At 41.9% G+C, this 1,153,433-nt stretch overlaps 4 protein-coding genes and 2 long non-coding RNA genes across 13 annotated transcripts; 2 read left to right on the top strand and 4 right to left on the bottom strand.

Annotated features, from left to right (window-relative positions):
* Positions 1-1,540: 1,540 nt before the first annotated feature.
* CPED1 (cadherin like and PC-esterase domain containing 1) lies at positions 1,541-227,020 on the bottom strand. The gene is made up of 24 exons (XM_045001870.1): positions 226,844-227,020; positions 225,931-226,411; positions 211,114-211,300; positions 176,558-176,664; positions 172,883-172,958; positions 145,883-146,048; positions 136,428-136,596; positions 123,938-124,080; positions 122,035-122,107; positions 119,701-119,865; positions 117,247-117,351; positions 114,428-114,597; positions 110,389-110,448; positions 109,114-109,181; positions 108,691-108,735; positions 105,987-106,173; positions 104,403-104,571; positions 39,001-39,118; positions 28,351-28,487; positions 14,936-15,156; positions 14,573-14,674; positions 14,273-14,360; positions 11,215-11,361; positions 1,541-2,201 (listed from the first exon to the last, which is right to left on the bottom strand). The coding sequence occupies exons 2-24, from the start codon at positions 226,180-226,182 to the stop codon at positions 1,974-1,976; spliced, it is 3,183 nt and encodes a 1,060-aa protein (XP_044857805.1). The 5' UTR covers positions 226,183-226,411; positions 226,844-227,020; the 3' UTR covers positions 1,541-1,973.
* Positions 227,021-242,827: 15,807 nt separating this feature from the next.
* On the bottom strand, positions 242,828-273,880 carry ING3 (inhibitor of growth family member 3). Of its 3 annotated transcripts, none has more exons than XM_045001818.1 (12): positions 273,724-273,880; positions 273,510-273,581; positions 263,527-263,627; positions 257,469-257,534; positions 256,434-256,530; positions 253,777-253,848; positions 253,298-253,417; positions 249,040-249,197; positions 248,505-248,695; positions 246,827-247,019; positions 245,279-245,317; positions 242,828-243,764 (listed from the first exon to the last, which is right to left on the bottom strand). In XM_045001818.1, exons 1-12 carry the CDS (start codon positions 273,749-273,751, stop codon positions 243,648-243,650), a joined length of 1,254 nt encoding a protein of 417 aa, XP_044857753.1. In that variant the 5' UTR covers positions 273,752-273,880; the 3' UTR covers positions 242,828-243,647. The 3 variants fall into 3 exon arrangements, with proteins under 3 accessions (XP_044857753.1, XP_044857754.1, XP_044857755.1); XM_045001819.1 differs by having other exon boundaries at positions 273,517-273,581; positions 273,724-273,778; XM_045001820.1 differs by lacking the exons at positions 273,510-273,581; positions 273,724-273,880 and adding an exon at positions 263,793-264,327.
* Positions 273,881-310,753: 36,873 nt separating this feature from the next.
* Positions 310,754-373,520, top strand: TSPAN12 (tetraspanin 12). 2 transcript variants are annotated; one of them, XM_044995206.1, is made up of 8 exons: positions 310,754-310,986; positions 311,602-311,739; positions 329,553-329,635; positions 333,047-333,182; positions 352,602-352,676; positions 358,790-358,897; positions 362,801-362,944; positions 371,933-373,520. In XM_044995206.1, exons 2-8 carry the CDS (start codon positions 311,674-311,676, stop codon positions 372,236-372,238), a joined length of 918 nt encoding a protein of 305 aa, XP_044851141.1. In that variant the 5' UTR covers positions 310,754-310,986; positions 311,602-311,673; the 3' UTR covers positions 372,239-373,520. The 2 variants fall into 2 exon arrangements, with proteins under 2 accessions (XP_044851141.1, XP_044851147.1); XM_044995212.1 differs by having other exon boundaries at positions 310,754-311,739.
* Positions 373,521-378,911: 5,391 nt separating this feature from the next.
* KCND2 (potassium voltage-gated channel subfamily D member 2) lies at positions 378,912-794,100 on the bottom strand. Of its 2 annotated transcripts, XM_045005843.1 has the most exons (7): positions 792,951-794,100; positions 415,819-415,981; positions 398,066-398,164; positions 396,365-396,460; positions 394,167-394,226; positions 389,119-389,366; positions 378,912-382,125 (listed from the first exon to the last, which is right to left on the bottom strand). In XM_045005843.1, exons 1-7 carry the CDS (start codon positions 794,063-794,065, stop codon positions 381,948-381,950), a joined length of 1,959 nt encoding a protein of 652 aa, XP_044861778.1. In that variant the 5' UTR covers positions 794,066-794,100; the 3' UTR covers positions 378,912-381,947. The 2 variants fall into 2 exon arrangements, with proteins under 2 accessions (XP_044861778.1, XP_044861787.1); XM_045005852.1 differs by lacking the exon at positions 394,167-394,226.
* Positions 794,101-836,971: 42,871 nt separating this feature from the next.
* On the bottom strand, positions 836,972-838,629 carry LOC123364161. Its single transcript, XR_006577020.1, has 3 exons — positions 838,387-838,629; positions 837,233-837,364; positions 836,972-837,012 (listed from the first exon to the last, which is right to left on the bottom strand). It is a non-coding gene; the product is annotated as an uncharacterized LOC123364161 (long non-coding RNA).
* A 256,768-nt stretch (positions 838,630-1,095,397) lies between these two features.
* LOC123373857 lies at positions 1,095,398-1,113,979 on the top strand. 4 transcript variants are annotated; one of them, XR_006580912.1, is made up of 4 exons: positions 1,095,423-1,095,470; positions 1,095,654-1,095,729; positions 1,113,620-1,113,779; positions 1,113,899-1,113,979. It is a non-coding gene; the product is annotated as an uncharacterized LOC123373857 (long non-coding RNA). The 4 variants fall into 4 exon arrangements; XR_006580935.1 differs by lacking the exon at positions 1,095,654-1,095,729 and having other exon boundaries at positions 1,095,398-1,095,470; XR_006580928.1 differs by lacking the exons at positions 1,095,423-1,095,470; positions 1,095,654-1,095,729 and adding an exon at positions 1,096,651-1,096,718.
* The last annotated feature ends 39,454 nt before the right edge of the window (positions 1,113,980-1,153,433 follow it).

Below are 1,153,433 nucleotides of genomic sequence, written 5' to 3' on the forward strand. Positions count from 1 at the left end.
ATACATTGATATACAATTAGCCTAATATAAGACATTCTGCTTGATCCTGCATCTATTGAAGCAAATGGCAAAAGCTTCCTTTGACTTTAGTGGTGCAAAATTAAGCCACTGCATTTTAAGGCTGTGTTTCACTACTGCTCTGGTGTTATGGACCTGCAGAGCATAAGTTGCATGGTGTATACACAACAGGATCCTGCAAAATACTGGAGATAACCAAATACGGATCCTTTCAACGTTCATGAACTGTCCTTGGCTCAAAACACAAAAGCTTCTGTCAATTCACTGAGAAATCTACCAGAGATACAAAGAAGGCCTATATTCTCCCCTTTCACGTGAAGCATCATGGCAGAAAAAAGCTTATGTATAAATTCAGAGATACTTCTTCACAGACAATCTAACACATAGCTCCTTCTTGTGGGAAGGACTGATCACAATATGTAAGTAGCTAGGAATATGGGCTGCCAACTATATGGAGCTCAAAAATTCACAGGGAATCCTAGACCCAGCCTCATGAATCTCCAGAGCTACCTGTGAATAGTGGCAGCTCCTCTTTGCTTTAAGGACTCTCCACTCCAGCAGCAGGGCCAACCTGTTCCCGCGATGTGGGAACCACATCGCGGGAGTTAATGCTGAAACAAAGGAGCAAGTCCATTGTGTAGTGAGTTGCTATTAGAGCACACCATCGACTGCTCCTTAGCTCTGCTGCTTTGGCCCGCCTCCCACACAAAATGGGCAAATTTTATAAAGTGCCCAGGGAGGAGTACAAACAGCACTAAAGAGTGAGGACCCAGGAGAGCATGTCTCAGATTGCCCCTATACTTTTGCTTCCTTTTGCAACACACATTATGAGGAAGCAGAGAGTCCTGACTACTAATTCTGACAGTAGAATCTAATTTTAAATTTTTTCCTTACATTTCCTGGTGCTTTTAACTATATAAGCCCACATCTTATTCTCTTAAATCATATACGGTTGTGTCAGAAGACATCAGGAATATTTTTTAAGTATTTGTTTACAGTCACATTTTTTACAGTCAATCCTGCAGTCCTTTGGGAGTTTTTTCTGAACAAGGACTTCAGGATTCGACTCTTAAGTATCAGACGTCTTATGTAAATTCAGAAAGAGAGGACTTCATATACAGGGAAAGTACCAGCTAGGCTTATGGACCCCCAATCACAAAAGTGCTCAAACATATCTAAAAAAGCTTTCATCAATAGGGATATTTTCCTGAATCAGGTTCATAAACAAGGATATGCTAAGGTATTCATTATCTATCCATGTTAGATGGGGATAGTTATATTCAGCCTCTCTTCTAAGTCACCTGTGTCTCTTGGATTTAGAACATGCAGAAAAACAATGCAAACTTTCCTTTTTATTTTTGTTAAAACGTAATCTACTGCAGACGTGGATGAAAATGTGCATGTTAGCTGTAAACACTAGAATTAAGAGTTGGCACTATAGATAAAATGGTAAGCAGTGGTCTTTGCAATACATGAGAGTCAAGGATTGAAATAGAAATATTCCTATATTGCTAATGTATGTAATAATGCTTTTTAAAATGGAATGGAATGTCTCTATGTAATAATTTTATAGTGTGTACCTATAAATAGATAAGTCTATCTATTGCTTAAGAAATAAAGCTGCCCTTTTCAAATACGTCAAGTGTATATCTTTCTCTCTCTTTACTGTCACAGTACACAGTTGTTTGCCCTGCAGCTGTTCTAGTGTTTGGCAATATTTCAAGTAACTTCCCCACCCCCTTTTTTGTGCATCTCTCCATCTTTCCATTCCGAAACCTAAGATCCGAAAGGGCAGATCTTGACGTCATAAAGCTTTAGGAAAAGCGTCACATCTTGAGTGGTGTTGCTATGTGTGCAGCCAATCAGAGAAGCATGTAAATAAATTTAATGTGGTCCTTGGATTGTCATTTGAGGAAGTAGGAAGTCTCCTGCTCTAAAACTTCATCTGATAGAGGCTATGAGTCAGTAGCCTTGCTTTTACTTGCACAGATCCTGCTGAGGAGGATTTCAGAATAGACTTGATTTATTGGACCTCTGACATGATACGGTGACTGAGAATTCATTGCATAGTCTTGCAGCTGTGAGAGTTTGCTTTGGCTGTTGAAATATTTCCCCAGAGTATAGGGCCTTGATAGCTTCATTGTAATGGGAGGACGTTCATTGGACATTTTGGATTTCACCACCTGCAAAGGAAGAGTGACATTTGTGAATGTTTTCTATATGCACCTAAAAGGATATGGGTCTTATTATCCTGTCAGCTGCATGTGCACAACTCATGGGGTAATCAGACCTCAGTTCTTTGAAGACCAGACTCCGATACTCTAACTCACAGCTGGTCCCATTCCCTATTGTGAGCCTAGCCATGGTGTAAGATTGAAATCAGTACATCAGGTACTATTCAATTCGGCCCTTACTGATCAAGGAACCCAAAATGCTTAAACCAACTGAACTCATCTACTTGATACTGTAGCCCTTTCACCACGGTATATTTTAGACTGTCCTCTCTTAACTAGAGATAGCCTGAACTAAACCCCCAGATTCAACCTTTACAGCTCGCCTGGATGTCTACAGTGGGCCAAATTAAACCCTGGACTCCCCTGAACTGTGGGCAATTTCAGGTCCAGATCAGTATCTGAACTACATAGCTCAGGTCTGTCTCTAATCCTAGTATTTGAGGCACAGACCTTCTTTGTAGGCTGGACCAGTAGTTTGGTGGCACCACAGCACAGCACTGGAGATCCCCGATTAGATCCCCTGCTGTTTGGATTACAGTAGTAATTCCAGATTGCTCTGGAAGTGGTGTGTTTAGTCTGTGTGGAGATGGGGGATCTAAACAACTTAGACTGGAAGCTCTCTGGGTTTGTATGGCACCTAGCATAATGGGACCTTGGTCCATAACTAGTGTTTCTAGGTGCTATGGTAATACAAATAAATAACCATGACCACGACAACCACCACCACCGCCTGGGAGCTGCATACAAGCTGGCTGGAAAGGTAAGTTAGGAGCTAGTTCCTTCATTGGCAAGATAGGTTATCGTAAAGCAGGATCCTTGCAGGAAAAAAAAGCAGAAAATGTACTAGATTCCAGAGGTTTGCCGCATCCCCAAAGTGAAACAGAGCTATGCTACAGAATCCCCGGGCCTACATAATGTTACTTATAAATAGGATGACCAGATGTCTTGATTTTATAGGGACAGTCCCAATATTTGGGGCTTTTTCTTATATAGATGCCAATTACCTCCCAGCCCCTGCCCTGATTTTTCACACTTGCTATCTGGTCACCCTACTTATAAAAGTAAAAGTAAACAAGCATCAGAAAAAGGTTCTCAGGCAAATTCATTTGGCACAATTATTAGCCCATTCTACTGAATTTAGTTCTAGAAATGAAAGATCCCTATACGTGGTTGCTTGATTTGGCAGAAGGGAGCTCTGAGTTGTTAATCTGTTTTAAAAATAAAGAGGAGCAAATCATGTGTGATGTAGGTCTAATGGTCCTCAGCTTTGCTTTGTATGCAATAAGATACACACTTGGCTACGGACAGCATTCATGTTTATATATGTGCTTCATACAGGGCCGCCCAGAGGATTCCGGGGGCCCGGGGTCTTTGGCGGCGGGGGGGCCCTTCCGTTCCGGGACCCGCCGCCAAAGTGCCCCGAAGACCCGCGGCGGGAGCCCCCCCGCCGCCGAATTACCGCCGAAGCGGGACCGCCGCCGAAGCGCAGCCCGGTCTTCGGCGGTAATTCGGTGGCGGGGGGGGGGTCCCCGCCGCGGGCCTTCCGGGCACTTAGGCGGCGGGTCCCGGAACAGAAGGGGCCCCCCGCCGCCGAAGACCCCGGGCTGCGCTTCGGCGGCGGCAGCGGGTCCCGCTCCCCCCCGGTCCCGGCCCGGCCCCCGGCGGGTCCCGCTCCCCCCCGGTCCCGACGGTCCTTCCCCCGGTCCCGGCCCCGGCCTCTTACCGAGCACGTCTCTGGCGGGGCCTGAGCTCCGTCCCGCTCAGAGCCGCGTGGTGAGCGGGGCGGGGCTGGGAGCTCCACGCCGAGCGGAGGCAGCTGCCCCGCCCCCTCCCCACGGCGCTCTGAGCGGGGCGGGGCTCAGGCCCCGCCAGAGACGTGCTCGGTAAGAGGCTGGGGCTGGGGCCGGGGCGGGACCGTCTCTGAGCGGGGCGGGGCTCAGGGGCCCCGCCGGAGACGCTGAGGCTCCAGGAGAGGGGCGGAGGCGGGAGCCTCCGCTCTTCTCTTGGGGGCCCCTGCGGAGCCCGGGGCAAATTGCCCCCTTTGCCCCCCCCTCTGGGCGGCCCTGGCTTCATAGGGGTTTTGTAAAATGAAATATGTTTGGAATCATGTCTTAGACCAGGGTTGGCAAACTTTTTGGCCTGAGGGCCACATCGGGGTTCCGAAACTGTATGGAGGGCCCACTTCTCGCCCCTTGACTGCCCCCTAGAGCCCCTGACCCATCCAACCCCCTCCCCCCCCGCTCCTTGTCCTGACTGCTCCCTCCCAGGACGCCCCCGCCCCTAACCGCCCTCCTGGGACCCCCCCTCTTATCCAACCTCCCCTGCTCCCTGTCCCCTGACTGCCCCAACCCTTATCCACACCCTCACCCCCTGACAGGCCACCCGGGACTCCTGCGCCTATCCAACCCCCCCGCTCCCTGTTCCCTGACTGCCCCCTGGGACCTCTTGCCCCTTATCCAATTCCCTTGATACCCGCCCCCTTACCATGCTGATCAGAGCACCAGGACTGGCAGCTGCACGGCCCGGCCAGAGCCAGCCACGCCACCGCACTGCCCGACAGGAGCTCACAGTCCCACTGTCCAGAGCGCTGGCGGCACGGCGATCTGAGGCTGCGGGGGAGGGAGGACAGCGGGGAAGGGGCCGGGGGCTAGCCTCCCTAGCCGGGAGCTCAAGGGCCAGGCAGGATGGTCCCGCGGGCCAGATGTGGCCCACGGGCTGTAGTTTGCCCACTTCTGTATTAGACACTTAAAACCAATGTTCGTATTTAACCAAGGTCATAATATATATACAGCAGCAACCTACGCAAAATAAAATGTGAGGGGAGAGAAAGCATGTGAAAATGATAAAGGCTGAGCAGGGTGAGTGAGAGGGGTTGTCTAAGTTTGCAAAAGAGCAAGTAGTATCCATTTAGGACACTAATATATTTTAAGGCCTATTTGATACAGCTAAGCCAAGAGAAGCAATTTGTTTTCATGCTATTCCTGCAGAGGTTCATTTTTCTAAATTAGTGCCTTAGATCAAGTAACTGTTCTGAAATGATGCTACCTTGAACCAATCACCCAAGCTACATTCCTGATGAGAGTAATCTCCAAGGAATGTAATTTAGTATTAATCTTACAGCTAGCCACTGATTAAAATACCCAAGTCCAAAGGCTGCCAGTTTCTATTTAGTATACATTATTCCACTACCATTAAGTTATAGAATAAATCTACATCAGTCCTAGCTGCCATGAAGGTGTAGGGTCATTTTGAGTCCCCTGGCCCATAAGCATGTTGAGCAGAACAAACTAGTTAAAGATCAGTTTGCATATGTTGCTTTGGGCCCCTGGAACTAGCAGTGGCTGTAGACTGGCAGGGACAGGAGATGCAAGATTCTGAGCCCTCACACCTGGAGATCAAACTAGTCACATGGAGAGATTCTTCTCCTACAGTAGTGCCCAGCTCCCTCCCCAGTCACAGCAGGGCTTGTAGCCATGGTGCTATGGGCTTCCAGGCCATTGTTGTGCTCTGGGGCCTCTCGGAAGGATCAATGAAGTTAACAGGAATTCCAGGTGCACTACACCTCACAGGATCAGGTCCTTGGCTTACCCAGCAAGTGTAAACAGGCATTAAAGGTTAAATGAGAGTGGCTGAATACCAGGGCCGGCTCCAGGCACCAGCTAAGGAAGCAGGTGCTTGGGAGGTCAATACAAAGGGGCGGCAGTCATCCAGTATTGGGGCGGCACCAGGGGCGGCTCTAGACATTTTGCCGCCCCAAGCACGGAGAGTCCGCTGGTCCCGCAGCTTCGGCGGACCCTCCACAGGCAAGCCGCCGAAGGCACCCTGCGGTGACTGGCAGAGCGCCCCCCCCGCAGCTTGCCGCCCCAGACACGCGCTTGGAGCGCTGGTGCCTGGAGCCGCCACTGGGCGGCACATCCGGGTCTTCGGCAGGAATTTGGCAGCGGGTCCTTCAGTCCCTCTCATCCTCTTTGAGCTGCCGCCAAAGTGCCGCTGAAGAGGAAGAGAGGGAGTGAAGGACTCGGCTTTTTTTTTTTTCTGCGTGGGGCGGCAGAAAACCTGGAGCCAGCCCTGCTGAATACAATCCATTTCTCTTGTTCAAAATTCACAAAATGGCCAGCCTTCCATTCCCAGCCTCCCACACAGCTGTGGCTGAGTTCAGATGTCACGGGGTGTGGGTGTGCGGCAGCATTCTACTAGGGGTTTAGGAGTCATTTTAAGTGAAAAAATGAAAGTAGCAAGCAGTGGATTTAATTTCTCAGTTGGTTTCATAAAGCCTGAAAAGTTCTGGAGTTCTACACAATGTTGTTCTGTCGGTCCTCTGATACAAAATGCCATTTTCACAGTGCAAACTGCTTATGAACTCCAGGATACTCCCCCTCCCCAACCCATTACCATGATGCAAAAATGAACTGAGGCCAAGGCTGTTAAAACTAATGAGGTATAAAACCACTCAGAGGGTCTCTGTGGATGTTACTCAGTGACTTAGACTATTTCTTGGTGGCTAGTGAACCCCATATTAACCTCCTCCTGGGTATACCTCTCCTGTTCCAGTCACAAAGGCCTCTCAGTGTCAATAACAGGATTTTTCAAATAAAAACACAGCCAAATTCCACCTTGACTTATACCTCCTGCAGCTACACTGTTCATTGGAGTCCCTCGGGATGGCTGAATTTAATCCGTAACGCTAATTTGTACGGGAGCTCACCCAGAACTACTTAAAAAACAACAACAACAACCACCACTGACAGCGTCTACCCAATACTGCACAAAGCAGACTGGAAGCATTTCACCCAGATATTCCCCAGTCTATGCTACAAAGGCTAATAAGACTACAACACGGGGTCCATGCTGCAAAAGTCTAGGGAAACAGAAAGGAACTGTAGTGGGCCTTGAAGAACACCACCTCTGAGTTCTAGCTCATTAAGGACCAGACTGTGGCCTGCGCTGCTGCACATCTGCATGGTGATGTGTATATTTTATATATAAGGCTACGTTTTAGTCACAGATATTTTTAGTAAACAAAAATTCACGGCCCTTGACTCGTTCATGACTTTTATTAAAAATACCTGTAACTAAAGCTTGGGGGGAGGGCCACGGGTGCTCGGGGGAGGGGAGGGAGTGGTCCGGGTGAACTGCGGGTGCTGAGGGAGGTGGCCCGGGACCCCCACTGGTGCTGGGAGGGATGGCTGGCGGGGCTGGAAGGGGCTCCCTACCTGGCTCCGCGTCCCTGCAGCTCCGAGGTGATGGAGGGGCACAAGCGCCGGCTGCTGCAGCTCCCATTAGCCAGGAACCGCAGTCAGTGGGAGGTGTGGGGGTAGGGCCTGCTGGCGCAGGCAGCACGCAGCACAGAGGCCCCCTTGGCCCCTCCACTGCCTAGGAGCTGCAGAGCCATGCTAGTGGGAGCCCCTCACCCTGAGGTAAGCATCCCTCCAACCCACTGATCCTAGCTCTGAGCCCCCTCCCTCACAACCAAACTGCAGCTTGGGCAGCCCCTGAGCCAGCACCAGCCGCTGCACAAGTCACAGAGGTCATGGAAAGTCACTGAATCTGTGACCTCCATGACAGACTCGCAGCCTTAATTATATATATGGGGTGGGGAAAGGGTGAGAAGGAGAAAAAGTCCCTGTGGGATTTCTGTGTCCTTCCCCCAATCACATGGGCAGCACAGAATGGGGGAATGGGAAGATTCTTGGCTCCAACCCAAACAAGACCATGCTTGAGCACTGCTGCACTGGCTCACCAGGGGATATGTGCTGCACTGGGTATAGGACTGATGCCGAATACATCAGTCCCAGAGCTTTCCCAGTGTTTTCACACAGCAGAAATCAGCACTTTCACCCAGCACTCAAGGCCATGTCCAGCCTTTATAAGTACAGCTCCCATTCACTGAAATGGGAGCCCTATGCACATACCTGTATCTGGAGAGAGGGTTTGACCCCAGAGTGAGGATCACATTAAAACAGGTATCACCTTAACCAAAGGTAAGTTGCATTTATTCTTTTCTTGAAACATTTAGAAGGCAAATTGGAGCTGCTTGTATTGACAGTAGACAAATTCCAGAAATCTTGTCTAGGGGGTGGGGTGGCAGTTGAGCTCCAAAACATATCTAGGATTTTCTCCAAATGAAATAGCTTGTAGATTCCTGTGTCTAAATGTTGCATCAGGCAAGGCTATAGCACCATTACAGTCAGTAATGAAACTGCAGGGGTTTCTTTCAGCTGCTGGTTTCTTTCTGACCCAAAGTCCCTGAATACCCTCAGCATTTTGAAATGGTATTCCTAGATACCCGTGAAGCCTTGTAACTCTTGGTTTACAAAAATAAATAAATAAATAAAAATAATCTTTTGGTGCATTCTATTTTCCTACATATTTGACTTTTTAATACCAACTTCTGCCCAGTCTTTGTTTACTTCTATTATTGTGGACTTATTACATCTTTGATCTCCTTTTTAATTGTGCAATATAAACAATCCACACAAAGTTGACTCTTGATTTATGAAAGTTCACAATTTTAAAATGGAAAGTTTTATTCCCCTTGTGAGATTTTAGTGAAATAAAGCAGTGAATTGAGGCCAAGTGTTACTGGTTGTCTTTGAGTTTGTAGTCCTGATTTTCACAGCAGAAATAATTTTGATTTGGAGTCAGAGTCTAGCTCTTGAAGGGAAATGAGTTGATGACCCAAAGCTCCCTGTACTGCTCATTGTGTTTCTTAAATTCCTAAGAGTAGGATGGTGAAATGCTTTGAAGTAGCACATAGACATTCACTGAAACTCCTTTAAAGCTAAATGCCTTGATGGAATGTTCAGACTCCCAGCAGATTAATAATTCAACTCTGGAATCCTGGCACAGGCCTCTCATACCAACAAATTAGCTTCACAGAAACTTTGGTGAGACCTTAATGGAATTCTATGGTACTTCTCTTGATGACACAAGAGAACTTCCTTAAATCTCAAATTCGGAATTATCACAGTCAATTGTGAGGCAGAGGGTGCACCTTTATATATCACCAGAGAAGAATGTCTTCTGGTTTCATTCAGAGCAATGCTTGAAATCAAGGGAGCACTTCTCTGTTTCATATATTTATGGCACTAAAAATGCAAATACAAAACTGATCCCTCCTCTAACAGGGCTAACTGTGAAAAGACACAGCAGACACTCAAAATATATTGGAAAGGAAACCAGAACAACTTAAAATATCTTGTTTTTCAAATTCCCTACTTTCTCTGGATACTGGTTTAGCAGCCTCCAGGTTGATTTTATGCCTAGTTTCAATAGTGTGCTTGCTTGTTCTTTTTTTATTTAAGTCCTGCGCTGCTGTCTCTGAAATTTCTTGAGAAGATTCCCTTGAAGTTCCTAACCAGGAATCTAAACAATTGAAGAAGAAACTGTCCTCAACTGCCGCTCATCTCATTTTACAAGGTGCATAGTTAATGTTAGGCCAAGAGTTTAACTGTTTATTTGGTGCTCCATAGATGCTCATGCAGGATACACAGGTTCAATAATTATTTAATACTGACCCTTAGTGCATTAATTCAAACAACAGGGATCAGTATAGCATCCTGAAGTTAATAAGCTCTCAGGCGTACTGGAATGCAGGTGGCTTTATGCAATTCTTCTACACCCCTCCCAATTCTGGGGCTTGTCGGTTTGACCCTTGGTGGAACTTGGAGCTCCTCTGACTGCTCCACATTGCACCAGCTTCTAACAGTCCCTTGGGGCAATGGAATGCAGCACACTTTGAACATGTCCTAACACAAACCCAACACCAAAAAGGTTCAAAGGGAGTGACATACTGTTAGCTGAAGTGATAGCCTGAAATGATGCTAATTCACTTGCATCCAGATTCAGTACAGGTGACACCAGGAGGTCTGAGTTAATTACACTTCTCTGTGCCAGCCTGGGGGATTCACTAAGCAGGGCAGGGTGTGGTATGCTACAGACCTCCCTAGGGTTTTCCAGGGAAGCCAGTTCAGTTTTCAGCCAGGGCAGCTGCTAAGAACATGGCCATGCCCCCTCCCGAGCCTGCATCATTCACTCTTTGGGCTGACTGGAACCGCTTGAGTTCTCTGCTGGAGGGGAAGCTACAAACCCTTTGCACAATTGCAGCAACCCATCTGGTGGGCTTTCCATTGCCAAGACCTTGTACCTGTGCCACCACAAAGCTGAATTTAGCCCAGTAAGTGTACAATGGAAAAGAGAATTCCTTCAGGTATACAACCAGAAGAGAAAACTAGGGCCAAAAATAAGACTATGCACAGACAGGAGCAGTTATGGTACCTCCTCACAACCCCTCTGCCAGTGCAACCCCTCTCCCTGTACACACCCTGCTACAGGAAAGTTCTAATCAAACAACATACTCATAGCTCCCACGCCCTCACATGAGAACATGCAGTGGCAGATTCCGAATGAGTGAAGTTAATTAACCAGCTAAGGAAGACTTAAGACAAACAACTGGTAGATCTATGAGCATGGTAACAGTATCAAAATAGGTAGACTGAACAGATCCAGAAGAAACAAGATAATACAGTGCAGAGTAGAGAAGCTCAAGAGCCTGGAAACAAAGCCCTGCACAGAGAAACCTCTTTCCATTAGTTAGAAGTATATTTTTGGAACAGCAATTTTGTGATTCCATTGGGTTTACATGGATAGGACTCCATTTTTAGGGTATTTCTGTTTTATATTTAGACCTAGATTCTTAAAGGTATATAGATGCCTAACCCATTGGGAGTTAGGTACCTAAATACCTTTGAGGATCTGAACGTTGGCCATTACACAGCTTCCGTTCCCCTCCATGGTGACCTGCATATATCTTCACATGCATTAGAAATCTTTTCAAGCTTTATTTAGGTCTACCTTTGATCCATTACTATACACTATGCTGTATATATTTTCACTATAGCATCTGACAGTTAGAACCCCTTTTAAATACTTAAATGAGACCATATAAACAATAAATGATTACCTCATGGAAATGACATCCGCACTTCCCTTGCAGAAATTCTTTGTAACGTCCCATTGTGATGATGAAAGTATCGACCACCTCATAGCCATATCTTTTTGCAGTATCCAGAATAACCAAATTTTCATTCCATAAATTTTGCACTTCAGTCTGTATTCCAAAGCAAAAAAATATCAATGTTATTCAGTAGTATAGTACACTGACTGATTTCAATGGTAGCAGAATCTGACCCTAAAGTAATGGCAAAACTGCAGAATTGGGCCAATATTGAATGAAATAATTATACTATTTTCTACACAAATTATAGCAGTTGCATTATTGGAAATAGCTATTGCTCCAAGGCTTTGTTAGATTTTGAAGCAATTTCTCAACACATGTATTGGTGCGTACAAAGACTAAAAGGAAATTATTGAATTAGCTCTTCTTTATACAAAAGAGTATATCATGTACAATGAAGTCAGGCTGATTTTAAAAAGAATTAAGCTTTAAAATTAAGTAATACAATAGTAATTGGCACTTGCAAAATTATATGTGGAAGCCCTCCTATGAAAGAAATTAAGTCTCGTAACACTAAAGTGAAAATCATTAAAGGTCCTATTATAAAGTAGTTATTGTCCAGTAAAAGACATGTTTGGCTTAAAAATCACAGGTATTTGAGACCATTGTCTTTGACAGGAGTTGTCACATTCTGCAGTTCCATGAGTCCCCTCAAATCAGCAACACTGAGGAGCAGCCTAGCATTTGTCAAGACATGGCAGGGAGGCCGTGAATAGGAAACGTTAGCTGTAAGTTGTCAAGTGACTGCATTTTACGTTGTACAGCAACCTCAGACAGAGAGGATTTTGAGCTGAGGTGGGGTAATCCTCTTGTCCAACACACCCAAACCATGCTAGTGAATTGGCTTGAGACTCAGATATTGAAAATAAGAGGAATGTTTGGACAGAAGCAGTAACAATGGACTGCAATTAAATCAGATTGTTTCCCAGAGTTCTGTGGACTAATAAATAAAACCAAACCACAAAGTTGTCCCTTTTTTCAGGGTCTTATCTTACCTATCTTGTATATATTCTGTGACTGACTTAGGAGCATCATTTTTCATGATGTTTTAATTGGTGGTTTTATCTGGTGGTGCCTGTCTCCTCTCGGACCCTTCTTGTACAGATATGGAACTGAGGCACAGAGAGGCTAAATGTCTTGCCAAGGTCACACGTGATGTCTGCGTCAGAGCAGGGAATTGAAACTGGATCTTCCATATTCCCAGGCCAGTGCCCCAACCAATGGCCCATCCTTCTTCCCCTTACCTATTTTAGGCCCGAATTATGTTGGTTTTCCTACCCAGTCCTCATTTCTATTGAAAGGCATGACAGGGCTAAGTAAAGAGAGGAGCCAAATAAAGGTAGACTGGGACAGTTTTGTTGCTCTTGTTCCTGTGTCCACTCATTTTCTCCCTAAAATGGAATAACCCCCTTCTTGGGTCCAAATGGAAGTCATGACAATTACATCCATTTTACACTGGAGCAAAGACAGTTGACTTGCCGAGGTCACACTGAGTCAGTAGCAGAACTGGAAAAAAAATCAAGATGTTCTGACTATAAACAGCCATATTTAGGGATAATCTATTGCTTTTCAGCTGTTGCTGTCAAAGCACTTTACAAAGAAGGGTGAACAATAACACCCCTACTTTACAGATGGGGAAACACAGAGAGAGAGAGGGAGAGAAAGAGAGTTTATCTGGCAGACTTACAGTCATGCAGAAAGCCATTGGCAGAACTGGGAATAGGACTTGGGTCTTCCCGCTTTCACTCCTCTGCCCTGCCTCCAGGACTACACTGGTTAGGGAAGAGGATCCATCCCTCAAAACTGCACCCAAAATGAATTTTTGTGATTGACCCAACCCAGATCTTGTTCTCTCCTTCAGAGCCCCTCATCTCTTCCCCCCACCTCTCAAATGTTACAGAACTGGGAAGACATGATAATCATGATTATGATAAAAGAATGGTTTAAAGTTACCATCTCTTATTGTCTTATCTGTTTCTGTTAGACTGTAAGATCCTTGAGGGAGGAGCTATCATTACTTATGTCTTTTACCGAAGTGAGAATTATCATCCACACTCTATTATCTATGGTAGTTTATAACCAACATAGTAAAAAATGTGTCCCTCTGCTACTGTGGGTGCTTTTGATCTTATTTAGAATAACCATCTGACTCTATTAACACACATTGAAAGGTCCAGGTTCACTAGGACATTCCAGCTTCCTTGCAATGTTCTGGTGATGCAAAGCAACCTACACTGATTTGGCTGGTCAAGCTGGATTTATGGAGAACAGTGCAAAGTAGCCAATGGTGTACCAATGAACTTGTCCCATTAGTCACCACCTCCCTGTAGAAAGGAAGACTGGGGAGGTTCAACTATCCATGTGGCTGGAGCAATCTGTCTCCCACTCAGCTCTGCAAATTGGCATTATGTATAATAATGTAGGTGCTTCTAGTTCTTGGAACAACCAGTTTAGTATGAAGCATTGAATGGAACTCTGAGTATGGTGGAATCCATGAAATAAGGGTATTTGGCACAAGTCCATATCAGCAAACCATATTACAAATACAAATGTTTCTCTCTCGCTGGTCAATTTAAAGCTTGTTCAGCACAGGTGGCAATGTATTTTAAAGAGATAGCAAAATCATCAGTTAGACCAGGGGTCGGCAACCTATGGCACGGGTGCCAAAGGCGGCACACGAGCAGATTTACTTTGGCACACTGCTGCTGGCCTGGATGGATGGAACCCTGGGCTGGCAGTGGGCTGAGTGGGGCTGGCGGCCGGGACCCCAGCTGGCAGGGGCACATGGATGGAACTCCAGACCGGCAGCTGACTGAATCGCTCAGCATGCTGCCAGTCTGGGGTTCCATCCGCCGGCCCCTGTAAATATAAAATGTATTACTGGCATGCGAAACCTTAAATTACCACGAATAAATGAAAACTTGGCACACCACTTCTGAAAGGTTGCCGACTCCTGAGTTAGACAGTAAGCATTTCATGGGAATGCAGTCAAAATCTGACCCACCTGCGATAAAGAATGTATCCCATCCACTGGTAGATGAAAGCCCATTCCTATGGATTTGATAACTACCAGGATATTTGATAGATTTTCCCTGTTTAACAAGTGAAATAAAGCACATGCATTTTATTTACAGATCTATGAAGAGACATTACAAAATTATTTCTTTTAACATCAGATTTAAATGTACAATAATGAAAAAAATGAAATGTTTGTATCTGAAACTACTGGTTAAGTTTGGTGGTTGGAATTTATCATATCAATGTTTTACATGGGATAATAGAAACATATAACACTAAACTTTACCTCTTCAGCACCTTTTGAATAATTTGCAGGTGATTGGAATTAAGCCACTGAACACCACCCACAACTAATACCGTCTGGTCTGTGTTCTCAAGAGGATGTGATCTGAAACCAAGAAAGAAAGCACGCCACATGTAGCCTTAAAACAGATGGTAAACATTTTAACAGCATCACATTACATTTCAATGAACTGTATTTGGCATCCTGATCGGACGTGTGATGTCATTTGACTATTTTTTAACCACACAATATGGCCAGTACATCTTGTGCTTAATTCTTTACTGATTTTAATGGTACAGGTCTGTTAAACACATTTGTGAATGGAAGAAGAATACAAACAACCCATCAATAGAAGTTATACTGTACCTTTGTAACAGCTGTTCTAGCGCTTTTTCAAACGTTGGCCTCTGGTTTACATTGATCCAAAACTGGGGGTAGTAGGAGTAACTGATAAATGTTTTCCCATCATTTATGTTATGATAAAATTTAATGTCATGAGCCTTTTGCCATTCCTGAAGGGTCTCATTCACTCTTTCAATCAAATAGTACATTATCCCTCTGTTAGTTGAGTCTCCAATAAAAAGAACCTTTAAATGTAAATAAAAGAGGATACACTTCATACACTGTACATTAGGCAGTCTAAGAATCACTAATCTAGCTAGAACATTACATGCATCACATTACATTTTAACTTCTTTCAGACTGTGGAATACCATCCCTCCAGACACCTACTCCCAGTACAATTTTCTCTATCAAAATATATTTATTATGATTAAATAAAAAGTAACGGTAGAAGAGTATTAAGGATACAGTAAGTTTTGCTTACTGTGACAGCTGTATCTGCTTGGATACATCCCTACATTTTTCATTCTGGCAGCTTGTTTCTTCTCCCTGGATGTAGAACTTTACATTTATAAATCCCTCTGTTGCTTGCAGCTTCTTGCTGTAATCTCCAGGTCATTTTACAGGTATTTCCCCCCTGTACTCTGTGTGTTTCCTACCATATCAGTTTTGGTGTCATCCTCAAATTTGATCATAGTTGAATTTACACCAAAGAAACACCCAGCAAAGAAATGAAGTAGCTGCATTAGCTTTAAAGAGATGCTATTTTTTGTTTGGGTTTTTCTGAGGGAAAAATGAAGGTCAAAAAAGCTTCTGAAAACTCTCAGAGTAGCCTGGAGTGTGATACAACAAGCAGGAAGCATCACTGCTCAAAGATGGGCAGAGGCTCCACAATGACAGAGAAGCCAGCATTACTCTGGTGTAAAAGAGCAGAGGTTGGCCCAGGATTTCTTACTTGACTAATGGTCTCCTGTACTGATTTTGCAGCAACAACCTACAAATTCCTTGAGCTCCTCTATGTATGGAGGCTATAGGGTTTGTGTGTGTTTATTTTAATCTCGTCTATCCCTAGTGCATCACATCAATAGCGTAGCTGGTCACCAACCCGCTGTGGCTGTATGTTGCCCTCCCAAATAAGAGAGAATGCAAGGCAGAATATTATGCCAAAGAGTACAAAGGAAAAGGAAAATTAGTTTATTGCAGCATGCCAGAACCGTGCTTGCATTCGATCCCTTTGATCATCTTTGTCACTTGCCTCTGGATACTTTCCAGTTTCTCTACATCCTTTCTATACATTGGTGACCAAAATTGGACACAGTACTCCAGCGGAGGCCTAACCAGTGCTAAGTAGAGCGGTACTATCACCTCCCATGACTTGTATGCTATGCCTCTGTTAATGCAACTTAAAATTGCATTTGATTTTGCAACAGCATCACATTGCTGACTCATGTTGAGGTCTTGATCCACCACAACTCCCAGATACTTCTCAGCAGTGCTGCTGCCAAGCCAGTTTCCCCCCATTCTGTATTTGTGTGTATGGTTTTCCTTCCCTAAGAGTAGCACCTTACATTTGTCTTTGCTGAATTTCATTTTGTTGTCTATAGCCCAGTTCTCCAATTTATCCAAGAACCTTCTGAATTTTAGCTCTATCCTCCAAAGTACTGGCAACACCCCTAGCTTTGTGTCATCTACAAACTTGATCAGTATGCTCTCTATACCTACATCCAGTTAATTAATAAAGATCTAAACAACACTGGAGCCAGAACAGATCCTTGTGGAACCCCACTTGAGGCCTCCCTCCAACCCGACATCATTCCATTAATAGTTACTCTGTTTGGTTGTTTAAGGAATTATGTATCCACTTAATGGTAGTTCTGTCAAGCTCGCATTTCTCCAGCGTACATATCAGAATGTCATGTAGGACTGTGTCAAAAGCCTTGCTGAAGTCCAGATATATTATGTCCACCACATTCCCCCAATCCACCAAATCAGTTACGCTGTCAAAGAAGGACATTCATACTGGCTGCTAGTGATTACTCCTTCATCCTCCAGCTATTAGCAAACTGAATGTTTTTTACATTGCTCTAGTAGCTTTTCAGGCATAGAAGACAGACTGACTGGTCTATAGTTTCCCTGCTCTTCCTTTTAAAGTTAGGCACTATATTAACCCTTCTCCAGTCTTCCAGGATCCCTCCTAGCATCCACGAGTTTGTAATTATTATTGCCATTGGCTCTGAGATTTCTTCAGCTAATTCAGTCAGTACCCTTGAATAGCATCCAGCCCCGCTGATTTGAATTCATTCAAATTGTTCAGAAGATCTCTGACGTCTTCTTTACTTATCCCAATCTGCATCCCTTCCCCTTTATTGTCTATGGGTACATCGCTAGTCATCCGGTCACGTTTTTTTTTAGAGAAGACTGAAGCAAAGTAGCCATTGAGCCGTCCTATCATCTTCCATTACCAGCCCACCTTTTCCATTGAGCAGCAGACCCACACTATCCTTGAACTTTCTTTTTTGTCTGACGTATTTGAAGAACCCCTTCCTGTTGTCTGTAGCATTTCTTGCCAGCTGTAACTCACTCTTTGCAAAATATCAGAGCATTTGCTTAAGCAGAATGTGAAATCTTCCATGGCAACCCTGGGGCAGAGATTTTAAAGTCTGCTGGCTGCCTTCTGTATATGATGCTAGCAGTTTGGGGGTCCCACCCCTCCAGCTTAGAACACAATGAAAATGAAGGCCAACATGCACTACGAGTTCTAAAGGACCAGGCTCGATCTAGCACAATCTTTTTAAATCCCCATTCTGCAAAGCTGGTCAGTCTTCACTGTGTTCTGAGCGTGGGACCCTCAGAGCGCAATCTTCAAAGCAGCCACTCTTTGGTAAGTTGGCATTCTTTTCACTGAAGGCTTGGGGGACCAGGAGGCCATTGAAGAGTGGAATATGGCCCTGGGGAACATTCATCAGCCTCAGTTACCCAGAAGTTTCAACTAACCAGCATTCAGTAAATCAACTTAATCAGGGCTTAAATTCTCAGAAAGTATTTCCCAGAGCTCCCCACACCTCCACCTACTAGACAAACAAAAAGCTACTTGAGGAGGCTCCACAGCTGCATCATGTTGTTTTGATGCTTTTTTCTTCCCTGACCTTGCTCCTCAGATCAGTTACGGCATGTCTTCTTTTCCTGATTCAGGATCTCACATATGTCTCAGCATTGAACATTGTGCGAGTCTGTCCTGCCAAGCTAATGAAAAGTAGCATTGATATGGTCAGCACTTTCGGAGATCATCACAAAGGAGTCATGATTATGTTCATGTGCAAGAAACCCCGTTCACATTCAACTGATGTTATTGGTATGCATAGGTGCCGACTTCCTCTTTACCGGGGGGGGAGGGGTGCTTGACACACCCACCCCCGCCCCAGGCCCAAACCCCACTCCAACCCTTCTTCCAAATCCCCACCTCTTCCTGCCCCCGCTTTGCCCCTGGACCTGCCCCCACTCCATGCCTTTCCCTAAACCCCACCCCGCCTCTTCCTGCCCCCACTCTGCCCTGCCCCACTTCTTCCCTGCCTCTTTCCGCACCCTCCCCCAAGAGCACCCCATCCCTACTCCTCCTCCCACCCTCCCAGCGCCTCCTGCTTGCCACAGAACAGCTGATTGCAGTGGCCAGGAGGCACTGGGAGAGGGAGGAGTTGATCAGCGGGGCTGCAGGTGAGTGAGAGGTGCTGGGGGGAGTGGGGGAGCTTGGCTGGAGCACCCATGGAGTCAGCACCTATGTCGTTATAGTACTGAAGCACTTTAAAAGAGATTTTACAGGAGCTGGCATTGCCTTCTGGTGACTGTCCTTGTATTCTCTGAACCCACACACTACCACTCTCTCATCCAATTGCAACCTATGGCAGTGAGCCTTGACTTCACGTTCTCCATGGGGTACGGCGGCATCCTGTGGCCAGTTCCTAGGATATAGAACTTTGACATCAGCAGCAAGTTGCTCATCCGTTTTATCTATGAGCCTATGCTGCAGCTGGATTGCCAAACTTCTGTAGAATTGGGATCAGTTGATTGACATGATGCCTCCTGTGTTTGTGTCCAGCGCGATTCCCTGAAATTCCATCGCAGCTTCAGCTTCTCATACAAGCCTCTCTTGCTCCCCTGGTTTTTGCACTCTCTGATCAAAAACACAAATCTGCCTCAGAATTTTGTCTTGTGCACTTTGGATATTGATTTCCCTAGACTGTGGCTCAAGTGAGAGTTCCGCTAACTTTTGTAGAGCATCAGAAAGTATGTCTTTTTCTTTACCTTGTGCTTCTGCTAACTGCTGGAAATGAAGAAAGAGAGCACGGTAATTAAGGTAATAGGTAATAAAGGTAATAATTGGAGATATACTAATCTCCTAGAACTGGAAGGGACCTCGAAAGGTCATCGAGTCCAGCCCCCTGCCTTCACTAGCAGGACCAATTCTGCCAGACAGCTTTCACTGCACAGCTACTTGATGCAACCCATCGCATTCCCAGAACGCACCCAATTTTCAAGATTTTTACATGCAAAGATGCTGCACATTCTTGAAGTTCTCTTGCGCTTTTAGGGGAGGTATGGCACATAGTACAGTTTGTCTATAAATACTTTAAAGTGGTTGACTCCATGAACATCCTGCACGAGCTCATGAACAGAGAGTTCCAATCAGTGGGCGGAGCAGTGCCAGGCAATTACCTTTGGAAAACGCAGCTGTAGCAGCCACTTCACTTTTCTGACCTAGTGTGACTGTGGCTCCAGCACAAACAAGAGCCTCCAAGTGTTCCTTTAAGTACCGTAAGCCTCCGTGAATCCCATTGCATCCATCTTGTGCAGCAAGATTCTGGCAATGGTTGAGGCATCAGCAGCTGGAAGCTCGATTAGGTCAACAAACACGTTCGTAGGCTCCTCCATCTCCTCCGTTGCAAATCGTATGTAGGTGATAAGAGTGGAAGCTTGGCTCAAAGTAGTTAACTCATCAATCATCACTGTGATTTTGCACTTATGAGATATTATATTTTTAAATATTTTTTTCTTCATTTCCTCCACAATGTGCTGCTGTATGCTAGTGCAGATGACATTTGAGTGCAGAATTCGCCCCATATTTAGTCCATTTAACTTCTGCAGATCAATTTCTGTTTCAAAATTGTAGGAGGGACTATTTTGTTTTGCCAGTTTGCACGCAGCATGGAATACTCCCCACATAGCTTCAATATGCTGCAACTGCCCTGGCACTTGACACGCTATCAATATATCTTTCTCTGCTTCACTCTATTTTCTGCAGCTTTGTGACTCTGAGACTTTGTGCTCATAGATCTTTTTCCTCAGAGACTTCATTTGTTTTAATTTGCTGTCCCCATAGCTTGAAACATCAGAATTAGCCCAAACTTTAACCTCTGCTCATAACTCTGAGAGACTGTATTTTTGCACAGATGCTGCAACCCAGATTACCTTTTCTAACATTTAGTCACAAGTTTTTTTTCACAAAAATCATTTTTTGGCTGTCTGATTAACATAGCGGTAGGTCACTCCCGCCACATTCTAGTTCATCATCATGTTCTTCTTGCTCATCAGGGATGCTCTGTACTGCCTCTTCATCCTGATGAACAACAGTGCCACTAACTTCCCCACTGGCCTCTGAATCAGAGTTTCCTTTTTCTTGTGAAAAACAGTGATCTAATTTTTTGGACTCATGCTGGGGAATTGAGTACTGTACATAGAAGTTAACCATACACATAAATCAGGTGTGATTACCTAAGGACCTTCGCCCTTGTTGATTACGTCAGAAAGACGTACTTGCTTACATTCTGCGTCAGCTGCCCATATCTGTCGTCTGCTCGCCATATTCAGTATGTAAATATGTTAATTTCCCATAATTACCATGAAAATAAATTGCACAGCATTCACAAAAATAAATTGTCACATATTATTTTTATTAAAGCTTCTGCCCTGAGGGGTTGGGGGGGAGGGGCAGCTAGGGGCTTCTGCCCTGTGAGATGGCGGGGGTCCGGGCTTCAGCTGCAGGGCAGGGGTCTCAGGGCTTTAGCCTCACAGGGGTGGCTGGGGAGAGCCAGCAGGGCCGACTTTACACCGATTCTCCCGATTCCCCGGAATCAGGCCCTGTGCCAAAGAGGGCCCCGCACCTAAGGGGGCCCCACTCCAGGGGTCTTCGGTGGCGTTTTGGCAGCAGGGGGTCCTTCGGTGCCACTGAAGTCCCGGAGCGCCCCCCCCCACCGCCGCTGAAGTGCCGCCGAAGCCCCGTACCGCTGCGGAGTATTCCAATTGGGCCCCGTGGGTCATAAAACCGGCCCTGAGCACCAGGGCTCAAGGCTTCAGCCTTGCGGGAGGTGCTGGGGTTGGGGGTTTCCACCCCACGGAGGTGTTCTGGGGCTTGGTTCTTCATCCCTGTGGGAGGTGCACTGGGCTTCAACTGCAGGGCCCTGTGGAACTCCTGAAACCAGCTTGTGGCCCCACAGAGCTGTGAATATATTCACTGGAGCTGGGCTTCGGACAGCTCCAGCTGAATTTAAGCCCTGAATGTAATCAAATGTGCAGTAGCCATAGCACCATTTACTTCAGTTCAGTTGCACCAGTTTACCCCAGTTCTGCATCTGGCCTACAGCATATAATGGAAATACCTCAGCAGAGGGGCTGTGTATAAGATCGGATGCTTAGCTGTGTGACATTCACAAATGAATGATTCAGTGTTTACGTCTTGGTTTCTTTACAATGGTTCCTTGCAGTCTTCAAGTAAATGGGAATTTTATCTGCATGAGGACTACAGGATCACATTTTTACTTCAAATAGTGCAACATTTCTGCAGAGACAGATGTGTTTCAGTGTCTTTGGTTGCAAAGGTTTAGTGTGAAAAATTCCCATTATGACCGAATAGGCTTCAATAAATTGTGTAAGAATAGTGGAATTCCACTTCTTAGCTAGACCTATCATTATAAATTAACCACACTTACGAAATTTAAACACCTTTAAGTCCAAAACACCACTTAACCCTAAGACATTATTCAGAAAATGTAAACTAGAGTCTCTGTTTTAACAGCTGAATTTCAAGTACTTCAACAAATATTGCCTTTTCATATTTCCTGTTCTTAATTACACATGGCTCACAGGTATTTTATTACTGGGCTAAACTCGGAATAGTATTTTAGAATGATAAACAAAATACAACCTTTTTTCCTGGTTATTTAGGTCAGATTTCTGTGCATTGCTAATTGAATGGCTAGTTAGCTCTTAGAATCTCTTTCCCATGACATCTTTTAAAAAGTTACCTTGTATAATAATTAGTGCTATGCCTTAATAAGTCTCATAAATCTTACAGCAAAAACTCATTAACGATACAGTTATATGGGGTTGTGTCACACAGATGTAATACAAATTTATCCTCTATTTTGATTGCACATTTCTTTGATATAATTAGGTTATGCATACATAATTCCTCCAGTGACTAGAATCTACAGTGTAATGTAGCCTGTGTTCAATTTGCCTTAACCGGGAGTTCAAAGGCAATGAGACTACAGATACTAGAAGCTGGCTGAATGAGAATCCCTCCATGCAGAAATTTCCTTCAGTTTCAATATTTTAGATCACTTTCCTGTTTGTTGTGTTTGAAATGCAAACATGTGATGGATTAGTGCTGCTAACACACCATAAAGTAAAATAAGACCCCTTATAAACTGGTTTGGGGAATTTATATCCTGTTTCATGTCACAACCAATTTGTGTCTTATTCTTTCACCACAGGTGGTCTGAAGTTCACATGAAACAGAACTGACTCACACATACAAAAGTTAAAAAGTAGTTAAATGACAAAGCAAAGACAGCTGGAAAACATAGCCAGGGTGAATTATATTTCTGTTATAAAGAATCAAATACATTTTATAAATTATCTCTGAAATACACACAGATTTTAATACAAGAAATAAAACTAGGTTGAAGTAAGAAAAACTAAACTAAAACCCATTTATTCTCTACATTTTATTTATAGCAAAGTTATGGGATGGACACAATACAATAGAATTGTATTTTAGAAATGTGAATAAAAAAAGTTAAAACTGCATTCTATTGTTTTCCTATGAAACATGAAGAAGCCACGGTAATGATCTTACAATGTATATCTGATGTTCTTAGATTTGCTGACTTTGATCCAAAAAGAGGCCAAAGTTATTTTCAAACTTCATGCAACCTATTTAATTTAATCTCTCTCTGAAATCCCGGTCCCTCATAGGTTAAGCAAAGCAACTGTTACCAGTGCACAGACACATTACACAACAATTCAGGATAGAAGGTAAAGAATTTATTTTTAAAGTATTTTCACTGGAATTTGACAAGGGACATTGGAATTAACATCACTACTTTTTATTTATTTATTTATTTATTAGTGCCGTAGGGATTTTACACAACCATAGATGTTGAGGTCCTCAGTATTACATCTCAGCTGTAAGAAATCACCTCCAGGAGAACAGTATCCAGCAACACCATACTGAGGCACTAGTTCAGTACTGACTCAGAGGAGAGCTTTCAACCTAATAAATCATGAACATCACTTCCTGCCTAAACTGGCTTTTCCTATTCAAATGCTAACTGTGTCCAAGCCTGTTTATTTTGTTCCTTATGACAAGATTAACACAGTTCAAAAGTCAAGTTGGGTCAGGCCAAGTTAGTTGGGTCAGGCCAAGTTAGTACTTTGATAGGAGATTTCCAAAGATAATTCACTTGAGGCCATTGTTCCAGCTAAGGCAATCATGTTAGTCACATACACACACATATATAAGACATATATAGAGAGAGAAGTTGCGAAATAAAAAAACAATCAAGTTTTTGTTGTTTATATATACAGGTTTTATGTATGAGATATACTTGAGATCAGAGCTCAGATACTATGGTGGCAATATGACTGGCTGGGTGGAACATTGGACTAGATTTGTTCCTGATGCTGCCACTGGCCTGCTGGATGACTTTGGGCAAGTCACTGCCTCTCTGTGACTCAGTTTGCCCATCTGTTGATAATGATACATTGTAAAGCACTTTGAGCTCAAGAGATGAAAATTGCTATAGAACAGCTCGGTATTATAATTTACAGTGGTGAGGGAGCTCATACAAAATTCTAGAATAGATAGGTAGATAGATCAGATGAGCATATTACTTTTGAGCGGGGGAGCCATGACTGAATTATGCAGAGTCTTCATTTATCATCAACAAATGGCAACAGAAACTGCACAACACTCTACACCAACCCCTCCCACCCCTCAGCCCCCAACTTATTTTGGGCATTTCTAGAACATAAGAATGGCCATACTGGGTCAGAAAGGTCCATCTAGCCCAGTATCCTGTTTTTCAACAGTGGCCATGTAGTGAGGCGGCCTGGCTCCCGACGGCCCCAGAGAGGGAGGAACCGGAACAGCCACCTCAGTGGGCGGAGCCACTGCCACCTGTTCCCGCCCCCCGGAAGTCAAGGGGCGGGACAGGAAATATAAAAGCCCGGCCTCAGCGCTCAGTTGGAGCCCAGCGGCCGGAGAGGACAGACGTTCCTGATCAGGCTCCTGCTGGACCGAGCCTGCCCCGAGCCAGGTACCCTGACGCGGACGGACCGAGCCTCCCTCGAGCCAGGTATCCTGACGTAGACCAACCGAGCCTCCCTCGAGCCAGGTACCCCGAGGTGGACTGGCCGAGCCCGGTACCCCGAGGAGCGGCCCGAGCGGCCCCCTGACCCGAGTCCGGAGGAGCAGCCCGACCTAGACCGCCTTCAGCACGCCGAGGAGCCCATGGTGTGGGACCCCGCTGCCGAGCCCAGCGACGAGCAGGTACCCGAGGAGGGGGAGATGGAGTGTAGCCCGGGGGTAGCCGAACCCTGTCCGGCTGAGGGCACTGACGTGCCCATGTCAGTGTGTTGCGGCCAGGATCCCCACTGACTGCAGCGGATCCACGCCACTGCTAGGGCCCCGGGCTGGGACACAGTGGAGTGGGTGGGCCTGTGTCCCCCCTGCCACCCCACTCACGGGTGGCAGACTCCCCCTCCTACCAGCGTTCAGGCAGAGAAGCCTGCACTTACCTGCTGTGGCTCAGCACCTGACGCAAGGACCTGAGCCTTGAACTATTGTTTATTGCCCCGCCCTGACTAAGGGCCTGGGCTTCCTGAGACTATGGCTACTGCTCAGCTCCTGAGGCAAGGACCTGAGCTCTGAGACTATTGCTACTGCTCAGCTCCTGAGGCAAGGACCTGAGCCCTGAGACTGTTATTACCGCTCAGCTCCTGAGGCAAGGACCTGAGCCCTGAGACTGTTATTACCGCTCAGCTCCTGAGGCAAGGACCTGAGCCCTGAGACTGTTATTACCGCTCAGCTCCTGAGGCAAGGACCTGAGCCCTGAGACTGTTATTACCGCTCAGCTCCTGAGGCAAGGACCTGAGCCCTGAGACTGTTATTACCGCTCAGCTCCTGAGGCAAGGACCTGAGCTCTGAGACTAGTATTACAGCTCAGCTCCTGAGACAAGGACCGGAGCCCTAAACCTAGTACTGAGTGTTTGGTGCCCCTGACTGAGGGCCTGGGCCTGCTAGTGCCCCTGTGTGTTCAGCTCCTGCTGAGAGGATCTGAGCTCAGAACTGCTGTGTTACTGCCCCGCCCTGATTGAGGGCCTGGGCTTAGCTTATTAACCTTATTGTGGCTCAGCCTGCAGGAAGGATCGGAGCCCCTGGACTCTGGTGTGATGCCCCGCCCTGAGCTAGGGCTTGGGGTTTATTGACTTTGTGATTGCTCAGCTCCGGCTGCAAGGACCGGAGCTTAGAACTGGTTTGCTGCCCCGCCCTGACTGAGGGCCGGGGCTTATTGACTTTCTTGGTGCTCAGCCTGCAGGAAGGATCTGAGCCTAGAACTAGTGTCTGCTGCCCCGCCCTGACTGAGGGCTGGGGCTCATTGCAGTGACCGTGTGCCTTCTGTTCAGCCCCTGCCTGAGGGGCAGAACCCCGAGACCTTCTGAATCCAGAGACTGATTTGGGCCGTGTAGTGAGGCGGCCTGGCTCCCGACGGCCCCTGAGAGGGCACGGCCCCCAACACCAGACTATTACAGGCCAATACCAGGTGCCCCAGAGGGAATGAACAGAACAGGTAATCAAGTGATTCATCCCCTGCCACTCATTCCCAACTTCTGGCAAACAGGTGCTAAGGACACCATCCCCGCTCAGCCTGGCTAATAGTCATTGATGGGCCTATCCTCCATGAACTTATCTAGTTCTTTTTTGAACCCTGATATAGCCTTGGCCTTCACAACATCCTCTGGCAAGCAGTTTCACAGGTTGACTGTGCATTGTGTGAAAAAATACTTCCTTTTGTTTGTTTTAAACCTGCTGCCTATTAATTTAATGTGGTGACCCCTAGTTCTTGTGTTATGAGAAGGAGGAAATAACACTTTCTTATTTACTTTTTCCATACCAGTCATTATTTTATAAACATCTATTACAGGGGTTGGCAACCTTTCAGAAGTGGTGTGCCGAGTCTTCATTTATTCACTCTAATTTAAGGTTTTGCGTGCCAGTAATACATTTTAATGTTTTTAGAAGGTCTCTTTCTCTAAGTCTATAATATATAACTAAACTATTGTTGTATGTAAAGTAAATAAGGTTTTTAAAATGTTTAAGAAGCTTCATTTAAAATTAAATTAAAATGCAGAGCCCCCCGGACTGGTGACCAGGACCCAGACAGTGTGAGTGCCACTGAAAATCAGCTCGCATGCTGCCTTCGGCACGCATGCCATAGGTTGCCTACCCCTGCTCTATTATATCCCTCCTTAGTCCCTGCCTTCTGCAAGCTGAAAAGTCCCAATCTTATGAATCACTCCTCATATGGAAGCCGTTCCATACCCCTAATCATTTTTGTTGCCGTTTTCTGAACCTTTTCCAATTGCAATATACCTTCTTTGAGATGGGGTGACCACATCGGCATGCAGTATTCAAGATGTGGGTGTACCAGGGATTTATACAGAAGCAATATAATATTTTCTATCTTATTATCTATCCCATTCTTAATGATTCCCAACTGACTGGATGTTTTCAGGGAACTATCCACAATGACCCCAAGATCTATTTCTTGAGTGGTAACAGCTAATTTAGACCCCATCATTTGATATGTATAGTATAGTATATGTATATGTATAGTATATGTATATTGCTCCTTTCTTCTTCTTCTAATCTCCCTGTACATTTCAGCTTTGAAATATTTTGCTTATTGTATTATAGAAATAACCACATTAGTCTGGGTGGAATTTAGCTTTGAGCACTTGTGGAGGTCACTAATGTACATAACAGTTTGAGCCTGTCCTAGATCATTCAGCAGTGATTGCTCCAAGATAGTATCAGACTGTTATTCTGTTGGGAACTGTCTACAATGTCCCAGGCCCTCTTCTCTTTTAATAATGGGGACATTTGGAGCTAGATGCACCATAAATTAGGGGCAAGTATTCTCCCTAGCATCTGGTCCAGAAATGAAATGGCTTTAGTGGAGCCACTCCAATTTATGCAGGTGTAACTGATAGCAGAATCTGTCCACAGCTGGATTTGCCCAATCCAGAAGAGTCCCCATCTCAGGGAAAAAAACAAAGGGAGAAAGAAGCCAGATTTCAATGAAGGACCTGGTGCTGGCTGAGAAGTGGCCAGTTAAGAAGAAAGGAAGGAAGAAAAATACAAAAGAGTAATTATTTTTTTCTGAATAGAGAAGGTCTCTGGTTTAATCCAAAAGACATTTTTTTTTACCTAGGAAATATATTGTCAAAAATCTTTATAACCATTACTTACTTTCTGGACACTTGTATTCCCAGTAATTGTACCTGAATCTCAGCTCAGAGATCTTTCTCAAATGTTATACAGTCATACCATGCCTATTAAGAAGACACTGTATTTCCAAGCAATCACCTTAGAAGTTTCACTATAAGAAAAGAATGTGCAAGAAGACTTTGTAAGATTAGTATGCACAAGCAATGCCATGCATGAGGTATACAACAGAAGAAACAAAGCTTGCATGCAAAGTATGTGTCAGTCTCTAACAACAACGCAAATTATTTTTCACTTGTAAGGCTTACATGCTTACTACTGCCAAATGCACTACAGGTATTTCATAGCCATCTATCTGTTATGTCTTGAAATTTCATTAATATCAACTGAAGGTCTATGTCAAATGGCAGCATAAAAATATACATTATAAGAGGTTCAATTCTACATAATCATTGTTTGTCATTGTGATTTGAATCCCTTTTAACATTCCTCTAGCAATGTTATAAAAAGTGATTTTTCTTATACACTAATCACAATGCATATTTCTTCACATTTGTAAAGAACTTCAGGACAATAAAGTTCAGTGTGAATAGATGTGGATGATTTATCTTCTGTTACAGATACAGCAGGTGAAAAAGATAAATTGGTTGCATACCTTTCTGCCTTCTACACATTGCTGGAGCTCTGGCTTAGTCAGGACAGAATACTGACAGTTGTGTGGCTGCCATGTTATTTCTCGCCAGTCACAGGTTCTGTTGTCAGAACAGCTGAGGCAAGGCACAATCCACTGCCCTGGAAAACAGCAAAATGTCTTTTGACTCTCCTACATATTTTTGTCAGCAGGCTAAGGTACTCTTACTACTTAATTAATGAGACACTGTCTAGTTCTGTCTCATGTAGGTTTTAATAATTTTTAACTCTGTTATTTTGGAAGCTTGAAAATAGTATTTCTTGCTCCTGTGCTAGCTCCTTTTCCAGTTAGCAAACACTGGTATTTTTGCTTCACCTGAAAAATTTGGGAATGTCCAGATCCAGTGTTTTAATTTGGCTCATTCCTAGTTTTCCTTCCTTGTACCAGCCAATCCTTGTTAGGAAAGGAAGCATGATTCAAGTGGGTAATGCACAAAAACACGACAGAGATGAAGATGCGGAGTAGAATTTTCAAAAGTGCTTAAGTGACTGAGGAGCCTAAGTCCCATTTTCAAAAGTGACTTTGGTGTTAAGGTCTCACTGAAAGTCAATGAGATTTAGATTCTTAAATGCCTATGTTGTTTTTTGAAAATAGGACTTAGGTTCCTAAGATGTGGTTTACACTACAGACTTTTATCGGTATAACAACATCGCTCAAGGGTGTGAAAAATCCACACCCTGAGTGACGTAATTATACTGACCTACCCCCTTCCCCTCGGAGACAGCACCATGTCTCCTATCACAATAGCTACCAACTCTTGGGTAGGTGGATTAACTAAGCTGATGGGAGAGCTCTCTTCCATAAGCTTAGAGCATCTTTATTAAAGCACTATGGTGCCACAGCCACATCGATGCGGCATTTTAAGTGTAGATGTGCCCTAAGTTACTTATGTGCTTTTCAAAATTTTACCCCTAAGTCTTAGTGAAAATTAATAGAACTAAGGGTGTATCTCTATAGCGAGTTAATGCACAACAAGCCAGGGTGTGATTCTATACAGCACACCAGCTTGCCATGCACTTACTCTCTGTGTGGACCCTGCTATCATGCACTAAACATTCCCTAGTGCACTTTGACATACTCCTGTTTCAAATGCACTATGTCAAAATGCACTACAAAACTTTTAGTGCCTTGTAGCAGGATCTACAAGATGATTCAGTGTATGGCCAACCAGTGCACTACAGAATCACACCCTGGCTTGCTCCACGCTAACTTGCCATATAGAGATGCCCTCAGGCTCTGAAGAGAGTTGAAGAGACCTGAAAGTGCTCAGCCCTCATGAGGCCAGTTCTACACTAGGAAGACTTTGCTGGTGCCAACTGCAACCCACCCATCCCCGCTCTGGAGAAACAAACTCCGTTAGTAAAAATGCACCTTTGCCAGTTTAACCATATCAAAAGTAGGGCTTTTGCTGGCACAGCTGTGTTGGGCACACATCACACCTCTTCACACCCCCTACTAATGTAGCCAGCCAGCAAAAATTTGCAGTATAGTCCTGGTCCTCGGTATTTGACAGCCTCTCTTCTACAACAGCGGTTTCTCTTACTGCAGCATCCTCTCTGTAGAAGGTGCTGGCAGCTGCTTCTGCAGTGGCAGGCTTACAATATTAAACTGAGCCTTGTAAGTGGTTATTGATTTATTTGTTCTAACTTCTCAGTAACAGGAAAAACTATTATTTACAATTGTCTTTCCCAGAAGATTCCCTTAGGGCTGAGATCAGCCCTTCTACATTTTCAGTTGAGATGCAATTGAGACTCAAATCATCTTCATATATTCTTAGGTTTTAAGGCCAGAAGGGATCATTCGATCATCTAGTCTGATGTCCTGTATAGACCACAGAATTTCATCCAGTTACTTCTATACTGAGACCAATAACTTCTTCTAGAAAGGTGTCCAGTCTTGATTTGAAGACATCAGAGATGGCATATCCACCACTTCCCTTAGTGGTTTGCTCCAATGGTGAATCTCCTAACTGTTGTTATGGTTGTGACTTATTTCTATTTTAAAATTGTCTGGGTTTAACTTCCAGCCATTGGTTCTTGTTCTACCTTTCTCCACTAGGTTAAAGAGCCCTTTATAACCCAGTACTTTATTCCCATGAAGGTACCTTATACACCATAATCAAGTCACCTCTCAAGCTCTTTAATCTCTCTCTGTGAGGCTTTTTTTCCAGCCCGCAATAATTTTTCTGACTCTTTTCTGCACCCTCTCTAATTTATGAAATGTGGACACCAGAACTGTACACAGTATTCCAGTATCAGCCTCACTAATGCTGTGTACGGAGGTAAAATCACCACCTTACTCCTACTCAGTGCTCCCGTTTATACATCCATAGATCCCATTAGCCTTCTTTGCCACACCACTGCACTGGCCAATCACGTTGAGTTGCTTGTCCACTATAATGCCTAAATCCTTTTCAGAGTCTCTGCTTTCAGAATACAGTCCCCCATTCAGGAGGTACGGGCTGCATTCTTTGATCCTAGAGGTATGACCTTGCATTTGACTATATTAAAATACAGTGTGTTTGAATAGACCCAGCTTACCAAGCAACCCAGATCCCTCTGTATGACTACCCTGCCCTCATGTTATATACCACTCCACCAATCTTTGTCTCCTCTGCAAATGTTATCATCGGTGATTTTATATTTACCTCCAGATCACTGATGAAAATGTTGAACAACATTGGAACTAGAACCCTGCAGAACCCCACTAGAACATACCCATTTGATGATGATTTCTCATTGACAACTACTTTTGAAGATCTGTCTGAACCTGCTGGCTCATTACTGGGCACCGTTACTTCCCCACTGCAACATCCAGCCAATAGAGGGATCCATAACCCCTCCAGCACAAGAAAGGGAAGTATTGCTAGAGGCTAGAGGGGACCCGGAGGTTGTGTTAGATAAAGAGCAACCAGCTGGAGGCAGCAGGCTGGGAGCTGGTGGCAAAGAGAAGGCCAGACAGGTTGGGATCTGGGAGCCAGTTTGGAAAGCAGCCTCTTGCTGGCAAAGGGTCCAGTGGCAGTTGTACCAGATAGAAACCCAGAAGTATCCTGCAGGGGGGCGGGGAAAGTGAGCATATGGACAGGCCTGACTAAGAGTATAGGTGCTGGACAAGAGGACTGGGCTCTGGCTGGGGGCTCCGCAGGCCAGTGTGTGGCAGCCTGCAGGAGAGCAGTGGCCTGGAGTGAGTACCTTTGGCACCAGGCCATAGGGGTCCCACCTCCTTACCCCATACTGGACTGTCCTCAGGGGCTGTGTTAGGAACTTAACTTAATGTAACTTAAAGCAATCATTAATTGCACCATTTATTGCTGGCATCCTTCGCTATTCCTCAGATGCTGTGCTTATGGAAACACACCAAGGGCTAGAGATTGAAGGGCCTAGTGTGTGGAGCTCCTCTAGCACTTGCCGCTAAGCCTGTGGTTCGCCCAGAACACTACCAGCCATATAGGGGACTGCTGTTCCACAGCACTCAGAGGGTATGTCTACAACACAGCAAAGGAAAACCCACAGCGAACCCAAGTCAGTTGGCATGGGCCAGCTGCAGGTTTTTCTTTGCTGTGTAGACATACCCAGAGCGACTCCCTGCAGTGGGGCTGGTTACAATAGTTATATGGCCAGAGCTGATGAAACACCTCACATAGGTGCATTACCTTCCATAATTGGACATCTCTGGGCCAAGTTATCTGGAAGACACATTAGCAACTTAACATTGATAAGTGCAAGTGACATAGGAGTTGTAAGTTCAAACAAATTGAAGGTATGTAACTTGCTATAAGGTGGGTCAAGTGGGTAAGGAGACTCAACAAACAGAGGTTGGATCAGGTTCAATATTGCTACTCCAGTAAGGATAAATAGCATGAAGTCTTGGCTTCCTGATAAAGCCTATCCTGATAAAGCTAAGGTCAATGTATTGGTTGTGCAGTATGGAGGAGGAATCTTTGCAGATAAGCAAATGCCTGTGGATTCTTCAATTCCTTGCTTGGTACATTTTTTTCTTGTTCGTTAAGAGGATAGGAATTCATTCAGTGCTGATTTAACTGAATGGTTTATTTTAAAATTGTAGGCTCGGAGATATGCTTTTCAGGGGACTTCTGAGCAATAGCTACATATTTGTGGGCATCTGACAGCTCAAGAAAAAACAGAGCCCGAAGAGATCCATAGCATATAGGGTATTGAGTCACACTAAATCAGAAGGGCTAGGAGATTTAGGGGGATTGGCAATGGGATCCAGATGTAAAGGTTTTGATCTTATTTTTGCAAATCCTGCATAGGTCATTAGTGATTCCACGTCACTGCCATCCAATGGCTGTTCAATGGCCTATGTGATATGATTGCTATCTCAGTCTGATTTCTAGTGGACACATCAGAAAAACTACTGTCACATTCGGCAGATTTGTCAGTCTCGACAGAGAGGCCAAGGATGAAATGGTTGCAGAACCCCCTCCTGGAGATGGTCTCTCCAAACAGGTGTTGAGGCACATAAGCAAGACAGTTTTAGGGGGTCTTCCACTGCTTACACCCATGCTTTACTACTTCTGAGGACAAACATTAGTTCAGTCTCTGTTGCTGTCAACCCACTTTCAACTTGACTTGAACAGAACGTAATGCATTTGAGTCTCCGCACTGACATCTCATTTGTTTGCTAAGTGCTAGCTCTGTTTGGCTCCGAGAACCTGTCATGTCAGAGATTGCCACTGTCACCGTGTGCTTTGCAGCTTGTGGTAATAGATCAGAGGAGTCATGGTGAATGGTCAGCTGCTTGAGCTGTCAGCTCTCACCACTACGCTAGGGTGTGAGGCTGTGGACAGGAACAGGGAAGGCAGAACAGGAATGAGGCTTCTAAGGATCTGCCTGTCACTTTTCTGGCTCTGGTTACACTAGTCCAGCTTTTGGAAGCACAAGTTTATTCAGGCAGCCTAAGCCCCATTAGCCTTATGTGCCAGGCCCCCTTGCAGGATTAGGAAAATTTTGGACACTGCTAAGGACATGTTTAATTTTAATCTATAAAAATATAGCAGAGCATGAGACTGGAAAACAAGACTGCTGGGTCCTAGATACCTTGAGAGTTTCTTCCTGACACCTTGATGAGAAAGAGGATTTGCATAGGGGTGACCCCAAACATACAGAGGGGAAATCTGGAAGCAAATATATTTGGTAAGTGGCAGGGTGTTTTGTCTTATCAGACAGATAAGTATAGAGTCCTCCCACATAAAACTGGCATAAATCTTTCCTGTCAGCCCTTGGAAAGCCCTTGCAAGAGCACGGAAAGGGCAATATTTGTCCTATAATCCTGCCACTGTGCAAGGTAATGCACTACCTACCTCACACTATGTACTGTACACATACACACATATGCCTAGAGGTTGTATTAGTGAATGATGCACAAAGGTCCTTATTCAAAGTCTGCTAAAGTAAACAGGCATATTTCCTTTGACTTCAGTGGGTTATGGATCAGGCCCTAGAGTTCTAGCTTTTGCTGTTCAAACTGGTGGGGGTGTCTATATATTTAGGGATTTCATTAGGCAGGTGACTTGCCACTATGCAGCATAGGGAGGGAAGGTTCTGTGGGTTAGGGCACTAGACTAGGATTTGGGAGATTTGGCTTCAAACCCTTGCTCTGCCACAGACTTCCTGTGTGACCTTGGGCAAGTCTCTGTGCTTCAGTTTCCCCTCTTTAAAACTTTCTTACCTCACCTTGGTGTTGTGAGGGCAAATGCATTAAAGATTCTCAGGCATTCAAATACTATGGTAATGGCAGCCATGTTAGTACCTCACAAGATCTAGTTCACACCATTACTGCTATGCTCCCTTTTAGAATAACAGAGTAAGAACAGAACATTTGTCTTACTTTGAATTTCCTGACCTATGTTGGTTTGTGACTCAAATCTAGGGCCTACGAGTTTTGTTCACAGAGAATTAAAAAATAGTCCCAATGTAAAAAGTTGTTGAAGAGCATCCCTAATGGTAAATTCTTTGTGGGGAGGAGTGGTTTAAATTTAGCAACCGTATAAAAACTGGGCATTTAATTTCCTCACATTTCAATTTCTTCTTGCAAATCAAATACATAAAAGTTCTGCCAGTAACTAACTTCTGAGATCGCACTTCCATTACAGAACTTTCTTCTTAATATCACATCTCTTTATGAGCTGCTGTGTTTTTAAATCAGAAACTGAAAAAGCAAAATATTGAGGAACTGAAATGTCCGAACAATAAAAGTTAAACTTTGGTGACTGAAAATGATAAGTATCATATGAAAAGCTTCTTCAAACAGTCGGTGTGATCTATAATCACTAGCACTATCCCTATATTTAATAAATAAGTAGATCAATCCTATAGCACAGGGGTTCTCAAACGTCATTGCACCATGACCCCCTTCTGACAACGAAAATTACTGCACGATCCCAGGAGGGGGGACTGAAGCCTGAGCCCGCCCGAGCTCCCCTGCCCTGGGCTGGGGGTGGGCAAAGCCCAAGCCCCACGACCAGGGGCGGCTCTAGGAATTGCGCCGCCCCAAGCAGGGTGGCACGCCGCGGGGGGCGCTCTGGCGGTCGCTGGTCCCGCGGCTCCGGTGGACCTCCTGCAGGCACGCCTGCGGATGCTCCACCGAAGCCGCGGGACCAGCGGACCCTCCGCAGGCATGCCTGTGGGAGGTCCACCAGAGCCGCCTGCCGCCCTCCCGCGGCACGACGCCCCAAGCACGCGCTTGGCACGCTGGGGTCTGGAGCCGGCCCTGCCCACGACCATGGGCGGGGGGGGGGGGAGGAAGCAAAGCCCAAGAGCTTAGCCCCAGGCAAGGGGCCTATAACCTGAGCCCCTCCACCCGGGGTGAAGCCATCGGGCTTTGTCTTTGGCCCTGGGTGGTGGGGCTCAGGCTTCAGCTTCGGCCCTGGGTCCCAGCAAATGTAATGCCAGCCCTTTGGGGTCCCGACCCCTAGTTTGAGAACCACTGCTAAAACATATGCTAAAGATTTGAGTGAATGATGATGCATGTTATAAGAAATGTTGTCTATAGGACGCATTATTCAATGCCAACAGGATACCTATAGAATTAAGAGTAGTTATAATCACATGTATTTTTATAAGGCTGCAACTTCATATATTTTTGTATATAATAATTATTCCCTTTTCCAGCTGTGAATTAGTAATATTGGATGAAATGGGTACTGAATAAAAAGGGAATCACGCAAAATAGCCATAGATTTTGCCTTTTTGACATTTGAATGATACCGAGGCATTGTTTGATTTCTAGCTCTGCCCCAAAAAAACCCACCCTAGAATTTTTTTTTTAAATGGCTATTTTTTCAGGGTTTTTATCTTTGCAACCCTGAGCTCAAATGACTCCAAATTTGGGTCACTAGCTTTACCCGGTACCCTCCAGAGGCGAACCAAATTTCAAAGACATCTAACTAAAGCATGTCAATTTAAGAGGACTTTGAAAGGTCAGTCTTTGAACAGATGTCATGACGCAAGCTTAACTACAGTGGCACTACCACGGCACAGTAATATTAAATGTTAAGCTATGATCTGTTAGGGCCCCATGTTACATTTGTTCACACAAGTCCATGTGGACTTTCCATAGACTACTGTGGCCTGATTCATATGAAGAAGCTTTGCAGCATTGGTTTCCTTGTTTTTAAGCTTCCTTGGACAGCCACTGTGTCTCTTCTATGTTTTGCAAAGTGCCAAGCACGTGGACAGCACTTAAAACTAATAAGTAATATTATAATAATACTGAACATGTAATTATGTATTAAGTTACAGCCTGGTTGAAAGCTCACTGAAGTCAATGGGAGTTTTACCAGTGGCTTCAGTAAGCTTTGGATCAAACCCTTAATTATGTATGTTGATTTTTCTTACTGTCACTGCAATCATTTATCAATCCTGTGGTTCCAAACTGAGACAGACTGCAGGCAACTACCCTGGTTTGACATTAATACTCTGTATTTACTGATGAAAAACAGACACGGGGCAATTCAGGCCCTTGTCCTGCAAGATGCCAAGTGCCTCCTGGGTGGCGCTGAGCCACCTCAAATCTACTGAAACAAATAGGAGTTAAGGAGGCTTAGTTCCTCATTGGATCAGATCCTAGAGGACTTGCCCAAGGTCAGACCAAGAGAATAGAAACCAGGGGTGAAATCCTGGACCTACTGCAGTCAGTGGAAAACTTCTAAGTTTTGCCATCAACTTCAATAAAGCCAGAATGTCACCCTAGGTCTCTGACTCCCAGTCCTCCCGATCATAAAGGCCATCCTACCTCTTCATGGGTTTGGAAGAGTCAGGATTTTGATGTTTCTTTGAATGCTTAATATATTTAACAATCAAAGGGGAGGTAAGGGGAGCAGGACTTCAGGCTTGCTCCTAAGGGCACCTGCACAGCTCCCATTGCCAGGATTGGGATCTCAGTCAGTAGTTTCAAACGTGGAACTAACTGACAAACTATTCTACTTGCAGTTAAGATTTGTAAACTGCATGAAAGCTACACAGCAATATATAAACACTAAGTATTGCACACTCAGCATAAGAACATAAGAACATAAGAAAGGCCGTACCGGGTCAGACCAAAGGTCCATCTAGCCCAGTATCTGTCTACCGACAGTGGCCAATGCCAGGTGCCCCTGAGGGAGTGAACCTAACAGGCAATGATCAAGTGATCTCTCTCCTGCCATCCATCTCCATCCTCTGACGAACAGAGGCTAGGGACACCATTCTTACCCATCCTGGCTAATAGCCATTTATGGACTTAGCCACCATGAATTTATCCAGTCCCCTTTTAAACATTGTTATAGTCCTAGCCTTCACAACCTCCTCAGGTAAGGAGTTCCACAAGTTGACTGTGTGCTGCGTGAAGAAGAACTTCCTTTTATTTGTTTTAAACCTGCTGCCTATTAATTTCATTTGGTGACCCCTAGTTCTTGTATTATGGGAATAAGTAAATAACTTTTCCTTATCCACTTTCTCAACATCACTCATGATTTTATATACCTCTATCATGTCCCCCCTTAGTCTTCTCTTTTCCAAACTGAAGAGTCCTAGCCTCTTTAATCTTTCCTCATATGGGACCCTCTCTAAACCCCTAATCATTTTAGTTGCTCTTTTCTGAACCTTTTCTAGTGCTAGAATATCTTTTTTGAGGTGAGGAGACCACATCTGTACACAGTATTCGAGATGTGGGCGTACCATGGATTTATATAAGGGCAATAATATATTCTCAGTCTTATTCTCTATCCCCTTTTTAATGATTCCTAACATCCTGTTTGCTTTTTTGACCGCCTCTGCACACTGCGTGGACATCTTCAGAGAACTATCCACGATAACTCCAAGATCTTTTTCCTGACTCGTTGTAGCTAAATTAGCCCCCATCATGTTGTATGTATAGTTGGGGTTATTTTTTCCAATGTGCATTACTTTACATGGGCTGAACGTTGTCATTTAGATGGTATTAGCTACCTTCACTTTGTTAACAAGAAATTATACTTCCATTTCTGTTAGCTGTGACCTTTTAACTCTTTATATATTGAGTGTTGTTTCAATTAGAAACATTTGCGGCACAGATGTTATTCATCAGAAGGGTATAATGTATTTTATATTGTTCTTCATTTAGCTATATGCAGCATTCAAAGCAACCTGGGCTCTAGGACCCTGAGAAGGGGCAGATCTCAGGCTGCAGCCTAAGCTAGAATGTCTTGCAGCAATTAAACAGCCCTTAACCCGAGCCCCGCAAGCCTGAGTCAGCTGGCACAGGCCAACCGCAGATGCCTAATTGCAGTGTAGACATACCCTACTTTTCTGCTAGTAGTGTATACAGTAGTATGATTTTATTTTCCATTTGTCTAACAAAGAAAGATATAGAAATAATTATCCTGCAAAGACTTCAACATGTGCCTAATTTGATGCAAATGAATATTCACATTTGTAAAAATATTCAAGCTTACATTTTTGTGGGATTGGGTCCAATATATTTCCATATTCAAAACTGCATTCCTTCTATTAACTGAACAGAGAGCTTATTCGTATTGACCTGCAGCATATATCTTAATTATTATAAAAAAGACATTTAAACCATGCTATTTGGCTTGTCCATTGTGATGTTTAAATCTCTGTGCACTAGTTTATATAAAAGGGAGATATTTTGGTTAGTTAGTTTGTTTAAAAATTTGGTTACTATTTTTTGTGTATTCAAAACATGGAATTGGAAATATAAGACTATAGCTGGTAAAAATGCCAATAGGTTTTTTTATTTGCAAAAAAACCCCCAAAACAAACTGTTCTAGGTTTTTCTTCAAAAACTTGAAAAAATTTAAGAAAAAGAAATTCCATATAAAATGTATGTTTTTGATGGAAAATTGTCAATGAGCCCTGCAAATAATAATTATACAGGCAAACTATCTTCTCTGAGGAAACTGTTTCACTCAGAAAAAAATGTTTCTTAAACCTAAACTGTCTGTGTGACTCATATAAGTAAAATATGTAATAAAACAGTCTGTACAGCAACAAAATCATAGTTTTACTTGTGTGTTTTGTGTGCATAAAGGACAAGGCGATTTTGTGTGTTTTATTTTAGTGGGGCGCAGGTATTTGTTTTTAAAAGGGAGAGAATATATTAAGAACCAACCTTTTATGTCCCCAGCTTCACAAGTCTTAAACTGTGTCTGTGAAATTGCTGAAAGGTACTCAGGAGACAGAGGCTGTAATCCACAGGATTCCTCCAGCTGAATTAGCGAACCACAGTCCTGAATTACAATGAAATTAATTAAAATCACAGTACCATATCCAAAGCATTTAACAATATGCATGGTGTAAAAAACTTTTTTCAAGAACAGCTAATAAGAGAAAAAAATATTTGATTGATTCTGAAATCCATTTGTCCTCCATTCAACACACTTTGAAATGTGCTACGTACCAGTGATTTGCAACAAACTTTGCCAACCTACAATCAATGTGTAAAAGGTTGCATTGAGCAGTTCCTTGTGCATCATTTTTGTATAAAATAAATATACTTTAAATTGTAATCGCTATTTAATTCTTACTTGCTGCCCACATTAATTTTATATGGAAAACCTGCACTGAAACGGAACATGTTTACTGGATGATATGTGCCAATTTAGTTTTAAGAAATACATGTATCCCCACAATCAGACGTGCAAAGGAAAGACAGACAGAGAAAGAGAAAAGAGGAATCTCAAGAGGAAGAAATGATTGAGCTGCCAAAGGGGCTGGCTTGGAAAAATTATTACCTGGGGTGGGAGATGGACATAATGAAATATAATTTGCCTCAAGAGTTTGAGTCATGCATACTATAGACAAAAGGAAGACCCAGTAATGATCCATATGCTATATTAACATGAATAATACTTGCCAAAGAATGCGTAGAATTAAAAAAAAATCTGATAAATAGTATTGATTTTTTCTTTTTAATATTTATAGTAAATGTGTGTGTGCACTGAGATCTACAATTAATACACATATTATAATACACATATTATATCTTTGTATCTAGAGAATACTGAAGTACTAAATTACACTGATGGAAGGATGCACGTAAACACATTTTGTTGAACAGCCTGGTTTCCTGCAATTTGATCATTTCTACTAAATGCTATGGACTTTAGAAACCTGTATAATGGAATTTAATTAATGTTTGGCACTTTAGAAATCTGGCAGTAACAATCTGGCATAGCAATCATTTTAAAATTAAAAGCCTTAAAGTTTGTGGGTGAATGAGTTTCATTGGCTTCAAGGAAATGAGTCTGTCTGAAAATTGCTTTAGGGGTCTGATCCTGTGAGGCACCACCAAGTTCCAATGGGACTATTCAGGTGCACAGTGATTACTGGCATTATTAAGACTTAGCAGGCTTGAGCCCTTATATTTTAAATAATGTATTGTACTGACATTGTTCTTGCATATATAATATACAACCATCTGTGCTATGGTATAACTGGTATAATTTGTATTGTGCTATTTCTGATATCAGAGTACTATATTATAATTTCCTTCATGTATAAAAAGGAGGTTGAATCCCTGCTTTAAATGCTTAGCTCAACTGTAACTATGATGCTGTGGCAAGTGCCTCCATAATACATTCACATTTTTTGTATTATAACTGTGAAAATGAAAAATATGACAGGCTATGGAGATCAAAATAATTTTGTGTTTATGACATGAAAAAATATGAAAATCTGACTGCAACATACATTAAGCTATTTATTTAAATACACTGGTTAAATTAAACATTATTCTATCACAATTTCAGTATTCTGTAAATTGATTTTTAATTTTTCATAGGATTATTACTTTTAAACAATTATAAACATACTATACAGTGGCAAACAGTTTAAATAGACAGAATAAACCATATAAAGAATGGACATTTTATAAAAAGATATTTCACATTGAAAGGAGAATAAAATGAAATGTTTAAAAGAAGATTGTGAATTTATAGTTCCCCTATTCATTGAACTATACTGATTTTTGTTTTTTTTATTTTTCTTAAATCATACTAAAATAAATACATCTACTGACGTATTTACTATTGCTTCTAAAATGCACAGCAATCAAACTATTTAGAACAATGTTTTTAATATAATATACTTTGCCTCCACCTTCAGATTATAACCATGAATGAATGACAATCAATTAGGTCTTTAGACTGTTGGGGTGAAACCTAGCACCATTTAAGTCAATAGGATTTTTGCCACTGACTTGAATAGAGCCATGAAGTCACCCTTGAAATAATTAAATACTAGTGTACCTTAATTTTTGCTAAGATTACTCTAGGGGTACACCCAAAACACAAAAAGCAAAGTGCTCTCTCATATAAGGCCTGATTCAATGCCCCTTCAAGTAAATGGAAAGACTGTCATTGACTTCAAAGTGTTTTGGATCATTTTAACGCACAGGATTCACTGTAGTGGGAGACACTTTATCTCTGTGGTTTTTTTGCACTACCACCTTACTCCCTGTTTAGGGTTTTACAGTTAAAAAAGGCTGATATAAGCAAATGAATGACACTGAGTTCTTCTAGTGTCAAACCGTGATGTCCTCTTGGAGTCTTAGGGTCTGGACACACTGTACAGATATTTGACAGAATTACTTAAACTAACAGTAACATCAGAAAACTTCGACCTTGCAGCACAACAATTTGCACAAGGCTTCACTAGGAAGGCCTAAATTCCTGACTAGCCTGCTCTTTGCTCTCAACACAGTGCCATAAGATAACTTAACAAGGATTTTCTTGTTCAGACTTGTGCAGTGTAGGTGTTTAAACAAAAAAAATATTCTTTGATTTTAATTGAATTCACTGGGTGATACCATCAAGAGCAAATTTTGTCTGGTAGGTTTACATTCACTGGGTCAGTTTCATTTGTTAAAAAGCACGCGGTCTGAAATACAACATAGATTGTTTAATAGCAGAATTCTCAACTCAGAGCATCTGGCTGTGAGAGGTCGCAGTACCTGCAGTACTTGAGGGAGGCTCATTTTTGCTTTTACAGAGGTCTAATCTTTTATGATCAAAGACATGTTTAATATTGCTGTATAAAAATGGAGCTGAGGCAGCCAGAGGTCAGGAACTAACATTTACTCTAGCTCCATGTATGGTACATTAAGGCCTTTATTAACAGCTTGTGGATTTGTCAAGTCCCCCAAAGGTACTGCAGTGCTATGACACCCCTCTCGCCGTGCCCGAAGATGAAACGTCTTGTGATCTTAAGTATGTTTACAAGCTATCACTCACTGCAAAGATGAGAGGCAGCCAAGCAAACTTAAATGATACTTTCCCCTTGGTGTCTGCTCCTGTGCATACTCATTTTTAAAGGGCAGACAAAAAAAGAGCCTTGAATGCCTGGACTGAAATCAAAAGGAAGCTCCGCTGAAATACGTATTTCAATACATAGCTAGAATTGATTCTATGACTGGTTTGGCATCTTATTAATAAATTTACTTTTATCTTTACAGAAAATTTCTGAGGCAACAGCAAACAAAAAAGATAGCAAAGCTTTCTCATGTATATCTAGGTAGCTTTCTGTTAACCCCAACCAGTATTTAGAGAAGGAAAAGGTCTGTTGGGTGAAGAGGAAATCATCTCTCTCTAAAACTGTCTATAGTGAGATTGCTGCTTCATAAGACGCATCGATTACACCCTTTAAACAATCGCCCTAGGTTTTCAGCATGTTACCAAACAACTACATCAGGTTATTAATTTAGAGCTAATAACTCTGGATGTTTTGTTTCACCTAGAGCATGAGATAATAACAGGTTACAATGTATCAGAGTGGTAGCCATGTTAGTCTGTATCACCAAAAACAATGAGGAGTCCTTGTGGCACCTTAGAGACTAACAAATTTATTTGGGCATAAGCTTTCATGGGCTAAAACCCACTTCATGAGATGCACCCTGATCTGATGAAGTGGGTTTTAGCCCATGAAAACTTATGCCCAAATAAATTTGTTAGTCTCTAAGGTGCCACAGGTTACTATGTAGTTACCAGTGCCTACATTATAACTTTTAGCCCAGAGTAGTTAGAGCACCCTCCCTTTCTCCCACTCTGGCAGAGAGGGGTGAATTGAAGCTGGGTCTCCTACATCCCAGGTGAGAGTGCTAACCACTGGACTAAAACCAATGAAGTAGGCACTTCCTCCTCTTGGATTCTGAATGGGGCCTAATCTGGTAGGCGCACTCTCAGTATGCCTACTGGATCAGGCCCCACACGCAAGTTAGGTGGACAAACCCCTATCTTTCTGTGGTTTGTGAATTGCTTTGGGGCTGAAGCAGGGAGGAAGGTGTTGGGACACTTAGAGGGAAGCAGCAGTACACACGCTCAGAGGCAGAAATGTAGGCACAACTTTTACTCTGAAAAACTTAGGTTCTCAGTGAGTTTAGGTGTCTACAGGGTTAGGTGGGAGTTTTGTGGACCGCAATGAAGTCTGGGGTTTAAGCACCAACGTACTTTCTTGACTCTCACTGTAAGTGCTCAGCGCAGAACACTGAGAAGTATTCCCTGCCAGTCCTACTGAACAAATAAAGGAGCAGGATATCAGAGCTTATCATGAAATAATAAGAAATATATAATTAAGCTCATAGGCAACTGACTTTTTGCATTAAATACCATGGATAAGTACTCAGAAAAGTAATCCCACCTCCTTCTACTATCGCAAACCCAAGCTTGTCCAGAACAGTAGAAGAGATCAACCTTCTTTATCAAAATGGTGCAGAAGAGACCTTGCACGACTCCCACTTGTTTCCTGAACTCCCAGCTACACTATCTTGCCCAGTGTTAGCTCTACCTCCTTACAAACCATGCAATCATGGGCAAGCTGCAGCTGATCAGATCTCCTTTAAGTGTCCTGTGGCACACCTGCCCTCCCTTTACAAGGTTGACATTACTGCCCTACTTCATTTAACTCTGTTTAAATTTTAGAAATGACAGAATCAAACTTCTTGTGAAGCAGGCTATTTTGAACGCTCTCTAAGTCTTTTTAGTCTCACTGGGGCTACTTGATCTGGTTCTATTTAAACTAAGGCATATTTCTCATTAAGTCCTTTCATCTCTCCCTTTTTAGCCAATCTAGCTCTACTTTTTTATACATAGCTAAAGCTTGATGAAAAGTGATTAAAAATGGAACTCTGAAAGGAATGCTAATAAAATTAGTCAAAGAATGAGTTCATAAAAAAGTGAAATTATAGCTCATTGAGAGGAAATAAATTGTGAGCAGATGGATTAGTTCCACTCTATCAACTTTATTAATATTGCAGTAACAAATGAGGGAATAGTCAGCATGCTGACTTCTATTCAACTTGCTCTCTATATCTGGCTGAATTAATCAGTGATAGATGAACCACCAAAGAGTCAAATGTTCAGTTTGATTCAGCTCAACACCCAAAAATGTAATTGCTTAAATGAAAACCTATTAGGCTTGTAAAAATGGAAATCTCATGCAAGTGGCTGCCTCTTGAGAAATTTCAAGTACTTGAAATCAATGGGAGTTAGGCACCTAAATATTTCTATGGATCTGGGCCTTAGTTTCCCTGTGCCTCAGTTCCACATCTGTACTATTGGAATAATATGCCAGGAGTGTTGTGAAGACAATTACATTAAATACATTGTGAGAAAACAGCTTCTGCGGTAATAGGGGGCCAAAAAAGTACCATAACTAGAAAAGGAGAGAAGCTAGTAAGCTAGGTTCTGGAGGTTGCTCCTTACAATATGCAGCCTGAAGTTGGGAGATTGAGGAGGATATGAAATGCTGGGAGTTTGACAATATTGGCAGGGCAAGGCAGGAACATAAGAAACAAGAGTTGAAAGGTGAGTAAGGTGGAGCTGTGCAGTCTCATATTGTTTTAAATTAAATGATATGATTGACAATTAGAGAGGCAAGGTGGGTGAGGTAATGTCTTTTGGTGAGAGAGACCCCCTCTCAAGCTTCACAGAGCTCTTTCTCAGATCTGGGCAAGGTACTCAGCCCGTCACAGCTAAATACAAGGTCAAACAGATAGTTTATCATCATAGGTACTAATTACTTATGCTAAACTATCTGTTTGACCTTGTATTTATCTGTGACACTCTGAATATGTTTCCCAGACCCGAGGAAGAGCTCTGTGTAAGCTCAAAAGCTTGTCTCTCTCACCAACAGAAGTCAGTCCAATACAAGATATTACCTCACCCACCTTGTCTCGCTAACATTCTGGTATTACAAAAACACTGCATACAACGATTGACAATTCAGATTGGATTTTAATTTTTGTCTAGGAATATAATGTTTTTTTTTTCATGCATTTTCTTTTCACTTGGAATATCTGCAAAATAATGTTACACCTCCATTGCTCTAAACACTGAAGGAAGAATGTCATGTCTACACTGGGGTGTCTTTTGATGGAATTTAGGCACCTAACTTACTTTGACGCTTTTGAAAATCCCCCTAGAGATCTATCTGCTACTTAAGGCACTTCAATACTTTTGAAAATCTGGCCCTAAACACCCATTGACTGAACTGTGGCCACAAATGCGTCTCTCCTGAGACCACAGCAAATGTAAAATGGCTTCCTCTATAATGAGAATGATAAGCTCAGGAAACAAACAAGAAACTATTTTGCTGAGTGTGAACTGCTTATCAACAGAAACATTTCAAGTTTCATACAACAATTCCAATGACTTTTCATGTCATGTATTAACCATATTAATGAATTATTTCAGTTAGAATGAGGGGAAGTGGGTAATGGTTCCATACCATCACCCTCTTGACAGCCCAGTAGTCAATGCAGGGCCTCTGGGAACCATCCTTGTTTTTAACAAAGAAGATCAGGGCCCCTGCTGGAGAGGTGGCTATCTGGATAAAGCCCTTCTGCAGATTCTCCTGCAGATAGACATTAAGAGCCTGGTGCTCTAGTTTGGAAAGGGTGTACATGCAGTTGAATGGAATTTCAGCACCTGGCTGAAGGTTGATAAGGTGTAGCTGTGGTGTGGGGGTAGGGTGCCTGAATTTCTGTTGTCAAATACATCTGCAAAGTCATAGTACTTGTGAAGTATTTCAGTGGTGGCAGGCAGGATGGTTGGGGGCATGCCCAATTCCCACGGGTCTATTCCCTTGCTGCAGAGATTCCCCAAACAACAACATGAACAGCAGAGAACACCAATTCGCTGTGTTCTCTGGAAGACAGAATCATTGGCAGTAGTGGGAGCAAAAGCATACTGTCCCTTATCACCAACGTATACAGGAACCATGGGCAGAGAGCAAGAGTATTCCCAGGATGACCAGAGAGTGGGAGACCTGAATCAACCTGAACTAAAGAGTCTCCCAGTGCCTCTATTGCAACGTTTTTCAAACAGGGGTCCACAAGGGAACTTCATGGGATTCACGGGCCTTGCTGATCAACTCCTCCCTGTCCCTCTCTGTGCCTCCTGCACGCTGGGGAGCAGCTTGAAGCAGGGATGAAGCGCAGTCAGGGGAGGGGGCGGAATTATGTCTGCCACTGGACCCGCTGATCAACTCCTCCCACTCCCTCCCAGCACTTCCTGCATGCCAGGGAACAGCTGTTCCCAGGCATGCAGGAGGCACTGGGAGGCAGTGGGGTTTGGGAGTCCATGGCAAATTTTTAGATCAAAATGGAAGTCCTTGGGTTACTAAAGTTTGAGAGCCGCTGTTCTAGGGGGTAATAGCCCCTAAAGAGGTGGTAAGGTGGGTGACCAGCCCCAAGGGTAGAAGTGACATTCAGTGGATCTGGGGAATTTTTATACATGTCAGGGATCCCGTGGGCCTTAGCCACATCTTGGTACATAACATTACCTGAGGTCTCTGAGCTGATTAGGGACTCCAAGTAGACCACTGGGCTCATCGGGAGTAGAAGCTGCAATAGCAGCTGGAGATACATCAACTGTGGGTTAGCAGTTGCTGTTATCCTGACAGGTGCACGGAGATCGAAGTCTCTGAAGGGGAATGAGATTGGTGCAGCCTGGACCCCCTTACTGCGGCTTAGACTTGATGTTTCCTGACCCTGAAATTGATCCGACCTTTGCAGTCCATCTCAAGGGGAAGTGTCTGCTGCCACCATGATACAGACACAGGCCTAAAGTTCGGCATTGGTTTTTCTCAGCCTCAGACACCTGTGGTCAGGCCTAGTCAACATACGTGGGTTTTGAGTCCGGGATTGGGGTGTGCGGTTGAGAGGTAGGGGGCAGGGGCATTGTCAGGGCTCAAGACACTCAGCAAGGTGGTCGCCAATTCTGAGACACAGGTCGATCTGGTTGTTGAGACAGGATGGCAGCTCAATCTGTGCTACTTTGTCCTTTATATTACCATTCAGCCCAATCCCAAACTGATGACATTGTGTGGCCTCACTCGGTGTCTGTGGAGAGGCAATGGAAGCTGGCAGTCTATTGGGCAGCTAATCAATGCCCTTGCTGTAGTGTTTGCAGCACAGCTTCAGCAGCTCAGGTGCACAGGGGGTCACTAATGATAACTGATATGTCCTGAATGAACTGCTCCAACTGGCCCAGGATGGGGCCGGACTGTTCCAAGAATGCGGGCCAAGGCCTCCCCCGTGAACAGACTAATGATGAACCCTGCCCTGGTTTGCAGGGAATGATTAGGGGTGTAACAAGAAGAGCTGGCATTGGTTTAAGAAACCTCAGACTGATCACGATCACCACTAAATTTACCTGGCTATGGGATCTTTGTTTTCTGGGGGGCAAGAGCCAGGGGTTCTGGTGGAGCCACCTAGGCTTGTATGGCCACATTCTGTGCCTGCAGGGTGGACACCTGTGCCTGCAAGTTCTGTATGATCTCCACCAGCGAAAAATTGTTCTGAGTGGGGTCCATTGCAGTGAGGTGGGCCCCTAATCTTTGTATTGAGCTGCTCAAACTATAGCTGATCAGGCCATGGGCAGTCAAGTGTAGGGTGGAAATGAGAGTTTGGTCTACTGGTTAGAGCTGGGTCCGGATGGGGACAGAGTCCAGGAAACGAGCCGAGGGTCAGTACTGGAGGGACAGAAGCTGAATTCCAGAGCTGGAGAGGCAATCAGAGATGTAAGCCAGAGGCAGCGCTGGGGCTCGAAGCCCGAAATCTAACACCCAGAGGGGAACAGGGATTGGAGCAGTGCAGCAGCAGGGACTGGAAGCAAGAACTGGAAAAAGGGAGAGCGCAACTGCAGACACCATTTGTGCTGAGAAGCTTCTGATCTGCTGTAGGGGCCAGTCTTATAAGCCGGGCTTCTAAATCAGCAGCCAGTCAGGGGCTATGGCCACTCTGTCAGTTCCAAGGCAGTACAGCTGGGCTCATTGGTTGTCAAGCTGTGAAGTTAGTCAGGGAGCAGGCCAGCAGCTTGTTCTAACTAGGCCAGCCCCTGACCCTCAGTCACTGAGTCCTTAGATCTCTGTCATTCTCAGTAATATGTCATTTTGACACTGTAATTGTTTTTTGTTCATAGGTACATACTGTATGAATTAGGTTCATTCATGATACCACATTTATGAAGAGTAGAATAAGTAAAAATAATTCAGGTAAGGATTAGTGAGGCATCACTCTTACACTAGTAGAACTTTGAGAGTCTGAAAAGCTCAGATGTCATCTCACTAGTAACTAAAACAAAGAAATTTGACTTTGGTTCATGTGAACAATCAACCTCACTTTGTTAAAAATCAACTTATAAACATGTGTTTTGCAAAATATTTCAAGCTGTTCATGTTTTTTGTAAAAAAAAAAAAAAGGTAATTAGTTACAGGTTTTATTCTTCAGATAAAAAGTGAACTTTCCATGGTCTTTTCTATGACATTTTCTAAGTAAACATGCATTTCTAATTCAACAAGTCTTAATTTTCCTATGTAAAAACAGTCACCATGGGCTAGATTCACAAAGAGACTTTGGCACCCTAGATGCCCTGCTGCTGAGCGGAGTTCTCAGCCCCAAGTTAGGCACCCAGGCTTCCAATATAATATATGGGGAGAGTTAGTTCCCTAGGAAAGGGATTCTCAGAAGCCCAGCAAGTCATGCAGTAAGCCACCTTAACTAGCCAATAGCAAATGCAGATGAAAGGGGCAGCGCTTATGCCCAGATATCTTATAAAAAGGTCTCCAGCCTTGATTTGAAGATTTCAAGAGATGGAGAAACCATCATCTCCCTTGGTAGTTTGTTCCAATAGTTATTCACCCATACAGTTAACAATTTGTGCCTTATTTCCAATTTGAATGTGTCTGGTTTTAACTTCCGGCCATTTATTGGTTACATCCCCTGCATAATCATTGCAAATTGCCATTTTAAAAATAAGCAAAAACTATTTGATCCATGAAATTAAAAATGTCTGTTTTTGCAAAATGGAGTACTAGATGTGACCAATGCATTTAAAACAAATATTGGGGAAAATTGTATTTGTAACAAAATATTATTTTTTTATAGTCATAGAAGAAAAATAATTTTTGTTCAATTTCTTAGGGGACATAAAAATTACACAGAATGAAAATAAAATCAAGCCAAATGAGGTGTCGTTTGAATCATCTAGAAAATCATGTGTTCTCTTTACACTTGCTAATGCTAGTTATTTTAAAGCAAGTTATTTTAAAATACTTAAGCATAGCTCAAAAACCAGGATGCCCTGTATTTCTTTGGATTTGCAAAGAGAAATTTTTCAGCTATCTTAAAATGAGTAAAAGCAACAAACCTCTCACTTTCTAAAACAGCATTTGATCAGGCATTGGGTAGGATACATAGTGTCTGAGTGGAATTTGGAATTCTGCACTCTTGTACTGGTGTAAATCTGGTTCAACAGTTATTCTGGGTTTACAGTGATGTAAAAGACAGCAGAATTTGACCTTTTATTTTGAGAAGGATTAAGAAGGTTCTATAAAACATGTGAGGGTATGGAGGCAAACTATCAGACTTCCTGATTGTTGTTTTGTTTTGTTTGTTTTCAATATGTGTAGTGCTCATGAGGCATACTGGGACTGGCACAAGGCAATATGAGCTGAAGTCAACAAAAGTGGGGGCTGATGAGCATCATGCAGGAGACTTTTTAAAAAAAAAAACAAGATTCACAGGTCTCCAGTGCATTTTAATAACTGTTGGTGTTCAGTGAACTTCTGCACAAATACTTTTATGTGGAAACTTGGGTTATGCTCCAGGACATGTAAGGACCTGGAGGATACCTGGAGGATTTCATTTGAATCACGTAAGGTCTGGAGAATATCAAGGAGGCAGCTAAAAGCCCCGGGAACATCAACAGGATCAGACTGTTCTGAGGCTGTTCTTCCACCCAATGCCACAAGTGCAATTTGTTCCTGCCTTTCATGCGAAGCAGCAGCTACATATGTGTTGTTTTATTCTCTTTCATGGAAAATATCACTCCTGGTGTGGAGGGCCAGTCTGAGGCATTCCGCTTCCCTCAAATACTGCAATGGGGACACAGATATGGGAGCAGAGGGTAGGGCTGAGCCAACATAGGGGCTGTGGATTCTATAAAACGCATAATAATTGGCAATAACTCTCGGCATAAGTGGAGTGAAGGGAAAATCAGGTAAGGTACTTGTGCACGTCCATGTGAGGAGAAGCCTTTAAAAGATATGTGGCAACAGCGCATGTACTGGGGGAACAACGATAAGCCCTCACCCCTTATATACCCCTTATATATACCGGGTCGCAGGTACACAATCCATATTGAGTTTGATAGCAGCCAAGCAGCTCACTCACCATCCAGCATTCTGAAAGCTGTAGATGTATTTGACTACATTTTAATCTGTCCAACTAAAAAGGAACAAGTGAACGATTTGTCACACAAGATCCATGCATCAGCTGGAGACCACAGCCATACGCCAGAGACTGTGAGTTTCTAAACTGTCCCATTGACCCTCTCTTCCCTATCCTGCTCCCTGACAGTCTGGCTCCACTGGAGCCTCACTGCCAGGGGCTTCCCCAGCTGCTGTTTTTCCACTGAAGATTCCTGCGAAGGGAATATACTATGGAGGGTCTCCACAGAAAAGTGATTACAGTGACAGGCAGCTTTGCAGCAGATTTTATTAATCACATTTATTAAAGTATTGCCTCAGGACCAACCAAGAACGGGGCCCCATTGTGCTAGGCAGTGTACAAAGAGTAGATTATCAAATTTGCAAGTGAGCAGGGAGACAATCAATGAACTTCCACTGTATTACTGATTTTGTTAAATCAGTTAAAGACTCTCTGTGTCTCATGGGTAAAAGCCTTCTGCCAAGTAGAGTCAGCCGCAACAAGGGCCAGGTTCAATATCATGGGGTTCCTCTTAACAATACAAAAGAGAACTGGCTCAAGCTCCCCTCCCCATCATATGGGAAAACTAACCACCACCTTTGGCCACTCTCTGAGGCAATACTTCCCCATTTGCAAGCACCGAGTCTGTGCTTGCAAAAGAAAACTTCTATTAAAAGGGAAAGGGAACCCAGCATTAATCTGGGAAAACACCACAGCTCAAAAGCACATGACCATAAGCAAACGCCACCACACAGTGCATTGGGCAGTGTCCTTTGCCTCATTTCCCACCTTGCAATGAGAAATTCCGATGAACCAATGTCCCTTCAATGCATCACTCCCCTTTTCCTCCGCTGCATCCCTCTCACAGTTGGCTGTCCTTGGTCATCAAAGACCCAGAGTTCAGAGGTGTGTTCACCTCACGCTCCTGAAAGGGGGCAGGGAAAGGGGAAATGGAGCAATGCCTTTGCTGTTGCAGAGGTGGTGGCAGCTAGCTCACTGCTGCTGCTCACAGCTGCCTCTGCCACTGTATTCTGCCACCACTCACCATTGCTGCCGCTGTTATCTCTGCTGCTGCTCAGCTCTGCCACTATTCTCACTGCTGCTGCTTGCCGCACACTGCCACTTCTGCGATGGCGTGTTCTGAGGTTCCACCACTTAGCCCAGCTCGTAGTAATTTCACTGCATAGTGGGGAACCTCTCAGGTGCTGCCTCTTCATTATCTTTCACTGCAACACTGTCACCACACCAGATTGAAGGTTCCCCATGCTCATCAGTGATTTCAGTCTACACCACCAGATAGAACACCTGTTCACATCCCCTCTGATTTTCTCTGGGATTGTGCATTGCTACCCCCTGCTTAGCAGTGAGGTTCAGTTTAGGGTGACTCTGATGAAGTGGGTTCTAGCCCATGAAAGCTTATGCCCAAATACATTTGTTAGTCTCTAAGGTGCCACAAGGACTCCTTGTTGTTTTTCCTCTCAATCAGGGCATGCTAAGTACAGTTCTGCTGCCCTCTACTCATACAAGAAGAACAATATTTTATTACCTCTGCATTCAATGCTAAACTGAGTTATAACCCAAACCCAGCCAAAATGGATCACTTTGGCAAAGTAGCTGTGTCTGCTGGACACACACAAAATAGGCGTGTCTATTCAGGAGCAGGCTGTATTTGAATTGAAGGAAAAGACTACATCACTAGATATCAGAGGAGAGCTCATTAAGACCCTGCTTACACAACTGAAGGCCGGATCCTGTTCCTATCATAAGAACAGCCATACTGGGTCAGACTAATTGTCCATCTAGCCCAGTATCCTGTCTTCTGACAGTGGCCAATGCCAGGGGCTTCAGAGGCAATGAACAGAACAGGTAATCCTCAAGTGATCCATCCCTTGTCGCCGATGTCAGTGGGAATTTTTCTACTCACCTCAATGAGGGCAGGATTGGAGCCAAATTCTTTGTAAATTATATAGTTTTTTCAATGGAATATTTACATCAATCTTTCAAAATGCTTAGTCAAATGCTATTCAAATCCCTGTTACTGACACAGAGGGTTAGAGCCCTGCTGCACAGGATGGGAATTTGAAGGATAAAACAAGAGACAAGTAATGACTGACTACAATGAGAAACGAGGGCAAAGCTCTACACAAATGCACAGTGTATGTATGCAGCATATGTTCCAGGGGAAATTCACCTCAGTATGCAGGGCTTTTGTAGGGCCTCCCACACCACTTTTAACCATAAACTAAACTTAAGTTGATAACGTGATCCTTAAATTCATAGATTCCAAGGCCAGAAGAGACCATTATGGTCATCTAGTCTGACTTCTAGATAGCGCAGGTCATGGAACTTCCTCCAAAATAATTCCTAGCACACATCTCTTAGACAAACATCCAATCTTATTTTAAAAATCATCAGTAATGGAGAATCCATCATGACCCTGGATAAATTGTTCCAATGATTAATTACTCTCACCATTAAAATTTTACACTTTATTTCCAGTCTGAATTCGTCTAGGTTCAGCTTCCAGCCATTGGATTGTATTACAATAAATGTCACAGAAGGACTTGTATAAGCCCTCAGCCTTTGAGTGGGGAAGAGGAAGACTTTCACCCTGGCTGTGGGTGTGTATATAAACTATACTGCTTTGAGAAGGGAACACTTCCCCCCCCCCCCCGGTCTCTGCTTATCCAATGAAACCGCCATTAAAGATAAGATACTTTGAAAGGAAATTTGACAGTGATCATATCCTAAAATTAAAGGCTCTGGTGAATGCAAACAAAGTCTGCATCATAACAGAAAATAAATACATTGATGTTTACAGATGGTGCCTGATCAACCTGCAAACTTCCTTTTTAGCATACAGCAGCCTTTGTAGGATAGCATGAAAAGATTGAAGTGATGGACTTTTTTGCCTTTGAAAAACATTACATATTTTGTATAAGAGAACTGCAGCCTTTCAATCAGAATATTTCCCCCGATGTCTTAAAACTACATCCTGAACTAAATCTAACATATTCCCAGACCAACTGTCATTTAACACAAATAGCTGAGCCTGGGAGTCAGGAATAAAACAGACAAATCTGTTTTCCTAGAGCACCTAGGAATCTAACCTTTTAGTAATTTATTTTTTAAAACTATAATGGTGTCTAAATTGGCTCTATTAGATTTTCAGCACACTTGCTGTTTTAATCACAGAAGCTGAGTTCATAGATTTTTATTAATCATCATCTCTTTCAAAAGATACTGATTAAAGGTTTGCCTTATGGTGCATAGCAGACTGAAAATATAGTTTCCTTACAGCGTGATGGCTTGCTGAACAGCAGACTGTACGCAGGTAGCTTTCACACATGGGCAGAAACAGATTGCATGCAGTTAGTGCCAAATGACCAGACTGAAGTTAAAAGTCACCCCTGTGCTCCACAGCAGACAGCTCACAGCAATCTAACTCCTTCCTAGGCATTTTATTCACTCAGCGTAATCAAGCAGCTGATAGCTGAACTAGCCCATCACCACAAAGGCAACTAATTATTTTTGAAAACGGAATAATGTGCTCAGTGGCAGCACTTAGTCTACTGCACAAGTCCTGACCAATGAGATTGAACTGCAACTTCACTTTACTCAATACCGAGATCAGAAGAACAAACCCTTGGGGAAGCTAAGTACTGAGGAAAAAGGAAACTTTAAAAAACACTCTTACTTAATAAAATGCTACCTCTACAGTACTAGAATAACCACCAAATGTGGGCCTGATTCTGCAAGGTCATGAGCAATTGGGACTCTCAGCACCTCAGAGGAGTAGTCCCTCATATGGCTAAGCATCCCCCTCTCCAAGAAGTTGCATCATTTTCCTAGAGTAGTTTTTCTCCAACCAGTGGTACACATACCCCTGAGGGTATGCCAAGGTCTTCCAGCGGGTAATTCATCTAGATATTTGCCTAGTTTTACAGCAGGCTAAATAAAAAGCACTAGCAAAGTCAGTGCAAACTAAAATTTCATACAGACAATGACTTGTTTATACTGCTCTATATACTATACACTGAAATGCAGTACAACATTTATATTCCAATACATTTCTTTTATAATAATGTGCTGTGCCACTTCTGTATTTTTATGTCTGATTTTATAAGCAAGTAGTTTTTAAGTGAGGTGACACTTGGGGGTACGCAAGACAAATCAGACTCCTGAAAGGGGTACAGTAGTCTGGAAAGATTGAGAGCCACTGTCCTAGAGTACTTTACAATGGTGCTGATTCACATATCTCAATTATGGGCCACAAATGGCTCTTCATTGCTCTGGCAATGAAATCTGCATCCACTCTGAGGCTCCTTTACACTATTAGAACTATGTAAAAGGGGCCTTCAGTGTAAATAAGAAGCAGGCCCATTGTAAAGTGCTTCTTGCAAAACAAAACAAAAATAGTTGTGGCCTTATTCTGCCATAACTGATGCTCTGGGCAATGGACTGAAGTTGTTTCATTGGCAGGAAACCCAGGTGAATCAAAGCTAAATAAAAGGTTATTCATCAGTTGTCATCATTATTTGTTGTGTGCTGGCAGTTGGCTTGGCACAGTAATATAGTCAGATCCTGAAAGGTGCGGAATCCATTCCAAAAAGGTACTGAATGTCCTGTACTTTCAGTGATCTCGGGGTGAAGCATGTGGGCACCCACAACTGTCCAGAATTGAGCCAAGGTAAGATCAGTATGCACCTCAGCAAAACAAATACAGGAAGTTCCAAAAGGAATGTTGTAATCCCTGCCAATATTCATTTTTATAGTGATCTTAATATTAAACTTGCAACTGTATGCTAAATGCCAGACGAACATTTATCTTGAACTGTTTTTAAGGGGAGTGTCATTAATTGATTGAATGGAATTCTGGAAGATGTGCAACAGATAATGTGGATAAGGAGATCTTTGCAATGCAAATTTTGGACTGTATGATACAGCACTGTGGTTTCCGGAATGTTGTGCATTTAAAGAGCCTCATCCTGGGAGGTGCTGAGTATCTAATGCCAGTTGCTGAGTCCCCTCAACTCCCACTGATTGCACCTCACAAAAGGCACTCAGCACTTTGCAAGATCCATCCCACAAACCCTATTGGCATGAAGTCTTGTAACAAGGGCAGCTCTTCAGCTGTGCCTGAGATTTCAGCATGGCATTCAAATTAAAATGTTGTCTCACCCAAAGCAGATGGGGTCATAAAAACACAATGCTAAGCCATTTTAGACTATTCAAAAAAAAAAAACCAACCCACAGATCAGGGAGGAAAATGTTGTGCATAAACTTTATACTGATTTTTATCTGGAATAACTTGCCGTTCTTCAGTATCCACATGTGTAGTCACTGGGGAGTTGTCTGACCATATGTTTTTTGCTCCACATCTGTCAACTAAAGCAGAGATCTGGTTGCAAAATGCAGCACTCTGGAACAGTATGTGGATTTCTGATATTCCCTCAAGCATTTTGGGCCCATAAAGCAAGGAATGGTTTACCTTGAGACTGGCGTATGTTCATCTGTGCTTTATACGCTATTGCTCTGATACTGTTCATATTATGTAAAGAAAGTCATACTAGTTATTTCAGACCAGCATTATAGAATTTCAAAAGAAACAAAAAGCACTTCTAAATAGGAATATACTAACAAACAGATATCCTTTAATCCTTCACATCACTATGATTTACCATAGCCAAAAAGCACATTTGATTTGCTTTATACCTCACTGAAATGCACAACATATGCAACAGAGCCTACTGCATAATATTCCAGTCAGTCAGTCAGGTAATATTATGCTGCTAAGCTATAAAATTTAGAAGCATCCTGATTATCAGATGATGAAAACATTGACAGTACAATGGCCAGACAAGTGGAAAAGTTGGTACAAGCCTATCACAGCAGTAGGGCTAAAATACTAAGCTATCCCTTACACAACTATATTTATACTTTGAAGGGCAACCATGGTCCAGACTATACAATGAAGTTCTGTTTGTTTGTTTTTTAAAGTACCAACTAATCTGCTACAGATAATTCTATTTCTTGTTAAGTGATTGCTGTATGTGACCTAAAGGTAAGAAAATTACTGGAGAGGCCATTATGTTCTCTGACACCAGAATGAAGGATTTGGGGTTAAAATAAAAAAAACTTAAATCCAGTTGCATATATTGGGATAGCCATTGCCCTAACAATGACCAAGTGCTTCCAAAAATTAGCTCTACAAATCCCTCTGACAGATAGATCCATTGAGTGAGATCCACATTTGTGAAAGGGCTGAATCTGGAATGTTTGGACAGTTATTGCAACTTGATGAGCAGAGATCTGCTGACAATTTGACTTAGACACTTTTCTCTCACATACTATAACTTTAACCTACAGGCAAACTGCCTAAACAAGAGTAAATCATCAAACAGCTTATTTAAAAACTTTAAACAGTTTTAAGCAAATGTTTCATATATTTTTCAAAATATTCCAATTACTAAAGACTGCAGAGAAATGTCACGTCACCCCTATTCTATAACACAAATGTTAAAATAAACTTAGGTTTTGGGATTTACTTTTTTAAAGGATTGCAGGTTTGTCAAATCTGCTATTTGATGCTAGGAATGTTTAAATTTTTCAATCAGAATTGAAGACACTCCCAGTTAAATAACTTGACAACTTCAACTGAAGTAGCAGCTATAATTTAGCACTTTCAGCTTACAATTTAGTCTGGTTATTGGTCACAGTTTTGGTATGCGAAGACTCGATATTTTTAGTATCAATAGAATGAAAATGTACATTAATTTACATTAGTTTCTGCCAGTCTCATGAGATTTGGAGGTGGGGGGGTTTATAACTTTGAATCTATGATCATTTACTTTTTGTTGTTCAAGAATTTTTTAAAACTGCCCATCTCAAACTACTTATTTGAATTCCATTCTGCAATATTACACCATTACATATAGGGAGCCATCAGAAGAAAGCAAACAAATCAACAACAAAATCCACTGAAACTAAATTCTCATTTACAGGGGCGAACTAACCAAGGGCCCTCACAAATGAAGTGGTAACAGAAACAGCAAAACGGTAACACCCAACAAGTGGACCTTTCTAATGATATGGCACTCTTCATCTTTAAAACACAGCTCACTGGGCCAACCTATCGGACTGGTAGGGGGAGTTGCAGGTGGCAGGTGTGCAGCTGTTGGGGGAATAGGGAACTTACGGAGGTGGTCTCCCTGCCCCAACCAACCATATGTGAATTTATGTCCAGTCTCTCTCATGGTGGGTGGGTAAGCGGTGGGACTTACTTCAGCTCTATAACTGCAGTAACACTCCTGTGCCTCCAGCAGGAGGGAGAATTGAGATGGGACAAAGGTTCTTAAATTCTTTTGAGAGAGACTGGGGTTGGTCATCCAAGGTGCCCAGCACTCTGGCCCAGAAAAGCACTTAGCCCCATGCACTTTAAGCTAGTGAGTGTTCCACTTTAAATCAATCCTGTTTTAAATCAATGTGACTACTCCCATGCTTATGGCTGATAATTGGCATAAGTGTGCTTTGCTGGATTGGAGTCAGAGCGCTCAGCACGTTGCAGGATCAAGCCTTCCCCCTGCTGCTGGTGTGAGGAAAGGGGATTCTTTGTCCCCAAGAGCAGAGTCTTCTCTCTAGCTTCTCTCTCTGGCTGACAGCTCATTTCAGAGCTGTCAGCCAGGAACTTTCTCCTCAGGGTGCACAAATCTCTTCTGAAGCTGCAAGTCAGTCAGCTGCAAGTCAGTCAGTTGGAAATACAGTAAACATGCACAGTGCCTCTCCTGACTAATCACCAAATTGCCATATAAGACAGTTGGTTTTAAAGGTGGCCATGGTCTCCGACCCTTTGGAAGGGGAAGGATGTGGGCTGCCAATGACTTCTCAGGGAGTTTGCCGCTGTAGGGACCTCAGGAACTGGCTTTGGAGTAGGAACTGGTTCTGATAAATAATTCCTTGTCCCTAACCACCAAAAAGCTAAACCAAACCTTTCCTGAAATCTGAAATAGTTGATTAACCTTTGTTTTAAACTCATTTTTCATTTTCATGTCCCTCTGCTTCTGGGTTTTCTTTGAGATCAGAAGCAGGAAAGCTGAAATACACCACCATGATAGAGGTATATAAAATCATGAGTGATGTTGAGAAAGTGGATAAGGAAAAGTTATTTACTTATTCCCATAATACAAGAACTAGGGGTCACCAAATGAAATTAATAGGCAGCAGGTTTAAAACAAATAAAAGGAAGTTCTTCTTCACGCAGCGCACAGTCAACTTGTGGAACTCCTTACCTGAGGAGGTTGTGAAGGCTAGGACTATAACAATGTTTAAAAGGGGACTGGATAAATTCATGGTGGCTAAGTCCATAAATGGCTATTAGCCAGGATGGGTAAGAATGGTGTCCCTAGCCTCTGTTCGTCAGAGGATGGAGATGGATGGCAGGAGAGAGATCACTTGATCATTGCCTGTTAGGTTCACTCCCTCAGGGGCACCTGGCATTAGCCACTGTCGGTAGACAGATACTGGGCTAGATGGACCTTTGGTCTGACCCGGTACGGCCTTTCTTATGTTCTTATGTTACCACAAAAGACTAATCCTGAAGCATTTCTGGCTTGACTGTAAGCAAGCAGCATCAGACATTATGTCCATGAGATTTCAGGACCAATTTTAAAGGCCCAAAAGGCTGAGATAAGTCTGGATTCATTCTGGATGAGTATAAATTCTGGGGGTGCTTACCTGAACTGAACTCAAAACATTTAGAAACTCCCCCCATAATTAGGACAACATCAAGCAGCTACAAGTATCAACCAATGTAAAATTCAGTCTAATGTAAAATTGTATTCAAGTCATCAGACAGAGCCAACAATATAAACAATTCTTACCTAGCAAAAGGAAGACAAAAATTTATAACCTGAAGAAATACAAACATAAAATTATATCCTCGATGATATACTTTTGGAAAAGAGCCATTAGATAAGAAATGTTGTCTAATTCATCTCCCTACCAGTTCAGAGTTTCTCCTAGCAGCAGGTGTTCTTAACCTGGGGGTCATGACCACCCACCCTATCCTTCCCATGTTGCTAAATGGCTAGATTCAGCTAGGTTAGTACTTGGGGAGAATGTTAGGATCATCCTGGTACAGATAAGGAGGTCCCAGTATGGAAATGGTTGTAAACTGCTGTCCTATTATATATTTTCTAGTACATTTCCCACTCTAGTTTAGAATACTATATTGAACAAGATAGCTAGTATGTATATCATCTCCCTCTATTGGATAGAATCAGAACTGCTGCCAACAGCTAATGAGTTTCCTTTAGCTTAAAGCAGGGGTTGGCAACCTTTCAGAAGTGGTGTGCCGAGTCTTCATTTATTCACTCTAATTTAAGGTTTTGCGTGCCAGTAATACATTTTAATGTTTTTAGAAGGTCTCTTTCTATGAGTCTATAATATATAACTAAACCATTGTTGTATTTAGAGTAAATAAGGATTTTAAAATGTTTAAGAAGCTTCATTTAAAATTAAATTAAAATGCAGAGCCTCCCGGACTGGTGGCCAGGACCCGGGCAGTGTGAGTGCCACTGAAAAATCAGCTCGCGTGCCACCTTCGGCATGCGTGCCATAGGTTGCCTACCCCTGGCTTAAAGTCTAGGAGTCTGTATTCTTGGAGAAGGATCTAGGTTCTGCGTAGGTTTTTACTGTGACGTTGCAAGTAGCCTTGATATGTAGCAATGATAGTCATGAAGGTCTACGTGGCCACAGATTTCTTACATTGTGATAAGAGAACACTGCAGTAACTAACTGCTGACAAGGGGTTTCTGCCTAGTCCCCCTCCTCTCCAGCTTTATTGGTGAAAAATTGACATCCAGTGCCATGTACACCCTTCATCTCTTTAAATCAAATCTCCTAGCTTCTCAAAAGGACTTCACTGGGGCGGCAAGTACCAAGGTCTGAAGCCACATGCACAACAAAGCTATACTAAGAGGATTTTTTTCCTTTTGACACACACCTATACCCTAAGATTCAGAAACATGAAGCAGCAAGGTTGCATGGTCCATTCCCCTTTCCCTTCATACCTCAGGGTCCCCTCACCTCCAGGAAAACTTTACATTTATAGGCTAAGGGAACACATTTGTAACAGCCAAGCCAGGCCAGGCTGGGGCTTTAAAACTCAGAAAGAACCACAGGTGTGCGTGTGTGCAGGGGAGAGAGGGGAAATGACACAGATTTTATTTATTTGTGCCCTTGAATTGTATGTGAAAGTTAATTTGCAGTGTTGTTCACATTACTGTACAACAGCTACAGTACAATAAAAACACACCATAACAGTCACAGGTCAGATCCTATGTTTTAATTGTTTTGGACCAAGTCAGAGTTTGTTTCACATCTCATTGTATAAACAAGTGACACAAATTTGTGACATTAGGGAAGTTTTAAAACTTGATCTCACAGAGCCCCAAGAAGTCTTATCTGAAGTGATTTTCTTTCTTTACTGTTTATTTACATTGAAAATAGCATTCCTAAAAGGTAAAATCCTGGACAATAGGACAAAACCCAAAGGCTGACCCCCCAAAAAACAACAAAATAAAATAAAAGCTGGAAAATTCAACTATATACCCATTTTATTTATTTCAGCTTCTTTACTGTTCTCTTTAGTCCTAAGTCTTTTCTCCTTCTTCCACTTTCTGTCCCCAAACCAACTTTCATGTGGAAAAAAACTACTAAGGGCTTCAAACTACACCGTTAAAGTCAGCAGGAGTTTTGACATTGACATCTGTGGAAAAAGGATCAAGTTTTAAGTGTGTTGAACCACTTAGGACCTTATCCTTCTCATTCTGATATATTGCATACCCTACAAATCATCTTACATGTCTTACAGGATTTATGTTGTGCATGGGTATTTTGTCCTTCAGATGTTCATCAGCCCCAAGAACATACTGGTATGAGGATGGGGTTTTGATAAGAGATATAACACACGAGCAAATTCAAATATTTGCATTTCAATGGATAACCCCAAATTCTACTCACAGTTTGTGCTGGCTCACAGACGTCCTGTGAGCTCTTAAGCACATGTGTAACTTTACGCACATGAGCAGACTCATTGACTTCAATAGGATTACTGAGATACAAAAGTTACAGAGCGTGCAAATTGGGGAAACTATACAGGGTATAGAGAATATTTTTCTAATCCATTCTCTTGCCATCTTTTTCCTTTAGTAAAGAGCAGGGAGTAAGATTCAAATGATGTAGCAGAGACTATGATGAGGATGAACATATGCATGCAATAAACACCAGGATTAGAGATAAATGTACTCATGCTTGTTCTTAGGATGCCATCTCAGTTCTCTGGCACCTCATCATCACATTTTTTTCTTTTCAGTCTGCTGCAAAGCATAACAAGGAATCCAAACTACTGTCAAAGGTACAAGCAGTAAAAGATCCATTTCATATTTTTTCTACAGGAAACTGAACATATAACTGAACGGATAACAAATAATATATAGCAGTTTCTCTAAAAAAATCTGTACCAGAAGCAGTCAAAGGCTGCATGAACTTTGAAGCTTAGAAATAGTTAATGATAGAAATAAACAGTGATAATGAAAAACAGAGCTTTGAGATGAAACTGGAAAATTGTAACATTTTAGATTTGTTGCTTTGTTATGGAACTGGAATAGCACTGTAACAAAATGCACTTTTAACAGATGATGCCCTTCCACATTTTTTCATGTAGATTTATATTTTCTTCAAAGACTTATGATTATTCCTTTAAAAATAAAATTAATAATTAAATCCCTATGAAGTCTAACATTTTTAATCTGTGATTTAATTCTCTTTCTGTTCTTTAGTGAAAGCAGCTACAAAGTACAGAATTCTTCAAGGGGAATGAAAACAATTACAATTTTTCATTCCTTTTTCCCTAAACCATGTTTTGCCGCAGCAGTGATCGCAGTCATCATTAATTGATACCAGCACAGGACATATTCCATAATCCCTCATTTTGTAGTTGACTGTCTTGCACCAGACCCTGCCAACCTAAATCACAGAGATGAGAGTTTCTTCTTAAACTTAAGCCTCGATGTAAACAGCCAAACAGACTGACAATCTTCCCAAAGGACGGCAGGTGATGTTGTCACCGCTGCCTTTCCATTCATGTTATGACACAGGAGAGGGGCCAGGGCTCCATAAGTGCCCCACTGACAGAGGATGCTATGTTGGCATGCTGCATCCGTGGCCAAACTACCTTCCTGGACTTAGAGTCACAGTGCTATGCACAGTGGAGATTGCAGTTATGATGCATTGCCACAGTTTCCCTCACAGAGGGCTCTCTGTAAATCAGCACAGATTTGTCCCAGCATGTTCCAGACAACCTTTGGGTCTCATGGTTTACACAACCATCCTTCCCAGAAGACTTCAGCTCATCAGGACAGATGGACAGCTTTGGATATTTATGGACATTTCGGAATGCTTATCCAGGCTCAAATGCCAATCCTTTTGAGGTGGATTTATAAATACTGCCATGCCCCCTGAGCACCAAGTAGTGCACTAAGGGAAAATTGCCTAAATTATTGTGACAAAAACACCCATATCTAGAGACTTGGGAGTATTTCACCACATAGTATAACATAAAATAAAGAGAACAATCATTCATTTATTTTTTAAATCTATTTTGTTTTTGTTTAACATTCTACATGTAGCTGGAGATTAGCCAAATGAGGATATTTTATTCATTAAAAAATAATGCTCTCACTTTTCAGAGTGTTTTTCTAGGACACCTTGATTGCTGGATTGATTTAACACCAGCTGAGGAAGAACAGAATATGTACAACTACACTCGGGAACAACCACCAAAAAAGCACTCAAACAGAAATAAAGGCAGCTTGGATTACTACCCTTATACATTTGCTTTAAGTGTAACTGGAGGCCAATTTCATTTTCAAACTCAAACTTGCTCTGCTGTCAATAAAATTAGCAAATACCTTGATATGATCTATTCAGCGGTTCTGATACATACATGTTAAAACATGTTTTTCAAGTAAGGAAACCGAAGCACCATTAAAACTAAAAATACCCATCATTTATATATTCACATGGGATCACCAGGTTCTGTTTTTCCCCCCTTTAATTTTTAATAGCAGATTTTTATGACTTCAGTTCTACCTGATTGCCTCAGAAGAACAGAAACTTTTACACACTCTGGATTTCCTCAGCATACTAGAGCTTCATTTAGAGTTAACATGTGACTCAGCTGATGTTGATAGACATAAATGTGCCCTAAAGTAGATTTCCACATTTATTCTGGAACAGATGTTTTATCCTTTTTGTGTCCCTGGACACTGGCAATTTCCATAGAAATTCAGCTTAGAATGTAATAACAGCTGTGTGTCTAAAACATGTTTTGTGCAACAAGTGTATCTTCCTTTTAGCCAGAACCACCACCCAATATTGCTGAGACAGGAAAGGGATTTTATTTTACTGAGAAAAAAACTTATTATTGAGAAAAAACTGTTGATCAAGTTCTTGAATTTCACAAAGATTTGACCAGAGATGAAGCAGATATGTGTTCAATTCTTCCTATTAACAACGGGAACTCATATCATAAAAATGATACTTCATTGGCTAAGAACAGACTAATACTCTGCAAAAATAATGAAGACTTGATGTGCTTGTATATAGCACTTTCAAAACCTATTAAAAAGGAGTATTTTAACAAAACCATATGGCAATCTTGTTAATTCAATATTACATCCAATATATGATTTATACAAATATTTTCTGGCAGACTGAAATTTCTCACATTTGTACCATAAATTGATTAAATATGGATATTTAATTTTCTGTAACTGTTTTCCTGGGCAAGCATCAGGGAAGCAATATTTACTTTGAGTCAACTTTATTAGCAAGTACAAAACCCCATCTGACAATTTCCCTTTCTTCGATTTCTGTTACAGCGGGGCCCTTTAATTTAAAAGGCTAGAGATAACAGGCTCTTTTGGAAGGATTAAGATAATTGGTCTCAACTTTCTAATTCCTTTTATGTAAATCACAACATTGTTCATTTATTGTCTTCTCACCAACTTCCTAGTTCCTTAGCTGTCTCGGATGAAGCCTTTATACTCAAGCTTGGAGCTTGAGATTCTGCCATCAGATCTGTACCAAGTATTCGTGGTAAATTCAGTGACTGATGGTATGATGATAGCTTTTTCATGTGTCCCTCAAATTCTGCCATCTTTCAAAATGTTTCATCTAAAAGTCTTTTCATGACTTTGTCCACATTTATGACTATTGAACAAGAAAAGTGGAAACTGCCAATATGTCAACATTCTTTGTCGCTAGCATCTTCCTAAACCAGACTCAGATCCGATTTATGTTGCATACTTTGCCTCCTGAGATGCTTCACCAACAAAGAGCTGTTGAGGGCAATTGTGATTTAAAACCCTCTTAACCTTTACCTACAAAGCAGCAAGTTTGCAGAGATTTCTTTTTGTATGAGTCTCACACTGAAATCTGTCACTCTGGTTCACTGTTGTAAAACTAATCAGGAAGGATGTAAGTTCCTAGACTCAGACAAGTTTTTGTGTGTCCACTGAAAGGTCAGAGATAACTAGGCCACAGCTCGTCTAAATCACCAAAGCTCCATTGAGTTCAATTCCAATTTACACCAGCTGAGGATGGGGCTCAATTGTTTGCAAAAGAAAGTGAGCTAAGGGAAGACATGTATTCTATTATTCATGAAAGTGTAAAGAACAATGACATATGAAAAGCAACTAATATGGATGTTCTTTGTAAAATGTCTACTTCTAATCTGTTCTCTTTCTTCTCACAGATCTTCCATTGCTTCACCGACTGATCTAATTAACCTTTCAAAGAAAAGGCAATAAAACACAAAGCTAAAACCTTGGATTCACCCCCAGATATGTCATTATAAGATTAGTTTAACAGCAATACACTAGAGATGACAATAAGATATATGTGGGTTTCCATAAGATTGTTGGAAATATACATTAATTACCTGCAATAGCATAATTATGTTTCTACCTTAGACTTCTGTACAAATAGATTATTTATCAAACATTCATTTGATAAAAATGGGGCCTAAGAGTTCATCCTAAAACACATTATTCAGCAGACAAACCTAGAAGATTTACCTGATCTTTGCCACATCTTTTAGAAGTGACATCCTATCATCCAGGATTCTCCACGTAGTAACATGACTTGAGATTAGTTGTTGGTACACCTTGGAGTTTCAGGAGAACAGTAATTACAAGAATCTGATCTTTAAAAGTGAGAAAGGCGGTCACCATTACTAAGGTCAACAATGCTATATATTGCAGGCAAAGAAACAGTGAAGAAAATTATTCTATGATTGAAAGCCATAACAAGAGGTTGTGGCTGAACAACATTTCAAGATCAAAATATATAAGTAAATACAACGAAAATTAGCCACAAGTATTGATCATTTGTGTAAAATTATAAAAATACTGGGAAAATTCACAAAAACTGTGGATGAATTATTGGAAACTAATGAAAATTTTCCTCTAGATTCAGGTCTAAGGATGGTTCTCTAAGGGCTCTCTCTTTCTATTTCTCTTCAAAACCAAACATTTTTGCATTTTTTCCTTGTGCAATATTATATAATGCTCAGCAATGGAAATCTAACAAAGTACCTACACCATTTGAATGGATTTCAGAAACTGTAGTGGTGCAAACAATGAAAAAGTTTATACACTTAGCAATAACAAGGCTTAAAAAAATTAAACCCTTGACTCGCTACAAGGGTAGTAAACATTTCGTTTCATTCTACCTCCTGTTCTGTTTTACAAACAATCTTAGTTTGACGTAGCAGAAATAATTTTTTTTAAAAGTATGGATTAACATGTGATCATATTTAATCTCATTAGGAAGCTACTAGGCAGCAGAATTCCACTCAGTGAAATTCTCTGGCGTAGATCTTCTGAAAGACATATACAGTACCGTGTAAGTTACAAGAATCTTCGTGCTCAATGGCACTCCCACAAAAGTTTCAGAGTGATCCTTAACAGGACAAAATTGGAACCTAAGCTTTGTTTTACTTCTGAAGGTTCATTTGGGATCAAACACAGTATAATTTTGAATGAGATTAAGTTTACAGGAAAAAAATCAGGCACTGTAGAAAACTGCAAGAGTTCTGTGTGGCTCGAAAGGTTGTGTCTGTTCCCAACAGAAGTTGGTCCAATAAAAGATATAACCGCAGCCATCTTGTCTCTCCATTACATATTATAGTGAAGACATTCTTGGTTCTCAGATAAACATATATTGCATTCAAATGCCAGGCAGATCTGTGCACTGTAAGACATACAAAGAGCAACTTCTACTAAGACAAGTTTAGCATAGCCCATTTGCTAGTCAAGCAGAAGTTCCATTATGGCTCAGCTGGTTACACTGCTGCCTTACAGATCACAAGGGTCCTAGTTCAAAACTCAGCTGCTGTAAGGTGAAGGACATGCATATAGCAAGTCCAGCCACCAGACGAGGTCTCCACTAATTAGTTACATCTGGTCACCAGCAGACACAACATTCATTATTGTACCATTTAGCAAAGTGATAATGTTACGATCAGCTGGAAATCTCTGAAGACAGGCAAAGTTTTGCCAGATGTAGTGGAAGTCAGCAGTGCTATTTGCTTAATCACATACATATGTGGTACAAAGATACAAAAGAAGCTAGGAGACTTGTAAAACTGCATTCACAGGGATAACAGGGAGGTAAAGCAGTGATGTGTTTGACCTCATCCATTGTGGTCAGCTAAGTAATAGTGAATTCAAGGACAAGTTTTAGTGTCATATGCCTATATAGCAATGAAGCATTTTGAGATGGAAAAGTAAAATAAAGGGACTGATTCTGGCCTAAGATGTGAACACTTCACCAAAGAATGGAATAATCCATGCATCAGAGGAGACCTCAGCAGCCTCTGCACTGAACTGTAGTTTCACCAGACAGGGGCGGCTCTAGACATTTCGCCACCCCAAGCATGGCGGCATGCCGCGGGGGGTGCTCTGCCAGTCGCCGGTCCCGCGGCTCCAGTCGACCTCCTGCAGGCGTGCCTGCGGAGGGTCCACTGGTCCCGCGGCTCCACCGAAGCCACGGGACCGCGGACCCTCCGCAGGCACGCCTGCGGGAGGTCGACCGGAGCCACGGGACCAGCAGACCCTCCGCAGGCATGCCACCAAAGGCACCCTGCCTGCCGCCCTCCTGGCGACTGGCAGAGCGCCCCCTGCAGCATGCCGCCCCAAGCACGCGCTTGGCGTTTTGGGGCCTGGAGCTGCCCCTGTCACCAGAATATTTCTGGCCTTTACAAAGTGAATACCAGTTTTGAAGTCTTTGCTCAGATAAAATTACCAATGAATAGAAGCTTGCAGTCTTTAAATCATGATTTGAGGACTTCAGTAACTCAGCCAGAGGTTATGGGTCTATTACAGGAGTGGGTGGGTGAGGTTCTCTGGCCTGCAATGTGCAGGAGGTCAGACTAGATAATCACGATGGTCCCTTCTGACCTTAAAGTCTATGAGTCTAAATTTTGCTTGATTAGGAAGCTAGGAATTAAAAAAGCACAGGCAATAGGGATCTGTCTGCATATAACTGCACCCATCATCCAGCTAAATCAGAGATCCAAAGACAAAATCCAGTGTTTTGGATAATCATGTGGATTTGTGACTCACTCTCTATTTAGAGGACTTGGCAACCATGAACTAGTAACTGAATTAGCATTTAATTAACAAATAATTTTGTTGTATGTGGCATGCATCCATGATCATCTGAAGATTATCAACTAACAGGAACATCACATGTCTGTAGAGAGAATTACGAGAATTCCTGTAGAAAAGGCCCACTACTCACAAAGTGTAATTGCATATTCAGGTGAACCAGACTTGGTTAAGCCACTGCCATTTACCTGGTGGTCCGGCCACTTGCTGGACTGCAGAGTAAATCCATGCCTCTTCTTCCCACCCATCCTGCCAGCAAAACACTTGGCACAAAGCAAGAGTCACTGCTGCTTTCCTCATGGGAGGAAAGGGGAAGATGAAGAGCGAATGAGCTTCCTGAAGCACAGCGAGAGGAAAGCTGGGGAGTAGAGGGGTTGAGAAACACCTTGGGGGTGTGTGTGTAAATCAGAGAACAGAGCTGCTGAGACGCCACTGCTCTGGAAGAAGGGAGCAGAGGGGCCGTGGAGTTACTGCTCCCTTCACTGCAGGGAAGTTTTTATTTGGCAGTTTAAGTTTTCGGATTAATTCAAACCAAAAACACAATGCAAAACAGAAAGAGTACGTCCACACTGCAAAAAAAACGCCCACGGCAGCCAGTCTCTGAGCACGGGTCAACTGACTCAGGCTTGCGGGGCACATACTCCAGGGCTAAAAATAGCATTTAGATGTGTCCCCCCCCCCTCAGGCTGGAACTCCAAGCTCTGAAATCTGGTAGGTGCGGGTGGGTCTCAGAGCCCAGTCTCACTGCTATTTTTAGCTCCACAGTGCAAGTCCCACCAGCCCATGTCAGTTAACCTGGGCTCAGACTCACTGTCATGGGTTTTATTTTTGCAGTGTAGCAGTAGGCAAAGGATCCAAACCAACCCCCCAATAAAAGACTCCTTGGGCCTCTGTGAACCAAAAGCATTGAGGACAAAATCAGGGAGCCTAAAGTTTGGCACCATCACTGGGCACTTACACAAGTGGCCTAATTTGAAGAGGTACTGAGGTTCCATGGACATCGATCGCTGGATCCTGTAGTACAGATTCAAGGGAAGAATATACTGGGTGACTTCCTAGTAAGGTCTGATGGATAGGATTCAATTTCTATAGAAACCAACGTATTACCGAGCCCCTCTTCAGAGAATTTATACAATAATCCATCTAGTGACATTTTGCAAACAGCTTTCTGAAAATCCATATATTTTAAATGTATACATTAAAAATAATTATACGTCATTAAATAGCCAAACTAGGGACAGTACCAAAAACATTAATAAAAACAGTGAAGATCTATTACATTTATTAGTATTCCTAAAGAAAACCAGTGAAACAACAACAAAAAAAGTGATTAATCTTGCTTCATTCATTTTGCAGTTGAGTTAGTTGCAAATAGGGATTCCAAAGTTACTGGACAAATTCTATTCATTAAGGGAGTAGCTTTCTGTCTTTCAGAAAATGAATGATTGATTCAGTACAGGCTCAGCCCTTAGTGGATTTTTCTGACTGCCTTTTATCATTCAAGGTCAGGTGCGTTCCAGTGCCCTCGAACCTTTTCTTGGAAGCTGCCCTGCATGCCTGAACTGCTATGTAATATGTTAAAAGTCAGTTATACTTAAGTACATGAGCAGTAGACTCAAATTCTAAGAAATTCATTTTTACCTAAATCTTAAAAATAATACTTCTGCCCAGATCGGGGACAGGCTAATGTTACAGACATAGTGAAATTAATTACAACAGCTTTCCAGTGAAAGAATAATTTCTTGATGAAATAATTAGGCTTTGGGTTGCACATTGTAAAATCATCACAGAATAACAATAATGAATTATAGTTCTTTGGCACCTATCCAGTAAAGTTTCAAGAGGCCTTGCAAAACACACAAGACCACAATCTGTGCTCATTTACAACACATTGCGCTTCAATTACTTCAGTGGCATTACTCCAGATTGGCACCCATGTTATAAATACAAGTTTGGTCCTCACAACAGAAAATATAGAACAGCTTGAGAAAAAAGAACTGGTTCAGAGGCATTATCATAAAACATACAAGCCAAACAGAACACACGCCACACAAAATAATAGTTAAAAAAATAAAATAAAAGACAAAAAGCTATGCCAAGCTCCTTCTAAGCTGCCATCCTGTGACCAGTGTTTCCCTGATCCCCAAGCCCAAATGCTGCATGGATGTGCTGTCTGTACCATGGCTGGAATTTTCAAAGCTTCAGGTCCGAGAGGCTGAATTTGTATTTGCGCACTTTGGCACACATGCAGATTTTCTAATGCTCTACTGGGCTTTGAAAATCCAATATGACAAGTGCCCAGGAGTTGTGTGGCCCAAGATTGAGCACCCAGGTGAAACCAAAGCCCGCAAAGGGGTTTGAAGACTGATTTGAGTTCTGCAAGACAAGCGCCCTGATGTTTTACTATCACTGTTCAGAAAGAGAACTTGTTTTCATTAGCCCTGCTGTGCTACATCGCACAGTAATGTGTTTGTGAACATGGGCACTTGCACTGTGGCAAATAAAAAACTATGCTTGTCACTTATTTTGCTGTGTTTTTATTTACAGCTTGAAAGAGTTACATTTTTCCTGAAATTCTTGAGCTCTGCCCTCCCATGGCCAGGGACTTTATTCTAATGGTTGAGTTTCGCAAATGACCCCACCTCTTTGTTTTGGAAAGGAACACCACAGTACAAGAGCAAGATCCAATTATCCTATGTTCGTTGTAAGCTGCAGGAAGCTATTGGTGGGTAAGGAGCAGAGAAGTGGGGTCTGGTGAGTTGAAAATGGAGGCTCAAACCCAGCAGCAAACAACTGTATGTTTCCTTGCAGGCTAACAGCTGTCAGAAATAGATCAATAGAACAAGCCCCTCCCACCACAACCTACGTCTTGCCAGCCATTTGGGAGCTGCTCTTCAATATGGTTAATGGATGTCTTGCAAACTTGGCCCTAGATCTCCAAGAGGTTGGTACACCTCTACCTCGATATAACGCTGCTCTCAGGAGCCAAAAAATCTTACCGAGTTATAGGTGAAACTGCGTTATATCGAACTTACTTTGAGCCACCAGAGTGCGCAGCCCCGCCCCCCCGCAGCACTGCTTTACCACGTTATATCCAAATTTGTGTTATATTGGGTTGTGTTATATCGGGATAGAGATGTATTATAAGTGGATGGAGAGGGATAGCATCACATGAAGGTGTAGAACAATGCTGGGAATTGTCTATTTCTACAAGCTTTCACCATGTTCTCTTTCCCCTTTACAGTAGGGCCCCAGTGCGCACCCTGAGCAGACAGTCTGTCCATTGGGGAGTTTGCCAGAGGCTCAGGTGCAAGGAAGGGGAGCAACTCCTTATGACTGATGTAGCTTCTACACCACTTGTGTGTCTCCATTGTGCAAGGAGGATCTGCACAGCCTGGATTTACAAACTCTGTTCCCAAATCCCTGGCATGCTGTGTACAGATTCAGCCTGCACGGAGCAGGGCTCTCTGATATGCCAGTTCAGAAGGCAGAAGTCTACTGGTTCAGCAACACAATCTAGCAAAAGAACATCACCCCAGTGCACTACTCTTTGCTGTCTCACCATTAGACACTGGGTCCTACTCTAGGTTCTAGTGCTTATCTTCAAGCTGTTGATGGGATTGTCCTGAGTTAACTGAGGGACCACCTTCCCCAGTGTGCATATAACCTCCCATGACAGCTACCTTCCACTTGAGTATGGAATTGTGTGAAGAAGACGGAGCTTTCTCAGTGACTGGCTCATGAATCTCAAACTTACTCTCAGAGAAGCAAAATCTATTGCTTTACCAAAAAGCTTCTAACACCACCTCAGAATAAAGCAAACAAGCAAAGAAAAGCAAAGAAACTCCAATCCCAGCTGACTGGAGGCAGGCGAGAGAGAGAAATGTTCTTTGTTTGCTCCAGGTGTGAACTTGGGCTTTTCCAGACCCTGTCTTGTAGTTCTAAGACTGGGGTTTCTAGCAACCAAAATGGCATTGTCCATTGTGGGATACAGCATGCTCAGATTAATGGGAGGTGAGCAACCCTAATGGAGGTCATCATTGTAGTAGAGGGAGAAAGCTTAGAATACCAGAAACAAAAGACTGAAATACCAGCACTAGTACACCTGCCTTTAGCTGGGATCTGCTGTCTCTCTGTGTGTATATACGCAGCCAACTGTATTTTCCTTAAGTGCTCTACCTCGCCGCAAGTGTTTTGATCCCAAGGTTAGTGAAATATAAATTCTTCATTCATGTGTTTCTGTCATTTGTTTATGGCATACAGTATGCGCACTGAGGAGACACCATGCTGCATATTTACAGCTCTAGCAGAATCATTGACTTATGTTTTATTCTGGTTAATGTTATTCTGGTTACAAAATAAGAAAATCTGAAGTCTGTAGCACAAGCCAGACTTTTACAGCAGTGTCTTGCTAGCAGCTCCTTTCTTGCTAGCACTGTGCCTTTCCTATCATCCTGAGAGACAAATCCAGCATTACATGCCTATAAGCAAAACCAACCGTGTAAGACGTGACATTTATCCACTAGAGGTTAGCAGAGGGGATATTTTGGTGCTGCCTCACAGTAACAATTTTAAGGTTAAATGAACGAATTTAGGTTTAATTTTATAAAACTGAAGAGACACTTTAAAAACTTTCCACCTTGGGGCACCAGGGTTGTTGTTGTTTTTAAGAACAGGAGTGTGAATCATTATTCTAGCCATGCTGCACTCAGCTTGTGTTAAAATACTTCAGTGATATTATCATCAGGGATCCTAGTTTTCCATGATGAAAAACACAAAATTCTCAGGTTTAAAAGAAAAAAAAAAGCCCACCACATAAAAATCTGCATTTTTCAGTGATTACAATGAAATCTGACAGTCCAACCTCATAAGATTCTTGGTTATTATATATTTCTTTACCTTATGGCGCCCAAAAGCTTCCCAGTAAAATGTTCTTTTTAGTATGTATAAGTATTGCTTTATTGGAGATACCTAAAGCAAGAAAAGAAATCCTCATTGCATTAGAACACCTTCAACATGAAGATTTTAGTTCTTTACAACAGTTTAAACACACTCTGGACCTTTTAAAAGGATGCTCAGGGTGGGTATAGAGAAAGCACACTTTGTGAAGACAGGCATCAAAAAAAGCATGTTTAAAAGCTGGACCACTGTGAAATTATACTGCACTTGAAAGTGGAGTGGAACCTAAGCAAAGCACTTATCCAAACTTGCTGCAAACTTTGGACGATAGGAGTTCAGATTCCAAACCAGGATCCAGATCCAGTGCTTATGGCTGGCTCAATAGAGCATTCCTGTCCCTAAAGAAGAACTTGGCCTTCAAGCCTGAGCCATGAGAGAAGAATCTGAATTTTGAATTCTCCAAAGTTTGGGGCTTCAGCCAAAACTCTGCATCTCAGTACCCCCCAACTTTTAGATTTGAATTTTAATGTGAGGATTTAAAGCCAGTTTCTGCATTCTGTACAGGAATTCTGATTTTTTCTAAATTCAGCAGCAATACCTGGTGATAGTAGTTATTCTTTGCTGCAGAAATATCCTTATATATGCTAGCATAGTAGAATGAATGAACCCAGGGCTTAACACAGACCTCAGTCCTCATCACACAATCAGCTACATAATTCCAGGTGCTTTGTTTACACCTAAACAAGGCTAGTTAACTCATGAACTGTAAACAATACAAGGATTTGGCAGAGGAAAACGTCAAGAATTTAATTGCAAATAAAAAGGAACAGTGATAAGAGTGGCTAATATTCAAAAGAATAGTTGCAGCAAACAGGGTGAGTGTATACGCCATGGAATGGAGGAAAAAAATAAAACTGCCAAAATACGCACTGTATATTGTGAAATGCATTAGGGCATTTTACCACTCAAAAAGGAAACACTTCAATCAGTGACTGACCAGATAAAGACCTCACTAAACAACATAGTCCTTACCTTGATGTGTTCAGCAGAATTATTGTAACGTAATTGAAAGCATTTGATCCAATCCAATGAGCAGAAATATTTTTAGGAAGAAGTTTAAAAGGCTATGCTCTACAACATGTGTTATAACTGCAAGCTGGATGAAAAATCCATGATTATTTCATTCTGTTCATTAATTGTTTGCATGATTGTTATGAATTTGTTTGCTATTCAAAACAGTTTGAGGAATGTTTCATGCAAACAAATTTCAGTTTATGATTTGCACTCATCATGTTTGCTGCAACTATTCATTTCAATATTAGTCACAGTTTGAGTTATGAGAGTGGTCACCTAAATCGGGCGCTTGTGTGTAAGTGCTTAGTCCTGTCAGCAAAGATGATGGACACATAATTTTGTCTCTCTCAAGTTAATTAGTTACCCCAGTGCCATATCTCTGCAAGGTGGGTCCTGAGGACACACTCACACCCACTACATAATTTACTAAGTGCATTGATTGAAATCATACTTCCCCATTTTCTGTTATCATATCACCATTCCCTCGGTTGATCTATGTCACAAACACGCAATAAGGAGTGGGTCTTCCCAACCCTGCGTCTTTCTCATATTTATACTCCTCTTCGGTCTCCCTTATCTCCTACATCACTTTTTCCTCTCCTATATCTCCACCTTGCCTATCCTTCACTCATAAAACCAATTGTATTTCTACAATGAACGTGATACTACAATATCCAACAGAAGCACATTTTTGTTTCGTGATTAAATTAATTTAATCCCAAATTACATTTGCCACAAACTTTTACACAAACAAAACTTTAGTCATATCAATCCACCAATGTTTATGAAAAGCAAAGAAAAACAAGACTGGATATTTCCCTCACCATTTAGATAGTACTAACTAGGGCCTTAGCACATTACAAAATGAAGGGCAATTTTAAAGACTATATCAAAAGTCAAAAGTAAAATTGGTGCAGTGGTGTGGAGAATCAGGCCCAAAAACTTTTAGGACCAGATAAGCCAGATTTATGGCTTCTACACGTCACCAGTGAATCTATGTCTTACCCTCAAATCTTTAAATTAACTTCTGATTTGTCCACCATAAAGGCTACACTTTTTTCAAGATAATTTTTAGGGAAAGTCAGAGAGTTATAGGGAAATGGGGGACTGCCATGGAACTATAATGTAAAAAAATTCAGATGACAAGAGTCCCAACCATTAGTTTGCACCCCAAATATTTTCCTGTTGCAATGCAGTAACTAGAATTGTGCTTGTTCTGTGACGGGTCTGAACATGGATGTAATCATACAAGACCCAGCCTTACTAAATCCTACCTAAAATTCCAATCCTGCAAAGATTTAGGGGTGCATTATTTATTCATAGCAAGTAGTCCCACTGACTTCAATGGAAATATCCACTATGCCTAAAGTTAAGCACACACATAAATCTTTGCAGGATCAGGGCCTAACTTCAGATTTTGCAGATGAAGTCTCATCAATTTACAGGGATTAAAAGTTTGCTGGTTCTCTGAATTATCATAGTATTGTTGCTGAGCTCCTGTGTTCTATTAGTTCTCCATTCTGCCCAGGATTTAAAATGGCAGCTTCCAAGGTTCTCTGGGAAATTGGTTCAGCTGTTACCATCATATCCAACCACTCATACAGAAACATTCCAAAAGGTCAGTTTGGACATTGTGGAAAAAGCAAGAGCACAAAAAATAAATCTTGCAATTTATGACTTCCATGACAACCACAAACAGATTGCAGTGATAACTTGCACCTTGATAACTCCTTCATAGTCAGGCACACAACAAAACATTGGGGATGTTTTTACAGTTTTTTCAAAACTATTTCTTTAATTTTTATGGGGAATTTGGAAGTCATGAAAGGTGCTGGCTGACAGCCTGTGAAGATGGACTTGCACAGTTATCAGGATAGGAGGAGAAGCAGTGTGGTGTGGAAAGGGATTCTCAATGAAAGGTTTCAGGAAGAAGACACAAATGATGGGGTGGATCTTATGCGATTCAGGCAGCTGCACTCAAAAGGTTATCAAGTCAAGTTGTTCCGTGATGGCAAACAGCCCTAAGTTCTTGTGGTGCAGCTTCATGGATGGATTAGTGGATTGCAGGTGTTGGGCAGACAGTCCAAACCTTATCCCCTACTGTGAGGATGAGTTCAGTGGATGATGTCAGTCAGTGTTGTTCTTGGATGCTGTCTTAGCCTCTTCTAACGGAGTCTGAATTCTTGATGTACTTGGTGGATATGTGCAGCGAGGTCAGCAATAGTGGGCACTGTTGAGTCAAGGAGGATTGAGGATGATACTGATGGCGGAACCCATAATTCACGAAGAAAGGGGTCTGCTGGGTTGCAGTGTGTGTGGAGTTGTAGGCAAATTCAGCGTGGGAAAAGTGTGCCAGCCAATTGTCCTGGTGGTAACTTAGGAAGTAGCATAGATATTGTGACAGGAATTGAGTGGCTCTCTCTACCTGACCGTTGGTACTAGAATGGTAAATGGATGAAGTATGAGGTTTGGCCCAGGAGGCCCAGAAATTCCTGCCAAATACAGGAAACAAACTGGGACCCCAGGTCAGATAGTATGCTAAGGCAAAAGATGCTGTATTCTAACAAACAGTCTGTCTCTTCAGTGATAAAAAGGCCAGAACACTGTATAATAAGTGCCATCTTCATCAGGAGATCAACTACCCCCAGAATTGTGGTGTACCCTTGGGAGGACAATAGCTCCACAATTAAGTCTATTAAGATGATGCCCCAAGGCCGAGGTGAAGCGGGCCAGGGCGGAAGGAGACCAAGTGGTTTTATATGGGGGAATTTGCTCTGGGCACAGAGATTACAGGACTGAATGCAAGTTGCTACCAAAGTGCAGAGGGCCAGCCACCAGAAACTCCGACACCAGGGCCTAGGTCTGAATTGACCAATGTGACCCAGTAGAGGAGCACTGTAGCAAATTCATAGGACTTGCAGCCTGAGTCTGCCAATGTGTACATAGATGTACCACTTATGATCCAGAACTCCATCAGGAAGGGCAAAAGTCGAGGCAGTTTGCACATTGGCATAGTCTAGGGCTTGGAGGATCTGAATTGTGAAGGAATTGTTGGGCAGGAGGGAACATTTGAAGAGTAGCGGGTCAAGAATAGTGGTAGTCATGATGAAATTTGGCAGTTTGACTATTGTGGGATGGAGCCTCTTGGTCAGGTCCACAATACTCCCACTTCTAGGAAAATGTATCTGCCTTCCCATTCCCGGTCCCAGAGTGGTAGGTCACCACAAAGTCAAATTGTGTAAAGAAGAGGAACTAGCATGCCTGTTGCTAATTTAGTTGTCTTCAGGTATTTCAGGTTCTTGTGGTCGGTGAGGACATGGACTGGAAACCTGACACCCTCCAGGAGATACCACCATTCCTCAAAGGCTGCTTTGATAGCCAGAAGCTCTTTCTTGAGAATGTTACAGTTTTGCTCCTTTGGGGTGAGCGTGCATGAGTAAACAGCACAAGGGTGAAGCTGACCATCAGAGGCTGTCTTTTGGGATAGGACTGCTCCCAGCGTGAAGTTTGTGGCACTCATTTCTATCATAAATAACTGGGCTGGGTTGGGTTGAACCAAAATGGAGGCTGTGATAAATTTCTTCTTTAGGCACTCAAAATCCATTTGTGCCTCTGAGGACCAAGAAAAATGGGCTCTCTTCCTCAGGAGGGCTGTGAATGGGGCATCCACTCCGGAGAAACCCTTGATAGACTGTTTCTAGAAATTGGTGAAGCCCAAAAAGCGTTGCACTCCACAGATGTCTGTGGTGATGGCTGTCACTTTGTGTGGGTCCATTGCCAGTCCTTCAGGGGAGATGATGTAACCAGAAACTCTGTGTCCCAGTCAAACTGGCATTTCTCTGGCTCAGCATACAGGCAGCATTGGTGAAACCTTTCTAAAACATTCCATACGTGCTGGTCATGATGTGCTTGGTCACTTGAAAAAATAAGGATTTCATCAAGATAGATAATGAAGCGATCCCGCATGTCCCTAAATAGGTCATTGATAAAATGCTGGAAGGCTGAGGGAGCATTAAACAGATTGAATGGCGTGACCAACTATTTCAAGTGTCCATACCAGAGCAGAAGATGGTTTTCCACTCATCTCCTTCTTGCACCCACACCAGGTTTAGGCCCTACAGAAGTCTAATTTTATAAAAGTTTGGGCAGAGTATAATCATTGTAGGAATTCATGAATGAGAGGAATGGCTAACAGTTCTGAACTGTCACCTTATTGAGGATCCAGTAGTAACAAAGATGATTGTGGCCTGGCTGGAGTGGCAGACGGCTGAATAAATGCTTGTAGGGCTGGCTTAGCTCACATGAACCAGCCCAAGACAAGACAAGACATGCCTGAACAAATAGCTGCTGAAAAAGCCCAAACAAGTAATTGATGAAATAACTAACTAGTAAATAAGGGAGGCAGAAACTAAACTAACTACTGTGGGTATGTTTATAATAAACAAAGTAGGCGGAAACACCCTGAACTGATAAGCTTGCTGTGATACAGCCTTCAGTTGTTGGGCAGTCTAGTGACTGGATCATTAGTAAGGTGCTGGAGGGCTTTAGGCTCCTCCCTCTGCACCAGATTCTGGCCTAAGATCCTGTGTTGAGCAACCCCCTAAACAGGAGAGATGGATCTTTCTCCAAGCCAGGGATAGAAATTCAGGATCTGGGCTGCTTTCCTGGGCTGCTTCCTATGAAAGTCCTTTTAGACTGGAGTGTGGCCTGGCTGGGCCAGTTACTCTACAGTTGGGGCATATCTGCAGGCTCCCCTTGGCAGGGGAAGGCTTATTTGCCTCCAGTGGCTGTGTTGAATGGCAGGTTGCTGGTCTATGCCTTCAGGCAGGGACATAGAGAGCTCCTGCCTCCTCACCAGTCAGCCTCTAACTGAGCCAGGCTTCCTTTTTTCCTCTCCCCTCCAGGCCTGGCATTGGCTGCAGGCGGGGCCATAGGCGCCGACTTCTGCTCCCGCCGGTGGATGCTCAACCCCGCTCTGCCCCTGGCCCCGCCCCCACTCCACCCCTTCCCCCAAGTCCCCACCCCCGCCCTGCCTCTGGATAGAGTGACAAGAGAAAAAAAGAGAAGGAGCAGTAAGTCAGTACAGAACAAAAAACACAGAAAAGCACACAAAAAAAAAAGCAAAGCACAAGATTTTGCAAGGGACAGCTTCAAGGACTGCATAAGATGTGCACACAAACACAGGCCTCATCAATGCCTCGCTTTTGGTGAGTGTCACAATATTTGTAAGAGATATCATCATTTTGCCAAAGTCTGCAACCGGAATCAACAACTGCAGAAGAGAAAGCAAAGCATGCATGCTGATGCAGTAATCCGAAAAGAGAGCACAGGCAACAGCACAGAAGAGGAGTTTATCTAGGAGCTATATCTGAAGAGGGAGGATCAGATGAATGGACAATTTCCTTAGAAACTAATGGGACTTTTATAACCTATAAATTGGACACTCGTGTGCAGGTAAATGTTGTTTCAGATATTAGTGTTAAAAGGTTGAAGAAAAAACATGGAACATGGTGACCAAACAGGTTAAACAAAGCTTATAATGGGGAACTCATTCCTACTAGCCAGAGGTATGTGTGTACTAGAAATGAAGGTAAAAGATCAAATAGAATTGATAAACATTGTGATAAAGGGAACAAAATACCCATATTGGGTTTAAAAACATGCCAAGCCCTTGGGCTGATCCAAAGAGTGCCCATGGCAGAGGAGATAAGGGACACAGGCATAGAGGAACAGCATCAGGATGTTTTTGAGGGCATAGGAAAACTAGCAATTGAATATAGAATTGAACTAACAGAGCCAAATTGTTCTACCTAGAAATATTCCTCTAAGTGTGGGGGTGCAACTCATTTGTAATAGTAGAAAAATAAAAGGATGGAACACTGGGATTATGTCTAGACTCTAAAGAGTTTAAATATATCAAGAGGGAACACTTTCAGTTACCTACCAAAGAAGACATTGTTTGGAGATATGGCTGGTGCAAAGTATTTTACTACTTTAGCTGCATCATGTAGATTCTGGCAGATTCCCTTAGAGGAGAGGTATTCCACAATATATACTTTTATTACACCCTATGGAAGATATTGCTTTCTCAGATTACTGTTTGGTCTAAAATCCGCTCCAGAAGTCTTTCATAGAACTGTGCAGCAAATAGCTGAGGGACTTGAAAGCACAAAAAACACAGCTAGAGGACATTCTCATCTGGGGCAGCACAACAGAGGAACATAATTATAGGTTAAAGAGAGCAATGGACAGGGCTAGAGCATTAGGCCTGAAGCTAAATAAACAAAAATGTAAATTCAGGCTCAGAGAAGTTACCTATTTAGCAGAAAGGTTAACTAACGAGGGGTATGTATTGATCCTAGCAGAACACAAGCTATAAAAACCATGCCAGAAAATAAAGAGGGAATATAGAGGTTCACAGAAATGGTTACATTTGTTTGTTGGTAAATTTATACTTGATTTGGCTGCACAAACCAGCTACCTCCATGCACTCATGCAAAAGAATAGTCAATGGACATGGGATGCTAACCTGGACACAGAGTTTGGTAACTTAAAACAATTGATTCAGAAAGCGCCTGTCCTAAGGTATTTTGACAGCAGGAGACAGACCAGATTGTCCACTGGTGACTCCAAAGGCGGCATAAGGGCAACACTGCTACAAAAGTATGACGACCATTGGAGACCAGTGGTGTATGCATCCAGGGCTCTTACAAAAACAGAATGCCACTACGCCCAACTTGAAAAGGAAGCTTTAGCCCTAGTGCATAGTTGTAAAAAAATTCCATGTGCTCATTTACAGAAGACCAATTGTTGCTGACACTCAGCCCAGAATATGACTGTTTTTTCAGCTCCAACTGTATGATTAAACAATAGCATATAAATAAGGGAAAGGGTTGGTGGTGGTAGACACATTTCCAGAGCATTTGATAAAACTGTAGTAGAAACAGAGGTGGAGTCAGACTTAGTGCATGTCATCCTGATACAAAAGAATTATCCTGTCTCAAAAAGGAAGTGGAATGAAATGATGAGATGCCATAGGCAGTAATTAAAGTATTTAACACAGTGTGGTCAGGACACTACATACCATACCCATATTTCCAATTCAAAGCAGAACTGTCTGTTATTGATGGCATATTGTACAGAGGAAATAGTATAATTATGCCTAAAATATAACAAGCTGACATGCTCCCAAGAACACATTAAGGAAATTTGGGCAAAGAGAAATACTGTGTTGGCCACAAGTGAACAAGGAGATAGAAAAAAAAAACCAGTTAAAATGTGTGAAACATGTCAAAAACACCTATCTAAATAGGAAGAAGAGCCTGTGTTGATAAACAACGAACAGATAAGGTCATGGTCTAAAGTTGTTGTGGATTTGTTTACATATTCAAGTGTTTTGATTCTGGATTATTATTCTCATTATGCAGAGGTGGTTTTATTAAAAAAGAAAACAGCAAAACATGTTATAATGCATATGAAATCCATATTTTTCAGGCATGGAATCCCTGAAATGATCATATCTGATAATGGTCCGCAGTTTGATGGACATGAATTTAAAAACTTTGATAGAGAATATGGGTTTAAGCATGTAACTTTGAGTCCCTGGTATCCTCAATCCAACAGTCTTGTAGAGAATAGCGTGACAGTTAAAAAAAACTTTTGAAAAAAGCCACTGACTCAGATACAGAGCCACATGTGGCTATACTGTGCTATAAGGCAGCACCAATGCATCATGGATGGTCACATGCAGAGATATTTGGCAGGAAGTTGAGATCAAGACTTCCTACTTAAGTCAGTATTGTAATTAGGGACTACTACTGAGGTGTTTATAAGCAACATAAGTGTAAACAAAAGTCGTATTATGACAGAGTCCAGTGTGTTAGAGCCTTTGAAGCCCAGAGATGCTGTGTGGATTCATGATGGTACTTGCTGGGCGCAAGGGGCTGTAATGACTCATGCGGTTGCCCCATGATCTCTTGAACTACATACATATATTTCTGAGGAACAGGAGACATCTGCAGCATCTTTCTTAAGAAGAGGGGGATAAGGAGGCAGATACTTCACTGACAGCTACAGGACAACGCACTGAGAAAATCACTGAAGACCCTTCAGATCGGCAAGCAGAACAGTCTGCTGATTCAGCGAGTGCAGGATGGAAGTGGTGCCTCGTAGATCTAATAGACTGAGGGCTTGGCTACACTTGAGAGTTACAGCGCTGGTGGTGGCTTTACAGCACTGTAACTTACTCCCCATCCACACTGGCAAGGCACATACAGCGCTGTATCTCCCTGGCTACAGCGCTGGTTGTACTTCATCTCGATGAGAGGAATAAAGAGAACAGCGCTGGTGCTGCAGCGCTGAAGTGCCAGTGTAAACAGTGATTAATCTTACTACACTGTAACTGACCTTCCCATAATGCTTTTTAAGTAAAGATAACACTCTTTGTTTTGTTGTGATGCCTCTCTTTGTTTTGTTGTGAACTCGGGGCTCCCGGAGCTGCTTATCTAAAAAAACAAACACAGTTACTGTTTGCTCGAGCAGAGGCAGGCAGAGGGATCCCTTTGGAATGTTTGCTTGAGGAGAGAAGCAGCACAGCGTGTGGGGGTCCGTTTCGGAGCAGCTGCTTATCTGGTCTGTGAGGAAAAAAACAAAGAGGGCTATTTGCATTTAGTGAATGAGAGAGGGGTGGGGGAAGGGGTCGGAACTTGCAAGGCAGGGAGCTGACACAGTGTCAGCTCCAAAAATCCACTCTCTCTCTCTCCCCCACGCTCCCTGTCACACTCCACCCCCCTCTTTTGAAAAGCACGTTGCAGCCACTTGAACGCTGGGATAGCTGCCCATAATGCACCACTCCCAACACCGCTGCAAATGTGGCCACACTGCAGTGCTGGTAGCTGTCAGTGTGCCCACACTGCAGCGCTTTCCCTACACAGCTGTACGAAGACAGCTTTAACTCCCAGCGCTGTACAGCTGCAAGTGTATCCAAACCCTGAGAAGAGCACCTGGAAGACTCATTGAACAATACTAACAAAGTTATGGTATTTGTAGAGAGACAATTGGTTTGTATTTTAAATTGTTTGGGATTGCTTATGCTGGAAAGGGGAGATTAGTAAGAGTATGTACTGGGCCTTTAAGAGCAGGGCACATGCTAGGAAGAATCAGCTGGAAGCAGTCTAGTGGCAGCTTCATGAGATACACAGCTAAGAGCACATGGTTCTCCTTTGTCCTACATAACTCCATTTTAGTTCTAATGAAGCCTTACTTCTAAGAGCCCAGATTGTGCCTCCTTCTTCTGAATACATAAGACAATACAGGCATAGCAGGAGCAGGTTCCGAAACAAGGCTAGAGCAGGACAGGAGCAGGGACTGGAAGCAAAATGGAGCAAGGGCTGGAGGCAGGAGTAGGGTGAGCACAACTGTGGGTGCAGTACAAGTTGAGCAGCTGCTGATCTGCTGCAGGTGCCAGGCTTATAAGTAGGGCTGCTTAACCAGCAGCCAATCAGGTGCTGTGCCTATTCTGTCAGTTCTACGGCAGCGCAACTGGGCTCACTGGTTGCCTAGTAGTGAAGTTAGGCAGGAACCAGGCCAGCAGCTGGTCCTAGTGACAAGAGGGTATTCTTGTTATTCTTGGCATCTCTATCAAGGCTATCAACTAGAGTGCCAATAACCGCTAACTGTGACGGTGGTGATGTCATTCCCAAATAGTGAACAGATTGCATAGATTAATGGAAACAGTTTTCCCTTTAAACGACATGAGCCCAAGAGTATGAAGCCTTTTCAGCTAGCATTTTACTTTGTAAATTAGGAAGGTCCATTGCCACAATCTCGCTGACAAGAAATCTTCCATTGATGACAAAGGGCTAGATTAGTAAAGGCGGCAATGTTCATTCACAGGTAAAGAAACCAATGAATTGCTGGGCAAAACTTTATTCACCTTTACTACGCACTATTCATATTCCTACCAAAGCCAAGGGCAGTTCTGCATCCATTTGGCTCTATATTGGAGTTGTTTAACTTTTCATACCATACCTACGCGTTCAACCACTCACAATTGGTCTTCCTCAAATATACTCTCCGAGCTGTTGATCTGGTTTCCACAAGGCTTTCACAAAAGATGTTGTGTTTTGCAGAAAGCGCTGCAAGAATCATGTTTATGCAGTGCTCTGCTGCCTGAAGACGACCAGTTGCAAGTGACTGAACAAATTCGGTTCAGAGGAAGACTGCAGATAGGGAACGCAAGCTTGCTCATGACTCCTCTCTAAACCCCTAGGGAACTGAAATTACCCAGGCTGAGAACCACTGCCTGTTTGCTGGCATGTAGAAATATGTTTCCTGACTGGAGACCATAATGCTGCAAGCAGCTTGATGCTCTAGACCAGTGGGAAATACTCACACTCTGACTATGATGCAATGGGTCTCCAGCAAAATGAGATGATAGCAGCTGAGTTCCGAAATTCATTAATTCACTGTAATGACTTCAGCTCCAGAGTGGGAACTTGTCTGGTTCCCAAGCTCTCTCCCACTAATAACTTCAGACAGAACTGGACAAATAAATTACAAATATAATTTTTTTAAGTTGCCCAAGCTCTAGATACTGTTGCAGATTCTCTCATTATCATAGTTACCTCTCTCATGTGGAGAGCTCTGTGCAGAGGGGAATAAAAACTTACAATTAAGAGGGAATCATATTAAAAAATGGAAAATATATTTCATCCAATAAAATAAAATGAGAAACAGACCTAAATTTATCATAAATGTAACAATAAATAACATTAAGAAAGTGAAAAAGAAGGATCGGCCAAAAATATTTAAAAGTACAATATAGTAACTCTGAACTGGGGACACATCAAGCTATAAAACCTAAAGAAATGGAGACAGCCCTACTAAAATGTTTTATTCTTTGAAGTCTAGTGAAATATATACTCAAACCCTGATATTCAGCAACCAAGTTCACCCGTCCTTGAAAGACGCAGACAGCAAAAGGGTAAGAGTTCATTTCAAGGATGTTAGTGTATATTTGAAAGTTATGCAAAGGTATGTAAATAGATTTCTAGCTCCATTAAGAGGTCAATATAGCGTTCTCCCGATAGCTAGTCATACCCCCTACTTGCGCTTACCTATGTACTCATGCATTCCAATCCATTCTTTATAATGAATCCCATCTTTTCTCTATAAAGCTAGTTTAAACTGGTAACCAATTTTATTGCAACAGTGTGCAAGTAATTTCTGCAGATGCTTTACTTTTTTATATTTATTTCAATTTAGTTAATTGAAAAATATCTCTTGTGTAGTTTTTAATTTCTTTTCTTTAAGTTTGTGAGTCAATGTAACAATTGTGCATGCTTATCCTAAAGTGGGATTGGCAAACAGCACAACATGGGGCTTGATTCTGTTCTTACTTTCACCCCTGTAATTCCACTGATTTAAATGAAGTGACTCCTGATTTATACTGGTGTACTGTAACTCAGAGCAAAATCAAGCCATGACTCACCATAGAGCAGTGGTTCCCAACTGGGGTTCGTGAACCCTTGGGGGTTTGCGAAATGTATCAGGGGGTTCTCAGAAAAAAATTCTATAATGGCGGACAGAGCCATCCCTAAGAATCCTGAGCCCCACGCCGTGCAGGGCCAGCAGCCCAAGCCCCACGGGGCAAGGGGGCCTAGCAGCCCGAGCCCCATGACCATGACTTCCTGGCAGAACAAGTTTAAACTTTGTTGTAGTTGTGCGTTATTTGCCTGGACTGCTCAAGACCCAAATGCTTGTGGGAAGAACTCTTTATTTGAGTTGGCTTCTTAAATACCTTCTTACTGTTTCACATCTGGTACTCCTTGGTGAAACATGTAGGAGGCTTAATCGAAGTGATACGAGCGACAAAAGTGAAATCTTGGAAGAGCGTCACCATTTTCATAATGTAATAAAATTAATAATGTAATGATAAATAATAATGTACTAATAAGTAGTGGGTAATAAGCGTGTCACAAAACAAATATTTCCAAGATCACTGCTTCTATAATTTATGCTCAGGTAAGGGAGAAAATCCCTGGAAATATTCATTTTTAGGAGGGGGTATGTGAGATTTGATATTTTTGTGAAAGTGGTCTGCGGGTTGCTAAAGTTTGGGAACCACTGCCATAGAGGTAGAATATGTTTATATAGCCTGACAAAACAGGTTGAAACAACCATATAAACTGGAGTGTTGGTTGAATTGTGAATGGCTCGTTTTCTTCATAAAGTAACTGTATCTATCGACCTGGTGTTCTTGTAGCTTTTTTCCTATGCCAAACACATGCAGTAGGAAGTTTCCTCTGCTCTTTTGTCGTCTTCTTTGCTGCTCTCTTATTTCATGACCTCTGAGTTAATCCTTCTATTCTTCCTATTAGGAAGTTTAAGCAGGCAAACTTCAAACAGACTAGCAATGGGTCACAAGGTTTAGTGGGCACACAGATAATCATCTAAATTACATTTCTGGGGCTGATGGACCAGACAGGCTTAGAGAGTAACTTTACCAGCTTTCACTGTTAATCAGCAAGGATTGTATGTCTCAGTATATATCTGCCTTTGCTTGCCTCCCTGGGGGGGCTAGGTCATACTGACTGATTAGTAAAGGCAGCTGCATTAGCTTTCTTCTCCCACAAAGAGTGTTGTGGAGGCCCAAATGACATGAAAGGCAAATGTGACCACAGCTCAAACACCAGACACTCTCTTCTCATCATTGTGGAATTATCCACCCTCTGCTTGCAGATTATGATACTCAGCACAACAGTTGTTGCCAATTTTCATGATCTGTTAACACTTAGGAAGTCTCATACTAAAGGATCTTCTTTCACATTTATTGTGTGTATCATCAAGGGAAGAATGCAACAGGCTATTCTACATTCTCCAATGAGTTCAAGAGCAATAACTTTAGGTGGACCATAAGAGCTACAGGAATTGCACAGTCAATAGTTAATGCACTGGATTTCATCTTTGGAGACAAAACTTCCAATCTCTTCAGGTGGGTGGGTAAAGAGAATTGGAGATCCCACTTTTCCTAACGATCCAGACAAAAATAATGACTTTACACACCATGTACCTGATTCTCCTCTATCTTGCAAGTTGGGTAGTCATATAGAACAGTGGCTCTCAACCTTTCCAGACTGCAGTACCCCTTTCAAGATTCTGATTTGTCTCACATATCCCCGAGTTTCACCTCACTTAAAAACTACTTGCTTACAAAATCAGACCTAAAAAACCCCAAAAGTTTCACAGCACACTATTACTGCAAAATTGCTTACTTTCTCATTTTTACCATATAATATAAATATTGTACTTACATTTCAGTGTATAGTATACAGAGCAGTATAAACAAGTCATTGTCTGTATGCAAGTTTAGCTTGTACTGACTTTGCTAGCGCTTTTTATGAGGCCTATTGTAAAACTAGACAAATAACTAAATGAGTTGACATACCCCCTGGAAATCCTTTGAGTATCCCGAGGGGTACATATACCCCTGGTTTAGAACCACTGATACACAATCATAGAAATGCAGGACTGGATGGAAGTCATCAAATCCACCCGACTGTGATGCAGCAGGACCAAATAAACCTACACCATCCCTGCCAGGTGTTTGTCCAACCTGTTTTTAAAAAAACACCAGAGAAGGGGATTTCACAACCTCCTTTGGAAGCCTATTCCAGAGCTTAACAATCTTATATTAGGAAAAACTTTCTAACATTTAACCTAAATCTCCCTTGATGCAGATTAAGCCCATTACTACTACTTCTACCTTCAGTGGACATAGAACAATTGATCACTGTTCTCTTTATAAGAGCCTTCAACATATTTGAAGACTATTATCAGGTCACCCCTCAGTCTTCTTTTCTCAAGATTAAATATGCTAATTTTTTTAACCTTTCTTTAGAGGTCAGGTTTTCTAAACTATTGATCATTTTTGTTACTCTGCTCTGGACTCTCTCCAGTTTGTCCACATCTTTCCTAAAAGGAGGCTTGGGGGCAGAACTGGATACTGTAACTCCTCACTTAATGTTGTAGTTATGTTCCTGAAAAATGCGACTTTAAGCAAAACGAAGCTAAGCGAATCCAATTTCCCCATAAGAATTAATGTAAATGAGGGGGCTAGGTTCCAGGGAAATTTTTTTCACCAGACAAAAGACTATATTATATATATATATATAGATATAGATATATATACACACACACACAGTATAAGTTTTAAACAATTTAATACTGGTACACAGTGATGATGATTGTGAAGCTTGGTTGAGGTGGAGGAGTCAGAGGGTGGAATATTTCCCTTACTGCTAAATGATGAACTAGCAATTGTCTGAGCCCTCAAGGGTTTAACCCTCTCATTCTGCAAGGCAGCAGGAATGGGGGGAGATATGCGCATTCCCCTTAAGTACACTGCCTTGTTAATTAGATCAGCTTGCTGAGACTGCAGCTGCTGCAAGCTCCCTCAATCCTGAGTCCTGCTCTATGAAAGATGGGGTAAGTGGGGTGCAGGAGCAGGGGAGAGGGGGACACCCTGACATTAGCCCCCCCTTCCTTCCTGCCCCCCCAGCACAGCAAGCAGGAGTCTCAGGGAGCAGCTCCAAGGCAGAGGGCAGGAGCAGCACATGGTAGTGGGGGCACAGCTGAACTGCAGGCAGCTGCAGCACAGGGAACTTAGGGGAGCAGGGAGCTGATAGGGGGCTGCCAGTCCACCCTGGTTCCAAGCCCCCACCAGCTAGCTGCAAGGGGCTGCTCTTCCTGCAATCAGTACACAAAGCAGGCAGCTGCCAAATGACGTTAGAAGGGAGCATTACACAACTTTAAATGAGCATGTTCCCTAATTGATCAGCAACGTAACAACGTTAACCGGGACAACTTTAAGTGAGGAGTTACTGTACAGTACTCCAGCTGAGGCCTCACCAGTGTCGAGTGCAGTGGGATGAGTACCACCCATGTCTTACATATGACACTCCTGTTAATACATCCCAGATTATTAGCCTTTTTTGCAGCTGCATCACATCATTGACTTATATTCAATTTATGATCCACTATAACCCCAAGATCCATTTCAGCAGTACTTCCCCCTAGCCAGTTATTCCCCATTTTGTAGTTCTGCATTTGATTTTGCCTTCCCAAGTGACGTACTTTGCATTTGTCTTCACTGAATTTCATTTTATTGAATTCTGACCATTTTCCAATTTGTCAAGATCATTTTGAATTCTAATCCTGTGCTCCAAAGAGCTAGCAACCTCTTCCAGCTTGGTGTCACTTGCAAATTTTATAAGCACTCTTCAACTCAATTATCCAAGTCATTAATGAAAATATTGAATAGTACCAGACCCAATACTGACCTCTGTGGGACCCCACTAGATGCTTTCCCAGTGAACCATTGATAACTACTCTTTGAGTACAACTAATAGTGCACCCACCTTATAGTAATTTCATCTAGACCACATTTCCCTAGTTTGCTTAGGAGAATTTCATATGGGACTGTGTCAAAAGCCCCACTAAAAATCAAGGTACATCTACTGCTTCCCATCTATCCACAACACCAATAATCCTGGCAAAGAAGGTAATTAGGTTGGTTTGGCATGATTTGTTCTTGAGAAATCCATGCTGGCTATTCCTTATAACCCTCCAGATGCTTAAAAACTGATTGGTTAATAATTTGTTCCACCTGTGCAAAGTAAGTGCATCTGATCTAAATTTTCCATTCAACTTACATTGGAGGTTGTGTTTTACACCCACTTTGACTATACAAAACACAAGGGAGCAGAGAATCAGGTTCTTTAGTTAGTGAAGTTTCTTTGTCAAAGAAACAGAAGCATAATGCCTGAAGACAAATAGCTTTCAAGGTCTTCATTTTATTGCCTTTTGCAACTTATTAAATGAACACAAAACCAGACCAATTAAATTATTAGCTTAGAAATAAGCCCGAATGCCTTAAGTATACAAAACACAGGCAAACACAGCAGCGAAACTGTCAATGAACCTGTATTATGCTAAACAGCAGAGAATCTGCATAATATGTAAATGAAAGAAACAACTTGCTGTTCTTGGTCTGAATTACCACAATGATGCCGAAGACAGACAACTAAGTAAATTAAAGCAAAATGCTGATTTCCATATATACCTGATTAGCTTTTAAAAATCCTAATTAAAATACATAAACATTCAGCAGGCCTGATTCTGACCTCACACCGGTTTTACACAGGTGTAACTCTACTGACTTCAGTGGAGTTACTCTGATTTACACCAATGTAAGTGAGAATAGAATCAGGCTAAGTACCATTATGATTACATTCTATAAACCTCTATAAAAGGTTGACGTTTCAGAGGCAACCATATAGTGCTATTGAACAATGCAATTGAGCAAAGACAACTGACTTTGGAATTCAAGTCTTGAACCTAAACCTGAATAGCAGCTAATGGCCACACAGTGTACCAGAAACAAATCAATCATACTTACATTGTTTTGTTGCACAACCTGGCTGATTCGTACAATTATCCAGATCACAACTTCTTTTTCCCTTCCTTCCACAGAACAAATTAAATAATTATAAAGTTATTATTAAAAGACAAAATTAATTAGCAGGGAGAGCTTGCTCTCTCATTATCCATACTTCCTTTCATATAATCAAAATAACAGGCCATAATCTTCTACAGCAAAATGTGATGTAGAATTTTGACTGGAATGAGGAAGCTCTGAGAGTATCAGAAGATAGATATTTTTGGAGGTGCAGTGGCTAGTGAACTATCCTTTCACCTCAGCAGACCCAAATTTAAATTTTAATATAGGCCACTAGTTAAATAAATGTGTTAAATAAATAAATGTGGTGGGGTCATAAATCCTGACCAAAGTCTAGTGAAGCAAATGGGAGTCTTTCAATGATTTAAATGGGCTTTGGATCAGGGACATAACCTCAGCCTACACTTTTCCACATGCCAAAACCACCACCCAATTAACACAAATGACAGTCTATGCTCAAGAGAGGCCCTAGACTAGAATACCTGAGATGAGGGTGAGGAACACTTGCAAAGTTGTGCCTGGAACAATGTGTAACATTAGTCCTGACCTATACCTAGCTGTGGACAGCAATACTGTGGTCCCTCAATTCCATGAGTACTAATATTCACTCACAAAAACAATTGAAATCCCACAGAAACATGGCATTTCCTACAAATCAATTAAGGTACCGGTAGGTACTCTTAAAAAAAAATCAGCTTTGCTTAAATATGTACCATAATGAGTAGTTATAAAATTCCAGTGCATTATGCAACACACAGTAATATTACTGTATGTACTTGGTAAAAACTGTAGGCCTGAAACATGCATATTGATTTGGCTGGGTTACCTACGAGCTGACAGCTTGATCACAACTACAACACATTTATTATTGACATAGATTTAAAATCATCTCTCATTAATGACCTTTCCCTCCAGGAATCAAATAGGTTGGGAAAAGAGAAAAGACAAAAAATGACACAATCCTTTACCCCAAACACACATTACATCTTTCTATTTGGATAACCTTTCCCCTCTCCCCACACTCTTTAATATTTTTCATTTAAACATACCCCTGCACTTCCTGGATCTAGACGGGATTGTGAGGGGAAATGCCAGACTCACCCTTAGCAGTACTTTCACAGTGTGCTTCATCCAAAGATCTTGAAACACTTTGCAAATATTAATGAATTAATTCTCACAACACCCTGATTATCCTCATTTTACAGAGGAGGAAGCTGCCCAAAGCCAGAATTCATGAGCAAGGTAGGCTGAAATTCCACTCTCCTTTCCATGGTGAGGGATCAAGCTGTGTGACTCAAACCAGCCTCTCTCAGACTCACTTTCAGAACTATGAGAATAGCAAAGAATGCTGGGAAACAAGGAAGCTTTATAAAGCCTCTTGCCCTTACCACAATTTGAGGACAGAGCTGGAATGAAGCAGATTTTCAGAAAAGACCCATTAGCACAATTATGGAAAAGTGAAATACTTTCTTCATTTGTCTGGTGAAATTGTGTTTTACTTTCATAAAGATTTTGAGACCAACCCCTCTGACAAAGGCCTGAGAGACTGTAGGATCTGGGAAATCCCCTGGTGTAAAGGTGACAATCAGTTTCTATGTGACCACTGTCCCTGGTGCAGGGGTTGTGGTTAGGAGAAAGGGAGCATGGTTGGGCACTGCTGTGCTCTGACCATGGCCAATTAGAGTAGGAGGGGGTAGAAGGGCCATTTGGCCTGGGCCTCAAGCTCAAAGAGGGGCCTCAAATTTAGACACATTAATTTTTTGGCATTTGATATCTTTTGCAACTTGTTTTTATGAGCATCCCTATCGGACCAAAATGTGACACTCTCTCAGCTTAGAGCTCCAAATTTAAGCAAACAAGAGATGTGATTTGGTAAAAGACAATTTTTTGTTAACTGATATAGATTGTCATATTAAAGAATTAAATTTTTTCATAAATATTAATAAAAATATATTGGTTCTGATGGCACAAGATTAGACCGTGATGAACGTGTCCTCTCAGATCAACTGATTATATAAACAAACCACTACTAGTGGTTGGTGCTGGATCAAGTTTTGAAAGCTAGAGAATTGCTAGAGAATTGTTACATTTTAGTGTCTTTATAGTTTTACATCTAGTTGACTAAGGAATTCTTTATGTGTGAGAATTCCTCATCATCATCTTCATATGGTAGCTAAAAGAGGTGACTGGCCATCATCATAGGCTTTCATAGTCTATAGGCCCAGATTCAAGGTGAAAATTTGTGAGGACAATGTTGTACAGTGAATTTTGAGAGGACACGTTTGAATTTTTTGGACATTATCCCTCTGTCTGTATCTGTGTCTGTGTCTGCTATATATATATATGTCATCCCTTTTATATTATACCTTGTGTGCTTGAGTTTTGATTCAGTGATAAGGATAATAACCTGTCTGACTGTTTCATTTTGTGTTCTTAATTAATATTCCTTTGTTTTAAGTCTTTTCAGCATTTGTGTACCATTCAGTATTTGTGTACATGTTTACAGTAGAAGATTTCAAGTGTAGATAAGCTACTTATTTACAGCAGAATATTTCAAGTGTGGATAGGCTACATATTGACCAGATAGATCACTATGAAGAGGAGATTTGAAAGTGGTGCAAGCAAGAAACGGCGAAAACAACTGAGTGAAGCAACAGTTAAGAGCACAAAGACAATAACTTCATTTCTCAAACCACAGGAAAACACATCTTACCCAACAAACAATGCTACAGATAATGAAAACTCCGCAACTACATATTTCATTGCCAATACCTGAACATGAGGACAGTAGTCAAGAAGGAGATGTGCCAACAGTAACAGATGCAGCAGAAGATCCTGTGTATGATCAAGAAACTCAACAGCAACAGGAAGATGTAGCTCTTACGCAGCAAGAGCAATTCATGAGTACTACAGGTTTGACTGTGACTGACATTGGAATTATTGACAAGAGCAATGCTGCCCAAATGCAATCTTTTCTTGAAATTAGTTGTCTTGAAATTCCAAGTAACATTCCACAAGATTCTGATAATCATGCTTTCCCTGCTCATCTTCTGACAAAAACTCTTCCAAATGGTGAGACCTGCACAAGAGACTGGTTATGCTAGAGTACGGAAAAACAATCTCCGTACTGTGCACCCTGCTTCATTTTGAACACAAGTGCTGCAAATGTATCAGTTCTCTCTGATCAATCAGGATGGAGCATCAACAGAGGTTGGAAGAAGATGAAAGACCAAATACCATCACATGAGAATTCAACGTCACGCCAAGAAACTATGTTGCATGGAAATCAGCCATTAGGGCAGCATTAGCTGAAAGTTCAGTTGAGAATTTACTCTTGACTGAACTTTCTACAGAAACTAACAACTGGAAAAAACTTCTTGAGCGCATACTGAACGTTATCCTTTTTCTTTCTGAGGGGGATTGGCTTTCTTTGGTTCCAGTCAACATACTGGTGATCGTGCAAATGGAAACTTTCTAGACATAGTTGAGCTCCTCAGCAAATATGATCCACTTTTATCAGAGCATGTTAAATATGTTTGAGAATCACAAGAGTCAAAATTTCATGCAATTCCATTATCTCCCCACACACATACAAAACGAGTTTATTGAGCTATGTGGGTCATTCGTATAAACAACAATTCTTGATGAGATTTGAAATGCCAAGTTATTTTCAATCTTTGTTGATGCCACTCCAGATTGTTCTCACAAGGAACAGACTACTATGGTTATTCAATATGGTAAGATTGTAGACAGCTCAAAATTTTCAATTGAAGGAAGGTTTATTTTGATTGATAATTTCACAAGAAAAGAAATTGCTGCTAGAGTACTAGCAATTCTAGAAGGTTAAGTTAGATTTTCAAGTCTGCATTGGTCAAGCCTATGACAATGGATCTAATATGACTGGGAAGTACAAAGGTATACAAGCTGTTCTGCTTGAGCATAATTCAAACTGTATTTTCTCCAGCTGTGGAAGCCACACACTAAACCTTGTAGGTGTTTACTGTGCTGAATCATGCAAGGAGGCAATTACTTACTTTGGAACTGTTCAGCAAATGTACAGTCTTTTCAGTAGCAGTCCACAAAGGTGGTAAATTGTGAAGCAATATCTTCCTGTTTCACTGCATGGGATGTCCAAAACTAGATGGTCTGCACGGACTGATGGTGTTCAACCAGTTGTGTAGCATTTGAATTCAGTGAGAAAGGCTTTAAATGAGCTTGAATCTCTCAATCTCACTGCACAGTCTCGAACTGAACTTCAGTGCATGTCCAAATTTGAAATGCATTCTGATGTCATCTTTGTGGATGAAGCTACTTACAATGATCCACCAAACTAATCTGGTAATTGAAGCATGCAATGCTACACCTGATGTTGAGAGGGATAACATTGAAAGTCATATCAATGACATTCAACAGATTCATGAACAATGGGATGTGATTCTGTCTGAGTCCAAATTAGTAGCACAGAATACTGGCATTTCATCTGAGTTCTTCACCAATTGCAGCTTACCTACTGAATCCGATGCCGAGCAGCATTATAGGGTCAATGTCTTCCTTGTCATCATTGACTCTATTCAGTCAGGTCTTACATGTCTATTTGAGTCACTGCGACTAATTTGTACCCTTTTGGGGTTTCTTTGGCAGTTCAACAGACTGAGAAATGAAGATCTACTTTCTGCAGCTGAACAATTTCAGCAACAGTACAACAAAGAAATCTCAAGAGATCTCAGTGACGAGGTCATCTTCCTCAAACAAATATATTCCACGAACTTTAAATTGGATTGCAAGCCAAAAGAATTGTTTCAAAATACTTGTCGTTCGGGGGAGGAGGTTTGGGGAAAGGGATCCCCCCACACTCACTGGCAGCGGTGGAAACCAAGCAGCCCAGTCCCAGCCCGCTCCACTTTGCCAGCTCCCAGCCGTGAGTGCGGACCTTTCCCCAACCCCCGCCTCCCAGCGACATGTCTGGGGCTGGGGCTGAGGCAAGGAAAGTGGAGTGGGCTGGGGCGACATCGCTCTGCTTCTCGCCGCAGGTGAGTATGGGGGGGGATGTCCTTTCCCCAACCCCACCACCACCACCACCGGCGGGAAGCAGAGCAGCCTGGCCCCAGCCCACTCCAGTCCATCAGCTCCCAGCCGCGGCGCTACGGTTCCCGCCGCAGGTGAGTGCGGGACCTTTCTCCACCCCCACCCCCAGTGACACGGCTGGGGCCACGTCGTACCGCTTCCTGCTGCAGCTGAGTGCAGGGAGGTTGGGGAAAGGACACACCCAACACTCATCAGCAGCGGGAAGTGGAGCAGCCTGGCCCCGCCCGCTCTACTCCGCCAGCTCTCAGCTGCAGCGCTCCACTTCACACCGCAGGTGAGTATGGAGGGGCGTCCTTTCCCCAACCTCCCCGCACTCACCGGCTGGGAGGTGGCGGAATGGAGCAGGCTGGGGCCGCATTGCTCTGCTTCCTGCCGCTGGCGGTGAGTGCCTGTCAGGGGGCGGGGGATGTGGATAGGGGTCGGAGCAGTCAGGGGACAGGGAGCAGGGGGGTTGGGTAGGGGGTTGGGGTCCTGGGGGTGATTAGGGACAGGGGTCTCTGGAGGGGGCAGTCAGGGAACAAGGAACAGGGGGGCCAAAACAAGTTTGATATAACGCGGTCTCACCTATAACGCGGTGAGATTTTTTGTCTCCCGAGGACCGCGTTATATCGGGATAGAGGTGTATTTAATAAAAAATTACTCAAGCTAAAAATCTATTCCAGATATGTAGGATAATTTCCTGATAATTTAAAAACAAACAACACCCTCCCACACAGACACACACAGCTATCAGGAATGACAAAAAACAGTTTATATGATCTGCTTCCCCTGTAAACAACATTCTCCCCAGAGCTGTATTGCTTACCCATTGTTTACTGCTGCCTGACTCATTTCAAGGCCACCCACAATGATTCATTGCCATTATTTGTGGAGAAATTAGTCTTGTGGTTAAAGTATAAGACAGGGAACCAGAAAAATCAGGGGTCTAATTCCCACTCTTGTTAATGATTCTATGTGACCTCAGGTAACATTTTTATTTGTACCTCAGTTTCCCTTTTTGTAAAATGGGGTTATGGAGTTTATAATACTAACCTATCTCACAAAGGTGTTGTGAGGCTTAAATGTTTCATGATACTCCTATTGAAGCCAACTGGATTCTTGTCAGAGACTTCTGCGGTGCAGGGAGCAAGGCTGGGTCGCTAATATTTCTAAAGCACTTAATCATCCAATTGTAAGCTCCAGGTAGTAAGTTCATTGGAGCAGTTCTTGGTCTTATAGGTCTGTAAAGCATCAAGTACACCAGTGGAATGTTATAATCATATGAAGTATAGTATCTATTTAATATCTGACAAATCCTTTATCTGTGGGACAATATCATGAGCATGTCAAAGGATGGAATTGATCTGTTGGGTCTTTTCAATATCTGTATTTTCTGATCCCATTCTCATACCTTGAAATGGTAAAGATATTTTTACACTGCAACGTAAGACTAACAGCAGAAGGATGTAATTTAAAAAACCAAACCATCAGTCAGGTCAAGAGTTTCAGCAACAGTATCACTAGGCATGGCAGGGTGCACGCTGGAGCAGAGGCATGCAGAAGAGGGAAAGGAAGAAGAGGGAATATTTAAGAAAAAAACGCAATACTGAGCTATGAGGTGCAGCAAGGGCCTCAACTGTAATGAAAAGTGAGATCATTGCTAATTATAAGTTTTCGCTACAACAATGCTGCCTAAGAAAAGGGAATGGAGGAGAAAAGGAGACTAAAAGCTGTATACCAAAGGATCTCTTTTTAAAGTAACTTAAATGAGCTAAGCGAGTTAATCCTTTCTCTGGCTGCTGATCATAAGTGAAATGAGTTAGCTGATGACACCTCAGTCATTAGTGAGCAATAGAAAAGTCACTGAATATTCAGCATATTGTTACTCTTAGTCCCAGATCATCCAAAACCGTAAAGATGTGGCAGGTTATTCCTTGCCCATCCTTTCCAGCCGTCTATTTACACACTAGTCCCAGGGCACATGCAGGCTCTTAACTATAACAGTGATGATTCTATATTCCACACAGGATCACACCCTCTGCATGCTACTTCCTGAGAAGCGGCAAATGTTACACAGAAAACTCAAAGATACAGGTGAAAACACCTAACAAAACAAGGATAAGATGATCTAAAACAACTAGTGCTACTGCAAGGAACATTGCAGTAATAACCACAAATCCATTTAATCAAGGGGTGATGGATAGGATCATGAGCTGAAATGGCAGTTACATGTATCAATATACTAACTTATAAAATGAGGACACATTAGCATTAGTAGATGAGGAAATACAAATAAGGAAAAGGGGAAAAAAAACCTACTGAACATGCATTAGATATAGGGGCGTTAGTGTAACATATTATAAAAGTTGCATCCCAGCCTGTGGGCAGTAGAAGGGAGCCCTTGGGAGGTGCCAGAATAATGGCCACTGGTGATGGTGATGAGGAAGACAATGGTCAGGGCCGGCCTTACTGAAAATGGTGCTCTGGGAAAAATTGTATTTTGCCCCCATTACCTCTGGCCCCCATGGGCTCCCTGGGCTTCCCCCTCCCCCTGCAATCACCTCTGGGTCCCACTGCCTTCCCCAGTGTTTAATTTGTATTGAAATAGGTGCCAGAGCTCAGTCCTGGCACATGTTAAGCACTGGCACAGTGGCCTGATACTGGTGGGTGCTGGCCAAGCACCCAGCTCTGAAGGCAATGACACCGCCACCAGCAGTGCAGAAGTAAGGGTGGCATGGTATATTGCCACCCTTACTTCTGCGCTGCTGCTGGGCATGTGCTCAAGGCAGGCTTCACACTGTCACATGAGGACTGCATCTTGCCAGAGCCCACGCCCCTCCTGCAACCCTCTGGCCACTCCTGGCTCACCAGGGCACCATTTCAGATTTTGGGGGAGGGGCGCAAACTAACTGTGATTCCAGGGCCTGCTTAAGCACCTGAAAATTCTAGGGTTTGGGGGGCTTTTTGCCGCTGATAACTTAGGAATTAGCTGAAAGGAGCATGGTATCTACAAACTTATATGGTACACTAAAAACTACACGATACACTAAAAATTTACAACCTATATTAGCACAGTGTCTACGCAGACACTGTGAACCCTAACGCACCGACATAAGCCCTATGCCTCTCATGGAGGTGGAGTTATTATGTCAATGTAGTAGGGCACTTACATCGGTGGGACAAGACTGTAGTGTGTACACTGACATAAGAGGGGAAGAGGGATAGCTCAGTGGTTTGAGCATTGGCCTGGTACACCCAGGGTTATGAGCTCACTCCTTGAGGGGGCCATTTAGGGATCTGAGGCAAAAATCTGTCTGGGGATTAGTCTTGCTTTGAGCAGGGGGGTGGACTAGATGACCTCCTGAGGTCCCTTCCAACCCTGAGATTCTATGACATAAGCTGCTTTAGGTTGGCCTAACTGTGTAGTGTAGACCAGGCCTGAGTCTGACTATACCTCAGATAAGTTCTCTGCAAAATGGAGATAATACTCCTGTCTATCTCACAAGGTTGTTGTGGGAATTAATATTAGTAGAGCACTTTGAGAACTTCAGCTGAAAGGCGTTCAGTGAAAAGTATTATTGTTGTTTTATATAACTGACTTGGTTATGCTGTCTATCTGTACAAGCACGCTTCATTTAAAATGTAGCAAAACACACTGCCCTGCCAGGTAATTCCCTGTTTGGACTGACAATGAAATATACATATTTTAATTACCTAACATAGCAACCAAAATGATTTTGATGAATTACATCTCCTTTGTACAGGCAATGCTGTGTAAGAGCTAGGTACTATTATTCTTAGGGCTTGGTCCTGCTCCCATTCAAGCCAATGGGAGTTTTGCAGATGATTTCAACTGGCAGGTCTGGCCCCACAGTGTGTTTCTGAAAGCATCTAGTGTTGTATAACCACTACAGCTGTAATCACTGTATCATATTGTATGAACCCTACCTACTAGACTTATCATGCTATATGAATTATAGTAAACAGATACAAGTAAATAGGGTTATATATAGCTAAACTGATATGATATAACAGCATCTATATACAATGGGTGCACTTAAGAAGATTCTACCATCTGGAAAGATTTTACTGGTCCTGCTGCTATTTCCCATTATAAATATAGGAAATCTCTCTCATACCAGTAAAAACTTTCCAATTAGTAGAAACTTACTTAATGGAACCACTGTACAGTACTAATTCTTTATAGTATGATTATGTTTCACAGAAATGCAGGGACAAGGATAATGATACACTGTAACTAGCAAATAGCATATTAGCTGTTCATTACTCTCAGCACAAAACCAAATAAGAATAGCTAATGTTATTAGGGAAATGAACGTGCACAAAAAATATTAACATGATACTGTAGATATAAATTTTCAGGGCATCACAGAGAGGCTTCTAATCTCTGCAGGTCACCAGTAACTGTCCAGGACTCTATCTACACCAGTATTAAAAATGAAAGAGGTAATTAACATTAAAAACATTTTACTCTAATACATACATAAATCACTATGTGTTTTAAAGATAATGCACAACATAATAAATGGAGGGATTCACTGGTTATTTCCATACATTAGTTCTGACCATTATGACAGTGCATAACTAATGTTAGGCTCTGTTGTATGGAGGTTATAGTGGTATCCCTGTCTCATGGAAACAACCTATTGGTTTCACTTGCTCTTTTTGTACATTGCCTACATAGAGATTACAAGGCCATTAGGAATATAGCAATGGTGCCACTGCAACCAAATTCAAATACTTTGAATGCTGTCAACAATAAAATGAAATTACAAACAAAAACAAACCAACAAGCTTTTCATTTACAGGCAATGTAGCATTGCAGGAGAGCAGAATGCAAATAAAAGAGATGCAAAGCCTCTTAATGTGCTGCAGTGACTCCACAGTTTATCCCCTACTAATTTGGTTTTAATGAGGACATTATGGCTGCTGTCAATAAGGAGAAAGGACAATAATTTGGTACTGCGAGGGAATGTGAGGCTCAGAACCACACACTTCTTAACTGAATAGCCTTGAACCAGGATTACTCGGATGCATGAGAATTGTTAGAAGACTGGAAACAACATCTCTAGCTCTGTCTTTGTATTGTAACCTTCATCATGGTATCAGCTTGCAGTGAAACCTGAATACCCTAATGGGATTAAACATAAAAGAAAGTTTTAAAAAAAGTTTCTGGATTAGAATTCTAACTGAAGCCTACTGTGAGAAAGACCATACCACTGTCATTGACCTTTCTCTTCCTAGGCATGATCCCAGTTCTGCATAGTCAAGTATCCAAAGGAGAATCCATCAGTTCACGGTGTATTTATCCTTTTGCTTCTGGAACAGGTGTCTAGTTACTAAGAGAACAAGCATGGAAGCCATTGAACAGTGACTACAACAAATGCTGCCTGTGTGTGTAATGTACTCCAATACAGAAAGCGTAATGTAATTATAATATTTGGAGCACTTAAAATATGTTTCCTATCAATAAATCACCATAAACAAAAGAGTGTTTGCTCTAGCAAATACAGATGAAGCAAAAAGGAAATGCAATATCTTGGCATTTTACAGTGCCATTTTTACCTTCACTTTGAAACCTTAATAACTTTGGGTTTTTTAGATTTAATAAGATAGTTTCTGAAATGTTTCCCTTCAACATACCTAAAAAGAAATGCTACTTTAAAATCACATGCTGCATCTTCAGAATCCCCATTAGATACCTCAAAAATGCTTTTAATCTCATATTTACTTTTAGTTATTAAAGACATCCATAGCTCTGAACAATTACATGATACATTTAATTAGGAAAAAGCTTTTCACATATGAGCATACAAATGCAGTTCAAGCAAAAGGAACTTATACAGCACTTTTCATTTTAAGCATTCCAGATCTCTCAATAATGCTTCAAAGATATGGCATGAGGGTGCATACATACTAAAATTAAACATTAACAACAGTGTAAACTGTAATGTGGGAGAACATACATTAGCACAAATTCCTATTCCTGGAACCAGATATATGCTCAAGATTGGGTGATAGGAGTGGCTTTTCTCATCTTCACAGCCAATTCCGGTTTCTAAGTAGCATATGATATACCCCTCCCACTGCTGCTCTCCTGTTTTACTCCGATTCACTACTGACATCAGGCAAGTCACTGGGCCAGCTTCAAATGCTGTGTGGGTTTAGATCTCATGAAGCAACTCTTAATCTTCTCCTGACTGTAATTTGCTCCCTATCCTTATCACTTATAAAAGTACATCACTGCCTTAATTCAGGCAAGTAGGATTTATGAAAATTGGCACTACTATACATCAAGAAAACTGATAGACCCACTTCCACACCTTTTATATCACTTGTGCATTTAAACTTATTTCAAGACTACATACCTGTTTTTAGTTACTGAAAGAGTAACTATTGCCAAAACTTTTCCATAATCATACTTTTCAACATGCCAAAACTTAATGAGGAAAAGAAGACCCAGTCAGAATCAATTTGGGGTCCTTTTTAGTAAAGATCAAGAAAATAACACGTTTCCAAAAAAGAACACTAAAAACAATCCCTAATTGTAGAACAGACCACCTACAAAGAAAGAGGCCTCATCAGGCAATATAAAGAAAAAGGTGATTTATATTCTGCAGTCAGTTGCTCATTCCTGTAGCATCATTGGATTTCCTGAAAACTATACAAAAGCTCCAACAACAAATGAATTCAAAATGTGTGGAACACTAGCCGGCATAATTGTGGAAACAGTGCCTGGGTTTCATGATGCGGGTACATGATATAAAGCAACAGATTAGATTAGACACGTAGATGTTAAGCTCAGTGAAGATTTGGTTATTATATCTCTGAATATGCCAGGCTGAACTCTGGTTCCATATCAGAGACTCTCCTCTGGGACTAGATATGATTTCAATCTGAGAACAAAATTATTCCCTTCAACCTGTAGTGTGGGTTTATAGGATATTTTGGATTGGTTACACATAAGAATCAGATAAGAGAATTTTGCCATACATTTGCATTGATGATTTTGTTTTTTAAAGACCCTGTGGACTGACTTCGTTACTGCCAACTACACAATTTCCCAACAACACTGACTACCTCTCCTTGCTGCTGTTGCAAGCCTTGTTGCTTATTTCTTCACAATACCTTTTCTTTTTAATTACACCCTTTTCTGTCCCAAAAATCTAAAACATGTGTCAGCTCCCACTTTGATTACTCGAACTTCCTCTGTAGTATGTTGAGAAAAACTGGAGAAAAAGAATCAGGTTTTAAAAGGGGGATATTTGGTGTAAGTCAAGAAGTTTTGTGACACAAATAGAAATGGCAGAGTGTGAGCCCACAATGCTGAGTTTAATAAAGCCCTCTTGCTTACAATCCTGCCTGCTTGTGATAATATAATTTAGCGCTATTGAAATACTCTCTCTGGGTTCCCCATAAGACCTCTCCACTCTTCAATCTATTCAAAACTCCACAAACAAAGTTATCTTCCTTGCCTATTGTCACTTCCCTCTTGGAATCTCTCCATTGATTTCCCCGTCCCCATCATATCAAGTTTTAACTTCTAGTGCTCAGCCTTCAAAGACCTGCACAAAGCTGTCCTGGCCTACATCTCAGATCTCATATCCTATCACGTTCTCCTTTACCACCTTTGCTCCACTAATAATGAAACCTCAGTGCCCCTTTATTTTAATTTTCCTACTCCCATCTTCTATGCTGACCCCTATGTATGAAATGTCCTTCCAACTGCAGTGTGCCAGACCCTAAGATTTTCTTCATTCAGATCCCTTCTAAAGGCTCAATGCTTCCATAAGGATCCATATATACATTATATATATATTTGCATACAATATATATTTGCATACAGATATAATGTATTTGCATACACACACACACACACACACACACACACACACTTTAAAAAATCTAAGCTAAGGTCATTCCTTCCTTTGGCCTCCCCTGTGTGTTTTCACTTTATATGTTTGTCTTCTCGACTATACATTTTTCATTCATAAATCATTTTGACATCCGTATCTTGACCAGAACTGACCCCACTGTCAGCACTAAGCAAAGACTAAATGAATACATAATCACAATCATAATGATCAAAACATTGCCATCAACTCCACAGATGATCATAGCTACAGAAACTCTACTACATCTGTTTTACTGCCCTGATAACGCTGATGTTTCTTACAAAGAAAGATACAATATCGTGGCAAGTAGGATTTCAGTTGACCAAGGTCATGGCAACTTTGCTTGGAGTTTTCCAATGCATACAAAGTACGAAAGGTACTGATGTATAATTTATATTTATAGCCAAAAAACTTCATAATCCCCCTATTTTATATAATATGGATTGAGAATTCCCAAAGAGTTTGGGGACCTCATCTAATATAAACAGGTTCCATGTTGGCTTCAGTTCAGTTACTTCTGATTTACACCAGTGTAAGTGAGAACATAATCAGGCCATATCCATATATAAAGTGTATATTTGAAGAAAAAACAAACAGTACCTGCACAAAACCACACACCATATAGTCCTCAAACAAAGGCAGACTTGGGCGGTCTTCTCGATAGACAGTGATTTTATAGCTGCTCACAACCTCGGAGTTGGAATGCGAGTTATCTGTTACTAGAATAGTGATTTTATTAATTCCCAGGCCGAGGGGGTAGTTAGAAACACTGCAAGGGAAAACAACAATAGAAAGTGATAGGCCCAATGTTAAATCAGTCAAGATTTGAACAGTACTTTCCTCTGCAATTTACATGGACCTCAGCTTTTAAGGTTTCTATTAGTAATGTTTATTTCCATGGTTTCAGATGAATAACAGTATGGCTTGCAAAGGCATTAAAAAAAATCTTACAATAAAGCAAAAATGTGCCAGAAACCATCTAAAAATGTGATATTACTCTAGCTTGCAACTTATATAGGAGAGAGAGCTTCAGAGTTGGCAAGTCAGTCAGGCAACAATGACAAGAAAATTGTGAATGATGCAACTAGGGACAATAGTTTCTGGCAGCTTCAAATCAGTGATGAAGTAAGGAGGGAGACAAATGAGATTGAAAGTTTTGGCTAGCCCTTAAAATTGTGCACTGTACAAGAATGATGGAATCCCAAATAAACCATTCAACATGATAGACAAGAGCAGTGCTGGAGAGGTTTTTGCTCTGCAGTGAACTAAGAATGGTTGGAACTAACAGAATTTGAACTTTATATGCTTTTACTTCTTAATAAATATTTATATAACGTCTTTCGTTCAGAAGGCTCTCAAAGTATTTTGAAAACTCTCATTATATAGCATACATGTCTATTTGTGTATCAATCACTCCATGCACGCAACTCTGGAGTGTATTGTGGCAGCCAGCCTACATCCAAAATTTTATGTGACAGGGTTTTGTGTTAGCTTTGTTTTTGTAATGAGAAGTCAAGAATAACTTCTCTAATAGAAACCACAGGAAGAGTATTAGATTAATAATAGAAGATATTGGCCAGGATACCAGGACAAACCCCCCCCAGTTTTGCAGAAAGGACCAGAAGACCCTCAATGACCACAACTGGTCAGGTCCTCCGTTTTATACACCACCAAAGACAGCACCTCCAACAGGTTCCTTACACCATGGTGGAATGCTGGCCCTGTAATGACTAAGACAGAAGGGCTGTACCAAGTGAATCACCACTGCCGCTTCCAGGAGCTCCTAGGTTCACCTTGAAAATCTTCTGTTCAGTTACTGATGAGACCCAGTGCTGTTTAGCTTATATACCCTGAATATTTTACCAACAACCATGCTCCCTGTCTACCCTCAGACCATTGGTGGTGTGAGTAGTTTTATGTAGAAGCTGGCGGGAGATTCTAACAGTTTGGGGTTTTGTTAATTGGAGTTTAACAGTGACTGTGATTGTAATGCGTACATCTTTAATATATTGATAAATAAATACAAATCTAAAGGAGTAAATGTCTGGACGTTAAAATCTCCTTTTGTAATCTTAATTCCTAGGTACTCTGTTCTCTTGGAAATGGAGAGGTGGCTGCCATCCTTGCCATTTCTCCAATATTAAGAATCAGCTCTGTGCTTACAGGATCATTTTTTCCCCATACCTTGGTCCTTTCCTCTCATCAAGGTGCACCTGGCACTGACAGTTAGAGGGTTCTGCTTCAATCTTCACTGTCACCACATCAAATGGGACTTCAGTGTAGTATTCTTTGATCTTTGGATTAAATTTAGGATTCAGGTCCAAAGGCGGGCTAGTGAAGATCTGCCTGATATGAGATAGGGTATCTTTATCTGTTCCAAGAAGGCATCAAAGAAAAAACAGTGAAACATACGGACATTTTAAAATAACAAGTAACTGATGGTAGGCTGTTAAATGATCAATGGTGAGATTTATTAACTCATAGCTATGCTGAGTCCGTTGCTGCAAGGCATTAATGGATTTTGTATTGGAACTTGGGGTAAATTTTCAGACCTGTGCAGGGTTTTTACCATTTTCTGCCCAATGACTTTAGTAGGAGTCACAAAACTAGAAGCCTGAATAAGGCGTTGAAAGTTTAAGGATTAAGGTCGGCAAATCCTGTCTCCAATGGATTAATTGAAATTTACATGAGTTTAATGACAGAAATTCACAACCAATTTAGGTATGTACCAGCCTGTGTGCAGGGCTTATGTATATGTGTAGATGCCAGGAAAAAAATCAATCTGTTGGAAATACCCTTACTGCTCATAAGAACTGATCACGTGGGTGACATTTGGATTCATGGGGTCATTTGTACAGCAGGGTCAATAATTTATAAAGAATCCTCATTCAACAAATTGCACCTCTTTTCTGTTTGTGGACAATCCATAAATATCATGATTTTCTCAAACATACTCATTATTCTGCATTATCTGACAAATGATTTCTGTGAATTATTATTTGCCTGTAGATCATCTGTGACAAGTTTCTTGCAACTATTTTAATCTGATCTGTTAGAATCAGATTTCTGGCATGTTTGCAAATTCAAAATCTGCTTTTTCTGAATATTCTCCAATATTCAATTATAACTGGCTGCTTCTGCAAACATTCCAGCCAGTAAACTCGTTCCCTCAAATAGCTGAGCAGATCTGGAAGCTTAATATACAGTTTAAGGGGGCTTAAATAGTTCATAGAGCCCTGTGTGGGCCCTGTCCATGAGGGACAAATTCAGTCCTCAGATACATTGTTGTAAATAGAGTTAATGCTGTTATTCCAAAGTTACACTGAGAGCAGAATTTGGGCCAAATTCCCCAGAGAACAGGTCATATTCAAAATGTACAGCATAGAGGGTTTAGGAAAAGTAAGTGTTCAAAGGATATAAGAAGCACTCCTGAGTTCCCCAAGATGCTATGTAGCCTGTGTAAAGCACACAGGGCTGGCTCCAGGGTTTTTGCCGCCCCAAGCAGCAAAAAGAAAAAGAAAAAAAAGCAGCCATTGTGATCTGCAGCTCTACCGCCGCTGCTTCAGTCTTCAGCGGCAAATCGGCAGCAGGTCCTTCACTCTGAGAGGGAGTGAGGGACCCGCTGCCGCATTGCCGCCCAAGACCCAGACGTGCCGCCCCTCACTGTTGGCCGCCCCAAGCAGCTGCTTGCTGGGCTGGTGCCTGGAGCGGCCCCGAAAGCACAGATCCTTTCAGGATGTATGCTTATTCCCTGAGAAATCACTAATAGCCTTAAGAATTAAAGCAGCTGGAGGGAGGGGTACCTTTCAACGAAAAATCTTATGAGGGGGTGAAATCATGATGTCAGTCAGCCAGGTTAGGAACGTTCTTGGCCTGAAACTGACATCTCCCTGGCTGAACTCCAAGCTTAGAGAGGAGCAGAGAGGAGATGAGGCCCATTGGGTTGAAAATTCTTCACCCCTAAGCAGCAATTTGTCTTCCTCTCCCAAAATAACTCACAGAGACAATATAGCCTCAGTTAGGCAGAGGGGAAAAGAGCGCTGGACACTTTAAAGGTAGTAGTAATGTTCTAAGGTGTGGGATGCCTGGAGCTCATTTAGATGATCTCTTCATCCCCTGAGCAGCTCTGCAACACCCTAAGGCTTTCTTTTGTTTTTGCCTGATACTCAACTGACTGTACCCCTGAATAAGCCAAATGTCCTTGCAGCCATGTGTGCACTGTTCTGGGTCTCACATAATTTCACCTGGATATAGCAATAAAGAGGTCTGCCTGTGCAATGATATATTTGTAGTTGAATGGAATTCTGGATGGCTAATGGTGGTGAAGGAGAGATATGAAGCAAGTGTAAATGCAGGTTGAAAGAAAAAAATGATTGAGTGTGTGTCTAATTTTATATTTAAGTATTTCACTCTACATTACAAAAGAACCACAAATATTGTATTCCTGAACAGATAATACTGGATCAGGAAGGGTTAAGAACCAATATCCTGTATGATAGCTGAGCACCCAAAAATTTAAAGTTTAAAAGGCCATTTCATAAGAACAACTGTATGAAAAAGGAGAAACTACATGACAGTCAGTGGTATAACCAGAAGAAAAACCATAAGGGCTTTAAGATCAATGAACGTTCGAATATTAACATTAGAATATAAACATAACAATGTCTAACTTTGTGCTTGAGGTTTACTTTGCATAGCTGACTCATTAATGATGGATTCATAAAAATGCTGGCTACTTAATAAACCATGTTTCATTATTAAGGGCCTAATGGTACTCCATTCCCTAAAGAAAGTTGCATACACACTATATAAAATTTGTTAAAGCAGTGCCACCTTTTGCATAAAGTTCACATGTTCTGTCAGTACAAAGATATAGATCTTGACTTACCATGACTGCAATGCTTTTCTCTAGTCTCATTGGAAAAATGCAATTCTAAAGGACAAACAGAAACAATTAACTATGTTCTGCTGTACACATTGCATGCAATCCCTATTTGCAGAACACAAAGAAAACAACCCTCTTCCCCCACACATAACTGAATTATAAAAATAAAAGGGGACATTTGTATTCATTTCAGTTTGGGCCATATGCTGCCTGCTCTACTCCCACTGGAGTCCATGGAACAACTTTCATGAGTTAGGCAGATAGAATTCGGCCTTTTATGTTTAGTAAATGAGCCACAACCGTCTAACTGGAAAGCACGAATGTAAGAAACACATCAGTTCATCTGAATCACAGACATTCCCAGATTTTTGGAACAAACAGGAAAAGCATGTGGTATGTTATAAGTAAACCAGTCTGATGTCCTACCTTTATGATTTTTCATTACGTTGAAAGGAGTTCTTTGTTTAACACCTTCTTTTTCTGGGAAAGAATTCCTATCAATGCAATAGTAAAGATGTTTCTAGATCAGTGAGAGGAACAGCACCCATGGAAAATACTTTTTAAAAATTCCTCTCTCCCTTGACATGAGGCATGGTAATGTAGTTTTCTGAACAGAAAGATGTACCTTTCGCACTCACATTCCCAATACCAGCAATCTTACCTGAAATGATCATGATGGAAAACTCACGCCCATAGTAAACAGTAGCCCAGAGCAAGAAAAGCAGAAATTAATCTCAAGAAAGCAGCTTAATAGGGAGGGAGAACTGAGAGGGGAAGGGTATCCAAGAACAAAAGCTTTCAGATTGCTTGTACATTACTTTTTTACCCATTTTTAATATGCAGTTCAGGTTACAATTTGTACAAAAACTATTTCTTTAAGACAAGTGAAGACTTGAGTAATTGGCACATGACTGAATTTAGGTTAGTATGGATTTATACATTGGAATGAAGTAGACAGAAGTAATATTAGACTATGTACTTGCAAATCCAAAACCAAATTATATGCCTAAAGCTAGAATTCATACACATTCTTATTTTACCAAATGAAGACTAACTATCTGCAACTACTCAGGAATATGTCAGCGACTCTTAATTTGTTAATTCAGCAGATTTCCTCTTACAATGAGTCAAATCCATTTTTGGACATGACTGGAGGCTGGCAAGGTAGATTTACAATAGACTCTTCCCTATGCAAACACTGTATTAGACTGACACTGAGAAATGACTGATGGAGAGATCCAAAGGGGCTCCTTGCAGGAGTAGTATGTTTCCACAAAAAACATTCCCTTTGAAGTCCTCTTGAAGAATTGCATTGCCACAGAAGCCTATTGTTCATCAGTTTATGATTTTAAAAGACATAAATCCACTTTCTATGTGTGTGGGGGGGGAGGAGGAGAAGGTGAAATCTTACTTTGTGGCCAACCCCCACAAATGTTTTAATGAGACTTGCAGAAAGGATCATTAAAATGAATCATTGTCAGTCTTACATCAGAACACAAAGAATTCAGGATTATCCCACTGAGATAGGAAATGTGGCAACTAATTTCCCTACTGCCGGCACTTAGCGGATCTGTGTATGTGTGTTGGGCTTGTGCTCCCCAGAAACTGCCCTATAGCTGTTCGCATTCACAGGCTCCTTCAGAGATGGTGTTCACAGATGTAATGATAGGCATTACAAGTTCACTATTCGTTCATTCTCACCTGGGCTTTGACCATTTCATGATGGTCCTAGATGAGTTTCTGGAACTCTTCTTGATTTTCCTGTGGAAGAAGTGCAGAGAATTCACTAACTTCACTAGGGATGTTAAATTTGCAAAAGATGGTATGTGGATGAGTAATGCTGACCAGTAAACGCCTTTGAGTAGGATCTTCATTCTCTGGTTTCATGAACAGTAAGATACAAAATCTAAATCAAGAGGAAATTTTTCAGTGAGCCTCCTTAACTGTCCATTTACACATCCATAAAGGGTAGCTGGTCTTGCAGTTGCTGGTTTGTGCATGAAACCACAGATCTTGCATATGCCGATAAGTGGGAACAATTAAGGAGCCCATCAAAAAATTGGCCCAAATCTTTGAAAGCCAGGATAATAGTCCCTATAAATAAAACTCATCAAGGCTATGAACCTCAGGAAAGCTTAAAGTTTAAACAAAATGCTTAAACAGGCTGTCTTGGGATGAAGCTTAACCCACGCCTTTTCCGTTTGCAAGCATTCATAGACATTTACATAGTAGGTATCTCTACACTGCCGGAAAAGAAGTGTGTTCCTACTTGGATTAGTGAACATGTAGGGGAGCCTGGGGTTGAACTAGCTGCTAACCCAAGTTAAAGGCCAAGTTGCCATGTCTTCACTGCTATTTTAATACTAGTTAAGAACACACTTTTTTTTTTGCTGCATAGACATACCCACAGACCACACAGGTGTAGGACAATTGAGTAAGTGCAACAATAAGGGACAGAGTCCATGGTTGCTCATGGCAACATTTTTTCATGAGAAAATGCCAGTTTGTCACAACTGAAAAATTTCATGGAAACATATTGGCTTCAATTAAATATTCACTGGGAAGGTTTCTCAGGTTGAGGATGGAATTTCTGGTAAGAGAAAGAGACACTCATGAGGGTACCTCCTGGGAGATCCAAGTTCAAGTCTATGCCTGATTTGGAGCAAGGATGTGAACTTGGATCTCCCATACCCCAGGTGACTGCTCTAACCACCTGGCTATCGGCGCATGCCTCTCTCTGTTTTGATCAGAAATTCCATCCTGGATCTGAGAAGTCTCTCCCACAAAAGTCTGTCAAAACCAAGAGATGGGTCCTGCACCTGATTGATTCTGGCACAGGGACTCAAACCTAGGTCTCCCTGATCCCAGGGTGAATGCTTGAAGCCATGGACTAGAGTCACTCTCCTTCTCCCTTGCTTGCCCAATCAATATTTATTTATACGAAGTGAAACACTTCTTGCAGGTGAGATTGAGAGAGTCAGCAAATGACTTTATAATTCATTGAGTAGACAGGATGCTCAGCTAGGATGTGAAAGAACCAGATTCAAGTCCGTGCTCCAAATCAGGGAAAGCAGGGACTTGAGCCTGGGTGTCCCACATCCCAACTGAGTGACCTACAAGTGGGCTATTGGCTATTCTGGGGATAGCTGCCTCCCCCCCCCATTTGTGATGAAAAAAATTAAAGAAGTTGGGTTTGTTCCACCTCAGAATGGAACCAAATGTTGAAACTTCAATTTTTGTTGTGAAATAGAAATCTTTTCCTGCCAGCCCTACATACCACTTCCAAAACACAAACCTCTATTCTGTAAACTACAGGAACAGCTCAATTAGATTAGCCATTAGAGGGTACAAATATATGAACAGGAAGGCTGACCTGTGCCACATAATAGCAGGTAATGGCACATGCACATATATACACACCTACGTAAATGTCCAACTTCAAGAAAAAAAGAAGTTAGGGGCCTCGCTCAGTGCAAGTGCGTAGTAAAGCCTAGATTAGAACTGAAAGTGGTAAAGGTTGGTATGCCTTGGTATGCAAGGCTAAATATTTTGGCTAACTGGCAAGAGATTATTTCTGAATGTAAGCAGCTGCATCTTTGAATTGCAGTTCATGAATTAGCTAGCAATAATAATAATAATCCTTAGCACTTATATAGCACTGTCCTTTGTCAAAGCACCATGAAAACATTAATTACCCCATGTGGTAGGGAAGTATTAATCCCCACTCTACAGAGGGGCAATTTGAGACCCAGAAGATAATTGACTTACAGAAAGCAAGTCATGGATGACTTGAATGAATCAGTGGCAGAGTCAGAACTAGAATTTAGGAATCCCTACAGTAACCTCCTTGTTCAGTGACTATCCTATGATGCCTCTGCAGACAAAATTCCCCAAGTAGGAAGAAGATAATAATAGGAGATATACCAATCTCCTAGAACTGGAAGGGACCTTGAAAGGTCATCAAGTCCAGCCCCCTGCCTTCGCTAGCAAGACCAATTTTTGCCCCAGCACCCTAAGTGGCCCCCTCAAGGATTGAACTCACAATCCTGAGTTTAGCAGGCCAATGCTCAAACCCCTGAGCTATCCCTATTTTACTATTTTTGTTTGCACAATTACACTAAGAATTTGTTGGATGAAATAAACAGAAACTGGACCTCTCACTATTTCACAATGGATACAATACATGCACGTCACCTCCATTACCAGTAGGTGAGTTGTACACTTGCATTCAATGTCATTAGCAAGAAGAAAATGAGTATGGAAAATAAACATGAATTTCTTCAACTTTAGAAGAAATATATAGAGTACCAAAATTACAATACCATTATTTTTGTTCTTTCCAGCCAAAAAAACTTTAAGATGATGTTAAAATGGAAACTACACACCATCAACTAAGGAAGGTAATGGGAATCCATACAAGAATATTGTAGCTAGCAATGATCTAGTAAAAAAAAAAACCACTAGGTCTGTCAGGTTAACACCTGCAATTAACTGAAAGCAAAATTAATATGTTAATTTTTTATGCATTAATTGCATACCTGTGGGCGGGCAGGAGGCAATGGTGGAGGTGGGGGGGCTGAAGAAGCCCCAGCCCACAGCTTCCCTGAGGTGGAAGGGAGAGCGAGAGCCTCACGCCCCAAACCCTGAGAGTTGCTGGAGCCCCGAGGGGGGCTGAAGCTCAGTGCCCCCAGCCCTGACCCTATATTTGAAAATATAGAAAATCCCCAAAACATTTAAATAAATGGTATTTTAATATTGTTTCACAGTGTGATTAAAACTGTGATTAATCACAATTAATTTTTTATCTCACGATTAATCATGATTAATTTTTTTAATCACTTCACAGCCCTAAAAAACCCCCAAACCTTTGATGAATTTTCTAACTGTGATGAACACCTCTGGTTTTTTTCAATAAATCATAATTCACAAAACCTTGGGTAGAAGTAACTTTTTCAGTTTTGGTTGAAAAAAATGTCCCTTTTTCCACTGACAAACAATTGGCTTACATTTTAAAGTCTGTTTCCACACGGGAAAGGCTGAAGATTTATCTTTCTTTCTTTCTTTCTTTCTTTCTTTCTTTCTTTCTTTCTTTCTTTCTTTCTTTCTTTCAAGTGAAAGCTTAATACTACAGCAGTCATGATCATAATTTAAGCCCACTGCAGTCGACATGCCATTCTGATATTATTATTTGAAATCTTAATAACTTTAAAAGTTAGAGTTGCATTTAGAATTAGATTTTCAGAGGAAGGTGTCTCAAGTGGGGCATCTACAATCTGTGACTACCAAAAATCACTGGTCACCTCTGAAAATCTTGGCCCAAGTTTTTATCTCCTGCCTTCTTCTTGTTTTGGCTTCAAAACTGGAGGCAAGGAGAGAGAGACCTTTTGTATTCTAGTAAACATCCCTATTTTCAGGGTATAGTAATTCAGAATATTCACTTCAAATCTGCTAGAAGAATTCTACGCCCCCCCACACCCCATTAATTTTGCCACCAATAATCCTGTGTGTTAGAAGGGGGAGAAAAGGGGCCAAAACTGGATTTATCTGGAAATTTAGTTCAACCTTAACAATGGAATACCTCCCAACACACCACAATAAGACACGCTGAGCAAGTGCGTGGGCTGGTGTTAATTGGCATAGCCCGTCTTAAGTCAAAAGCTCCCCTAAAGTCAGTGGAACGACACTGGTTTCCACCAGCTGAGGATCTGTTCCTAGAAATATTATGTATTAGCCATCTTACCATCCTGAGAGATTTGGACGTGCCTCTTTATTCATGAACTGGAACTGCTCAAGTAAATTGGAAAGAAACCAGTGTACTGTCCGGACTGACCCAAGCTTTCCCATCGGGTCTACCATGTGATAAACATCATGCAGCAAAGTTTGAATCTTGGGTACAGAAGATGGGAAAAGCTGCAAAGAGAGAAAGTTGATATGGATCAGATTAATAAAGGCAAAAACACTTTCTCGTAGATTTTCCCTTTATATCTCTTTGACTAAATCACATATTGAGGTCTGGTCTTGCAAACCATTACAATAGGCGAGATGCATACTATATATGAAAAACATAACAAGGAAGCTAAGAAAAATTAGGAACAGATTACATGTGTTTAATAGACCATCCTAGCATTCATATTAAGATAAATTTCCAAAGTTATACTGATTATCATGCCTTGCAAAACCATGCTTACTGGTTCCGAAACAGAAGCCTTATCCCTCAGTCTTCTGTGTCCTTGTTCTCACCTGCTTATTTGACTCTCAAACGGAGATGAACTCTTCCCAGCACCAAAAGGCCATGCCACAGACTTTGCCATCTCTAAGCACAGCTCCCTTTCTCATATTTCATTACTGAATTTCCTCTTTGTGGCTACCAACTCATTTCCTGTACCATCACTCACCTTTGTCTGTCCCATGACCTTCCAGGACCTTCAATCACTTAATGCCTGTGACTTCTCATGCTCTGTGTCCCAATACCTGTTGCGTTTCCTTTGCCTCCATTGATCAGTTGTTAAGTCCATTCACACCACTCTCTCTATCCTTGACTCCTTTGTCCCTCTTTCCCCCCATATAATTTGCCCACTAATCCCCAGCCTTGTTGCTCATCCTGCCTCTCTGGAGGAGATCCAGACACCATGCAGACTTCCTACACACAGATTTGTCCTCTTCTGTTCTGCCACCTTCCTTGCCCAGCAGCTCTGCCTCTCCCTTATTGAGTCCCATGCCTATAAACCCCAAACATTTATTAATGGCCACTGACTCCTTCCTAAAGCCTTCCCCTCTCCTACATCCTCCACCCAATCTGCACAGGATCTCACTAACTTCAAGAAGAAAACCGACAACATCTGTCATGACCTCCCTACGCCTTCCCTACTCTCCCTCTCCTCCTTTTCATCCCCAGCACCCTTTTTCTTCTGTCACTAATGGGTCTTGTACTTTCTCTGATCCCTCCACCTGCCCCACCTCTGCACCAGTGTCATTCCTTCCTCCATCTCACCCTTAACATCTCACTGTCATCTGGCTCCTTTCGTTCTAAGTACCAGAATGGTCTGGTTCCTCAATTCTCAAAAACTGACCTTTGGCACTATTACTTTTGCGAACTACCACTCCAGCTCCCTCTCTCTTTACCTCTAAAATCAAATTCCCCTTCTCTAACTCTATTCTAGACCCCCCTCTCCATCCCACCAAATACATACTCAACAAACATTTCCATTCATCTCTTCCTAACAAATCTCAGCAAATGTACTCCATGCTCATTCTTCTGGCTCTCCCCACTGCCTTTAAAACTGTTGATCACTCTCTATTCCTTGACTCCCTATCCCTCATCGGCTTTCTTGGTACTATTTGCTCTTGGAACTCCTCCTACCCATCTGATTGGTCCTTCAGAATCTTTCCTCCCCTCCACACCCTGTTTGGGGGGATTCCCTAAGGATCTCTCTATGGTACTCTCCTTTTTTCCCCATTACACATTAAGTACATTATCTGCTCATACAGTTGCAGCTATGATGGCTATGCTAATGACTCCTAATCTATCTCCCTCCTTCCAGTCCCTCATCTTATGCCTCATTCTGCCTCTTTGACATTTCTTCCCAGGTTTTCCTCATTTCATCCTTCAACCACCTCCTCTCCAGCCTTCCCAACACCCACATTGTCCCCACCTCTCCATATGGAATATGGCCTCCAAAATGATTTTCTGACTATATCATTCTGACCATGTTACCCTCTCTTTAAATCTCTCCACTGACCCCCTCCCCTCTTCTCCATTGCATTAAATTAAAACTTCCTGTCCTCACCTTTGAGGTCCTACATAACTCTACCGCCCATAGCTATCTTTTAACACATCACCTCTTGCCTATTTCACTACTAATGCCAGCCTCGGGGCCACATTTGTTCATTTTTCTCTTAAGTGTCTTCAAGCCTTCTATCATGCCCTACACATTTCCTACCTACTTGATTCATCAAGCCCTTTCCCTCTCTCATTTGTATACCTCAGAACACTCGCCTTTTCTCTGAGCTCCACAAGAAATGAGTCTGATATTCTCTCTTATCCTGCTATCCTCCTTGTTTTTATTATAGGAAGAACTGGCAGAATACAAGACATATGCAAGACCAAACTGAGTATCCACATGATGTTATTGCTGTAAACTTCATCCTTTCCCATTCCATCCTCTCTCACTGTTTGCTGCCCCCCTCTCCATCACACCATCACATCATATCTAAAGCATAGGCCGCGATATTGCAGTTACACATTTACTTTAGGCACCTGATAGCATCCTTCTGAAAAATTAAAAACTTGTGATGTACTACAATTCTGTTCTGTCGTATTGTTATTAAATCAATCACGATTTTATGATGTCTTAAAGAAAAGTACCTGGATTCTGACCACTCTAACATTTATTTCAATAAGAAATAAGAAAAAAATCCATAATGTTTTCAAAGATTTAAAAAGTAGAAACACTTTCTTCTTAAATAACTTACAGTTGAACTACTATATCCTCCCAATGATATCACATCAAAGGAAATTGCACAATACCAAAAAATACATAATAATAATGTTTACTTTACCAGCTCAAATTGTCCCATACTCTTCAGCTCTTTTATAAAATGAATCATTGAATTTATTTCTTCTAAAGACAGACATTGTTCATATTCCTTCTGGTAGTTTTCATCCTGCAAAAGAAAGGACAGCAGTAGCTGGTGCATACTAGGTATACGTCTACATTGCAATTGGATGTGCAATTGCAGCTCGTATAGGCATACCCAAGCTAGCTTTGATCTAGCTAGTGCAGCTAAAAATAACAGTGAAGATGCAGTGACAGAAGCTTCAGTGTAGGATGTACAAGTCCCCGCCAGGATCATTGCCACCACATCTTCGCTACTATTTTTAGATGCTCTAGCTAGATTAAAGCTAGCATGGGTATGCCTATATGAGCTGCAATCACACGTCCAATTGCAGTGTAGACACACCCTGGGGATGAAAGAGCTATCAGCTTGCTCAAATCATAGGAGAATAACACTGCTGTCAATCCCAAGGAAAGTGTTTACGACCATACTACTGAATTGATTGAAATACTGTTTTAACCCAAAAATGAGGGACAGTTACTATGGTTTCTGTACAGATCAATCTACAATCCATGCTACACATGCCCCGCATGTTACTGAAAAATGACTAGAACAACAAAAGGAAGTTAACAACACGTATATAGACTTTTGACTCAGTGCATCCATCAGCACTGTGGATACTGCTACACCAGCAGGGTGTGCCTGAGGACATAGTGTGGCAAGTGGAAGAACTGTACCACTGCACATTTATCTGTGTGAGGGTCAATGGCCGTATTACAGACTGGTTTCCAGTTAAGTCAGGAGCGGGCCAGGGATGAATTCTCTCACTTATGTTATTTAATGTTCTAATAGATGATCTGATGACAAATTGATTGAGGCCAAAGTAGAAGGTGTGAAATTTAAAGATTGGGCTTTAGAGGCTCTCGATTATGCAGATGATATTGCCTTACTAGGAGAGACTACTGACCAACTACAACTGATGCTGGAAGAGCTCTGAAAAGCTGAAGGATCTATGGGACTTAAGATCAATGGTGATAAAACCAGAGCTATGTATGCCTCTTATAAGATGAAAACAAATGACCTGCTGACACTGCATGTAGATGGCACTGACACTGAATGGCTGAATAGTTTAATTTATCTGGGTAGTTGATTGACAGCAGAAGGTTCTATATCCAATGTCACATGTCCGATCAATCTTGCATCAATGGCATTTCATCATTTCTAAAGGCCTATCTTTAGTTGATTGGATGTCTGTGTGACAACTAAGACAAGAATGTCCAATGTAAAAGCGATGACAATTTTTTTTATATGGAGCAGAAACATGGCCATTAAAAACAACGGAGGAGAGGAAAGAAGAGTTTTCACCATCAAAACTTATAACGTGTTCTTAACATCTGTTGGTTAGGTTTGATTTTGTCACAAATAATGAGATACTTAGACAATCCCAGCAAGTTGCAGTCTTGCACCAGTTGAGAACAAGATGACTGCAATGATGGGGTAATGACCAGTGTAGAGAAGATGGTATGCTTTTGTAGGTTTAAAAAGCTACAGTCAACAGAAGCTGAGCATGCAGCCAACCATGAATCAGGCTGAAAGATGCAATTTTGAGGAAATTAAGAGTCTAAATCTTCCCATAATGACTCTTGCTGAAAGAAGCAGACTTGCAAGGAATCATTCAACATGATAGTCCATGCTACACACCGTCACCACAGCTATATCATGGCTACATGAATCTGCTGCTGCTGCATACCCTAGGTGGAGACCATTTTGCTTTGGCTATATTTAACTGGTACATAGTCCCTTGGGCACCATACCCAGCTGGTGAAAGTTAGAGCAGCCCCCTACCTGCACTAACCTGAGCCAGGGCTGGGGCAAAGAATTGGTGAGACCAAACAAGCTGCCTGATAACTCTTCCTTCTTCCAAGTCTGCTGTGTTCAATGTTAGTTTGGTGTAAGAGAGAATCTGGTGAGAGATAACTAGCACAAAGGGGTGTGTAATATTTGTAGAGAAATGTGATGTGCTGAAATGTGACTGTTTTGCATTTTATAGATAATTTGAAACTAGTTCTGTATTCACAAACATTTCACAAAAGCTGCATACTAAAAAGGGAATTTGGTCCCATCATTAAGCAAAACTGCTTTTACTTGAAAACACACAGAATTTCACACTATTGCAGCTTTGAAAATGTGAACTCTTGAGAGTTGGAAAATGGAAAGAAAGAAAGAAAGAAAGAAAGAAAGAAAGAAAGAAAGAAAGAAAATTCCATGCAAGGTGTCATCATAATATGTTTTTCACAGTTTCATACAACTCTGACTAGCCCCCAAAAGTTCTGATTGAACAAATATTTCATTTTGTAGTTTAGAAAAAAAACCCTCACAAAGAAAAGGTTATCATTGAGAATTAAATATTTTCAATTAATTTGTAATAAGAAAAATGTTTACAAAATCAATTCTTACCTTAATCATAGCTAATTTGTAAATGTTCTGTAAAGTCTCAAAGACACTGGAAGCTGAAGACTTATTAGACAAGATAAACTTGAACGTATCCTCAAGAAGGAATTCTTTTACAGTTTGGTCCTCAAAATTCAAGTCATCAACTTGAAAGTCAAAGTGTTCATGCACCTTGAAAAAAAAATGAATTAACGTACAGTTTTTATATCAAATCCAGTGTTCCCTGATATATCTAAGCTGGAGTTATTTATTTATTCAAAGGAATTATAAATGGCATGAATAAAAAAAGGAATCAAATGCACATAGATGGTAAACAAATAAAGTAGTAGTATTTTACTATGTATATTACTTCTGATACAATAAGTAGAATTGTAACACAGCAAATACTATTTCATTTTCTTTAACAATTAAACATCATTGTGTTTGCTGACCTCTAGTGCACTGAGAAGAGCATAGCACTGTCGTATAAATTAATGTGTTTTTGAAGCGTATGTTTAAAAAATGTCCAGCCTTTTTATATATATAAAAACAATTTAAGAGTGAAGATTGCTAAGTGACTACATGCTATACACAAAACTCAACTTCTTAAAGCTTAGTAATGAGCATAACTTGAATAGTTAAGGACATACATTTTACATTAGACATAACAAACAATCACATAATTTCTATCAATCATAGAGAAATTCATTTCACAATCCTAACACAACTGCAACTCACTTCCATCAGGGTTTATATATAACATTCTTGTTTTCTTTACTTCTGTATCCAAATGTATTTAAGAAATACTGTATTAATATCTGTTAATATTTAGTTGCTGACAGTAGATCTCTTTTAGAAGTACTTATAATTGAATTTTTTTAGAATAATGTTGTTACACATATTATCATAGCAAAGCATTTATCACTAGTGATTTACTAGAACATGATCTAAAATATGTATTTATTTTGACTTCCATTTGAAGGTGATCAAGAGGTGTCTATAGCATGTAGAAAGAACTTCTGTTTTCAAAAGGGTTTTGATTTGAGGATTACTGATGAAAGTACTATATTTATTTAGAGTCCAACTTGAGGTTATTAAGTTATGATGAAATATGCATTTCTTTATACTTGATAAGAACAACGTCTTTATATTTATTTTGTGGACAGTGCAAGGTTTACTATGTCTACTCATTTCTTTGCATTTTGTAGATTACGTAATAGGAAACGGCACAGATTTCACTTAGCAACCTAAATTGATTTTTTTAAATCAAGATTTATTATTATTTTGTTTCTGGAATGTCCCTGGGTATTTTTAAAATATATTTTTCCTTTTTTTTCTTTTGTGCAGACAAAAGAAGACACAGCTTTTTCAAATTCCCTGAAGCAGTGCAAAACAGCTGGAAAGCTGCCCTAAAGGGACAGTCGAGAATTCCTCTGATGGAGGGGGAATAGTAGGTGGTACAAAGTTGGCATAATGGGCTCTTCACCACATTCCTGTGTGTAGAGGGTATGTCAGGGTGGTCTGGGAAGCGGAAGGCAGCATGATGGAGGTCAGAGTATGTTATGCTTCATAGATCTTTGTAGGCATAATGGCCTCTAGGGGAGCAGTACAAGCCAGCACAATTTAGGGCAGCATTTAGACTTGCACTGGGAGACATTTCAGCCATTCCCAAGACCTTGGCCTCTTCCAGTCACCTATGCCAAGCTGTGCTCTAAGATTGAGCCCCGTTCCACAGCCAGTGCCTGCTCCGTTAGGCCACAATGACTTCTAGCCAGGTTGTTTACAGATGTTGAGATCTTAGTGCTTAGTAGACGTCAATATTATTCCATAGTCCCTTAACAACTCTTCCACTCCCAACAGGGCCGGCTCCAGGGGTTTTGCTGCCCCAAGCAGCCATAAAAAAAAAAAAAGCCATGATCATGATCGCGATCTGCGACAATTCAGCGGGAGGTCCTTCGCTTCTAGTGGGAGTGAGGGACCCTCTGCCAAATTGCCACCGAATACCTGGACATGCCACCCCTCTCCAGAGTGGCCGCCTCAAGCACCTGCTTGCTAAGCTGGAGCCAGCCCTGACTCTCAAGACTCCACTTACTAATGTATTCACACATTTATTTGTACATTTGTGCATAGTTGCTTAGAGGTTTGGGGGCAATCATCAATGACAATTCTCTACTGTACTTTTCTTTTTAGTCTATGCTCTTTTGGGAAGGGCCAGTTCCTCCCTTTGAGTTTAGAAAGCTCCGAACACCAGGGGAAACAATTAAAAAAAATACTGAAAATAAATCCCCTCCATCCATTTGATCACTTACTTGCTTTAAAAAATGTTATACGTTTTTAAAAATGTGATTGGCACTTGCTTACCTCAAGAACTACTGGATAAGTGGAGGTGTTGAACCCAATGTCAAAGGTTAACATTTGAAAACATAGACTGCATCTGAAATTAAACATGACAAGAATACGGCATGTGAGATAACTGTAAGTAAAAGAGAAAAAGTCAATAAAGTTACATGCAGATAGGTTTAGATCCTCAGCTGGTGAAAATCAGCACAGTTTCATTGACTTAAATGGAGTGATACTATTTAGACCAACTGAGATGCTGGCCTATTGACTTCAAGCCATTATGTTGTTTTTCACTGTTGTTTCTTTTAACAGACCAAGTAAAATAGGTTTTGTGTTAAAATCCATGGCCACCTAGGACTGGACAGTGACAGAGAGGACAGAACCCTATTTCGCTAGCAATGGAGTAATGGAGAGCCTCCATGACTGTAAGCAATGTAGTTCTTCTGATACATAGATTAACAATACTGATCTCATCCAGTAGAGAGAAGTTATACACACACACACTGGCCAGTTTTAAACTTTACTTTAAAGATATAAACACAGTCTTGCCCACCACTCATTCCCTGTCCAATTTGGCAGTAGCTGCACTGAGAAATGCTGCTCTAATCCATTGTTGCTGCTTCAGAAGCCCATTATTGTACTCTGAGACCTAATACACCACCAGATGCACCAAGCACAGACGGGATGGAATGGGGATTTCTAATGTTATGGGGTCTTTTTAATCTAGGTATTCTTCTGTTAATGTTAGTGCATTCTGTGGTATGTGAGGGTTTTGGGGTGTGTTGGGGGAGGGGAACGATATAGAGGAAGGAAGTGCCTGCTGGAGAGTGTGGGGTTCTGCAACTGGATGGATGACATTTTTGGGAAAACAGATGTTACATAAGGGTGAGTAGGTAGCAAAACTCATGAGTTTCATTGTGACCCCAATGGTCTTTGCTGCAATTGTGTGGTGGGATTTTGGATTCATACAAGCCTGGAACTACATGAAAACTTGGATGTCGCATACAACATCCAACCCATCAATTTGGTTTGGTGAAACTATGTGAACCCAAGCTAGTTGGTTTTCCACAACTTTGAAAATAACTCTATATTTAGAGTCACAGTATCTCTCTCTCACACACAATATATTCTATTCCTAGTGCTTTAGGACACATAATGAGCTTTATTGCTGCTCAACAACTAGGCCCTCAAGTAGCTGTATAAAACATGTATATTTACTATAAAAAAGTCAAGTATCTGGTCCATATAAAACTAAAAAATCCAGTAGGAATGACTGCAATGACCTAATCATCCAATAAAAAGGTGATACAGTATTATTAAGGCATACATCCAGAGGTGTAATACTTAGGACAGTATTCTAAAATTGTGCTAATATTCAGATCAGTTGCAATTCCCTGCTCCAGCCCTGGTTATAGCTGCCAGGGGCTGCTCTAATTTGCACCAGTCAGCTACAGTCCCCAAAAGACCATATGCCAAATGGAGACAGCTGGAGCACAATAAGCTTCAGCAATTCACTCTTTCATCCCTCTACACCCTCTACACCAGGGGCTCAAAGTAGGGAAGCACAGGAGACAGCTATGCCAGCTTCACATTCTTTGGGGACTCCCCCATTTGTGGGAGGTTTCTGCTCACTTTGTGCTGCCTGAGCAATACAAAAGAAGCGGAACAGGACACAGAATCTGACCCAAGGTATTGATTGTAACTCCTTGACTTTTTTTGAAATAATATGTTTGGCCCTCAAGTTGAGAAAGCTGGATGCCTCTGCTGTTGAAGATCTCTATTTGCCAAACACATTATTTCATTCTAATACCAAGTATGAAATATCAGTTTCTTTGTTACAGCAGAATCTATTTACTCAACTACTTTCCATAATATTCTAAAGAACTTGACAATAACTTAGCATTTATTTATAGTAGCTTCTTACCTACTGGAGGTCTTTGGTCCGACGTTGGGTGATTCAGTGAATGCCTCAGCTACCAGTAAGAGTTTACTTATCGTTTCTTTCATATTATCAAAGGCTTGTTGAGGGGAACTGGATTTGAAGAATGTCTCAAAAAATCTTTGTAGCTGTGAAAGATGTTACACAAATTCTTAAATACTTATCCTACTATGCTTTTAAGGACCATACATTAAAAGGCTTGCAGATGTCAAAATTGCATAAGAATGCCATCTTTATTTTCTACCAGGTCCCACATTAAATGAAGAATGAAATTAAATGTTCTCTCCATATTCTAGCAGATAAGTTATTTGCATTTATAAAGAAGAAAATCTGAAATAAACTGTGCATTAATTGGTACCAGAAGGCACTGCATTTAGACACAGAAGTCCCACAGCCTAAATTCATTTTCATAAAACATTTTGCTATTAACATATTACATGAAGTGGAAACTTCTCATGCTTAGTTCTGCTGCAGTAGAAAAACTTGACAGCAGCAACATATTCAAATCCAAATCCTTTCTTCTTGGTTACATATTGGGCCAAATGCTGATGTCCTTCCCCTTTGGCTATGAGCCCTGAGCCTGAGTAAACAAGCTTTATGCAGAGGATGGAAAAGTGGTCAGGGTGAAATCAATCTTTCCCCCACCGACACCCCATCATGTAGCCAGTCACATCATTACTAATACAACAATCCATATATGGGGCTCCTGCATATGCCTTGCATGAAGAGTTTAGTCCCATTGATCCCCATACTGGCATATCCACTGGCCTATACACCACTGCCCCCTCAACTTACTCCCACCACTCACCCAAATCCACCCTTCCCACCACAGCAGGGAGAGGGCTAATGGAGCAGAACACAGTTCCCACACATAGTGGGACTGTAGTGAGGTGGCCTGGCTCCCAGCCACCCCAGAGAGGGGCGAGCTCTTACGGACGCCAAAGTGGGCGGAGCCGCAGGAGCCTGTGCCCGCCCCCCAGAGGTCAAGGCGCAAGACAGGAAGTATAAAAGCCCAGCCCCAGGGCTCAGAAGCTGCCTGGCTGCCGGAGAGGCCAGACGCTGGTGCCCTAGCTCCCGCTGGGGAGACTCCCGCCGCCTGCAACCGACCCGAGGACTGGCCGTACCTGCGGAGCCTGGACGCCGACCAGGCACTGGAAGAGCCCCTAGGCCGGCTGGTACAAAGGGACCCCGAGGAGCTGCCCAGTTTACCCCTCGCTCAGTATCCTGAGGAGCCCATGGTGTGGGACGCTGCGGAAGATGCCGCTGAGACAGAGGTACCGGTAGAGGGGGAGGTTGGAAGTAGCCCGGGGGCAGCCGACCCTAGTCTGGCTGCAGCAGACCCAGAGCCAATGTCAGTGTGTTGCGGCCAGGATCCCCACTGACACAGCAGCAGGCCGCCTGCCGCTGTTAGGGCCCCGGGCTGGGACGCAGAGGAGTGGGCGAGCCTGCGTCCCCCCTGCCACCCCACTCACGGGTGGCAGTCTCCCCCTCGCCCTGACGCTTAGGCCTAGGAGCCTGGGCTTCTTAACTTACTGAACTGCTTGTTGCCCCGCCCTCACCTAGGGCCTGGGCTTACTGAACTGGTTGCTCAGCCCCTGCCTGAGGGTCTGAGCCCTGAACTACTGTTTGTTGCCCCGCCCTGACCCAAGGGCCTGGGCTTATATACTGAGCTACTTTGCTCAGCCCCTGCCTGAGGGTCTGAGCCTCGAATTGTAGTTTGCTGCCCCGCCCTGACCTAGGTCCGGGGCTTGAATACTAAACTGTTTGCTGAGCCCCTGCCTGAGGGCCTGAGCTCCTGACTGTTTCCTGCCTCACCAGGCTAAGTCACCAGCTCACCCGATTCGTGTACTGAGGCGGCCTGGCTCCCAGCCGCCCCAGAGAGGGGTGAACCTCAACAGTGGACGTTTACAGGGACCAATACAATTCTTGCTGATTTTAGGGGTATTGGGGCTTACAGTGGAAGGAGCTGCATTTGGCCCATCGTTACAGTGCAGTTATATTATAATTACTTTTGCTTCAGGGTAAGTCATGAAAAAATGAATGAATTGGCTAAACCAACAATAACATGCTTTTTCTTACTCCTCTTTGGTGCTATATTAAACAAACCAACCAACCAACTTCCAGTCATGTTAAATAAGCATTGTGTGGGCTCAGTGACACAAATTATTTCATTCTACTGTAATTCTCAAAAACACACATAGAGTTTTGAATATTCAGCTAAAGGCCTGAAAGGCAGACTACATATGATTTAATCAAATACTTCCCATTTACAATCTTCACACATGCATGCTCATGGATAGATCAGAAGTGTGACACAACTAGGGCTTTAGCTTGTTTACATTTAATTATTCCCTTGAGCTAGCTTCTGCCCCTGGATATTCTTTACAAATGAATTTGTGGGGACAGATTCTGGTGCTGGCTGTGGTCCCTTTTTGCCACCAAAGCAACCCAAAGGCCCATAAAGTTGCTGTAGCTGAGGGCTTGCATGACCAGGGGTAGAATTGTTCGAGACATCTCTACACTGCCCTCTTCTATCCCCAACCCCATTTTAGTGGCCACATCAGGAGTGTGTTGAGGAGATGATGTGGCCAGAGAGTGCTGATCTGGAGATCACTGGCTGGCATAACTGGGGTTCACTGCAGCCAGGTACAAATGGTAGCTCTGCTGGAATCTCAGTACAGGAGGCTCTTTGGGAACCTCCACTTGACACATCAGCCATGTGAAGGTGCCAGCCACATAGACCTGATTGATTAGGCAGCAGGCTGAGAAGGGAGCTGGACCCTCTGTCCCCAGAGCCCTGCTTTGTTAGATTACTGGAAGGAAATGCCACTTGTGGCCAGCCCACCTCCCAATGAAGGAGCAGAACTGCTACAGAGCAAGAGCTCAGCCCTGATCAAGCAAGAACAGGGAAGGGGTTTGCAGACCACCTGATTGGCTCTGGGAGAAGGCTACAGAGCATGAACAGATAGCATGCATTGCTGCTGCTGGAGGGAAAAAGCCTAATCACAGCCAGACCCCAGCACTGGGAGATTGACCCAGACAGAAAATCAGGTGCACAGACATAGCCAAGCTGGGAGAGCAGTCCAGACCCAGCAGAAGCAGCCCTGACCAGCATGGTGACCATGGCGACAGATTCCTTGAGAGGCAGCCAAGCCTGGGACTCCCCACTGTGAGCTCACACTACAGTGCTAGAGGCAGGAGGTGCTCTGTTGTAAAATGGAGCCTGGAGGGCCATTTGGACTAGTTGTTAAGTTAGATCTATTTTGTTATTTAAGTGTCAAGGACTCATATTAAGGTTGGGGTTATACATGTGACTTCTCATAGCAACTCTTTGCTAGTCCCTTTTACTAATTGTGGCTGTGTCCTTCCTGGCTAGGTGGCAGATAAAGTCATTGGCATTGAACATGGGTGCAGCATTTACTTCTGGTTAAGTTCCTGACTCTTCAGAGGTTGTGGAAAAAACCAAGAGCTTGAGGTTCGGTGAGGGGCAAGTGGGGTTCTCTACCCTATCGTGTGTGGCATTAGCAAATATAAAGCCTGTCAAAGGCAAGATACATTTGTTCAATGTCCTAGTACAGGCACCTTCACAGGCAACTGGTTTGGAATGTGGTATCAAAACAGAAATAAGAAAAGGTACAGAACAGGTTAAGAACCAGTACGAACTGGTGGGTTGGATCTTAGGTGACCTAGAATGTGCTTTCTAACTTTTAAGCAACCCTGCAATAAATGTATGAGGACGTATGTAGAATAACACCTTTTATGTAAGGAGAACATGCTGTGAGATAAGAATTGCTTCCTGAAGGGAGGATGTATATGTCTCCTTTTCATATTGTTGGCTACATTTTAAGCAATAATGGGCTGAAATATGGAGACAGCTTGGCACACCAGAGTGCCAAGGTCACGGTGTTCCTCTGTGCAGTGATCCCACTGTAGTTTCACTGCTAAGGGGATATGCATAGCTTCAGAGGCTTTGTTATGTGACAGTTTTTCCTTTGAAAATGTCTGTGTGTTTTATTTTAGTGAAGAATAAGTTCTTCTTAATATGATACATTTTTTTTTCAACATAAGCCTTTCTACCTCTAGTTAGCTTTCTTGAATTCATTCCTTTTATTTTGCACCACATGGAAAATAGCTATGCTTAATGATATTTCTTTGCCAAGTCCACACAATTTGTGTATTTATGTGTACACACACACACACACACGCCTCTTTGAGTATACATTTGGAGAAACCAGGATAACGAATGCATCTCCCAACCTACAGATTGGATCTGTGCAAAAAGACTAAAGAAATGTATTCCACAATAATTCTATCCCCAGTACTGCACACTGCCACACACAGATCTATCTACACATGATCTTCTACCTACAGTGATTGATGAATCATTGTCAGTAGAAAAAGTTGTAACATGTAATGGGAGAAAAATGTACCCATAATCAAAAACAATGGTTCCAGAATACATCACAGAGAAAAAAGTGCAGTAATTTATTATTAGTTTATAGTGCTAGCTGTTGGATATGTCTATTTATTCTAGCCCAGATTTATTATTATGTGATGCCATTTCCCTGTACCTTTGACACAGCACTTGATGAAGGTGGAAACCAAGACATTATTCAACTATTTTGTATAGTAAATTTCCTATTTGTGCATATTTTTTCTTACATAAACCAGTTTTAAAGGAAGACTGTTAATAGATTAAGCCACAAATTTATCCCACCTAAAGTTTGTTTTAATTCATTTAAGTGGAAAATGTTCTCTGAGTATCATTTTATTTTAAACTACCCACTTATTTCAGTGGTTACTGGTAATCCTTGAGAATGTTTTCTAAATTTCTGCTGGTGGGGAGGAAGTGAAAAAAGGCTTCTAACAACCTTTCCTCTAATGATCTCTGCTGTTAAGGCCAAGTCCAAAGCCCAATGAAGTCAATAAAAAGACTTCCATTGACTTTAATGTACTCTGAGTGGGGACTGGAATAACTATAGCCTCCTAATCATGGTCCTGGCTTTTGGAAATGATGAAGTGGAACAGCAATGGTGACCCACCAACAGGATTCCTCATGGATCCTCTTGTTGTGGGGGGACGGGAGGGAGACTTGTGTCTTCCCAAAATACCGTTATAGGAGAAGTTTGAGGGCAAACTTCCAAGGATTCTGTTTCTGGACGGGGAAATATAATTCCCAATAATAAGCAGCTGCTTCTCACTAGGATTTGTGGTGACATGGACTTCCACCATTAAAGATATGCCTCCTGGAAGTTTGTAAGCGAGAAAAAGAGCATAAAAAAGTGAGTTAGGAGGTCAGATAATAGTCTTACTTTCCTGTCTAAAATACACTCTCACTTAAAATGTTGGGATTTTTTGGAGGTAGTGGGTGGGAAGAGAGAGGTGGTTTTTGACTTTGGAACCAAACAACTATGGCAACATTACAAATTAAGGCCCCGATCCTGCAAACACATATGCAAGTGCTTAACAACTTACAGTAGTAAAGTTAGGCACCAGCACAAGTGTTTGCATGATCAGGGCCTAATTTCATTTATATCACAAGCTTAATTCAAAACTCAATCGAGAGTTAAGGATACCTACAGCTCTTTCACGTCTGTTCTGCCAAAGAAATAAAGGTAAAAATTGGGTAATTCAAACACCCTTATAAAATAAAATGAGGGGGGAGGAATATTGAAAGTTTCTGTTGTGTCAGAAGTTTTGCTCTTTACTTACATGTATGTTTTAATTCTATTTTACATTAAAAATTATTTTTGGAAGGTCCTGAGGCAATATCCAAAGAGGCCACATGAGGGCAATATTATAACCTGATTTTCACAATGTGCCATTCTAAGTGAGATCCCCAAATTGTATTAGAAGGCATATTTCCTGAGAGCATACTGTTCCAGTTTTGTTTGCACATATGTTAACTTGGAAAAAACATCTTGTTTGTTAAATTTTTCAAATGCACAATACACAAGAGACAATTTCAATAGTCGGTAATTTTGGCTTACACCATGGAACTGTTACACAACAGCAACTAACTTTAATAAGTTCTTTTTAGTGTACTGCATGCTTTGAAAGTTACTTCTGAACAATATTTTAAGATGAGCATCTAAAGTTGCATGAGTTCACAAAACGTGTAATTAGACCCAGAAAACTATCATGCACATAACTACCCATTTTGCATGTGCACATACATGGAGTCAGATTCTCAGCCAGTCCTGTGGCAGTGCAAAATACTACCTACTACATAAGGTAAAACACCAGATGATGCAGAGCTCTGTGCCAACTGCTCTCCCATGAGACATGACGAGCTATGTGAAAGCAAATGCCTCCTCTAAAGGATGATGGGTGGGAGGGTGAATAGATCTGAATAGTTAACCTGAGTAATTAAACCATTTTCTAAGACTCTGAAGCACTGATATCAGTTAATCTCTTTTCTTAAAACCTATCAATATAATACAAAAATTCTATATTGACATGACAAGCTATGCAAGTGTTGCCAAAATATAAAAAGACAGAACCCTTGGTTACCAATCAGCCACAACCAGAATCTTGAAGAGTAGTTAGGGGAATACTGCTCCAGAGAATTAAAGTGCTAATATGAACAATTGGACACAGGTCCAATCTTCAAGTATTACATAAGATAGTGCAAAGCACTTGATGGGCTTGTCTACATTACCCACTGGATCGACGGGCAGTGATCGATCCAGCGGGGGTCGATTTATCGCATCTAGTCTAGACATGCTAAATCAACCACCGAGCGCTCTCCTGTCAACTCCAGTACTTCACCAGGGCAAGAGGCGCAGGCGGAGTCGACAGGAGAGCGTCAGCCATCGACTTACCGCAGTGAAGACACCACAGTAAGTAAATCTAAGTATGCCGACTTCAGCTACATTATTCATGTAGCTGAAGTTGCGTAACTTAGATCGATCCACCCCCAGTGACCTAGCAGACCAGGCCTAAGAGTCTCCCATTTTGGTGAATATTGCCTGGCCTGTCAACCTTGGCAATATACAGGAAAACATTTAGGTGTCAATTATTTGCTCAGGCCTGGTCTACACTACGCGTTTAAACTGGTTTTAGGAGCATTAAACTGATTTAACGCCACACCCGTCCACACTAAGGGTACGTCTACACTATGGGATTATTCCGAATTTACATAAACCGGTATAGCAAAACAGATTGTACAAAATCGAGTGCGCGCGGCCACACTAAACACATTAAATCGGTGGTGTGCGTCCACGGTCCGAGGCTAGCGTCGATTTCTGGAGCGTTGCACTGTGGGTAGCTATTCCGTAGCTATCCCATAGTTCCCGCAGCCTACCCCGCCCCTTGGAATTTCCGGGTTGAAATCCCAGTGCCTGATGGGGCAAAAATCATTGTCGCAGGTGGTTCTGGGTAAATGTTGTCAGTCACTCCTTCCTCTGGGAAAGCAACGGCAGACAAGCATTTCACGCTTTTTTCCCTGGATTGCCCTGGCAGATGCCATAGCATGGCAATCATGGAGCCTGTTTTGCCTTTTGTGACTGTCACCGTATGTGTACTAGATGCCTCTCACAGAGGCGATTCAGCAGCACTACACAGAAGCATGCTTTTGCTTTTGCATGACAGCAGAGATGGTTACCAGCCATACTGTACCATCTACCATACCATAAATTGGTAATAAGATGATCATGGTTACCAGTCCTTATACCGATATAAAGGGCCTCTTAGGCCTGGTCTACACTACGCGTTTAAACCGGTTTTAGGAGCATTAAACCGATTTAACGCCACACTCGTCCACACTAAGAGGTCAGGGCATAGCTCAGCAATTTACGCAACCCCCCACCCACCCCCAGAAGTGAAAGGGAAAACAATCCTCTCTTGACTCTTTTACATGTCACCCTATCTTTACTGAATGCTGCAGATAGATGCTTGCTGCAGCACTCAACACCAACATCCTTGCTCCCCCCTGCCATGGGTGGCTGATGGTGCAAAACAACTGGTACCCGTCCTCATCATCAGCCTATTGGCACATGGGGCAGTGCAAAAGGGCTGGTAACCATGCTGACTAGCATCCGTCAGGTCGATCAAGGGTGCCTGGCCCTAATTTTTCCTGGTAGATGGTACAGTATGGCTGATAACCATCGTCATCATAGAAACAGGGGGCTGAGCTCTGTCAGCCCCCACCCTTCATGTGTAAAAAAAAGATTCAATTGCCCCTGGACTAGCAGAGGGATGCTGGGCTCCTCTCCTCCACACTCCTTACTGTCCTGTCTGGACTATCATAGCAGCTGGAGGCTGCCTTCCACTCATTTCTCACTAACAAGTCAGTGTGTCTTATTCCTGCATTCTTTATTACTTCATCACACAAGTGGGGGGACAATGCTACAGTAGCCCAGGAAGGCTGGGGGAAGAACGGAATCAACAGGTGGGGTTGTTGCAGGAGCATCTCCTGTGAATAGCATACAGCTCATAATTTCTGCAGGATCTGACACAGAGCAGCTGTGCTCTCTGGTTCTATGATACAGTGGTTCTCTAGTACACTTGCCCATATTCTAGGCAGGACTGATTCTATTTTTAGATACCAAAAAGGAGGGATTGACTCAGGGAGTCATTCCCAATTTTGGCTTTTGCGCCCCTGGCTGATCTTAGCCAGGGGCACTTATGACAGCAGCAAATGGTGCAAAAGGACTGGTAACCATGATCATCTTATTACCAATTTATGGTATGGTAGATGGTACAGTATGGCTGGTAACCATCTCTGCTGTCATGCAAAAGCAAAAGCATGCTTCTGTGTAGCGCTGCTGAATCGCCTCTGTGAGAGGCATCTAGTACACATACGGTGACAGTCACAAAAGGCAAAACAGGCTCCATGATTGCCATGCTATGGCATCTGCCAGGGCAATCCAGGGAAAAAAGGCGCGAAATGCTTGTCTGCTGTTGCTTTCCCAGAGGAAGGAGTGACTGACGACATTTACCCAGAACCACCTGCGACAATGATTTTTGCCCCATCAGGCACTGGGATCTCAACCCGGAAATTCCAAGGGGCGGGGTAGGCTGCGGGAATTATGGGATAGCTACGGAATAGCTACCCACAGTGCAACGCTCCAGAAATCGACGCTAGCCTCGGACCGTGGACGCACACCACCGATTTAATGTGTTTAGTGTGGCCGCGCGCACTCGATTTTGTACAATCTATTTTGCTAAACCGGTTTATGTAAATTCGGAATAATCCCGTAGTGTAGACATAGCATCAGTGAGAGTGCATAATGTCCCTTGACATGAACAGGAATGATTACACACACTGATTGGACATAGATTCCTTGGTATGTACCTTATGCAATTATTTTACAAGGTTTATATTTTTTTAAGGCACAGACGGTGGATAAAGTCACTGTAAACCGCAGTCACTATAACCAGGACAAGTAAAAGTGATTTGTAAGAATTATTTACAATAGTTTAATTTAAAAAAAATGGTGGGATTTTCCACACAACCATACAATGTTGTTTAATTTACTAAACTTAAACTTCTTATGTCTTCTCTGATCCAAGCATTTTATATGTAATAAGTCTCAGTTCTTTTTAAATTCTCAACAACAACATATCAGCCACATTCTTACTACATCTAGTATACCTTTGTGCCTATTAGGCCAGATGCTACCGTAAACATATTTTGTCTGCAATAGTAAGTTTTTAGCAAGGTGAACTCCAGTGCCAGGTCAATTTCTTACTAATAATGAATAGCAGAATAGACCAGCAAAGAAATGTTTATATATGCTTCTGAACATGTTAGTTAGTTTCATATCAGACAGGTATGTGAGTAATGGTGTACAACATTATTTCAGGCAATTCATACAGGCTGACAATCCATCAGCATGCTAGAAGCCTGAACAGACCAGCACAAGACTAAAATAAATGGTGGAAAATGGTGAATGCTCCATGCACCTGAGAGTGTGGGAGGATAAAGAAAGAAAGAAACCTGCTGACAGTCCATGGGACTAACATCAATCTTGTCGGTGCCAAGTTTTTTTTTAAAATTGAAGAGACTGAGCTATTTGGGAAGAGGATGCAGGAGAGATACATTGTAAACAACACTACTAGCAAATTTTCTCCAGGTCTATGTCTCTTTTGCATGCATGCTCAATTCCCAATTATATAATGGCTGTTATGTCAATCGGTGAAACAACAGGCCGCAGAAGACCCTTACTGCTGTTGTAAACTATTGACATTTTGGAGCTACACAACAAGTAATGCACATTTTTTCCTTCATTTACATGAGAGATACTTCACAAAGAAATCCCACATTTTAGAAATGTGTGGCTGAGGTTGAACATTTCTAGTTATTATGGACCAAATTCCTCAGCTGTCATCAATTGGCATAGCGCCACTGACTTCATTCAGAGGTCCTGGCTCATTGTGTCTGCTGTAGGTGGTAACTGGCATTGTAGGTTTGGCTGAATATTCTGTGAAGTTTATTGAAAACATGCTCTACGATCATGCCAAAATGGTTTATAGCTGACTTACAGACAGGGAGAAAAATACTTATTTTAAACATTTAATTTTTCATTATCATTTCCAGAATGAGTTGCTATTTTCTGCTTCTCCTGCACAGTGCATCTGATGCTGCATTGTATCAAGCCCAGAAATCCTTTATGTATTTTCCACATATGCTAGCTGGTCACACTTAGAGAATTTCTATTGTTAGATTATACAGTGCCTTGCTTTTACTGGTTATTTCTTGGAGTCTCTCTGACTTCTCTCAAGCTCTATATAGAAGATACTGTTTATAGTTAGAGGCAGCCTAATATATCCTGTTCTCCATCATTGTATTAATTTGCATTTAAATGTACATCACTATAGAAGTGCTTTCTCTGGTGACTATTGTTTGTATAACTCTTGCCGTTCTGACAACTCTGTCTAAAGCTGTGGAAGATATAAGACCACAGAAGCAGTAACCAGACTGGAACTTCTGTCTATGTGCTGCTACTTCTTTTATTATTAATCACTTTTATTGCTTTTTCAGCTGCCAGAATGTTCTGTAAATGGTGGCTGATGCCCCTTTTTGAAGACTTGTCTCAGCGCTGATTATTTTCCAGAGTGCAATGCCACAATTACTAATTATTATTATCCTCCAAGATAGTTCCTAGTTACGGGATTATAATGATGCTACTGAACACTTGTAATATTTTCAGTTAACTTAAAATGAAATTAAACTCAGAGGAAGCAGAGGTCTGCCAGCACTCATGCTGATTAAGACCCAAATCATGCCCCCTACCTAAGTGACTCAGTTGGGGATCTTCTTGTGGGCAAGTGGAGAAGCAACTTCACTCTCCACTCTCAAGCAATGGTGCAGGAGTTGAGCTACTCCAACACTCCAGATGAAACCCATAGAAGACTCAGAAGCCCTAGTGCCTCCCTTCTGCAGAAGGAAGGATGGAATGATCCACAAGGCAGCAGATCCTCTGGCATTGCAGGAAGAGCTGCTATGTCACAAGCATGGTTTCTCACTACATTGAACAAAGGAGAAGCAGGATACCCATGAGGAGGCATGTGCCACTGGGCAAGATAGACAGAGGAAAGCAGATGGTCCCTCCCCAGCCACCTTGAGATGTCAAGATCTAATCTATTTTAGGCCCTTATAAATAGGCTTGGCAGGATTCGATTTTTATTTCTTTATGCATTTTTAAAGTTTGTATCAATTTAAGTTTCCAGAATTGCATGAAATTGTGTGTGGGGAAGGGGAAGACAATTATTTAGTGACAATAGACACTGAAATTTAAATCTTTATAACCATTAAAACACAAACTGTCAACATGACATGTCAAAATACATAACGTGAATATCCTTTTAAGTCAAACTCTAATAAGTTTTCAAGGTGCATTTTTCTTACTTTGCTTAGCTGTAAATTTCTATTATTACTGATGGAAATATTTTCCCAACAATTTGTGTGTGTACAGTGAAAGCAACATTTACTGGCATTTACTGTTAAATTCTAATCCTTTCAAGCCTGTTTATAAAGCATCCATCTTCATAGAACTTAGGATCCTAAGGGTGGCGCACTGGAGGCCCATTCCACCTTACAGAGCATTTTCCTTGGTTTGTGACCACTTCTCCCATGAAGTGCAACTCTACGACATCTCTAGTTCAAAAAATTAAAGATCCAAAACCAGACCTTATTTTAGATACTGATTTTACTTTCTTCCATAGTGGAACCTAGAAAAAACTTCAGCACTGCAGTGTATGCACAGTGTGTTTGAGAGGGTAACAACAGCTCTGCATCTGCGCTCACACAACCGAGCCAAAACTTGGAAGTGCCCTGAGAACCCCAATGTGTATGACAATATTCCCTCATCCTTTGCAAACCAAACACTGCTCTTTTGTCTGATCAATGAAAGCTATCCATGAAAAGTATATTTTGTGTTCAGTAGCAATGGCTAATAATGAAGTAATTGTTTGCCTTTCTACCACTGCACTTTGAGTGAATGAACCAGCTAGAAAAGAAGAGTTTTACCTTTACGGAAAAGTGCTTCTTCTTGGGAGGAAGCCAGACAATGGCAGTTGAATGAATGAATGCCCGCAAAGGTGTTAAGGATGTCACTAGCACATATGCTTTGATGATGATGGAAAGGTCTTGAGCTTTAAAGAGCTCCTTGTGGCTGGCTGGACCTGGTATAGAACTCCTGCAAAATAAGAACAATCCACAGTGTTAGGAAAGTACTTGCTTCCTCTGTATGAAAAGGAAAATGAGGTATAAGAATACTGAAAATAGGAGTCTTTCTTCCCCAGTGAAGTGACACAAGAGATTAAACCAAGTATCTTAGAACAATGCTTTGCACCAAGTCTGTTTTTACTGCTTGGAGGATTTATTTCATCATAATTCCCAGATAAAACCTATGGCAAGATGGAGTCACAGCTGAAAGCACATATCAGGAACTTATAGGTAAAAAACATTACAGTAATGTTGTTGTTATTGCAAAAACAGGCATGACCAACCCAGAAATCCAATTCTAAAGAAATCCAAACATGTTAAGGAATGGAAATACAAAGTTAAGGCACCCAAACAACTTTAACTCTGCCCTGTGCTAACACCAGGAAAACCTACACTATCTTTAATAAAAACTACTTACATTTAAGTCTTCTTAACATATGCACAATGTGCCTCAGGTGGCACATGACCAGGATTGGTCCACTGATTGGATTATTAGCTTCCCAAGCCCCATACTGATGGGGAGTGCAACATGAACACTGATCCATTACATTTAAGTGGGGTCACACACACTAAAATGCCATTGTCACACTCATGTGGTTATTGCATGACATCACTGAACAGAGTTTTGGTTGGACATATTTCTGGAGGTTTCATCACATGGCAGAAGCTTTAATTTAAAATTAATCTTTAATTCCCAGAGACTCCAGGACAATCGTGGAGGGCTAGCAACAGTAGAGAGTCAAGACCAGCACCTCCACAAAATACTGTAATGGACTATGACACAAGGAAATAGCCCTTTATAAATTAGTGAATAATAATCTGTCAGGCTTTGATTTGAAAGTGATAGGGATGTAGGCAGGCCACTAGTCAAGTATTTAACTGCACAGTCCTGTTTTTCTAGGGTTTGTCCCCCGTCAGGTACTCAGACAAAATCAGGCATGGTTTGTCCAGTATCGGATGGGGGACGCCCTTTTGAACACTGTGCTGCTTTGCTCCCACCACTGTGACCTCACATACAAGGTCCCATTGGTGGAGGCAGAGCAGCACATTCTTAAAAATGGCACTCTCCCATGTGGCATGACCTTGCACATACTATGTGTTCAAGGTCACGCGGGCGGGAGGTGGGGCCATTCAGTTCCTGGAAGTACCAGAATGTCCAGTTTTCCGGGAATGCGTCAGTGGCCACCCTATAGAGGTCCAGCTATTGGTCTATTGCTACAATAGTCTGCAGGAAGAATTAGCTGTGGAATTGTATTGCCAAATTGTACTGATCAAGGGATCAAAGATCATGAATCAGACCCCCCCAAAATCATGAGATTGGCCCAAAAATCATGAGACTTTTAAAAAAAGATTTTATTGTTTTTTAGACCAGTCTCTTGATTTTTGCACTCTCCCTGCCCATCCCCAGGATGTGTGCATGTGACAGTTAGTGTTGTACACTCTCCCACATGTACCAGATAAGGTGATTTTGGTGCCTACTGCAGGAGCTCTCACCCTCACATCTGCCCCTCTCCTGCCCAGTAATTAATCCTGTCCCACAGCCTCCTATCAGTTCTGTCTCCACCCAATCCCCCTCAATTCAGCTCCTCCTCAGTTCAGTCCTCCAGACACCCTCATTACCACCCCATCAGTTTAGCCCCCCTACTACATTGACCCCCACCACCCTAAGTTCACCCTTCCAGCTCTCACTACCCATCTGCTCAGAACCCAACATCAATACAGCCCCCCACCCTTCTCACTTCAGAACCTCCTGCAGCCTCCAGGCCATAGTTTAGACCTTCCAGCCTCACCTCTGCACCTCAGGGTTCTTCACCCTCTCCAGGCCTGGAGGCGGGGCTGTGGTGGGGTCCCTCTCCCACTTCCCAGGCTCGCAGGGGAGCAGCCACCCAGGGCTTTGTTTAAGTTTTTTAGCATATGTGTTGTGCTGTTAAGTTGGTCAGGAGTCCTCAAGAGAGGAGGAGTGCGGTGAATGGAGGTGTTTAAACAGTATTTTTGATTCTGTTTCTCCCCATTGGTCTGAATTATCCATGACATTCATACTGCCTCACATCAAGTCCAAATCATTAGAGAAATGCCTCTGATTGCACTGACCAGAGGATGTTTGGATTCTGATGTCAGCCCAGTTCTGCAGCCTGACAGGAATCAGGTGTTGTCCCCATTGTAATTAAACACAGAATTCTTCTTTGCAGCCAAACTAGTCTAACATACATTTTGTCAACTGAAACTGGAGCAGCAAAACAAAGAAAACAAATGCCTCATTTTCCAGCTTTGTGGGTGAGAGAAGACTATAATGCCGGACTCTGACGGCCTTAAACCAGCTGCCTCAGGAACCTGCCAAGAACTTTGCTGACAGTAAGTTCCTTATCTTAGCAATGGAGCTAAGGGTACATCTACACTACAAGACTATTTCGAATCTACTTAATTCGAATTTGTGGATTCGACCTTATGAAGTCGAATTTGTGTATCCACACTAAATACACTAATTCGACTGTCTGAGTCCACAGTAACGGGGCCAGCGTCGACTTTGGAAGCGGTGCACTGTGGGAAGCGATCCCACAGTTCCCGCAGTCCCCGCTGCCCATTGGAATGCTGGGTAGAGCCCCCAATGCCTGCTGGGGGAAAAAATGTGTCGAGGGTGGTTTTGAGTAACTGTCATCATTCAACCGTCACTCCCGCCCTCTCTCCTTGAAAGCGCCAGCGGGAAATCTGTTCGCGCCCTTCTCTGGTCGGTTACAGCTCGGACGCCACAGCACTGCGAGCATGGAGCCCGCTGCGATCATCGCTGCACTTATGGCCGTTGTCAACTCCTCACACCTTATCGTCCACCTCTTCCACAGTCAGCTGCTGAGAAATTGGGCGAGGAGGCTCCGTCAGCGCGGTGAGGACAGGAAGTCACAGAGTGGCGCAGACCTCTCACAAAGCAGGGTACACCGCGCAGTGGAGATCATGGTGGCAATGGGTCAAGTTCATGGTGTGGAACGGTGATTCTGGGCCCGGGAAACAAGCACGGACTGGTGGGACCGCATAGTGCTGCAGGTCTGGGATGAATCACAGTGGCTGCGAAACTTCAGGATGCGTAAGGGCACTTTCCTTGAACTCTGTGACTTGCTGTCCCCTGCCCTGAAGCGCCAGGACACCTGGATGCGAGCAGCCCTGACTGTGCAGAAGCGAGTGGCCATAGCCCTCTGGAAACTTGCAACGCCAGACAGCTACCGGTCAGTAGCGAACCACTTTGGCATGGGCAAATCTACCGTAGGGCTTGCTGTGATTCAAGTAGCCCACGCAATCGTTGAGCAACTGCTCTCAAAGGTAGTGACCCTGGGAAACGTCCAGGTCGTCATAGATGGCTTCGGCGCGATGGGATTCCCAAACTGCGGTGGGGCTATAGATGGGACTCACATCCCTATCCTGGGACCGGCCCACCAGGCCAGCGAGTACATTAACCAAAAGGGCTACTTTTCTATGGTGCTGCAAGCACTGGTGGACCATAGGGGACGTTTTACCAACATCTACGTCGGGTGGCCGGGCAAGGTTCATGACGTGCGTGTGTTCAGGAACTCTGGTCTGTTTAAACGCCTCCAGGCAGGTAGTTTCTTCCCGGACCACAAAATAATGGTTGGGGATGTGCAGATGCCTACAGTGATCCTCGGGGACCCAGCCTACCCGCTAATGCCCTGGCTCATGAAGCCCTATACAGGCGCCTTGGACAGTGAGAAGGAGCTCTTCAACTACCGGCTGAGCAAGTGCAGAATGGTGGTGGAGTGTGCTTTCGGACGTCTCAAGGGGAGATGGCGGAGCTTACTGACTCGCTCGGACCTCAGCGAAAAAAATATCCCCATTGTTATTGCTGCTTGCTGTGTGCTCCACAATCTCTGTGAGAGCAAGGGTGAGACCTTTATGGCGGGATGGGAGGTTGAGGCAAATCGCCTGGCTGCTGATTACGCTCAGCCAGACAGCCGTGCCAATAGAAGATCCCAGCAGGAAGCGCTGTGCATCCGGGAGGCTTTGAAAGCTAGGTTCCTCGGAGAGCAGGGTAACCTATGACTCTCCAGTTGATTTACAGAGAAGCTGAACCTGAGCCTGTTTCAGTGACTGTTGACTTCGATCTGCAGTTACATACCCCGTTCTCCAGGTTTCCCCCCTTCCAACACACGTTTTAAAATAAATTTAATGGAACACTGATTATTAACAAAGTTTTCTTTTATTATGAATTCCTGTTCAAGGGTTGAAACATGGACGCGGACTGTGGTGGGTACGGTGTGCACTGATGTACAGACCGCTTCTACACTAGAGGAATGACAGGCTTCTGCTCCTACAGCGGTCTCTGGGGGGAGGATGGTTGCAGGTGGGTGTGCAGGAAGGTGTGGGTTTGCAGGAAGGGGTGAGGGGTGCCGTCTTTGGGACGGAGTTTGGATGCAGGCTCTGGGCTGGGGGTTGGGGCGTAGGAAGGGGTGAGGGGTGTGTGGGAAGGGTGAGTATGTGTCCGTGGATGAGGGCTCTTGCTGGGGCTCAGGGCATCGGAGAGGCTCATGGCTAGGGTGGAAGGGCATGGTAAGGGCAGCCTGCCTTGCCATTTGTGGATGTCAGGCGCTAGGACCCTGGGGCAGCATACACCTCACAGACTGACCCTGGTGCCTAGTGACTGCAGTCTGTGTGTGTCCTGCTGTTGATCCTGCCCCCAAGTCTGTACCCTGGTAATGGAGGCTGTCCTATGCAATTAAAAAAACCCTCCCCCCCTTCACACAAAGTCTTCTGACAAGGAAAACGTGACGGAAACAGTGAATAACAACAAACTACTCTTAATACTCAACTACATAGTGGGGGGATGAAACTTGGATTTGGGACTGGGTGATCCAGGAAGGGAAGCACTTCTCAAAATTTATGGCATGAGAGCTGTTTGGTACATGAGCGCTCTGATGGGGTGAAGTGACAGTTTTCACGGCCCCTAGCACCCCTCCTTCTTGTGATTTTGGGTGAGGGGGGGGACAGGACTTTGTGGCGGGGGAGGGCGGTTGCAGATACAGTTCAGGGGGGCTCTCTGCTCCTGCCTGCGGTCCTGCAGAACATCTACAAGGCGCCGGAGCGTGTCCGTTTGCTCCCTCATTAGCCCAAGCAGCGTTTGAGTCGCCTGCTGGTCTTCCTGCTGCCACCTGTCCTCCCGTTCGCTGTGTGAGCGCTGGTGCTGACATAGGGTCTCCCTCCACTGTCTCTGCTCGGCCGCCTCGGCTCTGGAGCAAGCCATCAGTTCCGAGAACATGTCGTCCCTAGTCTTTTTCTTTCGCCGCCTAATCTGCGCCAGCCTCTGTGAGGGGGATGCCGGGGCAGTTCGTGAAAGAGCCGCAGCTGTGTGATGGGAAAAAGGAAGTGATTTCCTTGAAAAGATACATGTTTGCGAACACTGAACACAGTCTAGTCAGTTTCTGTGAACAAGACCATACAGGGAACCTAGTCTCACGAGCTCTCAGGACAAGTTCAAGATTTCGGAATACGCTTTCATTGGCTGCGGTCTTGCACAGGAGATCGGACAAGTGGGGCAGTACAGCTGAATCCATGTAGCAGCCAGGCCTGGTAAGCACTACACTATAGGCTGCTTAACAGTTAATGGATAGCTGTGCCCTCCCGCTGAAGGCAATCTGGAAAGCATAAAGTCTGACCCTGTTCCAGCCCCTCGCGGCTGTGCCCGGGAAAGATCACTGTATGCTTTTCCTCTGCGGCCTCCAACACGTGGCTGTTAAACGAAGGTCATTGCTATGCAAAGTAAAAGTCAAGCATTCACAATAGTAACAGTACTCTAATTGCCCTAATTAGATGCAGCAGTCGCCGAACGAGATTACCCTGAGGCGGGTCACTCGGAGAGAGAGAGAGAGGATGCTGCTAGAATCCCTGCACAGACCAGGACCGTATGCTGCCATGCTGGTGGAGGCAATGATTCCGCTGTACATTAGGATGGCCTGGCGCGGAAGAGTGTGCTTCCATGGAGCACCAAATAAGGCACCTCTCCCCAGGAACCTCCTGCGGAGGCTTTTCGAGCTCCTGTACGAGAGCTTCGTGGAAGTGTCCCAGGAGGATTTCTGTTCCATCCCTATATGTGTGGACCTTCTTTTTATATAGTTTTATATGGAAAAGTTTTTATATAGTTTTTATATATTTTTTATTCCTGTTTTTTAAAAAATAAATGTTTCCATGTTTATAGCACTTACCGACTGATCCTTCCCCTGATTCTGAGTCCGGGTTAACGGCCGGGGAGGGTTGGTAGGGGATCTCTGTGAGGGTGATGAAGAGATCCTGGCTGTCGGGGAAAGCGGTATTGTAAGCGCTGTCGCCTGCGTCGTCCTCCACAAACCCTTCCTCATCTTCCCCATCGGTGAACATCGCCGAGGAACTGCCCGTCGACACTATCCCATACTCAGAGTCCACGGTCACTGGTGGGGCAGTGGTGGCAGACCCACCTAGAATGGCATGCAGTGCCTCGTAGAAGCGGCATGTCTGGGGCTGGGCTCCGGAGCGTCCGTTTGCCGCTCTGACTTTTTGGTAGCCTTGTCTCAGGTCCTTGATTTTCACGCGGCACTGCGTTGTATCCCAGCTGTATCCTCTGAGTGCCATGGCTTTGGAGACCTTCTCGTAGGTCTTTGCATTCCGTTTGTTGGAGCGCGGCTCCGAAAGCTCAGACTCATCGCCCCACACAGCGATCAGATCCAGGACTTCACGGTCTGTCCATGCTGGGGACCTCTTTCTATTCTGGGATTGCATGGACTCCTCTGCTGGAGAGCTCTGCATCGTTGCAGGTGCTGCTGAGCTCGCCCCGATGTCCAAACAGGACATCAGATTCAAAGTGCCCAGACAGGAAAAGGAATTCAAATTTTCCCGGGTCATTTCCTGTGTGGCTGGTCAGAGAATCCAAGCTTCGACTGCTGTCCAGAGCGTCAACAGAGTGGTGCACTGTGGGATAGCTCCCGGAGCTACTAAGTTCGATTTGCATCTACACATAGCCTAATTCGAGATAGCCATGTCGAATTTAGCGCTACTCCCCTCGTCGGGGTGGAGTACCGAATTTGAACTAAAGAGCCCTCTAGGTCGAATTAAACGGCTTCCTGGTGTGGACGGTTGAGCGGTTAATTCGAATTAACGCTGCTAAATTCGATTTAAAGTCCTAGTGTAGACCAGGCCTAAGACACATCTGCCCACCTTTATTCAAATGAAGCTCCTTCTGATCTGACTGCTCAGGCATTGTCAGTTTCATCCAGAACAATTTACAAACTTGGAACCTAACTGACACTAAACTGGGAGGAGTGGTAGGCCTGGTCTACACTAAGGGGGGGGGGGTCGAACTAAGGTACGCAAGTTCAGCTACGCGAATAGCGTAGCTGAACTCGAACTACCTTAGTTCGAAGTACTCACCCATCCAGACGCCGCGGGATCGAAGTCCGCGGCTCCCCCATCGACTCCGCCACCGCCGTTCGCAGTGGTGGAGTTCCGGAGTCGACGGGAGCGCGTTTGGAGTTCGATATATCGCGTCTAGATTAGACGCGATATATCGAACTCCGAGAAGTCGAACGCTAGCCGCCGACCCGGACGGTAAGTATAGACGTACCCGTACATATGCTGGAGGGTAGGGATAGGATACAGAGGGACCTATACAAATTAGAGGATTGGGCCAAAAGAAATCTGATGAGGTTCAACAAGGACAAGTGCAAAGTGTGATTTTTCAGAACATCTTTTGGGAATAGTCATGTACATGAAATAGCTGGTACTTATGATTATGCTACTTCTATGCATGTATATTCATCTTGATATCTGAAGTTATGAATATTAGCTATGTTTACTACATGTTTGCTCCTGTGGTAACACCCACAAGGTATTTATCCAGCACATGAAGGGACAAGTCAAGTTAAATGGCCCATTAAGGAACACTTAGCTCACAATGGACCCTGGAAAACACCTGTCTACACTTAATGAACTTTTTGTGAACATTCTAACTAGAATATGGGTGCAGGTGATGGCCATGTAACTTGCCCATGTGACTCCAAACACCACCTTTCACGGTGAGAACAGATTTCCCTTTAGTTGGCACTTGGCAGAAGCTAAAAGGCCCTGGCCTGGAAACATTTCCATTTTGCCTCTTTCCTTCTCTGGCCTCTTTCATGCTCCAGCCTCTGGACTATGAACATATACTAATGGGAGCATTCTAACCAAGGGACTGAAGACTTTAAGGTAATCTGGAGCCTTCATATTTCCTTGATCCTTTTGCAGATGGACTTATGAGTTGGATATGGTACAGAGACTGTTCTAGCCTCATTGATTGCTGATTTTTCCCTTGCAGTGGACAAAGATCAGATGTCTGCTGACTTTCTCACATGAGTCAGTAGCCTTTGACACCTGTGGTATAAGCAACATAGCCCTTGCTTGAGTGGTTTTGTTCTTTCCTATCCAGATGTCAAAGTCTGTTCCCATTGAACTCAATAGCAAAACTCCTTTCGATTTCAATGGGAACAGGATTTGGCCCTCAGAGATCAGAGAATGTGATTTTGATCAATTCTTATCTGCCTAGAGACAGTTCTCATGCATGTTCTGCCAGGCTGATTTTGATTGTCCCTCCTGTATGTCATGCTGAGGAAAATAATAAAACAATTTGGGCGTGTAGCAGGGTGGTCACCCGCTCCTGCCTGGATGGGCTTAAAACAGCCCTGGAGAAGGTGGGGGGGGGTGGGGGCAGGGGGAAAAACTGGGCTGATTGGGAAACAGAGCCAAGCTTTATGGGGGCTCTCTGCATAGAAGAGCTTGTGGATTGGGTGAGGGGAGGGTAGGCCAGGGCACAAACAGGGCATGGGTTGATAGAGCTGCCACTGTACAGACTTATATATTATTCAGAGGTGTGTCTGTATCTACCTAGGTGATTAAATGATCCTCATCATCTCAGTATATGAAGATGTGTGTATGCATTAAAGCTATGTCTACACTACAGCTTATGTTGGCATGACTTATGTCGCTCATGGGTGTGAATAAACCAGCCATCAGAGCAAAATAAATTACACCACCCTAAGCACCAGTGTGGACTGCTGTGCTGCTGCAGCACTGTATGTGTAGACAAGCCCCTAAGATACTGTAGTGATGATAGCCATGTAAGTACCTGCATAGATAAAATGCTGCTGGGCTTCTGATCCTTCCTTTCTACGTGCTGCTGGACTGCCTCTCGCTCAAACATGCTATGAGATACATACAGACATCCAGAACATGATGATACAAAATCATTATCTTACAGCTGTGCACTATTAGTCTGGTTCCACAAGTACCACAGATGGGCAAAATTTGTCCTTTGATCACCCTCACGTGACTTCACAGGCTGAGAAGGGCCACTTGCGATGATTGTCTTTGACAGCACATGCTGATCCAAGCATCCAGGGAAAGAAATTGGAAGGTGCAGTCCTGAAAACAATCCAAATAAATAAATAAAAAAAAGTCAACATACTGTTAAAAGGAGCAGTCACCTCCTTTTCAATGAAATATAAAATAAAAACACGCAGAGAGGAGCTACAATTATCACATGACTCAGTAAAATGATAAATTCTTAGGCTCCCTTACTGTGTTGGGATCTGCTAGCCCACAAGGAGTCCCCATCCAACTGCATGAGCAGAGCCTTAACCATAGCCACTGTTCTCATTGTACATGTGTTTTGGTTATTCTGTTCATTCCCAATGACAATGCTAATGTAGGACTCTGTGTTACACAACTCCCTCCACTCCATTAAAAGAAATCCCTCATTTCTCAACCCAGAATAACTCAGATGTAATAGGGCCCAATACTGTGGGCTTTACACTGTCAAAACTACAGTTGATATTGATTGGAACTTTGTCTGAACAAGGACTGCAGGACTCTGCCCACACTAATTACACACAGAGCACAACAAGATACTCTTTCTTTGAGCATACATAAGGTTTGATTTTGTATCTGCTGAAATCTATGGGAGTTTTGCCATTGACTTCAATGGGAGCAGGAGCAAGCCTTATATTGTAGCAACAGAGATCTCAGAAGTAAATATTATTAATAATCAAAACATCATGATGTGATATCTGCCAATAGGTGGTATATTTTCTTTTTTACTTTGCTCACAAAAAGCCCTTGCACTGTGCCTTTATTTTGTCCTGTGTGGCTTTCATTAACTCCAACATATGTCACTTTTAGACATTTCAGACTCTTAAGTAATATTCAGGGAAAAGTCAAGCTGTTTGTATTATTTCCAGACCTCATTTTAGTGTAAAACCACATTGTGCTAAGTTTATTAAGGTATTTGTATAACTTCCCTGTTAATGCAGACTCATTCCATTTCAATATATCAGTTTAAAAACAGAATCAAATTTCTAGTGGGGCGACATGAGCAGCCCTTCACTGAGCACCCAGCTCATCTCTGAAAAGTGCCTCTATTAAAACAGCATTGTGAGGGTCCATGCTGAATGTCTCTCAATGATTCCTTATTAACACGCTTAGTTTATAGTCTTGCATGTTCAAAGTAGACTCCGAAAGTCAATTTGGGTTCTTTGCTTCACATGCATCATTCACCAGTAATAAAGGTTTTGCATATCAAAATCAGGCCCTCAGTTACCCCCTGTGTGTACCGTTCATCTTCAGGTTATACCTTTCATGTTAACTTTGCAACCCCGTTGCATGGGGTAACTGATTTGAACTTCATAAGCAATTACCAGTATGTTGCTGTTGCATAGGGAGGAACAGTCCCCCATCTGTGTGGGCGCTGCAGCACCGACAAGAGTAAAACCCAGTAAATTCTTATTGTAGTCACTTAATTCAGTCAAACTCACTTGACTTTGAATAGACACAGAGAGCAAATCTGATCAGCAAGAAGGGGCCATTTTTCCATATTCACTCTTCAAAGTGAGGGAGCATTTTAACAGAGTAATTTTCCAAGGGTCACTCTTAGGATAAGTTTTGGCCTGTGTGACTGGGTGTACAAACCCCTCACTGGACAGCAAAGGGTGAAAGAGCAGCTCTGGGCTCAGCAGGCCCTGCCTCTCCAACCATGTTGACATGCTTCATCTGGAGGCGGGGCTTAAAAGGGAGTCAGTTGACTCAGGGATAGAACGGGTAGAGAGAAGGGCTGGCTCTGGTTGCTCCAGTGGAGGATGCACTGCTGGTGCAAAGTATCCAAAAAGCATAGGTGATTTCAGAGTCTTTTTCCAATTTACCTTTACCCTTGTGAAAATCAGGAGTAACTCACTGGAATTACAACAGCGTAAAACTGGTGAAAGAGAGGAATCAGGCCCTGTCCTATTATATTTTGAAATTGTTGCATACACATTATGTGATTCATTCAAGTGTTCAGAGGCTCTCTCCTATGGGTTTGGTGTCAGTTAGATACAAATTAGAGATGGGCTTGACCTGCAGTGCTCAGATCCTGAGCTGGATTCTGCTTTGCATCCAAACTGTCTAGAGGTTCATAGCAAGGCTTTTGGTTCAGGCCCACCTTATATACAAATATGGTATTGTTTCCTATAAAGGATTCATCCTTATGAAGAATCGGACATTTTATGCGCAGTGCATCCTAATCTAAATGTCATGGGGCTCAGTGAATAGATTTTGAAATTAAAGTTTCAAATACTTGAGGGAATTTAAATTTTCTATATAATAATTCACATCAAGGGACCTGATATCACTTGGCAAGACAGGGAGTTTGGGACAACTGAAGCTTGGATAATCAAAGTTATGCTGTATACAGTGCAGCAAATGCACATAAATAAATTACATTGCTTTTGGGTTTGATCACATAGAAGTATCAAAAAAGTGGAATTATAGAGAAAATACTTTTCCCCTTTCTTCTCTGCCCCTTTTGTTCTGCTTATGATCTTGGTCACCCATTGCTTTAGGTAATAAAATCATGCTAGTTTTTTCATTCCTCTCCAAACCTTCTCTCCAGTTACTTCACTGCAATGGACTGCCAATGTAGACTAAATATTTTTTTAAAAAATTCCTTCTGATCATTTGTTTTTCATTTTATTTTGCTTCTTGCATGAATATCCCACTATAAAAGGCTCACAATAGTGCTCACCTACTGCTATGCCATAAAGGAAAAGGAAACTGGTGACAAGTGAGCAGAGTTATCTTCTAAAATGGAATATCCCTGCTTTTGAACATCTATGATTATCAATGAATCATTGAACAGGGCATGGAACATGAGACTACAACAGATGTACAGTGCACATAATTTTGCCAAATACTACTTGTGGATGAATGCTTCCTGTGAGGGTTCTCTGGGTGCCCCGGGCTGTGAGTCACTTTGTTACTCCCATGACCTCCAGCAAGAAGGAGACTTGCTTCTGCTTAACAGGGTGTCAGCTCCCTGACACCACCAGACACCCAAACAATCTCCTCTGGCCTGTGCCAGCCCTTACTTTGCCTTACAGGTTAACAGTAGATGCACCCCAGTTCCTGAGCCCCGCTGAAGTGTTCACCTGTAGTGTCCAGCCTTTATCCAATGAAAACTCACAGAAATACCAGATCTGCTGTCCATAAGGGAACAGTGCACATACCAGCTGGTGTGATTCAACTGGGGATCAGCACCTTGCTTAATATCACAGCACTGAGATATATTTATAATGTAAACAACAATAAGTTTATTACCAAAGATTCAAGAGATACTGAACAAGGATAATGGAAAAAAGGGCTACATATAAAATAAAATCATAACATGCTTTCTAGAGACTAAACTAAACCTGACTAGAGCAGTCGTATCTCACCCAAAGCCTTTTGCAGCATATCCAACCAAGGCTGGTTGTGATCCTATTTTCATGAATGTAAATGTGCTTGCTGTCCGTTTCCTTCCTATGCGCAACAAGGTGCTTTCCTTGTTCCCCAGTTATAGTCCAGTAAACCTTTGAAGTGCACCCCCAGCTGAGGCTATTTTCCCCCTGCTGTTCTTTTCCTGTTAAATCTCACAATCCTTCATCAGCAACTAACTCAGGCTGGTGATTGAGAATAAGACAATACTCAATTTACATTTCAATAGGTACATGGATAAATGTAAGAGGACTGTTGGACCCTTACTAAAACTCAGTGGGGGCTTGGTTGGCTAGCTCCCAGTACCAAAAGAAAGGGGAGGGGTTGATGGGAAATCAGGACCCTGAGACTGACAGTCCCAAGGAGCAATAGGGAGAGGCCAATGCTCCATGTCAGCCTGATTGACAGGGTGCACAGGCTAATGAGGGAGTCAGGAGGTCGCGGGGTCCTGTCCTCTGGGTGAGCTGGAATTGCCTGGAACAGAATGGGCTGAGCTAAGGAGAGAGAAGGGGCCCAAGCTGAGCTGGGGAACAAAGCTGTGCCAGCCAGAGAACCAGAGAAGCAGCCCAGGAAGCATGTCAGTGCTGGGAGCAGAGCCGCACAAACACCCCTGAAAGCAGATCTGTGCTGGGAGGAGAGCTGTAGCAACCAGAGCCTAAGGGGACAGAAAAAGCAGTCCAGAGGGCTGGAGGCAGAGCAGCATCAGTGCTGAGGCAGAGTGGAGCTGGAGCTGGAGGAGTCTGGAGCCAGGTTTGATGAGCAGCTGGGAAGAGCCAGGGGAGACCCTGGGCAGCAGGCCCAGCGCAGGGAGATGCCCCCAAAAGCCTTGCAGGCCAGACTTGGAGGGGGATTGTAATCCCGATGGGCGGGCTGACGCTGGGAAGAAGGGCCCTGACACCTAGAGCCTGAAGGTGTTTGGCCACCACCAGAGCAAGTGGCCAATCTGTGGTATCCCTACAGCACAGCCAGGGCCTGAGAAGGAGGCTTGGGACGTGTGAGGAACAGACTGTGAACTGCCCTTATATTCCAGAGACTGCTGGTTGTGGTGTCCCCTTGCCAGAGAGCACGGTTATGTGTTTTCCTTTAACCTTTCCCATTTTTTCCTTATTTTTTAAAAATTGGTTGCTGTTTAATATTTTCTTTGAACTGTATGTAATGATCAGTGGGTCAGGGAAATGTCCAGTGCAGAGAGAGCACCCTGGAGTGGGGACGCCCTAGCCCCTGCCCTTAGTGACCATGACAAGGTTGGCGGTCGAGCCCCCCAGGAATCCTGGGCCCAGCCTTCTTGGGGTTATGAGGACTTTGCCACACAGGAGAGTGGAAGGGGAGCCTCGAAGTCAGGCAGGCCTCTGGGTAAAGAAAGTGGGAGTGAGGACTCAGGCTTATACACAGTAGTGTATAACCCAGGAAGATCCCAACAATAGCGTGACCATTCGCTCACTTACATAATTGGCGTCACAAACAGGATTCTATCCACAGGGTCCACCCCATTGGTTTACTGATTGAGTTCTGGTAGCACTGTCCAGGCCTGGTCGAGAACCCTACCATGGAATTGAAGAACTACAGGCCCAGTTTGCTGAACTTCAGCGCAGATTATCAGACCAAGCTGAGGCATTACAAGAAGCTAGAACCAAACAGAGAGAACCCTTATCGCTGGCTAAGGCAGTAATAGACCAACAGGCAGCAGAAGCTAAGAAACCTCCTAATATTTATATTCCAAGGGAGCAGAAGGTCGCAGAGTTTAGCAGTTTTCTGACTAGACCAGAAGACATTACGGTAGAGGAGTGGGTCAAGTCTGTGAAGGCAGCTATGGATGTGCTAACTGTACCTGAAGAAGATCATGTGGACTTCATAGAGGAACACCTCAAGGGCTAGGCCAAGGCCACAGTAAAGTTCGTGGCAATAGCAGACAAGAAAGATATGGAAAAGGTATTTGAACTCCTCCTAAAAGTGTATGTAGAGAAGGTACCTATTGGAACCCGACTAAAGGAGTTCTTTGAGAGAAAGCAGGAGCGCAGTGAAACTGTCCAGGCATATGCGTATGACCTCCAGGAGAGAATGAGCAAAGTGGAGCAGCAAGACCAGCAATGAGTTCCAGACCCAGATATGGTTCTGAAAGAATGGTTGGTGCTGGGGCTCCTGGATGATTCCCTCTGCCATGAAATGAAAAGGAGGTTTAAGGAAGAGCCCAGTAAGAAGTTCCATGGCAGGCTGCCATTATGTGGTCAAAAGAAGAGGAAGTTCCTGTGGCAGAGACCCCCCGTACACAAAGTGGGGGCCTAGTGAATGCAACTGCTGGGGAAAAGACACTACCCCGACACAGTTAGCACTGGAAAGTTTAAGTGAGGCTGTCCAAAAACTGGCAGTCCATCAGGGGGAGATGCTAAAAGTGATGACTGAGTTGATGAAAGAAAAAAATCCCCATTAATATGCCAAAGTATCCAAGGGCACCAGGATCCCAAAGATCCTCACTGAAGGACGAGCTGGGAAGGTACATTTGTTACACTTGTGAAAGGCCAGGGCATACTAGCCAAGAATGTCCACTGAGAAAGAGAGCAGAGTCCCAGGCACTCAAAACCAATGTGGCACCAGGAGTGAGTGGTCCATCTAGAGTAGAAGGCCAAGCAGCGGCAGAAGAATTCCTAGGCCTGTCCTTGGTGGAAAATTGCTCTGCATACAATGTTAATAAGAATGCGGGCTGTGTCAGCATATCTAGTGACTTCTGCAAGCGAGTATTTGGAGACTGTCTAACTGCTGAAGTATGTACAGCAGGGGTGAAGACCAGATGTCTGATAGATACTGGCTCAGAAGTCACCACCATTACTGAGTCGCATTTTCAAAAATATTTGAAGGACAAGCTGACCATGCACAGCACATGCTTTTATATCTAACAGCAGTTCATGGACTGGCAATCCCAGTGGTGGGATGCCTTGAAGCAGACATAGAGTACATGGGCCAGACACTGCCAGGAAAATGCATCTTCATCCTGAAAGACAAAGCCTCTGAAGGGAGCCATATGGGAGAAGGAGTCCCATGGGATTCTAGGAATGAACATCATTAGTGAACTGAAGGAGCTACTGCTGCCAGGGGAAGGAACCAGGAAGATGAACCGTCATGGGCTCTCTAAGAAGAATGCTCATTTCCTGGGCCCCATGAGGCAGATTGGAAATGTTAAAGTGGGCAGAAAACAGAAGACTGTTATTCCGCCTTGAAGAGGAAAGATCCTTGATGAACGCTGCTTGGTACCAGGAAATATCAATGGATATCAAGTGCTTGCAGAGCTTATATCTGGGATAAGCCTACCTAATGGGCTCCAGCCAGCCAATGTACTGATAATGCCACCAAAGGAAGAGTACCAGTGAGTCTTCTAAATTCAAGTGCAAAGGCTGTGTAGTTGCATCCTCGAAACAGAACTTCAATGGTACACCGGCCTGAGGAGGTGGTTCCTCAGGTGAAGATAACATTTGAAGAGAATGGAAATGAGCTGTGGTTGACAAAGAGGAAGAAGGGAGAACGAGTTACAACTTAAGGCTAGATCCTGTTTCCACAAAGTCAATGGTAAAATTCCAATTGACTTCTATGGGCCTAAGTCTGCAGATCTGGAAAATATTATTTTCATGTCAAAGGTCTATTTTAAATAAACCATTAAAAGCATTAACTATTTCTAATGCAATTATTCAGTAACATGTGATGACTGTTGGAGTGTTAAGTTGGGTTTGCAACAGATATATTCAGTACTCACACTGAAGAGGGGAACTTGAAAATCATTATAATAATAAAAAAGTCAACATTTCAATGGGAACAAGGAAAGGAGCAGAGGGAAGGGATGTTCCCCTTATTAATGTTCCCCAAGTGAAACCATGTAATGCTTTTTCTCATCTAAAATGTGGTTTTAATTGTGTTGCTAGGGCAACACCTAATCTAACCAAGGCACAGTATTATCTCACAGTGCTGTGTTTTAAAAGAACAAGATGATGGTGCTTGTGCCTAAACTTCTCCCCTTAAATATCAGGTGGTTAGTTGTTTTGAGATGAAAGTCAATGTAACCTCTTATATTTTATTATTACTACCTTATGAATCATTTATTGGAGCAGCCTCGTCTAACCAAAATACGTCAGGACTGTTTGAAAATCAGAACTGCCCTGAAATCCTTAGGACTGCTGGGCATATACATTCACTGTAAGGCCTCTTTGGCATAAAGTGATCCTAGTGTAAATGAGAATCAGGACTTTGGTGTCCCTCAGAGCAGAGGAAATTTAATAAACACCGTGCCCTCATTTATCAGTCCCTGGGTGCAAAAACAAACAAAAACCAACTTGGCATCATTTATAGATTAAGTTATTCAAGGCAGGGACTGTCTCATTAATTTTTTACAGTGCCTAGCACAACTCAGTCTCTAGATGTTACCATAATACAATGAATAATAACTAATAGTTAATAGGAGGAAGCAGTCTCTATTAGCTGATTCCAGAAGCACCTTTGACATAATCAGTTCTAATGGTAACTGTCCACCTTTTCTTCCACTGGAAGACAAAAATCATGTTTGTTAGAGCTGTATATTTGTTAATCAATATTGTTATCAATTAAAATTAGCAAAGTGAGTCAGTGTCAGAGCTATAGTAGGAGCCCAGGAGTTCCTGGCTCCCAGTCTCATGTTTAGATCATTAGATCATTTTTCTTTCTCTTGTAGGGCCAGCTCTTGGTGCCAGTCATTTGTGGCATAGAACTCTCAGGAGTCTGAACCCTGCAGACCTAGACACAAGTGCATAAGCTAAAATAATGCAAGTTCCCCTGTACAATGGCTGTATAGTGCTTCTGTGGCTGATCAATCTCTCCCCCATCCCAAGGGAGAGGTCATAGACCAACGTGACCATGCTGGGAAATGACATAAAGGTAGACAGTGAATGTGTGCAATCCCTCTCTGAACTCCCATCAGGGGGCAGATTTCTCTGGCTGACAGCTCTGCAACTGTGTGGTTGAAGATCCAATACATGGGCAAAGGGGAGGAGCAGACAGCTCTTCACCGCCACTTCCCCTCAAAAAACTGCACACCTCCTGCATAGTAAATATTTTGGGAGGTATTATATTGGGTAAGGGACACATTCCCAGTCTTCCTCTCTCTCCGTGAAGTCACACAATTGCCCTACACTCATAGCAGAGACAGATCTAGGACACACACAGAACTGCCTGAGGAGATAGGACTTACGATGGCTCCAAGAGCCTCTCAGTGCCAACTGGCAAAGGATTCATTGTCATGTAACAGCAATTCCTATCAGGTCTGACAAACTCACTACACCTAGCACATTGCTGTCATAGCGTTTATCTATAAAGAATGTTGCGTGAGGTATCCAATGAAAGCTTATACCATACTGGTCACCACAAGCACTGTGAGACATACGTACAGGTATCATGCCAGATGTTGCAAGTCGATACTAAAAATATATTTCAACTATGTAACCAGGCAGAATTGATAAAAAAAAAGTTTTTCCCTAAGGAATGTTTATTTACCTGTCTGCTTATATCTCTGGTGTAAATTAAGCAGGTCAAGCCAAATAAATAGGAGTGCATTTGCATCTGAGGTAAACAGGAAGAACAAGATAACAAGAGGATGAGAAAGCAGTAAGCACACCTGAGCACAAAGCAGTGGGGAAGAAGGATCTTATCTGGAGATAGACTTCAAAAGGATACATTTCAAAGGTTTGCTGGACTGTCAGAAGAAGGGAAAGATCCCCTTTGTTATCCATCTCTCAGGGAGCAAAAAGGACAACACTCTGAATACATGAAAGTTGGATTGTGGCCCTGGTGATGCTGAGTGATTGCTTTATGTGAGAAACTTATCTTAGGCAAATGTTTTAGCCTGTTAAAAGGCTAAAAAAAATGGAGCCTGTTATGATTAGCCTGTTATGATTAGTCTCTTAGAAGTGTGTGATGCATTTGTTTTATTGGTAACCTTCATTGTTTCCATTATTCTTACTCAGTACTCCCTTGAATCTGTGAATCTCTGTTCTTTGTTAATAAACTTATTCTCCTTTTATTATGCAGTCATCTCCATACTGTGATCTAAAGTAGAGGGTGCCCTCTCAGCTGAATCAAGTAAGCTGGTGAGTACATTTTCTCTCTGGAGGCAGAGGACTTGGTAATTACTGTGAGTGTTCAGTGACAGGGGCTGGACACAGCAAGGGGAAGCTTCTGGGAAGCTTGGGAACTGGAGTACACCAAGTGTTAACCTGCAAAGCAAAATAAGGGTTGACAGAGTCCTGAGAAGTTTGTCTGGTGTGGCTAACAGACTGGGGGACAGGGAGCTGTCACCCTGTTTAGCACCAGCAAGTCTTTCTCTTACTAAAGCAGGGGGGTAAGGTGGTGACCTGCAGTTCTGGATGACCTGAGAAAGAGTCATGCCTACCCAAGCAGGTCCACATCTCTGGATCAATCAGATTAGCTCCTCCAATTTCCACATAAACTGGCATTTGGATTTGGCCCATCAAATGTGGAATCCACTAATGTAACCACAGATCCAAATGTGTCAATTAATACCAGTACCATTGACAAATGGCTATAAACTAGCCATCAACAAGTTTGAAATTCGGTGAAGATTTCTATCCATTAGAGGAGTGATGTTCTCGAACAGCCTTCCAAGAGGAGCAGTGGGGGGCAAAAAACCTAACTGGCTTCAAGACTGAGCTTGATAAGTGTATGGAGGGGATGGTACGAGGGGAGGGCCTACAATGGCATGTAGCCCACTGGCGACTGCCAGCAGCAAAAAATCCCCAACTGCTAGAGACCGAACACTAGATGGGGAGGGCTCTGAATCAGTTACTACAGATAATGCTTTCCCAGGTGTCTGGCTGACAGGTCTTGCCCCCAGGCTCAGGGTCTAACTGATCACCATATTTGGGGTCAGGAAGGAATTTTCTCCCAAGTCAGTTTGGCAGAGACCCTGCCAGGGGGTGTTGCTTTCCTCTGCAGCATTGGGCACAGGTCACTTGCAGCTTTAAACTAGTGTAAATGGTGACTCTCTGTAATTTGAAGTCTTTAAACCATAATTTGAGGACTTCAGTAACTCAGCCTGTGGTTAGGGGTCTATTTCAGGAGTGGGTGAGGTTCTGTGGCCTGCAATGTGCAGGAGGTCAGACTAGATGATCACTATGGTCCCTTCTGACCCTAAAGTCTATGAATCTATGAGACTTCTTGATGGTGATCTTTCAGATATATTTACCTGACTATGCTTTCTCCCCTCTTTTGCTTGTCCTAATAGTTCAGAGTTCATAGGTCAAAGGGGAGACTCAATCATAAACAATTTAAAGAACTGCTGAGTCAACAAGTATGAACAACAGCAGAGCTGATAACAATCTGCTCCAATAAGTAACACTGCTTTTAGATTCATTAAGACTTCCCAAGCACACCTGGGGCACTGTTTACATGGCTCTTGGCATGGCCAGTACGTGGTGTGAAAAGTGCATCACAGAGCTGCAGATGCATGTGTAGTAATTCTGCGTATTATAGGTAACAGCGAATTAAGTTTGCAATGATCACCCTCAGGTAATATGTAAGTGTAATTAAATGGCTGTGAGAGACCCACATATTGAACTGATAACTGGCAAGACAACAAATTAAAAAATACAAACTGCAGGAGATACATGGGGCACTGCACAGACTACGTAACTAAGTTCTTTCCCTTAGCCTTCTCTTTTTAGCCTCAGTTTTTGGGACAAAGCTTTTGTTTTGTTTTTTTTGTTTTTGTTTTTACTGTGTTCAAGGCATAAGAACCTACAACTGACAGATTTGAAACACAGGGCAAAGAATGATTAAGGCTTCTATTACTGCAAGATAAAGTCTGTCTTGTTTCTAAGCTGTCCATCAACTGTCATGTTTGCTAGATACATTTCAAGACCCATTGAGTCACCGCAGGAGCTCATGGTTGTTTAATGAAACACAAAGCGAGGGAGGGAGCATGAAACCACACTGAAAATGCCGCACTTTCTTCTGGCCACAACGTCTTGTAAATTGTTTTTTTCCCACACAGGAGACTGTAAACTCAGCACATCGAACATGGCACAGTTTCTGTCTGATTGTTTTCTTGGGGCAGGAGGGAGGCCCCATAGAACAAGAAGGGGCTTCAGCCCCAGAAGCTTCTGGTTGTTGGGAGACTCATTGGAGACCAAGACCATCTGCATAGAGACCTTGTGCATTGCTTCCTGGCCTCTCTTCACCAACCTTCATGGCAGCCTGAGTCTAGTAGGATCTATATGCAGAGCACAGAGAGAAAGAACAAGCTAATAATCCTGAACGAGCTGTCTGCATCTATACAGTAATACCTGGAGGGGACAAATGATAGATCTTCTCTGCCCGACTTTCAGCCAGTTTCTCTCTCAATGGTTCTGGATGTATTGGGAGAACTTCATGCCATAACTTGTGCTTTGGATCCCTTGATTGGTGAGGTCCAGTTCTTTGCTGGTGGAGACTGCCAGTGCCTCCTTTAAGGAGGGCAGGGAGCCAACAGCTTTAAAGGAAGCACGTTTGGCCTTTATTCAAACAGCCATCTCTTGACACTACCAAGCAGTATCTAAGCTTCTAGTTCTAGTTAAGCCTATGGAAAAGGTTGTGTGAGACAACTCTCAGAGTATTTTTATGCCACCAACTTCCCTGACCCAGGTTCCAACCACAAGTAGCACTGGCTGATGATCTCCTGGTGATGGATAAAGATCAGGTGCCCATAATGATTAGATCCTTCAGCTATTTTTGATACCATGGATTATGAGGTGTTGATGCAACTACAATGCCCATCAGAAGTGGATGTGACTCCTCTTCCATGATTTCATTCCTGTCATGCAGAGTTCCCCGAGGTTAGTGTCAGACAATTGCTTTCCTGCCTGAAGGAAATATGGGATATTACAAGATTATCTGCTGTCATCCCTCTTATTCTGGGAGTATGTGAGGTTGTTAGGACAGCAGGTGAGGATACATGGACTGGAATGCTTTCAGTATGAGGATACTCAGCTTTATACCTGTATTCCATTCAGCCTAGAGAGTAGGATTGCCAACTTTCTAATTCCAGAAAACTGAACAGCCTTGCCCTGCCCGCTGCCCCGTCCCTGCCCAAGGCCCCTCCGTGGCTCACTCCATCACCCCTCCCTCCATCGCTTGCTCACCCCCACCCAAGGCCCAGACAGGCATATTTATTGTTTTGACAGATATATGATGCTAAGTTCAGGTTTTATTTGTTACAGGACGCTAGAGTTGGCAGTAAAATAGTTAAAATAGTCAATTTTTTAAAAAAATGAAATTTCACAAAAGTCTTCATGATTCTTTCCCTCCCCTCTTCCCATTTTTCGTAACCAGCTCCATGTTTTTTTGTTCATTAAAGTTATTGTAATTTTATGTGTGAAATTAGGACCACACATTATCACAGCTGCAGTGGGTCCATTAAAGGCCCACTCCTGAAGCCCAAATACAAATCCATAGAGCACAACCACAGAAATGCACACCTGTCCATATACCTATGCAAAGAAATCTGTAGAAACTGACTCCCACACCTACATGCAGATACACACGTGTATTCATGCGTACATATCTAGCATGCACTAACACATATACTTCCACATTATTTATTATTAGAATTGTTGTTTAGTGCCAAGAGACCCCAACTAAGATCAGGGCTCCACGGTGGTGAGTGCTGGACATACACAGAAAAAGAAAGAGTTTGCAACAAAGAGTTTATAATGTAGCTAGATAAAGGTGGGAAGAAATGTATGATCCATTGGCTCTTCTGCAATTACTAGTCAACAACATTCACTTTAAGAAATAATACATTTCTTTTAGAGTTCCTTTCTCTTTTAAAGACTTGTTATGAAATGAATACACACACATTTTATGTCATCAATTCTTTTATGTGCAAGCCAGAAAAAGGAATAAAAGTCAGAGTTAGGCTGCAAATTTTATTCACAGAGGTATACACACAAGCAGCAATACATGCACTTTCCTACACAAAAACACACAGTCTATTACACACATACAATACATGCATCCTCACACTTGCCTACACAGAGACACTTTTTCGTATACTTTTCCAGGGGCTGTCTAAATCACCCAGCCTGGAAGGGAGGAGGGTGAGCTGGAGGGGAAAAGATGGGGGCGTGGGGGTGGAGGAGAGATGATGGGGAGGGAAAGAGGCCAAGGACGAGAGCAGGATAGGGGTGAGAGAGGCTGTGGGGGGGTATGCGGGGTGGATGGGGATGCAGGGGGAGGCAGAATGCTGGTGTATGCGGGGTGGATGTGGGATGCATAGGGGTGTATAGGGACATAATGGGAGTTCAGCAGTGTATGAGACAAATAGGGTGCAGGAGTGTGGGACATGGGGGTGGCGGCTCTGGGATGTGGAGAAGATGGGTGGGAGAGCGCTGTAAGGGGTACAGGGATGGGATGGTAGGTGTGGGGGGCAGGATGGGATTGGATGGGAGAGGGATGCAATGACGGGATGGGAGTGCAGGAGGTGAACAGAGAGGGATGCAGTGAGGGGGATAAGGGTGTGGGGGGGTTGGGACGGGGACGGATGCTGTGACAAGGGTGGAAGTGCAGGGGGTGGGACAGAGAGGGATGCAATGAGGGGGTGTGGGGGTGAGAGAGGGAGGGATGGAGTGAGGGGGATGGGGGTGTGGCTGGGTTGGGATGGGGAGGGATGCAGTGAGGGTGATGGGGGGGTGCAGCCCCATTCCCAGCACTCAGAGATGGAGATACACATACCTCCAACTCCTGGGTGCTGGCAATGGGGCAACAGACCACGGTTTGTTGCAAGGCACGGGCCGCAACTCCAGCCCAGCCACACAAGGAGCACTAGGAGGGCTGGACAGCAGATGCATGCACCACACGACCCCTCAATGGCCGCCTGCTGAGTGCTCGTGAGTGGCGCTAGTTCCTCCCCTACACTGACCCAGCCAATGGGAGCTGTGCCTATGTGCAGGAGGCGGGGCACCAAGCGGAACCCGCTGGCAGCCCCTAAGGCCAGGAGCTGGACTTGCCGGCCTCTTCGGACCCAGGAGCTGTGTGGGCCGCGGCGCAGTGCTAACAGGGAGCCTGCCAGCCCCACTGCAGCACTGCGAACCAGACATTCAATGGCCCGGTCATCAGTGCTGACCGGAGCCATCAGGATTCCTTTTCGACCGGGTGTTCGGTACAAAACTGGACCCCTGGTCACCGCACTAGAGAGTGCAATCAACTGTTTTAGCCAGCATTTTAGTGAGATGAGTGACAATTGTCTGAAATTTAGTCTGGGAAATACTAAAATGATGATGTGGTGGGTGTGGGAAAGCAACCTAGATTAGCAGTTTATTCCCTGGTTTGCTACTAGGGCAGCACAGCATTATTCAGGTGCAAAAGATTAAAAAGTAGTGGTGATTACAGAGACCCTGAAGCATTGAATTACTAGGCATAAAATAGGGCAGGTTGTGCTCATCAAGCAAAAATGGCCCATTCCACTCAAATGGCTTCCACAATGCAGTTCATCTATCTGATGAAGAGGTCAACTATTCTGAAACAAAGATCCATGATTTTATATGATCCAACAGTGCACCCTAAGATGGTGAAAGAAAATCAGAAAATCTACCATTAAGGATGAAATATATCATATATCTTGAAACATCCAACGAGAATGGGTGCCTCTGAAAACTAAGGAGACATGAGTATGCAAAACAATGTAAAAAATCATGTGGTAAATCTTGGCCAATGAAGTCAATGGAAAAACTTGAGTTGACTTCAGTGGGGTCACTATTTAACCCCTGATGTTTACCGTTTTTGTCACTACTTTAACATGCTTTTAGCTTTTATGTGCTGTGCACATTTCTATGGCTTAGGCCAAGAGAAAAAAGATGCTTATTTTAAATACTTCAGCCTAAATTTTCAAAACTGACTAGTGATTTGGACTCCAATGTGATCTTCAAAAAGTGCAGAGCTCCCACCCTCTAAAAATCTGCCCCCCTTACTCAAGCTGAGCTCCCAAAAACTGAGCCACTTCAAATGACTTTTGTAGGTAATCATTATCTAAAATGTGACTGAAGAAAAACCCAGTTTGCAGCCAGATCTATACAGAAAAGAATTTAACTCATGGGCTAAAACCTACTGAACTGCATTCTAAATAATATTTGTGAACTTTCAGAGTGAGAAAGACAGCCATAACTATCTACTACCTCATTATTTCAAAGCTACTACTAAAAATTATCAGAAAATTACTTCACCTTAGGGACTAATAACCTGCCACATTTATTGTTTTTAAATTCTGTTTTGAGTGACACATGCAGAAAAAAAACAGTTACCCACCTTTTAGTAACTGTTGTTCTTCGAAATGTGTTGTTCATGTCCATTCAAAGTAGGTGTGCGCGCACCGCGTGCACGCCAGCCAGAAGATTTTCCTAGCAGCGTCCGTAGGGTCGGCCCGGGCACCCCCTAGAGTGGCGCCACCGCGGAACCCTATAAAGGGGCCCGCCAACCCTCCACCCCCTCAGTTCCTTCTTGCCAGCTCTCCGACAGAGGGGTAGGAGAGTGGGTGTTGGAATGGACATGAACAACACATCTCGAAGAACAACAGTTACAAAAAGGTGGGTAACCGTTTTTTCTTCTTCGAGTGGTTGTTCATGTCCATTCAAAGTAGGTGACTCACAAGCCTAACCTTAGGAGGAGGGGTCGGAGATCACTGCTGACTGGAGAACTGCATGACTGAAGGCTGCGTCATCCCTCGCCTGGTGCGTGATAGCGTAGTGAGCCGAGAAGGTGTGGATGGAGGACCACGTGGCCACTCTACAAATCTCTTGAGTTGGGACCTGAGCCAGGAACGCTGCAGAGGAGGCCTGCACCCTAGTGGAGTGGGCCGTGACCGGAGGGACAGGGGTCTTAGCTATACGGTAGCATTCCCGGATGCAGGTTGCAATCCACGAAGAGATACACTGAGAGGAGACCAGGAGACCCTTCATCCTCTCTGCCACTGCAACAAAGAGCTGAGCCAAGCGTCTGAAGGGCTTGGTACGCTCTATATAAAAAGCCAAGGCCTGGTGGACATCCAGGGAATGGAGCCTCCGCTCCTCACTGGAGGAGTGTGGCTTTGGATAAAACACCGGGAGAAATATATCTTGGCCCATCTGGAACTGGGATACGACGTTAGGTAGAAAGTGTGAGGTCTAAGTTGGACCTTGTCCTTGTAGAAGACAATGTACGGGGGCTCAGATGTTAATGCCCGAAGCTCCGACACCCTTCTGGCCGAGATGATCGCCACCAGGAAGGCGGTCTTGTATGACAGGTACAGCAGGGAGCATGAAGCCAGAGGCTCAAAGGGAGGCCCTGAGAGGACGGAGAGGACCAGATTCAGGTCCCAGGAAGGGGTCGGCGGATGAACATGCGGGAAGAACCTGTCCATACCCTTGAGGAAACGCCCAACCAGCGGGTTCGCAAACACCGAGGCACCCCCTTCCCCGGGGTGGAAGGCGGATATAGCCGCCAAGTGAACGCGAATGGAGGAAAGGGAGAGACCCAGATGTCTTAGGTGAAGCAAATAGTCTAGGACAATCGGGATTGGAACCCCCAGCAGGTCGTGACCTCGCTGACCCGACCATATGGAGAAACGCTTCCATTTTGCCAGGTAGGTGGCCCTAGTGGATGGTTTCCTGCTACCCAGCAGCAACTGCCTAACCTGCTGGGAGCACTGCAACTCCACCAGGTTCAGCCGTGGAGCATCCAGGCTGTGAGGTGAAGGGATTCGAGGTTCGGATGGCGGAGGGAGCCCCGGTCCTGCGTGATCAGGTCCGGCAGCAGGGGCAGCGCCAGGGGCGCCTGAACTGACATGTGCAGGAGTGACGTGTACCAATGCTGGCGCAGCCATGCTGGGGCTATCAGGATTACCCTCGCGTGGTCCCTGCGAATTTTCAAGAGCACCCTGTGTATCAGGGGGAACGGACAGAAGGCGTAGAGCAGACCGACCGCCCAGGACTGTAGGAAGGCGTCCGACAGAGACCCCCGGCTGCGGCCCAGGAGGGAGCAGAACCGTAGGCACTTCCTGTTCTCTTTCGAAGCAAACAGGGGAAAGCCCCAGCGCTGGAAAATTGAGTGCACCACATCCCGCCGAAGGGACCACTCGTGACCCCGGAACGAGCGGCTGAGGGTGTCTGCCAGACCATTCTGCTCCCCCGGAAGATAGAACGCCGTCAGGTGGGTGGCATTGAGAACGCAGAAATCCCACAGCGCGAGGGCTTCCGTGCACAGGGGAGAGGAGCGTGCACCCCCCTGTTTGTTGATATAGAAAACTATCGCCATGTTGTCCAAGACACATCTGTCGGCCAGGTGGGACCGGAAGGTCAGACAAGCCGGGCGGACCGCCCGCAGCTCCCTGACATTGATATGCAACTCAAGGTCCTCCGGCGACCACAAGCCCTGCATCCTGAGGTGACCCAGGTGCGCTCCCCAACCTCGATCCAAGGCGTCCGTCACCAGGGAGAGGGAGGGCTGCGGGGCAGCGAAGGGGACACCCTTGCATACTTCCCGCGGGTCGAGCCACCACCGCAGCGAGCCGAGCACCAAACTGGGAATGGACACCACCAAGTCCAGGGGGTCCCTGGCCGGGCGGTAAACTGTCACTAACCAGGACTGTAGCAGGCGGAGCCGGAGTCTGGCGTGGGCCACCACATAGGTGCATGCCGCCATGTGGCCCAACAGCCAAAGGCACACTCACGCCGTGGTTACCGGGGCGCGGCGCAGACCCAGGATAAGCTCGGAAATTGCACGGAACCTGGATTCCGGCAAATACGCTCTGGCGTGAGTGGAGTCCAGAACAGCTCCTATGAACTCTATCCGTTGTGTTGGAGACAGGGTCGACTTGGCTTCGTTCAAGAGGAGGCCGAGATCGAGAAAGGTCCGCCTGATGAACGACACCTGTGTCTCTACCTGCTCCTTGGAGCGACCTTTTATGAGCCAGTCGTCCAGGTAGGGAAAAACCTGGCTGCCCCGCCTGCGCAGGAAGACGGCCACGACTGCCATGCACTTCGTGAAGACCCTGGGAACGGCCGACAGGCCGAACGGGAACACCGTGAACTGCAGATGGGCACCGGCAACGACGAACCTGAGGTACCGACGGTGTCGAGGAATTATGGCAATGTGGAAATAGGCGTCCTTTAAGTCGAGGGCGGCATACCAATCTCCTGGATCCAGGGAGGGAATGATCAAGGACAGGGAGACCATGCAGAACTTGAGTTTTCGGATAAACTTGTTCAGCCACCGCAGGTCTAGGATGGGCCTTAGGCCCCCTTTCGCCTTCGGTATGAGGAAATACCGGGAGTAGAAGCCTTTTCCCCTGAGCTCCCGTGGGACTTCCTCCACCGCCCCTGCCTCTGTGAGGGACTTCACTTCTTGAGTTAGAAGTTGCTCGTGTGATGGGTCCCTGAAGAGGGACAGGGAGGAGGGTTGGTGGGGCGGAAGGTAGGAGAACTGGATAGAATATCCCCTCTCTACCGTGTGGAATACCCATTTGTCCGACGTGATGCGGGACCAGGCACGGTAGAAGGGGGACACACGTGACCCAAAGGTAGGTGTGGAAGGATCCAGAGTCTCGATTGGTAGTCTCCGTGACTACCATCAAATAGGGGGTCTAGGCCCTGATGATGGCCTCGATTGGCCCGATGCCTGGCCGGAGGGGTGGCGTTGGGGACGCCTCCTGCCATTTCTGCCCCGCCTGCGACTCGGCTCCTGGCGAGTCTGTAGCTGGTATGGGCGGGGGGCCGCCTGTGGTCTAAACTGTCTGCGCTGGGTTGCAGGGGTATGCAGGCCTAGCAAGCGAAGCGTGGCCCTTGAGTCCTTTAGGCTATGCAGACGTTTGTCTGTCTTTTCTGAAAATAACATTTGCCCCTCGAAGGGGCGGTCTTGAATTGTCTGCTGGACCTCATAGGGCAGGCCCGAGACCTTGAGCCAGGCTTCCCGCCGCATGACCAGGCCCGTGGCCAGGGAGCACAAGGCTGAGTCCGCCGCGTCTAAGGCGGCCTGGAGGGAGGCTCGAGAGATCAGTTTGCCCTCCTCCACTAGGGCCGAAAACTCTGGCCTCGAGTCCAGGGGAAGGAGCTCCGCAAACTTTGACATGGCCGAACACGTGTTGTGACCATATCGGCTTACAACCGCCTGTTGGTTGGCAATGCGGAGTTGGAGGCCCCCTGTGGAGTACACCTTTCTACCAAAGAGCTCGAGTCTTTTCGCTTCCTTGCTCTTTGGCGTTGACCCCTGAAACCCCTGATGCTCCCACTGGTTGGCCACATCCACTACCAGGGAGTCCGGGGTGGGTGGGTGTACAGGTGTTCGTGCCCCTTCGGTGCCTGTGGAGCCGGACCTGAAGCCGCTGCCGGTGCCGCTGCCCTGCTAGGGGGTGCTGTGCTTGAAAATGGCACACCCCTGCCCGACGACGGTGCCGGTGGAGGAGGCAGCTGTGCCGGGGCCACCGAGGTCGAGGACACCAATGCCGATCTCGATCGCGGGCCGAACGCCTGGCCTACCAACTGGTGGTAGGCCCAGGGAGTCCAAAACGGCCACTGCGCTGGCAGCTGCCACTGTTGCTGCCACTGCGGGTAATGGTGGTGGCTCGCCCCCGACTCCGATCTCCTGCTCTGCGACTGGCTGGAGCGGTAGGAGTCAGTCTCTGAGTCTGAGGTCTCTGAGTACGAGGACCTGGGGGGAGCGACACCCAATGCCGATGGAGAGCGGTGCGGAGGTGGCGGCGGGCCTCTCGCTTGGTCCGGTGCCGTCCTCATGGCGCAGTGCGGGGAGGGAGGCGACAGCATGGCCGGTTTGCCCCTAGACTGCACTGGGGGACAGACCACCGTGGGCAACTCCCTGCGGTGTGGAGAGACCGGCACCGAGAGTCCCATCAGACCTGAGGCCGCCTCGAATGCCTCCGGGGTTGAAGGGGGGCATAGGTCTCCGCTGAGGTCCAGAGTATTAGGCTGGTCTGGACTCAACCGCCCTCTCTGCAGTGCGGGAGTCGACGGAACCGCCGAGGGCTGTAGCCCAGCCTGTCCGCTCGTGGTCGCGGACGGCGTCGGCCTCGCATCCTGATGGGGTGACCTATCCCTCACTGGCTTCCTCCTCTTGGCAGGCACTGGCGAAGGTGAGCAGTGCCGCACTGAGGCCGACTTCCTTAGACCCGACTCCGTCCGGTGCCAGGTCTTTGACGACTTGGGCTGGGCCCTAAGTCCTGATGCCGGTGCCGGTGCGCTCCGCACCGAAGACGACGTGCTGGGCACCGCCTCGGCCGGCTCCGGGTCCAAGGGTGGCTGTAGGGCCGCCTCCATCAGGAGGACTCTAAGTCTTTGAGCCCTGTCCTTAAGAGTTCACGGGCGGAAGCCTCTACAGATAGAGCACCGGTCCTTTTGGTGGCTCTCTCCGAGGCACCTTAAACATGCAGAGTGCGGGTCACTCTTGGGCATGAATTTCCCGCAATCCTTGCAAAGCTTGAACCCGGGGGACCCGGGCATGCCCCAGAGGGCAACGAAAACTCTGGGGGGGAACCCCCCAACAACTAGAACTATATACAGAGAACTATTCGCTAACTATAATACAACTTTATACACTAAATGGTAAGGATGGGACACTGCCAACTTGCTATCGCAAGAGAAGTTCCAGCTAGCTGTCACCGGTGGTAAGAAGGAACTGAGGGGGTGGAGGGCCGGCTCCAGACCCCAGCGCACCAAGCGTGTGCTTGAGGCGTCGTGCCGCAGGAGGGCGGCAGGCGGCTCCGGTGGACCTCCCGCAGGCGTGGCTGCGGAGGGTCCGTTGGTCCCGCGGCTTTGATGGAGCATCCGCAGGCGTGCCTGCGGGAGGTCCACCGGAGCCGCGGGACCAGCGGACCCTCCGCAGGCACGTCTGCAGGAGGTCCACCGGAGCCGCGGGACCGGTGACCGCCAGAGCGCCCCCTGCAGCATGCCACCCTGCTTGGGGCAGCGCAATTCCTAGAGCTGCCCCGGGGTCGGCGGGCCCCTTTATAGGGCGCCACGGTGGTGCCACTTCAGGGGGCGCCCGGGCCGACCCTACAAACGCTGCTAGGGAAAATCTTCTGGCTGGCGTGCATGCGGTGCGCGCACACCTACTTTGAATGGACATGAACAACCACTTGAAGAAGAATGAGTCTTTACATTCAAACTTCTCCTTTTTCCTGTAACACACTTATAACTACAATGAAAAAGAGAGATTGATTGGCTTGATATTTTCCAAAACAACTTCCTCTTAGGTTAGGATTATGTGAGCCATGCTGCATACCAAAACCAATGTTTACAGACCAGTTATTAAACTCTGGAAAAAATGACTTATAATGAAAAAGTTGGCACAACATTAAAAGCCACATGCATAATGATATCCTAATAACCCAGTAGATGACAGTATGGTACATAAGCAAAGACCAAGTAGTTAAACTAATTTCTCTTTTAAACTTTTTTTTCTTTCAAAACACATCACATTTATTTATTATTACTACAGATTTGCCTCAATGCTCCAGCTGAGATCAGTGCTAGGCACTGTACAGATACACACTAAGAGATAATTCCCGCCCCAGAGAGTTTGTAATCTAAATAAGATAAAAATAGATACATAAATAGATCAGGTTTAGCATTCCTGAGTTTCAAAAGAGCGTCATAGCACACAGCCCACAGCCACAACATTGTGATGCCTACTTGTATGGAGACATTTTTAAAGGCACATTGGCAAACAAAAGCAAATCTATTTTTGAAAATGTACGCTCCCGTCACTAACATTTTAGATTATTAAAATGGAAAGAATGTTTAATCTATAATTTAAAGCTCCCAAGGATGGATTTGCGGCAGAACTTTGGATCCAGGCCCAGTAATTAGAGGGGACCTAACACACACACAGTCAGAGCAGCTGGTAGTGAGTCAGAGCAGAGCAGCAATAAGCAGCATGCCTCTCAGACAATTGCTGCTAGCCAACCACCTGCTTCTACAAAACCACAACTGTGGCCCTAGGGATAACAGGAGAAGATGAGGAATGCCACCTTGCCCCCCACGTCAGGTGGCAACATGCCTCAAGTCAAAGGGAAAGGAGGGGAAAGCAACGGCTAGCACTCCACAATTAATTTTTGCTAGCCACCTGCCTGCTACAGCAATGGGATTGGAGGAGAAGCTAGCATTAGAGGATAGCGGAGGGCTTTCATGATTTCAGTGTGCCCCACTCCATCCCTTGGTCATGTCACTATGTCACATTTTGGCCACTGAGTTATCAAAGGGCCAGGGGAAGGCCGACAGGCTGTGGCAGCTAGGTGGTGTTTAGAGAACATGCCACATGAGTGAATGAGTACCCTGAGCATGCTGCCAGCTGCCCCGAGAGAGGGGAAGCAAGTGTACAGTATCTTGCAGCCACTCCAGCAGGGGCCCAGCACACAGCACCATAATCAGGGAGGTAAGCAAGCCTTCATGCGGCAAAGGTACCGCTTAAACACAATTGCTGGCCTGGCTGAGAAAAGATGGGAACAGCACAGGCTGGACCCTGGGGAAAGAATGTGAAGTGTGTTTGCAGAGGCCTGGGCTGGACTGCTTAGGCAAGAGGAATGTCAGGAAGTCTGTCTCATTGCTGCCAACAATCCCAATATTTTCCCAGGGAAAACTCTCTAAGACAGAAGGTTGTGTGTGCATTATGGGTCTCCCCAGGCCTCACCGTCAGGGTGGGGCATGGGGTTTCTCTCTGTCTCTCTGAGTCTTCTTCTTCTCTATCTGTCTAGCTTTTTGTAGGGAGAGGGAGTTCCATGGCACCCAACCCAGTTCTAACCATACAGCAGCTTCTATGGGGCACTGGGCCCAAGAATCCTAAATACCCTCCCCAGTCATCCTCAAATCTGAAGCTAGATACAGACAGGAGTAGCCTCTTGGATGGCCCTTAGAGGCACCTATCTCAGAGAGCCCTGTGGCTGCCTACCAGATCCAGCAACAGCAGAACCATGGAGCTGAGGGGGGAGTGTTAGGGCCTCCTCCTGAACCTCCAACAGACCATGCAGCAGCTATGTACGGACAACTGTGTGGCTCCAGCCCATCACATCCACATGGAGCAGGAGGCAGGCAGGAGCAGCAGGTTGAAAAGCTCCCTCCCCAGAGACTCCTACAACCAGCCGCCACCATCTAAAGGAGCAGAAGGGTCCATCCTTCCCAGCCCAAGCCTCCTGATATTAACCAACATCTTCCACACTGGACTTTAAAATCCACTGACAATCTTATGCATAATCCCCTCCCACACTGCTCTACCCACCCAGCATCCAGCAACTCTCCTCCTCTCTCACCTTGCTCCATCCCAACCCTTCCCTCTCATTCTAGCTGTATCCTACCCACCCTCTATTATGACATCCTCCTACACTCCTGTGACATCATCATCATCATCATCATCATCACCCTACCTCTTCCCTGTCACCCCTGTCTCTCCCTCCACAGCCTCCCTTCTCCCACCCCATACAGAACTCCCCAGTAGCCCTCCCCTGACAGTCGTCCATACACAAAGAACAAATGTGTTTTCAGTCTGGTTACACTATTTTACAGTGAAGGGGAAAAACAAAGGAACAAGAATGACAGAGTCTTGTCCTGTTAACAAGACATTTGAACTAACTCAAAGAGAGTGTGTCCTTGCAGGCACTCTTAAAGCAACAGCAAACAACCCTCCTTGTACACCTCTGGTCTAGTAACAGCTATAACTAAAATACATCATTTTAAAAAGGAAATAAGCATTATGAAGTTAGCATAACCTCTCAACAGAAACACAATCTTACAGCTGTGAACCCATCCTCTCAGCCTCATTGACTGTCACCCCGTACCTTGTCTCATCTGCTCTTTTAGTAGAATGTAAGCTCTTCTGGGTAGCAACCATGCATTTTACTTGTTCTCTTACATAGCTAACACCCTTTAAATGCTGAATACATGGTAAATACAAGCTGACTGGCCAAAAGGAATGGGTGAGTTCCCCCACAGGCAGAGATGACAGGAGCAGCAGGCCAACTCTGACTTTAAAAAAAAAAAAAAAAGTCCCATGTGCTACTGCATGGGGAGAGCCTGGCTATTGACCAAAACTGTCCCTCCCTGTGATAATTTCAAAATCTAGGCGCCTACTCAGCCAAATCCAGACTATTGGCAATTCTGCTGTCTGGGCTGGGAGGAAAAGGCTGTCAGGAAATGCTAACAAGGAAAGGAAGGAGGAAAGAGCTAGCTGGCTGGAATAGCAGGGAAGGATCTGAAATCGTGGTGGATCAACCCCCTCTCTTTTCATCATTTATGGTGCTGGTTTATTTTATGCCTGTCGCTTCTCTTGGACAGTGAATCCACACAGGTTGGTCTCACTTTCTGGTTCTCATGCAGCAGGACAATGCTATTCTGTTTGGTTTCTCAATCCTCGGGAACATTTAGATTAAAAACAGTCAGCCATTTATAACAAATCTTAAAGACATGTATTTTTGTATTCATTTTGGAAAATATCTTTGTTTACAAAACTGAAATTAGAGGCCTATACTACCTGACCGTGTCTTTATAAACTGCCAAAATCATCATCAGACACTGAGACTGTCTCTAATGCAACTGCAAGTGTGACTGCAGCTTGGGTAAGCATAGCTGCATTAGCTTGAAAGTAGCTAGCCTGGTCAAAAATAGCAGGCAAGACGTGGTGGCACAAGCTTCAGCACAGGCTGTACAAGCCCTCCTGGGACCCTGGGTATGTACCCACATTGCCAGCCCACAGTGAAGCTCATGCCATCATGTCTTCACTGCTATTTTTAGCTATGCCAGTGAGGCTAAAACTAGTGTGGGTACGTCTACCTGATCTGCAGTCACACCTGCATTGTAGACACAGTCTATGTGAGTAAGGGCCAGAGTCCTGAGAAATGCTGAGCACCCACACCTCCCAGTGTCTTCAGTGGGACTTCAGCATCATTGGGTTTGTTTAGTTTGGAAAAGAGACGACTGAGAGGGGACATAGCAGTTTTCAGGTATCTAAAAGGGTGTCATCAGGAGGAGGGAGAAAACTTGTTCACCTTAGCCTCTAATGATAGAACAAGAAGCAATGGGCTTAAACTGCAGCAAGGGAGATTTAGGTTGGACATTAGGAAAAAGTTCCTAACTGTCAGGGTGGTTAAACACTAGAATAAATTGCCTAGGGAGGTTGTGGAATCCCCATCTCTGGAGATATTTAAGAGTAGGTTAGATAAATGTCTATCAGGGATGGTCTAGACAGTATTTGGTCCTGCCATGAGGGCAGGGAATTGGACTCGATGACCTCTCGAGGTCCCTTCCAGTCCTAGAGTCTATGAATCTATGAATCTCTCAAGACCAGGCCCTTTATCTAGTGAAGTAATGATGATACAAAGATGGAAAGGAATCAATCAGATGTTTAAAAATACCCCTTACCTACAAGAGAAGCAGAGCATTGGCCAGTCTCATACACCAGGTGTGTGTGATGAGATGACTATTACAACAATTTATGGACACCAATTAAAGAGTATGACTTGGAGGGGAAATCTCTCTGTGTGGTGAGTGCCTCTTATGTTTGTGGTTTTGTGGAAGCAAAATAATAAAACTATTTTAATTGGCCATTGCCCAAACAGCATAACAGAGCTGACCAAAATGTTTCAAAACCAGACTGTTACAAAATGAATTCAATTTCTGAAATCCTTGGAACTTTGACAAATCTACTCTGATTTGTCTAAAATCTGTATTACATCATACTATCCTCTAACGCACATCCCAGAGCAAAGGGCCCACACTAGGGACAGTGAGTCACTTAAGACATAGTTATGCACTCAGCATGGGGCCAGTGTGATCTCAGTTATATGGTGTAAATCCAGAATAGTGCCAGAGACTCTGGATATTCACTGGTGTAAACGAGATCAGAATTTGCCTCCATAGGGTTTAACTAGGGATTAACATAGAGCATCCGGCTTTGTGCAGGGCCCCTGCTCTGGGCTGAATTTCACCCATAGTAAATTAGGATTCTCTGGCAGCTGGCCCGTAACCTTTTAATTTTTCTGGCTGATGAACTTAATGTACAAAGACTTTTTTATCAGTAAACTCTGTCGGGCTGGAAACCAAGCTCCAACTCCTCCTCCTCCTTCATGCCACAACATTTTTATAAAACTGGATAAACATATTTAATTGAATCAAGAACTGTGAAGGGTAAACACCAATGCACAGAATAACACAATATAGCCTGACAAATAGGACGTTTGTATTCTAAAAAAACGTTACTTTTTCCAGGCTGCTAAATGATACAGTAGCTTTAGTTAAAAAGATCCTTTATTACTAAAATTTACTTTCAAGAGATGTCTGAAATGGATTATTGCTCATATTCTGTCTTGTTTTTAAAAGTTGTTGAAAAAAGAATATACAAGTCTGAAACCTCCAACACACACACAGTATCAGCCTCACTACTAAGCAGGTCAATGGATCTTCAACATTTATGCAACCTGAAACAAAATTGAGGATTACCTGGGAATGCTCTAATTATCTGGCATAATCCTTCTTTTCTGCAAAGCAAGTGCTGAATCTCTGGGAGTGTATTTACCTGAAAATAATACAGAGACGTTCTAGTGAGTTCACCAGTAGATGCACTGTCTTTCACAAGCCCTGCATGTTTTCTCATATAATTTGTCAGGGACACCTCACATGTGAAACTCCTACTGATGTCAATATTGATTTATGACCCTTTGCTGCTCCCTGTGAGCTGGAAAATAGAACTCTGAGGTGGGAGCTCCTCCTCCACAATCACCACAAGGCAGTTTCAGACTGTTTTTCCTCCTCCTGGATGCTGTGATTCTGTCACCCCCGCAGTTTCTGCCTCCAAAGCTTCTTGCTCCTCTACATGTCTATCAATCACCCTCATTCATATCACAGAAAGAGCACATAGAGGAATGATGATCCAATGTTTAGGGTGTTAGCCTGGGATATGGAAGACCTATGCTAAGTTCCTGCTCTGCCACAGACTTCCTTTATGACCCAGGGCAATCACTTAGTTTCTCTATGCCTCAGTTTCCCATCTAGCTCACAGGCATGTAGTGAGGATGAATACATTAAAGATATTGAGGTACTCCGATACTAAGGTAATGGGATACTTATAAATACCTACAATGTTCAGATGGATTCATAGGCTGTGTCAGCAGTCATGTATTTACTAAGGCACCTAATGGAGAAATAAGGCTGGAAATTAGAAAGAGGTTTCTAACCATTCAGAGGAGTGAGATTCTTCCAACAGGAGTAGTGGGAGCAAGCAACCTAGCTAGTTTTAAGAGAGCTTGGTAAATTTATTAACAGGATTATACAACGAGGTTGCCTGAGATATCAGGAGACTGGACTTGATCACCCAAAAGGTCCCTTCCACTCCTATGTCCCTAAATATCTTTGAAAGCAAACGTATCACAATTTCAAAGGCATTAGGTTCTTTTGTCTCCAGTGACCTGACACCCAAGAGATAATTCCAGTGCTCTGATTGCTAAGTGTTCTGTTATGTAGGCTTATGGCCCTGAGAATTAGTAGTAAAATATCATACAAAAGCCTACTCCGTGGGGTAATCCTTCCATCGCTAAACAACAGTTGGCAAATGGCATCCTTATGCTAAGCCCGGCTCGCAGAGGAACATAACCATATTGATGGTAATGGATTCCAGTGTGATTTTATATGGATAATGATTTATCAGTAACACTGCTATTTTTTTCCCCATCCTAAATTACCTTGTTGCAGGTTTGTCCATAATGTGTCCTGACATAGCTAATATTCAGTATTGCTACTACCAGCAAGATATTGGCTTTCAATAAAACCAATTATAGCTCAAATGAATGATAGTGGGTGCCACTCTGGTGACACTCAATTAAGTGTCAATGCAATTTTGATAGAGAAATGCTGCCCTGGGCTAAAGACAGCTGACTGTTGCTGGCACTTGGTTTCTTCTCTAGGTGTGCTGAAAATCACTATACTCCAAGAGCATTTGCTAGCAGCAGAATAGAAGCTCAGTGCTTTTGAAAACCAGGCTGGTACATTAATTCCCTAAATATCAATTTAGCAACCTAACTGTGGCACTCGGTTTTGAAAATCTTGGCCAAACTGGTTATATAACCATGTGCATAATTCCCATTAATAGGAATATATGTATACAAGCCAGTCCTGAGTTAGCTCTGCTGTCCTGGGCCATGGGAGGGGGCTCTTTTCCCACAAGGTCTTCAGAATAAATCAGGATGGCTGTTTCCATCATCTTCAACTGCCAGGGAGTCACCTGGTAGGCTTGCTGAAACCCCATTAGGCAAGAGCAGGACAAAACCTACCATGCAGAGGTAGCTGGTACATCTCTCAACCCCTATGTGAGGTTCATTCTGAGCACCTTTTCCTGCCCCACTGTTTTAGGCTGGGGCTGCACGAGCAATAGGCCTCCCATGGTCATTATTTTCTTTCCTTTTGATTTGATCATATTTTTAATATTTGGCAAATTTAGGTGCTTTCTGTACATATTTATTGTAAATCTAAATAAACAAACATTGAGTGCTAAACTGGTTCTCTGTGCTGTATAGATATAAAGGAAGATACTGTCCCCACTTAAAGGAATTTACAATCAAAGGGCTTCAGCCCAGATTTTTAAAGGTATTTAGGCACCTAAGGAAGCAGACGGGCACCTAAGGGATTTTTAAAAGCACCTAGGTGCTTAACTCTCATGGCAAAACCCTACAAAGCAAAAGTTGCTGGGAGTTAGGCACCTCAGTGTTTTTGAAAATTGCATTAGGCACTTATCTGCATCTCTAGGCATATAAATACTTTTTAAAATCTGGCCCCTGGTCCTAAGAGTTGCCCCACTCCTAGATGTACAGTTACACATGTGCATAAGACTTTGCAGGATCAAAATCCCAATCAGACAGTAAATACAAATTATTGGTACATATGTACTGGTATAACATGCCAGATGAAGAACTGTTCTTGAATCAGTGAGGGTATTTATAGATTCCAAGGCCAGAAGGGACCAATATGATCATCTAGTCAGTCCTCCAGTATAACACAGACCCTAGAAGCATCCCAAAATAATTTATAAAGCACACATTTTAGAAAAAAAATCCAGTCTTGATTTTGTCATCACTAATGAGCTTTGTGGAAGAAATCCACCCCTCCAGAAGTCCCTTCTTGTGCACCCTTATTTTTCAGAGTGCAATTTTGTGCCTGCAATTATTATTTGTGCAAAATTTTTGAAATTGTGAGTCAAATTAGGCCTGCATTTTTGTTCCCACAATTTTGCAGGTGCAAATAACTGCGCAATTTAAGTCACTTAGATGTTTGCACCTGCAAGTCAGATATTTAATCAGGTACCTTGATGACTAAGTAACCTAACTTGTGCCTGAAATATTCAAAATTCAGGTGGAAAAAGTGAGGACCAATTATAGACATCCTTAGAAGACTAGCTAATACTGGCACTAATTCTGCAATTGACTGTATGTGTGCAAGACTGCTGTGCCCATGCAGGTTCAAAAGGACTCCAGTTCAGACTCCACATGGGCACAGCAGTCCATCCACACACTGCCAGTTGCAGGCCCAGGAGAGATGCTTGAACTATGTTTGTAAAATGACAATTATATATAAACACCGTATATATAATACGGAGCCAATCCAGCCCTTGCATAAGTGGCACAACTCCTGCTTACATTTGCCTGAACAGGTCCCCCGTCATTCTGAAACTCTGAATGTATTTTCTACCTGTTTTCTGCATTCCTAAAGCCTCTTCTCTCAAAGAGACATTTGTTACAATTTGCTTTTACTTCTGTATTTCTTGTGATGCATGACAATTGAATTTTGAGTGTGGCATAGAGTCCAGAAGCTCAGATTGGAAAGAGCAAAACATGACATCCAGCTGTAACAATTTTCAATTTCTTTGAACATCAGCATATTAAACTACACACAAATTGAAAGCATTAAGACATTGCTCTTGATCTCTGGATAGGATATCTACAAGAATGCAAATATGATATACGATAAACGTCCCTGAGTGGGCAGTGAACTTGGAAACACAGCTCTGCTTTACAGTTTAATGAACCACGTTTTTAGACCATAAATAGATAATTGAACACTATTTTTGTTAGTGGGTGCTGAAAATGTGAGGTATTCCAAACAAAAGATGGCATGTCGATACTTTACCTTCTGGAATAATTCTAACTGATGGAAGTCATCTATTGGAAAGCAGTCTGTATCGTCGGTTTTACTGGAAGATAAGCAAATCAGAAGATCCCAAGAGCTTAATTTGCCTATGAAAAGGAACAGAAACATATTGAGAAAAAATATTAAGCAATTCCAGCATCAAAAGAAAAATATACAGAGCCAAATCACGAGGACTAGCAGACTTGTCAGAGTATTAAATATACTACTAAGTGCGGAAGTATGGGTGAGGTGCTTTGCTTTTCAATCCAGCACCACAATTTTGTTTTGCTTCATTAGTTCCAGGATTTGGGACAAATTCAGAGCTGATGCATTAGGAGGGGTATGAAAAACTTCTCACAGCCTTCCCCTGGTGCGTGGACCTAAGATGGTGTAATTTATACATTAAGGATGTGGAAGGTGTTAAATTAAAGTTGAGTAGCCCCCTTCCTGCTTTAATTTGCTCTTTTTCCACATCCATCTTCCCAGCATGTATAATTTTATGCCAGATGTCATTGTTACACATAATCTTCCAAGTTCCTTTTCTTTGAGCGTTAGCTAGTTTTAAGTGTGGCAAATAATGCTTCTATTGTTGTTGATTTGGCTGTAAGGTTCTGTGCAAAGGAAGCTGTTGGAAGCAGCAAGACGGTTTGCTCTGTTAGACTCAGTTCTTGGTACACAGCTGCATCCTGGAAACTGGGCATTAGATCGCCAGCATACCGTTTGTCACCATCTTTGTTTCAGGACTGCTGCATAAAATCAAGCAAGTTATACTTGGAATATATCTAGACTCTGAGTTACTGATTTCCTTCCCCACTGGGAAGCTGACCCAGAAGACCCCAGATTTTTGCCACCACTCAGCAGGGTAGCAACACTTGTGTCAGAGATGGGACATTGATTTTGGAAGAAGATAGAACAGTAAGTTACACCAACTTACACTCCCTTACACAATGGAAGAGTGGGTACAAGTAAGTCTAAAGCTGTCTAAGGGCAGTTCTACACTACCGCTTAAATCGATCTAACTTACGTCGCTCAGGGGTGTGAAAAAGACAACCCACTGAGCGACACAAGTTACAGCGACTTAAGCGCTATCCACACTGGCACTACATTCTCCTGCCTACATAGCTTCCACCTCTCACGGAGGTAGAGTAATTAAGCTGATGGGAGAGTGCTCTTCCATTGGCATAAACCATTGGTGCAGCTGCACTGATGTAGCGCTTCTACTGTAGATCTGCCCTAAGCTAAAGTTGTCTAATTTATACCACCTTATGCATCATCTCTGCATCTGGCCCTTTGAGTTGGATATGCAGCACAAATTTTGGCATGTTTTCTCACACAGATATTCTGAGCAATTTAGACTGGCCCAGTCTCTTTAAAACAACCAGATTAGCCAAGCCCTGCTGAATGCACAGGAGCAGAGAATCAGTAAATGGGTAAGCACCTGAGGCACAGGAAGCCAGACAGAACCAAGAATCTCAGAAGGGGCAGTCAGAAGGGAAATCAGAAGGTGGAAAATAAAACCAGAGTTGGCTTAATCTAATGCCATTTGGGGCTAAACTCTTGGTGACTATTGTGGTGCAGGTTCATTTTTGTTCCTACCTTCACAGTTGGAAACATTAAATATATTTTATTTCATGCCGTCTGTAGGACCCTTTACTTGTATAAGTCAACCCAAAGGCTTGGTCCCTGTGACAGCCTATTGTGATACAGCATGGCCAGAGGGCAGCAGGAGAGTGTTAGCAGGGAGCCTTATTCCCTGCAAGGGGTGGAAGGTTTGCTATAGATTAACTAGAGCACCTGAAGCCAATTAGAGCACCTGAAACCAATTAGAGTACCAGCAGTGAGTCACATGATATAAACCCCTGCTTCAGGTCAGACAGTGTGGGTTGTTGGAGCAGGAAGGTTTGGTTGGAGCAGAGAACAGTTTGAAGAGAAAGCAGAGGAAAGTTTGGAGGAGTGCTGCGGTGGGCTAAGAAGTCCAAGACCCTAGGTAAGGGGCACCGGGCTTGTGCAGAGGGAGGGCAGGAAGCCCCCACAAGCTGAAGGGTAGGAGAGGGAAGTAGCCCAGGGGAAGGAACTGCCAGTTCAAGTGGTTCACCACTATCCTCAGGGCCCCTGTGCTGGGACCTGGAGTAGAGGGCGGGCCCAGGTCCCTCCCTCTCCACTCCCCTCCTCAAAGACACTAGTGGGGCAATTAATATTCTGATTCAGGGGCAAGAAATGGTGCCCTGAACCCCCCCCACCCAAAGAAGAGAAAGCGCGAGACCCATCATAATAGTGCCAGCCATTTGCCACACTATATAACAATGTTTTGCAGCCTTTCCTCCCCAAAATGTAATTAATTATTTCCCACTATGATCCCACCACCAAACACAAGGCTGGTTGAAGGATTTGCGAGAGGGTTAGCGAGATGGCGCAAATTTAATATCAAATGAGTGTGTAGAATGTGCATCCATGATTGTAAAGCAAATTAGCTCCTTTTATTTTTAGTGACTGGGCTACAAAGCTTAAGAGCTCCTGTTTTATTTACGTTGCATCCATTATTGGAGAATAATACTATTTCTACATCAGGAAAACAAATAATGCATTACAGGTAAGTAAAATTTGGGTGTGAGACTTGAGTAGGTGCCCCTTTATGAAACAAAAAAAATAAGTAGCTACGCCAGGGACGTATATAACTAACAAACAAACTCACACTCAGAGAACAAAAAAACTTATTAAGAAATACTTCGTTTTAGAGAAAAGATTTATAGCATTAATAACTAATGTGATCTTCACCAGTCATAATTACCAGATAAGCACAGTGTTAAGTCTCTGACTAGTAAACACATTTTAATGAATCATTATAACTGAATATAAAACACTGTCTAGATGTGTTCGAACTAAGGGATGGAGTAGGAATTACCAGATCTCTGATGTAATTCATCTCCCCTTCTCTGGATATTGCTACATCTCCCGGCCAGGGTTGAGTTTGATCCCTGCCTCAAAAAGATACTATAGTGCAAAATGTTTGCTTTTAGCACACATCAGACTGATCGAGAGGTATTTACAAACAAAACAAAAAAAAGACTCAGATGAGGATATCTCCAGCCATACTCATTTCTAACCCCAGGAACAGAGTTCTTGACATTTAGGGACAAATCTTCAGGCTCAGCTGGGCTTCTGCTTTGTATGCCTGCCATTATTTATGTTTGCAATTAGGATAACTAGACATCTAAGCATGCATTACTTCAAAGCAGCACAATCAGAACTGAAACAGGACCTACCTAAAGGAGTACACTGTACTCCCCAAAAGGGGTGTCTATTTAGTACTGTATCTTGGCTTCAGACCAAAAGGTGATGATGACATTCACCCTTCCAATAAAGCTCTAGTCAGCTACAGTTTACCAACTGTTTTTGTTTGGTTTTATGGTAAAAAATAAAATACATATTTGTTATTACAGATGCTTCACCCCGGAGCAGAATCCAATATGTACACTCACAGGCTGCAAATTGTCCCATGTCACCCATCATGCGTGCAAACACTTCAGTGGGAAATGAAGGTGTGCAGCGTACATACACGAGACCATAGATCCGCCCCTATGTTATACATGTGATAGTGTAAAGCAACAGGGCACTGAAGAGGTTATTACTACAATTTTTATTACAGCAACACCCAAATGTCCCATTTGGGATGGGGCGCTGGTGTGGTAGGCATGGTACAAACACACAAGAAGACACAGACCCTATCTCAGAGATTACAATCTAATTTAAAGCAAGACAATAGGTGAGTTAACAAACAACCCAGGAAAAGGAGGAAGGGAGGACAAGGGTAACAGTAATATGATCCAATGTTAACACAGGCCATATGTGCATAACCTTGATGTTTCCAAGTCATTTAAACAAATGAATATTAACAACCTCCACACTTGCCCTCTCTCTAACCATTATCCAGTGGCAATTTCCTGTCGGCATCACAGTGTGGTTCTGAGGTGGTATTTGAAGGAGAGGGTTCAAAAAGATATTTAAATTTTTAATCATTTAAAACCTCTATGAGTAAGACTGAACAGTAACAAAGCTACTAATATTTGTTTAGATCTTTTCTTCTTCAAAAAGCTTTGGCCAAATCCTGTTTGCCTCATTAAACTGATTTCAGTGGTACTATTTGCATAGGATGAGCAGCATTTGGCCTGTTAGCTAGTAATGGAATGCATTCGTCTCTCTCCCTTAGACAAAGGTTGTATAAGAGTGACTGCATTGACTGGGGAGCAACAAAGCTCACATTGCACTTACATCAGGCTTTTTAAGGGCTTGTCTAATCACTCGAGTTGCACCATTTTAGCTAAAGGTGTGATGCTGCACCCATTTAGTTAAACTATTGCAACTGTGTGTGAACATACTCCATAGATTTAAATCTGGTTTATGGCAGTGTAGCTTGCCTTTTATTTAACAAGGACAAGCTAAACTGCTCTAAGCCCATTTTAAACAGATGTAAAAGTGTCCACACACAAAGTTGCACCAGTTTAACTACATCGATGCAACATCACACCTTTAGTTCAACCAGCACAAGTTTGTGCATAGAACTGGCTCAGAAGGTCTTATGTTATTAATTCAGTCCCAGATCCAACAAGGTGCTAACCCTCAATTCCCACTGGAATTAGTGGTAATTAAAGACACTTAGCACATGTTGGGATCAGGCTCAGTGTTAATAAGTATTTACAACTTCCATTCAAGGCCCCCTTTAATTAGTCTCATTCTTGCTGAGGCAGGGTGCCTGCCATACAAAGCATAACACAATAGCCTGTTTTCCATCTTGTTGATATACTATACAGATCCACTTTTTCATCCAGAGAGTAGGTGGTAGTAAGATAACATTGTTCTCATGAGTGTTGAACTCAGAAATGACCACTTAGAACTGCTAAAATGGTGATTAAACAGAGATGTATAAAGAACTAATCTGAGTAGAAAAAGAAACATGCTTTGATCAGAAGGGCTTCTAGAGTGGAAGAAATATTAAGCAGCTAGTGGAAACAGCAATGCAGAGACTAATGAAAACATTAACATTTGCTTTAAAAGACTCCTACAGAGCTTTGATTTCTGGTATCATAGGTCAAAGTGAACAAGAATGTCAGACTCTGTACTGTGAGAAAATAATCTTACTAGATATTTTTTTTGTTAAGGTTAAAGCAAACAGATTCCATGGACCCCCTACTGGAGAGGTTCATGTCAGAAGTCTGGAAGTTGAAAGTGGAGTTATAAAATGGAGCAATTTGATTGGCTCCCAGCCTTGCAATTATCACATTATAGCCTTGTGAGTTGGAACACATTTGGCTAATCACATTGAAGGCCTTACACTCTGCAGATGGGATCCCATAGAAAACAATAGGATTTTCAACATGGAATGGCTGCAGAAACGGGCCCAGATTGGTACAAATTGGTCTATATAACATATTAACAAGTTAGGTACATAGCTCAGCCTCTGCCTATTTTTAATACAAAATGCATGCACACGAGCTAGCATTAGCTTTAAATTAAAGAGAAAGTGTGATCTAAATCATATACTTTGAAATTGCCTTCCCTGTATTACTGCCAACATCTTGGATTATTAAAAATGAAAGAACGTTTAAAATCTAATATACTGTTCATCCTTTATGCTAATTACTTTTGCACTTCATTCAGCTTTGAAAATGAAAAGACTAGTCCAGCTACATTTTTATTTATAGTTTTCAATTACTTTCCACTTTTGAATTCTCTTGCATTGTCACAATAATGCTGGGTTTGAGTTGAAGCCTTACATTAAGATGTTTGCTTTTTCACTCCTGGGGGAATTCTGCTCCAAAAAATTAAAACTTCTGCACACAATATTTAAAAATTCTGCAAAGTTCTGCATATTTTATTTGTCAAAATAACACTAAATAACCATGCCAGTTTAAATTATTTTGGTAATTTATTTCAAAATACCTGTTAGCAACTATGTCTGTAACAATACAGACACACAAAAATTCTTCAGGAGCAGAGAGTTAAAGAAACCCCTTTTAAAGCACCCGCATACACACCCCAGAGCTCAGATACGGGGCCCCACCGGCCCAGACACTCGCACCCCCTCCTCCCTCAGAGTCCAGCTCTGGCGCACTCCCCATCGCAGACACCCTCACCCCTCCACCTCCAGAGCCCAGCCATGGGGTGACCCCATAACCCAGACACCCACACTCCCTACCTCCCAGAGTTCAGCTGCAGGACACCCCCCAGCCCAGACACCCACACCCCCTACCAATCAGAGCCCAGCCATGGGGCATCCCCAGGCCCAGACACACAGCCCCATAGAGAGGCTAGCCGGGGCTCGTCTCTCTCTGGGGTGGCAGGGAACCACACCACCTCACGACCTTTGGGAATAGCTCTTGTGGGGAATTAGTCCGGCCGTGGGAGTCTTCCTCTACAGACTTAGTGAAGGTACAAATAAACACAGTGAGCCCAGGCCCTAGGTCAGGGCAGGGCACTGGTGAGTCAGGCGCTCAAGTTCTCAGGCAGGGGCTGAGCAATAACAGTATATAATGGCAAGCCCAGTCCCTGGGTCAGGGTGGGGCAATGGGGAGTCAGGCACTCGGCCCCTCAGGCAGGGCCTGAGCAGTAACAGTATATAAACAGTAGACCCAGGCCCTAGGTTCCAAAGGGCCTGGGAGAGGGGAGACTGCCACCCATGAGTTGGGTGGCAGGGGGGACGCAGGCCTTCCCACTCCACTGCATTCCTATCAGCAGCAGAAGACCCGCTGCAGAGTCAGTGGGGATCCTGGCCGTAACACACTGACATAGGCTCTGGCAGTGCTGCAGCCAGAGTAGGGTCGGCTGCTCCTGGGCTACTTCCAGACTCCCCCTCTTGAGCTACCTGGGTCAGGGTGGTGTCCTCAGGGGGATCCAGCACTATGGGTTCCTCGGGATAGCTGGCGAGGGGTAGACTTAGCAACTCCTTCTGGTAGCTGGCTCAGGGCAGGCTAGGCAACTCCTCTGGGCAGCTGGCATGGGGCAGGTCGGGCCAGTCCTTGGGTTTTCCGCAGGCCACTGGGCTTTCCAAATCGCGAGCTAGGCCAGATGCATCTGGCATCCCCGGTGGCTGCTTCCCCAGCAAACCCTGAGGTCAGGCCTTTATACCCTCTGGGCTCTGAGTTCCCTAGCTCCGCCCACTCTGGTGTCTGGAGGGGCTCGTCTCTCTGGGGCAGCACGGAACCACTCCGCCTCACTGCAACCCCCCAGAGCCCAGCCACAGGGCCTCCCAGTCCAGACACTTTGCAGCCCTTCCCCCAGAGCCCAGGAATCCAGAGGAAGAAACAGCCTGATGCTGGGTCCCAGACTTGTATGGGTTTCCTGTATGCCACCTTCTTCCTTCAGGGCATGCAGGTAACTGCAGCTGCTGGGAATCCTCAAGCTCTGACCCCTCTCCCCAGCAGTGTCTTCTATTTGTGAGCTGGGCTCTGCTGGGTTCAGCGGCCCCCTACTGATAGCCAGCAGCTTTGCAGCACCAGTTCTGTGGGGAGAAAAGGAAATTCTGCACAGAACATTAATTCTGCACAAATTCTGCATTGCACAGTAGTGCAGTATTCCCCCAGGAGTAGCATTTAAATCTGTTTCCACTGAAATATATGTTTAAAAATTACATGAATACATTTCTACTAATGTTATGGTTTTCTAAAACCTCCCCTCCCCCTCTTTTAAAGCTACATTTGAGGCTTACACTGCCTGGCCATATCCCCTCAGACTAGTTACAGAAAATAAATAAATTGGAGGCTTTTAGATTCCATAAAAGCCTAAGGAGACAGTAACAGTTTATTTCAGTTTTTTAGAAAATCTGCTGCTCCAACTCCATTTAAGGTAATTTTCCAGGCAAATTTGAATGACATGAGACTTGAGAAGTAATTTTCAGTGGTTTTCAGAAAAAATATTTTTTCTATGTTATTTGTGTTGAGCTCTGACATATTAAACCCCTATTGGATGTTCACATACATTTTTGATATTCTCTTTGAAAATAACGTTTTGGTTTTTTTAGAATAACGTGTAGTGGTTCCCTAAAAACTACAGATGATTGGACTCAAAACCCTCTGCCCTGTGAACTGAGCTGGCTCACAGCAGCGTGGTGCATGGACACATTCTTCTGTAAGTTGCCAAAATCTAAGCATCTAAAATCTTTAATTTAAAAATATATTTCTTATGAGGTAGGCCTCGGGTCTGCAGCAAAGTCAACACACAAAGGGGTGGATGGGCAGTTACTCAAGCCCCTAAACTGCTTACCAGATAGAGTTACTGAGGGACTGCATTACTGTTTTGATGCCTGCCTTCAGGTTAAGGGGTGGACGAGACAGCAACATAAGGCCCAATTACTTTGTTTATGGGATTCAAGTGAACAATTTATCTGGGATACAGGATGTCCACGTTTGAAGACACGCCCAGTGTAGTTTTTACTGAATTCAGTCCAGTGAAAATTATCCATTACTGGTTTTGGCCTGCATCCCTTTTATAAAGATTTTAATGCCATTTGTTTGATTGCAGATTTTCCCACTGTTGCTGGCCTGGCCTTTTTTATTTATTTTATTTTATTTTCCTTCTGAAGAATTTCATCTGAAGAACTTTTCACACCTGGGGAACGGTCCCCTCAAATTAATTCTTACTTAGAGGGATTCTTCTTCTTTCCAACTGGATTTCTTTTAACTTGACAACTGAAATTAGAGGTCTGCAAGTATCATCAACTCAAATTTCACTACAGTGACTATGAAGAAACGATTGTTGTTATTTCAGTGGTGAGAACTAGGAAATTAGCCTGAAGGAACATTAAGAGGTTTATAATTATTTTTTGTTAGCATTCCAGGTGCCAGCTGAGACTTTAACTATGCACAATTCTTTTTCACGATTTCACACTACATGCTCCATCTGATTTGTTGAGACTCCACTGTAGTCTTCCATAAGGCAATGTTCTAGTACATCTGAAATAGCTAACTCAGTTCTAAACACCATCTATTTACACATTAACTCAGGCTGAAATCTTGGTATATAAATTATAGTGAAGTGTTCTGACTGGGAAAGAAAACACCCTTTAGAAGAGGCTAAGGTACCTGGACACTGCAGGCTAAATTGCAAGCTGCTTTGCATGCCCTGGAAGGGAGAAAGAGGGCATAAAGAGCCTTCTTACTTCCCAGGGAGTGCAGCCTCTGCCAGGCCCCTCACTACTCATTCTCCTACACTTGTGGATTAGCAGGAGTGGTGCCACGTCTCTGTCCAACACCTCCCCTGTCCCCCAGCCCAGCTGATCTGGCACATTTGAGGACATACAGTAACTCCTCACTTACTGTCATCCTGGTTAACATTGTTTCATTGTTACATTGCTGATCAATTAGAGAACATGTTAATTTAAAGTTGTGCAATGCTCCCTTATAACGTTGTTTGGTAGCCGCCTGATTTGCACACTGCTTGCAGAAAAAACAGCCCATTGGAGCTTGCTAGTGGGGGCTTGGAACTAGGGTGGACCGGCAGCCCCACTATCAGCTCCCCTAAGTTCCCTGCGCAGCAGCCCTCCAGCAGGCTATCAATTGCCGGGCAGTTCAGCTGTCCCTCTTCCTACTGCTGTGTGCTGCTCCTGACCTCTGCCTTGGAGCTTCTGCCGGGAGCCTCCTGCTTGCTGTGCAGGTAGGGTGGGAAGAGGAGTGCTAATGTCAGGGTGTCCTCCCCTCGCTCCTGTACCCATCTTCACAGAGGATGGGGGAGACATGACAGGGCTCAGGATGGAGCAGCAGCTGCTGTCTCAACTTGCTGATCTACTTAAAAAGGTAATGTACTTAGAGTGGGGTCAGTGTACTTAAAGGGGCAATGTGCATCTCTCTCTCTCTCTCTCTCTCACACACACACACACACACACACACACACACACACACGGTGTGTTGTGTTAACCCTTGAGGGCTCAGCCAAGTGCTAGTTCATCGTTTAGCAGTAAGGCATTCCCTGGGAAATATCCCACCTTCTAACTTCACCACCTCAACCAAGCTTCACAATCATCATTGCTGTGTACAGTATTAGTTTGTTTGTTTAAAACTTATACTATGTATATATATGTGTGTGTGTACATATATATATATTCACATAGTATACGTTTATATACACATAAATAGATAAAATATAGTCTTTTGTCTGGCGAAAAAATGTCTCTGGAACCTTTATCCCCCCATTTACATTAATTCTTATGGGGAAATTGGATTCGCTTAACATCGTTTCGCTTAAAGTAGCATTTTTCAGGAACATAACTGCAACATTGGGTGAAGAGTTACTGTACTGTGCTTGGTGTAGGACTGGCACAGATTACTTACTCCCCCAGAGCAAGAGGATTCACAATTCAGTTCCTGATCTGCTCCAGCACATCTCTATATTGACTCTTGCTCAGGGCTTCTGGCAAAGCCACAACTGAGTCTAGCTGAGGCACTCAGGCCTAGAACCCAATTCTTCTCTGTCCCTATATCACCTGAACAATGAATTTTCATATTCAAGAGATGTCTGTTCTGAGCTGTAGCCTCTACCATTGACTAATCTGTGAACTCATCATTACATTAAGACGGATATGAAAAATATTTTGTGAGCTGTAGAGGAATTTCATTGCAAATAAAAGGCAAACATTCCACACTGAATCACTGGCAAAGACATCAGGGCAAGGCAAACACTCAATTCTGGTATTCCACTTCTGTCCTGATACTCAGCACCTTCAGATTACTATGGTATGCTCTTAGCATATTGGCATTCCCAAACTACTTTCTGCACAGCATTTATCAATAAGATACTATTCTCCAGAAAGAAACTAAGAACGTGCCAGTGATGGCAATGAAAGTTTGCAACTGACTTCAATGGTAGAAGGAATAGGCCCCAAAAATGAGAAAACTGCACCTCCCAGAGAGTACAGAGGATCTCCAGTGATAAATAACATCCACGATCTGTGGGTGTTTTTATTCATATACATTATCTTAATTTTTATTTGATTCAAAACAAAAAGCTGGCTACTTTATCACTTTTACAAGAAGCCAAGATAGTATAAAATGGTTTTGTGGCAACCCTAGATAATGGTTGTGCAAATAATGTTTTATAAAAATATTGGCATAATGCATCATAAAACCAATATACAAATATTAAATAATTAAGCCACATAATATCCTTGTGACGTAGACAAGTATCATTATCACCATTTTACAGATAAGAAAACTCAGGCCCAGATAGCCAAATGATTATACCAAGGTTACACACAAGTGTTGGAGTTGGCTAATACAAAGACAACTCCCCAGTTTTGTATTACTTTTTTTCTTACATTCCCCAGTTGCATTTTTAAATTAAGTTTATTCTCTCCTCCTTGTCATTCTGAACTATCTTTCTGGGGGGTTGTTTATGCAAAAGTTATGCAATGTAGATGCTATTTCCACATACATATTTTCCATAGAATATGAACTCCATGGTTTTATAGTAAAATCATCCCTGAAGAATTTTTAATGAAACTTAGATACTGATCTTTCACCAATGGAGGTAAATAGCAAAACTTCCACTGATCTGAATAGAGCTATGAACGAGTGACTTTGTCAATATTTCTTCCATAATATCCCATCTGGGCTATAATGTTTATGTTGTAAATCAGGTGATCTTCAAACTCTCTAGAAGTAAGCAGGCAGTGAGGTAGACAGCTTGCTATTTGGAACATCACCCAAATCTATATTATACTATTTGCCTGGGATTTTCTTCATATTTGGACAACTGCAGAATTTCCTAAAGCTGGCTGTCTTTTCCACCTCCGTCAGGATGGAGTTCTGGTTGAAAAGTGCCAGGTGAAAGATGTATGTTTTCATTCTCAACTTTCAGCCATTTCTGGGAGGATAACTGCTTGATAACTAGAGGCAGACTGGACATTTAGTTTTATATTAAAGGAAAAGGAAAAAGTCCCAATGATCACCTAATTGTGCTTGTAAAATTGAAGCCTGGATTGAGATCCTTTCAAAAATAAGATGTGAAATATCTAGGAATCTGTCTCATTTTTGGTTGGTTATTTTATGTTGGAGTACTAACAATTAGAAGCATGTCAAATATCAATCTCCTAAGGCAGGGGTGGCCAACCTGAGCCTGCAAAGGAGCCAATGGAATTTACCAATGGAGGAGCGAGGGCACGGCAGGCTCAGGGGAGTGGACGGGAAGGGGTGGAGTGGGGGCAGGGCCTGTGGCAGAGCCTGGGGTTGAGCAGTGAGCACCCCCCGGCACATTGGAAAGTTGGCACCTGTAGCTCCAGCCCTGGAGTCGGTGCCTATACAAAGAGCTGCATATTAACTTCTGAAGAGCCACGTGCAGCTCCAGAGCAACAGGTTGGCCACCCCCATCCTAGGGTTAAAAAAAAGAAAAGAAAAGAAATATGAGTTACAGCAGACATCATGATTTGCTCCTATGAAAAGAAAATAAGATACTATCTTCACATCCCATTATACACAAACATCCTGTTTTCCAAACAGGATCAACAGAACTGTAGTTTAACTGTCAGACCAAAAATGACTGCATGTCTGCCAGATTCATCTTACAACTTTATGTAACACAGAAAAAAACAGCACATTCCATTTAAACAAATGTTTGTAAAAGTTGTAGTTAATTAAACATTAAATCTCTTTTTATATAACTATTTATTTAGAAAGTTTTAACAGGCTTACTAATCATTGCCATATAAATACCAGAAACAAAACGATAATCATTACAATAGTAAACTTATCTTTTTGTTTAGGGAAACAATAGGTAGCAAGATAGTCATGAAATCTCTCTATTTAACAGGGTGTTTACCACATACGGAGTGAGTCTCCTACACCATCCAGGATGTGTTGTTTCTAGTGATTTTATTAATTGAGTAAAACCACAGACTTTACTCATATTTATCAAACCAGGTTTGTCTGTCTAACTTTAATATATTTTTTTAAATGGACAGGTGTGCTTGTTCTTTTCTTTTTTTTTTTTGCAAGTAAATATACTTTGTCTGCATATTGAATAAAGATCCAAATCTTTCCCCCCACCATTTTATGTGTGGATATTTCTATGTTTGGAGAGTTTGTGACATTAACTGATTAAAATTGACCATGTAGATCATTGTTGCTATCACTGTTATATAATTGCAACAAATCTTGTACAAATTATGTCAAGTAAGGTGTCTATGGAAAGGTTATGATTTGCTGAATATGATTATGCTATTTGTATGCATGTATCATTTTTGTATTTGAAGTTATGAGCAATGGCCCTATACCTGTATTTCAAATATGTTTGCTCCTGGGGTAATGCCCACAAGGTATTTAGACTGCACATCTTGAAGGGACTATTCAAATTAAGAGGCTCATCAAGGAACACTTAACTCACAATGGACCATGGGAGACGCCTATCTACACTTAATGAATGGACTTTCCTGTGACTGTTCCATCTGGAGTATAGGAAATGGCTTCTGCAGGGACTAAGGAAAATCATGCAAGGACATGTGACTTGCCCATGTGATCCCAAACACCATCTTGCTACCTGTAATTTTCTACAAGGAGAACAATGGATTTCTCTTCAATTAGCAGAAGCTATAAAAGGCCCTGGAAACATCTCCATTTTGCCTCTTTCCTTCTCAAACCTCTGGACTAGGAACTTACACTAATGGGCGCATTCTAACCAAGGAACTAAGGCCCTTCCAATGATTTGGAAGCAGCCAGAGACTTAACAAGCTAGCAGTTTATTCCATCACTTCTACAAGCCTGAACCAAGAACTTTGCAATTATTGTATTTATTTGATTCCTTTAACCAATTTTAACTCTCACCTTTCTCTCTTTCTTTTTATAAATAAACCTTTAGATTTTAGATACTAAAGGACTGGCAATGGCATAACTATTGGGTAAGATGCAATTTGTATATTGACCTGAGTGTGTGGCTGGTCCTTTTATTTGATGAAATTGTTTTTAAAGAACCACTCATCTTTAAGTCTAGTGTTTTTTGGTGGTGATACAAGGACTGAAATACCTAATGAAACGGCTTTTCTGACTTTTTGTTAGCCAGTGTGGTGAAACAGAAGTTTACTTTTGTTGTTGGTTTGGTATATCTTATGGGACAATAACCACCAGTTTTGGGGGGTATCTGCCGTATTTCTCATCAGTTTGTCCTGAATTTGGTATTCTCAGTTGTGACCTACAAAGGCACGATGACAGGAGAGTTGTCTGCAAAGACTGATTGATATAATTAGATATTTTTTGTTACTGGTTGCCATTACTTTCATTAAAGTTGGCTTTCTGTATAAATAAACTTTTCCAGAAAGCTGAGAAACACCATGCATAACTCAAAGGTACTGGTTTCTAAATAAGTTAAACAAGTTTTTTCTTTTTTTTAACATCTATTTATGAAAGCCAGCTTTACATCCATATACACATCCAGGGTTTTTTACATGATTTTCAATAGAATATTAAAATATTCAGTATTCTATTTTAAAATTACAGCTTGTGAGAGTATAATAAATGTGGTTCAATGGAGGACTTAATATTTTAAGAAAAATAAACATCCTTATCAGTAAATGCAGTATATGACGCTTTAAGAATGTATATGTTTAACAGAACATTGTCAGGCTCTTTACAAAGTCCACGCTAGAGCCCTGGCTTTGATTCATATATTGAATAAGTTTAATGTTGAAAAATATACTACAGAAGAACCTAAAAACAGCAACACTGGGTCAGATCCATGGTCCATCTAGCCCAGTATCCTGTCTGACAGTGGCCAATGCCAGATGCTTTTGGCAGTTGGAGGTTTAGAGATACCCAGAGCTTGGGTTTGTGTCCCTGATCATCTTGGCTAATAGCCATTGATGGAACTACCCTCCATGAACTTATCTAATTCTTTTTAAATCCAGTTATACTTTTGACCTTCACAATTTCCTTGTCAATGAGTTCCTCAGATTGACTGTGCATTGTGGGAAAAATACTTCCTTTTATTGTTTTAAACCTACTTCTTATTAATATTATCGACCCCTAAGAGCATAAAAATGGCCATACCTGGTCAGACCAAAGGTCCATCTAGCCCAGTATCATGTCTTCGACAGTGGCCAATGCCAGGTGCCCCAGAGGGAAAGAACAGAACAAGTAATCATCAAGTGATCCATCCTGTCACCCATTCCCAGCTTCTGGCAAACAGAGGCTAGGGACACCATTCCTATCCATCCTGGCTAATAGCCATTGATGGACGTATCCTCCATGAACTTATCTAGTTCTTTTTTGAATCCTGTTATAGTCTTGGCCTTCACAACATTCTCTGGCAAGGAGTTCCACAGGTTGACTGTGCACTGTGTGAAAAAATATTTCCTTTTGTTTGTTTTAAACCTACTACCTATTCATTTCTGGTGGCCCCTAGTTCTTGTGTTATGAGAAGGCATAAATAACACTTGCTTATTTATTTACTATCCCCACACCAGTCATGATTTTATAGACTTCTATCATATCCCCCCTTAGTTGTCTCTTTTCCGAGGTGAAAAGTCCCAGTCTTATCTCTCCACATATGGCAGCCCTTCCATACCCCAATCTTTTTTTTTTGCCTTTTTCTGAACTTTTCCAATTCCAATATATCTTTTCTGAGATGGGACAACCACATCTGCATGCAGTATTCAAGATGTGGGCATACCATGGATTTATATAGTGGCATTAGGATATTTTCTGTATTATCATCTATCTCTTTCCTAATGATTCCCAACATTCTGTTCACTTTTTTGACTGCTGCTGCTGTGGATGTTTTCAGAGAACTATCCATAATGACTCCAAGATCTCTTTCTTGAGTGGTAACAGCTAATTTAGACCCTATCATTTTATATGTATAGTTGGGATTATGTTTTCCAATATGCATTACTTTGCATTTTTCAACATTGAATTTCATCTGCCATTTTGTTGCCCAGTCACCCAGTTTTGAGAGATCCTTTTGTAGCTCTTTGCAGTCTGCCTGGGAATTAACTATCTTGAGTAGTTTTGTATCATCTGCAAATTTTGCCACTTCATTCTTTACCCCTTTTTCCAAATCATTTATGAATATGTTCAATAGGAATATGTTCAATAGGACTGGTCCCAGTACAGACCACTATTTACTTCCTCCATTCTGAAAAGTGACCATTTATTCCTACCCTTTGTTTCCTATCTTTTAACCAGTTACCAATCTGTGAGAGACCTTCCCTCTTATCCCATGACAGCTTACTTTGCTTAAGAACCTTTGTGAGGGACCTTGTCAAAGGCTTTCTGAAAATCTAAATACACTATATCCTCTGGATCCCCCTTGTCCACATGCTTGTTGACCCCCTCAAAGAATTCTAGTAGATTGGTGAGGCGTGATTTCCCTTTACAAAAACCATGTTGACTATTCCCCAACAAATTATGTTAACCTATGTGCCTGATAATTTTTTCCTTTACTATAGTTTTAACCAGCTTGCCCAGTACTGAAGTCAGGCTTACTCGCCTGTAATTGCCAGGGTCACCTTTGGAGCCCTTTTTAAAAATTGGTATCACATTAACTATCCTCCAGTCATTTGGTTCATAAGTTGATTTAAATGAGGTTACAGACTACAGTAAGTAGTTCTGCAATTTCATATTTGAGTTCCTTCAGAACTCTTGGGTGAATACCGTCTGGTCCTGGTGACTTATTACTGTTTAGTTTATCAATTTGTTCCAAAACCTCCTCCAATGACACCTCAATCTGGGGCAGTTCCTCAGATTTGTCACCTAAAAAGAATGTCTCAGGTCTGGGACTCTCCCTCACATCCTTAGCCATGAAGACCGATGCAAAGAATTCATTTAGTTTCTCTGCAATGGCCTTATCATTCTTGAGTGTTCCTTTAGCATCTCAATCAACTAGTTGTTTAGCAGGCTTCCTGCTTCTGATATACTTAAAAAAAATTGCTATTACTTTTTCAGTCTTTGGCTAGCTGTTCTTCAAAATCTTTTTTGGCCTTTCTAATTATATTTTTACACTTCATTTGCCAGAGTTTATGCTTCTTTCTATTTTTCTCACTAGGATTTAACTTCCACTTTTTAAAGGATGCCTTTTTACCTCTCACTGCTTCTTTTACTTTGTTTAGCCACAGTGGCTCTTTTTTGGTTCTCTTACTATGTTTTTTTTTTAATGTGGGGTATACATTTAAGTTGAACCTCTATTATGGTGTCTACTGGATGCTACTAACATAGAGGTATTGGCAAACAAATGAAGTTATGTTATAAATGTTTCTGTCATATTATAGCAATTTGACTTTGAACTTCATGTACCCAAATTTAAATATAGTAAGTTAAAAGTGTCTTATACTTTGTATTCTATTGTAAAACCTGTGTCCCTTGGAATGGATCTAACTGCTTCACAAACATTGCTTGTACACCCTGATTTACAGAACCAGTTACATACTGCAAAACAGGAAGGGTGCAGAGTCATGGTTACCGTGCATCATAATGCTGATGAAATTAAATGGGTATTTGCAAGAATTGGCCAAAGACCTGTCGCACCACTCGTGGGAAGTGTTATTGGGATGGTCCCCCACTGGCACAGACATCCTGAATTTAGCCCTACACCCCATCATAGTGATCATGGGGTCACAAATAGTAGTGTTTTTTGTTACCAGCCTAATGACATGCTGGACCTGGTGCAAAATCTGGCAATTGCAAGTCCCCCAACATACGAGTCAGTGGTTACTGCCACCGGCACTCCTACTCCAGGGAAAGGAACATATCGAACTTGTCACTCCTCCCTTAAATGGGAAAGGAGGCTAAGGCGATCACTTGTCAATTGCTGTGCTGGTGTGCTAAGTATGGGATGCCAACAAGAAGATAATTTGCTCGGTCTTGGCTGAGAGCCTTGAGCTTTCGTTGGATCTCAACTCAGGTGCATCCAGAAAAGTGTGACAGTGATCGTGTAAAGGCCCCCTTGTGGGTAAGGTGGCCTTTAAGGAGGGGAAACTGTACGGGGAGACTTTGGCAAACCAGTAAAGTGCCTGAAACCACTATGGCTTATTGTTAAAGATAGCCTAGTCAGCAAGCTGTTAAAAGCAAGTCTCAGCTTGACCAAGGCAGGAGGAGGGGGGGGTTAGGGTGCCACCGAAAGGGCGGCTTGACCCCGTGTCCTTCCTGATAAGAATTGGGTTAAAATTGCTGATACATGCGTTTTAAAAGAGTAGGATATGCCCCAGGAATGTCTATTGAGGTCTCAAGGCTGCAAGTTCTGGAAAAACCCACACCTGGTTATTCAATAATCAGAAGGAACCTCTTGCTTGAAACTGCTTACTTAACAAGGTTTCTTTAAGGGACATATCATTCTATTACTAATGTATAAATAATGGGACTCATTTGGGGGACTCTTCGGGACTGGTCTCTCCCTCTGGATGCATCTTCTGTTCCCCAGCAGCAGATGCGCTGCTGCTGTATCACTCAAAAGCCACACTCAGCTTTGGTAATTATCAAGGGTTGGAGATGTTTTACTAACCTGTTGTGGATGTGTGTAAGTGCTTGAGACTAGTAAAGTTTAGCTTTAAGTGAAAGCACTCTTGTGTTGTCCTGTTTGTGCCAGCCATCTATCAGTCAGACAGCCGTGTCTCCCCTGATTTATTTCCTGACACCTCCTCGCACAGAGTAAAGTTACCAAGAGCTTTGGGTTGAAAGAACCCCGGGTAACAATATGTACCCAGTCAATATGGAGATAGTTGAAATCCCCCATTATTACTGAGTTTTTTATTTTAATAGCCTCTCTAATCTCCCTGAGCATTTCATAGTCACTATCACCATCCTAGTCAGGTGGTTGGTAATATATCCCTACTGCTATATTCTTATTATTCGAACATGGAATTACTATTCATAGAGATACTATGATACAGTTTGGTTCACTTACGATTTTTACTTCATTTGATTCTATGCTTTCTTTCACAGATAGTGCTACCTCCACCACCCCACCAGCATGACCTGTTCTGTCCTTCCAATATATTTTGTACCCTGGTATTACTGTGACCCATTGATTATCCTCATTCCACCAAGTTTCTGTGGTGCCCATTATATCAATATCCTCATTTAATACAAGGCACTCTAGTTTACCCATCTTATTATTTAGACTTCTAGCACTGGTATATAAGCACTTTAAAGATTTGTCACTTTTTAGCTGTCTGCCATAACATAATGTAATTGTATGGGCCTTTTTTTTTCATTTGACTGTTTCTCATCAGATCCTACCTGTATACCATATTCTCCTCCTCCATTAGTAAATCCTGCCCTAAGGGATGTCTCTGTCCAAACCACGTGCTCCTCCGCACCTGTCAGCTTTCTGACAGCCTTTAGTTTAAAAACTGCTCTACAACCTTTTTAATTTTAAGTGCCAGCAATCTGGTTCCATTTTGGTTTAGGGGGAGTCCATCCTTCCTGTATAGGCTCCCCCTTTCCCACAAGTTTCCCAGTTCCTAATAAATCTAAACCCCTACACCATCATCTCATCCATGCAAGACCTGTAGTTATTACGCTATTCGCTTTCTCCACACCATTCGGGATTTTATAAACATCTATCATATTCCCATTTTTGCTGTCTCATTTCTAAGATTAACAGTTCCCAGTCTTTTTGATCTCTCTTCGTATGGAAGCTGTTGTATATCCCTAATCATTTTTGTTGCCCTTCTCTGTCCCTTTTCTAATTCTAATACATCTTTTATGAGATGAGGTGACCAGCACTGTATGCAGTATTCATGGTGGGGGCGTACCATGGATTTATATAGTGGCATTATGATATTTTCTGTTTTATTATCCATCCCTTTCTTTTGACTGCTGCTGCACATTGAGCAAATGTTTTCAGAGAACTATCCACAATGACTCCCAAATCTCTTTCTTGAGTGGTAACAGCTAATTTAGACTCAATCATTTTGTATATATAGTTGGGATTATTTTTTCCAGTGTGCATTACTTTGCACTTATCAACACTGAATTTCATCTGCCATTTTGTCATCCAGTCATCCAATTTACTGCATTCCTTTTGTAACTTTTCGCAGTCGGCTTTGGATTTAACTATCTTGAGTATTTTGTATCATCTGCAAATTTTGCCACTTCAGATCATTTGAGTATGTTCAAAATTCCAGATCATTTGAGTATGTTGAAGAGCACATGTCCCAGTACACATGATTGGAGCTTCATGCTATTTTAGTATACTATTTGTTGTTGCAACTTTCTTACCATATTGCTACATTTATTAAATTAATCCTTACCCCAATTTAAAGGCTTTCACATGAACACCACATGGTAAATCACATGTATTTACACCACCTAGGATAATTCATCCCTGGTATAATTCGATTAATTTCAGTGGAGTCTCACACCATAGCCCCGCTTTACAGCCTGGATAATGTTGCTTTTCATATTCTGTTAACATGGCATAATTTATTCAAGAAAAGTATTAATTTTAGCTACTGTATTCAGACTGCTAAAATATTGTAATTGTTTTAAGCTATAACTCAACATAAAAGTTATCACAGTACTGGCTCTGGGATGCACTCATGCATGTGATTGTTTGGAATATATATTCCAAGAAGTGTACATTGTTATTGTAACTATCAATTTTTTGTAATTTTGTTTTTAACTTGGTAAAATGCAATATTCAAAATTATTTTGAAATAATCAGTAAACACCTTCCCTTTTTGGGGAAAACAGCTCATCTTATTTTTTAAAAACTTACTATTTTACAGAGGAGTTTTTTCACCCTATTTCAACAATGATCTACAGAAATGTTTTCAGTGCGCTTAGGTTAAAGAAACGACAACATATTCTGTTCAAAATCGGCAAGGAGAATGAATATGTTTTTGAAAAGTACATAGTATGCTAGTATACACTAGCATGATACTGCAGAATCCCATTAAAGGATAAAAATTAGATGGGTATTTTAGGGACTAATATGGCTCCTACTGAAATAAGTGGCAATACTTACATTGACATCAGTGGTATGGGATCAGACCCACACTTAGTAGTAGTTAGCAAACAGATATGCAGCAATATTAAAAGCAACATAAGAGTGACCAAAATGTTATTTTCTTGTGTTTGTAACATATTTTTTTCTCAAATCAAATTGAGCTTTCATTATAATGAAGTGAAACGAACCTAACAAATGCCTTAAATATGCTAGTAATTTGGTAAGCTCTATTGGATGTTATTACAGCTCTATGAGCCTTTTTTGTGCATTGAGTCTACAAAGTTCTTCTGCTGAAAGACAGGAGAACAGTATACATTTGAAATGTATGTTTTTACTTGACAAAGCTTTGCCAGGAACACATGACATAATTTTTGCCTTAAGAAACTGATATATTTTGTACAGTGTCCGATGTGCTTTTAAGCCCTTAGTTAACCGAACCTACAATGCTTTTGAGGAAACGTTCTTTATCCGGCAACCTTAGAAGATTTTTTTTATTTAGACTGCGACACACACACAGTCACTTTGTGGCCAACTTCATTGTCATTATTTTGCACAATATTAAAATGAGTCATTTATTTATGACAGGAGAAAGTTTGTGCTTTTATTGGCATGCTTGGGTCTTTAGTCATGTTTATTTAACCTTAACTCAACAGGGTTGTTTACAGTGCTAGAACTTGGGTTCAATTTACTTTAATTTTCTCAGAGACTTTCTTATTTATAAAAGCTGAGCTTCAAGTGACCTCTTTAGTCCTGACATTTCCTTTACCCTCCATTATGTGCAAAGAACAAAAAACCCAGTGTCTCATTCCTGTTCCAAAAAAAATATACTTCCTTAAGTGGGTTGGTCCTTGTAATTGAAAATGGCAACCAGATGTTTACAGAACAGCAGCAGTTTTCCTCTGGGCCTTTTCTGTCTTTATAATTGTTTGCCAAAATTAACCTGATTTCACAGAAACTGGCTGGCAACTGGAATGTCCAGAAGTAAGACGTTGTTCCTAACAATACTATGAACAATTAAAAATAAACACTGAAGATTTCAGTTAATCCTGCCTACAGTCCTTGATGGAGTCTGAGCTCACGAGGTACCTCTAATCCTTTTAATCTGACTAGTTTATGCCCATGTTTCTTGTACTCTTGGTACTATTTTAGGCATGTTTTCATGCTGAAATTGTCCCTGTCTGAGGGAAGCATGTTGCATAGAGCATTTGTTTTCTGGCTTCTCCCATTCTGGCCAGCTATACTCGATTTGTAACTGCACTACCAACATGCATTGTTAATGTGGGGAAACTGCCATCAACTTGGGGAAAGGATGGGAGCATCCAGAGGAGCTTTCCATGTGGCCCCCAGGACCACATTCATATGGATTTCTTCCCTGCATTAGAAGAAAGATGTATCTTGACCCTTCTCTGTCTAGGCGCCCAAGTACTGGGCCACAGCCAGTTTATTCATCATCCTGGGAATCAGCTACATCTTTAGAAACCATTATGTTTTCCCTATTCAGTCCTTTACCCTCCTCATTTCTAATGCCAGTTTTCATTTAAGAAATTAAATTCCTAGCCTTCTTGCTGTTGATGTAGCCTTGAAAACGTTAACTGAGTGCTACGGTGTGGAATTGGCCTTGGGTTATTCATGGTACCACTGATAGCTGCCATGGGATGGTCTTGGGGGCTTGTGACACCCCCCCCCCCCCCGCGGCTGTAGTTCCCTTGCCAGCCTAAGCAGCAGTTGTGAAGAAAGCATTGTGTTGGCTGTGCTGATGAAACTAGTGGTTTTGAAAGCTCTCTCCCTGCCACTGGCCAGATGTTTGCTGGTAAACTGGATCCGCTGCTAGTAGCCCATGTGGCCCCAGATCCCGGGTAAGAAAAGCTCAGTAGCACGAGAAGCAATCTAGATGACTAAAATGCAGGTTTAGAGCAAAATGTGTTTCAACATGTGTTTTCATCCCAGCTCTGACAGTGACTCCTGAGGCATTAGTTAAGTCTTAAGTTTTGTCCTAATGTCTCCATCTGTAAAATGGAAATAATAACATTGCCTACCACACAGGGGTAATAATGTTGATAAAGGGCTAAATAATACCAAGAGAGAGATGGAGGAATTACTGCTACCTCACAGCCTCAATGACCTCCATGGCCTCAGCCAGAAATAGAGACAGGCCAAAATTAATTCAGGTTTGCTCAGTGCAAGCTCTGCAATCTCACTTCTCCCACCATCTGCACCAGACCTGATCTTCCCCAGAGTTGGTTACTAGAAGCAGAGCTTGTGTACAAAGCTGCTGTACACAGTCATACAGGGCTTTCTTAAATTGGAAGAAAATATGAGGGAGAACAACAAAATCACTGGAAGGACAAAGCTGGAAAAGAAGAAATACTGTTGCTCTAACACAGTTTGCAACACATGTAAATTTTAAAGATGTATATGGTGCGGAATCTCCATTGAACTACCCCAAATGAATTAATACAATTTGAAGCAGATATTGATTTTGGTTGCAATGAACATCAAGATTCAATGACCCAAGAGGTAAATATCGATCAAAGCAAAGCTCAAGTCAATATTTGCCTTACAGGACAATAAATAACCAAAAAGAAGTCAATATGTGAATTGTAATAATCACTCCAATAGCTGGGCTAGAATTTCATCAACTATGGAGGGGCTCATAAAGTAAACCTAACTTAGGTTTACTTTTTGAGGGGCATCCATAGTCAATTGTCATGGTGTTGTAAAGTCAGTGCCATGGAATGGTATTTGATTGTTTTTTAAAGGTACCTGTTATAACTGCTTAAACTTCCTGCAGGTTAGTGAAACTAACATTCAAATGAGGTGGGGAGATGATGAAGTTAGAATTACACTGAACTCAGCTGTAGTCAGTTGGGATGCATTTTTTCGCCTGGGCAAACTGGTTAACATGAGGGACATGCAACGTCTCAACCAATCCAAAGGCTAAACATAATGTGGGAATTCTGCAGTTTATTACAGAAAGTACATTGAAAATGATGGGCCAGGCAGCTTAAATCCAGTCTCCCTTTCTGAGCCTAAAATGACCTGAGAGATGTGGACTCACAGATGTCTGATCTGTGGGTGATAAAGGAAGGGAGTGGACTAAAAAGGGAGCTGCAAAAGTACTGATCAAAGTATGGAAAAGCTGATGGATTTGGGAGGAGGGACTCATGTAATTTATTAATTTTAGGGGGGGGAGTGTGGAATTAATTTAGCAGGAGAAAATAGGGAACAAATGAATTCATGGAGGATGGAAATGCATTTTAGTCTCATAAATTGCTGAGTGAGGCAGAGCATTTTTGAAGGAGGTCCTGGTTAAAATTTTGGCAGCACATCACTAAGCACTGAGGCCACACAGGCCCTGTTAATTCTCATTATAGGTCCAAGGATAAGGGGTTTCCTCACAAGGAAGGGAGGGAAGGAATAGCAGAGAATGCTGGAAGAAGAGTCTGAGACTCTGCCAGGGCCCTGAAGTGTAGTTCAGTCCCCTGTTCATCGCTATTAGCAGCAGTTGAGCAGCTCTGCACTTATGAGAAGAAGGGCCCTGGCACACAGTGCAGAAAGGGCTCAATGTGGAAAGCTGGAGAGGAGAGGCATGGATGGAGCACTCTCTCCTGCTTATTCTAATCCTTTTACTCTTTTCCTTGCAGCTCCAAGATCCTGGTTCCAAACACAGGTTGAGGCTGTGGCAAAAATGGCACTTCAGCCATGGTTATGCTTGGATATAAGGTGGTGTCATAGGTACACATACGTACTATACATATATGCCCATACACACTACAAATATATATGCCATATCCATATAATTCATATATATTAATTATTTGGGAGTGCCTCTAAGACTCAATCATAATACTACATTCCTCAGTCATGGTCCCGGGCCTAACATTCCCAGGCCCACAATAAGGGACTAAAAAATAATTGGATAATAAAATCTGTCTATCAGTCATACGTGGGAATGTGCAGACTAGAGACAGATGGGGCATGAGTGAATGGATGGTAAAGTAAGATAACCACATAACAGTGTTTAGCCCACTGGGTTATCTTTAGTCCATGCATTATACTTTTCCAGGACAATGGGTAAACATCCTCCCCATAAAAAAAGTGGGGGAATGTAGTAAGAGGAGGCCCTGAGATATAAACCTTGGTATCAGAGGCCTGGTATGAGGCCTAAGACCTGAACTAAAGTAATGGTCAAGACTTTGCTAACGTAAAGCAAAGTTAAGCTGTGAGCCAGAGGCAGGCCCTGCTCACAGAAGCTGGCAAGGAAAGGGCTGATGCTGCAAAAAGAGACATACCTAAAAGGTACTGGACACCAGATATCAGAACATTCGCATACTTGTACACTCCACACAGATAACAAGGAACAGGCTGAACAAGAAACATTGGCCCCAATGACAGGGCCAAAAGGGTAATATGATGGATAGAGTAGTTTTGTTCGAACCAACATGTACAAGGTGAGAGGCGGCACCTTACTACATAGAGGGGTTGTACCTTGCTACGTAGAGGGGTTGCACCTCAATACGTCAGGAGTGATGTGTAACTTGTTTGCACCTGTGTATAAGAATGCGTCCCTGGGGCAGTGTCTTTGTCCAGCCTAGAGGGCAGTGGAAAGTTCCGCCACTGACTGAGCTGAGTCCATTGCCAGGGAGCACATATGTACTGGCTAGCTGCACCTTAGCAGCACCTTGGACTTCGTTTGCCAGGGAGCTGGAGACTGTGTTTCTCTTCGACAATAAACCTGGCCGACGTGCCTTCGTACCTTACTAGAGTCTGTGGGCATTGGGGGTTCTCTCGGGGTCTGCTGTGTCAGCTATCTGCGCAGAGCTGCGGCAGCACACAGAGGGAACACACGCACGCAGCTCCCTGGCAATGGACTCAGCTCAGTCAGTGGTGGGAATTTCCACTGCCCCCTAGGCTGGACAAAGACACTGCCCCAGGGACGCATTCTTATACACAGGTACAAACAAGTTACACATCACTCCTGATGTATTGAGGTGCAACCCCTCTACGTAGCAAGGTACAACCCTTCTACGTAGTAAGGTGCCGCCTCTCACCTTGTACATGTTGGTTCGAACAAAACAACTCTATCCATCATATTACCCTTTTGGCCCTGTCATTGGGATGGGTCAGCCTGTTCCTTGTTATCTGTGTGGAGTGTACAAGTATGCGAATGTTCTGATATCTGGTGTCCAGTACCTTTTAGGTATGTCTCTTTTTGCAGCATCAGCCCTTTCCTTGCCAGCTTCTGTGAGCAGGGCCTGCCTCTGGCTCACAGCTTAACTTTGCTTTAAGTTAGCAAAGTCTTTACCATTACTTTAGTTCAGGTCTTAGGCCTCATACCAGGCCTCTGATACCAAGGTTTATATCTCAGGGCCTCCTCTTACTACAGCTGCTCCTTCAGTGTGAGACAAGAAGTAACTGAGGTAACTTGCCTGAAGGAGGAGATCTGGTTGCAATGAAAAGTTCAATCCAAAGAGACTACTGTGTTGTTTAGATGTTGCTTGTACTTATTAGAACTCGGAGCACTGGCGGTTCGGAGTCTGAAAGGACAGGAAACAGGAAGGAGGGGGGAGGAGTGAAGGAGGCTGAGTGAGAGCTACCGAGGGTGCAGCAGCAGCTTAGTAAAGAGGTTTTTACTTTAAAAATAAAGTCCTGTTGAAGTTTCTTAGTTCCTTGCTTGGTTACTACAACATTTTGGCAATGAGGATGGATCTTCTGCCCCTGAACCCACCTGCACCCTTTCTACAAAGACCAGGTGAGCCTCCAATTGCTTTTACTGCCTGGATCCATACGTTTGAGATTTATCTGCTTGCAATCAGTGCTACAGAGATTTCTGAAGTAAGAAAGCATGCTCTACTAATCCACTGCCTTGGAGCAGAATGGCAGATTATATTTTACACTTTTCCCCTTGCAGACGATAAATATGAGACTGCACTCACTGCATTAAAGAACTTTTTTGTGCCAAAAGTGAATGTAGTAGCTAATTGCTACAGATTTCGCCAGCGTGAGCAAAAACCAGGGGAGACTATAATGCAGTATATTGCTTCCCTGAGGAGTCTGATTGTAACTTGTGACTTTGGGAATATGGCAGATGAGATGATTAGAGACCAACTCATTGAGAAAACAACCATGCTTCATGTAAGAGAACGTTTACTTTTAGAACCACAACTTACACTAGAAAAAGCAATAACCATTGCTACTCAGATTGAGTCAGCTACAGCTGAAGCCAAAATAATGAACATGGATACAGGAGGCACAGTCCAGACTGTGACTCCTTTGCAGAAAAATTCACTATTGCTGCAGACAAACAATTACAAGAGGAAAACTAATGAAAACCACCAAATCAGCAAATTTAAAATACAGTAAAAGCATGCTTTCGCTGTGGATCCCCACAACACCTTGCAAGCTACACAGGATGTCTGGCAAAAGTAGCTCAGTGCAATCATTGCAAAAAGATTGGGCATTTTGCTAAAGTATGTTGCAGCAGCCAGTCCAATCAACAGGTGCATGCAATTACAATACCAGATGTTACTGTGCTGAGTGTGGACAAAATCATTACTGCACATATTCCAGAACTAATAAAGTTCACCATAAATGTTTCCGCCATAACCTCATGCAAATCACACTCTATTCAGCTAATGTTGGACACTGGCTCAGCAGTATCTATACTACCTGATTCCATTTATTTGCATTACTTTAATGATGTGCCTCTTACTGAACCCAAACTTCAGTTGGTGTGCTATTTGAAAAGCCATATTCCAGTACATGGCTGCCTGCCAGGAATAGTTACTTTTGGTGATTGCTGTGTAACTGCAGAGTTCTACATTGTCCACAAAGGCACTCCTATCCTTGGCAGAGATTTATTGGCTGCTTTAAATCTCAGGGCAGTTAATGGACGAATTGATCTTCCTCAGCAAAGCACTCGTGCAGTACACACACCAGTTTCAGCTGGGACCCAACACCAGGTTGAGGAGAAACTTGGCTGTGCTTATGGGTTTCTGCATAAAGTTAAAATGCAGAACAATGTGATGCCTCTATGACAGAAATGATGGGCTTACCATTTTCAGTCAGGGAAGCTGTTTCAGAGGAATTTCGAAAACTTGTTCAAAAAGACCTTATTGAAGAGATTAACTCCTCGGAATGGATATCACCTATAGTAGTGACGCAGAAGAAGGGTGGAAGCATTCGCCTTTGTGTGGACTTAAGGGAGCCAAATAAAGCTATTGTGATTAACAGCCATCCTCTTCCTCACATAGAAGTAGTATTTGCAGAACTCCATGGAGCAAAGATGTTTTCTACTCTTGATTTGCAGAGCGCATACCACCAGGTTATGTTGCATGAAGATAGCAGAGACCTCACAGCATTTATTACGCATGAGGGACTACTTCATTTTAAATGTGTTCTATACAGTCTTGCATCAGCTCCATGTGCCTTCCAAAAAATGATGTAATTGATTCTGAAGAATCAACATGGAGTTCAGTGCTATTTGGATGATATCGTGTTTGGAAATACTTCTGAGGAGCATGACAATAACCTGCAGTCTGTACTAAACCACATCAGCAAAGCAGGCCTCAAGCTCAATAGGTCCAAATGCAAATTTAGACAAACTGAACTCTCCTTTCTGGGGCATACAATTTCACAGGCTGGACTAAAACCTGATCCAGATCATATCCTGGCAATTTCAAATGCTTCTCCTCCAACAGATTTGTAAACCTTATGTTTCTTCTTGGGTCTTACCTACCTCCTGGTATGCAAAATTCATTCCCAATTATGCTTCTGTCATTGAACCGTTACGAGAATTACTACGGAGAAATTCAACCTTAGTGTGGACAATGGATGCACAAGCTAGTTTCAAAACGGTGAAAGACCTGATTGTACATAGTCCAGTACTTGCACTATTCAGTCCTGCATTGCCCACAATTGTAACTACTGATGCTTCTGATTATGGACTTGGGGCTGTCCTCACACAACTTTATGAGGACAACACAGAGAGGACTGTTGTGTTTGCTTCAAGGACACTGAGTAATGCTGAGAGAAAATATTCTACAGTCGAAAAAGAAGCACTGGCTTGTGTCTGGGCTACTGAAAAGTGGAGAACTTCCCTGTGGGGCCGCACGTTCAAGTTGCGCACAGACCACAGCCCTTTGACGATGTTGCTCACCACAAAAAGACTGGGAAGAGCAGGATATAGTATTGCTAGATGGTCTGCAAAACTACTCTCTTTCAATTATGAACTGGAATATAAGCCTGGAAACCAAAATGTGGTAGCTGATTGCCTTTCTTGCCTGCCTTTGCCTTCACCAGATGGCCCACCGGAGGATGAGGATGTAGTAGTTGCGCTTATTACAAACACTCTTACTGCAGTTACAAGAGAACAATTTCAAGCTGCTTGTTCAGCGTGTCCAATTCAACAAAAACTATGGAATTTCTGACAAAGAGATGGCCCAGTAACCCTAAAAACCTTGACCCAGTTTTGTTGCCTTATTTTAGAGTTCGAGATGAACTTTCTTTGCTCGATGGCTGGGTGCTACAAGGTACACACCGGCTACTTGTGCCAGAAGAATTACAGTCAAAACTCATACACCTGGCACACGATACTCATCAAGGAATTGCCAGAACCAAACAACGAATACGGGATCTGTATTGGTGGCCAGGGATGGACTCTCAAACTGAAGCACTCATAAAATCTTGTGTCACTTGCCAAATGCATGATAAGACAGCAGTGACATGTACCCCTCCATTACAGCCTGTTCCTCTTTCTGAATCTGCATGGGAAAAAGTGGCAATTGACATTGTAGGACACTTTGATACTGCTCCAATTGACTGTCGTTATGCCATCACTTTAATAGACTATTTCAGTAAATGGCCTGAAGTAGCGTTTACATCGCAAATCTCTTCTGCTACAGTAATTAAGTTCCTCTCCTCAGTTTTTAGCAGGGAAGGTAACCCCAAAGAACTGGTTTCAGATAATGGTAGTCAGTTTACTTCCCTGGAGCTTGAAACTTTTCTAGCAGAGCGGAACATTTTACACAGAAGGTCATCCCTATATTACCCTCAAGTCAATGGGGAAATGGAACGGTTTAACAGAAGTTTGAAAGAGAGTTTGCAAACGGCTCAACTGGAAGGGCGATTGTGGATAACCTTCAGTACTGATTTATTGCAAGGATACCGGGCTACACGACATGCCACAACGCAAAGATCACCTGCTGAGTTACTGCATGGGAAACAGATGAATACTAAACTGAACATTGCTGGATTGTTAAAGGCACAACCTGAGGCCCCAACCGAGGATGATGTGAGAAAAACAACTGAACAGAACCAAGCAAAGTATAAGGCTTTCACAGACAAGCAGCGGGGTGCTGAGGAACCAAAGTTTGAGTGTGGTTCCTTCATTAAAATAACAGAACCTGGAACTTTACACAAAGGAGACCATAAATTCACAGCTTCTCTTAAAATCATAGAGAAGAAGGGACCTTACACCTATTGACTTTCTGATGGGCAGGTATGGAATGCTTCTTATCTTGCACCTGCCTATGCACCAAGAGGAGATTATGCCAACACTCAGTCTACGTTGGACAACTTCACCGTAGTATCAACACAACAAGACGTTGGCACTGGAACCAGGGCTTGAGAGACTGCCTGTCAGACCCAGATGACCACCTGTCTGGACTAGAGACTATGTTATGTAGTATCTACAGTGTTTTCAGTGTCATATTTCTGCCAATAGTAGAGTGTTTTGTTTCCTATTTGTTCCTGTGGTTAGAACAACAATGTTTATTTTAATTGGGAGAATTTCTTAAGAGAGGAGGGAATGTGGGTTTAGATGTTGCTTGTAATTATTAGAACTCGGAGCACTGGCTGTTCGGAGTCTGAAAGGACAGGAAGGAGTGGGGAGGAGTGAAGGAGGCTGAGTGAGAGCTACCAAGGGTGCAGCAGCAGCTTGGTAAAGAGGTTTTTACTTTAAAAATAAAGTCCTGTTGAAGTTTGTTAGTACCTTGTTTGGTTACTACAACAACTACCATGTGCCTGATTGACAGGCAAGGGAGGCGAGCCCATTGTGGCAGACGTACTGAACAAAACTCAACCATCCCATTGGAAACAAATTGGAAGCAAATTCTGTCCTTCCTCAGCAGCCCCGGGGGCCCTGCCATATGGGGTGAAAGCAGCAGCGAGGCAAAGCAGGAGCTCACTCAGGATGTGTGTATCCTTTACGTTGTAGGGGCTCATGCTGGGCTGGTGCAGAGAGAAGACTTAAAGCAGTTCATGGGCAGGAGCAGAATAGTGGATCCCTGACTCCATGGATCCACTGGCCACTCCCTTCATGTGGAGTTAGAGGCACAAGAAGAGTGAAGCTAGAGCAGCCTGGCTAGTTGCCAAAGACATTTTGGTTTTTGACAAAAAGCCAGACTTTTCCACAAAAAGAAACCATTTTTTCTACCTTCTCCACAAAGCAGTCAGGAGTAGCGACTGCCACCCAGGTGTTGAAAAGGAGTCTGACCCTTATGGAGTTCCAGTTTATCAGCTGTACTTGGACTTCACATGGGAGTATAATTGGCCCCAAATTAATTATTAATCAGCACAAAAAAGTTAGGAATGTTTTGTAGTGATTTTTTTCCATATATGACTACAACTAGGCCCTTTGGCTCACAGCCAGCATAAACAGAAACCCTAAAGAAATCAGTCTGAACTATGAAAGTTACATGAACACCACAGACTTTCAAAACCTGAAACTGCACAAAAATAAAAGCACCAGACCAAGTCACTAAATTAGAACAGGCAAGGAGGAGTGATTCTTTTTATAGATTTTTCCACAATATTTGTGATCTATATTTCTCAGTCTATTATCTGTATCTTTTTAATAGTGCCTCCAAGGAACACATTTTTATAAATTGTAGCAGTCTTGTTAGGAAAATGTTATGACATAACATAATTCAAAATAGCCTTCTCCAGAATACAGTGTACAGTACTACACCACGCAAAACACTAGAAAACATAATTTACCAGCAAGAGGAAAATAATTCCAGTTATAACTTCTTCAGCTCTAGGCTAAGATCATCAGTTTGGAATGCAGCCATGTTCTTCTACTTTTTACTTTAAAAAAAATAACAACATAACCTTAAAGCTAGGAATATATACAATCCTGGAAGCAGTTAAAATAGTCTATGCTGCTATATAATGGAATTAGAAGGCTCTTACTCTTTACATGAAACTGCTGTTTGTTCCATTTATTCTATACAGCTAACATATGCTGAAAGTTGCAGGTACATCTGGACAGTGATGGAAAGTGTATAAAGCACTTTTGCTATTTTTGTTCCCATTACTGGAAAAAAATAGTGCAGGGATTATTGGCACAGGATGTAAAAATATAAATATCTACAGAAAATCTGAAATCTGCAGATGGTTTGTTTACTTGTTACAAACCTCTACAGCAGTTTTAAGTGAACCCTGCACCATCAGCCAGTTAAGCCAAAAAGGATGTCACAGATGTGCTTTACGTGATCCCCAGAGAATGGGATGTTGGCTGGACTGCATACCACTTTGTAGCTAAATCCATCTGGCATCAGCGTGGGCTGCAGATGTGCTGTGTCTTGTCACTGAAGTGATGTGTACTGATGCCAGGTAGTGAGTGGGAGATGACACAGCTGAGAAACCAGATTTTTTTTTTTAAGGGAGACATGGCTAATGCTTCATATTCTAATCAAGAGGCGGCTCATCAGGGAAAATGTATACACCTTACCTTAAAAAAAATCTTTAAAGCTTACCTATAAAACTTAACATAAAATAATAGTGGAAATTTGCTGTGTTCAATACAGTGTGTTCTAAGCAGCCCCACAGACTATACAGAATAATCTTCACATTATCCAACTGAGATTAGTTAAATAATAAAGCAACAGTGAGGTATCTGATAACTGCAGGAAGTTTCTGCAAGTATGAATGACAAGAATATAATTATTCTTTACAATAAGGAACAACAAACCACATAATAAAAATACCAGAATTGTCATTTTCTTCCATTGACAGAGTGCTGGGTGATCTCTTTCCATCAATTTTCTCCAGTTTCTACACTGGCTTCCTATAGAATAGAGATTCAAGATCACAATCTTGATCCTTATCTTCAAGGCCTTCAATGGTCTGGGCCCCACACACCTAAAAGACCATCTGTAGCAGGGTGGACCCTGCTCCTGCCCTGAAGGGGTTAAAAACAGCCCTGGGATAGGGCTCTGGCAGGAGAAGACAGCCTTTAGCCTGGGCGGCTGATTGGGGAAATGGCTGCAGCTGGGGGCCACGCCCCAAACTGAGTCCAGGGCCTTATAAAAGGCAGGGAAGCCAGAAGCCCAGACAGTCTCTCTCTGGCTACAGAGAGAGATGGGCCTGGGTGCTTAGGAGCTGACATAGAGTACCTGAGTGGAGCAGGGCTGGGGACAGGCTGAGGAGCTGGGGAGCTCCAGCCTAGAAAGCCCCAGGCTGCGGCCTAGCAGTGGGCCAACAGGTACTGGGGGTTGCAGAGGGCAGCCCAGGGGTAGGCCAAGGCAGCAGGTCCAAACCCTCCTTGCCTGTGATGAGTAGGCTGATACTGCAGTCTGCCCCAGGATGTGGGGCTAGACAATGACTGACAGTAGCCATATACTGAGGCAAGGTGGGGATAGAGGGTGAGGGTTCCCTAAGGAGGGGAGACCCTAAGAGAACAGGGGTTACTGCCAGGGGGCAGCACCCCCATGTAAAAGGGCACCGGGTCCAGGGAGGGACACAGGGGGCCAGAAGACAGGTGGATCACCAGCCTGCAGAGGGCGCTCCAGCGCTGGAAACAGAGCTAATTCCCAGAGTCACCAGCAGGAGGCGCCGCAGGGGTGAGTCTGCCTGTTACACCATCCAAAGGTCCATGCTGAAGACTGTGGCTGTCCACCCCTCAGGCACAATGAAACCTTCTACCCTAAGGGTACAGCTCATTTGTGCAGAAGCTAGTCTCAAATTGTGAAACAAATTCCCACAGGAACTAAGGACCATTACAAAACCCACCGCCATCCACTTCATGTGCAAGGCACATTTCTTTGACCTTACCATCTCTAACCAACACAAAACAGTGTGCACATTTAAAAACATACAAAAATCCTACCCAAACAGCAAAGGAATACTGCACACACAGTTCTCCTCAGGAGAGCGTAAGAGAAAGAACCACACCTGACAGATTGACACTTAATGCTGTAACAGAAGGCACTCAGATTTAAAATTTTATTAGAAAATGTTTAAAAATAAATGATACACAGCGTTGAAAATTCAGTTAATAGTCATCGGGGGTACCATACAGAGTATAGGGGGATAGTGCATAACACATACAGTCTGCAGGGGGTTTAAGGTGGATGAATCAAGGTACAGTCAGCAAGCAGTGAGGGTTACTACAGCAGAACTGACCTCCTGGGCTAGGATGAATAACAGAGCTGGGGTGGAGTTAAAAAGCAAGCAATTGATAGAAGGAGCGTCCCTATGTGGAAAAGTAAGCATCTGTGTGACTGGACAAGGCTAGATTGTGACTTTAAGCCCCTAGTCAAATTGGTTTATAGATTAGATTCAATGATGGATATTCTGAATGAATGGGATTACTGACAAAACTTCAGTAATAATTTGTTTCTCATCATTCTTACCTTGGTAGTGGTGCTCATGTCCAAGGCCTACAGTCAGTTTCCTGTCTTCAAGGACTGTCACTGTATATCCGTACTGTGCTAGGATGCGCTGATATAGCTGAAGTTCTTTTTTACCACGGGAAGGAGGAACATACAAAATTGCTTTTCTTGTATGACTCCCAAAGTACTTAAGAATGGAGTCTTCAATCTAACAGAAAACAGAACGCAAAGACAACACCCATAAGACAAGGTAGGATCATGAGACACTGTTGTTATTTTTCACAAAACCATGCTACCATCTTTGACACCAAACCAAATGGAGATTTTCAAGAATATAAAAGTGGGGATTGAGGTACTTAATTGTCTAGTTCTCAAACACTGGATGTTTATGGCTAAATGCTCCTCAAGCCCAGGATCTTCACGCAGAACCAGGCCAAAGGAGTAGAATCAAATGCATGAGACACAATGCAAAGTTTTCTACAACTTCTCCCCTCTCCACTATCAAAAACTGAAGATGAGAGCCCAGTAAAAGGGATTCTGTTCTCATCTGCTGGTGTGGGGATAAGAGGAGGGAGGACAATGGGAGGTGTCTATGGGTGCTGATCCACTAAGATTCAGCAGCCGGGGGGAGGGAGCGCTGAGAACTATCATGAGGGATGTGGTTGTTCAGATGAAAGGAGAGGTTGGACTGAAGTCTTCCAAGTTGGTGCAGCAGGAGAGTGAAGTAAGACTAGTATTCAAGATGGTTGAGGGGAGGAGGATGCTGAGCTGGGAGTGGGTGCAAATGGACACTAGGCAGCAGCACTACTCTGCAAGCAGCCAGGCACACGAGTGTGACACTGTCTCTATGCCAGCTGTGCTAGGCCAGTAAAGTAACTTACTTTAAGGGAGAAGAGAAACTCAGAAACCATGCTAAAATGGCCTGAGTAAAGCATGAGGGCCATTTCTATTGGGGATTCACCACAGGGTGATGAGCAACCTCACCTGAGGCAGGTATCACCAGACTCATCCCCTTCCCACATAGGCTAGCCATGCTTCCTATATGCTCCATGCCCTTAGACATATGGAGGGGCAGCAGAGAGTCCTGTATGCACCAGCAGAGGAGCAGTAGGATAGTAACACCTGTGAAACACAGGCAACACCCCTCACAGGTTTTCTGATATGTGGCATCCTTCTACACAGAGGCTGGTGCCAGCAGCATGTGGGGATAAACACTCTCCCTCTGCTAAACTCAAATAAATAATCTAGGTGCCAGGGTACCTGGAGAATGGGGAGAGAGAAACCTCCCCCTCACCTCCACAGACTAAGACTTATGTTGTGAGTTTGGCATTTTGTTTTGGAAGCAGTTCATTCTATGGTCACTCTTATCCCTTACAGGAGTGAGTTTCATTAATCTACAGCCAGTTCCTGGGAAAGTTCAGTGTCCCGTACTCATGAACCTCCCCAACTGGCTGAGAGTTTCATTGTTCTAACATTACCCAGATGTGTCAGAATGTCACGATAGCAATCTGATTCTATTGGTATTTGAGTAACACCCTGTGTGTGCACAGCAATGTGTGTGGGGAGGGGGGACTACAAATGCTGAGAGAGTCACACGGTACATAAAAATAGCATGTTCTGCATGGAAAAAAATGTGACTGTATTTGGAGCTTCCTAGATGCTGTTTTGCAGAAGGATAATAGCAAAGTTACTTTATTAAACTGGATTTTCTCCCTGCGAGAAGTATTTCTATTTCTAGGGCTTTAATGCAGGGTTATCAAGTTATCAAGTACATGACTTTTAAGTTGACATTTGAAAAAAAGAATCTATTTTAAAAACTAAAAGTTGTCTAGTTTTAGTAAGTTTACATTGGAATGCACACAGGAAGTGCTATACAATTGAAGAGTCATCAGTCTTTATTAAGAGGCTATGCTGAAAAAAAGGACAGATTTTTGGTATAAACAAATGTCATTCAAGATGTTTCCAGTTGTTTATAGATCTGGTAAGTCACTCTCACTGCAGTCTCTTCCCCAATCACAGGATGTAGCTTTATGTTACACTTGGCTCAAGTGTAAAATTCTTTGCAGCTGTGAGAAGTATAAACTATTTTAGATCCCTGAATTACTAGTACTCTTCTGTTTTTATTATAGAACACACATCCCTATGAGTGGGATGAGCATAACTGATAACGAGACATGTTGAAATATGTCTATAATACTACGAGAGTCGTCTAGATATATTTAATGAACCTGTAATCCAAGAACATTTTAGATGTTAGAATATTCAGATAACAAATTCAGATCACATGCATAAAGGAACAAGAATACATAGGAAATGATCAGGTCAAAAGAATTATGTTACATAAACTTGTAATAGATCCTCCTCCTGTCCTTGTAGTATTTTTATAACATATTAGTCTAGCAGTGAGACTGGCATGACCTGTGCTACATTGCCTTATAATACCTCTTCCACTCTCTTCTCCTCCTCTCCCCCATTCTGTTTTCTTTTCTTCCATCTTTCCCTCTTGATCTTTTCTCTTCTGTACTTCCTATATAATTACAGTAACTACTAGAAGACATGTCTTCCCCACATTCCCCCTTGTGGCTGCTCTACTCCTTCTGACTCCCCATTGTCTCTTTCTCCACCTCCATCCCCTCCCCCTCCTACGTTTGGTACTTGCTTTGTACACTGGGTCTCTCCCCTACTCCTGCCCAATATGTGGTAACATCAGAGGTAATTAAGCCAGTCATCCCCTACTCCTTCCATTTCATGTACATAATGCAAGGGAGCCACTCCTTGCTCCACTTTGTACAAGGACACAATTTTCCATGCCACTGTAAACCCAACAGGGTGAATTAAGGACAGATAGAGAGAGAGCTTTGGGGCCAGATCCAGAGTCACGCTCAGGATCTGGCACTTAAATTGGAATCACTGTCTTCTCTCGGTTTGTGTTCATTCCTTTCTGATCTAGATTGGTAGCAGTTTTGGGTAAGGATTATGTCTTCCTCTGTCTGGACACCACCACACACACTCCCAGTGCTGAAGAAATAGCATTTATTTAATGCCCTTTTGTGTGCTTTCTGTCAGAGGACATTCTGAACATGTCCCTACCATCAGATTGCTCTCTCTTTCGTAATGGAAGGTAATTCCCCTGCAGCAACACCAGAGGATGCCTTTAGTATTTTGTTTAAAGTAGATTTTAATAGTTTTTCCCACACATCCAAGTACTATTTTAACCTGAAACTCAGGGGTATTCCAGGTATATTGCATGGGATGTACCTCATCCTCACAGCCCACTCCTACCTCCACTAATATGCCAGGCAACCCTACACTTTGGGCAGCCTCTCTTGTCTTCAGGAGCAACCTTGTTCCTTCCATTTCCACACATTCAGAACCTTCTCCTGCTCTCTGTTAAAAAGCTTGTGTCCTTTCCCCAAGTCAGCACCTCCTCCTCCCAGTCAGTGCCCGACTCCACTGTCCCAGGTGCAGATCCTACCCTCTCCTTATCACCCATTTATTCCCCTCACTCCCAGATCTAGCACTAGCCACTGTCCTCCCTCAACCACATCCACAGATGACAGTAGACATGGAGCTCACACTGCATTTCCCTGCTGCGCCCTGCTTTCTCATGCCCCTGCCAACAATTGTTCAGGAGTTCCTTAGAGGAACTTTGAGCCCTTACACTTCAGAAACTCTGCTTAAGGATGACTTTTTAATATGATGGTGATAATATTTAGCTCCTTATATTGCTCTCCTCCAGAGATCTCAAAGAATTTGACAAAGACGACTATATATCATTATCCCCATTTTACAGATTTGAAGATTGCAGCACATTGAGGTGAATGACTTGCCCCAGGTCATCCATCAGCTTAGTGGTAGAGATAGGAACAAAACTCAGGTTTTCAGAATCTAGCATCCTATCCACTTGACCAAGATGTTTTGGGGTAACCTATTATTAAATCATTGTCGTCCTCTGTAGGGGAAGGTGGTCATATAGAAGTCTGAACCACTCTAGATACTAAACCAGAAAGCCAACTATTATTAGCTGTGTAGTTTTGAGAACTGTTTTCTCTTTTAATGTTATTTATGCTGTTTAATTTAAGTCCTACTGACCAACATTAGTGAGCATAGAGCTGTTACTTTCTATCTGCTACACCAATGGTAAAGCTTCCGTATTTTATCCCCTGTGTTGGATGAGTGTTATGTTGGGTGATGCCACCTCATGTTAGATACCTGCAGAGGTCTGTGGATGTGGTTGAGGGAGAACAGTGGCTAGTGCTAGATCTGAGAATGAGTATTCTTGCCAGCAAGTTAAAAAAAAGTATGGATTGGATGAATGTACTATAAGATGGATAGAAAGCTGGCTAGATTGTCGGGCTCAACGGGTAGTGATCAACGGCTCAATGTCTAGTTGGCAGCCAGTATCAAGTAGAGTGCCCCAGGGGTCGGTCCTGGGGCCGGTTTTGTTCTATATCTTAATCAATGATCTGGATGATGGGATTAATTGCACCCTCAGCAAGTTCGCAGATGACACTAAGCTGTGGGGAGAGGTAGATAGGCTGGAGGGTAGGGATAGGGTCCAGAGTGACCTAGACAAATTGGAGGATTGGGCCAAAAGACATCTGATGAGGTTCAACAAGGACAAGTGCAGAGTCCTGCACTTAGGAAGGAAGAATCCCATGCACTGCTACAGGCTGCTAACTGGCTAAGCAGCAGTTCTGCAGAATAGGACCTGGGGATTACAGTGGACGAGAAGCTGGATATGAGTCAACAGTGTGCCCTTGTTGCCAAGAAGGCCAACAGCATATTAGTCTGTATTAGTACGAGCATTGCCAGCAGATTGAGGGAAGTGATTATTCCCCTCTATTTGGCACTGGTGAGGCCACACCCGGAATACTGCATCGCGTTTTGGTCACCCCACTACAGAAGGGATGTGGACAAATTGGGGAGAGTCCAGCAGAGGGCAACAAAAATGAACAAACCCTGCTCAGTCAGAATGGAGCAGAGGACTAGAATCTGTGTAGCACCATTCCCTGCTCAGAGCTCTGTTTGAAAATCCCACTGTAGGATTATGCTTCTGCAGAGTCCGCTCTATGTCTGCTATGAAACAGATACATGGGAAGTCTGCCACATGGCTCCCAAAGGAGCAATGCTTCCAGGGCAGAGGGCCCCAGTGTGGTAGACACAGACAGGCTATCTTCTGCCTCTATAGATCTAGGAGTTCCTTTCCGGTGAATTCCCTGGTCCTCGGGCTTGGAGACGTCAGCCCATGCCAACTCTGATGCCATCCTAAACCTTCCTTATGATGATATGCTCCCATCGGAAGGGGCAAGCTGGCTCCTGGTATTGCCAAACTTCTCCTCCCTCCATCTTGGACTTCAGCTGTAATGCACATGGAATCTTTCCTAGGCTATGGATTAGCAAGGAACTAACCTTACAAATATGCAAATACACCAATTAAACACAATGCAGTCAGAGAGAGAGAGAGAAGAAAGACCGCACTTACAACAGAGCAATGAGGCAGGCTTCAGTTCTTAGGCAACTGTTTTTTTAAAATGCTGTAACTGGAAGATGGCCAGACACTGTTCCTATTGCTCATTAGGGACACTGATACTCATCAAAAAAACAGTTCAAACAACGACCATTACATTAAAAAGCACTTCTGGGGAAAACATCCAGCACTGCCTTCCCAAAGTACCTAGACAGAAACCTTCCATACTCATTGCTGCCTCTGGAAACCAGTGATCCAAAGGGTTCTGATATAGATCTTCCACACAAACCGAATCTACCACCACAGACATGTCCAGTTGCCTTGGAGATCTTTTTCAGGCTACACACATCAGAGAAACTTTCAATCTGTCTGGCAATTGGTCCTGCTTTGAGCAGGGGCTTGGACTAGATGACCTCCTGAGGTCCCTTCCAACCCTGATATTCTAAAAAAATAAGTCCTTCAGGTTGTTGGTCACTAACATTTCCCAGCACACATGTACAGCCAAAACTGAAGCAACAAGAACCAAGTGAATCTAGCTAGTGATGCACTCTGAAGTGCAGCCCTCTTCAACTCCTGTTGTTTAAGTATTAAATAAATGGCATTTCTATCAACTGACTCTTACAAAAATTCAATCTAGGATGATGGGATCTGTGGGCAGGGCCGGTGTAAGGATGTTTCGTGCCCTAGGCGAAACTACCACCTTGCACCCTCCCCCCTCTCCGAGCCCTGCGGCAGCTCCCAACCCCCCCTTCCCACTGCCCTGAGGAGCCCCCCCCCTCCCCCCGCAGCAGCTCCCCACCTCGGCCGGGGAGCTGTGCGGCAGCTCCCCACCCCAGTTCACCTCTGCTCCGCCCCCTCCCCGAGCCCTGCGGCAGCTCCCCCCCACCCTGAGGCACCCTCCCCGTGGCAGCTCCCTCCCCCCGCCCAGGGAGCCATGAGGCAGCTCCCCACCCCAGCTCACCTCTGCTCCGCCTCCTCCCCGAGCACGCAGTCGCTGCTCCACTTCTCCCGCCTCCCAGGCTTGCGGCGCCAAACAGCTGATTGGCGCTGCAAGCCTGGGAGGGAGAGAAGCACAGCGGGGCGGTGTGCTCAGGGGAGGAGGCAGAGCAGAGGTGAGCTGGGGCGGGGAGTGGTTTCCCTGCCTGCCGCCCCCCACCCTTACTTGCTGCAGGCAGCCCTCCCCACGCCCCCCTGCCCCAGTTCCCTCCGCCTAAATGCCAACGGCCAAAGATCCAGCCGCCGTGGTCACCGCCAAAGAAAATGCCGCCCCCCAAATGCCAGTGCCCTAGGCGACCACCTAGGTCGCCTAATAGGTTACACTGGCCCTGTCTGTGGGAGTCAGATTTTGGGGCTTCTGAACGTAGCAGCATGACCTGACGTTTAAGCTGATGCTATTAAATAAGAGAAAGTTCACGTTATTTCCCACCCTTTTTTCAAGACCCATGTGCAGTGCTCCCAAATTTATTCCCTCACCCCTGTATTTTCAGAGCACTCTGCATTCCTATACACATGTACAATTTCCTCTCTGTTTTCTTACCAAGTGAGGGTGGGTTTTTTAAAAAAAAAAACCAACTATACTTTAGTTGCATTGTATTAAAAACAAATTAGCGAAATTAAATAATGTTTCCCTTATGCAGCAAGTGATCCCATATTTGTTTCCACTACTCTATATAAATACATTACGTCACTATCCATGTTGATCTAGTTACCAGTAGAGTCTGTCAGAATTTCCAAGATTATAGCAACAACGTTCATATTTCTAGAATTAGAGTTTGCCAGTTTTGCTTTTACAAACCCTTTTTCTCAGCCATAAAAATTCATTCTGGGCTGAGACTTGGCATTAAAGGTGCAGAATTCAACTGATTAAAATAATCTGTTCAAATACTATATAATTTTACTGCTTTGACTCTTTTTGGTACTCCGATAGCTTGACTGTGTGGTGGGGATTAGTCCAGAAGGTAAATTAACTGCCTTTGGAATATTTAAAAAGTTTCTGTTTTAAAGCTAGTTTAATAGAGGTTTTTCTTCCCAAATTAGAAATTTCAGGTTCTTTGTTAGCAACTGGATTTACTACACATGCAGGGCACCCATGTATAAGGAACTAATGAACAGCATCTCTGGCCCCAGTTCTACAAAGAGAACAACATGGATGGCATAGACTCATTGAAATTAATGAGGCTCTGCATGGGATCATAGGTCTGCCCATGTGATTTAGGATGGGGTTGAATTCAGCTTTGACACAGTGTACTTGGTGTTACAGCCTTACAAAGCCATTACATTCTTCTGAGTCACTGACACCTAGTTTGGCTTTGATACGCAGTTTTAGATGATCTGCAAAGTGAGCTCTAAAGAAACCATGATGGACTATCAAGTAAATAAAATGCATGTAAAAAGAAGAGTTTGTAATTATGTTTTAAATGTACATAATGGACTGTGGGGGTGGGGGTGGAAATGAAGAAAATATTATGTCCTATTCAGTCAACTCTCAAAAATTTATGCTTGATTAAAAACCAAAATAAAATGTATGTTGCTTAGGGTTTTAATGAACTACAAAAACAACTAAGTTCACATAATACTATAGCTTTAAATGATGTAAATATTTTCTATCATAAAATGAGCATCTACTTTATATGTATTACAGAATGGCTGGGGAAATTGTCTGCCTAGGAGAAAATCCTTGGTCATTTTTTCCTTTAAATTGGTTTGGCTTTTTTTTAAGTTATGCTACTGTAAAAATACACTAGGTTGTTTCTTTAGCTTACATAACCCTAAAGCTGTTGCAGTTTAAAACATGAAATCTGGTCAGCAATTAGCTCAGACACTATATAAATACTGTTGTTGTCTTGGCCTAAAAGAAATTAGCTGAGATATTTAAAGTTGAAAGGGGAAATCAGTTCGTTGGAGGTTTTACCCCACAATGTAAATTACAGGGAGCCTCAGGATTGCTCTTTCTGGCATCCAGCTGCTCGCAACCTCCAGGGACTGTTCCAGCAATTGGGAATAGTTTGAGCACAGTAGCATTCTGGCCACATTCCCTTTTGCCTGACATGCTGCCTGCGTTGGATACTGCAAAGAGGTGGCATAGATCCTCTGTGCCAGCTGTATGTCACCCAGTTAAATAGGCTTTATGGGCCCTTTACACACCGGAAACTGCTCAAAAGAAACATACCATGAAAGAGAATCAAGCCCTATGTGAACAATGACAGTATTTTCAATGACACAGACAGGCCATCAGAGAATTGACTAAACTCCATTGCTTTCATTTAGAAGAGAACCAGCAGTGTAAGTGTGGATCCAACTAGATTTTTAGACAGCACCTAGTATAACAGCGTTCTGGTCCATGCCTGGGGATCCTAAGCACTACCGCAATACAAATAATAATTAATAAGTAACAGAAAACTTTGAATTAGTTTCTAACGCCCCAAATGCTCAGCCTACAGGATGGTGAAAGTCTTCCTTAATTCCGATGGAGTCTTCTACACATTTTGTTGACTTGCCCCATAGTGCACACAAATACTAAGGTGCTCTTGTTACTGTTTTATTTTACTTTCAAGTTCAAACACTTCCTGCATTGTTATGGAGAAGTTAATTTCCTGTTTCACTTTCTGGAAGGTATTTAAAATGTTTTGGCTTACATGCTATGAGACTTCCCACTCAGGAAGAAGTGGGTTTTGGATCAAAATGGTTGGAATGTCATTCTGCTTCCCATTGTTTGCTGAATAAATATAGAACAGGCAAGTAAATTATGGGGATTTACTTTGATAGTTGGTTTCTGATGATATCATAAGCCACAAAGGTGAAGCTTGAGTTGCTGGCACAGTCGATCATCAAGATGGAAGCATAGTGCTCTCATTCAAAATTCCCTTGCTTCACGATTGTATACAGATCATGGAACCAAATTCCAGTGCTATACCCCAGACAGACTACAGGCCATTCCTACTTGGCTTATTCACAAGATTTGTTCCATGGATTTTAATAGAACTACTCACATGAGTGAAGTGAACAAGATCAGACCTGCATTCTCCCTCCCTGTCCAGCTTCTGTCGTCCCCCCTCCCACAGCTTCTCTTCTGTGACAAACCCAGTGAAACTGAGGAGAGATCAAAAAACTTTGTCTCCACTCTTCCCTGACTGCCTGCCACCACAGCATCTCTGCCTCCTACACTCTGTGTAAAAATAACTTTGCTTTACTGCCCCAGGATTTTTGTATTCTACATTGCAGGAAGAGGTTTTGCTGCTCTACTAGGGTGAATTGGTTTCATCCTCTACCTCATGGCTATTAATTTAATTGGCTAAATCACATCACTGGCAGTGGCCCTGTGGTTAACCCTGAATTCCATGCTGGATAAATTCCACTCTCCCACATTGTTTTCTACTATTTTGGTGCAAAGAAAACCCTCTCTGTCTAATTATGTTATAGTAAAACTCTGAACATAGTCTTAAGGAAAAAAATCAGCATAGGACAAAATTCACCCCACAAAAGGTCCTATTTGCCATCTGAATTCCACTTAATCCCTTGATACTGAGTTGAAGTGAAATATAGGATCTTGTGCAGGCCTTCTGTACTAAGGTCAGTTTCACCTCAAAAAGAACAGGAGTACTTGTAGTTTTACTTTATTTCCCCATTCTTATTCTCCTCCCCCAGTTCCTTACATCTCCTTGTCAATGCTGGAAATGGGCCATTTTCATTACCACTACAAACAGTTCTTTTTCTCTCCTGCTGATAATAGCTCACCTTAACTGATCACTCTCCTTATAGTGTGTATGGTAACACCCATTGTTTCATGTTCTCTGTGTGTATATATATATATATATATATCTTCCTACTGTATTTTCCACTGCATGCATCTGATAAAGTGGGCCGTAGCCCACAAAAGCTTATGCTCAAATAAATTTGTTAGTCTCTAAGGTGCCACAAGTACTCCTGTTCTTTTTGCAGATACGGACTAACAGAGCTGCTACTCTGAAAAGTTTCACGTCAGTCTCTTGACACCTAATCCCGTTTACTTATATGAACACTGCACAACTATTTTCATTCACACTGTGCTGTACATTTACTTCTCACGAGAGGTGTGCACAGAACTGGGAGCCAGGAACTTCAGAGTTCTAATTCCAGCACTAATACTGCCTCCCACTCTAGCCTTCATTACTTCACCTGTAAAAGAGGGTTATTACATGAGTAGTAGGATGGTCCAGTGGTTAGGACACTAGCTGGGGATTTGGAAGATCTGGGCTCAATTCCCTGCTCTGCTACAGACTTCTTAGGTGACACTAGGAAAGTTACTTTTTCTGCACCTCAGTTCCCTATCTCACAGAGGTCTTGTGAGGATAAAGTCACTTAACATTGTGAAGTGATCAGATACTATAATAATGCAGGGCATATATGTACCTTACATAGACATACAGTTCTTCAGAAGCATGTTATAAGGTGGAATTAAATAACTAACTAGGTATTCCAAAATAGTAGCCTAAAGTTAGGAGTTATTGGGTGCTCAACAATTCTGAAAATCAGGCAGTTGCCTAAATATGGTCTTAAGAACCTAATTTTAGGCACCTATTTTTGAACATATTGGTCTTTGTGTTCTATTTGGTTTTGAAAATGAAAAACACTACAGCAAACTGCTAAGTATGATTGGACGAGAAACTCGGAAATAAGTCCCTAAAATAAGTCTCCTAAATCTATAGGTAAGCACATAAATATGTGCATGATATCTCTGGGTGCTCATCACCTTCGAAAACCTGGCTACAGATCATAATGCCCGAATAAATTTGTTAGTCTCTAAGGTGCCACTAGGACTCCTCGTTTTTGCTGATACAGAATAACATGGCTACCCCTCTGAAACAGATCATAGTGCCTAATTTTAGGCATCAAAGATTTGCCCACTGTGCCTGTGAAAATGGGTCTCCGGCAGTGTTTCCCAAACTTGGGATGCCGCTTGTGTAGGGAAAGCCCCTGTGTTTACCTGCCGCATCCACAGGTCCGGCCGATCAAGGCTCCCACTGGCCGCGTTTCACTGCTCCAGGCCAATGGGGGCTGCAGGAAGCGGCGCAGGCCGAGGGATATATTGGCTGCCGCTTCCCGCAGCTCCCATTGGCCTGGAGCAGCGAACCGCGGCCAGTAGAAGCCACGATAGGCTGAACCTGCGGACGAGGCAGGTAAACAAACCGGCCCAGCCTGCCAGGGGCTTTCCCTACACTAGCGGCGTCCCAAGTTTGGGAAACACTGGTCTATAGGATCAGCCTTTGAGATCTGGCAAGCTTTTCAGATTGTTACCCAAATCTATGTTTTGGCAATTTAAAAAAAATTGTTTGCATTATGTACCTGAAAGGCAGTAGTGACTCCAAATCAGTGAATATTGCATGGGCTTAAAGACATATTTACATACTAAATGGACACATCAACTTTCTAGCATCATATTGATCCACATTTTTGGAAGCAACAGCTTTAAACAATGAGATTCCAGTCTCTGAGATGTAAGTAGCAAAATTGCACATCTCCAGGACTCTGCCAGTGCCCTTCCTTGGTTGGTTCATAAAAGATGCCAGGTTTCATCTTAAAGCCATTTGTGCTATCCGTACCCAAAAATCAAGGTAACATTTCATTGCATGTGTAGTAACCAAGTGGAATTGTTGCCACTGCTGTTTTATAACACTTGGGGAGGGGAGTCCTCTGCTGCAATAAGAAGCCAATGCCCAACCTCCCACTCCCAGGGTCGACACGACGCTGTTTTTCCGGCTGAAGAAAAGTATGACCCAATACCTACACTACCCTGAAACCAGCCAGAGGAGATTCTACAGCACAACACAAGATGCTTCCTCATCCCAGATGCATCAGAATCATCTGCTGTTATTTAAAGGACAACATCGCAGGCATGGTTTTTATTTTCTCTCAGTTTTATGCATGATATTCACGACGGGTCCTGCTTGCAATATTTGCTGAAAATTGCCATTTTAGTGAACATAAGATTCTTGTCAGTAAGCTCATTTTCTAGAATATTCACAGTAAGTGCACACAACTGAAGTCAATTAATTAATGTGATTGAGCATGTGGAAAATATTTTGCAGTATTTGCCCAGCTTTATTCATGAATATGCAAAAAAATAGGGAGGATTTAACAGAAACTGTTTTGCAACCTTAACTACCATGGGTGCACGTACTATTGTATAATAAACCAGTGTAACATTTCAAGCATAACAAATTTGTACTGGGTACCTCCAGGTACTTATCATAATAAACCAATGTAAAAGTTCATCCCTCACAATTTGTTCTAGGCTAAAAATGTGTGCACAGTTTGTGAGCACACCACAGCAGCACAATGGCAGATTTTTTGGGGAAGGCTGATTTCATTGTTCCTAGTCTCTGAGATTAGTCGTGCAATCTAAAGATGTTCTGTAGAGGACTGAGAACATCCACCACACATGCAAGACATTTTGTTCCATAAGGATCATGAGGGAACTTCTTAGACATGTAGCCAACAAGCTGTGGGTGTTCTTCTGAATAATAAGGAGAATGTATGTTAAAACAGCACATGCTTGAAAAACATTTTTATGAGAGTTAAAAGATGCATTAAAATAAATAAGATAGGTTCAGTATGTGCATGCAGTATTCACATCTATGGATATGAGAAGATAATAAATGCAGCATATTGTAATAGCATAAACTTCTCACTCAACCCAAACAGCCCAAGCACAGAAGCCGTTGCTAAGTCTGCATGTTTGTTAAATCTAAACAGGAAAGGAAATATCAATCAAACATGTTAACCAAGCTTCACAGTTGCTCTGCCAGCGCTTACAAACAGTAAGCTGTTTAGTATAAAATGCTCATCAGTGTTTATAGACACAGTGATAAAAAGAGAATGGATACATAATCATGAAAAGTCACAAAATAGAAGATGATGCAACTACATTGCAAAATATACTAATTCCGTTTGTAAGTTTAATTGTATTTGTTACATAGTTGCAGAAAACCTAGGGAGAGTAGTTAAAATTCAACTAAAATATAAAATTATGGCAGTTAAATTCTGGACTAGATTTCTGGAAGCCATGAGAAAAATCTGAATTCACAATTGAAAAATAAATCTGAAAATTCTTCCACACATGTGGGTTAAAGGTTCAAACAAGCTATTGGGCCATATCTGTTTTTAATTGTCACAACAGATGTCATAAAGTCAATTCTTTGACCTTTCAGAGTGAAGTATAACAAAGCAAACCAGTGAAAGATCTTCTAAATAATATATTTTATTTTTAAAGATCTGAGCTAAACTGCTTTATGCAGATGCTGCCCAACAGATACATCCTAGAATAATATTTACAGTCATTAATAGTTTCTATTTATACTCTGAGTGCTGCCATAATGGTAATTTGACAACAAAATCCATCCTGAACTATTACCAACACCCTCCAGGATTCAACAAAACCTGATACAATTGTGCTAGTGCTAATCACAGATTTCAAAATAAATACAACTAGCGTAGCCTGGATCACTTGACAAGCCATATTTAATAACGATCAACAAAAAAAGTAACAGGGTCTGCATTTGTCTAATGTTTTAATATGTAATATTTAATATTTCAGCCACCCTATACAAAATAAACATGTGATCAGGTAACATAAGGACAAAGAGAAATTTGCTGTTCAGAAGACTGCTGAGTAAATAATGTCCATGTGATTTGAAAAAAAGTTTTAGAAATGCAGTTTATTTTAGCTTTTCAGTGGAATCCCAGGGAAGTTAAAAAAGCACCAGCAGATAACGTCAAAACAATACAGCCATATTCTCAGTGCTAATAAATGTCTGAGTGAAGGAGTCTATGCTAATTAACAACCTCAGTCATTTTTATGAAGTCCCACTGGCATTTGATTGATGTGTCTGTACTGTAAAGTTCCTGACCCCATTTCTAAAGACTAAACAAAATATGTGCTGCACAGCAAGTAGAAGACGACTAAAGTTGCCATGGAGTCAAAAAATAATGCAATGCTTTAACCAAAACATTAGGGATTCATTTGACAATAAAAGTTTGCTGAGGAACTAGTTAATGGGCTGTGTTTACAAGGATTTCATTGTCACTAGGTCACTCACATGCTTATTTGTACACACTTCAAACTCAATGTTAATTTTAGCTGGACATAAATGGTCTTGCTGGACTCATCCCAGGCCATTATTGCAGCTAGGGTTGCTAACTCTGACTGAATCTATTCCAGGAGATTTCCCCCCCCCCCAACATGACAATGTCATTTTCTAAAAATATCCTATTAAAACCTCCCGGATTGCTTTCAATAGTCACCAGGAGCTTGATGCCAATTTGGGGAGATTCCAGGCCAATCCTGGAGGGTTGGCAACCCTAATTGCAGCATACTCATTGGGTTGACTTACCTTATTCACTGTTTGTGAATTACTAGAAGGGAGGAAGCAATGAGTGTTCCTTGAAGAGACCTCTTTGTATCTCTCTTGCTGTGTCTCAGCTAGTTTGTTTGGTGAACTCCCATTATCAACTGCCATAAAGAATCTTTTGGTCCGTATAGGTGGCAGAATCTGGTAGAAAAGATAGACACCCACCACCAGCACCAGAAGGAAGGGCCGAGGGCGACAGAGCCTGCGGCAAGAGGGAATCTGCCCACAAACCATGACCACTTCGCCTTTCTCACTTTGCCCTTTTCCACATCACAGGAACATTCGCAGCAGCTACTTTCCATCGGCACAAAAAAGACAAAGGAGCGTTTTTCCACAACTAATTCAAGTTCTTCCCATTCCTGCTGCTGAACTCCCCCATGGTACTGAACAAGAAGTCATAGGTCCGAAAGGCAGAGAGCACTCCAAAGAGTTCTTCATAAAGGTTACAGGAATAGAATCCAACCTGTGCAAAACACAGACAAACGAATAGCAATCATCATCACACTACGGAGCCTGCCTTAGCCTTTCGCCAATGCATAGTTTGCAGAACAGACCTACACGCAATCAGCTGAGGAGCAGAAATCTTTACTCCAGTTCTGCAGAATAAACTACAGGCACACAATAGCATCCAAGGAAGCAATAAGTAAAACTTAGCATATGCCTTGCATGGCTGAAGACTGTCCAGGCTTTGCCAGCAATCATATGATTTTTTTCCCTATTATATTTTCAATCCCCACTTTGTTTTTACTGTTTCCTTCATTCCAGTCCTTTTTAAATTGCCCTTTTCCTGTCAGCACCGCTCTCAGTGAGCATTTTTCTGGCATCTGCCAGACTATGAAGACTTTCCTTTGGGTTTGTTTTGTTCCGATTCGAGTTCAAAGTTACGTTTACTTACTCAGTACTTATCCTGACAGAAGTTTTCCATTCTCCCCGAATGGGCTGCTGATTAAAACCATTTGGAACAACTCAGCCTTATGACTCCAGCTCATCTCACATAGACAGACAGACATACACACAGTCCTGCATCCACCATCTGAACTCAATTGGGCCACAGACATCATATAAAGAAAGGCTGGACTGCACAGGGGGTGGGGCTAACTTCACTCAGCTCTGAAGAGGCACAGATTGGGAACTGGAGAAACAATGTTAGAACTGAATCAGAAACAAGAAGTGTCCTTGCTCATATAAAATGTGTATTTTCAAATTACAGTCACACAACAGTTATTTAAAAATCTTCTGTGACTGTAACAACTCAGATTGAAAAGAACCTTGCAGGTAGTGGAGAATCTGACCATCACGTGCAGCATTTAAATCCAATTTTACAAACCTATTGTTAACATTTCCAGAAGCCAGACTTACTTATGTCTATCACTTCCAGCACTGCCATGGCAATACGTGGGGAACCTCAGTGGTGTACAGTGTATTTAATATCACTGCATGAAAATCTCCCCTGTTTAATAGAAAAGACGGAAAGAAGGGAAGACAGCCAGAAAGACTCCAAGTAAAGCATTCAGTATTTCAACTACAGAAGTGCCTGGTTACTACTTCCCCCTGCTGACACAAGACAAGGGCTGAACAGACTCAAGCAGTTTAGGGGCTCAGCATTATCATCGCAAACCTAAGCTGCTTATATGATAACGTTCCTTTTGCTAAAAATATTTGTATCTATATCCCATGCACTTTGTTCTGTATTCTTAACTGTATATGAAAAAAAAAGAAACAAGGACATTCCCAGGACCCAAACTCTCTCAGATACAGAACAGCAATACCACCTTTCTAGTATCGATTAGCACTTTGTGCAGCTGTGGGAAGTGATGTTTCTACTTGTGTCTGAAGTAGTTGTGTTTATTTGGATTTGGAGTCTATTTTTTCTAATGCCAGAGATAAAGCAATCACTTTGCATATTAAAAAATGCCATATAAGCACATTTAAAAACTGTCGTGTCTGGTTTATTTCTTAGTCACAGCAATTCCTGTAACATTTACTGCGTGGTGTGTTGACTCTGTGAATTTTTAGTCTCATTTCTGGCATTATAATCATACAGATTGTCTTAAATTGATTCCCAGGTTACTGGGAACAAGAAAAGGATTCTAAAGGATATTCACACTCTCCACTGGAGAACATTTTCCCTCCATACAAAGAACACCCTTCTGTTCCCCAGGGAAACGTTCCTAATGCCAGTTCCAGTACATTGCTGCAGTATATCACTACAGCCTCAGATCCTCAGCCACGCCTCCAGATGCCTTATGCCGCTCCAGCAAAACAGTTGGAAAGCCAGTGAATCAGTCTAGCTGGGGATTGTCCTTGCATGGGAGAAACCCTGAGTGCCCTAAACTTGGCCCCAGGATCTCAAAGTTCTTCTGTGCCGTCCTCCTCCAGCTGCACTCAGCTCATGGTAGATGCAGACTAAGAACCCGGGTGATTGTCTTCTTGCAGCATTTCCAGAAAAGACTGCAAGACCACTAGATTTCACAGTAGTTATAAGACCCCCAGCAGCAGGAACAAAATGCCACCCTTCATGCACTGTTCATTTTTCTCTCCCATCCCTGTGCCTTTTTTCCATGTTGTCCCTATATACAGAATCCTGGTTAGCAATATTGCCAACCCTAAAAGTTCAACAATCATGAATCAGGCCCTAGAAATCGTAAGATTTTTTAATCTCATTTTTTGGTCTGTCTTTTGATTTTTTGAACTCCCCCTACCCATCCCGAACATGTGTGAGGTAGTTATAGTGTTGCCAGCTCTCCCAAATGTATGGAGTAAGGTGATTTCGGCCCCTGCGGAAGGTTCTCTCATGGGAGGACCTATCCGTGATCAAATGACAATGATCTGTATAAAATGCGGGGGCAGAGCTTTCAGCTTCACCCCAAAGTCCAAAATTCTAATGAATTAATTCTGTCATCCCCGCTCCCCAAACCCCATAGCTGCCTGACCCTGACCCAGCAATTATGCACTCTCCCCACCCCCACATCATTTCTGCCCTCCCCATCTCTCTCTCCCCCAGCCCATTAATTAAATATCCACCCCTCCCAGCAACCCCTGACCCCTCAGTTCACCTCTGCTCCTCCAGGTGTTCTTCAGTCCTCTCTTCCAGGCTTGGTAGGGGGGCAACTGCACGGCTTGCTCACTCCCTCTCCCCTTTCCCGGGTCTGGTGTTGCAATGATGGGGACAGGGAAGAGCAGAGAACAGATTGGACCCCTCCACTTCCTGGATTCTGCTGTGGAGCAGTTCTCTGCTCATCTACTTTGTCCAGCTGCAGCAAGGAGTGGGCTAGCATCTCCAGTATTTCTCTATTTTTTTGTAGTTTCCTTCCCAGAGAAGAGCTTGAGTACCGGCCTCTTGTGCTGCTCAGGGCAATCTCAACCAGCAGCAGAATGAAACGAACACGATTCTTGTTATTTTTACAGCTGCCCACAGGATTCCAATTCCACACCATAGGCCTGGTTCTCATCTTGTTTATTTCTTTGATTTTTTACACTTCAGATATTACACTGACACAAATATAAATTAGGGGTAATTCCACTGGAGTCATACATGGGAGTATACATAACAGGGGTAAGTACGATCAGAATCATGCCTCAGGAGTCCAAAAATCGGAAGATTAATTTTATTATATATATGTGTGAAGGAGTGTACTGCCTGTCCCACCCCCTTAAGTGGCAGACTGGGTTGTAATCAAGGAATCCCTGCCCCACTCTAGGGCTGGGCTGTATAAACAGAAAGAAGACACTAGCTGAGCAAGAGAGAAGGGAGTAGAAGCCATGCAGTTGTTTCCTCTCAGGCTAGTCTCCGGCAACCTAACTAAAGACTTTGTGAACTTTAAGTCTGGGAGCTGAACCAGAGTCCTGAGGTGAGGTCCTTATGAACAACATATTATAGTTGCTTCTGTCCTGAAACCCTATTAAAGGGGAATGTGCTGTTTGTTAGTGTGTGTTGGCTTCTTCTTGTCCTGGGCTGTTAAAGTGAACCTATTGCTAGTCCAATGAGGGGAAATTGGACTAGCGCCACTGCAAGCCCACTGCTTTACAATATAGTATATAAATAAAATCAGAGGACAAATCAGATCAGAAATTAGAAGACATTATTTATATGTACACTCGCACATATGTAATGTCATCCAGTTTCCAAACTCTTAGCAAGAAGCTAACCCCTTACCCCTAACATTTTGATGTTGAAAATTTGGTCAACTGTAGATAGAAGCTGGAGCTGCTTGTTCCACTTAGTATGGGCAGTTCCCTCCTGCTTCAGCTCCTATTGCACCTGCTTGGTGCTCTCTGGGTTGGCTCCCTCTCCTTCTCTCCCCCGAGCCCCTTTCACCTGGGATTTCCTGCTGTTTGCTCCCCCCAGCAGCAGTCTATTTTCCTCCTCTGCACTGAGTGGACAGCTCAGATTTCCTGGGCCTAGGGGCCTTTGCAGCCAAAATCTGCCAGCAGTGGCCTCTGGTGGCCCCAGCAGGAATTCCACCCACATCTAGCTCAGCCTGAAATCAGAGGCCAAGAGTAACTGATAACAATTAAGGAGAGGATAATGGAAGCCAGGGAGACCATGTGGAACTTTAACTTCTTCATCAACCTATTGAGGTTTCAAAGGTCTATAATAGATCTGAGCCAATCCTTAGCCTTTGGGATTAGGAAATACCAGGAATAGAACTGCCTGCCCCTGAACTCCAGAGGGACCGTCTCTACTGTTCCAAGTTGTAGAAGCGTTTGCACCTCCTGCATGAGAAGTTGCCCATGAGAAGGGTCCCTGAAGATGGATGGGGAAGGAGGGTGGGAAGGCAGGAGTGAACAGAATTGGAGAAAATATCCCAATTCTACCATGCTCAAGACCCATTGGTCTGAGGCAATTTGTGCCCAGGCATGGTAGAAATGGAATAGATGATTCACAAAGGGAGAGGAAGGATCTGGGATTTGGACTGGTGCATTGCCCCCAGGCGCACCCTCAAAAGTTTGGCTTGGAGCTGAGGGCTGCTTTGCTGAACCATGGCCCTGGTTAGAGGAGGACTGAGAGGGTCTCTGTGTATTACTCCTGCCCCGCTTCCTACTATAGACTTGTGTAGGGGGAGCAGGGTAGAAGCGAGGGGTAGGCTGCAGCTTAAAATGTTTTCCTCTGTGGGGCTGGTGTATGAAGCCCCAGGAACTTCAGTGGTGCCCGTGAGCCTTTAAGACTGTGGAGCTTAGAGTCTGTCTGCGCCAAGAAAAGTCCTGAGTCACTGAAAGACAAGTCTTGAATTTTCTGCTGGACTTCATGCAGGAGCCCCAACACCTGAAGCAATGGGCTCTTTCTTGTAGCCATGGCTGTTGACACAGTTCAGATTGCCGAGTCCTCTGAATCTAGGAAGTCCTGTAAGGAGATCCTCACGACCACCTTGTCTTCCTCGAGAACAGCAGCAAACTCCAAGCAAGAGTCCACCTTCCTACCAAAGAGATCCAGCTTCTTCACCTCCTTAGACTTAGGAATAGGTCCTGGTTGTCCTTGCCTTCCCTTTTCATTGGAAGCCACCACCACCAAAGTGCCCAGCTGAGGATGAGAGAACAGGTACTCCTACCCTTTTGGAGGCACAAAATACTTCCTCTCCACCCCTTTGGCTGTGGGGGAGAGGGGAGGCGGGCGTTTGCCACAATGTTTTAGTAGTGTTCTGGATGGTCTTAATGAGGGGCAAAGCCACCCTCGATGGATCTTCAGGCACCAGAATGTCGACCATCGGGTTGATCTACCCCAACACCTCCTCTGCCTGCATGCCCAAATTCTGAGCCTCCCTTCTGAGTAACTCCTGGTGGGCTCTGTTCTCCATGACTGGCAGTGTGGTGGATGTGCCCGCCACTGCCTCATCAAGGAAGGATGAGGAGGATGTCTGTGGAGATCCCCCTGTGCCAACACATCTTGCATGGTGTCTGGACCAGTACTGGCTTCTGGGCCCGTGCTGGTCTCAGTGCCGGGTCTCACTGTGGTCTCAGTGCTGGCCTTTGTGCCCATCTCGTAGCCTCGCAGAGGTTCCCGAGCTACAGATGATGATGATGGGGGGGGTCTCCAATACCACCAACAATGATCTGGACTTCGGCTCTTGGGCTTGGTGGTGGGTCCCCAGGGTCCAGAAGGGCCATTGAGCTGGCGCCTGCCACTGCAGTGGCCACAGCATCATAGGTAATGGCTGCCCTTCCTCTTGTCTGGAGTGGTGTCGAGAACGGTGCCAGCTTTGCCTAGAGGCGTACGAGACTGCTTCCGAGTCCAACAAGGACTCAAACCTTGGCAACACAGAGTGAGACAGTGCCGGGGAGTGGTGCTGAGGTGAGGGTGAGCGGTGCCACATCATCATTGGTTTGCTCTTAGAAGGCACGGTGCCGGTGCCCGTGCGGGGAACTGCGCTGTCATCACTCTACGGTGTCCCTGGCCGCCTCAAAGGTGTCCGGCATGGAGGGAAGGTCTAAGTCCTCCTAGAACCAGACTCAATGGACCTCCCTGTGAGGCTGGAGTCGATGGTGCCGGCTCAGTCTGAGCCGCAGCAGGGTGTCCTGGCATGGGATGCACCCTGCTGGTGCCTCCTTGCTCCACTGCTCTAGTGGGAGAGCGATCTCTGCCAGTCTTTTTTTCTCTTGAGCAGCACCAGCAAATGGGATTGGTGCCTGGCATTGCACCGGAGGTGGTCTTTGGCGCTGGGGAGTGGTGGTGCTGAGGGTAACTGGAGCCAGAGTCCTTTCTCAGTGCCGCAGCCTCTCTTACTGAGGCCGGCCTGCTCCTCATCTAAGTGCTGGGCTTGGGGTTGGGGACGCCACCTGTGCCAGTGGTGGAACAAGGGCTGACTCCATCAGGAGCAATTTTAGCCTAAAGTCCCTCTCCTTCTTAGTCCTTTGGCAGAAGCCTCTGCCGATTCTGCACTTCTCAGTCTAATGGGCTTCTCAAGCAGGAGTCATGTGGGTGTCCCTTTGGCATAGGCTTCAGACAGGACCCGCATGGTTTGAACCTCTGAGACCAAGTCATGCCCCGGTCCCTGGGAGGCGAAAACGTGGTGAGGGGAAACCCCCAACTAAAACTTATCTTAACTATGAACTACTGAAAACTAACTAATACTATCAGAGGGGTAGCCGTGTTAGTCTGGATCTGTAAAAAGCAACAGAGTCCTGTGGCACCTTTAAGACTAACAGATGTATTGGAGCATAAGCTTTCACCCACGAAAGCTTATACTCCAATACATCTGTTAGTCTTAAAGGTGCCACAAGACTCTCTGTTGCTTTTAACTAATACTAAGTTTTTAACTATTTACAGATTCAACAAATCCACTAGGGGTTTGGCTTGCTGTAGCAAGAGAAGAGAGCTGCTCCAATGACTGTCACTACTAGTGGTAAGAAGGAACTGAAGAGGCGGTGGGTTGTCAGGGACCTATATACACCGCCATGAAGGTGCAACTCCAGGGCGCTCCACAGCCAACCCAACAGGTACCTCTAGGGAAAAAACCTGCTGACAACTGTGCATGCGGCGTGCACACACCTACTTGGAATCTACATGAGCAAGCACTCGAAGAACTGAAGCATCTGATGCCCTCCACTGGCATTTATATTACTTTAGCTCTTAATGTGTCTTTTTCTATGTGAATGTTTACATTTCTCCATGCTACGTCTCCTCTCTCCCTTCCTGCATCCACTTCCTTCCTTCCCTCTTCTACCAGAGAAAAACATTACGGCCTCTGTTCTTATAGCTTCCTCTAGCCCTTTTCTATACTCTCTCCCCAACACCAGCTCTATATTTCTCTCATGGTCTTTCCCTCCTGTTGTCTCAGTGGATAGCTCCATATCTCTTAAGCTCATAAACCCAAAGTTTTCTTAGTAGCATCTCATCTCCCAGTTCCAAACTCTAGCTCCCTCCAGTTTCCACTTTCCTGTTCTTTACCCAAACCCATTTCCACTACCTCCTGCCCTCTCATGGGGTGTAGAACTGCCCTGCTACCTCTTCACTCTTGCAGACCTCCAAATGTATTTTGTTTCCCCCAGCAGCCCTTTAGCATCTTCTTGCAGCTTGTCTTGCCTGTTACTCAGAGCAAGTACACACTGAAACACCCATTCTATAGCAGCTACTAGGAAAAGCAATGAAACAGGCCTCATAAGTTGATGATTTCTTTCCTCTTTTGCTCAAAGGGGGGTTGCACACCATGCATCTCGTCTCTCCTCCGGTGCTAACTGAACTGGTACCCCACCCCACTTACTCTCACTCAGTCACAGTCTAAGTGGACAACAACACGGCAGACAAGCCCCTACGCGTCTCTTGTTCTGCTAAGCAACGTGAAAGGCAGAGTAAGGCAGCCTCCCCTCCAAGAGTCCCATAATGCCTAGAAAAATGAAGAAAAGACTATCCTAGAAAATCCATGCCAGCCAGTACTTGATTTTCCACATAATTACCCTGAGGGACCTCCAGCACTGGGCATAGCTTTGCTTCAAGAAATCCACATATCAGACACTGAAGCAGAAAAACAACAGGATTATCTTTCCTCTTCCATCCTCCTTTCTGACCTGGTCTCTTCCTGTTCACCAGCTCATTCCCTATACGCCTTGAATATCGTATTTCTTTCTGACCCATCTACCAATGCCTTTCTGTCTCTTCTCCTTCACTGCTCCCATGATCAGGAACATCCTCCCCATCGTTAGCAGATTGCGTTTCCAAATAAAAGCATCAAACTCTTGAATTAGCATCCCGGTCTCCCCATGCTCAGTAATTCTCTGCTTTGTTTAGGGAAGGGGAGGGACGAAGCATGGTATAAACAGAAGACAGATACAGTCTGGGTTGCACACTTTTATGTATAAAAAGTAATGGTTATAAAATGACATGGGACACTTTTGTATGAAATGCCATCTATTTCTTATTGTCCTCTTGGTAAATTAATCCACATCATAGCATTTGTTTTTCAGAAACTAAAATAGGCAAATAAACTTCATACTTTCTGATCCAGATATCCTGCATTTTCTTAGTTCTTCCAACATCTTTTCCAGGGGGGGAAAAAATCCCAAATGAACAATTCTTATGGCTCGAGTCATGGCTGACACTGATGTCACCCATTTACCTTCCACCCTAAAAATTATCATAGAATCAAGAGATAGAAAAAAAGACTTTAGATTATCTAATCACCTTTTTATTTGGTACAAAGAAGAGAATTTATAACCTAACATCTCAAAATTTGAGTTCTGTTATAACATTTACTCTTCTGGTTCCCATTTTAAAACTTTTTTTGCTTCACTGGCTTCAATCATTTCAAGGACACCTTCCATCCCCCATGCTCTAGGCCTTAATCCAGCAAACACTGAGTAACTTTAAACATGTCTGTAGTCCCATTGACTGCCTCTGTGTGTCTGAAGGACAAGGGCCTAAATATTCTGCCCTGATGTACTCCTTCACACCATTCATTGTGTTTTTTTGCAGTGTCTTCTGATAGCATCAAGGTTGGGATTTTTTTTTTCTGACACTGAATGTTCCCCCTCTATTGCTCACCTCACTTGTGCTCAGTTTAAACATGGTCGTAATATTTTCCTGTAGTCTATCCCCAGCTCTCATGATACGTGTACATCCAACCTTATGAAAAGCTATTATTTTTCACATTACAGCATTAACCAACAGTAGATACTTTAGATATCTTATAGATAGGATAATCATATTATTATCAGAATATAAGGTAAGCAAAGCATAATAATTAAAATGTGTCTTTTGATATGTTAGGCATTTAAGAAGCTTGCCTCAAGCATATACCACAAACACGGCCAATATCATAGGGAAAAAAAAGTGCAGAGGTCTTCATAAGAACAGGAAGCTGAGGATTGGAAAAAAGTTATAGTACAAGGAAACAACATTTAGAGATACATATCACTCTGCAGGATATGCCATTTTGTTGCCCTAATGATCAAGCAAAGGAAGATAATACTGTTTCCACATTTAGTAAGCAGTTTTGTAATCTGTTTAAAATGAGTTCTGATTCAAGGATCAGAACATTCTGTACAGCTATACAGTTTCTTTCTAGAGTCTGGTTGCATCCAACAATTACTACAGAACAGGGGAACTATATATGGGATAGAGGTTATTGGGGGAGAAATAATACTCTAAACACTTTAATTTTAAATAATCAATCCTCACAATTACCCACTTTACAGGAATGTTACATTTTATTGTCTTAATTTTACAGATAAGGAAACTGAAGCAACCAGGGTAAGTAAATTACCAATGGCCACATAACAAGTTAGTAAAACATCTGGCATTAGATTTAGCAGTTCCTGGTTTCTAGTCCCACAGTGAATCACTACATGCCTTCTCAATGTGGGTATGTTGAATTATACAGAGTGCTACCCTCAACATGCCTGACTACCCAGCTATTGAACCTGGCTGGGAGAAAACAGACTGAAAGCTGAAAGGATGGGAGGGATGTGATGCTGAACTGCAGAGATAATACTTGCAAGGAAGTTGAACATTAAGTTGTCAGTGGGTGATCTTAGTCAGTTTGATTGAATGGGTCATGTGTAAAGTTGTCATTCAAGGCAAGTCTCTTTTGATCAAACAATGTCTAAGAGATGTATATCAAGGTTGGTGGGCCTAAAACATATCCTACCTTCTTTTTCTCCATTTAATACTTAGTTTTAAAATACGTGGAATTGAAAATGTTAATAGAACCGTTTTATGGGTTGTATTACTATTATTTCTACTGTGGAAGCATTTAATAGCTCCATGCACTACTTCCTGTACAAACACAGAGTCATATGTTCTGCAAAGGCTTCTTTTGCAAAATACTGAAATATGGGCAAATGTGACTGTCATGGTCTACACCCTCACTTGAAACTGGGGGGTTTCAAAGTGAGGACCAGCATGTATTCCCCCACCCTAAAATCCTAGGGTAGGTCTCCTTCGCTGCCACCAGTCAGGTTAAAGTGTCTGACACACTGCCTGTCCCCCAAGCTTCCCCTGGGGAACCCAGATTCAAACCCCTTGAATCTCTACACACAGGGAAGCAGCCCACTTCCCCCCTCTCTCTCTCCTAGCAACTTTGGAGAGATATACACCGAGTCAAATCCTTGACTCAACACAAAGAGGGACTCACTTCCCCCCTCCCCTTCCCTAGTCCTGGAAAGAGATACCTGATTCAAACTGCTTGAATCAAACCCAGGAGGAACTGTCTCTTCCCCCCTCCCCTTCCCCTGAATTTCCACAAGAGAAGGAATTAACCAAGTCCAAAGAAAAGAAAAGAATTTATTAAGAGAACAAAAAGAAAATACAGAATCTCTATGAGCCCAAGCTGGACACTCATAGGGGATAACCTTATCAATCTCTGGAGAGAATCCCCCCTCCCCCTTTTCTCAGTAAAAGCAATATCAGCAAACAGGAATAAAGCATTTCCTTTAGCAAACACACAATTGCAAATATAGAAATCAAATCATAAGACTAATTCGCCTTTCTAATTAATACTCACTATTAATTAGTAGAAACTACTCCAGGAGAACTTGGAGACATGACTGGTCTCTTTTAGATCCAAAAAGAGAACCTGAGACAAACAAAGAAAACACAGACAAAAGCTTCCCTCCACAGAGATTTGAAAAAATCTTATCTCTGATTGGTCCTCTGGTCAGCTGGTCATCAGGTACTGCATGTTAACCCTTTACAGGTAAAAGAGACCTTAACCCTGATCTGTTTATTTATGACAGTGACCTTTAAAGGATCCCTTTACAATACATTATGATGAATTTTTATTCACAAATTAGATGAACAGACTTGTTTTGGTTTTAATTTGGTATTAATCTTGACTGATCGGATTTCACAGTAATGCTTTTTAAAAGTTTACATTAAAAGAAGCATATTGAAGCAGAGAGAAAAAACAAATGAAACCAGATGTTGACAATCACATGAGTAGTTGTATGTACATGTGGGACGTGGAAGATATTTTTATTTTAAGTTTTTAAGAAAAGAGTTAAGAGCCCATTTAAAGTCCTCCAGCTGTTAGATAGCAAGGTATGAAATCTGTTCCATGGTATGTTTTAGAATGATCTGCTGCAGTTAAACAACTAGAATATGTTTTCCCCTCATCAAAATAAAATTTGCAGGCTTACATTTAAACACAACAGGAAGAACATTTAGAATCCTTTCTTTAAATTGTTCATTATTCTGCTCCTCAACTCCTTCACTCTCAACAGAAGTTCCCATCACATACCTTTCAGCCACTTGGTAGAAATGTTAAAGTAAAGAGTAGTAAATAGATGAGTGTTAGGAAAGTGTTTTAAAGATGGAAAGCACGATAGACATGCTAAATGTTGCACATATGTGGGGGAACCCACCATAACATTTTTCAGGTTTTTCCAAATGTATGTGTACTGAGAGAGGAATGAGGGAGCTCATTGAATGTTGAGATTCCTTATGTAAAATATCACTTGTACATTTTCATAGCCCATATTTTACATGCTTGGCTTAAAGCATTGCAAGAACTAACAAAAATAATACATAGCAGGAAGGGCTGGATAGCACTGAATGAAGAAATTAATCTCTCAAAAGATAATCAGTACATTTGGAATAAGTACTTTCATTCGCAAAAAAACAGCACATCTGGAAGTACTCTAAGGAAATACCTACACAAAACAGTTATCACACAAAGCAAGTAAGGCTCAATAGTAATTTTAGATTTCCCCTTAAACATAAATATCTCCTATATTAGCTTGTATTTTCTCCTGATTCCTCTCCCCATACAATATGTGGTATACAGTAAGAAAAATCCATTTGAAATTAAAAGGATATACAACCATTTGTAGGTAACATATGTGGCTCACATTGCCAGCTGAAATCTACCTTTTCTACACAGGTTCTCATGGTAAAAAATAGTCAATAATAGTTTATTCAACAGTTGACAAATGGATCAAATAATTTGGCCATCTATAGAATGCATTCACTTTAAAAGCTATAGAAGATTATTCAGCCATCTACAGCTCTGCTTGAGTAATTCAATAAATTATTTATGAATAATTTAGTTAAGAATACCACCTCCAGATAAATTAACCACAACAAATAGAATGGTAGTAACTCTGCCCCATTTTTACCAGACAGAATAATCATTAAGTCCTTGGTTTAGTTAAACATGAGTTATATATATATATATATGATTCACATTTATTTTAAAAGGAAATTAATTTCTCAATTACATACATAGCGAGGCTTGGTGAAATTGCATTGAAATAAATAGCAACACACTCACTGAGATCCTAGGCCCAGAATTTCACCCTTGGAGGCAATTTAAAATTGCCTTTACATTGTACCTCATATTTTTTACTCATCTGCATGTGTGTGAAGGGGTCAAAAATAGTTATTCACATTTCTACAGAAGAAAGTTGAGTGATCTATTGCTCAGGAAAGATATGTTTTCTGGTGATGTCATAAATAACAATAGCATTCAGTAGTAAACATCTGTATGGGAACATTAAAAAGGAGTGTAAGTAATGTAAAGTGTATCCACAAGAAAAACAAGCAAGAGTTTAGTTGAACAAGAGTATATGTATTTCAACAATTAGACCTATTGCATTACATATTTTTGTTAAGAGCACCATGACATACTCTTCAGAGTACACTTCTTTAATGAAGCGTGTTTTACTTCTGCCAGTTAATCTGACTGGCTATTTTTAATACTATTTTGATAGGAATGTGTATTTTGTTAAATGTGTATTAGGGCTTGCCTACATTACTGGCTGGATCGACGGGCAGCACTTGATCCAGCAGGGGTTGATTTATCGCATCTAGTCTAGACGTGATAAATCAACCGCCGAGTGCTCCGGTAATCCACCAGGGCGAGAGGTGCAGGCGGAGTCTATGGGAGAGCATCAGCCATCGACTTACCACAGTGAAGACACCGTGGTAAGTAGATCTAAGTACGTCAACTTCAGCTACGTTATTCACGTAGCTGAAGTTGCGTAACTTAGTTCGATCCCCTCCCCCCGACAGTGTAGACCAGGCCTTACATCGTTGGAAATCTTTAAAAAAAAAGGGAGGGTATTGTTTCCAGCACTCAGAACTTTTTAGAGTATAAGGCCCAAATATTTGGTTTTCTCAAAGATTGTATGAGAGACAATGAAGTTTATTAAAAACAGCTATTGATTTAAACACTGACTTATAGTTTGCAGGCTGTTGTGTACTTAGATTGTGCAAGTACATAAACCATCGCTATACTTTTTTTTTTTATAAATTCTGTTTAGTTTTAATGTGTTAGTGACAAAGAAATTTAAAAAATAAACTTAAGCTAATATAATTAGTAAACTGTTAAAACAATAGATTTACAATGAAAAGCTCAAATCTAACATTTGAAGGAGCAATATACAGAGGCAATTTACTGTTCCGGAACATAAAGCATGTTGAATACAAGAACAAATCTGAAAGTAACCAAGCACACTTCTGGATTGTTAACTTTCAGATCCTCAAACAGATTGTCTCTCAGATAAAGAGAGGAGATATAGAAAGAAAAGTTAGGGCTTGTCTGCACAAGTTATACAGGTATAAGGTAAGGTGTTAATTTAAACTGCTATAGCTATACTGGTAGAATTCCCTGTGTAGGCATTTATTCCAATATACAGTGCCCTTTTTCTAGTTTAGCTTACACTGTTTTGGAAGTTTATGTTTAAGCAGTGGAGATATGTCTGCAGGTTTTGCATCTGGTTGCTCTTGCAGGCTCTTGTGTTGGTGTGTCCTTGTCATTGGGGAGCTTGCGTCTGTTGATACAATTGGAGAGGATGGGGGGTTGTTTGAATGCCAGAAGAGGGTTTTCAAGGAAGATTTCTTTCAGGATGGGGTCCCCATCAAGTATGGGTTGTTGTAGTTTGACAATACCCCATATGGGGTCCTGTGTGGGATAGTAGGGGACAACTGGGGGTGTGCGATCAGAGAGGGTTTTATTTCTATATTGAAGTAGGTTCTCTCGGGGTAACTGGGTGGCCCATTCCATGATGCGATCTGCCTCTCTGGTGGAGCGTCCTTGTTTGGTGAAGGCAGTTCTCAGTGTGTAACAGTGTATATCCTGGGCTCTCTCCTCGGAGCCTATTTTATGGTATCTGACTGCCTGGCTGTAGATGATTTCTTGGGGTGTTGGCGTAGTTACTGGATTTATGAAGGTAGGTGTGGTGATCCGTGGGTTTCTTGTATATAGTGGTTTGCTGTTTTCGTCAGACCCCAGTGGTGGTGAGTGGAACATGCACACATATAGTGTGTGTGCTTGCAAAATTAGTACCGGTAATTAAATCCTGAATTAGTAATTTCATGTAAAGATCAGGATTATGGAAATTAGTGTCACACACCAACCTCTATTGAGAATCATCGTCACCCTTCAAACATTCCAGGCAGCTTGCTCAAATTAGGCAGAAAGTGAGGATTCCAGAAAGAGAAGCCAATTCACAATCAATGTAACATGAACAATTACCTCCTTGAAAAAAATGGAAAAACAAGTGCGGGGAGAAAAACCTCAAAAGGGTAACCTCTACATTCTGAGGAGAGGCAGACAGGCAGGCAATTGAGATCCTGCAAGATATCTGCAGAGAGATAACCCAAGTTACTTTGCAGTTCTCTAAAGAGACCACCTGGGCAGGATTTTCACCCCCTGAGAGCAAGCAAATCAAAATATATCCCCGCACAGGGCCGTCCCTAGCTATTCTGGGGCCCTACGCAGCCCCTCACAGCATGGCTAGGGCTGGGTTGCTGCACTTCCCGCCACCCGTGACTGCAGGCCCGGCCCTGCCGTAGTCCTCAGGGGAGTGGGGGTGGGGCGGGGCTGGGGCAGAGCAGGGGCAAGGGCTTTGAGGAAGAGGCAGGGCTGGGGTGAAGCAGGGGCTGGAGCAGCATGGTGATCCAAGTTTCCTGGTGCCCTACGCAGCTGTGTACTTTGCGTATGGGTAAGGACGGCCCTGTCCCCACACCTTCATGAGTAAAACCTGCAGTGCCAAAAGTGAAGTGTTTTGTCTGTTATTTATATATAAAATATAATATAATGAAGAGGAGAAGGATACATATTGTAAGCTCTTTGGAACGGGCACCATCTTTTTGTTATGTATTTGTACAGGGCCCAGCACAATGGGGACCTGATCCACGTTGCTACTGCACTACAAATAATAACCAATGATCCTACAAATTCAGGCTGAAAAACACAATATTCAAGCCTGCACAAAGTCCCCATGCAAGTATGGAATATCCCAATGTAAAACACACACCTCTTCTGGAGATGGGAGTTTTGAGGGGCTTATAATCACATTTTCTATTTTTGTGTTTTTCTCTTCCCTGCTGCTGCATGAAAGAACAAAAGAGAAAATTGCCTGTAAAAGGAAATATGTTAACTATGTTGAAAGTAAACAATTGGACACAAATACAGACATTTTCTCTTTCAGTTATGTCTCTTAGGTAAAGAACTTTTTTGACAGAGTATGATTATTAAATTCAGCAATGAGTTTCTGTACTGCTTCTCCAAGAGGCATAGCACAGAACTTCTAGTCCAGAGGGAGGTGGGGCTATTGTAGTTTTAAGCCATCTGTGGTCTCTCAATCCTGAACTGACACAATCCCTGGAAATCTGTCTAAGTTACAGCAGCCTCCTAGGCTTCTCTACGTGTTGAAGTGCTGCCTGGACCCGGAATCTTCACAGTGTTATGTGCTGTGCCCCTGCTCCTGATACTTCCCTCCCATCTCCAGCCACGCCCCCATGACACTCTCACCTCAAATGCTTAAGTCATATGGCCAAATACTGTAATGCTTATGTTCCAATCCACAGAAAGAAGTCCTCTTTATAGGCTCATCTTACCTATGATGGAATTTGGAGGAAGGATAACTCCTTCAACTAGGCTTTTGGGGCTGTATGTGAAGGAATGGCTTATATAAATTATATTCTTCAAAGACAGAGTGAGAGTGACATTAATTCTGAGGTTTTATTCTTTTCCAACAAAGTATGCAAAGCATCAATATCAACATCTGAGTTTCTTGTTTTGTTTTTTTTAAATTTTAACACCTAATACAATTCCAATTTAAAGGATTACTTGCACAAAAAAATAAACACATTTGGTATAAAAAATTTATCACTTTAACACCCTTGTTCTTATGATCTGCACCCCATTCGGTGCAGAGACATATAAAGACTAATGGCACAAATTTGTTTTTACTCTACAGGAGTTTGTTTTTATGTACCCAAGTACTCTAGAGGACACCAGCCCGCTTTATACAAGAACCATTTTCTTCAGCCTGCTGAATTTAGTTTCACAAAGAAACAAAGCTATAAAGGCATTATAAAAACAACTGCCTTATATTCTTTAGATACACTGACTTTTTGCACCATTTATATACATACTGTTATATAACAGCTCTTGAGTACAGTACATGCAGCAGAATATGCCTGTTGAATATAAAACATACATTTAAAATCTTTTCTTGTTAGAATTCTTTGAAGACTGAATTATTGTAGAATGCCCACTGCTCTGAGAAAATGGTTTGAGAGTACAAATGTCTGCATATGTTGGCCACTGGAAGAATCCAAGGCGAACAGGAATAATATTTATAGCACATCAGTAGTGCATAAATAATTTACTTACAATATTAAAACACAACTAGCAAAACTAATAGTTCAAGATCTTATGATTGCTATATTAATCCTTCTTTAAGTGGTTGCAAAATGTGATTTGTTAAAGTCCTCTATAAAATCTTTAGGATGTCATTTGTTTTCCAAATGAAGAAACTTATTTATGTCTACTGCCTCTTCTCTTCATTGCAGCAGTACACTGTGGACAGTACCATTTCCCTTTTGGTGCCTCTGTCAATCCAACACAGCCATAATGGAACCACTCTATTGGACACTATAAAACAAATATACAGAAAAAGTTTTATTGCGCCTGTGGCAAGAAATGGATATTACAAAGTATGAAAATGGAATCGGCAAAATGACATCCTGTCCTTCACATAAAGTTACTAGTGACAATAAGAAGGGCAAAAACAAGAGAGATGAATGAAAAAACTTCACTTCCTATAATAAGTACAGAAGATGATAGAAAATTTGAACCATCACACCTGGACCCATGCACCAAGAAAAAGGTAAAAATTTAAACCATGATTAGAAAGTGCATTTTAAACAATCAAGCTACATGTTAAAGCATGGTAGAAATTATATGATTTATCACCTTTTATAAAGGCCTGGGGAGTAAATTAGATATCTTAGCTTTAAGAACAAATAGTTAAACTTGGATAGCCCGCATGACATCAACAAGTAAAATAGCACTATGCTAGAATGATATAAGATGAGTTGTTTAAATATGTAGAATCTGACAACTCCTAAGAGGAACTAATACAAAAACACAGTAAAAAAAGGAGTACACAGAGACTGAACTGGCATACACATTTACTGATATTATACATTTAAAAAAACAAGCACATTGAATTTCTACTTATGTCTGACCCTATGTCCACGTGGCCGTGCAGTTCGGACTATTGGGGTGTAAACTGCAGTGTAAACTAGCATGCTGTGCTGTAACTCCACCACGTGGATGCTGCGGGTGAGAACTGGAAGATATCTAGTTTGCATTAATGTAGTCCTCTTTAAAGAGCACTACATGAACTGGTAACTCTTACTTCATGCCTGCGGCATCCACATGGGAGAGTTACAGTACAGCATGCTAGCACGGGCTGCAATTCACAACCCTGAAGTCCAAATTGCGGGCCATGTAGACTATCCTTTACATTGTGATCAAACATCTCGTTCACATTGCTTTTATATTACCTCTGAATTTGCACTATTACCTGCCTCAATTTCTACTGTGCTAATCTCTTGATTTTGCTTTATTTATTCTTGAACCGCTGAGCTCTCTGGCATAGTTGCTCTGGTTGTCACTTGTATTAAGTGTCAGAATGCTCAATGAGACACAGTGGAGCAGCATGAAATACAAGTGGTAGCAAGAGTGAAGTAGCCAAGTGTGCAATCTCTATACACACACACACACACACACACACACACACACACACCCCTGCTTACCAAACTTCTACTGGACCAAGAAGCAAACCATGGAGAACATGAGCCACATGGAATGCAGACTAGAACTTGCGTTCTGGTCACTGGCTGCTACAAGTTCCATCACAAGTGCCTTTCAAGAAGTTTTGCTGGTTCTTCCTCTCCTGCACGCAATTTTTTTCTTTTCCAAAACATATTCTTGAAAAATTACTGAGAGTTTTATCAGTTTTCATTTTAAACTGAAAACTGGAATATACAAGTCATTTTAGCCAGAGGGAAAAAACTAATATAAACTACTTCCAGTGCATGTGCACAATAGAAAACAAAACAAATTCTCATCCCCCAAGTCTTTAGCATTTTGCTACTTACATCTTGGTTATCGCAGCCCACCATTTCACCATAGGACACCTAGTTCAAGGATAAAATTCAAGCTATTAATATAGTAAATAATCAGCCTCTTCAATTACTGAATAATTCTATGGTAGTTTTCCTATATAAGCTCTGTAATAAACAACAACAGGATACTGACAACCTATATGTTGCAATGACATTTATTTTCAACACTAGATTATTTAAAAGAGAAATAAATATTGATGTCCAATTTGCTTGTCTTTATGCAAAAAGACAGTGAAGTTCGTGCATGTCGCAAGTTGGACATGAAAGGCCAGCACTCAGTGCTGAGCGCTTCTAACATCTGCCTGAAACCTCAATAACGTCCATTCCACATTTGTTTATGATCAGTTTCCACTTTCAGATTCAAGAATTTCAAACAGTACCAAATGGCACACTTCTTTAAAAGAAAACAAAACACAAACAACCAATAGAAACACAACCACATGTTTTCATTGGAATTTATAAAATTTTAGATGCATAACTATTAATCTTAGGTTGTATAAAAACTTACTTCTCTGAAATACAAATATGCTTGGACCATTTTCCCAGTTCTACCTCCCCAACTTTCCCTCTTATTTTAAATAATAATGGACTTCTCAATCTTGTAGAAATCATCCAAAAACCTGAAAACAAAACTGATCTAATATAAGGGAAATTTACCTATACAAATTGCTTAATATTCCTAACTGGTAAACAAAGTGTGTTTAAACGAGTTCAGCATGTAAAATTAAGTGCATCCCTATAAAAAAGGGGGATGTGCGCCTTGTAAAAAGGCAGCTTGACCAAATTTTTGATGTAGCCATTAGCAAAGCATCTAGAGAGCTTCACACATGAGAACAGTCACAGAATAATATTTATTAGCAGTAAATAGTAGTGATTCAGTAGTCAACTCCATTATTCATGTCACTTACGAGTGTATATTGACAGCATTCTAGCCCTGGAATTCTTAACTGTTTCAGAAGCATAAAAGAAAAATTACCCAAAAGCTACCTATCCACAATATCTTCAGAACCCATCAAAGTAGATGCCTACAGTGCCTATGGGGATGACTAAAAGCAACTGAAAAAAAAGGGGATAGGTTTTAAAATTTGGTCCTTGTATGCTTGAATATATCTGACATCTCGAAGTACTACATGGCCATTACTAATTACCTAACATCATTGTGATTTAGTTTATACTTTTTTTCCTGACAACCTGAAGCAGGCGTAAACTAATATTGGCTATTCCAAATAAGCAGTACCTACATATCCTCAGTTGCACTTTGGTTTTGTTTTAATTATAGTATACAATATGATTTTGGGCAACATAGAACAAATATGTATACATTGTACTTTTAAAATAACAACCAAACACACAAAGTGATACAAAGAGCTGAACTGAGCTGAGATCCATCAATTAACTGAAACTATACAAGTTTCACACTTTACAAACTAACATTTATGGGCTGAAAGGCTGAATTATAGTGAAGCAGCGCATCTGTTGAGGAGCTGCTGAGTTTAAGACTCGTATATACAGAGCACTTACCTGATTACAAATGCAGTAACGTGGCTCATTTGGATCATAGGTCCAATCAACTTGGTTGTTAGAATCAGACTCTGGTATTGCTGCTGTTTGCTGAGATAGTTCTTGTGCTAAAGCAGACGACGAAGAACATGACGACAGAGATGAAGATGATGACGATGATGAGGACTGCTGGCTTGAAGACTTGTTGTTGTTTCTGAAAAATGAATAAATATACTAAATACTTTCTGAAGTAAGACCTGTTCACTCTACTGCCAACTCAATGAAATATGAGGAAACAAGGCTCAGGAGAGTGCTGGAAAGAATCTTTGATGAGGTGCCCACATGCTATAGTAATCAAGTGTCATTCTCGAACAGATTGTATTCAGCAAGTAGTGTGAGTTCAGATGGATATGTTGCTTCTCTTTGCCAGAGAATAAGAGCGACTTTGTATTCTGGTATCCTTACAAGATGGGGGCCAATTATTCCAACTGATAGAATTTAACGTGTTAAAGCCGCTCAATACAACTGACTCATACTTCACAATCATTGCACCAATGGCCTTCATAGGTCAATGTAAACAATACACATTGTTAATACACAAGTAACCAATGAAATAAATGGGAATTTGTATATAAATTAATCTATATTGCACATATAATCTGTAACAAACAGCTGCTTTTTGAATAGTCATCTTTACATCCATTCCCCTGAAATAAAACCAACATTCTACAACAAGCAGAAAAGCGATCTTTGTAAGCTATCTGAAGATAAGAAAAGCTGCTACTTAGACTGAGAATTGTAAACTGAGCAATACTTGTCTGCTAACTCATTCCAAGGCACACCACAAAAAGAGAATTGCAATGTCAAAAGAAAACAAATTTAGCAGAGAGCATGTTTAGGTACAAGTTAACAAACAGCCTGAACTACCAAGATCTCATTTTAACTCACCCATGATATGGGACCCCTGGTTCAATTCCCCCAGCTGCCTGATTGAAGAAGGGATTTAAACATGGGTTTCCCACCTCTCAGGTGAGTGCCTTAACCACTGGACTGTAGAATCACTCTCACTCGCTCCCTGTCCAAATACTTATTTAAATATTCATAAATAGTGGAACAGCTTCAACAGGAGAGACTGAGAAAGGCCCACACCAGAATGTCCCATAGTCCAATGATTAGAGTACTCACTGGGTAGATGGCAAACATGTTCAAATCCATTCTCATCAAGCAGAGGGAGGAACTGAACTGGGGTCTCCTAAATCTCAGGTGAATTCCCAAACCATTGGGCTAAATATTATAAAAGGGAAGTGCTGCTCCTTCTGCCCCCCACATCCCCTGGTCGTTTTACGTGGAGTTAGGTGTGCTTTGAGAATGCTCCACAGGTGAGACATGCCTATCTTCACCTGATTTAAGGATAGCACTGAGGCTTAGGCATTATATAGGTGCCTGGGCACCTAAACTGAGGCATTGTGCACATGCACAGTGGCTGAAACTAGGCAGTTGAGAACTTCTACAGTGAAAAGTTTAGGCATTTTAGGCATCTCCAGCGCTAAGCAGCAGCTGAACAGGGGTTTTGTCAGACATGCCAAAATTTAGGTATCTAAGTCCTTTCTGGATCTGGGCCCTACATTTTAGTATTCTCCCCCCATTATCTGAACTGATGGATAACATGCTAAACATAGCTGAACAAAATAGAACATACTTGCTTTTTCGACCACTCCGTGAATCTGTGGTTGATGAACTTAATGTTTGTGTTAATGTAGATGCCAGAGCTGATGATGAATATCCAGTTGAGTCTCTGGATAATGAAAATTCTCTCCCAAGTTGAAAGTCATTGTTCTTAAAGGCTTCATAGCTGGCCTTTAAGCTGGATGTTCTTCTTCCTTCCTTCATCTAAAGGAAACACTGATATTAGAAAAAAAGGATACTATACAGGTCCTATAGACCTATAGAAATCACCATGCTATGAACTACTAGCTGTGCAAATATTTTATTTAAATGATAGCTACTATCCAGTTTACATCATGGTACAAACAGCCTAATGAGAAAAAGCCCACACCAAACCCCCCTTTCCTGCAAGTCTTATGTCATGAAACCACAACATAAAGAGAAGCATAACATTATGAGAAGTCAACTGAAAAAGTGATCATGAGAATTCAAATCAAATAAAAGAATAAGCCTTTCTCCATTGGATTGGATGGCAACTTCCTTAAGATATTTTATGGGGAGGTTGTTACCTGTGCTGTGGCTTGCACTGCTTGAGCTGCTGCCATGGTAATAGCACCAGCTCCAGATCCTGAAGATAATGAGCCCAGGTTATATGATGCCAGTGGCTGAGAAGAGTTTGCATTGTATGCATTGTTGGAAGAGGATGATGAATTACTGTTTCGACACCCTGGATGAACAAAACACCTTTTATGAAATTTAAAGTGAAACTAAAAATAGCTTTACATTTAGTAAGCAGAAAAAGTTACATATAACAACCAAAGATTAGAAACTTCTCTTAACTTATAACAATGCTACAGGAAGGGCTGGTCATGGCACATTGATTATTACTGCCATGCACAACAGCCTGTTTGATTTACCATCTTTGTTTACCCCCTCACTGCATATCAGGATAATGTGGTCTTGTGGAAAGGATTGTGCCTTATGTCAATCCTCACTAATCTCTCCAGTTAAGAAGCAGCGGCTGCTCTGTAATCTGAGTGCAGTCCAGTCTTTTGGTTGCAATTTTGAAGGCTACAGTACACATCCTCAGAAAAGTGCTATTTAACAGAATAGGTTGCGGGGGGGGGGGGGGGAGGAGAGTGGCACTATATGTGAAAGAAAATGTAGAATCAAATGAAGTAAAACTCTTAAGTGAATCCACACGTTCCATAGAATCTCTATGGACAGAAATTTCATGCTCTAATAAGAATATAACATTAGGGATCTATTATCGACCACCTGACCAGGACAGTGATAGTGATGATGAAATGCTAAGGGAAATTAGAGAGGCTATCAAAATTAAGAACTCAATAATAGTGGGGGATTTCAATTATCCTCACATTGACTGGGAACATTTCACTTCAGGACGAAATGAAGAGATAAAATTTCTCGATACTTTAAATGACTGCTTCATGGAGCAGCTGGTACGGGAACCCACAAGAGGAGAGGCAACTCTAGATTTAATCCTGAGTGGAGCACAGGAGCTGGTCCAAGTGGTAGCTATAACAGGACTGCTTGGAAATAGTGACCATAATACAATAGCATTCAACATCCCTGTGGTGGGAAGAACATCTCAACTGTGGCATTTAATTTCAAAAGGGGGAACTAAGCAAAAATGAGGGGGTTAGTTAAACAAAAGTTAAAAGCTACAGTGACTAAAGTGAAATCCCTGCAAGCTGCATGGGTGCTATTTAAAGACACCATAATAGAGGTCCAACTTCAATATATACCCCAAATTAAAAAACACAGTAAAAGAACTAAAAAAGAGCCACCGTGGCTTAACAACCATGTAAAAGAAGCAGTGAGAGATAAAAGACTTCCTTTAAAAAGTGGAAGTCAAATCCTAGTGAGGCAAATAGAAAGGAGCATAAACACTGCCAAATTAAGTGCAAGAGTGTAATAAGAAAAGCCAAACAGGAGTTTGAAGAACGGCTAGCCAAAAACTCCAAAGGTAATAACAAAATGTTTTTTAAGTACATCAGAAGCAGGAAGTCTGCTAAACAACCAGTGGGGCCCCTTGATGATCGAGATAGAAAAGGAGCGCTTAAAGACGATAAAGTAATTGCGGAGAAACTAAATGGATTCTTTGCTTCAGTCTTCATGGCTGAGGATTTTAGGGAGATTCCCAAACCTGAGCCGGCTTTTGTAGGTGACAAATCTGAGGAACTGTCACAGATTGAAGTGTCACTAGGAGGTGGTTTTGGAATTAATTGATAAACTCAACATTAACAAGTCACCAGAACCAGATGGCATTCACCCAAGAGTTCTGAAAGAACTCAAATGTGAAGTTGCAGAACTATTAACTAAGGTTTGTAACTTGTCCTTTAAATCGGCTTCTGTACCCAATGACTGGAAGTTAGCTAATGTAACACCAATATTTAAAAAGGGCTCTAGAGGTGATCCCATCAATTTCAGACCGGTAAGTCTAACATCGGTACCGGGCAAATTAGTTGAAACAATAGTAAAGAATAAAATTGTCAGACACATAGAAAAACAAACTGTTGAGCAATAGTCAACATGGTTTCTGTAAAGGGAAATCGTGCCTTACTAATCTATTAGAGTTCTTTGAAGGGGTCAACAAACATGTGGACAAGGGGGATCCGGTGGACATAGTGTACTTAGATTTCCAGAAAGCCTTTGACAAGGTCCCTCACCAAAGGCTCTTACGTAAATTAAGCTGTCATGAGATAAAAGGGAAAGTCCTTTCATGGATTGAAAACTGGTTAAAAGACAGGGAACAAAGGGTAGGAATTAATGGTAAATTCTCAGAATGGAGAGGGGTAACTAGTGGTGTTCCCCAAGGGTCAGTCCTCGGACCAATCCTATTCAACTTATTCATAAATGATCTGGAGAAAGGGGTAAACAGTGAGGTGGCAATGTTTGCAGATGATACTAAACTGTTCAAGATAGTTAAGACCAAAGCAGACTGTGAAGAACTTCAAAAAGATCTCACAAAACTAAGTGATTGGGCAACAAAATGGCAAATGAAATTTAATGTGGATAAATGTAAAGTAATGAACATTGGAAAAAATAACCTCAACTATACATACAATATGATGGGGGCTAATTTAGCTATAACGAGTCAGGAAAAAGATCCTGGAGTCATCGTGGATAGTTCTCTGAAGATGTCCACACAGTGTGCAGAGGCAGTCAAAAAAGCAAACAGGATGTTAGGAATCATTAAAAAGGGGACAGAGAATAAGACTGAGAATATATTATTGCCCTTATATAAATCGATGGTATGCCCACATCTCGAATACTGCGTACAGATGTGGTCTCATCTCAAAAAAGATATACTAGCACTATAAAAGGTTCAGAAAAGGGCAACTAAAATGATTAGGGGTTTGGAGAGGGTCCCATATGAGGAAAGATTAAAGAGGCTAGGATTCTTCAACTTGGTAAAAGGAGACTAAGGGGGGGATATGATTGAGGTATATAAAATCATGAGTGATGTGGAGAAAGTGGATAAAGAAAAGTTATTTACTTATTCCCATAATACAAGAACTAGGGGTCACCAAATGAAATTAATAGGCAGCAGGTTTAAAACAAATACAAGGAAGTTCTTCTTCACGCAGCGCACAGTCAACTTGTATAACTCCTTACCTCAGGAGGTTGTGAAGGCTAGGACTATAACAGCGTTTAAAAGGGAACTGGATAAATTCATGGTGGTTAAGTCCATAAATGGTTATTAGCCACAATGGGTAAGGAATCGTGTTCCTAGACTCTGTCTGTTTATCAGAGGGTGGAGATGGATGGCAGGAGGGAGATCACTTGATCGTTGCCTGTTAGGTTCACTCCCTCTGGGGCACCTGGCATTGGCCACTGTTGGCAGACAGGATACTGGGCTAGATGGACCTTTGGTCTGACCCGGTATGGCTGTTCTTATGTTTTTATAATACTACTGTAACAACCATACCATTCTTAAAAGCAAAATACATCATATATCCAAGAAGATAAGGACTAGAACTATAACACAATACCTGATTGCAGCTGTGAATTAATCGCTTTGTAAAGAAAGTGCAGTTTCCTAATATTTAGCTACCATACACTTTACCAAAAGTAGCAGGGCATTAAAAAAAAGTAATAAATGACCATGAATATGGGACCCTCTCCATATTAAAAATAGCAAAGCACTAAATACTAAAGTTACCAAAAAGAGTTAGAGACACCACAAACCTCACTTACAATTAAGTAAAAGTAGTCTGTATTTACAAATCCACCTCTTTCCCTTGAAATAATGTCACCAAGACCACACAGTTTTCCTACAGCCCATCAGCAGGCTTGATAAGTGTTATTCACAAAACCAGGATCAGTTTACAAGACAACAGAGCTCAAATTAAAGGGGATAAAAGGTAGAAGCAGCAATGAAATTGATCTGATGTTTTGCATATGACTCAAAACAGCTCAGTTAGAGCTTAATTTGATTACTGTGCTGACTCCTCCACCCCAAGAAAAAAGGGACTGTGAATGCACGCATCTTGAAAATGAATAGAAATTCAGAAAAATTTTTGAAGTTACAGTATACATGGTAGCTTCCTTTCCTCTACATTAAAGTATCTGACAATCCAACAAATGGATTGTTTCCTCATTGCTGCTAAATGGCAGGTCTGATCTGCTTCCTAACAGCTGTGGTCCAACCTCCTCCCCACCACTTTGAATGTAAAAATAGTCAAACAATTTTTCCTCAAAGTGAGAAAAAAATATTTTTTGTGAATCAATTATAATTTGAAATTTTTACTGTCCCTCCTCCAAAAGGTATAATAAAATAGAATTTGGCATTTAGATTACCTGGTGTATTTTCTTTAGAGGCATCTGAAGTGAGAGTAGACAAAAGAGCTTCTGATTTAAACTTCTTTTCAGGAACATGATCTGTTGTACTATGGTGAGAAGATGGATTATGCTTTCTTTCTGTATGGAAAAAAACAAACGTAATGTTTACTAGATTTGAAAGTGAATGTAGTACTCAAGAAAGTGAAGAACTCAATAGCCTTGACCATAATCTGGGAAAGAATAAACAGGTACTATAACCATACAGCTCTATTAACTGGACTTCAGTCCCAACAGAAAAACCCTGACATTTCATTCTTGGGCCTCCCTGGAACAAATATTAACACCACTAAGTTGTGCCAAATGCTGGTGGGGTTTCTGAAATGTAGACAAACAAGGGTTATGAGGAGAACTCAGGAAATACCTAATTCTGAACAAAACATTATACATTTGAAATTTTTCACCAACACATGTAGTAAAACTGAATTCCAGAAACTTACTCTCTACTGGAGTGTGTGAATGGGCATGATGGTTATTCACTGGCTGTGATGGTGTATCCAGTTCCAGAGAACCTAATATACAGTTAAAAAAGCAGGACAATTGAAATGCCAACCTCGAAATAATGCAGTGTAGCTAACTTTAATCTTTCAAGTCATCTTCACTTTTAGATATAAAATGCATCTTTAAGAGCTGTACAATACAAAGAATTATTCCACAAAAACAGTTATACTCATTTTAGCCAGGAACCCTAGAGAAGGAGTTGGACTTCAAAGCACTGTCTATGCAGCTATTTTCAGAGCACCAGAACAAGCCCCACGAGCACAAGTCTGTTGATCCAAACGGGGAGGACTTTCCACTCTCTCCAAAATGTTAAATAGACAACCTTCAGTGTCAAGTGAATTTGAGACACCAAGGGACTGATCCAAGCCCACTGAAACCAAAGGGAACCTTTCCACTAACTACAATGAGCTTCAGATCAGGCCTCAGAAGTTGGAAGACTCAGATAAGCCATTTTACTATGCTGTACTTGCTGGTTTGCTCTGAGATAGTTTTATGATAGATCATGGATTTTTTATTTGTGGTAGATTTTTTTTTACCAACAAAAAAAAAGGGGGGGACACCTTAGAAACAATACTTTTCAGCGTGTCCCAGAGGTCTCAATCCATTAAAAACCACTCAAAAGCCAAAATCTCTATTGAACTGGATAAACACTAGGACACAACTGCATTTTTAAGGCAAACCTTCAGCTAGTATCTGCTTTTGGCTGGAAAAGAAAGAAAGGTCCAAAAAAAGGAAGAATTTCCAAGTTCAGGGAATAACTAAAGGATGCAGATCTTATATTTAAGACTCGAAGTTTCTTGTAGCACTAGACTTCAAGGAGGCCACACGATCGAGTGCTAGGGGTGGCTTTATGACAAAGCATGTGGTAAGACAATATACAAAATAAAAAACATTTGAGTGTGTTCAAATGTATGCAATATCATTTTGGATGGGCTGAAACCTATTCATCATATCAATGTTATTACTACTGTAATGCATTTAATTACAGGACAACAGATTAGATTCTGAAAAGTTGTCTAAATAATCCAAGAAAAGAACTATAGTTCAATAATTACTCTACCACTTCCACCACTTTTTTTTTTTTTTTTAAATGTAGATATTTGGGAATGAACACAGCAGTGCTCAGATGATTGAGACAAACCCAATGAATTCATTTTAACAGGACAGGACTAATCATCAAAGGTACATTTTGAGGATATTCTTGGTATGCTAGTATTACTCATGTAATGGACTAGCTCAGTGCTTGCCCTCTTGTGAACACTCAACTATACATCTTTATTCTTTGGTCACTAAAATACTAGAACCTTTGACATTTCATTTTTGAATACGTGGTAAAAAAGTTGAGATATAAAACCTGCCAAAGCACATTTTGATTTCTAAATATTTAATATTCAGTTTTGTCATGAGTAACAGAAAGTTCATCTTTCTGATCCCTCTCTCATCTGACTTAAGTTACTGTCTTACTAGTTCTAGGATTGAAGGAAGCAGATGTTGAATCACTGTTCCACAATTAAAACAGTAATTTTCCTATAAGATTTACTGTAGTTGTATTTAGTCATTTAAGATTTTATACACATTGTCCTACTGCAAGCTAAACAAACAAAACAATTATCTTTTACTGTAACTGTCAAATTGTTTCCCAAAATATATAAAACGGGTTTAGTGTAGTGTTCTTCCTGGAACAATAATTGCTACTATTATACTGTTTGTTAAGCATTTGATTAGCCACAAATCTAGCAAAAAGCATTATGTATCAACATAAAGGATTATGTCCAATCAATGGAAAAAGTAAAGTTACTTGTCCAAAGACAGACTGGCGCTTAAGTTTGATAATCAAAGAAAATTAGAGGGTTTTTCTGTAGCAATAGTTACCCAAGTGCACTCTGTAAAATGCTTTTGGGGTCGTAACAACTTTGAGGAAACCCAGAGAAGAAATTTAGCCAACCAGGCATTTCTTTTAACCACTTCTATTGTCATTCAGCACCCTTTACAAAAATAGACATACTGCTAGTTTTCGTTTTAAACTTTGGGTCACATACACTAGTCAGTCAATGAATCTAGGATTTTATGTACAGGTGAGCAGCTTGTCTGATATGCAGTAAGTAAGTTAACCTCCTCTGGACAAGTGAAGTGTTTGATTGGCTTGAGTTTCTGGACAGTAGAATTTTCTAGAATGATCAGTTTTGTAAAACTTAAATTAACAACACATTTGATTGACACAGCAAATACAAATTTTCAGTTGTACAAGATTATATGTTGTTATAATTATTATTTATGTAGGATTCATATTACCTGATGCATTTAATAGATAATGCCTTAGCTTAACTTGATTTGGACCTAGTTATATAAGAAATAAGCATCTTCTAGTTCTCAGATAACTAAAATAGTAATACAGGAGGAAATGCCTAAGCATATAAAGATGTTTTAAAAAATTAGATACGGTGTGAAACTCTTTTTAAAATATAAGAAACAAAGCATTTAAGTTTAAACTCAAAACAGATCTTGGAAACAAGCAGAAAAACTGCTAATCTTTAGCAAGATCTTCTTTTGACAAACAAAATGTTACTTTCTTCAAAAGATAATGGCGTATACTTACGTCTTTCTAGTATTTCTGTAATCCCAGCATTATCTGCCTCAAGTTCCATTTTAAATTTAGCTAGTTCTTGGTCCAACTTTCTCAAGTGCCGGTCTACCTGTTTTAAAGCAGATCAATGATGACCTCCAAAACTTGAAATTGTTTAACAGTGATAAAACTCTACAACCCTTCAGAGAATTTAAAAGTTTTGAATATTTAATGGGATACATTAGAAGAATGAAGTTTGATAGACTTCAGTGATGTAGCAACTTACAAGAGGAATCTGCATAATACAGTGCCTTAGAAAAAAAACACTGCACTTAAAAACTGTCTTCCATCTGTAATCAAACAGGAGAACTAACAATGTATGTCACTATATTAGCAGATTAAAGCTATTTTACCAATTATCAACTCACCAAGATAGTTTAAAATTATAAATCCATTAACAAAACAGCAAAGAGAACGGCAGAGAAGAAATCATTAAGTGCCTTTGTAACATATTGTACAGGTTTTCAGTTTGCTTATTTTTGTACCCCATGAGATATATAATAAGCATATTTAAGACTCTGCCAGCCCACACAACACATTAAAAAGGCACTTATCTGATTTATCCTCATCTTCCCCATATTATTCTGTTAATGGAGTTAGGATCTTAAATTATTTTGTATTTAAAGAGTATAAGTTCAACATTACAGCCATAATTAAAGGTTTGTCATGTGCACACATGCAATGAAAATTCACTGATGCATTTCCAAAAAAGAGCAAGAGAGAGCGAGCGCAAGACAGTCCACCATTCACCCACACCACTATACTTTTTGCATAAAGCAGAACAAAACATTTTAAATGAAGTGGAAACATGGATGTTTAAGTTGTAACTGTGACTTTCACTTTTTAAAACAAGTTGAGTTTACCTTTCATACGTTACTATAGTAACAACTTTTTTCTTAATACTTCTGTAATGTGCAGGCAAGCTAATAAAAGGGTTCCCCATATGACAAAGTTTACATTTCCTTAAGACAAATCATGCTATTCACTTTAATCCCTTTGTTTACTTACCAAGTCATAAATCTGATTTGCCAATTGTACTTTCTCATCTGCATCTTCCAAAGCTTTATAGTAATCCTGTTAAGAGATTTTTGGTAAAATGATCAAAATAACTTGAGTGGTTCTTCTATGAATAATTACTGAATTCCTCATTTTGATTTATATTTCATAGTGAATTACAAATCCGATGAAATTTACTGCTTAGGCTTTAAAAAATATTCTATAAAGACATGTCTCTCAACGATTAATTCACCTACATTTTTCATCTTTTCTAGACCAAAAACAACAGAACAGAACCAGGGATGAAAAGTGCTGATGTATTCTCCCTGCTATATTATGGTGTCATTACACAAGTTAGTTTGCTGTGAGAAAGGAAACCTGGGCCAGCTTGTTCCATTCTATATTAACACATACATAAACTGACAGAATGAGCTAATATCTAGCATGTTAAATTATGTGCCATTTCAAAAGGATCTTTTAAAAAACGTGAATAATTATCACTCGTAGATTGCTGATTGGCCCTCTACAATAATATGTTCCACACCCTAGACATTCAAAAAACAAATTAAATAAAGCTTTGAAGGGAGTTACAGTCATCACTGAAGTCTGGTCTACACTAGAGTTAGGTTGATGGAAGGCACTTATGTTGACCTAACTTTCTAAGTGCCTACACTAAAATGTTGCTCCCGCCGATGTAACTCACCCACTACCTCAACTTAGTAACTCCGTCTCCAGGAGAGGCATAGCTCTTAGGTCGATGTAGTTAGGCTGACACAGTGAGGCCGACGCAGTGTCAGTGTAAACACTGCGTTACTTATAGCGACTTTCGTGGCCTCCAGGAAGTGTCCCACAATGCCCCACCTATGACCAATCTGGTCACCATTTAGAATTTTGCTGCCCAGAGGCCAGGTACAGAGGTACATGCCCCTCCCCTTTTAAAGCCCTACGAATTTTTTAAATTCCATTTTCTGTTTGCTCCACATGGAGAGCTCATCTAGCAATTGCCCAGCTGAGCACGCTAGCTACACGCTGCAGACACACTCCTGTCTTGAGTACACAGGAGGTGGTGGATCTCCAGAGTCTGTGAGGAGAAGAGGCTGTGCAGGCACAGCTCCGATCCAGCCATAGAAACGCCGTATATCTATGATCAGATCGCTCGGGGCATGGATGGAGGGATACAAGAGGAACCAGCAGAAGTGCCACATGAAAGCCAAGGAGCTGCAGCAGGAATACCAGAAGGCATGGAGGGATAAGTCGCTCTGGTGTAGAGCTGCAGACATGTCACTTTTACAAAGCGCTGCTTGCCATATTCGGTGACCCACCACACCCGAAGGATACTTCAGGGTAGCTGGTGTCACAGGCCTCCAGAGTGAACAGTGAGGAGAAGGCGTTGGATGAGGAAGAAGAGGAGGAGTATGGAGGACAGTCGACTGGGGAATCCAGTGGTGTAGAGAGCCAGGACCTGTTTTTGACTCTAGAGCAGTCGAGCCAGTCCCTACAGTCCAGCACGGGCGAGCCTCACACAGGGGAAGGAACTTCTGGTAAGTATGCAGTTTGTTTTAATATTAAAGGGACACATCTGTTCATTTACTCATGCTAGAAGAGGTAGTGAAATAACCAACAGAGGTTGGGTCACTGCTTTTTATTCCCGTGTAGTGGAAGGGGCCCTGCAGAACAGTTTGTTTATGGGCACTGGGATGCCCTATGAATACTCCACAGATGTCTTGAGGAAACTTTCCTGGAGGTAGTCTGTAATCCTCTGATGAAGATTTCTGGGAAGGCTGCCTTATTTCTTCTACTGAGGTAGGACACTTTCTTACACCACTCAGCAATTACTTCAGCAGGCAGCATTGCAGCACACAGGCTAGTGGCATATGGTGTGCAGCCGGATACGTGTAGGAGCTGTTCCCTTTCAGCCTCCATTACCCTCAGGAGTACAACATCAGGCAAAATAACCACCGCCTGTGGAAAACTGTTCAACTGCCCTATCCATATATATTCATGCCCAGGAACAAGGGGAGTGAGTTCAGTATACCACATTTCCATTTATCTTGTGAATACACTCACAATAGTACCTCTGTGTACTGTATCTTTTGCAGCTAGAAATTGTGGTCTTGTGGTTCTCTCCATTCACACCAGTGGAGTGGCTCAGCCAGATAAGAAAGAGAAAGAAGAGGACATGGGATGACATGTTCCAAAGAGAACCTGCAAGCCTCTGGTGCTTTAGATACCTAGTACAGGGCTTGGAGATCACCCTTGAGGACAGCATGGACAGGGATAGTGTGGAGAGGAGAAAAGCATAGAAAAAGGAGAGAGACATGCAGTAGGAGATGCCAGCGCTTTTCTAGCGGCTAACAGACATTCTGGAGACTCTTGTTGACCTTAAGCATGGGTCTGTTGAACCTGGTCTCCCTCTGCAGCCCATTGATACCTGCAGAACCTCCCTATTCCCCACCCCACATTCTACATGGCATCTGGGAACACAGCAGTACCCGTACCACTCCACCCCAGGGGAGATCACAGACTATCACGGCTGCACATACACTGACTTGAGACACACAGTTGGTGAAATGAAAATGACTGTTCTTTCCCCCTCAAAGGTTCTTTTCCCTCTATTTATAAAGTTTCATTCAGTTAGAAATGTGTCTGTCTGTATGTATTTGGAAACTTAATTCATCTTTATTAATTCAAAATATAGGGTGGTTGGGGATAACATCATTCACAGATAATAGCAACAGGTGCATTTGCAATGTTATTTTACTACACACTCATTACAAGGTTCATATTAGGGTGCAAAAACACACAAATCAAACAAAAAACAATGCCAGGCAGAGCACACTACAGAAACACACATTACTGTGGCTCACTATTAAAATGGTCTTTCAAAGCCTCCCTGAGATGTTTAGCAGCTCCCTGTTGAGCTCTTCTTATAGCCCTGGTATCTGGCTGTTCAAAATTAACAGACAGCCACTCCCTTTTCTCCCTTTGCTTCACAGCAGGCAGCTATAATCATTGAGGTTTTTTCCCACTGAGGTTTAATCTCTTGAGTAGACAGTACCAGCCAAAAGGCCAAAGACACATTCAACAGTCATTCTACATCTGCTGAGCCTCCAGTTGAAGTACTCTTGGCTGCTGTTGAGGTGACCAGAGTACTGCTTCATGAGCCATGGGAGTAAGGGGTAGGCTGGGTCTCCCAGGATCACTATTGGAATTTCAACATTCCCAGTGGTAATCCTCTGGTCTGGAAAGAAGGACCCTGCTTGCAGCTTTCTGAGCAGGCCTATGTTCTTAAATATGCGTGCTTCATACATCTTCTCTGACCAGCCTGTGTTGATGTCGATAAAACATCCCTGGTGATCCACTAGTGCTTGCAGTACGATAGAAAAATAGTCCTTTCTGTTGATGTACTCTGTGGCAAGGTGGTTCAGTGCCAAAATAGGGATAGGCATGCCATCTATCACCTAACCACCATTCAGGAACTCCACTGCTGCAAAACTATCCGCTATGTCCTGCAAATTGCCCAGAGTCAGAATCCTGTGTAGCAGGACGCGATTAATGCACACTTGCATCACAGCAACCCCCACTTGGATTTTCCAACTCCGAACTGACTGCTGACTAATGGGCAGCAATTGGGCATTGCCTACTTTCACACAGCTATTACCACTCCCTTCTCCACTATCAGTGCAGCTCTCATTCTGGCATTGCTGCACCAGAGGCTGGGGCAAGCTCTGCACACACTTCCAGGAACGTAGCCTTGCACAGCTGAAAGTGCTTCAGCCACGGCTCACTGTCCCAGGCCTGTATAACAACGCGATCCCAAAACTGGTGCTCCACTGTCTGCAGTTCCTCCATGAATGCCAACAACAACCTTGAATTGTGTCTTTCTATGTCCCACAGCAAGCTAGCCTCCAAGGAATCGTCATGTTCCCCACAGCTTCACTGGCAGATTGCAAATACTGCAGGATCAGGCTTGTGCTCACAATGCTCATCACAAAAGCACAGAGCTGTGCAGGACGCATGCTTCTCACAGAGATGGCAGACAGGCAGGTTTGTGGGACTTTTGAAACCGGCATGAAATATTATGGGATGCAAACAGAATTATAGGATGGAGAGAACTGCATCATGGAACGCTGAAACCATGTTCCCAGTCACCCCTGCGTGATTTGTTTGCCCCCAGGAGTCATTGCTTTTCCAAAGCATCCTGTGCTACATGGGATAGCTACCCACGTTGCACTGTTCTCTACATCGATGCAAGTGCTACTACTGAGGATGCGCACGCCGACACAAGAACATAGTGTGGACATGCAAAAGCGATTTAATTACTGCTGCGGCTGTATGTCAGTGTAACTTAGGTCAACTTAATTTTGTACTGTAGACTTGCCATGAGGCCCTGTCTATAGTAGACAACTGCACTGATTTAACTAAATACTTTTAAAACTGATCTAGTCAAACTGGTATAAACCCCTAAACACAGACACACTTAAAATCTGTTTAAGCCTTGCTTATCAAGTTAACTGTATGTTTAAACTTTACACAGGGATCTGTACCAGGTTAACTAGACAGATTTAATATCTACATTTGTTAAACTAGTGCAACTTTCTAGCACAAATACTTAGCTGCCCTCCTCAGCAAAAAGATCTAAAAACTATCCTGCTTAGCTGAACGTATTCGGTGAAGTCTTGACCCACTGAAGTTAATGGAAAAACTTCCACTAACTTCAATGGAATCAAGTTTTCACCCTATTATAAAGGATTCCATTCATGTTAGTTAAGGAACAAAGAGAATTCAGAAGACCTTCAGCTTCTTGGTATCAGATGAAAGTGGTCTCATTACATATTTACATGTGGGTTTTCTATCTAAACCACTGAAGCTGACATTCTCACTCTATCAGTGAAAAAAGCATAGAACCAAACCACCACTAAGGCCTGGTCCACATCCAAAAATTATATTGACCTAACTACATCACTCTGGGCTGTGAAAAAATGTCATTTGGTGAGGACCAGACACAAGATCCAAGGGAGAAAAATCTGATGGACCTCAGGTCATCCAGGGCAATGAGTGGGTTATGCTTTTATAACCTTGATCCCTGACTGATTACGGATAAATTGAGTTTCATCTTGGGGAGCCCTGTGCAACCTAATTAGGTCAACTTAACTGCCACTGTGGGGCAGATAGGTCGACAGAAGAACTCAGGTGGATTACCTATGTGGATCAAAAAACCCCTTCTGTGGATATAAGGAATACCTTCACTACAGTGGCACAGCTGCAGCATCGCAGGTCTGCAGTACAGACATGGCCTCAGCGTTCCAAGCAGGGCTAAGGAACTCCACAAGCTGAAACTCAATTTATCTGGAATCAGTTACGACTCAACATTATTTGGCTCCCATGAAATCATAGCCCACCACAACCCCAGATGGCCTAAGATCCATAAAAAAATGTCCCCCATGGATCCTGGGGCTGGTCCTCACCAAATGTCCCTTCAGATACTTTCTGGGTAAAGTATCACCCTATAGCAAGTCAGCTCCATCTAAAGGTTGGCAAAGAATACAACCCATTGGATGTAATACAGACACTGACAACACTGATGTCATTGAGGGGTGGAGTAAAGGTGACAAAAAGCATCGATCCCCCACCTTACATAAGGGTTTCTGAAGCATCTAAGGGAAGATGCTTCTACTAAGGCTCAGTACAAGTCCCTCCAAAGAAAGCCAGGCCATTTATTCTGTTTCATCCCTTACACGTATGGGAGCAAGGGGACGGGGAGAAAAAAAACAAGGTGAGATGATGTAGCTCTTGTTATTACTGATCACCATATTAATGACCTGACTTGCTGATGTCACTTCATATTCCTAGCATTTCAAATGAACACTAGACTGTACTGACAAAAAAAATGGAGGAAAACTTCTTGATTAGTGCTAACTTTCCTTTTCTTAGCAAGTGCAATTTGCCACACTCAAAGCCTAATTCAGGCCACAGTTCTCAACACTTCACAGTCGAAATTAATATTAAACTACCAATCTCTGAGTTGTATATTTTTTTAAAACATGCCCCACTCCTGTAACGTCCTTACCTTTTTGATTGACGTCATTTGCTCTTCTCTCCATTCAGGTTTGTTTTTCTTTGCATTCATAAAAAATTCATTTACTCTTTGTTCTAGTTGATCCATTGCATCTGCAGCACACAGAAGATTAAAAGAGTGTTACGATCTCACATATACAAATGCTATGTATTTTGTACAGGGTGGTGGGTTTTTTCTTAAACCGAGAAGAATTGGCATGTTTTATTAAAACTACTAGAGAAAATACAAGCAGCTGAGCGAGGGAGAGAATTATTTACCTTGCAATTCTGCTTTTTGGAAGTCATTTGGGTAGGATTCTCACTCCAGGATATTGTGCTCTCCAGCATGAGACAAGCAGGGCTCCAAGTTCTAAAGGTTTTTTTTGTCCCTAAGATCAGTGGCAGCAAGCTGAAACAAGCCCCAAACTCCTCACCCAGCTTTAAACTGCTGACCTTGGAACTTTCCAGCCAATTACAATTTGAGCAGGAAACAAAGTAGCCTCCTAAGAAATAATGTCAGATACAAAACCAAATAATTTAAAAATCAGTGCCTCAAAAAAGTAGAGCGATAGACAGAGAAGAGAAAAAAACCACCACCTTCAAATCAAGTTCTTCTCCAACTATGTGAGGGAGTGGGAAACTATGTGAAAGTCCTGCCAGAATGGTATCCTCAATGAAGTAGAATTGTGAAGTAATTCCCCATTCTTGCCAGATACCACCCGAGGAAGGATTTGGACTTATGTGACGTCTACAGCTTGAGAGAAGTCACAAAAGGAAAAACTAAAGCCACTAATTCCACAGCCATCAGAGTGAAAAGGAAAATGTCTTGTTTGGTTCATTTATTAAAACAAGGAATGGAAATCTCCCAAAAGCATCAAGCTCAATACTTCAGCACCATTTAGTGTTTAAATAAACAACAGCATTCAAAACCATTTGAATCAGCTGAAATAGGGGACACCCCCACCCCCCAAATTTAATATCTAGATCGCAAGAAAAGTTCATGTTTCCTTATTTTGGAATTACATTCTGCAAGACCTGGAGACTGACAGGCCAAATCCAAGTTACAGCATTTGGTAAAATGTGTGGAACAAGGACAATGTGACTAATTTGCACATGATCTGAGATAGAAACATTTTCAGGTGCAACAGCTGAGGTCACCCTGCCTCAACAACATGAACCGTGGCCACACACTTCCAGTTTCAGGCCAACCACTTGCAAAATACGATCTCACAGCTCCCACTGCTGGATTGTGCAGAAAATGGAGTCAAATAAAATATGAAGCGGAACTGACTTTCTAAGGGATTTAGTCTCTCCATGTAAAACCCCCAAGAGATCTTTTGGCATTCAGCATATAGGAAACAGTCTCACAAAGATGGGCACGAGCCCTGGAAATAGTGCTGGAAAGATGAGAGGCTCACCAGTATAGACCTCTGACAACACCTCAGAAAGGAGTCTCACATGAGTCTATAGCACAACCTTCTAAAATTCTAGTCAACTAGAGCCTGATGTCACAACCAACAGGAAAGTCAACTTTCATATAATTAAACTGGACTCATACGTACTAAATGGCTCAAGAGGAAACGTCATCAGCTTTTTTCAGACCTATCTTAAGGAGATAGGAATGAATAGGGTGAATAGGAATCGAGAGGACTTGCAGCCAGTGGGAGCAGGGGATAGACCGGAGAATCACACTGTCACCAGGAAAAGGCAGGTCTACGTGATTGGGGACTCCTTACTGAGAAGAATAGACAGGCCTGTAACTAGAGCTGATCCGGAGAACAGAAGGGTGTGCTGTCTGCCGGGTGCTAAGATACAGGATGTGGACCTGAGGCTGAAAAGGATCCTAACAGGAGCGGGAAAAAATCCGTTGATTGTCCTTCATGTGGGAACGAATAATACGGCTAGATTCTCGCTGGAACGTATCAAGGGAGACTATGCCAGGCTGGGGAAGCCGCTTAAGGAAATCGAGGCTAAGGTGATCTTCAGTGGGATTCTGCCGGTTCCTAGAGAAGGGCAACAAAGGTGTGACAAGATTATGGCGATCAACAGATGGCTCAGGCAGTGGTGCTATAAGGAGGGCTTTGGGATGTATGGCCACTGGGAAGCATTCATGGACAGAAGACTCTTCTCTCGGGATGGACTTCACCTGAGTAAGGAGGGAAATAGACTTCTAGGATGGAGGCTCGCCCAACTTATTAAGAGAGCTTTAAACTAGGAATTTGGGGGAGATGGTTGGGAGATGTCCAGGTAATCGCCACGCCAGAATTTAACATTGAGAGGGAAGAAAACAAAGTAAAAGAGGATACAGCCGTGGGCAGAAGAATGGACATAAGGAGGAAGGGTAGCGTAGATACCAGCGTAATAGGTGATGCTTGTGGTAGAATGTCTGTGCCTAAGCGGGTAAAGAATGTCAGTGAAGCCAAACGGCAAAAATTAGGATGTCTGTACACTAATGCGAGGAGCCTAGGTAATAAAATGGAGAAACTAGAGCTACTGGTGCAGGAAGTGATATTATAGGGATAACAGAAACATGGTGGAATAGTAATTATGACTGGAGTACAGGTATTGAAGGTTATGTGCTATTTAGGAAACACAGAAATAAAGGCAAAGGTGGTGGAGTAGCATTGTATATCAATGATGAGGTTAACTGTAAAGAAATAAGAAGTGATGGAATGGACAAGACAGAGTCTGTCTGGGCAAAAATCACACTGGGAAAGAAAGCTACTAGAGCCTTCCCTGAGATAGTGCTTGGGGTGTGCTACAGACCACCGGGATCTGATTTGGATATGGATAGAGACCTCTTTAATGTTTTTAATGAAGTAAACACTAATGGGAATTGTGTGATCATGGGAGACTTTAACTTTCCAGATATAGACTGGAGGACAAGTGCTAGTAACAATAATAGGGCTCAGATTTTTCTGGATGTGATAGCTGATGGATTTCTTCACCAAGTAGTTGAAGAACCAACAAGAGGGGATGCCATTTTAGATTTGGTTTTGGTGAGTAGTGAGGACCTAATAGAAGAAATGGTAGTAGGGGACAACCTTGGTTCAAGTGATCATGAACTAATTCAGTTCAAACTAGATGGAAGGATAAACAAAAATAGATCTGGGACTAGGGTGTTTGATTTCAAAAGGGCTAACTTTAAAGAATTAAGAAAATCAGTTAGGGAAGTGGATTGGACTGAAGAACTTGTGGATCTAAAGGCGGAGGAGGCCTGGAATTACTTCAAGTCAAAGTTGCAGAAACTATCAGAAGCCTGCATCCCAAGAAAGGGGGAAAAAATCATAGGCAGGAGTTGTAGACCAAGCTGGATGAGCAAGCATCTCAGAGAGGTGATTAAGAAAAAGCAGAAAGCCTACAAGGAGTGGAAGATGGGAGGGATTAGCAAGGAAAGCTTCCTTATTGAGGTCAGAACATGTAGGAATGAAGTGAGAAAGGCTAAAAGCCATGTAGAGTTGGACCTTGCAAAGGAATTAAAACCAATAGTAAAAGGTTCTATAGCCATATAAAGAAGAAGAAAACAAAGAAAGAAGAAGTGGAACCACTAAACACTGAGGATGGAATGGAGGTTAAGGATAACCTAGGCATGGCCCAATATCTAAGTAAATACTTTGCCTCAGTCTTTAATAAGGAGCTTAGGGATAATGGAAGGATGACAAATGGGAATGAGGATATGGAGGTAGATATTACCACATCCGAGGTAGAAGCCAAACTCGAACAGCTTAATGGGACAAAATCGGACAGCCCAGATAATCTTCATCCAAGAATATTAAAGGAACTGGCACATGAAATTGCTAGCCCATTAGCAAGAATTTGTAATGAATCAGTAAACTCAGGGGTTGTACCATACGACTGGAGAATTGCTAACATAGTTCCTATTTTTAAGAAAGGGAAAAAAAGCGATCCGAGTAACTATAGGCCTGTTAGTTTGACATCTGTAGTATGTAAGGCCTTGGAAAAATTTTTGAAGGAGAAAATAATTAAGGACATTGAGGTCAATGGTAATTGGGATAAATTACAACATGGTTTTACAAAAAGTAGATCGTGCCAAACCAACCTGATCTCATTCTTTGAGAAGGTAACAGATTATTTAGACAAAGGAAATGCAGTGGATCTAATTTACCTCGATTTCAGTAAGGCATTTGACACGGTTCCACATGGGGAATTATTAGTTAAATTGGAAAAGATGGGGATCAATATGAAAATTGAAAGGTGGATAAGGACTGGTTAAAGGGGAGACTACAACGGGTCATACTGAAGGGTGAACTGTCAGGCTGGAAGGAGGTTACTAGTGGAGTTCCTCAGGATCAGTTTTGGGACCAATCTTATTTAACCTTTTTATTACTGACCTTGGCACAAAAAGTGGGAATGTGCTAATAAAGTTTGCGGATGACACAAAGCTGGAAGGTATTGCTAACACAGAGAAGGACCAGGATATCATACAGGAAGATCTGGATGACCTTGTAAACTGGAGTAATAGGATGAAATTTAATAGTGAAAAGTGCAAGGTCATGCATTTATGGATTAATAATAAGAATTTTAGTTATAAATCGGGGACGCATCAGTTGGAAGTAACAGAGGAGGAGAAGGACCTCGGAGTATTGGTTGATCACAGGATGACTATGAGCCGCCAATGTGATATGGCTGTTAAAAAAGCTAATGCAGTTTTAGGATGCATCAGGCGAGGTATTTCCAGCAAAGATAAGGAGGTGTTAGTACCGTTATATAAGGCACTGGTGAGACCTCATCTGGAATACTGTGTACAGTTCTGGTCTCCCATGTTTAAGAAGGATGAATTCAAACTGGAACAGGTTCAGAGACGGGCTACTAGGATGATCCGAGGAATGAAAAACCTGTCTTATGAAAGGAGACTTGAAGAGCTTGGCTTGTTTAGCCTAACCAAAAGAAGGTTGAGAGGGAATATGATTGTTCTTTATAAATATATCAGAGGGATTAATATCAGGGAGGGAAAGGAATTATTTAAGCTTAGTACCAATGTGGACACAAGAACAAATGGGTATAAACTGGACACTAGGAAGTTTAGACTTGAAATCAGACGAAGGTTTCTAACCATTAGAGGAGTGAAGTTCTGGAACAGTCTTCCAAGGGGAGTAGTGGGGGCAAAAGACATATCTGGCTTTAAGACTAAGCTTGATAAGTTTGTGGAAGGGATGGTATGATGGGATAGCCTAATTTTGGCAATTAATTTTGGCAACTGATCTTTGATTATCAGCAGGTAAGTATGCCCAGTGGTCTGTGATGGGATGTTAGATGGGACGGGATCTGAGTTACTGCAGAGAATTCTTTCCTGGGTGCTGGCGGGTGAGTCTTGCCCACATGCTCAGGGTTTAACTGATCGCCATATTTGGGGTTGGGAAGGAATTTTCCTCCAGGGCAGATTGGCAGAGGCCTTTTTGCCTTCCTCTGCAGCGTGGGGCATGAGTCGCTTGCTGGAGGATTCTCTGCATCTTGAGGTCTTCAAACCACAATTTGGAGACTTCAATAACTCAGACATAGGTTAGGGGTTTGTTACAGAAGTGGATGGGTGAGATTCTGTGGCCTGCGTTGTGCAGGAGGTCAGACTAGATGATCATAATGGTCCCTTCTGACCTCAGAGTCTATGAGATCCCGAAGAGTGTCAATCCCCTACAAGAACCTCACAAGCGGCTGCAGAGACAGGTTTATCACAGGCTGAAAAAGCTACCACATAGACCCAGACTGAATAAGCCTTTAATTGAACTCAAATAGAAGAAAAATGTAGTCAAGTAGTTTCTGTGCAGGGCAAATCAAGGGATCTATGCATGCCTATGTGTACACCAAACAATTTCCACTTGCTTTTTTAAATTCTTTGGGGAAATGGCTTTCAAGATGCCAGGGAGACAATATGCCACTATATATTACGGGCGTTTGAAAATCTAGTTTTACAGCCCAGACAACAATGGCTCATGACCAATATGCCCAAAGGTCTTATTCTCCCTTTCTCACCAAGACAATAAATGTATTCAAAGAAATAAAGTGGCCAGCTCCAGAACCATTAAAAAAGCCAGCTTTTTTGCTTGTTTAGTACCTTTTGGCCTCAGCTGATGTTCACTGTGAAGCCAAGTTCTCTTGAAATCCATCATGGTTATAGAAGGCTGCTTTTGAAACAGAGGTTTTCCCTTCCCTCCTTTGTGGGAGGGGGCCCAAGAGAATGAAGGGTGGCCTTTCCATCCTTTGTCTTCTTAAGTCCTCAAAGAGGTCTGGTACAGGATACATCCTCCAACTTTTTCTTGATCCTCTCATAGCAGCCCTTATGGTCCAACTTTTTAAAGGTTGTGGCGCTTCTCTGGGGTAAAGGATTCTACCAGGGCAGAGGCATTTTCCAGACATTGGCCTTTGGCTACATAGGCCTGGTAATCCATGACTTGAAGGATTGAAGTTAAAGACTTTAAACACTTCACTTGAACAAATTCCCATGCTGAGGCTCAGGAGTCTGGTCACCATTCAGCTGTTCTTTGCTCTGGCCATGACTGCCTCACATGGGGTGATAGGCGAAACAGCCAGCCATGTTATACTTTTTCCATAACTACCTAGTAATGAGAGGTCCTCAGTCCCCCAGGTCAAAGATATGGGGCAAGAGTAATTTTAACTCTAGCAGAATGTCTCAGTTGTGGCTCTTGTAAATTTCTAATCCAGCACCAACTCAACTCAGCTGACTAACACAGCAGTTTTAAAAGTTTTGTGAATGCGGGACCCTCGCGTTGAGTCACTGTCTTGCCACATCCCAACAGTCCTCTAGTCTATCTGTGATGTCCAACTAGTAGCTCTGATCAAAAGCAGCTGGACTGGAAGAGAGAAGAAAAGTGCCTGGAATTTCTACAATGCTTTGGGAAGCTCTGACACCAACTGCACAAGAATCACTGGGGTAACCAAGGTCTGGGTCAAAGTTTTTTCTGTTGACTCCCAGAACACCAAGGCTGATCTTGGTATAAACATGCTCTAACTGTGTGAAGAGAGTCACTAGCTTCCAAAGCAGCACCTGACCATGAATGGGAGAAAGACATTTGTGGTCTCAATTTGAAGCTGCCCAAGTCAAAGGGCTGCTGGTTTTCTCTTGGTGCCACCTATTGACATTTTAAGGAGAAGCAATGCTTTACTTAACAAGCCATAATTCAGTACCAATGACTTCAAGCCATGAAGCCTAGAGAGCATAAGGCTGAGACACACCTCAGAGTCCCTGGTTTTAGAGGGCTGGTTCAGCATGCTTCAACATAGACTGTGAAATTGACCAACTAGACTCACCAGGCAACATGAAGTTCCAATGTTCACAGATCAAGACTGGCTCAGGCTTTTACTTCAAAAGCCTATGGTCTGACTTATTGCTATACTTATAGAAATCTTCATGGTTCTGCCTCAAGGTGATGTTCCCCACTATACTTGAGTTAACTGGGTTACATCTGAAAACAGATTTAACACATCTACACCGCATGCCCAAACCAGTTAACTTACTCATCCATTACAGACTGTCTCAAGGATGTATTCTGATGCTACTGAGTTGTCTTCCTCCCTTTCTGAGGAATCAGACAACATATGGAAAATCAAAGTAAAATTATTTAAAGTACGATGCTTCGCAACTTTGTCACAGAGAAAGCAGAGGTTTTGTGAAGTATTATGCCAAAAAAGACCTAATCATGGGCAGAGATCTCTCTGTGGTATCCTGTCACAGAAGCCCTACAGGTAACCAGTGGTCAAGGGAGTCCAAAAGGCCACGGTCCTGAAAACAGAAAAAGTAGGGCTGTCGGTTAATCGCAGTTAACTCATGCGATTAACTCACAAAAATTAATCACAATTAATCGTAGTTTTAATTGCACTGTTAAACAACAGAATACCAATTGAAATTTATTAACTATTTTGGATGCTTTTCTACATTTTCATATACATTGTATTCTGTGTTGTAATTGAAATCAATGTGTATATTATTTTTAATACAAATATTTGCACTGTAAAAACTATAAACCAAAGAAATAGTATTTTTCAATTCATCTCATACAAGTACTGTAGTGCAATCTCTTTACCACTGAAGTACAATTTACAAATGTAGATTTTTTTTTTGTTACATAACTGCACCCAAAACCAAAACAATGTAATACTTCAGAGCCTACAAGTCCACTCAGTCCTACTTCTTGTTCAGCCAATTGCTAAGACAAACAAGTTTGTTTACATTTATGGGAGATAATGTTGTCCTCTTCTTATTTACAATGCTGCCTGAAAGTGCGAACAGGTGTTCTCATGGCACTGTTGTAGCTGGCACTGCAAGATATTTACATGCCCTATGCACTAAAGATTCTTATGTCTCTTCATGCTTCAACCACTATTCCAGGGGACATGCGTCCATATTGATGACGGATTCTGCTTGATAACAATCCAAAGCAGTGCAGACCGACGCATGTTTGTTTTCATTATCTGAGTGAAATGCCACCAGCTAAAGGTTGATTTTATTTTTGGTGGGTTGGGTTTTGTAGTTTCCGCAACTGAGTATTGCTCTCTTAAGACATCTGAAACCATGCTCCATGCCTCATCCCCCTCAGATTTTGGAAGGCATTTCAGATTCTTAAACCTTGGGTAGAGTGCTGTAGCTATCTTCAGAAATCTCACATTGGTACCTTTTTGCGTTTTGTCAAATCTGCAGTGAAAGTTGTTCATTCTTACAATGAACATGTGCTGGGTCATCATCCGAGATTGTTATAACATGAAATATATGGCAGAACGTGGGTAAAACAGAGCAGGGTACACACACTTCTAAAGACCGCTCCCGCACTCGACCCAAGGTTTAAGAATCTGAAGTGCCTTCCAAAATCCTGCAAATATACACAAACTTGTTTGTCTGATCGATTGGCTGAACAAAAAGTAGGACTGAGTGGACTTGCAGGCTCTAAAATTTTAGATTGTTTTATTTTTGAATTTTTTTTTTAAACAAAATTCTACATTTGTAAGTTCAACTTTCATAATAAAGAGATTGCACTACAGTACCTGCATTAGGTGAATTGAAAAATACTATTTCTTTTGGGGGGAGTTACAGTACAAATAGTTGTAATCAAAAATAAATATAAAGTGAGCATTGTACACTTTGTATTCTGTGTTATAATTGAAATCAATATATTTGAAAATGTACAAAACATTCAAAAATATTTAAATAAATGGTATTCTATTATTAACTGTGTGATTAATCACTATTATTTTTTGTAACTGCATGACTAATCACAATTAATTTTTTAAACCACTTGACAACCTTAAAAAAAGTAAATATAGGGACTGAGCCATAAGTGGACAGCAAAAATGAATACCAAGAAGATACCTAAAGAAGTGTGGATGCCTGACAAAGCACAGGTAGGGTGCCAGCAGAAGTGGAAGGGGACTTGCAGGGAGCTGCTTCGCCAAGCATGGCCAGGAAGGAAGGTTTCAGAGGCTTCCTGCTAGGTGAGGGGGGCAGCTGAAGCTCCAGCCCGCTGCCAGGGGCTCGAGGGCCAGAAATGCAGTTTGGGAAGTGCCACCTTGTCTCGCCCTAGGGAGCAGCACAAGACCCAGCAGTGAAACTCCTGCCCGTTGCCGTAGGGCATCTGGAGCCCCGAATTCAAGCCAGTGTCATTTCCACTCGCCCGGCACCGCGGGCTGCTCGGGGTCGGGAGGCAGCCGGAGACGGAAAGGAAACGGCTCGGCACATTTCCGCCGAGCACGCTCCGCCCCTCGCTGCGTGAGGAGCCCCGGCTGCTCCCCAGCCCCGCGCGGACCCTGCGCTGCGCGGGCTCCCGTCCCGCCGCGCCCGCCGCCCGCTGGCTGGGCAGGAGAGTCCCCCGGGCCAGGCCCGCGGCGCGCTCCCCCCTCCGGGGCGGGGCGGCTCAGCCCCGGGTGTCAGCCCGGGCCGCTCCCGTGAGCGAGTACGAGTCGCGCTGCCCGCGGCGGGCCCGCAGCGCCTGGGGCTGGGCGCGTGGGCGGGAGGGGGCGGGGCTCACGTACTCTGCACCTGCAGATCCATCTCGCGCATCTCGGTGAACCTGTCGCGCAGATCCATGGGTAGCTGCTCGATCACTGCGGGGACACAGAGGGGAGGGGGGAGCGAGGAGTCAATCACCGCCATGGGAGGGGGAGGGGGAGGGGGAGCCCCCGCGCTGCCGCCCCCGCCCCGCCCGGCCACCCGGCCGGCCGGGACCCCCGCCCCGCGCGCACTCACTCTCCAGATAGTCCTCCAGGTACAGCATGGCGGCGGCGGCGAGGCCAGCGCTAAGGGGCTTCTCGCTAACGGGGGATCGTCCCTTCCAATATGGCGCCGCCGCCAACAACAGCAGCAGCTCGACTCGGCGAAAACAACATTGGCGGGGGACGGGGCTCGCTCCGGCCCTGCGCCGATTGGCTGCCTGAGCCTCTGACGTACGCCGCGGCCGGCGCCCGCCCGCACCATTCTGGGAAACGTAGTTGCCGTGTGAAGGAGGGGGCAGGGACTACATGTCCCACAATGCACCGCCAGCAGCAGCCGCTTCGCTCCTGGGTTGAGGGGCGGGGCCAACCAGAGGTTCCACTGCTTTGAAAGAGGCTGGCGGGGCCAGCGGCGCGTGGCGCGGCGGTCTCGAGCTCTGGGGAGCCTCGCACGGGCCAGCCCTGGCCCCCGCGCCCCGTCCCCCTGCGCTCAGCCGCGCCCAGGCTCGGTGTCACGCCAGCCTCGTGCACTAGGTTCCAATGCCAGTCGCTCGCTTTTGGCACCTTGTCTCTCGGTCCCGTTGGCGAGCCGCGGCCCAAACCTGAACGGGCAGTGGGTGGCCGGCGCTGTCCCTCCTCGCCACTGGGCATCGCTGGGTGCATGGCATTGCTGGCCACAAGGCAAACAGGCTTGTGTCACACGTTGATGTTCCCACTTAAAAACTTACGTGAGCTAAAGACAGACATATCATTGTCAATTCTCATGGTATTTAAGGTTTTTCATACAGCCTCAGTTCCTGGAGTCATGTTATTTAGTAAGAATCTCAATTGTCATTTTTTTTATATAATTTAAAACCTCGTGGTTGCAGGCAAAAAAAAAAAAAGTTGAAAATGCAACCTAGGTGTGTCTCAAAAGGCCCCAAAAACAGATGGCAAATAAAAAAATTATTTTATTTTAAACATCATGTTTTTTAAACCAAACTAGGGATATTTTAGGGCATGATTTCATTTCTGAATGCTTGGAGTTGGCAATAATGTACTAACCTCACATGGGTCCACAATATATATGTGACAAGTAAATATACTGTATAAGCACCAAGTGTATTATGCACATAACTCCATATATTATCACATGAATGGACTAATATGAAACTACCACTGTCCATACTCAGATATAATATAAAATATGATATGGGTCACTCTAACCCTAAGCCCACTGAAGTCAGTGAGAATCTTTCCATTGAATTCATTGAGCTCTGGGTCAGGTCCTAAGTATAGGAAACAATGGTCCTATCACAAAGGTAATTAAACTTGTTCAATTCCACTATAATCTTTCATTCATCATTTACTACAAAAATGTCATTTAGGGACTGAGATGAAAACTTCATTCAAAGAACACTGGGTTTTGCTCTTCTATAATTATTATTATTTATTATTACCAGAGAATTTAAGAGCCCTAGTCATGTAACAGGTCCACATTACACTAGGCACTGTACTAACAGAACAAAAAGATGATCTCTGCCCCCAAACAACTTACAATGTAAATAGTTGGAGTTTGCCATGGGGGAGGGGAGTTGCAAGTGGTACTGGTTTATTAGCATAAGAATTGCCATACCAGTGCAAGACCAGTGGTCCACCCAGTACATTATCCTGTTTCTGTCCAGTGACTTGTACCAAATGCATCAAAGGAAGGAGTAAAGATCTCTATAATGAAAATTTGAGTGGAAACCCTTCAAAGCTGGATTTCAGTTACATGAAGATAGGCTTGGCAGAATTTGTTTTATTTTTTTATCATTTCAATAGATATTTATGTTTATTTTAAGCATTTTTTATTTTTATTCACAATTCACAGTTACAGGAAATTATGAAGGGATCCAACAATAAGGGATGTTAATAATTATTTAATGACAGACGAGATTCAAAAAGTTAAAGCTTTGTAACTTAAAATACAAACTGTTAACATCACAGGTCAAAATATACAAAGTAAATATCCTTAAATCATAACCTAATAAGTCCTCAAGCATCATTTTTCTTACATTACCCATCTGTAAATTTCAATTATAATTAATGGATGTACAGTATTTTTTCCTGGGTTTATTTGTGTATGGTGAAATTAGCATTTACTGGGGGATGGGGGAGGACGTTTACCAAGCCCGTATGTAAGAAGCTAAGCAATTTTGAAGAGTTCTATATCACCATGGGCCATAGAAGCGTCTCCACGCTGCCCTGACAATGAGCATTAGCTCTTTCAGGAAGGACTGCAGTTAGGTGATCAGTCTCCATACTCATTCTGTCTTTAGCTAGTCTGTGAACAAATAACAATTAGTGCCAGCTATGATGGTGGTTTTTGTGGTCTGGATATTTGTCTGAGACCATCAACTAATTTCATATAGGTACATTAACATTTGTTAAATGGTAATTCGTTCAGTCACTATCAACCAGAAGATTTAGAGATGAAAAGTACTGTACCCCAATCCTCTGAGCCATCCAGTCTTCCAAGTGCAATTTCTGATATGTAGGGCTTGGGACATAATACAGACTTGGGGGATTGTCATCGGGCAATTTGAAGTTGTGTGTGAGGAAACCATTTCTACTTTTTTTGTCTTCTTTTTTTTGAGTGTAGGACTAAGATTCCAATCTTTCTTATAGTCAAAGGGCTCCACATGGGTAGAGGACTCTGCCCATTTAAAATCACAGAGGGAATCTGAACTGTTAGGGTCATTTTCTTTTAGATGTTGTTCACACCGTGCTTTATAGTTTAGTGAAAGATATTATAAAATCAAGATGCATCTTGTTTTGCTCCTTAAAAAGAAGAATCATAGAGTCATAGGACTGGAAGGGACCTTGAAAGGTCGTCTAGTCCAGTCCCCTGCACTCATGGCAGGACTAAGTATTCTAGACCATCCCTGATGGGTTTGTCTAATCTGCTCTTAAAAATCTCCAATGATGAGATCCCACAACCTCCCTAGGCAATTTATTCCTGTGCTTAACCACCCTGACAGTTAGGACATTTTTCCTAATGTCTAAACTAAACTACCCTTGCTGCAATTAAAGCCCATTGCTTCTTGTCCTATCCTCAGAGATTAAGAAGAACAATTTGTCTTCCTCCTCCTTGTAACACCTTTAATGCACTTGAAAACTATTATCATCTCCCCTCTCAGTCTTCTCTTTTCCAGATTAAACAAACCCAATTTTTTCAATCTTCCCTCATAGGTGATGTTTTCTAGACCTTTTAATCATTTTTGTTGCTCTTCTCTGGACTTTCTCCAAATCTTTCCTGAAATGTGGCACCCAGAACTGGACACAATACTCTAGTTGAGGCCTAATCAGCATGGAGTAGAGTGGAAAAATTACTTCTCGTGTCTTAGCCCACAGGTAAGTCAAAAAAATGGAGACCTGAGAGAAGGGTCAGAATTTGGGAAGAGCATGGGCTGTTATAGCAGGGATCAGGGAGGGACAAGCCAGAACTGGGGCGGACAAAACGAAGTCACGAAAGAAAATAAACATAATCTAATACATTCCTTCTCTAAACACTTACTACTTTAAGAAATGTTAGATGACTGATTCCTGGATCCTTCACTCCAGCACAAACTTTTTCTCAACAGACAAAGACTGATTTCCCTCCTCCCTCTTTGAAAACATCTTGTCCTCCCATTGGTTCCTCTGGTCAGGTGCTCCTTGCACCGAATGCATACATATGCCAGGGCAGGTAGTCATACATGCTGCATTGGGTGCAATAAACTGGATAACCCCCAATCTGTTGCTGAACTTCTGCTCGCATTATCTTTTTACTCCTGCAGCTTGTTCCTTTGTTGATGTTTTGTTTTTATCAGAGGGTGGTTTTGGCTTTAAGTTTAAAGAATGTTAAGTGTATCTAACCCCCCTCCTCACACTCCTCCTCTAAACTCCCTTGCAAAACTCCCCTGTTAACTGCTCCTGTTTGCAAATAACACTTTCCAAACCAGTCATGATTTCACAGACCTCTATCATAGCCCTCCCTCAGTCATCTTTTTTCCAAGCTGAAAAGTCCCATTCTTTTTAATCTCCCCTCATATGGAAGCTATTCCATGCCCCTAGTCATTTTTGTTGCCATTGTCTGTATCTTTTCAAATTCTAATACATCTGTGACTGGGGTCCTAATGGGGGCCAGCTATGGTCACTCAATTAGGGTGAACTGCAAAGAATGGGGCAGACAATCCCACAAAGCTGGTGGATATTCCAATACTTAGATTCACCAAGCCAGCATAAGACAGCTTCTTTATTACCTTATGGTTACTCAGAAGTCCAAACAACACAGTTCCCTTAAAGTGATCCAACCTCAGGCCTCCATCCAGGTACCCATGTCAAATATGATGAAAATTTCTGTAACTCTTATTTCATCTTATAAAAGAAAAGATTCTACCAATCCCAAAGGATCAGACACATTACCTCTTGGGTAATTAAATATATCAGGTCTTACCCAAATATACACTACAGCCGATTCTTATTAACTAAACTAAAATTTATTAAAAAACAAAAGAGAAAGAGAGTATGGTTAAAAGATTAATATACATACAGACTTGAGTTCAATTCATTTAGGTGCAAATTCATAGCAGAGATGGTGAGCTTTGTGGTTGCGAAGAGTTCTTTCAGAAATAGTTCATAGATTATAGTCCAATGTCACTTTCAGGGAGTACCAGCATAACTGGGACCTCAATCTTGTGACTCAAACTTCCCCTGATGAAGCTTAAGCAGATCTGAGATGACAGAATCAGGACCCAAGGAGCTTTTATACAATTGCATGTCTTTTGACAAGTTGGAGTTCCTCAGGAAACAAAAGATAATTAGATGACTTTGAAGGCGGTCCATCACTGCTACTTAGCTATACGAATTAACATAAGGCCATTTGCTTGTTCCTCCACCATTCACAATACATTTCAAAGAAAGATGAATACTGAGATATCCTGTGTTTACAATTCATTTAAATGCTAGGATGTTCTATTCATCTCTGAGCTATCAGAATACAGCATAGACAGGTATGGTTGATTACATCCTTGAACCTACTCATACATATGTAAATACACAAAAACACAAACATTATCTCCCCACATGTCTTTTGAGGGTTATTTATTTTTCAGGATGTTTAACCCTTTCTAGCCATGCATCACAACATCCTTTTAGAGGTGGGGTGTCCAGAACTGCATGCAGTGTTCAGGGCCATCCTTAGGCATATGCAGCTGTGTAGGGCACCCGAAAATTTTGGGCACCATTCCCCTCACTGGCTGCAGCTAGAATCCTCTCTTCTCCAGCCCCTCGCCTGCACTGGGCCAGCAGGCTTCTCCCCGACCCCAGCCCTGCCCCCTCCCTCCCTCACTTACTCCTCAGCCAGCCAGCTGAGGTCTCCAGCCTCTGGCTCTGCCGACCCAGCCCCGGGGAGCCCAGATCGGTGCGGCCGATTACTGGCGGTGTGGCGGCGCAGCCCACTGCCACCCGGAGCGGAGTCCCTCCCGGGACCCTGCCTGTCTGCGCCACTCGGTCTTTGGCATGGGCCAGGGCCAGGACAGGAGGAGTGAATCTCAATTGATTAGACTCTGCCTGTTGGTATGCATACTTCCACCTTTTCATGTTCTCTGTATGTATAAATATCTCCTGTCTGTGTGTTCCATTCTATGCATCCGAAGAAGTGAGCTTTAGCTCACGAAAGCTCATGCTAAAATAAATTTGTTAGTCTTTAAGGTGCCACAAGTACTCCTGTTTTTTTTTGCGGATACAGACTAACACGGCTGCTACTCTGAAACCTTCCACATGAGACAGCCAGGGGACCTGGGCTGCGCCGGGGCGGGAGGGGAGGACTTAAAGTGACAGTGCACTCACTGTCTTTCACACTGCCCTAAAACACCACACACACACACACACACACACACACACACACACACACACACACACACAGTCTCTGTCTCTCTCACATGCACTGGCTCTTTCTCACACACACATACACACACACACTCTGTCATGCACACACACACGCGCACAGACACACACACACACACACACTTGCATAGTTGTTATTACTGCTTGGTACTTCCTGTCAAAATGCTCATGGTGAGCCAGGAGTGGCTAGGGGCTGCAGGAGGGGCGTGGGCTCTGGCAAGATGCGGCCCCTTGTGACAGCACGAAGCCTGCCTTGGTCTGCTGTGTACGAAGCTGTGTGTGTGTCAGCAATGGGGAGGGATTCTGGGGGTCTGCAGGTGGGGGTGGTGGCTGTGCCCCCTCGACACACTGGGGTCAGTGGTGCCGGCTGGGGACCGCCTTCAGTGGAGCATAGGGGCACCAGTTTAATAATACTGCGTAGGGCCCCATAAATCCTAAGGATGACCCTGGCAGTATTCAAGGTATGGGCATAACAAGGATTTATCAAGTGGCATTATGATATAGTCTGTCTTATTATCTATCCCTTTCCTAATGCTTCCTAACACTGCTATCTGCTCAATGTGCAGCAACAGTCAAAAAAGCTCTTTTCAGAGCACTATCCTTGACTCTAAGCTCTCTTTCTTGAGCGATAACAGCTATTTTAGGCCCCATCATTTTGTATGTATAGTTGGGATTATTTTTTCCAATGTGCATTACTTAACACTGAATTTCATCTGCCATTTTGTTACCCAGTCACCCAGTTTATTGAGATCCCTCTGCAGTCAGTTTTAGACTTATCTTGAGTGATTTTGTTTCATCTATGAGCTTTGCCACATCATTGTTTACCCCCTTTTCTAGATCATTTAATGTGTTGAATAGTACAGGTCTGAGTGTGGATCCTTGGAGGACCCCACTATTTACCTCTTTCCATTGTTGAAACTGACTATTTATTCCTACCCTTTGTTTCCTATGAGAGGACTTTCCCTCTTATCCCATGACTGCTTACTTTGCTTAAGAGCCTTTGGCATGAGACCTTAACAAAGGCTTTCTGAAAGTCCAAGTACAGTAGATCACCCTTGTCCATATACTTGTAGACACCCTCAAAGAAATCTAATAGATTGGGGAGGATTCTCTTTACAAGCTGTGCTGACTCTTTCCCAATATATTGTGTGTGTCTGATTTTTTTTTTTTAACCACTATAGTTGCAACCAGTTTGCCTGGTACTGAAGTAGAATGGATCGTGGTAGTAGAGGCACAGATGAGCCAAGCACAGGCCCACTTGTTTCAGGTGGGTTTGTACCTGGCATGGCTCAGCTATGCCTCTGCTGCTCTCACCTAGGTTATTGCAGCTACCCTGACGGTCACGCACGATGAAAGTTCATAGTGCAGACATGGCCTAAACTGACTTTTTAAAAAGGAGATTAGTTAAGAAAGACAACAACAACAACAAAGAAAAAAGAAGAAAAGAAAACAAATTTAAAAGATGAATTAATTCCTGTTGCGTAGAGAACTATATCTAACAAAATGTAGAGAACTAACTCTATTGATTGATCTGGCTTTTGTAGCATCATAATTCCCTCCAATCACAGAAACATGGACTAGTGACAGTTGATTAGGGTCCAAACAAACTTCAAAGACAACTGAATTCCAACTGTGAAACGTTCATGAACTTGAGCGAAATGGGAATTCAGTTTCTGAACAGCATTGCACATTTCTCAAAACTGTGAGATAGCAATCAAACTTTTTAGCATGGAAGATGGAATGAAGCCCATAGGAGTTGCTGTTTCCTACCAAAAATTTAAAGTGCAAAATTACTGATGTTGATGGCATTTGTCCTATGAAAGTTCTACATAATTAATATATCTTCACCTGTAATAGTGTTAGACAATTACAAGAGGTTATTATTGGTCTACCTATTATTATAAAGCAAACTTCATGAGTAATTTTTCAGCTCATAGAGTCAAAACTGATAGGAATAAAGCATTAATTTATTTTCCAATAAATCTTCCTCAGGTAGCATTAGGTATTTTTAGGCACATTTACATCATCAACTTACAAAAAACAAAAAAACTCCACACTGCTACCAAAATCTCCCAGCTCTTCTATTCCCTTCTATCCTCTTTAAGATCTCCCTCTTGCACCATTCCAATTCTTCTGTCCTCTTGTAGCTCTCTCCACCTTCTCCCTGCCCCCCAGCTTTTCTTTCCCTATATTCTGTATTCCAGATGTTCTCTCCAGTTTGTCTTCCTCTCCAGCTCCCTTCTGGATCCATTCTCTCCCTCCAGCTCCTCTCTTCCTATTTTCCCCTTTCAACTTCTTTTTCTTCCCATTCTCTCCTTTTCAAAGTCCCATTCTGTACAGTTTCTCTACCCTTTGATTTCCTCTTCTCCCTTCTTGCATGATCCACCATTGGCCTGAGGCTAGGGTGTGAGAATCACTGCTGCTGTGCTCAGACCTCTCATTAGGGGGCAGTTGTCAATCTGCTCCCCATTTCGCATAGAGGTATGTGGGCGACATCAGGTATGGCCTTTTTGTTCTGTGTTCGTACAGTGTCTGGTATGATGGGGTTAGGATGACCAGACAGCAAGTGTGAAAAATCGGGACATGGGGTGGGGTGTAATAGGCGCCTATATAAGAAAAAGCCCCAAAAATCGGGACTGTCCCTATAAAATCGGGACATCTGGTCACCCTAAATGGGGTCCTGGTCCATAACTGGAGTTGCTAACTGCTACAATAAGCAAACACAGCCTACTACAGCTGGCAATCCTGTCACAGGAGTGCTTTTAAAGGCACACAGATAGCCGAGCAGCAGTGCGAGAGTGGGGCAGTGGGCAAGTGAGCCTGTAGACAAGTGCAAAGCTGAGAGGCTCTTAAAATACCAGCAAGTACTTTCTGGCAACATTCAGCAGCTGCCACTGCTCTACTCTAAGAATTCTGTCAGATAAGATAGGGTCTATCACGGCACTGTGGAGCACTGAATCTCAGGCCTGGTCTACACTACGCGTTTAAACCGAATTTAGCAGCGTTAAACCGAATTAACCCTGCACCCGTCCACACAACGAAGCCCTTTATATCAAAATAAAGGGCTCTTTAAACCGATTTCTGTACTCCTCCCCGACGAGGGGAGTAGCACTGAAATCGGTATTACCATGTCAGATTAGGGTTAGTGTGGCCGCAATTCGACGGTATTGGCCTCCGGGCGGTATCCCACAGTGCACCATTGTGACTGCTCTGGAAAGCAATCTGAACTCAGATGCACTGGCCAGGTTGACAGGAAAAGCCCTGTGAACTTTTGAATTTCATTTCCTGTTTGCCCAGCGTGGAGCTCTGATCAGCACGGGTGGCGATGCAGTCCCAAATCCAAAAAGAACTCCAGCATGGACCATACGGGAGACACTGGATCTGATCGCTGTATGGGGAGACAAATCTGTTCTATCAGAGCTCCGTTACAGAAGACAAAATGACAAAGCATTTGAAAAAATCTCCAGGCTATGATAGACAGAGGCCACAGCAGGGACTCAGCACAGTGCTGCATGAGAAGCGTAACGGAAAGCCAAAGAATCAAATGGACGCTCATGGAGGGAGGGAGGGGGTACTGAGGACTCCAGCTATCCCACAGTCCCCGAAAAGCATTTGCATTCTTGGCTGAGCTCCCAATGCCTGAAGGGTCAAAAACATTGTCCGGGGTGGTTCAGGGTATATCTCGTCAATTTACCGCCCCCCCCCCATGAAAGAAAAGGGAAAAAACAATCGTTTCTCACCTTTTTTCAATGTCACTGTATGTCTACTGCATGCTGCTGGTAGACGCGGTGCTGCGGCGCTGAATAGCAGCATCCCCTCCCCTTCCTTTCCTGATGGCAGATGGTACAAAATGGTGGAAAACTGTCCTCATCATCCCGTGAGTGCTCCTGGCTGGCCTCAGTGAGGTCTGCAGGGGCGCCTGGGTTAAAATGGGAATGACTCCTGGTCATTCCCAGCAGATGGTACAAAAGACTTGGTAACCGTCCTCATCAAAGCAGCTGGAGGCTGAGTTCCATCAGCCCCCCCCCCCACTTTCATGTCTAAAGAAAATATTCTGTACTGCCTGGACTATCATAGCAGCAGGAGGCTGCGCTCCTCTCCCCCGCACCCTTTAATGTCCTGCCTGGACTATCATAGCAGCTGGAGGCTTCCTCCCCCTCATTTTATCTCACTAAAAAGTCAGTGTTTCTTATTCCTGCATTCTTTATTACTTCATCACACAAATGGGGGGACACTGCCACGGTAGCCCAGGAGAGTTGGGGGAGGAGGGAAGCAACGGGTGGGGTTGTTGCAGGGGCACCCCCTAGAATGCATGCAGCTCATCATTTCTGCAGGATCTCTGGGGCTCTGACACGGAGCGGCTGTGCTCTCTGGTTCTCTAGTACACTTGCCCCATATTCTAGGCAGGACTGACTCTATTTTTAGACAAAACATAAAGAAGGGAATGACCTGGGGAGTCATTCCCATTTTTGTCCATGCGCCCCCGGCCGACCTCAGCGAGGCCAGCCAGGAGCACCCATGACAGCAGCAGACGGTACAAAAGGATTGATAACCATCATCGCCAATTTCCAAATGCAAACGGTGCAAAATGACTGATAACCATCATCTCATCGCCAATTTACAATGGCAGACGGTGCAATAGGGATGGTAACCGTCTCTGCTACCTTGCAAAGGCAAATGAATGCTGCTGTGTAGCACTGCAGTACCGCCTCTGTCAGCAGCATCCAGTACACATACCGTGACAGTGACAAAAGGCAAAACAGGCTCCATGGCTGCCATGCTATGGCATCTGCCAGGGCAATCCAGGGGAAAAAGGGTGCAAAATGATTGTCTGCTGTTGCTTTCACGGAGGAAGGATTGAGTGACAACATTTACCCAGAATCACCCGCGACACTGTTTTTGCACCATCATGCATTGGGATCTCAACCCAGAATTCCAATGGGCGGGGGAGACTGCGGGAACTATAGAATAGCTACAGGATAACTACCCACAGTGCAACGCTCCAGAAATCGATGCTAGCCTCTGTACATGGACGCACACCGTCGAATTAATGTGCTTAGCGTGGTCGCGTGCACTCGATTTTATACAATCTGTTTTAAAAAAACGGTTTCTGTAAAATCGGAATAATCCCGTAGTGTAGACATACCCCCAGCTCCACTGAGCGTTTTCTGCTGATGGCAGAATTCCCTCTAGTTTCCTGGGAGTTCTACCTGAATAAGAACCTTCGAATCAGGCCCACAATTTCTCACTCTTTCCCTTGCTTTATTTTGATTCTCCCTCACTTTCTGTTCCCTTGTGTCTATCTCCTACCCAGGGGCCTTACAGTTGCTGCTGACAATCCACTTTTCCAGTTCCCCTCTTTCTCTGGCCATCCAGCTGCCATTCTTCCCTGTCATGGATCCTTCCATTTCCAACACTCCATCCCTTTGTCTGGTGTAGGGCCATCACCCAAAGCTTCTTAAAGGAAATCATTGTACCTCACTACAGGGCTATTGGAGGACAGACATGAAAAAAAACTGATTATCCTGAGACTGTACAGCATGCAAGGGTTATAACGTGATCATACTTGCTCTGGGGGGTCCATTTTGTGTAATGAAAAATCCCATCCAAAGCCAGACCTTAGAAAAAGAAAGTGGAGAATATCAAATAAATAACGTTGCCCTTGTCCTCTGCTGTGATCTGCAGAAACTTCATACCTCTGTGAAATGCTCCTCAAAAGGGCAGAATTGGGCCATTAGTATGGTGGCTACCTACAAATCTGCTTCAAAAACTCACTCCCTTTTCTGAATATTACAAACTGTGCACATCCTTTATTTCACATTGCTATTTCTGGAAATGAATACATGACTTCAGATAATTTACTAACAGTCAACAGGAAAATGGAACTGCCATTTATCTTTAAGTTCAACTTTGTGTACTGACTCAGGCAATTACATCTTCATCTGTTAGTTAATTTCATCTGCCAATGGCAGATTTCAGCTATTTCCTGCAGGTCTGCAGGATATGAATGGTCACTGTTTATATGTTAACCATTAAGGGTTTTTTTTTTTAAATGGTTGTTAAAGCAGCACAGCAGTTTGGAAACTGGTTTAAAATCACTTACCTTGTCAGCATGGGAGTTCAGTATAATACATGATGTCACTTTTTCAGCAAGGTGGGTACAGACATATGGGAAGCTTCAGAAGTGAAAATGATTCTTATCTTCTGAGTTACTAGACTTCATATTCATGCCTATTTACATGGGACCAGCTTATCCGCTTAATTTCTGTAAGCAAAAGGGACTCAGAAGCAGTAGCTCTCTCCCAGAAGGGCACAGTAGAAGCAAAGTGCTTCCTTGGTGTTATCACCTTTCTTCCCCCTAGCTCCTTACAGGGACCTGGTTCTGGAGATGGGGAACAAAAAGAGGTACTGAGGCTACTCTCAGTGGTGTGGTAGTTCTCCACCCTACACACACACACACCCTGCTCTGCCTCCAAACTTAATCCAGAGAAAACAAGTGATAGCACAAAAAAGGGAAGCACTGAGGAGCTTGTCAAGTTGCTGACCGTGATTGAAGGCACACAGCTGAAGATACAAGAAGATAGCAGCCTTGGGGTCATGCTGGACTATTCATGACTCCAGGACACACACTGTAAGAGATGTGAGGACTGCACAGAGATCACCTCATCATTCAAAGACAGTTTTGCTCCACAGGGATGGCAAAGCTAGAGAAGTCATGGTTCAGACTCTGAGATCTCTCTTCCCATACAGTCTCATTGGCAGAACCTAAATACTATAACTTCTTACTGGGAGACATACGACTGAGACTCAGCTTGACCACATTTTGATGTCAGACCCACCTTTTTGCTAAAGTCTTCTCCAACAACACGATATCTGCATCTGAAAATGCAGAATTTTGCCCATATAACTTTATTGCTGGAAATGCTGCACAAGATAAAAAGGAAAGTGCTTGACTTACAGATACCAGGTTGAGTTTGCTGTGCTGTCAGGTAGCAACACTTTTAAAAACTTGCAGAATGAGCAAATTTGTTCTGCAGTCATTAGGAATCAATAAAGAAGGAAATTGACAAGGCTATTTTAGTCACTTTTCAGACAATAACTGGTATTAATTATTTGTATTACAGAAGCATTTCAAGGTAGGGTGACCAGATGTCCCGATTTTATAGGGACAGTCCTGTATTCGGGGCTTTGTCTCATATAGGTGCCTATTACTCTCCACCCCATCCCAATTTTTCACACTTGCCTTCTGGTCACCCTAGTTTTAGGTGTTGGACAAACAGAGTTAAAGGTTAATGGTTGAGTTAACGTTTAACTTGTTCTTCTTTTCCAGGGTGTTGGGTTGGTGCAAACTGCAATAGCTTCAGATGATTTGGGGCTTGCCTATGTCAGGGATTATGTTGTCACGGGTTGTCCCCCTTTCCAGGATGCCACCTGATGTACTGGGGTCCCCCTGAGCCCACCCGTTCAACCAGCCTGGGCTCCCTCTCCCTGTCCTGCTGTGCCAGACTCTCAAGCCTTCTCTCGCACATGCACAGATAGGGCCACACCCAGCTGCAAAAGGACAGAGACACTGAGATCATCTCTGTTGGGGAAGACTCTGCTCGGGGATTGCCCAGCACTCAAGTGCACACACCCTCTGGAGTGTAAGCCCAAAATTATATTGTTTTGCGCTGTATATAGATCTATACAGCATAAGGTCATGAAATTCACTCCCTCCCTCAATGTGAAGGAAGATATGTACAGGTTTTTGCGCCCTCCCCCCCGGTTATGAATTACACATACTGGTTATAGAATAAACAAAAACCAATTTTATTAACTACAAAAGGTAGATTTTAAGCGATTGTAAGGGATAGCAAACAGAACAAAACAGATTACTGAGGAAATAAAACAAAACACGCAACCTAAACTTAATACACTACATTAACTGGTTAATAGTAGCAAATTCTCACCCTAAATGTTGTTTTATGCAGGTTGTAGAGCTTCTTGACAATAAACTGCACTGCTTGTAGCTTAAATCTCTAGGTATTCCTTTCACGGGCTAGACCTTTCTCACCTGGGCTCAGCCCCTGCCCCACCTCCCCCAGTTTAGTTCCTTTGTTTCTTGGGTGTTTTCAGCAGCCCTCCTTCTTGGCAGGGAGGCAGTGGAGAAGAATCAAGATTAACACTCTGCAGCCTTAAATAGGATTTTCATATGGCAGGAATCCTTTGTTTCCCAATTTGACCCCATCCCCTCCTAGTGGAAAAATACCAGCAGTCCAGGATGGTATCCAGTACCAGGTGACATGATCACATGACCCTGTAGTGTCAAAGCAGCATCCCAGGAAGCTTCTCAGGAAGGTGAGAGATACATATTTCAAAAGTCTTATTGTCCTTCCTAATGTCCCATCCAGGCTGTTCACATACTGCCTGGTGGGCATTCCCCAGGAGAAAAAATAGTTGTAATTGTTACATAGTCAATATTCCTAACTTCAGATACAGAAATGATACATACATATAAATTGGATAATCACATTCAGTAAATCATAACCTTTCCAATGATACCTCACATGACCCATCTTGCATAAAATATGTCTTAATTATGCCATATTAATATAATAAGCATATCTCTATGAAGAATATGGGGTGTAGTGTCACGTATGCATCAATATGTCATAATGATGCAGGAATCTACAGTGGGTTTGCACCACTGCAAAAATTCCTGATGTAGTCAAGTCCCAAGTAATCATCTGAAACTGCACTACCAAAGCATAATAGAAAATCAGGTCCATGCCTTTATCTGCAGTATTTAAGAGGAAAGAATAAAGAAATTTTGTTTCAAGTCCAGTGCAAGAAGCATCATCTTGTATGTGACTGATCCATAATTCAGATCAGTCCAACGGTCCATTCTTATCAAATGGATTATTTACATCTTTAGTTAAACAGTGTTTTGGTTCTATTGTCTATGGGAAGTTTAATTTAGCAGACTTCCACTTTGCTTCATTGATGCAGTAGCTGCCTGGCATTTAAACAGAGTATGAAGTGGGAGTTGTGTTGTCACACTGGAGAGTTGTCACACTGGAGTGAGGTTGAGTGGAATTCATCTCTATAAATAACAGATTTCTTAAATGGAAAGAGGTAGCAACGGTTCAAGCATTGCCTTTCATATAGCATATGGGAGACATTATTCAAAAGACTTCAAACCTCTGGAATGTTATCAAGTTCTATAGAAGACTTTTTTCCATTCACATGGCTGGTTATAGGCCTGTCTTGTTTTTTCTGTTATTCAGGAATTTGTCCTTTACAAGGTCCTAAACAAGGTGCTCCGAGGATTAGTTGATTAATGAAGCAGGTTTTTTCCAGTACAATCACACTATAGATTAAGATACCATTTATAAATTAACAGATTTTTACATAAATGATTACTCAATGCTTAGTCAGGTGTTCGGTTAATGCACTTTAAGCCAGGACCAACCTGGCCCTGGGGTTCTGCGTTAGCAGTGGGAAGCTCCTCTTCTGACCCAGTTTTAACCAGCACCATGCCCAGAAGCAGCAGGCAAGCCTTCTTAATTGGATGGCTGGCTTCTTATTGGTTCCTGTTACATCCTGGCTTTTCGTGGCCTCTGGAGGACTAAATCTTGCTAGCAGCCTGTCCTGAGAGGGGTTTCCTTCATTGGGGTGTCAGGGGACCAATGCCAACCAGCCAAGATGGCCTGGCAGACCCTGCCATAGCAAAGCCTGGTTTTATGGATGTCACTGCACAGCCTCTTGAAAGAGAACACTAGCATGCTGCTCAAGACATTTTCTTTTAAATAAAGAAAACATTAAGCTTTTTTAATTTATCTTGAAAGCCATTTTAAGGTCTTGAAAGAGCAACTCACCTACCCCTAAATTCTTTGTATTCAGTAGAATCCTGAATCTTGTACTCTCAGTTAACAAAATGTTGTTGGTATTTTATAACAGCAAAGTGGCAACTAAAGTAATAACAAATAGGAAATAGTTTAAAAAAAAACCCAAACCAAATTCCTGAACATTTTCTAATCTGAATAGCAACATTTTCCTAACCTGATATTTTGGGCCATTCCTTCACTTCTAAACCTGAGCTAAAATATAAGCAAATAAATAAAAAAATAAGTAAATAAATAAAATTATGTACTGGAACAAGACAACCTTTTAATAGTATCTTAGCAGGTCTGTTCCATAATAAACAGGATTAACACAAGCTGTTCTGCCAAAAAGAATATGATGATTAATGATTCTAAATAGTATAGATCTGCAGAATGTAATGGATCTTGGAATGAACTCTGTAATTTGTCACTATTGGCTAGTGCTAACATTACAACAGATAATTTACAAAAATTATAGTATCTTATAATTGGTTTTATTTTCTAAATTCACACATTTATGTTCCCTACTAAATAAATGTAAGAGCTCAGAGCAATGCATTAATTGTTTGTAATGCCATCTAGTGGCTACATAGTCAATTACACCTTTTGCTTAGAGAAGATAATCTCTCGAGTGCCAGATTCTGCCAACATTTCTCATGGTGCCAGTTTACTGTGTGAGTAAACCAATTGAAGAAGAACTTGGCTCCGAGTAGGGACTGTCCTAAAAGGATATGTATGAGAAGAGTTTCCATGCCCTTACCCTTTGCTTCTGAAAAAGGTGGTTTCACAACTCCCCATTCTGCCCTCTGCACTGGTCTTCAAAAAGAGTTATCTGAGAGCTGTGGGGCCTGTAGGTTGGGAGGGTTTGGGCAGGACTGGAAGAGGGAAAGGGAGTGAGAATCTTTCTACCACACCTTATGGGAAATCCTTAAGAGAGATAACACACTTTTAATGTAGGTTAACATTTCCAGTTTGGGGCAGCTGCAGGCAGAGGAAACCATGGCAGCATGAGGACCTCAGAAATGGTGCATAAGCACAAGACCTTAATTCAGACAACCTGGCCAGTTTATTCTTCAGGAGCCAAACAGCTGTTCCAGGGGTACACAGGTTCTTGGGGGCAGATCCCCCATATGTGCGCTAGGGAGAACCCTTCCTTCTCTCAAGGATTTTGGGAAACTTCATGGACATTCCTTCTTGTCACAACACCCCCTTTCCCAAGGGTTATTCTATGAGGAGGGTGTAGGCTGGGGAGCAGAACCACAACTTGAGGACAATGACTAACATTGTCCCCAATGACAGAGTTTCAAACCCTTTCCTCGGGGATTTCTTTTATTGATTCACAAACAGAGGATTCCATAGAAGAATAAGCCACTCAGAACAGTGAGTTCCAGTTGCCTAAGACATTTCCAGTGTCCTAGTAATCTGGGAGGGGAAAGGAAACACTCTTCCCTCCAAGTAGCCATTGTCTCTCTATATTTATCTCCTCACTTCCATTCACCCATGTGACATAATAGGGTCTTGGTTAACCCCTCATGCACTGGCCATGTGGAGCACCTTCTACCTTGTCACATGGTGTTACTTCCCCTGGAAGCAGGGCTGGCCCATGTCCCCATAGGTCCCTGCACTTCTGTAGGTCTCCTCCACCAAACACTGCTCCTCCAACCATAGCTATGGCAAAGAATGAGTTTTCTAGCTGCCCTCCTCCACTCTCTTTGGCTCCATTCCATATACAGTAAACCCTCAGAGTTATGGACACCTCGGGAATGGAGGTTGTTCGTGACTCAGAAATGTTCATAACTCTGAACAAGATGTTATGGGATGTACCTCAGGGCAGACTGTTCGGAGTGGGTCTCACAGCTGTGCCTGTGAACATCACCGTCATCACCTCCTACCTGTAAGTGGCTGCCTGATGAGCGGGGGTGGGAACAATCACCTAGTTCTAGCCACCTGGCTGCAAGGGTGAGAGTGAGGCACCCTGGGGCACTGCAGCGTCAATGGGTGCACAGTGCAGGCTGTGTCCCTTTAAAACTGAGCTGCTCCTCCAGGGTGCAGCATGCAGTCAGCAGCTCTAGCTCTGGCTCCAGCAGCTCATACTCCAGGCCAGGTTCCAGCAGCAGCTCCACCCTAGTGCTGGTGGCTTCTTTGCAACAACAACAGCTGGATGCGGGAAGCTTTTTTTCCAAGCTTGGACTGAGCTTGCAAGCTTGTCCCCCCTCCAGTCAGGGGGAAGAACAGCACCTGTGGCTTACAGGAAAGTGGCGTAGACCCCAGTGCTGCTCCTGCTCTGCCTGTTCAGGGCTCACAACTGTGCCTGGGAATGTCAGCATCTTCACCTCTGCCTGTAAGTGATTGCCCTGCATGTGACAAGTAGGGGTGGTGGTGGAGACAGTCAGCCCAGATGTGCCAACTTTTAAGATGCAGTGCAGGCATCTCTCTTTTTTTGTGTGTGTGTGTGCCTCCACTGCTACCTGATTGCTTACTTCTGGTTCCACATGGTATCCAGTTGATCCATCAGTCCATAACTCTGGTGTTCATATCTTTGAGATTCTACTGTAGATGCCTCACCAAAGGCTGCAGATGCTCATAAGAATGGACACAATATTTCATAGTTCAAAGAATTTATTTCTCCAAACCTCTTGACACAGCACAGAATTACAGAAAGTGTATGTGTAACAGCATGGTGCACACCTTCCACAAGAACCCCTTCTGGTCAGGTGTGTCTGCAGTCTTTAAGCAATGCTGTCCTGGTATCAGGCCATACCCCCATGGCTCCCTCCTTGGAGGTAATGGTTTCACCCTCTCATGCTCTTCTAGGGGGTTTATCACTGTCCAATTGTAGGCCACTTCCCCAGTGGCCTATGCAAGAACCAGCCCAGGGATGCTAAGAATAACAGCTGCATACCACCATGTCCCTTTAGCAAAACTACTTTCAGTTCCCTGGGCCACTTCCCCATTACCTCAGCCTTCACCAGAACTTCACCCTTACCTCAGGGCTCTTCTATGTTCAGGCCCAGCAATCAACCAGCAGCTCTTCTTTGCTCCCCCAAATCCCTATCAGCACTGAGCTGTCCATGGTGCCGTAGTTCTCTGGCCAGCCAGGAGCACTGTCTATACTCTTCTGGCTGCAGCTCCTTTTATACTAGCCCCTTCCAGCCTCCCCCAATTGGCTGCTTTCTGAACTGTCCCTCTAGGCTGCTTGGAGGACTTAGCTCCATTGCTCCTTTTCTGATATCTATGTGGCAGAACCCTGAGGTCTCCAGAAGGAGGCCTCTTGGCCTAGTTCACCCCATCGCCATATATGAGAGATATCAGATGGAAAAAAGTACTTTGCGACATTCTTTGTGGTACTGCACTAAAATCCACTATCCCAGTTTGTGATGCAGTCTAATCTTCCCCAGACAAATTCTATTTGATCTGTGACTTATGGTGCTGGAATTGCTCAGTGACCTTACGTGTTGGAGGACAGATGTAGCTGCCTTCTTTATTTACTGATGCTGGCTCGTAAATGTATCCTGACAGTTTGGACAACAGAGGCAGCTCCCTCATGGGCCACTTAGTTGAACTTGACTGAAGAATGTCTGCCCCTAGAAAGAATAATATTTATTTTCCAGCAGAGAATTGAAGATTTCTGTGCCACGTGGGACAGTCTTTTGAACAATATGGAACAGAATGGGAAGAAAATTAAATTCTCATGATAGCGCTGAAATGCTTTGTGTAACATAAAAGCTACCTAAAGAGATATTTATGAGTGGTGAATATTATTTTCTCCCCTCTTTGCTTGCTACTCAATGACTATTTTCAGTTACTGTTACCTACATAGTGGAATTAATAAATAAGCTGTATTTGCATTACAAGGTATATACGGTAAACAGTTCTTTAAGTGTTCGACAGGCAGAAGGTGACTGGGTATGAAGAGGAGTTAGGGGGAAGGTAAGTGTCTCCACAGGTATCACTTCACAAGCCCCCAGTCCCCACCCCCTGCCTAATCTAGAGCTATTCCTGAAATGAATGCCTTAGTACGTAGCTCCATATATGACTAAAGCACAGTCTGGAGATGCTCTGTTTGTGCAATCTGTGTCTGTGTCATTGGCATCTATGCATCAGAAAAAAATAATATACTAAACAAATTGCAGTGCAAAGCCAGTAAATTATTATATAAGATACTTTGGCTTGGAGAGGAATTTAAGAAAATAATGATTCAGAATGTATTAATGATATTATCCTCCTTTATATCAATAGTTTGTTCGTTTAAATAAATTAATACAGTATATGCTTTAGGATTCAGAGTTTGAAAGTGAGTTCCAAAGAAAAAAATAATTACAGTCGATACTTACAGGCATAGGTGTGAAGTTTCTATAAGATTTTTAGACAGAAAGCTGAATTTAAAAGTGGACATTGTGAAACATCATCACATATAGGAAAATCCTAAAGAAATTAAATACAGATGTATAACCTTGCTACAATTTTCTTTTAGATTTTAATAGATAGTAATATGCCAACTATAGAATCATATAGAATAGCTAAAAAACAATAGAAAGGACAACATTCTCTGTTGAATCCTATAGGTTTTACAGTAATTTCTATTGGCTTCATTCATGTTAGGGTCTATAGGGCTTTTCTATAAGGGACTCTTTATTCACACAAGGAATAACAGCATGGACACAGCTGGACTACACACATGCCTTACTCAGTAAATTACTAGTAGCTATCATTTTCTGCTTTGCCACAGCAGCAACAAAATAGTAACACAGAACAGAATTCCCATATCAGATGACAAACATACACACACCAGCTGTCCCTTTTATCCACTATTCCCTTCCTTTCCACATGCAATCTTCAGTCTTTTTCTCCCTTAAAAAGATTACATTTTGTTTCCTTTTGTAGATATCAGTTTGTTAAGAATCATATTATCAGTGATCATTGAATTATGGGGAACTCTTTCTTTCTTTGCAATGGAAATGAAATATTTCACTTTATACCATTCAGAGAAACACAAAAGTTCACATGGGGTTTATTGACAAGTGTGTACTTTAATAAATTGCTCTGCCTAGTATAACAGGTGTCATGTGATGCAAGAGTTACCATGGAAACAACACTATTGAATAGCAAAATCAAGCTCCAGAACAGCTTTATCTTAATCACCTTCCATTTTTTCCATATGTTTCAAGTATTTTTCCATATTGGACATGAAGTAAGGATGGAACATAAGAAATGCGTGTGTTGAAAGATGATACACTCCACTTTCACAACTTTCCAGTCCATGTCTCCCTGTTTGGTAGTAAATCCCTTCTGTTTGTATAAATGTGTGCACAAAAGAAAAGACCGTTGATAGGTAAAGCATTTCTTCACTTAAGAAAAAGTGCATGTGAATATCCATGAAAGACATCTGCACAGAGTCATCCATGACCACAGACTTGCACATTTTAGGCACTATATAAATAATAGTGATCATAAAAAGATAGGGGAACTGTAGTTTGATGCTGCACTGTGTTTTTTATAGATTAAAATCTGGCAGAGACTCATTTGGACAGTTGAAGATTCCAGAAATCCTGTGAATGTTTGTCAGTTGTGGATGGCCCCATTCTAACAGACTAAGTTCTTTTTGAAATGATGTTTCCTTTCTTATGACCTGGACTCCAAAAATTATTGTCGTCTCATGCAAAATTTTTCATGCAAAGACTTTCACAGAGTAGATGCATGGGTATTATACTGAAAGTGCATGTGAAAAAACGAAGAGCAACTTAATATTAGACTTGAAGACAAGTTTTCCCTAACAATGCTAACACTTAGTGCAAATGTACCAAATTAGCTTGTCTAATACAATTAGGATTAATATTTCATTTGTTACTCATTACAGAACTCAAGCCTATTAGACACCTAACAGTACTAATAAAAGATACTCATTCCTAAAGAGTTTATATTCTCAAATTTAGACAAGAACAACAAACAATAGAGAAAGTTGGGCAAGGTTACAAGAATAAGGCCACATGGTTAGTTTGCTATATATATCATATGCATTTTTGAAGATTTTGGTGGTGCCATGAGAGTATATGAGAGAATACAAAAAAGCATGTACATATATAGTCCCCAAAACTTAAACAAATAAGGCTGTTGAGGAACAAGTACTTATCACATCATTTGCAGAACACATCGTATGTATGTTTCCTTGTAATATCCCTAATTTTTGTTTTACAAAAGAGCTGTTTATATTTTGAGATTACTGGTGAAAGAATTCATTTGGGGACAGAGTTCATGTTGCGGTGTTGTGATAACATATACACTTTCCCCTAGATCAGAATATTTATGGAGGCTGTGGAAGACTTGTATATCCTTAAACTGTACATTTTCTTGCTTGTAAATGCTTGGGTTTTGTAAATAATGATGTGCTGGGTAAATACACTGTTGTCATTCAGCAGCCTTAATTGATTTTTACATGATTTTTTAAAATTTGCCTGTTTTTGAAAAAAAATGTAGTAGACATTGAAAGGTTAAAGTGTGAGGAGATGGAATCACTGGAGCATGTGGAGACAGAGTCCAGAAGATAAGAAAGAAAAAAACATGTAGTAGAGAATGTGGTCATGGGATTTGTCCAGAGGCATTCAAACTGCAAAGAAGCAAAGGAAATTGCTGTTGGTGGTGAGCTAGGTTTGGGAATTAGCAGGATGAAAGAGAAAGGAGTTAAAGGTGGAGGAGAGAGGGGAATGGAGGCAATTAATGACTGTCAACAGAAATGAGAGAAGAGTATGAAGGAGAGGACGGAAGGTGGCAGAAAAGTCATGGATATTGTTAGATTGGAGGTGTTTGGAGGGCCTGGTGTAGTGACATAGGGAAGGGTCATGATGGAAGAGAGAAAATCGTGGCTGGAGACAGGGGCGGCTCCAGGCACCAGCACGCCAAGCACATGCCTGGCGCGGCAAGCCATGGGGGGCGCTCTGCCGGTCACCGTGAGGGCGGCAGGCAGGTTGCCTTCGGCGGCATGCCTGCGGAGGATCCGCTGGTCCCGCGGCTTTGGCGGACCTCCTGCAGGCATGCTGCCGAATCCGCGGGACCAGGACCTCCCGCAGGCAAGCCGCTGAAGGCAGCCTGCCTGCCGTGCTTGGGGTGGCAAAATACCTAGAGCTGCCCCTGGCTGGAGAAAGGAAACTTGTATATTGAGAGATCAGTGAGGACAGCACTTAGGTGAAGATAAGAATGAGTGAATGGCCATTTTGATAAGTGAAGGAATGAATTCAGAACTGAAAATCAAATAAGAGACATAAAGGCTAGGAGGCAGAAGACTAATGGTTGGCCCAGATATCCACATACAAGTTATCTGCACCCAGGATGAGGGTGGAAGTTCTAAGGAGAAGAGGAAGAGCTAGGCATCTGAATCAGAAATAATGGTGTTTTTTCTGTACATGAACACAGTAAAGACGACTGGCTCAAATTTGGATTCCTTCCTTGTCCATTCACCTCCTCCTAACACTAATCTTCTCAGCATGCGCTGTCTGTTTCATCTTGTTCCTTGAGGAAAATTTAACTCCAAACGTCTCCCAGCTGAAATCAATTCCTCTAAAAAAATGAATGTTTTAATATCTGGAATTAGAGGGTGACAAGGGAGTACGGTCCTTAGCTGAGGTGGCCATATAAAAAATTTCTGAAGCAGAAGGATTTATAGAATTCAGAAGACAGCATGATATGTTCATGACCACTGTACAGTTATTTATTGAGAAATAGCTACTCAATGATTATGCAGACCCCTGTGAGCTCATTGGCTAATAATGTCCCTAATACAATTAGGACAGGGATTTGCATATTATACACAGTTATTGAGAAATTACCGTAGAATTTTATGCAAATTAGAACCCCCCCCCCACCAGCAGTACAGGAAATTGGCAACAGAACCAAGTATACAGTTGTTGGTCATTTATTGTATACATCCCTATACTGTGAATGGCCTAGAACATTCCACTTTAGTATTATTACTAAGAAGTTGTTTATCAGGTTGCAGAATAGACAATAAAACCTTTCACTAATCTCACAAATTGCATAGCTTCTTTTAAGTTCAGCAAGTGTGAAGTATCCCTATAAGGAAGTTTTAGGAAGTTTATTAGTATTGTAGTTTCATTGATTTAGCTTATAAATTACTGCCATGTAAATAATTTGTACTGATTTCACTTTTAAGTGTTACTGGAATAAATTAGATGCTTTCAATAATTGTGAAGTGTCAGTATCAGGGCTGGTATTCAGTATCTGATAAATCTTTGTGTTTGTTCATTCTTGGGGGAAAATATTTTATTTATTCATTCCAAAATAGTCATAAACTACAAAGATTACTAGAGAGGCAGACCTCTTTTATAAAAGTATTCTGGAAAGAAGCAGCAATATAAGCATGCATTACAGACACCTATTTGATTATTATTCTGAATAAGAAAACACAGATACATTAATGAATAGAAAACATTTATACACAAAGACAACAATGGATAATAAACTGACCTATTTGTATATTAATCTATCAATAATATTTTTCAGATAGTCTAGAATAAACCATTTGATGGAAGTATGATTAGATTCACGGGCCTATCCTGTAAATATCACTGAGTGCACTTTTGGTATAGCTCTACAAACCAGAGCAAGTTATTCCAAGGACACTAACCAAGTCACATTCTCCTGATTCAGCTGAGCCTTTGGTACATTTAGGGCACGTCCTGCTGAGCTGTTCATAGTAGTAGTTCAAAGGCACCTGCCGGGCCAGTGTACCAAATACTTTAGACACCCATTAAATCTGTCTTTGTAATTAAATGACAGTGCGCTTCTCTTTGATCCTAAAAAAGGAGAGTCCAATATTCTATACATAGTACTGTGATGCAAGTAGAGGAGGCTGTTCAAACTGAGGCATGCCATAGAGTTATTTAAAGCATCTTAACAGTGTAGTACTGAAATCAAAGCCCTTTGATAAACAATATCCCAGAAAAGTAATTTCATTTTGGTATATTTCAAGGGAATTCATGGATAAATCATAGCAAAAAAAGGTGCACAAATCATGGAAATGATGGCCCAAAGCATGAAGAAAATCCTGTCCATGACCAAACAACTCTATATCAAAAAATAATGTTTTTTTTTAAATTACAGTTGAGATGTATGGCATATAGGTTCCTACTATCTTTTTCAGAATAGGTTACAGTTTCCTTATAATCCCAGGACTCTGAAATGTTTATAATAATGTTTATAATAAGGGGGGAGGTATAGCTCAGTGGTTTGAGCATTAGCCTGCTAAACCCAGGGTTGTGAGTTCAATCCTTAAGAGGGCTACTTAGGGATCTGGGGCAAAAATTGGTCCTGCTAGTGAAGGCAGGGGGCTGGACTAGATGACCTTTCAAGGACCCTTCCAGTTCTAGGAGATTGGTATATCTCCAATTATTACCTTTTATTACTAAAGTTGAATGGTGTGAAAACAGAAAAAATGTGTGTGTGGAACGTGAGGGTCAGAAGGGTTTACTTTTTCCCCCAGTAAATAAAGAAATGGCATGTATTTGTTTTAGTTCTGCTGTGAAAATTTGGCCACGTCTACACTACTAACTTTAGTCGACACAAGTTAGGCCAGCATACAGCCACTGAAGTTTGTCTATCGCTTGGGCATGTGGATACTTGGCTGCGTGTGTTGGTGCTGCATGTACTCAGCAGGAGTGCTTGTGTTGATGCAATGTATGGTGCACCATGCGTATGTATCCAAGTGTGCCATGTGCCGGCCTCTGGTGCAATGGCTTTTGGGAAATTTTTGCAATGTGTTGCAGGATAGAAATGACTCATTCAGGGATCTCTGGGAGATAGTGCTCAAGTTCCCAACAAGCAACTTTCTCCATCTGATAACATCTATATCCCATAATTTTTGCACCTTGTTTTAAAAAAACCCATAAACCCACATGGCACTTTTCTGTGTCTGCCATCTCTGACAGAAGCATGGAGCTGGCAAAGCTCTGCACTATTCTCATGAACATTATACATACAGGATGCACAATTCTCCTGTAGTTACAGACCAATAGGCAGTCCATCAACAACAGGGGACATGATGATTTCTTGGAGGACAGTTTTCTAAGGGACATAGTAAAAAAACCCCAAACAATTCAAGGCTGTTGATGGCATTCATGGGGCAGCTGCAGACAGTGGAGCACTGCCTCTGGGCCTGAGAAATGAGCATTGACTGGTGGGATCACATTGTAATGCAGATTTGAGATGATGAGCAGTGGCTGCAGAACTTCTGGATACAAAAGGCCACGTTCCTGGATCTGTGTGCCAACCTCACGCTAGTCCTCCAGCCCAGGGAACCAGAGTAAGAGCTGTGATGACAATGGAGAAGTGAGTGGTGATTGCATTGTGTAAGCTTGCAATGCCAGATTGCTACCGGTCAGAGAGAAATCATTTTGGAGTTCGAAAATCCACAGGGAGGCTATTGTCATGGAAGTGTGTAAGGCTATTGATTGTCTCTTGCTACACAGGACTGTGACTCCAGGCAATATGCAAGACATTTGCAGCAGTGGAGTTCCTGAACTGTGGTAGGGCAGTAGATGGCATGCTCATCCCTATGTTGGCACCAGCCCACCTTGCCACAGTATATACATCAACAGAAAGGCAGTGATGAGCTGCCAAAATACTAACAACCGGTTTCTTCCTCCTCACCCCATGAGGGGGTCATGCCCCCCCCCGGGGACTCCTGCCTCATCCAACCCCCCTCATGTTCCTTGACAGCCCCCCGCCCCGGGACCCGTGCCCTATCCACCCCCCTTCCCTGTCCCCTGTCTGCCCCTTGCCACCCCATCCAACCCCATCCAACCACTCCTTCTCTCTGTCCCCTGACTGTCCCTGGAATCCCTACCCCTAACTGCCCCCCACCGCCCCATCCAACCCCTGCTCCTTTCTGACTGCCCCCCGGGACCCTTGCCCCCGTTCAATCCCCCTGTTCCCTGCCCTCTGACCGCTCCAACACTAAGCACCCCCCCAACTCCCCTGCCCTCTATCCTACACGCCCTCCCTGCTCCCTTACCTTGCTGCCTGGAGATGGGGGCCAGCTGGGCTGGGGCTGGGACTGGAGCGACCCGGCCGAGGTCGTGGCCGGACCCGGGGGCCGGGCAGGAGCCGCGCCTCCCGGCCGAGGTCGCAGCCGGACCCGGGGGCCGGGCAGGAGCCGCGCCTCCCGGCCGAGGTCGGGGCCGGGCAGGAGCTGCGCCGCCGGGCCGAGGTTGGGGCCGGGCGAGGTCGGGGCCAGACCCGGGGGCCAGGCAGGAGCCACGCCGCCTGGCCGAGGTCGGGGCCGGGCAGGAGCCGCACCTCCCGGCCGAGGTCGGGGCCAGGCAGGAGCTGCGCCGCCGGGCCGAGGTCGGGGCCAGACCCGGGGGCCGGGCAGGAACAGCTGATTCGCGGGAAGCTGGGAATGGGGAGGAGCTTCAGAAGAGGAGGCAGAGGCGGAGTGAGGTGAGCTGGGGCCAGAGGAAGGGTAGGGAGCTGCTAGAACTTTTGTTAAATTTAAAAGCCCTTTTGGAACTAGTTGTCCCTCCAGGAACAACCGGTTCTAAACGGGATTCTAAATTTAACAACCGGTTCTCGCGAACCGGTGCGAACCGGCTGCAGCTCACCACTGCAGAAAGGGTTACTTTCCTGTCATAATTCAAGCACTGGTGGATAACCAGGACACTTCACCAATATCAATGTGGGCTAGTCAGAGAAGTTGCCTCTTTAAGAACACGGGACTGTTCAGAAATCTGCAAGCAGGGAATTTCTTTCCCAACCAGCAAATTATCATTGGCAATATGAAAATTTTAACACTGATTTGGAGGGACCAGTCCTTAATTTGTGCCAGGACTCAGCCCCGGGCTTGGCAGTTCATCACCCTGGCACCTCTGGGCTTGGCAGTTCATAGCCCCAGCACCTCTGGGCTTGGTGGTTCATAGCCCCAGCACCACTGGGCTTGGCAGTTCATAGCCCCAGCACCTCTGGGCTTGTTGAATCAGTTATGAAAGTAAAAAATTGCTTGAGCCCCAGTACCTCTTTCATTACAAATTAAGCACTGGGGGGGACCCAGCCTACCCCTTTCTCATGTCCACACACAACCGCACCAAGGAAAGAATCAACTATCAGCTCAGTATATTCAGAATGACTGTTGAACATGCTTTTGATAGATTGAAGAGAGGATGACGGTGCTTACTCATTTGATGGAATATTTTTCTCACTGAGATCCAACAGTTATAGCTTCCTGTTGTGTCCTGAATATCTGTAATGTAAACAGGGAAAAGCTGACACCAGAGTGGAGGTGGAGCAGCTGTGTGCTGCCTTTGAACAGCCAGACATACAGGCCATTACAAAGGCCCAGTGGGAAGCTATGCAGTTGAGGCTTTGAAAGAGCACTACCAGTCAACCACAGTAGTGTTCTGTGCAGAGCATTTCTGGGGACTGGAGCTCTGGGTACTGCAAAGAATTGTGTAGTGCTCACTTTACATTTATAATTATGAAAGTGTTTCAGAGGTGACACATGGGGGAGGGGTCACACAGGGTCATGTGCCCCCCAGATTTCTGTCTTCCCTTTAGCACAGAGGTTTTAAAACTGCAAGGTGCATCCCCCCTAGGTGGGCACACCTCACAGTTTGAAAACTGTTTCCTGCCTCCTGCCAGGAGCTGGTGGGTTGGAAAGCTGGTGGGAGCCATCCAGCCCACTCGGGCCCTGGCTCTCTGCACTGTTGGACCCGGGGCACTGGCTGGCTGCCCCGTAGCCTGGTTGGCCCTGCTCCCTGAGCCAGGCCTCTTCTGCATAGCCGGGTGTTCCCCATGCAGGGCAGACAATACAGCTGCGAGCTGCACCCCTGATGAACTCTTGCCTGTCCTGCTAAGGAACCTGGCACCAGCCGGCGTTGCCCTCTGGAGCCAGCCCCTGCCTGTGAAGTTGAGCTGCCATGAGATGCTCCCCAAGGCACTTGCTCTCCCTCAACCCAGAGGGGATATGTGGGTGGTCACAAGCCCCCACATCCTTTAAATTGTGCCCCCTCACCTCAAGAATTACACATCGTCTCTGCCTGAACCTATGAATTATGTGGCTCTTGGTGTACATTTACAAATAGTGGTTGCTTTGAGGACTTCAATACCTCCTGCAATATGTATTGTGAACTAATAAAAATAATTTTATTCTCCAGAAATAGAATGAGGATGAAAAAAACGGTGGAGGAAAACAATGTGAAAAACCTACAGGCAATACATATTTAGCATAAATTAACAGAGTGGAACTTAAAAATTGGAAAGGCAGCAAACTTTTTTGTCCATTTCAAGACACAAATATAGCCCATTGTGGCTACACAGACACCAAAAGTATATGGAGATATACCTATCTTGTAGAACTAGAAGAGACCCTGAAAGGTCATTGAGTCCAGCCCCCTGCCTTCACTAGGCAGGACCAAGTACTGATTTTACCCTAGATCCCTAAGTGGCCCCCTCAAGGATTGAGCTCACAATGCTGGGTTTAGCAGGCCAATGCTCAAACCACTGAGCTATCCCCTTGATCTCAGAGATCAACATATGTGATGCTGTGGTTTTCCTTGCTGTCCCCCAGTGTGGCATGGTAGGGGTAAGAATGCAGCCCATGATGCCGTATGGTATGTTGTGGGGTGTAGGAAGCAGCCACTATGGAGTTCTGCAAGCACGGCAAAGTGTGGAAATTCTGGGATTTTTGAACCTAGACATGTCATCTCTAGTCATCTTCTTTCTCCTTCTTGTCAGGAATAGGCATTCTGTGGATGTGGCGAGCACCCCTCAAAGCCACCACACATCAGAAGCTGCTAATAAAAACATGCAGGTGTGCTACTGGATTTAGAGTCACAGTGGAAAGGGAAAGATATGTTTCAAAACTGCCTTCTCTTATTCCCATTAACACTCAATAGGAAATGGTTATTGATCCCTCACATTTGGAGTGCCTTAGCAAAGCACCACTCTCCAGCCCTAGTCATGGTAAATATGACCCACCAGGTGCAAGGGTGATGGGGAAGGCTGTTCTGTTGCATGAAGATATAAAATTTCAGTCCCTATTTCAGCAGAGATGTGTATAGGGCACTGGTACTATTTTCTACAGACAATGGTGGTTTTAGATGCTATCTCACTCCTAAGGGTCACAAAGGCACAGAGAGCACAGCTGCTATTAGCATCACTATTAGCTATTAGCTGCTAGCCTATTTACTGCAAGGGTGTCAGCCAAACTCATTGCTGAGTGGCATGGGAAAGTGTCCTACCATGGAGGAAGGAATGAGGCAGCCATCCCTAGAAATCTTCAGGAGAGGATTGCAGAGTGCCTCCAGGAAAGTTTCCTCGAGAGATCTCAGGAGGATAAAAGGAAAATCCCTAAGTACAAAAACCAAAGTGTTCCACATTCCCCGCCACCAATCCATCAGGGGATTGAAGAGCGGATGCCAACTCTATCTTTGTTTGTTGTACCACTACCTCTTCTTGTATGAGTAAAACTATGAAAAGTCAGTACTGTTGTCTTGTTAACTCTGGGGTAGGCTAGAAACTAAGGAAAAACACATGCACACACTTACCCTTTATCAGAATAAAACAGTCTCCATTCCAGATCAGACCTAAGTGTAGTATGGCTCTATTGTTTTACTGGACTAAGCGATGGGACACTTTCCTATTTCCCCCCTCCCGCCCCCAAGAAAGCCCTAGCATTTCCTCTGTCTACTGAAATACTTGCCCTGATAAGCCCAAGTAAACATCTCCATCTCTAACCCACAGACTGAGATGGTTCTTTGAGGTGGGCAAGACCTCTACTTAACTCTCTTAACAGGGAGATAAGCCCTTCTCTGCTAGTCTAATGTGGAATATGTACACCCCTCACAAACATGCTGTTTGTTAGGCACAGGGGAACATCAGAGTATAGTGTGAACGTTATCTTTTTCTGGCTTTTGGAGATGGCATATTTGTTGCTGACATCTTAATTTGGGGGTTGAGGCCATTTATTTCTGGTTGACTTTAGTTCCCTCATTTGTGTTGCCAAGGAGCTCGGATAATGATTCATCCTTTTTTAAAAAAGTAACAAAAACAAATACAGAGGTATGGAAAAAGAGTGAGTTTATTTCCTTACTTAGATAAATGGTTTTAAGAGCAAATTTATGCTCTGTTTTTTATTTCCCTCTACATCATTCCTATATTTTCCTTTCTTTGTTTTGTTATTTAAATAATTTTTTGTTGTTCAAAATTTTTCTTAATTCCATAGGCCTTTATTGTGCAAACACTTTGCACATGCTTAACTTTACACATGTGACCATCCCATTATACAAAGTAAGGTCCTAATCCAGCAAACAATTAATCCTGTGCTTAATTTTAAACATATTAGTAATCCACTCTGATGTACCAATGGGGTTATTCCTGTGCTTAAAGTTAAGCATTTCTGTAATTATTTGCAGAATCTGAGCCTGTTTGCTGAATTGAGTTTTTGCTGTTAGTGTATATAAATCCATCCAGTCTATGATAATATTCAGTAATAAACAAACATATAAAAAGGAATTAACAGTTTAATTTTAATCTGCTCTCAAAATTACACAACTATCACAAACTGGTGAAAGCCCATGCTGTTGTATGAGTGTAATTTATAAAGTAGAAAAAAGCCAAAGATGTCTGAGAACTTAAGAATTGGACAGCAACAGACCATGAATTCCAGTGAGGATTGAACCTAGTAATAGTCTAAACAAGAAGAGCTCTCAATCATGCTTGTAGTTGTTTCCATTGCTTCACACTGGCCCAGACATTCTAGGCTTCAAAGTGACAACCCTGGAGTCTTATATAGATAAAAGGGACTAGGGAGTTTCCACTCTGCTTGGAAGAATTACAAACCTATAAGTGTGGATGGAGACAGTGTAACATATTACAGTTAACTGTTTAAGAGTTGCCTTGTGAGGGACAGATCCAGCTATCAAAAACATGTCTGTGACAGACTAGAAGTCTGCAAATGCATATACACAAGTAACTATTAACCTGAGCAGCCTCAGAGTCCCATGGAACATCTCACATGCTTCAAATTATGTATATTGTATGCAGGTATGTGCGTAAGCACAAATACCCATGTGAGTAAGTTCACTCATATGTATAATGCTAAGCAGCAAGTAAAATGAGTATTATTTATTGTTTTTGTAAGCACAATAGTGTGTATCGTGCTTGACATTCAAGAGGCAATGTCCCTTGCCTCATAATATTAGGGACTCATTCTACAGAGGCTTATACACATAACTTTACACACGTGAATAGTTTCATTCAACTCAGTAATGCTACTCATGTGAGGGAAGTTACACACATGTAACTATATTTGTTTTTGTAAATTAAAGAATTGTCACTTGTCAATGGAAAAGTCTTATTTTAAAAGAATTAAAAAGCAATTAGAGTAAATGGTTACCCCCCCACAAATAAATAAATAGCGCCCCTCCACCCCCCAGCTGGAAGTCAAGAATACTGAATGAAGTTTGTTGCAATTAACCAGAAGCAAAACAGAATTAAAAGATAAAAAATGACATAGCTTGCCTGAGGGTTTTTTGGAGGCAGGCGGGAGGTAGAGGGGTGCAATGATCAGCTAGATTTCCAGTTTAGCTAAACTGCTTTATAAGCGTGGGAACTTCTTGCTTATTTATTGTCCAGTTTTGGTATCATGGAAATTTTGCAAAGGCTGAGGTTCTGGTAGCAAGAAGTGTTCCCAGGAGACCTTTCTTTGGGACTGCAGAGTCTGGCAGGCATTCATAAATGAAACCTGTTTTCTTTATTCGAAGAATTCCTTTATGTTTTGTAACAAATCTCTTCTAGATAGTTTTGCTATTCAAATAGGAGGGAAATGATGGAAAATATCTTAAAGCAGACTGTTTATCCTCTTTCTTATTATAACATAGAATTAGATCAGAATAGGAAATTGAAGTTAGTTGTTCTTTATCAGGTAGAATTAAATGATCAGTTTGTTTAACACTATTTCTAAAAAAATAATAATCACGGGTTGCCTGAGACATCCTCTCATCATCAAATATATCAAAAGGCAATAGCTCAGAAAGAGGAGAGTTTCAAAAGTATCATTTTTAATAAGAAAAAATAAGAAAACTAGGAGTCTGATTTTATTCTTCTTTAGTCTGTAGCGAATCAGGAATAACTCCTAAGTGAATGAATTTAGGCCAATTTAAATCTAGTATAAAGTGAGAGGAGAAGCAGGCACTTTGTATTTTTAAGAAATGTTTAAAGGTTTATCAACAAGTGTAAGATACCTGGAATAATTTTACAATTTGTTTTCTAAAAAAATACCCTGGGGCTAAAGAGGCTTGTCCTCTTTCCATGTATAATCAAAATACATTATTAATTTGTATTACAGTAGGCATCAACCAAGATCATTATTTCTTATTTACTTTGAGATTTCCCATGTGTAGCATTTTATTTGAATGTTCTTGGTTCACCTTTTAACTTGTTCTAGTCTGAGTCACAGCAAGGATTAAAATATACCAGGAGGCTAGCAGTCAACCAAACATTTTAAGTATTTGCTTATTTAAATGTGAACATACATCTGAAAGCGTCCAGAGGATTCATTGATACTTTACGTACATAAAGTTTTTCCATCATCAAGCAGCAGGAATTCCCGCATGCAAACCAAATCATTTCACTTAGTCTACTTTGTGCAGAGTCAGAAACAAAGAAGAAAAAACAAATAAATCCATTCAAGCTAGTTTCTGTAACAAAGTCAATCAGGCACAGACATTAAGAACAAAAGTGTTTGCTTTTCTTTTAAGGCTAAATTAGGCAACCCTTATTCACATAGGTGAGTATCTGTATAGAAGTCCCTTTGGGCCAGATCCTCAGCTAATGTAAACTGGTATAGTGCCATTGGCACTATATGTGAAAGAAAATGCAGAATCAAATGATGTAAAAACCTTAAGTGAATCCACATGTTCCATAGAATCTCTGTGGACAGTAATTTCATGCTCTAATAAGAATATAACATTAGGGATCTATTATCGACCACCTGACCAGGACAGTGACAATGAAATGCTAAAGGAGATTAGAATAAAGAACTCAATAATAGTGGGGGATTTCAATTATCCCCTTATTGACTGGGAACGTGTCACCTCACGACGAAGTGCAGAGACAAAATTTCTCAATACTTTAAATGACTGCTTCTTGGAGCAGCTGGTACTGGAACCCATAAGGAGAGAAGTATCAGAGGAGTAGCCGTGTTAGTCTGGATCTGTAAAAGCAGCAAAGAGTCCTGTGGCACCAATATGTCTGTTAATCTATAAGATGCCACAGGACTCTTTGCTGCTTATAAGGGGAGAAGCAATTCTCGATTTAGTCCCGAGTGGAGCACAGGATCTAGTCCAAGAGGTAACTATAACACGACCGCTTGGAAATAGTGACCATAATATAATAACTTTTAACATTCGTGTGGTGGGAAGAACACCTCAACAGCCCAACACTGTGGTATTTAACTTCAGAAAGGGGAACTATACAAAAATGAGGGGGTTAGTTAAACAGAAATTAAAAGGTACAGTGACTAGAGTGAAATCCCTGCAAGCTGCATGGACACTTTTCAAAGACACCACAATAGAGGCCCAACTTAAATGTATACCCCAAATTAAAAAACACAGTAAAAGAACTAAAAAAGTGCTACCGTGACTTAACAACCATGTAAAAGAAGCAGTGGGAGATAAAAAGGCATCTTTTAAAAAGTAGACGTCAAATCCTAGTGATGTAAATAGAAAGAAGCATAAACACTCCCAAATTAAGTGTAAAAATTTAATAAGAAAAGCCAAAAAGGAGTTTGAAGAACAGCTAGCCAAAAACTCCAAAGGTAATAACAAAATGTTTTTTAAGTAAATCAGAAGCAGGAAGGCTGCTAAAAACCAGTGGGGCCCCTGGACAATCGAGATACAAAAAGAGCACTTAAAGACGATAAAGGCATTGAGGAGATACTAAATGTATTCTTTGCTTCAGTCTTCATGGCTGAGGATGTTAGGGAGATTCCCAAACCTGAGCCAGTTTTTGTAGGTGACAAATCTGAGGAATTGTCACAGATTGAGGTGTCACTAGAGGAGGTTTTGGAATTAATTGATAAACTTAACAGTAATAAGCCACCAGGACCATATGGTATTCACCCAAGAGTTCTGAAAGAACTCAAATGTGAAATTGTGGAACTACTAACTATGGTTTGTAATCTGTCCCTTAAATCAGCTTCTGTACCCAATGACTGGAAGATAGCTAATGTAACGCCAATATTTAAAAAGGTCTCCAGAGGTGATCCCGGCAATTACAGACCGGTAAGTCTAATGTCAGTACCGGGCAAATTAGCTGAAACAATTGTAAAGAATCAAATTATCAGACACATAGAAGAACATAAATTGTTGGGCAAACGTCAACATGGTTTCTGTAAAGGGAAATCATGTCTTACTAATCTATTAGAGTTCTTTGAAAGGGTCAATAAACATGTGGACAAGGGGGATTCAGTGGACATAGTGTACTTAGATTTCAAGGAAGTCTTTGACAAGGTTCCTCAGCAAAGGCTCTTATGTAAATTGAGTTGTCATGGGATAAGAGAGAAGATCCTTTCATAGACTGAGAACTGGTTAAAAGTCAGGGAACAAAGGGTAAGAATAAATGTTAAATTTTCAGAAGGGAGAGTGGTGTTCCCCAAGGATCAGTCCTAGGACCAATCCTATTCAACTTATTCATAAATGATCTGGAGAAAGGGGTAAAAAGTGAGGTGGCAAAGTTTGCAGATGATACTAAGCTGCTCAAGATAGTTAAGACCAAAGCAGACTGTGAAAAACTTCAAAAAGACTCAGGGGTGGCTCCAGACCCCAGCACGCCAAGTGCGTGCTTGGGGCTGCATGCCGCGGGGGGCGCTCTGCCGGTCGCCGGGAGGGCGGCAGGCGGCTCCGGTGGACCTCCCGCAGGCGTGCCTGCGGAGGGTCCGCTGGTCCTGCGCAGCTTCAGTGGAGCCGCGGGGGACCAGCGGACCCTCCGCAGGGCACGCCTACGGGAGGTCCACCAGAGCCGCGGGACCAGTGACCGGCAGAGCGCCTCCTGCGGCATGCCGCCCTGCTTGGGGCGGCGAAATGTCTAGAGCCACCCCTGAAAAGACTGATACTCCATTGTGGAGTTAAAAAATACACGTATGCTTATGGGCCAAGTCAATGAGAGTTTTGTCTGAGTAATGACTGCATGATTTGGTCCCTTAAATCAATTTTGTCCCATTTCTAAGTTGCTACTAAGTTCCTCTTTCACCACAAATGATATGAATCTTCTGTATTCAGACTTACTTGGCATTCAGTAAGTGAGCCAACTCACCCAAAATAATTTCCTCTGCATTGTCTGAGGATTTCAGATGGGTTTACTGCTGACTGTAAGGGGGGATTTCATTTCTGAATCTTGAAGACCTTCCTTTCTATTAATTAGAGATGGGTGGAGGAGATGGTGTTAGGCTCTTTGAAATCAGATCTGGGCTAGTTTTAGACTAGGGTTCATGTCATGTTCAGATTCAATAATGATGAAATCGTGTAACATTTCAGTCAATCTTGCAAGAACATCTATTCTTGTGAGATTTTTGCCATTCTGGGCCACAATGTCACAAAACAGCTTTTCACCTGAGATTTCAACTGCATCCAAGGCAGAACCAGAACCAGAACCAGAGCACTTTAGGTTTTGGATCTGAATCAGAACCAAAACGAGACAAGCAGATTCAGATCTGGGGAGTAGAATCCAAACTCTTACCCACTGAAATCTGAAAAGGTTAATAATTAGGGTTTCCTTTTTGGACCATATCTAACTTACATACATAATAAGTATAATAAATAATAATCATTTCAGATATCCTTTACTCCCTTCCCTAACCATAGGCACACATAGCCTGCAGTCTGCATAGGGTATGTCAGGGATACACACAACTTTAAGCAACTTGTTCTCATTTGAACTCATGACAGGGCATAAATTAAGCCGTCTTTGCACGATCGAGCCCCCTATAAACGCGTCGCCTGGCACTGGACCGCATTGTGTTTACATTGTGTTTGCATGGAGTGATGACAGTGGTTCTGAGTTCCCAGTTCTTTAAGATTTGAATTCACCATCAAAAAGATCTTTTCTGCACAGCAGCAGAAGCCATGGTGCGCGGTGCCAGGGGCTAACCAGTTTCCTCACCCCAGAGGGATCACAGGGACGCTGAGCTAAGCGTGACCCCGGGGGTGGAAGAGAGGGAAGCTCAGCTGAGTGGCCTCTAGGACCCAACAAGCGCCCGGAGCAGGCTCTGGAGCATGCGTGGCAGTGTGTGTGCAGCTGGCGGCGGCTGCTGCCTTGTCCTGCAGAGCCGCGGAGGGCTGAGAAAGGGGGAGGGAGTGGAAGAGACTTTCTAGTAAGTGCCCAGCACTTTCCCTGCTCGCAGGCAGCGTCTCGCGCTCCCAGGAGATGAAGGTCTTGACTTGGTGCCGCCCTCCCCTGCCCCGCTGAGTGCCCCGAGCGCCGGCCAGCGAGTGGGGCGCACAGGGCTGTTCCCAGCCCACGCGGTAAGTGACTCTCCGCCTCTCCTCCCCACGGCGAGCGCCTCTTTCCCTGGGAGGGGACTGAGGGCGCTTCCGAGCCGCGCGCTAAACTCCTCGCTGGAGCCAGCCTGCGCTCCCGAGCCCCAGCCTCTCGCCCGCAGCCCCGAGCGGGCACCGGGGCGGGCGCTCTGGGACCAGGCAAGCGGTGCGCGCTGAGCAGCATCTCCGGAGGGGGCGGGGAGGGTGACTGACTCCGTGTCCGCGCTCTGCCCTACCCCGGCGGCGCGGCCCGGGCTGCCTGCAGGGCACCGCTCGCGGCGGCTGCCAGCCCTCGGGCCGGGGCGCTCCGCCTCGCCTCCCCCGCACGGACTGGCTGGGCGGGGCAGAGACAGCCCGGGGACTTACCTGGAACTTTGTCTGCCTCCCTTCGGGGCCGTCTCCAGCCCTGACAACCGGCAGCGAGCGAGGGAGCGACCCCCCCTCCACTGCCCCCACCAGTTCCTCCCAGGCTGGTCGGGGGGCAGCGAGAGCCGCCCGCAGCTCGGCCGCGCACCTGGGCGCGCCTGCTCCGCTGCCCCTCCGGCTGCCTGTGCTCGGCCGCCGACGGACCGCGGTGCGCTTCTCTCCCTTCTCCTGCAGGTGGCTGGCGGCCTCGCCTCGGGTGGGAGGATGTGGTGAGAGGATGGGGCGTTCTGCCGCCGGCGGCTCACCATGGCCAGGGAGGACTCGGTGAAGTGCCTGCGCTGCCTGCTCTACGCCCTCAATCTGCTCTTCTGGGTGAGTCGGGATGAGCCGGCCCCGGCTCAGCCAAGCAGGTGGCAAGGTCCCGGCTAGAGTTACAGCCCCAGCCAGCCGGTAGTGCGCCAGGGGGCACAGCCGAGCACGCATTAACGGAGCGGCAGCAGCCTCCATGCAGAGCAGGGTACAAGTTGCCCTTCTGGGCTCCTCTGGTCTAGGCCACCAGCCCGTCACCTCTGATCGGGGAAACAGGATTAAAGACCCTGGAAACTAGTTGCAAATAAAATTGGACTTGATTTTAACCAGGGGATATAAATAAGTCCAGTGTGTGCATATGTGTCTATAGACAGAGAAGGGAAATATCCAGTGATGGGCTAATGCTGGATTTCATGAGTTTCATAACATCCCATGAATGAATTGACTCCTGGTTGTCCCAAACACATCTGCATTATGTACTCTATGAGGGTTTGATCCAAAGTCCTGGGAGTCCTTCCCTTATCTTCAATGGGCTATGGCTCAGACAATCTATAGTGTATTACCTTATTATTACATAAGGGGTGGGGTGACTTTTTTGTTTTTATTTACAGATTTTCAGTCTAAACTCTATTTATAGAGGCATTGTGGTTTCTGAAACTCCCTCCCACAAGTGGGTGTGATCAGCACTGGCTCCAGAAGCTTTTGCTGCCCAAAGTGCATGATGTAGATTCTTCAGTCACTCTCTCAGATTGAAATGCACCTCACCCCTATAATTGGGCTTTACATGGATTAAGTATAGAAGGGTTAAAGGCAAAATGCACTCATCGGATTGACATAAACAGTATGATTGTGTTACTGGCTCATCCCAGCCTCATTCATGCCCACTGTGCTGGCCTATGAGGAGTTGGTGTGGAGACTCATCAGACATGCAGGAAGTGTGCACAAGCTAAATCACATAATTTACAGCTGTCCTGAGATGGCTGACAGTTAAGATGGGAGCCATACTGGGTTTGGAGTGGGATAGGAAATTGTTAGGTAGTATTTGGTGCAAAGTGGTACATTCTTTGACATGAAGGAGTGCTCTCAGGGTGCCTGAGCGTGATGCTAGCCAAACATCAGTTGGTATTGGTTTTGTTTGATAATGAATTCTGCTCCATTTTCATAAGTGTTCATTCCTACTCTATTTTATGGGCTGCCTGTTAAAAAATACACCCATGTAACTTGATGAGGAAACTTTTTTTAAGCACATGCAATTACTTCTGGCACCCTACTCCTTTCCTCTGATATCATGAACAAATTGCACAGAATAATCTATGAGAGAGAATTTATAACAAACAAAAATCTTCATGGTCAAGAGACAGGATAGTCTTGTGGTGAAGGCACAGGATTTGGGAGAGCTGGATTAAATCCCAGCTCTGGCATAGACTTCCCATGTGACACTGGGGAAGTCACTTAAATCTTAGCACTTCATTTCTGCTCCCTCGCAACAATGCTGTGAGAATAAGTTTGTTAATGTTTGAGAGGTGCTAAGATATTGTGGTGTTGAGGGCCATATATCGTAGACACCTAAATAGGTGCTTGTGGACATGTCTCTCACTAGCTAATAGAAGTTAGTAAGAAATTTCCCGAATGTACAGATTATTCCATTACTGGGTTTCTTTCACTTCTTTGATACTGGGAATTGTAGTGGACTGGTTGAACCATTGAGCAAATTCCTATGTTACATTGTTTGAATATTTTGGGTGCGCATACTGTTTTAGACGCATTTGAGAGATTCTAGTTTCACAGAGCGTTTATTTATTTATTTTAAATAGTGAGATTTCTGGAGCACTGTGCTGTTGAGCTTGCTGCAATACTATGTGTTGTTTCCTTTAAGGTCCTAGAAAGTAGTAGTTTGAAAGTGAAATATAAGAAACCCCCCTTCTGCATTCAGCATCACACTTGAGTGGATGGACAGCTCTTACACACATGTACTTGGAAGTGGCCCCGTTCCGCCATTCACTCCCTGCTCATACACCTCACTCTACAGCTAGTGGTTCATCTCCCAACTTATGAATCCCCCCCCACTCACTGAGTCCCCATTCACACCTCAACTCATCTCTTCTCTCTTCCCACCAACTTAATCCACATTCATCTTTTCTCCCCTCCCCAAATGCATCCATTCTCTTCCCAGTCCTACCAAATCTATTACCTCAGCAACAGTTTTTGTAAGCTGCAGCAGCCACCTAGGTACCTCCCATACTGCACATTTGGCTGTGAATCTTTTCCTAATGGTGGATGTCTTGCCTCTCATGCTGACTGCTGCATTCATAATGCCTCTGCCTCAGTCCTGGGCTTTTTCCCTTGCTTATGAAATCCTGCTGGTATCCATGGAGGCGGCTAACAAGCTGGGTGTCATTTGTTCTGGTCCATGGGCCTGGAGAGCTGACAAGGGACATTAAGTGGAGGCTGGGGCTGTTCAAAGGAGAAGGCCACGGGGTGGCTGAGCCTGAGTGTTCTGAGGAGTAGAGAGGAAGCAGGGCTTGGTGGATTGGCTGTCACAGTGTTGCTGCTGACCCATAAGCTGAAGTGGTGTTATCACCTCAGAATCTCTGCTTTCATTTTTACCACCACCACCACCACAAAAAAAAAAGAAGTAAATTTCTAGCCCCTATATCTGCAGCTTGAAAATGTCAACCCTCAAGTCTCCAACACCAGAAGTCAAAAAGAACAATGAACAGAAAAGTATCAGAGGGGTAGCCGTGTTAGTCTGGTTCTGTAGAAGCAGCAAAGAATCCTGTGGCACCTTATAGACTAACAGACCTTTTGCAGCATGAGCTTTCGTGGGTGAATACCCACTTCTTCGGATGCAAGTAGTGGAAATTTCCAGGGGCAGGTTTATATATGCAAGCAAGAAGCAAGCTAGAGATAACGAGGTTAGATCAATCAGGGAGGATGAGGCCCTGTTCTAGCAGTTGAGTGAAAACCAAGGGAGGAGAAACTGATTCTGTAGTTGGCAAGCCATTCACAGTCTTTGTTTAATCCTGAGCTGATGGTGTCAAATTTGCAGATGAACTGGAGCTCAGCAGTTTCTCTTTGAAGTCTGGTCCTGAAGTTTTTTTGCTGCAGGATGGCCACCTTAAGATCTGCTATTGTGTGGCCAGGGAGGTTGAAGTGTTCTCCTACAGGTTTTTGTATATTGCCATTCCTAATATATGATTTGTGTCCATTTATCCTTTTCCTTAGAGACTGTCCAGTTTGGCCGATGTACATAGCAGAGGGGCATTGCTGGCATATGATGGCATATATTACATTGGTGGATGTGCAGGTGAATGAACCGGTGATGGGGTGGCTGATCTGGTTAGGTCCTGTGATGGTGTTGCTGGTGTAGATATGTGGGCAGAGTTGGCATCGAGGTTTGTTGCATGGATTGGTTCCTGAGTTAGAGTTACTATGGTGTGGTGTGCAGTTACTGGTGAGAATATGCTTCAGGTTGCCAGGTTGTCTGTGGGCGAGGACTGGCCTGCCACCCTAGGCCTGTGAAAGTGTGGGATCATTGTCCAGGATGGGTTGTAGATCCCTGATGATGCGCTGGAGGGGTTTTAGCTGGGGACTGTATGTGATGGCCAGTGGAGTCCTGCAGCAAAAAAACTTCAGGACCAGACTTCAAAGAGAAACTGCTGAGCTCCAGTTCATCTGCAAATTTGACACCATCAGCTCAGGATTAAACAAAGACTGTGAATGGCTTGCCAACTACAGAACCAGTTTCTCCTCCCTTGGTTTTCACTCAACTGCTAGAACAGGGCCTCATCCTCCCTGATTGAACTAACCTCGTTATCTCTAGCTTGCTTCTTGCTTGCATATATAAACCTGCCCCTGGAAATTTCCACTACTTGCATCCGAAGAAGTGGGTATTCACCCACGAAAGCTCATGCTGCAAAACGTCTGTTAGTCTATAAGGTGCCACAGGATTCTTTGCTGCTTTTAATGAACAGAAAGAAGCATTTTTCTTAAATTTTGTGACTGGAAAGTCAGTCTCATGAATTTGGAGGGGAGACCTGACTCCTGATTTTTAAATACTTGGGGTTGGCTATACAGGAAGCTAGAAGATTCATTGCGAGCCAGTGCAGCTCTTTTCACTGCAGGTTTTTTACTGGATATACTGCTGAACTGAGGCAGTACACTACAGGCCTGGCAGTGTAACAGCAGTCCTATTTTATACTCCATTCATGTGTTAAGATTTGCTTCACAACATTAAGGGCTAGAAATTTTTATTTTTTTTTTAAACAAGGTTAGTTTATTTGGGAATGGATGGTGTAAGCTAGACTTGACTGGGAAATCTATCTGCTCATCCTAGGGATGTTGGATTTTCCAAGACAGTTTCTAAAGCTCATTGTTATACCATAACAAACTGCCTAGCCTGATCTTCAGAACAAGAATCTTTCCCACTGTTAACAATAACGTGTGTTACCAAAGCTTGCTGAACGAGGCCTGGGCACTGCACTCAAGCAGTCACATGATAAAATAATAGCATGTGAATGTGTAATCAAATAATAGACATTGCCAGCATCAGCAGATGAGTTGCAGGAGTGTACCACAGATGTTTCAGAGACTGAAGCAGTTTTCTAGAACAACTCATGTGTGCCATATATAAAATTAAAATAGTTAGAACTATTTTTAAGAAAGGGAAAAAATGTGATCCGAGTAACTATAGGCCTGGTAGTTTGACATCTGTAGTATGCAAGGTCTTGGAACATTTTTTTGAAGGAGAAAGTAGTTAAAGACATTGAGGTCAATGGCAATTGGGACAAAATACAACATGGTTTTACAAAAGGTAGATCATGCCAAACCAACCTGATCTCCTTCTTTGAGAAGGTAACAGATTTTTTAGACAAAGGAAACACAGTGGATCTAATTTACCTCGATTACAGTAAGGCATTTGACACGGTTCCACATGGAGAATTATTAGTTAAATTGGAAAAGATGGGGATCAATATGAAAATTGAAAGGTGGATAAGGAACTGGTTAAAGGGGAGACTAAAACGGGTCATACTGAAAGGTGAACTGTCAGGCCGGAAGGAGGTTACTAGTGGAGTTCCTCAGGGATCAGTTTTGGGACCAATCTTATTTAATCTTTTTATTACTGACCTTGGCACAAAAAGTGGGAATGTGCTAATAAAGTTTGCGGATGACACAAAGCTGGAAGATATTGCTAACACAGAGAAGGACCAGGATATCATACAGGAAGATCTGGATGACCTTGTAAACTGGAGTAATAGTAATAGGATGAAATTTAATAGTGAAAAGTGCAAGGTCATGCATCTAGGGATTAATAACAAGAATTTTAGTTATAAATTGGGGACACATCAGTTGGAAGTAACAGAGGAGGAGAAAGACCTTGGAGTATTGGTTGATCACAGGATGACTATGAGCTGCCAATGTGATATGGCCGTTAAAAAAGCTAATGAGGTTTTAGGATGCATCAGGTGAGGTATTTCCAGTAAAGATAAGGAGGTGTTAGTACTGTTATACAAGGAACTGGTGAGACCTCATCTGGAATACTGTGTGCAGTTCTGGTCTCCCATGTTTAAGAAGGATGAATTCAAACTGGAACAGGTACAGAGAAGGGCTACTAGGATGATCTGTGGAATGGAAAACCTGTCTTATGAAAGGAGACTGAAAGAGCTTGGCTTGTTTAGCCTAACCAAAAGAAGGTTGAGGGGAGATATGATTGCTCTTTATAAATATATCAGAGGGATAAATACCAGGGAGGGAGAGGAATTATTTAAGTTTAGTACCAATGTGGACACAAGAACAAATGGATATAAACTGGACACTAAGAAGTTTAGACTTGAAATTAGACGAAGGTTTCTAACCATTAGAGGAGTGAAGTTCTGGAACAGCCTTCCAAGGGGAGTAGTGGGGGAAAAAGACATATCTGGCTTCAAGACTAAGCTTGATAAGTTTATGGAGGGGATAGTATGATGGGTTAGCCTAATTTTGGCAATTAATTCATCTTTGAATATTAGCAGGTAAATAGGCCCAGTGGTCTGTGATGGGATGTTAGATGAGGTGGGATCTGAATTACTACAGAGAATTCTTTCCTGGGTACTGGCTGGTGAGTCTTGCTCACATGCTCAGGGTTTAAGTGATCACCATATTTGGGGTCGGGAAGGAATTTTCCTCCAGGGAAAATTGTCGGAGGCCCTGGAGGTCTTTTGCCTTCCTCTGCAGCATGGGGCATTGGTCACTTGCTGGAGGATTCTCTGCACCTTGAGGTCTTTAAACCATGATTCGAGGACTTAAGTAACTCAGACATAGGTTAGGGGTTTGTTCCAGGAGTAGGTAGGTGAGATTCTGTGGCCTGCATTGTGCAGGGGGTCAGACTAGATGACATAATGGTCCCTTCTGACCTTAAGTCTATGAATCTATGAACTAAAATAAAAAATTGTCCAGCCCATTTGGTGATGGTGATTCTTCACATATAAAGAAGCAGATGAGTACAACTGTTCAGCAACTCAAAGCAAAAAGAAGATGAAAGTCATAGTTGTATGCTGGAGGTAGGGGTAGATGTAAATGGGCTGTATGTGTGCATTAAAATTATACTCACACTTTCTTTTTTTGTGGACAGCTATGCTCTGCTCCCCTCGCTGCCTTGACCACATGTACATTTGATAACTAAAGTCAATTTTAACAAAATGTCTTTTTGAAAGCAAGTTGCTTGCTGATGTTTGGTACAGTGCACGTAGTGGATATTGTTAAGTCACTGTTCTATGAATCTCCCTGAGCCATTGTCTCTAAGGGCTTGAACACATGCACATTGAAGTCAATGTTCACTTAAATAAAGATGGAGTGGGGGATCTCTTGTCTGTAGAGGGTCTTTTTTTGCTGATTGGTCACAGTTATAATAAACACCAGCTCAGAGTAAGCCTGGGATGGCAGGAAGCTTAGATAAGATCAGCTTATTGTAAATGTGCAGGGCCCACATTACTTTGGAGCTGTTAATACAGTAGCAGTTCTGTATTGGCAGACACAATAGAGGTGTCTTAAAGATAATTTTCTGCCATCTGTATAGCTTTAGTGTTTTGCAGAAACCTTAAGCTCTGGGATATAAAGGTCTGAATTCCTCCAAGCAATCCTAAAGGGACTTTTCAGTCTGGCTGCTGTGGAACTGGTGTCCCTTACAAATGCTGATCCAGCCACCAAATAGCTTCATGACTAGTGGTCTAGGACAGTGGTTCTCAACCAGGAGTGTGGGGCCTCCTGAGGGGCCGTGAGCAGGTTTCAGGGGATCCTCCAAAATAAACCAGAGAGCAGGGCCAGCGTTAGACTCGCAGGGACCCAGGGCAGAAAACTGAAGCCTGAGCCCCACCACCTGGGGCTGAAGCTGAAGCCCAAGTAACTTAGCTTTGCAGGGCCCCCTGTGGTGTAGGGCCCCGGGCAGTTGTCCTGCTTTCTACCACTAATGCTGGCCCTGACTTTTAATCTACTGGATATGCAGAAAAACAATTGTTGTGGCACAGGTGGGCCATAGAGTTTTTATAGCATGTTTGTATGGGGGCTCTGAAAGAAAAAGTTTGAGAACCCCTGGACTAGGAGAAGCCTGTCCTTAATGTGCCCAGCTGTAAGGTCCATCAAGGTTTGCTTGAAATAACTAAGAAATACAGCAATTATATTTTTTAAATCATGGTTTGAGGGACCTAGCCAGGATTTAGTGATATTCTCTGTATTTCACCGAGTTGCTGTTTGGCTGCAGGCTGGTGATGGGACTACCTTTTATCTATTTGAGCAGGCAGATTATGCTATGGAGATAGGTATTTTTTTCTCCTGTAGGAAGATGATAGCATTGTTATTCCTGAATTCTACTTATGAGACATCATCAAATGGACATGAGATTGCCTACATCCTCCATGCTAGGTGCAGGCTGATGGCCTGGGTCTGGGAGGAGCAAACACAAAAATGTTGTTATGCTATGTGCCATCCATGCAGCCATACCAGCATGTGTAGTATGGAATTCTACGACATTGCTATCAGCAGCTGTATCTGCTCACAGGGAAGACCATTGTGCATGTGGAGCTGTTTAAGAAGATGTCATGCCTAGAAGAACCGGCTAAAGTAACCACAGGTCTTATTGGGAAACTGCAAATGTGGAAAGTTGCTTTTAGACACGGTCATTTTCACATTTTGGCTGCTGTCAGGGACCCAAAATGCAGGGGGAGAGCTTGTCAACTACTTTGCTATGATCATTTGTAGCTTCTCTATAGTGTACAGTTTAATGCTTTGTGCTTGAAAAAAGACCATGAACTAAAACCAATAAAAGAACTGTGTTGAGGAATTCTGATAGAGGTAGCTGTTTCTGCCATTGCTGACCTACTGGCCACTAACACTTAAGCAATCTGTAAATGGCCTATTGCTCCACAAGTCTGCAGTGAGGTATACGATCCAGCTCTCTCAGCTGACCAAAAGAATGAAATTTTTTTGCCTTTGCTGCTTCAGAAAGTTCTGAGGCAGTCTTAGTAAGGGAAGAGGATGGGAATGATGTTGCACTTGCTAACATGTAGCTGCAGCCTCCCTCAGATTCTGAAAGGACTTTCCTTTTATATGTGAGATGTCTTCCTTGAGGTCATCCTCTTAAGGTTTCTGGCTCTCAGCAATCACCTCTTTTGGGCAGAGACCCACGTCTCTTTCCTTCTAGACTGTCTCCTTACAGTCCCTCTACATCTCACTGTGGTTTCCCCAGTGGGTCTGACTGGGGTCCAGCACCTCAGATTGAAATCTCCACAGGGGCTATAACAGTGTACACCAATCACCAACAAACCTTCACAAAGTAAGGTACATTTATTCTTAAGGTAAAAAGCATAGCAGAAAAAACATATAAAATAATCTATAGTCATGCTAAAAAGTCTACCAGATATTACCTCCAACTCCAACATAAGGCTCTGGTAGGCATCAGTCTTTCAAACCCCATCAACGGCATTTGCCCCCTTGGTTATAAGATTGTCAGTTTTTAGATCAGAAACCCTGACTGGGCAGTTCAGCTGTTTCCTTTTGACAGCTTGTGCCTTGCTAATCTCCAGGAACAGGTAATCATTAGTCAATGGCCCTCTCCTCAGTGTATAGCTTCAAAATCTGGATTTTTGCATAATCCAGAGTTATGGAATTTGCATTAACCACTTCCCAGGGATTACCCCACGTAACACTTATTGCCCCAAAAGTCCATGCCTGTCCTATCTGATGCCTGTCATGCCAGGCATATCTCAGTATAGTCTTTTGAACTGCTTACACTTCCTAGGACTTTCATTTGTCAGAGTGGGAACTCCTGGAGTAAACCACGGAGTGGGAGAATACAGACGCAGTTACCCTGAAACTGTGACACACACATCTTTGTTCTCGGCACTCAACTGCAACCTCATGGATGCCTGCACTAATCCAATATCAGCTGCAAGTGACCTGCATGATAACACATGTGATTTTCATCTGCAATTCACACGTACAAAGTCCATCGTGTTCTTCATTTGCCCATCTGGTGATATCCAAGTCCATTTTTTCTATGGCTTTCTTTGAAGTAACATGTTTATTATCACCAAGTTGTTGCCTAGGCAGAAATTTAGTAACCTTTCTCCTCTTCTGTTTTCTTCACTGAGTCTGAATCAGAATTCTAATCTGATACTACTTTTTGCATTAAAATCTCCCATCACCAATAATATGTCATGAAATTTATTGTATTGTTTTCTGTAGATTATTATAAAATCTGTCAGTTTCTTCCTTGAGTGCTGCTGAGCTTGATGCACATACTTGTACGGTTGTGATTGAGGATTGGTGCTTAAGCTGAAGACAAGCCAGACTCTTATGGCATTTAACCTGATATCTCCTTGCATACTTAAGGCGAGATTCAAAATAAAATCCAGTGAAGTTACCATAATAAATACACATGTAGTATCTTGTAACTTTGGTTTCTGTCTTTTATACTTACTTTGATTTTGCTGTCATAACAATCTAGTTTATCTTCATTCCATTAGAGTCAAATCCTGAGAGAAGCTGTTTCCACTGCTCTCCAGCATCAAATGACTTCATTGGGAGTTGGAACACCTATGGATTCAGTCCTTTGGACTTAGATAAGGACTGTTCTCTTGAAGAGACTTTTCTCAGCTCCCATATATGAAGAGAATATTCCAGCAGAGCTGTAGGAAGGGAACATCTTTTTACATAACTCAGGGTTATTCAGTGTATTATTTAATAGCTATACTTGTGCTAATGTTTTCCCAATTAAGAAGGAATCTTTAGGTTATATCAGTTATCTAATATTTTCAGATTGTTGTAGTGCATAAAGGCCTCTGTCAGGTTCAGGGCTCTGATTAGGGGTGTACAAACACATACTGTAGAAAGATAGGCCTGGGTCTCTTTTTTGGAGGGGAGAGGAGGGAGTGTGAAGGGGCATTTGGATTTATAGGGGGAGAGGCAGGGACTGTCAGAGGCCTTGGCTACACTGGCGCTTTACAGCGCTGCAAGTTTCTCGCTCAGGAGTGTGAAAAAACCACACCCCTGAGCGCTGCAAGATACAGTGCTGTAAAGCGCCAGTGTAAACAGTGCTGCAGCGCTGGGAGCGCGGCTCCCAGCGCTGCAAGCTAATCTCCACGGGGAGGTGGAGTACGTGCAGTGCTGGGAGAGCTTTCTCCCAGCGCTGGCGCTGCGGCCACACTCACACTTCAAAGCGCTGCCGTGGCAGCGCTTTGAAGTTTCGAGTGTAGCCAAGCCCAGAGTAAGAGGGTAAAGCGAGAAGGGAACTGAGGAGGGAGGGGAGACTACTGAGCTTGATGCTCTGGGTTGGTGTCTCTGTCTTCATTTTGGAAACAAGAGGAGGCAGGAATGCTCTGACAGAGTGATCCTAATATACTGTGTCTCACTGAAGGTAGAATAGATGACACTCATAATGTAAATGTGTGTATCACCTCATCCCAAATCTCTTTATGCATTATATATGTCTAGCACCATGGCATTACAGCAACTGACTGATATCTGAGCCTCTGCAAAATGGTGTTGGTGGGGAGAGGGAATTTTGACAGTGACACTGGGGAGAAGTTCCTGTTAGCAAAGGCGCTAGGCTCCTTACTAGGAAGTAAGGGAAATATAGCTTTTAAGGCCTGATTTGGAAAATCCACACAATTAACTGAATTAAATTCAGTGCATCCACCTTGAGGATGAAGGTGTGAGCCAGCTCTCCCTGTATTTGGACTGATGGCTCCAGGGAGAATAAATAATTCAAACCAGATGTTTAGAACGCTAAGCCATGACGTCCAACAGCTTGAATGGTCCATTGCTCATGTAAGTACTTTCTCTCATTTTCTTTTTAAATTGACATCTCTCTTTACAGAAAATGTTTTTGCCAGTACTCCCCAATCCCTTCTCTGTTGGTATAGCCTGAGCATTTCCCATTGACTCAAGGCTCTGTGGAAGGCAGCAGACATAGGCTATAAAGAAGAATACCTGTATTTCTCCTATGTAGCTTTCTACTCCCCCAAGCTCCAATAATATATCTGTGTAAATATTTATTATTTAAAAGAATTGAAAGGCATTTCTTATTAACCCTCACAAGTGGTATATGCACCTATTGATAACCCCATTTTACAGGTGAGAAACAGAGAGGTTAACTGATGTTATGAAGGTCACAACAAATGGTCATGTCTAAGTCTGTTGGCTCACAGGTAAGGCCTAACCCCCACTGCTGACCAGAACGTTATTCACTATTTTCCTTTTAGCTATAAAATGGGCCTAATAATATTTTGCCCATTATCTGTAGTTCTAACGGCACTAGACAACAGCCTGTGGGCACACATCAATAGTTTAGATAGCATAACAAAATATATTGTCAATTGGAAGCAATTTTTCTGATAAGTGGTGTTGTCTAGGGCATAAGACACGAGTCTTTCACATCAGAGATCTGTGTTGGGCTACAAAGTTCCTATGTGACCTCAAGCAAGTCACTTAACCTCTCTGGATCTCAGTTATGTCTGTTGTATAATGGAAATAGTATTTTCTTGCTTCCTGGAGGAGCAGTATGAGGCTTTATTTAATAAGAGGTAGAGGTGTTGAAAGTAGTCATAGAGGAGATGGGTACAAAACTGAGGACTCAGTCCTCTCTACATTCTCTTATGCTAAAGGACAATAGTGTTGGAATGTAGGGGGCAGATTGGTCCCTGAGTATTTCAGGAAAAGAAGTAACCGAAAATAGCTAAGTTAGCTACAGTTATGCTGTGCATCTGAGCTGTGAGTTTAGTGGTGAAAGCCTATGCCAGAATGTTCTGTGTGGGCACTAAGCAATTTTTCACCAGGTTGCAGCTTAGTCAAACCCAAGCCAATTTTCACTGGACCACTCAAGGACTTAGTGAGGGTTATTTTTATACTAAAATTAAAGCCCAGCCTTTACTCAGGCTGACTGGTAACTTACTGTGCAAGTAAACCAATTGAAGTTACAGTAATTTTTTGTGTGTGGGGTAAAATGTAACGCAGCATGAGTAAGGGAATCAGAATCTGACACTAAAATTTTTACCCCCATCCATTTGTTTTGATGCAAGAGGTTTTTTGTTTTTGTTTTATTTTTTAAAACATTTTTAATAATGTAGAAAATTGTTTCCTGCCTTCTCCACATACTTCCAAATGGATTAAATGTTTTTGCTCAAATTTGCAAAATAAAATAATAATTAATAAGAAAATCTCCATCAAGTAGATTGTAAGCATGGCAAATTTCAGCCCAACAAGTAATTTTTAGGTTGTGACCAAAAAGGTTGCTAAAAATGGAAACGTATGCAACCTTAGTTACAAGGGTCAATACTCTTCCCTCTCTCTTTATATAAACGTATGTACATAGCTTAACTGAAAATATCAAATTTATTTTTCAAAATTAGCCATGACCTTTCAGACATCATAAGAAGCAGAGCCATGAACGAAGTTCTGCAGGCATGCTTAATGAATAAAAATACCTTTTGATATTTTCTTTTAAGCCACGTAACATCCAATTTATATAAAGCCTCTTAACAATAATTTAAGATTAACTTGTACGTGGCCATTCCTAGCTCTCTGAAAATGTTCTTGTACATCCAGTTTCTTAGTTGTTTGAATGGGATACAGTCAAACTTCAAAATGAATAAAACTAGTTTGAAAGTTAAATGTCAATATGTGATTTAAACATTATTTTGATTATCATATTTGAAAACAACATTATTATCTTTAATCAAGATGAAAATAAATGTAATATGATAGGCAATTTTATAAACTCAGTTTCATGTTGATGAATATGTAATGTATTGTGAATTCTGCAGCCAGCTGTAACAGATATTATAAAGCTTATTGTTATGCTTACGACACAGAGTGGGGTTCAAAGAGAAATTGTCGATTAAAAACTTATTGATGTACTGATATTATTACTAATGTGGGGGAAATTATTTTTGATGCTTTTTCCCCCCCATTATACTGTACCCTTTGATAGTCAAATTCTATCTGGTATAGCTTCCTTGCTGGTTAATATTTCAGTGCTAAATTAGTAATGCAAACAATTGGCTGAAATAGGATCTGCCAATTTTAATTCCTTTTGGCCTCCCTCCAGAAACAAAACAAAACCCATCACCTTGCCTCTTATGACTTCTCCTTGGAAATTGGATTGCAGCAGGCTGTTGGGATCTGACTGCCATTGCTTGCCCCATAAGGCTCATTTGCACCCCAAGATTTTTTTTGGTGGCTGCTGTGGCTCCTTCCCGAGGAGATTGCGAACACATGAGGCCAGATCTTCAGCTGGTTTCAATTGGTGTAACTCCACTGATGCCAGATTATACCAACTCAGGATCTGGCCCAGGATTTGGTGCTAAGTGCTCTCAGTTCCACTTACTTAAGTTGGGAACTTTGCAGGATCAGGCCTATGCTGAACAACAGCCTCCTACTTCCAAGTTAGAATGTTATGGAGTGGCATAGTCAGAGAGAGAGACTACACTGAAAATTAGAGGTGTGATTACCCTGCCTGTGTATGCATACTTGCGCTAGCTCTCATCGAGCTAGCATGATTATAAGTAGCAGTGCAGCTGAGGCAGCATGGGTGGCTAAGCCATGCCGTATACATACCCTCTGATTTCAGGTGGGTTTGTACTCGGCAAGGCTCAGCTGTGCCTCTGCTCCCCAAGCCACTACAGTGACACTGCTATATGACTTGAACTAGCTGTGTATGAAGAGGGAAATCACACCCCTAATTAGTAGAGTAGACATAGCCTGTGTGAATGAAATAGTGGGAAAATGGGATTCATTTTTTCTTAATTATTTACATTTTTTCTATGGTGCATAGATTATTTAAAATTTGCATGTTATATTGAAGAGATGGAGGAACCATGACTAGAAGAATTTTTTTTTAATATACTAAATTAAAATGACTTCTGTGTAACAGTAGAGTGCACCATATTCAAGTCCATAGATACAGACAAAGAGAGTTGATCTGGAAATCTTCAGAATTCAGGAGGAGGAGGAGGTGCTGAGGAGAACAAATTACATTATAAGCACAGATGCTATGTGGGTTGATGGTTTTTTTTCCTAGAGTCAAAAAGCCAAAAGTTCACATTATATTTATATACATAATCTAGCTGCCAGATGGCTTCCACTTATAATCCCCTGTTTCCCTCCCTCCCTCCCGTTCCCTTTTTTTGGTAGGGAAATAGACAGGGTTTTGTTTCTGAATGGGAGTCACTATGCAAAGTATTGTGTACGCATAGCTTTAATGTCAATAATTATGGATGGCAAAGTGTTTTGTGTTTTTTAAGGGCAATGGTCTTTTTAGTGAATCTTTGAGACCTATCAAAAAATATTCTTTGAGGGTGGCTAGAGAGGGAGAAGAAATTAGTACAGTTCTAGGCTTGACATTGTCTGTGCCCTCTTGCAATTCCTTTCTACAAAAAATCTGGAGATATGTAAATTGAGTTTGGAAATGAAATACAAGGAATATTTTATTCTGTATAGGTGAACATGCTGATTCAAGGACGGTCATTGTCATAATTGTAGATTTTGAACACAGAGATCAGAGTTTTCCATCAGTATATTCGGTATTGGACTTTGGAGTGTGAAACTGAAGCTAGAAGAATTCCTTCCATGATATCTGTTCTTTATATGGGGAATGTGTCTGTGTCAGTATTGCATCATAACATGAATGAGAGAAGAGGATCTGCCCGATTCTTAATATAATGTCAATCTGACACAGCAATTTAGAGTGGGCCTGCCAAAAAAAAAAGAGAAGGCATTTCCTCTGTGTGTAATATCCGCTGTCTGATGCAAATTTAAGAAGAGGAATTTCTTATATTTAGTGTATGTCATGCAAAAGATATGTTAGCTTTGCCATTAAAGATACACATTAAAGGAGAGCAGCAAAGGGGAACTGGATGGCTCATGGGATTATGAATGAGACCTGAAACCTTTCATATGTAGGTTGTTCTTATGAGGGCTGGTCTACACTGGAGGAGGGGGGGATCGATCTAAGATACGCAACTTCAGCTACGTGAATAGCGTAGCTGAAGTCGAAGTATCTTAGATCGATTTACCTCTCTTCCTCACAGCGCGGGATCGACGTCCGCAGCTCCCCCTGTCGACTCCACTACCGCCGTTAGCGCTGGTGGAGTTCCGGAGTCGACAGGAGCGCGTTCGGGGATCGATATATCGCATCTAGATGAAACACGATATATCGATCCCCAAGAAATCGATCGCTACCCGCCGATACGGCGGGTAGTCTAGATGTACCCTGAGTCTGGTTAGTATTAGCAGAGATAAAGTTGTTGGTATAGGTTATCAGTTGTAAGTAAAAGGAATTGGTAGTTTTCTTCCAATGGGTAGTAAACAAATGTCCACATGGTATAAAACCAAACACTTCCCTTAGTGTAGTGCTGAAGAAAGCACTGCATTGTTTAGCAAATGGGAGTTTCTTTCTGTTGCTGTTTCCTGTGCAGTACCTGTTTAACTTCATCTGGATGTTGTTGAGGAGTAAGGATTTGATGGTTTTCTCCACCTCTATTGAGCACTTTTGTAGCCTTTCCAATAATACAGAATGAGCCAAATGCATTCCACTCCCAGTAGTTCTACTGTATTTTAAACCAGATAGTAATATTTACAAACACTTTATCTTTGTCACATATATTTATTAAAAGGGTTTTAAAACTATTTTCATTTGCCTGTTGATCATGTCATAGGAAAATGGTTCATTCATAATGTCAGAAATGCCAGGGACACTTGTACAGTAGTCTTGTGGCTTTTGTAAATACCTTTAGTCAAATGCTAGAAACAAGAGGTCTGTTGCTTGTTCAACATTTTATGTCACTTGTCTCTTCTTCCCAGGCAGGATTTCCTGGAGTTTGGCTCAGAAATGATCCCAATTCTTTTCTTCTTTTTACTTTGTTAATAGCTTCCTGAACGGCAGGTCTAAACAGTAGAAGAAAATGCTCTCTACTCTCCATTTCCCCAACCAAAATAGATCTCCCACAGAGCTTTAAGAAAACGTGCAGTGACATAGAGTAGAATTTTAACATGCACTGACTTTTAGGAATATGCACACAGCATACAGAACACCTGAGGTTCGTGCTGATGTTGCTTAGAACCAGGACTGCATGCTCTATTAGGTGCAGTGATTTTGAAAAGAAGGGATGAAGTAACCTCTGGGACTTCACATGAAATTTTAAAGGCAGAAATAGCCTGCTATATGTGTGCTGCAGGCAAAGAATCCCAAGAATGTAATAAGGACACAGAGAAACTATTAAAATGCATTAGTTTTTATCCGTTGACTAGTTCCTCATAAGTATTTTTGTTCACTGTCAGGGCACACATGAAGCCAGCACTGAACTAGATAAGGGAAAATCTGAGACTCCTCAAAAGAAGGCATTGTTACTAGTGAGAGCATCATAGATACACCACTCAGTAGAAGCATTGCTGGGTCTGGCACTCCCTTCCTGAACCCATGTGGAGGGAAAAGCGGGGTGGAGGGCCATGGCAGCGCACTGGCTAGCATACATACTTTAGAGATTGCCTAGCAGAAACCCACTGGCTAAGCCCCCCTCTTAATGTGTGGCACCCCAACTGCACAAAGTTGCCATGGGGGCTTGCAGGGGATCAGTGGTGATTGGTGAGCTATTCAGAATTAATTATTTGCATTACAGTAGTGGCTAATGGCTGCAGCTGAGATCTGTTGTGGTTGGTGCTGTTGATACAGAGTAAGTGGCAAAGAGCTATAAGGCTCACAATCCAAACAAAGGATTGTTATCCTCATGTGACAGATGGGGAAACAGGCTAGGAGATTAAATGACTCATCCAAGGCCACACAGTGAGTTTGTGTCAGAGTGAGAAATTGAACCCAAGTCTTATGAGTTTAACTGCAAAGTGATCACCATCCTTCTCTAATAAAATAACCACAATAAGTTGATTTGATTAATACTTGTGTCCTCTTTATCGGGATTGGGATCATGCCTCACAGGTTGCTGGCTTCATATGTTTCATGATAACCACTGGAGTTTTGATGGGAAATCTTTGAAAGAGTTATTGATGCTAGAAACAGTAGTAATTCCCTTCCATGGCTTCTGCCCTCCTTAGGGTCTTCTACTGGGAGAACTGGTGTGTGTGTGTGTGTGTGTGTGTGTGTGTGAGCCAATGTTAGACTTACACCTTTTGACCGAAGAGCAAAGAGCAGGCCTTCCTAGGTAGTTATACAAACTGGAAGGGAGATGATAATTGAAACTGCCTCTCTAAATACTTAGATAAGCAGTTTCAAACACGTGTAAGCACAGCATGGGAAAAATATTGTTAGAATAAATGATACAGTAGATATTTTTGACAATTGATCCTGCATGAATTTTTAAATGCTTGATAAATAACACCATTTTTTCTTTTAGTTGATGTCCATCAGTGTGTTGGGTGTTTCTGCTTGGATGAGGGACTACCTGAATAATGTCCTCACTTTAACTGCAGAAACAAGGTAAACTTTTTTCCTTAAACCTAATTATCCATGTACCTGAATGATGGTGCTACAGTTTATCAAATATAGCAGGGTTTCATAATTAAATTTTCTGTGGGAAAGGAACCCCTCAGTTAATACACATTTTAGCACACAATGTGATGTTTTTTGAATCACTGGAATCAGAGATGGTGTCAAAGGGCACATCTGCCTGTAGTGCCCCCTTCTGGCCAAATTTTCTGGCATCCTGCCTCCATTTCCCCTTCATAGGTTCTCAGGCATGATCCACAGCGGCTTATGTCTAATAACAAACCACACCCCAAGAAGCGAGTTTATTAATATGAAATGAAACCCACAGCAAAGTATCTTTGCTCTCTTTCCCCTCATCTCCCACTGGACACAGCCCCCGCCTTCCTTAGGTCTGACTGGCTCTAAGCTGTACACTGGGCTCAGTTATCAGCTCTTCCTAGGATCTGCAGCTTCACTCTGCACAGTTTCCTCTTTCTGTTTCTCTCTTTATAAAGCCAACATGGCTTCCCTTAATGCCCAACTGGGCAGCAGGTAACCAGTCACATGTGCACTGAACCCTGCTCCCTCTTAAAGGAGCCAGATCCCCCCCTCTCTCCCAAGCCTTCCTATGCCCAAAGTGGTCATCTTTTGGTCAAATTGTCCAACCAAGCAGGCACTTATTCTTCTGCAGACATCAGAAAGTCTGGAAAATCTTTGTTGATACCCTTAGTCTTGCTGCTCACAAACAATATAACCAAAGGTTGTCTAGCACTATGCCCAATACACTTTATACGACTCATGTAGCTGCCAAGAATTCTTGGCATCTCATAATTTATAACATGCCAGACATTCTGAATGTTCAGTCTTTGGGCTATCTGTGGAATAGTCAAGAAAGTCAGGCTGTTACCCTGGTTACTTTTATGTAATGCTGTTTTGTGACGTTTTTGGGAGGAGCATCCCTGAATGTACACACATGCGCCTCTTTCACCTTTGGGAAAGACCATAATAATATCGAGCTTCATCTTGGGGTTTCCAATAACTAGTGTTTTTGAGGCTTTTGGGATTCTTCTTAACTGAACCCACTTCTGTTCTTCCTCCACCCACATTGTTTTGTTAATATTTTATGTTTTTCCCAATCAAGTCACTGGTTTCCTTTCCCGATCTCCTCTTCCTCAAGGATTTGGTCTTTCATCTCCAGAGCGGGGCAACTTGGATCTTCAGTCAACATATGGACCTCCTGGCTGAATCCTCCTTCTTTTCCCTGTCCTTTGAGGCCATTCCTCTCATCTTCTATCTGTCTCAGCTTAGTGCTGATGTTCATCTTCTGGTGCATCTCCTCCTACAGTTTGCTGACTTTCTCATCCAGCTCTGTTCGCTCTCTTTCATCTCCCGTAAATTTTACCTGCAGCTTTTGGAGCTGGACTTCTACTTTCCTCTGCTTGTGCACTGATTCCTCTTTGTTCTGCAGAAGCATCTTCACCTCTTTGGACAGTTCCACATGCTTGCTCTCCAGAACCTACTTTGTCTCCTCATGGTTCATTTTCACCTGCTCAGTTTGTTTCAGATGCTCTACCAGCTCCTTCACAGCTTGTGAATGTTTCTACCTCAGCTTCTGGATTTGTGCCTGGTGGGTCTTCACCTCATCATTTAGGGTCATCTTCAGAAAAGTAGGTTCTGGTTCCTTCTTTGACCTCAGTTCCCAATGTGCAGTTGTGGAGTTTGTTGTGTCTTTTGGCTCTGTTTTCAGTGTCTCCGGCTCACCCAGAAGCAGGACCTGTGGGAGTTCTGTCTTATTTCTGCTACTTGCTCTGACTCCAGGTCTCCCTGAAGTTCAGTGACCTGAGATTCCAGCTTGTGGATTTCCTGCTGGCCTGTGTTCTTCTGGGCTGCTCCTTCTGCCACCTTAGTCAAGGCTCCTTGTAGTTCCTCTTCTTTCTCAGCCAGTTGTCTCTTGAGTTCTGTGATCAGAGGCTGCAGCTCAGCACTCCGATTGTGCAGCTTGGTGGAGTTCCCCTCAAGCTTTCCACAAGTTATCTCCAACTCTGGCATCTGCTTTTTTCCATGAAGCAGGCACTCTGCCAGAGTTATGACCATGGCTTTGTGCCCATTCTTGAGTTTAGTGAGACTCTTAGATTTCTCCTTGGTGTCTATTGTAGCCTTCCCCAACTATAGCTTCTATCTGGCACTTTCCTCTGTGTTTGTACCACAGGGTATCCAAACCCCATTATACCCAAGCACAGTGTTTTGGACTGGCTCCTGGTGTGCTGCTTCTTGAAGTAGGGATCTCAGATCCAAAGCATGGATGCCTTTAGCTTGTAAAAGCTTTCTCACCTTTTTAAGGACTGCCTCTAGTTGCTTGGTTCACTCCATTGCTCAGCCAACCTATCCATAGCCTGGGAACACCTCTGTCTTATTTCCTGGATCTGAGCCTCATGAACCTTTATCCTGTCATCCAGTTTCTGCCAGAGAGCCTTCATCTGGTTCTGTAGTTTGTAGAGGTTATTGGTGCTTGTATCAGGGATCTGGTTAACAGCATTTTCCTAAACTTTCAGATCCTTTTCAACAAATTCCACCCTTTCTTTGACAACCCCAGTCAGGGAATTCTGCTGTCACTCAGAGCATCTCACTGGGATTTTCTGCAGAATCATTTCAGGCCCATGCATCTGGTTTGGTTCCTGGACAGTTGGCTGAACTCTTGGGCCATTCCTCCAGCAGCTTCCTCAGCTGCTTCCTTCCTGAGCATTTTGAGCAGCATTCCTCTGTGGCTTGATTCTATCCCCAACCTTCCTCTTCCTGTTTCCTCTTTATAAGGCCCATGTGCCTTCCCTTAAGTCAAATTGGGCAGCAGGCAATCAACCACAGGTGCACTGGACCCCGCTCCCTCTTAAAGGGGCCAGTCACCCTGTGACAGATGGGAAAAGACCTGTTAAGTAATTCCCCCTTTACCTAGTCCCTTTTTGATATCTCTTCATCTCTTTATTGCCGATTTGGGCTACGTACCCTGCAAGTATGTTAAACTAGAGTATATTTTGACTGCTTCACTCAGTCTTAGTGAATTCAGAATTATTATTATTAATAATAATAACAAAGTATTAATATATTTTATTACTGGAACACCCGGAAGCCCCAGTCAGGAATCAGGACCCAAGAGCTAGGTGCTGTATAAACACAGAACAAAAAATCTCTGCCCCAAAGAGCAACAATCTAAGTATCCAATCTTCCATAACTTGGAAGAAACATAGGACTTTAAAAACACCATTTAAATGATTTCCATGATCCCAGACTGCTAACGCATTTTAAATTATGTAGCAAATAGTAAATGCTATTTCCTTTTTAGACTGTAATATTATTATTTTATGTTTAGGTGCTTTGATTTTGGGGTAGTACTTTATTATTTTAATTCTGGGTTGTATTTGTTTTCAGAGTGGAGGAGGCTGTCATTTTGACTTATTTTCCTGTGGTCCATCCAGTCATGATTGCAGTCTGCTGTTTCCTTATCATTGTGGGGATGTTGGGGTACTGTGGAACAGTGAAAAGAAGCCTCTTGCTTCTTGTATGGGTATGTTTTCACCTTCAAAAACAATTAACTTCTATTTTATTTAAGCAAGGAAGAAAAATGTTCGCAATCCTGCCCCTAGATGAACATCCTATCTTGTAATTTTTTTTTATCTTGTTTAGTTATGATGTCAGTGTTGTATTATAATTGCAAAATGCACTGTAGGAAAGAATTTATCATGCCAGGGCTTGTTTTCACTACCGGGAAGATGACGCTGCTGCAATCGATGCAGCGGGTGTCAATTTAGTGGGTCTAGTGAAGACTTGCTAAATCGACGGCAGAGCACTCTCCAGTCGACTCCAGTACTCCAGCTATCCAAGAAGAATAAGGTAAGTCAACCGGAGAGCGTCTCCTGTTGACGCAGTGCAGTGAAGACATTGGGATAAGTCGACCTAAGGTACATAGCTGGAGTAGCGTAACTTAGGTCGAATTACCCCCGTAGTGAAGACAAGCCCCCAGGGTACATTAAGTTATGATTGAAAGGCAAGCAATGTGAATTGCAAAAACTTAGTTGACGTCAGTAGTAGAGGAATCATTCAGAAAAATTCTAGTACTAATTAATCAGTGCAGGAGAATGAGTCTGTGTGATCTGAAACAAACCTTTATATTATAGGCCTGACTTTTAGTAACTAACTTTTTAATTAACCTGGCTTCTACTTCTACATCCACAATCAGTTGTAGGCACAAGTAACAGCATTTATGTACCTAACTAGCTGATTTGCGACTGTGAGGTTTGAATTCTATTATTTGCATTTGGAACTTTGCAGTTGGTCGGGGCTAATTAAAATCTCAATTTCAAGTTGCCAAATTTCTCCTTCCCTCAGAGGCTATAAAACTTCAAGCCAGCAACAGACTTGGAGGGTGAAATTCTCCCTTGTGCAAGGCTGTATGCACAACTTAAGCCTGATTAGGGCCTGACCCTGCAAGGTGCTGAGTGTCTTCAACTCCAGCTGGAATGCAGTGGTGTTGAAGATTGGGCTTTAATCCTTTAATGTGGGGATTAAGTGGAACCCAAGCAGTCCATAACCTTGTATGGGGACTATTGTACTGGAATGAGAAAGATTTATACAATTTGTGGTGATCGCTGTAATTCTAGCAGGAGTAAATGTAACACCAACAGTACCCCAGTCATTGTCGGAATCAAACCTGGGACCTCTGGAGTTTAAAGCATGAGCCTCCACTGCATGAGCTAAAAGCCAGCTGGCTGAAAGCAGACTCATTTTATCTCTCTCTTTAAGTGGTCTTGGTGCTGCTAGATGGGACAGAACACTCCACCCAGGACGTGTGTGGATTACATAAGCAGAGAAGTAAAACCCTTTAGCATATAGGAATTGCTATATAGTAAGCAGGAGCAGCCATATAGTAATGGAGCTGGTGACTCTAGGGCATGTCAGGTGTCCCCGGAAGTTTCTAAAGCTGCATTTTATGCATATGTCTATTTCTGCCTAATTTTCTCAATTTTTGTCAAAAATGAGGAAAAAAAGATGAAAGAATATGTGTGATTCACCCTACATCATTTTTATCCACTTTATTTAATAGAAGATACAGTTATAGTATGTGATACAGTCAAAAAAGAATTATGAGGGCTTCATATCAGAGAGGCTTGTTTAAGAGGGATGACTTTGAGTGTTATTTGACATTATTATTGAAAGTTCTGTAGCACTAATTATTATTGTGTTCTGCTAGGTGCAACAGTAGCAAGCACTGTTTGTCCTCTGGTGTATTTCTTAAAATCTCAGTATTGGGATTATTATTTCATGATTCTATATTTTAAGAAAAATGCTCATTTTAGCCTACAGTAATAGAATAGGAATACATTTAAAAAAAATACTATTTCCAGGCTTGATCTTGCACCATCAAAGTCAATGGGAGGAGGTTCCAAAACATAGGTTACAGATTTATTAGTCTGGCAGGAAAATAATAAAAGATATTTCTGTAATTCCTGACTGTATAATTACTTTGTGAATTATATTATTTACATGGGGAGACACAGTCTTTTGTAACTTTTTCTAGGCCGAGCTAACTCTCAAACATTAGTTATTGCATTAGATGACTTTTTAACATAAAGGGGTAAAGCATTTTTATTTTATGTAAACAGAAAAGTTGTTGACATCATGAGACCCTTTAGGTTTTTATTACATTGTCAAACTATACTTTTGCCAGAGTTTTTAAGATTTTTTTTAATAAAACACTTTTATTGTATGAAAAAAATCACTAATTGCTATAATATTAAAATAAAAATGAAGATAAATACACTATGAAGCCCTGTTTAATTATGTCCTAACAATACATTTTATATTTGGCTGAAAATTTGAAAAAAATCCTTTTCATTTTTTCAGACTTAAAAAAAACAAAACTGGCAACCTAGGAGGTACAGCATTTTATCTAAAATGCCAACTAAGAAGAAGAAATGGTTATAGTTTTTAATACAATCTGGAAATAAATTAATTTAATGTGTATTAAGCAGTCAAATCACATTAAATCAAACAAAACATTCCTACAGCTTAACTTGCAATATTTCACTCTCAAGAGCCTGAGAACTGGCTCTTGTTGACCAGACTGATAAGCAAAAAATAAATGATATCTCTTAAGTATGCCACACTCTTTGACTAATTGTTAAATAAGCAGAGTGCTATTGTACTGCAGAGATGTGCAGCTATAAGTCAACACTCCATTCATCAAACTAATCAGAAAAGTGATGTATCAACAGAACAAGCTTTTGCAAAACCAGATTCACTGAAAGATAAGGAAAGAAACCAGGTGTAAAACATTAACAACCTTCTCTGTCACGCTTTTATTTTTCCTTTTGAGATACGCAAACAGTTAAAATGACTAAACCCAAAAATGTTTGGAACCAAAGCCTGAAATTCTTAGGCACTGTGTTTAATTGAATGTTTTAAAAAATATCTAATAACATTTAAGAATCTTAATACTTAGATTCCCCAAAACATGTATAGAATAATACAACTGAATAAGTAAAACTTTTTAATGAAGAGCCAATCTAGCAATCATTAGTAAATTTGTACCACTCTGAGCAAATTGCAGTCATTTGTTCTTGAAATTCTATTTGTAGTTAAATATTTGAAAGCTTTACAGCTTAAAATGAGCTATACACATAAACTGAACTGACATGTTTACCCTGCTTAATAACAACAGAATGTAACCACAAGATCATAATTTATCATCTTCTGTAGCTTACATATGATCACTTGACAGTGATCTAAACTGCGAAAACTTTAATTTGGTTAAAATGGAGTTGGGTCTGTATATGTAAATTTGATCTATTAAGAGTTTATATATTTACAAATACATATGGCAATCTCTGCTCGCTCTCTCTGTGTATATACTATATACATTTGCTTAATTTAACTCTGAAACTTAGTATCTAGTATCTCGTTGATCTGACTGTTATGTAGATGTAATTTTTATTTTTTAATTTAAATTGTCTTTAATATTTATATCCATGAAAGTTAGTAGACTGTGTGACTGAAGATGTCTGTAATAAAGACAGCATGTGCATCATGAGCAGCTGTAATGTGAATTTCTTTGCTCTCTGTTAAAAATGACCAAAGCCCCGAAATGGAGATGAATACTTTAAGGAATCAGGCTTTTTATCACCTCTCTTGAGGATTTCTCCAAATCAGAGATTGCCTGTTGTGATAGTATCTGTGTGGTTTTTGTAGAATGGCCTGTTTACCACTAGGCAGTGAGATGAGACTACTAAATTAATTTCAATTAGGTTTGATTGCTCCCCATAACATGAAACAGCCAGTTATTTACTATATAGCATTCAGCTGATGCAGTTTAACAGCGCTAGTCCTATAATGCAAGCCTTGGCACAATGAAAGAACGACCTTTAAATCAGTGCCATTCTAAAATTAAACAGATATAACTTTTAGATAATGTTTTCACCTCTTAGCTCATCAAGCAAATAAGTCCAGTCATTCACAATTTAGTGCAATACAACTTTGTTTTATAGGCTGTTTCCTTTGGCATTTCAGTAAAGAAGCGAATGTATGAAGTAAAGGCAAATGAAAAACAATGTTAACAATTTAGGGCCCCAGTCCTGAAGGATACAGTGTGACTTCAACTTTTATTGATGCTCATGGGAATTGAAGCACTGATTGCTTACTAGAGTAGCCCCTAAGAGAGCAGACTAGTTTCCTGTGTAATGTAGAATGAAAGATGCTGGCATTTAAAGATTTAGGTCTGAATTACACTGTTGCTGGATCTAGTTATGAAAAAAACACTTTAAAGGCATATGATTTAAAAAAAATACTCAAATTGATAAATTTGTGGGAGGAGAATATCAGGATGCGACAGTATGTGTAAGGCACGTAGATTTCACTAATTTTTCATTTTTCAACCTTACGTGTCTTCTAAACTAACTTACGTCTCATGTAAGAATTACTTTTGTGTTTAAGTTAAAAATGAAAATCTTCTCTTTCTCTTCCATATGACCTACACTGAGAAGGAGATTTTCAAAGGCACAAAAAGAATTTAGGTGCCTAACTCCTCATGTCTTTCACCTAACTGCCCTTTGTGCCTGGAAAAATCGCCCTCTGAAATGATGGAGCTTGAATTGTGGGTGTTTTGTTTGTTTGTTTTTGTTTTTTAAAGGGGAGGAGAGATAAAGCTACTAGATTTATAAGTGGGAAAACTTCTTAACAGGCAAATTTAATTAATGCATCTGACACTTATGCAAGGTCATATCAATTTGGATAGCATTAGTGGCACAATCTTTACATATAAAAATTAAAATATTTTTGTATTTTTCAGCTAAAACAGTATAAATGGGTTTCCCCTTAATATCAAGCATGCAGGTCATCTTTTATTTATATTATATAATATATATATTTTGAGTACAAGGAATATATTTTCCAGTATAATGACTCTCCATTTTCTATTGTTTTGCAGGATGGTCCTATGGGTAGGGAGTTAGCCTGGGGCTCTGGAGATCTAGTTCAGTCTTCTGTCCTTTTTTGTTATTCTGCTCTAGACTCTCTCCAATTTGTCCTTCCTAATTGAAATACTTTGCATTTATCAGTATTGAATTTAATCTTGTTGATTTCAGACCATTCTCCATTTTGTCAAGGTTGTTTTGAATTCTAATCCTGTCCTCCAGAGTACTTGCAGTCCCTCTCAGCTTGGTGTCATCTGCAGATTTTATAAGCTTACTCTCTACTCCATTATCAAAGTCATTAATGAAAATATTGAATAGTATCAGACACAGGATTGACTCCTGTGGGACCCCCACTAGATATGCCCTCCCAGTTTAACAGCAAACCATTGATAACTACTCTTTGAGCTCAGTCTTGCAACCAGTTGTGCACCCACCATATAGTAATTTCATCTAGACTATTTTTCCCTAGTTTGTTTATGAGAATGTCCTGTGGGACTGTGTCAAAAGCCTTACTAAATTAATAAAAGGAAAAGCTATTGGAAACATTTTGATACATATTAGGGTTAATCTGTTTGCTGATAGCATTTGTCACAAACATGGTGGGAAACTGTTTATCCTCCAAACAGTATTTATTAAGACATTTTCTATGCAGGCAAAACACTTGTTTAACAGCATGTTTTTAACTCAGTTATGATAGAACCAGGATATAATCTGTTTTGCCCCTATCCACACCAGCCAAACCAAGCTGTGTAAGAACTGGGTTCAACCACAAATGAGTTTAACTATTGTTAAACTAAGTTGTTGTGTAGATGCAGCCAAATGTGCCCCGATAGCAGATAAGCTCAAAGGATTGTATTCTATATTGGTTTTTATACCATACTCATCACTGTAGTATCTGAGCACTTAGCAGCTTAAGAGAAACTGTAGCCATGACCTGACAAACACAACCGGAGTATGTTTTATGTTGCTTACTTTGGAACAGATTCTTTTACATCCATACAATTCCATTTAAATCAGTTGGGATGCCTAGGTGTTACGGAGGATTGAATTTGGCTGTTTATTACAATGTAAGAAGTCTACTATAATGACAAATGTGGCTTTCTCTGGATGGAACTTTTGTTCTCTATGGAATACTAGTTACAGAAATCTATAGCAACACCTGGCTCTTTGCAGCTCTCCTTGCTCTTGCCAGCATGGGTTAGTGAGAGAGTCAGCCTCTTGATAATTGAACTTGAGTCTGTCTTGTGGCAGCAGGTATTGCTGTGGTAATAGAGGAATCCATTGTGACCCAAGTACAGTACTAACAAAATCACAGCTGCTCCATTACCTTGTACAAATATTTGGCACAGGAATTTTGTTATTTACAAACTCCGAGGATTTCATTATTATTAACCAACCAGTGAAAGAGAAAAAATAAATAACTGACAGAGGTACTTAGCATTGGGTCTGTAGAGTTTAGCATTAGACAGGACAGAGACTGGAGTTCATCATTTTCTGATACCATGGCTTTCATCAGCTTGTTTGTTAAAATTCATGCTGCCTAATGTGTAGCTGGGGAAGTAAGGGGCACACAATTTGTAAATGTCTTTCAAAATGTATTCTCCAGTGTTTTAAACTATACAATTACTTTTGTGGTTAACACATTGTACATTTCTCAAGCTGATTGGCCTATCTTTTTGAAAGATGGATTTAAGTGTTTTTGAATGTTGTAGTATATAATGTTTATGGGAAGCCAGATCTGCACCTAAATTTAAATTCAGATTAAAATAAGAATTATTTGTATTTGAGAATATATATATATGTAGCTTTTACTAGTTTTGGATTTTTTAAGTCTGACTTTTTTTTACTAATTTTTTCCTTACAAGTTTGCAACATAGTTTTTATTTTAAACCCCTGTTGTTAAATACTTGTTACTTTCTGAAAGAATTCTTTTTGGGCTAACATTTTCCATATGAGGCCTCATCTCTAAGATAAAGTTTTTGAGGCGATGTTTGATTGAATAGAATTTAGATATTTTTGTATTAGAATAGGGTGGAGAGTTAATTATTTCCTGTTCTGACCAGTGTTTTTCATTCACTTTGGGTGGACTTTGACAAGTTAAACAGCAACATTAAAGAGACTCATTGCACAACCTCGCCACAGGGTAAAGCTCATCTGTCCAGAAGCTCGAGCTTTCTCAGGGGCTGGCCTGAGACTGTGGGCTGAATTACCACGGGAGCTAAGGACCATCACAAATGTCACTACCTTCTGCTGTAAGTGCAGGACACATTTCTTTGTCCTTGCCTTCATAAACGCATAACAACATGTGTTTGTGGGTGCGCACACATGCACATTCATGTATCACAAATGGTAGAAAGTGCTGAGCATCTTATGGAGCTACTGGGAATCACAGCAACTGCAAGTATATAGGATACAGATGATGATACACTAGAGCTGTTTCAGTCACCCATATGGAACCAACCAAAGAGAACTGCATCTGGGTCATAGAATATCAAGGTTGGAAGGGACCTCAGGAGGTCATTTAGTCCAACCCCCTGCTCAGAGCAAGACCAATCCCCAACTAAATCATCCCAGTCAGGGCTTTGTCAAGCCTGACCTTAAAAACCTCTAAGGAAGGAGATTTCACCACCTCCCTAGGTAACCCATTCCAGTACTTCACCATTCTCCTAGTGAAAACGTTTTTCCTAATATTCAACCTAAACCTCCCCCACTGCAACTTGAGACCATTACTCCTTGTTCTGTCATCTGCTACCACTGAGAACAATCTAGATCCATCCTCTTTGGAACCCCCTTTGAGGTAGTTGAAAGCAGCTATCAAATCCCCCTCATTCTTCTCTTCTGCAGACTAAACAATCCTAGTTGTCTCAGTCTCTCCTCATAAGTCATGTACTCCAGCCCCTAATCATTTTTGTTGCCCTCCGCTGGACTCTTTCCAATTTTTCCACATCCTTCTTGTAGTGTGAGGCCCAAAACATCAAGGGGCAGCCACAAAGACTTCATTGCCAGAACCATGTGAGAAGGTTGGCTAAACCAGATGGAGACATCTGGGTGCCAGCAATGGAAATATCTGTGTTAGGTTAGTTTAAAGATATGAAGGACAGTGGATACAGTGGGACTCAATTCTGAAAGGGTGCTGAGTAACTCCCTCTCAATACCCATTGAAGCTGGGGACTGAGGATGCTCAGCATCCTGTAGCACTTGAAAAGTAACTGTATGGAGAGGTAGGGATTACTTTTCTGTACAGAGCTCTGACTATGCAGTGCTGTTGACATAACTCCTGCCCCTTGGTCAGTAAAAATAGGCAGCTAACATAAGGACCTGTGTATTCTAGTGGCGCATCTCCCACCCCCACCAGAGGGGCAGGCGTGCAGCTGGCAGAAGTGCCTAAATCCTCCTGCAAGTGATCAGGATCTATGCAAGTGCATATGCTCTGTTCATCCCACCTCTTGCAACTAACATCAGTCTTGAGCGCTCTGTTACATAGTGCCTGGGCAGAGCAGATGCTCTTGTTCAGGACCCTATTGCCCAGACTGTCCGAGAGGGAAGAGCCATCCAGCAACCACTCATAGCCAGATGGCTACGCAGGAAAATGGCTCCTAACTATGGCAGCAGGGATAACAGTGTGAAATGGCCACCAGCATAGTGGCAGTTATTGTACATCACACTGGACTTTTCAGCACATCTGTGCAGTAGCAAACAGCCACATGCCTGTCTGTTGGTATTGGAAATGGCTGCACTTTCCACCTTGTGTTTCTATCAACAATGTATAGTGTGGTTCTAGCTTTGGACACTTTGAGTCACTGTGACAACTATTTGTAAACTGTGGCCATGGACCCATAAAAGCCAGGTGAGGGGATATTTTGTCTGCCCTATGTGATATGCTTATCGTCCCCTGTAACAGTGGGTTTAGAAGGACTCAGGGTCTAGTCTGTGTCTAGCCTGGTAATTAGAGCGGAGAGAATAACTGATTTATTTTTTTGGTTTGCTGGCCAGTCTGAACATTAAAAAGATATATATTTTGGGTTGACCTGAAAACAAAAATGTCCAAAATTTTTGGTGCATCAAAAAGTCTAAAAAAAAAAAGGATTTAAGTCAAATGACACATTTAGTTCAACCCCAAGCAAAATGTTATGTTTAGACTTTTGAGCATTTTTTAAACTTTTTTTAATTTTTTTAAATAAAACGGAAGGACATTTTAGTATCAAGGTTGTTTGAAATTGAAAATTTGAAATATTTTGATTTTTGGAAAATTCTTTTAGTTTTTTTCTGACCAAAACAATTTTTGATAAAACCAACAGTTTAATGTTTCCGTATCACTGAATCGGTATTTTGTGCCAAAAAAGTTTCGGTCAAAAAATGTCACCCAGCTCTATTGTTAGTACAACTCTAAGGCTGGAGTGAAGCTAGCGTCACTGCTCCAGCTATGCATTCCTTTTGGCAAGTATGGAATGTGGAGTGATGTCCTCTCAGGCTGGCCACACCCTTTTTCCTGCCTAGCCTTGCCTTTTCCACCAGTTGCACAGAAAGACACACCTTTGAGCTAGTTCTTCAACCCTGTGCTGATTGTGCAACAGCATTTAGTTCACTTCTTTCTGGGAGACTTGCCTGGAATCAAGGAACATTTCAAGAACCTTGGGGGTGCATGGGCAAAGGGCACCCTATATCAATACTGAATTGGTCTGTTAATCAGGGGAAAGAGGCTTTTGTTACTCAAAGAAGCATTTTTGTATGAATTGCCTTTGTGTGAAAAAGGAAAAATCTATTGAAAAGAATAATTTGACTCATTGGATTGTGCAAAAAAAGATTAGTAGTTTTTAATACAGATCCTATGATACTGAAAGGGAAAGAGACATTATTCTGTAATTTCCTCAGGGCAGGGGGACTGTCTTCAACTATGTCTTGTTGAATTCTTAAACCTGATCTTGCAGGACACTTGTGCCTGCATGAAGCTCCATTGACTTACAGTATCTGAGCCTTAGTTAGTGAATAATAATAATTGTTTTAAGGCATTAATCTAATGCCTAAGTGTTTATTAATTTTTTCCTTACCATAAAGGAGAGATGGTAAAGTAAATGTTGGTAGCAGAACAAACTGATGTCTCATAGGAGAATATGAATGGGGGGAGCTGTTTACTCTTTATAGTGAATTTTGTGTTGGTCTAATTAGAAAAAGACACTTAATAATAATGGCAAAAGGACTAATCAGAAAAAAAACTTGGACAAATATATCTGAAAATTAAAAACACAGGGATACTGATCTAACTACAGAAAAGTAGTTCTGGATTATAAGAAAATGAATGGTAATAGTGTAATGGAGTTGTGAAAACTTGAAAAAAAAACCCTACTCTTGTGTAGAATCAGGTGATTTTGAAAAGGACACAAGCTTTAAATGTGCATACTGATAGAACTTGGTAAACGGAGACATCTAAACTCTGCAGATATCAGATAATTTGGCTGTGGAGAGTATTAATTTTGAAGGACAGAATGGCACTCTGTGGCCTACATTGTGAATTAGTAAAAACAACGCGGACTCCTTGTGACACCTTAGAGACTAACAAAGTTATTTGGGCATAAGCTTTCGTGGGCTAAAACCCATTTCATCAGATGCATGGAGTGAAGACAGTAAGCAAAATATATGTTATAGCACATGAAAAGATGGGAGTTGTCTTACCAAGTGGGGGGTCAGTGCTAACTCCCATCTTTTCATGTGCTATAACATATATTCTGCTTACTGTATTTTTCACTCTATGTATCTGGTGAAGTGGGTTTTAGCCCACAAAAGCTTATGCCCAAATAAATTTGTTAGTCTATAAGGTGCCACAAGGACTCCTCATTGTTTTTGCTGATACAGACTAACACGGCTACCACTCCTAAACCTGTGAATTAGTAGTTTCAGTCCACTTTCTTGTTGATATGTGTCCACATCACCCATGCAAAACATTGCCATTGTCACCCAGTGTTTGAATTAGAATGATAAATTAACCATTAATCCCCTCAAAACAGGGTTGAGGACATAGCTGGGGCAGCATGGGAGAAGCTTTCACTGCAGGAATAGATAAACAAGGACTTCAGTTTCCTTAGCTGTTAGTCTGACTCCTTTTACAAGTAATAAATCAATGTCTGAAAATTGTACCTGGGTGAATCCTTTCAGTAGCGTCCATGGCTAATTAGTTCCAAACTATAACAAAGTAACAGTGACTGCAAGGTTTTTTACTAGACTTTTCACAGAAGGGGTCTGGTTGCCATTGGTAATCAGGCATATTTTGTTGGTGGTCAAATGACGCAGACAGATGTCTGGACGGCTTGCAGAACGAGGCTGATGCTTTCAGGCTGTTAGCCATTGGGAAATACTACACATAACCTCTTAGAATGTTTTGGCATCTGTTTCGCATACCATGTACACCAGTCTTTGAGAGTTTCCTTTAAGGTTTCATTCTGCAGCTGCTTACCCTTGGAATCTCCTCTCAACCCTTGTCCTCCTTTCTCAGCTCTTTCTTGTCATTGCTTCCATGTGCAACACATTGCCCAAAAAGGTGCTGTAAACAAGGCAGAGCCTTTGAGGAGGTCAGCTATGCTGATTAGCTCCTTCAGTCTTTCTGTTGTTAGGGTTGCAGTTTTTCTGAAGCTTGAAAAACCTGGTGTGTCTCTTCTGGTGGAAAAAATCACTTGGCAAAAGAAAAAAAATGTAAAAACAGCAGATTTTATTAAATGAAACACAAAACACAGTGTGATTCACTAATAAACATACTTATTCTTCAAATAAAAAGGCACATATTACCCAAAAATGGAAAGCTTTTTCAAGATACCACCTGTTCTCCCCTCTCTTCAACACCCACTGACAGCTGACTCCATTCATTAGCACACTCCATCTTCAATCACCCATCCATTCCCCATTACCTCTAGGAATCTAGATAGTTCTCTAGTTTTCTTATAGTTTGCTAATGGACAGGTTTCTTGTTCTCATCATTTCATGTGATGGGATATGCTAATCATTTGTGTAGGAGACCAGATTGTAAGCTTTGTGATTCTGACTTGCAAGGCAGGAGTTAAGATTGCAAATGGGGTGAGATTCTGACCTGCACCTTTAAGAGGCACAGAACAGAACTTGCAGCCCAGGTATAAGGGGAGAAGGGTAAGTGAATTGAAGCCACCTTGTGTGACCATTTAATCTTGGGCTGTTCCGTGGCTCCTGGTGTGATTTAGACAGCCCTGGGGGCCTGTATAAAGGAGTGTTTTTGCCATACAGCTAGCCCTGGCTCTTACCCAGGTGTTTCCTTTAATGCCTCCTCTTTTCACACACAAAATTCTGTCACCCAAGTTGGGAGGTGCATTCAACCCATCTAGCTGGCATGACTGGGAGTATAGTTTAGAGCCCAGGTTCTGTTTTCACTTAGGCTGGTAGCATGCCCACTTTGCAGTGAGGACACAGGGTAAGTCACTGGAGTGCTGACAGTCCTCCAAGTAAACGGCTCAGCTTACTGCAGCAGAAAGAACCATGGGATATAGCAACACACATGGGGAGTGTCCCAGAGGACACAGTGGTGAGTGGTGTGGCTGCTAACACCCAGGCTAGGCTAACCCCACTGCTCAGACCGAGGCACCAGTCATGCAGGCTAACTCTGCAGTGACGACATACCCTAAATCATGGCAGTCTCTTTGGGTTTCTCTTCCCATGCCCAGCCCAACCTGGCACCACCCCTCCTCCATTGTTTGTGAGCGGGGGTCCTCAGAAGTCAGTCTGATGGCTGTCTTACTCCGTACCGGTGCTGGGGGACCGGTATCCTGGCAGAAGAGAAGGATTTGAGAAGCTGTTTACATGGCTCTGGCCCTTTTACTGAGGGAGACTACCCCATGACACTTCCAATTAAACTCTTTAGTTTTTTTATTCACAGGTTGAATTTAGATCTTAATATTTCTATATCAACAATATTTCAAATATGTTATATTCATGTAAATGGTTCAGAGACATGGTTCAAACTAAGAAAAATAATCTTTAGCAATTCAACAAAAAACCATTCAGTTGTTATGTTTTTAAAAAAAATAAAATGAAATCTCTTTTTCCCCTCCCCATCTCCCTCCACAATCCTGCCTGACATACTTCAGTAATGGAGAGAGGAGTTTAGTCACCAGGGTTTCTACCTGTTGCCAGAAAAGCATAAACAAAAATCCTGGTATTGATGATCCTGTTCATTGTGAGCATCATGGGGAATGTCCAAGACAAGTAGAAATCTGTAGAAGTATGAAGGATATATTCTGTGATGCCTCTTCTGAATAAAACATTTTTATTGTGTTTCTCATTTTGTGTCAGTACTTTATATCCTCTTCTGCAATTGCGCTCAATTACAGCATGAAAAAGCCCTATCTCCGTAGGACCAAAAGCAGTGGGAGAATGATTTTATATTGTGAGGTTCTTCAAGTGTGACACATTCAGCATTAGTTACTGGCTGAGAAAAATGGGAAGAGCTGGCACAAGCACCTTTAAAGTGATACAAAATGTCTGAGATTCGGTGCAAAGGACAGTGATTTTTTGCTTGCCAATGCTATTCTTGCATTTGCAACTGAATGATTATTATGACTAAGAAAACACTTGTTCCCACAATGTATTCCATGCTTGTTGCTTATTAATTTAGTTTAGTAAAAGGGAGCAAAAATCATGGCACATCACAGCTAATAAGAAATTAGTTTCATTGCCCTATTTTTAACATTACATGGAGGCAAAAGAGAAAACCTGGAAGGCATATGTTTGGGGCTGTGGTGAGTTTGTGTTTAAGAATAACACCTGCAAGGTTTTTCTAGCAGTAGTTTTCAGTAAACTTCAGTGACCATTATGTATGTACAGTGAAAATTTGTGATCTTTACACTGATTCCCATTCTCCTCCCTGACACTCCACCAGCCTTATAGCAAAAACAAAATGTAGGGCATCTGAATTAGCATAAACAAAACAAATTTACTACCATATTTCATGTTGTACTTATCTTTTACCTCTTTTTCTATTATTTATTCCCATTTTCTCATCTATGTCTCAGTTTCATTGTCGTCTTATCTCCAGTCCATATTTTTCTCTGGTCTGTTATATATTATACTGGACAGTTTCTCTGCTCTGCTCAGCTTTTGCTTCTGACTCTCCGATTCTATGCTCTGGCCCTGGTAAAATTTAGGGCACCTTGGGGGCTGCTGTAACTTGTACCAGCTGAATATGGTCTCCTATGGACTTGGGATAGCTGAAGTGCATTGTGCTCTGGCCACTTTCCTGATACACCACCTGCACCAGAGATTGTGGGGAGGGAAGTGTAGCAGTTGGCTATGTTGATTTTTTACTAGGACTGTTGATTTAATCACAGTTAACTCACGCAATTAACTCAAAAAAGTAATCACAATTAAAATAATTAATCATGATTAATTGCACTGTTAAACAATAGAATACCATTTGAAATTTATATTTTTGGATGTTTTCCTACATTTTCAAATATATTGATTTCAGTTATATTATTTTTTATTACAAATATTTGCACTGTAAAAATAAAACATAGTATTTTTCAATTCACCTCATACAAGTACTGTAGTGCAATCTATTGTGAAAGTGCAACTTAGATTTTTTTCCTTACATAACTGCACTCAAAACCAAAACAATGCAAAACTTTAGAGCCTACAGATCCATTCAATTCTACTTCTTGTTCAACCAATCACTAAGACAAATACATTTGTTTACATTTATGGGAGATAATGCTGCCCGCTTCTTATTTACAATGTCACCTGAAAGTGAGAACGGGCATTCGCATGATACTTTTGTATCTGGCAATGCAAGGTATTTATGTGCCAGATATGCTAAACATTTGTATCTGAGATTTCTAAAGATAGATACAGCACTCGACCCAAGGTTTAAGAATCCGAAGTGCCTTCCAAAATCTGAGAGGGATGAGGTGTGGAGCATGCTTTCAGAAGTATTAGAAGAGCAACACTCCGATGCAGAAACTACAGAACTGGAACCACCAAAAAGGAAAATCAACCTTCTGCTGGTGGCATCTGACTCAGATGATGAAAATGAACATGCATCGGTCCACACTGCTTGGGATTGTTATCAAGCAGAACCCATCATTAGCATGGATGCAAGTCCTCTGGAATACTGGTTGAAGCATGAAGGGACATATGAATCTTTAGCGCCTCTGGCACGTAAAAAATCTTGCGACGCCAGCTACAACAGTGCCATCTGAACACCTGTTCTCACTTTCAAGTGACATTGCAAACAAGAAGTAGGCAGCATTATCTCCTGCAACTTTAAACAAACTTGTTTTGATTGGCTGAACAGAAAGTAAGATTGAGTGGACTTGTGGGCTCTAAAGTTTTATATTGTTTTATTTTTTAATACAGTTATTTTTTGTACATAATTCTAAATTTAAGTTCAACATTCATGATAAAGAGATTGCACTACAGTACTTGTATTAGGTGAATTGAAAAATACTACTGTTTTTTTACAGTGCAAATATTTGTAATAAAAATAAATATAAAATGAACACTGTACATTTTGTATTTTCTGTTTGTAATTGAAATTAATATAGTTGAAAATGTAGAAAACATCCAAAAATATTTAAATAAATGGTATTCTATTATTGTTTAACTGTGTGATTAAAACTGCGATTAATTGCTGTTAATTTTTTTAACTGCTTGACAGCCCTAATTCTTTACATCTGCTGGAGACTCCCCAACTTGAGGGGGTATCCCCAGCATGGTAGTTATAGGAAATTTCTGTTGCTTTGGTGCCTCCAGAAGATTTGTCCTAATGTCTCCTCCCTTTGTATCTCTCCCCATCGCTGTTAGTCTGGAGCTCCCAATGATGACTTTCTCTTTCTCTTTCCCATCAGCTGCAATACTCAGTTTCTCTTCATCTTCCCCCACCTCTGCACACCCCAACTTGCTTTGTGCACTGAAAGTGAGCAGAAAGGAGGCTCTTCAGAACGCCTGAGTCCTCAGTTCTTTCCCTCTGTATGTATCCCCCATCCCTGGGGCTGCAATACTGAAAAGGCAGGATTCTTTAAAGCTCCAAAGGGCACTTTCACTGCAGCTGCCTATCCTGAGCGGATGGGGAGGAGTTGAGTGCACACATCCATCCATTGCTGCACAAACTATCCAGCTACCTGTGCTGTGTCCAGGTATTGTCAGGGCTTCCTTCTGTTGAGAGGCAGTTCCTCTGCTTAGCTGCTGCATCTGCCTGTGCCCAGTCTGCATTAATAGCTCAGGACAGGAGTAACAGAAGAACAAAGTACTGCTGCTTGTTAGCATTCATGCTGTACTTCATGGGGGCTGAGGTTTAGGCACTCAGGCCTGGCACTGCAGCACACCTTTTATCCCTTTCTTTATGGCATATTACCTTAAACAGAGTACTTTCTTCCAGTATTTTAGTCTTTCAGCTTCTGTCAAGGAAACAGAGCTTTTCTCCCCTCAGATCTGATGATGGAAACCTCATGGAGTCACAAACACAGCTCTTGGGCCAGATTCAAGATTAGGAACCATGTGAACTTTATGGAGATTTCACACAACTGTAATAGGGAGAAAACTGGTTACCAACCATATAGGAGAGAGAAGTGTCAGAGTTTTGAGGATACCTGCTAGTTCAGAGGTTTCTGATTCTGTGAGTATTAGATGATTTGCACTATTGATTATTGATATAGAGGATGGTCTTTGCAGAAAAGCAGAAAAAACCTTGGAAGGAACCAAATATTAGAGAGAGTAATGTAGGAACTAGAACTGTGGGAATATCATATGCAAGAGTTTGAGAGTGGCATAGGAAGAGCATGATCTTTTCTATCAGGGGAATAAGAGATTTTTTTTTTCCAGAACTCAGCCACTCCACCCACAATAGCAGGGAAGAATTAATTAAACCTTTGTTGTGGAAACCAGATTCTTGTAACTGACAAAAGCAAGAGTTATTTTGCTTCTTGTGAGAAGCTGCATTTATTTTGGAATTCAGACTCTACTGGGAATTTGTTTGGGAACAGAGAGGTAGGAATTGTCGCCAGCAACGATCTGTGTGGCTTGGTAGATGAAAATTATGGGAAGTAAATGTAAATAATAATTACAGGAGTTTTTCACACAACTTCTGTAAGAATTTTTTGTTTTGGAACTCACTGAATTCAGGGAGAGTTATAAGATCCCCCCAAAATAGGAGGAAGAAATTGAAGCACATCTGTGGTTGTAGAGATACTTTAATATCATTGCAGTAGTTAATTATTGCAGTATAGTTATTTTGCAAATTAAGTCTTCACACGTTGTGTCTCTTATTTTCTTCTCTCACCTTTGTGACCAGAGGATGGACTTCTTAAGAGAGAGTCAAAAAGATTGATTCTGAAAGATGCTGAGTGCCTGTAGTTAATCTTAATCCAAATGTGTCATTTCTAGCTTCCATTTACTTTCCTTAGTGGCTTCTGATACTTTCTTTAATGGACTTTCATGGTGTAAATCCTCTCCGCCACCTGTCCTAAATCATGAGAATGAGCTAAGGGTTCAACACCACTGGTTTAGCACCCACTTTTTTCCCCTCACTTTCCTACTGGCTATGAGACAACTTGCGAAGTTCATATAGTTTATACTTGGTCATAATTTTTAATTGTATTTATTTTCTTGGCTTTATGTCTGCACAGCAGAGAACATGTCTCACAGCTGAAGTTTATAACATTGTGCAGAGAAGGTAAGAAGAAATGGTTCCCTGCAAAGAGTGCCTACAATCCAGTAGATCAGATATGAAAATGAGCAGGAAATGGGAGATTTCGAGATGACTGAGTGGTGGGGTTTGGCATGTGTCTTATTAGTTCCACAGTGTTTTTATTCTATTTCTTAGAGCTTATCTACACATGGATTGTTGTTGATTAACTCCATGTATAGACTCACTTACTCTAGAACAAGAGTGCCTTGTTTCTGTTTAGTTTACCCCACTTTCAAAGTGGACAGTCAAAGCATTCTTATTCTGGAATAAGGTTGGCATGCTTATCCTAGGAAAATGAAGGCTGAGAAGGGATAGGATTTCTCTCTATAAATACATTAAGGGGTAAACAGCCAGGAGGGAGAAGAGCAATTTAAGCTAAAGGACAATGTTGGCGGAAGAACAAATGGGTATAAAGTGGATTTCCGTAGCAGTAAAGAAGGACAAATAAGTATGAATAAACTTAGGTTGGCAATTAGAATTCAGTTTCTAACAATCAGAAGAGTGAGATTCTGGAACAGCTTTCCAGTCGCTCCAGAGTAGTGGGGACAAACAACCTAATTAGCTTTAAGATGGAGCTTGATATATTTACGAATGGATTATATGACAGGGTTGCCTGTGCTAGCAGGGGACTGAACTTGATGACCCAGCAGGTCTCTTCCACTCCTAATGTCCTGTAAGAGTGTCCAGACATGGAGTTAATCAGGAACTGTTAATCAAGAACAACTCTACATATAGACAAACCCTTATGAGGTCTGTGTTTCTTTGAGAAGGAAATAGAACTTGAAGACCTATTAGAAAGAAGCTGGAGGAATTGGTGTGGGGTGGGCATGGTTTTCTAGGTCATTGTGTCACAAAGCAGTGGATTTCTAACTCCCCCCTAGAAAATAGGAAAGTGGGAATGGCCCTTGGGAGACAGGGATCTAAGGAGCTAGGAGGGAAGAAGTGGGAAGGGAAGTCCTAAGAACAGGCAAGCTCAGGGGGAAAACTTAGTGGGAGGTTTCAGTTGTGTTAATTGTTTTTGAGTTCCAAATAAAGCCAACTCTTAGAAAGGGTGTGAGTTTGGAAATGGAGTCTTTCTGCTCTGTGGCAGACAGGGAGGGACTCAGCCCATCTACGTGGAAGAAGGTACCACGCAAGAGTGGACGAAAGGTACACTTCAAATAAAAGCAAACTGAACTAACTTAGATTTACAGCAATTGCATATCATGCAGAGTCTTGCCTTCTGTGCAGCTTCATACCACAAGTTCAATGGTTTATTTGATATTGCATACAGTTTTTCTTAATATTTTATTAACTACATAGACCTATAGAATTTCCTCCTTGCTACAAACATTTTGAAGATTTTTTCCATCTAGCATGTTCATGTTGTTAGCTCTACTTGGGTTTTGGTTGCAACTCCTCTAGTTATTCTAAATAAGGAACAGTGGGAAATGATGAGTTTTGGTGTGTGTGGGGAACAAAAATATTAGCCTCTTTGGAATTGTTTCTGTGTAAAATGTCATGATAGTCCTGTTCCATGAGGTAACTTGGAAATTAATTCATATTCCCAAGGCAACGCTTGACATATTTCATATTAAGTCAATTAGAAATAAACCACATTTATTTCACCTTGTCACATTCTTTAAACATGTTTATAGCAAAAGGTAAACTTCAGGGCTTATTTCATGAATCATCATGCCTTAATACTTTTGGTTTCCACTGTCTTAGTTATATGAAAAATTAATGGTGTTTTGAAGTGTTTTAAAATTACTTACTTAATAGCTTTTTTAACAGTGTTAACTTCATTGTAAAAATATAACTAAGAGTTTTCTGTGTTCCACAGTATTTTGGAAGTTTGCTTGTGATATTCTGTGTTGAACTGGCTTGCGGTGTTTGGACCTACGAGCAGGAAATTACGGTGAGTCAGAAAAGGAGGATACATTATTAAATAGAAGAAAACAAAGATTTTCATTAGCTAGCTATTCTCCAACTGCTTTAGTGTGCATCTTTGGTTATAGCTTTCTGTCAGTCTAGTATTAACTTCAGGCATTTCGGTTTGTATTAATATAGGGAATTCTGGGAAACCAGTTCTTTCTAAAAGGATCCAGTCTGAAATTTTCTCCCTATGAGGTTCCCTTAGGTCCTGTTTTATTTATTGCTTAGACAAGTTCCCACTGAAATCAAGTGGGAGTTTTGATTCAGTAAGGATTGCAGGCTTAAGTTCTGTGTTTTGAGGGGATTTGGAAGGGGGTTGGTCCAAGACTCTTTCACTTTGGCTAAATCTTGCTGTGCTGTATTGTAAACAGACAGTGCATTCATTCCATAAATGACTTACTGCTTGCTGAGGTCATTAATAATTAATCCTTAAACTATAAATGCCTGTGTTTTAACGTGAAACATGTCTCAGCTATAAAACCGATTTCTGTAAACTTCTAAGGAGGTTTTATCACCAGCCTTTAATTTTCAAACTGGAGACTTGTATCCATTATGAAGGGAAATGGCTTAATACTGAACAGAAAACAAACTATCATATTATCCTGCTTGCTCCTATGTCGTCTTGTCTCGTTTTCAGTTTGATACCTATTTATGAGCAGAGTGACAAATTTCCTCCAAGCTGCCAAGATATGCCCATAACACTGGTCTTGTCAACAGCAGCCAGTGTGTAGCAATTATACTGCAGTAAAAAGGGAGGGAGCTCATTTGGTATTTGTACAGTACTGGAACCAAAGGAATTTCTGGCAGATCTGCGCTCTGAAATTATGTGGCAGCATTTTGAATCAGAACTCATTCCCTTGCTATACAGATTCCAGAGCGGTGTTTTATGCTCCTAATATAACATCATTTAAATATATCACTTTGCTTAAATGTCAGGTTGCATTGATATGATACATTTTTTAAATTGGGAAGGTAGATCGTAGGTATGACTCATCCCCTGGCCACAGCCACCATTCTCAGGGGTTCTGCCAGGGGTGACAGTTATAACTAACATCCATGGCTCTATAGGAGTCTTATCAGTAGTAGCTGCCTCTAGGAGGCATTGAAATGATCATCCTTCAAGTTCACCAGCTATACCCTCCCCCCGAGCCAAAATCATTCATCTTTCAGGATACCCTAGATAGGCCAGGCTCCCTGCTGGATCTGGGTTGTGGGCACTTTGGCCCATTGTGACCTCATCCCTCCAGACAGATATTCTACTAGTGGGACCCATAACTCTAACACTAGCAGAATCCAGCATTGCCTGGGGCTGGCACTTGTCCTACCATAAGTTATGGCATCAGTGACTTAAAAAACAAAAATAAGAAGTGATAGATCCATCAACCTCTAGGGAATTTTGTCCATCTGCCTTGTCCCATTCCCTAACCAGGTCAGAACCAGTCCAAAGATTCACCACCCCCAAGTTCTTCCACATCTGCCAGGGAAATTCAGTAATGTGGACTGTTAGAATATGAATAAATAGAACTAAATATCTAATCTGAGTGTTGAATGTTCGAACTGGTTAAAGGGGAGACTACAACAGGTCATACTGAAGGCTGGAGGGAGGTTACTAGTGGAGCTCCTCAGGGATCGGTCTTCAGACCAGTCTTATTTAACATTTTTATTACTGACCTTGGCACAAAAAGTGGAAGTGCGCTAATAAAATTTGCAGATAGCACAAAGTTGAGGGGGATTAACAATACAGAGGAGGACCAGAATATCATACAAGAAGATCTGGATGACCTTGAAAACTGGAGTATTAGAAATGGGATGAAATTCAACAGTGCAAAGTGCAAGGTCATGCATTTAGAGGCTAACAAGAATTTCTGCTATAAGCTGGGGACGTATCAGTTGGAAGTGAGTATATTGATTGATCATAGGATGACTGTGAGCCACCAATCTGTTGCAGTTGTGAAAAAGGCTAACGCTGTCCTAGAATGCATCAAGTGAGATATTTCCAGTAGAGACAGGAAAATGTTAGTACCATTATATTGGTGAGATCTCATCTGGAATACTGTGTGCAGTTCTGGTCTCCCATGTTTAAGAAAGATGAATTCAAACTGAAATAGGTCCAGAGAAGGATACTAGGATGATATGAGAGGAGACTCAGAGCTTGGCTTGTTTAGCCTCACCAAAAGAAGGCTGAGGGGAGATATGATTGCTCTCCATAAATACATCAGAGGCATAAATATGAGGAAGGGAGAGGAGTTAGTTAAGTTAAGCACCAATGTGGACACAAGAACAAATGGATATAAACTGGCCAGCAACAAGTTTAGGTATGAAATTAGACAAAGATTTCTGACCATCAGAGGAGTGAAGTTCTGGAATAGGTTTCCAAGGGGAACAGTGGGGGGCAAAAAAACCTAACTGGCTTCAAGACTGAGTTTGATCAGTTTATGGAGGGGATGGTATGATGAGACTGCCTACAATGGCATGTAGCTGATCTGCAACTGCTAGCCGCAAATATCTCCAATGGCTGCTGATGGGACACTAGATGGGAGGGGCTCTGAATGACTACAGAGAATTCTTTTCCAGGTGTCTGGCTGACGGGTCTTGCTGACATGCTCAGGGTCTAACTGATGACCATATTTGGGGTTGGGAAGGAATTTCCCCTTGGGACAGATTGGCAGACACCCTCTAGGTTTTTTTTTGGTTTTTTTTTTTGGCCTTCCTCTGTAGCATTGGGCATGAGTCACTTGCAGATTTAAACTAGTGTAAATGGTGGATTCTCTGAAACTTGAAGTCTTTAAACCATGATCTGAGGACTTCAGTAACTCATCCAGAGATTAAGGGTCTATTACAGCAGTGGGTGGGTGAGGTTCTGTGGCCTGCGATGTGCAGGAGGTCAGACTAGATGATCATGATGGTCCCTTCTGACCTTGAAAATCTGTGAGTCTTGATCTCTCTCTCTCTCCCCCTCTCTCTCCCTCTTCTGTGCTCTCACCATTTTGTTTCTTTTCCTTCCTGGTTACTTTCTTATTGCTCTCTTTTCTTCTCTCCCCATATGCCCCATTGTTCATTCCTCTGTCTTCTGTCGTTGTGATCCTCCTGCCCCCATTTGCCCTCATCCTACTACTGCTCACACTGTGGGGTAGGCCAGGAACACTAGTCTTGCAGGCCCTCTACTCCGAAGTCCTGCTACTGACTGTCAGGCTCTGAGACCTGAAGCAAAGCACTTCAGAACCCAAAATGCTCTTCAGCTTGGTTCTACAATATCTACAGGTCACTTCCAGGGGCTGGCCCATCCAAAGAATGCAGAGCATGCAGGCCCTTTGTCTTCCACACTGGGCAGCGAAGAGACTCCCTAGAACTCCTTGGGGGAGCCCTGCTGCCATGTTGGATTCAGTTTATAATGAAATCATAGGAGCCCTTGGTGAGCTTCAGAGAATTAGTTAGCATTAGTATAGGGGTGTGGGTGATGCTGTTAAAAAATGTCAGTGAGGCATAACCCCAATACTATCCCAGTTTGAGTCCAGTTTGGCATATATATTAGTCTGCCAAAAGCATCCCTGTATAAATAGTTTTGCTTCCAGCTTATGATAGCTCTCAGAATGAAAAGTGCCTTATGACTAATTTCTTCCATCCACAAGATTGAAAAGCCAGAGCAGGTTCTCAGTTTACTTGAACTTCAGTCAAGACTTGATACTTGTTAGAAAACTAGTAACATATTAATGCAAGCGAAAATTAAACAGCAGACAAGACCATAGAGAACTTTCATGCTCAAAAATCAAACCATGAACTTGAATTCTAGTTTACCTACACCATACAGGAAAGTGCCTCTCAAGGAATGAAGCCACGCAAATGATTTTCATGAACAGATAGTATATGTACTACTAAGTGAATTGGTTATTCGGGATTTAGTTAGTAGTTATGTTCAAATGCTTAGTTTGACCTCTGGAATGTCAAGGTGACAAGGGTATAGATTCTAAAATCCCTTCTTAGTTCCATCATAACTGCCTTGTAAGTTAGTTTTGTTTTACTTTTTAATTTTTTTCTCTCACTTTTTTGCATTAATTAGTTTCTGCTTTTCATTGTCTTCAAAAAAGTTGGATGCCTTGTATTACGTGCATAACCTTGGACTAGATTCAACTAAAATAAGATAATAAAAAAAAGTCAAGAAGCGTGATCTGAACTGCAAGTGGTATCAAGTGTTATCCAAAGAAAGCAAAGTCCTCATTTCTAATTTAATATAAAGAAAAATTTTATTCTAGTGACCAGCATAAATGTTTGAAGTATGAGATACAAAAGCAGGAATGTCCCAGAGATGCAAGTGCTTGTTTTAGCACTCTGCTGCTAAGATGTATTTTTAATTTGGACATTTGCAAACCTTTTGAGATTGTAGCCTCTGAGAACAAAAAAAAACAAAAAAAAACAAAACAGCTGATAGAATCCCCAACCTGTCAAAGGCATTGTTGTATTTCTGAGACATCATTTTATTTGTGAAATGACATGTGAAGACAAGCTAATAAGTGGAAATGTGAAGACAAGCTAATTTCCTAATAGGTGGAAATTGCAGTTATAACTAATCCAGATATCACAAATATTATTTAACAAAACACTCTATTTTTGGACTGAGGTCGTTCAGGCTGTGAGAATCTCTTGTTTTATGTTTGTACAGCACCAAGCACAATGAAGCTCTCCTTTGGGAGCTACTATGATATAAGTAATAAATAATAATTCAGGCCTTGTAAAATTTCACAGAAAACTGATACTGGAAGCATTAATTGAAAAAAGATAGCTAAATCCTAGCAGTTACCATTAATGGCTTTAGAATAGCTGGATATTTTTTTCACAAAATATATGAAAATAAAGCCGACTTTGAAACTGAGAGTTGTTTAAATGCAACTATTAAATCTAATATGAGCAAACTAAAAATAACATGAACAGTATGTGTATCTGAAGGACTACACTAAAGTACTCAACTCGTTTTTTAGGTTGCTGTACAATAAAAGTGGTCCAGCTGAAACAGAAGTCGATTTCTAATCTTAACGCTGACTACTTTTATGTCAGCTATAACAACCTTTGCTTACTTTGTTATTCTCACAATGTTCCTGGTGTCTGGGTCTGAAATAAAAGAGAAAGCAAGACATGCAATTTATACTCCAATTTAAAAAAGAAAAATTTCAACTCTTTCTCAATAATTTGTTTGAAAAGAAAACATTTCCAAAAAAATGGGGGAAAAGGCTTACTGAACAAAAGTTACTCTTTAATTTCTTGAAGCAGTATGCACTCAAACTTGTACACACTGGACTTGATTCAAAACTCTTTGATGTAAATGGAAGGAGAATGGGAGAATGGCCATATTGGGTCAGACCAATAGTCCATCTAGCCCAGTATCCTGTCTTCTTACAATGGCTGGTGCTAGATGCTTCAAAGGGAGTGAACAGAACAGGGCAATTTATTGAGTGATCCATTTCCTGTCATCCAGTCCTAGTTTCCAACAGTCAGAGATTTAGGGACACCCAGAGAGCATGGGGTTGCATCCTTGATGATCTTGGCTAGTAGTCATTGATAGACCTATCCTCCATGAACGTATCTAACTCTTTTTTTGAACCCTGTTATACTTTTGGCCTTCACAACATCGAGTTCCATAGGTTATCTGTGCATTGTTTGAAGAAGTACTTCCTTATATTTGTTTTAAATCTGCTGCCTTTTGACTTCATTGGGCTTCACTGACTTCACTGGACTTTTGTGAGATATAAGCTGATAATAATTTAATTGAAATGTACACATAACCCTTGGAAATGCTGTAAAATATATTATTTTTATTTATGGATATCTAGATCCCCTATTGCCATACACATATTTCTAAACAAGCAAGTGACAAAAACAATATTTTTCTCAATATTTCTATTAATACAACTAAAACTGTGTATGTTTAAAATCAAAACATTTCTTTTCTTCTTTTTTTTTTTTTATTGAGATGGCACATCCAAAGTAACTTGCATTTAGAACCTCAGGTTAGACGACATTGGTTCTATAGACACAAGATGATTGATTTATTAGAGAACTCTCAATCTCTCTAGTTATTTGAAACACTTTGTCTTTTCTTTTCAGATCCCAGTACAATGGTCAGATATGGTCACTTTAAAAGCCAGGATGACCAACTATGGCTTACCTAGGTACCAGTGGCTTACTCATGCTTGGAATTTCTTTCAGAGGGAGGTAAGAAGATAGTCAGTTCATGAAATGTAATGGTGCATGAAGTGCTACTTATCTGTTTGATGGAAAAAGGTTTAGTTATAAATAAAAAGGTGAGGCTTTTTCTGCAAGCTAACTGATGGCTTATATTTTGGTGTAGTCCTTGAAAGCTATTGGCACACAACCTCTCAAATTCTGGTAAGTTCTAGACAAATACACAGGAATTGTGTATTTTCATAATTTCCCTCCCTTCTTCTTGTAACTTGCATTATTTATATATAATTCCAAGGATGCACTATAGCTGCATTAGTTCTATATACAGATCATATTTCATTAAATGGAGCGACAAAGACTTATAACAGTGGTTTTCACCCTGTAGTCCTTAGACCCCCTGGGGTCTGCAGACTATATATAAGGGGTCCACGAAAGGTTATTGTTACCATAGAACAGTGGTTTTCAACCTGTGGTCTGCAGATCCCTGGGGGTCCACAGACTGTCTAAGATTTCCAGTAGGGTCTGCACTTCCATATGAAATTTTTTAGGGGTCCACAAATGAAAAAAAGGTTGAAAACCATTGACTTACAACAGGGGTTCTCAAACTTCATTGCATCACGACCCCTTTAACAATAAAAATTACTACATGACCCCAGGAGGGGGGACTGAAGCCTGAGCCAGCTGGAGCCCCCGGAGGAAGGGGCAAAGCTGAAGCCCAGAGGCTTCAGTCCCAGGCAGAGGCGTGTAATCTGAGTCCTGATGCCCAGGGCTAAAGCCCTCAGGCTTCGTCCCCGGGCAGTGGTGCTTGGGCTTCAGCTTCAGCCCCGGGCCCCAGCAAGTCTAAGCCAGCCCTGGCAACCCCATTAACATGGGGTGGTGACCCACTTTAGGTTTCTGACCCACAGTTTGAGAACCGCTGACTTACAATATAAAAAAACACCTTTAGTATTGTGAGTGCAGTTGCATTGATTTAGAAACGTAGCTACCTTATTGCACCTGCAGATCAGGTAGGTGTCTAAAAACGGTACAGTTGCAGACTCCTTTAATTGTGGATGCAATATTTGAGGCCTAATTAAAAATCTGTGCCAGTGTGTGTTAAAACTTTTACTGCATTTATATACCACTAATAATACAAAATAAGAACGTTCATGGATTTAAATAATACCTTCAGTTAACTACTACTTCTCTGCCAAAGATGGGAGCACCTAGGCCTTTATTTTTATTTCAGTGAAGAATACAAGTATGAAGAATTGAACATTGACTCACTGCATATATAGTAAAGTGAACATCCTATGTGGTATTTTAGTATTATTGTCCTCCCCTCTTACTGCATGCTTTCATTTGTAGCGTCCTTTCTATGGATTTGCCATATTTGAGACATTATATTGGTTGGAAAGGAGTATGAAAGGCTATTTCTAAGCAGTTGCCATTACAGTCTCTTGGGTTGCAGTTCCATTAAAGTGGTCAGTTTTATGTCCTGTCACCAGGTAAAAAAACATGGCTTGAACATTCACATATTTGCTCTATAGTCTTCAGAAATACAGAACTGTATTCATTTTAAAGAATGAACTATTATGTCACAGAAACAGGGACATGTACAAGGTAAAAACCATTAGCTCCAGATACATGTTCACATGCAGGAAAAGAACTCTTTAAGTGCTTGTCATTGTGTTGCTTTTGTTAAAATGCTGAAATCTATCATTGTTGCAGATTTCCTGTTTATTTAAACATTTCCTGACTACACTTGATTAGTCTGTAATTGTGTTAGAACCTGAAAGACAGAATAAATAAAGGATTAGAAGAGTTTAAGATATTTTCTGCTAAAGCTTTTCAAATGCTACTAGAAACACAGTAGTTCTTCATGTTTAGGTAGATTGAGAGAGTCTGTCTATAGTCTCTGCCTGAAACAGTATAAACAATTCCTGATTTCCATGCACACTACTTTATGATATCTTGGTTTAAATGTATGTGTTGGTTAGATAAAAAAGATGCCTTTATGTATTGGTTACCATAGTGTCACAGCAATGACCCTGTAAGTCTTAAATGACTCTTCCTCTGGAAAGGCTGATTTTTAAATAAATGAAAAATCAACTTTCCTGCCAAAGAACAAACCCTGACTCTCGGGGGGGGGGAAGAAAAGCCCTTTATAATAGAAATTTCTTGTGTTTAGTCCATAGCCAGAGGAAATGATTTTTGGAAAGTTTGAGGTTAATTGGACAAACTGTTTCAGCAGTACAGCACACTGCCTTGCTAACTGATGGGTTCTCATTTTTTGAGCATTTGGGGTCAGATTTTTAAAGGAAGGAAATCAATGGAAGTAAAGGGCCTAAATATCTTTAAAAATCTGGGCCTATGCTAATTATTTTTGTCTGCTCTCAAATCAGGTATTGGATGTACTTATTTTCTGCATGAATGAACACTGGTGTATTGGGCCATTTTTATGAAGTTGGAATGCAGACTTCTTAGTTCATAAAAGATCAGTTTTTTTTATCAGCTGTGAGCTCTGTCTTCTGCATTTTATAACTTTTTGGGAGAGATGTGAAATCTGTTTTTCTTAACCACCACGTTATGTTTTTTAAGACTAAATTGCTGATCCAACAACCAGAAAGGGTGAACTTGTGGCTAGGAAGGTAGAGAGAGGGAGAATTGGGGCTGGGAGAAGGACAGTCAGGAAGCAGAAGAATTAAAGTGAAAACAGATGGGGGAAAAAAGCCCAAAGCAGGTAACACGAGGGGCCAAAGCTTGAAGTCTTCAGTCAGGCAAAACTCCCCAGCAATTCAGTAAGACTTTGGCCTGAATGAAAAGGTAGGTGGAAAACCAAGTAAGAATTTAGTATTGGGACTCTGATGAGACGCAGAAGATAGAGGGGAAGAGAAAATTTAAAATTTACAGGAAAAGAGAGGTGATGGTTGGCAGCCATGCCAGGGTATGATGGGAGGGAATGTGTGAGTTGGTGTCCAGGCAATGGACAGAGGACAAGGGATTGCACCAAGTAAATTTGGAGCCATTGCATCAGCCCTCTTTGTTGTGAATGCAGCCTAAAAAATGAAATCCCATCACTAGGTTATAAGCTTGTTACTGTGATTTTTATGATCTATTATGATGTGTCTTGTGGTCAGAGTTCCTACTATTATGATTCTTATACAGATTATATTGTCCTGTGATACTTTATTTCCCCCCAGATTTCCTTCCTCCTCTTTTCCTTTTCCATTTCAGTATTTTTCTTACCGCTTTTTTATTGTCTTCACTTTTTTCTCATTTTCTTTCCTTTCCCTTATTTTTGTCCCATTCCCTGCTCTGACACATCTCTTCCTATGCATTCCTCCCGCTCCCCCTCCCCCCCCCCCCGATTTGCCTCTAGTCTGCTCTAGCTTTATAGGGATTCTCCATTCCACTAGTGTCTCCTCCTATTAAACTTCTCTTGGCTACCCCCATAATAAGGACAGCAGCATTGCAGGCTTGGGCAATTTCTGTGAAGCACTAAGTAGGGCAGTGGTTTTCAACATATGGTCCACGAAAGGTGGTGATTACCATAGAACAGTGGTTTTCAACCTATGCTTCACGGACCACTGGGGGTCCATGGACTATGTCTAAGATTTCCAAAGAGGTCTGCACCTCCATTCAAAATTTTTTAGGGGTCCGCAAATGAAAAAAGGTTGAAAACCACTGACCTAGGGAATTGGTGGGGAGGGAAAGGACAGATCACATATCAATGTAATTGGCTGATTTTTGGCTTGGTTATGTCCAGGCACAACAGAGGCATCCATAAAATGAGGCTCTGTACAGGAGCTGCCGGAAAAAATATCTAAAAACAATAGCCTGCGTATGTCTGGTTCTATATACATGTTTTTAAAAGTTTGTTCAGTTTTTAGTTTTTATGACCAGGGAGCATCACACTGCAGTCACTGATCTTGGCTAACTTTTCCGTTGCAGTTTAAGTGCTGTGGAGTGGTGTACTTCACTGATTGGCTGGAAATGACAGAGATGGACTGGCCTCCTGACTCCTGTTGTGTTAGAGAGTTCCCGGGATGCTCCAAGCAGGCACATCACGAGGACCTTAGTGATCTTTATCAAGAGGTAGGGAGGAAAAAATAGCATTACACTTAAATATTTCAGAAGGGTGTGTACTTACATGTTTCTGTGACTTCCAAACTCATAACACGTAAGTCTGAAAAATGATTGGCGTTTGTGCTGAGTTCCTTGGAATTTTCCCTTCCTTTTTTGGCAAGGATCTCTCACCATAGGGAGAGATGTCTTCCTGACGCTTGTCTCTCTTTCCGCTCTCCTTCCCTCAAACATTCACCCCGTTCCCACTTCAGTATATTTTGGAAACTCCTCCTGCTCTGAAGGTGCACATTCCAAATATATGAGCATATATTGACAATGGATTCCGAAAGATGGATCTGTTGTCATGCTTCTCATGAAAGGCTGTGGTAAGCAGAAGGATCTGTTGGTGGGTGGAAATGGAGGGGGAGATTTTATATAGTGGGCCATATTCATTCCTGGTATAACTCAGTTGAAGCTACAGGGGTGGTATCATTATCTTAAAGATTAAGAATTTGGCTTCCTCTTTTTGGTTACTGAGGTAATAGAGAAGTCTTCCATTGTGAAATGGGGCTATGCCCATAGCAGATATACAGAATTGGTGGATTTGTGGCCTGCCTTCAACTGAAGCTTTCAAAAATCTGTTCACCTAGAAATGAGATAAGGCATTAGCAATGCAGTTAGCACCTCGTACATGTCTAAGCCCTGAAATAGCTATTTTACATTGAATAATATAGTCACATGAGTCTTCCAGTTTTGGCAAGCTGATTACTGAACCTCCAAATGGCTGTGGACATAGAAGACCACACACTAATTCATAAATTCCGTTTCTCCAACTCACCAGGATGGAGAGAGATTTTAGGATTGTGAAGGTCCTCAGATACTATGGTAATGATGACCACATAAGTACCTAGACAGGAAGATGCCTCTGGCAAGTCCTTTGAAAATCCAAGAGCTCTGTTGATGCCTCAGCCAGCAGGGATCATGCACACAGACAAATAACACAGTCACTCCAGTGTGAATATACATGGGGACCTTATGCCAAAGCAATAGTTTTCCATGGTCTACACTATTATTGCTGAGTTGTATATAATATTTTTTTTAAAAAGAATAAAAAATTGATAATGAGAAGGAATACATTTGAGCCTGAAGAGATTAATAGCATCACTTGAACAAACAATCTATGTGTGCAGGATCAAAATATGTTAAAACTAAGAAAACACTTTCATTATTGATGCTCTTATCTCTTCTCATACAGACTTGCACTTGAGCCTGCCTCATCAAAGTATGCTGTTTTTGCAGGCATTATCACTTACGCTGGCAGAAAGCTGAAAATCATTAGTTGTGCTTTCAATAATACTATGATTGATGTCTCCAAGATGGAGGCATCAGGAACATAGTATTTAAATGTGAAAAAGGCCTTTGAGGAGAGAGCAAATGTACATTTGCCTCCATGTGTATGTTAGGTATGTGAAATAAGTTTGAGTTTGTGGTAATCAGGAATAGCATTTGATCCTATTTCAAAACTTAGATTACTTGAATTTCTTAGATCAGACAGTATCTTGGAACGGTTGTAGTTTCTACTTGAATGTAACAATCATATTCTGTGTGAAAAACAACCAAATATTAAAAGCATGTAAAAGTTTTATTTTGTTGATAACTTAGTATTTTTCATTGCTTAAAAACAAAACAAAAAACCTAAGAGTAAATAGCTTTTAACTTTACACTTAAGACATAACATTATAACAATAACTTTGCAATTTACTACTCAGGAATTTATGGTGATGTTGCATTCTTTTGGCATTTTACTTCTGTTTGCTCACTTTGGACCTTTGGAGAGTTTGAGCAAGGACTAAATGATTATTATGTTTCCTTCTGGCCTTCCACCTAGGAATTCATGAACTGAACTCACTGTCTCCAGAAAAATGACCTTCCATATCTTAGGAACTCAGTTCCTAGGAACTGAGTGGTTCAAAAGGAGATTTCAGCAGGGTTGCATTAAAAGTGGTAAGCTCCAAATGAACCAGAAGCCCAAAACATACTGCAATTAAATAAACCTAGTCAAATAAAACAAGAAGGTGGTACTCAAACAGTTTTTGTACCAGGCAGATAAAGGGGTCCATTGAGATCTGATTCCACCACATGATAAACTTTTTCCACTCAGAGAAGAAGGTCCTTCTGGTAGATTGCTTCTGAGATGCCTGAAGGACAAGAGCCAGCTATCTACTCAGAGACACCATAATTAAAGACTCAACCTTGTTAGGAGCCAACCTGTAATAGACTGGGCTGGGGTAATGTGCCCTGATTTTCAGCCTGATGGGATCAGCACGAAAGCCAAGTCTGGGCTATACGTGTCTGGGATAGGATGATGCTCTAAGGGCAAAGAATGCCATTTGACATCACACCCAGTAACTGATGGTTGAACTAGATGTATCTTTTAGAAAGAGACCCAGTCTTGATTTAAAGAATCAATACATCGCTATTATGTAGAGATTTTCAACTGTGGATCTCACATCATTTTAGAAAGGAAAGCTATGTATCATTATCTCCATTTTACTGACCGGGAAAATGCAGCACAGAAAGGTGAAATGTCTTGCCCAAGTCACATAGCAGGTCAGTGACAGAAACAGGATACAACCCAGTTTCCTGACTCTTAACCCATTGTCCTGTACACTGGAATATGTTGCCTCATAAAATGAGAGTGCTTGAGGCCCTAGTGCCTGATCCACCTTGTTATACTCAATTAAGAAGAATCAGGTGGTGCTAAGGATTCATCCAGGACTCCTCTCTGAGGTGGGGTCAGAAGTCAACATCCATGGCCTATTGTTCTGCCAACGTTCTTTCCACTCCCATGTCCTCATTCCAGTGAGTCCTTTCTCCCTGTGCTTGATGTCCACAGTCTTTTTGGTTTCACTTGGAGCAGACTAACATCCTTAGATAGGGCAACTAATTTTCCATTGCAATGACCTTTTGTGATCTGAACCTTACAGGATATGCCAAGGCAAGACTGCCTGGCTTGTGGATGTCTCCATCACAGACATCTGAAAGGCAGCTACATGGTTCTCCCTCCACCCCTATTCCCAAAGCGTTATTGGATTAATTAATCTTCCAGGAAGGAATCCTATTTTGGATTCTTTGCTGCAGAATTGCAAGTTAAGGCAGGCCATGCTTCTGCTCTTCCACCACAGAAAATATTTTTGCTTCATGTTAAGTGGCACCATATTTTCAGTTGGCAAAAACATTTTCCCCATGAGTCAGATCCTCTAGTTTTGGGTTCATTCAGCAGGCCTGTACTTTAACACCTGATGCTGCATTTTGAGAGGTAACTTAATAGTCTTTTTTTATGATGGAAAAAAAGTCTGTGTTTGGATTGATGGTAGGCATTGACATAGCTGCTGCTCAATGCAGCTGTGCTATAATTGTCTTTTGAAATATCTCCTGAGCGTCTTATTCTCGAAGAGTCAGAATCCTGTACAGATGGCATTGTTACTGAAAGGAAGATGAGTTACCTGTAACGCTGGTGTACGGAAGATATCGTCTTGCCGGAATCCTGCTCCCCCACCCATTGCGCTGCAGATTTTGGAAGTAACCTTTTTCTAAGTTGTTTTTCCTCTTACACTTTTTTTGCCTTTGAGCTATTATTTTTTGCATATGTTGATCTTTGTGAATTGGTTTTCTTTTTTGGAGCTTCACTTCCTGTGCAATTGAAAGAATAGTCTGGAACATTTGAAGATCAGCAGTCATCAGAGGGTGATGTAAGACCACAGTAGTGGGCTTGGTGTGCTCACTACCTGCCTTCAATAGATTAAAAAAATATAATCTTGAGAGGTAGGAGAGTTCAGCTGTTCTAAAGATAAGAAGCTAAGGCCTAGGCATAAAAATCCTGAAAGACGTTATCTTCAGAGAAGCAAAATTACAGGTAAGTATCCTTCCTTTTTATAACCTGATGGACTCTGATTACATATAGGAAGCAGATCTGTTAACTAAGTTGATGTCATTTGTACGTAGTCACTTTCAGAGTGGAACTAAACTTTTCGAATCTGATTTTCATTTACGCTATGGCCACTTTTCAACACTGTTAAAGTGGGTGTAAAAGTATTTTTTGCCTACTTTAAGGCCCCTTTACACTGTCAGCAGTGTAAAATGGCCATAGTATAAATGAGAATAAGTCCCTAAATCTATAACTTCGCAAGCTTGAGAAAGTAATACTATACTGAATGATCATTACAAATTGTTATAGTTGGTATTGAGTTGTCACTAATGTAAGAGCTGTTCTTGACACAGATTTTTACTTCAGCCTAGGAGAGTATATTTATATGTCTTTTAATTGCAATTTACCAACTCTGAGTATATAGAATATGCATAAATGAAATGTATAAATTGGGGATAATGGGATTGGCTGGATAGTTCTAGTTTTAGAAACTGATTTTGAATGCGAACCAGAGCAGAAGTGTAAGAGCATCATTAAGTGGAAGGAGGCAGCCTAGAGCAGGGGTCGGCAACCTTTGGCACGTGGCTCGCCAGGGTAAGCACCCTGGCGGGCCGGGCCAGTTTGTTTATCTGCTGCGTCGGCAGGTTCGGCGGACCGCAGCTCCCACTGGCCGCGGTTCACCGTCCCAGGCCAATGCGGGAAGCGGGAAGCTGCGGCCAGCACATCCCTCGGCCCGCGGTGCTTCTCGCCACCCCCATTGGCCTGGGATGGCGAACTGCGGCCAGTGAGAGCCGCGATCCGCCGAACCTGCCAACGCGGCAGGTAAACGAATTGGCCCGGCCTGCCAGGATGCTTACACTGGCGAGCCGCGTGCCAGAGGTTGCCGACCCCTGGCCTAGAGAGATCTGGTATAATTTGTCTTAGTTACATGTCTGTACTGCAGGAGCTGTAGGGATTAATGCTGTTGCTCTCTGATGCTGATGTTTCCTCTAGGCAGGAGATGAACTGAATTTGAGTACTGGTGTGGGTAAGCATTTTTTAACTGTGACCAGCATGCACTTTAGTTCCTCATCAGTTATCAGAAAATATTAAATTCAGCTAGTTTCTTCACAGTTAAAAACAAATTTGGAGCAGCATAATTGAAACAATGTATTTTGCTTAGGAAAACATGCCCAAGTGACTTTCTTGTTCTGTATCAGTTTGAATTAAAGGTCTTTTGCTGTGAAGATTTTTGTTTTAAAATTTCATAGAAGCCCAAATTTGCTTTTTGTTCTGCTCTGAGTCTCACCTGTGTTAGAGCACTGACAGAATGAAACTGTTGAAAGTCTGTGTTGTATTACTGTGGTTAATACTGGAAAGATGTCAAAGTCCTTTAATATATTCTGGCATAATGTTTTCAGAATACGTGGGAATAGTTTATTCCTTTCAGATCTAAGTAAGGGACCTGTTGACTTCAGTGGGAGTCTGCATGTGAAGCATTTGTAGAATCAGGCTGTTAGTCATGTAAATGGGCATCTATGACTTTGGCATTTGAAATAAATGTTGGTTTCTGGAAGCTTTTAACATGACTGGAATACTGACGTGGTCATGCCTGTCATTTTGGCCAGTTACTTATTTGTCATAAGACTATGTGGAATAGATTAATAGGGTCATAATCACAGAAACAACATTTTGAAAATAACATGACCAACCCGATGGCTTATTGAAGTGTCCTATTGGTACTAGTGACTGTGTGTTTACGTCACACTATCCTGTGCAGACCTTTGTCTCTGTGAATTTCCCCTCGCTTGCCCTGTGCAGAAGACCCACCTTAAAATCTCTGTAGAGTTCAGGGGTGGGATAGAGCTGGGTTGGGCTGAAGGAGCTGAAGTGCCGCTCTCCACAGCACTTTCCCTTGGGATTGATTTTAATGTGGAAATCTGGGCAGGGATGAAATGTAATTTGCAGTTGTATTACCTCCTATTGGTTCCTCATGTACAGTTATTACTGAACGGCTGCAGAGAGGCTCTGCCTGTGGCTCTTCCTGGACACATCCTGCTAAGGTGAAAGGGCCATCCCCGTTGGACAGCTCCCTTTCCCATGAGACACATGGCCAGGACAGGGGACTGGATGCCTGGGCTTAAAAATCTGTGTCCCCGCCTCCCCCAAACTCCTCTTTCTCAAGAAAGACTGGTTCAAGGAAGACTCTGCAAGGCTCCTTACATGTTTTTTCTGCAGAGAGAAGACAGTCAGCCTTGGATATTTTGGTTTGGGTGTTTTCCTGTAAAATTATTGTCTGCATCAGCGGTTATCAAACTATGGTCCAAGGAGCACTTGGTGATGGTGTGCAGAGAGCTGGGTGGTCACGTGGTCCTGACTCTGCCTTGATTTTACATTTTAAAAACAGCTGAAATGCAATACTTTCTTAATAGTACTTTTCCATGTCAGGAATGGCTGTAGCTGCATGCTGGGATATTATGTGCTCATGAATGGGAGGAGAGGCGCTGCATGCAGTGATCACCTCAATAAGATGCTAATGGCTTGTCTTCAGTATAGCTAGATCGGCATTGGTGCAGTCGATGCTGTGGCATCGATTTAGCAGGTCTGATGAAGATGTGATAAGTCGATGGAAGAGCGCTCGCCTGTCGATTATAGTGCAGTGTAGACACCGCTGTAGGTTGATTTAAGCTATGTCAACTTACGTAACTTATGTAACTTAACTAGCGTAACTTAGATTTACTTTGTTAGTGTAGACAAGGCCTTAGATTGCAGTTCTTTTTGACTGGAACCATCTTTTGTTCTATGTTTGAACAGCACCTTCCACAATGGGCTCCTGGTCATGACCGGGGCTATTAGGTGCTATAGTAATAGATATAATAAATAAGACGGTGATGTGGCCTTCAGTATAAAATGTTAAAATAATTCTGATTGACAGAGCAGCACTGAGGCATTCAGACCAGTTTGCTGAGGAAGAAGAGTGATTTTGGGGGTGGGATGAGTGACAATGCTGTGTGTGTAGGGAAGCTACTTTGTTACGGACTGGTAAACTTCATCAGTGCAATTTTTCACAATATTGCTCTCGTTGCTGTGTTTTAGTTACAGTAAGTGATAGTTTGTGTTAAACATTCTATTACCCGAGAGCAAAATGTTTTCAAATAGGTTGAATATGTTACTATACTGTAAGTAGCAATAAGATGCTCAGCCCAATATAAGATACAGGAATAAAAATAGTCCATGACCTAAAGGTTTCACCATTTAAAAATCACAAAGAATCTTCTACGTACAGATGAGCACAAAGTCTGATTAGTTTTAGAGTATAGCCCTGGTGAGTTGCCCTAAGTATAAAACATACATGGGTGGGTTTTTCGCAATGAACAGAGGCTGTTAGTTGAAGAAGGAAGAGGTGGAATAGTAAAAATGTACTTTGTGAGTAAGGAAAACTACTTGTATCTAATACTTTGGAGAAACTGATCACGAATCCTTCTGTAAAGGCTACCTTCCTTCAGTGTTTCCACAGTCAGAAAGACCATTTAGCTTTGTTCTGTCACTGGAAAGCATTAATGTAACTACACCTCTACCCCGATATAACACGACCCGATATAATGCGGGTTTGCATACAACACGGAAAAGCTCTGACACGCTGCTCTGAGCAGCGTGTTAAGGGTGCCGGGCCAGGCCGGGGCAGAGAGGTTCGATAAGGGGCAGAGGGTCTCCGGGGTGGTCAGGGGCTCCCCAACCCCAGTCTAGGGGACAGGAGCTGTGGGAGGGCACTTTTGGGGGCCCCGCAGTCCCAGAGTGGCCCGGGGGATTAGCGGGGGGCTGGGAGCAGCCCACTCTGCTTCCTTTGCCCTGGCCCCAGCCGGGTTGCTCGGGGGAGAGGACTTGGGGGAAGGGACCCCCCCTGGACTCACCAGAGCGGTGGAAGCAGAGCAGCCCGGCCCCAGCCCGCTCCACTCCGCCAGCTCCCAGCCGTGGTGCTCCACTTCCCGTCGCAGGTGAGTGCAGGACCTTTCCCCAGAGACACGGCCAGGGCAAGGAAAGCGGAGTGGGCTGGGGCCACGTCGCTCCACTTCCCGCCGCAGGTGAGTGCAGGGGGCATCCTTTCCCCAACCTCCCTGCACTCACTGACGGCAGGAAGCGGAGTGCCGCGGCTGGGAGCTGGTGGAGCAGACTGGGGCCGGGCTGCTCTGCTTCCCACCGCTGCTGGTGAGTGCCTGTCAGGGGTCGGAGCAGTCAGGGGACAGGGAGGTTGGGTAGGGGGTGAGGTCCTGGGGGTGATTAGGGACAGGAGTCTATGGAGGGGGCAGTCAGGGAACAAGGAACAGGGGAGAGCAAAGCAAGTTTGATATAACGCGGTCTCACCTATAACGTGGTGAGATTTTTTTGTCTCCCAAGGACCGCGTTATATCGGGGTAGAGGTGTAATTTTATCCACTGTCTAAACTCTTTCTACAGAAGTCAAGAGCTCAGAATAAGATGATACATAATGTATGTAGCTAAAACACTTGAAGAGTCTGGGGAAAGCCATGATGAGGTTATACAGTTTGGCAAATCTTTTCTTAGGATATTGGTTTAATTTCTATTCGTGGTATTATAAAAATATGTTCTGTTTGGAAAAATCAAAAAGGAGTTAAAAAGTTTCTCATGATTTAAAAGCTTAATAGCAACAGCTTTAAAAAAGCTTTATAGCAACAGGCTTAAAAAGTCTAAAGTCTTTAGTTTAGAAAAAAGATGAGTAAGAAAAGATTTGATGGAGCTGTCTTAAATATTGGAAAAATAATTACTTGAGTGTTTTTCAAAGTAAACAAGGTTGATAGGATCACAGATTAGATGAGCAGAGGTCATGAGTGGAGAGAAATATGGAACAAACAGATCTCTGGGAGATTGTTATGTGAATTAAATCCATGAAAGGATTTTGAGACAAGATTGTGGAAAGGGAAAAGAAGCAAGCAAAACAATTTTACAAAGCATGGTTTCAAGAATGGAAATGTAACCCTTGATGGGTCAAAAAGCCAATAGTAGATACTATATCTGTTTAAAAATAAGCATTTGGAACTCTGAGGCAGATCCAAATAATGTTGACTGACTTTTGTTATCTGTTTTGTTCTATAGGGTTGTGGTAAAAAAATGTACACTTTCTTGAGAGGAACGAAACAATTGCAAGTGCTGCGATTTCTAGGAATCTCTATCGGAGTTACACAGATTCTGGCTATGATCCTCACTATTACTTTGCTGTGGGCTCTATATTATGACAGAAGGGATCCTGGGACAGATCAAATGATGTCCTTGAAGAATGACACCTCACAACACCTGTCATGTCATTCAGTAGAGCTGCTGAAACCCAGCCTGACAAGGATCTTTGAACATACCTCCATGGCAAACAGCTTTAACACACACTTTGAAATGGAGGAATTGTAGGTGATACAAATGAATGTGTGAAGTCACAAAGTTATGGGGCTCTTGTTTTGTTTTTCCCCTGTTCTGTCTCCTGCATTTTTAAGTATACCATTCGGTTTCAGAAAATGGCTAATGAACAGAAATAGAGATACCTCCATGGAAGGACAGTTGATCAAAGATCTGTCTCTCAGCTTCCTAGAGCTATGAAACAATTGTTTTGCATAGAAAGCACCATTTACTGGATGCAGTGATATTTATCCATAAGATGTACAGCATATAAGACACTGATATCTACACAAGTATATAGACACTACTAAAGACACTTTAAAAAAAAAAGCATCATAGAAAGTAGAAAGATAACTGTCTTCCATAGAAATGCCTATATTTGAGAGGCAAACAAAATGGACTTTTGAACACATTTCTACTAAACCATTGGGAAAATGTTCAGGGATATATGTGGATATAAATATATGGTTCTTTGTGTGTGTGTATATATAGTAGAGCTACAATTCAAGGAAATGCTTGCGTTTAAAAATTGCAACATATGTAAAAAGAGTAAAATTTTCTCTTCTTTTTTTAACAGCACCTTTATTTTAGCTGTTTCATTTAAAGATAATCTAAAAACCTCTATTTTTATCCTAAGATGATTGTTTAATTTTTAAATTAAAACACATTAAACAGAGGTTTTAAAAACCATGAATATGATCATTATACTTTATTATTCTAAATGTGACCTAATTTGTAGATAGTGTTTTTCAAAACAGTATGTTCTTTGGACTGGATTTATTTAGTAAAAATAAAACATATTTTCTTTCCAAACTAGGGGTCAGTATGAGAGTAGCAAATCTTTATAGATGGACCCCTCTTTCTCCTACTCCTTCTTTCTCCCCTCCAGATAAAAATGAAAGACTATAAGGAAAACAATGATCTACTGGTTTATTGTTCTGGATGCAATTGCAATAAATGTAATGTAAGAGTAAAGGAGAAATTTCACTCTAGCCTTTTCTTCATTGAAAGTTCTCTGTTGACTCAAATTGCCAAATGGCAACAGAGTTACAATCTATTTATTGAGGTGGGAAAAGTGCATTTTACTGTATTTTTATGTAAATGTTTATTTCATAGGATTATTTTTTACAGTCAGACAAGCTCTTGAAAAATGTGTTTATTCCAATAGCAGTGCTTTGTGACAAGTGGGGTTTTTACACAGTATTGAAATTTTAAAGTTTTTTCCACTTGTTTTGGAACTGTGTAGAAAAACAATAAGGTGCCCTATGGCAGCCAATAAAATCACTACTGCTCAGAATGTTGTAATGGCTTCTTCGTTTTTAAAGAGAGTGGGTGCTTTTTTCCTAGTAATTTAACTTTAACTCCATGTTAAATGTCCTTACTGCTGTCAGTTTGTCACTATTGTGTATTTAATGTTAAACACACAAATGTTAAATGTAGACATGAGCTGTGAATTTCATTGTTTTTTGACCTTTTCATAAAAGTTTCAAGTGAATGGGAAGCTAGGGAGCAAGTTCAGAGTTTAACCTTTCTTCAGTGGTCTGTGTGTGTGCTTAATTCCTCTGCAGGCATCCCTCTCTGAGGTGAAGCTCCTGCTATGGGCTGTCCCAAGCCACATTACAGTGTAGCTTTTGGACTCCACCTTCAGAGTGATCATGTTTATATCAGGAGATAGTGCTGAGGGGAAATAAGTGGGTTTTGGAATGCCACTGTGATGCAAGGAAGTTATTGAGCCCACTCCCCCCCCAGTCTCACCACATCAGTCAAGGTTTCTTCTGCAGCAGTTCACTGTTACTAAGGGCCATGGAAGACTGCTCTGCTGCTCCTGACAAGGGGATGACTGAGATCAAAGTTGTCCAAGAAATGATGCTTTCTTAAGAGCAGTTTTCCCTTTTCCTCAGTTTTGTATTTTCTATTTCTCTTGCCCCATTCCCTCTGTCATTTCCTGTTACGTTCCCCGCCCCCCCCAACTTAGAACCTGATCCTGCAAACACTTTCTACCAGGCTTAGTCCCACTGAAGTAAATGCTTCTCTCCTTCCCAGGTATGTTATGAGGATTTATTTATTAATGTTTGAGGCACTCAGATGGACACCTTAGGGAAGTCTGTAAGTAGAATAAATACATGCTTTTGAATAGGTGGGAAATCTACATAAAGAACACCCTTTAGTTCAGAGTGTCTCTCTAACTCTCCTAGTGATCTCATATACATGTTGAACAGGGGCTGGTGTAAGAAAAGCACCCAGTGGCACCCCACACAAGTGGATCTGCAGGGCTGAAGAACTACTGCCAGAAAATGCCCTCTGGGTTGTTCCTGATAGAAAAGAATGAAGCCATCAACGGGTGGTGCCTTATATTCTTGCTATGGCTCTTGGGTGATTGTGATTGTATCTAAGAGTATCACTACATTGCTGCAGCTGTCCCAGGCCAGTTGATTTGGGTTACCAGGGCTCGGGCTGCGGCGCTAAAAATTGCTGTGTAGACATTTTGGGCTCAGGCTGGAGCCTGGGGTCTGAAATGCCATGATGGGGTTGCGTCTGAGAGCCTGGGCGCCAGCTCAAGCCCAAACATCTATACTACTTTTTTTTTTTAAACCTGCAGCCTGAGCCCTGTGAGCCCAAGTCAATTGACCAAAGCTCTGAGGCTTGGTGCTGTGGGGTTTTTATTGTAGTGTACATGTACCGTAAGGAAGCTGGTCGAGCTAATATTGGCCTGGACACCTCATCTTAATTCATTGTGGGTAGATCATTGCCAATAGAACGAGAGGTCTCTGTGCCATAACCAGATTTGGCTCTGATTAGTAAGGATTCTGTTTGTCGGTTGGCTGTGTCAGTTTGTTGTTCTGTTTCAGTCGGCTTGGGTATCTGTGGAAAAAGTAGTATGTGAAGTCCATATCCTAATGCAAACACACACATGGGTCAGATTAAGGTTGATCAGGCAACCTTAATTCTGGGCAATTCCTAACTTCTGACTTCTTGACTCTGCAGCCTTAATAATGTTCTTTTAACATAGTGTTTTGTGTGTTATAAATACATATGGTGGAGGAGAGGCCTGTTTTCAGGGGAAGGGTTCAGAGGAGTTTATTGGGGTGATAGCTGCTCTCTCCTCTTTTTCAGTGAGGGTAACTGTCTTAGGAGTCCTTTCAGACCACCAGCTTCTACATCCCAAAGCAGCAACAGTAGCTGGAGGGATTAGGCATGCAATATCTTTCTTCTCAGGTGTGCACTTTACTATAATTATCCATGTGCATAGTCTCCAAATTGTGCAGTGGCAAGTGGGCTACCCTCAGCAGCTCCTCAGAAGCATCAATTAGTGCATATAATGGTCATCTGCTCCAGGATCTTTCCGTGTGTAGGACATTACACCTGTGTTTTATAGACTTCACTGTTTCCTTATCCTAATTACAGGGGGAGGGTGTTGATCTATATCAAAACCCTATATCAATTAAATCCATGCCAATGGAGGGACCACCTCTCTCCCTGTACACCATTGCCAAGGGAGATGAGCTGTCAGTCCCATATTGGGATTTGCTGATATTTGCTATATTTGAAAGTGGCTGTGATGGAAGCTACCCAGTGGTGGGAGTAGTGGTGATAGAGGGAAGTGGGGAGGGGCATCTGGCCATCTATGCCCTCCGCGGCCTGCTCCCTTATCAGAGCATCAGGGAACCCACTCAGCCATGCAGCCACTACTGGCCCCAGCATCAGGCTTCCAAGAATGAAGCTTTAACATCCCAGCCCCTCTGGAAGCCGAAGAGCGGCAAGGAGGGGCGGGAGGAGGTGCACGCACTTTAAGTGACTCCTGATGTCAGAGCCAGCATTTTGACCTTTCTACCTTCAGTTTTTGGAGTTTTGGCAAATATTGACTGGTAATATTCTTCCTCCCACACTCAGCCAACCCTTCCTTCTTCTGCGTGCCAGCGCCTTGTCTTTCCTGCATTCTGTCATCTACATCTCCCCAATGCCGCACTACTCCCCAAAGTTCCACAGCCCCTACCTATGCAAACAACACACACAAATACCTCCATGGGAAGTCAGTGGGACTGTTCACATGTGACAGTAAGTAGTGCATAAATGTCTGAAAGATGCAGTGATGACCTTAAGTCGTAGAGATACTTAAAGTGGGACACTGAAGAAACCACTCACATGGGTGAATTTACACAGGGGCAGGATCAGGCCCTGTACTTGTACAGCAGGTAGCATAATGGGAACCTAAACCTAACTGTAGTATCTGGGTTCAACTGGAATATAAATACACCTCTACCCCACTATAACGCGGTCACGGGGAGCCAAAAATCCCTACCGTGTTATAGCTGAAACCCCGTTTATATCAGGGTAGGGGCGGCAGGGCTCCAGTGGTGATTTAAAGAGCTCTGGGCTCCAGCTGCTGTGGGGAGCCCCAGGCCCTTTAAATTGCCGGTGGAGCCCCTCTGCCACAGCCCCGGGGTAGCGGCAGTGGGGCTCCAGCGGTGATTTAAAGGGCCCTGGCCTCCCCGCAGCAGCTGGAGCCCCAGGCCCTTTAAATCGCTGGCGAGCCCCACTGCTGCAGCCCCGGGGTAGCGGTGGCAGGGCTCCAGCGGGATTTAAAGGGCCCGGGGCTCCCCACAGCAGCCAGAGCCCCGGACCCTTTAAAATACGGCCGGAGCCCCGCTGCTACCGCGCTATACCCAAACCCATGTTATATCTGGTCGCGTTATAGCAGGGTAGAGGTGTAGTGATAAAGACAGGGTATTTTCATGAGGCAGCCCTTGACTCTGGAATTTACTTTCCCCAGGGCTCTGCCAAAGCCTTAGTTTATTGGCCATATGTATTGGCCAAGGTTTATGTATTTTAGTCTTTTTGCTGGAGGAAGGATAATTATAAACTCTGCCTGCAGTAAACATAGCTAACTTGTTTTGTAAAGTGCCACATACATTTTAGGTAATAAGCAGTAACAAAAACAGAGGTCCTTGGTCATAGGTCACTATACAATTAAATGTCTTATACAGACCAGAATCCTGGTATCACTTTTGATGTTTTCACCATTGGAATATTAAAATGTGTGTGGAGCGCTGTTTGATTAAATGAGATATTTAATAATATAGCACTGCAAATCTTGCTTCTGATTGAGTGAGCTTCTTTAGATGATTTGGAATGTCTTAAATACTTCAAAAAGAACAGGAGTACTTGTGGCACCTTAGAGACTAACAAATTTATTTCAAATGTGTTAGTCTCTATGGTGCCACAAGTACTCCTGTTCTTTTTGCAGATACAGACTAACACGGCTGCTACTCTTAAATACTTCAGACATTTCACACCCATCTATTCACTTTGGACACAATTCCTGTATCTTCCTTAGATATCCATGCCTAGATGTGACAAAGATGGGTGCTTTAGAAATAGATAGATAAATAACAAAGATAGACAGACATGGTAACTAAGTAAGCTAAATAGGTAACCAAGTATATCTTTCAATCTATAGCAATTCTAGATATGTAGGCACTTGTATCACCCACTCCCCTCTCTGGTCTACTCATGTCCAATGACTACATTTAAAGATCTAGTGTCAGTTCCCTTCAGTAGTTGCATTTGGTTGCTGCTCCAGGAGAAATGATTCAAAGTATACTGCTATCGGCCATCTGATCAGTTGTATGAGTAGAGGTTTGCTTCAGTAACTATGGTTGCTGTATGCAAAATGTGTAGTATTGGAGGGAAATAGGTGTATGTGTTCTGAAAAATAGTCTACATGCCATGGAAAAACAAATAAATACTGACCCCAAGATCCGTATTTTTGCTCCCCCGACTCACCAACCTACAAGATTCTTCCCCTCCCATACATATGTCCTTTTCATTGTGTTATATGTGAGAAAGTCCTCAGGAATTTAATGTTTCTGTGGAAATGATTCTACAAATGCATAGAATCTAAGAGAGTGCTATGCTTTCAATAGGGTTTTTTTTTTAAATAGCAGGACACTCAGTCTATTCAATTCTATGGGATGGTTTAAAAAAAGCTTGCAGAAAGATCACCCTCTTCAATTCTAAGGGCTTTTCTGTAGGGGAGCAGTCTAGAAGAGACTGTTAAATCCTTGGAACCAGTAAAATGGTATGCACATCAATACTACCATGTCAATGGTTAATAAGGGAATTATTTACATTTGGTTATTTTCTTTTAGAAGAGAACTACAATCTGCCATCTGCTATTACACTAAAAAAGAATTTGACCATCTTAGCAAGAAGATTGTAAGAATAGAACTTGATGCCAGCACTGAAATAATGTGGCATCCGGGCAGGTTCAGCAGAATTGTTCTTGCCAAGATGTTTTCAAAAATTGTCATTTTAAAGGGTGGTTTTAAAAATAGGTAAGAGAGAGCTCACCTTGTTGGCAGTAATTTAATGGTCCCAGTTCTATGTCCCACCTGATTATCTGACCTTCCACATGGCCATGTCAGCAGCCAAGAAATACATTGCCCACACACCTCTTTCCACCTGGCCATTCTCCTGTGCTACTTGCTGGCAAAGGGGGTGGCAAGGGAGTCCCTAGGTGTATCTCTTTGTACCAAAGAATCACTGGGCCCGTTGTTTCTATAGTGGTGTAAATTTGTGTACACCTTGCATATAGGTTTGTTGCACACATGTAGGCTGTTCCTTGAATCCAGACAGGAAAATGGGCTCCATGAATAATAAGTTACTGAAAAACCAGGTTGTCCCGTTCAAGCATGCAGATCTTTTATTTAAATATTCCTCTGCTGTCTATTCATTCAGCATAACACATGTATTATGCTGTCTTCTGAAATACGTTAAATGAATTTCAAACAAAATTGTCAAAAACAACAACCTTGGTTTCTTTGTATGGTACACAGAAATAATTACATTTCATTTACAGCACAGATGCATTTTACAGTCATCAACAGTCATTCACTACCAAAACAGCATTTAAATCACCTAGAACACCAAAAGAATGTTTATTTTCCAAATTCAAAATAAATTAATCATTTTGCATAAGTGATATATGGAAATAGGAGACAAGAATGGCATTCTGAAAAATCTTCCCAAATTATTTCTTAACCTGTATTTTAAAAAAGAAGATAAAACTTGTAATCGGGGATGTAACCGCTATGCAAATATTGCTGTATTGCAGTTTCTTTAGTCCATATGAAAAATAAAATTAAGAGGCCAAATTTTTAAACCCTGTGTGATCTCAGTGGAGTCAATGGGATAGCACAAGGTCTAACTCAGTTCAGGGCTTGTCCCAAATGGTTTTCATCAACTGCCATCTTATATTAGTTTCCAGATGTAATTAATTAAGAAGTACCATGTGAGAAAGAAGAAGCTGTAATAGATAGTTAGTAACAGGGCAGTTTTCATATCAGTAACTGCTTCAGCAAATGCTAGGAACAAAGCCAGTCTTTTTTTCTATGAGTAGATGTAGGAAGCAAGTAAAAACTAATGTAGTGAACCCAGCTTTACAACACTGTAAGAGAGAGGAGATCAAAATAATTGATTTCAGTGGAATTACTTCACATTTTCACTGTTAGTGAAAAATCAGTGTGTTGATTCCTTAAAAGAAATTCAGGTTTTGATTCCATTTATATAAACAGTAGAAACTTGCTAATTTGCACAAATGAATGGGAACTGCATAGCAAATTAACCAAGTTTGTGAATAAGTGAACAAACATTAAGAAAACAAAGATCACCCATTGCAAAATATACTCTCTTCTTTTGTCAGCTGTAATTTAGTTTTAATTTATGACAATAGCATAGTAGTGAATATTCCGTAGCATACTTTGTAAAAATAAAATCTCAGCCCTCATTATAGCATCTGTTTTTAAATCTTTGCTTATGGATAACGCGAGACCACAAACTAGTTGTGTGGAGCAAAAAGAGTGTAAATTAGCAAGGTTCTACTTTCATAGTGTATTTCTTCTTAATATAAATGTTAAGCTCAGTCAAGGGAGTGGTTAGTAATTGGTACCATAAAGTTTGGAACATACAACATTCAAACTATTAAATAACTATGTTTTTCACATGTGGTAATGTCTTCTAATGCATAGAGCTTTTTGATTGGCATATATATATATTTATATGGAGCCATGCGGTAATTTCTGCTGATACAGTATTTCTGCTATAAACACCTATTTCATGTGCACAACATTTTCAAGATGACAAACCTCTTAACGTTCTTGTCTTCTAGTAAATAAAACTGCAGTTAGCAGAAATCTTTTGGTAAGAAAATTTAGATTTCCGTAAGACAATGAAGCAAAAAGGCATTTTAAATAGTAAAGTCTTTATGTCCATTTATGGCCCTGATCCTACAGCTAAATTCCCATTGGAGTCAATCATAATTTTGCAGAAAATCTCAAATCTCTAGTTTATCAGTGTTCTTGGGTATAGTCTTACAAGATATGGAACCCCAAATAAATTTTTGGATGCTGGCTTACAGGTTACTACAAGGAGAGTTTTAGCAAACTGTTTTCACTAAATGTCTTAGAATGCTCAACATAGCCAATATTCTGGATACCGCAGAAAAACACAGAGGTTTAGAGCTAAGTGTTAGTTTGTCACAAAACCCCTTTGTTTTAATTTCATTTCAAATGGGATTGACACTGTAACACCACACTAGAAGACTGGTTCAGGAAATACAAAGATAAGCAAGTGTTTGCAGAACAAAAGATTAAGCCACTTCATGAAGAATCTTGGAATCCCAAAGAAGAAAGCAACATTAAATCAGATAAATGTGCTGCATCATGAAAATAGAGATTACAGTGGACGAAAAGGAGTATGAAAGAAAAGTACATTTATGGGACACAGTTTTGATTATATGGTTATTTAAAACTTCTCCACATTAGAGAAAATATTTTCTATTCATGGGGTTCATGTTGTAGGTGAAGTTGTGCAAAATATTTAAACAAATTAATCCTGATTCCTGATACAACAGATATACAATGAATTATTGCAGTTGTAGCAGTACCAAGGAAGCAAGATAAAACAATAATAAATATTGAACTAACTGAACACCTTGAGATCGCTAATGAGTGTTTGAGTAAGAAATACTGCATTTTCCAAAGGTAAGTTATTTGTACAACTACCATGGAACATTAACAATCAGCAGTAAGTGCACAGAAATGCCCCTTTATACAGTAATATTTTATCATGCCTAATCTGAAAAACAACATAAGTAAACTGAGATCACAGCTCCAAAGAATTTCAGCATGCACTGTGGTTGTATTTCTGCCAGTCAGCACAAACATATTTCCTATGAGCATTTTGTTTTCCCCCTTTTTCCCCCCCCTTTTTTTTTAAACAATAGGGAGTTTGTCAACAAGTTCATGGTTTATCAACAGGAAAAAATGAAGTTATCAAAATGTTTTTCATTGTTGTTTTGCATTCAGTCGGAACATAATGTTCAAACGTGGGGTATTTTTTGTTTGTTTTGTTTATTTTTTTTTAAAAAGTTCCCATGGTAATAAGAAGCATCAATGGGGGACATTTCATTGTGCTCATATAGTAAGTCAAAATGGTCACAGAAGATTGCGCTGTATAACCGTTCAGACGCTGTGTAGAAACTCTGGTTGCCTGCTTCACGCAGTACAACACTGAAACCCAAAATGTTTTAATTCTTCTGACCCCTTCAATCTGTGGCTGTGGTAACACTGACCAAGGGGGGTATTGTCTTTTCCAGCTCTCTCCTTCTCCAGAACTCTTCTCATTGCTAGAGCTCAGCTGGCAAGTGGTCTTTATTCCAATTGTTTTATAAAGCAGATACTCTGACAATATTTCCTCCTGAATATGGGGGAGCTTCTGGCCTATTATCCCCTTCGGGTGTGGTCACTGGGGGTGTTGGGATGCTGATTATTGCTGTTGTGACGTAAGGCTGCTCACAGTTTAGTTTAACACACTCTTCCATTTTGGCATTTAAACTGGATCGGCTAAAGGGGAAAAAAATTAATGATGTAAATGTTTACATTGTTATAAACTTCTCTGCTTATTCAATTCCATTATCCCAGCCAACTAGCTTAAAGTCTGTTTTGTTATCAGGTAGGAGAAACACAGATACACTGCAAACACGGCCTCTGCTCCTTTGGTCATTGGACATTCAGCATGTAGCTGAGGAAGAAAGATATCTGACTCCTATTAAAATACTTAGCTCTTTTGGTGTTTTTCACAGAAACACAGGACTGAAAAGGACTTCCTGAGTCATCGAGTCCAGTCCGAGGCTATCACAGACAACCTCATCATATAAACCTGTTCATAAATTTATCTCCACATGTACAATTATCCAGACACTTTTTTTGGTCCATTGTATTATTTTCTTATTTGCGGTTTTGCCAACACTAGGTGGTTCAGTCAGACACAACAAACCAGGAATTGATCTTAACAAGCATGAGGTTTTATTATGAGTTTTAGCTCTCTGGGGCAAGGGCCTCCTTTTTGTGGGTGCATTTCAGGAAAATCTTGAAATGTACAAAAGGAGGCGAGAGATGGCTGAGTAGATTACAGGATGAATAAAGATTAAACTGCTGAGGAACTCTTGCCTTCTATAATTTACCCAAACTCCTAGTCTTCCACAACAGTCTGTGACAGAGAGCAGGAGACCTGGCTGCAGAGAATCCAGGGCTGAAGGTGGCAGTAGGACACGATCATAGATCAGTGTGAAGGACAAAACCTTAACCCTCATTACAGGGTGGTTTTGTGGAGCAGCGTTTAAATGGAATGTAAGCCTAGGAAAGTGAGAGGAAGACCTGCACCCTAGTTTTAGAGATGTAGGACACTTTGGACAGGGCATTAAGAGGGCCAGCATCCAAAGAAGCAAAACAAAGCTGACCTGAACCCTGGTTACAAGGCAGTCATTCTTTCCTTACACAAATTCTACCCCTTTAAACAAGGGTGGGAGCAGGGCTGGCCTTACCATGAGGCGAACTGAGGCGGCTGCCTCAGGTGCCGGACTGTGGGGGGGCACCACTAGGACCTAGAGTGTAGAAAATTGTGTCTGCTGCTGGTGCATATGTATTCTCTCTGCTCTAGATGCACAGAGATGGTGGAGTGCTGTGCTAGAGGAAGGAGAGCACAAGAGACATAACAGGCAGGCAGGAGAAAAGGTGAGAGGGAATAACAGAAAGCAGCAGGAGCTGTAGGGAGAGAGGAGGAGGAGGAGGAGCCTCTTATGTACCTCTCTAGCACCCCCAGGAGCCTGGATTGATTAACACCAGCTTCTCAGGGAGCTTCCTGTTTCCTGCTGCTTCCCTGAACCCACTTCAGGAGAACACGGAGTCAGCTGAAGTAGTAGGAGCCAGTTAGGCCCTTAAGACACTGATATCTTCCCTCACTCAGGCCCTTCTAGCCTGCTTATTTGTCCCCTTCAACTGAGTGTTGAGAGTCACTATAGCTGGCACAGAACAGCAGTCATGAGCGAAAGAAGAAAACACCCCTCTGGGGCAGCATTCAGAAAAAGAAAGCAAGCAAAGGAAGCTTTTCTATCTAAGCAGGAAGGAGGTCTCCTGAGATACATAGACACAAATGTTCACGGTGAGCCCTCTGGCCCCAGTGAGGATGTGAGTGGTGAGGAGATGCTTGATCTTCCAGTTAGTCAGAGTGCAGGTGACCTGGAAGCTACTGCAGCATCCATATCTCCATCTCAAATGGATGTAACCACATACATTGCTGAAGAAAAATGTAGATCAGAGAAGAGTGTGGTGGAGGCACAAGAAACAGCTGCTGCTGTTTGATCCAGGACTGTGGACCCACTTGAGCAGACGCCTGAGGGACTTCCTTGTATTGCATGGGCCACAGCAAGTGAAAAACTTCATGTTCCCTACAGACAATGAAAATAGAAGTTTCCATCCAACACATTACTGGCATGAAATCCCCAATGGTGGCAAAGTGGAGAGGCCATGGCTTATGTACTCAAAAACCCAGCATGCTGCATACTGTCTTTGTTGCAAACTCTTCCAGTCTAATGTTCCAGCCACATTGGGTTCTACAGGAAAAAAGGACTGGAAAAATCTGGCTAGAAACCTGGCATGCCATGAGAAGGCAGCAAATCACCAGAGAGCATTCCATAGGTGGAAAGAGCTTGAGATGAGACTAAGGTTAAAGGCTACCATAGATGATAAGCATCAAAAGAAGATTGCATCAGAGTGTCTTTACTGGCAAAATGTTCTGAAAAGGCTCATTGCCATTGTGAGAATGCTTGCTACCCAAAACCTAGCACTGTGTGGCACTTCAGATCAGCTGTATGTGCCAAACAATGGAAACTTCCTTAAAATTGTGGAGCTGATGGCTGAGTTTGATGCTGTACTCCAGCAGCAACTAAGAAGAGTCACCACCCAAGAAATATAAACACACCTTGGAAAAACAATTCTAAATGAGATCATACAGTTACTGGCAACAAAAGTCAAACAGAAGATTGTGGCAGATCTGAAGTCAGCAAGATATTACTCTGTTATTCTGGACTGCACACCTGACATCAACCATATGGAACAAATGACTTTAATGGTGTGTTTTGTAACAAAAACAGAACCCAGTGAAAATGTCCCTGCACTGGTCAATGTCAGCATTTTCTAGAATTTATTGACAAACATTAAGAAAAGGTGTGTTATGAGCAAGACACGAGAAGTCATTCTTCCGCTCTACTCTGCGCTGGTCAGGCCTCAGCTGTAGTATTGTGTCCAGTTCTGGGCACCGCATTTCAAGAACGATGTGGAGAAATTGGAGAGGATCCAGAGAAGAGCAACAAGAATGATTAAAAGTCTAGAAAACATGACCTATGAAGGAAGGCTGAAAGAATTGGGTTTGTTTAGTTTGGAAAAGAGAAGACTGAGAGGGGACATGATAGCAGTTTTCAGGTATCTAAAAGGATGTCATAAGGAGGTGGGAGAAAACTTGTTCATCTTAGCCTCTAAGGATAGAACAAGAAGCAATGGGCTTAAACTGCAGCAAGGGAGGTTTAGGTTGGACATTAGGAAAACGTTCCTAACTGTCAGGGTGGTTAAACATTGGAATAAACTGCCTAGGGAGGTTGTGGAATCTCCATCTCTAGGGATATTTAAGAGTAGGTGGGATAAATGTCTATCAGGGATGGTCTAGACAGTATATGGGCCTGCCATGAGGGCAGGGGACGGGACTTGATGACCTCTCGAGGTCCCTTCCAGTCCTAGAGTCTATGAATCTATGAAAACAGCTGGTATGACAAATGTGCTTCTTAAAAAGCTGAAAGATACAGGAATTGTGATAGCTGACATGAGAGGTCAGGGCTACGATAATGATGCCGACATGAGAGGAAGGAACATAGGAGTGCAGACATGGATCCAAGAGTTAAACCCTCGAGCATTTTTTGTCCCATGCAGTTCTTATTCATTGAACTTGATGGTCAGTGATGCAGCATCAGCTTCTAGCGAGGCTGCTGAATTTTTTAATGTAATTCAAAGCATCTATGTATTTTTCTCTGCATCAACTCATCAATGGCAAATTTTGAAGCAACATCTGGGAACATCCTCTCTGACACTGAAACCACTGAGTGCCACATGATGGGAAAGGTGAGTGGAGGCGATAAAGCCTATCAAACACCAAATTGGGAAGATAGATGATGCCATAGTTGCCATTATGGAGGATAATGCTATGACAGGAACTGTCCATGGGAGAACAGTGGCAGAGGGAAATGGAATCACCAGAAACATACATAATTTCAAATTTCTATGTGGCTTAATGTTGTGACATGACATACTGTTTGAAATAAATGTTGTAAGCAAGAGACTCCAAGGTGTTGACCTTGATATATCGGGAGCAATGGAATAACTGGACAAAGCAAAGTCATGCCTACAGTTTTACCAGTCAGATGAAGGATTTCAAAATGTTCTGAAGAGTGCACAGAAGCTGGCAGAGGAACTTCACACTGAAGCTATTTTCCCACCCATTCAAGAATACAAAAGTCACCAAAGAAGAAGACATTTGGATTACAAGGCACGGGATAATCCCATAAGAGACCCCAAACAACAATTCAAAGTTGAATTCTTTAACCAGGTGCTAGATTGTGCAATACAGTCAGTTGAGGAACGTTTCATGCAGCTCAAGGAACACAGCAGTATATATGGGATGTTGTATGATATTCCAAAACTCCTCACTATACCTGAAGAAGACCTATACCAGCAATGCAGGGCACAAGAGACAGTGTTGACACAAGATGATGTGTGATATTGATGCGAGTGATTTAGGTGATGAACTGAAAACCCTTTCAAGATACATTTCAGCAGGATCACCTCCAAAGGCTGTTCTGGAATATATGTGCACAAATAAGATGACCACCCTCTTTCCAAATGTTTTTGTTGCTCTGCGCATACACCTCTACCCCGATATAACGCAGTCCTTGGGAGACAAAAAATCTCACTGCGTTATAGGTGAGACCGCGTTATATCAAACTTGCTTTGCACGCCCCCACCCATTCCTTGTTCCCTGACTGCCCCCTCCAGAGACCCCTGTCCCTAATCACCCGCAGGACCCCATCTCCTTCCCAACCCCCCTGTTCCCTGACTGCTCTGACCCCGATCCACCCCCCGCCCCCTGACAGGCACTCACCATCAGCGGCGGGAAGCGGAGCAGCCCGGCCCCAGTCCGGTCCACTGTGCCAGCTCCCAGCCACGGCGCTCCACTTCCTGCCGTCAGTGAGTGCGGGGAGGTTGGGGAAAGGATGTCCCTCCGCACTCACCTGCAGCGAGAAGCGGAGCAACGCGGCCCCAGCCTGCTCCGCTTTCCTTGCTCTGGCCCCAGCTGTGTTGCTGGGGAAAGGTCCTGCACTCACCTGCAGCGGGAAGTGGAGCGCCACGGCTGGGAGCCGGCGGAGTGGAGCTGACCGGGGCTGGACTGCTCTGCTTCCCACTGCTGATGAGTGCTGGGAGGTTGGGGAAAGGACACCCTCCACACTCACCGGCGGTGGGAAGCGGAGCGATGTGGCTCCAGCCTGCTCCACTCTGCCACCTCCCAGCTGTGGTGCTCCATTTCCCACTGCAGGTGAGTGCGGGGAGGTTGGGGAAAGGACACCCCCCGTACTCACCTGCGGCGGGAAGCGGAGCGCTGCGGATGGGAGCTGGTGGAGTGGAGCGGGCTGGGACTGGGCTGCTCCGCTTCTGTTGCTGGTGACTGTAGTGGGGATCCCTTCCCCCAAGCCTTCTCCTCCGAGCGACACGGCTGGGGCCGGGGCGAGGGAAGCAGAGCGGCTTGCTCCCGGCCCCCCGCTAATCCCCGGGCCACTCTGGGACTGCGGGGCCCCCCAAAGTGCCCTCCCACAGCTCCTGCCCCCCAGACCCTGGGGGGGAGCCCCTGACTGCCCCTGAGACCCTCTGCCCCTTATCAAACCCCTCAGTCCCAGCAAGTCAGTAACAGAGCAGAAGTCACAGTCCCTTGCTCTTTGCTCCAGACTTTGTGGGCTACTGAACTATTATCTGTATATCACATGAGCAGTGACTCACAGTATTTTGTATTCACAATTATCAGTTTAGACATGCACCTGCAGGTGGGTTCACGTGCACACTGAGCTCCTGGATGGACTGTATATTTGTTCTTGGGGGTGGTTCCCAAGCAGTAAGAGAAATAGTTAAAATCTAAATTCATTGGATTGTGAGATTTACTTCTATATGTACATGTGTATTGTTGATTTTAATTCTTCTGTCTTTGTGCTGTGAGGGAAGGGTGTGCTGGAATGGCACCCAGCAGAAGACAGGTCAGAGCCAGACAGAATTATTCGTGAAATACATGGGCTGTGGATGCTGGTTCCACATATGGTTGCCAACCTGCCAGGAATTAAAGATTAATCTTTAATTAAATATTAGGTCATGTGATTAAACCTCCAGGAATATGTCCCCCTCCACCCCCCTTGAGTAATGGCAGAAAAAGTTACCTCAGCTGCAAGTCAAGGAGCTTCTGGGCTGCTCATGGCAGTGAATTTCTTACCTGCCAGCTATTCAGAATTTCACTTAATATCAATCTCTATAGCAACCTGTGCTGAAAGTGATGCTTTTTAAATGAAGGTATATTTTAGTTCAACATACAAACATTTTTAAGTCTAGCATGACTTTCCTGGTGTTTTCAAAGGCTGTATTCATACACATAAATATCAGCACCAGGTACTTTATATGTGAGGATGCAGAGAAGATAAGGAAATGCTTGCTCCCTAGCCTCTGGAGCTACATATTTTCTAATTTTTCCAATAACTTCCCTAGCCAGCGATTATAGTTTTCTCATTTATTATATATTTTTAAAGAGGAAGGATGGTCTTAAGACTAGGGAACTGGACTGGGACTCAGGAGATCTCATTTCAAGTCTCAGCTTTGTCACTGACTTTCTGTGTGAACTTCATGATGTCACAATCTTCTTGTGTCTCTGTACCTCAACTAAGAATAGGAATAATAATACTCTCCCCTTTTTCAGTCTTGTATAATTGAATTGTACACTCTTCCAGGTAGAGACTGTTTCTTATCATGTGTTTGTACAAGATCTGGAACACCTGGGTCCCAATATCAGCTGGGGTCTCTAGGTGCTATTGCAATACAAATAATAAATATCACAATATTTTTTCTGTGGTTTGCATAAGCATTTGCTAAACAAGGACTAAATCCCAATGGCAGTTGGAGGTGCAAAGCCTCTCAGGCTCTGGGCCCATATTATTTACCTTGATCTGCCATTTCAAGACTTGTGTGGCTTAAGAACCCCTACCCAATAAGACTCAAGAAAATAAGTGCTCGTTTGAATGGGCAGCCACGTACCCATTAATACTAAGGAACGCGGCTTACTTATTTTGAATTTGCATCAGATAACACCTTCCCACTTCCCAGGTATAGATTGTATAGACTACAATCTATACCTCTTCCTTACTGAGCAAAGGTTTACCATAGCATTGCATCTCAGATTGCTGTTAAAACTAAAATAAATACCTGTTAGATAGAGATGTTCTCTCCACACATCTGATCTGAATGGTACTAAGTTCTTGTATGCTGCCTGGGCGGCTCCCAGTTATATTGGTGTTTGGAATGCGGAAAGTCTTTTTATGTCGTCTTGAGCAACAAGTGCTGGTAACGCCTTGTTGGGAAGAGAGAGAGGGGCTGTCGCTTGAGGATCGATTGACTGTGGATACCTCCATGCAGCTGTCTTCATAGACATGTTCATCCACAAACTCGTGATTCTGGTCCAGAGCAATCAAAAACATGGTAAAAGCACACACACAAAAAGATAGGATTATAATTGAAAACATTCATGATGCTGATTGTCAAAATCCACTGTGTTAGGGCCTGCTTAATTTTACACAACTAGAGTCTGGGAAAATGACAAGGATTGCAATTTTCAACCCATATCAGGATGGGTTGAATATATTAAAAGTGTCAATACAGAGTCAAAATTACCAAACCATTAACTTCAGTTTTCAAAAAGTTAATGCAATTTTTTTTGTAGGATGGCAAACTATTATTCAGATATTCTTATTAGGAGCTATTGTGTAATCTATATAAAAAAATTGAAACATTTTCCAGGCTTTTTCAATTCTGTTTATATAAATGCTCTAAATGGGAGTAACAACATCCATGATTATGTTTAAATATAGTAAAATAATACTGACTTTAATTTTTGACTCAGTCTGTAAAATGTCATCTTAAAATAAAGGTGAGAAACCATGACTTGAAACAATACATTGCACAATCCAGGAATAAGTCTGTATTTATCAAAAAGTAAAATGCAACCTTAACTGTAGTGTCCATTGGAAAGAAACTAAAATAAATACTAAACATTCTCTACAGAGGTTACTACTGCTAGTTATAATAGCTTAATATATCTAAATTAGTTCATAAGACAAATATTCCGTGAAATAGTATTTATTCACGGGATCTTTGCTTAATCCCAACATAGACAGAAATCCTATAGGCACATCATAGTGGGTGGCCTATGGAAATTCCAAGTACAGTAATAGCCATTGTACTTTGACTCTTCGTATGTGATTATGAATCATAGAATATCAGGGCTGAAAGGGACCTCAGGAGGTCATCTAGTCCAACCCCCTGCTCAAAGCAGGACCAATCCCCAGACAGATTTTTACCCCAGTTCCCTAAATGGGCCCCTCAAGGATTGAACTCACAACCCTGGGTTTAGCAGGCCCGTGCTCAAACCACTGAGCTTTGACTCACAAAAGTGCGACTGCCTCAGTTTCTCTGCACACCAAGAACGGTAAACTGGTGGCATGGTTTTACATTGTAAGAATATATGCAGTAGTATTAAGGTAGAATCACAAGACGAAATGGACAGCAGGATGCTGATGCTTTTAATCCCATTATTTTGGACTGTTTGAGACAATGTCTGTTTCCACATTCCCAACTGCAGATGCTTTGACACTGAGTTGGGAAACACTGGTTTACACTCCACATAATCCCATTTACTTCAGTTGGGTTGGTTCTCTGCATTTTCATTTACCAGGGTCTAGCCTACACTGGAATCGCTCCAGTGGCATAGTTGTATCAATGTAGCTGTGCTGCTGTAGCGCTGCTAGGGTAGATACTCCATGCCGATGGGAGAGAGCTCTTCCAGCGCCATAATCACTCCACCTCCCCGAGCAGTGGTAGCTATGCCGTCAGGAGAGCATCTCCCACTGACAAAGCACTGTCCATACCGGTGCTTAGGTCGATGTAATTGATGTCACTCAGGAGGGAGGCTTTTCCACACCCCGAGCAACTTAAGTTATACCAAAGTAAGCGCTAGTGTGTACAAGCCCCAGGATAAGCAAAACTATTTCCTTCCCTAAAGAAGGATCTACTAACATGGAATGTCATTCAAATGCCAATAGGTACTCTGTGAATACATTCATGTTGTCCAAAAGAAACATAGCATAAGTAGAAGAAAGTAAGTACACATTCATCAGCAAAGTGAGCACCAGCACAGTAATTTCCTAAGGCAGCTGAATGTTTGATACAACTAGAAATAACTTGTTCAGCATGCCATTGCCATCTGCTCTCCCTCATACCCTCCTTGACCCATATAACAGTCAGGTGTCATCTTGTGTGGAAGGAAATGGTGTAGAAGAAAATGATTTCAAGTGACACAAGAAGAAAGAACTGCTTGTGTAACTTCCCTGTAAATTGACTTTACCCAGTTAATGTACATAAACAAGACTTCAAATGCAATTAGAGTTTGGATATGGGATACACAGAGAGAAATTACTTAATAACTGTCTTCAGGTTATAGGGGCTTCCAGTATGTTTGCCAAGATCTCTGGTAGTTTTCCAATAGAAAACAGTTTTGTGCTTCCTAAAGCTATTATGGAGCTATCAAACAATTCAATTAGCCTAGTCTATTAAAGAGTGATGCTGAGTGAACTTTTAATATAGATTGGAGCTATTTTGAAATTATATAATGGCTGAAACAAATATATTGAATTATACATGTCAAGATTCCAGCATATGGGATATATTAATTTATTGTCATACAATGAACTTTGATATATTGAATTTAAAATATGCATTTAGGCATTCAAGTCTAAAATAATTAAAATGTAAGAAGTCCAGATTTCTTCTGTGAGCTGTAAATTAACTGTTGTATATTAGCTGAAAAGATATCCTATAAAATACCTCTCTGAATACAAGTGTTGCCATTACAAAAGTAATTTCAAAGAAGAAAGCTACAGGCCATAACTTGCCAGCCACTGCACTTTTCAGAGAAGATGAAAAGAGATGAAAGGTTCAACAGCCTAAAAATGTTGGAAAGAGGGTAGAGGAGCCAAAGTCGCCTCTGTTGGATGCTGAAGAAGTCCTTCTGCATAAACCCCCTTGTGACTAGTGTCCACTGTCTTCAAAGAAGGAAGGGTGGCTTAGAAGGTGTGTGGCTAGTTTTATCTCCACCCTGAATAAACAAACACTCCTCACCCCATAAGATGAATATTCCCAAACTTGCATTTTCTCACTTCACTTTTGGGAAGGCAAGATCTGGCCATCTGACTTTATCAATTGATCAGTTACAAATAGAATATAGACACCTGCTCCTAAGCAATTACCTGCGTGTGTTGTGGGTGTGCACATATCTGGGAGGTAGGACTCAACAGCCAAGAAAATTGTTGTATGCAGTGTTATTGTAGCCATGTTGGTCCCAGGATATTAGTGAGAGAAGGTGGGTAATTGGACCCACTTCTGTTGGTGAGACAAACTTTCAAGTTTACACAGAGCTCTTCTTTGGGTCTGGGGGAAAAACTCAGTGTCACTGCTAAATACAAGGTTTGAACAGATTGTTTAGTATATCTTTTCAAACCTTGTATTTAGCAGTGACACCGAGTTAGTTTCCCAGATCTGAAGCAAAGCTTTGTGTAAGCTCAAAAGCTTGTCTGTCTCACCAACAGAAGTTGGTCCAATAAAAGATATTATCTCACCCACCTTGTCTCTCAAGAAAATTGTTGAAAAGCAAATAAATGTCATGTATATTCCATAAAATAAGACCAGGCTTTTACTATACATTTTTTGAAGAGCCACTGTTAAAAAAGAAAAAAAAAGATCAAGTTTTCCATCACTAATAACTTGGGGAGATGGAAAAGCTTCCGGGCCTGATTCAAGTCCCATCCAAGTGAATGGGAGTCTTTTTTATTCAGTTTTCTGAGAGTTGGACCAGGCCTGTTGCTAAGGCGAAAGTCTGCGAATTCATTTGCAGAGTGGAAAGCAATGTCCAAAGCAGATGTCTATGACTGAGGGCAAGTCTACATTACAGCGCTACGTTGGTGTAGCTGCACTGATGAAGCTAAGCTACTGTAGCCCCTCAGGTGAATATTTGCTGTGCCGACGGGAGAGTGCTTTCCCGTCAGCATAATTACTACACCTTGGTGAGAAGCGTACACTATGTTGGCAGGAGAATCATAAAGGGGAGGCTTTTTCACACCCCATAATGATATAAATTAGATCGACTTAGGCTGTAGTGTAGACATGCCCATAGTCCTACTATGGTATGCCTCAAAAGTGTTCCAAAAGGATAAAACTGTAGTAGGGGAGATAGGTTGTCAGGAGAGTCCTTTGTAATATACATTTAAAGCCAGACAGTTTGTGCTATACTTTAAATCAGAAATGAATACTAAAAAAAGACAGCATGTAAAAAGCATAAGCACCTGAAAGATGACACATAAGTAACTAAATGACAAACAACAACTGGACCACGTTAATTACAAGGCAATTGAATAAACAGGCTGTGAAAATAAAAAATATGAAGTTATACATGTACATAAGTTGTATTTTAATTTAATAACGTATGTAATGGAGAAATTGTTATTATGCTCTCACTTGAACAGGAGCAATAAAAAAAAGCTTCTGCATATACTTTCTGTTTTGAATACAGTAGATGCAGTGCATAAAAGTCCAACATTAAACAATAAAACTAAGACAAAAACGTCAAAACTTTGTGCTATATGTGCATACCTCATAGAGAAGTTATACAATGACTAGAAAATGCCACTTGGCAATTTTTCATCTTGAAACTCAGCCACATATGTCGTAACATATTACATTTTTGGGAGGAAAATGGACCCCAAAATTTTTTTGGAAACCTTTGATTCATGAAAATCAAATGCATGATTCTCTAACCTTGTGATTCCATGAATATGATGAGCATTGAGCAATGTATGAGGGAAATTTAACATAGTTTGCTAGACTTGCAAATGATGAGACATGATGCCTGTGCACATATAGACAATCTCTGATTTTTTTCTGCTGTAATGCACCTTCATACATTTAGCTTGTAACATGACAACCACAGAGATGGGCACCAGCCACAAAATTCAGATCCCAATTCTGATTTCCAGCACCTAAAATTTGAGTGTTTGAATCTGGAATTTGGGCCCATCTCTGGTCAACATGATCTAAATTCTTTGTCAGGAAATGGCAAAGTATTGTACATACTGATGGTCACTACCAGATAATTTGTTAGGTGCATCTACATTTGATAAAATCAGAGCTAAATTTGTAAATTGTACCTTAAATGGTGTTGAACAGCTTATTGATAAGATGGGATCATCCACAACATAAGATAAACCCTACATGGCAATATGGTGACAGGAGAGAAAATACAAGGACAAATATAGATTATTTTACCATTTCCCAATGTGAAATTATTACATTTACAAAGGTTACACTCAGTGTAATTATTCTTCATGTCCTTAGGAAATAATAAACAGGAAATGATGTAAAAACAATAATGATCAGGATAACAGAAATGCCTTTGTGACATTTCTGACCAGAAATATTTTATCTGTGACTGAGACATATGGCTTGTTAATATTCAAAGTCAATATGGCTCATCAGGCTAACACACCTTTAAGATAAACAAGGAAGTGGTATGGCTAGCATCATATCCAACCGTGTTGGACGTCCCTAACTTCTATGGATAAGGTACCCATTTTGTAGCTGGGTGAACCTGAGGTGATCTCTCAGTGTGAGATCGAGTGAGACTCCAACCCACAACCTACAGGTTTGCAGTCAAGTGCCTTAACCACTTGGTGTCCACACCTCATTCTTATTAATATTACTGAAGTGTAATTATGTTTTAATTTAACATTCATGATGGCTGTATAGTTATCCAGATATTAAGCAGTAGACACGTGCGCACAATTATCTGTTTTTGATTGCTTGGATGTTTTTAACCAAAGCAGGTGTGTTTTGGTGGTTGTGAATTATATCAGTTATTCCTGTAAGGGGCTGTCAGAGCGGATGCTAAACCAGAGGTGGGAAAACTACAACCCACGGGCCACATCCAGCCAGCAGGACCCTCCTGCTCGGCCCCTGAGCTCCTGGCCAGGGAGGCTAGCCCCCGGCCCCTCCCCTGCTGTTCCCCCTCCCCCACAGCCTCAGTTCACTGCGCCGCTGGCACAGTGCTCTGGGCGGCGGGGCTGCGAGCTCTTGCCGGGCAGCGCAGCTGCAGAGCTGCAGCCTAACCTGGTGCTCTGTGTTGCACGGTGGCATGGGTGGCTCCAGCTGGGCGGAGCAGCTGCCTGTCCTGGTGCTCTGGGCAGCGCAGCTGTAGCGCCGCCAGCCACTGGTGCTCAAGGCAGCGCAGTAAGGGGGCAAGGAGCAGGGGTGGTTGGATAGAGGGCAGGGGAGTTCGGAGTGGTGGTCAGGAAGCAGAGGTGTGGATAGGGGTCGAGGGGTCAGAGGGGGAACAGGGGGGTTGAATGGGTGCAGGGGTCCCGGGAGGCAGTCAGGATGGAGAGGGGGGTTGGATTTGGTGGCAGGGGGCAGTCAGGAGTGGGGGTTCTGGGGAAAGTCAGGAAGAAGGGGTGGTTGGATGGGACAGAGGTCAGGGGGGCAGTCAGAAATGAGAGGAGGGGTTGATGGGGTGTGGGTCCAGGGGCAGTCAGGGGACAGGGAGGGGTGGATGGGGCAGAGGTCCCGGGGGAGCATCAGGGGACAGGGAACGGGGGGTTGGATGGGGCAGGAGGCCATCAGGGGGTGAAAAGCAGGGGGGGGGTCAGATAGCGGCCGGGGCCGGGGCTGGGGCCGGGGCCGGGCCACTCCTGGTTGTTTGGGGAGACACAGCCTCCCCTAACCGGCCCTCCATACCCTTTCAGAAACGGATGTGGCTCTCAGGCCAAAAAGTTTGCCCGCCCCTGGGCTAAACGATTCTGTAGTGCTGCACCTGCATCTCAATTCAGAGGATGAAGTTGCAGAATAAGATGGTGAGTACTCTCAACTTTCACTCACTTAAATTGGAGTTGAGTGCTCGCATCGCAGGAAATGCTCAGCAACTCATAGGATTGAAACTAAGGACCCAGAACTTCAATCCTTGCCAAGGAGAAAGCTTGAATTGCCTGAATTGGGAATTTTGCATGAGTAAGGACTGGAGATGGAGTCCCTAGAAACTGTACTGTAGCAACATGTAAATCATAAACTAACTCTCTGTATAAATATATATAAATCCAGATCCTCAGCTGGTGCCTATTGGGGTGTTCCATTAAGGTTAATGTCCTGATGTCAGTTGAGGATCTGACCTATGATCTTTAAATGTTACTATGTACATTGCATGAAAATAAACTAGAAAATTTCTAAATCAGCCCAATCTATAAAATAGCTTTTGGTCCTGGGTAAGGACTGTAATGTGAGGAATTAGGAGAAATAAGCTACGCTACTACAGAACCAAAATTAGGTTTACAGGAAGACCCTGATTCCATTTTCTTACCGTGGTTTTTTCCAGACAGTGAAGCAGGTGGTGGTGCTGTGTTTCAAAGGAAGAGCCAGATTTGCTAAGAAAGTTCTGTTCTTCTTCCTTGTTGGACTGTAAATACATAAAATTCTCTATTATTTTCATTTTTGAACAAAAGTCTCTTAGCCAAATATTTGATTAAAACAGACTTGGGGTGTATACTGAAATATATCTGCAGTGCTTTATCGGGGCAAAACTACATGATATAAAATAAATCAGTTTGCGCATGATGTCTTTTTTGTTTATTAATCAAAATATTTTCTCTGCTTTCCTTGAATATCTCAAACCTCAGCATTTCCACAGAATCATAAAAATGTAGGGCTGGAAGTGGCCTCAAGAGGTCATCAGGTCCAGGTCTGGGCTGTGGTAAGACCAAGTAAACCTAGATTATCCCTGACAGGTGTTTGTCCAATTTGTTCTTAAAAACCTTCAGTGCCAGGGATTCCACAACCATTCTTGGAAGCCTATTCCAGACCTTAACTACCCTTAGAAAGTTTTTCCTATTGTCTAACCTAAATCTCCCTTGGTGCAGATTAAGCCCATTACTTCTGTGTTCTATCTTCAGTGAACGTGGAGTACAATTATTCACTGTCCTCTTTATAATAGCCCTTCACATATTTGAAGACTGTTATCAGGTTCCCCTTCAGTCTTCTATTCTCAAGACTAAACATTCCCAGTTTTTATAACCTTTCCCTGAAGCTCAGGCTTGCTAAGCTTTTTGTCATTTTTGTTGCTCTCCTCTAGACTCTCTTCAATTTATCCACACCATTGCTAAAGTGTGGTGCCCAGAAATGGATGGCCTTTTGTGTATAGTTAGAACAATGCAACTTACAGATGTAATCATCGTGTTAAGGTGCTGAGTGTAAAATCAGCACACACTTAAATGGTCATAAATCTAACTGATGGTAAAAGATTTTCCCCTATGTAAGGGCCTGTTTTAAAAAAGAAATTGCACATAATTGTCTTATTTCCTCTTGAGATTGTTTAATAATGCTGAAGAATTTGTGGTATTACCCTTTATACAAAAAAATCATGTCACTGACTAATCCCAAGCCACTGAGTTCAGAAAGTGTACAGCAGATGTTACAGACACAGAATGAAGAATTATGTAGAAAACGTTTCCTGATTTATTAAATACTTTTATCATTATTCATTAGAGGGCACTAAACTAAATTGGGATGAAAATGGGACTATATCAAATGTCAAAATTAGAGATGGGCATAAAACGTCCTCTAGGTCCCAACACTCCAAACTTTGGGATGTACAAAATCCAGATTTATATTTAGTTATTTGAGCACATTTGTAGTTAAAATGTTATTTCTCAGACCATAAAGATCAGCTCTAGATCAACATTTTTCCAAAATTTGAGGGTGCCCAGACGCAAGGTCTTGGTTTGGCTCAGAGAGACTTTTTATTTGAACCAAACTTGTTTAAGTTTGGGGTGTATTTGAATCCAGAGTTTGTGAACCATCCCATCCTTTGTTATTTTATATCCTGTCATCCAGTCCTGTAATCTTGCTTAAACAATAATAGTTCAATTTGTCCTTCTTTAACCTACTTCTATTGAGAGTATTACTTATAGAGTCAGATTGACTAGTCCTGATGATAAATAGAATAAATGGCAGCTGTGCTATTATTAAGCAGCTATTCTGGAGCTGGATTACATAAATATATTACCTGGTGAAGCTGGTTACTCAGTAAGCCATTTCGTTTGCTCTGCATGTAAGCATTAGCAGTCCCACTCTTTGCTGCTCGAATTCTAGCAAGTCTGGCTTTCTGTGCAAAGAAGGAGACAAAAAGAAATGGTGGCACTTCTACTTGTATCCATTAGTCTGTTTATAGAAAGCAGCTAATTGGAATCCGCTGTTTATGAATACCAATGTCATAATCGCTAAAGTGATGGTCATTCAGGCAACAAATCAAAAGAGTGTTTTCCTGGTTAAACTGCAAATTAGCTAGCAGCTTTTGTTTCTTTCCATGAATCAGCCAATTGGAACAATGATTTGGATAAATGATTATAGATATTCTCATAATATTAGGCAAATTATATTTTCCTTTTTCTGTGGCAGTGATCATGTCACTTCTATATCTGTCTTGCAGGTCAGGAATGTTGCTTCCATCTCAACCTATGTCATTTCTAATCCTTCAGTTAAAAGTTTCTCAAAAGAAGGGTCAATGGTCCAAGAGAACATAACTTTTCAACTGCTATGAGCCATGAAGAACCTCCATAGTTCCTCAGAGCATTCTAATTTTCAGAGAAACAGATTAATAGATTCTAGGACTGGAAGGGACCTCGAGAGGTCATCGAGTCCCGTCCCCTGCCCTCATGTCAGGACCAAATACTGTCTAGACCATCCCTGATAGACATTTATCTAACCTACTCTTAAATATCTCCAGAGATGGAGATTCCACAACCTCCCTAGGCAATTTATTCCAGTGTTTAATCACCCTGACAGTTAGGAACTTTTTCCTAATGTCCAACCTAAACCTCCCTTGCTGCAGTTTAAGCCCATTGCTTCTTGTTCTATCCTTAGAGGCTAAAGTGAACAAGTTTTCTCCCTCCTCCTGATGACACCCTTTTAGATACCTGAAAATTGCTATCATGTCCCCTCTCAGTCTTCTCTTTTCCAAACTAAACAAACCCAATTCTTTCAGTCTTCCTTCATAGGTCATGTTCTCAAGCCCTTTAATCATTCTTGTTGCTCTTCTCTGGACCCTCTCCAATTTCTCCACATCTTTCTTGAAATGCGGTGCCTAGAACTGGACACAGTACTCCACTTGAGGCCTAACCAGCGCAGAGTAGAGTGGAAGAATGACTTCTCGTGTCTTGCTCACAACACACCTGTTAATGCATCCCAGAATCACGTTTGCTTTTATTGCAACAGCATCAGGAACATATGTATAACAATGAGAGAGAAAGGCATCAATACACAGAAAAGCTAAATTCCTGAGTTCCTGATAGCCTTTTCTAAAGCCTTCCACTTGCTGCAAGGTGTTTGTTACATCTTGTTTATGCCTACCTGTATAATGATACTTAATACGAATCCCCACTTGTCCCAGTCTGAGCATTCTCTTGAAATTTTAAACAAATTGTTGAGAGAGGATGGGCCAGATTAACACTTGTTTATGTAGTGTGGCAAAGCACCTCCTTTACTTCACCAGGCTCAGCAATTCCCTCTCTGGGAGGGCGGGGGGGGCACACCTGGAGTAAATCAGTCCCACTCTGGAGAGCTTTTATTCTTCAGTATTTACAAGGTAAAAAGTAGGCCAAGAAGTTCTCTTCAGCCAAACAAAAAGAGAATACCTTTCCCTGGGGGGTATTGCCTTATTATGCTGGCCTCTGAGTGCTAGTCCTTACCCAAACAGTCTGTTAGCATGGTTGCTTCCCCTACAGGGAGGAGAGCTGCCTTACACCTAGGAGAAGCCTTTTCTTCCTGACACAGCTTATATTCCATCTCTCCTAATCCTCTCTCACCAGAAAAAGGGGTTTTGAAAGATCCTTAATTGGACTCATGAGTCTCTTGTTGACCTGAGAGAAGCTGTTTGCAGCTCCTGGGGACAGGGTCTTTACCATTCTAGGGCTGATATGCCTGTCGTCTACCACTCTCTTGTGGGTGTGGAGCTGCTGCTGCTGGTCCCAGAGCACCCTCTTTAGCTTTTGTCTGTGCCAGACCCCCACTCCCCACCCCACCCCTCTCTGCTACCTCACCAGCTGGTTGCTGCTGCTCCTTGGGGAGCCCTGCTGGCCTGCTCCCATCTGTGGGGTCTCTCTCGGCTGGCTGTTTGCTGCTGGTGTTAGGAGGAGGAGGAAGAAGAGTTGCAGAGCGTGGTACACCTGGAGCTACTGCAGGTCATTGTGGAGGGTTTTTTTCACAGGACTGAGTGATTTTGACATCTTTACTCCTGTGGTGGTGGTTCTTGTTGTTGTTCGGAAGGTGGCGGGGGGAGAGATGTGGAGCCCTCCCCCTACTCCATCACCCCTTCTCACCATTTTGACTGCTCTCCACTCCTGGATTTGGCCGCTTGCCTGGCCTTTATCCACCTGACTTTTGCAGCATCGAGCAAGGGCTTTTAAACCACAAACGCACATGCCTTTCCCGTCCCCTTGGACTTGCCCTCCCTTCCTCTGCTGCTCTTGGCAGGTGGGCTTCCCCCACCCTTGCTTTGCCCACAGGCCTCCCCCCAGCAGTTTGCCCCCTTTCCCTGTGTTGCCTGTCCCACCCACCCCTTGCTGCCTATTTTTGCCTCCAGGTCCCGGTCCCGGTCCCAGGTCCCCCCATTCCAGCCGCCAGCGAGAGGGGCTAGACGCCTCTCTGTCATGAAGGCAGGCTGTGCTCACCTTGCTTCCAAAGAAGGGGGACTTCTGCAACCTTCAGAACTGGTGTCCTGTCTTGCTCCACCCTAACCAGACCTACCTGGGCCGCACCATCTTTGATCAGCTATATCTGGCCTGGGACCTCTTAGAGCTCAAGTGTAGGGATGGTCTGTTGTTCGCCCTCCTGTCTCTGGACCAGGAGAAGGCATTCGACAGAGTGGACCATGGATATCTCCTGGGCACTTTGTGGGCATTTGGCTTCAGACCCCAGTTTGTGGGTTTTCTCCAGGTGCTGTACACCTCCGCAGAGTGTTTGGTTAAGCTCCACTGAACCCTGACCGCACCAGTCAGCTTCAGGCGAGGGGTGCCTGTCTGCTGTCAGGCCAGCTGTACACTCTGTCCATCGAGCCCTTCCTCCATCTCCCCCATAGGAGGTTGACAGGGTTGATGCTCTGTGAGCCAGAGTTGTGGCTGATCCTCTCAGCGAATGCCAATGACGTGCTTCTCGTGGTCCTGATCTTCTCGATGGCCTTCTCTACCCAAGTCAACTGGGTCAATAGCTCTGACCTGGTGGTTGGGGATGAGTGGCAGGTGAGCACCCTTCCACCCGGGCTTCAGGCCATTCGGTGGAGCACGGATCTGCTGCTCTATCTCGGCGTTTACCTTACCACCACGCATCCGTCTCCACCGGAGAACTGGCAAGGTTTGGAGGGCACCGTGTTTGAGCAGCTGTGGAGGTGGACAGGACTACTCCGGTGCCTTTCCCTGTGGGGGAGGGAAGTGGTGTTCAATCAGCTAGTCCTGTCCATGCTCTGGCATCAGCTCAACACCCTGATCCTGGACCTAGGTTTCCTGGCCTACCTCCAGAAGGTGGTCCTGGAGTTCTTTTGGCCAGGACTGCACTGGGTCTCTGCAGGGGTCTTGAGTCTCCTCCTGGAGAAAGGAGTACAGGGCCTGATCTGCATTCACACTCAAATCTATGCCTTCTGCCTCCAGACCCTGCAGAGACTTCTTTATAGTGCAGGTAGCCTAGTGTGGAGCACGTCGCATGCCTTCCTGCGTTGCTTCTGAGGGCTCCGATATGACCGGCAGCTCTTTTATCTTCATCCGAGAGGTCTTCCATGAAACCTCTATGAGCTGCTGGTCTTCTACTAAGACCTCCTCTGGACCTGGAAGCTGGTATCAGCAACCAGGTCTGTGGTGGCCACTGAGGGGGTAGATTTCCATGTGGACCCCTGCTACTCAATCCCCAACTTGGTGTGCAGGTGGCGGAGTCCCTCTTGGTGTGCCAGAGGCTGGTCCTGTCAGGAGTCACCAGAATTGGAGACCGCCTGGACTATGACTGGGGAGCCTGGGTGGATCCCCTGTTGCTCGCTCAGCGCATGGGGCTCTCCACCCTTTGAACTCTGCAGTGTGTACTTCAGGAGGTGAGGGCAACTTTATCACCTGCTTTTCAGGCTTACCTCGAGCGGGTCCTGAAGGAGGGTGCTCCCCGCTCACCCCACTCCCCAAGCCTTCCAGATCTGTTCAAAGGGCCCTTTCCCCATGAGCTCCCCTGGCCATTCCACTTACACACTTCGAGCCGGCTGCATGACCTACAGCCGGTTCATTTTCAAACTGCGCCAAAGGCACATATGTACACACTCATGCGCCATCCTCTCCATATCCTCACCCTCATGTCCCACCCCGATACTAAGTAGTGGGACCTATTGCCATCTATTGAGAGTGAGAAACCCCGGTGGGTCAGCCTATATTCCACCTTGGTCCCACGGCCCACCAGGGATATTGATTGGTGGCTCCTGCACAGAGCTGTGAGCACGGGCATGTACCTGGCATGGTTCACCCCATCCCTGATGCCTGTCCCTTTTGCGGCATGAGGAAGACACTGGCGCATGTCTACCTTGAGTGTGCCAGGTTGCAGCCCCTTTTCCCATTCCTTCTAGACCTACTGTTGCATTTTTGGCTGCACTTCTCCCTCCACCTTTTCTTATATGCACACCCTATCTATGGCCCCACAAAGTCATGGGACCTCCTCATCAACCTCCTCCAACTGATGGCCAAAGTGGCCATCAGGGAGAGGATGTTGGCTGAAGCGGTTCTCTGTGACTTGGGTCCTATTTCCGTTCCTCTCTCCGTTCACGTATCTGGGCAGAGTTCCTCTGGGCGGTGTCTGCTGGCTCCCTTGACACCTTCGAGGAGCAGTAGGTGCTGTCCAAGGTTTTCTGCTTGGTGTCCCTTTTCAGTTCCCTACTTTTGACCCTTTGACCGTCACACCATGTCCTTGTTATTTTTTCTGTTCCTCTCCCTGCCCCGTAATTATTGGAGTCCCGGGCTCAGTGGATCCTCCCCATAGGCTGGGGGAGGGTCCGTTAGTTGTGTGCAGGCTTGTGCCTGCCCAGTTCCCTGGAACCCAGTAGGACCACTCTCTGGTAGCTGTCCAGAGGAGGTGCTAATCTGTGGGTGGAGGATGATGGATGGAAGATGATTGAGCTTCCCTAAGAAATGTTTGGTAAAATTGTCAGTTTGAACTATTGAGTCACATAGTGTAGACTAAACAGTGGGAAGCTAACAATAGAGGGGATACCCTATGTTTAAAGAAAAGACTCTCAAGATCAATAATACCGAAAGCAGAAGTTGCAGAATAGTCTTCGCTTTGTTGGCTTCCTGGAAAGTGTGGAGTCCTCAGTACAATTCCTGCAGGAATTTTTATGACTGGTTCCCTGTATATCAAAGTGAGATTGACTTTGTCCTCATGCTCAATCCACAGATTTCTGGTTCCTAAAGCCAAGTGCAGAACAATGATTTAGCAAACCTGAACTTTGTTAGTAGACTAGAAGCTCAAGTGAAGAGTTTAGAGCTACTGCAGTAGAAGAGAGAGTTCAATGTTCTGTTTTGAGGTAATATGACTTTTTCCATTCTCAATAACTACTAGGTTGAAGTTTTCAGAAAATAGGGGGATAGTTCTTCTCCAACTCCTATGGCATCACAGAATAAACCCATTTGTTTACTCTTTCACTCCTACTAGTATAGTATGATCCTGGAATAGTGTGCATGGGGAGAGACAACAGGGTCACTGCATTAGCCAAATATCTTCTCCAATCATGATCTGGATCAGTTCTGAGGAATGAAATTATTCTTCTTTTTCTGCCTCATACTTCCAAAGGGAGAGAGAGTCTTCTCAGCAGACAGCCAAGGAATCCGAGAAATAGAGTGGAAAGCAACTATGGAGACAATTCTGCTTGCAGCATGTGACACACGGTTACAGGTATGATGCTGGTAAACCAAGTGCCAGCTCTGGCCAAGGCCGTAGGCATTAGATAAAAACTGAAACTCATAGCTGAAAACCAAACCAGCTCACCTGTATGTTAGTTCTGTTCAAAAGAGGTATTAGTCTTATAAGAATGTATTTAGTGTTTAGACTATATGAAATGCTTGTAAATTGGTGCATCCATTAATCTTACTTGTAATGTCTGTATTCTATGCTACGAAGGTAAAATATATGCTTGTTTTATAATTGTAAAAATCCTGCTCTGAACTCGAGAACTCAGATGGGAAGACTTGCTCTCCCTGCCAATCCGGGAGGACTATCAAAAATTAAGTGGGCCATTGTAGGACAAAAGTTTTATTGATTGCCCCTTTCACCCACGAAGAAGTACATGCAGAAGGCTTCATCCCATCGGTTTGAATGCTGGAGGAGGGAAATAAAAATAGCTAACTTGAAAATTTATCATCTTTGTTGTTTGGATTCTTACAAGGGCTAGCACTGAGAAACAGGAAGCAGAGATCCCCAGGGTCAACCTGGGTTAAGCCCTAAAAAGACATTCAGTCCTGACATATTACTACATATCTGTCATCTTCTGAATCACAGACTGCATATGGGATTGCTTGCTTTAACCTGTAAATAACTCTTATTTCTTTTTCCTAGTTAATAAACATTTAGTTAATTATAAGATTGGCTACATGCAGTGTCTTTGGTATAAGATCTAAGATACAAATTGATCTAGGATGAGTGACTGGTCTCTTGGGACTGGAAGAACCTGAATATTTTGTGATTTTTGGTGTAAGTGATCATTTATCACTAAGTCCAGCTTGCGTGGGTGGCAAGACAGACTGGAGAGCCCAAGATTGCACAGCAAATCTGTGACAGAGCCAGGAACCAGATATCCTGACTTTCATTCTAATGTTTTAAATTCTAGAAAATGCTCCTCGCAGAGGGACTGATCACAAGCCCACTGAAGTGAACAGAAGTCCATTCATTGCATTTAATGGGCTTTGGATCAGACCCTAAAAGATAACTAGTTCACTGCTCCTGGTGGCTTCAGACCCTCCTCACAACTGACTTAATAAAGGCTTAGGCCAGCCAAAGGATTGTAAGCACTAGACATTATGCAATAAATTCTCATGGAGGAGGCTGGATAATTTCATTGTCTAAGTTAAGGCTGCAAAACTATCAGAATGGAAGATTGCTTATTCAAGATCAGATCTATAAATTGCTGGTTGCTAGGACAGATAACAAACAAAATAAAATCTGAGTTCCACTCTGAAACCTGATGCTCTAAATTCTTCCAAACGTTTGTGTCTTTGTAAAAATAGGAAAAAGGGTCTTTGTTATTGAAACAAAAACAAAAAACCCTACATCCAAGGACAGGAAAATTACATACATTTGTTTTGATAGGTTGTTTTTTTTTAATAACAAGATGCATTCAAAGGTGTTTATGGGTATATGGACTATGGCAGGGGAATGCCACTTTCGGTAGCTCTGAATGCTGTCAAATATTGGGTGTCATTGGGGGGTTGAGCTGAACTTTATGGCTTGAGCTCCTATGTGCTAAGATAATACAAATAAAATAATAACAATAATAGCTTCTAGTTGTCAAGTCTATTACAAAGTTCTTTGAGGGAATTATTGTATAAATCACTCAGTCAGATCCCATGTAAAACCACCTTTTAAAAATTCAGATGTTTTGGTTCAGACCTTTGAGGGAAGATAGCGGCTCAAAATGTTAAACACTAGAGTCCTTCATCTGTGTTCCCTCTCTTTGTCAGGGCAATGGCCTTCCAGCTGCCATACTCAATCTTCCTGGGAGATGTGAAACAAAATAGATATAGTTTGCCAACCAATATCTGAGAAGATTTCTAAATGGTGTTGGGTTGGTAAGTGCGAGCTTGAGTGAGAAGAGTCTGAGCATGGCAGTTCACAGCATGTCTTCTGGATGAAGAAGGAACTGAGAAGAGTAGGAGGATGACTGCCACACAAATGAGTGGTTCACAAAAATGGGATCATACACTTCCATCTACTACAGAGTGTGGAGGGTAGAAAATATGTCTGCAATGCCACTCAATTCACAGAAAGGAGAGAACACAGTGGCTCCTCTGTATTTTTCCCCTGCCCTTCCGACACTGAGAAGGCATTAGTGCTGGCACTCCATGGAATAGAGAATCCCTGGTGCTAGGTTTTAGGCTGAAGGAACGGGGGGAAAGCTTCGTTTCATAACATGCTCCCTTCATTTCCAGGTGGATTTCCAAGCAAATGCATGTCCAATAAACACTGCTGGTTGTTCTAGTAATTAATTCTGCTGCTTCTTTTTAAAATCGTCACAGCACCAATGATCATATAATATGCTGCCAAAAAGGAACTATTCTGAGATGTTTATATTTGGCTGCTTTTGACAAAGTGCTCTGATGCAACTTAATAGAAGTATAATATAAGTTTAGTCCCCGAGAGGTGCCAGGTGGAGAATGTTTGGTTTCTGTACGTCACAAGAGGAAGAGAAGACGACATTTTTTCATTAGTGCCTGTCACCAGAACGTTTTGTCAGATACTTCTTTTTTTCAGCCAACACAAACCTCGTCCAACTCTCCTTTTGAGCAGCAGTGCCTGGAAAAAGAGAGAGGACTAAACTCTTCCACAGAAAACCATCCTCGTTACTGTGAAACTTTCCATTTCTTCCCTTAGTCCCCAGGACACTGATGTTTTGTAAATATGGCTGCAGCAGAAGAAGTGCTCTGTGAATTTTTGCAATCTTTGGGGAAAGTACAAAATATCTGAACTAGAAAGGCTCTTTTAGCTGCTTTGGTAAAATTCCACCATAGTCTTCAGTCTTAAACTTTCCAGCAAATGGACCATCAGCTCACATTCTTATGGGTGTCCAACTTCTTTTCTCCATGATGATAAAGGTTTCATACATCCCTTTTGAGCTCTTTGCTTTTCTTCTGTCTTTTGAATTTACGTTTATAGATTAGCCCCCCGAATTTCATAAATGTTTAGATGTAGCACCAGCACAAAACATAGTAATATTAATATTATTCCATGGTAGGAACTCTGCAAATGGAAGCTTCTTATGCCTCACTGGAAATTAGCTCTATCAGATTTACCAAGAGATACATTTGGTCCATTTTAATCAGCTTTTTCAATAGCACAAAATGCAACATTAATAGTGTTGTGTCCATTCTGCTGGCCACCAAGATAGCTACCTCTCTTCCTATCGCTACGGAAACAGTACAAATTCTCTAGTTAGTGTTTAGTTGGCACCTTCATGATCTTCTAATGTAAAGATAAGAACAATACCTGAATGCAGTGATACTCACATTGAGGCTTGAGAGCTGCAAGTGGCTCTTTAATGTGTCTCCTGTGGCTGTTTGCAGCACATGATATTAAAACACTGTGATTTAATTATTAACCAATCAGGATACTTTTAATATGTTATTAGTATCAATTGTAAACACTAAATGAAACAATGAATTCACACTACTGTGGCTCTTTGGGGTAACGTTGATTGCTAATTTGGCTCCTGAACCATTGAGGGTTGAGTATCACTGCCTTAATATGTCGTGTGGATTCAAGAACAATGGACTAAATGACCTGAATTCTCAGTTCCACTAAGGGCCTTTACACCATTCTGGTAGTGTAAAGGGGCTTTACAGTGGGTGTAAGTGTAATTTACACTTATATCTAACAGAGCTCAGGCCAATATTTCTTGCTTTGCTTTATTGTTTTCCACTAACTGCACATAATTTACTTTAGCTTGGTGATGAGAATTTAAATGACATCAACACTTAGTGAAGAAGGAAGTGTTGTTTACTTTGTACAGTTAGTGGATCTGGAATTAAATAAGATCCAGAGATTTCTTCAGTCCTACTACCTTTCTTTTCAATAATATATTCAAATCGATATCCTGCATTTAAAAAATGGCGGTTCTATAAATAATTGCTCACTGAGCACAAGCTTAACATGCTTTATTACTACATTCAAAAATCTGGGCTGAATTCTTACATCAGTTATACCTCTGTAACCTCAATGAAGTTAACATTTCAATTAAGTTTTAAACAATGGTAGCCGGCATTATGCCCTAATGGAAATGCTCTGCCTTGAGCTGCCAGGTGCTATTAAGCAGTTGTTGCACTTTACAGAGCTAGTTGTACTTCAGTAATATCTAAAGTTATTCGTAACTTGACAGATAGATACGTTATGTACACAGTCAGTAAGTAAAATAAAAGATCAGCCAACCTTCAGGATAAAAGTTGCTATATAAAAGTGTAAAAGCCTTGTCAGATCATGATCACATAAAAGACAATATACTTAATTTATGGTACCAGTTAATTCTTTGGACATTATTAAGGAATGATGAAATGCTCTTCTGGGGAGAAAGTGATAATTGAGATTGGCAATTAAGGACTCCTCAAGATATCTAAGGATACTACGGTAATCGATGCACCGGCGGTCGATTTAGTGGGTCTAGTAAAGACCTGCTAAATCAACCACCGATTGCTCTCCCATCGACTCCTGTACTCCACCTGATCGAGAAGATTAAGGGGAGTTGATGGGAGAGCGTCTCCTGTCGATGTTGTGTAGTGTGGCCCCCGCGGTAAGTAGATCTAAGCTATGTTGATTTGAGTTACACTATTCATGTAACCCAAATTGCATAGCTTAGATCGACTTTTCCCTTTAGTGTAGACAAGGCCTGAGATTCCTTGGCTGATAATACATTAAACATACCATGGGGTTAATGGATAGCTATACAAAAGGTGAAGCAAAAGAGGGGATGGAAAACGGGGAGAGCATTTAGGAAGAAACATTGGGTCCACAGAAAAGAGAAGCATATAGTATTATTATAAATAACTGTTAACATTCAACCCATGATACCCCGAAAATATGTAACAGGAAAACCTGTGCCTAACTGAAAATGTCCTTTAAGTAATAAAGTCTACAGATCAGGTAAAATGGGTACTTCAGCCTGTTTCCAGCTTGGGGGAAGAACCATACCTGTCAGTCACTGGCAGCAGGGGAATGCCCTGTCTTCTGAAGTTCCCTCCAGTTGAGGTAAATTTCACAGCCAGAATAATTCAAATCTACTTTCCTAAATTACATATTGCAGTAAATATACTCTGAAGAAAAAGCACAACGATTCCTTCTACGGCAGAACATGGTAAATTCTGCCTTACCAAACTCAAGTCTTCAGATGTCAATTTCCATCTGTATTCTGGATGATACACTGGTCTCCAGGGTGAGTCATATCTGTGGACCTTATTACTTGAAGAAAGGAAATTTTCATATAAGTACGGATACATTTTACTGTTCCTATTCATGCTAAGGTCCACAGATCTCGCTACAAATGGATTTTAATGGCAGTGTGCATTCAGGGTGGGAAGCGGGATCATTCTTTTAAAGTGGACATCAAAAGTGAAATTGATTATATATAAATATCTCTTCTACCTTTCCCCTCTAAAATGTGGAGAAGACTGCTGTCAAAAGTAAAGAAATAGCGTTGGCTACGATTGGATGACCAATACACAGAATTTGGTGAATTTCTGTATTGATGGCCATGTAGCTGTCTAATATATCTAAATGCAGGAGAGGACGACTACTCTGCCCTGAGCCTATCAGTTCTTCTAAGGACTGGACTTTGATGCTTAACCAAAGGAGGAACATTTCTTGAATTTACTTAGGGAATGAATGCCATGGCAGTCATGAGAGGACTACCTTTCTGATTTAAAATTACAATACTGTATCTTATTGGAGAAAGCTCCCATTTAAAATAAACTCATCTGATTGGAGAACATAGCCATTGAGAGACCCACTCTAATAGATAGGAAGTATAATGACACCTCCTGCAGGGGTTCAGTCTGGGTAGTGCTATAAGGACAAGAATGAGGTTCCAAGGTCATGCTTGTACACCCCAAATAAAAAATAGTAAGAGGACCAAAAAAATGCCACCACGGCTAAACAGCAGACTAAAAGAGATGATTAGAGGCAAAAAGGCATCTTATAAAAATTGGAAGTCAAATCCTACTGAGGAAAATAGAAAGGAGCATAAAAGTAGGCAAGTCAAGTGAAAAAGAATAATAAGACAGTCCAAAAAGGAATTTGAAGAGCAACTAGCAAAAGACACAAAAACTAACAGCAAAAAATGTTTTAAGTACATCAGAAACCGGAAGCCTGTCACACAGTCAGTTGGACGATCAAGGTGTTAAAGGAGCAGTCATGGAAGACAAGGCTATTGTGGAGTATCTAAATGAATTCTTTGCATCTGTCTTCACTGCAGAGCATGTGAGGGAGATTCCCAAACCAGAGCCATTCTTTTTAAATGACAAATCCAAGGAACTGTCCCAGATTGAGGTGTCAGTAGAGGTGGTTTTGGAACAAATAGATAAATTAAACAGTAATAAGTCACCAGAATAGGATGGTAGTCACCCAAGAGTTCTGAAGGAACTTAAATATGAAATTGCAGAACTACTAACTGTGGTATATAACCTATTACTATCCAGATGACTGGAGTATAGCTAATGTAATGTTGATTTTTAAAAAAGACTAGAGAGGCTATCCTGGCAATTACAGGCTGGCAAACCTAACTTCAGAACCAGGCAAATAGGTTGAAACTATAGTAAAGAACAGAATTATCAGATGAAGACGATGTGTTGGGGAAGAGTCAACATGGATTTTTTAAAGGGAAATCATACCTCACCAATCTATTAGAATTCTTTGAGGGGGGTCAAGAAGCATGTGGACAAAGGTGATCCAGTTGATACAGTGTACTGTGACTTCCACAAAGCCATTGACAATCTCCCTCAGCAAAGATTCTTAAGCAAATTCCTCTCATGGATCAGTTAAAAGATAGAAAACAAAGAGTAGGAATAAATGGTCAGTTTTCACAATGTAAAGTCATAAATAGTGGGGTTCCCCCAAGGCTCTGTACTGGGATCTGTGCTGTTCAAAATATACATAAATAATTTGGAAAAGTTTGCAGATGATACTAAATTACTCAAGATAGTTAAATCCAAAGATGACTGTGAAGAATTACAAAGGGATCTCACAAAACCGGGTGACTGGAGAACAAAATGGCAGATGAAATTCAATGCTGGTAAATGCAAAGTAATGCACATTGGAAAACATAATCCCAACTATACATACAAAATGTTGGGGTCTAAATTAGCTGTTATCACTCAAGAAAGATATCTTGGAGTCATTGTGGATAAATCTCTGAAAACAGCTGCTCTTAAAAAAGCAGCAGCAGTCAAAAAAATTAAGAGGATATTAGGAACCATTAGGAAAGGGATAGATAATAAGACAGAAAATATCATAGTGCTAGTATATAAATCCATGGCATGCCCACACCTTGAATACTGCATGCACTTGTGGTCGCCCCACCTCAAAAAAGATAAATTAGAAATGGAAAATGTACAGAGAAGGGCAACAAAAGGATTAGGAATATGGAACATCTTTTATACGAGAAGAGATTAAAAAGACTGGGATTGTTCAGTGTAGAAAAGAGATGACTAAGGGGTGATATGATAGAGAGCTATAAAATCATGAATGCCATGGAGAAAGTGAATGGGCAAGCGTTATTTACCTGTTCACATAACACAAGAACCAGGGGTCACCCAATGAAATTATTAGGCAACTGGTTTAAAACAAACATACCGAAGTTCTTCTTCACACAACACCTAGTCAACCCGTGGAACTCATTGCCAGGAGATGTTGTGAAAGCCAAAAGTATAACTGGGTTCAACAAAGAGTTAGATAAGTTCATGGAGGATAGGTCCATCAATGGCTATTAGCCAACATGGTCAGAAACATAACCCTAAACTTCTGACTGCCACAATCTGGGAATGGATAATGGGGGATGAATCAACTGATAATTGCCCTATTCTGTTCATTTTCTCTGAAGCATCTGGCGCTGCCCACTTTGGAAGACATGACACTGGACTCGATGGACCAGTGTTCTTATGCTCTATGACCTTGCAGCGTTGGAGTAAGGTTGATGCTCTAAAAAAGAGTGTTTAGGGTTGATAATTGTACAAAACTTCTTTTTCTTGAACGTGCTGACAACATATTACAGAGACTTTACATTTTAACTTGGACATTTATATGCCCACAGTAAAATCCTCCTGGAAGAACTCAAGGCTATGTTTCACTTATTTAACAGGGTAGTTAAACTATTGTCTTTGTATCAGCTAGTAGAATATGTTCTATTTGTTGACTTCTCTTCTGAGGTCCATGAGAGCAATAATCACTTTATCCAAGTATTCATTTTAAACCTGTCTGATCCCAGATGCAGGACTGGTCTTGCAATTGCAGACCTCTTCTGTGAGACAGAGACATCCAAAGATGCAACACTAGATTGATCAGGCCAGAGAGTCATAGTTGCTACAGCAAGAAAGGCATAAACGTTGTCAGTGTCACTCTCCCATTCCTATCTTTTCTACTGTCCTGGGGAACAGTATAATAGCTGGTAAGACACATATCAGTGACCTTGCCCAGCTTTGCAAAATACCATTCCCCAACTTGCATCCTGTGTCCTCACACACAGAGAGGTCATAGGGTACTTGACTGTTTCAAGATGCAAAGGTGTTGATCAGCAGCCTACCAAAATGTCTTATGGTGAGTGAGATATTTCTGCTAACATTCTTCTGAGATGAGACCTGGGGTACCTGATAGTACCCATCCTTAGCTCAGGTCTGTGTTTGACATCCCTGACAATCCCATATGTGTTTGTTTGTCCTGAATCCAAGACATTCCAGGAACCACATTATATAGTGCTTTTCTGTCATGTTTCTCTCTGTACAGAAACCTGGTCAGAAAAATTGTGTGGCAAAAGATAAGCAATTTCCTTCTTTCCTAAAGCCAATATTATTGTCTGATCCTGGTGAGACACTCTGGAAGCACAGGACTAACAGTAATGATTGAAGTTGGGAAAAGAAAAATGCTGCCATCCCTCTGCACAATATAGGAATTGTCTAAGGAGGGTTAAAATGGGAATGCTGTGAAGACAAGTCTCTTTTAGGAACTTAGTGAAATTAGGAATTTACTAAATTGAGTTTATCAGCCTTTAAATTCCAGGGCTTGACACCTTCTTTTGTCTCCCTGTCAGTTTCTTAGAGGCAGCCTGGTGCGGGATTGTTATTTTTCTGCTATCCCATTCTACTTCCCTTCCCTCTCTGTTCTCCCTCCTTTATAGTTGGCTTCATTTTCTTTATTGGTCACAGCTGTGGGTGCTTGTCTCCAAGACTGGCAGTTCTGGGAGCGGTGCGGGGGGTGTGGTCAGCCTGATTACTGGTAAACAGGGAAGGATCTCCTCTCCCTTCAGCCTCAACTCTGTATGGGGTTTGTAATGCTCATTACAATCACTATGATAGCTGGGAACTGATTTGTCTCAGCATCTAATCCAGGGGTCAGCAACCTTTCGGAAGTGGTGTGCCGAGTCTTCATTTATTCACTCTAATTTAAGGTTTTGCGTGCCAGTAATACATTTTAACGGTTTTAGAAGGTCTCTTTCTATAAGTCTATAATATATAAGTAAACTATTGTTATATGTAAAGTAAATAAGTTTTAAAAATGTTTAAGAAGCTTCATTTAAAATTAAATTAAAATGCAGAGCCCCCTGGACCAGTGGCCACTGAAAATCAGCTCACGTGCCGCCTTCGGCACACGTGCCATAGGTTGCCTACCCCTGATCTAATCCCAAATACCAATACTCTATGTACCTGTGTGAAACAGATGTGAATCCTATTCCCCACCCCAGTGTTAGCATTGCTTGTGAAATCCTGGAGGGGCATTTAGGGTGTCCGATGACAGTCTCTATTTATTAATGTATTTAGCGGTGGTAGTCTGATGTCACCTGAGGGTTTCTGTAGTCTTTTCTATAAGGCGACTGTTCTGATGACACTGAATTGCCTCGTCTTTCCATAAAGTTTTCCATTGTATCACCAAGACCAGGGCCGGCTCCAGACCCCAGTGCACCAAGCGCGCGCTTGGGGCGACGTCCCGCGGGAGGGCGGCAGGCGGCTCTGGTGGACCTCCCGCAGGCATGCCTTCGGAGGGTCCGCTGGTCCTGCGGCTCCGGTGGAGCATCCGCAGGCGTGCCTGCGGGAGGTCCACTGGAGCCACGGGACCAGAGGACCCTCTGCAGGCACGTCTGCAGGAGGTCCACCGGAGTCGCAGGACCGGCAACCGCCAGAGCGCCCCCCGCGGCGTGCCGCCCTGCTTGGGGCAGCGCAAATCCTAGAGCCGCCCCTGACCAAGACAGCTGGGAATGGATTTGTTTCAGCATCTGATCCCAAAGACCAAAGCCCTATGTACCTGTGTGAAACAGATCACAGAGTTTCCATGATCAAGGGAGGGAGCGGAGAGAATGCCTGCCTGGGTTTGGATGCTTGTAAAGGGCCTGTATAGTGAGAGGCCCCTTAGTCAAGTAAAATTGGACACAGAGATTTCTCTGAAAATAGTCAAGAGACTAGTGATACCTCTGTCCTCCAACAAGCTGGGCTTATTTGTCTCCCCTCCCACACATTGGCTCTTTCTGGATCTCCCAAGGAAGGTACTGGCCTGGAGCTCAAGGATGGGGTCCCCAGAAGCTCCACTCCTCTCTGTTGAATGGAGCCAGGTAGGACTGTGTTTCCCCTGGAGGTCTCAGTCATGTTGTGTCCAGAGCCCTCCATCTGCGACCCATTGGGAAAAAGAGTGAGAGGAGGTGGCTGAGCCCATCAGTAAGAGGTATGGCTGGTGGCAGTGCTTAAACTGTGCCAGGGCTAGCCAGTGCTTAGCCCTGGCACCTCTAGGCTTGGCAGTTCATATCCCCGGCACCTTTGGGCTTGCTGCATCAGTTATGAAAGTAAAAAAAAATTGCTTGATCCCCATCACCTAATTGCGTGAGCCTCACCTCTCTTATTACAAATTAAGCACTGGCTGATATTGCAGGCTATGGGGACTCAGACACAATCTTCCATCTGGTGCTCTGCCCTTCTGGCTTCACTCCCTCCTGGGGAATGTTTGCTTGCCCCGGAGCCAGTTCTTGTCCAATCCTGCCAGACACCTTTCCTGCTCGGGAAGGGGGCTAAGGTAACCCCACTGGGCCCGGGCTGCATCTTATTCAGCACAGGCAGCCTCTCCAGTCCTGCCTGGCTCCTATTCTACTCAGAGAAGGGTGTGGGGAGGTGATCTGGCCCAGACAGGACTATGAGGGAAACCACATTCTTCCCACAGAGCTGGCCGAATTCTTTAACGGGTCACTCAATAATGCGAGGGAGCATGAGACACAGACCCTTCCTTTTCTTGGCTTAGGTCTGTCCTTGAAGCCGACAGGAGCACCAGCTGCAGTAAATGCCCCAGAAAGGGAAGGAGAGCTGACAGGACAATGTCCTTAAAAGCAAATGCAGCCTTGGGACATGGCTGGGAATCAGACAGAACCAAATTGTTAGTCTAAAAATTTGAAATAAATTTAGAATTTTCCTGAGAAATCTGCAGGGAGGTCTGGCTGAGCCACTGGCCAGTATGGAGGCAGAGAAACCTGGAGAGAACATCAGGAAGCAAGGTACTTCCCTACTCCCAGTGGCTGACAGGGCTGGTTCTGCCTCCAAGCTGCGAACAGCCTAAAGTACCCATTGTAGTGGATCTGTGGACATTACCAAGAAGAAGAAAGGAGCAATTTCTGCATAAAAAAAAAGTTGAAACGTACTTTAAAATTAGTAAATTTGCCTTAGGGCCCCTGCTATCATGAATGTATAGCAGCCCTCCTATTAATAAATTATGGTCCCTTGGATGATATACAGCATATAAAAAAACCCATCTGTTATCTACTTCGCACCAAATCAAGAGTGTGGGATGGAAGTGAGAGCGCACCTTTTGTGCCCTGCGCTTGTCTGCTCGTTGATTCTGGTGGTAGATACGACTGAAGTTGGAGACAATTACAGGAACTGGCAGAGCAATGACTAAGACCCCACTCAGGGAACAAATTGAACCAAAAATCTTCCCAGCTATTGTCTTCGGCACCATGTCACCATACCTGGGTTAAAGAAAACAAAATCTATTTAAAAACATTAACTACTCTTAAGTATCAGATTTAAAGTCAAACTAGCTAGAAACTATTTTTACTATAATTTGCAAAGAACATTTCATACACATATGCATTTGTCTGTATGTCTATGTGCTGTATGTACGTATATCATTTCCATTTTAATTTAGTGCTTAAGTCTACATAGTTCCTCGATCTGGATTTAAATATTTTTTCATTCCTTCAAACCTCCTGGCAATCCACAGACTTGCTGGGACTTGCAGACACCTCTTTTTCATGCTAGATACTGGTTTTCTAGTAAAGGAGGAATACAGCAACATTAAGAATTATCTAGAGGAACATCAACTGACAGCTTATAAAGCGGACTCTGTTCTCTACACCCAGTAGTTTGTTGTATTGTAGGGCAAAATGTGTAACTGAGTGCTATTGAGTTCAAGAATAAGCTAAATACCCTTAAGTTACATTTGCTTTTTAATTTGGTTGGGTTATTAATTATTATTAAACATTTACATAGGACTGTAAATTTGCATAGCATGTTACACAACATAGGTAAGACACACTCCCAATCCCAAAGAGCTTACAGTCTACATAGGACAAAACCAAACACAAAGCAAGATGTAGGATAACATTGCAGGAGAGGCAATGTTTTGGAGTTGCTCTGATGAGAATAAAACATGTTTTACACAGGGATTTGAGGGATAAGAGAGAAGTGGGTGAAAACAGGGAGACTCTTTTAGGCACTTGGCAGGTCCGAACCCAAGAATGAAAGAAGGAGATGAAGGGACGAGTAACACAAAGATGGGGGCAGGGCATAGGGAGCAGGAGGGGATATCAGTAGAAATGAGAGCAGAGGTATGTGTCAGGGCAAGATTCAGTAGCCTTTAAGGTGAGGAGGAGAGGCTTGATTTTATAGGATAAGAAATGAAGTGCTAATGGAGGGAATCAAGTAAGCAGGTGACAGTATAGCCTGGAACAACCTATGTAATGATGGTAATGACCATACTTATTTTATCTAAAAAGAACTGTCTAGTGGCTTTACAAGACCTGGCCAGAACAACATATAAAACTGTATGTTACACTGTTAGATACTAACGCACCTACTGTAGTTTTAGTTTTGTTAATCACATTTGTTAAAAACTAGTGACATCAATACTGATTCTGCAAAAATGGGTAGAAAGAGTAGCATAGGATGGGTTCTATCTTTTAAAGACTAAATGAGGATGGTGTGAGGAGCAGGTTATTTTAGGACTGGAAAGAGACCAGAAAGAGACCCATACTTTCCATTAAGTTAGCAGCTGTATCTCATAATACAGGTGTCACCAGCACCTACCTTACATTTTTTTGGGGTATAATCTTTATATTTACCCCCAGTATAACACAACACATCAGGTGGACTATATATTTACATATTTAGAAAGAATCATTTATACTTACGCATGATCTAAAATTTCAAGATGGTGCTTAAAGTTAGGTTTCTAAATCCACGTTAGGCACCTAAATAAACGACCAGATTTTCAAAAGTGCAAAGCAACTAAACGCTCCCATTGTCACTAATGGAACATTGTGGACAGTTAGAAGGCAGTTCTGGCTCCATTTTTGTTTGCATTTGTTGCAGAATAAAACACTCTGTTGGTAATATAACTGTATGTTTGTGCAAATCTACTGCAGTTTGATGATAATGGTAGCAAAGACCTTAGGCCAGTCAGCCTCCACTATTTCAGTAGCTATGTATGTATTCCAAGGTTGTGACACAGGATGATATTTTTCCATAGTATTTCAAAGAGTTATATAAAATTTGGAAATAAAATGTTTAAGATTGTTTGTATAGTGAAGATGTTTTTCTGTGCCTGTTGTAATATAACTGTATGTTTGTGCCTGTTGTATTAAATGACAGTAAAAAGCTGAATTTAACTTCAGATATGAAGTATCCCAGTTCTGATCACCTTTCCTATTTCTACTTGAATAAGGAAAAACAATAAAACATTTTCCAACTATAATCTCATTTGGCCCTTAGTTAGTGTTAATAATATCCTCCACCTTATTGATAGCTCTAATTTGTGCATGGCAGTAATTTGTCTAATTTAAGTTTTCTCCTGCTGATAAACACTGTGCTGAAGATGTTAAAGTGCACTTATGTTCAGAAGAGTGACTATGTAGAAACGACAGCTTCTTAATCAACCCTGTGGGTAGTCAGAATCATAGCTGCTCAGTTTTGTGACAAAACTAAAGGTTTTCCTACATTTATTCTGTGTAGGTCTACTATGCTATGGGACCTGGTTTCTATTCTGGTATATGCATCAACAAGATAGTTAACTAAGTTCCAGCTGGAGGACCAAATTTTACATTCAGTTATACCTGTAATAACCACACCACAATGTCTTGTTCCTAGTGCTGATCCCAAGCCCAGATAAAGTGGGAGGGTTGGGCAATGGCTTAGCAAGCCATCCCTGTAAAACATCTCTAGCTTTGACATGCAGAAGAAAAACACATACAACGTTAGCAATTTCATCTGCTTTATCTGCTTCAGCAGTTTCGTCTACTACTCACAATGGAACCAAGCTTCAGGATTCATCTAAATCTTCTACTGCATGCAGAGGACTCACACTGTATGATGATGATTCTTCCATAAACAAAAATGGAAGGGAAGTACCTGACATAAAGATGGTATGTCCCCTTCTGAAGCAACATCAATACCTGAGCATGGAATGTCTGATCATTAACAGCGGTCGGAAAGAGGACTCTCCTGGCTAAAGAATTGGAAAGGTTGACTGTTGTATGTGGCACGCAGGAGACATGGTGGAATTTAAACACTGACTGCACAACTCTGACTTGTAGCAGTCAGACCTTTCAATTGTTGCACGCCTAATGACACATCTGAAGGGCACACTGGTGTTGCTTTGATTTTGTCCCTGTGGTGCAATCTGCACAACTGACTTGGCAGGCTTATTCTCCATGCCTGATAGCAATCATTTTGAGTTTGAAGGTAGGATGTATTGTAGTTATTAGTGGATATGCTCAACATGACACAAGGCCTGATGCTGAAAAAGATGCTTTTTATACCATGTTAGAGGATGTTGATAGAGAGTAAGATTATATGTGTGATGTCAGCATATGCTCCACAGCAAGGCAGACTTATGGAAGAGAAGGAGAGCTTTAGAAATGAGCTGGCAGAAGTGGTGGTTATTGTTAGGATATAGATATTCAGGCCTGTCTGCAAAGGCCTATACTTTAAGAATTTAGGTGTATTCTTATCACTTAGCTAGTTATAGAGGTATAAAAGAAAGAATAAAAATTCACTGTCTGTCTGTGTAATGGCCTTCTCTTACTGTGACAGTCTGAGGCCTGGTTCTTCTGCTAAGCAGCAGAGGCAGCCATAAGCTGGGAAGTATATGGTCACATCCTTACATTCCAAACTAGTCACATTGACATAAGGTGCTACTGGACTGTTAGAAATACAATTCTGTCCTGATATTCCTATCACCTCCAGAGAAAGGGAAGAGTCTAGAAGATGTAAAAGGAAACTTAGTTTGATAGCATCCTGTCTGGCAAGAACTCACTTATCAATAGCTGGGATGTGAAATCCTCATTTCCGTATTGTTCTATGACTGTAGTCTCCACTTCCCTGTTGTTTGTTTGTATAATCTCTGTCTGGTTCTGTGATTGTTTCTGTCTGCTGTATAAGTAATTTTGTTGGGTGTAAACCAATTAAGGTGGTGGGATATAACTGTTAGAATTGGTTAGTTAAATTTCAGTAAAATGATTGGTTATGGTATAGCTAAGCAGAACTCAAGTTTTACTATATAGTCTGCAGTCAATCAGGAAGTAAAGTGGGGGGACGGGAACAGGGACTGGGGATGGGGGAATTGGGATCATGTTTTGCTAAAGGGGAGAATGGGAACAAGGGACGGGAACAGAAACGGACACAGGCAAGGCTCTGTGGTGTCAGAGCTGGGAAGGGGGACACTGAGGAAGGAAACTGGAATCATGCTTGCTGGAAGTTCACCCCAATAAACATCAAATTGTTTGCACCTTTGGACTTCGGGTATTGTTGCTCTCTGTTCATGCGAGAAGGACCAGGGAAGTGAGAGGGTGAAGGAATAAGCCCCCTAACAGTTATGGTTGAGAGTAACACCTTGTTACCTGTCAGGGGTGATTTGGTGAAAGGAGCCCAGTAGAAGGAGTGGTGGGTTAATTTGGCATTGGTAATATAAATGCAAAAGAAGAGAAGTAAGTTGAGTGGCTTTTCAGTGGCGAATACATAGTTTGAAAAAAGAGACTCCCACCTAGTGACATACTATAGTGGAAAAACTAAAGCCCAGGTGTCCTATATTTTGATAAGAAGAGAACATATGAAAATGGTGAAAGATGTAAAGGTTATACCAAGTGAATATGTGTCAGAACAATGCAACCTGAGAAATCAGGAGGGAAGATGAAATTGAGGAAGAAATGGGAGGTGGGGGGGTCAAGAGAAAGGAATAGTTCTGCCAAAAATATAAAGGAAGGCTTTCATGCTTTGCCAGCAACAATGAAGTCAGTGGAGGAAGAATGGAGGAAATTAAAAGACTGTTTCATTAAGTCAATGGAGGTAACATGTGGCAGAACAAGTAGTAAGATGGGTGCTTTCAGAGAACAAGCTGATGGTGGAAGTTGGATGTACAAGTGAAATTAAAAAGAAACAATTATTCAAAGAGTTTGAGGAAGCAGGTTGTGACAATGAGACAATCAAAAATGCATGCAAAGAGGTAAAAAAGGAGACTAAAAATAGATGGAAGAAGATGATGGCAGGAAATTGGGTTTTGGGTTAGCATAAAAAAGGAACAGTGAAACACAAGATAAGAAGAAATCTTTATGTGTGAAGGATAGGACCTGTGTGGTGACTAACCCTAAAGAGGTGGTAGAGATATTGAAAAAAGATTCCCAAAGGCTGTTAAATATGAAGAGGGAATTGTGAATGGAAGCACTGCCAACACTTATGGGGATGCCTCAATAGGTATTGATCTGTGTAGAGGAGGAGACAGAGACATTACTGAATAAGGTGAAAAATGATAAAGCAGCTGGTGAAGATGAAATAACTGTTGATATGATAGAGGCAGTTGGAGATACAGGAACAAAGTGGCTTCATAGATTACTATGAGTTTGTTGGTATCAAGCAAGGATACCAGAGGACTAGAAAATGGGATTGATTGTGCCTCTCTAGAAGGGTAAGGGTGGTGCAAAAGATCCAAATACCTATCAGGGTATCGCCCTCTTAAATTAACCTCAAAGTCCTTAAGAGAGTTTTGGACACACGGTTGAGGTGCAAAGTGTAGCAAAATAAAGGAGAGCAGCAACATGGCTTTAGGAAAGGAAGGAGTGCTATAGATACAGTATTTGCAATGAGACAGAAGTTTGAAAGAATGATAAATGAATGGGTTAACTGGTATGTAGCATTTTTTGATCTTGAGAAACCATATGACGTGGTTCAGCGGGAGCTGGTGTTTCAAGTATTGAGATGGAGGGATTGAGCGGGGACTTCCAGAAGTGCAGATGATAGAGGAGCTATATGGCGGTCCAGAGCTATGGTGGTAACAACACATAGAATTTCAGAGAGTTGTGAGATGATGGCGGGGTTGAAACAAGACAGTGTGCTGAGTCCACTTCTCTTCATCCTAGGTATGGAGTTAATTAGTAGAAAAACCAAGCCAGTGGAGAGACAGAGAAAACTAACATATGCTGATGATCTGGCCCTTTTGACTGACAGCAAAAAGGAATTGGTAAATATAATATAAAAGTGGGCATCTCTGTTTAAAGATCATGATTTAAAGGTAAATATAAAGAAAACTGAAGCTATGCAAGAAGGGAAGGTGGAAGAAGAGCTGTTGATCAAAGTTTTAGGAGAGAAGCTGAATCATAAAAAAGAATTTGTTTACAGTACGTGGGAAGTAAACTTAGTACCATTGGAGAGAGATCAGGAGAACTGAAAAGAAGAACCCAGTGCAGATGGGCAGCAGTGAAAAAGGTGGCAAGAGTACTGTGAGACCGGCACTTAAGTAACAAACTGAAAGGAAAAGTATAGGCTGCTTATATTTGTTCCTGCCTGCAATATGGTTTGGAAATGGTGAGTCTTATGGAGATGGAAAAAAAGAAGATACAGGTAGTAGCAGAGGAGAATGGCGGGCAACCAGATGACAGACAGACTGTGCATGGAAGAAATTAGGGGAAAGATTAATTTAGGACTTTCCTGCTGATAATAGCTCATCTTAATTAATTAGCTTCTTACAGTTGGTATAGCTACTTCCACTTTTTCATGTTCTCTTTCTCTCTGTGTGTATGTGTATATATCTATCTTTTTACTATATGTTCCATTTTATGCATCTGATGAAGTGGGCTTTAGTCTCTAAGGTGCTGCAAGTACTCCTGTTCTTTTTAGGACTCTCAATCATAGATAGGCTGGAGAGCACACATTTGAGGTGGGCTGGGCATGTGAAAAGAATGGGAGAATGGAAGAATGGCCAGTAAAGAAATCTTTGGAGGAAGATCACAGCAAGAAAGGATGTTGAAGACTGAGGATATGATGGAAAGCTCTTCAAGAGGAGTCTGAAGAGAAAAGGACTGAAACTCCAAGACCTAGAAACCTATGCAAGGGCAAGTAGTGAAGAATTGTGGGCACCTCGCAGAGGCAATGTGTGGGGAGGCATGTGGGGTCACGTGTCCCCTCAGATTTGCTCCTTGGCATGGACTGAGCATGCTCAGTAACACTGCTGAAGTCGGCTGCCCTCACTCTACTCCCCTCCTCCCCCAACACTATCTGTAGTCATGGGTCCTCTCTGCAAGCCCAAGTGAAGTGAAGAGAAGGGAGGGTGAGTTTTGTAAAACTTTTATTATAAATTGTGAAAACTATCTTGTTACTTGACAACTGAGCAAATTTGATCTTGAAGTCACTGAAATACAACAAACATGGAAGCCGTTTATACGTGACTTTTCAAAATAGGTAGTAGTAGCTAAAACTTTAATGTCTGGTTCTTTCTCCTCTTATTGTTACACAAATTATAATAGTGAGTGCATGTTCCTTCTCCACGTTTTTTCAGTTGCAATTTTTGCAAGTCTCTTTATCAAAATTGTATATACCACATATGAACCTATTATTGTGGAACATATCTTAGTCAATGCTTTGGTCCTCATTATTTGTATTAACTTTCTTCCTAATTTTGTAACATAACAAAAGGACATCACAAGATTGTATACTTTAGCTGACTGAACAGAAATAGTACCACTGATTCCTGTATTAATCACATGTGCTCTGCTTTATTATCGAAGAAAGTGAAGTGAAAAGGATATGACAAACTAGATGTGCACTTGTGGTGTGTCAATTAAGCTATATCATACCAGAAGTCAAAATTGCATTATCAAATGAACACCTCTTGGGAAATGGATGAAATTTAGTTTTAATCTTGTGTTCAACAACAGACCATTGTTCCATGTCTGACTCCTCATTGTAAGGGATAATATCAAGTTAATGGATTGCCTCCTTATGCTGTTAGAACACCGGACCTTTCTAAGTGGTGGTCTGAGGAACATGGGTGTGATTTCCTATGGTTTTGCATCAGAAACATAGGAGCCGGGACTGTACCTTTTACAAGCTAACAACTAAATTTGTGGGATCTTGGATAACATGGGCATTAGGAAATTCCCACAATTGGTGTAATGTGTGGGATTATTAATGTATGTTCTGTAACATTTACATTAGTAGATCAGTATTTGTCTATCAATGTATCCATCCATTTACAATACCTATTAGTTCTGTCAGTAGTAGTCATTGCACATCAGTTACTCTGCCTAATGGGTGGAACATATTTTCTACCGATGTGGCCTCATTTCAAGAAATATCAGACAGTATTGTCCATATTTGTGGCATTGTGGGCTAACAGCACCATTCTTTGACCCATTTTGAATCTAATGCAGACTATTTTCTCAGGTTGGTCCTCTGATGGGTTTAAGGCGGAAGCTGTGGAAATCCCTGCATCGAGTATGGAGAAGTCATAGTTCTGCATTACAACTCAAAAAATCATTTTTGCCATTTCTCCATGATGTGAGTGGATAGGGTAATGCTCAAAATTTTAAATGGAGAAGAGAGACACTTCCACATATTCCACTTACAATTATTTATCTGGTCAAAAGAGTCTTTTTTTTAAAAAGTGCAACAAAAGTGTAATTTTTTATTTTGGTGCAATAACATCACTTGCATGAAGCTATCACTCAGCAATCTTAACACTGTAAATATGTCTTAGGAACATAAAGTTTGCTACAGAAGGAAATGTTAAACTCCCAGAAAGAATTAAACTGGGCATAATAGGCATCCTTCTAAATGTGTAGGGCATACTACTTAGGAATAAATCTAGTGTATGCATTTCACACAGACTAAACATTGTTAAAGCCAACAGTTAAAAATGACCAGCATTTCAGGCATAATAGGTGCAATAAACTCAAAGCCCACTAGAGGGCATAAAACACCATTAGAAAACTAACATTTATTTGGGCATAGGCTTTTGTGGGTAAAAAAAAACACTTCTTCAGATGCCCAAATAAATGTGTTAGTCTTTAAGGTGCCACCACACTCCTCATTGTTTTTTGTGGATACAGACTTACACGGCTACCCCTCTGATATTAGAAAACTGTCATTTTTATATTGCTCTATACATGTGTACAAACACATAGTTCCAATTCACATATATTCTCTATATAAGTCCTATACCGTGTGGGGTTTTCTTGTATAACTTCCTCCTTATTTACTGAAAAAGGAATAGTAGTGTTTCTTTTTTCAAACTTATGAAACGGCATTACAAAGAATGTAGTAAAATAAATGGCAGGCCATTAAAATGAACTTGATAGTGTTCCTTTGAAAAGGCAAGGTAATTTCTGACTAAAGAATGGCAAAAAAACAAAAAACCACCAAACCAAAAAAATCACGATGTAGATTGTAGAATCTAAATGGCCTTTGTCAAAACCAGGTTTGGTTTGGAAATAAAGGAACTTCATGTCCCCTTGGAATACTTATCCCTGTCCCTTTTTTTCCTTTCAGGCCCAAGCTTCTTTCACTGGGGATTGTTAAACTCATCCACAAAGTTTCGATCTGAGTTTTTGAATTAAACCATCTCTAGTTTTCACAAATACTGTCCTAAATGTTAGTGGATAAGGGATGTTCTTGCTCTTTATTTGGTTTGCCTAAGCTGCCAAAGTGGTCTAATGATTTCCCTCCTCCAGTCTCCATGGTGAGTTCATGGAACTGTTCCCTTGATTCCTATCATGATTAATGCCAATTCTATGTTCAATAGTAGCTTCATGCCCAGCCCCAAAGGCTGTTCTCTTAAGACTCTCAGTGAAGAGTATACAGTTGTTCATCTGACCATTCATTTAGCCAGCCAGCCAATCAAGCACTTATGCGTAGTTGCAGATGGGGGAAGCAAGAAAACCAGTTCTTAGACTCTATGACACTAGCAATTGCTATGATAAATCTACACCCTTACCTTGACCTTAAAAATAGCCTAATGAGTTTGAAATTTCTGATAATACAATAGATTACTGTTGAAGCGAGATCCAGAGCATTGTATGCATTATCCCAAATTTTATTCCAACCTAGAGAGATTCTGTATGGAGTTGCGAACCATTTTTCTCCTTGTTTTTACTGCCTTTAGAGGCCCTATGTTGCAATAACCATCTCTTCTGCTGAACAGTGATGGACGTGGTTCCCTCCAGAGCCCATGAATGGTGCTCCAAGCACTGGCCAGAGTGATCACTCATAAACAATGAAAGCACTCCCTCCTCTCAAGGGTTGATGTGCTCAGGCCTTCCTAACCTAAAATGCAAGACAGACAAACTCACATCTCCATATGGTAGTGCACTGTGTTGCCCTGAGGATTGCCAGGTTGGCTGAGGTAAACATTTCTCAAATAGGTTTCTAATAAAACAGTAATTTACACTTATACAAATTTGTTAGTCTCTAAGGTGCCACAAGTACTCCTGTTCTTTTTACTTATACAAGAGCTTTCAGTCTAGAACCTTAAAGTGACTTGTAAAGGTGGGTATAAGTATTCTGATTTTGCAGATGGAAACTTATGCACAGAACGGCTAAAAGATTTGACCAAGGTTATACAATGAGTCTGTGGCAGTCAGGAAAAGAACCCAAGTCACCTGACTTGTAGTCCTCTGATTCACCTCACTACTAACACTGGTTGAAATTGTCCCCCTCCTCCTGCCCTTGTGGAAAATTTTGACTTTTTTGGAACTTGCTGAGCTGCTGTGATGCATCATGGGAGTCCCAGGCCATATTGTGTCATGGGAGGAGTAGTTCAGCTGGGGAACGCAGCCCATAGAGAATATTGGGGGGCATGACATGTCAAATAGCAACTACCCCATGACACTATGACAGCATTTCTTAAGTGAAATTTTTCAATTTTCAGCTGAAACCCACAAAAATGTGAGTTTAGTTTCTGATGAAAAGTCTATTTTTTTCTGTGGAAAGCAGGCACTTTTCACACAAATTTTCACAAAATAAATTTCTTTAGTCAAAAACCCAATTTTCCACAGAAAAAAAGCAGGTTTGACAGGAAAGCACTTACCAGTCTGTCTTATCGTTATTTTTACTTATAGTACAGGGGTGCCCACAATGTGCTAGCCATTTTCTACACATATGAGGAATGTGGGCCTTTTCTGAAGAGTTTATGATTTATGTCCCCACTCTTGCAAGCTGCTTCATGAGAATGGAATCCTGTGCCCATTTGAATTCACAGAGACACTGAAATGGTCTGTCTGAGAGGAGTGGCGTGCACAATCAGCATCGTAGAATGGATAATCCTAGCTTGTTTATGATTAATTTTATTTCTAAAGTGCTCTCATCAAGGGGCTGTTCTGATAATTAAAAATAACAATTCTGGCAATGCTGGCAGACCCTTGGGAATAGCAACATTAGCAGAATTCTTATATACAGGGCTAGATTAAGGCAGAGGCACTAACGGCCCATGCCTGAGGTGCCATCTCCTGGAGGCACATGATGGATGAGACTCCTACATTTCATTAAAAAAAACCCAAATACCGTGTTTCTAGCTCTTATGCATGTAAAAAAACAAACTTGAAATCATGAACCAAGAATAACTAATACCTGTCCAAATGCAGAGAGCCTAACTGTGAACTCCCCATTCACCTTAACTCTAAAACATGCTGCCTAGATACTATTTATTCACAAATCAGTTCTAAACAGCCCAATTAATATAGAAGATGAGGATAGTTCTCCAGTGCTAGCAAGATGCACTGTTGAATACTTTCCTTTTGAGATCAGCTAAAAAAATCCCCTTAGTATAGTACAGAAACTGTTTTGACAGCAGAACAAAAATGCCAAACATGAAGCAATATTATAGAGATGTCAAACTATATTTGACAATTGCAAAATGGTTTCCTTGTCTGAGAAAGATGCAGTAAATTGTTATAAAGCTGTTCCCTAGTGCTTCCAAGCTACTTGGTGACAAAACACTGGCAAGCGGACACTAATTAGTCATCTATCTCAGCATTGCATCCTACAGCAGATAATTTAAAATGCCATTGGTGATAAGTTTAAGCAGCATGCATGTGCCTTTCAGCTGTGTTGCCGTGAGGATTGGTAAACAGTTTGAGTTTACCATTTAAAAATTAACCAAGTTGTCACTGGGGACTATTTACATTAAAAAAAAAGATACTATACATTAATGTGGCATGATTTTGGGCTATGGTATTTGGAAATTTAATTTTTATATTTAAGTTTTTTTCCTCCATTTCAAAACAAAGGGTAGGGAAAATGTTTTCTTTTTTAAAATCTTTATTTCTACTAGAGAATGATATCTGATTGTTAGGAAATATATTTTTAACTTCAAAAACTAGATCCTTTATTGTGTTTACTTTCACATTTTCTGATACCATGGTGATAAGCATGGGATAAATGCCTGGTCGGATAATTATTGCTAGAATATACATAATGAGTACGAGAGTTAGCAATCCTTCCAATGTATTTTTCTCCTGTAGCTCAGATGCTCTATACTGTGTGGGGGAAATTATTTTTTCCGTTTGTTATATTTATTAAGCAAACAATAAATAAGTCAAAGAAAAATGACATAAAACATCAGAGGACAAGTTGGATCTTTTCAGTGGCAACTCTGACTTAACTACCTCTTTAACAGAAAATATTCCAAGGGCTTTGCACATAGTAGTTACTACTTACATGGTCATTACACAATTTTTCAACAGGTATATTATATATATATATATGTTTCTCTCACACACACACATGTATGCACAGAAGGATTAGATTGTCTAGCTCTTTCAAGATACAGAAATGAACTGAAAAGGGAGATATGGACAAGGTTTGAGATAGTAAATTTTTTTTGTGGCACCCTGCCACAGAGGGCTACTGTTTCTATATGACACCACAACATATCATGATGTGTATTGAACAACATTGGTGCAGCAAGACATATTAAAAATGACATTGTCTTATTTCACACCAACATCCTTACTACATTTTCAGCACTGTACTGGTTGGAACTGGAAATATTGATCTTGTACTCATTGGCAGCTCAGGGATCCTCATCACTGGCAAGTAGCTGACAATGAGAATAAAGTTTTTTTGTTGTGATTCTGATGCCATTCGATAATAAATCAATATTTACAATACTATAGCTCTGTAAAATATGCTTCAGGAACATTGCGCTGCAGAGTAGCCTCACCATAAAAAGGGTATTCCTACTTAATATCATTGTAACACTGTTTCAGGAGAGAGGTAAAAGTATTGCACAGTTTTTGGCTCTGTAGAAACCAATTTTTTGGTTGTTTTCTTTTACAAAATTTCCTTCTCAGACAAATTGAACTAAGAAAAAAGGAGGTAACATTTTATATTAGAGGAGGAAAGAACTAGGATGAAAGAGAGAGATGGACATTGTTACCTGGCTTTCTAATATGCACACATTGTGGAAGTGGTACATGATGACTAATACTATAGTATAATAAATATAATATAATATAATAACAATGATTTTCCCTTTATATTTCTTTCTTATTTAGGTCCCCCCTCCCCACATGTCCTGCAAGTTATCTATCTATATACCTGGTACTTATGGCCATAGTCATAGTCATCACCATAATATTTCAGTGCTTCATCATCATTAATGGATTTTATTCTCACAACACCATTGTGTGTGTGTGGGGGGTGTATAAGCTATTTCATGTGAGTGATCCATGCAACCATGAAATTTATCGGGCTCCATGCAGGGATCCGCCCAGATAGATCCATTTGCAGGATCTATACTCTACATTGTAAGTGCTTTGGGGCAGGCTCTGCCTCTTCCTTTGTATATTGAAAACTCCTAGTACATTTTGGAAGCTATCACAGTCTAAATAATAATAAAAATATATGTCTTGTTGGCCCTGACCCTGAAAACACTTACGCATATTTTTAACTTTAGGCATGTGGGCAGCACCATTGATTCCAAGAGCAGAAGTGTGACTTCAATGGAGCTATTCAGGTGGTTAAAGTTAAAGCAGCCTTTCACATACTCAGAGAATTAGTAAGTAAGGTCCCATAGAGGAAAGTCTAAGGGATAAAGGAGTTCAGGAGAGCTGGCAGTTTCTCAAAACAATAATATTAAAGGCACTATAGCAAACTATCCAGATGCAAAGGAAATAGAGGAAGAATAGTAAAAGGCCAATATGACTGCACCAGCAGTTCTTTAGTGACTAGAAAACCAAAAAGGAATCCTACAAAAGCAGAAACGTGGATGACTTGCTAAGGATCAGTATAAAAGACTAGCACAATCTTCTAGCAAGGGACATAAAAGGCAATAAGAAGTAGTTCTATAAATACATTAGGAGCAAGAGAAAGGCAAAAAAAAGTATAGGTCCACTAGTTAGCAGGGAAGGAGAGCTGATAACAGATGACACAAAGGCTGAGGTGTTTAATGTTTATTTTGCTTCAGTTTTCGCTAACAAAAATTGTTACTGGATGCTTAACATGATTAATAGTAATAACAACAAGAGGGAAGGAACACAAGCCAGACTAAGGAAAGAACAGATTAAAGAATGTTTACATAAATTAGAGGTATTCAAGTCAGCAGGGCCTGATAAAATTCACTCTAGGGTACTTAAGGAACTAGCAGAAACAATCTCTGAACCATTAGCCATTATCTATGAAAATTCATGGAGGATGGGTGAGGTCTGAGAGGACTGGAGAAGCGGAACCATAGCACTTATCTGTAAAAATGAGGACTCAGGGAATTATAGACCAGTGATCCTAACTTTGATACCTGGAAAGATATTGAATAAATTATTAAACAATCAATTTGTAAGCACTTGGGAAACTAGATGGGGAGGGCTCTGAGTTACTACAGAGAATTCTTTCCCAGGTGGTGCATCTTGCCCACATGCTTAAAGTCTAACTGATTGCCATACTTGGGGTTGGAAAGGAATTTTCCACAGATGTTAGGGGTCCATTACAGAAATGGATTGGTGAGTTCTGTGGCCTGCAATGTGCAGGAGGTCAGACTATATGATCACTATGGTCTCTTCTGACCTTAAAGTCTATAAGTTTTAGCCAACATGGATTTGTCAAGAACAAATTAGGCCAAACCAACCTAATTTCCATCTTTGACAGAGTTCCTGACCTAAGGGGGGTAGGGAGGTAGACATGATTTATCTCAATTTTAATAAAGCTTTTGACTTTTCACCTCAAGATATTCTCATAAAAATAGAGAAACATGGTCTAGATGAAATTACAATAAAGTGGGTGCAAAACTGGTTGAAAAAAAAAAATGTTCTCCTAGAGTAGAAATCAATGGTTTATTGATAAATTGGGAAGATGTATCTAAGAGGGGTCCTGGGTTGGGTACTATTCAATATTAATTGACTTACCCAAGCTCATACAGCAAGAGAAGCCAGTTCCAGGCTTTACTAAGTCTCCCCATTATGGAATAAGGCTTGTTACATATACTAGTGACTCCAAATCCAAGCTACAACATCTAAAAACAGACCTTTCCCTAGATTGATTTTGTTTTTTTATTTATATGCTGTTTGTTCACCTTAAAAATATTACATTCACATATCTATTCTCAGCTGGGACTGCATTGTGTAGGCCAACTCCCAAGTACAGCAACTAAAAATGGGCCTGAGTTGTGAAGTTCAGATCCAGACTCAGATCCAAACTGAACTTCTCCAAAGTTTGTGGGTGTTCTTTTCTGATGTGCTTGCTCTATTCAGTAGGGGGACCATCCACTGTTCTGGTCTAGGCCCAATGATATTCATGGGAATTTCATGTATACCCCATTTTTTAATCAACTAGTCCCTCAGATTTCCTTTAGGGTACAGTATGGTATATTAAACTACATTAAACAGGGTAGTAAGGTCAAACCAACTCGGTTCTGACCTGGCCAACACATTTCCTCCTCTCCTAAACTTCTCCTGAGCGCATATTGCCAAATAGGCCAAATTATTATTTTTTTTAAAAAACCACATACATTACCTCTATGCATGCACAGGGCTGTTTACAACTATAATTGTGCTGTTTTGTGGTATATTAACTAATACCTGTTGGAAATTGGATTGAGATCACCACAGTTACTTCACTTCTGACCCAAATCCAACTGATCCCAAATCTGCATAAAGCTCAGAGAGACTTGAAGGCCTTGAACTTGATTTTGCCCCTACTTGCACTAGGACATGTCAGCACTGTAATGGCTGGTACTGGAACTAGGTATGATTTCATGCAGGTTTGTTACTATTGCATCTTAATGATTCTAAACATTTGAAATTATTAGTTTTGCTGTCTACAAAAGGGTAAATTACCAAAACATGCACCTAATTTCCGTATGGGTTTTCTTCTATCATATACAAACGGTCATAAATGCATCCCGGTTATGCACCATTGTACTTTCTTATTATATGTTAACTTCTAATTATAGTATATCAATAATCTTGAAATAGCAAGCAGAATTTCCTCACCCTTTAGGAAACAATCAGGAAAAAAAAACACTGACTTTTTCCTTGTTTGTTGTGTTCTTGCTTTAAAGATTTTCATATTATTTGAAATGAAATATTAGAGCAAGCTGAGCAGCTGGCATATTAAAATACTCTAACATGTCACTTACTAACACTACTCTCGATGGAGAATAGTATTTCCAGGGTGTTTTTTTCCTCTCTCGTCCTCCAGGCAAAACTAGTCAAAACACAATATGGTTTGTGCCAGTGATATTTATACTGGAATAACTCTTTGCAGGAAACAAATTGTTCCCTAACACTAATTCTAAGTCCATTATATTCAAGGGAATTAAAATAATAAAAACTACTAAACTCCCTGGAATCACTCAATACAGGTGTTATAATCTAGGTAACAATTAAGAATGTCCCCATTAAGCCAGTGGATCCTTTTGCATAAACTGTTGTGCACAAACTGCCTCCATTTACTATGTTCAGATGTAAAACTTCATTAGAAGTCCACTATTTTTGTTTCTATTCCTGACACAGTCACTACAGTATGAGAATGACTATTGTTATTTTGCCCCATGACCTCAATAGTTCGCTTACCTCTCTCCCCTATGTTTCTTTCTAGGGAGTATATTTGAAAAACCTTTCATTCTGATTGCAAGAAGCATCTTAGCTTCAATGTTCAGTTGTTTTTTTTAACCCTGCTCTAATTATCTATTTCATTCTCTTCTCTTTATTTTTATCAGATTCTATGCCAGATCAGATAAGCCAAAGAAAGAAGAAATAACCCACATGCTTCATATTTAGCAAAATAAAAGCCAGAGTTCACCCGGTAGAAAACAAACTAGTGCTCTGAACAGCCAGACTCCCCACTCATCCTAGGTCAGCTCTCAAACAATGAAAGAACAAGGGGGAATGCTACTGAGCTCAATCCTTTTATAGTCCTTCCTGACAGAGTAATTCACTCCAGCTGAGCCCAGCCACATTCCCTTCCTTGTAATAAAAGCAGACACTTGTGTGATATATTCTGCTTATGCAGAGAGAGTTAACCCTCTCCCTGCCAGTTGCTGGATAGGGTCTACACAGCCTGTCACAAACTCAGAGTGCTCCTTAAAATAATGTATATATTTTAAATTGGGAATTTTGAATAAAGGAATTTATAAACTTACAAAAAGTACTGGATTGATAACTGGGAGACTAAGGCCCAATTCCACAGAGGTACTTAGGTATCAAAGTCCCAGTTTTAGGTGCCACTGCAATCCACAAAACTCCTGCTTGGCTGCCGCCTAACCTGGTAAGCACCTAAACTTACTTGGTGCCTAACGTTTTTCTGCAAAAGTTCCCTTGGTGCCTAAGTTTCAGCCTTGCTCCAGGCATCTGGATACCTATCTCCCACCTCCACCCCAGTGCAATCCACGAAGAGCAGGCAGACTGGCAGAGAAGTGTCCATCTCAGCAGGGCCCAATCCAGGAGGGGCCCAATCCAAGAGGTGTACTCAGAGGCTGCCAACCAGAGCAGGTGTCATTCAAATTCTGGCCAGAGGAGGAGGTGGTGCTCACCTAATAACTTTTCGCTCAATGGTTAGAGCATGCACCTGGGATATGGGAGACCTGGTTTGAGTTTCTCCCACATGTGATGGGGAAGAAAGGAGTGGAACAAGGGTCTCCCACCTCTCAGGAGGTTATACTAACCACTGTTTTATGGGATAGTGTGATGAGAGTGTTCCTCATTTTCTCCTGCTGAAGCTGATCCACTTTGAATAAATACTTAAAGAGTCACTGGACCAGAGAGTGAGCACATAAGAATAAGCCTGCTCTTTAGGACACCCACCTGCAAAGCAGGAGACCCAGGTTTCAATTCCCCTCTTCAAATCCTTTCTCCCCATCAGGCAGAGGGGATAGAACCTGGGTTCTCTTACATCCCAGGTGAGTATTCTAACCCGGGGACCGAAACTCAGAAGGTGGCTGCTGCCACCACCGCCAGCTGTTTTGTGTGGAATGGGGCAGGTGCCTTTCTCTTTCTCTGACTCCAGGATAGGGGTTCCCAGCTGTGGATTGCCAGAGGAGATAGGTGTCTCCCTGTAACCTGGGCTTACACATCCAACTCTGTGAGAAGGGGGAGACTTAGGACACATTCCTCTCATTGGCATCTCCCATTGGCTAGTTTAGGCAGCTCCCTGACTAGCGTGCTGGCTTTTTATGGTTCGTATTTTTAGGTGCCTCTCTCTCCTTATTTACTGTGTAGGGAGCTTAGGTGCCTAACGTTGTTTCATAGGCTTTAAGGTCACAACGGACCATCATGATCATCTAGTCTGACCTCCTGCAAATTGCAGGCCACAGAACCTCACTCACCCACTCCTGAAATAGACCCCTAACCTCTGGCTGAATTACTGAAGTCCTCAGATCATGACAGAAAAACTTCAAGTTACAGAGAATCCACTATTCACACTAGTTTAACCCTGCAAGTGAACCATGCCCCATGCTGCAGAGGAAGGACCTCTCTCCCCCTCCCCCCGGATCTCTGCCAATTTGACATGCAGGAAAATTCCTTCCTGACCCCAAACATGGCAGTCAGTTAGACCCGGAGCATGTGAGCAAGACCCACTAGCCAGACACCTGGGAAAGAATTCTCTGTAGTAACTCAGAGCCCTCCCCATCTAGTGTCCCATCACCAGCCATTGGAGATATTTGCTGCCAGCAGTCTCAGATCAGCTACATGCCATTGTAGGCAGTCTCATCACACCATCTCCTCCATACATTTATCAAGCTCAGTCTTGAAGCCTGTTAGGTTTTTTTTGCCCACACTGCTCCCCTTGAAAGGCTGTTCTTGGACTTCACTCCTCAGATGGTTAGAAACCTTTGCCTAATTTCAAGCCTAAACTTCTTGATGGCCAGTTTATATCCATTTGTTCTTATGTCAGCATTGGTGCTTAACTTAAATAACTCCTCTCCCTGCTTGGTATTTACCCCTCTGATGTACTTATAGAGAGCAATCATATCTCCCCATAGGCTTCTTTTGGTGAGGCTAAACAAGCCAAGCTCTTTGAGTCTCCTCTCGTAAGGTAGGTTTCCCATTCCTTGGATCATCCTATTAACCCTTCTCTGCACCTGCTCCAGTTTGAATTCATCTTTCTCAAACATGGGAGACCAGAATTGCACACAGTATTCCAGATGAGGTCTCACCAGTACCTTGTATAATGGTACTAAAACTTCCTTGTTTCCACTGGAAATACCTTGCCTGATGCATCCTAGGACTACATTAGCCTTTTTCACAGCTGCATCACACTGGCAGTTCATAGTCATCCTGTGATCAACCAATACACTCAGGTCTTTCTCCTCTGTCCCTTCCAACTGATAAGGCCCCAGCTTTTAGCAAAAATTCTTGCTGTTAGTCTCTAAGCGCATGACCTTGCACTTTGCACTATTAAATTTTAGCCCAGTCTGTGTGGATCACGTTGTTCCTGTGATTTTTTAGGCACCTAAAAGTAAGGCATTGCAACACTCAGCGTCACAACACCTAAGCCCCATAAAACCAGTGTAACATGGGCATTGTCAATGAAAGCTTTCCCTTGGTGCCCTCTCATTGTGTTCTTAATGCAGAGGTGGGCAAACTACTGCCCACCAACCATTTTAAGCCAGCCCTTGAGCTCCCGCTGGGGAGCAGGGTCAGGGGCCACTCCACACGGCTCCCAGAAGCAGCGGCATGGCCCCACTTTGGCTCCTATGTGTAGGGGCAGCCGGGGGCTCCGCTCTGCATGCTGCCCCTGCCCCAAGCACCTCCCCCGCAGCTCCCATTGGCTGGGAACTGTGGCCAATTGGACCTGCAGGGGCAACACCTGCGGACGGGGTAGCACACAGAGCTGCTTGGCCATGGTTCTGCATAGGAGCCGGAGTGGGGACATGGCTGCTGCTTGCGGGAGCTGCTTGAGGTAAGTGCAACCCAGAGCCTGCACCCCTGAGCCTCTCACATGCCCCAAGCCTCTGCCCCAGTCCTGATCCCCCTCTGACCCTCTGAACCCCTCGATCCCAGCCCGGAGCACCCTCCTGCACCCCAAACTCCTCATCCCCACCCCCACCCCAGAGCCTGCACCTCCAGCTGGAGCCTTTACCCCTTCCCACACCCCAATCCCCTGTCCCAGCCCTGATCCCCCTCTGAATCCCTCAGTCCCAGCCCGGAGCACTCTCCTACACCCCAAACTCCTCATCCCCTCTCCCACCCCAGAGCCTGCACCCCCAACCAGAGTCTTCACCCCTTCCTACACCCCAACCCCAATTTCACGAGCATTCATGGCCTGCCATACAATTTCTATTCCCAGACATGGCGCTCAGGCCAAAAAGTTTGCCCACCCCTGTCTTAATGGAATACCTTGAGAAATGTAAGGTTAGTTCTCTGTTGAGTCTAAAAACACAGATGCTAACCAAGCCCAGGTTTTGGTGGGAGTGGGAGAGAACCCCTAAATTATTCTTCACCCGAGGAGACAAAGAAACCCAATGCTTTGAGCTCTGTGATTGGTCCTGGCTAAGATCAAACTTACTTTGAACAAAAGACTCTAGTTAAGAGAGATTTTAGTTTTATATGAGTAGTTTTGCTTTTGTTTGTTTGTAGCCATTTCTATCCCGATTCCTTCTACTTGTTATCATTTAAATACCTGTTCTCTGTTAATAAACTTAATCTTGTTTTATTGCACAGTCTCAGGACAGTATTACAAATGAGTAATATTGTCAGCCAAACTAACAAGCTGGTGCTGTGTAGTATCTTTTTAAAGGAGAAGAACTTGATAAATTTTTGTGAGTGCTATCATCAAAGGGGCTGAGCACTTCAGAGGAGATGGTTTTGGGGAAAGTTGGCAATAGACAAAAGCACCCAAGGTTACAGGGCAGACAGTGACACAACCCTTTACTGCATAGACTGTGTCACCTGTTCTTGGGCTTTCAATCCCAGCGTGAACTGTGTACATGCTTAAGTCAGGCCTGGTCTACACTACGCGTTTAAACCGGTTTTAGGAGCGTTAAACCGATTTAACGCCACACCTGTCCACACTAAGAGGCCCTTTATATCGATATAAAGGGCTCTTTAAACCGGTTTCTGTACTCCTCCCCAACGAGAGGAGTAGCGCTAATATCAGTATTACCATATCGGATTAGGGTTAGTGTGGCCGCAAATCGACGGTATTGGCCTCCGGGCGGTATCCCACAGTGCACCACTGACCGCTCTGGACAGCAATCAGAACTCGGATGCAGTGGCCAGGTAGACAGGAAAAGCCCCGCTAACTTTTGAATATCATTTCCTGTTTGCCCAGCGTGGAGCTCCGATCAGCATGGGTGGCGATGCAGTCCGAAATCCAAATCCAAAAAGAGCTCCAGCATGGACCGTACGGATGTGATCGCTGTATGGGCAGGCAAATCTGTTCTATCAGAGCTCCATTACAGAAGACGAAATTCCAAAGCATTTTTAAAAAATCTACAGACAGAGGCCACAGCAGGGACTCAGCACGCTGCTGCGTGACAAACGTAATGGAAAGCCAAAGAATCAAATGGATGCTCATGGAGGGGGAGGTGGAATGAGGACTCCAGCTATCCCACAGTTCCTGCAGTCTCCGAAAAGCATTTGCATTCTTGGCTGAGCTCCCAATGCCTGTAGTGTCAAACACATTGTCCGCAGTGGTTCAGGGCATAGCTTGTCAATTTACCCCCATCACCCACCCCCAGAAGTAAAAGGGAAAAAAAATCCTCTCTTGACTCTTTTAAATGTCACCCTATGTTTACTGAATGCTGCTGATAGACGCGATGCTGCAGCAGTCAACGGCAGCATCCTCGCCCCCCCTCAAGGGTGGCTGATGGTACAATATGGCTGATATCCATCATCATCATCAGCCTTGTGGCAGATGGTGCAGTGCAATAGGACTGGTATCTGTCCTCATCATCAGCCCGTGAGTGCTCCTGGCTGGCCTCCGGTGAGGTCGGCTGGGGGCGCCTGGGTAAAAAACTCCTGATCATTCCCAGTAGATGGTACAGTACAGCTGGTAACCATCTTCATCATAGCAACAGGGGGCTGAGCTCCATCAGCCCCCGCCTTTCATGTGTAAAGAAAAGATTCTGTTCTGCCTGGACTATCATAGCAGCGGGATGCTGGGCTCCTCTCCCCCACACTGCTTAATGTCCTGTCTGGACTATCATAGCAGCTGGAGGCTGCCTTCCCCTCATATCTCACTAACAAGTCACTGTTTCTTATTCCTGCATTCTTTATTACTTCATCACACAAATGGGGGACACTGCAACGGTAGCCCAGGAAGGCTGGGGGAGGAGGGAATGAGCAGGTGGGGTTGTTGCAGGGGCACCCCCTGTGAATGGCATACAGCTCATCATTTCTGCGGGATCTGACATGGAGCGGCTGTGCTCTCTGGTTCTCTGATACACTGGTTCTCTAGTACACTTGCCCCATATTCTAGGCAGGACTGATTCTATTTTTAGATACCATAAAGGAGGGATTGACTTCGGGAGTCATTCCCATTTTTGTCTTTTGCGCCCCCGGCCGATCTCAGCCAGGGGCACCTATGACGGCAGCAGATGGTGCAGCACAAAAGGACTGGTAACTGTCATCTCATTGCCAATTTACAATGGCATGGTAGATGGTACAGAACGGCTGATAACCATCTCTGCTATCATGCAAAAGCAAATGAATGCTGCTGTGTAGCGCTGCTGAATCGCCTCTGTCAGCAGCATCTAGTACACATACGGTGACAGTGACAAGAGGCAAAACAGGCTCCATGGTTGCCATGATATGGCGTCTGCCAGGGCAATCCAGGGAAAAAGGGCATGAAATGATTGTCTGCCGTTGCTTCCCCGGAGGAAGAAATGACTGACGACATTTACCCAGAACCACCCGCGACAATGATTTTTGCCCCATCAGGCACTGGGATCTCAACCCAGAATTCCAAGGGGCGGGGGAGACTGCGGGAACTATGGGATAGCTACGGAATAGCTACCCACAGTGCAACGCTCCAGAAATCAATGCTAGTCTCGGACCGTGGACGCACACCACTGATTTAATGTGCTTAGTGTGGCCGCGTGCATTCGATTTTATACAATCTGTTTTACTAAACCGGTTTATGTAAAATCGGAATAATCCCGTAGTGTAGACGTACCCTCAGCTACTGTGTCTTGCCATTCAGCTCCTGTCTCCACCACTGAAAAGAAAAACAAGTCTCCTTTGAGTATGCCAAACTGCTCTGAGAATGATTCGTTTCTGGAGAGGGAAAAAATTGCATGCACCCAGAAGACTAACCTGCAGTGGAGATGGGGAGCAGGCCATTTGGCCATCCCAGAAAATATCTTTTTCTTTAAGGGGTATTTGTGGTGTGGAATGGGGGATGGAGGGAGATTGTTCTTTGGGCTGCATGGGGATGGACAGAATCCAGAGCACGGTAGGGAGTTTTGTATCCTAAGGGCTCTGTTGGTCAAGTTGTGTATAAATGTGACAGCTGTCCTCGTGGCTGACACACCGTGGATTGAACCATGGACTTCTACAGCTAAACTCATAAACTGCTACATCTTGAGCTAAAAATAACAGTTTCTATTTCTGGGGGCTGTAATACCTCATATCCCTCTGTGGATCTGTACAGAGAGACCTCTGTAACACACCTTATCAGTGGGTTACACACTTCCTCTGTTCAAAGGAAACTTTCTCAAGCATCTCAGGCCCACTACAGTATGAAACACAAACAAGCCCTCACCTATGTGGTAGCCACTCTCTTGGTTGGACCACCGGAGATTGAACTAGAGAGACCTCCAGGCCTAAAAATGCTGCAGCTTGAGCTAAAGAACTCTAACAATGCTCGCTTTCTTGGGATCACCACAGGGCAGGACCTGTAACATGCTCACCAGTGGGTTGCATACATATCTGGGACCAGATCTCCTGGATAGGCATAGTTCCATTAAAGTCAATAGAGTTATGATGATTTACACCAGCTGAGCATCTAGCTCCCAAACAAATGGATGTTCCTCAGATATTTTGAGGTTTGCCCATTGCTAATTATTCTTCAAAGCCCCAGATAATATCCAACTTTTACTTTTCTTATCCTGCCAGGTTTATTTCTTAATGATCACTAACACCTCTGACCATGCAGCCTGAGCGGAAAAGCTATACTATACATATAGTGATAACCATTAAAACATCACCACTTTTCACAGCATCTAAGGGTATGTCTACACTGCAATTAAACACACATGGCTGACCTGGGTCAGCTGACTCGGGCTCGCAGCACTTGGGCTATGGGGCTGTTTAACTCCCGTGAGGGAGAAGGGTTCCTGAGCCCAAACATCTACACCAGAATTAAACAGCCTCGTAGCCTGAGCCTGCGTCATTTGACACAGGCCAGCTGTGGTTGTTTAATTGCAGTGTAGACAATACCCTTTGAGACCACAACTATTTCCTCTAGTAAAAGAAAATACTGCAGTATGCTAGAATAATCACCTTATATATTACAGCATCACTACTGAAAGATGTAGTTTTCTGGATAATTAAAATAACTCCTTTTAAAACAAGAGCTATAGAAAATACAGGGTAATACTGTGGTATGTCAGATATTATAGTGTGGTAACTTGGTAAATGCTGACTTTTCACTAGTGGCCACTGTACTTCCGAAATGTGTTCTCCCCACCTTAATTATTGAGGAATCAATAGCCCAAATAACAACTAAGCAAGCAAAATCCTTCATGAACAGAGATCTGCACATCTTTGAAGGAATACTTCCTGTACTATTTTCTATAGCTGCCCTGGAATGTAGCACCATGCAAGAGTTTTCTGACAGCCGCTACCTGCCTAAGCTTCAGCTCTATCAGCCAAAATATTGATCTTTTCATTTGTCAGAATCAATCAGGAGCCCTCATCAATACTTGAAAGCCTGCCTCCTTTATTTTGCCTACCCTATCCAATGTACAATCTGTCTTGGTGTTTTAAATTTCTGCTCAGTGTTTTGGTTCAAACCATGTTTCTTTTATCTCAGTGGCAGCATGTTCTGGACCCAAGACAGCATCAATTAAATCAAAGGCTGTCAACCGCCCTCTGTTTTATATGTTTTAATTTTCTTTTTCATTCCATTAAAACAATCCATTTAGAACCTTAAAATAACAAGTCGTCTGTCCTTTTCTGTTGCCAGGTTTGTCCTTTTCTGTTTGTCAGACATTGATTTTTCCCCCCCAGTGGCTCTTTTTTTTTATTTTGGATACTTCTTGTTTGTGCCCACAATGCAATGTTAGCACTGCTCTGGGGACAGAGTTAGTTAAATCAATTGCTAGTGCTGGCCCAGCAGAGAGTTAGCTACTGCTGCAATACCAGCCCCGGTGTGAAATGAAGAGATTTCACATATCTGACAGAAGGGTTGGTTTTTCAAACGTTTATTTCCCCATGAAAGAGTTGGATTGTGTACAGTATATGCCTATTTGGGACCAGACTGTGACCCTCTACTCACACCTGTGGGCTCAGTGACTTCAACAGGGCTGCTTGTGTTAGTATTTCCCCAGTTGTGAATATCTGGGCTTCACAGTCTGGCTCAGAGGACAGGATCACATACTAATCATGGGACAGATCCTCACAGATGCCAAGTTTCATGCTTTTCTACGTGATTTAATGAGATAATTTGCATATTTGCAAATAACTTCCCTTCCCATCGCCTCCCCCTCCCTGTTCAGACCCTTCCCTATTCCATCTCCATCTCTCAGCTCCTGTCCTAGTCTCTCCCCACCTTCTCAGCCTCCTAGGCAGTCCTGCCTTCTCCCATGTCCTTTCTCAGACTCTCCATCCACCCTGGCTGCTCTCAACCAGCTGCCACTACTGCCTCCCTTCCTTGGGCTCCTAGAGTGGGTGAGAGAGGAGAGGCTGGTGGCTGGAGGAGGAACTACAGCTCCTAGATGCATGAGGAGCAAACTGGATTGCAGAAATATATGAATGAGATGCAAGATGAGTGACACTTGTCAGCCCTAGATTCCCACAATGGTTCCCAATACTTCTACCATCACATTCCCTTCTCAGAGAATGCCATCCCAATTCTGGTGTGTCCACCCATTATCCTCTCCTCTTTCAGATCCCGCCTTAAGACTCATACCAACAACAGTGATAACAACCCATCTAGTTGGACACACACCTATACTGAGTAGGCCTTGTCTTACTTCTCCATTCCCTCTCAGCTATTTGTTGAACCATGTATCACACCTCTAAACTAAGGCCTGATCTACTTGTAGGGGGGTATCAATCTAAAATACGCAACTTCAGCTACGAGAATAGCGTAGATGGATCGCTACCCACCTTAGACTGTAAAACTTTCAAGGCAGGAACCTTGTCTCTTAATGTTCTGCAAAGAGCCTAGCTCGCTTTTGGGTGTTACAGAGCTAATACATAATAATATACAATTCCAATAAATTTAAATTAGGCCAAATTTTGGTCATCAGTGTTTTGAAAGTTTCCCTTCCCTATTACATGTTCATCTGTAAAGGAACTTTTTAAGATCTCTCTCTAAGCCTTCCTGTCTTCAGTTTTAAGCAGAGGAACTAGGAACTAGGAAATCCCAGCTTTAATTCTCTCTAATAATCACTTATCTAATAAACTTGGGAGAAAATATGTGGCCATTCCTGCTCCAGTAAAGTGGACTTGACCAGAGGGAAAATCCACTGCAGCTCCTCTGGGAGGTGGATTTCCCCAAGAAAGAAATTATAAGTAGCTACTAATGGAAGCTTCTTAAGGAATGAAACAGCAACCCCTGTCTGAGGCAATATAATACTGTATCCAGAGCAGGAACACAGCTTTTTTCACCCTTTTCTTACTTTCTACTACTCTACTTTGCTCTACCCCAAACCTCAAATAGCCTTAACTAACTGTCTGATAATTCAAGATCTTCTGACCGATGAAAGCAACAACTGGCCAGCCGGCCATTCATTCACTCTCAAGATTTGGCTTATAAATTCATGACCTTCTAACATCTGGAGCATGCTTTCTTAGAAATCTTCTTGCTGATGATGCATGATGTGGTGCTGCATACAGCTCTACTCAGCAACTGTGGGAGGGTGAAGAATAGCTGGAATAAAGATGAGAAAAAGGGAGGCATCCCAGGAAATCCCAGCAGCCCCAGCACGACTAAGTATGTTTGCTGCTTTCTCTAGTGTTATTGGTAAGGAGCCAACACTACTTAAACTGTGTAATTAAATCCTGTTCACGATACTGAAGAATAGCAACAACTGGGGAAAATAATACAAAGAGAAATTCTTTGATTTTTTTAAGTACATGACACTGGTATAGACTATTACAACTACATAAAATGGAATTAATACTCTGTATCTCAGATGTTTTACAGGGAGATTGTTTCTCCTTCTGACATAATAATTACACATTTACTTTAGAAACAATTGACTCGTGCTGATGTGCTGAAAGATGGAGACCATTAAAATACAACTTGGAATGAAAAATCTGCGACGCAGGTGTTTGCAGCAATTCAGAAGTCCTGAACTGCACTGGAGAAAGAGTGAAGGCAATCAAAACTTTTTGACAGTCAAAGTAATTTATGCATTTTAGCTTGTAGCTAAAGGATTTAGAGGATTTATTTAATCCTCTGAAAAAAACTTTAAGAAGTTTACAAAGCCATATAATGTACCCTCTGAAAATAAATTAGAATGTGACATAAAATAACAGGTAATATAAAATGCTGTTTTTCTTTCTAAAAATATTTTGGACTTGTTAAAATAATTACTTTTATATTTATTGGAAGCTATTCTCATAAGCTGTGGAAGGTCAGTAAGCAATATATGTACCATATTATATCTAGTTCTTTCATCTAGCAGAGCTGTTAAACAGGAAAGGCAGCAGGGCTGCAGAATAGTTTTTGCTAAGGGCCATAGGTGCATCATAGATAAATGACCTTGGAGGTGGCAACATCATTACAATATTTGTCTCTTTCTCCTGCAGATTAATAATCTCACTTAGAGCAGAAATCCTGCTGTTACGCTGCTATCAAAACTATTTTCAAATGTCCATTTTTTAAAGCCCTCAGTTGGGAGTAACAATGATGTAAGCAAGTCTAGAAGAACCTTTTGCATCAAAGTATCATGAGATGTGGCCTCAGACCCTACTTCCACATCTTATCTGTAGTGTTTAAAGGACTACAAGAGCAGTTTAGGAAGAAAAGAAAGGTATTTCGATAGCTCACACTTGCATAAAGTCAACATACTCACACTTAAACAGTGTCTGATTCTGCTCATTAGTGACATTAGTGAGAGCAGAACTAGACCTATAATTCCCTTTGAAATCAACAAGCCGTGGATTAGGTCAAAAACTAACTATAACAATCCATTTTCTTAAAAAATAATCAGCACATGAATTTTCAATTAGATTTAACCGTAGAGAATATTTGAAAAGTGAAGTTAAAAACTGTTTTTGAGTCAAAAGTCAAAATTTCAAACCAGAGTAATTTTCTAATGACCTACATCTCAAAATCCATTTGATGAATTTTCTTCAAACTCTGGAGTAACATTTTCCTTTGATTCCAGAATAAAACTCTGGTACTTTTTAGTTCAAACCAAGTTTCCAAACCAAAGTTACAGGGAAGCTAAAACAGGGTTTTATAACAAAAGCTAGTTGCAATCTTAACTATATAGAAATAAAGCTTCCATATGAAGCAGGCTTAAATATCCACAGTAGGCTAAATTCTTCTCTGATTTACATCAGTGAAATCCTGTTGAAATCACTGGGGCAGCACCAGAGAAAAGGAGGCTGTGAATTTGTTCCTGTAAGCAAACCTTTGTCTCTAAAGTGCATCATAGCTCTTTGGACAGAGATAGCAGATACACTGCCAAATGGTGGTGATGATGATTTATTATTGGTATGGCACAGTGTGCACCTACAGATAGAGATGAAGACAGTGCCATGCTCGGAAGAGCCTTAGAGTCTAAGTAGATAGTATATAGACAAGAGGGCAGGGCCAAAGGGGAGCAATGGAAAGAAACGTGATTGAATGCACATCCTGTTGCTTTCATGATTTCTGAATATTTTTCATTGTAATGTGAACGTCAGTATCAGTAAGTTAATAAGAAGGGTGGGGAGCATGGAATGGGGTTTTATAGACCACGTGCGTGACATCTCAGCAACAAAACTCGAGGAGCTCAAAGATCAGCCAGCAATAGCTCTTTGGTGATGAACTGTAGAAGGTCCCAGAACCTCTGTGCTTGTCATCCATAAAAATCCGATTTCTCCTCAACAGAGCTCCAGAATACTGAGAAGAATAAATGAGTATTTTCCTCTGAAATATGAATGGTGTGATATTTCAGATGTCCCTTCTTTTTATGATTTATTTTTGTGTATGTGTATTTATATGTTTACACATACACAAAAATAAGTTTTAAACCCACATTATCTATCTATCTATCATTGGATTGATAGGACAGCTAATAAATAACTTTATTATTGGAAGTCCTACCAATTCAATAAATAAATAATGACTTTATTATTTATTAAAAAGACTGGTACCTGCTTTTGGGAGAAACTAATATATGAACTTTGAAATAATTTTTCAGTTATGATTACTTTACTTTGGTTTTACTATTCAAGTTCACAGGTCACTTCTACTCTAAATATATTCTACTGTTTTATTAATTGCAATTTTTATTATTAGTCTGAGTTATGCAATTTAGTATATAATTTAATATTTCTTGTACTTGGTCTATTAAGAGACACATGCTTTCCCCATTTCCTTTTCAATTTACATGCTCATACATTTTTATGATATCACTCCAAAGGATTATCTGTAAATCAGATCATGCTCAAATTTGATACTAGTATGCACTAAAATTTATACTGCACAGAAACTGTTCAAACCTTTTTAACACACTTGTCTATAGGCTCTTTTTTGAAAGGTATCTTACTGAGGCAGAAAAAATAGCAACATTTCTGAAAGTAGGTGATAGTTAATTCAACAGAAAATAGATGTCAGAATGTGTTGACCAGAGGTTGAATTAAAATGCAATCCTATTATTCACCTATTTGTCAATAATCACATTTAAAGGCAGAATAAAACACGAGTGCAATTACAATGACAGCCCATATGTTTATCAGTGTTTTGTTAAACGTAACCTTCTCCAACAAACAATACTTCTTTACTGAAAAGAATTTACTGCTTTGGTGAATCAGAGTCAAAGAAAAGACTATGCAGTTTCTTAAGCACTTGGGAACAATTATTTCTGGTTGAAAATATTAAAGCTGTGGAATTTTTCTTATGACCTGAGATGCCAGTTTCTGTAACTGCTGCTTGTTTTACACACAAAACCCAAAGCCAGTCCCTGGGAAACAGACAACATATGTGTGCGTGCGAAGCAGCTTCTCTGATTGTTCCAAACACAGCTTGCTGAGTTCTACGACATGATTTATAGCCATCTTCAACTTGAACACAGAGCTGCTGCCTAGCTTGATCTAAGGAACAGAGCTCCTAGTACAGGGAACTGCAATATCTGCAAGCCATTCCTCCTTTTTTTATATTGAAGGTGAAGCGGCAATCTACTTCATTTTGGGTAAATTAAGTATTTTCCTCAGGCTACTGGCAAACTGTCATTGTAGCCTCAGTTTCATACATTTAAGCAGCATTGCCACACACAAGTATCAGATCAAAATACTAGGTCAGATAGGCAGCATAGTCTAGTGGCTAAGGCACTAGAGTGGGACTCAGGAGACCTAGGAACTGTTCCTGGCTCTGCAAGTGACCTGCTGCGTGACCTGGGGCAAGTCACTTAGGGCTAGATTTGTAAAGGTATTCAGATGCCAAACTCCCATTTAGTGTGAGTTAGGTCCCTAAATATCCTTAAAAATCTGGTCCTTAATCTCTTTGTATCTCTGTTTCACCTCCTGACCTTTTGCCTGTCTTGTATATTTAGATTGTAAACTATTTGTGGCAGAGACTGTCTCCTACTATGTGTTTGGACAGTGCCTAGTACAATGTGCCACTGATCTTGGTTAGGGCCTCTAGGAATATTGTAATATAAATAATAAATATCAGATTAATTAAGTACAGCAAAAAAAAAACAACACAAAAAACCCTGGAACTTTCCCATAGAAAATCTGACCCAAACTAGCCCAGGAAGGTAGCATGTCTAGTTAGCATCAATATTACATGTTTCGAGATCTTCACTTCTGCTTTGTGTCATACCAGTTCTTTTCTAAAATAACTCAGAGCAATCTGTGTTCAATCACCAGAGGCTATGGAAATATCGACTGGGCTAATAGCATTACTGAATTGTTGCCCTGTTTTTAATGCTCCTTCCCGAGTGAGGCTACTTCCCGAGTGAGATTATCAAATAAAGCAGATGATGTGACATGGTACTCAAATCAGCCATGCCTGATTTTAAAATGATTCATTGATTCTCAATGATTTCATTTCTCATTTAATTGTAAGCTTTCCTCTGAAGTACGACCACTTCAATGCAGTTCAATCCATTTTTTTACACTAAATGTACTCATCTGTACATAATGAGAGCTTAAAATATGTTTGCTGATGCATAACCATGTTACTTGATATTGAAAGTGTTTGCAAAAAGCTTTGTAAAGCTTTCTTTCTAGGTAAATCAAGGTTTATTATTGGGATCAGTTTCACATGTGACAGATATTAGTCCTGTTTCTTAATGCACTGGAAGATGCTCAGATATTATGTTTATGGGTGTGTGTGTTATAAGTGCCTATGCAGAGTACAATAGAACATAACAATGGAAGATTCTATTCAATCTGATGCATCATGAACAAAATTGTCAGGTAAGTCATGGCCCATGTAATATTTCTGAATCATTAATCTCTTTGTTAACCCTATCTGCCTCCACTCTTTCCCAGAACAAAGCACAGAGAAGATCATCCACCTCTGGGAAGGCCACCATGAAAAGAAGCCAAGAGCAGGGCCAGAAATACAATGCCCTCTTTCCAAGAATTCAGCTCACACAAAAAATGAGTTCTGGAAGCAATGCCAGCAGTCAGCGCCACCTGTGTGACTCTGACCCCTACTCCTCCTGGATGGCAACAGAGTGCAGAGAATACCTGGGGCCTCTACAGACTGGCAGCATCTCGTTTTATGAGGGGAATCTACCACTCACCATAAAACATGCAGTACTGTGACCAGTACTAAATACCCCATTGCTACATAGTAGAGACCTCATAAACTACCACCAAGTGTTTAATCTCCATTTTTTAAGCTCCAGTACCAACTACTAGCTGCCAGTATCTTCAGGGCCGGTGCAAGGAAGTTTCACGCCCTAGGTGAAACTTCCACCTTGCGCACCCCCAGCCCTGCAGCAGCTCCCCGCCCCCCGTCCTGTGCCCCCCCCGCATGGCAGTTCCCCACCCCCTGGCCCGGGGAGCCATGCGGTACCTCCCCACCCCAGCTCACCTGTGCTCCGCATCCTCCCCGAGCACACTGTCCCCACTCTAATTCTCCTCCCAGGCTTGCGGTGCCAAACAGCTGATTGGCGCCGCAAGCCTGGGAGGTGGGAGAAGCGAAGCAGCGACTGCGCGGTGGAACCCCTGGGCTGCTGGCGGCGCGCTGACCCAGGGGATTGTTCCAAACCCCTGGGCTTCCGGCGGCGGCTCAGACTCCCTCTCCCTCCCAGTGCAGCGACCGCTGAAATGGCTTTAAAATTTTTTTTGGGGGGGGTGCCGCTTTTTGGCACCCCCAAATCTTGGTGCCCTAGGCAACCGCCTAGTTTGCCTAAATGGTAGCACTGGCCCTGAGTATCTTCAATCCCTCTCATTCAGACTTCAGGTCAGAGTATGGTAAAGAATCAGCAGCTCTTGTTTCTCTTGGCCCTTGAGCCCATCACTTTGCTGTCATGCTCTGTGTTCTGGCTCCCCACTGACCACAGAACTCAATTCAGTGTCTCTATCCTGATTTTCAGAAGCCCTCCATCAGACTTGTCACTTGCTAGCTGCCATATTGCTTCTCCAGACACAGTCATCACCTGCTACAACAGCTCCATTCTACTGGAACAATGAAACTATCGACCAATAGCAGGAGGTTTATGAGTACAGGAGACAAAACTTCCACAGCAGTCTGGACTCGGTCACTCATTTCCTCAGAAGGTGAGAACAACGACAGTGCTAAAAAAAAAATTAAAGTTAGCTTTCCCTCAATAATTCATTCAGCCGTGCACAACACCACCACTTACCTCCCCTGCCACCTAAACAAACAAACAAAAACAAGCAAATACCCAGACACAAGCTGTTTCTTCTGCAGTCTTGGGAGGAAAAGAACATAGATTGTTATAATTATTCCTATTTCATAATACTTCGGAAGCACTCAGACACTAAAGAAATGGGATCATATACGTACCAATATATAATAGATAGAGAGACAGAGCAAGGTAATGTAGGTTATATAGGAAGCAGAAAGAATTCAACTTCATTTTGGATCCCAGGAGGTGTTTACAGGCCTGCCACATATAAAAATATCTTCTTTTGATTTATATACTTAGCAAATTTGATATGGAAACCAGTGAAAGGGAAATAACTATGGAGCCCCACAATATCATTTGACAGAGAATGTTTTCTAACTATACCCACATCTTAACATGTCAAGGTTTGCAATTTACTGCTAAATATGCTAATTTAAAATATTTAATTGGTTCTGTCAAGGTTCCTTCCCCAGTCTGAACTTTAGGGTACAGATGTGGGGGATCTGCATGAGAAGCTCTAAGCTCAATTACCAGCTTAGATCTGGTCTGGCTGCCACCTCTCGCAAGCACTACTTTCCTTCCCTGGGTAGCCTTGAGAGACTTCACCAATTTCCTGGTGAACACAGATCCAAACCCCTTGGATCTTAAAACAAGGAGAAATTAACCTTCCCCCCTCCTTTCTCCCACCAACTCCTGGTGGATCCAGATCCAACCCCCTTGGATCTAAAAACAAGGAAAAATCAATCAGGTATTAAGAAAAAGGCTTTTAATTAAAGAAAAGAAAGGTAAAAGAAAACCCTCTGGGAGAGATTAGCATACCAGCTACTCTCACAGAAAACAGATTCAAACACAGAGGACGTTCCCCTGGGCAAAAACTTAGTTACACAAAAAAATACCTAAATACCCAATTTGACTATTCCTCTAATTGCACAAGACAGGTTACAAAGAAATAAACATAAACCTATTTATTTCCTTCACTAATACTCACTACTTACTAAGAGGCTGAATTCTGGAACTTTCCCACTCTGGTCAAAGTGAAACTGACCCAGACAAAGGGAACTTCCCTCCTCCCTTTTGAACCATCTTGTTCTTCCATTGGTTCCTCTGGTCAGGTGTCAGCTAGGCTAGGTGAACTTCTTAACCCTTTACAGGTAAAAGAGGCATTAACCCTTAACTATCTGTTTATGACAGGTTCATAGATTCTAAGCCCAGAAGGGACCATTGTGACCATCTAGTGTGGCCTCCTGTATAGCCCTGGCCATAGGACTTTCCTGAATTAATTCCTGTTTGAACTAGAGCAGATCTTTTAGAAAAACTTCTACTCTTGATTTAAAAATGTCAGTGATGGAGAATCCACCACAACCCTTGGTAAATTGTTCCAATGGTTAATTACCCTCACTTGAAAATTTGTTCCTTATTTCTAGCATGTATATGTCTAGCTTCAACTTCCAGTCACTGTTAGGCCCTTTTCTTTTCTCTGATACTGTGTTTTACAGTCCAGTAGCTGGCATCTGGCTTACAGACCCCTGCACTTTTTCCTGCACCAGCCCTTGTGCATGGGAAAAACTCAGTAATTCCATATAGCCCCTTCCATTTCTTCTTTTAATCACTGGTTAAGGCTTAGCTCTGCCAGGATACCTACAAAATTCTTGCTGCTACTCATGGCTAAGCAGATGATGAGCTGTGACCACCCCTCCTCCCCTTCCTTGACATTCCTATTCCTAAACATTTATTAATTCCCACATTCCAGACATTACCTCACTCTACCTCTACATCCAGTTTGTCCCATTATTCCTTTTTAATGATGAGTCCTAGGAATGATAAAGATGCACTTAATAGCAGTAGTATAATGCATCCCAAATTCAAAAGAGATTCAGTTCAACAAATATCCAGCACTATTCCAAAATCCACAAGCAAGACACACAATTCTTCTGTGTACACATGTGAGGAATCGGGGTTAGGTTTCAGGTCACTGATATTACTTCCTTCTGGGATAATAATACTGCAAATGATTCTCGGATGGTTTAAAATATATTCCTATTTTTGATGGAAACATTTTCGAACATATAACAAATAGGAAGAGTTGAGGTAAAGTGTGAAGCTTCTCCTCCCAAGCCCTTTATCCCTTTTCAAGAACTTAAGGCTGTATTTGCCTGCACTTGTTTTGTCTGTGCTTGAAGGTTTTCAGTTTCATGCCTGCTTATCAGAGCACCATAGAAAGTGTGTTCTGCTCTGTGCATGGAATGCATATGTTTGCATGCCTGCTCGAACTGGGGAATGTTTCTATTTATCCTAAAGCCTTCTGGAATCCCTCAGAGGAAAAATGAACACTGTTGTAGTACATGCATGGAGCCTCTCTTCATTTGTCTTGAACACAATTGGTAAGATTTATTGAAGCAGATGCAGGGAGGCATAGCTTATCCTTCCCTGCACCAGTTTGCCCCTCTATGCTCCTGGGGACAGGATGGAAACCCCCTCTCTAGGAGATCAGGAGATTGGCTAGCCACCCCCAATCATTTAGAGTTTCCCACCAGAGGGAGAAGCACTAAAGCCTGGTCTACACTATGCGTTTAAACCGGTTTTAGGAGCGTAAAACCGATTTAACGCCACAACCGTCCACACTAGGAGGCACCTTATATCGATTTTAATGGCTCTTTAAACCGGTTTCTGTACTCCTCCCTAACGAGAGGAGTAGCGCTAGTATCGGTATTACCATATCGGATTAGGGTTAGTGTGGCCGCTGATCGACGGTATTGGCCTCCGGGCGGTATCCCACAGTGCACCACTGACCGCTCTGGACAGCAATCTGAACTCGGATGCAGTGGCCAGGTAGACAGGAAAAGCCCCGCGAACTTTTGAATATTTCCTGTTTGCCCAGCGTGGAGCTCCGATCACCACGGGTGGTGATGCAGTTAAAAATCAAAATAAAGAAAGAGCTCCAGCATGGACGATGCGGACGTGATCGCTGTAAGGGCAGGCAAAACTGTTCTATCAGCGCTCCGTTACAGAAGACGAAATTCAAAATCATTTTTTAAATATCTCCAGACAGACGCCATAGCAGGGACTCAGCGCACTGCTGCGTGGCAAGCGTAACGGAAAGCCAAAGAATCAAATGGACGCTCATGGACTGGAGGACTCAAGCTATCCCACAGTTCCTGCAGTCTCTGAAAAGCATTTGCATTCTTGGCTGAGCTCCAAATGCTTCTAGGGTCAAAAACAGTGTCCGCGGTGGGTCAGGGCATAGCTAGGCAATTTACGCACCCCCCCCCCACCCCCAGAAGTGAAAGGGAAAACAATCCTGTCTTGACTCTTTTACATGTCACCCTATCTTTACTGAATGCTGCAGATAGACGGGATGGTGCAGCACTCAACAACAACATCCTTCCTCCCACCCCGCCATGGGTGGCTGATGGTACAATAGGACTGCTACCCGTCCTCATCATCAGCCTATTGGCACATGGGGCAGTGCAAAAGGACTGGTAACAATACCAACTTGCTTGGGACAGGTTGATCAAGGTCGCCTGGTCCTAATTTTTCCTGGTAGATGGTGCAGTATGGCTGATATCCATCATCGTCATAGCAACAGGGGGCTGAGCTCCATCAGCCCCCACCCTTCATGTGTAAAGAAAAGATTCAAGTGCCCCTGAACTAGCAGAGGGATGCACTCCTTACTGTCCTGTCTGGACTATCATAGCAGCTGGAGGCTGCCTTCACTAACAAGTCACTGTGTCTTATTCCTGCATTCTTTATTACTTCATCACACAAGTGGGGGGACAATGCTACGGTAGCCCATGAAGGCTGGGGGAAGAATGAAATGAACAGGAGGGGTTGTTGCAGGAGCACCCCCTGTGAATAGCATACAGCTCATAATTTCTGCAGGATCTGACACAGAGCAGCTGTGCTCTCTGGTTCTCTGATACAGTGGTTCTCTAGTACACTTGCCCATATTCTAGGCAGGACTGATTCTATTTTTAGATACCAAAAAGGAGGGATTGACTCAGGGAGTCATTCCCAATTTTGGCTTTTGCGCCCCTGGCTAAGAGCAGCCAGGGGCACTTATGACAGCAGCAAATGGAACAGTGCAAAAGGACTGGTAGCCATGATCATCTTATTACCAATTTATGGATTGGTAGATGGTGCAGTATGGCTGATAACCATCTCTGCTGTCATGCAAAAGCAAAAGCATGCTGCTGTGTAGCGCTGCTGAATCGCCTCTGTCAGCGGCATCTAGTACACATACGGTGACAGTCACAAAAGGCAAAACAGGCTCCATGATTGCCATGCTATGGCATCTGCCATGGCAATCCAGGGAAAAAAGGCGTGAAATGCTTGTCTGCCGTTGCTTTCCCAGAGGAAGGAGTGACTGACGACATTTACCCAGAACCACCCGCGACAATGATTTTTGCCCCATCAGGCACTGGGATCTCAACCCGGAAATGCCAAGGGGCGGGGGAGGCTGCGGGAACTATGGGATAGCTACAGGATAGCTACCCACAGTGCAACGCTTCAGAAATCGACGCTAGCCTCGGACCATGGACGCACACCACCGATTTAATGTGTTTAGTGTGGCCGCGCGCACTCGATTTTATAAAATCTGTTTTACAAAACCGGTTTATGCAAATTCGGAATAGTCCCGTAGTGTAGACGTACCCTAAGTTATGATTAGGGCTACTGATGTAATGCAATGCTGAAAGGTATTATACTGCTCAGCCACAAGGTGGCACAAGGTACCTTATTTACATGAATCTCAGCAATTCCTGGCAGAGTATTAAAGAATCTTATAATGAACCCATCTGGTGTATATAAGCAAGCTCTGTGACCAGTCCATATCTGCTATAAGGACATAACATGGATTCAGGAGTAAAATAAGGACAGAAATAGAAGGAAAATAGCAGTAAATGTTGCAAACAGAAGGAACAAAACAACAAAGTTTTCAGGACCTTGTCAACATGCTACTCTTCAAATGCCCCAGAGAACTTCAGCTACGAGAAACTTTCAGAACAGACAGACTGAAAACAATATTTTGAAAGATTTTTGCATTGCTAACAAGCTACACAAAGAAACTAGAGATATTCAGATATCATCTTTAATTTATGCTATTGGGAAGCAAGCAGAGCATATCTTTAAATCCTTTGACTTTACTGAAGACAGTAACATAGATGACTATGATAGGGTTCTGGCTCAGTTTGTTGCATACTTTACACACCAGAGAAATGTGGTTTACGAAAGAGCATGTTTTCACCACAGAACTCAAGAACCAGGAGAAAATGTTTTATAAGAGCTTTGTATGCTCTGGCTGAAAATTCTGATTTTGGGAATGCAAAACATGAAAATATCAGCGACAGACTAGTTATTAGGTTAACTGATAAAAACCTTTCACAGCAGCTACAGCTGAAAAGAAATTTAACCCTAGTCACAGCTATACAGAATAGCAAAGCAACCAGAATTAGTCAAATAACAGAACAAAAGGCAGGAGCAATTTGAAAAACATGAAACTAGCTTAAAAGTTATAAATAAACATGTGAGTGTTAAGAGTCATTATTATAAAACTGCTGAGGCAAGGAGAGAGAATTCCCAGATTAAGAGGGACAAATTCCAGTCTAGATGTCCAACCTGTGGAAAAAGTCATAGCCAAGAGATGATGCTTGCTGAGTCAGAGGCAAATGGTGTAATACATGCACAAAATATGGACATTTTGCACATATAGTCTCCCACACCAAAGCAGTCAGGGAATTAACTTGTATTATGGACAATCAAGACACATTTTTTCTGGGATCTATCACTTTTGATGACACAGAGCTTGTCTGGAGAGTGAAACTGAATATTCACAGCAAGACTATTGACCTTAAAATTGACTCTGGAGCTGACATCACAGTCACCTCAGAAGGGACTTACAATGACCTTCAGCCACTCCTGGAGCCGAAGTCACCTGACATGGCTCTGACTACCCCTGGAGGTATTCTGAACTGCATGGGCCAGGTCACCACAGAAACAACTTACAAAGACAAAAGCTATGCATGGTGACTGCATGTGATCAAAGGACCACAGACCAACAACCTTCTCAGGCACAGTGTGGCAGCCATGGTGGGCCTAGTAAGAAAGGTGGAAGAACTCGCTGGAATATTTGTTGATATTGGACTTTTGAAAGGAGATCTTCCAACTTTAAGAGACAATGCTGAACCATATAGTGTACATACACCTTGCAGGATTCCTGTTCCATCACTTCAGAAAGTGGAAACTGAGCTAAAATGAATGGAACAGATTGGCATAACCAAGAAAATCTCTGAGCCAACAGCATGGTGTGCCCCAATGATACCAATTATAAAGAAAAATGGAAAAATATGAATCTTTGTGGAATTAAAAAGCTAAATGAAGCAGTTGTATGTAGCGTAGTTGTAACCGTGTTGGTCCCAGGACATTAGAGAGGCAAGATGGGTGAGGTCAGCTCTATGTGGCTTCAAAGCTTCTCTCTCTCACCAACAGAAGCTGGTCCAATATAATATATTACCTCACCCACCTTGTCTCTCTAATGAAGCAGTTGTGAGAGAAAAATATATCTTCCCAACACTGTATGACTTCCTCCCCAAAGTGAAAGGAGCTACAGTATTCTCCAAGCTGGATGTGTCAGTTGGATTCTGGAAAATTCCTTTAGCCAAAGAAAATGCTAAAATGACTACATTTCTCTCACCATTTGGGAGATTTTCCTTTTGAAGATTACCTTTGGGATTAGCAGTGCACCAGAAATTTTCCAAAGAAAATTGTCAGAACTGTTAATAAACACAAATGGAGTTGTAGTTTTTACCAACAATATTCTGTTATATGAATCTTTGATGGAAGAACACAACAAAAAACTCCCTCAATAAACTACTAAGCATAATCAGTCGGTCTTCACTGAAGCTAAACATGGAAAAATGCATTTTCCACTTACCACAAATCGAGTTTTTGTGTCAATGAACAAAAATGGAATTAGTCTTAGTCCTTAGAAAGCAAAAGAAATTCAAGAATTGAATGCACCAACAAATGTACTAGAACTTCGACATATACTGGGGATGGTAAATTACCTTGGTGATACCTACAGGAACTTTTTACACTGACAAAAATCCCGGAATGAATTGTTAAAGTCCAACACCCCTTGACTATGTTGAGCCAGAGGCACACAGTGTAATACATGCACAAAATCCCTTAAAAAGGTTCAATAAATGATCTCAACAGCTCCAGTTCTCAAGTACAAACCCACTGATTCAGTGTGGATTCAAGCAGATACAGTCTAAGTGATGTACTGTTGCAACAACATGGCTCTGAGTGGAAGCCAGCTATATTTTGCTCTTGCACATTTACAGAAACTGAAAAATGATATGCATAGATTGAAAAAGAGTGTCTGGCAAACATATGGGCATATGAGAATCTTTTATAGATATCTGTGTTGACTGTATTCATTTACTGGATTCAAGCACCGCTAAAATGTTAACATCTATTGCTAAGGTTAATGCGATTTAACCCAATTGCTAAATATGTTCCTGGGAAAAATCTGGTAGTAGTAGACATTCTGTCATGCAGCCCAGCTTTGCACTCAACATCTTTGCTCAAAGATGACATAAAGGCATACATGGATGCTGTGGACACATACAAACTAGTGTCAGACAAGAGACTACTCCAGCAACAAAAAGCAACCTCAACAGACACGCAGCTTCAGGAAGTTCTGAGTTATGTTAGGGTTGATTGGCCCAAATATCTAGAGGACACCAAGGAAGTGACAAGAAACTACTTTGCAGTGCATGAGTAATTAAGCAAGGCAAATGGATTTATGACTAAAGGCATTTGTACTGTTGCATAAGAACATGACAACTGAGGGGAATCTACTGATTTGGTGCTTCCCCTCACCCCTTCCCATGACCTCAATCAGAGTGATTTTCTTTTCAACTGCATAAAGACAGGTCCACTGAAGAAGAAGAGATTATGGCAGCTTTCCACCACTACAACCTTCCTGCAGACTTTCACCCCTGGGAGCTTCCAACTATGGCAGAAGCAAGCATGATTTTAAAGACCCTTTTTTCTGTTAGTGCTGTGTAAAATGGGTTTGTGAGGGACTTATCCTTCCTCTAAGGTGTGACTAGCACTTTTGTTTATTCCTTTTGGCTGTGTTTGTTTGCTTGTTCTGAAGTAGAGACTGTTCAGTTTATATTGGTGGTGCATTTCCCTTTCAATAGCATTTATACTTTTCTAAACAGTGGGGTGATTTAGGGAGAATTTTATATGTGATATATACGTAATAACCAGGGCCCCAATGTTGCAATGAGTGCCATATGGATGAAGGGGTGCACTCAGATAGAGGCTATTGCAAGAGCAAAGCCTAAATGTTACAGTGGCATTGTAGCAACACCATACTTAAGGTTGTGTCATGACATCTGTTTAAAGGCCAACCTTTCTAAGTCCTCTAAAAATTGACATGCTCAGTCAGATTCCTTTGAAATGTGGTGTGCGTTAGGAGAGACCAGGGTAGGGTTAGTGACTTAAATGTGGGGTCATTTGAACTGGAGGTTGCATAGACACAAGCTTCCCCCAAAATAGCCATTTTCCAAAAAAGTTTCTAGATGGCTTTATTTTACACAGAGCTAGGGATCAAATTATTAATGTGATGCAGACCAAAATAGTCTCAATCTGTTGAGTTTTACCTAACATAGTACATGGTACAAATCTTTGGAGGACCCAAACTGAGAATAGTATTTAAGAAAATATATTTTTTTCAGTGCACATGCACCAGTTCAGAAAAAAAATAGACAGAGGGTTCCAAACATCATTTTATATGATTTAAAGCTTGGCTCTTTTAAATAGGCTAAAATCCAAATGGTTGAATTGATTTAAAATTTGGTGTGCTTCAGAAGGCCTTGGGATATGGTAAGTGATCCAAATTTGGGGTCATTTGACAAAGGGTTTCCCAAGTTATCTCTCCCCCCATAAAAAAACCAGTTTCCTTCTGCTGCCTTGTACTGTTAAACTGAGAGATAGCAGCGAGTGGACGAATCACTCACCTGGCTGAGGTTGATGGCTGTGAACTCATCCTTCAATGAAAAGAACTCAGGATAAATTCATCACGAGCCCACACCTAACACCAAAGAGGTTTGGGACTGAATGGTTGGAGGTCAGGAAGGGGGCCCGGAGCCCAGCTTCCCCGGCTTCATTAGCACTGTTTAGCTGGTCTGCCCTTGCTGGCGGGCCCAAACATTTTTTTTCACCGGGGCCTGAACCCACTCTCGGTGGAGGATGCAGGAATTGAAGGAGAAGGGTTTGTGGCTGCAATGAGGGAAAGGGATAGGGGAGGGAGATAAATGGGCATGCATGGGACAGGGGACCTAGACGAGGGAGGGATAGCATGCCCCAGCTCTACTTGTGCATCCCAATCCCCCTGAACTCCCAGCTCTGCCAATTTCCCCCAGCTCTGCCAATGCACTCCAACCACCTGCACCCACAGCTCGGTCAGTGAGTCCCAACCCCCCCTGCACCACCAACTCTCCCAGGGCACCTTCAGCCTTCCTGCATCCTAATCTTCCTGAACTTGATAGCTCTGCCAGTGCACCCCAACACTCTGCATCCCCAGCTATGTCAATGCACCCCAAGCCCTGCACAAGCTCTGCACACATACATCTGTTCCCTTAAGCTGAGAGCTCTGCTGGGCATGGACTGTCTCTGTGATTATAGTGGTGAAGCAGCACCACTTTAGTTAAGGTTGCGTCAGAACTTCTAAAATGGACATGTTTGCATGGATTCCTTTGAGATTTGGTATGTCTCATGAGGGTGCATGGTAGGGTTAGTGACCCAAAGGTGGGGTCACTGGAGGTAGGGGTAGAGGAGCTATAAGCCCTTCTTTTCACCCAATAGCCATTTTTCAAAATGTTTCTAGTTTTGGTTGTTTTTGTTGTGCTCAGACCTAGTGATCAATGCCACAGGATTCTTTGCTGCTTCTACAAACCATTGCTGTGATGCGGGTCAAAACGGTCTCAGTCTGTCAAGTTTTACCTAAGATAGTGCCTGACACCCACTAAATGTTAGGGGAGACCCAAACTGAGAATAGCATTTAAGAACACGTTCATGTCTTCGCTTGTGTAGTCTAGAAGGGTTACAGTGCACATGTGCGCATAAAGAAAAAAAACCATGAAAAGGTTTGTATGCCACCACTTTATGCTTGCCTGCTTTAAGGGAATGTGCCAATGCCATTGCCCCAGTGGACAATCCATCACTGACGTTTCTAGTCTGAACCTTTGTACACCTGTGCAATAAAGATTTAATAACTCATGTTGCTTGCTACATGTTGTCTCTGCTATCATATATTATTCTATGGGGAGATTTTCTGTGAGTGTAGACATAACTAACAGTATGAACCAAAGGCTGTGAACCAGAGTAGGCCAAGTCCAGAGGAAGAGAGAGGAGGGTGTGTGAGCAACCTCGCTCCCCATCTTTTTGTCCTTTAATAGTGTTAGATGGAATCCTGTGGGTGAGAGTGACTGGGTTGTAAAAGAAGATGAAGACCTTTAGCAACTGTGGGTTGGCAGAGTAAAGGTATGTATGTTAATGGGACATATTAGGGCATTGCTGAAAGTGGACAGAGTTAAGGGTTCATGGGCAACCTTAACTGAATTTCCTAGTTTGCAGAAGTGTGAGTTTTGCTCAACACAATGTTCTGCAAGAGGAATCTTAACTCTGCATTAACACAGATTTTTGCCATTGAATTTTAAGTACAGGGTGTCAAGGATGATAAAAGAAAAGAACTGCTGTATGGAGCAGTAGAAGGAATGTATGTAGTCAGTGAAAATAAGTTACAGTTTATGGGTTACTGAGTTCTCGAAATTGAGTCCATATTTGTAAATTAAAAAAATCCTAGCAAATGTACAAAAACAACCACAGCTTGTTTGCTTGAAGATTACATACACAGAGACTGCCATGGGAATCACAAATCAAATCCAATATCTTATTGCAAACTTCAGAAAAAAATATCGAAGGAAAGAAGGAAGGAAAGTAGGAGAGTTATCTGGATTCTGACATCACTTAAAATGATGTAAATCTGGAGTAACTCCTACCCAAGTCTGCTCTAACTTACACCTAAGTAAGTAAGTAAGAGCCTGTGCCTGATGTACAGTTGGCCCTGGATTGGGCGTGAGCAAAGGTGAGCTTCCAAGTCAGTTTTGCAAGACCCCTTTTCTTCTGAGTTGTGCTATACACTGTGCAACCTAAGACCAGTATCTGGGCCATACTTGTAACTTATGGACCTAATTCTGCTCTCACTTATACCATTGTGAAACAGGAGTAATTTCATTGAAGTCAGTGCAGTTGCACTGATATAAAACTGGCATAAACCAGATTCAGGCCCCACGTTATCACTTAAATGCCTGTTCGTTTGGTCCAGAGAGTTCCATGGGATGCATTTACCCCAGCTGTGTTTGGCCCAGTAACTAGAATATTGCAGGACTGGAGGATCCTAATATATGTAGCAAAAAGAACTTAGGCAGGAATGCATTAGAAATGGGAAGCTGGATGAGCTGAGTAACAAAGAATTAGTAAAAAAGATTGAGAGACTAGCTAAGCGGGATGGAAGGTCAGTGCAAAGGGCCCAAAGAGCAGCTGGCAATCACTGAAGGGCAGGAAGAGACAGCCGTCCTGAGACACTGGGAAGGCAGGGGGGAAATCTCTGTAAGAACATCCTGTACTCCAGGGAAAGAAACCCACAACCAAATAACAGTTACCATAATACTGAAGCATACATTACAAAGGTCTTCAAAATCGAACAGACAGACTGAAAAGTCAGTAAGGAAGCTGAATAAGTTTGAAGACAGTGAAACATTTCCGGAAGGAAAATGAACCTCACATCACTGAAGGAAAAAAAGTATATAATATATACATTTATACACACACACACACACACACACACACACACACACACACACACACACACACACACACACTTATATAAAGACAGATACATACATGCATATTTATATATAAGTACATACACATTTTACATATATAGAATATAATTATGGTGGGAGTCACAAGGTGGCACTGTAACACATTCTTACAAGTGTTTTTCTTGACATGTAAGCAGCTTGTAATCTTTGAAGAAATATGGTATTGTTAGTTTTGTGATGCGCTTTCTTTTATGGTGAAGCTGTGGCAATCATCAAGGGAATAGGCTCTCTGCCTTAGTTTCTCTAGCCAGAGTGAGTTCTTGGGGCAGAGTTGGGCATTGGTGTTAGCGCTGAGATTTCTGAAAAAGATTTTCCTGTCTGCTATTTGTGATCACCTCTCTTCAAGGACTGATGCGTACAGGATAAATAAAACAAGTTACTCTCAGAAAATACCCAGACTCTACCTCCCTGATTTCTCCTTCAACAGGAAAATTTCTTGTAAGGACCCCATTCTGCAACTGCTTGGAAGAGGGATGACAACAGAACAGAATAGAATTCAATGGAAACATTTCTGTGTATCAGGCCTCTTAGACCTAAGTACAATGAAACAAGTTAAAATTCTGTTTCTTTTCTTTTTCAACATGCTCTCATTCTTATGAAACTATAATGTATTTAGATGTTTTTAATAAGAAATAGATAGCTGAAAAATTAGAGAAACATAATATTACCAAATACTATATCTGCCTACAAACAAAGAACAGACACGTTATATGCAAACAAACTGCATTTATTTAAACATTAATGTAAATGTTAGTGATGTTTTAGCTATCATGGTTAATATGCAAGAATTACAATGAAATTTAAATGTAGTGCACACTAACAGAGTGTGCGCTGCACAGATAAGGTTTATTTTCAATAAATGGAGCTGAGGAAGAGACTCAGTTGCAGTTCACTAAAAGCCATCTATTGCACTGACAGTTCAACAAAAATGGCTCCCAAATGAATGCATATGCTCTCAGAAAAGGATACAGATGGAACTGATTAACATATGCGGAATGCTGATTCATGTTTCATGCAGCCAGAAATAGTACTCACTAACAATAGTACTAAAAGGATCCAGTAAATTGGCAAATATTCCCTTTTATCTGGGTAACATGCAGAGTACTATAGAGCCAACAGGGATACATTTCATATCACACTTTCCATCTAAAGTTACATGATCAGAGGAATTTGCCAACATTTCAGTAATACCAATCTTAAACCTATTTTAGACAATCTGCTTCTGACAGAGTGGTAATCACTACATAGAATGTAGATGTACAGCAGTACAACACCTGCTTATTACCTGGTCCTCAGCACTTACAGCTGCAGAAGACTGATGCCACTAGAAGCATAAGTGGAACAAAATGAATCTTGATTTTCTACTGGGCTTATACTTTTGTCATTTAACATTTTGGAGTAACTGCTTGAGACTAATTGTTGGTACAATTTTCCCCTTTCTACAGAGCTCTCATGTTGTGACAATTCTAAAGTACAAGAGTCTTACAAGCCCTTTGTTATCAGACACCAGCATCTGTGAGCCTTGTGATTCATTATATTTTCAGTTGGACAGAGACAAAGGGAGGAAAGTGTGGTATGAGAAATACGAAACAGGTCTGGTTACCATGGCAAATATGTGCACTAGCATTCTTGGGAGAAATGTAAGCCATTGATCAGGATTCATGTTATTTTTTATTTATTAACTCATATGTGATTTTTTGATGCATATCGGTCTTCAAATAAAGTAGATTAAGCTCATAAACATCTAAAGGATTATAACATAAAACCATGGGTATATGCAAAGTATTTTATAAAAACCATAAATACTTACTTTGAGAGAAATATACAGTATACTCCAGAACTTCTTCATTTAAGAGAAAGAAAATAGCCCCTTTGAAGTCTATAGAAATCTGGGGGAGTTTATTTAATGCTGCAGTGAAACTATAAATTGTGCTGTAAACCACAGTGGTTTGAAGTGACATAGAATAGTGCAATTAAGCACTACAAAGCATGCCCCATGAGCTCTCCGATAAATGAAGAAGATGTTATTAGGGGTATGTAAAAAACTGAATGGTACAGAAAAGGCCAATGGGCTCCTACTTACTGTTTCCCATAATACATGAACAAGAGGGCACTTGATAAAATTAAAGACAATGGGCCTGATTCACCAGTTTTATGCTGGCATAACTCCACTGCTTTCCATGCAAATGATGGTGATGTACTAACAGTTCTGGAAGTACTACTTATTGTACATGCTGCTTCTGAAAGTGTATATACATACACTACCAGAAATTCCCAACTGATTGCAGTAAATCAGCATTTCTGGAAGTACCACCATAATGGCCAGGCAACAAGGAAATACCAAACTCTTCATGGAGGAGAAATATCCTTATGGGCCTGTGTAACATATATCCCATATATCTGCTTTGCTTCATGAATTACAATAATACTGATTATAGGAATAACATAGGGGGAGAAAAAAGGAAATTTCTAAGTAAGTGCACTGTGATACAAGAGGTAAGTATTATTATTATTATTGATAACAATATTGCTGTTTTACACTTCCTTTGTCAACAAAGATGAACCTTTTTGGAGAAAAATCACTTGCTGTCTCCTTGGTTTGTACATGTTGGAAACTACAGGTTTTTTAGGAATAGTCAGTTTATTTAACCAGTGTGCCAGTTGTGCTGCTCTAACTTCTACCCATGCAACTCTTCTATTTTGCTGAGGTTGCATGGATTGCATAAGTAAAAAGGAGAGCACAATATAGTGAAATAGTAACAGAAGTGCTTTTCTTATTGCCATATTCTTGAATTTAGTATAGGGTATAAAAAAATCCATTGGGAAGCCTTTTGAAACTGTAAATGTACCTATCCTGATAAAGACTTGAGAGCCTGCTGTACATGTAATTAGTTTATAAGTGCACCTAGCTTTTGATCAGCTGATGAGTCTAATTTTCAGGCTTCTTCAAAGTACAGTAAAACTGAAGATCAGCTTCTGTTACCCAGTCCAGAGAAGTATACAAACCTTTTACTGTAGAATTCCTTTAGACTCCTGGATATTTTTTATTGTGGAGAGGGGCATGTCTTATTGCCCTTGAGTTACTTTGTTGGTTTATTTCCCTTTTTAAGTGACATCAGAAATTGTGAAAAGCTCCAAGATCGATAGGGCTTGGTCTCTATGTATAGTACGGGTACAGCACATGCAGGGCCCTTCGTTTTCAGTTTTTATTTTATTTATTTTTCCTGGGAATTTATCATTGTATTTTACCACAACAAAAAACTGGTGAAAATCAGTGCAAAAACCTATTAATAATTATTCTGGGTAAATATCAGGGTTTCTTTTCGTGGACAGAAAGACTGGGGAAACATATTCAGTAGATTAATGCTTTGAATTCCGTTCATCCATGCGGTTTGCTACAGAACTAAAACAGACTCAAAACACAAGGCCACCTCTGAGTTTAAGAAAATAATATATCTCTAATCCCCAAATAAAACTTTACATTTGAATAAACAGTTTACTGGAGTAGACTTAGAACTATTAACCTAGAAATATTTACATTTAATAATTGGGCCACACCATTGCAGCGTATACACTCAACTTCATCCTTTTCTCCTGTTTTTGTTTTTTTTAAACTTTTGAATACTTTGTTGTGTTCTGAAACATTTTTGTTTTCTTTGCATTTTAGTGTGTCAAACCTTTCAACCATTATCGGTTAATAGCTTGAAATGTGTACGTGGTGAGCATGAGATTCATCAGTACGTTCAGATGTGCACACACTTCAGAGCTTGCGTGGGTGCCTGTTTGTTTATTGTGTGTATCTTCTAGACTAATACATTGCCTTACTTTAACAGGCAGCTTTGCATATACACACAGACGAATGTATTATAATACATGTATCTCATGCAATATATTGTATTTTACTAATAAAACAAGTTATTTTTATATATTTGAATGATACATAAGGAAGGTGAAAATCAGAGAAAAAACTGAATAATACTTGTTGTAAAACCTGGGAATTTTTCAGGTAAAATCGGTTTAAATGGAAAATGAATGGGCTTAAGCATGTGCAATAAAAATTTCCCCAATGTTCTAGACCCCAGCAATGTGCCTGGCTATGGTAGTTCAGCCACCACACCCACTCAATAATACCTGCTGTCGCTGGCAAAAAGAGACAATTATGATGTGTAAACCTGTCTACCAGGAACTAAACTGAGATCAATAGGATGCCAAATAGCAATCACATGACAATGATCAGGGCCGGCTCCAGGCACCAGCGCAGCAAGCAGGTGCTTGGGGCAGCCCATGGAAGGGGGCAGCACATCCGTCTCTTTGGCGGAAACTCGGTGGCGGGTCCCTCAGTCCCTGCCACCGAAGTGCCGCCAATCACGATCGCAGGGTTTTTTCTTTTTTCCCGCCACTTGGGGCGGCAAAAACCCTGGAGCCGGCCCAGACAATGATATTTGACCACTATTAAACTAAACTGAATTTAACTTTTGACTTTAGGTCAGAAGTTTCTCTCATTACCAGCTCCTTAAAGCATCCAGTGCCCCTGTAGTGATATTTTTCAGTTTGGCCAATCAAAAGCCTATTTAACCTTGTGAACTTTTCTTCAAAATCTGACTTCAGTCTGCACAGATGTTTGGTTTTTCAGCAACTAATTAATAACTAATTGTTCTCTCTTGTTGGTCAGTTGTTTCAGAGTCTGAAGACGCCTTAAAATCTATTACCTTCTTTTGTTCTGTTTCAAACTTTACACTTGTAAGGTTTATTTATTTTTGTCAGATACTGCCAGTGAACTAAGTTTGCCTCTAGCAACTTCTATCAGACTGTCCCATGACAAGAGAAAGGAGGTGTCTTGGGAGTTATTAAGCTCCTTTATGTTGTTTTCAATTTGCTGTGACAAGAAAGATGTTTGAGCGCAGCACAACCCTGTCCTGAGGTTCCTGGTAAATGGCAGGAGCTTCCATTATTGGGCAGCTTTATCTAGTGCCACTGCTTGTAGATCTTTCCTAGCCAAAGCCATTATTTCTTCCTTTGTTTCCAAAGAGTGGATCCTACCCCAAACCCTGCTCTGTTAGTCTTTTTATCTTCTGTTTCTGTATTACATTCTCTTTTATTGGAAAAGAAAATGTTACTGGCAAGCTAGAAGAGCATTGTACCGTAACTGCAATAACTTCAGAAGCAGGGTATGCTGAAGCTCTGTAAATCAAACCTCTGGCCTATCTGGTGGGCTGGATAACATAAGGCATACATTAGCATTAGCAAATCTAAGAAAAAAGAAAACGTTAAATGATGGAAGAACTCAGAAGACACTTTGAATGCTAGAGTTTCATTTTCTTTCACTTGAAAATGCTCCAGAGATAAAAAAGCATTTTATGATATGCTCTTTTGCTCCTGGCTTTATATATGTGAGATAATATGGAACTTTGACATTTCACCTTAATTTATATGAAAGAAGATGACACAATCTGCTCATTCCTGGCCTGCTCCTGCTCCCACTGAAATCAATTATAAAGAAAAGCATGTTTATAAGTCTTTGCCTGATTGGGGTCATAGGGCCCGATTCTCTTCTTTGTTTTACTAGTATACGGGCTTGCCTCCATTTAAAACACTACAGCAGCACAACTGCGCTGCTGTAGTTGTGCCAATGTAGCACTTCAGTGCAGACACTACCTATGCCAACTGGAGGGATTCTAGCGTCGGCTTAGGTAATCCAGCTCCCTGAGTGGCAGTAGCTACTATGCTGCTCAGGGCTATGGATTTTTTACCCTCCCTGACCGATGCAGTTACACCAACCTAATTTTTTACTGTTGACCAGGCCTAAGTCTGGAACCATTCTGTTTAAGTCAAGAGATAAAGCAGGATAGAGCCATTGCACATGAGATCAGAATCAGGCTGATATGATAAAAATATATTAAAGTTTTGAATGCATCTTAAGTTCTGAAAGATGACATTCTGAAAAGTGGGAAATAGAAAAAAATGATAAACTGTAAACTTTCACTAAAAAATAATCCAATATCCAATTGGAAATTCCACCTCCTTTCACACCTCTCGCTATTATATTTTGCAATGACTCTATGTCCTCACAAGAATAGGTTTACTAATGTGTTTGTACATCGTCTGTTAAGAATGAGCAGTAAAAGTTAAAGATCTTCCATTTGAACATATGGTTTGAAACTTTGAGAGGCCATAAAGTATTTCTACAAGAAAGTGATTATGCTTCACAACAGATTCTAGCTAACAGAGAAATGACTATATATGGAAAATAAAATGAAATGATGTGGTACCCAGATCATCATCTATTTCTAAAAGCACCATCATTTCAAAGTGAATGAAATTGGCACTGTAGTTTTATTGATTTGCTATACCTATTCAGTTTCTAATGGCATGTTGAAGATATCTTTTACAAAAGATTATGCGCTTATGTGTTATTACTGAAGTGATATGGTATCAAATTCTGTCTATTGCTAACCACTCAAAAATTAACTAAGACAATTACAGTCATTTAATTTAAAACTCTGGTAGATCTGAACCAATTTTTGGAAATGTAAGGCTTAATCTTACACGCTAAACCACTGATTCCTATTTATTTGTCTTGAAAAGTTCTTTAAAATAGTCCTGAAAATAGTCAAAATAATCTTAAAATTATAGTTATTTGGCTTTTTATGATATTTTCAACACAAATACTTTGTAAGGTATTGACACTTTTGCTCTCCACATATACATGTATGAATTCTAGAAATAAAGTTGTAAAATGTGTTTCAAGGTTTTTAATTTCCAGGTTTTTTTATGTTGAAAAACTGCTGTATTACAATGTGACAAAGACATAAGATGAAAGATAATTACAGAATGTGTTACTACCATTCATGTGTGAAATCTTCTAGGCTTGAAAATGCATGCTCCTAGACAGTAAAGGAGACAGCAGTTAAATGGATAACCTTGATAGAACAGATTCTGAACACGTTTATTGCTCTACCAGGTATTCATCTGAGAGTGGTTTGTTGTATTATGAATTATTTTCAGCAAAAGGATATTCTTTTAACCAGCAGGTAGCGAACAGGTCAACCTAGTGTTGCAAATTAATCCTCTGGTCAATGGAATTTTTAAATAGGTGTATTCCTTTAGCAGTTATTAGTATATAGGTGCTGAATTGCATGCTAACCTATGTATTTTACTTCGGTGTCAAGAGCACACGTTGTTTCATTTCCTTGTCAGGTATATAATGAAGAGGACTTGATTGCATTAGAATATGTATGTGTGAAGCATTTGCAGCCATGTGCAAAACTACTTGAAATTCTAGGTTTTTCACATTATTACAAGCTTGAAAATGGGCCCACATATGAAAGAAATTTCACTGAGGTATACAAATTTTTCAAGCAAAAAACCCTCCCATTATTATCCAGTGAACAATGGGACAATTTTCAAGCAAAAATAACTTATCTCAAAGCTAAGTCCATTTTCAAGTGAATATGGCTTTTGCATGGTAAGCAGATAAAATCCATAGCTATTGCAGTCAAGCAATTTTGTAATTAAAACAAAATGGGGAATGAGAAATTGAGTAAAATGATGAAAAATTCTGTACAAAACAAAAGTTATGAATTGTACGCAGGACTGATTTGCAAGGAAAGAGTTTTTGGCGTCATCACGTATCTTTCATAAACTAGAATTAAATGAGCTGCAACTTTTTATAATACTTCTTTTAATTTGACCCAAGTTCAAACTTCTTGTCCTCACCCTTACTCATCCCTAATTGGCCACTCTTGTCTCTTATCATGTCCCCTTACTGCCTCCTCTTCATCAATGACACCAGCCTTGTTTGTCAGTTTCTCATAGATTTACATGCATTCTCCCAAGCTCCTCAGCATGCATGGCATGCCTTCCCTGAATTGAACTGTAGGCTCATAACCCCATTTGCTTTCAAACCCTTCCTTAAGACTTGCTTCTGCCATCACATCAGTTAGGATGGTTAGGGTTGAGAGGCAGATGGAGATAGTTCACACTTTCTAATATATGTATATATTTGATTGTTTCCCTCCACACTGCTCTTCATATATAAGGTGTGTTCTTAGGCAAGAATTGACAAAGTCTTACACACATGCTCAATTTTGCATGGTGTGAGTAGTCCCATTGACGTCAATAGTCATAGTGCATGAGTCTTTTCAGGATCAAGGACTATTATGAGCAAGGACTCTGGCTATTTGCTTTTATGGCCATCATCACTATAGTATCTGAGCACCATACAGATTCATAAATTCATCCTCATAATACCCCTCTGAGGTAGGGAAGTATTGTTAACCCCATCTTGCAGACAAGGGTGTGAGGTAGAGAGATATTGAATGATTTGCCTAAGATCACTCAAGATTTTGGTGGCAGAGCTGGGAATTGAACCCAGATCTCCTGGTTCTTAGCCAGTACCTTAAACACAAACCCACCCACCCACTATTCCTTTCCCATATGCAGCTGTACAGTACCTAACACTATGGGACCCATTTGTATTTTAGGGTTGTGTCATTCCTTTGAACTTTCTGGCCACAGAATTTATTAAAACTAAAGAGCAGCTTACAGCTAAGACTTTCTCTTGACTTTGCAAGATCCACCAGGACACAGTCTGTTAAGCACTGAGTATAAATAGCAATAGAAATAATATAACTGTAGTATTCTGTTTGTTTTGGAATTGTTTGTGTCCCATAAAAACTCTGAACTCCCTGGGATTTTGTTAACTCATTTTGCTTCATATGCAATTCCTTTTCCTCATGCCCTAAAGGAACCAAAGCTGTGAAAAACACTATGAAACAAGCTTTATGACTTAAATCTGTTTTGTTTCTCTTAGTGGTACGCTGGCAAATAATTCTATAATAATAAAATTAGATAATGAGGAGTCACATAAATTTAAAATAGAGAAAATTGCATAGATATATCAAGTAAAGCAGGATTCTGCATTGATATAGAAAGCAAAGCAGTGTTTCTAAGAACATGTTGGGCCAGCATCTTTGCAAACCCAAGAAGACACCTATAGGATTTGCAGAGGTGAAATAATCACAGTTTATTTCTCTATGTAACAAGTGCAAAAGCAACAACCAACATAGGGGTTTGAGTAGTTATTATCTAAATTATAAACACATATAACCCTTTTGACTACTTAGACTGTAAGCTCCTGAGGGCAGGGACTGTCTAGTATGTGTACGTACAGCATCTAACACAAAGGGCCTTTAGTAGTGGAATTCACAATCTCAAGTTAGTTGCCCAGGCTTCCTATACAATGCATGGGAAGAGTCAGGCACCTTAAAAAGGGATTAGCAGAAGCCAGCAAGATGAGCAGGGAGATGTCTAAACTAGCAACAGGAAATTCTGAGGAAAAGGGTGTGGCCTCCTTGCCTAAGTCAGATCAGCCCTTTCTTAGGTGCAGGGGGACTTTACTGGTGGAAACTCAGGGCTTCTCTACACTACCCGCCGGATTGGCAGGCAGCGATCGATCCAGCGGGGGTCGATTTATCGCATCTAGTATATACGTGATAAATCGACCACTGAGCGCTCTCCCGTCGACTCAGGTACTCCACCAGAACGAGACACACAAGCGGAGTTGACGGTAGAGCAGCAGCTGAAGTAGCTTCACGTAGCTGAAGTTGCGTACCTTAGATCGACCCCGCGCGGTAGTGTAGACAAGCTCTAAGGCTCTGGGGACTTACAGTACCTACGGGGTTACGTGGCAGCTGAGCGGTGGTTTTGTGAATGCCTGTGGCACCTACATGTTGGACTTAACACCTAAAGTGGCAATTAGGTGGCTAAGACCTCCTTGTGAATCTAGCCCTAGGTGTGACTGTAAGAGAAATAATTGATCATAAATACAAACATACTGAAAAGTTATTGTATCTGAAGCAAAGCTTTCTTCCTGGTGCTTCTTTTCAAATGCTGCTTGCTGGCATTGTTGATCAGGTTACTTTACTGCCATCATTTGACCTGATGTGTTACACTAGCACATTGGTTCTCAAAGTTGGGGTCATAACCCGGTTATGTGGGGGGTTGCAAGCCCTGACCCCCCCTGCAGCGGGCTCAGAGCCCCAACCCCAAAAGCAGCGTGTGGCTGTGAGCCCTGACCCCAACTCCCGTGTGGGGTTGTGAGCCCCAACCCCCATGTAGGGCTGCAGGGCTGCAAGCCCCGACCCCAACCTTGGCCAGGAGTGGGGCTGCAAGCCATGAATCTTGACATCTGCACTGGGCTGCAACCATGAGCCCCAATCCCGACAGTGGCATGGGGCTGCGAGTCCCGACCCCAATTCCCGTGTGGGACTGTGAGCCCCAACCCCAGCCAAGCACATTGTTGCGATCCCCGAGCCCAACCAAGAGTGGGGCTGTGAGCCCTGAGCTGGGGAAACCAAGATGGTGTGAGTCCCAACCCCTGTACTGGGGTTGTCAGGCAGAGCCCGGCCACGCTGGGGGTTATCAGCTGGGAGCTCCACCAGGCACAAGGTTGTTAACCCCCAGCCCTGCCACACACAGGGTTGTCAGCCCCGCCACCTGCTGTGAGTCCAGCCAGGCGCTTGGTTGTGAGTCCCCATCACCACCATATGCGGACCTCAGAGCCCCAAGCTGTTTCAGCCCAGCTCCAACCCCAACTCCACTCCACCTCCAGCCCTGCTCTGCCTCCCAAGGAAGGGTGCCAAATAGAAGTTTGCCCAGGGCACCATTTTTGAAATGGCTGGTAACATCAGACAACATTAGAGGGCTTAATTCTTTAGCAGCTAAAAAAGTACTTTACTAATTAACAGTCAGACACACAAGCGCAAACTTTCTCCTGAAAAAAATGGCCACCTGTTTTGCTAAAACTGCTAAAAAATGAAAGTATCTTGAGTCTTACATTAAACTCGGTTTTACCAGTATCATCACCTCTGGTATTGAAAAACCGCACTGCATCATTTGCTGTGAAGTTTTGTCTGCTGAATCAATGAAACCATTGCAAACTGCAGCAACATCTTGAAATGACATTCTGAGCATAAAAATCAAAAGGTGGATTTTTTCAACACAAAGAAGCAATAAAGAAGGCCAGGCTTGATGCTGATGGAAGTTTCCAACAGCAAATGTCCTCAGCTGTGGAGGTCTCTTATGTTGTGTTACTACGAGTTGCCCGTACCAAAATGCTGCATACAGTAGGTGAGTAGCTTATTCTGCCAGCATGCAAAGATATTGTGGTTGGCAATGATACTGCCAAAAAACTGAATATGCTCTCCATGTGTAATGATACTGTGAAATGCAGAATATGTGAGATGTCTGAAGATATCAAAAAACAAGTTGTGCATGAAATTAAACATTCTGCTTTCAGTATGTTCAGCCTGCAACTTGATGAAACTAATGATGTTACTCACTTTTAATAGCATTTGTACGGTATGTTAATGCTGGGGATGTTAAGGATGAGTTCTTATTCTGTGAACAACTTAAAATAACCACAACAGCACAGGCCATTTTCAATAAGGTGAATGCCTTTTTCAAAAGCAATGGCATTGAGTGGAAAAACCTTTGTGGTATATGTACCGATGGTGCTCCAGCAATGATGGGTGCATGGTCTGGCTTTCAGCAGAAGGTAAAGTGTGTCTCACTTAATGTGATTATCACTCATTGTGGAATCCATCATCAAGCCCTAGCTGCAAAGACTTGCCAATATGCCTTAATGCACTGGTGGATGTTGTTATACGAGCAGTGAACTACACTAAAGCTCATGCTCTGAATAGTCGTCTCTTTTGAGAGCAATGCAATGAAATGGGTGGTGAATATGAATATGCTTTTCCACACTCAAGTCCAATGGCTTTCTAGGGGACACGCATTAAAATACATTTTTATACTTTGTGAAGAGATGGCAGAGTTTTTCCTGCAAAAAGAGAAACAAGAGCTGAACAAAAAGTTCAGTGATAAGAAATGGCTTCTCTGCTTGTCATATCTAGTTGACATCTTTGATAGCCTTAATGATCTCAATCTGTTGCTTCAAGGAAAATGTTCAACATTAATAGGCCTGACTAATAAGATCAGAGCCTTCCAGATGAAGTTGGATCTGTTGTGCAGGAAGTTGGACACGGACAGATACGGCATGTTTCTGACACTTTCCTCCTTCAGTGAGGAGGAGGAAGTTAACATTGATAGTGCTCTCAAGTCAGCTATCAGTGTTCATTTGAGAGCCCTTCATGAAGAGTTCTAACACTACTTCCCAGTGCTACCAGCAGCATTTCATTCCCTGGTGAAGAACCCTTTCAGTGTGACAGCTGAACAGTTACCTACTGAGGATATTCACGCACAGGAACAATTTGTCGACATGATCAATAATGATGAAGTGAAAGCAAAATTCACACAGCTGCCTCCAAACCAGTTCTGGTGCTGAGTTGCAAGTGAATACCCACTGGTGTCTGAAATGGCCCTGAGAGTCCTTCTGCCATTTCCCACTACCTACGAATGCAAGGGTGGATTCTCCAGCCTTCTCACAATAAAGACGAAATCTCAAAACCAGCTTGATGTAAAGGACGACATCAGATGCACCCTTTCTAAAACAACACCAAGAATAAAACTTCTTGTGTCAAATAAATGGCAACATCCATCTCACTGATTTTTGGCTGCTTCAGGTCATTAATTGCCGTCAAGTATAAAAATAAAATTCTACTTAAAAATAATTTTTCCGCTTATATTTAATTTGATAAACATGTGTTTTAGTCTTAATTTAAAAGCAGTGAGAAAAGGTAAATTTAGGGTTTAAATTTAGTATTTATCATAGTGTTAAATATAAAAAAGGTGTTTCTAATTTCTAAGGGGGGTTGCACTTAGAGGCTTGGTGTTTAAAAAGGGTCACCAATATGAAAAGTTTGAGAAGCACGGCACTAGCATCTATAAACTACATACAAAAAGACAGTTTGTAAATAGAGTTAACAATGAACATTCATCACTGAGACTGGGAATTTCAAAGGAGCCTAATTAGGGAGTTAAGCACCCAATTCCCAATGGAAGCTGGGCACCTAACTCTTTTAGGCTCCTTTGAAAATTCCAACTGAGTGTTTAAACACACACACTATATATATACACCTGTACAGGGGTCCCCCACGTGGGCATCCATGTGCGCCCGCCTACTGGCCACCGGACAAGCAGCCGCCGAAATGCTGCCGAGAAGTGGCAACGTCAAGAAGCGCTACCAAATTTCAGTGGCGACGCCTCTTGATGATGCTCCTTCACGGCGGCATTTCGATGGCGATGCCTCTTGACGTTGCCGCTTCACGGTGGCATTTCGGCAGCAGCTTGTCCGGCGACCATGGTCCTCGGCGGCTAGTTGTCCGGCACTCGCCCCATGGAAAAGGTTGGGGACCATTGCACTAGTACAAAGGGCTATGGCCTGATTGCTTAGGGAGGAAAACCCTACACTGTGGACAACTGGCCAATGGATCCCATATCCAGGATACTGGATGAAGCACCATCACTGCAGATATTTAATATTGTTATTGCATAAGACATTAGTGGCAATATGTGCACGCATTATGTGTAGAAGAAAAAATGCTGCAAATGAAGTGGGGTTGCAAAAACCACAGAGAGCTGGGAAGTCGGAGGGAAAAAGATCGGTACAGAAGATATTTTCCCTCCCCCACACAAATTCTGTGGCTCATCCATAGGCCATAGGGAAAACAAAACTGGTCAGGAACCAAAGAATGAGTTTGGGAACAGCTGCTCTAAAGCTATGTCTACACCTCAAGCTAGGGATGTGATTCTCCTAGGGCTGCTAACCCTCCAGGATTGTCCTGGAGTCTCCAGGATTTAGGGTTAGATACTGCCTAGCTCTTACAGGGTTGTATGCCTGGAGGTAGGGAGTAAGGAACCTCCTTGCTACCCACACTCTTGCTGCTTGCATAAGGCATGAACAGACTTGCACTCCCTTTGCTCAGAGGAGTAAAGGGACGGCTCCTTAACAATTCAGTGGGCTCATGGAAGGGCAAAGCATGGTTAGAGGGCATGGTTCTGCCTCCATCCCATGAACCAGCCAGGGGAGTGGCCAGAGACATCAGGAGTATACTGCAGCAATGAGCACACTACCACTGCACACAGGGAAGCTCTCGACCAGAGTGCATCTCGTGTTCCCCATGAAAGGGTGCAGGTTCATACCATCCACAAAGAGGGCTGGGCCTAAATGGCACAGTGTAGCTCTATGTGATTGTCCTGCAAAATATAGGGGATTGGATTGGATAAACTAAGTGCTTTTTCCCTGCCCTACTCTCTAGGATTCTGTGCTGATACAGTGTCCTGAGGTTGACTAATAGCATCACAGTATTGGGCAGGCACTAAAATCATATGTCAAATTGCATCTTCATTTCACTTTTAGAAAGGAAACGCAGACTGTAGTCCGACATTCATTATAGGGAGATGGAGCCAGTTATCTATGTGAGTTAATATACAATTCACAGAACAGATAGAATAGAATTATGTCATATAGGGCTCATAGTGGCAGCTGTATAGCAGAAAGTTTAGAACTATGCTGACCAATTCTCTTTGGAACAATAACTATGTTGGTTTTTTATTCAATATGCTATTACAAGAAGGGTTATGACTGATGCATTTTTTTCATTACAGATACAGTATGGTAGTTGCTGTATCTCTGACTTCTTAAGTCATGTTACTGAAAACCAAAATGGTCTAATTCTGTTTCCTAGTTTGTATGTATCTTTTCAAGGTCCAAACTGGAGTAGCTACAGTAGTTTTACAGATAGATTTGCCTGTCCATGGAGTATCAGGAGAACTCACGCCTCATTAGCCCAAACCTCCTGAAGAATTTTAGCACTGATTTGGAAATTAAGTCACCTGTGCCCTATTCCATTATTTTTTGCCATATCTAATTTTTAGTTATATTGTACTTGTTTGTCTTCTAGTGTTGCCCAACCAGAAATAAATAATAATAAGCAGAATGGCCCTTGCATACATTAAATTTCTTAGAAAAATCTATTTAAATTCTAGGCCCTTAGAGCTGTTGCACCTTCCACCTGTGTTTACCACGTATTGGTTTCATTGTACGATGCTGGATGGGCATTTTCATATGATCTTTGGAAAATAATGGCCTCTCTAAGTCATTTTGAAGCACCCTACAAATCACCTTGTGCACCTATTTGCTCATTGTCAGGTGTGCCATGGTACACATTTTGAATATTCTATCACCAAATGTTTAAAAGAGTTTCTGATTTGATCATGGGTAGCTGCATGAAAGAGAGTGTGATCTAGTGGCTTGGGGAATGGAGCTGGCTGGCAGGACTCCTGGATCCCACTTGACTTTCCTCCACTGTCTGCTCTGGGTAAAGACATCTAAGTTCTTGGGGCCTCAATAGAGCTTTTTGTACACTGCATGTAATACATATGGACTGTTGTGAATCTAATGCAATGTTTGTATAGTACTTTGAGATCCTTAGATGAAAGTGAACAAAATTAATATTTATGTTTATACATTTCTTAAAAATAGAACACGTGCATAAGTGATAGTAAAAAAAACAACTGACTAGTTCATGGAATGTTTTTTGGTTTGTTTTGGTCTGCTATAAAATTGGAAATGAAGAGGAACCTTGATTTATTAATAGATTATTTAATGTTCTGTATGTTGTAATGTACAATTTCTTCCCTGTAAATTGGATTTGGAATGAAGCACAAACCATAACTTTTATGTTATTGTCATTCAGTCTTGTTTTTTGGTTAGTTAATTTGCAATAAAACACGCAACTATATCATTATTATTAATTAGGATAGCCACCAACTTGGCTCCGAAAAGCTATTAAATGCAAATGTATGATCACATAAAAATATAAATATATGGTGAAGTTCTCCAGCATACTAAAGCCATCAAAAGATTAATAGAAAGTAATTAAATCTTCACTGAAAGGAATGCACTTTGTCAAATGATGACCTAACTCAAAGAATAATCACATAAAAATTTCAAAGTGCTGTGTTGGTCAATTCATGCTAAAACAAGCCTTTGTAGTTGTTATAAGAACATGAGAATACCCTTATTGGATCAGACCAATGGTCCATTAGCCCAGTATCCTGTCTCTGACAGTGGCAGGAGCCAGATGCCTCTGGCAGTTGGATGTTTAGGGACACCCGAAGCGTGGAGTTGTGTCCTTGACCATCTGGGCTAATAGCCATTGATGGAACTATTCTCCATGAACTTATCTAATTATTTTTGGAACCAGTTATACTTTTAGCTTTTACAATATCCCAGGGCCATATGTTCCACAGTTGCCCACATTGTGTGAAGAAGTACTTCTTTTTGTTTGTTAAACCCTGATGACTATTAATTTTATGGGTGACCATTAGTTCTTGTGTCATGTTAATGGGTAAATAAAACTTTGCTGTTCACTTTCTTCATACCATTTATGATTTTGTAGACCTCTATGATATCCCCCCTAAGCTGAACAGTCTCATTCTTTTAAATCTTTCCTTGCATGGAAGCTGTTCCATGCCCCTAATCATTTTCATTGCCCTTCTCTGCACCTTTTCCATTTCTAATATATCTTTTTTGAGATGGGGTGCCCAGCACTGCAGGCAGTACTCAAGGTGTGGTCATACAATGGATTTGTATAGTGGCAATATGATATTTTGTGTTGTATTATCTACTCCTTTCCTAATAATTTCTATTGTTCTGTTCACTTTTTTGACCGCTGTTGCACATTGAGTGGATGTTTTCAGAGAACTATCCCAATGATGCCAAAATCTCTTTCTTGAGTTGTAACAGCTAATTTAGACCCCATCATTTGGTATGTATAGTTGGAATGATTTTTTTTAGATGTGCATTTACTTTTTAATTACTTTGCACTTATCAACATCGAATTTTATTTGCATTTTGTTGCTTATTCATCTAGTTTAATGAGAACCCTTTGTAAGACTTTACAGTCAACTTTGGACTTAACTATCTTGAGTAATTTTGTATCATCTGCAGATTTTGCCTCCTCACTGTTTACCCTCTTTTCCAGATCACTTATGAATATGTTAATTCATCTTTGATTATTAGCAGGTAAGTATGCCCAATGGTCTGTGATGAGACACTAGATAGGGTGGGATCTGAGTTACTACAGAGAATTCTTTCCTGGGTGCTGGCTGGTGACTCTTGCCCACATGCTCAGGGTTTAATTGATCGCCATATTTGAGGTCGGGAAGGAATTTTCCTCCAGGGCAGATTGGCAGAGGCCCTGGAGGTTTTTCGCCTTCCCCTGCAGCATGGGGCACGGGTCACTTGCTGGAGGATTCTCTGCACCTTGAGGTCTTTAAACCACGATTTGAGGACTTCAGAACTCAGACATAGGTTAGGGGTTTGTTCCAGGAGTGGGTGGGTGAGATTCTATGGCCTGCATTGTGCAGGAGGTCAGACTAGATTACCATAATGGTCCCTTCTGACCTTAAGTCTATGAATCTATGAAGAAGCAGTTATTAATGTCTAGAAATTTTATCCCTGAATCCCTTCCTGAGGTGACATATACCCAGTCAATATGAGGATAATTGAAATCCACCATCATTATTGTGTTTTCTACCTTTGTAACTTCTCTGTCTCTCTGAGCATTTCACTATCATCATCACAAGCATCCTGGTCAGGTGGTTGGAGGTATATTCCTACTGCTATACTCTTATTATTCAAGCATGGAATTTCTGTTCATAGAGATTCTATGGTACAGTTTGATACATATAAGATTTTTACTATATTTGACTGTTTGCTTTCACATATAGTGCTATTCCCCTTCCAGCGCAACGTACTCTGTCATTCTTATATATTTTGTACCCTGGAATTACTGTGTCCCATTTATTATCCTCATTCCACCAAGTTTCTGCAATGCCTATTATATCAATATCCTCATTTAATACCAGGCACTCTAGTTCACCCATCTTGGTATTTAGACTTCTAGCATTTGTAGATAAGCACTTGTGTATTTTGTCAATATTCAGTTGCTTGCCTTCATGTGTTATAATTAAATGGGGCTCTCTTACATGTGACTGTTCCACACTAACTCCTACCTGTATACTTTAGCAATTTCTTTCCTATCATCTTTACTAGGATCTAGAATTCCCCCTTTAATAAATTCATTCATCAGAGAGTCTCCATCCAAACTGTGTGCTCCTCTGCACCTGTTGGCTTTACCCTAGACCTTAGTTTAAAAAATCCTCTACAACCTTTTTAATTTTACATGCCAGCAATCTGTTTCTGTTTTCATAGAATCATAGAATCATAGAATCTCAGGGTTGGAAGGGACCTCAGGAGGTCATCTAGTCCAACCCCCTGCTCAAAGCAGGACCAAACCCAACTAAATCATCCCAGCCAGGGCTTTGTCAAGCCTGACCTTAAAAACCTCTAAGGAAGGAGATTCCACTACCTCCCTAGGTAACCCATTCCAGTTCTTCACCACCCTACTAGTGAAAAAGTTTTTCCTAATATCCAACCTAAACCTCCCCCTCTGCAACTTGAGACCATTACTCCTTGTTCTGTCATCTTCTACCACTGAGAACAGTCTAGATCCATCCTCTTTGGAACCCCCTTTCAGGTAGTTGAAAGCAGCTATCAAATCCCCCCTCATTCTTCTCTTCTGCAGACTAAACAATCCCAGTTCCCTCAGCCTCTCCTCATAAGTCATGTGCTCCAGCCCCCTAATCATTTTTGTTGCCCTCCGCTGGACTCTCTCCAATTTATCCACATCCTTCTTGTAGTGTGGGGCCCAAAACTGGACACAGTACTCCAAATGAGGCCTCACCAGTGCTGAGTAGAGGGGAATGATCACATCCCTTGATCTGCTGGAAATGCCCCTACTTATACAACCCAAAATGCCATTAGCCTTCTTGGCAACAAGGGCACACTGTTGACTCATATTCAGCTTTTCGTCCACCGTAACCCCTAGGTCCTTTTCTGCAGAACTGCTGCCCAGCCATTCGGTCCCTAGTCTGTAGCAGTGCATGGGATTCTTCCGTCCTAAGTGCAGGACTCTGCACTTGTCCTTGTTGAACCTCATCATATTTCTTTTGGCCCAATCCTCTAATTTGTCTAGGTCCCTCTGTATCCTATCCCTACCCTCCAGCGTATCTACCACTCCTCCCAGTTTAGTGTCATCTGCAAACTTGCTAAGGGTGCAGTCCACACCATCCTCCAGATCGTTAATGAAGATATTGAATAAAACCGGCCCAGCACCGACCCTTGGGGCACTCCACTTGATACCGGCTGCCAACTAGACATGGAACCATTGATCACTACCCGTTGAGCCCGACCATCTAGCCAGTTTTCTATCCACCTTACTGTCCATTCATCCAGCCCATACTTCTTTAACTTGTTTTGGTTTAGTGGAAGCCCATCCTTCCTGTATAGGCTCCTCCTTTCCCAAAAGATTCCTCAGTTCCTAATACACCTAACCACCCCTCCCTATACCATCATCAGATCCACACATTGAGATCCTGCAGTTCCACCTCTCTAAATGGCCCTGAGCATAGAACTGGAAGAACTTCAGAGAATGCTACCATGAAGGTCCTGGCCTTTAATCTCTTACCTAGCAGCCTAAATTTGGCCTCCAGGTCCTCTTTCCTACCTTTCCCTAGATCACTGGTACCTACCTGTACCACAACCGCCAGCTTCTCTCCAGCACTGCACATAAGTCTGTCTAGATGTCTCATGACATCCACAACCTTCGCAACCAGCAGGCATTTTACCATGTAGTTCTTCCAGTCATAACAAATCCAACTATCAATGTTGCTAATAATCAAATCCCCCATTATTATTATCTGACTCTTCCTAGTAACTGTGGTTTCCTCCCTCAGAGGAGAATCCTCAGTGCGATAGGATACCATGACATCATTAGGAAGGAGGGTCCCAACAATGGGATTGTTTCTCTATGCAACAGGCTGATGTTCTTCTTCACTGAGATTTTCATCCTTCCTAATAGCACAAAGGCTGTTACGTGGATGGGACTGCTCTGCTGTGTCCCTGAAAGTCTCACCTATATACCTCTCTGTCTCCCCTTGCTCCTCCAGTTCAGCCACTCTGGCCGCAAATGCCCATACTGTTTCTCTGAGGGCCAAGAACTGCTTGCACTGCACGCACACATAACATCTGCCCATGAGACAGGTAATTGTACATGCTGCGTTAGTTCAATAAACTCGCTATCCCGCACTCTGCTACTGGACTTCTGCCAGCATTACTTTTACTCTTGCATGGTTTTATATATTTATTTTGGAAGGGGGACATTACTGACCTAATTTCTGTGTATGTTTATATCTGCCTCTCACATCCCCTCTCTAAACTCTCTCACAAAACTCCCCTCTTTTTGGTGCTTCTGGTCGCCTAGGAATTGGCTTTTTAAACCCCTTTTCTCTTGGAGTTAGTCCCCACCCATTGTCAAGAGATTTTTAAGGGGTTAGGCATCAAAGAATACCATTAGGTTTCCACCTTGTTACCAAGCTCTCAGCCTAGCCTAGTAGGCCGCTGGGCTCAGCACACAGCCCCCAAAATAGTGTAATTTTAAATCTTCACTCATCAAAAAAGTAATCAGTACAAATAATCAATTCTTTAGTAACGCTTATGCAATTATTAATTACAGATTTTTTATTTTCATAACATTAAAGAGTATGATAAGTATGATATGACACACCTCACTAACAAACAGCTCAAACACGTATATCTTTTACATCAGGGGTCTCAAACTCATGGCCCATGGGCCGCATGCGGCCCACAGGGCTATTTCCTGTGGCCCGCCCAATGGCTTGCGCCCACCCCCCCCGCCTACCTCCAGGCCAGGGGTGGGCAAACTACACCTGCGAGATTGCCCCCTCGAGCCCTGCGCCGCTCCGTGAAGCGGCTGGAACCATGTCCCTGTGGCCGGCGTGGGGTTGCGGGAGGAGGAGAAGCAGAGGGCTCCGTGTGTTGCCCTGGCTTCTAGGCACTGCCCCCCGCAGCTCCCATTGGCCGGTAATGGGGAACTGCGGCCAATGGGAGCTTTGGGGGAGGTACCTGGAGGCGCGGCAAGCAGCGCGCGGAGCCCTGCGTCCCCCTCCCCCAGGGGTCACAGGGACATGGTTCCAGCTACTTCCCGGAGCACAGCAGAGTGAGGCCGAGGCTAAGGACGGGGCCAGGGCCGGGGCCGGGGCTGGGGCCGGCAGCCTGCCCTGTCCCCATGTGCACCACTGCCACCCTGGAACCCGAAGCCCTCCTGCACCCCACCTCCCAACTCCCAGCCCTTAGCCCCCTGCCTGCACCTCTACCTCCTGCCCTGAGCCCCCTGCTGCATCCCACACCCCTTCTGCACCCCAATCCCCTGCCCTGAGTCCCCTGCCTGCACCCCAACCATCTGCTGCACCCCAATCCCCTGCCCTGAGCCCCCTGCCTGCACCTCAACCCCCTGCCCTGAGCAGGGCCGGCTCCAGGGGTTTTGCCGCCCCAAGCAGCCAAAAAAAAAAAAAAGCCACGATCGTGATCTGCGGCAATTCAGCGGGAGGTCCTTCGCTCCAAGCGGGAGTGAGGGACCCTCCACCAAATTGCCGCCGTATACCTGAAAGTGCCGCCCCGCTCCGGAGTTGCCGCCCCAAGCACCTGCTTGATAAGCTGGTGCCTGGAGTCGGCCCTGGCCCTGAGCCCTCTGCTGCATCCCACACCCCTTCTGCACCCCAATCCCCTGCCCTGAGCCCCCTGCCTGCACCCCAATCCCCTGCTGCACCTCAACTCCCTGCCTTGAGCCCCTGCCACACCCCTCATATGCCCTCTGGGGGCAGGGAGGGACTTCAGGGGAGGGGTTGGAATGGGGGCAGGGAAGGGACGGGAAGAGGCGGGGTCTCATGGAAGGGGTGGAGTGGGGGCAGGGCCGGGGGCAGTGAGGGGTGTGTGTGTCAGTGATGCGGCCCTCGGGCCAATGAACTAGCCCTCATGTGGCCCTTGTGGTCATTTGAGTTTGAGAGACCCCTGTTTTACACTGATAGTCCCAGATCCTGTGAATAAAGTTAAGAATGGGTGTAAGTCTTTGTAGGATCCAGGCCATAAGCCTCAAATCAGAAAATCATGATTCCTAAGGAAAGCATTTAAGCATGTGCTTAACTTTAAGCATTTGCTTAAGTGCTTTCCTGAATATGGATACACTTATGTATATGCTTAAATGCTTTCCTGATTCGGGAGATTTCTGAGGCAAGAACTGCCACTTATTGTGTTTTTGCACAGCTGCTGGTGCAATGGATAGGGGTCTCTAGAAGCTACTCTAATACAAACCAATCAAAGAAATAATCATCTTATTTAAGTGAGAATGTGAGTTTGTGCTCCAGATAAAGCTTGATGCAGAAATGCCAACCTGAATTTGAAGCACTTATCTAAAATAAACTTTGTCAGGAATGTGATAGGAGATAAATATTTTTGAAGTAGCTACAGGCCATCCTTGGAATAAAAGCTTGAATAATATTTATGTTTTTATTTGAACTTTTTATTTGATTTGGATGCGTGAAAACATTGAAAACTCATAGAAAGATGTTGTACTTTAAACAACACTCATCCTTTAAGTAGGGGTAATGTTTGGGCTAAATTAAAACAAACTGTAGGTAATATAAGATAATATCAAGCAGTAAACCATGGCAGGAAAAGATGTTTGATGCAAGCATTCTAAGCACAAGAAAAGCAGAGCACAAAAACTGCCAACAACAAAAAGAAAAAAAGTATGGAAACTCCAACAAGGCACAACAATGAATTGTGAGTCTGGCAAAATTACATGGAATGGGAACAAGCATTTACTGGATTAAAAATAGGACCTGGGTAGCTAATTGCATTTGTGCTATTTACCTGACCACTCGCACATGGGGGGCTCAGGCCTGGTCTACACTAGGCGTTTAAATCGGTTTTAGGAGCGTAAAACCGATTTAACGCCAAAACCGTCCACACTAGGAGGCACCTTATATCGATTTTAATGGCTCTTTAAACCGGTTTCTGTACTCCTCCCTAACGAGAGGAGTAACGCTAGTATCGGTATTAACATATCGGATTAGGGTTAGTGTGGACGCTGATCGACGGTATTGGCCTCCGGGAGCTATCCCACAGTGCACCAGTGACCGCTCTGGACCGCAATCTGAACTCGGATGCAGTGGTCAGGTAAACAGGAAAAGCCCCGCGAACTTTTGAATATTTCCTGTTTGCCCAGCGTGGAGCTCCGATCAGCACGGGTGGCGATGCAGTCCGAAATCAAAATAAAAAAAAGAGCTCCCGCATGGACCATGCGGATGTGATCGCTGTAAGGGCAGGCAAATCCGTTCTATCCGTTCTATCAGCGCTCCGTTACAGAAGATGAAATTCAGAATCCTTTTTTAAAAAAATCTCCAGACAGACGCCATAGCAGGGACTCAGCGCACTGCAGCGTGACAAGCGTAACGGAAAGCCAAAGAATCAAATGGATGCGCATGGACTGGAGGACTGAAGCTATCCCACAGTTCCTGCAGCCTCCTAAAATTATTTGCATTCTTGGCTGAGCTCCAAATGCTTCTAGGGTCAAACACAGTGCCCGCGGGTCAGGGCATAGCTTGGCAATCTACTCACCCACCCCCCACCCACCCCCAGAAGCGAAAGGTAAAACAATCCTCTGACTCTTTTTCATGTCTCACTATCTTTACTGAATGCTGCAGATAGACGCGATAGTGCAGCACTCTCAACACCAACATCCTTGCTCCCCCCCCCCGCCATGGGCGGCTGATGGTACAAAAGGATGGAAATCCATCCTCATCATCAGCATAAGCTGATCGTACAAAATGATGGAAATCCATCCTCATCATCAGCCTCAGCTGATGGTACAAAAGGACTGGTAACCGTCCTCGTCATCAGCCTATTGGCCCTAATTTTTTCTGGTGGATGGATGGTGCAATATGGCTGGTAACCATCCTCATCATAGCAACAGGGGGCTGAGCTCCATCAGCCCCCACCCTTCATGTGTAAAGAAAAGATTCAGTTGCCCCTGGACTAGCAGTGGGATGCTGGGCTTCTCACTGCTTAATGTCCTGCTTAATGTCCTGTCTGGACTATCATAGCAGCTGGAGGCTGCCTTCCACTCATTTCTCACTAACAAGTCAGTGTGTCTTATTCCTGCATTCTTTATTAATTCATCACACAAGTGGGGGGACAATGCTACGGTAGCCAAGAAAGGCTGGGGGAAGAACGGAATCAACAGGTGGGGTTGTTACAGGAGCACCCCCTGTGAATAGCATACAGATAATAATTTCTGCGGGCTCTGACACAGAGCAGGTGGTTCTCTAGCACACTTGCCTATATTAGGCAGCACTGATTCTATTTTTAGATACCAAAAAGGAGGGATTGACTCAGGGAGTCATTCCCAATTTTTGCTTTTGCGCCCCTGGCTGATCGGCCAGGGGCACTTATGACAGCAGCCAATGGTACAAAACGATGGAAAGGTGCAATATGGCTAGTAACCACTCTTGGCTTTTGCGCCCCTGGCTGATTGACCAGGGGCACTAGCAGCAAATGGTACAAAAGGACTGGTAGCCATGATCATCCTCAGTTCCAATTTATGGAAGGGTTTGGATGGTGCAATATGGCTAGTAACCATCTCTGCTGTCATGCAAAAGCAAAAGCATGCTTCTGTGTAGCGCTGCTGTATCGCCTCTGTGAGCGGCATCTAGTACACATACGGTGAGAGTCACAAACGGCAAAAAAAGCTCCATGATTGCCATGCTATGGCATCTGCCAGGGCAATCCAGGGGAAAAAGGCGCGAAATGCTTGTCTGCCGTTGCTTTCCCAGACGAAGGAGTGACTGACGACATTTACCCAGAACCACCCGCGACAATGATTTTTGCCCCATCAGGCACTGGGATCTCAACCCGGAAGTTCCAAGGGGCGGGGGAGGCTGCGGGAACTATGGGATAGCTAGGGAATAGCTACCCACAGTGCAACGCTCCAGAAATCGACGCTAGCCACGGACCATGGACGCACACCACCGATTTAATGTGCTTAGTATGGCCGCGCTCCACCCGATTTTATACAATCTGTTTTGCTAAACCGGTTTATGCAAATTCGGAATAATCCCATAGTGTAGACGTACCCTCAGATGGGGATAGTGCTGCATGTCTTCCTTCAGGCCTTTGAGGCTAGCTTAAAGGGTTCTATAGGAAAAGCTGCTGAATGTATATACTGACACAGCACAATCCCCTGGCTACACTGCCTCGCCTGAGAGGTGGGAAATCCCTGTTGAAATGCTTTTTCCTCATCAAGCAAAAGGGGGGAATTGAACTGGGGTTTCCCACATCCCAGGTGAATGTCCTAACCACTGGCTAAAAGGTTCTGAGGGGGAGTCTTGTCCCCAACCCCTGTTTTGTGTAGAGTTAGGCAGGCGACTAAGATGTTCTTGAGAGAATGGCTTAGATGCCTGCTTAACTCCAGGAGAAGGCTCCTGGTTGTGGGCTGTAACCAGAGATTCTCTCCAGCCTGGATTTAGGCATCCAACTTTGTGAGGGGATAGGATTTAGCAAACACCCCTCTTGCTGGTATCTCCCATTGGCTAGATTAAGCAACTCTCTGCCTAGTATCCTGGCTTATCCATTCTCAGGCACATATGTCTTCTCATGCCTGTACAGGGAGCCTAGACACCTAACCTATGGTTTGTAGCTTCCAGTGATTTTCAAGGCACCTAAAAGTTCGGCTTTGTAACACTCCGTGTTGCAGCATCTAAGTCACTTTGTGGATCCAAGTTATACTGGCCTCCTTCAGGCTCTTTTTTGGAAGGGAAGCAATAGCCACTTTATGTTGCTGTAACCTCCCCTACAGCAGATTTTCTGGAATCAGAAATCTTCTCCTTGATTTCTGCCAATAGAAGCCAGCAGATGCTTGGGTTGAATCTGCCATCAGAATAGACAGGGGAAGAACCAAAAACAGGAGAAGAGTAATGGGTATTAGCAAAATAGGCTTAGGAAGTTCTCAATGATACATCTCTGAATGAAGGAAGGAGGTGGGTTTCTGGACTCCTGGGTCTCTTTCAGTGCAGTCCCATGACAGCTGCCAAGTCACAAGAAGTCTCCTTTTTCTGAGTGTTTTCCTCTTTAAACCATCCACTCAATTTGGGCAAATGTAATGATTTCCAGTTGGCAGCTATGATCACCCCAGTGATAGGAACTGAATAAATCTTGGAGCAGTTTGAGTTGCATTTGGATCTGTGAGTTGGACATATATAAACATTTATATAATAAGGTTATCACTGCTCTCTAGATAGCAATGGGTCATTTCAACAACAGCAAATTACGACATGGGATTCATTTCTTTTACAGACTTTGAATGTTATATCCAATTATAGACTGGAACACAAACCACATGGTAGGGAACCCCATGGCTTCCTACTATTATTCATATTCCTTTTCTTGCAGGCATTGCAAAATGTAAAGCATTTCCTCTAAAAGGCACGTGCTTCTTTAAGAAAGAACTTTATACCAACACTATTTTACCATGCGATGAAAGGAATAATCACTGCAGTATAATCATTATTTTTTTCTAATGCATAATTAGAAATGCAACTCTGACTAAGTAATGGGGTCTAAATTACTACTGTCCCACAGATCCAGTGCCTTTCATACATCCTCCTTTTCAAAAGTTTTCACTTTGATTAGTAGGCCTCATTTATGCTATCAAAAATAGGAATCATTTTTTTCCTCAACAGCTGACACTGCCTTTTTTGGAGTAACGTAATTGCAGTTCACTGACATGCTGGAGGAAAAAAAGGAATGTAAAGAATTTCAGAAACATTCTTACTGTGAGGAAAAAAATCTCCACTTTTTTTCATATACAAATGTGTGAAAATGGCTCCAGTATTCTTTTCATTAATGATACTTAAAGAGAGAGAGGAAAATATATCTGCGAAGTCGGTTACTGGAGTTACATTCAGAAAGGACATCACTGACATGCTTTCAGATTTCATCTCCAAAGTCACAAGATGAATGAGTATTTAATTAAGATATTCATACATACTGTGACTTATGGAACTTAAATCACATTCTAGTAAAGGGAAGCTTTCTAAGCATTCTAATCTGCCTAAGAGTACACCTAGTACACCTATGAGCTGACTAAACTACCAGATCCAAAGTGAGAAATACACTAACAAATGAAAGTGAAACATGTACAACCACCTACTCCTGCAATATGCTTTCCACAATGATAGACAAATAAATTTCAAGGCTGACAAGCAGTTGAATTGAAAAAGTATTTAAAAAAACAGATACAATCTAAAAACATCTCTATTCAGTTGTCTTTTAATGACTGGAAAATACCCTGTGGCACAACAGTGGGGAGTGTATTGGAACAGAAAACAGAGGTAATGTTTCACTGAGATGAACCATTCTCCAACACTTAATTATGGCCATAAATGCACTTTTTTTTCAACATCAGTGTGACAGTTTGTTCAGTGAAGCAGCTAGAGGGTAACTAGGCTTAGTCTCAGTATAAAGTTAAGGGTTCCTTCACCTATTATCCATATATAATAAGGCTTATATCACCCAGAAAGGGTAATGCTTTCTGCAGTTTCAAGTCAAACATGAGAATAAGATAAGACACATTCAATTAGAAATCTCCAATTCCCAACACATTCTTTCATAGTTCATACCCTCCCTGTTGGTTTATACGTCTACACTGTCAAATGGAACACTGCCAATTAGCCCTGCTGAGATAGGACTGTTTTGAGGGGAGTGTTGACAACCCTAAGAGCTGGCAGCAGCACCTGGGCTCCAGGAAAGGGTTTTAGCCTTAAAAAACTTCCAGTTAAACAATAATCAAAATGCCTCCAGGGAGGCGAATGTTAATAACAAACAGTGATGTACATTTTATATATGAAGCCTGTCAAATAAATTTTAACAGTGTCTGTCAAATAGAAAACTCTAGTATGAGGCCAGTAAGCCTTAATCAGATTCTATCACACAGAGATCAGGCATTTCACATTCATTCAGTTTGTCTAATAGTTTATCAGCAGATTCCAAATCCCAGAATATATGAGTACCTTGGTATTGTAATTTACGTTTTGCATGTTATTGGATTGATACCTCTGTTTATTTGTGCAGAAGAAACTGACTTGCCTCCCTGCTTGTGTCTAGGGGATCCAACATCAAACTATTCTACTCAATAAAGTTCAGGCATTTCTTTCTACCAAAAACCTTTTATTATTTAAGTACAAATAGAAAATCCTGATTCTCCTTCCTCGCAGATTTGATTAGACATACTGGTTGTTATGTACTGTGTGCTACTGCCACAAACAAAGGATTATCTTCAGCATTTAATTCTAATGCTCCTGAGAGTCATTTCTCAAATCAGCTGTGGTGCTCCTTTCCTCTGTATTCCTCCAAATCTCTCCAGAATCTCAAGCCCTAGATGATTACTTAAAGCTCTATTAATCAGCCACATGATATTTCTCAGGGGCACCTCAAGTTGATAGTGTTTAGAGACGATGTGAACTCACTTCCCTCAGTATCCCCCGTTTTAAAACCCAAAGATCAGAGTTTGTTATGCCTTATTACCTGAGAATGCACAATGGCAGTCACAGCAGAGACTATGAGAGCAACAGCCTTTAGAAGAACATTAAATGTGTCAGCAGCAAGACTCGGATCCTGAGCAGATTCTGCTTAAACCCACCTCCGGCTGTCCTCTGTTTGCTGACGCACCTGCATCTTTCTTGATATATAGTACATGCTGCTTTAACACTGGTCAACTACTTAACCAGAATAGGAATTGCCTGTTACCTGTGTTTGAAATCTGACCTCAAAACATGTAGCTGTCTAATGCTTGCTGAGACAACTGCGGCGGTGCTGCCCATTACTTTATTTGATTTTTGTGGACACAGGCAAACAACCTGCATAAATCAAGTACTGATGAGTTGGGTTCCTTCATCTCCCGAGTGAAAGACAATGACCTATGTGGAAAAGGTACCAAATTCAACTCTGATAATAAATTGACTTCAGCATCGGGAATGATTTTGACTCATTATATTTGTCTTGTTCTTTGTTGGCCAAATTTGACCTTCTCCCTTCAGTAGGATTTAACAGGTGTAAGTTGAGCAGGATTTGGCCCTATAATGTGACAGCAGACAGAAAGGAAGCTTTTGTTCTTCAGCTCTAGAGCACTATTCTATTACTTACCTTACTACCTTTATATTCAGGGAATCAATTCTGGTTTGCAGTGCATTGATATTGCTACTCTCTCCCATAGAATAAAAAAGTACATTAGCACGAATGTTCAGGTAATGATGCATTTCTGGTATAATAAACATAAAGCAGAATAAAAATATACACTGAGCTAAATATCTTGATCATACAAAGAGAGTACCATTTTACTGTTCTTTATCACTACTTATTTTTTCATTAGCTTTGACTCAAAATGCCAACAGGAACTTTGTTAATAAGATCAAATATACTGGATTAATTATTCTCCCATGCTGTTAGTAACAAAAGACTGTGAATAAAAATTTACTTCTAAAAGCTAAAAATGTACATTTCAGTGAATGTCTAATGAGTCTCACAAAGCCCAGTAGCTAATAAAAGCTGAGGATTACCAGCAAGCCAACAGCAGGCTTCAGGGCATTCTATTCAATCGGAAAGTGGGCTAGTTTAAATTTATCATAATATCATAGGTAAACATCATAAATAAGAAACGGTTCTACTTTATTGGAGAATATAGGCAGGCTATATTACTTTGCTTCTAACACTTCTGATACTGTCTGGCTTAGTCTCCCTGATTCTGTTTTGTTCGGTGATTTTAATTTCATAGTGATTCCCTTTGCTCTGAAGTTCAAACTCAAACTGAAATCAGATTTTGGTTTATGTTGCAGGAACAGAGAGGCTGAGAATTTTGGCTAAGCAGCTGCCATTTTTCAACCTCTCCTGTTGGTCTTTGGAACTTATGGATCAAAATTTAAGCATAAAGCAAAGAATTATAGGTTAAATCCTGATCCCACTGGAAACCTTCCTTCAGTGGGGCCAGGATTTCACCCAAACAGTTCACATTCTATCCAAAAAGCTATATTTTAAAATTTTAGGAGGTCCATCCTGACACTCCATAAAGGGGTCTGATGTTCAGAAAGTGCTAGGAACCCAGTTTCTGAAAAACAGGCTTCATTAACGCATTTCAGGTTTGGCACCCTAAAAGTGATGAGTTAATCACTAGTCACTTTTGAAAATGTGGCTCAGATCTATATGTTGATGCTATGGGATATTAACCCCCCACCAAATCTCAATGGGGATATTATCAGGGGCAGGGAAGGACAGGGCAGGAGGCAGAGATAAATATTGCAAAGTAGCATCAACCAAGATATAATTTTAAAACACAGTTTCATAATTCTAACCATTAAAATTCAGAGGGATAAAAATCTAATGTTTATATTGCTGCTCATTCAGAATTTATTCTAGAGACTCCTCTTTCTGTCTCTCTTTTGCAGTTAATAAGAGGAGTCAATCATAACAATCCATCCATGCATAAAGCAGTGGAGGTCAGCAGAACTGTTTTGGGGCCTATTCAAGTGTTCCTGGCTGTGCAAAGACATCTTTCTATGCTCCACTTTGATTCAAAAGGATTTGAATGTTAATAACCAAGGACAAACTTCTCATGCTTTTTGACCTCTAAGTGTCTGTAAAAGTAATGGTGAACTTGGTAAACCATGCCATGGTAAGGTCTAAAGAGATTTTTAGAGCTCTATTCTGTTATTATCAAATACATTCCCAATACATATAACTCTCTTCTTCATAAAGATGGAATATGGATTTAGAGAAAACATTTAAAAAAAAAAGACTTTAGTTCTCAAATAAAACCAGGTAAACTTAATCCATAATTCTATTCCAGTGGCAAAAAGAAAATGGAGTTAGTAAAATGCAATGGATGGAAACAAGAATATTTGATTTGGAGAGGTAGGTCTCTAGCCTTCCAGCATCAACTGAGGTTGAAATGGAAAAAAATGAGCTAATCCTGCATAGGTGGAGGTGATGAAGAATAAAGTCAAAATCAGTAATCTAAGAATTCTAGAAGTCCCTGAGAAAATGGGGTCTTGGATTGCAGGAGAGGGACCTAAACAGCTAAAGCTGAATAACTATAGCAGGGGAAAGTTGCCATTTGTGTTGTTTCATGGGGGAAACTGCATTACTGGATAATTCCTACTGAAAAGCTGAAAAGCTGCTTGTGATTTCAAACACGTTAGGCTAGATGCACCAAAGACAGTGCAGGCTACAGCAGACCAATACAAAGGTGCCTTGCACCCAGCGAGATTCATTGTTGTGAAGGTATTTCTCCCTTGATGCCCTCCCTCCTTTTATGTTGAGGGGAAAGCTTTGAATTCTGCTGAGGACCTCACAGGAGCCAGTGGGAAACACTGGATTATTGTTATTATTATTTCTAACATTTTCCAAAAATGTGAAACAGTGCATTCCCCTGCTGGCCTGGTCATGCCAACTTCTCAGCCAGTGCCACCCACTCTTTGGACTGTGCAGAACACTAAGTATGTAAGAAGGGAGATGGTATCTTGCTCCAACCTCCTTCCCTGGCAGACTTGCTGACCCTGGAGATGTGTGCTGTGGTTTATTTTGGCAGAAGCCAGTGTATGCCTGGAATGAGTGTCGTCTTTTCTTTGTGCAGAATGCGTAGATAAAAATATACTTTAAGTACAGAATATTTTTAATGTACAGATGTTTAACACAGAGAAGATGCTGGCCATTTATTATTACAAATATAATATTTTGCAGATGGTAAAAAGATCTGGAAAAAGATTTAATTAATGTATTTTTATAATAAGCAGATTTAAAGAATCTATTCACATAATATGAAATTATCATGTTCAGACACAGTATTTTCAGTATAAGGCACCCAAAAGCAGGTAGCTGAAAGCCCTTTATCAATAAGAACAATATTATTACATTAATGCTTTTTTATTAAAATATCAAAACAACTTACTACTTTGGCAATTTCTATAGTGTATTAGAAATCTTTTTACAACACACAGAACCACAGAATGGTGGCATAGAAGATTTACAGCATCTCTAAACTTCAAGATGTCTTTTCACACAACACAAGCATTTAATGAAAGTGTTCAGTGAAGCTTATTGACATTTACTTTTCCCTTTACCACATATTTATTAATCTTGAATATCACATTCACATTAACATCAAACACACATAAAATATGAAATAGTTGGAGAGAAGAGAGAACAGAAGATATATTTTAGTGCTTTGATGTTGATGCCAAAGTTTTATTTAAGATATTTATATGTCGCCTAAAAAGGATAATAAATTTCATTGAAGGCTCAATATATTACCAGAGTCCTATCAACAAACTCCACAGGGTAGGCTCAAAGTGCCGAAAGGGAAAAATAGAAATACTATTGAATAATCAATCTTCGAAAGCAGTGAATGTTTTTAAAAAACCACATTTAAGATATCCATAATTTAAAATTTGATTTGTGAAAAGTGGAATGGCGCATACACTAGAGTTTAGGCTAGACACGAGAATGGGGTTTTTTCTTTTTCATTTTCTAACAGAGATCATTTGCTTCATGAGCATTAAAACGAAAGAGTACTGTGTACCAAGTACTTAGTGTGAAGCATGGTCTGATTTAGCAATGATAAGGTTGGGTCATGGCCTGACAAAAGCAAAGACAACTCCCTTGAATTAAGTGTTTGACAGTTTCTACATACTGCTAGCCGGTTGAAAATAAATCCATCCATGTATTTGTAACAAGCACATGAAGTAACTGAGCAAGACAGAAACATACGCTTGGTAGCCCAAATTCATCCCTGCTCTAACTCTAGTGACAGAACAGGGATGAATTTTGTCTACTGGTATTAGAAAGATGAGCAAACTGGTTCAGATTAAATAAGAATTGACCTAATCCATCAGAAAGCTAACCTCAAAAGAATATTTTATAAGCAATTAAACTATCTGGTTAACTTTTAGGTTTAAATCTTAACAATTTATTTTCAGAAATTTCAGTTTTCTGTGTTGTGAATTAACTTTTGTCCAGATGTCAGGCTTAGAGCAATGGGTTCCATTGCCAAGGTCTTGATTTTGTTTAAAGAACAAACGAGAGTTAGGATTTGTCTTAATGATATTCAGTATAAGGAGAAGCAGAGCTACATGGCCATTTTGAATCAATGCCACCATATGAGGAATGTAACCAATGCTTCTCGGGTATTCAAAGCACATACAAATCCACCTTGGCTTAATTGAAATGACTTGGCCTGCTCTGACATTCAGACCATCTCTTTCTCAGCACTGTGAAATCTTGCAGAAGGAACAATATTTTCGATTCAGATTGTCCCTGAATAGTAGCAGAGCATTCTTAATACAGAAGTCAGTGAAAGCTGTTGGATGCTCAGCATTTGTGAAAGTCAGGCTGCTTATTGAGTCATCTCTGACCAATATCCTCTCAGGCCTCAGAATTAGCATTAGAAACTAGAGTCCTAGCAATAAAAATCAATTACAAAATGCATGGTGGGCTCAGAGACACATGATGAGAGAAATGGGAAAATACAAATGTCAAGGGGGGATAAAAACACCGGTATATAGGAAACGACAGGGGCACTACTTTCCAGTCACTTCATCCAACACACTATGGCAGAATTAGTCCATATAGTCGTTTGAGTCTGCCCTCCCCCTTCTCTGCTAGTCATTCAAGGAACAACACAGTTTTGTGTGTCTGAAAGGACACAGTGTGCTGGTTGAGAATAAAAAAAAAGCAAACAAAAATGGGGTAGCTGACCTGGTGTTTTCAAAGCTATCCATGTTTCAATAACCTGCTAGCCATGTGACAGTACGTTTTTGGTTCTCCCAGTTCTGGGACTCAGCCCTCCCTTTAGAAAATTCCATAACTATGGTCTTCGAGGCACATTTACAAAAATTGCGAATCAAACTGAAGAAATGTCATCTGCTGCTTATATGGAGTATTTTACCATTGCCCTTTTCCCGATCTTCATGCCACTGGGCATCAGGCTGGTCCCAAGTGCAACTTAGGACAGACTCAGGGCTGCTCTGAATTGTAATGGCAGCAACACCCCCCAGGAGGCCAATCCCACAGCTGAAATGCAGTAGCAAATCGGCTATGCCCTTCTTCCACTGGTTATGCACTGGCTCTATCACATCAGGGGATTCTTTACAAGATAAGTCTTCAAGTAGCTATATCAGTGGGCTTCACAGCTGCTTTGTGCCACCTGAACAGTGCACTGCAGCCTTAACAGGGGCTAGGATCTGGCCCACCGTTTCTTCATATAAAAACCTCAAATATTTGTATCTCACAATGAGATGTAGCCTCTCACTTGGAGCCCAACTGAAGTGAAGATGAGTTTCCCCACTGACTTCAGTGACAGCAGGATCAGTTATTCAAAGTTATTCAGATACACACAGTCAATGTAGCAGTGCCTTTTTTTAAAAAATAGGACTCACCTGTTCTCTGAAACCCAATCTAAAACTCACTTTGCACAACAGAGCAATCCGCACTGGATCTAGGCGGTAGCAGCACCAGTACTTTCTGGTGTTTGTTTAATATTCTGTGCACATATTCCTAAAAAACTGGTGCAAATATTAAAAAATGCCTTGCTCATCTGTGCATTATAGCACATTTTATATTGCACAATGTAGATAATAATTTTCTCAAGTACCATCTAATCTCTTTGTTTTAAATGTCAGTGAGTTCCATACTCAAATACTACTGCTGTCTATTTAAAGGTGGATCAGCTTTTGTATTTAGAAATAGATAATATGCTTAACTGCATTAAAAAAGTATTAGCATCCCTGTAAATGGCCCTGTATGGAATGACTCAGTAGATAAAGTTCATAAAAACATTAAACTTGCACAAACAATATTTTATGATGCCCTACATTTGATTTAACACTATCTAAATGAAAATGGATCAAAATGTTACCTTGATCTTGTTTTCAGATGTACCTGAAGATATTAGACATGCATTACTTTCTGTCAACAGCTTTAGAAACAGTTGTTAGAAATACATATAATCTCTTTTAAATGGCAATTCCTTAAGGCTGATGTGAGTGCTAAGCCAAAAGATTTTCTAATTTATAGATTTAGTTAGCAGATGTAGTTAGTAGCACTCTCATAACATTAAGTCATATACACCTAATGTCAAATTCTGCCATATGAGATTATATTAAAAGTCTGCTACTGGCAAGTATCATTTGCATATTAATATACTAAAAATGAAAAGGAGATGTAAAAATTTACTTTCAAATTGTCCAAACTTATTGAATTTATTTTAGAAAGACGTAATGTGTAATAATTAGCACAATTCAAAATGTTGATTTTTGACACATAAATACTCCTACGTTTTGAGTCCTATTTATCTAAGAGACCACCTTTCCCCTTATGTCCGATCATGGCAGTAGAGATCAGATGAAACATTCAAGATAAAACCCTGTTCATTTAAATGTCTGGCAGTTGGTGGTAAGATGTTTACAATGAAATGCCCTCTACTCTGGAACTCACTCCCCTTGTTGATGCAACAGAGATCAAGTTTACTGACCTTCAAGGAATGTTACAATGCCTTTGGAGAGGCATCTGCCTGAGGAAGTAGTGGAGGATTTTGGGGGGATGGGTATGTCCTTTATTTGGATTTTAGCTGGTCATTTGTTGGTCTTTGCATTAACTGTTAGCCTCCAATCTTGCAATATGACCACTGTGCCTGTGTAGGTTCCCATTCAGTGGGGCTCTGCATGGACACAGGGGTTCAACTCACACATAAGACACTACTTTGGAACACAAGACACTCAGAACGGGACATTATTTTGTTATGCAACTAATGTGTTTTCATGTGTATATGTTCTCACAGAAATCTAATAGGGTGAACCATCTATAAATAAATAAAATAAAAAAAATACATTCTGCTAAATTGCTTTTTTTTGCATGAGACATTGAAACCTCTTGAATGTCAACTGTCCTTCAAGAAAACAGACAATGTTAAACCCAGAAAATTATTTGTTTCAGATGTGAACATCAAGGTTTGTTTATCAGTTTGAGGCCTTTAAGTTTTGCCAAAAAAGGAGACAAATCCTGAAGCAAACATAAAGCTATATCTCTTGGTGGCCAAAATCTTTAGTCTGGTCTCTTATGCTGTAGCAAACATGTAAAACTAAACTCCTTTTAATGATGAAAGAAAAGATGATAGTTCCAAAACAAGATGTAGAATAATAATCTAAACATCCTTCCAGAGGGGACTCAAATTCCTTTGCTGCTATTTAATTTTATTTTCTATAGTATTCCCTATAACAAGCTGAAGGTTCTAGAGACTATAAAGGAGTATCTTAGAGGGGTAAATCCTCCATTGCCCTACAACTTGAAGGACTCTTTTGCCAAAAGTCACCTTGGTCAAAGATCAAAGATCCACTGTAAAGTAACAAGAGAGAGCTTGGATGGAAGCATTACACAGGTCTTGTATTAAAGCTTCCCATGAAAGGCCCAGTATGTAGCCAATTACCTCTTGGAGTGAACTCTGATATGTGAAGTCAATTGACAACCCTTACCTTAATGTGCTGCTTTAATGTACAAAACCATCTAGTTGGCAACTGAAGCTTTGGAAGCAGGCAAAAAAATCTTTTTAGAGAATCTAAAAAGAACAAAGAGTCTATCAGACATAGAAGAGACTCTTTCCAAATAAAACGTTAGAACTGTCTTGACATTTAGTGTGTAGAGACACTTTGCTTTCAGATTCTGTAGTTTAGGGCCAAAGGATGGGAGTGCAATTGCTTTGTGTCAGAGAAAGTTAATATTAAGAAACTATTCTGTCTTTGTGGAAGTGAAGCGAGAAGTACCCACACTGACAGAGCTTGTAGCTCACAAGTTCTCCTCACAGAAGACATCACTACCCAAAAGATAGTTTTGATGGACACACAGAAAAGACAGAGACTGCTGTAAAACTGAATGTGTAAATGATGCTTCTTTAAATGCTTAAAGACAAAAACGTCTATCAAGTGATGGCTAGGGTGCCAGGGACAAATCTCTCTGCAGTAAGGATTAGTTATTTTTCTGTCACTGAAGGTATTGCAAGTTGTTGTACAGTTATTCTGTTCTCCCTTTTGTTTATTTTATTTATATATTTATTTGGTGCTAAATAAGAAAGTGTTTGTAAACCTATTAAGATGACCAAAGAGAACATTAAAAGTGATACTCTGAACTCCAGTGCCACAGACAGCATCTAGGCAGAGGGTCAAGGTGCAGTAACTGAGCATTCCTTTCTCCTGAGTTGCCAACACAGGAACATTCCTCAGAAAAATGATGAACAATCTGACAAAGTTCATTCTTGGTTTAGAGATATCATTGTTCTCACACTTACAATGGGGAATGAGTGTAATATTTCCAGAACTGGAATGAACTGTTAAAGTGCACCCACTGTACTTTGGGCTTGGTTATGTGCTAGTAATTTTGAAGCATGGAGTGGTTTCTGGAGACCAGATATACACCTGTTCTCTGAAACCCAATCTAAAACACCATGGCCCTGCTTTTCAGAGGTCCTGTGCACCCACAGTTTCCTTTGACTTCAGTTGGAGTTGAGGTCATCAGCATTTGAAAATCAAGACCAAGATGTCTCAAGTTGAGAACTCAAAAATGGAGGCATCCAAAATTAGGGGCCACTTTTGAATTTTTTGGCCTAAATGTCCCAAAAGGGTTAAGTGAAAAAAACTCTTGTTCTGGTAGCACTTAGGAAATCTGAACCCTCAGCTCAGCTGGATTTGAAGTTAAAGGAAGACACTTTTATATGTAGGGCCCTACCAAATTCCGTCACAATTTTGGTCAATTTCATGGTCATAGGATTTAAAAAATCGTAAATTTAATGATTACAGATCTTTAACTCTGAAATTTCATGGTTTTGTAATTGTAGGAATCCTGACCCAAAAAGGAGTGTGGGAGGGGGTCGCAAGGTTATTATAGGGTGTGTGTGGGGGGAGATCTTAGAGGATACAGTAAAAACACACCAAAAACAGATTTCACAGTGGGAGACCAGATTTCACGTTCTGTGACGTGTGTTTCATGGCCATGAATTTGGTAGGGCCCTATTTATATGTGACGGAGGATGTGTGTGTGTGGGGGTGGATATTGGGCATGGAAACAGCAAAAGGGAGTGAGAGAGAAGGAAGATGGCTAAGGATGTACTGGCAAGAGATGTCATTCTGATTCTTTCAGATGCCTGGGACAGAGCATTTTGCCACACCTTTATTAAGGAGGGAGTCACAGATCAGTTTCATACTTCTGATTTATACTGATCCATTTTTGTTTTGGGACACATGCATCTGTTATGCACCTACTATTCAAATTCAGGAGAGACTGTGGATGAAGTCAGAAGATTTGGATAGGGACTGAATGTTAGACTGAGTAATTTTTGCTGGGATGTGTTTAATGAGACTATTAAATTGTGCTATTAATAGCTACTGCTTTGTTTGCTTTTTTGCTAGTGTTTCTTCAATTACTTAATTTGCTTCATTGGTTCTAAGAGACGGGATGTGCTAAATCACTTGATGGTGGGCACTGGGTATTAAGGCTACTGCTGAAACACCATAATTAATTCTATATTTGTTATATGCAACATTACATGTTAATGCTACAAAACACCACGTAATAGGGTATAAACTGTTTTCTCTTTTTATTCTTTTCTTCAGTTCATTGTAAGTGTGCTGGCTTATAAAATCTAAAAGAAGAGCTGTGCTTTGGTTTTTACAACACTCAGACTGATTTCTCTCCGTATGGAGAGGATATTTAAATACTTCATATGATTTCTTCGGTTTTACTAACAATGTGTCCATCCATTGCCTTGGGTGTACATACAATTAACACAAATCACAACTGACCTTACAGTAACAATAAAAAAGTTACACAAAAACCTAAACTGATGCAAAATCCTCAAACTGCTGTTCCCCCACTGCTCAGTCCCTCTTGCCACCATTCAACTCCACCTCAGGAAGAGCCTGAGGAAACAGACAGATAGCGTAGACAAGAAAAGAGACCAGCCTTGCAGTGGGCTGAAGACTGATAATTCTGAGCCCTTTCATATGAAAATGTGAAGCAAATTCAGAATCAAGGACGTATGGGAGGGAACTTTGCAGGCACAAAGGAAACTGCCATTGGTTTCCAATGGGAGCTGGGCAACTGACTGCTCTTTGTGCCTTTGAAAATCTTTCCCCATAACTACAAAGGCTCTGTTCACAGCCCTCTTTTTGTTTAAACTAGGAGGGCATCATTTCGAGTCCCTTAGTTGATCTTGGCTGATGAAGCAGCACACACAGAGAGAAGCATTCTGTAATGCAGCCAGGACCCAAATCACTTAGGGCTGTGTATAATAGGTTGGGAAAAAACCATCCTAGAAACCAGTCCAGATTACTGAATGAAGTTGTAATGTGCCATCAGGGTGAAGTTCTATTAAATAAGCAGGCAGCTGCATTCTATATCAGCTGAAGTTTCCATGTGGATTGTAGGTGTAGCCTCATGTAGAGCACATAACATTAATCCAATCTGGAGATGGCAAGGGCATAAATAACTGTAGTGAGGTTTGTATCTGAAAGGAATGATTGCAGCCTCTTTGTCAAGTGCAGACTTTTTAAAAAGCACTCTCAGCCATCTCTGTTATCAGGAATCTAGACATCCAGAAGCAGCCAAGTTCCGTTAGACTGTGAACCAGAATGACAAAAGGCAGGTAACCTTCCTCACTCAAGAAAACTGCTATAACATTTGCTATTTCCTCTGCTTGCTTTCCCCAGCATACCAGCATTACCTCTGTTATAGTTGGATTGAAGTTCAGCTCTGATCCAGATGCCCAGTGTCTAGCCAAATTGGGTAAATCAAACAACTGCACTTTCAAAGTCTGATGAAGTAGAGACGTGGAGCCAAATACTCACCTACAGCTGAGGAACATGCAACAGGAAGGAGGAAAAATAGTATAAATCTCATCTATGCACTCCCCCAATCCTGGCACTACTATATGAAGGACTACTTACCTGTCATAAATTAGAGCAACCTGAGGACTGCTATAACTGATTAATGGCTCCTAACATGCTACATAGGCAGAAATGTTAGCTGAGAATCTGCAGAGTAGGACATTGTGGACACATCCCCTATACTCTGCCCCCTTCCCTTATACCACCTGCAGGCATGTGGCATAGGAGCCTCCATGCTTGCTCTGTACCACCAGAGAATCTTCCTTCCACTAAATAGGCTGGATACATCACAGTTATGAGCATATTCCACTGGCAGCATAATGCAAAATTGTTGCACTGAATCCATGATCTCACCTACAGCGGTAGATATGAGCTGAATACTGAATGCACAGTGAAGCATCTAGTAACTCTGTATATTTGTGACTGCCATATATAGAGGTTGGACAGGAGAAGTCACAAGACAGAAGAACCACGTGGAGTCCTCAGGACAAATGATCAATTACTCACTATTCATTACCTTCTGGATCCTCTCAAAGAGAAATGAAAGATTCTCTCACGCTCATCTGGGTCTGCAATCAGGTTAACTCAACCTTATCACCAATGGTATCAAAAATTCAACAGAATCAGCCTAGTCACCTGATCTATGTAAATTGCCAGAAGGAGATAATTGACATATCAGCCCTGTGCATTCTCCATTCCATACCCAGGGCTAAAACCAGATTGTCTTGCTCAGAATTCCAGATAATACCAGAGCTGCTTCACAACTATTTTCTCAAAAAAAATTCTACAAAAAAGAGGGATAGGGCAGTTTTGTCCTATCAATGACAATGTCAATGTCAACTGAAGGTTTCTTGAGCATGGGCCTTGGAATCACATTCATAAGAGCTAGTAGAACCCTGTCCTCCCTAATGAAAGTATTAAGAATTTCCACCAAAAATGGACCCAACATTTCCATTTTTTCTTTTAAAGACACAATGTACAAACGTTCAAACGGAAGCTTTCATGCTGCCCCCAGTACAAACACTGTTTGTTGCACAATATTTTAAAAAGTATTATAGATGCTCCTGAGTTTATTTTCCTGTACCTCCCGACTCTAAGTGGAAGGACTAATAAGAAATAGCCAGGATATTTTCTGGGAGACTGGGAATGGTTGGATCATTACACTAATTGAATCTATTTCCCTATGTTAAGTTCTCCTCACACCTTCTATGGGTCATCTCAATTATCACTTCAAAAGTTTTTTTTCTCCTGCTGATGATAGCTCATCTCAATTGATTAGACTCTTCCTGTTGCTATGCATACTTCCACCTTTTCATGTTCTCTGTATGTATAAATATCTCCTGTCTGTGTGTTCCATTCTATGCATCCGAAGAAGTGAGCTGTAGCTCACGAAAGCTTATGCTGAAATAAATTTGTTAGTCTCATAGGTGCCACAAGTACTCCTGTTCTTTTTGAGGATATTTTCAGTTGCTCTTTCCTTTCTGTCTGTGAAAAGGATGGTGCAATGATCTATATTCAGTGTGACGGATACTGTGACTGATATAATTTGCTTATTGCTAGGAGAGCAGTTAGAGAGAGAACATTGTTGCTCTATTACAATAACCTAATAAAATAAAAATAAAGTATTAATCATTTCTTTTCCTAGGGTTAGTAGTTCTGCTATTGAATCAACGGAACTGAGCTACCTACACACAAAAAGCTGTGTCAGAATGCAAACGGAGTAAGAGTTCTGCTGATAATGAGAATACTACTTAGCATTTTTCATCTTCAAAACACTTTACAAACATTAATTAGTCATCAAAAGGAGATAGGTATGAACATGTTATTATTTCCCTTTTACAGATGGTGAAACCTAACCAGAGACCTTATGTCAGGAAGTCAAAAAGGCTACCCAGGACCCCTGTGGGTCAGAGCCAGTATTAGAATTCAGGAGTTCCTGCCTTCCTGCCCTAGGCTCAAACCACTAAATTATGGCTTTCTTTTCTCTAAGAACCTACAGAGCTGCCACCTATATCTTTAAGGTGCTAACCTCCATATATGTATCTATTTCCGTCAGATGCAGAAAGTACAGAATGTTTCTATTGATAGTTCTTGCAGAAGGGCAGAAATGACTGAAAACCATCCAAGTGTGCAATCCACTTTGCACTTGTTTGAAATTAGTGTTTACCATTTTTGTTTCAAATTTTACTTTATTTACCATGCCTAGTGCCCCACTTAGATTTAGTCCAAAACAAAGGAAAATGTCAAAAGAACTGAATACAAAATATAATGTATTATTGTTTAGATTCTGACCACCAGCCATACGTTTCAGCAACAGGTGCTTAAAAATCTAAAAGAAGTGATACAAATATTACCCTGATGAATTATGTCAGGAGAACACTGATTCAAAAATATCCTTTCAGTGCAGTCAAGACTAGTGTGGTCACTTCAGAGTCATTGCAATTAACTTTTTATGTTTAGTCTGGAGAAGAGAAGACTGAGAGGGGACATGATAATAGTTTTCAAGTAAATAAAAGGTTGTTACAAGGAGGAGGTAGAAAAATTGGATAGCACAAGAAGCAATGGGCTTAAATTGCAGCAAAGGCGGTTTAGGTTGGACATTAGGAAAAACTTCCTAACTGTCAGAGTGTTTAAGCACTGGAATAAATTGCCTAGGGAGGTTGTGGAATCTCCATCATTGGGGATTTTTAAGAGCGGGTTGTCAGGGATGGTCTAGATAATACTTAGTCCTGCCTTGAGTGCAGGGGACTGGACTAGATGACCTCCCGAGGTCCCTTCCAGTTCTATGATTCTATTCTATGAGTCTATGGCCTTTCTTATGTTCTGTTCTTATCCTGGTTTAACACACACTGAGGGACTCAATTGAGTTTAGCTTAAAGGACCATCAACGCACAGCAGTGAGCCAGGGATGCAGTTTTCAAACTTCTCTACCTAATGTCTTCTTGCTGGTGTTCCCAAAATATAAGTGGGGATGACACTGGCAGACCAGATGCCAGCTCATGCCAAGGCCCCAGGCCTCACTGCACATTTACATATACATAGCTGGAAGCCAGTCTTGCTTACCAGTGTGTAGGCTTCTTAAAATAAATATTAGGTGTTAAGTTGATAAGAATGTGTTCAGTGATTTTTTTAAATGCTTATAGGATGCTGCATGTATTGTTTGCTCTCAGCTATACACCATGTTATAAAGTACACCTCTACCCCGATATAACACAGCCCGATATAACATGAATTCAGATATAAGGCGGTAAAGCAGTGCTCGGGGGTGGGGCAGGGCTCCGCACTCTGGCGGGTCAAATCAAGTTTGATATAATGTGGTTTCACCTATAATGCAGTAAGATTTTTTGGCTCCCGAGGACAGCATTATATCGAGGTAGAGGTGTAATAGCAAGTATTTGCATTCTAAACCTCAGTGACTAAGTAACTCATCAAACAGGGAAAAAGCTTTGTGTGATGCAAATGATGGTCTCTAAGAAGAAAATATTAAATTCTGTTCATTAAATGCAAATGAGCCATAATGCAAGGTCAAAGATCAAAGACTTTATTAAGTGCATTCCTCTCATCCCCTCACCACCCATAAAGAAGGGACCTGCGTGGGAACCGTTGCTGTCAGCCTGTGAAAGAAGCTATAAATATGTGACCAAGGAAAAATTCATCTCTGGACTGCTTGGTTTCTAACAGGGAAGAATAACAACAAAGAGACAGAGATCCACAGATTTACTCTGAGTGACCCCAAAAGACTTTCAGGAAACTGGCAGTTTACTACATCTCTGCTACCTTTTGAACTTATAGACAGTGATTCACCTGTATATATATTTTTACCTCTTGTAACCTCTCAATAACTCTTGTTCCTTTTTCTTAGCTAATAAATCTGTAGTTCTTTTACTATAGAACGGGCTACCAGCATTGTCTTTTGTGTTTGATCTGAGATGCAAATCGATGTGGGGGAGTGATTGGTCTCTTGGGACTATGTGTAACCTTGAGATTTTTGGTATAAGTGTCCATTTATCACATAGTCAAGCTTGCTTGAGTGGCAAGATAGACTGGAGTGTCTAAGGGGATTGTCTGTGATTCCATTATAAGGCAATGGTAGTACTTGGGGAGTTCTCATTTGTTATTGGGTTGGTGAAATCTAATTATAGAACATACCACCAGATTGGGGTGTCTGCCCTGTTTTTGACAGTCTTCCCTGAGGTAGGCATTCATGGTTATCAGCCATTCCAGACAGCGTAACATAGGGAACAATCCCGCAGTGATGACAGTGGGCTGGAAAAGACCTAATAGGTCTTTTTTATCAAGAGCTTCTATGATTCCTCAATGATCAGCTTCATGTAGCCCAACCCCAAAGGGTCTTGAGCCTTCATCTCCCAGAGAAGTCAATGGGTGCTGAGGATTTAATGTAATGCTGTTATTGTAATGCTGTGTCACATTCCTCTGAAATTGCTTTGTTCCTGGTCTTTCTGAGGATTGAGCAGAGCTAAAAGTTTCCAGATACTAATGGTAAATTGTGGTCCCTTTAGGGTCATACCATTTTGACTGATAACTAATCCATAGACGCTGTGTGACTTCGTAGACTGGTACACACGAATTTTCCTCACTGCTTGGATTGCTGCCCAGATAGTGAGAAACAAAACCAGCACCATGGAGAGCTCTGCCCAAGCTGACGCTTCTGATTGTCAGTGTGTGATATATAAATAGCTCAAGTTTAAAGAATTACAACTTTTCTTTACACTGAGAATGCAGGAATTATACTGGATATTAATATAAAACCCCACAAGTATCTAAATAATAACATTATAAAGGAAGTAGTTTTAGGTTCTCTTCTTTAAGGAATAGTATTAGCTAAATAAACATTCAAAGGATGACATAAAGGTTTATTTGTTTTCCAAGCATGGTCTCCAAAGAAGCCTGTGCCTCACTTTCTGGTTATTTTGTAAGGTATCCTGGTGAGCTGAATGGCTCCAAAGTGAGAAACTGGGGAAAATGCAATGTTATCTTCACAGATAATTGTCTCATCCCCTGAACTTCATTTAAGGAAGGATTGTGGCAATGTTTCCTCAACAATTCTCCACCCCTGCCTGCTTTTCACTCTGTGACATGCAAATAAGGGAGACACAGGAGGGTCAAATCCTAAGTTGTTATATTTTTACTTTTTTCCACCTCAAATAACAGTTGATCGTCTATGTTCTAACTTTAATCGCACAACACAATATATTCTTACCACTCTTTCTTGTTTATAGAATTAATCTTCATCTGCTGTTCTAGCAGTTATTTCTATATAGTGTGTTGTGTAAAAACAGGAAATCCTCTACAATAGTACTCAGCAAATGGATATTAATAGAAAGTGGCAGCTACTCAGTGCTTAGCTAGCAATCAGATCAATCACTGTACAATAGTGTTTATAAGCAGCTGCAAGTTCTGCTAAGTTTTTGTGAAATAAATTAATCAAAATATGTTTATTTTGAAAGTAGCTAAATAGGGACCTATTGATGGTTATTGACCTTAAATGGGAAAAGAAAAAAAAAGTTTGTGCATTTCATGAATTAACACTTCATAGTATTTCATATAAATAGACTAGTAAATTTCTGCTCACATGGGAGCATGACTGACATTCTTAAAGTGCATAACTCATTGAAGCAAGTGTTCAGAATTGCTTATTCAGTATTCCCCACTTGTCATTAATTAATAGGTTTGTTTGAGTGGTGGTTCTGAGAATGTTTTATAGGGGTGCAAAGCTCAGGGTACTATCTGACAATACTGCATGCCTTCTGAATTTAGAGATTAATCTAGCACAGGTAAAAAAAAATGCTCACATTTCCCAACTATTATCTCAGAAACATTCAATTGCACCTCTACCCCGCTATAATGCAGTCATGGGGAGCCAAAAATCCCTACCACGTTATAGCTGAAATCCCGTTATATCGGGGTACGGGCAGCAGGGATCCAGCACTGATTTAAAGAGCTCCGGACAAAAGCCGCTGCGGGGAGCCCCAGGCCCTTTAAATCGCCAGTGAGCCCCGCTGCCGCAGCCCCAGGGTAGCAGCGGCAGGGCTCCAGTGGTGATTTAAAGGGCCCTAAGCACCCCGCTTCCGGATCCCTGGACCCTGTAAAGCACCGCCGGAGCCCCGCTGCTACCGCGCTATACGCAAACCCATGTTATATTGGGTCGCATTATAGGGGGGTGGTATGAGTGCTACCACCACATTTGCATATTTTACTTCATACTCACAAAGTATATTTATTTGTCTACATTAAAAACATTTATCACATATTTTTGCTGCCTTCCAACCCTCCCCCCACACACACACTTGCTGGCCCCCTGCCTGTAGCGCATCCTTTCAGATGTACAGAGTGATCAGTTTTGAATATCTGTTCTTTATAGCAGGAAAATGACACCTCAAATCAGCATAATCTGTGCCTCTAAAATCCAGTGCACAGAATAAAGATATTTTGTTAGGTCAGTTTCATAGTGCAGAATCTATGAGTGCTAGGTTTCCACTAAAAGTTGTTTTTTTTTCAGTCGCTCTGGAGATACTCACTTACGGGTAATTGTAAAACTGTTGGTGTAAAAACACGATGCAGCAATATGTGGTGCTGTCGTTCTTTTATTTAAGGAAATGTTTCTGAAGGACATCAGGAAGCTGCTGAGAGAAGTCAGGAAATATTAAGTCCTCAACATCGTCTGGAATATAGATTAACTACTTTTATTCAAGGAAGATCAGATATAATTTACTTTATACAGCAAAGGGAAAATGAAGGGAAAAGAGCTAATATTTTCAATGAACTTATTTTACAAATACTTGTTTGAAAAATCATGCACTGCACCTAAAAACTTCAACCTGAACCCCCCCACCCCAAAAAAAACCCCATTCTGTTCTATTCCTGTAGGTATTGAAATACTAAAAATAAAGAAATATGAAAGGGGAAGAAAAATGCCTGCAAGGAAGGAGGCAAAGCTACTGTTAATAACAACTGGAGGAATTTGATTGATCAAAAGAGGTTATTTTTCAGGATGATTGTGTATTGATTCCAGTGGTTTTAAAACTATGTTTGAGGGTTTTGGAAGCACAATGAATATTAAAAACAAATGCTTATCAGCAAATATGACAGCAGGTTAAAATAGATTTTTGGATCTGTATCGCCTGGACCAGGAAAACTGCATTTAGTGCAAGTCTGGAGGGGAGGGGGCAGAATACTCAGCCACTTTTGCAGATCCCCAATCTCTGGGCCTGACCAGGATCAGAGTGCAAAACAGGCAGCCCTATCTTATGTCAGCCCATAAATAGCCCTCAGGTATTGTTTTGACAGTCAGGGATCAGCCAGCTGCAAGAAGTATGAGCCAGAAGTATAGATGGGCACTACCGTGACTTGAAGGCAGAGGTGGAAGGCCAGAAATGTGGCATTCTTCAGACAGAGACCCTCAAAACAATACGTGCTGAGGGCTGGAGACTGGTGCAGTGCTTCTGCAGCATCTCGTTTCTCATTGTCTGCAGGAAGAGAGAGAATGAAAGGAATATAGAAAGAGAGAGATGGCAAGGATCAGGAGGGATTCAGTCAGAGTCCCGTTCCCCATATAACAGATTGGGGTGGTAAAAAGGGAGCACTAATTTCCACCCTAATGTCTGATCTTAGTGTTGAGCAGTTCTATTTCAGCTGGAATTGAGGCTGGCAAGGGGGATGGGGCCTTCTTGGGATTGTGAGCAGTCAGGTGTAACTTACAACATTCTTAAGACTAAACTAACTTACACCAGGTATGGCATAGTCATAAAAATAAGAATAGCCATACTGGGTCAGACCAATGGTCCATCTAGCCCAGTATCCTGTCTTCTGACAGTAGCTAGTGCCAGATGCTTCAGAGGGAATGAAATTAACAAAACAAGGAAATTATCGAGTGATCCATCCCCCTGCTATCCAGTCCCAGCTTCTGGCAGTCAGATAGACCATCTTGGCTAATAGCCAGTGATAGACCTATCCTCCATGAGCTTATCTTATTCTTTTTTTTTACCCAGTTATAATTTTAGCCTCCACAACATCCCCTGGCAATGAGTTCCACAGGTTGACTGTGTGTTGTGTGAAGAAGCACTACTTGTTTGTTCTAAACCTGCTGCCTAGTAACTTCATTGGGTGACCCCTGGTTGTTGTGTTATCTGAAGGATAAATAACAATTCCCTTTTCACTTTCTATACCTAATTCATGATTTTCTAGACCTCGCTCATATCCCCAATAGTCATCTCTTTTCTGAGATGACCAGACCCAGCCTTTTAATCTCACCTCATATGGAAACTGTTCCATACACCTGATCATTTTTGTTACTCTTATTTGGACGTTTTCCAATTCTATGTCATTTTTGAGATGGGGTAACCAGAACTGGACACAGTATTCAAGATGTAGGAGTACCATGGATTTATACAGTGGCAATATGATATTTTCTGTTTTATTATCTATCCCTTTCCTAATGGTTCCTAACATTCTGTTAGCATTTTTGACTGTCGCTGCACATTGAGACGATATTTTCAGAGAACTACTCAGGATGACTCAAAATCTCTTTCTTGAGTGATAACATCTAAATTAGACCCCATCATTTTGTATGTATAGTTGGGAATTATTTTTTCAAATGTACATTACTTTGCACTTATCAACACTGTGCTTCATTGATCATTTTGTGGGTCAGTCACCCAGTTTTATGAGATCCCTTTGTAAGTCTTCACAGTCAGCTTTGGACTTAACTAATGAGTAATTTTATATCATCTGCAAATTTTGCCACCACACTGTTCAACCCTTTTCCAGATCATTTATAAATATGTTAAAAAGCACAAGTCCCTGTACAGATCCTTGGGGGACCCCGCTATTACCTCTTTCCACTTTGAAAACTGACCAATTATTCCTACCTTTTGTTTCCTATCTTTTAGCCAGTTACTGATCCATGAGAAGATCTTACTTTTTATCCCATGACTGCTTACTTTGCTTAAGAGCTTTTAAGGTGGGGACCTTGTCAACTAAATCACCATTGTCCACATGCATGCAGACACCCTTAAAGACTTCTAATAGATTAGTGAGGCATGATTTCCCTTTACAAGAGCTGTATTGACTATTCCCCAACATTTCATGTTCATCTCTATATCTGATAATTTTGTTCTTACCTATAGTTGCAACCAGTCAGCCTGGTACTGTTTAGGCTTACTTGTCTGTAATTGCCAGGTTTGCCTCTGGAGCCTTTTTTAAAAATTAGCCTTATATAAACTATCCTCCAGTCACCCGGTACAGAGATTGATTTCAGTTATAGGTTACATACCATAGTTGATATTTCTGCAATTTAATATTTGAGTTTCTTCAGAAATCTTAGGTGACTACCATCTGATTCTGGTGACTTATTAATTTATCCTCAAACCTTCTCTATTGACAATCCAATCTGCACAGTTCTTCAGATTTGTCATTTAAAAAGAATGAGTCGAGTGTGGGAATCTTCCTCACATCCTCTGCAGTGGAAAAAAATCATTTAGTTCTTCTGCAATTTGCGTTGTCTTCCATGAGTGCTCCTTTAGCATCTTGATCAGCCAGTAGCCCCACTCATTGTTTTGCAGGCTTCCTGTTTTGCGTGTACTTAAAAAAATTCCTGTTAGTTTCTGTATCTTTTGCTAATTGTTCTTCAAATTCTTTTTTGGCCTGTCTAATTATACTTTTATGACTGACTTGCCAGAGTCTATGCTACTTTCTATTTTCCTCAGTCGGATCTGACTTACAGTTTTTAAAGGATGCCTTTTTACCTCTAACCGCCTCTCCAACTCTGTTGTTTAGCCATGGTGTCAATTTTTGGTCCTCTTACCTTTTTTTTTTTTTTTAAATTTGGGGCATACATTTAGTTTGAGCCTTTATTATGGTGTTTTAAATAGTTTCCATACAGCTTGCAGGCATTTCAACCTTGTGACTGTTCCTTTTAATTTCTGATTAGCTAGCTTCCTCATTTTTGTGCAGTTCCTGTTTTTGAAGTTAATGCTACTGTGGTGGGTTTTGTTTGTATTTTCCCCCACCAGGATTTTAATTTTAATTACATTATGGTTGCTATTACTGAGCAGTTCAGCTATATTCACCTCTCAGACTATATCCTGTGTGCCACTTAGGACTAAATCAAAAATTGCCTTTGCCCTATTTATATTTCTAATAATCAAATCCTCCATTGCTATTAACTGTCTCTTCCTAATAACAATGATTCCCATCTCCAGAGCACTATCCTCAGTGTGAGAGGATCATGTCCAACATTCCCTCTAATTTTTCCATCCATGTGTGGAATGAATTTTGTTATGTGCACTAATATCGAGGTAATGTGCGGATGTGCACCACCAGTAGAAACAAAAAACCCCATATATAATATATAGTTTAAAAAAGTTACCATAGGGATAATTACTCCAGCCAGAACAGCTTAGGCATTTTAGAACTCACTAATCAAAGAATTAAATTTAAGCATAAGAGCGAAATAAAATTAAGAAACCCATAGACCAGTCAAAAAACTAAAATAACAGCACTTTGAAAGAATAAAAATTACAGATAATATATGTGCATTGCAGGAAGTACCAAGAAGTAACAACAGCAATAATACAAGTATGTGTTGGGAAGTGCGTGGTAAAAGAGACAGTGTGTGTGTATATGTGTGAAAGACAGAGGCAGTGTGTGTGTGTGTTTGTATTTGTGTGAGAGACAGAGACAGTGTGTGTGTATGCATGTGAGAGACAGAGTATGTATGCTGTGGGAGTGTATGAGACACACGCTGCCCCTTTAAGTAGATCAGCACTCACCAGTCTGAAGGCTGCTTGTTCAGACACAGCAGCAGCTGCCAGCACATCTGTCCCACATCCCACTCCTGAGCCCTGTTGTGTCTCCCCCCTCCCCCAGCTCTGCGGAGATGAGGTACATGGGCAGAAGGTGGGGGTAAGGAGGACACCCTGACGTCCGTGCCCCCCTCCATGCCCCACTCTGCACAGCAAGCAGGAGACTCCCGAGAGCAGCTGGCCAGGGGCTCTAAGGCAGAGGGCAGGAGCAGCGCAGCAGTGGGGGAGGGGCACCTGAGGTGTGCGGCACTTGATTGACTGCTGTGTGGCCATGCAGGCGCACAGCTTAGAGGGAACACTCATCACGACATCATCTGGAAGGATGGTCACGATCATTTCCCTTGGGAATGTTTCCCTCCACTCCAGTTTGATGATGGTCTTCTCTGAGACTTTCATCCTCCCCCAAATTACTTGCTTGCTTAAGGAAGGTGGGTGACATGGATGTGTTCCTATGTGCTTTTGAAATGGGGTGTGACTTGAATAAGGTGGGAAAAGGGACCATGGTAAGGTACCGGGCTCTACTATGGTCTCAGACAAAAGGCCTAGGACATTTTTATCCTTATTAGAAGAGAGGACTATAAAGATTATGATTGTTGTAAACAAGCTTTGTTGCAAAAGTTTAAACTGACACCTCAAATGTATCAGAGAAGGTTTTGGGGAGTTCATAAAAAGGGTAAATGACGTATGCTGAAGTTTTAACCCAAATTAGGGTTATGTAAAGAAATGGAGAACTGGTTAGGGGTTGGCACAGTTAATGAGGCCTATGAGTTAATGGGTATAGAACAATTCTATAAATTCTGCAACCTTAACCTGAAAACATGCTTAATAGACAAAAATCCAAGAGGCATGATGATAGCTGGGAAAATGGAAGACTAGTATGTGGATAATTGTCCTGGTTGTCAGAGAAAACCTAATATAGGGAGGGAATGGGATCAGAGGAGAGATAGTGGGTTGAAGCAGACATCCACATTCAGGGGGGATGGAAACCACCTCCCAGAAGCCCTGGACAGGTGGGGAGAAGTGGTGTTCTGTATGTGGCCAGTGGGGTCATTTTGCCCAAGACCGCTCACGATGCTCACTATGTCCCAGTGCAGTGCTGCATCCTAACCTCAAACAGTTAACTGTGTGACCGAACCTCTGAAGGGAGAGAGTCACACAGCCAGTTTTTCAATGGAGTATAATGTTCATGCTGAGCCATTCACACATCAGACCACTATGTGCATGTCATGCTGCACTCTCCTGGATGCAGACCCATTCAATCAGCAGTGGGAATGAAGGTGGTGGTTAATGGCAAGTCATTCCCCGGATGTGAGACACTGGGACTTCTAAAACTGTAGCTAAGCCCCAGGTTGTGAAACCTCATCGAATGCTCCCAGGGTGTGAAATGTGGGTTAAGGATCCTGGTATGAAAGCAATGGCTCTACCTCCATCGCAGATTTCTATACAGACCCAAGAAATGTTAGTGTGCTGGTTGTAGGTGTGTTGTCAGATACTCCATATTCTTTGCTTTTGCATTGAAAACAGAAAGGGTAGACGAGGCCCCCCTCAGTTAGCCTCAGACAGCCAGGAGAGTGTGTGAACAAATGTGCAAATAGAATAGCTAATGGTGGATGCTGGTGTGTCTCACATCCCCCCTGCCAGTGTCTAAGAAGAGTCAGGTTATATATCCCTAGCCTCTGGAGACAAATACCTAGGCAGGGGATGAGATCACCTCTTACTCCACAGAAGAGACAGGACCTATTGAGTTGATGGGGAACTCTCTGGTTCCTAAAGCCCAGATCAGGGAATTGAGCTTTCTGCCAACCCTTCAAAGGGACTCAGGGGCAGTACAGTGCATGGTGATGGCAGTGTCTCCAGCCAAAAGTAGGGACATTGAGGCAGCTGAAGTGCATTGCCAAATCTTTGACACCCACCCAAGATGGGAAATGCCCAAGTAAAGGGTATGATAGATGCTTGGAAGATGACAAAAGTAACTACAGCCAGAAAGGAAAGGGGACTGCTTCCTGTAGTTTCTGAGTGCCTGATGGTCTGTGAAAATGTAAAGGATCCTGAAGCAGGTGGGAGAGAGATTCCTGCTCACCTTGACTCTGTGTGTGCGGAACCTAAGGAGTGCGGGGGAAAAATAATCCTTCCTCTCACCCAAAGGAGCTGGAGTGAGGCCACCACAGTCTCTGCATCCCAATCTCATGGGAGATGGGGAAGAGAAAGGAGTTTGGCTTTGGGGGAGGTCTGAAGACTCTCCTTGGCCTGACAACTCTGCTCTGAAGAGCATTGTATGGTTGAAAGCTGCTTCACAGGGAGGCAGCTCTGACAGAGTTCTGTCCACAGAATGGCTGCTTGTAATATTCCTCCATGGGTGGGGAACCTCAATCCATTGCTGAAGTAGTTAATCCCTTGGGAGGCAAAGGGACACCACACACACTCCCTAGAAACTGGACAGGAGGTAAGAGTGGGAGAGCCAGGTCTCAAGTTTACTCTCAAAGGTTTGGGGGCAAGTGGGGATTTTTGAAGGATGTATGCTGGACTGCTAGCAGAATGTTTGTTATCTGAACAGGTGAAATGTGAAATTGTGAAAAGTAATGGCAAAACCACCATCCAGGGAATAAATCTGTCCAGGCAATAATCCCCTAGGATGCCAGTCAGCACCTGCATACACCCACTTCTGCAAAGGGGAGATGTGACAGACTGACAATAACCTGTAACCTCCTGAACAAACCTTATGGAATTAAGATAAACCTTAGCGAATTAGGTTTCAAAGTGGTAGCCGTGTTAGTCTGTATCAGCAAAAACAATGAAGAGTCCTTGTGGCACTTTAGAAACTAACAAATTTATTTGTGCATAAGCTTTCATGGGCTAAAACCCACTTGATCAGATGCAGGGAGTGAAAAATACAGTAGGCAGTTATATATATTACAGCACATTAGCACTGACCCCCCACTGGGTAAGGCAATTCCCATCTTTTCATGTGTTTCATGTACTCCACTCAGACAGAGCTTTCCCACTCATCTGCTGGGGCTACCTGGAAACCAGAGCTACTTGGCCACTCAGGTGTCAACACCTCCTGCTGGGAAACCACCATGCAAGTGGGGCCCTCTTCCCATGATGCAATCATAGAATCATAGGACTGGAAGGAACCTCAAGAGGTCATCTAATCCAGTCCCCTGCACTCAAGGCAGGACTAAGTATTATCTAGACCATCCCTTGTCTAACCTGCTCTTAAAAATCTCCAATGATGGCAATTCCACAACCTCCCTAGGAAATTTATTCCAGTGCTTAACCTTCCTGAAAGGAAGCTTTTCCTAATGTCCAACCTAAACTGCCCTTGCTGCAATTTTAGCCCATTGCTTCTTGTCCTATCCTCAGAGGTTAAGGAGAATAATATTTCTCCCTCCTCCTTGTAACAAACTTTTATGCACTTGAAAACTGTTATCATGTCCCCTCCGAGTCTTCTTTTCTCCAGACTAAGCAAACCTAATTTTTTCAATCTTCCCTCATAGGTCATGTTTTGTAGGCCTTTAATCATTTTTGTCGCTCTTCTCTGGATTCTCTCCAATTTGTCCACATCTTTCCTGAAATGTGGGGCCCAGAACTGGATACAATATTCTAGTTAAGGCCTAATCAGAGTGGAGTAGAGCAGAAGAATTACTTCTTGTTGGGTCTTGCTTGGAACACTCCTGCTAATACATCCCACAATGATATTTGCTTTTTTTGCAACAGTGTTACATTGTTGACTCATATTTAGCTTCTGATCCACTCTGACTCCCAGATCTCTTTCTGCAGTACTTCCCGGGCACTCATTTCCCTTGGCTCCTAAGCAGCCAGAGGAGCTAGTGAATAGGAGCAGCTAACAGGGGAATTTTGCATGGGAGTTTACAGGAGGAGTGTGAAGTGGCTAGGTGCACTTAACATCCCTTAAACTTCTGTAAATGTAAAGCCCAAAACACCCCCTAATAAAAACAAAAGAACAACAAAGGAACAAGCTTCAGGAGTTAAAAGATAATGCAGGCAGAAGTCTAGCAACAGAGTGGGGGCTACCCAGTTTATTGCACCCAATGCACCATGTATGATTACCTGCCGTATCGGCAGGTGACGTATGTGTGCATTCGGTGCAAGGAGCTCCTGGCCCTCAGAGACCATATAGGAGCTAAGTGAGACAGAGAGATACATAGATGAGACTTTCCGGGACATAGCTGAGCCTGGTCAGAAAGCCTCTGTGCTGTTGAGGATGATGAAAGTCTCAGGGAAGGGAGAACATCCAACTGGAGCAGAGGGAAAAGATCCCATAGTTGGGACCCTCCTTCCAGATGATGTTGTGGTATCCTCTCGCACTGAGGAGATCTCTCCAGTGGAGAGAACTCAGTTATTAGGAAGAGACAGGTATTAGTAATGGGTGATCTGATCATTAGAAACATAGATAGCTGGGTTTGCGATGATCAGGGGAACCACATTGTGACTTGCCTGCCTGGTGCGAAGGTTGTGGATCTCTTGAGACACCTAGATAGACTTATGTGTAGTTCTGGGAAGGAGCCGGTGGTCGTGGTACACAGAGGTACCAATAACATAGGGAAGGATAGGAGAGAGGTCTTGGAGGCCAAATTTAGGCTGCTAGATAAGAGATTGAAGTCCAGGACCTCCATGATAGCATTCTCTGAGATGCTCCCAGTTCCACATGCAGGGCCAGTTAGACAGGGAGAACAGCAGGGTCTCAATGTGTGGATGAGATGATGGTGTAGGGAGGAGGGGTTTAGATTGATTAGGAACTGGGGAAACTTTTGGGAAAGGGGGAGCCTATATAAGAAGGATGGGCTCCACCTAAATCAAAATGGAACCAGATTGCTGGCACTTAAAATTAAAAAGGTCATAGAGCAGTTTTTAAAATAAAGGCTGGGGGAAAGCCGACAGGTGCAGAGGAGCATGTGGTTCAGACAGAGACATCCCTTAGGGAAGGATCTATTAATGGAGATTCTCTATGTCCTAGTAAGGAGTAAAGGATGGAAGATGATAAAATAGATGTAGGATCTGATGACAAACAGTCAAATGAAAGAAGTCCCATTCAATTGCATCATGTAATGGCAGACAACTAAAAAGTGACAAGTTTTTTAAGTGTTTATATACCAATGCTAGAAGTCTAAATAATAAGATGGGTGAACTACAGTGCCTCGTATTAAATGAGGATATTGATATAATGGGCATCACAGAAACTTGGTGTAATGAAGATAACCAATGGGACACAGTAATACCAGGGTACAAAATATATTGGAAGGACAGAACAGGTCATGCTGGCGGGGGGGGGCGGGCAGGGGGAGGTAGCATAATTTGTGAAAGAAAGCGTAGAATCAAATGAAGTAAAAATCTTAAATGAACCAAACTGTACCATAGAATCTCTATGGATAGTAATTCTATGCTCTAATAATAAGAATATAGAGTTAGGGATATATTAGCGACCATCTGACCAGGATAGTGATAGTGACTGTGAAATGCTCAGGGAGATTAGAAAGGCTATTAAAATAAAAAAAACAATCCAATAATAATGGGAGATTTCAACTGTCCCCCTATTGCCTGGGTACATATCACCTCAGAATGGGATGCAGAAATAAAGTTTCTTGACACCTTAAATGACTGCTTCTTGGAGCAGCTAGTCCTGGAACTCACCAGAGGAGAGGCTAGTCTTGATTTAGTCTTAAGTGGAGCACAGGATCTGGTCCAAGAGATTAATATAGCTGGACCGCTTGGTAATAGTGACCATAATATAATTAAATTTAGCATCCCTGTGATGGGGAAAACACCACAGCGGCCCAACACTGTAGCATTTAATTTCGGAAAGGGGGACTACATAACAATGAAGAGGTTAGTTAAACAGAAATTAAAAGGTACAGAGCCAAAAGTAAAATCCCTGTAAGCAGCATGGAAACCTTTTAAAGACACCATAATAGAGGCTCAACTTAAATGTTTATCCCAAATTAAAAAACATAGTAAAAGAACCAAAAAATTGCCACCATGGCTAAACAACAAAGTAAAAGAAGCAGCGAGAGGCAAAAAGGCATCCTTTAAAAAGTGGAAGTTAAATCCTAGTGAAGAAAACAGAAAGGAACATAAACTCTGGCAACTGAAGTGTAAAAATATAATTAGGAAGGCCAAAAAAGAATTTGAAGAACACCTAGCCAAAGACTCAAAAAGTAATAGCAATTTTTAAAAAAAATAAATCAGAAGCAGGAAGCTTGCTAAACAGCCAGTGGGGCCACTGGACGATCGAGATGCTAAAGGAGCACTAAAGGATGATAAGGCCATTGCAGAGAGACTAAATGAATTCTCTGCATCGGTCTTCACAGCTGAGGATCTGAGGGAGATTTCCATCCTGAGCCATTCTTTTTAGGTGACAAATCTGAGGAAGTGTCACAGACTGAGGTGTCATTAGAGTAGGTTTTGGAACAAATTGATAAGTTAAACAGTAATAAGTCACCAGGACCACCTGGTATCACCCAAGAGTTCTGAAGGAACTCAAATGGGAAATTGCAGAACTACTAACTGTAGTTCTGCAACCTATCATTTAAGTCAGCTTCTGTAGCAAATGACTGGATGATAGCTAATATGATGCCATTTTTAAAAAGGCCGGTAAGTCTGACTTCAGTACTGGGCAAATTGGTTGAAACTACAGTAACGAACAAAATTATCAGACACATAGATGAATAAAATTTGTTGGAGAAGAGTCACCATGGTTTTTGTAAAGAGAATTCATGCCTCAACAATCTACTAGAATTCTTTGAGGGGGTCAACAAGCATGTGGGCAAGGGGGAATCCAGTGGATATAATCTACGTAGATTTTCAGAAGCCTTTGACAAGGTCCCTCCCTAAAGGCTCTTGAGCAAAGTAAGCTGTCATGGGATAACAGGGAAGGGCCTCTTATGGATTGATAACTGGTTAAAAGATGGGAAAAAAGGGTAAGAATAAATGGTCAGTTTTCAGAATGGAGAGAGGTAAATAGTCGTGTCCCCCAGGGGTCTGTACTGGGACCAGTCCTATTTACATATTCATAAATGATCTGGAAAAAGGGGTAAACAGTGAGGTGGCAAAATTTGCAGATGATACAAAACTACTCAAGATAGTTAAGTCCCAGGCAGACTGCAAAGAGCTACAAAAGGATCTCTCAAAACTGCTTGACCAGGCAACAAAATAGCAGATGAAATTCAATGTTGATAAATGCAAAATAATGCACATTGGAAAACATAATCCCAACTATACATATAAAATGTTGGGTTCTAAACTAGCTGTTACCATTCAAGAAAGAGATCTTGGAGTCACCTTGGATAGTTCTCTGAAAACACACACTCAATATGCAGTGACAGTCAAAAAAGAGAACAGAATATTGGGCATCATTAAGAAAAGGGATAGATAAGAAGACAGAAAATATCATATTACCTCTATATAAATCCATGGTACGTCCACATCTTGAATACTGTGTGAAGATATGGTCACTCCATCTCAAAAAAGATATATTGGAATTGAAAAAGGTTCAGAAAAGGGCAACAAAAATTATTAGGGGTATGGAACAGCTTCCGTATGAGGAGAGATTAATAAGACTGGGTCTTTTCAGCTTGGAAAAGAGACAACTAAGGGGGATATGATAGAGGTGTATAAAATCATGACAGGTGTGGAGAAAGTAAGGAAGGAAGTGTTATTTACTCCTTCTTATAACACAAGAACTAGGGGTCACCAAATGAAATTAATAGGCAACAGATTTAAAACAAATAAAAGGAAGTATTTTTTCACACAACACACAGTCAACCTGTGGAACTCCTTGCCAGAAGATGTAGTGAAGGCCAAGACTATAACGGTGTTCAAAAAAGAGGCTAGGTCCATCAATGGCTATTAGCCAGGATGGACAGGGATGGTGTCCCTACCCTCCGTTTGCCAGAAGTTGGGAATGGGTGACAGGGGATGGATCACTTGATGATTACCTGTTCTGTTCATTCCCTCTGGGCCACCTGGCATTGGCCACTGTTGGAAGACAGGATTCTGGGCTAGTTAGGCCTTTGATCTGACCCAGTATGGCCATTCTTATGTTCTTATATACTTATTTTGTATGTATTACAGATTGTTCCTGCCTAAGTGGACCTGGGACTGCTTTGCAGCTGGGGACCACTGGAGCATATCAGGGTTCCAGCTACACCTCATCCCTTGGCATGCCCCCAAAACGCCTTAAATGTCTCGGCCATGAGTGGGGGTTAGGTAAGTTTGGAACTCTGGCAGCAACTACTCTCTGTTCTCATCACATCCCCTTCTTGCTTTCAGGAGTAGCAGCAAAGCTCGAGTTCCTTCATACACCCAGACTCAGGTCCTAAATGGCCACAAATGAAGTGGGTGGGAGCATTATACTTCCTTAGGCCCTGTATGGTGGCATAGGAAGGAATCACAATCTAACCCTTAAGCATTTTTTAATATTTTGTTCTGGATACAGTTTCTCAGTCTTTCTTATGAAACACTGGGTTTATCTTGCTCTCCTATTTAAAGTATGGACATGAGAAGTGGTTCAGATATTAAGGTTACTGTCCAGCCCTCCTCATCATTGTCAGCCTCCTTCTGAAACACCTTATCCTATGAGCCAGGTGTCATTAATGAGTTGTAAATGTGAGTTTCAATGATCTTTTGATTTATGATTTTGTCAAGTTAAAAAAAAAAGAAAGAGTAAAGGGAAAGACATTTTCAAATTATTCAGATCCTAGCATCTTAATTTAATCACTTTAAATGTAACCAGAAGAGGCACATGTAATCCTGATGTAAACAGTGTGCCACTATATGGATTCAGCTGACATCAGTTGGCAGAAGAGGAGTCTTCCTTCTGTGTTAGAATCTAACAAATGAAGAAAGCACCAATTAGTGATTAAAAATAATAAGCTCTTTAAGAAATCACCTTTCAGATATAAAATACTGATTAATTGGGGATATGTGTTTCAGCTAAATTAAAGGTGTATGCTTATGTATACAACTAATACAACTAAGGTAAAGGTGGGGGAGTAGCATTGTATGTCAATAATGAGGTGAAATGTAATAAAATAACTAGCAATGCAATGGATAATACGGAGTCTGTTTGGGCAATGGTGACATTGGGGAAGAAAACTACTAGAGCGTCCCCTGGATAGTGATTGGGGTGTGCTATAGACCTCCGGGATCTAGCCTGGATATGGATAGAGAGCTCTTTAATGTTTTTAAGGAGGTAAATACTAATAGGAACTGTATGATCATGGGAGACTTTAACTTCCCGGATATAGATTGGGAAACAAATGCTAGTAATAATAATAGGGCTCAGCTTTTCCTAGACGTGATAGCTGATTAATTCCTTCATCAAGTAGTTGCTGAACCGATGAGGGGGGATGCCATTTTAGATCTGATTTTGGTGAGTAACGAGGACCTTGTTGAGGAAATAGTTGTAGGGGACAACCTTGGCTCGAGTGATCATGAGCTAATTCGTTTCAAAATAAATGGAAGGATAAACAAAATTGCATCTGAGACTAAGGTTTACGATTTCAAAAGGGCTAACTTTACTAAATTAAGGCGACTAGTTAGGGAAGTGGATTGGACTAACATATTTAGGGATCTAAAGGCGGAAGACGCCTGGGGTTACTTCAGGTTGAAGTTGCAGGAGCTGTCAGAGGCCTGTATCCCGAGAAAGGGAAAACAGTTCATAGGTAGCAGTTTTAGACCGAGCTGGATGAGCAAGCGTCTCAGAGGGGTGATTAAGAAAAAACAGAAAGCATACAAGGACTGGAAAATGGGAGGGATCAGCAAAGAAACCTACCTTATTGAGGTCAGAGGGTGTAGGGAAGCAGTGAGAAAGGCAAAGAGCCGGGTGGAGATGGACCTAGCGAAGGGGATTAAAACCAATAGCAAAAGGTTTTTTAGCCATATAAATAGGAAGAAAACCAAGAAGGAAGAAGTGGGACCGCTTAAAACTTTAAACGGAGTGGAGATTAGGGATAATCTTGGCATGGCACAATATCTAAACGAATATTTTGCCTCGGTCTTTAATGAGGCTAATGAAGGGCTAAGGAATAGTGGTAGAGGGACTGACGGGAATGAAGATATGGGGGTAGACATTACGGTTTCTGAGGTAGAAGCCAAACTTGAACAGCTTAACGGAAGTAAATCAGGGGGCCCGGATAATCTTCATCCTAGAATATTAAGGGAATTGGCGAGTGAAATTGCAAGCCCGTTAGCGATGATTTTTAATAAATCTCTAAACTCGGGGGTTGTACCGTTTGACTGGAGATTAGCTAATATAGTTCCTATATTCAAGAAGGGGAAAAAAAGTGACCCAGGTAACTACAGGCCTGTTAGTTTAACATCTGTAGTATGCAAAGTCATGGAAAAAAATTTAAAGGAGAGAATGGTTATGGACCTTGAGGCCGATGGCAACTGGGACAAATTACAGCATGGTTTTACGAAAGGTAGATCGTGCCAAACCAACCTGATCTCCTTCTTTGAGAAAGTAACAGATTTTTTACACAAGGGAAATGTGGTGTATCTAATATATCTTGATTTCAGTAAAGCGTTTGATATGGTACCGCATGAGGAATTACTAGTTAAATTGGAAAAGATGGGGATCGAAATGAAAATCCAGAGGTGGATAAGGAGCTGGTTAAAGGGGAGACTGCAGAGGGTCGTATTGAAGGGTGATCTGTCGGGTTGGAGGGGGGTTACCAGTGGAGTTCCTCAAGGTTCGGTTTTGGGTCCGATTTTATTTAATCTATTTATCGCTGACCTCGGAACCAAAAGTAGGAGTGGGCTGATAAAGTTTGCGGATGACACCAAGTTGAGAGGTATTGCCAATTCGGAAAAGGATCGGGATATCCTCCAGGGAGATTTGGATGACCTTGTAAACTGGAGTATTAGTAACAAGATGAAATTCAATAATGAGAAGTGTACGGTTATGCATTTAGGGATGACTAACAAGAATTTTAGTTATAAGCTGGGGACGCACCAGTTGGAAGTAACGGACGAGGAGAAGGACCTAGGGGTCCTGGTTGATCGTAGGATGACTATGAGTAGGCAATGTGATGTGGCCGTTAAAAAAGCTAATGCGGTCTTGGGATGCATTAGGCGAGGTATTTCTAGTAGAGATAAGGAGGTGCTAGTCCCGTTATATAAGGCGTTGGTGAGACCTCATTTGGAGTATTGTGTGCAGTTTTGGTCTCCCATGTTTAAGAAGGATGAATTCAAACTGGAACAGGTACAAAGAAGGGCCACTAGAATGATCCGAGGAATGGAAAGCCTGTCGTATGAAAGGAGACTTGAGGAGCTCGGTTTGTTTTCCTTAACCAAAAGAAGGATAAGAGGAGATATGATTGCACTCTTTAAATATATCAGAGGGATAAATACCAGGGAAGGAGAGGAATTATTTCAGCTCAGTGCTAATGTGGACACGAGGACAAATGGATATAAATTGTCAGTCAGGAAATTTAGGCTTGAAATTAGACGAAGGTTTCTAACCATCAGAGGAGTGCAATTCTGGAACAGCCTACCGAGGGAAACAGTGGGGGCGAAGGACCTCTATGACTTTAAGATTAAGCTGGATAAGTTTATGGAGGGGATGGTATGATAGGATAACGGGTTTAGTCAATAGGTCAATAACGTGCCACACTGGTAATTAGTACAAAGGGTCAATGTTGGGATATTGTTAGCCTTTTCCAGAGGGTCTGGCTGGAGAGTCTTGCCCACATGCTCGGGGTTCAGCTGATCGCCATATTTGGGGTCGGGAAGGAATTTTCCTCCAGGGTAGATTGGCAGTGGCCCTGGAGGTTTTTCGCCTTCCTCCGAAGCATGGGGCAGGGGTCGCTTGCTGGTGGATTATCTGCTACTTGAAGTCTTTAAATCATGATTTGGAGCATTCAATAGCAGAGTCAAGGGAGAGAATTAGTTCAGGAGTGGGTGGATCGGCTTATGTGGCCTGCATCTTGCAGGAGGTCAGACTAGATGATCATAATGGTCCCTTCTGATCTTGAATTCTATGATTCTATGAATATTTGTGTAGCTATTAATTTTAAGAAATGTAACACATAATTATATTCCATGACTACCTATTGTGGTCCTCAGACAAGTGAACACTTAAATATGGGATACAATTATGAGCATATTATCTACCTGTGAGAAAATATCACAACCTCAGAATTAGCTTACTACCTTATCCGCACACTGTACAAATCTGTGCTACTAAGGTATGTTTCCTACTTAAAGTGCTTCACAAAATGCAAACAAAGTTTTGCATTAAGTTCAGGTAAATATAATAAAGATGTTACTAAACTCAAGTGTCGTAGAGATGCATCTTTCAAGAAAGGCAAATTTATGGGGAAGAAAGAACTGGCTCAAAAAAGCAGTAACGGGATAGGCAGCCTTTAAACTTTAGTCCCTTGTTCATCTCTTGCCCAGGTCAGTGGTGAATGAAATTCATTAATGTGTAAAGCTTGCTCAGTGCTACAGAATATGTGACATTTGGCACAGATAAAGGCTGGAAATTTGCTCTGACCTGTTTCTGGAGAGGAATAGTAGCAGTGCAGAGTATTCTCATTCATTCATTACACATGAGCAGAAGTCCACCAAGCCTGCTCTTGGAAGTTTGAATCAGCTTGGTATTCTACTCTGGAATTGAGCATTACAGTCACAGAAATTATGAGTAGAAACACTATGTGGACCTAGTGATGTATTAAGTGCATGTAAAGAGCTCCCATGTGGCCGGGCTCAGTCAGAATACCTCAATCCCATACATTTGAGGGGTCTTGGAATGGCTGATCAATGGTGAATTCAACAATGTGTGAAAATTGGAGATCTTCATCCAGTTTCCAATGGGCAGTTGCCCACAGCATAAAAAACCTGATACTTATTCTAGGGTCTCAGAAAGGCCAAGGATTGAATGGCCATGGAAACACTCAACCTTTTTGGTGGTTCCTCCATAGCATGTGTTGAGGCATATTGCCAGAGCAATATATACTACTGCATTCTGCACTATATCTGTTATTGTGAATATTTAAATAACTGACTCCAGACGCCAAGGTTATATGGCTCGAACCTTTCTAAATTTCCTAATTTCAAAAAATCTATAAAAATAGGTTTATCTGTCAGACTGATAAAAACTGATTCATCATTTTCTGTTGTCTTTTTTAAATTGGCATAACCTCAAATAGTTTATTTTTCATTATTTTAGTTTTTTGAGTTCTAAATTTTCACACGCAGTGGAATGTGTTTACCTTTTCTGCACTTTTGTGTATGGTGAAATCTGTGCTTTATGCCTACTGTGAACTTTGCTTTAAAAAACTATACAGATTCTCCAGAATGTCTCAGAAATGTCTGCTACACACATGGTTTCAAAATTTTGGGAGTTTTCCAAGTACTAGTACAATAGGAATGGATTAAAACAAGAGTGATACTCACAGCTGAATGATTATGGAGAGATTGCTGTAGGGCATATAGGATTTTTTAAATATTAATTACTTAAAGTGCATTTATAATCTGAAAAGTGACCCTCTAATGGTATCATAGGGTTTTGTGTTTATAGGCGCTCTAAATGCATATCAAATCTCCTCATTTTACGAAGAAAAGATCAGGGGATTTTAACTGCCAAACTCAATCTGGAATCTGAAACTCACACTGTGTTCTTCCCTGCTCACATGCAAACAGTAATAAAGAATTTGCAGTTTGGGGCCTAGCTAACAGTTCTGTTGATGGTGTGTTAGCCAGAATGGAATCCAACTCATTCTCCCATAGATGAGTTGTCTCTGCAGTGATAACAGGAAAAAAAGGAAATACAGAAAGGTTTTTGACACTAAAAGAGGTAGGTATGACTGAATTCAAATAGGCCGCATTCTTTTGAGTAAGCTTTTACATTATATATAGACGTATTTTTGTTCATAATGGAACTTAAATTACAGAAGAAATGTTAATTACACCACGACTCAACTACGGCTCAGATAGAAATTTCCTGCTGTCTAGGAAATTTAAGAGGAGGGAGACTAAATTGTTTAGATTGTTCAATACAGTAAATTAATCCCTTAAAAATGGTACTCATGTAGGGTGAATTTTTAGAAAGTGGCTATGTAACTTAAAAGTCTATATCTAATTTTAAAAAAGGACTTTTGGATTTAAGTCCCATTGATTTTCAGTGAGACTTACAGTAAAATTTTCATAAGTACCTAAGTGACTTAGGAGCCTAAATTCCAGCGCTTAATTTGTGCCAGGGGCTTGGAAGGGCTGAGCTCCGGCTCCTCTAGGCTTGACAGTTCATAGCTCTGTCACCTATGGGCTTGCTGCATCAGCTAAGAGTGTAAAAATATTGCTTGAGCTCCAGCACCTCTTTCATTACAAATTAAGCACTGCTAAATTCCATCGACTTTCAGTGGAATTTAGGCTCCTACATTATCCAGGTGCTTTTGAAAATGTTACCCTTAGGGTCCCAAAGGCCAGATTTATAAAGGAATTTTTGCACTTAAAGATGCAGAAAGGCACCAAGTGTAGTGGGATTTTAAAAAGCGTGCCTGGTCACCTAACTCCCAACAGAGTGCGTTCAGCACTTAGATAGTTTTGTAAATCCCACTAGGTTAGGGTTGCCACCTTTATAATCCCACAAAACCGAACACCCTAGCCCTGCCCCTTCCTTGAGGCCATGCCCCTTTCCTCACCCCTTCCCCGAGGCTCTGCCCCCCGCTCACTAGATTCTCCCTCCCTCGGTGGCTCGCTCTCCCCCACCCTCACTTACTTTCACTGGGCTGAGGCAGGAGGTCGGAGTGTGGGAGGAGGTGAGGGCTCTACCTCGGGGTGCGGGCTCTGGGGTGAGGCAAGAAATGAGGGGTTCAGCATGCAGGAGGGGGCTGCGGGTTGAGGCAGGGGGTTGGGCTGCAGGGGGAGTGAGGGCTCCATCTCGGAGTGGGGCTGAGGATGAGGAGTTTGTGGTGCAGGAGGGGGCTCCAGGCTTGGGAGGTGGGACAGAGGGTTCAGGGTGTTGGGGGGACACTGAGCTGGGGTAGGGGGTTGGAGTGCAGGGGGGTGAGGGCTCCATATGGGGGTATGGGCTCTGGGGTGGGGCAAGGGATGAGGGGTTTGGGATGCAGGAGGGGGCTTCGGATTGGGGGGGACTCAGGGCTGGGGCAGGAGGTTGGGGCTCGGGGTTGGGGTGTGGGCTTACCTCGTGTGGCTCTCAGTCAGTGGCGTAGAAGGGGGCTAAGAAAGGCTTCCTGCCTGTCCTGGTACCGTGGACTGTGCTGCTCCCCAGAAGCAGCCAGCAGCAGGTCTGGCTCCTAGGCGGAGGCAAGGCAGGTGGCTATGCTTGCTGCTCTCACACGCAGACATCGCCCCCAGTTCCTGGCCAATGGGAGTGAGGAGCCAGTGCGGAGCCCCATACCCCCCCCAGCCCCAGCTAGGAGCTGGACCTGCTGTCCACTTCCAGGGTGCAGCATGATGCCAGGACAGGTAGGAACTAGGCTGCCTTAGCTCCGCAGCACCACCAACCGGACTTTTAATGGCCTGGTTGGTGGTGCTGACCAGAGCCGCCAGGGTCCTTTTTTGATCAGGTGTTCCAGTCAAAAACCGGACACCTGGTCACCCTACACTAGGTGTCTAAATACCTTTAACAATCTGGCCCTAAGGCCCAGAACCTCAAAGGTATTGGAGCTTGTAACTTGGAAGTTAGCAGCCTAAATACCTTTGAGGATATGGGCCTAAGTACCTGAAACATTTTTGAAAATAGGGCTAAGGCTCCTAAATTGCTTTGGTACTTTTGAAACTGTTACGTAGGGGAACCATTTACTGAGTGTAGTAATATTTATCTGAATGGACATAAATAGTATATCTATAGCTGTTCAGCATCCACAGAGTTAAATTACTACTTCTCCCTATATTATGTTGGTATACTGGATAATAAAACTGGATAATATTTATTTCCAGTTCTTTCTTACTACTTAGAATGTCCCAGTAAATATCAACAAAGAGTCCTGTGGCAACTTAAAGACTAACAGATGTATTGGAGTCATAAGTTTTCGTGAGTGAATACCCACTTCGTCAGACGTATGTAATGGAAATTCCAGAGGTAGGTATAAATATGCAGGCAAGAATTAGTCTGGAGATAACAAAGTTAGTTCAATCAGGAAGGGTGAAGCCCTCTTCTAGCAGTTGAGGTGTGCACACCAAGGGAGGAGAAACTGCTTTTGTAGTTGGCTAGTCATTCACAGTCTTTGTTTAATCCTGATCTGATGGTGTCAAATTTGGAAATGAACTGAAGCTCAGCAGTTTCTCTTTGAAGTCTGGTCCTGTTGTTTTTTTGCTGTAACAGAACTCCACTGGCCATCACCTACAGTTCTCAGCTTAAACCTCTCCAACGCATCATCAGTGATCTACAACCCATTCTGGACAATGATCCCTCACTTTCACAGACATTGGGAGGCAGGCCAGTCCTCACCCACAGACAACCCGCCAACCTTAAGCATATTCTCACCAGCAACCACACACCGCACCATAACAACTCTTACTCAGGAACCAATCCATGCAACAAACCTCGATGCCAACTCTGCCCACATATCTACACCAGTGACACCATCACAGAACCTAAACAGATCAGCTACAACATCACCAGTTCATTCACATGCTCGTCCACCAATGTTATATATATAAATATAACAGATATATGAAAAAGGTGTAGCTAATGGAGGAATTGCATTTATGGTTTAATACTTGTGGCCGAAGTAAACTCTGATAAAAAAAAAATTAGTCTTTTTTTTCTTGAATATCGCTAGCATAAAAATAATGCTACACTCCTAATTAGACTTTTATTTTTCACTATGATATACTTAGTGAATGTTCCACAGTAAACTGAAAAGCCATTAATATTTAATATCTGTGAAAATTGTTGTTTGTACAGATGCTCCCTTTTATTTACTTCTTCAGTTTTGCTGTTGATAAATTAAATTTTCCATTATTTTAAGATTCTCTTTAGACAATAAGAAAGGAAATACAAAATGTTGTGTCAAATTAAATCAGACCATACGATTTCTTATGCTACAGTGCTAGAAGTCTTTCGAAAGGTAAGTAATTTTGATACTAAAATAGCATCATTGTATAATTAGATATGGCTTTTACAGTTTGGTTGCATTTTAGCATGCTTGTCTACTATAACTCAGGCTGCAAGGTTGTCATGGAGGTCATGGAAGTCATGGATTCCATGACATTCTGGGACCTTCTGGACTTCTGCAGTGGCCCATGTGGCTGGCCTGGGGGCCCCCTGAGCAGCACAGGCAGCCCCGGGGCCAGCTGCACCAGCTGCTGCTGGGGCAGTCTTGGGCCGCCATGCCCTCGTCCCCCAGCAGCAGCAGGAGTTTGGGTGTGGGAGGGGGCTCAGGGCTGAGGGTTGAGGCACAGGAAGGGTGAGGGCTCTGGATAGCGCTTACCTCGGGAGGCTCCCTGAAAGCAGCAACATCCCCCTCTCTCAGCTCCTAAGTGGAGATGTGGCCAAGCAGCTTTGTACACTGCCTCCACCTGCAGGCACCGTCCCTGCAGCTTCCATTGGTCGCAGTTCCCGGCCAATGGGAGCTGTGGAGCCAGCATTCGGGGCAGAGGCAGCGTTCAGAACCAAGTAGGGAGTCTGCCAACCCTGCCAACCCACTCCCACCAGCACCAGCGGGGGTCCCAGGCCGCCCTCCCCAGCACCTGTGGTGCCCTCAGGCTGCCTCCCTCCATCATCCGTGGCGCTCTTGGGATGCCTCCCCTCAGCATCCGTGGCACCCCCAGGTCACCCCTCTGCAAGATTTAGTCAGGGTACATAGTACAAGTCATGGACAGGTCATGAGCCATGAATTTTTGTTCACTGCCCGTGACCTGCCCATGACTTTTACTAAAAATACCTGTGACTAAAACCTAGCCTTAACTATAACCATAGAATGAATTAACTAAGACATTAAGGGCCATATTCTACCATCACTTATATACTCTATGCTGAAAATCTCACATTTTCCTGAAACAGAAACAAGAGGATGATATTGGACCAGACAATCAAAAGTCTCTACCTGTGCTGCTCATGTAAACATAAAGAGTTTCTTGTCCAAGAGAAACTGCTGAGCTTCAGTTCATTTGCAAATTTGACACCATCAGTTTAGGATTAAACAAAGACTGTGAATGGCTTGCCAAGTACAAAACCAGTTTCTCCTCCCTTGGTTTTCACACCTCAACTGCTAGAACAGGGCCTCATCCTCCCTGATTGATCTAACCTCGTTATCTCTAGTTTGCTTCTTCCTTGCTTATATTTACCTGCCCCTGGAAATTTCCACTCTTGCATCTGACGAAGTGGGCATTCACCCATGAAAGCTCATGCTGCAAAACGTCTGTTAGCCTATAAGGTGCCACAGGATTCTTTGCTGCTTCTCCAAGTACGTGTGCAAGTTGCCTCAGCGCATGGAGTTCAAACAGGTGCGCACACAGGGATGTTACAGTTTCACCCAAAGGGCCTGGAAAATGGGCTTTGTGGAGGGAACAAGTGGAGGCTGGAGGGGTAGAGGGAAACCTGGAAGAGATCACAGAGCAACAGCACAATCCCACAATCACCCTCTATGAGCACCACTCCTTCTGGGCTGAAAAAACAATTACTGTCCCACCATACTTGTTATGTGATGACTCCTGGCCGCTGGATCTGTAAGAGTGTAATCACTTGGACCAGGGGTAGTCAATTATTTTTTGTCAAGGTCCAAATTTCTTGGTCAAGGTATAGTCAGGGTCCAGACTCCAGATCACAATAATGATAATAATAATTAATTAAAAAGATTTCAGGGTCTGTTCAAAAGCATCTGGCAGTCCAGATTTTGTGCATGGTTTGCCTATTGACTACCTCTGACTTAGACTATATATTATTAAATACGTGTACAATGAAATCTATTTGGCAGCTGTATAGCTTACTGAGGAAAGCAGTGGATATTTAAACATCTAAATATGTAGATAAAAATTGGACTAGAATCACAAGAAAATGTATAGTATAAAAAAATCAGTAACAGCAGAGAGAGAGAGAGACTAGATGACCTCATAGGTCTTTTCCATTTCTCGTTCCTGTAATCATTTTCATAGACTTGATTAGTTACTGATATCTTTTTGTGTGCTCTGTTTTCTTTAGTTTTCTTTTCTTTGAAATAAATAATCTATCTGAACTGGAGTCTGGTGAGATTGCAGGTGGATGGCTATTGGATAAATCAATTCCCTTTTTGCTATGTTTTTTCCAATTTACTTGATCTATTTCTAATGTTTTGCGCTGTCTATTTATTCGTTCAGGTGATATTAGTTACACTTAAAACATGGTTCCTGGCTCCTATTCTAACACCCCCTGAGAGGAAAATGATAATGCTTTATTATTAAGGCTCACCAGACTGGTTATTGAAAGAAACTATGACACTTTAAAATCAAGCTTTAGATTTACTAAATCTAAATAAATACCTAAATATCCAAATATATACCTAAATACATTTGATGGTACATTTTTTACAGCCCTTCTAATGTATTCAATGTGTTCATGCTGTGTGGCTTTATTAAATGACATTGCCATCAAGCATGATATAGCATTACAGTGGGCAGACATAGGAAATTCTAATGAGAATGAGCCAGAGAGATGCTATTAGCACAGAGCTAAAGGAAGTCAATATAGGTGCCCCTGCAGCAAGAAAAGACTAAGCATAAAAGAACAAAACTTGTAAGAAAGTGATGCCCAATTATTATTGCCCAGGATCCAGTAGTAGCATTTCTGGAATGCTCTGAGCTCTTGGCAGCTCATCAGTTTATCTCAGCAAGCACCACATTAACAGTTTTCATTTAGATCTGTGTAGGAGAAGATATTCTAAAAAGGGGTAGATAAGGGGACTCCTGACACCACTTGGGTAGGCAGCAAGAATCTGAGGGGCTGCCAATCTGTCAGCACAGTTATGCGTGCTCCCTTTTATACCTAGTAACAATCCGCATATCTGACATTGTTCCAGACCTGATTTTAATTAGCAGATTTTCCCATTTGCCTTGCAGCCTCCTTGAATATAACAGAAATGGGATGTTTCCCCAATGATCAAGCGAATTGTTAATGGTAATGATGGGGCTCATACCCTAATTACTACATAAAAGAGAGATTATTTAGCTCAAAAAGGGTTGATAGCAATTTTTACATTGAGGGTGATTTCCTTCCTCCAGTTAAAGCCTCTTTTTAGCCCACTGGCCCCATCATACTTACTAGAAGAAAACAACTCAGAATGTGGGTCTTCTTTCAAGGATGTATCTGACGAAGTGGGTATTCACCCACGAAAACTCATGCTCCAATATGTTTGTAAGTCTATAAGGTGCGACAGAACTCTTTGCCACTTTCAAGGATTGTTCTCCACTGCTTAAAATGTGGCAATGCTATTTTTTGAACAGCTGCTGACTTTCTAAGGGCAAAGACTCTGACTAGGTAATTCTGCTAAGCACACCTACAAGGTAAAAATGAAATAGCTTGTAATGTGCTGTTCCTTATTCCTTCCCCATTCATTCAGTGTTGTTTATAGTCTTCATGCTCTAACTCAAGTCTACATTTTAAGGGATAAAGAACACTGATTAAGGCATCAGATAGTCTGACTGCTGAGGGGAGAGTGGAGCACTGAGTGCTGATAGTGTTTCTGCTTCCACAAGCATTTGTCAAAGTATTTGCTACAGCATCATCCCATAGTTTAGAGACTGACTTACAAGGGGTTCTTTTGTTTCTGAACAGAATTTTGAGGGAAGAGACTTTTCATGTTTCCTTGCTGATTTTCTGTCCTTAGTCTCATGGTGATGGGTAGAGACCAAAGCACTTGCATTTTCAACTTGACCAAAAAAAATTAAAACAGGGTATATCATTAATTCTTTATATAACATAATGGATATAATTCACAATAAGTACATCATAGCCTAGAGGCCTATATTTAATGTGTTCACATATATTTGTAAGAAAAGTAGAATGCACAATGTTACTGGAAGATAACAGTGCTTGTCTGCTAATTAGTCACTTTTGCTACATAATTGTAACCTCCCCCTCTATTTTTAAAAATCAATTTACTTCCATAGTCTGTTTTCCCTTTGAAAGGACATTTATGAGAGTATGGTGAATTTAAAAACTAATGAAGTCTGCAGTTCCCTTAGAAATATCTGGCATCCTCCAATGTTCTGTGCTCCCTCCAGTCCTTCCAGTGACTACTGGATTGCACCAGAACACAAGCTAACGAGGCGCTAGCTACAACTAGATTCCAGGTATGTACAAGGAACTTGGAAGGAAATCTGAAGAAGATTCCAAAATAAAGAACCCTTCCAAAATGCTTAGGAAAACAGAATCAATAACTGAGTTACAAATGAAATATTTTAAAAAGTAAGCTTTCTTGCACTAGAAGCACAACTAGACCAAGATGCTATTTCAATACATTAAAGGCTACTGTGTAAAACGCTATACAAGAGAGGCCATTTTTAAATTCCCGAGCTTCAGTAAGATTGAAAAAGTTATAGAGTGAATTTTTATTCTCATAAGAATGACCATACTGGGTCAGACCAATGGTCCATCTAGCCCAGCATCCTGTCTTCTGACAATGGCCAGTGCCAGATGCTTCAAAGGGAAATGAGCAGAACAGGGAAATTATCGAGTGATCCATCTGCTGTAGTCCAGTCCCAGCTTCTAGCAGTTAGAGGTTTAGGGACACCTGGAGCATGAACTGGGTCCCTGACCATCTTGGCCAATAGTCATTGATGGACCTGTCCTCCGTGACTGTGTCTTAATTCTTTTTTGAAATCAGTTATACTTTTGGTCTTCACAACATCCCTGGCAAAGAGTTCCACAGGTTGACTGTGTTTGTGTGAAGATATATTTCCATTTCTTTGTTTTAAACTTGTTGCCTATTCATTTAATCAGGTGACCACCCAGATCTTGGATTATGTGAAGGGGTAAATAACATACCCTTAATAATGTTTGTTGTCTTTTCTGTACCTTTTCCAATTCTAATATATCTTTTTTAGGTGGGGTGACAGAACTGCACACAGTATTCAAGGTGCAGGCATGTGTCCTGCAAATGAAGTTGGGATGGGGCTACACTTTGCATAAATCAGTTCTATTTGGCCAGCCTGAGGCAAGAGCATGGGGTGAGTAGGCTTCTGCTATGCTCTTGGCAGATCTTTGGGACAAGGGTTAATTTTTCATTACATTCATGTACAGCCCGGAGGTGCAACTGCAATGCAAATGACAGAGAATACATATGCATTTACTATGCACACTTCTCAGCCTTTCAAATGAGGGGTGAACATATCAGCAAAGGGAATAGGTTAGCTCTCAGAATATGTGTAGAATTGTAACCAGGGGGAGGTGTTCTCTCTGAGTCAATGGGTATGTCTACACTGCAGCTGGCAATGAGCCAACCAGCCTGGACAGACAGATTTGTGATAATAGGCCTACGCGCCGAGTTTCTAATGTGCTAGGGGGTGCTTCTCCCCAGCTCCACCCCAGGCCCTACTCCCACTCCACCTCTTCTCCCAAGGCCCCACCCCTGCCTGGCCTCATCCCGCCCCCTTCTCCAAGCGCACCCAGTCCTCACTCCTGCCCCCTCCCTCCCAGCACCTCCTGCACACTGTGAAATAGCTGATCCGCGGTGGGCAGGAGGCATTTGGGGGAGGGGGAAGCGCTGACAGGGGGCCTGCCGGTGGCTGTTAAGCATCCACCATTTTTTTTCCATGGGTGCTCCAGCTCTGGAGCATCCACGGAGTCGGTGCCTGTGGTAGTGGGGCTTGCCCTAGTGTTCTAAAAATAGTTGTGTGCATATTGTGGCACTGGTGGAGGCTCGGGCAAGCCACCCCAACTTGGACCCAGCAGGTAATGTGGGCTTGAGCTTGAGCAGCTAGCCCGAGCCTTGGCTGCTGCAGCAACGTCCACAGCTATTTTTAGCGTGATAGTGTGAGCTCTGCTGGCACAAGTCAGCCTCCTAGGTTGGGCAGACAGTCTCCCAGCTGCAGTGTAGTCATACCAAGAGAATCTTGCTACTATTCTGGGGAGGTCAGAGAAGAATGGCACAATGAGTCCAGGTACTGTTTCAGCTTCTACAACTGGTGGAGGATGGCCTGCTTCCGCTCAGCCAAGCAGAATGCATATTCACACATCCAGCTCTAATTTTGACTATCAAATGAAACCCAACATACACACATCTTCAAAAAAACATAGTTCTCACAGGAAGTTCCAAATGGCACAGCACAACTGAATGATGCTCATGGCTGGATCAGTGGCAAATATCAGTATGGATCCTTTTTATTATAGGCAAAATAGAATGTGGGTCCTTTTACTGTTTAACAAGTACAGAGAGTTTACCTATCAATAGAGACACCATTGTGTATTAGTTGAACTCTGATGTGATGACATGAAGTACAAGCAAAAGTTGTAATCACGCGGCACTATAGTTGTAGGCAGTGAAATACAGACTCTTTTAATGTCTATGCATGAGGGGTGCTATTTTTTCCTTTGCTGTAATTCTGGTAGTGATGTTTTAAACTGATGTTTCATTGACATCTGTAGAATGTCACAACACACCTAATTTGTTTGGCAGAATAAGGGGGTGGAGTTGATAGATGCATCTGGCAGCCTGGCCCAAATTGACAAGTTAAAGGGTGAAAGATGTCTGGTTACATTAAAATAAAATGATTTGCTCTGAAACATAGTTATTGCAATGCTTATCTAAGATCATTCTTGAGAAATTCTGCTCAGCTATTGCAGCCAGACCAGCATTTCCAGTGTACTCAAGCATTTAGTCAGCGTTTGAGATTGCTATTATTTATTGTAGCTGTACTAAAAATGTGTTTGCTTCTGCGTTTGAATGATCACTCCTGTGAAGGCAAAAATTGCCAAACTTCTTTAGAAAAGACAAACTCAAATTATTTTAAGGGTGTCCCCAGGGACATTTTGTGACCCTGTTGGAAGTTTTCTTTCCTTTTTTAATTAGTCAGAAAAGCTCTTAAGCCGCCGTAAACTGCTTTTTTTTGTAAATGGGGAACAGATTTAGAGTAGAGCTATCAGTCTCAAATGAGCTTGAATTTTAATCTTCTATAGACGGAGGTGAACCTGGAAGGTTAATACCTACTATTCCTTAAAATTCATGTGAATACTTTCAACCAGCTGTAAGATGTAGTAAAGGGATTTATGAATTAAGGGATGATTGATGCTATAAGCAGCTCTCACAGACTTTACAAGAAAATTCCCCATTTCTCTGTTAATTTCACTTTTTATTATACCCAAGGTAAGTTAATGGAACATTACATTTCATTTACTTTTTTTATGCAAGTAAAAGGAACACTATTGTGTTAAACTACAGGAGCCTCTTTTATTATGGTTAGGGTACTTGGCTTGGAGTCATGCTATTTTGTGTCTCCTGTTCTCCTGTGGAGAACTGTACATTTCATCACATTAACCTTTTAGAAGCCGCATCCCTAAACAGCCACCTTTTGAGGCTGATCCTACTGTTCACACTGAATTCACTAGAAGTCTCCCAGAGTATGCACTGCAAGACTGAACCTTTTGTACAGGATTGATGCTAAGGTTTTGCACAAGACTTATGCAGAGAGGGACATTTGTTACAAAAGTACCTTTGTCTCGGACACTGCAGGCAAGACACCAGGAATTTTGTTTAAGATTATCAAGTAACTCATTGGGGAACTAGCTGGCAACAACTCATTCAATGCAGGTCATCCTTCCTTTATAATCTCTTCCACCTGGTAGAGGGCTGCCATCAGCCTCCCAACCCTGTTAACCTGGCCCTAGTACTATTGCTGGGATCCTAATGCCTTCCCTCATACAAGGGCTAAGGGGGTGGTGAAGGGGGTTTAGCCCATTCGCTGTACCAGACATTAGGAGCCTCAATCCCATTCCCCAGCTTCTTCAGGAGATGCGTTCCCCTAACATGCTTCTAATTCCAGTTTAATCAGGGAACCAGGCTCTCTACTGAATGATTATCTGTACTGGGCTCCTGGCTCTAGAAGGCACCAATCAGTTTTGCTTGGCTGCCTCCCTTCACTGCAAAAGGTGGGGGAAGTCCTCTGTTTTTATTTTGCCGGCAGTACTTCTAACATACAAGCCAACCTGACAAGAGGCCAACAAACTTGTCTCCTCTTTTGAATCCATCGCTGCAAATAAAAATTTCATCCAGGTGGCCCACCCCCTGTAAATCACAAACCTGACCCACATCTCACCATCCTCTCTGACACTATTCCGAACCTTTGGAGGCTGAGCATGATCATAAGCATCCTTGGGCTTGGCCTGACAAAATAACTTGACCCTCCCTAAAAGAAGCCTCAGAAGATTAAATACTGAAGGTGTATTTGGAGTAGCCAGAAAGCTGCTTGCTGTGAACTTTCCCCCTATTCTTCAGGCCCTCACCATGTTAACAGCAGGATGAAGGAAGAACAAAAGACACATCTTTCTCGCCTAATACCCTTATATGAAGGTAGCGGTTCAAGTGATATTCACCAAGATATCTTTTTGGGCATCCACTTCAAAAGGCAGGCATGCAGAGCTTAAATCTTACTTTTCGCTATGTAATATAAACCCTCTAAGGACATCAAAGTGGTGTCTTTAGTTCTACTGGACACTCTTCCCATACTATGCTCTCCCTTGTTATGGCAATCCCACAGGAGAACCTACAGCACCTGGAGCTCAACTCTGGAGTAGGCCATTTGCATTCTTCCACTACTGGACCTGTACCTGGATGGGGAGCACATTACTGACCCCATTACTTCCCTTGGGGCTGGGGCACATGTGTGCTCTGTGGATGACATTTGTGTTTACCTCTGTGTTTCTAAAGTGTGTTTGCATAAGTTCCAACAACACTTGCCTGGGAGGGCCCAGCATAATTGCTTGCTAACATCAGGTCTCCAGCTTGCCTGCTGTGGAACCTATAAACCACGAGAAGTAAAAAGGATGAAACCGTACGAGACAAAGTAATCAATTCTCACCAGATTTCAGTATCAGCCTGTCTCACTTCATGCCCATGCACATTGCAGTCATCAGTCTAAGTTCCTCTGAATAGGCCTATGCCATAGCCCTGAGTGGATTGTGGGCCCAACAGACTCAACTGCTGTATTTTGACAAGGCTGAATGTCTGTCTGACGGACTGCACATATCAGGTGGGCAACATGCTCATTCTTCCAGATCCAAGTTACTCTGTTAGTCTCCAGGCCCTTCTCTGAGGAGAGGAGTGTGGGGGAAGAACTCAGCCAGGGTATCTACCAACCTGCCACTCATTCACTCACCCCTAGCCCAGGAGAAAGCTCCACTGGGGGAGACACCTGCACAAGCTCCCATTTGCCTCTGCTTCTGTCAGGAGCAGGCAGGGTTCATGCCACCCCGCAAGAGAAAAGCTCTGGGTCGAGCTGAGTGATAGAGGTCCAACCACTGGGCCAATGTTGTACTGCCTGCCCAGCACACATGCTCTCCACTGTTGCTCTGGTCCCCTCTGCTGTGGCCCTGGGGCTGATTTCCAGACAGTCCTCACTGGGCCCCCAATGGTCATCCTGAGACTCCTGGGTATCCCCAAGCCTACAGGCTGGTGCCACGGCCATGTGTAACTGCAGCAGGCTCCTCTCCCTCTTTCCCTTCATTCCAGTGCAGACGGGCATACCGCAGACAGGGGAAAGGGCTTATAAGATCTCTCAGTGAGTGTGAGGGAGCCAATAGGTTTATGCTGCACACTTCTGTCCAACCAATCAGTCTTCTTTCTCTCCCCGGAAGCCCTTTAGAAGGGGGGGGAGGGGTGTGCAATCCTTAAAGGGGCCAAGGGGTTTCTTTCCCCTGTTGGCCCAGATAAAGGCTCCCTGCCTCTGAGGCTGGGTGCATGTGGCTGGACATTCTTTATCCTGTTTCTTCTTCTCTTCACTTTAGGACACAGTCTATTTCCACTGAAACCTAAAATCTCATTAATTACAAAACCCATGTTCTGTCATATGACATGTATTACATTTAGGAATATCTTCTTAACTTGATGAAATTGGCTTTAGCTGTCTCACCTCTATTAACATTAATGGCAACCTTGTGACTAAAGCTCTGAATATCAACTTGAGAATAAACCATTAAAATGCAATTGTTTTAACTTTTATTGCCCTTCATGTCAGAACCATCAAATGGAGATGCTACTGGAATTCTCCAATTAACTGAACACGTAATTTAATCTCGCTATTATTGTTGCTATGTTACATTTAAAATCAGCTGTTTCCCCTTTTTCAGATCTTACTTTCAGAATTATTCCCAATCAGCTTTCACCCTGTAAATAAAAAGCTGTCTTAGGGTCTGGTCTTCCATACCCTTAAATAGAGCTGATTAAAAAAAATCATTAACATTTTCAAATTTTTGAAGTTGTTTCTGTTTGTACATTTCAAAACTGACCCATGTAAAACAATAATTAAAATTTTAAAATGCCATGGATTTTAAAAAAGTGAATTTTTTGTTTTAAAAAGACCATTTTTTAATCCAAAAAAATTGTTCAAAAATTTCAACTAGATCTACACTTAAGCACACAAGAAACTTATTCAGATAAGTAGTCCAACTGAGTTCACACATCAGAAAATATTTACTATAGCTCTGAATTTAAAGTGCTATGTAAGTGCTAAGTATAATACATTAGCCCTTGGAGTAAACAGCACTTCATTTTCAAAAAGCTGTACAAACATAAAGGGCCCAGTCATGTGAGGTGCTGTGTTGCCTCAGTTCCCTAAATCAGGAGGAATTAAACGTCTGGTCCAACTTCCCCTAAAGGCAGTGGAAAGACAACCACTGACATCAATAGGAGTTGGACTGGACTCTACAGAATGAAATAATTAGAATTATTATATGTGCTGAGCATCCCAATAGGACACATTCAACACCTTGAAGAATCAGGCCTTGCAGTACCATTAGATTTCTGTGGGAGAAGAACTTGTTTGGGTTTTGATTTTATTCCTAATTAATTATTTTCTGGTTTTGGGGTGAGGAGCAGCTGTTCAGTTTTTTTATGTAACTATAATTTATGGCAAGTGCACCTAAAGCTTACAATAGACACTTTTAAATATTAATTACAATCAAAATACAATAAATTAAAAATAAGAAAATTGTGCTCTGATTTTGTATGTGCAAAGGTATCCCAGAGAGGACTCCATTCTGTGTACCTTGAACATGCACAACTGCCATTCATTTTCAATTAAAGTTTTGGGTACATAAGAAACACAGAATTGGGCCACAATAACGTTTTCATTAATCAAAATATAACAATAATTTTTCTTGCTCTTAATTTTGCTTTGTTCTTTTAGTAGCTACATCTAAAAATTCTACATTGTATATTAAAAATATGTTTAAGAGTACTGCATCTGTGTGTATGATAGCAGGATGCTAGTTCCAGTGTACTTTGGGTTGAGCATTGCTTTCTGTTTAAAATCACAAACTTGCTCAGACTGTCCTGACATGTACTGTCTCATGGTGGTGTAACATAGGATTAGCAATCCAAATCTGGTGTCATCTGAGCAAAGAATCACCAAGATACAGCTTTACTGAAAAACCCAGCATTTTACAAAATCAACTCATTCCTCTAACTTTTTTGGTCACAGCTGGAGCTCAAACTATGGCTCAGATCCTCCCCAAACTGATCTCTGTCTGTTGGGATTTTTCTCAGCTAGTGCATGCCTCCAGCTGAGACTTTGGTATATATGTCTGAGAGTCCATTCATAGTCCATCTGTTGACAGAATGAACCCCAAAAATTCAGCAGAGGATTGGTCAAATATGCCCTTTTCCAGTTTTGCATATAACCCATACTGGCTCAATCATGTGAAACTTTCACTGACATGTTGGTCATGTCTTGCTTGACTACTGGAATAGATTAAGATATTATCTAGATATGCCACCACAAACCAGTCTAGGATATCTTAAAATAGGTCATTGAACAGGTGCTGGAAAATGGTGGGAGCCCAAATGATGAGTCCAAAGGGCATTACCAAATACGCAAAGTGCCCATACTCTGTACTAGAGGCGGTCTTCCACTCGTCCCCTACCCTGATTCAAACTAGATTATATACTCCTGTGCAGTTCAGTTTAATAAACACCCATGCTGTCCGTACTCAGTCCAGGATCTTGGGGATTAATGCTAAAGGGTACTAACTGTGTATGGTTATTTGATTCAGTCCCCTGTTGTCTTTCTGTCCAGTGCATGGCTTGTGTTCTGACACAGAGCCTTTTTCCTAGATCAGCTTACTTCTTGTTACCTTGGCCAGTCCATGCCCTTCCTTTGTCTTGCTTAAACTTCCGATGTGTCTCTTGGTGCCTCCTCCTCAACCTGTGAATCCTTTTATAGACTCATTTGATCACCTACCTTCTGTGTTTGGGACTTTTCCACTCTCCTACTTCTCCCCTCCCTTCAGACAGGAGGAGGAAGTACTTTTTCCCACCTCAATCAAGCCATCTTAGCATAGCCTTTTTTCCCAGTCAAAGCACAGTCATTAAAGCTAAGTACTCCTCAAGGGCCTCAGTCTGATGTGCATATGTTGAAGGTACTATGAAAGATGGTGGATGCACATCCACATAGGGACTTCCCATGATATAGCAATTTCAGAAGTTATTAAGCTCAAAACAGCGGCTACAAAGTTAGACATTTTAAAATCAGCAGGTCTGGATAACTTGCACCCGAGAGTTTTAGAAGATCTGGCTGAGTAGCTCATTGGGTCATTAATGGTGATTTTCAATAAGTCTTGGAAGACAGGGAAGTTCCAGAAACTGGAAGAAAGCTAATGTTGTGCCAATATTTAAAACGGGTAAATGGGATGATCCAGGTAATTATAGGTCTGTCTGTCTGACATTGATCCTGGGCAAGATAATAGAGCAGCTGATACAGGACTCAATTAATAAAAAAATTAAAGGAGGGTAATATAATTAATGCCAATCAACATTGGTTTATGGAATATTCTGTCAAAATAACTTGATATCTTTATTCATGAACTTACAAGTTTGTTTTATAAAGATAGTAGTCTTGATGTAATATATTTAGACTTCTGAAAGGCATTTGACTTGGTACCACACAACATTCTGATCAAAATATTAGAATGATATAAAACTAACATGGCATACACTAAATGGATTAAAAGCTGACTGATAGATCTCAAAATGTAATTGTAAACGGGGAATCATTATCCAGCGGTTATATTTCTGGTGGGGTCCCATAGGGATTTTTTGGCTCTACTCTATTTAACATTTTTATCAGTGACCTGAAAGAAAAGATAAAATCATCACTGATAAAGTTTGCAGATGACACAAACATTGAGAGAGTGGAAAATAATGAAGAGGACCGAACACTAATACAGAACAATCTGGATTGCTTGGTAAGCTTGGTGCAGGCAAGCAATATGCATTTAAATATGGCTAAATGTAAATGTATGCCTCTAGGAAAAAAGAATGATGGCCATAATTACACAACAGGGGACTTTATCCTGGGAAGCAGTGACTCTGAATAAAGGTTTGGTGGCCACAGCGAATAATCAGCTGAACATGAGCTCCCAGTGCAATGCTGAGGCCAAAATGGTTAATGCCGTCCTTCGATTCATAAATGGGAATCTCACATAGGAGTAGAGAGGTTAGTTTATCTCTTTATTTAGGACTAGTGCAGCCACTGCTGGAATACTGTGTCCAGTTCTCGTGCCCACAATTCAAGAAGGATGTTGATAAATTGGGGAGGATTCAGAGAAGAGCCATAAGAATGATTAAAAGTTTATGAAGCATGCTTTAGTGACAGACTCAAGGAGCACAATCAATTTAGCTTAACAGAATGAAGGTCCAGGAGTCACTTAATTGCAGTCTATAAGTACCTGCACGGAGAACAAATATTTGATAATGGGCTTTCCAATGTAGCAGTGAAAGGGATAATGATCCATTGGCTGAAAGCTGAAGTTAGACAAATACACACTGGAAATAAGGCATATGGTTTTAACAGCAAGGGCGATTAACCACTGGAACACCTCACCAAGGGTCATGATGGATTCTCCATCACTGACAATTTTTAAATCAACATTGAATGTTTTTCTAAAAGATATGTTGTAGGAACTATTTTATGAAGTTCTATGGCCTGTCTTATACAGAAGTCAGACTAGATGATGACAATGGTACCTTCTGGCCTTGGAAGCTATGAATCTGTGAAATTCTATTGCCTGAGTTATATTAGAGGTCAAACTAGATTTTCTCTTCTGGCCTTAAAAGCTATGAATCTATAATAAGTGGATATGAAGAAGGACTAAGTGAACACCATTGATTATGAGGGTATTTCAAATTTGAAATCCAGCATTTACCTGCATTCACTACAGCTGCATGCTGTAGCTCTACTAAATGGTAGAGGGATTGAATGGTGGAAGAGCTTAGCAGAGCCGTGACTGGGATATGAAGAGAGGTGCATGTGTACCTTGAGGGATAACGTATACCTCATTTCAGTGCTGAGTTTGGTTATTTATGTTAGTGGAAGAGAACAAGGGTGTCTCCTTACCATGAAGATCGTGAGAAGTATTGCGGCATACAAAAGAGTGGTCTTAGTGAGGGGTGAGTGAAGGTAATGTCTCTGAAGGAATTCTCTGGGAAAGTGTGGAGTGGTTTGTGTGGAGAAGGCTGTGCCTGAGTAAATGCCAGGTGTACGCATCCCCTGTTTGCTACATCTGATTCAAACCTGAGTGTTTCCTTAATACAGAAAAGATATTAGGACTTCATCCTGCAGTGCTCATGCGGACTCTTCCCAAATAGTTCTATATCAGGAACTCAAACTTCACTGCATAACAACCTCCTTCTGAGAACAAAAATTACTACATGGCCCCAGGACTGGGGACTGAAGCCTGAGCCAGCCCGAAACCCACCAGGTGGGGGTCCAAAGCTGAAGCCCAAGCCTCGCCGCCCCGGGCGGGGGGGCGGGACAAGGGGGCAAAGTTGAATGCCAAGGGCAGTGGGGCTTGGGCTTCTGCCCCAGACCCCAGCAGGTCTAATACCAGCCCTGGTGATCCCATTAAAATGGGGTAATGACCCATTTTGGGGTCCCGACCCACAGTTTGAGAACCACTGTTCTATAGGATCTGTGAGGGTAGAGTACTAGTATGTGTATCACTGGCATATTGGGGCATTGTTCAAAGAAGACAGCATTAAGGTTGTGTTTTGTGGGGATAACGTGTATCTTAATTTTGTATTTCCTGGTTTTCAGAGGTTTAAGTTAAGCCACTCTCCATATTCTGGAATGACATGAGGCACCAGGGGACAACCTTACTTCTGTGTTAACATAGTTCCTGTGCCCAGCATACACAGCCCCAAGCAGCCATGAGGAGCAATTGCGGAGAAAGTCCAGTTCAGTCCCTGCAGCCCTGAGCTGGAGCATGATCAGTCACTCTGTGGGATAGTGTATGTGTAGTCCAGTCACTGTGTAGGAGCTGCAGAGGGATGGAGCCTACTCAGTGCAGTCAGAATCTTAAGAGAATTTGGCTACCAAATTCTGACAAAACTCCATTGAGCATGTGCAAGTTACAATTTTCAGAGGCTCACAACTTGGCCAAATTTGGGTGGATTTTCACAAGGACAGCAAAAGGCACATCCCTGATGCCAAGCAACCATCTTGGCAAATTTCAAGTCCTTTATCCAAAGCAAGGAGGCACTAAAGCTAAATCCTTTTAGTTGAATCTTCCCAAATAATTCCCTGAAGACGACCCCCTGCATGGAAAATTTCAGCCCGAATGGTTAAATTTTAGCAGAGTTATAAATCGCTGAAAACAGGGTCTTATAATGGAAAGTGTTAAGCAACCTTAATTGTAGTTATTGCTACATGTGCCACCCACACACATACACACAAAAAGAGAAAATTCAATTATTACTTTTTTTTTACTTACAAATATAGATGGGTAAGTTTCTGGACACCTCCAGCGGAGCCATTAACATGTAACATGCAAAATATTGTCTTTATTTTTATTATTTCCCTTTCTTCCTTGTTTGAATCTCAGCTTTCATTAAAAAAGAATCTGTTTATAATCTTTATGGTTGCAGAGAAAAAATGTGAAAACTTGACCCTTAAAAGTTCAAAACTGAGAAGGGAAATGATGAATCCAAAGGCTGTTTTTTTTATCTTATGATTTTGGGTGAGGCGGTGGGGCCTGACTCATGGCATTGAGAAGGTGGGGTTGGCAATGTGAGGTTATTTATTGACATTTTTTTTGCAATCAGTCTACATCTGGTTTAGACCCTTATGTCCACATAGAAGACACTGCAGGATCAGGTCCTTATATTTTTCCAAGGTATCTAAATGTGGGTACTAATCCTGGCATATGCTTAACTTTATTATAAGTAGGCTGAATCTCTTATGGGATTGAATTATTCAATATTCTGCACTAAACCCCTTATACACTACAACATTTCTGTATATTTCAAAAGCAGTTAATAATTTTTTTTTAGTTAAAATTAGGTGTGGGTTTTATTCAGCGCTGATTATTAAAACCTCAAGTTTTGATCTCATGGTTCTGTAATGTCCTGTACAGTACATACATGGTAAGTGTTTTTTAAAAATGTAGTTCACCTCCTGAGCTCTTCTATTTGCCTTATATATATTATAATGCTCCCAGTTAACCCTCTTGGTTTAAATTCTTGTGTTCTAAAGAGACATGAGTTTTACCACTTACACAATAAATTCAGCACTGAAATTTTAATCTGACCACAAAAATGCACTGTCTCTGGACATTACAGAGAACTAATATTTCTTCATTTTGACCCTGGGTCTGCAGGAAAATGTGTCTAGCTTTTAAGGAGACTTTTCTAACCAGTGCTTTACAACCTCAGGTTATAAATACCACTAAGCAGGAAAATGGTGAGACCTTTCACATGAGAGTCAGAAGGGAGTGAGGTATTGAGAGAAGATGATATACTCATGTACACATTTCCAAATGCCCTTTCTCACTAAACACGATTATACCATTAACAAAGGCAAAAATAGATAATCTGACAAAATTTGTCAGACCCTTTTGTTCAGAGAGGTTTAAATAAAGTTTAGATATAAAACTGTAATCTAAATATGATGAACAAGTTATAGGATGTGATTGCAGTTATTTTTCCAATAAAGAAAGTACAATGCATGACATGAGACACTGTCTTTCCCTATGTTGTACTGATTGAGTGGATTTGGGGCCAGTCAGCTCCCATTGAAAACAGCAGTCTTTCCATTGAGTAGAATGAATTAGTTCCATAGTGAGGTTCTGTGGGTGTTATCTCATCATCATTAATCATCTCAGGCAAATATTTTTGGGGGCACTTCATTATGCAGTTTGTGAATTTGACTTCTTTCTTCGTATGTTTCTGTAAAAGCACCCAAAGCTCTGGATAAGTGCTCTAAAGACTCTGAAAAAATAAACGTGTTGTCAGTCTATCCTGCTATGCTAATTGATTAATCAGCTGCTATGAAGAAAGGAAGGTTCAATTCTAGGAACAAAACAAGAAGTGTTTGCACGACTCATGGACTTGTTGGACTAGGCCTAATATCAAATCTAACGATCTAACACAAGATCGATTCTTACTAACATTCCAGTTATTTCTACTAAATTAATGAGATTTGTGTGCTGAAAGGTAGAAAATAATGCTTCAACAGAATTTTCATATTAGACTCATGCTAATTTAATTACAAAGAGTATCCATTGAATTTTATCCATATGTCATTTTTTTATAACAACGGAACCTAAAGCAATGGTGTGTTGCAACTGAACTAGTGCAGCGTAATCTACATCATATATATGCTGCAAAATCATATCTCTTAATCTGGAGGAAAAAGACTGAAAATTAGGGCCACTAGAATCTCTGCAGCTGGTTATAACCACAGTGTCATTACAGGCAGTTGCTTGTACAGCAATTTGAAATGATGTGCACTTGTAATGGTGCCCCTGGTGGCGGTGCCTGAAGGAACCCAACCCAGGACCTCAAGGTCTAAAAAAAGACCCTGCACTGCCCAAGCTAAACAACCAGCTGCAGTAGCTGAGGTGCAGTAGTCGTCTCTAAATGACCTAGCTATTAGAAGGGCACAAAGATCTAAGTTGTCTGAGTTTCAGTAACAATAGCATCTACATTTAATGGCAACTGTCAAGAAAAAAACTTTTTGCTAAACATAAAAGCATTCATTACTTATTTTGTATCTGAAAAATGATCACCCATGTTAGAGGAGTAACTTTGAAAAGAAAAAAAAGGTCCTCTCATTGTGATTTTCTTGGGTCTTTTTTGTCCTAAAGGCTCTGTATGTAAAAGAATCTATCTATATATAAAAAACCCAAAGTCATTACAGCTTACAGGCAATCTTTTATAATACTCACAGGGATAAACTCTTACTGATTTTAACACACATCCAGTAGAAAGATATATATCTGCCTTGAGGCTCAAATTCCAAGAATTATGATACAGTACTGCACAAGAAATTAAAATCATTCTTTATAGTTTCTACCTGATCAGATATTTTTAAACATGAATATTTTTGGAAACATACATCTATAAGTAATCTATCTGTCACTAGATGGAATCAATGTTTCAAACAGAACAGTTTACATGTAAAATTACATGGCAGTAAAATGCTTGTGTCTTACAGTTTGGCACTGATATTTTTAGGTAATTTATCTATGGGTAGTTTATCTAATATTTCTAGAGTAGACATTGAAATATAATTGTTTTTATAGAATCTAAAAAACTAGAACTTGAGTGACTTTGCCTCCTAAATAACAGTCCCCCTAATTTCTGTGATGATATATTTGCACTGAAGCCAGAAACCTTCTGTAGAAATACACAAGCCTTCAATACTAATCAAGCAATTATTTTACCTTATGGGCCTTGTTTATATAACAAAGTGACCTTTCACAATTTAATAATATTAAAATGTAGATTCTTCTAACTAAGAAGGATTTACACAAAAGAGATCTTAGAGACTTGAATAGTAACTACAGTGCTAGGCTAACTGGCTCAAAAAGAGCATTCAGCTGGGGTTATGAATGTTCGCTGGCAAAGATTTGGAACAGCAACTTAAAATTCTGCTCAAGTAGGAAATGGAGGAAAAATAACACCTTTTAAAGACAAGAAACCATCAAGAAAAGCTGATCTTAATGCTGGTATTAAGTATTAGAGACATTAACAACGTTATGAATCAACAACTTTTCTTTTGATATTTGATAGTTTGCATACAAAACACATAATTATACAGAACAGTATAATGCAAGAGACATAATGAATTGCTGGGTTTGATATATGACAGGATGTTCCCACTATTGACCTGACAATTCCTAATAAAGGTGCAAGTTTATGATGCTTTTGCTAATTACTCTCTACTATACAAACCCAATTTTGAATGAATGTTTTAGTGAATGATGCATATGAACTGAGAGCTTTTTCTTTGTCCATTAGAAGGGTGAATGAATGAATGAATGAATGAATGAATACACAAATCTAGCAATATGGACTATATTATTCCCATTAAAAAAAAAGAAATTTTTCAAAATTAAATGGCAAGACAAAAGTACAATGGGAAAAGAAATATATATTCTGCCTTATATTTATAAACCTAAAATATTGCAAAATTAAATTAATTTTAATTAAATTAAAAATACATAAAATTAATACAAAAGGTATATAATGGGTAGTGTATTTTGTCAACTTTTTCATTTGGAAAACTTACAATAGTTGCCATGTAGGATTCCATGACACACAGCTTCTTAAACACCAGTATTTTTGAGCTGTTAATTGCATTCTACTTCTGGGGAAAAGGGCTCAAATTGAAAAAATTGTTAGTCCCCAGATTTAAAGTCAGTGGGAGAGAAAGTTATTTCAAGAAAGCAACAAGGAGTCCGGTGGCACCTTAAAGACTAACAGATTTATTTGGGCATCAGCTTTCATGGGTAAAAAAACACTTCTTCATATGCATGGAGTGAAAATTACAGATGCAGGCATTATATAATGACACACTGAGAGAAGGGAGTTACCTCTTCATGTGTCATTATATAATGCCTGCATCTGTAATTTTCATTCCATGCATCTGAAGAAGTGAGGCTTTTTACCCACGAAAGCTTATGCCCAAATAAATCTGTTAGTCTTTAAGGTGCCACCAGACTCCTTATTGTTTTTTTGGATACAGACTAACACAGCTACCCCCTGATTCATGACACGTTTCAAGAAAGCTCTCTGAAACTGAAGTCTACCAATAGTTTCATAGTAAGAGAATAAACAGTCCACGTCTCCTAGTGCAGGGGTTCTCACAACAAAATTTTTGGTGGCCTCAGAGTGCGGCCACCAACTCTTGCTGGTGGACACATTGACATTTTTTCCTAAAATACTTGATTATCTTTAGGAAAAACAAATTAAATGATCTGGATGTGTATACATGCATACTCATTTATTGATGTAGGTTTTTTGCAGACTCAATAATAAAAATAATGCTGTGAAAAGTAATATTTATGTGTTTGTTAATATCACTTTTGACAGCAAGTCCTGGCAAGTTAAGGCTTGGATGGAGGGGTTGGAGGTGAGGCAGCAGAGACAGGGGTGATGGATGGGGGGCCCCACCACCACATGGTCGGAGGTGTGGGTTGGCACCTGGGTCTGGGAGTCCTCGCCCTGGGCCAGCACCCACTGGAGCCCAGGCTCGGCACCTGCAGTTGCGTGGCCAGGGCCAGGGATCAGCACCCACTGCCACGCAGTTGGCACTTGGAGCTGGCACCTGCTGCTGCATAACTGGGGCTGGGGATCTGCACCTAGTGCTGGTGCCTGGGGCTGGGGATCGGTGCCCATGGCCAACACCTGCCAGAACCTAGGGTCGACATCCAGGAGGAGTGCCGAGGGTCAGGGGTCAGAGCTGGGGGTCAGAGCACGTAGCCAGGGTTTGACTGCCAACAGGTTTGGGGCTGGCACTTGGGGTCTGTGCCTGCTGCCACATGGCCAAGGCTAGGGGTTGGCATCCACATCTAGCACCTGCTGGAGCCCAAGCCCAGCACCGGGGATCTGCACCCACGGCCGGCAGCCACTGGAGCTTAGGATCGGCAGCTGAGGCTGGCACCCGGGGTCAGTGACTAGGGCTGGGGGTCGGAGCGCACGGATGGGGGTCAGTGCCTAGGGCCAGCGGTTGCCGGTGGGACTGGGAGTAAGCACCATGCGGCCAGAGCCAGAGGTTGGAGCCCGCAGCTGCGTGGCCAAGGGCTGGAATCTAAAGCGCCATGCACAAGTCTGCAGCCATGCTCCCTAAGTCTCCACTGCCCAACCAACCCATGGCTGAAGTCCGAGCTCTACTAAGTCCCCCCGTCCCTCCCCGGTAGAGAACTCACCTTGCTCCTTCAGCGTTGTGCCCCACCTGTCTCCAGAGACGTGCAGAGTAGCGCATCCAGGAGTAACAGGGAGGCAGGGAGAGGGAGGGACTGATGCTTTGCTTCCCCCCCCGCATCACCACCCAGGGAGCTGTCATGGCCGCAGGGAAACCCCTTGGTGGCCACATACAGCCACAGTGGCCAAATTTAAGAAATGGTGTCCTACTGTAAATGATTCCAAGGATTCCTCTTGAAGTCACTTGTTCAAACATAGCTTCCTTTGGCAGTGGTGAATGCCATTATCAACTGATGGTTGTTTAAAAAAAATTGGTGGAATTGGTACAGTTCCTAGTAAACAGATGTCACAAAACAATAATCAAAATTGGCACCTTGCTGGTAATCTCAACAAGATTACTGTGCTACACCCAAAATTATGGGTAAAGAACAAACTTCATCCCAGAGATGCATGTACAGCATCTTTCACAAACACTAAATTTACTCAAATATTGGGTCTTTTTTTAGTCTTCTCTTTTTTAACATCCATGCAATTTTTCTAGTAGCAAGAATGTTTAAAAAATGTTCTTGCTGCTATCTAAGATGGATAGCCCAGAATAAAAATATTAAGAACACTGACCAAGGCGTTGAGCAATATTATGTCTTACAGGTAAAAACAGTGTCTAATGTCTGATATATTATTGGAGAATGGTAACCATTCAAGATGTTAAAAGGTTATCTGAAGAAATGTTATACAGTTACAAGGCCATAAATAATTAATACTGTATTAGTAACATAAGAAGTGGATAAACTATACAGTTTCAATTACTCCTTTATAAACCAAAAATCTAAAAACATAAAGAGGAATTGGATTGTTATTAGAACAATGGTGGGTGCCAAAGTTTTCTGTAGCTGAAATAGAAGAAGTGGTTCTGGAACAATTTGTATAGGTGGGGTGCTGAGAGCCTTGACCCAAACTGTACACCCTGTATATGATGGAAACCACCTCAAGCCAGCACCCTAGTCCAGAACCTATGAATACAAGTACACAAACAAGCAGCTAGTAAGCAAAAGCTGATTATAAAATTATCCCTTCCAATAAGTTTGAAGACAGACAGCTCTGGGCCCTGGAATCTGTGTCAAAACCGACCCAAGTGGAATTAGAGACAAAATCAAACTTCTGCCATTTCAAAGGAAAATAACCACCCGCTGATATACACCCTGAAACAGAGAATGACTTGTGATAAATATAAAACAGAATTGGTCATGAGCAGTCTGCATGTAAACAACCTAGAAAGGTATTGCTAATACGTGGCTGGAGATATGAGTGTCCGAAAAACTGAACTCAAGCTGACATGAGAGGATGAAGAGTGTTAAAGGCTCAGAACAGCCTCTGCAGTTTCATTTCTCTCTTCCTTCTAGCAGCAACAGGCAGCCCAAAGGAAGGAGGACTCCCCCCTGCCACACCCCGCACTAGGAAATTGTAAAAATCAGCTGTAGCAGCATGAGAACTTAAAAGCCTGTGTACAGGCATTGTGGTTTCACTTCTCTCTTCCTTCCCTGCAGCAGGAACAGTATAAAGGAAAAAATCCTCAACACTTCCACTTACGGAACTGGACAAAACACTTGTTGCAACCTGAGGAGAGCTGAAAAGCTGCGGTGTATCTCCTACACTAGCGATAACTCCTACCAAGGATATATATATATATATATATGAGCAGCACCCAAAGGAACTGTGCTGTTCAATCCCAGCAGGAAACAGAATGAGAGCCCCTCAAGCACTACCAGCCTCCAGGAAGATGCACTTCTTTGATCTGATAGCCTTGAAGCCCCGGCCACAGGAGTACCATCTCACTCTCCCCTTCCCATTGCTGCAGTCAGTTCATCAATCACTCGTTTTGTAGAATGTCTTTCAACTTTAGGCATGTTGATTAAAAAACCAACCACAAACCAAAACCCCATATACAGCTTTCTGTAACTGAAAAAGGGAGAATAGCAAGAGACTCCACTATATTAGGGACTTCACTATTGTCAATCTAGTTAACAAGGAAGGAGATCAGATACTACTGTTACGGATGGCAGTACAAACCCTAAGATAAGAATACTTCATTCACTGAAGTTTGGTAAGCACTAGAAACTAAATCATCAAATACTGATCAGAAGATTTTATGTTTAGATTTATAAGGAGGAACAACCGCCAAGGGAAGTCAACAAGTGAAGGCTGAAAAATAAAGCAAAGCAATCCAGCTTTATATTGAAACCATATTACCAGGAGACTATCTTCTAAAAGTTTCTAGAAAACCAAGTTAGTCTAACGATTCATCAGTCTAACCACTCCCCCTTCTCCAACATTCATAAAAGTTGATCCCACCCATTAACACACCACTCTCTCCAATCACCAATTACTCCACCCCCCCATTCCTTGTCCTGCTAAGTGTTTGGACAGTTCTACACCTGTCTTACCATTTTCCAATTGGCATAACCTAGAAAATCTTCATGTTCTCATCACCAACCTTTTAACTTTTTAGAACAGGTAAACTGTTTATTGATTTCACTGATGCAAATTAAAACCTAAAATTTCTAGTACCAAAACCTTTCAAACTATGTTATGTTCATGTAAATACCATATCCCAGAGTGACAGACATTAAAAAAAAAAGGTGAACTGTGCCCCCCTCAACCCTCCCTCCCAGGATTTTCATAATCCTTGACGTAGCTTCTCTTGGTTTCCCCCATTTCTGCCTCCAGTGTTGGAGAAGGGTGGTGATAGAAGGAAATCCTAAACTCCTCTGAGTTTAAAGTGAGTCACATGCACACACTTAATAGTTCACATCAGTGATGCTGGCCCTAATAAAAAAGTGAACCCTTCTCTATCATGAGTTTCTCATTCTCATTCACTGAAGTATATCACACAGTGCATCCTAACCCCTCCACTATTGGGAGCAGGAGACTGGAGCAGCCTCAGAGGATGAGGTGAAATTGACTCAGTTCCCTTCCTGACCCCATGAAGCTTATAGTCTCTGGAGCACAAACAGCTGCTACTACAGAATCACACACTGAAGTCTCTATAGACAGACCTCACTCACAATATAGCCAGTCCCACAAACAATAACAGATAGCTCATTGAAATGTAACTCACTTGAGAAACAGCAGTAGGTATATCTGAAAAGAAACTTTTAAGACTATTACTATTAGAAGTTACCTCCACCTGTGACCAGAACTGAACAATATTGGGCACAACCAAACCCAATGAATAAAATGATCCTGGCTCTACTAGACATTTTTTGTATATAGATCTGACCAGAATGCCAAAACACAACAGATCACAAGGGTAGCATATACTCTTAGACATCATAAATTATGTTTCATGTACCTCAAAGATGACACAGCCCTTTTCATATTGTTAAAACATTCTGAACATATACCCCTGTCAATTGTTCATTCTAGGTCTTTTCTTCAGTTTCACTACTGCTTCTCCAGGGAACAAAAAGTAGCAATGATTAACAGCCCATAAATTTTTGAAGGCTGAAACATAAGATGTTTTTATGAAAACTTCTAAGCTGGACTACACAATTTATTTTCTATTGATCCTGAGCAATTGTTCAGTGTAACATCTCATTTGCAAAAATACATAAAAACATGACAGAGGTGTAGAACATCTCCCAGATAAGCTCTCACAGGATAGTAAGTTATTTCTTTCTATTAGACTATAGAAAAATGATGTATTTTGTCTCCCACCGAATGAAAACATAATTTCTCAGGCCCCTAAGGACGCAAAAGGCACCATGCTGAAGTGCATGTGTCTTATGTGATGCCCCATTTATATTAACAAGTAATTATATTCCTTTAGAAAGATGAAATGTAACCAAATGAAAACCACGTACTAAAAGAAAAAAAGAGAGGTTCTGGAGCATATGAAGGCAGAAGTGAGTGGAAATAATGGAATCTCTATGAACTACATCATGCCTATGTTAACATGCAGAAATTTCCATAGAATTTAATGCTGATCCTGGCAATATTCAGTCCCATGAAAAGCCTGCTCCAGATCAAGGGGGTTAGGAAGCAGATCTGAGAGTCAATAGGCTCCTTAAGAAGCTGTGCTGCCATGGAGTAAGTGGCTGAGATGTTGCACAGAGAGGTAATTCTTCACTATGGATGTGTCTTGCCTTTCCCTCTGCCCTTCTTCCCACGGATCTCTAGACTTTTGCAAGGTTGGAGGAACCAGCCTTTTTTTCTCTATGTGGACATAAAGACCACACTGCACTTCACCCGCCAGTAGCGTAGTCACAATGAGATAATCTGTCAGAAAGTCTTCAAGTGAAGATATAGAAGATTTCTGCTTAATTGACTCTCCTATTATAGCGAAAGGGAGATTTACCTGAGCTTGGACTGCAACATGGGGCCCAATATATTTCAAACTTCAAAAAGAGAACTAGCAAGTAATTGTTTTGCTGTTTAGACTGATCTGGGAATATCCACCTGTGTGGTGTTACTTTGCGGGGATCCTTGACTTATACTCAAAGCAAATTAAAGCAATTCATTGTCTTTGAATGGAATTTGTGAATAAAAGGAGGAAGTTATGCTCCAAGACTGGTTTTGTAAAACTAAAGTCACCATCACAAGTCACTCAGGGTTAGGACAGGGTGGCAGATTTAAATCTCCTTCATGCCTTTCTCTTCTTAATATAAGCCTGTGCTGAAAAGCAGTGTTTTACAATGACAAAATATCATCCCAGGTTCTTAAGATGACTATGTTTATCATTTGTTTTTATGATCACTCACCCATTTGAGGCCTTGTAAATCAGTTTGGAAAAAAAGAAGGGAATACTGTTCTCACTCCTTAAGTTTTAGAGTGCATTTGATGAGGTTTAGCGTTGTGAATGATGGACTGTATAAAGACACCTAAAAGTGCAAGATGTAGACACAAAACATGTAGTCTTTCTAGGTGGAGCAGGAAAATTACTTTGTTTAAATATCAACTCCTATTAAAAGGGATACTATAGACAGTATATTAGACATGATGTATATGCCAATACAATATACTTTAGAACACGTCCATTTAATCTAAATGAATGTACCTCGGTACTTGCAGGAGTCAAGCAAGAGAAATCATAATGACCTTTTCAAGTATTACTATTTCTAGACTCTGTCTCACCCTTTACCACATCCATTATTATAGTCTATCTGGGAAAGCCAAATGAGACCCTGTAAACTATCAAATGTCAAATAAAATATCATCATTAACTTTAATGTGTTACTGTTCATGCTTCTGATACAACTCATAATAGTTTTAGAGTGGTGTAACTCCATTGTCAATGAAGCTACACTGAATTTATATCAGTGTAAGTAAGATCAGAATCATGCCCTATATAGCTAAATATAGCAAAAGTTGCCTCTTTGCTCTTATTTTCAGTGGTTTCTTAGTAGCTGTGGGCTGATCTTTTCAGTCTTGCTGTATCATTCTTTACAAAGAAACAGTTTGGAAGAATTTCTCTCCTTTTGGGCTATCACCAGTCTCTATGCATAACTCCAATTTATGTCAATAAGGGAGTCATTACGGATCAAGGGTAATATCTGGCCCTGTAAGCTGGTAGACAGATACACCAGATAGGGAAGGTAAAATAAAATCCAAACTATAGTTCAATCCAAGGCCTCTACCTTAGGGCTTTATTATCACAAAAGGATTCAAAGCAAGACTAAAGCCACTCACAGAACTTGGTCTCAGCCAGGAGGGGTCTTTCAAGCTTTCAGCAAACCAGAAAGGGGAGAAGACACAACTTTTCCCAAAGTAAGCTTTCTTGGATATCTCCCATTCTTCCTGACAAGTCCCCAAGGAGGAACTTCCTCAGGGCTTTACGTCAATCCTCTTCTTCCTTCCTATTCCCTCCTACTGAGCTAAGGCTATCTCTTATGTAGTTCCCAAATCAGTCACCTGATTACCTGTCATGTGACCTCTGGATTTTCAGTCCTTCCTCGGGGATGACATTTCCCAGAACATCTGTTCTTAAAGGGCCCAAAAGTTGTAATAGGTGCATTGAGATGTGCACATGTGCCCAATGCTGTGTTATATCCAGTGGTGAGCTGGAGCCGGTTCCCACCGGTTCGCGGGAACCGGTTGTTAAATTTAGAAACCCTTTTAGAACCGGTTGTAAAGGGCTTTTAAATTTAACAAAAGCTCCAGCAGCTCCCTGCCCTGCCCTGCCCCCGGTTCCAGCTCACCTGGCTCCAGCTCTGCCTCTGCCTCCTCCTCTGAAGGCTCCCCCTCCGGGCTTCCCGCCAATCAGTTGTTAGCGTGGGAAGCCTGGGAGGGCTGAGAAGGAAGCAGCAGCTTCCTGCAGGTGATCTGGGGCGGGGGACATGAGGAGGACTCTAGGCGCCGCGTGTCCCCGGCCCTGGCCCCGGCCCCGGCCCCGACTTCGGCTGGGTGGCGCGGCTCCCAGCCCCGACTCTGGGTGACACGGCCCCCATCTCCAGGCAGTGCGGTAAGGGGGGCAGGGAGCAGGGAGGGGGTGTTGGATAGAGGGCGGGGCGTGGATTAGGGTCGGGACTCAGGGTGGTCAGAGAGCAGGGAACAGGGGAATTGATTGGGGGCAAGGGTCCTGGGGGGGCAGTCAGGAAGGACCAGGGGTTGGATGGGGCGGTGGGAGGCAGTCAGTGGCAGGGGTTCCAGGGGCAGTCAGGACAGAGAGAAGGGGTGGATGGATGGGGCAGGGGTCCCGGGGGACCATCAGGAATAAGAGGAGGATGGGGCGGCAGGGGGCAGTTAGGGGACAGGGAAAGGGGGTGGATGGGGCAGGGGTCCTGGGGGTGGGGTGTCAAGGAACGTGGGAGGTTGGATGGGGCAGGAGTCCCGGGGGGCGGGGAGGCACGACCCCCTCGTGGGGTGAGGAGGAGGGAACCAGTTGTTAATATTTTGGCAGCTCATCACTGGTTATATCCTCTTACTATTTAAGAAAATAAAGTTGTAAATGTATAACTATATAAAAGAAGATTCTGGTATCAAAGATTCAATTATACATATTTGCTACTGTTCTGTGCATTTTTGTTCTGAGATGTCAGCAACATACCATTTATCTGAGAAAAGAAGAAAAATCAACCGTTCCATTTCCATACTGTATAATAGCCCTTCTTACCCATAGTGCCATAATGTTTTGCACCTAGTTATACTTCTATTTCTCTAACAGGCTACTGTTAATAAAGGTCTACTGATTCTACCTTTCTTACTTCTTATAACATCATTCCCCTTTGTACTTCAGCATCCCATGGTAGCTTATCTTTCCTTGTTGCCAAGCATTCATTTCCCCCCATTATACTATTAACTTCATTCCACACCATTATATCATTTTAGTGAAGTTTTGTGCTCTAAAATTAAAAATGTTGCCAAGAAGTTCTATGCCTAGGACCAAAATTGCTTTATTTAGTATTCAATAAAACCCAGTTCAGCTGTTTACACTGTAGACATTAAAAACAAGTTGTTTAAAAGTCTGACATGCTTTTTCTCCTAATATGTTGTATCTGATAAAAAAACACTTTGACTTAAAAAACACAAAATAGCATCTAATGGGTTTTGGTATTTAAAAAAAGAGAGGAGAAAAATGGCTAAGAAGAGTTGAAGCTTGAAAACTGTCTTTTCAGCATGCACATTAACTTTTATCATTATACACGTTATACATTTTATCATCATACATTACACAACTTTTATCACAGACTCTTGAAAGTACCTTAACACAATAGGATAGCCACTGCATAGAAGCTTAGTAAAGGTGACCTGCAAATATATTTTATATTAGTTAATTATAGGCATATGTACTGAATGCCGCAAATAGCAAAGGTAGGTGAAGCCTTTAGCAAATGATTCCATATGTACCACATGCACTCTGTAACCCTTAATGCCACTACTCAGGAACCTAGGGATTTTGAGGCACAATCAACAGCAGTAGAGTTGGCAGATAATAATGGAAGCATTTCCTCTTTCCTTATGCCTTCTTCGTGTGGTAAGATCATCTTACTCTCTTAACAAGCCTTTATGATTTTTTGGGGATATTGGTCCTTAATTTGTAGCATCTTCCAAAGATCCTGCAAAGAGTGTGGTCACTTGAAACCTCATGAAGACATTGGAATAGCAGTCTTCTTTATTGTAATGCAGCCATTACAGACATATCTATTACATTCAGTCTGGCCCAGATTGTGCCTTGTAATGGGTACTAGAAGACAGTACAAAAAACCTCTTCTCCTTGAAGAGTACAACGGGACTCCTTGTATTAGGAGAGCTAATGCGACTGTTGACACCAGTCTGTGCAAAAGGGGGAAGAAAAGGAAAAGTAAGAGGTAGGGTTATGGATTCATCTCTGTACTGGCCAGCAGAGCTTATAGAAGGGAGTGCACACTATACCCACTTGAAAGGGTTAGGGTTGCCAGGCATCTGGTTTATGACTGGCCCCATCGAAAAGGGACCGTGGTGGCTCTGGTCACCACTGCTTCCCGGGCCACTAAAAGTCCAGTTGGTAGCACAGTGGGGCTAAGGAGGCTCCCTGCCTGCCCTGGCTTCATGTGGCTCCCGGATGCAGCTGGAATGCCTAGCTCCTATGCACAGGGGTGCCCACAGGGGCTCCACGCGCTGCCCCCACTCCGAGCGCTGGCTCTGCAGCTCCCTTTGGGCTGGAACCATGGCCAATGGGAGCTGCAGGGGTGGCGCCTGCAAACGGGGGCAGCACGCAGAGCCACCTGTCAATGCCTCCACCCAAGATCCACCTGGAGGGACATGCCGCTGCTTCCGGGAGCTGCCTGAGGTAAGCGCCGACCAGAGTCCATACCCCAAATCCCCTCCCACATCCCACCTCCCTGTCCCAGCCCTGAGCCCCCTCTCATACCCATACTCCCTCCCACACCCCATATCCCCTCGTGCACTCCAACTCCCCGCCCCAGACCTGAGCCTCCTCACACACCCAAACTGCCTCCAGGAGCCTGCACCCTGCACCCACTCCTGCACCTCAACTCCCTGCCCCAGCCCTGAGTCCCCTCCTGCACACAAAATCCCTCCCAAAGCCTGCACCCCACACCCCTCCCACACTCTGAACCCCTCGGCCCCAGCCCAGAGCCCCCTCCTGCACACCACACACCATATACCCAGAGCCTGCACCCTCAGCCAGAGCCCTCATCCCCTCCCAGCCTGGTGAAAATGAGTAAGTGAGCGAGGGTGGGGGAGAGCGAACGATGGAGGTTAGGGGGATGCAGTGAGCAGGAGGGCTCTCAGAGAAGGAGCAGCGAAGGGTCGGGGCCTCAAGGAAGGGGCGGGGGCAAGGGTGTTTGGTTTTCTGCGATTAGAAAGTTGGATCATGGATACTCCAGAAGACACTCATACTCAGTGAGCACCATTGAGGTGCTGTGTAGTCCTGCCCCACAGTTTAACTTTATCTTAACTCCCCTACAGCTTCTGGCTACAGCACAGACCTGACTCCAAACCTACCTGGATGTACTACCATAACCAGGTACTGAGATCTAAGAGATGCTTGGTAACTCATACAGCCTGAAGTGGCCAGACCCACAGGAACACAAAAAATTCTGTTCAAGTGGAAACTAACATGAACTTCTTCCACATATTTTATTTCATTCACTCTGACTTTTAAGTCTGTTTGCTTATGAACTCCTCTATCTAAAAAACCTAAAAACAGAATGAGGAAAAGAACAGTAGTGATATACAGAGAGGGCAGCAGCAATACTTCTTTCCCTTAAGACACACATTTCAATACTTGAGGATATTACTTCTTACTTCTTCTGAATCATTTCCTTTCTCACCCAAAGAAGATCTGTAATGGCAGAATTGTAAAGAAATTTAAGACTCCCATTTAAGTTCTCCTAGGTCTCTGAGGAAGCTCTGGACTTACAGAGGCTCCCAGGGGAACAGGATGTTCAATAATTAGTCCCTTTGAAACTACCTGAGTTCCTCTACATGCAGTACATCCTGGTTCAAAATATTTTAATGAACGTAAAAGGGGACTGTAGATTCTGAAGTACCAAAAAGTGTTCTCACAGCATCGCTGCAGCACCCTGTAGTCTTGAGGAGAACTCTTTTCAAGTGTCTCAGTAACTCCATCTTCCCTCATGAAATAAACAAGCCGTCTGGCACTTTGTCCTCCGAGTTCATGTGCCAAGCTTCTAATGTGGCTCCTCATACATGAATTTCAGAGACCTTTTTCTCTGCCATGCCCAACCTCTCAGAATCCAGGCTCAGCACCCTTCCTCAGACCCAACTCCTTGGTTGTAGACGGTTTCCCTAGCAGCCGGCCACTTCCGGGAGCTGTGTGGGGTCATGGCATTCAGGCAGCCTGCCTGAGTGCCCCGCTGCACCGCGGGACTTTTAGCAGCCTGGAGTTGGAGATCGCTGCCTGTGATTTACTTTTGAGGGGCCTCCCTTGAGCCCGGGCCCTGGGCTGCAGCCCCTAAGGTCCCTGATTTAATCCGGCCCTGTGTGCTGGGAGTAAGTGTGGTTAGACTAGATCTCTCATTATAGCTTTTGCTTCACATTTTACAGTCTACCATAAATTGCTCAGAATTTCAATACAAAAGATTTACTTACCATTCTCAAATTATTCGTAATACATGCACCTCACATGATCATGCAGTGTGTGTGTCTGCATTACTGTGCACCTACCTATTAAACTTAAAGGTATTTTAAATGCTTTCTATATAAAGTACTGTACTTAACTGTAAAGGTACTAGGTAATTTAAAGTAAATTGTAAGAGGATGCACACTGAATTGAATCATTTTATGTCAACAGAATTTTGAAGCCAATTAAAAGCTTTTAACCTGAGCAATGGGTGAGTTACATGGTAAACTGCTGAAAGTGCAGCGAGCTGCAAAAAATGTTCCCAGGACTGCTAGTGTAATTTATTTTTATATATTCACAAAACTAAACTAGTCCAGGACAGATTAGAAATCACAGCACAATACACAAGTTATTAAGCTCCTGCTTTCAAACTGGCTATTGTGCCTTTGCCCCCAGGAAAGGCTGTGATTTGAGCAAGGACAGAACAAGAACCGTGTCCAAAGAGCTAATAACAGCATGCATCTTGATTTCTGATGCACCTCCCTGGGAGAAAAATCCTGATCACATTAAATAAAGCTTTTTTTTTGGATCTATATCTGTGTCCAATTCTCTCTTCAGGAGTGGGAATACTGGCGTCGGAGCTTCTAAATAATATTGAACCAGTATACTAAACTGACAGCATTTCAAAGGGTATGTTATAAAAGGCCTAGAGTAACATCCCTGACTGCCATTAATACAAACGCGAGAAAGGTAGGGGATAGAAGATGACAGACAAGCAGCAGCCAGGTAGTCATAATGCAACTGAGAACTAGGTCAAAATTAATTACCACAAGTTAGAAAGTGATGCTATGTGTGCCACATTCATTACTATGTGACAAATTATGTATTCTGTGTATCACACATCAAGAACGCAGTTAGTATTTCTTTTATACTTTCTCTATTACAGTAGTGCTCTAAGAGGGCAGGACTGCAAAAAATAGCTCTGCCACTGAAAATAATTGGGACTGAAGCCACGCTCTGATAGTCATTCTAGCATTGCTAATGACATCTAGCTAGCAACAGTGAGTGGAGTACTCATACCTATTATATCTATTTGAAAAACAATTTTCAAGTGTTTATATGCCTCACTAGTCAAGTATAATAAACACGATTCTTCGAACACACACACACACACAGAGCTCAGAAGAGATGTTGTACAAATCTGTATTGTGCTATCCAAAGTCCAAACTAGTAAGCAAAGCTGATTTACTGTAGCTAATTTTCATGCAGCTGCATTAAGCCATAGAGGAGGCAGCAAAATCAGCTACCAGTAGTTTGCTAGCCCCGGAAATTAAAGAAGGACATATTTATAAATAGTTTTAGACAACTTCCCTGATGTCTGCAATAAAACCAGACTAGGAACTTGTCTCGCTCTATTGCGGGTCAAAATATGAGAGTATACAACTGTGGATCAGGGCTGTATTCCTGGCTTTGTCATTAACACTCTTGTGTTGATGTTGGATAAATATCTTAACTTTACTTTGCATCAGTTCCGCTATCCAGAAAACAGGGATAATAGTAGTTATCTATTTCATTTGGATGCTAAGAAGCTTAATACAGTAATTTGTTTGTAAAGGGCTTAGGAAATATTATATCCAATAAAACTTAGCTCTGCTCCCTATCTCACTCCCAGCCTGGAGTGGCTATTAAATCTGTCTCCTTCCACACCCTTCTTACCACACTCATTGGCAGGGCTGTTGGATTTGTATAGCTACTTCTGGCCTGGAGTTTACAACCATTTTCTGTTGGATGCTTCTGTAACTCCATGTCTCTGTCACCTTGCAATTAGACTAAAGAAGTACACTTTATGACACCACACCCAAAAACCATTTGGAAACAACCTATTGCTGAATGTGCAGCCACTTAACAAGCAGTATAGATGAAATCCTGGCCCTGCTGAAGTGAATGCAAAACTCTATAGGTATCAAAGAATGGGAGTTGCCCAGGAGGGTAACCTTCTTTCTGTTTATATTTTAATATCAGCATTTCTAAAGGACATTGTAGCAGCATTATCAACAGAAAATGTACTGTGTTGAAGAAATGTCTCTTGATTAAATATTCTGTTCTCTTTTTTATTGAACACCGCAAGCAAAGAAGAGGAGGAAGGTGGGGAATCAAAGTTTTTCTTTTTTGAAATGGTAACTACTGTAAGAGTATTAGAAATGTTTCCATCCTCAGGAAATATGGCACTCAGAACCAATTTTTATAAAAATGAAATGTCACCTGTGAGGCTTTTCTAAAAAATTGCTAAATAGGCCAGCGATTGAAAACTTCAAAAATTGTATTAAAACAATATTGCATGTTGCTATAAAACCCAGTGGTTTGGTCTGTAAAATTGAGGCTATTTACAGAGGAAAAGAGAATACTGCTAATAGCTGGATGCAGTTTATAAATAGGAGGAGACAATCATGAGCAAATTAGATAAATGGTCTTTAGGGAGAACAATTAAAGATCATTTATGCCATAATTGCATAACAACATTCCAGGGCTGGAGGTTTTCTGCCTTCTTTTTTGTTAATTAGATAATCTCCAGAATTACTATGATAAATTATTTACAAATATTCTTTATACTTTCTGCAACAAATATTTTCTTGGCATAACTCCATTCATTTAAATGAATCTAAAATTTAATGGAAATGCAAAAATTATCCAGTTCTACTAGTTTAGTGCTTTTTCTACAGAATTTTTATGACTACCTGCAAAGATATTAAAAAATCAATGTTTTTGTAATCTCTGATACAGGAATGTAGGTAATCTGTTGAATGCTTTTTTGGGGTGGGAATTCACTGCAATATGAATTAAGCATAAAGTAAAGCATGCACATAAGTCTTCACAAGATTGGGGGCTTAAAAAGGAATTCTGCAGTGCTCTTCCTTCAAACTGTGAAATATCAGGTGCAATTTCCTGCTTCTTATAAGATTTAAAAAAGTTTGACATCTATAATTTTTACTCAGGTTGTCTAAAGGGTTGTTTGGGAAATGGGTCCATGGATTCATAGGAAACAGGAAGTCATGGGAATATCATAAATGTTTTTTTTACAATCTCATGATGTTATTATTATGTATTATCATAGCACGAGGAGCCCTAGTAATGGATGAGGAGCCCATGTGCTAGGCACTGTAAAAAACATAGAAACTTTCTTAGAAAAAGAACATAAGAGAGGAAGGAGGGCTTTGTGGCTAAGGCTCTAGTCTGAGAATTGAGAGTTCTAGATTCAATTCCAGGCCCTGCCAGAATCTTCCTGTGTCCTTGGATGAATTATTACTTTTATGTGTATTGTGGTAGTACCTAAAGGACCTAATCAGAGAATGGGGTTTCATTGTGGCAGGCACTGTACAAACACATAACAAAAAGAAAGAGATTCCCAGAAGAATTTATAATCTAAATCATTTAATTTCTGTGTGTCTCAGTTGCCTATCTGTAAGACAAAGAAGATATTACTTCTTTTCTCCCATTTTCTGTCTTGTCTCTTTAGGCTGTAAGGTCTTTGGGGACTCTCTTACTGTGTATTTGTACAGCACTTAGCATAATGAGACCCCAGTCTCATCTGGGACCTGCTAGTATCCCTATATAAGAACATAAGAATGGCTATACTGGGTCAGACAAATAGTCCATTCACCCCATAGCCTGTCTTCTGACAGCAGTCAATGCCAGATACTTAGAGGAAATGAAAAGAACAGGGCAATCATCAAGTGATCCATCCCCTGTAGTCCAGTCCCAGCATCTGACAGCGAGAAGAATAATTATACTTTTAGACAAGCCATCATGACATATATAGAAAAACTGTGACACAATGAATCCAAGGTCTTGCAGATGAAAGGACAATCAGTTGGCTTGCCGGGGATCGCTTATTTACGTGATCTAACCTTACATGCCCGAGACCCAGGATGAACAGTGTTCAGTCCTACTGGTGGAAAGGGGACAATACCACTTTCCAATGAGAGCTGGTACTTGTTGGTAACTGACAATTCCAGAGGTACCAGACTTCAAACAGTGATATTTTTATGTCTAGAAGAGCTTTTTAGGTCATTTTAGGAGGTTTTAATGACTCCCTCTGAGTACTTTGCAGTTCTCATAAAAACTTCAGCAGCTGGCTTTACAAGGGTAGGAATACAAAAATAGTCATTTAAAAATCTCCAGATTGGAGAAAATTTTTATTTTTTTTAAAATGTGGCATATACAGATTATCTGTTGGTATGGGCTGATATAAAAACATTGCTAGAATCATTTAGGATGATCTGCACAACTCATTAATGGCTTTGGAAACTTATGAGTAATAAAGGTTAAATCCTTCTGTCACATTAAAAATGGGCAGAATATTCACCCCACTCTCAACCTAGCACCAACTCACTTCCTCCCTGGAGTTTTCTTTTATTATTAATGACATAACAATAAATGTGAATTGCAATCCAGCTTTCTTCTGAGATTGGCTTGTGGTAAGGGTGCCTCTCAAATTTCTCCCTGCCTCAGTCTCTGTCCCTATTGTCCTGTACCTCTAAGAGAGGCACAAATCCTTGTTATACCAAGGGAGTAAAGCTAATAGGACTCATCTGTTCTAGTGACTAAGACAAAAATAACTATAGATCTCTACGTCGGTTCCTAGCACCTGACATACCACCTACCAAGAGCGACCCCAGGGAATGCTCATCTTAATTTTCTTCACTTATAATTTTAGCTGGTACCCAACTTCCATACTCCAGAAGATCCAGTCTCCTTGCTGCCAGCAGCATTTCTTTTTCCATGGACTTCTTTTTTGTGCTGCACTGCAAACATTCAATAGGTTACACTAGCAGATTCCACCTGGATTCCAGCTGGATTTGTGGGCCCCTCAGCTCAGATTCTTGGTAAGTGCCCTTGATCTTTACTGACTCTCCTTTAGAGTCTCAATATCCTATTGTTCTGCTCAGTGTTGACTCTGGCTTCAATTATAGATAGCAACTGTAGCCATGAGCGTTCTTCTGGCAGCTCAATCTCCAGGTAGTTCTCTGATGTTCTCTGATGCTGGCACTAGACAGATTAGGCAACTCATTAACTCAAGGAAGAAATCTGGATAGTAGCGAGCTAATGGACATTATGATGATAGAGAAGTTCTTGGAAAGTCTTCCTGGAAGGGTACAAACGTGGATGTGCTTAGCACTATATATCTTCACTGGAAGAGACTGCAACAAGTACAGGACTACCTGGGGGCTAAGATATCAAACAGATAGCCGTGGCCACAGATGGACCCAGACTGAAAGGATAGTCCATTGGGTGGATGGAACAGCTGCAAACAGAAGATTAAAGGGACTTTGGGATCCTAAGAGAGAAGCTAAAAACAACCAGGGCACTCACTCTGAATTCAATAGGAATCCACCAGCCCAAGCCATTGTCTGTTTACAGTGTGGCAGAGAGGACTTGAACAGGGTCCTGCAAGTTGCATGGGCCCTTTTTAAAGTCACCATAATAGAGGCCCAACTTCAATGTATACCCCAAATTAAGAAAAACAGTAAAAGAACTAAAAAAGAGCCACCGTGGCTTAACAACCATGTAAAAGAAGCAGTGAGAGATAAAAAGACTTCCTTTAAAAAGTGGAAGTCAAATCCTAGTGAGGCAAATAGAAAGGAGCACAAACACTGCCAACTTAAGTGCAAGAGTGTAATAAGAAAAGCCAAACAGGAGTTTGAAGAACGGCTAGCCAAAAACTCTAAAGGTAATAACAAAATGTTTTTTAAATACATCAGAAGCAGGAAGCCTGCTAAACAACCAGTGGGGCCCCTTGACGATCTAAATACAAAAGGAGCGCTTAAAGACGATAAAGTCATTGCGGAGAAACTAAATGGATTCTTTGCTTCAGTCTTCACGGCTGAGGATGTTAGGGAGATTCCCAAACCTGAGCTGGCTTTTGTAGGTGACAAATCTGAGGAACTGTCACAGATTGAAGTGTCACTAGAGGAGGTTTTGGAATTAATTGATAAACTCAACATTAACAAGTCACCGGGACCAGATGGCATTCACCCAAGAGTTCTGAAAGAACTCAAATGTGAAGTTGCGGAACTATTAACTAAGGTTTGTAACCTGTCCTTTAAATCGGCTTCAGTACCCAATGACTGGAAGTTAGCTAATGTAACGCCAATATTTAAAAAGGGCTCTATGGGTGATCTCGGCAATTACAGACCGGTAAGTCTAACGTCGGTACCGGGCAAATTAGTTGAAACAATAGTTAAGAATAAAATTGTCAGACACATAGAAAAACATAAACTGTTGAGCAATAGTCAACATGGTTTCTGTAAAGGGAAATTGTGTCTTACTAATCTATTAGAGTTCTTTGAAGGGGTCAACAAACATGTGGACAAGGGGGATCCGGTGGACATAGTATACTTAGATTTCCAGAAAGCCTTTGACAAGGTCCCTCACCAAAGGCTCTGACGTAAATTAAGCTGTCATGGGATAAAAGGGAAGGTCCTTTCACGGATTGAGAACTGGTTAAAGGACAGGGAACGAAGGGTAGGAATTAATGGTAAATTCTCAGAATGGAGAGGGGTAACTAGTGGTGTTCCCCAAGGGTCAGTCCTAGGACCAATCCTATTCAATTTATTCATAAATGATCTGGAGAAAGGGGTAAACAGTGAGGTGGCAAAGTTTGCAGATGGTACTAAACTACTCAAGATAGTTAAGACCAAAGCAGATTGTGAAGAACTTCAAAAAGATCTCACAAAACTAAGTGATTGGGCAACAAAATGGCAAATGAAATTTAATGTGGATAAATGTAAAGTAATGCACATTGGAAAAAATAATCCCAACTATATGTACAACATGATGGGGGCTAATTTAGCTACAACGAGTCAGGAAAAAGATCTTGGAGTCATCGTGGATAGTTCTCTGAAGATGTCCACGCAGTGTGCAGAGGCGGTCAAAAAAGCAAACAGGATGTTAGGAATCATTAAAAAGGGGATAGAAAATAAGACTGAGAATATATTATTGCCCTTATATAAATCCATGGTATGCCCACATCTCGAATACTGCGTACAGATGTGGTCTCCTCACCTCAAAAAAGATATTCTAGCACTAGAAAAGGTTCAGAAAAGGGCAACTAAAATGATTAGGGGTTTAGAGAGGGTCCCATATGAGGAAAGATTAAAGAGGCTAGGACTCTTCAGCTTGGAAAGAGGAGACTAAGGGGGGATATGATAGAAGTATATAAAATCATGAGTGATGTTGAGAAAGTGGATAAGGAAAAGTTATTTACTTATTCCCATAATACAAGAACTAGGGGTCACCAAATGAAATTAATAGGCAGCAGGTTTAAAACAAATAAAAGGAAGTTCTTCTTCACGCAGCGCACAGTCAACTTGTGGAACTCCTTACCTGAGGAGGTTGTGAAGGCTAAGACTATAACAATGTTTAAAAGGGGACTGGATAAATTCATGGTGGTTAAGTCCATAAATGGCTATTAGCTAGGATGGGTAAGAATGGTGTCCCTAGCCTCTGTTCGTCAGAGGATGGAGATGGATGGCAGGAGAGAGATCACTTGATCATTGCCTGTTAGGTTCACTCCCTCTGGGGCACCTGGCATTGGCCACTGTCAGTAGACAGATACTGGGCTAGATGGACCTTTGGTCTGACCCGGTATGGCCATTCTTATGTTCTTATGTTCTTATGTAGGGTCACTTGTCTCTTCCGATAGTCCAGGGGTTCTCAAACTGGGGGTTGGGACCCCTCAGGGGGTCATGAGGTTATTACATGGGGGTGAGGGTCATGAGCTGTCAGCCTCCACCCCAAGCCCTGCTTTGCCTCCAGCATTTATAATGGTGTTACATATATTAAAAAGTGTTTTTAATTTATATGGCGCATGCGTCACACTCAGAGGCTTGCTATGTGAAAGGGATCAGAGGGGTAGCCGTGTTAGTCTGGATCTGTAAAAGCAACAAAGAATCCTGTGGCACCTTATAGACTAACAGACGTTTTGCAGCATGAGCTTTCGTGGGTGAATACCCACTTCTTCAGATGCAAGTGGTGGAAATTTCCAGGGGCAGGTTTATATATGCAAGCAAGAAGCAAGCTAGAGATAACGAGGTTAGATCAATCAGGGAGGATGGGGCCCTGTTCTAGCAGTTGAGGTGTGAAAACCAAGGGAGGAGAAACTGGTTCTGTAATTGGCAAGCCATTCACAGTCTTTGTTTAATCCTGAGCTGATGGTGTCAAATTTGCAGATGAACTGGAGCTCAGCAGTTTCTCTTTGAAGTCTGGTCCTGAAGTTTTTTTGCTGCAGGATGGCCACCTTAAGATCTGCTATTGTGTGGCCAGGGAGGTTGAAGTGTTCTCCTACAGGTTTTTTTATATTGCCATTCCTAATATCTGATTTGTGTCCATTTATCCTTTTCCTTAGAGACTGTCCAGTTTGGCCGATGTACATAGCAGAGGGGCACTGCTGGCATATGATGGCATATATTACATTGGTGGATGTGCAGGTGAATGAACCAGTGATGGTGTGGCTGATCTGGTTAGGTCCTGTGATGGTGTTGCTGGTGTAGATATGTGGGCAGAGTTGGCATCGAGGTTTGTTGCATGGGTTGGTTCCTGAGCTAGAGTTACTATGGTGCGGTGTGCAGTTACTGGTGAGAATATGCTTCAGGTTGGCAGGTTGTCTGTGGGCGAGGACTGGCCTGCCACCCAAGGCCTGTGAAAGTGTGGGATCATTCTCCAGGATGGGTTGTAGATCCCTGATGATGCGCTGGAGGGGTTTGAGCTGGGGACTGTATGTGATGGCCAGTGGAGTCCTGTTGGTTTCTTTCTTGGGTTTGTCTTGCAGTAGGAGGCTTCTGGGTACACGTCTGGCTCTGTTGATCTGTCTCCTTATTTCCTCGTGCGGGTACTGTAGTTTTGAGAATGCTTGGTGGAGATTTTGTAGGTGTTGGTCTCTGTCTGTGGGGTTAGAGCAGATGCGGTTGTACCTCAGTGCTTGGCTGTAGACAATGGATCTTGTGGTGTGCCCGGGATGGAAGCTGGAGGCATGAAGGTAGGCATAGCGGTCGGTAGGTTTTCGGTATAGGGTGGTGTTAATGTGACCATCAATTATTTGCACCGTAGTGTCTAGGAAGTGGACCTCCCGTGTAGATTGGTCCAGGCTGAGGTTGATGGTGGGGTGGAAGCTGTTGAAATCGTGGTGGAATTTTTCCAGAGTCTCCTTCCCATGGGTCCAGATGATGAAGATGTCATCAATGTAGCGTAGGTAGAGAAGGGGCGTGAGTGGACGGGAGCTGAGGAAGCGTTGTTCCAGGTCAGCCATAAAAATATTGGCATATTGTGGGGCCATGCGGGTGCCCATAGCGGTGCCACTGATCTGGAGATATATATTGTCATCAAATTTGAAATAGTTGTGTCTGAGGATAAAGGCACAGAGCTCAGCAACCAGTTGTGCTGTGGCATCATCAGGGATACTGTTCCTGACAGCTTGTATTCCATCAGCGTGTGGGATGTTGGTGTAGAGAGCCTCTACATCCATGGTGGCCAGGATGGTGTTTTCTGGAAGTTCACCAATGCATTGTAGTTTCCTCAGGATCTACAACCCATCCTGGAGAATGATCCCACACTTTCACAGGCCTTGGGTGGCAGGCCAGTCCTCGCCCACAGACAACCTGCCAACCTGAAGCATATTCTCACCAGTAACTGCACACCGCACCATAGTAACTCTAGCTCAGGAACCAACCCATGCAACAAACCTCGATGCCAACTCTGCCCACATATCTACACCAGCAACACCATCACAGGACCTAACCAGATCAGCCACACCATCACTGGTTCATTCACCTGCACGTCCACCAATGTAATATATGCCATCATATGCCAGCAGTGCCCCTCTGCTATGTACATCGGCCAAACTGGACAGTCTCTAAGGAAAAGGATAAATGGACACAAATCAGATATTAGGAATGGCAATATACAAAAACCTGTAGGAGAACACTTCAACCTCCCTGGCCACACAATAGCAGATCTTAAGGTGGCCATCCTGCAGCAAAAAAACTTCAGGACCAGACTTCAAAGAGAAACTGCTGAGCTCCAGTTCATCTGCAAATTTGACACCATCAGCTCAGGATTAAACAAAGACTGTGAATGGCTTGCCAATTACAGAACCAGTTTCTCCTCCCTTGGTTTTCACACCTCAACTGCTAGAACAGGGCCCCATCCTCCCTGATTGATCTAACCTCGTTATCTCTAGCTTGCTTCTTGCTTGCATATATAAACCTGCCCCTGGAAATTTCCACCACTTGCATCTGAAGAAGTGGGTATTCACCCACGAAAGCTCATGCTGCAAAACGTCTGTTAGTCTATAAGGTGCCACAGGATTCTTTGTTGCTTTTATGTGAAAGGGGTCACCAGTACAAAAGTTTGAGAACCACTGAGATAGTCTGATGTGTGGGGAGCCGCAGGAATGGGGGGATTCCCTCAGTCTTGCCTGCTGAAGGTGTTCTACTGTGGATAAATAATAATAGTGACTAGAGCACCATGACAGCACTGTGAGTCTCCCACCTCTTAGGTGGGCACCTTACTCACTAGACTACAGAGCCCTTCTCTCACTCTGGCCCAATGACAATTTAAGTATTTATGCACAGTGGAACAGTCATTGTGCCAGAGAGAGAAGTCCAGCAGTTAGGTCACCCACCTGGGAGCTGGGAGACCCAGAGTCCAGTCCCCCTGCTCCAATCACTTTCATTATTTATTCACAATAGAACAGCGTCAGCAGGAGAGATTGAGTGAGCCCATATACCAGGATATCCCATAGCTCAGTGATTCAAGCACTTATCTGAGAGGTGGAAAAGCCCTGTTCAAATCCTTTTTCTCCATCAGATACAGGGGATTATTGAGCCTGTTTAATTAGGGGTTACTGGGTAAAGGGGTTATTGAACACAGGAGAGTGCTTTAACCACTGGGCTAAAAATTATAATGTGGGCAGCACCTACTCCTGCTCTGGTTGTTGTGTGTAAAGCCAGGCAGGTGCCTACCTCATCCCTGCAAGAAATGTCTTAGGTGCCTAAGCTTCCTGACTCAATGCAGCAGGATCCTATTCATGGCCTGCTGGCATAGATAGGTGCTCCTTGCAACACAGTCTTAGGCACCTATCTCCGAGAAAGAGGCAGGGCTCAGCACACACCATTGCTGTCAGCATGTCCCATTGGCTAGCTTAGATGGCTCCTTGCCTAACATGCTGGCTTTTGTGGATCACATTCTAAGGGACCTATTTCTCCCCAGTCATTGTATAGGGAGCCTAGGCACCTAACTCAGGCTTTGTGGATCACAGTGTTGTTCCTGTGATTGGCTAGGGGCCTATAAGTTAGGCATTGCAATGCTCAGTGTTGCAACACCTAAATCCTTTGTAGATCCAGGCCTTTATGCCTATGTCTGGAGATATTTTAGAAAGTATAAGACACTTATGGATAAAAAATCCCACTCAAAAGTACTGAAATATTTTATTTTCTGTATTCTCTGTGATAATTTAAAGAGGGGAAAAATACAATCGCAACAGTACCACTCAATTACAGGTTCACTGGTATTGCCAACTTCTTTGGAGAAGTGTAATAAGTCTTTTTTGATGGGATATATTTTCTCAATCTTCCTGTGCCTTTATTTTTCATTGTCTGTTTTTTTTCCCCCTCCCCATGTTGTCTTTGGTCTCTTTTGCCTCTCTTTGCTCTAGTCTCATCTACACATTCATTCCCAATATATCCCTTTGCTATTCTTCTCTCACTGTGTTCTCTATTCTTGTTCTTCCCTTCCCCTCCATTCCCCATACCACTGCTCTTGTAATGTTAGTAATTCTAGGCTATTTTGAACATCCCATAAAACCCCTTTGACCTCAGTGACATTGTACAGGATGTACACGAGAATGGAATTTGGCCTCCAAGGTCTCCTCCTTCTTCTAGGATGTAATCCCACTTGATCGTTACAATGCAGTTTGTGATGGTACTGTGGAATTCAGATTATTTCTTAGAACTTCCAAGATATTTTGCTAAATACTTTGAAAAATCCTGTAATTTACATTAATTTGCTATATTCTTCAGCTAACAGCATGCTATCAATTTAAAAGTGCTCTGTACAATTTTGCAACCACCAGGAAGGAAGAGGAAGAAGTGAAATAAAAACAGAATACGAAGAGTCACGACTGGGGAGCTGTATGGGAATGACATCAGTTCCGGTAGAGAATGTTCTTCATCCAGAATTATTTTTCGGGAAGAACTATTAATATAGACATGAAGGGAAGGAACAAAACCCTGGGAATGTCCAGAGAGGCAAAGAGGCTACAAATACAGGTGCACCAGATGGAACAACAATCCTGCCCCACACTCCCAAAAAGAGAAACTTGTTTATATTTGTGTAAAATGCAACACAGTATTAATGATTATTTATTATTATTATTATAAACTGCGGGGTGAGCTGGAGGTGATCTCAATACTTAGGTTGCCTAACACTTTGCATTATCAAAGATCCTTGTAACCATTTTTTTGAGAAGTGATAACACCTCCATTGTTTGCAATAGGCCTTTGAAATTCTGCTGCATTGTGCACATACATCACAGCGCAGCGTTTAAGCACACGATCACCTACTATTGTTTCCACAGGACTTCTGCCTCATTCAGTGGACAGTTTGGACGCATGAGGGAGCACAACTAAGGTTGCATGGGTAATTCTAAAATTAACATTTACTAGTTTTCAAGTGCTTGACTGTGCACCCAAATAACTTCCTTGTAACCTAGGTTTTTTATGTAGTACAATATAATTTGTTTTCACTATAAAGCAGTCACATTTAACATCCCAGCTTTCAACATATATAGCTCACTTTCTATTTCTGAACAAAACAAAAACCTGCTGATATTTCTTAAGATATCAATACCCCCACAACCACAAGAGACTTTAGCTTAAGTTTGGAATAATTTTAAAGTATGCATCCTAAGCTGTGAATGATACCACTGCCAAACTAAAGTTCCAATTGTTTGCAGAGAGATTGCCATAAATTCTTTTTTCCAACGGTTTATTTTGTAGAAGCTTCTTGGATTTTTAATCATTTGAGTAGAGATTTTCAAATAAACATAATACATTAAAACATTCCAGTTCTTTATCATTTCACCTGTGTACAGTGCACAAACATAACAAACCAGCAAGCATTTTAAGCATTACCATTAAACTAAATTCCTAAATTCTGTTTTGCTGATTAATCTGCTGCGAGCTTTTATGTAGTAAAACACTCCACAGTAAATGTTTTCAGGACCCTGGGGACAAGATTTTCTATGGAAAGTAGCAGTGTTTATATCAACATTGAATTATTTATGAACTCACTTTGGATAGAAGAAAAATTCTAAGAACCCAAAAAAGCATCTAACCAAGCTCTGTAGCTATTTTTTTAATGTTAGCCTTTGATCAAAGACAGTCACATTTAGAGCTCACTGATAAAAGAGGATCAGATATCCAAGGCCAATCATGCATATGAAAAATTAATTTAAACCTAATGTAGAATGGGATATTTCACCTTAGTATTGTCTTTCATTAGGACAGATTTCTTCTTCAAAAGCTCAGTTATTCAGTAGTGTGACCATTTTCACAGCAGTCCCAGTATCTATAATAGTTTTGTAAGGGCTTTTGAGAAGAATGCCTATTGTTTAGTTTTCATCTGGGGCACCATAAAACAATGGTTTAATGAAATCACTCTGAAGTGGGAGTTTATGAGATTAAATGACAGCAGTTAATGTTTAAAGTTTGCTTGTTTAAACCTCAAGAAACAGGCCTGATCTAATAGTCCTTACTCTGGTTACGGACAGCAGGATTAGGCCTGAGATATCTCTACATTGTCAAACAAATTTTAAACAAATACAGGTCGAGATTGGGTGGAGACGATGAACAGGTGTAAGGTCCCTCTTATTCTCCTACATAGGCTACATTTATTGTGAGTAGCTGCACAGAGGAAGTAGCCTGCACAAGATCACTACTCCCCCTCCTTTATGGGTGCGCAGAACATGAGTTGATGGGGTGAAGAGTGGGCAAAACCTTGGCTCATGCTGTCCAGTGCATCTTGCTATAGGGTTTGCACAGATTCTCCCTTCACTCATTGGAGGAAGGAGGGAAACCAAGGACCCTACTGTGACTCCAAGGTGCAGTGCAATGGAGCAAACCTATGACTCTTACAACATTTTTTTCCTTACAAGTTAAACTGCCTACTGCTTCTGTCTCACACAAAGCATCATTGTCTAGCAATGAGATTGAAGAGTCATCTTTACCTGAGATTAAATCCTGTCCCCATTGAAGTCAATGGCAAAATTCCCACAGAGATCAGTGGGAACAAGATTTCACACTGATGTTTAATTTTAATTGCATTAGAGTGGTATAAAATGGATAGGAATAATGCACAGTGTTAGTTTAATGAATTAATTTATATTGGTCTCTTGGTTTTATGATGTTTATTCATCAGGAGTTAACACAATAAGTTATTTAACTCAATTTCCATTTTCTTTTAGTCAATGGAGATTTTTTTTACTGAAAACTCCTATTTTAGCTCCTCTGCAGATTTTTGTTTTCCATCTTTTGTACAGCTACTAGGATTTTCTGCTTTATTAGGATACTAGGATTTACTGTTTTTCTACGCTTAACTTTCATTACAGAAATTGTAACTAAAAAGCCAAAATATACAATAATAAAAATATTGACTTCAGGTATCATGTTCATAAAAATGATTCTCACAGAAGAACACTGCCCTGCAGCCATTGAAAAGCCGCAGCTCTTCCTGACCTGCAGAAGAGACTTATGGCTTTCTTTGATCTTTAAAAAAAAAAGATTAGTAGTGTACATTTAAGAATATACTCTTTCTGAGGAGCTGATGGCCACTTCCACCTGAAGCTGTCATGTAGAACAAGTGGCTAAATGTTAAATTTCACAAAGAATTTTAGTATCTTATTAAGAATACCTTGAAAATAGAAACATGCCTTAGTCAATGTAATGTGATTTTTAAAATTTTAATGTACTAGATTAACTTCTGCCACCAGGGAAGGACTAAAAGGGCAAGAAAATGCTGCAATAGCCATGTTCACCTTGCAGAGTTTCCTGCACAGCATCTTCTCCAGGGCAAAGAGCTTGGGGTGAGGAACTGAGGTTCAGTGTTACTAAGCCTTGTGATTTTATTGTGAGTCACACAATAGTGTTCTTCTTAAAGCCCAAACTCCTGGAATCAAGTGATTATGTGAACATCTCACTTTGAAAAAAAAAACAGAAAAAGAAAGCAAGCTACGTTGCTACAATTCAGTGTTGTGAAGAAAAGCAAAATATAACCTGAGTGCACCTGGAAGGCTTAGAAACTACAAGGAACACCTCTCCCCCCTCACGATTTTTAAGCCAGGCTTATGATTTTAGGGAATCCTTTGTCATAGAACTAGCAATACTGGCTACATGACAGAGTTTATGCTAGTGAGAGTGAACAGCTGCAGCCAATGACAGCTAGGTTCCTGCTAGTGCTTCTTCCATGACTTTGAGGGGTTCCATAACTCTGGGGCGGGGGTCTTCTCAACGCAGATCTATAGGCTTACATGGCCTCATATTCAATAAACTTCAATACAACTAACCCAAAGCATTCAGAAATCATGAGACTGACTTAAAAATTGGAGCATTTATTATCAGTAGCATAAACTCTGTCATGTAGCCAGTATTGCCAGTTCTATGAATAAGGACTCCCAAAAATCGTGAGCCTGGATTCAGAATAATGAGATTTAAAAATACATTTGGGGTTCTTCGCCTTCAGGTCAGACTTAGGTCAGTTTTTCCAGCTTTTTTTCCCTGCAGCCAGGAGTGCTAGAAACTGTTATTGTAATGAAAGCTGGGCTTCTCATGTAATCACCTGACTTCAGGAACAAGGGATTTAAAAGAAACAACAAATATCACAAGACTCACAATAAAACCGTGAAAGTTGGCAGCATTGTATATCCATGGGCTTTACAGGGGATGGTAGCGGTTCTATCGCCTGTCCTTCCAAAATCTCCAGTGGGGCTTCCACAGTGTGCAAAAGAGAAGGAATGGCTCTGTGGGTGCATTACTCTCCCCCTTTTGCAGATAGGAAGGAGACAATCACTCCCTACACTCAAAACACTTCTTCATATGTCCATTATGCTCATGAAACAACCTCAGCTTCTGTTTTGTAATATTATGTTGTTCGGCTCTAGAATGTGCTGGGACAGCAGATAATTTGGAGACTACAGAAACTCTACATTATGAGGCTGAAGGTTCAAGGCAAAATTTCATTTTACAAGAATTTCTTTCATTAATAAGCACATTTATGACTTTTTTTTCACTGATGCAATAGGTATTTATTTGGGAAACTTCAATTAATGCTAATAGGAGTTGGTGAGTAAATTGCTAAAAGAATAGACAACTTTCAACACATTACATTTAAAACTCAGTCTGAGCCTTTAAAATAGTCCTTTAATACTGCTGCAATATAAGGTTGGATGCTTTTAGAATAAAGCGAAATCTCACTGATACTCCCATCTGTTATTTTAAAACATCTTTTCACCCATTTAGAATATTGTTGCTTTGCTTCAAGCACATCAGTGCTTATCCTATATAAAAAGGATAGTTTCTCTATTATATTATTTATGCATTTATTTTTTCATCTTTCAAATATAGCCATTTATACATCTCAGGGATCATGTACAGTACTTAATAAAAAAAAACAGTATGTATACAGATAAATTAAAATAAGCATATATTAACCTGCCACTTCCACCCCATGCACTATTCACATTTTCAACTTAAGAAACATTTTCCCATCATAAACTAAAAATTCCATTCATTAATTGTTTTATTATGGAATATCAAATGCAGTTTGTTCTATCCATTCTGATTGCAGGTTGGATTATTTAGCGAGAAAAATTTAGAAAATAAAATGGCAGTTGATGAGCAATTAGCTGCTTATAAAAATGTAATCTGAAATCTGAGTGGTTAAGAAAACAGATGTGCTAACTTCTTTACCCAGTCAAAATGCAACAAGTTAACAATGTTACATTGAGCATTTGTGATGCTGCCGCACCACAATGCATCTGATAAAATGATTTAAGTTACATCAATCATTTGATATAACAGGAATGAAGTAACTGTAATAGAACACTGTCACAAGATCAATGTCTCCTACGTTGAAAATAAATGCCTTGGCTTTGCCTCAGCATTTATATGGCAGTTGGAGACCATTAACATTAGACAACCTTCTATTCTATTGACATTATCTCTTAATTAAGGCACACTGTCAAGCACTTTTTTTTGGAGGAGGGGTTCAAATTTTTCAAATTAATTTTAACACTATAAAGAACATGCATCCTATGGTAATTTAATCACTTATAAGAAATGATTGCAAATGAAAGGAAAACTTTTTAAAAAGAGTAACCACAACAAAATTAGATTAAAAGTACAAGTACAAGAAATTGTAATATATAAATATGAAATATTAATAGGAAAATATGGCACAACAATAGAAAAAGGGAACAACGCCAATGAAATAATATTTTAGGACTACAAGATTCCAGAGTTGTGTTCTCACAATGTCTAACAGGATTTATGTAAAGTGTTAATATGCCCATTTATTTTAAATGTTCTAAATTATTTCAAGTACTCTATCACTTATTTATATTTGTGGGTTTTTAAATAAAGTGGAAATTAACTTTTTTTTTATCAAATTAGACCAGCATCAAAGATTATTTTAGATATGGTGTGAGAGAAGGGCAAATCTGGATCCAGATGATAGAACTATACTGAACATGCCAAATTAATGTTTTTCTTCATTCTTTCAATGGTAGAATGTTTAAAACTCAATACAGGATGAAACTTTTTTCCTTTTAAAAGTGAACTCCCTGAGCTACTTAACAGCCTAATCTTCCACTGATGCATAAGCTATTACTTACATAAATCCCATGAATATCCTTTTTTAAAAGTCCTTTTCCCCATTAGTGCTTTAGTTCCTGATATTTTCAATTATACTCCTAATAGATAAAAAAATCTATGCAAGGAAGAAGATGCTTATCTGAGATCATGATCCAACAAAGCTGTTTCAAAGAGAAGGTTAAAATGATAATGATTGGTTTGAGTGTGCGAAGGACGAGCCACTGTTGATTATAACAGGACAATATCAAGAATCTAAAATCAACTCCATTACATTTTTACCCTTCTACAAAGATTTTGTTCACTAAGGACCTGATCCTGCTATGTTTTGAGCAATCTCAGCTTTTATTAAACTCAGTAAGAGTTTAGGGAACTCAACACCTCAAGTGGTCAGCACCTTCCATTATCAGTCCCTACATAGAAGACACAAATAGAAGGGTAAACATTTTTAATTCATTTATAAGACAGCACCCATCAGTAATTTCTGGTGAAAACTCAATGTGCTACAGCCTTAGAGCCTCATTCTCCACCTATTTGAAACCAATGAAATTCAATTTAAATCAATAGCATAACACTGGTGTAACACAGTACAGAAGAAGGTCCTCACTCTGCCACGATTAAGACAGCACAGGTATGAGAACATTTTTTTTCTGACTATATAAAGTTAAAATATATTTTGTTTGCAGAATGCAGATAGAAATGTATGAACATTACACTGTGCTCCAGTCCCCACAATGATATCTTCATGTGTCACAATACTATAAAACCTATATTGTATTAGCAAGTGTGCCACTTCATGAACAACATCATATACATATTCAGGAAGACAAAAATAGTCTGATATTTCAGTGCTAAACCTATCAGAACAATCATTCCCAAATGATAAGAATTTTATTATGCTCAGTTTTAGAGATGTAGTGGGCCTAAAGAAATCCTGCAGCAAGGGGTCGGCCTTCATGCTTCTGGAGAAGCATGAAAAAAATAAAATAGCCCATATGTTATTCACGTGTATTTTGTGTAAATGTGTGCCTCCAAAACAAAAACATCATTAACACAGAGTTAAGTTTGCTCAAGTACAAGTCTCAACAATGTAATATCTAAAAATCTAGAAATTGACCATTTAAGGTTTTCCTCTTCAATCCTCTTCTTGTTACACTCACCAACACCCATTCACAACACATTAAATACAATTCCGATGACCGCAAACATCTTAAAGATAACAGTGTTTCATTTGCAAAGAGTAAAGCTGAAAGAAGGTTATATTGAACAAGTAGAATTTTATTAAATCCTGTACATAAGAACATAAGAACGGCCATACTGGGTCAGACCAAAGGTCAATCTAGCCCAGTATCCTGTCTACCGACAGTGACCAATGCCAGGTGTCCTAGAGGGAGTGAACCTAACAGGTAATGATCAAGTGATCTCTCTCCTGCCATCCATCTCCACCCTCTGACAAATAGAGTATAGGGACACTATTCCTTACCCATCGTGGCTAATAGCCATTAATGGACTTAACCTCCATGAATTTAACCTGTTCTCTTTTAAACGCTGTTATAGTCCTAGCCTTCACAAACTCCTCAGGTATTTGTTTTAAACCTGCTGCCTATCAATTTCATTTGGTGACCCCTAGTTCTTGTATTATGGGAATAAGTAAATAACTTTTCCTTATCTACTTTCTCCACATCACTCATAATTTTATATACCTCTATCATATCCCCCCCTTAGTCTACCTCTTTTCCAAGCTGAAAAGTCCTAGCCTCTTTAATCTCTCCTCATATGGGACCCTCTCCAAACCCCTAATCATTTTAGTTGCCCTTCTCTGAACCTTTTCTAGTGCCAGTATATAGCCCTGTCCATGTGTCTGAGACTGAGTTGCTTCTAGCCTAATTCCACCTGTGCCCTGTTCCCCTAGTGTCCTGTCAATAACAGCCCCTCCAGGAAACATGGGCCCTCTGACTCCAGTTCCACTGATCAAGATACAGTCAGTGCTCTGACGAACAGCCTGTGGCTCATCAGAGAAGAGATCTGCTGGGGACCAGCAACATGAGTTCTGCAGTCAGCAGCTAGTAGAACCCAGGTAATTAAACTGATGCTGAATCTACAGGAAAGATCTTCCAGGACTGTCCATTCCAAGAAACTCCTAACAGCTTCATCATCCTCAAGGGAGAAGTGGTAACACTCTCCTGAAGAAAATTCATGTCATAGCATCAGCCCCCAGAAGGCAACAGCCAAGATACTGTCTTGTTCAAGGAGAGAAATGAATTGTAGAATGCCCCACAAAGGGATTAGTTAATGGGAACAAGTTACTTTGCGTCTACCTATTATAAACATCCGAATCCAGAGGGAACAGGCATTCTGACTTTGATAAGACAAGAAACAATATTAATTGAAACTGAAAGGCTCTAGTGACAGGCTGATTTTTAACAGAGTTTAGTGGGCTTTAAAGAGCATAAACAAGACTTTAATATATTGACACTTACGTAAAGTCCTTTATTGGCCATCTATAAGCCTACTCACGGTCTGGAATTACTAAAGAAAGTAGGATGCCTTTACATCCAGCATAAAGGATTCACATTTAAGGCTAGAGCTTAAGTTATTTAAACTGTGATATATAGATATAAAGCATACTGAAACCTATATTAGAGGGCCATCTATTATGAACGGAACTAAAAAAATACTATGCTGGTTATCACATCTCATTGGTAATTAATAAAATAGTTTAGTTATTTTTGAAGTTTCTCTTATTGTCTAATTAAAATAGCTCTTAAGGTCCAACAATTCATATAAATCAAGTATAAATGATTTGGAAAAATTGCCATAGGAAATGAAGTGAAATTAATTAATATAGTGCCTGATTAGTTCTTATAATTTGTTATTAATAAGAAGTTTTTCCTGTGTCATTAAGAAATTTCTGTACTATAGGATGAGCCATAAAAATCTAGTGTGTTTTGTTTAACTATCCGCAAAAATACTTTTTGAATGGCTGTTGGGGTAAAGATACTCCAAATTATTTGGCTATTTTTGGAAGTATCCACATTCCCCAACAAGCACAAACAAGTGCTCCTGCTAAGCTGATATTTAAAAAATGTTACATTGCTGTCATGATATAATTAGGGTGCTCTCCTGAGTATGTTGAGACTTGTTGGTCTTGTTTAACAAACATAGGGCTACACCAAAATCCAGTCTGGCAGCTTAGCACAGGTTCCTGGGGGAACACTAATAGGGAGAAATATCCCTACCTGCTTCCTCCTTAAACTTTTTCTTTTTTTAATTGCTGCCTACTTCTCTCCCTTTCTCTTCAATGGTCTCTCCCATATGAGGTCCTAAAATGAAAGTGTCATTAAATAGCTTGTCACTCCACTATGTACAATTATTTTTGCATTGTATGTCACTGAAGCTGTCATGTTACATAGAGCGCATTATATAAACACAATAAGGTACTCAAGTTTGTATTTCATATTATAATATAATATCTGAATGCCTAACAGCACACCAGATATGTAAATATATCCCAGCACAACACATACAATGCCATGTTTTGTTCAATATAATAACAAACCAATCTGCTTGTTTGATGAATATTATGATCAGTGAAATTATTACACAACAATTCAGTACTTAGAATTTGTGAACAATAACTTTAATCCTATCATCCATGCACATTTTTACAAAAATAAAATATCTACTAATATATGAATGTATAGTATATAATTATATACTACAAAAGTGTATTTATATTTAGCCTGAAGTGAAGCAAAATATTGCAACAATATCCTAAACACTGACATTTCTGGTCTATTTTCCCCCAGAGATGATGAAAAATGTTATTGAAAGTGTTAACTGCAAAGTTCAGTAATATCACATTTAAGCAATTAGATGTAAGCATGGTCAATTGATACATTGTAATCAGAGACTTTTTGAGTCAAACCTCTTAATGACTTTTTAATTTATGTTGCTTGCAATGCTGAGTCAGTGAATTTCTTCTCATTCAAACCTCACTTCTGTGTAAAGTAGCATTTGTATTGTTATCCAATCATTCCTGAACTTCCTGAAAGACTAGGAAACAGATTTTAAAATAGCTCAAGATCATTATCACCTCATCAGGGAAAATTCACCATATAATACATTGCTCCCAATGGGTAACTGGTACAGGAAAAAAACCTACTTTGTCCTTGTGAGTGTCAAGTCTAATTAATATGTTCAACAAATACTTAGCTCCTTGATAATGGAATGATTGAAGCAGAATATTGAATATATTGCAAGTATTGTGATGAGAGATTTTGCCTCATTTGCCTGACATGCCTTAAAACACTTTAAATTGAAGGTTTGCAGAAAACCCCCAGGAAGGGGTTTAAATTTGGAAAAATTGTAATTCTCTTAACTGGATATAAAATGAGTGGTTGTAGGGTCAGGACCATTTGACATGCTTAGAACATTAATTAGTTTTAAAAATAAAGTGTAATTAAAAATTAAGAATAGTTTAAATTAGAAAATACAGTAATGGTGGCTATAAGCATATGTAATGTAGTGGGAAATTCCATAAGAATACATGAGAGCCCATAGAAATAAATAGGGATGATGCAATCAAGGCAAGGTATTGCATCACTTCCTGTGGGGAATGATTTAGCAAAACCCCATAAGAATACATTGTTGCCCACAGAAACAAATGGGACTTCCAGATAGGAAGTAGCTAGAGTTTATCCAAAGGTCAGCTGAAAAACTCCATAGGAATACATTGAGCCCATAGAAGTCCATGGGAGGAGGAGGAGCTACTAGTACATGTCACGAGTTAGCATATAATTAACATATGCTAATCTCTGAAAGTTGATAGGTTGATTACAATAATAAATCATAGCTAATGAGCTGCAAACCATATATAAAGGCAACAGCAATGGTTCTAGGTTTGGAGGTCATGATGGAAAATTAGCTGAACCTTGTAGGGAACAAGGAACAGATAGAGCAGGAGTCGGCAACCTCTGGCACGTGGCTTGCCAGGGTAAGCACCCAATGGGGGTGGCGGGAAGGGTGGCCACCACATCCCTCAGCCTGCGCCGCTTCCCGCAGCCCCCATTGGCCTGGAGCGGCAAACCGCAGCCAGTGGGAGCCACGATCAGCTGAACCTGCGGACACGGCAGGTAAACAAACTGGCCCGGTCCACCAGGGTGCTTACGCTGGCAAGCCGCATGCTAGAGGTTGCCGACCCCTAAGCTAGAGAGATGAGCTCTGCCAGATACCTGCAAGGGAGAAGGCGCTTATGGACCAACAGCGGCAGCAGCAGCAGCGGAACCCAGCAAAGGAGAGGCTGCTTGAAAAGCAGCTACTGCAGCAGCAGCAGCCTACCGGGGTTCTGGGGTTGGCCCTGGCAATGGCCTCTTGCCACCCAGCCAGCAGGGAGCCTTCGCAGCAGCCACTGCAGCAATTACCCAGCGGGCTTCCATCTTTCCTTAGCTCAGGAAAAGGCAGCAGAACAAGACCGCAGCCAGCAGCACAAGCTCAGCGACTAACTGACCATCGCATACAAGCACCGTGACAGAGAAGGAGGACCCTTCCGGTGATGAATCAGAGGGATTTTAAGAAGGCCTTTGTAAGTCAAAATCTTCCTCTATTTTATCATCTTAGAGTATGTGGGTTTCAAGTGTAAATAAAGCTGGATGCTTGTGCTCTGATTGAGATCTCTCCCCACCCGTTTAGTAACCGCCAGGCCAGCACTTACTGGATGTTTAGTTTTAAGTGTTTAATATTAAATGTTAATTAATATATTGTTATATGTTTAACTGCTATATTGTTCTAAGGTATAGACTATTAATAGAATGATTATATTATTGTTATATGCTATAGAGTTAATTGAAACGATAATTGTAGTGTTGTATTTATTTGCTGTGCTGCTTCATTCCTTTTTAATTGTATCTCTATTCTTCTACAGTATCACTCACTTCTAAATAAATATTATTTTTGTTTTTGAAGAATTTACTGCTTGTTTGCCTATTCTTTATTGGAGGGCTGTATCCATGTCCTTTCAAGGGGAAGTTAGCTAACTGCGGATTTCCCTGGAAACTCCTTTAGGGTTGGCCACAACCTTAATTACCAGAATAGATAAATTGGGAATAAAATGTTTTAAATTAAAAATCAAATCTTCTGGTAATAGTATTCAGGTTGAGATTACAGTACATAAATATACACAGCATGTACACATCTCATTTTATCTCGGTGATGGAAATCCCATAAGCAATGTTTGTATCAAATGAATATGGGAACCAGGCTGCTCATGTGATGACAGCAGGTTGCACTGCCCTACACAAGACCTAGATTTCAGAAGAACCTCCTTCTCCACTTGGAGACTCTTTAGAGCAGTGGTTCTCAACCAGAGGTTCAGGGCCCACTGGGGGGCCATGAGCAGGTTTTAGGGGTCTGACAAGCAGGGCCAGCATTAGACTTGCTGGGGCCCAGGGCAGAAAGCCGAAACCACACTGCCTGGGTACATCATTTTGGTACATATCAATTGCTAGTTCTCAAATATTTAATCAAGCTCCTAAATTTTCATTGAATTAGTATAAAATAAGTATTGGATAATAATTTGCTAAACATCTCTGATTTAGAAAAAGATTTGACTTTCAGGTTTTTAAAGGGCTAATAACCACTATATAAAGCACGTTGATTTTTGATTTGCTAGTGTTTCTTCTGTTTCTTTTTAATTTAGGGTGGCATTTTCAAAAGCACTGAGCAATGGCCTTATTCTGCTCCCATTTAAGTCAATGGCGAACCTGACTTCAGCAGGATCAAAGTTAGCCCTACGTTGAGCACATTAAAAATTACACCCTTGATACAAACTGGTTGCATGAGAACAGATGATGTACTTATTTTTTGGTCTGATAATTTCTGCTCTGTCTTTTCTAGAGGTGTACTACAACAGTCACCTGCATATTATACTTAGCACCTACAGTCATACATTCCAAGGCCAGAAGGGACCATTGTGATCATCTAGTCTAATCTTCTGTATAACACAAGCCAGAGAACTTCCTGAAAATAATTCCTAAAGCATAGAAAAACATCCAAGCTTGATTTTAAAATTTTCAGTGATGAAGAATCCACCACAACCCTTGGTAAACCCTTGTTCTAATGGTTAATTACTCTACAAGATAGTGTTATACCTTTCACTACTAGATTGAAGAGCCCTTATTAAATATTTGTTTCCCATGCAGATACTTAGAGACTGTAATCAAGTCACCTCTTAACCTTTTCTTTGTTCCTTGAGTCTATCACTGTGGGTATGTCTACACAGACCATGGTAGCAAGCTGGTCGATAGACTTGGGCTACCAGGGCTTGCAAAAATGCTTTAAAATAGCTGTGCAGACAGTGCTTTATAATTACAGCTCAGGCTCTGAAGATTTAGGAGGGCACTAAAGCTCACCCCTCTGCCTAGGCTTCAGAGCCCGAGTCCAAGCCACAACTTCAAAGCGCTGTCTTCACAGCTCTTTTTAGAGTGCTAGTGTAACACGGACAGACCCCGGTCATCGGTGGGCGGGATCGAACCTGGGACTCTGAAGTTTAGTGTATGAGCCTCTACTGCATAAAAGCCAACTGGCTGTTAGCTAAGGCTGTAGAGCAGACTCATAATCTCTAAGTGGTCTCGGTGCCATGATGGGACAGAACACCACACCAGGAGGTGTGGGAGTTACATACTTCCCCTAGCTGAGGAAGCATGTCCCGAGCTTCAGGGACTTCCCAGCTGAAACCCCAGACGAGTCCCCAATTGTAACACCGACAGACCCCAGTTGTCGGCAGGCGGGATTGAATCTAGGACCTCTGGAGCTTAGTGCATGAGCCTCTACTGCATGAGCTAAAAGCCATCTGACTGTTAGCTAAGGCTGTAGAGCAGACTCATTTTATCTCTCTCTCTCGAAGTGGTCTCAGTGCCACTAAATGGGACAGAACACCACACCCTAGAGGTGTGTGGGTTACACTAGCGTGAGCCCCGCTATCCTGAATCCATTGGCCCAGGCTTGGAGGCTTGCTTCCGAGGGCTGTGTAGACATACCTTATAAGGCATGTTTTCTAATCCTTTGATTGTCCTCTGAACTCTCTCCAATTTATCAGCATCCTTCATGAATTGTGGACACTGAGCTGGACACAGTACTCCAGCAGTGGTTGCACCAGTGCCAAATACAGAGGTAACATGACCCCTTATTCCTACTTGGGATTCCTCGGTTTATGCATCCAAGGATTGTAATAGACCTTTTGGCCATAGCGTGATACTTGGAGCTCATATTTAGCTCATTTTCCATCATGACCCCCAAACCTAGAACCGTTACTGTGAATTTACAAGGCATCCAATAACCAAAGGTATGTTTGCACTCAATACATCATAAGAAAATATACAAATAAAAAGGCAATTTTGATAAAGCTACTGCATTGTTGTGTGTATCCAAGACATTAACAGGAAAGGGGGAACTATGCAAAAATGAGGGGGTTAGTTAAACAGAAGTTAAAAGGTACAGTGACTAAAGTGAAATCCCTACAAGCTGCATAGGTGCTTTTTAAAGACACCATAATAGAGGCCCAACTTCAATGTATACCCCAAATTAAGAAACACAGTAAAAGAACTAAAAAAGAGCCACCGTGGCTTAACAACCATGTAAAAGAAGCAGTGAGAGATAAAAAGACTTCCTTTAAAAAGTGGAAGTCAAATCCTAGTGAGGCAAATAGAAAGGAGCATAAACACTGCCAAATTAAGTGCAAGAGTGTAATAAGAAAAGCCAAACAGGAGTTTGAAGAAAGGCTAGCCAAAAACTCCAAAGGTAATAACAAAATGTTTTTTAAGTAAATCAGAAGCAGGAAGTCTGCTAAACAACCAGTGGGGCCCCTTGATGATCGAGATACAAAAGGAGCGCTTAAAGATGATAAAGTCATTGCTGAGAAACTAAATGGATTCTTTGCTTCAGTCTTCACGGCTGAGGATGTTAGGGAGATTCCCAAACCTGAGCTAGCTTTTGTAGGTGACAAATCTGAGGAACTGTCACAGATTAAAGTGTCACTAGAGGAGGTTTTGGAATTAATTGATAAACTCAACATTAACAAGTCACCGGGACCAGATGGCATTCACCCAAGAGTTCTGAAAGAACTCAAATGTGAAGTTGCGGAACTATTAACTAAGATTTGTAACCTGTCCTTTAAATCGGCTTCGGTACCCAATGACTGGAACTTAGCTAATGTAACGCCAATATTTAAAAAGGGCTCTAGAGGTGATCCGGGCAATTACAGACCGGTAAGTCTAACGTCAGTACCAGGCAAATCAGTCGAAACAATAGTTAAGAATAAAATTGTCAGACACATAGAAAAACATAAAATGTTGAGCAATAGTCAACATGGTTTCTGTAAAGGGAAATCATGTCTTACTAATCTATTAGAGTTCTTTGAAGGGGTCAACAAACATGTGGACAAGGGGGATCCAGTGGACATAGTATACTTAGATTTCCAGAAAGCCTTTGACAAGGTCCTTCACCAAAGGCTCTTACGTAAATTAAGCTGTCATGGGATAAAAGGGAAGGTCCTTTCATGGATTGAGAACTGGTTAAAAGACAGGGAACAAAGGGTAGGAATAAATGGTAAATTCTCAGAATGGAGAGGGGTAACTAGTGGTGTTCCCCAAGGGTCAGTCCTAGGACCTATTCAATTTATTCATAAATGAGAAAGGGGTAAACAGTGAGGTGGTAAAGTTTGCAGATGATACTAAACTGCTCAAGATAGTTAAGACCAAAGCAGACTGTGAAGAACTTCAAAAAGATCTCACAAAACTAACTGATTGGGCAACAAAATGGCAAATGAAATTTAATGTGGATAACTGTAAAGTAATGCACATTGGAAAAAATAACCCAACTATACATACAATATGATGGGGGCTAATTTAGCTACAAGGAGTCAGGAAAAAGATCTTGGAGTCATCGTGGATAGTTCTCTGAAGATGTCCACGCAGTGTGCAGAGGCGGTCAAAAAAGCAAACAGGATGTTAGGAATCATTAAAAAGGGGATAGAGAATAAGACTGAGGCCTGGTCTACACTAGGACTTTAATTCGAATTTAGCAGCATTAATTCGAACTAACCGCTCAACTGTCCACACCAGGAAGCCATTTAATTTGAACTAGAGGGCTCTTTAGTTCGAATTCGGTACTCCACCCCGACAGGTGGAGTAACGCTAAATTCGACATGGCTAGCTCGAATTAGGCTAGGTGTGGATGCAAATCGAACTTAGTAGCTCCGGGAGCTATCCCACAGTGCACCACTCTGTTGACGCTCTGGGCAGCAGTCGGAGCTTGGATTCTCTGACCAGCCACACAGGAAATGACCCGGGAAAATTTGAATTCATTTTCCTGTCTGGGCACTTTGAATCTGACTTCCTGGCTGGACATCGGGGCGAGCTCCGCAGCACCTGCAACGATGCAGAGCTCTCCAGCAGAGGAGTTCATGTTATCTGTGAATAGAAAGAGGGACCCAGCATAGACTGACTGGGAACTCTTCGATCTGATCGGTGTGTGGGGCGAGGAGTCTGTGCTTTCGGAGCTGCGCTCCAAAACACGGAATGCAAAGACCTACGAGAAGGTCTCCAAAGCCATGAGAGACAGAGGATACAGGCGGGATGCAACGCAGCGCCGCGTGAAAATCAAGGACCCCAGACAAGGCTACCAAAAAATCAAAGCGGCAAACGGACGCTACGGAGCCTGCCACCACTGCCCCACCAGTGACCGTGGACTTTGACGATGGGACAGTGTCGACGGACAGTTCCTCGGCGATGTTCGCGGACGGGGAAGATGAGGAAAGGTTTGTGGAGGACGAGGCAGGCGAGAGCGCTTACAACGCTGGTTTCCCCAACAGCCAGGATCTATTCATCACCGTCACGGAGATCCCCTACCAACCCTCCCCGGCCATGAACCCGGATCCTGAATCAGGGGAAGGAGCAGTCGTTAAGTGCTTTAACCATATTAACTTTTATTCTTAATATAACAGGAATCTTAACTGTGTGAAAAGGAGGGCTCTCTATATATGGGGATAGAACAGAAATCATCCTTGGAGATCTCCACGAAGCTCTCCTTGCGTTAATCGAAAAGCATCAGCAGGAGGTTCCTGGGGAGAGCTGCCTTATTGGGTGCTCCGTGGTAGCACACTTTTCTGCGCAAGGCTTTCATGAGGTACTCAGGGAGCACTGCCTCCCCGAGCACGGCTGCATCGGGCCCTGGTTCATGCTAGCTTTCACGCAGCATGCGCTCTCTATCTCCTTCAGTGACCGTCCTCAGGGTGATCTCGCTCGGAGACTCCTGCATCTAATTAGGGTAATTACTGTAATTTTACGCCTGGTCCAAAGTATTTTTAAAAAATCTACGGACAGATGGCATAGCACAGACTCAGCACGCAGCTGCGTGACGAGCGTAACGGAAAGCCAAAGAATATAATGGACGCTCATAGAGGGAGGGGGGAATGAGGACGCAAGGTATCCCACAGTTCCTGCTGTCTCCGAAAAGTATTTGCATTCTTGGATGAGCTCCAAATGCTTCTAGGGTCAAACACAGTGTCTGCGGTGCGTCAGGGCATAGTTCGGCAATTTGCGCACACACCCCACCCACCACCAGAAGTGAAAACAATCCTCTGTTGACTCTTTTACATGTCACCCTATCTTTACTGAATGCTGCAGATAGACGCGATGGTGCAGCACTCAACACCAACATCCTTGCTCCCCCCACGCTATGGATGGCTGATGGTACAAAAAGACTGGTATCCGTCCTCATCATCAGCCTATTGGCACATGGGGCAGTGCAAAAGGACTGGTAACCATGCGTACTAGCATCTGTGAGGTCGATCAAGGGCGCCTGGCCCTAATTTTTCATGGTAGATGGTGCAGTATGGCTGGTAACCGTCCTCATCATTGCAACAGGGGGCTGAGCTCCATCAGCCCCCACCCTTCCTGTGTAAAGAAAAGATTGAATTGCCCCTGGACTAGCAGAGGGATGATGGGCTCCTTCATTCACAGTAATTAATGTCCTGCCTGGACTATCATTGCAGCTGGAGGCTTCCTTCCACTCATTTCTCACAAACAAGTCACTGTGTCTTATTCCTGCATTCTTTATTACTTCATCACACAAGTGGTGGGACAATGGTATGGTAGCCCAGGAAGGCTGTGGGAAGGCCGGAATGAACAGGTGGTGTTGTTGCAGGAGGACCCCCTGTGAATAGCATACAGCTCCAAATTTATGCAGGATCGGACACAGAGCAGCTGTGCTCTCTGGTTCTATGATACAGTGGTTCTCTAGTACACTTGCCCATAATCTAGGCAGGACTGATTCTATTTTTAGATACCAAAAAGGAGGGATTGACTCAGGGAGTCATTCCCAATTTTTGCTTTTGCGCCCCTGGCTGCTTGGGCAGGGGCACTTATGACAGCACCAAATGGTGCAGTGCAAAAGGACAGGTAACCATGCCCATCTTATTACCATCTTATTACCAATTTATGGTATGGTAGATGGTACAATATGGCTGGTAACCATCTCTGCTGTCATGCAAAAGCAAAAGCATGCTGCTGTGTAGCGCTGCTGGCCCGCCTCTGTCAGCGGCATCTAGTACACATACGGTGACATACACAAAAGGCAAAACAGTGTCCATGGTTGCCACGCTATGGCGTATGCCAGGGCAATTCTGGGAAAACGGGCTTGAAATGATTGTCTGCCGTTGCTTTCCCGGAGGAAGGAATGACTGGCGACATTTACCCAGAATCCACCGCGAAAATGATTTCTGCCCCAGCAGGCACAGGGGTCTCAACCCAGAATTCACAGAGACAGCCTAGACTCAGTTAATTGTTCGCAAAAATGTATCTTTGCAAGGAATTCACTCCCTGTTTCCCATCTCACAGCTTCCACTGTCTCCAGACCTGCCACAGCATCCCCCTCGCAGAGGCTGGCAAAGATTAGGTGGCGATTTTTGTTTTAAGATCCTTCCTATAGCTAATTTAAACATAGAGCAAAGAATACAATAGTATGTTTATGAACTGCTTTGCCATCTTTGAATGAAGGGTGCTATAAAAGTGCAAAATATTATTGTTATTATTATTCCCAAATGTATTAAAATGTATGGTTAAAATAATTCACCAAGTAAAATTGCTTCTGCTAACAAACACTCTTGCCACATGCAGCAATTACTAATAGTAAAGGATTGGTCCTTGTTAATGATTAAATATTGTACTACACTGCATTCCAGAGTAGCAAACAGAATTTCATATACCATACAATATTTCCCCCCATCTATACGTTTAAATCTTCCTAGTAAGCAGACACAGGGACACAACACAGCACAGCACAGCAATGAATGAATATGCACAGACACAGTAGATCATTCCTTCTCTATTAAAACTGTATTGGATGGTGCAATGATGCTTTGGCTACCTTTGGGTTATTTCTGTGTCAGCATCATATCTCTCTAGGAAAGGTGTTTTTGAACTTGGCCTGAGTGTCCCTCTTTGTGATTTAACTGACATAGTTGAAACGTTGCCAAGGTGAGAGAGCAATTCAAGTTCAGCAACAAGGAGAGCAGCTTGGGTCACTGCCATGAACAAACAGCTTTGGGAGAGAGACATGGAACAGAGGTTCGATACAGGATATTCTTGAAATGAGGAAAACACGAACACCCTTGCACCTTTGAATACTGACAGTTTTCAAGGAAATACAAGCACAGACTAAAGAAAACATTATGCTGTATTGGAGGTGGCGGGGCGGGGGAGGAAGGTATAACTACCGGAAAATTCTGAATTTTGAATACTCTAGAAGCTGAAATTTTGAAAGTGAAAGTGTTTAAGGATAGTCATTTTTAAAGCAAATCCGAGAAAGAGAGAGAGATGTTTGCATAAGCACAAGAACAATTGGTTCTGTCTTTCCTTAGAGGTAAAATGTAATTCTTAAGGACAGAAAGGAAATAAAAATCAAAGCACAAAGGAAGTAAGACTATGTTGTTTTAATAATACCCTGGTGTGCAGCACAATATTAACAGCAGAAAGCACCTGGTAACCAGAGCAGAGACTAGGTAAAATACCAACAATATGTTGAGATATTTACATTTGAAAAAAAAGAGAACATTTTCTCAGCACAATCCAAAACCAGACCAGAGTAGCAGTCCCTGGTGAAGACATACACAATAAACAAGATGCTGAGTGTACTTTATTATAGCAGATAAAAAACAAATATAACTTTCAATGTAATATGAAGGTTCCGACAATGATTCAAAATGCAACAGCAGTGCGCACCAGGCCTCGCTGATTCAAAAACTTTTTAAAAAAATTACAATCCATCCAAATCTTCCAGTCAACAAACAAGCTAACGAACAAACGAACAAGGAGAGTGAGTTTAAAAGCGACAGCTATGGTCTGTAAGTATGACATAAACTCATGCCTGACCAGCAGCAGATTGAAGACAGCAGGAGGAAGGTGCAGCTGTGTTAGAGGGCAGAGGAGAAATAGACAGGGCAAGAGATGGGGGAGGTGAGAAAGGAAAAACAGCGGGAGAGGAGGGTTGGAGAGAAAAACAAGAACAGAGGCATGCTTCGCGGGGCTGTTAAAAAGCTCTTGGCTACCGAACATGTTTTTAAAAAACTGAATACATTAAAACTGTGCAGTCATGAGTTTTTTTGGTCCTCATTGCACCAGTTACAAAGGATGCTATCCCTTCGGTACAACATTTTCATTGTACTGGCATGGGTCCCAAAATAAACTCCCAATCAGGATCGAATATAGTTGTGATTTGCAGTTTGTGTTGACTGACAAGCCAGCTGAATGAGACAGCTGGTACGTGATATTCAGGCTTTACGACATTCCATGATTTCAGTTTAATTACAAAGTGTACACTATGACTAGGCATCATATAAATACTTTGAGAGAGGACAAAGAATTTCCTGAAATAAGTGTGCCATTAATAAATTATAGAATTATAGTACAGAACCTCATTATATTTGATTGGCTGGAGCATAATAAAGTTGATATGGGTACTATGCTGCAATGCACATACCATAGGATGGTAAATGCATGCACAGCAGGGCATACTGGCATTATCATCAGCATGAAATGATAAGACACACTATTTGTGTTGTTTCTCTGTGTGTGTTTATTTATAACACATATTAACAAACGTTGTATAACTGAAGAGTGCTTGTTTCACCCTTGTCACTACACTGTATGACGTGTGTTTAAATATTAAAAATTCTATGAGTTTATGTTCCTTTAAAGCTTAATTGTTATCAAATCATTACTCTGAAAGTAGAATCAGGAGTTTATGTCAACTGTTGTCCCTTTTGAGGGCTGTCATTCATTTTAGTACCAAAATTAGTTCAGTTCAACACAAATTTGATGTCCCCTCATTTTTATAGTTGAGAATCAGAGAAGCAGAATCATGAAACAGAGGTCCTGTTTACACTGAAAAATGAATCCCACAGCAATTTAAGTTTCTTACTTAAATAATGACCCAAAATGATGGATGAACACATATTGGTTCCCACCTTTGGGCCTCAGCAGGTTGAGAGGTATGACCAAATACTATTGGTCTGATCCTACATAGTGTAGAAAGCCTCTTGTGGTTTCAAGTAACGTCAACTCACATTAGTCTTTCCTGCACTGAGCCTTTGGGGCAATTTAAAACACTGCAGGAGGAAGTAATGCATAGTGAAGAATTAGCAGAAGAATTAAAAATACTGTCACATAGCCAGTAGAGACGAGTAATGTGGAGGTGTCCTACAATGAAAGGCAGTTTCTTTCTTTTTTGATACTTTCAATCTCATGTATATGAATAACATCATTAAAATTAAGACACTTAGGAAAGTTTAGGATTTGATTAGCTTTCACCCATGTGTTTATATGTTAAAAAACAAGAAAGGGCAGATTGTGTCTGACTGTCGTGGATGTGTGTGGGAAGGAGCATGAGAAGCTACTCACACTTTAAACCCATGCACAGAGCAGTCACTGTATTTCCCTAAATGCTGGAACAGATCCTTCCTAAGACCCTCCAGGACAGAAGAAATCAGAAAGTGAGCAGAAAGACGCAAGAAGGAGCCAGGCTATGGTCTCACCTCCATCTTCACACTGTACAGTATATAAAGGAGTGTTCATACGGCATGACCGGAAAGGATGTAGCAAGCAGTAGGTGGACTCTCATCAAGTAGCTTGAGGCTCTGGGATAGAATGTGCTTCCCTGAAGTAGAGAAGCTTCACAAAATGTGTCAATATAGAACCTCAAAGATGTAGACCTATTTAAAGGGCTTAATTTGTGTTCCCATTGAAGTCAATGGCAAAGGTGGATTGAGTTTTGGGTCTGTGTAGTAAAAAGAGAAGATGGTTGTATTGTGCATATATGAAACTGTCAAGTCTATTCAAAATGACTCTCCAAATGCTGATGTTTAAAATCACCCCAAAAGGTCAAATCATCGGCTGACATATGGAAGCTTTCTCCTAAAATAAATAATACATGGAATCCTCTTAGAGATAATGAGACAAACCATTACTTCTGCAAAAATATTTTTTCTCCAAGCAAATATTATGATCTTTAATAATTATGTTAATTTGTCATTTATATTCATGACTCAACTAGCAAAATCATTATATGTCTTAACATTAACTTTGATTGCATAAATATTACATTAAATTTGATCACACAGGTATTGCACAATCACTATTTTAAATCGTTATGAAGGTGACTGAACAGATTTCAATTGAGTTTAATTTAACTGGATTAGGAAAGGTTTTTACTTTGATTTTTAGTTATACTTTAGATTTTGCTATTTTGTCTATAGTCCATTGGAAGGCTCTGCCAAGCTGTAAATTTACATAACAAAAGTCTGAAATGAGGCTAAACAACTTTTCTTTTCTAACGCAGAAACATTTATTGACATAAAACTAAGATTTGAGCATATACAGTACACTATTTACCAGAGCTCCATTCTCCCCTCTTCAGTCTCCATGTGAAGGACTGGAACCCCAGACCCCAATCCAGGAAGGGGCATAACTTAAACATGTCTCTATTACTATTCATTTTAATTGGACTACTTAAGTGCTTAAGGCCCTGTATGTGCTTCCCATCCCCAGTATGTGCTTGAAATTTGTCTTGAATAGGGTCACACTTAAGCATGTGTTTAAGTACCTTGAGGCATCAGGGCCTCAGTAAGTTTGCACTCATAAAATTTCCTGCTAATTCTTCTTCTGCATGGTAGGTTTGGTGACTGTGCAAATCACAGGAGACTGGGTCACACTGGCACAGGCAATAGCCATACTGGCCCATCCCCATCTCTTGAGGCTTCACTCTGCAAAGCATCCATATTGGGATATCTATGCTGTTGGGGAAGAAGCATGCCACAGAGGGAGCTTCTACATCTCTTGAGCTGGTCTCCTGGGGTACAGCTTCACCTATTCTGTCACTTGTGGAAGCAGAGTGCCTTTTCTTACTTGCTTAGTTTAGCCTTTTGGCCACACTTGCAAAAACCACCCTTTTTGGGATAATAAACATCCAAAACAAAACAGTTTTCTGCCATGCGTGGGCATCTAGGACTCCTTTCCTAGCCAGTGCAGCCTCCTCATCTTAGTTGCAGGGATTCAGAAGGTCCTTCTCCCCTTGGTTTCAGGAGTCTCGACCAGCTAGTTCTTCAGCTGTTCTGGTCCCAGGCTGTCTGGATAACTTATGACCAACTCATGCCTGATTGTACTGAGGACTGAATGAAGGGGGACTTCCTCCCTCCTTATTCTGAAAGTCCTAATTCTAGGCCTTTTAAAAGAAAATAGATGTTCACCCTAGTTTTCTGCAGACTTCAGTGATCAGTGTCCTTCCATTACTAACCATTTCTACACCAGTCTCTAGGTCTCCTTCCTGGAAATTTCCAGACTTCTTTCTACAGCCGTTTCCAGGCTGCCCTCTACAGGTATTAACTCAGACCCCAATCACAGCCTCACTGTAGAGACCCACCAGAAGTTGCTTTTTCGGGAGGTCTTGTACCAGATAGAACCAGGACAGATCCTGTTCCTTCAGGTGCTTCCTTCTTACTCTGCATAGGTATGTCTTCTGCTGTGTTCTCATCTTTACTGGAGAAAGTCTGGATCTTCTGTCTAGATTCCCTTTTTCCAGCAGGCTTTGCTTTCAGCCCACAGTTTTCGCAGTTCTGGGAACAACACCCTTTTAGCTCTGGGCAGGGCTAGATGACAGCCTAGCCTGAAGGGGTAGTATACTCTGTTGCAATGAGCCAAGTACACGTTATTATGCATTTTGCTTGCTTCTAAAGTTATTTATTTTTTCTTTAAACTAATCAGCAAAATTACATAATTTGTAATTGCTCTCCCTGTTATTAATGTGGATGAATAAGGTTCTACTATCCTGCTTTACTGATGAAACATTATTAAATATGTATTTATTATGCTTACATTTGCACTAAATTTAATATTGCACTAAATTTTACACACTGGCCAAATTCTGAATTCAAATATGCCTATGTAACCTGCATTAATACCAGTGTGAGTCTTTTGCCCCACCTAGAGGCTCTCTCATGCAAAGAGGTTTTAGAGTCTGCTACTGCTTACAAGTAGAGTTGGTCTTTAAGCTCAAGAAGTAGATGTTTATTCTTTCAGTACAGAAATTCTGAGTTTGATCCCCACAGATGAGCGATATATGATCACAATTCTTATTGGAAATATGGATTTCTGTGCATGTATCTTGAGATAGAATTTGTCCCTGAATTTTAAAAGAACCCATTACATGATTTTTGCATTTCACTTATGTCTCTTTAAGGGGAAAGTCATGCTTTTTAATTGTTTGATTGCAAAGTCTGTTCTTGACACGCACAAAAAGAAGGATCAATTAAAAATATGGTAGTGGTTTTAAATTAGCAATTCTGGCATATATTAAATATGCCAGCCATTATCCTTTTTTTTTTGTAGTTATGTGTCTTTAAAATCAGACAATGTTTTTGAAACACTGCTTAATATACCCAGTAGCTACAACTTCATATGACATCTTTCTGGAAGGCTTTGGAAATTAGCATATAAAAAGGAACAATGCAACTTAACTGCCTCCATACATTTCAGTCTATTTGCAAGTAGGTTGCTTCAAATACCCTACTTTGAAGTATTTTACTTCAATTCCTATAGTCCTGAATTTTGCAGGAACCATGAGTAACTCTAGCAGACAGACCAACAGTTGAAAAACAAAGTAAATAGTGACAGAGACCTAATTTAAGAAATGAAGTATGTTAGATTCCTTTCTATCAAGGGTAGAGGCCATCATTACTGAAAGAAATAAGATAGTAACAGAATCTTTTACAAACCTATAATTGGACAGATGCTTTAATTAAATCTTAATCTTGTTGCTTTTCAACAGAAAAAATCCTCACTGATGTAAGTCATGATTGATCATAACAAGCACGTATTATCTATAAATAACCTAATCAACATTCAGCCAGGAGTTGTATAAATGAGCCCTTCTACATATTGCACCTTATAATGAGCCACTACAAGTTTAATGACTTATTAGTGCCGAGGGCAATGAATGATTAATTAGTTTATTCAAAAGTGACTTTTTAAGAGTATAATTGCTACCTTTTCTAATTTCTGAAGGTTAGACAGAATTCATGCCACCTCGGAATATTAGTACTTATATAATAATACGTTTTGTTTACTAACAATGCACTAAACACAGAGGGTAGTTCCAGAGAGCTGATTGCATTATATAGAATATGTGTTTTGGTTATGGGTTCTCCAAATTATATTCAAAATACCTCGGTGAATTTCGGAGAAGTTTTGCAAATAAAAACAGCCAACTTTGGAATGGACAGAGAATACAAAGCACTAGAATTTTTCACCCCCAACCATAGAGTAATAGCTTTAATAGTGCACGTGCTGATATCCTGGAGCCTGGCATATGATTTATTAACTGCCCAAACAACCAGTACTACCATGCTCTGCTTCCTCCTGCCTCCCTCCAATGCATGTGGGTCAACTTTACAAAGGTGCACGACAGAGCAGGCTTTAATAGGGCACCTTTTATGGGAATTGTGGATCCAAATTCTCATTGGGCAAATGTATCACATTTGTTCACAGTATTAACAAATTTGGTTCTCCTCATACCCCTCACCATGGCAGCAGTCAGTAACGAGGAGGCACGCTGGTCCCTTCACTCCTACTTGCATGAAAGGAATAGGAGACTGAATGGACCATTGCAGCAGTCCATGAGCTGCCCTCATGGCTAGGGCACCTTGCATGTGCTCGGGGTCTGTGCAAAACTAGGGAGAACTGCTAATATGGAACTCCTTGAAAACAGACATGTCCTTTTCTTTGTACAAACATTTAGAAAATCTTGTTTTGATTTTTTAATGTTTGTTACCATCTTTCTAGGTATCTGTTAATTGCATGGAAGTTAAACAGAAAATGTAATTAAGACATAAAATAAGGAAACGAGTTAAAATGTCAAATTCTAACCTGAATTTCAAAGGACAGGTGTCTTGAGGTGGGGAAACTACTCATAGTGAATGCTTTGTATTACAAAATTAGCCCTTGTCTGTTTCCGAATGATCTGCAAACAGATTGACTAGTATGAATTTTCTATTCATAACTCTTACCAAACATATTTCAGCCTGTGGTTCTTTGGAAACTCAATGACGTATTTGACTACTGGCTATTTTCAGTGTGTGATGGGTTAGTTAAGCCACATGATATTCTTTCTATTTCTTGTTTGGATGACTTAAGCTTTCTAAATGGGGAGAGCACTGCTGGCTGAAGATTGAATACTTATATCCTCTTGTGAATACCCTTACATGTGACTAAGGGCATTCACACAAGAAGATATGGTCCAAATCAGGCAGAGCAGGGACTTGAATCCAGATCTCCCGTGTCCCTGGTGAATGCCCTACCACTGGGCACCTACTCCCAGCCATCTTTTGTGCCAGGTCTTAGGCATGCTCTTAGCAAGCCTACAGAATTGGGTCCTGCAAGTGAGCTAGACAGGGGAACACCGAGTTTGAGAATCTCTCTTTGGGTCTACCACGGCTTCAGCAAGGGCTCTGAGCTGCTCCTTAGCTGAGGGGCAGCATCACTGCTTAGGTAGCTTTGTACACGCCTCTCGACAGAAACTGGGGCATGTAAAGGATTAGGCAGCTGGTCAGTTGTGGTTTTGAGAATGACTGGCACATAAATAGTGGACTTAGTTAAGTGCCTAAGTACCTTTCCGTCTGTAGCCCCAAGGGTCTGGTGCAATGCCCATTGAAGTCAACGGAAAGAATTTCAGTAAATTCAAAGAGCATTGGATAAGACCCTAAGAGGAGGTGTAGAATGGTGAAGCATGGCCAGAGTGTGGGCTACTTTGCCATTCAGTGACCCTTTATGGGCTAGGAGAGTGAATTCCCTCACTTCCAACTACTGCTTAGTGCCCTGCCACAAAGCCCGATCACACAGGCATTGGGTGGAAGAAGTGAATTCAGACTTAGCAGGTTGCACAATGAGTCAATTAATAAAATTATTTCTTCAGTTATTTTCATTGATGCTGCTACATACAAAGGCAAATAAATTATATACATATATTTGTTAAATCCAGACAAAACATTAATACATGCTTGTATTGTAGCAAAGATATGTCATAGCACTTTTCTCAGTAATGTCAGTGCGGGGTCCAAAGTAACTGCATCTCAAATTAATACATCTAATTAACATCTGTGCCCTCTTTTAATGTAGGTCATTTTCTGGAGATGTGCTGAAATTATCAATGGACAAGTGTGGAAGCAAACAACACACAGGGAGTTTGTAGATGGATAACATTCATCTGTATTCTTTTAAGTACTTGAAATATAAATTGTTTATAGGGATACTATCAGCTAACTGTGGGGGTTTATTTTTCTCCCATACATTTGTGGATATACTGGTTTTGTGGGGCTGCATGGGGCGGAGCTGGAGAGCAGCATGCTTCCTTCAACAAGTCCAAGGGGAAATCTGGGCAGAAATTAATTCTACTCTAAATAGCATTACACTTCATATAGCTTTACTACTCCAAATCCAATAATAATACTCAGTTCCTATATAACAATTTTCATCAGTAGACCCCAAAGCACTTTGGAAAGGAGAGAAGTATCAAATAGCATTAATCAGCTTGTTCATTACAACTTTTATCTCCACCACTGCCAATAACAGAGTAGGGAGCAATGTACAACTGCTTTTAGGGGCAAAAGCATTACGGCTCTTGCGTGGCAGAAAAGAGAACATTCCATAGAATGCAGCCCCGACTCCCCCAGTCTCCCAGGGAGACTGGGCCATGCATTGGGGCCTCATTTCCTTGTACTGTACATCCTTGGGGTTGGAAAGCCTTGCTCAATGGCCCCTCCTAACAGCTGCAAACAACTTCCCCTGTGGCAGTGGTGCACAACCTTATTACATAGGAGGGCCACATAAATCTATGAACAACCTTTTGTGGGCCAAACACATTCTACATATTTTAATAAGATAAAAAGTCACCTGTACTGATTTATATTTTCAGTTCAGCTTGTTTCAGATGTATTTAGATAAGTTGTTTCTATGTACAGTATTGTCTATTTACACACTTGGCTAAACTAAAATGATGTAAACATGATGACAGAATTCTAATGAATCAGCCATTAATATATTGTGTTGAAGCAGGCCACGGGCCTTATGAAATACTCTGGTGGGCCGTGTATGGCCCACGAGCCATATGCTGGTCATCCCTGCCCTGTAGAAGAGACTATTTTTGTGACTATGGGTTGATTGACAGAATGGGAGCATTTAGCCCTAGAGTCACAAAGAAGCTGAAATTTCTAATGCTGCAAAAGTGAATTTCGAACTTTAAGTGCTACATTTCTCCCACCCCACAATTTACTATTTAAAGCATGGTAAATGTCCAAAGCTAAGAGTTCTGCATCACCTAATAGATGTACTGTGCTATTTTTTGTTGTTCTGTTTACACAGCCCATTTCCCATGATGTTTCATAAGGTTGCTTACAGCTTCCTAATGTGCTCTTAGTGCATTTTTTTCTTAGAATATGAGGCCATTTCATAGCATTTTTCTTTTGTTTTTTCTATGGCTTCATCCGTGCCTTCTTCAGTTTGAGGAAAAAACCCTCTCTCTCTAGATTTCTATCATTTCTATTACTTATCACCACTGTCACACTGAATGACTCACAAATATTAAATGAATTTGTTCTCAAAGCACCTCTGTTAGGAAGATCAGTATTATTTCCCACATTTTACACATAGGAACTGAGGCATAGAAAAGTTAGTCTAATCAACATGGTGGTAAAATCACCAACATACATTCTACACTTGCACTTACACCATTGCCAGAAGTTACAGAGCTGCAGTGGTACTAGAAAAATGGTGGGAGTATTTCAGAACTTCCTTCAAATAGAAAGGCCAAGTGTACAAGTATATTACTCATTAATCGAATGCACCACGAACTGCCCTCAGCAAAAAAGGTAATGGAATATCTAAATAAAACCACCTAAATCCTAGATAGTATAGACCAGCATTCATGTTATATTGTAATTAGAATGAAGCATCTACTTCACAAAACATGAGTTAATGTAAAATTGAAAGCAGTCAAAGACTAAATCTCCATAATAAAGGAGATGCATTTTTAAAGTAATTATAAAGGATTTGCTGTCTTCTTTGATAACCATTAGGAAATACATTTTAAAAAAAATCTTAATCATGGCATTGGTTGCTTTTATCTTTTTTGGAATAAAACTCTAATTAGTAGCTTATAGACAGATGTGCCATGGTTTGCATGTAAGTTAATAGACAATAAAAACATTGAGTTTCATTAAAGTGATCAAAGAGAACTAAATACTCCCCAGTCCTCTTAATAACTGTTCTATAGAGAGCTAGAATATTTTTAAAAGCCTGAACAGTCCTTGTCATTAATATAATTACCTAAATCAAGAAAAGACAACTTATTTGCAAAAAACTTTCCAAATTAAAATATATGTTTGACTGCTAATGCAATTAGCTTCAGCTCATGAAATGCTAATTATAATTAGGCAAAAACTGTTACTTAAACTAGCATGAAATCTTAGGACAACGCCCAGCCTTGAGTTTGGGAGAGCGCTTCCTGGCAATCTAAAAACCACAAAGACTAACGCTGATTAGCACTTTTTCATTACTCCACACTGAGGGTCAAAACAGCTGGATAACTCAACATATGAGTGACTGAGAAACATAATAGACAGAGAGACAGTCAGAGATCATCTTTACAAGCTTTTATTAAAATTATTTTAAAAGTCTGACTCAATTACTATGATAACTTCAGTGTAAAACCAAGTAAAAATTGCCAGAAAACTCAGCCTACATTGAACGGTCCAAACAACACATGTGGACACAATAATGATGAAGCAGAAGACAATATATGGGCATCCATATAAGTGACACACAATATATTGGGCATACAAAATCAAAAGTGGAAAGTACTCAGAGCCACATGGATCTTAATAAAAGTAGTCGGCAGCATATCTTTGATATACAAACATCTATCAGATTTGTTCTCTTCGTCACATGGTTCTTTAAAGCCTTGGTTTAGCAAAGAACTTCTGCAGAAGAAATAGGATTTAAGAACGTGTGTGTATTTGGCTCAACAGGGATGGACTTAAGCCATGCTTAAACACTTTCCTAAATAAGGGTTTACTGGATGATCTAGCTCCCATTGACATCAATGAGAGTGAGATCTGCCCTAAAATGGCAGAATTTGGCCCAAATGTTTTAGAGATATTAGCAGTACTGAAAAGCAGTAGAGAAAACAGCTATGAAAACTTATCAAATGTTTACAGTACAATGGGATAGATATACCACTTAAAATATGCAGTGTGTAAATGAGATGCACAATAATTATAGAATCATAGAATCATAGAACTGGAAGGAACCTCGAGAGGTCATCTAGTCCAGTCCCCTGCACACAAGGCCAGACTAAGTATTATCTAGACTATCCCTGACAAGTGTTTGTCCAACCTGCTTTTAAAAATCCCCAATGACAGAGATTCTACAACCTTCTTAGGTACTTTATTCCAGTGCTTAACCACTCTGACAGTTAGGAAGTTTTTCCTAATGTCCAACTTAAACCACCCTCACTGTAATTTAAGCCCATTGCTTCTTGTCCTATCCTCAGAGGTTAAGAAGAACAATTTTTCTCCCTCCTCCTTGTAACAACCTTTTATGTACTTGAAAACTGTTATCATGTCTCTCTCAGTCTTTTCTTCTCTAGACTAAACAAACCCAATTTTTTCAATCTTCCCTCATAGGTCATGTTTTCTAAACCTTTAATCATTTTTGTTGCTCTTCTCTAGACTTTTTTTTTTCAATTTGTCCACATCTTTCCTAAAATGGGGCACCCAGAACTGGACACAATACTCCAGTTGAGGCCTAATCAGCGAAGAGTAGAGCGGAAGAATTACTTCTCGTGTCTTGCTTACAATACTCCTGCTAATACATCCCAGAACGATATTTGCTCTTTTTTGCAACAGAGTAACACTGTTGACTCATATTTAGCTTGTGATCCACTATGACCCCCAGATCCCTTTCTGCAGTACTCCTTCCTAGGCAGTCATTTCCCATTTTTCCCCCATTTTGTATGTGTGCAGAATATAGAATATTTTTTATGGAAATTGAGGTGAAAATTCTTTAAAAGAAACTGTCAATTGAAAAAAAATAATTGAAAAGAAGTACTGTTGGTTTAAATATGACCCCAAGTATAATTTTTTAAATATAATTAAAAAAAATATTTTTATGAATCTTATTAAATGTTTCCATGATTTTAACTTCCAAAGGTAACAGTGTTTGGTTTTGTATACATTTTATTAATATATAAAAACAGTGATAGAAGTTTTAAAATATCTTACAGATATTTTACAAATTTAGTAGAACAAGAAAAAAACAAGGTTCTAAACATTTAAGGCCCTGATTCTGAACACATTAACAGAAGTATTTAACTTGTGAGAATACAATGTTTGGAAGACTGGGAGCCTTAATCTTCACAAGATCAGGCCTTTGAACATCAATAAAATGTTTCAACAAGAGAACCATGTGTTTAAATGTCAGGATTTTTAATATATTGATGTATTTCCTCATAATCTAAATTATAAATCAATTATATCAAATAGATCTTTCTAGTAGGTGTTTGCAAGATCAGGAACTTTATGGATGAAAGCAATCATTTGGTGGAGGTCATGGAAAGGGAAAATCTGCTGAGAAAGCATTGCACATTACTGGTGAAACTGGTGAAGCATTTGTGCAGAGGGTCACTGTACCCCCTGCACCATGGAGGTGGCCTCCATGTCTGTTTTGAATGATATTGTGGGATGTGCTTATGTTGATACAGTAGCTAGGAATCCTTTATAGGAGCTGTAGGGAGCAGCAACTGCTATTCCAACCTGTAGGCTGGAGTGCCAGCCATGAAGGGGCTGCCCTTGATTTGAAGCGGTAGGTTTTATCCCCTACGTCTTTACACAGCACACCTCAATATAAAGTAGTTTTACTGAATTGTACCCTAAAGGTCTGGACATTTCAGCTGAAAAGAAATGTGGCTTACAATGTAACAGGACCATCTTTGTCTCATGGCAACTCCCAAAACAGTTGCTTGAGGTGCTTACACATCTATGTACCTGTTGAAGAGATTCATAGATATTCATGAGATGCTGTACTTTCCATCAGCCAAGGAGGCAAACATCAAAGACTATTCTGAGACATGCAGTCCTGTTTTAAAGATACTCAGAAATTAGGCCATTGATAAAAAACTTTCATCAGATTAGTAGCACTTTGCAGAACATTATGAAACATTTATCCCCTTTATTCTTCATTCAAATATGTATGCTAATATTTCCCTAATTTTAATGACAATTGTGCCACATGGTTTTGGGGATGGCATGATGCCTGGAAACTGTTTCAGTAAATTACACACCAAGATGATCTACTCTTTGGATTGTCTCCAGGACAAAGGCCATGATGTATAATTAAAAACAACTAACAATTAACTCCCATCAAATGAAACATGAAGGACAAGCACGATAAATTTAGTTATATACCATAAGCAGCTTTAAAAACCTTTTTTTAATGAAAAAATAAAATGGCTAAATATTTCTGTGATTATCATCTTAAAGGTGTGTGTAAAATTGCTAAGATATAAACTAAGAAGTGCAACACTCTCTTTACGTCAATATATTAAAATAATAGAATTATTATTACCTAAAGAACTATGTAATTTCATATTAGGTGCTGAATGGAATTAATTAGCAACACTAAAATGGTATATTTGGTATTAGATGTTTCAAAAACTCATCTCTCAAGAAAGTGCAATCATTTTCATGAGTTCCATAACATAGCAACATGGAGAAGGGGGAAGTAACTGATATATTAGCCCAACTTAAGAGAATCACATAATGTATAGAAAGGTAATGTTACATAGTGATAAGACAATATAATTTTATGCATGCTATATGAATGCTCTCTTTCTCTCTTGCTCTCTCTGTATATATCTATATATACACACAGAGAGACATTCAGATTTTGCTTTCATTTACACCAGTGTAAATCCAGAGTAACTCCATCAACTCACTGATTTTAATGGAGTTACTCTGGATTTTCATGATATAAATGAGAGCAGAAACAGGCCCATTTGTATTTTATATCACCATCTAAATAGACCATCTATTTTTAATCAATATAAATAGCTAAAAACACATGCATATACTTACTAAAGGTCAGTTATTAATGTGTCATCAAAACACTAATCTTTTAAATAATATAGTAGATAATTAACCTCTAAAAATATACCAGAGGCACAAGCCACAAAGTGTGCATATATTTTATTCACTTAAGGTTCATGTTAAGAACCTTGAAAAAAGAGATGGGCAGATTCTGTAGTATATTTGTTTGTTTCTACAGTCTACTTTACATATTGGGCACAATACCTAAGAAGATTTTTAACACGTTTAGTAATGTTAATTACACTAATAAAATGTAATTGCTTTTGAAATACATGAAGATATCTTTTGCACAATTAATTTTGTGGGGTCTACGTGTCGTTTTGGAGGCAATCATTTGGTAAATTTGTGGCTCTCAAGCAAGGCAAAGATGAAAAAAGTAATTGAAGATATTACAGAAGAACTACATGCCCTCATTCAGTGCTCATAGAAACTATTTTCCTTTCAGTATACAGTTAATCTCCCCTACAAGTCTACTACCACCTTAAGGGAGCTGCCGTATAAATATTTCTAACGATCAGTCAATACTACCAGCACTCTCATCAATCACTGCAGAACAAGTACTGTTTTACACAGTAATCACATAAATCGTGCTCCAAGAAATTATAATTCTTCCAGATACACCTCTTGATCTTTGGCAAGGTCATCTTGGCTCTGTGAGCCTCCACAGCAAGACAGCATACGTCAAAATAGAGAGATGGATGAATCAGATAAAAAGGAGACTGCAGCGTAAAAAATTTTCAGAGTAAGCAGTCTTACATCTTTAACAAACAATAGATCAAACCATATTTTTTTAAAAATGAAGAAAAGTTTGACAATTGCTGATGATACCTCGTAGAACTAGCATTTTATTTCGGATATCGTAAGTGCTGGTTTAGAATATCACACAAGAATTACTCTTTGTTTTCTCACTAAACCCATGGAATGAGGTTTAACATTTAAAACCAACACTGGAAGAAAAAATATACTGTGTTGGCAGAGGTGTCATATGTATCATTTATTAGGTGCATATTGCAAAGAAATATCTTGAAATAACCTTTAAAAGTTACATGCTGTTATTGTGTCTTAAATGCTATTAGACAGAGATACAACACCATAGATACTAACAGATACAAATTAAGAGCCTCTCCCTGTGGCTGTACTCATGACTTGAAGTTGATGTTAATTTTGCCTGAATAAGGATTTCCATGATTGGATTTGCATGGGGTCCAAACCTACCCTGTCAGCTAAACCTGAGTAACAGGGCTTTGCTCATAGAAATTACAAAGGGAACCTGAGGAAGAATCCTCACCTCCAAGCTAAACGTAAGATATAGGGCAGCTACTTAGCTGGGTTGTGTCCAGTTTCTGGTTGTGGGGGGAGTAGTGGACATAACTCCCTGTCTCATCCTATGCAAATATTTGCATGGATCTGCGCTGTGAGTATAATCAATGGCCATCCCTTTGACACTCTTCCATTTCCCTCTCTGATGAGAGCTGCAGGACTCTTCATGGTGACCATGGTGGTAGACAACCCATGTAAGGCATTCCCATGGCAGTCCCATGTGCCCCAAACACAGCTTTTAAGCTGCTTTCTTACTTATGCACCTTTACAAGGATTGTGCCTATTCCTCTTTCCTGGCAGTTTCCCCTAAATTACCTTTTTCTCCAGTAGAAAGGGGAAAATCTAAATGTTTGTTTTGTTTTCTTCTCTTTTAAATATTAAAGACAAGCAATAAAATTTATGGATAAATGGCCTTTGAGGCAAGATTATTACAAATAGCTAGAAAATAAAATAGTTTTGTGTAAAACTGAACTCTATGAGACATCAAAATACAATAAAGTATAGAACAGGGATTTTTAAAAAAAGTTATGATGAAAAGCTAGTGATAATAAAACATTAGGATATTAGGCAATTCGAACATGATTTATGAAAAGATGCCTCATGCAGATAAGCTACTTTCTTCCCATAATGTTGAATGTATGGGTGAAATCACAGGGTAGCTGTACCTTTCACAAAGAAACATTCTCCAGAAACCTTCATGGCACAGAGAGTCAATATAGTCCTTCACCTTGGAAAAACCTGATTGAAATCAGTCATTAATGGAATTAGTTTAATGTCACAACCTTGTCTCAGGTAGGGATTTGTTAACTTTATGAAATAATAGCATCAAGGTGCATAAAAGACAATGTCTGATCAGAAGACACTAGGAAGTGGAGCAGCAAGGGGACCCGCAGATCATAACTAAGGAGCATTTGCCAAGCTTGAGAGAGAAGCTTCATATTATTTCTGGCTCCAGTCAATATAAATGGTAACCTTAAATTTCATCCTAAATTAAAAAAAAAAAAAGAAACAGAAAGAAACAGAAAGAAAGATTTTTTTCTTTACTTTAGAGGTGCAGGTAGGATTTAGATGGGGCATTGCTGAAAGACACTAGTAGCAACCGTGATGGGTGAGTGTTGTCACCATATAACCCAGCTGCTTGTCTGGAAATATAGTCTACATATTTAAGCTATTTACTGTGAGATAACAGACAATAAAAATACATGTAAGCCATGATACATGAACTGGAACACTTGGCCTCCTGATGTGAGAGGTATTCCACAGCATGTCAGTGTTTCAGATGTAACGGATCCTTCATAATAACCATACTCTCCAACCTGCATGACTAGCAGAGAGCTATTCGTTCACAGTCAGCCTAGTTCAGATTAGAAAATGTGATGAAGCAACTATTTTTGTATTTATCTGAATACTAAACGGTTGATATCAGTATTTAGAGAGGAAGTATGGTCCAGTGGCTAGGGCTGGGACTTGGAGACCTTGGTTCAACTCCTTGATCTCCCATCAACTTCCTGTGCGTGACCTTGGACAAGTCACTTATGCCCACATTTTTAATGGAACTGACTTTCAATGCGAATTAGGCTCCTGAGTGAAAATGGAACCTAGCCATCTAACTCTCTTAGGCCTTGTGACACTGAGCTCAGCAATGCCTAAATATCATTAAAAATCTGTGCCTTGGTCTATCTGTGCCTCAGTTCCCCATCTGTAAAGTAAAATGGGGATAAAAGCACTTCTCTACCTCACAGGAGTTCTGTAAGCTTATATTAAATTAAAGATTGTAAGACACTCAGATATTATGGTAATGACAGCCATATAAGCATCTAAGGGTAGGTCTATACTTACCGCGCAGGTCGACGTGGAGAGTTCGACTCCTCGGAGTTCGAACTATCGCGTCTAATCAAGACGCGATAGTTCGAACTCCCCACGCGCTCCGGTCGACTCCGGAACTCCACCACCGCGAACGGCGGTGGCGGAATCGACCTTGGAGCCGCGGACTTCGTTCCTGCGGCGTCTGGACTGGTGAATAGCCCGAACTAAGGTACTTCGACTTCAGCTACGCTATTCGCATAGCTGAAGTTGCGTACCTTAGTTCGACCCCCCCCCTTAGTGTAGACCAGGCCTAAGATAGACAGATAGAACTGATGCTGAGACTTCCTACTACCCATGAGATTTTCCATACATACAGGAAGTGGTACCATTAACATACAGGAGTCCCAGAATGTGACATCCAAGCTGCAGAGAAATCCTCTGAGGCATTTCACTGCAGTATCTGACTGAAATAAACTCCATTCCTCAACAATTGTGGCATTAGGAATGCCACAGACCCGCATCATTTATTCCCTGACTGGTGGCATCATTTTTCTCCTTGCTGTGCTCCCACATTGCAGGTCAGCAGGCAGGGCCGCCCAGAGGGGGGGGGCACGTAGGGCAATTTGCCCCAGACCCTGCAGGGGCCCCGTGAGCCCTGGCCTGGCGGCGGTCCGGGTCTTCGGCCGGCATTTTGGCGGCAGGAGTCCCTTCACTGCTGCCGAAGACGCGGAGTGACTGAAGGGCCCCCCGCCGCCGAAATGCCACTGAAGACCCGACCGCTGCTGGGTGAGTACAAGCACCGCAGCTCCCTCGCTTTGCCCCAGGCCCCCTGAATCCTCTGGGGGGCCCTGTCAGCAGGAAGAAAGTATGATCTACATCTGCATGTTTCAGTAATAACAGTTGCTTGCTGAGAAGTGAGCAGCAATGGCCAACATAGAACAAACAATGGAATTTAAGACATGACCCACAAAAGAGCTGATCCTGTGCTCATTGATTTCCCTGGTTCAGGATCAGGATCAGGCCCAACATGAGTATAACATGCAACAAGAGAAAGCTGGGTGGGACGATGAGGATAGTAGTAATAGGACTAGCTATGTTGATGGTCCTGAGTCACTTTCAAGTTTTTTAAAACATAAATAACTAAGTATAAGCTATCGTCAACTGCCCTGGTATTGAGCTATCACCAAGTGACTCAACATAACTAACATTCATTGGCTGGTTTGTTGTCGATGTCACAACAGAAGTGGTTCTACAGGTATTAAAGCCATTTTCAACTCTTGAGGTTTGTGACTATAAGTCATACATCAAGACAGAAATGGATGATGGTACCATTTGCCCCTTGTTACATGGTAAAATGCCCCCTCCGCCCCACACCAGTCTCAGTGAGGGGTAGTTGGTTGGAAAGGCTGGGATGAAACACGGTGCTCAGAAAGGAGGGGGTAGGCAAGAACACATGCTAGGCCTGAAGTATTTTAGGATGATGGAGTCCATCTGTTGGATGCAGGGACTGACGTTTGGCTTCATAGATCCTAAGGGCTGGACCAGGCAGTGCGGGTGAGGAGTGCAACCAAGCTAACGGCTAGAATCCCCAGTGGCTGGTGTCTAGTGCAGATAAAGGCTAAAAGGGCCTGCTCCTAGAAGTAAATTAAATGCAGGGTTTTGCCATTGGACCATGTACCTATAAGGAGAAGGGGAGACCAGAAGTCTTTGTGGATGAAGGTCCCTCTCGGTAACCTCTGCCCCCCACTTCCAAGGGGGGAGGGTGAGAGTATTCAGATATGAGCCTAGTCCTAGGTTCAAGTTATCAGTTGAGCCTGCCTCAAGTTATCAGTTATATGGTGAGATCTCTGTAACTCCACATTGGACCCAGTTAAATGCCTGGGATGCGAGAGCAGGGAGTGGGTGTATCGTGCCTCTCCCCAGTGTTAATAAAGTTGTGATCAGCAACTTAATATCCATCCCTGTGTCTGTCATTCATGTGCCTGTGTGTCCTGATAAAATTACAGATATCTGCACTTTATTATACTGGTACTTACTAATAGAAAATAATTTGAAATAACTTTCCATGCCAGACATACATAGCAAGAATTGGACAACTGATTCATAATGAGATCTAGAGTTTCATCATCACTGTTTTATCAAATTTTTCTAACTTAAAGACTTTCTTGAATAGAACTGTGAAAACAACATATAAGTATTGACTTTGGCTTTTTCTGGAAATGCACATTATTATGGAATATTTTGGCTAACAATTTTTTTTATTAACACTGAAGTTTGTGAAATGTAATACATACTCAAAAGAGTGCACTTTAACTCCACCTGAGCAGACTGCTGAGATACAAGTGAAAACAAGACTGTCAAAAGGTAAAAACACAGGAGTGTCTGTGGTCAGATATGAAATTAACATTTTGGTTCTATACTAATGGGATAATATTCTACTGTTATATCAATGGATTCTTTTTCCCCTTGTGAGTTGAAAAAATGTGTAATCTTAAATCTAGTTGACCATTTTACACTTTAACTTTAGTGATACGATTCTTGAAAGTAGGCATTGGTAGATGTCTGAGTCAGCAGATTATTCAATCAAGATAAAGTTTTAAAATCTCAATAATGAAATAACTTACAATAATTCCAAAAAATATTAACTATAAAATGGAACAAGAGTTATTCTTTTACTCAAATAAATCATGTTTTCTAAGGTTAATCAGCCAAAACTCCACTGACATCCCATAGGTGTTTTATCTGAGTCAGGACTTTAGGTTTTTGTCCATTAACAAAATTTGTAAATTTCATTTCCTTCCTATTTTCTCATGGCCAAATTTTGCAATACTTACTTGTGATGAATAACACTTACTCAGGTGAGAAGCAGCACTAAACAATGGAATTTTTTGCACAACTAAGTACAACTCAGTGTAAGTGGTGAGACTTTTCATGTGAATAAATACTGCTCAGTGTGATTAAAGTTGTTGAATTTGGCCTTCAGAACAGCAAAATGTAACATTTTAAGAGCCAGATTTTCAAAAATGCTCAGCACCCACAATTGGGGGAAGATTTTCAAAACAGCTCAGTTCCCATTTAGATGCCTAAATGAGGTGGTCAGATTTTCAAAAATGCCTAGAATCTAGCAGCTCCCATTGTTCTCAACAGAAATCATATACTTGAGACACAAGGTGAGTGGGGGGATATTTTTTATTGAACTAACTTCTATTGGTGAGAGAAATAAGCTTTCAAGTCACATAGAGCTCTACTTCAGGTCTGGGGAAGGTACTCAGAGTGTCACAGCTAAATACAAGACAAACAGATTGTTTAGCATAAGTAGTGAACACTTATTCTAAGGGACCATTCAAGTAGGATGGGTGGAGGAGGGGGAGTTAAGAGGATTACAGATTGTTGTAAAGAGCCATAAATCCAGTGTCTTTATTAAGACCATGATTTTCAGTGTCTAGCAAAATTATGAATTTAAATTCCCAGATTCGTCTTTTGAAAGTGTTGTGCAGGTTTCCTTTGAAGATGAGGACTTATAGGTCAGATACAAAGTGTTTGAAGGATGGTCTCCCCATTGAGTATGGGTTGTAGTTGTTTGATCATATCCTGTAGGAGTTCCAGTACAGAGTGGTAGGTGATCCCCTCCAGAAAGAAATCTTTCTGGAACTCCCTCTTCTGACCTTCAAACAATCCCCCAACCTCTCCAAGCTCATCATTAGAAGCAAGCTCCCCATAGCCCAGGACACACCAACTCGAAGCGGCACCAGACCCTACCAAAACAACAGATGCAAAACCTGCAGACATATGAAACATTTTAAATAGCAAATGAAGAGCCCGATCCTGAAACTGGATCCGTGTGGGTGGGCCCTTGCAGGAATTCTCAGCAGAGGCCAAGGGTTAATATGACATGGAGATTGAATGCAGTTGGGAAAAATTTATCATCCAAAACCATTTTTTGCCAAAAAAAATTAACACAGGTTGACTGAAACAATTTGCAAATACCAGTTGAATTTGCCTCATAGTTGTGTCTAGAAGAAAACAGAAAAAATCAAAATGTTTTGTTTCAGTATTTTCTAAATGAAATCTTTCATTTTCTGACTTGAAACAACTTTTCATTTCAAATTTTAAAAACCTCAGAAACCAAAATGAAATGTTTCATTTTGGGTTTAAAAAAATGTTTTGTTTGACCCCCCCAAAAAAATTCTTCACAATTTTTTATTTGGCCAGGGAACCAAAAATCAGCTCTAAGACTAAACTAGTTTTTCTTTCTGAGGGTATACAGTAACTCCTCACTTAACGCTGTAGTTATGTTCCTGAAAAGTGCAACTTCAAGTGAAACGATGTTAAACTAATCCAATTTTCCCATAAGATTTAATGTAAATGCGGGGGGTTAGGTTCCAAGGAATTTTTTTTGCAGCAGGCAAAAGGCATTATATACTTAACAGTATTGTACTGTACTGTGGTGAGGATGTGCCCTTGGCTTACCCTTGGGGCTCAGGGCTGGGGGTGCAGGGTCTGGGAGAGAGTTAGGGTGAGGGAGGGTGCTCAGGGCTGGGGGTGCGGGAGGAGGCTCAGGGATGGGGCAGGCAGGAGGTGCAGAGCACTTACCTGGGGAAGCTCCTATTTGGTGCAGGGGGTGTGCAGGTGGCTCTGTGCAGCACGGCACTGCCCCCATGGCCTTGATTCTGGGACCCGCGATTCTGGGAGCTGCCCCCCCCACCCCCCCAGCAGGCAGGGCCACATGGAAAGCAGGGGCTTTAGGGGGTGCAGAGCCCTGGGCTAAGGTGGCCCCGGGGCCCTGGCCTGCAGCTCTAAAGCCCCTTTCGGAATGCGGCCCTGCAAGCACGGGCCGGAGGACTCAGGAGGAGCAGGGGCAGCCGCGCAGCCAGCGGCCGGAGAGAAGTGGCGCTTTCCCCTTCAAAGTCGGCTGGAGAGAAGCGTTCTGGGTGGCCCTGCCTGTTGGGGGGTGGGGGAGGGAAGGGCAGCTCCCAGAATCGCGGGTTCCCTGCTCGCTACCTCCCTTCCTCCCAGAGAGTCCTAAGCACCACCAAACAGCTGGGATGGAGGGAAGAAGGGAGTGGGAGGAGGCAGAGAAGAGGCACTTGTGCAATGTGCCCTTGTAAAGTCAGCCAAATGACATTATAAGGGAGCATTACACAACTTTAAACAAGTATGTTCCATAATGGAGCAGCGACGTAACTTCGAAACAACGTTAAGTGGGAGGATGTTAATTGAGGAGTTACTGTATCCCCAAAAGTCAGATTTGACTCACAATTGTGGGAAATGGTGCACGGTATCAGTGTTGCATGCCTTTTGTGGATAGAGGCATTCACTCTTCCTCTGTAACTGTTAAAAACTGTTGTTTATTAGTTGTAAGATATTTACCATACAATTGACAACACAGATATATGTTTGCAATGTTGTAGCCATGTTGCTCCCAAAATATTAGAGACAAGATGGGCGAGGTAATATCTTTTATTGGACCAGCTTCTGTTGATGAACGAGACAAGCCTTCAAGCTACACAGAGCTCTTTGTTGGTCTAGTAAAAGATATTACCCCATCCACCCTGCCTCTCTAATGCACATTTATCATCTCTCCACTTCCATGAATACTAAAATCATTTTAAAATATATAAAATAAATAATTTTGAATGAGAAATTATTTCTCTTGCCCCAGTTTATCACAAGTCATATATAGGCAGAAGAAATATGCTTTTTTATGTGCCAAAAATGTAGTATTAAAATAAATCACCATCTTAAAATAAAGTAAAATATCATGGGTGCTATCTGGGTGAGTGGGAGAGCAGGAGCAAGTCTTAAAACTGTAAATTTGTTTCAGAGGGTTGTTACTGGGATTCAGAGCTTTTCATCCATGGATGGCCACATCAAATCCAGGCCAGCCTGAAAATGAAAGAAAGTCATTACCACCCCCTAGCTATTCAGTGGTCTATATGAAATGAGATTTGTGATTTTGGTCTGGTTCATAGTAGACAAGTGTCCACATCACAAAAGCTACTAGCACAAATGACATGCTTGTTGGCAGTGTCAGCAGAAGGGGTAAGGGCTGAATGAGATGGTTTCCCCATCTCAGGGTTGAGACAGTTTTTTAGAGCAGTCTGTGGAAACCTACCCTGCACTACCTTGGTCACACTATATCTTCTCTATTGATAGACAGAGGACTTTAATCTCTGGGATTTTCAAGACAGACCCTTTTAATAGTACTAAAGTGACATTTTTTAAAGAAAAAAACCCTCTACATTTCAACAAGTGATTGCCTGATGTCTGAGCTCATATTTTTGTTGATTCATATGTGAGTTCTTATATCCACATTCCTGTGGTGGCAGAAAACACATTTTTATTTTGTGATTGATGCCCTAGTAGAAGGTATGAGATACTGCTTGAATAACAAGTGCATATGGCATTTTGGTCATTGTAATATAACAGACAATACAGATATACAGGTTGTTGTCTGTAATGTGGATTAATACACTGTGGAATTCTGAGGAAAAAATGGTTTGAAGTTGCTGTATTTTAGCCATCTTGTTCATGTAATGGGTAAAGAAAATTAGATAATACTAGATGTGATTACTTCCCTTTATTTGCACCTCAGCCTACTCTCCTGCTGATGCACTGGCTAGAACTCAGTCCACTCAAGATACAAGTTTAAAATTATAAAGAGTTACATTTCTGAGAGAAAAAGAATTGCACATAATTTATTGTTATTTTTTAACAAGTATAAACAAACTACAAGCAATATTTGAGTGGATTGAGAATATTTCTCATAAACAACTGTTATGTGACAGTCTTTTGGTGTTTCCACCCAAACTTACACACTTATTAATGTTACAAAATATTGAGGAAATGTATACCTTGAACTCACACATATACATACACTTCCCTTCAACTTTCTCATGGGATGAATCCTTAGCCCTTCTTGCAATGTGTGCTATTCAAAGTATATATGTGTGTTTGCATGTCCCCCGAGCAGGGCAGTAGTTCTAGTCCCCTCTCAACCCTTCTCCATCTCTTCAGCAACAACAATCAAACTATCAGTTGCCTTCTCACAACTATCAGTTGCCTTCTCTGGCTCCCCATGAGATAGGGAAAACACACTGTCTGGATCCAAATGGCCTGGCACAGTCTTTGAGATACAGACGTCACAGGGGACACCTCTGACCCTTGCATGGTTCACCTGCTGAGTTCCCCCAGGCTGTCTCCAACTTCCCCTATTTATAGCATCCTCCTCACTGAGCTCTAATTGGCTCAGCCATAAGATTTTGACTATAGGTGTAGCCTGCCAAGTGGTTTGCCCAGAGTGAAAGCTTCCTATATAGCTTCAAAACGGATACTGAGCACCTTTGGTGACTGATACACACCAGATTCTGGATGTTCCTAACTCCTCCAGCCACCCCTCCGGGATTTAGCAAAATTACAGATACAGAGTCCCCAAAATAAAAAGAAGAAATTACGTATCTTCCCCACTGTTTCTTCCCTTATTTACTCTGCTAACTGCTACAATGCAAGCATCTCAGTTACACTGACACTAGATGATTTCCATAATGTTTTGGAAAGATTTTATTAAATCCAAAACATTCTAATGATGATTACATCTATTAACCTTAATTTCATAATTATACCAATTACACAAATAGATGGTAATACACAACTGAAACCAACAACTAATTAACACAACGAAAACTATATGAAATGAGCATTAAATCTGTGAGTCAAACACAGGTAGGTATCTATTCATCTCTCCATGTACATGGGATTGACATGTGCAAATCTCCCTTCCTCTCACTCTTTGCCCGCCTGAATAGAGCTGTAGGTATCGAAGCACTGATTCAGGAAAATATACCTATTCTGGAGAGCACTTAAGCCTGTCTTTACTTTAAATACATTCTCTAAGTCCCACTGAGGTCAGTCAGCTGGACTTAACACACTCAAGTGGTTTCCTGAATCAGGGCCTAAATCAATAAAGCTAAATGTAACAGTATATCATCCTTAATGTTATTTTGCAGTATCTTAGTGTATCAAGTTACTGAAGAATTGATCTTTCTTTGATCTTCATTGATTTATTTCAAAAACTCTATTTTCTTATTTGTAAGTTACTGAAGAATTGATCTTTCTTTGATCTTCATTGATTTATTTCAAAAACTCTATTTTCTTATTTGTAAGTTACTGAAGAATTGATCTTTCTTTGATCTTCATTGATTTATTTCAAAAACTCTATTTTCTTATTTGTAATTTATTTTCACCTTATTATAACTAAGTATAAATGAAGTATAATGAATACATTGAATAGGATTGGTCCTAGGACTGACCCTTGGGGAACACCACTAGTTACCCCTCTCCATTCTGAGAATTTACCATTAATTCCTACCCTTTGTTCCCTGTCCATTAACCAGTTCTCAATCCATGAAAGGACCTTTCCTTTTATCCCATGACAGCTTAATTTACGTAAGAGCCTTTGGTGAGGGACCTTGTCAAAGGCTTTCTGGAAATCTAAGTACACTATGTCCACCGGATCCCCCTTGTCCACATGTTTGTTGACCCCTTCAAAGAACTCTAATAGATTAGTAAGACACGATTTCCCTTTACAGAAACCATGTTGACTATTGCTCAAGAGTTTATGTTTTTCTATGTGTCTGACAATTTTATTCTTTACTATTGTTTCAACTAATTTGCCCGGTACCGACGTTAGACTTACCGGTCTGTAATTGCCGGGATCACCCCTAGAGCCCTTTTTAAATATTGGCATTACATTAGCTAACTTCCAGTCATTGGGTACCGAAGCCGATTTAAAGGACAGGTTACAAACCTTAGTTAATAGTTCCGCAACTTCACATTTGAGTTCTTTCAGAACTTGTTTCACAAGACAACCTCAGAATACTATGGCTGACTCTACAAGTTTGCATGCCAATGCATTCACTAGAATACATACAGCTGGTATTTTTGTGTAAACCCAGATCTTTATTCACTTTTTAAAGAGAGTAAAATTCACACAATGATATACTCTATGTCTAATTATTTACCCTTTCCTTTAAAGCTATCTCTATATTCTGTGTTTCTTACAATGATGATTCTTTTTGGGGGGAACTGAGCTTTTAATCTTGTTTTATTCCCTACGTATGGTATGCCATACATTCAGGCACACACTGGAGTCTTTGGGACACAATTCTATATTTTTCTTTATTTTTCTGTACTGAGCTATATTAACATGTGTTTCTCAAGATAGATACCATTAACTTTTAAGAGAGCTGTGGTAGTTTTAATTAGGGCACTCAATGGCACTTGCTGGCAACATTTAACTGTAATCGACAACGTGTCAACTTGATCTAACGTTTCCTACTTTCAAATGACTATAGAAGAAAGAAGTGCAGACATTACGAAGAGACTTGCTCTTCATTTATGCATTTGAAGAAAAGAGTCTAATGAACAGCTAGAATTCCTGATTCCCTTTGAGTTTTTTATAGAGTATAGAATGCAATTTAGATATTTAACTGGGATGAATGGTTTTGCACATTTCATGGTTGGTATAAGTTTCCTTTTTAATTCTGTGTGTATAACATCAAACACTTTTGAAAATAAACATTAAAAAAATGTAAGTCTTCTGATTAATAAGGTGCATAATCTTTTCAGAGAATAATAATAGTAATAATTAATAATAGCAATGCAACTGAAATATATTAAATACATTCACATTCTTACTGTTATTATTATTATTAGTAGTAGTAGTAGTATTGCAATGCCAAGAAGGCCTAATCAGAATCAGGGCCCTATTGTACAAGGCTCTGTGTAGAGTCTAAGGCTGCCCCACAGTTCGGAATATGGAGGTGGGAATAGCAGTGTGCACCAAAGTACTGTAACTCCCCCATGTGGATGCTGCAGACACGAACTAAAAAGTTCCTAGTGCATATCAGTGTAATCCAGTTTGAAGAGGATTACATTAATGTGAACTAGGAATCTTTTAGTTCACACTTGCATTGCAGCATCCACTTGGGGGCGTCACAGCACAGCTTTATGTTCACATTGCTATTCTCCCCCCCCCCCCCCGACTGAACTGTGGAGCAGTGTAGACGAGCTCTAAGACTGTATTATACAGATGTAGTAATGGTCAAAATTAGAAACACAGAAAAATAACATTACTTCTAAGCTCCTACTTGGAAGGAAGGGGCAATTTTTCCTTCTCAGTTATCTGTAAACTCCTTATAGGGGAGCAGAAGTATACACTGAGCAATTAGGGAACAAAGATGATTATCAACTATTTGACATGCATCCGAAGAAGAGGGTATTCACCCACGAAAGCTCATGCTCCAATACGTCTGTTAGTCTATAAGGTGCCACAGGACTCTTTGCTGCTATCAACTATTTGTTATAACAACCAAGGTTGACAACTCTCCAGGATTGTCCTGGAGCCTCCAGAAATTAAAGATAAGTCTTTAATTAAAGATTTTGTCATGTGATGAAACCTCCAGGAATACATCCAACTAAAATAAATTAAGATGTCAAACAACTTTAAAGAGATGTAAAGAACTCATGACAACTCCTTATTGCAAAACATCATCAAAATCAATATAGAACAGTATATTAGGGTAGATAACACAAACACAAGCAAAATTAAGGAACAGCAAAGTTAATCAAATCATTGTCATAAGCAGACAAACTGCGCAACGAGTTTTAAGTAACTTCTTCTGGGGAATAAGAAATCAAATTTGATGGACAATCTAGAAAAAAATTGCCTATTTAGAAATATGCATAATTTTATAGAAAACAAAACTTCTTTATCTATTCCTATAGAGATGAATTCCATTTTGAGTGCCACAACCCCCTTTCTGGGAACTTAAGATTTTCCTTAAATCAGGGAAAATTGTTCTTTTCAAAATAAAAAATGCCATGAAGCCTTTTTGTACGAACCTCCATGCTTGATCTTTATCACATCAGATGACTAAAGAGTCTCCAGTAAAGTCAGCTTTGGCTCTCAGTTACACTGAATGTAACTGATGTAGAAATGTGTTTTCTTTGTGAAATTCACCCCTATGCACAGCGTCAGTCAAGAACTATGAACTTGAGTCCTGCCTAACCTTTATTTTGAGGGTTTAAGAGGGACTTCAGTAAGCGCAGAGACCTCAGACTGGCCCACTGCAGAGAGGATAAATTTCATTATGCCAATAGTCTCCAATATTCACTTAAAATTAGCTGTTTTAAGCTCCAGTTCAGCAAAGCATTTAAGCATGTGCTTAAATCAATCTCTATTCAGCAAAGCAATTAATCACATGCTTAACTTTGAACATGTTTAAGTCTCATTGAGGCCAAAAGGGACATAAGCATGTGATTAAAGTTAAGCACATGCTTAAATATGGATGAACTGCTCAATTGGGGCCTTACTGAATATGTCTGCTATTAAACTAGTTTGCTAGAATATTTGTGGAAAGTGAATTCACAAGGGACACAGAAATAGTCAAACCAAGTTGTGCAGTGATGTAATGATATTGTGGTCTATGGGACAGATGTGGCTGAGCATCATGTAATTAAAACTCTCACAAATATCACAGCTGGAACAACTGCAGCTGCAACAGAAGCCTAAGCAAAAAGGGTAAGGATTTCTGGGCACAGAACTGAACCATGGTTTCATTTTTGACAGTGTATCTGCCAAGCCAGGGATGAGGCACATCAACATTACAGCGTGACTAAACTTGAATTGCAGCTGCTTGTGCTTTATCTATTTGGTGGCTAATCAGAGGATTTTACGTTACATTACTGTCAATCTGGGACTTTTCACCAGCACTATATTCACTTAGGGTGATATTCTGCCTTTCTCTCACGTGGATGTACAGTGACAGGAAGGCCTTCCCGACTAGTGAGGCTCACATAGGCACCTGGCAGAGCTGGAGACTATAAGGGCTCCTCTTTCCCTACTCCCCTGGGGTGCATGGCAATCTGAAAGGGGTTGGGAAAGTGGGAAGGAAACAAGGCCATGGCTCTGCTTCTCACTAGTCACTTGCTAGCACAGCTGGTTGAAAATTGGCCTTAATTTTCACAAAAATGTTTATCAAAAATCTTTTGGTCAATAATAAAAATTGTAATGAAAAATTTCAGGAAAAAAATCCAGTTTGGTAAAATTTCAACCAGCTGTGCTTGCTTGCAAAGTTGGCTGGATATGTGTGCAGGAATAGGATGGACTCTCAAAGGGCATAGCAGAGAGCGCACCGATTCTGTGTGCCTAGCAGGTCTCGAAGACATTCTTTCCAATGCTCGCCTTGGCAATCATGTGACTTTCCTAACACAGGCCCAGTCTCACACAGGAAAACTGTAGGAGAAACCCACATCTCCTGACACCCCATCCTAACCATAAAAACATCTTTCCTCTCAAGGAGGAGGAGAGGTTTAGTTGTTCTACATATTTTAAAGGCTGGGATTCTCCACTAATGAAAAGGAATTTCTTGCACACCCACAATCCTGGTTATCTACGGAGGATCTAGCCCTTATAATCGAGAAATCTATAACTGGAGAAAATGAAATGTGTTCGTGCTGAATTTGTGTACAGTCAAGTGTACACTAATTACTAAGTACTATGCTATCTACAGAGACTAGTTATTCTCTGCTTATTCTGTCTCTAATGTATTGATTGATTATTTAACAAACACATTAATCAGCATTGTAATGGTGGTCTTTAAGATGATATATGAAGGATGTGACAAGTGTTTAACACTCTTTTTATGGTACAATCTGAATAATGGTGGAGAAGACTCAGAAGAGGTCATTAATTTAATCCTAATCAGGCCAACCACTGAATTAAAGAACCATTATTGGATACATGACTGTGTTTAGTGCTTTAAGGCTACAAGACAGTAGTATCTGAGAAGGGACTGTAGTGCGAGAAGAGGGATTTGTTCTTCACTGATCTTTAACTATTTAGACCAGGGGTAGGCAACATATGGCACACGTGCCGAAGGCGGCACGCAAGCTGATTTTCAGTGGCACTCACACTGCCCGGGTCCTGGCCACTGGTCCGAGGGGCTCTGCATTTTAATTTAATTTTAAATGAAGTTTCTTAAACATTTTAAAAACCTTATTTACTTTACATACAGCAGTAATTTAGTTATATATTATAGACTTATAGAAAGAGATCTTCTAAAAACATTAAAATGTATTACTGGCACACGAAACCTTAAATTAGAGTGAATAAATGAAGACTCGGCACACCACTTCTGAAAGGTTGCTGACCCCTGATTTAGACATAGTGTGTAAAGGTAAAATCTTTATGCCATCTAATGATATGTGCCTGCTGGTTATATGAATTATGCTGTACCTGCCTACTATGGTTTATAAGTAAACAAATCCACTAATTAGAGCTAATTGTGTCAGATGCTTGGCTGACTAGCATAATTAATCTAGCCCTCTGATTACCTCAAGGCAGGGCCGCCCAGAGGATTCCGGGGGCCCGGGGTCTTCGGCGGCGGGGGGCCCTTCCGTTCCGGGACCCGCCGCCGAAATGCCCTGAAGACCCGCGGCGGGGGCCCCCCCGCCGCCGAATTACCGCCGAAGTGGGACCCGCCGCCGAAGTTCAGCCCGGTCTTCAGTGGTAATTCGGAGGCGGGGGTCCCCCGCCGCGGGTCTTTGGGGCACTTCGGCGGCGGGTCCCGGAACGGAAGGGCCCCCCACCGCCTAATTACCGCCGAAGACCGAGCTGAACTTCGGCGGCGGGTCCTGCTTTGGCGGTAATTCGCCAGCGGGGGGTCCTTCTGCCCCGGAGCGGAAGGACCCCCCGCCGGCGAAGACCGGGAGCGGAAGAAGCTCCTGCGCCCGGCCCCGCAAGAGTTTTCCGGGCCCCCCGAGGGAGTGAAGGACCCCGCTCCAGGGGCCCCGAAAAACTCTGGTGGGGGCCCCTTTGGGGCTCGGGGCCTGGGGCAAATTTCCCCTCTTGACCCCCCCTCTGGGCGGCCCTGCCTCAAGGAGAAAAGTATTCTTGGCTACACAAGGTGAAAAATAAGAATAGCTTCTGAGTGAAAGGCAAATAAGTAGTAGAGCATGAAGAAGTAAAGAATGAAGACGCTCTAAACTTAAGAAAGGTTTAGAGCACAGCTTATTTTGTAGGAAATGTCATGGTAGGGAAATACAGGTTAGGGCTAGAGTACAGGTAGCTTTATGCAGAGGGTAAAAGAGTCTAAGTCGCAGCCACAGCAGCAGCGGCTATGTCATGGCAAGTATGGTTAATGATTGATTATAGCTGTTGCATGAGAATGAGTTGCAGTACTGTTACTGATTAACCAGATGGAACTCTGGAGCATGGAGGGTTAGCCCAAGAAGTGGTGACTACCTACAACTTCTGCTAGCCCAGGATATGTAAACATTATGGTGTTGACTGCATTCTGCATATTAGTGAAAACAACTTTTATGTTTATGATGAAATTCACACCTATTTTTATACTCCTACTTCCCATGTATAGCTGCAGTCAATAAAAGGTCTCTATCGCACATCAGTGTGGAGGTTGGTTGCCATAGCTCCTATCCAATTACTTTTCTTCAGTGGCTCCCACACAATGGTGGCAGGTTAGAGGGTGCTGGTACTATTTGCATGCTTCCAACTGTTTTTACTGATGTCCAAGCTCTGAACTGCAAAAAGAGGCAGAGATGCCTGTAAAAGGTACTGGAAGCAAGGAGGATGAAACCATCGGTAGAGGGTTCATAAGTGCTACAGTAACACAAATAAATAGTGATTAATAACAATAATAATAGGAAACAGAATCCATGCAAAGACCACCGCCACCACCAGAACAGTTAAAATTTACTAAATACTTGTCTGACATTACTTCTTCTTCTTAATTGTTGCAGTTGCTGCCATAGGGGTGCCGCACGATTGTGAATGAAAGAGGCGGTGATCCATGCAAATATGAATGGAAAAGGAAATGGCCCATAAGACACATTCTCTTAAGATGTGGTCCATGATATTGAACTCCTGCTCTCCATGGTCACGACTAAGACCTCAGTTAATATCCTGTCCCCATTGAAATCAATGGCAACACTTCCATTGTCTTCAATAGAGCAAGATTTCACCCCTCAGTTGTACCTTATAATCTTTATGCCAAGTTAAATTTTTAAAACTAGAGGTCTAAATCACTTTTGCTTTCTCTTACCTCAGAATTAGAATCAGATTGGTAATCCACATGGAAAAACCTTTGTAGGCACAAACTGATTTTGTTTTATTTGAAGGACAGTGTTTCAACAAACCTGCATAAAGGCACCTTAAATCTGCTGTGTATCCATGTGCCCAACTTCTTCTATTGCAGAGGTCAAATAAGTTGCTCAGGAAGTCTGATCAGACCAATATATACAGGCAGGGTCATCCCTAGGGAGATGTGGGGTGCTGGGCCCAGAGCAGAAATGACAAATTCGTCACTTCCGGGACTGACTATGCTGGCCAATCGTACCAGCCCCCGGGGCCCCTCAAAGCGTGGGGCCCAGAGAAGTCGCCTCGACTCGTCATACCCAAGGGATGGCTCTGTATATAGGGTCTACAGGTGTCAGTACATTGGGTTTCACATGTCCCTTTTTGCATCTTCATATACTGACACATTCTGCAAGTGTACGGATCTTTCTCCTATTTTTTGGAAGATTAGTGTTCTCTCCTTGTTCAGTGTGCAGTGGTTTTCTGATATCTGCTAGCATACTGTACTACCTCTCTTACCATTCTTCTCTCTCCTAAATACCATCACATCAAACTGCAGCCAGAATCTGCCTACATTTGTGGAAAACAAACCTTTTGAATACTATAGATTTCCACATTTCCAGAAGTCCTAAGGAAACAAGCAGGTAATATCAAATGGTCAAACACCACCCAACATTTCAAGTCCCAGAAAACAAAATACTACTTTATCCTAGGTTGATTTTATAATAAAGAATTAGAAAAGAATGTTTCTATTCTATATATTTTCAATTTACATGTGCCCATATCAAATGGAGGACAAATAATATAAAAGGAACCTACAAGCAATTGACATTAAATTTCATATAATTATGACAACATTACACATTAGAAGTGAAAAGGTGAAAAACAAACAAAAAATAACAAATTGGATAGAAGATGTTAGAGTTAGAAATAACTTCTTTGGTCAGAATTATATAATTTAGTTTTCACAACATGCAAACCAATTGTGTTCAGTGATAGCGGTGACAACTGATGTAACATTACAGACCAAAAATGTAATTACCAGCAAAATTATATCTTCATGAAGTATGGTTAATTCATAATGTGCCCATGGGCTATAGATTTTTCCAGGTCTCACTGTTTTGACAAACAATACATCTGCAACATTACAACCATTAATTTTAAATTAAAATAGCATGTAGTTCAGTTTAAATCATGAATATCAACAGATTAGTTTTGGCTGTTAAATGTAAAAGGGGTCCAAATGAGCTGTTTGCCCCCTCCTATGATATAATCTTCAGGCGAGGATATTAGGCACAGAGAAATGGACAGTTCTGTGGAGAGTGTTCTATCCCTTCCTGCCCGCAGCTCCCACAATAGAAAATCTGGAGAGTCATTTGCAATCAGATGGTACAGAAGAGTGGCAAGCTCCTTCTTCCAAATGAAAATGGGAAGATCCATACATCTACAGACTCCTATTTTCTGGGTCTTCAGGAGACGGTCTGGGTCAATATTTAGTATATAAGCTTCTAGTAAACAGTAAAAAGTAATAAGTACATTTAAACCAGGAAAGGTATACTGAGGGCCTGATCCAAAGTCCATTGATGTTAATGGAAAGATTCCTGTTGCCTTCAAAGATCTTAAGACCAGGCCCTTAGGTGCTAGTCTACCACTAAACCAACAAAGGAAGAAACAAATTACATTCTGTTCAGTGCATTTTTAAGTCAGTGATGGTGGAGTTATTTTTAATCTTAACTTTCAGATAACATATAGGATAACATTTAAATAAGGATTTGGGCCAGGATTATCAGAGAAAAAAAATTCATGTTCCTTGAGTCCCACAAAAATATGTTCTTAGCCCCTTAAAAAACTCTCCTGATATATTTTGCTATATTTTATACGAAGAGGACTGAAATGTTGAGATACTATTTATGTATATTTTGTTTTCACATTAAAGATAATAGACAATATAAATGATTCATGTATTATTGTATCAAAATAAATATCTCCTATATTGTGGATTTGTTTAGAAATTTAAACCTCTTTTTTCATTTCCTATAATTCATATTCCAGCCAAGTAAACTAATAAGCACTATTTGTCCATCTGCCAAGATCAAATACCTTTATCTTGTTTGGGATCACAATGTAAGAGGAAACTAATCATGTCTTTCTTCAACAGTAATACAGGTGGCTGACAAACAATAGTAAACTGAAGTGGTATATTGATCCTTGAACAGTACTAGTTAGGGAGAAAAAATTTAGCATATGCTGAGATGAAATACCAGAGCAAAACCGTTAAAAGGAATCAACTTTTGTTCTTCAAGTGCAAATACAAGCAAAAATGCACATTAAAATACTTACATTAGCTTAAAAAAAAAAGCAAGAACCAGGAGTCCTTGTGGCACCTTAGAGACTAACCAATTTATTACAACAATTTATTTGGTTAGTCTCTAAAGTGCCACAAGGACTCCTGGTTGTTTTTGCTGATACAGACTAACACGGCTACCACTCTGAAACTTATATTAACTGAGTTATACTGCTTTTGGCCTTTCTATTCCATAGAGAAGTAATGTTTTTTATATAAATATTAGAGCTACGTGAACAATTCACCCAGAACCAAGAAATCATCTGAAGTCAAGTTAGGTTCTGAATTCCGTGGACCAAGTTCTACATTTAGCCATGGGATTGTAAGGGCCTGAGCAGACCTTTAATCTACTGTAAGTGATGTACTTAAAGAATTATCTGTGGTACATGATTTTACTGGGGTTTTTAACAGAATTCTATTAAAACGTTTCTTACCAGTGCAATAATGAAAGCACAATACAATGATATAGTGATGTTAAATATTCTAGTGTGAAATACACATCTTGTAAATTATTTGAAGATGAATAACTATATCCATCTCAGAACAGTGGCAAGACAGAGATGAAGTGCTAAGCTTCACAAATGAGACGATGTAATTCATCTAAGTTTTGTGCTCTACTCATGCTCAACACCTAAGGAATTTACATAGCAAAGTGCGGAATGGGTCAAAGCATAGTAAATCTTCAGTAAGTCTGTCGGGGATCTGCATGTAGATCATTTTCGAATTGAAGAGCACTGCCTACCAGCAAAGCTACAGAAGCAATTTTGAATCTTCTTCTGCCTGTAGGAAGGTCTGGTTAGCATGACTGCCTATGGGAGGGTTTTCCAAGAGCTGCCTTCCTCTGAACATGGTAAGGATTCAAACAGCAGTTTTTCAAAGAAGTGCAGTGTTTTGGCCACAAAGCACTGCCTCATTCATAAGCCCATCCTCCTCTTCATTTGACACAGATCTTTAAATTAATTTAACTACTTAATTTGATTTCTAAAATACCAAAAAAGGCACCCATCCAGAAGCTCTGGGCAAACTATCAACACATAAAATCATCATACAAAAGTGTACAGTGAGACATCCTAATGTGTCTCGCTCCTTAGCAAAATACTGCAATCATTATGCAATAAATGAATCAGCAACTCAACATCCGATTTCTCCTCACTGCATTAACACCACAGGTCTGCAAGTAGTAGGAAAAAAGCTACCAAGTCAGTGCAGTTACTCAAGATTTACACTGCTGTAGCAGTCTGGTCCTAGCTGTTTGTGGATTGCTCTGGGATTTCAGCAAGAGACAGGCACACAGACACCTAGAGTAAGGCAGCAGTGTGCATGCTCAGACACAGAAATGTGGTTGGCTAGGGAACATTTACAGCAGAAATATAGGTGCTGAGTCAGTTTAGGTGCCTACAAGGTTAGGCAGCAGCTGAGAAGGAATTTTGTGGATTACAGAGATGCCTAAAACTGGGATGTTGGCAACTAAAACAGGGGATTAGTTGTATAAGTCCCTTTGTGGACCCGCCCTAAATAACCATCTAAGTCACTTTTGAAAATGACACATAGGCTCCTAAATCACTTTGATGCTTTTGAAAGAGGTACCCCTAATCTTTATGATTTCAGTGTCTATGCTTAGTAAAAATGTCCCTGCTACCTCATGCTTCACATCCATAGTGAAGTGGTAAAGTAGAAAAGGCCTCTGAAAGCAGTGCATAAAGTGGATTTGTGAGGTAAAATTTTTCCAGTGTCTTTTAATGGTTTCACTCTTTGAGTGTTAATGCTCTCAAGTTTGGTTTGACGTATTCAAGGACAGTCATACAAAATGTGAAATCAATGTTTCCTTGTAGTGCCCTACTTCAGATTTCAAGTCCAAAACAGAAATTGATAGCCTGATACTTTGGGCAGTAAAATTAGCTTTTTCTTCACAATATCTATAAAAGCAGTAAAAACTACATCAGCAGTAAAGAAAACACAGGCAGTGATACTGGCTAGAGTGAAAGCAAAGAATTAGGAGTAGTGTCAGTACTGCTACTATAGTGCAATCTTCTTTGGCATTTCATTATTATGACAATTCACTTAAAACGTGAATGTTAGTGGAGGATCAAAATTCTATGCCAAAAACAAGAGAATATGAAAAGATTTTAAAAAATTAAAGGATACACATATGTTGAAATAAATTTGGCATTGACTTCCAATGCTTGCAGTCTTATTATAGTCAATGAGTTTGAATGACTTGGAAGTCTCAAAGCATTTGAACCTGCATTTCTAGTTTGTTTTATTTTGACTACTGCGGTTGTTTTGAGTCATAAAATAAAACAATGGGACTGTAAGGGCCTGAGGACTCCCAGGACAACAGTAGGCTATGCACACTAATATATCCTATACTACTCTACCTCAACTAACTGCTAAAAAAAAACCCCTATGTAATCCTTCTGCCCCTCTGAGATGGCAGCAACAAGGGCCGGGTTCAGTATCCAGGGGTTCCATGTCAATAACGCAATGCAAAACTGGCTTGAGCTCCCACCCAGTGACCTGGGACAATTACATACCACCCGCCGCCCCCGGTGCCTCTAGGAGGCAATACTTTCCCTCTTGCAAGCACGGAGTCTGAGTGTAGCAAAATCCTTTTAATAAAGGAGGAAAACAATGCAGCATTACGTTGGGGAAACACCACAAACAGGATTCATAACATAAACCATGAGCAAAAGACCCACCAAGTAAGTTTTGGCAATGTCCTTTTCCCCTTAGGGTCTTAAGTCCAATCACCCCGAAGTCCAACAACCCAAAAGTCTCTGGTCAGTGCCACCCAGAGTTCAAAAGTTTATCTGCAGAGTTTTGCCCCCTCAGCCTGGGTGGAGATGGAGGGGGCGCACAGGGTGTTAAGGGGCACCTTACGTGGGCCATGGCCGACTGCCCCACCTCTCCATGGAGTTCTGCTGCAGCCTTCACCACGACTGGCTCCTCTCCTCCAGCCGACCCGTGAGCCACTCCAGCCGTCCCCTCAAACCGCTCAACTCCGCGGACTGCTCCAACCGTGCTGCAAACTGCTCCGCTCTGCCAGCTGCTTAGCGATAGATCTTCAGGCTCCCCCACTAGTTTTAACACAGCACTCAGCTCAGTAAGTTTAGCTCTTTTAGTGATTTCAGCTCTTAGTGATTTCAGTTTGTAGTAGGGGAGCCCTAGTGCTGGTGCACCATTGACCCAAAGTGAATTCAGCTCAGCAGCCTCTAGATAGACTCCTAATGGAATCAAAATTAGCTTGGCTCTTCAACAGTGGAGAGAGGAGGCGGTGCAATTGGTGTTCTAGGCCCTCAAAAGGGGGCTCATACCATCAGGTACACATACCAGTCCCCAACCTCTCTCAATTCACTGGGTTTTGGAACCCATGTGTGGGATTGTTTTGGTGAGAGTGTGGGAAGCTAGATATGCAGACTCAAGGACGGGCTAGTTCTCATCTGCTAGCAGGCAGTAAACAAAATAATAAATTAAAAGGTTGCATAGAATGGCAATTATCCAATGAAGTTACAGCTGTGCTTGTGTGTACCTTATTAACCAATTAGCAACTGCTTGATTGCTTGACCTTAATTGTATATAAAAGCATGCTGAAAAAAAATAAATAACTTTGCTTCCAATCATATTAACTGCTAAGCTTTGTTCATGTACGCCTGCAATGCAACACCCATGTCCCTTGTCTAGCAAGTGCTACATAGTTGATGGTGAGACCCTCTGTCATAAAACAGTTTCATAGTCCTTCATTCACATAATCAGGGTAACAACACGTTATTCCTCCTGCCCCAATAAGAGAGAAATTGGGGATCCCATGTCAAAGTGACCATTTCGGGCTGCCATGGACTCATGCTAGGCGGGATGGGTGTGCCTATGCAAACAAGATCTGCCCTTGAAATTCTTTTCCACACTCACTATAATTCACCACCAGAGGTCAGGGTAGAGCTCATCCTGACTCTGCTTACACCTACACTAAGGGAAGATCTACCTGAGAACACAAAAACAAGCTCCATTCTCTCTTTGCAATGGCAAAGAAGGAATTGAGGCAGTTTTGGGGGCACTCATTTCTATTACAGTAGGGGATGACATCATCTTCGTACAACATCTCATGTGTGCCTAAAGGACATAGCTTTTGAAGGCAGTTCTGCAGTCATATCAGAAGTGCCATATCCCTCAACAGAGGTGCTGGAACGATTTGTATAGTGGGGGTGATGATGATGGAAACCACATATTTGGTGTTTGTTATTACAACTTAAAGCCGGGGGTGTGGCAGCACTGCCAGCACTCCCTAGAGCCAGTAAGAGTGGCCCTCAAAGAAGAGTTCTCATTCTGCAGACAGAAACAGTGAGGCAGAGGTAGATTAATAAAAAATAGATTGTTTCAACAAAAATCCAAAAAGAAACACTCCACAGCACACACTTCTCCTTGGTATCCTGCTGTTAATTGATGTAGCTCGTTAGACTGACTTAACACTTGGTAAAGCAACCCACATCCTTTCATGTATTTATATCTGCTCCTGTATCTTTTACTTCATACATCTGATGAAGTGGGCTCTAGCCCATGGAAGCTTATGCCCAAATAAATTTGTTAGTATCTAAGGTGCCACAAGGACTCCTTGGTTTTTTTTTTATGTGACAGATGTGTAATCATGTTTTAATGTACTAAATGAAAGGTACTCAAATACTAGTACTAGAGTGATGAGCGCAGTATAAGAATCTGTCCAGAATAGAATAAAATAGGATAAATTGCTATTCAGCGTGAGTAGGAGTATCAGAATCTAGCCCTTGTCCACTTTTCCAACATTACACAGCAAGTCAGTGGCAGAGTCAAGAAAAGGACCCAGCACTCATATCTCACAGTCCTCAGGTCTAAAAATAAAGTACAGCTAAAAAGTCCCAGCAACCATGTTTAGAAATTTTCAATGTACAAAGTTACATAAAATAGTAAATAATACACACTTCAAAAAAACCACACAACAATGATCTAAGTCTAGAATGCTCTGCTTCCCCTCATTACCCAGGAAAATTTAAATTACACACACCTGCAGTGTATATAGATCCCCTTTCTCTTTAATGAAGTGCACATACTCTAACTACAATTAATCAAATTCCAATCAATCTACCATTAATTCGGAATGACAGTTTTTCAGCTATCTCAATATACTAATCTTTCATTACCAGTATGTTCACACTCCTTTACCTCCCCCAAATTGGTTTCATAATACATCCAATGGCAACAGCCATTTATCTTATGAGGTTTTTACTTGTATTTTTAATTGCCTAGAAAATATTAAGCAAATACAAACATGTTTAGGGAAGTAACTTGTAATCTCAAATAGTATTGATAATCTTAATCCCTTTAGTCTGAAATGTCTTAATTCTGGAACAAGACTGTATTTATTATGGTCATGTTAACACTTTTGCCCATTGCATTTATTAATGATGAAATATGTGGTTCTTAATGAAATGCTTCTTTATGGGATTAAATTCCTGCTACTCACTGACAGTGTTTTTCAGGAGACTGAATTTTTATTCCCATTCCCAACATCTTGCTCTTGGGGCCACCTGCTGATGTAACTGAGCTAAGGAAGCATGCTTCATCCTTGGGAATGAGGAAGTAAGTTCCTGCACTGCTAAGCAGTGACTTCTCTGGCTAATTAGGGTATGTCTACACTATGAAATTAGGTTGATTTTATAGAAGTCGATCTTTAGAAAGCGATTTTGTACAGTTGATTGTATATGTCCCCACTAAGCATATTAAGTCAGCGGAGTGCATCCTCAATACCGTGGCTAGCGTCAACTCATGGAGCCGTGCACTGTGGGTAGCTATCTCACAGTTCCCGCAGTCTCCGCTGCCCATTGGAATTCTGGGCTAAGCTCCCAATGCCTGATGGGGCAAAAACATTGTCGCGGGTGGTTTGGGGTACATGTCATCAGTCTTCCCTCCCTCCATGAAAGCAACAGCAGACAATTGTTTTGCGCCTTTTTTCCTTGGTTACCCATGCAGACGCCATAGCACGGCAAGCATGGAGCCTGCTCAGCTCACTGCTGCTGTTATGAGCATTGTAAACACCTCGCGCATTATCCTGCAGTATGTGCAGAACCTGGCTAGGAGCACAAGGACGGTTGTGAGGAGGACATGGACACAGACTTTCCTGAAAGCATGGAATGTGGCAATTGGGACATCATGGCGACAGTAGGGCAGGTTGATACAGTGGAACACCGATTCTGGACTTGGCAAACAAGCACAGACTGGTGGGACCGCATAGTGTTGTGGGTATGGGATGATTCCCAGTGGCTGTGAAACTTTCACATGCTTAAGGCCACTTTCCTAGAACTGTGTGAGTGGCTTTCCCCCGCCCTGAAGTGCAGGAATACCAAGATGAATGCTGCCCTGACAGTTGAGAAGCAAGTGGCGATAGCCCTCTGGAAGCTTGCAACGCCTGACTGCTACTAGTCAGTCAGGAATCAATTTGGAGTGGGCAAATCTACTGTGAGGGCTGCTGTGATCCAAGTAGCCAATGCAATCACTGACCTTCTGCTATCAAGGGTAGTGACTCTGGGAAATGTGCAGGTCATAGTGGATGGCTTTGCTGCAGTGGGGTTCCCTAACTGTGGTGGGTGACAGATGGAACGCATATCCGCATCTTGGCACCAGACCACCTTGCCAATCAGTACGTAAACCACAAGGGGTACTTCTCAATGGTGCTACAAGCACTGGTAGATCACAAGGGATGTTTCACCAACATCAACGTGAGATGCCCGGGAAAGGTGCATGACGCTCGCATCTTTAGGAACTCCAGGCTGTTCGAGCAGCTGCAAGAAGGGACTTACTTCCCAGACCAGAAAATTGCCGTTGGGGATGTTGAAATGCCAATAGTTATACTTGGGGACCCAGCCTACCCCTTGTTGCCATGACTCATGAAGCCATACACAGGCAGCCTGGACAGTAGTAAGGAACAGTTCAACTATAGGCTGAGCAAGTGCAGAATGGTGGTAGAATGTGCCTTTGGATGTTTAAAAGCTCGCTGGCGCTATTTGCTGACTAGGTCAGACCTCAGCACAACCAACATTCCCATTGTTATTGCTGCTTGCTGTATGCACCATAATATCTGTGAGCGTAAGGGGGAAATGTTTATGTCGGGGTGGGAGGTTGAGGCAAATCGCCTTGCGGCTGATTTTGAGCAGCCAGACACCAAGGTGATTAGAAAAGCATAGCTAGGCGCGCTGTGCATCAGAGAGGCTTTGAAAACCAGTTTAATGTCTGGCCAGGCTACGGTGTGACAGTTGTGTGTGTTTCTCCTAGATGCAAACCCGCCCCCATTGTTGATTTTAATTCCCTGTAAGCCAACCACCCTCCCCACTTCAACCACAGCTGGCAAAGGAAATAAAGTCACTATTGTTTTGAAACCATGCATTCTTTCTTTATTAATTAAAAAAAAAGTGAGATAACTGACAAGGTAGCCCAGGTGGGGTAGGGGCTGTTTGAATGACAGCCTTCTGTTGCTTGGGCCATCCTCTGGAGTGGAGTGGCTGGGTGCCCGGAGCCTCCCCCCCTGCATTCTTGGGCATCTGGGTGAGGACAATATGGAACTTGGGGAGGAGGGCAGGTGGTTATACAGTGGATGCAGTGGCGGTCTGTGCTCTTGTTGGCTTTCCTGCAGCTCCACCAGATGTCTCATCATGTCCATTTGCTCCCCCATTAGCGTCAGCATTGCATCCTGCCTCTTCTCATTGCGCTCACTTAATGCTTTCCTGGCCTCTGTCACTGAATGCCTCCATACATTCAGCTGTGCCCTATCAGTGTGGGAGGACTGCATGAGCTCAGAAAACATGTCATCGCAAGTGTGTTTTTTCATCTTCTAATCTGCGATAACCTCAGAGACGGAGATGATAGGAGGAGCATACAAACATTTTCACCTGCAGGGGGATAAAATGGGAGAGTAAAATTTAGGATGATACATTTCTGAGAACAAAAGGGAGACTCTTTCACAGTGAATCAAGCAATTCATAGCAGACAGCACGTGTGCTTTAGGTACAAGGTCACATTTTTCCTTTTATATTGAGCACCTGCCGTTATGGTGACACATCACACACGGCTGGGTAATAGAATTCGGTTTCCAGGCAGCCATGGTAAGACAATGGGTAGTTGGGATTGGCTTCTTCTGCCTTCATAACATGTAGGAATGGTTTCAAACTGCAGTGCCCTCCTTTGCCATAGCAAGCAATGCCAGTTGGGCTTGCCATTTAAAAGGAGGGGCTGCGTTTTTTGGGTGAATGTGCAGCACACCCCTCTCCCCACCCCACTGTGTGGCTATTCTCTGGGATGATCCCTTCACCCCTCCCTCCACTGCGTGGCTATTCTCAGGGATGATCCCTTTTAGCCAAGCGCAAACAGCCCAGCATGAATGGGGTCCTTTTACTGTTCCCTTACAAAAATTCCCCTATTTCAACCAGGTCATCATGAATGATATCACTCTCCTGAGGCTAACACAGAAAGATATAGATTGAATGTTGCTTGAATGCAACCAAAACCCACGACCATTTGCTGCCATGCATTCGCAGCCCTCTCCAGAAATCTTCTGCAAAGGCTTTCAGAATACCTCCAAAACAGCTTCATGGAGATGTCCCTGGAGGATTCTCACATCATCCCCAGACACGTAAACAGACTTTTACAGTATCTGTACTGGCTGCAAATGCATCCCAATTCTTCAGGGCAAATCAAACATTAAACACAATTGCTTTTAAACCCTGTACTGGAGTTACAAATGTGCACTCACCAGAGGTGTCTTCTCCGGCTTCAGGGTCCGGGATCCCGCCTTGGGAGGGTACTGGCTCCAGGGTGATGAAAAGGTGCTGGCTGCTGGGGAGAACGGATTCACCGCTTGCCTGCTGCACATTCTTCTCCTCTTCCTCTTCCTCATTCACAAGATCCTCCTCCCTGTTGTGTGAGACTCCCCCTTGCATGTGTCCATAAACAGTGGTGGGATAGTGGTAGAGTCCCCCTCTAGAATGCCATGCAGCTGATCATAGAAACAGCATATATGGGGCTCTGACCCGGAGTGACTGTTTGCCTCCTTTGTCTTCTGGTAGGCTTGTCTGAGCTCCTTAACTTTCACGCAGCACAGCTGTGTGTCCCTGTTGTAGCCTCTGTCCACCATGCCCTGTGCGATTTTGGCATATATACTGGCATTTCTTCTTTTTGATTGGAGTTCGGCCTGAACAGATTCTTCTCACCATACAGCAGTCAGATCCAGTGTCTCCCGTTTGGTCCATGCTGGAGCTCGTTTGCAATTCTGGGTGGACTGCATGGTCACCCGTGCTGCTGAGCTCACCACGCTGACCAAACAGGAAATGAAATTCAAAATTTCCCGGGGCTTTTCCTGTGTACCTGGCTAGTGCATCAGAGTTGAAAGTGCTGTCCAGAGCAGTCACACTGGAGCACTGTGGGATAGCTTCCAGAGGCCAATACTGTTGAATTGCATCTGCACTACCCCAAATTCAACCAGCAAAGTTGATTTTAGTGCTACTCCCCTCGTCAGGGAGGAGTACAGAAGTCGATTTTAAGAGCCCTTTAGGTCAACGGAACTGGGTTGGTTGTGTAGATGCATTGCTTATAAAATCGACCTAATGCAGCTAAATTTGACCTAACCTCAAATTGTAGACCAAGGCTCAAAGAGCAGCACAGGTGGGTTCTGAAGAGGTTCTCTTTCAGGCCTCAGTTAGAACGAAGGTGACTGCAGAATGAGGTCAAATACAGGGAGAAAAAAATCCTGTTCTTACAAAACTTCGCCGTTTTGCACTGAATCAAAACAGGACCTAGAATCAAATTGGACCAAAGTGTTTCAAAACGTTCCAACATAAAAACTGGAAGTATATTTTATTGAACATAGCCAGTATTAAAATGCATCTTTATATGATGGTTCCGATCAGTTACAACTCAATCAGAATAGTGACCCATGAGTACCTGGGCAATGCCAGTAAAGTTTTTACCACTCTAAACAAATTGGAAAATTTCATCTTTCACCACTCTTCAGTCACCAACACATTTTAATTATACAAAACAAAAAACATCTCCCACTATTATTTGACAGCTCTCGGCAATATCTGTGCTTCACATATGGTAGAACTGGTAATGATTTTGGAAATTAAGACTACGGTATGTTAGAGAGTGATTTTATCTTCTAAAGTGTTCTGAAGGCACCATTCTAAGGAAACCTGATCCAACTTTAGAAATAACTTAAAATAAAACATATGTTCATATGGCCCAATCCTACACAAGGTGAATTTAATCAGCTCTGGATCCTGGCCATTATTATTCTTATTTTATTATTCATAGAGTAGGCACCTTATTTTAAAAAATAAGATTACAAAAACATGACAAAAATAATTTAGTTTTACTGATATTCTATAGTTCATATTTAAATTATTGTTGTGACAGACTAGTACATAATATGGGTTCTATAGATCTGCTGAAATGTATGTATCAATATTCAATATTACAAATCAACATTCTCAGATAAAGTAACCACTGTAACTGTGTGAAAGAATATAATGCTAGAAAGATGTTTACATATTGCCTAATCTGAATAGCCTGAAGTTATATTTAACAGCCAGTTATACTTATGGAAAATCAAACTATTTCTTGAATTGTAGTAAGAAAGTGTGGCTCAGTCTAACCGACCATTCTTTCTTATAATACTTCAGTGTTATAGTATTTCAGAATATGACTGAAAATATCACACATAGATTGAGAAGAAATCTGACCAAATTCGTCTCTCAGTTATGCTACATTAGCAACTCATATCACAAACTAACTATAGTTTTGGAGATTTTTTCACTGTTTCATCGATTTCAAGACCAGAAGGGACCATTATGATCAGTTTGTTTGATTTCTTTTATAAGGCTGGCCATAGAATTTCTCTAAGTGATTCCTGCATCAAGCCCCTAATTTCTTGTTGGGTATAGCATATCTTTTAGAAAGACAGCCAATCTTTATTTAAAGATCTCAAGTGATGGAGAATCTTCCACATCTCTATGTAAGTTAATAGGTAATTACCCTCCCTATCAAAAATCTGCATCTTATTTCTAGTCAAAATTTATCTCTTTGGCTTTGCTCCCATTCATGCTATTTTGTTAGTGATATTTGCTATTTAGCTTGAGTGCTAATACCAGGAGTATTCCAGCCCAGATCTTCAAAAGTATTTAGGCATCTGACCTCCATTTTAGGTTGCTAATCACCAGTGCTTAATTTGTGCCAGGGCTTTCTGGGGCTGGCACTGGCAACACTAGGCTTGGCAGTTCAGAGCCCCAACATCTCTGGGCTCCCGGCCAGCAGCTGCCGCTCTCTGGCTGCCCAGCTTTGAAGGCAGCGCTGCCATCAGCAGCAGCACAGAAGTAGGGGTGGCAATATATCATATCATGTCACCCTACTTCTGCATTGCTGCTGGCGGCAGTGCTGCCTTCAAAGCTGGGCACCTGGCCAGCAACTACTGCTCTCCAGCCACCCAGCTTGAGCCCCCTGGCATCTTTTTCATTACAAATTAAGCATGCCAATCACCTTTGAGGATCTGGGTCTTCCTACTCAATCAGGAAGACCTGGGAGTGTTCCTGTTGTCAGAGATCTGCTCCCTCTGCCTAGTAGCAAATGTCCCCTGCTCTGCCCAGCAATGTGTTCTCATGCCACCAGACACAACAGAGAAACAATTTTCCATAGATTTTTAAGTGCAGGGATCAAATGCCAAGACCATTGGTGTGGAATTCTGGAATTGGGCTTTGTATAGACCACTTCTGCCCTCATAATGATCCTTTCCATGCCTCTTTCATAAACACATTCTTTCCTACTCTCACCTCCCCCCGCCAAGACATGTAAGTCGTAGCAGAAAGGGACAGTTATAGTACAGGTGTTAATGTAAACTCTTGACAAACCCTGACCTAGACTTGGCACCACATGACATTTTGATTAAAAAAATAGAATGATACTAAATTAATATGTCACACATTAAATGGTTTAAAAACTGGCTAACTAACAGGTCTCAAAAAGTAAATTTACCCGGTGAAACATCATCACACAGGTGTGTTTCTAGAAGCATCCTGCATTTTTGTAATGACCCAGAAGAAAATATTATACCACTACTGATAAAGTTTGCAGATGCCACAAAAATTGGGAGAGTGGTAAATAATAGAGGGCAGAACTGTGATGCAGAGCAATCTGGATAACTTCGTAAGCTGGGCACAAGCAAACAATATGTGTTTTAATACAGGTAAATGTAAACATATACATCTAGGCACGAAGAACATAGGCCATACTTACACAGTGGTGAAGTTTATCTTGGGAAGCAGTGACTCTGAAAAAGATTTGGGGATCAATGGAACATAAGGTCTTAGTGAGACACTGTGGCCAAAAGGGCTAGTGTGATTTTGGATGCATAAACATCAGGGATCTCAAGTAGGAGTACAAAGATTACTTTACCTCTGTTTTTGGAACTGGTGCCACCACTGCTGAAATACTGTATCAAATTCTGGTGTCCACAATTCAAGAGGCATGCTAATAACTTGGAAAGAGTTCAGAGAAGAGCCACAAAAACGATTAAAGGATTAGAAAACCTTCCTTATAGTGATAGACTCATGGAGCTCAATATATTTAGCTTAGCAAAGATAAGGTTAAGGGGCGACGATAATTTTATAAGTACCTACATTGGAAACAAATATTTGACAATGGGCTCTTCAATCTAGCAATAAAAGGTATAACACAATCCAATGGCTGGAAGTTGAAGCTAGACAAATTTAAACTGGAAATAAGGTGCAAGATTTTAACAGTGAGGATAATTAACCATTAGAACATTTTACCAAGGATTGTGGCGGATTCTCCGTCACTGGCAATTTTTAAATCGAGACTGGATGTTTTTCTAAAAGATGATCTAGGAATTATTTTGAGAGTGTTCTCCGGCCTGTTTTAGACAGGTCAGACTGGATGATCACAATCGTACTTTCTGGCCTTAGAGTTCATGGGTACGTCTACACAGGGATAAAAGGCCCACAGCTGGCTCGGGTCAGCTGACGAGGGCTTTGGAGCTGACTAATCGCTGTATATGCCAAACAACACAATCCTATACTCATCGCGAGAGTGGGAGTTGCTAATCCATGTGTGAGGGCGAGGTCAGGATGGAGGGATATGGTTGATATATCCTCCCCTGGGTGTGCTGGGGCATCTGAGCTCCAATGGCCTGTGCACCTGCTCAGGTGATACTTCCTTTCCCCCACTCCCCATGCACTTCTGACTCAACTCTCAAGGGGAGAACCTTAAAGGAGCCACTACCCTTTTGTCCTACCAGTCCAGACAAAGTTTTTGAGGTTGCAGGGGTTATGTTGTAACCACTGCAACACTTTGAAAGGGTTCAGCATGTTTTCTCCTGCCCATAGGGCCTGTTGTGCTGTTAGTGTGGAGGGAGATATAACCATGACCCAGACTCCTTAGAGGAGACTGACATATCTATAGGCATTAACTCTACACATGGAATTCAGTAGTATTGCATGGTAAAGTGGGGACAGGATTTGGCTTGAGAAATGTATGCCAGTTTTATATATGACATGTTTCATTACATTTTCAGCTTCTAAGAACCAGTTTGAAATGTGATATGTTAATTTGTTACAGAGATATCAATGTGGACAACGGTGGGGGCTAGTTTGCCTACCCTAATCTGACCAGCTGATTTCATTTCCCGTCTTGTGGGTATTAATACTTTTATAAGGTAATGAGTCACAACAAGAGTGCCAGCTGCATCGTTCGACAGCTGTGCTAAATCCTTCTTCACACAAGGAAGTCCATTATGTGTCCTGATGCTGCTACGCTGAGTTATGAGCTGAAGGCAAAGTGTTGTGGAGTGCTGAAGAGGTCTGGCAGTCAGTCAGGGTTATCCTGTAGTATGGTATGGTTAGTGGAGTATAGCAGACAATAGCCAGTTGCTGGAAATTACAGATCTCTCATGCTGTTTAAGTTTATGGTAATGTGTGATGTGTTGCCAAATGGTGGCTATGATTTTTATGGTAAAATTGAACTGCTATTGCTTAACAGCTTTAGTTCATCAGAATTTGCCTTTAGCCACTTAGTACGCTGGCTCAGAATTATAGAAGTGTGACCATTTGCTTCTTTTAGCAACTTGCCTAGAGATGCCTATATTTGGAATTTTGGTTAGGTTTTTTAAAAAGTGAGTAATACAGTTTCCCATGGAATTTATGGAATCAGAATGTGTGCACATGTTTGTTTATTTTTAAAGATACTATGAGGGCTGGTCGTTAAAGGTGTTGAGAGACAGCCTAATTTACTTGGGTTCTAATCCTCATTAGACAATTACTTTCTGTGTGGCCACATTCTGATTGGACAGTTAGGCTCTCATGATGCTTTCATACTTGTGCATCAACCCACAATGGTGCACATCTGGGATATCTTCTACTGAAAAACATCAAAAATTCTTATATCCATTACATTAGATGAGAACTGGAGGCTTGAAGGTCCAGATTCTCTGTCCTGATCCATTCAGGCTACACTGTTCTACAACGTATGAACAACCATCCTGTCTGAAAGGTAGAAATCTTTGTTATATCTGATAAAACCTTCTGATCTCCTGGTACTAAGATGATGAAATTCTGTTATTCTTCTGCATTAAAAGAATTTTGAGGGAAGGGAGCTGAGGGCAATGCTGTCCATACCCTTCAGAGACCGCACATGTACCTATAACATATCACGATCCAGAGTATTTAAGGCAGATGGTGGAGCTTATAATATTGAAATCAACATAGATCTTTATCCAACACCAAAAGAAGATAATCTACCAATGAGATAAGTGCATCTGTTACATAGCCAAGTTGGAACCCAAATGAGGTGGTTCAAGGAAGAGAGAGACCTCAAGCTACTGAAAGGATTGTCCTGCACTTTTTCAGAAACTTAACCAGAAATGAAGAGAAGATGCTGGTCAATAGTTTGACAGAATGTCAGCATCAAAAGATGGCCAGAGACTGAAATAATGCTTCTTTTAAAATAATCAGTACCTGACCTCTCTTAGAAATGATCCTGGCAATTTCTACCAGCAAAGTACCTAACACAGCCAGAACTTCCTTGACTGAATCAAGCAGACCAGGCCTACCATTTATTCCCTCCAGATACTGTGCTGCCTCCCCAAACAAAGATAGTTTCATCTAGATTTGATTTATTTTATCCCTACCTAATTGAATTTTCATCATAGCATTAAAGACGCTGTTTATCATTAATCGCTGTCTAGCTGTGTAGGCACAGTTTTCCATAGTTGGTCAGGCTACATCCCTTGAGTTTTCATCTACTTCATATGTGGAGTTTTTTCCTACTATTATGACATTGAACATTCGGTGATGGGCTAATGTTCCATCTTTTTCCCACTGTATAGTGTTTTAATATCTCATATTACAAAAAAAATTATAAAACTGTGTGCAGATGTGGTCGTCCCATCTCAAAAAAGATATATTGGAATTGAAAAGGTTCAGAAAAGGGCAGCAAAATTGATTAGGGGTAAGGAACGGCTTCCATATGAGGAGAGATTAATAAGACTGGGACTTTTCAGCTTGGAAAAGAGACGGCTAAGGGGAGATATGATTGAGGTCTATAAAATCATGACTGGTGTACAGAAAGTAGAAAGGAAGTGTTGTTTACTACTTCTCATAACACAAGAATTAGTGGTCACCAAATAAAATTACTAGGCAGCAGGTTTAAAGCAAATAAAAGGAAGTATTTCTTCACACAACGCACAGTCAACCTGTGAAACTCCTTGCTAGAGGATGTTGTGAAAGCCAAGACCGTAATAGGGTTCAAAGAAGAACTAGATACATTCATGGAGGATAGGTCCATCAATGGCTATTAGCCAGGGTAGGCAGAAATGGTGTCCCTAGCCTCTGTTTGCCAGAAGCTGGGAATGAGCAACTGGGGATGGATCACTTGATGATTACCTATTCTGTTCATTCCCTCTGGGGCACCTAGCACTGGCCACTGTCAGAAGACAGGATACTGGGCTAGATGGACCTTTGGTCTGACCCAGTAGGGCCATTCTTATGTTCTTATGTTCATCTATATAAATCTCTGTCTCTCAGTCACGTTCAACTGCAACCATGGTGCAGTAAAACTAATATGAGGAAAGTCTGAATATTTTAGAAAAGATGGTTTCTTCTTAAACTAAAGATAAGAACAGACATGGAGTCAGTACAATTAATGGAACAGACCATCAGGTGGTATAAACTGCAATAGTCCCAGTGTGTTGTTTGTTGCTTCAGAAATCTTATTCTTAATAGTATTTAGTTTTATTCCAGCATTGTATTTGTTCTCAGAGGCTTTGAAATAGTCGTAAGACTAGAGGCTGTTTCAAAAACCACTATGTACGAAGGTTAATTAAAAAAAAAATCAGTAAATCAAATTACCAGGATGATTGAGGGGGAACTTTGTTAAGAGGTGAATAGCCCTAAGGCCCTGATATACCTTTGCAGTCTTCAGCACAGTGTAATAAGATCAGATTTACTCTAACAATCCAGGAAAAGCAATATGTGACTTCATATTTTTTATTTGAAATTTTACTATTACTTACTGCCAAGACCTTTTCTTGTTTGAGAGACACAATTTTAAATTAAACCCTTCACAATCTGTCTTGTGATTACTATTCTCAGTGAAAACCTTAGAGCCCATTTTATTAGGACAAGTGTCATGGCACATACTTTTTGATGGAATAAATAGTAAACTGAATATCATAATACTTTTGTTGGTATGCAAGGCATGAACACACTGTAATATGTGTGGGTTATGAATTGGCTGGTACACCTCTAACGTGACCTGATATAACACAAATTCGGATATAACGCAGTAAAGCAGCGCTCCAGTGTGTGTGTGGGGAGGAACTGCGCGCTCCAGCGGATCAATGCAAGTTTGATATAACGCAGTTTCACCTATAATGCGGTAAGATTTTTGGGCTCCCGAGGACAGCGTTATATTGGGGTAGAGGTGTATTTAACATATTGTATATATATATATATAAAATACACTGACTCTTCTTCACTGTAACTGGCTGCTTTCTGGAAATTGAGTGCAGAATGCACTGAGATTAGTGGTGCAGAACTGAGCCAAAAGTGACCAGAAACAACTGATGCGAATGCTCACAGGTTCATTCATGTATCGTATCTACTCATTCACACACTCAGTAAGCAAACCAGAAATGTTGATGGTTGGCTTGTTAAATAATCAGATTTTGCTACATACAAACTCATTATAGCAATATAATACCTACTTTTCAATTTATGCATCCAGAGTACATGAAGCTAAGAACAATTATGATGTTTGTTGTAGAGGTTAATGATTTTTTAAAATGTAGGGCGAACTGGTCCACTGTACTGTTTTCCAATACACATTTTTCTCTGTGCTTCTGCATAAAGGCTGGGGAGGTTTCCTGTAACAACCACTTTTTAAAAAACTTTTTGTTTCTCCTGGAAGCAGAGGAGAATTATAACCCCATCATCAGATTTAGTGTGGAGAGAAAGAAACAGGACTTGAGTCTAATAGATTAACTTACTGCATGTTCAGAAAAAGAAAATTGCCTTAGGAAGGATTTGGTACACAATAAATCAGTTTCAAGAATAAAACAGAACCATTTATTGTTATGCCTCGAACCTTAAAATATACTGATGTAGTTCTACTGTCTACATTAAAAAAAATCTAAACCCAAGTGATGACTATGACAGCAACGATACATTTCTTGTGAATATTTAAACAGATATTTTTAAGCAGGAGGCTGCCAACATCTATTTCCAGTCATCTTGAGGAAACCTGGTAGTGACAGATGGCGTCCAGCCTGTCTGATATGAATTTTACCTGCTATATAAACACTGATGATTTAGATCTTCCTTTAAACAAAACAAAACATCATTTCAGGCCTGTGTTTGCAACCTCTTCCTTTTGGATGCCTCATTGCGATGGACTGGGGGATGGGCACCTCCACTTTCACCCATGTCCTCTCATAACAGGAATTAACACAACTGTGACCCTCTCCACTGTCTGTCCATTTTCTCTTGCTCCTATTCTGTTCATGTTATTCTTCCGTCCTCTCTCTTTTTTTCTGTGTAGTTTTCTTTTTTTCCTATTATTTTATATATTTATTTACTTTGTTTTGTTTTTGTTTATAACCTCAGCTGGTAAATGCTTCTCTTCTTTTCCCTTTCCATGGTCTCTTATTCATTAAAATATTGTCTACACTAGAATTTTAATTCCCTCCCCGCAGTTGCTACATCTTGTTCAGGTCTACTAGGGGTAGAAACAGTGGGAGTGCTGATGTAGAGCAGCTGCCAGTGTTTTAACTGGTGCGATGTGTAAACCTGAGTAGCTAGTCCATGCACTCACCTAGGCAGAGAAGCTTTGAAGAGCGTACTGGATAAATTCTTTTGCTTTTGGGATGATGTGGAAAGATAAAGAAGGCCTTCCAAATAGCTGGGAGGGAACTCTGTCTTCTTCAGTCACCATTTTTGTAGGCTATTAGTTTAAAGCAACCTTTTGTCCCTCTGACTTCTCTTCCTCCCTATGTTCACAGCTCCATCTTGAAGCTCAGCCAAGGAAAATCTGCTTAAAGCTTTGGCTCCTTTAATTTACTTCTGAGGCTGGCTCATATTCAGTCAGGAAGAGAAGAACATTCCATCCTCCCTGCATTTGGACATAGGGTGACTCCTCACAGAATATACTCTGTAATTCCTGCCATTGTCACTGACATTAGTTATCATAAATGGGAACAGAGATGGCCAAAGGGAGTTGTTTCATAACTAACAAGGGAGATTTATGTACCAGCTAGTTCCTGCCTGGGAATCAGGATCACTCTCTGGAATTACTGGTGACCAAGGGAAATTTGGGCTGGATACATTCTTAATACGTGTAAATGGAAATCTGAAAATTTTGAAGATGTTTCTTCTGACAATGACCATTTTGACAACACTAATATAGAAAACCAAAATCTTGTACTGAGGAAGTAAAAAAAGAAAATCAATTAACTGTATCTTCTATCAATCCCACTAATTAGCCTATATATACACCCTTGCCCCAAACTAAAATAAATATAAAAATGCAATAAGTACATAAAATATTATTTCCAGATACCATATGTACTCTTGCTCAAACTCATGATATGGGCTTGATCCAGGAATTACTGGATGAAGTATTTTGGCACATGTTAGAAGGGAGGTCAGACTTGATGATCATAATGGTACCTTCTAACCTTAAAATCCATAGTTGAAATCCTGGCTTCTTTGCAATCTATGCAAAATTCCCATTGATTTCAATAAGGCCAGGATTCTACCCTATGAACTACCAAAGGGCTAAATTTTGAAGTCTTTACTCGGTACTTTCTCAGTCCTTATTCAAGAAACTTATTTGAAGACAACATCAGTAGGATATTTCTGTATTAGGGTTTTATACTAGCACTCATTTCTGTAGAATCCGAACACTTCCAAAGTTAATTATACTTGTATCATTTGCAGTAGATTTCATGGAGTCTTTGGCTCACCTCTTTCTCTGATTAAAGGGAGGTCTGAGTGGGGTAGATACAAGACTTAGCCCAATATTTTTATATTTTAGAAAATAATGGTACACAAGAATAAACATGTAACTGAAAACTGAAAACAAATAAATGAGTGCCCCGTGGATTGCTAACCAATACCTAAAAAGCCATGACAAAATCCAATAAAGGTTCAATGCAATTTATATTTTTTCTACTATATGGTGTTTCATCAGGAATTTGTTTTCTGACATCTAAAATGTTTCAGTGAAAATGTATTGAATATCCCAGTTCCATTCCACATTTCATATCTGTCATTATCCTGTCTTTAGAAAGACAAATTAGTCATATGATGGCAAGTACTTTTGATAATTGCCTGATGAAGTCAGATGAGCTAAGCTGTTCTGTACAGTTGCAATGCAGGTTTATTGCTTTGGTCTAGATTTTAAAAAATGTGGTCATGTTATATAATTTAGGATTAAAATAAGAACCTTCTAGAGCTATAAAATATGTACTTATTTGAGATGCAGTGAAAAACTATAATAGTTTTCCCTAATATCCAACTGATTTAAATTTCTTTAAATTTATGTATGCCTGGTCTAGCTTTAAAACAACAATAACCTTGATTTCCCAAGCTTGTGAGCGTGTGTATTTTTTATAAAGTCTTTCAAATACTATAACAGATTAAAGTAATTCAGGTAATCCTATAGTTTTTTCTTCACTCCTTGCTACTACTAATACTTAAAAATATTCAACCCCCTATCTTCTGCAGTTTGACCTACAAAACTAACAACTCACCATTGCTGAAGGTTCAGAGGAGCCATTAAAAGCCAACTGGGATCCATTTAGAGAAACAATTTTCTAAATTAAGGTTCCTAGTAATGCAGAGTGCATAGGGTTTTAGATGGAATATCAAAACGCATAGCAATTTTGCTAATTCAGTCTAAAAATATTTATCAAATACAAAAGCAATTAACAAACATTTATATTAATCAAATTTATAAACCACATTGATTTAAATAACCCTACAACAAAATATTATGAGTGCCACCTATAGTTAATATTGCCTGCCACTTTCTAGTATAAGACTGTTTTCAGTTGCTTAATACTTTGTCAAATTTTAACTCTTTGCCCTGACATTTTTCATGCTGGGTGTCTGCCTCAGGCTGAATTTTTCTGGGGAAAATTTTAGGAAAATTGATTCAGCTGTTTCTGAGAATAAGAAGCTGGGCTTGGGAGGGTGGCAAGGTGAGGAGATGGGAAATTTGGATGAATAGCCTGGGGGAGGAGAGGTAGGACTGGGACAAGGGGTGGGGAACTTGGAAGAGGAGATGTTGGGGAGTGAGTGGGACAAGGAAAGGCTGGAGTGGCCAGGAGGCAGAAGGTGATAGGCTTGAGAAGTGGGAAAAGAGGGGCAGAAAGTCTTGTAATCCCTACAGTACATGCCTCTCAGCATCTGGATCAGAACCTGGGATTCCTGAGCCTCAGCATTCCTGTGATGTCAGCAAATAGCTGTGAAACCCATTAGCAAAATATGTGCCTCATCTCCTTTTCGTGGTGGGCCTACATAGAGGAAGACCAGCTTCTGCTATTATCAGTTACTCTGTTAGCCCAAATGGCAGAGGTCAGTGCTACAGATCTAAAGATTCTAATCCTGCTGATGATCCATGTAGGTGTCAGGGTAGTTCAAGATGATGGAATTTCTGTTTTGTTTTCACCTTGCTTTTTTAAAAACCTAGGAAATGACAGAAAAAATATGCTAAAAGACAGTAAGGTTGCAGTCACATAGTATTAATGAGAAAATACCAGAATTAAGGTTGTCTGTGCTACCTTAATTTAGCTCCCTTGTGTATATGTATTATGAAGCCAACTGTATTTACATGATCTATTCATCTATATGGCCCTCATCATCACAGTATCTGAGCACCTTACATTTTTTAGTGTGTTTATTCTCACAACAGCCCTGTCAGGAAGGGAAGTGTTATTATCCCATGTTTACAGGTTGGGAACAGATGGGACAGAAGTTAATTCGTGGATGAACAAAAGGAATTATCTACATGGGTGGTTTAATCAGCAACTTTTTAAGTTAATCCACTCGGAAAACGTTTGCACACACACAACACAGTTCATTGTAATGCACTGACGACACATTTATCACCAACTCTAGAGTCCTGTTTTGAAGGGAACTAACTTCACAGAGAAGCGAGTTAGTCCAGTCTGTTGTTTATGTGCACACAATGCTGCTGCAAGTTAGTTTGGCAATCTTCTAACAGATATCCCACTCTGGTTTGCAGGCAACTGTTACTGACTGTCTGTTTATCTCTGTTTCCTCCCCAGCTCTGAAGTCAAATTGACAAGATCTCCCCTTCTCTATTTATAAGCTGGCACAGAGCCAGATTTTTGCATTTACTTCTGGATTCCACTTTATCACAATAGGTGCAATAAGAATCCCTATAATAAGAAGCTCCAGAAGCCCTATAACATGCCTTGAGCAGCCATGGGGAGCTGTGCTGAGACCCTGGATCTCATCGGTCCACGGGGTGGGTGGAGGGAGAAAGCATTGGCACAGGAAGCTCTTGTGACCGAATGATCTGATTAAAATGTGACCATCTAGATCATTGTTGCAACCACTGTTATACATTTGCAACAAATCTGTACAAAGGTTGTTAAGTGAAGTGTCTGAGGAAAAGTTATGGCTCACTGAATATAATTCTGCTATTTGTATGCATGTATCATTTTTGTCTTTGAAGTTATAAGTATTGGCTCTATACCTGAATTTCAAATGTTTGCTCCTGGGGTAATGCCTAAGGTAACTAGCCAGCACATCTTGGAGGGACTATTCAAATTGAGTGGCCCATCAAAAGAACATTTAACTGACAATGGATCCTGGGAGACACCCATCTACACTTAATGGAATTTCCTGGTGTGACCAGGCGAAATGTATGGACATGTGACTTGCCCATGTGACTCCAAACTCCATCTTGTTGCTGTAATTTTCCACAGTAAGAACAATGGGATTCCCCCCACATGGCAAAAGCTATAAAAGACCCTGGAAACACCTTCATTTTGTCTTCAATCCTGCTTCTTACCTCTGGAGGAACTTTGCTACAAACTCAAGCTCTGAACAAAGGACTGAATGACCCATCCAAGCTGTGGATGTATTCCAGAGACTTGACATAAGCCAGCAGTTTATTCCATCACTGCTACAAGTCTGAACCAAGAACTTTGCAATTACTGTAGGTATTTGATTCTTTAACCAATTTTAACTGTCATTTTTCTTTTTATAAATAAACCTTTAGATCTTAAAAAGAACAGGCGTACTTGTGGCACCTTAGAGACTAACAAATGTATTTGAGCGTAAGCTTTTGTGCGCTACAGCCCACTTCATCAGATGCACAGACTGGAACATACAGCATCTTAGATACTAAAGGATTGGCATCAGAGTTATTTTTGGATAAGATCTAAGTTACATATTGACCTGGATGTGCAGCTGGTCCTTTGGGATCAGAAGAACCTATTATTTGATGTGATTGGTTATAAAGAACCACTCATCTCTGAATCTAGTGTTTTTGGTGATGATATAAGAACTGGAATGCCCAAGGAAACTGCTTTTATGACTTCTTGTTAGCCAATGTGGTGAAACAGGAGTTGACTTTTGTTGCTGGCTTGATATATCCTATGGGGGATTATTCACCAGTCTTGGGGTGTTTCTCAGCAGTTTGTCCTGAATTTGGCATCCTTAGTTGTGACCCACTAAGGCAGGGTTACATCAAGTACCACAGTACCAAGACCTTTTTGTGGACATTGCTAGGCAGATGTTCATGACGGTCCACAGCCGGCATGCCAAACAGTGTCAGATAAAGAGAAAACAGCTCATGAGCACTTACATTAAAATGAGGGAGATCAGGAAAAATATCTGGCAGGAAACATGTAATCTGCTAATTTTTTGAGGATCTGGACAGGAATTTACCTAACTACACAGCCTTTACATAACACAGGCAGCTTGTGGACCCTGCTGGCCACCTTCCCCGCCAAGGTTGACCCATTGAGGGATGAGCACGAGGAGGCCAGTGAAGACATCTTGAAGACAGTGAAGGGCCCTGATGCCAGCCAGGTGGAGGGTGAGCCTGATTCGTGCACTGTAGCAACTAATCCTGATTCCTGGGCAGCAACCTATGGAGGGAACCTCAGCATGTAAGTTTTTTTTTCTTTAATTAAAATAATTTACTATTTAAGTTTTATTGTCTTATTATTATGCTATACTGCCATGCTAGCTTCAGTCCTTTGGTCATAAGATGTGAGCTAGAGGCGTTTCTGAGTCAGAGGTCCCCACCTCCTGCACTCCCCCCTTGGCCCATGCTGTCTGTTCACCTTCCTGCCCCATATACCTTTTCAAAATGACAGTTGCTCCAGCTGGGCAATCACCCTCTATTTCAAGCTAAAGTTTCAACTACTGACCTTTTTCAGGCCCACCATGTGGAAAGCACACGCCTATGTACTTATTTTCCTTCCCCTGCCCTCAGCTGTCCTGCCTGCAGAACACTGCCTCCCCACCCCCAAGCCCTGTTCACCACCTCAAAATGTCAGCTGGCAGCATGGCAAAGCCACTGCCTCTGCTCCACTCTGTCCACTCTGCAGCAGATTTGAATAAGGGAAACATATTTGTATGTGAAATGCAAAAGTTTGAGACAGTGATGATAGGAAAAGAAGTTTGGCTAGTGTTCTCAATTTACATGAGGTAGACATCAGCATTGCATGCCTGTGAAGCTACAAAGAGTACAAATTCCCTGATGACACACATTCTTACAGACTGGTAACAGTGAATGCTTTAGGCAATTATTGCAGAAGCCTATCTATTTTTCTCTGCATTTTCAACATGTCTGCAGGGGAGATAAAGCAAAATCTAAGCCTGAGAAATTGCTCATATATTTATTCAGAAATTATGAGGAATAGCTGCATAGCTATTCCCCTCTGATACTGCTTGCTACTCCCTTCCATTCCTGCTTTTGAGAAGACCATCGATTGCCCCTATAGAGTTTGGGAATTCATTGTGCACAGAGCCTTCAATAAGCTTTCCTGAACATCACCATGTTTATAACTACGGCTGCAAGTCTGTCACAGAAGTCACAGATTCTGTGACTTCTGGGACCTCCGTGACTTCTGTAGGCAGTTCGACTGACCCCAGGCCTGCCTGAGCAGCTATGGCGGCCTTGGGCCAGCTGCACTGGCCATTGCTCAGGCGGCCCCAGGCAGCTTGCCCCAGGGGATACTGGAGTAGCATGGGTTCCAGGCACTGCCCTGGAGCAACTGCAGGGCCCCAGGCCGCCCCTCCCCGACCCCAGCCACGGGGACTCAAGCCAACCCTGCCTCCCCCAGAGCAGCTGCGGCACGCCAAGCTGCCTCCCTTGCCCCAGAGCAGCAGTGGGGCCCCGGGTTGTCCCCTTTTCCCCATGAGCAGCAGCAGTGCCCCAGAGCTTTCCAAAGCTCCTAAGATTCAGTCAGGGTGTTTATAGTACAAGTCATTGACAGGTCACAGGCCGTGATTTTTTGTTTATTTCTCGTGACCTGTCCATGACTTTTATTAACAATACCAGTGACTAAAACATAGCCTTATTTATAACCCAATACCTTTTCCATGCCGCCAGAGTCCTGAATGACTGCGGTCCCAATGGTCAATCTTCCCATGCCAAATTGGTCCCCTGTGGACCAGTAGCATTCGGGGTGGCCAGTTTACAGATAGCAATTGAGACCTACTTATCTACATATATGGGGCACTGCACATTGGTAAACTGCCACTGCAGCTCCAAGTTTGTTCATCACATATCTCCAAAAAAGTTGCCTTCCCCATTCTGAAATTCTCTCACAACTGCTGGTCATCCCAGGTCTGCAGAACAATCTTTTCCCACTTATCCATGTTGATTTCCCAAGCCCAGAAATGGTACTGCATGCTATGAAGCTGCCCCAGGAACCAGTCCTCTACTATCAGTTGCTCCATGTCTTCCTCTTCTTCATCATCCATGTCCCAGTTCCACCACTGTTGAAGACCCTCCTGCTGCTATGACATCATATGGTTGGTCCCAAACCAAATTCATTCAGCTTTGAGTGCTGAAATACAGCCCAAGAAGCCTCTGCGTATTCCAGTTTGCCAGCATAGTACCATGTAGCATTTCATTGTTGGGTCCAGGCTGACCATCAGTAATTTGAAAATGGCACTAGTCCACCCTAAAGTAAGTATGGGGGAGACTGATGAATCATGGGATTTTTTAAAAAATTGAGCCAGCCTGGCTTCCGCTATGCATCTCAAAATGCACACCAAGAAAAATGCCTGAATGCACATGGCTCAGCAGCAAAGCAAAAATGCATGGGACACTCCCCTGCCCCTGAGAATGCCACACCCTTAGTTTGCAGCAAATTGCTGCCGAGCATACACTAGGATGTGCACTGACAGAGAGCACATTGTCCCATGAGCACACGATTACTGTGGCTTGAGTAATGAGCATTACCGGACATGTGGCCAAACTCTGCGGATTAACCCTCCCCCCATGTAGACAAGCCTTAACTCCCTGCCTGGGGGCACCCAGATCAGCTTCAGGACCACTGCAATGCACAAAACTCCTTCTGAAGCCTGTAGGAACAGGAACTCACTCGCCACCTACATTTTGCAATAAAAGTTCCCTAGGCATCTGTGTTTATGCTTCTGAGCATGCGCAGGGTTGCCTCCCTCTAGGTGCCCAGGCGCCTATCTCCTGCCTAAGCCCCAGAGCGATTCACAAACCACGGGAAGATGGGCATTCAGCTGCCTAAGCTGGGTGCAGGGCCCATCTGGCAAGCGTGCTGGGAGGGAACCTACCAGGTCGGATCCCTCAGGTGAGTTCACAAAAAACAGCTGGGGGAGGGGAGGGGAGGGGAGGAGGAGGAGGCCCTCTCGCATAACTTTTACTCAATTGAGTAAGGGATTCACCTGAGAGGTGAGAGACCCAGGCCCCAGTCCCCATCCTCCAATGTCTCTTTAATTATTTATCCAGAGTGCAACAGCTTCAACAGGAGAGACAGAGGGAGTCTCCTCATCAGAACATCTTATACCCCAATGGTTAGAGCACTCACCTGAGAGGTGCAGATCCCTTCAATCCCTTCTCCCCTTCAGGTGGAGACAAGAATTATATGGGAGGGTGCAGTAGGGGTGAGTACCCTAACCACTGGGCTCAAAGTTACATGGCAGGTCATCCTCCTCCCCACAGGCTACCTGCTAATAGCATAGGTGCCTAATGCCAAGAGACTGTCTGCAGCTACGAATCTCAAGCCCAGATAGGTGCCTCCCTCCAGCCCAGACTTAGGTGCCTATATCTGAGAGGGGGTGATTGAATGATTTTGTCTTCAAAGCAGGTTTTGAATTGCAAATAAGGCCTTGGGCCACATATTCAATGGTGAGGATAAAACAAAATATTGAGCAACTATCCATTTACTGAATGAGGCAGGAGTCCTGGGAAAATGGGATGTGATCACATAAATAAGACTACATCATAATTCATATGCACAAGGGGGCTGAATTTATGATGTGCACAGAACCTTAGTCCTGGCATTTCCTAACTTTTGAATTCTTGTTTATGCATCCTTAATATGTTTATATAATTTTTTTCTGTATAAAGTATAGATTGATTCAAAGGTCTACACTTTGAAATCTGGCTACCAGAAGATTTGTGCCTAAACCCATGTTTAGGCACATTCTCTAAGCAAAAATGGTCTGTTTTTCAGCGGAGCTACACATTTGCAGCTTCCACTAACTTCAGCTTCAATTTGTATACATGACACCTTTAATGCCAATGCACAAGTAAAACATTAGAAAGGGGGAGGCATCACACTGAAGGTTATGCATTACTCAGCAAAGTGACTAAAAGGAATTAAAATATTACTCAATTGATTATTGACTTAATTTTATAAAATGAAAGTGGTATATTTAAATCTAGCAGTAAAGCCACCATATATGAAAAATCTTAATGCTTCACTCTCTCTTAACTAACTACCCGAACAATTTCAAATATTAGCCATTTGCTAATGTTATGTATTTTGATTCTCTTCCTGTTGTAAAGAAGAAGCCAATTTTAACACAAAGAGAGTAAAATATTTATTTAGAGCTTTATGTTATACATAGTTCAAAATACTGCCTCTTCTTTTTGTTATCAGACCTTCTAGCAAGTATGAAGGGATTATAAAATATTATTTATTCTCTTATATCTACTAATCAAATAATACATAATATTTAGCAGTGAGTGGACCCATAGTGAGCAATCCAAATAAAGTAACAGCACTACTTACAGAATGCAGTGCAGTAAATCTCCTGAACAAAAGAATACTATAAAACGCTGTTTTTGGAAAGTAAAGGCCCAATCCTGAGAGACAGTTGGTGTTCTCAACTTCAAAAAGAACTGAAGGTGCTGAGCTCCTTTCAGGAGATGCTCAGAACTTCACAAGATTAGGCCTTAAATGATCCAGCAGTTCTATCCACTCCTCTGCTCTACCTTGGTTAATTTGAAACAGGGTTATTATGAGAATGGGGATTACACATCATTTCCCACTACAGTACTTTGAATTATTTAATCAATGTGCTTTATTCTGCAAGCTATTCTGGCCAGACTTGTAAGGGCTTAAATCAAAAGATTGCCTTGTTACACTAGCAGTCCTTGGAGGAACAAAGCACCTTACTATATTCTATTTGAAATGTTATAAGGGTTAGAAAAAAGGATATATACCAGTAAGAGGTATGACACTAATGATGGTTTCTGGTCTGATATATTATACCAATATCCTCCTGGGTTTCATTACAGTGTCATGTTGATCATACCACTGTTAGTAAATTTTTGAATGTCTCACTTCCTTGTAAGAGGTACAGTAAGTGAAGACACTGCTACAGCTGACACCAGAGCTCAGTCAGTTAAACTGTCATGGATCAAAACACAAAGCAGCCTTCGTAGGCAGGCAAAAAAGCTCCAGACTTTCTACTGTCAGTGCTGCTGCTGTGTCTCTTGTCATCAGTACTCATATTATATCAGCTATCCAGTGGCTATCTGAAACATCTACATGAAGCAAATATGTCATAACCAAAAAAAGTCCCAACACTATTTTTATTCGTATTTTCACAGTCTCTATGCTGTCGTCAAAAGTACAGTAATGATTCTGAATTTTCTAGTCTGAGACCTTTAGCAATATCTATACAATTGAGAATGTTAGCATAATTTTTCTTTGTTAGTTTAAGAAAGGACTCTTATGTAAGAATAGATTATTTAAAATCATGTTACACCATGTTAAAAATGTTTTACATTCAAACTGGCACACTGATTTAGTAGGTTAAGTAATTGTTTTCCATTGGGTAAGTACAAACAGTACTTAGACCCTGTTTAATACATACAGAGCATACTATTTACCTCAGGATCTCTTCAGATAAATCTCTGACCCTGTATGACATGCTGACTCCCTGATACTTGAAGATGAAGTTTTCAGACCCATTGGCACCTATGGATTTAACTACAAGTAGTAGTTCATTTTTTTGTTGTGGTCAGTGCATCCATAGCTACTCCTCAGCTTTGTCTGCTGGTTTCCAATCTAGGTTGCACCCTTAGAAGCAAATTCTTATCATGGTGACATTTGAGTTGTCAGACACTAACAACCTGATTTTCAACTGGTGTAAATCAACATACCTCATTAAAGTCAATAGAACTATATTGATTTGCATTATCTGAGGATGCAGTGGGTTATGAAGGGCTTACTTTTGAGGGGGCTACTAAGGGCTTAATCCCATTCCCATTTTAATGGGCTTTGAATCAGGCTCTTCAATCTCAGTCATATTATTAATACTCATGTAAATCTCCCATTGTCTTCACAGGATTATGCCTAAAAGAGGAGTGCAAGATCATATCTAAATTGTTGACACTGCTTTCTTCTGAATTAACTATTCTCCCAGCAATGTGAAGTTGATTTACCAAGGTATTGCCCTTCGGTGGAAATGGAAATTACTCATGGAACCCCTTTGAGTATTAAGAGAACAAATTTTTATAGATTTGAGTGTTGCTTATTAAGAATCCTACTGGATATGTCTCAGTAGTACTGAGACATATAGAATTATTTAAAAAAAAAACCCACAGTCACTGTCATTTTAAACTCATGACTGAAAGATCCTCACCTAATGCCTAAAAATTAAGACCTTGACCTCGCCATGTAGTTCAATGAGTTTTAGACTGGATTCTATGCAAGAAAAGTTAGAGACCTCATTCTAGAGCAGCAGTTCTCAAACTTTTTTACTGGTGACCTCTTCCATACAGCAAGCCTCTAAGTGCGGCCATCCTTATAAATTAAAAACATGTTTTTATATATGTAACACCATTACAAATGTTGGAGGCAAAGCAGGGTTTGGGGTGGAGGCTGACAGCTCATGGCCCCTCATGTAATAGTCTTGTGACCCCTTGAGGGGTTCTGATCCCCAGTTTGAGAACCCCTGTTCTAGAGGATGTGAACCATTAGGGTCTGATTTACCACTGCCTAACCCTTGGTGTAGTCACATGTACAAATGTGCATTTTGATCTGGTAACATTTTACAGCCACTGGGCCCATGTGTAAAGGATTACACAAAGTGCAAGGCTATGGAGAATCAGTCCTACTGTACACAAAAATACCTTAGTCTAATCAGGATACATATGATGAGTTAACACTTCTATGAACCCAAAGAAACTTCTCAAATTCACCTGGGAAGTGACAAAAACAGATGACTCCAATTTACTCAGGGAAACATGTTGCCATACAATATTAGATGAATCTGGAACAGATAACAATTGCTCGAAATCACAATGTTCTTAGATGCACCTATGCAAATAGCTTTTTCAGGATGCTAAATATAGATGATGCATTCATGCCTGGTATAATGAAAAATCAGACCTTTACTTCAAAGACTCTCAGAGATATAAATAGGAAGAGAGAAAGAGAAGAGTGGGGGCTGAAGAAGATTACAGAGCGTGTGAGCATGCGTGCGCCTGTGCAAGTCTTGACACTCATTGATAAATTAAAAGGCAGCAACTTTGACACCATGAGTACTCTGGATACTTTTATTTCCTGCACTGATACTATTGTACTGAGATAAGTTTTACCTTCTCTAGGTAAGATGATTGCCCAGGCTTACATCACATACAACTTTAAGCTTTTTCCTTTTGATTTGATATGATTTTCTCACAAATTTGTATATTTTGTGACATAAAGGTCTTACACAATTTTTGGGTAATTACTGCAAAGACTTTTTCTTGAGGAGAGATAAATCAGAACGTTCACTCTGAGAGATGTAGCAAAAATGGTCTGCTCCCTATGCTCCAGTTGTAGTCTTTGTCAAAGGCACAGCTAGAGGGTTCAATCTCATACGGTTGGGTGATGCCAGGGCTCTGATCAGAACAACACATAAGAAAAGCAGTTTTGCTCCTCCTGTGGATGTTGATTGATGAACTGTTTGGCCTGTGGTATTGACCCTGTCAAACATAGAATACAGTAGGTATAAAAATCTCCCTTCTAAACTACTAGAAAAACATTCAGTATCAAGGATGCTTTTTTCCTAAGTAATTAAAAAATATATATGTTATATTACCAGTGAGCATGGTATTTACAATACAGGTCGGCAAAATTTTTCAGCTGAAACTTTTTTGAGACACAAAAATACAGATTTGAGTCAACTGAAATATTTTGCAAATTTATGTCAATTTTGACAATTTTTTTAATTCATTTTGATATTTTCAGAATAAAATGCTTTGATTTTTCAGGTTAGAGTCACAAGGAGGCTTACGTACCATTCAAAAAAGGAGGAGGAGATTGTATGCTCCTTGTCCCCATGACCAATAGCCAGGACACTCACCTATGATGTGGGAGACCCAGGTTTGTCTCCTCACTCTGGAGCAGGGACTTAAACTCACATGCTCCCAACTGAGTGTCCTAATCACCAGGGTATTGGCTGCTCTGGGGTGGGAATCTCTTCTGGTGAAGCTGGTACATTTTGTATAATAATTAGCAACTTATTGGACCAGAAAATGAGAGTGATTTGCCTCATGATTAGAGCACTCACCTGAAAGAGGGGACACCTGGGTTTCAGTCCCTGCTCCAATAAATATTTAATTATTTATACAAACTGGAACAACTTCAAAAGAAGAGACTAGAGTAAGGTGACCAGATGTCCTGATTTTATAGGGACAGTCCCAATTTTGGGTCTTTTTCTTATATAGGCTCCTATTACTCCCCATCCCGTCCTGATTTTTCACATTTGCTGTCTGGTCACCCTAGACAAGAGCAACTGCCTCTCATCCCCCACCCCTGCCTACATAGCCTGAGGACACGTGCACATATCTTAGTAGGAGGAGACAAGGGTTCAAGTCTCTGCTCCTATGCAGAGATTTAAATTTAGGTCTCCCTCATCTCAGGGGAGTGTCCTAACTATTGCATTCATGGTGGGGCACCTGCTCCTCTGTGGCTTTGTGAAAGATCCCTAAATGTTGGAGTTAGGCATCTTAAGGGCAGGTCTACTCTTAAAAGGCTGCATTGGTGCAGCTGCACTGCTGTAGCACTTTAACAAAGACAATCTAAGCTGATGGGAGAGAGCTAACCCATCAGCTTTGTTAATCCACCTCTGTGAGAATTGGTAGCTATGTCTGCGGGAGAAACTCTCCAGTCAACCAAGCACTGTCTACATGACTATGTTACACCCCTGAGCGACGTAGTTATACTTAGGTAATTCTGTAGTTTAGACCAGGGCATAGTATCCTTGTGAACCTACCTATGTTTCCAAAGTTCCTTTGCTTTTAATAATAATAATAATAATAAAGGGTTAAAAAGCCCAAAATCTAAACAAAAGGTTTCTTTGGGAACTGAACAAAATGTTTAATTCAACATGAAGTGAATTTTTTTTCGATGTTCCGGAAATGTCAGCAAACCAAAAAATCAGTTATTCTCACAGCTCCAATTTACAAGTAAAGTCCTTCTAAAAAGATGCAGGGCTGGATCCTGAGGCCCACTATGGCCTCTTTGTGGGGCTAATGAGGTACAAAGGGTCCAATTAGCTGGCTTGAAATAGCCAGCTAGCAATTCTCTCCATATAGAGAGGCATGTTAGAGGTGGGGCCAAGGCAGGGAAGGGTGTAGCTAAAGCATGCTGTACCTCTGGCAATCCCTAAGGGGCAGACAGTCACTACCTGACCCCAGGATCTGGGAGCTGCAACCAACTCCTTTGCTCCACCTGTGCTGAGTGCAGCAAAGGACTGACTCCATACTCTTTCTAGCAGGTCCACATCTTAAATGTGCTGCTAAGCAGTGGTGAGCTGGAGCCGGTTCCCACAGGTTCCCAAGAACCGGTTGCTAAAATTAGACCTCCGTGGAGAACCGGTTGTTAAAGGGCCAGGGGGTGGGCAAAGAACTCCAGTCCCCGGGCTGGACCATCCTATTCCTCCCAGGATTCCCAGCTGGGGAGGCTGAGGCTCCTCTGGCCCTTCCCCCGCTTCCCCCCAGCTGCAGCGTGGCCAGCCGCCGGCATCAGCTGGGCAGCTCAGCTGAGCTCTGGAGTCGTCCTGCTGCCACTTTATGAGAGGCCCGGCCCTGCTGCCACTTTATGAGAGGCCCGGCAAGGTGTGTGTGGGGGTCCTGCTGCAAGCTCCAGGGCTGGCCAGAGGGGAGGGAAGGAGGCAAGTGGGGCAACTGGCCCAAGCGCCCCAGGTCCCTGGCCCCACGAGGATGTCTCCCCCCAGTCCCCCCTGCAGAGCTGCAGCATGGCCAGCAGCTGTGCAGCTCAGCTGAGCTCCTGAGTCGTCCTGCTGCTTTGAGCTGCCGGTAAGGTAAGGGGGGAAGGGGGCTACAAGCTCTAGGGTTCCGGGGGGGGCAAGTGGGGCAATTTGCCCCAGGCCCTGCAGAGGCCCCCGGCCCCACAGGTAGGTCTCCCCCCACCCGAGCCCCTCCCCTGCTCCCCTCCCCCCCCCCCCCCCCCGAAATCAGAACTTTTTATAGGGAACCGGTTGTTAAGATTTTGGTAGCCTATCACTGCTGCTAAGTCAGCGTACATTTATAACTTAGTTGGATAATCCTTCCTCCTTCTCTGTTGTATTTTTAGCCCTTTTATTAACCTAAGTGTTCATTGTTTTCTCAATCTTGTTATATGTACAGTACAGATTCAAAAAATGTAATTAAAATAAATGATTTTAGTGATAATTTAGTTGACGCTTAATGATGTGACAGCAACTTTTAATCTAATTTTTAAAGCTTAAAAATCACTACTGCTGCTGTTACAGCGTGGTGTGAATGAGTGTTAAATTGTTGACTGATGTGGTTGTTTATAAACAAATCACATTTGATATATAAACAAATCAATTTTGTGATGTAAAAGGGCTGTGGTGGTGCTGATCTATCAAGTATTTGTTATGAGGCTGAATTACATCATTGCTTTAGTCTGCATGAAGGCTGAAGAAGAGCATTTTGGCTTTGCTGTAATGAGACACACTGTGGCATGGGAGAGTGAGCACAGGGGGGCTGTGCTTCTTACTCCTAAAGGTCCTGATCCAGCAGAGCAATTGAGCACTGAGTGGTCCCAATGGAAGCAGTGGTATGAGACCGCAGTGTTGCCAGCCTGGGGCCTGGCCCTTCCCAGCGCTGTGGGAGGGAGGGCACCCAAGTTAAAGCTCTCATTAAAGTTCCTAATCACCAATTGTACCCACTAGAGGGTGTTTGGAATTTAAACAAACTCATCCTTGGCCAGGGTTTCTCTGCTGAGAATCCAGCATGCTCAGCTGCACAGCCGTGGCTCTTGGGAGGCCTGGCTGAACATCGCATTGACACATACCCACGGGGCTCAAGTCACTCAGAGGGTCAGCATCATCCCGGGGCCTTTGCCACACACAGAGCTAACCTCTGTCTCTTGGCTGTTGACAGACCTTTGAGCCTGACACAACTGCACAGCAGTGCAAGGACGAAAGGCCTCCTAGAGCCCCACACAGCAGCAATTGCCCCCCTGGCACTCACGTGCACTCAGCTCCGTGGAACTGGGGAGTCCCAGGCTGCAATTCCAGCTCAGGGGTCTGGTGACTCAATTTTTTCATAGCGGCTGATGAAATCATGGCCCCTGTCACTCACACATGGATTTCAAATTATAATAGCCAGCTTTTATTTTACACTGTTCTATGCTGTAACAACCTTTTCACTGCATTGAACAGCTCACTGGGCACTGGGATAGTGAAGGAATAACTCAGGGAGGTACTGCTCTGTTGTAACAGTTCCACAGCCTTGGAGAGCTTCACAGCTGTGGCTGGGGCAGAACCACCTGTACCAAAGCACAGGGCCCTGATGCCTGAGGTGATGGAGAATCTCTGTTAGCACTATAGGGCCCATGGCAGTCAGGGGAACCACGAGAGGTAAATGGTGCACATACACACTAGCCTGTTCATTATATACTTGCCTAGACAGACAAACCTTGCCCTCAGAACCAGCTGTTCAGATCTTACTTCTGACATCAGCATAAAAAATCTCTTACGTGGAAGCAAGTGCTTCCACCCTGTAATTTCCACAGTCTTTGCTTAGGCTTGTCTGAGATGAGACCTTGGGACCTGTCATTCCCAAATCCAGAATTCTCCCCCAAGAGCTGCAGGACCCTCAGTGACTGTGGCACCCCTTCCTCATATAGGACTTTATCCTGTATTGGGATTTAAATGGACTTGTCTGGTTCCCAAAGCACAGGCTCCTCCCCACCACTGATTGAACTGAATGAAGGTGTTAATGGTTTAATGGCAGGACACAGCTGAACAGTTCTCACTCCACCTCAAGGTTTGGGATTGGGAGTACTTTGCTATATTATCTTCTGATTTTTCTAAATTTACAGATAAAATTAAAATATGGCTTTACTTGGTGTTTGTATGTATATATTTTCTTTCCTTATATAGGAATTAGATACACAGCTCCTGGCAGCTAATTTCTAAGTTATCATCTGCAAAAAAACCCCTAGAGTTTTCAGTTGCCTTAGTAGTCCCTGGAATCAAGATTAAAGTTGCTCCCCTAAAATCTGAAATGGCATTCCTGACAAGAAACCATCCTGCCCTACTCCTGCAGAGGTGGACTACACAGAGGAATGACATTCCTGGTGCCCTCATCCCCACAAAGCACCCAAGCAAGACAAACCAGGATTTTGCCCTCATGTTCACATCAGGTTGCTTTCAGTGCTACTAATCAGACAAAAAAGCATTGAGAAAACAGACACAGTCACCATCATCTTGGCAAATCCCAAAGGGACATAACTTCCCCTCAGATTGAACGCCACCAAGAATAGGCTAGGTCCTTAAGGTGGTCTGGCTGGATATTCAGTTCATATCCGCACACAGATGCCCTTTCCAAAATTAATTCTCTCCATCATGTCATACGATATTTGTAAGAAACAGCTAAAAATACAGGGTGAATAATGAAAGTGAAGGACTCATAAAACACAAGTATTAAATGTGGGCTTAATTGTGTCTGTACAGCACACTCCTTTGTTTGGGGAAGTGCAGAGCTGTACCCCTGCAAAGGGAAGCCTTGAGGCATGTTCTGCCTTAGAGAAGCAGAATGTCTCTCAGAGTTCCCAGGCACTCTGCTGCCACACCTTTTCATAGGGTGCTGCTTATTTCCTAAATGATACCTGGCCAGCACTGCTACCAGTTGCATGGGGAGGCTGAGCTACAGCCTCTCCTCCCTGCCTGCTCCTGGGGGACAGGGGTAATGTAGAGTGCACAAGGGCTGTAGCCTTTATGTATGGGGCAGGGAGAGGTAAAGGTTGCTTGCACACGTCCTCCCCACTCCTGGCACTGCACACCTGAATGAGGCTAATTGCAAACTGTCCCTGTCTCACAAAACTGAACTGCAGATAATTAAAATATATCGTAACTTGATATTTATATAAAACATCACATTAAAACTGTTTGAAATGGACGTAATGCTGAAATGACCTACAAAAGCTCAAACACTCGGAGATCTTTGCTATCTGAATCAAAGCACATGAGAAGCCAAGGTCACACTTCAGATGTAGCATACAAATTGCACTCAGCATCCTATGAGGAAAAAAGCAAGTCAAATCAGAGATCATGTGCACAGAAAAACAGAACAAAATCCATCAGCAAAATATTACTGAATGCTTTAAAAATTACTGAATAATATTCCATTATACTGAGACATAAATACATCTACACTCATAAATTTGAGATGCATTTTGTTACTCAATACATTTTCTCTCTCTGCCTTATAAAGGGTGGTGAACTGGACATACACTCAGAATGGGGGTGTGAAATTCACTTTGATCAGGGTAATATACTGTTGACAATCAGGCTGTCAAAATGAGCCCAAATTCCAAAATTCAGTGAGCCCAAATTCTGTCCTCATTGTAAGTCAACAAACTAACTTTGGATTTAAGCCAACAGACTTACTTGAGATGTACACTGTGTAAGTGAGCACAGAATTTGGCCATTTCCCTGGAATCACAAAAAAGAAGTCTACACTGATTATTTGCAATGCCAGTGTATCCAGCCAGCTTTTCCCAGAGATGATAATAAGTCAAGCAGAAAACAACCCTACAATCTTTATCTATTGCACCGTAAGGGTATCCCTGCAAGCAGGCAATAACACACAATATCGAGCTGCCACTGATACCACCAGGAAGATTATAATCTCCCTACCAGCCACTGACAGGCTACCAACTGCTGAGCAGACTTCTGTGCTGAGCAATCAATGTAGCTTTTGGCCACAGCAAGGGGCTATTGTAGTTTTCACTAGCACCTATCACCTTTTGAGCATTAAAGGAAGAAAGACAGGACTGAGAAATAAAGATCATAGAATCATAGAATCTCAGGGTTGGAAGGGACCTCAGGAGGTCATCTAGTCCAACCCCCTGCTCAAAGCAGGACCAAACCCAACTAAATAATCCCAGCCAGGGCTTTGTCAAGCCTGACCTTAAAAACCTCTAAGGAAGGAGATTCCACCACCTCCCTAGGTAACCCATTCCAGTGCTTCACCACTCTCTGAGTGAAAAAGTTTTTCCTAATGTCCAACCTAAACCTCTGCAACTTGAGACCATTACTCCTTGTTCAGTCATCTTCTACCACTGAGAACAGTCTAGATCCATCCTCTTTGGAACCCCCTTTCAGGTAGTTGAAAGCAGCTATCAAATCCCCCCTCATTCTTCTCTTCTGCAGGCTAAACAATCTCAGTTCCCTCAGCCTCTCCTCATAAGTCATGTGCTCCAGCCCCCTAATCATTTTTGTTGCCCTCCGCTGGACTCTCTCCAATTTATCCACATCCTTCTTTGTAGCGTGGGGCCCAAAACTGGACACAGTACTCCAAATGAGGCCTCACCAGTGCTGAATAGAGGGGAATGATCACATCCCTCGATCTGCTGGAAATGCCCCTACTTATACAACCCAAAATGCCATTAGCCTTCTTGGCAACAAGGGCACACTGTTGACTCATATTCAGTTTTTCGTCCACCGTAACCCCTAGGTCCTTTTCTGCAGAACTGCTGCCCAGCCATTCGGTCCCTAGTCTGTAGCAGTGCATGAGATTCTTCCGTCCTAAGTGCAGGACTCTGCACTTGTCCTTGTTGAACCTCATCATATTTCTTTTGGACCAATCCTCTAATTTGTCTAGGTCCCTCTGTATCCTATCCCTACCCTCCAGCGTATCAACCACTCCTCCCAGTTTAGTGTCATCTGCAAACTTGCTAAGGGTGCAGTCCACACCATCCTCCAGATCGTTAATGAAGATATTGAACAAAACGGGCCGCAGCACCGACCCTTGGGGCACTCCACTTGATACCAGCTGCCAACTAGACATGGAACCATTGATCACTACCCATTGAGCCCGACCATCTAGCCAGTTTTCTATCCACCTTACCGTCCATTCATCCAGCCCATACTTCTTTAACTTGCTGGCAAGAATACTGTGGGAGACTGTATCAAAAGCTTTGAATCCCTGCATTTGAATCCTGGCCCTGACATTACCTTCATGTATCACTTTAATCAAGTCACTTATCTTAGCTGCCCCAGTATCCCCACCTCCACAATAGGATGATAATTTTCATGTACGTTGGAAGATTAATGTTTGGAAAATGCTACTCTATAACCCTAAATTCACCTGAGCACAGAGGCTTCCTTGGGGCAATAATAGCTGGAGAAGCCCTGAGTTACATTCACTGCCAGGGACGGAACATCCACAAAGATGGCCTTAGACTCCTGCAGAGATGAGGGAATCCAGGAAGTCTGGAGGAGGGAATGGACTGGCACCAGTTCTATTACGAGAGCAAACCCTGATGCCCCTTAAGAAAACAAGCTGGGAGGAACTAGACAAGGGAAACTTTGAGGACATTTCCTCCCTTTGAGCCCCCTACGGTGGATGTTGTCTGCAAGATGGGGCAATCACTGTCTGCAACCCTGAGGGGTTGTCCTGGAGTGGTACTTGGGGCCAGAAGGGTGGTCAACCAGGATTCTTTTTTCACCCGGCTGCCCCAAATATCACAGATTGATTCTGTCCCTGTTCTGTGCAGGAATAATCTGTACAGGGTGCTCCTTATGGACCTTGTTGGGTCAGAACGCAGTCAGTACAGTGGTTGCCCTTAAAAAAGATTTTCTCTGTTTTGGAAGTTTCTACCAGTTGAGAGATATTCTGTAGCCATAAAAAGGATGACATCACTGCAACCAGTAATATCTCCCAAAATGGAGGACACTTTTTAATCATGAACATGGGAATAAATATTATCATGGTGGGGTGGGAGAGGTCATCAGACCTACAATTTTCAGGTAAGGGGTGATGACAGTTTCTTTCTCCCCAACTCTTAGCCTTGTAGAAGGGAAGATGACAAAAGATCTGGAGGACAAAAGCAGTGACCTGTGCTGTGTCCTGCAGTGCTCAGGTGCCTCTCCCCACATCCACTTCACAGAGCCACTCAACAACTGCTCAGAAGCACAGAGAGCTCTGGCTCTACATTCAGCTGGTCACCAACCGGAGCAGCAGAGAAAAGGTCACTTCCCAAGTCCAGCAGGTTGTAGGGAAGAGATTCTGGCTTCCAGAACATTGGGAGGATTAAAAAGAGATACCAAAATGCAAGGGGAAAAGCTACTGTACTGAAGTGGAGGAGAGGGAAAATAGGAATCAGAGACAGTGAGTGTGTGGGGAGGATGGGCAGAAATACATTACAGGGAGACTGGAAAAACAACAAGGAGTCCGGTGGCACCTTAAAGACTAACAGATTTATTTGGGCATAAGTTTTCGTGGGTAAAAAAACACTTCTTCAGATGCATGGAGACTGGAGAAAGTCTTGTAGAATAGGTGGGAGACAGGGAGACTTGAAGGGGAAAACCTGAGAGACTGGGAAGACAGTGAAAATTTAAAGAGGAAAGGGCAGAGACCATGAGCAACTATAAAGCCAGATTCTTGTCCATCCACCCACCTTTAGAGTCATAATTACTTCACTGCATGTGCTCACTATCTATAGACCCACATTAATGCTTCTTTTGCAGCATTAGCATATTTTTGTTTACATCAAAACAAACAAACAAGAAATCAAATAGGGTTTCCCATGTTGTATAAAGTTCTGTAAAGAACTTCCCAGATATTTTAATGAACAGTGTTTTTAAATGAAAACATCTTTATCCAATGGGATTTTTAAATGGCATATTGTTGAAGTGAGTGTTGATTTGATTGTCAAAAGCAGTTTTAGATTCCAAGAATAGGCGTTTATTGGGAAAACTGGTTTGGAACGCATTTCTGTCAGTCAAATCATTGTTACTGTTAATTATTGTTATGTAATTTTATGACATGAAATATAATATTTCTCAATTTTGGGAAGTAAAACTTGATTTTTAAATAAAAATCACAGGTTTTCCTATTTTGCTTAATAATGATCATCATTGTTCAAAAAGCTGAAAAATTAATGAATTTTGTATTACCTCTTAATAACTGCTTTTGAAAATATAAAATCCATCGATTTCTTTTGTGTTCTACATCACATCTATTATGAAAAAGTGAGCCAATCTATTTCTGAAATTATTAAGCCATAACTTATAGTCAATTTTAAGCAGAAATCTCCACTGGTATCAAGGGAGAATTGGGATAAAATACAACATGGTTTTACAAAAGGTAAAAAAGACCATGCGAGACCAACCTTATCTCTTTCTTTGAGAAGATAGCTGGCTTTTTTTAGACAAAGGAAATGCAGTAAATCTAATCTACCTGATTTCAGTAAGGCATTTGTACAGTTCCACATGAGAAATTATTAGTTAAATTGGAGATGGGGATTAATATGAGGATTGAAATGTGGATAAGGAACTAACTAAAGGGGAGACTACAATAGGTCATACTGAAGGGTGAACTGTCAGGCTTGAGGGAGAATACTAGTGGAGTTCCTCAGTGATAGGTTTTGGGACCAATCTTATTTAACATTTTCATTCATGATCTCGGCACAAAAAGTGGAAGTGTGCTAATGAATTTTTCGGAAGACACAAAGTTGGGAGGGGTTGCCAATACGGAAGAGAACCAGAATATCATACAAGAAGATCTGAAGGACCTTGAAAGCTGGAGTGATAGAAATGGCATGAGATTCAATAGTGCAAGGTTATGCACTTATGGACTAACAAATGTTTTTGCTATAAGCTGGGAACGTATCTGTTGGAAGCAATACAGGAGTAGGAAGACTTGGGTGTATTGGTTGTTCACAGGATGACTACCAATATGATGCAGCAGTGAAAAAGGCTAATGCAATCCAGGGCCGCCCAGAGGGGGGGGGGCAAGAGGGGCAATTTGCCCCAGGCCCTGGGCCCCACAGGGGCCCCCACAAGAGTTTTTCGGGGCCCCTGGAGCGGGGTCCTTCACTTGCTCCGGGGGGCCCGGAAAACTCTTGCGGAGCCGGGCCCAGGAGCTTCTTCCACTCCCGGTCTTCACCGGTTAGGGGTCCTTCCGCCCCGGAGCGGAAGGACCCCCCCACTGGTGAATTACCACCGAAGCGGGACCCGCCGCCGAAGTTCAGCTCGGTCTTCAGTGGTAATTTGGCGGCGGGGGGCCCTTCCGTTCCAGGACCCGCCACCGAAGTGCCCCGAAGACCCACGGTGGGGGCCCCCCGCTTCCGAATTACCGCCGAAGACCAGGCTGCACTTCGGCGGCGGGTCCCGCTTCGGCAGTAATTCAGCAACGGGGAGCCCCCGCCGCGGGTCTTCGGGGCACTTCGGCGGCGGGTCCCGGAACGGAAGGGCCCCCCGCTGCCGAAGACCCCAGGCCCCCGGAATACTCTGGGCGGCCCTGATGCAATCCTTGGATGTATCAGGCAAGGTATTTCCAGTAGAGATAGGGAAGTGTTATTGCTATTATACAAGGTACTGGTGAAAACTCATCTGGAATACTATGTACAATTCTGTTCTTCCGTGTTTAAGAAAGATGAATTCAAACTGGAACAGGTGCAGACAAACACTACTAGGATGATCAGAGGAATAGAAAACCTAGCTTACAAGAGGAGACTCAAAGAGCTTGGCGTGTTTAGCCTAACCAAAAGAAGGCTGAGGAGAGATATGATCATTCTCTATAAATACATCAGAGGGATAAATACCAGGAAGGGAGAGGAATTATTTAAGTTAAGTAACAATGATGACACAAAAACATAGAGATATAAACTGGCCATCAATAAGTTTAGGCTTGAAATTAGACAAAGGTTTCTTACTATCAGAGGAGTGAAGTTCTGGAATAGTGGGGCAAAAATCCTAACTTGTTTTAACACTGTGCTTGATAAGTTTATGGTGGGGATAGTATGATGAGATTTCTTACAATGGCATCTGCCACTACTAGTAGCAAAAGTCCCCAACAGCCAGAGCTGGGGCACTAGATGGGGAGGGCTCTGAGTTACTACAGAGAATTCTTTCCCAGGTATCTGGCTGGTGGGTCTTGTCAACATGCTCAGGGTTCAACTGATTACCATATTTGGGGTTGGAAAGGAATTTTCCCCCAGGTCAGCTTGGCAGGTTTTTCACTTTCCCCTGAAGCATGGGGCCTGGGTCACTTGATGCTTAAATTAGAGTCAATGATGGATTCCCTGTAACTTGTGTTCTTTATATTATGATTTGAGGACTTCAGTAACTCAGCCAGAGGTTATGGGTCTATTGCAGGAGGGGGTGGGTGAGGCTCTGTGTCCTGGAGTGTGCAGGAGGTCAGACTATGGTCTCTTCTGATCTTTAAGTCTATGAGTCTATGAGAATTCTGCCTTAAAATTGATGGCTTGATCTTGCCTATTCCTTTTTAAAATTCAAAACAGAAGGCTATGCATTTAGTATTTTTCTGGAGATACTCCAGCAAGAGATGGAGGAACTCAGCACTGAGAACAGTTTATAAGTAACCTGAAAAAAAATTAAGCAACTATCCTGTGACCTGAAATTAAATTAAGCAATCATCCTCAAACTTTAAATCTTTAAATCTTCACATATTTACATAATCTGAAGTCAAATGAATGGTTTAAATATATTTCATCTTAGCAAAAAATTAGCTGATCTTTAGTGAAAAGAAAAGAAAAGAAAAGAAAAGAAAAGAAAGTTTGGCTGCAAGTCCAGACAATACACCATTTAGGAGCACACTCTGCTATCCATAAAGTCTGTTTGAGGAATAATGTGCTACTCAGCATAAGTAGGAGTGGCAGAGGTGGCAGAAAGGGAATGCAGGAGTAAGAAAGGGGAGTGGACAAAGTGGGGTGGGGAACAAAGAGATGAATGTAAATTGGGGAAAGAAGAAGAGAATAGATAAAGGAGGAGGATAGGATGCGTAATGGACAAGGAGAGTAAGTCTGGGCAGCTGAGGGGGTTGCAGTGATAGGAGAAGGTTGTGTGGAAGAGGGAATAGATATCCACTGGCATTACAATAAATTAGTAAAAAATAAAATCTAGGTTTCAGATTTGGGTGAATTACAATGTCAAAAGTCCATCAGCCCTCCTGATTGTGACCTACATGTGGAGGAGGAAAAGCCACCTAGCTTAGTGTATGGGTATAATATGTGGGAAAAGAGTCTGGAAAGCCTGAACTTGTCCACTGTACCCTCAGCTGTACATGGTGCTGGCTTATATAGGAAAGGAGACATGGGGGTCTGGGTATTACACTAAATAATAAAATAAAATTTAGTTGCAAATAGAGGAGAAAGCAGAAGCATTACAGAAACATTACCAACATAAGACACTAGAAATATTCAGCTCCTGAAATGCTCCTTGTGTAAGCACTCTGCTCCACACCTCATCACGCTTCTGGATTCCACATTCTAACAGTAATCCTACCTGCTCTGTCTGATGCTTGCTAGCTAGCCCTGGACATGGTGACGGGTAGGTAGAGGAGGTGCCAAAAAGATAGAGGATGGAAGAAGACATCACAAAGGGAAAGAAAAATGGAAGAACAGAAGAAACAGACACACACAAAAAGAAAAAAAAATGAATCCAATAAAAATGAAGAGCTCCTATCACTCATAGGCAACAGAAATGCCTCCTGGAATATTAGATTAATGCATCTAGAAATATCAAACACAATGTTTGAAACCCAGCCTGACCAGGCCTGACACCCCCACACAATGCCAAACCAAACCAACCTCTTGCCTGGTCTACACTACGCGTTTATACCGAATTTAGCAGCGTTAAACCAATTTTACGCTGCACCCGTCCACACAACGAAGCCCTTTATATCGATATAAAAGGCTCTTAAAACCGATATCTGTACTCCTCCCCGATGAGGGGAGTAGCGCTCAAATCGGTATTGCCATGTCGGATTAGGGTTAGTGTGGCCGCAAATTGACGGAATTGGCCTCCAGGCGGTATCCCACAGTGCACCACTGTGACCGCTCTGGAAAGCAATCTGAACTCGGATGCACTGGCCAGGTAGACAGGAAAAGCCCCGCGAAGTTTTGAATTTCATTTCCTGTTTGCCCAGCGTGGAACTCTGATCAGCACGGGTGGCGATGCAGTCCCAAATCCAAAAAGAGCTCCAGCATGGACCGTACGGGAGATACTGGATCTGATCACTGTATGGGGAGACAAATCTGTTCTATCAGAGCTCCGTTACAGAAGACGAAATGACAAAGTATTTGAAAAAATCTCCAATCTATGATAGACAGAGGCCACAGCAGGGACTCGGCACAGTGCTGCGTGAGAAGCGTAACGGAAAGCCAAAGAATCAAATGGACACTCATGGAGGGAGGGAGGGGGGACTGAGGACTCCAGCTATCCCACAGTCCCCGCAGTCTCCGGAAAGCATTTGCATTCTTGGCTGGGCTCCAAATGCCTGAAGGGTCAAAAACATTTTCCCAGGTGTTTCAGGGTGTATGTCGTCAATTTACACCCTTCCCCCCCCCCCGAAGGAAAAGGGAAAAAATCGTTTCTCGCCTTTTTTCAATGTCACCCTATGTCTACTGCATGCTGCTGGTAGACGGGGTGCTGCAGTGCTAAACCGCAGCATCCTCTCCTCTCCCCTCCCCGGTGGCAGACGGTACAGTACAGAAGGACTGATAGCCATCCTCGTCATCATCCTGTGAGTGCTCCTGGCTGGCCTCGGTGAGGTCGGCCGGGGGCACCTGGGTAAAAAGAGGAATGACTCCTGGTCATTCCCAGCAGATGGTACAGAACGGCTGGTAACCATCCTCATCATAGCAACTGGGGGCTGAGCTCCATCAGCCCCCCCTTTCATGTCTAAAGAAAAGATTCTGTACTGCCTGGACTATCATAGCAGCGGGGGCTGGGCTCCTCTCCCCCCCCCCGACCCTTTAATGTCCTGCCTGGACTATCATAGCAGCTGGAGGCTTCCTCCCCCTCATTTTATCTCACTAAAAACTCAGTGTTTCTTATTCCTGCATTCTTTATTACTTCATCACACAAATGGGGGGACACTGCCACGGTAGCCCAGGAGGGTTGGGGGAGGAGGGAAGCGACGGGTGGGGTTGTTGCAGGGGCACCCCCTAGAATGGCATGCAGCTCATCATTTCTGCGGGATCTCTGGGGCTCTGACACGGAGCGGCTGTGCTCTCTGGTTCTCTAGTACACTTGCCCCATATTCTAGGCAGGACTGACTCTATTTTTAGACAAAACATAGGAAGGAAATGACCCAGGGAGTCATTCCCATTTTTGCCTATGCGCCCCCGGCCGACCTCAGCGAGGCCAGCCAGGAGCACCCATGATAGCAGCAGACGGTACAGAACGACTGATAACCGTCATCTCATCGCCAATTTACAATGGCATGGCAGACGGTGCAATATGACTGGTAACCGTCTCTGGTACCTTGCAAAGGCAAATGAATGCTGCTGTGTAGCAGTGCAGTACCGCGTCTGTCAGCAGCATCCAGTACACATACGGTGACAGTGACAAAAGGCAAAACGGGCTCCATGATTGCCATGCTATGGCGTCTGCCAGGGCAATCCAGGGAAAAAGGGCGCGAAATGATTGTCTGCCGTTGCTTTCCCGGAGGAAGGACTGAGTGACGACATTTACCCAGAATCACCCGTGACACTGTTTTTCCATTGGGATCTCAACCCAGAATTCCAATGGGCAGGGGAGACTGTGGGAACTATGGGATAGCTATGGGATAGCTACCCACAGTGCAGCGCTCTGGAAATTGACGCTAGCCTCGGTACATGGACGCACACCGCCGAATTAATGTGCTTAGTGTAGCCGCGTGCACTCGACTTTATACAATCTGTTTTACAAAACCGGTTTATGTAAAATTGGAATAATCCCGTAGTGTAGACATACCCTGTAACAGAGCCACCAAGATGGGTTTATGCCATGCTGAGTTAAACTGTGTTACCTGCTTATTTTAACCCTTAATTTCCTCTCTGTTTTGATATATTTATGAACCTCACTTGTTGCATCATGTCAGTTACAGACTGCCAGCTCTCTGGGGGCAGGAACCAAGGAACAGATCATCAGCTGAGATAAATTGTCATGGTTACATTGACTTTAACATTGTTATACTGATTTACTACGGTTGCCTGGTGTCCAGTTTTTGACCGGAAAGTTTGGTCAAAAAGGGGACCTGGCAGTGTCCTATCACATGTATTGTCTGGACACCAAAAGTCCAGTCTCTGCAGGTGGGCGGGGTGGGGGAGGCACCAGGTCATCAACCCACACCAGCCCCTGCTCAACTGGAGCTGCCTCTTACCTGCATCTCGTGGGCAGGCAGCAGGGAGGTGGAGAGGCTCCATCTACGAGGAAGGGGGGGAGAAGCAAGTGATGGGGGAAAAGGGCAGAGAAGAGCAAGCAGGGGCGAGGCTTTGGAGAAGAGGCGGAGAAGGAGGAGGGACCACGGTGAAGGGGTAGAGCATGGGAGGGGTCTTGGGAGAAGAGGCAGAGCAGGGGCATAGCCTAGGGGAAGAGGTGGAGCAGGGGTGGGGCCTTGAGGGGAAGGGGTGGAGCAAGGGGGTTCAGTTGTCAGTAATTAGAAAGTTGGCAACCCTATGGTTTACACCAGCTGAGAATCAGGCACCAAGTCTTTACTTGCTGTCTAGCACACTTTTGGGCACTCAAAATAATAAACATCAACAACAGTGGTCCTTAATTAACTATTTTAACCCCATATTTATAACTAATAAGATATTGTCCCATTCAGAAACATTTCTGAAATGAACCTGATATACACAGACTCATTAGTTGTCAAGATTTTTACAATCTGTTTTTTATGAAGGATACAATACAAAAACATGCTATACTGTACTATCATATCAAACTAGTATTATTTAACATGCTATACTGTACTATCATATCAAACTAGTATCATATTAACAGTGTATTTTACATAATTTCCCCAGAATATTAGAAAACAACACACCTATTGTCAAAATATTTCATGATGTTCCTGGGATTTTCTTCTCCCTATAAAAAAATCTTCGGAGCCAATACCCAAAGAAAACTTCAGAACATTTGGGTGAAAATTACAGATTCAAAATCTGTTCTGGCCCTTTCCTTTCTTTTACGGTGTATCTGAAAACATCTATAGTTAGCCATGTCACAGAAATAATCTTGGGGAAAATATTCTGTAATCATTCCATAAAACACTGTTATGATTTCCTGCTGGTTTCATAATAGTTTCCATCATAAAAATCCACAGGAATATCACCACAAGAATTTACGGTCTTCTCGGAATGGTTTGTGGGAATATGTATATTATGTTCATGTGGCATAATATGTAGTATAATTCAAACAGAATAACCAGCCTCTCTCTTTAAACGTACTAAGGGGTAAAATGAGTAAATGAATGGTGGGACAAAGATTATCTTTTAACTAACAGACTTTCATGGAACCATCATCTTGGTTATCTTCTTTCTGGGGTAATTTAGATGTGAAAACATGAATAAATGGAATGTTAATTTACTTCAAAATTGAATCTAGGAAGTCTGTTTATGAGGTGGTACAAACATCAGAGTCAGTATCACAGCATGAATATTCTATCAGGCTTATTTTATGATGATTTTAGGATATGCAATATGTTATGAAAATAACTCTTCAAATCCAGTATTTCAAAAACTAAAATATGACCTTTTTATGATCACATATTTTAATGGATTTTTAGTTTTAATACTAATACAAATAAAGGTCATATAAGAATGAATGTTACTAAAATGTTAAGATCCATAAAGTGCCTTACTTACTGTAACAGTCATATTTGAGGGATTTAAGTGATTATCATTACATAAAAGTGACCTTTTCTTTAATGTACAGGTATTACCATTCCTAGTAAAGATGACTTCACTTAGAGATTTCTTATCTTATTAAGCCTCAGTAATTTAAGAGACAGCCTTAATTTGATTCTTACTGTAATTTTTGAGAAATTGTAAATCAGTAACTGTTATATTACTACAGAATAATGCCAATTTTTAAAGCTTGCCTTATGTATCTTTAGGTGACCTCATCATAGCATTTGCCACAAAAGCTGCCTCCATGTAGTTGCTTTTGCTGTAGAATCATTCACTATAACATAGTTTTCAGTCTCCTGTGCCTCAGCAATCACAGCACAACTATTTTAAGTAGCCTTAGTAGTCAATAATCTTTGTTACCTATACAACTGATGTCTGTAAGTACCTACTGTCCAAGTCTCCTTCATTGGATATAATAGAATAAATGTACAGTTGTATATTGGAGTTCATAATGTTTTCATGTCAGAAATAAAAGGCCAGCAGAAGTACGGCCCTAACATACTACGTCCAACTATCAATCCAAGTGTTTATATTGTGCCCATCCCCCTACCAGCTATATAGGAATTTGGTCTGAGCAGATGTTAATAATCTGAACTGGAACTAAACAGTAGAACAGAAGGGTCTGAATAACACAGGCAATAGCAACTACATTCATCACTGCTCTTAGCTGTACTTCAGATCTTTGCTTGTTGTTTTCTTCCAAGAGTATATTTCATTAACCTATAAAAGCAGCAAAGAATCCTGTGGCACCTTACAGACTAACAGACGTTTTGGAGCATGAGCTTTCGTGGGTGAATACCCACTTCGTCGGATGCATGCATTAACCTATATTGCTATAGTACAGGGAAGCAAATATTCTATAGCTGAATTTACTTTGGACACTAACCTGGAGGGGACTAAGAACTGTGTGGCTGTTTGGAATGTAACATAAATTGCCTTTAGGCAAGGAACATAAGGAACTAATTATTTTGGAGGTGCAAACTAATCAATTTAGCATGAGAGCTGTCTCACCTTATTCACATGAACAGCCCATTTTAGATTATCAAAATCAAAGTACGAGAAGATACTGATGAACTGGGTGTGGATCATAACTAAGGCTGTGAGTCTGTCACAGAGATCAAATATTCCATGACTTTCCGTGACCTCAGTGACTTTTGCAGTGGGTGGTGCTGGCTCAGGGGCTGCCCGAGCCGGACAGCCCCTGGGCCAGCAGCAACAGTTTGGATGTATGGGAGGAGCCTCAGGGCTAGGGGCAGGGGGTTCGGGAGTGCAGGGCAGGAGGGTGGGGGGCTCCCCAGCTCTCACTGGCATGGCCCCACTGCAGCTCCTAGGCGGCAGAGGGGCTGCGGGGGGGGGGAGGCTCTGCGCTGCATGCTACCCGTGCCAGCAGGCCATGCCTCCACAGTTCCCATTGGCTGCAGTTCCCAGCCAATGGGAGCTGTGGCAGCCAGCCCTTGTGGCGGGAGCAGCGGAGCCCCTGCCCTGGCCCCTCCCTCCACTGCCTAGGAGCTGCAGGGACGCAGAGCTGGGTAGGAAGCCCCGCCAACCCCCTACCCCCAGCAGGGGTCCCAGGCTGCATGTGGCAGCCCGCCTCCCCAGTACCAGTGGGTGTTCCAGCCTCCCACCCCCCGAGTACCCGCGGCTCCCTGCCCAAGTTTTAATCCGGGCAGGTATTTTTAGTAAAAATCATGGACAGGTCACGGGCCTGTGAATTTTTGTTTACGGTGCATGACCTGTCCATAACTTTTACTAAAAATACCTGTGACTAAACTGTAGCCTTAATCATAATGCATTGAAGACTGGTACTGCTAGAGCCTGTAATTTTAATGAAAGACACATTTGTGATGTCTGTATTTGTCTCTAAGAAATCACCTACACATTTTGAGAAAATACTGGTGAATTTCCAATGATACAACAAAATAAAATGGAAAAAATATGGATCTGATTTTCTTCTCTTGTCAGTTTTACACCAGTGTATATCTACTGACATCAGTGGAATGACTCTAAGTTTACATCAGTGTAAGTGAGAGGAGAGTCAGAAGGTTGAGAGCTGAATAAAGAAGGTTTTAATGAGGTTCATGTGTTCATTTTTTAAAATTTTCATTTTTGTAATCCCAAGAAGGGACATATACATGTATCAACTGTCTGACGCTGCATCAACCTGCAAAGTCTGGAGGCACTTTGCATACCACAGCAGGTGCATAAGAGCCAACAGGTACAGATTTGTCAGCTGCACAAGTCTCCATACAAGATAAATAAGTCCTTCCTTGGCCACTAAGCACTCCAGGTTTGCTTGTTCACTGGCACAAATGGTAAGAGGGGAGTGCCTATGGACCGGTCACCTTATGCCCAATCCCAATCCCCCAAAGTGTTCATTTTCCATACAAGTAGTCACTCCTGTTCTCCTGCATGGATAACTGAAGATACACTCCTCAAGCAGCTGGCAGTGATGAGGATGGAGAGAAGGGTTGCCAGTTGCTCAGATGTGCATATTTCCCCCCATGCCAATACATCACCCCTAGTTTTGGTCACTAACGAATAAGCCATTAGGCTTGATATATCTGTTCTATAAATACAAACATCTTACTAAAGATGTTCTGTCAGATAGGGCACTGGATTAGGATGCAGTGGGGTTGGATTTAATTACCAGCTCACCTACAACTTGCTGCATGAGCTTGGCCAAGATACTTAATCTACTGTATGCCTCAGTCCCCACCTGTAAAAAGGAGATAACACAAGTGATATTGTGAGTATAAAATCAAAGAATGATTGTGAAGTGCTCACATACTAGGCTGATGAATACCATGTAAATTCCTAGATAGAACAGAATTATTATCTGATCTACATCAATGTGTCCTAATTATTTTAAAGTGTGAAATATATTATTTTCATATATCTTTGTGTGTGTGTGCAACTTTCAGGTGTCATTATTTTTGTTATCATTTATACCAGCTCCTTAACCAGAGTATTCAAACATAACTTTTTTTTAATCACATAGTTTCTTCAAATTTAGATTTGTTATTAGGAGAACCATTAAAGGTCAGTTCTGACTACATCTGCCCTCCATAAACATGCAGGAAATACATATATATACACATTGTGAAGCAAATAATCTCCTTTTGAATTTTTTTCTTTTTACAGTTGATACATTTATATAAATGTGGAAAATAATTCACAAGAGAAAAATAATTTGCACTTTTTAAACTAACGTTAAAGCCAGAATTATACTTGTGTATATTTTGCAAACTTATTAAACTGAGAGATGGACAGAGGCTATGAAGCTGATCAGATTTTAAATAAAAACTATACAGTAGTGTGTTAATTTTTTTCCCGTAAAAAGGGCAGACTCAGATTTTTGCCTCAAAGGATAATCAAATTCTCGACTCTCTTTCCCATATTGTTAGTTTCAAGTTTCAGTGAGACATAAAGCATATTTAAATATAAACTTCTTCTCACATGAATGAAAATAATATCTGCCTCATGATGCTAGCTAGAAACTATTTAGAAAGTCATCAGCTCCAATTTGGGATACCTTGGAACATGTCACAGGTAGAAATAATTAGTTGTGGGACAGAATGGATCACATTCTGGCCCATAGCTAATAATTTCCACCTTTCTCCCCAAATGGTCCCACTGATTTCAGTAAGACTACAGAAACTCCTCACTTTAAGGCGTCTTGGTTCACATTGTTTCATTGTTACGTTGCTGATCAATTAGGGAACATGCTCATTTAAAGTTGTGCAATGCTCCACTCTTACGTTGTTTGACTGCCTGCTTTCTCCACAGCTGGCAGCCTCCCTACGCCCCCTCCAGAGCCCACAGTGCCTCCCGCCCATCGGCAGACCCCGCGGATCAGCGCCTTCCCCCTCCTCCCCCCACCTCCCACCCACAGCAATCAGCTGGCTTGCAGTGTTTAGGAAGCAGGAGGGAGGGGGAAGGAGCGAGGACTTGGCGCGCAGACTCCCTCTCCCTCCTCTTCCTCCTGAACAATGCAAACCAGCCGATTGCCCCAGGCAGGAGGTGGAGGGGGATGGGAGGGGGAGCCTGTGTGCCAAGTCCTCGCTCCTCCCTCCTGCCTCCTAAATGCCACAAGCCAGCTGATTGCCCCGGGCAGGAGGGAGGGGGAGGCGCGAGGACTCGGAGTGCCTCCCCCTCCCTCCTCTGCCTCCTGCCCATGGCAATCAGCTGGCTTGCAGCATTCAGAAGGGAATGAGGAGGAGCGAGGATGCAATGTGCAAAGGGGGAGGAGGTGGGGGGGAGAAGAGGCGGGTCAAGGGTGGGGGCTTGGGGAAGGGGTGAGGTGGATGGGCCGAGGGTTGAGCCCCATGCCCCCCAGCAAAGTCAGTGCCTGTGCTTGCAAGAACAGCAAGAGGAGCAGCCGGACAATCCATCGTTTTCCACTCTCTGACTCCACCACCTCAGCCAAGCTTCATACTCAGCAGTTATGACTGTAGTATTAAATTGCTTGTTTAAAAATGTTTAAAATGTATACAATGACTTTTGTCTGGCAATTCCCCCCCCCACCCCCCCCGGAACCTAATTCCTCCCGATTTACATTAATTCTTACGGGGAAAATGGATTTGCTTAATATCGTTTCACTTAAAGTCACATTTTTCAGGAACATAACTACAACGTTAAGTGAGGAGTTACGGTACTTGAAGGGTAGTGACTAGTGAGTAAGCATATCAGAAGCTGACCCTAGCTAATTATTTCCAGTATAGCCAGGCATTTAATACTGCGTTACTCATTCTGAGACTGACAGGATGTTCTCTGTTCTATTTTTTTACCCATAACTGTTGAAGGTAGAACCCAGACTAGAAAGTACTTTCTAGCCATGCCACTACTTTATGCACAGAATTCATTGTGATTTACCAGTATAAAGAAAGTCTTTTGTAATACTATGGACCAAAATAGACAGAAAAAAATTTAAAACACCTTATCTATTTGAAAAAAAAATCTAGCCTTTTTTTGTGCCATTGTTAGATTTCAGACTGAGATTTTCCATTGAGATGAATAGGCCAGTTCATCCCTTTCTTCAAATTGTAATTTCAGGCTGTCTGAAACAGGGCTATATTGGATCACTTTCACAAAACTATTCCTGCAGCCATAAGAAATAGAAATTATGTTTTAACATGATTGTTTGGTTTTTGCAGGACTGGTATGTGGAAAGCAGGCCAGAGGAAAACAACAACAAGCCAGATGTTTGACATCACTGGTTTACCGTTTAATAGCTAAACCTTTTTTTTTAATGAACCTATTTTTGTTGTACTATTTTATGTTCATTGTTTTAACCAGTTAACATTTACAAATTTATGAAATATTAGTGTTAGCTTGCAATGTGTAAAGGAACAAATGCAAATTATTTTATTTACTATATTATAAGGCCCAACTCTTTAGTTCTTACTCAGGTAAAACCCCAATTGCACTAAACTGCTGAAACCTAGGATGAAATTCTGGCCTACTGAAGTCAGTGGGAGTTTTACCATTGACTTCAACGGGGCCAGAATATCATCCTCAGTTTCCGGGAATTCATTCAATAAGAATTTTTCCAGAGTAAGGTCTACAAGACTGGGGTGTTACAGTTACCATAATTAATGGATTGCATGAGAAAAGTAAAAACTTAGGAGCTAATGCTAGATTGTTAAACAGTAAACCATTTGCCTCCTTATTTATTTATATAAGGAAGTGTTTGCCAGCCGCAGGAGAATATTTTTGTAAATATCAAAGACAGTAGGAAAGGCTTATCATAGAATCATAGAAGAAGAGGAAATAGTGACATTGCTTCTATTTCACATTCTTTTGCACAGCAGCTCCAGGGTTAGTATCACAAAATACTACTACCAGGCTAGATTCCACGAAAAGTGATTTTTAGAGTTCACTTCCATTTTCTGTATTTTTATTCAGATGAATATTCTTATTGTGTTCTTTCTGTATTCTGGCCCACATTCTTCCACAGATACTTTACAACACTGCCAATGACTTCAACAGGATTTCAGTGCACAGAAGTCCTGAATGCTCTGATATGTCCACAATCTCCATTTACATCACACATCTGAATCACTGCATAGAACTTGAACATGAAACAGGCTTGACTTGCTTTTAGCTTATGTAGAGCAGTTCACCTTATGATACTAAACCCATTGAATATTATTGAAACAAAACATTTTGCATGTAGAAAAGTCTACTTTCTTTAAGTGACTTTTACAATTTACTGGCCATTTATTTCAGCTTTATTTTATTCATAGCTACAAATGAGCTGTTCATTTAAACTGGCATATAAATTTTCTGCACAGATTAAAGTGAAAGACATGAGCCATTTACTACAGAGAAATATAATATTACAGCTAAAATTATATCACCCTCTCGGTCTCTAATGTACCCGATTTATTAAAAAGTTCAAATTTATCAGTCAACTAACATCAGTCAAATATAGCAACAGAATGAGCTCTCTGAGAAGATGTGTATTTGTTTTGAAATTCACTATCCTCTAGGGAGGAAAGACGCTCAGGATAATGCACAAAAGAAAGGGAATTTTTGCCATTGTCCCAAGCACACAACAAGAAAGACAAGACACATGGGATGTGGCTTAATTAGATCACAACTTTATTCCTTAATTCATCTGGGAACTAACCAGCAATAACCTACACAGTGCGAGTCATGATTCCTTCCTTAATCACTTCGTCCTGGTGCAGGGCTGCTGGCTAGGAAAGGGGGTTGTCTCCTCATTGTACCAGACATTAGGAATCCCAACCCAATTCCCCAGCTTCTTTACATGATACCTTCCCCTAAGCCCACTTCCAACTCTGGTTCATTGATGAATGGGACCCCCCCATGGAACAAGGAACTCCACTGAGCAATACTGGCCCACCCTCCAGCTCAGTTGATGCCTTGTCCCTCACTCCCAGCCACCACCCCTTCTAACTCCAATAGAAGTGGGAGACCTTAAAAGGAGCCACCATCTTTTTTTCACTAGTCCAGACAAAGTCCCCCAGCCTTGAGGTTATGGAGGTTGCATTCTCTCCCTTTGTTTAGGAAATCCTATGTTTGCCCCTGTGAAAAACGGAAGCCCAGGTCCTTGAGATCAGTCAAGATGGACCACTTTTGTAACTCCCCAACCCTGGGGCCAGCAAGTTCTAGCTCCAGTCCCTGGTGAAAATTAGAACTGCCCCAGAGACCACTTCTGCAACCAGAGTTTGGTCAAATGCAGCAGTATCCTGACCATGCTATCTTGGGGAATCCATGATGGGTTCAGTCACAGAGACCCCCTTGGGACTGGTGTGCTGAGACTATCTCTGAGCCTGTTTTCTCTGCCAGTTTGGGCCTCCAAACCCCTGTCTTGTTGAGCCAGATACACTAATCTACTGCAGCACAGACCCAGGGTCTGACCCATGCCCCCAGAGCTGCAGACAACTGAAAATGGCTTAGCAAGTGCTCCTGTCTCTAGTACCCAGACACCCAGCTCCCAATGGGATCCAGACCCCAAATAAATCCGTTTTACTCTCTATTAAGCTTATTTGGGATAAAATCATAAATTGTCCACCCTCTATAACACTGATAGAGAGATATGCACAGCTGTTTGCTCCCCCAGGTATTAATTACTTACTCTGGGTTAATTAATAAGCAAAAGAGATTTTATTAACTATAAAAGTAGGATTTAAGTGGTTCCAAGAAATAAAAGACAGAACAAAATAAGTTACCAAGCAAAATAAAAAAAACCCAACAACATGCAAGTCTAAGCCTAATACAGTAGGAAACTGAATACAGGTAAATCTCACCCTCAGAGATGTCCCAATAAGCTTCTCACAGACTAGATTCCTTTCTAGTACGGACCCAATCCTTTTCAGACCAACGTTGTGGTTTATGGCCTGGGTCACACCCCCTTAGTCCTTTGTCCCAATTTCTTTCAGGCATCTCTTTGGGGTGGAGATGCCATCTCTTGAGCCAGCTGAAGACAAAATGGAGGGGTTTCCAGTGCCTTTTATATTCTCTCTCTTGTGGGCAGAAACCCCTTTTGTTGTTCTGTGCAAAATCACAGCAATAAGATGGAGTTTGTAGCCAGCTGGGCAAGTCACATGTCCATGAATGATTCAGCTCTTTGCAGGCAGACACCATTGTTTACATGTTAGTTTGAACATTCCCAGGAAAGCTCAGATGTGGATTGGCGTCTCCCAAAGCCCATTGTCAGTTAAGTGTTACTTGATTGGGCACTTACTGAGAATAGTCCTTTCTCAAGAAGCTGACCAAATGCTTCACTGAGGCTACTTAGAATCAAACATATTGAGATACAAGTACATAGCCAATATTCATAACTTCAAATACAAAAATGATACACACATACAGACAGCATAATCATAACCAGCTAATTACAACCTTTCTATAGGCACTTTACTTGACCTCCTTTGTATAAGACTTGGTGCAACTATAGGACCTTGGTTGCAACAATGATCACAGTTCATGTCAATAACATCACAGAATCCTCACCTGGCCATTTAAGCCAGATTTAAGCCTGCCTTCTACTCATGAAGCAACTGAAAGCAGACTTTCTGGGGCCAAGGATCTGATTCAGAATGGGAGAAGTTACTGAGAAATTTTGGATTTGTGAAGAGCTGATGTGGCATTGTATTATCTCCTTTCTACACAGGATGGGCAGCCATAAGGTCAGGGCAATAGAGTATACACCATCTGGCAGCCAGTGACTGATAGATAAAACCAATTGGAAACCCACAATCATCAGGCTCTGAATGACTATCCTTTGAGCCTTCAGGTTCCCCCTTCCATAGACAACACATCTGACTCCTAAATTAGGCAGTAGTTGGTTTCTCAGTCTACTTCTCTACATTCATCAGTGTCCTCTACTAGGGTGACCAGCTCTGTAGGGAAAATTATTTTTGGACTTGTTCAGCATTAATTCTGTGTTGTTTTCCAGTATCATAGCACCACTTTGTCTGGGGAACATGCTGAATAATCACTATGTTCCATATTCAACCCCACTCACATGTTTGATGTGTGTATGTGTGTGTGTGAATGTGAGTGTATGAGAGAGAGAGAGATGATAGGGCTTAAAGAACTTCTAGGGCCTAAAAGAACTTCTCAATTCTCAAGAGGGAAAAGGTTTAGAGATTATTAATAGTACACCTCTACCCCGATATAACACTGTCCTCAGGAGCCAAAAAATCTTACCACGTTATAGGTGAAACCTCACTATATTGAACTTGCTTTGATCCACTGGCGTGCGCAGCCCCACCCACCCGGAGCACTGCTTTACCGCGTTATATCCGAATTCATGTTATATCGGGTCGTGTTATATCGGGGTAGAGGTGTACTATCATTTTATGGGCTGCAGAGAGAAATCTTAAAGCTACATGTACTATTAAGATAATTAAGAGTTTTGTTTTGTTAAGTTCAGAACCTTTGAGATGAAGGCATGGCAACCTGAAGTATGGTTTCACACCAGGCTTAAAGTTCTCACTTTCCATATTATAATATCCAGTAAGGACACTGCATTTCTCCCTCTTCTCTTCTTCCACAGGGCTTGTTGATGTTCTCCCAGGCAATTAGAGAAAGGAGTCCACACAGCTTTAGAGTTCTTTGATTTTTTTAAAAGAATAAATCCAACACTCAATTTCCCACCATGGTAAATCTCTGACAAATACAAAACAAGGATGTTATGACAAAAGGAAAAACTAGGAGTCCCTGTTCTCCCCTGTCCAGCACCAAATCAGAGGGTTAGCATATTATATTCACTTTGCAGCAGTGTAAATGACTACTCCAAGTGCAGAGCAACAGAGAAACAGGCCCTAGGAGTCCAAGATTAACGCACAAATTGAATGGATCTTGGAAATATGTATTACTATGTAGATTTGTAAAAGATGAATGAAAATGACTGATAAAAAGCTACATGAAAAAAGAAATGTAATTTCCATTTTGGGGGATATGGAATTTACTGCAAGGTTGCTAGGGGAAAAAAAGGCTGAAACTTGATTTGATCTTGAGAGTGACAAGGAGACATTGCTTAATTCATCTGTTTAGGAGTCTGTTGTGTTCTTTGTTTTACTATGGACTGAACTCTTATGAACAGGAAAGGAAATCTGATTTTAGATCTACTAAAGATGTTAAAAGAATTGCTTGGTTTATTCAGTTGGCATTATGGTCTTTGCATGACATGTGTTTTTGTTTTGTTTATCATTCTATTTTGATATTAGATCACAGTGTGTTTTGAGTATAGTATTCTGCTGACGACTAAAAGGATATTGTAAACCCTTAATCTAATGTGTATGGTTCTTGCTAAAAGAAACATGATTCTCTTGCATATGGTAAGTAGCTATACAAGCCCTGATTTCCAGAAGCACAGAAATCCAGAGCCATGCACAGTTACACTCCATATTTGCACATAAAACTGCCATATGTGCATAGGCAAACTGTGTATTTCACAAATTAATTATGTATAGCTTAACAGGTTATTTTTGCATTCAATATCCATTTTGAACATGCAATAATGGTAGTTTGTACAAATTATGTACACAGTTACATTCATATTTTTGTGCTGGTTTTGGGATTCTGTACTTTTAAGAATTAGGACCATAATCTTAATAATATAGGTGTACTGGTATATGAATGAAGCTGTTCATTATTTAAATTCCTAAATTCTTTATAGTTCACAAGATGTAACACAATATTTTATAATTTCTCATTGAAAATGAAGGTATTAAGGAGGGGATCTCACTACATTCAGGCCAAGCCCTATGTTGGGTGTCCATTTCATTATCCTTTTCCTTCTTCAATATAACTCAGACCAATGCAGGCACCATTGTTATTTACTAGCTGCCTATGTTCAGTAAGTATATTTGATTAAAGTGTGGAGTAAGTTATTGCCAGAATTTGCAAAGTTTTCATCTTCCTTTAGTTGCTCTTTCTCTACCATGAGTTTGTTGTTACTTATCAAAAGTCAAAGAGCAGAATATGTAAATTAACCTGGGATGAGTAGCGTGGTCCACAACTCCGCTTCTCAGACACAAAGAAACTTTCTACCCAAGGAGAATGCTTGTCATGCAGAAGATAGCTTTCTTGAGGGCTAGCCTGCGTCTGTGGAACAAACTCCTCAAGGAACTAAAGAACATCACAAATTTCACTGCTTTCCACTCCAAATGCAAGGCAAACTTCTTCAACCTGCCTTCTCTGACCTAAATACATACCAGTGCGTACATACCTACCGCCACAAAATAACACTTCACTGCACACACAATTCTACTCCTAGGGAAAGAATGACAGACAGAACAAACCACACATCAGATGTTAGTCACATCACTTAATGTACTACTCAGGAGCTCAAGATAATTCGATCATGAGGGCAGTATGAATATCTATATAGAAGAGAAAAGCACTAGAATTGTACATTCTAAAAAAAGGCATAGATCCCTTTGAAACCATTCTTAAATTCTCAAGTACCACAGAAAAATTTCCTGGCAAATAATTTTCAAAAAATACTGGTATCTAACTGGAATTCAGACACGGAATATGAAATGTGTGTCATGGAAAACTCTATCTCACACAAAAACAACATTTCTTAAAGACATATGTCTTATTTTCATTAAATGAACATGATCCATTTATTTAATCTATATGCATATTACACAGTTTCTAACAGGGAGAGATGATTCTCCAATGTGTAGAAATAATTCCAGGATACTTTCAACACAAAAACTAAACTAATTTAATTTACTCTGCACAAGCTTCTGAAGGAAAATGGCTCGTTGACTGGCTTTTCAAATGCTCGTCAATGGTTCATTAGCATTAATTTTAACAACCTAGTAACTATACATGTCATAGAAAAGGGAATGTTTGCCCACACAACGTGTTACATTATCTTTTGGCTACACAAATACAAGATCTCTATGATGAATTCAGTTAGAATTTCCTAAAGGAAGCATTACCAAGACATACTTTTATTATTGCTTTAAGCCAGCTCTTTGGTGAAATAATTTACATAGACAGTGACAGATGAGACATCCTAATTCTTCTTTGAGAAATTGTACCAAACTATATCAATTTATTTAATACTGAGGAAGAAGCAGTAGGCCCGTAGAGCTGGTGGCATGTTTATAAGCAATGACCATGGAAACCTTTTACAATGTTTTTTTTTAACTTGAAGCAAAAATTTACCTTATATGAACTGTGTCTGAAAAACTACATTCTGTTAATTATGTTGTGGTGCTGCTGAGGAATAAAGCATAGCTGTTCAATAACACTGTAGCCAAGCTGCATCTTTGGCTCTAGTTGAGCACTATATGGCTCCCATCAGAACAGTACCTGAATGTGTCTCAAACGTTACCCTCACATCCCATCCCATGGGATTTTCAAAAGCATGGGAGTTAGGCATGTAGGCGCTTTTGTAAAGCCCACATATCTTCTATTTAGGTGCCTAAATACCTTTACATGCCTGGCCCTAATTGCTAAGGGTCACTTTGGAAATGGTTCCTAAATCACTTAGTCACTTTTGAAAATTTTACTCCTGAGAGATTTGCTCAAGATAACACAAGAAGTCTAGAGTAAAGACTGGAACTCAACCCATTCCCTTGCCTTATCCACCTTTTCCTAAAGGATGCAACCACATACAATGGGTTAATTAGCAATGCAGAATAATAACAGTGAACAAATATGAACCCAAGCAAACAAAGTGAATCCTGAAGTTCAGCCTCAAGGAGAAGTACTCATACTCAGTTCAGGGCATGGCTGAAGACCAGATAAGAAATCAGACATAGTACATGTGAGCAAAAGTAAACCAGATGCTTAAGTTGATCATCTGATAGTCTAGGTTAATAACCTGGAGATTTATGTAAACATCACTGAAAACAAGTTTCTTCAAGTAGAAGAGAACAACAGCACAAGTCACAAAAACATTTTACTTACTTTTGATTCAAGACAGTTAAAAAAAACCCAAACTGATGTCTTATCAACTGGAATTCATGGATAATTGGTTCAAAACTCATAATTTATTTATACTCAGTTTACCTTTAATAATAAGAAAAAAAATCACCTAAACTTTCTGGAGCAGTTAGATCCTGAGAATTTACATTTCCTTTCCGAAGATGATATGGCTTGTTGTGAAAGATTTACAAAAGGTCAAACAGGACCATCAAGCAGTGCAACTGCAGATTTTGTATTAAAGAGAATGTTAGCTAAAAGCATGTCATTTTTGTTTGTGCTCTTTATCTGTGATGGCCAGTTTGTTTGGCATATTTTATTGGCCTCTTTTCAACATTTTTGTCCTGACCTTATATTTGTACATCACTCTGAGGACTGCAGGATAGGGCACTTTTACAGATAGAAATTATTATTATAATTACTACTAGGTGAAGCACACAACAAAGATATTTTTTTTTACAAAGGGAGCATACTGTTTCCTGACTTGGAGACAATGGCTCAAGCCATATTTTGCAATCTTCTAATATATGATGGTCATTGCTGAGAAACAAGCATGAGACAAATGTCTTTTATAATGCTCAGCTCAGAATTTTTCATAGATGATTCTCCTTACTGGGAGCCCAAGGAGACAATATTATCAGAGAAGGAGCTCCTTCTTTGGTTCACGTAGCAGCGGCTTGTGCTTTTAAAGAAGAGCCGACTATGTACTCTGTGGCCAGCTGGAAATAAATTCTGTGGCAAGGTCTCTGTATTCTGTGATACTGTGGTAAAAAGTCTGGAAATTATGAAGCAAAATACATTTTAAAATTGAGGGATTTGCTGAATTAGATAAAAAAATTAAATATACAGACATTACAGTAACCTGGTGTTATATATTCTTATTCTAGGATTGTACACTAAGACACCTAGCTATATACCTGTGCTGTAATGATGGGGTGCGAAATAGTTAACAATGTTAAGTAGAGCTGGTAGAAATGGATGAATTTTGAAATCTCAGCCAATAACTGTCTCTGTCACTCTTTGCATGGCAAGAAGAGAGAGTCTGCATAGGCCTCTGTTCTGCACCCCTCCTGCTGGAATGGGGAGGAGAATCAGCATTGGTGAACAGGGGATTGGTGATTACCCCTCTCCCCAAAGAGCGCAGCAGGAGCCAGCTAGGGAGTGCTCTTTCTACTCTTCTCTGAATACCATTCCTCTTCATTCCCTGCATCTGTATGCACCCTTCTACTACAGTATTCCAACTCCCTGGTCCACAGGCAGCAGTTGTGCATGTGGAATAGTGCTATATCCTGGATGGGGAGGACAGTCTCAAGGATTCCATCACAATCAGCTATGTGGGAGCAGATTATTAGTAATGTTCATCACTTGTGCCAAGTTTACACTGGTGCCCTGAGAAGTGAGGGGGAGAGAAAGCAGCTCTACACCACGTTTCTACTTCTCCAATTCTGCACTAGCTGGAAGCTAAAACAGCCCTGGTGTAATTTTACAGCAGCTACAAGGCTGCTATAACCTATGCTACTTGCATCAAGCAGCTCCAGAGCTGAGGATCTGGCAAAATGTTGTACATTCTGCCCTGTGCCTCCCAGCTTTGGTGGCCCATGATTGAGTTTATTGTTATTATTCTTTTGTGTATCCAAACATGTGCTAGGGATGTCACAAAAGAAGTAGACACATCTGGTAAAGTTTTCAAAAGTGCCTTAGTGACTTAGGCATTAAAATCCCATTTTCAGAAATTATGTAGGCACTTCGGTGCCTAAATCTCATTGAAAGTCAATGAGACCCTATGGGCCATAACCCCAGATACATTTAGGGACCTAAATCACATTGATTTCAGTGGGAGTTAGGCACTTAAATATCTTTGAGGATCTGAGCCTAAGTCACTTGAAAAATGGAATTTAGGATCCTAAACCACTTAGTCACTTCTGTAAATTTTACCCATAGTATCTGCTCCAAAAAGTTTTGAATCTAAATATAGCATGAGGCCATAAACAAAAGGACAGAAGAGGGTAATAGTAATTGGGGTTGTGGTTATTCTGTAAGGCATATGTGTACTTTGATGGTGCAATTGATATATCTGAAAAAAATGCTCCCTGACTTTTCATAGATGACATGGCAGAAGTAAATCTTTAGAAAAACTGAATGAGGCAAGTGGGGAGGATCAGTGAACAGGTTTGAAGAGGGCACCTGAAGCCAAAGTGACAGAATGGAGGAAGGCATTGAGTTGTGAGAGGAGATTAAAGGTATGGTGAGGCTCCATCCCTGGATGACTGGAGAGAATGGGGAAGAGGAGAGAATACAAAAAGAGACCTTTAGCTATCATCGAGCAATCTCCTTAACCCACTTGTTAGATACTGAAGATGCTTGACTTGAACATTCATTTTTAGAACTGGGTAAGAAACTGGATGTGTGAGACCAAAAGCAAATTAGATGCTACATTTGATTAACTGGTACTTTGTATTTAACTCATTTTTGGATTAACTTTGTTTTCTTTCTCTCTTGCTGCATTATGTCAAGGTGAAAATGCATTGGCTTGCTTTCATTTGTATTGTCTGGCACATGCTGTTCATTCAATGTAATTTCTAAATGGTTCATTATAGTTTGGTTTGGCACATCAGTTTGATAGTGTCTTTCACAAGGTAGTGGCTATTTGTAACCTTTGTTGAAATTAGACAGCTGATACTTTATTTTCAAATTTCTGTAACAACGCAAAACCATCAGTTATTAATTAATTAATTAATTTCTATCTTAACAGATAATGGGCCAGATCCTCAGCTTGTGTAAATTGGTGAGAAGGAGCTATGTTAATTTATATCAGCTAGGGATCTGGCCCTAAATTTTTAGTCAAGCAGCAGCAGTTTCAACCACTATAAGTTAAGCCTGCATAATAGTTTCCATTCCATCATCCCTTTTCACACAGTAAAACCTTCTGAAACTTTCACCTTTTGAGTTTAACCTTTCCAGACTTGGAGCTTGATGAGTCTTCACTCCCTTGCTGTGTAGCGTAGTGAATTACATCTGTGCTAAGTGAGTGCAAATTGGGTGTAAAATGTAATCTGCTGATTGGTAATGTTTTGTACAGAATGCAATCCACTGTACATCATCGTACAAGGTGAAAAGAAGAGCAGAATCAGGCCCCATTCAACTGCACTTCTTTGGAAAAACTAAACACAGTTCAGTGTTGTTAGTTCAAGTGAAAAAAATAGACATTTTGCATTGAAATAAAAAAACCTCATGATTTTATTAGTGCTATGAGTGAAATGGCTGAAGACAGAAAGTTTAAATATGACAGAGAAGTCTCCCTTACTCAGAACTGATTTTAATGTTTTCCAGGCAAAACTGGTTTTGATTTAGTTGCTTTACAACCCACTGAAAATTACACTTCTATATGCATGTTAAATGTTTAACAATGATAGCATAAGGACCCAGTCTTGCTCCTATTGATTTTACTGCAACTGCTAGCAGAGTAAAGTATCAGACAATATGAGGAAGAGATCTGGCTCTTTATTATTTGTTTTATTAACGTTTCCCACTACTGTATATGTGACATATTTTTATGGCAACTGGACTGTAATTTATTAAAATAGTTATTTTTGAAAAAAATCCTAGTTAGTTCCCTTTAAAGCTAGCATCATGGCAAGAGCAGAGAAAGGAGAGAGAGGGGAAGAGACAAGAGAAAACACTAGGGAAAGAGAGAGAAAAAACAGTAGTAGAGAAGGAAGGAATAAAGAAAGGAAGGAAGGCATAATCAGAGAAAGAAGGATGGGGTTGGTATGAGAAGACAGATGCAAAAAGGACAGAAATCACAATGAAAGTTCTGACTTTCATATTTCATAAAGGCTGCACCAAGAATTTTTCGTGGACACCAAGGTTTAGAGTTTAGCACCAAAATGTGTGTTTTGGAAGCTCAGTAGACTATAGTGACCAGACAGTCAGAATGTTCAACTTGCCTCATTAAAACTGTTACCTTGTTTTAAGAAGGTATGTGAGTCTCTTATCTTTTTGAAATCCTGGAGGCTGAAAACTAAGAGAAAGAATGTCTCATATGGTAAAATAAAACAATGTTTTCATCCACGCCAATATAAAAAGATTATTGAGATGCATGGGAGAACTACCTGTAGACTTAAAAACAGGCCAGGGAATTCTAGTCCTCCCTCAAAGTATGCCTGGGTTGTTGTGGAATGGTTATATTTACTATCATGCTTTCTCAACTAGTGAGAGGGAACATTCTTTTGATATGTGGGCCAATTTGAAAATCTGTGCACTATAAGAAAAGAGTGAGGACTATAGCAAATAGCAAATTTCACCGGTGTGCAACGGTGTTTCATAAAGTGAGATAATGACGTAAAGCAAGCAAACATATCAAAGTGCCTCTTTAAAAGCCCAGATGCCATGAAACTTCCAGAAGGCTAATATCTACTCCGTTTTCACTTGCTCTCTAGTAAAACATAAAGGAAGATCTTGATTTGGCTGAATTTCCACATGTTCTTGGTGCATATACTCCAAACTATGACATCAAAGGAACTATCATTTTCTCTTCAAAATATTGCAAATTGTGATTTTCTGCGTCCAAGAAATATTCAGTATTAAAGCTGAGCAAAACACTATTTTTTATCAGATACTAGTAGTACTTATAGTAAAAAACCACATGTATACATTTGATAGACTATTTATTATAGCTTGTTTGCAGTGCTGTTGCAGCCATGTTACTACCAGGATATTAGAGAGAAGGTAGGTAAGGCAACATCTGTTGATGAACGAGACAAGCTTTCGAGCTACACAGAGAACAGAAGTTGGCCCAGTGAAAGATATTACCTTACCTACCTTGTGTCTGTTTATTACAGCAGCATTTTAGACTCACTCAACTTAAAATGCCCTTTTCTAATGGCCTCATGTTCTCGATAAGCAAGACCAGATATTGGAAAAATAAGTTAGCAAACTGTGAGGCCCTCAGATCAAGATTCCTCTTCTATGTGAATTAGCAAAGACTACATCCTATAGCTCCCTCAGCTGAAAAGAGTTGCTTGATGATTGTCAAAGCAGTTCACAATCACAAAGATGGAGGAGTACTTGTGGCACCTTCAAGACTAACAAATTTATATGGGCATAAGCTTTTGTGGGCTAAAACCCACTTCATCGATGGGTGTTAGCCCATGAAAGTTTATGCCCAAATAAATGTGTTAGTCTCGAGGGTGCCACAAGTTCTCCACGTTCTTTTTGCTGATACAGACCAACACGGCTACCACTCTGAAAAATGGAGGGTGTATCTTGGATGCATGGAGCCAAATCTTCAGCTGCAATTGAAGAGAGGGAAGGAGAAAAGTGACTCTTAGCCTCTAGTCTATCTCTCCTGATCCAGGGGATGACATAAGACTGAACCTAAAACTTAACATCTGCAGCACTCCACTATGTACAACTCAATACATTGCCTCATATCATTTCCCTCTTGGTAAAGGACACATACACAAACCTTTCCACTAATTTTGAACCAATTTGTGAATACGATTTCCTGAGAGAATGTATCCAAAGTTTTGCTATAATCTAGGCAGATTCTTCGGAGTGTTGAAAAATCTTATTAAAAGCCAGCAAAAGACTGAAGATGCTATGAGGATCCTCAGTAAAAAAAGGAAATGTAAAACTTTAAATTGTACAAAACCCTGTAGTTATTCTTAGCAATTCAGGATCTTACTTTATGGCCTGTTTTCCCTTAACTGAGTAGGAAAGTTCAAACATCATCGGATCTTTGAAACTTCAAATGTAAACTGGTCCATTAACTGGGCTGATTCCATTCAGAATTCCTGGATCTTAGTGTGGAAGGTGGAATTTCCAAAACCTTCAGCAGGATAGGAATACCCAATGCCAATTCATTTCTAATGGTAACCTGACATTCAAATCCCCTACACAACCTTGGAAACATCAGCTTTAGTGATTAATAGAGAAAAGATTTTCTTGCACTGCTTTTCATTTGTTACATAGATTCAAACAACAGCAAAATGGCTGCACACAAAATGTGACCATGGATATACCGAGTTCATGCTTTTAATGTAAAAATTATGTATTGATTTAAGGGATTAGGTGGGTAAAGCATGTGCAGGTAGATGAAAGGAATACATAAAAATCCTATCCACAGAATACCTATAAAGGGAAAAAAATAGGGGTTTCTTTTTCATTTCTGTACAAGGAAATCCCTAGAGTACAAAATCTAGATTTATTAAACCACTGGGCAGCATCTGGGTCTGATTCCCCACTCACTTAAAGCAGATATACAGTGATATAACTCTACTGACATCCCTACAGTTTGTAGTTAAACTTCAAGTAATCTTTCTACTACACAAGAGCATTAACTACTTCCACTAAGAATTTTCTGGATTATTTTTTTCAATGTTGAAAAGGTTTTTCTCCTGTGTTATAACTGAGAGAAGATTATTCTTTGACAGTTGACCTCAAAAGGACCCAGACTGAGTCATCCTAAAGATTTTGCTGTTGGAAATTATATTGTTCTAATCCTGCCCCTACTGCAGGGAATTGAAGAGAACCATGGTATTTATAATTGCCCTTGGAGCCAATCCTGAAGGTGATGTCATTCCTATTAAAATTCTTGTGTGTACATTGTGGACAAGAATGTTGAGATGCTCTGATACAGTGTCAGAATAAGATGTCATTTTTATTATTTTCTTTAGTTTTCCCCCCTTCATTAGTGGGGAAATACGAATATTCATTTGTTTTCCAGCGCTATCCTCAACATAGCTGTTGCTTCCCTCGTGATTGTTCAGTAGAACAGAAGAAATGAGGAAGAGTGGGAGAATGGAAGATTGCAGGAAAGGAAGACGAAATCATCCAACAAATAAGTAAAACCACATCTGGAATGTGAATAACGCATTAGACATGAAGGAAAGAAAAGCTATGAGCACTCCTATAAATGCCCAAATGAATAAAGGCAACAAACAAGACAATTCCAATAGGACTTCCCAATATGTCACTAAAAAAATAACATACATCATCCTGATCTATTGAATTTAAGGGCATCTTAGTGGGAAATACCTGAATGATTGAAATCAAACATTCTATCCTAAAATAAAACTTTATAATGAAGGATTTAATGCCTACCCAGCTAACAGCATCTTTAAAAAATGAGAAATAAAAAGATTCAAATTTTTGGAGACAGTGAATTAGTTAAAAGATCTTTGACAGCAAATCCAATTCTGGCACACAGCATATCTCTCTGATCTTGGAATATTTGACAGTGCTAAGTTTAGTGGTTATGTTGGTTTTTTTACAGGAGAAATGGGAGAGAAAACGAAGGAGCCTGTCAGAGAAATTGGAAACAAACTTTCTGGCACAGTTTCTATCTATAGTGCTGTTCTGGTTCATTGTATTAAAGAGCAAAGAATGGGTAAATTTCTAAAACGAAACTCAGTGCACAATGTAAAAAGGAGGAATATGTTTAGAAAGTTACATCTGCATGTCAGAGTAAATAAGGTTTATGACAGATTTTCAATGCGGCATGTTTTTTAAATGGTGTGAGCCCTATATAAAAATTGATAAGTAAATAAAAAAATTAAAAGCTCAATTGTGAGCTTTCCTCTGTGTCTGCACAGAGAATAAGGGGTGTTGAAAAGGTACCCTTGCCTCCCTAGATGGCTATCTGCCTCACTGGAACTAAGCAGGGAGACAGTAGTCACTAGTGGGCTGCTACTCTGTCTTGCCCAGAAGGCAGGGAGGGGCGAGAGGTGACTGAAGCCTTGGTTCTGTGCCTCCACTACCAAAACAGCAGCCCAAGCACCAAAGCTGATAAAGAGGGCGAAGTTTGTTTGAATGTATGCTTGTTTTAAAGGGACAATTAAAAATAAACCATCAAACCAAGACACTCTACTGCACACACAATCCCTTCACCACCACCACCCTGTCGAGAGGATGAGAGAACAAACCACATGTGACAAATGCATAATCATGTTACTTAAGGCACTACTGGAAGACATTCAGATACTTAATAGTGATGAGAACAGTATAAACATTTATAAGTATCTCCAGAAAAATTGTTAGTGCAGATTAGTTCCTTCCTGGAGCAAAAGGGAAGCAAGGATCATATTGGACTTAGCCCCTTGTTAGGACTAGATAGTAACCCTACATTCCAGTCCTAAATGAATAAAATGGATACAAATCCCTTATTCATTAAAGAATTTTACTGCTGTGTATATTCCTGATGGTAGAATCCATATTTGATTAGCCTCATTGTAACAGAGTTCCTGGTGGTTCCCCCTTGGGAAGGTAGGTGAACCTGACCATTCACACTTATCTACACTGGAAGTTCCAGCACAGGCCCCATCTCCTTACTATTTGCAAGAGGGGTGCTCTGTCCTTTGCTGGCCTTCTTAAATCTCTCCTGATGTGGGATTAAAATAAAAGTCACAAACCCCAATGTGTTCAGAGATAATCCCTCCCTATAGCTTGAGCAAAATGGGGGGGAGGAGGGGAGTTGAGTGTCTACAGCACTTCCAGAGATCCAGCAACAATGTAGTGGGTTTGGGGGAAATTCCTCTGGCTGGGCCTCTGAGTTAGGCTCAGCCTGTCCATCTTACCCTGGGATTCTGCTGTACTCTCCTCAGGACCAGGGTGAAGGTCTCCTGGCTAGGGGTTCTCTCCATGGCTTCAGGAGTCACTCCAGCAGTCTGCTCTTGGGGCAGTCCCACTCCTCCCTGTCCCCACTAACTGCATTTTCCTTGTTATCAAGAATAACAGGTCCAGAGGAGTGGGGCTAGCCCTCCCGCCCGGACCTCTCTGGCACCTTCCCTGTCTGTGTAGGGTCACTCTCTAGCATGAGCCCTGCTCGTGACTGGAGAGCTAGGTACCAATGCATGAAAAGGACCTAGGGGTTACAGTGGACGAGAAGCTGGATATGAGTCAACAGTGTGCCCTTGCTGCCAAGAAGGCTAACGGCATTTTGGGCTATATAAGTAGGGGCATTGCCAGCAGATCAAGGGACATGATCATTCCCCTCTATTCGGCATTGGTGAGGCCTCATCTGGAGTACTGTGTCCAGTTTTGGGCCCCACACTACAAGAAGGATGTGGAAAAATTGGAAAGAGTCCAACAAAGGGCAACAAAAATGATTAGGGGGCTGGAGCACATGACTTATGAGGAGAGGCTGAGGGAACTGGGATTGTTTAGTCTGCAGAAGAGAAGAATGAGGGGGGATTTGATAGCTGCTTTCAACTACCTGAAAGGGGGTTCCAAAGAGGATGGATCTAGACTGTTCTCAGTGGTAGCAGATGACAGAACAAGGAGTAATGGTCTCAAGTTGCAGTGGGGGAGATCTAGGTTGGATATTAGGAAAAACTTTTTCACTAGGAGAGTGGTGAAGCACTGGAATGGGTTACCTAGGGAGGTGGTGGAATCTCCTTTCTTAGAGGTTTTACGGTCAGGCTTGAAAAGCCCTGGCCGGGATGATTTAGTTGGGAATTGGTCCTGCTTCGAGCAGGGGGTTGAACTGGATGACCTCCTGAGGTCCCTTCCAACCCTGACATTTTATGATTCTATGATTCATGATCCTTGCATTTGTATCCTTCATTTTCATAGCCATCGGAGGAGCACATAGTCTGAGATGAGCGAAAAGGGGTTCCCCAGCAGCTAATTGTGCAAGGTGTCAATAGCTGACTCCATAGCCAGGGCTTCCTTTTCTATTATTCTCTTTCACGTAGGAACAGCTTTCAGTTTAAACAATATATGGAGCATTCCTTTCACTCAAAGATCTGGAAGAACACCGCCCCAAGTCCCATGTCCAATCCATCCATTTGGAGTATAAATGCTGAAGAGCACCAGATCATGACACAATGTCTCCTTCAATGTTTTAAAGGCCATATCACACTTCTCTGACCACTGCACTTTCTGAAGTCTCTCATCTCTTGTCAGATCAGTAAGGGAGGCTGTGATGGTGGCAAAGACAGAAATGAATTACTGGTAGTATCCAGTCATCCCCCAAAATTGCCTAACTTGTTTCTTTGTTGTGAGTATTGGGTAGTTGGCCAAAGTCTGTACTTTGCCCACGTGTGGATGTATATGTCCACCTCCAACCACATACCCCAGGTTCGCCCCAGGTATGTGGTCGGAGGTGAGCATATTCATCTACTTGTGAACAAAGGACACAAAAGACCCCAGGTATGTGGTCTCGCTATTTCCATAGCTACACATAGCCAGGTTGGAAGTCAGGCCAGATTTGGTGAACAACTTTAGTATTGCAGTGACATGGCATAGATGGCTGTCCCAACCTAGGCTTTATATTACTATATCATCTCGATACGCTGTAGCATAATGTCTATGTGGAAGGAGCACCCGATTCATTAACCTCTGAAAGGTTGCTGCTGCCCTATGCAGCCTGAATGGCATTGTCAGAAAGTGTAACAGTGCACATTGTCTTTTCCCTGGATTTTGGAGTCAGCGGGATCTGTTGGTAACCTTTTGTAAGTCAATTGTGGACAGGTACCTGGCTGCCCTAAACCATTCCAATAGCTTGTCCACCCATGGAGTGGGGTATGCATCAAACTTGGAGATTGTGTTGATCTTCCAAACATCAGTGCGAAACCTTCTTGTGCCATAGGGCTTACTGGGGACAAATGGGGTATTGAGACAGGTGTTGTTGGCAGAGACGATAGGCTCAGAAGCAATGTGATAGGAGACACGGTCAGAGAGGTAGCTGGGGCAAAGCTGTCAGAGTCTTTCAAGGCAAGAACATAAAGTAGGAACTCAGTGTGTGAATAAAATTAAATGTCACTAATATTACTCACTGTGGGCTTTTTCACTCCATATCATTCTATGACAAGATTTATGCTTCTTACACTTTTCATACTCATCCTCAACATGTAACAAGAGTCAGAGCCACAATATTTTTGTTTAGTCAAATGCTCTTGCACTCTCAGTCAGTATTTAGCCATAGGCACATATCATAAGAGACTACTGATTAGAAAAAAATCCAAGTTAAAAAAAAATATCAAGCACTCCCATAATTAAAACAAAATGAGAGGGGGGCCAGAATTCCGGGGACCAATGTGCAGATCATCTTGCAGTTTCCAAATAACAATCCCCTCAGGAAAAAGAGATTCTGTGGCAAGGTATGCAGAGAATGCAGGAATTGTGGCCTCCAAGCCTCATACATCTTGGAGAGGCTCCAAAACTGCAGAACATTTCCTCATTTCTCTCTAGAGGAGTCACTTTCTTAGAAGCTGTACTCTCCAATTTGTGCTGCTCAAAGATCCCTTCTAAGGGAGTGGGTGAGGCATAGAGCAGAAATCAATTCTGCAAGAAGCAGCATCGGTGTCAGTGTGAATATCTGCAATACCCATCCAACTGCAAAGGAAACATTCCACAGGGTTTTCCACATACCTTGAAGCTACCAGTCTTCACAGAGGTGTTGCTTTACCTCTCCTGTAGACCTTGGGGAGCATGAAACTCATAATGGTGAACTTCTGTAATTCTCATCATACTCAGGCCCGACTGATGTCACAAACACAAGATTGTGACTTTACCACAGTTTCAAGGAGAAGCTTAGTAAGGATTAAGCTCAAATTACAGGTATTTGAAGCTCAAATTATAGGTTTTTAACATTGAAATCTGCTTTCATATGTTATCAGTTTTGCCCCAATAGATAAGTAATTTTGAAGTAGTCAGCTGGAAAACTTTCCACAATCTAAAGCATTGTGGCTTAGCTGATCAGCTGTTGTTGAAAGTAGTGAGTAGGGGTTACACGTATCCAGGAGGAAGATGGCTGCCTCATCCCAGACCTCCTTACTCCCCACATATCAATTCATCTCTAATAATTACTTTCCTAACAAATTGGCAATACGTTTCTGTGATAAAAGTTTAAATTAATGCCCTGGATAAACTTTGAACTGTTGAATATGGATTCCAATGAAAAAAAATGAGACAAGACCTAAGCCTGAATCACCTAAGCGCTGAAGGAGGAGACCACAAGGTCACCATAGAACATAGCCCCACAACGAGGACAAGTGCAGAGTCCTGCACTTAGGACGGAAGAATCCCAGGCACTGCTACAGGCTGGGGACTGACTGTCTAAGCAGCAGTTCTACAGAAAAGAACCTGGGGATTACAGTGGACAAGAAGCTGGATATGAGTCTGCAGTGTGCCCTTGCTGCCAAGAAGGCTAATGGCATGTTGGGCTGCATTAGTAGGAGCACTGCCAGCAGATCAAGGGAAGTAATTATTCCTCTTTATTCGAGGGCAACAAAAATGATTAGGGGGCTGGGGCACATGACTTATGAGAGGCTGAGGGAACTGGGTTTGTTTAGTCTGCAGAAGAGAAGAGTGAGGGGGGATTTGATAGCAGCCTTCAACTACCTGAAGGGGGGTTGCAAAGAGGATGGAGCTAGGCTCTTCTCAGTGGTGGCAGATGACAGAACAAGGAGCAATGGTCTCAAGTTGCAGTGGGGGAGGTCTAGGTTGAATATTAGGAAACACTATTTCACTAGGAAGGTGGTGAAGCACTGGAATGGGTTACCTAGGGAGGTGGTGGAATCTCCATCCTTAGAGGTTTTTAAGGCCCAGCTTGACAAAGCCCTGGCTGGGATGATTTAGTTGGGGTTGGTCCTGCTTTGAGCAGGGGATTGGACTAGATGACCTCCCGAGGTCTCTTCCAACCCTAATCTTCTATCATTCTATGATCACAAAAAGCATACCTAAACACATTTAAAAATAAGTTTGTTTTCCTATGTATCCTTGTAGATCTAGTAATATTCACTTATATAATTTTCCAACTCCTAGCAGATAACTAGCTAGGCTGAACTCTTGTGTTGATCTCTTTGGATTAACAACAACTTTATAGCACTGCAATGCATAGAGTAAGAGTTTACCACTAAGCTGGGGTTTATAGCACCATCTACTGGCTGAAGTATTATCACTAGTTCTGTCTCTGATGGATCCTGTTATGGTAATCAGAAGTAGGGTGACCAGACAGAAAGTGTGAAAAATCAGGACGGAGGTTGGGGGTAATAGGAGCTTATATATGAAAAAAGACCCCAAAATCAGGACTGTTCCTATAAAATCGGGATATCTGGTCACCCTAACCACAAGTCCCTTGGAACAGTCAGTACTCCTGACATGTAAAGTAGTTATAAAATTTGTGCAGGGCATTTGACATAATATGAATATAAATTTTTATATTGTTGTATTTTTCATATTTAGATTTTGTATTAGTTTATATTTGTTTTACCACTGTAAATTTTGATGTGATGAATCTGTATATATGTATATGCATATGTGTATGTATGTACACTTAAAAACTTCTGTATATAGGAATATATTATACATGTTCTAAAATATCCAATGGTATTTGCAGGGTAATATTTGACTTAAAATATATTTGCATGTAGAGGCGTTAGACTATCATTAGATAATACAGGGTGGGGTTGAGAAGATGAAACATAAGCCATTAGGAATCTGAACGTGCTCATACTGGCTAGTTTTAAGTCTGTTATTTTTGTTTGTTTTCTGTTACAAATGTACTTTGGAACACACATGATAATTAACTATAAATCTTTTTGTATACCTGACACCCTCAGAGGCTCAACAGAGGACACAAATTCATTCAAAACTAACTAGTATCTAATATGTATAAATACAGACCACATCCTAGAAATAGATGGACATTTTTATATAGAATAAGATTATATGTCTTAATATACCATTTAAAATTTTGTCAGGAATTTTCTAGTGTACTTCTGGAATGTGGAATCAGAATCAACCTTCTGAAATAATTAAAATCCTGAAGTATCTCAGATCAAAAAAGTGCCAAGTAGCTCATTTCCTCATGAGGAAACTCAACTACAAGAAATAGATGCACATAGAATTAAGAAGATGGGGGTAGGTGCTGAGTATCATTCATCATTGAATTCTAAGGGCAGAGACACATACCCCTTAATTCATAAAAGTGTAACTTTGCAATATATACAGTCTTGGTCTGATCTCGAAGGAAGATGCATTCTTCTTGAAGCCTCTTTCAACTCAAAAAAGTTAATTCTAGGAAGCATTTACAATCCAAGTGGAGGTAATTCTGAATTTTCCAAAGACATAGCAGACATTCTTTCTAATAATAATAAAAAAGACATTCCTGTAATTCAAGGGAGCAACTGGAATACTATGCTAGATAGACCACTGCGCAACTCCAATTTAAAGGGTCAGATTCAAAACAAAACATTTTGAATTTATTGAAATGAAACATTTCAATTGACCCAAAATGATTTTTCCCCAGAATTTAGTTTTCTTAGAAAAATTGAAATTTTGGCTTTTCATCCTCATTCGGTACTAAATATTTTTTGAGATCTTGACATTTTTTGCAGGATAGAAATTCCATTTTTCAACCAGCTTTTCTGTCATCCTCCTTTACTAGTGGGGGAATGGAGGTGCAGAGAGACTATGGGACTTGCCCAAGGCCAGAAAGGAACCTTATAGTGAAGCAGGAAATTGAACCCAGCTCTCTGGCTAATGCCCTAACCACCATTCTTCCTCTCCTGAGCACACCTCCCCAGTGCCTATCCATGAGCATCTCTCCCTCCCCTGTGAAATGTTGCTGTGGCCACGGGGATTCGAGATAACATTTTGTGATAGCAACCACCAACAGGGGAACTGAGAAAGATTTTATTATATAAACACACACACACACACACACACACACACCACAGCTCCTCTGGCAGGGGAACTTAGTAGAATTGCTCCCAGACTGCCCGACCTTGCCACTCCTTCTCTATTGCCTCTAGTGCCCACTTCACCAGAGCTGCAAGCTTGCAGTGCCCATCTTATCCAACGTCATCATCAGGATGCCTCCTGAAGGTACCTGGAATCCTGCAGTGCTGTGGAAATGCCACAATATTAAATTGTTTGGTATTAAAATATATTTAAAAGAAATCATTAATAACAAAATACTAATAGTATTGTGAGAGTCACACTTTATAGATGATCGATAAACTTACATTGGGATCTTGTCTTGTTTGTTCAGCATCTGTACGCATGTTTGACACAATTTTGGAGCTATGCTTGTTTAGCATTACTTACAGACATCATACTATTCATGTCTTGCAAGCACAATTTTCCAGTTCAATAAATTTAACTGTCTTGGTGGACTGTTAAAATATCTTTTATAAACAAATCATTCACATATTATTTGACTTCAATTTTATATCTGTTTACTAGTAAACTGTCATATTAGTGAAAGTCATCTCATAAAACACTGCATGCTTATTAAAAATGGAGAGAGGGAGCTAAAAAGACTCAAATTTAAGCCTCAATGAAAGCTAAGGATGCTCAACTACTTGAAGGATGGGCTCAAAAAAGAAAAAAATAAAGAAGATTAAATAGAGAGACAGGATGAATCATTTTATATCAATGCCAACTCTGCATTTGCATTGGAGGTCAATTATTTCATAGTGAAATGTAGCTGAAACTATGAACTCAGTAGCTCTGGGCTCTTAACACTATTTAAATCTGTACTTTAATAATTAATTTAATATTTTTCCTAAAGGGACCTGATTATAATTGCATTCACTGAAGCATATACTTTAAAAGATAGACCATCACAAGCTGTTGTTTTGGGGGGATTTTTTTTTGAAGATTAGAAAAAGTAGCTATGTTTCCATGAAAGCTAGTCACTTATGTGACATATTTTGCACTTCACAAAGCTGTAGAATATACCACAGGCAAAATTTTAAAGATAACTAAGTAGACTAATGCTTTGCAATTATGTGTTAGACCACTCAGCAGAAAATAAGATTGAAGTGCTATTTGATATTTAATTTGCTACCAATTAAGGACTAGATCCTGTTCCCATTGAAATATTTTTTACTTAAATGGGACCAAAAAAGACATAAAATGATCACTTTTAAATATTTTAAGTTATTCCTCGGACCAAATGCTCCGCAAGAGAGTTCACTGTTGAAGAGAAAGAATTTTCACCCACCTACACAACGGCTGTATTTCACCTCAACATAGCTTTGCAAAACTGAGATGTACACTGTGGACATTTGTGGAAGACCAATACAATGTAATCGATGTGAGATTTCGAAAAACAAAATATTATAAACCAAATAAATAAAATGAAGGAAGAATGATTCTGCATATCTGAAGCAAGCAAAGTTGGAAAATAGTTGAGAGTAATTTTTTTAAGCACTCTTCAAGAGCTAGGGCACAAATCAACTACAGTGAAGCCTATTTACATCCCAAGAATTACTGCTGAAAGAATAAAACAGTACATTCTCAATATCTGAGACCGTTTTAAACACCAGTACCTCAATTATAATTAACACTTAATATTTTCAAAGCACTATGCAAACAATACCTAATCCTGACAACAACTCTCTGCAATGCTGGTAAGCATTATTGCTAACAGTATTATTATGTTACAGTGGGAAAGCTGAGACAATGGAGGACTAAGTGACTTGCCCAAGGCCACACAGCAAGAAAGTGGCAGTACTGGAATTAGGAGTTCAGACTTCCACCATATAACTGCAAGTAATAAAAAATGAAAAGAGATAATGTTAAAGAATGTAATTATTTCATCATTTTATTTGTTTGAAATTCTCCAACTCTCCTTCTGCTACCTTCTCTTTGAGGAAAAAAATTCCCATCCTGGATTGAAAGGGGGTGAGAGACCACCAAAATTGTGCTTTACAGGTGACCTACAAAGGGGAAAATGGGTGGGTTCGCTTTTTTGCTTCATTATGATGCGAGAAGATTACAAAACCCTACAGAAATTATGGTCTTGATACAGAAATTATTGGGTGAAGTCCTATGGCCTGTGTTATGCAGGAGGTCAGACTAGAAGATCATAATGGTCCCTTCTGGACTTAAAACCTATGATCTATGAAGCGTGTGAGAGTTGATGCCAAAGTGGTCTTGGTCAAAGGCATCCAGCTATGGAATGAACTTCTAGGGGAGATTGGGCGAATCCAGTGTCTAACTGTCCTTAGGAAATGCTGAGAAAGCTTCCTCTTTCATGAAGTTTTTCTTCCAGGGGATGGGGACTGACCTTGAAATCCCTACCTATCCAAAGAACAGATACAACACCAGCAGTAGCACTGGAGGAAGCACAGCATTGCAGCACCAGTGGAAAGACACTGCTACGTGTAAGTCTTAGTTCAACCTCCAGGCCTATACTCAGATGGTGGCCTCTCTATTGAAACTGCCCATAACTATGTCCATTGTGATTGTGGGTGTAGTGTTGGAATAATAAAAATGTAGGGCTGAAAGGTACCTCAAAAGGTAATCTCCTCCATCCCACCCAGTGCTGAGGCAACATTAAACATATTTAGACCATCCCTGGAAGGTATTTGTCTAACTTGTTCTTGAAAACCTCCAATGATGGGGATTCCACAACCTTCCTAGGTAACCCATTCCAGTGCTAAACTAACCTTATAGTTAGAGAATGTTTTCCTAATATCTAACCTGAATTTCCCTTGCTTCAAACTAACCCTAATTACTTCTTGTCCTTAGGGTGACCAGACAGCAAGTGTGAAAAATCGGGACAAGGGGTGGGGGGCAATAGGAGCCTATATAAAATCGGGACATCTGGTCACCCTATTTGTCCTACCCTTGCTGCACATGGAGAATAACTAACCATCATCATTTTTAACACAACCTTTTATATATGTGAAGACAGTTATCATATCCCCTCTCTGCCTTCTCTTCTCTGGACTGTACATGTCCAGTTCTTTTAACCTTTCCTCATAGATCGTCACATTTTCTAAACCTCTTATAATTTTTGTTGCTCTCCACTGGACTTTTTCCAATTTGTGCACATCTTTCTTAAAGTGTGGCACCCAAAACTGGGCACAGTACTCCAGGTGAGGCTTCATCAGAGCTGAATAGAGACGAGCAATTACCTCCCATGTCTACATATGACACTCCTGTTAATAAATCTCAGAATAATATTTGCCTTTTTTTGCAACAACATCACATTGTTAGCTCGTATTCAATTTGTGAGCCAGATCCTTTTCTGCAGTACTACCGCCTCGCCAGTTATTCCCATTTTGTATTTGTGCAAATTTGATTTTTCCGTCCTAAGTGAAGTACTTAGCACTTGTCTCTACTAAATTTCATCTTACTGATTTCAGACCAATTATCTGATTGATCATTTTGAATTCTAATTCAGCCCTCCTAAGTTCTTGCAACCCCTCCTGCAACCCCTCCTCTATGCTAAGAAGTTGACTGAGGCCTTCATCTCATTTCACAGGGGTGTCATGACCCACAGTCGCAAATCTGGGTCTACAGTAGCAGCCACACTCCAACCCTGCATCTAGCAGCCTGCTGCTGCTTATGTACCTGGAAGCCCATCCCTAACTTGAGGTACTTCCCCTGCTGTCTTATTGGACAAGATCCGGAGCAGATGATTGGCCTGCTGGCCCTACTTAAACCAGCAACAAGAAGAGGAAGCTGTATGAAAAACTGGGCTCCACTCTGTTTTGCATTATGTGCCTTGTGCTTCCTGCTCCTGCACCCCGGCTTGATTTCCTGGCATGACTCCTGGCATCTAATTTGTGGTTCTGATCTTCAGTTTGCCTCCTGCTTCTTACCTCCTGGTATCCTGACCCTCCTGACTATTGCCTTGTGACTGTGGACTCTGGCTCTGACTACAAGGTGGTGACTGCCCATGACCCAGCTGTGACAATGGACCACTAAAGAGCCCTCAGATGGCAATGACTGGTGGCCAATACCAATTGTAGGTAATTTAAATGCTAACCTAGAGATGAAAAAACTCCTGACTCCATTTCCAATGCTCTGAGCTATTCAGCTCTCCAGATATCCAGGGTGCTTAATTTACCAAATAACTTTAATGAACTAGCTTCCATGAAAAATAGTCTCCTTCTGAAATTCATAGAAGGTTATACAATTTAACTATTAAAACGTAATCTCATTTGTAATCTAGGTATGCAGCTTGGATAAAGAATGGAATTGTAAACACTTTCAGTTGATATAATGGCAACCACGAACTGAAGCTCTGAATAAATCTACCTTACCTGGGCAATCAATAGTAATACATCTGAAAACAGATTATTTTTTTTAAAGTCAGCCCTTGAAATTTAAAAAAAAATACTATTTATCTTCTTGCTGTTGAATGGAATGTGATTTGTGCAGACAGATGCTGCACAGCATACTGTATATCTTTTCATACTAATTCTCTGTAGTAACCAGACTTCATATTTTGAAGTATTTACAATGGAAATGAGAAAAAAAAATCATGTTAGAAATACAACTTAGATTTTCAGTTTATAATTATTGTTATCTTTAATTATATTGTCCTTTCACATAGTATTCCTTCAACTGTTTACAAATACAAGGCCTGATTCCCCAGTGTTTGTACCTGTACAAATGACACTTAATCAGAAAGGTAGCATTTTCTGATATTGCAGTCCCTGGATCACATTCTCTTACCCACTCCACTCCCAAAGAAAATGAAAATCTACAAAAACTGCCCTATAGGTAACACTCCTATAGTTCTGAGTCTTGGGCAGTCAAAGAATTGGTGAAGCTGCCTCCTACATTTCCCTTCCTGCATCGTCCTCTCTAAATTGAGTAGACAATGAGGAAGCTGTTACTATCCATAACCTTTACACACTTTGCTATTTTCAGCATGCAGAGAACCTGGCCCATTTTGCAAAGATGTTAATAACTAAACCAGGTGCAAGGCATTGCAGAATCAAGCCCTTCCTCTATACTTATATATACTCAACTTTGGTAACACAGAATCATGCTAAAAGAATACAATTATCAGAAATAAAAGGGTCTTTTGGGGGGTGCTGGTAGGAAGCCAACGAAGATATGGTCTCCCATGTCTACTGAACCTGGGGATTTATATGGAAAGGAAACACCAACTTGAGAGATGGGCTGCTGCTCTGCAGTGCTGCCTGCTCTCCACCTCCTATCTCATAATAGGATATGCTGTGCAGTGGTATGGCCTTTACTACCCCTGCCGTGCCTGTACTCCACAGGGAGGGAAACAGTTTACAGCATAATTTAATGTCTCCACCAGCATTAACGCCCATGAAGACTCACTCAGATACCAAAGGAAATCCACTTAGATAATGTCTGCTCGTTGGCTCCATTCATCTCCAGACCCAACATGCCTCCACCAGACTTGGAGACCCAACTACACACAACTCATGTGGAGGGGTTTTGATTGGTTCCAAGAGATTTAGGACCATGAAGTAGAGTCACCACTTCCCTTGTGCAGTTTCTGCCCCAGTTTCTACTTTCTGTTTGTATAAGGAGAGCAGAGTATCTGGATATTACATTTCTTCCACACCCAAGCCTCTTGTTGGCACCACTGAATTTTGGATGTCTAAGGACTGCAAAACCAGAATCAAGTAATCAATGAGTTTTACTTGCTCAACAGAGTCTAAATTGTAATAGCTTACAAAGAAAATTATACTACAGAAAAGCCCCATAATATATCCCAAAGAGCTATGATTATAACTGTATAGAATGAACTATGCTAATTAATGTAATCCTTAAAATAAATATAAGTGGCAGAATGAAACATCATTTGTTTTCTCCATTATGTAGAATTAACTCATGGAAAATAAGAAACAAGGTGTTATTTTTTAATTAAAAATAAAATTTACTAGATTATTAATTCTGTAATAACAGAATTTTCTGTAAAATCAGGATCCAAATCAAGGGCTCAATCCTGCAAGGGTTCCTCATGCAGAACCCCTTTCTCAACATCATTGGAAGGTCTGGACCCAAGTGAGCTTACCGAGTGTTGAACACCATTTTGCCCTACCATCATTTTTAGAGATACATTATTCATCATTTTCCCCTGGACACTAATTAATGATCTTTATAATTTTAGCATAGAAATGTAGTCATTTACACCTAAATCAATAATCAATTTTAAGTGACAAGAATTATTTTTCAGTTCAGCTCAAGTAGCTGTGGTAGTTTCAGATTCATGCATATGCACTCTGTTCAGAGTTAAGAAATAATTGGACTTAGATCAGTGATTGAAATAGCGGCTTTACTTATAAATGGAGATTTTCAGTATCTTACAAAAAGAAAAAAAATGTCAGGAGATGATGTAAATTTAAAATCCAAGAATATCAACACATTTTCAAAGGAAGAAGAATCCCCTATATTTCTTCAGATAGTCCCCAAAGTCACATATTTGCTGAGGTTTTCTAGAATCTCTATTTCATACTGCAAACAGGGCCGGCTCCAGGCACCAGCGCAGCAAGCAGGTGCCTGGGACAGCCAACGGAAAGGAGCAGCACGTCCGGCTCTTCGTCGGCAATTCGGCAGCGAGTCCCTCAGTCCCTCCGGGAGGGTAGGACTTGCCGCCGAATTGCCGCCAAAGAAGTGGCAGCAGTAGAGTGCCGATCACGGCTTTTTTTGTTTGTTTGGTTGGTTGGTTTTTATTTTTTTGGCCGCTTGGGGCGGCAAAAACACTGAAGCTGGCCCTGACTGCAAATATGTGTTATTTTTGATGGCATCATTAAAAGCACTAGAATTATCAGTCTTAGTCTGTAAAACATCTGATGTTTTTCAACAGAATTTTAAAATTACATTTCAGTCTCTTCAATTTTTCATCTAACTTAAAGGGATGTTGTCAACTTTGACAGTGCTTACAGATCCCTATCATGAAAAGTGATTCAGATGAGCACAGACCCCATGCATCTGAATCTGATTCCATCCCAAACCATAAAACGCCACTTAGCACAAAACAAGTTCTGCAGCTATTGTACCTGCTTTGACAAATTCCACAGAAGCTCATACTTGTTGGCTATTTCTGTGAATTCATCAATCTGCAGTGCAAAATATTGACTCTTCTTAACTTGTTCTATCAACTAGTTCTGGACATTTTTTGCAAGCTCATCAGTGCATTGATAGATGGTATTATTTGACATAGGAATGGTTTTCAGTGCCATGGATACTTGTTCCCCAATCATAATTCTACACATCTCTTGCTGCTAGAAGTAGAAGGGTCTTGCCAATGCTGTATGCTCGTCTGCGTTTTGTAATTTGCATGACCACAACAGAAGATGCTTCTAAGACTTTTGAGGAACAGTTGCTTCTCTAGACACAACTTTTTTCTGCTTTAATTCTTTTTATTTCTGAAGCAGAAAATCATGCCTCTGTCATTTCTCTGGCCTCATACTTTCATTTACTAAACTTGAAAATAAATGACATATTGCGGCTGTGGACTTTTCATGGTAATATTGAGACATGAAAATCCAAACATAATGTAACTGTCATGGTATTGTCTATTTTCTTCCTTTTCTGTGTAACTTTATTAAAAACATTATCTTTTTCAGCCAAACATTTAATGCATGTAGTCTTAGCATGTGGTAAAAATCATTTCATCATAAAGACAAGACATACCTATCTCTCCTTCAACCCTCTTCCCCTAACCTCTACTGCTGGTGCTGTACTGCTGCTGCTGCCGGCACTCTTTTGTCTTCTGCTCCAGCATGGGGCTTTCAGCCAAGAGACTTCCTGATGAATGCTTTCCTCATAGGGAAATATCTGTGCTGAAGGGGCGGAGGGCACAGATGGTATATCTACATTGCAATTACAAACCCGTGACTGGCCCATGACAGCTAGCTCAAGCTTGTGGGCCTTGGGCTAAGGGGCTGTTTAATTCTGGTGTAGATGTTTGGGCTTGAGCTGGTGCCTACGAGGTGGGAGGGTCCCAAAGCTCAGGCTGCAGCATGAGCTCAACATCTACACCCCGGTTAAAGAGCCCCTTAGCCCAATTCCCACAAACCCAAGTCAGCTGGCAGCTGCAGCAGCATAAGCTACAGAGCTATAGATAAGATGGGGGTGATTTTAAAACCTAGTTTAGTAGCCTAATAGTGTAGTTTTAATAGAAAAACAAAAAATTGGGCTTATTGATTAAAAAATCTTCCCAAACACTCATGGCTCCATGGGTCATAGTTTGGGATGCACTGGCTGGGGGAAGACATTAATGAATGGGCTCCAAAAGTATTATTAAGTGTAAAATATGCCAATCCTTGCAATCCAGAAAGCATATTTGAATATATTTACTATGCAAAATATCAATTCTGATTATATCACATTTTCTGACAGAAACTTTTGGTGGGAAAATGTTCCACCAGCTGTAGTTTAAGGTTGTGAATGGACAGCACTGGGAAACTGGTAAATGTAATCATGTACCCTGATGCTAGACCTGAAAAGGTGTTGTGTACCAGAAGAGCAGGTCTAGCTGGTTTAAGGAGAGAAGGGATCCCAAAGCGCTTTACAAACATACATCGGCTCTACCCTGTGAGGTAAATAAAGAGTAGCTTTTTCCCCTTTACCTAAGCTTGTTTTCTGGAAATTACAGATCACACCTAGTTAAACTCCCATAGCCTGATCAGCTGCTTAATTTCAATTTGTAATGAATAAGCAAAGTAGGTCCTTCCTGAATTTTGTCAGCATAAAATTAATTTGTTTGCAGTGTAGTTGTAGCCACGTTGGTTACAGGATATTAGCGAAACATGGTGGCTGAGTTAATACCTTTTACTGAACCAAATTTTATTGGTGAAAGAGATGAAAGCTTGACTCTTTCACCAACAGAAGTTGGTCCAATAAAAGATATTACATCACCTACCTTGTCTCTCTAAAATTAATTTGACATGACAGAGACACCGCATGGAAGTCTAGGTGGACTAGCAGACGTCTCTAGATGGAAAAAGTTCATAAGCACAAGCCAGGGGAGAGAATAAGATCCTTTAAAACAATGTAAATTACATCAAATAAAACATTTAAACTAACAATCCTTGCAAAGAACTGAAAATTTACTAAAGCCTCTCTTGGGACTAGTTATTACTTAGGAAGATTTTTCTAAGCATAAAAAATGTTACACTTTGATTTTAAAATGCCAGGTAGTGATCTCAGTCAAACAATATCTTAGCACTGATTAATGCATACCTCGGGAGCGTTAGGGACTCTCTGCATTGCCAGTACTTCTCTTTGTGTCTGAGGTATGTATTAATCAGCACTATCACACATTTTGTCATCTTATTTCTTAATCATAGCCCTCTCTCCTGTGGGTTATAGCTCTTTGCTCATCAATATAATCTTTAAGCATATTCTATTTAATGCCAAGCAATTAGTAAAAATTACAGTAAAAGGCTTCTTGTGTGGTTTAAATTGAGCTCCTCATAACCTCTTCAGCAATATACCTAACATTTCTCTTCTTTCCAATCTACACTCTAAATCAGTGTTTTCCAAACTTGGGATGCCACTTGTGCAGGGAAAGCTCCTGGCGGGCCGGGCAGGTTTGTTTACCTGCTGCGTCTGCAGGTCCGGCCAATCGCGGCTCCCACTTATGGTGACCAGACAGCAAGTGTGAAAAATCAAGACAGGGGTAGGGGGTAATAGGAGCCTATATAAGAAAAAGACCCAAAAATCGGGACTGTCCCTGTAGAACCAGGACATCTGGTCACCCTACTCCCACTCGCCGTGGTTCACGGGTCCAGGCCAATGGTTGCTGCGGGAAGCGGCGCGGGCTGAAGGAAACACTGCTTTAAATGTAAAACTCCACTGGAATCTGTGGTCATAATATGAGATGGCTGCTATAATAACCTGTTTTACGTCTTTTGTCACTCTTTTATTAATCTGTTCCAACAGCTCAGCCAGTAGGACGAAGATTTTAAACCTCCATGTGATAAATAAAACAATAGTGCTAAATGCTCACTTTCCTTGACTTGTAAAATATTCTCATTATCATCAAGGACTTTGATTTAGGGGGAATGAAAAAAGATTTTTCATCAGATTTGGGGGGGAAAGGGGAAATTAATTTTTTACAATGGGTAGCAATTTAGATCTTCTTGAAACAGAATAAAATAATTTCAAATCTGTTAGAAACATTAATTGAATTTATAACTTTAAAAAAGAAACTTAAGACATGCTGTCATTGCTGAGAAATCTTTAGAAGACTATTTGAGAGCCACTCATTTTTATCTTAAATGGTTTTCACTAATTAAAATATTTCCACCCCATGACTCCAATCTTGCAGTATGTTCCAAATGAGCAGGCCCCTAAGGCGTGGATTCAACAATATGGTGCTGTTTGCATGATGAGGGCCTAAATTATGTTAACCAACAAACAGTGAAAAAATGTGTATTTCAGTTTAATTATTTATCTTCAATATCATAAAAATGAAGTAAACTCCAGTATAAATCCCTCTTTTATCTTTTCTAAATTCCTGAAAAGGGCAGATTGAAAGTGAAGCACTGCCATCATCTCAACATTAAATGTGGATGCGATGATATAAGAGTGTCACCAAAAATTTCCACTGACAAAATTAGCTTCTGTATTTGAAATAGTCAAAGTCCTTATCCTTGATTATACTTTTGTCTCTTTCTTGGCAGTATCAGGCCATGGTGAAACATATTCAAACTGCAGATCTTTTTTGTACTTTAAAAGTGTTGTACATGAATTACCGAAGTTACTGAAAGCTCCCTGAAGGAAACGGCTTGGTCATTTTTGATCATTCTAAATTCAGAAGCTATTACCTTAAACAAAAAAGGAGAATGTAACACTATGGTAATTAAACATGTTTATGGATGTCAAACTGCCTACAGCAACTTGTCTCCTTCACTGAAAAAAAAAATCAAAACACAAATCAAAGTATGAATTATTCCAGCTTTGATGGGATTGCTTCTGCCAGTGGAGTTATAGGTAGTAGTTGTAAAACACTGCAGAGAGGAATCCAGTGGCAGATAAATGCTTTCTATCACATTTAGTAAGTAAAAAATAATAGTTCAGGAGGAGAAGACAATCAAATATAAATGGACTAAACAAGTGATATACTCAATTCGAAAAACATTCATTTGAAAAAGGTAAATTTTAACTTGCTTGAAAATTCAGGGCTGTATCCTGGCTCCAGCAGCATCTGCAGTGAAGCCTGCAGGAGCTGCATAGCCTGCTGGGCTCCAAAGCCACATAAGTTTAAACAGATGCTGAGAGGAAAGAGGTTTATGCTTTCATCTCCCCATCCGTGTTCAATTGGACACTTGGATAACATTAGGGGAGGCATGTTTCTCCCAATTTCTCCAACTGACTGGCAGTCTTAAATTCAGATCTCCTGGTGAATATCCCTGAAACAGAGCTATCTGCACAGAAGTTCCCAGGGAAAAGATGGACACCAGGCCAAAGACATCCCTATCTCACAAATAGAAGAGGAGAAGGAAGAAAACAAGTGTCCTTGGTGACCCTGACCCTTCTTCAAACCCAAAATATTCTCTATATAGGAAATTAACATTTTAAATAATAATAAAATAGGGAGCCCAGTACTATCTCTCCTCCAGACGAAATCTGACAAGAGTTATTGCAACTCTACGGTTGGGTTAACCTCAGCAAGGGGAAAGAGGTAGTATTTAAACATCTGATTACCTGATTTACAGATGCAAATTTGTCATCTGGGTCTGCAGTGAATTGTGCTGCTAGGCTTGGAAGTTTTGTTTTTAAGTGACCTTAAATGTACATCTAAAAATGTTATAGTTTCCATAGAAAACAATAAAAGCAAGTCCATTTACATTGAAGGTGAAATGTGTCACACACTGTGTCACCGAGGAAAGAAGAGACAGCACCTAAGTTGCTCTTCTAATTCACTTTATGGTGTTTAGATGCCAAACAGCATGTGACCAGCTAAAAGCACTAGTTTCCATGGAGTATAGCACTGAATCCTGCTGGGGTTTGTAGGTTTATTTGCTGGATTATGCATGGCTTCATAGATACAAGTAACAGTTCTGTGATGTGAATTTCAATTATTTGTGTGGGCTTTGGCACTCTTTTCATGTAACAGCACATTTTTACTCTTAACTTTGTTTTTATTTTATTTTATTTCTTTTCTAAAACTTACTACTCTGGCTGGTTCCTTGATCTTTTTCACTCTGGCTGAAACTGAAAACTGACTAACAAAGGAAACTTCCTTCCTTCCTTTTGAAACATCTTGTTCCCCCATTGGTTCCTCTGGTCAGGTGTCAGTTAGGCTAGGTGAACTTCTTAACCCTTTACAAGTAAAAGAGGCATTAACCCTTAGCTATCTGTTTATGACAGTCACAATCAACATTATTTGGTAGGATACTTTCCTGGGGCTGAAGGGAAAAGGTGTTAATACTGCTTTAACTTTGGGGACCTAATTCATACCTTGTGTAAGTGGGTTCAGTTCCTACAGACTTCAATGAAAACAACAGAGTTTATTATGGCATTATAGGCATGGCTAGTAGCTCCGCCTATATTAATTTTGATGGACCCTTCCTATTAGAAGACCCTGTTTTCAGTTGCTTATAACCTTGCCAAACTTTAACCATTTGGTCTGAAATTCAGAGGCTGGGTGTCTGCCTCAGGCTGAGGGTTTTTTTTGGAAAATTTCAGTCACACAGTTCAGTCATTTCCAGGAAGGGGAGGGACACCATAAGTGGGAGTTGGAGGGTAAGACTGGTGATCACAATGGGAGGCTAGAAGTGGGAGCTGGAGGTGGAGGGAGACTAGAAGCCAATGAGGGAAATGGGAAGGGGAACTAGCAGTTGGCTGTGGGTAGGGGCAACACTGAAACTGAACAAAGAGCTGGGGGGCAGAGGGTGACAGACTGGACAAGGAGACTGGAACTAAGAACCAGGGTAGAGTGGGAGACAGGAGTTGTAGTAGGAGAAACCGACCTAACAAGAACTGGAGTGCAGAGGGGGATGCCTGGAGGTTTATTGGTGGGCATCGGACAAAGAGATTTTGAGAACTCGGCCAGAGTGAGAAGTTGCTCTAACTGGTTCCAGTCACCTGTGCTGAATGTGAGGAGTCCATCCCACAGGACCTTGCAGGCATTGGCATCAATCAAATCTGAGGAGAAAAGAGACTGCCACAGAAGGCCATGGCCCTTCCATGCATCCATCAGATCTGTGAGAGGGGTGCCATCCTCTGCCAGGTCCCCAGCAGCTGAGTTGCCAGGGTGTGGCACCACCTCACCAGATACAGCAGTTGATTGGGCAGATATAGGGGACCCCTCTGTGACACCAGGCTTGGATGCCATGATGGACTCGGTGCTTGTAACCTTGGCATCAGGTAGGACACTGACTGGGTTGGGGTCCCCTAACTGCTTCAGGAACAACTGCCCCATCTCAGGAGGAGGCATGCCAGAAAGCTCTAACCCTGGCTGCTTGGCGCTGCCCATCACCTCAATGGGCTTGGTAGCCACAAGATGGTGCAATCTGCAGCTGGGCAGATGGAAAGGGCAGGGAGCATGCCAGAAAGAAAGTCAGGGGCAGCGTCCCTGGCAGTAGGCTGGGGAAGGGGAGGAGGCCGAAGGGCTACAGAGTCCATCACAGTGTCCAGACCAAAGTCTGCTGGCAAAGAGTCATCCTCCCACTGGGCTGCAGGAGTCAGACCCAAGTCCTCAATTGCCTGAAAGATGGCCTGGAGGCCTCTGCCTGTCAAAAAGGGGGTCATCCCAGTCTGTGACCAAGTCAAGTTCCACCTCAGCACCAACGGGGAACAGGATGACAGGAAAGCTGGGGGAGCTCCCTCTGAGGCCTCCTCTGTAAGGGACTCATTCCCCACCACTGCCAGAGCCTCCTTGGACAGTTCCATCCGCAGGACTTTTGGCGGGGAAGGAGGGGGGACATGGAAGCAGGCCCAGTGGTGGTCGCCTTGGATGACTTACAGGAGGCCTCTTCCCTCCTCCTCAAGAAGGAGGTGCTGGAAGCTGGATGACGACTTGTCCGTGAAATAAGAGGCTGTGATGCAGGATGGGGTCCTTACAGCCCAGAGGCAAAAGGCGGATGATGGAGACCAGCTTTCCCAATGTGGAGAGAGGAAGCAGAAGAACAGCACTGGGGAGGAAGGGCAGGACAGAGGTAAGGACCACCTGTATACCCAGGTCCTCCAGGGGCTCTAGGGAAGCAAAGAGGCCCCCTACAAGATGCCTTCCTCCATCATGTTGTGGGCAGTGGCCTCTGATGCCAGGAAGGCGACCTGCCTGTATGTGATGGGTTCCTTGGGGTACAACCTGGACTGTAGGGCTGCTGAGCCCTCTGTCCCACCAGTTTGGGCGTCAGACCTCTGACAGGCTCTGCACTTACACAGCCAGCCACAGGCAGGGACACACCCAACTGAGTTATATGAATGCTCTCCCAGTCACTCATGACCCAACAATAGAGAGGCTCTAGCTAATTCCCCCCAGTTCCCCAGTCCTGCACCCAGAACTGTACCATCTTGCACTGGTCAGAGGCCTGGCCAGTGTAAGGTCATTATCCAGTTCACCACTCCCTGTGTGAAGTGGATACACAGTAACCTTTATAAACTGAGCTGAGGTTTTTCCAAGCACTTGAACCAAAACAGACTGTTTTAGGTAAAATATAAAACAGATTTATTAACTACGGAAAGACAGATTTTAAGTGATTATAAGTAGCAAGTTTAGAGATCAAAGTTGGTTACTTAAGAAACAAAAATAAATTCACAATTTGATTTCAACAAACTAAACAAGATTTGAATTGAGCAGTGTCTCACCCTGACAGATAATACAAATAGGTTACAGTTCCTCAATACATGGTCTGGGACTCTTTTCCAGCCTGGAACCACACTTACCAAGTTCAAAATCTTTGTCTTCCAAATGTGTTTCCAGGTGCTGAAATGTAGAGGCGGGGGAGGGAGGGCAAGTGATGATGTCACTTCCCCTCTTTTATATTCTCTTCCAGCTTTCTCGAAAGATCAGACAGTCCCCATTGGCTAAGCAGGCTCCATTGTATATGTGCTGTCTCCGAGAAAACTCTGGGGTGGCCATTGGGAGAGTGGATTCCCTTTAATGGGCTATCAACATGTCTGGCTGGTCCTTTGGTGCAAGTGAAGGGTTGGCTGTGGGCATCTCCCAGCCTCACAACATATTTCAGTAACATATAGCAATGCTTACAATTACAGTAAATAAAATCCAACAGGATGTTACTGTTCAACAGATCAAGACTTTTAAAATGATACCTCACACGGCATACTTTGTACAAAACATAGCATAGTTATATGATGGTGATGAATATGGAGTTTCCAGGGTGCTACTTTGAGGTACAGAGTGTCACACCATACATCTCGGAGGCCACCACTATGGTCAAGGGCCACATCACTCATGTCAATGCCCGCACATAGGTTTTGATATGGGATGAGGCAGCCAGCAGGAGGCACCATATGCTGTGCCTCCTGTTCAAGGTAAGGAAGATGTCCCAGCTTCTGTTGACATTAGAAGAGGAGGTGGAGGCAACAGAAGCAGCAGTGGGCAGAGTTGCTGCAGTAGATGGCAGTGGGGCAGCGGGCAGGGCTGTGGCCACCTGGGGGCTCAAGGGGGAGCACTCCCAAAGAAGGCAGGGGGAGCTGTGGTTGATTGCATGGCCATGGTAATAGCAGCTGCCACCATGGAAGGATTTTCCAGGTGGGGTTCCTACCCTTTTTCTTACCTTGGCCCTTTTTGCTGACCAAGGGGGCTCCCTTTGTGGTGGTAGAAGTTTTGGCATCAGAGTCCTTTCCTGTGCTTGCTGCCAGTGCCCTGATTGGGGCACAGATGGTCCTGGCAACAATGTTGGTGGTGGTTGCAATTTGGACAGATGGGGGAGAAAGCTGAGGTGAGGCAAAAACAGGGGCTGGGGATTCCCCCTCCCTCACTTTCCCCAATGGACAAGGCTGCCAGAGCAGGGTACCCCACTGAGGGCAGGATGGGAACAGCCACCAGAGGGAGGGATAGAAATGATAAAGGGAAGAGTGAGGGTAGGAAAAATGAAGGTTAACTGGTCCTCCCTGCTAAGCTATGTGGGTAGGGGAGGAAAGGGCAAACAAAACTAGGAAGGGATTTATGAAACAAATAAAGTGGGGATCACAATAGGCAGTTGCTCTGCAGGGAACTGTCTCCTCTGTCTGCACTGAGTGATGGGCAGATGTAAGTGTATGCAAAAATAGGAGTGAAACAAAATGGGAGGAATCGCAAGCATATGGAGTGCATGGCTGCATGGGTTTGGGGAGGCAGAGGACAAACAAGTTTTGTTTTGTTCAACATCTTTATTAATGATCTGGATGATGGAATTAATTGCACCCTCAACAAGTTCGCAGACAATACTAAGCTGGAGGGAGAGGTAGATACGCTGGAGGTTAGGTCCAGAGTGATCTTTGACAAATTGGAGGATTGGGACAAAATAAATCTGATGAGGTTCAACAAGGACAAGTGCAGAGTCCTGCACTTAGGAAGGAAGAATCCCATGCACTGCTACAGGCTGCGGACCGACTGGCTAAGCAGCAGTACTGCAGAAAAGGATCTGGGGATTACAGTGGACGAGAAGCTGGATATGAGTTAGCAGGGTGCCCTTATTGCCAAGAAGGCCAATGGCATATTGGGCTGCATTAGTAGGAGCATTGCCAGCAGATCGAGGAAAGTGATTAGTCCCTTCTATCCGGCACTGGTGAGGCCACACTTGTACTGCATCCAGTTTTGGTCCCCCCACTACAGAAGGGATGTGGACAAATTGGAGTGAGTCCAGCAGAGGGCAACAAAAATGATCAGGGGGTTGGGGCACATGACTTATGAGGAGAGGCTGAGGGAACTGGGGTTATTTAGTCTGCAGAAGAGAAGAGTGAGGGGGGATTTGATAGCAGCCTTCAACTACCTAAAGGGGGGTTCCAAAGAGGATGGAGCTAGGCTGTTCTCAGTGGTGGCAGATGACAGAAAAAGAAGCTATGGTCTCAAGTTGCAACGGGGGAGGTCTAGGTTGGATATTAGGAAACACTCTTTCACTAGGAAGGTGGTGAAGCACTGAAATGGGTTACCTAGTGAGGTGGTGGAATCTCCATCCTTAGAGGTTTTTAAGGCCTGGCTTGACAAAGCCCTGGCTGGGATGATTTAGTTGGGAATTGGTCCTGCTTTGAGCAGGGGGTTGGACTAGATGACCTCCTGAGATCTCTTTAAACCCTAACATTCTATGATTCTAAGTAAGTGGAAGGGGCCCGGGTAGAGGACAAACACCAAAGGCTGGGGCTTGGGTTTGCTAAGGAAGCAGGTAAATAAACAGCAAATGAAGCCTGGGCGAGACAGGGAAGGCAGGCAAACAAACAGCAAAGGAGGGGACAGATGATTTTGGTTGCACAAGCAACCTTAATTCTGGCATTTCTTTACTCCTGAGTGTGTATTTTGCAACTTTAACACTGTCCTTGTAACAGAGTTTTGTGTGTAATGCAGATTTAAATTCTACACAGAAACAGAGTTTGCTGACAAGCTGTTAAAAATACCCCCAAAATAGACAGGCCTCACTTTTTGCCTATGAGAAACTTGCCACAAAGAGCTTACAATCTAAACGAGACAGACACATACCCTTTTTTATACTGGAATTTGCTCGAGTTACAGCCACCAGTGCAGCTGTATCCCCAGTCACTTTAGGAAGCTTGTCTATTCATTGCTCTTGTTTACAGTGGACATTTCAGCCATTGGTGACACAACACTGATGTACCTGCACCAGTGCAAAGCTATAGTGTATATACCAAAGGCTATCATAAGCTACAATTTAGCCTGGTGCAACTTACCCCCATTTCAAAAAGGTGTAAAATGAACTGGTGCAAATCATGGCTTATCGGTATTTCTCTGTCTACACTAATGGTATGTATTGGTGCAGCTATACTGATAGTGGGTCACCAATGTCTGAAATCTCCAGAGTAGAGACATGCATAGAATAAGCAAATAGCCCAAAGATGGAATTATTTGGGTGGTAGTTATGAATTATTATTAATATTACCATTCACTCCGTTCTTATGGGAATTGCAGAAAGTAAATCTCTATTACTTCATAGTGGCCATGAGACACCACAGACAATTTCTTCCTAGGGTGTGATTTCACTTTGTTGGGTTATTAGTTTATTGGCCTTGTGTCGCTTGCCTTACAATACCCTACAAAGCATGCAATTATAACTCAGAAATACACTGCATCTCATGTATTATTGCTTAAATGAACAGTTTTCTTTTATCTAGAGATAAGTAGGCATAGGAATTCCAAAGATGACACAAAAACAAGATGTGCATTTCAAAACAAACTGTGAAAAATAGACTACACCTCCTACTCAGAGCTATACCAAACATGATAAAATGGATAAAAACAGATATTCTTGCAAGGAGAACACAGCTGTTCAAGATTCAGAGAAGTGAACAGACAGACTCATACTGAAGATAATCTACAAACAGTGGGGAGATGCAGAAAGGAGTAAGAGTATTTTTGTAAGAAAAGACTGTTATTGCTGTTTCAAAATTTTCTTTTAACAGGATATATTTTATAACAGCGAATATATATACTTAATATAATAAGAAAATATAAAATTAAGTGTGGTCAGAATGCCTATATTAGTGGTCCTTTATGAACAAAATAACATGTATGATTACAGATCTTCAAAATATTTCATCCATGTGTCTTTTTGAGATAAAGTATTTAATCAATACCCAAATTGAATTATTTAGTCACAATTTCCTCTTATACTGTTGTTCAAATCTGACATTCTAAACTCACTAAACACATAATTTATATATAACTATAAAGAGTAAATTTTGTTTATCAATTTTGGCTAGTTAAAATGTCTATATAAAGAGTACTTTTAGCTTCAGTTCAACAGATGGAAGATTCTTAGTTAAAGCATGACTTATTTGCAATCCTTGCTCATGTTGAGTAGCACATACTCATGGGGGCTTCTCCATTGACTTCAGTGGCACTTCTCGTGCAAGTAAGTGCTACTTAGTGTAAAGTTTGAAGAAGCACAAGGCCCAATATTAGCAAACATTAGCAAAGATAAAATATATATGTATGTGAAAATTGGTGCACTGAGATTATGCAAATCTTGGCAAAAGACTCAGAGATGGTCCACATAGCCATTCTTAGGGATTAATAATGCAAGGTATTGAGCACTCTCACTCTCTACTAAAGTCAATAGGAGTTGAGGACAATTAGCAACTTGTTGGACATGTGAACATGTTGTAAAATATGGCCCTTATTTGGGCAATTAGTTATTTTGAGCAGCTCAGCAATATATTTGTGTGGAATTTCATAGATTGCAGTGGTTGGAGGGAAAATTTCTTGAACTTCACTCCAGGACCGAGGCTTCCTCAATCACTACAAATCTATAAATATTATAATGGACACAGTCTGGGGTCTGGGGTTGGGAACAGTTCCACAGACTCCTTTCTATTCCCTTTTGCTCTGATAGCAAAAACTTCAGTGGAATCTCAAACCAGTCTCTTTTGTTGCAGGCTTCTTATCACAATTCTCCTGAGCAGTGTTCTTTATAATTAAAAGACAGAACAACAAATTGTTTTAAACTTACTGGAAAAATATTAAATATCATAAGATTAACATTTGTATTTGTCTGTAAAGCTTTCCAAATGCTCAAAGAGCATTTTACAACTAAAAACATGATACCTTTTTGGATTAGTTTCATCTATGAGAGAAAGATGGTAGGCACTGGGCTATAGCTCAGAAGATCTGGGTTCAATTCATGGCTCAGCCACAAATTCTCTATGAACTTGGGCAAGCCACTTAAACTCTCTATGCCTCTGTTTCTCACTCTATAAAATGGAGTTACTATTTCTTACTTCCTACCATTTGTCTGCCTTCTCTTTGTTGATTGTAAGCTCTTTGAAGCAGGGGCTGCCTATTACTATGTGTTTGTACAATTCACAGCACATAACTGGTGTAGTATAAAACTTACATAGACAGAAAGATGTACATCCAAAATTGCAACTGTGAAATGTGTAATGGAAGCTGTGGGTGTACCCACTTTTATTGACCTAAAAGTGCCACTTCACAATAAAATCACCACTAATATTTCATTTGCTCTAGTGAAATTTAAGTAATTAACAACTGCATAGATATGAAACATACAGCTACTCCTCGCTTAATGTCATAGTTACGTTCTTGAAAAATGCGACTTTAAGCGAAATGATGTTAAACAAATCCAATTTCCCTATAAGAATTAATGTAAATGGGGGGGTTAGGTTCCAGGGAATTTTTTTTCCACCAGAGAAAAGACATTATATACATTTACAGTATAAGTTTTAAATAATTTTAAACAAACAATTTAATACTGTACTCACCAGTGGTGACTTGGTTGAGGTGGTGGAGACAGAACGTGGAAGAGAGTGGATTGTCAGGCTTCTCCTCTTGCTGAACTTTCCCAACTCGAAAAAACACATCTAGAGATCGTTGTTTTGCTTTTTTTTTTTCCCTTGGTAAATTTATTTATAGCAATTCATTACATCACCACCTCTCCTAAACACTTTGGAGCTGCGTTCCATGTTAGGATTGTCATCACTAAGGATTTGCAAGCCAGCTTCAATCATTTGGAAAGCTTCACAAAGACATTTGGTAGTCAAAATTCAATGGGTTGGTTCTTCTTCTACTTCTTGACCCTCTTCTTCTGTTGCTCTCATCACCTCTAGTTGCATCAGATCTTCATTGCTTAGCTCTTTTCCATGTTATTGCAGAAGTTGTCTAACGTCAGCTTCTTCCACCTTATCAAAACCCACTTCGTTGGCCAAGATGAGGGTATCTTTCTTCATAGAAGGGACAACATCTTTAAATCCTTTAAAGTCATTTACATATTCAGGCCACAACTTCCCCCACACACCATTCATGCATGCCTGAGTAACTTCAGCCCAGGACTCACCGATGTTATTGATTCACTTGAGGATGTTGTAGTCATTGCCAAATCAATTGCCTTCCCCATCTGTGCCTCTGCTGAACTGGTAGAAAGTAAGGTGTAAGTAATACGTCTTAATGCAGCGATGGCTCCTTGGTCCATGGGTTGGATGAGTGACGTGGTGTTAGGTGGCAGAAAGACAACTTTGATGTTTTCGCACAGGCCATCCAAGTTGATTTGATGAGCTGATGCATTATCAATAAGTAATAAAATCTTGGAATCAAGATTTTCCTTGGCACAGTATTCCTTCCATGCCAGGATGGCACAGAGCAGTGGGGGGCAACTTGTTGCCCACGGGCCACATGCAGCCCATCAGGGTAATCTGATTGTGGGCCACGAGACATTTTCCTGACATTGACCATCTGTAGGCACGGCCTCCTACAGCTCCCAGTGGCCGCAGTTCACCGTTCCCAGCCAAAGGTAGCTGCGAGAAGTGGTGGCCAGCATGTCTCTGCAGCCCGCTGCTTCCCGCAGCTCCCGATGGCCGGGAACAGTGAATCACGGCCACTGGGAGCTGCGGGGGACCGTGCCTCCGGATGGTCATCAGCAAAATGTCTCATGGCCCGCAATCAGATTACCCTGATTGGCTGCAAGTTTCCCACCACTGGCAAAGAGAGTCAGTCATTCTGAAAAAATAGCTCCGGTTATCCGTGCCTTCTTATTGGATCTCCAAATGACCGGAAGGTGTTCCTTTGAAAATCTCTTGAAAGCTCATGGTGTTTCAGAGTGGTACACTGTCAGCAGTTTCATCTTCATGTCTCCGGCAGAAGTACCCCCAAGAAGCAAGTTTAGATGGTCTTTAGCTACTTTAAATCCAGGTTCTGTCTTCTCTTCTCGGGAAATCTACGTCCATTCAGGCATCCTCTTCCAGTAGAGGCCCGTTTCATCAACATTGAAGACTTCCTTAGATGAACAGCTGCCTACCTCAATTATTTTCTTGAGACAGTCAGAGAATTTTTTAGCTGTTGCACTATCTGCCTCACCGGACATCTTGATGTTATACAGGTGGAAGTGCCTGATCAAGCCATCCCCAACTTGCCATGAACGTCTCTGTCTGTGATCCTTCCCCTTAGTCTCTCTTCAAATTGTCATACAAACTTTTTGCCTTAGCTTGTATCACTAGCAAACTTAGAGGTATGTTCCACTGGTTTTGGTCCTCTATCCACACTGAGAGAAGATGCTCCATGTTTTCTATCAAACTACTTCTTGATTGACTTACTGTATTAGCACTAAGTGGTGTTGCACACTGAGCACTAGCCCTGATCTTGTTGGTATTATTCTGAATTTTTCTCACATCTCAACTGCGATGCCAATGTGTACCGCATGCTCGCCTGCATCAAAATGTCTTAAAATGTCTAATTTAGTACCCAAACTAATGGTTTTCCTGGTTTTCTTACTGCTATTGCTAGGCACTCCACTATCACCTGCGTGGTGTTTTTGACTCATGATCCTGGTGATACAATCACAACGAGTTAGAAATGTTCAGGGAATACTTGTACCGACACAACGTAAACAACAATGGATGCCACACTGAAGCGGGAGCGTCACTTGGCTTACATCACAGAGTAGTTACCTACTAGCAGGCGGCAGCCAAACATTATAACCAAACATTGCTCGACTTTAAATGAGTATGTTCTCTAATAGATCAGTGACGTAATAATGAAACGTTAACTGAAACGTTAAGTGAGGAGTTACTGTACTATTTGCTGATTAGTTGGCAGTGTTGTTTTTTTTTTTTGCCACATCCATAGACAGCTATATAGGTAAAATATTAATGAGCATGAATACTTAACACAGAGTGGGTGAAATCCTAGCGTCATTGATGCAAAACTCCCATTGATTTCAGTGGGGCCAGGATTTCACCCAGTGTGAACCTTTCTTCTATGAATCTTACAATTTTGATTCCAGCTTTCACAAATACCTTTGAAAACTAAACGCAAATAATTTCACGTGCAAGAATTAACATCAGCATAGAAACTGATTCATAACACTCTCTCACCATATAACAAATTTTTTGCATAAGTATGTACATATTTTCTAAGGTTGAACAGCTAGAATAAATGCACATGACTTGTTAGGCAAAGGAAAGCAATGATCTATCATTACTGTCAGTCTAGAGATCCCATTAAAAACAAGCAGCAAATAATGTCAGGAAATGTCTGTTTCAGAAGAGATATCATCATGGAAAATAAGCTTATGAAGCACTGTATCACAAGTGGTTTTGCTTCTAATTTTGGACTTTTGAAAACTGAAATGAAGCCAATTTAGATATACATTTTGTAGCAGATGGAAAGAACATAAGCATAACAGGAATAATTCAAATAACATTTTTCTCTACAGGAAATTACTTGTTAATGGAAATTTAAGGTTGAGACTTTAAACACAAATATATCAGAATTACAGTTGTGTGAAATTTTTTCTAATAATAATTTATTCGCTGAAAAATGCAGTTTCAGGTCGACGAACACCGTTCACAAATTTGTATTGAGTTTGCAAATTAGCTTCACTGAACAGAAAAAGTTGAAACATTTTGGTAATGTCAAACAAAACATCTTTTTTCAACCCAAAAAAAATTCATTTAGATTTTCAGTTATTTTGAGAAAAGCAATGGAAAGCACGATTAGAGTCACAAAAAGGGCAGAGAATGAGAAGAACTATTCATTGTCATTCTTAGCAGCAATTCATAGTCATTTGTGATGACAATTAATATTCATTCGGTCACAGCACTCTGTTGATCCACCACACTAGTAAAATAATATAGAATCAATTTCCCTATTGTTGGAAATCTCTCTATCCTCATAGAAATACTCACTGAAGAAGATGGATATTAAGAATATCAAAAGTATTGTGACATTAAGTTCGCAGGTAAAATATAATACAATACCTTATTTCAAGTTCATGGAAAATGTCATCTTGAATGACATATGGTATGATCATCAACTTCCAATAATCCTAATAGAAGTTCAAAGCCAACCATGTATACATAGTTTAAAAATTCCTAAATTACATTACAAGGTCACACAGGTATCTTTTCTAAATCAAATCAGCCACACCATCAGGGACTCGTTCACGTGCACATCTACCAATATGATATATGCCATCACGTGCCAGCAATGCCCCTCTGCCATGTATACTAGCCAAACTGGACAGTCTCTACGCAAAAGAATAAATGGACACAAATCAAGAATTGTAACATTTAAAAACCCTTAGAAGAACACTTTTATCTCCCAGGACACTCAATAACAGACTTAAAAGTGGCAATTCTTCAATAAAAAAACTTCAACAACAGACTCCAACGAGAAACTGCAGAACTGGAATGAATTTGCAGACTTGACACCATCAAATTAGGCCTGAATAAAGACTGAGAGTGGATGGGTCACTAGAAAAAGTAATTTTCCCTCTGCTGATACTCACCTCTTCTTGTCAGCTGTTGGAAATAAGCGATGTCCACCTTGATTGAATTGGCCTTGTTAACACTGACCCCTCACTTGGTAAGGCAACTCTCATCTTTTCATGTGCTATAATATATATTCTGCTTACTGTATTTTCACTCTATGCATCTGATGAAGTGCGTTTTATCCCACAAAAGCTTATGCCCAAATAAATTTGTTAGTCTCTAAGGTGCAACAAGGACTCCTCGTTGTTTTTGCTGATACAGACTAACACGGCTACCACTCTGAAACCAGTCAATAGAGAGAGACTGTTGATATCCATATCATGAATGGGCATACATTCTTACCTATAGAATTTTCCTGTTGTCTTTTTTTCTGTAAGATGGAGTAAAATAATATCAGAAATAAGGAATTTAGTTTTTTTCACCTTATAAGTGACAGACTGGTATTTACTTGTGTAAACTCTATGATTATACACCTGGTTTCAGCCTAAGCATTCAGTACATGAGTCATCATCTGACTATGGTGAAAAATGTGGACAATGTGAAAAGAGAAAAACAGAAGTTACTCAGGCTTCTTATGAAACAAGGCAAAGCTACCAGATGTTTCTGCTTCCTCATTAAGAATCACTCCTCTAACGGCACAAAAACAAGTAAATGTTATTATTTCAACCCAGGAAGCATGAACAGTGAAATGATTTGTGGTAGGGTGCCCTAAGGGCTGGGAAGTCCAGAAAGCAGACACCTGCTGGCAGAGGGTAAACAAAATTGTCCCATTTGGGGTAATAAAATTGGGCAACACTCACATGTTCTCACAGCACTGGAGGACTGGAGATTTTCACACCCCTTATTGAATCACTGGAATCAGGAGGTGAAGGCTCTGAGACTGCCACCTCCTCCCTAAACTGGAGTGCAGAATGGGTGGTGAGGAACTGGCAGACCCAAGTTTTCACACAACACATGAATACATAAAGGCCATGTAATGAAGCAGAGCAACTGCCAGCCAGCATATCAGGTGTTAGAGAGAGCCTCTGAGCTCAGCTAGCCCCATCCAGTTATACCTGCAGCCAATACCAGGCCTGGAGGGGGAGAAAAGAAGAGAACCTGGCTCGGTTCAGGGCTGACTGGCAAAGGGGCAGGAGCTAGCCACCTCTCTAGCTGAGGGGAAGGATCTCTAACCTGCTTGTCAAGGCAGCCACGTGGGAGGAAGCACTGTCTCCCCAGCCACACACTCTACCCACTAGGCTGCCAGCACTCCAGGTCGCCCCTTGCAGGCCTGAAGATTTCCCTTATTCTCCTCCCCATATTGCAGCATTGGGAGGAGAAGGCTACAGGTCTGAATGAACACTTGACCTCTATTCAATAAAATTGTCAGACACATAGAAAAACATAAACTGTTGAGCAATAGTCAACATGGTTTCTGTAAAGGGAAATCGTGTCTTACTAATCTATTAGAGTTCTTTGAAGGGGTCAACAAACATGTGGACAAGGGGGATCCAGTGGACATAGTGTACTTAGATTTCCAGAAAGCCTTTGACAAGGTCCCTCACCAAAGGCTCTTACGTAAATTAAGCTGTAATGGAATAAAAGGGAAGGTCCTTTCATGGATTGAGAACTGGTTAAAAGACAGGGAACAAAGGGTAGGAATTAATGGTAAATTCTGAGAATGGAGAGGGGTAACTAGTGGTGTTCCCCAAGGATTAGTCCTAGGACTAATCCTATTCAATTTATTCATAAATGATCTGGAGAAAGGGGTAAACAGTGAGGTGGCAAAGTTTTGCAGATGATACTAAACTGCTCAAGATAGTTAAGACCAAAGCAGACTGTGAAGAACTTCAAAAAGATCTCACAAAACTAAGTGATTGGGCAACAAAATGGCAAATGAAATTTAATGTGGATAAATGTAAAGTAATGCACATTGGAAAAAATAACCCAACTATACATACAATATGATGGGGGCTAATTTAGCTACAATGAGTCAGGAAAAAGATCTTGGAGTCATCGTGGACAGTTCTCTGACGAGGCGGTCAAAAAAGCAAACAGCATGTTAGGAATCATTAAAAAGGGGATAGAGAATAAGACTGAGAATATATTATTGCCCTTATATAAATCCATGGTACGCCCACATCTCGAATACTGTGTACAGATGTGGTCTCCTCACCTCAAAAAAGATATACTGGCAATAGAAAAGGTTCAGAAAAGGGCAACTAAAATGATTAGGGGTTTGGAGAGGGTCCCATATGAGGAAAGATTAAAGAGGCTAGGACTCTTCAGCTTGGAAAAGAGGAGACTAAGGGGGGATATGATAGAGGTATATAAAATCATGAGTGATGTGGAGAAAGTGGATAAGGAAAAGTTATTTACTTATTCCCATAATACAAGAACTGGGGGTCACCAAATGAAATTAATAGGCAGCAGGTTTAAAATAAAAGGAAGTTCTTCTTCACGCAGCGCACAGTCAACTTGTGGAACTCCTTACCTGAGGAGGTTGTGAAGGCTAGGACTATAACAGCTTTTAAAAGAGAACTGGATAAATTCATGGTGGTTAAGACCATAAATGGCTATTAGCCAGGATGGGTAAGGAATGGTGTCCCGAGCCTCTGTTTGTCAGAGGGTGGAGATGGATGGCAGGAGAGAGATCACTTGATCATTGCCTGTTAGGTTCACTCTCTCTGGGGCACCTGGCATTGGCCACTGTCGGTAGACAGATACTGGGCTAGATGGACCTTTGGTCTGACCCGGTACGGCCATTCTTATGTTCTTATGTTATGTTAAGCATTGGAATTATGTAAGATTTTGCTCACTTACATACAAATTCTCTTGATGACCAGGTATATCATACAAAATTAACAGACAAACATGCAGGTATGCATCTGTTTATAGGAGGCAAGCTCCAGCTCGAGCTACAACATCAAAGCAATATTAACACAGCTATTTTTAACATGCTAGTGTGATCCTCACTAGCACAAATCTGTCGACCCAGGCTTGGAGGCTCAATCCCAGATGCAGAGTAAAGTACTCTCCATTCTTCTTCAGACCAGTAGTCCAGATAAAATCCCCAACATGCCTAAATCTGCCTGAGTTTTCCCTGATGACACCTGTTTAGCCTTGAATGCTAATTGTCATGGTTTGTGCATATTTTCTCTTTTTTTGCCATTCAACAAGACTCCTAGTCTACTACAGCAGGAAAAGGAAGAGATTTATGCCAAGGCTACTGGAATCAGCAGTCTGAACTAGGTTAGAGGAAAAAAATTCTACAAAATCGGCTAGAAGAATTTATGTTTCCTCAGCAAAGTTTACATTGCGCTACACTCTGGTAGATGCATCAGTGCAAGCCCCTAGCAGAGATGTGACACACTGATGTAAACTATGACTACGACTGGTTTGAAAATGGGTGAAATTCTATGCAAGAGGTCAGACTAGTTGATTGTAGTGGTACTTTTTGGCCTTAAAATTTATGAATTTATGAGTGCAAAGTGGATGTTAAATGTTACAAGTGTGAGTGAAGAAGACTGGTAATACTGTACACCCAATATGCAATTACTTCACACAGCTGTAAATGATTACACCATGTGCAGGCTAGTGGAGACTCAAACCCAGACAGAAACAGACTATGGACTGGCAAGCTCTCTTTATATAGGCGAACTATATCACTCAAAAATCATACTTCCACCGTCTCCATTTGTTGTCATCAAAGAAATTATAGTCAAATGTCTGGACTAGAACAGAAGAATATTCAGGGAATTTAATTATGTAAGAAACCATTTACAAAAGGACCTAACGGCTGTAATTTCCTCATCCTTTTTGCTTAATTTTTGATGGTGTTATTTTTATTTACACAATAAAAGACTGGTGTTTATCCAATAACTGATATATATGCAGATAAAGTGTATTTTTAATAGAATCATGACTGCTCAAATATTTAACCTAATGTAGAATTTATATTCAATGAATTCACTGACTGAATGTAGAAAGTAATATTTACGAATAAAGTAATGTCAGAAACCAAAACCACCAATTAACAATAACAAAACAGCAGAAACAAATATTGGAATACATAAAGCCATGCATAAATAATCCAAAGATATGTATTGTTACAGCTAAGCATACTTGTCAGTGCAGGGCCAGCACCTCTGGAGCCTGTACTCTTCTGTTGTTTGCAAGAGCTCAAAGCTACAATCCATGCCTAACTTTATGCACACAACTATACCGGACTGCAGAAGGACTTGACATTACCTTCAAAGGGAGCACTTGTGCAAAAAGTTAACTATGTGCAGAACTGTTTCCAAGATCAGCACCTGAGCTTAGCGGCCTTTGGGTCATAGTTTAAGACTTATTTTTGGCCAGCTTTTTGACTGAACTTTAATGAGAAGGAAAGGGATTTGTTAACAAGCAGGAGATTTTGCTTTGTTACATTTGGTTAATTTTAATTGATTATTTTACTGATATAATTAATATAGGTGTTTTAGTGATTGACATCAACATAATTTCTAAATATACAAATATATTTTTATCTATAATTAGATTTCCTTAAAAATAGCTGTTAATAGTTTCTTATTTAATTTACTCTGATCAGTAGCAATATGACTAGCCTGAGGTGTGTTGTTTACTAAAGTATAGCCATGTTGATGAACAAGAAAGATTTGAGAATACAAAAGCAATCCTGGGTAAAAATATATGATTTCTGTATTCTATAGTGCAATGTATTTTTCAACTTTAACACAATTTAGTGTATTTACATAAAAGTATAGTTGGGCACAGCAGTTTTACCAAAGGGCAGGATCTAGACCCTGGTCTTTGTTAAACATCTTATCCTGACTGCCACTTCTAAAATTGCCTGAAATCACATGGGAAACAGGGTTATATTGCCAGCAGCTGAACATTCAGACATAGGCTAGGTGACAAAAGTAAGCAGACTACACTTTTCACAGAGAGAAGTCCTTACAACCTGAGTCAAAATACTTACCTCTGTGAGTTGCCAGGGACCCTGATGTATATTCTTCAGATTTGGGATACTATTTGGTAGATTCCACAACACTTTATAAACAATAATAATAGTAGTTCAGAAAACACTAATAAACACTTTTTCATCTTATAGGCAGAGAATAGCTGTGAATGGGTGGTATAATAGGGACTTCTATATAGGAAATGATGACCCAAGGTGATGGAGTTCATAAAAAGACAAATGTTCCTAGATTGGTCCACTTGGCCAGCAAGCTAACCCAGGGGTCAAGGAGATAAGTTTGGTTTAGAATGTAACAGAGATAGAGAGCGTGCAAACACATGTACACGCAGGTGAATTACGGTAAGCAGTATAATAATAACATTGAAAATGACTCACACGCTATAGTTACTGTTTATTTTTAAGAAGATAATTAATCAGTACAGATTATTTATTTTGAGACAAGCCAGAATAGTGAGTTGCAGAAATACATGCTGGGGCCTATTGTGTGAAACAGCCTTCTCTTTCAGATCCTTGGATAGGTAATGTCAGAATGTTCCACTTTGCTTTGTTTGACCAGATGTCAATGAACAACAACAAAAAAAACCCTCTTCCTGATCTGTTCTCTAACATACAGCAATGAAACATTAATTAATGATACTACATTTAAAAGGTTACCCAGTATAGAAGAGTATGTTTGTTAAAGGCAGCAAAGAGGAAGAGTAACCGAAATCCATAGGCAGGTGTTCCTCTTGCCAAAAACACTTATTTATTTAGAATAGCTGGAAACCGCATGTGTGTTTGGAAAAGCCACTTACCCAGATAAATCTTTAATGAACCATATACCATCCACAAAATAGTATCTTTTAAGAACTGTAGCTTTAGGCCATTGGAAAGCATGAACTACCTAATTTCACCAGAGAATTACACTGTCATTCCTCCAATCCTTCGTTGCATGACAGCTATGTATGAACAGCTGCATGAAACGAAGTGCAGGGATGCCACATGACCAGAGGCAAAACAATACACTGTGTCAATGTCACTTCTGTCAAAGATCTCCCTGTACTCTGGCATCCAGAATGAAGTCACATGATAATTTTCAATGGCCCACACTGCAGACAATATTCTCCCTCTTGCCTTGAACTTATTACCACTACCACTTCCGTAAATGGTTATTGCATAACTGTCTGGTTTCAGTAGGAGTTTGTCTGAAGAGGAATAGCAAGATTGGATCACTAGGACTGAGGATATAATAATTTTATAATTGTCCCACTTTGGGTCTTGAATACAATTCTATACTCAGAACAGATAATGTTTCATCTGTAACTGCTACTAAGTTAAGAGTTGAGTTAAGCCTTGTCTAGAAAGACTCCTGTCCAATTATTTGCTGGCAACAAGATAGGACTTAGGTGAGTTTATCATCATTCCTAATGACTCCAACATCCAACTTAGGCACAGATTATCTATTGACATCTACAAGACTGGTGTCCCTGATCAGCCAGTCTTTCTGCAGGGGAGCACATGGCCTTCAAGCTTGAGCACTCAGAATACTCCTATTGTCTCAGGAAGATGCTTGACCCTGGTACCAACCCACAAGGTGAGACACAAATTGACGGTATTGTTCTCCTGGCTGAATCTATGACACTTCCAATGCTTGGGAAGTACCCCCCTGTGCACCTAAAGGTCTGTTATTTATTTTTAGACTAAGTACTAATCTGTTTGGTAGCAGAGATTTGTTTTCCTGTGGCATCTTTTCCTGAAAGAGATTTCCATGATGACATGATTCAGAGGTGATGTACACATTCCCTTTGGGACACATACCTGCAGTAGTGTTTGTCACCAGACGATACCGGTGTGGTGCTCTGCTCTGTTCACTATTGATATCAGTTGGCTGTGCGTTCCCTCTGTATGCTGCCCCGGCTCTGCAGATCTCTGGCAGAGCAGACCCCGAGAGAACCCCCAATGACCACAGACTCTAATAAGGTATGAAGGCACCCGGCCAGGTTTATTGTCAAATGAAGCACAGTAATAGTTCCCCACAGACTCTACAGGACATACTATGAATATGTGCCCCCTGACAATGGACCAGCTCATTCAGTGGCAGGACTCTCTACTGCCCCCTAGGCTGGACAAAGACACTGCCCCAGGGAAGCATTCTTATACACAGGTACAAACAAGTTACACATCACTCCTGATGTACTGAGGTACAACCCCCTTACACAGTAAGGTACAACCCTTCTATGCAGTAAGGTGCCGCCTCTCACTTTGTACATGTTGGTTCGAACAAAACAACTCCATTATTCCAAACTCCTATAAGAAATCTTTAGGCCAGTGGGGGAGATTTTCAAAGGCACAAAGAATAACTGAGGCATCCAACTGCCATTGTCTGAGTGCCCAAACTGCCTTTAAAAGTCTCCCACTAAGACCTTGGCTACACATAAATTTGCACCAGTTTAGTTAAACCAGCTTAGTTTAACCGATACAAACCACTACGTGGACACTCATTTCATTTTACTTTAAACCTTTCTAATCTACTTAAGCTAAACCCACCTAAATCTAGTTTAAACTATCCATCATATTACCCTTTTTTACCCTGTCTTTAGGATGGGTCAGCCTGTTCCTTGTTATCTGTGTGGAAGTGCAAGTATGTGAATGTTCTGATATCTAATGTCCAGTACCTTTTAGGTATGTCTCTTTTTGCAGAATCAGCCCTTTCCTTGCCAGCTTCTGTGAGCAGGGTCTGCCTCAGGTTCACAGCTTAACTTTGCTTTATGTTATGTTAGCAAAGTCTTGACCATTATTTTAGTTCAGGCCTTAGGCCTCATACCGGGCCTCTGATACAAGGTTAATGTTTCAGGGACTCATTTTACTACAGTGTTGTCTGAGCTCTGGAGCTCCAGCTGTGGAGCTTTCCAAAGAGTGTCTGCAGGAGCTGGGTACCTGAAGTACTAACAATTCATAATGAACTTTTAGGCACTTAAAGAATCTTCCCAAGCATCAACTGAATCTCAAATTCTGAACTTCCACAGACAAACTAGGGAAGGAGCACGTGCATCAAACCAACATGTTTAACTAAGGAAAACCCAACAAGTGTTAAAAGGGAAACACCACTAAACTTTGAGACCAAAGGTGTCCAACCAGATAAAAACCTGATTAATTAGAAGTACTGAATAAGGCAAGACTAATGTAAGACTAGTAAGGCTGAAGAAACCAGGAAAAAAATCTAGAGCACAGCTCCTGACAGGAGCTCCTTTGTTGACTGAAAAGAAGTGATTGAGAAGATTCTAGGGGGAGCTGAGCTGTGGCAGTTGGAATGGAACTTGGGATGGGGCTAGGGCTTGAGTCCAGTGCCAAAAATTCATGAGCTAGGGGAATTCTGAACTGAGATAGAGAGAAAACAAGTCACCAATTAAAATAAGATTTGTCTTGAGAGACAGCGGGTTCAATTGCTGTGTAGTGTATATGAAACAATCAGAAGTGTCTACCACTTCCACATTGGATTAGTCCTTTGAATTAATTAGACCTAGTTCCCACTATCAAACTCTCCCAAGTGGATCAGATATTGGCTCCAGTCCTTCCCTCACTGAAGCCACGGGAGTTTTGCCATTGACTTCAATGGGTTTAGGAGCAAGCCAATTGTTTATTCATTTGCATAAATCCACCCAGAAGCCTGGCACCATTAATAGAGACTAATGCAAGCTTTTTCATTGTTTTCCATGAATTAGCATCCCTGTTTTATATCTCTAGTCATTTAATTCATTAATCAATGTTTTACTATTGTTTCATAAAATAATATTCTTTTTTTTCCCTCATTCTACTTCATTATGATTATGTGTAAATCTGATAACTGGTATACTTTGACTTGAAAGGAGTAACATTATCAAATTATAATTGTAATTTTCAAGCTGTAGGATCAGGTTTTGCTGCAGATGTCTAACCTGGGAAAAAGAAAAGGTAATTTGTTTTGAATTTACTGCAGATCACCCTTTCTCTGGACTCAGTTCTTCCCTCCCTCTTCATGAAAACACCCACTGAAATAAATGGACTAAATCCTGTAGTCCTCACTCAGGGCAGTTTTACCAGAGTAAAAAGTCAATAAGGATTGTCTGATTTGCTCAGTCCTATGTACAGCATCCTACCAGTTTGCAAAACTGTCCCCTATTAATGTTGGTTTAGAAAGGGAGTTTCTTCTCATTGGTATACGTAGAATGGGTAGTTTAACTTGAGGAATTTGGCACCCTTTGCTTTTATTACTTCAAACTGCTATAAGACTCAAATTATTCCAAACTCCTATAAGACATCTTTAGGCCAGTGGGGGAGATTTTCAAAGGCACAAAGAATAACTGAGGCATCCAACTGCCATTGTCTGAGTGCCCAAACTGCCTTTAAAAGTCTCCCACTAAGACCTTGGCTACACATAAATTTGCACCAGTTTAGTTAAACCAGCTTAGTTTAACCGATACAAACCACTACGTGGACACTCATTTCATTTTACTTTAAACCTCTTTCTAATCTACTTAAGCTAAACCCACCTAAATCTAGTTTAAACAAAAAATAAGAGAGCCTACAAAGGTTTTTACACCTGTTTTTTCTAAATCATTTAAAACCACACCTTTAGTTAAACAAGTGCAATTTTGCACGTAGACTACTCCTAAATCCCTAACTGCTACTATTTTTATCTCTTAGAATCTATCTGGAATCCTCGCTGAGGCAAAACTTCCATTTTCATCAATTAAGTGTTCGCTCCAATTCAAGAACTACATGAATTGGCCTTTTGCAAACAGAAAATATGTTATAAATAAGAATGTATCTTCAGGCCTTCGGTTTTTACAATTCTTAATGTTTCTGCAGAGATTTTGCAAATTGATTTCACATGTGCCTAAGGGTAGGTCTATACTTACCGCGCGGGTCGACGTGGAGAGTTCAACTTCTCGGAGTTCGAACTATCACGTCTAATCAAGATGCGATAGTTCGAACTCCCCACGCGCTCCGGTCGACTCCGGAACTCCACCACCACGAACGGCGGTGCCGGAGTCGACCTTGGAGCCGCGGACTTCGTTCCTGCGGCGTCTGGACTGGTGAGTAGCCCGAACTAAGGTACTTCGACTTCAGCTATGCTATTCGCGTAGCTGAAGTCGCGTACCTTAGTTTGACCCTCCCCCCCTTAGTGTAGACCAGGCCTTAGTGTTTTGTCTCCCAAGTGAAAACACTGATCCATGGTCTACACGACGAGTTTAGGTCGAATTTAGCAGCGTTAGATCGATTTAACCCGTCCACATGATGAAGCCATTTTTGTCAACTTAAAGGGCTCTTAAAATCGATTTCGGTACTCCTACCCGACGAGGGGATTAGCGCTGAAATTATCCTTGCTGGGTCGAATTTGGGGTAGTGTGGACACAATTCGATGGTATTGGCCTCCAGGAGCTATCCCAGAGTGCTCCATTGTGACCGTTTTGGACAGCACTCTCAACTCCGATGCACTGGCCAGGTAGACAGGAAAAGCCCCGCAAACTTTTGAATTTCATTTCCTGTTTGCCCAGCGTCGCGAGCTGATCAGCACAAGTGGCCATGCAGAGCTCATCTGCAGAGTTGACCATGCAGTCCCAGAATCGCAAAAGAACGCCAGCATGGAGCGAATGGGAGGTACTGGATCTGATCGCTCTATGGGGAGATGAATCCGTGCTATCCGAACTCCATTCCAAAAGACGAAATGCCGGAATATTTGAAAAAATCTCAAAGGGCATGAAGGACAGAGGTTATAACAGGGACTCGCAGCAGTGCCGCATGAAACTTAAGGAGCTGAGGCAAGCCTACCAAAAAACCAGAAGGGCAAATGGCCGCTCCAGGGCAGAGCCCCAGACATGCCGCTTCTAGGATGAGCTGAATGCCTTCTAGGGAGTGCCTCTACAACTACCCCAACCCTGTGCTTTGACTCCGTCAATGGACTCTCATGCAACAGGGATGCGGATTTAGGGGATGAGGAAGAGGAGGAGGAGGAGGAGGACGTTGAAGTTAGCACACAGCAAGGAAATGGAGGAAACATTTTCCCCAACAGCCAGGAACTGTTTATCATCCTGGGCCCAGTACGCTCCTAACCCACCCAAGGTGGGCTCACGGAACTTGAAGGCAGTCTGGTGAGTGTACCTCTGGTGAGTGTACCTTTGAAAATATTGTACATGGTTTAAAAGCAAGCGTGTTTAATGATTAATTTGCCCTGAAGACTTGGGATGCATTCACGGCCAATACAGCTACTGGAAAAGTCTGTTAACGTGTATGGGGATGGAGTGGAAATCCTCCAGGTACATCTCAATGAAGCTTTCCTGGATGTACTCCCAAAGCCTTTGCAAAAGGTTTCTGGGGAGGGCAGCCTTATTCCATCTGCCATGGAAGGACACTTTACCACGCCAAGCCAGTAGCACGTAGTCTGGAATCATTGCATAACAAAGCATGGCAGCGTATGGTCCCGGTGTTTGCTGGCATTCAAGCAACATCCGTTCTTTATCTCTCTTTGTTATCCTCAGGAAAGTGATATAATTCATGGTCACCTGGTTGAAATAGGGGAATTTTATTAAGGGGACATTCAGAGGTGGCCGTTCAAGCTGGGCTGTTTGCCTGTGGCTGAACAGAAATCATCCCCACTGTGCGCCACACGGTGTGGGGGAGGGGTGAAGCGATCATCCCAGGGTGGGGTGGAGGGCTGTAGTTGGGTTTGTGCTGCACGTTAACCTGAAAACCTCAGCCCCTCCTTTTAAATGGCCAACCCATTTTAAATGGCCAACCCAATGGGTGCTTGGTATGGGACATGAGGGTGCTGCTGTTTGAAACCATTCCAACATGGAATTCCAACCGGCAGGCCCTCAATATAAGAGTCAAAATGTGACCTTGTAAAGAAAGCACACGTGCTATGTAATGTTAACAGCCTGGTTCACTATGGAAGAGTGTACTCATTGTTCTCTAAAATGTGTCTTTTTAAATACTACTCTCCCTTTTTATTTTCCTTCTGCAGATGCAAATGTTTCAACGTTTGCTGTATAGTCTCCATCCCAGAGGCTAGCGAAGATTAAAAGGCGAAAAAAACACACTCACGATTACATGTTCTCTGAGCTCATGCAGTCCTCCCACACTAAAAGAGCCCAGTAGAATGCATGGAGACAGACAATGCCAGAGTGCAGGAAAGCACAAAATGAACATGAGGACAGGAGGGACGCGCAAGAGGACAGGAGGGACGAGCAAGAGGAGATGTGGTATCAGCGTGATGAAAGGAGACATGAAGCAATGCTCAGGTTACTTGAGGATCAGACTCATATTCTCCGGCGTATTGTTGAGCAGGATAGGCAAAAGGAGGAACACAGACCACCACTTCAGCCCATGAGACCAACCGCCCTCCTCCCCAAGTTCCATAGCCTCCTCACGCAGACACCCAAGAACGTGGCGGGGTAGCCTCCGGCCACCCTACCACTCCACCCCAGAGGACTTCCCAAGCAACAGAAAGCTGGCATTCAATAAGTGTTGAAGTGCAGTGTGGCCTTGTCCTTCCCTCCTCCCCTCCTCCCCTGCCCCACCCGGTGCTTCCTTCCTTCCCCACCCCTCCTGGGCTACCTTGACAGTCATCCCCCTATTTGTGTGATGAATTAATAAAGAATGCATGAATGTGGAGCAACAATGACTTTATTGCCTCTGCAAGTGGTGATCAAAGGGGGGGGAGGGGAGGGTGGTTGGCTTACAGGGAAGTAGAGTGAACCAAGTAGGGGAGGGGATTAGCAAGGAGAAAGAAACAGAACTTTCACACTGTAGCCCCCTGGCCAGTCATGAAACTGGTTTTCAAAGCTTCTCTGATGCGCACTGCTATGCTCTTCTAATTGCCCTGGTGTCTGGCTGGGCGTAATCAGCGGCCAGACGATTTGCCTCAACCTCCCACCCCACCATAAACGTCTCCCCCTTACTCTCACAGATATTGTGGAGCACACAGCAAGAAGTAATAACGATCGGAATATTGGTTTCGCTGAGGTCTATCCGAGTCAGTAAACTGCGCCAGCGTGCTTTTAAACATTCAAATGCACATTCTACCACCATTCTCCACTTGCTCAGTCTATAGTTGAACACCTCCTGACTACTGTCCAGGGTGCCTGTGTATGGCTTCATGAGACATGGCATTAAGGGGTAGGCTGAATCCCCAAGGATAACTATAGGCATTTCAACATCACCACCAACGGTTATTTGCTCGTCTAGAAAGTAAGTCCCTTGCTCCAGCCATTGACACAGACCAGAGTTCCTAAAGATGCGAGTGTCATGTACCTTTGTACTGATGTTGGTGAAATGTCCCTTGTGATCCACCAGTGCTTGCAGCACCACTGAAAAATATCCCTTGCGGTTTATGTACTCGCTGCCTTGGTGCTCCGGTCCCAAGATAGGGATATGCGTTCCATCTACCGCCCCACCACAATTAGGGAATCCCATTGCAGCAAAGCCATCCACTATGACCTGCACATTTCCCAGAGTCACTACCCTTTATAGCAGCAGGTCACAGATCGCTTTGGCTACTTGGATCACAGCAGCCCCCACAGTAGATTTGCCCACTCCAAATTGATTCCCGACTGATCGGTAGCTGTCTGGCCTTGCAAGCTTCCAGAGGGCTATCGCCACTTGCTTCTCAACTGTGAGGGCTGCTCTCATCTTGGTATTCTTGCCCTTCAGGGCAGGGGAAAGCAAGTCACAAAGTTTCATGAAAGTGTCCTTAGTCATGCGAAAGTTTCGCAGCCACTGTGAATCATCCCAGACCTGCAACACTATGAGGTCCCACCAGTCTCTGCTTCTTTCCTGGGCCCAGAATTGGCATTCCATGGCATGAGCCATTGTCACCAGGATGGACAAATTGCCATGGCCCATGTTTTTAGAGAAGTCTGTGTCCATGTCCTCATCATCTCGTGACCGCCCTGCCGTCGACTCCTCGCCTACCTTTGTAGGTCCTGGTGCTGCATACACTGCAGGATAATGCGCGCGCGGTTTACAGTGCTCATAACTGCCGCGGTGATCTGAGCGGGCTCCATGCTTGCCGTGCTATGGCATCTGCACGGAAAAGAGGCGTGAAATGATTCTCAGCTGTTGCTCTCAGTGAGGGAGGGGCGACTGACGACTGTAGCTGTCCCACAGTTCCCGCGGTCTCCACCAACCATTTGAATTCTGGGTTGAGCTCCCAATGCCTGATGGGGCAAAAACATTGCCGTGGGTGGTTCTGGGTACATGTCGTCAGCCCCGCCCCCAGTGAAAGCAATGGCAAAAAATTATTTCTCACCTTTTTTCACTATCACCGTATGTCTCCTGGGTGCTGCTGGCAGACACGGTACTGCAACGCTACACAGCAGCATCCTCTTGCCTTCCCTTGTGGACGGCAGACGGTTTTGTATGACTGGTAGCCGTCATCTTTGTCCTGTGGGTGCTCCTGGCTGGCCTCGGTGAGGTCAGTCAGGGGTGCCTGGGCAGACATGGGTGCTCCTGTCTGGCCTCGGTGAGGTTGGTCAGGGGTGCATAGACAAAAATAGGAATGACTTCAGGTCATTCTCTTCTTTAAGTTTTGTGCAATGGAGATTCAGTCCTGCCTGGAATATCATGCCAGCTGGAGGCTTCTGCCTCAGGCTGCTCTCCCAGTCGGCAGCACCGCGCGGCTGCACCTACCCCATCCTACCCCCTGCTCCCATGGCTCATGAAGCCTGGACAGTAGTAAGGAGAAGTCCAACTATAGGAGGAGCAAGTGCAGAATGGTGGTTCACTCTACTTCCCTGTAAGCCAACCGTCCTCCCCTCCCTCCTTTGATCTCTGCTTGCAGAGGCTCATAGACTCATAGACTTTAAGGTCAGAAGGGACCATTATGATAATCTAGTCTGACCTCCTGCACAATGCAGGCCACAGAATCTCACCCACCCATTCCTGGAACAAACCCCTAAGCTATGTCTGTTACTGAAGTCCTCAAATTGTGGTTTGAAGACCTCAAGCTGCAGAGAATCCTCCAGAAAGTGACCCATGCCCCATGCTGCACAGAAAGGCGAAAAACCTCCAGGGCCTCTGCCAATCTGCCCTGGAGGAAAATTCCTTCCCGACCCCAAATATGGCGATCAGTTAAACCCTGAGCATGTGGGCAAGACTCACCAGCCAGCACCCAGGAAAGAATTCTCTGTAGTAACTCAGATCCCACCCATCTAACATCCCATCACAGACCACTGGGCATACTTACCTGCTGATAATCAAAGATCAATTGCCAAAATTAATAGCCAAAATTAGGCTATCCCATCATACCATCCCCTCCATAAACTTATCAAGCTTAGTCTTAAAGCCAGATATGTCTTTTGCCCCCACTACTTCCCTTGGAAGGCTGTTCCAGAATTTCACTCCTCTAATGGTTAGAAACCTTCATCTAATTTCAAGTCTAAACTTCCTAGTGTCCAGTTTATATCCCTTTGTTCCTGTGTCCACATTGGTACTAAGCTTAAATAATTCCTTCCCTCATATTTATCCCTCAGATATATTTATAAAGAGCAGTCATATCTCCCCTCAACCTTCTTTTGGTTAGGCTAAACAAGCCAAGCTCTTTCAGTCTCCTTTCATAAGATAGGTTTTCCATTCCTTGGATCATCCTAGTAGCCCTTCTCTGTACCTGTTCCAGTTTGAATTCATCCTTCTTAAACATGGGAGACCAGAACTGCACACAGTATTCCAGATGATGTCTCACCAGTGCCTTGTATAATGGTACTAACACCTCCTTATCTTTGCTGGAAATACCTCACCTGATGCATCCTAAAACTGCATTAGCTTTTTTAACAGCCATATCACATTGGCGGTTCATAGTCATCCTGTGATCAACCAATACTCCAAGGTCTTTCTCCTCCTCTGTTACTTCCAACTGATGAGTCCCCAATTTATAACCAAAATTATTGTTATTAATCCCTAAATGCATGACCTTGCACTTTTCACTATTAAATTTCATCCTGTTACTATTACTCCAGTTTACAAGGTCATCCAGATCTTCCTGTATGATATCCTGGTCCTTCTCTGTGTTAGCAATACTTCCCAGTTTTGTGTCATCCGCAAACTTTATTAGTACATTCCCACTTTTTGTGCCAAGGTCAGTAATAAAAAGATTAAATAAGATTGGTCACAAAACCGATCCCTGAGGAACTCCACTAGTAACCTCCTTCCAGCCTGACAGTTCACTTTTCAGTACAATCCGTTGTAGTCTCCCTTTTAACCAGTTCCTTATCCACCTTTCAATTTTCATATTGATCCCCATCTTTTCCAATTTAACTAATAATTCCCCATGTGGAACTGTATCAAATGCCTTACTGAAATCGAGGTAAATTAGATCCACTGCGTTTCCTTTGTCTAAAAAATCTGTTACCTTCTCAAAGAGGCAATAAAGTCAGTGTTGTTTCAAATTCATGCATTCTTTATTAATTCATCACACAAATTGGGGGATAACTGCCAAGGTAGGAGGAGGGGTGGGAGAGGAGGGAAGCACCGGGGTGGGGTGTAGAGGCACCCCCTAGAATGGCATGCAGCTCATCATTTCTGCGGCTCTGGGCTCTGGGATGTCTGGGCTCTGACCCGGAGTCGCCATTTGCCTCTCTGGTTCTTTAGTAGGCTTGCCTGATATTCCAGGCAGGACTGAATCTCCATTAGACAAAATTTAAAAGAGATAATGAACTGGGGAGTCATTGCCATTTTTGTCCAGGCACCCCTGACCAACCTCACCAAGGCCAGCCAGGAGCACCCACGTCTGCCCTGGTGCCCCTGACCGACCTCATTGAGGCCGGCCAGGAACAACTAGGAGACAGCAGCAGATGGTACAGTACGACTGCTAACTGTCTTTGCCAACTTGCAAAGGCAAGGAGCTGCTGCTGTGTAGCACTGCAGTACCGCGTCTGCCAGCAGCACCCAGGAGACATACGGTGACAGTGAGCTGAGTGGGCTCCATGCTTGCCGTGGTATGTTGTCTGCACAGGTAACCCAGGAAAAAAGGCGAGAAATGATTTTTTGCTGTTGCTTTCACGGAGGGAGGAAAGGGCCTGACGACATGAACCCAGAACCACCCGCGACAATGTTTTTGCCCCATCAGGCATTGGGAGCGCAACCCAGAATTCCAATGGGGGGCAGAGACTGCGGGAACTGTGGGATAGCTACCACAGTGCAATGCTCCGAAAGTCGACGTTAGCCTCGGTACTGTGGACGCACACTGCCGACTTAATGCGCTTGGGGGGACACACACAGATGACAGTATCAAGTCGATTTCTAAAAAACCGACTTCTATTAAATTGACCTAATTTCGTAGTGAAGACATACGCTGAGTGTCTGTAGACTCATGGCTCTGACAGTATTATCCATTCATCCATCCAAAACACAAGTTTCTCACTTCTGTCTTAGAAAGCAAATTATAAGGGATAATACAACAGCCAGATGTAATCATAACTGAGAACTGCAATGCCCTCTTTTCACATTACTCTTAATTCAAAATAGAACTTATTTGGCTTTCACTCTCAATTTCTTAGTCTGTTTAGTAACCTTTATTATATTCTTATGAACTAGCTAGTCCATGCTGAAATCATTCATTATATTTAACACTGCAGTACAAGCTGTGCTCCTGCCAAAGCAGCTTTAACACAGAACATAAAAATCCTCTCTCCTGACTACAGGTTAAACCGTGAATCAGTTTTCAGCCTTATAACCACACTAAATTATAAATGCAACAGAATGCCTCACATATTTAACATTGAAGTTGTTAATTCAATCATTGGTTGCAAATATTTGGGACTTTATTTTTAAGAATCAAGAGTCTCTAAACATTTTTTTTTCAATTTTGAGCTGACCATGGATTTCAGATGATTTATTTATTTTAGACTTTTAGAGATGCAAATTATTATGTCTTAATCCTTATATTTTGAAATATATACAGTAAACCAAAGGTCCAATCTGTTCTTTTATAGTTGCCTAGGAGTATCTCTGACTTAAGCTCATAAGTGCTAAGCAGGTCCAGAGGTGCTTTAGATACTCACTTCTCTCAACTTCAAAGTAGTAATATAAAGTACTGGGATGAGTTTAGCTGTGGGCATATTTCAGTAGGTAACCTATATATGGCCAATGAGAAATTCCTATTTCTCTCCATAACCTATTTTCTCCATATAGTCAGAGACTAAACCCCGGTGAGCAATGAGATTCACATAAAACAGTTTCAAAGACAATTCTAAAACCAAAGAAGTTTGGTTAAATGAAAGACAACTATACGGTTATTTTCCTTAACCGTATTTGTCTTCATGGAAGAGGTTACTCACCCTGAGGTTCTTTGAGATGTGTGTTGCTATGGGTGCTCCACTATGGGTGTGGCAGCACCCCCTATGCTTGGGATCAGAGATCTTCATCAGAAGTGCCTGTTGGACCACACATGCACACCTCCCACCTCATGCGCCATGAGCGGGACGTATATATAGCACTGTGCAGTCCAACTGCCCCCCCCCAGTTCCTTCTTGCTGCAGAACTTGTTTGTCAGTTACAAAGCAGGAGGGCAGGTTGTGGAGCACCCACATAGACACACATCTCAAAGAACCTCAGTTACTGCACAAGTTGAGCAACCTTTTCTTCTTCTTCTTTGAGTGATGTCCCTGTGGGTGCTCCACACTAGGTGACTGGAAAGCAGTGGCTTCGGAGCAGCATTTACTGCCGATTTCACAGGATAGTATCAGCTGAAGTGTCCTGAGTAATGGCATATTGATGGGCAAAAGTGTCTGCTGATGCCCATGTGGTTGCTTTGCAAATGTCATCAATGGGGGCATTATTGACAAAAGGAATGAAGGTGGAAAGCAAGCAGGTGGAATGTGCTCTAATTGCAATAGGAGGTTGTCAATTGTGTAGTTGGTAGGCCAGATGTATTCACTGCGAGATCCATTTTGCGGAGTGGCAAAAAGATCTATGTTGGAGAATTCCCAGCGGTTGAAGATAAGATGAAGGATTCACATAACCCATTCCCACTCATGATCATGGGAGAATCTCCTGCTCAGTGAATCTGCAGTGATGTTCTGGTGTCCAGGGAGGTGTGCAACTGAGATGGTGATGTCATGTTGGATACACCAGTTCCATAATTTTAGTGCCTCCAAACATAAAGATTGGGACCTCACTTCCCCTGCCTGTTGATGTAAAACATGCAGGCAACATTGTCCATCATGACTATGATGGTGTGATGTGTGATCAGTGGGAGGAAATGTCGACTGTCTGCCCTACACTGTATGAGTGTGAAGGTGCACTTCCCAACAGATTAAGGAGGAATCGGTTATTAGAATCATGGTCGGCACTGGCTGAAGGGAAGTAACTCCAACATAGATGTTCTTGGGTTGTGTCCACCAGAGTAGTGAGTCCTTGATTGTTCTCATCATGGATAAAGGTTTGTGTAGGCTGTGTCTGTGAAGGACATATACTGTATGGAGCCACACCTGAAGACATTGCATATGTAACTGTGCATGCTTTACCATGAATGTTGTGGCTGCCATGTGTCCTAGTAGCTGGAGACATGTTCCAGTGGAGATCTGGGAGCAGGCTCGTACCTTGAACACAAGATCCACTATAGAAGAGAATCTGAGGTGCAAGGAGGGCTCTGGCTGGTATAGCATCTAGCTGTGCACTGATGAACACCAGGTGCTGTATTGGTGTTAAATTTGACTTCTCCAAGTTCACACAGAGGCCTAGATTCGTGAAAAGGTCCATTATGACATGGCCGGCATGAAGAGCCTCTGCTTCAGATTGGGCCTTGAAGAGACAGTAGTCTAAGTATGAAAACATGACTATGCCTTGTTTCCTTAGGTAGGTGGTGACTACTGCAAAGACTATGGAGAATACACGAGGGGCCATCAGCAGTCTGAAAGGCAGTACCTTGTACTGATAATGGTCAGCTCCCATGGTGAACTGGAGAAACTGTCTTTGGGCAGGGTGGATTGCAATATGGAAATATGCGCTTCAGAAGTCAAGGACCAAGAACTAGTCCCCCTGTTCCAGTGCTGGGATAATGGTAGAGAGTGTAATCATCTTGAAGTATTGTAGTTTGATGAACTTTTTTAGGTTTTGAAGATCCAGGATTGGCTGCCAGCTGTTGGATTTCTTCTGGATCAGAATATAATGAGGGTAGAAACCCTTTTCTCTGCACTGGGAAGGGACTGGTTTGATGGCTCCCAAGTCCAGAAGATGATTTATTTCTTCTCATAGAATGGGCTCATGAGAGGGGTCCCTGAAGAGGGATGGGGAGGGAGGGTGGCAGGGCAGGATAGATTGGAAATGGATAGAGTATCCTTCCCTGACAATCTCTAGAACCACTTGTCTGAGGTGATTAATCTCCATGATGGAAAGAACCGAGCTAATCAGTCATCAAATTGGTTGGATTTTGAAGATGGTTGGTATGAATGGAACAGGGCCTCGACCACACCTTCAAAATTGTTGCTTGGCTGGAGGTGTGTGAGAGGTAGCCCTTTGAGGAGTGATCTGTCTATGTTTAGTAGAGGCCTTTTGTCATTGGCGCTGAGTGTCAGTACCATTGAGGAGTGTACTGTGGTGGTTGGGATCGCAGGGGAAGATGATACTTCCCTGAGTGTCTCTTTGGAGTTTGTAAATGCCAAGGGAGTGGAGAATAGCTTGAGGGTCTTTAAGGGAGTGGAGAGAATTGTCCATATGTTCTGCGAATGGTTTGGGGCCCTCAAAGGGTAAATCTTCAACTGTGGTTTGTACTTCCTTAGGAAAGCCCGAGAAGTGTAGCCATGATGCCTCATGGCCACAGCAGTTCTGATGGAGCAGGTGGTGGTATCTGCAGAGTCTAGTGAGGCTTATAGGGTTGTAAGGGCCAAGAAGTGACCCTCAGATATAAGCACCTGGAGTTGTTCTTTCTTGGCCTCAGGAAGGTCATGGTAGAGTTCCTCTAATTTGGAGTAGTTGGAGTAGTTGTACTTGGCTATAAGAGCCTCAAAATTAGATATTCGAAACTGGAGCATGGCAGATGACTAAGCCTTGCTTTCAGATAAATTTAAGTGTTTCCAGTCTCTGTCTTGATGGGTAGACTGAGATAGATATTGTTGTCCTTTCCCTTGCACCTCACTAACTACTAGAGAATTCAGCATGGGATGCAAGAAAAGAAATTCCACGTTTTTTTGCTGGAACATAATATTTTTTGTCTGCCCGTTTTCAGGTTGGAGGGATGGACACCAGGGTCTGCCAGAGCACTTTTGCTGGATCAGGAAGAGCCTTGTTGATAGGGAGGACAATTTTGAAGGAAGAAGATGTGTGCAGGATATCAAGCAAATTTATGCTGCTGATCTTTCCCTTCCTCCAAAGGAATTGGGAGGGAATCTGCAATCCTATGAAATAATTCTTGAAAGTGCCTGAAGTTGTCAGCAGCTGTAGGAGGTGGGGGCATAATAGTCTTATTGGGGGAGGAAGAAGAGAAATGTAGTGTTGATGGAGCTTCCTTCTCCTTTTCTTCCTCCTCAGCCAATACCAGGGGAGGGTCAATCTCTGGTGGGCGAACAACCGATGGAGAAGGGCGATGTGTAGGTCTCCGGCTTTGTTCCATGGAAGGCTTCCTGAATTGTGCCCTGTAGATGGCCCAAGGATCCCAATATGGCCAATGTGGAGGGAGTGGAACGCGTGGTTGCATCCACAGTGGCCCATACCAGGATGTGGATTGCAAATAGTGAGGATGTGTAGATGAAGTCATTGGAGCCTGTCTCGAATAAGAGGGTGTGATGGAGCACTCCTCCTCCTCCTCTTCTTCCTCTTTGTCACTGGGGAAAAGGGGGTGCTGACAACTTAGGTGGTGCTGAAAAGGATACCAGTTTTGTTGGTGCCATATCTCCCAAGTCAGCCTGTCTCAGTCTCTGGAGCTCAGAGATGTAACGAGGGTTGTAGGTCTGTCTGGCTAAGGGCCTTAGCCCATAGTTTCATGCCAGTACCGGAGATACTCAGATGGGCCCTGGAGCTATGTCCCCTGTCAGATTATGTTGAGGCAACTGACCTCACATGGGAAGGTGTTCTGGTGGGCTGTGCCTCACAGTGTGAGGAGAGAGACCATTTCTTCTCATCAAAGTGAGAAAGGGACAACGTTCTCTTAGAGGGATGCAAGGAATGGGGAACAGTAGATGTTATATCCTTGGGGGCAGCCGGTTTAGGAAGAAACCACTTGAGGCCAGACAGCAGACAGCTAACAAAACCACCATTTTATTTACAGACTCAGAGAACTCACCCAGCCGGCTGAAGCTGGCTGAGCTATCCCCTGATAATCTAACTCAGTTACCATAGGAACCAAAAACCATGACAACCAAATACACAACATATTCCTCCCCCCCTAATAAGAACATCCCCTAAATAAAATACACACTAGACTAGAGAAGGAGGGTAGACTGCCTCCATTCCCGGCTAAACCCTGGGGATTATTTTGCCCCATAACCATGGGTTCGCCCTAGCTAAAGATCCAGCCAATGAGGAGGCCTTCTGTCTCTAGGTGTATTACGGCGAACTCCTGGTGTTGTTGCACCCGAAAGTACCATAGGCTCAGGGTCCGCAGCACGAACGGGTGAGGAGGTGGTATCAGTTTGTGCTGGGCAAAGGGGCATCTCAGCCGCCGGCAGTAATGGAGGAGGACAGTCAGGAATAGGTGATTCGTGATTCGGTGTCTCACCAGAAGAGGTGAAGTCAGACCCCTCAATTGCAGATGTGTTCTGAGGACTGGCATGACCTGGCAACAGCTGATCTACATGTCGCCACCAGGTAAGATTCTCTGCAGTCCGGACTGTGTAGGAAACAGGTCCTGTTTGAGTGATGACTGTGGCCGGGACCCATTTAGCTCTGGAAGTATAATTCCGAGCCAAAACTGGCTGTCCCGGGCTAAAGGTTTGGTCTTTTGCTCTGGATGCCCGTCTGATGACTTGATATTGCTGCTGATGTTGCACAGTTTGTCTGGGTTCAGAAGGTTTCAGCAGATCAAAGCAAATGCGCAGCCCTTGTCTCATCATTAGAAAGGCCGGAGATGCCTGGGTCGTAGCATGAGGTGTGTTTCGGTAGGAAAGTAAGAAGGTATCCAGACGCTTTTGAATGGAGTGTTGTCCCCTTGCTGATTTCAAAGCGTTTTTCATTGTCTGCACAAATCTTTCAGCTAATTCATTGGTGGATGGATGATATGGTGCTGACATGATGTGGTGTATCCCATTTGCCTTCATAAAATTTTGAAACTCCTGAGAGACAAACTGCGGTCCGTTGTCGCTCACAAGTTGTTCTGGCAGACCAAAACGACTAAAGAGTCCTCGTAGTTTTTGGATAGTACTCTCTGCAGTAGTGGACTGCATTATAGAGACTTCTGGCCATTTAGAATGGGCATCTATTGCCACCAAGAACATGCTTCCTTCAAGGGGGCCAGCAAAGTCAACATGAATACGTTGCCACGGGTTTTCAGGCCAGTCCCATGGGTGTAGGGGTGCCCACTGGGGTGCATTCCTCACACCCTGACATGACGTACAAGCTTTTGCCTTCTCTTCAATAGCACTGTCCAATCCAGGCCACCAAAAATAGCTTCGTGCAATTTCCTTCATGCGCACTATTTCACAGTGACCAGAATGTAGCTGTTCTAACAGCTGTGATCTCAGTGGTGGTGAGATCTCCCCCACAACAAACAACCAGATTGGACCGATAACTCCGTCCTTCTGGACATGTAGGGAACAAGGTCAGATGAGACCGGAGAGGTCTGTCAAGATTTTCCATGCATCACCAGGTCCATAACTTGGGACAATACTGGGTCAATGCGGGTTGCCTTCTTTATCTGAGTAGCAGTGATGGGTGTATTCTCTACCTGTTCAAAGTAGATTTCCTTTTGGGCACTATCTTGATGTTTGACCGGCAAAGGCAACCTTGAGAGGCCATCTGCATTGCCGTGCAGAGTGGATTTCCGATATTTGATTTCATATGTGTGTGCTGAAAGTAACAATGCCCAATGTTGCATACGACTAGCAGCTAATGGGGGAATGCCTGTGTAGGGTCCAAAAATTGACGTCAGAGGTCGATGGTCTGTGAGAAGAGTAAACTTTCGCCCAAACAGGTACTGATGAAACTTCCGAATTCCAAAAACAATTCCTAATGCCTCACGTTCGATTTGGGCATAGTTAGTTTCTGCTTTGCTTAGAGTGCGTGAAGCAAAAGCAATAGGTCTCTCTTCTCCCGAAGGCATAATGTGTGACACGACTGCTCCCACTCCATAACGGGAGGCATCGCAGGCCAATTGTAGGGGTAAGGATGGATCAAAGTGCGTTAGAACTTCAGAATTTAGCAATGCATCCTTAGCTTTGTTAAATGCAACATCACAGGCTTCAGTCCACTTCCAGGCCTTGTTCTACCCAAGGAGCTCATGAAGTGGTTTTAGCAGTGTGGCTAACTGTGAGATGAACTTTCCATAGTAGTTCAGTAGTCCTAGAAACAAGCGCAGCTGGCTTACATTTCGAGGTGGGGGAGCCTCCACAATAGCTTTAACTTTTGCAGGGGCCTTATGAAGACCTGCAGAATCAATGATGTGTCCCAAATATTCAAGAGAGGGCTTGAAGAATTCATACTTGTCTTTGCGAACTCGTAGGCCATACTCTTCTAGTCTTTGTAGGGTAGCCTCTAAATTCTTTAAGTGATCCACTTCATTTCTTCCAGTGACCAGGATATCATCCAGATAGCACTGAACTCCTGACAAGCCACACAAGATCTCGTCCATAGCCCTCTGGAACAGGGCGGGAGCAGATGTTATTCCGAAGGGTAGGCGGCAGTATCGATAAAGCCCCTTATGAGTCACAATAGTCAACAGCTCTTGGGACTTTTCATCGACGTGCATCTGTAAATATGCTTGACTCAGATCAATCTTACTGAACTTTTGTCCCCCAGCCAGGCCTGCGAAGAGGTCATCAATGCGGGGAAGCGGGTATTGCTCTGCACACAACACTGGGTTGACAGTGACTTTAAAATCACCGCAAATGCGGAGAGAGCCATCTTTCTTCACTATTGGAACGATAGGAGAGACCAATGAGCTATGGGTAACTGGTATTAGGACTCCATTGGTGACCAGGCGCTCCAGGTCTGCTTCAACTTTTGGCCTGATGGCATATGGCACAGTTCAGGCTTTCAGATATTTTGGTGGACTGTCAGGTTTAATGTTCAATGTCACAGTGATTCCCTTCATATTTCCCAAATCATCTCCAAAAACAGCAGCATGTTTCCTTAGTATAGGGGTTAGACTGGTTTCTTCTTTAGTCATCCGGTGCACTTCTGCCCAGTTCAGTTGAATCTTCCCAAGCCAAGACCTACCCATTAAGGCTGGGTAGTTACCTCTCACCACAAACAGTGGCAATTTAGCCACCTGTCCATTGAGCTCCACCTTAACATCAATAGTGCCCAGCATAGGCACAGCTTCTCCCGTATACGTCTTCAGAACAGTTTTTGTTGCCTTAAGCAGAAGATGCTGTAGCTTTTCTTTATACACAGTCTCGGAGATCAGTGAGACGGCTGCACCGGTGTCCAGTTCCATGCGTATACGTTTGCCATCCAATAACGGGGTTACCCAGTATTCATGTGAGCCCACTGCCAAAGACAAAACATGCAGTGGCACTTTCTCTTGCGCTGAGGTATCACCTTGATCATCCTGGGTCTGCTCTAGGGTATGCAAGGTTCCTCTTTTTGTCGACCAGACCACAGGCCTCCTTTTCTTTTGTTTACAGGCACACTCAATGTGTCCCTTTTTGCTACAGTGTCGACACACCAGGTCCTTACACCAGCATTCCGATGCCTGGTGACCCGGCTTACCACTGCGGTAACATTCTTGACTCTGCACCGTTTTGTGGGTCAGTTCTTGTGACACTTTTTGCACCCTAGGGGATGCACTGATGTATTGCGCCTCCCTTGTAGCCAGTTCCATGGAGACAGCAATATCAACAGCCTTCTGTAAGGTAAGCTGAGCCTCTGTCAGTAGGCGCTTCCGTATAGCTTCACTGTACAGGCCACACACTAACCTGTCACGCAGGGCATCATTTAACATCTCCTTAAATTCACAGTGTTCTGCTAGCTTTTTTAAAATTGCTACAAATTGTACAACTGTTTCATCTTCCTTTTGGTCTCTTTTGTGGAACCTATATCTTTCAGCAATTACCAGTGGTTTTGGGGAAAAATGGGATCCCAGGATTTCCACAATGTCACTGTAAGATTTAGTCTCAGGCTTAACAGGGTGTAGTAAGCTGCGTAGCAGGGAGTAGGTTTTAGCCCCTACAACACTTAAGAATATTGGCACCTTCTTTGTTTCTGTAATGTCATTTGCAATACCAAAAAGCTCAAAACGCTCAGTATACACATGCCACTGCTCTATATTCTCATCAAAAGGTTCCAGTGGCCTGGTCAGAGTAGCCATGATTTTTAGATTCACTTTCACAGTCAGTGCAAACAAGCAGCTTTTTTGTTTGTTTGTTCTTTACCTTGACTTCTATTTCCTTCTGTTACTGGAGCAGCACCGGACTCCCACCCTCGTCGCCACTTGTTATATCCTTGCGGGCAGCCAGTTTAGGAAGAAATCACTTGAGGCCAGACAGCAGACAGCTAACAAAACCACCATTTTATTTACAGACTCAGAGAACTCACCCAGCCGGCTGAAGCTGGCTGAGCTATCCCCTGATAATCTAACTCAGTTACCATAGGAACCAAAAACCATGACAACCAAATACACAACAGTGGATGACTTTGCAGAGCCTGAAAGCAGCACAGGGGGAAAGTTCTGGCCTGGGTCTGATGCAAGTCATAACTGAATGTCCCAGTCTTTTCTGGCCCCGGCAGTCAAGTTTTGGCAGTGGGAACACTTTTGTGGGATGTGTCCCTCTCCCAGACAGTGAATACACTGTGGGTGGCTGTTGATTACCAGGAAGACATTCCAGTAAGAGACACACCTCTTAAACCCAGGCAATCCAGGCATAAGGGTGAGGAAAAATGCTTCCTGGTTGCGAAGGGCAAGAAGCAGGGAAACAAAAACCTAATCTATGAGGTAATAATAAAGGTAAAGTGGAAACAAACAAAAAAAATATAGAGGAAAGAAGACGACAAAGAAGAAGTAATGAACTGTGCTAAAACTGACAGGTAAGGTGTGGGGATATATCATCCCTATGCTGCCTTGGTGGAAAGTTACAGCAGCAGGCCACAAGGACAGAGGGGTTAGATAAAGTTGTTGTGAGAAAGTAGGGAGCTAGCCAGGAGGAGGCAGGCGCCAGATGGCCTGGCTGGGATCGGTTTCAAGGTGATAAACAAGAACATAATCAGATGGATTGCATGGGAAATGGGGAACCAGTGAGCAAAGGGCCATGCATGTGAAAAGCGTGTGTATCGGACAAAGAACCAATCAGCAGCAATGCGATGTTGGTGTGTCTGACGTTTGTTAATATGGAGAAGCCTATATAATATGATGCATTGTACACAATAAACGATTCAGCTTGCAATCATATTGGTTGTTGTGCTTTATCCGGCCCGCTTGCAACGCAACAGTAAGGCACTTTTCTAATGAGGGGAAAAGGAGAAATGGGCTCTGCTGTGGATTCCGTCTCAGACCAAAGGCAGTAAAGAAGGAACTGGGGGGCATATATACAACACTATATATATTTATATATATGTCCAACTCATGGTGTGAGAGGGCAGAAGGTATGCATGTGCGGTCCGACATGCATGGCTGGTGAATATCTCAGATCCCAGGTGCAAGAAGTGCTGCTGCACCTACAGTGCAGGGACATCACTTGAAGAAGAATCTGTAGCTCCACCAGGCTTAGAACTGTTCTGTAATTTTCTGCCTTTTCCAAGTTTGGGGGGCAGGTAAAAGTTTTCTTTGTGTCATTTTCAAGTGTGGTCTGCTCCTTTATGCATGTGCCTGGTGAACCTGTGCCTCTGAGCACAGAGGTAGAGAGCTGGGGAGCATCATTGCAGTAGCTATCCAGGAACACCTGGAGTACACACTGACAGCCAGACTATATAGAGGAACACACAATTCTATGAATACAAGTTACAGTTGCTCTGGAAATTAAATTCTGTCCTCAGAAACTACAGAACTCAGTGGGCTGCCATGTAAATGAGAGCAAAATTTGCCATAGTAACTTCTGACTTTATAAATGTTTGTGAATTTAAATTTCCAAGAATAATATTGAATATATTTGTTTCTTCAATTTTTAAAAAAGGAAAGAAAAATTAGATTGAAAGATTACACAATTTGATCTGATATTCTCATAATCATACATTGAAATAAATGCTTCCTGGGCCATGTCAGGGGAGGGTTCTGCTAAAAAAGAAATGGTATGATATGGCCTTGTGTTTATTCAAACTGAATCCAGAGTAAAAGGAAAAATAATGTTTGATTACATATACTTGGTTTTGATTTCTACGTGAACTAAAACTGTTAGGGCTCTTTAATGAACAAATCTATATTATGTGATTGTATGTCTAGCAGCACTAAAATCTATTTTATGATATAACCTTCAGGGTTCTTCCAAATATTCTCTGTATAGACACTTACAAGCAAGTCTGTAAATTGCAAGCAAGCCCATTCAACCATTTCAAGGCTTTCAAATCTTTTCTCAACCTGAAATTCTAGTTGTCACTTTGAGGAAATCTGTGACTAGATACATTTTGAAATCTATTGAAATTTTAGGTTCCTGTCCTATTTTCAGTTTTACTTTATTAAACTTTTTTAGCCCTACCATTATTGTCCAACAGACATAAATGAGTAGAGCATACTCAGAACTCCCTCTGACATTTCACATCCTTTTTTCATATGGCAGATTCAATTTTTCTCTCAATTGAATACATTGGTGAAAGATTTTGACGTGGCATTCTGGCACTGACTTCAATAGAAGTGGGAGCTCAACATATTCAAAAATCACGCCATTAGTCTCTAAAGACCTTCTACAAGGCCTTGATCCTGCAAACACTTAAGCATGTGCTTAACTTTATGCATTAGACTTCAACAGGAACAAGATTGTGAGCAAAAGTAGTACAAGAGGTTTCAGATGGATTGATGCCCAGTTCTCCCACCACCTTTTTGTCTGTAGACAGTCTTTGGGAAGTCTACACAATTATATGGAAGCTTAAGCAGGGAGTGCTTTCCATGCAAAGTGCCTCAGTCTGGCTGTATATGAAGGTTTTTTACCTAGTGCTTTCCAACACGAAGAAGATGTTCTCATTTTTTCCCCTTTTGAGAATAGAGATTTTATCCTGGGTTGGAAGAGAGAATGGAAAATTCTAGAACTTTAGTGGTTCATTTACATAGGCAATCACTGTCTGCAAGTCAAAATATTTGTCTTCGGTGTTCTCAGAAGCTCCTTTTATGAAATGGAGAACTCTCTCTGAATTTGGAGTAGATAATAAATGTTTCATGATTTTGCATAATAACATCTTTCCCTTCAAAAATTGGTGTCCACCAAAGACTCTAAAACAGGAAAGGAATTGTTTGGGGAACTATTTCCTCAACTTCCTGACTACACTTGGTCTGAACTCTCAGGAAAGTTTTATTCAAATTGTGAATTAAATTTCAACTAAACCAAACCCCAAATACATCTGCTTGAAAACAGAACCTAGCAGAATCTGAAAAGGGATAAAGATAACAGTTTTTCAAAGGGACAAAAAGGGCCCAAAAGCAAGCTATTCCACTGGGTAGGAAAGATAGAAAATGTGGCAAAAGACCACCTTGGATTAACCATGACATTTTGCATGATCTAAAAAATAAAAAGGAGTCACATAAAAAATGGAAACTAGGACAAATTACAAAGGATGAATATAGGCAAACAACACAGGAATGCAGGGGCAAGATTAGAAAGGCAAAGGCACAAAATGAGCTCAAACTAGCTACAGAAATAAAGGGAAACAACAAGACTTTTTATCAATACATTAGAAGCAAGAGGAAGACCAAGGACAGGGTAGGCCCCACTGCTCAGTGAGGAGGGAGAAACAGTAACAGGAAACTTGGAAATGGCAGAGATGTTTAATGACTTCTTTGTTTCGGTCTTCACCGAGAAGTCTGAAGGAATGCCTAACATAGTGAATCCTAATGGGAAGGGGGTAAGTTTAGAAGATAAACTAAAAAAAGAACAAGTTAAAAATCACTTAGAAAAGTTAGATGCCTGCAAGTCACCAGGGTCTGATGAAATGCATCCTAGAATACTCAAGGAGCTAATAGAGGAGGTATCTGAGCCTCTAGCTATTATCTTTGGAAAATCATGGGAGACAGGAGAGATTCCAGAAGCCTGGAAAAGGGCAAATATAGTGCCCATCTATAAAAAGGGAAATAAAAACAACCCAAGAAACTACAGACCACTTAGTTTAACTTCTGTGCCACGGAAGATAATGGAGCAAGTAATTAAGGAAATTATCTGCAAACACTTGGAAGGTGGTAAGGTGATAGGGAATAGCCAGCATGGATTTGTAAAGAACAAATCGTGTCAAACCAATCTGATAGCTTTCTTTGATAGCATAACAAGTCTTGTGGATAAGGGAGAAGCAGTGGATGTGGTATACCTAGACTTTAGTAAGGCATTTGATACGGTCTCACATGATATTCTTATCAATAAACTAGGCAAATACAACTTAGATGGGGCTACTATAAGGTGGGTGCATAACTGGCTGGATAACCATATTTGGAGAGTAGTTATTAATGGTTCCAAATCCTGCTGGAAAGGTATAATGAGTGGGGTTCTGCAGGAGTCTGTTTTGAGACCGGCTCTGTTCAATGTCTTCATCAACGACTTAGATACTGGCATAGAAAATACGCTTATTAAGTTTGCAGATGATACCAAACTGGGAGGGATTGCAACTGCTTTGGCAGATAGAGTCACAATTCAAAATGATCTGGATAAATTGGAGAAATGGTCTGAGGTAAACAGGATGAAGTTTAATAAAGACAAGTGCAAAGTGCTCCACTTAGGAAGGAACAATCAGTTTCACACATACAGAATGGGAAGAGACTGTCTAGGAAGGAGTACGGCAGAAAGGGATCTAGGGGTTATAGTGGACCACAAGCTAAATATGAGTCAACAGTGTGATGCTGTTGCAAAAAAAGCAAACATGATACTGGGATGCATTAGTAACAGGTGTGTTGTGAGTAAGACACGAGAAGTCATTCTTCCGCTCTACTCTGCACTAGTTAGGCCTCAACTGGAGTATTGTGTCCAGTTCTGGGCACCGCATTTCAAGAAAGATGTGGAGAAATTGGAGCGGGTCCAAAGAAGAGCAACAAGAATGATTAAAGCTCTAGAGAACATGATCTATGAAGGAAGGCTGAAAGAATTGGGTTTGTTTCGTTGAAAAAGAGAAGACCGAGAGGGGACATGATAGCAGTTTTCAGGTATCTAAAAGAGTGTCATAAGAAGGAGGGAAAAAACTTGTTCATTTTAGCCTCTAAAGATAGAACAAGAAGCAAGGGAGGTTTAGATTGGACATTAGGAAAAGTTCCTAACTGTCTGGGTGGTTAAACACAGGAATAAATTGCCTAGGGAGGTTGTAGAATCTCCATCTCTGGAAATATTTAAGAGCAGGTTAGATAAATGTCTATCAGGGATGGTCTAGACAGTATTTGGTCCTGCCATGAGGGCAGGGGACTGGACTAAATGACCTCTCGAGGTTCCTTCCAGTCCTAGAATCTATGAATCTATGATTAAACTTTAATGCACAGTCAGAAAATTTCAGCTGCACCTTCAGCTGAATGTCTTCAGTATGGGGTTGAACATCTCATGGCAAAAGACCAAAGTCCAAAATGTCAGAACTGGGCCACAAGAACCTGCAGTGTAGGTGGGGTCAAGTATGTGGAGAGTTCATCCACCTACATTGCAAGCAGAGTTCAAATGGTTGCAGCAAAATGGATGCTCTTCAATAAGTAGGTCTCACCACTTTCTGCATGAAGTCCATATCTCGCTTATGGATGCAAAAATGTCTTTACATTTAGACAAAGTTCAGGATCTATCAAACCTATATTGATAGATGTGATGCCTGTATTGCTATATGGATCAGAAACCTGTACTCTCTTATAGGCAGAGTTGGAGCAGCTAGAGGTATTCCATATGCACTGTGCATGCCAAATCCTTAGCATAAAGTGGTTTAAGTTTGTGCAAAATGTCACCATCTCTCAAAGATCTGGCCTTCCTTCAATCACTCATTATATTAAAAAGCAGTTTTGCTCCTTGGCCATGTTTCCAGAATGGACAACAACACCCAGCACACCATGATCTCAAACTCTCTACCAGCTCGAGCTGCCTGCCTGCCCTAGAGATTCATGCATTCACAGGATTGAGCCAGACCTGGGAACTTCACTATGCAATGCCTGATGCAACACCATCAACCGGGGTCACTCTTGCTGCCAAAACAGTCCTTAGCAGACTATGCGTGTTTGATTTAAGCACATAGGTTCAGCCAATCAGGGAGCCTGAAGTAATACTATGTGAGGAATCTTAACCAAGCAAGCTCAAAATCTGAAAATGCCTCATGAGAATGCAATCAAAGTTTCACTGACATCCAAGGAATGGAAAGAATGTCTTCCCAACTTTGAACATATTCCAAAAAATACTGTTTACATGGAACCACAGTGAACTGAAAAACTGGCAGTTTAGATATGTTCAGTTTCACATGAATATTTTGGACAACTCTGTTTCCCAGGATTCTAACTCTCAACCTCTCAATATTAAATAACAAATAAAAAGTTAGTGGGCCTGATTTTCAGTTATACTAAGGCCCATCTACACTGCTATGGGAGTGTAAACGGGCCTGAAGGGGGGCATAAATATACATATTGACTGTAAGTACAAATTTAGGTTTTACATATTATATTTTAATATAACATTCTAATTATTTTACAGTTAAACTCCTAAAATTATGCTAAACTAGTTATTATAATGAAGCTTGAGGTATAATATCTATAAGTAGATATGTAATGTTGCACTAAATAAAACACAGCTACATGTTAGAATTTATATTGGTTTAACCAAGTCCTCATGTTCAAAAGTTGTTTTATTTTACTTTATTGCCAGATGTGTCAATAACATTAAGACAAAGCAACATGTGTCAAAGTTCATTAAACTAATGGCTTACATTTTTAAAACCCTTTCTGAACTGATAGATTTTAAATCATTGGCTTTACAATCATATAATTACTATAGAATTACTATATATAATTGCACTTACACAGTAGCATTACCCTCTGAAGACAATTTAATTTTGAAAAACATGTTCCACAATCTTAAGAGCCAATCACGTTTTCAAGCACATCAATTTGGAATGATGTTTAAGAATCTAAAACAATTTGTTTCATTCTCACTTCCTCCTAACCAATCTTTAAATTCTGTATACCTTGTAACATTAAGCAATAATAGAATAAAGTAAATTGTTATTTTTAATTACAGCAAAATGTTCCTTAAAATCAGTATACAATGTACTATGTATACAGCTGAAAGATAATGAAAAAGACAGTATAAAATATTCCCATCTGAGAAGGATATAATTACATTTTAGCACATTATGCTGTAATGTGTTACATAGCTATAAAAACTAGCAATCCCTATAATGCATGATAAATGTAAGGGTTAATGAAGCACTAAAACATACATAGTCATAGAACCTAAAATTGACAGAAAAAAAATATGAAACAGTTTTGCTCCTTTCCATAGAATTTATACCAAGATATCTTAACATTTTGACCCATACTGATATTTATGAGTAAAACTTAGATGCAAAACTCAGTTACTGTAACTGAAAGATAGAAAAAAACAAAATTCTTAAATATTTAACCTGGCTAAGTGGATTTAAAGTACCTTCTAATCATACCATATCAATTTTACACTTCCAGTACAAGTATGATATTTGTCACATTTATTTCTGATCTGTATTTAAGACCAGTTTTGTTGTCGATAAGGCAATACTATTCCTAATTACTATAAAAGATTTCCCATCATGAGCTTGATTGACAGTGTCTGTGAAAGTCATACTATCTACGAATAAGCCAACATCTGAAAAAGTGTCCAAGGGACAATGTTCTAGGCCTCTTGTGTCAGAGGATGGTGTGTGTATGTGTGCACATGCGTGTGTGAGAATTTTATATTAAAATATTGAAAAATAAAAATATATTTTAGTGATCAGGAAACTACAAAATTCTGAGGTAGTTTTCAGGCTGTTTTTGCAAATGTAGGAACACAACCTATATTATTATTGGCTCTTCTTCCGACATCCGGGGTCCTGTTATAATATCTGTCACTCCGCAGGGGGACAATGCTGTTATCAGAATGGGACTCTCTCTTGGAACAGATTGACTAAACCAGTATGCAAGCAAGCCCTTGTTTTAGGAATCTCAGCCCAACACAAATGCCCCATTCCCGGAGAGCAACTCTGTCTCGAAAATTGTCTCCAACGAGACACAAAGGCAGAGAGCAAATTCTCCTGCTGCTCACTAGCTCCCTCTACACAAAACCTTGCATAACTCAAAATTAAAAATGACACAGCATGTCTTCCCAAGATTGAACATTTGCCTTCCAATGAAGAAAAGAACTTGGAAGACTATGAGCAACAGCATCATCTGGTGACATTTACCATTCCATCATGACTGCAACATCCTCCTTCCACTCAGTGGGCTTTGTCTCTTCTCCAGTCTGTTATATTCTTGTGGGAGGAGGCTCAGTAGTCTGCTATATCCCTTCAGGGTTTTCAGCAACCAAATGGAAATCAACCCTCCACAAACATCTCCTCTCCCTTGCCTATTCCAAAGTCTTCAACCCCCTTACTAAAGTTTCTCAGTCTCCCCTTCTCTCTTCTGAACTTTTCCGCAATTAAATTCCATTCATTTCATGCTACCTTGAAATTCATATTTTTATAAAATGTCATAAAAGCAGTAAGTTGGCTACAAAAAACTGAGGAATGGCAAATTGTGCATGTTTAGAAAAATAATTGCTGGAAAATAGCCAAATTTTAACATGAAAATTTCATAAAGATGGGACCAATTTTGAATTCACCATGAAATGTAAAAATGCCCAAATGTCACACATTCTTAAAATATATATATATAACTAATGGTTGGAGAGGGAGCTGTGATGCAGCTAATACTGCAAAACTATCACTAAGGATAAAGGTGTGATCCAGTGCTCACTAAAGTCAATAGGAGTCTTTTCCACTGAATTGAATGGACTTTGGATCAGGACTTGATTTACTTACTAATTGCATGAAGAACACAAACTTTAAAAGTAATTATTTTTGTTTCATTTATGTTCAACTTATTTTGTAGTCAAAATGTTCAAAGTGATTTTGTAACAGATTAACTTTTAGAATTAAACAATGGGAGAGATTTTGATTAACTTTGGGATCAGGTAGCACACGAAGTTGGATAAAAACTGTGAACAAGCTTTGTATTCAGAAAAAGTATTGGGCTCTATGCCAACTTTGAAAGAAAAAAATGGACACTATATAGAGAAATTACCATTCAAATAACATCTTTCGGTCTTATTCTGGAAACCGAAACTCTTATCCACATGAGCACTCCTTAGTCATGTAAAAAGTCCCATTGAAATTAATTCAGACAATGAAACAAAAGATAATAGAGGACTTGATCCGCCAAACTCTTACGTGAACAGTCAATTTACTAACAACTGAGATAAGACTAATCCTGATACCTTTACGTAAAGTAGAACCTTACTCTTCAAGTAGTTCTACTGATTTAAATGAGCCTTAGTCAGCATAGGCAAGAGTATCAGAATCTGGCCTTGTGAATAAAGGTTTGCAGAACAGAACTGTATATTTGTTTCCTTAGCATATAAAGTCAAAGGAGTCCAGATATCCATGTTCTCATGGCAGACATTCATTCTTTCCCATTTTATTTGTGAAAGATACTATAACTCTGAGAAAATGTTAATGAAGCATTCATATTTAACAGTTTTAAAAATTAGTCCTTGCAGGTTTACAGTTCCCCCATAAAAGCAGAATGTAAGCAATTAATTTTTTAAAGAGTTTATTGTGGTTTTTGTATATCATGTATGCCAAATCAAAGTCTACCATTTGTTTTGAATCAGTAAATATATCTGAGGGCTCCATGAAGTGCATACCTTCTAAACTATCGTAAAATATGTTTCACTTCCCATACTAAAATCTAGTGTATTCACTTTTTTTAACAGCTTTTGCTCAAAGTATAGCTGCTTAAAGGAGATTAGTGTGGTGGTTTAATCTAATGTGACTATTGGCTATCTGAGTCTTATTCTTGCTGTCTCAAAAGACAGGGGAAGGAGAAAAAGGCACATCTACTACTTTATATAATTTAAGTATATCTACTACTTTATGTAATTAAAACTGCTTCACTGTATTTTAACAGATATTCAATTATATGTACAGGAAAAAATAGCTTAACCTTTACAAAAATATGTTAGGATGCTTTTTCTTGAACATAATATTTCTGAATGTCTGTTAAAATACCTTGCAACAGTATTAATAATAAAAAGTAGTAGAGTGCTTTATTCCACCACAGGCTACTTCTGGAAAAAAAACCACCACCTTATCTTGTGGAAACACCAAACAAGGACCCCTGCACATATGTGATTCTCTGAACACGTTGCTGATAGAAACACTGTGTTTAAAGTTAGAAATGTCTCAGAGATCTCCTATGTAGTTTCAAAAGGAGAATCCTGGGTATATCAAGCATCAGAGTTAAATCCCCACATAGTATCCTTGATAATTTAATTTATAATAGAGTGTAATGGACTCAAGGATGTAACTTACTGACAACTCTTTAAAAAACTGCCTATTTCAGACTAGCACTTCACAGCTTACCCTACAAACCCTGAGAGCTTTTACCTGTATTCTAAGAGATAACACTAAGCCATTTATTTAGCCAATATTACAAGCAGATGAAATTATCTGAAATGTAGACCTTAGTAGCTCCAGAAAACTCCCCAGATTTTGTGATTGCTGACAGATTTCAAATACTTTTGGGAACTGGGATGAGTTGCAATCATTTTGAGCCAGATACTCTGTCTGGCCCTTATGTAGGTGCTCGATGCTGAAGGAAGGAAGGGCACAATAACCCTAAAAGGGCCAGGCTGATTCCAGGCTCAGTGAAGGCAGAGGAAATTAGAAATAACTTATGGCTACAGCTCCACTTCTTTACACAGAGCCTAGCAGACCTGGGCAGACATTTGAGAGCAGGGCTGGATATAGTGGCAGGCGACCCAGGCGACCAGCTTGGGGAGCACCAGGCTTTAGGTGCTGTTTTTGTTGTTAGTGAAAAAAGGGAAAATAGAATGTTTGAAATAAAATGTTTCAGATATTCCGTATATGGATTCATTTTTCACTAACCTCCTAGAATGTTCTGGATCTTAGTAGAATCTCGTGGAATCTTCCAGACTTTCTGAGTACTTCATTTTCCTTGGAACCTCCTAGAATGTTGTCAGACATGCCCTCATGGGTATATAAGGCACAGGGTGTCACCAGTCAGTCAGTGAGATATAAGAATGAAGTGAAGTGAGACCCCAGCTGCTATATTGTGAACCTTGTTTTACTGTATAATTGTGAAAGTGTACTTGTGTTTTTAGACTTGAAGAGTGGAAATAACATCAAATAAAGGACATATATAATGAGATGCCAGATTTATCTATCAAACCCCTATCTATGCAATAATCTAAAACAAATACTGTTACTTCTTTTGTCATGTTTAACACGTAATGTTTGATGACTTTTTAAGACTGTGGAATACAGACTTTTGCTCTTCCTAATACTGTCTGTTTTCCCCTATAGAAAATAAAAGATGCCCCTGAAGAAGCCTTCAGGAGCTCAGTATAGGAAACAAAAAACTCAGTTGAGATCTAGTCTGTAACAAGGGGCAAATCTGATCGGAAAATATCTGAAACAGAACAGCATAGACCATAGGCAATCATCCCAATGCAGAACAAATTGAGGAGTGCAGCGTAAATTATGGAAACCCTATTATGAAGGAATTAGCAGATTTACCTGAAGATAAGGAATGGAAATGTGAGGAAAGTGATGGAGAATCGTCCAGTTTTCCTGGCAGCATAAAGGAGAGTAATGACAAAGAAAAATCTGGTTTACATGAAAAGGAGAGAAATGATAAAGAACAATCAGCCTTGCATGATGACAGAAGCAGCAATGAGAAAAACTGCACACCACAAATCGATACATCAGATCCTCCTTTATGGCTGGTGATCCTAAATGCTGCTTTTGAACAGGCTGGGCAAAATCAAGGATATGCTGTTTCCAGTAAATGAGCAGAAGCAACACTTCTCAAAGTCATATTATGAAAGACTGCTTGAGAATGGTGAGAAACTGAATCTGCATTAGTTAAGTTTACTCAAAATCAACTTGACAAAGTGTTCTATTTTTTGTTGCAAAATATTTGATAAGAACAGGGCCGCCCAGAGGATTCCGGGGGCCCGGGGTCTTCGGCGGCGGGGGGCCCTTCCGTTCCAGGACCCGCCGCCGAAGTGCCCCGAAGACCCGCGGCGGGGGCCCCCCCGCCACCGAATTACCGCCGAAGCGGGACCCGCCGCTGAAGTGCAGCCCGGTCTTCGGCGGTAATTCGGCGGGGGGGGTCCCCGCCGCGGGTCTTCGGGGCACTTCGGCGGCGGGTCCCGGAACGGAAGGGGCCCCCCGCCGCCGAAGACCGGGCTGCGCTTCGGCGGCGGGTCCCGCTTCTCCCCCACCCCGGCCCCAGCCTCTTACCCCCGGCTCCCTCCTCACCCTGAGTCTCAGCGCCTCGCCGGAACAGCCGCAGCTTGTGGCCGGCGGGGCCTGAGCTCCGTCCCGCTCAGAGCCGCGTGGTGAGGGGGCGGGGCTGGGAGCTCCATGCCGAGCGGAGGGAGCGGAGCTCCCAGCCCCGCCCCCTCACCACGCGGCTCTGAGGGGGCGGGGCTCAGGGGCCCCAGCGGAGACTCGGTGCTTGATGCGCTGAGGCTCCAGGAGAGGGGCGGAGGCGGGAGCCTCCGCTGTTCTCTTGGGGGCCCCTGCGGAGCCTGGGGCCCGGGGCAAATTGCCCCCCCCCTCTGGGCGGCCCTGGATAAGAATGCCAAATCATTGCTTCTGCTTTTTGGGTACAATTACTGGCGTAACATAGCTAATACGCTGAAGCAATATGAAATGTCACCCAGCCATTTTACAGCCTACTCCAACTGGATGGAGGGCGAGTCCAGGCTCACGCTGAACAAATGCACCGATGCAGAAAAGCAGCACATTATTAATGTAGAAACCCAGCACTGAAGGAACATGCTTGAGCATCTGATCTCAATTACCCTCTTCTTTGAAAAAAATAATTTGGCTTTCTGGGGTTTGGCAGATAAATTATTCACTGAACATAATGGTAATCTCCCCAGTTTGGTAGAGCTCCTTGGGAAATACAACGATGTAATGCATGAGCACCTATGTTGAGTAGTTCAGAAAGAAGCTATGGACCATTACTGCAGCAAAACAATTCAAAACAAATTGGTTGACCTTATGGCAAAGAAGGTGCTTGATAACATATTGATGTGGCTCAGAAAAGCGAAGTACTACGCCATATTAATGGACTGCACTCCTGACATTAGTCAAAGTGAAAAGATGTTATTTACAGTAAGATTTGTTGACGATAAGGATGGCTGTATCCAAGTAAAGGAACACTTTATCTGTTTCCAGTCTCTGGACAACTCTACTGGAACAGGCCTAACAGAACAGTTTATGAATGCTTTGAATGAGAATAAAATGAAGCGACAGGACTGTTGCAGCCAAGGCTATGACAACTGTGCAAACATGAAGGTAAGAAACAGTGGCATCCAGGCAAGGATCCTTGCACTTAATCCAAGAGCTTTCTTCATGCTTTGTGGCTGCCATTCCCTCAAGGTGGTTTTGTCAGATGCAGCGTCATTTTCTTTAGATTCAGTATCGCTCTTCAGAGTACTGAAAAGGATATACGTCCTGTTTTCAGCATCAGTATCAGGTGGAAGATCCTCACAGACAATGTTACAAATCTGAGTGTGAAGCCACTAAGTGATACTCGCTGGGACAGCCCATTGACAGCATAAGGCCAGTGAAGTACCAAGTGATGAGGTTTATGATTCCCTAATGGAAATGGTGCAGTTGAGTAAAGCTGAGGTCAGAATCAGACACGAGGTGTAAAGCCTGGCAAACCAGATCACTGGCTTCAAATTTCTGGTCTCAGCTGTAGTTTGACACAATATATCCTGTTCCAAGTAAATGTTGTAAGCAAGGCATTACAAACTCAGGCGTGATCTCACTGTGGCCTATAGAGATGACAGATTTGAAGATGCCATCAATGCTGCCAAAGAAATGGCAGAAAACTTAGGAGTTGAGCCTGTCTTCAAGGAAACTTGTATTCATCAGAAGAAGAGATAGTTTGGTTACAAGGGCAAAGATGAGGTGATGGGAAGCTCAGAAGTAAAATTCAAAAGGGAGGCTTTTTGCTCACTCGTTGACACTGCTCAAGTGTCCATCAAAGTTGACACTGCTCGAGTGTCCATTTGGACAAATGAAGCACCACAAAAAGACCTGCAGGGTTTTGTATGACCCTAGTAAGCTGCCAGCAGACAAGAAAACAATCTTTAACAATCTTCACCAGATGCTGACACATGGAAAATGTTTGGACATCAATGATAAAGACCTCTATGTCAAATTATACAATATCCATCACATTTTGCAACACAGGAAGCACTCTCCACTCCAAGTTCTCCAGTTCATTCATGAGCAGAGCTGAAGGACACTTTTCCTCATGTGTGGATAGTGTTGAGGATTCTGTTCACACTGCCAGTCACAGTCGTGAGTGATGAGCACAGCTTTTCGAAGCTCAGAATCATTAGAACATATCTTCAGTCGATTATGGCCAATGAGAGACTGACATCACTTGCTATTTTATCACTTTAAAATGCTATTGGCCAGTTTTTTAATCTCTCTTATGCAGTCCCTTCAGTTCAGGAGGGCAAAGGCAAGAAAAGTGACCTTTAGAACTAAAGGACTAGGGTTAAGTCTGTTACTGTAACACTGTTTAATACTGGTCCACCCAATGTTGGTGCACAGTTCAACTTCTTGATGTTAGTACATCTCTGTTATTCTTAAAATTAAAAAGTTTCTATAAGCTTAGAGAAACCACTTAACCACTTCAAAACAATCGAGGTCATAACCAAGAAACTGCATATGCTTATGAATGAAAACAAATGGAACCTCTCCCTACATTCCTGATATCATGCCCGTTGACATGGTATCAACATGTCATGGTATCAAAAAGTTAGATTGAAACTCCTTAACTTCAACCAGGTATTTTCGAGCACCCTGAAATGGATGAAAAAGGTGTCTGCAATTTGTTTTTCTAGGAGGCAATGAGTTATAATCTAGTGGCTTGTCACATTTAGGAAAGATTGAAGGTGAAACGCCAATTTTCACAGTTGAAATTCATTCCCTTGATTTAGTGCATTTAGTCCAGTATTGCATCCACTTCATCATGCCTCCATCAAGAAAAAAACAGAACCTCACAGGAAATGATGCAGTTTTCTTACTACAGACTAGTACAATAAGTAGTCACTTCTAACTTGACCAACTTTTTCAAAAGTAGGCTTCAATGGGAGTTGCTGGGTGCTCAGCACTTTTTAAAAAATCAGGTCACTTAGGTGCTTAAATAAAGGATTTGGAACCCTAACCACAGGCATTCATTTCACCTTTAGATGTTTGGTAGTTATAAAGTATATTTAGATAGCAATTTCTCATTTCTGCTCCTGTTTTATACCTACAGTTTTTAGATTGTATTTTTAATTGAGATAAAAAAGCTTATTGAAGCCAGAATATTCGTTCGTTTTCCCTAAACAAAAATTTTCAGCTAATGTTTGTGAATAGAGTTATAGCACGCTGAGAAAATTAATTAAACATTTTTTCTCAGTAGGATAGTCTCATGAGATACACATCTCCAGGATCCAACCAGGAAGGCATTCATACAATCTTTTCTAACATCAGTACAATCTGTAACACTGTGAAACTCCACTCTGACCCACAATAGAAGATAGTGTAGCTATTTTCTGTTTTGCCTATAGAAAGCCCAATCCTACATTTCTGACTCAGGCAAAATTCTCATCGACTTCAGCAGAAAAACTGAGTCAGGGTGACAGAAAATAAATTTTAAGTTACGATAGTAAACAGCATACAATGTGATGTTTGACACATACTGCAAGTACAGTAAGAACTGAATATTTGATTCAATATATCAATATAATTGGAACCCCTGTCCCCACACCCAACTACCTTTAAAAGAATTATGAAGGACCCCTTGCTGATAGCACTAAAAGTGATAACATATGAGGCCTTTTTTCTATACTAATACAGGTGTAAAATGAGTGGCCATTGAAGTCAATGGATTTACACTGCTGTAAAACTGATGTAAGTGGGATCAGCAATAGGCTCATCATCCAATGCTTGGAACTGCTTCAGTAAAAAGACTAGAACTAAAAACAGCACTTTAGTCCTTAGGTACTTTGGTAGTGGGTGCTATAAAAACTGTAAAAAATAGAAGACTGACTTCACAATTGCATAACCACAGTGATCACATTAGTGACAATAATATTAGTCTTCAGCTAGGGCTGGAGTCACCAACCCTGACAAAACTCCACTTGGGCAAGTAAATAATTGGTTCTGCATTTAGCAGTATACTAACAAAGCAAGCACACAGGCACCATGGTGATGGTAACGTATATAAAACCTGAATAGAATGCATAGTTCTCAAGCTCTACTTTATGCACTAGCTTCTCTCTGAATCCAGAGTCAAATCTAGGTTTCAGTCATGATATTCAAAGTCTTTCACTGGACTGACCCAAGCAATCTGACAGACTACTACTTCCTGATCATGATCTCCTAGGATATCTACATTGTCAGGAACAATGGATCTGTCATCCAGCCAGTAGGGTGAGGCTTGCGAGCATGAGAGACAGTGCTCTGTTAGAAACTGGCCCAACACTGTGAAACTCACAAGATATCCCGGTGACAACAAACCTTCATAAAACCTTCTTTGGCTTTCCCACATACAAAGAAAAAAAATAGCAGGGAAAAGAGAAAAACAGATTCATTTCAACTACATTTGTAAGACACTGAAATAACATAATGCAATGTGTGTGTGTGTGTTTGTGTGTGTGTGAGTGGAGAGGGAGAGAGAAGACTCACACTGAAAATGAAACAACCACAGAGTGAACGTATAACAACAAAGACATAGACCAAGACTTTCTGTGTATCCCAAATACGGCAAAGATCAGAAGAAGCAAAAAAAGAAAGATTTCCTCTTTGGTTAATTTTTTTAAAATTACTAAAAAAAAAAATAGCAAGACTAAGTTTAATTCATAATTTAAGACATCCATATTTCAGTAGATAGTATACTAAACTGATCATTGTTCACAAAAACAGCTAGAACATATCTGTTTGTTTTTCATATACCAGTAAAAAAAAGAACTGACACCATAAAATACTAAACCTCACAAGTTTTTAGCTTCTCTGTCACATTTCAGTGCACTTAATATCCTTCTGTCATATTATTTATGACTTCACAAAGAAACCAGTTATTTCCTATTATCTCTTCAATAAATAAGTAAAGCAGTGTATGCTGCAGAGCTACAATTTGTTAATGAGGTTGCCTGCAAAATCTTCATGGTATCTAGTCTCAGAAGCTTGCACAGCATCTAACTATTAGAGCTTGCCTCAATCCTGAAGCTTGCATTTTTTACACATTGATATGTTCCAATCCGATGGACAAGACATACGTTTTGAAGTGGATTACATAAACCAGATAAAGCTTTCCTTGATGCACTTAATATTGATCAAAAGAAAGACTCTTAACTGTTTTTATTTTCTCTGATTAACATTTCTACCAATGCATCTCCTGCAGGTTGCCTTCTTCTATGATGACAAGGAAGGCAGTTCAAAACTATTAGTTGTGGGTTTCATGTGGGATAAATGTAACACCACAAATTCCCATGAGAATGATTTCTTTGAAAGCCATGAACTAATGACATTAAAATATTAGTTTATATTGTAAAACGTAACTGGAGGCCTGATCCAAATCCCATTGATTCCAATGGACTTTGCATCAGACTCTAAATGCTGGTTGAAATAATTAACTTCTCCACCCTTTTTATATCTTTTTTGTGCTATATTCATAAGAAAGCCACAGGTAATTAGCATGGAATTATTTGTAAAATTAGAAAGGGAGAAAAAATTATCAATATATGTTTGTCACTTGCAATAAGCCCCACTCCCCTGAAGTCTCTAGTAGCTTTTCCCCATAATACGTTGTCTTGTTCACCATATGATGTTTTATCTTTAAATTTCGTAGGTTCTCTTGATTCATTTTATTAGGTCTATACGGCCCTTTAGAGTCTCCCCCCGCCCCTCCAGTCTGGTACTATTTCACTTCTTAGTATATCAATTCACTTGTACTCTGCATTGTTTAAGTGTAAGTCATAGGTAATTTCACTCCTGTGAATGTTTTTCCTCCTACTATTCTTTTAGTAGGAAAATATATTCTTACACTAACATCCCAACATTTTTTTAGAGAAATCACTGGAGGGAGTGCCCTTCTCCTTAAAGATGTATATCCAGATTATTGCAGATCTAATACATAATGTGTTGTGACTATCAGCCAGTACATGGATGACCACATTAAAGTTCTTAGGCAACCTCCTCAGCAGATGAAATCTTCCTGAGTGGATAGGGCACAGCATTTGTCTTGTTGATCAGACATTATGACTAGAAGAAATAATCTTATGCAAGACATTTTGGAATGGGAAATATGGAACAGTTATAAAGAAGTAAGCTGCATTACATTATTATGCAGACTGGAATCCATCTAAACCTAAAAAATTGGATGAAATACAAGGAAATCTGTAGGTTTCAGAGTGGTAGCCATGTTAGTCTGTATCAGCAAAACACTGAGGAGTTCTTGTGGCACTTTATAGACTAACAAATTATTTGGGCATAAGATTTTGTGGGCTAAAACCCACTTCATCAGATGCATGGAGTGGAAAATACAGTAGGAAGATATATATAATAGTACATGAAAAGATGGGAGTTGCCTTACCAAGTGGGGGTTTGAGACAATTCGATTAAAGTGGGCTATTATCAACAGGATGAAAAATCACTTTTTTAGTGGTAATCAGGGTGGCTCATTTCAAACAGTTAACAAGAAGGTGTGAGTAACAGTAGGGGCACATTAGCATGGGGAAATTAATTTCTTTTAGTTCTTGTAGTGACCCATACACTCCCAGTCTTTATTCAGGCCTAATTTGATGGTGTCCAGTTTGCAAATTAATTCCAGTTCCGCAGTTTCTCGTTGGAGTCTGTTTCTGAAGTTTTTTTGTTGAAGAATTGCCACTTTTAAGTCTGTTATTAAGTGTCCAGGGAGGTTGAAGTGGTCTCTAACTGGGTTTTTGCATGTTATCATTCTTGACGTCTGATTTGTGTCCATTTATTCTTTTCCATAGAGACTGTCCGGTTTGGCCAATGTACATGGCAGAGGGGCATTGGTGACACACGATGGCATATATCACATTGGTAGATGTGCAGGTGAATGAGCTCCTGATGGTATGGCTGATGTGGTTAGGTCCTATGATGGTGTCCCTTGAATAGATATGTGGACAGAGTTGGCAATGGGGTTTGTTGCAGGGATAGGTTCCTTGGTTAGTGTTTTTGTTGTGTGGTGTGTAGTTGCTGGTGAGTATTTGCTTCAGGTTAGGGGGCTGTCTGTAAGCAAGGACTGGCCTGTCTCCCAAGGTCTGTGAGAGTGAGGGATCGTCCTTCAGGATAGCTTGTAGATCCTTGATGATGTGCTGGAAAGGTTTTAGTTGGGGGCTGAAGGTGACGGCTAAAGTGGCATTCTGTTACTTTCTTTGTTGGGCCCGTCCTGTAGTAGGTGACTTCTTGGTACCCTTCTGGCTCTGTCATTCTGTTTCTTCACTTCAGCAGGTGGGTACTGTAGTTTTAAGAACACTTGATAGAGATCCTGTAGGTGTTTGTCTTTGTCTGAGGGATTGGAGCAAATACAATCTTAGAGCTTGGCTGTTGACCAGAGGTCGGCAATTTCTGGCATGAGGCTCACAAGGGTAAGCACCCTGGCGGACCGGGCCAGTTTGTTTAACCTAATCCACAGGTTCAGCCGATCGTGGCTCCCACTGGCCACGGTTCGCTGCTCCAGGCCAATGGGGGTGGCGGGAAGCCATGGCCAGCACATCCCTCAGTCTGCGCTGTTTCCTGCCACCCCCATTGGCCTGGAGCAGTGAACCGCAGCCAGTGGGAGCCGCGATCGGCCGAACCTGCAGATGCAGCAGGTAAACAAACCGGCCCAGCCCACCAGGGTGCTTACCCTGGCGAGCCGCGTGCCAGAGGTTGCCGACCCCTGCTGTAGACAATGGCTCATGTGATGTAGTCTGGATGAAAGCTGGAGGCATGTAGGTAAGTCTAGCAGTCAGTAGGTTTCCAGTATAGGGTGGTGTTTATGGGACCATCGCTTATTAGCACTGCAGTGTCCAGGAAGTGGATCTCTTGTTTGGACTGGTCTAGGCTGAGTTTGATGGTGGGGTGGAAATTGTTGAAATCCTGGTGGAATTCCTCAACGGCCTCTTTCTCATGGGTCCAGATGATGAAGATGTCATCAATGTAGCGCAAGTAGAGTAGGGGCATTAGGGGAAGAGAGCTGAGGAAGGGTTGTTCTAAGTCAGCCATAAAAATGTTGGCATACTTTGGGGCCATGCAGGTACCCATAGCAGTGCCGCTCACTTGAAGGTATATATTGTCCCCAAATGTGAAATAGTTGTGGGTGAGGACAAAGTCACAAAGTTCAGCCACAAGGTTTGCCGTGACATTATTGGGGATACTGTTCCTGATGGGAGTGGATGGGTCACTAAAAGAACTAAAAAAAGCTAATTTCCCCATGCTAATTTGCCCCTACTGTTACTCACACCTTCTTGTTAACTGTTTGAAATGAGCCATCCTGATTACCACTAAAAAAGTGATTTTTCACCCTGTTGATAATACCCCACTTTAATTGAATTGTCTCAAACCCCCACTTGGTAAGGCAACTCCCATCTTTTCATGTACTATTATATATATCTTCCTACTGTATTTTCCACTCCATGCATCTGATGAAGTGGGTTTTAGCTCACGAAAGCTTATGCCCAAATAAATTTGTTAGTCTATAACGTACCACAAGTACTCCTCGGTGTTTTTAAGTAAATCTGTAGATTTGCAAATGTCCTGTGTTCATTTGAGGGTAAATCCCTAATACTGTCCTAGAATCTATCCCATACCATATTTTTTCTTTCTGAAATCTGTGATTCAAGAAGAATGATGAAAGAAATTTTATTTGTCTGTGTATAGGTGTGTGTGTGTTTTTCTTTGGCATGAAAGAAGGAAAGTAAGATGTATAGAATAACTCTTTCATTGAAGCTACAACATGAATCTTCTGTAGGCAGATTTTCCATCCGTGAAACCATTATTAAGGAAATAATTGCCACAAATAAAAAAAAATTTGTCAATGGAAAATGCCAAGATGAATATGACCACAGCTCAGGTAGGTGCTTTGTGTTGGTTTGCAACACTCATTTAGGCGTATATTATATGGTTAGTTTCCAATAATCAAGGTTTTTACTCTCACAAACCAATTGTTAATATGCAGAGAGCCTGCTCATTGATGTAATTTATCTGCATTTATAATACAGCAAAATTTCACGATTTGTAAATAAAAACTACAGCCTATCATAGAATATCAGGGTTGGAAGGGACCTCAGGAGGTCATCTAGTCCAACCCCCTGCTTAAAGCAGGCCCAATCCCCTGATAGATTTTTGCCCCAGATCCCTAAACAGCCTCCTCAAGGATTGAACTCAGAACCTTGGGTTTAAACAGACCAAAGCTCAAACCACTGAGCTATCCCTCTTCTTCCATGAGCTCTAGAGCACTGGAGATTTTTCATTCCCGTAGATCAAAAATTCTGTAGACATACCAATATATGAATTTGTCACAAAACAGATTCTTAAAATAATGGCCATTCTTAATGGGAGTAGGATAAAAAAATAGGATCCTATTCACAATCAGTGATCTTAATCATAGAATCCTAGGCAATTTAATCCAAAGCTTAACCACCCTGACAGTTAGGAAGTTTTTCCTAATGTCCAACCTAAACCTCCCTTGTTGCAATTTAAGCCATTGCTTCTTGCCCTATCCTCAGATTTTTTAAAAAAAAAATTCTCCCTCCTCCTTGTAACAACCTTTTTACGTACTTAAAAACTGTTATCATGTTCCCCCTCAGTCTTCTCTTTTTCAGACTAAACAAACCCAAGTTTTTCAATTTTCCCTCATAGGTCATGTTTTCTAGACCTTTAATCATTTTTGTCAATCTTCTCTGGATTCTCTCCAATTTGTCCACATCTTTCCTGAAATGTGGCGCCCAGAACTGAACATAAAACTCCAGCTGAGGCCTAATCAGCACTGGGTAGAGTAGAAGAATTACTTCTCGTGTCTTACTTAAAACACACCTGCTAATACATCCCAGAATGATGTTTGCTTTTTTTGCAACAGCGTTACACTGTTGACTCATATTTAGCTTGTGGTCCAATATGACCCCCCAGATCCCTTTCCACAGTACTCCTGCCTAGGCAGTCATTTCTCATTTTGCAAAAACAAAAGAAAGCTTATCAGTTCATACAATTCTAAGTGCCTTTGATATGTACAGATCTTAGAACTCTATATTTTCTGCTCATTGACTACTTGATTGACCCTGATGGTGAACCAAATGTTTGGTCCTATGTGTCTGTTTATATAACCGATAGGCCTGTCTACACATAAAAGTATTGTATATCAGTATACTTAAAGTGGTACAACTCCTTAGTGTGGATGCAGTTATATCAGTATAAAGATACTTTATAGCTAATCCCATATGGGAAGGAAAATAAGATATACCAGTATAAGGCACCTTTATATTGATATAACTGCTTTCATACTGGTGTTGTACTAGTATAACTATTTTGGTTTAAAAATAATCACATCCCTAACCTGTACCAGTAAAAAAAAGTGTGTATAGACCAGGCTTATATCTGTGATGTTGTCTGATAGTATTATCTTGTGATGTCCTTTCAAGGATCCCTGAAAGTTCAGGTGAGTTAACCAGACTGCTCTAAGCTTAGGAAAGAATTTATTTTTGATGTTTTTCTCTTCCCCCACCCATCATTTTTATGCAGTCATGAAGTTTGAGTGAGCTTCCCATCTGGTGTCCATTATTACCAATTTTTGTGAGGCACCCTGAAAAAGAGTCCCATATATGACTAAATTACCTAAGTTACCAGAAGAGAGACTGTGTTACTTGCTGGCCACAATGAACCACCTCCTCTTGATAATCTGCAGAGACAGTCTGTTATATTGTGAATTGGAATCAATTATCAATTTTTTCCACTGATGATAAACTGTGCTTCAGCAGAGATAACAGAGCTCTTTTTGTTTGCCTTTCATGCTAAATCTGTGAATGATGCTGTCACCTAAACTGACAAAGATCGATATTACCAATAGAGAGCTCAGCTGTGCTACCACTACTTTGAAGAGTTTGGTTAAAACTCTTGGGCTTCTGACAACCCAAATACTCAATGTTGTACTAGTCATCATCCTCGCAGCCATGTTCAGATAGGGGCCGGATTCAAAGCCCAATGGAGCCCAAGGAAAGACTCTGGCTGACTCCAAAGGGCTTTGAATCAGGGCTATAGGACTTGATTCTGCAAGGTGTTGAGCTCTCCCAGGAGATACTGAATGCGTTCAACTCTCACTGAAAACCTAATGAGTTGTGGAACCTCACAGAACCTCACAGTTTTTCTCATCACTTTGCAGAGTAAGGCCCACAAGAATATGAGTATGGTCAGATAGATATTTGCAAAACTTATGCACATTAAAGTTGTGATTAAAAGCCGGGTTTTTCACCAAGCTTTTCCTGATGCACGTCAGGTTTCCGAAAATCTAGCATCATTCTTAGTCCCTTTGATTCTTTGATGCAATAGAAAATAGAACCCTTTTCACTAGTTATCAGTTCTTCATATGAACATTTTTGTTCACAGATTTACAAAACACTTTTGCTTTAGATAGTCTGTTTCCTCAATCTGAATTTAAGCCAAACCCCACTGGTGTCAGTGAGACTCTCTCTATTGACTAGACCTGGGCAGGAAGTGGTTTTCCCATCCTGTGAGAATTATCAACATTTCAAAATGTGTTCTTGTCCCAAACTGTAACAAAAGTCAAAATTTCAAAAATTTTCACAAACCAAAAATCCCCCCAAAAAAGTTTGAATTGGCTCAATTAAAATGTTTTGTTTTGATTTCAAACATTTTTATTTTCTTTTTATTTATTACATTTTTTTACCATAAATTAAATTTCTAAACAAAAAGTCATTTCAACCATAAAAACTGAACATTTTCATTTTGAAAATGTAGAAACAGGACAATTGCAACTTTTTTTAAACTTTTCAAAATAAGAAGTTTGTTGAAACTGGCCCTTTCTCCTGAACAATTATGGTTACAACGAACTGGCATTTTCCAATGAAAAAACATTTTGTCTAAAAATTCCTGACCAGGTCTACTATTAACTTGCATGTCAATGGATAAAGCTTTTGACAGCTTTTGATGAGAAATATTCATAGGTGATATCAAGAATTGCTTGAACAAAATCCTAGTTGCTGAATTGAAAATGTAGCTCCTAGGTGGCAGAAAATCTAGAAAGCAGAATTTTTTTTTTAATTTTAAAAGCTCTTGGCACTTTTTATATTTTATAGCTTTGATCAAATTATGTAAACAGAATTAGTAAATAAACTATCAGTTTTTAACACCATAGTAAACAAAATATGAGAAAAAGATGTATTTCTCTTCCACATCATATCATCAATCTGTCACTAGCAGGTTGCTTGCTTGTAAAACAAGCAGTTCAGATTTACAGCACTGTTTTTCTTTCTCTGTTTCTTTATTTCTAAAAAAGTGGTTAGCTAGAATAATTTTTCTCTAGCGACACTACATGGTTCCACTTACTCCCCCTAACCCCCTTTGTCTCTGTAGGTATCAGAAAAGTGCTAAAAAAAAATCCCTCCAAATTCAGAAAGTGTCTGAACAATCCTTCTATTCATGTAAAGGTTTGTCAAGATTCAAGCACCTAAGAACTGAAAGAGAAGCAGGAGAAGAACATGCTGATATCCCTACTGTCTCTTTTCGTATAGGGTCAACATTAATGCAGGTTCCCAGAACAGCAGAACCTCAGAGTTATGAACAACTCAGGAATGGAGGTTGTTCGTAACTCTGAAAAAACACTATGGTTGTTCTTTCAAAAGTTTACAACTGAACATTGATTTAATACAGCTTTGAAACTTTATGATGAAGAAGAAAAATGCTGCTTTCCCTTTATTTTTTAGTAGTTTATGTTTAACACAGTACTGTATTTGCTTTTTTGTGTTTGTGTCTTTGCTCCTGCCTGATTGTGTACTTTTGGTTCCAAGTGAGGTGTGTGGTTGACTGGTCAGTTCGTAACTCTGGTGTTCATAATTCTGAGGCTCTACTGTATTTGCCCAGAAGTCACAAAGTACACATTGTCCACACTCACCAGAGAAGCAGATATTTCACATTTCTCTCCTAGCCTCTTACCAAAGGTAAAGCTGCAGTTTAGTACCTTATATTTGGAACTCGCTCTGAAAATTTATGACAACTCTGTCATTGAGAGAAACTTATCCAGGACACACTCTTTTAACAAATAGCCAAACATAAATAAATAAATAAACCCACTAGAGAGACTAGGGTAAACTAACAAAAGCTTAAGGACGTATTCTTCCAATTCTTTTAATTCAGAGATGGGAAAAAATAAAATTCCAATTAATACACAAAATTAATGTAGAAAAATATATTTTCAACTGGTGAAGTCTGACAAAAAGAAAGGCAGGCTCTTTGAGAGAAACATGTAATTTCAGGGAACCTATCAACAATAGAAATATGGTAAAAATATGCCAGCTGGCAAAGTTTTGATTCTCCAGAGAAGCAAAATATGGAGAGGAAGTTTCAATTTTTTTCAAGTAATAATAAACAAGCCACCATCAATAACAAGATTCAGACCAAATTATAGAAGTTCACCTACTGGGGAGGCTCACATACTTTGTAGAGAAGCAGGCAAAGTCAGAAGACAAATGAGTAAAGCTTCATGTACTCTGCAGTAAACTCATCTTCAGTTCTTTGGCAAGGGACTCAGGATTCTGCAGTTCTCCAGTGCTGCAGATTGGAATTTTTGCAGCAATTTATGTAAAGTTAAAATTGTAAGTTTCTACTGAATTAAAATCAGTACAGTGTTTGGTATAATCGAATTTAGTATTAAATTAAATTTATTTTACTCTGTCTCTAAATTTCCAGTCTGTTGCACAATTTTGTATTGACAATGCACAACTGCATGGTAGAAGCTGGAGATTTTGACATCGCGGTAAAGGAGATTCAGAACTAGGGGCACTGGTGGTGTGGGAGGTAAGTTTAGATTGTCGGATAAGCCCATTAGTTTGGTGATTCTTCTCAAATGGTCCGTAGTTAAATAGCTACAATGTTGACATTTAAATCTCCATCAGCAGGCTTCCCATTAAGATGAAATGGGAACAGTTCACATCCCTTTTAGAGCTGTTGTTTTAGGCCAGGGTTCTCAAACACGCAGCCCACGGGCCACTGTGGCCCACCAAGCTCCCCATGCCCCCCCGGAGTTATTTCCTGTGGCCACCAAGCTCCCCTTCCCCGCCACTACCCTCCCCCCCAGCACACCGCGTCCCCGCTTCTCTGCCTACTTCCAAGCGCTTCCCACCCTCAAACAGCTGCGCGCTTTGCAGGAGGGAGTGGGGAGGAGTGGGGAGCCATGCGCTCAGGGGAGGAGGCGGAGAAGAGGCGGGGCAGGGGCAGGGATTTGGGGAAGGGTTTGGAATAGGGACAGGGAGGGGGCGGAGTTGGGGTGGGGACTTTGGGGAAGGGGTTGGAAGAGGTGGGACGGGGTGAGGCCTAATGGAAGGGGTGGACTGGGGGCGAGGCCGGGGGCAGCGTGTGGCGGGGGGCTGTTGTACCTTTATATGAAAAGGTGTCAGTGGTGCGGCCCTCGGGCCAATGTACTAGTCCTCATGTGGCCCTCATGGTGATTTGAGTTTGAGATCCCTGTTTTAGGCTATCTATTTGCTGACTCAGAAACAGAGCTGCTTGGGATTGTGAACCCCCTCCCCTTCCCCCCCCCAAAAAACAAAAAACTTTCAACACATTTTCTTTATAATTTTCTTCAAAAAGTTTTTGGTTTTATTTGAAAAACCATAAACTTGAAAACTGATTTTAACTGGGTATTTTGTTTGCATTCACAGGGAAAGGCCTAAACAGTAGGCAAACATAGGACGTGGACCTGATGCAAAAATGAATCAAGAATGGTTGAATTTGGAGTGGATAGCTACTTCACTTTTTATGGTCCCAAGGCAGAAGTTCTAGGCAGAGGGCAGGCATGGGCTTCCCTATGGCCCTAAGATACTATCTAAAGACTGTGGGGTTGTATCTTTGCAACCAAGGGGAAGGGCTATGGCACAGGGAGGGCAAAGGACTTGTTTGGAAGCCGTTTTGTTGTGTCTGCACTTCAGTTTACCCTGGAAGTAGAGGACCTTTTCAATGTGGCCATTGAGCAGGAGAACCACTTGTCAGGAAACTAAGGTTGTGGATGCTTCTAATCACAAGGAGGTAATATAGTTGCCTCCTCTCTCTTCATATAAAAGCCCCTCAAATTCACTTATTTACATACCCTATCCAGTACTCCATATTATGCTGTACTCTTCTGCTAATTAACTATACTTTTCTTCAAATGTAATAGCCAAAACTGGGGTATTGTACTCCAAAATTAGTGTAGGCAATGCTTTATTGATAGCACCATCCCTAGAGTTATGTCTCTTGAAATAAGCCAACGTCTTATTGGCCTTTTTACTGCTTCCACTAGCAACTCAAATCAAGGGCCTTTTCTGCCTTTACTTCATTTTCATGTGTCAAGTAATGAAAATCTAGTTCTTCTAACCACTAAGGCAATTTTTAAATATGTTTATTCTTAACTTTCTGTCTGTATATTATTTGTATTTTTGTGAAGTTTTATGCCCAGAGGTAAAAAAGAACAATGCTACTGATTATAGGTTAACTAAATTCTCCATTGCAGTTGTTTTAAAACACAAAAATTAACTTAGTTCATTACAATATATCTAATAAATATTATAATGCGACTTGGTTGTTTTTATTATCTGAATTATTTAAACACCCCTAACTTGTCTATCTACCATCTGGTATATGTAGCTTCGGCTTGCTTATTCCACTCTGTCCTTACTTCTTATTATCTTTGGCCTGGTCTACAATGTGGGGAGGGGATCGATCTAAGTTACGCAACTACGTGACTAACGTAGCTGAAGTTGACGTACTTAGATCTACTTACCGCGGTGTCTTCACTGTGGTGAGTCGATGGCTGACGTTCTCCCATCAACTCCACCTACGCCTCTCGCCTTGGTGGAGTACCAGAGTCGACGTGAGAGCACTCGGTGGTCTGTTTATCGCGTCTAAACTAGACATGAGAAATCGACCCCTGCTGGATTGATTGCTGCCCGTTGATCCAGCAAGTAATGTAGACAAGCCCTTTGTCTCAACTGGATTTGATTTATTGATTTAAATGAGTAATCAATATAGTCAAACCCACTCCAAAACGCTTATAAAACTAAAATCCCCTAAAACAATCCAGAATAATTTAAATTAACAAGGAAGCTTCTCCTAAAAAACATAGGGATTTCTTAATTTTGATGTACCTTCAATACAAAAAGACTCATTTTTAAACCTCTTATTTTATATTTCAACGAAAGATGAGACTTCATAAAATAAACTTTTCTTCTCAGTTTGATCAGGGGAACACACTTCAGCCCCTCTACCCATTGTGGGAAGCAGGAGAGTTTAGAAACCAGCATGTTGCCACTGTAATCCACCATGTAATCCATCCATCTGCTTTATTCCTAAATAGCCCAGCATAGTGCAGTAGTTGCTGCCCACAACTGATAAGGAAGTTCAAGAAATTGTTAACCGGCTACAAGTGATATAAATGCAGGTTACAGAAATGGAAAGTAAAGTTTCAAACATGAAAATATGTTTCCCCCTTTTAGGAAAAAAAACAGATTGATAAAAATAAAACTGAAAATAAATTAAGTGCCCTTTCTACACACAGTCTTGTAGAGAAAACCCTTTTGGTATGGCTTACTGAAGGAAGCTAACGATAGAGATTCAGAAGAAATTAGTAGGGGTAATTACTAGCTAATGTTACAGGCCGGCACAATTAGTATGGGTTGAGACTCATCCCCTCACAAAGAATTCCTGGAAGACTAGGATCACAAATGATAATTTGAAAGATTCTTCCACATGTATTAGCCCACAATATTTTCCAAAACTCACAAAAAGCCAACAATTGTGTAAGTGCTTGTGCTGGACCTTTCATCAAAATTACTGTCTCTGAACCAAATTCTGATCTCACTGAAATCAATCAGAGCTCCAGGCTATGACAGTTTTCAAAACTGGACATTTGCATATGCTCCGTTTTAAAATGTTGCAGTTAGTTACTGGAAAACATTTTCATTGGTTCAAGAATAACAAACAAGAAATTTGTAAAACTTGCATAACAAAATTATTATTTCTTACAATTATCTTCCTGCTACATTATCAATTACAGAAAATGACAGCAAAAACTGAAAATCAAAGAGAAGATTTTGCTTTTAGAAAATCTCTCTCCAAGTTATTTCCCCTCTTTTAACTGTTAAACTATCTACCTCCCTTTCGATAGATAGATAGATAGATAGATAGATAGATAGATAGATAGATAGATAGAAACACAATTTTCTGCTTTGCTAATGTTATAGGAACATAGGAATTGTTAATTTTTACAAATGCTGAGCACCCGTAAATCCCATTTATTTCTATACCAGCAGCTGGTGCTCAGCACCTCTGAAAATCAGGCCATTTATTTAGGTCCTTAACCTAAAGTAAGAGAAAGAGTTTTAAAAGAATTTAGGCACCTCAAATGCAGCTAGCCGCCTAGGCACATAATTCCCTTTGATTACAATTGCAGTTAGGCACTTTTGAAAACCCCACTAGGTGTCTCCCTGCATCTTTAGGCACCTGAATACCTTTAAAATCTGGCTCACAGCACTCTGATCCTGCAATCTGATCCATGCAGGAGGATCCCTGTGCTCATACATTGTCTCATTGACTCCAGTGGGAGTCCAATCAGGTGTAAGGGACTACTCGCATGTATCACTTTGAAGGATCTGGGCCCAAATTTGAAATTGTGGGCCTTATCATATATGAGAAATTACATAAATATGAGATTATTCATACTAATATTTTTACAGCATCTTCCATCTTCACAATGGCCTGTATCCTGCCACCACTGAAGGAAATGAAAAATCTCCCATTTAATTCAGTGGTGCAGGATCAGGCTCATATTAAGTGCACGCACACAGCACTCTGGAAATGCTCAGACCTCAGGGATGGAGGGTTGTAGCCAACCAGCGCATAGCAACGTGGGAAAGGAAATATTGTTTTATCAAGGACCTCAGAGCAAACCACTTCACTGCTTTTATGAAAAGTGCCACTGGATCTTTAATAGTCACACAGATAGAACTTGGCTTTTGCGATCTCATACAACCACAGTAATATGTTATGATTATTTTATCAGCTTTTAGAAATAGGAAGTGTTAACACTGCTGATATTTGAGTATAGGTTTATAGGGTGCAGATGAACTTTCAGAACTGGATATTTAGACCACTAAGGTATTCGTATCCCTTACAGAGACCTGGGGATCTCTGCTATAAGATGCTTCTTATCTCTTGAAATGTCTTTGGGGTGTGAAGAAACTAATTTAGTTTCCCTTTAGGAAGTTTGAATTTTGAGAGATCTGGATTATCTCTGTCTCAAGACACTGTTTTTAGTTAGTATTAATTGTTATTATTTATTAATCACTAATCATGAATTATTATTTTATTATTATTATTATTTAAATTGAACTAAAATCTTTCAGGGAATGTTCCAAAAGCCACATAATTTTATATGTGCTAATGTTTTAATTTTGACCCTAGGCCAGTAGGTATATATATAAAAATACTTGTATCCAGCAATCTCTCATGATTCTCATATCTGTTGCACTTTAGTTGTTCTACCTAAAAGGTAGAATACATTTGTCACCTTAACTGACCATTATTTAAGCCAGTCTGGAAAAAAATAATATAACTTCTCGGTTCACTGTGGTAAAAATGTTCCTTTTTTTGTCAAAATGCTCCTTTTTTTAGATCCATTCATTTAATACCAAACAAGGTGATTTGAAAATATTATTTGGAGTATGGGAGATTCTCATTCATATATTGCAGCCAGAACTACGTTAGTTAGGCAATGTACTGCAGATCCACTGACCAATAACTGTGATATAGGTGACAGTCCACGCATGGTCATTATTATTGTTTCAGAGAAACGTAACAGAACATAGAGATATCATTCTAATGCAGTCTAGGCATTTAAAAATATTTCCTTCACTTCATAAGAAGTGAAGGAAAACTGTTTTGTAGACTATGTCTTAAATAAAAATCAGTGTTCTCATTCACCGCCTGATGAATGATAGGTACAGAAATATACAGGATCTTTTCTAGCACTGTGTCAACTTGGCTGTCAGATAGCTGACGAAACTTGAAGCTGCACCTGAATCTAAACTATGTCTTTGGATTTGTATTTGATATGCCTTCTTTTAATCAGTCAGTTTATGACTTGTAGAATCCAATTCTCCTCTCACTTTTGTTGGTGTAAACGAAGAGTAACGGGATTATACTGGGGTAAAATTTCAATAAGATGAGAAACAGGCCCATAGACTTTCATTGTTTCAAATGTTTATTCTGGAAAATAAATAAAGTAAATTGAGGGTCTTTTCTTGTGTTTATGAAATTTTTGGTAACAACAACAAGATTTCAGATAAATATTCAGATCTTTTACAAGTTTCTGTATTCAGTACTATAATTTCATTTCCCAAGCAGCTTCATATCTACTACTATATTTATAGATTTTTTTTCCCCAGCATTTCCACTGTAAACATGTCTTGTTGGGCAGGGGTGCAGAAGTTCACAATGGTTTGAGTTAACTGTTGTGTCACCATTCAATTTGAACTTCCTGGATTTTTATCACTTAAGTCAAACCATTCATATATTTCAGATTCGCATTACTAGCCAAGGACTGTTCATATGATGGGCTATAATCAATAAATCAGATGTCAGTGGTGATTATTCTGCATGTCAGTTTATACACTTACAGGGTATTGGCATATATTTTGTTATTGCCACCTCCTCAGCACCAACCCAAGTGTTGTTATTCTTGACTCACAGTAACTACAAGAAACCAAATTCCATCTGTTTCCACAAAAAGAAGTAAATAAATGAGATTCTCAACAGAAAACTCATCTTCCTGACACCACATCCATGCTTGTGTCTGTGGTAAGGAAATTCATGCTCAAGGGAAATTGAATGAAGTAAACAATCTTCCTTCCCTCTAAGAAATCTGCTTGATCTTTTAGTCATGCAAGTTGACCTATTTGAAGAGAACTAAAGCAGGTATAATGACTCCTGTTTCCTAACTAGCCATCCAATAGCACAATGCAATTTTAAGCATCTTTTTATTAGTGAATAAGCAAAAATTGTTTTCATTGCCACTAAACTGACCCTTATTTTCAAATATTTCATATTTTATCTGGAGCCCGTTTTGAATATCGAGTAATATACTTAGAAGGTGGTTATATTACACTTTGTCCCTCCCATTTTATAGTATTCTAGCTATTCAGACCCCACTGTGAAGAAAAAATAGATCAAAATATATAATGTATTTGCAGAGCTAAACACTATCACAAGATTGTACACAAAAATAGAAAAATTCAATTTAAAACAGACTTGAAAAAATATCAAGCATACAAATACTAAAAGGACCAACCAGTTAAGTACAAATACAGAAATAAGGATTCAGTTCTGCAAATCTTTTCTCAGGTGAATAGCCCTCACTCCCACGAGTAGTCCCATAGGTTTTAATGAAACTACTCATAATGTAGGGGTTTGCAGGATTGTGTTCTCTTTTTGTATTTTTACTTAACTATGGGTTCTTTATTTTTGATATTTGGGTGTTTCTGAGCAGACAAAAATCAGAGACACTAGAGACATTGATGGCTTGCAGGTCACACAAAGAACACAAGATAGTGTCTAGATCAGGTATGAATTGTGCATTGCTGAAGGAGATTATGTGATGATTGTAAAGAGGCAATTCATCAAGAAAAGGTCAGAGAGTGAACTATTATGAGTAAAGATTAGGTCAGGAGAATGACAATGGTGATGAATGGAGGATTTGATCCAGTTCTGGCAGCTGAATGAGGAAGCTAGGGAGAGGACATGAATGAAAGCAAAAGTCAGAGGGGTCTTTCATGTGGAAGTTAAATTTGCCCAGGCTGTGGGTAAGGGAGCTGGAATAGAGGAACACAGAAAGCCAATAGTCAAAATCAGAACTTGGAGGACTATAGACAACAGTGTTGTGAGAAGAGAAGAACTAAAGGAAGTGTACTTCAAGGATCTGAAAGGAATGGGAGATAAATGATGAAGGTAGGTGATGGAAGTAGCAGGTGCAGGATAGCATTAGATCCATCATCCTATTCCGTGATCAATTATTTGTAGCTTTCTCATGTTGCATCATCATATCATCTAGTAGACTGTAAACTCTTCAGGGCAGGGAATCTGTTGTAAGATGCTCAGCACATGAATAAATAAATAATAATAATAATTAATGGAACTGTTTGTTAATTTCTTTTGTAAATACATCTAGTTTACATTATGAAAGCAAAAAATCAATTTTCTTATTTTTAAATAGCCCTCCACAAAGTCTATAATTCACCTATTGATGTGTTATATGATCTGACAAAACTATATAATATCATGCCCATAAATAAGAAGATACTATTTAATATGCCTGTGTCATTGTTTTTGAACTAGTCTCAAAAGATCAATACATTCTTTATTTAAAGCACAATATATAACAGTATATATAAATTTGTACAAATACTGCTCTATGATCTACAAACACACACTTCCACTCCACCAAAACTTGGCCCAGGCTTCCCCAGCTCATTTGTTGGCTATAGCAGTGTCAGGAAGAAAACCAGTAAATTAAGGGATTACAGCAGAAAGTGGCAGAATTCAATCATTGTAGTTGTGGGTGTCTGATAAGCACCTGTGTAAGTCTGTCAGCCACAGTTTCAATAGACCTCAGCTCCTGCTCTGCCTCCATTCCTACCCCGCAGCTTCTTGTCCTTTGTGCCTCATTTGTGCTGCTGGCCCCAAGCTTCTCTGGTCCTTATTGCAGGCTTGAACCCTCCTCCCCCCTGTCCTACAACCTCCTTCTGCTTTTCCCTATGCTTGTTACTCACCTCTGTCTCACTTGTAACCTTTTTCTATAATTAAAATTGATACAGGTGAAACAAGCAAACCCTTAACAAAAGGGGGAGGGGCAAATTGTGAGAATGGCCAAGGACCTTCATGGTTTATAGAGCCAGTAGTATAATTAAAAATCACTACAATACTGACTTGAAATTTGAATGCACATTTCTCAGCTTCTACGTGAGCACATGTTCTACTCCTAGAACTACATTTCTCCTTTCTTTGTTTGTTTTTGGTATAACTACACCTCACATACAACCCTTTCCACCGTGATATTTGGAGTTGAGGATAGTTAATAGTTGTGATGTACTTGGAGTCTAAAAACAGTAGCAATAGTTGAAGTTGCTGGCATTCTACAGCGAAAAATGTAATCTGTGTTTTTAAAAGATGGTTTAACTGCTTACCAATTATTCAGAAGTGAGAAATATAGCTATGCTTCCAAGATCACTACCCAAATTGCTACAGTTGACACTCTTGCTATCTCACAAATTGTAAGAACAATATCCAGTCTTCAAAACTCAAATAAAATTAGTCTATTATTTAGCATTAGCTTTCCTAAAATTTTATAACATTTCAGATAACTTGTTGGACACAGTAATCCTCTAAAATATGAGTGAGTTCAGCTAGTTTTGTTCCTAGGTGATGAACTTGCTTCATGTAAGACCAGTTTCTGCAGTCCTTATTCAAACAAAACTTTAATTTAAATTAATGGGAGCGTAGCCCAAGTAAGGATGGCAGGATCTGATCCCTAATCCAAGTTACTAGAAATAATAACAATCAACTTTAATTAATCTTTACTCTTTTTCCCTTGTAACTTTCCCCTCTTTTCCTGCACTTACTCTATCAAGTTGAGAAGAGTTCTGAACCTTTTATGCTACTCAAGTTATACATCACTATTTAACATTTAATCACAGTCTTAACGTGGCTAACAAGATATTATTAAAAGGACAACATTATTCAGTTAACATGCTGCTTAAAACTTCTCCAGAATTATGTGTTATCATAAATGTTAATGGCCAAATTCAGGATGACTGTGCAGCTATCCCCCAAATGGCACGTAAGGACTAGATTCAGAAAGGAACATAGGTGTGGGGAAGTTGAGTATCACCATGCTTAACCTTTATCACTGGAATTTGCAAAGCCTGAGTTCAGCACCTCCACTCGCTATACAACAAATAGGGAGAGACAGGCACTTCAGAATGGGATTCACACAAGCTGTCATGCTAGGCGGCTCCTACCTAAACTAGCCAGCAGGAGGTGCTGAGGGGTGCATGCTAAGCCCTACCCCAGGGGTGGCCAACCTGTGGCTCCAGAGCCACGTGCGGCTCTTCAGAAGTTAAGAAGCGGCTCCTTGTATAGGCATCGACTCCGGGACTGAAGCTACAGGTGCCAACTTTCCAATGTGCCAGGGAGTGCTCACTGCTCAACCCCTGGCTCTGCCACAGGCCCTGCCCCCACTCCACCCCCTCCCACCCCCTCCCCTGAGCCTGCCATGCCCTCTCTCCTCCACCCCAGAGCCTCCTGCATGCCACGAAACCAGTCATCAGGAGGTGTGGGGAGGGAGGAGGAGGCGCTGATTGGCAGGGCTGCTGGTGGGTGGGAGGCTCTGGGAGTGGAGGTGCGGGGAGCTGATGGGAGGCTGCTGACATGTAACTGTGGCTCTTTGGCAATGCACATTGGTAAATTCTGGCTCCTTCTCAGGCGCAGGTTGGCCACCCCTGCCCTACCTCTCTCTCAGAGATAGGTACTTAAGTCGAGGCTGCAGAGAGGCACCTCCCTCTGCTTGGGATTCTCAGCTCCAACCCTCTCTTGGAGTTAGGTACCTACACCATTTTTGCAAGAAGCTGGTGGGTGGAGGGTGGAGGAAGAGGGGGAGGAAATAAATAATGAATGAGTCATTAGACCAGAGAGAGAGAAAAAGCAAATACAAAAGTGGTTCTGTAGAGCACTCATGTGGGAGACCCAGCCAGGATCCAGTCCCCCCGCTCCAATGACTTTTTAAATGATTGATCCACAGTGGAACAGTTTCAATAGGAGAGACTAAGGCCTGGTCTACACTGGGGGGGGGGAATCGATCTAAGATACGCAACTTCAACTACGAGAATAGCGTAGCTGAAGTCGACATATCTTAGACCGACTTACCTCCCATCCTCACGGCACGGGATTGACGGCCGCGGCTCCCCCGTCGACTCCACTTCTGCCTCTCACCCTGGTGGAGTTCCGGAGTCGACAGGGAGCACGTTTGTGGATCGATTTATCGTGTCTCTTCGATCCCCGATAGATTGATCACTACCTGCCGATCTTGCGGGTAGTGTGGACGTACCCTAAGGGTGTATCTACATTGCAATTAAAAACTTGTGGCTGGTCTGTGCCAGCTGACTCGGGCTGTGGGGCTGTTTAATTGCAGGGTCCTAGAGCCCAGGCTCCAGCCCGAGCCCAGAAGTCTACACTGTAATTAAACAGCCCCTCAGCCTGAGCCCTGCGAGTCAGAGTAGCTGACATGGGCCAGCTGTGGATGTCTGATTGCAGTGTAGACAGACCCTGAGAGACCCCACATCAGATTATCCCATAGCCCACTGGCTAGGTCACTCATCTGAGAGGTAGAAGATCCCTGTTCAAATATCTTTGCCCCCGTCAGGCGCAGGGGAGACTTAAACCAGAGGTCTCCTAGGTGGGTACCCTAACACTGGGCTAAAAATTATGAGGGAGGTGATCCTCCTACTTCTCCTTTTTACCCCACCCTCCACCATTTTGTGCAAGCTTGCTTACTGAGACCTGGTCTAGTAGGTAAGGCCTGAGCATGCTTGCCAGATTGGGCCCCACAGGCAAGTCAGACACAGGAATGCTTAACTTCCCCCTCATTGTACATTGTGCTGGGGCTTGAACATGCAGACACCTGGTATGTCACTGCACTATGTATGCTCAGAGGCAGAAATATAGGTGCCTAAGGAACTTTTATGGCACAAATTTAGGCAAGTTTAGGTGCCTTTGGGATTCAGCAGTGGCTGAATGGCGGTTCTGTGAATCCCCATGGGGACTGATTCTGGGATTTAGGTGCCTAAAGTGAATCTAGCCCTTATATGTACATGTATTTGGAACATGTATTCTGTCCAGGAGTGGTCCTGTGCAGCTTCTGCATGGCAGTAGCACAATTAGCATGCACAGGTCTTGTTGCTGGGTCATGGAGTTTACACATGAGAATTATGCCCCCTAATTTATAGACCCCTCACCAGAATGCCTCTTTACAGATTCTGTCACAGAACACCTATTGGCCTCTTGAAACCAATGGGAGTTAAGTACCTAAATCCTTTTGAAAAATCCTAGTATCCTGCATCCTCAGGCACCTAAATCCCTGTAAAATAATTCCAGCCTAAGTGACTTAGAGGCCTAAATCCCATTTTCAAAAATTGCTTCGACTCCAAAGTCCCACTGATTTCCAATGAGATTTAGGATCCTAAAGTGCTTTTGAAAGCGTTACCCAGTCTAAAATACTTTTGTAATCTGGAATCATAACATAATATACTTTTTATTTATTTTTTCCTACCAGTGCCAAACAGGCTCCTATATCAGAAACACAGACAATTACAAGGTGGACATAAAGTATTAACAACAATGTACTGTTCAGTACCCTGGACAAGTACTGCCAACCAATACTGACTACCTTAATTATCAAAGAGATATCAGTTATAAACAAATATAGATCAGCTCCTGCATTTGTTATTTGTTCTCAGTGATGTTAATTGATTATGACTGATTTTGCTGAAATTATCACAGCTTAGATCATTAATAATGTAATAGTATTAAAAAACTATAGTAATAAGAGCATTTTACCGAATATAACAACAAATCCTTAATTTGTTACCAACGTTAGCTTGTAACACATTTCTGGCATTACACACCAATACTAGAAGACATATGAAATATTTCCAGTGTACAGTGTTTATCTTCATTTGTTATATTGTGCTAAAGATAAAAGCTCTGTATAAAAACTGATGGTAGAATACAGCCCTTTTGTCTTTAAAGTTTTTATATGGTTTTCCAATCTAGATTATGATAATAGATAATAAATAAATTAATTCATTGTACAGGTTTACTTTCATTTTGGTAAAGTAAAAAGAAGATGCATGTTCCATAAACCCAGACAATTTAAACAAGATGTGATGAAATGTTTGATTAATGAAATGGTCTTAGTGACAGATAAAAGTTTTGTCTCTTAATAGGGGCAGTCATAAAAGAACTAGAAATTTACAATGAATAAACTCCTATTCAGATTCAATATAATAGCTATTACAACATGCTATATATCACAAAACTAAGACTAGAATGACAAATTGCCTCCTCAAATTAACTAACCTTTCTAAATCTCTGTTAGCATCACAGAGAAATACATTTCCACAACCTTCTCTATAGAATAAACAGCTACAATGACATTATCATTAAAATATTATTTTTAAACAATGAAGTCTCCTAACTAACCACTAAAACTCATTGGATCTTAAATGTCAACTGTGATATATTTTAATTCCAAATTATCGAGAAGTTTAATTTATAACTAGAACAACGTTTAACATATATACTGGAATTAAATTAGTCACATGTTTGTCATACTTTCTCAGTCAGCTTCACAGGCACTTTCATAAGTGTATGTAGGCTGACACGTCATTCACTTTTGGCCAATTTCTAGTCCTACTGAAATCAAAGGGAATTTTGCCAGTGACTTAATAGGATCAAGGTTTGGCCTTTGTGAAGTTTAAAGTTTTACTTATGCTTTTGTGAATTCAACTGACTTTACAGTATCCAAGTCCGTTTCTATACATCACTTGGGTTCAAACAAAATGGCAGAGCTACACTGTTTTCTATATGGTAAGATTAAAACTCTATATCTGGGCTCTTTTGTTAATTGGCACTACATTAGCAAATATTGTAAAGGATTTTTCTAGGACTTACATTACATCATTAAAGACCCACTGACACCTCATGGAGACTACAAAAAAATACTCTCACTGTCCCAACTGCAAAAGCAAAGAGTAAAGAAACTACATATAATTTTGAAAACAAAATTTGATTTTGTAATAAATTATTCACATGTTTATCCTCTGGCAACACTTTTACACCTACCTATTCAGATAGGTTTAAAATAAAATGTATAAAGCACCCACTTGTGTCTGTAAAGTTTTTGTACCAAATACTGGTATTCCCACTTTTTCTAATGACGTTTTTGAAATAAAACATTACTCTTTTGTAACAATAAAGTTCTTAAAATGTTGGCCTTGGCCAAAGCAAATCTGCACTTACCCCAGCGTTGTCATAGTGACGATGGTGTACCAGAAGGCCGCAGGGATACTGGTGAACTTGGTGGACGATGAACCTTTCTCTGCATAGAACATGACCGTGGCAAAGATGATGATGGCCATGGTAAGTGAGAAGAGGAGAAAGCCCAATTCCGAGGCACAGCTTTTTAGTGTGTAACCCAGGATGCGCAGCCCCTGTGAGTGGCGGGAAAACTTAAAGATCCGGAAGACACGGAAGACACGCAGTGTCACAAAGGCCCCACTGACATCCTCATTATCTGTCATCACCAGACCAATGTAATAGGGCATGATGGCCACTACATCAATAACGCTCATGACACTGCGCACAAACTTGTAGCGGTTGGGGGCTGCCACCAGACGCAGCAGATACTCAACAGTGAAGATCATGACACAGGCAGTATCCAGGCAGAAGAAAGCCACAGCATAGCGCTCCCCACAGGGCAGGTCCTTGATGCGACCAGGGTTTACCCCACAGGGCACTGTCTCCACCACATTGGCAATGACAGAGATAGCAATGAAGAAGCCAGTGACATAGTAGAAGACCAGGGCCAGTGTACTTGTGTGTGGATTTTCAAAGGCCCGCCACATTCTCTCCCGAGTTGTCATTGAAGGCAGGGAACACTCAGCCGCATGATCCTGATCTGCATCATCCTGCAGGCGCTCAGCATTCTCACGCCGGCGATCCTTGTACTCCTCATAGCAGCAGTCACCTATGATCTCAGGGATGATGCCAAAGAAGGCCAGCTCCTCGTCATAAGCTGATATACATTCTTGTCGAGGGTAGTGCAGCTTCCCTGTACGATAGAAGTTGAGGATGTGACGGAAGATGTCAGGATCCCGGTCAAAAAAGTACTGCTGTGTCTCTGGGTGGTAAAAGAAGTCCCGCTCCGAGCTGCCCAGCAGTGTATCAGGGTAGCGCTCCAGGGTGTCCTGCCATGTCTGGAACTGGGTACCACTCACGTTCAGCACAATCAGAGAGTCCTGGCTTCGCTTTCTCTCCTGCCGGGGAGCAGCTGGCATGGGATTTGTGGCCACTGGCATCCATCCTATGGCTGCAGCCCGTGCAAATGGCAACCAAGCTGCTACTCCTGCTGCCATGGTCCAACCTGCTACTGCAGCTCTGAGGGATCACGTTAGAGCCAATATAGGCTTGGCCACTAAAATATAAATTTAAAAAATGAATAAATAAAAATGCTCACACAATATCAATGTACTGAACATTATTATTTATTTATTAGTATTGGTATCATTTAAAGACTTGTCTTGTCTCCTCCCTTTCCCCTCCCTGTGGCATAAGATAATAAATCAGACTATTGGGAAAGTCATCATGTACTGGTGTTCAAAAACACCTCACCCTCCCTACCAGCTGGTTCCTGTGAAGAAAGGTCCGTCTGTTGCAAATAGACACAGCCTAGGAAGGATGTGCACCCAGCAGCAGCCAGCTAGGGCCAGCCACCTGGAGCTAGGGGAAGATCTTTCCGCCTTAGCGATGTGCGCCCACCCGACTCTCCTCCCACCTGTTCCTGCCGGAGGAGACAGGCAACTGCCGCTGGCGGCGGGATGGGCGCTGGAGAGAGGCGCCGACACCCGCGGAGCAGTTCCCAGCCGGGGGCTACCGCAGAATTTCTCCCCAGCCCCTCCCGCCCTGCACAACGCGAAGTGGCCGGGCTGGAAGGGGAGTGGGCAAGCGCAGGCGGCCTCCCCTTCCCTATGCAGAGCCCCAGCGCGACGCCGGGACTGATCCCCCCGCCTGCTTGCCCCTGGGATTTCGGCCCCGGGAGAAGGGGCAGGGGGAGCCCGCGGCTGGGGGAGGAGCTCAAGGCAAAAGCCTTAAACTTCACGGCAAGTTTTCTTCCAAGAAAACACGCGGGAGCAGAGAGTGACGCGCGGGGGAACCCCCGACGGAGGGGGCGGCTGCCTGCTGGCGAGGGGGAAAGCGGGACTGGGGGGCTGAGGCGGGGATGGGGCGGGGTCCAGAGCCGGGAGGAGACCAGCGCAGAGCCCGGGGAGAGCGGGTTGGGGGGTCAGAAGGGTCCCGGCGCAGGGGACTAGCCAGTGGGACGAAGCATCCAGGCGAAGGGGCTGTTGGGGGGAGGAGCCTGCTGGCGAATGGGGGGCTGGGGCGGGAGAAGTTTGGGGCGGGGGGGCTGAAGCTTGAGTCGGGGAGGGAGAGACGTGTGGGAGCGTTACAGTGACCGTGGGGCTGAGAGGGGAAACACGGGTTGTAGAGCCTGGAGTGAAGCGCGGGTTGGGTGGGGATAGATAGGGGGGTTCCACAGGGCAGGGGGTCAGGGAGGGGTGGGGTAAGAGGAGCCCATGCTGAGGTTAGGGGGGCAGGGGGATTAGGGGGTCTCCATAGTGCAGGGGGGTCAGGGAGGGGTGGGAGTAAGAGGAGCCCATGCTGAGGTTAGGGAGGCAGGGGGATTAGGGGGTCTCCATAGTGCAGGGGGGTCAGGGAGGGGTGGGGTAAGAGGAGCCCATGCTGAGGTTAGGGGGGCAGGGGGATTAGGGGGTCTCCATAGTGCAGGGGGGTCAGGGAGGGGTGGGGGTAAGAGGAGCCCATGCTGAGGTTAGGGGGGCAGGGGGATTAGGGGGTCTCCATAGTGCAGGGGGGTCAGGGAGGGGTGGGGTAAGAGGAGCCCATGCTGAGGTTAGGGAGGCAGGGGGATTAGGGGGTCTCCATAGTGCAGGGGGGTGAGGGAGGGGTGGGGGTAAGAGGAGCCCATGCTGAGGTTAGGGGGGCAGGGGGATTAGGGGGTCTCCATAGTGCAGGGGGGTCAGGGAGGGGGAAGAAGGGCCAGGCAGTGTCTGGGAGGGGTGGGGGCTCTGGGGCCTCATGCTGAGGCTAGGGAGGCAGGGGGACTGGGGTGCCAGGGAAGGGGTCAGGGCGCCTCGTGTGGGATTAGGGGGAGGGGGGCTCGTGGTAGTGGTGTCAGGGAGAGGTTTGGAGCGGAAGCCGAGGCGTAGGGAGCCTCCCTGGTTACCCTGGCCGGGTGCAGTTTGCCGGCTAGAGGCAGGGACCTCCCGCCCCAGGCTCGGCTCTCCCTCCCCCGGCCCGGGCGCAGCCCGCGGTACGTACCTGGCAAAGTCTGGCCAGAGCGCTCACTTGCATGGAGCCTGTCGGGAAAGGCGGAGAGACGGGAGCCACTGAGAAAGGCAGCCCCGAGCCAAGGGGCCAGAGCTACCGGGGCTCCCCCTCCGCCGCTAGGCACCACCAGCAACAAGTTCCAGGCTGGGGGCAGGAAGCAGCGTGCTCGCGCCTGGCAAGTTAATGCAGCGCGTCTTTCCCGAGGAGCAGCCCTTGCGGCGGGGTGGCCCCTGTCAGGAGGGAGTCGCGCCGCTGCCCATGCCGCCGGGGTGCTGCGGAGGGGCTGCAGATGGCCGCGGACTGGGTGGGGAAGAGGCACTGGCGAGGCAGAGGGCACAGCAGGGCTTCTCTCTCCTGCCCCTCCAGTGGGTGGGCCATGCCTCGCCAAGCTGGGAGAGGAGCGGCGGCGGCTGCTGCTGCTGCGGCTGCAGGTTGTTATTTTCCAGGCGGCTGCTTCTCTTTCCCGCTCCTGCAAATGCCAGCGAAGGAAGCAGCCCGGCGAGGTGGCGTGAAGGAGGAGGGCATCGATCCGAGAGAGGAACAAAGAGAATTACAAATCGTTACACGCCGGGTTGCGGTGAAAGCGAGGACATCGTGGGGGGGGTGTGTGGCTCGTGTCCTCCGCGCGGCTCAATCCACCCCCTCATTGGCGGCGTAGTTAGTTGGCTGCTGCCTGGGGCGGAGGTCAAGCTCTGGCTACGGCTTAGAAAAGGCGATTAGGGTGATCTCTTTGAAGTGCTAGTTCCTTGCAACAAAGGGGGGAAATTAGTTGCTTAAGGGGAAAAAATCAAATTACAGACTGGAAGTGAAGTATTGCGAGACTTTTTAATAGCAGCTTCATTCCTCTTTGTAGTTCCCATCGCATCCTTTATCCAAATTGCTTTTCTAGCTTTCGAGAAAGGCGATCGGTGGGACGGGTGCTGCGAGCATTTTCATCCTTCTGTCCTTTCTGTTGCCTTTTAAAACAATCCACCCTTTTTCATCACTAGGTGGCGTGTGGATGACGAGAAGTTAATTCCTCACCTTTCCTAAAACTGCCCTGCTGTAGGGACCAAGGGAGAGAAGCAATCTGCACCCAACTAATCGTTCTTATTAGAAGATCTAATTAGAACCAAAATTACCAATGGGGAAAGAATTGTCCAGTAATTATAAAAATCCATCGGGTTTTTATTTTGTAATATCTACAGTAGTTTTTAAGGGTGTGGCTTTTTTAAAAACAGAGATTGTAAATTTAGGCAAATTGTGCATCTTTCAGTAAAAAGTACAGAGCTTAGTGATATGATTTCCTAATTTTGAAATGATCTTTTACTAGTATCTTGTAAGCAAAACGAATGTTTTGTATTTCAGAATTAAAATACTTAAAACAATCAGTAACTGAGCTTTCCAAAAGGTTTTTATTTTTCTTCTTCACTCATGTTTGATTTGGCTTAGTAATAACATGTAGAGCTACAAATCTATCATATAGTAATTTGCTTCCTTCCCATTTCAATGTCTGAAAGAGTGCATTTTTAGCGAGTCATATATAGTAATTTGCTTCCTTCCCATTTCAATGTGTGAAAGAGTGCATTTTTAGCTAATTCTTTCACTGTTATTTCTCTGGACTCAGCCTTAGAAGTCTGGCTTATACGAAGGAGAGACAAATCACCACATCGGGCAAATCATTAAAAAGTAGGAAGTATAGCAAAGTCTAAAACAGTAAATACTGTACTTTTACGTGAACTTGGATGTTTTTAAATAGCATGGTTAACTTTTAACATGTAAAAATATATATTTTTGGATTCCTATAGAGTGAGAGTACTCTAGCATGAAAAATCTACGCGTTCCCCTGAGAAATTTGAAAAAAGTGAGTTTTCTATATAAATTAAGATATAAAGATCATGAAGTGTATAACCTGTCTAATTTCTAAATTAAGAGAACTTTGGATCAGGAGCATTAAATCAAGCTTACTAAAATAATGTTAAAGGAAAAGGAGCCCTTCCATTATTTTATTAGAAGTGTTATGATTCATATCTAAATGCTCAGTATATTAATCCTACATTTTTCTGCTGTCAGCAACATGTATGCAGAAGTAACAGTGCTTTTTTTTAAAAAAAAGTTTGACTTTTAGTGTTGGAGAAAGCTTTCAAAATCTTTAATATGTTGCCTTTTAGAAAGCCTGCATCATTGTGAGCTTTTTATAAGACAGTGCTTTAACACCATGTTAATTATAAAAAAGCAATAAGTTATTGATTATTCTTATAAAAAGACTTGTTCTCCAATTTCCAACAGGTTGGTCAAGATATATGTAAGGGGCTTTAAATGTCAATGATACCATTTCCCAATGCTAAATGAAAGGGATTGCCTCTGATCTAGAAGTGTAATAACAGTAATATTATGACCACTAACAAAACATCTGATTGATGTTTTCATTAGTTCAGCAGCGAGTCATATAATAGTGAGGTCTCCCTTTTTAACAGCCTATAACAGTGGACAGCCTTTGCCTATAAAATGGTTAGCCCTTTGTTGTAATCTTTCCTTGTATTTTTGTTTTGCAGTTGTTGGGTTTTTTGGTTGTTTTTTTTACAAAATTAAACTGTGCAATCAGAACTCATACTCCCCTTCTCCCCACATACACACACACATACGGATGAGGATAGGTTCCCTTAAATAACTCACTTAAATTTTGTCATTGCTTTAAAGATGCAACAACAAATATATTTAAAACCAGCTGAGTTGGAAGACAGGGTAAGGTCAGGATATTTGGATAATTACATCTTGAAACGTTCACTTTTAAGTCATAAGTTTGAGGTCAAAAGTGATTGAAAGTAATGTCTTTCAGAGAATTCTGACTATGTGAAATGTTTATGGTTTCAGTCCAGTCCCTGTTAAATAGGTGTCCACATCACAGAAATGACGGTACTGTTCAGAAATAGTACCCTCAGAAGAGAAGCTAAGGATTTTACGGTAAGCATATTCTACTGTCTTCTCATTCCAGCATGAAATCCATTAAAAATATTACTGAGAGGCATTTTTAGAGAAGCTTGAACTTGTTACTTGTGTTCTACCTGTTCTGTGCATAGAGAATTTTAGTCTCCAGTATTCTTAATCCAGCGCTTTCAGGAAGACTAATTTCATGTAAGTAAAAACTACCATATAATCAATTTGTCTCCTGAAGTCATAATCCTCTGTCTGTGACATCACTATCAGTTATTGGGAAATTGGCATGATGTGATAAAGAGGATTATGACTTCAAATAAGAATTAAGCAGGAGGAGCACTAAAGAGACAAAAATCCCCAATAATTGAAATGGTGGAAGTGAATGGTGTTAGAGAATATAAGAGTAAAATATAAAATAAATTGCTTCTAAATAGTTTTTCAGAATATTCTTATGAGGTGCCAAGAGGTCTCCATGGATTAAGCAAATTAAAACCTGTGATGCCAAAGAATGATTGCATTTACTTGTTGGTTTTCTTGAATACATTCTTGATCTATTTAGAGTTTTGACACCAAAAGCTTTCTTTGGTACACAAAATCATATGGTCTCTCTCTTAATAATTCATTTATTATCAAGTTAATACTCGAGCCTCAACTCACAAAATTATGATAAAAAACAATAGAATTATTTAAAGCCACATTGTCAGCTTTCCTGGGACACGGTTATGGGGCTAGCAGCACCACTACTTCCTTTCTGGTCTCTCTGGCACCCCTTGAGATGTGACCCATCTTGGGTTGGAGTCTTGTGATTCTTTTACTCTTAGGCCAGGACTTGGAGACCAACAATTTATCACCCTACAGGGCACCTGCATTTCTTCCCTTCAGGATCTTGTGACTGACCAACAGCTTTCTTTAAAAAAAGTATTTGTATTTAGCATTTACACAAAGTGTTACACAATAAAAGGATATACAGTATTTTTTTAAAAGCCTACATGTAAAGAAGCCTCATCTAACGTGCCTCTTCATTTCAAACATTTCAGCATGGGCTTTCCTCTTAAATTACAGAAACAGAAGTGACCTGACTTACATTCTCCTAGAAAGCCCAGAGATTCTGTGACCCATCTTAGTCACCATTCACAATATGACCTACTGGTGTTCTCTCCACACCTCTGCTTGTCTCTGACAGTGAGAGTCTCTTCATCTGGGTCTGTGTTTTTTTGTTGTTGTTTTTTTCCAGTGAGCAGGAGCATTCATTAGGGTCTATCCAGGAGAATGCCCTTCTAATGGCTACTCCATTGTTTGGGCAGCTAGACCTATTCAGTCTCAATGAATTGTCTCATGACTGCGTCTCTCCTTTAGGTGAGGGTGTTGAAACTGTCTGATCTGATCTGAAGTAAAACATATAAATGATGTTTTGTGAAAAGAATTGAAATATACAATGAATACCATAGGCGCTGACTCCATGGGCGCTCCAGACTTGGAGCACCCACAGAAAAAAATAGTAGGTGCTCAACAGCCACCAGCCACCCACCCATCAGCTCTTCAGCAGTGGGCTGGAGGCACTTGGGGGTGAGAAGAGGCGGAGAGAGGGTGGGGCCTCGGAAGAAGGAGTAGGGTGGGGCCGTGGGGTGAAGCATCCACCCAGAAAAATGGAAGTTGGCAACTGGGATTAATACAGATAATTATGGTTGTATATCAGCACAATCTGCAGTTTTCTGACCTTATTAAAATCTAGTTTGTCTTTTGACTGTAGCCCTGTAGCCAGCAAGATCAGCAAAATATTTTGAATTGGATTATAATTTTTATAAATGGGGAAAAAATAATGGAAAATTATTAAGCAAGACTCAGGTCACTCCCCAGAGATCCATGCAGGAAGGCTAATCTGTGTGCATGGATTTCCCACTTTCCATGTGGAAAAAGAACGGTTGAATCTGCAGCACTATCCCTGGATCTTGTAAATGGCCTTCTGTGGGGCCAGGGATTGATGTGTGGAGAGAAGGCATGACATGGATAGGGGAAAATGCACTACATGCACTGTTTCCCCACCAATTCCTCAAGAAGTCTATTTGAATGTAACCACAAATAATTTTATACTCTCTTTCCATGATATAGAAACATCCCTTTCCCTGTTTAGGGTAGTGTGAGTGAGCCAGAAGCCTCAGAGCTTCAGATGAACTTGGAGAATCTGCAGTTTCTGGGGAACTGACTACCTTGTCATTTCTGCACAGGGGTGAGGGGAAAATCCCCTTCCCCCATGGATGGAGTAATCTGGAGGAAATTTCTCTGAGGACAACCTCAAAGATCTTCCCCATGTTTTTCCATTAGCAGGGATGATCTGACCCCAAATATTTGCTCTTCTGCTGTTCTCAACCAAGAATACTTATTTAATCAGTTTTCTATAATGTTTGTTACATACCATGAGTTCTAGAATATTTTTGAAAACCAGAATAAATATTATACTTAATAAGTGCATAGGAAATACTAGTTGAAACTAGTAATATCTTACCTAATAGTGAAAAAATAAAAGCAAACTTTTAAACTTTATCCACTGTATATAATGATAGATGAATAGATATTTCTAATTTTAAATGCATCTTATTTATCTGATATCATATCTTCAAAATGATATATAAAGCTCATTTATATACAGATTGGAGGCCTGATCCCCTGGAGGGCAAGCATGCCATTAAGTTTCATAGATTCCAAAGCCAGAAGGAACCATTATAATAATCTAATCTGAACTCCAGTTTAACACAGACCTTAGAACTTCCCCCAAAATATTTCCTACAGTATATCTTTTAGAAAAACATCCAATCTTGATTTAAAAATTGTCAGTGATGGAGAATCCACTATGACCCTTGGTATATTGTTCCAATGGTTAAATACCCTGACGATTAAAATGTTATGCCTTATTTCAATCTGTTTGTCTTGCTTCAACTTCCAGCTGTTGGATTGTATTTATATCTTTTTCTGCTAGATTGAAGAGACCATTATTACCTAGTTGTTCCCCATGTAGATGCTTATATACTGTAATCAAGTCACTGTTTAACCTTCTCTTTGTTAAACTATGTAGATTGAGCTCCTTGAGTCTCTCACTATAAGACAGGTTTTCTGATCTTTTAATCCTTCTCATGTCTCTTCTCCAAACCCTATTCAATTTATCAGCTGCAAGGGTCCATGGGCTATAACCTGAGTCTACAGAGCCTGATGTTCCCACATTGCCATTAGCAGACCATGCAGAACCCCAGCCAGGGACCACTGTGGAGAGTAGGTGCCACAGTAAGTACCACCTAAGGGAGCCAGAGTGACAGTACTATGCAACCCTCTATTTGGCCAAGTGCCCTATTTAACCCCAGGGGTTGGCCCACAAAGTTGAAACACAGACTTTGGCTGCTGTGGCTCCAGACTTCACCTTGTCTTCTGATCCCATCCTGACTCTGACCCTGACTTTTGCCTCCTGACTCTGGCCTGATATTGTCTCTGCTCTCTGGCTCTGACCCTGATTTCTGCCTCCCGATTCCAGCCTGGTACTACCTCTGACCTCTGGTCTCTGACCTTAGCTTCACTAAGATCATGGCTCTTGCTTACTGAACCTCCCTTGTGCGATTTATCTGACTCCTGTTCAGTGACTACAGTTCCTGATGTGCAGACCCCAGCAGAGCAGTGAGTGCTAGGCCAAAATGTATGCCCTGGTCCCTTACATCAGCACAATTCCTGAATTGTGGACACCAGCCTTTGCCTGAGTTGTCCTGAACAGACTTCAAATCCTTGCAGACAGAGTCTATTCTGAATCGCAGTTTGGCTTCAGAGCCAAAAGGTCTGCTATCAACATGGTCTTCTAGCTAACTACAAGAGAAATACAGAGAACAAAAAAGCCCCTTTACAAAGCCTTCATCGATTTCACAAAGGCTTTTGACCTTGTCAGTAGAAGTGGACCTATTAGTGTTTCTAGAAAAAATTGGATGTCCCCCAAGCTCTTAAGCATGATTCAGTCCTTCCATGAAAACATGTACGGCACAGTCCAATATGATAGCTCAGACTCCAAGGCTTTCCAGATTCATAGAGGGGTCAAGCAGGGCTGTGTGCTTGCCCTAACTCTGTTTGGGATCTTCTCCTTGCTACTGAAACAAGCTTTTGGTTTCTTAACTGAGGGAATCTACTTGCACACAAGATCTGATGGAAACCTGTTCAATCTTGCAAGACACCAATCTAAAATCAAGACTCAGGAGGCCCTCATTCAACACCTCCTCTTTGCTGACAATGCAGCAGTGCACGCCACCAAGAAGCCCATCTCAAAAACCTTCTGGACAATTATTCCAAGGCCTGCCAAGACTTCAAGCTTACAATAAGCCTAAAAAAGATGAACATAATGTGCCAAGGAGTTGAGGAAGCACCCTCCATCAAGAACAACAACTATGAACTTGAAGTGGTGAATGAATTCACATACCTGGGGTCCACTATTGCAGTCAACCTTTCACTTGAAATGGAACTCAGCATCCACATTGGAAAAGGCACCACAAGAATGTCTAGACTGAACAAGAGGGTTTGGCAAAACAACAAACTGGCAGAACACACAAAGATCTATGTGTATCGTGCATGTGTTATCAGCACACTTTTGTATGGGAGCAAGGCATGAACCTTATACTCTTATCAGGAAAAGAGGCTCAACATCTTTTATATGCATTGCCTCATCAAATCTTTGGAATCTCCTGGAGGGATAGAGTCACCAACACTGAGCTGCTCAAGCGGGTGATACCGGACACCTCTGTGTTCTTGGGCAACCAGGGTGCAGTATCCAGCCTGACTCATGAAAGACACCTGCCCCCCGCCTCCAGCCTCTGCTTAAATCAAAACCCATCAGAGGAAAAAAACTTGCAGAGAGCAGTGAAGGGCATTGGGAGATACACCTAGACCCCTCCTGACAAGGGTGACAAGATTAAGAAATCTCCATTAGCATACAGAATGGAAAGCTGAGACAACTCCCCTAGCCTCATCTGCATGAAAGATGGGACAGGGAGACATCTCAATTTATGTACAGAATGGAGAACAGAGAACCGCACTGAACTCTGGGACCAGAAAAAGCAGGGAAGCACTGCATCCTGGGAATCTCTGCTCCAGATGCTAATGAACCTATGCCTGCACACGCCCATTCCCTTTAAGGAGTACAAACTCAAAGGTTTTTATGAAATTTGCCCCCTCCCTAAATGTGGAGGGAGATATGCACAACTTCTTCCCCCTCCCACCCCCAGTTAGAAATTACATAAACTGGGTTATGTTATAAACAAAAAAATAAATTTATTAACTACAAAAGGTGAATGTTAAGTGAATATAAGAGATAACAGACAGAACAAAGCAGATTACTGAGCAAATAAACCAAAGTATGCAAGCTAAGCTCAATATACTTAAAAAACAGGTTACACAATGTAATTTCTTACCCTAAATGTTATTTTAGGCAGGTTGCATAGTTTCTGTGGTTCAGAGTTCCAGTTATATTTCTTTTCAGACTGGACTCCTATCTCAGACTCCCCCCCGGTCTTCCTCCTGCCTTCCCTTCAGATGCATTTAGCAATCTTTCTTCTTGGACAGACAGGCCATGGAGAGAAGGAGTCCCGTTTGCCTTCTTCCAACCCTTAAATAGGATTTACATAAGGCAGGAATCTTTTGTTTCCCAAAATTTACCCTTCCCTTCCAGTGGAAAGTTACAAAATGTCATAGAATCATAGAAGATTAATGTTGGAAGAGACCTAATGAGGTCATCTAGTCCAACCCCCTGCTCAAAGCAGGACAAACCTCAATTAAATCATCCCAGCTAGAGCTTTGTCAAGATGGGCTTTAAAAACCTCTAAGGATGGAGATTCCACCACCTCCCTAGGTAACCCATTCCAGTGCTTCACCACTCTCCTAGTGAAATAGTGTTTCTGAATATCCAAACTAGACCTCCCCTACTGCAAGTTGAGACCATTGCTCCTTGTTCTGTCATCTTGCACCCCTGAGAACAGCCGAGCTCCATCCTCTTTGGAACCCCCCTTCAGGTAGTTAAAGGCTGCTATCAAATCCCCCCTCACCCTTCTCTTCTTCACACTAAAAAAGCCCAGTTCCCTCAGCCTCTCCTCGTAAGTCATGTTCCCCAGCCTTCTGATCATTTTCTGTAGTGGGGGACCCAAACTGGACACAATACTTCAGATGTGGCTTCACCAGTGCCGAATAGAGGGGAATAATCACTTCTCTCGATCTGCTGGCAATGCTACTACTAATGCAGCCCAATATGCCGTTAGCCTTCTTGGCAACAAGGGCACACTGCATATCCAGCTTCTCATCGACTGTAATCCCCATGTCCTTTTCTGCAGAACTGCTGCTTAGCCAGTCGGTCCCCAGCCTATAGCTGTGCATGGGATTCTTCTGTCCTAAGTGCAGGACTCTGCACTTGTCCTTGTTGAACCTTATCAGATTTCTTTTGGCCCAATCCTACAATTTATCTAGGTCACTCTGGACCCTATCCCTATCCTCCAGTGTATCTATCTTTCCCCGCAGCTTAGTGTCATCTGCGAACTTGCTGAGTGTGCAGTCCATCCCATCATCGAGATCATTAATAAAGACATTGAACAAAACTGAACCCTGGGGTACCCCACTTGATACCAGCTGCCAACTAGACATTGAGCCATTGATCACAACCCATTGAGTCTGATAATCTAGCCAGCTTTCTATCCACCTTATAGTCCATTAATCAAATCCATACTTTTTTAACTTTCTGGCAAGAATATTGTATCAAAAGCTTTGATAAAGTCAAGATATATCACATCCACTGCTTTCCCCATATTCACAGAGCCAGTTATTTCATCAGAGGAGGAAATCAGGTTGGTCAGGCATGACTTGCGCTTGGTGAATCCATGTTGACTGTTCCTGATCACCTTCCTCTCCTCCAAGTACTTCAAAATGGATTCCTTGAAGACCTGCTCCATGATTTTTCCAGGGACTGAGGTGAGGCTGACCGGTCTGTAGTTCCCTGGGTTCTCCTTCTTCCCTTTTTGAAAAGATGGGCACTATATTTGCCTTTTTCCAATTGTCCGGGACCTCCCCCAATTGCCACAAGTTTTCAAAGATAATGGCCAATGGCTCTGCAATCACATCAGCCAGTTCCCTCAGCTGCATTAGATCTGGACCCATGGACTTGTGCATGTCCAGCTTTTCTAAATAGTCCTTAACCTGTTCTTTCACCTCTGAGGGCGGCTCACCTCCTCCCTATACTGTGTTGCCCAGAACAGCAGTCTGGGAGCTGACCTAGTCTGTGAAGACCGAGACAAAAAAAGCATTGAGTACTTCAACTTTTTCCACATCATCTGTCACAAGGTTGCCTCCTCCATTCATTAAGGGTCCCACACTTTCTCCCAGGTAATGTTTAGTATCAGGTGACAATACCACCTGACTCCGTTGTATCACAGTATCCATGAGTCAGTGGCAGTATGGAGCGTCTTCAGGAAGCTTGGGAACCTAAAGTTCAGCAAGACAGAGGATATGAAGTCTTGTATCAAAAGGTACTTGCCTAATGGAACTTTAAGCTCAACTAGGTTGGAGCAGTTTTGTGAGCAGTGATCCAGAAGCAGTAGGAAGGAAGTGACTGGTCTAACTTAAGGACAGCAGTAGATCAGGAAACAGAGGACTGGATTCCAGTAAGAGGGTTTGGGGGAGGCACTGAAATTTTAAACCAGTTTGGCAGCTTGGAGCCGTTACAACTAAAATCAGGTTGTTTCCTCCCTTTTCCACTATCAGTATGTAAGTATTCAAGGTAGAAAACAAATTAGTTTAAATTTCAATAACTCTCAATCAACAAGACAGTTTACATTTAAATCCCCTTTTATTTCTCTAAGAATGTCTCCACTTCACTATCCTCAAGTCCACAGGCCACTGTTCTCCCAGTCCGTCCCATCCATAGCCCTGCACATTCTATGAACCTATACTTGCTTAAGACAGTATATGACTGCTCATGTCGTCTGAGCTGGTACTTTCTGGCACAGATATCCCTAGACTTGTTGCAGATTCTACAGCCTGCTATGCCACTATCCATTTGCCTAGCTCCACAATAGAAGCCCCACAATTCTCCTCATATCCCTCTGCATTGCAGAAGTGTTGAAGCAGATTGTTGGGTGGAGAAGCAGTACCGGCAAAATAGTAGAGTTATGTAGCACAAATAGGAAATGATGTGGTATCTGGGGAAGTTAGACAGTCACATAATTCCATGAGGCCTTAGTTTTAATAGTACTTTGGTTCCAATGTATGATTCGAATCTTTTTAATGAAACTAGGTCTACTGGCCTTTGGTTGGGAAGAAGTGAAAGGGATAGTGTGTTTTTTATTCTGACTGCTGTTTGCACTGGTATGAAACACACTGACTAAAAAATGTGAAATAGTGATAAACTTACAGGAAACTTGGATCCTAACATCTTTCTTCACATAGCAAGCATTCTCATTTCCAGAATGAGCGAGCCTATTATGATTCTTCCTAACCCATTACCTCTTTGCATGGAATTTGGTATATTGCCTGGTTTTCATATAAATGATAATTAGAGCTCCATTTTTTTCAGTGTTAATTAATTTCATTTAGACATTTTTTGAGTTCTCTGTTGATGTCCAAAAATTGGGAGTTTTTTTTCTCTTTACATAGTGTAAATGAGAAGATTTCTTCTGGTACTACCCAAAATTCTTGTCTAAATAGGATCTACTTTAATTTTTATTATATGTATCAAAATGACTTACATGTTAGTTTAAACATTGTATCTTTGTTATTGAACCCCTGGTTTAATATTTAGTGCATTTCACCTCTCCCTGGCACTATCCAGACATTTTTGATGACATATTTACCATAAAAAGCAGCTAATATTAAATACCAAATAATGTAATAAGAATGCACTTATTGTTAGCCAAAGAGATTACAATTCTTCATAAATATGCTTTTTGACTACATTGAGATATTAATGTGATGGAAAAGGATGTAATTTCCATCTTCAAGGAAAATGGAAGTTTATGAAAAAAATGTAGTTCCACTGGTAGATGGATAGAGAAAATTGTTGATGAAGAATTTTCAGTGCCACATTCAAGCATCACAATCATATAAATATCAAAAATAAAAATAAAATGGTAACTGTTTAACTTGCTGTAATAAAGCATTGAATACATCTTCATGGATAGTAGCATGCTCCTTGCTTCCATGCACAACTGTTTTTAAAATGCTTGCTCAGCGTTCACACTGGACACAGGTAAAGTCAACACTTGCAAAACAGAGCGAGTCAATTCAGGCCACTGTGGCTGTGTTCCTTTCCAGAAATCATGAATGGTTAAATGGGTGCTATTCAGAATTGCTTCTGAATGGTATTCAGCAAATTGTGCTGGTATTTTTCATCTCTTGAGAAGTGATCAAACAGAAATCTGTAGTTCGAAAAGTTCAGAGAAAATTCCACCTTTCGAAATGGATCAATTACTTGTGCTGTGTACCACAATGTAGTAGAGCTGTTCTCAAATCTCATCTCAGAAGATGAAATATTTCTGGCCAGGGAGGAATGCTATTGTCATACAAGGTCTTGTAAAACAAATGGAAGTTTCATTCTGTTCCTTGTTGCTCTTCTAAAGGCAAGTGATTCAGCAAAGTAAATATTGCTTCTCCAAATTCAGAAAACTCTTTTATGGTTTGGCTTTCAAAGAGAACCTTTGCTTTGACTCACAGATTATTGAAAATTTTATGTAGGTAGCATGACAAAATCAGACTTGACATCTGGAAGGAGGGCTGAAGGCAGGTATATCAGATTAAAGCCCTATTTTCTAAGAACTGAAAGAGGTTACCTCAGGTTAATTATGGACAGCTGATTCTAACTAAGGGCAGCTTGTAACCTTTAAAAATCTTTCCCAGTGAGAGAAAAGGGATGAAGGAATGAGAAGCAAGCTGTAGATGGGTTATGGGCAGTGAGGGGAAAAGGCTTCTAGGTAAAGAGCTGTTTTTCCTCTATAAGGGATAATCTTGCATTTATTTCTGTTTGTGGAAGGACCTAGTTTCCCAGCATAGCTAGGCCCAGAGTTAGTTAGGTCCTGTCTACACTGGCAAGTTTCTGTGCAGTAAAGAAGCTTTCTGTGCTGTAACTCCCGAGGTGTACACACTACCTAGCCACTTAGTGCACAGAAACTGCGCAGTTGTAGTGCTGTAGAAAAACTACCCCAACGAGAGGCGTACAGCTTTCTGCACTGAGGCTACAGCGCTGCGGTGCCAGTGTAGACACCCTGGTCGATTACAGTGCTGCGAATGGCCTCCAGGAGGTGTCCCACAATACCTGATCTCGCCTCACTGGTCATCGGTTTGAACTCTACTGCCCTGCCCTCAGGTGACCAACCGTCATCCTCACCCCATAAATTCCTTTGGAATTTTGGAAGTCCCCTTCCTGTCTGCTTGGTGACGTGTGCAGTAATCTCTGTGTATCTTTCCAGGTGACCATGCCTGCTCCATGCCCCAGGTGATGCCCCGCTTGGAGCAATGCCGAGCTGCTGGACTTCATCAACATTTGGGAAGAGGAGGCTGTCCAGACCTAACTGCACTCCAACTGTAGGAATTATGATACCTATGGACAGATTTCACAATGCATGACAGAAAGGAGCCATGACCGGGACACATTGCAGTGCAGGGTCAAAGTGAAGGAGGTGCAGAACGCCTACCACAAGGTGCGGGAGGCAAACCGCTGCTCCAGTGCTATGCCCATGAGCTGCCAGTTCTACAAAGAGCTGGACACGATACTTGGCTGCAACACCACTTCCACTGTGAAGACCACTGTGGATATTTTGGTGGCTCGTGTGCCAGTCAAGAGTGGACCGAGCCAAGAGGAGGAAATGTTGGACGAGGATGTGGAGGGGGAAGGGGACACAGAGGCAGAGGATGACTCAGAGGTCAGAGATGCATGGAGTAGGAGCTCTTTTCTACCTCAGAGGAGGCTAGCCAGTCGCAGCTGTGGGTTGTTGGTGAAGCGCAAACAGGAGATGAAGCCCCTGGTAAGTGGATTTGATTTTGGGAATCCCTGAAGCAAGTTGCTGGGGGCAGGAGGGTTGCAGAAAGCAAGCTTGTCTCCTACCGCATGCCTAGTCTGAGCGGCGGAACAGGCTGTTGATAGACTCCCTCCCTTCACAGGAATCACCCTCAGCAGTGAGATATCATCCATAATGATCACATCCTGTGGAAAGCATGGGGACAGGAATGATTATTAGGCCCCTCTACAGTGCTGGCTCTCCCCAAGAGCCATGTGCCCAGTGCAGAGCAGGGTCCGGGAAGAGTGATTTACCCTGCCCCTGTGGCTACTCACCACAGTAGGGTGAGTAGCCACGTCTTGTGGCTCATGTGTGCTTGCCTGGGGTCAGCCAGTTAGTGACAGGTGTGTGAGTATTGGCTGTGTTTTAAATAACTGAATCAGTGTTCTCTGTGTTGCAAACAACTGCTTCTGTAAAATGTTGCATTTAAACTTCACAGAGATGACCTTGGGAGCCCAGCCTCCCTCTTTGTTATCTGAATGGCTGCACAGAATTAGAAAGCGGCCATGAAGTACTAAGGAGGACTTTCTGCGTGATGTTATGATGAACTCTGCCACCGAGAAACAGGAATTGAAGGAGTGGTGGGAGAGTGAGAAGAAGGACCGAAAGGAGAACACAGCGCACCAGAACGAAGCCACAGAGTGGATGTTAAAGGTTATGGAGCACCAAGCAGGCACACTCCAGGTGATACTAGCTCTTCAAACTGAGCAGCTCTGCGCCTGCCCTCCCTTGCAGCTGCTGTCGCAAAACTCTTTCCCATGTGCCCCCTAGACACCACCAACACACTCTTACTCCTGGCTCCACTCTATACCCACGGCATTCCACTCCTCCCCCTTCACAGTCCAGCACTGCGGACTCCTACTACCCACTGCACTCAACACCCGTCCCTCTGCAGTTTGGCCCTGCTGGAGTACAGTACCCACTGCATTGTACTCCAAAGGAGAAGGTTGGATATGATCCCTGGACATACACAAATCTTTAGCCGTCCCGGGACCCCTCCTCTTCCTGGGACCTTCCTTCCCCCATCCTCCCCACTGCTGATAGTTTTTTTTTTGTTTGACTCTCTCCTCTGGTTATTGTTTTGTAATAAAAGAATTGTGTTGGTTTGAAAGCAATCTTTATTCTATTAATTGAAAGCAAAAGGAGCCCTGCAAAGTAACATACAATTATGTTAAACCCACATATTGCATCATCTGCACCAATCACCTCCTAGCATTACAAGCACTGCACTCCCAAGCATAGCAACAAATATTAGTGGCTTTCAGCTTCAAATTGCTGCCTCAAGGCATCCCTGATCCTTATGGCCCTGCACTGCACCCTCTAATAGCCCAGGTCTCTGGCTGTTCAAATTCAGCATCCAGGCACTGAACCTCATGTGTCCAGCCCTGAGTGAAGTTTTCACCCCTCCCTTCACAAATATTATGGAGCGTACAGTACAGCATGCGGCTATAAGCATAGGAATATTGTCATTGGCCAGGTCCAGCTTCCCATAGAGGCAGTGCCAGCAGGCTTTTAAACGGTCAAAAGCACACACAACAGTCCTTCTGCACTTGCTCAGCCTGTTGTTGAACCACTCTTTGCTGCTGTCAAATTGCCCTGTGTATGGCTTCATAAGCCATGGCATTAAGGGGTAGGCAGGGTCTCCCAGGATCACAATGGGCATTTTGACTTCCCCTATGGTAATCTTCTTGTCTGGGAAGAAAGTCCTTGCTTGCAGCTTCGGAACAGGCCAGTGTTCCGAAAGATGCGTGCATCATGCACCTTTCCGGACCAGCCTGCGTTAATGTCTGTGAAACGCCCATGGTGATCCACAAGTGCTTGGAGAACCATTGACATTAATGTACTTGATGTCTAGGTGATCTGGTGCCAGAATTGGAATATGCGTGCCATCTATCAGCTCTCTGCAGTTAGGGAAGCCCATTTGTGCAAAGCCATCTACAATGTCAAGCACATTGCCCAGAGTCATGGTCTTTCGGAACAGGATGTGATTAATGGCCCTGCAGACTTCCATCAACACAAGTTCAATGGTAGACTTTCCCACTCCGAACTGGTTAGTCACCAATCGGTAGCAGTCTGAAGTAGCCAGCTTCCGCAGTGCAATCGCCATGCACTTCTCCAATGGCAGGGCAGCTCTCATTCTCGTGTCCTTGCGCCACAGGGCTGGGGCAAGCTCATCACACAGTCCCATGAATGTGACTTTCCTCATCTGAAAGTTCTGCAGCCGCTGCTCACCATCCCAGATGTGCATCACGATGTGATCTCACCACTCAGTGCTTCTTTCCCAAGTCCAAAAGCAGCGTTCCACTGTGGTCAGTACTTCCATGAATGCCACAAGCGATCTTGCATCATAGCTACTACGCATGGTGAGATCAATGTTGCACTCCTCTTGCCTTTGTAGTTTAAGGAATAACTCCTCTGCCACTTGTGACATGTTAGTCAGAGCAAGCAGCATATTGGCCAACAGTGTGGGATCCATTCCTGCAGCCTGAAGAGGCAGGGCGCGCAGTACACAAACCATTGAAAGATGGCGCCAAATGCAGATGGAAGCACAGGGATTGCTGGGATGTGAAGCAAAGCATCATGGGGCATTGGGACAGGACCCAGGATGCCTCGCGACCCTCTCTGCCTTCCCACAACTCTTAGCGGCAGAAGAGGAAGAGATGCTCTGTGGGATAGCTGTCCAGAGTGCACCGCTCCGAATACCGCTGCAAGTGCCGCAAATGTGAACACACAACAGCAGTTTCTCTTCAACGCTCTCTGAGCAGTGCTGTAACTCCCGGTGCTGTAACTCTGCCAGTGTAGACATGCCCTTCGAGAGGGTGGCTAGTGACTTGTATCTGGAATAAGAAGAGACAGTACCCCAGTGGGGGTTATGAAATGTAATTATTTTGTTTTTGTTTAAAGAAGTCCTCAGGTCAAACCTAAGGCCTACCCGGTAAATATTATAAATAAACCAATGTGATGTATTGAAACCCTGGAGTGGGACTGATTACCCCAGCCCTCCTCAAAACCAGAGGGAAAAACACTAAGCCCTGACATGACAAAAGAGATGCGCTGTCACAGTAGGCATTTTCAATTTCCAAGCACTTTCAGTAAAAAAAAACAAAAACATATTAAGAGACAAAACTGTTTGTTTTTCATTACATCACTGGCCACATACTTTCACAAGGATTCTCATTTCTTACCTTGGCAGGTGAACTTCTGAGAAAAGTAATAAGTGGACATCAGATTTGATCAGAACACTTATTTCCTCAGTAACTGAATACTAGCGGCTCTGTGTGACAACCTTGGGTTACTTTGGAAATAACCAAGGGTTCAACCCTGACACTGTGACAGACAGCAACGAACTGTCTTTTGACATCAAATGCATATTTAAAAAGAGCTCCAGGATGCATTACAAAAGCTACTATGTCTTGGAAAAGTTTTGAACATTTGAATCCTTCTTTTATGATACCATCTAGCAAATGATGAGGGTCACAAAGAACAAATGGGTTGAATTCTGGCTTTGCAATTTTCAAAATTTCATATAGTTTTTTATGCAGTTTGCTGAATTGCTGCAAAAACATACATCCTACCATCGCTTTTTATATTTGTGCAACACTTTTTGTATTAAAGCTGACGCTGAAATGGTGTTACAAGATTCAAGTACACCCAGGTCTGCCATCAAGGTGCAATAGACATCTTCTCTGTCTTGGTTGTAAAAGTAAATAATACAGCAATATGAATAGAGCAATATTAATATAAACTGAAAACTGTACATCCCTCACAAATTCCTTTAATGTGGGTCAGGTCTTAGTCAAACAATTCTGGCAGGTACGTATGGTAAAGCTAAGCTGCTTTTGGCATTGTTCTTGCTGCTGGCACTCTCTTATGAAAAAGTGAGCCTACTGGCCCATCTGCTTGGGCAGGCTTACACTGGATTGAGCAAAAGCCTCTGTAAATTGACCTGCCACCTGCAGCTCATCTCTTTTTCCTTTTAAACCTTGTCATAGTTTCATTAATCAACAAATAGATACCTGGTTTTGTCCTTTTGGATTTTTCAGGTTTATATGGGTTAGACTACAGATGTTCAGTAACTCTAGTAGAAGTTTTTCCTGACACAATGCATATTGTAACTCCCCAGTACTTGAACACTGGTACCTTCTTTCCTTTGCTGTTTTCCATAATGAAATCCTGATAAACACAGACGTATTCTTCTGGGACTTTTACATGATAAGGATTTTTAAAAAATTGTATTCACAATCTATAATACAACATTGTTTTTTAAATCCTGTGTGTCTATACAATCCTCCCTAGCTTTGGAGTGTCGAACAGAAATTTTAAAATGTGCTGCCACTCAATAGTTATAGCAGGTATAAGTACCCAGCATAAAATAATGTTAAATACAAGACCTGGAGTAGGGACATTGCCTATATAAACAAACTGCACAGGAAAGAGGTGAAGTCAACACAAATTGAGTAACCATTAGTGTTTTTCAGATAAACACCATCTTATATTATTAATTAATTAATTTTTATATTTGGAGAGTTATACTGCTGTTTATTGGTGAAAACCAATAATCAGAAGCTCTAATTATAATAAGCCTGATGCTGTTTTTGCTTATAAACATTTGGGACTTAGGAAGGTTTCCTTTTAATTTATTTTTTTTTTAATTAAGCCTCTCACTCTGTTCTACACTTCAGGAGCAGGGCCGGCTCCAGGCACCAGCCCAGCAAGCAGCTGCTTGGGGCAGCCAATAGTGGGGGTGGCACGTCCGGGTCTTCGGCAGCAATTCAGCAGCAGGTCCCTCCCTCACTCTCGGAGTGAAGGACCAGCGCCGAATTGCCGCCAAAGACTGAAGCGGCAGTGGCAGAGCTGCAGATTGTGATTGCGGCTTTTTTTTTTTTGGCTGCTTGGGGTGGCAAAAACCCTGGAGCCAGCCCTGTTCAGGAGTTATTTGACTGATTTCAGGCCAATATAATTTATCAGTCCAAAAAACCCCAAAGTGTGGCTTTAAACAATTTTCTTTTACTACACATAGTTTTTCATCTTCACTTTGTAGTATATTCAGATCCATCCTTTAGCGCAACTGGATATTTCAAGCTTGATTCAAACCTCTATCACTTAGCCTTACCTCTATGCAATTCAGGAGCTACAGGTTTTGGATGCTAGCCCACCCTATCCCAGTCCTGCAAATCCTGGGAATGCTGTCTGCCTTCTTGCCCAGTTCGTAGAATCATAGAAGATTAGGGTTGGAAGAGACCTCGGGAGGTCATCTAGTCTAACCCCCTGCTCAAAGCAGGATGAAACCCAACTAAATCATGCCAGCCAGGGCTTTGTCAAGCCGGGCCTTAAAAACCTCTTAGGATATAGATTCCACCACGTCCCTAGGTAACCCATTCCAGTGCTTCACCACCCTCCTGGTGAAATAGATTTTCCTAATATCCAACCTAGACCTCCCCCACCGCAACTTGAGGCCATTGCTTCTTGTTCTCTTTTTTAGTGTGTCTCCTTTTTGAGACACTCTGCTACTGAGTTCCACTCTGGATGCTAAGAACCATCTGTGGAGGAGATCCAAAGAGAATTAATGTAGCACTAATTTAGTATTCCATCAGAATATTTGTACCTTCCCTGATCCACCTTGTCTTGCTGTTCTTAATCCCTGCAAGGCTACCTCCATTTTATGTCTCAGCAGTATTATAGGAGTTCTATATGGAAGAGCTATATCTGTACAAAGATATAGTTAATAGAAACAATATTATCTAGTGGCACATAAGAATATGTAGCATTGGTCACAAGTTAGTAGATTCAATAAAATGTTATCATGCATTGCAAATGGCATCCTTAGTCCAACTCTTAACAAATAGAGGATCATTCACATAGGCTATGGATGGGGGATGGTGACATGGAGTTGGTACTTCCTGCATCCCTGTGGAAAACTGAAGTACTGTATGTGGAGGGAACTTTTCCTGCCAATAACTCCAAGAATAGCCCATACCCCACAGTTCAGAACAGGCAGTACAAATCTTTTTTCACATTGTGATAAACAATATTTTACCTCAGGGGAAATTTTCAGCACAGGACGTTCAACTTATAAATTATCCTACAAGGACAATCTATAGCCACGAACAAAATTATTACTGTAAAGTGTGGATAGTCCCAGTACAGCACTGCAGAGGTGTCCCACCTTAATTTCCCCAAGGCTATGTCTATGCTGCAAACTTATTGTGGCAGTGTGTAGGATACATGTAGCTACATGCACAGTGAAAAGCAGGCTGTGTCCATGTTGTGACGTATAGCTACACATGTCAGTGAAGGGCTCAGCAGCAGGGTGCCACCAGAGCCTTTCCCCACTGCTGGAGTCTTTTTCTGTGGCAAGGAAAGTCTCCAGCAATTGGGAGTTGACAGTGTCTTTCCCCATCACAGGGAAAGACTCCTGCAGCATGGAGCTACCAGAGCCTTTCCCCACTGCTGGCACCTTTCCCTGCAGTGAGGGAAAGACTCCAGCAGTGGGGAGGCTGTGTCATACTGCAATGCTAAAAATAAAAGTGTATACAGGGAGGCACTGCTTGGGCGAGTAGAGAGCCCTGTAGACTACATAGCTGGGTCCATACCCACTGGGTTCACAACTGACTTGACTCTACTTTTCTAAGTATCACCTCACCATCTACACCAGAGGTTCTCAAACTGGTGGTCCATGAGCTCCTTTCAGGTGGTCTGCGGATAGTTCCCTCTAAGGTGTGTACCTGGGCTGCCGCACACGAGAGAATGAAGGGCTACCCACCTGTCACGGAGTGTGGGGGAGTCAGGCCCTGCACCCCCGGTCTCCCTGCCGATTCACCAGGACTCTCAGCCAGCCAGTAAAGCAGAAGGTTTATTTAGACGACAGGAACACAGTCCAACACAGGTCTTGCAGGCACAGATAACCGGACTCCCCCGGTTAGCTCCATCTTGGGGGGCCTCACAGCCCCCCCCCCGGGGATCAGAGCTCGGTCTCCCTGCTCCCCTCTGTTCTTCAGCCAACTCCAGTCTGCCCAACCCCCCCCCCCGCCGGCCCCTCCTCTCTGCTCAGCTTCTTTTCCAGGCTAGGAGGTCACCTGACCCCTTTGTCTCCAACACCTTTAAGCCAGCACCTTTGCAGGGAGGGGCCCGGCCATCAGTTGCTAGGAGACAGCACTTCAGGCATTTGGCTGCATGGCCTTTTGCTGCTAGATACTTAGGAAGTGTACCCAGCCCCCAGTGCGAACAGTCCCACTTCGTCACACCTCTCCCCCCTTCGAGACCGAACTGAGCGGGGTCACTCCAGCCAGTGACCTGGGGAAGTTCGAACCCACCTACATTCCCACAGAGGCCCCAGGGTCCCCCCCATTCTGGGGAAAGAGTCACCCCGGGTCATTCCAGTTTCCTGCCCCCCTGTAGGTCGGGGGGGTCATGGTGCCCTCGGTAGCTGGGCTTCTCCTCCCCCTAGGCCTAGGGGTGGGAGGTCTCGGGGAGCCCTCAGCGGCCGGCTGACCCCTCCCAGCGGGGACAGACACTGGTGCCTGCGCTGCATCTGCCCGGCTGCTTCCCTCAGAGACAGGGACCGGTTCATTCCTGCGATCTCCCTCCTCCAGCCGGGCAATCAGCTGGGCCTTGGTGAGCTTCCCACAGTGAAGCCCCCTCTGCTTGCACTGCTCCACCAGCTCACACTTGCGCTGCTTGGCATACATCTTCCTGCTGGCCACTCGCAGGCCGGGGTGCTCGCCGCTCCCCACGGGTTCCAGGGGGACCCCTAGTGTGCCAGTCCTTGAGGTCACCCCCTCTCTGCCAGGGTCGAGCTGCAGACTCCTCTGCCCCTGGAATCGCTCGCTGCGATCCCCCGGGGGACCCTGTTACTGCAAAGTCCTGCTCTCTGGTCACACTCTCCCTGGGGTGAATCGCCCCTTCGTCTTACTGCTCCCCAGTCACTTACTGCAGGAAGCGCCGTCCGCGGGGTGCAGTCGATCCCACCCCTGTCACCAGTTGTCACGGAGTGTGGGGGAGTCAGGCCCTGCACCCCCGGTCTCCCTGCCGATTCACCAGGACTCTCAGCCAGCCAGTAAAGCAGAAGGTTTATTTAGACGACAGGAACACAGTCCAACACAGGTCTTGCAGGCACAGATAACCGGACTCCCCCGGTTAGCTCCATCTTGGGGGGCCTCACAGCCCCCCCCCCGGGGGTCAGAGCTCGGTCTCCCTGCTCCCCTCTGTTCTTCAGCCAACTCCAGTCTGCCCAACACCCCCCCCCCGCCCTGGCCCCTCCTCTCTGCTCAGCTTCTTTTCCAGGCTAGGAGGTCACCTGACCCCTTTGTCTCCAACACCTTTAAGCCAGCACCTTTGCAGGGAGGGGCCCGGCCATCAGTTGCTAGGAGACAGCACTTCAGGCATTTGGCTGCATGGCCTTTTGCTGCTAGATACTTAGGAAGTGTACCCAGCCCCCAGTGCGAACAGTCCCACTTCGTCACACCACCTAATTAGTGGAGCCGTGCAGGCGTGGCTCCACTAATTAGGTGCCTGGACCCTGGAGAAGACATACATGTAAGGTAAGGCGGTGGCCTTGGGGAGAATAGGGGGTATGTGGGAGGGGGCAGTGGGGTGAGAAGAGGGGGTGGGGGGAATTTGAAACGTGCAGGGCTGTGGCGGCCAGAGAAAGAGGTGACTTTCCCCAGCTCCAGGGCTGTGGCTGCCGGGGAGAGATGGCCCTCCTTCCCAGCCTCAGCTCTGTGGCTGCTGTGGTGGGGGAGAGAGGGCACATCCATTGCATTAGAAAGGTAAGACTACTGATAATAAAATATGAGTTGTGTGCTTTTATTTGTAGAACAAAAAATGTTAATTATTATTAAGGTTTTGTTGTAAAGTGCTTTTATCCAAAGCTCTTTACAATAGTTAACTAATGGTTCAAACAACATTTGGAAAGATCATTAAGTGATCCTCCGAGACCCTCAGCAATTTTCAAGTGGTCCATGAAAAAAAAGTTTGAGAACCACTGAGCTACACTATTTATACCCATTCTAGGGGGGCATGCAGTATATATAGTCTACATGCTGCAAAAAAGGAGTGTGTAGTGAAGATGTACCTCAAGTGGAACAGCAATAGATATCAGTTTAACAGCCCAGAAGCAATGAGGACCCAACATATATTAACGGAACACCATCTCTTTTTAATCAAGTTACAGGCCAGGCATCCTTACAACAAACAGATCATCAGGCTACAGGTTCAGGGCTCCCAAACTTACAGTCCATACCCAAGTCAGTGGGTCTTGTTAGGCTTGTTGCCTAGTCTCTGCCACCTACTGCAGCTTGCTTGACTTCTACTCCTCTCTCTCTCTGCTCCACTTCCTGTTCCTGTTCCTTTTGCTCAGTTCTGAGGCAGGACAGCACCTCCTTCATTATCCTGAGGTTACAGGCTTGAGGCTCCTGTCCCCTTCTTCCCCATACACTCTTTCACAATTGCCTTCAGAGTTAAAGTCAGATTCACCTTGAAGAGAATAAAGCTTTGTTTACCAATTAAAAAGATGGTTTTCCTTTATCAACATTGCCAATAAAGCACAATGGCAAAGAAAATATCCCACTGAATCATTACTTTTTTAAAGTAAGAGGCTAAGGAACAAAGGTATCACAAAGTCAGGTGTATTTTCCTTCTCAGTGTGCATGCAGCATTATTCTGTCACTTCAAAGAACAGTTCTACAATATAACACAAAACAACCTTGAGATTACAGCAATTATGGTCTGGAAATGTGACATCTACTGAATTTGAGAAATATGTGCTCAATTTAATCCACATTTAAGCAGTAGAAACCAGAGGAATGAAGGATCAGCCAAGAGGGACATGTCTGTAAATGCAGCTCAATTAAAAAAAACAACCCACATGTAATTCAAGGGCTTAGGATCAGTGAGAGTTGTGTCTCGGATTCAGGTCAGTTTATGGTCCTTACTCTCCTCTTTTTCACTGCAACTAACTGGAATTGTGTATTCAAAAACAGGCTGTTGTTGCAAAGAGCTTGATCCTGCAGTTCTACATGGTTAAACATCTATTCAGTGTAATTTTCTCTACATGGGACTGCAGAAGTTTAAGTCCCAAAAGCATATCCTTTGAGTTCAACCCAATATAGCGACACACATAATGGCAAAGGTGTAACAGGGAAAGCTGTAAGAATTTTTCACATCTGCTCTGCTCACCATACTATGATGCATACAGAGCCAGTCCATTCTGTGTGAAGTCTGTATATGGATGACAAAACTCTGCCTCCCATCTCATGTGGGTGACCCTCTGCACATCTGTTCAATATGGATGGAGCCCTGCAGCCATCAGGGAGTTGTGGGGAGTGAAGCAAGGGAAAGGTCACTGTGAAACTGTCCCCTGCCCTACTTCTGGACTTCAACAAAGACAAACAGTGTAGGCAGTAATGAATTAGTTCAGGGTTTTATTATCTCCATCTGGGTGTCCTCCACAGCAGCTAATGTGCAGCTGTAGGGGAACTGCTCAAGGATCTCCAGTTCCTGCAGGTGCTGTTAGCTGGAAGGGCCTGTGGCAAAACAGTTTTCATAGATTCATAGAATTTAAGGCCAGAAGGGACCACCAGGTCATTTAGTCTGACCTTCCGTAAATCATAGGCCACCAGCACCACCCAGCACCCACACACTAAACCCAACAACCAAAATTATATCATAATATTACAACCCACAGGAGACTAGCCTATTATGTGCCACACACAGAGGATAGGAGGGACTTAGGTGCACCCGTGCCTGAGACCCCTGCAATGGCAGAGAAATTAATTGAGATATACCGATACTCCTGGCAAGTGGCTCACACCCACTCTCTGCAGAGGAAGACAAACCCGCCCCAAGGTCATTGCCAATCTGACTTGAGGGAAAATTCCTTCTCAATCCCACACTCGGTGATCGGTTAAACTCTGAGTATGTGAGCAAGAATTACCCAGCCAAGCACCTGAGAGAGAGAATGCTTGGGGCAACCTCAGACCCCTGGCCCACGCTGGCCAATGTACCACCTCCAGCGGTGGCCGTTCCTGATGCTTCAAAGGAAGGAAACTTTAAAAAAAAGAGAATCTCTTCCTCACCCCTGCCAGTGATTGGCTGAAACCTTGAAACATGAATTTTAGAAACAGAAGACACATACAGGAAGTGAGCTCCAGGGCTATTGAACCTTGCCCTCTACCATCACAAACAATCCTGTCGTACAATTGCACTCATAAACCTTTCCAGCTTGCTCTTAAAACTAAGTAAGTTGTTTATCCCCACAACTCCTATTAGGAGGTGTGTTAATCAGGGTTCAAACAGCCCAGTGGGAGAATAGGGAGTTTGAACCCCAGAGAATAAGCAGTTGAATCAACCAATGGTATACCATTTTATTGTGGTATAAAATATGTCGAGTAAGGTGTTTTGTGAAAGCTTGTAATGTTCTAAACGTAGTGGTCATTATTATGAGCATTCCTGCACTGCAATTAGACACCTGCAGCTGGCTTATACTAGCTGACTTAGGCTTCTGGGGCTCAAGCTGCAGGGCTGTTTAATTGCAGTATAGACATTAGGGCTTGGGCTACAGGCCGAGATCTGGGACTCTCCCACCTTGCAGGGTCCTGGAGCCCATGCTTCAGCCCAAGCTCGAACATTACACTGCAATTAAACAGCCCCTTAGCCCAAATCCTGCAAGCCTGAGTCAGCTGGCATGGGCCAGCCACAGGTTTTTAATTGCTGTGCAGACATTACCTGTAAAGTATAGATATATACAGATTGGGGTTATTAATTTATTTATTCATGTATATAGAAAACTGGCTCATAACCTGTATATAATTTCAGCTACATCTCACAACAGGCAGGGGCACTTCCCAAGCCAGGTGTTTACTCAAAACCAAATGAAAGTAATGATTCCTTGTACAAGCCAGGAAATGGCAACAATAATAGCTGCTATTAAAGTTAGTGGAATAATATTGAGACAGCTGGGGATTCTCCACTTTGAATATCTACAGTGATTGAAGAAACATCCCGGAGACACCATCATAAAATGGAGAGGGGCATAAATTGAAAGACATCTAGAAACTGAGGGTCAGCCTTTGGCGAGTGATGTCCATGAAACACTAGATCCCTTCTGTGGTGGGGGTACACTGGGAAACTGTTCAGTGGCAATAGGCAACGTGTATTAGAAAAGAGCGTTTAATTTCAAAATGTAAAGTCTGCGGTGGCATCTTCATGTTTATTTTATGTGTAGCTTGCATATATTTGCTATTCCTCACTATTTTATCTTTGAAGCTGTGATTTTTCTATTAAACAAACCTTCTGATATTAACCCCAGGCGGGTATTGAGTGTGCAAAGTGGCATATGGTTGCCAAAGTAAGTTGGTGTCTGGGAGGCTGGTTTCATGCCTTTGGGGGCGACAAACCAGAGGGGGAAAGTCCTAGTGTCTAATACTTAAGAATGTGGGGTGGACAGATTTGGGGCAAATTGGAACTGGAAGGGCTGTTTGTGTCACTCTGCAAGAAGTAACTAGGCTGGTGGAAGCCAGGGTAAGATCTTGTGCTTGTGCACAGATTACTGGTGTCAGGGCTCGGAACCAAAACTGCATAGCATATAGGCACTCAAGGTTACAGAAGGCAGTGCTAGAACTCCTTACTCGTCTGAGAGATTCCCAAAACATCACAGGAAGCTATTCCAGAACCTGATTCCTCTGATTGTTAGAAACCTAATCTCCAGCCTAAATTTGCTCATGGCCAATTTATATCCATTTGTTTTTGTGACATTGTCTTTTAACAAAAATAGTCCTTCACCTTCCCTGGTATTTACCCCACTAATGTATTTACAGAGAACAATCATATCCACTCTCAACCTTCTTTTTGCAAGACTAAACATGCCAATTTCCTTTAGGCTCCTCTCATAATATAGGCCCTCCATTCTCCTGATCATCCTAGTAGCTCTTTGTACCTGTTCCAGTTTGAATTAATCTTTCTTGAACATGGGTGACCAGAACTATACACAACTTGTACAACAGCATTAATAATTCTCTGTCTGTACTGGAAATGCCTCTCCTAATACATCCTATGATTTAATATGCCTTTTTAACAGCCGCATTACATTGATGGCTGATAGTCATCCTATGATTGACCTAGACACCCAGATCTCTCTGCTTCTGTTGCTTCCAACTGAGGAGCCCTCAGCTTGTAGCAGAAATTCTCATTAAACCCTAAGTGCATGACCTTGCACTTTGTACTAGTGAATGTCATCCCATTTCTATCATTCCCTTCTTCATGGCCATCCAGATCTTCATGTACAATATTCCGGTCCTCCTCCATGCCATGTTGATGATGCCGCCAAACTTTGTATCATCAGCAAATGTCATTAGTGCACTCATCCTTTTTGTGCCAAGGTACCTAATAAAAATACTGAACAAGATTGGTCCCTAGACTGATCCTTGAGGAACTCCACTAGTAATCTTCCTCCAGTCCAATAATTCAACTTTCCACATAACCCATTGCTTTCTCCCCTTTAGCAAGCTCCACCTTACAATGGTTTTATTGATCCCCATCTTCAATAATTTAACTAGTAATTTTCCATGTGGTACCATGCCAAATGCTTTACTGAAGTCCTAGTGTATTAGATCTACTGCACTTCCCTTGTCTAACTACTGCAGGGCTCAAGGTGAGTGGTTTGAGCATTAGCCTGCTAAACCCAGAGTTATGAGTTCAATCCTTGAGGGGGACTTTTAGGGAACTGGGGTAAAAATCTGTCTGGGTATTGGTCCTGCTTTGAGAAGGGGGTTGAACTAGATGACTTCCTGAGGTCCCTTCTAACCCTGATATTCTATGTGGGAAGTTAAAGCCTCCTGTATGACACAAATATATTTATCTCATTAATAATAAAGAGATCACTATCTGTTTCCAAGTCTGACCCTGGAGTCTATAACAGATCCCTAACACTATCTCAACAGATAATCTCTCTTACAATCCTTCCCCAAACAGATTCTGTATTGTCCATATCATCACTTTGTATTTCTTTACATTTATTGCTTCATTGATGTACACTAAGCCACCACCTTTACCTCTCTCGCTCATAAACAGCACCTACCCTTCAATATCTGTATTCCAGTAATTAGTGCTATCCTACCATTTTTACAAAATCCCTATAACATCTGGTTTGACTCCCTGCACCAGTAGTTTCAATTACTCATTTTATTGCCCAGACTCCTGGCATTCATGTACAAACATTTCAGTCGTTTTCCTCAGACCTCACTCAGTTTTCTAGCTTGTGGTGTTCCATTATCCCTTACTAGATCTTCATTTAGCTGATTTTCCTCCTCCTGTATATTAAAGCCAGGCATGGAGATTTGGAGTCTCTCCCAACCTTCTCTCCTCATCTAATTTAAAGCCTTTCTTATTGATCATGCCAGCCTTGATTCCAGAAAATTAATACCCCAGTTACTCAAGTGGAGTCCATCAGCTGAGAAGAGTCTTATGTGAATGTCTTCCAATGGTCAATCATCCCAAAACCTTCCTCATAGCACCAATCCTTGAACCTTCTGTTCATCTTCATTACTGTGTGATGCTTTTGCCCTCCTTCTCTAGGGACTTTAAATATTCAGCTAAAAATCAGCTGAGCTTCCACTTCTTTAAACGTCTTACACAGCCAAGCATAGTCCTCCTTGATCCATTCCAGCAGGAATCTAGCAATGTCACTTGCCTCAAGCTGCATCACAATTAGTGGATTTTTCTCTGCTGCCGTCAGAATTTTCTTCAGCCTCAGGTCCACATCTTCTATCATTGCTCCTGGCAGACAGCATGCACTTCTATGCTCTGGATCTGGTCTGGAGACAGGTCTGTTGATTTTTCTGAGTATGGAGTCCTTAATTACAAAGACCTGTCTCTTGCTGGTGTTGGTATGAATCTGTTTTGTATTCTCTCTTGCAGTCCTCTGTATATCATCCTCATATTTCTTTAGGCTCTGGTCCCTGGCTACCTCCATCATTTCTTCTCTTCTTCAGGAACTGGCTTCCCTTGAGATTATGATGAACATCAGTGGTCTCCCTGAGCACTTTCAACTCCCTTTGAAGATAGTGAGATCTGAGGATGTTCTATGCCTTGCAGGATAGGGCCCTTATTTATCAGCAAAGATAATCAGAATAGGTCATTACTATTAATTACATCCCTTAAGCTATCATCACCATTTACTTCCGCAGCAGTATGAGTTGTATATTTCCTTATGTTGCCCCATCGTCAAAATTCCAACGCAGTATTCAACCACTTATGGGTAAATGGCTTTTCAATAGAAAGATTTATTGACATTGAAGCATTGAATTAATGTCTTTCATCACTATATTTTTATATTAACCAAAAACATATTTCAGCTCTGCCTAACAAATACATATGTAATATATCACAAAACTAAAAAAAAATAAAAATAAAAAATAAAAAGCATAAAAATAAAAAAAAATTAAAAGGCAACCCTCACAAAATGATACTTATAGATACATTTCCATACAGAGACCAGCTGTATATAAATCTAATTTTACCAGTCTTACTGGAATAAGTTTGGCAAAAATGAAACACTTCAAAATGAATAGGCATAATTTTCTGTATGTTATATAAGCAGCAAAGTCTCAGCAAGTAGAGATGTTATTGTTAAAGGCAAAATTCACTTTCAATTACACTGAAGTAAGTAAATCTGAGTAAGTCCATTGAAGTGAACAGTTACTAGGATTTAACCTAGTGTATGTAAGAGAAAAGTTTGGCCCATTCAGAAAACTTATGATAAATGTCAGACGTTTCCTCAAAGAATATTTCTTTCTACTAGAAATCTATATAATACTCTTCATTGTTAATCAGAAAATAATAAATGGGTAACACAGTAATACAGAATTCATATCACTTTGACTTTCAACAATATGACTTCAAATCAAAAATATCTTTTTATATTGTTTGGACTCCTATAATCCCATACTATTTGTTTTCTCAGATATGAAATGTCTAAATTATGCAGTATTTGTTTTGATTCACGAAGTCATTCAGAAAACAACACAATCCAATGTTTACCTTTGAATTATAACAGATTATGCCACCTGGTTCTCCAGCATTTAACCATCACAAGAAAAAGGAAAATAATTTATGAAAACATTTTTTGCGCACGTAGACACTCACAAAATAAATTAATGTAAATGTTTTCTGTTCGTGTCATGTTAAGCTTGATTGCAAATACATTTTTACATAGCAAGATACACATTTCTTAGCAAAGGAGTAGTCATTGGTGCAGTACTGCAGTTCCCTTTTGTTTTGCTTTGATTTTTACATTGCTTTTACTTTTTTAGCTTTTATATATAGCTGAAAAGCCAACAGCTTCACAAATAAAATAATTCACAATGCTTCTACACTATTGCCACAATATCTCAGGACTACACCCTGTCACACAGCCCTGGTAGAACTCTCACAACTGGACATTCACCAGGCTGCTGGGTTTGGGTCCCAGCATGCTAGACCTGTGTGCTCTTAAGTTTCCCTTGGTCTGAGCAGGCTCTAGAATTGTCCCTTTTCTTGGAACTCTCTGGCACATTTCTGTGGCACAGGCTCTCTGTTACCCCTTCACTGAAATGGGGCCTCGTGGACCACTTGCTTTAGGCCTTCAGGACCAGTGCTGATCCCCAGTGTCCCCAGTAGCTTAATCACACCCTTACAAAGTCCGTGCTTTCCTTCTTACATGTCCCTGAGGAGGTGAACTGTAGGCCTAGAGTCCCCACGTGGCTCATGGAAAGGGTGTGCTTAAGTTACTGCTGACTCTGGGGAGCAGTTGAGCCATAAGTTCACCCATTTCCATGAAGGGGTAACAGACAGGGAGTCTGTGCCCAAGAAGTGTGCCAGAGAGGCAAAGGAAAGAGACAATGCTTGAGCCTACCTAGACCAAGGGCAACTAAGAGCACATGGGTCATGTTGAAACCCAAATCCCAGCAGCCTGGTGAGTGACCAGCTGGGGAAGCTCTACTAGGGCTGTACAAAACCCATGCAAACAGACATCTGTGACTGCTTTGCAGCACCCTGACTTCAGCTGGACTCTGTCTGCCCACATTGTTCCCACTACAGGATCAGGGCCTGTTTTTCCTAAGTCTTGTCATCTAAAGAGAGAGAGTGTTACTGCAGTATGTTCTGTCTTGGGAACTGAACTAACAAAGCTACAGCAGACAGTTCAAAAATTCATCATTGTATGAACCGTCCCCGTAACTTCACACTGTGCTGATCAGCTCATTCCATAGCGGGGAAGCCTAGTTGTGATCCAGTTCTAAGGTTTGGATCCTGCTTGTTTCACACATTTGAATAGTTCCTTTGACTTTAATGATGTGCGTAAATTTAAGCATATGCGTCATTGCTTGCAGTAGCAGGGGCTTAGATTGGAAGTTCTTTGGAGCAGGAACAGTGTTTCTCTCTATATTTGTAGAGTGACTTCCACAGTGTGGCCTGGTCCTGATTGGTCTCTAAGGCCTACTATAATAAATATAATAATCTAAGGTGGTTAACACTGATTATACTTCTGTAATTGTTACTCCTTTTCACCACACTCCTACTGTGTTAGCAAGAGCATGAGTTTCTTGGCTGTTCACTCATGTCTCACACAAAAGTCAACAGAATCTGGGTATGCATGGTCAAGCATACAATTTGTCCCTGAATTGCACTCTAAGTTAAACATCCTTGTCCACACACTATTTTTTCACGTTAAGATATATTGAATTTCAGGGATTGGATTATTTTATTGTTCAGTGAAAAACATGGTAGCTGAGACAGTATCATGAAACCTATTGTACAGAATAACTTCTTATTAGTGACAGTCAGGAATAGTAATTATACTTAGCATTTTATATTGCATATTACCTATTATATTGCTACATAGAGCTTTACTTATGTGAAGTGCTGTACAAATATTAAAAACTTAATCCTTACAGTGTCTCTCTATATATTCTATATGTTCAGTGGAGCCATATAAACTGTGAGCCAGATTCTTCCACCTTAACTTGCAGAGTAAAGTATTATTCAGTATAAGGGCAGCAGAATCAGGCCCAGAGATACTGAATGGCTAGCCAAACACCTCACATTGAGTCAGGAGTAGATCTAGGATTAGAATAAAGCACTTACTTCTATGATGAATCCTCTAGTTTATACTGCCTCTCAATCTACTTGTCCTATTTTTGTTCAATTGGTAATATTTATGTAAAATAATCATTTGTAATAAAAACACATTTACTCAGATTCTTAATTATTTTAAAATGTTAGAAAATGATGAATGATGCATTTTTATTTACTAGATTCTTTTTTTAGTCATGATTTGTGTCAAATTGCATTAGGATGAAGATTGGAATTCAATTAAAATGCACAAAAACAGCATTTAAAGATTGTTTTTATTAGTTAAATAAAATTACCTAAAATGTGCTGGTTACATAAGAAAAAATAAATTTATCAAAACATGTTTTTTCATTTAAAACTAATTATTAAGCAAAGGAATCAATCAAAATTAGGAACAGAAATACCATGGAGGTTCTGGGCCCAGATCCTTCAAGATTTTAGAACTAATAGATCTCATTCTCTCACTCCTGACTTTTATTCATACATTGAAAGAGGAAACCAAGCTTTCCTGCTTTTTTCAATGAGATGAATTAGTCATTGAGCTGAATTAGCTGAAGAAACAGAAATGAAAATATTCTCTTTGCACCTGCAGAAGAGGCTAGTGCTATCAAAAGCTGGTTTAACAATTAAACAAACTTCCACTATTTCAGTAGTTTGACTTCCTTTAAAAGTTCAGCAGTAAACCTGTACTGCTTGAACTTTTTAAATTTAAATTATTTTAATAAATTATCATTTAGGCCTTAACATAAGTTGTCATAATTCATAATTTAATTCTAAAGAAATTTATTTTTCAAAAGAAATATGTAGTTTATTTAAATTAAAACTATGATTTCATTTTATTTTTAAATTCATTCATTTTTATGTACCCTGATTTGAACCAATTTAAAAAAGGCAAGTTTCAACTGTTTAAAATCCTTTTAAACTGATCAAACCTTCCCATACACATAGCCATTACAGATCAGTTAAATTGGCCTACATGAGATTTTACATATTGGTTGGTCAAATCAGAAACTATAATGCAGAATCTAGCACCCAGGCTATAATGTTGATTTGTGACCATGTGTGAAAGGTTTAAGTTCCAGAAATTATGCTATGGTTTACACAGATTCACCAAAATAGCTTTTGTTTCCATTGGTGAGAAGTATAATACTGTTAATATTCCTCATTTTACTGAATTGTTTTGGAATATTGTGTGTGAGAACTAAATACATTGCTAATTGTTTATTCAAAATGACAGAGGGAGTTGCAGAAATTTATGGCATATGAAAAGCACGTCACATGCATGGACATTCAGTCTGTGGCAGCATACTTAGACGGTGCCAAACTGAAAAGAAGGCAGCATGCAACAGCTGAAAAGACTAAGTTTGACATGCAGATAATTTCACCATGAGGATTGTCATATGCTATGAAATACTTTAACTCCTACAACAAAAATAGCAAATTATATGTTGCTAGTTCAGGTATATTGTATTACTGGATATAGGTACAGTATATTGTGATTGTAAAAATTATAAAATCTGGTATGTATATGAAATTATCCAGTAGCACAGGTAAATATATCATCTGCTGCATTTGCAGTGCCCAGAAATCCACTGATATATTGCTTGGGAATTACAAAAGAACTATAGGACTCTAGGTATCTATTTGATTTTAAAGCTACTATTCTTTCAACAATAAAGGAAAAACAAATCAAAACAGATAATGTTTATGAAAAGCCTAGAATTTTTTCTGCTTTGCTACTGAAACGTCAGTCAGCAAAGGGAGCCCAAGTCATCTAAAACTCACTTCTGAGTTGTGCTGACATTAATGAAACCAACAACAAAGCGAGACAGAACCAAAACAAAACTGAAAAAGTTAGGTTAAATTTGCACTTCATTGAAAATAACAGACAAAACAATGCTCTTGCTAAATAGGAAAAGACCAAATTCGTGAATAGGTGATATGAATGTATCAGCAGGGCTTAAAAATACCCTCAAAGATATTGCATGTTTTAAGTGATAGAAAAACATGCATAGTAACAATTTACTTACATCAAGAGATCAAAATTCCAGAGTAGGTAGGCTGCATTTTCCTCAAAATGATTGTGTGGTTTCCTGACTGAATTTGGTACAATGGGCTCTGCTATCCAACGTTTAGACCCTATGGCTTGATCTTTTGGGGTCCCCCCTCATCAAACTGACAATTACAAGGGAAGGCAGCATAATTGACTGAAAGTAGGAGAAGGCAACATTTTTCAGCTGATTTTTTTTTCTGAGAGGCAGATTTGCATTGACCAAAACATTTAGTGAATCTGTCAAATTCATCAAAAAAATTTTTGGACCAAAACAATAACAAAAATCCAAAAAAAGAAATGTTTCATTTCAACCTTTTTTGAAGCAAAATATTTTGATTTTTGATTCAAAATGAGTTTTCAAATTCAAATGGTTTTCAGATTTTATAAAAAAAAAAACAGTTGAAACCACAAAAATGAAACAAAACATTTATGTTCGCATTGAGCTAAATGTTTCATTTGACCCAAAATAAAGGATGGGGAGCCTTTTGGTTAGCCAAAATATTCATTTTTTGTTTGTTTCAGGTCAACTCAAAACAATTTACTTGCCCTTGATTTTTTTCAATCCACCAAACTGCTCTAGTTCAGAGTTCTAGACATGTTACCTACAAACTCACTTTTGTCCACCAGGTGACTGCCTACAATTGGGACACATCCTCTGGTCAGCTGCCAACATAATCTCTACCTGCAAATAAAAGGGGGCAGCTTGTTGAGAAACTGATTAGCTGCAGGCAGCCAGTCCATGGGTTCAGTAGTTGGACTTCATTATTCTTACAGAGGGGGTTGGTTGTGGCATGACAATTCCTCTGGTACCTGGAGAGGCAGCAAGAGTAAAGAATGCCAGTGGCAACCAATATTTCCAACCAATAGTTGTCTCTTTGCACTCTGCCCCACTGTTGGACAACATCTATAGGGGAGGTCTTCTGAAAGATTCTATCACGTACCACTTGTTCATGGGTAATTAGGAAGAAAAAAGGGCCCTACGGGGGAAAAGGAGAAAGAATGAGTTCTGGGAAATTAGGTAAGAGAGAGACAGTGTTAGGGATGTTTATGGAGGTAAACAGAAACCGGGTAGAGAAAGAGAATGTCCTGGGAGAAGATGGACCCAGAGAAAGACAAGGGGTCCTTCATAAGGTTAACTTAATTGGGGTACTGTGGAGCTAGCCCTTTTAACCTTCTTCTATCATATGGCTGGTGTAGAGCAGCAACTACAACTTCACCTGAAGTTGATCGTGTCAGATGGCTACATCAGGAGTAGCAGAATTTGTTGCAGTGATGCCTCCTTCATATTTATGAATTGGGCAGTAGGTAGTGATCTGTTGGATGGTCTGTCGCGGGGAGCCACGCTTGCATGCCAGGGAATCCTTGATTTTCCATTTGTGCATTAGATGGCCACATCTACCATGGTTGGTTCGGATTTGGTTCAGAGTTGACCAAGATGTCTGTGGAAGGTCAAACCCGGGAACCTTCTGCATGGGATACAGCACAAGGTGCTTAATTTTTAAGTCTTGTTTAGGCCAATCTGCTTTCCAAGCCTCCTTCTGATCATAGCCTGATTGCATGAGGCTAAATGAATGTTCCCAGAAAGACTTGCAGGACTTAAGACGTTGGCATATGAGGTTGAGGAAGGGCGTTTTCAAGGTCTTGGTGGATAAGAAGACATCTGTTTTCCTACATTCGCTGAGCTTCATGGAACTGGCCGTTTTAATGAAACTTAGTCTGTTAAATATGAGTGGGGATGATGCAATCATCTTTTTTTTGTTGTCTCAATTTCAGAAGCCAGCCCTTTCTTTGATTTTCAGCTGTCATTTTTTGCACTCCATTTCTCCTAAACCCAGTCTTAACTCCTCAGATTAAAATTGTGCCCCTTCCAACCTTACCATGTATGTTAATGTAATTAAGTGGCGGAGTATGAATCCACTCAGTTTCTGGAAACCTTAAGGAATCAAAAAATGTCGTTGAAACCTCTCCCTTATGTTTTGAAGTGCCAGGAGGCAACATCATTGTGAGCTGTAGAATATCCTATCATGGACAAAATTGTCACATACTGTCATATGAAAAGATGTAACTGCAGTGCACATCAGAATGAAGCCATTTAATAAAGAACTATAACAGTAAAATAAAAATCCCCACCTTTCTTACCTAATCGGGCATGCAAACTCCATTTTAGCAGTAACATGAAATGTCATCTAATGGTGTTCATACTGGTTACCCGAAGGATGAACTAGCAATCAGACACATTGCTCATTCTATCTGGGCTTGTGAGTTGCTATGCAAATCAGTATGCAGATATAGTCTGAGGCTGAAACAAACAGCCATGCCTCAGTGATGAGATGAAACATGAAGCTCTTAGTTGGAACCTTTTGGTGTTGCTATTACTGAGCCTCATTGCCTAAAGAACAGTATGCATACTATTACCATAAATGTTTGACAGTGTGTCTCTTTTATAATGTGCTTCTACTGAGCTCATTGTGACCTTATTGTGTCTTTACTTTTAAGGACTGAACAATAGCTTTGTCCCGACTGCAGCTGTAACATAACGATAAATCTCAAGAAACTAGATTCCAAAATTATTGTTTAACCATAGATCAATAAATATAGATCTTGAATTGATATTATTATTGCTTTATTATTTAGAAATTACAAAGCCATATAAGTACTATTTGTTTTTCCAGCTATATGAATGTCTGAAAATCTATGGCTAAGAAAGCTCGCTTTGTTCCCCACTCCCACCCATCTGAAAGGCTTGCAGTACTAACAAGATGCTCATTTAAATTTCAGTCTCTGATGCTCAGGAAAATAATTACTTATACCTGTTCTTTTGTGGCTCAGTAGAGCTGGATAGATACCTAGGGGAAAAAAAACATTCAGTCAGATAAAACAATGAATTCATTATGGTGATGGTCACATTCTTTTTGTGGTCCCTTTCTACGAATATTCTGGTGAATGAGTTTTCTGACAGGTTGTTGAAAAATGAATTCTCACTGGATATTATGTATGTAAAAAGCATATTTTGGATTTGTAAATTAGAGTAATGACACTGGACACCTGATTCTAAGAGTTAGGCTCATCCAGGCAGAGAATAGGAAAAATTACTTAAGTGTGATTGATGCTTGTTATGCTCATTAAAATAGTCTCACTCTAACCTTGTACTCCTCCTAATGTTGTATTCACCTGTTTTTCCCATTATATACTTAGGCCATGATCCTGAAAACACTTACACACATGCTTAAACCTTATGCACATGAATAATCTCATTGAAACCAATGGGACTACATGTGTAGAAGTGTTTGCAGGACTGGGACCTTGGAATGTAAGCTATTTGGGGCAAGGATCGTCTTTTCATTATATGTACAGCACCTTGAATAATGAGGCCTCAGTCCCTGAATTTCTTGCCACAGTACAAATAAATAGGGCCCTAACAAATTCATGGTTTGTTTTGGTCAATTTCATGGTCATAGGATTCTGACCCCAAAAGGAATTGTGGGGGGGGGGGGTCGCAAGGTTATTGTACAGGGATTGCAGTATTGCCCCCTTACTTCTGCACTGCTGCTGGCAAGACACTGCCTTCAGAGCTGGGTGCCTGGCCAACAGTTGCCACTCTCCAGCTCTGAAGACAGAGCAAAAGTAAGGGTGGCAATAACCCCCGTAAAATAACCTTGTGACCACCTGCAAATCTCTTTTGGGTCAGGACCTCCAATTTGAGAAGCGCTGGACTCCCCTGTGAAATTTGAATAATATAGGGTAAAAGCACAGAACAGACCAAATTTCACGGAGGGGAGACGAGAGAGACCAGATTTCACGGTCCATGACACGTTTTTTGGTAGAGCTCTACAACTAAATAATAAAGTGATTAATTAAATGAATCAACACTTCTTGACTCTTCAATATGTGTAACAAACTGCTCATTAAGTTAATTCAGACCAAGATTCATTCACGGAAAGTATTTGGAAAATAATTATGAATGAGTAAATTCATAGCAACCTTACACTGTTCCTGGACAATTCATAAACAAAAGGAGGCTACATTCCCTGAATAAATTATTCACTCTGAATGATTCTTAGTTCTCTGGCTCGATCATTGCTGCCCCAGTTTTCTGGCTGTATCTTGCATGTGAAGAATAAAACTATCATCCCAGTCCTCAAAGCTCTTGCTGAAGCAAAGTGGCCATCTGAATTAAGTCAGAATTGGGCTCTGTTAGACTGTGCTCGTTTGAGGCTGAATCTGTAGTTCCTCCATCCTCCTTCTCTGAGGGTCTGCTTCTACTCCTCTTGAATTGAATGCGAGATTTTACACTGATTTCAAGAAGGGTAAGATTTGAGCCTTCAGGCTCTGACATCTCAGGCTCTGTTTACACACAAAGATCAGCAAGTAAAAATTCAGATTGTGATCATTCATGGCACAGTGATGTCAGCCTGAACATTAAGGTTCAGCTGTGCTATTGGCTCTCCGCTTAAAGCAGTTTGACATTTTTAATGATTCTGTAGCATGATTTTTCATTGCAGGTCTAACAGATAAACAGCAGGTAAAATCCATATACTCAGTGGAGCTAAGTCACTAGACTTAGAAATTCTAATGAATGACACACTGTGATCCTGAGCCTGAAAACACTTAAGCAATGGAGTACATATTGAATTTAATGAGATTACTCATGTGCACAAAGTTACCTGGCTATGTAAGACTTTGCAGATTCAGGACTTAGTTCCCTATTTGCTAAACTTCATACTGTGACTCTTAAAATGTCTCTTGTCCTCAATCACTTGTTATCAGTTTGGCAGGACAAGCCAACTTAAAATATTATTATTATTAGTAGTAGTTTATTTCCTCACAAAGTAAAACAGAATAAAGTGTTTTATTAACTAATTTAATCAAAGCCTAGATATGATAGGTGTGGCAGGGTGACGACTCAGCAGTGCGACACCTCCTGCTGGGGTTGTCCAGGGAATTAGCTCTTTTCAGCCAGGAGCGCCCTCTGCCATCTCGCTGCCGCTGGCCCCATGTCCCTCCCAGACCCTGGTGCCTTTCTAGATGAGGTTTCTGCCCCCTGGCAGTACCCCCTTAGTCTGCATCTCCTCTCCCCAGGGAACCCCCATCCCCCATCCCTCCCTTGCCTCAGTGGCAACTGTCAGTCATCGTCTAGCCCCCGCTCCCTGGGGCAGACTGCAATCTGTACTACTCATCATCAGCAAGGGAAGTCAGATCAGCTGCCTCTGCCTAGGTCTGGGCTGCCCCTCTGCAGCCCTAGTACCTTTTTGCGGGCCCTTAGCTTGTTCTGCAGCCTGGGGCTTTGCTAGGCTGGAGCTCCCCAGCACTGCTCCACCCTAGGTACCCTCCTCAGCTTCCCAGGCAGCCATGTCCTTCTCTCTCTGTAGCTAGAGAGAGTGTCTGTCCTTCTGAGTTCTGACCCACCACCCTCTTATAAGGGCCAGCTGGGCCCTAATTACCCCGGCTACAGCTGTGGCTGTTTTTCCAAACAGCCCTGCTTTTTCCCTCTCAGTCCTCTCCCAGGGCTGTTTTAAGCCCTTCAGGACACGGTGGGTGGTCACCCCACCACAATAGGGACTGATGAAGTCTTGTCACTAGAAAGGAAACCACTAGAAAGCATTGGTTATAAATAAATTAGGAGCACTTTGGCCTTAGGGGTGAACAAGATATAATGAATATTTGGAGAAAAGCTGTTCAGTGATGCAAACTCCTAAATGTGTATATTTGGTTGGATAAATATATTTTGTATTGAACTTATAAAGTGTGACAGGGAAAAACCTATTTATTTTCAAAAAGTATTGGCTGAAATTGTAGTCAAAATGTCAGTCAATTAGAGTAGTTAGAATTCTATATACTGTTGAAAGGTACTGAAGTTTATTAATTCTGTCTGTGAAACATAGGAATATTCAGAAACTGCCGAGGTGATAACGAACCTTGAGATTTAGAACTTAGTGCATGTTATTTTAGTATGTACTCGTAGTGGTTCTGTGGTCGTCCCTCCCCGTCAGGCTCGGAGGGAGGCCATGCTAACTACATCACACAGTAAGCAGTCAATTAGCAAGCCTGGGCTCTGGCCCTCTGGTCAGGGCAGAGCAGCAACACAGTCTATTGCCCAGCCTCCTGGTTGAGGCAGGTAGCAATCTACCATCTAAAGCTCTGGCCCTTTGGGTAGGACAGAGCAATGAGCTGTCTTTAGTGGCAGCCTTTGGGCTAGAGCAGACAGCAAACACAGTATGGGGCTCTGACCCTCTGGGTGGGGCAGAGTAACAAGCCACAGGCAAGGCACAGACCTTCCAGTCTAGGGTGAGTAGGCCGCTACCCCAGGGGTGGGGTTGGCGGCAGGGAGTAGGGAGACTCGGGCCCACCCTACTCTACCGGGTCCCAGTCGAGGGCCCTAACAATGGTGGGTGGTCCTGCCACTGGGTCAGCAGGGAAGTCACTGAAACATGCTGATTCATTTCCTGGACACACAACCAGATTAATGTCTGGTTCCTGGGCTACTTCCTACTGCCCTTCCTTGGTGTGGCTCCATGGTCCATAGCTCCTCTGTCTCCTTGGGGTATACGGCAGATGGAAGTCCCAGAAACTCCTCTCCACACTTGGTCTCCACCGGGAGCAGGATGCCGCTCAGCTTGGTCTCTGGTCTGGGGTTCCGCAGAGAGGTAGAGACATATGCCTCCTTCCCTTGCTCCAGCCCAACTGAGATAGAGGGCCTGCCTCTTATACTTCCTGTCCTCCCGCTCTGCTTTCGTCATGGGGGGCAGGGCTGGTTTGGCCTCGCTCCCCAGGGGGCGTGGGGTGGTTCCTCCCCATCAGGCTCAGAGGGAGGCCACTCTGCCTCACTACAGTACTAAAGAAAAAAAAACACCTTTATTTTATGAATATTTTGGGAAGTTCATATGAAAAAAAGGAATAGGTTTTAACTGTAATGTATTGAAATCTGATGTTTCTCTCTCTCTCTCTCTCTCTCTCTCTCTCTCTCTCTCTCACACACACACACACACACACACACACACACACAAACTTAAATTTAGTAGCTGTTAAAGTTGCCTCAGGACACACCCACCAACCTTCAAAGCAGAAGTTAAGAAGCTAAAGGAAATGTTTTCAGCATTCCTTGCCACCTTCAATTTGCCCACAATTCTGTCAACGACACACTCCTGCCCTCCACAACAGATTCATCTTCCATCTTCAGCACATACCTGCCAACATTGTCCAAAAAGACAGGTTATTTTACATTTGGATAGATTTCCATCTCTTCACACATTTAAGTAGAACTTATTAAAGTGTTTGCTGATAGTGCACAAACTTCCAATTTTTCTTCACACTGGGCTTAGGGTAGGAATGGCTCTTGTAGATCCTGATGGGTCAGTGAGCTGATTGCTGGGCAAGGGTGTTTGTTGCAAGGAGTCCTGGCTCCTCTCCCCTAGAATGAGGCAGGAAGGTGCTGTCTCCTTCAACCCCGTGTTTTCTTCCAATCTTATCCCTTTTTATATTATAAAATGTAGCAAGGGGTGTGAGATGTGAGGGACAAGGCGGATGGTCGGGGGAAAGAAAAGATTGTGTGAATTTGGGGAAAAGTGGTGACAGGATTTTAGGTGGGAAAAGGCTGAACGGGTGGGGAAAAAGTGAGAAGTTTCCCCTTGTTCAAATCTCTCCCCCCCATCCAATTGTGCTCTTTCCTCCAAAATAGACTATTGAATCTGTCACCAACTAAAACAGAGCCCCAAAATTGATAAAGATTGCTATTTCACATACAGCAGCTCACAATTGATTCAGACACCCATACGAGATAGAGACCTGACCACCACTCCCACAACACACACACAGCTGCTCTACCTTTTATGCTGATTCTGCTGTCCCTCTCCTGCTGGGTGCTCTCCTATGTTCTGGGCCTTGATCCCCCTTGTCACTTACAAGAAAAGCAGCAGTTTCTTCTGCTCTGTGTCAGGAGTAAGGCTCTGCAGCTGCTCCTGACACCCTAATGGGCCAGCTAGGCTTCCTGACAGACTGCCCTGTCTGAGTGGCTGAGGAAGCCAGCAGGCTGGTTCTTTAGCTCAGCAGCAGCAGCTTGCTAGGGTGCTTTCTGCACACACTGACGGACTCTCTGCTTCCTTGTGCTCACTTTTCCAAGCCCTGCTCCTGCTTTGCTCCTCCAGAGCTTCAGCCCAGATCCTGCCCTGCACCCAGTTTTGTTCTCACCCTGTCCCAGCCTTGCTCCTACCTCTGTACCAGCTCTGCTCCTGCTTTCCCTGACTTCTGGTTATCCAGCTCCGACCCTTGTCTCTGACTCCTGATTCCAACTCCGTCTCGACCCTTGGCTCTGGAAGTCAGACTGACCACTAGGCTTGACTGTTATGAACTGGTCAGTTGCTCTTCACCCTCCTGGCTCCCCATGCCTGGGGAGGGGTCACCAGGTCAGAGGCTATCCATTACCCTGAGTGGGTTGGGAAGTCAAGGGGGCAGGAGGAGCTGTTCCCCATCCAGCTGCTGCACACTGAAGCCTGTCAGCCCTGTAGCAGGGGGAAAGAAGATGGAAACACTAGCTGCATTGTGTGCTGAAAGACCAGGCTGTCCCTCGACACATAGAGCAGCTCTGATTGGCTGCCATTTTATAGGAGGTGGAAGAATGGAGAATTGCAGCCAATCAGGAATTTCCCCTTTGACCATGGGGTTCCCAAACTGTGGGCCACAGCCCAAAGGTGGGTCGCAACACAATCCCAGTTGCTCCACCAGTGCAACTGCGTTTTCCAATCAAGCTCTTAGTAAATCTTTAACTCCATGTGACTCATGTAATCCAAATAAAAGATATATAAATGTAATATTTTGAGTTGTATATGTTGGATAGAGTATAAAAAAACTTTATTTATTAAAAAAAACAAAAAACCTGCAATATGTCAACTTTAATTCTCACAAGCACAAGGTGCGTTTCTTTGCAAGGTAGCCTAGCAACATACACACAGTCCACCATTTACAACTATAAAAATCAGCATGCAGTATTTCAATCTGACACGGATTGATGTATTTTTCAAAAACAAAGGGTGTACTTGTGAAGAAGATAATGAAAGTCCCGGACCATCTACAACTACACAAAATGAGGCAGCCAAAAGAATAAAGAAAGTGGTAAGAAAATATGATGACACATACTTGAAGTTTAGATTCTCCTTTACCGAATCAGATAAGTACCCATTACCTCAGAGTGTTATAATATAACTGTTATTTTATATTTTTATTTACAAAATTTGTTTCTTTTCTAATTAGTAGAGAGTAGGGTTGGGTCTTTACTTACACAGCACAGAAATTCAGATTTTACACAAAAAAGAAATTGAAAACAAAATATATTGTTCAAAGTTGGACAATTATTTTGTTTTGAAATCAACAAATAACACAGTGTTTTATTAACAATTTTGTTTTTACATTGCTGTTTTGCTTATTGTTCAGTTTTATACAAAATTGTGTTTCCCTGTTTGAACACCACATTTTTTCTCAAAAATTTTTAAAGTATAATTTTACTAAAACTGTTTGGTTTCAAAGATCTTGAAGCATTTCTTTGAAAGCATATTGCTAGGGATTTCTATCCTTACAATTGTTTACATTAAAATAAAAAGAAACATGTACATTGTTTATTTACAGTATTATAGTTTATATATATGTAATAATTAAAATTACAGTATATACTTGTTCATAAGCCGAATTTTTTTAGTAAAAAAGGGAAGCACCCAGGGCTGGCTCCAGGGTTTTTACCGCCCCAAGCAGCAAAAAAAATAATAAATAAATAAATAAAAAGCCGCGATCGCAATCTGCAGCAGTTCTACCGCCGCCGCTTCAGTCTTCAGTGGCATTTCGGCGGCTGGTCCTTCGCTCCGAGAGGGAGTGAGGGACCCGCCACTGAATTGCTGCCAAAAAGCCAGACGTGCCGCCCCTTCCCCTTGGCCGCCCCAAGCACCTGCTTGCTGGGCTGGTGCCTGGAGCCGGCCCTGGAAGCACCAGAGACAGGGTCGGCTTATGAACGGGTATAGAGAGGAAGAGGTGGGACACAGCCCCCTCCCCCCAACAGATGGGGCAAGGAGAGGCAGCACAGCCAGCAGAGCCAGAAGGGAAGAGGCGGGGCCAGAGTCTCTCTGCTTCTGGCCACGCTGCTCTCCTCACAGCCTCCAAAGCAGCTGCAGCTCCGGGGCTGACAGGCTGCAGCTGTGCCACTTGGCCCTGCCCCCCAGAGCAGGCTATGGCCGCGCCGCCTGGGTGCTGGAGCATGCTGCAGCCGTGCCGCCCGGCCCAGCCCGTTGGAACATGCTGTGGCCGCGCCGCCTGGTCTGGCCCACAAGAGCAGGCTGCGGCCACGCTGCCCAGCCTGTTGAAGCAGCTCCAGCCAGCTCAGAGACATCCTCCCCGGCCCTCCCCAGATAAGGTGGGAAGGGATGGGATGGGGAGAGTGTGGGGGTCCCGGGCTAGGGGTCATGTTGGGGGTAGTCACAGGGGTTACTCCCCTGACTCCTAGCTTCTCCCCCCAAAAATATTTCCCCACCAGTTGCTGTCCTGGCCCGTCAGGGTAAGCAGCTGGTGCGCTGGGACACTTTGTTTACTTAGGTTTATCTCCCTGCCTGCGGACACTCGAGGTAAACAAACCATCTCAGCCCATCAGCAGCTTTTCCTGATGGCTCGGGAGCCAAAGTTTGTTGACCCCTGAATTATAGGGTCGGCTTATGAATGGGTTATAAAAAATTTCCATTTTTACTTATCCATCTTGGGGGGGTTGGCTTATAAATGAACTGGCTTATTAACAAGTATATACGGTAATAACTTTCCTCTAGAAGTGTTAATAGTGGGCCACAGTGCCTATTGCAGCTGCACAGATGGGCCTCAGGAAAAAAAGTTTGGGAATGCCTGCCTTAGACTGTAATTTTCTCACTGGCCAGTAGGAAGTGCAAGAAACTAGTATTCTAAAATGAAAACCTGTAGAGGTTGCTGCTACTAAAGATCAATGCATACCCCAGCTCATCTCACACAAGCCTTAAGTGAAACCTTATTGTCTTTTGTATCAACACAGTACACCAGTACATCACACAGTCTATTCATTTGGAAAGTTATTTGGCCTCAATGTGCTCCATTACAGGAGATGTTAGAATTTGGCCCTCAGTGAGCATGTTCCTAAACTGCCAGTCCATCTATATATTGTTATGAGCTGGGTAAGACCTTGTTAAGTTTCAGGTTAAAACCTCATTGAGGTTGATAGGTATGAACTTGCCCTTCAATTAACATAACTGTAAACATAAGCCCCAACTAAGAAAAAAGGTGTGTGTGAACCCAACCAGGAACTTTTGGGCTGAGTATTATTTGAGTAGGTATGTGGGAGAGTGTCCAAGAACACACAGGTACTGAGGCCAGAGACAAGAACACAGAGAGAGGCAAAGGCAAGGAGTTAAAAAAAAACCAAAACAAAACACCACCAAGCAAGAGCCTGTAAGCACAGTATGATGCTAAGAGTGTGCTGTCTTCTAAAGAGGCTTCCAAGCCCTGCTCCTTTTGTTCTTGGTTCCTTCTACATTCAGAGAGACACAGGACTTGATAACAAACCTTTATCAAAGAAATACCCAAGTACAACCAATTTCTATTTCCAAATGGCAGATTCCCAGGGCCCCAAACTGTCTAGTCACTTGGGTCAAAAGTGGCAACAAAATAATAAAATAGGAAGGTGAGTAACTATCTATGCCAACAGTCTTAGACCATTGTGATATCAGAGGTAATGCAACCATTCACCACCCTTACTGTACAGCTAATTTGCATGCAACAATTTCATTGGTGTAATGAGTAAGTCATCTGAAAGAGACTGCACAGATGGAGGATTATTTGGCTTAACTGTCACAGTTCTTCAAAACCACCCACACAATACCACAACCAGAACACGATAGCCCCAAACACACATAGCCCGTCACTGCAGCATCTACTCTTCATTCTCCACCCGCACAAGTGAAATCTCCCAAGACAACATATACCCTCACTTATACTCACCATAAACTTGAGTGGCAAAGTTATAGTCAGCACTAGTAATTTAAAAATGTCACTGCATTGACATATAACAACCTCTGTTTTTTTAAAGGCCCTCTCTAACATTTTTTATATTCATTCATCTATTGTTATCCTACTGTTCTTTATCAGGATTTCATTGTTTCATTTCTCATTTATGATATTGTAACCACACCAGGAGCAGAATAAGAAGGGAGGAAAATTTCACTCTAAGGTCAGGTTTGAACACGTTTCCCAACCACAGGTTTATTGCAGAGTTTCTAGTTTTGTCCCAATTGACCACAAAGACACAAGAATCTCCAGCTATGTTCCTTTCTGCAGCACTTACTTCAACAAACCTAAACATGATAAGCCATTCATAGTAGTTCCTATGTTTCTCCAGAGCATTTTGGTCAGCACTAAACAATATTTTGGTCAGCACTATCTCCTTTGCCTTTCTCCTCTGTGAAAATAACATCCTTCTTTTAAGTGCCAAGACTAAATAGGTTTATTTGCACTTAATTAGCTCTCAGCTAGTCAGAGCTTCCCTGAGCAATCTCTGTATCCTGGCTCAGAACTAACCCCCCAAATTCCTGGCTGGCTCATGGAACCCTTTCCTTAAGGTGTGGCATGTCTTTGGGGTTGCCAAAGGATCTGTCCAACCAAATATAAAATATACACTAGAAGTATGATTAGATTCATGTTTTGAAATGGCCTATACAACAAGGTTTCATAATGTCAATAGGACAGATGTATTTTTAAAGTTTATTTTATGCTTTAGTACTTGTAAAAATTTCATTTAAGATTTTGGCCTGATTCTGTTCCCAGATACACTGGCGTAAATCTAGACCAATTGCACTCACATTAGAGGAACCACACTGAAACCTATAACTGAGGTGAGATTTTCCTCTTATTTTCCAGTCTTGTTTTCCAGTCTGAATACATTTCCACTGTTATGAGATCTTGCAGTTTATTTGCTGGTGCCTTTGCAAAGCCAGGCCAAATTCATGGAATAATGATGTAGGCACAAGCTCAGTAAACAACAAAACCACATCTATATATTACTGTGTAGGAGCAGGATTTTATATTTGTACTATCAGAATTAATGTATGATTTGATCATCCTGCCAGCCACCCTTTTTGAATAGCAGAAAGGAATGACCCTCTGGGACATTGGTAGAAACGCATCTGACAGACTGCCAGTGTCTGTACTGATGTTAAGGCAGGGACGGACCAGAACAATCCTTATGACTCCAAGTGTGGAGAGGAGTTTCTGGGACTTCCATCTGCCTTTTATTTTAGGATAAGTTATAATGTCTACTATGGTTTCCTATATGTATTATAAATTAGGCACTCTAGTTACATATACATTTCTTTGTTTTAAGGTTTAGTAAGTAAGAGACAGGATCTTGTATTGTGTCTATGTTAAGGAGATTAGAGGAACGTTGAAGGCCCGGGCCACAATGTGAACCGTTTTGATTACAAGATTTAGTAAGGTTTAATTTACAATGCCTTTTTTGCTCAACATAAAAACTGCTGTATACCTTTGAAGGTCTCTGTAAAAGACTGTTTGTGTGAATGAGGAATGCATGCATCAGGAAAAGATAAGGTGTGAAGGCCATTGTTAACCAGATGGTCAAGAAAGAAGGAGCAAAGACACTTACTGAGACTTATTGACACCAGAGAACCATCAATGCACATCCATGATTGAGGAAGGGCAGATTGATGACCCTGAGGTGGAGGCTGGCACCCCTAAAGACAATTTATTAAATCAAATCCGGGATAGGATGACCCTCTTGGAGGTGTTTTCGAATGTTTACATCAAAAGATAATACCAATTAAGGAGTAACCAGTCATAAACTGACAAAGCAAAATCCATAGACTTCAACAGAGAAAAAATGACTATAAGAACAGGGTGCTTTGCCATGGGACTTTGGGTTCATCTTGCCACAACTCCAGGAGCATCAGATCGTGACCCACAGAGCCCGGCTCCCTTCTGCGACCAATCTGGCTGGCCACTAGATCGATCCAGACTCGGTCTGGTAACTATAAACATCAACTGGCAGGACTGTGTGCATGGGGTGTGTGTGTGTGTGTGTGTGTATGTAACTGAAAAGCATATGCTAACTGCTATATTCTCAATAAATGCGACATTTTTGCTTTCTCTCCTATAAAAGATCTCGTGTGCTGTGTATAACAGAACAACTGTAAGAGGATACAGAGAGAGTTCCTTTCCTGTGGCTAGCAGTGGTGTACAAAAAGTTTTGCTCTTTCTCTTCACCCTGAATTTGCTCTTAGAATTACTTCCTAAGATCCAGGCCCCTCCTACCCTGGGAGTCACACTTTTTAGGATTGTGTATGTATATGCCAAGAAACACCCACTTATCTAGTCAGCAAAGTAACATAGGCTATGTCTATGCTACAGACCTTACAGTGGCACAGCTGTACTACAGCAAATGCACCTCTGTAAGGTCTCTCGTGTAGCCACTCTATGCTGGCAGGAGACAGCTTTCCTGTCAGCATAATTAAACTACCTCCAACAAGCGGTGGTAGCTATGTTGGCGGGAGACCATCTCCTGCCAACATAGTGCTGTCCACACCAGTGCTTCTGTTGGTGAAACTTATGATGGTCAGGGTTGTGTTTTTTCATACCTTGACTGAGAAAAGTTTTACTGACAAAAGTGCTAGTGTAGACATAGCCTCATTTACTTCCCACATAAACCCAAGTCTTGAACTCAGCTCCTAACCTGAATAGACAAACTACGCCCCAGGAAAATGCGTATTTATGAAAAGGGGGAGGAATCATCCCCACAGATTGCGGAACAGATCCACAGAGACTAGAGTAGTCTCTTCAACGCTCTGCAGGGACAGATATTATTAGAATGAAAACTTCCATCCCTACTTGTGTCCCTCCATTTGCTCTACTCCTCATGCCTTGTCCAGTTCTGTCTACATGCCTACTGCAGCACAGGAAACTGCCTGTTCCAAACTCCATGGCTGTCCCCCTCTCGCACAGTGGAAGCTTGCTTTGGAAATCCCCCTTCCTTTGATGTGCCAATCTGCATTTACAATGACATAGGTCTGCCAATGAAAGAGACAGAGTAAATCAGTGTTTGTCAAACTGTGGTTGAGCTTGTGTAGGGAAAGCCCCTGGCGGGCCGGGCCAGTTTGTTTACCTGCCTTGTCTGCAGGTCCAGTCGATCGCGGCTCCCACTGGCAGCGGTTTGCTGCTCCGGGCCAATGGGAGCTGCTGGAAGCGGTGCGGGCGGACATACTAGCCTCCGCTTCTAGCAGCTCCCATTGGCCTGCAGGGGTCAACCGCGGCCAATGGGAGTTGCGATCGGCCAGACTTGTGGACAGGGCAGGTAAACAAACTGGCCCGGCCCGCCAAGGGCTTTCCCTACACCAGCGGCAAGCCCAGTTTGAGAAACACTGGAGTAAACCAAAAATTTGTAATCCCAGCATTCCTACTGTCATAGGTCTCACCCCCACTTAGAGCTGTTGGGTTCCAATATGGGGACCTGCATGGATTTATCTAAACTTAAATCCTAGTTTAGATCTGGTAAAAGCTGCCACCACCCAATAATGTCCTTCCCCAAAATTCTTGGGGATCCCAAGAGCCCCAAATCCATGGAGTTCTTACACCCAGGAGAAATAAACCATTCCCCCCTGCTTCCTCCCCCCTCCCTTTTCCTAGGAGAGATACCGGGATCCAACTACAGAGGGATGCTTCCCTCCTCCCCTTTCCCTGAGAATCCACCCAAGGAAAGAGCAACCAAGTCCTTTACAGAAAAGATTTATTAAATACTAAAAAGAAAGTAACTGTCTCTGTAACCAATATGGAACAATACACAGGGTCTAAACTTATTAATCTCTGGAGAGAATTCCCCGAAGGTGGCGGGTGCATTCCGCAGTGCGAACGGAAGCACATTAAATTCATACACCCCTGCATGGGTGATGAACGCAGATTTTTCTTTGGCGGGTTCATCTAGTGGTACTTGCCAGTACCCCTTGGTTAAATGTATTGTGGAGATGAACTGGGCACGTTCCAATTTCTCCAAGAGATCATCGGTGCATGGCATTGGGTAGTTGTCAGGGCGGGTTACTGCATTAAGCTTTTGGTAGTCCACGCAAAAGCATATTTCCCCATCTGGTTTGGGAACTAGAACCACTGGAGATGCCCATGCACTGGTAGAGGGGCGGATGATACCCATCTCCAGCATGTTTTTAATCTTCCGTTTTATAGCAACTTGGGCATGAGGTGACACCTGGTAGGGTGGGGTTCTAATCGGGTGAGCATTACCTGTGTCAATGGTGTGGTACGTTTGCTCAGTCCGTCCTGGGTTGGCTGAGAACAAAGGGCCGAAGTGAGTGCACAGCTCCTTGATCTGTTGCCGCTGTAGACGTTCCAGGGTTGTGGAGAGGGTCACCTCTTCCACACCACCATTTCTTTTTCCTTCGTAGTAGACACCTTTAGGCCACTCAGCGTTATCTCCTCCCTGGGCTGTAAACTGACAGACCTGTAATTCTCTGGGGTAAAAGGGCTTTAATGAGTTAACATGGTACACTTTAGGTTTTAAGGAGGAATTAGGAAATGCAATGAGGTAGTTAATAGCTCCCAGGCGCTCCTGGACCGTGAATGGTCCTTCCCATGACGCTTCCATCTTATGGGCCTGTAGCGCCTTCAAGACCATGACCTGGTCTCCTACCTTGAAGGAACGCTCTCTGGTATGTCTATCATACCAGACCTTTTGCTCCGCTTGAGCATCCTTTAGGTTCTCTTTAGCAAGGGCCAAAGAGTGTCGGAGGGTGTTTTGTAGGTTGCTTACAAAGTCCAGAATGTTAGTTCCTGGAGAAGGCGTAAACCCCTCCCATTGTTGCTTCACCAACTGTAATGGCCCCTTAACCTCATGGCCATACACAAGCTCGAATGATGAGAATCCTAAACTGGGATGTGATACAGCCCTGTAGGCAAACAGCAATTGCTGCAACACTAGATCCCAATTATTGGAATGTCCATTTACGAATTTACGGATCATGGCCCCCAAAGTTCCATTAAACCTCTCCACCAGGCCATTGGTTTGGTGGTGGTACGGGGTGGCAACCAAATGATGCACCCCATGAGCTTCCCACAGTTCTTTCATGGTGCCTGATAGGAAATTTGTTCCCAAATCTGTAAGAATGTCGGAGGGCCAACCTACCCTGGCAAAAATGTCAGTTAAGGCCTGGCACACAGTTTTAGCCCTGGTGTTGCCTAGAGCTACTGCTTCCGGCCATCTGGTAGCAAAGTCCACAAAAGTCAGTATATACTGCTTTCCTCTGGGGGTCTTCTTTGGGAAAGGACCCATAATATCCACAGCTACTCGCTGAAATGTGACCTCAATTATGGGAAGTGGTTGGAGAGGGGCCTTGACCTGATCTTGGGGTTTTCCTACCTTTTGGCATACCTCACAAGACCGGACATAATTGGCAACCGCCTTGCCCATCTCCTCCCAGTCGAAGGACCTTCCCAACCTGTCTTTGCTTCGGTTCACCCCAGAATGGCCACTGGGATGATCATGGGCTAAGCTTAAGAGCTTTTCCCGGTACTTAGTTGGAACCACCAACCGTTTTTGAGGATGCCAGCCTTCCTGGTGTCCACCAGAAAGAAGCTCTTTATATAAAAGTTCTTGTTCTACAACAAACCTGGATCGGTTAGAAGAGCTGAGAGGCGGTGGGTTGCTCCGTGCCGCCGCCCAAGCTTTTTTAAGGCTGTCATCGGTTTCCTGCTCAGTCTGGAACTGTTCCCTTGAGGCTGGAGACACCAGTTCCTCCATAGACTGTGGACTTGGACTTGATCCCTCTGGAAGCGATGTAGGTGATGAGGTTGTTTCTGTTGACTGTGGACCGCTCTCCACTGGTGCACTAGGTGATATTTCAGGCTCTGGCTGAGCCTCTTGGGTAGGGTTGTCTGCTGTTTCTGCCAGTTCAGGCTCGTTGGTGTCCTCTGGCGGTGGAGTTGCAAGTGCTGGAGTCAGTGCTGACACTGGTGGTTCTTTCAGTTCCGGTTGTTCTTCCAGTTCCGGTTCTGGGACTGGAGGTACTATGGCTGCTGTAGTTGTTGGCATGGGATCCGGTTGCACCACCTCTGTCTGGGTCTCTGGTAACACAGATGGGGTCTTGGTGGATGGCTCAGGGACAGGGATGGGTTCGGCAGCTCGTCTGGTTTGGCTGCGTGTAACCACTCCCACTATTTTGGGGTGCTCAACTTGGTTGGCCAAGTCTTCCCCTATTAGCATGGGAATAGAATAATTGTCATAGACAGCAAAAGTCCACTTTCCTGACCAGCCCTTGTACTGGACAGGCAATTCCGCTGTAGGTAAGCTTACAGATTTTGATATGAAGGGGTGGATTGTCACTTTGGCTCCCTGGTTGATGAATTTGGGGTCCACGAAGGCTCGGTGGATAGCTGACACATGTGCTCCAGTGTCTCTCCATGCGATAACCTCCTTTCCGTCCACTCTCAAAGTTTCCCTACGGTGTATTTGAGAGACATCTAGGTCTGGGTTTCTCTGGTGTGAAGGTGCAAGGAGTTGCACTTGGTTTAGGTTCTTTGGGCATTTGGCTTTGATATGCCCCATTACATTTAAAACATTGCCCAGTTGACGGGTCACTGGGCCAATGAGGATTACTGGAGACTGGTGAGGTAGAAGAAGAGGTAGGTTGCGGCTGTCCTTGGGTTGTAGGTGTGGGCTTGATTGGTCCTCGATGGTAGGGTTTAGTGTTGGTGTGTACCCTGTGGGATTCGCTCCCCTTGACAGTAGCTTTCTTGTTTTCTGTTACTGCCATCCATTTGGCTCCAATCTCCCCTGCCTTAGTGAGATTTTTTGGTTTTCCATTTTGTATGTAGCGTGTAATGTCCTCAGGAACACCATCCAAGAACTGCTCCATCAGTATCAGGAGGTTTAGGTCGTCTATGGATTTAACATTGGCTCCTGATAACCAGGAAAAATACTGCTTTTCAAGGTAGGAGGCGTGTTTTGGAAATGACCTCTGGTTTCCATTTCTGGGCTCTGAAACGCTGACGGGCGTGATCAGGGGTTATGCCCATTTTGTATCTAGCCTTGGTTAGGAACAGTTTATAGTCGTTCATTTTGTCCTTAGGCATTTCAGCTGCCACCAGTAATAATTCTCCGCAGAGCTGTGACCTCAGCTCTACCATGTATTGGGGTTCAGGGATGCTGTACCCAATGCAGGCCCTTTCAAAGTTTTCTAAGAAGGCCTCAACGTCATCACCTGTCCTGTAGGCGGGAAATTTTTTCCGAGAAGGTTGATCAGTAGTTGGAAGAGGGGTTGGATTGGTAGGATCATGCTGTTTAGCCTTTTCTAATTCCAGAGCCTGCTGGTGGGCCTCCCTCTGGATCTCCATTTCTCTGTCTTTTAACTGCATTTGTCTCGTGTGCTCAACCTCCTTGGCTTTGTGGTCCGCCTCTTTGGCTTCCATCTCTCTCTTGTGGTCAGCCTGTTTGGCTTTTTCTTTTAGTTCCTCCCTCTTTTGGATAGCTTCTTCCCTGGCCATTTCTGCATTAAGTAGTTCCATCCGTCTTTGATGTTCTTTTTCTTTTTCTTCAGTCTCCAGCCTGGCCAGGTCGAGTTTGTCAATTGTTTCACCATTACTCATGATTGTGTGCCTTCTGGTGCTGGCCACACCCCTCTGCAGTCAGTGATATTTCTGGGTGGTTTGGTAGTGCTGGCCACACCCCTCTGCAGTCAGTGAACTGTCTGTGTTGCTTGCTTCAGTTCCTAACCCTGTCTATCATCGACTAAACAAAGAAAAATCAAATCTATTGTTTTGCAAATTGTGTTCTGCGGGAATGACTGTGCTTTTGACCAAGAAAGAAAAAAAAATTTTTCCCCCTCCTCCCAAGAGCAAGACAAACCCGTTTAACCAGTGTCTCTCGCCCTTGCTAAGTAGCTCTCAGTATGGGGTCTCCTGAAAGAAAGGCTTGTCAGAAAACCTTACCCCTCCTTTTCCTCCAAGGTGCTTTCTGAAGCAACCAGAAAGAAAATGAAAAGAAAAAATCCTTCTCTAACAAAGTATGTCAGAGGACTGTATTTCCTCCAGCTAAACCTAGCTGAAAAACTGCTCCAAAAAACAATCTCCCCCTCCTTGCTCCCAAGAAGGTGGAAAACCTGTCTTGCAACTCTCTCTTGCAATTGCTAAGTACCCTCTCAGCAGGGTGTTCCTTGTAACAAAAGCCTGGTTAGAAAAACTGTATTCCCTTCAGCCAACCTAACTGAAACTCCTTCTAACCCTGAAAGCTGCTTCAAAACTCCCCTTGGTAGAAAAGCCTTGCCTCTGTATGGCTCTCTGGTTCAGAAAAATCCGTCACCGCTGCCCACCATGTCATAGGTCTCACCCCCACTTAGAGCTGTTGGGTTCCAATATGGGGACCTGCATGGATTTATCTAAACTTAAATCCTAGTTTAGATCTGGTAAAAGCTGCCACCACCCAATCAGGTACGTGTATTGGGACACAGTCCTTCCCCAAAATTCTTGGGGATCCCAAGAGCCCCAAATCCATGGAGTTCTTACACCCAGGAGAAATAAACCATTCCCCCCTGCTTCCTCCCCCCTCCCTTTTCCTAGGAGAGATACCGGGATCCAACTACAGAGGGATGCTTCCCTCCTCCCCTTTCCCTGAGAATCCACCCAAGGAAAGAGCAACCAAGTCCTTTACAGAAAAGATTTATTAAAGACTAAAAAGAAAGCAACTGTCTCTGTAACCAAGATGGAACAATACACAGGGTCTAAACTTATTAATCTCTGGAGAGAATTCCCCCTCCTTTCTTTCTCAGTAAAAGCAATAACAGTACAGAATTAAAGAAATTCTATAGCAAAACACAGAATTGCAAATACAGAAATAAAAGTATAAGAATACTAGTTCCTTGCTAATACTCACTAGCTTGAATAGAAGAATTTATTGCAGAAACCTGGGAGGACTTGATTAAGATGTCTGGACTCCCTCAACTCCCAAGAGAGACTCGCTAAAAAAAAAACAAAGAACAGGAAAAACAGGGGACCCGAAAACATCCTGTCCCTCATTGGTCCCCCGGTCAGGTGTCCACAGGTACTGCCTGTTAACCCTTTACAGGTAGAAAAAAAACCCAACCCTTAACTAACTGTTTATGACACCTACTTATTATGAAAAAGAACAAAAAAAGAAAAGAGGGTCAGTGATTAGCTGTGGAGCAGCAACAGCCAGCAAGCAGAGATGTCAGGTCTACTAGTTATTTAATGTGCTTATAATTTCAGAAAAAGTAAAGATGCTAATTAAGTAATGAATGGACTTTGGGGTCAGGCATTTTCTGGCAGTTAATGTCTGGCCATTGCATTTGAGGGCCCAGGGCAAAGCTGAGGGCCCTTAACTTCACCCATTGTTAATTGCAAAAGAAATCCCTGACCCAGAGGTCAATATTGCTATTATTAACCATGAAAATATAAAAAAGGAAAAGAAGATAGTAATTTCTTTTTATGCATTGCCCTGCTTATAAAGTTCAAGTTTTTTTGTTATCCCATTCAAAGCTCTATATAGGTTGGCCTACATCTTTACCTTTGTCTCCTATCACTTTGTTTCTGTTGTGGAAATGGACACCCTCCTTCTAGGAGTAAAGCTCCCTGAAACGGAAGTTCCCCCCAAGACTTTAGTAAAGTCTGCTTTACAGCATTTTTTGATTCTCTCTAGGAACTAGAGGATGAAGACTTTTATAGTTTTACCTTAGTTCCACATCCCCCTTTCTTTAGACCTTTAATCTCTTTTTACCTAGGTACACAAACCAGTAAAGGAAAAATTCAAGAGGAAATTTCAATTTTTCAACACAAATAAAATCTTCCTTTCAAAACAATTTAAACTAGGGCCTTAAATAGAGATAGTTCTGTTCTTGTAAAAATGAAGGGCCAGATTTGAAGTCAAAGGAGCTATGCCAATTTGCATCAACTGAAGATCTGGTCCAAAGATTTTTATGCAGGATTATCAGTCTTCCAAACTGGGTTTGTACTGAAAACCTCCATAGAGTTCCTTATGCAAAGGACTAACTTTGGGACAATTTAGATTTCTAGTGTGATGTTTAAAATTAAAATCCTGTGCAAAAGCTATGAACATGGATGTTAACAGTTAAAGACCAATGCCAGAAATCAAGACTTCAGGAAAACTCTGTCTTGCAAATATTGCTTTTTCTTTGTTCTATGGCTTGTCCAGATGAGTCTCTGTAAGCCTTGCCAACTAAGTATATCTGGAAAAGTAATCAGCCACAATATATGTACACATGTCCATTCCAGAAGAAAACAATTATTTTGTTACTCACAGACAATGTTTGTCAGGTAACATTATAGAGTAATGGTTCTTCACAGCTCTGTACTAGTCTAAATTTGCTTGCTCAGACCAGCCCATAATCCTGATTGTTGTAGAACTATAGAATTATACCACTGGAAGGGACCTCGAGAGGTCCTCTAGTGTTAGTCCAGTCCCCTGTACTCATGGCAAGACAAAGTATTACCTAGACTATCCCTGACAGGTGTTTGTCTAACCTTCACTTAAAATCTCCAATGATGGAGATTCCACAACCTCCCTGAGCAATTTATTCCAGTGCTTAACCATCCTGACAGGACATTTTTCCTAATGTCCAACCGAAACCAACCTTGTTGCAATTTAAGCCCATTGCTTCTTGTCCTATTCTCAGAGGTTAAGGGAAATACTTTTTCTTCCTCCTCCTTTTAACAACCTTTTATGTATTTGAAAACTGTTATCATGTCCCCCCTCAGTCTTCTCTCCTCGAGACTAAACAAACTCAGTTTTTTCAATCTTCCCTCGTAGGTCATGTTTTCTGGACCTTTAATCATTTTTGTTGCTCTTTTCTGAACTTTTTCCAATTTGTCCACATCTTTCCTGAACTGGACACAATATTCCTGTTGAGGCCTAATCAGCTGCAGAGTAGTGTGGAAGAATTACTTCTCATGTCTTGCTTATAACACTTCTGCTAATACATCCCAGAATGATGTTTGGTTTTTTTGCAACAGTGTTATACTCTTGACTCATATTTAGCTTGTGATCCACTCTGACCCCCAGATTCCTTTCTGCAGTACTCCTTCCTAGGCAGGCATTTCCCATTTAGTATGTGTACAACTGATTGTTCCTTCCTAAGTGGAGTACTTTGCATTTGTCCTTCTTGAATTTTATCCTATTTCCTTCAGACTATTTCTCCAGTTTGTCCAGATCATTTTGAATTTTAATCCTATCCTCCAAAGCACTTGCAGCTCCTCTCAGCTTGGTATCAGCCACAAACTTTATAAGTGTACTCTCTATGCCATTATCTGAATCATTGATGAAGATATTGAACAGAACTGGACCCAGAAATGATCCCTGTGGGACCTCACTTGATATGCCCTAACAGCTTGACTGTGAACCACTGATAACTACTCTCTGGGAATGATTTTCCAACCAGTTATGCACCCATCTTATTGTAGCTCCATCTAGGTTGGGGTGGGCAAACTATGGCCCAGGGGCCACATCTAGACCACGAGCTCTGTGGGGAGCGGGGTTGGGGGCTTGCTCTGTGTGGCTCCCAGAAGCAGTGGCACTCCCCCACCCCTGGCTCCTACATGTATGGGTAGCCAGGGGTTTCTGCATGCTGCCCCCCTCCCCAAGCACTGTCCCTGCAGTTACCATTGGCCAGCAAACAGGGCCAATGGGAGCTGCAGGGGTGGCACCTGCAGATGGGACAGCATACAGAGCCGTCTGGCCGTGTCTCCATGTAGGAGCCAGAATGGGGACATGCCACTGCTTCTGGGAGCTGCTTGAGGTAAGTGCTGCCCGGAGCCTGCACCCCGGGCCCCCTCCCATGTCCGAAGCCCTTGCCACAGCCCTGATCCCCCTCCCACTCTCCGAACCCCTCGGTCCCAACCTCCTGCACCTCAGAGCCCGCACCCCCAGCCTGAGCCCTCACCCCTGCACCCCTGCCCCAGCCCGGAGCCCCCTCCTGCATCCTGAACTCCTCATTTCTGGCTCCACCTCAGAACCCACACCCCCAGCCAGAGCCCTCACCCCATCCTGCACCCCAACCCCCAATTTTGTGAGCAGTCGTGGCCCACCATACAATTTCCATACCCAGATGTGGCCATCAGGTCAAAAAGTTTGCCCACCCCTGATCTAGGTTGTATTTCTCTAGTTTGTTTATGAGAAAGTCATGCGAGACAGTATCAAAACCCTTACTAAAGTCAAGATATGCCATGTCTACTGCTTCCCCCATAACCACAAGGCTTGTTACTCTGTCAAAGAAAATGATTAGGTTGGTTTGACACAATTTGTTCTTGACAAATCCATGCTGACTGTTACTTATCATCTTATTATCTTCTAGGTGTTTAAAAATTGATTGTTCAACTATTAGCTCCATTATCTTTCTCGGTACTGAAGTTAAGCTGACTGGTCTATTTCTTTTTGAAGTATAGCAGTGACAAAATTGTGGTCATTCCACAAGCAGGCATTTAGCTATATACTAATAATTGCAGTCCTACCAATACAGTAGCAGGTCTATCACAAATTTATTCCTTTGACTTAACCCTATTTGGCAAAAATAGGCAAGATTCTGATCTGCCTTATCCTTTTGGCTATGACTACACTACAGCTTAATTCAACATAAAGTATGTTGCTCAGGGGTGTGAATTAGCCACACTCCTGTGTGACTGAACCACCACCTCTCGCAGGGACTGGAGTAATTACGCTGATGGGAGAGCTTTTTCCCATCAGCTTAGAGTGGCTACATTAGAGAGTTTATGGTGCCTCAGCAGCATCAGTGTGCCACTGTAAGATCTCTTGTGTAGCAATAGCCATAGTTATGTATCTCTAATTTGCTGGCATCAGCTGACTACTGCTGGAACTGCTGCTTTCACAAGGTGGCTGTAGATCTTGGCTCCAACATCCTTTCATCTTCCATCAGCATCTATTTAACCGGAGCCCTTCATAACAGGGTCTGCTGCTATGTGTGCCTTCCCTGGGATGTGTTCAATTTTGAAAGAACATTGCAACAGCTGCAGTCAGAACTTTCATATCTTGAGTGGAAGGTCATCTAATGCTTATGAATCCAATAGTGTCACTTAAGGGCTTGTGCTCTGTATTTATTGTAAAATCCAGTTCCAACAAATATACACTACGTCATTCACAGATCCAGACTGCTAAAGCTTCCTTTTTCATGAGTATAGTGCTATTCTGCTTCTGTGAAGCTTTATGAAACAAAAGTGACAGACCTCTAGACTACCTCTGCTGCTACTGCTTATAAATCATATGAAGATGTGCTGTTGCTACTGTTGTTGGAGAGTGAATTTATTATTGTGTCTAAGCAGGTGGAGATGCCAGTTGTTTGTGTGTTTTGCTATGGATTCCTCAACATACAAATAGGACTACCACAAAGAACAAATCTTAAATGTTTTATTAGCTTTGGTACATGGGGTAAAATTTTCCTAAAGTGATTTGTTATTCTCATGAGTTTTCTTACACTGCAAATGTTTTAGAATTAAGATAAGATGAATAAAGCTTACTGTTTGTCTGGATCCAGCTGAATCTATGATTGTTAATTATATGCACCACAAATTTTACCTGTTACTTCCATAGTCACATTTCCCATTCAGAGTGAGCATGGCCTGTTGGTAGCAACTTAGTGTTGCACATAATCATCCATAATCCTCCTTGTACCTACATAGCAGTACGGTAAAGGAGCCCAAATGAGCTGAGATATTTGATTTTGAAAATGTGGCAGTGCTGAAGACATTGCAAATGAGAACCAGTTAACACAGTACTTTCCAAACATGATGATGCATATTGCAAGAGAGATTTGTCAAAAGCCTGCTGAGATGTCTAGCCTTACAAATATCTTGGTTTAAGATAACAGAATTAGTGTTTGGTCAGCTGCAGGGTATGTGTCTTTCTCTGCATACACTATTATTAAGTACTGTGAAGTACCTGCTAATGAGGATTTTACCATTCCTCCACTATTGCTGGGATCCTTTGTATATAAAATAACCTCAATGTATTCATTCTCTTTAGTTCTTTGAATTTCCCCAACATAGCGCTGTACGAACAAAAGGAATTGCTAATGGCACAAGTCTTATTTTGTATTCCCAAATATCAGCTTTATACTTTTGTAAACCCTTGTGACCGTATCTCCACTACAGTTTGTTTTTTATCATCTGTGCAAACAAGCTTCTCTGCTATGCACCATTGCCAAGCCTAGTGGGATGCTGTCAGTCCTTGTGTTATGCATTCCTGTTTGTTTAAAAATGTTTTTTCCCTTCCACTTTCCCTAGGAACTGGACACAAAAGTCCAACACAGTGAAACTGAGCCCACATAAAATCTATCAAGTCTTTGCAGCTCTCCATCCTTGGATCTCTTTTTGTTTTGTTTTGGAACTGCAGCAGCAGTTGCTCCAGTGTCATCTTTAAGTTTAAGATTTTGCCTGTTTAGATTAATCTCTATGTACCATTGTGTTTTCTTCATTGTTAAGGATATCTCTCTTAGAAATATGGAATCATCATCTGATGCTGGCAGCTCCACCTGGGTAGTTTCCAGCTTTTCTGAGCAACCTCCATGTTGTTGCAAAATAAACTGTTTTATGGAATCTTCTACATTTCACCTCTTGTGCTGTACATAGCTTCCAGTTGTGACTTGGTGTCTTGTTACCTCTTCCACAGCTTTTCTCTTGTTCTCTCTTGTAAAGATACATTGGTCTCCCATTCTTTAGCTGTACATATTTTTATTGTGAGCTTTATCCCTTTTACTGCTTTCAGGTTTCCTTTTCTCTTTGTCATTGTATCAGTGCCATCTGATATGGTGTCTCTGTTTCTGGCATATAAATAACATTACTATATCTTTATGATTTCATGCAGTCTGATTTGAATTATAGTTTTGGCTCTGACAAACTGGTGTTCCTTATGTCTACAACAATTCTTTCTCTTATTAATTCTTTGAAGGCCACATATTTGCAATGTTCAGCAAGACTCGGATCTGCTGTTGTAAAAGCTACATTCTGTACCTTTTATTCTGGTATCTTGGCATATCAGGTATTTCTAGATGATACCTTTTACTGAACTAATTTGAAGAAATAATAGAATAGGCCAGCTTTTGAGACTCATTGTTTTGTCACTGTAATTTAAACAGAATAATTAAGTCGGGGAAGTCCATACCTACATCTTAAAAAAACCCAAAAAACTGCTTCTATCACAGTTTTGTCTCTTAATTAAATTACAAGATCTCAATCAACAACTTGCCACTATGTCAGTTGTTCTACTTGAATTATTTCCCTGGCCTGATAATTAGAATCTATCCCTTTAGAAAGCTTGCCTACCTTATTACCTTTTTGTAATTAATCCAATATAATATAAATTAATACACGCAATTGTGTGTGACCTTTATTATATAAAACTGTTATCTATGAATAATCTATGAGAATCCTGAAGAGAAGCTAATTTGTTCGGACACCCACCCATGCAGCAAAAGGGGATAGCACATTGTATATCTCTGATGGCATAATAATATTAGCTCAATCAAATCTTTATAATTAATTCTCTGCATTTAAATCAATTTTGGAAGACAATCCTGCTGATATAGAGCACTGTACTCTGAGAAAGGCTGATCTCTCTATCAGTTAACAACATTGGTTAATATCCAGTACCTGTAGATTTCTCAAATTGGTTCTAACTGGTGGTCTTACATTTCCAGATGCTGAAAAAGAGTTCCATGAACAGAAATGGTCAAAAATATCATTGAAAAATAATTTCAAAGAAAAATATTTTTTGTTAAAAATGTAATTTTCTGTGGAAAAAATCATTTTAATTACGTTTGTTTAAAAAGAAAAAACAGAAACTGAAAGGCAACTTTTTTTTTTGTAAAAATTCAGTTTTTGGTAAAAATATTGGGCTTTGATTTTCAAAAAAAGTACCAAAACCTGAATTTATTTATTTACCAAAAGACAGGCTTTTTTTTTAAACAAAACCAGTTTTCAAAAACCTCTCCGCTGCCCAGTTTTCATTTCAATTTCTCAATGAGCTCCCCCGTCCACATCATTGGAAATTTAGACAAAAATGAAAAGGAGACTATTTAGAAATTTTTCACAAAATATAATTGGTATTTTTGACCATCTCTAATACTGAATATGTTATAAAGATGTCTTTATATCATTCTCAATAGGAGCCCAATCCAGTGCCTGCTGAAGTCAATTGCATTAGGCTTTAGATAGGGCCTCTCCAAAAAAGCAAGGATGGGACACACTGGAAAGGAGGACAGGTGTGCATGTGTGTCTGTGAATGATTTTATACATTTTTTGTGGCTCATAATATTACTACTTTCATATAGGAAAGAAAAGGCTGCTTATGTTTTATTGGACAGTATCCCATGCCACTTCTAGATGTGAAAGAGCACTTGGTCTGAATGTCTGACGGGAAACCAAAATTTCTGTGCACAAGAAAAAGTAAACACTCATTTAAACTCAGATCACATTCCTAGCAACATATGCTTTTATTATTTCTTCATGTCATTTGTGAGACCTACTGCATAAACTGCATAAGTAGGCATATGAGTCCCCTATACATCCCTGTGCAACCAACCCATGCTGACAGATTTGTGAGGGGGCAACAGCTGCTAGTGGACTTTTCTCCCCTTCCTAGTTTCCAATAAGTTCATTCCCCCCACAAAATTTCCAGTCAGTTCTGATAATGTATTGAGGACAACTTTTTGTTTTAGAAAGTGGAGGAAGTAACCACGGGGGCAGGCATTTTAAACTTGATTCTGACCAACAGGGAGGAGTTGGTTGTGAATCTGAAAGTGGAAGGCAATTTGGGTGAAAGTGTTGAAAGTGTTCGTGAAATTGTAGACTTCATGATTCTAAGGAAAGGAATGTGTAAGGGCAGCAGAATAAGGCAAATGGACTTCAAAAAATAAGATTTTAACAAACTCAGAGAACTGGTAGGTTCTCTGATAGAAAATGTAAGGGATAAAGAAGTTCAGGAAAGCTGGCAGTTTCTCAAGGAGGCAACATGAAATGCACAACTTCAAACTGTTTTGATATGAAGGAAAGATAGGAAGAATAGTAAGAGGCCAATATGACTCTGTCAGGAGCTCTTTAATTAAGTAAAAAGAATCCTAAAAAAGGTGGAAACAGACAAATTGCTAAGGAGGAATACAAAAGAATAGCACAAGCATGTAAGGACAAAATCAGAAAGGCCTAGGTACAAATTGACATATAACTAGCAAAGGACACAAAAGGCAATAAAAAAGATTCTATGAATGCTTTAGGAACAAGAGAAAAATGATGGAAGTGTACGTCCTCTACTTAGTGGGGAAGGAAAGCTAATAACTGATTACACCAAGATGGCTGACATATTTAATGTCCATTTTGCTTCATTGTTCATGGCGATGAGATACTCAAACACTATTAATATTATCAACAATGAGGAAGGAACACAAACCAAAATAGGGAAATAACAGGATAAAGAATATTTAGATATATTAGAGGTATTCAAGTTGGTAGGGCTGGATGAAATTCATCTTAGGGTACTTAAGGAACTAGTTGAAGCAATCATGGAACTGATAGCAATTATCTTTGAGAACTCATGGAGGATGGGTGAGGTGCCAGAAGACTGAAGAAGGGCAAACATAGTACTTATCTTTGAAAGAGAATCTGGGGAATTATAGACCAGGAAAGGTACAAGAACAAATTATTAAACAATCAGTTTGTAATCACCTAGAGGATAATAGCATTATAAGGAATAGCCATCATGGATTTGTCAAGAATAAATAATGCCAAACCAACCTAATTTCCTTCTTTGACATGGTTATTTGCCTAGTGGATAAGGGTTAAGCTGTAGATTTGATATATTTTGATTTTGGTAAGGCTTTTGGCACAGTTTAACATGACATTTTCATAAGCAAACTAGGGAAATGTGATCTAGATGAATTAGTGTAAGATGGGGTGCACAACTAGTTGAAAGTATATACTCAAAGAGTAGTTATCAATAGTTCACTGTCCAACTGGGAGGGCATATCTGGTGGGATCCCATAGGAGTCCGTCCTGGGCCTGGTACTATTCAATATTTTCATTAATGATTTGGATAATGGAGTGGAAAGTAAGCTTATAAAATTTGCAGATGACACCAAGCTGGGAGGGCTTGCAAGTATGTTGGAGAACAGGATTAGAGTTCAAAACAACCTTGAAATAATTGAGAATTGATCTGAAATCTACAAGGTGAAATTCAATAAAGAGGACTCCAAAGTACTTAACTTAGGAAGGAAAAATCAAATGCACAACAACAAAATAGGAAATAACTGGTTAGATGCTAGCAGTGCTGAAAAGGATCTGGGGGTTATATTGGATCAAACATTGAATATGAGTCAACAATGTGATGCAGTTTTGAAAAAAGGCAAATATCATTCTAGGGCGCATTAACAGGAGCGTTGCATGTAAGACACAGGAGGTAATTGTCCGGTTTTGGGTGCCACACTTTAGGAAAGGTGTGGACAAACTAGAGAGAGTCCAGAGGTTTTCATAGGACAGAAACAAAACATGATAAAAGGTTTAGAAAATCTGACCTATGAGGGAAGGTTAAAAAAACTGGGCATGTTTAGTCTGGAGAAAAGAAGACTGAGAGGGAACCTGACAACAGTCTTCAAGTATGCTAAGAGCTATTATAAAGAGGATGGTGATCAATTGTTGTTCATGTCCACTGGGTGTAGGACAAGAAGTATGGGATTAATTTGCAGCAAGATGGATTCAGGTTGGATATTAGGAAAAAAATTAACTATAAGGGTAGTTAAGAACTGGAATAGGCTTACAAGGGATATTATGGAATCCCCATCACTGGAGGTTTCAAAGAAGAGTTTTGACAAACAGCTGTCATGGATGGGCTATGTCTACTTGGTCCTGTCTCAGCAGAGGGGGCTGGACCTGATAAATTCTTGAAGTCTCGCCCAGCCCTACATTTCTATGACTCTATGAAGTTGGGCAGCAAGTAGATGAGTAGTGGAAGGAGTTAGGTGGAGCCTTGGCTCTGCCCACTCTAACTCACTATCTAGTATGCTGGAGCCTGCACAGGGACAGAAATAATGTGAGCCAGCCTCCCTACAGCAAGGGAGAAGCAGGGTTAAGATTGTGACTCTATGCATTACCCCTCCTGCAAGCAACACTGTGACTCATGCACAAAAAAGATACCCACAAAAACGATCCTCATGGGCCTACCCTTCAGAGAGACACTTAGCCAGGGGATTATTTTAAAGGTGTCATCGAGCACAAAGACCGCTTCCTAACAAAAAGCTGCATTCTGGAGTTCAGCAAGGGAGCAGAGAGGGGAATTCTTTTTCTGTCACACTACAACAAGTGAGAATAAGACAAATTCATGTTGCAGTTCCTATGTGGGACTTAAGTGGCACACCACTGGTAAATTTCACCTAATTTGAATATGATCTAAATATCATGCAGGACAAATTGTTTGCAACATCAAAGTCCTGACAATATACTCCTTGCACTCCACAAACTACTGGTCCCCAGGACATAATTTATCCCAAGTGAATCTTCTTATTGACACACAGCTGATTGAGAAGTTTACTTTCAGAATGCTATGAAACCTTGCTGGTCAGCACATGCCTTCATGCACTTCACGGATTTATTCACATTTTAGTATCTTTTTTCAGTGGCAAATATATGTACAGTATTATGAGCATAGTGTGAAATGACATGGAAAATTGGTTGTGACAGAAAGGATAAAAATCCACACACTTACAGTGCCTTATTTAATTTGTCAAAAACACTTGAACTGCTGAGTGGATCTAATGGAGCTCAATGAATTTATGAGTACATCTTCAGTCTGTTGAGAAAGACTGACAATTCAGTTACTTCATGAAACTGAATGGTGAACAAATATTATTTAGGGAAGCTTTTATTTGTGGAGGTGGGCTAGCTGAGTTTGGGATTGATTCACTGGGTTGCTAGCTCCTGAACTAAGCTGGAGTCTATTTATTTTTAATTGTACCTGGATTTGGCACGGCTGACTGGCATTCTTCTGTTACATTTTGGTTTCAATTTATATTCATTGTAAAAGTCGTTTTGGAGGAGAATCAACCACTGGGTTTGGAATGTCTTGAATTTCTACCTCTTATATTTCGAAGGCTGTTACACTAGCTTTTGACCTCATTTGCTCTTTGAAGTACCTTTTCGAGCACAACCACACTTGTAATAAGAACATGTAGTATAAAAATGTATGCCTGGGAAGTAAAGTATGCTTGTTCTAATGAAATGAGCACTTCTACAGCATTTGAGATAAATAAAAGGCTAGTGGGGAACTGTGGTAGCTTTAAACTGCAGTACCAGTTTACAAATAGTTTTATAAGGACCTAATTAACAAAAAGGAAGGGATACACAGACTCATTATTTTGAATTAGAAATAGACTCTTCTGTTTAGTCCTTTGCTGTTAACATTCTTGTTTGGTTTACAGTGCAAATGATTAATCATATAAATGTACCATCTCAGAACCTGTTGAAGGAAGAAATTACACTCACTGGTTTCTTTCTCTTCCACTCACACCTGGCAGCTGTTTTCAGCTCACTCATAATTCTGGAAGCTTTTCTTCAGGTATATATTTTTTCCACTGTATTTTAAGCTTCTCTAAATATAAGATGATTATGCTATTTACACTTTTCTTGGTGGCAGTTGATCGCAGGCTCTCAGTTCTAACTGAAATAAACTCTCCCACATACTTTGGTTCCTACTACCCTTCAGCATATGAAAATTTTCATCATGGTGATTTTGTGAAAGTAAGCATATTACTCAGACATATAGGTGCCAGGTCGCTGTTTGCTCTTCTTAGTGAGATTAGCTATTGATTGGTGGAAGGAGATGAATTTATACTTTCCTTTAACTACTTTTTTTGTTGCAATAGCAAGGAAATGGAAGAAACATATTTATTGATTGGTTGATTATAGGCTTGTGTATAGCTTTCTCATTTTAAAATATTATCTTTTCTAGAAATTGTTGTATTTTACTGTAGCCCATGCATCCAGCAGTTGTAAAATCAAAACAGCAAATGAGACATGATTTATGGAGCAAAGGATTGTATGTGCATAAGAAGTCAAATGTAACAACTGCATATTTGTCCCCAGTTCATGTTCCAATCACAGTTAATTTTTCTGTAGGTCTAAATGCTTTGAAATTACTTACTTTTAAATACATATTCTGCCTGTATAGAGACAATACATTATTATTCCTAAATGCCAGCAGTACAAAAGAGGACAGCATTTGTGGAAGGCTTGAGCAATGGTGTATTTGAGTGAGGATTTAAAATACTAAAATAAAGATTACCTTTTTGGGCCCATAAAAGAACAGTGACATTTTTAAAAATACATTTGGTGCTTATAAAAAGTGCTGGATTTACTGCCAGAGAATGGGAAATCCTTTATAATCCACAGATCATGTGCAGAATGGCAGTGGCAGTATAAGTTTCCTCCCACTGCCCAAGCAATGTGCCTTATTTGTGACCTGGAGAAGCATAGTTCTGTTTCCATGCCAACTCAGTCCTTCTTGTCTGTATTAAATCAGTGAATAAGGATGTCACCTAGGCTTAGGAGTTCTTGATATGGACATTTGTCCTTCAGACACTTAACTGAGACCAGTGCTAGGAAGCAATTTCAAATAAGCTAATGAAAAACTGTCAAATGGTATTGACTAAATTATGACCAATCTATTTGAATTCAAAGCAATGATCTGAAGGTGAAAAGCTCTGTCTTCCCTTACCTGCCCCCTAATCATACACTTCTCTCAAACAGCAAAATTCTAAGTGAACAATAACCATATATATTCTGCCACAGAGGAATCATGTTGCACTAAATTCTTGGATTTACGCTAAGTAGGTGGCAAGAACTGCTTCAATATTCTGCTCAAGGTAATGCTTCTGATTCTGCCTCTTTGAATACTGCTAGGTTGTACATCTACACTCCCTTCTGCTGGCACTAACACTTATAGCAGATGGAAAAGCAAAACCACAGATATTAAGATATATTCTGACTAAGGATCTTATGCAAGCCAAGATGGAGCTAGTCAGTTCCAATTCCATTCCTATGAAAAATATAAACGGACAAACAAAAGCTGCTTTAGCTCCTTGTCCTTATCAGGGCCAAAAGATGCCAGAAAGCAGTCCCACCCCTCCATCCAGAAAAATGCAGAGTGCCTGATACAAACATTTGACTGTATGTAAGATGGTGTGGCAGTTCTTGTCTGAATAGAAAGAAAATTCAACATGAAGAAGAAACAAACTATAAATAAATAAATTGAAAATGCAAGGCCCTGATTCAGCAAAGCACTTAAGCACATGTTAAATCCCCTTGACTTTGATAAGCCTGTGTGCAAGAATTTTACTGAACTGAGGCCTAACCAAGGTGGTCGAAAGATTAATTAGAGAGAGAAGACTTTTACCTCCCAGATTCCCATGGAGCTACCCTAGGCACAGCCTTGTACGATATTCAGGCTGTGTGCTGGAAGGGAGGTCTTGGGGCTAAGTGCAAGGATACACTTAAAGCTTCAGTATCTAGGTGCAGCTTGTAATGTATATATCTGGTTTTGTTCCGAGACTTCAAAATATTGTAGCTATACCATCCACGGAAGGTTAACTTCTGGAATAAATATGCCAGTTTCTACTTTTCCCACCATCTTTGGGAAACGCGCTCCGACTTTACTGCCCTGTGCTCCCACTTTATATACCTGATAGCTCAAGAGATACAGAAAATGCCTGGAGAGAGAGAGACAAACAGAGAGAGAGAGAGTGATGAATGTATGTAACTTAAACAAGAGAAATACCTTCACAACTTTTTTTGGTAGAGGGAATTTTTAGTACTTAGGTACTAGTGTGACAGCCCTTGAAACTGAATTCTTTTCTTTATCCCCAAAAGACATGCAACCTAGGCAGCAGAACATCTACCTTTCCAATGCTACTCCATTAATATGTAGCAATTTGGTGCTGGAGGGACCATCTATAAGTGAGAAAGTTTTTCAGTTTCCATGATTCCTTTAAGTCCTTAGTCTGTCTCCTGTGAACAACAAGATTTTTGTGACCTGTCCACTAAAAACTGCAGGAGCTGGCAAACATGCATTGGCCGGTAGGATCTCTGATCACTGGCTGAATTCGAACTGGCACCCTAGAGGTGAAAAATTTCTTGCTAGATTACCAAATCTTGCACCCCAGCCTTCTGGATTTTCCATTAAAAATAATTAAAACTACAAGCATTGTGTGTAACTATATTAAATATGTCATGCATTACATACCTCTTACGCCCTTAACTAAGAAAGTGGTCTAAAAGGGCAAGCCAAAATCACTGTACAGCAATTATTATTGAATAGTTTTTATAAACAGCTGTCCAAGAACCTAAACTGAATTACTTTCATTAACAGGGTTTTAAACGTCTATGCTTTCAGGGACATGAAATACACTTAATCTGCATCATCACTGTTAAGCCTTAATCTATCCTAAGAGATAAGCAGTAAGTACCAACATTTCTTAGATACACCAGAACATTTTCAGGATGATGGGGTTGTGGTAGACGGAAAAGCCACCTCCTTTAAGTATAAAAAGTCCTGAATTACTGGAACTGGCATTGTATCTGAGGTCATGATGACTTCTTTATGCTAAACAGATGATATGTCAGAATGCAATCATAGGTTGGCTTTAGTTTTGAAACTTAAATTAAATGAGATCAAACTCTTTGAAGTGTAGTATCTTATAATTTTAATTTGTGACCCTTTAATTCATATCACAGCTTTATGAAACCTTATTTTACATTGTGGATAATACCTGCTATCTGATCTGCCTTCTAATGAGCTTTTTACCTGTTCCTGATGAAGTAGCACAATCTCTTCTTGATTTAGTTAGGCAACAATTGTAAATTACTATTCATTTTGGTTTTGTATTTAATTGCTTGTAAAAGACACCCAGAAGATCACATTTGCTACTTCTAAAGTTTGAATGTAATCAAGTGCAAGTCTTAAAGACATTTAAAAATAATATTTTATTGCTGGAATTCAGACAGTTATTTCTCTATTGTAATCATACGTAGAAAAAACAAGTTTTGAGCAAAGTTTTAACAAAATAACACCCAAAAATGAAAAGAATATAGCTGCTGGGATATATAATTTGTTATGCAAAGACAATTATGTAGATATCAGTGGTGTTCTTATTTATTTCTAGTTAGCTGGAATATTGTAACAGCATTGTGAATTTCCATATATCAGGAAAGTGTATTATAGTATGTTATATTAGCATATTTATTATATTAGTTTAGCATATTAGAATGGCAAAATTTATCATGTGCATATTTATTGGTACAGCAAAATGCACTAGGCTACTTATTACAGTGCTGTCATTTGTGCCACAGTAGTTAAGGTTCTCGTCAGCGTTTCCGTTATAATTCTCTGTTTTCAGGGGTTTATAACTGAACACTAAAACTTTGCTCCAGGCTGAAACCTGGCATGAAAACTCTGTGCCCAGGAGCATATTTTTTGCTACAAAATTTTAAAGGGACACTATAAGGTCAAAACATATTATTGTATGATTATGATTATTATATGTATTGCTATTACTATTCATAAAAATCGAGAATACTGAAAAATATATTAAGGGAAAACATATAGGGCCTGATTCTTCAGTCAGTGACATCAATTTCACACCATAGTGACTTGGAGTCACACTGACATAAAACTGGTATAACAGAGTGGAAAATCCAACTCATAGGCCTGGTCTACACTAAGCGTTTAAACCGGTTTTAGGAGCGTAAAACCGATTTAATGCCACACCCGTCCACACTGAGAGGCCCTTTATATCGATATAAAGGGCTCTTTAAATCGATTTCTGTACTCCTCCCTAACGAGAGGAGTAGTGCTAGTATCGGAATTACCATATCGGATTAGGGTTAGTGTGGCCGCAGATCGACGGTATTGATCTCCGGGTGGTATCCCACAGTGCACCACTGACCGCTCTGGACAGCAATCTGAACTCGGATGCAGTGGCCAGGTAAACAGTAAAAGCCCCGTGAACTTTTGAATATTTCCTGTTTGCCCAGCGTGGAGCTCCGATCAGCACGTGTGGCGATGCAGTTAAAAATCAAAATAAAGAAAGAGCTCCAGCATGGACCATGCGGATGTGATTGCTGTAAGGGCAGGCAAATCTGTTCTATCAGCGCTCCGTTACAGAAGATGAAATTCAAAATCATTTTTAAAAAATCTCCAGACAGACGCCATAGCACGGACTCAGCGCACTGCTGCGTGACAAGCATAACGGAAAGCCAAAGAATCAAATGGACGGTCATGGACTGGAGGACTCAAGCTATCCTACAGTTCCTGCAGTCTCCGAAAAGCATTTGCATTCTTGGCTGAGTTCCAAATGCTTCATGGGTCAAACACAGTGTCCGCGGTGGGTCAGGGCATAGCTCGGCAATTTACGCACCCCTCCACCCACCCCCAGAAGTGAAAGGGAAAACAATCCTCTCTTGCAAATCCTCTCTTGACTCTTTTACATGTCACCCTATCTTTACTGAATGCTGCAGATAGACGGGATGCTGCAGCGCTCAACACCAACATCCTTGCTCCCCCCCCGCCATGGGTGGCTGATGGTGCAATATGACTGATATCCATCGTCATCATCAGCCTATTGGCACATGGGGCAGTGCAAAAGGACTGGTAACCATGCCGACTAGCATCAGTTAGGTCAATCAAGGGCGCCTGCTCCTAATTTTTCCTGGTAGATGGTGCAGTATGGCTGGTAACCGTCTTCATCATAGCAACAGGGGGCTGAGCTCCATCAGCCCCCACCCTTCATGTGTAAAGAAAAGATTCAATTGCCCCTGGACTAGCAGTGGGATGCTGGGCTCCTCTTCTCCACACTGCTTAATGTCCTGTCTGGACTATCATAGCTGGAGGCTGCCTTCCACTCATTTCTCACTAACAAGTCACTGTGTCTTATTCCTGCATTCTTTATTACTTCATCACACAAGTGGGGGGACAATGCTACGGTAGCCCAGGAAGGCTGGGGGAAGAACGGAATCAACAGGTGGGGTTGTTGCAGGAGCACCCCCTGTGAATAGCATACAGCTCATCATTTCTGTGGGATCTGACACAGAGCAGCTGTGCTCTCTGGTTCTATGATACAGTGGTTCTCTAGTACACTTGCCCATATTCTAGGCAGAACTGATTCTATTTTTAAATACCAAAAAGGAGGGATTGACTCAGGGAGTCATTCCCAATTTTGGCTTTTGCGCCCCTGGCTGATCTCAACCAGGGGCACTTACGACAGCAGCAAATGGTGCAGTGCAAAAGGACTGGTAACCATGATCATCTTATTACCAATTTATGGTATGGTAGATGGTACAGTATGGCTGGTAACCATCTCTGCTGTCATGCAAAAGCAAAAGCATGCTGCTGTGTAGCGCTGCTGAATCGCCTCTGTCAGCGGCATCTAGTACACATACGGTGACAGTCACAAAAGGCAAAACAGGCTCCATGATTGCCATGCTATGGCATCTGCCAGGGCAATCCAGGGAAAAAAGGCACGAAATGCTTGTCTGCCGTTGCTTTCCCAGAGGAAGGAGTGACTGACGACATTTACCCAGAACCACCCGCGACAATGATTTTTGCCCCATCAGGCACTGGGATCTCAACCCGGAAATTCCAAGGGGCGGGGGAGGCTGCGGGAACTATGGGATAGCTACGGGATAGCTACCCACAGTGCAACGCTCCAGAAATCGATGCTAGCCTCGGACCGTGGACGCACACCACCGATTTAATGTGTTTAGTGTGGCCGCGCACACTCGATTTTATACAATCTGTTCTGCTAAACCGGTTTATGTAAAATCGGAATAATCCCGTAGTGTAGACGTACCCATAGTTTCTTCCTTTTTTCATGGTTTGTATATACTCATTTTCACTTCTTGATTTTCACATAAGAGAAAGATACCAGCAAGGCAAGTAAATTGTCAAGGTTAAGGATGGGATGGATTAACAATTGTTGGATTTGTCTGGATATCAAAGAATGATAGTCAGTACAGTCAGATATCAGGTCAGGATTCCCACTGCCAGGGAAGGCAGGGGTGGGAAATGTGAGATCAGACATGGAATGTCTGGTGTCAGGGTAGAGTTGGGAAGCTTTGGGGGCTGTTCTGCCCAGGGAAACTACGCAGTTCAAGAGAGCAGGTTTGGGGCATGATTCTTTGGAGCCATGGTACATGCCACAGTGGGTAAGCAGTCATGAACACTAGGTATTTGTAATCCCTTGGTAGTATCATAAGTATCTCTCAGACACTTGCATGGGAAGGATCATAGCCAGGTCTCTAGTCTGAACATATATAATGTTTATATTTCTCATTCAGTAGAGTTTATGTGTTGTATTTATATTTTGAGATTGCTGGTGAAATAACCATGTTTAAGAAAGATGAATACAAACTGGAACAGGTGCAGAAAAAGGCTACTAGGATGATGTACACTGATTTAACTGGATTTGTTGTTTTAACTATTACACAAATATTTCAGCCTAGTAACCAAGGTGAAGGAGTCTAAAAGGGTAAATCTTCATCAATGTGGACAGGGAGGTAAATGCGAAAATCTATTATTGGAGACATGGCCAGCCTGAAAGCCATATCTTATAAACAACTATTTCTTTACCTATTTATGACTCTCTCACAGTCTGCGCATCTCATATCTTGGACAATGAAAATCAATTAAGATGCTTCCAAGTGCTCAGTGCTGTAATGTTTGGGTTGTGAACACTTGATGGAAATTTGTCCACACTGGTGTTTCACACTGAGCTAAACTTTTCCAGTACAAGTCATGGTTAACTGGGCATGGATTGTCTACACTAGGGGTTTGCACAAATGCAGCTATGTTGGTGTAAAATAAGGCAGTGCAGACAAGGCCTACAAGTCACAGAGTCTAGCACCTACGCAATGCACCCCTATGAACCACTTATAAAGAACAAAGGAAAGAAATGCCAACTCCTAAGCAAAGAGGGGCCAGAGATGAGGGGCTCACAGTGCAGGAGAGGGCTCAGGGCTGGGGCAGAAGGTTGGGGTCAGGGGCATGAGGGCTCTGGCTGGGGGTGCAAGCTCTGGGGTGAGTCTGGGCCCAGGATGAGGAGTTCAAACTTTGGGGTGCAGCAGGCAGGCTGCCCCAGGGAGGAGGACTCCCCCTACTACTCTCCCCGCCAGCAGCAGCGAGCTCCAGAGTAGGGTCCCCCTTCTCCAACCCCCACCCCGTATCATGACACTCACCCAATCCCCAGGCTGCTGCTCAGGAAAAAGGTAGGTCAGTTGCAAGGCTCCCAAAAGAGAAGATGAAAGCACACCATTCTCTACAATGCCTTATCAGTCTGTCCCTTCCTTCTACCCTAACTTCTTCTCCCAAACCCATAGTAGTTACTCCAGTTCTAGAGCAAAGTAAGAATTGCAACCCAGTGGAAAACCTTCAGAAGAAAGAGGGATGTAGAAGGGAGAGTCCCTGTTGTTTCAGGAAGAAATCATATGAAGCTCAGCACTTTGTTATGGTTTTGGTTCAACCTCAAACCAGACAGAATTACTCTATTTTTGGTAAGTTTTCCCTTTGAGTTTATTGCTTCATTTGAACCCAAGTTCCGTTCCAAAATTTAAGAGCATGAAGTTTGTGAACCCCCATGGCCTGAAATTGGATGAAAGCTTTTATTAAGTACTGCAAAGTAAAAGCACGGTGTTTCCTGCCACTCCTGTAGGAATAGCTTCTGTATATTGCATTCTGCCTCTTTCGGTCAGGGAAAGGAAATGTAAGGAAGGGCTTCAAATTAGTAAATGTTAGAGTGTGGCCATATGCTTGATTAATGAAGACAATATTCTGATACCATAAAAACTAATTCAGTGCTTCAGGTTTTTAAAAATCCCCAAACTTTGTGCCTTTAACGTATCATGCCTTTTTCCTTTAATATGTTTTTCCATTAAATCGTTCAGGCCTGTGCTGGGAGTTAAACAGCTGATCAGAGTGGCTGAAAGTTGATTTATCTTCTGATGCTGGTCAGAAATGCTGACTGAAACATCTGAAAGAAAGGAAACATCAAAAAATTTAAATCTAAGGTGAGGACAGGAATATATTTCAGTCTGAATCTATCTAATGCTTCAAAATCCCAGTCCTCCCTTCACGTCACTAATTAAAGTTATGCAGTACTGATCCTTTCTAGGTTACACTAGAATTTTTCCAGATCTGCAGCCCATCTGCTGGGACAAGAGAAACTAAATTAAATGGGGAGAGGAAGGGGAGAAATTGGAATACATTAAATATATTCATTTGTTGATCCTGAATGTTCATAACTGATTCATGGTTCATTTTGATCCACCAGCTGTTATGTGGTCATCCCTGTCTTGAGAAAATAAATTGTGTATTTCTCTTTCTACTGGGTCCAAGTCTCTCATCGGGTTTGTATTGTGTAGTGACCCAAAGAGATCAAGTTACTAGCAATTCTATCAAAGGGAGCATAATTTATTAAAAAAATTTGAATTTAGGGGATGAGGGACATAATTCAGTGCCCAGGACTTGCTCATTTGCCAAAAATGCAGTGTGCTCAGAGCTAAGCCATTTACTCCCCTTCAGAACAAAAAAAAGTGAACAGGGAACAGCTGAAGAATTTGCCCCAAGTTCAGGGGACCATATCTTCTTGTATCTTTCTGATGATGACACTATTATGTTGATCTTTCTTCTGGGATTCAAGACTTCAGTGCCCATAGCCACTCATTTTGTGCATATGTATTTTGTATACATCTGTTGATACTCTTTACAACCTACCAATGTGATATATGCCATCATGTGCCAGCAATGTCCCTCTGCCATGTACATTGGCCAAACCGGACAGTCTCTACGTAAAAGAATTAATGGACACAAATCTGACATCAGGAATCATAACACGCAAAAACCAGTAGGAGAACACTTTAACCTGTCTGGTCATTCAATGACAGACCTGCGGGTGGCAATTTTGCAACAGAAAAGCTTCAAAAACAGACTCCAACGAGAAAGTGCTGAGCTGGAATTGATATGCAAACTAGATACAATCAACTTAGGCTTGAATAGGGACTGGGAATGGCTGAGCCATTACGAACATTGAATCTATCTCCCCTTGTAAGTATTCTCACACTTCTTATCAAACTGTGTGTACTGGGCTATCTTGATTATCACTTCAAAAGTGTTTTTCTCTTACTTAATTGGCCTCTCAGAGTTGGTAAGACAACTCCCACCTTTTCATGCTCTCTGTATGTGTATATATATCTCCTCAATATATGTTCCATTCTATGCATCCAAAGAAGTGGGCTGTAGCCCACGAAAGCTTATGCTCAAATAAATTTGTTAGTCTCTAAGGTGCCACAAGTACTCCTGTTCTCTTTACAACCTTGAATTTCTTATATATGGTAACTTTGGGAGGCTGGTGATACCAATTCATTAGTTATAACAGGAAACTACTAAAGCCAATATATCAGTTTCCTAGTAAAACCATTTACATAACCTAACACAGTGGTGGGCAACACGGGGTAATCCGATTGCGAGCCGCAAGACATTTTGCTGATGTTGACCATCTGCAGGCATGGCCCCCTGTAGCTCCCAGTGGCCATGGTTCGCCGTTCCTGGCCACTGGGAACTGTGGGGGTCTGTGCCTACGGACGGTCAATGTCAGCAAAATGTCTCGCGGCCTGCATTCAGATTACTCTGATGGGCTGCATGTGGGCTGCAAGGTGCCCACCACTGGTCTAACCAGTAAAAAAGAGGGCTTCTTGTTATCTCGGTGATTAGTATGCTACAAGAGGGGTCTCTAAGACTGGAACTGATGGTTCTGGTTAGCAGTCAATGTGTACTTTTGGGGCTCTCCACAAACTATAAATGAAGGGCTTTATAGCATGGGTATTAGTGTAGCTATTTACCTGTACAGAGCATCCCCAATCTTTAAACAATGCAATCAAGTCTTTATGATTGCCCTGTTTTGTTCATTCCCTTTGAAGTATCTGACATTAGGCACTGTTAGAAGACAGGACACTGGGCTACATTGGACCAATGTTCTGATCTAGTATGCAGTTCTTATATTTTGATGATAGAAGAGGGTTTATTCCACTCTCCTATTTAAGAGTAAATTTTTGAGTATATTTTTACATACTCACCTGTTTTTGGATAAATATAGAGTGATGTGACCCAGTGCCTATACCTGTGTGGTTTTATTTGTTTTCACAGTAATGTTTTTTCTCCACAATAAAGATTTGCAGCTGTGTGTGTGTTTGTGTGTGCTGCATGTAGGTATGTTTTATGGGTACATTTAGTTGTTGCATTAACTTTTCTGCTCTGAGTCGAAGAGTAAATTCATTTCCCCCTGCTGTTTCCATTTGAGACATTCAAAGGCTAGTTGATATTATTTAAAACAGATGTTCTTTAAATTTCCAACATGAAGAACAACATCAATTTTGGGAACCATAAAAAAGAGAAAACAAGCGTACACTCTCCAGCTGATATTGGTTGTCTTTACTTTAATGGAATAAATGTTTAGTTGCACTGATATTTCAGATAAAGTGGACAACCAATGCTGATGGAAAATAAAACAATGGCATTTATCCAAGTTTCTCAGGTTGCTTTTCTTTCTTTCTTTCTTTCTTTCTTTCTTTCTTTCTTTCTTATAATGCTTGTATAAAATTCTGATCACAATCATCTCTTTGATGTTGAGGTTTTGTTTGTTTCCTTGCTAATAGCTCACATAATTTCATGTCTGTGTTTTATTTTCTCTTAAAAAAAATAAATGCACAGAAATGAATTTATATAGCCATTCCAGTGGAGAAAGCCAAGGTAAATGTTTTGATTTGCATATTGTATGCAGCATGCTTTCTAAGTATCCATGTAGCTCTTTATTGTTACTATGCTGAATCTAAAACCATGCCACAAACTTCAGTAATGAACACCATTTTCGCAAGCTGTTTGCATGAAGATTGTGGTTCTGTGACCGTGGGGATCAATTGTCACTCTGTTGTTAGTGTATGAGTAGTGTATGCAATCAGCCACATACTAATAGTATATGAGCTTGCTTTCAGTGCTCCTGTTCTGTGAGATATGTGTCATTTCACTATTGTTATCTGTGTCTGCAGAAGATGATAGAAGGTAGTAATGCTTAGTTAGAAAACAGTGAGTGAGCTATATTATAGCTGTGAGGATGCACTCCTATCTGTATCATCCATAGCAAGCTGCTCCATATGGTAGCCATCCAGATTATTCATTTCTCCTAATTCAACTTCAGCACTGCCTAGATGATGGTTCTTCACATTCTCACTCCATAGCTATGGCAGGATCTGTATTAGGGCCATGCTTTCCATACTTGTCACTGATGCTCTGTGGTCATCACCCAAATCTTTAACTTCTTGGCTTTTGCCTAATTACCATTACCACATACTTGCATTCAAATGAAGCAATACATTCGAAAGGAACCCCCACCGCCAAAAAAATGAGTAATTCTGTCTGGTCTGAGGTAGAACCAAAACCATAACAGAGTGCTGAGCTTTATATGATTTCTTCCTGAAACAACAGAGACTCTCCCTTCTACATCCCCCTTTCTGCTGGAGATATCCCACAGGGCTGCAATCCTTACTCTGCTCTTGAGCTGGAGTAACTCCTGTGGCTTTGGGAGAGGAGTTAGGGTAGAAGGAAGGGACAGACTGATAAGGCATTGTAGAGAATGGTGTGCATTCATCTTTTTTGGGAGCCTTGCAACTGACCTTTCTTTCTTTCTTTCTTTCTTTCTTTCTTTCTTTCTTTCTTTCTACCTACATATTTCAAGGACATACTAAGTGTAGAATAGACCTTCAGTGTATGGATTGTGTGTGTGTGTGGTGGAAGGAGAGGGTAGAGAAAAGGGCAGAGAAACTGTTAATTAAATAAATCACTGGGAAGGGTTTCCTGCAGCATTACGTCAAAACTGCCATATCAAAACAGAACAACAGTCTGCCTAGACTGATAGCTTCTCTCTGACTGTGGTTGTTTCTAAGGAATACAATTAAAGACTCCATAATACTCCTAATTGTGTTATAGTAAAGCAGTAGGCAGTCTGCATCTGTTTCTATAGCAACAACTAAAATTGCAGAAATAAGTTATTCAGAGTACACTGTATGTCATAGTAATATGGTGAATTCTTATCAGCAGAATATTAAAACAAACATAACTTTCTAAGTTTTAAAATACATTATTTATAGTTGTAGTTCTGAAACCATGAGACTACTCCAGGGAGAAACTAACAGTTCAAAATAAGGAAGACATCTAGATGAAAGCTGTATAGATCTAATCATGAGACACATTGCAATTTTTCTGTCAATACTGTCTATTAGATAAGCTGTATAATTTTGCAGACAGACTTTTGACATTTAGTATTCCTTCAAATTTTGATTACACATTATCTGGAAATGTCTAATAAATTAGAAATAAAAGACAATTACTAATCAGAACCAATCTGGATTTCTTTAAATCAACAATTTCACTTGTGCTATAGTTAGAAACTGTTGTATCAGCTGGTATTCAGCTGAGAATGCCTTGGGCTGAATCGTTATTGATTATTTGCTTTTAAAGTTCTGAGGATCTTGTAACACACGTCCTTAAGATGATAATCACTCCTTCCATTAGATTCTTTACATAAATTGAGTTTCCACTGAAAAAATGCAGTTCTTTCAACATAAATAACCAGTTTCACATAGTTTGCAATGGCTGCTTTCAACTTCATTATAATAGAAATAACTAGGAATAGCATTGTACTCATAAAAATGCTCTAGAATTAAAAGTATCAGACAGGTAGCCGTGTTAGTCTGGATCCATTTTCGTTTGCATTGATTAAATTTTCAGATATAACTTCTCTCATTTATAAAGCAACAAAAAGTCCTGTGGCACCTTATAGTCTAACAGACGTATTGGAGCATAAGCTTTTGTGAGTGAATATCCACTTCGTCAGATGCATGTGGTGGAAATTTCCAGAGGCAGGTATAAATATGCAGGCTAGAATCAGTCTGGAGATAACGAGGTCAGTTCAATCAAGGAGGATAAGGCCCCCTTCTAGCCGCTGAGGTGTGAAAACCAAGGGAGGAGAAACTACTTTTGTAGTTGGCTAGCCATTCATAGTCTTTGTTTAATCCTGAGCTGATGGTGTCAAATTTGCAAATGAACGGAAGTTCAGCAGTTTCTTTTTGGAGTCTGATCCTGAAGTTTTTTTTCCTGCAGGATGGCTACCTTTAAATCTGCTATTGTGTGTCCAGGGAGGTTGAAGTGTTCTCCTACAGATTTTTGTATATTGCCATTTCTAATATCTGACTTGTGTCCATTTATCCTTTTACGTAGGGATTGTCCAGTTTAGCCGATGTACATAGCAGAGGGGCATTGCTGGCACATGATGGCGTATATCACATTGGTGGATGTGCAGGGCCTACTTCCCTCTTATGTGGATTATTCACATTTAAAGGAAAACTGCAGTGATTAGTTGAACTACCCTTTATGGTTTCATAAAAATATACCAAGTTAGAAAACAAACAAACAAACAAACAAACAAAAAACAGTGAAGGCTGTACAATGATTTGGGGGTATAATCCTGCAATTTTCACACCCTCATAATTGTGTTTAAAACACTCCCTTTTCATGGAGTATTTGTCCAAATATTTTCTTTTAGTCAGTTGTTTCTTAGTTGAGAGGCCAGAACAATACCCTTTTCTCATTTCTAGAAATACTAACTGTACTTTAAAGAAAATAAAAGACCTCTTCAAAACCTGCTACATTTTAAAAGTAGGAACTTATTCTGAAATTCCACATAATTCTCAATAGGGTGATTATAATGGTAATAGGGTAACAGTGAATATATCTTTGTGGTTCTTGAAAACAAAAATAAAAGGGTTTTGATACAACATACTATAGTTATGGCCATTCAGATATTGAATATTGATCAACATTTTGTTAAGATCAGCACAATTATAGTGATAAAAGTTAAAAATAGCTTTAACTGTTTCCTCCCATCCCTTATTGTCACACAAAGCAGTGGGTTTTTTTTCAATATATGATCACTCCTTCAATTCAGATGTCCTGAGCTAATGTACTAGAATACATAGATTCTCCAGATCACTCGCTGCTTACACTGTTGTTGGGGAAATGAACATGTGGAAGAGGAAAGTTGTTGCATTGGTAGAAACAGTGGAGGAGGATCTTACTTTGTATTCTGGAGGGAGAAGGTGTAGTAAGAGAGGTTGGGCTGCCTGACTAGAGATGAACTTTGATGGGAGCTCTGTTAGGTTTATAATTCTCAGTAAGGGTGGGTCAGTATGCCTGAAGAAGCAAAGCAGTGCAAACACTCATAGAAAATCACCACTGAGTTGTATTCTTCTTTACTTTCTTTTAAAAACTGCACACAACAATAAGTGAAGTTTCCTGGCTAAGATCTTGCATGCTAGGAGTGTGGAGTGAATTTTTGTGCTTATGATTAAAATACTGATACGACCCTATAATAAAAGGTCAATGTCCAGAGTAAGCAGACAGCTGATTGATGAAAAACTGCAATTTTAGAACCCTATTTTGCTCCCAGTATCGAAACTGCCACTTGATTTAACAATTAGCAGGATTTGGCCCATATGTACATGGGTTGTGTTTGCTGTGTAAATTAGTACAGTAGAACCATTATTATAATTGCTCTGGGGTGGTGGTGTATGCACAGTCTGGTCATTAGTAGGACCTGTGAAAGGCCCAAGCCTGTTCAGTGAGGATGGAATCTTTGGAGATTCTAGCTGCTAAAGTCAAAATTTCAAATGAGCACATGTGAAGAACAATTTTCCAAAGGCTTATCAGTTGGCCAAATTTTGGTGGACTTTCACAGGGGTGTCAAAAGGCACATCTCTGACACAAAAACTATACATCTCAGCTCTAATTTCAAGTGCCTGCTCCAAAGCATGGGTCACTTGAACTGTTCAAATAAAAGGTCTCAATAATTTTTTTAATGTGGGCAGAACAATGTATTTTCCCATCATTCTTGGAAATGACTGAACCATGTCAACTGAATATTAAAAAAAAAAAGAAGCCTGAGGCAGACACGTGGTATGTAAAAATTCAGTCTAAATGGTTAAAGCTTGGCAAAGATATAAGCAACTGAAAATAGGAGCTTCTAATAGCGTCAGGCAACTGTAATAATAGCCAGCGCTATCAGCCCTGGCTATAATTAGACAAATAACAAAACTAATAAAGATAAAGGCCACAGAAGCAGGGAAGGAAGATAGACAACAGCAAACAATGGGAAGAGGAGTCTGCTCATCTTTTATAAGGAAAGCAAGCTGTATACGCTGGTTTCTTTCATTTCTTTTATGTTTATTTTTTTTTAAATGCCCAAGTGCAAGAGTGGGAGTAGATAGAGTCAAGGGAAATTAATGATGGAAGAAGGCAAAAAGAAGCACATTCTTTACCACCTAAGGCCAGCATTTGTACAATATAGGTGGGTCTGATAAAACATGCTGTTACAAGGTGCACTTTTATTCTGTTTTTGAAAGAGGCTATCTCAGCACTTCACTGCATTCTGTTCAGGAAAGTTTAGATGAGATTTAGGACAAATTTATGGCTTAGTTGCTCCAGCAATAGCAGCCAATAATAAAAGGAAAGGAAAGGACAAGAGAAGAGCTCAACTTTCATTCCCTACACAGGATATTATGTATGACATTTGCATTTTATATGTTGCATGCAGTTTTCTGAGAGTTTGCTGGCTGAGAATTTGTTTACTTACATTATTGTTATTATTTAGATTGCAGTAGGCCCTTTGCAGATATGCAAGAAGATATAGAACTTGCCATAGTGTGAGAGCAATCTTTAAAAAAAAGTCTAGGGTTTTTAACATGGGTATAACAGATTTGGCTTCTATTTCCCTACCCCACCACTCACTTGCTGTGTAACATCGGACAAATCACTTCACCTCTCTATAGCTCAGTTTCCCACCATTGTTATTTAACTACTTTTGTAAAGTGCTTTGAAATCTTGGCTTAAAAAACCCATATATAATGAGAGGGACCAAGGGAGAGGAAAATATTGTTACATTCCAGTCACAGTCTCCTTGAAAGACTTCTTTTTGGGGATGGGATTCCTCCTCTCACAAGAAAAAGCAGAAGGTTCATCCCACTAATCCACTAATTTAGGGGATTTGACAGAGGTCAGGGCCATCCAGCTGTGTGACCTGTCTCTGTGCACCAACTCCCAAGACCCCGTTTGTTCTTCCCAGCTCCATGGTCCTATGGAGTGTATTCCAGGACCTGCTGTAAAACATATCAGGAAAGGGGGTTCCCTGGTGTGCAAGGGCATTGTAGACAAGGGAATACAGCCTTGGATTATAATACCTTTTCTGTGACAAGCCTGCTGGTTACTACGAGAGTAGGGAAGGGACAATATATTCACCCAAAGCACTCCCACATCCTGCTTGCTGTCCAACACAGAGCCCCCCGACTGGAAAGGATGTTTGGTGGGTCCTGAGACAAGGGTGGATGTCTCCTGTCCTCCTTCCACAGGGTAGTGAGAGCAATGCATGGAGGAGGGACCCTTGTATGTGTTGATTTAGGGGGAATGATCTCCCCACTCTCTTTAGGAACAAAATGATGATGAGATTGGCATTACACCAGCAGAATTATAGATTTAAAGAGTTTTAATGAGTTTCTATATGTGGACTATTCCATTGCTAAAAAATTACAGCTTCATATTTGTTTTGACTGCATTATCAAAAGAGACTTGACAGCTACATGCTTTGTTGATACATTGGTTCTGGGGAATCCCCTCTGTATCTGTGCCTATTTGTGCAGTGGCAAAGAGAAAATCATCCTATTAAATTCAAAAGCAAGTGCTTAACTTCACTGTTCACACGGTTTATGATGAAGCACCCTCATATTCCAAAGGGAAGGAGAAACATGTTTATCAGTATTGTGTTGGAGAGCTAAACCCTTTGTCAAACTGTTTAAAGACAAAACAAACAAACCAAAAAACTAGCTGAAGAGTTGTTCTCAGGATCTTTTAAAATAAAAGTACATATTTTAAAAATTCTGTCATCATTAATATATTTTCATCTGTACTTTGCAAAACTAACAAAACCTATGTGCACTGTACCTTTTCAAGACAAATTACTACAGTATTGCCAACTTCAAGCATTTAAAAATCATGCCAGGTCCTCTCAAATCTTAAGATTGGCTTAAAAACTCGTGAGATTTTAAAAAGTAATAAATTTGGGATTCTTTTAATTTGCCTGTGGGTTTCTGTATATTTAAAGTCAGTTTGGGTTACAAATTCAAGCTTGAGGGTTAGAAACTTACTTTTTACTTTAAGTGAAAGTGAGATTTTCATGTAATAATCTGACTCCAGGAACTGGGCGTTTATGGAAAACACCAAAAATTGTAAGAATTACGATCAAATCACAAGAGTTGGCAACAATGCAGTTAATGGGGAGAGGGCATAATTCAGCCTGTGTTGATGATGTTTTAAATTAATAACAATGGGCGAGATTGTAGCTTTGGCCACATACCTATAAAGTCGGGAAAGAACCTCCTCGATGCCCCTGATTAGACTAATTGGGACATAGGTCAGATGTGCAGGGAGAGGCCGGGAATGGGCAGAGCATTGGCTGCATCTTCTCCTGAGTCAGTGGGGCTGGCATCAGTTTGCTATTGGTATATCCAAGCAGCAAATTATTAGGAACAACCTGTATAATCCAGAAGCCATTTGCAAGGCATGACAACAATAATTTTATTGGTACAACAATCTTACGACCTATGCTATATATTCTTATATTTACTTTCTGCATACTCATAGCTGTGCATGCGTAAGTGTGAGGGTGTGTTTTTTATATAAAACTCCCATAATATTTACCATCTTGGAGCAAGCAGGAAGGAAATCGTGACTTAGAGGCACGTGACCTGAGGCAATGTAGTTTTTAATGCTATTCCGTGCTACAGGCACAATCTATCCCAATATGTACTTTTACATCGTGTATGCAAATACATCTGTCCAGCTTACAAAGGGTATTTCTGTTTCTGATACATTCATAAGGTGCTTATAACTTAGGCTTATTATTTCAGGGATCCACCACTGACATAGAAGAGTTTGGCACTGCAGAAACTCAGAAAGGATGTGGAGTTAGCAGTGGCATTTATAATAAAGGAAACACAGGATAGAGCTACAACTGAAAGTATAGGCAGTTTAAAAATATGACTGATGAAAGTGAGTGGAACCTGGAGAGCTGACACTGAGATGTGACATAGGGAGCCAAAAGATGTCAGAGTAACTGAAAAATGCAGTTAAGAAGAAGCTAAAAGACACACAAGAGAAGTTAACAAGTTCTCAGAAGGATCAGTTAGGGAATTTAGCAGATATTTAAAGGCAAAAATGACAAGCAGAGAGAACCGAGCCCAGCAGGAAGAAATATATTTTTATAGAGACTATTTTGGGAATTAAAGTCTTGACCTTATAATTGTAAAACAATTACATGTTAAATGTAAATTAAGGGTATATAACCTTTGATTCTTAACCTGAGATTACCCGGAATTCATTTACCAGTTACTGGGAGATTATTTTTTTGTTCCTATTTTAAACATACAAATTAAAAATGTGCACATGAATTGAGGCTGATATTGAGGTCCTTACTCAAGCTAACTTCAGTGAAATTAGTGGGAGTTATGCCTGTAAGGATTTCAGGAGAGGTCTATTGAGATTTCATGGTAAGCGAAATGCACATTCATTACTTGATGTTATATCTGATGAGGTCAGTGGTGCTGGAACATTTTTAGTACTTGGGGTGCTGAAACCCAACTTCTTTACCCTGTCCGCGCCCCCACCCCCAGAGCTGGGGCCAGGAACAGGGGATCCAGGAAAGGGGGACCTGGGCAGGGGTAAGGAGGCTGAGGCTGTGGCCACAGCTAGGCGTGGTGTGGGGCAAGGGGTGGTGCCCCGGCCCTGGGGATGGGCGCGGGCCCCAGGAGCAGAGCCCTGGGAGCGGGGGGCCAGGAACAGGGCCAGTGGCCGGGTAGTAGGTAGGGTTACCAACTTTCTAATTCCAGAAAACCAAACACCCTTGCCCTGTCCATTGCCCCGCCCCTTCCCTGAGACCCCACCCCTGCCCCACCCCTCAATCACTCCATCTCCCCTCCCTCCATCGCTTGCTGTCCCCCATCCTCTCTCACAGGCTCATTTTCACTGCAAGGCCCAAACAGGCATATTTATTGTTTTGACAGATATATGATGCTAAGTTCAGGTTTTATTTGTTACAGGATGCTAGAGCTGGCAGCAAAATAGTCTTTTTTATTTTACAAAGGTTTTCATGATTCTCTCCTTCCCCTCTTCCGATTTTTCATAACCAGCTCCATGTTTTTTCTTCACTAAAGTTATTGTAATTTTATGTGTGGAATTAGGACTAGACATTATCAGAGCTGCAATGGGTCCCACCATTAAAGCCCCACCAGTTGGACCTCTATTATGGTGTCTTTGAAAAGCATCCATGCAGCTTGCAGGGATTTCACTTTAGTCACTGTACCTTTTAATTTCTGTTTAACTAATCCCCTTGTTAGGTGTAAGACGTATAAACTGTTTAATATGTTCAATTATTTGTTTAATAAGGTGTTTATGAAGTAATGTTAAGTAAATCACTGGCTTTAAAATAAGATCCAATATGGAGTATATGAGCTATTGACCCTTGGACTCCATCTCTGAGAGTGGACTTGTTTACCATTAAGATACAGGCTCAAACCAATCAAAACCAGTTTTTCCCACCAAAACCAGCCCTCAGCATTCCATCTCCTCAGAACGTTTCCTGCCACAAAAGTGATATAAGCACTTGTTCAGTGCCTGCACAGGGCTGTCCACCCCAGCAACAGTACGTACACGGTTGGGTCTTCACAGTGCTCCAGAGCTGAAGAGTGAAGAATACTATCGGTCCCGCAGTGAGATTGAGGAAAAGGAGGCCTGTCACCACTATTCCTGCCATCCTGCATTCCTGGTGTCCATCATTCCAGACGACCTCCTTGCCAGCGATGAAATCCAGGAGTCGTCTGGACTCCCCAGTGCTCCTCCTCAAAGGCTCTAAATCAGCCAGAAAGTGGAAGGTCCTGGGCATCACACCTGTATGTGGTATCCACTGCACCTGAACAGTAGGAAAAGGTTTCTGTGTTGGGGTATCATTTATTGTTTTCCAGTTTCCAAGGGAGGGTTTATGGGCCTGAGCTTTAAGCTCCCAAAGCCAGTCACTGTTTCACTGTATTAATTAAGTTTGCATTTTCCCCTATTCCTCCCAGTTTTCTGTACCTTTACCCTGAATACACTTACCTTTGTTTGTGCCAAATCACCTTGTCTCCTCTTTATTTTATTTACACCACACAAGAAGGGAGGCTAAATCCACTGGTGATAGAGACAGGAGGGAGTCGAGTTCGCATCTTCTGAGAAAAGGGGCTTTCCTTTCCTATTTCTCCCCTACCATTTCTAAAGTTTTCCTTTGAAGCGTTGCCTTATTCCCCTGAGGTAACACCCTCATTTTTGCATAGGTCCCCTTTCTGAAATTAAATGCCACAGTGTTGGGCTGTTGAGGTGTTCTTTCCACCACAGGGATGTTAAATGTTGTTATATTATGGTCACTATTTCCAAGCGGTCCTGTTATAGTTACCTCTTGGACCAGCTCCTGTGCTCCACTCAGGACTAAATCGAGAGTTGCCTCTCCCCTTGTGGGTTCCCGTACCAGCTGCTCCAAGAAGCAGTCATTTAAAGCATTGAGAAATTTTGGCTCTGCATTTTGTCGTGAGGTGACATGTTCCCAGTCAATATGGGATAATTGAAATCCCCCACTATTACTGAGTTCTTAATTTTGATAGCCTCTCTAATTTCCCTTAGCATTTCATCGTCACTATCACTGTCCTGGTCAGGGGGTTGATAATAGGTCCCTAATGTTATATTCTTATTAGAGCATGAAATTACTACCCATAGAGATTCTATGGAACATGTGGATTCACTTAAGAGTTTTACTTCATACTTCTACATTTTCTTTCACCTGCTCTGTCCTTCCCATATATTTTGTACCCCGGAATGATTGTGTCCCATTGACTGTCCTCAGTTCACCAGGTTTCTGTGATGCCTATTATATTATCACAAGGCACTCTAGTTCACCTCTAGTCTTATTATTTACACTTCTAGCATTTATATACAAGCACTTTAAAAAATTGTCACTGTTTATTTGTCTGCCCTTTTCTGATGTGTCCGATTCTTTTTTATGTGAATGTTTCTCATCTGATATGGCCCCGAGATTATCCTCTTCCATCCTCTCCTCCTGACTAAAACCTAGAGAATCTCTATCAATAGACTCTCCTCTAAGAGAAGTCTCTGTCCGATCCACATGCTCCTCTGCAGCAGTCGGCTTTCCCCCATCTCTTAGTTACAAATCCATAGAGCACAGCCACAGAAATGCACACCTGTCCAGATACCTATATAAATAAATCTGTAGAAACTGACTCCCACTCCTACATGCAGATACACACATGTATTCATGTGTACACACCTAGCATGCACTAACACATATACTTCCACATTATTTAATATTACAATTGTTGTTTAGTGCCTAGAGACTCCAACTAAGATCAGGGCTCCAGAGTGGTAGGTGCTGGATATACACATAAAAAGAGAGAGTCCGCAACAAAGAGTTTATAATGTAGCTAGACAAAGGTAGGGAGAAATGTATGATCCATTGTCAACAACATTCACTTTCTGAGAAATAATATTTTTCTTTTAGAGTTCCTTTCTCTTTTAAAAACTTGTTATGAAATGAATGCACACATTTTATGTCAATTTTTTGTGCACAAGCCAGCAACAGAAATAAAAGTCACAGAGTTAAGCTGCAAATTTTATTCACACAGGTATACATGCATGCGACAATACACACACCTCCCTACCCAAAGACACACAGTCTCTTATACACATACAATGCATGCATGCACACACTTGCCTACATAGATATACTTTTGCATACACTTTTCCAGGGACTGCCTAAATCACCCAGCCAGGAAGGGAGGAAGGTGGGCTGGAGGGGAAAAGATGAGTAGGGAAAGAGGCCAAGGACGAGAGCAGAGTGGGGGTGAGAGGGAGCAGAGAAGGAGAGAGGAGGTGGTGTGGGGGGGTATATGAGGTGGATGGGGATGCAGGGGGAGGCAGAAGGCTACAGGTGCATGAGGATGTGGGGGGCACAGGGGTGTATAGGGCCATAATGGGAGTGCAGCAGTGTATGGAGGTGAATGGGGTGCAGGGCTGTGGGGGGTGAGGGACATGGGGATGGCGAGGATGGGTGGGAAAGTGCTGTAAGGGGTACAGGGCTGGGACTGTAGGTGTGGGGGACAGGACAGGATGGGATGGAGGAGGGATTCAATGAGGGGGATGGGGTGTGGGGGATGGGATGGAAAGGGCTGCAGTGAGGAGGATGGAGGTGTGGGGTGGGATGGGGATGCAGTGAGGGGGATAGGGATGTGGGGGGTTGGGATGGGGAGGGATGCAGTGAGGGGGATGGGGGTGCAGCCCCATTCCCAGCACTTGGAGATGGGGATACACATACCTCCAACTCCTGGGTGCTGGCAATGGGGCGACAGACCGTGGCTCGCCGCAGGGCACGCATTGCAGTTTGAGCCCAGCCACACAAGTATCACGAGGAGAAGAGGGCTGGGCAGCAGTGGGAGAGGCGCATATCATGCAACCCCTCAACAGCTGCCTGCTGAGCATGAGTCACACTAGTTCCTCCCCTGCCCTGACCCAGCCAATGGGAGCTGCGCCTGCGGGCAGGGAGTGGGGCAGCACGTGGACCCCCCTACCCTGGCTGCCCAAGGCTGACAGCTGGACATGCCAGCTGCTTTCTGACCTGGGAGCCGTGCATGCCGCCAGGATCCCTCTTTGACTGGGTGTTCCAGTCCAAAACTGGACACCTGGTCACCCTAGGAGTGGGGCTGGCAGCCGGGACCCGAGCCCCAGGTGCGGGGTTGGGGAATGGGCCCAGTGGCTAGGAAGATGGGCCGGTGGCCAGGCAAGAGTGCAGGGCTAGGGTGTGGAGTCCTGGGCGGAGGGCCAGGAGCAGGACCCAGGGTGCAGAGCTGGCGGCTGGGGAGAGGAGTGCAGGGCCTGGCCGCAGGACCCAAACTGGGGAGAGGAGCCCCGGGCGTGGGGCTGGGGTCCCCACATAAAAGCTGGGGGTGTTACAGCACCCCCTGCATCCCTACTTCCTGCACCTAAGGATGAGGTTAAACCTACAATACAATTATTTAAAATGAAAAACTAGATTAGTCATTTTTTTTGTAACTTCACTTGTTGGTTTTATCATAAAGGCATATTGTTAACTTGCCCAAATTCATTCTTCTCAATTGGTCATCAATCATCTTTTCTCTCTTGTTTGCTTTGTATAAGCATTTAATATAAAGGCATCACAGACAGAGATATAAAAAGTCATTTTTACAGCTGTACAGTTACACGGTAAAAATAACCTGTATAAAATAATAAGTATAGAGATCAAAGTGCTACTGCTGATTACTAAATGTATGTCAACATTGTCTCTGTTAGAATATTTCTAACAGGCAATGATGGTTTCTCAATAAGGTATATCCGCCTGTAGAGAAACAGATTACCCTTTTGCATTACGTGAGATCGTAGTTTTTGGGTGGCTGTGTTAATACAGTAATCCAAGTGATATAATCAATGCACCATTTTTGGTGAAGCTAAACAATAAAAACAGTAAAATAAATAATTAGTATGATATAAACACATCTTTTATTAATTCAGCCAGTTGTACTGTATGTCTCCTCTTTTGATTCTTACTACTATTAATAGATAGTTATATTGTGGCAGCACTCAAAGGCACTAAACATATAAAAAAGAGACCATCCCTTCTCTGAAGGGCTTATAAATTTAGGGCCTGTCTACATGGTCATTAGTCTGCTCTAGAGGGACGCCATTTCAAACAGTTCTAGGGACCTTCCAGGGTGCACCAGCAGGATCCACATGGGCCAGCTAGTGTGCAACACACTAGTGTGCACTAGAATTTACATGTGTCTAGTGTGGACTAAAGCAGCGCATAGTCAAGCCCTTAGGCAAAGCCCTGTATTAGGGGTGATGTGACAACACTTCTCCCCAACAGGAAGAACAGAGGGACATTCTACCTCATAGATATAGAGCATCTTGCAAAGCTTCCAGACATGCAGGGGGGAATATGACCATTATTATATGCCATACTCTGATCACTGAGCTGGTCCTGCTCCATATAAAATAATAGAATGGAGGGATGTCAAATTTCTTTTCATGTATCAGCCCTTACTCCATATATTGTCATGGTATTGTATTGTAATTTGAAATGTAACAATGGCTATCTTGTATCTGGTCATAGTCTGCAAAATGTAGAAAGACAGCAGTCTCAACTTTCTCAGTAGCATGTCACAAAGGCCTGTTATTTACAGACTTTTACCAAGAGGGTTCAGCCACATGCAGGAGAGGTGAGGATTAAGGAGCATTCACAAATTTATTTAGCACCTTCAGAATTTACGTGTAATTCTTTCATTATTTTACATACTGCATATATAGTGTTGTAGAGAAATGTGATGGTTTGGGAGGAAATTATTAAAGAGATTCCTCTTATGACAAAATGCCAGATTCCTAGATATCCCCTGACCTGCTTACTTAATGCTGCAGTAAAGGACTTACATTTTAAACAGAGAAACAAATTAATTTCTTTTTATTGTAAGCCATAAGACTTTTTATTGCACATTACTGGAAAAATGTGACTTCTTGTCCTAGGGAATTTTGGTATAGTAAAAACATAAACTTTTCTTGTAATGGAAAAGCTTTCACATCAAGTATGTACACAAGAGAAATGCCAAAAAGTGGATAGGTATTTAGAAATATAATCACCTATTTAATGTACTCAGAGGAGGGCAACGGTGCCATCAACAGAGCCCTGGGTTGAGACCTGATGGAGAGGGAGGGCCTGGGTCCCCTACCCTGGCCGCCACCCACCCTATTGACTCTGGCCACAAGACTGCACAGTCTCAACAGAAAAGGCAGCTCTATTGACTCTGGTCGCTAGGCCGCACAGGCCCAAAAGAAAGGGCTGTTCTAGTGGCTCTATCCTGTTGACTCTTGCTGTTAGGCCACCCAGCCTTGATAGAGAGGACAACCCTACTGACACTGGCCATTAAGCCACACTGCCCCGAGGCCAGGGGTGCACATCCAAATTCAGCTGCAGGGCCATAACACCCCCTCCCCCACAAAGGGGATAGGATGGACTAGGCCCACGACACTCCCTTACCTCACAGTTCCTGTTGCTCACCATCTATTCCCTCCCTCCCACCCCTCCTCACTCATTTGCTTTTTGGACAAGCTGTTTCCTCTTTCTTCTCCAGGATGCCTGAGCATCAGCAGGAGGAACACAAGATACACACCCTCTCTACTCTCAGTTCCAGTGTCTGGCTTCACAACATCCCAGAACAGCTGATAGAAGCAATTACAGGGAAGGTCCATCTTCACCCCTGTTGCCCTGGGCTGGAGCATGCTCAGTCACTCTGTGGGAATGGCCCATGCACAGTCAGGTCAGCACTAGGAGTGGTGAGGGCCTAAGGCATACGCAGAGCATACAAAATCTTTGGAAATGTTAGCTGCTAAACTTTAAGAAATCTCTACAGAGCATGTGCAATCCGAGACTTTTCAAAGTTTTATAACTTGGCCAAATTCACCTCGTTACTCTAAAATATAGATGAAGACTTGCCTTTTTTATTGTAATCTTCCTCTCTCATTGCTCTGACGGGATCTTCTCCAACCAGCCAGTCTGTGCATTTATATAGTAGAGACAAGATGGGTGAGGTAATATCTTTTATTGGACCAACTTCTGTTGCAGAGAGAGACAAGCTTGTTCAGATCACAAGAGCTCTCTGTAAGCTGGAAAGCTTGTATCTCTCCCCAGCAGAAGTTGGTCCAATAAAAGATATTACCTCACTCATCCTGTCTCTCAAATATCCTGGGACCAACAGGGGTGCAACAACACTGCAAACTTTTATACAATATTTGTCATAGTGGTATCTGAGTATCTTCCAAATATTATCATATCTATAAAATATAGATCTGAACACAATTCTTTTGAATACCTTAACTTATTTCATCTCACCTTGGTCACCAAATCCAATCTCCTTGTCTTAATATTTAAGGCCTTGAACAGTTCTGCCCAATCCCACGTCTCTACTGCCATTTTCTTCTTTCTGCGCTGTCACTTGCAACCTGTGCAAATTTAGGCCAGATTATACTTCTATTAGGGCCAGGAATACATACCATGTAATTGCCACAGTCAATCACAATCCCTTCTCTGGGGAGGAAATCCGAAAAGGGATATACAAGCAGTGGGGCCATGACATTGGCCCTCTTCTGAACCAAAACCATGAAGTAGACTAGGTACACTGGACACAGGGCAGGCTTCCCTCATCAGCCCCCGAGTTGATGTGGCTCTGCACTGCCCCTAGTGCAGAGACTGAGTTAAGAGATGCAGAGTGAAATTTTCAAAAGTGCCTGAGATGCTGCTGACTCATCTTAGAGAGGTGGCAGAGGTCCAGGATAATGTGCTAAAATGATTTAAGCCCTTCCTGGAAGGACACAAACAATGGGTAGCAATGGGAAACTGCACCTCCGCCACTAGACCCCTCACTTGTGATGTCCCGGAAGGATCAATTCTCTCTTCAGTCCTTTTTAACAACTACATGCAGCCACTAGGTGAACTGCTCAGCTACTATGGTGCCAAGTGCCAGCAAACTGAATAAGACACACAGCTCTAATTCTCCTTCACCACATACAACCATGCCATTAACACAAGGATGGCCCAATGCTTGGATGAAATCAGCTCCTGGATGAAGAGCAGCTGGTTGAAGTTGAACCCAAGTAAGAAAGAGGGGATGCTAGTGGGCAAAATAATTTGCAGCCACTGGTTGGTCTCCTTTGCTGAAGGTACATACATATCCACAACCGGTTAATTCAGATTTTAAATTAGAAGTGCTCTTAGATTCCTTGCGGACACCTGCTCTCACGTAGCAGTACCTGTACCTCACAGCTGGACTGCAATGCAATATAACTGGACATGAAGTCTTCAGCAGTTGGGGAACTCCAGTTCATACAGAACCCTATAGCACATCTCATCAGTGACACTGACTACTGTGAACACACCAGATCAGTATTCAGCTCTCTACACTGGCTTCCCATAGAACACTGAATCAAGGTCAAGGTCTTAGTCCTTATCTACAAGGTGCTTCAAGGGGCCCAGTGTATCTAAAGGATAGACAACTTCACTCCTCTATCATAATGGAACTCTACAATAAGGGTAAAGCTTGTCTGCATGGGAGACAGAACTTCCATAGAGACCAGCCCAAGACTATGGAATGAACTCCCCAGGAACTAAGGACTAGCACAATCCTCATTGTCTTCCACATTTTCTTGACCTGCCTTGCTAAATCCATAGCAACATGAATATTCAAAAACAACCATCACCTACTATAACAAGACACTCCACTCCACTCCACTGCTCTAGGAGTGAGGTTGGTTGGTCTCTCATCAAGTGACAGATTTGTAGTCATGTCACTTAATGAACTACTGGAAGGTGTTGAGCTACTATGATGATGAACATTGTATAAGAACCTTTATAGAAGAGAAAAGGACATAAGAACATAAGAACGGCCGTACCGGGTCAGACCAAAGGTCCATCTAGCCCAGTATCTGTCTACCGACAGTGGCCAATGCCAGGTACCCCAGAGGGAGTGAACCTAACAGGCAATGATCAAGTGATCTCTCTCCTGCCATCCATCTCCATCCTCTGACGAACAGAGGCTAGGGACACCATTCTTACCCATCCTAGCTAATAGCCATTTATGGACTTAGCCACCATGAATTTATCCAGTCCCCTTTTAAACATTGTTATAGTCCTAGCCTTCACAACCTCCTCACGTAAGGAGTTCCACAAGTTGACTGTGCGCTGCGTGAAGAAGAACTTCCTTTTATTTGTTTTAAACCTGCTGCCTATTAATTTCATTTGGTGACCCCTAGTTCTTGTATTATGGGAATAAGTAAATAATTTTTCCTTATCCACTTTCTCAACATCACTCATGATTTTATATACCTCTATCATATCCCCCCTTAGTCTTCTCTTTTCCAAGCTGAAGAGTCCTAGCCTCTTTAATCTTTCCTCATATGGGACCCTCTCTAAACCCCTAATCATTTTAGTTGCTCTTTTCTGAACCTTTTCTAGTGCTAGAATATCTTTTTTGAGGTGAGGAGACCACATCTGTACACAGTATTTGAGATGTGGGCGTACCATGGATTTATATAAGGGCAATAATATATTCTCAGTCTTATTCTCTATCCCCTTTTTAATTATTCCTAACATCCTGTTTGCTTTTTTGACCGCTTCTGCACACTGCGTGGACATCTTTAGAGAACTATCCACGATTACTCCAAGTTCTTTTTCCTGACTTGTTGTTGCTAAATTAGCCCCCATCATGTTGTATGTATAGTTGGGGTTATTTTTTCCAGTGTGCATTACTTTACAGAATTCAAGCACCTACGAGTTTAAATCCCATTGACTTTAAATTAGACTTAGGGTAAAATTGTCAAAATTGCCTGTGTGACTTAGGCAGCTAAGTAATTGAAAGCCAGTAGGACCTTTGAATACTTTACTCACAATCTAGACCTTGGTATTACTCATTAAATTACTGTTTACCCTCTCACACAGTTCATTGATGAGGATGATAAGTAAGACAGGAACTAAGCACAGATGCACAATAGAATGAGGTCTTGAATATTTGATGATTATGACCTCCAATGGCAGTGAAGTGGATACTAACCATTTAAGACACTATAATGATTCAGATACAGATTCAGAGAATAAAATAATTCTGAAGATTCTTTTATTCTCTCTTTTTACATTATTATTAATATTTTAAGGAGGTCTAGCTAAAACAAAGACAATTGTTCACAGAAAATCAAAGACCTTTGCATTGGTGCACATTTTTGAAATACTTTTTCTTCATGGACTTTAAGACATTACAATTTGTAAGATGATAGAAACAGCTATTACTACTTGAAAAGTGTTGAGAACCAGGGCTGCTGCTGAAGATGTGAGATAATAGAGTCTCCCTTATTTAACATTGAAATATTGTGACTGAAAACCATAGGATGAAATTTTGAATCACCAGCAAAAATGCAAGATGAAGAGTCTGCAGAGGTACTGATGGAATGAGAGTAAATGGGGAAACAAAGAACAAAGATTTTAAAGAAATCTTTACAGGAACTGGAACCTCTAATTTACATTCTATACAAATATTCTTTGTTTTCAGAAAATGAATGCCAAATGCAGTTAATCTTCCACTGACATTTTACTAGGAACTAACACCACTAAGATTTGGGAGCTTGATTGACTGATCATTTTGCCCTTTCGCTCATAGACCATGAAGACAGTAAACTCTCAGAGGAACAAAAAGTCTAGCTAATCAATATATCATATTGGAAAGGTCAATGCAGTATGGCGCTTTAGCTCTATCACAGAATACATAAGATGTCAACTTTGGGGGGTAAAATTTTCAGAAGAAGCACCAGGGATAAAATTGTTAAAAAAGCCTAAATGATTTAGAAGCCTATGTCTCATTGATCTTCATTTAGGCTTTTAGAGTGATGCTTTATTCTCATCATTCACACCGCAATAAAAACACAAACAGACCCAGGACAAAATAGTTATGTTAGGGCAGCAAATATCACAACAGAATTCTATTTTTAGGATGCTGGCTGATAGAAAAGGAGGAAAATTAATTGCATTCTTTTAACCTAACATTATGGATCTTCTCTGAAGTGAGTGTCTGCATCATGGCTTCTACTGTACAAAATCTCAACATGCAAATTGACATTTATTGTTGTTATACTGTCAAGTCATAACCACACTGTTCTAAACTGGCTGATAGATAAAAAGAAAAAAAACCCAGCATCCTAGTAAATCATACTAATAATGGTTTTTAAGGTCCTCTGTAAAGCTGATTTTAGGAAAATGGAAAGGACTTGAATATTTGGAAAATCTATTCTGAAAAGTAAAGTCTGCAATATATACTCTTACGTTTATTAAAATAGGTGTTAAAATCCATCCTTAATACTGTTAACTAGCTTAATTTAATGTCCATCATTACAAAGTTCAGAAAATAAAATATTTGCTATTATGAACAATTGTCTATTATGTGCATTGTATTATGTGGATTGACATAAGAATGGCCATATTGGGTCACACCAATGGTCCATCTAGCCCAGTATCCTGTCTTCTGACACTGGCCAATACCTGGTGCTTCAGAGGGAATGAACAGAACAGGTAATCATAAAGTGATCCATCCCCTCTGGCCCATTACCAGCTTCTGGCAAACAGAGGCTAGGGACACTTCAGAGCATGGTTTTGCATCCCTGCCCATCCTGGCTAATAGCTATTGATGGACCTAACCTCCATGAATTTATCTAGTTCTTTTTGAATTCTGTTATAGTCTTGGCCTTCACAACATCCTCTGGCAAATTGTTCCACAAGTTGACGTGCATTGTGTGAAGAAATACTTTCTTTTGTCTGTTTTAAACCTGCTGCCTATTAATTTTATTTGGTGACCCCTAGTTATTGTGTTATGAGAAGAAGTAAATAACATTTCTTTATTTACTTTCTCCATGTCTGTCATGATTTTAAAGATTTTCGTATATCCCCCCTTTTTCATTGCTTTTCCAAGCTGAAAAGTCCCAGTCTTATTAATCTCCCCTCATATGGAAGCTGTTCCATACATCGAAGCATTTTTTTTACCCTTCTCTGAACCTTTTCCAGTTCCAATATATCTTTTTTGAGATGGGGTTACCAGATCTGCATGCAGTATTCAAGATGTGGGCATATCATAGATTTATATAGAGGCAATATGATATTTTGTGTCTTATTATCTATCCCTTTCCTAATGAGTCCCAACATTCTGTTAGCTTTTTTGACTGCCACTGCACAGAGTGGATTTTTTCAGAGAATTGTCCACAATGACTCCAAGATCTCTTTCTTGTCCACCAGTTGTAGCTGCAATCTTTAAAATTATTTTTATGCCAAGCATGGGCAAATAATGTGAGCCCTTTAATCAGAAATTGAACTAATTTTATTTACTTTTAATGTAAAATGTTCAAAGATGCCTAGGGAATTTGGATACTTAATTCCTATTAAAATTAATTTTAATTAATTTTAATGGGAATCTGGCATTCAAAATACCCTATGAGGCTTTGAAAATCTCACCCTTGATCTCTCTTGCTTTGTAGATACAAGCTCTGTTTTGATCAGGCCTCTTACAGTTACACTATAGTTTGACTACCATTTGAAGGATAAAAAGTATGCATCTGTTGCTAAACCTCCAGGTGCACTGACACTAGAAAGGTACATTTATACAAAATTTAATACTATGCTGCCAGGAATTGGCTGCAACAAGAAAACTCTGATTGTACAATTGCTTAATGGAGTCATAAAAACACATATTCATAAGCAGAAGACACCAGATTTTCAAAGGTTTTTAGGGGCCTTAGGATGTAGATTGAGGCCTAGCTGTTTAGGTGTTTTGAAAAATCCCAACAGTTGCCTATCTACATATTTAGGCACCTAAATATCTTCAAAAATCTGGCCTGTTATGCTTATGACTCTGTGTTTTATTACTCCTGTAAGCAATTGTACAAGATTGCTTTGGTAATGGATTGGGCAATCCCAAAAACAAAACATCCAGCATAGCAAGACAAAGGCCCATCTGCACAGACTGGCTGGGCACTGTGGTTAACACATTCGATTATATCATAACAATGGGATAAACATTTTTGGTGCCTTTCAAAGTCTCCCATCTTAATTCCTATTCCAAGACTATAAAGCAGATAAGGTTTACAATGCCTATATTAGTTCTATATTGCATAAGGGAGGCAGTGTGACCTACTTGAAATGGCTGTGGACATAGACACAGGAGACCTAGGTTCTACTTCTGGCTCTGCCACTACCTTCTAGGAGACCTTGGGCAAGTTGCATCATTGCTCTGTACCTCAGTTTTCCCATCTGTAAAATAGGGATAATGATGCTGACCTCCTTTGTAAAGTGCTTTGAGAGCCACAGATGAAAAATGCTATCTCAGGGCTAGGTATTATTATCTAAAATAACCCCTTGTTTTGATGATCCAATATACACAGAAAACCAGTTCAACAGTACAAGAAGTGCTCACTTAGTCCACAGGATTGATATGAAACCTGAGATGGAATTATCAAAATCACTTCTGCTCAACTCCAGGGGCTGGTATTCCAGAGATGAATAAGGAGGGTCTGTAATCCCAATGGAAGATCATCAAAGTTAGGTGGATCCAGGTCATTTCCCAAAATGGAAGGAGATGTGGGCTGTTTGAGAGTGTGCCAGAAAGGAGAACTTCCCAATGGCTGACTATCATGGATACATTTCTGATAAGCATAAACAATTTTAATTAAATTAAGCTTATTACATCTCATATTCATCAAAGTGTCTATTTCTTTTTGTTGCAGATATTAACCTGCTGTTACTAACCAACATTTCTACTTATCAATTATTGCATGGGTAGTGTCTGGAAATGTAATCCTTCCAACAATGGCACCACAGTAAACAACTCAAACTTGCACGAAGGCAAGTCAGATCTGTAAAATATTCAGATTATCAATAGGTGTCCAAATCCTCCTATGTTTAGTAACACAAACTCAAGACTACTAAATAGAGACCAAAGAAAGGATTTTAAGCAGTAAAGCAAATATATTCCACTAGCTTGAAATCAGGATGTTTTAAGCAGGATCTCTGGAACTTAACTGTATGCTGTAAGGCAACAGACCTTGAAGACTATTTCAGTACAGGCTCAGGGCAAACAGAGACACTTTGATGTTTGTGCAGACTTATTGTGGAGATAAAAAGAAATAATTGAGGTATTATTTAAAGCCCCGTTTATTTTCAACAGCACAATAAAATGCCATAAATGAAGTACCAGCACATTGTCTTACCATAAATACATTAAAGCTGTGTGTCTTCAGATGAAATGGTTAAAACAGATTTTCATTATAATAAACCAACAGAGGAGTGACATGCTTTAAAGGTTTTTGAAATGCAACATGTACTACAGAAACATATTAATCTATATGATAGGCGACCCTATTAAAACTTGATCTTGAAAATGTTACTCATAATAATAGTCCCATCGACAGTAAGGGTATGGAGGACTGGGCTAATAACCCTTATAAGTCTTTTCTTTCCACACATGCCTAATGAAGAATTCTCAGATTTTCTTTTGTGTCTACAACCTCTTTTCCACCTTTATTTAATTTTATTTCTTTAAATTAATAAAAGTCTTTAAAGGCTCCTATGCGCTGGGTGCCATCTCATCAATTGGAATGCAATGTAGAAGGTTACAGACACATAATTAAAGACCCACTGACCCCCGCACCCTCAGACCATCCCTTTCCCAGAGTTGGAAAAAAGATGGTTTTGCAGGGCCCTTACAGTTCAGAGTCTAATCTCTCGGTCCTTGGTGGTATCTTGCAACCTTTATTTTTGTAAGCAGCCCCACTTAGTTCACTGCAAACATTTTAAATAGAACTCATTGTAAACATACAGCACTTGGCCCTGTGTTCAAATTATGGAAAATGAAAGAAGAGAGCTTGAACTGGGCATGCTGGCTCAGGACTAGATTGTGACATTTAGCTACTATAGCACTCACTAGGAGAGGTCATGCCTACCACTTATGACTGATAACCTACATATAATAAATATTCGGCATCTAAGAAGTCTAATACTGATTATACTTCTGTATCTGTTACTTCTTTTGATTATACTCCTAATGTGCAAGCTAAGGGCCAGTTGCTAACCTTGAATGTACACTTATGTCTCTAAGAGAAGTCAATGAAAACTGCCCACTAATGAGAAAAACTTCAGGGCAAGATTGTGGATTGGCCTATGCATCTGCTTACTCACCTATATGAACTACCTGCAGCACAGATCATAGCATGGCCGTGAAAGCAGCCTCAATGGGGTCACTATGCTTGCCTCTTGTTTGACATAATATCAAGGGAATAAAAGAAAATCAAAGCCAAATAATAGCCCAGAACTTGGTCTGATCTTCTAAAGATGGCTGGAAACATTTTGGTCATGCTTCACAACTGACATAAAAACTGGTCTGGGACAGATAAACTCAAGTTTGCATAAATGGGGTAATTAGAACATCTAAATAAACATTTTTAGACTAAGAGCTTTTAAATCCTTTAGACACAATTTTCAGAGATTCTTTTATTCTGAATGCTCTTGAGGGAATTCATGCTTAAACAGTTAGATGATTAACAATCTGGTTAAATAGCCTTGATTTTTGTTATACTTAGCTTTTGATTAGCTTTACTGCTTAGTTTTACTTTATGCCTTTACTCATCCTTCAAGCCTCTCCTAAAACACATTTCAACAAAACCGAGCTGGTCAAATATTGGCAAAAAAAAAAGTTTGCAAACATTTATTTGAATTCAAAATGGCTGTTTACTTCAACCATGTTTATACCTTCTCTTTTTCACTACTGATGAATATTCTCACAAATGGTTTTCAATACACCCGGGAAATAGCTATTTTTCATGCAAATGAAAACTATTCCTATTTGCTAGTCCCTATTTAGCATTTACTATTTGTTATCCTCCTATTTTAAAAGTTTTTCATCTGATTAAAGAGCAGAAACAATACAACATGATTTATGTGACCAATTAGACAGATCAAATAATAAATGCTCAAGGTGATGCGCTCATAAGTAGTCCATGAACTGAAACATATTTGTCCAAGCTATACATAAGCTACATAGTGGCTATTTATGAAAAAAATATGCAGAATGCAGGATAAGATTGTGAACAAATAAGCGCTAAATTCAGACAATTTGTTTCCAATTAAAATTCAGGCAGCTTTACTTCAAACTTAGTGTGCCCTTCTTTGAAATAAAACAAACAAAGCAAAGAAAGTAGCTTCAATGACCAAAGCAACTGCATGATTATGTTGTTGTTACTTTCATCCTCCCTTCTCCTAGCTTCATTTTTTTAACCTCACCTTATTGTGTCAAGCCTAGACTTAGGTTATGTCTACACTGTAATTAGTAGGTATGATTGCTGCACATGTAGACATATCTGATCTATCAAAGCTAGCTCAGGTGTGTCTACATGTTTTGCACTGGTGGTGGCATGTAGCGTACCTTTAACTACATGCCACAGTGAATAGCAGGCTACATCCACGCTGCAATCTGTAGCTACATGTGTCAGTGAAAGGCTCTGGGAGAGAGGACACAGAAGGGAAAGGCTTCAGCAGCTCCCCATAGCCAGAGACTTTCACTGTGGTGAGGAAAGGCTCAGACAGCTTAGAGTCCCCACTGCCAGAGCCTTTCCCCATGGAGGGGAAAGGCTTTGGCAGTGAGGAGCTGGCAGAGCCTTTCCCTGCTGCCTCCCCTCTGTCAGAGCCTTTCCTCACTGGGGCAGGGGGAGTCTTTTCCTGTGGGGAAAGGCTCCAGCAGAAGAGAGGCAGAAGGATACAACACCGCTAAAATAGCAGTGTAGATTGGAGCCACAGCTTGGGCAAACAGAGAGCGTTATAGGGTATATACGCTCATACCTGCCCACATCCTTCAGGCATTTCTGTACTATACTTACCTAAGGTGTGCCTCACCATCTACACGGCTATTCATACCCATGGGGTGTGTGTACTTCAGACCCCACTGAAAGAAGCGTGCAGTGTAGACATATGCTTTTTGGAGAAGAGATACTAGTGCAGATTGGATCCTCCATTTCCACAGTGACAGGTACAGGGTTCTAGCAGATCTTGCACCCAGAAGACTAAAAGAAAGACACTCACATAGCATCCTACCCTCACTTCTCTTGACTCATCAGAAGCCCTATCAAAGTTGACTCTTTGTATGGACAGGAGACAAGCTGCAGGGATGGCTGCAGAAGTAGCCCCTGCATCCCCATGGAATTTTAATGGGTAGGTTAGTGCTAATAAGGTTCATGCAGACAGCATTAACTTTCTCCTCTCCTATGAAGTAAGAGGGGTTCCAGGAGCAGTGGCTGTTGAGGTAGCCCCTATTAGTCATGTTAACAGGGAGCCAATGGGAGCCAAGGACTAATGCAAAGTCATAGGTCCTCTACACAGATGACTCTGTGCCTCTGAAGATCCAACAAGGAACTGGTGCATTTGTGGGCCCAATTCTCCACTTCTTATATGAAGTGAGACCCCCTCTGACCAAGGAATGTGTAGGAAACTCCATGTTGAGAGCTTCACAGGGCTTCTTGACCCCCTACATTGCAGTAGCTTCTCTGTAAGGATGTTAGCAGTCATTGCCTTTTACTGACAACATCCTGCTCCAAGGTGGGCATGGAAAGAGCATCTGTTCCCCCGTAGCTACTGCAGAGGTTAAACAAGTGAGGTTACTTTACCTGTGATCATCCTTCTTACCCTGTCAATTAACCCAACAAAGGCTGTACAACCTGCTGACCTTGCCTAGAAGGAACTCTTGGGAGTTCAGAAACAAGCCAGTGAGTTTGACCTAAGAAGTCTGGATAGCTTCTTAGATAGCTAGGAGGGTAATTTCTCTGATTTAAACTCTTTCTATTGTTTTTTAAAGAAAGACGCTATTTAAGGACTGTAAAATTAGTACCTAGACTGTTAGCCTAGGTGGGCAGGTCTGTGGTGTGTCTTTTGTTAAAGATTTAAAAAATACACCACTCTTAGAAGTGGGGAAGACTTCGTTTTTAATCAGAACGTCCAGGGATATTTGGGCTCTGTTACTCTTTTTATCAACACACAGTACAGATCCAGAATCATGAGTTAAAATACAAAAGCATTCTACCAAATCCATTGCTGAGACATGTTACTAGGTCATTAAATCATTTGTTGTTTACCTTTTTCAAAGATGATTTTTGATTTCCACAGGCCTCTGCCCTTTCCAGGTTACATGTACTCCTTCAGCTCCCATTTATTTCTAAGTTACTGCCAACGTAAAACTCTGCTGGCAGGGAGCTGACCCTAGAACAAGTTAATTGTGCACATTATACTACAGTTACACTGTGATCCTATCTGCTTTCCCTCGTCAAAAGTAATTTAAAATTTCACCTATATTTGGACTGATTTCCTTGTGAAATGTTGATTTATGCATTTCTGTTCATTCACTGAAATGTGTAGCTACCCATTTGTTTAATTCTCCTTTGATGTGGATTAGCTCCCATGCCCTAAATTTCAGACTTCAGTGCAAAAAAAGTGTGTATCAAAGCATTGGTTTCTTCCTATCACGGTCAGGAAATGTTACTTCTTCAAGGCTCATTTAAATTAGCTTTAGCTACTCATTCTGTGTGTACTTTGCAAAAGATGTTTTGTGAAATGTGATATTACCTATCTTATTTTCTACAGCATCTGATATGGCAAATTATAGCAGCCACTATCTCTAGGTTTTTTGCTGCTCCAAGCAAAAAAAAAATTTGGCTGCCCCCACCCCAGCCTTGAGCTCTCCCCCCCCCGCACCCCCTGCTGCCCCAGCCCTGGGCTCTCCCCCCACACACCCCGTGCTGCCCCAGCTCTGGGCTCTCCCCTTCCCCCCCACCAGTGCCCCACCCACCTACACACCCCCTACCGCCCCAGCCCTGGGCTCTGCCCCTTCCACCTGCACCCCCCGCCGACCCAGCCCTGGGCTCCCCACACACACCTGCACCCTCCTTCCACCCCAGCCCTGGGTCACTGGTAACTTGCTCCCAGGGCGGGTCATTCAGCAGGAATTTTGGATGTGCACAGAACACAGACAGGATTGGTTCCCATATGGTTACAGAACTGCAGTAAAGTGGAACAATTTTCAGCTTGTGTGATTGGAGGATATCTGGATGCATATTATAAGACTGTCCTCCATAAATGAGGAAAAGTTGAGGTGCCTTTATTATTCTTTTGTTCCACTCTTTGTTTCTATGGGGAATTTGCCAATGCAATATCACTGTCTTCCTTTTAAACAAATAAAACTAAAAAACCCCACAAAAACAAAAAAAAACAAAAAAAGGCAATGGCTGTTGAAAATAGCAATCCCAGTCCTAAAAACCACTGGGAAGCATTTCTTGCTCAATTTTATCCTACTTTTTCTACAGCAAATTACAGTGGATCGGAATATTTGATTTGGGAGAAATGAAGTAACAGCTGCCCAAATTGAGCTTGAGCACTCTTGAATTTTGAGGTGTTTAAATCTAGAAGGCAGGTGCTAGATTCCCTTTCTGAATATTAGCTAAATCTGGAAAGGAAAAGTCATTTTCTGCTTCCATGGCTCAGAAGTGGAAATCCTCCTACATGCCTGGTACTGTATCTAAAGCTGCTGAAGTCCCCTAGCAGAGCCTCCCCTCCCTTACTTTTCATTTCAAATTCTAGTGGGATCCACATACCTCCCTTCAGATAGAGAGGGGCACTGTCCATTTAGTCCACCCAATTCCTTCTTTGGGGGCTGCAAGGTGAGGTCACGCCAGTATCCCTAATCCAGTCTGGGGATGTCTTATGAAGGGGATATCTGGACCAAAGCCTTCTACTCCTTGGGCACACTTGTTCCCCATTCACTGTGCCACCCTGCTCTAGCAGGGAGCTCTCCATTCACAGCAAGCTGCAGCATGAGGTTTCAGCTATCATACTCCCTCCCCCTCTCTTTCCTGTTGATAGCGGCCAAGGGAATGCTGGGAAATGTAGTTCTTTCCCTGCTCCAGGGCTGGCTCTATAGGCAGGGAGTTAACCAAGGACCTACAGCTCCCAGGCTGGATCCCTGCTAGCTGCCGCCCCTGCAAATGGGCTGCCCCAAGCAGCTGCTTGCTTTGCTGGTGCCTAGAACCGCCCCTGGCCCACTATGCAGAGAACAGATTGTATTCTGTGTGCTATTGGAACACATTTGCTTTATACTCTACACAAACTATACGATTAAGACAGAAAAAACAACAACAAAGCTTTTACAATTTTTTAGAGGAACAAGTGTGAATTGAGAGAACCAAAAATATTATGCTAAATTAAACTTAGGTTGTGACACTTGTGCTAGTCATCATGACATGAGCCAGAGTAATGTGTGTCAGACCCCATGGGCCTTACTCAGGCAAACTTTCAATGGGAAGTCAGTCATGGGGCAGGACTAAATTCAGGGCCTGAGTGTGCAAATATCTACTACTGGAAATAGTGCTTACTACAGTAGGTAGTCCTATTGAGGTTAATGGGATAACTCCTGGAAGTAATTTATATGCCCAGCACTAAGTGTTTCAAGAACCAGGCTCTTCTATGAGGAATTGTACGGGTTTCATCCTCAATAGCAGAGTCTGATCCTGCAAGATACTAAGCATCTCAGTCAATGTCAGTGGGATTTAGGGTCACCTGCTACCTGTTGGGTAATAGGGACAGTTTGATATTACTTGTCTGTTGTCCTTGCTCCCATGCTCTTTTCTCCACCTCTCCCTTAGGTCAGGACCATTATATATATATTTTTATACCATTAAAAAGACGAAAGTAGATGGTATCTCAATTTTTCTTTCCTTCAGAGAGGGGAAGGCACAGTAACTTATTTTCTGCCTTTCCCATGTAGACAAGAAGAGAGGGAGGTCCTGGAGCATATCAGGGTTCAGATTTTCAGACTGTGAATATGTAACCATGTGCACATAATATGCACGGCCAGAATTGTATGCCTCTAGCTGGGCATCCATGCATGTCATTACTCTGATGTATATAATCACAGGGACTGAATGTGTAAATCTGCATGCAGATTTCTGAAATGCTGGAAGATTTTTAAACAAGAAGTTGGTCTTCTGGCTAAGGCACTGAGCTAGGAATCAAGTAACCTGGGATCCATTTCTGGCACTGGCACAGACTTCTTGTGCGACTTTTGGTAAGTCACCTAATCTCTCCATGTCTTAGTTTCCCAACATGCAAAATAGGGCTAATAATATCCACATTCTTGTATATTTAAATTGTAAGATCTCACAACAAAGACTGTCTCTGACTTTGTGTTTGCAGTGCCTACCACAATAGCCCCTGATCATGCCTGAGGGGCCTCTAGGTGCTACTATATTACTAAGAAATTGTAAATCCCTAGATAGGTATGCCTTTGACAATAAATTGGTGCTTTCTTTACTTTGCCTGGTTGCTAAATCCAGCAGAACATACATCAGTGTTTCAAGTACCCTTCTTTCTTTTACTCAATAAAATGATTATAATTTTTAATTCTGGACAGGGAGATCATTCAGTATTCCATGTGCTTGTCTATTTGAACAGAAAATTGGTATTCCTGGACATAACTGAGCAAAAGCAATGCACTGAATTTTGTGACCTATTGATGCAGATTTCAGAAAAGTAATTATCCATTATATATATATATATATATATATATATATATATATATATATAGGCGCAGCAGCACCACTATAGTTAAGGTGGAGTCACAACATCTGTCTAAATGTCAAGCTTTCTAAGTTCTGTAAAATTGACATGCTTAATTGATTACTTGGAAATGAGGTGTGTCTCAGGAGGGTACAGAGTAGTGTTAGTGACCCAAATTTGGAGTCATTTGAGCCAGGAGGTCCCAGAGATATCACCCAGTTAAAAATAGCCATTAATAAAAAAGGGTTTGGGGGGTATTTTTGTGTTCAGAACTAGAGATCAAACTATTAATGTGATACAGGTCAAAATGGTTTCAACCTGTCAAATTTTATCCAAGGCAGTGCATGGCTCCCATTAAATCTTCAGGGGACTGTAATGAGGTAGAACTCCCCTCTCACAAGCACCCCCTTGTCTGAGAGCACGTCTACACTTTCTCTCTTCCTTGCAGTGGAGTCTTCAGTCACTCAGCCCTCTGTCTGAGTAACACACAGTCTGTATGTGACATAAAATCAAATCCCTTCCTGGGTATAAGTCCAACAGTGGACCTATCTCAGTGCTCTTTGTAGGTCCCTTTATCGGCAGCCCTATCCTTAGGCTTGACCCTCAATCTGTGCAGCAGGGCCTACCTCAGTACCCTGGTTCAGACTGTCTCTCTGCCCCCTCTGGCCTGTCCCTGCTCTTCAAGCAGTCCCAGCCCTGGTGTGTGGCCACATCCCCCAGAGCTCCCTCCCCAGAGACTCTTTGCCTCTCTGGGCCTTTCTGGACCCCAGGTCTCCAGCTGAGCTGCTAACCAGTTAATTTCCCCTTCTCAGGGTGCATCAAAGTCTAGGCCACTTTGTCAGTGGCTGGTGAAGGGGGACTAGGCACACCCACTACTCCAAGTTCCAGCCGAGGGACCCTATAGACTCTATAGTATAGAGAGCAGTCATCTGCCACATCCCTTTATTTAAATTGCATTGCTGTTACGATTCCCTGGGCCATTTCCCTGCAGCCTCAGCACATTCTTCACCCTTATCTCAGGGCCTTGTTCTGGTTGAATCCCAGCAGCCAGCCCGGAGGTCCTTTTCACTCCTCTGGGTCTCTACCAGCACTGCTCTATCCAAGGTCCTCTCGCTCTCTCAGCGAGCCAGGTGCACCATCCACACTCCTCCAGCTCCTTGCTGGAGCTGATCTCATTCTAGTCCTGCAGCTGTTCTCATACTAGCCAGCTGGGCCCTGATTGGCTGTGTCCCCCACAGCAACTCTATGCAGCTTGGAGAGCCCTCTCCACTGCCCTTTTCTGGGGTGATGTGTGGCTGGGCTGCAAGGCCTCCAGCAGGGGGCTCAGGGCCTGGTCCACCCCACAACGGGTCCACATTGTGAATGGTATCTAAGAACATGTTCACTTCTTTGCTTACATAGATGTGCAGTCTGGGATGATTACAGCAGGGGTGGAACAATTTTTATAGTGGGGATGCTGATGATGGAAACTATGGAGATCATGTATTTGGTTTTTGTATTACTAGTTCAAGCCACAGTGTGTGGCAGCACCCCCAACATCCCTAGTTCCAGTACCACTGGATTACAGTGCATATGTGCCAATAAATAAATAAACAGACAGACAAACATGAGAGGGTCTCTATGCACTCACTTCATGCTGGCCTGGGTAGTTTGAGGGAATGTGATGACACCATTGCCCCGGTGAACACACTGTGCATGTGCCAATACAGACAAATGGCTAGAGGGTTTCCATTCCTACCATTTTGTATGCTTGAAAGCTTGACTCCTGTAAGTACTTTAAAATCTGAACAGTTAATCTGATGGTTTTGAAATTTGGTGTGGCTCATGGGGGCAGAGTTACAGGCCCCCTCACAAAAAAGGGTATTCTCCTGCCTTATACTGTTAAACTGAGATATACTAATAACTGGATGAATCATAGATCTAGTTGAGCTTGATGACTGTGAACTCACCCTTCAATTAACATAACTAAGGATAAATTAATCACAAACTCCTACTTAAGACCAGAGTGCTCCCCAACCCCTGTATTGTCAGTGCACCCCAACCCTCCTGTACCCCATCCCCTGTGCCTTTCACAACTCTGCCAGTACATCCAAACCATCCTGCACCCCCATCTCTGCCCATGCACCCCAACTAGACTGCACCCCAACCATCATGCAGCTCCAGCCCTTCCAGTACACCCCAACCTCCCTGCATCCCCCCAAAGTGAGGCATTGGGGATTATGGGAAGGGGGATAAATGGGGATGGGTGGTAGGGAAAGGGAGAGTGGTTGAGGCTTCATGTGAGGCTTGGAGGATAGGCGGAGTGGAGGGGTGGGATGAGACAGAGGGAAGCGAGACATGGCGATGACTGGCAGGTGGACTGGGGGAGATAAGGGTCACCTGACAGTCCCACATTCTTCCCTCCCAGGTGTGTACCCAGATCGGGGTTGGGGGGACTCTTTCCTCCTAGGTGTCTGAGTCCCTTTCACTTCCACTTGTGTGTGCACCATGCACATTCCCTGTCCTTCTCATATGTGCCAGGTCCTGGGGGAGCTTGCCCTTTTGGAAGGGTCTGAGGCCCACTCCCTGCCCCCATGTAAGACAGATTATGGTGAAGTCCTGCCCATTCAGGTGGGGAACTGTGGCTATGTCTACACTATTGACCTTACAGTGGCACAGCAGCACTGCTGTAGCTGCACCGCGGTGAGATCTCCCATGTAGCCGCCCTATGCCGCCAGAACAGAGCTCTCCTGTTGACATAATTAAACCACCCCCAGTGAATGGAGGTAGCTACATCAGCAGGAGAGCTTCTTCTGCTGGCACAGGGCTGTCCAGACCGGTGCTTTTGTTGATGAAACTTATATTGACCAGGAGGGTGTTCTTTTCACACCCCTGACTGACAAAAGTTTTACCAACAAAAGTGCTAGTGTAGACATAGCCTCAGAATGGGTCTATGTCATGCATCGCACGGGCGCTAAGGCACTTAGGAAGGGGATAGGAATACTCACTGAGATGAATGGACTTGTTCACAAGTCTCAGAGCTATTGCTTCAGCTTGTATTCATCTCCATGGATGTTTTCATTCAGCTGAAAAGATCATACTGACATGAATGGGGCAATTCAAACTTTTCAGAGACTCCTGTGCCGCAGATGGATGTGGAGAGAAGCCCTTTCACCTTCATCATCCTTCTATCCTTCCTGTTTAAAAGATGATAATTCTAAGTGCTCTAAAATCCACATTTTCACAGAATTTCTTGAAATTAGCATTGCCTTGTGAGAGTGCAGCATAGGGTTAGTGGTTCACATTTGGAATCATTTGAACCAATAGTTCCAGAGATATAAGCTCTGAGAAAAAAGCAGTTTTTCAAAACATTTCCAGGTAGGTTTTGCAAACAGCCAGAAATCAAACTATTGAAGTGATGCGGCTCAGAATGGTCTCAATTTTTATCCAAGGTTGTGTATGGAACCCACTATATTTTTGGGGTATTTAAGAAAGTGTCCTTGTCTTCATTTGTATGGATTTGCAGTCTGGAAGGATTACAATATGCATGCACCAATAAAGAAAAAAAATGTGAGAGGTTTTCTGTGCAGCCACTTTATGCTTGCCTGAGTAGTTTGAGAGAATGTGACAATGTGCCCCAGCGAACCCACCAACACTGATGTTTCTAGTCCAAACCTTTGCACACCTGTGCAAAAAAGATTTAATAATTCATGCTGCTTGCTACAAGTTGCCTGTTATAATATAAAGTGTTCCTATTTTATGGGGAGGCTTACTGTGAACACAGCAGAATAGTCAATAGCTGATCTATGAAAAACTGTTATTTTGGGTAGAGAGGAGCTGGACACAGAGAACTTGGGGGAGTGGGGACCGATAGGGACAAGGAGAGGGGTTGCAGTTGCAGAAGGGGTGTGCAATGAGGATGGGTGGTAGGCAAGCCTTGGATTTGTATTCTGTATTTTTCTAGCCTCTGGGGAGGCGAGAGCAAGTGGCTCCTTCCTGATCTTGGAGCAGATTAAAGAGGTGTTTCCAAAGAAACATAGTGCGGAGGTAGAGAATTGACAGCACAGGGGTCTTGACTTCTGAGGGAAAAGAAATATGTGCTGTGCCGGGGTTGGCAGCCTATGGATTCTCGGCACTTCCAGGATCACAAGATTGCATACATTTGTGGCAAAGCAAGGAATACACCATGAAATGGTGATTGCTGACACAGGCTAATTTGGCTCAGCATGCAAATTGCAGAACATATGTACAATTTCTGAAATGACTACTATCTCCTAACAACAATGCATCTTTCCCTGTTAAAAAAACTAAGAAATTTCATGGCAAAAAAACGCGTTAACACAGAGTTAAGGTTAGTTGCTGCTATGTCATTTCTTTGCAGAACGCTGAATTGAGCAAAACTCAAACTTCTAAAAATGAGGAAATGCACAGTAATGGTTGCCCAACTCCACTCTCTTTTTTTCCCTTTTTATCTTTTAATAGTGTGAGATGAATCCTGTGGCTGAAAGTCAATGGGTTTTAAAAAGAGGTGATCAGCTTGCACATTTCAGCAACTGTGGTATTGGAAGAGTAAAGGTATGTGTGTTAACAGGAAATATTGAGGCATTGTTTAAAGAGGGCAGAAGAATGCATGGGCTACCTTAACTGTGCATTTTCAGAAGTTTAAGTTTTGCTCAAGCTCTTTCTGCAAGGGGATGACATACCACCAAGCAACTTTAACTCTGTGTTAATGTAGTTTTCTTACCACTGAAATTTTTGTATATAACATTATATAACTTCTGAATAAAAATTGAAATGTTGATATTTACAGCAAAGCTGATAGAAAGTGCATGTTAAAAAAAGAAAGTGGATATGAGGGATTTATGAATAATATGCCAAAGAGCCTTACAGCTAGGGATCCTGAGCTGCAAAGTTAAGAGCCAAATTTCCCCATAATTCAAGCTTATATCTACTTTCTTTGCTAGTGAAATTGAACTGCCTAATAGTTTTCCTTGAATACTGGTGAAGAATGAGCATGCACCAGAAATGGAATATTCATTTAATCTTTATAAAGAAAATTTCAGATTTTATTCAGACATATAATTTCATCATGATATGCAAGCAATTTGATACACAGTTGACATAATCAACAGAGGGAGTTCATTTAGATTTATTAACCGCACATAATAAAAGCATACATATAGGAGTCCTTTACAAAATCTAACATTCACAGTAATCATACAAATCAAATTAAACCACTTAAATCCACTGTCACTATTCATACAGTCTTCATCATACCCCACTTCAAAACCTAATTTCCCCATGCTTCAGGAAAAAAATTGACTGTGAAATCCTTAACAAAAATTACATCCACCACAATCTCTCCAATACAGAAAACAAGATAGCTATATTGTCCCTGAAATCCAGCTACCAGACTGTGATCAAATCAGCAGACAAAAGGGGCACTATCACTTCAATTATGATGACTATGTCAACAAGACCAACTGACAACTCTTCAACACCACCTACTTTAAAGTACTCAGAGAAGACCCCACACCATACTTCACACAGGAATTTAAGAATGTCATCAAATTGTTCCCCAAACAACTCCAAGAGAAACTCAACAACCTCATCTGACACATCTCCACCTCAGGACCTTCTACATGCTTCCCAAGATGCACAAACATAGGAACCCAGGCTGCCCCATCATATTGGCTATGGCACCTTTACTGAAGGAACATCGGGACTCATAGAAACCATCCTCAGACCACACACCAGACAAAGGGCCAGTTTCCTCCAGGACACAACATACTTCCTTCTTCTGCCTGTCTCAGATATCTACAAGACAATGAACAGTGCTCAGATATTCACCCTAAACACATTGCCGAACTCATCCATTTCATTCCCATCCATTACAACTTTACATTTAACAACAAAAACTTTGTCCAAACCATGCAACAGGCATGTGTACTGGGATGGCTCCCCAATATGCCAACCTCTTCATGGGCCACCTCGAGGAAGAATTTCTGGAAAAATGCATGACAAAACATATGATATACCTGAGATACATTGATATTTTCATCCTCTGACAGATTACTTAAACTCACTCATAGATTTCCACCACAACTTCAACCAACAGTCATGCATCAAACTCTCTCTAGAACACTCCCAGGGAAGATAACAGAAGGACAGATGCCAATGAAAGCCACAAGCTGTTGATGCTGGTGTCTCATCTGAGTTTTATTCTTGATATCTAAAATTATCCCTAGAAATGTTTGGAATCAACAAAAGGTGATAGGTGCATGTTCTCTAGATTATTTCAGATTTCATGATTAATTGCAGCTAGTCAAAAAGATGAAATAAGATAGTTTTCCAATGTATGTAATGAATGAGAAAGCCAGGATGTTCACCTCACTAACACTACAAAGACAAATGCATTCACTGGAGATACCTTTCGGTGGGCTGACTGAGCAATAGCTTCAACATTGTGAATAGAATTGCAGTGATATTTACTGGTCATGGTTATATGAAGGCAAAATATGTATGTATTTAAATTAGTTTTAACATATAATTCTATGTTATGATTTTTCTAGAATGACCAGATTAGACACTGGTGAGGATAGACTGCCAATATGCTTTTTGATGGAATCTTTGCTTCATTTAAGTCAATGAGAATTTTTCCATTAATTTTAATGGGACCAGAATTTCACCCTCTCTGTTTAGAGAAAGTCCCCTTATATAATGTCAGAAATAAGGAAAAGCTTCTCTTACTGTGCAAATAGTCCCCTTAAAACCAATGAGAGTACTTGTGAAATAAAGTACTGTTCAACTTGAGTATGGGGTGTGGGTGCATATTCTGTTCTTTTGTGACCTTAAGTGCCGGATTTTCCAAGGGGGAGGTCCACTTCTGTCCATGTAACTCAGTGTTTATTCACAGATCAATGTGCATATTTTTTAAATTTTCACCTGCATAGGAGGTGGATTTTGCACATGAAAATTCTATTTGTCCAAAAATGTTTTGCCTTTTAATCCTATCATCTACAAGCACAAGTGCCAGAATTTATTTATTTATTATATATGCATTTGTTTAAAGGCATTTCTATAATACTTACCATACACAGGTTTATGCACCTTACAACTATTAACAAATTTTGCTTAACATACCCCTGAGAAATAGGGAAATATCCCCATTTTACAGATGGGAAATTGAGGTACAGAGAGGTTAAAAGACTTGGATAAAATCACAGTGGAACCCTGTGGCAAAGCCAGGACTACAGCTCAAATCTCCTGAGTCCTAGTTGGGTACATTAATTACCAGCCAACCTTTCTCCCCATATGTGCATAGATGATCATGAACATAAAGCACATGTCTACCTATGTAGATGCACAAGCAAAGTACAGATTGAAGCCTTATTAAATATCAGGCTCTAACTAAGAAACATCCATAGACAAATTGCCAAACACAATCTGGGACCCTAATGTTGTTTCCCATATATATAAATGCCATTTTAACTAGAAAATTCATGTCAAAAATTGGTAATCGCATGCATGACTACATTTTGGATATGTATTCATATATTTTGAGAATGCAAATTAGGCACCTATATTTGAACAGTTGATCCATAAAGTCTCTTTATGTTGTGAATGTTTGCTTACTAGTAGATAAAATACACTACTCTACCAATTCTGCTTGAAGCAATACATCGAATTTAACTGTTAGAAGTTAAGAGGGACTGAAAACTTCAGTGAAGTACTGAACTGGCCAGAAACCATAATGCCTGTGGAATTCCCATCTGAAGATCAGAAGAAAGAACCATTTATGGTTATTAGACTGATAGAGACTGAAGAGGTTTTTCACAGCTATCAATCAATAGTCACTCACTAAATCTTCCTGGAAATATTTAAAAGAACTGAGGTCGCTGCACTCTATGACAGAGGCTATACGGAAAAGTGCTGGATCGAGATAAAACTTTGAAATGGGGTTGTGAAGAATCTTACAACTACAGGATCCAAGAATGGCAATTGATTGCACCAACTGGTAAAGCCTTTGAATCAGGTTTTTCAGCTGTACAATAATGCATATTCTTTCTAACCCCAAAAGCAATGTATAGATTAGCCTGGATCAAATCAAAGAGGAAATACGTGTATAACTCCCCCAATATTTAGCTCCAACAGAGTTTGAGACAAAGTGGTTTGAATAAAATAAGATCTTCCTGAACCTTTAGCCACTTTCAGAACCAAACCTTTTTGTGTTGTTCTGAAATGTTCAAATAACTTTATTTTTAACTTGCAGTTTCAGTTTCTGGTTGGGACTGAAGTAATACATGGTGGACTAACACTAGAAATGTTGTAGTTGAAGTATTTCTGGACACAGTTGGAAGCCTAAATTCTGGAATCTTCATGAGAAAGCCTTTTCTCAGGAGATTTCTATGCCAGTATTTCAGAATAAAAAAGGGTATGGAAAGCCAGAAGATAAGCAGTTGAACCTTTGGAGAACCTCAGAGTTTCGAACTAACCAGTCAACCACACATCTCATTCTGGAACTGGAAGTACACAATTAGGCAGCAGCAGAGGAAAAAAAAGCAAATACAGTCCAGTACTGCATTAAATGTAAACTACTAAAAAATAAAGGGAAATATTAAAAAAAAAGATTTGACAAAGTAAGGAAACTGTTTCTGTGCTCATTTCATTTAAATTAAGATGGTTAAAAGCAGAATTGTTCTTCTGCATAGTATAGTTTCAAAGCTGTATTAAGTCAATGTTCAGTTGTAAATGTTTGCAAGAACAACCATAATGTTTTGTTCAGATTTACGGACAACTTCCATTCCCGAGGTGCTCGTAACTTTGAGGTTCTAGTGAGTATGCAAACCACACCTTTAAGACTAACTAAATAGCAGAAAGGAAAAAAGAATTCCAAGAATGGAAGGGAGAGAAGTTTGTTACGATCTGATTGTTTTCTCTAGCTTGTCCCTTTGTGGTTTTAAACTTTCACAAGCTCAACATTTTCTTTTCCTTAACCATATTTATTTATAGATACGTTCAATCAATCTCCCTGTAGTTTCATTCCCAATTAAAATCCATGTTCTTACTTCTACACTGCCAGAACTTGCCTTGCCTCTACAGCTTTTTGTCTTTTCTCTCTCTTCTTTCTTTTTTGAAAGGTATCTTATATGCCATATGCAATAATCATCATCCCTTATTTTAACTCTCTCTTCTCCTTATTCTGAAGAATTTATTTATGGTGACCTTGTTTTGTGAATGAAGCAAAGTCCCTTTCAGGCTTTTCCACAAAGCACATGTATAAAATTTCAGGGTGCCTCATGAAAAGTCAGCAATTACTTTACAGCAATTACTAAATCACCACCTTATTAAAAACTGGTTCCTTTCTACCTGGAAATCTAACATCTTATTTTCATACAGTATTTTCCTTGGTAGATGTTAAGGACCACGATTCAATATAATCATTAATTCATTAAACTCAATTCATGGGAAGGGAGTATCTGAAGAGGTTTGTATCTATTTGCAATTTTTGGATTTCCTCCACTTGTAATGATGCTGGCATTGGTGACTGCAGACAGAGCAGGGTGCTGTTGTAGCACAGTAAAACCCAAATCCTCAGCTTGATTCTCCTTTGCATTTCCTCTGTGATCCTGAAAATTAAAGTGCTTTCATTTAATCTGCAATTTTCAGCCTATCATATATGCTTTGGCAACTTTATTCTTAGCAAAACACTTTTACCCCCACCTACTAAATTCAGCCATTTCTACATATGCTTCCACTCTCACATTTCCAAAAGCTTTCAGTTAATGTAAAAGGAACATATGTTCCTGACAGGAGGAATGTTTCCTAGTCTTTTTTTTTTAATTTCAGTTTGTGGTACTGAATCAAAATATTAGATTATAGAAAAATGTCATGTGCTGCATTTTAGCTGCTGCTTCTGACTGTCATTGACCTCAGAGACTGTTCTTGTTAATAGATAGCAGCAAATTTCACATATGTGGCATCCTTCACAATAAAATAAGAAGGTGCAGAACAAGCCAGTACAATGGGGCATATGCTCATTTACCTGTGCACAGATCAAATACATTTGATCTGAGCCTGCAGCCTTTATTTCCAGGATGGAGTAATTCTATTGGGCTTGATCCTGCACCATGAAGCTAATGGGAAATTGTTCATTGACTTGAATGAGAGCAGGATCAAGCTCATTAACTCTCATGGGTCCTTAATTATAAACAAGTAAATTAAATAAATAAATTGCACCAATATAAGCAAAAGGGGTAGACTGTTTGGCTGTATGTTTGTATGTCATGCCCCTTTAGATCACAGCAAGATATTTGCAGCTAGTTTGACACTTAGGGAAGTGATTCTCAACCAGGGGTAAATGTACTCCTGGGGCATGCAGGGGTCTTCCAGGGGGGCACATCAACTCATCTAGATATTTGCCTAGTTTTACAACAGACTACATAAAAAGCACTAGCGAAGTCAGTACAAACTAAAATTTCATACAGACAATGACTTGTTTATATTGCTCTATATACTACACACTAAAATTTAAGTATAGTATTTACATTCCAATTGATTTTTTTTATAATTATATGGTAAAAATAAGAAAGTAAGCATAAGCATTTTTTTCAGTAATAGTGTGCTGTGACACTTGTATTTTTATGTCTGATTTTGTAAGCATGAAGTTTTAAAGTGAGGTGAAACTTGGGGGTACACAAGACAAATCAGACTCCTGAAAGGGGTACAGTAGTCTGGAAATGTTGAGAGCCACTGACTTAGGGAACTGTTTTGCTATGTGGCCCTAGTTGATTGGGATATGGAAACAAAGAATCACAGACATCATAATATGGTTAAATGCAGAGGTTGCAACTTTATTTAAACCGATTACCTAAGTGAGGTAACAGTCCCAAACTACCCAGCCAACTTGTTCCAATGCAGATGGCAATGGGCACCAATGACACTGTTGGACTACAGTAACTCTTCACTTAACATTGTATTTATGTTCCTGAAAAATGCAACTTTAAGCAAAACGATGTTAAGTGAATCCAATTTCCCCATAAGAATTCATGTAAATAGGTGGGGTTAGATTCCAGGGAAATTTTTTTCACCAGACAAAAGGAAACTGCTTCTGTGCTCATTTCATTTAAATTAAGATGGTTAAAAGCAGAATTGTTCTTCTGCATATTATAGTTTCAAAGCTGTATTAAGTCAATGTTCAGTTGTAAATGTTTGCAAGAACAACCATAACATTTTGTTCAGAGTTACGGACAACTTCCATTCCCGAGGAACAGTATATGTTTTAAACAAACAATTTAATACTGTTCACAGCTATGATGATTGTGAAGCTTGGTTGAGGTGGTGAAGTTAGAGGGTGAAAGAGGGAGGGATATTTCTCAGGGAATGCCTTGCTGCTAAATGATGAACTAGCACTCGGCTGAGCCCTCAATGGTTAACACATTGTTGTTAATGTAGCCTCTAACTCAAGGCAGCACAAACATGAGGGAGGGGAGATAACATAGCAGACAGAGACAGACACACACCTTGTATGTGGGGGAGAGAGAGATGCACACTGCCCCTTTAAGTAAATTGACCCATTATAAAGTGCATTGTCTTTTTAAGTGGACCAGGAAGTTGAGACAGCAGCTGCTGCCCCAGGCTCTCTCTGTCTCTCTCCATCTCTGTCCCCTCCCTGCTCTATATGAAGAAGAGGGGGGAGGGACAGCTCAGTGGTTTGCGCATTGGCCTGCTAAACCTAGGATTGAGAATTCAGTCCTTGAGGGGACCATTTAGGGATCTAGGAAAAAATCTGTCTGGGGATTGGTCCTGCTTTGAGCAGTGGGTTGGGCTAGATGACCCCCTGAGGTCCCTTCTAACCCTGATAGGCTGTGATTCATTACACCTTACCTAAAGTCACAAACCCTCTTGACCATGAGTGCCATTTTTCTTTTTTTTAGGGGGAGGGATAGCTCAATGGTTTGAGCACTGACCTGCTAAACCTAGGGTTCATGAGTTCAATCCTTAAGCGGGCCACTTAGGGATACAAGGCAAAAATCTGTCTGGGGATTAGCCCTGCTTTGAGCAGGGGGTTGGACTAGATGACCTCCTGATGTCCCTTCCAACCCTGATATTCTACAATGATTTTTTTTTCACTAAGAGGTAAGCAGGGTGCAGGAGCAAGGGGGAGGGGGTCACCCTGACATTAGCCTCTCTCCTTTCCTCCCTGCACAGCAAGCAGGAGTCTCTGGGAGAAGCTCCAAGGCAGAGGGCAGGAGCAGCACATGGCAGTGAGGGGAGGGACAGCTGAACTGCCTGACAATTGATAGCCTGCTGGGCAGCTGCAGCACAGGGAACTTAGGGGAGCAGGGAGCTGATAGGGGGGCTGCCAGTCCACCCTGGTTCCAAGCCCCCACCAGCTAGCTCCAGTGGGCTGCTCTTCCTGCAAACAGTGGACAAAGCAGGCAGCTGCCAAATAACGTTAGAAGGGAGCATTGCACAACTTTAAACGAGCATGTTCCCTAATTGATCAGCAACATAACAACAAAATGTTAACCAGGACAACTTTAAGTGAGGAGTTGCTGTATAATCCTGAAGGATATGCCATTTCTGCACCCTCTGGCCTGCTGAGGGACCCTGACTGGAAGCTGGAGGTTGAAAAGCTAAGATGAGGGCAGCCACAAGCTGCCTGACATAGAGGCCAACCCTGCAATATTGTGCTCAGGACCAATGCCTGAGCAGCCCACTGGGTTACACAGCCCACTGGGTTACACAGACCTGAACTGAACCAAAGCATAAACCATACTTGAGCCTGCCAAAGTTGTGACAATTGTAATTTAAATCTCCCAAACCAGACCTCCTAGATGCCTGGAGGAAGGTGAAAACCCCACCCAGCAGTTTGGCCATTTGCCATGTGGGAAATTTCTCTTCCAGACCCCAGAACTAATGAGTAGCCTAACCTCCAACATCAATAGAGATCCAACACCTAGATTAAAGGTGGGAAGGGTGAGTTTGACACAGAGAACCCAGAATGGCCAACCCACCTAGATAGTAAACTGTATCAACCTTCTCCTCCCAATGCTGTATCTCCAGACACAAGACAATCACTCAGCCCTAGCATGACCCCTACCTCCCAATGGCAGCAGCAGCGGGTGGGAGAGACCCCCGAGTCCTGACGCCAGGTGCAGCATGTGACCTCCCAACATCCTGAGCGCAAGGAAAGAAGATGGGGACAGGGAGGGGAAGGGAGAAGAAGCATGCTGCAAGCAAAGGAACTGGTGAAAGAGAGAAAATAAAGGAGAGGGAGCACATTGACACTGCCTTAGACACTTCTCAGTTGCGTTCTCCCTCAAGCAGCAAAGAGTCTTGTGGCACCTTATAGACTAACAGACGTTTTGGAGCATGAGCTTTCGTGGGTGAATACCCACTTCGTCGGATATACCCAAGGTGTCTCCACTGCTCCCAGCCCCAGCAAAGCCACATGCCACCTAGCAAGGTGAGCATTTTACAAATGTTAACAAATTAACTCCAATACTTCTTGTCATGCTTTATTCATCTCATTCAATTTTCTACCAGACTACCCAGAAAATGCTTAGCAAGATCATTTGTCAATTTTTTTTATTAATATGGAAAGAATTTGGGCAAAACTGAGTTCTGATGGAAATGGGTGCAACTCCATTGATCTCAATGGAGATGTGCTTGTAAGCACAAGAGCTGAGTTTGGCCTATTCAGTTAGTGGAAAAGATAGTATAGACCAATAACCACTCTATTTGGTGTCTGCGGTAATTTTCTCTTCAGTTTTGGCCTTTAATGGCTGACTGGAGAAATACCTGCACCCAGAAGATACAGGGCGACCATATGTGGAAGTACTCAATTTTGCCATATTACTAGCTCAACTCTAATAGATGCCATATCACAACTAATGTAATAGCAATGATACCTCTCTAGAGCATTCCTGAACAGTATACTCAAAGTTCACATTGTTCATTGAAACTATTAATGCAATAATTTTGACTTTAAATGTGTCTTTACATGTAAATCATTGGGCCATTAACCTTAACAACACCAACATGCTGTCGTTTATCATGCTCATCTAAATTATTTGGTACAGTAATAATAAAACACTTCACAATGAGAAATGTATGAATGCAATGCTGAATCCTAATAAATACAGCAACTTTTAATGTACTGGGAGTGATTTCTAAAGGACAAATACATGCTAGAAAGAGTGAATGGAGGCAGTGGGGACATAAGGAAAAACATACAGGTAAACATAAGACAGGTAAAGAGTGATGATAGCAAACATATATGCCTGTATTATAACCAGACACTCTGCAGCAAATAAAGTTTTTTGTTTGTTTGTTTTTGTTTTGTTTTTTTAAATGCATCCTAGCAGGCAAAAATCAGCCACACCAGTTTACTGAGGTAGGCAGATAATATCTATCACCATCTTCAGTGATTGACTCAAAAATACATGACAAGTGAATATGATTCAGTAACAAGAGTGTGTCACATTGCAAACATTATAAATCTTGGTACACTGTAGAAAAAGTACCTGGGAGATAGTGAAGAGCAATTATATGGATCTATGCAACAACATTTTGATAATGTAGTAGATCAAAAGTCCAATCTGGAAACTGCAAAGGGTCTTCTTAGTTATAGACAATGGCAAACATTATAATCTAATCATACCAAGCCCATCACTTTACTCTCTACTTCCCCCCGTGTAACTCTATTCTCTGCACGCTAATGCTTAATTACAATATAGATGATTGCTTTACAACTATTTCCTTAATGAGAAACTAACGCAATATGTGGCATTGGCCAACAATTACTGAATTGCATATTCAAGACAGAAGAGAAGAGTGATTGTTTTCCTCCTTTTCTCTCCAAATAAGCAACTAAGTAGTAAAAAAGAAGAAACAGAAACACATAAGGCTGCATAACCAGAAGTCAGGGCAGCATGAGCAACGAAGATGGGTAAGAGAAAACAGAACCTTCTGAAAAGTTCAGGGAGTGTTTGACAGCAGGGTCAGGACAGATTTCTCAACTCCTCGCACAGCTTCAGGAAAAAGTGTTCAAAGGGGGCAAACAAATATGGATTATGCAATGATAGCTACCCATCAGGCACAACAATAAGGCAAAAGTGAAGATTATTGTACTTCAGGCTGTTTGGAGGATTGAAAGTAACAGTCAGTCACAGAATGAAAAGAAACAATACCTTCTCCCATCCCTAACCAACTGTTGGCATTACTACATTCTATGTTTTCAGAGCCAGAGCTATATAGTGTTACACTTTAGATGGAAAGAAAATCTAATTGAACAACAAACTCTAGAAACCCTAGTACTACATAAAGGCACGGGGCCAGATTGGTGTAGTTCCACTTAAATCAATTGCATCAATTTATACCAGCAGAGGATCTGGCACAGTATTTCCATAGAGAAATTGTCATATTTCCATGAAAAGCAACCTGGCAATTTCTCCTGGTTTATGAGAAATCCCTCAATTTAGCCATTCTCAATATTTAATTTTTTTAAACCTTATAAGACATGGAGTCAAGTCAAAATAACTTCTGCCTGTAGCTATTTATAAATGCCAGCTGGCAAGCAAACTTACCTCTACTGAAAACAGTAGATCTGACGTTTCATACTAAATGACTAGCTCGGGATGGGTTAAGCATTTTCTAACTAGCATTAACTAACAGATCTACACAGTGAAGAAGGGGAATAAAACTGTGTCTTATTTCATGATGCAACCCACTACCAAATTAATGCTGAGTGACTCGCAGCAGGAATAAGCAGCATCTTTATATAAGACCATGCATTGCATAATATCCAATTCTCTACATCAGTGTTTCCCAAACTTGGGACACTGCTTGTGTAGGGAAAGCTCCTGGTGGTCAGGTTTGTTTACGAGCTGCATCCGCAGGTCCAGCCGATTGTGGCTCCCACTGGCCGCAGTTCACCTCTCCAGGCCAATGGAGGCCGAGGGATGGGCCGAGGGATGTTCTGGCCGCCATTTCCAGCAGCTCTCATTGGCCTGGAGCAGTGAACCGTGGCCAGTGGGAGCCGCGATCGGCCAGACCTGCAGGCGCAGCAGGTAAACAAACTGGCCCGGCCTGCCAGGGGCTTTCCCTAAACAAGAGGTGTCTCAAGTTTGGGAAATACTGCTCTACACGAACAATAATCATTCAAGATTGTCGGTCATGCAAGGCAATCTACTTTATTTTCTTTCAGCTTTTAAGTGTCTAAGGCCAACTGTTGATGGAAAAACATAATAGAATGTTCCAATGACCTTCAATCACTGCAGGATGCCAATAGTTTTCCACATAAGCAATTGTGAAAAAGAACATTTTCCTACAGCTTTATTGATTGACAAAGTAGCAAATATTCTTAGCAATACATAGCTATTGTAAAAAGAACAGTAGACCACTTTAAGCCAGGGTTTCAGTAATGGTATTAGGTATGGTCTCCTTTCCTTGCTTGTATTTCCTCCTTTGATTGAACTCAATAGATCATGCACTTTGGTCAAGTTGTGCTTGGACAACTGAAGGAGGCAGGGAAAGGGAGGATACCTTTCTGAGCATTCAATTCCAGGACTAACCAGGGATGAGGTTGGTCCCTAATAGAAGTTAGATCAGCCCTGAGACTGCTCTAACTTACATCCAGCGACACATAACCCTAACGGATGGTTCTCAGAACCCACAGCAGTGGTAACTGAACTATTTCACTCCAGGCCAAGTCAGGAACAAATCTATGGGAACACAGCAATTCCGTCTGATAAAAGATTAATGCAAGTAAGCATGAGCTATCTAAAACAGCACTTGATTAGATTTAAGCACACACAGACATAAGCAATAGGTTTAGATATTTACCTAAATCTGATATTTACCTAAAATCTGGAACGGTATTGAATAATTAACAGTGGATATGCAGTGGACAGTTGCTTACTTGCCAGGGAGAAAAGGTGTCAGGAAAAATGTATCTCAAGATGACTTCAGAGGACTGGTCCAAAATACACTGTATTAGCTAGTCTTTTATAACTAACTTCTACAGAACACACAGGTCATAATGACCTCTAGTAAATCATCCTTTTCCTAACTTTCAATAAACTACTTATCAACAAACATTCCTAGCAATCTTAATTATAATAATACTTCTAAATCAAAGGTGCCCAAATTCAAGGTTCTCGTCCACCAAGGTTTTCAGTGTTAATTGTTGACTTGTCTTTCCCCTCCTCCCATTCTGATTAGCAGATACTGCCAGCCAGTTTTGACCTTGCCTCTAAAATCCTGCTTTCAAATTATATGTGATGTTCTATTTTATTAATTCATGGTGGCTGAATGCACATAATATGGTTGCAATTAACTTACTCACATTTTGGGGTACACCCCCCCTCAGTAACATTTCTGGCAGCCGGGGCTGATTGGGACAAAAGGGTTCCCTGACCTCACCCCTTTTCTACTGGACTTGGCTGCTGTGGGCTTTGAGGAGAGGCATAGAGCCTTAAAGGGTGAGATCTATTGGCTTTCTGGTTGCTTTGAGCAGGCTGTACACTAACTAGGGATTCCCTTTTTGCAACTCATCTTTGGCAGGGATGATTTAGTGGTATCTAGAGAAGGAACAAATTGTCTCATGATCTGCCTTCACTGCAAAAAGAGGTGTGTCCTTAACTCAGACTAGCTAATTCCAGTTAAAATAGCAGTGAAAACACAGCAATTCCGCTTTCAGCGTGGGTTAATGGCTCCAGTTAAAGCTTAGAGGGGAAATGGGGTTGAACTAGAGCTGCTGAGTTAAAAGCCAAGGTGCAGTGTCTTCTCTGCTATTTTAACTTGCATTAGCTAACTCAAGACAAAAAACACACTTCTTTTTAAATTAATTAATTAATTTAATGCAGGGAAGACATACCCTCAGACACCTGGGACTCACACCAATTTCTCTTCTCTGTGGTGGTACAATTTTATCAAGTGATTTCTGTGAGCTCCCCTCTGGCATAGATCTTCAAAATGTTCAAAGTTCAAGTTCAGGTTAGCTTTTTGTCCAGAGATTTTCTTAACAGTGCAAGCCTCTGCAGTCTGAAAATTGGGCTAGAAATCTTAAAAGAGCAAGCTATTTCAGAAGCTTTTTGGTGCTATCTACTTCCAGACAGGTAAAGTATTTCAAGAATTCTGTTTCTAAACCAGGCAAAAACCCAGAAGGGTAGAGACATTAAATATATGAAAGTAGTACCAAACAAAAGTTGATCATAATTTTTTGACTCTCCAGAAAGGTTGTTTGGATCCAGTTTAAATTTGGGGCACTGGTACAAAGAGAGGTCTTATTTTATCCAAACTTATTTGCTCATCCTTTCATGTGATTCTCATGATAACTCCCATTTCATTTCCCCTGAAAAGTCGCTGTTCTTTTCTCTATTATATATGTAAAACTACAAACTGACAAATAAGAGTACAATAGTGTACAAGAGAAAAAGGACAGACCAGTCAATAGAAAACAAATTGCAAAATTCAAATTATAAAAATACTAAACTGGCATGTCAAACCAAAATATTAGAAAATGAATAATCTGGGTTTGTGAAACATAACAAATTACAAAAACTTACTCTAGAATTAATACTGTGTTTATTACTATTTCTGATGTTATCAAATGTTAATTTTAACCTATTTAATAATGTTTCTCAAGGGTACAATTTCAAAGTACACTGTGTGGGGGGTTATATATGAAAAATCCATTAACAACAACTGTGTGTCCCTTCCTCCTGTTCACAGCTTGGAAAATGTACTCCTAAGCATTTACTTAGTGTCATCTGGCATTACTTTCTATTTTTCCTCACACTTATATAGGTTTGCATAGTAGTCGATTAATGTGCACAACAGCTATTGTTGTTTAAGGGTATGTCTAAACTGCAAGAAAAAAAAAGAAAAACACTGAAGTAAGGAATATGAGATATACCTATGTCATAGAACTGGAAGGGACCCTGAGAGATCATTGAGTCTAGCCCTCTGCCTTCACTAGCAGGACTAAATACTGATTTTGCCCCCGATCCCTAAGTGGCCCTCTCAAGGATTGAACTCATAACCATGGGTTTAGCAAGTTAATGCTCAAGCCACTGAGCTCTCCCTCCCACAATTAACCCTGGATCAATTGACTTGGGCTCATGCTACAGGACTAAAAACAGCAGTGTGGCCATTCCTGCTGTGGCTGCAGCCCAGGCTCTGAGATCTGTCAAGGGGGATAAGCCTCAGAGTCTGAGCTTCTGCCCAAGCGAGAACATTTACACTGCTATTGATAGCTGTGTTATGTGAGCTCCACGAGCCAGAGTCAGTTGACCCATGCTCTGAGAATCACTGCTGAAAGGATTTTTTTGCAGTGTATATGTACCCAATGAGAGCTGAGCACATAGGCTGAGGACATTGTACTTTATAGATTTTTGTTTCTTACTGGTTACAAGTGTCATTCTGTAAAAATGAATAATTCCACTTTCTCCTTAAAAGTCCCACCTACTTACGATTCAGATCCACTTGCTGAAATGAGGGCCAGAATTAAAGAAGACCAAAGAGCGCGTTCAGCTATATGTTAGAAAAACATTGCACCTGATTGTTCTCAGTTAAAATAGCATAAATCTGAAATAAATCTACTGAAGTCAGTAGAGTTACTCTAGTATAAAACTAATATAAGTGAGTTTTGAATGGGCCCGTATCCTCTATTTACATTCATATGGATCATTTATATGATATATTATCATATATTCAGTGCTTCACACAATCACTTGTGTGTGCAAATAGACTTTACACATGCAAATCTTCTTTGCATACACAAACTGAGCAAAGACAGACTTTGCCTCAGTAAATTCTATCTTTGTGCACACAAATGGCAGTGTATAAAAAACTGGGGGGAAGACTTTCAAAAGCACAAAGGCCAGTCGGAGGCCCAACTCCCTCTCAAAGTGATTTGAAAGTCTCCCCCTGTGTGCAAGTCATTGGGGCCAAACTCTATCCCCTTTCACTTGTTGAGAAATATGTGACTCCATGTGTAATTCCACTGACTCCCCAAATTGCAGTGCAATTCACTCCCAGTCTGTTTCATGTCCTCTCTATTAACCTAACTCACTTTTGGTTTCCCTTGAATGCCATATTGCCCTGTAGTTCAAGTGAATCTCAATATTAAAACAAACTATTCAGTGCAGTTGGATTTTTAATAGTTAGGAATATGCTTTTTTCACATTAAAATAGCATTTTTTTTATTAATGATTACCTCGTTGATTCAATAATATGATACTCTGATAAGCAGAAATATACCAAACCACACAGAGATAGTACAAGTAGTGACTGTGAGCATTCTCTTCAGTGCCAAAAACCACCGGGGATATTAATTCATTGTCTGGGGTAAAAAATGATAATTTACAAAATATGTTAAATCAATCTTTACTATGTAAATGTATTGCTATCTGCTTAGAAAATGAAGTGGGCTCAAAACTTTAGTGGAATAACAATACAGAGGGAGCTTTATGTCTTGTAGGAGGATTAACTAATTAATCTTTACAATATGCCTATGAAGAAGGTAAATAAGTCAACTGAAGAGGCAGAAACAGAGATTTAGGGATGAGGGCCAAAATTGTCAAAAGTTCTTACTATCATTTTGTGGTTTGTTTGTTTTCTTAAACTTCAGTTGGAGTATTTGATGCTCAACACCTCTAGAATCAGGCCATAGATATATCGTATTGGACACACAAAATTAGTGGAGACTTTGTGATTTTTTTTAATTGATTTGCTTAAACACACACCGAAAGGTACAAAGAGGCAGATGACTTATAGCTTACATACATATTTTCTGAATGCCACACACTTTGTGGGATCTCCAGCAAAACTATGCAATTTTACAACTCAAAGCTGCAAGACCAGACAATACTACAGAGACATAAAATGCTAGGTTGGGGGTTACAGTAATAAAATAAAAGAAGATGTACATGAATAAGGAGAGGAGGCATTATGTAGAATGGAAGTCTGGCATTTTTTGAGTAGTCTTAATGTTTTTTTTTTATCCACATGTATCTAAAACTGGGGATTTATCATTTTCTTTCTCCCATAACATTTCATTGTTATCCCCTAACCCCACAACACTGTATTGTTTCCCCCCTTCTTGCTTCCTTCCCTTCACCATCTTCTACTTCCTGAAATTCTAAATAGCTGAGACTTATTAGAGCACAGAGGAGGCCTCCAAAAGAGAAGGCAAAGGCTGAAGTGCACCCCAAAATTCGGGAGATGCAATAGTGGTGTCAGTGTTCCACACAGAACACAAGACATGTACTGTGAACTCTCACTCGCTTACAAAAATGACAGGTGGCAGAGATGAAGGACTGTGGACTCTCACCAATGCTCAGAAGTTAGAACTTCATCTAACCCATATCCCCCAGGGGCTCTTTGAATGAGGGTACAGCGATAGCATTAACATCCTTCAGCTGGTAGTGAGCAAGATCATTAACCTCAGTAAGTCACTGTTCCCTTTCCCTCAAATAACATAGTTAAAATTCTTAAGAACTGAAGACTATAGATATCTTTACAGTATTTTATCTACCTGAAGGATGTTTCTAAAACCTTCTTGTAGAGTAAGGCTATTTGGAAAAATTTCTCAGAGAAAAATTTAAGAAATTTTTAGCTGACCTTTTGCCATTAATAATCGCCTGTTTTTTTATATAGTGTTTTCCATCCATAGAGCTCAAAGTACTCTACAAAGGCAGCAACTATCATTATAGACATTTTACTGTTGGGGAAACAGAGGTGAAGTGACTTGCCCAAGGTTACTCAGCAGGCCAGTAGCAGAGCTGAGAATGGCACCCACATTGCTGCCCTTGGCCACACGGCCTCTAAGAAAAGGGTCATGAAGAGCTATAAAATAGCAATAGCGCAGTTAGACATCACCTGGTGGGAAAGTATACTTGATCTGTGACTGATAAGTCTATGAAGCATTGGCATGTATAGTATATTGCCACCTTCTCCTTTTTCAGTGCTTTTATAGCCACTGGAATAATTTTAATATGGCATTCCTCCCTCCCTAATTATCTGAACTCCATCCTGCATTGACAGATTTGATTCAGAATCAGACAGATTGGGCCAATTTTTATGCAATGCTCAGATCTTTTTGCACTGCTCAGGTGGTGCAAAGTGGCTAGTTTCTGGCTGTAACATTTCAACAGAAAATGAGAGCCCTGCGTGGATACAAAATTTATATCCACAGAGCTGCAGGAATCTACTGGAGTGTGTGCAAGTGGCTCACATGTTCTTGGACAGGAGACGCAGACTGCTGCATGGAAGGAATTCCTGTCTGGGAGCGTGTGAGCTGCTTGCACACACTAGTGCGACCAGGGACAGCTGCTGGTGAACTGGGTGCCTGCCCCAGTGAGTGGGGGTGGTGCAGCCATGCTGGAGGAGCTGCTCATGCGGGGCACTGGTTCCTTCAAGCGGCAGCCCAACATGTTGCTTTTTTCGCTGCTGTGGTTTCCAGTACAGCCCTGCAGCTCCACAGATATCCACATCCGCAGATATAAATTTTGTATCCACTTAGAGCACTACAGAGAATATCCTGGTGGAAGGAACTCCACGCTGTCATAAAGCCAGCTCCACTGACTCCCAGGGGCAGCGAATGGAATGTCAGAGATTGGTTGAGGCACAGCACCTCACACCAATCCTCCTCAACTGGCATAAAATCTCTTGGGGGCCATTTACAAGTGGTGTAAGTTGGAGCAGCCCCTGGGCTGTGCTGATTCATTCCATTGCCAGGCTGGTGCACAATTAGAGAGCTGTGATCAGCTAATGGCACCTAGTGTAAAGGACCAGGAGGTAGGCAGTCTGGCCTAACATTCACGGCTGGGCTGAGGTCTGCACATCAGAGACAGCAGTCACCAAGCAGCAGGTTGGAGGAATTGTAAGAGTCAGACTCAGAGACCAGAGGACTGAGGCAGTACCAGGCTAGAATCAGGAAGCAAGGTCAGAGTCAGCCTGGGATCAGAGACCAGAAGATCAACCAACATCTGGCATTGCTGCAAGTAAAATCTGTGCAACTACCCAGACAACTTCCTGGGGCAACCCGCAGGGCTAAATAGGGTGCTTGGACAATCAGAGGGCCTCAGGGTACCATGACACTGTGTCCCTTGGGCAGTACTTCCTGCAGTGCCTCTCTACCGTGCTGCCTGGGAGGACTGTAGGACTATCAGTTCTAATCCTCCAATCCTTACACCTCTCTTCTGCACTGAGAGGTGTTTTGACACAGGGGAGAATAGACCCCATAGGGGGTAGCTTCTAAGTGGTTCTTCCAGGCTAAACCAGGATAGTTTCACTTACTGTTCATCTGTTGACTTTGATTTTTCAGTGACTGTAGGGGTCAAATTTTTAAAAGCACCTAAGTGACTTAGGAGCTCAAGTCTCCATTTAATCTCACTTAAGTGAAATTTTGGTGCTTTTGAAAACGTTGTCCTTGATCTTATTTCTTTCCCTATACCAATGATGTTAAATAAACTTTTGGAAATACATCAAAAGCCTAAGTTAAATTATGTCATGAACAACTTAAAGGTGCCTCATACTTCTGAGGAACTGCCATGAGCAGCTTTCCTATATTTTTCCCATCAGGAGTAATTGAAGTTTTGTTGATGTACAGTATAATGTCAGCATACTCTCTTGATGATGTGCAGTGAAATAATCTATAAACTATCAAAATAAACACCAATTACAGCTTCAAAATAGACTTTAAATAAACACCTGTCAATTGCAAATTTATACCAGTCTGCTCATGTCATATCCTAGATGACATGCAAGACACATAATAATGTATATTTATTTACTAATTTCTATAGCACCTGTTGCAAAGCAGTCATCTAATTCAATTGGAGTGATTAAACCAACAACCAAATGGTTAATCCCAAATGGAACAAAATAAATGAGCTCTGCATTGTGCCCTGAATATGGTTACATTTGGGCTTTTACAGATGACCAAGGGGAGTGAATTCCAGAAATAGGAGGCCTGCACTGAGAAAACCCTGTGTTTGTGATGGCTCTGGGAGTACAGTGGTTTATACTGGATCAACATTTGGCCCCAAATGATCACTTTGTAACTGTCAGCAAATACTTCTCAGCTGTTCTCACCTGCCCTGAGTCCCAGAGTATTCACCACCACCAAATCACCACCAGCACCTAAAATTCCAATTTGAAATGATCAAGACGCCACCCCATTCAGATGATGGACAGCTGTGTTCTGCATTAGCTACAGTTCCTGGGTGAACATCAAAAGTAGGTCTAAGTGAGATCTATTATGGTAGTCAAGTCTGAAGGTTAAAAAGGTATGGATGATCACTGGAAGGCTTACATTTGAGAGGGTTGGCCCCAATTTCCTTGCTAGCTGCCTGTGGTATTATTCTCTAAGACATTAAATGCTATAGGGATGGCACTGTATAAAGGATTGAAATGGAGAGATGGATGGATGGGAAATGTACAGTAGCTCACTATTGCTGCTTGTGAATCTAAGAGCAATGATGGATCTAGTATGATTCTGAGGCTGCAAGCCCTTTTGGAAATTGTAGGATATCCACCATTAATACATGGTCTAGACAAAATCTCTGCCTATAATGTCTCCAGTTTCCTCAGGATTTTATACTTTTTCTTCAGCCAGTCAACTGAGGTCTATCTATGTAGCATTTACAGAACAGCAGTGATTTCCTGCCAACACAGTAATGAGGGGATCCCACAACAATGTTCCTGCTTACTTTGCGATAAACCCTGTATACTGTTTGTGTGTGTAGACAAGACAGGTGAGAGGGAGGAGGAGCTATTTGTTTTTCCTATGTACATAAAAATGTTTTTTTCATAACCTTAAGCAAGGAGATAGGAAAACAAACTCAGATTAAGTGCTCTTACTAGAAAGGTTTATACTTTGATCTGGAAAAATATACTGTGTCTATAGATACTATAGCAGAGGGTTCAGTGTAAGCAGTTTAAATGCGTGGATGGCGATGATGAATACCTGGTAGGGAACTTGAAGTATCCTCATTCAGCAATTATTTAGACAATTCCTTAGGCTGAGTGTAATTTTGGTACATTTTAAAGACAAAGTATCAACTCTTTTATGAGTCTCAGGGGTAAAAGTCATCTTTGGCAATCCTGTTAAGACTTGGCAGCAATGGATGATTTATTAATGTTAGTTAAATAGATAGTGCTCTCATTTCCCCCTTTGCTACCTCATTTCAGTCAGTGGGGAATGCACAAATGTAACAGACCACTATTTGGAACCCGATACTCAGTGGGGTAGGGGGGTAAATTCCATCAGAAGCCAAAAACATCTCAACCCACCTTGTGCTGTTGAAATTCTGGTGCTATCTTAAAACAGAAGGTTGTCTCTTTACAAGTTTCACTGTTACTATAAAGCATATTGTGTTACGTGCTTCCCAATATTTCAGTTTTAGTTCTCTCCCCCATGCGGAATTTTATCAACATTTGAAATGAGAAAAACATACTTTCACTTTTGTAGCAGTCAAGCATCATGGTTGATACAGCAAAACTGGAATCATGCTGGAAGAGATTAAATGTCCCTAATAGTGTCTTTTATTCACATAGTTCAAGGTTGGTGCTATGTCTAATGCATAAAAAAAACCACCTTTCTAAACAATTGCTTTGATTTCTTAATAATTTGTTGTCTCCATGTCTGAACTATGAATGAAAACACTGTTTTCCATAGTACCATATCAGAATTTCAGCACATTCATATCAGAACTATCTTCACAGAAAGCTTCCAATTGTGGCCTTATGAAAGCAATTCCCGTTAGCCATGCTTCATCTCTAGGATGTGCATGCATATAATCATATTAGCTGTCTTCTTTATGTATGGGACATAAAACGTTGAACTGGAAAATTCATTAACAAGGAGTCATAATCCTTCAAAGATGTTTTCTGCTGTGTGGAAGAATGATTTCTCTGATGGGGCAAGCTTTCAGTGATTCACACACTGCTATTCATTTAGGAAACTGCTGCATCTCTACTGAGTTTCATTTGTTCTTACGCTGAAAAAATCATTGAGGGGAGGAATTAAATGATTCTATCCATTTTAGTTTCATTTTGATACAGCGGAACAAATCTGAGGCTTTTAAATAATAAAATAGAATACATGCTGGGAGGACGAAGGTGGTTGTGAGGAAGTGGTATCTTACTGAAAATGGCTGGGATTTGATGATTTTTTCATTAATGAGATAGGTAATTAATTGCAGCAGTAGTCACAAGATTTCCACATTTTCTACAGAACATGAAGAGGTGGCTCATTAGAGAAGTTCTTCTCTGAGGCAAGGAGAATTCCTCAGGAGACCTTGACTGAGAAGTGATTATATAGTATTCCTGGGCAGAATGCTTGGTTTTGTTCTGTTCGGTTGAGTCCTAACTGATTCCATATATTGTCACTGTAAGCTGGAGTTCCAAGCCTCATTAGATTAACCATTAACTTATAAAAGGACATTTAAGGACACATACCTCTAGTTAGTAGCTGTTCTTTTCAATAAAAATAGTTGATTTTATTCCATCAAGAAGATTCCTCTCCTGCTCTGCCAACCTGTATTGGCTGCCAACTCTGTATTATCCTATTGTCTCTATTCTCTGTACATGTTTCTGTTTTTAATTTTTTTAAAAAAATTGGTAATATTTATCAATTATTAATAGTAATACTACTATTATAGTAGTACCAACTGAGATCAGGACCTCATTTTACTAGCTGCTGGGAATACAGACAGCAAGAGACAGCGACTATCCCAAAGTGCTTACAATCTACATGGGCAAGGCAGACTTTTGTGAGTGAGAAAAAATAAGTATTATTAAGTATTATTAGTCTCATGTTACTAGGGCATAGACAGGTCAGGTGACTTTCACAAGGTCACACAGGAAGACTGTGGGAGAGAACATAACTGGCTTGTTCCTGTTTCTTATAATTATGTTGCTATTTTGGATTAGTTCTTCCTAAGGATGGCAGAGTTGTGTGTCCAGACAATTTCATCTTGGGAGAGCTTGATATGCTAGAGACTTTCCACCAGAACCAGTTCTTTAATGATCAAGTTAGAAATTCAGTTTCTGAAAAGCTGGATAAGGGAAGACATGCTGTTTGCATGGTCATTGCATGGCTCCCACCCAGAGCAAGCCAGTCAAATTTTTGTGAGTGATCTAAGGGTATGTCTACACTACAAGAGTAGTTCGATTTAACTTAGGTCGAATTTGTGGATTCGACCTGATGAATTCGAATTTGTGTATCCACACTAAGGACACTAATTCGACTTTGTGAGTCCACACTAACGGGGCAAGCGTCGACATTGGAAGCGGTGCATTCTGGGCAGCTATCCCACAGTTCCCGCAGTCCCCGCTTCCCATTGGAATGCTGGGTAGAGCCCCCAATGCCTTCTGGGGGAAAAATGTGTCGAGGGTGGTTTTGGGTAACTGTCATCATTCAACCGTCACTCCCGCCCTCTCTCCTTGAAAGCGCCGGCGGGAACTCTGTTCGCGCACTTTTCTGGTCAGCGACAGTGCGGACGCCACAGCACTGCGAGCATGGAGCCCGCTGCGATCATCGCTGCACTTATGGCCGTTGTCAACTCCTCGCACCTTATCGAGCACCTCTTCCACAGTCAGCTGCTGAGAAATCGGGCGAGGAGGCTCCGGCAGCGCGGTGAGGACGTGAAGTGTGAGAGTGGCACAGACCTCTCACAAAGCACGATACGCCGCGCCGTGGAGATTATGGTGGCAATGGGTCACGTTCATGCTATGGGACGGCGATTCTGGGCCCGGGAAACAAGCACGGACTGGTGGGACCGCATAGTGCTGCAGGTCTGGGATGAATCACAGTGGCTGCGAAACTTCAGGATGCGTAAGGGCACTTTCCTTGAACTGTGTGACTTGCTGGCCCCTGCCCTGAAGCGCCAGGACACCCGGATGCGAGCAGCCCTGAGTGTGCAGAAGCGAGTGGCCATAGCCCTCTGGAAACTTGCAACACCAGACAGCTACCGGTCAGTAGCGAACCACTTTGGCGTGGGCAAATCTACCGTGGGGGTTGCTGTGATGCAAGTAGCCCACGCAATCGTTGAGCTACTGCTCTCAAAGGTAGTGACCCTGGGAAACGTCCAGGTCGTCATAGATGGCTTCGCCGCGATGGGATTCCCAAACTGCGGTGGGGCTATAGATGGCACTCACATCCCTATCCTGGGACCAGCCCACCAGGCCAGCCAGTATATTAACCAAAAGGGCTACTTTTCAATGGTGCTGCAAGCACTGGTGGACCATAGGGGACGTTTTACCAACATCTACGTCGGGTGGCCGGGCAAGGTTCATGACGCGCGTGTGTTCAGGAACTCTAGTCTGTTTAGACGCCTGCAGGAAGGTAGTTTCTTCCCGGACCACAAAGTAAGTGTTGGGGATGTGGAGATGCCTACAGTGATCCTCGGGGACCCAGCCTACCCGCTAATGCCCTGGCTCATGAAGCCCTATACAGGCGCCCTGGACAGTGACAAGGAGCTCTTCAACTACCGGCTAAGCAAGTGCAGAATGGTGGTGGAGTGTGCTTTCGGACGTCTCAAGGGGAGATGGAGGAGCTTACTCACTCGCTCGGATCTCAGCGAAACCAGTATCCCCATTGTTATTGCAGCTTGCTGTGTGCTCCACAATCTCTGTGAGAGAAAGGGGGAGACCTTTATGGCGGGATGGGAGGTTGAGGCAAATCGCATGGCTGCTGATTACGCTCAGCCAGACACCCGTGCGATTAGAAGAGCCCAGCGGGAAGCGCTGTGCATCCGGGAGGCTTTGAAAGCTAGGTTCCTCAGAGAGCAGGGTAACCTATGACTGTCCAGTCTCTTTACAGAGAAGCTGAACCTGCCCCTGTTTCAGTTACTATTGACTTTTTTCAGCGGTTACATACCCCGTTCACCAGGTTTCCCCCCTTCCAACAGACGTTTAAAAATAAAGTTATTGGAACATTTTTAATTAACAAAGTTTTCTTTACTAACGAATTCTCGTTCAAGGGTTCCAACAGGGACGCAGACTGTGGTGGGTAGGGTGTGCAGTGATGTACAGACCGCTTCTACACTCGAGGACTGACAGGCTCCTGCTCCTACAGCGGTCTCTGGGGGGAGGACAGTTACCGGAGGGTGTGCAGGAAGGGGTGGGTTTGCAGGAAGGGGTGAGGGGTGTGTGGGAAGGGTGAGTAGGTGTGGGGGGATGATGGCTCTGGCTGGGGCTCAGGGCACTGGAGAGGTTCACGGCTAGGGTGGAAGGGCATGGTAAGGGCAGCCTGCCTTGCCATTTGTGGATGCCAGGCGCTCGGACCCTGGGGCAACATACACCTCCCAGACTGACCTGGGGCAGCAGACACCTCGCAGAGTGACCCGGGTGCCTAGTGACTGCACTCTGTATGTGACCTGCTGTTGATCCTGCCCCCATGTCTGTACCCTGTTAATGGTGGCCGTCCTATGCAATTAACAAACCCCTCCCCCCCCTTCACACAAAGTCTTCTGCAAAGAAACATGACGGAAACAGTAATGAACAGCAAACTATTTTTAATACTCAACTACACAGTTGGGGGATGAAACTGGGATTTGGGATCGGGTGAGCCAGGAAGGCAAGCAATTCTCATACTTTAGGGAATGAGAGCTGTTTGGTACATGAGCGCTCTGCTGGGGTGGAGTGACAGTTTTCACGGCCCCTAGCGCCCCTCCTTCTTGTGATTTTGGGTGAGGGGGGGACAGGACTTTGTGGCGGGGGAGAGCGGTTGCAGATACAGTTCAGGGGGGCTCTCTGCTCCTGCCTGCGGTCCTGCAGAACATCCACAAGGCGCCGGAGCGTGTCCGTTTGCTCCCTCATTAGTCCAAGCAGCTTTTGAGTCGCCTGCTGGTCTTCCTGCCGCCACCTGTCCTCCCGTTCGCTGTGTGAGCGCTGCTGCTGAGAGAGGGTCTCCCTCCACTGGCTCTGCTGGGCCGCCTCGGCTTTGGAGCAGGCCATCAGTTCAGCGAACATCTCGTCCCGAGTCTTTTTCTTTCGCCGCCTAATCTGCGCCAGCCTCTGTGAGGGGGATGCCGGGGCAGTTCGGGAAAGAGCCGCAGCTGTGTGATGGGAAAAAGGAAGTGATTTCCTTCCAAAGATACATGTTTGCGAACACTGAACACAGTCTACTCAGTTTCTGTGAACAAGACCATACAGGGCACCTAATCTCATGTGCTCTCAGGACAAGTTCGAATTTTCGGCATTCGCTTTCATTGCCTGGGGTCTTGCACTGGAGATTGGACAAGCAGGGCAGGACAGCAGAATCCGTGTAGCAGCCAGGCCTGGTAAGCCGTAAACTTTAGGCTGCTTAACAGTTAATGGATAGCAGTGCCCTCCTGCTGCAGGCAATCTGGAAAGCATAAAGTCTGACCCTGTTCCAGCCCCTCGCGGCTGTCCCCGTGAAAGATCCCTGTATGCTTTTCCTCTGCAGCCTACAACACGTGGCTGTTAAACGACGGTCATTGTTATGCAAAGGAAAAGTCAAGCATTCACAATAGTAACATTAAAGTAATTCCCCTAATTAGATGCAGCAGTTGCCGAGCGAGATCACCCTGAGGCGGGTCTCCAGGAGAAACAGAGAGCGCATGCTGCGTGAATCCCTGCACAGACCAGGGCCCTATGCTGCCATGCTGGTCGAGGCGATGCTCCCATTATACCTCCTGATGGCCTGGCGTGGAAGAGTGTGCTTCCACGGAGCACCCAACAAGGCACCTCTCCCCAGGAACCTCCTGCAGAGGCTTTTCGAGTACCTCTCAGAGAGCTTCGTTGAACTGTCCCAAGAGGATTTTTGTTCGATCCCTATATGCATTGACCTTCTTTTTATATAGTTTTTATTCCTGTTTTGTTAAGAAATAAATGTTTACATGTTTATAGCACTTACCGACTGATCCTTCCCCTGATTCGGAGTCCGGGTTAACGGCCGGGGAGGGTTGGTAGGGGATCTCTGTGAGGGTGATGAAGAGATCCTGGCTGTCGGGGAAAGCAGTATTGTAACCGCTGTCGCCTGCCTCATCCTCCACAAACCCTTCCTCATCTTCCCCATCGGCGAACATCACCGAGAAACTGCCCCTCGACACTATCCCATCCTCAGAGTCCACGGTCACTGGTGGGGCAGTGGTGGCAGACCCACCGAGAATGGCATGCAGTGCCTCGTAGAAGTGGCATGTCTGGGGCTGGGCTCCGGAGCATCCGTTTGCCGCTTTGATTTTTTGGTAGCCTTGTCTCAGGTCCTTGATTTTCACGCGGCACTGCGTTGCATCCCGGCTGTATCCTCTGAGTGCCATGGCTTTGGAGACCTTCTCGTAGGTCTTTGCATTCCGTTTTTTGGAGCGCAGCTCCGAAAGCACAGACTCATCGCCCCACACAGCGATCAGATCCAAGACTTCCCGGTCAGTCCATGCTGGGGCCCTCTTTCTACTCTGAGATTGCATGGACTCCTCTGCTGGAGAGCTCTGCATCGCTGCCAGTGCTGCTGAGCTCGCCACGACGTCTACATAGGAAATGAGATTCAAAATGGCCAGACAGGAAAAGGAATTCAAATTTTCCCGGTGCTTTTCCTGTATGGCTGATCAGAACATCTGAGCTCGGACTGCTGTCCAGAGCGTCAACAGAGTGGTGCAGTGTGGGATAGCTCCCGGAGCTAGTAAGTTCGATTTGCATCCACACCTAGCCTAATTTGACATAGCCATGTCGAATTTAGCGCTACTCCCCTCGTCGGGGTGGAGTACCGAATTCGAACTAAAGAGCCCTCTAGGTCGAATTAAATGGCTTCCTGGTGTGGACGGGTGCACGGTTAATTCGAATTAACGCTGCTAAATTCGAATTAAAGTCCTAGTGTGGACCAGGCCTAAGTGGTGGTGAAGAGGAAAGAGAATGAAAGCATTAATAATGTAGAAAGCATCAGGAGATTGAGTGGTTTCACAGTGGGGTTGCACAGAGTAAGAAGAGGTCTCTATGCTTAAAGGGCAGGAAGAAAGGGACCCAATGTAGAAAGAGACCCTTGATGAGATATCAGCATCCGTAACACTGGATGAGGTGCTGAAATCAGGGACTGAAAGTGTGCTGCAAAAATTTAAGGTTGGGATAACAGTATGAAAGGAGACAAAATAAAGGGATAGGGTTTTTAGTAGAACCTCAAAGTTATGAACACCAGAGTTACGAACTGATTGGTCATCCACACACCCCGTTTGGAACTGGAAGCATGCAATCAGGCAGAAGCAGAACCCCCCCCCCAAAAGGCAAATACAGTATAGTACTGTGTTAAACGTAAACTACTAAAAAAATAAGGGGAAAGTTTTAAAAAAAGATTTGACAAGGTAGGGAAACTGTTTCTGTGCTTGTTTAATTTAAATTAAGGTGGTTAAAAGCCACATTTTTCTTCTGCATAGTACATTTCAAAGCTGCATTAAGTGAATGTTCAGTTGTAAACATTTGAAAGAACAATTATATTGTTTTGCTCAGAGTTACGAACATTTAAGAGTTACAGCCTCCATTCCCAAGGTGTTCATAACTCTGAGGCTCTGCTGTAATAGACACAGGGTGCAGGCATTCAGGAGGACAGGATTGTAATAGAAAATAAACCAATAAATGTCACTACATGCACTATCTATGTGTGACTTGGTGAGCCGAGAGATCTCAAATAGTGGTTAATATTTCATATCATATGAACTCATCTATTTAGCGAAACATACATTCTCTTCTAAATAATTCCTTTCTAACAAATGATGAGTGAACCTAATGCTTGTAAAAAGACTTAAAACCCTGAGTAAAACTTACCGAACTTTGGAAAGCAATCTGTGATCCTTGGATGCAAGGTGCTATATAAGTGAAAAGAAATATTTATTATTATGGATAGTTGCAATAGTGCACAAAGGTGCTATTTACACTTCCCCAGCAAAGCTCAGCCAACACTTCAACTCTGCTTTGCAACTCCCTTGCTAGACTTCTGAGGAGATGATGTTAAATCATGTCAAATTGCATGGGGGTTTTCTGATGTGGACAAATGTGCAAAGGACCAGGTTGGGACCACCAGCCTTATTTTAATTTGTTATCAAAGTCAAGTTTTGAACTCATTTTTTTCCAGAGGCCATAAAAAAGTTCCAAGTGGTTAGAGAGACATTTGGAATTTTTTGTGGAGCTGTGTGGATTTTGCGAGTCCCCAAACTTGCAAAGCTATAACCTTTGAGTTTGGCAAATCAGTCATTGTAAAGCACATTTCAAAGGCTAATTACACAACCTGACAGTTATTCACTAGCAGTTCTGTATAAAATCTTGAGACGTGGAGGGGAAAAAACCTTTCAGGGGATGGAGTTGTAGCTATTGCTTCTATTATTTATTCCATTATTTTAAAGGAAAAAAAGGAGTGAGTTGTTACCTCACTGCAGTATAAAGTTTCCATACACCAAAAAGCCATCACTTTTTCCCCTGCTTTGTCCAACAGTATTTCCTCTCTTGTATGTAGGATGCTAGAGACAATTTTGCCCTCTGCTCAGTGTTTAGGGAAATATAAGAGAGCTGTATTATTTTTTAACTCTTTCCACATTGAATTTGTTCCACAGAGTTATATTGACTTCATGCCCATGCAGGGAAGTGTAGCCACCTCTGTTTCTCTGCACTGATACATGGATCATGGGGTATTTCTACACTGGAGCTGGAAGGTGTAATTTCCAGTTCAAGTAAATATACATGCACTAGCTCTGACTGAGCTAGAGTGCTAAAAATAGAAGTGTAGCCATGGCTGTGCGAGTGGTGGGACAGGCTAGTTGCTCAAGTCTGATCCCATCTGAGACCCTAGGTATGTACTCGAGTGGCTTAGCCCCTCCCACTGCTCACACTGCCATGGCTACACTTCTATTTTTAGCATGCTAGCTCCATCAGAGCTAGCACAAGTCTGTTTACTCCAGCTGGAATTTATACCTTCCAGTGTATACACACCCTTAAATCTTCTTTCCCCTGGCCCTAAATAGGTAGATGGGGTTTGGGTGAGGAGGAATGGAGAATAGGCAGAGCTGTTGGCTCCACCCCTCCAACATTCCAGCAGGTGCAGTACATTCAGCAGTATATTATTATGACCCAAACCATCAGGACTATCTGAGGCCATGAGCTACAATGCTCCCCTGCACTGCTCTTTGGTAGTGCCTAAAATTATCAAGAGCTATGGTCTAATATAGGGACACAAACTAGCCCTAAATACACTATCACACGGGTGACTGTCACCCATCTCAAATTTAAAACCCAAGGGAGTTTCTAGCCCTCTTGGTTGTGGGCAAAACATTTGAAAATGTGATTCTCTTAAAGGGTCAAAAATCAAAAGACAAATCAAAAGCACCCCAAATTTATTATTTTTTAAAAACCTTGTGTTACTTTTGGGCCTGACATGTGATTTTTGACTACTTGGGGTTGCAGTATTGTAAATATTTTAACAATATTTTCTTTTAAGAGCTAATGTTGCTCCTGTTGACTTCAATAGGAGCAGGACTGGGCTCACATAATGAGTTATTTGTCCTGTGGTAAATAAATGTCTGATCATTCAGAACTGTGATTTGTTTACAGGGTTGTGGAAGGCAGAAAAATGTCTCCTTTTTCAAACTATCTGTGCGTAGGCTATAAACAGACAATAACTTCTCAGCCCCAGGGAATGTGTTTTCTTCTCCATTCTACATTCTTCCATTGTTTGTATTATCATTTGCTACATGAATGTCCGTGTTTTCCTATTGCCCATCTGCCACGTTCACACACATCTTTTCAACGCCGCCCACAGCCAGGGCTTTTCAAAGATCTATTACAACCAGGGCAGAAATTGAGGGTATACACAAATTCTTTGAAGTGTCACAGTGCAATGTTTCAAATTGCAATATGGTTGTTTGAGCAAGTAGTTCTGAATGAACTTATTTTTACACTATCTTATTAATCAACATGATTGTGTGCATATTTTATACTTCAATGAGTTGTATGCATTCCACTGCCTTCAATGAGGGCCAGAAAAGGATGCAATGAATAACCCTGTTGGGGAGGAGGGAAGGGGTGAATCAAGGAAGGCGGAGGGCCGTGGCAAGAGAGAGATTTAGGCCTGGTCTACACTACGCGTTTAAACCGGTTTTAGGAGCATTAAACCGATTTAACGCCACAACCGTCCACACTAAGGGCAGGTCTATACTACGGGGGAAAATCGATATAAGATACGCAACTTCAGCTACGTGAATAACGTAGCTGAAGTCGAAGTATCTTATATCGAATTACCTACCGTCCTCACGGCGCGGGATCGATGTCCGCGGCTCTCCATGTCGACTCCGCTACCACCGTTTGGGTTGGTGGAGTTACGGAGTCGACAGGAGCGCGTTCGGGGATCGATATATTGCGTCTAGATGAGACGCGATATATCGATCTCCGAGAAATTGATTGCTACCCGCCAATACGGCGGGTAGTGAAGACGTACCCTAAGAGGCCCTTTATATCGATATAAAGGGCTCTTTAAATTGATTTCTTTACTCCTCCCTAACGAGAGGAGTAGCGCTAATATCGGAATTGCCATATCGGATTAGGGTTAGTGTGGCCGCAAATCGACAGTATTGGCCTCCGGGTGGTATCCCACAGTGCACCACTGACCGCTCTGGACAGCAATCTGAACTCGGATGTAGTGGCCAGGTAGACAGGAAAAGCCCCGCAAACTTTTGAATATTTCCTGTTTGCCCAGCGTGGAGCTCCGATCACCACGGGTGGCGATGCAGTTAAAAATCAAAATAAAGAAAGAGCTCCAGCATGGACCGTGTGGATGTGATCGCTGTAAGGGCAGGCAAATCTGTTCTATCAGAGCTCCGTTACAGCAGACGAAATTCAAAATCATTTTTAAAAAATCTCCAGACAGACGCCATAGCAGAGGGACTCAGCGCACTGCTGCGTGACAAGCCTAACGGAATGCCAAAGAATCAAATGGACGCTCATGGAGGGAGGGAGCGGGGACTGGAGGACTCAAGCTATCCCACAGGTCCTGCAGTCTCCGAAAAGCATTTGCATTCTTGGCTGAGCTCCAAATGCTTCTAGGGTCAAACACAGTGTCCGCGGTGGTTCAGGGCATAGCTCGGCAATTTACGCACCCCCCCCCCAGCCCCAGAAGTGAAAGGGAAAACAATCCTCTCTTGACTCTTTTACATGTCACCCTATCTTTACTGAATGCTGCAGATAGACGCGATGCTGCAGCAGTCAACACCAACATCCTCGCTCCCGCCCTCACCATGGGTGGCTGATGGTACAATATGGCTGATATCCAGCGTCATCATCAGCCTTTTGGCAGATGTTGTAGTGCAAAAGGACTGGTAACCATGCTGACTAGCATCAGTGAGGTGGATCAAGGGCGCCTGTGTAAAAAAACCCTAATTTTTCCTGGTAGATGGTGCAGTATGGCTGGTAACCGTCTTCATCATAGCAACAGGGGGCTGAGCTCCATCAGCCCCCACCCTTCATGTGTAAAGAAAAGATTCAATTGTCCCTGGACTAGCAGTGGGATGCTGGGCTCCTCTCCCCCACACTGCTTAATGTCCTGTCTGGGCTATCATAGCAGCTGGAGGCTGCCTTCCACTCATTTCTCACTAACAAGTCCTGCATTCTTTATTACTTCATCACACAAGTGGGGGGACACTGCTACAGTAGCCCAGGAAGGCTGGGGGAGAACAGAATCAACAGGTGGGGTTGTTGCAGGAGCACCCCCTGTGAATAGCATACAGCTCATCATTTCTGCGGGATCTGACACAGAGCAGCTGTGCTCTCTGGTTCTATGATACAGTGGTTCTCTAGTACACTTTGCCCATATTCTAGGCAGGACTGATTCTATTTTTAGATACCAAAAAGGAGGGATTGACTCAGGGAGTCATTCCCAATTTTGGCTTTTGCGCCCCCGGCTGATCTCAGCCAGGGGCACTTATGACAGTAGCAGAAGGTGCAGTGCAAAAGGACTGGTAACCATGATCATCTTTTTGCCAATTTATGGCATGGTAGATGGTACACTATGGCTAGTAACCATCTCTGCTGTCATGCAAAAGCAAATGCATGCTGCTGTGTAGCGCTGCTGAATCGCCTCTGTCAGCGGCATCTAGTACACATACGGTGACAGTCACAAAAGGCAAAACAGGCTCCATGATTGCCATGCTATGGCGTCTGCCAGGGCAATTCAGGGAAAAAAGGCGTGAAATGCTTGTCTGCCGTTGCTTTCCCAGAGGAAGGAGTGACTGACGACATTTACCCAGAACCACCCGCGACAATGATTTTTGCCGCATCAGGCACTGGGATCTCAACCCGGAAATTCCAAGGGGCGGGGGAGGCTGCGGGAATTATGGGATAGCTATGGAATAGCTACCCACAGTGCAACGCTCCAGAAATCGACGCTAGCTTCGGACCGTGGACGCACACCACCGATTTAATGTGTTTAGTGTGGCCGCGCGCACTCGATTTTATATAATCTGTTTTGCTAAACCGGTTTATGTAAATTCGGAATAATCCCGTAGTGTAGACGTACCCTTAGTTGGGGCACTCTGAATGGGTGGGAAAATCAGGGGATAGACAGGAGTCTGTGCCAATGGGAAACCCAATGCCTCTGCACTGAGGTATCAGCATATCAAAATCTCCAGCAAGGTTCACCACATTAGTGCATTCAGGGATCCCCAATGCCTTGGCACAAATACACTGTTTTCTTGCCACTACATCCAAGGCAACAGCACTTAGTCTTAGCACTGGCAAAGGGATAAATCCCTCTCCCCACAATGCATGCAGAGTATTTAACTGTGAGTGATCTATGTAGTTTAGGCATGTGTGTATGCATGTGCAATTTGGCATTGGTGGGAACTATGGATGTTTAGCTGGAAGAATCCAAAGAAATGTGAAAGACACAGGGCAGGGTCTCTAAATGGAACATTTTAAAAAATGTCATCTGCAAAAGTTAGCAAATATTTTACGGAAAAAAAAACCCACCGATAAGTAAATTGTCCTCTGAGATATTATACCAAATTCAAGCATCAGTGTAAAACAGAGGGATTGTAGTCCTGCTTTTAGTGCAAATCTCAATTCTGCCTAAAACCACTGAGTTGCTACCATTTCTTTATAATATAAAAAAACATTTCATATGAGACAGCGAGTAACAATTGAATTACTTGTAAGCAGAAAAAGCCTTAACAAAAGTACAAATATTATGCTGCAATTAAGCAATGAGTAATATTAGTGTGTGAAAAAAAGCTCATGTCACTGTTCTTCGTGGCTAGGTCCCTGAAGTGGCAGCCTTTTTATGTATTTTTGGAATGGTTGTGCATGATGCATTCCTGAAGGTCACAGGTGAGCAGCTTGTTATAGAATAAAAGAACAGAAATATAAAAGGGATTGGAAACACTCTGTAGTGGGAGATAAGATGGTTTAAAGAACTGGGACTCAGAAAAAAGCTATTTTCACTCACTCAACTAAAAGAAGAAAAAAGTCATCCCTACTATAAATCAACTGACTACAATGGAGTCACAATAGCTGTGCATTTAGCCTATAATCTTTTTGCCTCAGTTTCCTCATCTGTGAAATGTAGAGAATAGCAAAAATGCAAAGATATTGTCACTATAAAGATCAGTTGTTTAAATAAAAATTTTACATTTTGCTACTACTTTGGTGTCTGTCACTTGAGATTGCTTCTCCAAACATTCCTTAGCCTTACTATTCCACGCTAGTTTCTCAGGTAGCTAGAAAATGCGGTAATCTTTTAATGTTGCCTAATAAATGTGCAGACCTGGAATGCTGTTCTTAGTTCTAACTAACTATTATAAGGAAAGTTTGGAAGGCAAATGTGGTAAATTCTCACTCAGCACTAGGAAGGTAGCTTTCTCTATTACCATATCATTTTTACCGTCAGCCAACTGTGAGGAGAAGATGAAGAAGAATACCAAAACAACAAATATTTAATAAATTATAAACTATCGAGACGATTGAAATGCTTGGAAAACAGCAGCACAATGACATTAAACTACAGTCATAAAAATTCACTAGAGTGGCATGTGAGTAAGGCATTTTTTAGACTGTTTGAATTTAGAACTCCTAGTAAAACCGTAAGTAATTTTCCCTCCCTATTCCCCCTACACACTTTTCAATAGTTCATAAAATTCCATAAAGATAGTTGTAGAGATGGTTAAGGCCAAATGTTGCAGTTTTATTGTAAAAATGTTACCTGCTGGGTTCCTGTTATTTAATTGCAGAATTACAGCAGGAACTGACCTGTACCGCTAACATATGTCAAAAGTAGAGCAAGGTGAATAATGGATTTTTCAATTTGTTGCCAATTTCAACAAGTAAACAAACAAAACACAACATTTTGGATCATACTGAAAATGAAAATTTTTGGCAAATCAAAAAGTCAACAAAATAATTCAGGGTAAAACAAAAGAGTTTGTTTTCACAGTATTGATAAAATTGGCTTCAATCATGACCATTTTAAAATGTTTTGTCTTTTTTTTAAAAAAAAGAAAATTCAAATAAACTTTGAAACTAAAAGTTGTTTCAAACAAAAAATATATCAAAGTGATTCATTTAGAAAATGTCCGAATGAAATGTTTTGAGTCTTTCTGGCTCTACAGCCTCCCAGGAATGTTCCTCTGCTATATCCAGGCTAGGGTTAGACAAATGATTTTTGCAAAATGAAGGTTTCCCAATCTTTGGTCAGCAATGATGATACTCAACACACAAAAAATTAATAATAATAAAAAAATGGCTATGTCTGTATTTTTCCCTTGCCAAAATTTGCAATCAAATAACATTTTGGGGGAAATTTCACCCATGTTTTATTTTGAAAATCATAATTGTGCAAATCTTGCTGCTATTGATTAGCCATTGGCTAAACTTTTATCACATTTGACAATCATTTTGAAAATGTAGTTATTGTACTTTTTACAAAAGTTTCTGTTCTATCTGTTGGAAGGTGCCCTTGTTGGCAGTTTTCCCATATTTTAAGAGTGGTCATTTTTAACATTCCCTAATTATTTATTCAGGCTTCTCCCCAAAGTCCAAATTCATCATTTTAGCATTTGGTATAATGCTTGTTGCACCATTTTTTCCCTCCATGTATAAATAGGTAAAATGTTTTTAGCAGCTCTCTAAGTGCCTTCAACACTGCATACCCATCTTCTAATTAAGGCTTAAAAGGGTATCTTTTAGCTTAATTAGTCTTTTATCACATTTACTGTAAATGTATTTCCTGCCATCATTGAATATCAGTGAAGCTCATGAACTTTCATTAGATCATCATGTTATTAGAGGTTAGGTTAAATTTTAGGCTATTTTTAAATTTGAGTGATTTGCTGACTGTACCTAATTTCAGATGCCAGATGCTTGTTTGACAAATTCTTTTAAATAGGGATTCTACAAATGTTTGATTTGGAGCCTGAAAGTTAAATTCTAAAAATATTTTGATTAATTCCTTAGCATTATTAAATATTGCTTGTGTGTATTTGTATACAAGTCTCATGTGGACTCAGACTGCCTCTCCGGCAGAAATTCTGCAGCATGGGACTATGGGAGAAAAGCTCTCCTTAGCTGTTCAGCTCATTTGTGCTTCTGCAATCATTTTTATTAATTAAATATACTAGAGTATCATGTAGATCCCCCAAGTAGGAGTAGTGCCTCATTGGCTAGGTGTAGTACAAAGAGACTAAAAGAACAGTGGGGCAATAGAACAAAGTGCCCAGGGAAGTTGTGGTAACACCTGGAGGTTTCCAAAAGGAGCCTGGATAACCATATGTCTTGGATGGTTTAGCCACAACAAATCCTGCATTGTGGCAAGGGGTTAGAATAGATGACCCTTGCAGCCCCTTCTAATCCTGTGATTCTATGGGCATGTCTTCACTACTAGCCGGATCGGCGGGCAGTGATCGATCCAGTAGGGATTGATTTATCATATCTAGTCTAGACATGAAAAATTGACCCCCGAGCACTCTCCCATCAATTCCTGTACTCCAGCTCAGCGAGAGGCACAGGCAGAGTTGAGGGGGGAGCAGCAGCAGTTGACTCACTGTGGTGAAGACACCATGGTAAGTCGATCTAAGTATGTTGACTTCAGCTATATTATTCATGTAGCTGAAGTTGCGTAACTTAGATCAATTCCCCCCACCCCCTCCCTCCCGCCAGTGTAGACCAGAGCTATGATTCTAAGACAGCCACCATTTAGAAGAGCTCATAATCTAATCAAGGCAACTCAACAAGTAGCTATAATTAAACAATTGGAAAGAATAGGGGAGGGGGAAATATTGTTGGTCCTTTATGTAATGTTTAGAAAGCCCTCATGAATCTGGTTGCTTGGAGAGGAAGTGGGACAGCTGCTGTTCTGGCTGACACAGCAAGGGTTGAACTGAGGACCTTAAAAAAGGAGAAAGCTCATTGATGTCCTTCCTGGGGCTGGACCAGCAGACACAAGCACTCTGGGTAATATCTTTTGAACAGCCCCAAAATGTAGCTAAGTTTATGAGAATCATTTGTGGGGCTATTATAAACACAGAGACACAAATTGTGTTGGGTTGAAAACATCTGCGTTATGTGCAGTGGCTTTAAAAAAAAAGTGAACAGAATGTTAGGAACCATTAGGCAAGGGATAAATAAGACAGAAAATTTCATAATGCCTCTATATAAATACATGGTACATCCACATCTTGCATGCTGCTTCCAGATCTGATCACCACATCTCAGAAAAGATATATTGGAATTGGAAGGACAAAGGACAATAAAAATTATTAGGGTATGGAATAGCCTCCATATGAGGAGAGATTAAAAAGACTGGTACTTTTCAGCTTGAAAAAGAGAGGACTAAGGGGGATATGATAGAGCAGTGGTTCTCAAACTTTAGCAACCTGAGGATCTCCATTTTTATTTAACATTTTTTCATGGATCCCCAAGCCCTCTGCTCAGACCCAGGCCCCAACCCACCTCTTCCTGCCCCCACTCCACCCCGCCCCCCCTTCCCCATCTCTTTCCACCCCCTCCCCAAGCATGCCCCATCCCCACTCCTCCCAACACCTCCTGCATGCTGGGGAACAGCTGTTTCCCGGCATGCAGGAGATGCTGGGAGGGAGGGGAAGGAGTTGAGGGAGGTAGGAGGAGGTGCTGATAAGTGGGTCTGGACATGATTCCACCCCCTCCCGTGACCGTGCCCCATTCCCATTCCTTCCCCTCCCTCCCAGTGCCTCCTGCACACTAGGGAACAGCAGGAGGCACTGGGAGGGAGGGGAAGGAGTTGATCAGCAGGGCCTGCGGACCCCCTGGAGTACCTTCGATCCACAGACTCCAGTTTGAGAAATGCTGTGATAGAGGTCTATAAAATGTTGACTGTTATGGAGAAAGGAAATGTTATTTACTCCTTCACATAACACAAGAACTAGGGGTCACCCAATGAAATTAATAGGCAGCAGGTTTAAAACAGACAAAAGGAGGTACTTCACACCATGCACAGTCAAACTGTAAACTCATTGCCATGGGATGTTGTGAAGGCCAAAACTATAACAGGGTTTAAAAAAGAACTAGATAAATTCCTGGAGGATAAGTCCATCAATGGCCATTAGCCAGGATGGATAGGGATGCAACCCCATGCTCTAATCCAGGGGTTGGCAACCTTTCAGAAGCAGTGTGCCGAGTCTTCATTTATTCACTCTAATTTAAGGTTTCACATGCCAGCAATACATTTTAATGTTTGTAGAAGGTCTCTTTCTATAAGTCTATAATATATAACTAAACTATTGTTGTATGTAAAGTAAATAAGGTTTTTAAAATGTTTAAGAAGCTTCATTTAAAATTAAATTAAAATGCAGAGCCCCCTGGACCGGTGGCCAGGACCCTGGCAGAGCGAGTGCTGCTGAAAATCAGCTCGTGTGCCGCCTTCGGCGCACGTGCCATAGGTTGCGTACCCCTGCTCTAATCTCTCTAATCTCATTTTACCAACACATCCTACAGAGCTCTGTATTTCCCAAGGCTGGAGCTTTTCAAGCGACACTCTATTTCTCCTCTTACCCCATGTATGCTGGAGAGAAGGGGTGATGAAGTGGCTCAGTATCCACTGAGTGCAGTGATTACTGTTACATTGAGCTGGTGGGTTTGGAGAGAAGAGGGTACTGCAGGGCGAGTAGGGTGGGAGGAGGCTGGAAGGACAGCAGTGTGGTCAGGAAGAGGCTGCTTCTTTAATTATCTCTCACAGAAATCAACAGCCTGGGAACTCTCAGTCCTTTATTTACATTAGCAGCAGAAGGTGGCCCTCATGGCATTTGCCAGCTATGCTGTCCATCAAATCTAGCATGGGGTGTGCTATACCCTTCATTTGAAGTATACGATATCCCTACTGAGAGAAGCAGCACACAGGGGAAGAGGCAGACTGCTTCCTTGAAACCCTCGGTGATGAAGGAGAGTAAATCTTTGAAGATGGTTATCTTGTTAAGCACCAAGCTGCCTGAGTTTAAGTTCAGAAATATTAGTCTGATGCTCTTTCATGTGCCAAAATACATTTTTACAGGATGCTTGCCCTTCTTTTTCATTCCCCCAATTTTCCAACAAAGATTGAGTGTCACAGGAATGGAGAAGAGCAGGCCTTCTCACTGGAAGATGAGTGGACTGCTGGGAAATCACTCTCTTTACATGTATGATTCAATATCTCTGATTCAGAGTATAGTGAGCATGGTGTTAAGAACAGTAACATTGACAGTGCAATACAGAAAAGAGAGAAATGCCCCATGTCTTTATTAATATGATTTGTTTGTCACTGTAAACAATGTGAATATTCATGAAAACCCCACCATCCTCAAATTGACAAAATTATACTGAAAATAGCCAAAAGTAATGGGTTATATTATTTTAAAAAAAACTTTATTTTTTATATAAAAAGTACTTTATATTTCATATACCACATGCAGAGTAGTATCAGGAAAAGATAGTATGTTTCTAAAACTAAACTGGCTTTTTAAAAAAAGAAATATTTACAGATGTGCTGCAACTGCAGCCAGTATTCCAGCCATGTACATACAGACTGACTTCCTGATGCAACCTCCAGACTCTTCCCTTCTGCAATCTGTGCTCCTCCCTCCAAGTTCCATGCAGGTTGCTACACTTTATACCACTATCCCAGTGCTTCCAGCTCTGTCAGGCAGCCATACAGGAAGTCAGATATGAAAGAACTGATCTATATTGCATCCGAAGAAGTGGGTATTCACCCACGAAAGCTCATGCTGCAAAAACATCTGTTAGTCTATAAGGTGCCACAGGATTCTTTGCTGCTTCTACAGAACCAGACTAACACGGCTACCCCTCTGATACTGATCTATATTCTTCTCCACTGAGCATGGCCCAAACTACTCTTCAACCAGCTATGTTTCCTCCTAAAACAAATCAAAATCATGGAACTTGTGACACCCACTCATTGCTCTGACCACAATCAACTCACTACCCCATGCTTCAATCCTGTAATTCATTGGATGAAGGATTATGAAGCCAATGGGACTCCCTAGATGTTCAGAAATCCACGTATTCATTGACCCAGGGTTGAGACCCCATTTTCAGAGTTTCTGTTCTCACCTGCCTATACAACCAAGGTTTTATCTTGAAAAATCTAAAGTGAATTTGGTTAAACGGTGTACTGTCAGATTCACCTACTCACATGCCAAAGTCCCAAGATAACAGCAGAGCTGGTTGGAAAATTCTGAAAAGTTTAAAATTTCAATGAAAAACAGGGAGGGGAGAGGGAAAACTCACAATTTTTTGGGTGGAAATTCTTTCAGATTTCTCTCACATTCTGCAGCTAAAAAGCATTTGATTTTTTTCTTAAAGGATAAAGATAATAGAATCTTTGCCTCTTGTGACAAAAATTATTACATTACATTATTTTACTGTATGTAGTATCTTTAACACTAAAGCGCTGGAAAATGCATTAAGGGAGAACACCACATTACCATTTTTTGTTATTTACCAGTTACTTTAATGTACACAGTTTTTCACTTAGTGTTTTTCATGCTAACTGACAGAAAAAGCTTTTACTGAGAATCAAGCAGCTGGGGAATCTTAAAATGAGATGTACAAAGAGGAAGTGAATGAGAGTGACCTCTAGCTCAGTAAATGGGACCAGCGAGGGATTACCGCCACCCTCAGATTTTGAGAGTCATGCGAGGGCACAATGAATAGTTCTAGATGAGAGGAGCTGAGGGAGTGAGCAGGTGGGAGAAGAGATGATCTGAGATGAGAGAGGAGTGAATCCAGGGAATTTTTAAAACAGCAGATGAACTGTCTTATTTACTCAAAACAGAGTACAAGAGCTTTTACACTGAGCAAATACCTCTAAAGGAATCATCATCCCCCCCAGATGTATCTCAGGACCTTAAAATAGCCCTAGCTGGCTCATAATCAGTTACTTTAGTGTACTAGGTATTGCAGATGTTATGCATGGACACGGAATTTAGCAATCAGAAAATTCCTCATTCCCCACTGTTCCATAGTGTGCTTAGCATTGCAGAATGCCTCTGCGTGGTATGTCCATTAGTGCCTGGCCAACTAATGCAGCAGAAACACGTCTTTCTGCTACATCTAGCTCTTACGTGGGCGCAGATGCACCTTCTGCATTTGGCTCATTATTATTTTTGTTTTATTTGGAGATCTATAATGGTGTCTTTTTATTATATGTCAAATTAAAACATGTTTGGTTGTTGCTGCTTCTTCCCGATTCACCAAGCATAACAAACGCCATTTTCTCTCACTTGCTGAATCTAATTCCAGAAAGCTAAGTGCTGGACTAAACTGTGCTCAACAATCAGTAAATTGGAAAGCAACTATCAAAGAATAGGATATCTGTACTTAGTTTCCCTGATGCTTCTCAGGTGCATAGATACAGTTATTATGTATAGTGGGGATCTAATTGAACCAGTGAATAGTGGCAGAAAATTACAACCCTGGTAGTGAAATAAGAGCCAATGTGATTTTGCAGCATTACAAGCACTATTAAAATATCTTGTAATAAAATTGTTAAATGGTACTAGGAAGGCAGTTGCCAAGATGGATGGAAGATGCTCGAATACATTTTGAAGCCACTTTAACTTAGCAGGATTGATATCTACTTTTGAAATGAAACTTTTACGTTTGAAGCTCCCTGAAATTGTTATTAATGCCACTGCTCATAGCTACAGATTCATTTCTCAGAAGTCATTGAAAATCATCACAGTTAGTCACCAAGCACTCAACATTTGGATACAATTATTTAAACTTCTGGAACCTTCCACAGTGGACTGTAAGTCCCACGAAGATAGCCTTGCTCTCTTGTGGCACTTTTGCTTCAGGTCCCCGGTGGAAAAACAGTACCATGAGAACAGCTATTACTCATGGTATTTGTTCTGACATTTCTGGTTCTATTCAGAAACCTTAAGTGAAAAAACAACAAATATGTCCATCAATTTGAATTAATTCCTAGAAATGGCTGTAGACTCTGCAGGGCCTCCTTATTTTTCCCCATTTTGGTCCACAGAGATCTAGTCTTGGGTGAATGACATTGACAAAAGAGTATGTATACAGGTCAAGATTTTCATATAAGGAATTTCTTGGCTAAGACCTAGGCTTTTAGCACCATACAACAAATGACACACAGCTCAGACTTCTGATTCTATCCAACAGACTGCCAGGGTGCCTCCTAAATCAGATTTTTTCAAAATTTCAACAAAATATTTTTTTTAAAACCAGCTCTAGTGAACAAACATACTATGAACTGGTCTGTTAGACTATAAATGAAGTGGTGTGCGTTCTCTGTAGCTGGAATGTTTTACAGCAGAGGCTGGTTTTAGACTTTTTTTTGAAGGATGAGAGAAAAGGAGCTTGGTGTAAATTATTTAGGAGTCTATCAGGCATAAAGGTTGGATGTAAATGAAGGAGACAAAGAGCCATTAAAGCAGCATAGGTGTTTGGGCAGCACATAGGCAGTAGGATGGGATTTAGAGGGAGATGAAGACATAGGCAGAGTTATGCAGTTCTTTGAAATCAAGGAGGGGAAGTGTGAACACTATGTGGAAGAGGAGTGGAAGCCAATACAAAGATTAGGAAGGGCAGAATAGATACAGTAGTACTGTATACTGTTCTTATTGGCCAAAATCCTGCCTACTGCATAGAATGAGAAGACTACATTGGGGAATTCCTCAGGGACTATTGAGTAGCAGCAGATCCACTCTGTATTCTCCTTCAGAGCTGGAGTAGCATCTTTGGCACCTGCATCTTCCCTTCGATGGAGTAGAATAATTGGTGGATTTGTGGAACAGTGGATTCTCCAGCCCTAACCCTTCCCCAATCTGCCCTGCCTACATATCCCTGTTACATGGAAGCATTTTGCGAGCCCCCTGTGGAGCTGAGCTCCAACGTATGTACCCCTGTATAGCATCTCGTATCCTGTCACCATCTTGCACAATGGAGCCCATTAGCATTGCTGCAGGTAGAGCATTCTGCAATTGTGGACAAGGGAATAGGAAGAACATTTCATTCTTTTCAACAGGACTTTGCTGTTTGATAAGAGCTTAGTCTTGTATTCATTGCAATGAAGGGTTAGGAGGAGATTGTGAGACACCTCTGCGTGTTGTAGAGAGGCATACAAGAAACACTATTTCTCTCTGTGTTGTGGGAAGCGCATGAAATGCTTGTTGCAGGTACCCAAGTCAAGGGTGCCGGATGTCATAAAGGACATTGGGGAAAAAAAGGAGATGGTAGGAACATGCCTTGCCCTCCTGCTAATTTAAAAATATGTCATCATCTAGATCTTGTCTTATGTAATCAAGCCATTAATTTTTAGAACAATGCAGTTAGGAACAGCCATGAAATGAAACCAGAAGAAATGAGAATAAATAATCTGCCTATCAAGGTTTCAACGTAGCACTGATGCATGGAAAAGTGTTATGCAAAATAGCTTCATTGAATGTTTGGAGCTATCATATAAACTTCTTAACTATCTGAACAATTTTTAAAAAGTAGTAAGATTTATAAAGATAAAATTTTAGTTTTCAAAACTGAGATGGTTTTGGTCTAGACATTGCCAAATAAGTGCCTGAAATCCCAAGAATTTAGTGTTTTGCCAGTTCCTAAATCAAAAGTGACATACAGCTAAATATAGGTATTTAAGGCTTCTCAGGCTGACAGGCTACATTCCAGCCTGATGAAGTCTGAAGCTGCAGAAACACTAAAATCTTTAAAGTACAGGTTTAATATAATGGTTATGTTGACAGTCTTTGAACTAGAATGGTGTGCTACCAGTTGCTGCTGTCTTATGCCATATTTAAAAGCTTTCTGTAACAACCAAATTTCACTCAGGTCTGCAAGCATACTAATTTCACTGAGCTTAGTTTCTCTTACCTTATATTTGTAAACCTAGTTTAGCAAGCCTGTTCCACACTTGAACCCTTCCTGCAGGTGTATTTTATGTCTATTATTTATTTAAAGGTGTCTAGATCAGTTTTCTCCACCTACCTCTGCTGGATAAAGTACAAGCCTGTTAATCATTTATGTAACATATTCAGACCTGATGTAGGCAGGTGAAGCTCTGTTGACTTTGAAGGGATTTGAACCTGCTCTCACTAATCCTGCATTTAGTCCAATATTAATTGTTTCATACAATATCAGGGTTAGAAGGGACTTTAGGAGGTCATCTAATCCAACCTCCAGCTCAAAATAGGACCAATCCCCAGACAGATTTTTTCCTTAAATGGTCCTCTCAGGGACTGAACTCCCAACCCTGGGTTTAGCAGACTAGTGCTCAAACCACTGAGCTATCCCCCGTCCCCTTTTATAAATGGAGAGATGTACTTGTAAGGAATGGAAGGGAGAACAATGGGTCCTGCAGGATCTTTCAGGATCATTGCATAAGCTGAGAAATATGTGCTCCCTGGAAACACAGGGTAAATTAGTGGTGGGGTAGCTTTTCATCCTTCCAAACTGAATATATTCAGTTCCATGCAGTTTACTGTGTGTGTGTCTTAAATTTAAAACCTAAGGCCTTGTCTACACTACAAGATTATTTCGAATCAACTTAGTTCGAATTTGTGGATTCGACCTTATGAAGTCGAATTTGTGTATCCATACTAAATACACTAATTCGAATTTCTGAGTCCACATTCACGGGGCCAGCGTCGACTTTGGAAGCGGTGCACTGTGGGAAGCTATCCCACAGTTCCCGCAGTCCCCGCTGCCCATTGGAATGCTGGGTAGAGCCCCCAATGCCTGCTGGGGGGAGAAATGTGTCGAGGGTGGTTTTGGGTAAGTGTCGTCATTGAACCGTCAATCACAACCTCCCTCCCTCCCTCCTTGAAAGCGCCAGCGGGCAATCTGTTCATGCACTTTTCTGGTCAGTGACAGCGCGGACGCCACAGCACTGCAAGCATGGAGCCCGCTGCGATCATCGCCGTTTTCTCCTCCTCGCACTTTATCGTCCACGTCTTCCACAGTCAGCTGATGAGAAATTGGGCTACTTTTCAATGGTGCTGCAAGCACTGGGGGACCATAGGGGACGTTTTACAAACATCAACGTCGGGTGGCCGGGCAAGGTTCATGATGCGTGTGTTTTCAGGAACTGTGGGCTGCTCAGACGCCTGCAGGAAGGTAGTTTCTTCCCGGACCACGAAATAACTGTTGTGGATGTGCAGATGCCTATAGTCATCCTCGGGGACCCAGCCTGCCCACTAATGCACTTGCTCATGAAGCCCTATACAGGCGCCTGGGACAGCGACAAGGAACTCTTCAAATACCAGCGAGCAGCGAGCAGCGTGACCTGTGACTGTTCAGTTTCTTTACAGAGAAGCTGAACCTGCCCCTGTTTCTTTACCCAGTTACTGTTGACTCTCCTCTTCGGTTACATACCCCGTTCACCCCGTTACCCCCACTTCCAGCACACGTGTAAAAATAAAATACATGTCCCATTATTACTTAACAAAGGTTTCTTTATTCATGACTTTTCGTGAAAGGGTTGAAACTGGGACGCAGACTGTGCTGGGTAGGGTGTGCGGTGATGTAAAGACCGCCTCTAAACTCAAGGAATGACAGGCTCCTGCTCCTAGAGCGGTCCGCAGTGCCGGAATGCTTCTTTCAACGGAGCCTGCCATTCCTCTTTATGGAATTCTGTGTGCGGGCGGATATGTGACCTTGTGGTGGAGGAGGATGGATACAGATTCCTGAGCTGCGTGACTCAGCGGTCCAGGACAAGGACCGCTGTATAAGATCTGTAACCGCCCTCCCCCGCTGCAAAGTCACATCTCCCCCGCCCACACAGATCCTGGAAACCACCTCCCATAACGACCAGGGTGCCTACTGACTGCACCGTGTGTGTGACCCGCTGCTGATCCTGCCCCCGTGTCTGTACCCTGGGAAAGGTGACTGTCCTATGCAATTAACCACCCCCTTCCCCACGCCCCCCATTCAAACACAGTCTTTTTTGAAAAAACATAACGGAAACAGTAATTAACAGCAAAGCATTTTTATTAATTAAGTAGACAATTAGGGGATGGGACTGGGATTGGGACTACTGTGAGTCTGGAAGTGAAGGACTTCGGCAACTGTAGGGTATGAGAGCTTTTGGGTACTTGAGCACTGTGCTGTGGTGCAGTGACAGTATTCACGTCCCCGGCCGCCCCTCCTCCTGATTATTTTCGGTGAGGGGGGTATGGGACTTTGTGGCAGGGGAGTGCGGTTGCAGATACACTGCAGGGTGTCTCTGTCCTCCTGCGGTCCTGCAGAACATCCACAAGGCGCCTGAGCGTGTCCGTTTGCTCCCTCACTAGTCCAAGCAGCGTTTCAGTCGCCTGCTTGTCTTCCTCACGCCACCTCTCCTCCCGTTCGCTGTGTGAGCGCTGGCACAGAGAGACGGTCTCCCTCCACTGGCTCTGCTGGTCCGCCTCTGCTAGGTAGCAGCCCATACGTTCCTCGAACATCTTGTCCCTTGTCTTTTTCTTTCGCCGCCTAATCTTTGCCAGCCTCTGCGAGGGGGATGCTGTGGCAGGTCTGGAGACAGTGGAAGCTGTGAGATGGGAAACAGGGAGTGAATTCCTTGCAAAGATACATTTTTGCGAACAATTAACTGAGTCTAGGCTGTCTCTGTGAATTCTGGGTTGAGACCCCTGTGCCTGCTGGGGCACAAATCATTTTCGCGGTGGATTCTGGGTAAATGTCGCCAGTCATTCCTTCCTCCGGGAAAGCAACGGCAGACAATCATTTCAAGCCCGTTTTCCCAGAATTGCCCTGGCATACGCCATAGCGTGGCAACCATGGACACTGTTTTGCCTTTTGTGTATATCACCGTATGTGTACTAGATGCCGCTGACAGAGGCGAGCCAGCAGCGCTACACAGCAGCATGCTTTTGCTTTTGCATGACAGCAGAGATGGTTACCAGCCATATTGTACCATCTACCATACCATAAATTGGTAATAAGATGGTAATATGATGGGCATGGTTACCTGTCCTTTTGCACTGCCCCATTTGGGGCTGTCATAAGTGCCCCTGGCCGAGCAGCCAGGGGCGCAAAAGCAAAAATTGGGAATGACTCCCTGAGTCAATCCCTCCTTTTTGGTATCTAAAAATAGAATCAGTCCTGCCTAGATTATGGGCAAGTGTACTAGAGAACCACTGTATCATAGAACCAGAGAGCACAGCTGCTCTGTGTCCGATCCTGCATAAATTATGAGCTGTATGCTATTCACAGGGGGTGCTCCTGCAACAACACCACCTGTTCATTCCGTTCTTACCCCAGCCTTCCTGGGCTACCATACCATTGTCCCAACACTTGTGTGATGAAGTAATAAAGAATGCAGGAATAAGACACAGTGACTTGTTTGTGAGAAATGAGTGGAAGGAAGCCTCCAGCTGCAATGATAGTCCAGGCAGGACATTAAGGACTGTGGATGAAGGAGCCCATCATCCCTCTGCTAGTCCAGGGGCAATTGAATCTTTTATTTACAATGAAGGGTGGGGGCTGATGGAGCTCAGCCCCCTGTTGCAATGATGAGGACGGTTACCAGCCATATTGCACCATCTGCCATGAAAAATTAGGGACAGGCGCCCTTGATCGACCTTACTGATGCTAGTCGGCATGGTTACCAGCCCTTTTGCACTGCCCCATGTGCCAATAGGCTGATGATGAGGACGGATACCCATCTTTTTGTACCATCAGCCATCCATAGCGTGGGGGGAGCAAGGATGTTGGTGTTGAGTGCTGCACCATCGCGTCTATCTGCAGCATTCAGTAAAGATAGGGTGACATGTAAAAGAATCAACAGAGGATTGTTTTCACTTCTGGTGGTGGGTGGGGTGTGTGCGCAAATTGCCGAACTATGCCCTGACCCACCGCAGACACTGTGTTTGACCCTAGAAGCATTTGGAGCTCATCCAAGAATGCAAATGATTTTCGGAGACAGCAGGAACTGTGGGATACCTTGCGTCCTCATTCCCCCCTCCCTCCATGAGCGTCCATTTGATTCTTTGGCTTTCCGTTACGCTCGTCACGCAGCTGCGTGCTGAGTCTGTGCTATGCCGTCTGTCCATGGATTTATTAAAAATACTTTGGACCAGGCGCACCATAACAGTAATTCCACTACTTAGATGCATGAGTCTCCTAGCGAGATCACCCTGAGGAGGGTCACTGAAGGAGATAGAGAGCGCATGCTGCGTGAAATCTATCACGAACCACGGACCTATGCAGCCGTGCTCGGGGAGGCAATGCTCCCTGAATACCGCATGAAAGCCTCGCGCGGAAAAGGGTGCTATCACGGAGCACCCAATAAGGCAGCTCTCCCCAGGAACCTCCTGGTAGGGGATCTCCGTGACGGTGATGAATAGATCCTGGCTGTTGGGGAAACCAGCGTTGTAAGCGCTCTCGCCTGCCTCGTCCTCCACAAACCCTTCCTCATCTTCCCCGTCCGTGAACATCGTCGAGGAACTGTCCGTCGACACTGTCCCATCATCAGAGTCCACGGTCACTGGTGGGGCAGTGGTGGCAGGCTCCATAGCATCCGTTTGCCGCTTTGATTTTTTGGTAGCCTTGTCTGGGGTCCTTGATTTTCACGCGGCGCTGCGTTGCATCCCGCCTGTATCCTCTGTCTCTCATGGCTTTGGAGACCTTCTCGTAGGTCTTCGCATTCCGTGTTTTGGAGCGCAGCTCCGAAAGCACAGACTCCTCGCCTCACACACCGATCAGAACGAAGAGTTCCCAGTCAGTCTATGCTGGGTCCCTCTTTCTATTCACAGATAACATGAACTCCTCTGCTGGAGAGCTCTGCATCGTTGCAGGTGCGGCGGAGCTCGCCCCGATGTCCAGCCAGGACGTCAGATTCAAAGTGCCCAGACAGGAAAATGAATTCAAATTTTCCCGGGTCGTTTCCTGTGTGGCTGCTCAGAGCATCGAAGCTCGGACTGCTGCCCAGAGCATCAACAGAGTGGTGCACTGTGGGATAGCTCCCGGAGCTACTAAGTTCGATTTGCATCCACACCTAGCCTAATTCGAGCTAGCCATGTCGAATTTAGCGTTACTCCACCTGTCGGGGTGGAGTACCGAATTCGAACTAAAGAGCCCTCTAGTTCGAATTAAATGGCTTCCTGGTGTGGACCGTTGAGCGGTTAGTTCGAATTAACGCTGCTAAATTCGAATTAAAGTCCTAGTGTAGACCAGGCCTTAGATCTTGTTTACGCTGCATGGAAAATAAAGATTGCATGAGAGTTCTCTTAAAAGGTCGGATGTTTCTCCAGTGTGTAGCCGAGCGGGATAGCTTCCCTTTATTATATGTACTGGTTTGCATTATATTCTGCTTTGCAGTATATTCAGCACTAATGCAAGAAACCTACAGGTCTCTACCCTGTAAGACATTAGCTTCAGCAAGTTAGCATAAGCTTGAGGTCTGTGAACTTTGAACAGATAAATGGCCCAATGGAAAACCCCAAGTTTTTGGGGAGCTGAAAATAGAGTTTAATGGGAAGTTCTGACCACAGGTACATAATTCAACCACAGAAGTGTCCTGGCAACAAACTGATGTACACAACAGGTACATGAGATACATCTAAGGCTTGCTGGCTGATATACTTTTTCTTATAAGTTTCTTATGGGTTTGATTATTTGTTTTATTATAATAAGTCTTCATTAGAGTATATTTTGGCTGTAATAAAAAGGGACCTGCAGGCCACATCCTGTATTGTGAGCTAAGGCAAAGTTAGCATACATGTATGTGTGACCTTTCACCTAGATAGATGGTGATTAGCTAAAGCATAGGTCCATATAGGCGGGGAGGGGAGGTGCTAAGATGCTAACCCTTGCCCTTGCTCCTGGGGCACTAAGGTTCCTGCTAGTAGCCCAGGAAGGTGTCAGAGGAGGGAAGCAGTGAAGGAGTCTGGTTTTGCTCCTCTGAGCTCCAGACCCTCTCAACCCCTGCAGGTTCTTATCCTTTTCCCCCTTGGGTGGAGTACCTTCAGGCCTTAGACACTGGAGGAGGGAGTCTCTTTCTCCTGCTGGGGCAGGATCTCCCTTACTTCAAGTTTGTGATCTTTCAACTCTCACAGCACACCTCTAAGCTCTAATCTTCTCTCCTTCCTCCACCTCCCCTGACTACCTGAAGTAGGGGGTTTTATTAGGTTCCTGACAGGGCCTTAATTGACTACAGGTGCTTCAATTAACCACGCCTAGGGCTTATATATTTCCCTTCTACCACTCTCCCACTGCTCCCTGGCCTGCCTGTATCACACATATATACAGTATAAGTTTTAAACAAACAATTTAATTCTATACACAGCAATGATGATTGTGAAGCTTGGTTGAGGTGGTGAAGTCAAGAGAGTGGAGGAGGGTGGGATATTTCCTAGGGAATGCCTTACTGCCAAATGATGAACTAGCACTCAGCTGAGCCCTCAAAGGTTAACACTAGGGTGACCAGATGTCTCAATTTTAAAGGGACAGTCCTGATTTTTGGGTCTTTTTCTTATTTAGGCTCCTATTACCCCCCACCCTGTCCCGATTTTTCACACTTACTGTCTGGTCACCCTAGTTAACATGTTGTAAATGTAGCCTCACACTCTACAAGGCAGCAGGAATGGAGGGAGAGGAGACAGCATGGCAGAGAGAGACAGAGACACACCATGTATGTGTGTGAGAGAGAGAGATGACCACTGCCCCTTTAAGTACGCTGACCCCACTCTAAGTACATTGCCTTCTTAAGTAGATCAGCAAGTTGAGGTAGCAGTTGCATCCTCCGTCCTGAGCCCTGTCATGTCCGTCCCCCCCCCCGTTTCCTGTGGAAATAAGGTACAGGAGTGAGGGTGGGGGACACCCTTACATTAGCACCCATTTGCCCCCTTTCTCCCTGCACAGCAAGCAGGAGGCTCCACGGAGCAGCTCCAAGGCAGAGGGCAGGAGGAGGCAGTGCTGGGGAGGGACAGCTGAACTGCCCAGCAATTGACAGCCTGCTGGACGGCTGCCATACAGGGAACTTAGGGGAGCATGGAGCTGATAGGGGGGCTGCCAGTCCACCCTGGTTCCAAGCCCTCGCCAGCTGCTCCAACAGACTGCTCTTTCTGCAAGCAGTGAACAAATTAGGCTGCTAAACAACATTATAAGGGAACATTGCACATGTAAAAGAGCATGTTCTCAAATTGATCAGCAACCTAACAATGAAACAACATTAACTGGGACAACTTTAAGTGAGACGTTACTGAAGGTGCATCTGACCTCTATATAACTAATTTCTGTTATATGTCCAACTCCTGAGGTAGTAAGAGAAAAGACATTGTAATTTGTAACTTAGGGTGTTTCATATTAACTCCCTCTTCTCTCACACAACTGAAGAAGCCAGGAGTTCAGATTCAAGAACCTGCAGTTCTTGAGGAATCTGCAGGAGAAAAGGAACATCCCACAGTGTCAGAACATCACTTCCTCTTTGCTCCTAGAGATGGAGGATGGGCCTCATCTTTTACATTTTCCTTGCAGTACTTTGAAGATGAGCAGACCGGTTTCAAGATACATTCTTTATTATGAACAAGAACTAGGTACAGAAATGAGGTAATAGAACTTTCTACTATTCAGTGTAGCTGCTGCCTAAAACTGCCTGGTCCTGGGCTTCCTTCTTTGTGGTCCAGCAGAGGAAGCATGTTCTACGAAACCAAAGAGTATTTATAAAGCAGTGGTTCTCAAACTGTGGGTCGGGACCCCAAAGTGGGTCAGGACCCCATTTTAATGGGGTCGCCAGAGCCAAAACCCAAACACAACTGTGCAGGGTCGAAGCCTGGTAGGGATCAGGTTACAGGCCCCCTGCTTGGGGCTGAAGCCCTTGGGCTTGAGCTTTGTCCCCCCCCACACTTGGGGCAGTGGAGCTTGGCAGGCTGAGGCTTTGGTCCCCCATCCTGGGATCATGTAGTAATTTTTGTTGTCAGAAGGGAGTTGCGGTGCAATGAAGTCTGAGAACCCCTGGTACAGGAAGTGTGGCATATCTGCACTTCCTGGAGGACTTATTCTACAGTATATCTTCTCCTTTTTAGATCCCCTTTTAAAATATCCTAACTTAACTAAAAAACTGTTAACTTAAACTAAAAACTATGACAAATACAAAAACTTAAATCTTCAGGTTGCTTGAACTCAACCCTAACCTGTCTCAATCAGTCTCTTACCCAGCGGTTCTCAACAGGGGGCCCACAAGCCCTTTCAAGGGGGCTGTGGGACTCTGTGGCTGAAGTTCCGATCCCCAGCACCTCCCACGGGGCTGAAGCTGGGAGGCAAGGGGCTAAAGCCCTGACCTCCGGCACCCCTCGTGGGGCTGAATCCCTGAGCCCTACTGTTCCCTGTGGGGCAGAAGTCCTGAGCCCGTGGGCAGAGTTGGGGATATGGAGGGCATTGCCTCCCACCCAAACTGCAGTGCAAGATCACGGCAGTGCTGGGGCCAGCTCCACACCTCCCCCTGCATCTCCTTCTGGCCAGGTCGGAGGCGGTGCCATGGAGCAGACAGCAGCAGCATGTCCTCCTCTCCTGCTGGTGCTCCAGGTTGAAGCTGCTCTTCAGCTCCCAGGCCCCTTTGCTCCCACAGAGGCAGCCAGTAGGAGCCCCCTGGGTGGGGAGACCCAGCTCTGTGGCTGGCAGACCCCTCTGGGAACAGGGACCGCAGGGGAGTCCTCCCAGCACACAGCCCCTACAGCCTGAGCTACGCCCACCCTGAGCCAGCCCCCTGCCTGCACACAGCCCCTAGAATCCCTTTCCCTGCACCCTGAGCTACCCCCTGCCTTCACATAGCTCCTAGCCACCCTCCTCCCTGCACCCTGAGCTACCCTCTGCCCACACACAGCTCCTAGCCACCCTCCTCCCTGCACCCTGAGCTACCCCCTGCCCACACACAGCTCCTAGCCACCCTCCTCCCTGCACCCTGAGCTACCCTCTGCCCACACACAGCTCCTAGCCACCCTCCTCCCTGCACCCTGAGCTACCCTCTGCCCACACACAGCTCCTAGCCACCCTCCTCCCTGCACCCTGAGCTATGCCCACCCTGAGCTACCCCCTGCCTTCACATAGCTCCTAGCCACCCTCCTCCCTGCACCCTGAGCTACCCTCTGCCCACACACAGCTCCTAGCCACCCTCCTCCCTGCACCCTGAGCTACCCCCTGCCCACACACAGCTCCTAGCCACCCCTCCCTGCACCCTGAGCTATGCCCACCCTGAGCTACCCCCTGCCTTCACATAGTCCCTAGAACCCCTCTCTCTGCACACAGCTCCTAGCTACCCCTCTCTCTGCACACAGCTCCTAGCTACCCTTCCCCACCCTCACTCACTTTAACCGGGCTGGAGCAGGGGGATGGGGTGCGGGAGGGGTGTGGGCTCTGGGCTGGGGCCGAGGGGCAGAGGGTTGGGGTGCAGAAGGGGGTGTGGGATGCAAGCTGTGGGGCAGAGGGTTGGGCTGCAGAAGGGGGTGTGGGATGCAAGCTCTGGGAAGGGAGTTTGGGTGTGGGAGGGAGCTCAGGGCTAGGGCAGGGGGCTGAGGTGCAGGAGGGGATGAGGGTTGCTGGCTCTGGACAGGTGGTGCTTACCTCAGGTGGCTCCTGGTCCACGGCACAGCAGGGCTAAGGCAGGCTCCATGCCTGCTCTGGCCCCGTGCTGCTCCCAGAATGGCACATCCCTGTAGCCCCTGTGGGGGGGAAAGCGGGCTCTGTGCACTGCCCCTGCCTGCAGGCACTGCCCCCACTGCAGTTCCCAGCCAATGGGAGCTGCAGAGTCGGCGCTCAGGGCGGGGGCAGTGCGCGGAGACCCCCTGACCCCCACCCAGGGGCTGCAGGGACGTGCCACCCACTTCTGGGAGCAGCACGGGGCCAGGGCAGGCAGGGAGCCTGCCTTAGCCCTGCTTCACCGCCGGACTTTTAGTGGCCTAAAATCTCCCGGCTTGACTTCAGTAACCTCCAGGAGATGGAGCTCAATTCTGGCAAAACCGGGGGTGGTGGAGGTCGGGGGGGGGCGGGGGGGTGGCAACCCTAGTGACTACTGGTTACCATGAAAAATGTTTTCATTTCAGTTATGCTGATCCTTTACTTTCCCACTATCGTCTGTTTTCTCCTGTTGCAACTTGACATAAACCAAGAAGATACATTTTTTGAGGCAGGCACTGTCTTCCTTTTTTACATCTGTAAGGTGCCTACCACAATGAAGCTCCGAATTCCTAAATTAGGTCTCTAGGTGCTATTATAAATCATCATAATTTTAATTGGCTCTGTCATAAACAGATAGTTAAGGGTTAATGCCTCTTTTACCTGTAAAGGGTTAAGAAGTTCACCTAGCCTAGCTGACACCTGACCAGAGGAACCAATGGGGGAACAAGATGTTTCAAAAGGAAGGAGGGTTTTTTCCTTTGTTTAGTTTTCAGTTTCAGCCGGAGTGAAAAAGATCAAGGAACCAGCCTCTTATCAGAGTAGTAAGTTTTAGAAAGGAATAAATAGGTTTATGTTTATTTTCTTTGTAACTTGTCTTGGTACCATTAAGGGAATTATCAAATTTGGATATTCTTGTGTGTATTAAAGTTTTGCCCAGGGGAACATCCTCTGTGTTTTGAATCTGTTGTCTATGAGAGTAGCTGGTATGCTAATCTCTCCCAAAGGGTTTTCTTATACCTTTCTTTTCTTTAATTAAAAGGCTTTTTGTTAATACCTGATTGATTTTTCCTTGTTTTTTAGATCCAAGGGGGTTGGATCTGGATCCACCAGGAGTTGGTGGGAGAAAGGAAGGGGGATGATTAATTTCTCCTTGTTTTAAGATCCAAGGGGTTTGGATCTGTGTTCACCAGGGAATTGGTGAAGTTTCTCAAGGCTACCCAAGGAAGGGAGTGCTTGTGAATGGTAGCAGTGATACCAGATCTAAGGTGGTAATTAAGCTTAGAAGTGTCCATGCAGGTCCCCACATCTGTACCCTAAAGTTCAGAGTGGGGGTGAGACCTATGACAGGCTCTATGATTGCTTTTACTTGTGTCCCTAATGGGAATATTTGAGCTATTTTCTGAAATCTGCTGTTTTTCAGTTTTTTTTACAGTTTAATTTATATTGTTTTTCTTCTTTGCTTGTTACAACCTCCCTCTAATCTTCCTTCCTCCCACTTTACTTCTATTGTTTAAATGCCTTCTCTGTGTGGTATTAAGGTTTTGTGACACTTTCCTCTTTTGTTTGTGATTACTGACTAATTTTGTTGGTAGTCCCCAAAGTGCTTTCCACTTTTCAGTTTATATTTCACGTATATAATTGAATACCTGGTGGTTTCCTTTAACTTTCATAATCTTTGAAAGCCTGATTTTCTGAAGTCCATATCTTTATGTTCTTGCCCTTTATGCAGACGTCCATTAGCACTTCAAACGTGATATTAAAATCACTAAATCCTCAGAAATGCTATAGAATTTTACCAAAGTGATAGGCTTTTTAGAGATACTGTAGATAAAATTCAGTGGGAGCAACGTGGTCCATAACAAATTCACTGTTGTTTGTCTCCTTTTTGGCACAGTAATTGCAATCCTTTATGACTAAAGTGTTGCCTTTTATTTTAAACAAACAATCCTCATTTATCTGCAAAAATGTTTCTTGATGTGACCCTTCAAACTGTGTTAACTGTCTATAGAAACATCCAAGAACCACTTTGTTGGTATAGCTAAACTCTGTTCAAATACTCTGCAGAGTCACCAGAAACATTGCCATCCCTTTCCGTTGAGTCAATATTTTTTTCCTTAGAGAGACAAAGTGGGTGAGGTAATATCTATTGGTGAGGGTGACAAGCACTTTTTTTTTGTTGAGAATCCCACACTTTTTTTCAAAGATGCTAGGGTGGGATTCACAAAGCGATTAGGAGTTGCAATGCTGACCATCACAGTACCTAACTGTTAGGTGCCTAGCAAATCACAGGAACAACACTGTGATCCGCAAAGCCTGAGTTAGGCACCTAGGCTGCCTACACAATGAACAGGGAGAGATAGGTGCCTAAGAAGGCAAGCCACAAAAGCCAGTGCATTGCGTATGAAGCCAGCTAAGCTAGACAATGGGAGATGCTGATAAGAGGGGTGTGTCCTAAACCCCACTCCTGGGAGACAAGCACCTATTTCTGCTTAGCGATCCATGCATGGGAACCAGCCACTTGGAATCAGGAGGCTTAGGCACCCAGGGCATTTCTTTTGGGAATGAGTTAGGCACCTGCCTCATTCCATACAAAATGGGGGGAGGAGGAGGAGGAGGTGGTGCCAGTGATGCCCACAGTATAACTTTTAACCCAGAGGTTAGAGATCTCACCTGGGATATGGAAAACCCAGGTTCAATTTCCTCCATCTCTGCTGGGGGCGGGGGGATTTGAACATTATCTCCCATGTCTCAGGAGAGTGTTCTGCCCACTGGGCAATTGGATAGTCTGATATGGGTTAGCGGTTAGTGCACCCTCCTGAGAGGTGGGTAGAGCCCCTGTTCAAATCCTTTATCCCCCGCTGGCAGAGAGGAGGGAATTGAACTTTAGCATATGTATTGGATTGGGCCCCCCATGGAGCTTAAGCAGCCAAACTCCTATCTTTCCCAGTTTGCGTGGCTTAGGCTGGAGTAGGGTTTCTATTTTTACTTGTAACCAACAAATACCAATAGAAAACCCCAATAAAGAAAAGTGACTGTACTCTCTCAAATTAATATCCCATCTGATTACATTATTATGGGACCTCAGTTTCCTATCACTTACACCTATTTTACAAGGATATAACTCCACTGACTTCAGTTAGGTAACTCTTGATTTATTCAGCATACATGAGAGGAGGATCAGTTCCATGTGTTTACTTGTTCAAATAACTGACACAAGCTGTATACTAATTAAACCTCAGGGCAGGTGAATAGTGGGGTTTTTTTATTACACATAGCTTTTACAAAGAAGTCGGTTTTACTCACACTTGCTTTATGCCAAAATAAATAAAACTAGTGTTTTTCAGGTAATGATTCAAGCTATATATATTTTTTATAAAATGTTTGCTAAATCAGGCAACAATGGATCAGGAAATGTGATAACCATTTACAAAGCAAATGGTAAGAATAGCACTTCTGACTTCAGTCTGGTACCCTGGTAACTCATTGCTGAGTCCTAGAACATGGCACATAACTTGATACCTGTCTAGTGGGAAGACCTCAGAACTGATGCAAAAATTGTTACTAATAAAATTAGCATAATTTATTCTTTTATGTTATTACAGACTTGCTTTTGCTTTTATTGATTTTTTGGAAAGATATTTACAGTAGTGTTCATACATATGATGCTTGGAGAATGTGATAGTTCAAATGCTTATGTTAGTTGTTTATTTAATTATATGGCATGTCAAGCTAGTGAAGGAAATTCCTGGAGGCCTGTTCTTTCTGTCAGCCACCCAAAATGTTAAAGAAGTTAATACTATGTTTATTATCCCCAATGGTATTTACAAAGGCTCTGAAATGCTGGTTTATAACTTCTATTTTGCTTTAACATTCTATACTCTTTTCTTTTGTACTATGTTTTGAAAGATATATGTAAACGTTAGTTACTGTGATCATGTTTGTATAGCATACTTGGTAGAAGTCTTTAATTGCAGGTTGTAAATGCAATTTGTAAGTGGTAGATTATGTAAAAAAATAAGGTGAAGTAATGTTTAGGGTATATTAACCGAAGCAATAAACTGAAGTCATAAAACTGGGCTTTTTTGCTCCCTCCTCTTTGCAAAGAAAACTGCAGTTCAAACCCACACAAAGAACTGTAGGAATATTCTTATTGAAATTGATATTTTGTAGGCACTCAAAAAGCCTTCATTCATTTAACTTTAAGGAATGTGTGTACAGTTGGGAAGTGTTTTGGTTACGTCTAACCCAATGTTTTCACTTAATGGTGAAAATGCTTATGCTGGTATATGTTTCTTTTGAGATGGATATTTGCAAATAATTTGTGTTTAAATGCAAGTCTCATAGAATAACTGCTTGATACCTCTGTTATGTGACTAGTAAGATGTTTTATGTGCAAATTCATTTGATGCTATGATTGGTTATTAACGTAAGAATCCATTTGATTATAAATTTATTTATATTAATTGGGAAATTAATTAGTTATCTAGCAATGCTTAAGCAACTCCTTCCCTCTCCAAGTATTGGTAAGAAGTAAGGACAATAACTTCTTTAATGTTGGTTCTGGTTTAAAGCCTTTCTATAAGAATTATTACAGTTTAAACAGACTATTTTGTGAGCTAAAAGACCTTTATATGGGAAATAACAGTGTTTGGACACACCTGAAACAGAATTTCAGCTCCTATTAAACCATGATGGAGCTAAAGGGAACTCTCAGAAAATGGACTGAATAGAAGAAAGTTAAAACTCTAAGGATGTGCTGGGAAGTTTCCCACCACAAGGACAAAGGCAATTAGAACCCCACTGCATATGAATTAGCAGATTGTATATTCATGAGATGAAAATGCTAACAAGACAACCTCACAAAGGTGTTGAGCCAATGCAAGGGTGACAGCAGCTGATATTTGAATTGTGTGGAGCCCAAAGAAGAGGTGTGCCTTCCTCCTTCAGGGAGATTATGGAAAGAGAAAAGTATAAATCTCTTTGAGTTGAGAAAGAAAAAAACAATGTTCTGTGTCCATCTCTCAACTTCAGCAGCACTCAGAGCACCCTCCTCTAAGCTCATCTGACTTCTACAAGAAAACAACATCAGCAACCTGACAGCAACAGCAACCTGGCAGCTAAGAAGCAGCTTTCCAGACCAGTACTGTTTCTGCAACATGATGACATCATTGGGACTTCAGTATGATAGGAAAGACAAAATTTGCAAAAAGCATGGCCAAGAAATAAAATTTATTTTTTTCTTGTAATGGTTATAACAGGATACTGAAATGCTATTGGAGTTTAAGGTATTAACTATGTCTCTTGCTAAACACCAGATTGTTCAGACTATGTGCTCCTGGACGTCGAGGAGACATCAGCTGAGCCTTGAACACACTCTCAATGTTTAACAAATAAGTTAATAATAGTGCTGGTAATGTCTAAAATTGCTTAAGGAAACCCTGTTCTTCTTCAAGAAGAGTTGGGACATTTTCCTTTCCCCTACTGAAAAAACATATAAAAATGCCCTATGGTTTTAACTCTTAGCACAAGATGATCAATATAGTGATTGTATTAAATAGGACTCATCTGATGCAATGATCCAAGAGTCTGACAGGGACACGCAAACAGGCTAGATCACAATCATCTTCAAGGAAAAAAGGAAAGATGGAGAAAGTCAAGGAAAAGGGAAAAAAACAGAAAAAAAGTGAAGACTTAAAGAAGACTAAGAAGAAAGCTGGGGACAGTAAAATAAAGATGGATTGTCAAAGATGCTTTCTCCCCATCTCCAGGAGATTTACAGCATCTGCATGCTCCCTTACCATGGGCTGAACCTAGTGGTTTTGTCTAGCACCCAGGGAGTTGCAGTGGCTACGTTCCCTCCGTATTCTCCTCGGGAGGGCCCTCATGTGCCTTTGTGTTTGAGCACAATGGGGCCTCAATCTTGATCAGAACCTCTGGGTATTATTAAATAGTAATTATAAAGCTCAAATGGCTCCATCTATTCCTGCCGGAACCTTTTGCCTCCATACCCTCCCCATTATGCCCAATGACTGAGGAGCTACACTCTGGGCCTTGTGTGGAAGTGTATTTACTGATCCCTCAATGCTGACTCTGAGGGACTGTTTGGACCATTCACATTTGCAGTTTGCCATCTGAGTATTAAAATATACTCTGACTTTTCAGGATTATATTCCTATACAATTGTCTTTCCCTGATTCAGTAAAATCCGTTCTTTCCTACACATTATATGCATGGACCTAATTTATTTTTTGGCTCTTCTGAGCAGGTCCGAGGATCCCATTGTCTAGCAGTTTATTTTTCTTAAATAAAACCTAATTGCCTCATTTTTCAAGTCAGTATCCACGGTTGTGTTTGACCAAAGATATTTGGTGATCTCAACCTTTTGTGTTCTGTGTTTAGCTCTCCTACTTCAAAACACATTTTGTTAACTGTTGTTATTTTGGCTATTAGCTCTAAATTCCTAGGTACAATTACAGAAGTTTGAGAGTGGTCTTTCTACATATTTTTCTTCATATATTAAGAGAATCTGGTAAGCTATTTGAAAGAAACTGTATATCTCTTCTGTATAGTCGACAGTATTATATGTACTGTCTAGTTTCACTAAAAATATCAAGTACTATCTCTACAGTTAACTTATTTTTCTGTCACAGTTGGGGAGAGTAGGGTTATATTATGTTATCATCAATGTCCCATAACAGACAATCAGATTTAAGACCACTTTTATATTTCAGTGTTAGGGAAGGAGAATCAAATAGCTGCTACCTTATTACAAACTACACTAACCAAGCCTTTTCAAACACAATGGCACTGGGACTGACACAGGGATGCCTTTGTGCTCACTGTAGAAAGGGGTTAGTCTGAGTCCTACCCACCACTCAATGTAAGGTGGAATAGGAGTACTCTAACTTTTGCTCCAGCTCCCATGGCTTCCAGGAATAAAAGAATAGCCATAGTTCAATGCACTCCAGCCATATATCCTCCCAATGCCTGATCCATCCCCAATATGCTCTCTGTTCCCATTGCTGGGGATAGGGCTTGTGCAAAGCCATTGCATACAGTTTTAATCCAACAGAAGAGGCTCCCTGCAGAGGAGATTGTCTCCGGGGTGCTGTTTCTACCTCTTCATGCTGCCAAAGTGTCAGAGGGTCCTTAGTGTAACTGAAAATTGGGCTCAGTGGTTCAAAATCATCATTGGAAGGGTGAAGAGATGCATTTGGCAATTTATACTTTTCACAGTCTTTGAGATACATTATTTCTATTTTTGAGTCTGAATATAAATTGCGTTTTGCTGGCTGTTTCCTACCAAAATGCTTCACATTTACATGTAAAGCCACGTTGGGAGGGTGTTTTGGTTTTGGGGCGTTTTGTTCTTGTTTTACAGACGGACAACTGGTTAGCTTACATTTGTGGCCATACTGAGATAATTAGAAATGCCATAACGGGGAGTGTAAATTGTATTTATTTCAATAGCTATTTCATATGGCATTTATAACAGTCTGAGGTAAACTCAAGTTTTTTCAGAGATTTGATATGGCCCCTGAGAGTATTTCAGTATGTAAATTTTTGACAGTTTCCTCAAAATAGTTCACTGGAGTCTCAATGAAATAAAGGCAAATAAATGTCTTTGACAATGATGGAATTTAGAGCTGCAAAGGGCTACAAGGATTTACTAGGTTTGTTGTATGTCTGTTTACGATTTGATTAAGCTTTCAGTTAACCTAACATTGACTTTAAGCAGATCTGAAAGAATCTTTTTGGAAGCTATGTCTAAGAACACAGATGCTGTACACAGGATCAAGTACATTGGTAACTTAATGGCGTAAAATAATGTAAATTGCACCAACTTGACTGTTAGTGAGTGTGCAAAACAAGTATAATGCAAAGAAGTTTAGTATTCTCTGGGCAGTAAATTCAGTTTTGTATACACATGTGAAACTTCAGTTGCATCCAACGGAAGCTGCACATGCTTATGAACAGAATCAATTCCAGGCAGTGTCGATGTAAGTTAAACTATCTATGTTAGATTTTGCTCTTGTATTCCCTTATGTAAATGGGAAATCTGTCCCTATTTTGAGTGGGAGACGGGGGAGAGCAACTCTTCTTTGATGTTGATTGTTAAATAATAATTGAAGTAAAATTGATTATGAGCAAAAAATTAAACAGAAAAGTAAGGACAAATATGCATAGTTTAAGAGCATCTAGGTAAAATAGGATGTGAAAGCAGCAATAAAAATAAAAATATCACTATGTAGCAAGTGGAAAATTTGGATGTTGATGCCAACAGATATAAATTAGATGTTAAGAAATGCAGGCAATTGATAATGGAAACAAAAGTAATCAGTGAAAACATCTATGGTCAGTAGAGTTAAGGATATAAGAACCAATGTTTTAAACCAAAGTAATACTAACAATTTTAGTCCATTACTAGATGGAAATGGCAAAATTGTCAGTGATGCAGAAAACTGATGTGTCCAATAAATATTTCTTTTCTGCATTTGGAACAATGCCAGATGATACATTCATATTATACAATGATGTATCACTTTAGCATCTTCTGAACTGAAACTTTAAAACACACACACATGCACACACAAAACCCCACCAAAACCCCACAGGTCTGGATAACTTACACACAAGAGTTATGAAATATTTGACCAAGAAGCTCGCTGGAGCATCAGAATTAACTTTGAATAAGTCTTGAACTGAGGAAGTTCTAGAGGACTGGAAGAAAGACATTTTTTTGCCTTATTTTAAAAGGGTAAATGGGATGACCTGGTTAATTACAGGAAGGTTAGCAAAATAATGAAATTGCTGATGTGGGATGCGGTAAATAAAGAATTAAAGGATGAAATAAAATGAATTCCAGTCAATGTGGTTTAATGCAAAATAGATCAAACAAATCCGATGTTGCGTTCTGAGACGAGATCACAAATTTGGCTGATAGAAGTATGTTGACATAGTACTGCATGCCACTCTGATTTAAAAAATGAGCACTATAAAAATCAATATAGCAAATATTAAATAGATTAAAAACTGGCCAACTGCTATAACTCAAATCAATTTTTAATGAATAATTATCCTTTACCACATTTTTAGGTGAGTCATTAGTCCCCTTTTTATTTTTCTAACAAAAATTAACATACCAGGTTTGATCTGGATCTTAAATCCAACATAACTGTTAACTTTGGCTGAGTTATTCCTGAGTTATTCCCCCAAGAGTAGAATTACTCCCACAATTTGCTTTTATTCATGTTTCTTGATCTTTATACATTTAGTGCTTGATCCAAAGCCCACTGAAGCCAATGGACGTTTTTCCAGTATCTTCAATTGACTTTGGAACAGGATTTTGGTTTTGATATGTTTCAAATGAATAGAAGTAGTCCCACTTTTCTCTTGCAGTCTGCCAGTGTCTCTCTAGGGAGTCTTATTGGAAACCTAGGAAAGGAAAAGGGACTTTGTTCAATGAATGTGCTGTTTGAATCCCTACAGGACAAATTAGTTTCTCTATTGGAATCTTACCAAGACTATAAACTTAGGTGAAAGCTTATAACCAACTGTGATATGCACATTGGCTGCTTCAGAGCCCAGCCCAGTGCTCATCAAGATACTAAACCAGTTGAAAATAAACACAAACTACATAGCACCTGTGCATACAATTTACATATTAACCTTGGCTGATACTTGTCTTACTCCAACTTTCCAACCCTATCAATATTCTTCAGTAGGAAAAGAAAAAAAATCATTATCTTTAATGCAGTATGACTGGAAGCTGTAGGAATTCTGTCCTTATTCAAATGCTGTCTTAAATGCTAGCAAGACAACTGGCTCATTACATCCCCTTGGGTCTGATAGAAGTTCATGCTGCCAGCAATATATTGGAGCTGGTTAGTCCTCCTGAACACGGTGGCATTTCATTTTTATTTATTTCTGAGAAATCAAAATGATGATATAGAAAAACAGTGTAGCACATACTCCACTTAACTATAGACAAGGTCAACACTTTCTTTATACAGAAGGGAAGGAGGAGAAGTCTACAGCTTAGCTTACTGCTGTGCACTTCAGCATTTCCACTGCACTGTAGCAGGGTCCACACAGCAAGTTAGTGTACAGCCAGCTGGCGCACTACATAGTCATACCTTGGCTTGCCACGCATCAACTTGCAATGTAGAAAAGTCCTACATTTCTATGGTTTTCAATTTTATTGTTTGCTAGGCAGGGTGGTGCAGCATCTAGCTTCTCTTTTTTCTTAGTTCTTATACTTTTCGTCCAGTGTCCAGACTGAAAAAAAAGTCACCATTCCCTTGGTTTAGGCCTAGAATTTTCTTGCATGGAGACTCTGAGTCCTAGGGTCTGAACCAAAGTCCTTTGAGATCAGTGGAAAGTCCCTCATTCATTTAAATGAGCTTTTTGTCAAGACCACAGGCGATGATCATCTCAGAAAAGAGATAAGGCACACTGATGAGAAAATGTGTATACATCTTAGGTGGACACTGCTCATTATGCTATACCTATTGGGCATGAACAAAGAGAATTCTGTTCCCATTGCTGTTAATTTGGCACCTTTTAGGACCATTAAATCCATAAAAGAGACTTTAAGTTTAGTGTTGCAGTGCCTGATATTTAGGTGCCCTGCTGTCTAGTTGAATCCATAGTCCCAAATTAGGCACTTAGGCGTCCTATACAGTGCATGTGGAGTTGGGTGCCTGACAATGGGATTTGCAAGGCCCAGGATGCTGAGTGAGAAGCAACCTTAACAGGGTGATCGGAAAAACAGAGGAGAAGGCCCAATCTCAGTCCCTCAAAGGGAGTTAGATATCTATTTTTGGACCAGATGGGGGCACCTCCCTCCACTCAGGATTCATCACTACATATCTTCTACTGGAGCATCTTCCTAGTCATCCCTTTCACAAACAAACACACACACACACACACACACACACACACACTGAGGAGGAAGTGTCCCACTTATATCCAATATCCCAGTAGTTAGAACACTCACCAGGATGTGGAAGACCCAGCTTCAAATCCCCATCTGCATGATGTGGAGCAGGGTCTCCCATTTGCATTCCTCCCAGCATTTCAAGTGCCTAAAGCAGGATGCAAAGCTGCTCAGATCTGGCCAATCCATCCCTCCATTGATGGAGATGGAGGGGCAGATGGGTAAGATTGGATTATGTTGCCATCTAGCACACTGTATCACAATACCATTCACATTTGGCCTAGCCACATCTCCATAGATAGAGGCAGGGGGCAGATGGGCCAGACCTGAGTGGCACTGCAACCCTGTGTGCCAGATTGCAACACCATTCGGGTGGGGGGATCTCTAACATTCTCTGGGGGCAAACTGCTCTTCATCTGGTACAGAGGGACTTTGGAGTCATATCAGGACAGTCCTGCAAAACCTGGAACAGTTGGTATGATTATAGGGTATTATGGTTAGGGTATCTCTCAGTCTTTACTGTTGAAAGTATTCCACTTTGTATGAAATACTTAAATATTTTGTGTGTGTGTGTGTGTGTGTGAGAGAGAGAATGTCTGCACTCAGTTGGGAGACCCAGGCTCCACAGAATCATAGAATCATAGAAGATTAGGGTTGGAAGGGACCTCAGCAGGTCATCTAGTCCAACTCCCTGCTCAAAGCATGACCAACACAAATTAAATCATCACAGCCAGGGCTTTGTCAAGATGGGCCTTAAAAACCTCTGAGGATGGAGATTCCACCTCCTCCCTAGGTAACCCATTCCAGTGCTTCACCACCCTCCTAGTGAAATAGTGTTTCCTAATATCCAAACTAGATCTCCCACACTGCAACTTGAGACCATTGCTCCTTGTTCTGTCATCTTCCACCACTGAGAAGATTGTAGCTCCATCCTCTTTGGAACCCCCTTCAGGTATTTGAAGGCTGCTATCAAATGCCCCCTCACTCTTCTCTTTTTCAGACTAAATAAGCCAAGTTCCCCCAGCCTCTCCTCATAAGTCATGTACCCCATCCCCCTAATCATTTTCATTGCCCTCTGCTGGACTCTCTCTAATTTGTCTAAATCCTTTCTGTAGTGGGGGGCCCAAAACTGGACGCAATACTCCAGATGTGGCCTCACTAGTGCCGAATAGAGGGGAATAATCACTTCCCTCAATCCGCTGGCAATGCTCCTACTAATGCAGCCCAATATGCCGTTAGTCTTCTTGGCAACAAGGGCACACTGTTGACTCATATCCACCTTTTCATCCACTGAAATCTCCAGGTCCTTTTCTGCAGAATTGCCGCTTAGCCATTCGGTCCCCAGCCTGTAGCAGTGCATGGGATTCTTCCGTCCTAGGTGCAGGACAGTGCACTTGTCCTTGTTGAACCTCATCAGAATTCTTTTGGCCCAATCCTCCAAATTGTCTAGGTTACTCTGGACCCTATCCCTACCGTCCAGCAGTTTAGTGTAATCTGCAAACTTGCTGAGGGTGCAATCCATCCTATCATCCAGACCATTAATGAAGATATTGAACAAAACCAGCCCCAGGCCTGATCCCTGGGGCACAGTGCTTGATACCGGCTGCCAACAAGACATTGAGCTACTGATCAGTACCCGCTGAACCCAACGATCTAGCCAGCTTTCTATCCAGCTTATAGTCCATATTTTTAACGTGCTGGGAAGAATACTGTGAGAGACCATATCAAAAGCTTTGCTAAAATCAAGGTATATCATGTCCAATGCTTTCTCCATATCCACAGAGCCAGTTATCTCATCATAGAAGGCAATCAGGTTGGTCATGCATGACTTGCCCTTGGTGAATCCACGTTGACTGTTCCTGATCACCTTCTTCTGCTCCATATGCTTCAAAATAGATTCCTTGAGGACCCGCTCCATGATTTTTCTGGGGACAGAGGTGAGGCTGACCAGTCTGTAGTTCCCCAGATTCTCTTTCTTCCCTTTTTAAAGATGAGCACAATATTTGCCTTTTTACAATCATCCAGTACCTCCCCCGAATGCCACGAGTTTTCAAAGATAATGGCCAATAGCTCTGCAATCACATCAGCCAATTCCCTCAGCACCCTCAGATGCATTAGATCTGGACCCATGGACTTGTGCATGTCTAGCTTTTCTAAATAGTCCTTAACCTATTTTTTCACCTCTGAGGGCTGCTCACTTCCTCCCCAAGCTGTGCTGCCCAGTGTAGCAGTCAGGGAGCTGACCTTGTCTGTGAAGACTGAGGCAAAAATAGCATTGAGTACTTCAGTTTTTTCCACATCATCTGTCACTAGGTTGCCTCCCCGATTCAGTAAGGATCACACACTTTCCCTGACCTTCTTGTTGCTAACATACCTGTAGAAACACTTCCTTTTACCCTTCACATCCCTTGCTAGCTGCAAGTCCAATTGTGCTTTAGCCTTCCTGATTACAACCCTGCATGCTCTAGCAATATTTTTATACTCCTCCCTAGTCATCTGTCCAAATTTCCACTTCTTGTAAGCTTCCTTTTTGTGTTTAAGCTTGCCAAAGATTTCTTTGTTAAGCCAAGCTGGTCACCTGCCATATTTGCTATTCTTTCTACACATCGGGATGGTTTGTTCCTGTGCCCTTAATAAGGCTTCTTTAAAATACAGAGAGCTCTCCTAGACTCCTTTCCCCCTCATATTAGCCTCCCAGGGGATCCTGCCCATCAGTTCTCTGAGGTAGTCAGAGTCTGCTTTTCTGAAGTCCAGGGTCCGTATTCTGCTGCTCTCCTTTCTTCCTTTTGCCAGGATCCTGAACTCGACCATCTCATGGTCACTGCTGCTCAGGTTGCCACCCAAGTTGTCCCTAACACTCTCCAAGCACTTCCCTGTTTTTATGTTCACTGCTGTATTGATCTCCCAGGAGTCCCTGTTCTAATGAATATTTATAACATTTTCAGCTGGAGAGACTATGGGATGTACACTATAACCCAGTGGTTAAGGCACTCATCTGGGACATAGGAGACCTGGGATAAAGTGCCGACTACAAATTAGGTAGTGTGGGGACTGCAACCCGTGTCTCCAAAATCCCAGAGGAGTGCTCTGACCACTAGGCTTTTAGATATAAGGGGACCTCCTTGTTGGCTGTTTTGGGTAGGGCCCAATCCAATAGGCAGTCTCTGAGAATGGCTACTGGATACGGGTAAGGTACAAAGGGAAACAAAAAGTTTGAGGATCCCACTGGAGCTGAGGCATGAAGTTATTCGATATCAGGACTTAGGCAGCATTGCACATGCCCCCTGGTGGAAATTTAGCCATCTATGGAATTAGACAGAAGCTGAGTGGGAGTTTTGATGAGGTAAAGTTTGGATTTAAGTGCCTAAAGTGGCAATTAGGTGTCTAAATCCTTTTATCTAGCCAAAGGAAAGAGAAAAATAAAGAAATAAATCTTAAAGAGTCTATCATGCCATTTTGTTGGAGACCTTCATTTTCAAATGGTATTTATACCTCTGTGGTGACACTCACCACTTCAGTTTTATTGCTCTCCAGTCTCCTGCAATTTCCTCACATAAGTGTCTTGGTCTTGTATCCAATTCAGAAGAATATGTGCTGGATCTTTTCCGAAATCCAAAACAGAGTTTAATTTCTTCCGAATTAAGAGTCAGATGTAAGCAGTAGGAAGGATGATTAACCAGTCCAGCCAGTGCCAGCGCAGGGTGCACTTATCTTATACTCAGAGGGAAATTATGATCCAGTTATCCAACAAGCTGTTAAAGAATACACATAGCCAGCTGTCCTGTTATTTTAAAGAAATGCTGTTTTGTTTAACATTTGCCATTGAAGCCACTAGCTGGGGAGTAAAAACATGACACACTGAAATCAGGTTATATACAAAGCTGCAACCATAAATCAATGACTGCAGTTGTTTTAAAGGGTACATCTTATGGAAGCCACCTGTGCCAATAAAAACCGGAATGATGGAGATCATAACATTGGGTAAAGTTTGTTTCACCCAAATTCAGTTTTATGACCACCATACCACAGAATATATTAATAGAGGTTTAAATTCATATTCTGCTGGAAACGTCAACAGCAATGCCAGTGCTTACAGGCATGGATGCTCTCGGGGATGCAGGTTGGAAGAGAGTATGAAATTAATGGAATATTGGGAAGGGAAAAAATATGATATTGATTTTGGGGAAAGAGGGAAGCATGTGGGCTTTTGGGGGTATTTTGGGGGCATGAGCACTGTCACACAGATTCTGAAAAGGAATTCTAAACCAATCACACATTACTCATAGACATACAGATCTATGGAAAAATAAACACCTGAGCACAAAACCCTACTTCAGGCCTGGTCTACACTAGGCGTTTAAACCGGTTTTAGGAGCGTAAAACCGATTTAACGCCACAACCGTCCACACTAGGAGGCACCTTATATCGATTTTAATGGCTCTTTAAACCGGTTTCTGTACTCCTCCCTAACGAGAGGAGTAACGCTAGTATCGGTATTAACATATCGGATTAGGGTTAGTGTGGACGCTGATCGACGGCATTGGCCTCTGGGAGCTATCCCACAGTGCACCAGTGACCGCTCTGGACCGCAATCTGAACTCGGATGCAGTGGTCAGGTAGACAGGAAAAGCCCCGCGAACTTTTGAATATTTCCTGTTTGCCCAGCGTGGAGCTCCGATCAGCACGGGTGGCGATGCAGTCCGAAATCAAAATAAAAAAAGAGCTCCAGCACGGACCATGCGGATGTGATCGCTGTAAGGGCAGGCAAATCCGTTCTATCAGCGCTCCGTTACAGAAGATGAAATTCAGAATCCTTTTTTAAAAATCTCCAGACAGACGCCATAGCAGGGACTCAGCGCATTGCAGCGTGACAAGTGTAACGGAAAGCCAAAGAATCAAATGAACGCTCATGGACTGGAGGACTGAAGCTATCCCACAGTTCCTGCAGCCTCCGAAAAGTATTTGCATTCTTGGCTGAGCTCCAAATGCTTCTAGGGTCAAACACAGTGTCCGCGGTGGGTCAGGGCATAGCTTGGCAATCTACTCACCCCCCCCACACACCCCCAGAAGCGAAAGGGAAAACAATCCTCTGACTCTTTTACATGTCACCCTATCTTTACTGAATGCTGCAGATAGACACGATGCTGCAGCCGTCAACACCAACATCATCACTCCCCCCTGCCATGGGTGGCTGATGGTACAAAAGGACTGGTAACCGTCCTCGTCATCAGCCTATTGGCACATGGGGCAGTAACCATGCTGACTAGCATCCGTCAGGTCGATCAAGGGCGCCTGGCCCTAATTTTTTCTGGTGGTGGATGGTGCAATATGGCTGGTAACCATTGTCATCATAGCAACAGGGGGCTGAGCTCCATCAGCCCCCACCCTTCATGTGTAAAGAAAAGATTCAGTTGCCCCTGGACTAGCAGAGGGATGCTGGGCTTCTCTCCTACACACTGCTTAATGTCCTGTCTGGACAATCATAGCAGCTGGAGGCTGCCTTCCACTCATTTCTCACTAACAAGTCACCATGTCTTATTCCTGCATTCTTTATTACTTCATCACACAAGTGGGGGGACAATGGTATGGTAGCCCAGGAAGGCTGGGGTAAGAACGGAATGAACAGGTGGTGTTGTTACAGGAGCACCCCCTGTGAATAGCATACAGATCATAATTTCTGCAGGATCTGACACAGAGCAGCTGTGCTCTCTGGTTCTATGATACAGTGGTTCTCTAGTACACTTGCCTATATTCTAGGCAGGACTGATTCTATTTTTAGATACCAAAAAGGAGGGATTGACTCAGGGAGTCATTCCCAATTTTGGCTTTTGCGCCCCTGGCTAAGAGCAGCCAGGGGCACTTATGGTACAAAAGGACTGGTAGCCATGCTCATCTTAGTTCCAATTTATGGAAGGGTTTGGATGGTGCAATATGGCTGGTAACCATCTCTGCTGTCATGCAAAAGCAAAAGCATGCTTCTGTGTAGCGCTGCTGAATCGCCTCTGTGAGCGGCATCTAGTACACATACGGTGAGAGTCACAAAAGGCAAAACAAGCTCCATGATTGCCATGCTATGGCATCTGCCAGGGCAATCCAGGGGAAAAAGGCGCGAAATGCTTGTCTGCCGTTGCTTTCCCAGAGGAAGGAGTGACTAACGACATTTACCCAGAACCACCCGCGACAATGATTTTTGCCCCATCAGGCACTGGGATCTCAACCCAGAAGTTCCAAGGGGCGGCGGGGGAGGCTGCGGGAACTATGGGATAGCTAGGGAATAGCTACCCACAGTGCAACGCTCCAGAAGCCGACGCTAGCCTCGGACCGCGGACGCACACCACCGAATTAATGTGCTTAGTGTGGCCGCGCGCAATCGATTTTATAAAATCTGTTTTACAAAACCGGTTTATGCAAATTCGGAATAGTCCCGTAGTGTAGACGTACCTACAGTTTTCTCACCACTCTAAAGAGCCCTTTGGATTTTATTCAGTCTTTTAAGGTTCCTAGAGGCAGAGTAAGATTTATTGGGCCACTGGCCACAAAGAACATTTGGGCCCCCCAGGGGCATCAGAACTAGGGGGGAGCATGCCCACCCACTTTTTAACATGGGTATAGTAGCCTTGGGCAGGTGTGGGGTGGTGGTGGCAGGGACTCCACTTTGTGGCGAGGAAGCTGACGAGCAGATCAGTTCCCCTGCTGTGAAGTGCAGATCCTGCTACCAGCACCAGCCTCTTCCCAATGGGGGGGCTGAGGTGGGCCTTAGCCCCCCTCTCCAGAGCGCTTTGCCCTCTGCTCCTCTCTCCCCCTGAGGCCCTGCCCCCAGCCAGCCCAGAAGCTAGATCCATGCCATGGTAAGAGCCGCCCAATGAGCCTGGGCCGGTGCGGGGAACCTTGAACCCTCCACCTGCCCTGGGTGGTGCACCCTGGGGGACAGAGACATGGGCCAGGGGCTGATCTCAGGCCCCCTGGCCTCCTGCCCAGGGCAGATGGAGGGTCTGGGGCTCCCCACAGCAGTCTGAGTTGCCTGTGTGGCTTTTACCATGGTCCAGTTCCAGCTTCCAGCCTGGGCAGGGACGAGGCCCCAGGGCGAAGAGGAGGAGCAGGGGGTGGGGCCACCATTCCCACAACAGTGCTCCCCCTCACTTCTACACAGGTTCTGGAACTCTTGTGTGGGCCCCTAAATTGGCTGGGACTCCTGGACATGGGCCCCAGAGGCCCATGCGTTAATCCACCACTGCCTAGGTTCCTCCTTCTCCCACATAGCTTTGTCCTCTTGGTTTCGGTCTCCTCTCTAAAATAGGCAGTAAAAGAACTTCCCTTTTATAAGGTTCCAGTACCACTGTCAGTTGACTCTCCTCAGTGGCTTCAAGTCTCTCATCACATGGCCTGTTGCTTGGTTACAAGCCCATAGATGGAGAATTGTTTCATCTAGGCAGCAACTAGCTCATTTTCCTGAATGGGAGACTAAGTTAACAGACCCTTGATTGCTCTGCATTGTTAGTCCTCTGCTAACACACCTTGGAATTCCAGTCCAAGATGGAAGAAAAAAGGCAACAGTGAAGACACAGAGCAGTATGGCATTCACAAAAGAAAATAGAGTTTGTAGTTTGATATGGATATGTACAGCCATCCACTGACCCATCACATACACACATTAAGCAGCTACATCTAAAAATTGTACACTCCGGGGGCTCTCAACCTTTCCAGGAGTCTGATTTGTCTTGAATACCCCCAGTTACATCTCACTTAGAAACTACTTGCTCACAAAATCAGACCTAAAAATACGAAAGTGTCACAGCACACTATTACTGCAAAATTACTTTCTGATTTTTACCATATACTTATAAAATATATCAATTGGAATATTAATATTGTATTTACATTTCAGTGTATAGTATATCGAGCAGTATAAACAAGTCATTGTCTGTATGAAATCTCAGTTTGTACTGACTTCATTAGTGTTTTTTATGTAGCCTGCTGTGAAACTAGGCAAATATCTAGATGTGTTGACGTACTCCCTGGAAAACCTCTGCGTCCCCCCATGGATATGCATACCCCTGGTTGAGAACCACTGGTACACTCAAATGATTAGTAGAGGCATTAAATGACCATAACAAACATTTATAAGGCTCCTAAACCAGGAAGATATCTACCCCTTTCAGACCTTCTGCAATTGTTCTAAGAAATCAAGAAGAAAGGCTAGGGAGAATCAACGAGCCTTTGTGAAAAATCTGTATCACATTATTTTATACAAAAGAATAGAGTCTGGCTTCACCTTTCATACTCAAGTTATTCCCAAACCGTTTACAAAGTCGTGAATTAAAATTTAATAGTGCAGTGACTTTGTAAATGCACAGATCAGTTATAATCTATTCCCTCATGCACACACAGCCTTGAACATTAGAGATTGTTTTATAGAGAGAGGGTACAATAGAACTGGTTGAAATGTCTTAGATGGTGAAAATGTCTTAGAGTTTTTAGGTGAAAACATCTGTTGAAATTAAAAAATTCCTAAAAATTTCAACCAACCCATAGGTTAGTTAGCAGAAATCAGTACCTCATGGTTATCCTCTTCACTGCAGTGCTGATGAGGTGCAAGTTAAAGATGGAACAATAAGTGAAGGAAAATCCAGTGATTCAGTCAAAGGGGACATTGATGTCAGATTACTCTACCCGTACAGTATATTTTTTGCACTACTATGTAAAAGTCAGTGGACATATCAAATACATTTCCTGTACTTTGGCACCTTCTAGATAAGTTCCATAGGAAATGACCAGATGTCTCAGTTATCTATAGCTGCTTGAATTTGAACTGGCTGTCCCGGTTTCCTCATGGCTTTTATTAGATGTATACATCTCCTGTTTTTAAAATTCACAGCAATTTCATCATCATTTTCAATTTATTTTCTTCCAAATGCAATGCTGATGTTAGAAGCCCAGAAATCTCCTCAAGTTAGTGCCATCATCTGAATCTATACATCTTACTTTGTGCAATACTGCAGCAAGCTACTTTAATAAATGTTGGAGCATGTTAGCCAACTGAACGTTTCCAAAGTTGATTTCTAAATCATATTTCAGGAGGTACTGAAGACAATTTTGAAAGTAAAACTTTAAGGGCTATATTCTGCTTTCAGTTGCTGTAGTGTAAATGAGAGAAGAATTTGGCTCTACAGTCACAAATTATAATAGAAACTATTCTCAACAGCAAGCATATATTTGGCTTCCACAACTATATTTCTAAGCAACTCATTAACTTTAACCTGTTTTTCAATTTTGTAGCTTTCCAAACCAGGGGATTTTAGAAGTGCAGTTGAATGAATTACACAAAAATTAGCATGCTTTGTATAATATACCCCACATGAAGTTCTTTTAGACAATTCTCTCAGATGCAGGTTGATTATTACCATACTGCTTTGAGGACAGGATAGTAAAAAAGATGATGGTATGCTTTTTTTCTTTTCAGTATTTGAAGGAAAGAATGCTTGGCCTCTCTTGTGGATGCATGTTTGTCATTTCCTTTCATCTGTTTCCAGGAAATACTGTATAGACTTGTAATCTTTAAGCTTAAGAATTATGAGGATTTAAAAGATTGTTCTACATTTAAAGTCAAGAGATAACATAGACTTATTTTTTCTCCTGAAAAGGAAGCAAAAATGTAGAAAATGAAAGGAAGATTTTATCTCAAGAGTTTGTTAATCTTCGTTTCCTAAAAAAAGAAAATACCTTAAATTCTTCTTTTTTTAAATTTTTACTTCAAGAATAATCCATTTTAAAACTAAAGATGGTAGGATTCTCCCTCCGAGATATTTAGTATATCTTATTTAATAAACCTTAAAACATAATTTATACAGTACATTCTGATTGCAGTCTCTATTCTTAAATGAAGAGCATGTTAAAATAATTAGTCTTCTTTTTGCATCTAGAAAGCTGACATTGCATTTTTCTGCATTTACATAGTGAAATAAAAAAAGTACATATGGGCTGGGATTGAGATACTTGGGCTGGATCATTGCCTACGAATATCATGTCAATGCCCTTATCTATTGATACGCTAAACCTCAGGCCATTCCCGTCACCCTCCTGGTTGTGAGCTTTGCCCATATAGGGGCCAAGACATTCCTAAATTGTGACTTGCAGCATTCTGATATCTGGAAGTGGAAAAGAGAATGTGGAATGAGAAGGAGGTTTGGCTCCCAAAACTAGATAATCTCTCAAGATCCAGAGACCTTGTGTCCCTCTTCTTGTCACTCCAATGACCCTCCTTCTGTGGCAGCTGACTTCTCTGTTGGGAAGAAGGGTGTGATGTGGATGTCATTGCCTGAAGGAGAACTGTATCCAATCGGATGTCCCAGCAGTAGATCATGTCTGAAGATCAGGTGCACTTCCATTCTTCACTCTTGACCCCCAGCTCCAAAAGCTGTGGAAGTGCATTTCATACATTGTAGATTAGGAAGAAGTCAAGGACTGGGTGGGGAACATGCCATGGATTTCACACTCCCCATTCTTTTTGTGGCTTTTGTTGCTGGGAGCCATTTGATTTGACAGTCCCTGCCCATGTGAAAACAGAGAACTGTTGGGATTTTGTGGTTCCCAATGAGTCAGATGCTGGGCAGAATCAAGGGACTTTGATTCAATTTGATGTGATGTGATTCAATTCGATGTGATTCGATTCAATTCAATTCAATTGAATTCAGCAGGGCTTTATTCAATGTGCACAAAAGGAGAGCCCAGGGTACAAAAATCAGGCAGATTCCCTCCAGCAAGGAGCCTGCTATATGCTCTAAAATAACAATGGGAGGTTCTGGCAGGTTCACTTTGACACAGGAAATACAAACTGAACCTGTATCTTCAAATCCTCTGTGTAGTAAAGCATAGGACCTGGTGGTAATGGAAATGGAGGACTTTAACCACCCAGACATCTGTTGGAAAAAACAATATGGCAGGACATAGGCTGTCCAACAAGTTCATGGAATGTGTTGTGGAATTAGTATTTCAGAAGCTGAAATCTGACATCTGCTGGGAAAGCAGTACAGCAGTGCACAGACAATCCAGGAAGTGTTTGGAGAGTGTTGGGGACAACTTCCTGGTACAAGTACTGGAGGAACCAACTAGGGGTCATGCTCCTCTTGACCTGCTGCTCACAAAGTGGGAAGAATTGGTAGGGGAAGTAGAAGTGGGTGGCAACCTGAGCAGCAGTGACCATGAGATGGTCGAGTTCAGGATCCTGGCAAAAGGAAGAAAGGAGAGCAGCAGAATACTGACCCTGGACTTCAGAAAAGCAGACTTTGACTACCTCAGAGAACTGATGGGCAAGATCCCCTGGGAGGCTAATATGAGGGGGAAAGGAGTCTAGGAGAGCTCTCTGTATTTTAAAGAAGCCTTATTAAGGGCACAGGAACAAACCATCCCGATGTGTAGAAAGAATAGCAAATATGGCAGGTGACCAGCTTGGCTTAACAAAGAAATCTTTGGCAAGCTTAAACACAAAAAGGAAGCTTACAAGAAGTGGAAATTTGGACAGATGACTAGAGAGGAGTAAAAAATATTTGTACTCAAGCATGCAGGGGTGTAATCAGGAATGCCAAAGCACAATTGGAGTTGCAGCTAGCAAGGGATGTGAAGGGTAACAAGCAGGGTTTCTACAGGTATTCTAGCAACAAGAAGAAGGTCAGGGAAAGTGCGGGAACCTTACTGAATCAGGGAGGCAACCTAGTGACAGATTATATGAAAAAAGCTGAAGTACTCAATGCTTTCTTTGCCTTGGTCTTCACGTCAAGGTCAGCTCCCAGACTGTTGCACCAGGCAGCATAATATGGGGAGAAGGTAAACAGCCCTCAGTGGTGAAAGAACAGAGTAAGGACTATTTAGAAAAGCTAGACATGCACAAGTCCCTGGGTCTGAGTCTAATGCATCTGAGGGTGATGAGGGAGTTGGCTGACGTGATTGCAGAGCCATTGGCCCTTATCTTTGAAAACTCATGGTGATCGGGGGAGGTCCAGGTCAATTGAAAAAAGGAAAATATAGTGCCCATCTTTAAAAAAAAGGAAAGAAGGAGAATCTGGGGACCTACAGATGGGTCAGCCTCACCTCAGTCCTTGCAAAAATCATGGCGCACATCCTCAAGGAATCTATTTTGAAGCACTTGAAGGAGAGGAAGGTGATCAGAAACAATCAACATGGATTCACCAAGAGCAAGTCATGTCTGACCGACCCAATTGCTTTCTAGGATGAGCTAATTGACTCTGTGGATATGGGGAAAGTGGTGGATGTGATATATCTTGACTTTAGCAAAGCTTTGTATATGGTCTCCCACAGTATTCTTGCCAGCAAGTTAAAAACGTATGGATTGGATGAATGGACTATAAAGTAGACAGAAAGCTGGCTAGATCATCGGGCTCAACAGGTAGTGATCAATGGCTTGATGTCTAGTTGGCAACTGGTATAAAGCAGAGTGCCCCAGGAGTAGGTCCTGGGGCTGGTTTTGTTCAGCATCTTCATTAATGATCTGGATGATGGGATGGATTGCACCCTCAGCAAGTTTGTGGATGACACTAAGCTGTGGGGAGAGGTAGATACACTGGAGGGTAGGGATAGGTTCTAGAGTGACATAGACAAATTGGAGGATTGGGGCAAAATAATTCAGATGAGGTTCAATAAGGACAAGTGCAGTGTCCTGCACTGAGGACGGAATAATCCCATGCATTGCTACAGGCTGGGGACTGACTGGCTACGCAGCAGTTCTGAAGAAAAGGACCTGGAGATTACAGTGGACGAGAATCTGGATATGAGTCAACAGTGTGCCCTTGTTGCCAAGAAGGCTAATGGCATATTGGGCTGCATTAGTAGGTAAGGGAAGTGATTATTCCCATCTATTTGGCCCATATGAGGCCACATCTGGAGTATTGTGTCATTTTGGGACCCCCACTACAGAAAGGATTTAGACAAATTGGAGAGAGTCTAGCGGAGAGCAATGAAAATGATTAGGTGTCTGGGGCACAAGGCTTACAAGGAGAGGCTGGGGGAACTGGGCTTATTTAGTCTGCAGAAGAGAAAAGTGACTGGGGATTTGATAGCAGTCTTCAACTACCTGAAGTGGGGTTCCAAAGAGAATGGAGCTAAGGTGTTCTCAGTGGTGGCAGATCACAGAACAAGAAGCAATGGTCTCAAGTTGCAGTGGGGGAGGTTTAGGTTGGATATTAGGAATAACTATTTCACTAGGAGGGTGGTGAAGTGCTGGAATGAGTTACCTAGGGAGGCGGTGGAACTTGCATCCTTAGAGGTTTTTAAGGCCCGGCTTGACAAAGCCCTGGCTGGGATGATTTAGTTGGGGTTGGTCCTGCTTTGAGCAGGGAGTTGGACTAGATGACCTCCTGAGGTCTCTTCCAACCCTAATCTTCTATGATTCTAAGTTGGAAGTAGTAAGTAGGGTTGGCTATTTTAGATTTGATTCTGATTAATGGAAAGGAGCTGATTAGAATATGAAGGTGGAAGCCAGCTTGGGTGACAGTGACCACAAGATGGCAGAGCTCATGTCCTAGAGCTCCTCATTATGGCTGGGCGTGGCATAGCAGCTCTCTCCCCATCAGATGCCCCTTGCAAACAGCTGCTTTGGTCTTCCAGTGGTCCGCCTCTTCCTGTGACTTGGCCCTCCAGCCAGGTCATAATTTAAGTTCGCTTTTTCCAGGCTGGAAATGTCCAAACTCAGAGGAACACAAACTCTATCCTTCTCAGAATCAATCCTATGCACACTCTTTGCCCCTTTCAAGGGCTCTGCAGAGTTCCTCCTCTATCACAAAGCATTGCCTCCTAGAGGCTTCTCTCTGGAGGCCCTGATCCTGATGATCTGCTGATCCTCAGGACTTCTTCCCTGGAATCTCTTTTCACCAGACGGCTTAGGAATCTCCTTCTCCACAGCTGCCCTCTCCCTTCAGAAGCAGTCTCAGAAAACAAGCTCCTTGCAGGTCCCTCTATTTTCTTTTCTCCTTTAGTCAGGGATTTCTTCCAAAGCCCAACTTTTGTTAAATTGGACTTCTTTCAGAGCTTAACTCCCTCTTCACCCAGTCCTGCCTTCCTTTCAGGGCCTGCAGCCCAGGGCTGTTCCCTTCCCTTCCACCCAGCTTTTCTTCCAAGCCGTCTCCTAGTCTTGCCTTTCTCTCAGGGTCTGCTGTCTAGGGAACTTCCTATCCCTTACAGCCCAACTTTCCTTGACCTTTTCAAGAGCTGCTTGGGAGATGTTCTCAATGTTTACTTTCCCTCTGGGCCTCCAACTTCTGTCCAGCCTGAAACCCTACCCTTATAGTAGCCACACAGCCCTCCCAGATGGGTCTCATCCCAAATTTATCCTGGCCCCTCCTCCAGATTTAATTGGATTCACTTTATGAGCACCCCAGCTCTTTTTAACTGCTTCAGTGTTGGGGTGGGGGGAGGAGAAAGAGGGAAGGGGAAGATTACACTCATGATCCTAAGGAAAGGAAGGAATTAGAGCAGCAGAATAAAGACAATGCACGTTAAAAACAGATTTCAGCAAACTCAGAGAATTGGAGGGTGTGGTCCTATGGGAAAGGCAATGAAGGCGAAAAAGTAATTCAGGAGATCTGGCAATTTCTAAAAGAGACAATATTAAAGGTACAGCAGCAAGATATCCTGAAGTGGAGGAAAGTCTTCACAGAAAAGGTTAATTTTGACCAGATGCTTAACAAAATTATTATTAAAAAGGGGGAAGGATCTAAGGTCATGTAGCAGGGTGGACCCGGCTCCTGCCCGGAGGGGCTTGAAATGCTGCCTGCTAGGGCTTGAGAGGCGTGGCTCTGGAAGCTGGGCCGAGTAAGGAAGTGGCCACAGCTGGGGCCACGCCCCAAACTGAAGCCCTGGGGCTTATAAGAGGGCAGGGAAGCCAGAGCCCAGACAGTCTCTCTCTGCCTTCAGAGAGGGACGGGCCTGGCTGCTTAGCTAGAGGATAGGTACCTGAGTGAAGCTGGGCTGGGGGACAGGCTGAAGAGCTAGGGAAGCTCCAGCCTGGAAAGCCCCAGGCTGCGGCCTAGTAAAGGGCAAAGAGGTACTGGGGGTTGCAAGGGACAACCCAGGGGTAGGACAAAGCAGCAGGTCCAAACCCCTATTGCCTGTGATGAGTGGGCTGATACTGCAGTCTGCCCCAGGGTGTGGGGCTAGACCATGACTGTCAGTGGCCACTACTGAGGCAAAGTGGGGATAGTAGGGTGGGGGTTCCCCTGGGAGGGGGAGACCCAATTAGAGTGAAAGGGGCACCGGGTCCTGGGAGGGACACGGGGCTGATAGGAAAAAGGGGGATCACCGGCCTGCAGAGGGCGCCCCGGGCTGAAAGAGAGCTAATTCCCCGGAAAAACCAGCAGGAGGCACCGCGGCGGTGAGTAACCCGTTTACAGGTCATAATAGTGAAAGAACAGCTTAATATTTAGATAAGTTGGATGTTTTTATATTCACTCTAAAGTACTTAAGGAAGTAGCCAGAACAATCTCTGAACCATTAGCAATCATGTTTAAGAACTCATGGAAGATGGGTAAGGTCCCAAGGGACCAGTGAAGGGCATACATAGCACCTGTCTTCAAAAATGAGAACCTGGGGAGTTATAGACCAATCAGCCTAAGCTTTAATACTCAGAAAGATACTCAAAACAAATTATTAAACAGGCAAATTAAACAAGAACTAATTATGCCAAATCAATCTAATGTTCATCTTTGACAGGGTAATCAGCCTAGTGGATAGGGAAGAAGTAGTAGACATGACATACCTGGACTTTGTAAGGCTTTTGACAAAGTCCCACATGACACTTTCATAAGCAAACTAGATAAATATCGTCTAGGTGAAATTACTATAAGGTGGGTATACAACTGGTTGAAAGACCATACTCAAAGAGTAGTTATCAATGGTTCACGGTCTAACTTGGAGGAATAGAACTCAAAATGACTGATACATTGGAAGATTTGTCTGAAATCAATAAAGACTAGTGCAAAGTACTACACTTACGAAGGAAAAATCAAATGCACAGTACAAAATGGGGAATAATTGGCTAGGGAGTAGTACTGCTGAAAAGGATCTGCAGGTTATAGGAGATGCTCTGTGTATACCTGGCAATGCCTAAGTGCAGGGGGATGGACTAGATGACTTATTGAGGGCCCATTGAGCCCTACATTTTTATGATTCTATATATTGTACTTTTTGCATTAAAGCTAACAGTCTCTCTCTCTCTATCTTGACTTCACTTCTTTTTGGAACTTTGTTTATGAGTAAAAACGATCAGGGAGCAATAGAGAATTACAGAAAAATATGCATTCTGCATACAGAATTATTGTAATCATGTTATGATGGCATTAGTGTATTTTATTCTGTCCTATGTTTCCTTGTGTACTTTTAAAATTCATTATTGCAATCTAATTTCACATGCTCAGCATTAGCAAAGAACACCTTGGAATTTTAGTATCTGGAAAGAAAAATCAACTTGCATAAGGTTTTTTTGAATCAAGAGAATAAGGCATACTTATGTTTAGAAGTGCTGAAAGGGTTAATTGGGATTTTCCCAGTTAATAATACAATCTAACTATGCTGGGGAGATTAAATGACTTACTTAAATGCAACTCCAGTTTAGAACCTTAAGAGAAAATATATATGATAAACCTAGTTTTGTATTTCCTACTAAGGCAAATATCAGACTTCTGTCTGAGCAAGGATTGAAAAATTAGGTCAGCAGCACTGAACTATAAATTCTAGCTTCTACATAAATTGAGCCTAGAGCCTTAGTCTGTAATAGTCTACCTAACAAAAAATTCATATCCAGTGTTTGTACTACCTGAGCTGGTAGGATTTCAACCTACACATATGCAGAATTTTTGTCACTTTTATAGCACAGCTGGATGTGGTCCATCCATCATTGATATCTAGTACACAGTTTCTTGTTTTATAGTGGTTCTGATAATCCCTACATCTAAATTAAATAAAAGAAATTACACAGCAAGACAGAGGTATTGAAGAGATTAAATAGGAGAGACATGATTTATAAATATACAATCATGTAACTTTCCTACTGGGGTTTTTGACAGTAAAATGAGCTGGATTTAGGTGACACAATAATATCACTTGGTCAGATTTTATGGGTACTTTCAAAATAATTAAAATTTGAATCAAGAACACTCCTGTCCACTACTGCTCTCAGTTACGCTGTTAGCACCCCTCCATCTGTGAAGGTAAAAAAACAACTCAGTAAAGTAACATGGGAAAACTCTATGAAAATGTTAAAATACAGTAAATCTTGTCCAGGGTTTAGGTAAAGGGTAACAGCATATTTCAGCTATAGTTCCTTGAATGGATGCACTGACGTCAATGATCTGACAGATGTGCATTGTAATTAGAGCTCCAGCAAACTTTAACTTGTTGCTACTGTTGATTAAAACATGCAATTTCCATGTTTTTTTGGTAGGTTGACTAATAATGGTTTAATGGAAGTGAGACCCTAATAGTCTCCAGTAAAATAAATGTTAAAATTAGAAGTTCCAAATTGGCATGTAATTTAATTTTTTTGCACTCACCGTCAAAGCTGATGCAATGCAATACATTCACAATGCGTTTTTGTGCATCAGAATTTTGCTCTGAAAGATTGTTCTTTAAAAATATTTTTTTAAATCTCAATTTTTAATGTTTTGAAAGAGGCAGTTACTGAAAACCAACTCTTTATGTTTTATTCACTGAACAGGAATAGCACAACATGAGGAAGTCTAGGCTAACTACACTGAGCCATCAGCCTCAAGCTGTAGCCTACAAAGAGAAGTTTAGTCTCCAAACCAATTTGATTCTTGGATTCTCTGCCAAGAAGGTAGATAGTAGCACTAATTGTAATTATGTTTTTTCTGATGTGATCATGTATGGATCAACCAGTGTATTTACAAATTTCATTTGCTAACTGTACCCCAGGCTGCTAGATCTGTTTAGCAGTCACCACAGTGAGGAGTGGTGGTCAGAAGGCCTCCTGCCTCTGTCTTGAAGATGACTATTGATGAGATGGCCTTGATGAAGTTAACGAAAATAACAAAGTAAGAATTTTTAAGGGTCATGAGACCTGGTGGGCAACTCACTGGGAGGAAGGTAGTGGGAGCTTGCCTGGAAAGCTTATGGGAGGTCTTAAAAGATCTGGGTAAGTTTTGTGTGAGAACCTGGGGTGAAGTTAATGGGAGTTTTTCCATTACCTGAGTGGGGTCAGGATTTTACCCCTAAACTTTTGTATGCTTGTCCATACTAAGCCTTCACTCTTCAAAATTTTCCACTAAAAACCACAGGCTTCTTTCCAGTTACATAAAGAAACAGCTCTGCAGTCAGAGAGACTGGCTGACTCTATAAGCATATGAGAAAGTTTGACGTGGATAATAGCAGAACACATACAAAGGAACTGTTATGTTACTGTGCAATTACTGAGCCACCAGTATATTGAGAGAAAGTTAAAGAGAAACAGGCAGTGGGAGAGACTGGAACAGAAATAACAAAAGAGGGAAGGAAGGATTGAGTTCCCAAAAGACACATTTTGAGAGTTATAAATAATGAACTAAAAAGTGAAAAGAAGATGGAGAGTTTGGAATATGAGTTATGTTCTATAGGATTATTTAATTCTATTGAGAAACAGAAGAAAAATGAAAAATTCAATTTGCTCTATTTTGAAAAGCAGCTCACAGTGAGTGGAAAAGAGGCAAACCTGCCTACATCATTTTCTGTTCACTCTATTTTAAAAAGGGAAAGCTAATGCCCATAAAATTGGCATGTGTATATATAATGAAAAGACCGACTTTGACTTAATATACAGCACAGCTGTGTTGCTAAAATGGGAAGAGAGAATGTGAATCATGGGTGAAATCCTGGCTCTATTGGAGTTAATGACAAAACTCCTAATGACTTCAATGGAGCCAGTATTTCACCTCATGAGCAAATAAAAATGTGAGTAGGGTTGAAAGGACTCAATAGAAGCAGAACATTCAAAACAAAGATAACAGAGAATGAAATAGTATGTACAGAATAAGCATCCAATCCAGCACCATTGATTAATCATTGTTTTTTTTCCCTTGACTTTAATAGAAGTGAGAGCACACCCTTGCTGAGTTTCTTTTAAACACAGTTATCAGACAAGCACATTTGCATACACTGAAGCTAGGAACAATTACTGGAGCATGGGAGAGAAAGAGAGAAACACCTGTTTCTGTACATGTTTATTTTTACCACTGCTGTTAAAATGATCTTTTAATCGGAACTAATTTTGTCACTGATAATGTTAAATGTCACCAGGTACAGAATCTTTGCCATGGCTTCACATTATCCCGTCACATACTCTGAGGATGATCATGGAACTGCACATAGAAAAGGGATAAGGCAAGCAAATATGAAATTTGTACATAAAAATGCTAATTTGGCTAGAATAGCATATTTCCTCCTTGTTAATGAAAGATCGATGGCTATCACATACAATGATTGGCATAAAACAGAATTCCACAGAGCTCTTTTAATATGTCATAACTACATGGTGAATCCTTCCCGATAAACCATCTGTTTATAATTTAAAACATTTCACCAATATCTCAGTGTAGAATTGGCAGAATGAGCCCAGGGATTTATTTTATCCATTTGCAGAGAGTTAATCTACCCAATATTTTTTAATCTACCCAATCTACCGCAATTCTTTATTTAGAGAAATCTCCTTTTAACAGAGTAAATTTCTTTCTTATATGCCTTGTCCTGACATTTGCCTGAGTTGAGAAAATGGGGCAGTATATTAGGCAGACCCATCTGACAAAAATACATGCAAACTGTTAACATGTAATTATTCCTGCAGTGAAAATGACCCTGAAGCAATCTGGACAGTAGTACACTTGGGCTGTGTTATCAGCCATTCTTGGTCAGTTTTATTTTATTTTTTCCTGTTTTTCTTGCTCTGGGGCCCAATCCTGCTCCTTCCAATGGCAAAACTACAGTTCCCTTCAATGGGAGCAGGAATTGGGTCTTAGTTTGTTACTTTCATAGTGCACTGGGTTCAGAACCAAGTAACTGATTAACAGAAGAGGCCAGAGCCAGCAGTGCAGAGAGGACAGAGCTGGCCTAACAGGGCAACTAGGGTTCCCCTGATGTAGGTGGACTTCATGAGTGGTGTAAAGTGAATATATCTGACTCTACTCCATCTGCTCAACCCTTGCGTGCATTGTGGGTGTGGTCAGGCATTGGAGAGAACAGACCAGAGTGCAATATATTCCAGTGATCTCAGGCTGGCAGAATGAGCCCTAGTTGCCAGAGGCCAGTTCAGCTCCTCATTGGGCTAAAGATCAGGTGATGGAACGGTGGCCTAGACCTTTCTTCTCCCCCTCTACTTTACTCACTATGGGTCCTGTACTAATACAGCTCATCTGTATCTGAACAGTTTGTCCAGATCATTGTTCTGATGTACCTGCTCATTCATATCATTCCTTTCAAAGGAAAACCACATCATTTAACTTTATGGACGCATTTTTACCCCATTTCTTAGGACAGAAATGACAACAACTTAATCCAGTTAACAAACCTGGTACAATCTAATCATCCTGAGGAAAATGTGGGAAAACATAGGACTCATTCCTCTGAGCTTCTGAACATGCTGAATTCTCAATTGCATCAATGGGAGATGAAGGTACTTAGGATGTCAAGAGATGTTCAGCGCATAGGAGGAGCAGACCCTTAATAAGCAAAAGTGGGAAGAAAATAATTATAATCCTGAGCAAGAATGGGCTGAAGAATTTGAAAAGGAAAATTTTCCATGTATGCCCACTTACAGTTAAAAAGCTCTTAGTGGTGATTATGGGGCTGTGAAACAATTCTTTTCATATTATGTTCTCCTTTCCTCTGCCAGTATCTCACATGTGGCGGCAATAGGAGCAAAGTGAGTCCAAAGTATCAGTTTAAGAGTTTATGATTAACATACTGTGTGACAAGGGAAATTTAAGAAATGCAAAACCTCTCAAACCATAGAAAAGAAAGTCTGGCCCTGTGAAGCTCATTTGATCTTTAATTTTGTGGTGCCTTGCATCCAGAGCAAATGCTATCTCTTCTCTCCTTGCTCTGAAGGATTTTTCCATAGCATAAGGCAGTTTTTACTGCTACTAGATACCCACATTTTTTTTAAAAGAGAGCAATTCTAAAAAGAGCAAAGGATCTATTCTCTCTTGCTCCAGAGAACTTAATTTCACTGACAGCAGGGAAGTGCAAGACCAGCTGTAGTGTTAGCAAAAGCTAAAGAATTGCCTGTCTTGGGGAGCAGAGCTACTATTAACTATTTTGACACTTGGAGACATAAGAAAGAGCCAGGAAGCACCACAGTCTGCTGATGCCCAATCCCTACAATTTCCAGAAATTTGTCCTGTAGGATGGTGTGCAACTGATGTCAACAGATAACCCCTTCTCAGGGCTTCAAAGAGCAAAACAATACCAAAATATCACTGTTAAAATGTGTTGGAGGAAGATTCCTTTCTGATCCCAAACTTGGCAACAAGTTTAACTCTGTGAATGTGAGAAAGGGACAGTTCAGTTATGCATGGGCTGCATAACTTAAAATCTTAACACTTAGATCTTCATTTTAATATATGATTTCCAGTTTCATTCAAATGTCAGTTAATTTCTTAGTTTGGGAAATTTCTTCTATTGCTATGGAGGAAAAGCTTCTCTTTATCCAAGATGGCTCCGCAGAGAATAGAAAAATAATTCGATCTGGCAGAGTTTGATTGGAGATTCTTGCCATGTTTTTGGCAGGCTGGAGGAATAGTGTGACATATCCGTTGTAATTCTTAAGCCATATTATACAAGGCTATATTATACACACATACTTCAACAGCAACAGTAAACGTACAATTGCCAAGGGAAGTGGTGGAAGTCCCGGTGGCTCAGCCTTTTAAAATTAGACTGGCCGGACTCTAGCAGAAGTACTTCAGGGAACAATCCAGCATTCAGCATAGGGAGATGGGCTGAATGATTTAATGTTTTATCCTTATCTGGATGGAGTGTGTACTCCACACAGACCCTGAAGGGATTAATGTGGGCCTGAGGGGGCAATTAGTACCTGGCTGTAACTGAAGGGAGAGCCAGGCTTAATTGAACAAGAGGCTCAGATGGGCAAGAGTAGGCTGGATTATAAAGCAACAGAATTAGACTGCAGGGAGAGAGTCTGCAGAGAGGAGGGGAGATGAAAACCGAGGAGGGAGAATAAGCCCTTGAGTTCAAGCCCTAAAGGAAGGGTCAACCCCAGAGGAGTTGTGGGGAAAGGAAATCTGAGAGGGCTAGGTAGGAAGAAGCCCAGGGAAACAGCAGCAAGGGGTAGGACTGGGTGTGGTTATAGGGTCTCTGGGCTGGACTCAGTGTAGAAGGCGGGCCTGGGTTCCCCAACCAGCCACTGTGAAGTGGCAAAGGAGCACCGGAGATGACAACTGGATGGCTGGTCCAGAGACACTGTGTTACCCTGGAAAGGGAGGCCTATAGTGACCTGGCCAGCGGGCTGAGTCAGGAAGAAGGAGCACCCCAAGTCCTGAAGAGAGAGGGGCCACGGTGCCAGGAAGAGGCTGGCAGACATGAGTGCAGCTAATCCCCAGACACGCCACAAAGAGGTGCCCATCGTGGTGAGTGAACTCTCTCACGCCATCTCTAACTTCAACGAGTCTTAAATTATTTTGGGACTATTCATGAGTAATATGAACACAACGAAGTGGCAAGATGATAAAGGACTTTCAGATGCAAGGAATTTAACATCATGTATGCTGCCATCATGAGTGAAGGAGCTCTGTCATAAATGAAATGAGTTAGAGGTCTTGATTTAGCAAAGCACTTGAATAACTATAAGCACGTGCTGAAGTCCATGTCGCATGTGCTTAAATAGTGTTTACTTCATGTGGCTTCACTGGTACTTAAAGACACACACTTACATGCTTTGCTGAAGCAAGGCCACAGAGAGCTATCCAAAAATGAACAAGTGAACATCAACACTGACCAAATGCTTGAATATCTAGGGCCTGATCCAAAACATGTTGAAGTCAATAAAAAAACCTCCTATTAACTTCAGTGGGCTTTGGAACAGACCTCTAGGAATCAGAAAATAAAACATAAACTTTATGCAGTGTGTGTCTTGCTGAGGTCCCTACTCAGTTTTTACTCATGCAAATATGTCAGTGAAATCAAAGGGAGTTTGCCTGAGAAAAGGACATCAGGATTTAGCTCCTTGAGTTTTCCATGTGCAAAATAAGTTTATTAAAAGAAATTCTCTCTTTCTTTAATTTTCCTGGTATTATGATACTGGTACTGATTTCAAATAAAATGAACTGGATCAGGGGGATTCCATTGCTTTTTTAATTAATAAAATACACCTTTAATAACCCCAGAACTGGAAAAAATAGTCTGTATAATAAAAATAAGATTAACAGTAGTGGCTCAGTATTGTGAGAAGAAAAATATGCTATCCTGGTAATTAAAAACAACCACATTGCTGCACAAATAGGCCATCCTGGGTGTTTACAATAAATATGCAGTGCAATTACTGTAATGTAGGGTCCTCATTATTTACCACTAAAGACTGTAGATCTTCTTTATAACTAAGAATGTAAATTCAAGTCTTTGAATCAGCAACACTAGAATGTATCTGTTCTTTTAATTTGTTGCGACTAATTTAGACAGTACCTGCTGGTATCTCAGGTTATTTTTTTTTAATCCATATTGTTAGACTTTTTATATCTTGATAAAGTTAAGGAAATTAATTAATTGAATATCTTAGAAACCCCAAATGGAAACATTTCAAAATGGCTCTTTAGTAGCAAGGGATAAGCATTTAGCTTGTTTATGTGGCTTCAAAGAATCATTGATTTTTTTTATTAAGCAATTGAAAGTATTAATTTTTAGACTGATCGAATCTTTTATAGTAAGCATTTCAGGTATTAGATTAAGTATGCATCAATGGGCTTCATTTATCTATCCATATGACATCAAAAGTGGAACTGTAAAATGACACATGCTTTAGCCAACACACGGGAACTAAGCCTGCTGAGACAGAACAGTTTGACTACTGGCATCACTATTTGGCTTAGCAATAATTCTCAGTATCATTCTTGTGGGCTTTGGGAGTGAGACCTGCAGAAGTTGCAGGGAGCATGACCGTGCCATGGATTGCAACATTCAATACACTTTAGTTTTATAACAGTTGGTGCATGCAACTATGTCACAACACACAAGTGTGTCACACATATAAATATGGGAAGCAATAGAAGGTGCACCTGTGGAGCTGGGGACAGGAGATGAGGAACGTGCAGAACCAGTCAGCAGCAGTGTGTGGTCTGGTCTATGTTTTACTCGTTGTAGGAAGCATAGAAGCGAGTTTTAAACTGTATTTTAAAATGATCTAAGGAACTGATAAGGTGGAAGCAAAGAGTATTCAGGATAGTTGCTGTGGTTTCAGCAGAAGTTCAGCTTCCACTTCCTCCTCGTCTGGCCCAAACTAGTCGTGTGAAAAGACCAAATGAGTACAGGAAAAGATGAGTTTGGAAAGGTATATGGAGACATAGTCTTGAAGAAGAGCAAAGTGATTCTGTAATAGATACAACAGTGCTGTACATATGCTGTATATTGAATGTACATGTACGGCTGTAGTTTGGATTTGAAAGGCTGAGGAAGTTGCAATTAGCAAGACATGGAGTGACCAATGCCACAGAAAGTAACACAACAGAATTAGAATTGGGGCTGTGGAAGATAAAAGTTATACTGCAGAGGGGAATAGTGTGGAGTGTTGCAGAATATAAGAATATGAAGTACACATGTTTTAAGTAAGTTTCTACCAATGTAGATTCTTGAAACAGCAAATTTACAACTAACTAAAACCCACTTTACTTTTCACCTTTAATTTGGGAGGAGAGTGAATTTACCTCATCGTGGAGAGTACACTTGGAGAGATTAATTTCAGTATTTCACAGCCTCATTTTTGGATTATCATGCATTAGCCCAATCCTTTGGATTGTGGAGTCATAGCACAGCAAGCTGATTATTTAGATCCATTAAAATGTTTTCTTTTTTATTCATGTTAGAGTTTGTAAATTTTCTTTTAATTAAGGAAACTTACATTTTTGGGCCAATAGTAAGTTGACAGTATTTTTATGAAGAGAAAAATATTATATTTCTAAGCAACATTTTAACATATAATTAGCCTTGATTTTTTTTAAACATATTTATAATGTAATCCCCACCCTGTAGTAGTCTCACACCATTATCAATCTTTCGCTTTCCTTTTCCCCCAGAATATCCTTCCTTCTACCCCATGTCCAGCATCAGCATTCCTTCCCTAATGCAACAGTATCTTTCACTTTTTCTCCCTGCACCTAGAACCACCCTTATCAATTGCAGGAGTGGCTGGAGCATGGAGTGCAAAGGATTCTGGGTTATGGACATAGCCTTCTGAGATATAAGGTCATGAGAGGAAAAGTTTGTGGCTTTGTGTTTGTACATGGCTCTTTTCTCTAGCTATGGCCTTTGATTTAATCAACTATCAATTACTACTTCAAAAACTCAGATGAGACTTAAGGCTCGTCGACACTACCAACCGGATCGGCAGGTAGTGATCGATCTATTGGGGATTGATTTATCGCGTCTAGTGTAGACGCGATAAATTCAATCCCCAATAGCTCTGCTGTTGACTCCTGAATTCCACCATGGCGAGAGGCGGAAGCAGAGTCGATGGAGGAGCAGCAGCGGTTGACTCGCTGCTGTCCTCATGGCCAGGTAAATCTACACTATGAAATTGGGTCGAATTTATAGAAGTCGATCTTTTAGAAATCGATTTTATACAGCCGATTGTGTGTGTCCCCACTTAAGACCATTAAATCGGTGGAGTGCGTCCACAGTACCGAGGCTAGCATCCACTTTTGGAGCATTGCACTGTGGGTAGCTATCCCACAGTTCCCGCAGTCTCTGCTGCCCATTGGAATTCTGGGTTGAGCTCCCAATGCCTGATGGGGCAAAAACATTGTCACGGGTGGTTCTGGGTAAATGTTGTCATCCCCCGCCCCTCCCTTCATGAATAATGGGGGGAGGGAGAGCTCAGTGGTTTGAACATTGGCCTGTTAAACCTAGGGTTTTGAGTTCAATCCTTGAGGGGGCCATTCTGTGTGACAACCCTGTAAACCATGTTGTCAGTCGCCCCTCCCTCTGTCAGAGCAACAGCAGACAATCGTTTCACACCTTTTTTCAGTGCAGACGCCATAGCACGGAAAGCATAGAGCCCACTCAGATCATCACCGCAATTATGAGCACTGTAAACATCACGCACATTATCCTGCAGCATATGCAGAACCAGAACCTGCAAAAGTAAAACCAGGCAAGGAGACGACGGCAGCACGGTGACGAGAGTGATGAGGGCATGGACACAGACTTTCTCACCCTATTTCAACCAGGTGACCAGGAATGATATCACTCTCCTGAGGACAACACAGAGAGATAAAGAACAGATGTTGTTTGAATGCCAGCAAACACTGGGACAATATGCTGCCATGCTTTGTTATGCAGTGATTCCAGACTACGTGCTATTGGCCTGGCATGGTAAAGTGTCCTACCATGGAGGACGGAATAAGGCTGCCCTCCCCAGAAACCTTTTGCAAAGGCTTTGGGAGTACATCCAGGAGAGCTTTATGGAGATGTCCCTGGAGGATTTCCGCTCCATCCCCAGACACGTTAGCAGAGTTTTCCAGTAGCTGTACTGGCCGTGAATGCCAGGGCAAATTAATCATTAAACATCATTTTAAACCATGTCTAATATTTACAAAGGTACACTCACCAGAGGTCCCTTCTCCACCTGGCAGGTCCAGGAGGCAGCCTTGGGTGGGTTCGGGGGGGGGGGTACTGACTCCAGGTCCAGGGTGAGAAACTGTTCCTGGCTGTCGAGGAAAATGGTTTCTCTGCTTCCTTGTTGTGAGCTATCTTCAACCTCTTCCTCCTCCTCATCTTCCTCATCCCCTAAATCCGCATCCCTGTTGTGTGCTACTCCATTGACGGAGTCAAAGCACAGGGGTGGGGTAGTGGTGCCTATCATGGCATGCAGCTCTGGGGCTCTGACCTGGAGCCATTTGCCTCTCTGTTTTTTTGGTAGGCTTGCCTCAGCTCCTTAAGTTTCATGCAGCACTGCTGCGGGTCCCTGTTATAGCCTCCTTCATGCCCTTTGAGATTTTTTCAAATGTTTGGGCATTTCGTCTTTTGGAACGGAGTTCTGATAGCACGGATTCATCTCCCCATACAGCAATCAGATCCCGTACCTCCCGTTCGGTCTATGTTGGAGCTCTTTTGCGATTCTGGGACTCCATCATGGTCACCTCCGCTGATGAGATCTGCACTCACCTGCAAATTGCCATGCTGGCCAAACAGGAAATGAAATTCAAAAGTTCGCGGGTCTTTTCCTGTATACCTGGCCAGTGCATCTGAGTTGAGAGCGCTGTCCAGAGCGGTCACAATGGAGCACTCTGTGATAGCTCCCGGAGGCCAGTACCGTCGTATTGCATCCACACTACCCCAAATTCGACCCGGCAAGGTCAATTTCAGTGCTAATCCCCTCGTCGGCGGAGGAGTACAGAAATCGATTTTAACAGCCCTTTTAAGTCGCAAATAACGGCTTCGTCATGTGGATGGGTGCAGGGTTAAATCGATCTAACGCTGCTAAATTTGACCTAAACTCGTAGTGTAGACCAGGGCTTAGAAATGACATGGAGAACAGTTTGGGAGTTGCTTGAGAAACTTTATAAAGGAGAGTATCAGAGCGGTAGCCGTGTTAGTCTGATGAAGTGGGAATTCACCCACGGAAGCTTATGCTCCAATACATCTGTTAGTCTTTAAGGTGCCACAGGACTCTTTGTTGCTTTTTATAAAGAAGGTTTCCCTATCCCTAGACAGAAATATAACGGGTCAGGAATTACAAAAAAGGGCGCTGAGAGACTTAACTTGGGCATCTTTGTTAATAGCCCAGCAAAATATGTTGTTTCCTCTGTTCATATGTATCCCACTGATAAGTTATATTACAGCATGTCCTTCTTGCACCTGGTTATCATCAGAACACTGGAAGACTAGTTCATTTCCAGTGAGTGATTTTAAACAAAATTAAACATAGAACCATGATTTTTGGTTTCATTCCCATGTTATAGAAACTGACTGCCTCAATAGTGATTAAAACATCAGCTGGTTGTATGTTGGATCAGTGACAATATCTTTGAATCTGGCTAGATAACTCTTTTGCACATACTGTATGTGGATTATATTGTTTTCACACTGGGCTCTAGATTTGATATTTGTGTGAATCAAGAAAAGTATTATGAGATTGAAAAGCAGCAAATTGTTCATCAGAATCTATTCTGACCCCTTGACTACTAAAGTTATATATTTAATGCCTCTGCAAAGATGATGCAGAGAACAGAATTTTAAGAGATGGTTCTGAAGCAGATTGGATCTTGTAACTGGTTGGGACTCACCACCTGGCACCTCCTGCTGGTGACTCTGGGAATTAGCTCTGTCCGGCAGAGTGCCCCCTCTTGGTGGTATCCCGTCTGTCGTTCCGCCCTCGGTTGGCATCTCTGGACCCACGTTGCTCCCTGCTCGGCGGTGTCCTCTTCGAGGCCACTGCCCTCTGGCAGTTCCCCTTAGTCCATCCGCACCCCCTTCTGGGGTCGGTGATCAGCAGTCCTACACTCCAGCCACCATGTCTAACCAATCTGAGTCCAATCCCTCTTGTCAGGGATCTGGTGTAGTATAATGGCCGCACCCTCTGGCCAATGGCTGGGTGCACTGCAAGAGGGGGGAAGGGAGGGACCCATGCCCGCCCTCTACTCTGGGTCCGGTCCCAGGGACCCTCTGGCGGCAACCTCGCTGTCCTCCTTCTCTCCCCTCGTCTGTCTGTTTCCCTGGGCTGCTTCCCCTATGGCCCCTTGCACCCACTAGGCCCTTCCCTTCAGGGCCTGCAGCCTGGCAGGCTATGGGCTAGAACTCCCTAGCCTCCCCAAGCCTGGCCAGCACTGCGCTGTTCACAGTGCTGGTCTCCCACCTTTGGAGACTGACCTTCCCCTCTCGAAGGCCTGTCGCAGCCCACACTTTCAGGAAGTGGGGCAGCCGCCCCACTACAGATCTGAACATCCTTGATGTTTGGAGAGTTTTTAATGCATATGCAAATTCCATGCCTTGAGTCCATCCCTAGTGTTCTATAATAATCAACTCAGGTTTGTAAAACACTGTTTGTGAAATCGGGATCTACTATTATGACCTTTGCAGTTTATTAAATTGGCAAACCCTCTCCCATCAAAAACAATGACATTGGTTTATTGTTTAAACGCATTCATATGTTGGCATCAACATTTTCATCTTCATTTTTATCCAAAGATGAAAGCAAGTATTATCTTCACCTGACCCAGTCTAATCATTTTAAAGCGAACAGAACATAAACTGACTATGAGAGATAATCTTTTGATGTTCCAACCTAATAGCTGGTGTAAGCTACCTGATCCATGAAAAGAAGCAACAACAATCAAAATGAGCTTGCTTCCTCAAATGCAAAGCTTATTTTAACAAGGTCTTCAAAATACAATCTCTAAATTTATACAGGAATATAAAAAGTCTAAATAATGTATTAAGGATGAAAGTTTCAGATATGTTTAAGAGATTGGGACTGGCAAATCTTCTAAGCAGCTTTTCTTTTTCTTTTGTTTTTTAATATACATGTTGCTGTGTAGTTATAGTACAGAAACCAACCAGCCTACCAAAATGAGACACTGCACTGTGCACATCTCTCCCTCTGGGGAGTGGATGAAAGAACAAAACACGTGACAAATGTGTAGTCATGTTCCTTAATGTACTGCTGGAAGGCACGTGAATACTACGGTGGTAAACGCTCTATAAAAACCTATGTAGACTAGAATAGTTTTGAAAATCTCAGGCTAAAACTCTTTACATACCAGCTGAATTTGGTGCTCTTGATTTGCTTAGTATTTGTTTATATTACCAAGACTATCATGTAAGGTCACTTATTGATTGGGCAGAGAATAATCATGAGGAGCATTGAGTGGTCATATTTTCAGTTTTAAAGATAACGAAAGGACAGAAAGGTAGGCCAGTATCCTTATATCATCACCCTACTATTAAGGTCAGTATAAAAATGTAGGATTTCACCTTAAAAAAAACAAAAATCTATTTCCATGCAAATTGTTTGCCAATATATAAAAATGAGGCTTTAAATCGTAGGTTTGTGAAAGGGAAATTTGAAGTCTGAAGAAAAAAAACCCAGACATTTGTAACTTTCTATGATATATTCAGAATGGAATTTGGATTGGGGAACAGATTAAGGAAAAAATACAGTTTCCAAGATTTGCAATATTCATAGTATTTTACAATGTAAAAAAGGCAGCCAGAGCAAAAACAACTAGGCTGTAAATGGAGATCTTTCCATAAAGAAAAAAACAACAACATTGCTGCAGATACTGTTCCTTTTATGCTTCTATGTGGGCTTATATAAAAGCTTGGAAAAGATTTAATACAGAAGAACAGCCTTTCATGATGATATAGGAAAGAGATGCAGAGGTAAAATCTGATGAAGAGGAATGGAAACAGCTATGAAGAGCAAGAGCCTCATTTTCAGGAGGTGTTGTAAATTAGGTATTATAAATTACTATATGGTGCCAAAGAGCAGTCAGGCTAAAAAAGATCTATGGCAAAGAAAGAGATGATTCGTACAGAAAATGTGGGATTTCATAATGTTGTCCTAACATGGAAGCATATATGCAAAAAGTTAAAGACACGATTAATTTAAATTTACTGAGGGACCTGTTCTTCTCATTGGTTCTGACGAAAATGCAACAATATCTGAAGTACCTCAGTTGCAGGTAGATGTTCTGTTGCAAACCTTTGGAACAAAAATGATCTTCCAGTAATAATATATTGATTTGACAAACTCCAGGGAATATACCAATTATGGGAAAACCCGCTGTACCCAAAAATTTCCAGATATCAAAAAGTCAAAGTATCAAAACTGTCCAGATTCATTGGTGTATTAACCGGTACAAGCTGGTATAAACACCTGAATGGTAGCAAAGAGTCTGCTGGGAAAAGAGACTGTGATGGCACAAAGTGATTCTAAATTGAGTTGTGATGAGAGGCAATATGAAGCCAATGCAGTGCAAAAAGTGGCAACAGTTGCCAGGGCTTCATTATTGTGTTTACTTTTAGAATACACTGTGCGAACATAGTATGAGACAGTCCCTGTCACAAACAGTTTGCAATCAAAATTGATAAGCTAAACAAAGGAAGTATTATCCTCATTTTACTGATGGGGAACTGAGGTACAGAGAAATTAACTTGCTTAAATTCTCACAGGAAGTCAATGGTGGAGTTTGGAACTGAACTTGGATCTCTTGAGTTCTAATCTGAGGGTTTAATCACAGGATCATCCTCCTTCTTGCAGCATTACTCTAAATTAAAACTTCTGCCTTCTCTTGGAGAAAAACCTGATTGAGTGTCCTGCTTTATAATAGTCATAGGGTATTGAATATAGTCATGGGGGTGTTTTTCCTATGGGAAGCTCGCAAAAATTATATATACTTTTCATGAACCTACCACTGGGATTAAATCATTGTCACCATTCAACATGTGAATTATCAATCTGACCACAGGGTATCAAAATTGCTTCCTTGGAATCATTATCACTATTAAGACTGGTGATTAAATTGCCTATCCAAAGTTCATAATGGAAATGTCTCAAGGATGGGTGTTATTTTTTTCTCCCTCACATTAGAAGCCACCATTCTAAAACTGATGTTTGGAAAGCTTATTTTATCTTTATTTATTATTAACCAAATCTTGAAATAAGTCCATACTTCTTGGAATATGCTCTGGGAATTTGAGTTTTCAATTTGCCTACATTGACATAAACCCTTGATAATAGAATTTTCATCTGCTATAATTAATCATTTAAGAATATCATCATTATTACTCACATATGTTTATACTGAATACATAGAGACAAATTTTGGTCTCAATTACATCTGTTCAATCAGGTTTCATGGGTGCAGTAGGGAGAATTAGGCCTGTATTCTTGAACAGCCATACAGTTTAATATGGGGATTATAATTATAACCATAATTTCTACAGAGGTTACTTATCTGCCAGTGCAAACATGAATTACTGCTATTCTTTTCGAATGATCATGGGGTAAACTCCAGGTAATGCAGGGAAAGTATCACAAATTCTCTCCCCTCTAAACATATAGAACAAAAAGGATATGCAAATACACAAACAGGCACATATATATGGTTATCTTGTTTGGGACCAATCCAAAGTCCATGGAAAAAATCCTGTTCACCTGAGGGTGCTGGGACCATGCTCCACGTGAACAGCTCAAAGAAAACTCCTTTCGTGCAAGCTGTTCTTTCCAGCAGTGGGAATATATTGCACAGAGGGCCATGCATAAGAGTCTAGGCAACCATTTGACTTAACACGTGAAACATGTCCCTGACCTCCTTGAGCATGACCTGTTTTGCATTTCTGGCACTCTGGTCATGGCAACCCTGTGAGGGAGCTCTCTGATTTCAGAGGAACCAGGACTGCAACATACCATTTGCCACGATGCACAATTGCATGCTTTTCCTATGGGTTTTCTGGTGTGTGCTTATGCTCAAAGTGAGATTTTGACCTATGTCTAGTTCTTTCCTCTTACGAAAAAACCTGTTTAAATTCAATCTCAATTTTGATGATTTCTTTCCAGGATGCACTGGAAAAAAAATTAAGGAAAATGTTTTTCTGAGTTCTTTATCAGGCACTGAGAACAGGTACATAGCTTAAGACATTGCTTGCTGTACAAGAGAAGGGATTTTATCATTTTTCTGCTAGTAGAACCATTTGCTCTTTGCTCATAGACACAGAAGCCCAAATTCAAAAGGTACTTAGATGCCCAAGTCTAGCTGTAAACTCCGCTTGGATTAACAAAACTCCCGTTAAACACTACAGGCACCTAAACACACTTGGCAGCTAAAGGTTCAGGGTAATAGTTTCCTAGGTGCCTAAATTTCTGCTTCTGAGCATGTGATCTGCTGCCTCCCCCTAGGCATCCAGATACCTATCTCCTGGCTAAGCCTGAGAGCACTTCACAAACCAGGAGAAGATAGGTCTTTGGCCAGCATGGCCCAATACAGTAGGCAGGGGCGGCTCTAGGCATTTTGCCGCCCCAAGCATGGCAGGCAAGCCACCGAAGGCAGCCTGCCTGCCACCCTTGCGGCGACCGGCAGAGCACCCCCAGTGGCTTGCCACCCCAAGCACGCGCTTGGCGTGCTGGTGCCTGGAGATGCCCCTGACAGTAGGTTGCCTGCCCAATTAGGTCCCACTCAAAATCTGTCTAGAGGAGGAATTAGTGGGCATGCCCACCTTATAGCTTTTCTCCCAGTGGTTAGAACACTCACATGGGATCATAGGAGACCTGGGTTCAATTTCATCCTCTGCCAGGCAGGGAGAAAGGAGACCCCTGTTCAAATCCTACCTTTTGAGGAAAAAAGGGAGAGCTCTAATCACCGACCAATGGGATATTCTAATATTTGCCTCTCAGTTGCTCCTGTTGAAGCTATTCCAGTCTGGTTAAGTAATTAAAGAGCAATTGGAACAAGTGACCAAACCCTCCATCTCCCACTTCCTGCATGGGTGCCCCAAAACACAAAGCTGCATAGCCTGTCTCTCACTGATCCCATGATTCTTTAAGTATTTATGCACAGTGGCATAGCTTCAGATACTTAGGGTACGTCTATACTTACCGTCTGGGTCGGTGGCTAGCATTCGACTTCTCAGAGTTCGATATATCGCGTCTAATCTAGACGCGATATATCGAACTCCGAACACGCTCCCGTCGACTCCGGAACTCCACCACCGCAAACGGCGGTGGCGGAGTCGACGGGGGAGCCGCGGACTTCGATCCCGCGGCGTCTGGACGGGTGAGTACTTCGAACTAAGGTAGTTCGAGTTCAGCTACGCTATTCGCGTAGCTGAACTTGCGTACCTTAGTTCGACCCCCCCGCTTAGTGTAGACCAGGCCTTAGAGTCATGGGACCAGAGAGAGAGCGCTAAAGTATGAAAATGACTTTGTAGCCTGCTGGTTAGTGCACTGGGAGATAGCAGGTTCAGTCCCCTGCTCTAGTTACTTTTAAATTATTTATCCAAACTAGAACAGCTTCAACAGGAGGAAGCCCCACATCTGAATATCCTGTAGCTTAGTGGTTAGAGCACGGAGATGGGAGACCCCTGTTCAAATCCTCTCTCTGCTGTGGCTCCCAGGTGAGTGCTCTTATCACTGGCCTAAAAGTTATAAGGTGGGTGGTATTATCTACTCCTCCTGTGGCCATTTTGCGTGGAATGAGGGAGGTACTTAACTCATTCTCACAAGCAGCAGCTCAGGCACCTTAGCTGCCTGACTCCAAGAGAGTGGTTCCCATTTGGGTATTGTTTGCAGAGATAAGCACCTAAATCCAAGCTGCAGGCAGATTCCTATCTCTGTGAGAGGGGCAAGGTTTAGAACACACTCCTCTGGTCAGCATCGCCCACTGGCTAGCTTACATGGCTTCTTGCTTAGCATGCTGCCTTATGTGAATCACAGTCTAAGATGCCTATCTCTCCCCACATATTGCATAGGGAGCCTAGGCACCTGACTCAGGCTTTGTGGATCACAGTGATCCTGTGATTTTCTAGGCACCTAAAAGTCAGGCATTGCAACACTCAGCGTCACAATGCTTAAGACCCTTTGTGAATCTGAGCCAGTATTTCTATTACCAGCAATGCATCTAAATTGATTCACGATGCAAAAGGAGTAATAATCAGCTATTGAAATTATTGATTTGATTTATGAAATTAGTAGATGTTGGTGTTATTCATTCTTTTTTAAAAACAGCACTTTTTTTGTTTACAAAGTCCTGTTTGTGTGTATTTTAAGACAAGAGTGAATTGTTAATTTTGGTTCATGTTTGGTGGTTACCTATATAAATGAAGACTGTCATAAGTGACAGATTGATTACATGCTAAGATGAGTATGACTGCTAGTGGGAGGCATGGAAAGCTTGCAGAGTGATATTGCTGAGGCTGCCATGTGAAGTGGGAAAAGGGGTTGATAGGATGATGAATGAGGAAGCAGGAATGTGGGGTTGGACTGTGAAAGAAAATGGAGCAGGGATTAGATGTGGAGATCCCTGGTCTTAGAAGAGGATCTTAAGATGTGCATAACTGTCAAGAAACCACTTATTTGTGCAAGTGTCCCAGTTCCCACCTATTGTTTGCAGCTCTGAATTTGTTGCTGTAGCTAGGTCTCAGCTTAGTATTCCCACTCTTACACAAGCCAGCTGGCTACACACTAGCCAGTGCCTCAATGAAACTCCCACAGCGTTGGTATTTCAGTCCTTTTTCCAGGGGATTCAAATGAAAAAGCAGTTCAACAACAATAAAAAAATGTAAACCACCTGGTCCCTTCTAAGGCCTCTGCCTCAATGCTGATGCTGCCTACAAAGCTGTCTTTCACCTACTTGGTATGACAAGCTACCCTTCCTGGTCTTGTCCCAGACCCAGGGTCTCCTGAAGGAACCTCACTGTAGCTTTCCACAATAAGTAAGCTGCTGGTTGGCCTTTTATTTCAGCAGGAGAGAAGCAGCTGATTAGTCATAGATTGGAGGCTAAGCCCAACTCTCTGAAGGGATGTCTACACTGCTACACAGCCACTGCCACAAGTGGCCCAGTTCAGCCGACTAGGGCTCACAGGGCTTGGGCTGTGGGGCTATAAAATGGCAGTGTAAACATTTGGGATCAGGCTGGAGCATGGTCTCTGAGAGTCCACGAGTAGGGAGGGTCCCAGATCCCAGGCTCCAGCCCAAGCCTGAATATCTACACTGGCATTTTATAGCCCCACAGCCTGAGCACCATAATGCCAAGTCATCTGACCTGGGACAGTTGTGGGTCTTATCATAGTGTAGACCAGGATCGACAACCTCTGGCACGCGGCTTGCCAGGGTAAGCACCCTGGTGGGCCAGGCCAGTTTGTTTATCTGCCGCGTCGGCAGGTTCGGCGGACTGCAGCTCCCACTGGCCGCGGTTTGCCGTCCCAGACCAATGGGGGTGGCAAGAAGCGCCGCCGGCTAAGGGATCTGCTGGCCGCGGCTTCCCTCCTCCCGCATTGGCCTGGGACGGCGAACCACGGCGAGTGGGAGCCGCGATCGGCCAAACCTGCCGACGCAGCAGATAAACAAACTGGCCCAGCACGACAGGGTGCTTACCATGGCGAGCTGCGTGCCAGAGGTTGCCGACCCTGGGTGTAGACATACCCTTAAAGGGCCATCCCACTCTGTGACACCATTAGATTTTAACATCTTCAGGGCAGTCTGTCTCTATGAAGTATAATCTGCCAGTTCAATGCTCACATAAATAATAAATACTACTTACACTGTAATTTGATTTCAGAATGTGTTGTCCCTATTCAAATGGGCCAAAATATAATTGAAAATGATCATTTTGGACAAATGTTTTTTCCTAACTGCTGCTCCTGAATGCTGAATAGTTTTACTATGAAACTGTTCATTGGGAGATGACGCAGCTCTGTCTGAGTTCAGGAGCAATCAAGAGTATTTAATCACACAGAATGGGAAACAAAGATGAACTGGAGCAAATGAAGTGGAGTATTAACTACAGTAATCAAGGACTGTGATTCAAGTCTGCCTTTATGATGACAGATTAATGTTTTAAAAGTAAGGTTTTAATCCCAGGTGAAGTAAGTAAACCTGCATGTTGATTTGTCCGAAGGCCCATGGACCACTCTATTCATGAAGCATATGTCAAGATTTCATTTTCAAAATGCTGACATTTAACAAATCATACATTATGATAACCCTCCACAATTACATTTAAGAGCTCTGTATTTTTGTCCTTGAACACAAAATTAAATTGATATGTCTGTCTTAGATTTACATACGACTGAAGTTTTCATGAATCCCAAACGGTGAAAATGTTTTCCAAATTAACTTGAAAGAAAACAACATTTGGGGCATTTCAGAGTAATCTCTACCTTAGTGCCTAAAGGTTGCTTTTTAAGGAAAGATCTTGGGGAATGGCAGCCTTAGAGGGGAGAAAGCGTTTCAGGCTGTTTTTGGGATTCTAAGTCATCAATTATATGGCCTGGGAGTCTCAGTGGGAGAGGATAACAGTTATAGCCCAAACAGCAGATTAATGGTGATAGTTGCAAAAGAGGTTGTGCACCTCACTTTCCCAGGGAAAAGGGTGAATTTTGTGATGACAGCAAAGGGTAGAGTCTGATCTACACTTAAGATTTACCGTATATACTCGTTCATAAGCCGAATATTTTTGGTACAAAAGTGACGCATCAAAGAGCGGGGGTTGGCTTATAAACTGGTCTACACTAAAATTTGATGATTTAAAACTCTATGGAATTATTGAATTGAATATCTAATACATTGTCATTTTGTTTACCTGGCCACTTCCTGCAGCTCCCATTGGCTGGGAACGGCGAACTGTGGCCACAGGAAGCTGAGGGGCTCCATGCCTGCAGATGCTCCAAGTAAACAAAACATCCCAATCCACCAGTGGCTTACCCTGGCGGGCCGGGACCCAAAGTTTTCTAACCCCTGAAATATAGGGTCAGCTTATGAAAGGGTCATACAGTTTTTGCTACTTTTACCTATCCATTTTGGGGGTCAGCATATAAATGAACGGGCTAATGAATAAGTATATATGGTACATCAGTATAACTATGTTGTTCAGGGCTGTGGAAAATCCACACCCTGAGTGACATAGTTATAGTGACCTAACTCAGAGTGTAGACAGCACTATGTCAGTGGGAGAGCTTCTCCCATTGACATAGCGACCGCCTCTCGGGGAAGTGGATTAACTACACTGATGGGAGAGCTCTCTCACATTGGCTTTAGCAGTGTTTCTCAATGACCAGTCTGTGGACCGGCGCCAGTCACTGAAATTTCCCTGACAGAGTTTAGGAAGGCACCAAGCCGGTCCCTGGTATCAAAAAGGTTGAGAAATACTGCAGTGGTGCAGCTATATTGGTGCCACTGTGCCAATGCAGCATTTTAAGTATAGACTTGTTCTGAATATGAGAAATGTATTGCACAGAAATGGAAAGGTCCTAAAATAATGGAGTGGGCTTTGCACCATAACTTTTTAAAAGTAATTATTAAAATTATAATGAAAGAACTTTTTAATTCTTCTGGTTTCTGGTAGTCTGACACATTCCTAGTGTCCAGTTCACATGCCATGGGATACTGAAGTGCACCCTGCGCATAAGTTTAAACACACTTTTTCCAGCAGCCCAGTAGAGATTTGAGAGACATGATCAGAAGACACCACCCCCCTCCCCACAAGTTTGCCTCAAACCATTGAGCAACATCATTTATTATCAGCTTGAGCCAATAGTCACTGAAGTCAATGGCAAGACTCCCATCAGCTCAAGTTCTCAATGCTGGGATCACCATCTAGGAATTTACAAACAGGTTTCAGGGGATTAGAACCACCCTCACTTTCTTTAAGCTTGATGAGGTCTGTGTAGTCTGTTGGGCCTGTCCACCCGCTTGGGGACAAAACAGTTAAGCACACTCAACCCTGTTTTAGCCTTCAGGGCAGGCTCTTTTATTCTTCTCTTACTCCAAACATATGGAAAAGTAACAAGTGATGGTCATGACCTGATGCTGCAGGGTCCTCTATCACCCCACTAGATCAAGGCTCTCAGCCCACCCTTAGTCTCAGGGGGACCAAAGGGCTTACCTGCGGTGTGGCAGCCTGCTGCTGCTCAGGGAAGTGCTTATCACCCCTAGCCTTTCTTCTCTTACAGAGCTGGATCCTCACATATCTTCTGATGGGGGATGAGAGCCAATCATTAGCTGCTGCTTAGCTGGATCTGCTGATTCCCAACACCTTCTTTCTGGGCTTCTCCTTAGGCCAGGGCCTGCTGCTCCCTGGCTCCACAGGCCCTTAAAGGGACACATGGCCCTGCTATAGTCCACAAATAAGTTTCTGTTGTAACATGAGGTCTCCATATGGAAAAGGTACATCTAAGCAAGCCAGGACCCAAATCTTTCCCAGAAAAACATGGCTGGGGTGCCCACCAGAAGGATGAGTTACCAGTAGCTTCAGTCCATGGTGTGGTCCACATTAATCTGAGGCTGAAAAACTAACACAATTCTATTATCATAAAGTTAAAATAAAATTAAAAACTTCAGTTTGAACATAATGAAGATTAATTATTATCATTATGCTTAAACAGTAGATCTGATCATATGATGCCACCATAAAACCAACAGAAGAAACTATATAAACCAAAAAGTCAGGGGCATAACAGCACTGTAGACAGCCTACAGCACTTCACAATTCCCAGTAGCATATAAATAAAACAAAATAATAAATAAATAAAACCTGTTAACCCCTCAGCTGCATAATGTGTCATTTATGGTGGCAACCCTAGTGTGCTTGCTAGTTGTTTTCAAGACAGATGTAAGGACATATTCTTCCACTCTACTCTGCACTGATTAGGCCTCAACTGGAGTATTGTGTCCAGTTCTTGGTGCCACATTTCAGGAAAGACGTGGACAAATTGGAGAAAGTCCAAGGAAGAGCAACAAAAATGATTTAAGGTCTAGAAAACATGCCTGCAGATGCTCCAGGTAAACAAAATGTCCCAACCCTTCCCTGTAGTGGGGAAGGGCTCCAGCAGCAGAATGGTGCCAGAGTCTTTCTCCACTGCTGGAGCCTTTCCCACTTGCCTCCTCCACCAAAGTCTTTTCCTGCATTCGGGGAAGACTCCAGCAGCTGGGGGGCAGTGGGACACTACATGGCTAAAAGTAGCAGTGTAAATGGGAAGACACAGCGTGGGTGAGTAAACAGCCTCATAGGGTATGTATGCACCTACCCTTCTGGTGTGTCAGTAATCTACTTGCCTAAGGTGTGCCTCACCATCTACACTGCTACTTAAACCTGTGCTGTGGAGTGGGGGAGCTACCACATGCTGCTGAAAGAAGTGTGAAGTGTAAATGTAGCTATAGATATAGAGAGATATTCAGTATAAGTGAACTAGACTCCCCATAGGCAGCACAGCAGAGGTGGGTTTTCAGGTGGGACTTAAATGTGCACAAAGTCAGCGGGGAGGGGAGGTGTTCCATATTGATAGGCAGATCCTGAGTACGTCATCCTTTTTTTCAGACTCAGGAAGTTGATTATTTTGTTTTCAATAAAAGAAAATATTAAATCTAGAATCAAAACAATGACAACCCCACCCCTACATTGTTGCCAGATAAAGTAATTAAAGTTTGATCCCAATGTCTTCTTCAGCTATCCCTCCATGTGAGGATTATGTCTGCCAAAGGGGACAAATCTTTTTGTGGGAACTACAGAGGTATTGGCCTCCTCTCCATCATGGGGAAGATCCTTGCCCGGATTCTAGTAAACTGCCTTCTCCCCTTTGCCGAGGAACTCCTCCCCAAATCACAGTGTGGCTTCAGGCCATCCCAAGGCACAACTGACATGATTTTCTTGGCACAACAGTTTCAGGAGAAGTGCAGAAAGCAACACTAGGAACTGTTCATGGCATTCATTGATCTATCCAAGGCCTTTGACTCTATTAATCGTGATGCTCTATGGAAGGTGCTGTGTAGGTTTGGCTGTCCGGAGAATTTCATTTCCATCATCAGACTACTCCATGATGGGATGACTGCCACCATTTTGTGCAACAGCTGAAAGACCGAATCATTCATCATTCACATTGGTGTCAAGAAGCGCTGTGTCATTGCTCCAACACTCTTCTCCATTTACCTTGCTGACCGCCTTCCTGATGGAATCGGGATAGAGTACCATATGGATGGCAAACTCCTTAATCTCTGACATCTCCAAACAAAATCTAAGATCACAAGAATTGGCATCACTGACTTTCAGCATGCAGAGGACTGTGTCATTCTTGCACACACAGAGGCTGACCTGCAAAGTACCCTCAATCTTTTTGCAGATGTCTATTGCAGTCTGGGTCTCTCTTTCAACATTGGGAAAACCAAGGTGCTCTACCAGTCCTCAACTGCTCAAACTACTCTTTTTACTCTACAAATCACCATCACTGGAGAACCCCTGGAAAATGTGGACCGTTTCCCATATCTTGATAGTCACCTCTCCCACGCAGCCAGAATTGATACAGAAATTGATCCCCATATGCTGTAGTTGCTATTGACATACATACATTTCTCATGGTGCCTAAAGAGTCCTGCAGTATAGTCAGGAAATATTTCTACTTTATGTCCTTGGTCTCTTAAGACCTGGTTTTCAATGAGAGATTGTTCTCAATGGGAGATATTGGGTGTGGAACTGTTTTTGCGAATTTGTTCACTTTTTTGGGCTGCCTATATGGGAACTGAGCACTTCTGCCAATATGTCTCTTACATTTTCTGTAGCCTTTCCCTGTTATAAACTTAGATTTCTCATGTGAGGAATTTAAAAAAATAACCCAAAGTGAAAGCAATGTAGTTGCTGCCATTAAAAAGTTCCTAAGAGTCTGTACCTAAGAGACTGTATGCACTCAAAACGCTACAGCAGCCCTGCTGTAGCACTTCAGTGTAAAACTATCTATGCCAGTGGCTCTCAAACTTTTGTACTGGTGACCCCTTTCACATAGCAAGCCTCTGAGTATGACCCCCCTTATAAATTAAAAACACTTTTTAATATATTTAACACCATTTTAAATGCTGAAGGCAAAGCAGGGTTTGGGGTGGAGGTTGACAGCTCACGGCCCTCTAAGGGGTCCTGACCCTCAGTTTGAGAACCCCTGATCTATGCCAACAGGAGGCATTCTCCGATCGGCAGAGGTAATCCACTTCCCTAAGAGGTGATAGCTAAGTTGATGAAATAATTCTTCCGTTAACCTAGTGCTGTCTACAGCAGGAGTTAGGTTGTCTTAACTACATCTCTCATGGGTGCGGATTTTTCACAACCTTCAGCAATGTAGCTATGCCAATGTAAGTTCCCAGTGTAGATCAGCCCTAAGATGTTGCAGTTTTTCCCTTTATTTAGCAGAGAAGTCTGTAGATTTTCTCCCTAAAAAGAGGTTTTATGGACTTTATGAAAGTCTTTCCTGTAGCTGAACTCATACAGAAAAATATCATGCTCATCTTTATTTGCTCAGTTACTTAGTCTGAATATTTGAAAGCTAGTAATTTCTTTCACATAACAAATATTTAAAATATGGATGTACTTAAACAAAAACTCTTGTTCTAAACATCCCCAAACTATATGGGCTGCTAGAAATCCAGCAAGATCAGGATCTGAATTTTGCATGTGGACCAAATTCCCTTTAAGAAGCAAACAATGTCTGAAGAATCCCAGACCTTGGAGGGTTTCAAATCTGCAACCAGATCCACATTTTATTACTTTAACTCATCTCTAATTTTAGGGAGCAACAAAACAAAACAGAGTATTACTATTTTAATTTAAAACTTCCTTTTTGGAGCCTGAGCCATTAAAGGGAGGGTCCATTAAAGTCAATGGAAAGATGCCCATTAGCTTTGGAACAAGCCTTTAGAAAATACTTTGGCAACTTATGATATGCTGCCTTCATACCTGGTGTAATAAGGAGCTTCACTTTTTTACACCTTGCAATAAATATATGCTATTGTTTCCACTTGATATATTGACATCAGGAAAGGTAAATCGCTGAGCTGACACTTGAAAATGTGTGACATTATCTCAGGATAAAGTGGCAGCTAACAAGTGGCAGCAATGCACATATGAAATCAAGTACAAAGATTTTCACTATAAGATAGTAATATGTTAACTCTTTGGACAAAGAGGTAGTAACTAAAGAAAGATGGCTTTCTTTAATTGAAGGAATTGTGCAAGATTAATCAATTAAAATGTTTTTTAAAGTACCCTGACCTCTTTTCTTTTCCTTTTTAATTGGAAAGATAATCCTCTGATGCAGGAATATAATTGGACTGTGGCATAGGTTTGAGTCTAGGCTCACAAAGGCTTTAAACCCCTTCTACAAAGACAGGGATACCTTGGAATTTGATTTTTATGTTCAGCTCAGCTCCTAGTAGGTGCTGATTTATAATTACAATTGAATCTACGCATGGTTGTGTTGCATTATTCCAAAGTTTTAAAAATCTTTATACTGTCTTCATATGTACCAAAATATTTAATCATGGACCGATTTTGTGTAATCATTTATTTGTGCTTCTGAAAAAGCATCCCTTAGAAAGAGTGTAACACAAAAATGTTCATAAAATATATTTAGCAGACAGTGCAGAGAAATGTCTTATTTAGCATTAGCCTCACGTAAAACATTTCTGAATCTGATTGCACTACAAATTAAACATTACATATGACAACAAATGTCTTATATTAAAAATGTGTATTTATGAAATGTATATTTTGTATTAATGTATTTCTATTGAATGATATGATTATTGTCCTTCTGAAGCGGCCCTCTGCTTTTCCATTTTGTGAAGCCCTTTAAAAATATTATGTCACCACAAATCAACAGGGATTAATACAAATGTTTACAGCTGCATGAAAGATGCTGTTTCATGCATAAGAGAATCTCAGGCTGCCTTTGTACCCTCTCTGTATGCTGAGAATGAAATGGATTCCTCTAAAAGTGATCTGTCTTAAAATAATCAAGATAAAGAAAATACTTTAGGCTAGTTTCTGATACATTTATGTTGAATAACACCTTAATCTTACAGCAGTCCCATTGAAGTGAGTAGGGATACTCATAGATTAAGGTGCTGTTCACTTGTCTACACACAAAAGTTGTACTATCTATACCAGGGGTCGGCAACCTTTCAGAAGTGGTGTGCCGAGTCTTCATTTATTCACTCTAAGGCCTGGTCTACACTACGCGTTTAAACCGATTTTAGGAGCGTTATACCGATTTAACGCCGCACCCGTCCACATTATGAGGCCCTTTATATCGATATAAAGGGCTCTTTAAATCGGTTTCTGTACTCCTCCCTGACGAGAGGAGTAGCGCTAATATCGGTATTACCATATCGGATTAGGGTTAGTGTGGCCGCAAATCGACGGTATTGGCCTCCGGGCGGTATCCCACAGTGCACCACTGTGACCTCTCTGGACAGCAATCTGAACTTGGATGCAGTGGCCAGGTAGACAGGAAAAGCCCCGCAAACTTTTGAATATAATTTCCTGTTTGCCCAGCGTGGAGCTCCGATCAGCACGGATGGCGATGCAGTCTCAAATCCAAAAAGAGCTCCAGCATGGACCGTACGGGAGATACTGGATATGATCGCTGTATGGGGAGACAAATCTGTTCTATCAGAGCTCCGTTACAGAAGACGAAATGACAAAACATTTGAAAAAAATCTCCAGGCTATGATACAGAGTCCACAGCACAGTGCTGCGTGACAAGTGTAACGGAAAGCCAAAGAATCAAATGGACGCTCATGGAGGGAGGGAGGGGGTACTGAGGACTACAGCTATCCCACAGTCCACAGCAGTCTCCGAAAAGCATTTGCATTCTTGGCTGAGCTCCCAATGCCTGTAGGGTTAAACTCATTGTCCAGGGTGATTCTGGGTATAGCTCGTCAATGTAACTCCCCCTGTCCCCCGTGAAACAAAAGGGAAAAAATCTTTTCTCGCCTGTTTTCAAGGTCACTCTATGTCTACTGCATGCTGCTTGTAGATGGGGTACTGGAGAGTTAAACAGCAGCATCCTCTTCTCTCCCTGGTGGCAGATGGTACTGTACAAAAGGACTGGTATCCGTTCTTGTCATCAGCCCGTGAGTGCTCCTGGCTGGCCTCAGTGAGGTTGGCCAGGGGCGCCTGGGTAAAAATAGGAATGACTCCCGGTCATTCCCAGCAGATGGTACAGAACGGCTGGTAACCGTCTTCATCATAGCAACTGGGGGCTGAGCTCCATCAGCCCCCGCCATTCATGTGTAAAGAAAAGATTCTGTACTGCCTGGATTATCATAGCAGCTGGAGGCTGCCTCACCCTCATTTTATCTCAGTAACAAGTCACTGTTTCTTATTCCTGCATTCTTTATTACTTCATCACACAAATGGGGGGACACTGCAACGGTAGCCCAGGAAGGTTGGGGGAGGAGGGAAGCAACAGGTGGGGTTGTTGCAGGGGCACCCCCTATGAATGGCATGCAGCTCATCATTTTTGCGGGATCTGACACGGAGCGGCTGTGCTCTCTTATTCTCTGATACACTGGTTCTCTAGTACACTTGCCCCATATTCTAGGCAGGACTGATTCTATTTTTAGATACCATAAAGGAGGGATTGACTCAGGGAGTCATTTCCATTTTTATCTTTGCGCCCCCAGCCGACCTCAGCCAGGGGCACCCATGACAGCAGCAGACAGTACAGAACGACAGATAACCGTCATCTCATTGCCAATTTACAATGGCAGCAGATGGTACAGAACGACTGATAACCATCTCTGCTATCATGCAAAAGCAAATGAATGCTGCTGTGTAGCGCTGCAGTATCGCCTCTGTCAGCGGCATCCAGTACACATATGGTGACAGTGTCAAAAGGCAAAACAGGCTCCATGGTTGCCATGCTATGGCGTCTGCCAGGGCAATCCAGAGAAAAAGGGTGCGAAATGATTGTCTGCCGTTGCTTTCCCGGATGAAGGAATGACTGACGACATTTACCCAGAACCACCCGCGACAATGATTTTTGCCCCATCAGGCACTGGGATCTCAACCCAGAATTCCAAGGGGTGGGGGAGACTGCAGGAACTATGGGATAGCTACGGAATAGCTACCCACAGTGCAACACTCCAGAAATCGATGCTAGCCTCGGACCATGGATGCACACCGCCGAATTAATGTGCTTAGTGTGGCCGCGTCCACTCGACTTTATACAATCTGTTTTACAAAACCAGTTTATGTAAAATCGGAATAATCCCGTAGTGTAGACGTACCCTAATTTAGGGTTCGCGTGCCAGTAATACATTTTAACGTTTTTAGAAGGTCTCTTTCTATAAGTCTATAATATATAACTAAACTATTGTTGTATGTAAAGTAAATAAGATTTTAAAAATGTTTAAGAAGATTCATTTAAAATTAAATTAAAATGCAGAGCCCCCCAGACCAGTGGCCAGAACCGGGGCAGCGTGAGTGCCATTGAAAATCAGCTCGTGTGCCAACTTCAGCACGCGTGCCATAGGTTGCCTACCCCTGATCTATACCAATATAGTTTAAGCAATACTACCTCTGTTAGTATGGATGCAGTTATATCAGTATAAAGATGCTCATACCCAATATTCCTGTACAAGAAGAGGAAAGAACTATATATAAGGCACTTTTCTTCTGGTGCAATAGTATCCACACTCAGGATTGTATCAATATAAATGAAATTGGTAAATGTACTGCATGCAAAACTGTATTAAAATTGCAGAGCTATCACTTTATAGAGTTATACTTTAGAGTTATACCAGGAAAAGAGCTGTGTCTAAACCAGGCCTTAAGCTCTCAAAATATGGTCCTTTTTCATGTATTTTTTATTATTTATATCTTATAAGAATATATATTTAAAACTCACCCACTGAAGGATCAGGGGGCCATTCAATTATTGCTAAGTATAAACAGCAACAACCCCATAAAACAATAAGCATCTCACAAGGTATCAATTTAGAAAATACAGCATGAGAACATACAGTCCTGCCTCCAATGGTGGCCAATAGTGAATATTTCAGAGGAAGTTACAGCCACCCCTAAAAAAAATGGAGTATGTGCCAAAAGTTACTATTACAGCTAAACAACATTTCTGAAAATGTCAATAACAGTTGTTATGAATAGAATTTTTAAACCTGCTCTTGTTACTAAAGAGTCAGTTGTGCCTTTGGCATAAGCTCTGAGTAAGGAGAAGTACATAAATGCCCTGCCCAAGGAACGGACTAGGGACCAGACTGCGAATCTGAAAGTCCCAATCTTGTTCCTTGTTTCCATCTTGGTCCAAGGAGAAAATATGTTGTGCCAGCTGAATACCTGATGCAAATTAACATGCTCAGCAGGCTTGCTCGGCTGTACTGGCTTGTGCATTGGGAGGGGCCGCTCAAGGCTCTGCCCACATCCAAGGAAAGGGAATAGTGACCATGCTTTTCTATTGTGCTTTCTGCATGCGATAACAGGTAGCCCACACTAGGGAGTAAAGGGGTGCCTTATCTCAGCTTACTCATTCCTGCAGATACATAAAAAAGGCTCCAGAGGTGATCCCAGCAATTGGAGGCCAGTAAGTCCCACTTCAGTACTGGGAAAACTAGTTGACACTATAATAAAGAACAGAATTATTGGACACATTGATGAACATAATTTATTGGGGGAAGAGTCAACATGTTTTTTGTAAAGGGAAATCATGCCTCACCAATCTACTGGAATTCTTTGAGGGGATCAACCATCTGGACAAGTGGGATCCAGTGGATATAGTGTACTTAGATTTTCAGAAGCCCTCTGACAAGGTCTTTTACCAAAGACTCTTAAGCAAAGTAAGCTGCCATGGGATAAGAGGGAAGGTCCTCTCATGGATTGATAACTGGTTAAACGACAGGGAAAAAAGGGTAGAAATAAATGGTCAGCTTTTAGAATGGAGAGAGGTAAATAGTGGTGTCCCCCAGTGTTCTGTACTGGGCCCAGTCCTATAAATATATTCACAAATGATCTGGAAAAAAGGGTAAACAGTGAGATGGAAAAATTTGCAGATGATACAAAACTACTAAAGATAGTTAAGTCCCAGGCAGACTGAGAAGAGCTACAAAAGGGTTTCTCAGAACTGTGTAACTGGGCAACAAAATGGCAGCTGAAATTCAACGTTGATAAATGCAAAGTAATGCACATTGTAAAACATAATCACAACTATACATATAAAATGATGGGTACAAATTAGCCGTTAACCTCAAGAAAGAGATCTCAAAATCATTGTAGATACTTCTCTGAAAACATCCACTCGATGTGCAACAGCAGTCAAAAAAGCAAACAGAATGTTGGGAATCATTAAGAAAGGGATAGATAATAAGACAGAAAATATCATATTGCCGCTATATAAATCCATGGTACACCCACATCTTGAATACTGCATGCAGATGTGGTTGTTCCAGCTCAAAAAAGATATATTGGAACTGGAAAAGGTTCAGAAAAGTGCAACACAAATGATTATGTATGGAACAGCTTTCATATGAAGAGAGATTAATAAGACTGGGACTTATCAGCTTGAAAAATATATGACTAAGGGGGATATGATAGAGATCTATAAAATCATGATGGGTGTGGATAAAGTAAATAAGAAAGTGTTAGTTACTCTTTCTCATAGCACAAGAACTAAGGGTCAGCAAATGAAATCAATAGCAGCAGGCTTAAAACAAACATAAGGAAGTATTTCTTCATACAACACACAGTCAACCTGTGGAACTCTTTGCCACAAGATGTTGTGAAGGCCAACACTATAACAAGGTTCAAAAAAGAACTAGATATGTTCCTGGAGGATAGGTCCATGTCCATCAATGGCTATTAGCCAAGATGGACAGGGATGGTGTCCCTAGCCTCTGTTTGCCAGAAGCTGGGAATGGGCGACAGGCAATGGATCACTTGATGGGATGTGATCATTCCCCTCTACTCAGCACTGATGAGGCCTCATTTGGAGTACTGTGTCCAGTTTTGGGCCCCACACTACAAGAAGGATGTGGATAAATTGGAGAGAGTCCAGCGGAGGGCAACAAAAATGATTAGGGGGCTGGAGCACATGACTTATGAGGAGAGGCTGAGGGAACTGGGATTGTTTAGCCTGCAGAAGAGAAGAATGAGGGGGGATTTGATAGCTGCTTTCAACTACCTGAAAGGGGGTTCCAAAGAGGATGGATCTAGACTGTTCTCAGTGGTAGAAGATGACAGAACAAGGAGTAATGGTCTCAAGTTGCAGAGGGGGAGGTTTAGGTTGGATATTAGGAAAAACTTTTTCACTAGTAGGGTGGTGAAGAACTGGAATGGGTTACCTAGGGAGGTAGTGGAATCTCCTTCCTTAGAGGTTTTTAAGGTCAGGCTTGACAAAGCCCTGGCTGGGATGATTTAGTTGGGTTTGGTCCTGCTTTGAGCAGGGGGTTGGACTAGATGACCTCCTGAGGTCCCTTCCAACCCTGAGATTCTATGATTCTATGATTACCTGTTCTGATTATTCTCTCTGAAGCACCTGGCATTGGCCACTGTCAGAACACAGGATACTGGGCTAGATGGACGTTTGGTTCTTATGTTCTTATATTTTTATGTTCATAAGGCAGCTCACAATTGAACTTGAAGTTATGTGCCTTCCTAATGTACCATAGCAAAGAGTTTCATGGGATAATTATACGATTTGTGTGTGTGTATGTATATATACATATAAAATCCCTCCAGAATCAGCATGGTTGGCAAATTACTGAACTGTATTTCACATAGAAATTAAGTGCCTACCCTGTGCATTTAATTAAAAAATCTGATTTATTATTAAAATCTTAGATTGTGATGAAAAGTGAAGGAGTGGAGGGGAAATTCAACCTGTAAATTCATTATATCAAGAACATTAAAAACAGATTACATTAAAGTAGCCTAAAACATAATAGAATAAGCTTTCAGTATCAAACATTGCCTTTCAAGAAGAATACTACATTGTTTTATGGTCCACATAAACTGCATAAAACATTTTCTAATCAATACCTATAAAAATGTGCACTGCTGCTGAATGAGGTGGCAGCCCTACATTTGCCACTAATCTACAGACATGTTAGTATTATATATAAAATTACTGCATGTTTGTATTACATTACAAAGATTAAAACTCAAAGCCACCAAGATTTTAAATTGACTACAAGTTTCTCTTTGCTATTTAAAAATATCACAGTCAATGTATATTTTTTCACCTATTTAGATGTTCTGACCAGCTGAGCTTTTCCCAAACGGTCTCTGTGTGGGGGTGGGGGTGAAGATGGGTTGGGGAGAAGTTACACTGTTTAAAACAATTATAAAAGCAATTAATTTTAAATATTTGCAAGTTAAGAAATGCATAGTAGTAGAGAGATGTTAACTATGCACAATCGTGACCAGTTATAAATATCTAATCTATTTGGAACTACACCACTACCCCAATAAAATGCTGTCCTCGGGAGCCAAAAAATCTTACCGCGTTATAGGTGAAACCGTGTTATATCAAACTTTCTTTGATCGGCCAGAGTGCGCAGCCCCGTCCCCCTTCCCCCCCACCCCGAACGCTGCTTTACCACATTATATCCAAATCTGTGTTACATTGGGTCACGTTATATCAGGGTAGAGGTGTATAACATGCCACTGACTGAGATCATTTAAAAAATTAGAGGTTTGGGGTTCTAACAAAATAAAATAAAATTACCTTAAAATGTGTTTAGATATTAGACTTTCCAAAACATTTTCTCATCAGTCTTCAGCACAACTGCCAGGAAGAACACGTACAGAGATATTGACTACACTTCTTGATTTCTTTCTCTCTTTTTCTCTGTCTTCTATGTCCATCCCCTCTCCCTCCAGGCTTGCAGGGGGAGAGTGGGGGAAAAGAGCCTAGACATTGGCAAAGCTAAATGTGCCAGCCAGCGTGTTTGTGCCAGCAAACTAGGGCATTAGACTATGTCAGTTATAAAGCAGGCACAGGGTTCATCTCCCCCCCGCCACACCCTCGAACCTCTCTTTGCTCAAAGAAAAGGAGATTTTATTACATTTACATTTGTAGCTGTATTACAGCCACCTGTATTAAAAAGTCATCATTAACCAAGAGTCACTACATAATAATATCAGAAGTACTACAGTCATTTCCTGTGGTAGGTATAAAAAGAACTTCATGTTCCAATCTTTGCTTCACTGGAACTCTGGGTTAACCCAGTGTCAGACATTTCCAACAGAGTTACATTAATTGAAATTCTGATTCCTCCACAGCTCTGTTCTTACACAGTCTACCAAGGGACTGATGCTCCCAACTCTCCAAATCCCCAAATTTATAAAGATATTGGGGTTCCCTGAGGTCTCAGTAAAATCTGGGTTCAACCACACTGGTGTATTGGTACATGCTGGCTTTTTTAATAGTGTCACTGTATGCAACTCTTCTGGCTTCAAGATGAAACACTCTTACTGGAGCTCAGGGGCTTATACAAGTCCTTTCTGGCTAATGGAACATGCCTATCAGTAAAAGGGCTCTCATTCTCACCTTGCACAATTTGACAAAAGTACCTACTTGCTTGTGGAGAACACAACTAGGTGTGTCAGAAAGGTGACCTGAATTGTTAGAGACCATGTAGAATGTTTTGTGATAAGTGTAAGGAAATAATATATTTGCACAATGCACATTTATTGAAAAACACTATGGGGCCAGATTCTCAGCTGGTGTAAATCAGCATATCTCTATTTACTTCAATGGTTAATTTAACTCAGCTGAAAACCTGGTCCACCATTTTTGTACACTGCATATAGCAACCCTACCATGGCAGTGCATGTTACCTTCCTAACTTGATGGACGTTGTGATTTTTCACATCATGCGGCACTGGACAGCAGTAACCTGATGTTGTAGTTTGTGGGGTTGAATCACCTCCCATTAAAGATGATGAATAGACTCCCACTGACTTTAGTGGGGGCTGGATTGGCCCTATATCACAAGCAGAAAGAGAAATGCATTCTAATAATCTGTATGAATTTATGTTATCTAATGACAATGATAATGTATCAGTTAACAACTGGCAGGAAACAACTGGCAAAGATTTAAAATGGACCTGCCTTTGGGGTGATTTTAATATCATGCTCAGAGAAAATAACAGAAAAAAAGAACAAGTCATTTTTATTTTTCTTCATCACTTTGTGCTAAAGATAGATGGGAAAAAATTATTTCTATACCAGACTAAGGTCTAGGCTGGAAAAGCCATACTCATGTTAGTGGGTACTTAGAGGAGTCCTATTATCTTTAATGAGACTCCTTCTGTGAGTATGTGCTCATCGATGTGAGGAAAGGCTGCACAACCTTAAATGGGCCATCCAGATTATTCATAACACAAAAGAATGAACGTTATACTTTCCAGTCATGGCTTTGCAAGAAACTCTGAGTTTGGGCAGCATATAGCTGTATTCTCCAGGGAGCATACCAGGAATCAGGATATGAATCAGAGATACACTCTGTTTCCCAGTTCCCTTCTGCCCGGGAGTAATGGCGGTAGGGAGGAATGTACCCTGCGCAATGCTTATACCTGTTATTTCCCAGTATGCTAGCACAAACGCTGGCTGGCATGTTTAACTTTGCCCGTTTCCCAGATCTTTTTGACCACTCTCTATCCTGGTGCTTGGGAGGGGACATAGTGGCTCTACGAAGGCTGTTCTTTCCCTCCATGCTGTTACCCAGGGCATGGGTAGTGGACACAGGGGAACAAGGGAGCACCTTACAACCTCTTGCTCCCTCATTCAGGTGGGCAGGATGGGCCACAATCTGGTCCTGAGCCAGAAAGGAGCATAGGAATGTGAAGCAGCAGCTGAAGCCATGGGAAGAGACAAATTTATTAGTGCAACTGAACTATTGCATTATCAAAGAGAATAAAAGCTACTACTCAGTAATATTAACAGTAGAAAGATTAATTGCAAAGAGATCAAGCTGAGCCAGAAGAAAAATAGCAGAATGCTAGATATATAGAAAAAATAAAGAATCTCTTTCAGGTAATCAGGGACATTTTGAAGCAGAAGTAGAGAAATATGTAACAGCAAGATTGTAAAATCAATTCTGTGAAACAGGCAGCCAATTCAAGTCTTTAATAATGGGAGTAATTATGGTGCCATGTTCACATAGCTATAGTTAAGATGGTGTCAGCACTTCCATTATAATCCTGTAGTTCCCCAGGGTTATAATTCAACTGTAAAATGTTGCTATGGACTGAAACTTGGCTTTCATAGGGAATTTTTTAAACAAAATATTTAAAAAAGCTAAATAGTCAGGTTTAAAGATGAGCTACAGTACAGCCCGTAAAAACAATGAGGAGTCCTTGTGACACCTTAGAGACTAACAAATGTATTTGGGCATAAGCTTTCGTGGGATATAACCCACTTCATCAGATGCATGGAGTGGAAAGTACAGTAAGCAGGTATAAATATACAGCACTTGAAAAGATGGGAGTTGTCTTACCAAATGTGTGTGTGGGTCAGTGCTAACGAGGCCAATTCAATTAGGGTGGAAGTGTCCCATTCCCAACAGTTGACAAGAAGGGGTGAATAGCAACAGAAGGAAAATGTCCAGCCAAACTGTAGGAAGGGCACAGTTCTGCAGGTTTGTGATGATTTGGGGAATCTGTCTATGCACAATTTAAGAATTCTCTCTGAGATTATGAACTCTCTGCATTTATTTTTATAAAGCTGCAAACTTCATTTGAATCTGCATCTTGTTTCCCTTCTCTGTTGTCTTTTTACCTCCATGTTGAGCTACAATCCAAGGGATAATGACACAAGACTCAGAATAGAGGTCTGTTAAATCTTTAAGGTCCTCTATTCAAAGAGACGCATCCTTGGACAAAGTTGGATACTGCCCAGAAGAACCAGTCTGCCCAGGTGGGCTTCAATCTAAGCAACAGACCACCTGATAGGGGACTTTGATCACCTGACGAGGGTGGTCAGGTAGTAATCTGACAGAAGGGGTGGAGGTTTATAAAAGAGGGTCTCGGCAGCTATTTGAGAGAAATAAGAGATTTTATGCTTTTGATGAGAAGTCATGAGGAGGAGGAAAGATTCTGGACTCCTTAGAGGGCTCTGGCATATGCCAAAGGAACTCTCCAGAATAGTAAGGAAACTGAGGTGGAGAAATGTGTGCAGGTATGTATTATTTTGTCTAGATCTGTGCATTTTTCATGCTGCTAACTAAGGAGTAATGCTGTTTTAGAATCCTGTGCAGTCTGTTTGTGTCCATTTGCTATCACTGTTGTATGTCTCTGAAGAGTTACTCTGTATACCCAGAGTATCAATATGGCTGAATCTCTGGGGTGGGATTTACTTAGTCTCTGGAGAGACTGAAAGGTTAGCAGTACTCCCAGGAGCTAGGCAGCTGCACCCTAGGTATCTCAGCTTTCCAATGATGGTGCAAGACAGAGGATCAGCACCTTGAGAGTATGCCTAGAGACCCCAAGGTATTGGTAGTCCATAGATTCTGCTCACGTTCAGGAAGTTTAATGAGCACACAAGGCCCAGTGAGGTGTGTGGGTGCCAAAAACAACAGCCTGGGGAGTGCCCAACCAGAGGCGGAAGTCTACCAGGGCAATCTGTGTATGACAGGTATACTAGGTTCCCATTAAAGTCAATAGTAGTTGATACTTTGCAGAATCAGACCTCTAAATTATTTAGAGCCTGACTCAGCAAAGCTATTAAGCATATGCTTAAATGCATCCATATGCATCAGGGCAATTAAGCATGTGCTGCTTAACTGTAAACATGTGGTAAAATTGTATTGAAATTTAGGTAAGCAAGTGCTGAAGCACTTTGCTGAATCAGGCCTTGGGTCCTGTATATATATATGGATGGCAACCACAGAACCAAGCATTTGCCAGATGTTGTCAGTTCAATCAATAATGCACAATTAAAACATGAAACTATGTGGCATAATGGGTCAATTATATGTACACATTTAAGATATGCATAATAACTAACTGATCCAAAATACATTTTTAGATGACTACCTATGACATTTTATTAAGAAAGGTGTATTTTTATTCCTAAATGAATGCTTACATTTTAGGCCATTTTTGGAAGGTCTTTTAGTATACATAGCATAGTATTTATGTGAGCCAGAATCAGGACAAGCCACTATAATTTATTTTTATAAAGCTCCCTTTGTCCTAAAGGATCTCAAAGTGGTTTACAAATTGTAATACTGCTTGTTTCAGTGCTTTCTTATTATAGAACAAAAATGCCTAACCACCTATTTACATTACATTATTTTTGCACTGTAAGACATCCGCTGCTGGTGAGCATTACTGCTGTCCTGTTACTAAAAATAATCAGTGTAATTTAACTTTCACTGATATTTCAAAGGGGTAAATATAGGAAACAATATCTGATAGCAAATATTTCCAGTTCTATTGTATATCTACATATATGCATATCAGATGGGTATGTCTGTGTATCAAGCATGTAAATAATAAATTAATATATACACTTTCGTTATAAAACAAAATATTAGTATGACTTCAGTGGCATTTAGTCTTGTGTTTAAATGCTATGGTGAGTAGGAATGGGATTACTTGTGCATTTGAATGTAAGGAAATGCTCAAGTGCTTTGCTGAATTAGTGTTTAAGGCTGATTCTGATCCTTTTGAATTAGTGTTTTTTTGCAACTGAGTTCGGTGGAAATAGGATTAGCTCTCTCCTTAGTACCCATATTATCAGAGTGTTTTCAGAGTGTTTTCCATGTCATTGTTGGTTCCCCATACTCTTCACACCCAATCTTGTGCTCTGTTCCCACGGAGATCTCATTTTAACTATGTTGTATCACCAAGGGTGCTCTAGCAGAGTTCTGTGCCAGTTTTAAATGGCTTGGTCTGTTAATTATTCCCTATGCTTTCTCTGTCTGTCTTGTGTCCCTGTGGATTAGTTCAAATGCATCATATATCCCAGGAACATGTCATTTTGTTCTGTGGAGTTGCATCCCTGTTCTGATGTTCTGACAAGATTCACTGCTGTAGAGATGAACTGCAGTAGGCAGCTATATTCACAGGGCCAGAGTACCAGTGTCTCCTGTGGTTCCCTCCCATGCACAACCACACAGTTGTCACTCACAATAGCTGCCCCTATACTCTGGGGAGTCTCTGGGATTGGTTACACTTAGTTAGTTCCCCAGGAGCAGGACATGGAAATCATGCATTATCATATGTGTGCTAGAGACTCAGCCCTCCTTCACTCCAGGCTCTGTTGTGGGCCAAGACTGCAGCACCTTACCTCCAAGAACCTGAGTCCCCCTATGCCTTCCAATGAGCCACTGTCCCCTCATGTAACACCCTGAGCCTTATGTGCACTAGCAGCAGTTAGCCAGACACCAACATTTAGCTATGTGTTGCCATCTGGAAAATGGTGCCCTTGTAGCCCAGGACTCATAGCAAGGATCTGCCTTTAAACCACTCTGACATACCTCCTTAAGAGCATGCTGCTGGAATATTGCTTTGAGATGATGGATGCTTAATAAATCCATCAATCAGTAAAATAAATGCATATATTACACACAATAGGGGAAAGTTAAGTTTCATGTGGTAACTGGGGAGCATTATCAACCCACAGGCAAATGGGTACAGTTGAGGCTGATGCTGAATTTCCAAAATTTGAAGGATTGTGTTTGTTTTAGCTATAAAATCCTGTACACACTGTTTTAAAGGATTATGTATTTTAGCAAAGGTTTAGTTTTGTGTGAATCATCTTGCAGTGAATGGCACCAGATCCCTTGTTGTTTTTATCAGATATCTGTCTAATTGATCAGGTTAATTTGTTCCATGTAAATGATGCAATGTTTTGGGCCGCTGGCTGGGATCTGATGAAGCTTGTCTGGCCCTGTTTCTGTTTGGGTATTGTAACAGGCTGGCTCACCTCTTAAAGACTGGAGGGCCTGAAGCTAGTGAACCCTGATTACTAAAGAGGCACATGTGGGGCTGGATATGGGGCTTCCTTATAAAGAGCAGCAGGCAGCTATAAGGTATGGCTGACAGAAAAGGAAGCTGGAGTCTTGGGAGGGGGGAGAGGTCTGTGTATGGCAGGAGATGCAGGGTTGAGTATGAGCTTTTGAGTTATGGAGTGTATTTTGGGGAGCCTGAAGATTGTTATAACTGTTTCTGTTATTAAGCCAGCCCCAGGCAGCGGTTCTGTTAGCCACATGAAAGACTGTGTGGTGCTCTTAAAGTGCCTGCAAGAGGGGGCTGATAGAGGCAGGCTGCCTACAGAATGCCCTCTGGCCATGATGAGTTGCTCAGTAAATGGCAACCTTGCTACAGGTTTCAGAGTAGCAGCTGTGTTAGTCTGTACCTGTAAAAAGAACAGGAGTACTTTTGGCACCGGAGAGATGAACAAATTTATTTGAGCATAAGCCTTTGTGGGCTACAGCCCACTTCAAAGCTTATGCTCAAACAAATTAGTCTCTAAGGTGCCACAAGTACTCCTGTTCTTTTAACCTTGCTACAGGCATTTCCTTCTTTCCAGGAGAGGGGAGCAAGTGTTTCTTCATCCAGGAATTTGCCATTAAAATCCAGGAAACACACCATGTCTGCCTCAGTGTGCTGAAGGATTCTTTTATAAACATCTTATTTTTCTGTTAGACATTTCTTTTCCAGTCTTCTGCCATCCTTAGTCTTCACTTGATACATATTGATTTACTTCTTGAATTACACCAGCAGATGAATAATATCAATAACACATTTGTTTCATTTATTTTATTTCATTAAACTATCTATGAGCCCCTCCTTCCCCCAAAAAAAGCATGGAGGAAAATGTTTAAATAATGCCAAGATAGCTCTTAATTTGTATTCTAACAAATACAGTCTTAAGGCTCAGACTTCATGACAAAACTGCTCCTAATAATAGCTTTTATATTTTACTGCAGGTCTTTGGTAGAAAAGTAAGAAGGTATTATTTCAGCTTAGCCAAAGTAGCTGATTAATTGATATGAATTGGATAATGAGTTGGTACCTCAGGGGTTTAATGGCTCCAATTACTGAAAAGATGGGCTTGTTGTCAGCCCAACAGCATTAGCTTTCTCTGAATTGTGAGTAAAGGTCATAAAGCAACACTTACTTTGATTTATTTTATTAATCAAAACCATAGTTATCTTAAAGGTCTTAATATCTCAATTTGATCTCTTCAATCTGATATGAATCCATTAGACACTTAAAGGCTAGAGCACCACGAGGACCTCTTCTCAGACAATTCTCTCCTGATGTGACCATGTGACCTAAATTTAACCTTGGAATTTGCAGGTAGAAACAGAAAAACTGCACCTGAAAGAGATTAAACCTATAGTTGACCATTGATGTCAATAGGACTTTGTGGAGGTACATGGGTCTGTTCACATGTAATAAATGGCAGGATTGGGGCCAAAACATTTCACCACTCTAGTTAAATTAGCAAATTAAATCACTTGTAATTGTCTCATGGATGCAATTAAAAGTCTCAATTAACTTTAAGGAAACTTTTTTAAAAAATAAAAGGCATTTTCACTGCTATGCAAAAAAGTTTCATACTTTCTCTAAAGTTGCACTGCAATTAATTTTTTTTAAAAATGCAAGTAATTTAAAAAAAACAAAACTTTTGTTCCATGACTTAACTCCAAAGATAATTGAGTAAAAAGCCTATATTTAGATAATACTGCTGAATCACACAGCTCTTTTTTTTAACAGTGGAACAATAGCTGCAGTTTTGAATTCAATAGGCGAACAGTCTCAGGAAAAGAAATTTACATTAAATAAGATTGTAAAAATCTTAGAGAAAGGGAAGAATAATTGCTTCTAATATGTATCAGATCTTCAATAAGAAAATTAAGGATTTTAAAGATAATTTTGCCTTTTATTATAAGGATATTTGGTACAAATATCTGTAGTCTTTTCCTTTAGTATGAACTGAAAATGTTCATTTCACTATTTGATATGGGGCCAGATATTAAAAGTAACAAGACCAATGCAAAAATGTGGCACCTTTTTTGCATCAACATCTGCATGGAGTTCCACCCATTTCAGTGCAAGTCTGTACAAGTGCATTGGTCTCCATAGGTGGATGAAATTGTAGTTTGGGGGCTTGCATTAGGGAAAAGAACATAACTTCCAACTGGCTGTATCCAAGGGGTTAAAGAAGACACATGATATTCTTCAATGATTATAGTAAGGAAATAGCATTATTCCCATTGTAAAACATGGAATACTTTTGTTTACCTAGAAAATTCTACTTGGGGCTAGTAATATTCATAAAGCAGTAGATCATCCAGGAAATGTTCCCTAACTTAGGTTTCTATTCAAAAAGGGTATGTTTGTCATGATTGATTTATTTTAAATGTCACTTATAAAAGGGTGGGTGGGGTAAAGCCATCTCATGAATTTTCCAACAAATAAGTGGTGTTCCTGGTATTTAGCACTTATTTCTTGGGGGGAGGAGGGAAGGAAACAGGATGGAAGGAAACCATGAGATTATTTGGAAAAACACATATTCAGTGCTAATGTGAATGGCGTAAGATGCATTTTTAAAGTAAAATTGTACTAAATGGCTGATTAACACATTAGTTTGGGATAAAGTGGATGTGTAAAATAAGTGGGACTTTAAGAGGCAAAAGGGGAAGAGCAGCTTCTCTTCAAAAATTTAAATTTGCAATATATTTTGTTTCCAAATAGAGTAAGTGCCTCTTTCATGAAGAAAGTGCCTGCATTAAAGAAACGTGTATATTTCTAAGGGGGAACTTTGCAGCTGGCAGGGTATTTTCTTTAAGAAAGCAAGCTTATTGATCCTGTTGAACTTGTGTGTGTGTGATTTATCTTTCTATTTGTCAGATACCCAATAGTGTAGATGCTGAACAACCTATAAAGACTGTGATGCTGTCTAGAGTTTTAGATTACAGCTTCTCATAAATATATAGAGGGGGAAATAGTGAATTCAGAGAAAATCAAAAAATGAACATGGAGATGAAGGACTGACTATGTGAGAAGTTTAAAAGTGCCAACTTCATTTCTGGTGTAACTCTGCTGCTGCCTGTGGGATGGTTTTGTTCTATACCATATATTTAGCTTGCCCAAGCTGTAACTAATATGAGATAGAGTGACAGTCAATATGTATTTAGTTAGAAATGTACAAATACCAAGAGGGAGAGTAATTGCAGACCAAAAGTGGGCAAAATTAACCAACTGTAGCACCATTCATTTCTTCTCTCTTAAAAGAAAAATAAAATCCAAAGAAATTTAAAGCAAAGTAACTACAAGAAAATCCTGAAACTCTTACTCAGTCCTTATTCATGCCTCTAAATATTGCTGTTTAATTTAATTGGAACTTCAATGGGAATTTTGCCTGAGTAAATTCGGAGAAAGAACTAAAAGATTTGACTGCCAGTATAGTGCAACATTATGGTTGTAATTTAAAAATTTAAAATTATATAAATTATTCAAAGCAATTTGTATACCAACTGTACACCTGTCAATCCCATGATAGTCAGTGGGATCATGCAGTGCGTACATCAGCCCAGAATTTGCTCCCACAGTGACCATAAATCAGTCACAATGAGCATACATATCTCAGCATAAATTTGACTGCGTCTTGTACTATATAAATAGTAATATGAAGTCATAACTAGTAAAATAAGCTGTGTACTCATTAAATTACCAAACAGTAGGAGTGATAACTTCCAGTTTTCTGACTCTGCGTATCAGTTCCAACCATAATATTGTACTAATGTAGCTCTTAAACACTGAATGTCTCTACAGTGTACCTAAGACTTATTTTTGATCTTAAAGGAATACATGCTATAAACACTTGCACATTATTTTACCACTGTTATTCACATGTTACAAATGCTTCATCCATCCTGTGGCATAGACCACTCTTAAAAGTGAACACTGTCTGATGATTCCCAAGTGCAGAGGTTCCCAAACATTTTCCCCCCTGAGGCCCAACAGTGCAGCTCCAATAGACACTGCAGCCTATCCCCCCTCCCAACCCCTGCTGCCTCCCCCCCATTGTCCCAAGCTCCCTTCCATGGCCTCGCACCCCAGATCCACCCTGCTCTTTGACCATAGTGGCTGGAGAGTGGCAGCTGCTGGCTAGGTGCCTAGCTCTGAAGGATGTGCTGCCGCCAGCAGCAGCGCAGAAGTAAGGGTGGCAATACATGCAACATTGTGTCTGATATATGGTCATTATGGGACCAATGATCATACAGTACATATTTCAGCATACATGCCACCCTTACTTCTGCACTGCTGCTGGTGCTGCCTTCAGAACTGGGTGCCCGGCCAGCAGCGGCCACCCTCCGGCCACCCATGCAGGGCTGCATAGGGAAGAGGTTCTGAGTTCATATGCCCCCTAACCACCATGGCCACAGGAAGAGAGGATCTAGGGGCTGGTCTGGTGGCTCCACAAGGGGGGAGCCCTGCTGCCTGTGCCTCCTCACCAGACTGGCAGCTCTGGGCACAATCTCCCACCCCATGCCCAGCTGGCCAGGGGTTTCAACCTCAGGCTTGTCCACCGCCCACCTCCAACAGCCATGAATTGTGTAGTACGGCGGTTCAGAGTGCTAATGGCTGCAAGTCCTCCAGCCACCCTGGAAGCCCTTGCCTCTTAGGGTTTGCCTCTTCTCCTCACCCACCACCGCATGGCTCTGCTGCCTGTCAGGGGTGCTGGGTTCCTCTGGCCCTGAGTGGGGGTCATTGCTGGCCGCCACTCCACCAATGTATACAGTAGGAGTGGCAACACCCTCTATGTCTCCCCCAAATTCTGGCCATGGTGGATCACCCAGGACTGTGTCTTGGGCCATGGCACACAGTTTGGGAACCCCTGCTCAAGTGCATAAAGCCTCTGATCCTGTACCACTGGAGTCAATGGGAGTTTGCCCATGGACTTCAATGAGAGTAGAATGATGCCCCAAAGTACACTTTTTCTTTATTAAACCACACTAAAGTCCAGAATTTCTCTGATTAGATGGGTGTAGCCAATCAAAGAACACGAACAATTGTACTTCTTCCAGTCTAACTTGTATAGTGAAATTACTCATGGTGTTAATATACTTGTGCTAGTCCACTAGGCCTCAAGTCCCATTATCTGTTGTTCTATCCTGAATCTTCCTGTGTTTGATTGAAATTAGAACCTGCTATGTCAGCTGTTGTGCTCATTTACTCCTGCATAGCTGTGCCTCAAGCCAGCACTCTGTGACAACGATTCAAAGGCTAAAATGGATAGGGGAGTCCTGCAGGGGAAGAAAAAATATTGAGCTAGTAATTTTTACCGCTTCATAAATACCCCATATTTTCTTGGATCTCAGTTTATTCATAGATTCCAAGGCCAGAAGGAACAATTGTGATCATCTAGTCTGATTTCTGTACAGCACAGGCCATAGAACTTCTTCAGAATAATTTCTAGAGCATATCTTTCAGGAAAAAACATTCAATATTGATTTTTAAAATGGTCAGTGGCAGAGAATCCACTCTGACCCTTGGTAAACTGTTCCAGTGATTCTCACCATTAAAAATGTATGCCTTACTTCCTGTCTGAATTTGTCTAGCTTCAATTTCTAGCCATCAGATCATGTTACATGTTTTTGGCTAGATTGAAGAGCCCATTATATATATATATATATATATATATAATATATATATATATGGGCTGTCAATTAATTGCAGTTGACTCATGATTAATCACACTGTTAGAATACCAATTGAAATGTATTAAATATTTTGGATGTTATTCTACATTTTCAAATATATTGATTTCAATTACAACACAGAATACAAAGTGCACACTATTCACTTTATATTATTTTTTATTACAAATATTTGCACTGTAAAAATGATAAAAGAAATGGTATTTTTCAATTCACCTCATATAAGTACTGTAGTGCAATCTCTTTATCATGAAAGTACAACTTACAGTTGTAGTTTTTTTGTTTCATAACTGCACTCAAAACCAAAACAGTGTAAAACTTTAGAGCCTACAAGTCCACTCAGTCCTACTGCTTGTTCAACCAATTGCTGAGACAAATAAGATAATGCTGCCTGCTTTTTAATTACAATGTCATCTGAAAGTGAGAACAGGTGTTCGCATGGCACTGTTGTAACTGGTGTTGCAAGATGTGCTAAAGTTTCATACACCTCGTCTTGCTTTGGCCACCATTCCAGAGGACATGCTTCCATGCTGATGATGCTTGTTGAAAAGATAATGCATTAATTAAATTTGTGAATGAACTCCTTGGGGAAGAATTGTATGTCTCCTGCTCTATTTTACCCTCATTCTGCCATATATTTCATTTTATAGCAGTCTCAGATGATGACCCAGCACATGTTGTTTGTTTTAAGAACACTTTCATTGCAAATTTGACAAAATGCAAAGAAGATACCAATGTGAAATTTCTAAAGATAGCTACAGCACTTGACCTAAGAATTAAGAATCTGAAGTGCCTTCCAAAATCTGAGAGGGATGAGGTGTGGAGCATGCTTTCCGAAGTCTTAAAAGAGTGACACTCTGATGCGGAAACTACAGAACCCAAACCACCAAAAAAGAAAATCAACCTTCTGCTGGTGGCATCTGATTCAGATGATGAAAATGAACATGCATTGGTCCACACTGCTTTGAACAGTGCTTCTGATCATTATCGAGCAGAACCTGTCATCAGCATGGATGCATGTCCTCTGGAATGGTGGTTGAAGCACCAAGGGACATATGAATCTTTAGCGCATCTGGCATGTAAATATCTTCTGACATTGGCTACAACAGTGCCATGCAAATACCAGTTCTCACTTTCAGATGACATTGTAAACAAGAAGCAGGCAGCATTATCTTCTTCAAATGCAAACAAACTTGTTTATCTGAGCAATTGGCTGAACTAGAAATAGAACTGATTGGACTTGTAGGCCCTAAAGTTTTACACTGTTTTATTTTTGAATGCAGGTTTTTTTGTACATAATTCTACATTTGTAAGTTCAACTTTCATGATAAAGAGATTGCACTACAGTACTTGTATTAGGTGAATTGAAAAATACCATTTCTTTTGTTTTTTACAGTGCAAATATTTGTAATAAAAATAATACAAAGTGAGCACTGTGCACTTTGTATTCTATATTGTAATTGAAATCAATATTGCAAATATAGAAAAAATCCAAATATATTTAATACATTTCAATTGATGTTCTATTATTATAAGTGCAATTAATCGTGATTAATTGTTTAGTTAATCACGTGAGTTAACTGTGATTGACAGCCCTAAAAAATACTAATATTCACTGTAGTAGGAAGAGGTCCTGAAATTTAAGCCCATGTAGCCTGAGGTGTGGGCTAAAGTAATCAAAGCCTTGCTGACATAAGGCTTGGTCAGGCCTTTGTCAGGGTTATGTGCGTATTAGGGTGTCACCCATTGCCTTGTACGTATAGGTTTGATCAAAACATCTATATTAATCATGCTGCCATCCTGACTTTATCCTTAAGATGGGTCAGCATGTTCCTGTTATCTTTGGGGAATGTGTTTATCAGGGTGATCTGGTACCAGCCTTCTGGAATGTGCTTATGTGAGTGTTTTTTTACTAGAACCTCTTACATTCTTATAATTATACAGTAACTCCTCACTTCACGTTGTAGTTATGTTCCTGAAAAATGCGACTTTAAGCAAAACGATGTTAAGTGAATGTAAATGAGGGGGTTAGGTTCCAGGGACATTTTTGTCACCAGACAAGACTATATATATATATATATATAAACAAACACACACACACACACACACACTATAAGTTTTAAACAAACACTTTTAGTACTGGTACACAGTGATGTTGATTGTGAAGCTTGGTTGAGGTGGAGGAGTCAGAGAGTGGGATATTTCCCAGGGAATGCCTTACTGCTAAATGAACTAGCAATTGACTGGGCCTGCAAGGGTTAACTCTCACAACACTCTTCAAGGCAGCAGGAAAGGAGGGAGGGCAGACAGAGAGACACACCCTGTGTGTGAGAGAAAAAATGCACATTTCCCCTTTAAGTAGCTGACCACAGGCTTAAGTACACTGCCTTGTTCATTAAATCAGCTTGCTGAGACCTGAGACCTGCAGCTACTGTCTAGAAGCTCCCTCCAGCCATCTTGTGTCCCCCTGCTCTATGGAAGATGGGGTAAGCAGGGTGCAGGAGCAGGCGAGAGGGGGAGACACCCTGACATTAGTCCCCCTCTGCCCCCTTCCCCCCGTACAGCTGCTCTGGGAGCAGCTCCATGGCAGTGGGGGGAGGGACAGCTGCTGCACAGGGAACTTAGGGGAGTGGGGAGCTGATGGGGGGCTGCCGGTTCACCCTGGTTCCAACCACCCACCTGCTAGCTCCAATGGGTTGCTCTTCCTGCAAGCAGTGGACAAAACAGGTGGTTGCCAAACAACGTTAGAAGGCAGCATTTCACAACTTTAAACGAGCATGTTCCTTAATTGATCAGCAACTTAACATCGAAACAACATTAACCAGGACGACTTTAAGTGAGGAGTTTCTGTATTTAAAAGTGCAAACAAATCATAAAAACACAAACAAGAAATTGACATTTTGTTAATATTACCTTTACCTTAATATTGAAGTTTCCCCTTACATTTTTATTATATTAAAAATCATTTAAAAAATTGAAAACAAAAAGAATAACAAAAAATGATAATAAAAACAAAACTTTGATTACTAAAAGAAGTATTTTTGTTTGCAATTGCATTATTTGTTCAGGCAGAAATATATGTACATATATTTATAGCTAAAACCTTTTTTAACTTTGAAAAAAAATATATTAATAATATTATGATGGTTATAACCCAACCATAATTTTAAAATAGTATCATACCACTTACATCTTTTGTATTTTTTTAAAAAAGGGCATAAAATTGACTTTTGTTGCAACAAAAAAAAAGTAATAAAAAGTAGTTACACAACACACAAGACAACATACATGACATGCAGGAAAAACTTATAATTAAAAACATATGGTGCCAGAATTCTATTTATAACTATACAAAATTAGGCAAACAAAAATAAAATATAAATGTAAGCAGAGTCAGGATGAGCTCTACCCTGACATCTGGTGGTAGATTATGGGGAGTGCAGAAAGAAGTTTCAAGTATTCACATTAGCATTTCAGTTATTTGCATTGGCACTCCCACCCCACTTAGCATACCACACAGCAGCCTGGAATGGTTATTTTCACAGCTATGGGAGCCCCAATTTCATTGTTATTGGGGCAGGAGCAATAAAATGTTGTCATCCTGATTAAGTAAATGAGGAACTACAAAACTGTCTTATGATAGAGGGTTTCATTGTCAACTAAATAGCACTTGCTAGACAAGGGACATGGGTTCCAAAACCCAGTCAAGAGAGAGGGGCTGGGGACAGATGTCTGTACTTGGTGGTGCAGGCTCCTTGTGTGAGCCAGAAGCACCAGTTCCACCTATGCCTCTCTCCACTGTGGAATGTCAGAGTTAATTTTTGATTCCCTTAAGAATCTAGATACAGGTTACTGAGCTGAACTCACTGGCACTGAGGCTCCCCTACTATGAGCTGAAATCACTGAAGAGCTGGACTTGCTGAGCTGAGAGCACTGAGCACTGTGCTAATGAGTGGGGAGCCTGAAGCAATACCGCGGAGCAGAGCAACTGGCAGAGCGGAGTGGAGCAGTTGGTGCAGCCACGGGGTGAGTGGAGCCAAGCAGCTCGCGAGGATGGCTGGAGTGGATCACAGGACAGCTGGTGGACCAGAGCAGCTGGCAGAGCGGAGCAGCCCACAGAGCAAGCGGAGCTGAGCAGTTTGCGGGGACGACTAGTGGAAGCAGAACCCCACGAAGAGGCAGGGCAGTTGGCCCCGAAACCACGTAAGGTGCCCCTTTCTACCCAGGCTGGGGAGGGGGACCTCTGCAGAGAGACTCTTGAACTCTGGGGCTGCACTGACCCGGGACAGAGACTTTTGGATTGTGGGACTTTTGGGACTGTGGGTGATTTGGGGGTTGCTGGACTCAAGGGCCCAGAGAGAAGGACACGGCCCAATTTGCTGGGGTGGGTCTTTGCTCAGGGTTTGACCTATGAACTCTAGCTGAGGTATTTTCCCAATGTAATGCTTGTTGTTTATCATGTAATTAAACCTTTTCTGCTACACCAAGACTCTGTGCTTGCGAGAGGGGAAGTATTGCCTCCTCAAGGCGCCCAGGGGTGTGTGTAAGATTTTCCCAGGTCACTGGGTGGGGGCTCGAGCTGGTTTTGCATTATGTTGAGGGGAAGGGACCCCTATGTATTGAACCCGGCCCTTGCTGCTATCGTTTCGGCCCGGCAGAAGGGTTACATAAACAAAAGGGTTAAACATTTAAATAAACAAGTTATCTTTTTATTTAAAACTTTTATTAAAATTGATGAAAATGTATATTATTATTTGCCAAATTTGTTGTATTAATTTAGTAACTTAAGGCATTTTTATTACTGTATATTAAAGTTTATTTTAAAACTCTGCTATCTGGTAATAAGGAAAGGCCCAGTTTTACATATTAGTCAGTAGTTAGGATTAGAAGCAGAGTCTGCATTTCTGTACTTTGACAACCATATATTCAAGAAAGTTAGGAGTAATTCCAGCTGTTGCATTCCTGAAGGGTTAAAATAATTTACTGAATTTATTTAAAGTAAAGTTTTTACTTTGTTTTCTCTTTGTTGTTTTGTTTTTCAATTGCTTTATCTTTTGGAGATTTCTGTAAAAACTATAGCTTTTAACTTTTTAAAACAGAGAGAGCAGAAGTGAGGAGAGGTGGGGGAAGGAGGGTGAAGAACAACCTAGGAAGGTAGGGAGACCTGAGCCAAGAGAGATTAACTCTATCAAGCTATCTTAAAGTGCAGGCGGCAGCAGCGAGTTTAGCAAACTAAGGATATAAAAGAAAACATAACGAGTATGTAAAAATATTTGAGAAAGATGGTTATATTTTTAGCTATGAGCGCAAAGCAGGGCCGCCCGGCGGAGGGGAGGGGGGCAATTTTCCCCAAGCCCCGCAGGGGCCCCGTGAGCCCTGGCTGGCAGCGGTCTGGGTCTTCAGTGGCATTTCGGCGGTGGGGGGTTCTTCAGTGCTGCCGAAGACGCGGAGCAACTGAAGGGCCCCCCACTGTCAAAATGCCGCTGAAGGCCCAGACCGCCGCCGGGTGAGTACAAGCGCCGCAGCTCCCCTGCTTTGCCCCAGGCTCCCTGAATCCTCTGGGCAGCCCTGGCGCAAAGTGTGGTCCCGTGGGTCAAAGCAGTTGGGAATCTACACAATTGGGAAGCTGCACTCTTGGTTTTTATCCTGACTTTGAAAGGAGAGTGGGGGTTGTTACCTGCTCTTGTAAAACCTGAATTTGTTCCCCCAGTTTAAGTTGCTTTTGTGTGCATGGATTGCGGGAGTGCCCTTTTTTGCTGCGGTTAGCTGTTTTGGGGCAACTCCATGTGTTAATGTATTAATTCTAGGTATTAACCCGCTTAATTTTGGTTTTCACTTTGAAATTCTTTTTTATTCACTTCCCTGTGTTCGAGTCGCAGCTCCTGTCTCCTAGTGTGTTCTGTGAACTGTTTCATTTTTTCCTTCATCTGATTTACCAGTTCAGTGAAAGTATTGTTTGCTGCTTTTTCCTTCTGTGTACTTACTTGTCCCATTCTGACAGGCACCAGCCTACGTCTCAGTTTAAGTTTAACCAGAAACTGGCTTTTATTGTAAGGTGGTGGTTGCACTGCAGTGGATCCTGTTTCATCTTTTAATGTTGCTAGGGCCACCTTTTTCCATTTTTGTCCCCTTCTTCAGGCACAGGGTAGCTTCCTGAAGCCTGCTGTTGACTAAAAATATTTATAACAGGGGACAGCACATCTCTTTTGTGTAGTTTTTATTACAGTTGTTTCCAGTGCTTTATTCTGTTCCTGCGCTTGCTGTCTTTGGACTGCTTGATGCCCTGGAAGGGGAGCGGGAGCATTCCAGGGCTTTGTAGCTTCTGCTTCTTTTAACTCTTTCTTTGTTTCTGTTACTTGCCTTCCTAATTTTGTGGCGTGTTGTCTTAACCATTTAACAGCCATTCTACATTTTAAGGCTACAGTCTTTGACCTAGTCTTACATATTTCATTCCATGTTTCTTCCCCGCCATATTTTTTAAATTCATATGGACCTCTTTTGCTGGCAACCCAGCACGTCCATATCTTATGAAACTCTGTGGGGATTTATAGGGAGGGATTAAAGGGATTCCCTAACACACAGTTTTCTGCCATGTTAGATCGCAATTCCTACAGAGGGCAGCTCGCTTACTCACCAGATCAGTGGTCGGGGTCACCAATGTCATTAGATGTTCAGCTGTGTGTGTATGTGTGTTCTTCCTGTGTGTTGTCCAGCTCTGCGCAGATAGCTGGCATAGCAGATCATGAGTGAACCACCCAATGACCACAAAATCCGTCAAGGCGCAAAGGCGCTTGGTCAGGTTTATTATCAGCAAAGCACAGTCCTAGCTCTCCAGATCAATGCTTACAGTTACACTAGCACTTGTATGCCCGTGACAATGGACACAGCTCAGTCAGCGGTGGGACTTTCCACTGTTCCTCGGCTGGACAAGGACACTCCCTCTGAGATACATCTTTATACACCAATACAAACAAGTTACGTATCACCCTTGACATATCAGGGTGCCACTCTCTGATGTATTAGGGTGCCACCCATTGCCTTGTACCTGTAGGTTTGAGCAAAACATTTATATTCATCATGCTGTTATCCAGACTTTATCCTTAAGATAGGTCAGCATGTTCCTATTATCTATGGGGAATGTGTTTACCGGGGTGTTCTGGTACCACCCTTCTGGAATGTGCTTGCATGAGTGTTTTGTGCCTAGAACCTCTTAGGAATATGTGTTTTTACAAAAACAACAAGGAGTCCGGTGGCACCTTAAAGGCTAACAGATTTATTTGGGCATAAGCTTTCGTGGGTAAAAAGCCTCACTTCTTCAGATGCATGGAGTGAAAGTTACAGATGCAGACATTATAAAATGACACATGAAGAGAAGGGAGTACCTTGCAAGTGGAGAACCAGTGTTCACAGGGCCAATTCAATCAGGGCGGATGTAGTCCACTCCCAATAATGGATGAGGAGGTGTCAATTCCAGGAGAGGCAAAGCTGCTTCTGTATTGAGCTAGCCACTCCCAGTCCCTATTCAAGCCCAGATTAATGGTGTTAAGTTTGCAAATGAATTTTAGTTCTGCTGTTTCTCTTTGAGGTCTGTTTCTGAAGTTTTTTTTGTTCAAGAATAGTGACTTTTAAATCTGTTATAGAATGACCAGGGAGATTGAAGTGTTCACCTACTGGCTTTTGTATGTTACCATTCTTGATGTCCGATTTGTGTCCATTTATTCTTTTACATAGGGACTGTCCGGTTTGGCCAGTGTACATGGCAGAGGGGCATAGCTGGCACATGATGGCACAAAGTTAACCCTGTGCTTGTCAAATTCTGTGAGCAGGGCCTGCCTCTTGCTCACAACATAACTTTGCTTTATGTCAGCAAGGTTTTGACTACTTTATCCTGGCCTCACGCCTCTAATACATGGGCTTATATTTCAGGCCCTCTTCCTACTACAGTGAAAATTAGTATTTTTAAATGCAAATATTAACTTACTGCACAAGTATAGGCCTACACTTTACTTGTAATGTTCTTGTCTCAGTTGGAGGGGAAAATCAATCCTTATTGAGAGTGTGAAAGGGGGCAGGCTTGGCTGCTCTGGGGCAATCCCCTTCCTGGTGGAACCTATGTAGAGACTGTGCCAGAATGGGAACAGAGACAGAGGAGGAGGAGAGATTTATCTGCCTCTCCATGCTGCTGCTGGCTATGGGAGAAGAAAGAGTTGATTGTCTCTTTTGCCCTCTCTTCATACCTTGTGAAGCCCTCAGGGCATGCAGCAGCCATTCAGCTGTGGTTGCTGCCCTGCCCTCTAAATGGAGGTATATCTTGAAATGTGGTTCTAAGATGGTGAGATTCTGATTTTTCTTGGGGATCAGGAATTTTTCCTTCTGAGGAAGACTGACAGTGGCTCTTTTACTTTCCTTGCAGTGTCCTGTTTGTTAATAACGAGTAAGAACAGGAATAAAATGTGATTAAATTACAAACCCATAACTTGTGGTTGGTTTCCACTGTGGGTGAGAGTTTCTGAGCACTAAACATGAGTTGGATACCTGTGAAATAACTGGTGGACCCTATTAGCTGGGCATAGGAATCTTCTGTGGTGGTGGGTGAGAGTATTGATAGTTGTAGGCTGAATATGGTAATTTGATATGGAGGCCATTTTGTATCACATCCTAATAAATGGCTGGTAGCTGTAGGAAGGAGCTGAGTTTAAAAAAAAAAGAAAAAAAAGTCAAAGCTTTGATTTAAAATCCATCCCTGTGTCTCCCTCTCATTCTCCTGCATATCCTCATCAGTGAGCTGGATTGTGTGTGGTCTTTGTGAAGCTGCACGAGGATGTGCAAGTTTTCTCCTCCATGTGTACTTGTGTAAGAGCCTCACACAATAGAAGTTCCTGTGTTCTGAGGCACTCAGGGCCTTCTCATTCCTGTTCCCCCACCACCTCTTCCAGGGAGTCGGACTGCAAAGAGAGGTGAGGGAGGAGATGGGGGGCAATGGCCCTTCCCATCCTCTATATCAATCAATGAAATAGGGCCCATTCATCAGGGGAAGTGCAAGGACCAGCTTCAGGAAAAATTGACTCTTTAAAGCACGACCTCTCCATTGTGCATGGGGCTCCACAAGAGCCCATTCCCAGTGCTGTGACTGAAAACTAACTATCCTGCTGTGACAGGGTGCAACCCTATATTGATCCTTTATACACAACTATGATAAATTTTGTACAAAGTATGCCTTGTGAGGTATCATTTGGAAATTCATAATCTGCTAACATTATTGTCCTGGTAAAACGTGTGGCAACATTGTACGTAAAGTCATAAGATTCTACTGTTTAACATTGCTGTAACATGTTCCAGAGTTAGAAAGGCAGGCCCAAACCAGTTTTTCAGAGACAAAGACACACTGGTGCCCCAGGCAGGTATCAACATAATCAGTTTGACAATCACCTACTTAAACGGCCATTCTTCTGCAAGAGGAAGGGTGTAAGCAAGAACTTTACATATTGACAGTGAGACAGCTGGAAGCTTCTCTATAAACAGACTGCCTGTCACCTGAACCCCAGCTGGAGTTAATCCTCAGAGGGGAAAATGGTATAAGAATGGAGAACATGCACAACACAAATTACTTCTTTCCCCTCATCTCTACTCATGACAGCTACAATGTTTGAAAGACAAAGGAAGCATCAGTGAACTTGTGGAGAGGTCCTGTCTGAAGCAATACAGCCAGACTGCTGTAAGCTTTTGGTGAGAAAAACCTTTCAGCTTTTAAGTTCACTTAGTACTCCTCAGGAAATTCTAAACCAAAAATTAAAAATTCTTCAAATTCTGCATATTTTATTTGTCAAAATAACACAATATAATCCCACCATTTTCAATTATTTGCTGACAAGTATTTTGAAATAAATTACCAAAATAATTGAAAATAGTGTGAATATGTTGTTGTTGTGTTTCTGTGTTATTTTGACAAATAAAATATGCAGAACTTTGTGGAATTTTTAATTTTTGGTGCAGACCCCCCACCTCCCAGTGATTTACCTCTCCCCCAGCTGCCCAAACAGATGCATCTGAGCTGCCAGGGAGTTGTGAGTGAGCACTGGTGCAGCTTCTCTTTTCTTCCCCACAGAAACCATCTTCTGCAAGGAAGCAAAGAGAATCTGTGTGGAACGTTTTTCTGCTGCGCCGCAATGGTGCAGAATTCCCCCAAGAGTCACTTAGCTTGTTAAGTTAGGTATTAGTTTTTGATTCAGCTCTTATTTTCTTTGTAACTAATTCTGTCTTTTATGCCTCATTAATTGTAATAACTTAAAATCTATCTTTCTGAATTAATACATTTGTTTCATTGTTTTATCCAAACCAGTGTGTGTTTGGATTGAAGTGTTGGGATCCTCCGCTTGAGATGACAGGGTCTGTGCATATAATTTTCCATTGATGAAATGACTGATTTTCTATGAGCTTCTATTGTCCAGAAGAAGAGAGCTGGGCAGTACAAGATGCACGTTTCTGGTGAAGGTCTGTGACTGGGAAATTGCTGGTGTTGCCCTGTATGTAATTCATGAGTGGCTGGGAGTGTAATTCATCTGGGAGTGATTTTGCAGGCTAAAGGCTGCATGTGAGCAGGACCAGGAATGGTTGCTCTCATAGCAAAGTGGTATAAAAGGCACTAGGTTGGAGATTTGAGGGGATACAGCTGTTCAGCAGTCCACATTGTACCCTGGGGAATGTCACACCTGCCTAATATTAATATTACTTTTAAACTAACATAGAATCAGGCAAGTTGTCTCACGAATGAAAAACAAAAGCAGACGGTCCTAGTGAGCAAAGTACAGCCCAAGCTGCTATACTCCGAAAATGGTGGAACCTCAGAAAAGCAGGCTTATGAAACTATGGTGCTTGCATTTTCTCCTATGCTTCTGCAGAATGCCAGCTTATGCTTCAATTCACAAACAAGCACAAAGGAAACTGTAACAGCGCCCTTTCTGCTTGCTTCCAGTGTGGGCTGAATACTAATGTTATAATACAATCAAACAAGGTGAAATAGCTGTCCTGAAAACTCTCAGAGGCATGTACCACTGTTAGCTTGACAGTGCTACAGATAAGTCTCACTAGTCATTTGCACATACCTTTCCTTATATTGAATCTATCTTCTCCAAAAAGGGCAAAAATAAAAAGGACACTGGAAAAAATGTTTCCTTTTATTTGTGTGGAAGTTTTGAAGAAGAAAAATTGCTTTCTCTTCCAGCAATGAAGCATTTTCTGGAAGTTCAAATATCAATTTGCACTTTTTGTATGCAAGTTGGTTCTTTTCTTGATTAAAAACATTATAATGTCTTCTCTTCTCAGCCAGACTCATGCAATAGCTCTGTAAACCAGAGGCAATGTTCAGAACTGTACTTGGGCACAATGACTAGCTAGCTCTTGAAAATGTTTGCTGTCTAATCTGAATTGATGTATGCATGAGTCAACTTTGGTATCAGACAATGGCTTTGCCACAAAGGGCAAGGTGTGCCATAAGAAAGGACAAAGAGGTATAATGTGCCCCTTGTTGTTCACCCTTGGGGCAAGGGCAGAGATGGTGTTTTCACTTTTTCCCCAGAGGGATTTTGTGGAGCAAGAAAGAAAAGCTCCAATGGATTGTCCCTGGTTGAGATTCACCAAAATGGTATCCACTGGATGCCCAAGTCAACCCTGTCCCTTTCAAGGTCAACACCAATATTTTGGTAGTGCTCACTGCTGGTGGGTGTCTTGGTGGTAGTGAAACTGTAGCTGCCTTTCACCTCCATAACTTTTCCCAGCAGGCCCTCCAAAATGAGCAAAAGTCCACACCCCTCCCCCCACTAGAGTTGGCCAGGAATTTTCTGATGCATTTTCTCAATCAGAAAATGCCAATTTGTCAAAACTAAAACTCTTTGTGGGAAAGGATAGCTTTTGATAAATCTCCAATTCAAATTTCCCGTGAAAAATAGTTTTGCACTTGTGAAAACATCCCCTTTTGATATTTTTTGAAACACAATTCTTTGGTTTTGGTTTAAAAAGACCTTTCATTTCACTGTGATAATTAAAAAAATTTTTTTTAAAAGGTCAAAACTGAAATGAAGCACTTCAGAGTTATTAAAATGAAATACTGTGATGTAATCTGAAATTTTTTTGGATGATCAGTTCATGAAATTTGATGTTTTGACCTTTTGTCCCATTTAGAATGGGATTTTTTTTATTATTTTTTATTTGAAATCTCAAATTCTTGTAGGATGGAAAAACTATTTTATGCCCAGCTCTACCCTCAACTTTTTGCTGCGCCTCAGACTCTGGACATCTGGCATGTAGACTCGCTTCCACTGTACTTCCTATGTGTGTGGGGATAAGAGAAGCATTTAGCCTCTGTGGACTTACCAGCTTAGCAAGGACTGTAACGGCATGCCTTACAAAGTGCACCTGGATCAGAGGAGAGCTGTTCAGCCTTGCCTCATCCCCAGCATGCATTGCACACTGCATGTACTCTTACATGCATGCACAATAAATCCTTCCTTCAGCACCCACAATGAGACTACTTCTGGAGTGAAGTACTAATCAACACAAATAAGGGAGGCAAAATAGGGTCCGTAATTAACACAGTTTAACAAAAACACATTCAAAATCTATTGTACATCCAATTGTCAGCCATTGTTCCAGTTTTCACTGGGAACATTCCAAGACAATTTGTCAGTGAGGGCTCTTACTCTGACAAACTTCTACCTCTGCTGGAGAGCTATTAAAAGAAAAATCTTGAGAATGTTTTTCATGATGGAAGTATTTGGGTTTTTTTAAAATATTTTTTGCAGCTGAACTGGTTTTACTCAAATATTTAGGTGTGGGGAGGAGGAATCACGTAAGCACAGACCGAGCTTAGAAAATGACATCAGTTTCCAAAACTACTGCTTATCGGGATGAGTGAGTGAATGGAAATGCTCATGCAAATTAACTGTAGTCACTGCTGCTTCCACTGTAATAAACCTGTGCTTGCAAATTGTCTGTCACTGACTAATTTTGTCAGTCTCTCTGGAGCTCATCTGTACACTCAGACCATAACAATTACATTAAGAAAAATCATTATTAAACAGCAGTATAAAGAAAAGATTATGAACTGACTCAAATTCCCCATCAAATCTAATTCTGGTTATAATAATTACAAGATTATAAGTATATGAAATAGGACTATAATGCCAAACTCCTCATAAAAATTAAGACCTTACAGCAAATAAGAATTCCTACTGTACTGCACCATATCAAGTCAATGTAGGAGTAACATGAATATATCACCATTCAAAGTTCTATAAATCTCACTATCAGAGGGGTAGCCGTGTTAGTCTGGTTCTGTAAAAGCAGCAAAGAATCCTGTGGCACCTTATAGACTAACAGACGTTTTGCAGCATGAGCTTTCGTGGGTGAATACCCACTTCTTCAGATGCATCTGAAGAAGTGGGTATTCACCCACGAAAGCTCATGCTGCAAAACGTCTGTTAGTCTATAAGGTGCCACAGGGTTCTTTGCTGCTTTTACATAAATCTCACTAGTTACTCTGAGAAGTGAAGACATATCAGAAAAAAGCCCAAGCACTTCCCTAAAATGGAAATCTGTATACGATATCCTCTGAAAAGTATGCACACCAAGATGAAGGCAATGTAAGAAAAAAAATTATCCCAAGAGAAGTAGGTTGAAAATTATTGGAAATTTTCTGCAGCTTCTAAGAGGAAAAGAAGAGAACCCCCAACCACAACTGAAATGATTAGAAATTTATCAGTGAAAAGTGATGTTACCAGAAGAATAACCAAGGAAACAGTTGTAGGAAATGAAGGTTCCAGGTTGTCAGCTCTAAGGCTTCCGTTCGAATTACTGAATAGCAATGGGCTTTTCATGCAAATACAATTAACAAGCTTTAGTTGTTTATCAGTTATGAACAAGAAATGAAAAACAAACATTCTGACTGTGAAACATAATGTACTTGTTGAGGTGGTTGTGATCGGCAGCAAATACAGTGAAATATAAATTCTGTGTTGCTTAGCTGCTAAATGAATAGCTTTGTATCACCTCTAGCTTGTTTTGTAGTAGGGCTGCTACCTTAGGGGATGTCTATGCTGCATCTGAAATGTAATTTCCAGCTTGAGAAGATGTACATACACTAGCTTTCATCAAGCTAGTGTACTAAAAATAGCAGTGTAGCCAGGGCATACCAGTGTAGTCCCACAAGTACAATCCTATCCAAAGCCCTAAGTATGTACTTGATTAAAGCTGGCTAGTGCACATTCATCTACTTCCTAGCTCCAGTACAGATGTACCCTGAGAGCTGTACTCTGATATCCTCAGTCATGTTGGTACCTTACACTATGAGTTTTCCCACTGAACTCAGTAAATCTATTTCTGGAGGGAGCCAGCAAGTGAACTTGCTGTCAATCTTGCTGTCACTGGATTCAAAGTTAAAATTCCCTTTGACTTTAATGGTGTGAATTTGGATTCATTTATCCCAGGCCTTCAGCCTTATACTTTTTAAATCAGTGGGAATGTAAGTTACTGGGATCTTTGTATGTATAAAGGATGCAGGAAACAGACCATAAAAATCTTCTTCTGGTAAAGTGGTGATGGAGTTGTGTAAGGAGAAGTAGTGTGACAGTTTTTTGGTTTTTTTTTGGTAATTTTACTACTACAAACTTCCTAGGTAGTACTTCTCAGGCTCATCAGTTTACTTTTTGCAGCGACTTTGGCAGCTGTACACTATAGTAGCTGGAAGATTATATTAATGTTACTTTATATTTGTGTGACTACTATTAACACTTCTATAAAAGTGGAGAACTTTTTATATTCTCTCTGTAGAAATGGAGAAGCAGAAATAGAGGGAGAAAGGCAAACAGCTTCAAACTTGGAGACCAAAAGTTAGCCTTGTCATTCATATTTAATAGGCACCTAATTTTATGGCCTGATTTTTTCAATGCTGCTCAGAACCTATGATCTCCTTTGGCTTCAGTGGAAGTTGTGGGTGCTTTGCATCTGTGAAAGTCAGGCCATCGAGGAATACAGTGCTTAGTTCAGAACTCCACCTGGTGAAAAGTGTGGAAAGCAAGATTGTCATTTCCATATCTTTAAATAAGGAACAGAAAAAATGCCCCCGGGATCTTTTTTGCCTGGAATATTACAAGCACATTTTTTACCAAATAACTATTTTGTTCAGTTTCTTTTCTTCCACTTCAGCATTACCTCTTCCTGATTAGTCCAGTAATCGCACTCGCTACTTTGTTACTCTCCTTATACTCTGACTGTCACTATCCCACCTTCTTTGTGCTAGATTTAGTCCACATTATGGGCAGGGAAAGGAAAGCAGATTTGCTGTTAATATGAAGTAATAGAAAAGCTGTCAAAATATTTTAAGTGTCCTATTAAGTCTAGACATTTTGCAAATCTTCCCAAGATCCCATGACACTGACTGAATTTATTTTTGTCCTCTGTTAAACCTGAAATGTGTGGAAATTGGGATCGTACCCAGTTTATTGGCTTCACATGGTACAAAGAACCAGTACAACCCTGAAGATAACTTGGAATTTGTAGACCACTTTGCAGCATATTTAAATCAGAGATTGTGCATTTATTCCAGGAAGGAACTTCTAAAAGGCACTCAAGCTTCAATTAGCATATAAGACATGGCTCCATATGAGATAGGCCGGTTGCATACTTTTTTGAGAATTTATCCTTGACTAATAAGTATTACACACACTTACAGGTAGGTGTTGGAGCCACTTATACTCTTTAGGCATTCAGAATCTTGGAACAAACTTACCTGTGGGTAGTTGACAATTTTTGATGCACTCATAGTTTGTTTCCTGAAAGGCACTGAATTTACCCTTTAGATGCTAGGCATACATACACTTAACTAAGCATCTGACAATGAAGAAAATGCCAGCATTCTGATAGTAAACTGACATCTTGAAAGCTCTTTAATGGACACTGAATTTTATGCCAAATGTATGACAATTGTAAGCTATAAATGTGGGGTTAGTTGGTGAGGGACACCTTTGAATTCCCAGGAGTGAATCTCAGCCTTCTCAGAGATCCACAGAACTCTCTTCAGCAGGGAACTCTTTAAACATGGTAAGACTTTTATTTTTCTCTGCAATAAAGGCCTGGTGTAGCATTTGCCTCAGGTGATGGGCAGTCTCATGAAGACAGGCAGCCCTATTACAATAAGATTCATTGCTAATCTTCAGAGTTAATTTTAGGGGTTTTTTTTTTACAAGTTTAATTAAACTTATTTCCACATTAAACTGCATTATTCAAAGTATTTTTTTTAAAAAAAACCCTCTACATTTTACTTGCCTCACTTCAAATATAATTTATTAAGTAGAAAATCCTCTTTGGAAATTAGACACATTCTTGAAATAAACCTTTCCACATTACCTATATAATTAACTCACTATTAAATTAATAATGGAGATATATTAGGATTTTAAATAAAAAATCTAAATAAAAATACTGGATGGAATAAAAAGGAGATAAATGTCTATCAGAGGAGACAAAATCAAACCAATGCAATGTTTGTACATATCCAAAGCAGTTTTAAGCTACCATTATTTTCCAAACCAGACAATGCATAACATCACACTCTGTGATATGATCACAAAGTGTAGTAGTGTCCCAATAACCCGGAACACTTCTTTTCTTTTAACTTACTATGTGTTGGGGGAAGCGGGAAGTGCTCTGACACGGTACCAGTGGTCTAGACTGAGCAGATCATTGTGGGTCTTGTTCCTGTTTAAAGGCTGAGGCCTTATTGGACTCTGTTTCAGAGCCACCTGAAAATTTGGCTACAGCTAATTACCTCTGTGTAATTTTGTGCCATGCATGTATGTGTGGTTGCATGTGACAGTGAAAAGCACACTGTGTCCATTCTGCAGTGTGTGGCTATGCAGGTCAGTGAAAGGCTCTGGTAGTAGGGAGCCTTTCCCCACAGCCAGAGAAGGGCTGGGAGTGGGTACAGCCTTTCCCTTCTGCCACCTCACTGCTGGAGTCTCTTCCTAGGACTAGATAGCCCTGTGGATTGGGAGGCATAGCTTGGGTGAACAGTGAGCCATTTAGGGGATGTACACAAGTACATGCCCACAGCCTTCAAGCATATCCGTATTCCGCTTGCCTAAGCGGTGTCTCGCCATCTGTGCTATTTTTACCTATGGTAGGACTGCATGTGTATGTGCACGACACCTCTGAAAGAAGGGTGCAGTAAACTCTGTTCCAGAACTTCAGTATGTGGTGAATCTGCAAATCAGCTGCTTTTTTTTTTTAGTGATTGTTATTTGGGGCTATCACAAAGGACCTAGCTATTTCCTCTCAGGGAGGTGGATTACCTAGTCATCACAAATGGACGCTGGTGGCCGTTCATCTGTGGGGGGGTTTAATAAGTGTCGACTATCACAAAATAAAAACATTGTCTTTATTTACTTCCCTCCCCCCACTCCACCACTGTTGCCAAAAGCATCTGCTCAAGAGCAACACAAGGCACTCCTGACACAGCAGCTCAGAGCATACCATTTTGATATGGCCTCTCATATTCGCAGTGGTGACCATAGAGACTTTCAGAATTGTGTGTTGTACAGACATAGCTGTAAGTAGTGGTGCTGTATGTGGGCTTTTGAAACCCATGAACTGTCTCTTCCCTCCAGTCACAGAATCACATCTGAAATCAAACATGTTTTCATTGAAATAAATGCAATGTAAGCACATGCTCAGAGTTAAATATATGCATAAGTCACTTGCTGAATCAGAGCCTTGGATTCTAACGTCTGATTCTCAATCTCCCCTTTGATTCAAAAAAGAAAGGTCTGGTCTACACTAGGATTTTAAATTGGTATAGCTACTTCTCTCAGGGGGTGAAAAATTCTCACCCTGTGAGATGTAGCTATACCAACTTCACCCACAGTGTAGATAGCACTAGGTCAATAGAAGAATTCTTCTGTCGACCTAGTCACTGCCTCATGGGGAGGTGGATTACCTGCACCTACAGCAGAACACGCTGCTGTAGCATTCTGTAGGCAAACCCAAAGGTTCCTTTATCTCTTTTTTCCCCCTCATTTTTCAGTTCTGATTCCTATTCCTTTTTTCATTCCAAGTATTAAGGTCAATAAAATCTAGCCATAACCTAATGCCCTAATCAATATAAGGTCTAATAATCTTCTGTATTTTCGCACAGATTCAGAGTGGTTTAGTTTGACTAAATCTGTCTTGCTCAGCTTAACTGGGTACTTAATGAGGAATTCGAACATGCATTATTCAGAGCTTTAGATTGTTGTCTTGTATGCAATTTCTTTTCTGTACTATACATAATCAGATCAGTGAAGTACATATCCATGTACATTGTGTTTTATTTCTACAGAGAAAAAGGAAAACTACAGTAAACATATTTTAAAAACTGATACTTTTAATGATGTTGAATTGTAGCTTATTCTCCAAATTGTCTGAATGATTTCAATAGGACTACTTGTAGAATAAGAGACTATTCAGCCTGAATAAGGATCAGAATCAGGCACATATTATTTTGTTTTTCATAGTGGCCCTTTCTTCTATTGAAGCAAATTACAAATATTTTTGCTTGGCATGACTCTCTACAAAATGCACAATACTGGCATCAATACCCATACAATGACAGTACATTGTAAAAGCTAATTCTTGCAACAAAACATCTCTTAACCTTTGTTTCCCAATACTGCAGTACTTGTGGTGCTGAGACGCTGTCTAGGTTTCAAACGATCATGTTCAATTTTGTATTCTTCTGTATGTCAATAAAAGCTGGAATAATTTTCAGATCTTGTCTAGGCAGAATGCAAATTCAAACTTTAAAAGGGACAGCGTTAAAGAAAAGAGACCTGCACTAGAGAGAATTAATTCATACGCTAGAGAGAATTGATTCATTTTTCAAAAATATTTATGTATGTATTCATTTATAATGTCTATACCATTACTAACTGAAAAGCCAAAAAATAAAAATGGAAGTTCTTAGAAACAATTCTTCCATCTGCAAAGATGCCATTGTGAATGTAAATGACATGCACAGTGGCAGACCTATTCACATATACAGTTCCCTTTTAATTCATTCCAGAATGTCATTTTGTTTTTCTTTCTTGGAAGATGACTTGGGTCATATAAACTTTACTTTTAAAAAGGGGGGAAATATAATTTGAATGAAAATGGGGATTTAAGTACAGTAAGAGAGATGCTTTTGAAAACAGTCCCAGAGGCATATTTGAAAGGCTTTACATAATGAGGTTTGTTAAAATGTGCAGTGTTGGTAGGAAAACCATCTGATTAAGATTTAATGGTTTAAAGACTTGTAGTTGTCATTGAGGAATAACTGCTTGATTTACAGTTGTTCACTACTCTATCAAAACACAAAGAGTTCAAAAGGACTAATTACAGAGGGCCTGATTCTGATAACCTTAATCATTTTTACTCCACTTGACTTCAGTGGTACTACTCATGGAGTGAGTCATTATGCAACATGAGCAAAGGTATCAGAATTTGTCCAAGGATAAATGTAAGTGGAAGAAGTTTGGAAATAATGTTTGTATGAGGATCATAAAATGATGTAACAAAGAAAGCAAATTTATAATTATTTTAGGATGGAATTTTCAAAAAATGCACATGTTATTTAGAACCATAAGTCCAATTGACTTTAAATATAACTTGTGCGCCTAAGTCACTTTGGCACTGAAAATCCCAGCTTTAAGAAAAAAAAATGCAGTAGTGCCCAGATGCCGCCTCATGATCTGGGACATATTCTGCTAGATACTGTATTGTTACAGTGGTAAAAATAGTTTGTGTCAAATAACTTAATCTAAGATGACAAGCAATATACAAAAAACAAAGGAAAGAATTGAATTCAGACAATTTTTATAGACATATGCACTTGAAACTTGTTTTTTCTTACATAAATATGTAAATATCAACTTTCTCCATCAATATGTCTAGTCATCATATACTGGTTGATTTCTAGGATGCATCACAGCACAAGGGAGTCTAAAGAGCGTGGTAGCCCTACTGCTCAATTCTCATTTCTAAGCAAAAGTCACGTCATGGGATAAAGCCCCCGAAGTTCATGGGACAGATGGACAAAGGGCAATTGAGGCTGACACCATTGGCAGATTGGTGGTGTGAAGGGTGATGCATCAAGAGACAAAAGTGGATAATTAGGGAGGGGCAGAGCTGTGATTGGCTACTGAGGTTAAGAATAGATGGATTTAAACACAGAGAGAGTAATGTGGTTAGAATAGAAAGGGAAATGATCTTATTATATTCTCCATTTGCACTCCAAAAACATGTTAAAGATAAAAGTGCCTTAGCTAATAATAAAATGCTTGCACTGTTTAATTTACAAATATCTCATTATTAGTATTCACATTTTCAGTGAAGTCATTATCACATTGGTCTGGTATTGCTGAACAGGCATTAGGCAGCCACAGTTTTCTCATTAGATTTGCACACTCTAGTACTAAAGTTTTTGGGTGGGGTGTTTTTTGTTGAAACCTCTTGTTGACTGCATTGTTTTTCTTTAACAGCATTACCTCAAATATTCTTTTTCACAACACACTGTGGACTACAGGATAAGTAAGCTTCAGAGGAATCTAGAACACATGGTATACAGATTCAAATTATGAATATGCTATATGCTTTATATTATAAACAAGGTGGGTGAGGTAACATCTTTTTTTGGAGCAGCTTCTGTTGGTGAGAGAGACAAGGTTTCAAGCTTACACAGAGCTCTTCTTACCTGACAGCTTGTCTCTCTCACCATGTAACAGGGCTCCACTCACCATGCTAGCACCTCCTGCTTGTTGTCTTGGGGATTAGCTCTGCCAGTCGATATGCCCACTCCCGGTGGTGTCTTGCCTGCCATCACTTCTCCTCCCAGACCCATGTCACTCCAAGGAACACAGCATTCTCTTCATGACACAGCCCTCCAGCCATTCTGGGGGCAAGTGTTGCAGTTCAACTATCTGCCACTTCCCCATTGGCTGCAGCAAATCGTCCAGCCACTTTCCCATGGCCCCAACACTCTCTCCACCCTTACCGCAGGGCCGCAGCCTCCAAGTCCCAGCAGCTAGCCAGGAGCTCTTCTTTCGCTCTCCTGGTCCCTGTTAGCAGTACTACTCTGTCCAGGCACTCAGGCCTCCCTCCTTGAACTCCAGGGAGTAACTGACTCTGCTCTGACTTGTAGATCTTCTTATATGGGCCCTGATTGGCTGTTCCTCACAGCCTCTCTCCTATTGACTGCTTCTTGTTCAGCCTCCAGAGGGTCCTATTAACCCCTTACATGCCAGTGTGGGGTAGGTGCCCTATCACACACCAACAGAAGTTGGTCCAAAAAAAGATATTAACTCACTCACCTTGTCTCACCAATATCCTGGGCCTGACACAGCTACAGCAATGCTGCATACAACATATGTTATGTATGACAGGACCACATAGTGAGTTAGATATATTTAATGTGATGCCATTTATGGTTAGAGGTACAGAAACAGAATATCCTCTGGGATAAATCAAGAAAGCTCTGAAGCATGTAATTTTTAGTCACTAAGGCTGTACTGGATTTTGTGTCTTTATTCTGGAGATCTAATGCATTTATTGTGAAGTTGTGTACTTCACATTCACATTGTGAGTGACTGATGACTGCTGGAAGGGAAACGTTCATAAATACATAATTTAAGCAGGTGTGTACGATACGTTTTCTATAATCAAAATGAATGAGAAGAAAAGTCAATCAAGGAAAACTTTAACACCTGAGACTTTAATATTGACACATTTTATTCCAGAAAGGCTGCTGATAGCCTTCTGCACCACAGCAGTTCTGTCTGCCAGCTTATATTTTAAAAGGGTCAACAGCGTAAAGAAAAATTTCAGGTTACATACAGACCAACCATATGGCCAGGCCTGCTTGGAATCCTGGCTGTTTACTTGGGTGGCTAGCCCATTCTGAGGCTTGTGCTACCACAGCTTCACTGCTACCAGTACCTGAACTAGCTACATTAAGGGTAGTTCGGGTATGGCTGCACAATCTGTGTGATTGCACTGCAGATATATACTTTGTGCTCTCAAACACGAGTGACTATTTCATATTAAAAAAATGCATTATAGAGCATGAGTTACACATGCATAACAAAAATTTACATCAAATGACATTACACTACACAGTTCTATGGCACTGAATAGAACTTTAAAACTTTTATGAAAAAATGAGACACAAGGAAGCCTCATCTAAAACAAAATCTCTGTACTTAATCTAAGTGTGAACGAAGAGAGAATGGACAAACATGGCTTGCACAAGCAGCACTTATTTTTGAAAGACAGCATAGTTCCATGCTAGTTCTAGTTCTTAAGAGAGGTGATATGTGTCTATATGCCATACTGGCACCTCTTGTTTTCATCTCATACCCGCACTTCTTACTTTTCTGCTAGAATCTGCAAATCAGTTCCTTGCTCTTGTGCTAGGTGATAGCTATTATGAAAGTGGGGTGGTTCACGGATGTACTGAAAGCCCATGTTCTGGACTGCAAGAAATAGCCAAAGGGCCTTGAGCAGGGGAGAGCCACATTCTTTCAGGAAAATCAGAGGAGTCTGACACCAGCACAGCAGGCTGGGTTCAGTCATTGCATTCTTATGAGAAACTGTAACACACACACACACACAAATTCCCAAACAAGAAACTCAGGTTTCTTCCCATTTTAGTCCCAACTATAGGGTGATCAGTCATCCCTCTCTCTTTCCAAGAAAGGGAGGACAAACACTTTCACACTGCAAACTCCTACTTGGCCTACTGTAAATAGAAAATCTGGGTGCTGTCTCTGAGGGCTGGTGTTCACTACAGGGAGATTGACGCTGCTTCAATCAAATTGATTTAGCGGGTCTAGTAAAGACCTGCCAAATCGATGGCAGAGCTCTCTTCCTGTCGACTCCGGTACTCCAGCTCTCCGAGAAGAGTAAGGGAAGTCGACCGGAGAGCATCTCCCGTTGATGCAGTGCAATGAAGACACTGGGGTAAATTGACCTAAGCTACGTCGATTCCAGTTACATTATTAATGTAGCTGAAGTAGCGTAACTTAGGTCAACTTACCCTGGTAGTGTAGATAAGCCCTGAGATGCAATGCAGAACTTGTAGCCCAAGGAGTGGGGACTGAGGTACATTTTAAGACATCTTTGTGTCCTCCCAATTCTGGGCTGCTCTGGGAGCTGGAGAGGCTGCTGGTGGACTTTAGACATCCATGGAAGTTTATCTATATGCCCCTCCTGGCTCTAGCCAGCCCCAGGACAACCCCAGAGCACCAGCTTTGTGAGGGGTCTGTGGAAGGAAGCTTTATGGCTGTCTACCACAGTCACTCAGCTGGCTGAGTCCTATTCTGGGAGTGCTGATTTATTGCCACAGGACAGAGTGAGACCAGATGTTCAGACGGTAGATTTCCTGGGTGGGAGAGTCAAAACACAGGAAGAGTGCTTCAGTCCAAGTCTAACTTCAATTCCAGTTTTCACCCACATGAGCACCTCTGGTCTGGTCTCTTTAAAACCATTATCAGCAGTTCGGCTTTTACTGCTTTATGAACACAAGAATTGCTCTCCTGGTAAAGAACTGTGATCCATCCACCCAGTGTTCTGTCTCCTGTAGCGGCTAGTAGCAGATGCTATGGAGTAAGGTGCAAAATACTCATGCTTCACCTATTTGTGCAGTTGAATAACATGGGAAGAAATTCCATCCCGAGTCTACCGCCAAGTAATTTCTAGTATGGCAGGGAGGGAAGCTATTTTTAAATACTTGGATGGAAGAATGTTGATTTCAGGATGAGTCATGGCACTGGCTGCCATGCAATATGATCAGTAAGAATCATTATTAGACAGATCAGCTCTATGCATCTTAACTGAAATCCATAGTTCGTTATGCAATTGAAAATGTAAGGAGTGAAGCATATGGGCAGATTAAAATGTTGTAGGAATGTTTCTCCATTCCTCCTCTGAGAAATAAGTGCCAATGTTTATTTCTAAAATTATTTGTAGTCCCAATACAGGGATATGCGGGCAGAGATGTATATTTCCTCTAAGAAAAATCAGGAGATTTTACTCCTAGAGAACATTAGTGCTTCAACTTCTGTGGGAGTAGGCATATTACTTAATTTAGTTTGCATGCTATTCTGAATTCATTTTAGCATAAATAAATCATTAAATTAAAACTCTTTACTGTACTGATATGCAACCAAAAACTGAAATACAGAAAAAATGCTCATATTTGTTTAAACTGTAATAATTATGTATGCAGAATGTACTTCCAAGTTTAAAGGAAGATAATCTGGTCTAGTGGACAAAGCAACATTGTAGGAGCCTGAAGGATTCTCAATCCCAATTGCAGATGAGTGATTTATTGTGTAACAATAGAGAAATAATTTGACTTCTTGCGCCTCACTAACCCATGTGAAAAAATGAATTAAAGGTAGGAACCTTTATTGAAAACTAGAGGCAGCATCTAAGATGTTTTCCTTATGGCATATTTTTCTCTGTCCTTTTTAGCTCATCAGTAATGGCCTTCAGGAAGCCAAGAGGCAACCATTTCATATGCTTTGAGTGAAAATTCTATTTGTAGATTTTTTTTAAGTTAAACAAAAACACTAGTTAATTACAACTAGTAAATATAAAGGAGTAAGTTCATCCTGAGTGTAACTCTATACTAGAAGTTATTTGGGTTATCCAGAGATAAATTTGACACAAGAACTGAAATATTATTGAGGGTTATGATATTAGAGTCTGTCAAGAGAGTGAAATGCAATGTTAAATATCAATAAGGAAGGCATGTTTTAACTGAAATATTCTGTTGTGGGAGACTTCAACTTTCCAAAAAAAAATAGAATAGAATCAGAAAGTACAGATGTTAAGAACATAAGAAGGGCCAAATTGGGTCAGACCAAAGGTCCATCCAGCCCAGTATCCTGTCTACCAACAGTGACCAATGCCAGGTGTCCAAGAGGGAGTGAACCTAATAGGTAATGACCAAGTGATCTCTCTCCTGCCATCCATCTCCACCCTCTGACAAACAGAGTCTAGGGACACCATTCCTTACCCATCCTGGCTAATAGCCATTAATGGACTTAACCTCCATGAATTTATCTAGTTCTCTTTTAAACCCTGTTATGGTCCTTGCCTTCACAACCTCCTCAGGCAAGGAGTTCCACAGGTTGACGGTGCGCTGTGTGAAGAACTTCCTTTTATTTGTTTTAAACCTGCTGCCTATTAATTTTATTTGGTGCTCTCTGGTTCTTATATTAAGGGAACAAGTAAATAACTTTTCCTTATTCACTTTCTCCACACCACTCATGATTGTCTATACCTCTATCATATCCCCCCTTAGTCTCCTCTTTTCCAAGATGAAAAGTTGTAGCCTCTTTAATCTCTCCATATGAGACCCATTCCAAACCCCTAATCATTTTAGTTGCTCTTCTCTGAACCTTTTCTAATGCCAGCATATCTTTTTTGAGATGAGGAGACCACATCTGTATGCAGTATTCAAGATGTGGGCATACCATGGATTGATATAACGGCAATAAGATATTATCCATCTTATTCTCTATCCCTTTTTTAATGATTCCTAACATCTTGCTTACTTTTTTGACTGCCGCTGCCCACTGCATGGATGTCTTCAGAGAACTATCCATGATGACTCCAAGATTTTTTTCCTTATTTATTGTAGCTAAATTAGCCCCCATCATATTGTATGTATAGTTGGGGTTATTTTTTCAAATGTGCATTACTTTACATTTATCCATATCAAATTTTATTTGCCATTTTGTTGCCCAATCACTTAGTTTTGTGAGATCTTCACAGTCTGCTTTGATCTTAAGTATCTTGAGCAGTTCAGTATCATCTGCAAACTTTGCCACCTCACTGTTTACCCCTTTCTCCAGATCATTTATGAAAAAGTTGAATAGGATTGGTCCTAGGACTGACCCTTGGGGAACACCACTAGTTACCCCTATCCATTCTGAACATTTACCATTTATTCCTACCCTTTGTTCCCTGTCTTTTAACCAGTTCTCAGTCCATGAAAGGATCTTCCCTCTTATCCCATGACAACTTAATTTATGTAAGAACCTTTGGTGAAGGACCTTGTCAAAGGCTTTCTGGAAATCTAAGTACACTACATCCAATGGATCCCTCTTGACCACATGTTTGTTGACCCCTTCAAAGAACTCTAATAGATTAGTAAGACATGATTTCCCTTTACAGAAACCATGTTGACTTTTGCCCAATAATTTGTGTTCTTCTATGTGACTGACAATTTTATTCTTTACTATTGTTTCAACTAATTTGCCCGGTACTGACGGTCTGTAATTGCCAGGATCACCTCTAGAGCCCTTTTTAAATATTGGCATTACATTAGTTATCTTCCAATTATTGGGTAAAGAAGCTGATTTAAAGGACAGGTTACAAACCATAGTTAATAGTTCCGCAACTTCACATTTGAGTTCTTTGAGAACTCTTGGGTGAATGCCATTTGGGCCCGGTGACTCGTTACTGTTGAGTTTATCAGTTAATTCCAAAACGTCCTCTAGTGATGCTTCAATCTATGACAATTCCTCAGATTTGTCACCTACAAAAGGTGGCTCAGGTTTGGGAATCTCCCTAACATCTTCAGCCCTGAAGACTGAAGCAAAGAATTAATTTAGTTTCTCCGCAATGACTTTATTGTCTTTAAGTGCTCCTTTTGCATCTTGATCATCCTGCCCACCCCCACGGTTGTTTAGCAGGCTTCTTGCTTCTGATTTACTTAAACATTTTGTTGTTACCTTTTGACTAGCTGTTCTTCAAACTCCTCTTTGGCTTTTCTTATTACATTTTTTACACTTAATTTGGGAGTGTTTATGCGCCTTTCTATTTACCTCACTAGGATTTGACTTTCACTTTTTAAAAGATGCCTTTTTATCTCTCACTGCTTCCTTTACATGATTGTTAAGCCATGGTGGCTCTTTTTAAGTTTGTTTACTGTGTTTTTTAATTTGGGGGTATACGTTTAAGTTGGGCCTCTATTATGATGTCTTTGAAAAGTGTCCATGCAGCTTTCAGGGATTTCACTTTAGTCACTGTACCTTTTAATTTCTGTTTAACTAACCCCCTCATTTTTGTATAGTTCCCCTTTCTGAAATTAAATGCCACAGTGTTGGGCTGTTGAGGTGTTCTTCCCACCACACAAATGTTAAATGTTATTATATTATGGTCACTATTTCCAAGCGGTCCTGTTACAGTTACCTCTTGGACCAGATCCTGCGCTCCACTCAGGGGTGGGTTCCTGGATACCAGCTGCTCCAAGAAGCAGTCATTTAAAGTATCGAGAAATTTTGTCTCTGCATTTTGTCCTGAGGTGATATGTACCCGGTCAATATGGGAATAATTGAAATCCCCCACTATTATTGAGTTCTTTATTTTGATAGCCTCTCTAATCTCCCTTAGCATTTCATCGTCACTATCACTGTCCTGGTCAGGTGGTCGATAATAGATCCCTAATGTTATATTCTTGTTAGAGCATGGAATTACTATCCATAGAGATTCTGTGGAACGTGGATTCATTTAAGATTTTTACTTCATATTCTTTCATATATAGTGTCACTCCCCCCGCTCCCCTGCACAACCTGTTCTGTCCTTCCAGTATATTTTGTACCCCGGAATGATTGTGTCCCATTGATTGTCCCCACTCCACCAGGTTTCTGTGATGCCTATTATATCAATATCCTCCTTTAACATGAGGCACTTTAGTTTACCCATCTTATTATTTAGACTTTTAGTATTTGTGTACAAACACTTTAAAAACTTGTCACTGTTTATTTGTCTGCCCTTTTCTGATGTGTCAAATACTTTTAATGTGAATGTTTCTCATCTGATCTGGCCCATACTTTATCCTCTTCCATCTTCTCCTCCTGACTAAAACCTAGAGAATCTCTATCAATAGACTCTCCTCTAAGAGAAGTCTCTGTCCGATCCACATGCTCCTCTGCAGCATTTGGCTTTCCCCCATCTTGTAGTTTAAAAATGTTGTGGAACAGTTTTTAATGTTAAGTGCCAGAAGTCTGGATCCACTTTGGTTTAGGTGGAGAGCCCATCCTTCTTGTATAGGCCCTCCCTATCCCAAAAGTTTCCCCAGTTCCTAATAAATCTAAACCCCTCCTCTCTACACCATCGTCTCATCCACGCATTGAGACACTGAAGCTCTGCCTGCCTACCTGGCCCTGCACGTGGAACTGGAAGCATTTCTGAGAATGCTACCATAGAGGTCCTGGATTTCAGTCTTTTTCCTAGCAGCCTAAATTTGGCCTCCAGGACATCTTTCCTACCCTTCCCTATGTCACTGGTACCTACGTGTACCATGACCACCGGCTCCTCCCCAGTACTCCACATAAGTCTATCTAGATGCCTCGAGAGATCCACAACCTTCGCACCAGGCAGGCAAGTTACCATACGGTTCTCCCGGTCATCACAAACCCAGCTATCTATGTTTCTAATGATCAAATCTCCCATTACTAACACCTGCCTTTTCCTAATGACTGGAGTTCCCTCCCCGGAGAGGTAACCTCAGTGTGAGAGGATACTCCATCAACATCTGGAAGGAGGGTCCCAATTATTGGAAGGTTTCCCTCTGCTCCCATTGACTGCTCTGCTTCCCTGAGCCTTTCATCCTCCTTAACAGAGCAGGGGCTGTCTGACCAGAGGTGGGACAAATCTATAGTGTCCCGGAAAGCCTCATCAACATACCTCTCTGCCTCCCTTAGCTCCTCCAGTTCCACCACCCTGGCCTCCAAAGCCCATACGTGGTCTCTGAGGGCCAGGAACTCCTTGCACCAAATGCACACATACACCACCCGCCCACAGGGTAGGTAATCATACATGCTACACTGAGCGCAATAAACAGAATAGCCCCCATTCTGCCACAGGGCTTCTGCCTGCATTCTCTTCTACTGCTACCTAGGTTAATGATAGGGTTTTTGTTTAAAATAAATAGTTTAAGGTTTAAAAGAATGTCAAGTGTACCTCGCTCTCTTCCCACTCCCCTTCCAAACTTCATCTCGAAACTCCCTGTTAGTGGCCCTTGTTTGCAAAGCTCCCTTTATAAAGCCCAGGCCTTCCTGATAGCCCTGCCCCCTGACTAAGGCTCAGCCAATGAACAGAGGCTTCTAGATTTCAAACTTTGTTTAGAAGCTTATAGTTTCCAACTGCCAGCCACAGAACCCAGTCCTACAAACAAACAAACGGACAAACACAAGCTCAGCACACAACAAGTAACCCCCAAACACAAACACACACTACAGACAGCCACTTACCCCAAGGGTCCCGTATTTGCTCCTCCTTCACCTGGAGAACTCCCTCTCGAAACTCCCTGTTAGCAGCCCCTGTTTGCAAAGCTCCCTGGTCCCAAATGTTCTAATTTCTTATTGAACCATTAATTTAGGGACAGCTAGATTTCTAAAGCCTGAATGCCTATTGCAATCAGCGGCGGCTCCAGGCACCAACGGTCCAAGCGCGTGCCTGGGGTGGCAAGCCACGGGGGGCGGCCTGCCAGTCTCTGTAAGGGCGGCAGTCAGGTTGCCTTCAGCGGCTTGCCTGCAGGAGGTCCGCCGGTCCCGTGGATTCGGTGGCAATTCAGTGGCAGGTACGTCGAAGCCGCGGGACCGGCGGACCTCCCGCAGGTGCGCTACCGAATCTATGGGACTGGGGACCTCCTGCAGGCGTGCCACTGAAGGCAGCCTGACTGTCATGCTTGAGGCGGCAAAAAAGCTAGAGCCGCCCCTGATTGCGATGAAAAGGAATTTCTCCATTGATTACAAGTCACATTATATTTGGTCCCTAAGGAAGAATTCTACCCTTAATTATACGGGTACAACTGCTATTGACTTCACTGAGAGCTCTGTGTATGGATCTAAGGGGAGAATCACTAGTGATTTTCTGCAACATAATTAAAACTTATATAATCAAAACCCTATAACTATAAACAATTTAGGACTTTAAAGCTAGCTTTGAAACACTGGAAGGAACAGAGATATGTAAACTGGATGCAAAAAACAGCTTCTCAAGGGAAAAAACTTAAAAGGGAATGGAGATTGTGCAGATATACGCCAAAATGCAATTGTAATTTGAATAAACCATTTGTCAAATAGTGAAACAGATCAATCAGAAAAGGAGGAAAAAAGGTAAAATTATTTGAAACTTACAAGCAAGCCTGAAGTAAAACAGCATTTAGGGCACTATAAAGAAATTTGTGTACTAACAAAGGGGATGAATACAGTGAGAAACTTTAAAATACCTGTAGCTGGTATTGTGAAAAACAAATCTAATTGTTTTTCAATAGTATAAAAACAAAGGATTAAAGAAGGACAACAGCAAAATTTTAGGATGGGGATTAGGAAATGAATTTACAGAAGATGTCAAAATTACTAAACAGAGTATCACACCAATATATAGCATGCAAACTATATTTATACAACTTATTATCTGTTAAACATCAAGAAATAATGTTTGCTGTTAGATATAGGCTGCCTAAGTTTGCAGCTAAGTTAGTTTCATACTGTAGTTCAGTGGTTCTCAACTAGGGGTATGCATATCCTGGGGGTATGCTGAGGTCTTCCAGTGGGTACATCAACTCATTTAGATATTTTCCTAGTTTTACAACAGGCTGTAGAGTCCTGCGTTGGGACTGGGGTCACATTGGTCCCTGAGGACACGATGCCATAATAAATAGCAGGAGCAGGATAAAAATTCACTAAACAATGCAGGAGTGGGTGGAAGTGGTTATTGTGGGGTGGGAAGGGAGCGGGATTGAAAAAAAATTGTCCTCCCGCACCGCAAACAATATGAACATCATGGCCAACAGCCACCACTCTCCAGCCACCAAATGACAAAGCTCACAAGTTAAAAAAGGTTCAAGTATCACACTGAAATATAAGTAAAATATTTATATTCCAATTGGTTTTATTTTATAATTATATGGTAAAAGTCAGAAGGTAAGCAATTTTTCAGTAATAGTGCGCATTAATACTTTTGTATTTTTATGTCTGATTTTTTGTAAGCAAGTACTTTTTAAGTGAGGTGACATTTAGGGTACAAAAGACAAATCAGCTTCTGGAAAGGTGTACAGTTGTCTGGAAAGGTTGAGAACCACTGCGGTAGTTACCTGTCTGAAACAATAATTTGTACCTAGGAAAGTCTGCACTCTGTATGGCTCTGCAGCTGTTAGCTTTGTAATTGACTGCCTCATTCCATGAATTGCACCAGAGGAAAGCTATGCTTTTGATTGGAAAGGTATATTACATGGTGGCTGACTAAAATGTTAATTCACCAGTATTGCCTGCTCTCGTGATTGTATTGCAGATCTCATGGCATCTGTTGGTTTCCTTGAAGTCATGTTATTTTGTGAGAATCTAAGCTTTCATTGTTTTTTAAGTTTTTAACCCTCATGGTAGTGGAGAATAGCTTGAAAATGTGACCCATGTATAATGCACAGGTTCAGAACACAGAAGGCTCAGAAAAAGAACCCCATTTTTTCTGAAGTCTAATGATTTGAGCCTGACTTCAGGTTTTTGAATGCTTGGGGTTTCAAGCATACCAAGAAGAAAACTACTTACCATGAAGAGAACTTGTATAGAATGTTGCCTTTCAACTAATAATGGCAGAATGGCTCATTATGGCAATGAAATTACTGTAAGGCAGAAGGTTGAAAAAGAAAACTCTTAGAAATGCTGTACGTAAATATATGTAGAATGTTATAGAGGGGTGTTGCTGGTTCAGTAAGCTCAGGAGGGAAAAGAGAGAAGTTGTGGGACCAGACATCAAAAATATATGTTTTGGTTCTGAGGAGGTAGGAGGCAGACCCGTTGAGTCTCTGGGGGATAAAAGAGGAAAAAATAGGATGATGCCATAGTAGGGGTCTACTATAGATCACCAAATCAGGAAGAAGAGGTGGATGAGGTATTTCTAGAACAAATAATAGGAACATTCAAAACACAAGACCTTGTAGAAATGGGTGACTTTAATTATCCAGACATCTGTTGGAAAAGTAATATGGCAAAACACAAGGTCCAAGAAGTTCTTGAAACATATTGGGGACAACTTCTTGTTTCAGAAAGTGGAGAGAGGAGCCAGAGGGACAGCCATTTTAGACTTGATTCTGACCAACAGGGAGGAATTAGTTGTGAATCTGAAGGTGAAAGACAATTTGGGTGAAAGTGATCATGAAATGCTAGATTTCATTATTCTAAGGAAAGAAAAGTGAGACCAGCAGAATAAGGACAATGGACTTCAAAAAAGCAAACGTTACTAGTTCTCTGAGTTTGTTAGATAAGGTTCCATGGGAAGAAAATCTAAGGGATAAAGAAATTCAGGAGATCTAGCAGTGTCTCAAAGAGACAATATTAAAGGTACAACTGCAAACTATCCCAATGTGAAGGAAAGATAGGAAGAATAGCAAGAGGCCTTTTTAATGATCTGACAATCAAAAGGAATCCTACAAAGTTAGATGAATTGCTGAGGAGGAGTTTCAAAGAATAGCACAAGCACGTAGGGAAAAATCAGAAAGGCTAAGGAAGGAAATGAGTTACCCCTAGCAAGAGATATAAAAAGCAATAAGACAGGATTCTTTAAATACATTAGGAGCAAGAGAAAGATGAATGAAGGACCTCTACTTAAGGAGGAAGGAGAGCTAATAACTGAGGACATCAAGAGCACTGAGGTGTTTAATACCTGTTTTGCTTCAGTCTTCCTTAAAAAGGTTAATTGTGACCAGATTCTCAACATAATTTAAATTAACAAGGGAGAAGAAACACAAGCCAAAATAGGGAAAGAACAGGTTAAGGAATATTTAGAAAAGTTAGATGTAGACAAGTCAGCAGGACCTGATGAAATTCATCCTAGTGTATAAGGAACTAGCTGACACAATCTTGGAACTGCTAGTAATTATCTTCAGGATGGAGAAGGGCAAGCATAGCACCTATCTTTAAAAAGGAGAACAAAGAATACCCAGGGAATTATAGACCACTCAGCCTAACCTTAGTACCTGGAAAGATATATTGGGAAAAAATCTTAAACAATCAATTTGTAAGCAACTAGAGGATAATATGGTTATAAGGAATAGCCAGCATGCATTTCTCAGGAACAAATCATGCCAAACCAACCTGTTCTTTTTCTTTGACAGAGTTGCTGACTTAGGCAGTAATGTGCTAGATCTTGATTTTTAGTAAGTTATTAAGCTGTGCTGCAGTGGCTCAAGAGTGTGAACACCAACCTCAGGGCAGACTGTTAAGACTCAGGGCACAAACCCCAAATTGGCTGTGAGTTCTATACTTAGATTTCATCAGCTGGTTGTGAAGCGTAAATTTCTCAAGCAGTATAACAGCCTTAACATAGAGTCACAGACAGTCCCGTTGGGTATTCTGATCCCTCATGTCCCCCAGGTAAGTTTACCTTTGTGCTAGATGGTCCCTTACACCAAAGATTACAGGTTTCTCCCAGTCCCAAAGGGCCAGTCACTTACCCTGGGACAACTGCACCGTAAATCTCACACCAAAGACGATACTTGTAGTTTGTTATAGGATTGGCTATCTAAAGATTTATTAACTAGGGAAAGGAATTAACTCTTCTTTTCAAGGTTAAAGTAGGTAAACATATATAAACACACGAGTTTCAGTCTCAAATTGTAAAAATAATAGGAGCTTCTATAATAAGCAAGCTCTATGTGTCCTTTAGGGCTAGCTCAGGCCACGCACTGGGGATCTTTTGCTTATGCTTAGTAATTCTTGCCCCTCAGAGTCCAAGCATCATAAAAGATACAGTTCCTCTTGTTAGAGCTTTTTATTCCTACCCGCTTCTGCTTTGAATTGAAAATTCAGCTGTTGGGAGGAATTCATTTGCATGTCTCCTCTTCCTGTGGAGGCAGAGGCCGGGAAGCAATCAGCAAAGACTTGTGCTCTGATGTTCCACAATATTTTCTCTGGTGTTGATGAGCTTCCTTTGTCAGGCAGCAGATAACACCTCCTGTTGGACACTAGTAGTTCACACTTCTCTCCTGTCTGGTGATTTACAGTTACAGAGCAAACTTTTAATTACCTTATGATGTGGGATATAGATATTATAAGTGAGATTAATGCATGCAGCAACTTACAAGTATTTCATAAAGTCCACAAACTAAACACATCCTTAATTCTAATACCTAGTACTAAAAAGGCCAACAAGTAGGTGAGCCAGACTAGTTCCAGCTATGTGTTTGTCAGTGTTCAGTTGAGACCTAGGCACCTTGGCATGATAGGGCACCTAGTCTGCCAATATTACATAAGATTTTTGACACAGTCCCATATGACATTCTCAAAGAAACTAGGGTTATGTGGTTTAGGTGTAATTACTGTAAGGTGGGTGCACAACTGGTTGAATGACTGTACTCAAAGAGTGGTTATCAATGGTTCACTGTCAAACTGGGAGGTGTATCTAGTGGGCCCCATCGGGGACAGTCATGGATCCAGTTCTAGTCAATATTTTCATTTATGACCTGGATAATGGAGGGGAGAACAAAATCTGCAGATGGCACCAAGCTGGAAGGACTGCAAGCACTTTGGAGAACAGGATTAGAGTTCATAATGATCTTGACAAATTGGAGAAGTGGTCTGAAATCAACAAGACAGGGTGCAAGAAAGCCAGATGAAGACAATGAAGTAGTCCAAACAAAATGGCCTACTGGTATGGTTCAAGGACTGTGTTAAGGTTAAACCTACTTCATCTTTACTGTTTGTTTGTTTACCTATGCCAAGTTTGGCTTTACAGAAAGGGATTTGATAAATAAAATAATGAGGGGATGAGTTATGCTGTCCTTCTCCACCCTTTTTGAGATCCCTTAAAAGGAGACTTTGAAGAATCATCATGGCATCTCAGCTTGATTTGTCTTGTCTCAGCTCATCTCCTTTTCTCTGACCCCAGGACAGAAGGACTTCCTCTATTGACACCTCAATCTCGGACAGCTTCTCAGATTTGTCACCTAAAAAGAATGGCTCAGGTTTGGGATTTTCCCTCACATCCTCAGGCGTGAAGACTAATGCGAAGAATTCATTTAGTTTCTCAGCAATGGCCTTATTGTCCTTGAGTGCTCCTTTAGCATCTTGATCATCCAGTGGCCCCACATATTGGTTAGCAGGCTTCCTGCTTCCAGTGTACTTTAAAAAAATGTTGCTATTACTTTTTGAGTCTTTGCCTAATTGTTCTTCAAATTTTTTTTTGCCCTTCCTAATTATATTTTTACACTTCATTTACCAGCATTTGCTACTTTCTATTTTCCTCACTAGGAAATTTCCTCTAGATTTAACTTCCACTTTTTAAAGGATGCCTTTTTGTCTCTCACTGCTTCTTTTACTTTGTTGTTTAGCCACGGTGGCACTGTTTTGATTCTCTTACTATGTTTTTTAATTTGAGGTATACATTTAAGTTGAGCCTCTTTTGTGGTGTCTTTACAATGTTACTGTACAACTTGAAGGGATTTCACTTTGTGTGCTTTTTGCCTTTTAATTTCTGTTTAACTAACTTCATCATTTTTGTGTAGTCCCCCTTTCTGAAATTAAATGCTATAGTGTTGGGTTGCTGTAGTGTTTTCCCCGCCACAGGAATGTTAAATGTAATTATATTATGGTCACTATTACCAAGCAATCCATCTATATTCACCTCTTGGACCAGATCCTGTGCTGCAAGATGGGAGAGATCTCTCCCATCAATTTAATTACTCCAGCCCTCACGCGTGGTGGTAGCTATGTTGGCAGGAGAAGCTCTGCTACCGCCATAGTGCTGTCCAAACCAGTGCTTAGGCTGGTGTAACTTGGGGAAGGGGGGAGCTTATTCACACCCCTGAATGACATAACTTACACCAGTGGTTCCCAAACTTTCACAACCTGTGAACACCTTTCACTAAAATGTCAAGTCTCGCGAACCCCCTCCTAAAAATGAATATTTCCAGGGATTTTCTCCTTTACCTGCGTATAAATTATAAAAGCAGTGATCTTGGAAATATAAAATTGGTTTTTATTACATGATTATTACATACTATTATTAATTATTATTTATCATTATAGTATTTTTTTTACATTATGAAAACGGCAACATTTTCCCAAGATCTCACTTTCATAGCTTGTATCACTTTGAATAAGCCTGTTATAAGACAAGGCTCCTATGTTTCATCAAGGAGTATCAGATGTGAAACAGCATGAAGATATTTAAGATGCCAACTCAAAGAGTTCCTCCTACACAAGCATTCAGGTCTTGAGAAGTCCAGGCAAACAACGCACGTTACAACAAAGCTTAAACTTGTTCTTCATAATAATTTTAAAAACAATACTAGCTGCCTATTTAATTTTAAAAACAGCAAAAAATATCCACCTCCCTTTCCATTTCTTATAAGGAGTCTTGAAGTTTTAATCTCCTCAGTGTGATAGACATGCTTGCTTTGATCTGCTTAGCTCTTGCAAGTCCAGGGGCTCTAGGCTGCTGATCCTGTGCTGCCTGGGGTCCCTAGGGAAAGCTCTGTCTGCCATTAGGGATTTTTTTTCCTGAGAACCCCCTGTAACATTTTGCAAATCCCAGTTTGGGAACCACTGATTTACACTGACAAGCTGTAGTGTGTACAGCGCTAAAGTGAAGTGGCCTGTTAACATTCCTGCAATCATAAGACAAAAAAGGGGGTGAATGGGTTACAGATTGTTGTAATAAGCCATAAATCCAGTGGCTTTATTAAGAACATGATTTTTACTATCTAGCAAAGTTATGAATTTAAGTTCTCAAGTTTGTCTTTTGAAGGTTTCCTTTGAGAATAAGGACGGGGTCAGATATGGAGGAACTGTATTGTGAAAAGTGTTCACTCACAGGTGATATGGTATTTTTGTCTGTTATCATATTTCTGTATGAACTCATTTGGGACCATACTGATTGTCTGGTTTCACACGCATAGTGGTTGGGGCATTTAGTGCACTGGATGAGGTACACCACACATTGTGATAGGCCTGGATCTTGAAATAAATAACAGAAAAGACAATGGATTTATAGCTTATTACAACAATCTGTAACCCACTACCCCCGTCTCCTTTTTGTCCTATGAGTGCAGGTAGGCAGATATTGTTTTTCGCCTACATTTTCAAAGAGTAATACACAAGGTAGGTGACGTAATATATTTTTCACCTTGAATGTTCTCTTAGAATGTAACTACCTATTCAAAACATTCTGTTCTACTTTGTGTTTAGCTGTGACACTCTGAGAACCTTACTTAGATGTGAAGAAGAGCTCTGTATAACTCCAAAGCGTGTCTCTTTGGCCAACAGAAGCTGGTCCAATAAAAGATATTACCTCACCCACCTTGTTTCTCTAATATCCTGGGCCCAACATAGCTATAACAACACTGCAAACAGAGTAGTATAGAGTTGAGCTGTGGTTCTAAACTTTAATTTCCTACAGCACCTGGTAATACATCCTATCACCTGAGTTATAGATTAGTTATATTAATGCTCTACTTAGAGTAAACATTCAGTGGAAAGAGCTGAGTGAATTTCATTCATAACCAATAACTGACTTGATGCATTTTGATTACAGAACTTTCCTTCTATTCAAAAATTATCCATCAGTAGGTCACTATTTTATTAAATGTATTAGTTATATTCAAAAATATTCCCCAAGACATTTGTGCAAATAATTCTTGGTCTGATCAGTTTGATAGAAGTATGTGAAACACCAGAGGCTTAGACTGGATACAGAAAAGCCAGGGTACGTTTCTGTTCCCTGCTTGGATGAACATCTCTCTCACTACCAAGTCTAAGGCATTAACAGTCATGATTACAAATTTTAAACTTGCTTGCTCTGAATAACTTCCAATAATAGCTTTTAAAATTCACTGTTTCAGCAAATATTCTCGACATCAAACTCATTTGCTAGAAGACATACAGAAAATGAATACAAAAGGAATTCAAAAAACAAAGTGAATTTGTTTAAAAATGCAAACTGCTGTTCATAGACATATTGTGCATTATTCACCCAGCACTTGTGCCAGGCATGTGGGTGACTACATGCTGATAACAGTGGATGGGTGAGGTAATATCTTTTATTGGACCAACTTCTGTCGGTCAAAGAGAAAAGCTTTCAAGATATATAGAGCTCTTTTTCAGGTCTAGAAAAGGTGAGAGACAAGTTTTCAAATTTACATGAGTCTTCTCTCTCACCAAAAGAAGCTGGTCCAATAAAAGATATTATCTCACCCATCTTCTCTCTCTAATATCCTGGGGCTGATGTGGCTACAACAAATCTGCAGATAACAATGGGTGTCTTTTTAGTATCTGGCAATGAAAATCATAGGTTGAAATCTTGGCCCACTGAAGTCTCATAGGAATTTTTCTATCGATGTCCAATGCAAAAAGATTTTACCATTTGCAGGGCATTAGTACACACACAAGATTGTATTCACACAAAATTCAGCTTTTGGTAGCCACTGAGATGGACAAAATGTGTTTATAAATCTATTTCTTGCTTAAAAGCTTTAGTATTCCTGATTCCCTTTTGAAAGTGATTTCATATATGATTTATACTTATGTAATGAGAGACATCTGCCATGTAGTGGTCTAAACATGGACCTGTATACGTGTTCTCTAAGTTTTCATTCTGCTGCATTATGGGTCTGACAAGAAGTCCTCTGGAACTGCCTCCAGAAAGCATTTGGTATTTCTGCAGCTCCAAACAAGATGTGGGATAGTAATATAAATTTTAACTTAAAATAAAGCTGTTGGGAGCCATTTGTGTCAGTCCCTGTCAATATAACGCTCAATTTAACTACTTGAATTTTTTATCAAAACCAGTCAAGTAATTGCTTTAACTGTGCTTGTATTTTTTTGTTTGTTTTTTTCACATCACCAATGAATTTTTTTAAATTAGCATATACTCTAGTTGGTGTTGCTCTGCCATTGCATGTAAGGCTGTGCTTTGTTAAGTTCAAAGCCAGATCTTTGTGCATCTATGACCTTTTACTTTACCTTTGACCACATTGCATGTTGTACAATGCAGCTGTGAGTATATCTTACAGTAACTTCTTTGCTGCCAAGAAATAACTATAAAATATAGTGGATAAACAGTAAAGCCCCCAGTCTGAATGGTCAGGTTGAACTAACTATTTGTAAATTCAGGTGTCTTTTTGATCTACTATAGTTCTGTTCAGGGCTGGCTCCAGGCACCAGCATAGCAAGCAGGTGCTTGGGGGTGGCAATTCAAAGGGGCGTCACTCCGTCCGGTATCAGGGCGGCACGTCTGGGTCCTCGGCAGTAATTCGGCGGTGGGTCCCTCATTCCGTTTCTTCCTCTTTGAGCTGCTGCCGAATTGCCGCCGCTTTTTTTTAATTATTATTATTATTATTTTTCCGCTTGGGGCGGCAGAAAAGCTGGAGCCGGCCCTGGTTCTGTTAATGCCTCTAGCAAGTATCGGAGTTGGAATTTAAGGCCAGAAGGGACCACTCGATCATCTAGTCCAGGGGTCGGCAACCTTTCAGAAGTGCTGTGCTGAGTCTTCATTTATTCACTCTAATTTAAGGTTTCGTGTGCCAGTCATACATTTTAACGTTTTTAGAAGGTTTCTTTCTATAAGTCTATAATATAGAACTAAACTACTGTTGTATGTAAAGTAAATAAGGTTTTCAAAATGTTTAAGAAGCTTCATTTAAAATTAAATTAAAATGCAGAGCCCCCCGGACCGGTGGCCAGTACCTAGGCAGTGTGAGTGCCAGTGAAAATCAGCTCGCGTGCCGCCTTCGGCACATGTGCCATAGGTTGCCTACCCCTGATCTAGTCTGACATCCTCTATATGGCCACTAACACCACCCAGCATGTGCACACTAAACCCAACAACCAAATGAGATCAAAGTATTACAACACACAGGAGGATAGATTATGATGTGCCACAGCCAAAGAACAGAAGAAACCAAGGTGCACATGTTCCCAAGGTCTCCGCAATGGCAGGGAAATAATTAAGTGAGTTAGAACCAGATAATCCTGGCAAGTGACCCATCAAGAGAGAGAGTCCCCTTGACTTCAGTGTACTTTCAAGCAGCCTGTAATAGAGCATAGAGAATGCTCAGATAGCACGGCCTCCTTCAGAGCTCTGCCTTCACATATCTGCTCTATGGTAATTGTGGCTTTTTTTAATGATGACTGTTTGTTTGTATTCGTTCCAGAAAGGTTTGGTAGAAATCTTCCCAATACCCAGTAGGATGCAGCATCTTCTGCTTTCTACGGGATTTAATGATTCTTGTGGTGGTGGTGGTTGTTCCTTTGTTTCCAGTGATTCTGTGAGGGCTGCTGGCGCTCAGTAAGATTGAATCAGGAAATTGTGTTCTGGTGCTGAGATCAGGGACTGCTATTATTCACTGTAAAGTTCCCACAGTAGTTAGCAAAGGCCTCTATCCTGCAGAGGAAGGTAAACCCTTCCCCAACCCCCAAGGTCACTGCCAATCTCACCCAGGGCAAAATTCCTGCTTGACCCCACACAGGGCAGTCAGTTAGACACTGGGCATGTGAGCATGAATGAGCCAGCTGAGCTCCTGAGAGAGAGAGAGACAGGGACAGAGAGAGCAAGAGAATGCTTGGTGCCACTTCAGAACCCTCACCCATGCTGCCCAGTGTTTTGTCTCAAGCCATGACCAGCCCTGGTATTTCAGAGGAAGGAGATGGGGGGATCCTCCCAGAATATATTTGGGGGTAGCTGTGGGGGAATCTCTTCCTGACCCCTTCTGGTGTCCAGCTGAAACCCTCAAGCATGAGTTCTAGGAACTGTAGCACAGCATGTTCTGCTCCTGCCTCTTTGCACCACAGAAATGGCTCAACTGGTTCTGTATCCATGCTGGGCAGTTTAAGTTCCTTCCTCTAATACGTTTTCAGTTCTCTATGGAAGCATTATTTACAATGTTACTTGTATCAATAGTCCTCTGCCCAGTGCCTGAGTGGAGAAAAAGTCACCCTTCTCGGAGATTTTTCTGAATAAGGGCTCAGCTAGCTCTGCTCCTCCCTCCTTGCACTGTCTTCCTGTGCCTTTTTATCAGTCCTCTGCTGATGGGCTAATAAATCCTCTAGCACCTGCCAGCCTGATTAGACAATTACATCCCAGTCCTCCATCAGAACACTCTGAGGGTGGACCTAATTAGTGCCAGAGTGATTAGAGTTCCGGCTCACCTGCTAGCTGCTGGTACTCTGTGACAGGAACATATGACATTAGCTGGAAGTGAATCCCAGGGCTGTCGAGCCCTGGCCCCTACCATCACAAACAAACCCATCATACAACTGCATTAATAAATTTGTCTCTCTTAAAACTAAGTTGTTTGCCTCCACAACTACTACTGGGAGGCTGTTCCAAAACCTCACCCTCCTGATGATTAGAAACGTTCTAATTTTCAGCCTAACTTTGTTTGTGGCCAGTTTCTTTCTATTTATACTTGTGCCAACATTGTCCTCTAGCTTGAATAGCTCTTCACTCTCCCTGATATTTACCATCCCCCCAATGTATTTATAGAAAGCAATCATATCCCCTCTCAGCCTTCTTTTTGACTAAACAAGCCAAGTTCTTCCAGTCTCCTCTCATAAGAGAGGCCCTCCATTATCAGATGTCACTATACCTCTACTAAGCTGGCTAAAATGAAAAGTCTATTTGAGAGATGCAGAAGACCAAGCAGATGGGCACGTGAATAATGACCGTTGTCTGTCATTAAGAGCTAGTGGAGTGAGTTTGGAGCTGATACTGCACCTTTTTATACCTTTCCAGTGATAGAGCTCATTGAAAATATTCTTGGACACTTTTTCCATCCTATTTCTGCAGTTAGCAGAACATAGATGACTGCAGCTGTTAAATTTTGATATTTCAGTTGCATAATCGTTTGTCTTAAATAAGAAAACTCATTAAACTTTCCTCTTTCATATGCAGGTTTGCCTACTTATATGTGTTACAAGTCCTAAATATTTTGCTCACTTTACTTTTCTTGTTTGGTATTTAGGGCCTATCCTTAAAAACTTGTGTGCTTAAATTTCAGACAATAATGTCTGTGGGACTGTTCATGTGTTCTAGAATTAAGAATGTGCACAGGTGTTTGTTTGCAGGATTGAGGTCTGATATACAAAGGAGAGAGAGAAAATAGTAGAACATAGACAGGCTACTTTTAAAGTAATCATGTTTGAGATAATGCTGTCTTCCAAAACAATGCATTAGAGAATGTAGGAAAATGGACTGAAGCACATCACATGTAGATGCCACAGTCCACTACCACCCCATGAATCCACAAAATGTCTTATTCTCCACAGTTTCAAGGACTGTATTAAAAGATGAATAAACTCAGATGGAACCAGAACAACCCATGGTATCAAAGAGGAGACAAACTTCAGATGAGGAGAAACCCTTTGATCTGTAGGAAGTTTCCAAACTAAATAGCTGTGGGAGTGGTGCTGCTGTTATCTCCATAGAAAATACAAGTCACTTGCTGGATTGAGTGCAATGGAAAATAAAATGCACAGCATGCAGGGGTCAACCCTGGGCAGTACAAAGGCATGCAAGGATGTTCCCAATTTGATCTATAATTCAGAAAATATTTCTTCTTTTTCAAAACAGTAGCTCAGGTCCCAAAATGTGCCTGTTGGTCTAATTTGAGCCCTAATTTATCTCCATCACAAAACAACTAAAGAGCTTGACAAGCAAAACAGCCACTGTTCAGAGCAATCACAGGGAAGAATAGGAAGGTTGATGCAAGTCAATATTTGAGACACCATGGAAGAGCAGTGTTGTGAAAGTTTGCACATTGCTTGTCTTTGCTATGTCTGATTCTGGCCAAGATTGTTTGTATGAGCACTAAATTCTCTCAAATTTCAGGACAAAAGAAAAAAAATCAATATATTCTGTACTGATCACTAGAACCAGGTGAACAATGCAAATGACTTACCACAAAATGCCTTTTAGAATTTTCAGAGCACTTGCTGATGTGTCATGCATCAGACTCATGCACCATGCACATTTCATATTAGCTTTCTGTGAACATTCAGGAGATCCGGTATTACTAGCTCAAATGAATGTTTGTGGAAATTAATATCCAAGGGACATGTATGAGAGTTCTCAGAAACTGAATCCTAAATTCATATCCTCAAGTATTTATTCCAGATGTGGTGTGCACTTTTCCAGTGAGAGAACAGAAACAAAACCATGTGACTTGTAAAACCACTCACTACACAACACTAGTCAGAAAAAAGACAGAGGTGTGAGAAAGAGATAGATGTCTCTCTGATTCAGAGGAGAGAGAGCGGGGCTCTAGGATCCTGACTGAGGAAGGATTTGAACAAAGCCCTTTCACCTTGACTCCTCAGGTGTCAAGTATAGCAAGGACTTCATTTATTAGAAAGGGTATTCATTCTCTGGAGGAGTACAGAAACCAGAGCCGCCCAGAGGATTCAGGGAGCCTGGGGCAAAGGAATTTCAGGGGCCCCTTCCATAAAAGAAAGTTGCAATACTAGAGAATACTATATTCTAGTGGGGGCCCCTGCGGGGCCCGGGGCCTAGGGCAAATTGCCCCACTTGCCCCCCCCCCCCCGGGCGGCGCAGACAGAAACCACAGGGGTTAGAACTGGTAGAATACTATGACCTTTTGGTTCAGCCATATAGTTAGCCCGGATTGCTGTGGTGCATTGTGTTCTGGCCATACCTCTAGCAAACTCCCTTTCCACTCTCAAATTCACCCGATACTGGGTGGGTGTCACCATAGTTTAGGGAAATCCTCAACTGCTGCATCAAATCTGAACTCTGCTTTTCAACAACATTTTAGAGAGCTGGTGTTTCCAGGTCAGAGCCATGGCTCCAGGTCAGCAGCTTTGTTTTCTTTGCATGCCTTACCAGGAGCCACGGCTCTAAACCTCTGAACTCCAACGCTTCAACAGTTGTTGCAAAGCAGAGACACTCAGACCCCAGCTCACTAAAAGAAAGCCTGGTAGAAAACACCTTACAAATAGTACTTTTTTTCTTTCTGACATCCTAAATGAAGAGGGCCTTTCCCTGAGCATTATGGGACACTTTTTTGGTGCAGTAAAAGTGGATTGGTGGTAGATACTGTTGCGATATAGCTGTTGTATCTAATTTGACAGCTGATGAATAACAATAATTATAATAGTATTAGGCAAATTAGGCCATTGAAGCCATTTCCTGTGCTTTCTGATATGGCTGTGCGTTTATAGGTGAGAACCAAAAATAAAAAATAGATTTCTCATGTTTTATTATTAATAAAAACAGTCCATCCATTTATTATACATTAAAACTCTTCTGGAATGTCTTGTTAGGACACAGCCTGATGCCTGAACATGGCTGGTGGAAGTTTAATTAACTGAGGGGGTTTGTTTCTGAGAGATTCTGAGTACCCACAATGCCCACTGAAGTCACTAAGAGACATGGGTGCTCTATCCGTAAGGATCAGGCCCTGAGTTTGTAAGGAAGCTTCTCTGAATTAAACTGATTAATGTAAGGAAACAAATGTAATTTTAAAATAAATTAAATGAATGGAAAAGCACTTAGAAATACAGAGCCAGATTCTGATGTCATCAGCATTGCTTTTACACTAGAGTACTTCCGTTGACTTCTGGATCTGACTAAGGGTATGTCTACACAGCAAATAGACACCTATGGCTGTGGCTGGCCCTTGGCAGCTGACTTGGGCTCACAGGGCTCAGGCGATGGGGCTGTTTCATTGCTGTGTAGACTTCGAGGCTTGGGCTAGAGCCCGGACTCTAGGACCCTGCAAGGTGGGAGGATCTGAGAGCTACTCGTAGGCTTTTCATTGCTGTGTAGACATACCCTCAGATATTAAACCCTTCTCACCTTTGTTTAAATGTACAGAACTGAGTTCTATCTTTGACAAGCCAGAACCATGCTGAGGTGTGGTAGAGTAGAATGCAAATGTCAAAGGTTGAGACATTTGGTCTTTGGAAAGCACAGGCCGATAATGCCTTCAGGGACACTGGGGGGAAATGCATTCTTCTTTACAGAGGCTCAGCATTCACTCCCTTCTGCACTGACAGTAGTAGCTAGTTGTGCCCAAGCACGTGATATCTCGGTGGCCATTACACTGAGTTACTGGAAGCATTGACATCCATGTTGCTGCACAAAGAATGGAGATGAGGCAAGGATTCCTACATTCTCTTTTCTTCCTTTGTACAAGGACAGCCAGAATCTAGCCCATGATATTTGTCTGAATGAATATAAATATAGCTATGTAGTATCACAAAACCAATGTATTTTAAAATACCTTGAAATGAAATAAAGGTAGTGGGCCAAATTCAGCTCTAGAGTAACTCCAGTGAAAGCAATAGGAGTTAGATAGCGATGGTGTTGGTCCATTAGCTAGTGAACAGTTGGGCTTAATCTTGAGCCACGTTCAACACTGACATCTAGGAGCATGGAGGAAAGTTACTTTTCAAATGTAAATTGGTTAGAAAACACGTGCAAGTGGCAAAGTAATTTGTGGTGGTAGCAATTAAAAAGCCAGGCTTAGACAGCAGCTCACATATTCTGTGGCACAGTGGGGCCAAATTCCGCAGCAACAATCCCTGGAATTCTATGACAACACTGATTTATTATCAAGAAATGCCTTTCATTTCCATCCCTCCTCCATAAAACACACACAGCGACTAATTTGTGAGATGGGTTTTTTGCTATGCTCTTCAGGCAGCCTGGCTCCCTGGTCCTTGGCTCCCGTGTTGATGTCTAGCCCAGCTCAGAACTTCCTTCCCTCCAAACTGTGCCAAAGGACAAGGGCAGCTACAGTAATTCATCTTGCCTGCTCCTGACTGCTGCTCTGTTCTCTAGTCAGCACAGCTTGCTAGCCTGCACTTCTGGCTTCCATTGCTCTCTGGTTGTAAGCAGCCTGTTCCCTAGAACAGCTCAGGGAGTATGCACTGTAATCTAATTAACTCCCCCTTTAGGGCAGTGGCTCTCAAACTTATTTGATCGGGGGCCCCTTCTTTGTGTCAGTAGTTGTTTATGCCTCCCCACCCCCAAGTATATATCCTGCCACCCAGCTCTGAAGGCAGAGCAGAGATCAGCGGCTGCTGGCTGGGTGCTCAGCGCTGAAGGCAGCGCCACACCAGAAGCAGCACAGAAGTAAGGGAGGCAATGTGAAAAGTGATATTTGTCAATATCACTTTTCACAGCAGACTTAGTGTCCCATTGCCATCCTTCTGCACTGCTGCCTCCCTGGGGCTGACATCTGGAGCCCCACCACCTCTAGGTGAGGGATTGTGGGGTGGGGGTAAGGAAGGACAGCCTAAGCCCGGGCTGCCTCCTGGTCAGAGACTGCATGGAAGGAGAGCCAGAGCCTGGGTGGTGGGGCTCCAGCTATCACGCTGGGGCAGTGCAGCTCGGGCTGACCCCTTATCCCTGCCTCCCGGGTGTGCACAGCCCTTCTGCATAAGCCCCAGCCACTCAGGGCTGACAGCCAGAGCTCTTTAAAAAAGCACACAGCTTGTTTCAGAGTAGCAGCCGTGTTAGTCTGTATCTGCAAAAAGAATAGGATGAATGTTGGTATGTGAGATTACACCAATGCACCTCAGAGTTCCTTGCTAAAATGACTCAGTGCTAGTGGAGCTGAGATAATTTGTTCCGGGTGATTTCAAATTCCATGCAGATGATGACTCTTCAAAGTTAGAACAGGGTATCACAATAAACAGGGAATATCCCATGTGATATTTCATGCAGCAAAATGAGCTGGCCACTCTCTTGACCTGTTTTTTTCAGATTGAGATTGTAAATGGGGTGTGTAGAAATTAAAGCTCATCATGGACTGTTTGTTCCCTCCATGCTGAAGTGAGAGTGAGCATTTTCTGTTGGGAGGAATTTGTTTGATTGTCCTTCTAATGAATAGGTCTCACAAAAAGTGCTGTTCAGTTGACAGACCACTCTATCAATAACTTAGTAGGATGGGACAGTAATCTCCTGTCCTGGGCTTCTCAGCAGAGTGGTCCCCTTCTTTGGCTTCATTCTCATCAGTTAGTATTTATACAGAGAGGACGTGTGACAGCTGGAGCCTGAAGTAGGAAGTTAGGAAGCTAGGACATTGGTGGTGGAATCACGGACTGAGCCTGTGAGATGAAGAATTTTGAAGTTTTGTGCAGTGCTTGCACAAGATATAAAGACCACACCCTATACTGCACCATAAACATGCATAGCATTGTAAAGACAGGGAAAAGGCCCTATCTTTAAAATTTTGTCATGTGAATTGATTTTTGCAGCCAGACCATGTGCATCTAGAACAGCGGTTCTCAACTCGTGATCCCTATGCAGCCCAATTAGCACACAGCTGTGGCCCAGCTCAGCTGTCTCCTAAGGGCCGGCTCACATGCCTGGGTCTGCTGGGTTCCCAGCTGCCTGGCATGCAGACGTCCAAACTGCCCCACTGCTCAGCGCACAGGGGTCCAGCCAGGCTGCACTGCCACCCAGTACAGTGGGGTCGGGGCTGCTGGTGGCCCCAGGGGGTTGGGGTTCCAGGGCTGCCAGCCAGCCCCGTGAGCTCCAGGTCCAGGACAGCCACCTGGACCCATGAGCTCCAGGGTCTGGAGCAGCTGGATCTGTGTGTTGGGATCTGGGGCAGCCGGCTGGCCTGCATGGCAGGGTCCGGGGCAGCCGCATGGCAGAGGCCCAGGGTGGGCAGCTGCTTGGCTCCAAGGGATCCAGGGCCAGGGCAGTAGGGCGGCCTGCGTGTTGGGGTCCGGGGCTGCCGGCAGGCCCCATGGGGTACAGGGTCTGCGGCGGGCAACCGGCTGTCCCACGTGGCAAGGGTTGGGGCCACTGCTGCCCTTCCACCCAGCCCCTTCCACCCAGGTAACACATTGTGGGTTGCATATGTGGCCCACAATGTGTAATCAATTGAGAACCACTGATCTAGAATCAGATTATTTGCTGTATGACCTCCAAAGAGGATGGATCTAGACTGTTCTCAGTGGTACCAGATGACAGAACAAGGAACAATGGTCTCAAGTTGCATTGGAGGAGGTTTAGGTTGGATATTAGGAAAAACGTTTTCACTAGGAGGGTGGTGAAGCACTGGAATGGGTTACCTAGGGAGGTGGAGGAATCTCCTTCCTTAGAGGTTTTTAAGGTCAGGCTTAACAAAGCCCTGGCTGGGATGATTTAGTTGGGAATTGGTCCTACTTTGAGCAGAGGGTTGGACTAGATGACCTCCTGAGGTCCCTTCCAACCCTGATATTCTATGATCAGGGGCGGCTCTAGACATTTCGCCGCCCCAAGCACGGCGGCATGCCGTGGGGGGCGCTCTGCCAGTCGCCGGTCCCGCGGCTCCGGTGGACCTCCCGCAGGCGTGCCTGCAGAGGGTCCGCTGGTCCCGCGGCTCCACCGAAGCCGCGGGACCAGTGGACCCTCCGCAGGCATGCCTGCGGGAGGTCCACCGGAGCCGCAGGACTAGAGGACCCTCCGCAGGCATGCCTCCGAAGGCTGGCTGGCTGCCGCCCTCCCGGGGACCGGCAGAGCGCCCCCCGCAGCTTGCCACCCCAAGCACGCGCTTGGCGTGCTGGGGCCTGGAGCCGCCCCTTTCTGTGATTCTATGATTTGAAAATAAAGACATTATTCTTTATTCTAAAATTTTTCAGACTAGTTAGTAGACACAAATCTAAGGACTTCCCCTCTGTCATATCTCTGAAAAAATAAAACAAATATGAAACTATACCATTAATAGTAGCATGTGGCGATTGTCTTCTCCTTGGCTAGAATATATTTACTGGTCAAGTCATATTGAAAACCATTGAAATTAAATTTGATTTTTAAAATCCTCATTTACAGTATATGCACAGGAAATTTTAACACCAGATGCTGCTTCTCAGCTTGATTTAGCTCAAATAGGATCACCCAGTGCATGAAGCAAGTACTTGACAATCTGAGCTACAGCAGGAGAGTACCCATAGAAATGCCATAGAACAGCAGGATGGAGCCACCCCACTGCTCTAAGGAAGATGACTTTTAGATAGCAGCCAAGGAGAGGAAACTGCTTGGCATCTATGCTGTAAGTTTTAGCCATCCACTTGGCACACACTGCCTGTGAGTATAGTTGGCTGTCTTCCTGATCTTACTGTAGAGATTTGGATCTTGCCCAGTAACAGCGCTTCTGATGAAGAATGACACAGACGTACGGTAGGCTTTTCTTTCAGTGTTCCGAGTTTTCATAGCTGAGTTAATATTACATACCTGTCAACAAACTTTGTAAAAGCTAGATCTAAAAGGTGTAGGCCCGGGGAATTACTCAAGTGTTTCATTGATCCAGTAGGATACAAAACAGAAAGCACTGCTGAAGTAGTAATTTTTTCCTTGGTTGTTTGTTCTGGTTCAGGTGAGAGCAATATCATATGCCTCAGTGACTTGTGAAAAGGTGAGGAGAGTTGGAAGCACAACTGAGAAAATAAGCAGGTTTATTTTGCTGACCACAAAGCTGACTGGAACAACAAAGATGTAAATCACATACACTTTTCGACGCTTTCAGTGCTGGTCCAAGATGATGTAAAGTGTGTGTCATGCTGTCTGAAGTAGCTTGTGACCATGAGTGCTTACCTAAGGGCAGACTGTCAAAATCAGGGCATACTGGTGGTATGTTCTATAATTAGATTTCACCAACCCAGTAACTAATGTGAACTTCTGGATCACCATAACAGTTTTACCATGAAGTCACAAACAATCCCCTTATACTCTCTAGTCTATCTTGCCACCCAAGGAAGCTGGACTTAGTGATCAATGGTCACTTACACCAAAAATCACAAAATATTCAGGTTGTTTCTGGTCCCAATAGACCAGTTGCTTACCCCAGATCAATTGGTACCCTAGATCTGACACCAAAAACAACTCCTGTAGTTCACTGCAGGATCAACTATTTAAAGGTTTATTAACTGGGAAAAAGAAATGAGAGTTATTTACAGGTTAAAGCGAGCAAACTCACACACACAAATGCATTGCAATCTAAATCCTAAGAGTGACAGAGTTGTAGTGAACTGTCAATTCAAAATGTCTTTCAGAGTGGCCCCAGGGGGAACCTCTGGGGATCTCTGCCTTAGTTTCGTATCTCTGACCCTATGACAGTTCAAACAGCAAAGAGATGAAAAATGTTCATGTGACACTGTGTTTTATTTTTTACATTTAGCCTTCCAGTCCATGAGATGAGCTCCCTTGCACGGAGTATTTCCAAGATGGGATAGGGCCACTCAGCAATCCTTTGTATTGTGATGTTTCTTAATGGTCTGTTTAATCTTGATTGGCCTCCTTAATGAGGATGAGAGTGGACAGTTTTGTTCCTGGGTTCACAAGTTCAGAGCAAACATTTTTTAAATTAGAAAACAAAGCTTACATATTTCCTTATACTTGGGAATACAGGCATTACAAGTGAGATTAATGCATGCAGCAATTTACAAACATTTCATAGCGTCTCAACACTAACTACATTCTTATAAGACTAATACCTGTTTTGAACAAAACTAACATACAGGTGAGCTGCTTTGGTTTCCGGTTATGAGTTTGTCAGTTCTTAGCTAACTCCTACGGCCTGGGCCAGAGCTGGCACTTGGTTTACCAGCGTCACAGTGTGCTGTCCAAAAAATTAAATTAACACAGAAAAAACACTTCAAGTCTTACAACTCCTACAGTAGCAGCTCAAAAATACTTGCCTGGTAAGTTTCTGGCTCTGTGTTTGTTGTTGTTAATATATGAATGGGAGGGGTTTCCGGTTTACGACCAAATGAACTTACTACAGGCCACAGTGTTTGCAAATGGCAGATTGCACACTTGCACCTTGGTGCCTGCCACTCTCCCCCACTCTCCCATGTGGAATTCAAAATGGGTACCGGGAAGTACAAGCAACAGTTAAACAAGCAGTTATAATGAATATTTTACTAGATACTCAGACATTGTTACAAAGGTGTGCTGGGGTGTTAAAAGCAAGAGCCATATATTGCCTTCCCTTTGGGCCACGTTGAAGTGGCCATGCCATAGTGTAACAAGCCACCCATAAACTGTACTGGGTGGTGGGGAAATGTAGTGCGTGGGTGACTAATTAGCTGTCCGAAATATGACAGTGGGTTGTATGCAGTAGAAATGTGCCAGGAAAGTGGGGCACTCTGCAGTTCTTTGTTACCAAAGTATGCTTAGGATGTGTATGTAATTTTGGCAATGCATTCACTATTCTAGCATCTGGCAATCTCAGTGGTATGTATATAGTCCATGTATGCAGTATTAAGAGTCTGTATTGTTGGGTATGTTTGGATATAGGTGTTGTTCAGGCAGGTGGTATTGTAAGTTGTAGCTGCACTGGGGTAACTGCACGAATGCAGAAAGCTTTCAGCAAATTTAAGGGAAGCAGTAATCCACATGGAAGCTAGCACAACATCCTGTTGATTCCTTCATGAATTTTAAGAACACAAGAACAGAAGAATGGCTATACTGGGTCAGAGGTCCATCCAGCCCAGTATCCTGTCTACTGACAGTGGCCAATGCCAGGTGCCCCAGAGGGAGTGAACCTAACAGGTAATGATCAAGTAATCTCTCTCCTGCCGTCCATCACTACCCTCTGACAAACAGAGGCTAGGGATATCATTCCTTACCCATTCTGGCTAATAGCCATTAATAGACTTAGCCTCCATGAATTTATCCAGTTCTCTTTTAAACCCTGTTATAGTCCTAGTCTTCACAACCTTCTCAGGCAAGGAGTTTCACAAGCTGACTGTGCACTGTGTGAATATTTTGATCCAATTTTGATCCAATCCCAGGTGGTGATTGCTGCAAACTTTTCATGTAGTAGGAATTCCAGATGGGTGGCCATATTTCAGGGACTGGTGTACTTTCTGGGCCCTTCTCTGTAGGTCACAGCCCTCTTCTCATAGAGGTGTGGCTCAGTCACCATAAATTTGAAAACCTTTTCAGACTGGCTTGCCCCCAGTAGCTTGGATAGAATATCCCTTTGCCATTCAGGAATCGTCAAGAACTGTTAAGTCCTCAAGAACTTTGAATGTTTGCAAGGATTGTGAAACCCTAGGTAGTGTATCACATCAATTGTAGCCACATGCTTCTCCTACCCCCATAAGGAAGAAATGGTCTGCATTTATTATATCATTTTAAAATGTCACCTTACCATTGTGTGTGAAGTCTTTAACCTCTCTTAACTCTGTCGCATCCAAGGAGCAGCTTGGGAACTTTACTCTTGCTCTCAGAATATATTGAAGTAGAGTTTTACAAGGATCATTTTTCGGCCTTGAGATTCCAAAGGCCCTTCTGCTGATGAAGTAGTGAACCTTTGCAGGAATACTGAGACAGTTACATCCTGTTTCATTCTGTGCTCAGGCTCTTCCATCTCTTCAGTCCAGCCATAGTCCAGCAGGAGCCTGGGGTGTCACATTGTCATGATGCAGTCAAAGAGGAAGTGTGTCTGTGATGACCCCATTGTGGACATCCTACACAAAGCCAGCCATCAGCTACAGCACCAAAGGGAAAAGGATGAATGGCAAGGTGAAAGTCACAGGGATGCTGCGGAATGGGAGGAGAGACTTACACCACAGTTTCTGGAGTAGAAGCATCTCTTGAGGGAGGAAGATGGAGCACAGCAGAAAGACCTGTTTGAGAGGCTGCTTGCACTAATGTGTATGAGAGTATAGGCTCTGGCTCCACCCATACCTCCTGTACCAGTACCCCATCCTGAGTACCCACCATTGCACCATGAAAGCCAGGAACCCATTGAACAATTCTGTGGTTGGGTGGCCAGTGCAACCAGGGCTGAATGCTACTTGGACTGGGCAAATGTACCCCATGCAGTCCTCCACCCCCGGGCAACATCACCATGTGTATGTAACATGCATTAGAAGTGGAAAGGAGAACAAGGGGCAGGGGACACTTAGAAGCAGGGAAATTTCAAGTTTTTACTTTTCTATTTTTGCACTTGTTCAACTGTTTTGCATTGCTTAATGTTTGTGATATGCACTTTATTTTTTCCCCTTTGGTCTTTTCATGGCAGCTGGCCTGCCTGTCAGTTCTTTAATATTGTCATTTTTATATTACAGTCATTTTAATGAATAAAGGCTTTGAATTCATTAACAAAGTATATTACCATCAATGCACCACATCACATTGCAAGTTCTTTTCAAACAATAAAGACAAAGAAATGATAAGGAATAACTAGGAAGTCTTATCCAGACAAAATGTCTCCATTCATCTTTCCAGATCCATAATTAACATCGACTGTTCGTGTCATCCATAAGTAAAAAAAGTATGCCAAGCGCTATGCTCCCCTACCCATTGTATAAGCAGTCATCTCCATAACTGCTCCCCCGCACCCCGCACACACACACACACTCATAGCATACAGTGTGAATACTTCATTTACTGTTGGAACTATACTCCTTTTTCCATTGGTCCATGCAAGTCCATAATGGTTGCATGCAGAGCATCTCTGATTTCTGTGCCACAGCTGCAGCCTGCTCCAGTTGTGACAGGCTCATTTTCTGTTTGAGTGTATTGGTTCAGCCATCCATTAGTCTCATGGGTCCACTCCAGAGGAAATGGCTCACCTTTCACTTCAAAAAGATTGTGCAGAATACAACCAGCCACACTAACATGGACGGGATTGATAACACTGGAATACAAATGCTTCTGTGAACAGACCCAGGAGGATTTCAATCTGCCAAAGGCACATTCCACTACCATTCTACACCTACTAGTGTAATTAAACCACCCAACACAAAAACCAACAGCAGCAGTAGGTCCAACAAATATTGTATTTCTTCAAGCTGACTGGGGCAGCCATAGGGGCACCAACAAATGTGACAACCAAAGCCCCGCTCACACTGGTTAGCGAAAAAGGTCCCAGAAGATGACCCCAAGACCTTCCTCATAACGTTTGAACGAGTGGCTCAGGCAGCCTGCTGGCCAGGTAATGTAGGTTCGACAAGCCCCAAGGTGAGCTGATTAGGCGGTTGGTGCCACAACCCTCTACCCCTTTTGGAGTTAGGAAATCTGAGCATATACAAAAGGGACTAGGGAGTGGGACCCAAAAACCCCATCCCCATCAACTGAAATGGACTATTTAACTTAATTTGTATCATAGTGGCCCCCCTGCTTAGGCAGACAGGGGCACTTTAAAGATTTTCCAGCATCCATATGGTAGGAGGCACTCATCAGCAGTCCAAGAATTGTGACAAATGGTGGAGAATGTGGGCAAGAGATTGACAGTGACATAAAGGGTACTGGGGGAGAGGGGGCATACAGAATTACTTACAATTGCGGGCTGCCTAAGCAAGATAGACTTGGACAGGCTGCTGAAAAGGCTGACAGAAAGCTAAGAGCAACAAACAGCGCAACCGCAGCTGCTACAACAATTAGCTACACAGCAGCAGCAGCAGCAGATGGGGCAGCAACAACAGCTGCTAACAGAAATAACCGCCCAACACAAAAACCAACGGAAGCAGTAGGTCCAAAAAAATATTGTATTTCTTCAAGCTGACTGGGGCAGCCATAGGGGCACCAACAGATGTGACAACCAAAGCCCCACGCAACCTGCTTAGCAAAAAAGGTCCCAGAAGATGACCCCAAGCCGTTCCTCATAACATTTGAACGGGTGGCTCAGGCAGCCTGCTGGCCACAGGAATATTAGTCCTCCCTGCTGGCCCCTTTCCTCACCAGAATTCACAGGAGTATGTGAAAATCAAAATGGCTCAAGTGTTCAGATATTACAGAGGAAACCCGCTGCTGGTGCTTCCAAGAAGAGATTTACTCCCCAGGAGCAGGACCAAGACTCATGGTCCAGCATTCGAGGGGCCACTGTTGGCACTGGCTAAAATCTGAAGCCCAGACAGGGGTGCAAGTAGCTGAACTTGTTGGAACAGTTTATGCACATCCGACCTGCTGAGGGAAGGGCCTGGTTGTTAAAACATTGGCCAGAAACACTGGCCAAGTTGGTCTGCCTCATGGAAAATTCTATGGCTTCTGATAGCCCACCAGCAGTGCCAGGGAGCAATGTACAGGGAACAAGAAGACCAGACTAAGCAGGACCTGGGACCAACTGAGGGGACAGACCACTTCAGAGTGGGCCCCTGGAAACAGACTCAGCAATATCAAGGAATGTGAGCAAAGGAAAGGGGGCATGTCCCAGTGTCCCCAGAAATCAATGGTCACCTAGAGAGGGATTTTCTTATGTGAAATCATCAGATGCATTGGGAAGATCAAATAGGGGCTCCCAAGGGACTTCTGCAGTGAAAACTACCCCCGCCCCCCAAACAGAGCTTCTCATGTGTGCAGCCAGGACACTTCTGCAAAACGGCCGCTACACGGAATGTAATTATGAGTAAGTATGGTCCGCCAAGACTGAAGCTCAGAAGAAAGGGTCAGCCAAGCTAGTGGTGTCCATACAAATCAATGGGAAAAGGTCAATGGCTAGTAGACTCCAGCTGTGGGACAGACCCTGGTATGGGAACCATTAGTTGGACAGGAAGACAAGGGTGGGAAGTATACTACAGTGTATACATGGAGATGTGGAGCCCCACCCAAAACAGAACGTACAACTGATGGTGGGGTGCTGTACAGTCAACCTTCTTGCTGGATTAGTTCCTGCCTTAGCTTACCCAGTCATACTATGAAGGGATTAGCAGTAGTTCCAAGAAACCTTAGCCGAGTGCGAGAGACAGCCCTGCGAAAAGATCAACCCCTTTTGGCAGCTGGAGACAAGGATGGGCGAATAGTATGACCCTGTGAAAGGGCCAACAGTGTGCAGGAACCCACCTCCCCTGGATCTTGGCGACCTTCTAAAGACTGATGACCCTGGCACTGGCATTCTTTCCTGGAACACTGACTGTGTGGGAACAGCAAGCCGACTCCATGGTTAGCCAAGTCTTCTATTATTTTGCTGTGGTAAATGGTGAACCGCTGGAACCCCAACTACTGAGTCAATTGCCTTGTTTTCAACTCTGGGGTGAGCGGACATACCACATCAAGTGAGATAAACAAATGAACAAAGTCAGGTCACAACTTCTGGTTCTTACTATATATAGGAAGGAGGTGATGGAGCTAGTCCAAGGCCATTCCATTATAATTGGCATAGTCATAACACAACCACTATAGCAACCAAGATCATGAAACTTTTCTCACTCAGGACTCCTAAAGAAATCCTGATAGATCAAGGCTCTAATTTCACCTCCCAACTGATGAAGGAACTATGCAACATACTGAAAGTTAAGAGGCTGAAAACATCAGTCTGTCATCCACAAAAAGATAGCCTTTTCATTGACCTCTGCCTTCTCTGAACTAGGACCCTAGGCCCTGATTGAAAAAAGCCTGTGAGTCTGTAACGATCGAGGAACCTTACAACCCAAACACAGGACACAAGTTCAACACCCACTGGACCTGTTCCTTATGATTTTTGCATCCATCCCAGGAAAGACACGCTTAATCTCTCATTGTATTGAAACAGTATCAGGTCAAAAAGTAAGAGGAAAAACCTCACCCTCCACCCTGGAAAATGTTGGACATAGGTATCCCATCAGGAGCTTCAAGAAGTGTTAGAATTTGGAGTGGTAGAGGTGTCCTGTAGTGAATGGAGGAAACCCATTGTCCTGGTCCCTAAGCTGGATGAGACAGTATGCTTCCATATAGATTTCCACAAAGTCAATGTGATCTCTAAAGTTGACACCTACCCCATGCCAATGGTAGATGAGTTACTGGCACAGTTAGGAGCAGATGAGTATATATCTACTACTGACCTTACCAAAGGGTACTGGCAGATCCCCCTTATACCCTACTCCAGGGAAAAGTCAGCTTTCTCCACGCCTCTTGGATTGTACCAGTTCTATACCATGCAATTTGGAGTTCATGGTGCAGCTGCAACCTTCCATAGGTTGATGGATAAAATCTTGCAATCCCCTGGACAATATGCCACCACCTCTATGAACAACATTGTTGTCTATAGCAAGAATTGCGGGGACTACCTGAAACAGGTAGTGGCAGTACTTCAATCCCTCACAGATGCAAGGTTGACAGACAATCTGTCAAAATGCAAGATTGGGAACCACAAATATATGTACCTAGGGTACACAATAGGAAGTGGCCAGCTGTGACCTTTAGTGGACAACATCCACTCTTTGATAAGTTGCACTCTCCCTTCAACAAAAAAAACAACACGTTTGACAAATCCTGGGATTAGTCAGGTACTTCCAATGTTTTGTCACAAAGTTCTCCACCACTGCAGCACCCTTACTAGACCTCATAAAAAAGGGCCACCACAGGAAAATATGGTGAATGGAAAACTGTGACAAGGCCTTTAAGACACCCAAGGAATGTCTATGTAGAGAACTCATCCTTTTCAACCTAGACTTTTCAAAAGAGTTCCATCTGAGGACTGATGCCTCAGATGTGAGGCTGAGAATGGTGCTTTCACAAAAAATCAAAGGGAAAGAACATCCAGTACTGTATGTCTGTAGAAAAGCTATTCACCAGAGAGAAAGCATATTGAATCATGGATGAGGCCCTAGCATTGAAATGGGCTGTGGACTCCTTATGTTGCAGCCTATTAGGGAACGCCTTTTCTCTAATGACAGACCACAAACTGGCTCCAATGGTTTAACGCAACAAAGGAAACCAACCATTGAATAATGTGTTGGTATTTGTCACTACAACCCAATAAGTTCCAAGTCTATCACCAAGCTGGAAAAGCTCACCAGAATGCAGACTTTTTTCTTGTGATGGGGGGAGTCCCTGCAACTGACTCTAACACTCTTACTCAAATCCTCAGGGGGAGGATGTGTGATGGGATGTATAAACCCCACACCAATGATGAAGGGTTGAAAAGCTGCTTATGGGCAAGACTGAACCCTCCACTCTGGCCCTGTCAATTATGTCAAGGAAAGAATAAAGGCTTAAAAGTAGGAAGCTCCCAGCATTTGCTGGGGAGTTCTGGGAGAGAGCAGATGGCAGCTCTACAGCTCCCAAAAGGAATTCCTGGAAGCCTTAAGGGGAACTGCCTTCAGGAATGCCATGTACCAGCACCTCTGTTCCTACAAGGAGACAATGACCCTAGCATACATGACTCAGCAAGCCCCAAAGCAGGCCGATTGGTGCTGCTACCCTATACCCTTTTCAGAGTTAGGGAATCTGAGTACATACAAAAGGACTAGGGGAGTGGGAGCCAAGAGCCCTGACTCCCATCAACTCAAAAGGACTTTTTAAGTTTATTTGTATTATAGAGAACCTGACTTAGGCAGATGGGGGCACCCTAAGGATTTTTCAGGATCCAAGCAGCAGTCATTTTTTTATATATATAACAGACCATCCATGGAAGTGGTCTTTAATATTGGAATTCACTTTTCCTTTCTTAACCTTCTGGGATGTTGGGGGTGCTGAGTTGGATAGAATATACTTGGATTCAGGGTTATTACTTTTGTTATCGTTGTTACTCAATGAACATGTTTATTATTGATTAGTGGCATTTCTATAAGATATCTTTCAGTCTCTCCCATTGAAGCTATTCTATTTTGTATAAAATACTTGCATCATCATTGGGTGAGAGTGACTGACTCTATGAGTGAGGGGCGGGGGGCACCCAGCTTCTAGTCTTACTCAATGACTATTTAATTATTTCTACAAAAATGGAACAGGTTCATCAGGACAGACTGAGAGAACTTAACCTCCAAATACCTTACAGCCTGATGGTTAGGGCACTGACCAGGATGAGAGAGAGAACTGCATGCAAGTTCTGAGCAGGGATTCAAACCTATACCTCCCATGTGAGGGCCCTAGCCCACTTCCTTCTTTGGTGGTTTTGTGAATCTAGCCCTGAAAAAAAAATTGGCCAAAACTATTCAGCAAATTCATGGAAAAATTGACAAATAGTTTTGGGTTGACCCAAACTGCATTTTTTGGAGAATAAATTATTCATCTAAAAAAATTTGCCTAGCTCTACTCAGGAACTGACCTGTGTGGATAAATGGTTTATGCAGCTAAGTGCTGTACATTGGTACTTATGTACCTGATCAATGTACTACAATCACATTTAATTTCCTGTCTCTCTCAGTAGCATGCTAACTGATTATGATGAGATATTTTCAAATAGGCCTAAAAGGGCTATTTTGGAGGAGAGATTTCAGCATTTCAATGTTACAGTTTTGATTTATTACATAAGCAAGTTAAAATGAACAGCTTACTACCAGAACAGCTACATCCGTCAACAAAACTTGCAAAACTCTAAACCTTAGCTTCAGACTCTGATCTCTCATTTAGAACTGCTTTGTTGTGCTTATTAGTACGAAGAAATACAGTGTCAATAAATACCACTTTCAAATGAAAAATGTATGGATTTCATTGGTTTAACTTGGGTTGAATGTATGCGTTCTCATTACTTTTAAGGTTATAAACCAGGTGGACTGTGATTTGTTTGTGCTGATTTTTTTTATTTTCCTGGAAGGAATCTTTCCCTTTCTTTCTCACTTTTCCCGGTGACAACTTCTTAGTGGTTTTTTTTTCCATTTTTCTTTTTTAACATGGTATAACTTTTTTCAAAGTATAAACTATATTTTATTAAAGTTAGATGCAGAGGGAAAAAGGAAACTTAGTGTTGTTATTGCATAGACTACATGTGTTATCACTGCATAGACTACATGCCGGAACTGTTGGTTAGAAGAGTTTTATATAAAAATGAAATCTGTCACTTTAACAAGGAAGGCTTTAGCTACTGGCAGAAACCTGAAGTAACTTGAGGTTAGATCACAATAATACCCTATGAGTTATTATCACTGTCATTTACACAGATAGATTTTCCATTGACTGCTATCATTTTGAGCCCCTATTTCTCATCTTAATTTGAGTAGTTGCCTGATGGAAGTCATGCGCAGACTGAAAAATTAGCTGTTTCCATCACAATATGTTTGGGTGAAAGAGGGATTGCTGCTGTTTAGTCTCACATTTCTACAGTCTAGACAGGACAAGTACATTGTAACAATACTAAATATTAAAAATGCATTACCCTTGGAGGGTTGCCTGGGTGCTTAATCATAAAATAACCTTTTGAACCTGGGCAAACATGTGATAAGTAAAGAAAGGCAGGCTGAAGAAAGCATTGCTATGCCTCGTATGCACAATGGTCTTTGGATAGTTCCATAATACTAAGCATATTACCATGCTATGTTCAGATGCAATTTTTACAGTACAACCACTGTAAAGTATTCAACTAGGGATGACATCACAGAGTCGGCCAACTGACTTTCTGAGACCGCAGCATCATTCCCAAATGCGCTGATATTGAGGTCAGAGAGGCAAAACTTGCTGAAAGGATGACAGCACAAATGCAGTGCAGGTACCAAAGTTAATTAAATTTCGGCCCCATTTGTTATGGTTGTCCAAATGGAAATTAAGAAGAGTAGGTGAAAACCCCAATGTGCTGGCCAGCACTTCCTTTCTCAGTAAAACACATTAATGACCAAAGTAGAGGATAACCTATTGATGAGTGCATAATGATTGCTGTGTGCTTGTTTTCCAGATCATTTACTGCTTGATTTCCTTGGCCTACTTTGTGTTGTGGTTTGTATCTGGGGCCATTTCAGGCATTAGAAGAGGTGTGTTTCTTTCTTTCAACACTTTACTTTATCTGAAGTCGAAACAACTTAAGTGTTCACAGCAGATCTGGCAAAGACTCAGGAGCTCCCCTTTTACACTGGGCAGCTATTACATAAACCCCCCAGGAGTGTAAATATTCTAAAAACCAGCTTTTCAAATTACACTGTTCCACTGATGAATCACTGGAATATATGTCCTAATCATGAAACAAAGGTGAATCAGCTGAAGTACTAGCCAGAAGATTGTCAGAATCTAAAGAGTGATGCTTGCTCTGGTTATCATTAGTGAATTTAAAGTGTTCAGCTATTTGATTAGTATACTTTACCTCTCAACTCTCTCAATATTGCCTACATTTGAGTTCTCTGGGGCCCATTCAATAATCTTTACTGCCTCACTTTCTTGCTGAAGACCCTTCAGTGATTCTGGGAGTGCATCAGAGGCTTCTAACTGAGAGCCATATGCTGATAAAGTGGATAATTTCGAAATGCCTTTTCTGCCTTTGAAGTCTAGAGGAAATGTTAACACATTTCCTGGCAGCAGACTCCTATTCCTTTTCTTGGCTAGCTCATAAGTTTGGGATTCAATATACGTGTATCCACGGCTCTGGCTACAGAGTTGATTGGTAGCCCTTACCTTTCCAGACTCAGCTTGGAACCTAAAAGGACTCTGCCTTCCATTTCATTTTTGTATGTACTTGAACTGCTAATTATACAGTTTAGCCTGTTTTTCCTGATCCTGTGTCACCATCTTCTTAGCGTATGTACAACATGCCTCAGGTGGCACATGACTAGGATTCATCATCAAATTTGGTCAACTGGTTGGATTATTAGCTTGCCTGTCTTGAGCCGGGTACTGATAAGCACTGTGACATCACTGCTGACCAACACAATCCTTCCATAGGTCTCATTTTAAAGATTCCACATAGTCAGCTGCTGTATCGTTGGATCATCATTATTCCTCAGAGTTGATCTAAACATTGAATCCACTGGTAGGGATGGGAAGGAATATGACCAATAGATTCATAGATTCCAAGGTCAGAAGAGACCATTGATGATCATGTAGTCCAGGGTAGGCAACCTATGGCACACATGCTGAAGGCAGCATGCGAGCTGATTTTCAGTGGCACTCACGCTGCCCGGGTCCTGGCCACCAGTCTGGGGGGCTCTGCATTTTAATTTAATTTTAAATGAAGCTTCTTAAACATTTTAAAAACCTTATTTACTTTATATACAACAATAGTTTAGTTTATATATTATAGACCTATAGAAAGAGACCTTCTAAAAATGTTAAAATGTATTACTGGCACGCGAAACCTTAACTTAGAATGAATAAATGAAGACTCGGCACACCACTTCTGAAAGGTTGCCGACCCCTGATGTAGTCTCACCTCCTGCATAACACAGGCCGTAGAACATCCACAAAATAATTCCTATAGCATAGCTTCTAGAAAAACATCCACTCTTAATTTAAAAATGGTCAGTGATGGAGAATCTACAACAACCATTGGTAAATTGTTCCAGTGGTTAATTACTCTCAGAGTTAAAGATGTATGCCTTATTTCCAGTCTGAATTTGTCTAGCTTCAACTGTCAGCCATTGGATTGTGTTATCCCTTTCTCTGCTAGATTGATTTAATCTGCAGCTAGATAAAATATTTGTTCGCCATGCAGATACTGATAGACTGTAATCAAGTCACCCCTTAACCTTCCCTTTCTTAAACTCAAGAAGCTCAATCTGTTTATCTTATCACTATAAGCCTTTCCTTTTTGCACAATGAATGGCAGGGCATTCAGGCTGGAGGCCCTGGCTCCAGTTAGCCTGATACCTTGATCCACTGGTCATGCTACAAGGAGAGAGAGAAGGCGGGTCACAAAGGGGGTAAGCCACTGAATTTACAGGTATGGCTTCTGGGGAGAGGCTAGGGCAGCACATAATTTTAAACACCCCATGAATATGATTAATAATTCAAATAATATGAATAACATCCCTACAACATGAGTAATATGACCAAGAAGCGAATGAGTGTTCATTAGGCTTCTCCAAAAGTGCAGGCTACATTAGTCCAAGTACAATTAGCAGGCAATTTAGTAGCTAGTTGGGAGGCACTTATTCCTTGAAGGGACTGGGCTTCCAAGACCTGCGTTCGGCGTTGCTTGGCCTGGAGCTGCTCCTAGAAGTGTCCATGTGCTCTTGTCCATATTATGAGTCCATTGAATATTTACAGAGAAATGGGATATTGTCCAAACCAGCTCAACCACTTGGTATGGGATTGGGTAATGCTCTGGTTCGATTGTTCACAGTAATGAGTTCCACAGATACATTTATGCACCAAAGTTCCAATGGCAGCATATAGATGCGTCTAATTGTGCCAGATGCTGGTGCACTTGTACTCCCAAGTGTTATATTACAGAATTGTGCACACTCCCAGTAGAACACTTATATCCCCTACACATTACACCCAATTGTTCATTTCTTGCACAGGCCACTGGACCTGCTTTTTTTATGGCCATTGAGGAGGGGCATATTTAAATATTTTGGACACATCATTACTAACTGAATTATTGTCTATTTTACACCATTTCATTCTCCCTATTTATTCTCCAGTGGTTCCCAAAAGGCTCCTCCTTTTTTAATTATTTCCACAGGGCTCATGGGATTCACCTTAGTTGCCGTTTTATTCCAAGGTATCACTGCAACTATTACCCAGGTGCTAGTCCCTTAGTTGAGCATTTTGTATTTCCATACACCCCTTTCCCCCAATGTTAGCCTGTTGTAGCCATCCCCCACCCATGTCACGAGGTTCCCTGTTCATTGAGTTAACTGCAGGCTCACCTTTCCCACCCTTTTTTATCCCATTGCAATTGCAGATAGTTGCTATGCCGGTAGTTCATTAATTTGTTGTTGAAGTTTTACATTTTGGCTTATTAATTACTTTTAGTTAACCAACGGTCCCCCAGATTTCATACACCCAACCCTGTGGTTCCTGTTGCCCATAGATCCCTTCTATGTATGTGCTGCAGTTGAGGTGTACCCAGTCCATCCACCAGTCTTTGCTGTGTACCACACATTCATGTAATGGACTGAAAGGACACTGATGAGCTCCGGTTGCACCTGCTCCCACCCGCTCCACGTTGCGGCCAGCTTAAATCAGGATTCTTCCAGCTTGGCATTCATATTATCTGTAGGGGTACATTCTGCAAAGCGGTTAAATTGTCATATTCCCAGAGTCCCAGGGAGACTTCATGTCCAGTCTGGTATGTACATAACTACAAGCTTAAGGATTGTCCTTTATGGAGGTATTAATATGATTACACATGGTAACACCACACTTCAATTGTGAAACCCCATAACCCAAACACCCGAGGAGGCGAGAGTTATTTATTTTTTGGGCCTTTCATGATAAACCACGTGTCTGGATGACTGTTTTCCACTGTCATTCATTATGGCATGTTTTAAAGAATACCATGCAATATTTCCTGATAAACTTGATATTTTTTACTGGGTTAGGATTCTCCCCTTCAATTCATACACCACATACTGACATTGCTCAATTCCCAAGGGGGGTTAGTAGTATAGTTTTGTATGGGTATATGCTTAAGGTTCTTATTTGCCTTACACCACTTGGGGGTGTAATAGTTCACGTGTTTCCTCCCTTTGCTATTTCACATCGCTGGATTTGGGTAGGGCTTACAATAGCAAGATAGCAGCAATGATTGTTCTATTCCAGGCCAGGGCATCCTTGTTTGTGGATTCATTTGTAAGATGCATGCAACAGAATTTATTTATACCCATTTTTAACTCCCCACTCTGTGCCTTTTATTTGCATGCAATAAACCCATTTTTATACTCAATTTTTTATTTTTAATAGCAGCAGGCTGGGCCCCAACTGGTCAAAGACTAGGTAGGGAACCCTTCATTTAGGAACTGGGAATGGATGGTGTTCTCCTGGAATGTGGTACATCACTTGGTTCCCCCTGTTGGGTAGACCGTGATCTCCAGGCAGGTTATACCATGCACTGACCTTGCTGCTATATGTGTTAGCCCTCCTTGTACAATGTTTACCAAAATAACAGTAATAACAAGACAATACCAAACACATAACATAATCTTTGTTGCGACAGTAGACCCATGGTGGCCTGGGTTGTTCTATCACTGGTGCCAGCTTGCCCATAATGTCTGAAAAACAAAATAAACATTTCCCAGCCCCTTGGTGGGGCCAGATTATTGCTTAAAAATACCCCTTCCTTTTACAATTTTTTTTTCTGACTGCAGGAAAAAACAGAATTACTTCCATACTTTTTTGTTTTATTTTATAGGCAGGTTAGGTTTTTACCCTTAAAGGGAAAGGGTGAATTATTCCACTGTTTATTTATGAAATTAATGAGGTTGTGTACCTCAGTTTTCCTTTTTGTACAACAGAGTAGATTTGTAATGGCTTTTATGCTGTGCCAAACTTTAAGTTTATTCACAGGTAATATCTGAGAGGCAGTATTACCATGTGACCTTTGACATGAAATTTGCTTTCAATTACCGTTTTTAGCATGCTTAAAAAAATTCCAAAAAATTATGCAAATTTTACATTGTTATGGGATTACTTACTAGCATTTATTTAAAAAATTAACATTGTGACAGTTAGATTACTTAGAGACACTTTGACTGCTTGCTGCCTGCAGCTAGGTTGATGGAAGAATTTTTCTGTTGACCTGGTCGTGTCAACACCGGGGCATAGGTCAGCTTAGTTACATCACACAGGGCATGATTTACTTACTTGATACCCTCAAAATGACTTTTTATTTAAAAAATTAAGCTAAATAGACTGAAACAGGTATAAAACGGTGAAAATCAAAATGAATTATATTGATTAACTTGAAATAAAAAACCAAAGGTTTTTAGGGTCACAAAAATTTTTGAGATTTCAACTTTTCATCCCGATTTGAGACTGCAAAATTTTTCAAACTCCTGAAAATATTTGCAGGACAGGAAACGATTTCCTACTTAGCTCTGTTCAATACCTCTGTTTGCCATTGGATGGCATATAGCGGTTGAGGATTTATTCACTTTATCTGCTTACCATTTTAAACAAGGAAAAGCATGCCACAGTCAAAATATCAACTGTCATACTTCAGATGATCAACAGTACAAACATCAATGCAGTGTATCCCAAGTGGTGCGAAAGTTCTTCTACTCTCCAAATTAACACTGGTTTCACGTTCAAGCATCTTACTAACATCAGTGACAGACATATATATCTTTGCATCAGTAAGAAACCCAAAGAGATTCTTCTGAGATGTCTACACATTTACATTAGTGCAGCACAGGGAGAACCTCCCAGCCCAGGTCAACAGACTCATGCTAGCTTGGCTCAATTTAGTGCTCTAAAAATAGTAGTATGACTGTTGCAGGCTATCTACCTGAGCTTATACCCAGAGGGTCAGATGGGCTTGAGCCCAAGCTACCACCTAAGCCAAAACGGCCATGTTGCTATTTTTAGTGCACTAGCTTAAGCCAACCTAGTGTGGGTCTGCCTACCCAGGCTGCGAGGCTTGCACCCTGTTGCAATGTGGATATACTCTTCGGGGCCAGCTAAAAAGGATTTGTTTTCTTTGGTAGCCTGGTTTATCATGCATAGAAGCGAGTACTTCTGTTTCAAGGTGCTAGCTTCTGTGCACTGTAACCAATTTTCTTTCTAGAACCTTGGAGCCAGATTTTCCAAGGTATTTAGGCTCCGAAAGATGCTACTAGGTGCCTAGTGAGGATTTTCAAAAGCACTTAAACAGAATTAGGCACCTGACTTGCTTTAAAGCTTTGAAAATCCCACAAAGTGCCTAGCAGTATTTTAGGTATCTACCGTATATACTCGTTCATTAGCCTGTTCGTTTATAAGATGACCCCACAAGATGGTTAGGTAAAAATAGCAAAAACTGTATGATCCTTTCACAAGCCAACTCTATATTTCAGGGGTTGGCAAACTTTGACTCCTGGCCCATTGGGGTAAGCCGCTAGCAGGCCTGGACGTTTTGTTTACCTGGAGCGTTCACAGGCACGTAGCCCCTCAGCTTCCAGTGTCTGTAGTTTGCCATTCCCAGCCAATGGACGCTTCCCGCAGTGCCCATTGTCTGGGAACGGCAAACCACGGTCACAGGGAGCCGAGGGGTCTCGTACCTGTAGACACTCCAGGTAAATAAAACAACAATGTATTAGATATTCAGTTCAATGATTCCATAGAGTTTTAAATCATCAAATTTTGGTGTAGACCCATTTATAAGCCGACCCCCGCTCTTTGATGCATCACTTTCTTACCAAAAATATTCGGCTTATGAATGCGTATATATGGTAAGTACTTTAGAAAATTTGGCCCTAGATTTTTTTGACACTCTATACAGAATCCCATCACTCAGTGGCTATTTTCGTTACCATTTAAGGTGTTAAAGTATCACCCCATCACAGCATCTTTAATGACTTTAAGGTGACATTAACTTGATTTTCCACACAATTATACCATTTATCACAAAATTATTGAGAGGAATACCTTGGAAGAATGTCTTTCCCAAATACAGATAACTGCAGAATATTTTTTGTCTATCTCTCTGGTTTATTGACACTTTATGAGACTGTTTTAGTTATCTAACTTCTACACATCTTTACATGCAGTCCCAAAATAGCAGAGACAATCTCCTTTGTAAATGAACTTTGTGTAGAATTCATAGTATTGAGACAGACCTATGAAAAATAATCCTGATCCATTCTCATAAAGTTCCACAGAATCCAGAATGCTTCCTCCACCTATTCCTCTTTCATTCTAAGAAGTAATTAGTGAGAGTTAGCAATGTTCTATGGTCACACATAGCCAAATGGAATTATTAGACTTTAGCTACATCAATTTAGAAAACAGAGAAGATGGTCCATAATGTTTTATGTGGATGCAGCTTCCTCCTGAGTGTGACTGTTCCTAGTGTGTCTTCCTGTAGGACCTCTTTGTCCTTGCTCCCAGTTTCATTTGCCTCAAAAGGACTCAAGTTTTTATTCTTCATGATTGGCATTCATAAGAATGATTTAGTTTGGCTGCCAGTGTGAGTCAGAAGAAGAGCTCTGCCTCTATATTTAGGGTTCTTCAATAACTTGATAGCCCATCACATTGCATTTTTGGCCTTTTGAAAAGCAGATTCTGTGTTCACCATTGAAAATCTTGGTTACATTCCAGAACAATGGTACAGAATTCAGAAGAAGCCCTATATTATGGCTTATCATGCAAGATGAGAATGTTCTTCAGATTTCAGATAAAAAAAAGACCATGGTTGAGAAGTAAAAACCATTACATGGTTGAGAAGTAAAAATAAAGTATTTTAATGTGTTTATACAAAGTTAGTTTGTTTATACTTCCCTTGGACCATCACATCTTAAAAAAAAGTCTTGTTTTACTGACTTGAATATTGTTACAAATTCACAAAGAAAGAAAATAACTTTGCAAGTTGACTATGGAAAAACAACCTCCCCCCCCCCACTCTTTTCTGCTTTTTGAGGTACTCAAATACTTGCAAAGCATATTTTGAAAGTCAAATGAAAAACAATGAACTCATATCAACTAAGCCACCAAGTAGTTAGGTTTCCAGGGGATGGGGAGAGAGAAATACATTTTTTATCTAAGAGATAAAGAGCCTAGATTTTCATGAAAGTTGCTGAAAGTTAGATGAGCAATTAACTGAGTGGGATTTGTCAACTGCAAAGTTGATTCTTGGTAAGCTATGCCAAGTGACTTTTTGAAAAAAGATGTTTATTTTTAACTTTGGGGACTTTACTGTTACTAGAAACTAATATTAAAAATTCTAATTTGTAATTCAAAAAGCGTGCAAACAAGTTACAGATTCAAATTAAAAATGTGTATTTTTCATCCATGTTTTATGTCTAGCTGGAGGCCAGTAAGAACACAGGGTTTTGTAGTTTGATCCCTATAGAAAGATTCCATATTTATTTATTAATTTGGATTTCATTCTAAAAGAAACATCCCACAGTTATACGCACCACTGACAACCTGCCCAGTTGTTTATCTATGCACCTGTTATATCATGTGTTTAGACTGTAACACCTGGGGACTATCATTTACTGTGTATCTGTATAGTTCCTAGCACAATGGGGCCCCCAACTTGGTTGACGCCTCTGGCAATATAAATCTTTAATATTAATATTTTTAAAACACAGTGTCATAGGAATTGTAATGCATAACTCCATCCAGAGTAGCAACATTTCTCCAGCCCCCATGCTACATGCACTGAAGCATGTGAGTAACTTTAAACATAGCAGGACTACTCACATGGTTGAAGTTATGCAAGTGCTTCAGTGTTGTATTAGTTCCATTGTCTAATCATCAGATAGTAGATGCAATGGCATTTGAAGTGCTCTTTAACCATAAACTGACAGATTAGTGTTGTCCTGCACCCTAGGACACATAGTACATGGTTGCAAGTAGTCTTGCTTAAGGGACTCACTCTGGATACCCTTGGTGCACAAATTCCCTCTAAAGGTGCTTGGTCATGTTACCCTTACACCTTTCTCCACATTGGTTGCAAATATGGTAGCATGTCCTCTAGGGATGGTGTACCATGCACACTCCCTACCCCAGCTCTCTGGAGTTCTTGGGAGACAATGTGCCTATACAATTGAAAATGAGGCATATGGGTGTCATGTTGGCCCAGGATATGTCTATGTAAGAGCTAGCTCTTCTTGATGTTCCTCTGAGTTGCCTTGCAAGGGAGAAGAATTTGTGTGTTGCAGGAAGTCTGAGGAAAAGCTGGGATCTGCTCACTCCCAGGCATGTGACTCACACACAAGACCTTCCATCTTAGAATCATAGAATCATAGAATATTAGGGTTGGAAGGGACCTCAGGAGGTCATCTAGTCCAACCCCCTGCTCAAAGCAGGACTAATTCCCAACTAAATCATCCCAGCCAGGGCTTTGTCAAGCCTGACCTTAAAAACCTCTAAGGAAGGAGATTCCACCACCTCCCTAGGTAATCTATTCCAGTGCTTCACCACTCTCTGAGTGAAAAAGTTTTTCCTAATATCCAACCTAAACCTCCCCCACTACAACTTGAGACCATTACTCCTTGTTCTGTCATCAGGTACCACTGAGAACAGTCTGGATCTTAGTAGCATATATGATTTATATTATAAGAGAAAAAGATTTACAACCCTCTGCCCTTGTATTGTATGATTGTATTCATTACTGATCATTAAGAAATATCTTTTTAATAATCAAGACGTAACAGGTGCAGTTAGAACTAGGACAGATCCAAACAGTGAGGATCCAGGACCGTGCCCTTTATTCCTCGGTGGGTTAAACAAAAGCCTTGTATCCAAACACCCCTGTACTTTCAGGAAATTGAAATACAGCTCTAGTTACAAATGTTGCAGCTCATGTTCAATCCCTGTAGCACATGTTGGGTATTCCCTTAAAAAAATACAACTAAGCCTAGTGCTGTCTGTACAGAAAAAGTAAAATGCATAATCACAACTAGGTAGGTGCTGCTTTATATCTAACACTGCTGATTCATCTGAAGTACCTCCCTCCCTTTGTTTGGTTACCAGGAATATTGAGTTACTTATTTATCTTCAGTCGTTTTGCTGGGCCCTGGCAGGCTAGGTTTTTTATTGCAGTAGGTCTTTGTTTAGACACGTATGAGCTGCTGTGATTTCTTTTAACTGCACCTATTCCATTACTCTTTTTGTGAAAGTGTTGAACTGAAGACTATTTTACAAACAGGGCTCTTCATCACAGTTAAGAAGATTAAGCAAAATTGAGGTCAGCTTTGAACCTGCATCAGATTAAATACAATAATTGTAAACAGAACTATGTAACCTTGACACTTAACCATGAAAAGTAATAAATAGCTGTAGTAAGAAAAAGGAGCCATTACATTGTCTAATTGTTTATAAAGGAACGCTGTTAATTCATGCAATTAGTAATGAGGAAAACAATCAGCTAAGGTGAACTGATAGACCAGGGGTAGGCAACCTATGGCACACCACTTCTGAAGGGTTGTTGACCCCTGTGATAGATATGTCAGTAGGTAAATGCTGACCTTTAATTAATCACCAAATAGTCTATAACATAAATTTTCATGACTCTTGGCTTTGATCATTCCTAGTAAGTCTTTCAGTGAAATCATGAATGAAAGAATGAATGAGAAACTGACATGAAAAATAAGTATAATGGGCTATTACAAAGGGGGGGGGAACACTTCATGGCTACCATCTCTTTATACCCTTAGTTGTTGTTTTTTTTTAAATTCTTATTTTGTTGACCAGTAAGTGCCATTTTCAGCATTCTAACCCACCTGTTATTGTGGTACAGGTGGTCTACATGCTTGTGATCTTGCTCCTCAATTTCAAGTTGAACCTGCTCTACTGTACACTGCTTTTTCAACACATTTCAATCAGCCCAAAAGAAGCAGCACAACTCATTTTACTTCTCTCTGCTGATTCATGTCTCCTTTCTTTTTCACTTCATTTGCTTTCTACCTAGCCACTCAATTGCTTAAAATATTCCCTCTTATGTTGAACGTCATCACTCCAAACTACTCTTAGCAACCTCTTTCCTGTTATTCTTTCCTTTTCCCTACCTTCACTTACCTTCTTGTTAGAGAAGGAGCAGGAGGACCCAGAGGAGGATTGAGTAGACGGGCTTCTTTATTGCGGTCCTTGTTTCCCTCGACCCAATTGTCAAGTAAGCACTGAATTAGTTACCGCACACTTTTTATATCTAAGTTAATATGTAGATTTAAAATTTTTATTAAAGTTAATGTTTAAAATTAAAAGTACACAAATTAAGAAGGAAGGTACTGTACATCTGGGGTCTGGCTTGAGTTATGAGGGATTACAGGTATCGGTTACAAGGATCATGAGATACATACATATCACATAACCAGCATAGACCCAGATTGGGGTGCGGGAGTTTTTAAAGCATCAGTGGATAAGTGGGATCAGGTACGCCACTCATGGAATGTATAAAAAGTCCAAGTCAGTATCAGCGGTCGGTGGTCTCGATTACTCAACGTGGTATTGATGGTGTCCCGTGATGTGTTCCATATAGATGTCTCTGGACTACCTGATGGTGTCGGACACCATGAGTTGTCTCATGAGCCGGGCGTAGTGACGACTGACTCTGCACACTCTTATTACCGGCTCGTTGTGGGGGTCCCACGAGCCCAGGGCTCCCGCGATCAGGGCTTGTATCTGGACCTTGTAGCCCTAGGCTCTCAGGGTCTTGGCCAGCGGGGTGTACTTCAACGCCTTCCATGTTTGGGCCTTGTGGAAGGCCGGTGACCTGTTTTCAAATGGCACTGTGACATCTACCATGAGGACCTTCTTCTTTTCTGCATCTATCAGGATGGCTTTCACCAGCTGGTTCTGGATGGCGTTGTGCCAGTGCTGCCAAGCTCTGGAGTGCTGTTTGCATCCACACAGGACGAGGGGCAGGGTCTCATTGACATAGCCTCACTTTCTGGAGTGCTTGTCCTGGTTGCTGTGGCGGATGGCTCCGTTGAGGGGGATGCAGTTGAGTCGGGCCCGGTGGACAAAATGCCAGTCAGTGAACCTGATGAAGCTGCCCCCGAGGAGGAAGTGGTTGCTGGCGTCCCAATTGCTGGACACCTCAAACACCTTGCCCTGGTCCGGCTTCCACTTGAGGTTCTCGGCATAGTGGCAGTGGATGGTGTCTTTCAGGGTCCTTTCCAGCATTGTTCTGGCAGTCAGGGTGATGATGTTGTGGTCCAGGGTCTTCATGTGTGGCACCAGTATTCCCAGCTCCCAGCGCTCCTCGCATCACTTCCAGCGGCAGCCAATCCTCTTTTCTAGGCGTCTCGAGGTGTTGCAGGCACAGGACCAGAGAGAGGACAGGTCTCCCCCCTCTCTCCTGAACTCAGCCTCTGGGGAGCCGCTGAGGTAAGTGGCGATGTCCTGCTTGGAGGGGGCCCTGGTGATGCGTTTTCTGACCACGTCCCATACGGCTTCCTGCATAATACTCCTCAGCATCGGGTCTGGGTGGAAGGCATGGGTCATCACCGCCACGTCACACAGGTCGCCCATCCGAGGTACATTGGCGCCGCTATGCCTGTGGGAAATGTAGATGATGTCGGTGCTAGCCCTCTGGGAAAGGTAGAGCCATTTCCTCACCAGCTGCCTGATGGTGATGTCAGCCTTGTTCAGGGGCACCTTGGCTATGGCCGATCCCCTGAGGACAAAGGAGATGTAGGGGATCAGAAAGGTATTGAGGGTGTTGATCTTTTGCCAGGGGGTGAGCAGGGAGGAGTCAATTTGGGCCGCATCTCGCAGGATCTTCATGATGGTGTCTTCGGGGGTCTGTCGGACGTGGACTCCTGTGGGTGTGCCAAGGTATTGGTATACCTCTCCCTCTTCAAGAGAGGCCACGGGATCACCCTGGATCAAGAACCGTGATAGCCGGACCAGTGCCCTGGCTCCACCATAGACATGGATAGAGGCACACTTGGTGGCTTGGCTGGTGACATCGAGCATTTGCTGGAGGCTTTCCGAGCTGTCGGTGACCAGGGCCAGATCATCCGCATAGGCCAGAATGCTGATTTTCTTGCTGTGCAGGTCGAAGCCGGTTGGGCTGCTGGAGATGGCTCAGATGAGCAGTTCCATGGCCGGTTGAAGATGATGGGGCTAAGGGGGGCATCCTTGTTTCACGCCACAGAGGATGGGGATGACGTCCGTCTCTCTGTACGTGGCATGGATGGTGGTGGTGCAGTCCCAGAGGATTGGAATGAAGGTTTCTGGCATCCCAAACTTTCCCACGGTGGCAAAGATGTGATGGTGGTTTATGGACCCAAAGGCGTTGGTCAGATCAAACCATGCTATGGCGCACTGCCTCTTGGATCTCCTGGCCTCCTGGATGGCCTTCCGAAGAAGGAAGTTGTGCTTGTAGCATCCCTCGCAGGACATGAAACCCTTCTGCACTGAGCTGATGGTGCCCCCACACACTAACCAGTCCGTGATCCTTGCTACAAGGGAGCGGGCATACAGCTTGTAGATGGTGGAGCAGAGGGAGATGGACCTCCAGTTGCCGAGGTCATCTCGTTTGCCTTTTTTGTGGATGAGCACAGTCATGGACTTTTTCCAGGAGTGGGGAACATGGCGGAACTGCTGGCATTTGTTGAAGATGGCAGCAAGCACCAAGCAGCAAGGGTCTCACTTCTTCAGCAGGTGGTAGCAGATGCCATCTTTTCCAGGGACAGCGTTTTTGGTCCTAGTCAGCCTCACCTTCACCTCCTGAGGGGAAAAATCTCGCTCCGGGTCTTCCATGAGGTTGATCTGGGGTAGCAGCTGGGGTTGGGTCAGCTCCCCTGATGCTGGAGCAGCAGTGGTGCACCCCTTCTGCAGGAACAGCTGCAAGCCCCAGCAGTGCTCTCTTTGTCCCCACTCTCTGGGTATTTTTAGTAAAAGTCAGGGACAGGTTGCAGGTTTCTGTGAATTTTTGTTTATTGCCCACGATTCAGGGTTTAAGCCAATCTCTAAATATTACAGATCAGGATGAGACCGAATTGCGGGGGAGGCAGGAGGCAGTGAGATTACCCCACATCTGTCTACTACAAGGTTCTTACACCTTTCTCTGAAACATCTGGTGATTTTTCAAAGGAAGGTATGATACTGGACTAGATGGACCTCTGGTCTGATTTAACATGCCCTATGATCCCATTTTTGTGCAACATTGCCTAAAATTATGTTAGAGTGTTAGAGTGTAAAGCTGTCATGGCTGTGACTGTCCTTGTTGCTCAGTCCAGTGCCAATAGCTTTCATAATCTCAGATAAATCAATGTTCTACTCCCCCTGTTTCTGAATAAATTTTTTTGGAACACATTTTCCCTTCTCTTAATTTTTTAGAATCTCTCTAATTTTAATCCAGTTTCAAAATCTCTCTTTTCCTCTTCTTGCTACTTCTCCTAATGAAATAATGTCTGTTTGTAACCACAAATTTTGTTCTCATGCAGGCCCCTCGGTTGCTGATGTGTTTGTTAATTATCATTAAAAACAATGAGGAGTCCTTGTGGCACCTTAGAAACTAACAAATTTATTTGGGCATAAGCTTTCGTGGGCTAAAAATACTTCATCGGATGCGTGGAGTGGAAAATATGGTGGATAGGTATAAATATACAGCACATGAAAAGATGGGAGTTGCCTTACCAAGTGGGGGATCAGTGCTAATGAGCCAATTCAATTAAGATGGAAGTGAGCCATTCTCAACAGTTGACAAGAAGGTGTGAATACCAAGGGAGGAAAAATCACTTTTGTAGTGCTAATGAGGCCAATGTAATCAAAGAGACCCATTTCAAACAGTTGACAAGAAGGTGTGAGTATTAGTAGGGGGAAATTAGTTTTTATAGTGACCCAGCCACTCCCAGTCTTTATTCAGGCCTAATTTGATGGTGTCCAGTTTGCAAATTAATTCCAGTTCTTCAGTTTCTCATTGGAATCTGTTTTTGAAGCTTTTTTGTTGAAGAATTGCCACTTTTAAGTCTGTTATTGAGTGTCCAGGGAGATTGAAGTGTTCTCCGACTGGTTTTTGAATGTTATAATTCTTGATGTCTGATTTGTGTCCATTTATTCTTTTGTGTAGAGACTGTCCAGTTTGGCCAATATATATGGCAGAGGGGCATTGCTGGCACATGATGTCATATATCACATTGGTACATGTGCAGGTGAACGAGCCCCTGATGGTGTGGCTGATGTGGTTAGGTCCTATGATGGAGTCCCTTGAATAGATATGCAGACAGAGTTGGCAATGGAGTTTGTTGCAGGGATTGGTTCCTGGGTTAGTATTTTTGTTGTGTGGTGTGTAGTTGCTGGTGAGTATTTCCTTCAGGTTGGGGGGCTGTCTATAAGCGAGGACTGGCCTGTCTCCCAATGTCTGTCAGAGTGAGGGATCGTCCTTCAGTATAGGTTGTACATCCTTGATGATGCTCTGGAGAGGTTTTAGATGGGGACTGTAGGTGATGGCTAATGGCGTTCTGTGACTTTGTTGGCCTGTCCTGTAGTAGGTGACTTCTGGGTACCCTTCTGGCTCTGTCTATCTGTTTCTTCACTTCAACAGGTGGGTATTGCAGTTTTAAGGATGCTTGACAGAGTTCTATCTATGTAGGTGTTTGTCTCTGTCTGAGGGATTGGAGCAAATGTGGTTGTATCTTAGAACTTGGCTGTAGACAAGCTCTAATTGTCATTGTTATCATGGTTTACTTCCTTGCTGTGTCCTTCTCTTATCCTTCCCCAAAACCTTGGATTACAGTTGCTATATAAATAAAAAAATGTAATTTGTATAAAAAAACACATTACACCTTTACTTGCACTATATGATATTTAGAAAGAAGGGGCTGTATAAGGGAGATAGAGAAAAGAAATGGCATTGAGGCAAAGAGAAAAGAGACATGGATGCATGTTGAAGTATAATCAGACACAATTACATACAGCCCTATAAAGCTAGAAAGAAGCAGACAAGTAGACAGCAAAAAGATAACTGCCTATTCAGTAATAATTATTTTGAGGTTATAATGTGTACACTGTAGTGTCAGCAGTTAGCATTTTCTATTAGGAACCATGTGAAGATATTACATTCTGCCTCTGTAAAACTCAGAGGAAGTTGGGGCATATGGAAAGCTGGCAGACACAGTACTTGTGGTGTGACTGGAATACAATTGCTGTTCCTGTATCGTGTGTCTTTGTCCATTCATAACACTAAGATGCTCACCACAGTGGATTTCACATCATTGCCACCAGCACAACCAATTTATGGTAATTCCTGGAACCCTTCCTATATAAGGGTTATTTGGCTACAAGAGCAGCACTGGGACACTCAGATAGTCAAAAGCCACTATTTTACATCTCTGCCTCAGCCTGGTCATTTCTGCAACACTCAGCACAGCAATAGCATGAGGAACATAACATATTAAGGAGCTACTTCTTGAGTTCCCCCTCCCCCGCATTGACTAAAATGCTCAAGTCAGGCAGTTACTAATAGTGAATCAAAATATCTGCACATTTTGGGCCAGATTCCCTCTCCCAAACTGGATCCTTTGTATCTTGTGTCTTGGATGGGTACATATGCGGGGTGGCTAGTACCTCCTGCTGCTTTCATGGGCTATACTCTATTTTTAGCACATTAATTTGATTAGAGCTAGCATGGGTATTTCTCCCTAAGATAGAATTTATACCTCCAGCTCCAAGTGTAGACATACCCCAAGCTGGTGCAACTTATATTGTGAAGAGGCAGAAATAGGTGTACAAATGTATAAATGCAAGTATGGGATGGCATGGGAGTTACACTAACTTACACTCCCTTTTACATTCACCAATTTCAGGACCATGAATCAGTCTATTCCCTAGAAATGAACTCTCCCCACCCACCCCCATCCCCATGTTGTAGATCACACTTAATCAGATTTTCAAATTTAGGCACAGACAATTGTATGCATACATTTTCATGGGCCTACTTTATAAACACAAAGACTCAATATGCATGCACAAATAGGTATTTCCATACACACATGGCAAGTTAAATGCCTAATTTCCATATATGCATACAAATAATATTGTTTGCATACACATCATATACTTACAATTATAAATTATGTACATGCAAATCTATGTATGCAATTGCATGTGCCTAAACTTGAAAAATCTGTCTCAAAATGATATACTACAATGGAAAAGTTTATTTCTGAGAAAAAGAATCTGTACTAATTTGTGGTTCTGGTTCACTTATTAAAGTTACACAGAGAACAAGAAGATACGGGCAATATGACTGGCTAATGTACAGGATGTTTCTAACTATCAGAGGGGTGAAGTTCTGGAACAACCACCCAATGGGAGTTGTGGAGGCTAACAAGCATATTAGTTTTAAGACAGAGCTTGATAAATTTCTGTGTGTGATTGTACAACGGAGTTACCTGTGGTGATGTGGGGGACTGGGGTTTGTGGCCTAGGAGGTCCCTTCCATTCCTAAACCTCATGCTTTAGGTCTTCAGATGGTTGCCTGAAAAGACCAGGAAGGAATTTTTTTCTTTCCTGATGTATTTCTGAGCTTTTTCCCTCCTTTCTCTGAAGCAGAAGAAATGGCCGTGGCTGGAGATGGAACACTCAATGGGATGGGGTGGTGCTCTAAGGTGGTACAGAGACTCCTTTTTCTCAGGTGCTTTAACTGGTGGGTCTTATCACATATTAAGGCTCTAACTGATCTCCATATGTTATGTCAGGATCAATTTTCCCCCCAGATCAGATTGGCAGGGACTATGGGAGTTATTTGTTGCCCTCAACTGCAGTGTGGGGCACAGGTCATTTGCTGGGATCACACAGACATATCTCACAAAATCAATTCCCTGCCAGTGGAAGGGCCTCGGGCATTGGTGCACCTCAGTCTCTCCTATTCTAATAGCACACAATAGTTTAGTTTTCTGAGGGCTGTAATACTTCAGTCAAATCCTGATTAGGCTCAGTACAGGATAGCTGGGTGGGGTTGAGTGGCCTGTGGTGTCTAGGTTCGGTGAGATGATTTGGTGGTTCCTTCTGATTTTGAAGTCTGGCTCTATGTTAATGCTACAGAAGTGTGCTTGAAAGTACATACCAGCAGAATCTGCTTCATCTACAAAAACACAATCTACACACCTCTGTTTCTTTCATTTTTCATCTTGCAATAGTACTACTGGCCTTGGTACCGAACTTTTTTTCTGGGGATTAATGAGATTTTTTATCCACCAGTCCCCAAGAAATGCCCTGCATCTGATCCTTATTGATTAGGCAGGAATAGTATTAAGTTACTGCACATGTTTCCTAGAGGTCATTATGCCTCACAACAGCATATGTATTTTCTTCCCATTTATTCCACAGCAGCAGCAAGTAAATGAAAAGAATGTGTCCTGGCAGGATTTCTTAATGTTGTCCTTCTGAACAATGCTGTAGCATGTTGTACAAAAGAGATGTATAGGAAAAGGAAGCCCACAGTACAGCATGGTTATGTTAACAACACTGCCAGAAAGATTATCACAAGGTAATTGGATACATGTCTCTCTCAGCTAGCTAAACGTGGCATTTACATCAGATGCTTGATTCTGAGTAGGTATGTCAATATTTGGTCTCTTATCTTGCTCTTTCCCTTGACCTTTCCAGCATGAAGCGGATTCTTTTCTGATAGGTGACAGCAGAGATCATGCTACCCCCTGTTCAACAAGACTCTTTTCACCTTCTCCCTATCATGAGAACAGGTATGAATGCAATATGCTGCAATGGTAAAACTGCTGAAGAGTGCATCTGGAAAACTCAGAGTAATCAGTGCCCTAAGTCTAAATTACTGTTTCTCTAGAAAAGAAAACATAACTATTTGAAAATGACAATTTAACTCCTTGGTAGTTGTTGCAGAGTGTGTACTGTATTCTGTAGGCCAAATTCTGCTCTCAGGTACACCAGCAGAAATCTAGGATAACTCCATTGACTTCAGTGGAATTTCTCCATATACAGACCCAGTGTAACTGACAGGAGAACTGAATGATACTGTTTATCTATCTATCTATCTATCTATCTATCTATCTATCTATCTATCTATCTATCTATCCTGTATCAATCTTATCAGGCTAATCTCCCCATCCATCCTTTCATAGCTGATGAAGAGAAATATATTCTCTAGAAACTTTAAAGTGCCAGAGCTGTTAAGAATACCACATAAGATAAATCTATCTATTGAGAAAGCTGCTTTACATTTCAAAGATACTACAGTGTTTCACTTTTGCGTGCTATAGAGAATATCTAAAGGCTTCCAGTGGGATACAATATTCATTCCACTTAAAATGAAAAGCACCTTTGATATTGGAACATATTTATGAAACAGTGAATGTAGAGCTGTGCTTACAGTTTCACAGTAATCCACGAAAGAATTATACGGAGGCACAAGATAAGTACAAGTACATGAAATAATTTGTGTGTGTACAATAAAAAGAACAGCTAAAGGAAAATTAACTAGATTAATTAGTAGCTAACTTTTTTCTTTTTTCAATTTTGATTCAAACGCACAGTTTAGATAGCAAACACTCTCACCTGAATTGTTGTAAATAACCTTTTGATCAAGTTACTAAAGAAAAAACTCCAGCATCATTTCTTTTGTACCTATAGGCACTAGAAGCAAGTGGCTATATTTATTCTCTGACCCACAAATACAAAATAATGAACATTAAAAACAGGGTTAGCAGTGAAGAAAGCACGAGTGCAATCATACATTCTTTTTTTTCTTTTTCTGAATAATCCTCTCTCCAAAATCTTAAAAAACACAGCTTTATCCTTTTTCTGTTTGTGAATTATCTACAAACAGACTTATTTTTTAAACAAATATGTTCATTATCCAAAGTTATTTTACAATGCACACAAATTTTAGCCTACGGATTGCTCACTGACAATTACTTGCTTTGAGTACTAGCTGTTCATAATTCCTTATTTGCATTCTACAGCTGATTTTTCTAAGTCATAGGGTACTGGTTCTGCTTCCTGAATTACATGTTTGAAAAATGTATAAATTAAAGGAGGGTTTGAAAAAGAAACAACTGGCAGGAACATTTGATCAAATTCCAACAACAATTTAAAACATCCTCATGAGTATTTAGCTCTCCACAAATATTCTAGCAAACAAAAAAAATCCTTATTTTAATATTAATGGGGTACAATGGAGGAGATGCTGTTTTCACAGAGGATCCTTTCAGATACAAAAGCAGTGGTCCAAGGGGCAACGGTCGAAGCTCTAGAGCAGTCTGTCTCAAACTGTGGAACATGAGTGCTGGTTGGTCAGGTGGTACTAGCTTCTCCTCATTTCCAGCAGCCAAATTACATTGAAAGCAACTAAAATAGCTTAAAGACTTTGCTAATTTCCTTTTCAATGTTATGCCATCACAAATGGGAGGGGAGCTAGCCAAGGAAGATCACTCAGTGGAGGGGACATGATGCTGCATAACAGTTTCTCTACTAGGATGTGGTCTACACTAAGAAAGGGCTTAGGAGCCCATGGTCTAGAAACACTTACAGAAATATTTGATATGGATGGAGTGGTGTCTAGAGTCTGTTTAGGGCCCAGTGGGGCATTGTGGCCAAGTTTTGGCAGGCAGCTATCGGTGAGGATTTGCACTGCAGCAGACTAAAATGAATCGGCAGCTGGTGGAGGGGAGCAGGCGAACGAGTAAATTTTCCGAAGGCTGTGATGATTAATCAAAGCATGTGGAGCAGGTGGAATCATGATTTGCTCTGAGTAGTTATATTTTAAAACAATGTCATTTGGAAGCATATTCGTGGTGGACAAAATGTGCCCTCCCTCACTTTCATCCTCTTTTTTTACTTTTATTTTAAGATATAATTTTCCATTTTCCTAACTTAGATCAGGTGGCATGTGCCTATAAATTCCTACACTTCCCATTGGCTCAGTTATCCCTTCAGGAGGCAGCACAGCCTGCCTGTCCCTGTAATGAAACTTTCGTTTGAATAGGCCTGACGTTTTCTTTACTATTTATCTCTTTTTCCTCCTCTCCCTCTTTTCCTCTCTCATTTTCAATCTCCTCTTTTCTTCTTTCGCTTTTCTCCTTCTCTCTCCCCATGTCTCTTCACTTTCACCAGTTCTCTGCTCTACTCTTTTCCTTAGTTGATTTACTTACCATACATTTTTAATGCCCCTCCCTGTCTTTTTTTCCTGGGCTCATTCCTGTGAGGTGCTGACCTTCTTTTCCAACATGTGGAATCTCTCTATGTCCAACAACTTCAACAGGAGTTGAGGGACTTAAAACACATTGCAGAATTTGGCCCAACTTTTATCTCCCCTTTCCTGTTCCCTGACTCACATCAGATACTTCACCAGAGAGCCCAGTGGGATATAGAGATGTATTTGGGATGCAAGGAGTAGGGAAGAAGAGAGGTAGTAATAAGGAGTGAGTGGCTGGATTTGCCTTTCGAGACAGACGTAGAAGAGAAGTTCTCTGGCCTTGAGTTGTGCTGAGGTGCAGCTACATTGCTCCAGATCATTCCAGAAGCACTAAATCACTTTATAAAAGTTTATGTTTCCAAAAATTAATTGGTACAGATATAAACTGGTGAATAAAGTAGTTCTGCAATAAATCTATATGAAAGAAGATCTTATTATAATGCCGTATATTGTCATTTGTTCCCTTTCAATTTGATAGCAACTGAATGCTATTGCTTTTTAATTTCTATTGATTTGTCCCACTAATCTGGCCTTTTACAAGTTCACAGTTCATGTGTTTTGTACAGGTTATGACCTAGCTACCAGGCTAGCTTGGAGATTCTGCAGTGGTTGGTTTGTTTGTTTGTTTAAGTGCAGCATGGTACATGCATACAGTTTAGTTAACGTCTAAAGATCTGGCTTTGCGCTTTTCGGTAAAAGTAGCTAACAATTAACATTTTCTTCTCTAGAACAAAAATGCTAATACAAGAGCCTAATACTGAGGGAAGCTGAGTGTCGCAGTGTAGGGTACACAGTGCCCTGCAGGTGCCACCTGAGATAATCTAAGGCCAAATTGTGGCCTGGCTTGTGTATCCATATAGGGGAATGGGGTGTTAGGTGCCTGTTGCTGCCCTTCATGGGCAGCCCATACTGTTGGTAGCAACACAAGGGAGATGCTCCCCCCCACGTGTCTGAATAGGCAGGAGAGAGGAATGGGCGAAGTGCTGAGATCCACTCCCCAGCATGCTGGATAAGTATGCTGAGGCAGCAATAGATTTGGCACGGGGTACTTTCCCCCAGCACAAGAGGGAAATTGAGAGGCAGAGAGTGTCATTGAGAGAACAATGCTCAGGGCTTGTAGTAAAGCCAAGATTCAGTCCTCAGAGTGTTCTAAATTTTTTTAGCTTAACTGGGGGGTGCTTCCTTTCACTGCTCAGAAAATGTCCTCACATTGATTTCCATATACACTATAACCAAACTAATGTAGCATGGATAAGAATAACTAAATAACTTCCCATTCAGCAATCTGCCACAGGCATACTGGACTTCTGTTTTAATTGAGCACAAATCACTTAAGAAGCAGAAACATTCCCTTAAACATTTGCTAGTCAAGCGAGAACAAATGTCTCTTTTTGGCTCAGTGGTGTTTTTAAATATCTATTTTCTAGTTCAATTCTGAGCACACAGAACATAAATACGGGCCAAATTCTCTGCTGGTGTAAATGGATGCTGCTCCATTGATTTTAATGCAGTTTTGTCATTTATACTAGCAGAGAACTTAGCCTAGACTAGTGTTATGCTTATAAGAAGCACATGGGATCTTTTTCAGGGGAAAAAGCAATACGCCGCGTTTATTGAAGATACAGTAATTAGCATATTCATTCAATTACTCCACACACACACACACACTGTCTTGCCAGTCGATGCTATAGTTACCAGTCGAGTCCAAATCAGTCTAGTGGCCAGCTAGGTTGATCAGGGGTAGGGAGGAGCTGGTTTCTGTCGGTCACGACATGATGCTCTGGGGAAGTCTTGGCAGGATGAACCCAAAGTTTCATGGTAAGACATCCTGTTTATATAGTGATTTTTCTTTATTGGGACCAATGAGTTTTGCACCATTATGCTGTAATTAATTGTTGTTTGATGAGTGCTTGGTTTTTAATTTTTTTTTTATTTTGTTTTTTTATTAATTTTTTTAGGGAGTTATCCCATGCTGGTTTTGATTACTACTATTCTGTTTTTATTGATAGGTGCCTGTTTTATTTTTAGAGTCGTTAATTTACCCTTTTTTGACATTTCACTAGGGGCGTGTTGCAGCCTCCTGGTGCTCCTGCGTCTGTTTCTGGTTCCTTCCTTGTACATCTGGCTCCACGATGGCCTTTACACTTGTTTTTTTATACATACATTCCTTATTCACACATGAAACAAAATTAATTTACACAGAACATTTTGAACAGGAACATTAAATTGCAATGGAAAAGAAAAACAATCATTGCATTTTTTTACTTATTTTAAAATGCTAAACCTACAACAAATTGGAGACCCTTAGGGCTGTCACTGCCTTGAAATCAGCACAGATATAGATTCTGGCTGATGTATTTTTACCAATGGGCCATTAGACCATTCCTTTTTGCTATTCAAAAAGGGTGGCTGGCAGGATATGATCAAATCATACACCAATACATTTAATACATGCTACATTATTATTTTTATGTTTGTATTTTATATAATTTAAAACTAGTGCAGACACTAGATGGAAGAGTCTTCTACAGGATGCCTATTAAAATTTCGCTATTCAAGTGAGAACAAATGTCTCGTTTTGGCTCAGTGGTGTTTTTAAATATCTATTTTCAAGTTCAGTTCTGAGCACACAGAACATAAATACGGGCCAAATACTCTGCTGGTGTAAACGGATGCTGCTCCATCAACTTTAATGCAGTTTTGTCATTTATACTAGCAGAGAACTTAGTCTAGACTAGTGCAGTCCCTAGATGGCAGAGTCTTCTACAGGGTGCCTGTTAAAATTTTTGCAGTTAGCCTTCAGCCTAGTTAGCATTACTGTGATATTCATGGTAATCTTACCATATACATCACAGGATACCTGTAGCGTAGTAGAATACTGCAGTCATGTTAATTACTTGAATGGCAATTGAAAGATTTGAATGGTAGCCACTGTACTTGCATAAGGCTATTGTAACATGTGGACAACTGTTAATATCACAATGGGCCAAGTTCATCACTAGTTAATGCCACTGAAGGAAGGAAAGTTAGTGGCAGTGAAACTCATTCCTCCTCCTACTGCTGCCAATGTCCTATCCCTGTTGTGTTCTGTCCCAACCCCAAATCAACCCCACTGCTATTTCCTACACCAAGTTCAGCTCCAGGGGAAGCACCACATCAAGATTCAGGAGAGCCAGCAGCCACAGTGTCCTGAAGTGTCTCTTCAGCTGAGTGCTGTCTGAAATGGTGTGGAAAGAGGTAGGAGAACTGGGAAGTGCGAAAAGAACCTACCCAGCAACCTCCATTCAGCACTGACACGTAGAAACTTCAGAATCCCACAAACTAGTGGTATCACTCCAAGCACCACATCAGTCCCCTCACTAGCACCCAGAAACCCCCAGCCATAGCCTGCTATGGGTTCTTGCTGAGATCCAGTTCAACAAAGCTTTGTAGCCACAAAACACTGTGGCATTTGGGTGAGGTCTAGCAGGAAACTATGGGTGCATAAAGTACATTAGACAGTTCTCTGTGTAGATTATATTGGGATTGGGATAAGCAAACGAGTATGAATAATGAAACTAGCATGAACCTTCATCAAAACCAGAACCCTCAGATTCCCAACATGGTCTGGCACACTTTCCCTCCATCCTCATAATCTTCCAGCAGGCCTCACAGCTTCCTCCCTCCTCTGAGACCCTCCAAAGCATCCATTTTGAAAGGGCATCCTTTTCACACAGGTTCAAAGTAATATATTCATTGATAAATATATCATCTCATTAAAAGGTAATAAAGTCCAGTGAATTAGAAGATATTAATTCAATAGAACTTTTTACATGAGCATAAGTATTTTCTATTTAGAAAAATGCAGCACACATTTCAATAATTGTAAATATTTAGAGAGTTAATGAGATCATCATATATTACGTGCAAATAAAATTTGAGCTTTGGAATGGGAAAGTATTATACATGTAGTTGAAAAAACTGCTCTCTGGAACATTAGGAAGCAGCAGTCAGAAAAGGAAGAAGTTATATTGTCCTAAAATAAAGTGTCTAGCCTATAAGAAAAACATACAACAGCTATGAAGAAAAAAAGAAGATAAACACAAGTTTTAAAAATGAACAAAATTAAAGATGCCAAAATGCTTCGGAAAACTATTGATTAGAAAAGTTGAAGAAAACAACTTGAATTAAAATGAAGTAAATACAGCAGATATTTAAATAATTTATTCATACTGGTCTTGAAAATGCAGAAGTTAATATCGTTCCAACAATTGTTTTTCACTGAGTAGATGATAAAATTAACTGATATTCTTCACTAAAATAGTAAAAAAATTGAGAATAAAGCTCTGTCAAGATTTAGCCTCTCCCACAAGGACAAAAATCATACACTTGACTAGCTGATAGTGAAGATATATTAAAAATGTTAGTAGGAATGAGGGCATGTAAAAGTCTTATGCTTCTCTAACGAATTATCATATCATCTACCAATATCGAGAGTCAATATATAGTATTCTGGGTTAACCTGAAGATGAACTCATCAAAAGTTGAGGATTAATGTTCTTCTCCCATATATTCTAGTCAGAAGGGCATAGGGCCCAATCCTGTTTCCACATAAGTCAGTGTGAGCCGGATTGGGCCCTAAGAGAAATTGCTACTGAAAATATTTTGTTAACAGATAGTGAAAGCTGGAAGGGTGTTAAAAAGTCACCACAGCTATTACCTAACTATATAATGTTAATCCTTTCTATCATAAACTTCAAAACAAAACAAAATAAAACCATAAACAAGTGAAGGTATTCCGCCATTTCCATACTGCCATATAACAACTGACTACTCAGTACCAGCATATTAGTTTTACTCATTTAAGTTTAACTTTGTCTCATTAAATCTTCAAACATTAACACTAGCAGGAGGCAGTAAATGGTGATGGTGTGTGCAGGGAGTGTTTTGTTTTTGTTTTTTCCCCATTGAAAATGTTTGGTTTTGGTGAAAAATTGAAAGCCAAAATATTTTAGTTCTGAAATTCCATTGTGGTGCCTCATGGAAGTGCTACTTCAGGGGCCTGATGCTTCCCTCTCCTCTGGAGGCTGGGCTCCTTGGTTGGAGAACAGCTTCCTTGTTAAACCACAGTCTCTCTCTGCTTGGTGCAGGGGCGGCTCTAGGAATTTGGCCGCCCCAAGCGGGAGGTCCACCCGAGCCGCGGGACCAGCGAACCCTCCGCAGTCATGCCTGCGGGAGGTCCACCAGAGCCGCGGGACAAGCGCACCCTCTACAGTCATGCCTGCGGGAGGTCTGCTGGTCCCGCGGCTCCGGTGGACCTCCCACAGGCATGACTGCGGAAGGTCCGCCAGAGCCGCTGCCGCCCTGCCGGCAAAATGCCGCCCCAAGCACGCGCTTGGCGTGCTGGGGTCTGGAGCCGGCCCTGGCTTGGTGCAGGGAGGCATCATGTAGTGTCATGGCCTCAATACACCATGGGAAATGAAGTCTGGCAGGGGAGCCCAATTCATAGAAAAGAATGAGAGCATGAGGCACCCGAATAAAACTCCCAGGAGGCTCTATGGCAGCATTTCAGAATGTAATTATTTTGATTTTCACACATTCCATTTTTTGATGAAAAATTGAAATTTTCTTCAGAAAGCACACACTTTGTGAAACATTTCATTTAGCTGAAGGAACTATTTCCCATCAAACAACAGTTTGACCAGGCCTAATTAACACACAACATAACAAACTGGTATTAAAACACATGCATATTTTCCTCTGAAAGGCATTTTCAGTACAACATATCAGTAACACACTATAAGAGACCATCAGAGTTCACAAGATTTTGATTTAGCTTTGCCTTCAAGTGCCAGTGACTGAGGCAATTTCTGATCACTGTGCCAGGCTGCTTCCACTCTGAGCTATAGTTAATGACTCTTATCTCCAGTTGAGACACACAAAATGCGATTCACCTCTATCACTCTACTGACTTTTGGGGAATTACATCAGCATAAAACCAGAGTAATGCAGTGATGACTCAGGCCCAAAGTCTCCTCACTTTTTTTAAGACAACATTTCTTTTGTTGAAAAGACACAGACACATCTCCAAGTTAATATTTATTTTAAATTTAAAAAATATGCTTTTCTAAAATGAATTACAGTCAAGACTCCTGTAGGCGAATAAATTGGTATAAATTTGTGTGGCTCCATTGACTTTGGAGCTATGCAGATTTACACCAGCTGAGGATTTAACCTCTACATTTAAAACTCACTGTATGATTTTCCAGAAAAAAATCTATTCTGGGATGAGTTGTGGAGTTCTAGAGGGATTGATTTGCTTGGGGGAAAATTGGGAGAAATTGGGCTTATAATGAAAAGCTGTTTCATGCTAAAATATGAAGGAATGCCTTCATAATACTTTACCAAAATCTAACCAGAATTCAATGTCAGAAAGAAGAAATAAAATTAAGGAACCTAGGAAAGTGCCTACTGCTTCAGAAGGAGTAGAAAGAAAAGATGGATTAAATCTTGATTGTTTCTTTGCGAAGTTCAACACTATGGGGAATATTCTGCTCTTGGATATGAAAGGTAGAGCTTGACTGTTGCATTCTTCACTTGTATGCACAGAACTCCCTTTAATATTTTATACTATTTCATATCCTTTCTATTTTGAAATAAAGCCTTTAAATGAAGATAGTTCAGTAACAGAAAAAAGTATAGTGCCGCAGAAATGACTATAAAAGGAACAGTATCTTGTTTATAGAACTCACAGAGAGTACATACCTCATCTTCAATATATTCTTTCACAAAACAAAACTACAGCAAGTTACTGTGGGCCAGATTCAGACACAGGTTGAGTAACATTTTACTCCATGAGTGGTTTCACTGAAGTCAATGAGATCATTCATGGAGTAAGATACCATGCAAAGTGAGTAAGAGAATCAGGCCCTATATCAGGACTGCCTAACTCCAATCAGATTGAAAATGATTTATGACAAAGGTATAAATATATGCTTGGCAGTATTTTAATTTTGACGAATAATATCAATGTTTATTTTTAAGTATTTTAAATTTTTTTATTGATTTACATTTTCAAAATTGTGCAAAGTATAGGTTTTAAGCACTTTTTCTATTATTATCTATTCAAATTTTCACGGTTTTGAACTCAAGCATCCTTTTTCTTTGTCTCTCTTTAAATTTCTATCATTATCATTGGAAATTTGTTTGTGTGTACAGTACAATTGACATTTGCTGAGACATTTAGCAATAAAAATCTAATAGTTTCAAACCTAGGTATAAAATAAAGGGGCGGGTGCAATTTATTTCTTCTGTGGAGCAAGTGGTGGACCTGGGACAGAATTGTGACTTCTTTTGGTCCTTATTTAGGTGCCTTAAATTGAAACTGAGCTTTTTTTGAGACCTGGCCCTTATTCAAGTGCCTAAATAGGGCTCAAGAGTCTCAAGTATGTCTACTACATTACAATTACAATTGTAGTGTACAGTATCAGAGGGGTAGCCGTGTTAGTCTGGCATCCGAAGAAGTGGGTATTCACCCACAAAAGCTCATGCTCCAATACATCTGTTAGTCTATAAGGTACCAAAGGACTCTTTGCTGCAATTGTAGTGTAGTGTAGACACAGTGCAGGTGTAATTGTAGTGCAGGGCATGCATACCTGAGGTAGCTTTAATCTCTTTAGTATGGGTAACAATAGAAGAAATGTATCAGGGGGTAGCCATGTTAGTCTGGATCTGTAAAAACAGCAAAGAGTCCTGTGGCACCTTATAGACTAACAGACGTATTGGAGCATGAGCTTGCCTGGGTGAATACCCACTTCGTCGGATGCATGTCAGAATAGAAGAAATGGTGGCAGACTTGAGTGCCAGCTAGCAACCTGACTCCAAGCCCATTGAGGACCGTGGGTTACAGATTTGGATTGCTAGCCCATGTTGAAGTCTCTCTTCACTCCACTAACAAGATTCAAGCTAGCTTGGGTACACCTACCCATGCTACAATCACACCTACATTTGTGGAGAGGAGTAGACATACCCAGAGTTCACTTTCCCTGGTCTGTTCCTGCAGCAGCATAGCTATACACCACCACGTACTCGGGGCAGATGCAGGGGCAGTTCCAGGCACCGGCGCTCCAAGAGTGTGCCTGGGGCGGCAAGCCACGGGGGCCGCTCTGGCGGCACTGCGAGGGCGGCAGGCAGGGTGCCTTTGGCGGCGTGCCTGCGGAGGGTCCGCTGGTCCCGCGGCTTCAGCGGACCTCCCGCAGAAGGTCCGCCGAAGCTGCAGGACCAGCGGACCCTCCGTGCTTGGGGCGGCAAAATGTCTAGAGCCGCCCCCAAGCAGATGGTAAGCTTCTAAGAGAAACAATCCTAGAGACGTGCCTTGAGTTGTGGGACAGACCTTGAAGAAAGAGTTTGAAAGACTTTGGATCCTAACAGCGTCTCCTCGTGGAAGATAGTAACACCTGATAGGAAAAGCATGCGGATAAGCCATTTATGGTTTACAAGATATGTTTTCAAAGTGAATTGCAGGAGGAACTGCAGCCTAAATCCCCAGTCTGAAGGGAGAGGAACACAGTTTCTCAGGAGAAAGGTGAGGGCTAGAGGCCTGAGAACTGTGTGGGGTGCCTTCAGGGAGGCCATGAGCGGGCTAGAGGTAAAGTTATCTCAGGAACAGTGGCACCTGGCTCAGTGATGTACTGAGTCAGTGGGAGCTGAAGGCTCAACACTTCACAGGACTGGACCCTGAATTATCACTCAGCTCAAGCCACATACCATAGTAGCACCATTCCAGTAGGAAAAGAAGCAGCCAAAGCAGGGACAGCTACACTGGTGTGGGGATAGGATAAAACAGCACCCAGCTAGGCTACTCCTCTCCCCAGCTCCCCCTGAACCCAGCACAATGCAGGGGAGATACCCCCTGGGGCAACAGGACCCCAGCAGTGCCTCCCTTTCTTTCAATCCCACCTCACCCCAGCCCCTCCCCACCAGAGAGGATTCATCTAGAGACTCAGCCAGTAGGAACAGGAGCAGCCGAAGCAGGGACCTCTGGACATTCCAGTGAAAATGGTAGAATGGTTTGACTTTCTCTGCCCTGTGCTGATTGGCTGTTTGTGTCAACCCTCCCAGTGTCTTCACGTCAGCTTCACTCCACACCTGGCTCTTCTCCCTGTCCTGACCCCTCACCCCCTTCTGTTCCATTTAGCTGATCCCCTCCTAACTAAGCCCATCCAATAAATAAAATAAAGGATGTTACATGACATTTGCCGCTATCACATTGTTCACACTGCTAATGTGTTCTACCCTCTTTCCCTCCACCGGTGTCTGGCCCTCATCACTTGTACTCAGTTCAAGTTGCCCTGCCAACATGAGGAGGGAAAAGGGCTTTGAACAGGGCTCTGCCACCTCTCAGGGGAGTTCACTACCATTGGGTTATAGGATATTCTGAGATGGAGGCTCCCTCAGTCTTTCCTGTTAAAACTGTTCCACTTTGGAGTAATAATTTAAAAATTTCACTGGAGACTAGATCTCTTATCTCCCAGGGGAGTGCTCTGATCCCCAGGCTACAGCATGGTTTTTATGTGTGTTCATGTGCTCTCTCTGGCCCAGTGTTAAAGCTGTTGCACTGTGGCTAAATAATGAAAGACTCAGTGGGCCAGAGGGCAAACATGGCTAGGCCACTCACCTGGGAGGTGGCAGATCCCTGTTCAGATCTCTTCTCCTCCTCTGGTGAAGGGGGAATCTGAACTGGGGGGAGGGTCTAGGTGAGCACCCTCACCACTGGGCTAAAAGTTATAAGGAAGATCATCCTTCTCCTCCCCCTGCTTTTTACAAAGGTGCGTAACACCAAGAGGGTTTGCTGGTGAAAAACCCAAGCACAGGGAGATGCCTTCCTGCAGCTCAGATTTAAGTGCCCATCCCCAAGCGATGGGAGAGACTTAGCACACACCTCTCAGCTTGGAACCTCCCATTGGCTAGATTAGGCAGGGAGCCACCCAGCATGGTGGCTTTTGCGAATCCTATTCGAAGGCACCTGTCTCTCCCCATTCATTGTATAAGGAACCTAAGTGCCCAACTCAGGCTTTGTGAATTTCAGTGATTTTCTAAGCACCTAAAAGTTAGGCATGGTGACACTCAGCATCACCATGCTTTTGTGTTTTTTTTTAAGTAAATATGTTACAAAATCAATCGCTGGTCAAAAATAAATACATTAATTAAATAACTTTTTACCCTCAGAACCGAACAGTTTAGCCTCATAACCAGCTGTGTTGGAACGTGGACCCCAACTTTAGTACACACATACCATTCCTAGTTTACTTTTAATAGTTATCAGGTTTAAAATAAACAAAAGGAAGTAAAAAGCAACCAAGAGTCCTATGGCATCTCAAAGACTAACAGATGTATTGGAGCATAAGCTTTCGTGGGTGAATATTCACCCACAAAAGCTTATGCTCCAATACATCTGTTAGTCTTTAAGGTGACACAGGACTCTTGGTTGCTTTTTACAGATCCAGACTAACACGGCTACCCCTCTGATACTTGACACCATAAAAAGAAGTACTTCCAGTCAACCTGTGGAACTCATTGCCAGGGGATGTTGTGAAGGCCAAAACTGTACCGAGGCTCAAAAAAGAACTAGATACGTTCATGGAGGATAGGTCCATCAATGGCTATTAACCAGAAGGGTCAGGGATGGAACACTAGGCTGTGAGTGTCCCTAGCCTCAGTTTGCTAGAAGCTGGGAAAGGGCAACAGGGATGATTCCTTGTTCTGTTCATTCCCTCTGAAGCATCTGGCATTGGCCACTGATGGAAGACAGGATTCTGGGCTAGACGGACCTTTGGTTTGACCCAGTATGGCTGTTCATCTGTTCTTACTTTAAAAAACATACACATTTATAGTTAGTATATTTTCAGCAAATTCAACTAGGCTCAGGGCTCTTTTATTGTAAATTGGGGTCCAAGGTGCACCCTACATGGGTCTCCCCCATGATCCCACACCAATACCATTGCCCTGCCCAATGCTGTTCCCCTGATTTCTTGGAGTGGCAGAAGATTTCAGAGTTATTAAAGATGAATGGAACAGTTCACAACTTTTGAAGCTCTTGCTTCAGACTGTCTGCAGACTCAGAAAACATCAGTTACACTCAGGTCATGTTTTCAAGCTTTTCTTTGTGTAGAATAGAATAGAATTTTCCTGATGTGACTTCAAAAGGCGGGACCCAATGCATAAATCTATATAGCCTAATGGTTTAATTAGCCTAATGGTTTAATCCAGTCTTAGACAAGGCTATTCATTATCTTTTGTTTTTCTCAGATGGTTTGTTCATTCTGTGTTGCCGCCCAATTCCTTTTTGTATGACTATCTGAGTCCCATTTACAGTTTTGTATTTTCAAATGCCTTTGATATATGTAGCTTTCCCATCTTCATTCTCCCTTATCTAACTAATCTGCTGGTGTCATGTTGTCTCTTGCTGTTCAGAAGCCAGGTAATTGAAAGGAAAATTGCTACTCTGATAAACCGATAAGAGCATCTTTTATTTTCTTCTCTTTTTTAATTTCTTTTATTTTTCCAGTTCCATTAATCCAGGAATTAAGTTTTAATTGAAATTATAACATTTTTAAAAATTTGAAAAAAGAACATGCTGAAACATTCAAAAAATCAAAAAGAACAGGAGTACTTGTGGCACCTTAGAAACGAACACATTTATTTGAGCATAAGATTTTGTGGGCTACAGCCAGGTTAGAAAGCACAAACACATTACTGAACTCAGGCTTTTTTTAATCTTTTAAAACAAATCTGTTTCTTAAACCCAGTTCTGCTCTCAGGATTTCCTTTCTGACCGTTGCTTATTTACCAAGATACAGTACTGGACTATAAAGGAAAGCTTCTTATTTTTTAATTCCTCCTGCCTAATTAAGTCAGTGATGGCATTTCAACAGCAATGAATTGTGATGTCTCACTCACTGGATTGTGACCAGAATCAGTGAGCAAAAGGGGCTTGATTAAAAGAAAGAGAATTTTTGAATCAGCAATGGCTGGAAAAAAACTATACAGCATGTGATGTGGTTTTTTTGTTAAAATAGGAATTTAAAAAAAACTAATCCTAGGGTCTCCAGCCTTTTTTAGCCTCTCCTCTTCTCTCACAGGTGCTTCATGGTGGTGACCCTTCCTCCAATAAAGAAAAATGGATGTCTGAATCATCTCCTCTGGGGACTCTCAGTATCTTTTTCAGATATCGACCAGTGGAGGGAACTAAAGCTCTCCCTGGTTTCAAAGTACTTACTTGTTTTGACCGCAGGTCGCCCAGGTGATGCAGGAGTTCTGGAGACAAACTCAGGTCTCACATGTGGCAATGCACTAAGTACTGTTTCAGGTTTCTGAAGGGTTGGGTAAAGTGATTTTGTCTTATCTATGTGCTTCTGCTGAGCACAGACAGAGCTGCCAATGCTATAGTTTTCACCATAAACTGCAGGGCTTTCGGATCCTCCTGTGTCACTGGGGGAAAAGTTATCATTCTACCAGGCAATCCTCATTATCCTACCTCTTGGGGAAGGGCAGCTACCAATCTGTGCAGCTAGAGCTGTCCTTCGGGAAAAATGGCACCCTGGGTGAACTTGTATTTTGGCACCCTTTCTTTGACTCTGGATGCATAGAAATTGGGCGGATGGGGGGGGGGAACAGCTCCCCATACAGTGACCCCTCCCTCTCAGCTTGGCAGTGATAGGGGCAGGAAGGGGGAGGTGGAGCTTCCTGCAGCCAGGGGAGGTTCCCAGTGGGTCTGACCTAGCTCTGGGAGCAGCCCATACAAGGGAAGAGGAAGTCTCATCCCCCTCCAGCCCAGCTGGGACTAGCATCTAGAGCCCAGAACATGGTAGGAGCCCTCGGCCAGGTTCCCCCATCCCTGCTCCTCCCTGGCTCTGGGCCCAGTGCTTGGAGGTTAAAGGAGCCATAGGCTGGCTGTGTATGTGTGTGTGTGGGGGGGTTGACTCCAGTGCCTCCCTGGCAATGGCACCCTGGGCAGTTGTCAACATTGTCCACCCATAAGGCCAGCCCTGTGTGCAGCTGTATATGCTGCTTCCTCTTTCAGCATGTGAAGCAAGCTTTGCCATCCCTCTCTCTTTTGTACGCAAAGGCCAGGCCTGTTACTGAAGCACTCAGAACTCTGTTCTCTGAGCTGACCGGGGGCTGCTGTTCCCTGCTGGATTTAGAGTTCTTCCCTCTCTGTTTCCTAATGCCCCCTAGCACAGGCCTGAGGAGGTGAAGAACCTCTGGATCTACCCTCTATAGCACCATGGAGCTGCTGCCTTTTCCTTAGTAGGAAAGGAAAGCAAGGAGCGGGGCAGATCCAGGAGGAAGAGTGGGGTGCTACAAAGAGATATGTTAGGGAACAAAGGTTCAGGGGGCTGGAGGGGGGGAATCATAATGAATTGATGGAGGGACTGAATTAATTAACTGACATTTGCATTTTGTAACCCTGTCCCACAACACGGAGCAGGAAGAAAATCCCTCACTAAATCAGGCAACTTTATGTAAGCGTAAGCAAATGTAAATAGCTACCTTTTTGTCACAAAATGTTGACAGGTACGTGAATACTAGCTTAAAAAAAAAAGCAGTACCCAGAAGTGCTGAGATACTGTAAGATTCTTACAAATTATGAACATTCAGCTGCGGAAGCACAAAAATTCTCCTTACTTGTCCTTTTATCATGGTGATTTTGATGATAATGAATGAACTATTGATATTTTATATGAATATATATTTTATTTGCCAGAGATAGCTGTTCAAGTAGAATTTTACAAATCTTTGTGAGATTTGTTCTTTTAGTACAATATTTCCAAACAAGCCTGGAAACAGAACTGCTGCAAAACCTTGTGAAAAAGCCTTTTCTTTTGAGATGTCTGTCCTGGTTTTGTATCCATAAAGATTTGATTAGTCTGGATTGAAGCTCTGGATGGTTATCTGAACCCAGCTGACCGCTAAAGCTTTTGATGTTTGTCTGTCACTACTTTCAAAGTTCTTAAATCATCTTAAATCTCATACAGTACTAAAAAATTCTTAATGCTACACTATTGTTCTTTTCCCACCACTATGTCCTCCAGTATGATGGCTAAAAGTTCAGTGTCAAATATTATTCAATCATTTATGCAAATTCTGGATGTCAGTAACTGAATAAGGAGTATTGTAATTTATTCTAGATAGTACACGTTTCGTGTAATGTTTTGGGAAAGGATTTCTGGGTTTGACTTTTTTGAACAGAGTGGTGAGTTCTCCTAAACTTACTGTCAAAGCTCTGCAGATGGGAGAAACTTCACTAATATTTAAAAACACTGCCCCTTCTACTCCACTGTAACAGAACAAAAAGGAATATTTGCAATGTAAATACAAAAAAATGTTTCCCTTTTTCTTTCCCTCCCAGCTACATAAAACCACCATCAACACCCTGGGAAAATCATTTAAATTGAGATGAAACTCATGATTTTTTTTATCCTTTACAACTGGCACCAAAATCTCTTCTCCCCCATCATCAACACTGTCTTGTTCAGTGTCTTTCCAAACTATATGAACTCTCTTTCCTGCCATTTTGACCATAACAAAGTGCTTCAGGGTAGGGACAGCAGGAACCTATCAAAGGTGGAAAATACCTACAATAGCTTCTAGTGAGCAGAAACGTAGGGAGATATTTTGGCTGGATGGAGTTCTTTAAACTCTGACAAACTGTTGGATGAAGTTCAGGAATCAACTTGGCCCATATACATGTTATACTGAAGCATGATTATAATCTGAATAGTGACTGTAAAAATGGCACTGGGGATTCAGTGTGTCAAAATTAAAAGTGCTCAATTTCCAAGAAAAGGGAGATGCGTAATTGCCAGCCCTACAAACTCAGTCCATCCTGCAAAGGTCAAGCTGAGTTCTTTATATCACTTGTAATAAAGATTCTGAAGAGTAAAGGAGGAGCTCAGTGACACCTGTGCAACATCACTACCTACAGATTATTCACGGCTCTGTTAGCCTTCAGTACGTAGCTATGAAAGAGAACAGAGTTGGGCCTGCAGAACCTTTTGCTGGGATGATGGATGGCTAGAAAAGAACTCTGCTTGACTTTTCAAATGCTAGTTGAAAATTGCAGGGGTAGTAGTGAGAAAAAAAATCAATTTACTTGTAAACGGAGAAAATTTGATCCAGAAATCATTGTCACACTATAAATACAGAACTCTGGTATTCCATTTTGATAGAAAGCAACAATGAGTCCTGTGACACCTTAAAGACTAACAGATGTATTGAAGCATAAGCTTTCGTGGGTGAATACCCACTTCATCAGATGCATGTAATGGAAATTTCCAGAGGTAGGTATAAATATGCAGGCAAGAATCAGTCTGGAGATAACGAGGTTAGTTCAATCAGGGAGGGTGAGGCCCTCTTCTAGCAGTTGAGGTGTGAACACCAAGGAAGGAGAAACTGCTTTTGTAGTTGGCTAGCCATTCACAGTCTTCTTCATGAGGTTGATAGATTTCCATTCCATAGGGCTAAATGCAGTGCCTTGCATGGTGTCAAGTATCAGAGGGGTAGCCAGGTTAGTCTGGATCTGTAAAAAGCAACAATAAGTCCTGTGGCACCTGTTGATAGATTTCCATTCTATACGGCTAAATGCAGTGCCTTGCATGGTGTCAAGTATCAGAGGGGTAGCCATGTTAGTCTGGATCTGTAAAAAGCAACAATGAGTCCTGTGGCACCTTTTCATTTTGATAGAGTCGCTTTTCATAAATTTTAACACAGGGCTGGGCTGCAACCCACCTATCACCCATATACTCGTATAACAGGCATTTAATTGGTTCCCAGTGCAGGGGTTACAGGGCTCCTTATTGTATAACCCATTAACTGGCACCAGGGTTACAAGGATCCTTACCATACAACCCCAAAATGGGTTAGGCTCTCCTCAACCTACAATTCATCTCTCACTGACTCCTAGCATCCTCCCTCCAATGAGGGGGCAGAGGCGGCAGCAAGGTGGGGACCATAGCCTGTGAGGACCACAAGGTCTGACCCTACCACATGATCCCAAAGCCCAGCAGCAAAATCCCAGGCCTTTTACCTCTGGGAACCATTCATTTTATTCTCTGAACCACACTGGAAACCGGCCTCAAGTTGCGGCGAACAGCTCTGCCCCCAGAACCTCAGTTAGGCACTAAAAGCATTGCTACCCAACCCACTGTGGCTTGAAGGTGCTTCAAGGAAGGCAGAAAACTCCCTGGTCCTCTGCCAATAGGTCCATGGGAGGAAAAAAATCCCTCCTGACCCTCTAAATAGGCAATCAGCTAGACCCACAGCATATGCCAGGCTGGGTTCCCATTCCTAGTTCAGGTGGGTAGGGTGGGCTCCTGGAATGGAGCTGAAAGAGGCTCCGTATGGCCCCTGTGGTGGGCTAAATTCTTGGAGCTGGGGAATGCTGTCCAATCAGCACCCATCTCCCCGAGCTGGCCAATGGGCACCAACGACTCCCAGGGGGAGAAGCTACTTATTGTCCCTTGGTGAGTGTCTCCCTTCCTTGTTACTGGGACCATCCCCATTTTACTGTTGGTCCCATCAACTTCCTCCACCTGTTGGTGCAGGTAGGTGGCATTTGCAACTTACTGATGTCTCTATGATGGCCAAGTCAAAACTTCTATCTCATCATCCCGCAAAATGAAGGTGTTTGAAATTTAAACCAAAAGATGGACTTGGATCCATCTCTAAATGTCAGTACCAGAGGCACTGTTTTGAAAAGTAGGCAGAACATGATAACAGATGTGACAAGAGATGAAGAAATTAGTCCTAAATAAAACAAATACAGAACATAGGATGGGAACATTCAGGAAAAATATAATTCAGCAATGTTCTTAATAACCATAGCAAAGATGATGAAAAAATATGAATATGCTTTGAAGTTGCACTCATGTCTTTTGGAAGGTCAGTGTTTGCAAGTGACATCTGACTTTCAAGTGAAGCATTTCACTTCTTGTCTCAGTTTTGTCTCCTGAATCAGTGAAGTTAGAATGAGTTGCAAGACAGGAACTAAATCCAGTGTAATAAATTTGACAATAGAGCCAGTGAACAATAATTAATATTTGTTATAATCACCTCCAACTGTTACCAAATTATCTATTAACTGATCCTGATTTTCCTATGTAATCAATATTTATAAATGTTCCCTGAATAGTTTGGATGAAAAAGTTTGATTATGGACTGGTTGTATGTGGTATTATTTCTTCTCTTTATTGGATAACTGAAAATTTTAAACAGGAGAATAACAGATAATGAATAATGCCTTTTGTTGGTATGAATTTTCAGATGAATGTTTATTTGTGAATGATGCCACTAACACACGTCAGTTGCCTAAATATTCATGAACGACAACTAGGATAACCCTACAGTTAGTGAAATGAACTCAGTACTTTTACTAGCAGAAATATTCTTGATTGATTTTACTATTTCATCAGCTCTCGTCAATTAATAACGTATTGTAGCTTTAATATTAGCTTCCTAACAAAACACCACAAAGAGACAAGTTTGAGGTCCACACAATAGAACTAGTTCCATTCTACTGTAGAGCTGGAGGGACAGGACTTCAGGAGTCCATGCAAGGGGTCCAACTTCTGGAATAGTCCCTTTCAGTTCACCACCACTGCAAGTTGGGAGGCACCATCAATACAGTGCGAGGATCAGAATATTAGACCTAGAGGACTGGAATAATAGAAATATGATGAGTGAAACCGTACAAAGTGCAAGTCATGCACTTATGGATTAATAACAAGAATTTCTGCTATAAACTGGGGATTCATTAATTGGAAATGACAGGGAAAGAGAAAGACCTGGGTGCATTAGTTGATCACAGGATAACTGTGAGCTACCAATGTAATGTGGCTGTGAAAAAAGTAAATGCAATGTATGTACAATGTATCAGACAAAGTATTTCCAGTAGAGATAGAGAAGTATTAATGCCATTGTACAAGGCACTGGTAAGACTTCATCTGGAATACTGTGTACAGTTCTGGTCATCTATGGTCAAGAAAGATTAATTCAAACTGGAATAGGTGCAGAGAAGGGCTATTGGTTGATTAGGGGAATGGAGAACCTATCTTACGAGAGGAGACTAAAGTTGCTTGGCTTGTTTAGCCTAACAAAATGAAGACTGAGAGAGGATATGAGTGACATCTATAAATATATCAGTGGGGTAAACACCAGGGAAGGGGAAATGGTATTTAAGCTAAATAAAAATGTTGGCACAAGAACAAATGGGTATAAAATGGTCATGAATAAATTTAGGTTGGAAATCAGAAGAAGGTTTCTAACAATCACACAACTGATCTTCCAGAATAGCCTTCCAATAGGAATACTGGAGGCAAACAACCTAACTAGTTTTAAGATGGCTCTTAATATGTTTATGAATGGGCTTGCCTGTGATAGCACGGAACTGAACTCAATGACCCAGGAGTCCCTTGCATTCCTATGTAGAATAGCCTTCAGTGCACTTTGGCTATTACAATTCCTAATGTGTGCCAACAGGTTAGGGACTTACTCTGGATGGTATAGTGACTGTAAGATATTATTATTTATTTGTATTGTTATACTGCCCAAAAGCCCGAATATGGGATCTTAGGCCCATTGTGCTAGACACTGTAGCCTTGACCCAAAGCCTATTGAAGTCAATGGGAATCTTTCTGTTGACTTCAATGGGGTTTGGATCAGGCCGCTGCATATACATATGATGAAAAGATGGTCCTTGCCACCGAAAATTTACAATCTAAATATATGATGAAGGACAACAGGTGGATGCAAAAAAAAATAGACTAGGGAGCATAACATAACATAACATTAAAATACTTATAGTTAACATAACAAGCACTGGCTAAAGCACACCAGCTGCCTAGCCTTTGTCTAGTGTTTTGAAGGCATCATGGCAGAAGGGAGTTTTAGGGACAAATTCAAGAAGGACAATTTAGTGGTTTTTCAGATGCTTATGGGGGAAGCATGGGAGAAAGCACAATGGTGTTTGAGGAAAAACTGGACTAAGGAACACAAAAGGTTGACATTGTTGGCAGGGTGGAAATGGAAGTCAATGGCTTGATAGCATGCAAGAGAAGATAAGAGTAGAGTGTGGTTAACTGTGATAGGTATTAATCTGGTGAACTGGTGTTTTGCCCTGAAAAGGTCTGGGATGACTAATATAGGACAACATGTTAGTGAGCTAAGGATGCTGCACCATCTGAAGATAAAAGGAATATTCAAGTTTAAAAGGAGGGAAAATCATCCATTATTCAAAACAAAGATATTTCTACCTTGTCTGCATATAGGATCACAGAGTTAACATCTTTAAAAGTCTGTACAATAACTCTAGTAAAGACAGAAAGCAAAGGAGAACTCTAGACACACTTAAAATTGGCCTGCTTCAGTGCACATTCCCTCCATCTCCAAATGTTAAAGTGTGGAGATGTGAGTCAATGAACTAAGTTTGTTATAGTGGAATTACCTGTACTTTAAGAATGTTCCTACTTTGCCCCAATTTCAATTATATGTGTCTTAAAGGTAGTGATAATTACTTAGAACTGGTAAGGTTGATAACATATTGCCCTGAGTTATAAACAAGAAATATGATAAATGAAAAGATGCCCCAAAACATATTATTTTAGGCAGTGTGGCCAGGACCAAATAAATATGCAACACTATTTTCATAAATGATGCTCATTTTAATAAATGTGATAGCATAACTCAAATAAATCCAATTGTGTTATTTTTTTCCTTAAGGACATGGGGAAATATTATTGTGCTACTCCTCATTTCATAGGGTATGCATTTATAAATAGTACTGATGCTTGGGGAACACAGAATTAGCTTGTGGGTGTGCTAATATATTGGATAAAAGAAAACTTCTTTACAATAACATTAACATTTTGATTGAAACAGACTTTGAAAAACAAGAACTTTAATATTTTGCAATACCACTGTGTCCTTAAGTGTCCCATTTGCCTAGCAATTTCCGAGGTCTCCATTTAGGTCATCTTTATGCATAAAACATACCACAGGTTGCATTAACTATGCCCAATGATTGATTATGATTTCCTTGAATATGTAAGTTTATATTAAGTATAATATTATGGCTATGCAATCTGTTGTAAACGGTTTCATTTTTAGATGAATGCTATAATATTAAAACAACAAATACAAAAAGATAAATAAGCTTGTGTTTATCATCACCATGTCCTTTTACAGATGCCTAAGAGATATGGGGAGTAATCTTGGCTCTATTGATCTCAATGGGAGATTTCACTTTTGGTATCTTCTCCTACGAGCTGACAATTTAAAAATGGGGTTTTACTCTAAGAAGTGACATAAAAATGGCATCACGGGATTCCAAGTATATTGTCAGTGATTTCCATACTAAATATCCCCAGTTGACAAAGAAACAATCTGGATTCTTCCCTTCTCATGTATCATCACTAGTAATTAAGGTTCTGGACTGATGGCAAAGTATGTCCTCAATGACACCTGTGCATATCTATTGTCTTCCATGAGTTTGATTATCTGTAACTGACTGGAAGTTATTAAACAATTATGTTGATGATCAGAAGGAATAGAATCCAATTCATTCTATATTAGCTGTATTTGCTCTGCAACCAGATTTGACTCTGATTACAGACAAGAAATACTTGTTGGGAAAAGGGAAAAAAATCCAAGGCCCACTTATTGGCAGTACTGCTGAGTACTAGGGACACATTATTTTCGACAACACTACAGAATAGGCTTAGGTATTTTCCTTAGGTATTAAGCACAACACTTTTAAAACATTAGACTTTTTAGGTGACCAGTAGATATTTTTTGCTGAATTTACAGAACCCCAGCTTGCAGTTGTTATCACAGTCATACCCATTAATAATTCCTGGGGACTTTGATATTGAAATCAAATTATCCTTTCCCTTTGCCATGCTGCACCTGTAAGAAAATCCATGTTAAATACACAAGTTCGAAATGAGGGGAACAGTAGCTGAATAGCATTCTTTCTTGCCCCTCAAAGTAACCAAATGCAACTGGAGTTCTGCAGAAAATGAGAATGTGGCCATCCCAGAGGGTGAAGATGTAAAGGGTAACAACTGCTCTAGTTGGCCAGTCCCCTGACCAAACTGGTGCATTTTGAGTGGAATTCCTATTTGTGAAAGATTATCCTGCTCCTTGGAGCATTAACTGCTCATCTGGGTTCAAGTCACCACTACCTTGGAAAGGATAGGAATGTAAAGTGGTAGACTGAAGGGTCAATGGCAAAATTGTATGTTTTCTCCTCTTTTGTGTGGGCAAGGGTTGATATAGCTCTTGGGAGGAGGGGAAGAAGGGTATCTACTTGGAAGGTATTGCAACTCTAGGTCAAATGGTTATGCTGCCTTTTAAATACCTGAGTCCTAAAACATTAGTGTAGGAAACTGCTTGCTGATTTTTTAAATTAAATATTTTGTAACAACCTCTTGTTTTTCTATTAAGTTTTTATTCTAGTACAACCATCCAAACCATCTCTACTGTACATTCCCCCAAACATCAGGATTAAATGGCTTTAAACAATCCATTTGCAGTGGAAAGCTTCTGGTCAGCCATTCTTTGCCCAGAGGAAAGGTGCTTTGACAAGTGACCCTGAATTTCTTCCAGTGACAAATGTAGAAAAAAGAACTGGCCCTTGCCCAGCTGTCAGGCTTTGATTCAGGGATGAGGACTTTTCAAGGCTGGAGTTATCTATCAAAAAGGCAGCCATACGCTCAGGGAAATATATCTGATCTAAACCTGATAGTGTGTGAAATCAAAGGTTGTGAATGGCTACTCAAGGGAGTCCAAATACATTTCTATGGTGTTGCAGTACAAACGGTCTTGGTAATGGGTTGTGGCAGGACAAAGGGCAAAAGAATTAAATACCAAGATCTAACACATGTTAGCAATCTCTGATCAAAGAAGTTTAAGATGGCACATTTGACATCATGAAAATGATCACTTAACATTTTCTGTGTTAAGCTACTATCATTTTACTTTTGTCTGCATCTGTCAATGTATTTGATGGAAAGAATTCATCCAAGAAATACCAGGAGGACATTAAGACTATCATAATTATTATGGCTTAAATTGCTTCTTTTCTCATCTACTTTAATATTTTGGGGGGCTGGTTCACATGTAATAGATGCAGTCAGCCAGGAAGCAAGTTAAATTATTACAGTTATTTGGCTTCTGATTTTGCTTTGTGAACTGAAGAGTTTTAAATAGAATATCATCTGTCCAGTAATGTCTTCACAAAGATGAATGAAATATAACACAGTTAATGTGTATTCTGTATATGTTTACTTCATCAGTCTTCTTGATATGAACTTGATATGCACTTAAGCAAACTCCAGCTTAAATCTCAAAAAATTATGTTAGGTTGGGTTTGAAATAGGTTTCATATGCTAAATATTTTATTAATTGCTAGTGGTACCTTTGAGCATAATATTTTTTGTGAGTTTTGAGATCCCTGTTCACTTAATTCTGTACCAGAAATGACAATTTTGCAAGCAGTTAGTCCTTATCAAGGGCTAATCCATTTTTACATATGATAAAAAAGGTTTTATAAAATGTCCAAAGTATCAGTTGATTATGTGTGAAATAAATGCTTTTCATATCATTTTTTACTTCCTGTTGTCTTCAATGATAAGCATAGAGTGACCAGCCTTAAAATATATCAGTTTTGCATAAGGTGAATAGGGAGGACTCTCTGCACCTTGAGGTCTTTAAACCACAATTTGAGGACTTCAATAACTCAGACATAGGTTAGGGTTTGTTACAGGAGTGGGTGGGTGAGATTCTGTGGCCTGCATTGTGCAGGAGGTCAGACTAGATGATCATAATGGTTCCTTCTGACCTTAAAGTCTATGAGTCTATCAAAATACCTCAGTAATAGCAATATTTCCTATACATTCCTATGCTTACTACAGGAAAAACTTCAGGAATACTGCAAATACAGAGGTAACAACTTAATATTAATTGAATAGGTAATATTTAATAATACTTAATATTAACATTAAGCTTATTTTTTAGGAAATTGCACCAATAACCTCTTTTTGTTGACCTTCCTGGCATGCTGCAAAAGGCATATTTGATATGGTTATTGGATAGGGCTGAGGGAATCTGTCCCAGAATGATGAAGGAATGGAGGTTTTGTAGATAGCTGGCTGAGTTCCTATTTTAAATGGTTACTATAATACTGTTGGAATTATATTTATTGGGTTGTTGCAACATCCAATGATAGAGTACTTACAGCCTGGGATAAGTGTCTTTTTATTATTTTAAATTTAATGAAATAAATAAATAGTAACCTATGGCAATTGGAAGTTTAAGGATGACCACAGTAATATGGATGTTATTTTTAAAAACCTCTTTATTTTCACTAGAGTATTGAATATGAGGATTTCCATCAAAATAGTTCCAATATTAATATACTGAATGTGAGGGACTTAAGGTAATGGAGTACAGAATTAATTTGTAATGTTTTTTCCTATGTAATATCTTAGAAAAGCTTAGCATATTAATGGATGGATGGAATTTTACAGGGAGTAATTCAAGCAATGGAATATTGCTAATATGCAAAATCACAACCAGAAAAATGTCCTCTGCCACAGTTAAGAAAAAGCTGTTACAAAACATCAATACAAGACTATTATTGTTCAATTTTTTCTTTTTACATTATCATTTGAAATCAATTGCTAATAGTGAGATTCCTGGCTTAGGATCTGATCCTGCTCCCATTGATGTACATGGTAAAAACACCGTGGTGGAGTCACCCTTGCTAGCTTAAGTAAGTGCAATTGCACACTTTCTGCTGCTGGGGATTTATGCCCTGATTTGTGTGTATAGGGTGATATTAATTCTGGCAAGTTGGGTCAAGTTCATCAGTGATGTAAATGGCCCTCTACTAGTGAGAGGTAGTGTGATGTAGTGGGCCATGTGCTGCCTTAGACTCAGGAGACCAAGGTACTATTCCTGATTGCGTCACTTACCCTGCTACACACATCAGCTTAGTCCTGACCCTTCAGTACCTGGAAAGATAATGAAACAAATAATTAAGCAATCAGTTTGCAGACACCAAGAAAGTGATAAATAACAGTCAGTATGGACTTGTCAAGAACAAAGCATGTCAAACCTAATAGGATAACAAGACTCGTGGATAGTGGGGAAGCAGTAGATGTGGTATATCTTAACTTTAATAATGCTTTTGGTACTATCTCCCATGACCTCCTCATAAACAAATTAGGGAAATACAACCTAGATGGAGCGACTATGAGGTGGGTGCATAACTGGTTGGAAAATCATTCCCAGAGAGTAGTTATCAGTGGTTCACAGTCAAGCTGGAAGGGCATGACGAGTGGGGTCCCACAGGGATCAGTTCTGGGTCTGGTCTTGTTCAATGTCTTCATCAATGATTTAGATAATGGCATAGAGAGTTTACTTATAAAGTTTGCAGATGATACCACACTGGGAGAGGTTGCAAGTGCTTTGGAGGACAGGATTAAAATTCAAAATTATCTGGACAACTGGAGAAATGGTCTGAAGTAAATAGGATGAAATTCAATAAGGACAAATGCAAAGTACTCCACTTAGGAAGGAACAACCAGTTGCACACATACAAAATGGGAAATGACCGCTTAGGATGGAATACTGCAGAAAGGGATTTACAGGACATAGTGGATCACAAGCTAAATATGAGTCAACAATGTAACACTTGCAAAAAAAGCAAACGTAATTCTGGGATGTATGAAAAGGAGTATTGTAAGCAAGACATGAGAAGTTATTCTTCTGCTCTACTCCGCACTGATTAGGACTCAATTGGAGTATCGTGTCCAGTTCTGGGTGCCACATTTCAGGAAAGAAGTAGACAAATTGGAGAAAGTCTAGAGAAGCTCAACAAAAATTATTAAAGGTCTAGAAAACATGACCTATGAGGGAAGATTGAAAAAAAATGGGTCTGTTTAGTCTGGAGAAGAGGAGAGTGAGAGGGGACATGATAACAGTTTTCAAGTACATAAAAGGTTGTTACAAGGAGAAGGGAGAAAAATTTTTCTCCTTGACCTCTGAGGATAGGACAAGAAGCAAGGGGCTTAAACTGCAGCAAGGGAGGTTTAGGTTGGACATTGGGAAAAACTTCCTAATTGTCAGGGTTGTTAAGTACTGGAATAAATTGCCTAGGGGCGCTGTGGAATCTTCATCATTGGAGATTTTCAAGAGCAGGTTAGACAAACACCTGTCAGGGATGGTCCTGCCTTGAGTGTAGGGGACAGGAGTAGATGACATCTTGGGGTCCCTTCCAGTCCTACGATTCTATGATTTTCTGTGCCTCTGCTTTCCCTCACACCTTTTTTCTGTCTTGTAATTAGATTGTAAGCGCTAAGTGTTTTGTACAGTGCCTGGCACAATTTGACCATGATCACAGTTGGGGCTTCTAGCTACTGTTGCAGAACTAATAATAATAATGTGAATGAATCACTGTAAGGGAGTGTGAATGTTAGCTGCTTTTCCTGCTACAGCCCTGCCATTCTGCTGTCCCCTTGGCAAATTATTTTCTTAGGTACAGTTTGTGTAAGGGTGATGTGCAGATAACTCTCCCTCTGGAACACACAATCCTCTTGGAGCTCCTAATTGCACAGTGGTGGGTGCATGATGTACATTAGAATCATAGAAATGTAGGACTGGATGGAACATCAAGAGGTCAGATGCACTGAGACAGAACCAAGTATATCTGCACCATCCATGACAGGTGTTTGTTCAACATGTTCTTTGAAACCACCCATGAAGGGGATTCCACAACTTCTCTTGGAAGCCTATTCCAGTACTTAATTAGCCTGATAGCTAAAAAAAATTCCTAATATCAAACCTAAATATACCTTGCTGTAGATTAAGCCAATAACTTCTTGCCATATCTTCAGTGGACATTGAGGACAACTGGTCTCCATCCTCTTTATACCAGCCCTTAATGTACTTGAAGATAGTTATCAGGTCCCCCTCAATCTTTTCTTCTTGAGATTAAACACACTCAGTTTTTTTAACCTTTGCTCATAGATCAGGTTTTCTAAACCTTTGATCATTTTTGTTGCTCTTCTATAGACTCATTCCAATTTTTCCACATCTGTCTTGAAGTGTGACGCCCAGAAATTGATACAGTGCTGCAGCTGAGGCCTCAACAAGACTGAGTAGATTGGGACAGTTACCTTCCATGCCTTACATACAACACTCCTGTGAACACACCCCTGAATGATATTAGCCTTTTTTGCAACTGCATCACGTTGTTGACTCATAGTCAATTTGAGATCCACTGTAACCCTGAGATCCTTTTCAGCAGTATATAACAGCCTAGCCAGTTATTCCCCATTTTGTATTTGTACATTTCATTTTTACTTCCTAAGTGTAGTACTTTGCTCATCTGTAATGAATTTCATCTTACTGATTTTAGACCAATTTTGCAATTTGTCAGCATAATTTTGAATTCTAATCCTGCCCTCCAAAGTGCTTGCAACCCCTCCCAGCTTTTATAGCTACACATTTTACATGCTAACTCTCCATGCCATTATCCAAGGCATTAGGATAATAACGCAGTGTGATTGCCTCTTTGTGTCCAGCCAGTTCAGGTGGTTGATGAAAGAGCCATGACCTCACCTTTTCCTCACCTTTTCCCATTGCCCTTGGGATCATTGACATCCCCTGCTGTACTAGGAAGGAGCAATCAATCCATGTGCTCTATTTAGGATAGGAAACACAATTTTATCTTCTCTTTTCTTGGCACCCACTTAGCACTCCCCATTTCCTTCAGTTCATCCATGCAAGCACAAGAAACAATCTAAATTACAATGTTTCCAAATAATTTCCTGCACTATTTTCTTTCCTCGGTTTTCAAAAGCATTTTGGTTTTGCTAAAATGCATTTTGAGTGCTGAATAATCCTGGTCACATGTTTGTAGGGCCTATGGAATGGTCCATTACAACAGTTCTGCATGATCGTTGCCTTAGAAAATGCACATAAGCAAATCAATAACAAAAATGCAGTGACTACTAACTTAAAATAAATCAGAGGCTGTGGAACTGTTGTAGAAGATTCTTGGGAATATATCTTAAGAGAGCATTAGAGAATTGTGTTTGGTGGCACAAATACCAGAGTGTCAACTTGATGATGATGATTCACATAGATCATATGTACATATATCATAGAAATTAACCTGAAGGTGATTTCATTGAATTTAAACAATGAATGCTAATTCTTTTGTCATGCCGTAATGATGACTTCTGTCCTAAAGATCCTGAACGTGTTACCATAGTAGCCTACTGCTCTATGCTATTAATATAGTGGAAATAAGGAGCTTGTAGTAGATCTCATAAAATAGAAAACATATTGTACCTAAATATCAGCATAATTGTATTATTAATATAAAATGTTTTTAGAATACTGAACCATTTTCAGACTTCTAATTTAAGCTGCACACTGAACCCAGTACAATTCCTTTTCTGCAAATACCATTCTTGCTCAAGACTAGAACAGTACAAAACATTCACAGATCAATTTGAAAACAAAATGCAAGGTTTCTGCTTTTTATTTGTTTTAATTATCTGAGATGCTCAGGTTTCTTATTCTAGAAAAGGCCAATATGAAGGTTCATTTTCATTCATGATTGATGGGTTTTGAGTGAGAAATAAACCCTACTTTGGAAATTTCAATATTTTCTTATAGCAAGACATTTTTGCATTAAAACATGCATAATACCAAATTGTTATATGATCTGATATGTTAAAACCACCAGCTCATGAACATTTCAATAAAACACATTCTTGAGATCATATAATGGCTCACAGTATGATTGCAAATAATTTTGTCACAAATTTCCTGAAAAAAAATAATGTTTTTCCCATCTATAGTTCTGTCTGTGTGCCTAGATTTTAATACTTTGCTCATCACTATAGTATGTCATAAACCTATTTCTAATATCAAAATGAGTGAGATTACTGGTACCCAAAATATGGGTTTTAGGGTCATAGAGTTGTGTTGTCTAAGTATAAGGGGTAATATTTAATTTTACTGCTTACTGCATCACCTCCTGTATGATGCCATATTTCTTTTTCTGTACTGTATTATCATTCATGGACATATAGCTCTGGAAGGAGATACTGTACTATCAGAAATACAATTTCAGCAATCAAGTCATTGATTTGCTTTGCCTTGAAACATGTTTCCAGGAATTCCCACCTTTCAGACAGAGTGTTTCTGGGAATTAAATTACAAAGCATTTAGTCAAATAGGTATATGTGACAAGGGGTGGAGTAAGTACCCAAGAGCAATGGATATTTTTTTCCATTAATATACTCAATGTTCTAGTGTGGAGAAGATGTAGTAACTCTGTTTGCAAATAAGCACAACTGGCACATCTTCGGGCTCACTTCTAAAGTATATATAAACCAGACTATTAATCTATTGTGAGTTATACATCAAGAACAGAAAATACAGCACTTAGAACGGATGTATTTTAAATGAAGATACCAGAGTCTCAGGAGTCTATGACCAGAGACCGGAAGAATGCACATATTGCCTGTTTCCATTCATTAATATGTCTGACTGTTTGCACAGGGATGTTTTTCTCTGACTATTACTGAGAGTGAATCATATGTGGCATCCAGACTCTCAGAAACCATGGAGTTTAGCAGCTGGCAACACTGAATGTATCCACTTAATATTTTGGATGGTGAAGGAAAACATTAAGATTAATTTTCCTGTGGTCAGGTTTACTTCTTATCCTTTCTGTATTCACTTCAGTCTTGTTTTTTCCCTTCCAAATGTCTAACAAATGTATTTCATTCTGCTGCTCCTGTATGTAATTATTTCTAACATTGGTATTTTGCATAAAAATCTTCTTATATTTTTTCTTTGCATTGTATTCTGCTTTTTAAAATCACAATTCTTTCTTGGTTGCTATGTGATCATACTGTGCTATTCCTAATTTATGTCTCTTGCATTACTTCTGTATTCTTTTAAATTTAATACCCTGCCACTGTGCTTCTGAAACACTTTATCCTGAAATAACATTACAAAAATACTAGCGAGAACATCTTTCATTCTCTTGGAGATGCTGTTTGGTACTTTACCTTAAAACATGCATCAGTTTCTTAATATAGCACGTATAGTTAGCAGCTTAGCTCATCACTATAGTATGCTGCAAAAAGCTGCATTAATACAACATTATGGTTATGAAATATAAAAAGATAAGCTCCCCCACAGTAAAATAATAGAATCATAGAACAATAGGAATGTAGGGCCTGCAAGAGAGGTCATCAAGTCTAGCCACTTGCAGGACCAAGTAAACCTATACCATCCCTGACAGGTGTTTGTCTAGCCTGTTCTTAAAAACCTCTAATGGTGGGGATTTCACAATCTCCCTTGGAGGCCAATTCCAGAACTTAACTATCCTTATAGTTAGAAAGTGTTTCCTAATATCTAACCTTAACCTCCTGTGCTTTAGAATCAGGGGTGGCTCTAGCAATTTCGCCGCCCCAAGCACGGCGGCACGCCGCAGGGGACGCTCTGCCGGTCGCCGGGAGGGCAGCAGGCGGCTCCGGTGGACCTCCGCAGGCGTGCCTGTGGAGGGTCCGCTGCTCCCGCGGCTCCGGTGGACCTCCCGCAGGCACGCCTGCGGATGCTTCACCGAAGCCGCGGGAGCAGCGGACCCTCCACAGGCACGCCTGCGGAGGTCCACCGGAGCGGCCTGCTGCCCTCCCGGCGACCGGCAGAGCACCCCCCCCCCCAGCATGCCGCCCCAAGCACGCGCTTGGCGTGCTGGGGCCTGGAGCCGCCCGTTTAGAATATGACAGTTATTTTTGTCATACCTTCAATGGACATGTAGAACAATTAATAGTCCTCTTTATAACAGCCTTTAATATATTTGAAGACTGATATCAGGTCCCCACTCAGTCTTCTTTTCTATGTGTCGGCATCCCCTATTAGCGGGACCTCTAAACTTAATTGGAAGTGTTCCACTTGGGAAGACCATGAGTGCTGCTTACAGCCTTCTAGACTGTAATGGCATGCTAAACTATATTATACTATTCAGACACTAGTGGTTCTGTGTATGACATATTTTATTTTAATGAACCTTCGTCAGACCTACCAGAGGATTAACAGATTTTATGATGAATACTTTGTAGCCAATCCATTTGTAATATAGGAACATGACATGGTTTTGATAGTGGGATTAGTGTCAGAGGAGAACAGAAACAGAAGGAAAACAGCAACAAAGGTTACAAACAAAAGGAACAATGAAACAAAAGTTGCAGGATCTCATCAACATGCCACTCTTCAATGCCCCAGGGAACTTCAGTTTTGACAAAGTTTCACCATGGACAGACTGGAAGAAGTATTTTGCAAGATTTTTAATTGCAAGCAAGCTCCAGAAAAAAACCCTCAGGATATACAGAGAACTTTTTAAATTTAATATACTATGGGGAAGCAAGCAGGATATATCTTTACATCCTTTGACTCTACTGAAGCCAGCCACAAAGATGAGTATGAAAGGGTTCTAACTATATTTGATGCGTACTTTATACCTCAGAGGAATGTGGTTATGAAATACATGTTTACTTCAGAGAATTCAAGAACCAGGGAAAAATATTGAATGTTATGCAAGAGCTCTGCATGCATTGGTTGAAAACTGTGATTTTAGGATTACAAAACATGAAAATATCAGAGACAGGCTGGTTATTAGGTTAACATATACAAATTTTTCACAGCAGCTACAACTGAAAACATACTTAACCCTAGACTCAGCTAAAAAAACCAAGAACCTAGCTTGGAAGCAGTAAATATACTCAGCATGACTGTTAAAAGTCATTATCATAAGACACCTGAGGCTAAGAGGGACAAATTCCAACTTACATGTCCAAGGTGTGGAAAAAGCCATATCTCAAAAGAAGATGCATGTCCAGCCAGAGGAATAAAGGTGTAATAAATACACAAAATATGGCCATTGTGGAGCTGTTTGCTGCCCCAAAAGAATCAGGGAGTTGCCTTATATTGCAGACAATCAAAAGCGATTGTTTCTGGGATCTATCACTTGTCATGACACAAAACCTGCCTGGAGACTGAAATTGAATATTCATGTCAAGACTTTTGATTTTTGATTTTAAAATTGACTCATGATACTTAACATGGGGAAATAGATTCAATGCAAAAAGAACAGGAGTACTTGTGGCAGCTTAGAGACTAACAAATTGAATCTATTTCCCCATGTTAAGTATCCTCACACGTTCTATGGGTCATCTCGGTTATCACTTCAAAAGTTTTTGTTTTGTTTTTCCTCCTGCTGATGATAGCTCATCTCAATTGTTTGGCCTCTTACAGTTGGTATGGCTACTTCCACCTTTTCATGTTCTCTGTATGTATAAATATCTTCTTGCTGTATGTTCCAGCCTATGCATCTGATGAAGTGGGCTGTAGCCCACGAAAGCTTATGTTCAAATAAATTTGTTAGTCTCTAAGGTGCTACAAGTACTCCTGTACTTAGAGCATTAAATGATCTTATGATGAACACACCTGGTGTGTATCTTGCTTAGAAGTAAGCTCTGTAGCCAGTCCATAGCTGGCACAAGAGCATGACAAACACTACAACTCCCCTGATACCTTGGGGAAGGGAATCTGCCACTTCCAGGATTTAGAAGAGACTAGTTCTGGCAGCAGAGGCACCATGTGGTAGATTCCATTTTGTGGGGACTTTAAAAAAAGTGTAGTTGCTGAGTGGCTGGGAGTTGGGTCTGAGCTCTGTCCAAGCAGGACACCAGTCTGCTGCTTTGGTGCCCTGTTCTGACTTGGGAGCTGAGACTGTGTTACCAGACTAGGGAGATTGCTTTGTGGAGCTCAGTTTGAGCCAGGGCCTACTGGTATGTTGCTGCTAGAGAGCCAGGAGTCAATCAGGGAGCTGAGGCAGCTATTGCTGGGCTTCATCAGAGCCAAGTCAAAGACTCTGCTGTGACCAGAACTGACTGACGTTGGCAAGCAGTGAAGGCAGTATGAGAAACCATCACCTTTTTGTTTGGGAAAATGCTTTCAAGGGCAGGGGGATAGTGAAGAGACTTGATGTGGTTTCCTTGAGTCAGAAGAGAAAAAATGGTCTCATTGTTTAACCAGGATCCAGGGTTACTGACCTGTGGTTATAATAACTCCCATCTTCAGGGGGGTTGTGCAGCTTGGATTGATCCCAAGTTAGAATCACTCTTCCCCTTGTTGACTTGGCTGGACAGCTTTACAGGACCAACAGAGTGCTGGCCCCAGCTTCAAGTTCTTCAGCTGCCCCAACACAAGTTTCTAAAACTATGAAATGAAGAGGAGTGCGTGCTCAGTGGTGGGGGACCTGGTGCCAGTGTAAATATAAAGTGCACTTATTAATTTGATTTATTGAAGTGCCCCCTACTGATTTAAAGTGGTTGTGACATTTTAATTAATCTCAGTCTGTTATATTTTTGTGTGTTAGGTAAAGATGGGTTAACTCTAATCTGAGTATGTTGTTTGTACAGCGGTTATACTGTGGAGTTAGACCCATTGCATAGATTAACTCAGGTTTATTCCTGGCAGCTCCCCAGGCATGCTAGTGTGTGTGTACAGGGCCCAGCCAGGTGGAGGCACCAACAAGATTAATTTCCTTGTAAGTAAACGGACTATAGCAGAGGGATGGATAGAGGATTCCCGCCTATCCAACATCACCACTGGGATACTCAGGATCTCCTTTACTGTTGACAACATCAGGCATCCTGGCATACAGGTGAGTGTTGCCTGCTGCCGAGTTAACCAGGGAGGGAAGGCAAGGGGTGGGGGGGTTACATCAAGACTCAACATGCTCATTTTTGTTAACCTTTCCTCATAGGTCAAGTTTTCTAAACCTTTTATCATTATCGTTGCTCTTTCCAATTTGTCCACATCTGTCTTGAAGTGTGGTGCCCAGAAATTGATACAGTGCTGCACCTGAGGCCTCAACAAGACTGAGTAGATCAGGACAGTTACTATCCATGCCTTACATACAACACTCCCATTAATACACCCCAGAATGATATTAGCCTTTTTTGCAACTGCATCACGTTGTTGACTCTTACTCAATTTGAGATCCACTATAACCCACAGATCCTTTGCAGCAGTACTACCGCCTAACCAGTTATTACCCATTTTGTAGCTGTGCATTTGATTTTTTTTTCTTCCTTTAGGTTTGACATGATTTGTTAGTGAGAGATTAATTAATTCATTCACTTTGCACGTATATAATATTTGTGATTTAACAGTCTAATAAACAATTCTGTGCACTTTTATAGACACTTCTGGGGAGGATCTCGAAGCCTTTTATGGCACAACCGTGAATGAGTTAGAAGCAAAGCCTGTTGCCACTGAAGACAATGGAAGTTTTGACATTGACTTCAGTAGGAGCAGATTTGGGCCCATAAGCCTCACAACATACCTGTGAAGCAGGATGTATTATTATCTTCATTGTAAACTCTGGGGCTAGGGCACAATGAGGTTATATGAATGTGACTTGCCCAAAGTAACAAAGGAAATTTGTGGCAGAACCAGAAATAAAGCAGAAAAAGCTATATTTACTAACTGAAAGCTAAGATTTTGCAGTATATTATGCAATGCAGCAAATACTGAAAAGAGGCATGAACACTGTGGGATCCTCAGTTATTTAATGCCTGTGGTTTTTTTCTCCTAGATCTCATATTTAAGCAGACTTTTTGAAGGATTTAGCTGTGTGTGTTTCAAATACAAAGTCAGATGCCTCACAGCATCCCAAGATTAGCAGCCTCCCTCATTAGGCTACACAAGGAGAATGTGCATGTCTCCTGGATTGCTTAGTAAACCCAAAAAAAGGCAGGTCTTCATTTGGCTGTGTTAGAATGTTAGCAGATACCACTGAGTGCACTTTGGAGGTGGTTGGTCAAAGGATTTTATCTTCTGAATTGTTTTTTTTTCCCCCAAATGATGAGCCTCATGCTGATCTACATGAAATATTCCTGCAGGAGGGACTGCATGGCTCCCATGAATGCCACCAGTAGTTCTGCTTCCCAAAACAAGGACTCCTGTTTACCCCCTAATGCACATGGATCTTGTAGGATATAGTGTAGGCAAAGGGAAATGTGTTTAAACTGACTCTACCCTTTGCTTCCACATTGCTACTCTGGCACACCACTATCCAGACCCGGCTGACATCACAAGGCCAGCTGTGCTGCCAGGGGCTCCCAGACTGCAACTGACCACTGTGATCCTTTAGATGAGGTATATGTCACAGAAGGGAATCCAGAGCAGCTACTGCTTCTACTGATTTACTTTTCAGGAGGTTGGGAAGACAGAATCCTGCAGAGCATGACCACACCCATACCCTCACTCTTGTCCTCTCTGTATCTCCACCCCACACTGATGCCCATCTAAGCCTCTTAGACGTTATTAAAGGGAAAGAAGGATGCCACAGAGCCAGTTGTGTCATCTTTTGTACTCCCTTGGCCAAATCCATGATTGTTGGCTGCCCTGTGCACACAGAAGGAAGTGGTGTGTGTTGGGGGGGAGCATAGGACTCTTAGCTATGCCTCATTGAGGACTAGCCATATTTCTTGTCATTTTTGAGTTATCACTGAGGAAAAATATTTTTTCTTTTCTATTTCCCCCTACACTCCCATAACTAGAAAACAGTTGTGGGGATTTTCCAAAAGTTACCTTTGAACTGCAAACAAATATGGAAAATGTGAGCCCTGTAACTGAATATTTAAGAAAGTTATGGCAATGTGAAAACAGAGGTTTAGACAGAAATTTAGAAAATAACTTTAGTATACACAAAAGCTATAACAATCACAGGCCATTTGGCATGACTTGCTATGTAAAAAACAACGCTATAATAAGAGTTGATGGCCAGCAATTGAGCAAAGTTTTCAATTATACAATATTGTATGCTTTTCTATTATCACTCCAATGATTATTTTCTGATGTTTGTGCATGCATGAGTGCAATAGTCTGTGATTTGTGTTAATATGGATTTAGATTTGTACATATAATAAATGCATAATTACTTGAAGCCAAACATTTGTTCATTGCTGTGGAAATGCAATAATTTAATTGTAATTGTATTGTGTATACCCTAAAAAGTTTCTTTTTAAAGTCGATACACATAACTGTAGTTAGTTCCTTTGGGGATGACGGGTGAGGGTCCCACCAGGTCAAGTGGGGCTTGTAAAGATGTAGGTCACTCTCCTTCCATTGACTTCAGTTAGAGTTTTGGGTGTTCCATGCTTTGGAAAATCAGGCCCTAAATGATTCTGGTTTCAAGTCAAGGGTGAGTTCTAATGTGAAGTACATGTTGAAGTACACTTCTCAGGACACGTCTACACTGTTATCAGGAGGTGTAGAGATACCTGAGGAAGGTTTAATCTAGCTAGCTCAATTACAAATAACAGTGAAGCTGAGGCAGCACTGACTTCAGTGTGGGCCAAGTAATTACCCAGGGTCCTAGGCAGGCTTGAACAGTCCGCTCTGAAGTGTGTGGTTCCATGGCTTCACTACTATTGATACCCAAGCTAGCTAAATTAAATCACAACACCTAATTGCAGTGTAGACATATTGTCAGATTATAATTTGGATTTAAACCAATAAATTCATCTCCCTCAAGTGACACAGCTCCTGCTTTCATTATTGTATTCATGTGTGCAACAAACAAGATTATGGCTCATTTAGAGGGCAAATTATTATACCTCTTGCATTTTTTTCATTCAGTATTCTAGTTCTATGCAGTTTATGTTTCTCCTTTATGCCACGACTATATACTCTCACTCTTTGGATATTATTTACTGCTCTCCTGTTCACAATCAAGGTTTAGTTTTCTACAATTCCATATAACGTGCTTTCCCCAAGTGGAATCTTTAATAAGGTTCATGGGGAAAAATAGCTACCATTTCAAAACAAGTCAGCTTTTAAAATCAGGAATCCCAGAAAAGAGACTCCAAGATCTGGGTTCAGATATTTTATGATGTTACAGAATGCTTTTATTTTTTTGTGATACAACTGACCAACACTGTGCCACTGTGAGCTGGCAGCTTTGCCATCCTTTAAACAGGCCCAGTATGATTGTCCTCTCTGTGCCAACCCAAATCCACTGGCTGGCAGGGAGCAAAGCCTCATGCTCACTTGCCCCTTTTTGAGGCTAACATCTCTAGCAGGCCTACTGAAAGCCATGTAAACACCCACACACTGTGCACAAAGGTGTAGGGTGGAAGCTCCTTGTAACCTCTCCCCCACCATGTGTCAGTCTATGCAGGGCTAGGCCTAATTTAGCCCTGTCTTTTGGCAGCGCGAGTCCTTCCATGTGCATGGTTTCATCTCCATGGTTTCTCACACATAAGTGTACGGTCATTTAAACCCTTGCCATATAATGGGAAAACACCCCTCTCCTACCCCATTAATACTGGGATTGTTCCTCTGTTGATTGTGATATGTTGCTTGTGCCTTCTCCTTAGTCACACAGTAAAGGTGTCAATACACATAGTTTTAGTTGGTTCATGTGGGGATGATGGGTGAGGGTCCCACGGGGTCTGAGGTCAGTACAGGGGGGCTTTTAAAAATGCAAGTTACTCTTTCTTCCTTTCATTGACTTTAGTTAGAGTTTGGGGTGTTCCGTGCTTTGGAAAATCAGGCCCTAAATGATTCTGACTTCAAGTCAGAGGTGAGTTCTAATGTGAAGTACCTAGAGAAGTACACTTCTCAGGACATGTCTACACTGTAATCAGGGAATGTAGAGTTACCTGAGGTAGGCTTAATCTAGCTAGCTTGAATACAAATAACATTTGTAATTATTTCTTGCACTAATCAAGATGTGAAGATGCCAAGGGAAGCTACTGGAATGTGCTGTGACAAAAGAGAAACTTGCCTTACTTTTTCGTAGACAGAGGCAAAATTAATTTTAGATTTTAGCTG

The sequence above is a fragment of the Mauremys mutica genome, chromosome 1 (genome assembly GCF_020497125.1).
Source record: "Mauremys mutica isolate MM-2020 ecotype Southern chromosome 1, ASM2049712v1, whole genome shotgun sequence".
Taxonomy (NCBI): Eukaryota; Metazoa; Chordata; order Testudines; family Geoemydidae; genus Mauremys; species Mauremys mutica.

What these genes read in the sequence shown, in the direction of transcription:
- CPED1 (XM_045001870.1), bottom strand. Translation starts at nt 226,182, where the DNA reads ATGGTTTGTGGGCAGATTCCCTCTTGCCGCAGGCTCTGTCGCCCTCGG. An exon ending in GATAATTAGAGCATTCCCAG is followed by an intron (nt 146,049 to 172,882) that starts GTAATCCTCAAT and finishes GATTGTTTTCAG; the next exon opens with GACTGCACCTTCCAATTTCT. An exon ending in ACAAATTAGCTATGATTAAG is followed by an intron (nt 117,352 to 119,700) that starts GTAAGAATTGAT and finishes TTTCTTTTGCAG; the next exon opens with GATGAAAACTACCAGAAGGA.
- ING3 (XM_045001818.1), bottom strand. Translation starts at nt 273,751, where the DNA reads ATGCTGTACCTGGAGGACTATCTGGAGA. An exon ending in CCTGGAGGACTATCTGGAGA is followed by an intron (nt 273,582 to 273,723) that starts GTGAGTGCGCGC and finishes GTGTCCCCGCAG; the next exon opens with TGATCGAGCAGCTACCCATG. An exon ending in TACAGAAATACTAGAAAGAC is followed by an intron (nt 253,849 to 256,433) that starts GTAAGTATACGC and finishes ACTGTATATTAG; the next exon opens with GTTCTCTGGAACTGGATACA.
- TSPAN12 (XM_044995212.1), top strand. Translation starts at nt 311,674, where the DNA reads ATGGCCAGGGAGGACTCGGTGAAGTGCCTGCGCTGCCTGCTCTACGCC. An exon ending in GCCTCTTGCTTCTTGTATGG is followed by an intron (nt 333,183 to 352,601) that starts GTATGTTTTCAC and finishes TGTGTTCCACAG; the next exon opens with TATTTTGGAAGTTTGCTTGT. An exon ending in TTAGTGATCTTTATCAAGAG is followed by an intron (nt 362,945 to 371,932) that starts GTAGGGAGGAAA and finishes TTTGTTCTATAG; the next exon opens with GGTTGTGGTAAAAAAATGTA.
- KCND2 (XM_045005843.1), bottom strand. Translation starts at nt 794,065, where the DNA reads ATGGCAGCAGGAGTAGCAGCTTGGTTGCCATTTGCACGGGCTGCAGCC. An exon ending in TGAGTAACCAGCTTCACCAG is followed by an intron (nt 396,461 to 398,065) that starts GTAATATATTTA and finishes ATGTATTTACAG; the next exon opens with TCCAACAAGGAAGAAGAACA. An exon ending in AGAACATCTCTATCTAACAG is followed by an intron (nt 382,126 to 389,118) that starts GTATTTATTTTA and finishes TTTCCCCTTTAG; the next exon opens with CCGATCCAGTTTAAATGCCA.